This window comes from Lepus europaeus, chromosome 16 (assembly GCF_033115175.1).
Source record: "Lepus europaeus isolate LE1 chromosome 16, mLepTim1.pri, whole genome shotgun sequence".
NCBI classification, from domain to species: domain Eukaryota; kingdom Metazoa; phylum Chordata; class Mammalia; order Lagomorpha; family Leporidae; genus Lepus; species Lepus europaeus.
The window spans coordinates 41,733,467-42,886,899 of record NC_084842.1 but is presented as its reverse complement, the minus strand read 5'-3'; the positions used below and the strand labels follow the sequence as shown (position 1 = coordinate 42,886,899).

Genomic DNA, 1,153,433 nt, shown 5'->3' with positions numbered 1-1,153,433 from the left:
ATGTGATGGTAGAGTTCCAGATTGGTTTGTGAAAGGATGGTGTTAGAATAGTGGGTGGCAGGCAGCATAAACAAAAATATCAGGAAGTGATATTATCTATGATTCAGCATTGTTAAATATGATTATAACACATTTTTGTTTTATCTATAATTCTGCTGCTGATTTTCCTTGGTTAAAAAGAAAATATAAATTATGAAATAATGAAAACTCTATCTAAAAACAGGAAGAGAAACACACAAGTGTTTTTAAGAATGAACCCTGCTAAGCTGAAGATTGTTTGTATTGAGAATCATGGCTTTTTGTTCAAGCCTATATAGGGGTAGAGTTCTACTTAAAATAGATTATGGAGAAAGCTATATTTGTTATACATTTGGGTGAACAAGAGGATAAAAAGAGAAAAGACTGAGGAGCCTACATATTTGGGTGCTACATGGGGTATTTTTGTCAGTGAAATATTCCTAGTAGCAAAGCAACCAGGGGTCATTAAAAGTATGTTTACCTTTCAATTTTGAGTTATTTTCATTTCTTTTTGAAAATATTTATTTATTTCTATGAAAGAATGATAGAGAAAGAGAGAGAGAGAGAGAGATCTTTTATCCACTGGTTCACTCCCTAAATGGTCACAACAACCAGACCTGAACAAGGCTGAAGCCAGGAGCCAGGAACTCCATTCTGGTCTCCCAGGATGACAGGAACCCAATTACCTGGACCATCATCTATTGTCCTCCCAGGAGCATCAACAGGAAACTGGATTGGAAACAAATAGTGATGATGACTAAAGCTGGATTCAGATGTCCTATCCAGGTGTTGGGAGCAGCTGGCTTAACCTGCTGTGTCACAACAACAACCCATTATTTGCAATTCTGATTTCTACATTTTATAATTCCTCACTACTTTCTGAGAAAGGGGTTGTGATTATAAAAATTAGGGAAGAGGCTGAGTACTGTTTCTGGAATGATGTAATTCAGAGCAGAGATAACGTGAATAGTTTGGTAGACATTTCATTAACTAAAATTATATCAAAAACAGAAGAGCTACAGGTGACTTTGGAATTAAAGTCTCTCTTTCCCTTGTAGATTTTCAAATCAGTGTATCTCACACTATACATGCTGATTCTAATTTAGCTCGGTTCATGATAGAATACACTTCATATTTTTGTCATCAGAATTTTACTCATCATTATTAAAATGAAGTGCTATTTCTCCCAGAAAATATTTTCAGGTACTCGCTGTAGCATACTTCTTGCCATTACACTTTATTTGTTAACACCTTCTTGTTTCCAAACTGGGAACACTGTATCTCACAGCTGTAACTATGGGTTCCCTCCTGGGACTTTCTTTGGCCAATAGGACAGTAGTGACCATGATGCAATCTTCTGGTGCACTGGGGTTGTTCTAGTTTGCTCCTGAAACTGATTGTCATGTAAATAAGGCTGGGCTTGTCTGATGGGTTATCAGAGACTTAGCATAGAAGATCCTGGGAGAACTGGCTATCTCAAAAGAAAATAATGATAAAGTAGCCAGTCCTAGGCACCTACTAACAGACTGTGAAACAGAGCAAACCCAGCTAAAATCTGTTGAGCTCAGCTCAGAACTGTCTAGTTGACAATATGCAAAAATGTGTGCCAAAATAATGGTTACCCTTTTAAGCCACTAAATTTTGGGGACTATTTGCTTCACAGCAAAATTAAATTTAGCACCATCTAAATTTAATTACTCCATTCTGTTTTAATTCATTCCTTGAGAATTCATATTAAGTCTTACTTTGATCTTATAGCTCTTCCTTTAGTTCCTTGAACATTATCATCATTACATCCTACATTTATTATATACTTCATATGTGTCTGGCACTTACTAATGATTTTAAATGTAAGAAATGAATATTAAGAACAACTCAACAATGTAGGTCTATTGCAAGCCTGATAAAGATGAGCAAACTGAGGTCTGTAAATGCCTGCTGGCTTCAGAAGCACATTCACTGACAAGGTGGGCATTTGAACCAAAGCTATGCAGCTCCAGGGTGTCCATGTTCATTCCCTATAATATACTACTCTGCTACACTAAATTATATATCTAGGTGTTAGGCAAGCCCTTACCTATGGTAGGTAACTGGGATTCAGTTAAATCTATCTTTCTTCATTTCTCTGAGCGTATTACCCTTGTGGAAAGAATCTAATATTGTCCAGCATACCATTTCCTCTGGAATCTATTTGATTAGTCAGAGCTGAGTTCATTAAACCTTAGTGCCTCAGGGATGCTGCCTAGGACTGAATGCAGCTTTTAAAGGATGTAAACCAAGTGGAGAATAAAATAGAGAACACCATGGCTGTGGAAATTTAGCTCCCTGTGGATCTTGCCTCTTGGTTTTCTCCCGAGAAGAATGTCCTCAGTTCACTTCTTGCACAGCCCACCATCCAGCAGGGCTTGTTATGCACTCCTGTTCTGTTAGAGGTTCCTTCTCTCAGGCTTTAATCAGCCCAGTCCTCTGGGAAGCACCAAGCACATGAGAACTATTTTAATCTCAGATTAGCATATATATTATATATATATATATATATATATATATATATATATATATATAGATGGGGTACTTCAAAGAGTTCATAGAAGATGGAATTACAAGATAAGTTTATCTTGGTGCAAACACTTTTGAAATCCCTGTGTAGTTTTTTTATAATGCATTTCCCATAAACTTTTCTTTCTTTTCCCTTTTTACTTGAAAGGCAGAGAGACAGCAAAAGATACAGAAGAAGATTATTAACCTTTTGGTTCATTCCCCAATTGTCCACAATAGCCAAGGCAAGGCCAGATCTAAACCAAAAGTTTGGAACTCAATTCAGGTCTTCAGGGTGAGTGGCAAGGATCCAGGTATTTGACCTGGCTTTCATATGATCATTAGCAGGAAGGTGGTTAGGACTTGGAGGAGCTGGGACTCCAGCCAAACATTCCAATATGGGATGTGGGTCTGCCAAGTGTGTATTAAACATTGCACCAACCTCTACTGCATGCACACCCCCCACAAACTTTTTGAAGATTTCTTGTATGCCTTATTAAAAATTTTTATTTGGCATCACAATAAACACTTTTTAAAAGATATATTTATTTTTTATTTGAAAGAATGACACACACACACACACACAGAAGGGGGGTGGGGAGAGAGAAGAAAGATTTTCCTCTGGTTAACTCCCCAGAGGCCTACAACAACTGGAGCCAAGCCAGGCTGAAGCCAGGAACCATCCAGGTCCCCCATGTGGCAAGCAAGGGCCTGTGCACTTAAGCCAATAGCTGCTGCCTTCCAGGCCTTTTAGCAGGAAGGTGGATAGGAAGCATGGGGTAGCTGGGACTAGAATTGGTAGTATGATTTAGGATGAGGGTGTTCCAAAGGGTGGCTTAATCCTCTGTGCCATGATGCCCATTTTTATTAACTTTGTAAAGCAGCCCTGTGTATGTGTTTGTGTGTGTGTCTGGTAAACATTCCTTGACCTCAATAACCACAAATCTAGATGAGAAGAGACGGATTGGCTTACCAGGAAAGTTCCGTGTCTTGATTAAAGGACCTGGGGTTGGAACATGGCTAGGCCACAGCCCAGATCTAGAAAATGCACTGAAGGTATTTTCAGCTGGTAGCCTTTGCTAGTGTACCACCTGTATGTGTGGTATGAGATTTTATCAAAAGCCAAGATAAGAGAAATAATGCTTAAAGAAAATAATTTGCAACATGATGTCCATTTACTCCTGGGATCTACTTTTTTGTTCTCTTATCTTAGACCACTGGAAGCCTACATTTTGGACAATTTGCCAAACTGCTTTATGTGATTGTACATTAATTCTTAGACTCAGAATTTAAGATGTTAAGCCTCGGTTCAAGCCCCAGTTCTGTCAGTTATTGACTATGTGAAGTTGGGAGAGCTACTTAATCACTTTAAGCTTCCATTTCTTAATTTGGAAAATCTGGTAATAAATACTTTATAGAGTGTTTGTAATGCTTTAATAATATAGCACATATAAAGAAAATAGAACTCCCTGTAGCTTAAAAATGATTTGTAGCTTAAAAAAAGCCATGTGACATTTACTTTGGTGTATTTGCTATAAAATCTGTTGTTAAGGTCATAGCCAATTTTCAGTGTTTCCTATAAAGAATTCCATTTAGGTTTTACAACTAGCTTAAAAAGAACTCTGCTTCTTTGAGAAAATGGCATTTGCTTTACCCTTTGACTCCTTTCCAATAAGAATGTGCTAATTTTTCATGACTCTCTCTTTGTCCTGACTGCAGAGAAACTTGGCATATTTGTACTTCACAACAAGTATATCAGCTTGCCTGGTTGGATTATCCCCTTTCTTCTCTCTCTCTCCCTTTCTCTTCCTCTTTCTCCCTCTTGTACTCTCTCTCCTTCCCCACTCTCTCCCTCTGTATCCTTCTCTCTCTCTCCCTCCCTCTCTCTTTTTTTTCTCTCTGTTTCTCTCAGTTACAACTTTCTCAAAATTTGTTTAACTATCATCAATGTGTGTCTCTCCCTCTTGCACTGTGTCCCTCTCTCTCCCTCCTTCTCTCTCCCTCCCTCTCTCTTTCCTCTTTCTCTCTCTCTCTCTCTCTCTCTCTCTTGGTTACAGCTTTCTCAAAATCTGTTTAACTGTCATCAATGTAAAAATGTCTTCTTTTAATCCATGTTGAATCCACTTTGAACAGAGGAGACATCATTAAGTAAAAATGCAACATAGCCTCTCAAAGTCTATTGATCTGCTTATTTTAGAAGGTAGACAAAAATCTGGTAATGCAGATGTATGCATTGTGGAGAACCAGCCACTGTGCAAAAGTCAGCTATGCACAGTCAATATGATATCATTGCCTCTCAAATGCTATTCCTTTGTTCTTATTTCTGAGCTCAGGATTCATCCCATAAAATACTTTGGCAGAGAATTTGCAGTTGTAATAACGCATACCCACACTGTAACTCAGTGATCCTAAATGAAGGTAAGGGTCACTTGAATTTGGAATTTTGACAACAGTGGTCATTTGCTGAATCTACCAGTAAAAATATGAGGAAACTGAATGAGGTTGTCTTTGTTCATTTTCTGTTGCTAAAACCAGGTAATTTATAAAGAAACTAAGTTTATTTCTCATAGTTCTGAAAGCTGGGTGTTCTAACACTGAGGTGCTGGCTTTGGGTAAGGACACGCTGTGGATATCAGAATATGACAAATGTCATCTTTGGAATGGCAAGAGACCACATCAGCTCAGGTCTCTCTCTTCCTAAAAAGTCATTGGATTCCATCATGGGATGAACTTAGGACCTCATCTAGTTCTAATTACTTCCCAATTGTCACCTCCGAATACCATCAACATGTAAATTTGAGGGTTATGTATTCATGCTCATGTACTTGAGGGCATGTATTCAAATCATGGCAGGTGAGATGAGGGAAGCTCTCTGGGACCCCCAAAATGGCTTCAGTCCACTCCCCCTGGGAATCTAAGCCCCTTCTCCCACAGGTCTCTGCCCATGCATCCTTTAAGCCCTAGACTTTTTTAGAAAATATTTTTATTCATTTTTTTAGAGAGGCAGAGAGAGCAAGAGAGACAGAGTTTCAATCCAATTCACTCCCCAAATGCCTACAGGAGCTCAGAGCTGGGAGTATCATCCAGGCTTGCCACATGGATGGTGGGAACTCAATTGTCTGAGCCGTCCCGTTGCCTCCCAGCATGTACATTAGGAGGAAGCTGGAATCGGGAGCAGAGGATGGAGCTGTGACCCAAGCCCAGGCACCCTTCCTTGGCACGTGGGCATCCCAGCTGGTGCCGTAACTGCTAAGTCAAGCACCCGCAGCTCTTCTCTAGGGTTTATCACTTGTCTTCTCCTGTCTGTCTCAGAGCTCAATGTTGAGCAGCCTCAAGGCAGGTCCTGTCTACGGGGGTGTTTTCTGTGCCTGGCTCCTCACTGCCTGTTTCACATTGAGACTCCCTGTTGAATACATAGGAAAACTGAAGTCCTGGATCAGAAGCTTGCTAACAAGGCACCCATGAACACTTAGAGCCACTGACTTTTTTTTTTAATGCTCTTTATATACAGACCTATTAAAATTTTAATAATACTACATGATCACTGCAGCTATTTAAGTGGGGGATGAAAATGTGAAGCATTAACGTACTAAGATTCTCACTTCTGTCATGTATAAAAACAGTTGTCCTGTTTTTTTCTGATTATACATGCGAGTATTTGTGATTTTATCACATACATATTTTTGTTTACTATTTTCAAACTTAGGCAAGTCCTATTATATCATACAGAGCCTTAGCACTTTCGCTTATCGATGAGATATTTTAATGCATTCCTAGTGATTTGTCTGATATTTAAATGAAATAGAAATGCCTGAATCATATTAGGTGCTGGGTAAATGTTAATTAACTTTGACTTGAATCAGTGTTTGGCCTTGGAACTGTGTCTTTCTACCTTGTTCCATTAAGTGAGCTGTTTCCCTTAAATAGTGACCCAGGTGAGCAGAAATGAACATCCATATCAGGAAACATCTTGGACTATGGACAACCAGAACCTGCTTCATGATGACACCAATCTGAGGGGAAAATTAAGGGCTCTAGCAGCCCACGGTCACAAGACCTCCTTAAGATTAAATTACTAGTTTTGGCAACCCAAGCACAAAAGCAAACTCTTCAAATAAAATTGGTCAAAATAAAACTGGGCATGGTTCTGTATCTGCAAAAGGACTTAACTGAAAGGAAATAAGGGGAGGCAACTGTCATAGATTATTCCTGTGCTCTTCCTGTAGGAAATCATGCAAAAGTTAAAATGCTGGAGAGAACACATTGTGATGTGCAGCTTGTCATGTTTCCTAGGGAACTAGTTTTCTCAACTTCTGTATGATGACAGTGGAGATTAGAACATCCCTCCCAGATATGACAGTACTTCAAAGTGGTTTTGTCAGCTTTGGTCAAATTATAGTGCAAGTGAACAGAGTTAAAATAGAAAATAGTAAACAAAATAAACACAACCCCAAACTGCCTTTCCTTGAGGTTTCAGTTAGCATAAGTGACTGCACTAGAAGAGTATATAGGTACAGGCACTGAGTGTCAGCAGAAATTGCAGGGAGCCAAGGGCAGAGCAACATCTGCTCACCTAATGGTAAGTGAAAGGGCAGGGGAGCAGCTGGGTTATGAATGGTGTGATGTGGTCAGAGTGGCTCTTCCCAAGACAGCTGGTGTAACTTTCTGAAACTAATTTTTCTCTTTCGAATCCTTCCTTTCAACTCATCTATTTAACTTTACCTTTAACTTCTATGATTAAATATTCCTTTTAGAGGGGTATGAGGATATAATTCAATCAGATCCATTCACCCATCTGCTCACACATTTTTACTGAGATCCAAAGCCTGCTGTAGCTCTCTTGGATTCTAAGATGAACTAAAGATGTTTTCTAACTTCTAGGAGTTCACAGTCCACTGAGTAGGTTAATCATTTGGAATAAAACCACTGATAACTCTGTTGAAAAGGCAGACGGTGGGTGTCTGAGATCACAGTGGTCCGTTTTCAGAATTGCAGGAGTTAAGGGTCATCTGTCTCTCTTAGCCATCCCCAGGATTCCCAAGGGTGCATCTTCCCTGAAGGAGGACTCTTCAATTTTATATTTTCTCAGGTCATCAGGTTTTCAAGACCTGCCCATCCTACGTTCCTTATATATGATGTTCAAATGAAGTTCAAGTGGTTCCCAGGGCTGGAGGGCCTTTCATCAGTAAGAGTTGGCTGCTTATCTGTGAGGTTACTCAATTTTATGAGTTGTGATGAAGCTAGTATGGTTCCTTAGGAAGTAAATGCAATTGCAGATAGACTACATGGCATAGGGAATTAAAGATACCTTCTTTCATTCTCTCCTTTCCACCCTCTATCCCTTGTTTTGTGGCCTCTGTATGACGGCGGGAGGTAAGTAAGTGCAGGTGAGAGCTGCTTCTGCAGAGCCTGTGAATGGAAAGAGCAGAGCTAGAAGCACTGGTGTCTGGGTCAGGATGAACAGCAACCTGACTCCAGGGCTGCTTATAGGAGATGATGACTCAGAGGTGAACTCGGAAGGCAGCAAGGTGCCCAGGGCAGCCTCCCAGTGTCGTTCTCTGCAGGCTGATCAGGGGTTGCAGCTGCTGCCAGACTTTGACTCATTCTTCTACAGCAGGAAATTGAGGCTGAGAACTCTGAACACTCAGAAAGAAAAAAAAATAACAAAACACTGCTGTTTTAAGGTATTTGTCTACTGGCCACAACAAATGAATTTTAACAAATGTTTACACACTAACTCCTCTCCAGACTGTTCAACTTAGAATTTCTGGAGGTCAGGACAGGTCATTGGTGACTACTAAAATCTCCCAAAGAATTATAATGAATGAAAAAGACTGATAAAGCTTAACTATTGAAAATGAGTCATGTTAGAATAACTAGTAGATAACAATTTTGCATCTACTGATGTTATAACTGTTCAATCACATAGCACAACACTTCACACATCCAGTAATGCCTCGTCATTTGTGAAACAAACCACATGCATCATTTAATGTGATCCCTGTAGCACCCTGTATTATCCACGAGGGATGATCCATACAGGGCTAACCCTGTATTATCCATGAGGATGTTGTTGTCCGGAATGAGCAGCTGATGTCTTAGAATCCCGAGTAACTTAAGAGACCAGCATTCACACCAAGGTACTCTGGCCTCTCCTCCTTTACCACCAAGAAGTTCATTTCTCAGAACCTTGAGTGCCTTGACCACTTGTGACTATATTCTGCCCCAGACTGCTCCTACTCCATTCTTACTCTTTCAAAATCTAACATATTCCTGGAAAAAGGGAATACAAATTGTACACAGATATTATGTGGCCATTCTTGGGTTAGTTCTTAGGGTAATCAATAATTAGAAATAACGTCACTTGCTTGTTTTCTGTTGAACTTGATAGAACAATGATTCCCAACCTTGCTTATATAATACAACCGCCTTGGGAAACTAATAAAGTTCTTAATGCCCAAGTTGTACCCAGGACCAGTTATATAAGATTCTCCATGGACGGCCTAGGCATTGGTATTTTTAAAGTTTTCCAGTGTTGCCAATGTGCAGCCAACGTATTGAAGCCCTGTGAGAATTTGAGACATAAGGAGAGAGAGAGGAACTCTTAGCATCTGTAGAGTGTTTTTCACTAGAAGTTGTTCAGATGCCATTCCAGTATTACGTGTGTTTATACACATGCTTCTACAGGTGGCTTCTTCATTTCCATATCATTTAAATTCTTCATAAACTTACATGGTGTTCTCCCCATGCTGGTTGGCACTTAATCTGTTCTATCTCGCACAAGGCAGTTTATATCTATTAGTGTGCTTTCGTTTGCAAGTAAAAGATAACCCAGCTCCAAATGTCTTGGGACATTTATTATGAGACATAACATGAGTTCCAGGGTGAAGCAGCCTCACCGTGGGGGACAATTCACTAGCTCATGGTGTTATCAAGGACCCAGGTTCTTTTGGCTTTTCGTCATCTTTCATGTGTTGCTTTTGGTTGCAGGGCTCAATATAATCAAAATATAGTTGCATTGCTTCAGGTATTAAAACAACATCTGATCTAATAACATTATATTTGTTCACATTTTTTTAAAGATTTATTTTACTTGAAAGTCACAGTTTCACACAGAGAGAAGGAGAGGCAGAGAGAGAGAGAGAGAGAGAGAGAGAGAGAGAGGTCTTCCATCCACTAGTTCACTCTCCAAATGGCCGCAATGGCCGGAGCTGTGCCAATCCAAAGCCAGGAGCCAGGAGCTTCTTCCAGATCTCCCACATGGGTGCAGGAGCCCAAGGTCTTGGGCCATCTCTACTGCTTTCTCAAGTCTTATCTGAGAGCTGGATCGGAAGAGGAGCAGCCAGGATTTGAACCGGTGCCCATATGGGATGCTAGCACTGCAGGTGGTGGCTTTACCCACTATGCCACAGTACCAGCCCCATCTTTGTTCACTTTTTTAAAAATTTATTTATTTTAAAGGTAAAATTACAGAGAGAGAGAGAGAGAAAGAGAGAGAGAAAATCTTCCATCTGCTGGTTCACTCCCCAGATGACCGCAACAGCCAGAGCTGGGCCCATCCAAAGCCCAGAGCTTCCTCCAGATCTCTCACGTGGGTGCATTGTCTCAAGCAATTGGGCCATCTTCCACTGCTTTCCCAGGAACATTAACAGGGATCTGGATCCGAAGTGGAGCACCTAGGACTCAAGCTGGTGACCATATGTGATGCCTGTACCACAGGTGGTGGTCTTACCCACTATGCCACAGCACTGGCCCCTCTTTGTTCACTTTTTCAGAGCAAGGAATATTTTATCCCCCAGAAACCTCCCAATAAACCTTCAGACATAGTAGTGCCCCTTTATCTGCAGGTGCTATGTTACAGACACCCCTCCCCCCTTGGATATTTGAAACTGCAGATAGTATGGAACCCTATATTTTGTTCTCTATATACATATCCATTATGAAGTTTATAAATTAAGGACAAAAAATTAATAACTTATATGATTAAATGATTATAACACTAAAGTTATAATATGGGTTATATGAATGGTCTCTTTCCCTCTCAAATTAAGCTTAAGTCAAAAATGTTCACCATTTCACTTTTTTTTTAAAAAAACACTTTTGGACTTTTCTTTGGCATACCAGAATTTTTGTTTGTTTGTTTGTTTGTTTTTATTTTTTATTTCATAAATGTGAATTTACAAAGTGCAACTTTTATATTGTTGTGGCTCCTCCCCCCGCCTCCCTCCCTCCCGTGGCCCTCCCCTCTCCCTCTCCCATCCTGCCCTTCATCGAGTTTCATTTTCAATTACCTTCATATACTGAAGATCAACCTAGTATATACTAAGCAAGGATTTCAACAGGCTGCATTCACACAACTGCACAAGGTATAGGGTATTGTTCGACTAGTAGTGTTTTTAAGTTTCATAGTAAAACACATTAAGGTCAGAGATCCTACGTGGGGAGCATATACCCAGTGACTCCTGTTGTTGATTTAACAATTGGCACTCTTATTTATGACGTCAGCAATCACCCGAGACTCTTGCTATGAGCTGTCTAGGCTATGGAGGCCCCTTGAGTTCACCGACTTTGAACTTGTTTAGTCAAGGCCATGTCACAGTGGAGGTTTCTTCCTCCCTTCAGAGAAAGGCGCCTCTCTCTTTGATGGCCTGTTCCTTCTGCTGGCGTCCTGTTCACCAGGGTCTTTCATTTAGATTGTTTTTTGCCACCATGTCATGGCTTTCCATGCCTGTGAGACTCTCATGGACCTTTTAGCCAGAACTGAATGTCCCAAGGGTTGATTCTGAGGCAGGAGTGCTGTTTTGGGCGTTTGCCATTCTATAAGTCTGCTGTGTTGAAGAGATTTCACAAATAAGACCAGTGTAAGCAAATAACGAAGGATAGAATTAAAAGGGAGAGAATGATCCTGCGGGGGAAGCAGGACACACGGCATACCAGAATTACCTGAACCATTACTCCTGGGTTTTGGGGCCATTATTAAGTAAAATAAATGCTACTGGAACACAACACTGAGATAAGATGACAGTCAGTGTGATATCTGAGAAGGCTGCTAAGTCACTGAGAGGCAAGTAGAATGAGCGTGCAACATGATTTGGCTATGCGAAGTAGTGATTCATGTCCTGGGCGAGGGTGAAGCAGTTCAGTATGAAATCTCACCGCTCTACTCAGGTCGACATGGAATTTCAAACATGTGAATTGTTTATTTCTGGAATATTTTCTGTTTAATAATTTTGGGTCACAGTTGACCTTGGGTGCCTGAAAGCACAGAAAGTCAAACCATGTAGAAAGTGGGAACTACAGTACTACACCGACCAGAGTCAGATCACACACATGCCTGAAATCCAACATTGGCAAGTGCACTGTGATTTACCTGACTTAGATTTATCAGAAGTAATATCTGAGCTTACTGGGATAAGATGGTTTGCCTCAACACATGGCTCACTGAAGAAAACAAGGGTTCCGTTGGCCAAGAAGATGATGTGGGTAGATGATTGTCAATAAACCAATCATATCTGATGAAGTAGGAGGAGCTGGATTTGAGTTTAAAAGAAAACTCGTAGCACTTTTCCTGGCTATTTTTGGGACTTTTTGGGGTCTCATTGTCTCAGTTGTGAAATAGAAATGACAATACCTGCAGGACACAGCATTTATGAGTAAAAAATAAATCAGTGTGCCTCAAACCATTAGACAAAACCCAAAACACATTGGGCACATAATGTGTGTTGACACCTTCCTCCCCTTCTTTTTCCTTCTCTGCTTCCTTGCCCCTTAAGTCCAAACTGCAAGTTAAACACTAAGTTAAATAGAATGTTAGAGAGTGAGTCTATGTAAGTAGTGACAATACTAGTTGGAATAGGTATAGAGAGAATGGGAAAGAAAGTAGATAAAAAGAAAATTATAAAAATGTAGGAAATTATGTCCTAGAGTTCTCTGAATATACTCTTCTCTTATTAAAATCTTTCTTTCCTTGGGAAGTTTCACCTACCAGAGAGTTATTTAAAAACTTTTTAAAAGGTTTATGTGGCTTCTTTGTTCTTCAGATGCTTGCCAGGTTAATGATATTTTACTTGCTAGATTAAGAAAATGGATTATTACATGTGAGAAAGACTTTTAGAGCTGAATGCTTCAGAAGACACATTTTTAAAAGGCATGGTAACTAGAACGAAATTGAGCAGAGTTGCCTATATTATGCTCAGCCTCTGCAAAGGGAATGCTGACCTATTTTTAAATGATTTACCCTATTTCCTGTTGCATACACTTCTCAGTGCTAGACTCCATGCAGCCTAGTTCCACGGAATACGACCATGATCCATTCTCAGGCTCCTCTCAAGACAGATGAATGCCACTGAGACACATCCACTCACGCACGTTCTGCAGGCCTCTAACGTTCCATCTCTGTTAATCTCATCTGACCTTTACCTTCAAGAGTTTACTGAACATAACTCTCTATAAACTCCAAGATATCATTAAAAGCACATGATTGATCTATAAGGTAGGGTTGGAGGCAAACATTTCATCCTCCTGACGGTGAACCTTTATTTTCTCTAATCATTTTTTTCCCCTGTTGCTCTCTTTCTTCAGAAAAATGGGAATTTACACTGTTCATTCTCAGAGAAATTCTCCTTTTATTGAATTATTATTTTGTACCTAGTTTTGATGGGAAGAAGCTGAAAGTCTACAACACATTCAGTAAGAATTTTGAGGTTTAATCCACGTTTAGTATCTGTTAAGTTAGTATTGGTCCCAAGAGAAAGTTGTTTTAGAATGAAAGCCTAGAATTGAAAACTGGAGCCATGGATGGTGGCAGGAAGTTTGCATGTTGGAGAGAATCCTTGGTTGGGATGAGCAGGAGTACAATCAATGTGGAAGTCACATTAAGTAAAGTCAACATAGGCAGGGGATAAATGAGGCGAAAGTAGATGCCGAAGTATGCAGATTGCAATCCAGAGGCCAATAGAGGCTAATTATATTTCAGACTACTTGACCTCTTTTGTGGTCTCCTCTTGTTTGATTTTAGTAGCTTTGCTCAGCAAACACATAACATCTGAGCTCTTGTCTTCATAATTCTTATTTATCATTCAGTACAAATTTTCAACATTCTTCTTTTAAAACTATGATGGTTCTGTCTTCTGCGTAAATAATTGGGCATATTTTATTGTATACAGAGTCTAAAATCTGGAAGTTCTGTTAAGAAAACTAACAGAACAGTGATACTAATGTTATTGAATGCAGATCACACCATACACATGAGTAGCAACCACTGATGGGATCCATTTAATGTTCATTCTTGTAATTATTATCTCTGTTTTATAAACGGAGCAACTGAGTTTGAGGGAAGTTAACATTCCTGAGCATGGTGAATAGCAAATAGGGCTTTATTACTGAAGAGTTTGCATTCTCTATACCCCCTTTTCTCCCCAGCCTGTCTGATTATTAGAGTCATGTAAAGCGTGTTTGAAAACTACAGATTCCTTGGAGCCCTCCAAGTAACTGAATCAGAATCTCCAAAGGACAGGTACAGAAATTTGTGTTTTAAATAGATCTCTGATAATTCCTTGGAGAAGGCAAGTTTGGAAACTTTCCACTAAGCCTTGCTAATGCCTTAAGAGCATGGTTTTTCAGCGGTGGTGTACCCAGGCAATAAGGCATTTGTCTATTTCGGTCCTCGTACTGAGACAAAAACCTTCTGTTCCATGACTCCTGGGGAAGATCATTCAAATGTAGAAGCATGAAACAGGGACCCAGGTGTCAACAGTTGGGCTTCCTCTGTTCTTTTGTGTAATCTAGTCAGTTTCATCTCCCACACCTTTAGCCCTCACACTGGCTCTCTAGAGCGCTCAGTGCTTGATCCTGGCATGCTGTCCCGTGACCTGTCCCTCCCTGAATCTCTCTGGTTGGTCCCCTGAGTTCCTTGGTTACTCTAATGCATCAGAAAACAGCCCTGGTTCCTTTCCTCAGCAAGACGGTATTTTCTCCCTCACATTTTTGGATGTAGATAAGAATTACAGGGCTGTGCGGGTCCTGATGAGACACCGTGGGTTAAGCTGCTACTTACAGGGATGACATCCGATATCGGAGGGCCTCGCTGAGTCCCAGCCTCCCTACTTGTGATCCAGCTTCCCCTGGGAAGGTAGAGGAAGACGACCCATGTTGGAAACCAGGATGGTGTTCCTGGTTCCTGGCTTTGGCCTGGCCCATACTTGGTAGTTGTAACCATTTGGAGAGGGAACCAGCAGATGAAAGATCCCTCATTCTCTCTCTCTCTCTCGGATGTGTGTTTGTGTCTCCCCTGCTCTCTATCACTCTGCCTTTCAAATAAATAATCTTAAGAAAAAAGAAAGAATTACAGAGAGGCTGCAAGTTCCTTCAACCTTTTATTTTTCCTGTTTTCTCATCAGAAAAATAAAGGAGGGAGGTTGGAATTTGGGAAATTGTGGTAAACTAGGAAAGATCCTAATGGAGTATCCCAAATGTAGCAATGTAGAAATCTATACATGCTGTTTGGTGATAATATTTGTTATTTTTCATGAGAAGAGAATTCAGTTGCTACCTTAAACCTTAAAGAATTGATGTGTTCATTTTTAAACACTTTCGTATTGATGAGAATTCCCTTACTTTTTAAAAGATTCATTTATTTATTTGAAAGGCAGAGTTTTACAGAGAGAGAGAGAGGGAGAGACAGATGTTCCACTCATTGGTTCACTGCATAAATGGCTGCAGTGGACAGATCTGGGCGGGTCTGAGCCAGGAGATAGGAGCTTCCTCTGGATCTACAACGTGGGTGCAGGGACCCAAGGACTTGACATCCTCTGCTGCTTTCCCAGGTGCATTAGCAGGGAGCTGGATTGGAAGTAGAGCAGCCAGGACCTACACCAGGGCCCAAATGGGATTCCAGTGTCACAGGAAACAACTTTTTATCCACTGTGCCACAGTGCTGGCCCCAGTGAAAGGCCCTTTAAAACAGGAAACTAGTTGGCATTATTTGTGAAACACTATCTTCAAGAACTCCATGGTTGATGATATTGTGGGTTGCAGTATTCAGAGGAAAAGGGGATTCAGGAATACAGTAATAATTGTGGTTTCCCTGGTTCTTTGCACCTATGCAGAATGGACATGGCTCACACATTAGTGGGACAGACAGTCACATGGGGTGGTCTGAAGGAGACTGTAGCCTCCTTCCACTCCTTCCTTCTCAGTCTTCTACTCTTGACTTGCCACGATGTATGAAATGTTACTATTCAAAATGTATGGTTTTGAGAGAATTTATTAATCTGTTGCTAAATTGCAAATATAACAGCAGCAGATTGATTTTTATTTATTTGAAAGTCAGAGTTACAGAGAGATGGAAGGAAAAAGAGACAGAAATCTGCCACCTGCTGGTTCATTCCCGAAATGGCCATATCACCCAGGGCTGGACCAGACAGAAGCCAGAAGCCAGGAGCCAGGAGCTTTTTGGGCCATCTGCTGTTTTCTTAGTCCATTAGCAAGAAGTTGGATCAGAAGTGGAGCAGCAGCCAGGGTTTGAACTGGCGCCTATATAGGATGCCAGTGCTACAGCTGATGGCTTTTTCCTCTATGCCACAATGCCAAGCCCCACTTGTAAACTTTTTAGTTATTAATATAAGTTAATTAAATCACAAGAATGAGTTAAGTTAACTGATAATACTAGTTGGAGTGGGATTCTTCTAGAATTAGGATAATACTCTGTTGAATCACTAAGAATGTGGAAAGTTACAATGAATTACAGGGATGCTGCTTGGCCCCCAAATCCTGCCCATGATAATATCTTACCAATATCTCAGTTACTCTTTAAGGGGAATTTTCTTGGAATTATAGCAACAATATTTTTAAATATTTGAAAATTTTATCAACGTCACAGAAGCAATTTTGAATACCATGCAATTTTTCTCTTTGAACATTCTTTGTGTCTGACATTACTCAGTCTAATAACATTCTGGTCACCTTGCTTTGCATTTGCAGATTAACATAAAATCAATCTTTAAAAAAATTGCAGAACTTCAATGATTACATTAATACAGGAGTTTGTATTAACACAGCTAGAATATATTACTCTGAATTGTGGCTACAATCCTAAATGTTAATGGAGGTAGCAGGAAATATTTTGGCAAGGTTTGAGGACATTAACATAATTAATTTATTCTTGTAACTTGCTTACTTTTGGTTCAGAGGAAAATGGGTAAGTGACTCCCTCTAGAGTGATTTGTGTGCTATTATATTAGACAGCATCTGCAAAAAGAGATTTGAATGCCAAAAGGGAAGACTGAAAACAAAAAAGTAAAGAAAGAAGTAAGTTATTTTAAGGTAGCATCTCTTCTTTTCACTGGGTATTCATAAACATGTTTTTTACAAGAATGAATGCTTTTGCTTCTTTCATCTTTTTCCTCTTTTATTCATTGATTAGGGCTACTTTGTTACCTTGAAAAAGAGGTCCTATTAGGAAAGACAATATAAATTCCATAATTCTTTCACTTAATTACTAATTGAGTGAAGAGTGAGTCAATAGCCACCCCCAAAGGTGAAGAGTTAATTTCTGTTCAGCCTTGTCCTCAGTTACTGAATTGTGGTGAAGCATACTGACATTTATTGTGCTGAAACATAATAGATATTTTGCAAATTATTATAAACATGAAAAAGCATAGGTCTGGAGCAGACTGCTTCAATTGCAATTTCATATCTTTCCCTGCTACATTGGGATCATGAGCTCAGTGCTTCACCTCTGTGTCCCACTCTCCTCCTCTGCCAAGTGGAGATGAAAATAAGAGTATTTAAAAAAAAATTTGACAGGTAGAGTTATAGACAGAGAGAGACAGAGAGAAAGGTCTTCCTTTGGTTGGTTCACTCCCCAAATGGCCGCCACGGCTGGCACTGCGCCGATACGAAGCCAGGAGCCAGGTGTCTCCTACTGGTCTCCCACATGGGTGCAGAGCCCAATCACCTGGGCCATCCTCCACTGCCCTCTCGGGCCACAGCAGAGAGCTGAACTGGAAGAGGAGCAACCGGGACTAGAATCCGGTGACCATATGGAATGCTGGCACTGCAGGCGGAGGATTAACCAAGTGAGCCACAGTGCCAGTAATAAGAGTATTGTTAACAGGGAAATACTGTCCATAAGCCAGGAGAAACACAACCCTGGCATTCACCTGTGCTTTAGAGATACTTCCTTTACCATAAATCTGTAATAAATCCTTAAGTGATACCTGGGCTCCTTTGTCCCTCAGAACCCAGTGCCAGCACTGACACCACTGCAGACTGTACCTCTAAACATACATTCCTCTGACTAGCATCATTAAGGCCCCAGAAAAACCACACCTCTGGGTCTTTGCTTTGCCTTCCAAATAAAAAATTACCATGTCCTAATTCTGCTAAAATGTACGGGTCATGCAGCTGCTGACCACAGCACAGGACACTGTTTCAGAGAGCAGGGAGGTGGGAAGTGCAAGGGCTTGGGTAAGAGAGAGGACAAATTAATCAACATGTCAAAACTCTTCTGATTGCATATGTGGAAAAGAATGTTGAATAACAAAATTTCCTTTCCCAGTGGTGCTGACCATCTATTTTCTTGCTCCTCTTTGAGTCTACTTCATAATCATAGAGATACAAATTAATGAAGCAACTAAGTTAGTATAGCTAACAGAATTGCAGATAGAGCCTAAGTAATATTTTGCAGCATGAAACAATTCATATTTCTCTGAAATTTGGATGTAAGTAGGATCAGAAATAACATCCATATGAAGTATGACATTGATTCTTTTTTTTAAAAAAGATTTATTTATTTGAAAGTCAGAGGTACAAAGAAAGATAAGGAGAGGTAGAGAGAGAGAGGCCTTCCATTTGCTAGTTCACTCCCCAATTGTCCGCAACAGGGGGAGCTGTGCTGATCCGAAGACAGGAGCCAGGAGCTACTTCCAGGTCGCCCAAGTGGGTGCAAGGGCCCAAGGACTTAGGCCATTGTCTACTGCTTTCCCAGGCCATAGTAGAGAGCTGAGTCGGAAGTGGAGCACCCAGGTCTCGAACCAGTGCCCACATGGGATGCCGGTGCTTCAGGCCAGGGCTTTTTTTTTTTTTTTTTTTTTGGTTTATTCTTATTTATTTTTTTTCATTTATTAAACTTTTATTTAATGAATATAAATTTCCAAAGTACAGCTTATGGGTTACAATGGCTTCCCCCCTCCCATAACTTCCCTCCCACCAGCAACCCTCCCCTTTCCCGCTCCCTCTCCCCTTCAATTCACATCAAGATTCATTTTCAATTCTCTTTATATACAGAAGATCAGTTTAGTATATATTAGGTAAAGATTTCAACAGTTTGCCCCATATAGCAACACAAAGTGAAAAAAACTACCGTTGGAGTACTAGTTATAGCATTAAATAACAGTGTACAGCACATTAAAGACAGAGATCCTACATGATATTTTTTTAAAATTAATTAATTTTCTATGCCATTTCCAATTTAACACCAGGTTTTTTTTTTCATTTCCAATTATCTTTATATACAGAAGATCAATTCAGTATATAATTATTAAAGACCACATCAGTTTGTACCCACACAGAAACACAAAGTGTAAAAATACTGTTTCAGTTAGTTATAGCATCACTGCACATTAGACAACACATTAAGGACAGATACCACATGGGGTATAAGTACACAGTGACTCCTGTTGCTGACTTAACAATTTGACACTCCTGTTCATGGCGTCAGTAATCTCCCTAGGCTCTAGTCATGAGTTGTCAGGGCTATGGAAGCCTTTAGAGTTCGCTGACTTTGATCTTATTCCGATAGGGTCATAGTCAAATTGGAAGTTCTCTCCTCCCTTCAGAGAAAGGTAACTCCTTCTTTGATGGCCCCGTTCTTTCCACTGGGATCTCACTCACAGAGATCTTTCATTTAGGTCTTCTTTTTTCCCTGGTATCTTGGCTTTCCATGCCTGAAATACTCTCATGGGCTCTTCAGCCAGATCCGAATGCCTTAAGGGCTGATTCTGAGGCCAGAGTGTTGTTTAGGACATCTGCCATCCTATGAGTCTGCTGTATATCCTGCTTCCCATGTTGGATCCTTCTCTCCATTTTTGATTCTATCAGTTAGTATTAGCAGACACTTGTCTTGTTTGTGTGATCCCTTTGACTCTTAGACCTATCAGAGCCATCAGTTGTGAGCTGAAACTGATCACTTGGACTAGTGAGATGGCATTGGTACATGCCACCTTGATGGGATTGTATTGGAATCCCCTGGCACATTTCTAACTCCACCATTTGCGGCAAGTCCGATTGAGCATGTCCCAAATTGTACATCTCCTCCCTCTCTTTTTCCACTCTTAAATTTAACAGGGATCACTTTTCAGTTAAAATTTAAACACCTAAGAATAATTGTGTGTTAATTACAGAGTTCAACCACTAGTACTAGAACAACAACAAATACTAAAAAGGATAAGGTATTACATTGTACATCAAGAGTCAGGACAAGAGCTGATCAGGTCATTGTTTCTTATAGTGTCCATTTCACTTAACAGGTTTCCCCTTTGGTGCTCAGTTGTCACCAATCAGGGAAAACAAATGAAATTTGTCTCTTTGGGACTGGCTTAATTCACTCAGCATGATGTTTTCCAGATTCCTCCATTTTGTTGCAAATGACCAGGTTTCGTTGTTACTTACTGCTGTATAGTATTCTATGGAGTACATGTCCCTTAATTTCTTTATCCAATCTACTGTTGATTGGGTTGGTTCCAGGTCTTAGCTATTGTGAATTGAGCTGCAATAAACATTAAGGTGCAGATGTCTTTTTTATTAGCCAATTTAATATCCTTTGGGTGAATTCCAAGGAGTGGGATGGCTGGGTTGTATGGTAGGGTTATGTTCAGGTTTCTGAGGAATCTCCAGACAGACTTCCATAGTGGCTTAACCAGTTTGCATTCCCACCAACAGTGGGTTAGTGTCCCTTTTTCCCCACATCCTCTCCAGCATCTGTTTTTGGCAGATTTCTGTATGTAAGCCATTCTAACTGGGGAGAGATGGAACTTCATTGTGGTTTTGATTTGCATTTTCTGATTGCTAGTGATCTTGAACATTTTTTCATGTGTCTGTTGGCCATTTGGATTTCCTCTTTCGAAAAATGTCTATTGAGGTCCTTGGCCCATCTCTTAAGTGGGTTGTTTGTTTTGTTGTTGTGGATTTTCTTGATTTCTTTGTAGATTCTGGTTATCAACCCTTTCTCTGTAGTATAGTTTGCAAATATTTTTTCCCATTCTGTTGGTTGCCTCTTCACTTTCCTGACTGTTCCTTTTGAAGTACAGAAACTTCTCAATTTGATGCAATCCCAAATGTTAATTTTGGTTTTGACTGCCTGTGCTGCTGGAGTATTTTCCAAGAAGTCTTTGCCTGTGCCTATATCTTGCAGGGTTTCTCCAATGCTCTCTAATAATTTGATGGTTTCTGGTCATAGATTTAAGTCTTTAATCCATGTTGAGTGAATTTTTGTGTAAGGTGATAGGTATGGGTCTTGCTTCAAGCTTCTGCACGTGGAAATCCAATTTTCCCAGCACCATTTATTGAATAGACTGTCCTTATTCCAGGGATTAGATTTGGATCTTTGGTAAAATATAAGTTGGCTGTAGCTGTTTGGATTGATTTCTGGTGTTTCTATTCTGTTCCATTGGTCTATCCTTCTGTTTCTGTACCAGTACCATGCTGTTTTGATAACAACTGCCCTGTAGTATGTCCTAAAATCAGGTATTGTGATGCCTCTGTCTTTGTTTTTGTTGTACAAGATAGCTTTGGCTATTCGAGCTCTTCTGTGTCTCCATATGAATTTCAGCATCATTTTTTCCAGATCTGAGAAGAATGTCTTTGGTATCTTGATTGCTATTGCATTGAATGTATAAATTGCTTTTGGGAGAATAGACATTTTGATAATATTGATTCTTCCAATCCATGAGCATGGAAGATTTCTCCATTTTTTGGTATCCTCTTCTATTTCTTTCTGTAAGGTTTTGTAGTTTTCATTGTAGAGATCTTTAACATCTTTGGTTAAGTTTATTCCAAGGTATTTGATTGTTTTTGTAGCTATTGTGAATGGGATTGATCTTAGAAGTTCTTCCTCAGCCATGGCATTGCCTGTGTATACAAAGGCTGTTGATTTTTGTGCATTGATTTTATATCCTGCTACTTTGCCAAACTCTTCGATGAGTTCCAGTAGCCTCTTAGAAGAGTTCTTTGGGTCCCCTAAATAAAGAATCATATGATCTGCAAAGAGGGATAGTTTGAGTTCTTCCTTCCCGATTTGTATCCCTTTAATTTCTTTTTCTTGCCTAATACCTCTGGCCAAAACTTCCAGAACTATATTGAATAGCAGTGGTGAGAGTTGGCATCCCTGTCTGGTACCAGATCTCAGCGGAAATGCTTCCAACTTTTCCCCATTCAATAGGATGTTGGCCGTGGGTTTTTCATATATTGCTTTGATTGTATTGAGGAATGTTCCTTCCATACCCAGCTTGCTTAGAGTTTTCATCATGAAAGGGTGTTGTATTTTATCAGATGCTTTCTCTGCGTCTATTGAGAGGATCATATGGTTTTTCTTCTGCAGTCTGTTAATGTAGTGTATTACGTTGATTGTTTTGTGAATGTTGAACCATCCCTGCATACCAGGGATAAATCCCACTTGGTCTGGGTGGATGATCTTTCTGATGTGTTGTTGCATTCTATTCAGGCCAGGGCTTTAACCCACTGTACCACAGCGCCGGCCCCAATATTGATATTGATTCTTTTTTTTTTTTTTTGAAAGGCAAGAGTGGACAGTGAGAGAGAGAGACAGAGAGAAAGGTCTTCCTTTTGCCGTTGGTTCACCCTCCAATGGCCGCCACTGCTGGCGTGCTGCAGCCGGCGCACCGTGCTGATCCGATGGCAGGAGCCAGGTGCTTCTCCTGGTCTCCCATGGGGTGCAGGGCCCAAGGACCTGGGCCATCCTCCACTGCACTCCCTGGCCACAGCAGAGAGCTGGCCTGGAAGAGGGGCAACCAGGACAGAATCCAGCACCCCGACCGGGACTAGAACCCGGTGTGCTGGCTCTGCTAGGCAGAGGATTAGCCTATTGAGCCTTGGTGCCGGCCAATATTGATTCTTTAAAATGATAATTACTATGGAAATTTGATGCAATGGTTAAGATACCTTGCGATTTTTAAAATGCCTGGATTTGATTTCCAGTTCTGCTTTTGATTATAGCTTCCTGCTAAAGGTGACACTGGGAAGAATCAGGTGATGGTTCAAACTCAGGTTCTGCCCTGCACTGGGGGACCTGGATTGAGTTCTGGACTCTAGGCATTAGCCTTGCCCGGCCTGAAAATTTGTGGATAATTGAGGAGTGAGGTCTTTCTCTTTGTGTGTTTGTCTTTTTCTCTCTGCCATTCAAATGAAGAAAAATGATTTTAAAAAATTCAATACTCATTTTTTACACTTTGAATAAAATTATTTATTATCTAATACTTAGATCATTTAGATTGATTTTATATTGGGATCACACTCAAAACAAAGTATGAAAGTGGAGTTCAACAAAACCTAGAAATATGAATATAAAAATATAAGCAGAATATCTTCAAAGGGGCCATGTGCTTACATACTTAAAAATTGGAAAAAATAAAATGAGCAGATTTCACATACATGTAAGAAAGCACTTTTGCAATTGCCAGAATAAATAAAACCAGTAATAACTGACAGCATTCACTAAACCCCAATACAACAGTAGCATGAATATGCTGTTTTCTTTTAAAAAATGATTATTTATTTTGAAATTCAGAGTTACACAGAGAGAGACAGGAACAGAGATTGAGAGTGAGAGATCTTTCATCCATTGGTTCAATCCTCAGATGACCACAACTGCCAGTGCTGGGCCAAACTGAAGCAAGGGACCAGGTGTTTCATCTGGGTCTCCCACATAGGTGGCAGACCCCAAACACTTGACCATCTTCTGCTGCTTTCTCAGGCCACTAGCAGGTAGATGGATTGAAAGTGGAGCACCCGGGACACAAAAATGCACCCATATGATATGGGATGTTGCAGGTAGAGGCTTTACCCACTAATGCTATGATGTTGGTCCTTGCTTATGTATTCCTATAAAAGTCATTTTGTGTGCCAGTTTTTGGTGAGCATAATGATGTGGTTCATGGTGCAAATAGCATAATCTTTTAAAAAATGTGGCAGTAGAAAATTTCTAGGTTAAATAGTTATGGATTTTGAAATTTTATGCCAGAATGGCTTTTATTTGAGAGATAAAATAATGGAAGATTATTACTGTTTAGGATAGAGATTTCAAAATCAGCTTATTAATTTATAGTTAATGGAGTAAGAGAACCAATTCCTATAATAGCAAAGCATTATTCAGTTCAATTAGAGTATACCAGAAACTTTGAGCAGTCACATTAAACAATAAGTTATTACATGACCTGTTGAATTATCAGCATAAGAAAGTCAAGAAGTCAAATTAATGAGCATTAAATTGACTCTGTTTTAATTGTTGAAAATTGCTATGGTTATGAAGGATCATTTGTGTTTCCATATGAATTATAGGATTTTAAAAATAATTATGTGAAGAATGCCATTGGGATATTCATGCAGATTAAATTGAATCTGTAGGGGCTGGCACTGTGGCACAGTGGGTTAAAGCCCTGGCCTGAAGTGCTGGCATCCCATATGAGTGCCAGTTCAAGACCTGGCTGCTCCACTTCCAATCCAGCTCTCTGCTATGGCCTGGGAAAGCAGTACAAGAAGGTCCAAGTCCTTGGGTCCCTGTACCCACATGGGAGACCCAGAAAAAGTTCCTGGCTCCTGGCTTCAGATCGGCATAGCTCCAGCCGTTGTGGCCAATTGAGGAGTAAAACATTGGATAGAAGATCTCTCTCTCTCTCTCTCTCTCTCTGTGTGTGTGTGTGTGTGTGTCTGTCTCTCCTGTCTCTGTGTAACTCTGACTTTAAAATAAATACATAAATCTTTAAGAAAAAAATAGAATCTGTAAATCTCATTCAGTAGTATGCATATTTTAATGTTAATTCTTCCAGTCCATGAACAAAGGAGTTATTTACATTTATTGTCAACTTCTCAACTTCAATTTATTTAATTATGAATTTGTAATTTTTATTGCAGATGTCTTTTAAATTCTTGGTTAAATTTATTCCAAGATATATAATTTTTGTAGCTATTGTGATGGGATTGTTCTTATGAGTTATTTCTCCATTAGATCATTGTTGATGTGTAAAAATCCTAATGATTCTTGTATTGATTCTATATCATGCAACTTTGTTGAATTTACATCTCAGTTCTTACAGACTTGTGGTGTTGCTTTTCGGTTCCCTTATGTATAATATCATGTCATACCATAATGGGGATAATTTGACTTCTTCATTTCCCATTTCTATGACTTTTATTTTTTCTCTTTCCTAATGATTATGGCTTACAATTTCCAGGATCATATAGAGTAAAACTGATGAGAATGGACATCCTTGTCTGGATGTAAATCTTAGTAGAAATTGTTTCAGCTTTTCTCCATTCCTTTTTACCTACATTTTCAATTAACAGAATAATTAACTAATTGCAATTAATTTCCAGACAAATTAACAATAGAAGAAATGTTGGCACTGTAATGATTCAATATTATATATTTATTGTTCTTCCTAATACAAATTATGTCAAAATCATGATCGTAACAATATAACTACTGCTTTTATGCTAAAATAATAGCAGAAAAAGAAAAGATTGGATGGTAACCTATGAAAATATCTCTGTCTTTATTTAAATGGTCAACAAAACATTCACCTTCCTTTCCAAAGGACATCCAAGCATGTACAACAATAGTTTAATTCAGACTATGAAAATTACTGGGTTTTGGTAATTTTTAAAAATGATCACATGATGTGGTTTTTTAATTTATTTTTTAAGCAATACAATTATAAATTCCATAAGAACAACTTTAAGAATATAGTTATTCTTCCCACCATACCTGCCCTCCCACCCTTCTTCCTCCTCTCTCCTCCCTCCTCTCCCCTTCTCAGTCCCATTCATCATTAAGACTCAGTTTCAATTAACTTTGTACACAAAAGACCAACTCTATGTGAAGTAAAGATTTCAACAATTTGCACACACACAAACACACACACGCACTGTTTGAGATCTAGTTTTACAGTTAATTCATGATACGACTCATTGAGGACAGAGTGTGCAGTGAACCCTGTTGTTCATTTAACAATTAACAATCTTATATATGATGTCAGTGACCACCCAAAGCTCTCGACATGAGCTGCCTAGGCTATGGAAGCCCTTTGAGTTCACAATCTCCATCAGTATTTAGACAATTCATAAGCAGAGCAGAAATTCTCTCTTCCCTTTAGAAAAAATTATATCCTCCTTTGATGGCCACTTCTTTCCATTGGGACCTCATTCACAGAGATCCTTCATGTAGTATATTTTTTGCCACAGTGTCTTGGCTTTCCATGACTTAAATGATCTCACAGGCTTTTCAGCCAGACCAGGAAGACTTAAGGGCTGATTCTGAGGTCAGAGTGTTACTTAAAGCAATTGTCATTCTATGAGACTGCTGTGTGGATGGCTTCCCATGTTGGAACATTCTCTACTTTGTAATTCTAAATATTATTATTACCAAACACTTGATCCTATTTATATGATTACTTTAAAATTTAATCCTATCTATATGTTCACTTTAACACTTAATATGATCACTTTAACAATTAAGATGGCATTTTTACCACCCAGCTTTTTTTTTAACTTTTATTTAATAAATATAAATTTCCAAAGTACAACTTTTGGATTATAGTGGCTTTTTCCCCCTCATAACTTCCCTCCACCCACAACCCTCCCATCTCCTGCTCCCGCTCCCATTCCATTCACATCAAGATTCATTTTCAATTATCTTTATATACAGAAGATTGACTTAGTATATATTAAGTAAAGATTTCAACAGTTTGCACCCACACAGAAACACAAAGTGTAAAGTACTGTTTGAGTAGTAGTTATAGCATTAATTCACATTGTACAACACATTAAGGACAGAGATCCTACATGGGGAGTAAGTGCACAGTGACTCCCATTGTTGATTTAACAACTGACACTCTTATTTATGACGTCAGTAATCACCCAAAGCTATGGAAGCCTCATGAGTTCGCCAACTCCAATCTTATTTAGACAAGGTCATAGTAAAAGTGGAAGTTCTCTCCTCCCTTCAGAGAAAGGTACCTCCTTCTTTGATGGCCAAGGCTCTGAAAGCCTCATGAGTTTGCCAACTCCAATCTTATTTAGACAAGGTCATAGTCAAAGTGGAAGTTCTCTCCTCCCTTCAGAGAAATGTACCTCCTTCTTTGATGGCCCGTTCTTTCCACTGGGATCTCACTCACAGAGAGCTTTCATTTAGGTCTGCTAGTCTTGTTTATGTGATCTCTTTGACACTTAATTCTATCATTATGATCAATTATGAACTGAAACTGATCACTTTGACTAATGAGATGGCATTGGTACATGCCACTTTGATGGGATTTAATTGGAATCCCTTGGCACGTTTCTAATGCTACCATTACGGCTAAGTCTGATTGAGCATGTGCTGAACTGTACATCTCTTCCCTCTCTTATTCCCACTCTTATATTTAACAAGGATCACCTTTCAGTTAAATTTAAACACCTAAGAATAATTGTGTGTTAATTGAAGAGTTCAACCAATGGTATTAAGTGAACAAAAAATATTAAAAGGAATAAAGTAGTAAGTTTTTCCTCGACAGTCAGGACAAGGGCTGATCAAGTCATTGTTTCTCATAGTGTCCATTTCACTTCAACAGGTTTCATTTTTGGTGCTTGGTTAGTTGTCACCGATCAGGGAGAATATATGATATTTGTCCCTTTGGGACTGGCTTATTTCACTCAGCATGATGTTTTCCAGATTCCTCCATTTTGTTGCAAATGACCGGATTTCACTGTTTTTTGACCACTGTATAGTATTCTATAGAGTACATGTCCCATAATTTCTTTATCCAGTCTTCTGTTGATGGGCATTTGGGTTGATTCCATGTCTTAGCTATTGTGACTTGTGCTGCAATAAACATTAAGGTGCAGACAGCTCTTTTATTTGCCAATTTAATATCCTTTGGGTAAATTCCAAGGAGTGGGATGGGTGTGTTTTATGGTAGGGTTATAGTCAGGTTTCTGAGGAATCTCCAAACTGACTTCCATAGTGGCTTAACTAGTTTGCGTTCCACCAACAGTGAGTTAGTGTCCCTTTTTCTCCACATCCTTGCCAGCATCTGTTGTTGGTAGATTTCTGTATGTAGGCCTTTCTAACTGGGCTAGGTAATATGATAGGTCTATATACAGATGTTTGAAGTATCTCCAAACTGATTTCCACTGTGGTAGTTTTACCAGTTTACATTCCCACCAGCAGTGGATTAGGGTACCTTTTTCCCAACATCCTTGCCAGCATTTGTAGTTTGTTGATTTCTGTATGAAAGCCATTCTAACTGTGGTGCGGTGAAACCTCATTGTGGTTTTGATTTGCATTTCACTGACAGCTAGTGATTCTGAACATATTTTCATGCGTCTGCCGGTCATTTAGATTTCCACTTTTGAAAAAATGTCTCTTTAAGTCCTTTGTCCATTTCTTAACTGGTTTGTTTTGGTGTTGTGGAGTTTCTTGATCTCTTTGTAGATTCTTTTGTAAATCCTTTATCAGTTGCATAGTTTGCAAATAATTTCTCCCATTTGTTGGTTGCCTCTTCTCTTTCCTGAGTGTATCTTTTACCATACAGAAACTTCTCAATTTGATGTAATCCCATTTGTTAATTTTGGCTTTGACAGCCTATGCCTCTGGGGTCTTTCCCAAGAATAGTTTGCCCCTGCCAAAGTCTTGCAGGGTTTCCCAAGTGTTCTGTAATAATTTGATGGTGTCACATCATAAATTTAGGTCTTTATCTATGTTTTGTGGATTTTTCTGTAAGGTATATGTTAGGGGTTTTGCTTCATACTTCTGCATGTGGAAACCAGTTTTCCCAGTACCATTTGTTAAAGAAACTGTCCTTGCTCCAGGGATTGTTTTAGCTCCTTGGTCAAATACAAGTTGGCTGTAGATACTTGGATTGATTTCTGACATTTCTATTCTCTTCCATTGCTCTATTCATCTATTTTTGTGCCAGTACCAGACTATTTTGATTATAACTGCCTTGTAGTAAGTCTTCAAATCTGAAATTGTGATATCTCTATCTTTTTTTTTGTTGTATAAAGTTGCTTTATATATTTCATGTCTCTTGTGCTTTCATATAAATTTCAGCATCTGTTTTCTATATCTGAGAAGAATGTCTTTGTTGTTTGGTATTGCATTGAATCTGTAAATTGCATTTGGGAGAATGGATATTTTGATGATATTGATCCTTCCAATCCATGAACATGGAAGATTTTTTTCATTTTTTTGTATCTTCTATTTCTTTATTGCTTTATAATTCTCATCATAGAGAACTTTTACATTCTTGGTTAAATGTATTCTAAGGCATTTGAATTTTTTTGTAGCTATTGTGAGTGGGATTGATTTTACAAGCTCAATCTCAGTCTTAGCATTTTCTGTGTATACAAAGGCTGTTGATTTTTGTGTATTGAGTTTATATCCTGCTACTTTACCAAGCACGTCTATGAGTTCCAATAGTCTCTTGGTGGAGTCTTTTGGATTCCCTATATCCAGAATCATGTCATCTGCAAATAGAGATAATTTGACTTATTCCTTCCCAATTTGTATCCCTTTGATTTCTTTTTCTTGATGGTTTTGGCTAAAACTTCCAGGACTATGTTGAATAGTAATGGTGAGAGTAGGCATCCTGTCTGGTATCAGATATCATTTGAAATGCTTCCAACGTTTCCCCCATTCAGTAGGATACGGGTTATGTATTTGTCACAAATTACCTTGATTGTATTGAGGAATGTTCCTTCTATACCCAATTTTCTTAGCGTTTTCATCATGAAAGGGTACTGTATTTTGTCAAATGCTTACTCTTCATCTATTGAGATAATCATATGGTTTCTGTTCTGCAGTTTGTTAATGTGATTATATTACATTGATGATTTCTGAATGTTGAACCATCTCTGCATACCAGGGACAAATCCTACTTGGTCAGGGTGGATGATCTTTCATAAGTATTGTGGGATTCAACTGGTTAAAATTTGAGGATTTTTGTGTTTATGTTCGTCAGGGAAATTGGTCTGTAATTCTGTTTCTCTGTTGCATCTTTTTCGGTCAAAGAATTAAGGTGATGCTGGCTTAATAGAATTTGGGAGGTTTCCCTTCCTTTCAGTTGTTTTGAACAACTTGAGAAGAATTGGGATTAGTTCTTCTATAAATGTCTGGCAGAATTCAGCAGTGAAGCCATCCAGTCCTGGGCTTTTCTTTTGGGGAGGGTCTTTATTTCTGATTCAATTTCTGTCTTGGTTATGGGTCTGTTTGTTTTCTATTTCTTCATGGCTCAATTTAGGTAGGTTGTATGTGTACAGGAATCTATCCATTTCTTCTAGGTTTGCCTATTTGTTGGCATACAGCTCTTTGTAGTAATTCCTGAAGATTCTTTTTTATTTTTGGGGTGTCTGTTGTTACATTCCCCTTTTCAACTCTAATTTTATTGATTTGGGTCTTCTCTCTCCTTTTTTGGTTAGTGGGCCAAAGGTATATCAATTTTGTTTATTTTTTTCAAAAAACTAGCTGTTAATTTTGTTGATCTTTTTGTTTTTTAATTCAATTTTGTGTATTTCTTTCCTAATTTTAATTATTTCTCTCCCACTTGTTTTGGGTTTGGTTTGTTGTTGTTTTTCTAGATCCTTGAGATGCATCGATAGCTCACTTACTTGGTAGCTTTTCAATTTCTTGATGCAGGCAGCAATTGCCATAAACTTTCCTCTTAACACTGCTTTTGCTGTTATCCATAAGTTTTGATATGCTATGTTGTCATCTTCATTTGTTTCCAGAAATTTTTTGATTTCTTTTTTGATTTCTTCTATGACCCACTGTTCATTCAGGAGCATGTTGTTCAGTGTCCATGTTTGTGCATATATTCTAGAGATTTCTGAGTTTCTAATTTCCAGCTTCTTTCCATTGTGGTCCAAGAAGATGCATGGTATGATTTTGATTTTTTTTTTTTTTAATTTGCTGAGACTTGCTTTATGGCCTAGTATATGGTAAGTCCTAGAGAAAGTTCATGCACTGGTGAGAAAAATGTGTATTATGCAACTGTAGGATGAAAAGTTCTGTAGATATCTGTTAGGTCCATTTGGTTCATAGTGTTGATTAATTCTAGTGTTTCCTGATGATTTTCCGTCTGAGTCATCTGTTCATTGCTGAAAGTGTTATAGTGAAGTCCTTCATTACCATTGTATTTGAGTCTATGTCTCCCTTAAGATCCCTTGACATTTCTTTTAAATAACCAAGTACCCTGTAATTAGGTGAAAATACATTTATTGTAGTCATAACTTCCTATTGAATTGATCCCGTAATCATTACATAGTCCCCTTCTTTGTCTCTTTTAACAGTTTTGTGTTAAAATCTATTTTGCCTGATATTAGGATGGCTATGTCAATTCTTTTTTGGTTTCTGTTGGCATGGAATATCTTTTTCCATCCTTTCACTTTCAGTTTGTATGCATTTTATTGATAAGATGTGTTTTTTGTAGGCAGGAAATGGATGGGTTTTGTTTTTTAATCCAGTCAGTCTGTGTCTTTTAACTGGAGAGTTGAGACCATTTACATTGAAGGTGACTATTGATAAGTAATGACTTTCCCCTGCCATTTTCCCAAAAATATTCCTATTTTTTACTTTGAACTTCCTTTGAACTTTTACTGAGAGATTTCTTTCTTTACCTTCTTTTGTAGTGATGACTACATTTCTATGTTTCTGTGTGCAGCACATCCTTAAGCATCTTTTGTAGGGCTGGATGGATGGTGACAAATTCTTTCAATTTCTGTTTGTTATGGAAGGTCTTTATTTCACTTTCATTCACAAATTAGAGCTTTTAAGGATATAGTATTCTGGATTGACATTTTTTTTTTCTCTTAAGACTTGGAATATATCTCACCATTCCCTCCTAGCTTGCAGAGTTTCTGATGAGAAGTCTGCTGTGATTCTAATTTGAGATCCTCCTAAAGTAATCTGGCATTTCTTTCGTGCACATTTTAGAGTCTTTTCTTTATGTTTGGCTGTGGTGAGTTTGATTACAATATGTCAAGGTGAAGATCTTTTCTTGTCATTTCTATTAGGAGTTCTATATGCTTCCTGTACTTAAATGTCCCTTTCTTTCTCCAAATTAAGGATGCTTTCTGTTATTTCACTAAAATGCCTTCTAATCCTTTCTCTCCTTCTAATCATTTGGAACTCCTGGAACTCGTATGTTGGTGGTTTTTTTTGTATAGTATCCTGTAGACTAACAGTGTTTTTTTAGTTTTCTAATTTCCCCTTCTGGCCTTTGGTTTGACTGTGTAATTTCCTGTGCTTTTTCTTATAAGTCAAATATTCTTTATTCTGCTTCACCAATTCTTTTGATAAGGCTTTCCACTGCCTTTTTATTTGTTCTGTTTGGCATTTCATTTCATTGTGATTTCTCCTTAAGATCTGAATTTCGTGGGAGAAATTTTCTTTCATGTCCTGTACATATTTCAGTAGTTTGTGCATTTGCTTCTGATTACTTCTACGTAATCCTATGATCAATGTTTTTAATTCCATTTCTGGCATTTCTCCAGTCTCATCTTCACAATCTAGTATTGAAGTGTTGTGTTCTTTTGGGACATCATGTTGGCTTCCTTATTCTTGTTCCTTGAATTGGTGCACTTGTTATTTGGCATTTGAGGAGATAATCGTTGGTTTCTTCTTTTTTTTTTTCACTGTGGTGGCTTTTATCTTTGTATTATTCCTCTGTTGGTAAGTGGAGTGTCTGCTTTCAGTGAATCTCTAGAGGCCTGTGGTGGGTGTGGCCAGGTAGCTCTGTTCAGTTCCCTAGGCTTGTCTAAGGTGATACACCTGGGTTTGGCATGGTACATCTCCTCTTTTTTTTATTATTATTATTTTTTTAATCAGAAGGGAAGTTTATTCTGTTTATCTGAGCTCCTCTCCTCAAGGGAGACCAGTGACTGAGCACTAGCTCCAGTGGGTATAATATTCCCCCATTCTTCCCCAAGGACCACACAAAGGATCTGTGCAGTCCTTGGTGTAAGCTCAGATTCCCCAGCAATGTCCCTCACCAGGTAACCAGGAAGCTCTGAGCATGTGGAGTCTCTTACAGAGACTGCCCAAAGTCTAGCCACACTGTGAGTCCTCCCACACAGCCTCATTTTTTCACAGTCCTGGCACACAAGCCTCCCATAGTCAATAGCACCCAGCCCTTTGTTTTCCCCACCAGAGTCAGGAGTCTCCACTTGTCTGGTTGCTGGTCAGACACAAGCCAGCACAGTAAGCCTCACATCATGTGTTTTTAGAGATAAATGATACAAGTGATACAAAGGGTTAGATATTGTTGATAAAGTATAAGAAAGATGATGAAGTGTACAGTGAAGTTATTAATGACATTTATGGCCATCTGGGAATCAATGGGATTGGAAGAATTGGAATGCAATAATTTTTTTAAAAATACAACTAAAAAGAGAATATGAGAGAACTAAATATTTATGAGAAAGGAGCAATAGAGTGGGAAATTTTGAAGATATAATTGTGTGTGTTAGGGAGAAGGAATAGGTGCAGAAAGAGTGAGCAGGAGGAAACATTGGGAGGATTTACAAAGTATAGCAGGTATGAAAGGGTTGAAGGAAAGTTATCTGATTTCCTGGAGAATGAAAGGGTGTGTAAAGGAATCCTGTGCAATAATGAATGCAAAGCTTCCATAGTGGGAAGTCAGTGTGGCATGTGCAGCCATCAGTGAGTGTGGATAGATAACAGCAATCATGTATGGTGTATACTTGTGATTAGTAGATACAGACTAGAAGTAGATTGGGGTGGGAGAGGATTTCAGAAAAGAGTAGGTGTTCAACAGATTAAGTTTGAAAGACAGATATATATATATATATATATATATATATATATATATATACATACATACATACACACACACACATACACATATAAATTTTACTTGAAAGGCAGAGTTGCAGAGAAAGGAGGATAAAGAGAGGTTCCATCTGGTGGTTCATTTCCCAAATGGTCACAATATCCAGGGCTGGGCCAGGCAGATACCAGTAGTCAGGAGCTTCTTCTGAGCCTCCCACATGCATGTAGGGGTTCAAGGACTTGGGCCATCTTCTGTTGCTTTCCCAGCCTTACTAGCAGGGAGCTAGATTGGAAGTCCAGCTGCTGTGCTGGTAGAGTGCCAGCCCCTGAAATACAGATCTTATCAATATTAGAGGCATTGCCACTAAGTAGATACAGTCACTGAAAGACTTGCGATTGCTTGCTGAAACTCATGAGTGCCCAAATCACATGACAGCAAGCTTCTCTGTACAGACTAGTTAGGATTCCAGAGTCCCAGCAAAGCTCTGCTACATCCACACCTATGTATGAATACGAAATCAATTGCATAAGCACTTTGTTACTTCTAGTATAGCTAATGCATGCATTAAGAATTGCTTTTTCTGTCGTATTGATTTCTTAGAGGCCTGTCAAGGGTGAATAAAAATGGCCAGATAGTGATTTTTTTCAAGATTTGCTGCAAAATCTTTGAAATGCTTAGGTGGAAAATGATAATGGAGTTGGAAGGAGAGGGGATAATTGTCATTCTGTAATACTTTTATATTCATGTGTGACTCAGCTTTCTATTTTTTTTTTTTTTTGGACAGGCAGAGTTAGAGAGAGACAGCGAGAAAGGTCTTCCTTTTCCATTGGTTCACCACCCAAATGGCCACCACGGCCGGTGGGCTATGCTGATCTGAAGGCAGGAGCCAGGAGCTTCCTCCTGGTCTCCCATGCAGGTGCAGGGCCCAAGGACTTGGGCCATCCTCCACTGCCTTCCCGGGCCACAGAAGAGAGCAGGACTGGAAGAGGAGCAATTAGGACAGAACTGGTGCCCCAACCAGGACTAGAACCCGGGGTGCCGGTGCTGCAGACAGAGGGTTAGCCTAGTGAGCCGCAGTGCCAGCCAAATGTCCTTGAAATTTTCTACCTGTGAATGACAATTTTTTCTGATTTTAGGCAAAGTATGGATTTTGAAATCTTACATTCCTTTGTATTGCATGACTGGAAATTGACAGAATTAAATATGTGAGCTCACTTTTTACCTTGAACCAGAAATCTTGAAAATCAGTTATGTTTGATAATTATCCTGTGCATCTTCCATCTTAGAGTCAAAAGAATGTAAATTAAGACACATATAGAATTGGTTGCTTCTAGAAATAATTTTTGCCTTTGAGTCCATTTATTATCGCAGTGCTAAGCCACACTCTAGTATAATTAATGAACACTGTCTTTGGTAGAGAATCAATGCAGGTCTACTTTCTTATCTGCTTCTTAATTTGCATGAGACACAATCAGGGCAGAGGGAGTTTTGTAATTTCTTTGTTATGAGTGTCAGTCACTGGATCATCTATCTCAGGTGCATATGCAGATCTAATTCTTATTTCTGTTTTTAAAAATATTTATATTATTTATTTATGCAAAAGCAGATCCACATATGAGAGAGGGGAGAGGGAGAGGGGGAGGGGGAGGGGGAGGGAGAGGGGGAGAGAGAGAGAGAGAGAGAGATTGACTTCATCCACAGAATCACTCCACAAATTACCACAACAGCTAGGGCTAGAGCAGGCTGAAGCTAGGAGCTAGGAACTCCATCTGGGTCTCCTGCGTGGATGGCAGGATCCAATGTAATTGGGCCATCATCTACTGCCTCCCAGGTGTATTAGCAAGAAGCTGGATCTGAAGAGTGGAGTAGCAGTGACTCAGATTTCATTAGTGCACAAGATAGTCCACATCCACTTACCAGGCTTGTCACAGTTCCTAGATTTCAGGTCATGCACTAAGCACAGTCAAGAGATCTTCTATTTTACTTTAAATAGAAATATGAGGCCTGTGTGATAGATCTCCTGGGCTCACCTGCTGTTCTGTGCTGAGCTGCAGATCTTCTGGGATATTTTCTGCTACATGAGCAAATCAGCTTTCATTCTGAATATTTTATACATTCTGTGCTTGCTTGGCAGAAATAAGAGCTTTCACCAGTGATGAATTCATAGTACACACATTGGCAGCTTTTCTGAACTGTTTACTTTAAAAACATCATAAGTAATTAGCATGTAAAATAGAAATTTAAGTAGAACCCATAAACAAACATGCCTTTGAGTCAGCTAATAACTGAAAATGGGCCTGAAGAGGCCTGATGTAATTAGACAGGACAATAGTTGAGAGGAAATTAATCAAAGAAGAAGTTCATAAAGAGCACTGGGATCTTTCACCATAGCTTTGAAAAATTTTGTAAATCCAAAGGGGGAATAGAAAAGAATAGCAAACGAGAAGGGCAGAATCAATCAATAACCATTTATGCTATTTATTGGAAGATTTGCCACTTACCCAAGAACTGTACTGCTCACTGGAGACATACAAGAGAGGGAGGGGGAGGGATTATTTATTTAGCACCTTCTGTGTGACATGTTGTGATTCTTATTTTTAAAACACTTCATTACCTTTCATTTTGACAATATTCTTGTAGGTGGAGACATTATGGGTAAAGATTTTACAGATGACGAATCACTGAAGAGGTAGAACAACAGTGTGCAATGGGAAGTGGGTGTGGGTGTTACCAAGGAGAATGGATGGCTGTGAAGATGTGAGCTGTGGACAGTAACCACTGACAGGATTCAAGGAAGGCAGAACTCGGTGCAGTTTGGAACAGTCTAGAAAGACCTCACAGAGCCAGAGGAGTAAATACAGCTCTTAACAGTGGGGAGTGTCTTAAGGAAGTGGGAGGGACCAGTGGAATGGGGAGTATTCATTTTTGTTATTTTTTCCTCCTAAAATGATGAACCCTAGAACGAGGGAGGAAGAGTAGAAGAATCGTGTGTGTGTGTGCGTGCATGTGTGTGTGTGTGTGTGTGTGTCAGAAAGAGAGCAAGCTATGTAAGTTGTATAAGCCTGTTGGTGGGTGGTGGCATAGAAAGCATGGGAGAGAGAACAAGAAACAGCTTCTCAGACTGCTTTTCCTAGTTAGATGTGTGTGTTAAGAGCCTGAGCACCACTTGGAAGGGTCACATACAAGGCACCCAGCATGCTTGTATCTATGTGGCCGCTGGCTTAGCTATAGCTGGAGTCTGAAATAAAGACTTTCAAGTAGGGGAAGATACAAGTATGTGTTTCCTCTGAGAATTATGAAATTGCTGACTGTATTTCAGATTCAGGCATTAGAAAAATTAGTGTGTTTTTTAATTCTGTTTTGGCAGACAATTTATACTTTACAAAGATCTTTGTCTCTTTTAAGATTTTGTCTTTGCAAAATTTCTGATGATGAGATGGTAATTTTTATCTTGTTTTACATAACATGAGTCCCTGGCATGATTTAATTTTGCAGCATATATACATCTACATGTACCTTTGCATTTAAAATAAAAACCAGTTTGCCCATAATGATTTTTAAAGATTTATTTATTTGAAAGGCAGTGCATGCGTGAGAGAAATTGAGAGAGAGAGAAAGAAAGAAAGAAAACTCCATCCCTGTGTCTCACATGGATGGCAGGGGTCCAAGGGCACTTGGGTCATCATCTATTGCTTTCATAGGTGTATTACAGGAAGCTAGATTAGAAGCTTAATAGCTTCAACTTGAACCAGCACTGTGATATTTGATGCTTTCTGAAGTAAAACCCTGGATTTCCTATAAATATTTAACTACATTATGGCAGAATTTATAATTCTCCATTATTTGGTATATAGTATCCTAAGTTAACATGTATAATAGCATTTATCATGTTGTATGAGTATAGTTTAAAAATTCACGGAAGAAAGAAAAGTAGGTTTTGGCACAATTTTTTTTTTCAAATTCATGCACAATGCATATTTCCATGAACTTTAGAATCTCTCTCATACAAATAATTACTTGATATGGCTCTGTCTAGAATCCAAGTCTGTACTTTTTTGGCATTGTGTTATCATTATGTAGATGAGCCTGACATGTGACAGGTGCTCAATAAGTGTTTGTCAAACTGATGAATAAAGCTTTGTGAAAATCAAAAAGAGCAGTTCTATGGATTTAGTGAGTTAAATTAAGAACTGCATTCCAAACAAGAGTATTTTATAATTTATATGAAGTAGGATGGACCCATCAGAGTCTTTAGTTCAGTTTGATTCGGATCAGTCTTGGTGCAAGTCTGTTGTTTGAAACAAGTGGACCAGTTTTCATTTTCAAACTATGAGATCTTTTCTATCGACAGACTGTCTCTCTTATTTGGTTTGAAATGTAAGCCACAAACTCTGGAAATTCATGACTTTAAAGAAGATAATGGAGAGTAGTTGATGGAAGGCAAGGACCAAATCCATGTTAATGTCAGGGAAGTGAGTTTTTTAATTGAATTTGTTTGCAAATTCTCAATCTCATTTATTAACACGTATTAAGCTTTATAGTCTAAGGTTCCCTACTAGAGAAGTATTTAATATGTATCATCACTGCTAACTCACTTTAGTTGACTATCACAATTCATTAGTCTTTTAATATCTATAATATTCAAATCAAAAGCCATCTTTCCTTTTTGGGAAGCCAGCATCCAGGTAGTATTTGAGAACAGTTAAAAGAAAACCAATAGCATGGTAAGACCTATCATGGTGGGGCTGACGTTGTGGTGTACTGGGGTAAGCTGCCACTTGCAATGCCTGCATCCCATGTCGGAGTGCTAATTTCAGCCCTTGCTGCTTCACTTCTAATCTGGCTTCCTGATAATGCATCTGGAAAAGGCAGTGGAAGATGGTCCAAATGGGGTCTTGTCACTCATGTGGGATACATAGTGAAGTTCCTGATTCCTGACCTTGGCTTGACCTACATCTGATTGTTTAGACTATTTGGGGAGTGAACCAGTGGATAGAAGAGTACTTTCTCTCTTTTTCTGTTTCTGACTTAAAAATAATGTGTTGTACTATGTGAATCAATGGTATAACTAGTAATCAAACAGTGCTTTACACTTTGTGTTTCTGTGTGAGTGCAAACTATTGAAATCTTTACTTAATATATACTAAATTGATCTTCTGTATTTAAAGATAATTGAAAATGAATCTTGATGTGAATGAGATGGGAGAGGAAGCGGGAGATGGGAGGGTTGCGGGTGGGAGGGAAGTTATGGGGGGAAAAGCCACTGTAATCCAAAAGCTGTACTTTGGAAATTTATATTTATTAAACAAAAGTTTAAAAAAAACTTTTAAAAACACCTGTTTTGGCAACCCTATCAGAAAATATGCCAGCTAACATGAAGAGTGTAGTCTCTGGAATCTGATTCTAACTAGATTTTGAAAAAGTTTTATACTTTAATAATTTATTGAAATGAAATCCAAATAACACAATTAAGCATTTTAATATTAAAAAGTGACATTTAGTACGTTCACAATGCAATACTACCTTTCTCTAATTCTGAAACATTTCTTTATTCTTACCCATGAATCAGTTCCTCCAAGTTCACTCCTACTGCATGGTGCCTAACAACCACTGATTTGCAAAATGCCCCTATGCATTATTATATTTATTTCTTTTACTTGTTTGAGAGGCTCAGGAGAAGGTGAAAGAGAGCTGCCATCTGCTTGAAGGGCAAAGTAACAGAAAGGGACACACACACACAGAGAGAAAGAGAGAGAGAGAGAGAGAGAGAGAGAGAGAGAGAGAGAATGAATGAATGAATATGAATCTTCTATCTAATGGGTCACTTCCCAAGTGCCAAAACAAAAACAGCCAGGGACTGGGCCAGACGGAAGCCAGGAGCCATGAACTCCACCAGCATTTTCTACATGGGTGGCATCAGCTCCCAGCACTTGAAACATCATCTTCTGCTCTCAGGATGCTGGATCTTGAAGCAGCACCCATATGCGTGATGCTGGTGTCCCAAAGTGTTGACTTGACAGGTTGCACTGACACCTACCCCCATCTGGTGTCCTAAGTGCTGCACTAAATGTCTGCCTTGATATTTCATACAAATGGAATCATGCAATACGCAATATTTTGTGTATGACTTCCTTTGCCTGGGATAATGTGTTGGAGGCTCATCCACATTGTAGTAATGGGTATCAGTACTTCATTCCTTTTATGGCTGAATAAGATTCCGTTATATGTATAGAGTAAATTGCTTATCCTTCATTGGCCAAAGACATTTGGAATGTTTCTACCTTTGGAAATTGTGTATCGTGCTGTTAGGAACATGTGTGTACATGTGTATAAGTATCTGATTCTGAACATTTTGGGTATATACCTAGGAGTAGAATTACGGTATCATATGAAAATCCTATGCTTAATTTTTCATTAATACCCAAGCTGTTTTCCATATGGATGAAACATTTTTTATTACCTTGAGCAATAGAAGAGGTATCTAATTTCTCTACTTCCTGGCTAATACTTATTATTTTCTGCTTATTTGATCCTCTGATCAAATCCTCTGGCGATGAATGTGAAGTGGTGCCTAATTATGGTTCTGACTTACATTTCCCTAATGACCAATTTACACGGAATGTCTTTTCATATGCTTTTTGGCCATTTGGAGAAGTGCCTATTCAAAATGCTTTTTTTTCCCACTTTATAAATTCAATTTTTTTCTCTTGTGAACTTGTGAGAATTATTTATATATTTTGGGTACTAGACTCTTGGATTTTCTCTCATCTTATAAGTTATCTTTTCACATTATTGTTAAAGTGTTTTGATTTGAAAAGTTTGAGTTTGACAAAATCTAATCTGTTTTATTTTTGATGCTTGTGCTTTTGGTGTTATACCCAAGAATTCTAAGTCAAATCCAAAGTAATGAAGATTTACCATATGTGTTCTTCTAATAGGTTTATGGTTTGAGCTTTTATATTAGGATGCTCCATTATGAGTTAATTTTTCTATGTGACATATAGTAAAAGTACAAATTTATTCTTTTGCATGCAAGCATCTTTTTGTCTCAGCAGCAATTGAATAGACTACTCTTTCCTCATTGAATGGCCTTGAAATCCTTGTCAAAAATCAACTGGTTGTAGCTGTGTGAGTTTATTTCCATATTCACAATTTTTCTCTGGTCTAAATGAGTACTCTTATGCCAGTACCATATTGTTTCATTACTATAGCAATGTGTAGTAAGTTCTGAAATTGGGAATAAGAGTTGTCCAACTTTCTTCTTTTTAACAATCATTTTGGCTATTCAGGTTCCTTGCAATTTAGCATGAAATGAATCATTATCTTTACCATTTCTGAAAAAAAAACGGCCACAAGAATTGAGAGTGTTCAGATCCCCTTGGATATTAACATCTTAAAAGTGTTGTCTTCCAACATATAAATAGCATAAAGTTGAAGTCACTGATCATTAAGCCTATGTCGTTAATGTGTTGATGGCAATTTCCTTGAATGACAAGAGCATTTTTGAACATTTCCTTTTTTCTTGATTAAGTATCTGCTTTTTTTGTTATTTTTTGAGATTTCTGAAAATAATTAGATATGACACTTTTGCATGTATTTTGATGTTCCTGTGGAAAGACAATCATAGCTAAAGTATCTTAAAGTATTTTAAGTTTTCTCTGCTTCAATTTTCATGTCTCTCAACAATAAAATAATAATAGTACCTTCATCTAACGTGTGTGGTAAAATTGAAGAAGATAATGCATTTGAAGTACTTATGTTTAGCATAATATATATTGGAAATTATTGTTATTAAAAAATCAATCTAGGGGATGGCATTGTGGCATAGCAGGTTAAACTATGCTGGTTAGAGACATAGCTGTTCCAACTTCCAATCCAGCTCTCTGCTAATATGTCTGGGAAAGCAGTGGTAGATGGCCCAAGTGCTTGGGCCCCTGAACCTACCTGGAAGACCTGGAAGGAGTTCCAAGCTCCTGGCTTTGGCCTGGCACAGTCTGGGCTATTGCTACCACTGGGGAGTAAACCAGCAGGTGGAAAATATTTCTCCCCCTCCTCTTCTCTTTCTGGAATTCTGCCTTTCCAATGAATAGAAAATAAATCTTAATAAATTTAATGATGAATAAGAAAAGGGAGATTAAATTGAGAGCACAGAGTGAACAGTTATGAAAAGAGGTGCTTTGAAATGATTTATTGAGACTGCTAATAATTATATTCCTGGAAACATCTTGGAATCTACAGTTCTGTATTAAAAATTTTATTAGCCATATCTAAATAGCAGTGTAACAGACTCCTCCTGGTCAACATGTTCCAATCTAAACTCTTGGTTATGCATCTCTCCCTTCCAGATCTGGCTTTGTTCCAGTCTTCCAGTATCATTCACAGCACTTCCTTGCATCATTTCTCAGGCCAAAAATCTTGGGTATTGTCTTGATAATTTCTCTTTCTTTCACATCCCCTATCCACCTGGGCTTCTGAGATAGACACTTAGCTCCTCTCCTTGATTCCTTTCTTAACCTAAAGCAAATTCTTCACACAGCAGTCAAGATAAGCCTTTTTAATTGAAAGTAAGATCTTCCCTTACCTGTTTTCAACCCTCTAGTGGCTTCCCATCCCACTTAACATCCACAATTGTTGATGTGACATACAAGCCTCTGCAAGATTGGTCCCTGCTGTCCTCTTTGTGTTCATTTTCTGCTATTCTTTCCATGCTCGCTTGGCCCCAGCAGTTTTAGCCTTGCTACCCTATACTCTAGGAGGTATAATTGTGTCTCAGGACATTGTGCTTCCTCTCTCCTTTGCCTGGAAAGCTCTTCTCCCAGACATCTACCCAACTTACTCCTTCCTTATCTAGATACTCAATGTTGGGTTTTTGGAAAGAGGCTTCCTGACCACCTTATTTAAAGTAGTCATCCATTAGTCTCATCCCTAATCCTGCTTTATATTTCTTTATAGATTAAGGCCTACTAGAATGTGAGATCTACATGAGTAGGCCTTTGTTTCATTTATTGCTACGATCCTAGCATCTAGAATAGTGTCTGACAGATATTAAGCATTGAATAATTTCTGAATGAAGGAATGATTGAATGAATGAATGCTCCTGAACAGGTGAGAAGTATAAATAAGTAGTATAATAAACATAAAATAGGCCTTGGAATGAGGCAAATTTTTATTTCCATGCCAATTTGTCACTTATTAGTCATGGGATCCCATGTAAGTTTCTTTAATCTCTTTGGACCTCTCTTTGCTCATCTGTAAAATAGGCATCATAAATTTATGCTGCAAACTTGTAGAGAGGTATGGCTATTAGGCATGTAAATCCTATGATACACTGTTTGACAAATAGTAAGAACTTAAGCCCACTGGAGCTACATTGACATTATTGCTGAGGATATCTTGTATCTCTTGAAAGTCTTGTTTCTTAGAAGATGGTGGTAATTTTTCGGTCTCTGGACTCACAGCGACTGTGATAAAATTGCTTGGTGTCTGACAATATATAGGATTTGGTCTATGTAAAATTTCTCAGCTATTTACTTTTTTTTTTTTGACAGGCAGAATTAGATGGAGAGAAAGGCTTTCCTTCTGTTGGTTCACCCCCTCAATGGCCGCTATGGCTGGCGCGCCACTCTGATCCGAAGCCAGGAGCCAGGTGTTTCCTCCTGGTCTCCCATGCAGGTGCAGGGCCCAAGCACTTGGGCCATCCTCCACTGCCTTCCTGGGCACAGCAGAGAGCTAGACTGGAAGAGGAGCAACCGGGACAGAATCTGGCACCCCAACGGGGACTAGAACCTGGGGTGCCGGTGCTACAGGCAGAGGATTAGCCAAGTGAGCTGCGGCGCCAGCCCAAATTATTAAGAATTTAATAAAATTATTTAACCATAAACTATGCTGCAGATGACTTAATTACAGTGCAGCTAATCCTCTGCCTGTGGCGCTGGCATCCTGGGTTCTAGTCCCGGTTGGGGCACTGGATTCTGTCCCGGTTGCTCCTCTTCAGGCCAGCTCCTGCTGTGGCCCGGGAGTGCAGTGGAGGATGGCCCAAGTGCTTGGGCCCTGCACCCGCATGGGAGGCCAGGAGAAGCACCTGGCTCTTGCCTTTGGATCGGCGCGGTGTGCAGGCCGCAGCGCACTGGCTGCAGCGGCCATTGGGGGCTGAACCAACAGAAAAGGAATACCTTTCTTTCTGTCTCTCTCTCTCACTGTCCACTCTGCCTGTGGGGGGAAAAAAAAATAAAAAAGAAAGAAAACAGATTACATAAACCATGTCTTCTGTTCAGCCTCATTGCTTTATAGCTACAGCTGTCATAGACAAGTCCCTTGCCAGGGGATACATTGTATTGTATCTCACTCCACACTGAGAAATAGAGAAATAGAGTTGCATTGATTAGAGAACTACCTTGTTGTCATAGCCCAGTGTAAGCGGCCACAACGTGGTGTTTTATTCTGCTGACATGCTCTTTTTTCTCAGATTCTGAAACACCATGGCCTCTGCCCTATGTGGCTTCTGTCTCGGCTACAGGCTCTTCACCTCCCATCACATAACAGTAAAGAACTCTCAGGAATCAGCCTGTCAGACGTGAACTAAAGATTCTGACAGAGCTACCCAAGGGATTGGCTTCAAGGCACTAAATTTGCACTGCAAAAAAAAAAAAATATTGCAAAGTAAACCAGATTTCAGAAACTACAGCACAAGAAGGAGGATGGGCAACTGGGGGATGGATATTGTTCATCTTTTGTAAAACAATAGCAATGCAATGTCTGTACCATGGGGTAGAAAAAGTGAAATCAATGCAATAACTCCATGACTTCACAGTTGAAACATGTTTGTGAATGTCTATTTTACACAATGCATTACACAGAGTTTGTACCCAACACATTTTTCCCCTGCATAGTGGCCCATACATTCCTTTTTCTTCAGACTTTGAGTCAACAGCCATGAAATGCAAGAAGTCTTTGTCTTGGTAGCAACATGCATTGCCTTATTGGCTATCATCAGATCAAACAGAACAGCTGGGAAGCAGCAGCGCTGGGTAGGAGAACAAAAGCTGCTCTATAATTGTTTCTTAGCCCCCTGTGCTCCCTGTCACTGCCCTCTGACACACTTCCTCCTACTCTAAGTGGTGGGACTGAAGCCACTTCTCAACCCTGTGGCAGGACAAGCCTTCTCAACAGGGATTGTGGAGGATTCCTTACTTTCCTGTCAAAGTAAAATAACATGCTAAAACCTGAGACCTAACATGTGAAGAAAAAGATCTTAAATGTCATCATAAGACTCCTTACATCTTTCTCTTTATTTTTCATAGTAACCTAAATGTAAAACTAATGCAAGATTTAGCTCTAAGCAGTACTCTCCAGGGACAAGGAACTTATTTAAATAAATGCTGCTTTTAAAATCTAAGTTCCAGTTTCTTAGTATACTTTGATCAGGGGACTGAAGAGACTTTAAAGAAAATTACTACATTTGAGTGCAAGCTCACTTTAAATCTTACGTTACTTGTGCGTTCTATTGTCTTCTTGTTTCTGCACTTACTTTTTTTTTCTTTAAATTTTATTTAATGAACATAAATTTCCAAAGTACAGCTTTTGGATTACAGTGGCTTTTCCCCCTATAACTTCCCTCCCACCCACAACCCTCCCATCTCCCGCTCCCTCTCCTCTTCCATTCACATCAAGATTAATTTTCAATTATCTGTATATACAGAAGATCAATTTAGCATATATTAAGTAAAGATTTCAACAGTTTGCACCCACACAGAAACACAAAGCATAAAATACTATTTGAGTACTAGTTATAGCATTAATTAAACACCTAAGAATAATTGTGTATTAATTACAGAGTTCAACCAATAGTTTTAAGTAGAACATAAAAAATACTAAAAGGGTGAAGTATTAACTTTTTTTTCTTTTTTTTGTTATATAGTTATTTTTTTTTATTTAATAAATGTGAATTTACAAAGTGCAACTTTTGTATTGTTGTGGCTTTCCACCCCCCAACCTCCCTCCCTCCCATGGCCCTCCCCTCTCCCTCTCCCATCCTGCCCTTCATCGAGTTTCATTTTCAATTACCTTCATATACTGAAGATCAACTTAGTATATACAAAGCAAGGATTTCAACAGGCTGCACTCACACAACTGCACAAGGTATAGGGTATTGTTCGACTAGTAGTGTTTTTAAGTTTCATAGTAAAACACATTAAGGACAAAGATCCTACATGGGGAGCATGTACCCAGTGACTCCCGTTGTTGATTTAACAATTGGCACTCTTATTTATGATGTCAGCAATCACCCGAGACTCTTGCTATGAGCTGTCTAGGCTATGGAAGTCCCTTGAGTTCACCGACTCTGAACTTGTTTAGTCAAGGCTGTGTCACAGTGGAGGTTCCTTCCTCCCTTCAGAGAAAGGCGCCTCTCTCCTTGATGGCCTGTTCCTTCTGCTGGGGTCTTGTTCACCAGGATCTTTCATTTGGATTGTGTTTTGCCACCATGTCATGGCTTTCCATTCTGCACTTTCAACTGCAACAAATCAAAGAAAGGGATCACATGGAAGTAAGTTGCATGACAAAATCAGGTATTCTTACTTGATCAGACATCCATAAAATGTGCTCAGGATCTGGAAATATTTTAAAAACATGCTTAGACTGATGAGGCAAGATCAGTTATAATGAACATGTGTTGCATTTCATCTCTGTGCCAAACACTTTGCATATAGTATTGCATTTGTTCCCCCAGACATCTTTGGGAGATGGAAATAGGAACATGAAGGTGTGGATGCCTATGCTACAAAGGTTTTGAGATGCTTAAATAAGGGAGTTAACTCTATGGATAGCAAATTGCCTTGTGTCTAATTATAATTTACATATAATAAGCATCATCTTTTGAATTTGATAAAAATGGAGTCTTAGTGAAGTCCAGTTGCTTTCTCAAGGTCTTATACTGACAAATGGTAGTACTGCAATCCTAGAACCCACGTGTGATGAATTCCCCTTTGAAAAATAGTCTTTTAGGGTCTCTGATTCCTCCAATTTTGTCATGAAAGATTTTTCTGGGTCACAGAAAGCAGATGGGACAATTAGACTAGTAAGAAAATAAGAACCTGCATATTCCTCTTCAGGATTGCATATATATATATATATTAGCAATAAGAAAAAAGAATTTCTTTTTAAGACTCAACTTTGAATTCAGAATTACTTAAAATAATTTTATTCATTTGAAATGCAGAGTTAGAGAAAGCAAGATAGAGGGAGAAAGGAAGGGAGAGAGGGAGAGAGGGAGAGGGTGAGAGGGAGGGAGAGAAAGAGGGAGGGAGGGAGGGAGGGAGAGAGAGAGAGAGAGAGAGAGAGAGAGAGAGAGAGATAGAGATAATGAGAATCTTCTATCTGCTGGTTTACTCTCCAAGTTTCCACAATGGCTGAGGCTGGGTCAGACAGAAGCTGGAGAAGCTAGGAACCAGGAGCTTCTTCAGGTCAGGTCTTCCACATAGGTGGTGAGGGGCCAAATACTTGGACCATCTTCCACTGCTTTCCCAGGTGTCTTCTCAGGGAGCTGAATCAGAAGTGGAGTAGTGGGACTTGATCTGGAGTCCATATGGGATGCTGGCATCACAGGTGGTGTCTTAACCTACTGTACCACAACAATGGCTCACTTTTAATGTATCTATTAATGACTTTTAAGATGAACTGAGATATGCATAAAATATTTTGTAATTGTCTCAAATTCGAAATAAAAAGATCTCCACCAACAGGCATAACTACATTTTAATCTATTAAATGAGGAAACATTTGCCAGAAAAACTGAATGATTCTTTGCTAACTATGCATTTTACAAATACATGCAGAAATCTCAAAAGTATAATAATAAGAAAAACAAACTACATCCCAAATACATGGTGTATAATTCCATTTATGTAAAGGTTAAAAATAGGCAGTGCTATATTATTTAGAGATTCAGGCATATGTGTTAAAACTGTCACAGAAACCAAGGGAATAAATTATTATCATCCAAGGCAAGTCAGGGTTACCCCAGGATAGAAGAGAGAAAACTGATTAAGAACAAGGTGTTGAGTGTTTCAAGGATGGATACTTAGCTCTCTTGTTCCTGGGAGGTGGTTTTTAGAATGTTTTCAATAATTTCTTCAGTGGTGTATACATATTTCATGCACTTTTCTATCTGCAAATTGTGTTTTATATTTAATATAAAAAGATTTAAGAAAGAATAGAAATCTGTTTCATCAGAAGACATACCTCTCTGATGAGAGCAGTAAGAGGAAGGCACCCTGTGCTGCACCCTCAGAATTTTCTGCCCAGCGTCCTGCAGTTGGAAGGGATGCTGTGTCACGCCAGCACAGCTGTGTGGCAGCAGTGACTTCCTGCTGACTGCCCTCCATAGCAGCTCCGCTGGTTATGGGGCCCAGACTGCTGGGGAAACACTTGGATTGTTTCTTGATGCAGAAGATGGGAGAAGAGGTACAATGATTTGGATGAAGTTTGACACTACATTTAAGAAGCAGTAAAGGCCTTGAGAAATGTTTAAACTAGTCTGTCTCTGGGGGTTTCTGCAATTTCTCGTGTCAATAGACAGAAACAAATTATATGCGTGTAATAAAGAGAAAACATCCTTGTTTTCAGCCGGCCTCATGTCGGCTTTGGTCTTACACCGATGCTTTTCCCATTATATTATCATTAATAGTCATCCTCGCAGCTGCTGGGCAGAGTGTGGGCGCCTGCTCCTGTGTGCAGTCAGGCATTTCTGGTCCCGTTTTCCAATTGAAGTGTCAAGTTGGAAGTGAGGTTACAGTGAGCGAGCTGGCAAGCAGGCTGTCCAGGACTAAGGAAAGCAAAGAACTCAGAGTGGGGTTTGATGTAGGTAGAAGAAGCCAAGGAAGCTAGGGAATGAAAGGTGGAGAGCCATAAATGCAGGTTAGGAAGCCATGCATGAGAAAAACATAGGAATGCCTAAGAAGCCAGGGACCTGGGCTCCTTGTCTCAAAACGTGACATTTGTAATGAAGACTGAGTGTGTGCATAATATGAAATATCCCAGAGATATTAGTTTTTAAGAGAGAGATATTTGGTTGTAAACCAGGAATCTATACAACCTCCCAGGCTTCTCTGCTCAACCAGGGCTGATGTGTGACCATGTTGCAGTATTTCCATTCATATCTGCTGGATGAAACTGGAAACAAGGTGGACTCTGGAGAGCTTAACTACTGAGTAGGGGTTAGGGTGGGTTCGTGCTCACACTGCAGGGAAGAACCTGCAGCAACACTCTAAGGAGAGGATGCTTAGAGAACTAGGTTTTCCCTCACTTAATCCATGTATCAAGAATTGGGGCTGAGTTATGTAGAGAAGGAGGTTATCTCTACTGGCTACTAAACTGGACCTGGTATTTTGGTGATGAACACATTGTTTTTCTTGTTAAAGATTATGTAGTAATCTTGCTCATTTTTATTTTACTGTGATCCTTACACCATAGTGGAAAGACTGGGTCTTCTGTCTCCTGTAATTAAGTGGCTACAGATGGTGCACAAGTCTGACTAGTAGAAATAGGAATAATTATAATCTGAATGGAGTTTACAGGCTGTCACTGGAGGCAGTGTCACCAGCTGGGTGATGTTAAACAATTGCAGTGCCTCCTCTATGCCAGGAATTCTTGTCTCTAAACTGCAGGTAACCATTTTCTCTTCAAATGAGTTATTAAAAAGTTATTTTAAAAAGTCCCTGCAACAGTGGAATTAAAGGAGAAATTAATTTTGGTGCAAAATTTTTGAAGTTAATAAACATTTTTTTTCTTTTTTTTTTTTCTTTTTGACAGGCAGAGTGGACAGTGAGAGAGAGACAGAGAGAAAGGTCTTCCTTTGCCGTTGGTTCACCCTCCAATGGCCGCCGTGGCCGGCGCGCTGCGACCGGCGCACCACGCTGATCCGATGGCAGGAGCCAGGTTCTTATCCTGGTCTCCCATGGGGTGCAGGGCCCAAGCACTTGGGCCATCCTCCACTGCACTCCAAGGCCATAGCAGAGAGCTGGCCTGGAAGAGGGGCAACCAGGACAGAATCCGGCGCCCCGACCGGGACTAGAACCGGGTGTGCTGGCACTGCTAGGCGGAGTATTAGCCTGTTGAGCCACGGCGCCGGCCAACAGTTTTTTCATAATATGAAATTTCTAGAAAGTTTTTCAAGTTCTCTTTTATATGTGTGGGTATATTATATTAACCAATAGACTTAGTAATTAAAGGCATAGTACATTACTTCACCCCCAAATGTCCTGAAACATTGACATTTCATTAAAAACCCAACATACATGATAGCAATAGTAATTTCAATTAGTAATTGAATATTTTAGAACATTGATACCTGTGGTTTATGATGTATGAGTGATTTTAAAGGGATGTGTAGGAATTCATTTAAATGGCTTTAGTATTTTCAGGCAAGGACCTTTTTAAATACACCAGATGCTCGTTTTGTAACTTACAAAGGGAAAATATCCTTGATTGTATTTTATCTGAGGACATTAGATTGGCTGTACTGAGCAGGTGAATTCATTTTTAAATTTAGTTTTATTTTAATCAATTAAAACATGTCCATGGTTTAGATTCCAGTTGTTTTGCTTCAGATGAAGCTTGTAGCAGCTTTCCCCTGCTCTCACCCATTCCAGTTCCTCCAGACTGTGGCAACGAATGCTTTTCATTGACTATTCTAGGATTTCTGCCCTTATCTCCAGTGGGCTTCTATTGTATGTCTTGACTGTATTGACTATTTGAGTTAAGCGTTAGTTACCAAATTTCCCCTTTGCACATCCCCATCACACACGTGTAAGTAACTTTCCACTGTCTCTAATTCAGATAGTGGAATTTTGGTTACATCAGTGATTCTCAAACTTTTCTGTGCATGGATGGAATCAGCTTATTTAAATACACATTTCTGCTTCACTCCCTTTACAACTAAGTAAGCTTAGATCAGAAGAATTTTTTTTTTAGATTTATTTATTAATTTGAGAGGCAGAGTTACCAAGAGGGAGAGACAGCGAGAGAGGTCTTCCATCTGCTGGTTCCCTCCCCAGATGGCTGCAACAGCCAGAGCAGGACCTGTCTAAAGCCAGGAGATTCTTCCTGTTCTCCCACATGGGTGCAGGGGCCCAAGCACTAGGGCTGTCTTTTCTACTGTCTTCACAGGCCATAAGCAGAGAGCTGGATTGAAGTAGAGTAGAGCAGCCGGGACATGAACTGGTGCCCATATGTATCACAGGCACAGGCTTAACCTACTACACCACAGTGCCAGCCCCAGATCTGAAGAATTTAACATGAGTTTTCAAGTGAAAATGATGCTGCTGCTTGATTGACCAAACAACTACTTTAGTAATCATTCGGTGAGACAGACATTTGCCTCCACATTACACATATATTTTATACCTGAGTCCATCTTCAGTTTCTTTTCCCAGGCACATTAGCTGGGAGTGGGATCAGAAGTGGAGCAGCCAGGGCTTGAACTGGTGCTGATATGGGTTGCTGGCATTGCTTAACCCACTTTACCACAAAGCCTTTATCACAAAGAGATTTTTTTTAGAAGATTTATTTATTTATTTGAAAGGCAGAGAGAAAGGGAGGAGGGGAGGGAGAGGTAACGAAATAGAGAGAGAAAGAGAAATATCTTCCATCTGCTGGTTTAGTCCCCAAATGGCTGCAGCTCTGGTAGAAGCCGGGAGCCAGGAGCTTCCTCTGGATCTCTCACATGGGTGCAGAGGCCCAAGTACTTGGACCATCTTCCCATATTCCACTGCTTTCCCAGGTGCATTATCAGGGAGCTGGATCAGAAGTGGAGCAGCTGAGACTGGAACCAGTGCCCATATGGGATGCTGGCACTGCAGACAGAGGCTTAACATTTTACCCCACAGCACTGGCCTCTAGAAAATTTTTAATATCACTTTAAAATAAAAATTCCAGAAGTTTTTTAGAAACATTTACTTATATGAGAGGGAGAGAGAGAGAAGGACACAGACAGAGAGAGAGAGATGGCTCCCATCTTCTGGTTCATTCCACAAATATGTGCAATAGTTGGGGCTGAGCCAGTCCAAAAGTAGGAGCCAGGGGCTCAGTCCAGGTCTCCGAAATGGGTGGCAGGTTCCTACCACTTCAGACATCTCCTGCTGCCTCCCAGGTTATGCTCCAGGAAGCTTGGATAAAGAGAAGAGCTAGAATTGAAGCACAGACTTCCTGGCATGTCAACTGGCATCTTAACCTCTAAGCCAGATACTTATCCAAATTACAGGGTTTTTTGACATGATCTTTAAATCTGCCATGCACAGATGCGCTGCTGATATCTCCATTCACTCCAATGCTGAGAATTCTTTTACTTTATCTTGTGTTATATACTCCCTACTTTCTGGATCTTGTATCATGTTTATTTTTCTTTGATTCTCTGAGTAGCTGATAATGTCTTCTCTTCTATCCTCATACCTAAATGAATATCTGGCTGAAAATATTCTATATTAGAGGCTGGCGCCGCGGCTCACTAGGCTAATCCTCCGCCTTGTGGCGCCGGCACACCGGGTTCTAGTCCCGGTAGGGGCACCGATCCTTTCCCGGTTGCCCCTCTTCCAGGCCAGCTCTCTGCTGTGGCCAGGGAGTGCAGTGGAGGATGGCCCAAGTGCTTGGGCCCTGCACCCCATGGGAGACCAGGAGAAGCACCTGGCTCCTGTCATCGGATCAGCGCGGTGCGCTGGCCGCAGCGCGCCAACCGCGGCGGCCATTGGAGGGTGAACCAACGGCAAAGGAAGACCTTTCTCTCTGTCTCTCTCTCTCACTGTCCACTCTGCCTGTCAAAAAAAAATATATTAGAAATAATTTCTCTTCAAAAGCATTGTTCCATTTTCTTCTGACTTCTAGTGATCATTGTCTAGACTAACACTGTGTGATTATAGCACTCTCATATGAAACCAGTTTTTTCTCTGGAGATTTTAGAATCTTTTCTGAATCTCTAGATTTCTGGAATTTTATAGTGATGTTATTGCTCATCCATCATGCTGAACATAAAATTGGCCCTTCTTGTCTGGACGCTCATGTTCTATAAGTCTGAGAAATGTTCTCAAACTATTTCATGGGTGATCTCTAACCAACCATTTTCTTTGTTCTCTTTTTCTGTGACTTCTATGTTTTTGATTGGGCGTTATACAAAGGCTATCTAATTTTCTTACATTTTCCCTACTTTGTGGGAGATTTTTTCAGGTTTACCTTTTGCATTCTAATCTTTAACATCTCTTTGATTGTTTTCTTAATATCATTTTTTGGAGCAACCTGTTTTTATGATTATAACATCTTTTATCTTTGATAGTATTAATGTAGATTTTAAAAGCATATTTCTCTATTCCGTATCTGTGTCCTTCCCATCTTTTTAAATGTAAGTTTATCTATCTTTGACAATAAATTTTTCCTTAATTGACTGTAAATTCCTATTTAACCATGGGCCACTAAAAGTCAACTTGATTCTTGGTACCCATAGGTGGGGTTGCTGGTCTCCCACTGAACCCCATGCTCTCGGAGCCCCATATTCCTCTATCTCTGGAGAGACAGATTAAGAGAGACAATAGAAAGACAATGGTTTTAGATATCTGAGGATTGGTATGTGATGTCCTGAACCCCTCCACTGTGTGAACTTGAGCAGATGCTTATCCTCTTAGTGTTCATTTGAACAGGTAGAACAGTGCTGCACACATGTTGGGCACATGTTGGAGATATGTTGAATGAGAAAATGTCATCTGAGAAATGTAAATCGTATTACCCTTCGCTTCCCTTTGTGAAGACATTTATATGTGAGAATATTCAAAAATTCATCCTAATTGTAAAGTCCTCAAATTTTAGAGATGGTTATTAAAGAAATACTAGCATTTATTGAAACATAAAGGTGCAATATTCTAGTACAGGTATGGTACTGGTAAATTTCACAGTGTGGTGTGTCCTTCATAATCCATGTGTGAGAATGGATGCCATGGACGCGCTCACATAGAAGAGCAGGTGGAATTCATTAGGGTTGATTCGATAAGAGTGGTGGCTGTGGGCAGGAGGTCAGGGGTAGTGGGAAGAAAGTGATGTGTGTTTCAGTTTCCTCTACAGAGGAACTCCTGTCAATTAGCTTTCAAAGAGGTGAGCTGCCTTGATAATTGATCCAATTCCTGTTCTCAGGTAAAATTAGAATTTTCAAGAATGTTTCAAAGGAACTATCCTGCTATGGACAGCTTATGACATCAGACTAGATGCTCTCTGAAACTTTTTCTGTCTTTTAAATCAATCACAGCTGCTGCAGAATCCTATATTTTAAATCTATAGTAATCATTTCAAATGCTTGAAAATAGACATAAATGTTTGCAGTTAAATTTCCTTGGGATGATTTAAAACATCTTTTGAAATGAATTAAAGGGAAAAATCCTATTACATCTAAATACTTGAAGCAAAGTGTATCTTCAGCAAATGGATTTTTTTTTTTTTTTTTTTAGCAAATGGAATTTGATAACTGTTTTGAATGGTCGAGATCCTCCTCAAGGACAGTGCTTCTTCCCTGAGGCCAGTCCTTTATTTGATCTCTTCTTGAAATGGCAGGCATTTAGGGAGTGTGGACAGGGAAGATGGTGTGCTTCCAGTAAAGAGCAAGGTTTCCCCCTTGAACGGGCTTGCTGCCTAGAAGACAGGTTGATTTGCATTTTATCTGCAGAGCATCACTCATTTATGTGCAATGCTGCAGTGCTGCCAGCCTCTGCCTGGATACAGCCCTGTCCCTGGAGGAGGCCTGCATTCATTTGTAACCATCCAATGCTACTTATTGATAACCCAGCATTTTCTTCCTTTTTTTTTTTCTTTTTACCAAGACCTCATAAGAAGATATTTCACTGAAAGATTTTCTTTAGGATTTTTAACTTAAGGGAACTAAAACAAGAATATAGCACTATATTTTTGTTTGAATAGGATTTGTAAGATAAAACACATAAAGACTATAAAGCAGAGCCTATACATATTGAGTTATATTTGCTGCAGGTATAATTCAAGATACAAGTGCAACTTTTCTCTTCACCTCTCTTGTTGAAATCCAGGTGGATTGAAAAAAAGGGCAGTTACCTGTCTGTGAAGGCTTGTAGGATTATTATCTAACTAATCATTTTATACATGGCGGAATAGGTAACATGGAAAAGGGTATCTGCTGTTTTACATAAGCTTCTACTGATAACTTTGGCTCAGGTCTAAGGTAAGGGACCCCACCGAGTTGCAGGTTACTGGTGACAGCAGCAGAACCTGCTAAAAGGGGTGGCAGTATGCCTCTCACTAGACAGTCCCTAAAGCACTGTCCTCATTCCTCAGCTGTGACGATCTCTTCCAATCCCAACTTTAAAATCGCTATGTGATGACTTGCAAACCTCTATCTCATCTCCAGATATTTCCTTTAAATTTCAGAAGCATACCTCAACTGTATAGAATATATTTACATATAAATCTGTCAAATACACTAAAAATTAACAACATATGGGGAAATAGGGACTGAAAAAATTCTTCACTTCTATTAGAGTTTCTTACATATGAAGTCTACGATATTTACGTGCACATGATGAGAAGCCAAAGAGGATTCCTGGTACTGCTTTATTATGGATTGGCAATTACCCGACACAGCCTTAAAGCAGTCACTTTTGTGGAAATTGATTCAAAAAGGGAATTTAAGCCTCAGATTACACAATGGGATCTGCTTCTCTCTGTGTGTCCTTATATCATTACCCAGCCAGCAACCCTGAAGTAGTGTGGGTGCCTGCTCCTGGTGGTTAGACATTTTCTGTATTTTTCCCCCAGAGACTACCAGAAGCACCCAAATGGAAGAAAGGAAGACTACACTCACATCTCCTAGTCATTGAAAGCCTATCCTTCATTACCTGTTTGAATTTCTACTCATTCACCGAGACAAGCTTAAATTATGGCTTCTCCGTAAAAATGCATGCCCTAAGTTATCATGCTTGTTTTATCCAGTGTGCTCCCATAGTAGGCTGACCTGAGCCTATGCCTCTCAGACGTGTTCTTTGTGCTTAGTGATTGTGTTTGGTGTTGTGGAGACAGGTCTCTCTAAGCTTCTTCTCCCAGGTTCCTGTGTCAGTTAATCTATGATGTGAAAGAGGGCCTTAGGGGTGGTATGACAGAAGCCACTGTCTTTCCCTCCTTCTCTGCATTGCATCTTTTCTAGCCATGACTGACATCTAACGTGCTTCTGAATTTCCAGCTTTTCCTGGTCATGCTTGCTCTGGTTCCAGCTCCATTTGGGGAACTCAAGCCCTGGTGACAACATTGTGTTGGTTTCTCAGGGCCTCTGTAACAAGTACCACTTGAAACAGTGAAAATTCATCCTCTCCCAGTCTTGAAGCCCAAAAGTCTGAAATTTTGGTGTCAGCAGGGCTATATTCCTTCTGACAGCTCCAGAGGAGGATCCTTAAGGCTTTTCCTCTTCCAGCTTCAGGTGGTACCAGGCATTTTGGGCCTCCTGGCAGCATCATTTAGATCTCTGGCTTCATCTTCACGTGGCCTTCTCCTTTTTCTTTCTTCTCTCTCTCACTCTCTCCTCTCTTCTTCTTTCTCCCCTCTCCTCTCTTCTCTCTTCTCTCTTCTCTTCCCTCCCTCCTCTTTCTCCTTCTCCTCCTCCCTCCTCTCCTCCTCTTTCTTCTTGCTCTTGGTTTTAGGATCCATTTGGGTAATATAGGATGGTCTCCTGTCAAGATCATTAACTTATTTGCAATTTATTTATCTGCAAATGCCTTTTTCCCCAAATAACATGATAATCACTAGATGCAGAAATTAGGATATATACATATTTTTAGGGGCACCATTCAACCTACTACAGCTATCTGTTTATACAGTTGTGGTTGATAAATGGTTTTCTATGCAGATAAACTCTGAGTTATCTCACTGTCCACCCTTTATCTTCACAGACTTGTATCATCTTCTCTGTTATAAATATTTGGAATGTTATAGTGAAATCTTGGAATATACAGTGATTTTTATATGCTTCTGTTACATACTTTTTTATTCATTTATTTAAAAGGCAGTTACAGAGACAGAGGAAGAGACACAGAGAGATCTTCCATCTACTGATTCAGTCCCCAAATGGCATCAATAGCCAGGGCTGGGCCATGCCGAAGCCAGGAGCTTCCTCTGGGTCTCCCATGTGGGTGGCAGGGGCTCTAGCACCTGAGCCATCCACTGGTGCTTTACATTAGCAGGGAACTGGATCAGAAGTGGAGAAGCTGGGACACAATCTAGCACCCAAATGTGATGCTGGCATCTATGGTGGTGGCTTAACCTTTTGTACCACAACCCTAGCCCCTGTCACACACCCTTAATGCAACACATTGCCATAATTTGTAGAAGCTGTGTAGTTTTTCTTTTATTCCCCAGGACACAGAATTGTGCTTAGTTTAGAAAGTGTTCAATAAATAGTGGATTATGAATAGTGATTTGAAAATCAATGAGGGAACGATGTTTAATAGATCTGAAACCTCATGTGAGTGAAAAGAAAAGAAAATTGTGTCCTTCTGCAAAGTAACATCTACTGGAAAAAAATGAACAGAGAACTTGCTGATTCTTGTAAGTCTAATATGGACAGAGCAAGACATTAAGTTTATAAATATTATTGCATTACTTTTTATCAACATATTATAATGCTTAGCATTCTTTTATAAATAATAAATCATTCTTTTATAAATAATAAATCATTATTTCATATCAAATATCTTCTTAACCTCTCCCTTGTTACTCATCATTCAATTTCTAGTTACCACTCTGCATTTTGGTTAGAGGGTGCTTTCTTCTTGGATATTTATTGTTGTTGTTCTACATGCAATCTTTTCTGCAAACTGTTGTTTGACCAATCTTCTTGAATCAAAGCTTTGGTTACTTTCTTGTCTTTTCGAAAAGTCGTGATAGCATTCCATTTTTAACCAAAAAGCTAAAGAGTTACAAAGTTCTTGCCTAACATTAACATCTCTCTTTCCTTTTTTTTTTCTTTTTTAAAGATTTATTTGTTTATTTGAAAGGCAGAATTAAAGAAAGACAGAGGCAGGGAAGGAGGGTGGGAGAGAGAGAGAGGGAGGGAGGGAGGGGTCTTCTTTCACTGGTTCATTCCCCCAGGTGGCCACAATGGCCAGAGCTGTGCCGATCTGAAGCCAGATGCTTCTTCCATGTCTCCCACATGGGTGCAGGGGCCCAAGCATCTGGACCATCTTCTACTGCTCTCCCAGGCCATAACAGAGAGCTGGATCAGAAGTGGAGCAGCCAGGACTCAAATTGGCACTCATATGGGATGCCAGCGCTTCAGGCAGTGGCTTCACCTGCTACACCACAGTGCCAGCCCCAACCTCTCTCCTAGCCACATAAGGTCTGGTTAGCTAAAACAAAATACTGTAAGTTAAGTGGCCTGCCCAGCAATTTATTTTTCACAGTTGTGAATTTCAGAAGACTGGGCTCACATTGCCATCAGGGTTCTTTCCTGGGTTGCAGTCAGCTTCTTTCCATGTCCACTCAGGGAGGAGGGAGAGCACGCTATTTCTCCACCTTTTCCTAGAAGCGCACTAATCCAGTCTCATGATCTGTTAACTCCCAAGGATTCTACTTCTAAACAACCTCTCAATGGTGATCAGAGTTTCAACACAAGAAACATTCAGTCCATTGCACATACTCTTTCTTACTATGTTTGTGTGCGGTTGGATTACAGATAATCCATCAACATCTCTATGTCCTTCTGTGCATATACCTTTGCATGTTCCTCCTCATATGAGGAAATTCAATACCAGTTCTTCTTGTTCAAATTTTCTTTGTCTATAAGGCCATAATAATGACCTTGTTAAACCTTTGGCATTAGAAAATTTAAGGTTTTGTCCAGATTTTACTCATTTACTGACTGTTCATGAACTTGAGAAATTTATTATTTTCTTGGAACTTCAGTCTTCTAAACTGTAAATATTGGGAATATTTGTACCTACATCAATGTGCTATTCCTAAGAATAAATGAGAAAATATATGCAATCTGCTTTTCATGTAAATATTGTTCTATCATTATGTCAAAGATAAATTTTTAAATTTCTATTTGAGAAGCAAAACAAACAAGTATATATATAAAGAGAGAGAGTGAGAGGAAGAGAGACCTCTCATATGCTGGTTCACTCCTCCAATGCCCTCAACAGCATGGACAAGGCTATGCTGAAACCAGGTGCCAGGAACTCAATCACAGTCTCCCATGTTGGTAGCAGGGACCCAAAGACTTCAGTCACCACTGCTGCCTCCCAGGGTTTGCATTAGCAGGAAACTGGAGTCTGGAGCCAGAGGCTGGTGTTGCAGTTGATATGGGATGTGGATGTCTCAGCTGGCAACTACACTGCTGGGCCATATGCTCATCTCCAAAATGAATTTATGATTGCAAGCTTTGCTCATCTTCCAAATAAGGCTTTTACTTTAAACTTTATAATGCATTTTTAATGTTCTTTTAGTGCTTATATTACCTGATATCAATTTATTTAAATTTGTCTTTTCAATGTAACCCACTCTGCTATTTTTATAGCTAGATTAACTTTGTCTAGAATAGTGCCCTTTACAGTAATGAAACCTGTGTCTGGCACATAGTAGGAACTCAATACTAATTTGTGGAACTGAACCATTAATCTGTCAAACTTATAAATTACAGTATGTTTCTGCTCTATGAATCTTGTTCTGAAGGGCTCTGCATGGCACATTAATCTTAGACTCTTAGGTAATGCATGCCCTGAAGCTATGGTGTCTCAATTCCATTATATTAATGAAATAGTTCAGAGAATTGGAAATGAATGGCATTTAACCATTTAGTGGCCAAAAAAAAAATCTGTTTTTCTTTTTTCCAGAATGGCTGACAAAATTCTGATGGGAGATGGTGGGGGGTGTTGTTTTGTATGATTTTAAAGGCATTAACTCCTTTTATAAAGTTGCTGAAGGTGGAGTTTTCCACAACCATTAATTACTTTGTTTTTGAAGCAAAGAATAGATTCAACTAGCTTTTTTAAAAATAGTCAAAATTGTTTGGGTTCAGGAAATTTATTAAGAATACATCATCTTGTTTACTTATTTATAGATATGAGCACTCATCATTTATTCCCTTATATTCACTCTTCAGTATTAGAAACCTATTACAAAACATGAGAAATTTTTTCCAATAGGGCCTGTACTACTCATTTGAGATATTCAGACTTTACCAAGTTTGAGGATTTTCATTTTTTGAAGTAGATATACATGTGTGTGTATGTGTGTGTGTGTTTATTATAATATCATGCCTATGTTCAAACTTAATATTTTTTCCTGAAATTTCATATACACGGATTTTTCAGTTAGTATGTATTCCTATTTATTTTGTACTAAGCCTTATTAATTCTTATCTTGCAATGGCTCTAGATATTCTTTTAGTGTCAGGTTCCCTGGCGTGTTGATCAGTTATGCCACACCTAATACAACCAGCATGAAATGTAGGGGTGAGTCAGTCTCCAGCAGGTGCCCTTGGTGTTAACACTACAATAAGACTGCCAAGCAGGTCAGAGCAAGCACTGTGAGGCTCAAGAGGCTCTCCTCCTAGTGGCTGCTCTGTACTCTGGGCCGGTGAATTCGTGATGAAGGGTTGACTGGATCATCCTGAGTGCTATGACTGCCTATGATGCACAGTGATTAGTGCAAGTATTTATTTCTAAGTATAGCTTACACTTCTGTACAAAAAAAAAAAGATGGTTTGGATGCATTATAATTTTGAAGCAGTTCAAATCAGTGGAAAAATGTTAGCTTTTAGATTCACTCAAAAGGTACAATGTAATGAATTGCCAGAATTTCATCTGCAGAGATGTTAGACAATGGATTACTTGGAGTCATATTTAAGGTTCCATTTGATTTACTTCATGGCCATATCTCACTGAAAAATTTATTACACATGTTTCATACAGAAAGCTTTTACACCTTCTACAACTTACTGCTTCACTGAAATAGGCTCTTTCAAACTAACTCCATGCTCCCATATATCCATAAACAACTCCATTATCAATATCCTCCACCAGAATCATTGTTATAATTGATGAAACTACATTGACATATCATTGTCATCCAAATCCCATAGATTCCACTGAAGTTCCGTCTGGTGTTATATGTTCTGTGGTTTGGACAAATGCATGGGGATATTTATCCATGATTACAGTACCATACAAAAAATTGTCACTGCTTTAAAAATCCTGTATGTTCTACCCTTTCAATCACTGATCTTTTCCTGCCTCTGTATTTCAATCTTTCTTCCTTTTCAAACATATTTATTGAGATTCAATTTGTACATAATAGAATTCAGCATATTTAAGTGTACGATTCAATGGCTTAAGTATGTGTAAATAGTTAGACAGTCATCTAGTTTTAGAATATTTTAATAAATCACTCTAGAAAAACAACTTCATGCCCATTATCAATGACTCCCTAATCCTCCAAATCTTTTCTGTCCCTTGACAAACATTAATCTACTTTCTAACTCTAGAGAATAACCCATTCTACACATTTTATACTCATAGAATACAATTTAAGGTCTTTTGTGACTGCTTCCTTTAATTTAACATAATATTCTTAAGACTTACCCAAGTTGAAGTGTATATAGTACTCTATTCATTTTTATTGTGGAATATTTCATTGCATGGATATACCACATTTTTATTTATCAATTGATATTTGAGCTGATTCTACTTTTGAGCTCTTATGAATAATGGTACTTTGAAAATTCATGTACATGTCTTCGTGTAGATAACATTTTCATTTTTGTATGGTGGATATCTAATAGTAGAATTGCTCAGTCATATATTTCTATACTTAAAGTTATGAGAAACAATCAAACATTTTTCAAAGTGGCTCTACCAAAGAATTATTTTCCATTATTATGACTATTCTTTTATTTATTTTATCATTGATTTCACTGTCCATTTTGCACTGATGACCAGCCATTTTACTTGCACCTTCTTCTGTAACATTTTTTTCATTGTTTCTCCTATGACTCTTTCCCCCTTTTACCTCTGTGCCCTATTTTTCCAATTTCTGTTTGTTACATCACCCTCCTACTGCTCTGCCTCACTTAAACTTGTTTTGACTTCCATAGCCTCCTTAACTAGACCCCCTGATTATAGCATTCTTCCTTGCCAGGTATTACTACACTTTGCACCCATTTGTTACTTAAGATTTCAAACACATCCTGTAGACCTTCTCTTACAAATCTTCAGAGGCTCTATGTTATCCTTTAAATAAAGAATACATTCCTTAGTTGTACATTTAAGACTCCCATAGATACATCTTTCTAGTCTTGAATCCAACTGCACTTCAAGCACATGCTTGAGTTAGCCTCCTCCTCTGTTTATCAACTAAGGTTTGTGTTTTCCTGACTTTGGCTTTGTTTTTGCTATTCTTTGGGATGTCTTCCCACCAAATCTAAATAGGTCAACCCTGCAAAGTACCCCCAAACCTCCAAATCTGCCCTCCTCCACAATGATGTCCATGAACTCTTTATCACTCTTGCCTATCAACTCTCACAGTGCCATTTTCAATTATGTATTAAAGTCACTGGATATGTATCTGATCTTCCTTATTTAAACTGATGGTTTTTGAGTTCAGAGGCCATGGTATATTAATCACAATTAGGGTATTTCCTGAATATTTACTATGATTCAGGCATTGAGTTAAGAGTTTGCTGGACAATATCTTTATCAAATCAATCTCTGAAATAGACAATATTTTTAATCTTCATTTTAAAGAAGAGACAATTAATGCCTAGAAATTAGTAACTTCCTCGAGGCTAAAATCTTCTGGATGACAAAGTTAGAATTTTAGCCTACACTGACTCTAAAGCTTATGCAATTACCTATGACTCTATCATTTTCTCTACAACAACTAACTTAATACATTCCAGTTAAATGAATTAAAAATGTGTCAATATGTACTGTGGAAAGGAAGCATAATGTTTGGTAGATATGCTTAAGTTCAAATTGAAGTTCTAGTTCTTTTCTGTACTGAATTATTTATCACGTCTGAGCTGTTTACTCATTCATAAAGTAGAGAACAGTGGTAATAATCCACTTGCTGAAGGTGTTGTGACAATAAAAGAAAACAGTGCTTACTATGGTATCTACCAGCAGGTACTCCATAAATATTAGCTGATAATAACAGAAATATATTCTATTATTACTGTTCCTCTTGGATAAGCATGATTTTACATGGACATAAAAAGTGAAAGGAGAGGCATGATACCAACAATAATCATAATTTTTTTTTTGACAGGCAGAGTGGACAGTGAGAGAGAGACACAGAGAAAGGTCTTCCTTTTTCGTTGTTTCACCCTCCAATGGCCGCCGTGGCTGGTGCGCTGCAGCCAGTGCATCGCGCTGATCCGAAGCCAGGAGCTAGGTGCTTCTCCTAGTCTCCCGTGCGGGTGCAGGGCCCAAGGACTTGGGCCATCCTCCACTGCACTCCCGGGCCACAGCAGAGAGCTGGCCTGGAAGAGGGGCAACCGACTGGGACTAGAACCCAGTGTACCGGCACCACAAGGCGGAGGATTAGCCTATTGAGCTGCAGTGCAGGCCAATCCTAATAATTTAATCACTCAACCCACTATGAAATAAACTTCATCTGCTATGCAAAATCATGCATAGTCTTTGATCTAATCAATGTTTCATAATAGTGCTTTTTTATTTTGTTTATATATCAATCAATCAAATTGCCTGTGTGTTTAATTATAATATCATTAAATTGGCCAGGTAACTCTGTCACTGAGTTTTGAAAAGTGACACACACTGAATTTAGTTTTTACTGGGACTTTGACATCTTGCCTAGACTTCAATTTTGTTTGTATTATATCCTTGAAATGACCTCAAATATGCAAATAAAATTGGATCCTTTTTCTTATCATCTTTTTTCTCTATATCTAGTTCTTTATCTTGCTGGCCAGTGATTCACTAACATGTCAGATACTTACGAACATTGATGTCTTCAAGGATATTGTCTCCTTGGATGAGATCTTTTATCAAATAAAAAATGTAAATTAGAGTATGTAAGTATACACTTTAATTAGATTGTATTACCCTTTACTTTTATTTTATTCTAATTTTCATAAAATTATACCCTTTGACATTTATAAGATCCTATTGCTAATTAGTGGTTGAGGATTATTTACATTACTTTTTTACATAAGAGGGACAGTACCCTTTTCTCCATAAAAGGAAAAACAACGACTGGATTAAAAGACCTGGTTAAAGACAGACCCTTCTCATGGAGTGTGAAGCTGAATGTGATACAGGAATACAAAGGCTGATTTTCTTGTTTCTCTCAGCCTACAGAATATGAGTAATGTATAATAAGGTGTCATAAAGATGAAATTTGTCAATATGTTCCCAAGTCCATGACTATGGAATTGTAGATAGAGAAGTTTCCATGCAATTCTAATTCTGTTAAAAAAAAAAAGTATCCACCTTTTGAAATTACAATGGCATATGAAAATTCTTTTATGCTGTCTTGATTTATTTGTTTTGAGTTTTATGTATTCTAATGGAAGTTCTAAAATTCAGTCTTGATATCCTGGAATGATTTCATAAATGCAAGGTACAATTTGGAAAATTGAGCAATTGTTTTTAAAAGCTTTGCTCTTTAAATAACTTAGGAAGCATTTAAACAACCCAGTCATTCCTATTTAAGTATCAGTAGAAAAAGCATGGGAAAATTAAAACCTATTTAATTTAAGGAAGTTGTTCATACTATCGGGTTACATTTTCTGTGTTTGTGATTGCCTATAGAAACAATGCTTCATTGATCTGGAGTCGATCACTTTCTTCAAGGAATCAGTTTCTTGCTGTCCTTGTTAGTCTTTGTGAGTTGCCTACTGAAGGATCTTCAGGTTAATTGTGTTGGGAGTGAAAAAGAAACAAATGGGGAAACTAGTGGTGTGTTCATCAAGATTTTTCCCATCCATGCTCATTAGCTTCCTCCAAGTCAAACATTATCAACACCCTTATGAGAAAACAGTAAATCCCAACAGCACTCACCAAAGAACATGGAAACACCTAGGATCAGGGAGGAGGACCACATGAACTAAAAATTACTTTTTTTTAAAAAAAAATTTAAGTTAACCATTAAAAAGCTTACTGTTTCATCCAATGTCTTTCTATGGTGAATAATTTTTTTCTGTATCATTAATTTGGGCAAAATTTCACAAGAAGTCAACTGATATAGAGTATTCCTTTAAAGTTTGGGATAATATGAGAATTCATTTATATTTATTATTTTATTATCCTTTGGACTACCCAAAAGACTGGTGCTGTTTTTGGGATGGTATTTGCTATGCATATGAACAAATTCTAGAGAAACAATAAATAAAATGAATCTAGCATTTAACAGCTGACTAAGCACTTTTATAAGCAATACTCAGATGATTTGTTAAACTTCGCCAGGAAACAGATTGAGTGGATATATTTTCATTTCCGCAGATTTACAATATTGGAAAGATTTATAGACATCCATTTAGAAATTAAATGGAAGCTTTGGAACTTCAAATATGGTTTTCTGACCATAGATGTTGTCTTTTTCCATATACTTTATATTGCATTAGGGAGGAAAAGACACTCATATGGGCAGACAGTAGCGCAAAAGGAGACCTTGTCTACTTATAGGCTGAACTTTTGCTCAGAAACACTATTCTGATGATTTCTCACTACTATGACTCTTGGTAAGGCTGCAAAGATGGTGCTTCCTTCAAAGAGATGTAGAGCATTGGAGCTCCTATCAATATTAGTTTATACAAAATCTTTGATCTCACTGAAAGTGGGTTTGTGTTTAGCTTGCTATGGTTCTATTAAAATCTGAAAGTTATCTATTTAATACATATTTGAATAAAACAACAGACAAAATGCTTCCTTTCAAGTTCTATTTGCTGCTATCTGAATAAAATGTAGAAGGCTGTATGAATCATAGTTTGCTCAAGGAAATAGGAATTTGGGGAACCTGTTCCTAAAAATATTTGTTATATACCTGATTTCAGACACTGTCAAATGACATGGCAATTTCTCTCAAAAGACTCAGTCTTAAAGGAGGCAAAAATGTATGATTTCTAAATTATGGCATGATTAGATGATAAGGCAAAAGAGCTACATGGACGAAGGCTTTCCAAGGAGATAACATCTCAACATTGAATATTAATCAATAGGATGTTGGCCAGAAGGCCATGATCTTTTCAGCCAAGGAATAAGGGGGCAGGGGACAGGTTGTCTATTCTTCCTGGGGCTTTATAGTATGACAAGACATAATTTTTGCATGGTGTAGTAGAAATATGACAGGCCAAAGAAGAGTATATCTGGTTTGCGGTGTAAACCAAACCTGACATTGAGAGGTTGAAAAAAAATAGCTCCATCTCTCTGGACATCCATGTGAACTATGGTCATTCTAAGGCTTCTTCCATGTATGATGGAGTTACTTTTATTGGTTAAATCCTGGCATTTCAAAACAAAGAATCCAGAATCAAGCTAGATATGTGTGTGAACTCCAGTTTAATAATTTTCTTGCTATTTTAAATTAGAGAAGTTATTTAATCTATCTGAGCCTTTGAATGCATATTGATAAAAGTAAAATACCAATTTGGGGGCATAATTGTAAGGATTTTTATAAGATTATGTATGAGAAGCATCCTGACTTTTATTTGAGCCCTTAAACTTTGAACTGTGCCATTTAAGAGGAAATTGGATATGTTGGAGGAAGTTGACTAACAATTAAATAGATAATACTAAGTTTTCTGTACTTTATCAAATATGTCCTCATTGGTCTTACTTAAGTCAAAGATAAAATAACCTTAATATACTGATGAAGCTCAATGTAGTTAATCCCTTGAGCATTACTGAAAGATGATTTTCATTAACACAGGAAACAAGTAAGGCCAAAGATGTGAACTGACCACCACCCACCCCCGTATTGGGTCACTTAATCTTATAACGTGCCAACTTTTTAACCATTGTTTGTACATCGAGTGATGAAATAAAACTACAGCACTCATATCCATCTTGATTTCCGGGTATCTTCCTTCTTTGAGTTCCTACATCACTCAGTTCAGATCATCCCTGATTACACTAGCTAAACTTTCACCCCCTTTACATCACCTTGCTATACTTTTACTCTCTGCACTTAACACTTTCTACTTTATTAAATAATTGAGTGATATATCATTTTTAAAAATATTTATTTATTCATTTATTTGTTTGAAAAGCAGAGTTATAGAGAGGCAGAGAGAGAGAGAGAGAGATTGGTCCTCCATCCCATGGTTCACTCCCCAGGTGGCCACAAAAGCCAGAGCTGAGCCGATCCGAAACCAGGAGCTAGGAGCTTCCTCCACTCTCCCATGCAGGTGAAGGGGTGCAATGACTTGGGCCATCTTCTGCGCTCCCAGGTTATAGGAAGGAGCTTGATTGGAAGTGGAGCAGCTGGGAATCAAACTGGCATCCATATAGGATGCCAGCACTGCAGGCAGTTGCTTCACACACTACATTGCAGCACTGGCCCTGAAATACCACTTTTAATGTCTGTCCCAGTAGAATTTAAGCTCCCTGAAGGCAGGAAGGTTAGTTTGATTACTTACTAATGTAACCCTAATGCTGTGATTAGTCACCTGTACATCACAGTCGTGTTCAATGAAGCTGAGTTGCATCAAAAATAGGAACCAAGGAAGGATTTGTGAAAACCTTCATAGTAGGTGAAAGGGTTATTTTATACATAAGCTTGGGGTGGTTTTATATCAGGAAATAGTTACTGCAAAGTAAAAGCTTCTGAGGAATAAAAGCCAGTCTTCTAGCTGTGAGATTTTCTTTTTCAAAGTTGACAAGGTCTATAAAATCCCGTTTCACACCAGTCAAAGAATATATCTTTGTAAAGGCATATTTGCAGAGCGTATCAGCAAGATTTAAAAATAAGTTGATCACTGAAGGAAAGAGGCAATAGAAAAATTCATGATTCCTAAATTCCATTCATTTGCAGAATATTTGAAAATGACTAAAATGGAGGAAAAAAACAACCTAAGTGGAATTGATAAGGTAGAAAATCAGTGTAAAATGAAGCCTTAAATTAGAAGTGTTACAGATGTGTGCATAGGTTTTCTAGACTCTGGCTTGGAGAATCAGGTATACTAGAAGCTGTTTACTTTTTTTTTTTTTTAAACTGGGAATTCCTGAGTTCCTAACATTAATAGGACCAGGCCACTTTGTAAGAATGGACTCTGGTGCTGTCATTCAACATCCGAATGGCCCTATGCAAATTATCAAGGTTCTGAGTCTCAGTTTCTTCCTCTGTAAAATGGAGAGTAAAATATCCTTATCTTAGTGAGATTAAGTATGAAATCTGACAATATATATGTGGATGAACACCCTCCATGGCTAACAATTACTAAGTACTAAATAAATATCAGTAAAATACACAAGTACAACAATGTCAATTTTCTGCCACTTGAAAAAATGCATATGAAAGCAAAATTCATTAGGTTGTTTATACTGATATGATTTACAAAATGAATTTGTTTGCTTAACTGATAAAAAGTGGTCCAAGTAAGAATCTTTACATGACGTTTTTAAAGAAAAAGCAACGTGAGAATTTACACTTCTATTACTCTTGCACTTTGAAATCTCCTCCTATAAGATCAAGGTACCTCACAGTCCCCTCCTAAAGAACTATAAAAATGAGTTAGGTGTGTCTTTAAAGTAATTTGAAAAAAATTAAATGGATGGATAAATGAGAAAAGATGGTTCTCACCAAAAACTTTATCTATAACACAGAATTTTGCATCATGTACCATTCATGGAAATTTGATGTCTCTAATCATGTATTCAGCATCAGAGGCATTGCTTATGAGTCACTTTGTATTACAGAAGTGAAGAGGTGAACCATAATCGTTTGTAAACTTCAGAATTGGGGAATGGCAGTTAAGTGCTGTCAGTCTCAATTCTGGCAACAAGAATTAACTACCATAATAGCTGATTGCCTGTGGTAATACAATGAGAGGTGCAAAGTTAAACAGAAACATTGTTTAAGGAAATTGCATTTTAATGAGTTCTTATAAGCTCTGTTGCACATCACTAGAGCCACCTGATTAAAAATCACTGATTCAGAGATTTCCGATGTATAATGGAATTCCCTCATTAACCTCTAGTGGATTGTCCCCAATTTCTCACTAAAATACTCATGAAGGCAGAAGCACATGAAACCCCAGAAGAACATAAACATTAAGACTAGCTGCTAACTAGAATTTATAAGGAATTAACCACGAGCAAACTAAGCCAGGTTAATGAAAACATTTGTGCAAAGAAAGCGATTGCAATTATTTAGAAAAGCACTTGAACTGCCACACACATTTGAAAAACCCCAAAGATCTTCCTTCCAGAAAATGGCCCCTTGGTGGTGTGGGTGCTTTTTTTGAGCATCTGGGTTATTTTTGCTCTTTCTTCTCAGTTATTTTTACACTTTCTTCTTTACTGGATTCACCACCTAGAAAACAACTTGCCAAAAGAAAATGATTTTATGGGTGGAATATCGACTTATAGCAGATTATGAGATGTATTTTCCCCAACTAAATTACTAATATACTCTATTAAGGATGTATTTAGGAACTTGGTTTTACATATGCACACTACTCCAGTTTCAAATAATAAGAATCAAAATGCAAGACTCAGGAGAAAATTATCTGAGAGCTGTGCCTATTATCTAGCCCTCTAGCTCTTTGAAAAGGGAATCTGACCATTAAGCATGGGGAGAGATAACAGAAATACAAGGTAAACAAGACACTCAATTCTGCTTGTTGGTAAATAAACGAGCTGGAAAAAAATATCCACTACCTTTTATATTGCTGCAAGATCAGTAGGCCCTGTGCTCAGGTTTACTTTTAAAAATCCTAGTTTATCACTATGTCCTAATGTCTTGTTTTCCTAGATTTTTTTTTTATTTTTACTAAAGTAATGTTATGAATGATAATGTAGTAGGCTGACAATTTGTGCTTTTAACTTCTGTCATTCTCTTGTCTAGTAAGATATGAGAGGAATAGTGGTGGTAAAGAAAGATTTCACATTAACTCATGAATAAAGTGAAAGACCATCAGAAATAATACAATACAGTAATAATAATAATATAATCACTTTTCACAACTTAGATTGTGAAATCTTTCTGGTTGTTTGATTTATAATATTACAAAATACCCTTCTTTAAATTCTATTTTTTTCCTTTTAGTATATAGTGTTTTATAATGATGTAAGTCCAGCTCTTTTCATGTGTGTGTGTGTGTGTGTGCATCCATATATTTTCACTTTTTTGTTCTCATTTAATGAGAATGTAGTTACTTGTGTGACGTGTGTAGTTATTGATGGTGGTTTTTTTTGTTTTTTTTGTTTTTTTTTCTTTTTTTTTTTTTTGACAGGCAGAGTGGATAGTGAGAGAGAGAGACAGAGAGAAAGGTCTTTTTGGCCGTTGGTTCACCCTCCAATGGCCGCTGCGGCCGGTGCATCATGCTGATCTGAAGCCAGGAGCCAGGTGCTTCTCCTGGTCTCCCATGTGAGTGCAGGGCCCAAGCACTTGGGCCATCCTCCACTGCCTTCCCGGGCCATAGCAGAGAGCTGGCCTGGAAGAGGGGCAACCGGGACAGAATCTGGCGCCCCAACCGAGACTAGAACCCAATGTACCAGCACGGCAAGGTGGAGGATTAGCCTGTTAAGCCACGGCGCTGGCCTTGATGTTTGTTGATCCATTCTGTAAATCTTACTCTTCAGTGTGAAAAATCTAGTCCATTTACATTTGATGTAATTATTGATCTATTTGGGTTTTATTTTCTATCTACTTTATTTCCTTTTTACCTTTCTTACTTTCAGTTTTCATCTAATTTCTTATATTTTTTAGGTTAACCAACTATTATATACAACATTTGACCATGTTGACATGTTATTTATGTACTTCTTTTCTACTCTTTCAATGTCTACCATAAAGATGACAACAGGTTCCTGATTTATCACTGTGCAATGCAAATCCTTACTATTGATAGTTCTTTGATAATATCACAACACAAAGAACTCTTTAATTTTGGTTACACATTTCCCAACCTTTGTATTATTCCTTGTGTTATGCAGTTTAAATAGAGGCATTTTAAACTCAAAATGCTTTGTATTATTTTTACAAAGTTAAGTTTTATTTACACTTACTTTTTACAATGCTTTTAATTCATCAGCAGGCATACAGAGTAGTAAAGGAAGAGCACAATGAAGATGCATGAACTCACTTCTCAGAAACAACTGTATTAACATTTTGCCATACTTGTTAGGAAAATAAAACTTGCGTATATATACTAAATCACTTCAAAGAAGTTTCAGATGTCCTTTAGGATCAGCATGCTCATATTTTTAAAAAGAACAATCTTATATGATTACTCTGATTTAATTGTCTTTTAAAAACAAAATATATTTACACAATATATCTATATTCAATGTTTTCCAGTTACTACTCAAATAACATCTAAAGTTGTATTTTTCAAATCAAATACAATTAAGATTCATATGTTCTATTAGATTTTGATGTCTCTGTGCTTGAGAATAGTTCTCCCTGTCCTAATTTAATAACATTTCCTTTTGCGGTGATAAGAACAATTGTCTTGTGGAATGACCTACATTCTGCATTTATCTGATTGATGCTACTACCTTGTTTTTCTTTCTCCTACAGTCCTAGGTAAACTAGAAACTAGATCCAAAGGCTGAATTACATTTAGTTTAATACTGTTTGCAAAATTATAGATAATTCTTTATTTAAGAATGAACTATATCCTAGTATGTACACTATAAAATAAATAAATTATAAGTTAAAATGCATTTAATACACCCATCCTACTCAACATCCTGCCTTAGTGACATAATACATTATTGAATGTTGGTTGTTTCCCCTTCTGATTGTGTGGCTGGCTGACTGGGTACACACTGCTGCCGTCCACCATCTCAAGAGAGTATTATACCACATATAGGGAGGCCAAGGAAAAACATTAAAAATTAGATACTGTTTCTACTGAATATGTATTGCTTTTTTTAAAAAAAGATTTATTTATTTACTTGAAAGTCAGAATTACACACAGAGAGAAGGAGAGGCAGAGAGAGAGACACACATCTTCCATCTGCTGGTTCACTGCCGGAGCTGTGCTGATCCAAATCCAGGAGCTTCTTCCTGATCTCCCACATGAGTGCAGGGGCCCAAGGACTTGGGTCATATTGCAGTGCTTCCCCAGGCCATAGCAGAGAGCTGGATCCGAAGTAGAGCAGCCAGAACTCAAATTGGCCCCCATATGGGATGCCGGCACTGGAGGTGACTTTACCTGCTACACCACAGGACTGGCCCCCATGTGTTGCTTTTGCAGCACCATAGAGGCAGAAAACTGTAAGTTGAGGACCAAGTCTACTCTTAGGTAGTATTATCTTCTTTATGTTGCTTCTCAGCATAAGATCAGACAGTCACACAAGGCATGATGCTAAGATTGATGAGTTATAATGCGACATTTTAAAAATGTATATTTTATTTAAGGTGCTGTAATCTCAATTAATCTAAATCAACCAAGACTTTCCTCAAGAACATTTGCTTATGTTGGCTTTTTTTTTTCTTTTTGTGTTTCTTTGTTATATCCTTTTATTTAAGAAGGATAGTATGTATTTTAGATCTGTGTTATTTTTCCCTTTGTAGTGTTCTCAATTTTATCTCTTTGTGGTTTGCATCCCAAGAGCATTGCTTATAGTTACATTGTGTAACCTATTTCTTTTGTGGAGTATCCTCTCTGCAACTGGCTGCATTTTAAGTTTTGCTTAAAATGATCAGTAACCTTAATTAGTTTCCTTTGTTACTTAAGACCCCTTCACTCTCTATTTATCGCAGTTATATATAAATTTCTTTCATCTTTTCCCATGATATTCATGTGTTCTTGACTTTGCTCCATAGAGAAGATTCTCTTTATTTGCTGTTTCCATCATTTTTTTCTAGAATGACCTTAGAGTTTTTTTTTTTTTGAGTGCTACATCATCACTTTACTTTTTCTTGAATAATAGTTTTAAAGGACTTATTTTAGATTCTTATTACTGTTTTGAAAATTACAACACAATTACTAATTGAAAAACAACAGGGACTTATTACCTTACAGTTGTAAAACCCACAAGTCCCAAAAATTGGCTTAAAGTCCAAGTATTAGAAGGGCTGGTTCCTGGGACAGCGCCTGTGTTGCCAGCATCCCATATGGGCGTCAGATTCTAGTCCAGGTTGTTCCTCTTCCAGTCCAGCTCTCTGCTGTGGCCCGGGAAGGCAGTGGAGGATGGTCCGAGTGCTTGGGCACCTGCACCCAGGTGGAAGACCAGGAAGAATCTTATGTCTCCTGGCTTTGGGTCGGCGTAGCTGCGGCCATTTGAGGGGTGAACCAGTGGAAGGAAGACCTTTCTCTCTGTCTCTCTCTCTCACACTGACTAACTCTAGCTGTCAAATAAATTTAAACAAAAAAAAAGGGGGGGGGGGCTGGTTCCTTTTGATCGATCTGATGGGAGAAAATTTCTTTCCTTAAACAGATTCTAGAAGCCACCTGCATTTTTTGACTAGTGAACTATCCCATGTATCATTCCACTCTCTTGCTTTTGTTGTTGGATCTGCTGCCATTAACTCTGATCCCTCTGCCTTTATCTAATAAGGAAGTACCTTTGTGGTTACTATGCATCTATATGAATAATTCAGGACAATATCCCCAGCTGAAGACCCTTAATTTCATCACATCTGTAACTTTGATTTTACCGCAGGTGACAAGTCATTTAAAGGTTATAAGAATTAGGATGTAGACATCTTTAGTGGCCGTTGTTCAGAGAATTGCAGGTTCCATACTGGTTTTGTCTTGTGTTCTTTAATACTTAGATCAATGAGTGGAATTATAGGCTGGTATTTGTCCTAAAGTAGAATCTGTTCTTGAGTTTATATACGATCTTTCTTAAAGCTTTGATCCCCAAAGTCTGAGAACTGTGCTGAGGCACCTGAGGTTATAGCAGTGGGGACTTGGTTTCAATTCCTGTTTCGTTGCAGAAGCTAGCCCCTAGGAGTCGGATTTTTTGGAGCTTCCTTTCTCTGCTGTCCTTTATACACTTGGAAAATGTTGTTCAGCTTCTTTCCTTCCACCAATGTCTACATGTGGTGAAGATCATGATGATGGTGATGGTGAAGATAAGAATGGCTACCACATATTGTCTAGCTCATTGTTTAGCTTATTACTCACAATGATTAATTTTGTTCATATATTGATTAATCTTTTTCTCAAATGTAGAAAATAAGAATATTTCATTGTTTCATAATTGAGTAGTAAAAGGCACAGAAAGAGAAATTCACTAAAAGTTACATGGAGAGGAAGTAGTAGAACTGAGACAGAAGCTTCATTTTCAGAGTGCATGGTAGCAAACGTCTCCCTAAGTCCTTATAGTACAGTCAAGTCACACGTTTTCTTACTATATGTGAGCATCTTATTTTTGTTCTTGAGAACTGGGATTTGTAAAAGGGCTCTGCTGGTGTATCTTGCATTAGTGTCTTGGAAATTATATTGTTTCCCTGAGAAGATCAGTTGTCAGTTGGCCCTTGGTGTGTCTGTACTCAGTATATTACTATGTGCACTCATTTAGAAAGAATTTGACTTCATGTTTTAGCCATTTTGGACAGCATTATTTTTAGTTTCCAGTGTTGATATACATTGGCTCCAAACATTTTATATGTCTCTGGTCATTTTGGTATATTTTAAGAAAAAAAAAATAAGATGTTTGTATTCAAGATACTATTATTTTAGGAAAGACTCTCATTCTCCCTGTTCTAAAAATTTTTTTAGGTATTTTAGTGAACTGTTCACAACTTCCACAATTTAATTCCAAATCAAATTCATGATGATCTATTATTTAGATTCATCTTGAAACTTTTTATATCATAATTTACTTTGTTACCTGGCTGTTCTCAGGAAGATTACTTTCATCTTATTTAGATTAGTTGATACCCAGTTTTTGATTTGGCATTAATAAGGGATTTTAAAGATTTTTTTTTTTTGTAGAATAACTTTATGTTAATAACAAAATTGAGAAAGAGACTTCCTGTGTTTCTCCTGCCCTGCTCCCACAGTCTTCTTCCTCAGCTATCAACATTCCTCATCTGAGTGATACATTTGCTAAGTTTGTTAAACCTACATTGACACATCATTGACCATCCTTATCCCAACTCATCCTTGGCCAACACTCTTGGTGTTGTACATTCTCTGTATTTGGGAAAATGTACAATGATGTGTACTTATGGTTTATTTGCCTCACAACTCCTTCATGTTCTAACTATTTGGTTCCTCCCCAACCTCCGGCAACCACGCATCTTTTTACTGTCCTCATATTTTCGCCTGTTCCAGAATAACATATAGTGTGAAGCAAGACATTTTCACACAAATAAGCAAAACATTTTCTATGTTGGGCTCCTAAGTGCGATCTTCTCAGTCTACTTTCTTTCTAAAGATACCAAGATAATTTAAATAGACAAATAAGTTCTCCACTTATATGTTAGAATAAGGAAGGTGAAAAGTATCCTTGAATATTATTGTGAACTTAAGAGACCTGGACGTTAGCCTCGACTCTCGCTGTGTAGCAGAGCATTAACTTCCCTGTGTTTTTTCTATAAATTGAACTTGTTGAATTAGATCATCTTTCTTTCAAATTGCCCAATTTTTAGTAGCAAGAGATTAAATAAGCCTGATTTTGCCTCAAGCAAATGGAAATAAATTGAACATAGTCTCTGCTTGAGAAACTAAGAAAGCAAAAGAAAATAGTGCAAGAACTAAATTTACTATTTAAAGAGGTATTTTGTGACCCAACATTTCGCAGGAATGTAATGGAATTTGGCAGTAGGGGAAACCTTCTTTCTAAATGCCCATGACCTTCCAAGGATAAGGAAGCCAAAAAAAAAAAAAAAAGTGACATTGAGACAAACATAATTCATTAGCAGTTTTCGAGTTTTTATTAATACAGGATTCATTTTCCCTAAGAGCCCTTAAAATCTTTGTAGCAGAAGAGATTTGATTAGTCATAAAAGCATTTCATAGCACAGAGAGCTGATAGAAGGGGACAGAGAGTCTAGGTGGAATTAAACCTAGGTAGGAAAGCTGAAATTTGTCATCAGCTGTTCTTGAGGCTTAACACATTATAAATTTATGCATTGCATATGGCAAGTGAGGGTGAATTGGAGGCTTTAGCAAGCCAGACTTTCTGTACATAAGCATAGTTTTGGAAAATGTTAAGGAATAGAATTAAAATGAGAGGTTCTTAGTGAGTCCAACATTTTTATACTTGTTTTAAAATTAATATCTGTGAAGAAAAGGCCATTATAAAAGTATTAAAAGTTACTACAGTTTTCATTGTGTTGGAGCTATGAAGTACTCTGAAGGCTAATTTGATGATATCATGAATTAGATAAGAGATTTGCTTGGCTATGCTCAAATCTCTGCCCTAAAGTGCATAAGGCATGACTCTAGAAGTGACAAAAAGTGTGCATTAGTTTAGAAGAAGATATATAAAGTAGAAAAATTCTTTAAAATTTTAAAATCTAAGGACTACAAATAGCATGTGGATCAAGAAAGTTATTTGTCATTGCTGCCTTGTGTTAATGAAAATGTGTAGTTGAGAGCTCCTGGGTGCTTTTGATACCTTGAGGTCTTGCTGAGATTGCAGCTGCTGCTCTATATATAGACTTAATTCTGATGCTGAGGGAATAAAAGCATGCATACCATAATAATGAGATTACTGGGACAGCTCCCAAATTGAGACAGCTGAGCCAAATCAATAGATGCATTTTTCTTTTCCTTAAAATTGCAGAGCCCATTAGAAAAGCCAATATACTTCATGGTTAGACCTCTAGAACCTAGAGGCTATGTACCCAGCTCCCTTTAGAATTCTGCAAATTAAAAATTTAAATGCAAGGATGAATCCCAAGTATGATCACGCTACCACAATTATCATTTCCCTAGTATATACATTCCTATTTCTCCTTTAAAAAATTACCTTCTGCGTTTTGGACGTGCAAATTGTATGTAGTCTTTCGACTAGTATGCTGTGATAGAACACCACATGTATAGTGACATATGTAGAGACTTAAGTTACATGGATTGAAGGATAGAAGGCAAGATGCCAGTATGTAGGCTACATGTGTACTCACTTTAATATAGATTATAATATTGTATAGTCTTTCCAGTTTATGTAAAAGTATAACATTGGATAAGACACAATCTAGAAGTTGTATTAAGGAAATAATTACTGATGTGAGTATATATTCAACTATAAGGATATTCTTATAGCCTTGTGTTTCAATTGAAAATAAATGACATTAATGAAAAGATTTTCTAAATACATTATGATATGTTTGAATAAAACATTGTTATGTAGCTATTTAAATGATAATTTAAAAGAATATTTTATGTAATGAAAATAAGTTCAAAATATATTGTTGAACTAAGAAACAGAATATGCCCTAATGTGTATGGTTTGATTATACACTGCATTCATATTTACACATACAAGTACATATGTTCATATCATGCTCAGAAAAGAACATTCACCAAGTGTTAGGAAGCACTAAATTATATGATGGTATTATAGATAAGTCTTTCTCCTTGCTACTTCTCTGAATTACGAAGTTCTCAAAAAAGTATGACATGAATTTTCTAGAGAATAAAACATGGTAATATTCCATAAAACACAAAAGGATTGTTCTTTTTAACTGAATAAAGGAACATCATAGCACATAAGTTGCTAAGTGAGCTACTTATATAGAAATACATTTTGCTTTGAGGGAGAAATCCTAAAGCGGGTAGTATGCAGCCCAATATGTGAAGGGAGAAGACAAAGGAGTCCCAAATTGCATCTGATTAAGGAGACACATATTGAGTAAAATATACAAACTATAAAACATCTGTCAAGTCATAAAGCAGGCTAAGCAATTTTGTAGTGATGAACTAAGATGGGACTTTTGTCCTAGAGGTACATTTCTATGATGTTCCTGTTTTCCCCAGAGAGGCAGTAAATGGCATCACAGAGTCTGGATTTCAGTCATTGCTTCTCCATTTACTGACCATGCAACCTTGGTCAGCTTCATATCTCTGAAACCTAGTTTCTTCACCTGTTCAAAGAGGGGTAATAATAACAAGTGATGATAACCTTAATCACAGTTAACATTTACTAAGGACTTCTGTCCAATGCTTTGCTAAGATGAAAACTTGTCTGTATTTAGCACAATGGCAAAACTTGGAATTCATGTTCAGTAAATGCAGGTTATCAATATAGCTACATGAATGGAAATGGTAATTACGTATTGATTTAACAAACTATAATTTGCAACTGCAGTTTACAAAGCTGTATACTGTAAGACAGGGCAAGATAAAAAGATGAATAAGATACTTTCTCTGCTCCCAAGGAATCTGGACTTTATTTATGGAGTGGGCATAGGAGGAAATGCTGAGTAAGGTCTCAGTATGAAAATGACTGAGCCCATGGAGCCAAATTGATTTCAATTAATTTGTTTTGGGAACCTCTCCCAAGGAATTGTCGATGATATAATTCTTCCTGAAATCTGAAGAAGGCCAAATAGATTTGAAGAGGTCACCTTCCAGCCCTATTTCCATATAGAAAAAAAAATGAAGCAAGTATTTAATTTGTATTTCAAAATCTATTATAGAATTGAAATACTTCATTTGACACAGCTGGGTCTGGTAATAAAACAAAATTGTCCACTGAGAAGGTGCAAAAATTATTACGTTTTGATTACCCTTAAGAGGTATCATGCATTTTTTTTAAAGATTTATTTATTTATTTGAAAGAGTTACACACACACAGAGAGAGAGAGAGAGAGAGAGAGAGAGAGAGAGAGAGAGAAAGTCTTCCATTCATAGGTTCACTCCCCAGTTAGGCTCAACAGCCAGAGCTGTGCTGATCCAAAGCCAGGAGCCAGGAGCTTCTTCCAGGTCTTCCATGCCTGTGCAGTGGCCCAAGGACTTGGGCCATCTTCTATGGCTTTCCCAGGCCATAGCAGAGAGCCGGATCAGAAGTGGAGCAACCTGGACTCAAACCTGCACCCATAGAGGATGCCGGCACTGGAGGCAGCAGCTTTACCTGCTATGCCACAACGCTGGCCCCCATGCATTTTTTTAAAAAAAAAACAAACACATTTTGGGGTCAGCATTATGGTGCAATGGATCAAATTTCTATTTGCAATGCCTGCATCCCATATTGGACTGCTGATTGGGATCTCAGCTATTCTTTTTCCAATCCACCTCCCTACTAATGCTCCAATGAAGGCAGTGGGTGGTGGACCAAGTGCTTGGGCTCCTGCCTCTCATGTGCCAAGTCAAGATGGATTTCCTGATGCCTGGCTTTAGCTTGGCCAGCCATGTGTGTTACAGACATTTGGGAGTGAATTAGTGGAGAGAAGATCGATCTCTCTCTCTCTCTCTCTCTCTCTCTCTCTCTTTCAAATAAATAAATACTTAAAATCATTTTTTAAAAACAAATTTTTCAAGCATGAGAATGTTTATAAGTAAATGACCTTTGAAGGTTTTTTTTTTTGTTTTATTGTATATTCACAGTATTGTCTTACACTTTCCAAATCCAGTCTTTTGAGTCTTTGAACAGTCTTGAGGTACAAAACAGTGTTATTAGCCTCATTGTATTCGTGATGCAAATGAGAAATCCGAAGATCAAATAACATTCTTCAAAGTAATATACTTGAATATAATGCTTTAAAAGGGGGCCTCCAACAATTATGCTGCTTGAGAGAGGTGTGAAAAACTCACTTTGATGTTTCCCAAGCATGCAATGCAGTCCACGCCTCCTGCAGGCTGCCTGTGGGATCCACACACTGCCAGATTGGTCATCTTCAAGGCATTATTCAGTGCACAGTCCTGCTGGAACATGTGTTCAAAACTAGAGGCTCAAAGAGCACACCCCCCCTCCATGGATGCACCAAAGCACTTGAATAGCAGGGCATGGGATGATGTTATGGTTGCCTGGTGTTTATTAAAATTTTCACTCTTGTTAAACGCTGTAAGTGTGGCTTGTGAATTAAATTTAAATTGTTTCTCAAAAGGAGAGGTGCAAAACACGTGTTAAGAGTTTGTAGCTGATAATGAGCAAAGCTCTAGAACATTTGCTACCTCCAGTGTAAAACAAAGAGGCTAGACTATTATTTCTCAGATATTTTCCATATGATAAAAGAGGTAATTTTCAGTTGTAGAACTTAATATGTCTCTACAATTAAAAGATATGACTATCCACTTTCCATTCTCAAAACTTCAAGTGGGAGCAGCCATTTGGCCTAGCAGTTAAAATGGTTAAGATACTGATGTCTATAATCAGAGTGAATAGGTTAGGTTTCTAGCTCCCACTCTTGTTTGTGACCCGCTTCTGTGACCATGTATGTGGCTTATTCTCCCACACTAACCAATTTTCTGAAACTAGCTGGGTGTCCTACAATTCAATTCTGACACAATCTGAAGTTAGAGTCAGATCCCCTGGATTTGTTAATATTTATCTTTGCATTTCCTTATGTGCAATTTTGAATGCTAAATTATGTCCTCCTTTGCATGTGAGAAGTGTGTTTTCTTATAAACACTCTCTTATTGGGTTCTTTAGAAATAGTTGTTTGCAAGACATTTTATGGTTTCTTTGACTCTTTTTGTTAAAACATATATTTGAAAGGCAACAGAAAAGGGGTGAAGATAGAGAAGGAGATCTTCCACCTTCTGTTTCACTCCCCTAAATAGCTGCAAATACCAGTGGCAGCCCAAGTTGAAGCCAAATTCCAGGAACTCCATCCTGGTCTCTGACATGGGTGGCCCTCATTTGCTGCCTTCCCAGGTGCATTAGCAAGGAGCTGGATAAGAAGCAGTTATTTCCTTTAACAGTTTTCCCACATGACACCTGACCTCTTATTCACAAACACTGATGGTAGAGCTCTCACATGCCAAGGTTCTCAGTGATCTTTGATAGTCTCTCTTGCAAAGGATGATGCATGCTGTCTACTCAGTGAATTCAAGGGCCTATTTAATCACCATTTGGATTCTTGGATTTCTTGATGAAAACTATGTATGTATGAAAAAATTGAGAGGACAAAGTCACCTTTCTACTCTTTAAAATGAAAAAATGAAGGGAACTTGTCTTTATATCCATTTCTCAATATTAACTTTAGATAAATGATATTTATTTATTTCTGGAATTTGAATTTAGAACCCAAGAACAGGAGAAATAAATACTTCTTATGTATTTTCCTTAATCTCACATTTTATATACATATAGATTTAATTAATTATCGCACTAGCACTGTAAAACAATAACTTTTACACCCTTGCATAAATAAGGAAACAAAATTTAAAAGATTACTAAAAGGTTGAGATTACAGCAGGAGTGGAATTTTAATGCAGGCCTGCCTCACACTGAAAAATCATTCTTCTTGTTACAATGAAGCTATTTTATTGTTGATCTTTAAAACTTAAAAAACCAAGTTGTAAATATGGCAACATAATACATCTTACCACTTTATTCTGGTATCCAGGGAGAAGTAGAATGAGATTAAAAATGCCTATAGAGAAATCAAAAGGTGAATTTAAAGTCTCAAAGTGGCTTCTTAAGAACTTGGCATCTTGGGTAAGTCGATTTTTTTCTGTACCTCAATTTGCATCTCCTTAAAATTAAGCAGAAGAACTAGAAGACACATTAAATTTAATTTTAATGCCACACGTATGTTTTCTATATTTGTTATATTCCTCTTGGAGAAGCATTGAAAATGTTTTCTTCATGTAGAAAAAAAATGGTAAGTGGACACCCCAAATCCAAGACTCAAGCATTGAAAAATATTGACTATATTTGCAGATAAAGCATTTATTGCACAAAATTATATTAGAACCATTTTTTATCATTTGCATCGTGCTTTGATTGGTGTCAGGCAGCTACCTTTATGGGCGTGTGGTATTTCCCTTATCTGAAAGAATGTCTTATGAGTTTCTAATCTAAAAGGTCTAAATGGGAAAGAATTGTGGTTTCCACTGTGGATGGTCAAAAGGTCAGTGCTGGGATGGGGTTGTGTCTTCTGATGATTATTACCATGGTTACCAGAGTTTTGTGTGATGCATTTAATGGAGAGTCAAGTGCCTCCTGCTGTGGAGCAGCTGGGATACTCTGACAAGGGCATGATCTGGGGCTGGAAAGGGAACCTACAATGACTGGCTGGTCTAACACAGGATTGCCTATAAGGCTGCAGAGTCAGATGCCTTCTCTTACAGTTCTGCAAGCATCAATTAATCAAAGGAATCAAGGGAGGTTGCCCAATGTAAGATCAGCAGTCCGAGATTCTGCTGCAGTTTATTGATACTGAAAGCAACTTTTAAAATCCTCTAATTTTTAAAATTTATCATATAAATCACATTTGCTTCTAACCATTAAATCATGATTTTTCATCAAACTCAATGTATTAATTTCCTCTATGACACCCCTATCAGAATGCCCAGTCAGAAATTTCAGTTATCCTTACACTTTTATCCATCTTATTTGAATCTAAATTTTTGGGCAACTAATCCTGTACCTGGCAATATGCTATGTGCTTTACACGCAGTATCTTGTTTTGTCTTCACCACCTCATGAGGTTTGTATTATTATTTTCCAGAGGAGGAAATTGAGCCCCAATGATTATGTGATATGTCCAAGTCCACACAAATAGTAAACAGGGAAACTAATATTTCTATCCAGGTCGATCTGTTTGCAACAGAGCACCAGGTGTACAATACTCCTTGCGTCCCCTTGTTCCAGTCAATGACCAAATGCCTTTACTTCTATATCCTTAATATTTCTTGATTCATTCATTTCTCCTCTGTGTCACGGTCATCATTTTCAGTATAGACTTTCATTAGTCTTGATCTGGATTATTGCAAAATCTCCTAAAGATGTATATACTCATAAATTACCCTACCGTTAGTGATCTTGGTAAATATACAATATGTTTATATATTCAAATTCCTCCTTTTCTTAAAACCCTTCTCTCCAAGACCATAGCACACTCCACAGAATAACAGAGTTCAAACCCCTCGGCCTATCAATAGTACTCTTTACAATCTACCTACAACTTTTGAATATTCTCTTGTATTAATGTTTCTTGCTACTTTTCCTAAGAATATCTCTTATTTTGATCACATTGTCATGAACTTCTTACCCTTGTGTGAGCATAGCACACACTTCTGCTCTTTTATGTATTTTGAAATTCATGCCTCAAGATCATGAAATAGTTCAGTAATGCCAGGACCCTGAAGTTTATTTGTGATGAGATAAGAGTATGTATGAGGCTACTTCAAAAAGTTTGTGGAAAGGAGATTTAAAAGTTTATTTTGGTTCAAAAAATGTTGAAATTGATGCATACGAGATATCTTAGGAATTTCAAGCAAATATGTACTATAAATAACAGCATAAATTTCAAAATTGTTTTGTAACAAAACCTATTTAATTCTCCTTCCACAAACTTTTGAAGTCTCATTTTATTTTGTAATATAATAGGGGAAAAAAGCACTAAGGAGTTTCTGTTTCTTTGTTGATATTATTTATTCATGTGTTTAAAGAGGACTAGGGCAATTGTTCAACCTAGCAGTTAGCCAATTAAGACACTCATGTCTTATCTCTGAATACATTGGTTTACTGATTCCAACTTGCTGCTAAGGCAGATGCTGGGGAGCAGGGGTTATGACCCAAGTAGTTGGGTCCCTGCCACTCATGTTGAAGACCTGGACTGAATTACCAGTTCCTGGCACTGAGATAGTTAATTCCTAGCAATTGTAGGCATTTGGGAAGTGAACCAGCAAACCTTCTTTCTCTCTTCTCTCTCTGTCTCTTTCCCCCACCCTGTTTCTCTCTTTTTTCTCCTTCTCAAATTAAAAAAAAAGTAATAAAAATTAAGTTAAAGAGGAGTTTTGAGTTATCACTGCATACTCTGCTTAATTTCTGCCTAAGGTCAAGATGTGCTATAAAACCCACTTATTGCAGTGCCAGCAATCAGAAGCCTCCTGCACATTAGCAGGCAGCTGAGGCAAGCAGTTTTGCAGAGCACGTATCAGAAAGATGCGTGGAGAATCTTAAGTTTAACTGCAGCAGGACTGAAGATGCAAGAACAAATAGTCAAACACAGAGAAATGCAGTTATTTGGATCCGTTTTATTTATTCATTTAATTTTAAAAGGCAGAGACAGAAACAGGGAAAGAGAGGGAAAGAGATCTCCCATCTGCTGGTTCACTCTTCAAATGTCTGCAATAGTGGGACTGGGCCAGGCAGAAGCCATGAGTAGAGAATTCAGTCCAGCTCTCTTACCTAAGTTCCAGATTCCCCAGTAGTTGAGCCATCACCCTCTGCCTCCCAGTGTGCACGTTAGCAGGAAGCTGAAATTGGGAATGGAGCACTCTGATATGCCATGCGGGCATCCCATGCAGTGTCTTAACCTTTTGTCAAATGCCTGGAACCAAGTTTATATTGTACTTTTAAAAAATTGATTTAGTTAATTGAAAGGCAGAGTGACAGGGAGGGGGAGAGGGAGAGGGGCAGAGTTGGAGAGAGGAAGATGATCCATCTTCCATCTACTGGTTTACTCCGCAAACAGCTGAAACAGCCAGGGTTGTGTGAGGCTGAAGTGTGGAGCCTGGAACTCATTCAGAGTCTCTCGCCTTGGTGGCAAAAGGCCACAAGCACTTTAGTCACCATATGCTGCTTTCCCAGGCATAATAGCAAGGAGGTGGATAGAAGAGCAGCCAGGACTCAAATAGTACTCCCATGTGGGCTGCTCGTATCACAAATGGTGGCTTAATCCCTTATACCACAACCCTGGCACTCCAAGTATATATTTTAGATCCTGGATGTTAAGCACATGTAAGTACTGGGAATGTTCCGTCATTGTTGCTTCCCAAAGTAGGAACTATGTGAAGCTGTGGACTTGCACAACAGCAGATAAAAAAAGAAATGTATTTTCAAGCCATTCTTTTATCTCTGAGGATTAGAAGGATGATTTTCAAAAAAAAAAGTCTAAAAAGGATGAGCTGGTCATGAACATTAAGGGTAGTCAAACAGCAAATATGGACTATATTGTTGGATGATGGACAGAGTCTGTGTGTGTTAATTGAATTGTGACCCTGCTATGCATACCTATTTTGGTATAGGTTTATATGTTACTAGACTCTGTAAGTAGTATTAAAATATGGACATATTAATTATCATGCAACTGTTGTATTAATTCTAAATTAAAATAACCCACTTTGTTCTTTCCATAGTACTAGGAAAATGTAACCATATAGCATTAGCTCTTGGACCACACAGGATTCTGGTTGCTAAAGTTGACAGCCTAATTAAGTAGAAGCCTCCTCCCACTCTACACTTCCTTCTTTATTTTCTGTTCTTTAACAGAATGTGTCTTAGCTTTCTGTGGCTACCACAATGAATTACCAGAAACTAGATGACTTCAACAACGGCTGTTGTCTCATGGCCCTGGAGGCTAGACGTCTGAGATCCAGCTGTCAGCAGAATTGGTTTCTATCAAGGGCTGTGTGAGGAGCTCTCCTCACGCTTTCCTCCTCAGCCTTAGGAAGACCATCTTCTGCCTGCATGCCTTCATGCTGGCATCTCTGTACATGTCCATCTTTGTGTCAAAATTTGCCCTTTTGGAAAGGAAGCTAGTCATATTGAATTACCACCCTCCCAATGAACTCATTTTAAAACTACTGTCTTCTGTAAAACTGGTATCTCCAATTTAGGTCACACTCTGAGGTACAGGTGGTAAGGATGCTGACATATCATTTTGGGGGATGGAGCACAACTCAAATCATAAGGGAATGTCTTCTCTTCGGTTCTATCTACCAGTTTCCTACTGATTGGACAAAATTTAAATGTCTTTCTTTTGAGAAACTTTTGCTTGACTTTTTTTAAGATTTATTTTATTTGAAAGAAGTTACAAAAAGAAGTAGAGAGAGAGAGAGTGTGTCTTCCATCCACTGGTTCACTCCACAAATGGCTGCAATGGCCAGAGTTGAGCTGATCTGAAGCCAGGAGCTTCTGAGTCTCCCAAGTGGGTGTAGGGACCCAAGCACTTGGGCCTTCCTCTGCTGCTTTCCCATGTGTATTAGCAGGGAGCTGGGTTGAAAGAGGAGCAGCTAGAACGCAAACTGGCATCCATATGGACTGCTGGCTCTGCAGGCTGGAGTTTTAACCTGCTGTTCCACAGTGCTAGCCCCTGCTTGGCTCTTAATAAAGAGGTAGTTGCCCACTCCTCTGTACTCCTAAGATTATTTAAAAACAAGTATCATGATCTTCACACATTTTACTTTTTTTGCTACTGTTTGTCCCACATGCTTATGGTCCTTCCAGAGCAGTGATAGTATCCTAAACACAAAACACAGCAAAAATGATGTAAATATCTGAATGAATGAGTGTCCACATGCCAACCCCATCTGTCTGCTAGAAATGTCTTCTATCTGAGGAAAAACTGTTTTACTTGTATTATCCACATTTTTTCTAATTGCTTCTACTCATGTTGACCATAAGAATAGCCTGCAGAATTTACCAAAAATATTTTTTCATGGATTTCTTCCATGGAGAAGAATATAATTTTCAGGAATATAATTTTTTTCACAAGCCTCCCCCTCTTTGATACTAATTCCTCTGGAATCTCATAATGTTAAGTATAATCATTTTATACATAAAATGCTATTTTATTCTCATAATAGAAACATGAATCTTCTTAGAAGCTATTACTTATCCTCATGCCTTATCAAGTGAATGGGTGCACTTCTGAATGTTCCTATATATAGTGTGTGGATAGCTGGGGTGCTCCTCCTTACGCCAGTCCAATGTTAGATAAACACAGTGATGTGCAATATCCATTTCATACCCTGGCCTTTAATTTTCATGATTTCTGCAGTTCTAAAACTTCACCTGTACTTAACTTAAGTTACACATATGCATAGTCTTGGGCCAACTGTAATTAATTGCGCTACTTCTGATATTTTGAATGTCGTATTTTGCAGATGATGGCATTGAGTCATTCCATTGCCTGTCCTATCATTTTTTTTTTCATAGTACATCTAGTACTATGCCTGTTCTACATACTTCTCCTCTACTGTTTCATCCCCTTTCCTTTTCTTTCCTTATTTTTCTTTTCTTCCCTTTCCTGTTTCTATCTCCCCCTCCTTTTCATACTTCCACAGTAATATCAAATCTAATTCAATCCAAAAGTTTGAATTTTCACATTTTTACCTGATTGCTAAATTTTGTAAGGGAATATAGCAACATACAGCATACCATACACAAACTACTCCTGCCAGACACTCAAATTCCACCCTGTGCCAGAACCTTAATATTATTGACAATTATCTAGTATTTTCCAGAAACAATTACAATTACTTCAAATATTTTCTACTTCTTTTGAAATTATTCCTATGCATAAAAGGGGAAGGAAGGCAAGAAAATACAGAGCTCAGCCTGTAATTTTTACTTCTTTTCTAAAATTGTTCTTGAATTTTCATATTGAAGTTAGGAAGGTATCATAAAATAAGCGAGGAAGTGATCCTCTTTAATCTCTAGATGCATGTTTAAGGTTGGTGTTGCACTTTCCCCCCTTAAATGCTTTTTTTCTTAATATGAATTCGGGATATTTGTAAGGAAATGTTTTCATTTACAGAATTAATAGCTACATGTAGGATTATGCAGATCCTCTATTTTTATTTCTAGTTTTGTAACTTGTGTCTTTCTAGGAACTTGCCAATTTCATCAAATTTTCAAAATTATTGTCTAAAAGTTGTTTTTATAAATATTTATTGTCTCTTAATTTCTTTTGTATGCACTCATGGCAAAGTTACCTCTTTAAACCTGATTATGATAGTTTGTATCTTCTCTCCATTTTCTTGACCAGTCTTGCTAAATATCTATCAATTATTTTGGATTTTTTAATGAATTTCATTTTGACTTGTTGATTTTTCTGAGCATTTGAAAATTATTTGCTGATCAATTTAATGAGAATGAGATTTATTCTAGCAATATTTGAAAATATGACTACATCATGAAACTATCGATATACTTCACAGCATTAATAGAGAGAAAGGAAAATAACAATCATCTTCACAGATTTCAAAAAAGTTTGTGGTGCATTCACCATACATGATTTTGACGAAGTAGGAAGGAAAATAAAACCTTAAATTACTAGGATATCTTTAAAATCAAAGAAAAACATCTCTTTAATTAATGCAAATTATTGAAAAAAACATTCCTGAGTTTGGAAATGAGTGAGAATGTCTATTTGTACTTCTATTCAACATTGTATAGAAGTCCTACTCATTGCTATTAAGCAAGGAAAAGAAGTAAAGTTACAAGACTTGAACAGCAAAATATAAAACTCTACAAGAACACTTTAAAATTTAATTAAAATAGGTTTAATTTTTTTTTGACAGGCAGAGTGGGCAGTGAGAGAGAGACAAAGAGAGAAAGGTCTTCCTTTTTCTGTTGGTTCACCACCCAAGCGGCCGCTGCAGCCGGTGCACTGTGGCCGGCGCACCGCGCTGATCCGAAGCCAAGAGCCAGGTGCAGGGCCCAAGGACTTGGGCCATCCTCTAGTGCCTTCCTGGGCCACAGCAGAGAGCTGGACTGGAAGAGGAGCAACCGGGACAGAATCTGGCACCCCGACCGGGACTAGAACCAGGGATGCCAGTGCCGCAGGCAGAGGATTAGCCTAGTGAGCTGTGGTGCCGGCCAGTTTTAATTTTTTTTTTTTTTTTAACAGGCAGAGTGGACAGTGAGAGAGAGAGACAGAGAGAAAGGTCTTCCTTTGCCATTGGTTCACCCTCCAATGGCCGCCGCGGTAGGCGCGCTGCGACCTGCGCATTGCGCTGATCCGATGGCAGGAGCCAGGTGCTTATCCTGGTCTCCCATGGGGTGCAGGGCCCAAGGACTTGGGCCATCCTCCACTGCACTCCCTGGCCACAGCAGAGAGCTGGCCTGGAAGAGGGGCAACCGGGACAGGATCGGTGCCCCGACCGGGACTAGAACCCAGTGTGCCGGCGCCGCAAGGCGGAGGATTAGCCTAGTGAGCCGCGGCGCCGGCCAACCAGTTTTAATTTTATTCAAATTTTTTTTTGATATCTGTCCATACTTTTTCATAATATGCCTTTCCATGAACTTTTGAAGTACTCTCATATTTACAGATGATATGATTGATATGTAGAAAGAATCCATAGGTAAAGCATTAGAATTCATAAGTGAATTTATGAAAGTTACTAGATATAAGACAAAATACACATTTATTTTATTTTTACATTAAAATAATTAAGAAACAATGTATGAAATGTATAATTTATAATGACTTCAAAAGTATCTAATATTTATAAGTAAACACAGTTAAGCCTATGAAATATCTTTACCTGGAAATGTAATTCTAAGTCCTAATCTCTACTATTTTAAGTCCTAAACATAGTGGATAACACCATTTTCAAGGATCTCATGTAGTTGATTTTCAAAACATCAGTTAAGGCCGGCACCACAGCTCACTTAGCTAATTTTCCACCTGTGGCACCGGCACTGTGGGTTCTAGTCCTGGTTGGGGTGCTGGATTCTATCCCAGTTGCTCCTCTTCCAGTCTAGATCTCTGCTGTGGCCTGGGAAGGCAGTGGAGGATGGCCCAAGTGCTTGGGCCTTGCACCTGCATGGGAGACCAGGAGGAAGCACCTGGCTCCTGGCTTCAGATCAGCACAGTGTGTCGGCCATAGCGGCCATTTGGGGGGTTAACCAATGGAAAAAGGAAGACCTTTCTCTCTCTCTCTCTCTCTCTCTCTCTCTCTCTCACTAACTCTGCCTGTCAAAAAAAATCAGTTAAATATACTCTCTTTTTAAATATTTTTTTGGGAATATCTCAGTCCAAGTCCCAGCTCCTCTCTCTTTTTTTAGTTTTAAAAAATTTTATTTAAGGTATACAAATTTCATGTATTTTATATATACAGATTGAGGGACATAGTGATACTTCCCACCCTACTGTCACTCTCACTCATGCTTGGACACTTTCTTCTTCTTCCTCTTTCAATGACTCTCTTAATTTTACAATAATACACATTCAGCTTACTTTATACTGATAAGATTAATCCTACACTATGTAAAGAGTTCAATAAATAGTAAGAAGAAAAAAACACTGTTCCTTAACAGTAGAGACAAGGGCTGCAAACAATCATTAAACCTCCAAATGTCCATTTCATATCTATATGTTACATTTTTGATACTCTGTTAGTTATCACAGATCAGGAAAAACATGTAGTATTTGTCTAGAACTGGATTATTTTACTAAGGATAATGGTTTCCATTTCATTGCAAAAGACAGTATTTAATCATTTTTTAAACTGCTGAGTAGTATTCCATTGTGTGTGTATATATATATATATATAGCATAATTTCTTTATCCAGTCATTAGTTGAAAGACATCTGAGTTGATTCTATAGCTTAGCTATTGTGAATTAAGCTGCAATAAACATGGAGTAGAGATAATTCTTTCATATGCAGAGTTCTTGTTGCTTGGGTAAATCCCCTAGAAGTGGGATTGTTGGGTCATATTTTCAACTTGCTGAGGTATCTCCATAATGTTTCCACATTGGCTGCACTAGTTTACATCCCCACCAGCAGTGGATTAAGGTATCTTTCCCCCAACACCCTTGCCAGCATTTATTGTTAGTTGTTTCTGCATGAGAGGCATTCTAACTGGGGTAAGGTGAAACCTCATTGTGGCTTTGATTTGCATTTCTACAATGACTAGTGATCCTGAGCATTTTTTCATGTGTCTGTGAACATTTGAATTTTCCCTTTTGGAAAATGATTGTTAAAGTCCTTTGCCATTTCTTAATTGGATTGCTTGTTTTATTGTTGAATTTCTTAAGCTTTCTATAGATTCTGGATATTAATTCTTTATCAGTGCATAGCTTGCCAATATTTTCTCCCATTCTGTCAGTTGCCTCTTCACTTCACTGAGTGTTTGCTTTGCAGTGCAGCAGCTTCTTGGCTTGAAGAAATTCCATTTGTCAATTTTGGCTTTGATTGCCTGTGCTTCTGGGGTCTTTTCCAAGAGTCTTTACCTATGCCAACTTCCAATGTTCTCTACTAATGTACCTCCAATGTTCTCTACTAATTTGATGGTATTAGGTCACAGACACAGATCCTTGATCCTTTTTGAGTTCATTTTGGATAAATGAACTTCTGACTACATAGCTCCAATTTTCCCACCATCATTTGTTCCAGGGATTTATTTTAGCTCCTTTTCAAAGATTAGTTGGTTATAGATGCATGGATTGATTTCTGGAGTTTCTATTCTGTTCCATTGGTCTACATACTTATTTTTGTACCTGGTTCAGGCTGTTTTGATTATAGCTTCCCTGTGGTATATCTTGAAATCAGGTATAGTAATTCCTCCATTTTTTTATTTTATAAGATTGCTTTAACTATTGGAATCTCATGCTTCTACATGAATTTTAGCATCTTTTTTTTCTAGATCTGAGAAGGATTTCATTGATATTTTGATTAGGATCACATTAAATTTGTAAATTTCTTTTAGTAGTATGGACATGGGATATGGGAAAATCAGTATTAAGAGGGAAGTTTATACCAATTAGTGCCTACATCAAGAAATTAGAAAAAGAAATTAGAAAGCCATCAAACAAATGAGCTATCAGTGCATCTCAAGGACTTAGAAAAACAAGAACAAACCAATCCAAAAATTAGTAAGAGGAAAGAACTAATTAAAATTAGTGAAGAAATAAAATTTAAACAGAAAACAATACAAAAGATCAGTAAAATGAAAATCTTGTTCTTTGAAAAAATATACAAAATTGATACACCATTGTTCCAACTAATTAAAAAAAGAGGAAGAAGACCCAAATTAATAAAATCCAAAATTAAAAAGAAATTGGGGCCAGCACTGCGGGATAGCGGGTAAAGCTGCCTCCTGCAGTGCTGTTATCCCATAAGGGCGCCAGTTCAATCCCAGCTGCTCCACTTCAGATTCAGCTCTCTGCTATGGCCTGGGAAAGCAGTAGAAGATGGCCCAAGTTCTTAGGCCCCTGCACCTGCATGGAATATCCAGAAAAAGCTCCTGGCTATTGGCTGCTGGCTTCGGATTGGCAAAGCTCCAGCTGTTGCAGCCTAGTGGGGAGTGAACTAGCTATGGAAGACGTCTCTCTCTGCCTCTCCTTCTCTCTGTGTAACTCTTTCAAATAAATAAATAAATCTTTTAAAAAAAAGAAAAAGGAAATGTAACAATGTATACCACAGGAATAAAAAGAATCATCAAGAAGTACTACAAAGAGTTATATGTCAACAAACTAGAAAATCTAGACAAAATGGATAGATTCCTACACACACAAAATTTCGTCATGAAGACATAGAAAAATTAAACAGACCAATAACAAAGATGGTAATTGAATCAGTAATAAAAGCTTTCCCCAAAAATAGAAGCCCAGGAATGGATGGCTTCACTGCTGAATTCTATAAAACTTTTAAAGAAGAAGAAATTTCAATTCTTCTCAAGCTACTCAAAATAATTAAAGAAGAGGGGCAAATCTTCCCAAATTCCTTCTATGAGGCATCATCTTAATTCCTAAACCAGAAAAAGATACAACAGAGAAAGAGAACTGTAGACCAATATCCATGATGAATATAACTGAAAAAATCCGCAACAGAATTCTAGCTAATGAAAGCCAACAATATGTTAAAGAGGTCATTCACTTGGACCAAGTTAGCCCTGGTATGCATAGATTGTTCAACATATGCAATTAATAAATGTAGTGTATAACATTAACAAACTAAAGAACAAAAGCCATATGATTATTTAAATAGATGCAGAGACATCATTTGATAAAATCTAGCCTCCTTTCGTGATGAAAACCTTAAGCAAATTGGGTATAGAAGGAACATCCATAAGCATGATGGAGGCAATTTATGACAAACTCACAGCCAGCTCTTATTTTTTATTTTTTAAAGATTTTATTTATTTGAGAGACACAGTTTGTTCCCTGGTTTGTTCCCCACAAAAGCATGTGGGCCGTCTTCCACTACTTTCCAGGCCATAAGCAGAGACCTGGATCAAAAGTGGAGCAGCCGGGACATGGACTGGCCTGCATGTGAAATGCCATTGCCTCAGGTGGAGGCTTAGCCTACTAAGCCACAGCAATGGCCCCATCCCAGCATCTTATTGAATGGCCAAAAAGTTGGAAGCATTTCCACTAATATTCAGAACCAGAGAAGAGTGCTCAATTTCATCATTGCTGTTCAATATAGTCCTTGAAGTTTCAGCTGCTGACATTAGGAAAAAAAAAATAATAAAGAAAGAAAGAAATCAAAAGGATACAGATTGGAGAAGAGGAAGCCAAATTATGTCTATTTGCAGATGGCAAGATTCTATATATGGGAAAACCATAAGATTCCACTAAGAGACTACTGGAACTCATAAGTTTGGTAAAGTGGCAAGATATCAAATTAACACACAAAATCAATAGACTATGTATACACAGACAATGCCATGGCTGGGAAATTCTAAGATCAATCACAGTCAAAATAGCAACAAAAAATTAAATATCTTAGATCTTTGACTTCCTTGGTTAAATTTATTCTCTGATGAAAATTATGAAGCATTAAAAAAATAAAAAGACACACACAAAAATGGAAAAATCTCCCAAGTTCGTGGATTGGAAGAGTTAAATCTACACCCACTTACCTTGGATTAGCCAATGAATTTTTCCCCTCACCTTCCAACCCCATTAGCTCTATTTGGCCACAAGTTTACCGCAGTGCTCTGAGCCTCACAATAACTTGCTACACACACTGTAATTTAGCACATTTAGTTATCAAAACAACAGGCCCTGTTTCTGAACACTCTTTCAGCAGCATCTTTCATGAACATTTAATTCCATGGCCAACTCAGCACAAAGGCTGCTAACTGCATCCATTAGCTTACATTGTGAACTGCTTATACGTCTTATTCAAAGGCTCACTTAATCCCTGTTACTGCTCTTACCTCACACCTATGGGCATTTGCTATGTCCTTTCAATGTGTTAACTCATTTAATCCTTACAAAATATTTGTGAGGCAAGGGTACTGCTATTAACTTATTTACTCCTGAAAAATGCAGCAAGAGAAGTTAAGAGTCAGGCCTTTGTTCACCTAGCCAGTGTTAGGAAGTGAATGTAGGCAAACTGATTTCAAGGAAAGCTTTAATCACTGTTCACTGCCTCTTATCATTTGAGAGATTTGTGTTGAGTATCTGTAATATGCTCAGATAGTTACAGTACTAAGCTCTGGAGTGAATAAATGGACATAGTACATGACTCATATGAACCAGATTTATACATTCAGAAAGGATACTAAAAAATGTGGCATACTGAACTTACATGAAAGGCTATATTCTGAATCAAACATTCAAAATCACTAAATAAAATATGATAATTTTTACTTCGTAGTCATTTTTTTGACAGGCAGAGTGGACAGTGAGAGAGAGAGACAGAGAGAAAGGTCTTCCTTTTGCCGTTGGTTCACCCTCCAATGGCTGCTGCGGCTGGTGTGCTGCAGCCGGCACACTGCGCTGATCCGATGGCAGGAGCCAGCTGCTTCTCCTGGTCTCCCATGGGGTGCAGGGCCCAAGGACTTGGGCCATCCTCCACTGCACTCCCTGGCCACAGCAGAGAGCTGGCCTGGAAGAGCGGCTACCGGGACTAGAACCCGGCGTGCCGGCGCCGCAAGGCGGAGGATTAGCCTAGTGAGCCGCGGTGCTGGCCCATAGCCATGTTTTAAAAGGGTGAAACAATCCCCTGAAACTTACAGATGAAGGTACTCTGAGAACAGTAATCAAAACTAAGGCTGACAAGAAGGAACAAGATTATGCCTGAATAAGACATCCCAGTGACCATATTCTCATGGAAACACCAATGTGAACAGGTATGCACACACCAAGTCACCTTCACAACTTCTGTGGAAGCCACTGTGCCTTGTCTTGTAATGTCACATTGAAGAAAGAAGGGGAGTTGCTGCCTGCCCCCATTCCCCTTCCAAACCAACTCCAAAGCATATGGTGTAGAGAGATACTTCCTGCTTGGGAGAGGGAGGGCAAACTCAAACCATCAGGCCCACTGTGAAGAAACTCTGATGAAATTGAAATTAGAATTTGGGGTGCCATATGATATCACCATGTGCTTATTAATAAATTACCAATATTAATAAGCCCATGTGGGTTCTTGCTTAATATTCAGAGAAGAATTCTGAATACTGACATAATGAACAAGGCAGCATGGTACATTTTTAAGCTTTTATTCAGTGTGAAAGATGCATAGGAGAGTGAGGGCTTAATGTAAAAGAGAGGTAAATCTGGGTTCATACCGAGTACCAGGAACAAGCCATGTGGAGGAGCATCTAGGCCAGGAAGCATGGGGCCGGTGGCCCAAAGGCTACATGCCCTGGAGGTGCAGGGCCACAGCCAGTCCCATACTGGCAAGAGGCCAAGGAAAGAAAGGGGCAAACTGTGTCCCAGGCCTTTAATCCACTTCCAAAGGGAAGTGGCAAATTAACCCCATTGGCCAGTGCCTGCTCAGGTGTGGCCAGGTAGGGGCATGAGATCACACAGGGGCGTGGTTAAGGCGTGGTCTTCCAGCTCACAAACCTAATCAATTTAATCTGTATGCCTACCTACCTCAAAAGGAGCCACCTGTCCCTGCCCTCAGATCCATACATGTGGAAGGAGAATTTGTAATCGCCATTAACCAGGTGGCCTCTGCCACCCCTTCCCCAACCACAAGCAGAAAAGGAAACTAGCCGCACAGAGAGGCTAGGAAAAGGGAGTTCAGGATCAAGCATTGGAGCTGAGCTGAGTCTACCCCACCCAAACCTGACATGTGTAAAAGCCCAAAGGCCTCCAGCCCCAAGCTGGTGTTCACTGACTGCGCCTCTGCATTTACCCAGCATCAGGTGAAGACCTGTGCTCCAAGTGGTCAGACTCATTTTGGTGTATGTCACTGTCAGCCTTGGGTGGGCTGGACAGACAACCCTGGGGCTTTCAGTTTAGTGACTGTGGACCCAGGTGTGACCAGTCTGGAACTTATCTGGTAAGGCAGGAAACTGCCTTTATCTCCTTCCTTCGTTCTCTGGGCAGCCAGCCAAGGGACATTGGATTGTGTCTTGGAAATCAGTTTTGGGCTTGTAGATCCCAAAGACTGGGCAAATGCCAATGGCTTCCATCTCAAGACAAATGTGTGTGGACAGCAATCAAGTAGAGACATGAGCCATGGTGAAGAAGATCTGTTTGTGTCTACAGTACCACTAGCATTTGACAGGCCTGGTGCACATCGCTAAAATGGCACAGAGCCTGGTGACTGTTACTCCTGCATGTGACCCATCAAGGACTTACGTGGATACCTGAGCAACTGCTTCTATCACTCTTCCTGCAAGCTTGGACAGACAGCAAGGAATCCCAGGACTACTTTGGGACTCAATTCCAGGCTTATAAAATCCAGCATTGAGCAGATTGTAAAAATCCCTGTCTCCATCGGGGTCTGCTTCAGTGCCCAGAAGAGCGCTGCAGACCTGTTTGAGCAGTCTAATAGCCCAGCCAGCATCACCCATGGCTGATAGGAGCAGTACTGGGCATGAGTCATCTCAGCAGCAGATGGGGACCATAGCAGTGTTGTCTCCAGTCTTTCTCCCCTCCCCCATCTCTCTAGGTCTTAGTGAGCTGTAGGCTCTGGGTGTGATCAAGCATCGGGGGCATTCATAGACACAGACAAGGAATCTGAACCCATCACATGATGAGGCATGTAGGAACGGAGAACCTCTTTTTAGACAGGTCATACTAAGCAGCACAATCACAGGAGATTTAGGACAAATTTGAGTGTGAGGAGCATTGTTAGACTGAATTAGTAATATTTTATTAACAGGGGATCCGGGACAAAATTTGACAGGTTACTATCCAGTACTGACATAGCAGAAATAACCACAGACTAAGAGAAAATCAACAGACTACTTAGAATTTCTTGATAGACATGCACAGATGGAGCCAAATTACTAAAACTAATCTTTGAAGCGCAGATGATATCATAGAGCAACAAGCATTGTGAACTTGCAGAGGGCCGTGACTCACCTAAAAGCAAGAAAGGGCCAGAAACCAGCCATCTAGGAACTGAAATTTCCAAATGCTAAGGTAAAGAATTTAAAGTAGCCATATTAAGGAAACTCTGAAATTCAAGAGGAGAAAGAGAAATGATTCAATATTCTAACACAAAGAATTGATAGATGGAAGGAATTGAGCAATAGCAAACCAAAATCCTGAACTAAAATATATGTTAAAGAAATTTAAAATGCAAAAAAAAATTTAAATGCAATAGAAGGTATGTATAACATGGTTGATCAAACAAGAAAACTTAGAAAAAATAAGATCAAAACTAGAAAATAAAATAAGCTGTCCAGGTATAGGAAGATCAGCAGCTAGTTAGAGTCCTGGCTGATGCACTTTTGGATCCAGCTCCCTCCTAACATGCCTGGGAAAGCAGCAGGGGATGGCCCAAAGTTCTTGGGCCCCTGCACCTATATGGGAGACAAGGAAGAAGCTCCTCACTCCTGGATTCGAATAGGCTCAGCTCCAGCTGTTGTGGCCATTTGGGGAGTGAATCAGCAGATGGAAGACCTTTGTCTCGGCCTCTCCCTCTCTCTGTAACTCTACCTCTCATATAAATACATAAAATCTTTTAAAAAAAAATATCAGTGGGGATAAATGAAAAGAAGTTGGAGCCTCTGGTCTACATTCCAGTTGGGATCTTAATTCACATTTACTCACATGGTGAATCCTATGCCCTCCGGCAAACGATAGACTAACTGCTGTGGAGCTAACCAGTGAGTTTCCTATAACTTCAAAAGAAACAAACATAAAAATAGAGACATTAAAATTAGAGATTCAGTACAAGTTTTGAACTTCTGACCAATGAGAGCTAAAGTGAATTTTCTGGCTGAGAAGATAGATGTCACCTTGCTAATATGAGGGAAGAATGGGTAGAAAAGGGACTGATGAAGAAAAAGTCAGAACCAACGGGTATGGAGGGAGAAAACTGCAAAGTCCAGAAGCATCACTGGATCCCCGGAATCCAACCTGCTTTGCACTTTTCAGTTTAACAAATCAGTTGTTCCTTTAGTCACTTTATGTTTCAGCCATTTGCAACAAAAACCCTAATCCTCAGCCCTTTGTGAAATGAATTCTGAATATCTTCCAGGAAATTAGTACTACCTTAAGTCCTCGTTATCAAATGATCACAGAGATTATAATTGGTAAGGCCTCATATTTTGATCAGAGTAAATTAAGCTGTGAACCAAGCAGTCCACCATGTCTTATTAGTTTCAACAACAAAGTGATATTCCTCACTCACATTCCTGCTCCCGAGAGTTAGTCGGGCAGGGCTCTATCCTGTCTTCATTCTGAGTCCAACTTGAGGGAGCAACTCTGATCTGAGCAAGTTCCTGTTTTATTGCAGAAGTTCAGGGACAAATTTAGAATCTCCCACTGGAAAGTATTACACAGTACTTTTACTCATATTTTTATTTGCAAAACCAAAATATAAGATCAAACTTGAAATCAAAATGGTAGGAAAACATAACCTTCAAACAGAGATGGAAGGATTTGAAACAATAACATCTTCATATTCACCTTGTCATATATGTAAAATTAGTTATTGGAAAAGATCTATGTTTCCCCTTATATAACAATACCAATCATATTGAATTAGAACTCGCTCTACTACAGTACAACTTTATCTGAATTAGTTACAAGTGCAATAAACCTATTTCCAAAACAAATATAGGACTCTATTTTCTGTACTATATATTTAATAGTGTTCTATATTCTATATTTTAACTTTAATATGCATTTTAACTTTACATGGCTCACAAAACAAAGTACCACAAACTGGGTGCCTTAATATCAGAAACGTATTATCTCACTGTTCTGAAGCCTTCACTGGAAGCTTTACTTTTACTCAAACTTTACCAACATTACTTTTTGCTCATTTTTATTGGCCAAAACAAAACACAAGGTCAAACCTGAAAGCAAAATAGTGAGGAAATACAATCCTCCCACAAAGGAGGGCATATTTGGAACATCTATTCAATTGTTTGAATTAGTATGGTATTCAGTAGCTTGCTCCAGGATAGCCACTGTGGTCTGTAACTCTGGCCCTTGTTGTTCTGACTTGCCCCAGCATGCAGGCGACTAGCATATCCACATGGACCAGAGCTACCTGCAAACACTGGATAAATAGTAGGTCCTGGTTTCATCGCCACTGTTGCATTCATAGTTGTGTTGTTCCAAGAATATCTATGGCTGTGACTGTATTGCTTATCTATCTCCCTATGCAGCTCTCAATGATTTCTTCAGGTCAACTTCATCCACATAATGCCCGTCAACAGTCATTCTTCTGTTGGCTTCACAAGACGGCTGCTTCTTTAGTTTCTATACATAGGCATTGTCCTTTCCAATGTGACACTTGGGTCTAAAATATATTTATAATACGCCTGAAAAGTCTTTTTCCCAGTAACTTCCTACTTTGTTAAGCTGGATCTCTTATTCAGGTGACTCCTGCCCTTACTGAAAGTTCTCCTGGGGGAATGTCAACGCCTGTGGTGCTGGTGAAGCTCGGTTGGCACTATCTCAGTCTATCAGGTGCTTCACAAAATAAAGGAGCTGGGTTGTCAATCGCTTTCTTTACAGGATACTCTATAGTAAAATTTGTCAATCTTGTTTCTGAAAACACGGTTCACTAAAGGTTAGTAAAAGTGGTCCTTTTTGGGCTGGCGCCGTGACTCATTAGGCTAATCCTCTACCTGCGGCACCGGTACTCCTGGTTCTAGTCCCGGTTGGGGCACTGGTTCTGTCCTGGTTGCTCCTCTTCCAGTCCAGCTCTCTGCTGTGGCCCAGGAAGGTAGTGGAGGATGGCCCAAGTGCTTGGGCCCTGCACTCGCATGGGAGACCAGGAGGAAGCAGCGGGCTCCTGGCTTCGGATTGGCGCAGCGTACCAGCCGTGGCGGCCATATGGGAGGTGAACCAATGGAAGGAAGATCTTTCTAACTCTGCCTGTCCAAAAAAAAAAAAAGTGGTCATCTTTGTTGGACTAATCTGTAAACGTATAGGCGCAGTTTATCTTTGAGGTAAAGAATATCTGCTTATCTCACTATTTTTACAAATAGAAAAAGTCACACAGGTAATCTTTTCCTAAAATATGCAGTCTGGCCCAAGGTAGCTTATCTCTAACCACAAAGAAAAGTGACAAGCAACTTATTATAGGTTTACCCAATCTGATTGTCATCTTCAGGTAGGAATCTATGAAGGAAATGTTTGGAGAATGTATAGAGAAAGTCTTTCAGTCAAATAATATGAACCCTTAACAGGTTAAATTGTATTCCCCCTAAAAATTCACATGTCCAAGTCCTTTTGCTTAGTATGATGGACTGTGATCCTCCTTGGAAATAGGGTCAATGAACATGTAATTAATTAAGATGAAGTCAAACTAGAGTAGAGGGGGTCATAATCCAATGTGACTGGTGTCCTTATAAAATGGGAAGTTTGATCATAGACCTGCTTATGAGAAGCATGCCATGTGAATTTGAAGATGGCTGTCTGCAAAGCAAGGAGAAAAGTTGGGAATAGAGCATTTCTGGCAGATAATAAGTTCCTGAAATTTAAGGCATCCAATTTGCAAAGCTTTGATTTCTGAGCCCCAGGAAATTAATATAGATTCCTAGTACAGAAAAGGGGTCTAAGAATTTCTTAGATTTGTTCTGAGTATTTATCCTATGTTTTGAATAATAGTTCTGAACCTTGTCATCTTGCTATCAGCCACGAAATTACTTGAAGGATCACAACATTCCATTATCTGAACTACCTCGCCCGTATTGTTGAGCTAGCTAAAATCGGCCTAAAAGTCCTTGATCATAATGTAGTGTCATTATCTTTTGTGGGAAAAAAATGCCCAAATGAAAAATGTACATTAAGTTGCTCAGGTGGTTTTTAGGCTCCTAGGTTGAAGTAGCCAGGGAGTTCTGTACTTTGTTCCAGAATTTGGAATTCAATGGAAGAGGAAGAGTTTTAAAGCTGGGCCCTCAGCCTTTGTGTGTCCCAGCTAATAATTTAATTCTCTGAAGTACTCCTCTGAGCTCTTCTGAATAAAATCAGACAGTGTTACAGGCATCCTCCTCAAGGTTTCTATTTTAATTTTAACTTTGCCCACTTGAAAAGTGAGTTTGCTGAATTCTATTGGGTTTACCCCATTTTTAAAAGCAAGGTGGGTGGAATATATTTTCCTCCAAAAGAAGTACTGTCAAGGTTCATAAAAGTTAAGACTGTATTAGTAACGAGGAGAACTTCATGTGTCAAATTGTGAATATTGAAACTATGAGGTAGCAGAAGTTTCTATAATTGGATCTGTACACAATTTACTGCCAGAAATAAGGCAGCATCCCACAAGAATACTTTTTAAAATTATTTCACTCACTATTTGTTGTTAGAAACCTTTGAGTTATTAGAAAGTCATTCTTTAACTTTCCAATGTAAATATATTTATTTTGGAAAAAAATTATTACATTTATATATAAATATATAGCTAAAAAGAACAAAATTTTCTATTTAAGGTACTTTAATATCTATAAATTAAAGTTGTTATTGTTTTTTAAAAATTTATTTATTTATTTCAAGGGCAGAGAGAGATGTCTTCCATCTGTCAGCTTACCCCCAAATGCCTGCAACTTCCAGGGTTAGCCCAGATCAAAGCCAGGATCCAGAAACTCCATCTGGTTCTCCCACAGGGTTGCAGGGACTTAAGTACTTGGACCATAGTCCACTACTTTACTAGGTACATTAACAGGAAGCTGGATGAAAGAGAAGCAACCTAGACTAGAACTGGCACTCTGATATGGGTTGCAGGTATTGCAAAGAGCGGGTTGACCTCCTGTACCATAACATCTGCCCCAGGGAGCTGTTATTCTAAACATCATCCTCTTTATATGTTGTTTTCCTACTCAGAATGTACAAAACTTTTGAGGGGGTAGTTATGCTTTTTTCATTAGTAAAAGATGGTTTCAAAGAATCTATATAACACGAATCTATAAATGTAACACTTGTGCAATCAATAACATGATTAAAAATATGGAGCACAGAGTTGTGGGTACTAGGGTTAGGAACTGTTGTGACTATGAAGGAGCAAAACAAAGAAATACTGACTGATGGGTCAGTTGAGCACCTTGATTTTGGTGAGATGAGATAATATTGCAGAGAAATACACATAACTACTTGCATACATGTGTACATCTTTGATAAAAATCTGTGTAAACCCATTAGCTCTATGGATTGTGCTTATATCAATATCATAATTTTGATATTCTTCAGCTGTGTAAAAAGTTACCTTTGCATAGAATAGTACATAGGGTTTCTTTGTAAACGTTATAGCCTTCTGTGCATCTATAATTATTTCAAAATAAAAAGCTAGAATATTAAATTATTAAAGTTCAAAGCACAAAGGTAGTCTGGTAAACTAATTAACTCCCTCTCCTGAGTTGAAGATCCATGAAGAGAATAATTAGATTTTTTCTTTTATTTTGGGTTCTCTCTGTTGCTTTCATGTTCCCATGTGCCGGAAATTGCAGCTATTTTCAAATTATGTAAGACTCTTAGGAACTATCAAATTACTTTATTTGGGTCAGGAAACCATTTGGAACATAATTAAGAATGCGTGAACTCTTTACAAAGAAGCTATATGCTTCCATAAGAGATCTGATCAGTTTTCAACATATGACAGTGATCCTGAGACCATCTGACCTTCAGTCTTGGCTATGCTGTCAGAAACAGAAGTTGCTCAGCTTTTCAAACAGATGGAATTTATGTAGAGTTTAGAGATTTAAAAAAATCATTGAATAGATGAGCAGAAATAAGGGATTATAAATGAAAACTTAGATACAGATAATAGGAAACTATGCTACTGTGACTTTTGCTTCCATTGCCAGTAGAATTTGTCTAGAAGGGAGAATGCAAGATCCAATTTTTGCAAACATCTATGCCTATGGGAGCTTGCTTGTTCCATGAGGCAAATGCAAGCTTGTGGGCTCTGTGTCCCTTCTGCTTCCCAAACTTTCTCAAGCGCACTTCACTGCTGAAACTTCATCTCATTCAGAACTGAAGCTCTAAATGTGTCTGATAAATACAAATTCTAGAATTTTAGCTCCTGTGGTACAGTTATGAACATAGAAATAGATGGGAGTGGAAATGAAACCCAATAGATTAACACTAGGGTAACTTGCCATCAGGAGCCCAGTCTGTCTAAACATGACTCCTGGGAATGCTTGTTTTGGAAAGCCAATGTTTCAGTCATCCTTGAATCACTGCATAAATAGAAGTGCTCCATTTATCTTTCCTATCTTTTAACTCTCATTTCATATATTGTTCATATGTTTCTGTGGTGGTTCTCTTTTCTTACCCCAAGTCACAACTCTCTTTTTCCCTGAAATTGTCCATTTTTATTTCTGTAATTAAACCTCATTGCATTGCATTGTAATTAACTTTCATTAGAGCCTCACTGCTTCCTAATGTTACCTTTGAGCTTTTTTCAAGCTGGCTCATGCCCCCTTCCATATCATCACTGACTTCCTGAATACCTCCTATTCACTAATAGCTATAGGTACCAACTCCTACACTACTTCATTTGTCCTGTTATTTTACTACACAAATATTCCTTAAGTATTACAAATTTTTAGTTCTTTCCATTATGGCAACTCCACATAATTAGAACCTGGATTATATTCTTGACTCACATGTCCATCAGATGCAAATTAAAATCTCCAATTTATTTTTTATTACCTAGAACCTTACTTAAGATATATAAAATATATGCATTTCATAAATACAAATGTTGGAACATAGTGATTCTTCTCACCCTATGCTCCCTCCCAACTGCACTCCCATCATGCTTCCCTTCCCTTTCCTATTCCCATTCTTATTTTCACTATGGTCTATTTTAAATTAACTTTATACATATGACATTAATCCTACCCTAAGAGTTCAACAAATAGTGTGGAAAAAAAAAATCCTGTTCCTCAACAGTTGAGACAATAGCTATTTAAAGTCATTGCATCTAAAAATGTTAATTTTACTTCGATAGACTACCTGTAGGTACTCTATTAACACGGATAAGGAAGAACATATGGTATTTGTCTTGGGGACTGCCTTATTTCACTAAGTATAATGTTTTCCATTTGTATGCATTTTGTTGCAAATGACAGAATTTCATTTTTTTAACTGCAGTGTAGTATTCCTTGGTGTACATATCCCATAATTTCTTTATCCAGTCTTTAGTTGCCAGATATCTGGGTTGATTCCATATCTTAGCTATTATGAATTGAGCTGCAATACACATAGGGGTACAGATGACTCATATGCTGTGCCAGAGACCACCTCCAGCCAGTCCAGTTTCCCCAAGGTGTGAGAGGTGTCAGCGCTTGAAGAAAATGAGAGACACAGTAAGGCTGATGGCATGGCTCTGGCTCTTGAGCACCAGACTTTATTTTTATATTAAAAGCCACATAATGATTCTTTTTTCTCACAATAACAAGTCTGTTGTCCATTTTTTTCTAATCACACTTTCTTTGATTTTTCAAGGGCACATTCAGAGCATGGGTTACAATCACAAACAGGTGCAAGATAACGAACTGCCTGCAAAAGTAAAGGCCTAGAGTGCTGTCGAGCTATGCAGAAATTGGCTACACAAGCTAGAGTAGTACCTTCCTAATCTAATCTTTACTAGAAGCCCCAAGTTCAAATCAGGCCCTTTTTAAAATGTAACCCCTCTTTGCAGTTTTTTATGTATCTCTAATTTCTTTATTGTACTTATTTAAAGGTTCACTTAAATCTACTCTACAGTTTTGACATCCTAACCATTGTAGTATTTGTAGCATATAGTGTCTAGAACTGTATCTGCTCAAAATTCAAAGACCCACTCTCCAGGAACCCATTCAGTAAAGGTTGACCTGATGGGAAAGGTCACTCTAATCTTGGAATAATTGAATTTTCTTAACAGCTGAAAAATCCATCCATGTTACATGTGTTGATTTTATATGTACATGTAAAAGTAATCTGATTTTGGTAAAAGTAATCTGATTTTGGTAAAAGTAGCTTAAAAATGTATCAATTATTGTGATTTCTTATTGTTAATCTTAAAATCATTCTGTAAAATCTGCTGGCATGTCACACAGTCCTGAAAATTGGCTGCTTATGGGTGGTGACTTGGTTTTATCCTATTTAAGGCAAATTCAAAGATCGTAGCTTGGTTAATTGTGACACATGTGTGATAGATAGGACTTCCATAATCATGAAGTAGTAAAATACTCAATGATTGCTTTTATAGGTCAAGAAGCCATATGACATGATTATAGAGATGTAACTAATTGACTTCTGGCTCATTTTTTTGTAAGATTGATGTCCATATTACTACCTTTGCGGTGGAAGACATCCCTACAAACAATAATAGCATTCATTGTAAATTTGTTTAAAAGATACACATCTTAAACCTGGTAGCTGTCCAACTCCTCCTAATAAACTTTTCTTTTTAGTGCATTAAGCAAATGGTGTATAATGTAGTGTTTATCAAAGCACAGTACCCTTATCACCTGCCACGACATCATCCTTGTTATTATCTTGGGTGCTTACACTGAATGTAATTCTAGGTTATTCTAATACTCAGCATCATTTGCAAACTACCAGCATTGTGAGGGCAATGGTATTTGAGGAGATAAAACTCACTATCTGCTACATAAAAAATGTGATTTTTGAGAAAATCCCATAGTGTGTCGGAATTTTAATTTTCTCATCTGCAAAATAGAGATGTATAATAGCAATCTTAACACTAGTGAAGGTCAAAAGCTAAACATGCAAAATGTTTCATAGACTGTGAAGTTCAAGGGCAGTTGTTAGCTACTGACTTACATATAATCCTTCTCTTCATATTCTTCAGAAAATGAAAAAGAGAAATAATTTCATGGTGTCTGTATGCTAGTTATTTGATTATCTTTATTAAGGTTGCATAGCTTTTAGAGTAAAATTGACCCATTAATTCAAATTACCTGCAGGGCCATTTTCTCTGATTTGATTAGTCAGTTTGGTTAAATTAGTTAAACTGGTTGTGTGTAAAATTACTCTCAGCTTGAATAAAAGAATGACTGTGACATGTAAACAAATTGGGCATAACTGAAATACAAACCTTCTTCAGTTTCATGATACTGATAAAGACCATGCTCTATGGATAGGTTTTTTTAGATTCCAGCTGTTATGACAGATGCCTATTACAAATTGGAACAATCACTGCTTACAACTGTTTCCAACTATACTTGGATTATTTTTAATAAAGGTTTTATTTCCTTAAAACCAAAAGAACTACTAAAATTAGTGGCAATGGCAAGACTTTTCCCAGGAAGAAATTCTCCCTAATCATTCCAATTCTATTCTGATCATTCTTTTATCTCTTCTGCTTTAGAATTAAGTCATTTTATGTACGTGAAATTGTACATCAACTTGAGGTTATTCTTGCTCTTGTTACCATTCAATGTAGATGACATTGAATTGCATCACAGAATATTTAATATGCACTAGATTTGATGGAAGACAATGTTGTATTCGAAACGATTGAACATTCTCATCATTCTTTAGGAATTTCTAATATATTTGAAGAGAGAAAGTATATACTTTAATAAATATACAACAAAGCACTATCAATGAAGTAAATCTCAGAGTTTATGAAATCATGTTTTGGCCGGAGTTTATCAATACTTGGTCATGTGACATCATGAAAGCTTTGATCTCTTGCAAGCATAATAAACGTGGAGTATTGTTAAAATAGAGCAACCTAGTGTCCAAATTAAAGTTCTGAGGATAGCAAGACAAATGTTCACTGGTTAATTCAAGAAGACTACAATAAAATGATTTCTATTTGGTCCTTGAAGAGAAAAGAATGGAAAAGAAGAGAAGAAAAAAACTAGCATCTACCAAATATAATATCAAGATATTATTTTGCATAGTATATTCCATTTTATTCTTGTAATAATTCTGCACATTTAGTACTAGTTTGAACAAGGTAAGTGTAAGGCTTTAGAGGGTTAATAGAGTAGTCTTTATGATCCAAACAAACGCCCTTATTGCATAGATAAATTCAGTCTCAGAAGGGTTAAATTGTTCAGCATCAGATAATTATATCTGATTCCAAAGCTTTTATTGAAACTTTTATCTCCATTGTTATCATCTTAGTCCAAGACATAGTAATGTTTCCCAAATACTAGAATGACTATCCTGCTCTGTCTGGCTTCATTCTCCATATAGCCTTAAGAGGAATCCTTTAAAAAAAAAAAGGATTTATTTCTTTATTTGAAATGCAGATGTCAGGAGCCAGGAGCTCCATCCAGGTCACCCATGTGGGTAGAAGGGGCCCAGGCATTTGGACCTCTTCCACTGCCTTCCCATGTGCATTAACAGGAGCTAGACTGGAAGCAGAGTAGCTGGCATGCAAACTGGTGCTCTGATATGGGATGCAAGTTTGCAGAGAGGTGGAACTCAGAGGAAGCCTTAAAAGGCTCAAAACAGAAGCAGGTCATGGCACCAGAAATTTAAAAATACAAGTTAACAGATTGAAAACCAAAACACCTTTGATGGCTTCCCACTACACTTTAATACAAATTCAATAATTTTAACTGTGGCTCTGGATAACAACTGAAATAATGCACAGGACATATTGTTTAGTGAGTAAAAATTGTTAAAGAGAATTTGGAAAATAATTTAGGAGTGATAAGGTGGGAATTAACCATATTGGCTTTAGGGTGGAAAGCATTTCAACTTCATCTTCTTGGTCACTTGAACCCAATGTTAGCTTATATCTAGGGATCTATAGACAAAAACAGATAGTGTCATAGAAAGTTTGAAGGCAGAGTGCAAAAAGGCAGAGAAAAACATGAGAAAGGTCAACAAAACCAGTAGAAATGTAATCTTGGCAGACTTCACTGGTCATTTAATGACTTGAGCAAAAGGGCAGGCTACTTATAAAGAGTAAGGAAAATAAGATTTCGAGGTTCTTGACATCTAATAAAATGAAAGAGCAAAAGATATCATGGACTCAGGAGGTCTATAATATTTTTTTCTCAGTATCCAGATAATTTTCATAGTAGTAGTAAGTTAAGTAAAAAGCCTTTTAAAAAATTTATTTAAGGTAAACAAGTCGTATATATACAGATTTAGGAACAGAGTTATACTTCTCACTCTACCCTCCCTCCCACCCATGCTCCCACACTTAGTCCTCCTCTCTCTCCTTTTCCCACTTTTAATTTTTATGAGGATCTACTTTCAATATACTTTATACTCATAAGATTAATCCTACACTAAATAAAGACTTCAACAAATAGTATGAAGAAAAAACACTGTTCCTCAAAAGTAGAGATACAAGGACTGTAAGGATCATCAAATCTAAAAATGTCAATTTCACCCATATAACATTACATTTTAGGTACTTTATTAGTTACCACAAATCATGGAAAGCATATTGTATTTGTCTTTTTGGGACTAGATTATTTCGCTAGGTATAATGGTTCCCAGTTGCATCCATTTTGTTTCAACAGATAAGATTTCATTTTTTAAACTTCTGAGTAGTATTCCATAGTGTATGTATTACCATAAATTCTCTATCCAGTCATCAGTTGATGGGCATCTGGATTGATTCCATTCTTAGCTCTTGTGAAATGAGCTGCAATGAACATGGGGGTACAAATAAAAACCCATATGCTGATTTATTTTTATTTGGTAAAATTCCCAGGAGTGGGATGGCTGGGTCATATAGTAGATCTGCTCTCAGATTTCTGAGGTATCTCCATACTATCTTCCACAACGGCTGCACCAGTTTACATTGCCTCCAACAGTGTGTTATAGTACCTGTTTCCCCACATCATCACCAGTATTTATTGTTTGTTATTTCTATGTAAAATCCATTCTAATTGGGATGAGGTAAAACCTCATGTGGTTTTCATTTGCATTTCCTTGATGGCTAGTGTGATCCTGAGCATTTTTTCAAGTGTCTGTTGGCCATTTGAATTTCATCGTTTGAGAAATACATGTTCAAGTCCTTTGCCCATTTCTTACATGGATTGTTTGTTTTGTTGTTATTGAGTTTCTTGAGCTCTTTATAGATTCTGGATATTAATCCTTTATTAGTTTCAGAGTTTACATAGTTTACAAATAATTTCTCCCATTCTTTCAGTTGCTTCTTCACTTAGCTTAGTGTTTGCTTTGCAGAGTGGAAACTTCTTAGTTTGATGTAATTCCATTTGTCAATTTTGGCTTTGGTTGCCTATGCTTCTGGGGTATTTTCCAAGAAGTCTTTGCCTATGTCAAATTCTTAAATTTTGCCCAATATTTCCTAGTAATTTGTTCACATCAGGTCATAGATTTAGGTCTTTGATCTATTTTGAGTGGGTTTTATAGTTCCAATAGTCTCTTAGTGGAGTTTTTTGCCTCCCCTATATATAGAATCAAGTCATCTGCACATAGGAATAATTTGACTTCCATCTTTCCAATTTGTATAACTTTGATTTCTTTTTTCTTGCCTAATGGCTCTGGCTAAAATTTCCAGGACTAAACTCAATAGCAAAGGTGAGAGTGGGCATCCTTGTTTGGTTACAGATCTTAGTGGGAATCTTCCAACTTTTCTGCATTCAATAAGATGCTGGATGTGAGTTTATCACAAGTTACTTTGATGGTATTTAGGAATGTTCTTTCTATATCCAATTTGCTAAAGATTTTCATCTTGAAAAGACATTGTATTTTATCAATGCTTTCTCTGCATCTATTGAAATAATGATTCTTGTTATTAAGTTTGTTAATGTGATGAATCACATTTAATGACTTTCAAATGTTGAACCATCACTGCATACCAGGAATAAATCCCACTTGGTCCTATTGAATGATCTTTGTAATGTGTTGCTGTATTTGATTACCTAGTATTTTGTTAAGGATTTTTGTATTTATATTCTTCAAGGTTACTGGTCTACAATTGTCTTTCTCTGTTTCTTTTTCTGGTTTAGGAATTAAGGATATGCTATAGAAGGAGTCTGGGAGGATTCTCTCCTTTTAATTGTTTTGAATATTTTGAAAATAATTGGAATTAGTTCTCCTTTATTTTTTTTTTCGTTTTCAATTATCTTTATATACAGAAGATCGATTTAGTATATATTAAGTAAAGATTTCATCAGTTTGCACCCCCAGAGAATATAAAGTGTAAAATACTGTTTCAGTACTAGTTATAGCATTAATTCACATTGGATAACACATTAAGGACAGAGATCCTACATGGGGAATAAGTGCACAGTGACTCCTGTTATTGACTTAACAATTGACACTCTTGTTTATGGCATCAGCAATCTCCCTAGGCTCTTGTCATGAGTTGCCAAGGCTATGGAAGCCTTTTGAGTTCGCTGACTCCAATCTTATTTAGACAAAGTCATAGTCAAAGTGGAAGTTCTCTCCTCCCTTCAGAGAAAGGTACCTCCTTCTTTGATGGCCCCGTTCTTTCCACTGGGATCTCACTCACAGAGATCTTTCATTTAGGTCTTTTTTTTTTTTTCCCAGAGTGTCTTGGCTTTCCATGCCTAAAATACTCTCATGGGCTCTTCAGCCAGATCCAAATGCCTTAAGGGCTGATTCTGAGGCCAGAGTGTTATTTAGGACATCTGCCATTCTATGAGTCTGCTGTGTATCCCGCTTCCCATGATGGATCGTTCTCTCCCTTTTTGATTCTATCAGTTAGTATTAGCAGACACTAGTCTTGTTTGTGTGATCCCTTTGACTCTTAGACCTATCAGTGTGATCAATTGTTAACTGCAATTGATCACTTGGACTAGTGAGATGGCATTGGTACATGCCACCTTGGTGGGATTGTATTGGAATGCCCTGGCACATTTCTAACTCCACCATTTGGGGCAAGTCTGATTGAGCATGTCCCAAATTGTACATCTCCTCCTTCTCTTATTCCCACTCTTAAATATAACAGGGGTCACTTTTCAGTTAAATTTAAACACCTAAGAATATTTTTGTGTTAATTACAGAGTTCAACCAATAGTATTAACTAGAACAAAAAAATACTAAAAGGGATAAAGTATTAAATTGTACAAATTAGTTCTTCTTTAAAAGACTACCAGAATTCAGCAGTGAAGCCATTCAGTCCTGGTTTTTTTTTTTTTTTAATTGGGAGGGTCTTTATTATTGATTCAATTTTCATCATGGATATTGGTCTGCTTAAGTTTTCTATCTTCATGACTTAATTTTGGCATATTGTTTGGGATCTATCCACTTATAGATTTTCAAATTTTTTGGCACATAGCTCTTTATAGTAATTCCTGGTTATTCTTTTAATTTCTGTGGTATCTTTTGTTAGATTTTCCTTTTCATCTCTGATTCTATTTATTTGGGTCTTCTGCATTTTTTTGGTTCGTTGGTACAGTGATATCAATTTTGTTATTTTTTTTTTTCAAAAATCAGCTCTTCGTTTCACTGATATTTTGTATTCTTTGTTTAAATTTTTAAATTTCTCCTCTAAATTTATTTATTTTATTTATTTTGTGTTCGGTTTGCTGTTTTTCTAGATTCTTCAGATGCATTGAGCGAATTTTTTGGTGCCTTCCCAACTTCTTTATGTAGGCACCAATTGCAATAAACTTCATTTTTTTTTTGACAGAGTAGACGGTGAGAGAGAGAGAGAGAGAGAGAGAGAGAGAGAGAAAGGTCTTTTGTCCATTGGTTCACCACCCAAGTGACCGCTATGGCTGGCATGTTGTGGCCTGCGTGCTCCGCTGATCCAAAGCCAGGAACTAGGTGCTTCCTCCTGGTCTCCCATGCGGGTGCAAGGCCCAAGGACCTGGGCCATCCTCCACTGCCTTCCCGGGCCACAGGAGAGCAGGACTGGAAGAGGAGCAACCGGGACTAAAACCCGGGGTGCTGGCGCTGCAGGCGGAGGATTAGCCTATTGAGCCGCGGCACCAGCAATAAACTTTATTCTTAACATTGCTTTTGCTGTTACCCATATATTTTGATATGGTGTATTATCATCTTCATTTGTTTTTAGAAAATTTCTGATTTCTCTTTTAATTTCTTCTAAGACCCATTCTTCATTTAGGAGCATGTTGCTCCGTCCCCATGTGTTTACATATGTTTTAGAGATTCTTGAGTTGTTAATTTCCAGCTTCATTCTTGTGATCAGAAAAGATACATGCTATGAATTCATTTTTTTAATGTGGTGAGACTCACTTTATGGGCTAGCATATGGTCTATCTAAGAGATCCATTCACTGAAGAAAAGAATGCATATTCTTGAACTATGTGATAAATGGCTGTATAGATACCATTTTAGTTCTTTGGTCCATTGTGTAGATTAGCTCTGTTGTTTCTTTGTTGTTTTGTCTAGTTGATCTGTCCATTGATGAAAGTAGGGAATTGAAGTCCCTCATTACTCTGATACTGGAGACTATGTCTCCCTTTAGAACCATTAATGTTTATTTCAAATATCTGATTGCATATAGTCACATCTTCCTGTTTAATTGATCCCTTAATCATTGCATAATATGCTTCTTTGTCTCTTTTAACAGTTGTTGCATTAAAATCTAATTTGATCTTAGAATGGCTACACCTCTTTGTTTATGCTTTCTGTTAGCAAGGAATATCTTTTTCTGTCCTTTCACTTTCAGTCTTAGTGTGTCTGTTGGTGTGTTGTGTTTCTTGTAGGCTGCAAATAGATGAGTATTTTAATCGATATTTTAATCTCATCTTTTAATCTATCTTTTAATCTAAATTTTTAATCTATTCAGTCAGTCTGTGTCTTTTAGTTGGAGAATTTAGGTCATTTACATTCAAGTTTATTGATAATAATAATTGGACTTACCATATTTCCATAAATATTCCTATTGTTTTCTTTAGATTTCTTTTATACTTTTTTACAAAGTATTTATTTATTTGAGGGCAGGGTTACAGAGAGGGGCATAGTCAGAGAGAGGGAGAGAGAGAGGGAGAAAGAAAGAGATCTTCCATTTGCTAGTTTGTTCCCCGGATGGCCACAATGACCAGAGTTGCACTGATCTGAAGCCAGGAGCTTCTTCTCTGTCTCCTACATGGATGCAGGGGCCCAAGGATTTGGGCCATCTTCTACTGCTTTCCCAGGCCATCGCAGAGAGCTGGATCAGAAGTGGAGCAGCTGGGACTCGAACCAGCACCCATATGGGATGCTGGCACTGCAGGCAGTGGCTTTACTTGCTATGCCACAGTGCTGGCCTCTCCTGTATACTTTTACTGGGAGATTTTCTGCCTTCACCTTTCATAAGGATTACTCTCTGTGTTTCTGTGTAATGCACATCCTTAAGCATCATTTGTAAGGATGGAAAAGTAGTGACAAATTCTTTCAATTACTATTTGTTATAGAAGGTCTTTATTTCATCTTAGTTCTAAAATAAAACCTTTTCAGGGTACAGTCTTGACAATCTTTTTTGAAGACTTGGACAGTGTTTCTCCATTCTCTCCTAGCCTGTAGGGTATGATCACCTCTGATTCATTGGGCTCTGAGCCTCTGGTGGAGGACACAGTAATTGCCCATTTACCCAGCAATACTCTGCCCATTATCATGCAATCACAGAATTTCCACAGGCTCAGCACACATGCCTCCCAAAGTCATGGGGTATAGTGGATCTGTTTTGTCCTGCTAGCCTGTTCCAGCCACAGAGAGAGCAGAGACGTTGCAGAGCCAGTAATTGTGGGTGTGCCACTTTAGCAGTTTGATCCCCAGATTCTGTGATATATTGAGAAGCTAGGGGCACCTCACAGTCCTACGTGAGTGCCCAGCCCTCTGTCAACCCTCCCAGCCAGACTTAGTAGGAAACATGGATTTTTCCCTTTGGTAAAATTCCCAGATCACACGCATGCACAAGAGCCACCGCACTTGCCACCAGTGTCAAAATGGTGCCCTCTCCCCATCTATTGCCAGGGGCACCTTTGAGGTGTAGGGGAAAGAAATGTGCTTTTTTTTCCCACTGGGTTATGTGGGTACCCTGCCCCCAGTTAGAGCCAGGTTGGACTCAAAGACATGTGTCATCTAAGAGCCCCTCCCTCTGGCACTAATATCACCATTGGCACAGGCTGTGGCAGTCTTCTCTCACCTCGCTCTCCAAAGCTGGTATTTCCTCCTACTCTCAACTGCAGGGATAGTGAGTGGTGTCTGAAGTTTTTGCTGTGCCTCTGCACCTTCCATGCTGACCCATAGTGTCCCTCTTCATTCTGTACAATTTCCACTGCCAATTTCACTCTAAGTCTCCCCTGGGAATGGACTTCCTCCACTTTTTTCCCTGCTATTTTCCCCTCATCTAAAGCAGTGCATCTTTTACCTATTCAGCCATCTTGGCTCCCTGTAATCTTAGCTCAATGTAACTTCATAGACCATCTATATCACAGGCATTATGCCAAATCTAAATGTATTTTTTCCTGATACAGTTAATGCCAAATATATATTTGCTAGTGTATAATGTGGCAGTCATCACTTTTGACATTTATTATTTTTCACTTTAGCAATTTTTAGAACAAAATCTGAAGAAAATAAACCATGTTGAATGAAATATGATTTTTCGTTCAATCATTGAATGTGGTTAACTTTATTTTTCTTACTACCCAATGGAGAGGACAGCTCCAAGATTTTTGTAAATTTTGTTTTTAAAACCTCTCCATTTCAGGCCGACGCCATGGCTCACTAGGCTAATCCTCCGCTTGTGGCGCCGGTACCCTAACTTCTAGTCCCAGTTGGGGTACCAGATTCTGTCCTGGTTGCTCCTCTTCCAGTCCAGCTCTCTGCTGTGGCCCGGGGAGGCAGTGGAGGATGGCCCAAGTGCTTGGGTCCCTGCACCCGCATGGGAGACCAGGAGGAAGCACCTGGCTCCTGGCTTTGGATCAGCACAGAGCACTGGCCGTAGCGGCCATTTGAGGGGTGAACCAATGGAAGGAAGACCTTTCTCTCTGTCTCTCTCTCTGTCCAACTCTGCCTGTCAAAAAAATTTAAAAAATTAAAAAAAAAAAACCTCTCAGTGTTCAATTTGTAAACCATGATTAAGTTGAAATCATCTCATCTAATGGATGAAAAATAGTGGTGGTTGTGTTCTGCTCTCACCCTTTTGCCCAGTTGTGTAAGTCACTAAATAGCAGGTAGGAAAGTAAGTAGCATTGCATCCTACAACCATCTGCTAGGTTCTCAACAGTCAAATGCCCTTCCTCAATGGGAGAACACAGTGCTCCTCTTCTCTGGAGGAGGTAGCATTGAGATCTGTCTTTGAACTGGAGAACATTTGTGGCAGACACCAAACTTAATAATTTCCTGGGCCAGCGCCGCGTCTCGCTAGGATAACCCTCCACCTTGGGGCGCCGGCACACTGGGTTCTAGTCCCAGTCGGGGCACCGATCCTGTCCCAGTTGCCCCTCTTCCAGGCCAGCTCTCTGCTATGGCCAGGGAGTGCAGTGGAGGATGCCCCAAGTCCTTGGGCCCTGCACCCCATGGGAGACCAGGAGAAGCACCTGGCTCCTGCCATCGGATCAGCGTAGTGCGCCGGCCGCAGCACCTCAACCGCGGTGGCCATTGGAGGGTGAACCAACGGCAAAAGGAAGACCTTTCTCTCTGTCTCTCTCTCACTGTCCACTATGCCTATCAAAAATTAAAAAATAATAATAATAATAATTTCCTGGTCTTGGACTTTCCAGCCTTAAGAAGTGTGAGAAATAAATTTCTATTATTTATAAATCACTCAGCCTGTGATATTTTGTTGTAGCAGCATCAGTGGACTAAGACAAAGCCTTATGTATAAATCATAATGATTTTAAATTCCTTCTCTGATAATTCCAATACCTGTATTATAGATGAGTCCAGTTTTGATAGCTATGTCTTTCTGGACAGTTTATTTTCTTAACCTTAGCCGCCCTTGTAATTTTAGTTGAGTGCCAGGTATTGTTGTTTTGAGTAATAAGGAACTGAGATGAATAGCCCTTTATGATGAGGATTTTTGTTGTTATAACACAGAGTTGGGTTGTGTTTAATGTTCATGTGCTTGATGTAGATTTAGGTTCTAGGGACTTCAAATTTCATTGGTGACTATTTTTTTCCCTGTTAACTTTGACTCCAATAAGTGATATTGGATTCCCTTTATCAGGTTGTACCACTCCTTTATTGAATTCTGCCTAATGTGCCAAACTCAAGCCCTTTGTTATATTCCCCTGTTCTTTTCATGAATGTTTCTCCTATCCTATGCTTTAACAATCAGTCTGAATATATTTTTTCAAGAACTTTTTAGGAGAGCTGTTCAGGACATGAGAGAACATGGTAAAAGGAACCCAAGAGCAGATAATTGTGTTCACTCAAGATGGGTTGCATAGAAGAAAAATTTGCCCAGTGGAACTAAGAAGCACTATCTCAGAAGTTAACTGCGTGGAGCCCTTTTAGAAATGAGATATCCATTGAACAGGGAAACCTAGATTTTACCATACTGGCCTGCCCCAACTTCCTCCAATCAGAACATACCTCTCCAGTGTTTCTTTGTTTCTAGTTTCCCCTACCTAACCCATAACATTTTCTCCCTACCACTGACTGGAGATGGAGACTTGAGTCATATTCTCCTGCCTCCTGCTGGTCAAAAATAAAGACTTTCTTCTCTCAAAAGACCAGCACCACAGATAGTTTTGGGGTCTAGCAGGTTGTAGATCTGCCTCACTTCAGTCACTTAAGTACTCATCCTCAGAGATTCTCTGAGTCTGGCAGCTCTGTGAGCTGAAATCCACTGCTATTGTACAGGTGTCTATTGTTCAGTAGTGATATTGTGGGGAGGAGGAATGCTTTATAATATTGCTAACATCTCAGTCTTTTAGTAGACTGTATCATTGTCTGTGACCTTCACAAGTGTTTTTCCAGGTGTTTGGATTTTACCCCTTCTCTGTATCTATCTACTCTTTTGGCTGCAGAATTCCTAATCTTTCCTTGGAGTCCTGATTCCTTCTGAGTGTGTTTTCCTCCTTGAGGTTAAAACAGAGACAGATGACTGGAGGGGGGAGGAATTTCCTTCTGACAGATGAGATTAGATTTCAGAAGTGAGCCTAAGACATCTCCATTGGAGAGTAAGTTTTTGTTACTGGAAATGCTATAGGATTTATCCCCAGGGACACTATTCCCCTCCCTGGCCAGAGTCAAGAAAGCCTCTATCTCGACTCCTCATTGGGAAAGCATGGTATGGCTCCTGATGGGAAAGTGTTGGGCTCCAGCAGTTTCTCACTCTCAATGTTACTTTACCCTCAGCTTCCAATAAGTCATCAAAGTTGTGTTTCTTTACCAGTTTGTAGCTTCAACTGTTTCTGTTCCAGCAAGCAGGTAATTGCTATATCCCTTGGATATCTATTAAAAAGTATGTATGTATTTATTTGGGAGTCTTAGTGGCAGAGAGGTAAAATGGGGAGGGATAAGGGGGGGGGAGAGGAAGAGAAAGAGAGAGACAGGGAAAGAGAAAGAGGAGAGAGAGAGAGAATCTTCCATCTGCTAGTTCACTACCCAGATGGCGCAGGGGTCCAAGGAACTGGGCAATGTTCCTCTGCCTTCCCAGGTGCCAGCTGCAGTTTAATCTGCTGTGCTACTGATATCGGAATTTGGCCCCCTAAAATATATACGAAATGTGGCCCCTTAAAGTTCCCCAGAAGTCCTGGCTGGGGTGCCACATGTCACTAAAATTTGGGGTGCTATACAATATCACCATAGACTTATTAATAAATCTCCAATATTAATAAGCCCAAGTGGGTTCTTAGCTAATATTTAGAGAAGAATTCTAAATATCGGCATAAATAAACGAGGCAGCATGGTACATTTTAAGCTTTTATTTAGTGTGAAAGATGCATAGGAGAGTGAGAACTTTATTAAGAGAGAGAGAGAGGTAAATCTGGGTTCATGCCAAGTACTAGGAACCAGCCACGTGGAGGAGCATCTAGGCCAGGAAGCCTAGGGTGGGTGACCGGAAGGCCATGCACCCTGGAGGTGCAGGGCTACAGCCAGCCCTCTTCTGGCAAGAGGCCAGGGTGAGGGAGGGAGGAAAAAGAGGGCCGGACACACCCTGTCCCAGGCTTTTAATCCACTATCAAAGGGGAGTGGCTGATTAACCTGATTGGCAGATGGGCAGTCCGGTGTGTCCAGGTAGGGGCATGAGGTCACACAGGGGCGTGGTGAATGTGTGGTCTTCCAGCTCACAAACCTAATCCATTTTAACCTGTATGCCTGCCTACTTCACTACAATGCCAGACCCTCTCTGGATGTCTTTGTCTTTTCAAATTTTGGAGTCAGTGGTTGGCCCTGTGTCTTGAGTTCTCTGATGTATCCAAGAAAAATTGTTTTTCAGATTGTCCAACTTCTTCTTTTAAGAAAAGGAGTGAAAATTGTAAGCTTTTTATGTGTGAGAACTAAACCAGCAAGTTTACAGACCTGGGATTGAAATAAGAGGAGGGAAGTTGGGTAGGAGCTTGAGGATTGGCATAAAGAAGACCTTAAGTTATAGCACTGTCTTACCTGCGATGTGTGTTTGTGCTATAGCAGTAGAGTGAAAACAGCCATTTGCCACACCCTACTAGGAGTCTTTTCAAAGGAAGTTGCAAGAGACTCATCCAAAGGGAAGAAATAAATTATCAGTCATGGGACAATCACAGAATAAAGTCTGAGTTAGCCATGGTCTTAGCTCAGGCCTCTCATTTCTTTTCAAATCCTTCAGTGACATGGTTGTAGCAAAAAGTGATGGATGTGGGGAGTTAAAAGTGCTGTTTCACTAACAGCCCTGTAGACACTGAAAACCTAGGATATCCATACTTTGGGTAGCTGTTATCATAGAAAGGAGATTGGGCCAGAAACAAACACACACAAAAAAAGTCCTTGAAAACAAGTGGAATAACTTACATATAATGTAGGGATAAAAAGCAAATGCACCCCCTGGATGTCACTGAGTAAGGAAATGGTAGAATATTGCCAGTGACTCAGTAACAACTTCTGAGTCTCAGGGCATCACAGGTTATGTTGAATGTCGACAGGCTATGCAGCATTAAAGAGATCCTGACTTTGAAGCAATGCATTAAGGAGATTGAATTTTGGTCCTATTACTTAGTACTTAAACCATTTGGCAAATTTCTTTACAATCCATTTTCTAAATTAACTCTCTGGCCCGTATATTCACCTGTAAAATAAGAGTAAAATCTATTCAAAGTGTTTTGATGATTGTTATCAGACAATACATGCAATGCACAAAGATATAGAAATTGCTAAATAAATAATAGGTATTTTATCACATTAAAGTGTTTGAGCTTTATTTTTACAAGATAATAATGTATAACAAAGGTATCTCTCTAATTGTACAAAGTTAACAAAATGAATCTTAATCTCTGAATGAATTGCTAATAAGTGCCAAACTTGTGTGGGGAACAGAGAAGTGAAAGAACCTGGAGAAGTCTCCAAGTCAAGAAGACGGGAGGGGTTGGGAGAGACAGGTGGCTCTGCAGTCTGAGAACTGCAGCAGGGAGCTCAGCCCACCAGGGCTCCAGACCCAGGAGCAGGAGCACAAAGCTCTGCAGAGTCACGGCTGGCAGTTTTTGTTTTTTAGAACTGTTTTTAGGAGTTAGAACAAAGAAACCACTTGGATTTACGATGACAGGGCCAAACAGAGAGGAAGACATGGAAAAGGACTGCAAAGTGAAGGAGTTCAGAAGTCATCCCCCAAGTATGGCTCTTTGCTTCAGCGATCACTTGGAACTGAGGACCCTGAGGAACTGCTGACAGAGGTACAGGCTGGGTCTGAGCTCCCGTTATTCGCCCAAACAGGATCCTCTAAAAGGATCCCAATTTCCATGAATTGTCTCCCAGCATCTTTTCAACCAGAGAGAATTTATTTAAAGATTATTTATTTGAGAGTTAGAGTTACAGACAGTGAGAGGGAGAGACAGACAGAAAGGTCTTCCTTCCATTGGTTCACCCCCCAAATAGCCGCAACAGTTGGAGCTGCGCCGATCCGAAGCCAAAAGCCAGCAGCTTCCTCCGGGACTCCCATGCAGGTGCAGGGGCCCAAGGACTTTAGGCCATCTTCTTTTTTTTTTTTTTAACTTAAGTGAACTTTTTAATTTTTAAATTTATTTTTATTATTTTTTTCTAGTGGATATTTGTTTTTTCATTTTTCATTTTTTTCTTTTTTCTTTAGTAAATATAAATTTCCAAAGTACAGTTTATGGATTACATTGGCTCCCCCCCCCATAATTTCCCTCCCACTTGCACCCCTCCCATCTCCCGCTCCCTCTCCCATTCCATTCACATCAAGATTCATTTTCAATTATCTTTATATACAGAAGATAGATTCAGTATATATTAAGTAAAGATTTCATCAGTTTGCACCCACACAGAAACACAAAGTGTAAAAATACTGTTTCAGTACTAGTTATAGCATTACTTCACATTGGATAACACATTAAGGACAAATCCCACATGAGAAGTAAGTACACAGTGACTCCTGTTGTTGACTTAACAATTTGACACTCTTGTTTATGGCGTCAGTAATCTCCCTAGGCTCGTGTCATGAGTTTTAGGCCATCTTCTACTGCTTTCCCAGGCCACGGCAGAGAGCCGGATTGGAAGTGGAGCAGCTGGGACTAGAACTGGTGCTCGTATCGGATGCCAGAGCCACAGGCAGAGGATTAACCTACTGTACCACGGTGCCAGCCCCTCAACCAGAGAGATTAACTCTGTTCTCCAGAGAGGAGTTTAGAGGTTAAAACTCTACCCAATACCTGTTTGCTGAGGATACTTTTATCACTTGAGAGAGTTTTTATCTGCAAAACAAGACAATTATCCACCATTTACTCCTGTCACTTCCCATAATTTGTGTCACCTGCCCCTCACACCAGAAGACTCAAGCTCCTATTTTTTCTGTGACTCAGGAGACTGAATACACTTCAATCATCCAAGCTTTCTTCCATTCCCATGGTTTGCAAGTGTGTACTGGTATAAGCACATAAAGAAACAAGGTTTTATACATATTAGTATACAAGTTTGGCTATGTGATTTTATTTCTCGGTAAATAGAATATGGTGGGCAGAGTTGAATGGAGGAATCATATGGAAGATATGAGGGTACATCAAAAGGTTCATGGAAAATGACATTAAAAATAGGGTTTGGGGCCGGCGCCGTGGCTCACTTGGTTAATCCTCCGCCTACAGTGCCAGCATCCCATATGGGCACCAGGTTCTAGTCCTGGCTGCTCCTCTTCCAGTCTAGCTCTCTGCTATGACCTTGGAAAGCAGTAGAATATGGCCCAAGTGCTTGGGCCCTTGCACCCGCATGGGAGACCAGGAGGAAGCACCTGGCTCCTGGCTTTGGATCTGTACAGCTCTGGCCGTGGCAGCCATTTAGGGGGTGAACCAATGGAAGGAAGACCTTTCTCTCTGTCTCTCTCTCACTGTCTATAACTCTGTCAAATAAATTTAAAAAAAAATTAGGGTTTTATTTCAGTGCACAGTAATTTTTGAAATCTATACATAGTTTTTCATAATACATATTTTTATGTATTATGGAAAATGCACCATTTTTTTTCTCTAAATAAACTTATATTTTCCATGAACTTTTTGTAGTATCCTTGTATATGAAACCTTTCTTTGCCTTTTTAATTTTTAAAGGCAGGGTAGGGGGAGAGAGAGAGAAAGATTTTTCCATCTGCTGTTTTTTCCTCCAAATGCCCACACTAGTCAGGGTAGGGCCAGCCTGCAACCACGAGCCAGGAACTCCATCTTGGTCTTCTATCAGCATGCCAGGGCTCCAAGCAGGTGAGCCATCATCTATTGCCTCCTAAAAATGCATTAGCAGGAAGCTGCATCAGAAGCAAAGTTCCAAGGACTCACATCAAATCTGATACCTGCTGTGCTGCAATGACCACAACTGAGATTTAACAATTTTTCCATATTACCTTTGTATGTAAATATTGTATATATATACACAATATTTTTTCTGGAAAGCAGGAGTTGATACGTTAATATCATAATGTAACCTTCATAGCAAAAGACCATTAAGTGATCAAAGAGGCTATATTTTATGTAAGGGGTATAATTCAGTGAAGACACATTTATAAATATCTGTAGATCAAATAATATCATATCCACCCTGTTTTATACTACATATAAATTAACTTTGATATATATGGGAGTAAATGTGATATTTGTCTTTCTGTATCTGGCTTATTTCACTTGGCATGGTGATTTTCAATTGCATCTATTTTTCTGAAAATGTTAAAAAACCATTTTCTGTATGGCTGAGTGAGATCCCGATGTGTATGTATGCCACACTCTTTACCCAGTCATGCACTGATGGACATCTAGGTTGATTCCATATCTTTGCTATTAAGTAGTGCTGCAGCAAACACAGCAGTGCAGTTTTCTTTCATATATACAACTATTTAATAGAACACAAAGGCATTTTCCAAACTGGCTGTACCATATAATAGACTTCTGCTGCTGTAACAAATTACCACAAATTCAGAACTGGAGCAAACGCATGTTTATCCTCTTACAGTTCTGTGTGCCACAAGTCTAATTCAAGTTTCTGTAGACTAAAACATGGTGTCAAGAGGGCTGTTTTTCTTTTTTTTCCCCCTCTGGTGACTCTAGGTGAGATCCACATGGTTGACTTTCCTAGCTTTTTCATGCTTATGGATTTCCTTGGCGCATTGCCCCCCCCCCCCTTCTGTCTAATTTTGGTTGATATTTCATTAAGCTAGTTACTTGCCGTTAATATGGGAAAGTCAGTTTTCCCTTCTAATCTGTGTAAACAATATAAAGATAATTTTGAACTGATCCAGGCTTCCACATAATGTCTTTGTCAAAGATTAAGTGAGAAAATATGTGTGGTGTGGATTGGATATCGTTAAGTATGTCCTTCAGAGCTTTATGGGTTGAAAGCTTGATCCTCAGAGTGGCAGTGTTCAGGTGGTGGAATCTTTAATAAGAGATGGGGCCTAGTTAAAAAGGTTGGTTAGGTCATCGGGGGCACTACTCTTGGAAAGAAGAATGGATGTAGTTCTTATGGAGACCTGGTTATTGTTTATGATAACACAGTTATCAGATAGCAAGGCTGGCCCCTGTCAGTGTCTCTGGTTTCCTGTCCTACCATTTGTGCACACACCCACCATGGTTCCATAAGCTATGGAGTCCTTACCAGAGTTAGGCCAATGCAGGTGCCCATTCCCTTGAACCTGCAAAAATGTGACCCAAATAAACCCTTTTACTTTATTTTTTTAATTAAACTTTTATTTAATGAATATAAATTTCCAAAGTACTGCTTATGGGTTACAATGGCTTCCCCCCTCCCATAACTTCCCTCCCACCCGCAACCCTCCCCTTTGCCGCTCCCTCTCCCCTTCCAATCACATCAAGATTCATTTTCAATTCTCTTTATATACAGATCAGTTTAGTATATATTAGGTAAAGATTTCAACAGTTTGCCCCTATATAACAACACAAAGTGAAAAAAATACTGTTGGAGTACTAGTTATAGCATTAAATAACATTGTACCGCACATTAAAGACAGAGATCCTACATAATATTTTTTTTAAAAAAATTAATTTTCTATGCCATTTCCAATTTAACACCAGGTTTTTTTTTTCATTTCCAATTATCTTTATATACAGAAGATCGATTCAGTATACAATTAGTAAAGACCTCATCAGTTTGTACCCACACAGAAACACAAAGTGTAAAAATACTGTTTCAGTACTAGTTATAGCATCACTGCACATTAGACAACACATTAAGGACAGATCCCACATGAGATGTAAGTACACAGTGATGCCTATGGCTGACTTAACAATTTGACACTCCTGTTCATGGCGTCAGTAATCTCCCTAGGCTCTAGTCATGAGTTGCCAGGGCTATGGAAGCCTTTAGAGTTAGCTGACTTTGAACTTATTCCGATAGGGTCATAGTCAAAGTGGAAGTTCTCTCCTCCCTTCAGAGAAAGGTACCTCCTTCTTTGATGGCCCCGTTCTTTCCACTGGGATCTCACTCACAGAGATCTTTCATTTAGGTCTTCTTCTTTTTTTTCTTTTCCATGGTATATTGGCTTTCCATGCCTACAATACTCTCATGGGCTCTTCAGCCAGATCCAAATGCCTTAAGGGCTGATTCTAAGGCCAGAGTGTTGTTTAGGACATCTGCCATTCTATGAGTCTGCTGTGTATCCCGCTTCCCATGTTGGATCATTCTCCCCCTTTTTGATTCTATCAGTTAGTATTAGCAGACACTTGTCTTGTTTGGGTGATCCCTTTGACTCTTAGACCTATCAGAGCCATCAATTGTGAGCTGAAATTGATCACTTGGACTAGTGAGATGGCATTGGTACATGCCACCTTGGTGGGATTGTATTGGAATGCCCTGGCACATTTCTAACTCCACCATTTGGGGCAATTCCGATTGAGCATGTCCCAAATTGTACATCTCCTCCCTCTCTTTTTCCACTTTTATATTTAACAGGGATCACTTTTCAGTAAAATTTAAACCTAAGAATAATTGTGTGTTAATTACAGAGTTCAAGCACTAGTACTAGAACAACAGCAACAACAACAAATACTAAAAAGGATAAAGTATTACATTGTACATCTAGAGTCAGGACAAGAGCTGGTCAGGTCATTGTTTCTTATAGTGTCCATTTCACTTCAACAGGTTTCCCCTTTGGTGCTCAGTTGTCACCAATCAGGGAAAACAAATGAAATTTGTCTCTTTGGGACTGGCTTAATTCACTCAGCATGATGTTTTCCAGATTCCTCCATCTTGTTGTAAATGACCGGGTTTCATTGTTTCTTACTGCTGTATAGTATTCTATGGAGTACATGTCCCATAATTTCTTTATCCAGTCTACTGTTGATGGGCATTTGAGTTGGTTCCAGGTCTTAGCGATTGTGAATTGAGCTGCAATAAACATTAATGTGAAGACGGCTTTTTTGTTTGCCAATTTAATTTCCTTTGGGTAAATTCCAAGGAGTGGTATGGCTGGGTTGTATGGTAGGGTTATGTTCAGGTTTCTGAGGAATCTCCAGACAGACTTCCATAGTGGCTTAACCAGTTTGCTTTCCCACCAACAATGGGTTAATGTCCCTTTTTCCCCACATCCTCTCCAGCATCTATTGTTGGTAGATTTCTGAATGTGAGTCATTCTCACCAGGGTGAGGTGAAACCTAATTGTGGTTTTGATTTGCATTTCTCTGATTGCTAGTGATCCTGAACATTTTTTCATGTGTCTGTTGGCCATTTGGATTTCCTCTTTCGAAAAATGTCTATTGAGGTCCTTGGCCCATCTCTTAAGTGGGTTGTTTGTTTTGTTGTTGTGGATTTTCTTGATTTCTTTGTAGATTCTGGTTATCAACCCTCTATCTGTAGTATAATTTGCAAATATTTTTTCGCATTCTGTCAGTTGCCTCTTCACTTTCCTGACTGTTTCTTTTGAAGTACAGAAACTTCTCAATTTGATGCAATCCCAAATGTTAATTTTGGTTTTGACTGCCTGTGCTCCCGGGGTCTTTTCCAAGAAGTCTTTGCCTCTACCTATATCTTGCAGGGTTTCTCCAATGCTCTCTAATAATTTGATGGTTTCGGGTCGTACAGTTAAGTCTTTAATCCAAGTTGAGTGAATTTTGTGTAAGGTGAAAGGTAGGGGTCTTGCTTCAAGCTTCTACATGTGGAAATCCAATTTTCCCAGCACCATTTATTGAATAGATTGTCCTTATTCCAGGGATTAGATTTGGATCTTTGATCAAATATAAGTTGGCTGTAGATGTTTCGATTGATTTCTGGTGTTTCTATTCTGTTCCATTGGTCTATCCTTCTGTTTCTGTACCAGTACCATGCTGTTTTGATAACAACTTCCCTGTAGTATGACCTGAAATCTGGTATTGTGATGCCTCTGTCTTTGTTTTTGTTGTACAAGATTGCTTTGGCTATTCGAGGTCTTCTGTGTCTCCATATGAATTTCAGCATAATTTTTTCCAGATCTGAGAAGAATGTCTTTGGTATCTTGATGGGTATTGCATTGAATGTATAAATTGCTTTTGGGAGAATAGACATTTTGATGATATTGATTCTTCCAATCCATGAGCATGGAAGATTTCTCCATTTTTTGGTATCCTCTTCTATTTCTTTCTGTAAGGTTTTGTAGTTTTCATCGTAGAGATCTTTAACGTCTTTGGTTAAGTTTATTCCAAGGTATTTGATTGTTTTTGTAGCTATTGTGAATGGGATTGATTTTAGAAGTTCTTCCTCAGCCATGGCATTGCTGTTGATTTTTGTGGATTGATTTTATATCCTGCTACTTTGCCAAACTCTTCGATGAGTTCCAGTAGTCTCTTAGTAGAGTTCTTTGGGTCCCCTAAATAAAGAATCATATCATCTGCAAAGAGGGATAGTTTGAGTTCGTCCTTCCCGATTTGTATCCCTTTAATTTCTTTTTCTTGCCTAATAGCTCTGGCTAAAACTTCCAGAACTATATTGAATAGCAGTGGTGAGAGTGGGCATCCCTGTCTGGTACCAGATCTCAGTGGAAATGCTTCCAACTTTTCCCCATACAATAGGATGTTGGCCGTGGGTTTTCATATATTGCTTTGAATGTATTAAGGAATGTTCCTTCCATACCCAGCTTGCTTAGAGTTTTCATCATGAAAAGGTGTTGTATTTTATCAAATGCTTTCTCTGTGTCTATTGAGAGAATCATATGGTTTTTCTTCTGCAGTCTGTTAATGTAGTGTATTATGTTGATTGTTTTGCGAATGTTGAACCATCCCTGCATACCGGGGATGAATCCCACTTGGTCTGGGTGGATGATCTTTCTGATGTGTTGTTGAATTCTATTGGCCAGAATTTTATTGAGTATTTTTGCATCTATGTTCATCAGGGATATTGGTCTGTAATTCTCTTTCAATGCTGCATCTCTTTCCGGCTTAGGAATTAAGGTGATGGTGGCTTCATAGAAAGAATTTGGGAGGATTCCCTCTTTTTCTATTATTCTAAATAGCTTGAGAAGAATTGTAGTTAGTTCTTCTCTAAATGTCTGGTAGAACTCAGCAGTGAATCCATCTGGTCCTGGGCTTTTCTTTGTTGGGAGGGCCTTTATTACTGTTTCAATTTCTGTGTCAGTTATTGGTCTGTTTAGGTTTTTTATGTCTTCCTGGCTCAATTTAGGGAGGTTGTATGTGTCTTGGAATCTATCCATTTCTGATAGATTTCCCTGTTTGCTGGCATACAAGTCCTTGTAGTAATTTCTGATGATTCTTTTTATTTCTGTGGTGTCTGTTGTTAGGTTTCCCTTTTCATCTCTGATCCTATTGGTTTGGGTCTTTTCTCTTCTTTTTTTAGTTAGTTGGGCCAATGGGGTGTCAATTTTGTTTATTTTTTCAAAAAACCAGCTCCTTGTTTGGCTGATTTTTTGTAATGTTTTTTTTGGATTCAATCCTGTTGATTTCTTCTTTGATTTTAATTATTTCTCTTCTCCTACTGGGTTTGGGCTTGGTTTGCTGCAGATTTTATAGGTCCTTGAGATGACTTGAAAGCTCATCTATTTGGTGCCTCTCCAATTTCTTGATGTAGGCACCTATTGATATAAACTTTCCTCTTAACACTGCTTTTGTTGTATCCCATAGGTTTTGGTATGTTGTGTTTTTATCCTCATTTACTTCCAGAAAATTTTTGATTTCTCTTTTAATTTCTTCTATGCCCCATTGTTCATTCAGGAGCATGTTGTTCAATCTCCATGTGTTTGCACGTGCTCTAGGGATTCCCGAGTTGCTAATTTCCAATTTCATTCCTTTGTGGTCTGAGAAGCTGCATGGTATGATTCTAATTCTTTTGAATTTGCTGAGACTTGCTTTATGGCCTAGTATGTGGTCAATCCTAGAGAAGGTTCCATGTACTGCTGAGAAGAATGTAAAGTCCTTAGATGTAGGATGAAATGTTCTGTAGATATCTGTTAGATCCATTTGGGCTATAGTGTCGTTTAAATCTACTGTCTCCTTGTTGATCTTCTGTCCTGTTGATCTATCTCTGAGAGTGGAGTATTGAAGTCCCCCAGTACTATTGTATTGGTGTCTGAGTCTCCCTTTAAGTCCCTTAACAAGTCTTTTAAATAAACTGGTGCCCTCTAATTAGGTGCATATACATTATCAACAATAATATATATAATATACATTATAACAATTATCAATATAATTGTTATATCTTCCTGTTGAATGGATCCCTTAATCATTAAATAGTGCCCCTCTTTGTCTCTCCTAACAGTTTTTGTGGTAAAGTTTATGTTGTCCGATATTAAGATGGCTATGCCCGCTCTTTTTCCATTTCTGTTGGCATGGTATATATTTTTACAGCCTTTCACTTTGAGTCTGTATGCATCATTGTTGGAAAGATGAGTTTCTTGCAAGCAGCAAAAAGATGGGTTTTGTTCCTTAACCCAATCAGCCAATTCACTGGACAGTTCAGGCCATTAACATTCAATGTGACTATTGAGAAGGAGTAACTTTGCCCTGTCACTTGCCAAAAATATTTTCTAATATATGGTTTGAGATTCCTGTGATCTTTTGCTGTGAGGTTTCCTTCCTTTACCTTCTTTCATATTGGTGACCGTGTTTCTGTGTTTCTGTATGTAACACATCTTTAAGCATCTTTTGCAGGGCTGGATGAGTGGCGACAAATTCTTTCAATTTCTGTTTGCTGTGAAAGGTCTTTATTTCACCTTCATTCACAAATGAGAGCTTTGCAGGATATAATATTCTGGGCTGGCAGTTTTTCTCTCTTAGTACCTGGGCTATGTCTCGCCATTCTCTCCTAGCTTGTAGGGTTTCTGATGAGAAGTCAGCTGTGAGTCTAATTGGAGATCCTCTGAGAGTAATCTGGCGTTTCTCTCTTGCACATTTTAGGATCTTTTCTTTATGTTTCACTGTGGTGAGTTTGATTACGACGTGTCGTGTTGAGGATCTCTTTTGGTCATGTTTATTAGGGGTTCTATAAGCTTCCTGTACTAAGATGCCTCTGTCCTTCTCCAAACCTGGGAAATTTTCTGCTAGTATCTCACTGAAAATGCCTTCTAATCCTTTCTCCCTCTCCATGCCTACAGGAACTCCTAGAACCCGAATGTTGGGTTTTTTAAAAGTATCCTGTAGATTGCTGACTGTATTTTTTAGATTTCTGATTTCTTCTTCTTTTCTTTGATTTGACTGTTTCCTTTGCTGTTCTCTGTCTTCTAAGTCTGATACTCTCTCTTCTGCTTCACCCATTCTGTTTTTAAGGCTCTCTAATGTGTTTGTCATTTGATCTATTGAGTTCTTCATTTCATTATGGTTTCTTGTCACTATCACAGTTTCATGTTCTACTAGTTGTTTCATTTCATTTTGATTCCTCCTTAATATTTCATTTTCACGAGAGAGATTTTCTATCTTGTCCATTAAGGATTTCTGTAGTTCAAGAATTTGTTTTTGAGAACTTCTTAATGTTCTTATCAGTTTTTTGAGATCCACTTCTTGCATTTCCTCTGTCTCTTCATCTTCATAATCTTGCATTGGGGTGTCTTGTTCATTTGGGGGCATCATAGTGTCTTCCTTGCTCTTGTTACCTCGGTTTCTACGTTTGTTGTTTGGCATGTTGGAGATAATTTATGTTTTTTTTTTTTTTTTTTTTTTTTTTTTGCTGTGGTGTTTTTTTCTTGTTATACTATGCCTCTAAGTGGGCTGTCTGCTTTGATGGATCCTTAGAGGCTGTGATGGGTGTGGCCAGAGAGCTCTGCTTGATTCTTCAGGTTTAAGGCTGTGCAAAAAGTGACTCACCCAGATTGTTCTCTCCCTTGCTCCTTGCTGGATCTCTCTCTCTCTCTCTCTCTCTCTCTTTTTTTTTTTTTTTTTGACTCAGTTGGGAAGTAATTCCAAACAGCTGAGTGGAATTGAGGGTAGTTGAAATGTGGCCTCTGTGAGTATTCGTTTGATCTACCCCTGGGACCACACAAAGAGTTTATGCAGCCCTCGATGTGTTCTCAAGTTTCACTGTAGTCCCAAAGTTACTGAGTTAGTGTACTCATTGGCGCTTTACATATGTAAAATGGCGCCTGTTCTTTGTTTTGCTCAGGTTTGTTAGGTGAATGGAGAGAGAGGCCTCTGCCTTTCCCCACCAGTGTCTAGGGTTTCTGAGGTTTTTGTCTTACTTCCCATTCGTTCCTGTGCTGGTGAGATTCTGCGGCTCGGCTCCCGTGGCTGGGCTTCCACGCAGTCAGCTCCCTGTAGGTCCTCTGTGTCACATCCACTAGATCCGGAAGCGTTTCCTCTGCAGTTTTTTTCTTGAGTCTTTTCCTAAGGCTACAGTAATTCCACTTTTATGAAACTTTATTTTCCCAAACTCTCGGCGCACGTCCTCACTATCTGCCATCTTGGCTCCAAACCTCTTTACTTTAAATAGTCAGTCTCTGCTATTTCCTTATAGTCATGGAAAATGGACTAATAAAAGGTGATGTTATTTTTCTCTTTTCTTATTTTATAGATGGGGATTTGAGGTTCTAATGAAGTGATTTATCCAAGACTATAAAATTTGTCAGTGGTGGTACCTAAATGGAGCACTACCTTCTCCTCACACATCAGAATATGGAGTTGACTTAGATGGAACATGAAAGGAATTAAGAATCTATTTGTCTCAGAACAGTGTGTCTAGTAACTGTGAATAACGGTTGATAAATTCTTAAGAATACATGTCCGGTTGCATCAGTCTGGTCCTCCCAGAATCACATACCATGATGCAATCAGATATGCAAGAGGTCTATAGAAAATGCTTGTGAATGTAGGGAAAGCTTTCAACTTGTGGTGCTAATCAGAGGTTTTTGCAAAGAGAAAGGAAGTAAGGGCCATGAGGGAAGACCTTCAAATCTCAGTGCAAATCTGGGAAGAAAACTTTGATCATGTCAGCATGTGTGATTGGCTTGGTGCTGATATCTCTGCTGTGCTCACTGATTGACTGTGAATGGACCAGGGAATGTATATCAGAGATGAAGTTAAAATGTATCTCAAAGTGTGGCAGCTTAAAGTTGCCAATCACCTGTGCTCTCCATAGCAGATTCTCCTGAGGAGCAAGATCTGAGTGGAGCCATTCCACAGCTACCACACAAGGAGAATATAAAATATAATGAGTGTTCATAAAAAGCTGGGGTCTAATTATATCTACATTGGTCATATTATTATAATCACCCCCAAGGCTGGCTGTGGGGAGAGTACACGGGAATTCTACAAATGGGCACCCAAATTGTTAATGAAAGGCACTACTCAACCCCCCCCCCCCAAAGTGTTATTTATTATGGATAAATCTCTCCAGCCATCTCTTCCACCCTCTACTTACCAACCAAATAAAATTGCTAAGTCCTCATAGTATTTATGTTACATTCTCTCTACAATGTCTCAAATCTACCTTCTACCTATCAAATGCCCACACATTGCTGAGTACCCACCTTCATGACCATTCTAACAGCAAACCCCTCCCTGAAAATACCTAAGGAATATCTTCATTATGTCATTGCTTACTTTACTACTTAGCATGTAGATCCTTACGATCTTAGTTTTCCGTGTCATTTAGAGTTTAAGTTAATTGAGGACAGGGACTATGAGCTATCTTTTTAGTTCATCACATCTGTTATTGTATCTTCTTGTTTAGTTGGGTACATGGAGCAAGTAAAAAACAGTGGACAGCCACATGCTTTGAAGATCTTCCACATACTAAGATAAATGAGCGTATATATATGGGATGTAATGGAATGAAAGTATAGGTGATAAAGCTTGCTTGTTGTCTTGAAAGTTTCTGAAACCTCAAACTATGCTTAGCTGCTGATACAATCAGTGTGTCATGTACAGTCACCAAGAGACTGTGTAGACTATGTAGGAATAACCAAGGGGTTCTGTAAACTGGTAGGTCTCTCAGTCATCTGGATTCCTCATTTCTACATCTTGTTGATTTTATTCAAGATTCACAGACAACTCTCTAGCCCCATTGCTATTATCATATTGGTTGGATAATTTATAGTTTCTTAATTGGCCTCCCTGCTTTCATTCTAATTTATTATTTATACATTACCCAGGGTCATTTTGTAACATAATAAATCAAATATGTCATTTCTCTGTGTGAAACCATTTTTGTTTAGAAGTCAAAAACATTGTGGATCCAAATATCTGCATGATTTTTTTTTCTTGGAAGGTTTCAGGATGTTTTGCACATAATGTATTGTAACTCAGGGGTCTTTTAAAATCTGGAAACCCATTTCTTTAACTCTTGGAATTTTTCTGTATTACTGTGTTTATGATCTGTTCCTGTTGCTTTGCTTTGTTCTTAAATTCTGCAAGATCGAATCTCTAAGTTTTTTATATTTTAATAATAATTTCCACCTGACAATATCCTCACTATGGAGATAGAAATGACTTGTTAGAAAGGTTATTTCCTAAACCAGCTTACAAGCATAATGGCTTTAATGAGTTTCACTCTGGGGTTATTTTGACATACTTAGCCTTCCAATGAAATGGCAAGCTATAATAACCTTTAATTTTTTCTCTATCTAGCTTGTCGATAGTTTCATGCATGTCATCTTGAACTGAAGGGCTTACTAAGAGTTTAATATAAAAATTCACCCAGAAATGTGTTCACATTTTTTTTTCCTTTCTAGTAGTGAAAGAAATTGGGTTGTTAGAAGTGGGGGTAAAGTGCAATATAATATAAATTTAGAAAGTAGGCCAGGTCCTACTTTTTTGTTAGGGATAAAAAAATGAACCTGATATTCAGAAATTCAGTAACTGACACAAAGGGAGAGCTCCCTAAAGTCCAAGTCATTTGTCACTTGGCTATGGAATTTAGGAACTCTAATCAGCAGCATAGACTCCAGGGAAGGTGATTCCAGCCTGTCCATTGTAAAATTTACAAGGTATAACAAGATTGTTGAAGTGTCGTCAGTGAGAGAAAAACAGGGTGATCAGCAATCAGGCAGCATGGAATAATGGGGAACATGACTGGATTAAAAACTGAGTTCAGTTCTGGTTCAGCAGTTGTGACCAAGGGCAAGGCAGACTCAGAATGACAATGAAATAAAGTAAAATAAAATAAGTAACTCATCTTTGAAAGCATACATTCCTGTAAAGATTTAACATTGTGATTTCTGAATTATTCTAGTTTATACCAAGACCCATGATATTGAGGTAATAATTACATTGCCTTGTTTATGTTGCTTTTTCTGATCAGAAAACTATAACAAAGTAAAAATGAGAGATCCAGAAGCAGATAAAATAACACTTTATAAATATTGGCCCATTGCACCAGGTTCTAGTCTTGGCTGCTCCTCTTCCAGTCCAGCTCTCTGCTGTGGCCCGGGAGGGCAGTGGAGGATGGCACAAGTGGTTGGGCACCTGTACCCATGTGGGAGACCAGAAAGAAGCACCTGGCTCCTGGCTTTGGATTGGTGCAGCGCACTGGCTGTAGCGGCCATTTGGGGGATGAACCAACCGAAGGAAAATCTTTCTCTCTGTCTCTCTCTCACACTGTCTAACTCTATATGTCAAAAAAAAAACAAAAAAAAAAACCCCTAAAAATAATAAATAAATAAAGATTGGCCCGTTAAGTGTAACAACAGTTTAGGTGAGAGTTTATGATGTCCAACTTTAGGGAAATTTAAGTATTCAGAGGTGCTGTTAGTGTTCCCAGAACAGTTGGTAATATACATGTTGTCTAACAAATTAAAATATTCACATATTATTCTTTGTCTCCTTGCTTGTCTATAGTGACTTAAAGAAAATCTTATCAAAAGCAGAAAAAGGTAGTATTGGGGGATTTTCAAAAAGTTCACCAAAAATACATACTATGAAAAACTTATGCATAGATTTAAAAAATATTGTAGCAGTATAAGCTTTTCATTTAATTCCTTTTTTGCATACTTTTTGAAGTTCCCTCATTTAAGTTCTGAAGAATATTTCTTGAAATATTGAAATACAAATGTTGTTAGCTAATGGAAATACTATTGGAGATGCCTTAGTGTTTTATTTAAGGAGCCAACAACCTACTTGGATGGTATCAGTATGATGTTTTGTGGCATCTGAGAGAGTGGCTCAGCGGATTCTGGGAAATGCCTCTAGCTGTAAGAATCTTTTGTAGAACATGGGTGTCTCATGATTTTCTAAGCTATTCCCCAAGTAGCTTACACTTAAAATGTGAGGACATTGGAGATCCACACTTCTGTCTTTCCATTTACTGCTTTCTTCTAGACAATTGCTCTTCCTTCATCCTTTACCTAATCATTAAGAACTCAACACATTCCTTTGATAGGACTTTATCAGCTGCATATTATGATTCTTACTGCACTCCCTGGAAATTGCTGTTCATTAGTTACCATTATATGTCTCGATAGTGTTCCCATGAACTAATATATATATATATATATATATATATATATATATATAATATTATATATATAATCATATTAAAGGAGCAGGATCTTGTGTGTATTCCTAATTCCCAGACAATATCTATCTTGCTAGTTTTCCAGACTAAGTCAAGGAAGTAAGTGGAAAAAACATGGAATTTTTAATTGGAACAGTTGGATTTGAGCCTGTTTATTTTTAGCTGTCTGACTTTTAGAGAAGTCAATTAATCTCTTAGGTTTTCAATTTTCTCACTCTTCAAATGTAGAAAATAATAACTACATTATATACTTATTTAGATGCAAATGTGGGGTTATATAAAACAACCTTTTTTTAAAAGATGTATTTATTTTATTTGAAAGTCATAGTTACACAGAGAGAGAAGGAGAGGCTGAGAGAGAGAAAGGTTTTCCATCCACTGGTTCACTCCCCAAATGACTGCAATGGCCGGAGCTGCGCTGACCCAAAGCCAGGAGCCAGGAGCTTCCTCCAGGTCTCCCAAGTGGGTTCAGGGGCCCAAGGACTTGGGCCACCCTCTACTGCTTTCCCTGGCCATAGCAGAGAGCTGGATCGGAAGTAGAGCAGCTTAGACTTGATCCGGTGCCCATATGGGATGCTGGTGCTGCAGGTGGCAGATTCACCTGCCATGCCACAGCGCCAGACCCCATAAAGCAATCTTTTAACCAAAAAGTGCTGCTATATTACCAGTGTTTCACAGAAGGATAAAAGTGTCAAAACTTCTGCTTTCAAGATGCTATGGAAATGTGATCAAATGCCTGTGTACTTTAAAAGCCTCAAGGTCCCTGGTGAACTTCCTTCTAAACTCAAATGACATTACAGAACACAAAACTACCTGAGTGTTTTATGAACAGCACTGGAGGAGGAGGGGAGAGGGGCTGTTTGGATATAGGTGTTGGTCAAGATCTGAGGTAAACTGCAACCACTGTCAATGAAGGGTGGGCAGTGGACAGAGCAGGTGTGAATAGAATGGCTCGATTTACCAGTTCTTAGGTGGGGAATTAGAAAACACTTTCATAAAATGTATGAACATGTAAATTCCAATTCAGAAGGCATAAATATGATACTACATTGTTAAAATATAGCATTTATAGAAAATTGATTTCTTTTAACTCTGGTTGCAGATGAAAAAAAAAAACCCAGAAAGTTGGAAAAGATGAAATTTATGGCATATTAATCTTCCTTTCCTTTGAAGTAAAATTATGTAGGTGAAAAAAAGCCCTAAGTAAAAGCCACTGATATACAATTAGAAGATCTGGAAAGAAATATGTAGAAGTAGAAAATGAGGAATGACATTTACTTTATTTAGAAGGCCAAGTCAGGGTTTCTGCTTTGGGTTAGGGTGGAGAATTTTATTGCAGACCAATGTCCCCACTGAGACCAACTAGAAAATTCAGATAAACTAGAATTTTTATCAATACTGCCAGAGGATCACAGAACTATGAGGATTACAGAGTATACATCTTTGGAAAGGAAAACTTTCAGAAGGTGAAACGTGGATTTAGAGTGACTCCACGGGCATTATCTGATTCTGGGTAGGAACTGGGTATCTAGGCTTAGCCTAGTCTGTGAACTACTACTGGGTAAGAAATCTACCGTGGTCAAATAGGCAGTCATGAAGGGCTAAATGACAGATTTAGAGATGTGTAAGTCCTCAAGCAGACAGCTGTTTGCCCCTTTAGTATGGGTACATTTAGCGATATTTAAATCTGCACAGGACAGAAGGCTAAGACCCAAACCTCGGAAAACCTGAGCAGAATTTTCCAGTCTCCTGATACTTACAATGCTAGGCACATGGACCTGAGAACCGGAGGTGAGGACTGAAAACCCTACCCAGGGATGGGGAGCTGACAGCGATGCACAGTTCCAACTTTGTTTTCTGGAGAGTTACTTGCAGGTCTGACAACAGACACGGTGTAAGAATTTATATTTTTTGATGGACATCTGGGTTGATTCCATATCTTCACTATTGTGAATTGTGCTGCAATGAACATGGGAGTATGGATAACTCTTTCATATTCTTATTTCTTTTGGTTTTGATGAATTCCTAGGAGTGGGATGGCTGTATCATATGATAGGTCTATATTCAGATTCCTGAGGTATCTCTGTACTGTCATCCACAGTGGCTGCACCGGTTTAAATTCCCACCAACAGTGGACCAGGGTACCTTTTCCCCACATCCTCACCAGTATTTGTTATTTGTTGATTTCTGTATGAGAGCCATTCTAACTGGAATGAAGTGAAATTAAGAGTGGGAATCTGAGAGGGAGGAGGAGGAAGGCTTGGAGCATAGGAGGGGGGGAAGGGTTGGGTGGGGAAGTGTAACTGTGTTTCTAAATTTGTATATATGAAATACATGAAACTTGTATAACTTAAATAAAAATTTTAAAGTATCTAGATTTGACTTCTAGTAGAGGATTACTGCTAGAGACAAAATAGATAATGACTTTTGTTCAGAATTGCAATGGGAAAGTTGGAAAGTCATAGGCATTTAAGCACAGTCAGTGTGCTCTTCAAGGTTGTTGTCAAGTTATTATGCTGCTTGGAGTGGTAGATTAACAGATGAACTGAAAACCTCTGAAAATTACAGAAGAAATTTCTGCAGTTTCTCATTGCCAAGAAGATAGGGTCACAGTGATTTCTATTGGAAACCCAGAAGGCTTTAACTAGGAACAGATAAACAAGAAGATGACTGAATCTTGTCATCTTTTTTAAGAAAGTATTTAAGGATCATATGTTCTCCCTGATTGGTGATAACTCACTAAGCAGCTAAAAGAAAATCTGAGAAATAATGACTTGATCAGCCCTTGTCCTGATTGTCGAGGAACAACTTACTACTTTATTCCATTTAGTATTTTTTTTTGTTCTACTTAATACCATTGGTTGAACTCTTTAATTAACACACAATTATTCTTAGGTATTTAAATTTAACTGAAAAGTGATCCCTGTTAAATATAAGAATGGGAATAAGAGAGGGAGGAGATGTACAAATTGGGGCATACTCAATCCGACTTACCCCTAATAGTAGAGTTAGAAACGTGCCAGGGAATTCCAATTCAATCCCATCAAGGTGGCATGTACTAATGTCATCTCACTAGTCCAAGTGATCAGTTTCAGTTCATAATTGATCAAATTGATCATAATGATAGGATTAAGTGTCAAAGGGATTACATAAACAAGACTAGTGTCTGCTAATACTAACTGATAGAATTAAAAAGTAGAGAATGATCCAACATGGGAAGCAGGATACACAGCAGACTCATAGAATGGCAGATGTCCTAAATAGCACTCTGGCCTCAGAATCAGCCCTTAAGGCATTCAGATCTGGCTAAAAAGCCCATGAGAGTATTTCAGGCATGGAAAGCCAAGACACTCAGGCAAAAAACAACAACAACAACAACAACAACAACACTAAAAGAAAGATCTCTGTGAGTGAGATCCCAGTGGAAATAATGGGCCATCAAAGAAGGAGGTAGCTTTCTCTGAAGGGAGGAGAGAACTTCCAATTTGACAATGGCCTTGTCTAAATAAGATCAGAGTTGGCGAACTCAAGAGGCTTCCATAGCCTTGGCACCTCATGACAAGAGCCTCAGGTGATTACTGATGTCATAAATAAGAATGTCAATTGTTAAATCAACAACAGAAGTCACTATGCACTTACTTCCCATGTAGGATCTCTGTCCTTAATATACTGTACTATGTGAATTAATGCTATAACTAGTACTCAAACAGTACTTTACACTTTGTGTTTCTTTGTGGGTGCAAATTGTTGAAATCTTTACTTAATATATACTAAATTGATCTTCTGTGTATAAAGATAATTGAAAATAAATCTTGATGTGAATGGGATGGGAGTGGGAGATGGGATGGTTGCGGGTGGGAGGGAGGTTATGGGGGGAAAAAGCCACTATAATCCAAAAGTTGTACTTTGGAAATTTATATTTATTAAATAAAACTTAAAGAGAAAGTATTTAAGGTAGACAAATTTCAGGTATACAGATTTGGGAACATAGTGATACTTCCTACGATATCTTCCTTCCTGCTAATATTCCCCACCATTCTTCCTCCTTTCTGTCTTATTTTCTCTCTGAATTTTTGCAGTGATCCACTTTTAGTTTATTTTTGACACATAATTTTAGCCCTACTTTAAGTAGAGTTCAACAAATAGTAAGAAGAAATAGGCATTGTTCCTCAACAGTAGAGATGTTCCTAAATCTGTATATGTGAGATACATGAAACTTATATAACTTTAAAAAACAGTAACTGAATCTCAAAATGTCAATTTTAGTCCTATATGTTAAATTTTTGGTATACTATTAAACAGTTACAACAGATCAGGGAAAACATGGTATTAGTATTTTGTGTGCTTGATGTTTAAGAGGGCAAAGATATACTAGGATGTTTTTAAAGAAAATTTTTCCAAAAACAACAACCCATGGCTTCTGATGGTTCAGAGACTGTCATATTGAAAAATATAAATTACACATTGTTTAGGCACATCCTGGCTAAATGATTGGAAGGAATGAGAGAAGGAGGGAGAGAGAGAGAGAGAGGATATCTTAAAAACCCTGAGAGGAAACTATGGGACATTATCTTTTCCCCTATATTGTTGTACATTTTTGTGTGGTGAGTTATGACACTTGATTACATACACACAATGTATAACAATCTACCTGGGTACTTTGCATATCCATTTCCTTAAACTTTTAAACAAAGATTTCTGGTGAGTAGATAATAATGGCACATGCTTTTGGGGGTATATTATCTTTAAAGGATTAACTGACAGTTTATTTTAATATACAGAACAGATGAATATCAAAAGAAAATTCACTTTGGTGGGAATGCAAACTGGTTAAGCCACTATGGAAGTCAGTCTGGAGATTCCTCAGAAACCTGAATATAATCCTACCATACAACCCAGCCATCCCACTCCTTGGAATTTACCCAAAGGAAATTAAATAGGCAAACAAAAAAGCTGTCTTCACATTAATGTTTATTAAAGCTCAATTCACAGTAGCTAAGACCTGGAACCAACCCAAATGCCCATCAACAGTAGACTAGATAAAGAAATTATGGGGACATGTACTCTATAGAATACTATACAGCAATTAAAAAAAAAACAATGAAATCCGGTCATTTGCAACAAGATGGAGGAATCTGGAAAACATTATGCTGAGATAATTAAGCCAGTCCCAAAGGGACAAATATCATATGTTCTCCCTGATCGGTGACAACTAACTGAGCACCAAAGGGGAAACCTGTTGAAGTGAAATGGACACTATGAGAAACAGTGACTTGATCAGCTCTTGTCCTGACTCTAGATGTACAATGTAATACTTTATCCTTTTTAGTATTTGTTGTTTTTGTTGTTGTTGTTCTGGTACTAGTGGTTGAACTCTGTAATTAACACACAATTATTCTTAGGTGTTTAAATTTTAACTGAAAAGTGATCCCTGTTAAATATAAGAGTGGGAATAAGAGAGGGAGGAGATGTACAATTTGGGACATGCTCAATCGGAATTGCCCCAAATGGTGGAGTTAGAAACGTACCAGGGGATTCCAATACAATCCCACCAAGGTGGCATGTACCAATGCCATCTCACTAGTCCAAGTGATCAACTTCGGTTCACAATTGTTCACACTGATAGGTCTAAGAGTCAAAGGGATCACACAAACAAGACTAGTGTCTGCTAATACTAACTGATAGAATCAAAAAGGGAGAGAACAATCCATCATGGGAAGCAGGATACACAGCAGACTCATAGAATGGCAGATGTCCTAAATAGCACTCTGGCCTCAGAATCAGCCCTTAAGGCATTCAGATCTGGCTAAAAAGCCCATGAGAGTATTTTAGGCATTAAGCCAAGACACTCTGGGAAAAACAAAACAAAACAAAACAAACAAAAAAAAAAAACAAAAAAACAGACCTAAATGAAAGATCTCTATGAGTGAGATCCCAGTGGAAAGAACAGGGCTGTTAAAGAAGGAGGTACCTTTCTCTGCAGGGAGGAGAGAACTTCCACATTGACAATGGCCTTGTCTAAATAAGATCAGAGTTGGCGAACTAAAGAGGCTTCCATAGCCTTGGCACCTCATGACTAGAGCCTAGGGAGATTACTGACGCCATAAACAAGAGTGTCAATTTGTTAAGTCAACAACAGGAGTCACTGTGTACTTACTTCTTATGTGGGTCTCTGTCCTTAATGTGTTGTCCAATGTGAAGTAATGTTATAACTAGTACTGAAACAGTATTTTATACTTTGTGTCTCTGTGTGGGTGCAAACTGATGCAATCTTTACATAATATATATTAAATTGATCTTCTGTATATAAAGATAATTGAAAATGCATCTTGATGTGATTGGAATGGGAGAGGGAGCAGGAGATGGGACGGGTGCGAGTAGGAGGGAAATTATGGGGGGAAGCCATTGTAATCCATAAACTGTACTTTGGAAATTTATATTTACTAAATAAAAAAATAGAATCACTAAGGAATGACTTTGATAAGAAGCTCAAAAAAAAAAAAAAGAAAATTCAATGACATTTTAAAAGTCTTGAAACACAAATAACTGCCAAGCAAGAATTTTTAAGCAGAAAAATATAGCCTTCAAAAATAGTAAATAAAAACATAATCCAAATAGAACTGAGTAAATTCATCACCATTGGTTCTATATTTAAAAATTCAAATATAGTTTTACTTGAATAATGAATAATTCCAGTGGAAATATGTATTACAAGAACGAATGAAAAGCACTGACAAGAGTATATATGTGAATAAATGTGTAGAACTGTAGACTACAGAGAAAAAATATCCATAATCTTTTGTGAATTCAAAATAGATATAGAATTTAAATGTGTGACAAAAATAATAGGAATGGATTGAGGAATAAATGTAGTCAAAATTACAAGTTACAGCATTATTGGGAATTTTTAAAGTAATATTTGTGCTACACTGAACTCATTCTAAATGCCTGCTATCATGTATGTAGTAACTGCTGAAATATTGACTAGATAGTATGTAAATAAAAGTTAATAGAGGAAAAATTAAATAATAGAAGTATTTAAATAATACATAAAAATGATAATATATAATATATACAATACATAATATATTAAATATATTTTATATAACAATATATAATATATATAATATTTTAAAATAATATATAAAAATAAGATAAAGGGAAAAATGCATTCTCTATATTCTCTCTATGTTTATATACATATATACATATAATGTATATATCTATATGTACATATATATAAACATCCTTCTATATCTTATATATATACATATATGTACACACATACTTAGAAAATACATATGGTAAACAAGCAATAACAGGTTGGATAAAAGCACAACTAAAAAATTACATACTAATGGGATAAAGACTAATATCTAAGCACACGAAACATAATGGAAATAAATGGACTGATATACACACATATATATTCCATACACACCTAATAAGAGAAAACTGTAGTAATTTTGTTGATATCAAACATAATAGACTTTGAAGTAAACACGATGCTGGTGTTGAAGCATGTTTAATAATAATAAAGGAGTAAATCTTTTATAAAATTTTGATTTGTATGTCCTAGTGATACATCTCCATGATGCATAAAGCAAAAATAGATGCCATAGTTTGATGGAGAAACGGATAAATCTGCGTCACAGAGATTTTCATGAGCTTCTCTGTATAGCTTACAGATCAAGTAGACAAAACTCAATAAAGATATAGAAGACTTGAACACACAATGAATTTTTTCTGATTGACCTTTATAAAACATTCCATTCAATCACAATAGATTTTACATTATTTTCAAGTGTACATAAAACCTTTGCTGAAATCCCCACATGCTGCATTATGAACAAAGTTTTAACAGTTCCCAAAAGATTAATATTCAGACTATATCTAACCGACAGTGGAATCCAGTTAGATGTAAATAATAGAAAGATGATTTAAAATTATCCAAACTTTTTGAAGTTAAACAGTCACATCTAATTAATTTGTGAGTCAAAGAAGTAATTACGACCAAAATTACAGACTACTTTGAATTAAGTTTCAGCAAAAAATTACTATTAAAAATAAAAGAAGCTTCTAAAATCAGCTAGGGCTCAAGGCAAGATTTGAGGTTTACATTTGTTCATTAGAGAAGATAGCAAAGCAAAAAAAAAAAAAAGAGGAAACTTGTGCAGTTAACAGCAGAAATAAAATATTTAAAAGTACAACAGAAGAAACAGTCAAATTAGCTCTATAAAGTATCATTGATAAATATCTAGAAAGAGTGATCAACGAAGAAGAAGAAAATATTAAGTGTGGAAAGGAGAAAAGAAAGAATTAAGGATGGAAGGAAGAAGCAAGGAAGGAAGGAAAGGAGGGAGAGTGGGAGGGAAGGAGGGAGGGAAAACAAGTTACCAACAGGAAGAATCAATGTTAGTACCCATTCTATACATTTTTTTTTTTTTTGACAGGCAGAGTTAGACAGAGAGAGAGAGAGATAGAAAGGTCTTCCTTCCGTTGGTTAACCCACCAAATGGCCGCTACAGCCAGCATGCTGCGCCGATACGAAGCCAGAAGCCAGGTGCTTCCTCCTGGTCTCCCATGCAGGTGTAGGGCCCAAGCACTTGGGCCATCCTCCACTGCACTCCCAGCCACAGCAGAGAGCTGGACTGGAAGAGGAGCAACCGGGACAGAATCCGGCTCCCCAACCGGGACTAGAACCCAGAGTGCTGTCCCCACAGGCGGAGGTTTAGCCAAGTGAGCTGCAGTGCCGGCAATCCTATACATATTAAAATGATAATAGGATATAGGGAAAAGTTTTTCAAATAAATTTGGATGGAATATATAGGTAAATTTTTCTAGGAAAAAAATTTACGTAGTTTGAAAAATATAAGAAAATTTCCAACAAAATTTAATACAATGATTTCAACTAAAAATATAAAAATGAATACATCTTGAATAAATTGATTTTTTTAAAGGATTTATTTATTTATTTAAAAGGTAGAGTTACAGAGAGGCAGAGGCAAGAAGAGAGAGAGAGAGGTCCTCCATCTGCTGGTTCACTGCCCAGATGGCTGCAACGGCCGGAGCTTGTGCCCATTCAAAGCCAAGAGCTTCTTTCCTGTCTCCCACACAGACGCAAGGGCCCAAGGACTTGGGCCATCTTCTACTTCTTTCCCACGCCATAGCAAAAAGCTGGATTGGAAGTGGAGTAGCCACGACTCCAACCAGCACTCATATGGGATGCCAGCACTGGAGGTGGTGGCTTTAACTCGCTATGCCATGGCACTGGCCCCTACTAAATTAATCTTATCCAGAAATGTAACAGTAAGCTAACATTTGCAAAAGCAATCATAAACAATAAAAGGAAAACTGGAGGCCTCATAATATCAGATTTCCAGATAAAGTATGTGGCAATTATTATCAAAACAGCCTGGTGCTGGCACAAAAATAGACATGAAGACCAATGGAACAGAATAGAAAATCCAAAAATTAATCTATGTTTCTACAACCAAATAATCTTTGGTAAATAAGCTAAAATCACTCCTTGGTGTTGACATATTTGGATCTGTACACAAAAGTATGAAAGAAGAGCTCTACATCACACCTTATACAAAATCCAAATCACAGTGGATCAAGGATCTAAACCTAAGATGCAAAACAATCAAATTAATAGAGGAAAACATAGGGCAAATGCTGTGGAACATTGGCCTGGGCAAAGATTTCTTAGATAAGACCCCAGAAGCACAAGCAATCAAAGCAAAAATAGATAAGAGGGGTTACATCAAGCAAATAAATTTCTGCACAGCAAAGGAAGCACTAATCAAAATGAAGAGGAAATCAGCAGAATGGGAGAAAATATTTGCAAAGTATATATCTGATAAAGGATTAATATCCAGAATATATAAGGAGCTCTAGAAACTTAACAAAACAAATAATACAGTTAAGAAATGGGCAAAGGACATGAGCAGGCATTTTTCAAAGGATAGAATACTGAAGGCCAACACACATGAAAATATGCTCAAGATCACTAATCATCAGGGAAATGGAAATTAACACCATAATGAGGTTTCACCTCACCCCAGTTAGAATGGCTACCATCCAAAAAAATAAAAATAAAAATAAAAATAAAAGATGCCAATGAGGATGTTTAGAAAAAGGTATGGTATGGCATGTATATCCAATGGAAAACTACTCAGCCATATAAAAAAATGAAATCCTGTCTTCTGCTGCAAAATGGATGTAACTGGAAATCATTTTGCTTAGTAAAATAAGCCAGAGCCTCCCAAATATCATGGTTTCTTTGATTTGTGATAGCTAATATGGAAATTACAAAAAAAAAGATTTAATGTATATGAGTGAACTTGACAGCTTGTGATTTGATTACTGATTATAGTGTTTGTCTATATTCCTGTGGAACAGTGGTATTTCTAATTCTCACTTTTTGAGTTCTTTATTTAGTGGACCATTAAACCTGATATTACAAATTGAAAGTATGTTGTCACAAAAATTAAAAAACAAAAGAAGGAAGAGGAGGGAGCAAGGGTGGGAAGTATCTTCTATTCTTAGAATTATCTCTCTGCAAGGCCTGCGCCGTGGCTTAACAGGCTAATCCTCCACCTTGTGGCGCCAGCACACCAGGTTCTAGTCCCGGTTGGGGCGCCGGATCCTATCCCGGTTGCCCCTCTTCCAAGCCAGCTCTCTGCTATGGCCCCGGAAGGCAGTGGAGGATGGCCCAAGTGCTTGGGCCCTGCACCCGCATGGGAGACCAGGAGAAGCACCTGGCTCCTGGCTTCGGATCGGCGTGGTACACCGGCCGCAGCGGCCATTGGAGGGTGAACCAACGGCAAAAAGGAAGACCTTCCTCTCTGTCTCTCTCTCACTATCCACTCTGCCTGTCAAAAAAAAAAAAAAAAAAAAGAATTATATCTCTGCAAATTAACCAGTGTTATTCTCTATATTAACAGGAAAATGGTGGTGAAGTGAGAATTTTAGTAGTTTTTCTCCCAACACAAGAAAAACATTTGAACAGTTTCAGCATCATTCATGTTAACATCTTCCCACCCCCAGCTGACACACACACACACACACACATATACACAGTTGCTCATCAAACTGGAAATAGACAAAGCATTTCCTTTTTCATATGAGTGTGGATGAATTTCTCATTTTATGGATGTAAAGAAGACAACATAAAAAATACAGTTATATTTATCTAAAATCCTGATGCAAGAAAAAGGAATCTATATTGTTAGAAGTCAGAATGATGGTTACCATTTGTCTTAGTTTCTTTGAGCTGCCCAGAATGCAGTAGATTGGGTGACTTCAACACAGAAATTTGCTTTTCACACATCTATAGTCTGAGAATACAAGATATAGGAACCAAGAGGGCAGGTTTCATTCTGAAAACTTGTCTCTTGGCTTGCAGGTGGTCACATCTTGCCATGTGTTCATGTAATCTTTTTGTGGTACATATGTGGAGAGACAGAACCGGCACTAATATGGCTCCCATTACAAGGGCACTAATCCCATCATCAGAGCTCTACCCTCATGACCTAATCTAAATCTAAGGTCTCATATTCCTTATACCATAATATTGGGGTTAGAACTTCAGCATATGAATTTGAGAATGGGATGAGAACATTGGGTTCATAACACCATTGTTCAGTAGAAAGTACTCTTAGTGACTGAAAACTTCTGAAATGCTGGCCAAGTTCTGTTTCTTGAATTGGTTACTGATTATGTGGCTATGGATACTGTATAAAAATACATTGACTTATAAATTTAATATTTATGCACATTTAGTTAATCATGCTTTAAAACATTGATCAAAAACTACCTGTTGTACTTTTTATAGCTTCTTTCTTCTTTTTTAGATTTAGGAAATATGCCAAGATAATTGATACCAACTTTAATAACTTGTCCCACCTCATAACAGGTGTATTTCCTATTTCTCATAAAGTTACACAAACTTCCAAACGTGAAATTATAATTGAAAAGTGATTTTTGAAAATTCAACATAAGCAATAAATCTACTTACATGTTAAATTACAAAACAAAACAAAACAAAGAGGACTTAATAGGAACTTAACTCCCAGTGGTCATTGTGAAAAATGCTAAATCATTCTATTTCAATATGGCCTGAATCCCTACAGTGTTGTCCTTTTGTTTTATTGGGAAAGATATCCTGGAGCCAGGCAAATTGCGCTCTTGTTCTCATCCTTCTCTGGTCTCATTTCCCCTGGAAAGTTTTAAGTAGCTACTACTTTTATTGTCTTTTTAGGAGTGAAGTATCACTCTAGTAATTGTCCTTGAACTGTTCTCATGGACATATCAGAAAGAAATTGAGGGAAATTGGTTTTGATTCTGCTAAGTGAGTGATTTTTTTTTTCTCGAATCACTGAAATCCCCATAGAAATTAGTTTATAACTTTTTTTATTCTCTTAAAGACTGAGCTAAGAGGTCCTCAACCCTAAGAAACTCAGCCGAAATAGGGCTATCCATTATATTTGCTAGAAGCTGACTCATGCAGCGTTGTTACGGGTGAATAGGTTTGCAGAGAAAATATTATTAGTTTGGTTCTTTGTCTCACATGGAAGTAGAATTTCCAACCGGACAAGCAGAGATTTAAAAGCAAGATTTATTAGAGTCAAAGACTTCCAGCCAGAGTGGCATGGAAGGGTACTGAGGTTTTTAAGCATAATTTTGGAGAAAAAACTAGACAATCAGGCTACATTCAGTTACAAGGTGGGGACAAAACCCATCAAAAGAACTGATTTGCAGTCTTTTAATTTGTCTGGATTGCTCATGATAAAACGAGAGCCATCACAAGGATGGGATACCTAATTTGTTTTACAGTAAACTGAGAGCTCAGAAGGGTGGAGTCACTACTCCCTTGCTGTTCTCATAATAACGCTGGAAGCTCCCAAGGAGTGGGCAGCCAGGCACTTTTGACCTTGCGAAAGACAGCCTTTGGGAGAAAGCAAGGGCTCTCACTCTAATTTCCACTGACTGCCTATTAACCCATCTGACTCTTCACAGCATCACTTTTATATTGTATTTATGCTGTACCACTTTTCAAACTATGTTGATCAACTTTGTAACAAAGGCTGTTAAATAAGACTTCCTGTTTGGAGTTAAAATGTCACAGGGGAGGCAATTTCTTCTTCCTTAATGATCCTGCCCCATGAGCTAAAAAATGCAGTCTATTTTTGCTAATTGGATTTTCCAAAGTGCCAAGTAAATATTCACCACAGTATAAATCCTGTATAATTGTTCAGATTCCTGTTTCCCTTTGGGAAATAAAAAAAAAATAATAAGACATCTTTAATATCTGCTTTAGTTCATTGCTTTAACTCTCAAATTGACTATGATGGTCCACTATAGTTTTCTTTTTAGACCTCAAATCAATTCCCTTCTCATTACATGCACAACTGCCACTTCATCTCTTACCCTCAGGTATGGGCTTTAAAGCCTTCTAATTGGCTCCATTTTTCTTTCCTCCACCCAAGGTTCTGACTTTCTTCACACATCTCTCTGCTCCTTTGCCTTGCTTTCAGGGGATATTCAAGGTGGACTTGGGGTAGGTGGCCCTTCATCACTTGGCCTATGCCAGTTACAAAGCTCAATGACCTCGGCCCATTCGCTAAAGGATACTTTTTGTACCTCAGTCCCTTCCTCTGCAAAACAAGATAATGTCTCCTAACTCACAGGGCCATGCTGAGGTTTAAATGAGATGAAGTGTATCAGAGACTTAATCTGGTGACCAATATGCAGTAAGTTTGCAGGAGGTGCTGGCTTTGTTGCTGTTATTTTTATCTCCTACCATTTCCACCAGTCTCTCTTCAGTATTGCTGAACCTTATTTTTGATGTCTCCTCCTTTCTCCCAGAACCACCTCTCAGTAGCCTATTTTCCTGGCTTACTTGTTTGAGCTTTAAATGGGAGATAATCTATTCCAGCCATGCAACTCAGAGTAGGTCTGCTGCTTGTGTCTTTCACATTGGCTTCCTTTGTCTTTCTCTGCACCATACATAATGTGCCTGCAGATTCTTCAGTGAGCTAATCCAAGCATACTATTGCCTGGAATCTTATCTTAAATGTCTGTAGATTTCTTAAGTAGAACTTTGGCATTTATTGCATTATTTCTAGTGGGTGTTTAAGAAGCTTATTTTATTTTGGCTTGAAGTCTCTATATTTTTGCATGCTTTATTGCACACACTATTCCCAAATTCCTATTTTCCTCAGAGCTTGACAGTGCTGACAGGCCTGCTACCCTGTTACTACTCTGTTGACACTGAAAAGCCTACCCAGATACAAAGGAGATATCATTTGGTCTAGCCACACATAAGAGAATTTTTATCAGTATTTGATTCAGGTAAATGGAATGGCTGTAAGTTCCACCTCAGTATTGTGGCTGGGGGCGGGGAGGCGGGGAGGAAGGGGGCATTTTCCCTTCAGGTTTAAAAGTGAAATTTTTAAATGGCCCCAGCAGGGGTTGTTAAGATGCCTCTGAAGTTGTCCCTAACTAACCTAACAGTGACAACAAAAAACACCTTCAGTGAAGCCCAGAGCGCCTGGCATTTTAAACCATTGCTGCAAAGAAAGGCGAGTTTAATTACTGCAGATGAAATAAATCAGGAGGATCTCATTGGAAATGCAGGCATTCCAGACAGCCTTAACTGCCGTCATCTCGCCATCTGCCAACAAGGGCAATTCATTTTAGATTTTGAAGGAACAGACTGCACAGTCTAAGGAGAAACAGCTTAAAGACAGGGGCTCTGGAGGCCTGCAGCACTCTCTACCTTTAAGAAAGCAACTGGGGAAATGCTGATGAGGTTGTGGGGAAAGCTAGAGTTCCTGTACCCCATGCTCACTCTGACCTTCCTCATCTCTGCCTACAGCCTCCTTTCCAGCTACAGGAAACTTCATTTTGCACTCTCTCTAATTATAACCAACACACCTTTGCAAAAATGATCATTGGCCCCATCTTCTGCCTGAGTGCTGTCAAAGACTTACAGGTCACTGCTGCAGACTCCGTTGGACAGAATTTATTACTTCTGCCTGTGCTGCAATGCATTATCTTCTAAGTCTGTCTCCTTGTTAAATCCTAAGCTCTTGGACACACACTGATATTCATTCTCAGGTACCCATATTTCACCATACCCTAAACCCTTTTAAAACCTGTCTTCTCACACTTGGCCTAGTACCTAACATATCATTAGCAAAATTAACTAATATTTTTGGAGAATCTATTACTGGAGATTCTCACCGCCCTCATGTGTTTCATTTAATCCTCTTAACCTCTAAGTGATCTAGGTGTTTTCATAATTGGAATTCTAGACAGGAGGTTAGTAAAACTCAGGAACTCAAGTGACAAGTACCATGTCACAGAATTTGTAAGTGGCAGTGGTAGAGAGTGAACACAAATTGAATGATTCCAGAACCCTTAAACATAATCACTGTGCTTGTTGTTTTGCTTGTGCTGAGTTGTGGCATAGAATTTTTATAAAATAATATGACTGCAAATAGCTCAAATTTGGAACAAAGGTTAAGATGCAGCTTGGGATGTCCCCTTCCCATATTGGAGTGCCTGAGTTCCAGTCCCAAAGGGGCTTCTGATTTCGGCTTCCTACCAGCGTACATACAAAGAGGCAGTAAATGGCCAGTAATTAGGTCCCTACCCACTCATGTGGGAAACCTGGATTGAGTTCCAAGCTAGCTCCTGGCTCTGTCCTGGACTAGCTCTGGCTGTTGCAGGCACATGAGGAATGAGTCAGCAGATTCAAGATCTCTCTCTCTCTCTGCTTGTTAAATCAAATGAACTGAACAATAAATGAAAATTTAAAATCACATTGCCTTTTACAGCAGCAATCCCTCCTACCTCTGCAGTACAACATATGAGAATAATACTGTAGAAGAAAGAATCCATGTGAGTTCACAAAGAAACATCCTGAATGTAAATATCCAAAAGAAAATCACATAAGGCCTGAGGATTTAATGATATCTGTCTTTGTATCTTAATTTTACTGATTGATATTTTGTAAAATTTTTTACATATTTACTTTAAAATATTGTTTTGACATATTCAAAATACACTGTGAGACCAGGCTACCCTTATTGATCATGGAGGAACTTTTCGTTCCTAAATGAGCTAAATGTCTGCATTAATCCTCTTATATGATCCTGGATTTTTAGATACAAAAAGTATAATTATGATAATAAAAATAGCCCACATTTTTAGGTTATTCTTACATGCTGTTTTAACTTATATAGGCTAAATTGATCTTCAAACTTTCATGTTCATTTGACAAGGGAGAGAACCAAGGCACAGAACGGTTGATTAAATTGCCCTTTGCTATGGAGCTAGGAAGGAGTTGGTCTAAGTTCAAATATCTGGCTCAGAGCTGCACCTTCACTGCTAGCCTTGAGTACCACGCCAGGACCCCCTGGATATTCCTGAGTTATCCACAGCTGTACCAGGTTTGTCTCCTGGGTGTCATAATTTTGCCATTCCATTCCTACTCTGAGAACAGAGTGACAGATGTGAAGTCCAGAATTCAATCTACTGCTCCAATTGTATCCCAGACTTCCATGGCAACCTCTTCCAAACTTTGGTTTCAACAACTCTCTTATGATCTACCAGATATTTGTTGAAGATTTTTCAATGTTGTCAGCTACTGTGTCATAGTTCCCAGGACCAAGGTCAGGTTCAATGATTTGCTAAAAGGACCTGTAGACCTTTGTGATGCTGTCCTATTCATGTTTAAGATTTATTGCAGTGAAATGATACAGATGCAAACAGGTTAACGATGGAGATGCATGGAGCAGAGGGTTGTTTCCCAGAGAACAGGCATGAGCTCCTAGCTATGCTCTCCCAGGGGAGTCACACGAACAGCACTTAATTCTTCCAGAAATGATGTGTGTCAAAATGCCAGAAGTACTGCCAACCAGGAAGCTCACCTGTGTCTTGGAGTCTTAGATTTTTTGTTGTAGCACCTGTGTGACTGACCTATTGATACAGTGTGACTTAGGGTCCCCAGTGAAGAAAGCAGGTATTCATCAAAAATTATATTGTTAGCATTAATTATTGGCCTGGTCAAGTCTGCAGGTATACAGAGATAGGATATACAGGGGCTTACAACTGACCACTCAGAAACTAGTCAAAGACAGGTCAAGAATATTTAATGGTTGTAACAAATAAATTATTCTAGTTTAGAAGAAACAGAAATGAAAAGCTTCTCAATTTATTTTAAAAAAAATCTCATATTCTGAAAACTATACCTAATGATATGGAGAAAGGTTGAGAAAGAAAGAGTTGGAATTGTATCTATGAAATTCATAAACTCTATTATCTATATATAAATCAATAATAATGTAATAATAATAAAGAATACAAGGGCAGGCACTTGGTGGATTCCAGCTTCCTGTTAATTCACACTCTGGGAGACAATCGATAACAGCTCAGGTAGCTGGATTCCTCCTACCCACATGGGAGATCTACACTGAGTTTCAGGCTCCCAGCTTCAACCTGGCCCAACTCCAGCAATTGTAGGCATTTGGAAATGAACCAGTGGACAGGATCTTTCTCTCTCTCTTTTGTTTTCTTTCTCTCCTCTCACTCTTGCATTAATATGTATATTTACATATACACACACATATATACTTAAACAAATGTGTGTGTGTGTGTATATATATATATATATATATATATATATATATTTAAACATAAAGACCTCAAAGTTCTGAATTAAATACTAGGTAAACTTATTTCAACACTGGAAAATACCATGACCAAGGATATAACAGGGCTATTACCAAAAATATAGAGAAAAATGAAGGAATAACTAATAATAAACTTTCTTGGTCATAGAAGAATGTAGATTAAGGGTTTTTGTTATTATGATCATAGACAGCATTATTATTAGTGGTGGTGAGTAGATAGGGAAACAAGAAATGTTCATTCATGAGCACAAATTCCCGTAAACCTTCCACAATTCTGTCAAATGTCTTCAGGCTAATTCTAATACAGAGATTTACTCATAGAAAGTCCACAGAAAAGCCTACAAAAGCCTATGTCTAAGAATATTTATTATATTCTTATGTATGATAATAATAGGAAACTATATGTACAGCAACTGAAGCTACTTTAGATATCTGGTAGCATATCCATAATGTTGAATTTTGACATCATTTATAAGGATTTGGTAAAATGACCTTGATATCAAACAGCAAATAGTTAAACTCCAAATTTCTTTATATAAAATATACATTTAAAATATTATATATTTGTGTATGTACACATATTAGGACAGATAAAATTGCAAAAAAATTATGTGATATTTCTCTTATTACTGCTTATATTTTTTACATTATGAAACAAATGTGTTTTGATTTTCTTTATGAAACTTTGTATTTTTTCCTAATTTGTACAAATATCAGCTTATGATTAGGCAAAAAATGGCATAATTCAGTGGACAATTTTGTGAAAATAAATACCATTTAAGGAATGTTTAGTGCTGAGTTTGAGAATTCTTCCTGGGAATCCAGAAATATCAAGTTTTAGACACTGTTTAAAAAATAATGTGCTTCTATTCTTTATGGCTGCCTTTGAATCACGCTTCTTGTTTATCGCCAATTCGTTTCAAGTGACATGGCCTTATAGCTCAGGGAGGCTGACTCAGAGGAGACAAGCTCCGTGATGAGTCTTTGGAAGTGAGGTGTTATACACATTCATTTTCAAGGAACTCAGCATTGTTCCTTAACTACTGGTATCTGGTTAACTCAAAATTTGCTGTTGCTATTTTAACTGTTCCCAGAAAAACCATTAGAGGGTTTTATCTAGAGTGTCTATGAATATTCATAAGCAGTCTTTTCTGTATTAGAAACCACACCCACATCTCTGCAGTATCTGCAGCATGAATAAGGGTGTCCTCTGGGACTTAAAGGACATCATGAAAATCTGACATCAGCTGCCTGCAGAATACACACAGGTTTGTGTTGCTGCATTAATGTTTTTTATGAAACAGTCCTTTTGATATACTTTTTTGCTTTATGGAAACATTTTTGAGCTTCTGTTCTCTGTGTTTTGTGATTTGCATATCACAAAGCCCTCATAAAATTAAAATACTCATTTTCTAAATTGACATTAATATGTAGATTTCAAAAGTGTACAGATATCATTCCTGTATTATTTTGGGATGTGTAGTGAAGCAACATTTTGCATAGACACATGGGTGATGAGTGTAGAAAGGCAGTTAAGTATACAGTCACATGTGATGGTTCATGCCAAGCATCTCAGGGAAGCTATCATTTTGAACTTGAATTTGATATATTATTACAGCGGCATATGTATGTGAGCTAATTTATGGGTAAATGTTGGCAATTCACCTAAGATCATATAGCTAGCTAGCCAAGCTCATTATATATATTTTTTGTTTACATGTAATAATTGTACACAATAATGGGGTACAGTGTGCTATTTCAGTGGTACATATTGATCAAATCAGAGTAATGAATATTTCCATTTTCTCATCATTTCTTCATGTCTGCAATCTTAAGGAATGCCTCTGTTCCAGTTACTCCTAAAATATATAATATGTTATGTGGACCATAGTCATTCTGCTATGCATGGAACACACTTATTTCCTCCACATATCCACCCTCCTCAATCCCTCTTCCCTCCATGTGCATGTCTCACCTGTGTGCATCATTTGTCTGTATAATTCAGCGTAGATCAGCGGGAACTTTTCTGCTCTTGGAGTGAGTAGGACGTTTTCTACATATTCTTGTTAGTTCTTGGGGCCTAGTTGCTGGTGGCTACCTCTGTTTTATTTTATGAATGTTTTTTTAATTTCTCCAAATAGCCAAAAAAGTAAAAATCAAAAGCTCTTTGAGAACTGACCACACTTTTCCCCATCCACGTTACTGAACTCATATGCACAAAGACATCTTGAACTGTGGACTTACACTGAAATTTTCATTTGTAAAGAAGAACTTAAAATCACATCATAGAACTTCAAATATCTTTTTGGTATGATTTCTCATATCTGCACCAAGGTCTCTCTCTCTGATCTCCCTCAGCATTTAGCCTCCTTTTTTTTTTTAATTCTGTTTCCTCAGATGTTTCTCAAAGAACATCCAACTCTCACTATCTACTCTGCCTGTCAAAAAAAAAAAAAAAATCCAACTCTTCTCTTTCTCTGCCTTGCAGAGTAAAGCCCAAATTTGCTTATCTAAACCTATCAATGTCATTGGAAAATAAGGCTTTTTTCATAATATAACCTCTTTAGGAACAGTTAGGGCAATTATATTATTATGTTATATTAGGGCAATATAAGATAATTTTTTTATTGGACACATAATGCTTTTTCTTAAGCATGAGTGCACCCAGAGTTCCATTTTGATCATCTTCTTATGCAATGTTTTTACTGTGTACTAATTCCTCTTCGGTGACTCAAACTCCTATTTCTATTACAGGGATTTGCAAATTCCTATCTCAGTTTCTATTACCTTCTGTGCTGGACATCTAGATTTGGATCTAAAGCAACTTAAATTCAACATATTCAAAGCAAAATCTCTATACCCCACAGACAACTTCCTTTATTTTATTTCTTCAGTATTCCTTGTATTTGTTAATACAAGCACAAACACTTCAGTGGGAATTCCTGTTAACACTGCATCATATTAGAATTTATTTCCTCCATATTTAGCACAGTTTTTAAAGCAAAGTCACTGGAAAGTTATTGTTGAATTAAATAATGGATGTATTTAATTATTTATAATTAGAGCCATATGGGTTTCGATGGGGCCATGAGACCGAGATTCTCTCCCTGACCAGCCTTTGGTTAAGCCCTTCTGAGCCTTATTTTAGATGAGATTGTCTCCCTGGACCCCATCTTAGTCTCGTCCAGTTCAGTTTTAGCATGAATTCTGCTAAATCAGTTTAGCAAGAATATGTTCAATCCCTGATATCTGATCAAATTTGTCATCCCTCAATTGTGATATATGTGCACTTGGCCTGCCTTCAGCAAGATTTCTGCTAATGCTATTTAGCAAGCAGGTCCCTGCTCTGGATATCTCCTGTTAGTAATTTTCAGTCTGCTGATCCTCATTTTTTCCATTGGCTGTAAATTTTCAATTGTCTTTGTTGTGCTCACAGCTCAACTCTTTCCTATTGCAGTAATCTTGACACCTATTGCAAAGGTGCTGAAAAATCTTATCTTTTCATTTATTTTTTATTTGAAAGAAATAGAGAATGAGGGAAAGGAGGAGGAGGAGGGGGAGGAGGGGGAGAGGGAGGAGAAGGAGGAAAGAGAAAGGGGGAAGAGGAAGAGAAAGAAGAAGGAAGAAAGGAATGAAACTTCCATCCAAATGCCCATGAAAACTAGGAATGGGTCACGCTGAAACCGGGAGCTAGGAGTTCAGTTTGGGTCTCCCACATGGGTGGCAGGGATCCAAAAGCTTGAACTATTTGCTGCCTCTATGGTTGTGTATTATCAGGAAACTGGAATTAGCAGCAGAGGTATGACTCAAATTGAGACACTCCAATGTGGGAGACAGGTGTCCTAAGCAATGTCTTCACTGCTGTGTCATGTGCCTGTCCCCTTATCATTGTAATAAATACCGGAATGATTTTTCTTTAACATATTCCATGTTGTTTCTTATAAGGATGTAAATAAGGATTTTTCAGAAGTATGCTGATTATTGCAGATAATTAAAATTCTATGCGTCTGAATTTAAATATGTACATCTCAACCTACAATGAATAACTAGTTATCTTGTATCTGGAGAGTAACATTCTGATATGTTAGTATTTAACTGTTAGTTCAGGATAGTAGATGGCATTTTCTCCTGTGTATGTGTGTGTGTGTGTATATATATATATATATATATATATATATATGTTCATGTACAAACATGAGAGATTCATTTCGTAGTGAAGGCCTATGGATATGTATGTAAAATTATTTCTAACAACTGTTATTCTCTAAATGAAATAAAAATGCTAGGAAAATAAATTTCCTGGTCTCCAAATAGTTCTAAGCATTCATTGTATACAACTCTTCCTTATTTCCCCAATCAATATGATGTCCTTTAACAGCTGTCATTGATCCCAACATACTAACACTGACTGAATTCCTACCCTAGGAATCTGTATATTACTACATTTTTAGCATTAATCTAAGACTTTATAATTATACTTTGTTTTTTCTTAGATATTAAGTGTTTTATAGCTACCTCAAATCAGATATTACTGCATTGCCTTTCTTGGATACAATATTATATATTTTTCAGCATCTATATCCAATAGCTTACGATATAGAATAAAAACCCAGACTTCATTGTTGCCCTCATGGAGCTTGTGCTGTAGTGTTAAAAAAAATGACAATACACAAGAAAACATAATAATTGCCAGACAGTGATAAGAACTGTGGAGAAAAATATAGTACAGTAGAAGAAAAATGTTTTGAGTAGAGGATGCTTTGTTATAGGGGTGTATTTTTCAGGATTCTCCAGAGAAATGAAATCGATAATTTATAGGAGATAGATACATAGACAATAGATAGGTTTATAAGTAGGTAGAGAGAGAGAAGAGCTTGTTATGAAAATGAATTAATGTGACTAAGGAGAGCAAGAAGCCCTCAGACAGGCATCTGTATACTGGAGCCTCAGGCAAAAGAGCAGTGTAACTCAGTCTGAGAACTAGGGGAGCTGACAGTCCTCTCCATCCTGCAAATGCGGATGTGGGACAAAGATGAGGGAGGGGGATGTGTCTTATATCAGAGGTGCAGAAGGCTGCAACATTAGGAGAGAGGGTAGAGAGGGGATGGTGAAGCAAGATCACTGTAAGGCCTCTGGGTTTTTCTCAAGAGAGATGGGATTACTGGAGGATCTGGAGTAGATGAGTGGCATAGCTTACTTTCATTTTTAAAAAGAATCACACAGGTTATGTTATGAATAATATATTATGTAGAGATGAAGGCGTAAGTAAGAGAGTAGATAAGGGGTTATTGCAATGAACCAGAGAGTAAGGAAAACAAGAGCAGTTTTGACTACAGTGGTTATTGAAGTGGTGAGAAAGGACTGGGTTCTGGATATATTTTGATTTGCTGATGAGCTCAAGGTTAGGTGAACACAAAGAGAGGTAACAAGAATGACTGCAAGATATTTAATCTGTACCACATGAAGAATGGGATTGCCATTTGCTAAGATGGGAGGGAGAGCATAAAGAGTTTTGCTTTAAAATATGTTAGGATCTAAAATGAGCACAATCTCCTAGAAAAGGAATCTTGCATTTTTCTTGCCAAGAGTGTTACAAATGTAGAGCTACAGATGTGCCTATGCAATGTGTTATATACCTGGATGGTTCAGTGGTGCAGTGTTCAGTGGGCTACTTGTTTTAAAGTCTAGTGAGATTGAAAAGGGAGGATACCCAGTGCAAAGGACAGCCTATCTGTATTCCACAAAGTAAGAGCAATATTCTAATTAGATAATTAAGCTTCAAGGCAGTTTGGCTTAGATAGAACTCTTCTCAAAGAAAGCCAGCATCTTTCTCCCTAGCGTTAAAGAACAGACTGCCTTCTCCACTCCCTGGGATTTTTTAACATATGGAAGTATCACTTCTAGCTAAGAGGCTTTCTGTGCTTACTTATACAGGGTACTACCATTGCCTCAAAAGTAAGACATTATTAATGATATCTTCTTTAACTTTACCAGCAACCCTGGATGTTGACATAGATAATGACATCTTTTAGTACTCTTGTACATTCAATATTTAACTAGGTGCCCTTACATGAAAAAGCTCATGAAGTAGGAAGTACTGACATAGTTATTTTCTTTGTGTTAAAAAATAAATTCAGGGAACTAAATTCTAGAAGTAGCAAGTAGCAGAACAAGATTGTAAAGGTGATTGTATCTGAGCTGGGATGAGGGACAATGTGCATTAACTAGTAGTTCAATATTTTTCCTATGATAGTGTATAAATATAATTATTGAGGATTTAGCTCTACAGTTCTTAATATCTAATGCAGACTTTTCTTTTGGAGCAGCCAGAAAACCCTGCAGTGTAGTTTATGTTTGAATATTTTTGAGAAATAATTCAACAAGGCTATTGGCAAATTGAGGAGGGACTAGCTTTTATTGAGTGATCATAAAATATCTTATATAAGCAATTGGAGAATATCCAGTTCTTTCTGGTTGCAGAGAAACTTTGTCCTCCAACTCCTGGAAACAGGAATTTTATACTCAACCAATGAAGTTCAAACAAATAGCATTACCTCACCAAAAGAGTTTTTCATTGGCTATTTATTTTCCAAGGAGCTTTAAGATAGTTTCTAATACTTTAACTCTTGTGTGTATAAATCCTATGTAGTGCAGAGTTGGAGCTAGCTCTTGACATTAAAGACATTCTATGGAGCATACATTTGGCATATGGTTAGATTAATGAAACAAATTCCATGTATTTCCATTCAAAACATAATAATACTAATGGTAAATTTGACTTAGAAAGATAATTTCATTTTCTTTCTGCTGACTCATACCTCAATTTGCATACTAGAAAATACAAGTCCTTTTTTATTTTTTTATTTGAAAGTAAAAGAGAGCAACCAGAACAATAAACGGATGTCTGCTATGTGCAACAAACCCTGTGGCTTCTGAAATATCTAATATTTTCCTTGGATTGTGTCTCCTTATTCATTTGACTTTGGCAAACTGGAAGCTAGTTCTGGGCTTAGGCATCTAGGGAGAGGAGTAGAAATCTATGCACTTGGAAAAGTGGTGAATATTGCAAAGGGATTATAGCAGCATTAGAGGGGTCTGGTGCTGAAGATCCCTACAGTTCATCAGGAGCGGATACTAGTTCTTCTCTGTAAAGGAACAACTTCCCCATTACTTCTGTTCCCAATTGCACTGAAACATTAGGAAAAGGAAAGTCTCATCTCTTCTATAGTAGCAGTTCCTACTATTCTGTCCTCATATTTTTAACCCTTACATTTGTTCTTATTTTATGGCAGTTCTGTGCTAATATAGGGACCTAACTATGTTTTCATATAACAGTTTTTACATGTTGCTCTCAATTAGACTATAAACCTTAGAAGGTCAAAATTTAGGAGATAAAATTTTTTAAATGTCTCTTAGAACCTAATACAATATACATCAATGACTTGGATCAGACTAAGGAGTAAGGGCCTGAAAATGATTGGAACTCTCATTAGCCAAAAGGAGAGAAGTCCAGTCCAGAAAAGAAGAGCTGGGTCTGTTGTATTCTTTGCAGTTCACAGACTTCATTTTAGAATCTCAAGGAAGCGTAAGTTATAATGAGCTTAGAAAGGATCTAGGTTTAACACCTCTGTCCCCATTTTGTAGCAACACTAGCAGAGAAATGAACTAACTTCTGTAAACGTCAGGTTCCTTGTCTGTGCAGGGATAAATGGAAGCTAGTTCACAAAGAACTTGAAGGGATTACAGGCAGGTATTTAAACACCCTCCTTGTCATCATTTTTAATTATCTCCCCTTTACATTGGGTAAAATTTAATCATGGGTAGTGAAAAGAAAGGAAACTTAGCCACTCTGTTTTGTTATCACCCCCTCCTTGACTCATTCCTCCTGTCAGATACTGAACTCCTCAATTTGGGGTTAAATATGCACCATGTCTCTTTCCAATCTGAATCCAGAGAGAAAGTACATTGATAGCATCCATCATGTGAACTAACAGGTCTTGAATTTGGTTTGTCACTGACCCAGTTTCCCTGTTACCAACTTTGATCTTGTGAATGCCATGGGGCTACAGCATTCACCTTTACCTCTGAAGTGAAAACCTGCATTCCCAAATGCTGTGTCCTGTATTCCTGTTCAGTGTTCTATTTCCATGATTAGATAAGAGTCTTCACATCAACTGTAGTTTACCCATTAGGAGCTAGACATTGTTCTACATATACACCTTTCGTCATGAACAGAGTTGTATCATCCTTTCATACCATGGGAGCTCATGTCATTAACTATAGATTAGACCTGATTCTGTAATCAATGCCAGTAGTGAGCCATTGGCCTTTACTTCTTTGGTTACCACTTTGAATTGCTTGGCAGCCAGTTCACTCACACACACACACACACACACACACACTTCATTCAAAATAAATAACACACTCACACTTTTGTCTGTTCTTTCGTCTATTTTCTAAGGACATACTCTATCTCAAACTCATACCTAAGCCTTAGAAACAGAGTTAAATATACTCTATTGTTTCTACTGGTTTCTTTTTTAATAGAAAGCTTTTATTTAATAAATATAAATTTCATAAGTACAACTTTTGTATTATAGCATTTCTTCCCCCCTTACCCACCCTCCCACCCCCAAACCATCCCACCTCCTACTCCCTCTCCCATCCCATTCTTCATTAAGATATATTTTTAATTATCTTTATATACAGAAGATCAACTCTATACTAAGTAAAGATTTTAACAGTTTGCACCCACACAGACACACAAAGCACTGTTTGAAGACTAATTTTACTGTTAATTCTCATAGCACAACACATTAAGGACAGAGGTCCTACAGGGGAGCAAGTGCACAGTGACTCCTGTTGTTGATTTAACAATTGACAATCTTATTTAAGAAGTCAGTAATCACCCGAGGCTCTTGATATGAGCTGCCAAGGCTATGGAAGCCTCTTGAGTTCACAAACTCCGACCTTATTTAGACAAGGCCATAATCAAAGTGGAAGTTCTTTCCCTACGTTCAGAGAAGGTACCTCCTTCTTTAGTGGTCCATTCATTCTACTGGGATCTCACAGAGATTTTTCATGTAGGTCATTTTTTGCCACAGTGTCTTGGCTTTCCATATCTGATATATTCTCATGAACTTTTTAGCCAGATCTGAATGCCTTAAGGGCTGATTCTGAGGCCAGAGTGCTGTTTAGGGCATTAGTCATTCTGTGAGTCTACTGGATATCCTGCTTCCCATGTTGGATTGTTCTCCCCTTTTTAATTCTATCAATTATTATTAGCAGACACTGGTCTTATTTATGTGATACCTTTGATGATTAATCCTATCTTTATGATCAGTTATGAACTTAAACTGATCACTTTAACTAGTAAGATGGCACTGGGACCTGCCAACTTAATGAGATTTAGGGTTCCATGGCAAGTTTTTAGCTCTACCCTTAGGGGTAAGTCTGAGGGAACATGTGCTGAACTGTACATCTCCTCTCTCTTATACCCACTCTTATTTTTAACAAGGATCAATTTTCATATAAAAATAAAATAGTAATCTGTTCCTCTACAGTCAGGACAAGGGCTGATTAAGTCATTGCTTCTTATAGTTTCATTTTCTCTTCTACAGATTTCCTTTTAGCTGTTAGTTCTCACAGATCAGGGAGAACATATGATATTTGTCCCTTTGGGACTGGCTTATTTCACTCAGCATGATGTTTTTCAGATTCTTCCGTTTTGTTGCAAATGACTGGATTTCATTTTTTTTACTGCTATGTAGTATTCTATAGAGTACATGTCCCATAATTTCTTTATCCAGTCTTCTATTGATGGGCATTTAAGTTGATTCCGTGTCTTAGCTGTTGTGAATTGAGCTGCAATAAACAGCAGGTGCAGATAGCTGTTTTGCTTGCCATTTAATTTCCCTTGGGTCAATTCCAAGAAGTGGGATGGCTGGGTTGTATGGTAGGGTTATATTCAGGTTTCTGAGGAATCTCCAGACTGACTTCCATAGTGGCTTTACCAGTTTGCATTCCCACTAACAGGGTTCTACTTGTTTCCTTCTGACCACATTACAGCTTCATCTTCTATGGCATTTATCCCAGCATGACTCATAGCTAAGTAGGAATTATCTTTTTTTTTTTAAATTTTTTTTTTGACAGGCAGAGTGGACAGTGAGAGAGACAGAGAGAAAGGTCTTCCTTTGCCGTTGGTTCACCCTCCAATGGCCGCCGCGGCTGGCGCTCTGCAGCCTGCGCACCGCACTGATCTGATGGCAGGAGCCAGGTGCTTCTCCTGGTCTCCCATGGGGTGCAGGGCCCAAGCACTTGGGCCATCCTCCACTGCACTCCCTGGCCACAGCAGAGAGCTGGCCTGGAAGAGGGGCAACCGGGACAGGATCGGTGCCCCAACCGGGACTAGAACCCGGTGTGCTGGCACCGCAAGGTGGAGGATTAGCCTAGTGAGCCGCGGGCCGGCCCAGGAATTATCTTTAAATGCTACTTCGTACTCTTTATAGAAAAACATATTCAAGGGGAAAATGATGATGCCTAATTTAGAAACACTTAGATATTTCCTGAATTCTTTAAATCAATGCTAAACAAATAAACAAATTATGTTTTCTAACTGAAATTATTTACATTAAAAGGTTAATAAAATAATTGATTAGAGGCCGGCGCCATGGCTTAACAGGCTAATCCTCCGACTTGCGGCGCCAGCACACTGGATTCTAGTCCTGGTCAGGGCGCTGGATTCTATCCCGGTTGCCCCTCTTCCAGGCCAGCTCTCTGCTATGGCCCGGGAAGGCAGTGGAGGATGGCCCAAGTCTTTGGGCCCTGCACCCGCATGGGAGACCAGGAGAAGCACCTGGCTCCTGGCTTCGGATCAGCGAGATGTGCCAGCTGCAGCAGCCATTGGAGGGTGAACCAACGGCAAAAAGGAAGACCTTTTTCTGTCTCTCTCTCTCACTACCTACTCTGCCTGTCAAAAAAAAAATAATAATCGATTAGAAAGAGAAAAATCTTTTATAGTTGAGTATAATACTATGTTTGCCCATTGAAAGGCAGAATGGGACAAAACAAATATAATGCAGAATTCTGTCTTGTCTACACAAATGTTCTGATCTTAATAGATGATCTGCTGGAGATCCAATAAAGTTAATGGAAATGATCAAAACCTTTCCAAGCCTTTCTTGCTTTTACTTTAAAAATCAATATTGTGCTTTCCATCAAATCATAATAATAAATGAAGCTAATATGGAGACTTTACAGCATCTGCCAGAGTGTCTATTTAAAATGACCTAATGCAAGGATAAATTTTCTAATGCTTTTGTGATTCCCTAGTGCTTGACCCACTGGCAGTCAGACTTACATCCTCTGAGCTAACCCTAATAAGAACATGGAATAGCAATAGTGCTTTTCCTTTCTGTTAAGCTTTAGGAATAAGCACTATGCTGAATTTATCTGGTCCCAAGGAGATGTTCAAAGCCAGATTGACTTTGAATCTTGTCTGTAGAGGGAAGTACCCACCATGGTCAAAATTTTAGTCTGATATGTAGGATTCCACTTCTATATGTAGAGCTTTAACTGCCTGATTGATTTGCTCCCTTTTTATCTTATCTAGCCTCTTGATTAGGATCCAGTTCTATGTAGACTTTTAAATGATTAATTAATTAATTAATTCACTTATTAGAGTAGCATAGAAAAAAGGGAGAAACAGAGACAGAGATCTTCCAATAGATGTTTCACTCCCTAAGTGGCCACGATGGCTGGGGCTGGACCAAGCCAAAACCAGGAGCCAGGGCTTGCAGCCAGTTCTCCCACATGGATGGCAGAAGTCCAAGGATTTGGGTCACCTTTTGTTGCCTTCCCAGGAACATTAGTAGGAAGCTGAATTGGAAACAAAGCAGTTGGGAGTTGAACTGGTATAGCAAGAGGTTGTTTCACCTGCAGTGCTGCAATGCCAATACCTGTCTAATGTGTTAATTCATGTATTTGTGAAACAAGAATTTGTTGAGAATTATAATATGTCTGATAAGTGCCGAATTATAATAGGAACAAAACTGAGATTTAGCTTCCTTCATGCAGTTTTTAGTCTAGTGAGATTATAGATAGTTAGCAAGAAATTGCTATAAAAGGTGATGACTATTAATCAGAAAAGTATAATTCACATCTCCTTGAGGGGATAGACCTGGAGTTTTGCTGAATGAGAATCATGACAGCAATCTACCTGGTTCTCAAGAATCCTGACACTCTCCACGCTGGATTTTCCCATTGTATACTCTACTAACCCGATTCTGTTTTTCACTGCTGAGCACTCTGAAAGTCATAACTGAAGCCTGTTTCACTATGCAAGAAGTTGCCTAGTCATCTCTGTAGCCCCCTTTCTAGCCAGATCAGCTACTATCAACCAGGCTCTTGCAAGTGTGCTTTAGGACAGCCACTGCATCTTATTCCATTTTTTGTTTTTTCACACTTTCATCAGAAAATTTATTTTTAAATTTCAAATCAGTAATATGTTTTAATCAACAATAAATAGAAATGGCTATTTAACACTGCAGTACCATTATTGTTTTAATTTTCAATTTTTTATTTATGTAAGGAACAAATTTCATGTATTTCATCTATACAGATTTAGGAGCATAGTGATACTGCCCACCATACAGTCCTTCCTGCCCATGTTCCCACCCACCCTCCTCTTTCTATTCTTATTCTTTCTTTTAATTTTTACAATGACATAGATTCAGTTTATTTTATAAGGCAAAAAACTATTCTTCAATAGTAGACACAAGAGCTATAAACAATAAAATCTCAAAATGTCAATTTCACTCATATGCATTGCATTTTTGGTACTCTGTTAGCTACCACAGACCAGGGAAAACATATTTGTCTTTTTGGAACTGGCATATTTCAGTAAGTGCAATGGTTCCCAGTTGCATCCAATTTGTTGAAAAAGACAGGATTAGGTTCATGTTTATGGCTGAGTAGTATTCCATAATGTATATATATTACATTTTCTTTATCCAGTCATTGAATTATGCACATCTGGATTGATTCCATATTTTAGTTATTGTGAGTTGAGCTACAATAAACAGTGGGTACAGATTACCCTTTCATATGCTGATTTCATTTCCTTTTGGTAAATTCCAAGGAACAAGTTAGCTAGTCATATGGTATGTGTGTGTGTGTGTGTATTTTTTTCAGCTTTCTGGGGACTCTATACTCTGATCCACAATTGTTATGCTAGACTACATTGCTATCAACGGTGGATTAGGGTAACTTTTGCCACACATTGTCATCAGTATTTATTGTTAAACATTCATTTGCTTATTTGGAAGGCACACACAGAGAGAGAGTGTGTCCTTTGCCCATTAACTGGATTGTTTGTTTTGTTGTTGTTGAGTTTCTTGAGCTCTTTTTAAAGTCTAGATATTAATCCTTTGTTAGTTTCATTGTTTGCAAATATTTCTCCCATTCTGTTTTTGGTAACCTACTAGCTTTGTTGTGTGTTTTCTTTGAGGAGCAGAAGCTTCTTAGCTTGATATAATCTCATTTGTCTATTTATGCTTTTAATCCCTGTGCTTCTGGGGTCTTTTCCAAGAAGTCTTTGCCTATGCCAATGTCTTGCAGAGTATCCTCAATATCATCATCTAGTAATTTGATGGTATCAGGTAATAGATTTAGATCCTTGATTGATTTTGAGTTGATTTTTATGCAAGCTGTAATGAAAATGTTTTGTTTCATATTTCTGTATGCAAAGAGCCAATTTTCCCTGAACTATTTGTTGAAGAGACTGTGCTTTCTCCAGACATTGATTTTAGCTCATTTGTCAAAGTTTAGTTGTTAGTAGATGCGTGTATTGATTTCTGGAGGTTCTATTCTGGTCCACTGGTCTCCATGACTATTTTGGTGCCAATACTATGCTGTTTTGATAATAACTGCACTATAGAACCTTTTGAAATCTGGTATTGTGATGTCTCTGGCTTTGTTTTTCATATTTAACATTGCTTTAGTATTTTTTTGGTTCTCTCGTTTCCATATGAATTTTACTATTGTTTTTTTCTAGATCTGGGGAGAATATCATTGGTATTTTGATTCGGGTTGTGTTGAATCTGTAAATTGCTCTCTGTAGCATGGACATTTTGATGATATTAATTCTTCCAATCCATAAATATGGAAGAATTTTCCATTTTTTGTGTCTTGTATTTATTTCTTTAATGTTTAGTTTTATAATTTTCATTGTAAAGATATCTCACCTCCTTGATTAAATTTATTTCAAGGTATTGAATTTTTTTTTGTAGCAATTGTGATTGGGATTGATCTTAGAAGTTTCTTCTCCACCATGGCATTGCCTATGTATAGAAAGGCTATTGATTTTTATGAGTTCATTTTATATCCTTCAGATTCACTGAGCTATCATATGAGTTCCAATAGTCCCTTTGTGGAGTCTTTTGGTTCCCCTATATGTAGAATCATATTATCTGTAAAAAAGGATAGTTTGACTTCATTTCCAGTTTGTGTCCCTTAGATTTCTTTTTCTTTCCTAATGGCTCTGGCTAAAATTTCCAGGGTATATGGAACAGCAATAATGAAAGTGTGCATCCTTGTCTTTGTCCTGGTAATGGAAAATCTTGCAACTATTCATCATTCAATATATACTGGCTGTTGGTTTGTCATATGTTGTCTTGATTGTATTAACAAATGTTGCTTCTATAACCAATTTGCCTAATCTTTTGACCATGAAAGGATACTGTATTTTACCAAATGCTTTATCTGTATCTAGTGAAATAATCATATAGCATTTATTCTTCAATTTCTTAATGTGATGTATCACATTTATTGATTTGCTAATGTTGAACCATCCTGCCTAACAAAGATAAAACCCCCTTGGTCCAGGAGAATGAGCTTTCTGATGTATTGTTGGATTCAATTAACTAGTATTTTCTTGAGGATTTTGGCATCTATGTTCATCAGGGATAATGGTCTATAATTCTCTTTGTTGTTTCTTTTTTCTGGTTTTGGAATTCAGGTGGTGCTGCCCTCATAGAAGGAGTTTGGGAGTTTTGAATAATTTGAGAAGTAGCAAGATTAGTTCTTCCTTAAAAGTTTGGTAGAATTCAGCAGTGAAACCATCCAGTCCAGAGACTTTGTTTGTTGAGAATATCTTTGTTACTGATTCAATTTCTGTATTCGTTTTCAGTTGGATTAGAATTTCTATGTTTTTATAACTCAGTTTTGGTACATTGTATGTGTCCAGGAATCTGTTTCTTCTAGATTTTCCAATTTATTTGCATATAGTTTTTTTGTAGTAATTCAAGATGATTCTTTTTATTTCTATGGTATCTGTTGTTACACGTTCTTTTTCATCTCTGATTTTATTGATTTGGGTCTTTTTCCTCTCCTTTTTTTTGGTTAGTTGGCCCAATGGTGTGTCAATTTTGTTTATTATTTTTCAAAAAATTAACTATGTCTTATTGATCTTTTGCATTGTTTGTTCCAATTTTGTTTATTCTCTAACAATTCTTTCTTTTCTCCTACTAATTTTGGGGTTGGTTTGTTCTCATCTTTCTAAATCCTTTAGATGCATTGACAGCTCATTTATTTGATGCCTTTTTAATCTTGATATAAGCACTAATTGCTATAAACTTCCTTCTTAACAATGTTTTTGCTGTATCCCATAAATTTTAATATGTTGCATTGTCATCTTCATTTGTTTTCAGGAATTTTTATTATTTCCTTTTTGATTTCATCAATGACCCACTGTTCATTCAGGAATATGTTCAGTCTCCATTTGTATGCATATATTCTCAATATTCTTGAGTTGTTAATTTCCAGCATCATTCCATTGTATGAGAAAAAATACATGTATGATTTAAATTTTTTTGAATTTGCTGAGACTTTGTTTATGGCCTAGCATATGGTCTTTCCTAGAGAAAGGCCCATGCACTGATGAAAAGAATGTGTGTTCTTCAACTGTGTGATGAAATATTCTGTAGATATCAGGTCAATTTGATCCATAGTGTAGATTAGCTCTGTTATTTCTTTGTTGATTTTCTGTCTAGTTGTTCTGTCTATTGATAAAAGTGTGGTGTTAAAGTTCCCCAATACTATTGATTTGGAGTCTGTGTCTCATTGAGATCCATTAACATTTGTTTTAAATAGCCAGGCACCTTGGCATTAGGTGCATATGCATTTATAATAGTCATAACTCCCTGCTGAATTGATCCCTCAATCATAAAATGTTATTTTCTATCTCTTTTTTTATCAGTTTCTAAGTTAAAGACTGTTTTGTCTGATATTAGGATGGCTATACCTGCTCTTTTTTGTTTTCCATTTGCATGAAATAATTTGTTCTATCCTTTCACTTTAAGTTTACATATGTCTTTGTTGGTGATGTAAGTTTCTTGTAGGCTATAAATAGTTGAGTTTTTTTAAAACCTATTAAGCCAGTCTGTGTCTTTTAAATGGAGAATTAGGCCATTTGCTCTCAAGGTTATTAATGCTAAGTTACAATTTGTTCCTACCATTTTTTTTTACATATTCCTATGGTTTGCTTTGGATTTCCTTTGCTAGAAGATTTTCTGCCTTCATATTCTTTAATAATGATGACCATCATTCTCTGCTTTTGTGTGTAGTACATCCTTAAAAATTATTTGTGAGGCTGGACAAGTAATGGCATTTCCTTCCTTCCTTCCTTCCTCCTTCCTTCCTTCCTTCCTTCCTTCCTTCCTTCCTTCCTTCCTTTCTGTCTTTCCTCCTTTCATTAAATTTATTTATTTATTTGAAAAGCAGAGTTACAGAGAGGTGGAGAGAAGGAGAGAGAGAGAGAGAGAGAGAGAGAGAGAGAGAGAGAGAGAGAGAGAGGTTGATTGATTTTCGAGGTATTTTCCATCCGCTGGTTCACTACCCAGATGGCCCAATGGCTGGAACTGTGCCAATACAAAGCCAGCTGCCAGGAGCTTCTTTCTGGTCTCCCAAGGTGCCCAAGGACCTGGGCCATCTTCTGCCTTCCCATGCCATAGCAGAGAGCTGGATCAGAAGTGGAGCTGCCAGGATTCAAACTGGCTCCCATATGGGGTGTGGGCACTGCAGGCGGCTTTACCTGCTGTGCCACAGCACCAGCTCCAACATTTTCTTTCAAATTCTGTTTGTTTTGGAAGGTCTTTTTTTTACCTTTATTTGTAAATTAGAGCTTTGTACGGTACAATATTCTAGGTTGACAGTTTCTTTTTAATAATTGGAATATGTCTCTCTCCTTCCCTTTTCAACTGCATGTTAGGAATATCCTAGGATCCTACACAGATCAGTTTATAAGACTGCAAATATTCCTGTTAATATATCTGTTAATGTTTGATTTTATGCTTTATTAAGATATAATACACTGTTTCTTTAAGGAACTTGTGATCTCTGACCAAAATCCTAATTTACTCTATGGACTGCTATTCTTCCTTAATAAAGAAGGAACTTTTTCTCATGTGCAATATGAAGATGATGTATGCTGATGTGACTGTTAGAAGGAGATGGTGCATAGGAAGACTTTGAATTGTTATGTACCATACAAATTTGAACTGTTTTTTATAATTGCTAGCTCAGAAATGTTCCATATCTTGAAAGAAACATTACAACTTCCAAGATGGACTTCCTCATACCCCAGAGAATAAATTTTGTTTTTCCTTGGGAGCCAATTTTCTTTTCTATCAAATAGAGAAACTGGACTGGATGACTTTTTAGCATTAACACTGGTTCTGTGTTATAATTTTATCTAATTGCTGCTTAAATATTTCAAGAAGGTAAATTAATAGACATATCCACTAACAAAGAACATTACTGTATTATATATGTTAACTACAAGTAAGCAAATTGAGTGCTTGGGACATACAATATTTTAACATTTGGTCATGATTACTAAAGGAACTTACTGAATTTGGAAAAATATACAGAAAAGTACAGTTGTCAGTATGCAGATACATGATATTAGAAATGAAAATGGGAACAAATTTTTATAGAGAGTCAATGCTTGTATATAATCCTCATAATGAGTACATGATAGTTATATTGGTATGCCCATTTTGCTGATGTAAGACATAAGGCTGAGATAACTTAAGGAATTTAGTCAAGGGAAATACCTAACAACTAGAATCCACAATCAAGTTAATTCCACAATAGACTTTAGGTTTTTCTTTTCAATGAATAACTTTGATAGTTCAGAAAGTACAAGTTCATTACCACATAGTTCATCCCTACTGGACTGTATTTGAGGATGTAAAGAACTCTAGAAGGAACAGGCACTAAATAGAAATGACCAAGGCAAGTGGGATGTATGATTATGTCACCTATAATATTTTATTTGATCTATTTAACTAGGGAATAAAGAAAGTTCTGGGAGCGATTCATGGAAGAATTAAAGACAAATGTCCCAAATAACATCTTGGTGATAGAGCTATATCGTTGCTCATCCCCTGACTCCTGTCTTCAGCTGTGTTCTGAAACCTACAGTGCTTGAGTCTAATGTTCTTTCACTGTACAATCTTGACAGCTTGCAATACATTTTCCTTCATAAATCAAGCAGAAAGTCAGTGCTGTGTTAAGATGTCCACAGATGAATCTGTGATCTTGCTTGACCACCACCTTACTTTACTGCCTCTGGCTAACTGCCTTATATTGATTACATCAGTCATGGTGGTATTTAGTAGTCACAGGTTGGCTAAAGTTTGAATTTTTCCTCCATCTCTTAAAGGTATGGTATTTGACAAGTTACATAATTTGTCTTTGCTTAAGTTTTCTTATCAGTAAGGGAAAAATAATAGCTCCTATGTAATAGAACATCATCTTAAAATGCATTAGTTCCTATTACTGTTACTATTTTTTGCCATGCAGAGGATAGGATAGCTCAATAAGTATGATTTCTGATGCTGGACAAAGAGTATCATCAGTAATAAAATTGTGGACTTAGAGTTAAAAGTCTGGGATAATGGTCCCAGCTCCTCCACAGAATGCACTTAGGCAAATCACATGAAGTCCCTGAGACTTGGCTCCTTTTCTGCTTAAATTAGAGCAAATCTCAAAGGGTCACTGTGAACATAAAGAAAAAATATTTTGTATTCTGAAAAGTGCTATATAAAAATCAAATCATTGTGACTTATAGTTATAACATGTTTTACTACAAATGATTTAAATGGTGTGGATGGCCACTGCCAAGTTTCAATACTTCTCATTAGTGATACATAGTTCTTTCGTCACCTTTAATAAAACTGGCTAATTGTTATTGCATGGTTAAATTAGGAGCTAAAATAAAATCACACTTGTCTATTTCTGATGGAGTAAACTGTATTCAGAATTGCTTATTGATCAAAACAGTAATCCGAGAATAATTGTTCACAAACCACTCATCATATCGAAGCTTTCAAGAAAGGACAAACTGTACCCTGCTAAATATGTGATCCAAGTCTTTCTACTCAAATATGTTATAAATTATGAAAACACCACCAGTATTTGAGCTAGCTGTGCTGGAAAAGACATTTGTGGTGCATTGCAGATAAATGTGGATAGCAATGTTAAATCTACTTATAGAAGTCTGTTACAATTCCCATTTCCTTTCCCAGTGAAGGAGCCAAAGAATCTAAGAATATCAGAGTTCAACAGTGGGCCAGAAGGGTCCCCAGGGCAATTTTTTTCAGGGAAAGATGAGAAATCAAGTGAGACAAAAAGGCCTCTGCTTTAAGTTGCTATAAAAATCATATTCCATGTGGAAACTTCCAGGTGAAAATCTTCTTAAAGAAAATGATCAAAAATATATTTTTTTGGGGGAAATCTATGTTTTAAAAGGTCATGGTAAGATTAATACTCTCTGCCCATGTGAGCAATTTGAGCATTTTCAGGACTTGTGGGAATGATGGGTACTTGATGCTGTAATGCCCTTAGCTACCTACTCATTTTTCCCCTCCGGTAGGGCCCTACTATCTTCTAGTTGGAGAAACTGATTGAGTTAACCTAAGCTCACAAACTGGCCATTCCCACACATGTTCCTTTTTACTACTTAGCCTCACCATCATTCAGCTGTGTCAAGCAGAGAAATTTCATAAAATGCACTTAAACGTAAGTGGTTGGAAGAGCTCAAGGTTGCCTAGCAACAGGGCTTCAGAGGTGAGTAATGTGTCACACTGAAGAGACCTCTAGAGATGAGAGTAAAGCTGGCATCCCATTGCAGCACTCTTGCTACACTGCATGAGAAAATCATATCAATCCTTGGGACAACTCACCTATAAAATGATGTGCTTGAATAAGGTGTTTGTCAGGTTCCCTTTCACTGTTTTATCTACAGTTAGATGAATCATCAAATTATTAGGATCTTTGCCTTGGCCCCATAATAGCACCTGGGTTCAGATTATGTTTTTTACCATTGAATATAGCATTTTGGCCACTGCCAAACAAATTCCTTACTTACCTAATTTTGTGTGTAAGACACCACCCTAAATATGTGGTTCTTTTGCAGGATTTACTTGAAGAACAAACATTTCTAGAGATAGTACAGTGCATATAGATGGGTGTTTTTGCTAAGAATATATACATGAGTAAGTTGCAAAATGTTTTCTAGGAGCTTAAAGAAGAGGATGGGAAAACATATACAAATATCTTTAAACCATGAAGAGGTTTCTAAAACGAAATAGCTGTGGAGGTCACCTAGGAAAGTTTTTTATTTGACTCCTAAAGCTTCCTAGAGATCTGGAAGGCTTACATTTTATTGTAGGATTCATATTGTAATGAGTCCTATAAATTCCCATCCACTCCCATATCTCTACAAAACAGGAAATTGAGGCTTTGCTTAAGTGACTTGACTCAACTTACATAGTTAGTAAACGGCAAAGGCAGGATTCAAATTCATACTTTCTGATTACACCTTTGGTATTGGTCCCTTAATCTAAGGAGAAAACTAATGGATATGAATAACAGAAATAAAAATTACATGGTGGTTCTTGAAAGTGGGGGAGAAATTACATCTGGAAAAATGAAGAATAAAAAGTTATCGAAGATGTAGCATTTGATTTGGATGTTCTAAGATAGGTAGAATTAAGTCTCTGAAGATAGGAGAAAGGAAATCCTTGGCAGAAGGAATAATATTAATAAAGAAAACAAAATATGAGTAGTAAGACTACACATAGCAAATGTGGAGAAATGTAGCTCTAGTTACAGCATTGGATTTGAGAAGTTAAGCAGTAAGAGACCTAAGTGAGATAGTTTGAAAGCAGTTATGCAGGCTGAGCACAGGGTCTTTATTCACCAGACAACGGAAATACTAACATTTTTTGAGCAAAAGAATGGCAATGTAATATTTATAGGCTTGATGAAGTTCTATTGACAGTAGGGGTAAAATGTAGTTGGGAAGGCCACTTGGGTGGCTGCTGCAATTATCCAGGAAAAGGCAAGAGGTAGCAGACAGAATGAGAATGGTCAGGGAGGGAAAGAAAGAAAGACTGAAGATATTTAAGATTTTCAACCAAAGAACAGCATTGTGGATGTGTTTGTCAAAGATGAGGAAGTGTGCAAGTGCTCATGTGTATCAAGTCTGTTTGACAGGAGTGTAGCAATGTCAGGGATTCTGCAATAGATTTTGGCATTATCTGTCCACAGGAGACTTACTAGAATGGAGGTGGATAAATGGCCAGGGGAAATCATTGATTATTTATAAGTCTCTAGTTCCTAAATGACTTTACAGGGACCTTAAGTGCCAAGACTATGTTTTTATTTTAATGATATTTAATTGAAGTGAACTATACATTCAGGAATGTGCCCAGATATTTCTTCACAGAACATCTGCAGATTATCTGCATCCCTAAAGATGCTCTCATGTCTCCTTTTGGTCTCTTCTTCTTCCAAGAGGCAACCATTATTCTTACTTGATTCTGCCTTCTTTTGTCCTTATATAAACAAAAGCATCTAGTAATACTGTTTTGTGTCTGTTTCTTTTACTCAAATTTATGTCTGTAAAATTCATCAATAATTTGCACATAGAAATAATGTTTTTTATTTATTTATTTTTTTGACAGGCAGAGTGGACAGTGAGAGAGAGAGAGACAGAGAGAAAGGTCTTCCTTTGCCGTTGGTTCACCCTCCAATGGCCACCGTGGCTGATGCGCTGCGGCCGGCTCACCGCACTGATCCGAAAGCAGGAGTCAGGTGCTTCTCCTGGTCTCCCATGCAGGTGCAGGGCCCAAGCACTTGGGCCATCCTCCACTGCACTCCCGGGCCATAGCATAGAGCTGGCCTGGAAGAGGGGCAACTGGGACAGAATCCGGCGCCCCGACTGGGACTAGAACCCAGTATGCCGGCGCCGCTAGGCAGAGGATTAGCCTGTTGAGCCACGGCGCCGGCCGAAATAATGTTTTTTAAACATATATTTATTAATCCAAAAGGCACAGCTGCTGTGAGAGAGGGAGAGGGAGAAAGGGAGAGAGAGAGAGAGAGGTGGGGGAGACATCTTCCATCCACTGATTCATTCCCCAAATGGCCATAATAGCCATGGCTGGGCCAGGCTGAAGCCAGGAGCCAGGAACTTCCTCCAGGTCTCCTGCATGTGTACAGGGTCCCAACCACTTGGGACATCTTCTGCTGCCTTCCCAACAGCTCCAGCATGTAGTTGGATGGGAAGTAGAACAGCTGGAACTCAAATTGGCACCCATATGGAATGCTGGTGCTCCAGGCGGTGACTTAACCTGCTGCACCACAGCACTGGCCCCATAAATCATGTTTTTAAAATTCTTGGTATATTTTATGAATAAACTAACATTGATATATTTTGTTTAATTATTTGAAATTAAAAATAATATATTACATTCACATCTTTAGGTGCATATATGCAAGGGATTTTGCAGGGAATAACTCTTGGCATGTTATTTCTAACATTGAATGAAGTGGATCACTATAGGCTCTGCTTTGGAGCCTGTTGAACCCTGATGGACAGTTTCCAACTGCTCGGGGAGGAGCTGAGTAAGTAGACAAAGGCTGAGCCACAACTAACAGCTCCAAATGGAATGCTAATTTCTGAGACATAAACAAATCAGAAGGGGAATATCTACCAGTACCACTAACAAGTAACATTTCCTGATCTGTGCTCTCATGTATAAACAAGGAAATCTGATCCCAAGGATGAAACAAAACTAAAGAACTTCCACATATTGGAGATGTATCTCATAATCAGGTGAAGTCAACATCATTGTTCCAGGGGACCTGTTTGGCTTAGAACAAAATATAAACAAACACAGTGAATAAAGAAAACAGATCCAATTTCCAAAGCAAATGCTACAGAGGGTTAAGTTTGTAAGTCAGAATCCTATTTCAGTTAGGTTTTTACTGCAATTTCCAGTGCCATGAACACACTAGAGTACAACCAGGAAACAGAGGCAGAAATGCAGGCTTGTGGTTTGGAAACCCAGGGTAGAGAGTCATGGAAAATTTCAGCTCAGTTGACAAGCAGATATGTAGGAGTCACTACGGGAAAATCTGGGGCTGATTGAAGCAGGGCTGATTCCTGACCATATCCAAGGTAGGTGGTCGGTTTCCTATAGTCCCTTTTGGTTTAATCAGAATTGGCCCTGAACTGAACCTTCACGTGAAGTCCAAGAGCTATAGTCAAATCTGGATGGTTCATGCAGGAATTGACTCATAATCACAATTTTGTAAGTGTTTCAACCCTACATATTCGGAGATTGAATTCTAAGTAGATTACATATGTGTTTTAAAGACTAAATTGGGAATTTTATTACCAGTTCCTTCAGAAACAATTTTCTTTTTTCAGTGGAATGTGAAATTAAGACAGGTAAATCTCTATAAGCCTTTGTAAGACCCAGTCCCAGAAGTTGCCTCCCCATTGGGTCTACAATGAGGACTTGTGGGGAAGAAGTGTCAACAAATTAATAATCTCAAAAAAAAAAAAAATCCCCACCAACATTTTATGCCTAGCATAGTCTAGTAAAAAAGAAAATGTACTATAATACTGAATTTGGACAGGAGATTGAGCATATCTGCCCTTTAGTTTCCTTTCACAGTTGTGAGAAAATTCTTTAATTCTCAAATTCTTGGATTAACAAGGAATACATTAAGCTTTATGAAGAAGTTTCCTAAAATATTTGAATTTGCTGTACTCTAGGCTATGAGAACAATTCTGGGGATCTGGAAATGTGTAGGATACTTACTCTGACTCTTTGCAGTTCACCGCTACCTTCACTTCAACTGATTTTGCTGGGCACGTTCAGTATTAAATACTACTAATGATATACTGTTCAGGAAGACAAAGGTAGGGAAGCTAGAGTTAAGCTCTTTTTAACATGTTGATGTTTGCTTGTATGAACTATTGTACATGTCAGACTGTGTCCTAATTGCTTCACATATATTAATCCACTTAATTACAACAAGCTCATGAGGTGTGCACTATGTATTACAATATTTACCTTTGAGGAGTGAGGCACAGTTTGATTATTGAACCTGAACAGCTTTACATGTGTAGGTAGTAAAGAGTCAGACAGCTTTCTAGGGCTAAACTATACATTTTACCACCATATTTTACAGCCTTTTATGGATATTTGGGTGCTATAGAAAACAAGAAAACCAAAACTTGGTCTATAAACTTAACAGTGGTATCTTCTAAGAATTAGATACTTTAGATGTGATAAATTTGACTAAGACATTTTGTCATCAGTATAGATAAATTTATGCCCCCAAACTACAGATCTGTACACAGGTTCCCCAAGGTCAGATTTCATGTCTGAGATTATCTAAAGAGTGAATGCAGAAGTAGGAACAAATTTAGGTTCTTCCAGCAATCGCTTTAGATTTAATTGTAGCCCTGTAGATTTTAGCCACTGTATTTTACAGAACAATGTGTTTCTGTAACTTTTTCATTCCTACTGGTAAAATGCTTTTGTCACTATTCAATTTCTTGTCTTTATTCTGCTCATGATCTGAATAGTTTTCCATAGCCTATTTCTGTAGCTGGAGGTAGATGAGAAGTCTAACTCCCACATTTTAGATAAAACTTGCAGCACCTCAATTTTGCTTAAATATACCATTTTCAAATGTTCAGTCCTGGAAACAAAAATTCTGAAGTCGCAGGAAGTTTGGTGTTACTATCTGGAGGTCATTGTAATATAAATCAGAATGGCATCCACGGTGTGCTTGATCCATGCGGCAAAATCTGAAAGCAGCTGCTGAGTGGGATGTTGTGTAGATGTGCTGTGACACTGTGCCACGCTCTCTTGCTCCCTCTACCCGCAGTGGATCTTTATCACATTACATAATATTAGGTGGCTTAAGGCTGACAGTTCATTAGATTCTGTGGAGGCATTGACATTTCAGTGATGGTAATGAGACTTCCACAAATCAAAAACATTGGTTTCTGTGACTCCTGGGTTTAATTTTATAACGTTTTTCATTTTACTCCTTACTAGAGTTTTGGAGAATAGTCCTCACTGGCCCTGCCAACAATAGACCAATTCTAGAGGGCAGATGCATGAGAGTTTCAATCCAATGCATTGAACCCAAAAACTACATTTTAAAAAGATTTATTTATTTATTTGAAAGTCAAAGTTACACAGAAAGAGGAGAAGCAGAGGCAGAGAGAGAGAGAGGTCTTCCATCTGCTGGTTTACTTCCCAGATGGCTGCAACAGCTGGAGCTGCGCCAATCTAAAGCCAGGAGCTTCTTCTGGGTCTCCCACCTGGGTGCAGAGGCCCAAGGACTTGGGCCATCTTCCACTGCCTTCCCAGGCCATAGCAGAGAGTTGGATTGGAAGTGGAGCAGCGGGTCTCAAACCAGCGCCCACATGGGGTGCCGGTGCTTTGGGCCAGGGCATTAACTTACTGTGTCACAGCACTGGCCCTAAAACTACAAGTTTTAATCTAGCTCTGCCTCTGTAGCCATAGAGTAGCAGAGACATCAGTCTCAGACCCTTACTCCTTGCCTTGCTTTATTTTGTTTTTATCTGCTTTCACCACTATGACTTGAAAAATCACTAATTTCTTTCCCTAATGAGCAGAGAATAAAAAAGTGCAGAGAATTTGGCAAATACAAAATACCATATCAATTGAAATACAAGTCTGTTACTTCTAATCCCAGAAATGTAAATATGATTCTATTGCATTAAAGCAGGTACTGTTTTATAAAAATTAGAGGCAGAGTTGATGCTGATGCTAAGTAACCAATTTGGAATCCAGAGTTGGTTCTCGGCTTTGCCAATTAGCAGATGTGTGACCTGGACAGATGACCTTCCAGAGCTTCAGATTTACTAATCCACAAAACAAAGATACACATACACACACACACACACACCTCTGAGATTTGTGAGTGCTGAGTGAGATAACCTAGGCAAAATACCTAAAGAGAGAACAGGGTTCATTGTAAAGGACAGAGTGAAAAGTGTTCATTCTAGTAAAGCTACTACAAAAAGGAAACCCTGTCAGTGTCACTCTTTCATCCTGTCTCCTCTGCTTTGTTTTTTTTTTTAAATATTTATTTTATTATTTATTTGAAAGAGTTAGAGAGAGAGGTAGAGGCAGAGAGAGAGGTCTTCCATTCCGCTGGTTCACTCCCCAGGTGGCCGCAACATTTGGAGCTGTGCCAATCTAAAGCCAGGAGCCAGGAGTTTCTTCCAGGTCTCCCACCTGGGTGCAGGGGCCCAAGGACTTGGGCCATCCTCCACTGCTTTCCCAGGCCACAGCAGAGAGCTGGATAGGAAGAGGAGCAGCCAGGACACGAACCGGTGCCCATGTGGGATGCTGGCACTGCAGGCTGGGGCTTTAACCCACTGCGTTACAGTGCCATCCCTCTTCTCTGCTTTGAATAAATACCCATGTGGACTCGGCATAGTGTTAAATGAATAGAGGAAACTCTTCTTGAGACCTGCCCCACACTGGGTCCTTGTTAGTTCATTGATAATGAAGGCATTTAACTGGAGAAGGTATCAGGGAGACATGTTGTAGTGGGAGCTATACAGGACAAGCACCAAGTATTTTAGGATATAGTACCATATGTCTCCTAGCTTATGAGTCATTGAGCCACTTTGGGTGTTACTTTCTTCACCTGAAAAATGAGGAGCATGGCCCAATGACCTTCACCACATTTCATTACTCTTGCAATCTGTGATGTTAAATTCCTTCATGAAAGATTTCTGCAGCTCACTCAGCTGCTATAAAAAATTATGAGTTTTAGAGGAGGCAAGAAATTTTTCTTTATTATTTCCAAAAAGTGGATTTAGCTTAAGGAGTATCTGGTATGCTGGCTGATGGTAAAAATGGCTCCATCACTGAATAGGAAAGCACACGCTAGCTGCTTCCAAATGGCACTGTTGTCTGCAGAGGCACCAGCATTTTCTCCAACATTATCATTAAAGCTGGTAGAGCTATTCAGGACCCCAAGGGATTTGCAAAACAAGTCATATGTATTTAAAAAGAATTTCATCTGAGATGTTTTGTGTAATATCCATACGTTTTGATAATTGTATTGCATACTTAATGCCATAATACATTTTTATTCTCTCCCAACACTAAAATATATTAATAGGTAGGCAGGAAGTAGCTACAGAAGATGGTGACTCGACACCCATCAACATCCCCTTAAGATTAAGGTCTGGAGTCTCTGAGTGGGGAATGAAGTAGGCAGACATACAGGCTAAAATTGTTAGATTTGTGAACTGGAAGACCACGCCTTTGCCACGCCCCTGTGTGACCTCATTCCCCTACCTGGCCACACCTGGGTGCCCACCAGCCAATCAAGTTAATTAACCACTCCCCTTTGGAAGTGGGTTGAAAGCCAGGACACGGTGTGGCGCAGCAGCTCTTCTTCCCTGGCCTCTTGTCAGGAGGGGGCTTGCTGTAGCCCCATGCCTCCAGGGCGCATGGCCTTTGGGCAATGTGCTCTAGGCTTCCTGGCCCAGATACACGCCTAGATGCTCTTCCACGTGGCTAGAACCTTTTCTAATTTGCCAAGTATTATAATTACTAGTTTCTTACTATCACTACACTTCTATTACTGGAACTGAGAATCTTCTGCATGGCTAAGCCAATGCCCTCTAAGTGAAGCCTTTCCTACTCTTGCCACTTTCAGCCATATCTCTTTGTATGCATACACACGCAATGCAATTTTGTTTTATGTGATTAGGAGCAGAGCCTGTGAGGAGGAAGAAAAGTGTAGAGTATTATTTATTTATTGTTTATTTCATTCCTTTTTTGCCTGTTTATTAAGATGATAGGGAATTGAACTGTATGAAAGTTGATATAAACATATCAACTTAATTAGGTGCATGAAACTCAGCAGAGTTTTTATATTGTAGCATTCAGGGTCCAGACTGGTCACAGACACCATACTCATATGGAAATAATTGGTAAGAGTAAATGAATAGAGTAGCAGGAGATGAGGAGTTGCTATTTCATAAGAGGTTATAGAGAAATTGGAAAAGACCCCCTAAAATCTACACTAAAATGTGGCCCCTTGAAGTTCCCTAGAAATGCTATCCAGGGTGCCACATGTACTACCGAAATTTGGGGTGCCATACGATTTCACCATGGGCTTATTACTAAATCCCTGAATTAATAAGCCCAAGAGGGTTTTTGCCTAATATTTAGAGAAGAATTTTAAATACCGGCACAGATAAACGAGGCAGCATGGTACATTTTAAGCTTTTATTTAGTGAGAAAGATGCATAGGAGAGTGAGAGCTTTATTTAAGAGAGAGAGGTGAATAAGGGTTCATACCGAGCACCAGGAACCAGCCACGTGGAAGAACATCTAGGCGTGTATCTGGGCCAGGAAGCCTAGAGCACATGGCCCAAAGGCCATGCGCCCTGGAGGTGCAGGGCTACAGCAAATGGCAAGATTCAGAATCAGGCAGGCTTCTGTGGTGCTGGACAATAGGCCAGTGACTACAGACAAGGCATCTGGGCTACCCTGCCCCTGGGAAGAGGCTTGCAGGGTTAGATTCTTCCTTTTTAGATACCTCCTCAGTTCATTCTGAATGACACAACAACTGAAAATTTGGGACAAAAGTAGGATGGGGGCAATCTCTAGTGTTCAAACAGCAACATAATACCCATAACAGACTTGCAGAAGACCTTGGCTTATGTTGCCATCTAGTGCTGAAGTGGCAGGAGTATCAGTAGGCAGACTGCTTAGAATTTCTGGATGATAGGTACTTTCAAAGTCATATCATGGAATAGTAGAAAAAAATTCTATTCCTTCAATCTAAGGATGACATACAACAGCAAGCATTAAGAACTTTTAGGGAGCTCTCTCCAGATCTCCTCTCTCTTTTTCACCCTCCCTCTCTTAACCCCCCATCCCCTTTCTTCTTTGCCCCTTCCCTCTGACCTGTCAGATTTCCCATCAGTATACCCTTTCCCTTAAAAAGTAAGTAAGTAAGCAAGTAAATAAATAAGTAAGTAAATAAATAAATAAATAAAAGAACTTTCAGGGAACCATGATCTCATTTAATGAACAAAATGAAGTGTCAAAAATCAATCAGAAAGTAACTGATACACACAAATTTTCAGTTGAGAAATTTAAAGTGTCTGTTTTAAGGAAATTTAATGAGATTCAGGAAAGCATAGAGAAAGTTAAAACTCCAGTTGAAAAAACAGCAGAGAGGATAAAGTAATTTTTAAAATAAATCAAGCAAAAATACTTCAATGGAAAAGTTCACTAAGTGAGATTAAAATAAAATAGATGGCATAAATAGCATACCGTATCAAATAGAAGAAAGAATTACTGACATTGACTACAGGCAATTTGAAAATTCACAAGGCAAAAAAGGAAGAGTATTGACGGAAGTTTATGAGAATTTTGGGATAACAATAAAAGAGCAAATGTCTAAGTTATTGGTGTTCAAAAGGGACTTCAAAAGGTCAAAGTAGCAGAAAGCGTATTCAAAAAGATAATAATAGAAAATTTCCTTGGGGCCGGTGCTGTGGTGCAGTAGGTTAATGCCCTGGCCTGAAGCGCCGGCATCCCATATGGGCACCGGTTCTAGTCCTAGCTGCTCCTCTTCCGATCCAGCTCTTTGCTATGGCCTGGGAAAGCAGTAGAAGATTGCCCAAGTCCTTGGGCCTCTGCACCCGCTTGGGAGACCCAGAAGAAGCTGCTGGTTCCTGACTTCGGATCAGCACAGCTCCAGCCATTGCAGCCACCTGGGGAGTGAACCAGTGGATGGAAGACCTTTCTCTGTCTCTATCTCTCTCTGTAACTCTATCAAATAAATAAAAACAAATCTTTTCTTTTTTTTTTAATTTCTTAAACCAAGAAATGATACAAATATCTAGATAAGAAGGTTAGAGGTCACTAGTTAGATTCAACTCAATCAAGGCCATAAAGTTAAATTAAGGTTTCTAAAGTTAAAGATGCGATTCTAAAAGCTGCTAGAGAAGAGAGACAAATAATGCTTGCAGGTATCACAAACGGCCCAATAGCCAATAGCAAACTTTTTAGCAGAAACTTTGCAGGCCAGGAGAGAGTGGGAGAAGACTTCCAAAGTAGTAACAACAAAAACCCTGCCAAGAATACCGGCAAGGCTGTCCTTTAGATATGATGGAGAGAGAGACATTTTCATACCAAAAAAAAAAAAAAAAAGAGAATTTATCACTACTGTTAAGACATGCTAACAGGAGCTCTTCAGATGGAAAGAGTTGCTAAAAAGAGAAAAGAAAATATCAGAAGGCCGAAAATTCACTGAGTATAAACACTAGACGTGAACCCTTGCATCTACAGTCAACTGATCTTAGACAAAAGTGCTAAGAACATGCATTGGAGAATAGACAGCCTTTTCAGTGGTATTGGGATAATTGTATATCCTCATGGGGAAGAATGAAACTAGACTCCTATCTTTTACCATATACAAAATAAACTCAAAATGGAGTATAGATCCAAATGTAAGTCTTAAAACTATGAAATTATTAGAAGAAAACATGGAAAATTCTTCAACACATTGAATGGACAAGGGATATTTGGATAAGACCCCCCAAAGCACAGGAAACAAAAGCAAAAATAGACATATGTGTGTTCACCAAACTTAAAAGATTTTGTACAGTGAAAAGATGACCCACAGAATTTGAGAAAATATTTGCTACTATATGTCCGATAAGAGGTTAATAACCAGAATATTCATGGAACTCAAACAACTCAATAGCAAAAGAAACCAGATGATCCCATTGAAAAAATTGGTAGTAGGTCTGCATTGACATTTTCCAAAAGAAGACAAAAAATGACCAACATGTATATGAAAATAGAAATACACTAATATCATTGATTATCAGGGAAATATAAATCAAAGGCATAACGAGATATTATCCCACTTCAGTTATAAATTCTATTACCAAAAAGGCAATAGATAGCAAGTTAAAAATAGACCTACTATATGATCCAGGAATCTCATGACTAGGTAACTATCCAAAGGAAATGAAGTCAGTCTGTAGAAGAGACATCTGTACTCTCATGGTTTTTGCAGCACTATTCATGACAGCCAAGAAATAGAAATGATGTGAGCGCATATCATGAATGAATAAAGAAAATGTGATACATATACTCCATTAAATACTATTTAGCCATGTAAGTGATGCAGTTCTGTCATTGTGACAACATTAGCATGTTATGTTAAGTGAAACAAAGCAGGCAGAGAAAGGCAAGTACTGCATGATCTCATGTGTAGAATATAAAAAAATTGTCTCTTGTAAGTTGAGAGTAGAATGGTGATTGTCAGTGTCCGGGGAGAGTAAATGGGAAATTTTAATCCAGGGGTACTAAGTTTTGGTTCTATAGGAGAAAGCAGTTCTGATGTCCAGTTGCATAATAGAGTGACTACAGTTACAATAATGTACTGTAAATATTTTTTTCTAAAACAATAGTTGAAGGGGATTTTGAATGTTTTCACCAGGTAGAAATGATAATGTTCACAGAGATAGTTATGTTTACCCTGAGTTGAACATTGTACAATGTATAACTGTATTGAGTTATCACATAGTATCCCATAGGTATGTGCAATTTTTATGTGTAAGTTAATATTTTTAAAAAATTAAAAAGAGGACAAAATACTCCAGTTTTATCAAAAATAGCTAGACTTTATCACCATTACTCTGAAGGCACAAAGAGAGATAAGAGATTGCTGTAGAAGTTAAGAGGGAGAGGAAGACTGTATTACACATGCTGGGAACTTCAGTAGAGATGCAAAGCAACTTCCAGCCCATCGTCCTTTGTGGACAAAGTTGGAGAAGTAAAAAGCCTATCCCACCCTCTCCAGAGATCTGCCTGTTGTCTTCTATCAGACAAACCCAAAAGGAAGTAAGAGGAAGAAAAATGTTCAATGCTGCAATCCACATCCTTGGGCAGGAACAAGGGATGGAAAATAAATCTTAGGGGCACCTGAAGAGCATCCAGCCAGCAAAGGCAGCCAGATAACTCAAAGTTTAGCATGATTTACAGAAGATATGAATAGTGCCAGTAGAAGAGATGAGACAGCAGACATGAGCCCAGCAGACAAATTGCTTCAATTCCTTGTCATGACTGCCAGCCAATCCTGAGATGTAGACACATATGGGAAGCCCGGTGGGACTCCCAAAAATAACATGAGGGCATTTAGAGACTTCAAAAATTGACTGTAAAACACACCACTGGGTTGTGTCAGGACTGACAGGAGTAACTTGGCTGGTAGGATTGCAGAGTGCAGTTAGACTACTACTCTGTCTGTGTTTTGGTTATAGTAGGGGAAGTCATGGGATGTTTCGGCTACATCACACTTTATACCCCATGCCCTAACATCCAACTTTGAATCATGTACCCTTCTGTGTTATTTACCAATAAGTCTTATTTTCAAAATCTTAATAGGAGATTAAGAACTGCTTTTCTTTTTGTAGTTATCATACATATTTAATAGCATTTTAAGAGGCGAGCTCATAGTAAATGCTAATTAAATATTTGCTGATGGCTTCCTGACCTTCAAGAACCAGAATTTTGTAACAATCAATTATACATAGACAAAAACAACTGTCTCACTGGTAAGAATACTAGGATGTCATGAATTGGAATTAAATTATTTTGATACTTTTTATGTAAAATGAATTAAAGAGAAAGACCACCAAAAGAGAGAATGAGTGTGTGTCATACAGATAAATCAGATCTACTGTTGTGTTCTACAAAAGAATGTGTACTGTGTGGTGCACTGAGAGAGCAGGGTAATTGCTTTGATTTAGAATTAAGTGATGAAAAACTGAGAAAGTAAAGCAGGGCAAAATTGGATCCTGGTTGCATATAGAAACTTCCGCATTTATCACGTTTATTGTCCTAAGTTTGTCTTCAGGATTTCTTTTTCATAGTAAGTATCATTACAGGAGGCAAATTTTAACAAGCAAGGGCTAAATATCTTCATCACATGTGCCTTCCTTGCAGGAGCAAGGAAGTTGGGTTGGGAATTCTGGGTAGCTTTGTGCTCACCCGAGAGGTGGCCATGGGGCTGGAGAGGCACTTCATGGTTTCTGTTCTGTGTCAGCAGAAGCAGAGTGGGTGCTGCCCTTGTTTGGGAAGAAGGTTACTTGTTCTAGTCCTGCCTGGGTTCTAGGGTCTCAGGCAAGTCACTTGATATTCAGAGAATGGACATGGCCAGATACCACTCATTTTTGTATCTTAAAAGCACATTAATTTTAAATTACCAGAAGTAATTCCCCTTGATATTAAATAGTGAGTTATGCAAACATGTAAGTAGGAATTTAATAATCTTCCTGCCTCTTTTGTTTTCTCTTATAATACCCAATGTTCAGAACCAGGAAAAGTTTCTTTGACAAGGCTCTTGAGATTCAAACACACACACACACACACACACAAACACACATTTGTGTGTATGTGAAATATTTACTCTCATAATCTGTTTCAGGTTAGTGCCTGATATTTAACGTGGGATTTTTTTATTTTACACATTAGTCTTTATTCCTAAACATGTATTAAGGCCTTGAGAACAAGGATGACTTAGACTCTTTTCTGCTTGCCACCTCCCAAGTCAACCCACTTGGCACCAAGGTGGACCTTAGACCCTGTCTTGACTTTCCCAAGCATGGTCTGTAAATCCATTAAAATGCTGAAGATTCTTTGGTTATGTTACTGGCTTTATGAAAAACAGAACAAAAACAAAGACCCTGTAACAAAACTTGTACTCTTTCTGTTTCTAATATCTTGCCAGAATGTGGCATCCTTAAGAAATAACTTTGCATCTCTTATAATTATATAAAAATAATATACTTAACATATGCATAGTTGAGAAATTTGAGTGTGAAAAGGGAAAGATTTTAACCAAGTAAAAGTTAGTATTAAGGTCACTAGTTTAATAGAGTTTTAAATTTTCTTTATGACATAACTATTCTAAAAACCATCTCCAGCTTTTTATACATGTATGCAGCCCCTGGATATACTAATAAAATTATTATCTTCGCAATTAAATGAAAACTGCACTGTCATCTTCTAAACAATGTAATGTAATACAAGATACTCTAATCACTGCATCTAATTAAAATAGTAAATCAATTTTTAAAATTCTTGAGTTATTTTTAAGCCTTGATTTTCTGCATTAGCAGTGCTCCTTAATACAAGGAGGAAATGCTTTACCCAAAATAAACAAGTCCTCAGCACTAGACTCCTTAGTCAAGTGCAGAATGCAGTACTTTTTCAGGTAAGTCAGACACCTAGTGCCACTGGTATCTAATGATGTTCTCTTCATGTTGCAGCAAAGAGAATTTTTGGTCTGATTCCTTGCAGACTGCTGATTTCATTTATTTATGTGGCTCCCAGAGGCTGTGGATTGAGTTCCAAAATAAGAGAACAATTTTACCCTCTGTGCATTTGTGTGTATGTATCTTTGCTCAGTTTTTGAGCCTTCCCAACATATGGTATTCTGAAATTATATTTTGTCCAGTTCTCCCTTTAGTGGCTGACCTTACATGTGCAAATGTATATGGAGAACTCATGCAAGCCTACTAGCAGATATTGGCTCTCTCCTGGATTTTTCCAGACCACCTCCTATTCATTTCTGTCATTCTAGCCAGCTTAGCTCGCAGTGCCAGTTATTTCAATTTGTGGGCTCTTGGTTCTCATTCTATTGAAAACTTCAGGTCCCATTTTGCACACACCTCTCTTTGTCAGTCACAATTTTACATGGACAGTGGTGCACTTTTGGTGCTCCCTTTACCTAACTTCTCATTCTGCCCTACATGAACTGTCCATTAGAGGACACCAACTTGAAATAATAGGGAAAAATATTCTGAAAGCCAGAAAATTTGCATCTCTTGGTGTTTCATCAGAAAATACAGTAAAATTTCATCACAATTATCTAAGAAACTTACTCATTTTATGAGCCATAATCCTAATTTTTTAAAATTAGCTTACTAAGGGCCGGCGCCGCGGCTCACTAGGCTAATCCTCCGCCTTGTGGCGCCAGCACACCAGGTTCTAGTCCCGGTCGGGGCACCGATCCTGTCCCAGTTGCCCCTCTTCCAGGCCAGCTCTCTGCTGTGGCCTGGGAGTGCAGTGGAGGATGGCCCAAGTCCTTGGGCCCTGCACCCCACGGGAGACCAGGAGAAGCACCTGGCTCCTGCCATCGGATCAGCGCAGTGTGCCGGCCGCAGCGCGCCTACCGCGGCGGCCATTGGAGGGTGAACCAACGGCAAAAGGAAGACCTTTCTCTGTCTCTCTCTCACTGTCCACTCTGCCTGTTAAAAAATAAAAAATAAATAAAATTAAAAAAAATAAATAAAGAACATTTAAATTAGCTTACTAAGTTTCCTGATGGGCAGCTACCTCACCTTAAAATAAATATATTTTTCATATTAACTGCATAGTTTAAAAGATAAAATAATATTCAAAGATATATGACAACAGGAGCTTGTATCACATACTTTTCTACTTCTATTTTCACTTTTGTCTTATTCTAGCCTTTTAATACTTTCCAGTTATTTCTACTACCAACTACTTTTATTTATTTATTTATTTATTTGAGAGAGAGAATCTTCCACCCACTGCTTCACACTCCAGATGGCTGCAATGGCCAGTCCAGACTGTTCCAGACTGAAGCCAGAAGGCCTAAACTCCAATTGAGTTCCCCACATACCTAGCAAGGACCCAAGAATTTGGGGCCACCTCTTGCTGCTTTCCCAGATGCTTTGCAGGAAGCTGGATCAGAAGTAGAACAGCTGAGACTTGAACCAGTACTCATGGTATGCCAGTGTCACAGGCATGGCTTAGCCTGTTGTGCCATAACACCAGTCTCTTACCTTTGTATTTTTAAATAAGTTACTTGTACTTTCATTTGTACATTCATCAGTTGTAGGAATTATCTACTGCCTTCCAACTGGTAGATAAACATTTATCAACATTTTATCTCCATTTTCTAACTACTTGTCTTTTTAAACTCTCTAGTATGGTATTTTTCCACGGTATTGTTGACATTCTGGTCTGATGACTATACTGGGAAGGGAGTTGGGTTAGCGGCTGTCCTGTGTATTGTAGTGTTTAGCAGTATCACTGACTTCATCACTAGATGTCACTACCTACTCAGTTGCAACAACCAAAATTGTCTCCACTCATTGTTAAATTGTCCCCTGAGGAACAAAATCAACCTCTGAGAAACAGTGTTGCAGCCAAACCGGAAGCTATATCTCATCATGGCAACATTACAGACTTGTTCTTTGGCTGACTTGCAAATAGAAATTGACAACAGGAAATGTGCAACCCAGATAAAGTTTATTGTAGGCTCATGTTAAGGAAGACAGCATAGAGGGAAGAAGTTCTGCCAGTTGGCTCAATGGCAGGAAGTAGGTGAGGGTTTGGCTGGGGAGGCATGGTGACTCTCCTTCGACACAGTACGTGAGTTTGCACTCAGCTCAGTTTTCTGCATAGTAGCTGCTGACGTTTTACCCATGACATGCTCAACATGGCACTGTTGCTCACTACCACCACCCAGGAAGTCACACATCAGACACGGGCTCTTCTGGACAGGCATGAAGCTTGGGAAATCTCTAACAGCCCAATAAGGAATCTTGTGATTGAGATCTGGGTGCTCCTCGCTCCTGATTGGTTTGGAGCTGGAGATGAATACATAGGTCAGGATCTAGATGGATATAGGTCAGATAGGGAGGGAGCTGATTTAGTGAGTCATGTTTCTGTCCTCCCTTAGTAAATGTGTCTTGACTCAAACAAGTTGTCATTTGTATATTTCCTCCTGGAGAAACTTCTTGTGCTTTCAGTCCTTCTGCCACCATCTGAGTGGAGCTGCTAGGACTCGCTCACCTAGCACTGCTGTCAGTCATCTTTTGTCCTCTTCTCTCTGTTATCTTCTTAAATTTTGCAGTAGGTCCTCCAGTATTTCCCTAAAGGTGAGTAACAGGTACAATTTTGAAAATCCATGTGATGAACATGTCCATTCTTCCTTATGCTCGATTGCTAAAGTATGAGTGTTTGGAAAGCATTTTCCCTTTAACACTTGAAGGCTTTGCTCCATTTTCTTCTAACATCCCAAATAGCCTTGAAAAATACAATGCCATCCTAGCTTTTAATCCTTTCCTTTTTACCAGGATTTTCTCCCTGGGATTTTGAGCTCTTCTTTCTAAGCCTAGCGACATCACCATGATTTTTAAGACAGGTGCTTGTTATCTAGATGTGCCCGTGTTCTAGCTTTGAATCTTTTTTCTTTTATTTTCCATCTTTTTCTTTTTCCACTTCCTGGGAAATATTTAGCCATTGTTGATTGAATAGCGGTGATCTGGTTTCTCTCTCATCATTTCAGTTCATATAAATTAGATCTTTTTATTTTCTTTCACATCTTTAAGCAATTCTTTCATTTTTTGCCAACATCTCTCTTTGTTGCATTCTGGACTATTTCTTCAGAATTGGCATGAAGATCAGTAATTCTCTCTTAGGTTATGTCCAATAAGTTTTTAACACATGTGTTACATTTTAAATATTATATATATATATATATCAGTTTTTTATTATTTCCATTTTCTGGTTATCTTGTGACTCTAAAAAAGCAAGTATTTTATATTTTGAATCTGTTATTCTAGCATTGATTATGCTTGTGAATCTTATACTGCTATTTATTTTTTCTACATTCTTGTTCTTGATTATTTCATTCCAACTCTGTTTTGCAATGGTTTAAACTATGGTATGTTCACAGGGACCTTACTTTTAGAAAAAATAATGTTGCAACACAAGTGATTTCTATTTAGTTTACATCTCTGGATTCTGAACTGTGATCATTTCTGTTGTGATAATTTGCATTGCTTTCTTATCAGAACAGTAACAGATGTTAAAAGTTAAAAAAAATTTTCCAGGGCTTTCCTGTATTCTGTATCAGGTATATAGTTTCAGATTTCAAGTTCATCATTTTCAAGTAAAGAGAGTTGCAATTCAACTTCACTTTTGACTTCTACCCAAAGACAGAGTAACTGAGTAACAGGTACTAGATCTCACCTCTCACATAGGCCAACCACATGTAAGAAAAGAGAGAGTTGTGCAGAAATGGCACTCTGATATTTACAGAGCATTCCCACCTGGTATTTAATAATTGACTAGTCAGCATATGCTTTGTGAGAAAACTAACGAACAACTGGGAAAGAACAAGTCAGTGGTTTATAGGGAAAAGTATCCGGTTCACACATGAGGCTAGGAAAGTGCCTGTTTCTCCTTAATGAAATCAGAAATTTCAGAATTTATGGGGCATTTAATAAACTACTCAGAAGGGTCTTGCTGCAGTAGTGAAGAACGCAGAGGCATCAACTCAGCAGTGCTCGGTCCTGTACAACGAATCGTAAAATCAAGGCTGAGATAATCATATCATTTCCAAATCATGGCACTGCTTGTCAGAATGAAGTTCAACTGTATTTGTAAGAATATAAAAAAATCCAGTATCAACAGGGTTGACATTCACAATGTGTAAGATCCAACAGAAATGAGCAGGCATATAAATCAGGGAAATAGGATGTTTCAATAAGAAGAAAACTTAATCAAAACCAACCCAGAATAGAAACAGATGTTTGAATTAGCAGATACTATAATAGTTATTTTAATAATATAAAGTATATTTAAAAATTTGATATATATAAAATATATAAAATTATTTTACATAAAATATATGTATATGAATATGTATTCATATATATTTATATGAATATATTTTAAAATATTTATACATATACATATGTATGGATTTTATATAAATATATGAGTATTATCTGAGTAATATATATGAGTGTTATCTGAGTAATATATGATATGTTTTATATAGAATATAAAGAATATATATAGAATATAGAAGATATAAAATATACAAATATTTATATTTTATATAAAATATATTCAAAGATAAAAGAGGATTGTGTTGGATAATGTGTCACTCTCTATTTTCAAATATTATGGTTTTATTCTTTTAGGAGCCTTTATAGGGGCTCAGAGTGAGAGTTACAGAGGTGTTTACCAAAGGTCATGACAGAATCCGTGGGGTTAGAGGAGAATTTTTGGAGTAACCTGTAGTCTGCATCTCAGGATTGAGTTCAAGGGTGAGCAGGGACCATGTGCTGAAAGCAAAGCTCTATACCTGGACTTACCAATATCTTGATTATTTTCCATGAATTAACTTCATTGGGTTTTCTTTTCTTTTTTTTTTTAAGATTTATTTATTTATTTATTTGAAAGTCCGAGTTACACACACACAGAGAGAGAGAGAGGTCTTCCATCCGATGGTTCACCCCTCAGATGGCACAATGGCTAGAGCTGTGCCAATCCGAAGCCAGGAGCCAGGAGCTTCCTCCCGGTCTCCCACGTGGGTGCAGGGGCCCAAGGAGTTGGGCCATCCTCTACTGCTTTCCTGGGCCATAGCAGAGAGCTGGATAGGAAGTGGAGCAGCCAGCTCTCGAACTGGCGCCCATATGGGATGCCAGCGCTTCAGGCCAGGGCGTTAACCCACTGTGCCACGGCGCCAGCCCCAAGGGTTTTATTTTCATTACTTATAAAGAGAACAAGTTTCTTGGACATACAAAACTATATTTACTAAAATTACCCAGCATACCCTCTGCTTTTGGTCCAGAATTCTAGGCAACTAGTCATTAGCATCTTTGAGTAAAATTGAATACATGTTTTAACGAATTTTTTGAGGAAAACTTATCTGAGTAATTTCCCAAGTGTGCTTTGTCATTCTAATTCACTATACTATACACATGAGCGTCATTTGAGAGTGCTCCCAGCTCAACCTCCTCTTCTCAGCGTACTCTTTGCCTCATCTGCACAAATCAGAGACCTAGACAGCAACAGCAAGTCTTTCCTCCACCTCCTGCCTGCTGCCTCAGCCATCAGTCAAGTGCTTCCTCAAGCCACTCCCTTCTCTGTTTCTACCACCTTTGCTCTCTGTGAGGTTTGGCATCTTCTTATGTAGTTCAGTAGCCTTTCTCTCTAATTCACCCTTAAAAAATGTGATTTTTTTCCAAAACACAATTTTGATCATGATATATCAATTTCAATTATTTTAATAAATCCTTTGCCTTTAAGATAACCACAGCCTGGCATCAATTTCTTCTCAGTCTACACTCTCCTATGTACCCTGTGATTCAGCTATACAAACTTATTACACGTGAACCTGTCCAACTCGTGTGCACAGGCTGTTTCTCCCTGGAATGCAAATACTCTTCTTTGAAAAATCTCTGCACATCTGTTAAGACCTTGGTAAAAGCTTATTTCTTGAAGGAAGCCTTCTCCATCCCAGCAAACAGCATACACTTCTTTTCTCTCTGTGGATCAGTTGTCCCCACCACTTTCTTCCTTTGTGTCATTCACCAAATTGACTGACAATGGTCCTTTTAGAAGCCATTGTACTTTCCCATGAAGCTTGCATTTCTTAGGGCAGAGCTTTATACACCAGTACTTCTTCATGTCCCTAAGATGATACTTTAAATACAGCAAGTATGCGATGAGTAAAAGTTGAATGAAAGAATAAATGAAAAAGTAAACAGAGTCTAAATGACACCAACCCATATTGATTATTTGAAATATTACTTTTACTCTGAAATCTATAAATATTATTTGTGTCTGTCTTTATTTGCTTGTTTCAGGATGCCTGCGGCATCCTAGTAAAGTTGGTAACTTTGGCTGTTCTGTGATGCAAAAAAATGATGTTTTGTGGTTCTACCATTTTATCACTTTTCCTTTTGAACCCAAGTGTTTTCTCTCTCAGAATCATTGCAGGAGTATAACACTAGATTGGGTTTGTGCCTGATAACTCATTTCTGAAGGTGAGATATTGACTGTCACAATGTCTAGCTGAGGATATTTTCACCATAGAAATCTGTGAAACAACCAGGACAGCATTAATGAGATGGAATAGATTGACTTTTTTGTCTTCTGACTTGTTTGGCAATGCCTCAACACTGAGGCATCAAATTTGCTCAATGTGCTGGTTAAGGGATTATGTCTTCCTTCTCTTAGCCAGCCCAAAGACTGCAGTAAGCAATACTATAAGCTTTTGAAATGTCCTTTGTCAGAGAAAACATCAGAGACATTTCATGGGTCAAAATAACCTCTGATCACTTTGCCTGGTGACCTGAAAAGGCACAGACCTGGGTCTGGACTTTAAAGGAGAGGGGAGAGTGACTTTGAACCCAGGATGTTAGAGAAACTGTCACCTCCACATCCCTACCTTACTGTCAAGGACTACCTTATTGTTGTCAAGCAACAGATGCTCATATACTGTGAAAGGAATATTTTCAATATAAGAGTTCTGTTACATGCTGGGGGAGTTGTTGAAAATCATCCAACATTTTTCTGCCTAGTGACTTCTCTCGAGTCCTGGTAGAATGACAGAGTCCTGGTAGAATGACAACAAACCTTGACCTTTTGTCTTCCCATCTGTCCTGACTTTGATGAACATGGAAAACAATGAACTTGTCACTGTGCTGATTTATAGCAAAGTAGTTTAGGCTTGCACGTGCTGCTCTCAGCTGGCCTCCACTTTTGACACCAAAGCTGCCTTTTCCAGATGAACTCGAGGTCATTCAGGTGCCACCTCTGATGCTGTCATCACTTTGTTTCTCTCACCTCAAGACTGAAGGGGGAACCAGATCGTGGCTTTGTCCTGAGACCGGAGCTCAGATTTGCTTTGCCATTGATCTGCCATTGATATGTGTTTCAGGGTCCCTTACCTCTAGTTTCCTTGTCTGTAAAGTACTCCTTGCTATGAGTTTTTTTTTTTTTTTTTGACAGGCAGAGTGGACAGTAGGAGAGAGAGAGAGAGAGAGAGAGAGAGAGAAAAGTCTTTCTTTGCCGTTGGTTCACCCTCCAATGGCTGCTGCGGCCGGTGCATCACGCTGATCCGAAGCCAGGAGCTTCTCCTGGTCTCCCATGTGGGTGCAGGGCCCAAGGACTTGGGCCATCTTCCACTGCCCTCCCGGGCCACAGCAGAGAGCTAGCCTGGAAGAGGGGCAACCGGGACAGAATCTGGCGCCCTGACCGGGACTAGAACCCGGTGTGCCGGCACTGCAGGCAGAGGATTAGCCTATTGAGCAGCGGCGCCGGCCGCTATGAAGTTTTGCACATTTCCCAGAAAGGTGACATGGACTAGCAGGAGACTAGAGTCTGGAAGAACAATTTGGATACCTTCCATTTCCCCACATGTTGAAAATACCCACTCCTCCAGTGCGTTCTTCGTTTTCTTGAAGCAGGGCAGAAGCCTGCCCAGGAAAGGCTCCTCACTGACCTCCACAATGCCCTGACCCACTGGCTGCTGCTCAGTGTCCATTACACCTTTGTCTTCTGTTCCCTGCCCACTGTTACAGAGACAGCAACAGACAGGCTGGCCAGGCACACGAGGCTGAATTAAAACACCTCCCCAGGAAGAGTTCTGTTCTTTTAGGAAAGCACTTTGTAGAATCTGAGGTTGTTGTGAAACAAAAGATTGCAGGACTGCAAAGAGCCTGCTAGGGAGCAGCATATATGAGCTGCAAAAGGGTTAAGGTTTCAGTCCACTCCCAAAGCTCTACTTTGGACAACAGCATCTCAAGCCACCATGTGGCTTGCTTTTCTAATTTTCTTTTTAAATTTTATTTAAGGAATACCAATTTCATGCATTTCACATATACAGATTAAGGAACACAGTGTTTCTTCCCACTCATGCTCCCACTCTTCTTCCTCCTCTCTCCTATTTCCACCCTTAATTTTTATAAAGATCCGTTTTCAGTTTACTTCATACTCGTAAGATTAACCTGACAATATATGGATACAAAGGTTGGGAAGTTTGGATGGAAAATCAAAATGGGAGTGAGATGGATTAATCTCACTTACTGAGGTCTGGAGTTTGAGGCTCCTGAGCCTTTTCCTTATCAAGATTGTATTTACACCAGCAGCACAGGGTCCATTAAAAGCCTACTCTTTGCAGTGAGACTTCTTGGCTTGCTATCCTGACTATAGTACGTTTTCAGCTGTCTCTCTCTTGACAAATTTTAATTCTTTTGACCTCAATTTTCTCAAACTACAAAGTGAGAATAATAATAGAAGTAGTTAACTCAGAGTTGTTTTAAATAAAATGACATACTGCTGATGCAGGGCTTAGAATATTGCCTGACAAGTAGTGTGTACTCAGTAAATGCTTTGTGGTTCTGTTTGAAGCAAGTTGCTGATATCCCTGAACAGGCAGCACCAACTCGTGCTTGAATTCATGTGTAGGTGATCGTCTAAGTCAGCTCCGATATGTGTCTCCCCATCCAGCATTCCTCACTTTTCTGTTTCCAGAGACTTTGGAATTTTGAAGTTAAATGTGTCTTCTGTTCCTAGCGATCAATACCCATTACATGTTGCCCATGATGAAGCTTTTCCTGGAGAAAGATGTTAATGGATCCTGCCAAGACCACGAGACAGTCACTTCCCTGTATAATGGCCCCAGAGTTTCCTGAAAGTCTGACCTGCAGTTAGAGAGCGACCAGGAAGCCTCCATAAGCCTGGGAACCTAATCAATATTTCTCACTCCTTGGTGACGATTAGTAGAGGGACATCAATTGTCATCACCGATCCACCACAATGTCAGATAAGTCACACAGGCTCTTGGCTTCTCCTGGCATTTACTATCCATTATACATCCCTGGGGAAGGTGGGCTGGGGGACCTCCTCAGGTTTCCATGGCAGCAAGGGGTCCAGTTAACTTGCTAAGCTTCAAAAACAAACAAAACCTGAAAGAACAGATAATAGGTAATTAAAAAACAACCTAGACACCCACCATGGTTTCGGGAGATTGGTTTTTTTTTTAGTCTATTGGTGCTCCAAGGTCCAGAAGACTGGATTTCAGAACCGAGAGTAAAGGAAATAGATCCTTCTGACCAAATCTGCGTTCTGAAATCTCAGGCTGTCAGCCAAGCTCCCCTTTTGTTTAGGGGGGGTGGCTCCTTTGTGTCTACTTAAACCCACCACCTTGGCAGAGGAGAATGTAATGTCTGCTAAAATTCATCCAATTTCCATATTTAGTAATCAGGAAAGGAATCTGAAAAGTTTAAAGTTTATTTAAAGTATTGATGTTTTTAAAGCCTAATGTTCTCTGGAAGAGCTGGAAGCATTGAGACATTGCCAGTTAACATTAAATTTGGTTGGCCTATGTCGCCACCTAGTGGTACTTCTATGAACTTCATGGCTGGGTTATCAGACATTAGCACACTAACAGAAGTTATTAACTTTGTTTAGGATGTAACTTCCCCATTTTTAGCACATGCAGCATGATTTTCGCATTCTATAGTAGTCTGGCAGGACAGATGCCTTGAGAAAAATGCAGAGTAGCTATGTAGAGATGGTCGATACTGAGAACACTTAAATGCTATAGTGGGAATATTAGTGGTAGGTCATGGGTTGGTGGAAATCTTGTTTAATTTTGGATAACCATGACTGCATTCCTGGCAGAACTGAGGTAAAAATATACTTGAAATTCCTTGGTACAAAGTATTTAAATAATACATCATAGCAGATGTGGATTCCTATATATCTTTTTCTGAGTGTTGTAAAACGTGACTTGCCTGATTTAAGCTGCAAAATCTATTGCCCCAGGCACCCTCGAGCATCAACCCCCTTCTTGGAGTGTGAAGTCACAGAAGTCTGTGCTCAGGCTTTAATTCCTATTTTCACAGTTGATCTCATTTTTCCGAGGGTTTTACGAGGGTCTTCATCATTGCATGGTCAGGGATCTGAGCAGAAGAGCCTGCACGGCTCCAGATCCCCACGTTGATCTATATGTATGTTGGGGAGCTGGGGGAGGGGGGGTCACTCAGCCAGTTGCAGTCCTTTTTTGGGTTTTACTCACTGTGGTGCTGAAGTCCCCACCCTCATCCCTGTGCACCCCTGGGGTCTGGAGAGAACTCTTCAAAATTTCCATGTTTCTCACATTCTCAGAACTCCCTCACTCCAGCCCGCACCTGTGACTAGTCTCAGGTTAGCATCTTTTTCCTAAGAGCTCCTATAGACTTTTGTTTTGCTAATCATTTGGATTCTTCCTCTCCAATTAGATTAGACTCCAATCCCTAAAAATTGGATAATGACTCTGCTTTGTAGAATGAGTTAATTCTAGCTCTTCCTACACACGTATGCCAAAGGATAGAATTAGGAACCCCAACGTATTCTTCTGAAACCATAAGTGGCTCCATAAACAGGGGCATAACCAGATCTCATGAGGACAACTAGTAGGGAGAAGCTGTGAAAATTGCTTCCTAAACTGGGGACAGTGCTGGAAGGAAACAATGCCTAAGGAATGGATTTGAAAGGGAGATAAAGTCTCTAAGTCCTGAGTTAAGTAGTTTGGTTGAGTTTGCCTAACACCACCTAAAATCAGAAAGGGATTTAACTGGCAGAAGGCCCTGGGGCTCTGTGAAGAAAAGGGACACTAGAGAGATTATCTAGGCAAGAAACAGGAGGCAGAAGAATTGGAGAGAGAGGGAAGAACCAAAAACAAAAATCACCAAAAAGGAGTAGTTAAATTCAAACCCCAAGGCAGGAGAAATGGGTGGTGGTGAGGAGTCTTCTAAAAGAAATGGAAACAATGATAAAAATATCAAATCAGGAAGCTGGAATGTTAATAAAGGGAAGGAAATCATCAGAATATGTATCGCAGATCAAATTACACTGGATTCAGGAGAATACAGAAATGGAAATGTGGCTTTCTCTTTAATGTGGGACATCAGAGGGTTATTGTTTGACTGGGTTTCTCTTTTTCTGCTGCAAATTTCCATTGACTATTTCAGTTCAAATGTATACTTATCACTATTCATCCTCACAGTGACACTTTGATGAGAACAAGCACGTTGGTAGATAGCTGACAAGTATAAAGTGCTGAGTCGCCACTGTCCTCTGCTTCTCTCTCCTCCAGGAAAAATTGGTCAGCCCAGCAACACAATGTCACAAGGACAACAGGCTTTTGCTCTTCTTTTGTAGCCTTTATTTCTTTGAATCAGAAAATTTTTATTTAGCATTTGAGAACTTTATTTCAGTGATGAAAGAAAAGTCATAGTTTTTACAGTTCTCAAAAACAGAACATAGGAGAGACACTGAGAGTCACCTGTGTAAGAAATAGCTGAAATCACTCCCAGGACAGCCCCCACCCCTCAGCAAACTAACAAGGATCAGGCAAAGATGCCAGCAATCAGACATTAAATGCTCAGATCTATGTATTGCAAGAGGCTCAAAGCCCTTCATGGGAATTACGAGTCCATCTGCCCAGCGAGGTTAACATGCGGACATCTAACATTCTGGCTTCTTCTGCAACAGCAGACCCAGGGATCTGGAACTGCCAGAGGCGTGCTGCGCCCTTCTGACTGTAGTGACTATTCTGCAGTCCTGGTGACTATTTTTCCACCGCCTTCACTTTTCAATAATCATTGAGACCAATGCCACCCTGCACTGCCTAATGTGGCATTTCTTCTGCAGATGGTTTCATTTAAACCAGAGCTAGCAGGAATGATGTCTTGTTTCAAATACAGAGAGTATTTTTATGCCTGCAAAGAAGTAAGCTTTTATAAGCAATGCTTTGCTGCTTAGATTCAAGGTTTAAGTCAACATTCTCAAAGTTTTGACTCTTTAGGCCGTGGCTTACTAGGCTATTCCTCCGCCTGCCGCGCTGGCACCCCGGGTTCTAGTCCGGGCACCGGATTCTGTCCCAGTTGCTCCTCTTCCAGGCCAGCTGTCTGCTGTGGCCTGGGAGTGCAGTGGAGGATGGCCCAAGTGCTCGGGCCCTGCACCTGCATGGGAGACCAGGAGAAGTACCTGGCTTCAGATCGACGCAGCGCACCAGCCGCAACACGCTAGCTGTAGTGGCCACTTGTGGGGTGAACCAATGGAAAAGGAAGACCTTTCTCTCTGTCTCTCTCTCTCTCGCTAACTCTGCCTGTTAAAAAAAAAAAAGTTTTGACCCTTTAAAAGAAGATGGACATTTTGTAGGAAAACACTAGAGCAAGGAGACTATTTTCATATTGAACTAAAGAACATTTAACAATAAGACACTTTTTTCCCCATAGCAAATATCTATACTACAGGTTGTGATTTCTATAAGTAAATGCAACAGAAAGAAGTTATTTCACCTAAACATCTGTTCAAATAAAGAACATTTGAAAAACTACAAGAATTTTGTGTAGGAAATAATCTAGGGAAAGTTGTGAAATCTTGGCTCCAGAATCTTCAACCTAGACTTGCACAGCCATTGTGGATATCCAATTTCAATCTCTAGATAGAAACAGATGGTTAAAAATCAGTTGTTTTCTTTATCATAGGTAAGCATTACTTGTTACTCATTTATAACTACTATTGGGATCAAGATCCTGTTGTACCATATTTATTCACACTTGTGTATGTCTCCTTAGCTATGGACAATAAAGCAGCTATAAACTCAATAGGCCCCTAGGGTGAAGGAAGGAAAATAAGGCTGTTTTCCAGCACAGGATGCCCAACAGGTACAGTTGGCTTGACTAAGGAGTGTCTTCACTCACTGCTCTGCATGGCATGGTTTCACTATGGGGTAGAAAGATCATGGGAAAACTCCTGCAGGATATACCACACTGATGGCAGCATACCTGTACTGGGCGTGGTTCCTTATAAGAACACTCAGTGAGGAAATTTCATGCCAACCCTGTACCCAGTACGTGGGAGAAACTCAACAAGCCCCTTGATCAATGAGTAGGTCAAGAACACAAAAGCAAGTCAGCATTTTAGAGAAAGGCAAAGGGAGTTCATGGGAACATACCACTCTGGCGCTTTGGGTGGGATCTTTGATTCCTCTTAGATCTTGACCTGCAGGCTTCTGTAACAATAAATTATGCTATATTGAAAGTGCATCAGATATTCCCCATGCACATATGCACATGCAGCCCAACTCTTCTTGTTTATTAAAAACCTAAGACAGTTTTTAGATTGATATGGGATGGCAGAGGAGGGGTGGGAGATAGTTCTAAGTGAAATTCTCATAAACCATTATGACTTCCTTGTAAAATGTTATTTTTAAAACTATTATTAAATGTTAAGACTTTTATTCATATTATGCCTCTTGGACTCCTAGTAAAACCAATTGATACAGGCCGGCGCCGTGGCTTAACAGGCTAATCCTCCACCTGCGGCGCCAGCACACCGGGTTCTAGTCCCGGTTGGGGCGCAGGATTCTATCCCGGTTGCCCCTCTTCCAGGCCAGCTCTCTGCTATGTCCCGGGAAGGCAGTGGAGGATGGCCCAAGTGCTTGGGCCCTGCACCTGCATGGGAGACCAGGAGTAGCACCTGGCTCCTGGCTTCGGATCAGTGCGATTCGCCAGCCGCGGCGGCCACTGGAGGGTGAACCAACGGCAAAAAGGAAGACCTTTCTCTCTGTCTGTCTCTCTCTCACTATCCACTCTGCCTGTCCAAAAAAAAAAAAAAAAAGATAAAAATTAACTTCAGGAGTTCAATGGGGAACAGTAGATCTGGTCACTTAGCCCCACCACTATTTTCTGGCACATGGTAAGATCTTTTGTTTGCTCTGAGAACTTTGAAAACTATTTTAATTGTAGCTTTTAATCATTTATAAATAAAGCTTAATGAGAATTGGTCATTTTTTTTTTTTTGACAGGCAGAGTGGACAGTGAGAGAGAGACAGAGAGAAAGGTCTTCCTTGAGCCATTGGTTCACCTTCCAATGGCCGCCGCGGCTGGCATGCTGCGACCAGTGCACCGTGCTGATCCGAAGGGAGGAGCCAGGTGCTTCTCCTGGTCTCCCATGGGGTGCAGGGCCCAAGCACTTGGGCCATCCTCCTCTGCACTCCTGGGCCACAGCAGAGAGCTGGCCTGGAAGAGGGGCAACCGGGACAGAATCCGGCACCCCAACCGGGACTAGAACCCCGGGGTGCCGGTGCCGCAGGTGGAGGATTAGCCTATTGAGCCGCGGTGCCAGCCTGAGAACTGGTCATTTTAAAAAGAGAAGAATTGAGAATTTTGCTGCATTCAGTGTCTAGGAATGGGTAGGTGTTCTATTAGATAACATGATATTGCGGAATCAGGCTAAGAGACATCATTTGGATTGCTCCTAGTGATCCTGTAATGATACATGGTTTAATTTTTATTCAGTCTCATTATAATGTATAAATGTGCCAATTGGGCTAATCTTTCTGTCTCATAAGGTCTAATGGAGGGAATGGTTCTAGACATCTCAGGCTGGTCAAGGTCTCTTTGACAACCAACATTTTACATCCCTCAGAACTGGGCTGGGACTAAGATGAGGTCAGTGAGGCATTTGACTTTGGAGTAGAAGAGGTAAAAACAATATGCAATGCATTAGTTTAAAAAAATCAAAGATCACAAGAATTCATAATGGATGGAATGCCAGCATTGTTAAGGCAGTGTCTGGCCTGAGACTGACATGGCTCACCCACTTTCCTGACTTTAGTCTGTAAAAAGTGGGTCTTCTTGGTGAGCTTTTGGGACAGCAGTTGAGATACCACTTGGGATATGTGTATCCCATGTCAGGTTTGAATTCTGGGTCCCCTCCCGATTCCAGCTTCCTGCTAATGCAAATCCCAGGAGACAGCAGATGATGACTAAAGCGCTTGGGTTACTGCCACCTCTACAGAGGCTCAGATTTAGTTCTGAACTATTGCATTTAAACTGCTCAAGCCCTACAGTTGTACATTTGAGGAGTCAAGCAGTGAAAGGTAGATCTGCCTGTCTTTCAGATAAAATAAAAAAAAATCAGTGCAAAAAAAGGAAAGTCTCTATGCCAGTGCCATATTTCTACCTCAAAACAGACAGCTATGTTATATTATTGGGTCCTCCCAAGAAACTAGCAAATGGTTAAGAGGCATCAAAATTATCATTGAAATGGACATAGACCAGCACAGTGAACAGAGAGAGGCAGGGCCATACCAGTGTGACGTAGTGGGGACTTGAAAAGCTGGTTGGAAGGTTCTCCAAGGACTCTTCGGCTCTTCCCTGGTTAAGAAAAAAAATGCATTTAACCTATAATGAGTACTCAAACAAGTATATCTATGCCCTAAATCCCTACAATATATTTCCTAGCCATCCTTGGAATGTATTCCTAGTAAACAAACCAATACTATAAGACATGGAAGTAATATTCTTTCCTAGATTGTTGTGTTGCTACAGATGAAGATAAGGATTTAGCATAAAGCTGTCTTACCTGTGAGAAGAGTGGGCATTTGCATATTGTGACATGAGTAACAGCAGACAGATGTGTTATCCTTGAATTTTAATATTTCTAGTGGTCTGCATGCCTGAACTTCCACACTGCTTTGGACATGGAAGATCTTTGAGAACCTCCACAGCTTCCTATTAAAATTCTGATATGCCTGATGGGGGATACCCTCTTACAAGTGCTTCTGTAACCCTCCGCCCTCACAGTGGCCATCAATACAACTGGAAGGCATGGTCCAGTGGAAACAGGCCATGAGAAAGCTCTGAGTTGGGGTGGGTTGCAGACATCAATCTAATTGGGAAGGAAATCAAAGAAAAATCTTCCCCAAACCAGAGTGGTGCTGAGGACTAGCCTGTGATAAATACCTAATGTGTTAAACCATTATTCTTCATATAATGTTGTGCCAAATACAGAAGCCCAGACATAATGGCCAAAACTCCCCTATACAATCTGTGTTTATAATATTTCAGGGTGTTTATGGCACCAGTAGGAAATTGAATTTATTAATACATTCAACAAATACTCTTTAAGCTTCTCTTCGAGCTGCCCTTCATTTAATACAGAAGCTGAAAGTCCTTAAGGAGGTTACAATATAGAACAGAAATGTAACAAATATGCCCCAGGCTCTGTTTGAACCTCTAGCTGGCATCTGTGAATGTTCATTGTTGATCATATGCATTGGCCACCTTCACCTAACTCCTTTCTCTGGGAGTGTGCCTGATTTACATATTAATTTAAAGGAATCACAATTAGGAAAATAACTGCAGCAGCACATGAGGCATACAAGATAATGAACTCATATGAAATGCTAAATAGATGCCTAATACTGTACTGAGTATTTTTATATACAGCTTCTCATTTTAACTTCAAGGCAAATACAGGTATATGAGATTCATATTAGATGTTCTGGTATAAAACCATGTGAAGCTTAGTGTTAGCTTTAAAAGCAATCACACAATATTTTCTGTTCATAAATGTGGACAATTAAGACTTTTTTTTTTTTTTACCATTTTGAAGTTACCATTGGGATAATAAAAAGTTTCTTACAAATGAGTCAAAATGATCAGCCATTATGTAACCAGAAACACTAACTATCTAAAAAACATACTCTAGTGGAGTTGACTGGAGGAATTTCTATTACGATGGCATTTGTGTGGGCAGAGTTTATGGGATGTGTAGAATCTGAGCAAAGGATTCAAAATCTCTGAAACTGTAATAAACAGACTGCTACCAACAACGAGAGAAATTCCATTCTCAAATTACTTAAATCATGATATTTTCTTTGGTACTTGCATCTAGCAACAGTCAGCTGACAGCCTTTAAACATCAGGATTTTGCATCCTCCTTTAAGACTTGGGTCCTGGTGGGTATTTCATTATGGCTTCATCAGTATAATATTATCAAAGATAGCAATTTCTTCATCAGTTAATTTTTAAAGGAATATCTTGTAGCTTTTTAATCAGTCCTCAGTGTGACTGGATGCATCAGAAATCAATTGTCACAGTCACTAACAAGCTGCTATTAGCAGGGACTTCAGGAATTCTAGCATTTTTCTTAGGTGCTTTTATATTGCTAAGGCTGTTACTTTAGTGAAAATATACACAAAGACAGACACAACTACTAAGGATGAAAATGGGTTAATTTTGTGACCCATCACTAGTTAGATGAAAGAACATTCTCTATGGTAACTGCTATCCTGCCTTCTAATGCTGTAGATTCAACTTGATAGCTATAGTTTTACAGTTTGCTTTTAGATTTGGCTTCTTTTGCTTGACAGTACATTTGTGAGTTTGTGGTAGTATCAGCAGTTCAATTGTTACCCTTTCTCTGCAATGTTTTGTTGTATGAATACAAAGAAATTTGTTCATCCCTTTTACTCTTGTGAACATTGGAATGTTTTCACATTTTAGTTTTTGCGAGCAATGCTATTGAAACTTTGTTGTAAATGTTTTCTAAGAGTGTGCATTCATGTGATAGGAGTTCTGGGTTTATCTGGTTTGTGTGTGGTTGGTTTAGCACATAATACTCATTCATCTACCCCTTTGCTTTTACTATTTAACCCTTCATTAGCTCTTCCTATTGTACACATCCCCACTAATAATTATCACTTTATTTACATATTATTGTATGGGGAAAAGCAGAGATTAAGGTAAAAAATTCTATCATTGCTTTAAGAGCTTCGTCATTTCATGTTTACTTTCATGATTACTTCCTCCCCTCAAATTAGTGACTTCCCTGTGTGTTTAGAGATTTATCTCCAAACACTAGTCTTATACATTATAATTCCATCTTGAACATTTAAAAAGTTTTGTTTTCTACAAGAAAAGATACACATAGGTGCATGACTTTTTTATGTCTGTGTTACAATTTGAGTTAATTTTGTCTATGGTTCCAGGGATGGTTCAGTTAATCTTTGTACATAAGGCTAGCCAGTTCTAATACATTTGTGAAATGACCTAGGTGTATGCATTTTTGTAAGACCCATCAATTGGCCATTTATATGTGGATTTATTCCTGAATGCTGCATTCTGTTTCATTACTTTATTTGACTATGTTTATGCCAATCACACCCTATTTGATGACATTAGCATAATGTCTTGAAATTAAGTGATGTAAAATTCCTAACTGCGCTTTGCTTTTACAAAACTGTTTTAGGTAGTTTGCATTTCCAAATGAATTGTGGAGTTGATCTGTCACTTTCTACTTTAAAAAATGGCTCATTTTTTTGAATCTATAGATTAGTGTGGTAAAAGTTTGCAGCATAATATGAATTTTCTAATTAATTTATTTAGGCATTTTAAACATTCTCAGTAATGTATTACCATTTTCCATTTACAGTTCTGATTTGTACTTTGTTCAGTTTACCCATAAATATTTCACATTTTTGATGCTACTTTGAGTTACAATTTTTATTTCTGGAGTTTGTTGCTAAGAAGTAGAAATACAGTTAATTTGTATCTTGTCACTTTGTTAAGTTCACCTTTTAGTTTTACAAAACATCCTGCTAATATTTTGACTGAGGTTTTCCTGAAGCTACAGATCAATTTGAAGAGAACAGGCAACTAGGAATATTGAATCTTCTAATTCAGGGAGATATATTTCATTCTATCTGTTTTAGTTTTCTTAATCTTTCTCATTAATATTTTGTAGGTTTTTGTACTAGATATTCTATCACCTACGTATTTAATCATTGCCCACAATGAGTGGGCTTTATGAGAACAGGGATTTGATTCACCATTTTAAACAATTTTACTGGGCATAGAACAATACCTGACTAAGACTTGGTGAGTCAGTACATGTTCAATACATGTTGGATGAATGAATTAGTCTATAAAAAGAAGGTGATAATACCTGCATCAAAATTGAAATACTAATGAAATATTTCATTCTTATTAAAATGTACTGTATATAGGACTATAAAGTTGTAAAGATTTTATGTACATGTTTTATTAGATTTATCCCTAAGCATTTTTTTATTTCTGATGGTATTGTAAATAGAATGTTTTACTTCATTTTGTTTTTGAATTGCTCATTGTGAGTCTATAGGAATGCAATAGATTTTTCTATACTATTCTTGTACCTAAAAGTCCTAAAATCTTTTCAATCTTACTAAAATCACTTTTTATACACCCCCTAGTGTGTTCTATAAGTATTTTTTTCTAATTTGGATTTTTTAAAAACATTGGAAAGGCCATAATCTCAAGTACATAGTTAAATAGGAGTTGTGGGTGTGGACATTGGTGCCTTGTTCCTGATATTACAGGGAGAGTAGTCAGTTTTTTATCCATAATACGATGTTAGCTAGGAGTTATTTTAATAGGTGCCCATTATCAGGTTCAAGGATTTCCTTTATATTCATATTTTACTGAATTTTACAAGGAATATACATAAGGTTTTTCAAAATGCCTTCCCTTTCAATGACATGACTGTTCTGTAATTGATAATATAGTGAATTAGCCTAATAGATTTTTGAATGTTAAATATCATTTTTACATGTGAGTTCAATTAGCCAAAATTTTGTAGTAACTCATAGGGCCTGGACCACGGTTTACTAGGCTAATCCTCTGCCTGTGGCGCATGGCCCAAGTGTTTGAGCCCTGCACCCACATGGGAGACCAGGAGGAAGCACCTGGCTCCTGGCTTCAGACTGGCTCAGTGTGCCAGCCGTAGCGGCCATTTAGGGGATGAACCAATGGAAGGAAGACCTTTCTCTCTGTCTCTCTCTCATTGTCTAACTCTGCCTGTCAAAAAAAAAAAAAAAAAAAAAAAAAAGGTATTGGTTGATAGCTTTTATTTGCTGTAATGGTTTCATGTAGGTATATATTAGAGAAATACTGCCCTTGTTACTTGTGTTGGAGACTGTCACTCCATCCAATTTTCTGGTAAAGTTACACAAAGTTAGTCTTATTTTGTCATTAAATGTTCAATAGGATTCACCAATAGTCACATGAACCTGTTTTCTTTGTGGAATGGTTTGCGTTACAAATTCAATTTCATTATTAAATAAGTCTGAATTTGGTTATTTTCATCTTTCAGAAAGTATTTTTATTTCATTACACTGTCAAATATTTCTAAGTAATGATCTTTTATAATATCTTCTGATTATTAATTTAATCCATGGTGAATCTCCAGTTATCTTTTTGATCCCTCATGCAGATAATCTGTGCTGACTCAGTTTTCTTTTTTCTATTTACTTTGGTGGAAAGTTTATTCAGCGTGAGAAGTTCATTTTGGTTTCTGTTATTTTTCATGTTTATTTCTTGGTGACCTATCTGATACTTATTTCTTCCTGTCCTCTGCATATACTGGGTTTCATTTGTTTGCTTTCTCTAGTTTCTCAAAGTGAAAAGCTGAGGCTACTGATCCAACATTTTTTTTCTTTCCTAACAAACATTTAGTGCTTTTTTTTTAATGGTATCTTTAAGACTTTGTTTTATAACCCAGATATGGTTTACTTTGCACATTTTTTCCAATAGTACACAGATCATATTTAACTAATATAGTTTGCCCTGAAATAATGTCTTAGCAATGTCCTGGGGTTTCTTGAGTTCTGCTTTCTTCCCTTTCCTCTTATGTTGGTTGAAACTTTCATGTGTGTGGAACCATGTTAAATCACTCACCTGCATTACCCCACCCCCTGAGTTTAAGGTTAGTTCCACTTTAAACACACACATTCTCAACTATTTTTTATCCAATTAATTAAATTTTGCAAATCAAGTTTCTTACATGTAGGGGATGGATATCTGGCAGGATTGGGTCAATCCTTTGCTGTTCTTCACCAAAGTAGCCTTTATTCTCTACTCCCATTGTGTCTCTAGGTGGGCTGGCAGGAAGAAACGAAAAGTGACATGAACTGTCATGTTCCACCATGGTAAAAACAAAATCATCTACAGGATTTTTAAATATCAATGCTCAAGTTTTGCCTTATAACCCTTAAGTTAACAATGTCTTGAGTACTGATTAGCAGTATATTTTTGGTAAAATCCTTAGGTGATTCCAACATGCAGTGGTTAGCAGTCACTGAGATAAACATTTGGATATTAAGAAGTGTATAAAATCTTACTTTACTAGGTTTCTTACCCAGCCTTCAGTAAAAGACTTATTACAAAGAAATGTAAGCTTTGTAGAGGATGAGGAAAAAGTATGATTCCATTCAACACTTAGAAAATGCAGACATACCTCTGAACTTGCTTCAACTTTATACATTTTTGGTATTTAACTAATAATGTAACAACTCCAACACCAATAATAACCAAGACAAGCACAGCAACCATTATGGAGATACCTGTAATGGTAAAACACACGAGCTTTAGCCAGGACATTGATTTTATCCTAGTGAATATGAACACCTGATGGAGCTACTACATTCTTAATTCCCACCCCTTCATTTTTTGAAATAAAACAAAAGGCCAAAACGTTATATAAATTATCAGAGGTATTAGTGATTGATATTCAACCTAAGATTCCATTATGTTTAAAGGAAGTACAATCAAAAAGGGAAAGTTTTAGTTGTCAATTATTAACTATGGAAAAGGCATCATATTGTGGGTTCCAAGATTTAGCCTGAAAATTACACACTGCAGTAAAGTCAATTTGCATCTTCAAACACACAATATAAAAATTAAAAAGACCATACAATATGTAGCAGACTAGAAAACAACAAAAAATAAACTTTGTCACTGGTTAGCCTTTTGTTATATATAAACTACTACTACATTCTAGGAGGCTCACTGGTAAGATTTAAGTTTTCTTCCCAGTCTGGAAGTACTTGTTCTTCCTCACAAGTACACTGCAGTTCACCACCATTCACCTGGAAGAACAATCAATCATACAGTTGAATTAAATGACTAAAAAAATCTTTGTTTTGCACCTCACCTTGCTTAGTGCTATTTCTACATGAAGTATGTGTGTGCACGCACACACATTTTATAATTGATGAACTTCATACCAAAATTGCTGTTGCACAAAAATAAGCAAACAACATTCAAGAAGCAATCACCTTTAAAGAATGCATTTGAGCAAGAGAATGATCACAAATTGGGACAAATGAACAGGACAACATGATTCATCTTCCACACATGGATTCACAGCGTTAAATAAAAAGACGTTGCCAAAATTGGACATATTATAACCACAGTACAGACTCTAAGCTTAGTGATAATGAGATATCATTGACATGGGAAAACAAGTGGTAGCCCAATGTTTAGCTTATCAAAGAGCAGGGTGTAATGGTTAGGGGCACAGACTCTGGAGTTGGCTTCCTGGGTTTAGAGCATTTCTGCTTTTCTATGAAAAAACAGTGTGCCTGAATCATTCTATAAAACTCGGCATAGGAATTGTATTCACCTCATAAGTATTTTTTAAAAGCACATGAGGGTACTTCAAAGTGTAAAGTAGAATGAAAAGATAGATCTATTTCACTTTAGCACAAAAGATTTTGAAATCCATGAATCCATAATATGAATTTTCATGAACTTTTTTTAAAATTTAATTTAATTTAATTTTATTTTTTGACAGGCAGAGTGGACAGTGAGAGAGAGACAGAGAGAAAGGTCTTCCCTTTGCCATTGGTTCACCCTCCAATGGCCGCCGCGGTAGGCGCGCTGCAGCCGGCGCACCGCGCTGTTCCGATGGCAGGAGCCAGGTGCTTCTCCTGGTCTCCCATGGGGTGCAGGGCCCAAGCACTTGGGCCATCCTCCACTGCACTCCCTGGCCACAGCAGAGAGCTGGCCTGGAAGAGGGGCAACCGGGACAGGATCGGTGCCCCGACCGGGACTAGAACCCGGTGTGCCGGCGCCGGCCAATGAACTTTTTTTTTAACTTTTATTTAGTAAATATAAATTTCCAAAGTACAGCTTATGGATTACAATGGCTCCCCCCCCCATAACTTCCCTCCCACTTGCAACTCTCCCAACTCCCGCTCCCTCTCCCCTTCCATTCACATCAAGATTCATTTTCAATTCTCTTTATATACAGAAGACCAGTTTAGTATATGTTAAGTAAAGATTTCAACAGTTTGCACCCACATAGAAACACAAAGTGTAAAATACTGTTGGAGTACTAGTTGTAGCATTAATTCACATTGGACAACACATTAAGGACAGAGATCCTACATGAGGAGTAAGTACACAGTGACTCCTGTTGTTGACTTAACAATTTGACACTCTGGTTTATGGCATCAGTAATCTCCCTAGGCTCTTGTCATGAGTTGCCAAGGCTATGGAAGCCCTTTGAGTTTGCCAACTCTGACTATGATCTTGTTGGAATAAGATCAAAGTGGAAGTTCTCTCCTCCCTTCAGAGAAAGGTACCTCCTTCTTTGATGGCCCCGTTCTTTCCACTGGGATCTCACTCACAGAGATCTTTCATTTAGTTTTTTTTTTTTTTTTCCCCAGAATGTCTTGGCTTTCCATGCCTAAAATACTCTCATGGGCTCTTAGGCCAGATCCGAATGCCTTAAGGGCTGATTCTGGGGCCAGAGTGCTGTTTAGGACATCTGCCATTCTATGAGTCCGCTGTGTATCCCGTTTCCCATGTTGGATCATTCTCTCCTTTTTAATTCTATCAGTATTAGCAGACCCTAGTCTTGTTTGTGTGATCCCTTTGACTCTTAATCCTATCAGAGCCATCAATTGTGAACTGAAATGGATCACTTTGACTAGTGAGATGGCATTGGTACATGCCACCTTGATGGGATTGAATTGGAATCCCCTGGCACATTTCTATCTCTACCATTTGGGGCAAGTCAAACGCCCTAACATGCATGGATTTCAAATTTCTTGTACCTAAATGAAGATCTGTTAATTCCACTTTCCACATACTTTTTGAGGTACCTTTGTATGAATATCTAAATATAGATACATATATAGATTTTTGTGTATGTGTATTACTTCAAGGAATATCTGATATATATGACTGCTATTGATTAAGCAGATTTAGGAAAGTTGATATCCACAAACACTTCCAGTAATTGCTTATATTGATCAGTGTTAATAGAGTCAAAAAATAAACAATTTTTATGTTTTTTTTTCTCAAAAGCTTTAGGCTAATGTTGACAGTTGTATAACAAGTGATAATTGTGATAAATTTAACTTTAAAACAGGCTTAGACTTCATAATTTACTGAAAACTCAATAATTCACTGAATTTCTAGATTATTATTATTATTTTTTTTGACAGGCAGAGTGGACAGGGAGAGAGAGAAAGGTCCTCCTTTTGCCGTTGGTTCACCCTCCAATGGCCGCCGCGGTAGCGCGCCGCGGCTGGCGCACCGCGCTGTTCCGATGGCAGGAGCCAGGTGCTTCTCCTGGTCTCCCATGGGGTGCAGGGCCCAAGGACCTGGGCCATCCTCCACTGCACTCCCTAGCCACAGCAGAGAGCTGGCCTGGAAGAGGGGCAACCGGGACAGGATCGGCGCCCCGACGGGGACTAGAACCTGGTGTGCCGGCGCCGCAAGGCGGAGGATTAGCCTAGTGAGCCGCGGCGCCGGCCTGAATTTCTAGATTATTAATGGAGTAATAAACCATTTACTTGTAATGCTGACAATACATGTTTGATAATATCTAGTTTTTCTGTTTAGATCACTTTTACTAATAATTCAAGAAAAAATGGATACCAAATGTACATTTGGTTTCAAACATCAGCATGCATTCCTCTACACACACAGCCTTATGAATAAATTTCTATGCAAATTCGTGGCTGGTAACACATTAATTCAAAAAGTAAGAAAATCTTACAGAATTTTCATTGCAATGAGAGGGACAATTGGTGGAATTGTAGATGTCTTCAGTTTTTACACATTCACCATTGCTGCACACCTATAAATGAAGAAGCAGATATGAGTTAAAATGACCTATGATATGTGAAAATGTAATTTTTATGTACATACATGTGAAATTATACATTCTAATTCACATGATTTCACCACAACTTACGCAGTTTTTATTTTGAAACTCCACATGTGGAGTCTTCTGTGGATAGAGAAACTCTCCATAAATTTTTGATGAATATGTATGCATGAACATTAATATATAATTAAAATGTTCACATACCTACTAATTCTTAGGAGATTAATCTATTAAAGATACAACAGTACAATTTTATTTCTTATTTCTAGCATTTTAAAAAATTTGACATGAGAATCATCTAAGCTTTTGAAAGTATACATGCTAGTGGGACATTTATTAACATCAATTAATCTTCTTATTTGTGCTTAATACCATTGTTCTTAATTTTCCCTTTTAAAAGGTAAATTTTACTATCAAAATACTGTTTTTGTTACTTTGGGTTTTTCCTGGTTTATAATTGCTCATTTATTTTTTGCCACCAACTCAAAGTTTAAATCCAGAGATCTTTTTTTTTTTTCTTTTTTCTTTTTTGACAGGCAGAGTGGACAATGAGAGACAGAGACAGAGAGAAAGGTCTTCCTTTGCCGTTGGTTCACCCTCCAATGGCTGCTGCGGCCGGCGCACCGCGCTGATCCAATGGCAGGAGCCAGGTGCTTCTCCTGGTCTCCCATGGGGTGCAGGGCCCAAGCACTTGGGCCATCCTTCACTGCACTCCCTGGCCACAACAGAGAGCTGGCCTGGAAGAGGGGCAACCGGGACAGAATCTGGTGCCCCGACCGGGACTAGAACCCGGTGTGCCGGCGCCGCAAGGTGGAGGATTAGGCTAGTGAGCTGCGGCGCCGGCTAAATCCAGAGATCTTAATCCATTCATATTTACTTTGATAAGTGATATGTTTAAAGCTACAACTTCCATATGATTAGATATTTTGTAATATTAGTCTTTTAGCCTACTTTTTGCTTTAATTATCACTTTTATTTTGGAGTAATTTTTTTAAAGATTTGTTTCTTTATTTGAAAGTCAGAGTGAGATAGAGGTCTTCCATCCACTAGTTCCCTCCACAATTGGTCCCAACAGCCAGAGCTATCCCAAAACCAGGAGCTTCTTCCAGGTCTCCCATGTGGGTGCAGGGGCCCAAGGATTTGGGCCATCTTTCTACTGCTTTCTCAGGCCATGGCAGAGAGCTGGATCAGAAGGGGAGCAGCCGGGGGCTTTACCTGCTACACCACAGTGCCGGCCCCACAATTATTTTTTCTAAGTTAAATGTTATACATACTATTATCTACACACTTACTTAGTTTACATTAATTACTTGAACCCAAACAGTTATATGTAAGAAAAAATTTTACATGAAGAATTAAGGATAAGACACTTAGCATGTTTTTACTTCTTTCCCCTTCCTGTGAATTCAAAACTTTTGAAATAAATTTAGATTTTATGAAAATTATATTACTATTCACTAAATATTTTAAAAATTCTTATAATAAATGCATTGCTAATTAATATAACTTAATAGTTTTATATTGTTGCCTCTAATCATTTCTATTTCTTCTGTTTAGAAATTAAGTCTTTTCATTTTTCCCTCCAATATGCTGCTGAGCCCATCCATACCTGAAATGAACTGCCAATTGTTTGGTACTTTGTTCAACCTGATACCTTGTTGAAAATCTATATTTTCTAGCTTTTGGTTGGTCTATATGTTTTAATTTTCCCAAATTAAAATTTATCATTTAATCATTTTAATGGAAGAAAAGATAAATATATGGACTTGTAATATAACTCTCCTTTAAGTCATTCAATTCTAGTTTTTGCATTCTGACCTTTTGTTTTCCAGTTTATTTCTCTTATATAATTGCCATTGTAATATTAGTGGGTGGTGGTATAGAGAAATTGGGAGAAATGATTCGATTTTAAACAGCTGAATTTTTAATAATACAGTATGTTTTTCATGTACCCTTGATGAACTCCATGTTGTTTAACATACCCGTCACAACAGTTCATCATAGCATGATAAACCCTTTCAAATTTGGCCTCTTTCTCTCTGTTCCTCTTCATCTTCTGCCGTTTTGCCCAAATCTCTAGTGATACTGACTTGTCAATTATCCAAACGTGCCACATACTTTTTACCGTTGCATATTATACAGATATTTCTTCCTTAAATATTCTCTGCAGCCCAGTGTTCACTGTAGCATGAGTCACACCAGCCAAGATAGAGAATCAACCAAAGTAGCTCAGGTAATGGGTACAGAACTACAGATAGAAAGAATTAGCTTCTAGTGTCCTATAGCACAGCTGGGTGACTATCATTAATAACTGAATGTATATCTCAGCATAGTTAAAGAGAATTTTGAAAGGTATCAACACAAAAATAAATGAGGTGATAGATATGCTAATTACTCTGGAGCCTCATACAGTTATCAAACTATAACACTAATCCATATTCTATACATACATGTATAATATGTATCAAAGTAAATTTAAAATTAGGAAACAATTTTTCTCAGTGTTGAAAATGTAGTTCATGAAGCAAAGCCAAAATGTCACTCATTTAAAATATTATCCATATTCTGGGGGAAAAAAGCAACCAATTATTCATCTGGACCCTGAACATACTTGTTACAGTGTAACCATATGTTTAATTGAATGTGTGGAATTCTCAAGTACTCTCATATTTAAATCAGATGTTTCTGGCATTGTAATAGGCCCCATGGTGTATTGTAAGGAAATATTGTTGGGTGAAGAAAATAAGTTAAAAATGCATGTCTACTTTATAGGAACATTAACTGGAAAAAGCCATGCTAATTCATTAAATAACTACAACATGCTAATTAAGCAAATTGTTAATTATATCACTTGATATAACTAAAATTAAACAAAATGAATACTTACTACAGTGTTATTGCCACTCTGCTCCTTGATTAAGCAACAACTTGTCAAGGTTCTTCCTGCTTTCTCATTTATAGTCCCCTCTGGATCCAATTATCAGAACCAGTGATTTTTTTTTTTTTTCAAGTAGCTAAACCAAGAATTTTCTTAAAGGTTCCTTTCAACTTACCATTCCTTCTCCGCATTTTGTCCCAGGAAAAACCAGGCCAACATCTTTAGAATTGTAGTATAAAAACATGCTTTTGCATTCAACAGTGTCATTCTGCTTTGCATCCTTAAGATGATAGATCTTGTCTTCCCCAATGAGATTGGAATGATGTCCTCCCGTACAGAATATCTTTCCACATTTGATGTCTCTGAGGAAAGGAAAGCATTTTCAGACTTGAGACCAGAACTATGCCTTTAGAGATTAGATTTGTCAGCAGGTTAAATAGGCAGAGAAAACCACTGAACACTTTACGTCTGACCCTGGGAACACAGATGAGTAGGTAAGGAGTGTAAAAAGATAAACATTGCTTTTTGATTTCTTTGTGATTCTCATAGGTAACATACCCTCAAGTTTACAGAGGATATTTCTTTTTTGCAATTTGAATTAGCATAGCTTTAACTGAGAGAGAGACCAAGATTTTCTTCACATGCTTCTAAGCAGAGAGTGCCTCAGTTGGTTCTGACAACAACTGGCCAGGTTGCTATTGTTTCAACCCCCGTTTTACAGGGTAGGTGGTCACTGAAAGCAGGGGAAGTTAAGTGACTGTGGATTTCCACTCTGTTTAGCAGCAAAGTAGAATTGACCATGGGTTTTTGTCGTGGTTGTTTTCAGTCTAAAGCCTGTCCTGCATGTAAAAAGGCTTGCAGAATGTCAGTAACAACCTTGAAAACAGGGCTGTGCTACTGTATTTTTAGATCAGATCTAACTTTAAAATTCTCCCTCTCACCCAATATCAGTTTCTACTTTACTTCTTTATTTCCCTCTTTCTCTTCCTGTTTTCACTGTATTCCCCCACCCCCTCTTCTGGTACCATTCTTTTCCTCCTTTTCCAAGCTTCTTAAGGTCCCCCACCTCACATTTCTTGTTGGCATTGCATGACTCTCACCAGATAAATGCAGTAAATAAATACCAGTCAACCTCCTCAGGGTTGTGTGCACTCTCCCTCCCTGCATTCTCTACGAATGAGGTGTGCAGCTGTTGGAACTGGAGCCCTTCTGATTTTGCAAAAACATTATTAAAGGGCACTTACTTCTCTTCACAGGGAACTAATCTGTTGTCTTTGCTTTTGCAGTATCCAAATTTATTTCCTTTTTTATTCATCTTGTAGCATATATCAACACTCTCTTTTGCTCCTGGGGTGCAAAGTGGTATAAGTAAGAGAATGAAAGCATAACTATCACAAAAGACCTTATTTTTCTGATACTTTTCAACTTTTAGTATCAGGCCAAATCAGAGTGGTGAGGCACAGTGGCGTAAATACAGAACTTAAAAAACAGCCTATTGTGTCAAAAGGATATTTTAGGCTGGAGTAGAGATACTAGATATTAAAAAAGAGAAATACACATTAGTTCACATACTCATCCTGATGTAGCCAATTACTATAGAGGTTAAGATCAACAGATATTAGAGGTAACATCCAGAGAAATTCTAGATAATATCTTGGGACATTGCCACAGAGAATATTGGCTCCAATCTTGCTCCAAAGTCTTTCAGCAAAATAACAATTTGTATTTATTATCTTTATTAGTCATTCACTCCTATTGTCTCTTACCATGATCAAATAATTCAGAACACTGTTCACCCCGAGTGGGACATTTCCCCATGAAGCAGTAGCCTTCTTGGTTCTTACAAGGAAATCCATTGACTTTGAATTGGTCCTTAGGACATTCAGGGGAGTGGCCACTGCACACTTCAGGTAAATCACATTCATCTTTCACTGGTCTGCACACAGATCCTGCTGTTTTCAACTGTTAACATTAAACAGATGGAAGCTTGGACACATTTAGTTTAGTTCCATAATTGGGCAAAAAGGTGACCCATTTATTTTTTTCTTAAAGGCTTTAGAGATGGACTATTTTCAATTTCACTGAGAATTATTATTTGTAAATACCTTGGTTTTTAGAACAAAATTGTAATTTTGAGATTTGGAATTAGAACAGCCTAAAGTAAAATTAGAATGGATAAAACAGATAACATGGCAGGTGTTCTCATTTATTTTATCTTATTTTTATCCCTTGCTTCAGTCCATGCATTCCTTACCACAACCAGGCTAGAAAGTGCTTATGAGGAATCTCCATTTCCAAGAAATCAAATGTACCTCCTTATGAACTGGAAAAATACTGGCTTATTGCTGGAGATAACTGATTGCCATATTGCACCATTCAGCCTTTGAACAACCATCTATTCTCATTTCTGGAGAGATTTGGAGATTCATGATACATTGAGTTCACAATCAAGGTGGGTAAAAGAAGTATCAATAAACCTTTGCATTAAGTCATTTAAATTTCTTGTCATCTTCCTGAGGAGTATTTCTCCACCCATAAGCCATTTCACTGGCATTGGAACACCAGCCTTCCTTATTGACTAAGGCTAAATATGTTGGTAATGATTGAAAAAGGAGAAATAACAGTGTTGCTCATATGACATTACTCCAAAAATATCATGTTCTACTTATCCTAGCACTATCCAATGCTCAGAAGTTGCAGCATGTCAAAAAGGTAATGTTGGGTATTTGGAAGCCTAGTTTCATTCTGGAATCTGTGGTTCAGGGTCATCCCTTGGCCAGACAACTCTTTGATCCTAAATATACTTAAGTAGGAGATGTTTGTTCTCAGTTTAAGAATCTTACCTGACAAGATTCACAACACTCTCCTTCTGCACAAGTATATCCTTGTTTCAAAATACATTTGTGAGCTTCACAGCAAGGATTAGTGCACTCCTAGCAATAATCAAAAATTAAAGATCAGAAATTGGTTGGGCTTTGGCTCCTGTTTGAAGTTAATTAGTTTTGCTTTTCTATATTCTTTGAGCGATACAAATGTGTGATCCTAGGAGGTGATAATTAGATAAAGATAACTATTTGGAGCTGGTGTTTGCAGTTTTTACTGTGTTTCCTTCCTTCGTGGCTGTTGAATATTCCACAGCTAGTGCATCTAATTGGCAAAATCAGAAAATCTATAATTTATGATCTTTCTCCTGATGACTTCCATTCCCCGAAGGTCCTTCCCTATACCCAAGTTGATGTGGGTTAATACAACTTCTGTGTTTTTCTCAAGATGCTAAGTAGTCCAGCCTGACCTTAAAAGTAACAGGAGGATGATCACTTGGGCTTTGTCTAATCTAATAAAATTAAAAATATAAAGCAATTTCTCTGTATTCAGTCAGATAAACATTTTCTGAGTTGAAACTGTAAAATCATTCCAAAGAAACACACCATAATTAACAGTCTCTTCATATTTAATCAGAGACATCTGAAGAGTAGTTCTTATGATCACTGGTCAGGTCATTGTCCTATGAATATGGAGTCTCTTAATTTATGGCCTGTCCAATCTCTTTTGAACTGTACCAGGTCTTGTGCATAGATACCGAAACTGCAGTCCTTAGGCCAACAGCAGCAGAAGACTTGCAGGTTGGTGGGAACATAGACCCTCAGCCATTTTCAGGAAATCAAACCCCACATTTAATAATGGCCCCTGGTGGTTTATATGCATTGTTAATTTGGGTAGTAGTGGTCTAGAACACATGGTTATTTGATGCATTTCTGAAAGAAATAACTTCTATGTTGGGAGGAAAAACACGTGAGAGCTCCTTTAATTTTTTTTCCTCAAAGATGTTTTATAAATGTTCCAGAGACAGATTACAACAAATTTGTGAAAGGGTTTGAAAGTTTGTGGTCTAATAAAAAGTTTCTCCTAATGGGAACTGTCCAACTGTGATATAAAAGCTGGCTCTATAACATCATTAGTAAAACTCAGTTGACTGACTATTAAGATTTTGTAGAACAGATTCCTTCTGTGCACAAGAGATCAGATAATGACACCTGTGGGCAATTCTCACAAAATGAGCCAATTATATAAACCAGGCAAATATGATGTTGCTAACCTCAAGATCATTATACACAATTCATGACTTGCTAAGGAGCCTTGAAATGAATCTGCACCAAGAGATAGAAAAGCACAGGATTTTTAATAGTTATATCCCTGCCTGAACATCAGCTTTATAAAGACAGCATCATTTGTAAGTACCTGAACAAGGCCACAGTCACACTCTTCTCCCTCATCCACTTTCTTGTTTCCACAGTAAGGGATATCATATGGTTTGTCAGGAAGCGGAATATTGAGCATACATGTTGGTTTGTAATCCTCCAGGTATTGCTGGTATTGGATTTGGCTACATTTACTGAATTTAAATGCAGGGATGCTAGAAATAGGGTAAGGGAAATAGATTAATCCTATCAATGCAGAGTGGTGCAGTTTCTATGAAAGTCCTATTATATTTGTGCTTTTTAAAATCTTTATACAATGTTCGGTGTTAGAGCAAATCTATAGTATTTGAAATATTCTCAAAACACAGTTAATACATACAATTTAAGCAATGCAGCCACCACCAATACTTCCTGAAGCCCACAATTTAGACTGGCTCCCTGACCTTACAGATCTCTTCTCCCTTTTAACTTGAAGTAAGCCATATAATTGTTTATCATCCTTGCAAGGTTATGAACTTCCTAAAGCAAGGAATATTTCATGTTCAATTTAGAATTAACCACTAGTTAACACAGTGGTAGAAATACATAGTTCTTTAAAAAGTATGTGATATTATGAGGTAGTTTGTTTAAAAAAAAAAACCTTTATAAAGAATGTGACATATTTGTTTTGACACTAAAATAAACCTTCTTTCTATCTTCCTTTTGTTTTTGCCCCATTGACATTATTATTGATGCTATGATTGAATAAGAAGGATTTTTAGGATTTTGATTCTATTAGAAGGGGATGGTAGGACTCTAAAAATATTACTAATTATATAGCTGATTAGATATCAATTACTAATTTTCTACTCTATTCCAGTCACTACATTCATTTTATCAATACGTGGAAGCATGAATCATCACTAACATGCACTGTTCTTCATGTATACCATGCATTAGGTGCATTGGCCATGAAGGGGTTCAAATTGGTGTAAGACTTAGAACCAGACCACATGAAAACTCACAGGATTATTGATGAATGCATGCATATTATTGGTTATTTAACTATTTATGAATTATCTATCACAGTGAGTACTTGGAAAGGTTGCCTGAGGCTTTTCTAGACAATGGTAATATAAGAGTGATCAAAACAGAGAAAGTCCTCTGACATCAAGGAGCTTATATTCTAGTGGAAAAGTAAAATATTAAGCTAACTATGTAAAGCATAGAATCTGCTAAGGAAAAAAAAGGGTAGAAAATGACAAGATGCATGTGAGACAGAGCAGAATTAAAAAGTTGGATCAAGTAATTGGGAAAGACTTTGCTTAAAATGATATTTGAGTAAAAGTGTGAGGGAGGAAGTTGCAGCTTATAGCAAAGATGACACACAAGGCAGAGAGTCTATTCCTCTTGGAAGCACCTTGGTGGAGATTAACACTAATGGATTGTAGTGTACTTTTGCAATTATCCAAGTGGAGTTTTAGAATGTGTCTTACTGGGGCCAGTATTATGGCATAGCAGGTAAAGCCAGTGCCTGCAATACCTGCACCCTGTATCGGTTCCAGTTCATGTCCTGGCTACTCTCTTTCTGATCCAGCTCCCTAATGGCCTGGGAAAAACAGTGAAAAATGGCCCAATTGTGTGGGTCCCTGCCACCCATGTGGGGATCTGGATGAAGCTCTTGGCTCCCGACTTTGTCCTTGCTCAGCCGTGGCCATTGCAACCACTTGGGGAGTGAACTGGCAGATGGAAGTTTCTCTCCTTCTCTCTCCCTTCCCTCCCCCACCCTGTTACTCATTCAAATAAATAGATCTTAAATAAATTAAATAGATCTTAAAGAAATCTTAAAAAAATTCTTTCACTATGTCACTGCAAAGGGACACACATAACAGTTGTTCAGATTTGGCCTCAAAAGAAAAACTCCTTTCTCTACCAGGTTTTGTAGCAGACCTTCCAGGGAATTATGCTGGATAACAGTATATTCCTACAATAATGAAATTTAACCAAAATCCACTCATATAATACTTAGATGTATTCTCTATATGGTTTGAGCCTCACCTTCCACTACTATCCATCACACATTTTCCTAATGGGCAGGTACACGGAAATGCATCATGGTCCATCCCAAGATTATGCCCCAACTGATGTGCCATCCTGTTTGCAACTATATTCAGATCAGGCAAGAGATCCTGGTTAAAATAAAATGCATGTTAGAAATTTCTAGAAAAGAGAGCATAGAGCATACTCTAGTAGATAGTTTTTTAGCTATTGCTAAAAATAGTTAATTAGTATCCATTTGAGAGGTCATCATCTAAATTACCTCCCTCCTCAACATGTCAGTTTTTAAATTATATAGTGAAGTCAGGGAAATGACATTTTAAATACATAGAGCTCCAGAATTTTGAAATACTTTTTTATGGTGTAGTAATAATCATTGTTGGATTCTACAGATTTATTAAAAAAAAAGATTTATTTATTTGAAAGACAGAGTTTACAGAGAGAGGGAGAGACAGAGAGGTTGGTCTTCCATTCGCTTATTCACTCCCAAAATGGCCAGAGCTGGGCCAGTCTGAGGCCAGGAGCCCACGCACTTGAACCATCTTCCACTACTCTCCCAGACACATTAGTGAGCAGCTGGTTCTCAAACCAGTGTCCATAGGGGATGCTGGCTTTGCACGTGGAGGCTTAACCTGCTACACCACAACACTGGTCCCAGATTCATACTCACACTCATAAATAGCTAAATACTACTAACTGAATTTACTGTGTTCTGAATACTTATGTCTCTCCAGAACTGCAAACTTTTAAGGGTTGGGAAGTGCCCTCAGAAGTCTGGGAGCAGAGCAATCAGAAGTGAGATTAGTATCCTTATAGAAGAGCCCCCTTCCCTTTTCTGCCTTGTGTGGACAAAAGGAGAAAGCATCAACTAAGAGACTGAACGTGAGCCCTGACCAGATAGCAGTTGTGCTGGTGCCTTGCTCTTGGACTTCACAGCCTCCCGAACTCTGAGAAATAAATTTCTGCTGTTTATTAGCTATGCAGTTTATGATATTTTGTCATAGACTGATGCTGTGTACAATACAACAGCATTGATTGTTTTCTCTTTATCAGTTTTTAATCTATAACATCACATATAACACTCCTACTTCATCTTGGCTAAAGAGGTTCTATTGTGAGGAAACTCAAAGGCCAGAGATAAAAAATCCATAGCAGAATTGGTTGTTACCTTGATGCACAGTTAGGTTTCATGTTTTCATCTCTACATGTCTAAAAATCAATTTCCAAAAAAAGAGTAGGATACCATGTTGCTATATAGTAATTAAAAAAAAAGCCTCTTAATTTTGTTACTCTACCCAATTTATATGAAGTTTAAAATGTGTCATGGACCTGTTATAGTACTATAAGTGAAGTAGTAGCAGCCTATATCATATTATATTGCTTATATTGTACTAAATGCAGTTTTTAGGTTACTAAAACACCATAGGCAGGGGCTGGTGTTGTGGCGTGGTGGGCAAAACACCACCTGTGATGTCAGCATCCCACATGGGCACCAGTTTTTGTCTTAGCTGTTCCACTCCCAATCCCACACCCTGATAATGGCCTGAGAAAACATTAGAAGATGGTTCACATGTTTGGGCCCCTGCCACTCACATAGGAGGTCCAGATGAAGCTCCAGGCTCTTGGCTTCAGCATAGCCCAGCCCTGGCCATTGCTGCCACTTGGGGATTGGACCAGTGGATGGAAGATCTCTTTCTCTCCCTTTCTTTTAAAAGTGCAGGCAAAACAAATGGCATAACAATTTCTATAAATTAATTATGTAGTCATTTTAGTAAGTACTAGCTTCTAAGTTTGTGGTCTTAACAAAAATGAACTGGGCGTAGTAACAACTAGGAAACAAATACGAACCATCAGGTCTTCAGTTATTTCTCAGGATACTTGGACAGCATTTAACAGAAGTTTAATGACTTGGAAGGGGTTAAATAAGGGGGTTCAACAGTTCATAGATTTATTCTTTCTTAAAATGAATTACAAGCCTGTCTTGATTTGATATATTAAGTGTTTTAGTACTTCTTTTTGTCAGCACAAGAACAATTATCCTCATTTGCTTAATAAGCTATCAAGTTTTATGTTCATTACTGTCCTTACAAATAACTTTTTATAAAAAAAGATTTTATTTATTTATTTCGGAGGTAGAGTTACAAAAAGAGGGAGAGACAGAAAGTTCTTCCATCCACTGATTCACTCCCCAAACGGCCGCAACAGTCAGAACTGGGCCGATCCGAAGGTGGGAGCTTCTTCTGGGTCTCCCATCTAGGTGTAAGGCAGCTGGATTGTAAGAGGAGAACCCAGGACACGAACCGACACCTATGTAGGAAGCTGGTGCCGCAGGCAGAGGTTTAGTCTATTTTGCCACAGCGCAGGCCCCAATAACTACATTTATTAAATAAGAGAACTTGCTACTTGTATTTTGATCTGTAACCGATTTTTTTTTTTTTTTTGACAGGCAGAGTGGACTTTGAGAAAGAGAGAAAGGTGTTCCTTTGCCGTCGGTTCACCCCCCATTGGCTGCTGCGGCTCACGCCACCGCACAGATCCGAAGCCAGGAGCCAGGTGCTTCTCCTGGTCTCCCATGCGGGTGCAGGGCCCAAGCACTTGGGCCATCCTCCACTGCACTCCCAGGCCACAGCAGAGAGCTGGCCTGGAAGAGGGGCAACCGGGACAGAATCCAGCACCCTGACTGGGACTAGAACCCAGTGTGCCGGCGCCGCAAGGTGGAGGATTAGCCTAGTGAGCCGCAGTGCTGGCTGGTAAGCGATGTTCTTTTAAATTCTGGAAAGCACTGGCTTACCTTTATTAGTCATCTGTGGTTTTTTGAAAACGTTTCTTTTCTCATTCAATAAAAGAAATGTATGTATTGTCATGACATGTCTATGTGGGAATACATGACAAAATATACGTGTGTCTGTTTCAATGCAGCATGTTCCATTATGGAAATTTAGATCAAACTTTTCAAGTTTGTAATATAACAAATAAATAAATGAATAAAATACAACCTACCTTAATTACACTGGAGGAAGAATAGGGCAGGCACATACCCTTTGGATAAGAAATTCCTTGGGCATTAGTGTAAAGCCACTTCCCACTATAAACAAGATACAAATACAAATACAAATCTAAGTTACTAATTTTACTAACACAGAGATCAAAGTACAGTGAACTACCCATGACCATGCTAATTTCCTGGCATATGAAAGTATATTTTTATTTATGGAGTCCTGGAATCAAGGAAGAAATCAGTGCTATTGAGCTTATTTTCAACTTTTGATATACTAGAGACACTGAACAAACCAATGCAATCTTTAATCTTATTTTTTGCTTTTGACAATTTCAATTTGAGTCCCATTTTACTTGACTCTAGTCTATTCTGCACTCAGCTCTGGATAGGAGCACTTAAAAGAAAAAAAAAGCAAGCTAGTTAAATTACAAGCATTCAGAGGAAAAATGCAATGCAGTAAATGGACTTAATCACATGATCAATTTTTAAGACTTTAAAGTGGAGCAGGCATTGTGGTATAGCAGGTAAAGCCGCCATCTGTGATGCTGGCATCCCATAGGGACACTGGCTTGAGCCCTGACTGCTCCACTTCTGATCCAGCTCCCTGTCAGTGTGCCAGTGAAACAGCAGATAACAGTTTCTCTCTCTTCCTCTTCCTATTTATCTCCCTCTGTGTAACTCTGCCTTTCAAATAAATAAATAATAAAATAAAAAAAATCTTTTAATCGACTATGGAAACTCAAGGAAGATTTGGTAACTATACTGAAATATTTTTAAAAATTGTTCCAAGCCTCCAATCATAAAGTAATATCAAAGAAGGGGACATGTTGATTATCCTGTTTTGATCAGTGCATGTTTATAATAAACAGAAATATCACATTGTAGGCCATAAATATATATATATAATTATTGTAATAAAAATTTTAAGTGAAACAAAAACAAAAATGAATCATCATTAAAAAATAGGACCAAACCTGGATTACTTGAAAAGGCAGGTATAGATGTCTATATTATAGAGATCAAAATGATTTGATTCAAGGACAGCATTTAGAGTTGGACCACTTTAAATGGAACTATCCTGGGTTGGAGGACATCACTAGAAATGTAATGGGATTCAAATACAAGAAAGGTGGTTGGGCTAGATGGCCCTTTCTGTTTTTAACTTTAGATCAAGATGAAACACTCTATTTGCTTCTTTACTATTGGAACAATCCTGTCCCTATTTTGAATATGTCTCTTGCAGAAAGACTCTGAACATCTTGGTGAAAGTACAATCTAGAGTCTGCTTCTCTCAATAACACAGAAGTGACATCATAATTCCATGTAGAGTATCCTACCATTTCTAAATCTATGATAAGAAAGAAGGTAAGCTACACGAGAAGCTCAATACATAAAAATCCCACAATATGGTGTCCACTTGGACATGTAGTAGCATTTGCCTCCATCTTCCTATTTAAATATATCCAATAAGAAAAATTCTGTAGAAGTAAAATTTTATCACTTATACCCATTTAGATAGTTTTAGACTTATTAATTGAATATTTAAAAAAATATGTACAAGAAGAGGCACAGGGCTAATCATACCCACTATGAAGTTTATAGTAATATTTTTCCAGCTTTCAACCTCCATAATTTTGAGGCATGGTAGTATATCAATATCCAAATTCATGCCAGCAATAACTATAACTTTGGAGATATATGCTGTAGGCCATCACAAACATGAAAATCAGGGATAATATTACCTTGGAAGTATTGTTCCCTATCATCAATATGCCAAAGCACTAAACCTGACCTTGCACCACAGGCTTTCGAAGCTCCAAGTTTCTGAGTTCAGACTGAAATTGATGGTCCAGATAATACTAGGAAGAAGGTTAGGAGGCCCTGTTTTGAGACCTTGGGCAAAATACTAGTATTATAGGTCAAGTGGAGTAAGTGAGTACCAGGGGCATCAGAAGAGGTGCTGAAAGAGGCCATTGCTCCTAAGTAGTTCTTCCGCAGTTTAACATCCCTCAGATAATAGGGCTATGTTGAACATAAGGTTTTATTAAGTTCAGCTCCACAATTATTTATCACATCCTTCTAGCCTCAGGACTTTCATGTATTTTGAATATAGAAATGATTTTAAAATGGCTCCCTTTGAAAGGGAATTAATAGCTCAGCACTCTAAATACCTTTAAACTTTTACTTAGGAATATGAATGCTATGGCCAGTTTAAAACATCAGAGTAGAAAAATGGTCTTGAAGGGCTGGTAACTGAGCGGGCACACTTTGAGGATGAACAGTGTTCAGAGTGAGGTACTTCCTAGAAAGTCTGGCTTTGGACCAACACTGGAATGGCACTAATGCTGATAAATAATGTAAAGAATTTTGAAAAGTATGATATTTTCAACTATTCCCAAGGATGTGAACATAGCAAATTTTTTTTCTAATCTCCATCAATACAAAAAGAAAAATTGTTCAGTGGCACATTAAGAAATTTTCTGTGTAGTTAGAAACAGCATTTTATGTATCTAAAGTATCCAAAAGTCAAATACTTTAAACAATGTCATTGTGGTGTAGTAAGAAAAGCCCCCTCCTGCAATGCTGGCATCCCATGTGAGCCCTGCTTCATGTCCCTGCTCCACTTCCAATCCAGCTCCTTGCTCAGGGGCTGGGAAAAGCAGCAGATGATGGAACAAGTGTCTGTGCCCTTGCCATTGACATGGGAGGCCTGGATGAAGCTTCAGCCTGGCCCAATGCTTGCTGTTACGGCCATCTGGGCAGTGAACCAGGTGATACAAGATGGATCTCTCACTCTCTTTGTAACTCAGATTTCAAATAAATATATATTTTTAAAAAAGGATTTTGTTGTTCTCATTTGTTTTCTTTTTAAATATCCAGTTAAGTCATGCAGGGAACAAGTGTTGTCACATACCTGAGTAATATACCATGATCAAAATTCTTCCTTTTTTTAAGGGTTGTTTCTTGCCAAGCTGAAAAACGTAATAAGGTGGTTTTTATATTTGAATCCGGTTCTATTTTATCTCCTTTTGTCCATATTTCAAGGCCAACCAATGTCACATGGATCTTCAAGGTTTTATAAATCTGTTCGAAGAAATCAATTTTCACAAAATCAAGCCACCCCACAGAAAAGGATCTGCATGTCCCCCATGCTGCCCAAGCCCTCCCTCCCTTCTACTCAACTTGGGTATGGTAGATAGGGGGCCAGAGTTGCTGAGTGTTCATAGAGAAAGTAGACTGATTTCTATTTTACATGCTTTGGAGTTATTGTTAAAAACTAATCAGAATTAGTTTCTAAAACAAAAAAATATGTTTTAAAAGGATAATAAATATTAGGTCAAAATGGAAAAAAATATAACTGCAAAGAGTCATTTCATAACTATGAGAAACATGCTTCTATATATAAAGATTTATTTTTTTATTTGAAAAGCAGAGTTATAGGTGCTGGGTTCTAGTCCTGGTTGCTCTCTTCCAGTCCAGCTCTCTGCTGTGGCCAGGGAAGGCAGTGGAGGATGGCCCAAGTGCTTGGGCCCCTGCAGCTGCATGGGAGACCAGGAGGAAGCACCTGGCTCCTGGCTTCAGATTGGCTCAGTGTGCCGGCCATAGGGGCCATTTGGGGAGTGAACCAACGGAAGGAGGACCTTTCTCTCTGTTTTTCCCTCTCACTGTCTATAACTCTATCTGTCAAATAAAAAAAAAAAAAAGAAAAGGAAAGAAAAACAAGAAAAAGAAAGGCAGAGTTACAGAGAGGTGAAGGGAGACAGAAAGATTCCCCCAATTGATGGTTCACTCCTCAAATGTCTTCAACAGCTAGGGCTGGATCAAGCCAAAGCCAGGAGCCTGGGGCTTCTTCCCAGTCTCCCACATGGGCGAAGGGGACCAAGTATTCGCAATATCTACCACTGCTTTCTCAGGCCCACTGCAGGGAGCTGGATCAGCACTGTCTGTTACTCTAGCTCTCAAATAAATAAATAAAAAATCTTTAAAAAAGTATGTCAACATTTGTGGGGACCAGGTAAAGAATAAAGCATTCACTTTCTTCCTGATACAGTATTCCTATATCCTATTTATAAAACAAATGCAATTATATGTCCACACAACTGTGTACACATATTTAAAGCAGTTGTATTCATAATAGCACAAAACTGCAGACACAGCAAATGTCTTACAAATGATATATGAATAACCACTGAACTAGAGAGCCCATTCCTTACAATGTCTTCTTATGTGGCCTTGTTATCCTAGATCCAGAAGTCTTAGGAGTCAGCAAAAAAAAAAAAAAAAAAAAAAAGTATACAGTTCACAATTTAAAGTTTGTAGACCATTATAATTTAGAAATAGTCATCATTTTAATAGATTTTGCTTAAATAGTTACTGATTTTTGTGTCAAACCTTTGGCAATAAATTATAACTGGAAAGCCTTTTAAAAATGCAAAATTGTGAAGTAGTGACATATATAGTAGTAAGATTTAGTTTGTATATGATTGGTTTTCCAACACTTTGTATGTGGCTTCATAAAGTTTGTGATCAGAAACTCATTTAAATATAAACTGCATTTTCTTAGAAAACAAAAACTTGGAGCTCTGATTTTTTGCTCTGATTTTTACTAATTAGTCTACTAGGTTATTTTTTTGTGTTTGAATGCCTCAGTATTAGGGTGACTACTGCAACAGTTCAGAAGAGAACTACCCTAACAGCTTCTTTGTATGTGTTTTTTCAGCTTGATTCAAACTATTTTGAACCTTACCAAGTTGACAAAATTCACCATTCCCCAAATTCGGTGCCTTAGTTTGTCATGAGGATGACTGTTCCTACGGTACTGGAAATAAAAACATATCAATGTTAATTAGTAATAACCACTTAATAAAAATTCAACACAATCTTTTTTCTTTTTATTTATTTGACAGGTAGAGTTACAGACAGTGAGAGAGAGAGAGAGACAGAGAGAAAGGTCTTCTTTCCTTTGGTTCACCCTCCAAATGGCCACTATGGCTGACACTGTGCTGATCTGGAGCCAGGAACCAGGTGCTTCCTCCTGGTCTCCCATGTAGGTGCAGGGCCCAAGCACCTGGGCCATACTCCACTGCCATCCTGGGCCACAGCAGAGAGCTGGAGGAAGAGGAGCCACCAGGACTAGAACCCAGCACCCATATGGGATGCTGGCACCTCAGGCGGAGGTTTAACCAAATGAGCCACGGTGCTGGCCCCAACACAATGTTTTTTCATTATGAGACATTATAAGGAAAAAATCAAAGCATTGGAACAATAAAGAAGAGGTCTACTTCCAATCAGCTAAAAACTGAGCAACTACATAGCTATTTTATCCAAAAAAAAAAAAAAAAAGTTTCTATCTACGACAGTCTAGAGATGTCCTTTGGTTACTACTACTTTAAGATTTTCTTTTTACTTTGTCCTCTTTCCACATTCTATTGCATAAATTTTATTAAACCAGTTGGTTAGTGTTCTGTAGTTTATCATGTTAATGATATAGCACTTGTTGAAGTTTGAGCGCCCATTATACATTATACTACACAGAACAGCTACTTAAACAGCTCTCTTGTGCTCATGGTACCCACAAATTATGGAATATATAATCAAAAATATTCTGACAGTCTCTAAAGGATCAGAGGGAATGACACTTTATCAAACAGTGATTTGTAGCCAGTAGGGTATGGGGCAGGGATGCGTAGATGTGAACTTCCCACTTGTGTTGCCAAACATTTACAAAATTGTTGGTGTTCTCAAGGGTCAGACATTTGTGTTCCATTCTTCCCTTTCAACTTGCTGGCTCCAGTGCTGGTACTTACAATCATATCCTCACCTCCTTGCCCTGTTTCGAACTCCTCACATTGCTTCAACATACATAAATTCCTCAACATGTTTCCAAAAGATACCCTTGGTTTTTCTATTCTCTGACTGGCATGCTCTTTCTACTTTTCCCTTAATATGTGTATGTGTGTGTGTATGTGTGAGAATGGGTTCTTCAAAATATTCATAGAAAATGCATATTGTGGAAATACTAGACATGGATTTCAAAGTGTTTTTTATACCAAACTGAATTTATCTTTTAATTCCACTTTTTCATGAACTTCTGAAGTACCAAAATGTATGTTACAGTTACATATATTTACTTATACATACTATTTTATCTTAATGTTTATTTTTTATATATTACTTTATATAAACAAATATGTTTAATATTCAGAATCTAATATATTGGATACTCTGTCAAATGAGAGTGAATAATTTATCATAAGACTGCTCTAAGATATTACTTAAATATTTCAAGAATATTAAAGCAGAAAGTACTACAGCTATGCATACAAGGTCAGACTAATATATCTGAAATCTCATCAAGCAAAACTTTCCCTAATTTGAAAGATTTAATATTCATTTTTAAAAACTGTTATTAGTATTTACTAATAAAGATATTTTTTTAAACTTTTATTTAATGAATATAAATTTCCAAAGTACAGCTTATGGATTACAATGGCTTTTTCCCCCCAATAACTTCCCTCCCACCCGCAACCCTCCCCTCTCCTGCTTCCTCTCCCCTTCCATTCACATCAAGATTCATTTTCAATTAAATAAAGATATTATTAAGAACAAAGTTTTCAGGGCTAGTAATATGGTATGGCAGGCTAGCCCACCACCAGTGATGCTGACATCCATGTCAGCACTGGTTCAAATCTTGACTATTCTACTTCCAATCCAGTGCTGTGCTGATGATCCTGGGAGGGTGGCAGAGAATGGCTCAGCGTGTTGACCCCTACCGTCCATGTGGGAGACAAGAATGGACTTCCAGCTCTTGGTTTTGGCTTGGCTCAGCCCTGGACATTGCAGCAATTTGAGGAGTAAACCAGTGATTGGAAGATATCCCTCTCTCTCCCTCGCTCTTTGTGACTCTGCCTTTCAAATAAAAATATAAATCTTACAGAAAGTTTTCTCATTGTCACAAACATGTTAATGTTCTTGATAACATGCTAATTTAATAATTTAGTGTCTAGAACTAATTCATTAAATTTTTGACGGTTGTTTTTAATGTGTAAAAATTTATCTTAAATCAATATAGATTTTACTTTTTTCTTATTTATCAGCTAGAATTACCAGTAGTAACATTGAATAAAAATCTGTATATTTTCCCAATTTTGGTGGAAGAACTTCAAATATTTTATTACTAAATTTAATGTCCATACAGAATAGGAATTCGTAAGTTTCATGTAATTTTTCTACTTCTTACATGCTGAGCATTTTACTATATCATGGATGACTGAAAAATTATATATATATACATATATATAAATATATACTTATATATTATATATTTGAGGTACTTGATAGACAATGATTTTTAAAAAACATCAATGTCAAAATAAAGCAATATTTACTGAGATAAAATTGCATTTCTAAGCGGCTTTTTTGGATATGTGATGGACTGTGCTTGCAAATACTTTTAGGACATTGTAGTTGTGTTTGTAAGTGGAATATGCCTATAATTTTATTTTCTCATAAGCCTATTATCTGGATTTGCTTTCAGCAGTGTGGATTGTTACAGTCATGACTCTGAGAGAATCACTCCACCAGATAACTTCACCCATGTCTAAGTTTCTCCCAACATTGATTCTAGGTTTGATTATATGACTTCCCTAGGCAAATCAGACAGTTGTAAACATATAGGGAGAAGATGGAAGACGCCTTGCACAGTGGAGCCTGGTCTCTTTCTTAATGTTTTAGTGCCTAGCTATGATGTGAGGAAGTGCAGAATAGCCTGATAAAGACCTAAGATCAACAGAAACTCAGTACCACAGACCAGACATGTGGCTGAGGCCATCCTACCCCAGACTATCAACCCAGCCACTAGACAGGGCAGTGGCCTGAGTGACAACCCCCACTAGTATAATAATTTATAAAATAAGTGAGGAATTTTTTTTCTACTTTTATAGATCAAATTTTTTTGATTAGAGAAAAGCTTAAAAAAATTGTGTTTCCTCTTTAAGCCTGTTATTTTGATGTGTTTTTAGTACCATGTCGTTAGGCTATTTTGTGTATTTCTGGTAGTAAGCTATTACTTCTTTAATCTGTTAGTGACTCATTTATTCACTAATAATAGGCAACATATCTCTTTGTTCCAGTTGATTTTTAAGGAGTTTTTTCTTCATCTTTGATATTCTGCAATTTTTCTACAATGATATCTGATTGACTTATCATTCCTTTATTTCTGAAATAACATCAAGAGTTGTCTCTGGTATTATCTTGGATTGTTTTTCTGGAATTACCTATTTGTTTCTTCACTGAGAGGGAGAAAGGATGAGAGACACAGAGCACTCCCATTTGTAGGTTTACTCCCTAAATGCCTGCAACAGTCAAGGTTGGGACAGGTTGAAGTGGGAGCTAGGAACTCAATCGAGGTCTCCCATTTGGGTGGCAAGAATCCAATTACTCGAGCATTAACACTGACTTTAAGGATCTGCGTTGGTTGGAGGCTGGGATCATTAATCAGAGATGAAAATCAAATGTAGGCACTCAGATATGAAATGCAGGCATTACAACAAGGTACTTAACCATTTTGAATCCAGAATGGAACTCTGATGAGAAAACATTTCTTACTATACAAGAAGTACAACTGTAGCTTTATAAAATACAAGAGAAAAATGTCATCTGAAAACTTACCACGGTGTCATCAGCAACAATGAACAGTTCAATATACTTTTCTTTATGGTTGTTCTGTAAATTTATGGAAAATGCAATGAAGCATGATCAACATTTTTCATCTTAACATTTTAAGTTGAAAAAAAGCTAACATTTTCAAGGTAAGAAATGTTAATATAATTATTTACCTAACTTTCTGATAAATATCTAATTTTATTATAAATTTATCTAAGACCAACTATATTATTAAAAATCTGTCCTTAAACATATTTTATAATCCTAAATATATAATACTTGATAATTCTTACCTTCTTCAGTATTTCAGTTCAAATCATAATCATAAGTCAAGTTTTTAACATTTGATTTTTTTAATTTACACAGTAAAGGCTTCCTAAGTAAAAACACCCATATATACCCTACAGCCACAACAGGACTTCCAGGATTGACCGTATTCTTTCTGCTCAACCAGCCTCCTAATTTGCCATAATCTCAATTCCAAGGAACAAATAAATATTAATAATCATAGATCTTTTTATAAAGCATAAATATCATGAATTCTGCTAAGTTGTCCACTTTCAGTGCAAATACAGAGGCATATAAGTATTCTCTGAAGATAAACCTGAGGCCTATCTTTCCAAGATTTGACTAAGTCATGCTCTTGTAGACTGAATAATTTAATAAATAAGTAATTCAATCAATACACATGTTAGACATCTAGTATGTTTTAGACTGTTTATATCACAAACATGCAAAGAAAATAAACAATCATGTAGCTTACAATCTAACAACTAGTAGGGACTTCAAGGAATATGAACTAGTTGCATAGAAAAGCTTTAACACAAAGGACTTCAAGCAACCTTCTACCTGAAATGGAATTTATTTCTCTTAATTTTCCACAACCACCAGAACATTTGGCCTGATGAAAGATGAAGTTTGTTTTGTCATCAAACCCCTTCCCCTGCCCTCGCATCCAAAATGACAAGGAAGGCAAGGAATGACAATTATCTAGGATACATTTCATTACATTGCAAATGTCATTCTTTACAGTCACCTACAGTCCTAAAGTTGTCAATCTATAGGTAGGGTTGAAGACTTCCGCCTCTCTTGAAATTGATAGAACTAAGATTTACTGTAGTGTGTGAATACTTTGTACATAATAAAAAGTACAAGAGCTTGAATTTAAGATTTCAGACCACTTGATTTTAAGATTTCAGAGTAGCTCATACCTATCAATAGCTGTATAGATTCTCTCTTCCTCAAGATTGTAAAGGAAATAAAAGATGTTTTTCTTATATTAAAGATGATTTTAAAAATAGAGTACTTGGGGGCCAGCATTGTGGCATAATAACTAAAGCCCACCTGCAGTGCCAGCATCCCATATGAGTGCTGGTTCAAGTCCCAGCTGTTCCACTTCTGATCCAGCTTTCTTCTATGGCCTGGGAAAGCTGTAGAAGATGGTCTAAGCCCTGGGACCCCTGCACCAGTGTAGGAGACCCAGAGGAGGCTCCTGGCTCCTGGCTTCAGATGGGTGCAGCTTCAGCCATTGCAACCATCTGTGGAGTGAACCAGCAGATGGAAGACCTCTCTATCTCTGCCTCTCTGTAACTCTGTCTTTAAAATAAACAAATAAATCATTTACAAAAATAGAGTACTCACTTCTTTTTGAGAGTCTTCCTTAGAGCTGATATTCTTTAGATGATTTTTTGCAGTAAAATTGAGCTCTGCACAAGAATAATTGGTTGAATACAGCACACTTGGGTTATATTTGAACACCAAATGCTCCCCCTCATCTGAGTATTTCACAGGTTCAATGAGGTATCTTTGGTCACGTATTCTGAAGAATCCTCTGGAACAATTGGGAATACAATAAATATTCAATAATTATTTCATTCCATCTTGTTTACTTCATCTTTTCTAAAAAGGGAAACCACAAGACCAATACCTCCTGAGCATGTAGCTTGGTGTTTGGGGTGCTAAACATACTAGGTAAGACATGACCTTTGGTTGAATTAATAAATTTCTCTAATAATCAACTTTCCTGGATTTTCAGAAGTTTACCAGTCTAATCTCTGCTCTGGAGATAGGTATAGTAGCTATTACCACCGTGGTTGTGGACCACTGCCAAATTTCAGTTTCTGCAGTTTTATAAATTTCTGTCCATTATCTATTACTTTTAGATTAAATATATGGAAGCCCCAATAATCCTATATGGTAATTTTGTCATTAAAGGAGTTCCCATCCTAGCAAATATTAGCAGCTACTGAAGTAAGTCCACATAAGTGGAGTTAAAGTATCTCATTCTTTTATACTTTACCTCCTCTGCATTGCCCTCCTTTGTCCTTGAGCTCAATATCTCTATAGAATGATAGGTTTTACTCTGACTTCTTACTTTGTAGAGACTGGAAACAGCCTCAATTATTGAAGCATATCAGTGTGGTGGGAATTCACAGACTTAACACTCAAGAGACCTGGATTTTGGACTCTGTTCTGTCACTCAAGATTGAATGTTCAGGAGTAAGTCTCTGATTTCAGTATTCTGATCCATAATGTGAGGAAAGAGTAGATGACTTTCAGGTGTCATCCAACCGTGAATCTCTAGACTGTATGCTGCAAAAACTTGTCTTGCTTAGGGCTGTGCATTAGACACTGTTTTGTCAAACATGAGTACAAATCAGAGGCTACAGCTGATACTCCTGATGAGAACATATAAGGGCTCTTTCTCAGTCATCTTTTTACTTAGCAGAATTGGCAAAAGGAAATAAGTCAAGTGGATATCTTTGAGTATTCATAAGAAGTTGCAAAAGGAAAAAGAAAATAGCCTGCATTACCTCAGACCATTACATGTGCTGATACTGGCATCAGACTCAAGTTCATGTATGATGGCTCCTTGGTAAAAACAGTGCTCCTAAAATAGAAAAAGTAATCTGTTAATGTAAGAAAGCTATTGATATGTTAATATCTAAATGTTTTCTATTCAAAATCTTAGTATTTCATTCTGACAAGATACAGTCATAATTGTTCATGCATTCATTCATACATGCTTTCATTTGGACATAGTGGAGCTTGCTGTAGAGAACGTTTCCTTATTTGTACATTTATTAATTTATGTAAAATTATATGAGTAATCTTTCAAAAATATAATAATCTCTTACATGATAATCAGTTTCAGAAATCTGCCTTTTCCTTAGAAATATTACCTCTTGAATCCATTCTAAAATCCATTAACTGTCCTCTGCTAATAGAGTTACAATTATTATTAATTGCCTAATAAATGAAGTCAGATTCTGAGGATTCCCCCAATTAGATATCACTCTCAAACAAGTTCTCCTGATTCAATCAAGTTCATGTCTTCATTGCTCCTGATCTGGTGTTTTGCCCCTAAGTAATCTCATCAAATAATCATGCTTCCCATCAGTTCTATATGCTTAAGTTCTGCCTATGGGTGACACTTTCTATGGTCTTGCAGGGAACTTACATCCTTACAGCCTAATAACCACCCCCTACATAAAAGAGTGCTACCAATTTTCCTCCTGTCTTATTTTTCAAGATTGTATGATGAGTTAGATTTCATAGAATTTGACAGTTGTTTGAAAAGAGAAAATTGGTTTTTGCAAATATATTGTTATTTTAAGTACCCACCAGAGTATTTTCAATGGTAACTGGAAAAAGCTTCATTTGGAAAAGGTAAGAGAGACATCAGTAGTGGTGCATCAGAGGACTGGGCAAGGGATATGAATCACATGAAGTCAATTTGATGGATATTTTCAAAGTTGTTCCTTTTCTTCTGATTTTACCCATTTTGATTGCAATGTCATCAATGTGCCTTTATACTTCTTTAGGGTCCTTCACCTTCTTCCAGACTTAACATATTGGTTCTATGGAAATCAGTTTAGTAAACAGAGATACACTGCCATTCACTAATTTGCTTCTTCGGCAGTGATCAGCTTCCTTTAGAGCTCAAAGTGTCATACTTTCTTTTCCATAAACATTCTAGAGTATTCAGTTCAGGACTTATTTCTATTATAGCGCTTTGGAGCGGTTTGTTGAGCTAGAACTCAAAATCACATTAGGAAACAATAATTTCAGAGAAAAGACTTAAGAAAATCCTAAGATACCTTGATCTGAACCTGCCTCATGAATGCTTCTCCTTTTGTGGTGTAGTGTGTTTCACTATAATTTGAGGCTAGGAACTCCCTGAAAAACAGAGAAGAAAGGTATAGTGATTTATTCATTCTAAAAATCTAACAGATTAAAACACCATGTGATAAAAAAGTCTCCAGGCTGCTCTCAAATCTCAGTAAGTTCTCTCCTGATAAAAAAATAAATTAGCATCAAACCCACTCATATGAAAAGCCTTCTATCTAAATTTCTGGTTTTATAAAGGCTATAGATAAGCCAGGTAAAGATTCTGACAATTTTAAGAAAATCAACATTTTTTAAAAAGGATTCAGAGAAAATTATATCTAAGTAGACATTTGAATATAAAAATTATATGTGACATATATGATATATTTCACTATATAGTAACCTAAAAGCTATATACACACACATATATAAATATAATAAATTTCTGAAACAAAACAGCTCAGAGGAAGTTATTCCAAATCCCACCATAGAGATAACCATCAATGCTACTCTTTCCACATAATATTTTATAGTCCTTTCTCTGTGCAAGAAGAAAGATCCCTCTTTGAGTTTTCACTCAAGTCACACAATGTCTACACTTTCCTTTGCATTAAACAGCAGGCAGCCAGCATCTTGTCATTAGCCTCTGGAGATGGATACCACAACAGAACCCAAGAACACAAAAGTAAATTGTTTTACTTTACCCTGAAAAATAGACACTTGAAACTCATGACAGAAACATTAGTCGTACAGGTTAAGGCTTCTGAAATGTAACAGCTAAGCTTTTTGAGTTTCCACAGTATAACTGCCATGAGTTCGAGATATTCTATAAATAACACCTTGATAAAAGTAGGAGAGAAGCCAGGCTGCTCCATCACCAAACTGTGTCTTTTCCCTTCAGACTGTCCATTTTTTGTACAGTGGCACATTCTAAGTTGCTAGTGAAAATAAACTTAGTGAATTCTTCTTATGCTGCAGTCATTCCTTAGGTATCAATGTCTTTAGCTGGTCCACTTTCTCTCTGCTCTTCTGCCTTCTTGTGTGTGTGTGTGTGTGTATAATCTCTATATGTAAAATGTCTCTTTGTATTTAGTCACAAGGATGGAGAGAAGTTTGTTCCACTTTTCTCCAAATGGAGATTCTAGAATTTTTAAAAATATATATCAATATAAACATGTCAAGAAACTATATAAAATATTATATCAGATAGAATCCCATAATATTTTGATACCTAATATGACAATCTAGTATTAAATCTGAGATTAAATACATGTTATATCACTGCAACATACTTATCTGTATTTATGTTGGTAGTGTGATCCATTCAAAGAAAGACTAATCAGGATGGCAACCAGACATTAGTTTTTTTCCCTCCAATTAAACATTTTGTTTCAGTAGTGAAATATGTAATATGAAAAATGATATGTCCATAATAAATTATCTAAAATCAATAAGCCATAAAATTAATATAGACTAAAAGTGCTATTTCAGCTAGATGGGAGGAATTATGTTTGAGAGATCTATTGAACAATGTGGTGTATTTTACACTTGAAAACTATTGAGAGTGAATTTAAATATTTTCTCCAAAAATGAGTAAATAGATAAGAAAATTCATATAAAGTCATTCATCCCCAGTATCCAGGGGATAGTGAGTATATGGCTCCCTTTCCCCCATGGATACCCAAATCTGCAGATATTCACAACTATTATATATAAAATGATACAATATTTGCATATAACCTATGTATATTCAGTCCTACAATTTAAGTCATCTCTAGATTATTTATAACATCAAATATAAGATAAATACTTTATGAATAATTATATTTTGCTGTGTAGTAATGACAAAAAAAAGTCTACAGATATTTTCCTTGATATTCTTAAGCACTATTGGTTGAACACACATACATGGAATCTACTGTTTGATTTGTTTTGTATAATCTCAAAAACAGCTCCATCTTCCAAGTAACTCCATTTTACGTCTGAGAGGAAAGTCCTGCCTCAGCTATGCTGTCTCCCAAATGAGCTAAGTAACAACCCCCAGCTGCACAATTCCTAGAATAACCAGTGAGCACCTGACTTTCCCAGCATATTTCAAGCCTGACCCCAACCTGGGTGCTAAACATGCAAAGTCTGAAAGACAACAGAAGGCAGACATGCTGCTTCATGCCCATCATAAAAATAAAAATGCACACAAATATGAACAAACACCTGCTCATTTCTGTCTCTTTTGAATGCTTAAAGGACAAGGATGGAAAAATCCTCATTATGTAAACAAACTCAGTCTCAAATTCTCAATTATCCCACAACCATGTATGAGGGAACAGAATAAAGGTAGCTCTGCTAAGAATAAAATAACTGAACTGAAATAGGAGAACCACCCAATGACAGAGGTGTACTTGGAGTTCAACCATGTTAAGTGTCTAATAAAGTAAAAGAAGAAATAATAGAAACTGTTTTTTCCACATAACATTCAAATTGTTCAGGACATAATCCAAATTTTACTTCCTATGATGAGATGTGCAAATTTGAACTATTGTCAAGAAAAAAGACAACTAGTATAGAACTACCAGAGGCTAGTCCAGAGGTTAAAAGTACAAGATGAGGATTTTAAAACTATTAAAACTATGCTTAACTAAGTGAAAGAAAATGTTAGAGATTCAAGAAAAGACATGAAATGTCAAGAAATGGAAATGCTATAAAAGCAAAGTGAAATTGAAAACTATCATAAATATAACAGCATAAGTAGCAGCTATATGCAAACTTGTATAATCAATATTTTATATAAAATTATATAAATGTAAATATATAAAATATATAAAATTATATAAATGTAAATACATAATTACATTATATAAATGTAATATTTAATTAGTTTAAAATATGCATTATAGTTTAAAACTATACAGAAGGCCTGACATTGTGGTGCAGTAGGTGGAGCTGCCGCTTACAACACTGGCATTGCTTTTAGGAGTGCCAGTTCTAGTCCCAGTTGCTCTGCTTCCAATCCAGCTTCTTGCTAATGTGCCTGAAAAGGCAGCAGAAGATGGTCTCAGTACTTGGGCTCTTGCCATTTATGTGGGAGACTAGGATAGAGTTCCTGGATCCTGGCTTCAGTTAGGTTTAGCCCTGTCTGTTTTGGAGAGTGAACTAGCAGATGGTAGATTTCTATCTCTTTCTGTCACTCTACCTTTAAAATAAAAACAAACAAATATATAAAATTTTAAAAGCATTACTAAAAACATTAGGTAACAAAAATATATAAATAATTAACAAAAGTCTACTGAGAGCTCTACATTGTAAATGATAAAATACTATTGAAGAATTCAAAGACAAACAAATATTAAGGGGCCGGCATGGTGGTGCACTAGGTTAATCCTCCGTCTGAGGCGCCAGCATCCCATATGGGCACTGGTTGGAGTCCTGGCTGCTTCTCTTCCAATGCAGCTCTCTGCTGTGGCCTGGGAAGGCAGTGGAGGATGGCCCAGGTGCTTGGGCCCCTGCACCCGCATGGGAGACCAGGAAGAAGCTCCTGGCTCCTGGCTTTGGATCGGCGCAGCTCCGGCTGTTGTGGCCATTTGGAGAGTGAACCAATGGAAGGAAGACCTTTCTCTCTGTCTCTCTCTGTCTGTAACTCTACCTCTCAAATAAATACAATTTAAAAAATAAAAAAATATTAAATCTCTGACATAAATACTCGTTATTATTGAGATATCAGGTCTCCCCAAATTGATCTACAGATTTAATAAAATTCCAATCAATCTTCCAGCAGTCTATTTTCTAGTACTGACAAGGTGATTCTAATTTTTTAAAAGATTTATTTACAAATTTGAAAGGCAAAGTTACAGAGAGGCAGAAGCAGAGGCAGAGAGAGAGAGAGAGAGAGAGAGAGAGAGAGAGAGAGAGAGGTCTTCCATCCATCCGCTGGTTCACTCCCCAGATGGCTGCAATGGCCAGAGCTGTGCTGATCCGAAGCCAGGAGCCAGGAACTTCCTAGTCTCCCATGGGTGCAGGGGCCCAAGGACTTGGGCCATCTTGTGCTGCCTTCCCAGGCCATAGCAGAGAGCTGGACTGGAAGTGGAGTAGCCGGGACACGAAATGACGCCCATATGGGATGCCAGCACTGCTGGCACCGGCTTTACCCACTATGCCATAGTGCCAACCCAGGTGATTCTAACTTTTATACAAAAATGTAAATTGCATATAATTTAAAATAATCTACATTAGAAGAAAGTAGGAAAAGTTACACACAGTGGTTACAAGGCAATGCATAAAGCTGCAGTAATGAAGAGAGAGCAGTTATGGGCTAAGAATTGAATAAACAGGTGAATAAGATAGAATATAGATCCCATAAATAATCATTTGATTTTCTCCAACTTATCAAAGAGCTATTTGATACAGAAAAGAGAATCCAATGAAACAGACTGGAGTAATTGGTTATAAGTACGAAAAAAAAACTTCATTTTTTTCAGCAAATTATACACGTACACATGCACAAACACACACATGTGGATACACACAGAAATTCAAGATGATAATAGAGCAAAATTAAAATCTAAAACTGTGAATGCTTAAAGTAAACAATGCGAAATATAATGACAAAGGTTGCCAATTTTTCTTAGGTCCTAGAAAGCAAAGAATATAGAGGTAAAAAAGAGGAACTAAAATTTCTTTGAAATAATGAACGATTTTAAATATTTATTTATTTGAAAGGCAGAGTGACCTAGAGAGAAAGATTTTGCATCGGCTGATTAACTCCCCCAAAGCCTGCAACAGCCAGGACTGGGCCAGGACAAAGCCAGGAACCAGGAACACCATCCTGGTCTCCCACCTAGGTGGCAGGAACTCAAGCAACTGATTCATCATCTGCCATTTCCTAGATGTATAAGCAGAAAGCTGAATCAAAGTAGGGTTTAGGAGAATCAACCCCAGGCACTCCAATATGGGATGTAGGCATCCCATGTGGCAGGATGGCCTGATCCACCAACCAAAAAGAATACAGTTTTTTTTTCTTTGATAGGCAGAGTCATAGACAGTGAGAGAGAGACAGAGAGAAAGGTCTTCCTTCCATTGGTTCACTCCCCAAATGGCCACCAAGGCCAGTGCTGCGCCGATCTGAAGCCAGGAGTCAGGTGCTTCTTCCTGGTCTCCCATATGGGTGCAGATGTCCAAACACTTGGGTCATCCTCCACTGCCTTCCCAGGCCACAGCAGAGAGCTGGACTGGAAGAGGAGCAACCAGGACTAGAACCCGGCGCCCATATGGGATGCCAGCACTGCAGGCAGAGGATTAACCAAGTGAGCCATGGAGCCGGCCCAATAACATAGTTTTTACTCTTCAATAGGCATAACAAGAAGATTTTCAATATGGATGAATAGAGAAAAGATGTGCTGCATGACCAGCAGAAAATAGCAGAAGAAAAGCAGAATAAGTGCATTTCCAGGCGAGAGCTGGAGAGGAGTATGCAATGGAAATTCTACAGAAGAAAGAGGGACACCATGGAACAGCATGTGTGGTGCATATATGCAGCAGTGAGCAAGGACACCACGAACAACTCCTGCAGCCAGAAGTTAGAGGAAATGCCAGCATCTGAGACCGAGGTTAGAGCAGACTGCAGCAAATCCTGCCACTGGAGATAGCACTTGAGGGATTACCTTGCAGACCACACAGACACCGAATCTGGTCCAGAACCCAAGCATGGGGCAGGATACTCACCTAATCCAGCAAAAGAAAGCATGTTTGTTTCTCCCCGCAACCCCACAAAGGTGCCATCTTGATACCAGTAAATGCTGCCACAGCTCTCGTGCACACACATGACCACAGGATTTTTACCAGAGGGGAAAATCTGCATTCCCCATTGAATTTGGTTGGGAGGGTTGACAGGGGCTGGGAACCCATGTAGAACTGTGAGGTGTCCCAATCCTCTCAACATATCACAAGGCTCTGGGGCTCAAACTGCAAAGGCAGAGCAGCAAGAGACTGCTGGCTTTGAAAACATCTCTACTCTCTCAATGGATAGGGCAGGATCACTATCTCAATAGAAAGTGCTGAGCAGATCCTCTGCACACTGTGACTGTGGGAGCCTTGCATGCTGTGACTGTGAGGATTCTGTGACTGCACAATAGGGTGAAAGGAATAGCTGGGTCTCTGAGCAATCACTGTGTCTAGTGCCAAAGGCTTGGGGCTCCTTGATGGCCTGGGTGAGGCCATTGCAGGGGTTCTTTGCTCACACTGAGAACCACATAGATCCTTTGTGTGGTTCATGCACAACCAGGGATGGGGGGTGTATGCACTGTGGGTTAACCCCAGTCTTTGATTACCTTGGAAAAGAGGTGAGAGTGATTATGCCAATAGGAAGGAACATACCCTCTCCCCTGCTGACAATAGAGGAACTCTACTGCTCCCAACTTGGACATCACACTGGATTCTCATCCACCCTTGAGCACTGACCAGACTTCCCTGGCTCTACTCAGCACATGCCTCTGAGCATTCACTGAAGGAACAGACACTACACTAAGAATAGTTCAATGAAAAGATCTATCAGTGGAGAAAAATCATTTCTATAAATGTTTAAAAATGAATGCAGAGATATAAGAAACAAGAAAAAGGGAGACAATATGATGAAATGCCTGCAAAGAAAATCAAAAGAATAGAAAGAATGACCATAAGATTACTCAGAAGCAATGAGAAACAAATTCATGCATGCATGAAATCCATACTTGACATGGGCAAAAATTTTCAAATGACAGATTTTGAAGAGAAATTGAACTGAAATATTAGAAATAAATAAGCCAGTATGTCAACTATTGTGGAAAGTTTTAATAACAGACTTGGTGAGGCAGAGGAAAAAATACCCAAGTTAGAAAACAAATCTATGGGAAAAGAAAAAAAGAAATCAGGAAAATTAAAAAAAAAACTGTTTGCAAATTATAGGATACTATCAAATGACCCAACATGTGGATTGTAGGAGTTCCTGAAAAGGTGGAAAGTCAGAATGGATTAAAAGGCCTATTCACTGAAATAATAACAGAAACATTCCCTAATTTGGAGAAAGACAGGGACAGAAAAATAGAAGAAGCACATAGAACTCTTAATAGACATGAACAGAAAAGATCTTCACCATGATACATTGTAGTCAAACTTTGAATAGTAAATAGAAAAGATTCTGAAATGTGCATTAAAGAAACACCAGATTACCTTCAAAGGATCTCCAATGAGACTGATAGCTGGTTTCCCATCAGAAAAAACAGGCTTGGAGAGAATGGAGAGACATAGTCCAAATTTTAAAAGAAATAAACTGTCAGCCGAAATTACTGTATCCAGAAATGCTCTCAGTTATGAATGAAGGTGATATTAAGACCCTTTATAACAAACAGAAATTGAAATAACTTGTTACCAGTCATCAAGACTTACAAACGATATTTAATGATGTGTGATACACAAAAACATAGTCATTATTATGAAATAATGTGAAGGCAGAAAATCTATTAAGACTACAAAGGAAATTCAAAGTAAACAATAGTGACATTTATGGAAAAACGGCAGCACCATTACTTATCAAAAGTAACTCTGAATGTAAATGGCCTAAATTCTCCAATTAAAAGATAGACTGGCTGAATGGATTAAAAAACACAATTCATCTATCTGCTGCCTACAAGAAACACACTTCTCCAACAAAGATACACAAGACTAAAAGTGAAAATGGAAAAGGTGTTCCATGCACACAGAAAGCAAAAATGAGCAGGTGTAGACATCCTAATATCAGACAATAGACTTTAATACAAAAACTGTTAAGAGAGACAAGGAGACTATGTAATGATTAAGAGATCAATTCAACAGGAAGGTGTGATTACAATAAATATATATGTACCCAATGCTAGGGTACCTCACTATTTAAAACAATTGTTATTAAATCCAAATGGAGACAGATTCCAATACAATAGTAATGAGGATTTTAATATCCCACTTTCATCAATAGACAGATCAACTAGACAGAAAATTAGCAAAGAAACAACAGAGCTCTTTTACACTATGGGCCAAATGGATCTAACTGATATCTATACAATAGTTCATCGTACAGCTAAAGAATACATGTTCTTTTCATCAGTGCATAGAACTTTCTCCAGGACACACCATATTCTAGGCTACAGTAAGTTTCAACAATTTTTTTAAAATTTAAAAAAGATACCATGTATCTTTTCTCATCACAATGGAATGAAACTAGAAACTAACAATTTAAGGATCTCTAGAAAATATGCAAACACATAAAGACTGAACAACATGCTCCTGAATGAACAGTGTGTTATGCAAGAAATCAAAAGGGAAATCAAAATATTCCAGGAAATGAATGAAAATCTGACAGTACAAAATATCAAAACTTATAGGATATAGAAAAGCAGTGTTCAGAGGGAAACAAAATTGAAACCAAGAACACAGTACAAAAGATCAGTGAAAAGAAAAGCTTGTTCATTGAAAAAATAAAGAAATTTGGTAGACCACTTGCCCAACTAACCAAAAAAAAGAGGGAAAAGACCCAAATCAATAAAATCAGAGATGAAAAAGGAAATGGAACAGATACCACAGAAATAAAAAGAATCATCATGAATTACTACAACCCTATATGCAAACAAATTGGAAAATCTAGAAGAAACAGATTCTTATACATACAATATACCAAAATTGAGTCATGAAAACATAGAACACTTATACAGACCAATACCAAGATGGTGATTCAATCAGTTATAAAGATCTTCCCCTCAATGAAAACCTGAGGATCAGATGACTTCACTACTGAATTCTACCAAACTTTAAAAAAAAAAAACTAATTCCACTTCTTCTCAAACTATTCAAAGCAACTGAAATGGAGGACAGCCCCCCAAACTCCTTCCATGAGCCCAGCATCATCTTAAATCCAAAACAAGAAAAAAGATGCAATGAAAGAGATCTACAGACCAGTATTGCTGATGAATATAGATGCAAAAAAACTTCAACAAAATACTAGCTTATCAAATCCAACATTACATCATAAAGATTATTTACCTGGACAAAATGAGATTTATTCCTGGTTTGCAGATATGGTTTAAGATATGCAAATCAATAAATGTGATACATACTATTAACAAACTGTAAGAACAGATGGAACAGAATAGAAATCCCAGAAATCAAACCACACATCTATAACTAGCTAATCTTTGACAATAAAGCTAAAATAAGTCCCTAGAGAAAGGACAGTCTCCATTAAATGGTACTGGGAAAATTGGATCTCCACATGCAGAAGTATGAAACAAGATGCTTACCTTATACCTTACACAAAAATCCACTCAAAATGGATCAAGAACCTAAGTCTATGACCAGATACCATCAAATTACTGGAGGAGGACATTGAGGAAACTCTGCAAGACATTGGCATAGGCAAAGACTTCTTGCAAAAGACCCTAGACATACAGGCAATCAAAGTCAAAATTGACAAATGGGATTACATTAAGCTTAGTAGCTTCTGCTCTGCAAAAGAAATACTCAGCAAACTGAAGAAACAACCAAAAGATGAGAGAAAATATTTGCAAATTATGGAACTGATAAAAGGTTAATTTCCAGAATCTATAGAGAGCTCAAGAAATTCAACAACAGCAGAACAAACAATCCAGTTAAGAAGTAGGCAAAGGATTTGAAACATATGACCCAACAATCCCATTTCTGGAGATTTACCCAAACAAAAGGATATCAGCATATGAAAGGTTATCTGTACCATCTTGTTCTTAGCAGCTCAATTCACAATAGCTGGACTCAATCCAGACATCCAGCTATCGATGACTAAAGAAAATGTGGTATATATGCACTGTGGAATACTACTCAGCCATAAAAAGAATGAAATCCTGTCTTTCACAATAAAATGGATGCAACTAGAAATCATTACACTTAGTGAAATAAGCCCGATTCACAAAGACAAATATCATATGTTTTCCCTGATCTATGGTAAGTAATAGGATACCAAAAATGAAATGTATATGAGCAAAACCAACATTTTGAGATTTGATGATTGTTTACAGCCCTTTTCTCTACTGTTGAAGAACAGTGCTTTTCTTTTTCTTTTTACTATTTGTTGAATTCTTTACTTATTGTAGGGTTAATCTTATGACTATAAAATAAACTGAAAGAATATCATTGGAAAAATTAAAAAAAAAAGAATATGAAAGGAAGGAAGCAGGAAGGTGGGAGGGAGGGAAGGTAGAGTGGGAAGTATCACTATGCTCCTAAATCTGTATATATGAAATTTATTTACCTTAAAAATAAATAAAAATTTAAAAATTAAATAAAAAGGGAAAGTTAACAAAATTAATGAGAAAGCCACAGTCAAGAATAAAACATTAAAAGGAGCTAAATTTGAAAAAGGGCTGACCTCCCAATCACATGAAGATCTTCAATTCAATGATTATATGTCTATTAGCACAATAAAAACAGATATTTAAAAAAACAACAGAAGTTACACAAATGGCCAACAAATGAAGGAAAAATTCAATAAGAAATACAATATAATCACAATGAAATATCACAAACCCATTAGTATATATTTTTCCTTTCCTTTCCTTTCCTTTCCTTTCCTTTCCTTTCCTTCTTAGTATAGACAAAATTAGAAAGAGTAATACCTCTCAAGTTGAATAATATGAAACTACTACTATTCATATATTGCTGGTACTCATATGAAGTTGTTTAACAACTTTTCTTTTCTTTTCTTTTGACAGGCAGAGTTAGTGAGAGAGACAGAGAGACAGAGGAAGGTCTTCCTTACGTTGGTTCACTCCCCTAATGGCCACTACAGCTGGCATGCTGCAGCCGGCGTGCTGCGCGGATCTGAAGCCAGGAGCCAGGAGCTTCCTCCTGGTCTCCCATGTGGGTGCAGGGCCCATGCACTTGGGCCATCCTCTACTGCCCTCTCGGGCCACAGCAGAGAGCTGGACTGGAAGAGGAGCAACCGGGACAGAATCCGGTGCCCCAACCAGGACTAGAACCCCGAGTGCCAGCGCCGCAGACAGAGGATTAGCCTAGTGAGCTGCGGCGCCGGCCATAACAACTTTTGAAAATGCTCTGGCAAAATTTTATAAAGCTGAATATACATATATAACTTATGATACAGGAATTTTACTCTTTGGTGTTCACAAAAGAGAAATGAAAGCATACGTTTAAAAATGACCAGCATCTCAATAAGTATGCAAAATAATATATTATCCTAGCTTGAGCTAATTTTGAAAGCTAGAAGATCTAAGTTGGAGCATCAGTCATATCATGCTTGTGAGCATTGTGACCCCACATAAGTCACTGATTTAGTGTATCTATGATTTTTCTGCCTCAAAATGGAACTTAGCACAATACTTGCTTAATGTGGTTGTTGTAGGAATTAAGAAATTATTTTGAGGAAATGCACATAGAGATATCTCAGTGATGGCTCAGTAAATGCTAGCTTTCTTAGTGTGGAGAATGTTAAAAGTAGAGTCTCAATATATTATCCATATGGTAATGACATTAAACCTGCTCTGTTTCTGCTTACTTATGTAGAATTCAGAAACATGGGAGGTTTTTGTTATTTTGTGTTTAGCTTATAGATCAATCTCAATTCTCTAAGAAGAATGGAAAGAATAGTGTTACCTTCTATTCTTCTTAATATTTGACAACTGCTTATACTTTTGCTTGTGGCTCAGAGACAGAGCTATTAGGTACAGAAATGGCTGAAAGTTAAACAATAGAAATTAAACAGCAGCAACAGAGATTGTTCTGATGCAGGCTAATGAAGAAAGCTAAGGGTGTTAGGACTATGTAGATACACAAGATGTTGTGATAAAGAAAATTCTTTCCAGCAATTAATTTAATCTCCCAACCAACCTGGTTCCTTATTTAAGATTATTTTAAACAATTTACAAGTCCCTTAAAAACCATTTTTTCTAATGTATTTTGTCCCACTGATTCAAAAGGTGGTAATCAGAGTGACTATATGGAGCTCAAAGAACTCTAAGTATCCATAGGTATAATTCTGGTGCCAGCGAACAGTGTCTATTATTGTCTTTAAGCTATAACAATGCAGAGGGCTTGTCTTCAACAAAGAATAAACCATATAACACACACATGTGAATAACAGTGATTTGAGGAATTCACTTTACTAGTAGGTAAGGAAAACTGGGATACCATAGACTATAAAACCTACAAGGCATTAAATCACAATAGAACTGACCTTGATCTTAGAAGGTGAAGGAGTAAAGTTTTTCTATTTAGTTTTATTTCATATAACAATTCCTCTTCATACATTTCCTGAAAAAAAAAAAAGAAAAGATCCAACATGTGACATCAGCATGTACCGTTTAGTGTGTCCTGGTGGTGGGGAGGGGGTAGCTGAAGGGGGACATTACCCACCTCCTACAGGCTACTCAGCAGTCCTTTCAGGCAAAATGATAAATGCTAATAGTGCTGAATTTGAAAATAGCAAATGTTACAAAAAGGATTTTACTCAAGTTGTTAGATTTTATTTGAAAGGCAGAATCACAGAGAGATAAGGAGAAACAAAAGGGGTGGGGAGATTGATTGATTCCATCCATTGGCTCACTCCCTAAATAGCCACAATACCTTGGGATGGGCCAGGAAGAAGACAGGAACATAGAACTCAATCCAGGTCTCCCAAGTGGGTGGCAGCATTCTAAGTACTTAGGCCATCTTCGACTGTCTTCCCAGGCACATTAACTGGGAGCTGGAATGGAAGTGGGATGCCTGGTACTTGAACTGGCACTCATATGGGATGCTGGCATCCCAGGCGTCAGCTCACCCTGCAGTGCCATGATGCCCACCCTTCGTTATTTTTAAATTAAAAAAATTTAAAGGGGATTTTTTGTTATAAAACAAAGTGAAAAATGTACATTCTTGCCTTTTTTAAGGAAATACAACTTATTCCATGGCTGTAGAGCAACTGCCATATACAGATATTCTGTTTAAAAAAAATAAACAATTTAGTATATAATGGCTGATAGTCTACTTTTTCACTTAATAAATTATGACTATTTACTATTCTGATAAATGTTATCCTTTGCTATAATGTATGGCTGCAAAACAACATAAATGAGGGTCCAGCTCTGTGGTATCGCGGGTAAAGCCTCCGCCTGCACTACTGGCATTCCATATGGGTGCCAGTTCGAGTCCCGGCTGCTCCGCTTCCAATCCAGCTCTCTGCTCTGGCCTGGGAAAGCAGTGGAAGATGACCCAAGTCCTTGGGCCCCTGCACCCGCATGGGAGACCAGGAGGAAGCTCCTAGCTACCAGCTTTGGATTGGCACAGCTCCAGCCGTTGCAGCCATTTGGGGAGTGAACCGGCAGGTGGAGGACCTCTTTCTCTTTCAAATAAATAAATATTTTTAGAACATGAAATTTCATTTATTTAATCAATATTGCAATCAGAAATTTGGTTTCAGGAGTTCACTAAAGTTAGTGTTTATACTGCTAATGAAGGGAAAAAATATAAGACTTTTGCTGGATATTATCAAAATATCCTGAACAAAGTACAAGTTTAGAACTTCACCAGTAATTTATGGCTGATCCTGTTTCCTTGGCTTCTTACCGGTAACAGACATTGTCTATAATAATAGTCTTTCAAAAACCAATGAGAACTTGTGATAAATTATTTAAATGGATAACCATGGGTATTGATTTTTTATTTTCAAGAAATTTACTTGAGAGGCAGAGAGAAAGAAAGAGAGATGCAGCTCCCCTCTGTTGATTCACTCCCCAAATGTCTGCAACAGCCAAGTCTTGGCCAAGACAAAACCAGGAGCCACAAACTCAATCCAGATATCCCACATGGGTGGCAGGAACCCAAGTACATAAACCATTATCTGTTGTCTCCCTTGGGTACAAATTAGCAGGAAGCTGGAATTGAGAAGGAAGCTGGAAACGGAACTCCAATATGGGTTTCAGGCATTCCAAGCAAGGTCTTAGCTGCTTGTTTGGATATTTAACTTTATTTTATTATATCAAGACAATAGTTTCCAGAAGAGGCTACCAGCTTCCACTTGATAGTTTTTGCACCTGTGACTGAGTACCAATCTTCAATTAATACAAATGTTTGCAAGGTTGGAAAAGTGGAAATCAAGCAAAATATCATTCTCAAAAAGAGTTAAAGGAACATAAACATGATTTTCTAACTGAAATGAGTGTTGAGTTCTTTTTTTCTCTCAACTTATAGGAAAAAATTCTCAGTAGTACCATTTGGAAAACTAAAATACATCTTACTGATGACAGACTAACAAGGGAGGACCTAGAACAGCGGCTGCTCTAATGGTAAAAGGAAAGAAAGCCGTTGCTTTTGGAAAGGATTGCACTTCCGTAGCAGATTGCGGCAAAGGGCCTGTCGGTATTTCCCAAGAACCAAATTTAAAACTTAAGGCTTCCACCATCCCTCTTTCCTTTCTTATTCTTTCATTTAATTTTTACAAAGGGTGGGAAGTATCACTATGCTTCTCAATCTGTAAATATGAAATGCATTAAATTTGTTCAGCTTAGGTAAATAAAAAATATTTTAAAAACTTTAAGGCTTAAATTGCAAGTCAAATATGGTAACTAATGATAACCCGCTGAGGACATTCATCTAAGGTCCTTTATAACAAAGGGAATAGAAAATAACTTCATTTTGAAGCTTGCTCACTCGTGTATATTAACTATTTTCTTCAATAAGCATCCATTACTTTTGAAAATTATTTTAAATAATTTTAGCTTTTAAAGCAGAAATAAGCACTCGCTAGGCAACAAAGCAGGTCTTTTTGTTCCTGTACAAGTTGTCCAATTTTGATGCAGTATCTCTACAGTAAAGAAACCTGCATATCAAATCTCTGAGGAAGCAAGAGATGCTTGAGATTACATTCCATTGGGTCCAGATCAGAACGAATGAAGCTTATTGAATTCAGCCAGGAAAGCTGTTGATAGAACTCCTCATGCAATCTTCAACACATAAAATGGCAGCCTGATGACCTCAATTTTACTCCTTTTGCTTCCTTTTGCTCATCCCCTCACTTCTGCTGTAAGCTAAAGGGCATCCGCAGAAACATTGACCCTCTTCTCTGCCTCTGCTATTTGGAAGGGCCAAGAGCAGCTTCCGCTAATCCTATGATATCAACAAATCTGATTTACAAAATCAAAATCTGTACCGATATGTCGTAATCATGGGCATGCCCAACATCTCGCTTCTGTATGAGAGGAAGCTTTTTAGGATAAACCAATTCTTGGCCCTCTGCTCCAAGGATTACATTTTCTGAAAGAAAAATAACAGGAAAAAATCCACCTGATGTTAACATTCATGTACAGTGACTGAAAAATGGAACTGTTTTCAATACCGTTCACTTGTTTCCAATTAGCCTCCAGGTACAGCATCACTGAAATACCAACCCCATTCCCCTCTACAAGCAAGGAAACTGAGACTGATATATAAAAATTACTAAAACATATGCAAAATTAAAAAGGAGGCAAAGACATCAGTTTTTTTGGGTTCTTCCATATTTTCACTTTGTTCTGCAGTTGTCATCTTTGTCATCATTCTCTGTGCGCCTGTTTCTGGATTTTGCCTCTGTCAAAGCTTGTATTGGAATTATCTGTGTCCATGTACGTTATAAAATTCTCTTTTCAGAGGACATTTACATTTGAAGTCTGGCTTTCATAGTTAAGTAAAAGGCATCTGCTTGTTAAAGAGTTTTACATAGCTCTGAGTCCAAACTAAATGCAATTTTCTCCCCTGTCCTATCATATTGGTAGTTCTCTGGGAGGTGATCCCTCCCCAATGAGGTTTGATCCTTCAAGAACAAGGAACAGAGATCGAATATGCCCTGATTGAGATACAGGTTTTAATAGCTTATGAATTGTGTGACTGCAAGTAGCATATTTAAATCTTGGATCTAATATTAGTCTCATTCTTGCTATCACTAAGGTGGGATTATCAATACTAAATTAAAATCTACAAAGTGGCCCCTGGCTAGCACTGTGCCTGCTATGTTGTAAGTATCCCATTAAGGTCCACTCCTTCCTTCTTCTTACTGTGGGTCTGCCTGTTTAAGAGTTGGGTGAAAATCCAGAGAATCACAGAAACCTCATGATTTGCTGTAATTTAGACAATGTCTTATGCAAAATCACCACTGTGTAGTGAATTTTTTTATCATTTACAATTTAAGTTTATGACAAAAGAGACATTATAGTAAGAAGTACCTGATAAAAATGTTAAGACATACCTTTAATCTGAGAAATGAATAAAACCGTCAAAAATAAATACCCGGCAAACATTGTGAATGATTCTGGTAGAAGAGGGGAACATGTACTTGAGAAAAGTCCTGTGCTGTTCTTTGCCCTTGCTTCCACTGCAAGGATGAAGAAGCTCACAGATAGGCAGTTTTGATCCAGCACACGGAAGTGCTTTGATGGAGTTACACAACTTGTTCTGGCACTTGGACATCATGTACTAATTAAAGACAGCCAGAGAGGTGGTTGTGGAGAAGGTGGGTGGGTCATGGATTCCTACTTCATATCTAATATAAGCAGTGGTCTGGACATTTTAAATCTTCAAAAGTAAAACAAAATCTAGAATTTCTTAAAAAATATAGAGGGATGTTTATATTTACTTCGATTGAAGGAGGAAAAGTTCTTGCTGTACAGATCACATGCAAAAACTGCAAAGGAACACAGCAATCTTGAAAGTCAAATATCATAAATCACATATGAAAATTAAAAGACAAATAAAACTACAAAAATGTATGCAAATAAAAACTCCAGAAATGTCTGACAAAAGATAGAAGTAAATATTCTTTTAAAAATTTTTATTGGGGCAATCCCTGTGGTATAGCAGGTAAAGCTGCTGCCTGCATTGCTGCCATCCCAAATGGGTGCCGGTTTGAGTCCTGGTGCACCACTCTGATACAGCTTCCTGCTAATACACCTGGGAGGGGAGCAGAGGATGGCCTGGATCCTGGCTTTGGATCAGCTCAGCTCCAGCCATTGTGTCCATTTGGGAAGTGAAACAGTGGATGGAAGACATTTCTCTCTCTTTCTCTCTCTTCTCCATCTCCACCTTTTTTTTTTTTTTTTGGACAGGCAGAGTAGACAGTGAGAGTGAGAGAGAGAGAGAGAGAGAGAGAGACAGAGAGGTCTTCCTTTTTCTGTTGGTTGGTTCACCCTCCAATGGCCGCTATGGCCAGCGCGCAGCAGCAGGCGCACGGCACTGATCCGAAGCCAGGAGCCAGGTGCAAGGTGCCTCTCCTGGTCTCCCATGCGGGTGCAGGGCCCAAGAACCTGGGCCATCTTGCACTGCACTCCCGGGCCACAGCAGAGAGCTGGACTGGAAGAGGAGCAACCGGGACAGAACCTGCGCTGGCCTGGGACCAGAACACCATGTGCCGGCGACGCAGGCAGAGGATTAGCCTATTGAGCTGCAGCACTGGCCACTACTTTCGTTTATTTGTAACCCTCCATTTCAAAAATAAATCTTTAAAAAATCATTAAAGAAAACAGATTTAACACATGCTGTCAGTACAGTTCCAAGAAGACAACTATAACCCCTTTTCTCTCTCCCCATTATTCCTTTCATTAGTTTTTTCAGAGAGGCTAGGGGGGAGGGGGGAGAGGAGGGCAGAGAGAGCGGAGAGAGGGGGAGAGAGGGGAGGGAGTGGAGGGAGGGTAGAGAGGGGAGGGGAGGGGATGGGAGGGGAGGGAGGGGAGGGGAAAAGAGGGGAGGGAGGGGAGGGGAAAAGAGGGGAGAGGAGGGGAGAGGGGAGAGAGTTTCTTCATCTACTGATTCACTCCCCAAATGTCCACAACAGCTAAGGCTGACCCAGGCTGAAGCCAGCAGTCTAGAACTCAGTGCAGGTTTCATATTGCTGCCATACAAGGTGTGCATTAGCAGGAATCAGTATCAGAGCTAAGATTTGAACCCAGGCACTCTGATATAGGCTATAGACATTCCAAGTGGTATCTTATATATTTATTTAGATTTATTTATTTGAAAGGCAGAGTTACAGAGAGGCCTTAATAGCTGCACCAAATGCCTACTTCCAGGAAAATTTCTTGAAGATTTTTACAGTTTATATCCATTACCTTTCTACATATTTGCTTGTGAAATTGCTCTATCACACTCTTTATCCTTTGCTCAACAAAGCAGTTCTTGTTAACAATGATATACACTCTTGCTAAATTCACTAGTGGATTCTCTCAATTCTCACGCACTTGACCTTCTGGCAGCACTTGACATAGTTGATCATACCAATCCCTTGGGAAAAGTTTAGCTCACTGTATACCATACATCTCTTCCATGGTTTTCTCGATGCTTTTTAGCCTCCTCTGCTGAATCCTCTGTTCTCCCCAGTGTGCAAATGTTCCAGATCCCCAGGTCTCAATTAGTAAGCCTTTCTCTATATATGGTCACTAAGAAGTTAGTTATTCCTCATATAAGCTTTGGGATTTAGATACCATCTGTAACATGATGGGTACCAGATTTGTCTAAGATAATCTCCCTTGAGTTTTATATCATAGAAGGAGCTCTCTTTTCAGCATCTTCACTTCCATGTCTAATGGACATCTGTCTTTTTAAAGATTTATTTATTTGAAAGACAGAGTTACAGAGAGAGGTAGAGACAGAGAGAGAGGTCTTCCATCTACTGGTTCACTCCCCAGATGGCCACAATGGCAGGAGCTGCGCCGATCCAAAGCCAGGAGCCAGGAGCTTCTTCCAGGTCTCCCATGCAGGTGCAGGGGCCCAAGGACTTGGGTGATCTTCTACTGCTTTCCCAGGCTGCACTAGAGAGCTGTATCGGAAGAGGAGCAGCCAGGACTAGAACTGGTGCCCACGTGGGATGCCGGTGCTTCAGGCCAGGGCTTTAACCTGCTGCACCACAATGCTGGCCCCCATGGACATCTCAAAGACAAGTAGAAAGCCAGATTTCTGTTCCTGCTCTCCGAACTTGGTATTTTCAACAGTCTTTCCCAGCTTAGCACATTGTTACTTGTATATTAGGATATGGCATTATCAATGGATAGCCTAGGTGAACAACTAAGAGTTTAACAAAATTCTGAAAAAAAAAATTAAGCTAGGGTTGGTGTGGTACAGCAAGCCAACAACTGCAACACTGGCATCCTATATGGGCATTGGTTCAAGTCCCAGCTGCTCTACTAACCAATCCAGCTGACTACTAATGTGCCTGGGAAAGCAGTGGAAGATAGCCCAAGTGCTTGAGACCTTCCACCCACGTGGGAGACCTGGGTGAAGTTCCTGAATTTGGGCTGGCTCATTCCTGGCCACTTGGGGAGTGAGTCAAATGTTTGGAGTATCTCTCTGTTTATATCTTCATCTCTCTGTAACTCTGTCTTTTAAAGATAGAGAGAGGGAGAATTCAGAGAGACAGAGAGAGAGAGAGAGCGCGAACGCACGCAAGTGAGAGCACCAACACTTCCATCTGCTGGTTACTCTCCAAACGGCTGCAACAGCTGGCTGGGCCAGACTGAAGCCAGGAGCCAGCAGCTTCTTCTGGGTCTCCAAGTGGGTGGCAGGTGTCCAAGCACTTGAGCCATCTTCCAGTGCTTTTCCAGGTGCATTAGCAGGAAGCTGGATTAGAAGTGGAACAGCTGGGAATTGAACCAGTGCCCATATGTGATGTTGGCACATGCTGCAGGCAGCAGCTTAACCCACTGTACCACAGCACTGGCCCCAAATAGATAAATATTAAGCCACACAAAATACATAATAAGTAGAAATAAGCCACATAATATGTAAAATCAGAAATTGTCTGGGTCTGTGCCATTTGCATTGTACAACAGATCTGTATTTGACGGGGAGGAAAATCATGATTTATTTTTCTGACAATCACTCTCTAATCAATCTTTCTAACTTGAAGAATGTTATCTCTCAGTTCTAAACTTTACCAGGTTATTGATATGGGATAGTGAAAAGTGAAGTTTTTGTAAGTAGTCTATAATTTATTCTCACTGCTAGGTCACAGCTTTCTGTATTTAAATTAATGAAATCACTAAAAGAGCTTCTTATTTAAGAACAGTGAACCCTGAAAGTGATTTCAATTTCAAAGGAACTTTGTGAAGTTGAAATATCACACAAAAGCAATTTTAAAGATTAAATAGGAGGATGTTCTGTTCCCTTCCTATTTCTCGGCTGCAAATCAGTGAAGGAACCTCTCTTAGGAGATGTGCTAATCGATATCTATCTTGATTTCTGAGAAGAGTTTCTGATGTTTAGATTCTTGTGGAAATTCTTTATCACTACCACAATCAGCTCTTTACAAAATAGCCCACCAGTTGCATTTGTCCTGGAGGCCACCAGCGTTTTCCACAATTTCCTTTCTTGTTTTGAAGTCTCACACAACCAAGGTACCTTTTCAGGCCCGCCCTCCCATCCTTTTTCCTTCATCCTCATTCCCTCTTTCCTCTTAGTAACTTGGAGAACAACCCCTTAGACTTCTGCTTCTGGACTTACAGGAATGATTTCACAATGGTGGAATCCCAGGAAGAGTACATTCTGAGTACGAATGGAAAGCATCACACTTTGAAGATCTAATATGCTTTTCCATGTACCACTTGTGGAAAAAAAATTAAAAAAAAAGCTGTTATATACTCAAAGGAATGAAGAAAAATATCTTATTCAAATAAAAGGTGAAAGCTTCATTTAGAATACTGAACTAAAATTAGAATTTTCAGTCTCTTCAATAAGTGGTGTTGGGAAAATTGGAACTCTGCATGCAAAAGTATGAAACACTACCTTACACCATATACAAAAATCAAATCACAAGGGATCAGGGATCCAAAGCTTAGAGCTGAAGCGATCAAAATACTAGAGGAAGACCTTTGCACAGGCAAGGACTTCTTAGATAAGACCCCAGAAACATGGCAATAAAGCTAAAAATAGACAAATGCAATTAGACCAAGCTAAGAAGCTTCTGTACTGCTAAGGAAACACTCAACAAACTAAAGAGGCAATAGACAGAATGGGGGAAATATTTGCAAACTTTACATCTGATAAAGGATTAATATCCAGAGTATATAAAGAACTCAAATGTGACAAAATTAGCAATCCAGTTAAGAAATGAGCTAAGGATATGAACAGGTACTTTTCAAAGGATGAAATAGAAATGGTCAACAGACATATGAATAGATTCTCAGGGTCACTAGCCATCAGAGAAATGCAAATCAAAACCTCAATGAGGTTTCATCTCACCCCAGTTAGAATGTCTATCACCCAAAAATCATAAAATAACACATGTTGACAAGGATGTAGAGAAAAGGGTACCCTAATCCACTGTTGTAGATGTAAACTAAAATAACCATTATGGAATACATCATGGAATGCCTCAGAAAACTGAAAATGGGTCTACATTATGTCCCAGTCATCTCACTCCTGGGAATTTACCTAATGGAAATCAAGTCAACATATGAGAGTTTTCTGGTACTCCTAGGTTTATAGCAGCTCAACTCACAACATTAAGATACAGAATCAACCCAGATTGCGATCAACTTATGACTGGATAAAGAAATTATGGTATGCACTCTGGAATATTACTCAGCCATAAAAAGGAATGAAATCCTGTCTTTTACAACAAAATGGAAGAAACTAGAGATCACTATGCTTAGTGAAATAAGTCAGTCACAAAAAGACACTTGTGTTTTACTTGATTTACAATAACTAAAAAATAGAGTACAAAAAATATAATGTGTATGAGCAACATTGACATTGTGAGATTTGTTTATTGTTTATAGCCCTTGTCTATACACCCAAGGAACAGTATTTACTTACTACTTTTTGAATTATTTAGTGAAAGGTTAATCTTGTGACTAAAAGTAAATTTGAAGTATGTCACTGGTTCCAACACTATGGCATAGTGGGTAAAGCCACCTCTTGCAGTGCCAGCATCTCATATGGGCACCAGTTTGAGTCCTGATTCCTCTACTTCTAACTCATCTCTCTGCTGTGGCCTGAGAAAGCAGTCAATAGATGATGGCCCAAATCTTTGGGCCCCTGCACCCATGTGGGAGACCCAGAATAGCTCCTGGCTTTGGATCAGCATAGCTCCAGCCATTGCAGCTTTCTAGGGAATGAACCAATGGATGGAAGATATCTCTTTTTCTCTCTCTCTGCCTTTCAAATAAATAAATAATTTTTTTTAAAAAAGTATGTCATCATAAAAATTAAAAGAAAAATAAGAAGGGAGGAGGCAGGGTGAGAGTGAGGGAAGGAAAAAGGGTAGGGTTGGAAGTATCATGTTCTTAAAACTATAGATGAAATACATGAAACTTGTTCTGTTTACATAAATTAAAAAAATTTAAAGAAATATCAATATAAAGTGCTCAAAAGCCACATTAATCAAGGTCAGCTTGTAATTCTCTTTGTAGATTGAAAAGCCTATTTCAGCCCAATAACTATGCTTTAAGTGTACTGAAAAGAACACCAGATCGATCTTCCATCCACTGCTTCACTTCACTTCCCAAATGCCCAAAGCCAGACCCAGAAACTCCATCTTTGCCCCCTGGCAGGGTTCCAAGTACTTGAGCCATCATCTGCTACTTGCCCAAGTTCATTAGCAGGGAGCTAGCTCATAAATGGAGTAGCTGGGACTCGGACCAGCACTCTGATATGGGATACCAGCATCTGAAAGTGCAGACTTAACTCACTGTATTTTAACACTGCCCCTTAAATAATTCTGCATTGTTACCTTTCATCAACATTATTGCATTTTTCAAAAGGACCAAGTGTTTCCCATTCCATTTTAGACTGCTTCCCCCTTTACAAGCATGCATGCATGCACCCCCTCTCCTCCTCTCTACTTGTGTCTATGTGTTTAATCATAACACTTCTTAGTTCTGGGCAATGAAGATTTTACATATGTTTTCTATTGTTAATCATCATTGCATACCAGAATGCAAGGCAGACATTTTTATCTGTTGTTCAATACTATATCCCTAATGTCCAGAATAATCTGCTACATTCAAGTGTGCTTGCAAACACTTATTAAAAGTTGATTTAAAAGATAATCTCATCTTGGCACAAAACTTTTTGAAATCCATGTATAATTTTTCATGACTCACGATGTCTGTGAACATCGTGAAGACACCTTGAATAGTAGACTCTCAGCAAATGCAATGTTAATCATTTATTTAAAGATGTACTTATAGGTACCATTTTCACCTCAAGAAACAGAGTGTTATAAATGAAGGGTGGAGATCTTAGACTCCTCTGCCATTTTGAAGAGGTTTTCCTGGTATGATGACGTCCAAATATAAGGAGACAAGGTTTTATATATACACACACACATATATACACACACACACACACATAACCACAAGGTTAGACAGGTCTAACCACCCTTGGAAAATATTTTAAATCATCAAGGAAAAATGAATTGATAATTTGCTTTTGGCCAATTGATCATTTGACTGGTTGGCCTACTCAGTTCTTGATCCCCTTATTTTGTTGGCACACCTGTGTAACTTCACTGAGTAGCTGTCTTTTCATCTTCCTACAGTTTTAGCAAAAATGTCTCTTTCAAGGTTGACTGAAAAGAACTCGGAGAACATTTGTTAGTCATTTGTGGCTTAATCACATTCATCCCATAACCACTGTTCTCTTTCAATTTGATAAGAACCTAAATCATTTTCTGGGGTGAGGGTTCCACCACTCTACCTTTCCCAAACTAACACTCTTTGTACCACACTCTTCACGATACCTCTGTATCCTTTTGCTGATCCTTAAACTGCCCACCAGTGCCCTCCAGTCTGTGTTAGTGCTTGAGACCTCTTGAGTTAGTTTTGCCTCTTTCCTTGTCCTGGTGATATTTTGTCTTCTGAAATTTATGCAAGATCTTCCAAGACAGAAGCCATGCCTAATATTCATGTAACCTGGGAGGGTTTAACAGCTCTAGGTCATGTACTTTGTGGGCACTCAATAAACAGTAGTTTAAAAAGCTTATTATCAGAATTTTATTGTAATAATTTATAGAATAAGTGATAAATTTTTTTATTTATTTTACTTGAAAGTCAGAGTTACATGGGGGGGGGGAGAGAGACAGAGACAGAGACAGAGACAGAGGGAGGTCTTCCATTCGATGTTTCACCCCCCAATTGGCTGTTATGGCTGGAGCTGTGCCGATCTGAGTCTCCCACACAGGTGCAGGGGCCCAAGGACTTGGGCCATCTTCTATTGCTTTCCCAGGCCATAGCAGAGAGCTGGACAGGAAGTGGAGCAGCCGGGTCTCAAACTGGTGCCCATGTGGGATGCCGGCGCTTCAGACCAGGGCGTTAACCCGCTGCACCATAGCACCGGCCACGAGAATAAGTGATAAATATTATAGGTTTACTATGACTGAAAACATATTCCCTGAAGCCTTCCATTTTCCTAGTAAATTTACAGACTGCTCTGTGCCTTTGGTTAGCCCAAGGTTTCTTTAAAGCTCCGGAGATGGCTGCCGCTGTGGCATAGTGGGTAAAGCCACTGACTGCTGTGCTGTAATTCCACACAGCTACCAGTTTGAGTCCCGGTTGCTCCACTTCTGATCTAGCTCTCTGCTATGGACTGGGAAAGCAGAAGAAAATGGCCCAAGTCATTGGGCCTCTGCACCTGTATGGGAGACCCAGAAGCAGCTCCTGGATCCTGGCTTCGGATCAGCAGAGCTCCGGCCATGTGGCCAATCGGGGAGTGGACCAGCGGATGGAAGGCCTCTCTCTGTAACTTTGCCTTTCAAATAAATAAATAAATAAATAAATCTTTTTAAAAAGCCCCAGATATATCTGTGACCAAGAGTTACTCATGGACCATTAAATACTGGGAGTTGAGGTCATATTTTTAATAACTTGATTATCATACCTTTCTTTTGAAAATGGAAATTAATGTGATAGTATCTCTACAGTCTGCACATCCAAACTCCGTAGGTTGCTTTCACCCACAACTGTACTTTCATGAACAGCTTGATCTGTGTGTGGTTGTACTAGTAGCACCCCATTAACTATGGTTCAGAGGCTGAACATGACCCTCAAACTTATGCCACAAACTCCCCACTACTACACCTCCCAAGGAAAAGCCAAGGAGAATATTTTGGCACCCAGGACTCAGTATCTCAGAAAGCATACATTTGGTTCAGATTTGAAATTAACCCCCCTTGCTAATGATGAAATAAAACTGATACCTGAAGCATTCATTCTATTCAGTACATGCTCATTCAATTTTACAAATATAAGTAGTTTTGAAAAAGTTTATGGAAAATGAATACTATAAAAAACTATGCAAGGACTTAAAACATTTTGCAAAAGGGGCCAGCACTGTGGCATAGTGGGTTAAGCCTTCATCTGTAGCACCGGCATCCCATATGGGTGCTAATATAAATCCCAGCTGCTCCATTTCTAATCCTGCCCCATGCTGATGGCCTGGGAAAGCAGAAGATGGCCCAAGTGCTTGGGTCCCCTGCATGCATGTGAGAGACCCGAGGAAGCTCATGAATTCAGATCAGCCCAGCTCCAACCATTGCGGCTATTTGGGGAGTGAACCAGCAGATGAAAGACCTCTCTGTCTCTCCCTTTCTCTCTATATCTCTGCCTCTTTGGTCAATAAATAAACCTTTACAGAAAAACATTTTGCACCAAATAATCTTATTTTTTTAATTTCTGAAATATAATCACATATTAGTTATTATTTAGCCATTTTATACACATGAAATATGGGGCTAAAACAATTCACCTTGCGGCTGGCACCGTGGCGCAGTAGGTTAATCTTCCGCCTGCTGCGCTGGCATCCCATATGGGCGCCGGTTCTAGTCCTGGCTGCTCATCTTCCAATCCAGCTCTCTGCTATGACCTGGGAAAGCAGTGGAGGATGGCCTAAGTGCTTGGGTCCCTGTACCCACGTAGGAGACTGGGACGAAGCACCTGGCTCCTGGCTTCGGATCGGTGCAGCTTTGGCCATTGTAGCCATTTGGGGAGTGAACCAACAGAGGGAAGACCTTTCTCTCTGTATCTCCCTCTCACTGTCTGTAACTCTACCTCTCAAATAAATAAAATCTTAAAAAAAAATTCACCTTCCTGTGGATAACCAGAAAATGGTGGAGCTTTGTCAAAGCCCAGGTCTCTTAGATAAGGAATTTATCATGTTCACTAGTCCAATAAAACTCACTCTAAGCATTACAGAAAACTCCCTTACCAGTAATAATCTCAAAACAATTGCTTTTTTTTTTCTCCTCAGATAAGCAGCACTTCCAAAGGTTTGAAGTTAATGAATGCATACCTTTCTGATTGCCAATTTCAACCATAAATGGAGCAATCACAAAACAAACACTTGGAGTTTCTGCCATTTAAAAGAAAATTTATATTTATTTACTTATTTGAGAGTCATAGTGACACAGATTGAGCTCCCATCTGCTGGTTTATTCCCCCAAATGCCTACAACAGCCAGGGCTGGGCCAGACTAAGGCTGGGAGCTGGGAGATCAATAGAGGCCTCCCATCTAGTGGCAGACTCAACCACTTGGGCCATCATGTGCTGCCTCCCAGGGAGCACATTAGCAGGAAGCTGAAACTGAGAGCTTGCATTCAAAGCCAGGCACTCTGATATGTGATGCAGACATTGATAGGTTGATTGCTGTTCCCAGAGCCTCTGCTTTGGAGCCTGCTGAGGATAGTGGTTGTCCTCAGAAATCAAGACATTTTAATTTTTCTTTCATCAACATTTCATCATGAGTCCTGCTCACTTTAAGTGTTAAGGAGAATTCACAAGAAAACAACTGATTCTCACTCTCTATGACAAGAGGAAACATGCTTTTGTTTTCATTGTTCTCTTGTCTTTCATTTGTTCTGTTTTGCTTGTTGGTGTGGTTTAAGACTCTCTGGTACTTTCTTTTGCTGTATCATTTTTTGACTTTCTAAGCTGCTTCAGCTAAGTAATGCTTGTAATAACTTTAACAGTGTTTTAAGCAGACCTTGCATTTCTATTTTCATTCAAGAATTAAAAAAAAAAAATTCCTGGATTTCTTCCTTGATCCTTTGGTTGTTCATGAGTACACTGTCTAATTTCCATGTATTTATGTTGTTTCCAAAGTTTTTGTTAATATTTTCTGGTTTCATAGTATTGTGGTCAGAAAAGATACTCTAATGATTTCTATCATTTTAAATGTGTTGGTACTTGTTTTGTATGTGATCTATCTTGAAGCATCCCATATGCTATTGAGAATATGTAGTCTGCAGATGTTGGAAAGTTCTGTTGATATCTGTTAGGTCCAATTGATCTAGGATACAATTTAAATCTGATACTTCTTTATTGATTTTCTGTATAGATGATTTGTCCAAATTTTATTTTTATTTTACTTGAAAGGCAGAGTTACAGTGGGGGAGGGAGACATAGAGAGAATCTTCCATCTGCTGGTTCACTCCTCAAATAGCCTCAATGGCCAGAGCTGGGTAAGTCCAAAGCTAAGAGCCAGGAGCTTCATCCAAGTCTCTTATTTGGGTACAAGGGCCCAAGGACTTAGGCCATCTTCTGCTGCATCCCCAGGCACATTAGTAGTGAGCTATATCAGAAGTGGAGCAGCTGGGAATTGAACTGGTGCCCATATGGGATGTTGGTTTTGCAGGTGGTGGCTAAACCCACTAAACCACAACACTGGCCCTGATTTGTCCATTACTGTATTGAAGTATTCTCTCACTTTAGGTCTATCAATATTTGTATTTTGTATTTGGGTGCTCTAATACTGGGTGTTTATTTATAAGTGTTATAGTTTCTTGCTGGGTTGAAACTTTTATCATTGTAAAATGACCTTCCTGGTCCTTTTTTTTTTTTTTTTCTGCTGTTGATTTAAAATCTATTTTATCTCTTAAAAATACTATTACGCTTGCTTTCTTTGGGATTTCACTTGCATGGAGTATTTTGTTCCATCCTCTCACATTCAGTCTGTGTATATCCTTAGAGGCAAAGTGAATTTCTTGTAAGGAGCATGTAGTTGGGTCTTGATTTTTAAACCATTTGGTTACTCTATGTTTTTTTGTTTGTTTGTTTGTTTGTTTGTTTTTGGAAATGTAAAATATAAGGATCTATCTTTGAGCAACCATACATGTGGATCACACCATTATACACAAAGATAATGTGATATAATCCAAACAAAATATGACAATTAAGCAAAATTACTGGATCCAAGATCAATAAATAAGACATTATTACTACATACCACCCAAAAAGCAATGGAAAAACATATTAAAGAACAAAACACAAATTAGGAAGTAAAAACCTAACAGAAAAATGAATCAAAAGAATCTGTGTAATATCTTTCAACATTCTTCAAAATAATATTTTTTAAAAAGCCCTGACAGAAAAATGAGTGGGGAATGGAAGAAAAAGCCAAGAAGCCAAAGAAGTCAGCGATTTGTAACTCACTCACCTGCAGCAGGTTGACGAAAGCTCCATATCACCATTCCCTAGTAGGAACATGGACACAGGAGGTAAGGCAGGATCCCAGGAGGTGAGAGCACTGCGAAGGTGAACCTCACAGCACCCCAGGCTTCAGGGAGGTGGCAGCTTCAAATCTGAACTCAAACTCCTCCAGTCATCCCTGCTTCCTCTATGTCTTTTCATTGGAAATTTAATCCATTGATATTTAAAGTGATTATTGATAGGTAAAGTTTTACTACTGCCATTTTGATACTTTTTATTCATTGCAGTATCATTTTCTTCCTCTCTTACAATCTACATTTGCCATTAAGTCATTTCTCTAATGGTTCCTGTAATTCCTGGCTTATGATCTTTGAAGTCTATTTTATTTATCTATCTATTTAGATTTTTGTTTTGTGATTGAGGTCATGGTTGAGGTTTACAAAATCTTCCTGGGGCTATGTTAGGCTATCATGAAATGATGACAGTTTAACACTGATTACAAATGAAGAGAAGAAAAAGATATAAGGAATCCTATTAAAACAATCTATATTTATGTTCAATTTTTCTTCATATTTTGAATTTTTGTTGTCACATTTGACCTTTTTCTATATTGCTTGTTTCTTAATATTTTAATTTAGTGATTATAACTTTTCTGTCCTTACAGTTAATATAAATGGTTTATATATGTTTCTAATATTATAGTGTTGTGAATGTGTTTGTATACAACCCTCTAACTAGTAACTTTCTACCTTCAGACATTTTTGAGAATGCTCTATTTAACTCTGGAGAGCATGATTGTAATACAACTTGACTGGGTTGACTGACTAGTCACCTTTGACTTTCCTGTATGTGTATTTTTCTCTGGGTTTGGGGAAGTTTTCTGTTACCATCTCTTTGAATATGATTTCTATTTCTTTGGCATTCTCAAGTTCCTCTTGAATCCAAATAACTTCAATATTTCTTCATACTATCCCATATTTCCTGTAACCTTTATTTTTTCCATTTTTGATTTTTTCTTCTCCCCCAATTGTATATTTTCAAATAGTCTTACTTCAAACTAATTATTTTTATATTGATCTATCTTGCTGTATATGTCTTCTATCCCACAATTTTAATTTCACTTAATATAATTTTAGGTTGAAGGATATCTACTTGATTTTATTTCCTTCCATCTCTCTAGCAAATCTGTTAAAATATGGAATAATTTCTCTGTATTTTCTTGAATTTCATTGAGTTTCTCCAAAACAGCTATTTTGACATATTCTCCTGAGCATTTGGAAATTTTAATTCCTATTTGGTTGGTTTCTAGCACCTTATTTTGATCTTTAGGTGAGGTTATGGGTCACTGGAAGTTCCTGATGCTTGTAGATGTAAAATGTCATCTGAACATTGCTTCGGATCTACATCTGTGGTTGTCCTAGAAATCCTAAACAGCTGTTTTCCCTCTGAGCCTATGGACACTTCTGCTATTTCAGCACTAGACAGCACTCTAAGTCACAGTTTGCCTCAGGTCTACTCTTGATATATTCTTACTGATTCAATCTTATAATGCTACCTTAATTCAAGTTTGTACAAAATCTGCAGCTGTTGTGTTGTTCAGTATGAACTGGGCATGTGCCTAAGGGAGTAGTCTATCTCTACAAGCATCTTTGTGAGCCTGAGGTTGGCTCAAACTCTTTGTCCTATGTCCACCAGTGCCACAATATTAGATCACATCTGGAGCCAACAGTTCTCTAAGACCAGTGCATCCTGGGGTGTCAGGAGAGGTTGGACCATGGCCAACACTGCAATGGTCTGTCTGCTGCTCTCCTGGGCTCACAGCTCACTGCTACATGTATCAACCACTGATGATATCAGCCAGGATATAAATCTGCTCTACTAGGATCCTGGAACTCTGCAGGCATTGGACCATTAAGATTTATTCAATTGGATTATATCAGCCTGACACTGAGTTCCCAGATAGCTCTGTGATTCCCTGCTGTCTACCCATGGCTGCACAAGAGATAGAGACAGACCATCAACTACTCAGCAGACTCTATGCGGGTCACATTGAGAACTCACTCACCAGGCCCTGGGTTATCTTGGGGGAGCACACCAGGCATGTAAGAGGTTGATAATGACAGCAAAACAAGTCTCTCTCTCCAGGCTAATGTTTATACTAGGGAAAGTCCAATGACTCCCCACAGACACTTGCCTAGGGATAGAAATCTTGAGAATCTGCCCAGTAATGAGCATCTTCATCCCAGCATAGAGTCCCAAGACACAGCCCCCAGGTACCTTGTGATCTGCCCAAGTTAGGAGGAGAGTGATAAAGGCAGACCTCTGGCCTGGATTGGAACCCAGTTGGTCACACCCAAGTTTCAGAGTCACAGTTCCCAGTAAAGCCCTGGGCTGTCTGCCAAGGTTTCTTGGAGGCAGTGACACTGACCAAAATGCATCCAATTTACTGGCGTGCATGTCTCTTCCTCATGCCAGGCAAATCTACAGGCTCAGTCTGTGTCTACCAGCCAGAGAAACAAAGGACTTTGGGCTTTATCTAGTGCCAGGCCTTGGTGCCTTAAGCTTATTTCTGAGCTCTGGGTTCTAAGCTCCCTCTCCTGGCCTTTCTGCATAGCTGCAGTTTCACTTTCTGCTGGTAGTCGCTGGAGGCACGGCAGAGGTCAGCTGGCTGTGGAGGCTGCAAATATTCACTGCACAGGGATGGGAATGGAGGGTTCAGCCCCACTGAACTTGTCACAATTAGCTGTCTATCCCCCAAAGGGGAGGTGTCTACATCCTCCTTGGACCAAGGGACGGGATAACACATAACTCTTCCCCTCCTGCTTTCTTCAATAAGACTTTTATTGTAAAGAGATATGCACTTTGGTTTCTGTCCTGGCTTTATAGCTCTTGTGAAGGTGACTTGGTGTATAGCTGGTGTCTGTGTGGAGGAGGTGGTCACCAGAGCCTCTCACTCAGCCATCATGGTTCAACGTCTCCTGACCTCATTTTCTACAAATAGTCACAACTAATTGATTGTTGCTCTATTTCCAATGCCTGGCATATTGTATGGCATACGGTAATCATGATATTTGCTAAATGAATAAATACTGGAGAATCAGTAATAAAGACCCTCCTAACAAAGAAAAGCCCAGGACCAGATGACTTCTCTGCTGAATTCTACCAGATTTTTAAGAACAAATTCCAATTCTTCTTAAGTTATTCGAAACAATTGAAAGGGAGGGAATCCTCCCAAACTTCTTCTATGAAGCCAGGGCCACCTCAATTACTAAACCAGAAAAAGATACAACAGAGAGAACTAGACACCAATCTCTGATAAAGATAGATGTAAAAATCTTCAACAAAATTCTAGTTAATCGAATCCAATAACACATCAGAAAAATCCCATTTGGTCTGGGTGAATGATCTATCTCTGATATGGAGAGGCATGTCAACATTTGAAAATCAATGTGACTCAACAGGAGGTGGATTAGGGAGTATCACACTTGGCAGGGCTAGGGATAAACAGCAAGGAAAAACGTGTAGGAGGTATACTCTCCATGGAGAACTGGAGAGAGAACCTCTGGGAAGCCCCACAGGAAGCAATGGTACGAATCTGCGTCCTGAGTGCTGATGCACAGCCTGTGCAGCTGCAGCAACAGAGAGCTAGAGCTGGCAGCATTTTAGAGATGGAAGAGAGGCTGGTCTGCACAATCCATTGGGACAGAGCCAGAGTGAGCATGGCGTGGGTCCCGACTGGAGCCCTGGGGACTGGCAGCTGCTGGTGGTCACCTGTGGTCCCAGTAGAAGTGGAGGGGGACATCTGGTTCAAACCAATCTCTCCAAAACAGAACACATGATCTGGCTGAGAGAGGGCAGGCACCATTTTACAATAGGGAAACAGCTATGGAAGCCTGCAGGTGCTCACATAACAGCTCACTGAGATGAGGCACCTGAACCCAGTGTTGGCAGCAATGCCAGGCAGGCATTCTGCCAGCGGCTCTAGTGTGCACCTGTGATCCAGAGCTTCGAGTGGATGGAATGGTCCACAGACTCTACTGACTCAGAGCTTGGCTAGGAGGTGGCTGGACAGCTATAAGGGACAGAGGGACACCTGTACCAGCAATACACTTAGGGCTCAGTGACTGTGGGAGCCTTGTGTGCTGAGACCTTGGGGACTCAGTAGCTATGTGAGAAGCTGTAGGATGTAGCTGGATACTGAGTTCCACCACTCTCAACTTGGGTGATACCCTGGAAACTCATCCCCACCCTAGAGCATTGAGCAGAGCTCCCTGGCCACACCCACCACACACCTCCTGGTATTCACTGAAAGTGCAGACATTCCACGGAAATATAGCCCCAAAGATAAGAGCCAACAGAAGAAAATTAAAAATCAACTTCTCAAATGTTTAAAAATAAAAGCAGAAATTCAAGAAGCAAGAATAGTAAAGTCACCATGACACCCCCCCCCCAGAGGAACACAACATTTCAATATTATGATGTGAAGATAAAGATACCAAGGAGATATCAGAAATGGAGTACAATAAATGTATATGCATCTATCAACAGGGCACCTGGCTACTTAAAATAAATGTTAATGGAACTTAAGGGAAAAATAGGTTCCAGTACAATAGTAACAGGGGGCTTCAATACCCTATTTTCAGCAATGGACAGATCAAGCAGACAGAAAATTAGCAAGGAAACACAGTTAATCAACACTATAGACCAACTGAATATCTACTGAAACTTTCAGCCCACGATGGCAGAATACACATTCTTCCCAGCAGCGCATGGAACTTTCTCTAGGATCGTTCATATACCAGGCTGCAAAGCAAGGCCAGCCTATTAAAAAAATTAAATTTAATCCATTCATCTTCTGATGATAGAATAATCAATGGAATAAATGTGGAAATCAAAAACTCAAGGATTTCTAGAACATATGGAAATATATGGAGACTGAACAACATGCTCCTGAAAGAACAGTGGGTCACAGAAGAAATAAAAAAAATTTCTGGAAACAAATGAAGATGACAAGACATCATGTCACAACTTATGAGAAACAGCAAAAGCAGTGTTAAGAGGGAAGTTTATAGCAATCTGTGCCTATATGAATCAACTGGAAAGGTACCAAAAAATGAGCTTTCAATGTACCTCAAAGACCTAGAATATCAACAGTAAACCAAACCTAAAACTAATAGCAGGAAAGAAATAATTAAAAATAGAGAATAAACAGATTGAACCCAAAAATTAGAAAATGAAATGCTTTTTTTGAAAAAAATAAACAAAATTGATAGACCATTGTTACAACTAACCAAAACAAGAAGGAAAAGACCCATAATCAATAAAATCAGAGATGAAAATGGATATGTAATGACGGATACAACAGAAATAAAAGAATCATCAGAAATTACTATAAAGAGCTGTATGGTAACAAATTGAGAAAGCTAGAAAAAGCGGAAAGATTCCCAGACACATATGATCTACCAAAATTGAGTCACAAAGATATAGAAAACATAAAAAGACCAATAACCAAGACAGAGATTGTATCAGTAATAATGACCCTCCCAACAAAGAAAAGTCCAGGATCAGATGGCTTCTCTGTTGAATTCTACCAGAAATTTAAAGAACTAATTCCACTTCTCAAGCTATTCAAAACTTTTTTTTAATTCATCAAGCAAATTTTTATTGAAGCTTAAATTGTGGTGCAGAAATACATTTCAACTGATTTAAGTCCAACACCAATGAAGGGAGAAATTATGGCACCAAACTTTTCCTCCTCTGTCATACTAATTTTAGATTACTAGTCAATCTACACTTTTCATTTTTGTAGGCTTTGTTCCACACAAATTTGTGCAAATTTTCCACATTAGAATTATTAGGGAAATCATTAGAAATCTATTAGGGGAAAAAAAATCAGACCTCAAGCCAACAATCATCGCCATCTAACTACTAGGATACTGTTCAAGAACAAAATCCACTTCCAGTATTGGTCCTCAAAACAGCAACTCAAAATAATAGGTGCTGTGCTCATTACAAAATCAAACTGATTACATTGATTGAAACCTTCCAAGGAAACTTTCAATCAACCATGTGCTTAAACTAAGTGAAAACAGTGTTCCAACCACTTGATTTCAAACCAAGATGATTTTATGTTTAGAAACACTTTAAAAAGGCGCTTCATTTATAAATACGGCAGGAACAAAACATCACTGCATCAATCCAGAAATTATTTTAACAAATGTTGTGAAGACAAGAAATAAAAATGTTACTCCATATTACTGTTCTGTCAGTTGCTTAAATCCCACAGTAATTGCAAATATAGCTAAAAGATGCCAACTCTTAAAAGTCTGTATTTCTAGTCATTTCCTATTGACTATTTTGGAATTTTACATTATATTTTGTTCATTTGTATATTGTTTTGTCATATATCTAAACAACCTGAACAATTCTCATTCTGAGCTGTCATTCATCTCATCCAGTGAATGGCATGGTGAATGGAACACCATAGTTAGAGGCACATGTGAAGTCAGAACACTCACATCCATTACAAAGTCACACAACTTTAAGCTACAAGACAGAAAAGACACCGACTCTGCTCTGAACCAAACTTTACACTATGGTAATAAAAGCTAAGGTCAATAATCCAAGCTGACTTACTGAATCCAGTACAACCTTTGCTAATTCTCCCTGCTAATCAACTGACAAAAATCCCTTTATACTGTGACTTAGGAAGATAGTCAAAGGCATGGCACTCATTAATAGCCAATTTCATTTACTGTGGAGCACAGAATAGCTCAGGTTTTCCACACAGGTGAGTCAGGACACCCTAGTCTCTACAACTCTCTATGGGTCTTCCTTGCTAATTAAAACTGGGTAAGTTTACTTTCACTATCTTCCAAAAGAGTTCATGCCAATTCAAATGACTCATGCTCTTATAAGACAATTAAGCCCAGGGACCACCCCCCTGCTTCTCCATGTCGGGTATTAGAGTCACTTATAAACCCACAGTGTGACAGTGTATTGCTTTATTTGGGGGGTTTGGGGCAGACACCATGGTGAGGGAAGAAATCAAAGTACAAATGCAAGGAGCAATAATGTTAAAATAGAAATACACAAAATGAGTAACTGCAATCATTTTCTTAAGAGGAATCAACTCATGAAGAAAACTAATTGCTGTTGCAAAAAACATCTGTATGAAATAGAAATTGGTTTCCATAACATTAGTAGAGAATATGTTCTAGAAAGTGGAGGTAACTGGCCATAAAATCCTGGCAGCAATAGAACAGTCCCAGTTATTCAAAACTATTGAAAAGGAGGGAATCCTCCCAAACTCCTTTCTATGAATCCTGCATCATCTTACTATTAAACCTGGAAAAGATTCAACAGAGAATCATAGACCAATATCCCTGATGAACACAAATGCAAAAATCCTCAAAAAAATTAGCTAATTGAACCCAGTAACACATCAGAAAGATCATTCATCCTGACCAAGTGGGATTTATCCCCAGTATGCAGGGATAGTTCAACATTTGTAAATCAATGTTTATATTTTGTAAGTTATGGTTCAATATGAGATATATCAACATTTTGAACAATGAAGTATAGGAGTAATGAGGTAGGTATGGACAAATTCAGTTTAGAAAATGTAGAGATAGAGATGAAGAGATAGATAAAATAATAAGAATAAGGGGACACAGGGTCCTGGTCTGAATAAAAACCTTTTATCAATTAGAGAAATAGAAGTTGTAGTTAAAAAAACATCCCCACAATAAAAACAGAAGTCTCAGATAGCTTCACTGATAAAATGCTATCAAGCACCTAAAGAATTCTATACAAACTCGAGAGAGTGGCAAGATGGCGGAATAGACAGGGAGCACACTATTAGTCCGGGGGAGAGACAGTTTAATATAAGTGGAGATACTGCAGGGTCAAGGAAGAGTAGGGGATGAAACAGAAGAGGAAACTCTTCTGAAACTAGTGATTCACAATGGACCTGCGTGGAGAGCGTGGGAGCCCAAGTTCGGGACACCAGCGGCAGACTCAACACACCAGCGCTGGAACGCCAGGTGAGCCGAACCTCAATAGCCCGAGACACCAGTGTGCAAGCGGAAAGAGGAGGCTAGAGGGAAGGAGGCTTGAAACTCCGTGGGGAAAAATTCACCAGGCTAACTAGAAGAGAGAGAGGGAAAAAAAAAAAGTGACCGATACGGACACAAGTTTCTCTCTCTCCGCTCACCTCTCAAAGGCGAGCAAGACAGAGCAGGCGCCATTTTGGACATACGTCATAAGCAGGGCGACCTCAGGTCTGCACCAGCCCTGAGCCTAGCAGAAACACCTGACTCTGGGGGGAGGGGTGAAATAACAGGAGATTAGGATCTAACTTGGCAACCCAGTGGGAGACTGCAGGAGAATTGGAGCCCACACTGAGGGCAGCAGAGATTCCCTGTGTGGTCCTTGGGAAAGAGCTTCCTATCTCTGGCTCCTGTGGGTATATCATTTGCCTGCTAACTACCTCCAATTACATTCAGCTGTGAGGAATTACTTCCCTTGTGAATCAAAAAAAGAAAGAGATTTACCACACCTAACCTGGGAGTGTCATCTTTGACACACCCTCAACCCTGAGGAACCAAACACAGCTCTCAGTCCACACTCATCTCAAGCCTCTAAGGCTCCACCGAAAGCAGACAGTCCACTTAATATAGAGCCATAGTGTAACAAGAAAAAATGCCACAGTGAAGAAACCAAATATCTCCAACATGCCAAACAACAAACGCAAAAACCAAGCTAACAAGAACAAGGAAGACACTATGACGCCCCCAAATGAAAAAGACACCCCAATTCAAGATTATGAAGATGATAAGATTGAAGAAATGCAAGAAGCGGATCTCAAAAAATTGATAAGAACATTAAGAAGTTCTCAAAAACAAATTCTTGAACTACAGAAATCCTTAATGGACAAGATAGAAAATCTCTCTCGTGAAAGTGAAATATTAAGGAGGAATCAAAATGAAATGAAACAACTAGTGGAACAAGAAACTCTGATAGTGACGAGAAATCATAATGAAATGAAGAATTCAATAGATCAAATGACAAACACATTAGAGAGCCTTAAAAACAGAATGGGCGAAGCAGAAGAGAGAATATCAGACTTAGAAGACAGAGAACAGGAAAGGAAAAAGGCAAACCAAAGAAAAGAATAAGAAATTAGAAATCTAAAAAATATTGTTGGGAATCTACAGGATACTATTAAAAAACCCAACATTCAGGTCCTAGGAGTTCCTGAAGGCATGGAGAGGAAGAAAGGATTAGAAGGCATTTTCAGTGAGATACTAGCAGAAAATTTCCCAGGTTTGGAGAAGGACAGAGGCATCTTAGTACAGGAAGCTTATAGAACCCCTAATAAACATGACCAAAAGAGATCCTCACCACGACATGTTGTAATCAAACTCACCACAGTGAAACATAAAGAAAAGATTCTAAAAGGTGCAAGAGAGAAACGTCAGATTACTCTTTTCTAAAACACATAATGAAGAAACACATTTAGAACAAATACTTTGTGGCCAGAATTAACTATTACTAAAACCTTGCAAAGGTATCACACATAAAATAGTTATGACATATCTGTCATGAACTTAGCAGGAACATTCTTACCACTATAAACACGAATATAGCAATATACAAAAAATATCAAATATGGTTTAACCTGGGAATAAAAGCTTGGCTTAACATTTAGAATCCAATCTTTGCATTTCACCATAATTCTGAGATGACAAATAAGCTTTGACTTTTCCAGTAGTGGCAATGAAACCATTTGATGGAATTCTGTGCCCATTAATGATAACAATTCTTAGCAAACCATAAATGGCAAAGGAATTCCTCCACCTAATAACATGTGTCTATATAAAATCTTCATTTTAAAATCATGCTTCTTAGCAGGTTTGATCAGCTAGGAGTGTGTTTGCCCTCTAGAGGTCTTTTGGCAGTATTTGGAGACAATCTTGCTTGTCACAGTTTGGGAGAGGAGTGTTTACTAGCATCTCGTGACCAGAAGCCAGAAATAGCTCAACAGTTTACAATATACAAAACATTTTCTCCATAAAGATAATTAGCCAGCTCCAAATTTCCATTGTGTTAAGGTCAAGAAAACTTGTTTTATAGTAAATGAATGAATTTTTCTCACTGGTGAAAAATGACATGGATATTTGCTCCCAGCAGTTCCATTTAAGTATTTTACTTGCATATATAGATGATATGACAAGACAAGGATAAAAGTTGTAGCGGTTAGATAGGAAAGAATAAAATTTTCTTTTCTTGCAGACAATATATATATACATATATATACATATATATAAAATTCTAAGGAATCTACAAAAAAGCTACTAAAGCTAATATTAGTTTTAAATATATAGATCAATGGAACTAAATATAGAGGCCAGAAAAAGACTGTCATGTATATGCCTAGTAATATTTTTATAAACATATCAAAGCAATTTAATGACAAAAAACACTTTTTTGACCAATGATACTGGAATAATTGAACATGGACATAGAAAAATTAACACTAAACCGTATCTAGGAGCTGTGGCTCAGTGGATTAAGCTATTGTCTGCAGTGCTAGCATCCCATATAGGTGTGGGTTTGAGTCCTGGCTGCTCTATTTCCAATCTAATTAGCTCCCTGCTAATGCACCTAGGAAAGCAGTCAAGATGGTGCTTGGTTTTCTGTACCCATGTGAGAGCCCCAGAAGAAGCTCCTAGTTCCTATTTTTGCCCTGGCCCATCCCTGGCAGTTGCAGCCATTTGTGGAGTGAACCAGCAGAAGGAAAATTCTCTCTCTCTCTCTCTCTCTCTCTCTCTCCACTCCCTGTAATTCTGACTTTCAAATAAATAAATAAACAAATCTCTTTGAAAAAAAACTAAGATCTATGAAAATTAACTTAAAATGCATAATAAACTTAAGAGCTAAAACAAAATTCTGAACAAAAATGAAAAAAAATCTAGCAACCAAATTGAAGATTTTTTAGTACAGAGAAAATAAACATAAAAGGAAACAATGACTATTTGGATTGCACTAAAATTAAGTGTTTTTGAAGATTTATTTATCTATTTGAAAAGTAGTGAGAGACTGATTGATTGGCCTATCTTGTGGCTACAGGTTCAGTCCCCAAAATGCCCCCAAGAGCTGGGGCTGAGCTAGGCTGGTTAACATAGGCACCTGGAAACCCATCCAGCTCTTCACATGCATGGCATGAACCCAAACACTTGGGCCATCATCTGCTGCCTCCCAGGAAGCAGAGGCAGGACTCCATCCCTGGCTCTCTGAAATGAGACATGAGCATCTCAAATGATGGATTAACCTACTGCACCACAATGTCCACCCCTAAAATTGTCTAATCTTGGAAAGACAACAATAAGTAAATGGAAGCAAAAGCAACATTTTTGGAGGAAATGTTTATATGTAAAATCTGACAAAAAACGTGTGTGTCCAGAATATATAAAAGCCATTATCACTCAATAACACAATTCACAAAAATACCAAATGTTTTAGACACACACACTGTACAAATAGACATAGCAAATAATCACACAACATTGTGCCTGACAAAAGTTAAAATCACAATGAGATAACAACACTATCTATATCCCAACAGAGTGGCTAAAATTTAATAAAAAGTAAACTTAATAATATTAACTTGATGACAACGTACAGCAACTTGAATTCTAATATATGGCTAATAAGCTTATAAAGTGATACTCTAGAAAACATTTTGCTAGTTCCTTATAAAATTATCAGTGTGCTTACATAACACCTAGAACTTTCATTTTTTATGTTTATTCTTAGAAATTAAAATATTCAAAAATATTTAGGACAGTTTATATATATGTATGTGTATATATATATATATACATATATATATATATATTTGACACGCAGAGTTAGAGAGAGAGAGAGAGAGGGAGAGAGAGAGAGAAAGGTCTTTCTTTCCGTTGGTTCATCCCCCAAATGGCCACTATGGCCAGCTCACTGTGCTGATCCGGAGTTGGGCTGGAAGAGGAGCAACCAGGACAGAACCAGCGCCTCAACCTGGACTAGAACCCGGGGTGCTGGCACTGTAGGCGGAGGATTAGCCAAGTGAGCCACGGCGCTGGCCTAGGACAGTTATAATTTTAACAACCAAAATCTAGAATGCCTCTACAATTCCCATGAACAACCCAATGGATTAAATAAGTTATAATACAGCCATGTAAAGGTACATCACTTGATTTTTATTAAGTGATGCCAGTGTTATAGTGGCAGTTTAGAAATCTGTTCTCAGCCAGCGCGCAGCTCACTAGGCTAATCCTCCGCCTTGCGGCGCCGGCACACCAGGTTCTAGTCCCGGTCGGGGCACCGATCCTGTCCCGGTTGCCCCTCTTCCAGGCCAGCTCTCTGCTGTGGCCCGGGAGTGCAGTGGAGGATGGCCCAAGTGCTTGGGCCCTGCACCCCATGGGAGACCAGGAGAAGCACCTGGCTCCTGCCATCGGATCAGCGCGGTGCACCGGCCACAGCGCGCCTACCATGGCGGCCATTGGAGGGTGAACCAACGGCAAAAGGAAGACCTTTCTCTCTGTCTCTCTCTCTCTCTATCCACTCTGCCTGTCGAAAATAAAAAAAAAAAAAATCTGTTCTCAGACCTTTTGTCACAGTCTTCGTTGGCTATCTCCTTTCATCTAGGCTGACCATAGTACAATATTTGCAAGCAACATAATGCAACCACAGTAATGCTCCACATCAGAAAAGCATCTCTTAACAGCATGGCTCCCGTGTGATGCTTGCTTTTGGTTCCCTGATATTGTATACAATAATTCTCACAATTCTAGGGGTGGGCATTGTGGTAGAGTGTGTTAAGCCACTGTGTGGAACTCCAGCATCTCATATGGTAGCGCTGGCTTGATTCTCAGCTACTCTGCACTTCCAATCCAGCTTCCTGCTTGATGTGCCTGGCTATCAGCACGTGATGGCTCAAGTACTTGGGCCCCTACCACCCACATGGGAGCCCCAGATGGAGTTCCTGGCTCCTAACCCCAGTTTAGCTAGTCTCCACTGCAGCAGGCAGTTGGAAAGTAAACCAACAACAGATGACATACCACATCACCATGGCTTTCAAATAAAATTTAAAAAATTGAGATTGTAACCCAGAAGAAGCTCCCGACTCCTGGCTTTGGATCGTTGCAGCTCCAGCCATTGCATCCATCCGGGGAGTGAACCAGTGGATGGAAGACCTCTTTCTGCTTCTCTGTCTCTCTGTAACTCTGTCTTTCAAATAAATAAAGTAAATCATTAAAAAAAAAACTGAGATTGTAATCCTATATGTAGCAAATATAAGTAACCCAGTCCATAAATGCATTTGAGAACAATGTAAGTAGCTACCATTAATCTTCAGATTTGAAGGTGAAATCCAACCACTGTTTTCTGCCTCCAAGGCATTTGTTCACTTCCAGTGTTTCCATATGTCCAACAAAGACCCTGGCCATCACAGAGCCATCCCTACTGTGTCCTGTTGAAATTCCAACCTGAAGATCAATGAGCATACTAAACTGCTTCTTTCTTGTCACTGAATTCTGAAGTCATTTGTTATGCAGTATAACTAACTAAAACAGTAGATGGGTTTCTTCAACAGGATCTGAGTGAAAGATGCCGAGTAAGAAGCATATTGTATGACTGTCTTTGAAATTAGAGAAAACAACTTGTAGAGATAGGAAGCAAATCAGTGATTTCCTGGGATCCAACCCAGATAGAGTTGCGGCTGAATAGGAAGATGCAGGGGAGAGGGGGCAATTAAAACATTCTGTATCTTGATTGTGTGATTTGTCAAAATTCATTGAACTGTGTAAGTACATTTTATTGTGTATAAATCATACCTTCATGAATTTGTATTTCTAGCAAAATGGGAATATAGGGAGAGCTACAAAACTAAGGGAGAATGCCACCTACATGCTCACAGTTTGTGTGGATGTCTGTAAATATTTGTGTATTCAATGGTCCCTAAATTGTTTATCACCACAGCCTCAGGAGGAAAAGCAGACAGGAGAGGTAAAGAGATAGATCTTGGGCTATTTACAATGTTTCAATACAAACTTTTGATAGTTAGAAAATAATTATTATTTTCTCATCATCCCTTACAAGTTTCATATTCCACCAATATTTCTTTTGCATAGGAAAAACTGCCTGTAACTTGAGAGTAAGTTCTTTGTTTCTGACAGCAGGTGTCACAGTAGCCTAACAAGAGAAGTATGCTCAGTGTATATAGACAAAGGCAGTAGAGAAACGCAATGCAATAGAGAAAGGCAAAAATCTCATGAAAACATGGCTTTAAAATACACTCTATTAATGCCATTGACAGGTTATAACTATGCTGCCAATAAGTGCATTTCCTTTATTTATAGGTGACATACAGGTGAGCTACAGTATCATTTTAAATCACAACTTCTTAAAGGGAAAACACAACCTAACTTAAAGTATGAAGGTGTATGTGTGTGCACATGTCTATATGCGTGTGGTATAGAAAATATACATATATACAAGGGCACTTCAAAAGGCTTATGGAAAACAGAATTCAAACTTAAATTTTGGAGCCAGCACGGTGGTTTGTGCTGCAGCGGGTTAAGTCGCAACAGTGGTTAAGCTCCTAGCAATGCCAGTTAGAGAACTGACCACTGTGCTTCTGATGCAGCTTTCTGCTAATGTATCTGAGAAGGCAGTCCAAGTATGGCCACCATGTGGGAGACCCATATATAGCCCCTGACTCCTGATTTCAGTGTGGCTCAGCCCTGACTGTTGCAGCCATTTGGAGAGAGAACCAGCAGATGGAGCACTAGAACAATAGATAAACCTATCTTTTGAAGAAGATAATTTGGAACAAAAAATGTTGAAACTTAAGAGTTTTCTCATACTATGCTTTTTGCATGACCCTTTGGAAGACTCTCTCATATACTTAAGTAGTAGGCAAACTTCCTGAAAGTTAAAATGTGAAAGAATATGGAAAATTATTAAAGCAAGGAGATAGGAAACTAAACACCTGCTGTTTGAAAGGTACCATGTTAGTCACTCACTCGCACCCCGATGTTGGACCAACATGCATGTAATCAGTTTGGCTTTGCTTGTTCAGACACTGCCTGAGGAGGGTGATGATGCTTCACAGAAATAATAGAGCATTTTGAGGCTAACAGGGCCTGGTGTGAAGGATGGTGGTGGTATTATGCTATTTTCTCTTGTAAACAGGAGGCCACACCTTCCTTTCAATTTACATATTTGGCATGGAAAGAGGGCAATAAAGAATTCTCTCTCTTCTTTCAGACAAGAGACTATCCTAAGAACTACTGTCCTGGCACTTGGCCCATAGTAGAGATTAAATAAATGCACAAAAAATGAACCAAATTAAAATCTCCGAATGGTGATCATTGCCCAGCAATCCATGAAATCTTCATCTCCCGGTGTTTAGAAAAATGTTTTGTCTTCTTGTGCTCCCATTCTTAGAGAGGCCTTTGACATTGGATAATCTTTGGAGTATTCAATTGAAGTTTTCTTCTTTTTTAAGTTAAGCAGTACTCATTTTTTTAAACAGAAATATTTCTCTGCATTCATTCCTGCCTTCTACCCTGTTTTAGCTCAGGTAATCATACCTGTTTTGGGTAGATATTTTTTTGGACATACATACTATACCTGACTTTGAAAAGTGCCTTGGACTATTCCAGACACAAGTCCATATTTTTTAGATTTACTATTTCTTCTATACAGTCAAGCATAACTTAATGGCAGGGATGAGATGTGAGAAATGCATTGTTAGAGGCTAGTGTCTTTGTGCAGTCAATTAAGCCACCTCCTTCAACACTGGCATCCCATATTGGATTGCCAGATACAGCCCTGGCTGCTCTGTTTCTGATACAGATTCTTGTTTATATAACTGGAAAGGCAGAAAATAATGTCCCAATTACTTGGGCCCTTAGCACCCTCATGGGAGACCCAAATGGAGTTCTGGCTGCTGGCTTTGGCAATTTGGGAACTGAACAGTATATGGAAGATATTCTCTTTCCTCTCTCTTTCTCTCATTTTCTCTGTGACTTTTCCTTTCAAATAAATGTCAAAAAAGGAAATGCATTGTTAGGTGATTTCATTGTTGAACAAACATCACAGAGTGCACTTATGTAAACCAAGATTACTGAGACATAACCAGGAGATATAATTTTAGGATATCATGATATTTGTGACCTATCACCAGCCAAATGTTATTATTATACAACACATGACAGTATTTCTGTTAATGCCATGGGAGAAGAAATATGTCTTCAATAATCAAACACCAAAATAAAACAAAAAGCATTAATTATTAAAATTATCAATTACCAGTTGACATGTGGTCCCCTCTTCCATGGGGACAGCCTCCTTCAGAGTAAAAGCTGGAAGATCCATTCTATAAATTGAATTACTCTGCTAGAATCATGGCAGAAGCAAAATACAATGTTACCACTAACAAGGAGGTTGGAGAAGCAAAAATGTCATCCATGTCAATGTGGTGCTGGGTGGAAGATATTGTGAATAGAACCAGATGGTTGTCATACTGCAGGATTAGCTAAGAGCTGGACATCAGGATAAATAGGGCACCTGTGCCTGGTTCAGAATGAATAAAAATCAGCAATGATTGATCTGACTGCACAAACTGATTTAGGAATAGTCAGTTGTGTCCAATGTGACAAGTTCACGGAGAGCATTAAGATTTGCTGTCCTTACTTGGCTCTGAGAAGGTAAGGCACATTGCCTCATTTCCCTTCCCAATCCTTGCAGAGCACCAGATTTGGTTGGCTATGTAGAATCATGCAGCTAATACCTGTTCTGCTGCTACCAGAAGTGACCCGAGCCAGAATCAGGCCAACTTGCAGGGTGGAGAGCAGACCTCCTGCATCCTGCAAATGTGGGAGTTTTGGGCAAAAACCCTGGAACTTTACTCATTCACTTTACATGGCCCAGTGGGTTCTTCTCAGGTTCTTGAAGCTAGAAGCACCAGCAGCCTATAGGAAATCTAGACCCAACCTGAGGATGTTCCCTCCATACCTCTTAGTTCACGGTGGTGGGAACTCTGGGCCCAAACCTCAGCAATACCCTTGCATGCCTTGTGAGACCTGGGGGCAGATTCATCTGTGGCTTGTGGAACTGGGACAATTGATGTTGGTATTATAATCTTTGGCATAATTTTCGCTCACTTGCAGTAGCTGGAAGACTCTATATGCACTACTTTGTTTCAGGCAGGTGGCTACTACTACCTACAAACACCAGGATTCCACCCTGGGAGATCTGGGTAATGATCCCACCACACCCTGTAAAAGTAGGACTGTAACAATCAGTATTAATTTCCTCAAACCCACTGCAATCTACCTGGTGGAACCATGGGAAAAACCTGTGGGCATTTCACCTCTCTGTACCCATACCTGCCAGGGTAAAATTTCTTGTGTACCTCGTCAGCATTCTTTAGGACAGGAGCCAAATTCAGTTCACATCCCCAGTCCTGAGACTATGGCTGTTGGTGTTATAAGGCCCAACACTACTCTCCCAGCATGATGTGAGGAAGGGCCCACCCACCCCACACAGTCCTAGAGTCACAACTATGGATGCCACAGCCCCAGCATCACTCAGACTTGCCAAATGGACAAGGGGACAGCCCCTTTCATGTATTTCAGTACCAACAACAAGGCCTGGCTAACAAAAACCCTAATGAAACGGACATAAAAAAACCCTCTAAGGACTAAAGATACACACTGTGGGAAGATCATATTCAAAGACACACTTCTATTATTATGTACTGGAACAGACTAGACAACTGTGTTGTTTCTAGACACTACTGACATTGATTAAAGCAAAAGAAATCACTCAGAGGCTACATTTCAGGCCTCACCTAGAACCAAAGTCAAAGCCACAAAGTCAAGCGATACCCTGCATTCCATCTAAAACATAAACTCTTCCAATAAAACCTACTCAATAAAGAAAACACTTTCACCAGAATCACGTATGTCAACATAAGTAAATAGGAAACATTAAGAAGCAAGGTAACATGAAAACTCCAAAAGAACACAATAATTCTGTAGAACTAGATCCTTATCTGAAGAAAATCCCTGAAATGCCAGAAATAGAATTCAAAATAATGACAGTAAGGAAACCCAATGTGATACAAAACTGAAACAAAAAAACCAATACAAAAGATCAGCAAAATGGAGAGCCGTTTTATGAAAAAAAAAAAAAAAAAACAAAATTGACACACCATTGGCCCAACTAACCAAAAAAAGGAGAGGGAAGACTCAAATCAATAAAATTAGAGATGAAAGAGGAAATGTAACAACAGATACCACAGAAATAAAAAGAATCATTTGAAATTACTACAATAAGCTGTATGCCAACACACTGGGAAACCTAGAAGAAACAGAGATTCCTAGATGTATATAACCTATATAAACTGAGCCATGAAGACATAGAAAACCTAAACAGAACCATAACTGAGACAGAAATTGAATCAGTAATAAAGGCTCTTCGAATAAATAAAAGCCCAAGGCCGGATGGATTCACTGCTGAATTCGCCAGACATTTAAAGAACTAACTCCAATTCTTCTCAAACTATTCAGAACAATCAAAGAGGGAATCCTCCCAAATTCTTTCTATGAAGCCAGCATAACCTTAATCCCTAAATCTGGAAAAGATGAAACAGAGAAAGAAAACTATAGACCAATTTCTCTGATGAACACAGACACAAAAATCCTCAACCAAATTCTGGCCAATCAAATTCAACAACACATCAGGAAGATCATTCATCCAGACCAAGTGGAATTTATCCCTGGTTTGCAGGGATGGTTCAACATTTACAAATCAATGTGATACATCACATTAACAAATCGAAGAAAAAAAACATATGATTATCTCAATAGACACAGAGTAATCATTTGATAAAATACAACACCCATTCATGATGAAAACTCTAAGCAAGTTCGACCTAGAAAGAACATTCCTCAACATAATTAAGGTGATTTATGACAAACCCATGGCCAGCATACTATTGAATGGGGAAAAACTGGAAGCATTCCCACTGAGATCTGGAACCAGACAAGGATGCCCACTCTCTCCATTGCTATTCAACATAGTCTTGGAAGTTTTAGCCAGAGCCATCATGCAAGAAAAATAAATCAAAGAGATTCAGATCAGTAAGGATGAAGTCAAACTATCCTTATTTGCAGATGATATAATTATGTGTGTGTGTGTGAGCATGTGTGTGTGTATGAGCCAAAAGACTTCCCTAGGAGATTATTGGAACTCATAAAAGAGTTTGGTAAAATAGGATATAAAATCAACACCCAAAAAACTGCCTTTGTACATACAGACAATATCATGGCTGAGAAAGAACTTCTAAGGTCAATTCCATTCACAATAGCTACAAAAAATTAAATACCTTGGAATAAATTTAACCAAGTAAGTCAAAGATCTCTATGATGAGAATTACAAAACTCAAAGAAAGAAATAGAAGACATGAAAAAAGGAAAAAAAAACTTCCATGTTCATAGATTGGAAGAATGAATATCATCATTCTCCTGAAAATAATTTACAGCTTCAATGCAATACCAATGAAAATACCAAAGACATTCTTCTCAGATCTAGAAAAAATGATGCTGAAATTCATTTGGAAACACAAGAGGCCTCGGATAGCTAAAGCAATCTTATACAACAAAAACAAAGCCAGAGGCATAAGAATACCAAATTTCAAGACATACTATCAGGCAGTTATGATCAAAACAGCCTGGTACTGGTACAAAAAGAGATGGGAAGACCAACGGAACAGAAACAGAAATGCCAGAAATCTATCCAACCATCTACAACCAAATTATATTTGACCAAGGAGCTAGAGCCATTCTCTGGAGCAAGGATAGTCTCGTCAACAAATGGTCCTGGGAAAACTGAATTTCCACATGCAGAAATATGAAGCAAGACCCCTATCTTATACCTTACACAAAAATCTATTATAAATGGACAGAAGACTTAAATCTGCAACCCAATAACATCAAATGACTATACAGCATTGGGGAAACCCTGCGGGACATTGGCCGAGACACAGAGTACCTGGAAAAGAACTCAGAGGCACAGACAATAAAAACCAAGATTAACAAGTGGGATTACATCAAATTGAGAAGCTTCTGTACAGCAAAAGAAATAGTCAGGAAAGTAAAGAGGCAACCAACAGAACAGGAAAAAAATATTTGCAAACCATGCAATTGATAAAGGATTAATAACCAGAATTTATAAAGTGATCAAAAAAACTCAACAACAGCAAAACAAACAACCTGGTCAAGAAATGGGCAAAAGACTTAGACATTTCTCAAAAAAGTGAATCCAAATGGCCTACAGGCACATGAAAAAATGCTCAGGATCATTAGCCTTGAGGGAAATGCAAATCAAAACCACAATGAGGTTTCACCTTACCCCAGTTAGATGGCTTTCATTCATAAATCAACAAACAATAAATGCTAGTGAAGATGTGGAGAAAAAGGTACCCTAGTCCACTGTTGGTGGGAATGCAAACTGGTAAAGCCACTATGGAAGACAGTTTGCAGGTACCTCAGAAATCTGAATCTAGTCGTACCATATGACCCAGCCATCCTGCTTCTCAGAATTCACCCAAAGGAAATCAAGAGTCATTTGCATCTCCATGTTTATTGCAGCTCAATTCACAATAGCCACAAAATGGAATCAACCTAAATGCCCATCAGTGGAAGACTGGATAAATAAATTACGGGATATGTACTATATGGAATACTACATAGCGGTTATAAAATGAAATACAGTCATTTACTGCTAAATGGATATTCTGGAAAATATCATACTTAATGAAATAAGCCAATCCCAAAGGGACAAATACCATATGTTCTCCCTGAACTGAGACAACTAACAGAGCACCTAAAAGGAAACCTGTAGGAGTAAAATTGACATTACGAGAAGCAATTACTTGAACAGCCCTTGTCTTGACTGTTAAATAAAATTAAATAATAAACTGTTCCTTACTTTCATTCTTTTTCTCTGTTTAATACCATTGGTTGAACTCTTAACATAGAATTAATCATAGTTATATTAAGTCAATTGAAAATAGATCCCAGTTAAAAAAAAAAGTGGGAAAGAGAGAGGGAGGAACTGTACAGATTGGCACACATTCCCACAGACTTACCCTTAAGGCTGAAGCTAAAAACTTGCCATGGGACTCCAGATCCCATTTAGCTGGTTGGCACTAATCCCATCTTACATGCTAAGGTGATCATATTAAGTATGGAAATGATCATATAGATAGGACCATAAGTCAAAGGGATCACATAAATAAGACAAAGTGCCTGGTAATAACAATAGATAGAATTACTAAGGAGAGAAAGTTCCAACATGGGAAGCAGTCCACACAGCAGACTCATAGAATGACAAACACCCTCAACAGCACTCTGACCTCAGAATCAGCCCTTAAGCAATTTGAATCTGGCTGAAAAGCCCATGAGAGCAGTTCAGGTATAGAAAGCCAACACATAGTGGCAAAAATGGTTCTGCATGGAAGATCTCTATAAGACCCCAGTGGAAAGAAGGAGTCATCAAAGGAGGATGTACTTTTCTCTGAAGGGAGGAGAGAACTTCCACATTGACTATGGCCCTGTCTAAAAACTGATGGAGTTTGTGGACTCAAAAGGCTTCCATAGCCTTGGCAGCTCACGTCAAGAGCCTTGGGTGGTCACTGATGTCATAAATAAGAGTTCCAGTTGTTAAATCAACAACAGGAGTCACTGTGCACTTGCTGCATATGTTGGACCTCTGTCCTTAATGAGTGTATCATGAGAATCAATGGTAAAACTTGTCTTCAAACTGTACTTTATACTTTGTGTGTCTGTGTGGGTGCAAATTGTTGAAATCTCTACTTAGTATAGAATTGGTCTTCTGTATATAAGTCAATTAAAAATGAATCTTAATGGAAAATGGAATGGGAGAAGGAGTAAGGGTGGGAGGGTGGTAATGGGGGGAAGAAACACTATATCCCTAAAAACTGTACATAGGAAATTTGTATTCATTAAATCAAAACCTTCAACAACAACAACAAAAACATTGAAACTGTTTTTCAAAAACAAAAAAAAAAAACAAAAAAAACCTCAACAACAAAATCAACCAATCCAGTTAAGAAACTGGCCAAAGACCTCAATAGTTTTCTTTCTTTTTTTTTTATTTGTTGACAGGCAGAGTTAGACAGTGAGAGAGTTAGAGATAGAGAGAGAGAGAATGGTCTTCCTTTTTCTGTTGGTTCACCCCTAAAGTGGCTGCTATGACCAGCACACTGTGGCTAGCACGCTGCACTGATCCAAAGCCAGGAGCCAGGTACTTCCTCCTGGTCTCCCATGCGGGTGCAGGGCCCAAGCATTTGGGCCATCCTCCACTGCATTCCTGGGCCACAGCAAAGAGCTGGACTAGAACCCGGGGTTCTGGTGCTGCAGGTGGAGGATTAGCCTAGTGAGCTGCGGTGCCAGCCTCAATAGTTTTCTAAAGAAGAAATACAAATGGCCAACAAATATATGAAAAAATGCTCGACATCACAAACCATCAGGGAAATGCAATTAAAACCACAAATGAGATATTATACCATTCCTATCAGAATAGCTATTATCCAAAAGACAGAGAGTAACAAATGCTGTCAAGGATGTAGAGAAAGGGCAATTCTTATACACTGTTGATAGAAATGTAAATTAGTACAGCCACTGTGGAAAACAGTGTATTTCTTGAAAAATTCAAAATAGACTTGTCATATGATCCAGCAATCCCACTACTGAATATATTCCCAAAAGACATGAACACATTGTGTCAATGAGATACCTGCAGCACCAAGTTTATAGAAGCACTATTCACAACTACCAAAATATGGACTCAACAAGGTGTCCATCATCAGATGAATGAAGAAAATGTGATATATATCTATACACCCACATGATATATACATATACGTATATAGAATATACACATAAACACACACATACTGGAACGTTATTGAGCTATAAAAAGAATGAAATTCTACCATTTGCATTACAATGATGCAGCTGGAGGACATCATGTTGAGTGAAATCAGCCAGACACAGAAAGGCATACTACATGTTTTCCCTCACATGTGGGAGCTAAAAAAAAAAAAAAAAAAAAAAAAAAAAAAAAAAAAAAAAAAAAAAAAGAAAAAGAAAAAGAAAAAATAGAAAAAAAAAAAAAACCTCCCATGTGTGTCAGTATGGCTGCAAATGCAATTTTTCAAACTTCCTTTTATATCTTTCCAAACCAATGGTTAAGAATGCTATACTACTATAGTTGTAATGAGCTTTGTTTTATATGAGAAATGGTCATCTTTTCAATTGATTATTGTTCGTAACACTTGCCTATATTCCTGCTAAACTATAGTCTTTTTATTTTTACTTGCTGAACTGTTTTAGTGGAATATTAAACCTTTGACTGTTATATAAAGTTAAAATGTTATCTCAAAAATAGAAAGGTGGTATATTCTAAGAATTATATCCATGAGCTGCATGGACTTTCTTTGTATTAATATGAGAACTGATGAAAATTCTGTTGTAATATTGTGCATTTGCTGTGACCCTGAGACTCTAATACACCAATAAATTCCTGAAGAAAAATTTAAACAATAAAGATAAACCTTCCCTGAGGTGAGTGGCAGAGGGGGAGAAATCTGCAGTTCAGTACACACAGTGTAACAAGTAAAAGTGGTGTCAAGATTTGGAATCCACATAGAAGCTAGTAGAACTGATAAGTTAAACAGGTTATAGGATGGATATATAAATCAATGAGACAGAATAAAAGGCAAGTAATTGATTCTCACATTTATGCTTATTGTTTGTTTTTACAAACTTATGAAGGTAGTTCAATGGAAACAGGTTTTTTTCTCCAGCATATATTGTGACAATAACTGTATGTATAAAAATATAAACATCAGCACTTACCCAACAACATAAATGAAAATTAACTTAAAATTCAGACACTTAAGTGTAATATCTAGAAAAATATAATTTCTGAGAGAAAACATAGGAAGAACTAGTAACTGAGAGAAAAAAAAATGTATTGATGCAAGGCAAATATGAAACATAAAAGGGGAAAATGATAAACTGGATTTCATCAAAATTAAACTCTTCTACTCTTGGAAAAGTAACAATTAACAAATGAAAAGGCATGTCTATTTATATGAGGAAATATTTTATTCATATATCTGACATACTTAAAATATTACATAAATGTGACAAAGGAATTGAGTCTGAAACACTGGTAACTAAAATATTAGGTGGTTGGTCACAATCCAAGAAATGTGTCCACAGGTGAGAAATGATGCAGGGATCCAGTCCCAGGTAGAAATACCAAGAAAAAGCAAAGGAACATGCCATCCTTCACCTTGTGGTTCAAGGCTGAGGTTAAGAAGAAAGCCTGGGATTTACCCAAGGGAAATGACATCAGCAAATAAAAGAGTTATCTATACCTCGATGTTTATTACAGCTTAATTCACAATAGTTAAAACATGGAATCAACCTAAATGCCCATCAATGGAAGACTGGATAAAAACATATGGGCTATGAATTCTATAGAACACTACACAGTGGTGAAAAAAGAATACCTGAAATCTGGTCATTTGCAACAAAATGGATGAATCTGGAATGCATCATATTTAATGAAATAAGGCAGTCTCAATGGGACAAATATTATATGTTCTCCCTGATTTCTGACAACAGAGCACCTAAAAGGAAACCTGTACAAATAAAATTGATACTATGAGAAGCAATGAATTGAAGAGCCCTTGTCTTGACTGTCAAGGAACAGTTTATTATTTATTATTTTTCCTACTTAATACCATCAGTTGAACTCTTCACTTACCATAGAATTAATTATAGGTTAAAATTTTTTCTTAACATAGAATCATAGGTTGAACTCTTTCCTTAACATAGAATTAATTGTAGTTGATTAATAAGAGTGGGAATAAGAGAGGGATGAGCTCTACAGTTTGGCACACATTCCCATGGACTCACCCCTAAGGATAAACCTAAAAACTTGCCATGGGACCCCAAATCCCATTTAGCTGGGTGGTACTAATCCCATCTTACATGATAAGGTGATCATATTAAGTATATACTTGATCATATAGATAGGATTAAGTATCAAAGGGATGACATAAATAAGATCAAGTGTCTGGTAATAACAATAGATAGAATTACTAAGGAGAGAAAGTTCCAACATGGGAAGCAGTCCACACAGCAGACTCATAGAATGACAAACACCCTCAACGATGCTCTGACCTCAGAATCAGCCTTTAAGGCATTTGGATCTGGATGAAAAGCCCATGAGAGTAGTTCAGGCATGGAAAGTCAAGACACTGTGGCAAAAAATGTTCTACATGAAGTATCTCTGTGAGATCCCAGTGGAAAGAAGGGGCCATCAAAGAAGGAAGGATGTACTTTTCTCTGAAGGGAGGAGAGAATTTCCACTTTTGACTATGGCCCTGTCTAAAAACTGATGGAGTTTGTGGACTCTAAAGGCTTCCATAGCCTTGGCAGCTCATGACAAGAGCTTCAGGTGATTACTGAAGTCATAAATAAGAGTGCCAATTATTAAAGCAATAACAGGAATCACTGTGCACTTACTCCCCACGCAGGACCTCCTTCCTTAATGAGTTGTACTATGAGAATTAACGTTAAAACCTGTTTTCAAACAGTACTTTATACTTTGTGTGTGGGGGGGTGTGTGCAAGTTGTTGAAATTGTTGAAAGGTGTACTTAGTATAGAGTTGGTCTTTTGTATATAAAGTTAATTAAAACAAATTTTAATGAAGAATGGGATGGAGGTGGGACAGGAATGGGGGTGGGAAGGTGGGTATGGAGAGAAGAACCACTATATTTCTAAAGCTGTGCCTATGAAATATGTATTCATTAAATAAAACCTTTCTTTTTTAAGAAAAGATTGTATAGAATATAATGAGAAGGTATCTTTTCCTTTGAGTAAAAGAGGAAAAAATACTGAATCGTCAGATAGTAGATACCATAGTTGGGTCAGTTGTAATCCTTAAGAATATATGATGATACCATCTTGTCAGTTATTGGCCCTAACAGCTAACTGCATTGAATGGAAACCCCCCAGAAAGGCTAAACAGGCATCCCTTTGGCTGACTGAACTGAGATGACCTCTAGGGCCTGCTAATCTGGGAAGATAACCTGGTTATCATTATCTTCCCAGATAATGAGCAAAACCCTTGAGGATATCACTCTGGAGCATGGGATCTGTCCACACAACATTCCACCAGACTTCTGGTTCCTCTAATCCATTTTTTTTCTTCTCCTGTCCTTAGGAAATAAACTAACATCTCAATATTTGGCTTTTCCCTTTTGTACTTCTGAGTGGGGACAATAAACATGTGGTCAACCACCTCCTGCAGTTGCTCTGTATGATAGCTCTGTTGTCATCTGCAGAAGCTGTTGGCAATTATCTGCAGTGAGTCAGTTGCACCCAGCTTGTTGCGTGTGTGCCCCACTAGCCCTGCCAAGTGGGCATTATTTCCAAAGCATGTATGTTTGTCCTTGCTCCTTTCACCCACCTCAATTTTCTCAGGTAGAAAACTGACAAATCTGAAATGATTAAGGCCCTTGCAAACTCTAGGTATTGAATTAAGTTAAAAATTGAAGGTGGAACCAAGACATTGTCATTTGGGTTCGTTTTCTAAGCAAAGTCAGTTTTTTAAATTCATTCAATGGTTAACAAGAGAAATTGGTCTATACAACTGAACAGACACGATTTGGCCAAAGATGTGGCTTTCAGCCCAATTGTGTCAAGACACCAGGCTGGTGGTAGAGGTTGGGGGAGGGTGAGGTTCAGGGACAGGTGCTGAATCATCACTGTGAAACCAGGTTTCTCTCAGCTTGGGTCACTTGCTTGCATACAGTTTGGCAAACGTACCGAGGCCCCCAGGAAAGCCAATTTTTGAGGCTTGCAAACATTAAAGGCCACACAAGTACACACATACTCATAGATCTATCCAAAAGACTTCTGATGGCTTGGAGTACACAAATCCTGGCCATACTTGAGCCATGCCTCTAAGCTTCCAGATTTCAGTACTAAGCATGTCCACCTATGCAGATTCTCGAGTCTTCTACCCTGTTCAACGGCAGCACACTGGTGCAGCCCATCTGTCATTGGAGAAATGTAGAACGGAAGATGAAGGACGGGAAAGGCAAGAAGTGCTTCTCCAGAGGCACTTTTGCTCCGTGAGACCAGCCCAGAGCAGCTCTTCCTCCCTGCTCTGCAGGCACAAAGGCTGGCTGGGCCGGCAAGACTGCTTTTTGTGTTTCCTTTCACCTGCTAGCTGGACTACTGTTCAACAGCACTCACTGGAGAGAGCTGCCTGTGAGGCAGTGAGCAGCTTTCCTGTGAACGTAGACAAAGGTCAAGCTGATAGATCAGGAGGTAGATTTATAGGAATTAAGGGGACCAAAAATTAAGAAAGAAAACTTAGGGAGTAGGTGAGAAAATGGAATTCCCTACATTGACATAAAGGGAGGAGAAAGGTAACCAGGCAGAGGTCCTGTAGCTATCACTGGAACTAGAGTTTGTCATAAGGGCCGAGAGCTGCACTTTGGAATGATGCTCTATTGAAGTTTGTATAATACTATTTATCTTTGTTTTTATTAAATACACATTTTCTGGAAATTCTTTTTTCATAAGAGGAGGGCGGTAACATAGCACTCAGCAAGGTGAGTCACAAAAGAGAAGCACGCAAGCCCTGCCATACTCGTGGTATCAGGTGCTCCCCTCAGAATATTGGAGGAGCTGTGCACTTTTCTCCTAACCGCTGAGTTCTAATCTACTCGATCAAGATTGAGTTTTCCAACTGATTCTCCGTCCCAGCTTTCCCATTTGTCCATGGGTCCTTTCCTGCGATTTCTCACTACCTTTCTACATCCAGTGGACCTCACGTGTCTTTTTGTACCTCCAGGATTACTAAGGGTGGAATTTTCTTCCTCTATTTTTATCTTGCTTCTCATGTCTGTGGAGACACAGGTTAAAGCCAGGTTAGAGTGATTTCTGAGTGAGAAATTCTGCCAAATTGGGTTGTGATGAGGTAGTGCCGGGGGTTTGGGTATAAAAAGAACTGAAAAGTTGTAACTCTTTCATCTTCTGGTATTTTCATATTCAGTGGTCAAAATGATGAGTGATTTTCTAAGCACCTAGCAGAGTAGTGTTCATGTAGAGGGGATTTTTGTGCTCTACCTACTGAGGGACATGGGTTTATTTTGATTCTCCCCTCTCCCTTTCTAGCTGCTTACATTTAATTTGTTTCCTCTTTTGAGCTCTTGCTGACTTACTGTCTCTTCTTCCTTTTTAGACTTGCTTGACTAAGTGTGTGATTACTAAACAGAGAACAGCAATGTAAAAATTGATTCCAGTGCTTTAAGCTCTACTCAAATATATGTCTAAAATGGAGACTTGGGGGAGGGTGATCATGAGATCTAATATCATTCCTTGTATTTGAGAAGAAAGTTACACATCTAGGTGGAAAAGTCTAAGAGGTCTCTAGCAGTAGAGTGGGCCTGCAGCTCAGAAAGCAAGTCCACCAAACCCATGCCAGGTTCAACTGGGATGAGTCAAACTCTTCACTTAGAGCAGCTCAGAATTTCTTTTCCAGATGGAAAGTAGATAAAGGAAAAGAGACAGGATTACAGGGCCACAGACTATTAGGGAAAGTTTTAAAGAGAGACTGCAATTATCCACAGGTGCAACAGGTAAGAGAGAGGTCTGGGAAAACCTGCAGCATTTAGCAGTGAGCAGGCTGCAGGTGCTTTTGTAATGATGCGATTCACTGCAGAGCCCTGCACAGGTGCTGCGGTCAAAAGCACGATGTGGCCGCATGACTCAATGTCCCTCCCGCTGCCCCGTCCCCTGCAGCCATTTTGGATGGGATTCTCTGACCATCTTTCTCTGGGTTCAGTGCCCCTGCTTAAACTTCAGAATGATGCCACCCTACTGGAAGTATTTGACCTGAGGGACTCGCTCTGTCTAGGAGATGAGCTGCTTCACAAACTTGTATCACAGAATATCACTTTACCTCTTCTTAAACCAAATTTCTGGTGGAGGCTGCAGTTTTTTTCTTAAATCCATCATCATTTTCTGCCTCCCATTAAGCCAAAAAAAAGGCAAAAAGTCTTGTTGCAATTGTTCACTGATGTGAAACAGTCATCCATGAAATGAGATAATTGAGCCTTAATTTCAGATTAAGTTGTGAGAATCAAGAAATTTCTTAAACTGCATTTCATTATGTCAGTGCAGGGCTAAAGGGGGATTTCAGGTTTCTGTGAGTCTTCCCGGTTACCCCAAAACTTGAACTTTTTACAGTTGTGTTGCTACTACTTCTTTAAAATTAGCAATATTGGAATAACAGTAAGAATTAGAGTAAGAAGTCTTGCTTATTGGTTTGCAAGCAAAATAGCCTATTCAAACACCAACCAGTGCTCCAGGAACAAGTCCAGTTGAGCAACACTATGGCTGTGGACAAAAAGCTATAGGAGTTTCTTTTCCTTCCCCCAGTGGTTATTTTACAGTTATGGTGTGTGTGGGAGGAGGTGGATTTTAAATAATATCAATTCAAAGAGTGGTAGGTCCCAATTTGTCTGTGGGTTTATGTTCTCATTTTCATTTTGCACTCAACTTCTTGTCAACAAATTCTTTGTTTATAGTTGGGAAAAAACAAAGCCATCTGTAGAAACCCTTCCCATGGATAAATGTCTCTTGCAACTCCAGACCCAGACTTGCCACTTTGAACGCACTGCGGCTCAGTCAGCTGACTAGTTCTACCTGTCATCTTGACATTTTGGAGGCTTCTAATTAGCTGGAAAAGTGTTTTTCTACTATATTAAAGTAATAGCTATCTTATTTAAAAAAAAAGGAAAAAAAATGAAGAATGGTTACCTGTATCTACCATCGTGCAGTCAGAACGCCGTGGAGACCACAGGGGACAACAATCCCGTGGACGCTGGTCGTTCTTCCTACTGCAGTCCTGCTGTGGTAATTGCAAGCCAAAGGCATGACCCTGCCCCTCCTCTCCTCCTTTCCCTTATCCCTTCTCTATTGCACACAGCATATCACCTTCAAGGAAAGAGCTAGCCATGCTTATCTTTCCTGGGAATGCATTCAGCCCACCTGGGAGCCTATCCCATTTCTCTTGTGAAAAACACCAGGTGTACTTATGAGTTAGTTGGCAGCTACTGCTATTTGTTGGAGTAACAGGTGGGACTTGCCTGTTTTGCTGTCCATCTGGATCCATGGAAGGGGAGCTAACCAGTTCCCTGCCTGGAGAACAGCAAGCAGCCCTCTAGCCAGCCTGCGACACTGTGGAAACACCACCTTCTCCCTCACAGCCTCTAACATCGCCTCTCTGCAAAGCACGACACTAATGTATGTGTCCTTAGGCTTCTGTCAAGCATCCCTATTTATTTCCACAAGGACACACACATCCAGGCCACCTTTCATTTGTCACCTCTCTGGTGCCGTCCTTTCCTGCTGGTTCCTGCCCAGCCCTCCTAGGATTCTGCTAGTGAGACCTGACTCCACGAATCCTTTTTGGTTTGTGAAGGCAGTGGTTAAGGGCACAAAGAGAGCCAAGGGACGTATGTAAAGTGCCACCCTATAGCTGAACAGAGTGTAGTGCTTTCCCATGCTGATATCAGTTATTTGAGAAAATTAACAGCAATGCAAAAATAAAATGTTTAACAAGACATTCACTAAAGGTTTTGTTTCGAAGCTTCCCTGACCTTTTCCCCTCCCCCCACCCCAGATATGTTCTCAAATTAACATATTGAAAGTACCTGAGGCATTATCCATTCTTTCCCTGTATATAAAAACCCTGTTGTATTATTTTTTTATAATAAGACTTTTTTACCTCTGTACAAGTGTATGATGCATATTTTAGATCTTAACTTTTTATGGTCTTTTTTTTTTTTTTTTTGACAGGCAGAGTGGACAGTGAGAGAGACAAAGATCTTCCTTTTCTGTTGGTTCACCCCCCAATGGCCACTGCGGCCGGTGCATCACGCTGATCTGAAGCCAGGAGCCAGGTGTTTCTCCTAGTTTCCCATGCAGGTGCAGGGCCCAAGGACCTGGGCCATCCTCCACTGCATTTCTGGGCCACAGCTGAGAGCTGGACAGGAAGAGGAGCAACCGGGACAGAATCTGGTGCCCCGACCGGGACTAGAACCCTGGGTGCCGGCGCCGCAGGCGAGGATTAGCCTATTGAGCCTCAGTGCTGGCCTCTATGGTTTCTAATATGTATGACCAGTGTAGCCATTGCTTTAAAGTGTACCATGTAGTGTCTGTTGTGGTATAGCTGATAAAGCTGCTGCCTGTGATGTCTGCATGCCATATGGACATCAGTTCGAGTCATGGCTGCTCTACTTCCAATCCAGCTCCCTGCTAATAGCCTGGGAAAACAGCAAGGATGACCCAAGTGTTTGGGTCCCTGCTACCCACGTGAGAGATTAGGATGAAGCTTCTGGCTCCTATCTTTGGCTTGGCTCAACCCTGGCAGTTGTGGCCCTCTGAGGAGTGAAGCAGAGGCTAGAAGACTCTGTCTCTCCCTCTCCCTCTGGAACTCTGACTTTAAAAAATCTTTTTAAAAATGTGGTATGCAAATATAAACACATTAGGTCAAGAAAAAAAAGTATGAATTCATGGAGCTAAGGAAGGAAAAGGTAGTAGGGAAATACAAGTTATGAAAAGTGATGTTATTCTTTATCCTTTATTAGTTCTTGGCTGGGGACTCCCCATAACAAAGGAAAGATTAACAGGAAAAAAGCAAACAAATATTTAATAACATGTGCCTTAGTCCTTTTTCTGCTGCTGTAACAAAATACCTGAGGCCAAATCATTGATACTATAAATGAAAGACATTTATTTCAACTCACGGTTCTGGAGCCGGGAAGTCCTGGAGCATGGCTCTGGCATCCGCTCAGCTTCTGGAACAATCATAATACAGAAGAATATAAGAACCAAGGAAACAACTTATCTTCCTTCCAACCCACTGCCCCAAACAGTTACATCTCTCCAACACTGCTGCATTCGGCCAGCCTGAGAGACAGCCTAGTTCTTTCACCAGGTGTGCTTATGAGTTAGTTGGCAGCTGTTACCACTTGTTGGAGTAACTGGTGGGGATTGAAGTTCCAATGCATGAACTTCTGGGAGACTGACTGAAACCAAAACAGCATGTAGACTTCCAGTATACATGGTAGAGAACCCAGAGAAATGAGTACATTTCTAGATTAGATCTCAAAGAGACCTCAAAAGAAGGCTGTGCTGGCTTCCTGATTCCTCTTCTTTCCTTTTTATGCCAAATTCCAAGTATATGCTTGCTAAAAGCCTCCCTTCCATCAGGTCTCTGATGAGTTTTTCTTTCTCTTGGGAAGGGAGGAGTAGAACAAGGGAGAGGCCAGGGTAGATGAGTAAGATCAACTGAAGGAAAAGTGACCACGGAGGGTTTGTGGTGAAGGCGTTAGGAACAAGGTGGGGGAAGCGGGAATACCTGAAGTCACAAGCAAGAGAGATAGTGGAAGATATTGATTGCTACAGTCATTTAAGCAGGTGGAATCAATAAAAGCAGGACTTCTCTGATGGAATCAACGTGGAAGCAATCAAGAAGGAGGTGCCGAGGGAGCCAGGAGAGCACAGGTGGAAGAGTTTAGATTTAAGTGAAGAAAATCCATCCTCAGACCAGCCCTGGTAGACGAGTGGCTCAGGTGTCAGGTGTGGATCCAGAGACATCCTAAAATGCCTGCAAAGAGAGATGCTGGGGTTGGGATTAAACTTCTAACATTTTGGTTTTGCTCTGTAGAAAGAATAGTCTTTAAATGAGAAAAAGAGGGAGATTTTATTAACAGAGGCGGTATGAGGAATATTCAGCTCCACGTAGTGTCATTTTAGTCAGCAGTACCTCCTCTAGCTTCATTCGTTCTTCACCATCCACAGTATATCATTCTGATCAGAAAACTCTTCAAAGTGATGCCACCTCCCTTTTCCTAGGCCTGTGTCAACACCTATGCTCTTCTCCTTCTTTTGTCAAAACTATTTATTTATTTGCTTGAAAGAATTACAGAGAGAGGCAGGGAGAGAGTCAGAAATCTTGCATCTTCTTATTGACTCCCCAGATTGCTGCATGGCCAGTGCTGAGCTAGGTTGAAGCCAGGTGCCAGCAGCTTCTTCCAGGTCTCCCATGTAGGTGATAGGGTCCCAAACACAACGACCATACTCCACTGCTTTCCCCAGGCCATTAGCAGGGAGCTGGGTCAGAAGTGTGGCAGCCAGGGCTCAAACCGGTGTCCATATGGGAAGCTTGTATCACAGGCAGTGGCTTTTCCTGCTACACCACAACAGTGGTACCGTGACCTATGCTCTTCTTACAGGTAATTGTATCTGGTTCAACCATAGTCAGCATGTTGGCCCACTCTAACATCCTATGACTGCTTGTTCCCCAGACTGCTTTGTTTGAATGTGTCATGATTTTGCTCGAAGGGAATCCCTGAGTAAATGCACACCTACCAGTGTACATCTGCACCCACCCAAACCTGTATGTCCCTCAGTTTCTATGATGTCTAAGACTTGGTTAGATTGGCGTTTTCATCTTTCCTAGCTATTTTCCAGGTTGTTTCTTGATGAAATGAGCAACAATATTTTAAAATTTGTTATGGCATTGGGAGTAATTCAGAACTGTTTTTCTTTTGATTAAGTGATTTGATATAAATGCTTCAAGAGAATCCCACAAACCAGTTTAAATCTAAACACAAATACCTGGAAGCCTTTCAACTTTGAGTAGACATCTGGAGTTATCTTCATAGCACTGGTCCTACAGTTCATTTAAGCTACTTTACTGCTTGAGGAAATAAGATATTTAGAAGGAATATTGGCAGTAAACCACTTTCTTTCCCTTTTATAATAACTATTCTAAAGTCTTTGACCTTGCTTAGTACATCTAGTTCCTTTGATGTCTATTTTTTGTCACACTCATTCTAGTCATCTATTTATTTGCAGGTTAAGTCTATCTGGATGTTAGTATTGTATTCAATGGCTAAGTCTTTCTGGATATTACTATTATGTTCTTTAAAATGTAACAAAAATAACTGAACTGTAGTGCATATAAAGAAAATTAAATTAGCTTATATATGCCAAGGACTCAGCATGGTGCCTGAAAGAATACAGAACAAATGTCCTTTCTCCATTCAATAGGTTCTGAATATAATTCATCACTCACCTAAGCCCAAATTCAGTCTTAATGGAAATCTCACTTAAGACATGCTGACATCTTAGGACCAAAAGCAGGTACATTGCTAATCTTTATTTCATATTTTATTATTCTCATTCCTATCTCTAAGCCTTGACTCCTCTCTAGAATTCATCTCCTTAACCCCAAACTCTGTGGGTTGGAATTCTCAAATCACATCATTTCTCCCTCCCTCCCTCCCTTCTTCCCTTCCTCCCTTCCTTCCATTTATTTTTTGAAAGGCAGAGTTACACAGAGGCAGAGAGAGAGAGAGAGATAGAGGAGAGAGAGAGAATGTCTTACATTTGCTGGTTCATTCCCCAGATGGCTGCAATGGCCAGGGCTGAGCCAAAGCCGGGAGCCAGGAGCTTCTTCTGGGTCTCCCACATGGGTGCAGGGGCCCAAAGTCTTGGGCCATCTGTTGCTGCCTTCCAAGGCCACAAGCAGAGAGCTAGATCAGAAGTGGAGTAGCCAAGTCTCGAACCAGCATGCATATGGGATGCTGGCACTACAGGCGGCAGCTTCACTGGCTACGCCACAGCATCTGCCCCAAATCACATCATTTCTAAAGAGCCAAGTCAATCCATACCTCCTCTGGAGCTCATCCTCAACTATTTCAGTCTTTTTGGTCCCCATTGCTCTAAAGTTGTACCGCACTTAAAGCCTGGACCACAAAAGCTGTCTCCTAAGGATTTGATTTATTATGTTATCCTTAAATCTTTCATGTGCATGTAACTATTATCTTCAAATAAATGTAAAATTCTCATAGGGAAAAGTATTCTTCCCTATGTGTAATATGTAAGCATTACTGAGTAATGCATTGGATATGTAGCACGTGCTCAATAAGCTTTAACTCTATATAATTTTTTTGATTTGTAGGGCTAAAACTACTTGAACATATAAGCAAGTTAATTATTAAAAAATTAAATTTGTCCTTGTGTGGACTCCATTTTCTTCTGTGTGTCACACTTTAATTTCATATGTAAATATTTTTCACTGTAACAATAAATCCCTGGTGTCAGGCAACTTGGTCAAGGTTAAGCAGTGTCTTTAGAAAGCAAATTACTGAACACTCGCCATGGGCATTCATGTTTTGTAATCATATACACTTTCCAACACCATCATAGATCATCTTTAGATTGATGACACATTCATGTTATTGATAAGTAAAGTACACTCTGAATGATTTAATATGGGAGTTCACATATGTCTCAAGAGAATCCCACCAGAATAGAAGACAAAAGCGTGTTTATCCTAGGTTTGGAACTCTAGTTCGATAATTATCATACATTCCCTGTAGAACTTCGGATAAATCACTTAGCAACCTCTTTGGGAACAGATTCTCTCCTTATATAGCAAAAATAAAATAAAAAAAAAAAAGGCATGCCTCATTTGGGGATAAGTTCTAAAAAATACATTAGATGGTGTTGTTGTTTTGTGAACATCTGTACTTACACAAACCTAGATGGCATAACATACTGCATACCTAGGCTATATGGTGTATGAGTATACTGTCATATCTATTGTCTGTTAAGCTGTCATTTTGCAGCACATATGTCTCTGATTTCATGAAGAACCAAACTAGGTAAAAATATGTGAAAATAATTTTTAAAACTTGTGCATTGAACAGATGTGTGGTTAGGTTTTGTTTCTGCTTTAATTAAAGACAGAATTATGCCTTTGAAAAGTAACTGCTAGATGTTAAACACCCTTCCCATTTAACTGTTAGATTGCATGCACATTGTCAAACATCAAAAACAAACCATCCAGATGTTTGGTCGACCAACATGCCAAACACCTGGGGATTTCCAAAAATAGTATTTAATTTTCTTTCATAGTAATGTCTTGATTTACTTTTATTTCTAAATAATTCTGTGATCCCTGATAAATTCAGTGGAAAATATTTCATTTAATTATTTAGTGATTAGATTAGTTATTTAGTGATACATCAGTTACACATAGCCTTTACAACTTGCCCACATTTCTATGTTGGCATTACAAAAATGTGCATGGTTTATGACAAATGAGGAGTCATTTCAAATTGAAATTTCTGTAAAAAGATATTTAGGCTAGGCAAGGGCTTGGAACTTAGATAGCTATAATAGATAGCTTGGCCAAACATGACAGTCTCCGTTAAGATATGCATCAGTTTTGGTGCAGGGATACTCTAAGGTGGAATTTGAAGGGTTCCTCCTTGGTTCATTCCCTCCCCTGGGTACTCTTATCTATATGTTTTCTCAAGTAATGGAGGTAGAATAATATTTTAAGGTAAAAAAAAAAAAAGAATCAGGCACTGTTGCCTTCATTTTGAGGTTTATGCTGAAGTAGCACCAATCAAGGCAAATTTCAGAAAAGTGTAAAAATGATCTTGTAGGAAAAATAAAAAGAAAACACTAGGCCTGCGCTGCGGCTCACTAGGCTAATCTTCCGCCTGCGGCGCAGTCACCCCAGGGTTCTAATCCTGGTCAGGGCACCGGATTCAGTCCTGGTTGCTCCTCTTCCTGTCCAGCTCTCTGCTGTGGCCCGGGAGGGCAGTGGAGGATGGCCCAAGTGCTTGGGCCCTGCATCAGCATGGGAGACCAGGAGAAGCACCTGGCTCCTGGCTTCGGATCAGTGCGATACGCCGGCCACAGAGGCCATTGGGGGGTGAACCAATGGAAAAAGGAAGACCTTTCTCTCTGTCTCTCTCTCTCACTGTCCACTCTGCCTGTCAAAAAAAAAAAAAAAAAAAAAAAAAAGAAAGAAAAACAATAACACTAATAGGAAAAGGCAGGGACTGGATCATACACCTCTATATACTGGGAGAAAGGAGAAGGGAAAGGATGGTGATCATATTTCTAGGCTCATGGAGTCCCTCCTAATCCATGACCTGGCAATTCTGGCAATGTGGGTTTGCCTTAGGGTGGAAGTTGTATGCATAACACTTTAAAGTTTATGTTTAAAATGTCTAATTAATGATGTGATGGTAATTAAAAAAAAAAAAAACTGGGTCTCTGAAAAAATGCATGCATGCATGTAAGTTCCTATGTCTATTATAAATCGGATTGATATAATGCATAGAACATATATTTTTCAAATAATAAACAAATAAACAGTATTGTTTATTCTAATTCCATAAAGCCAGTCAATTGTAACCAAAGAATTTCATTGATTTCCGTTGAATCATTGTGTCTGTAGCCCAACTATGGTTGTCAGTGATGAATGAGTACAGTTCTATTACTTTGACTGAGTATTTCTCCTTACATGAATAAGTAATTTGAAACAACAAGGATATTTATTTAAATTTCATTCATTAATCAAAGACGTGAAGTTATCATGCAGCTGGAAAATTTTCAAATTAGGAACAAATATTCTTTTAACTTTTTTGTGCTATTCATATTTTAATAAAACTAGTTCACAATTTTCCTAAAAATCTGATTACTGTCATTCACAGCCAGGGTTGGTCATCTCCAACATGTCGCTGGCTTTTCTTTGTGGTACAGGTGGTTTTACTCTCAGAAACCTCCACTTGAGCATGATTCCAGGCTAAGAATGCCATAACGAAATTTTTCTCCTTGCAGGAATGAGCAGGAAGTGTGTATGAGACTTGTGGACAGCTGACATCTTGGCAAGACACACCCTGCAGCTGCAGCTTCACTGCCAGCAATGTCTGACATGTGGCTGCGCTTCCAATGCTGGCAGGGGCAGCTCTCCATGACAGTGAAGTGACAAAGTAGATAGCCAATACCAGGAGGCAATGCTTCCCAGGAGACCCTTGGTTTCAGAGCTCAATCTTTAGAAATAAGTTTAAGTTTCTAAGCACTGCGCATAAGCATCCATGGAAACTGACTAGTTTTTTTAGTAATTGTTAAATAATATTAACAGGAGGCGTAGGGTAGAATGGTTAAGCAGCTGCTTAGGTCACCTGCATCTCATGTATGAGTGCCTGGGCTTGATTTCTGCCTTCAGCTCCAGATTCCTGCTTCCTGCCAATGTGCACTCTGGGAGGCAGTAAGTCCAATTCTTGGATCCCTGCCACCTACATGGAGACCTAGATTGAGGTCCTGGCTCCCGGCTTCAGCCTAGCCTAGTCCCATCATTGCAGAAATTTGGGGAGTGAACTAGTGGATAGGAGTGTGCATGCTCTCTCTCTCTGCCACTCAAATATAAAGAACTATTTACTGAAAAAAAAAAAAACACAAAGAAATCTAGTCTTCTTTTGTGACTGGCCTCAGGTCATTTCATCTGAGGCATTAGAAGATGATGTGCTCTTTTATTTCGTTCACATCTCCACCTAGTGTTTGCTGGTTTGTTTGCTTTCTAAAGATGTATTTATTTATTTGTAAGGCAGAGTGACAGAGAGAACCAAAGAGAAATCTTCCATCCTGTGTTTCAGCCCCCAAATGGACCCATGGCCAGGGCTAGATCAGTCCTAAGTTAGGAGGTAGGAACTCCATCATGTTTCCCATGTAGGTGGCAGTGACCCAAGTACTTGGCCATCATCTGGTGCCTTCCTGGACACAGCAGCAGGAAGCTGGATTGGAAGCAGAGCACCTGGACTCCAACCAAACCTGCACTCTGATACAGGATGCTGGGAGTCCTTAACCCACTGCACTGTAATGCTGGCCCCTGTTTTCTGGGTATCTGTGGCAATACTGGCTACTGGCTAATGACACAATATGTCTTAATTATGTAGGACTTTGATACCAAACAAACAAAGAGGCTTGAAAATATTCATTTTTGAAAACAAACACACAGAAAAGCCTGAAGAACTTGTATTTTTATTGGCATTAATGGCTTGTTAAATTGATAGATGAAGGAAGCCTTTCTGGCTGGGTCCATTAAGAAAGTAAGCAGTACACACTTCTCAAAACATACCTTATATGTGATGTGAAAAATGTGCAAAGGATAACACAAAGGGGTACAGTGTTTATAGTTAATTAATCTTGACATGACATAGAAGAATGCCAACTTGCAAGAAGCAGGCAAGGTGATCACCGAACATAACACAAAGCCAGGATCCTATTGCCTTTCTGCCACCAATGCCTTCCCTCTGCAAGTGTTCTTATTTTTTCTCAGGCTACTAATAAAATGGAAGTGGGGTTACAGTGCAAGTTCCTTCCAGTTTACAATTTTGGATTCCAAAGAATTCAGGGGTATATTTTTAGGTGCTTTGGTCAAAGGCTAATTTCTTTTGTTTTCCAAAGAGCAGAGCTATGCCAAAGCTTCATGGTCCTTGAAAATACATTATAGTAAGATCAGGCCTTAAAAAAAGGCAACTGCTTTAAGTATATTTATGTATCTGATACCTGACAAAAATATGGAATGTAGAATGACATGTGAAAAAGAAGTACAAGTGTACAAAGGCAAAAATATGCAAGATTGTTGGCATGGCTAGCGTTCTTGAGAGTTGTCTTGGCCAGGCTGCATCTCATTGAAGTAGACTTTTTGACTCATTTTCTGAATAAAAGGAAAATAACGTTTGGAATCTAGGGTTATTATAAATTATATAATAATAACAACTTTTCTAATTTAAATAATAACATCTCTATTGAGACACAGTATCTTTACTTTCATTTACAGGTGAGAAAATGAACAAAATAACTTGGCTTAAAGCCTCACAATTAGTTTTGAGCAGAACTAAAACTAAAATATATGTTTTCCATATCTAAGTTCAGTTTTCTCTCCAGCATTCAAAACTGCCTATCTTACAGAGTAATGGGCATGTCTAGCTATTTTCAAGCCTCTAAAGAATTAAATAGCTTTTTTTAGATGTACTGGTACTGGCCTGGGCACGGTTTCTAGAATTCCCTGCAGAGTGACATTGCATCCAGCCCTTATTAAATGATGCATATTTTGGCTTTGCTGTTCCTTCCCAACAGGCATGGTATTTGAGTCAAATTGTTCTTTGTGCTTTTTCTGTAGTTCAACTCCACAAAAGATTCAGGGCAGGGAGAAAAAGAATAATTCCTTCTGTATAACATACCCCGAATATCTTCCCTCTTTATGATTTTAGGTATTATTATTGGTATTTTTAGATTCTGGAATTATTTTGTATTCAGAAATGAACAGTATACAACAAGCAATTAGACTTCCTAGTCTAATTCATGTTGGATTGTGTAAGACCTGGTTTATGACTCATTGAGACAATTTAAAAGAAATGAAATCACTGAGTCTCACAGCATGTTCTTCAATGGTGTGGGTATTCTTACACATCACAACTCTCGGCTGTTAACCAAGAATGAAGCATCTGCATCAATTAAGACTTTTTCTTTTTAACAAACAAAGTGCACTTTTGTTTTTAACAACTTAGTTTGTATTAAGTTAATTCCTATCTAACAAGAAGTTGGATGATGTTTAGCACAGATTTTGGCAGTCCTAATCTCCAGATATCAAAGAAACTACCTTCTCACTACTGTGTCTATCTCCATACACTCCTGAGCTAGGTTCATATGCTTGTTTTTTTCTGACCAAAATTGAGTCACTTTAAAAATACAAAACAAATGATGCTTTAGTGTGCCATATAATTCAGTGGCACATCCTCTTCAGATATGAAAGTGAGAAAATATTAGAAAATTGAAAAGAAAGATCTTACATGATATGCTTTTTAGTGTCTCTGCAATTGCTTCCAGGTTTGAATTTACAGGTCACAGCCTCACAGCAAGGACTGGCACATTCCTTCAAAGCATACACACAAACACACACACTACAATGAAAGTAGGTTCAAAATATCTTCTCATAGAGTAAACAAACTTAATTCTGGTACAAGATGGCAATGAAATTTCTTTTTTTTTTTTAAGTTTTTTTTTTGTTGTTGTTGTTTATTTGAGAGGTAGAGTTACAGACAGTAAAAAGAAGAGACAGAGAGAAAGGTCTTCCATCTGATGGATCACTCCCCAAATGGCCACAATTGCTGGAGCTAGGCTGATCCGAAGCCAGGAGCCAGGAGCTTCCTCCCAGTCTCCCATGTGGCTGTATGTGCCCAAGCACCTGGTCCATCTTCTACTGCTTTCTCAGGCCACAGCAGAGAGCTGGATTGGAAGAGGAGCAACCGGGTCTAGAACTGGTACCACAGGCAGAGGATTAACCTACTGCGCCACGGCGCCGGCCCCTGAAATTTCTCATTTTACACTAAATTACTCTTCTATTCAAATTCCAGTAGAAATGATGCAGAAAACTCAACGAAAGGAATATAACATTTTGAGCAATAACAACTACCTCTTAAAAGGCCCAAAATAGGGGCTGTCACTGTGGCATAGCCAGTAAAGCCACAGCTTGTGATGCCATTTCCTGAGAAATGTTTAAGGCAACATGTGTTTTAGGATACATTTAATATTGTGAAATTGTCATTGGCCTTCAGAAAAAAAAAATATTTAGTGCATTTCAATTGAATCTCAGTTGTGTTTAGGGAAAAACAGATTTTTTTAAAAAAAATTCAAGAGTTATATGAATATTGAATTGCTATGCAATTTTTGCAAAAATAGCTCCAAGGCACAAAGATTATGAAGATATTTGCTACAAAAATGCTTTGTAAAATTACAATCAACAAAATAGTGTGATGCTTGTAAGAAAATGTAGACAAATAAATATAATGACTATTTTGAAGATCTAAATATAGGCATAGGAAAATCTAATTTCATATCAAATCTATTGGAAATATAATTATTCAGTAAAATGTACTACATAAAGTACATACATTACTTTGTGCATAAGGAAAAAGTTTAGTTAAAATGTAGTTCGGCTGGTGTCGCGGTTCAATAGGCTAATCCTCCGCCTGCGGCGCTGGCAAACCAGGTTCTAGTCCCAGTCGGGGCGCCGGATTCTGTCCCAGTTGCCCCTCTTCCAGGCCAGCTCTCTGCTGTGGCCCGGGAGGGCAGTGGAGGATGGCCCAAGTGCTTGGGCCCTGCACCCCATGGGAGACCAGGAGAAGCACCTGGCTCCTGGCTTTGGATCAGCGTGGTACCCCGGCCGCTGCGGCCATTGGAGGGTGAACCAACGGCAAAGGAAGACCTTTCTCTCTGTCTCTCTCACTGTCCACTCTGCATGTCCAAAAAATAAATGTAGTTCATAAATCTGATTACTTCAGCTTTATTCAGTCACATAGGAAGAAAATCAGTAAGGTGTGGAAGCAATACAAAAGTTGACAGATACACTTTAAGAATGTTAGATTTCATACAGACTCTTTATTTTTTCCTCTGCTTTTCCCTCTCCTCTCCTCCAAATCCCCTTTTCTCTTTCTGTTTTTGTCAATACACATCAAATATATGCCATTTACCCATTGAAACTAGAAGTACTTCAATTGTCTTCCACCCAATAAACCAAAACAAATATGTTGGAAAGGAATAAACACAAATTTATTATAAAAGTAAAATCACTTGTAAAATTCCACATCTCATCTAATGAAGAGTATTTGCAACATTCTTCAAAAATTATTGCACTATACAATATTCTTATGTAAGCTAACAGCTTAATATTGCTGAATAAACTGAGTAAGGTCTCGATGAGATGTCTCCATTGCCACACAGTCATCTAAAGCAGGGGGTCAATACTGGGTTTCAATCCCCAATACCTAGCTTTGTACCCTTAGAACTAGTTACTTAACTTTTCTGACCACATTTCTTCTTCTCTAAATTGAGATCATGCCAGTATCTATTTTGTAGATTTGTTGTAATAAAGATGTTTTATATAAAAACATTTTGCAGACTGTTGGATGCATATACATCTCTTTAAGTATTAACTGCTATTTTGTCTTAAAACTAAAATAAAACAACTCATAAAACGTGATTCTATTTTGGAAGCCTAATATGGAATTGTAGTGAACATTCTACCAAAACCATTCTTTAAACTATGAGGCTGCCTTTAAGGAGTTGTGTTTTACAAAGATTCCAAGTGATGGCAATGACCTTAAATGTTCTGTGTTAATAATCCATGTCTACAGGTTTATGTGATATTTGTATCTCCTTCATCTCTGTTTCATTTGCTTTCTAGTTTACACAATGGACCTTGAGAAGAAAAGGCCAACTCTATATAAAGGACTTATTTCTAGATCTGTAATTGTTACTGTTCAACAAATGATTAACTATATCATTATGTAATTTAGAAATTTTTAGGACATCCCAAATTTATGTCTACACATGTTATAATTATATACTTCTTTCATTCGAATTTATATAATCATGTCACAATATATCCTGGCTTTTGAAATATCTTTAAAAAGATGATTAAAATCAGTAGCAAAAACAGAAGTACAAATCTGTTTCTTACTATGATGTTAAGTTTTTCTTTGGAAAAAATTTCTAGAAGAGTATTTTCAATAAAATTGAAAAAATAAAAGTACAGAATTCCTACGTCCCAGTAACTCCCTAAGTTTTGAACTTCATACCTTAGGAGAGCCACAGTCACATTCTTCTCCCACTTCCAGAAGTTGGTTCCCACACACTGGTTTTGTTATATTTTTAGAAACTGAAGGTTCCAGTAGGCACTTTGGTTTTCGAGATAAAAGGTATTCTTGAAAATGTGAGCGGCAGGTAGTACTGAAATCCTTTGGAAATTTTGAACTGTAAGCAGAAGAAAACTCAGGAACAGCATGTTATAAAATTTGGTAACTTGTGTATGATCAGCATGAGAATTTGACTTACCTAACAGGTTCATCAGCAATTCCAAATTCAGTAATTTCTGGACTATACTATATTATATATGGTGGGTTATCAAACGTGCACATTATGCTAATCAGAAATATTCTTCCTACATATCCAGTTGTAGAATTGGAATAATTTACATTCCTGTGTGTATTTAGTACCATTTTAAATGATAACAGTGATGAATGTAGCCATTTGTTATCACCCATTCACCTCCCACAAAGAAGGAAAGGTAAGTGATGATAAGACTGAAGCAGTACAGGGAAGCAATGTCAGTATTCTGGGTTCTATGGACACATTACTCTTAACTTGTAAGCACTGAAAAATGTGTTTTATTCAGTTTTCTATTCTCAGTCCTTGCAGAACACCCAACATTAACAGGTAATTAATAAGTATATAAAATGGACTGATTTGCTGATTGATGATAGAGATATATGAAGATACTGTTGGCACCTTAATAGGTTAATATTTTTAGAGATTGTGACATCAATCAAGACAAATTATTTTAAATTAAAATAATAAGGTCACCATACTTATAAACTCCATGTTGGCATATTTGGAAATCTTAAAGAAGCAATCCTTATAACTGATAAAAAAAAAATGTGCACAAAGAGACTGGAGTTTGAACTAACAGGGAATGCAGTATTTGGTTAAAATATATCCATCTAACATACAAATATATAACTGCATCTGCATTATTGAAATTGAAGTGTTGGAAAATGATTTTTCTCTAGAGTGACATAGTCTCACCTCAGATACTGATTCATAACACAACTGCCGGAGGGACACTTGGTGAAATATGGAATATCAGGCATACCAAGTACATGTCCCAGCTCATGCGACATCACTCCCACAAGAGCTACATTATCCTTTTTTCCAGCCTGGGGGAAAAATAGAAATGTTTATCACTTCTTATTTTATTTGGTTATTTCTCAATTTTTGCCCATGTGTAGTATTTAAATACATAGCTTGAGAGATGAAAAATAATAAATCATTTAGTTATTTTGCCTGCTTTTACTTATTACAAGATGTTGAGTGAACATTTGAAGTGACTAGGGTCTATGAATGCAATCACAGTATCAGTGCTCAATAAATATTTATTAAACTAATTATTACTAAGTTTCCAAGTGAACCAGGCCGTAAAGAATATTTGTCAATTAATTTTCCACATCCTTACTGTGGCAACTCTGTATATGGTATTATTCATAGAGGATACAGAATCACAGGGAGACTGACCACAAGCTTACAAACCTCAATAACAGCAACAGAGGATGGGGAACACAAGGAATTTGATGCTGCCATCCCAACACGTCGGTTGCTGAAGGCAGCTCCACTGCATGAAAGTGACAGACACATGGTCACACTCTGAGTCCTTAGAACCATTTCTGTTATGCTATAGATTACCCTTGCTGACTGAGCCCTTTTGTATTCATTAAACCCCAGAGAAGCTTCTGTTATCCCAGAGCATTATAATGATCATAGCTGGTTATCTCACATCTAAGAGCTCACTTTATTGATCTGACATGGACCTTCAATAATCTCAAAAGTGAATTGCTAATGGCAGAATATCAGGCACTTGACATCTGATTGGGGAGGTAAGATTCTGCCTACACAGGGACCTGGCCAGTTATCTGTATGCGCTCACCTCAGAAGCTGAGCATGGTCATGGATCATCTTTTTCCCCAGGTTAGATTGATGCCATCTCAGGAAGTTGTTAAACGTGGTGCCTATGCTGGGTTCCACTTTTATCTTATCACTATCAGACCAGATTTCCATGCCTACCAAGGCCACTTTGACATCTATGGTTTCAAAAATCTGTGGAAAGAGCATTTTTCTTCATGAAAATGTTTACTATCTCTTTATGAAAATGTTTTAGAGTTTTGGCTGACCACAAGTGATAGATTGACTAACAGACTACAAATGATAAATTTCCATTTTGAAAATAGAAATGCTAGGAATTACCTTTGCTTTGATGTGTGTTGTTTTACCTTGATGCGAGCCTTATCCTGCTAAAATTTACCAGAACTGCTGGCCACAGGGCACTGTGACCCTGACTGGTGAAATCACAAGAAAGCTGGAGGCTCACCATGAACACGTTTACACGACCAATATCTTACCACATTGAGTAGGTTCACAACATCAAATACAAAACTTCTCATCCGGGTTAGATTTCCCTCATAGATCTTATACTGTAAAATACAAAACACAAAGCATAATTGAAATAGCAAATCAAAGTGAGAAAGCTGATGGGATATAGAATTTCACATTTCAAGAAAATTATATGTGTTAATATAATTGATATCTACTTATTCCATGCCTACATTATGAAAATTCTGTGTTTTCACAAATTCTCTCTTAAATAAAAGAGTGCTTTGATAAAAGAAAAGTGATGCATTCATATAAAATTTCAATGTTTTTAGTTTTCAGTTGAATAAGCCAAATTAATAATTTAAATCTTTAAACCAATTCAATTATTAAAACTAGTTTATAGGATGATATTTTCTAGGTAGACAAATAGATTCCAGTAGTTTTCCTATATATAAATACACATTTTAAGTTATAAATATATACTTTATGCCTATTCTGCATTCATATAATATTTATATTAAGTATATTAATATTGTAATGCTAAAATATTTAATAAGCCATTCTGTTAATTTCTATTTTTAATTGATTTCCTATTACTCTCTGTTATCAACTGTGAGGGAACTATAAAAAGTTCACGGAAACTGAAATTAGGAGATAAGATTTGTTGTTGCAAGAACATTTGGAAATCCATACCTACAAGGGGTCTTCAAAATGTCATGGGAAATGTATAGTATTAAAAGCTATGAATAAGGGGCCGATTCTGTGGCATAGTGGATAAAGCCGCCATCTGCAGTGCACCCATATGGGTGCTGGTTTGAGTCCTGGCTGCTCCACTTCCGATCCCACCCTCTGCTATGGCCTGGGAAAGCAGTAGAAGATGGCCCAAGCCCTTGGGCCCCTGCATCCACATGGGAGACCCAGAGAAAGCTCCTTGCTCCTGGCTTCAGATCGGCACAGCTCCAGCCATTCTGGGCCTCTGGGGAGTGAACTAGATGATGGAAGACCTCTCTCTCTCTCTCTGCCTCTGCCTCTCTGTAACTCTGCTTTTCAAATAAAATAAATGAATCTTTAAAAAGTTATGCATAGAAACAAACACATTTTGATTATATTTTGAATATTTTGAAGTCCCCTGGTATATTGCTAGTTCTGAATATTTGGTGACAGGTAGACATTAAGTGGAAGAAAGGATTGAAAATATTGCTGACAGGCAGGTAGAATTGACAAGACAATCAGGCGGACAAACTACCTTATTAACAAGAAAGATTCTCTGTTTGCTTTAACTTGATAAGTCAACTTAAAAATGGACTAAACCAGCCAAGGGTTCACACATTTCATACTCACAAAGGCATTATCCAGCACCAAAAACAGGTCAAGGTATTTTTGTGCCTGAAGAAAGTCTTCTTGCTTTATAAAGGATAAGAGAACATGGTTAAAATTAACTTTATCCTGAACTATCCAAAAGCTTACAAAGAGATTTCTTTTCCCCAGAGAGAAATTAAAACCGCAAATAAATAAAACTCTGCTTACCTCTGTACTTTTGGGTGACCTAGAAATTCGAACACGACCTTGCTTCCTGCCAACATGTCTCACGCCACACGTGTGATTCGCTGGGTGCAGTTCCTCTCGGTCGTATGTAAGGATTGCATGTTCTTTCTGGTCTGTGCTTTTCAGGGGCTTTATCAGGTATCTTTGACCACGATGTGTGAAGTATCCTCTGTGAGGTGCAGACACTTGTGTTTCAGTGCTCAGAAGGGATCGACACCTCCCTCTGCCCCAATCTCACACATACAGCCTTCACTCATCGACCTTTCCACTATCTCTCACGAATTTAAGTTATAATTGATATTTGTCATAATTTGAAGCCTAACTTATGTACTCAGAAAATTTGGAACAGAGAATTACAAAGACAAATTTGGGATTGCAACACATAATTTTTTTCCAAAAAAATATTTTTCCATTGTTTATTTATCCATTTAACAGATATTTCTTGGCAGATCTTAGGAATATAATGAGAAAACAATACAGGAATATATAGATAACAAGAAGCCCAGAAGAGAAGAATAGATTAGCAGGTAAGCCTGAGTGATAACTTAGTTAGGACTAGTAGCAGTTGAAAGAATCCATCTTTTTTGCTTAGCAGCTGTAATGCCCATATCCCACACTGAGGAACTTGGCTTTGAGACCAGGCTCCAGCCTCTGACTGCAGCTTCCTGATAATGCAGATGCCTGGGGACAGCAGTCATAATGCAAAGAATCAGATCTTTGCAACCCACATGGGAGGGCTAGGTTGAGTTCCCAGCTCCCAGCTTTGGGGCTAGCCCAGCCCCAGCCATTGTGGATATTTAGGGAGTGAATGAGCAGACTGGAGCCCTGTCTTTCTGTTTTCTGCTAATCTTCCTGGGAAAACAGAAGATGGCCCAAGTGTTTGGGCCCCTGCATCTACATGGGAGGTCTGGAAGAAGCTCCCATCTCCTGGCTTCAGCCTGGCCCATCCCCAGCTGTTGCAGTGATTTGGGGAGTGAAGACCTCTCTTTCTCTCTCTCCCTCTCCCTTCCTTTCTCTCTGTAACTCTGCCTTTTAAATAGATAAAATAAAACATATATATATGTAATATATATGTATATATATATATGAAGGTATTTTATGATATGAGGAAGACTTGGGACATTTGTTAAATATGAACCATTTTGGAAGAATACTTATACATTTTATTTCACATTTCAATCAGGTAAAATATATATTTGCCTATATGAAAAAAAGGCTGCAAACATGACAAAACATTAGTAATAGAAATCACTCAGTGCTAAATTATGTAGTAGTTGTTATTTTCTTATTTCTGCTTTTTTTATTTCCAAATTTTCCAGAATTGGCAAGGACTACAAAGTGTAAACAGAAACACAGGCAATTTTAACAATTAAGCTCAACTGAACATTTACAGGGTAGAATCACTGAGTAATAACATACAATTATTTCAAACGTTGGGGTGGATATGCTTGGAAACTGATCCAGATACCCTCAGTGTCCCATGTCTGAAACTCTTGGTTAAGCATAACTAGACCTGACTTCTCTTAGAGCAGTGCATTCTAAATTATTGTCAGCGTAATTGTTTGTTCTTCCCTTTCAACACTGAAATTCAGCATTTTAGTGATGGAGAAAAATTTACCAAAGTAATAGGATATAATCTTCAGACCTAACAAAATGATGCTTGCTCTTTACTTGTTTTGATAGTGGTTCTCACCTCAGCCCATCACAGGTACTGATGCTGGCAACAGAACTCTTTTCATTTAGGATGAGTCCTTCATAGTAACAGTGTTCCTGGAGTAGGAAAAAGAAATTATGGTCTCTCTTTCTCTTTTTCTCTATGTGTGTGTTATACAAATATATGCATTATTAATAATAATATTATTATTATAAATCAGAATTGTGGGTAAAACTGCCATCACAATTACATAGGAAAGTTCAAAAACTGGCTGGTGGGGTCAAACCAGTTTTCAGAGACAAACAAACAAAAAGTGAGAACTTCAGAGATTTTTCTGAATTGCTCCATAGCTGAATGGGGAAACTACATGTGTGGTTGCTGAGATGTTTTTCTGACACTAATTTACCCCACAGGAAAGTCCAGAGAGGTCAAACCCAATAGGGCCCATGGTAAAAGCAGATGTTGCCTCTCTGAATTAGCCAATTCCCTTTGTTTTCACAGTGTTCCTATTGGGCTCTTCCATTTTATTACCCCATGCTGGGTACAAAAGTCTCTGTGCATCACAAATTAGTAGAATGAGGTATTCATTTTTGCTGACTTGAATTCTCGAGAGGCCACACTACCACTCCTGAGCTCCTCAGATTAGCTGGTTCAATTCTCCATTCTGATTGGTATATTAGGAATCCTTTTAGCAGTCCCCAAAATCCACACATGGCTGTAAGCCCATATCAGCAAAGTAGGGGCCACTTATGCGAAATGATCTAAAAAAGTAAATCAACAACCTCTGGTTCAAAACAAACTGGCAGGCCTCAGGGCCTGAAATTCTATTTGTGCATGTATGATTCTTTTATACTTTGGAAGAAACCCTGTTATCAGAAACATTTTCTATAGAAGTCTTGGGAAAATGTACTACATTAACCCATCATTAGCCATTTACACTTGAGCATAAATTCATTTATCAAATAGTTTCCTCTGAAGACAATGCTGGAAAAAACTTTAGTATCTACAAAATGAACATTATGAAGAAAGAAGGGAACAAGGCACCATCTGTGGCAAAATCTTTGCTTTAATCTGTTTTAAGGGAGACGGTGTTTAGGATGTCATGGAGATGGCTCTGAGAAACTCTTAGCTTAGGAACACCACTTGATTAAGCTGTTTTGTATCTCTTCCTATTCTTCCCTGCTGTATATGCCATGATTCTGTACATTTAACAACTAGTATGGCATTGGACCCTGGCATTGGTGCACAGAACAGTAATTTAAGCAAATAGAAAAAATATTAATTTTTTTGTTACTGATACAATGATAAAAAACAATTTGTCGCCAGCGCCGTGGCTCAATAGGCTAATCCTCCGCCTTGCGGCGCCGGCACACCGGGTTCTAGTCCTGGTCAGGGTGCCGGATTCTGTCCCGGTTGCCCCTCTTCCAGGCCAGCTCTCTGCTGTGGCCCGGGAGTGCAGTGGAGGATGGCCCAAGTGCTTGGGCCCTGCACCCCATGGGAGACCAGGAGAAGCACCTGGCTCCTGGCTTTGGATCAGTGCGGTGCGCCGCAGTGTGCCGGCCGCGGCGGCTATTGGAGGGTGAACCAATGGCAAGGAAGACCTTTCTCTCATCTCTCTCTCTCTCTCACTGTCCACTCTGCCTGTTTAAAAAAAAAATTGTCTTCAGAAAATAGTTATGACATGAAATCTCATGTGGCTGCAAAAGACATTTCTGATTTGTGGATAAAATGGTTTAGGAGCGAGTGGAATTCTGTTTCCTTCTAAGGCTGTGACCCTTGGAAGCCTATTGCTACAACCTTTTAAAAGCTGACTGTAATTTCCCATCTGTCATTTCATTGGTCTCAGAAGAGCACCTCACTTTCCAGCACTATGATTTTTTATGAATTTTGGATTTCTGAATTTTATAAAGTAAGTAGAAGATCCCAGAAAGCATGCAGGCATTACCATGTTCTGAGGGCTTCTGGTGATTTCCTCTCCTCTGGGTGTGTAGTAAGTTTCAGAGTAGTTTGGAGCAAGGAGATGCCTGTAGAAAAGCAGAAAGCTGCAAAATACATTCAAGGTGGAAATAAAAGCTGATTTTTTTTTTCCCAACATGATCTTCAGTAGTGAAGAATAATAGTGTCTACAGGAAGAAATAGTTGACATTCTAACCCATGATCCTCTCCCAAGATTGGAACCCTGCTGCTGAAATAAATTAAGGCATTAGTTACAATTTTTAGATCTGAGGGAAGAAATCCTCCCAGTTACTTTTCAGTTGCAGATTCTCTGTCTATAACCTAACCCCTGTAGAATCTTTGGAAGGATTTTTGATAACAGCCATCAGGGACTATTGCATACAGAGGGGAGTTTACTAAGTGCTTCTAACTCGACAGAACTCCATCCCCTGGAAACTATCTCAAGGCTGTGAATCCTGAATCAGCCTTGGACATATATTCTTATAAAAGTAATGTAAATTGCACCAAAGATTCAAGTTTCTATGTATGTTCTCAGGTTAAGGAATAACTCACTGATATTTGGAGCTCTCTATGCTTACACTTTGATTATAATGTGCAGGGAATGCACAAATCTTCTTAAATAACATTAGCAACAACTAAATTCATCTAAAGCTCATTATACTTCATGTCGTCTATCTAAAACCACAGATTTTTTTCCCCACATTCTTTTAATGCAATCCAGTGATGAGACATTTAGGAAGTACAACTTACTTGGTTTTCTGTAGCTGAAGAATTATTTCTTCTCCATTTAATCTAATCTGATACTTAATTTCAGATTCATATCTTTCCTGAAAATATTTAAAGACATTATTACATCAAACAATTTATACTTCTAAGCCTATCAAAAATAACCACAGGTGCTGGTCCCATGGCCCAGGTTAATCCTCTGCCTGTGGCACTGGTATTCCATATGGGCACTGGTTCTAGTCCTAGCTGCTCCTTTTCCGATCAAGCTCTCTGCTATGGCCTGGGAAAGCAGTAGAATATGGCCCAAGTACTTGGGCCCCTGTACCTGTGTCAAAGATCCAGGAGAAGCTCCTGGCTCCTGTCTTCGGATCGATACAGCTCCAGCCATTGTGGCCATTTGGGGAGTGAACCAGCAGATGGAAGATCTTTCTGTCTCTCCCTCTCACTGTATGTAACTCTACCTCTCAAATAAATAAATAAGATCTTTAAAAAATAATAACCATAATATAAATAGTATATATTAGGATAGTTGCAAATATATATATATATATATATAATGCCTTTACAATATATAAAATAAAATAAATTTTATATTAAGATGGACTTTAAAAAAATGACAGCTGCATTGTAATAACCCTTACAGATTAAGCTAACTTTAATCTGTAAGACAGGAAATATCATTTACTTTATTGTACAGTATACTGTTCTGTGAACCCAAGTGCCCCTATAGCATAATAATGAGACATGTATTTTTCTTATTTTAAAAACAAACAAAATACACTGAAGAAAACCAGGCAAAAGGCTACCAAGAATTAAATATGATAAAAGCTACAAAATGAGGAAATATTAGCAATATCATAGTCAAAGTGTTAATGTACTTAATAAATTTAAAAATCTACTTGATTACTAAGATTAAGTTGAATTCTTCATTAATGACAAACCGGCTGAGAAAAAGCAGTTCTCTGGGGAATCAGGGTGTAGAGCAGGGCAGATGGTTTGGTGAGGCTAGAAAGAAACATCTCCATAGAAACGGCTGCCTCTCCTGAACTCCTTTTCTTTCTTTCCTGGAGAAATGTCCAAGCAGCTTTATCCTTTCTTATTAAGTGAAGCAGTTTACTGCCTTTGGCTTTACTGTAAGAGCTTTTGGAGAAATTCTGAGCTGTCTCTTGACAAAGGGAAGCTACATAAATCGTTGCAAGATGAAGCAGTAGATTGGACGGTGACAGTGACATTGCTTCTCCAAGTGCAAAGGCTCCTTATTGTTTGTTCTACGATTACAAAATCCACCCCAGTCAGGCACATCGCTTACCTCTTCACCATGCTTCTCTGGCCCATTGTTCTTGATCTCTCTTTTGTGTAAACTGTGTAGTTTTGTAGGATGAACTATTTCATGGAGTTTTAGTTCAGAAGTTTGCTTTATGGCTATTGCTATAGAAAGAGAGAGAACATTTTATAAAGGAGTTAAAGACTTTTGTTTTTGAATTGTTGTGTTTTGCTTCCCCTAGCTTTTTTTTCTTTTTTTTTTTTCAAAGAGCAGTGAAGACTCAGTTGCCAATCAGAGAAGGAACACCAAGAGCAAGGCGATTCCCTTGCTTTAGCTTTTTGACAGAAACCTTCCGTTTGCTCTCTCTTGCCCTGGTGGAAAAGCATGCAGAGGATGAAACAATTCCTTGGATATTCTCTGTGAATGCATGCTCTGGAACCCCATACTCAGAAAAGGTAAGTTTCAGAACAAGAACAGGGCCACGGGAACCTGGAATTTGCCTTGGTTTATTGCATTCCTCTTCACTTATAGTCCTCTTCAAACCTGTGGTTGTTCTCTGAACTGTCTAATTTACTTAAAAAAATGCATTTTTTGACCTGTGTGTTGTAATCCCCTTGACTACTCACTCCAAATATCAGGTTTTTTTCATATGCAGATAATACCTCATTCTTAGGTAGGACTGTACTAGCAGTTAAATTCCTCAAAATAACAATAAATCATAAATGCTCTCTCATTAGCGTTTTTCTCTCAAGTCTTTAGGTTTCACAAGAAATGAAAATTTTGCTGTCCTCTCAGATTTTAAAGCATCAGAGAGTAATTATGAAAACTGTAGACACAGTATTCTTAATGTACTTAAAATTACATTAGATAGAAGGATTTCCATTATTTACCAACAGTAGGAAAAGAATGGTTCATGGAGCTAAAAGGTGCGGTCTTATGTCCTAGCTAAATGACCCTGTAGAAGGCATGTTGCCTTTGAATCATTTATTATCTGTGATGAGTCCACTGTAAAACTTAAATAAGGTAACATATACAAAATATTTAGCACCATTCCAGGAAGACGGCAGCATATATTTTCTATTTTTCTTTTAACTGGTCAATCACCCATAAAAGTCAGTCACATATTTAAATGCTAACATTTCATACATCATATGTGTTTGGGACAGTTTTCTTAATGTGACAGAGTGAGCCTAAAGAAACAAAGCAATTATCCACCTGGTTGATACATGAGAATCTGAAGGAAAGTAGCAAAGCTGGGATTCTCTCCTAGTCAGTTCGCAAGCTCTGCTGTGAAGCTATCCTGAGAAAGGTTCATTTCATACTAAAACAGGAAGTCTAGAAATCTATTAGTAAATTTTCTTTTATCAAAAGAGAATATATCTTACTAGTGGAAAGAATTGGGGACTTGAAATTAGAGTGAATTTTCATAACCTCTCTATATAATACCAACTCTAGCACTGATTTCCAATTTCGGAAAACTCCCTAAAATATCTGTTTTCCTACCTGTAAACTTTTTCTGTAAGCTTATTTGACTTTAGGCTCACTTTCTAGGAATAGATTACAATTTTATTTTCGTTTTGTTTTGACAGGCAGAGTTAGACAGTGAGAGAGACAGAGAGAAAGGTCTTCCTTCCATTGGTTCACCCCCCAGATGACCGCCACAGCCAGCGCGCTGCGTTGATCTTAAGCCAGGAGCCAGGTGCTTCCTCCTGGTCTCCCATGTGGCTGCAGGGGCCCAAGCACTTGGGCCATCCTCCACTACCTTCCTGGGCCACAGCAGAGAGCTGGACTGGAAAAGGAACAACCAGGACAGAATCCGACGCCCCAACTGGAACTAGAACCCAGGTGCCGGCGCCGCAGGTGGAGGATTAGCCAGGTGAGCCTCGGCGCCAGCCTAGATTACAATTTTCTTGAGCCAAAGGCCTTTCCAAGTTTCTTAAATGAAAACACAAATCTGATAGAGTCCTTTTAATGAAAGTCAAAACCATTCTAGTGAAATTTCAACATCTTAATACTCAAAACCTTACTTCACTTAAGAAATAGAGATAATTGGGTCAATACTATACTCTTATTTAACTATAATATCTCAAATCACTGCCCAGTTTTTTTTTTCTTTACATAGAACAAAAATAATATAATATTCTTTTTTTAGGCAGTAAGCAACTCACCATCTTAGATTTTTTTAAAAAAAATACAATATATATGTTACAACACTTAAGTTATCAACAAGTTAGAAGGTGATTAAGTGCCATGATGATGAAATATACTGGAATAAAGAGATTGTGGATACTTGGGCAGAGGTGAGTGTTGCGATTCTAAAATGGGCAGTCTGGGTTGCACTTTGAGAAAGTCCAATTTGAGCCAAGATTTCACAAAGATAAAACAATGAATCTGATTATCTTTGGGAACATGAAGTTCCAGACAGAAGAAACATTAATAATGTCCTAATATGGAATTCTCATGGAGAGGGTGTTTAAGAATCCATAAGGCCCGTAGCTGAAGTGAAGTGAGAGTAGAATAATGAAAGATGCAAGTAGATTGCTTATGGTGAAGAATAGATTGTACTGGACCTAAGAGACTCTTAAAAACTTTGTCTTTTACTATGGGCATAATGAAAACCACGGAAACTTCGGAGCAGAGAAGTCACAAGGCTACTTCGGATACCTGCAACCTATATCTGAAAGCCTGGTTCAAATGCTGGCTGCCCTGCATATCCAATCTTGCTTCCTAGTAATGTGCCTGGGAAGCAGTAGATGAAGCCCAAGTATGTGGGTTCTTGTCACCCATATAAGAGACCTGGATGGAGTTCCTCACTCCTCACTTTGGCCTTGGTCTAAACCAGCTGTTGTTGGGCATTTGGGGAGTGAACCAGTGGGTAGATGATTTTCTCTCTCTCTCTCCCCCTCCCTCCCTCCATTCCTCCCTCTCTCCCTCCCTCCCTCCTTCTCTCTATGCCACTATTCCTTTCAAATGAATAAACTGATCTTAACAGAAGAGGATGACAGTCTGCTCTGTTAAGAATATCCTGTAAAGGAACAAGAGTAGAATTAGAAGATCATTTAATAGGGTATTACAACATTCTGTGAGAGAGATGATGGCGACTTGAGTAAAAAATGACAACGTAGCAATAAGAAGTTGCCAAATTGAGGTTATGTTGTAAAAGTGGAATCAACAGAATTGGTGAAGGATTAGATAAGGAACTTGAAAGAGGGAGGGGAATCAGGAAGGATCTCAAGGTTTTGCTTTGAGCAGAGATTTGACATTGAAAGACTTGGAGAGTGATAAGGCGGGATTGATTTGTGGGGAAAGGCCATGGACTTGCTGTTTTGAGATGTGTACTAAGCACCTGCACGGGTTTGTCAGAAATAAAAAGAGCATTTCAACGTGCAAGCAAAAAGTAAGGCGTTGTTCTCTTGCACATGGTATTTAATTCTAAAAGGTTAGACTGGTCATCAAATGACTTAATGTTTCTGAGAATGAAGAGAGTATCAAGGACTGAAACCTGGGGTTTTCCAACATTAGGGCATTTAGGAGAAGAGAAGGAATCAATAAAGAGGAATAATGAGGGTGTGGCTGGGTATACACCAAAAGATGGTGTGTAAAAGGAGAGAGAACGAGGAGGAGGAGAAGTGAAAGGAAGAACAAAAAAGAAGGAAAGAAAGGGAGAGGGGGAGAGAAAGAGAAGACAGAAGGAAGGAAGGAAAAAATGAAAAAAAGAAGAAAAGGAAAGGAAAGAAGAAAGTAAAGGGAAAAAGTCCAAAATAAATGAACAATGGATTTAACCCCACTGGATTCATAAGACTAGAGTCTTAGTGGGGAGGTGGGAATGAAACTGAGCAGGATGTGAGTGAGTGAGAAGACAGCAACTGGAGAAAGAGTGTGTCGATTCTGAGGATTTTTGCTGCAGATTTGAAAGAATAAAAATAGGCTGTAACTGACAAAGGAGGAAATAGAAGGATATTCATTTTAAGTTGGGAGCATTTTTGTATGCTGATGGGAACGATTTAGTAAACAGTAGGAAAAAATAGGAGCGGGAAGTTATTAATGTTCTTGAATGAGGGTGGAAAATCTCTGGAGGACTAATGGAGGTTCTAAGCTGGCACAGACAGATCATTTATAAGAATAAGAGGGAAGGCTGAGCCTGTGAGGTTTATCTATGAACAATCAGCAATAAACAAATAAAGAGTTATTTTCCCAGGACTAATCCTTTTGACACTGTCATTCCACTTCTGAAAAGCTTTCTCAATGAAATATCCCATAACAGATTTTTTAAAGCCTTAATTTATGAAGATGTTAACAAAAATTTAGTTACTATTAAAAAGAAGTAATGATACTAACATTAAGCAATTTTTGGTTCACCTATTTTGGGAAATCTATGCAAACATAAAATTTGATATCATTAAAATACATAATATTTGAAAAAAGATTATGATAAGTTTTAGAGTATATGTTTTATTTTGTTATTTAAAATATTTCACTCAAAAAGTTATATGTCTAGATAGATATAGAAATAGATACAGATTGGAAATAGGTAGATAGATAAATGGTTGATAGATGACAGAGAGATTGATGATTGAGAAGCATTTCTCAATATCCATAGTGGATTGATTTCAGGCACCCATCAAATAGAAAAATTTGTGTACGTTCAAGTTTCTTAGATCAAATGTCATAATTTTTACATTTAAGCTATGTACATCCTCCCCATACTTTAAATAATTTCTAGATTACTTATGATACCTAATGCTATGTAATTAGTTGTTATATTGTATTTAAAGAACAATGACAAGAAAAATCTGTATATGTTCAATACAGATGTAATTATTTTTTGAATAGTTTTGCTCTTAGGTTGGTTGACTAAGTAGATGCACAATTCAAGGATACGGGGGACCAACTGCATACAGTTTGCTTTTATAAAGAGAAATAGAGAATATACCAAAATGCAAGAAGGCATAATGTTAGCATCAGGGGAGCACATGTCATTTCACAAGGGTATTTCAAGCATTCATCAAATAATTCGACTTTTATAAAAAACAGCAATGTATTTGTGCTTACCTTGAGTTTGAACGGTCAGCCAGAGCACAGAAAGTAGGGCCCACGACATGGTGGCTACCGCAGGTGGCTGGAACATTGTGCCGAGTATGAAATGGCAGTTGCCCCATCTGGCTGTTTTATTTCCCCCTCTACTCTTTAAAAGTTGAAAACAGAAAATAAAAACTTCAATCATTTCTCATGAGATTTGGTAATGTGTTTAATGGTGTTGGGAAATGGATGAGAAGTTGCAATGTCAAGGACATGGGGATGTTTCTCATTTATTAAATGTTATTTACATCTGTGGTTATTGCTAAGGACTTGCATCTGGACAACTTCTTGTCCTGGGTGTGCTATATGTGTTAGGAAGGTATGAACTGAGACTGAGATGCCTGTGTGCATATTTATATCCATAACCAAACTGAACCATCACTATTGTTGTACCCCTATATACACTGCTTCATACAATTAGGAAATATCTCAGAATTTTGTACACATTTTGTGAAATTGGCACAGAGAACACAGGCTCTGAAAAACAAGCCCCTAGCCAAGTTTTAAATTCCAGGATATTGAAAGTATTTCTGAATAATCTCCTAGTAATCTCCTAATATTTAAAAAGGGGATTAAACCCCTTAGGGAGCTTCTAAAATTCATATGCAGTTACAAATACATACACACATATCTACAAAAAATTGTAAAGAAATGTGCAAACATAAATTATCTTGACAACGTTAAACTCAACTAAATTATATAACACAGGAAGGATGTTTGAAGTATGCTACAAATTCTGCTTCAGAAAGATAGCAATACTTTTCTATTTTCAGAAAAATATTTTGTCATTACAAAATGATACATTCCATGATATAATTGTCAAAAAGGTATGCAGAAGGAAAAAGTGGACCACTCAATGATTCAACATTCAAAAATGACTTCAGTGGCTAGGTAGTTGTCCTACCAATTGAGACTCTGGTCTAGACTTCCACATACTTCTTGGGAATCTCATGGTTCAATACCCATCTCCAAGCACCTGACTCCATCTTTCTGCCAATGTGGACCCCAAGAGGCAGTGATGATGGCTAAGGTCTCTGACACATATTTGGGAGACCAAGTTTCTGGCTCCTGTCTTCAGCCCTGGCCCAGCCTTGGGCTTTTGGAGAGTGAACCAGGGGATGGGAACTCTGTCTTTCTAGCTCTTTTCCTGTCTTTCTGTAACTCTGCCTCTCAAAAACAAAGCAAAACAAAACAAAACAACTTCTGTTAATATTTTACCAATGCTTTCGTCTATTTTATGCACTAATAAATGTTAATACATTTTAAAATAAATCATATTATACAGAAGGCTTAGAATCATAATTTCTTGCACAGGACTATAATCTAAACATTTTCAAAATATTAAACACATTAAGGCATCATTTAATGGACTTTAGAATATTGATTTGTTTGTATATGTTATATATGATTGTATATAATTATTTGGCTTCTCAGAGCATCAATGCCAAAGTAAATGTCCATGATAGAACTTTTTCAATATAACAACCTATGCCATCTAATTCCTGACCATACATCTTGCTAAGGTATTTGGGAATATTCTACCATCTAATTGCAAATTTTAAAGTTAATATTCTAGTTCTGTTCTTTTTGTTTTTCTCCCTTCCTTTGAAATAACACCTTTTTCTCTATACTTCTGTATTTCATTTGCAGGTCTAGAAAAATAACTTTTATTTACATCCTTTGCAAGTTACTAGTAAAACTTAATAAATACATACTTAATATTTCTTTTTTTTTTTTTGACAGGAAGAGTGGATAGTGAGAGAGAGAGAGAGACAGAGAGAAAGGTCTTCCTTTTTGCTGTTGGTTCACCCTCCAATGGCCGCTGCGGCCGGCGCATCTCGCTGATCCGAAGCCAGGAGCCAGGTGCTTCTCCTGGTCTCCCATGCGGGTGCAGGGCCCAAGGACTTGGGCCATCCTCCACTGCCTTCCCGGACCATAGCAGAGAGCTGGCCTGGAAGAGGGGCAACTGGGATAGAATCCAGCGCCCCAACCGGGACTAGAACCCGGTGTGCCGGCGCCGCAAGGCGGAAGATTAGCCTGTTAAGCCATGGCGCCGGCCAACATACTTAATATTTCTATAATCAAATAATAAAATAACTTGCAGTGGTTTGACTCTTATATATATTGTATCCCTTACCACTTAACATTGTTGTTATAAAGTATTTTAGTTTTATCCTGATTTTCATGCTCATTGCTCATTAATAATTTTAGGCCTTTTATACAAATGATGCTGTTTGAATATACTCACATGCTTATAAACTTTATGGTTAATAGTTCCTTTTAGCATCAGTCCTTTTTTAAAAATGTGTTTAACTTTCTTCTCGTTAAAAATATTCCTCAGTAAATCCTTCCTTTTACTTTTCCTGGAGTAAACATATTTCATATTTCATTAAAATATTTTTTTAGATTTTATCTCTTTCATCCTATTGTTTAATGATGCTTCAACTGTTTGAGGATAAGAATGAATGCTTGAATATAATATTGTTCTATCCTTGGGCATCTATTATTGCTATTGACAATTCTACTTTCAATCTGCTAAATGGGAATTATTTTTATTTATATATAATTAATGTTACTATATCAGTTAAATATTGAGTGAGATATTAAATTTTAGTTCATAGTAATTGCTACTTTTTTCCTGGGTATTTCATGATGACTCTGATAATATCCTTGCCTTTAAGATATTCCTTCATAAACTCTAATAATAAAGTCATACACACAGATACAGCCTTATAATTGAAAGCTATTATAATTGAGGTTTGTGCATTGTGTTAAGATATAATTTTAGAAAAGGAAACATCATTTGGCAGTTGAGGAATGTCAGATAAAAAAGTCAAATAAAGCCATAGGTATGTAGAAAATCAGATTTTTTTGTTGCACTACAATATATTCCTCATGACTTGAATATTGCATAAAAAGGAATAAGTGTGTGATAAAAATCTTATGATACATGCAGAAGTCAAGTTACAGGAGGGGGACAATGCTAATTACCTTAAAAAAAAGGTACACGTGTGAGGAATATTTAGCTCATAAAATTGTTAGAATTGCTGACTGATTAGATGTTGCAGTTGAGGGAGGCATAGGAATCGGAAATGAGTTCTAGGGTTTAGCATGAGCAACCATATGAATGTCATAAATGAAATCTTCTGATTTGTTGAATTGATGAGAGTTGCATTTTGTTAACCCTTTAAGTACAGAACATATATCTCCTTATGTATTCTTCAGGAGCACAGCCCCTTAATCCTTAAATCCCAAGTTTCCTAAATATTTCACAGAAATTGACGTAAGTGCATTAAAATAGTTTATAAATCATAATATAGAGCTTATACATCCTTTATTATGATTCAGAACTTAACTATACATTGTTATGTAAATAGAACACTGGAACAAAGTAGTTTCCTTTACATATATAGCTTTCCTATGAACAGAACATTAGGAAGATATGATATCATTTCATACGTTACACAATATACAAGAAGTGATTTTCATGGTCTGTTTAATAATTATTTTTGGTGAAAAGGAGGAAAAACCTCTAAAAATTATTACATTACACTTTTGACAATATGTTTTTGTTATTGCAGAATGTAGCTTGTTTTGATATTGTTGACATTCTTGCCATTTGAGAATAATATGGCTTGTCATGTCAAATCGGTGCTCATCTTAGGCAGCAGTAGGTCCAAGAGTATTATACTTTCTTCCTGCTAGTGGTTTATCATTGCATTATTTTAAATATGTTAAGCAGATATCTCTTTTGAAATCTAACAAATTTATGAGATCATTCTTATTTTGTTCACAAATTTGTGAATAACCCAGGCATCTATGATATATATATATATATATATATGCCAATTATTTTAGTGAACAAAAGCCAATACCATTTTTCCTGCTAATAGAAGTGGAATATTTATAAACCAATTATCATGGTTTTCCATACCATGACTGAAATTGCTTTAGAAACCTAATACCTAAGGCACATTGGTTCTACTCTATTTCTTTCTCCAACACTGTTGAACTTTGTCAAATTGTTCCACAGTATTGAAGTCTATTCCAACAATGACACATTTATTATCTAACCATTTTAGAATGGGAATTTCATTATTCGGATTGAATCCATTATCATACAACCCTCTTGCTTGTGTTTTCAACAATGTTGTCAGTTTAAAATGACATTTGCTTAGTCTCTTTTCCCACATGGAGCCTATAGCTTGGAATCCAAGTTTTTGAAGGTGTATCAACAGTCATAACTCATGAATAGATTGTCGAAAAAAAAGAGTGTGATTGTGAATTCTCTATTGATGCAAGACTTTTAGAACTGTCTATTTTTACTAAATGTTCAACTAAATAAAAATATTACCTATATAACTGATAAGTGAAATAGGAAATGTATTCATTAAGGTATTCACTAGCATTTTTTAAAATAACTGCCCCTAAATAGCACACTGTGGCAATGTATATGGTCTTGTAATGTGTAGTGTATTACACTGCTGCCTAACAAACTCTATTGTATTGCTACACATTTGTTGACAAGTTGTGAACTTTGTGCTTTTGAATAAGATAGTGCTAAAAGTCTTTGAACTTAAGTTTTTGCCTTTTTTACAATGAATTTAAAAGTATTTTCAAATGTGTGAGTCATTTATCTATTACTTTTCTCAAAAGAATAAATCTCAAAGCATACCATCTATTTTACCATAGGGTATATTTATTGTTCAATGTAAGTTTCCAAATATGTTCTATATTTGAGAGGATGAACCATAATGTGTTAAAGATAGAGATATTTAAATACATTTGTGGAACAAGTATACCATGAAAGACATTTGCAAACTGAATTCTCTGCCTGATACTCTGATGCTGTGTATTAGATAGCTGAATATTAGCATACAAATTAAAACTGTGGAAATAACAGTGAAGAGATTGTTTACTCAGTACATCTGGAGGAAATGGAAAATGGCAAATATATGGAGCCTTATAAATACAATTTTCAGGAATGACTAAACAGGACTTAATTCATGACCATAAAATGAAGAATTTGTGGTCAACATCCTGATTACAAAGAATTTTGCTCTCATAAAGTATGCAACTTGACATTTTGCAATGTTTCATAACATTACTATTTTGGGCACATGTTTAAATATTGCATTACCAGAAATAAAAATAAAATAATAAAATAGACCAAACTTATTGTAAACCCTTGCACATATAAAGAGCTTTACATAAAACGTTTATTTGGCTTTCACTGCAATAGATATAAGCTGTCAAATAGTCTATTCAAAGATTACAATTATCATTTTATAGATGACTCAAGGAGGTTGTGATTTACTTCAAATCACCCAGAGGGTCTCATATATGTTTCCTACATCATTTCTCATTTCATCAGTGTTAAAAAAGCATACATCAAATTCATGAGTAGCGATACAAATTAAAACAAAGGAAAACAAACAAGCAAAAATAGCAAAGGTTGGTATGCTGGTCAGGAGTAGATTGTGGCCTTACAGGACATAGGATTTCTTGGTCAAGGCAGGGCGTTCTTAAACTCCTGTCAATTAAACTACCTTTTAAAAGTTGTTTTTTCTATAGAGAAAAAGGTTCCAATGAGGAGAGTTAATTAATAAGTGGACTCTGGATTTGCTGGGAACTGAATTTAGTTTTGAGTCCAGGGTGAGTTTATCTAGATCCCTAGACTACAAAGGTAGAAGGACTTCTTGTGGGTAAAGCTCCTCTTGAAAACAAAGATTTATACATTCAGGGAAGTGATGTTAAGGTGGGAAGCAAGGCAGTATAAGAAAAAATTAGCAACGATCATAAAGTGGAAAGCATGTACCATTTATTAGTTATGAGTACTTTATTAGTTATCACTTTGGTTGTAGTTGAAAACTGAACTCAAATGGCTTAAACAATAAGGAAAATTCATTGATTTATAACAGAAATCCCAACTAAGTGTTTGGTGACTCCAGGAGTTGACATACTAGTTCAATAACATCATTCACAATACCAAGGTTTCATTCATTTTGTCTTTTTGCTCTCCCTCTTTTTTTAGATATTTATTTTATTAATTATTTGAAAAAGTTATAGAGCAAGGTAGAGACAGAGAGAGAAAGAGAGAGAGAGAGAGAGAGAGAGAGAGAGAGAGAGAGAGAAGGTCTTCCATTCACTGGTTCACTCCCCAAATGACCACAATGGCCACAGCTGAGCCCATCCAAAGTCAAGAGCTAGGAGCTTCCTACGAGTCTCCCACATTGGTGCAGTAGTCCAAGGACTTGGGCCATCCTCTACTACTTTCCCAGACTCATCAACAGGGAGCTGGATCTGAAGTGGAACAGCCAGAACTCGAACTGGCATCCATATGGGATGCCGGCACTGCAGGCCAGGGCTTTAACCTTCTGTACTACAGTGCTACCCCTTTTTTGTTCTCTCTTATTCAACATATAACCCTTGCCTTCATCATGACTCCAGCAGTACTAGGTAGGATAGCCACATGCCAACATCCAGAAAAAGAAACAACAAAACATTTCCCAGAAGTTCCCAACATAGCTCCTTTCATCTCATAAGGGTAAAGGGGATGGGGGGTATATACTCACCTCCAGTTCAAACACTGGTAAGAAACATGATTATGATTGACTTTGACTATAAGAGATTAATATAAGATATGAAGTTGAGATCAAAAGGACAGTTGAACAAAATTTGGGATCTGAAAGCAAGGTAAGGCAGGCATGTATTTGGTAGTTAGACAACAGTAGCATATCCTCCATCCATCGAGTATACTGATGGTTACTATGGGCAATGTGTTTTCAGTGCTGACAAACCATGTGATTATTTTTAAAAGCTTGGAATTTGGATGTCTATGGAAGATCTCACAATTTTTAATTACTGGAAATACATTCAAACCATTTAAAATACTATGTGGCTAACATCATTCAGGTCAAATAAAGTATATATTCAATCCAAACATGGTATACAGGCCATCAGTTTGCAATTATTAGTTTATTTTACTAATTTATTTAACTAAAATTTTCTCTATTTGAAAGTTATATTCTCTTTAACCCTGACAGTAATTGAATTATACAAATATGTATGATAAAAGCATTTTAATTAATAACAACTACTCAACAGGATAAAAACACAAATGACATATCTGAGAAGAATTTCAGAAGACATTATAGGGAAAAGATATATAATATAAAATAGAATGCTTACATAATTTTGTTCTTAACTTAAATTTCTAACATTACAGTTTAGTAATCAAAACAATCACTATCTTGCTACTCATTTAATAATAAATGAACAATTTTTCTTTGTTTTGATGACAATTTGATTCTTATCAAATGAGCACATCAATGTGTTCAAAATATTGAACAAATATTAGTCAATATCACATAAAAGAGGGGAGAGTATCTAGGGAAATTACCTATTAAAGATTTAATCATCTTCTCATGATTTTGGAGAATAGACTTTTAAAATTCATATAGATTCTTAAGAGCATATCACTGTAAAACATGTGTTTAATCTCTTCCAAATACAGCAAGAATAAAAAAATGTTAACCTCCTTGCATGTCAAAAGCAAACGGTCATAGGAAGCACATATATTTCTTTCATCCAGATTGTCCAGTCATCCAAATTGAACATTTACCCATTCACCTGTTGCTTCAGACTTTTGGATTTGAATCCTAAAAAAGACAGGAGTCTCAGATGATTAACGTTTCTTGACAATTTAGATATTCCTTAGTGGGTAATTTTGAAATATTAAGTAATTAAACTCAGGGGGCTTGTGTTGTGCTGCTGTGCAATTAAGTCTCCACTCGCAATATTGGAATCCATGCTGGTTCAACTCTCAGCTAACAGGCTTCCAATCCAGGTACCTACTAGTGCGTTTGGGAACTCAGCAGAAGATGGCCCAATTACCACGGCTCCTGTCACCCTTGTGGGAGGCCTGGATAGAGTTCTTGGCTCCCAGCTTTGGCCTGGCCATTGGAGCCATTTGAGAAATGAACCAACATATGGAAAATCTCTTTCTCCTTCAATCTTTCCCTCTCTCTGTAGCTCTGCCTTTCAAATAAACAATTTTTTTAAAAAAATTAAAATAAATTCTCTAAAGTTACTCTTCAAATTTTATAGGTTACTTAATATATCAAGTAAAACAGTAGAAACTTGGGAATGTAGGGACAGAAAAGGAGAAAAATACCATGTTGGAATCTAAATATACATCTGGGTGATTAGCATAATATGGAGAAAACAGGAGACCAATATAATAGTAATGGGATATAGGTGAATATTCTATGGGATACATCTTCTTTCCCACAATACGTAGGGATTATTTTTGAGAAAATTATGAACATGCAGGTCATGATAGCTTCCATCTCTCTCTTCTTGGCTAGTGGCCAAGCTCAGAGCAAGACATTCATGTTAATACTCATCCCACCATACTACAAGTGTTGTTCTTCCACAGGTGTATACTTTAAGAAGACATGGTTGGCATTTCTCTTGTAGGCATGCTAGAAGACTATAATAATTGGAGTATGGATCTTACCTTATGTGTAGGCTTTCCTTTATCCTTTAAAAAAGTAGAAGAAAATGCTTTTATATCTTTATGCTATACTAGATACAAAAATAATATTGGGGCATTGGAAACACTATGTTTTTCCATCTTAGTTATATTTCTTTCCTTAATGAAAGTACTCCACACCTCTTTACTCATTGGAATCCTACCCAACTTTCAAGGTCTAGTTCAAATTCTCTTTGTTCAATCAATGGGTCATTTTTTATTAAAATTCTGAAGCCATTCATTTTATCCTTATGTTTATCTCATTGGTATCACTTACTTTGGTACAAATGATATTTGAATAATTAAATGCTCCTTGTGTATATAATTTGTTCCCTCACCAAAAATGTAAAATTGTTAGTTCTTTCTTATTTACCCACAAAATAGTACCAAATATGAAGAACCATGCTCAAAAACTATTTTTAATAAGTGAATTCCGCTTCTTTCTTCATGAGTACCATGTTTTTATTCCAGGTTTTCCTAGATGTAGTTTCCATTTCATACCATATCCCTACAGAAAACTATAACATAGTTCTTATTTTATCTATAGCAAATAAGGAAGTAAGTATAAGTTATAATAAAATATTGTATCTTCCAAAATAAACATCTAAAATGATCATTTGAAGGTGACATTTACTTCACATAGAACTGTTTATAATTCCTTAATAATTACATGGAAGTAGAACTATTTTTCATAATACAAAAGCAATGAACATAGCGATTTAAAGATACTTAGTAGGCTTTGCTTTCTCAGATCCTCTAAAACAAATTTGTTTTCAGATTTCACATTAATCTCAGGAGCACCTGATTAAAAAACAAAACAAAACAAAAAACTATGGACTTAGAAACAGTCTTCACACTGGGCAGAGATATTGAAAAACTCACCAGTGGCCGGCTGATATTTACAAGGAAAGAAGATGATATAGATGTAGGAATTGGTGGTGGTGGAAAATCTGGCTTTGTAATCAGCTAGTAAGAAGACAAAAAATTTAAAATCAAAGATGACATCTTGTAAACAGGTGTGCTCAGTGAAAAGGCTTAAGTCATTTTCAGAAATGAAGATATGACCCTGCCCATGAGGATATTCTACATCCATAAGCATGATTTCTTTCATTTAGGTGCACAAAAAACTTCATATACAAGTCCAGTGTCAATAGATATGTGAGGATGATGATTACTGTGGACTAAACGTTTGTGCATCTCTAGCTGAAAGCCTAATCTCCAGTGTGATGGTGTATGAAGGTGACATCTTGCAAAGGTAGTTAGATTGTGAGGGTAGAGCTCTCATGACAGGATTAATGTCCTTATAAGAAGATACACAGAGAGCATATTCTCTCTCTCTCTCTCTCTCTCTCTCTCTCTGTCTCTGTCTCTGTCTCTGTCTCTCTCTCTCAGATATAGTGAGAAAGCAGCTGTCCATAAGCCAGAAAGCAGACCTCACTGGACATTAGATATGCCAGTGTCTTTAACTTGGACTTGCCAGCATCCAGAACGATGAGAAATAAATGTTTATTGTTTAAGCCACCCATGGAATTTTTATTATTCAGCTTGAACTGTCTAAAACTATCATTTTTCTAAGAAGATATCCATTTCCCAGCCATTAGATTGAGAGTATGGGCTAAATTTAATAGTAAATAGGGAAACATGTATTCTCATAGTTTATATTTTCAAAAAAGAATGAAATCCTGTCTTTGGCAACAAAATGGATGCAACTGGAAACCATTTTACTTAGTGAAATAAGCCAGTCCCAAAAATACAAATATAATATGTTTTCCCTGATCTGTGGTAAGTAATAGAGTACAAAAAATGTAATGTATATAAGTGAAATGAATGTTTTGCAATTTGATTATTGTTTATAGCCCTTGTCTCTACTGTTCAAGAATAATGTATTTTTTTTTTGTATTTAGTTCTTATTATTTGTTGAATTCTTTACTTATTGAAGGGTTAAGCTTATGATTATAAATAAATTGAAAGTACATCATAAAAATTAAAAGAAAGAATAATAATGGAGGGAGGAGGATGGGTGAGAGCATAGGCAGGAGGGAAGGTAGGATAGGAAGTATCACAATGTTCCTAAATCTGTATGTATGAAATATGAAATTTGTTCAACTTATTTAAATAAAAATATTTTTAAAATTTTTCAGAAGATTTGATATTTTTATACTATACATGTTTCTGAATAAAAAATTGGACGATGTGAGTTATATGTCTTACAAGTATTTCCTTAAATATGAACTTGGGTGATGGGAAAAGTTGCCAACTCACAAAAGAAGCTGGAGGCTCATTGCTTTCTAGAGGCAGCTCAGACACATGGAGCTTCATCTGACTCATCTAAAAAGAAGAAAAAATAGTTTACAATGAAATCATTATTTTCCTAAATACAGCTTTCAAGTAAGCAGTTTTTTCAAGGCTTGGGGGCTTGGCATTAAGCTGATTCCAAGAGACCATACAAGACAGTACTGGTGCATTCCATAGAAATACTCCCCTGAAGCAGAAAGGAAAAGTCTTCATCAGAAATACTATTACCAGCATTGACAACCTTCAATTAAAATCCTTAAACTTGCAGGTAATGATAGAGTATAAAGGGTTATACACATTACATATATTACCATACAAATTTAGATCGCATGTATCTATTGAGAAGTTCACTGAATGAAACAGATCATGAGAAACAGAAAGACAGGCAGAGATATAAATTGAAGACCAAAGTCTGCATGGGACCTTGTTTTCTTTATTCTTTGTTTTTTTAGATTTATTGTTTTTTTTTTTTTTTGAAAGACACAGAGAAATGGACACACACACACACACACACACGGCGGTGGGGGGGGGGGGAATCAATCTTCCATCCACTGATTCACTCTCCAAATGGCCACAATGGCTTGAAACAGGAGTCAAGAGCTTCTTCCAAGTCTCCTACATGTGTGGCAGGTGCCCAGAACTTGCGCCATCTTCAGCTGCTTTCTCAGGCCATTAGCAGGGAGCTAGATTGGAAGTGGAGCAGCTAGGACACCAACTGGCACACAGTGGATCTCAGAATTGCAGGAACCAGGTTTATCCACCATGCAACAATGCTTGCATCTGTTTTCTTTATTCTTTGGCATTTCATGAATCCCAGCAAAGTACTCTCTACTTTTTTTGTTGTTGTTTGCTTGTTTGTTTTGAAATTCTCTTTTGCATTTAACGAAATGGAAAGGAGAGTTTTTTGAATGTGCTATTACAGAGCCAATCATCCTTGTATTTAGAAAACAAGCAGAGTGGACATGTAAAACACTGCAGTGTATGAGGGTTGAAATTTCACACTGGTACTGTGGCAGACACAGGCCAACCTGTAGCTCACCTCTTGAGGTTGAATAGCCTTTGCCATTTGGGGTTTCTTCTTCTGTTTGTATGGCTTTTTGCCAGTGGTAGATAGTGGCCTGTCAGTGAAAATATGTCATATAAATTTACTTAGCAGTTCCTTTAGCATTACAGGAAACTCAATAGAAGATGACCAACTTCCTTTCTCACTGTTACATCCTTGGTTGCTGACTGGGTTTTCTTCTGCCTAGGAAAGCTTTTAGTTCCCTATTAGGTGCCTTCATTGTCCTGTAATTCGTAATCACTACCCATAGTTTTCTTTTTAATTCTGAACAGAGCCCTCGTTCCTAGCAATAACAGTGTTGAAGCCAACTTTTATCTAAATGAGGCTGATTCATTAATGACTTCTTTTGTTCATTCAATATTTATTAAAAACTCCATATAGATGAATAAGTCAGTCTTTAGTGATACTAAAATGATATTGTTTGCTCAAGACAATGATTTGAAGATAAACAGATCAAGGTATAGATAAAAGCTCTATAAATTACTTTGTAAGACTGTAAACGTTTTTGTGACCCTCTCTAAATTTGTTTCCACATTCATCAAAGTGTGATATCCCTTAAACTTGAAGGACTATTTTAAGGATTAATATACAATCACACTTTCACTTGTTAACTATGTTAAGTATAAATATATTTTTATGTAAGTAAATATATATAAACTACCTTATGACATTCTTTTGAAAATAAAATGGCATATAAAAGAGTTCAGAACAATGCTTATCATATAGTTAGTGCTCAATAAATGTTAAGGATTGTATCATGATAATACTGTTTTTTAATAATGTGGTAATATCACACTTATTATTAGCTACAAGTATGGTGGTTCATAACAAACAAAATACATATCTTGCCATGAGGATTCCCAGATAAAAGAGATCCTCATTCTCTGGTCTGAGAAGAATATATTTGTATGCATTTCTAAATATTTAAGCAAAATTAAATTAAATTTGAGCCATACCCTTGAATTTAAAGTAAAATAGGAATCAAATAGTTCCTAGAGCAAGATAAAAACTGAACCTTTACCTCTGAACTTTGTTCTGCTTTCTTCTGGCACTTTGATGTCGGATTACTATGGCGACCACCACAAATATGACTGCCAAGGGGAACAGCACCCCAATGATGATGGAGAAGTCTGCACCAAAGAGAAGAGAGTTCACTGAGGAGATGAGGAATTCACACCCACACCACACTAGTTTTCATTGAATACAAATTTCACTTATCGTTTCCCTAAAGAACATGCATCCCCTGAGAAAATCTCATAGCCAGTAAGATGAAAATGCATTTTGATTGCAAATCTTACGTTAAGAGATATTTAATATGAAATAGATAAAACATCGTATTAAAGTGAAACGATTAAAATATTTAGTATTCCTATAAGAAAGTAAGAGGTAAAGGAACATAAAATAAACAAGACAAATAGGAATTGAATAATATAATTGTAGATTTAAGTCCAGGTACATTAAATTCAATTTTATGTTAAATTAAAATGGACTAAGAAGCCTAGTTTAATAATAATTAAGAAAATATATGAGAATAATACATATATAAATAATATTAATGGATCTCTTGTTTATAAACTTTCCTTAAAAATATCAGAAAATTTAAAGAATATTCAGAGAAAGGATGAAAGTAAAAGTATGGAACAACATTATACTAATACAAAGAAAGAAAGAAATATGGAACATCTATGTTAGTCTCTAGGAGCTATAGAGTTTAAAAGGCAAAAAGTACCACTGGAGATGTACATAATCATTTCATAATGATAAAGTGTTAATTCACTATGGGGAACATAACAATTCTAATGTAGATGGTAACATGCTCTCAAATTATATGAGTACTATTAGAACCAGAAGAAGTAATAGCCAAATTCACAATTATACAAATGGGAGGATTTTAACACTTCTGCACAGCAACTGGTAGAACAAAAAAAAAATACATGTATAATATGTACATTATAATTGATAAACTTGACACACAGAATATATGAAAACACTGTAGAACACAGCTGCAGAAAATACAAACATTTCTGTGCACAGAGTTGTTCTGAGAATAAACGGCTCTCAGGAAAGCAATGCAATGAAGGGCCTTTTTAGGGTAAAGCGCTCCTCACTATGATGGTTGGAGTTGAGGAGTTCACTCGGAATCCTTACTCTATGGCCTATAGGGAGACCTGTCTACTTACTAAGAGAGCTCAAAGTCAAATGTCCCAATGGGAACATTGTCAATGGGTACAACAAGCACACAAAAGCACGAGCAACAGTGTAAGTCAATCCAAGTTAACCTCATGCCTCATTCAACTAATGGTCACATATTGAGGAGGAGAACAGCACACTGTAATATAAGCAACATGGTGAAAGAACAAAGAATCAACCTCAAAAAGAGCAATTTAGAGATCAGAATTAAACCTATAAAAATAAGTCATACTCTTAGAGAACTTCATGAAGATACTCTGTTTATCCATTGATTTAGGACTGAAATAAATGGAACAATCAAAAAGCAAAACAATTGGGGGGGCGGAGCCAAGCTGGCAGATAGTGAGGACGTGCGCCAATAGTCCGCGAAAATAAAGTTTCATAAAAGTGGAATTACGCAGCCTCAGGAAAAGACTCAAGAAAAAAACTGCAGAGGAAACGCTTCCGGATCTAGTGGATGTGACACAGAGGACCTACAGAGAGCCCACCATGTAGAAACCCGCCGCAGGACCCGAGCCGCAGAATCTCGCCAGCGCAGGAACCAGAGGTAAGACAAAAGCCTCAGAAACTCTCCTCCTCCCGCCTCCGCCTGCAGCTCTGCCACGGAGGCGGTGGTGGCATCCCGAGCGCCTCTCTCCGCGGTCCCAGTCCCAGGGAGCGTGCGCAGACACTATGGCGGCAGCGGCGGCGCCGGCGGCGATCCTGTGGCCCGGTTCGCCCTAGGCGACAGCACCTAGAGAGGAAGATCACGGGAGAAGCGCCAGGTGGAGCCGTGGATCGCCAGCTGAGGCAAGGCCTCAGGAAAAGATTCAAGAAAAAAACTGCAGAGGAAACGCTTCCAGATCTAGTGGATGTGACACAGAGGACCTACAAGGAGCCCACCGCGTGGAAAACCAACCACAGGAGACGAGCCGCAGAATCTCCCCAGCTAGGGAACCAACGGGAGGTAAGACAAAAGCCCCAGAAACGCGAGACATTAGTGGGTAAAGGCAGAGGCCCCTCCCTCCACTTGAGCAAAACAAAGAGCAGGCACCATTTTACATATGTAAAGCGGCAATGAGTACACAAACTAAGTAACTTTGGGTCTAAGGTGAAACTGGAGAACACATTGAGGGCTGCATAAACTCTGTGTGTGGTCCCAGGGGTAGTTCAAACGAATACTCACAGAGGCCAGATTTCAACTACCCTCAATTCCACTCAGCCATTTGGAATTAATTCCCAACTGAGTAAAAAAAAAAAAAAATAGAGACAGAGAGAGAGAGAGAGATCCAGCAAGGAGCAAGGTGAGTCACTTTTTGCACAGCCTTAAACCTGAAGAATCAAGCAGAGCTCTCTGGCCACACCCACCACAGTCTCTAAGGATCCATCAAAGCAGTCAGCCCACTTAGAGGCATAGTATAACGAGAAAAAAACACCACAGCAAAAAAAAACAAAACCAAAACAAAACAAAACAAAACCATAAATTATCTCCAACATGCCAAACAACAAACGTAGAAACCGAGGTAACAAGAGCAAGGAAGATACTATGATGCCCCTAAATGAACAAGACCCCCCAATCCAAGATTATGAAGATGAAGAGATAGAGGAAATGCAAGAAGCGGATCTCAAAAAATTGATAAGAACATTAAGAAGTTCTCAGAAACAAATTCTTGAACTACAGAAATCCTTAATGGACAAGATAGAAAATCTCTCTCGTGAAAATGAAATATTAAGGAGGAATCAAAATGAAATGAAACAACTAGTAGAACATGAAACTGTGATAGTGACAAGAAACCATAATGAAATGAAGAACTCAATAGATCAAATGACAAACACATTAGAAAGCCTCAAAAACAGAATGGGTGAAGCAGAAGAGAGAATATCGGAATTAGAAGACAGAGAACAGGAAAGGAAACAGGCAAATCAAAGAAAAGAAGAAGAAATCAGAAATCTAAAAAATACTGTCAGGAATCTACAGGATACTATTAAAAAACCCAACATTCGGGTTCTAGGAATACCTGAAGGCATGGAGAGGGAGAAAGGATTAGAAGGCCTTTTTAGTGAGATACTAGCAGAAAATTTCCCAGGTTTGGAGAAGGACAGAGACATCCTAGTACAGGAAGCTCATAGAACCCCTAATAAAAATGACCAAAAGAGATCCTCACCACGACACGTCGTAATCAAACTCACCACAGTGAAACATAAAGAAAAGATCCTGAAATGTGCAAAAGAGAAATGCCAGATTACTCTCAGAGGATCTGCAATTAGACTCACAGCTGACTTCTCTTCAGAAACCCTACAAGCTAGGAGAGAATGGCGAGACATAGCCCAGTTACTAAGAGAGAAAAACTGCCAGCCCAGAATATTATATCCTGCAAAGCTCTCATTTATGAATGAAGGTGAAATAAAGACCTTTCACAGCAAACCGAAATTGAAAGAATTTGTCGCCACTCGTCCAGCCCTGCAAAAGATGCTTAAAGATGTGTTACATACAGAAACACAGAAACACGGTCACCAATATGAAAGAAGGTAAAGGAAGGAAACCTCACAGCAAAAGATCACAGGAATCTCAAACCAGATATTAGAAAATATCTTTGGCAAATGGCAGGGCAAAGTTACTCCTTCTCAATAGTCACATTGAATGTTAATGGCTTGAACTGTCCAGTTAAAAGACACCGATTGGCTGATTGGGTTAAGGAACAAAACCCATCTTTTTGCTGCTTACAAGAAACTCATCTATCCAACAATGATGCATACAGACTGAAAGTGAAAGGCTGGAAAAAGATATACCATGCCAACAGAAATGAAAAAAGAGCGGGCGTAGCCATCTTAATATCGGACAACATAAACTTTACCACAAAAACTGTTAGGAGAGACAAAGAGGGGCACTATTTAATGATTAAGGGATCCATTCAACAGGAAGATATAATGATAATCAATGTATATGCACCTAATTACAGGGCACCAGCTTATTTAAAAGACTTGTTAAGGGACTTAAAGGGAGACTTAGACCCCAATACAATAGTACTGGGGGACTTCAATACTCCACTCTCAGAGATAGACAGATCCACAGGACAGAAGATCAACAAGGAGACAGTAGATTTAAATGACACTATAGCCCAAATGGATCTAACAGATATCTACAGAACATTTCATCCTACATCTAAGGACTTTACATTCTTCTCAGCAGTACATGGAACCTTCTCTACGATTGACCACACACTAGGCCATAAAGCAAGTCTCAGCAAATTCAAAAGAATTAGAATCATACCATGCAGCTTCTCAGACCACAAAGGAATGAAATTGGAAATTAGCAACTCGGGAATCCCTAGAGCATGTGCAAACACATGGAGATTCAACAACATGCTCCTGAATGTACAATGGGTCATAGAAGAAATTAAAAGAGAAATCAAAAATTTTCTGGAAGTAAATGAGGATAACAGCACAACATACCAAAACCTATGGGATACAACAAAAGCAGTGTTAAGAGGAAAGTTTATATCAATAGGTGCCTACATCAAGAAATTGGAGAGGCACCAAATAGATGAGCTTTCAAGTCATCTCAAGGATCTAGAAAATCTGCAGCAAACCAAACCCAAACCCAGTAGGAGAAGGGAAATAATTAAAATCAAAGAAGAAATAAACAGGATTGAATCAAAAAAAATTACAAAAAATCAGCCAAACGAGGAGCTGGTTTTTTGAAAAAATAAACAAAATCAACACCCCATTGGCCCAACTAACTAAAAAAAGAAGAGAAAAGACCCAAATCAATAGGATCAGAGATGAAAAGGGAAACGTAACAACAGACGCCACAGAAATAAAAAGAATCATCAGAAATTACTACAAGGACTTGTATGCCAGCAAACAGGGAAATCTATCAGAAATGGAAAGATTCTTGGACACATACAACCTCCCTAAATTGAGCCAGGAAGACATAGAAAACCTAAACAGACCAATAACTGACACAGAAATTGAAACAGTAATAAAGGCCCTCCCAACAAAGAAAAGCCCAGGGCCAGATGGATTCACTGCTGAGTTCTACCAGACATTTAGAGAAGAACTAACTCCAATTCTTCTCACACTATTCAGAGCAATCGAAAAAGAGGGAATCCTCCCAAATTCCTTCTATGAAGCCACCATCACCTTAATTCCTAAGCCAGAAAAAGATGCAACATTGAAAGAGAATTACAGACCAATATCCCTGATGAACATAGATGCAAAAATCCTCAATAAAATTCTGGCCAATAGAATGCAACAACACATCAGAAAGATCATCCAACCAGACCAAGTGGGATTTATCCCTGGTATGCAGGGATGGTTCAACATTCGCAAAACAAACAATGCAATACACTACATTAACAGACTGCAGAAGAAAAACCATATGATTCTCTCAATAGATGCAGAGAAAGCATTTGATAAAATACAACACCCTTTCATGATGAAAACTCTAAGCAAACTGGGTATGGAAGGAACATTCCTCAATACAATCAAAGCAATATATGAAAAACCCACGGCCAACATCCTATTGAATGGAGAAAAGTTGGAAGCATTTCCGCTGAGATCTGGTACCAGACAGGGATGCCCTCTCTCACCACTGCTATTCAATATAGTTCTGGAAGTTTTAGCGAGAGGTATTAGGCAAGAAAAAGAAATTAAAGGGATACAAATTGGGAAGGACGAACTCAAACTATCCCTCTTTGCAGATGATATGATTCTATATTTAGGGGACCCAAAGGACTCTACTAAGAGACTGCTGGAACTCATCGAAGAGTTTGGCAAAGTAGCAGGATATAAAATCAATGCACAAAAATCAACAGCCTTTGTATACACAGGCAATGCCACGGCTGAGGAAGAACTTCTAAAATCAATCCCATTCACAATAGCTACAAAAACAATAAAATACCTTGGAATAAACTTAACCAAAGATGTTAAAGATCTCTACAATGAAAACTACAAAACCTTACAGAAAGAAATAGAAGAGGATACCAAAAAATGGAGAAATCTTCCATGCTCATGGATTGGAAGAATCAATATCATCAAAATGTCTATTCTCCCAAAAGCAATTTATACATTCAATGCAATACCAATCAAGATACCAAAGACCTTCTTCTCAGATCTGGAAAAAAATGATGCTGAAATTCATATGGAGACACAGAAGACCTCGAATAGCCAAAGCAATCCTGTACAACAAAAACAAAGCCGGAGGCATCACAATACCTGATTTCAGGACATACTACAGGGCAGTCGTTATCAAAACAGCATGGTACTGGTACAGAAACAGATGGATAGAGCAATGGAACAGAATAGAAACACCAGAAATCAATCCAAACAGCTACAGCCAACTTATATTTGACCAAAGATCCAAATCTAATCCCTGGAATAAGGACAGCCTATTCAATAAATGGTGCTGGGAAAATTGGATTTCCATGTGCAGAAGCTTGAAGCAAGACCCATACCTATCACCTTACACAAAAATTCACTCAACATGGATTAAAGACTTAAATCTATGACCCGAAACCATCAAATTATTAGAGAGCATTGGAGAAACCCTGCAAGATATAGGCACAGGCAAAGACTTCTTGGAAAATACTCCAGCAGCACAGGCAGTCAAAACCAAAATTAACATTTGGGATTGCATCAAATTGAGAAGTTTCTGTACTTCAAAAGAAACAGTCAGGAAAGTGAAGAGGCAACCAACAGAATGGGAAAAAATATTTGCAAACTATACTACATGTAAAGGGTTGATAACCAGAATCTACAAAGAAATCAAGAAAATCCACAACATCAAAACAAACAACCCACTGAAGAGATGGGCCAAGGACCTCAATAGACATTTTTCAAAAGAGGAAATCCAAATGGCCAACAGACACATGAAAAAATGTTCAAGATCACTAGCAATCAGAGAAATGCAAATCAAAACCACAATGAGGTTTCACCTCACCCTGGTGAGAATGGCTCACATTCAGAAATCTACCAACAACAGATGCTGGAGAGGATGTGGGGAAAAAGGGACACTAACCCACTGTTGGGGGGAATGCAAACTGGTTAAGCCACTATGGAAGTCTGTCTGGAGATTCCTCAGAAACCTGAACATAACCCTACCATACAACCCAGCCATCCCACTCCTTGGAATTTACCCAAAGGAAATTAATTTGGCAAACAAAAAAGCCATCTGCAAATTAATGTTTATTGCAGCTCCATTCACAATAGCTAAGACCTGGAACCAACCCAAATGCCCATCAACAGTAGACTGGATAAAGAAATTATGGGACATGTACTCCATAGAATACTATATAGCAGTAAGAAACAAGGAAACCCGGTCATTTGCAACAAGATGGAGCAATCTGGAAAACATCATGCTGAGTGAATTAAGCCAGTCCCAAAGAGAAAAATATCATTTGTTTTCCCTGATCGGTGACAACTGAGCACCAAAGGGGAAACCTGTTAAGTGAAATGGAAACTATAAGAAACAATGAACTGATCAGTTCTTGTCCTGACTTTAGATGTACAATGTAATACTTTATCCTTTTTAGTATTTCTTGTTGTTGTTGTTGTTCTAGTACTAGTGGTTGTACTCTGTAATTAACACACAATTATTCTTAGGTGTTTAAATTTTAACTGAAAAGTGATCCCTGTTAAATTTAAGAGTGGAAAAAGCGAGGGAGGAGATGTACAATTTGGGACAAGCTCAATCGGACTTGCCGCAAATGGTGGAGTTAGAAATGTGCCAGGGGATTCCAATACAATCCCATCAAGGTGGCATGTACCAATGCCATCTCACTAGTCCAAGTGATCAATTTTAGCTCACAATTGATGGCTCCGATAGGTCTAAGAGTCAAAGGGATCACACAAACAAGACAAGTGTCTGCTAATACTAACTGATAGAATCAAAAAGGGAGAGAAAGATCCAACATGGGAAATGGGATACACAGCAGACTCATATAATGGCAGGCGTCCTAAACAACACTCTGGCCTCAGAATCAGCCCTAAAGGCATTCGGATCTGGCTCAAGAGCCCATGAGAGTATAGTAGGCATGGAAAGCCAAGATATCATGGAGAAAAAAAAGACCTAAATGAATGATCTTTGTGAGTGAGATCCCAGTGGAAAGCACGGGGCCATCAAAGAAGGAGGTACCTTTCTCCGAAGGGAGGAGAGAACTTCCACTTTGACTATGACCCTATCGGAATAAGATCAAAGTCAGCGAACTCTAAAGGCTTCCATAGCCCTGGCAACTCATGACTAGAGCCTAGGGAGATTACTGACGCCATGAACAGGAGTGTCAAATTGTTAAGTCAGCAACAGGAGTCACTGTGTACTTACACCCCATGTGGGATCTGTCCTTAATGTGTTGTCTAATGTGAAGTGATGCTATAACTAGTACTGAAACAGTATTTTTATACTTTGTGTTTCTGTGTGGGTACAAACTGATGAGGTCTTTACTAATTATATACTGAATTGATCTTCTGTATATAAAGAGAATTGGAAATGAAAAAAAAAACAACCTGGTGTTAAATTGGAAATGGCATAGAAAATTAATTAATTTTAAAAACTATTATGTGGTATCTCTGTCTTTAATGTGTTGTACATTGTTATTTAATGCTATAATTAGTATTCCAATGGTAGTTTTTTCACTTTGTGTTGCTGTATGGGCAAACTGTTGAAATCTTTACCTAATATGTACTAAACTGATCTTCTGTATATAAAGAGAATTGAAAATGAATCTTTATGTGAATGGAAGGGGAAAGGGAGCAGGAAAGGGGAGGGTTGCGGGTGGGAGGGAAGTTATGGGAGGGGGGAAGCCATTGTAACCCACAAGCTGTATTTTGGAAATTTATATTCATTAAATAAAAGTTTAATTTAAAAAAAAGGAAAACAATTGGAAAATTAAAATAACATTACAAAATAAAAATCTGAGAAACTCTTTTTGTGTGTAAAGACAAGAATTTGGGAAATATGGTTTAAAATTGTTAAAGATATTTAGGGGGCTAATGTGGATTTAAGATCTATAGAACAGAAATTCCAACAGGAAAGAAAAGAGGACAAGGGGTCTTCTATAATACAAAATAAAAGCTTGGAAGAAGAGAGCAGTTTTCTCATGCTAGAAACATAATGTTACCTACTGGAGACCATGGAGGAGTCATCACAATCGGGAGGCACCCATCCTTCCTTACATTGACATTGGAGCTCATGGTCACACACCTTCGGCAACAACAGTCCTGTTAGTTTCCCTTAGATTTGCTTCAAAGGTCAAGTCCCTATTCATACATACTAAACTCCATTCAGAAACAGGAACAACTCCAGATATCCAGGAGTCTACATAATAAGAATTTCACTAACAAGTCTTAGTAGAAATTTCTTGTTAAAATATATTCCTGAAGATATGGACAAGCTTAATAACTTGGACAAACAGTAATTCTAATAATTGTAAAATATTATTTTAGCTTAATCAAAATTGACTTAAATTATAAAAGATTTTGCAAGCTCGCAGAAACATATTTTCAAAACTCACAGCATGTCCTTTGCACTTAGAAGAGCAATTGGTTGATTTGTAGGCTCTCTCAACATCCACACATTCTGCATTAATGCAAACCTGAAAGACACATGAGAAACATGAATTGACATTAACATCCATTAGCTTCAGGCTTACAAGTGATTCACAATCTGGAATTTAGTCCTATATTTTTAGTCAGCATTATTGTTATCAAACTCATCTTTTTAGCAGGGAAGTCTCAGTGCTTTTTTTTTTTTCAGGAAGATAGGTTCTACATAATTTTTATGATAAAATATTTAGAAATCTATCTTTAGGCCGGCGTTGTGGCTTAACAGGCTAATCCTCCGCCTTGCGGCGTCGGCACACCAGGTTCTAGTCCCGGTTGAGGCGCTGGTTGCTCCTCTTCCAGGCCAGCTCTCTGCTATGGTCCGGGAGTGCAGTGGAGGATGGCCCAAATGCTTGGGCCCTGCACCCGCAAGGGAGACCAGGAGAAGCAGCTTGCTCCTGGCTTCGGATCAGCATGATGCGCCAGCCGCAGCAGCCATTGGAGGGTGAACCAACAGCAAAGGAAGACCTTTCTCTCTGTCTCTCTCTCACTATCCACTCTGCCTGTCCAAAAAATAAAAAGAAAAGAAAAGAAAAGAAATCTATCTTTAAAGATTTCCTTTTTGTACTTCATTCTTCATGAGTCATTTTCTTAACTCCTAGCTTCCCTAGCTGGGAAGGCCCTGGTCACCCTGTGAAACACATGAGTGTCCAACATGTTAATAAAGTCAGATAGCTATGGCAACAACACCCACTGCCATGCATGACAAGCAATTTGGAATAGGAATAGAAGCTTCAGTATAGTTGGATCTTTTAGTGGTGCAATTTTCACGCTTACTTGTAGACCTGGGACATTTTATTCAGATGAAATCACATGAGGAAGCCTAAATGCTCAAAATACTTAGTATTCCTTTTTATACTTCACTTATTATTGACATTTACCAGTGACCTATGCATTGCACATAACACTTATACCAGGTAGCTCTTTCCAACAACCATAACATAGAGAACATATATGATATCATATGTGCAATATTAAAATAATTATCATTTATGTAAAACTAAATAGCATTGCTAATTTTCCTGTGTGTTATTTATAAAGAAAATGTTTTCTTTAATTATTATTATAAAGGACTCCTATGGGGGCCAGCCTTGTGGTATAGCAGGTCTAGCTGCAACTTGGATGCCAGCAACTCATATCAAAGTGCTGGTTCCAGTCCCTGCCATTCTATCTTTGATCCAGGTCCCAGCTAATGCACCTGAGAAAGCAGAAGATGATGGCTCAAGTAGTTGGGCCCCTGCCACCCACGTGGAAGACCTCAAAGGAGTTTCAGAATTTTGGGGAGTGAACCAGCAGATGGAAGATCTCTCTGTTTCTGTCATTCTTTCTGTCATTTCAGTGTTTCAAATATTTAAATAAATCTTCAGAAAAAAAATGCCTGTCATTTATTGAGTATCTAACCATTTTGGATCACTAAAATTTACAAAGTTTAACAATCTATTACTAAACACATAATAGATACTTATTAAATATTATTCAGAAAATGAATTCATGCATGCATACATGAATTGCAAAAGCATTACTTTTTCAACCATGCTCCATGGGACACAAGGAGGCACCAACTTGGAGTCTGGTGTCTTTCCCATACTTCACTTTCCATTGAGTAGCTCTGCTTTTATTTATTTTGGGCATTTAGGCTTCCTCATGTGATTTCATCTGAATAAAATGTCCCAGGTCTACAAGTAAGCGTGAAAATTGCACCACTAAAAGATCCAACTATACTGAAGCTTCTATTCCTATTCCAAATTGCTTGTCATGCATGGCAGTGGGTGTTGTTGCCATAGCTATCTGACTTTATTAACATGTTGGACACTCATGTGTTTCACAGGGTGACCAGGGCCTTCCCAGTTTCAAGGGGGAATTTTAAAGAACAAAGGTTAACCCTAGTAATTCCTTTCCTTAGTCAGATACCGATTTAGGAATAAGTGTTGATAAAATTCTGGGCAATAAAATGTGATTTCATGTCTGTTGGAAAGGCACTTTAAAGGAACATTATTTTTTTAATCTTAAAAAAAATTATGGGGCCGGCTGTTGCCTGCAGCACTGGCATCCAATACATGTGCCGGTTCCAGTCCTGGCTGCTGCACTTCCGATCCAGCTCTCTGCTGTGGCCTGGGAAAGTAGTAGAAGATGGCCCAAGTGCTTGGGCCCCTGCACCTACATGGGAGACTTGGAAGTAGCTCCAGGCACCTAATCGGCCCAGCTCTGTGGCCGTTTGGGGAGTTGTGGCCATTTGGGGAGTGAACCAGCAGATGGAAGCCTTCTCTATCACTCTCTCTGCCTTTGCCTCTGTAACTTTGCCTTTCAAACAAGCAAACAAACAAACAAAAAACAAATTACATGAGGAAAACCTCTGGTGTGGCAGCCTATATGGGGGTATCAGCATCCTGGAGACGGCAGGAGGCTAAGACAGAAGGAACCAGGGTGCTTGATGATGACATTGTACCACTGAATTAACCAAGCAGTTTTTCTGTTTTCCTGACTTATGGATATATGAACTCATGAGTGCCCTAATTTTTAAAGTCCATTTCAAATGATTTTCTGTGTTTTTTTTTTTTTTTTGGTAACCTAAATTATCCCAACTTATTGGGCAGTTGAACTGATAAGACATGTGGCAGAAGTCTTAGGAGAAGAAATATTGCACAGTCAAAAAGAAATTATGTATTTATGAGAATGATTAAGAGGGTGGAATTTGTCATTGAGGAGAAAAGCAGGAAACTGAGGGTCTTGCAGAAATAATATTATGAAACAAAGCATATAACAAGGAAATAAGGCCTTAAAATTGTATCCTCTGTGATGAAGATGACAAAACTAAGACAATATCAAGAGGGAATTAGATGTTAAAAGTGGCTCTAGGGTGTAATTATCACACAAGAAGCTTAAAGATGCATAACTTCCTTTATTATACAAATATATGGGCAGGAGGTGGGCAGGGAAGGGAAAGAGAGATGGATAATTGACTGTGCTCATGGTATTTATTCCTTTAGCTAAACTAACCGCCAAGAAACTGATAATGCTTATCCAATTTTTTTTTGTTTTTTTTTTTTTTTGCTTTAAAAAGTTCAAACCACGCTATGTCTCAGAAGAGGTGATCATACAAATAATGAAGAGTTGAGCAATGGTAACAGCCAAAAGTTCCTAAATTTTGCCTTCCTCCAGTGTCCCTCCTTCACCTGTAAACCCAAGCACTGTGACTAGGGAGTTTATGCAATGATGGCTTAATGTCTCTAAAAGCATCACGACTAAAAAGCCTAAAGGAAGTAGAAACCCAGAAAACCAAATGAAGGATTTCTGTTTATGAATTATCTTATCCTTGATGCTGAAGTATATTTTAAGCAACAGAGTAGGAAGGAAGGAAGTTAAACATACTTGAAGCAAGGCTCAGCATTTTAATTTGAAATTAGCAGTATTTATCAACATTTCTAAATTTATATTTTTAACTCCATGGGTTCAGAAGCTATAATAATATATACTTAATTTAACCAGTAATATCAACATTGAAGCATAATTAGATATTCATCAGTGAATGAATTTATATTTAAATAGCTAAAAAGGGGTAAGTAAATAAGATATTTTGGGGATAGATTTGCCACAAAGAAAAAAAATTATTGCTCTTAGATCATATCAATATCTTAATGAAATTATTAGGGTAACTCTTGTCTTCTATGAGTGTTGAACCTCCTGATCATCAAAGCTCATGGCTTACCCCTGGCTAAGCAGTACTTTTGCTTTCTTAACACTGTTCATCATTGTATAACCTGTTAACCACAGCCCATAATCCCACACCCTGGCACTTCATTGGTTTTTCAGACTTAGTTTAGCGAAGCAAAATATACTCTGCTACATGCTATCAACATCTTTTGTACTAACATTTATGAGAGTCAATTATTTCCAAATTCCATCTTAATGTTCACAAATATTAACAATCATGAGTAATCTTGCTGCCTACTATGTTCTCTATCATTTTTATTTCTTAAATTTCTCAGAGTATCCAAATTCAAGTCCCTAATTGTGGTATCAAAACATGGTGAACTCAACAACTGTAAAGCAAAGCAACTAGTAAATACCTGAGAAGCAAAACAACAAAGCACAAGAGAAAAAAAAAAACATGTTGAATAAAGCCAGATGTCCCACTTACCTTGTGATTTCCACACTTAGTTCCATTGGCCACCATCCCTATTTCTTGACTTCTGTCTTCAGGGTCAAATGTTTTACATGTCAGGAAGGTTACTATACTTCCTTTCCAGGGCAAATTATCAGACCCACCTTCACAGAACAATTTTCCGCACATGGCATCACTAAGAAAAACACCAGAATTTACTGCAGTATTCAAGTTGCAGTTTATACAAATGCAAATCAGCTACATGATGACCAATATTTAATTAATAAGTTATCCCTATAGCAGAGACTTCTTTCTGGTTGTATTATATATATATATTTCCCCTTATTGCTCATTAATAGGACCCCTGAGTGTTAGCAAAGTACATTGTCATACAAATAAACATCTCCAGGATCCTTATATATCTAATATTTGCCAAGTGCATAAAGTCTGTCTAATAAGAAGGGAACAGAATCTTAAGTGAAAATTCTAGACGGTGACCTTCAATGAGGAAGTATGCCCTATTCCTCATTGTTTACTACTTTTTGATGATTGTAAAGTGATAACTCGAACAGGAGAAGCCATTATAGACTGAGAAAAAATCTTGGGAATAGAGGTCCCCTGAATGAAAGAGCTAAAAGATAATAAAGAGGATAGATTCCTAAATTCATGGAGGCAGCTAAGAAACCAGCTTTTATCTTGTTTCAGTAAAGTTACATACTTGTTTTGATGCTTGCTGCAGAATAATTCCAAGAGATAAAAACTCTCAACTTTAATTTTGTCAGTACAGGGCTGAGCCTCTGTGAATACTGCAAGACATCAAATGGGTCAGGGGCCAGCGCTATGGCATAGTGGGTAAAGCTGCCGCTTGCAGTGCCAGCACCCCATATGGGTGCCAATTCGTGTCCTGGCTGCTCTGTTTCCGATCCAGCTCTCTGCTATGGCCTGGGAAAGCAGTGGAAGATAGCCCAAGTCCTTGAGCCCCTGCACCCGCGTGGGAGACCAAGAGGAAGCACCTGGCTCCTGGCTTCGGATCAGCGCAGCGCCGGCCGTAGCGGCCATTTAGGGGGTGAACCAACGGAAGGAAGACCTTTCTGTCTCTCACTGTCTAACTCTGCCCGTCAAACAAACAAACAAAAAAAAGTGACAGAATCTGACTTTTCTGATATGTGTGCAGCTGCAGAGACTATGGTCAAGAAGTCAGATAGGCATACATTTCTCCAAACTTATGATGATGTTTTTCTCAAATCATTAAGGTAGAGCAATATAACGATGGCCCTATTGCACAAGGGATTTGGAACTAATTCTCCACAATATCCAATGACTATTAAAAAATGATTATGGGGGCAGTCTGTGGGGAAAGCTAGATTCATGGGCCTCCAATTATAGAAATTATTCAGTATTTATACAGTTATGCAGGACAATGGCATTTGCACGGGCTGCAGAAAAGTGAAGCAATGATGCTACTTTTCTTTTCTCACTCATTATCTACATCTAGTTTCTCCCAGCCCCCATATATTTTCTTTAATATAATATTCTTTTTAAATCTGTCTGATTTTCTACAAAGGAGAGATCACAGGATATGATTGCCCTTTAGGTCTAGATTTTCACAAGAGAGGATCTTATATTCCAAATATAAGGTGTTTTTTTTATAATATATATTACCAAGCAAAAATAATGTTCAATAGAAAAAATTTCGGAAAATTGTGACATTGCTCACTCTCTTCCTATAAATTACTTTGTATGGGAAACAATTTGAGCACATACAAAGAATTTAGTCTCCTGCAATTTGAATTTTAACAATTATCTTAAAATTGCAAAATCAAAACAACACAAAGATTTCAAGTTCATGTGGTATGATTTTCTATAAAATTTTTCCCCAGAACATCAATACTAAAAATAAACCATTCATGTGAATTATCAATCTTTTCTCTTTCTATATCTTTTATGAAAGTCTGTGGCAAGTTGAAATAAAACCATGCAAACATTGTACTGATTATTCCTCTGGGTAGATAAATATTTCTACTTCTAAATTCATAAAGAAAACCTTTTGGAAAAATGACTATAGTATATTATAAAATCCATGGACAAATTTCCAATCAGCCCTACACTTTGTTGTATATTCCATCCCACACATTCATTCTACTTAACAGTGACTGTATTTGGTAGTATCTGAAGCCTGCACAATGAGGGACTTGAAGAAAGAGATCATTACTTCAGCAATAGAATCCCAAGTGTTAGCAAAAGGCATTGTTGCTCAAATAAATGTTTCCCAGATCCCTGATTTTGCCAATTGTGTTTTTAGACTCAGTAAATTCTAATTGTCGACTCAATACTTAGCCTGAAGCATGACACACAGCTCACACTCAATAATGTTTTCAGATGACTTTTGTCCAAATTCCCTTTCTCTTTAACAGGCATAAATCAGAATATGGGACTGGAAATGTGTCTGTGGAACAAAAAATAAGTATCATACAACAGGCTACTTACTTTGCTTTACAGGGAATGTGTGTGTTGTCCACTCTGCGACAGTATCCATACTTTGACCCACCTTCATTCCGGCTGTAACATGACTTATCTGAAACTTTGGTTCCTGGTTCAGTAGGAGCATATTTGAAAAGAAAGATAAGAAATTCATTGCTGCAAATGATTAATAAAATATACAACCAGCAGGAATAGTACTATTTGGACACAATCCTATTGACAATTTCCAGAAATGCAGGCTGTGATAATTTGAAATCAAAGGAGCTGACTGGAATTAAAAATAAACTTTCAACTATTCTATTATTGGTTAATGATTATTTATATGTTTGGGAACATCAGCATGATTTGCTGATTCTAAAAATTCCATATAAATATGAAAATGTAGCCAGAGAAGCTGCAAGCATTATGTGAGCAGCTTATAAGCAGGTCATCCAATGCTGCCTAGCTGCTCTGTGCTACCATGACATCTACCAGCTATGATTTGTGAAACTCCCCCAATATGCCAGACAGAGGAGTCAGCATCACATATTTCATTTCTCATGTAAGCATTCCAGATTCCCATAAGAGGCCAACTAAACACAGTGGTTAAAAGCTCAGGTTTTAAGGAACACTGAACAGCTATTTAAGATTTTTCAAGTGTTTAAACTTCTAGAGTTACCCATCTATAAAGTTAGCATATATAACAGTACTTACCTTGGAGAGTTGTTGTTGCCGATTAAATGTACGTGGATTAATATATTTGAGACATGGAGAACAGTGCCTGGTTAGTAGCATGTGGTTGACAAATATTCGCTATTCTTATATTTTTAATCATTCTTATTTTATCAGTAAGAAAACTGAGAACCATACTAAGTCACAGAGAAATGTAAATCTAACTTGGTGCCCAAGTCTAACTTAAAAACCTATGCTTTTTTTCTGCACTGAGCTGACCCTATTAAAGATAAAAAAAAATCTCTTCGAATGGGTGTTTATTAAGACTCCCACATCTCATATCAAAGCACCTGGGTTTGATTCCTGGCTTTGGCTCCTGACTCATTTCCTGCTACTGCTGACCCTGGGAAGCAGTGGTGATGGCCCAAGTATTTGGGTCCCTGTCACCCCTTGGGAAATGGGGATTACGTTCCAGCTCCTGGTTCCACCCCTGTCCAAGTCAAGTCCTTAGAAAGTGAGCACTTAGAAAGTGAGCCAGTAGAGGGGAGCTCTGTCTCTTTACCTTTCAAACAAATTTAATATTTTTAAATTAATAAAATGTTAAATACAGGAAAATTTTGAATCTAGTCTTTAAAAAGCAACAAAGTGGATTAAATAAGCCAAAAACCTATGAAGATATTCTAGTGTGTTAAAAAAGGATCATTATAATGATGTAAACTCACACAATTTTAAATTAATTTCATGGTTCCATGTTCAAGATTATAAAGTGAGTTTTGTTACTATATTTTCTTGAGTATTTTCATTTTAGTAACATTTAGTAATTTCTCAATACAAAAACAAAATATAGACACATTAAAAAGTATATAGGCATAAACAACCAGGGGAAAACATATTTCTAATCCCAAATTGCAGAGTTACTTGTGCTAATATTGCCACTTTGATGTTGTAAAATATTTAACACTTTGCTTTTTCCCAATTAACAATATGCCTGTCATGTCTCTAGGCATTAAATAATCTACCTCATCATGGATGCAAGACCTGCATTAAGTTAGCAGCCTATAATTTGACTAATCCTAATTTTTTAAATTTTGAGATGTTTCTCAATTATCAACTATCATTGAAAAATACTGAGAGAAAACTTCTTGTAAATAAATATTCCTGGGTGTAATCAATAGGGCAAGGAGTACAACATATTTTTTTTGGTTGTAAATGCATTTTTCCAAATTCTTTCTGTAAAGATTTTACTAATCCATGTTTTTTTTACCAACAGTGTATAATGCTAGGTATTTTGTCACATCCTCACCACCCAGGGCATTAACATCTGCAACAAATTTGTCAATTAACAAGTTTAGGAGATTATCTATTTTCATTAATATTCTTTTTTTTTAAGACTTAGTTTTTTTAAAGTTTATTTGAGAGGGGATGGAGACATGAGGAGAGAGAGAAAAAAAAAAACAGAGAGAGAGCGAGCTCCCAACCACTGCTTCATTGTCCAAATGCTCACAATAGCAGAAGGGTCAAAGTCAGGAGCCAGGACCTTAATCCGGGTCTCCCCCATGGGTGGCTGGAATCCAACTACTTGAAACATCACCTGTGTCTTCCCTGGGTCTGCACTGGCAGGAAGGTGGATTCAGGAGCTGGGTTTCGTAATGGAACTCAGGCACTCTGTTGTGGAACATGGGTGTACTAATTGGCACTCTGAGTCCAAACGTCTGCCCATATTCATATTTCTCATAGTAGTAAGTTGAAATGATTTAAAATTTGCTGTACATTTGTATTTCTTTTTCATAGTAAATTGCCTGCTTATGCCTTAGCCACATTTTCAATTCTTGCCATTTCAATTGATAGGAATTATTTTATATTAAAAATAGTGATATTTTAATAGATATGTTACAAAACTTTTCAAACTTTACAGAGCAATTGAAAATAAATTTGTATTCCTTTATGAAGTGTAGCATTTGTCATTTTATTTAGGCAATTCTATTCTCTGTTCTTTTAAATGACTTCCTTTAAACACGATTTAAAAGGTCTTCCTCTTTCCAACACCAGATAGTCAACATCAATTTAATAATTTTGAATATTTCCTAAAGTAAGGCACTGAGCTATACAATTGTCACTGGGAATACAATTGTGAACAAGAGACTGTTCCTGTACTAGGAAGTTTATAGTTACAGAGGAGATGGATAATGGAGGGAGGCAAAAGAAAAGAACAGTTAACACTTATTGCAGTCACTTATTACCAGATCATAAGGGAGATGCTCAGGACTTCACCTCAGTGCTAAAGAACATTGAAATCAACCAAGGAAGCATTAAGAGCTTTAACCAGCCAAATCAATTACATTTCTGCTTTTAATTTAGCATATCCGTCTGCAGGAAGTCTAAGCAGGATTGCTGAGGCCAGATTCCAAGGCACCAACTCATTTCCTGACATACTAGTGTTTTGAGCTTTGCTCCTCAAATTGTTTCTCAGCCCAACTTTACTGGACACAGAATTTCACTGAGGGATTCTCTAGGATGTTGTTCACTTGTATCCCAGATTCCTTTTGCTAAGTGTATTGTGAATCAGGAATTTTTGCTGCTTTCTTCAATCTTGTTTCAGGTGTATTTTCAGGAATTATGAAAAGTTTCTAGCATGGAATGATTCCCTTCAATAAATTTAGGAGTATGTCTATTTTCTCTATTAAAAAAATTCCTCCACAATTTGAATCAGACTCTGAAAGTATAAGCAGGAAAAGATATGACAATTAATTATACATATACAATGCACTTCATAGCTAGGAAGTTCAAGTAATTCAGTTTTTAAATTGTCTTTCTTAAAGAGAAATTGTATTTCCTTTAATCAACATCTCCACAACTATCCCCACTTGGAAACTACTATTCTATTCAATACTTCTAAGAGAGCAACCTTTTTAATTCCACATGCAAGATCATATATATGATATGCAATTGTCTTTCTAATCAGGTTACTTAAGGCAATTTATATTTCAGTTTACAATTTCAGAGGTCTTTATGCTAGAAACTTATTTTTAAAGTTTTCTTCCTGGTATAGTCAAAGAGCGTAATCTCTGAGATTCTAGTGGACAAAGTGACACTTTACCTCATTGCTCTTCTTCTTTCCTGCTCTTCTTTTTCCCCCTATTCTTTCTCCTGGCACATCCCCCCATACCAACATCTCTACACACACACATACACACACACGCACACACACACAGACTTCCAAGAATCAACATGTCTTTGAAAAATCTTAGGGTTGCCAGATAAAATACAAAATGTACAGTTTAATTTGAATTTCAGATAAATGAAGTTGGGTTTATTTTGCTTAGTTTTGTACAAATATACATCAAATATTGCACAGGACATTCCAGTAATAAAAAAAGAAGTTTGCTTTGTTTTGAAATTAAATTTCTTTACATTTACTTAAGATGCAGAAGGTCAGACTGAGAGAGAGAGGAAGAAAGGGAGAGAGACTGTCAGGTAGAGCTCTTGTCCACTGGTTCACTCTGCAAATGCACACAAAAGCTGGGGCTGTTCCAGGACGAAGCTATGAGTAGGAAATTCAATCCAAATCCCCCACATGGGTGGCAGGGTCTCAACTGTTTGAGTCATCATATGCTGTCTCCCAGAGTGTGCATTAGCAGGAAGCTGGAGTCAGGAGCAGAGCAGGGACTTGAACCCAGGCAGTCCAATACAGGACTCAGGAATCCAGCAGCTTAACTACAGGGCCAAACACCCACCCTTCTCCAGCCAAAATTTAAATGGATCATCTTTATTTTTACTTGCTAAATTTAAGAACTCTAAAACTTTTAAAAAGATGTAATTTTTTATTTGAAAGACTGATTTACAGAGAGGGGGACATACAGAGAGAGATCTTCCATCCGCTGGTTCACTCCCCAGATATCTGCAACAGCTGGGGCTGGGTCAGGCTGAAGCTAAGTGCCTGGAACCCCATCCAGGTCTCCCATGTGGGTGGCAGCGACCCAAGTACTTTGGCCATCTTCTGCTGCTTTTCCAGGTGCATTAGCTGGGAGCTGAATCAGAAGCAGAGCATCCCAGGCATGAACCAGTGCTTGTACAGAATGCCAGTATTGCAAGCAGCAGCTGAATCTGCTGCACCACAATGCCAGCCCCTAACCTTAAGTATTAATGTGAACTTATCTATACTTTTGAACAGTGGCATAGTTTCCAAGAATGAGAAAGGGTAGTCCTTTAGCCATTATTATACATTATCACCCAGAATAATAGTTAGAGGGATTTGTCTTCTTACCTGGTCCCCAGAGTTCCGTGCACTGCTTCTGCAGTGTGGGGCAAGTTCCCATCAGACAGTAGCCCTTCCCATTCTGGCAAGGGAAGCCATTGACTCGGAATCTATTGTCAGGGCAATTATTGGATTTACCATCACACATTTCAGGCAGGTCACACTCATCTTTTGCAGGTCTGCAAACCATCCCAGCCTTTTTAAGCTACAAGAAAACAAAAAGAAAGAGGGTTATTTTTCTACCAAGTTTACTCTACCACCTCAATTTAACACAAATAGCATTTACCTTTTGGCCTTTTTGTCCATGGGAGTTAGGCACATCACTTTATTCCAGTTTAACTTTTCATTCCATTAATTAAGACCATCTTCTGATATATCACCTCTTACTACTGCCCTAAGTCTTTAAACTGTTATGATTTCTGAGTTTGTAGGATAAACATTGTGGAAACATAAACTAAACCAAAAAAGTACAGAAAAAAAATCAAGCAATATCTCATATGCAGAGAAGGAAGTTTCTTCTACTTTTGTTGAATGCATCTTTGTAGGGATTTTCAAGAACATTTAAATCTGAAATTTCAGAGATTTACTGGTGAAGTGAACCTTCTGTGTTAAAGAAGGTAAGTTTACGAGCACCAGATCAACCATACTTTGAGACTTTCCCAGGCATCAAGTTTCCTAATCCTTAATTATTTTATTGAAGGTTCAGATATTTCCTCCCTGGCATGATTTATCATGAGGGAGAAACAGCCAAATATTCATTTGATACATCAACTTCATTGCAATTTAGTACTGCAGACTGCTCTTGTTTTCTCAGAGACAGCTTAGCAAAACACATTCTGTCACTCGTGTCAATCTGAGGACACGCGCGTTTTCCTAGCTGCTGTTAAGCAGGTGTGTTGTCACTGCACGTACTGTGAAGGTCCTCATACTAGTTACAGGAGCCAATCCTAGTTCCAGCTGGAGTTTATGACACTCTGCTAATGGAAACTCAATTGCTCCAACCAGGCTAGCTTTCTCTCCAGCTGTTGCGCATACCATGCTTGTACATTCAGTTACATGTTTGCTCAGTCTGTCTCCTCCTGGAAATTCCTTCCCTGTCTAAATCTGAATCCAAACTTGATTCATTCTTTACAGGCCAATGGAAAGTCTTCCTTCCCATGAAACTTTTCTGAGCTGTTTGGTGAAAATCACTGTTCCTGTTTTTGACCTGTGGTGGGCAATTCTGCTGATTTTGCACTTAGATAATATGGGTTTGAATCTCAGTTTGCCTGTGGCTAGAGGCTTAACTTAAGTAAAATAGATATAATCTCTGAAAATCCAATTCCTCATCTAACACCCCCCTGACAAGGGCACTGTGAAAATTAAGTCAGAATATGTATGGGAGATGTCATATGTTATTATACAGCCATCTTATTATGCATCATATTTTCATCTGTTTTCATGTGTGTATATCATTGCCCTATACTGTAACTTTTTTGAAGTCAGAGACTTTCAAAATTTTCTCTCTCAAAATCTCTAACAAAGAGTATTTAACATACATTTGTAAGACATTTAATTCTCAAATTTGCTTCCTTCTGGCCTCCTTTACTTTCTTTCCTCTCCCCCTTGACATTAAACACACAGACATGTACATACACATTTATCAAACATAATATGTATCCTGGTATATGACCTACATAATCATTCTACAAGTTGTATTGAGCACTTGAAAAGTATGACATTCTGTTCTAGGTGAAAGTGAATCAACCTCTTGCCCTTAGGACACAATCTACCTAAGGAAGCAAACCCATAAATGATCTCAATATGGAGTTATATACAATGATAGATAAATATTAAGCTCCACATTAAAGGAAAATTTAAGAAACTTCCATAGAGCAAATGACATATCTTATTTCTAAGAATTTCACTCTGAAATGAGTAGGAAGGTTGAAAATAGGAGCACTCCCACACTATTCAAAATTGATAATACTCTTCTGCCAAATACTTCACTAAAGGCAGATGTGATCAATGTTACTAGGTTTTGGCCATGAAGACCATGTAGCATCAAAAGAAGCAGGTAGGGGCCGGCGCCGTGGCTCACTAGGCTAATCCTCCACCTTGCGGCGCCGGCACACCGGGTTCTAGTCCCGGTCGGGGCACCGATCCTGTCCCGGTTGCCCCTCTTCCAGGCCAGCTCTCTGCTGTGGCCAGGGAGTGCAGTGGAGGATGGCCCAAGTGCTTGGGCCCTGCACCCCATGGGAGACCAGGAGAAGCACCTGGCTCCTGCCTTCGGATCATCGCGGTGGCCATTGGAGGGTGAACCAACGGCAAAGGAAGACCTTTCTCTCTGTCTCTCTCTCACTGTCTACTCTGCCTGTCAAAAAAAAAAAAAAAAAAAAGAAGCAGGTAGGAATAATTAGCATTGGCTATGGAGATAGTCCTATTCCAGGTTTCCCCTACGTATTGGTCACATAATTTATTTTTAAACATTTTAATGTATATATTTAATATATAACACATGATACTTTGATATACACATACATAATGAAATAATTTTTATATTCAAGTAAATTAACATTCAATTCCTCATATAATTAGCTTTTCTTCCTAGTGAAAACACCTGAAGTCTACTATTTTAGCAAATATCCAGTATTCAATACAGTATTATTATCTGTACTCACCATGAATACAATTAGAGTACACTAGGGCTCTAGCCCTATTTATCCAAATCATTTCAATTTTGTACCCTTTGAGCAAGGTATCTACACCTTCCTGCTCCTGGTAACCACCCTTTGTTTCTATGTTAGGCATTTTTGATTCCACATATAAGTGAGATCGTGTGGTATTTGTCCTTGTGTGCCTGACTTATTTCTCTTAGTCCCATGTCTTCTAGATTCATTCAGATTGCCAAAAATAGTGGTCCTATTATTTTGCACATTTTCTGTTCTGAGTTTCTATTCCCTCAAAAGTAAAATGAAACAATAACATCCAATGTGAAGGGTGTCACTGGCAGATGAAATAGGTCATTGTGCCTAAAGCACTAAATACTCCATAAACGGCATGTGGTATTAATTTGGAAGAAGAGAAATATTGCTTCGCCCGTTTCATTTAACATAATCACTAAGATGTTACAATAGTACAAACAAAATCATCATTGTTAAAATAGAATAAGATGGTAATCTTACTTGGCATTTTTCACAGCATTCTCCTAATGCACATTGAAAACCTGCTTTGATTTTACATGTTTTAGCTTCACAGCAAACGTTGGTACATTCCTAAGAAATTAGAAACAAATGTAAATTCTGGATTACTCTTTGGTGCTATTTCAGCCCAATTTATCATGTAATTTATTCATCAAACAGATGTACTTAGGTAGAGTTTGAAAATAATTTTATGAGAAAAAATATAAAAACAAAGCTTACCAAACTGAGTTGATTTTTTGTTTTTCTGAATTCTACTTATATCTTTTTTTGAAAAAAAAAAGACTAAAATATATTTTCAAGTTTCCTCAGTCTCCTATAGTAATACTAAAATAAATATATTCTTTTTTGATAAAATATGAGGGAAAACAAAATGAAAAAGTTCAGCTTAAAAATGGAAGTCATATTACTACTTATAGAATATAATTAGTTCAATTCATCAGTTATATGCCTAACTAGTAGTCAACTCAGTATCTAGAATAGATACCCAAAAACTAAAGACCTAGTTTGTAACCAGATTTAATGTGTAATTTAACTATGCGTCAAACAATGTACATACACTAGGTCTCCAGGCTTTCTCTGAGAAATCAGCAACCTGTTTACGCACTGGAGGAACTCCGGCTTCAGAAATTTTCCCTGGAGCTGTCTAGCTTCCTACAGAAGTGTAATACTGTTACAATTGTAACACTTTAAGGTTAAAACTCTTGCCCTTAGTTCAAATAAATACACCATATGGGAACGCCTGGTCTTTCTCATAGGATGAATAGGTTTGTAAATGTACTTCAAGATTACTGCAGGACCATCCCATCCCCTGAGGGCTCGATGTGCTAGTCATATTAATTGTCAACAAGATGATGACAAATGTCTGTGCAGAATCCCACTTGTGCTGCAACTAGGATGGGATCAGCTCAGTCTCTTCTACTGCTAAGTATTTTTGAGTCCTGAGCTGCAGGGAGCTACCAGGTCCCTGTGCTCGCTGGTGTTGGGACTCCAGAAACAGAAACCTGAATCCAGGCCTGGATTCCTTCACTGATCAGCTCTGAGACCTTGGTTAAGGAAGATACACTCTTTGAACATTCCCACAGCAGTGCTTAAAGTAATGCTCAAGAAGTCATCGTCACATAAGATATCTGAGATTTCAAGTTGCTACATGGTACTTTAAAAGGAGAGGGGAATGAGATAGGACCCTTAGAGGGAAATTAGCAAAGTCCATTCAACAGTGAAGTGTTCCTTCTCATAAAAATTGCCTTGACAAATACCTATAAACAAATATGTCCAAACTTACAGGAAACATCCAATTATATAATGGACCACACATTATTTTATAACTGACCTTTCTAGCAATTGAAAAACTAGATCATTTTAGGAAATACTTGGTAGTACCTCAGGGGTCCCACAGTCACAGTCTTCTCCTAATTCTACCAATTGGTTGCCACAGATTGGGATGGATATAATATCTTTAGGGGATGGAACATTAAAGATGCAATCTGATAACTTTTCCTCAAAGAACTTGTCATAGCTGACACGGCTACAGGAACTGAAGTCTGTAGGGATATAGAAGCTGTGAAGATAAGAGCAGAGAAATGGCTTAGGTCATGTTCTGGATGTAGCAGCAATGTCTGACCCTGGGTAGGATTATATGCATAACCAGTCCCCAAAGAATGAATCCAATCCACTCACAATGGCTAAGTCATGAGTTCATTTTCTATATAAATTAATCCATGTGGGTTGACACAAACACCTCTGGCTTAATAAGGAAATATGGCCACATCTCCAAGTATAGTATCTAGCCTATTTTTTAATAAAACTTATCTAGATAATTTTACTCAGCCTTGGATCATTTGGTGGTTGTAAAGACATAAAGGTAGCATTATATTTATTTGTATGTTAGTGAGTTCACTTTCATTTGGAGGATTTCCTACTAACAGAATTTCTTCATCACACAAAGATGAGGGGTAAAATGTCATAATATCTGGGAGAAATGACATACAGCATAGGAAAATAGCTTGAGAGGCATGGAAAAAGAGAATAGAAAAGAGGAAATGAATATATAAAAGAGACTGGGGTTTTAAATATAAGATTGCCTAGAAATTGTGCCTAAGACAGGGTATGCAATCCCTTTTCATAGACGCTTCATCACTCTGTAAGAAGTTTCTTCTTTATTTAGATTTTTCTCCAAGATTCCTTTTCCTAGCATCACCCAATCTGAGTTCATTGAAAACTTGATAAATATTAGTGATTTTTATGAAATCAGGTCTCATGTAGATATGATGAAGATAAGATGATGAGGTTCTCCAATAGAAAAGAAATAATATATTTAAACTTTCCCTAGTTAATGAAAAATATTGCACATAAATGAAGGGCAATGTGGCCTGGCACAGATACATATTTATTCAACAATTCAGAAACTGAAACATGTAGCTGAAGATGACCCAAAGAATAATAAATCCAGAGCGCATCAAAACCAGAAGCACACAGCATGTTCCCAGAGAGCCTCACCTTAGTGATTTGTCCATCACACATATTGTAGAAGGGCACTTGCAAACATAGGAATCATGATACATTCCAAAGTTGTGGCCCATTTCATGGGCCATTGTTCCAGCAACTCTAAGAAGATTGTCACTGTGGTCCTGAGGGTAAGAACAAGAAAACAGATGCTCTGATTTTCAAAAGCTCTGGTGAGTGGGTTCCTATAATGAGGGAAACTATTTGTATATAAAGATAATTGAAAATGAATCTTGATGAAGATTGGGATGGGAGAGGGAGTGTAAGATGGAGTGGTTTAGGGTGGGAAGGAGGTTATGGGGGGAAAAGATGCTATAATCCAAAAGTTGTACTTTCAAAATTTATACTTATTAAATAAAAGTTTAAAATTAAAAATTAAAAAAAACAAAAAATGAGGTAAACTATTCCAGTTTCTTGCTATAAAGCAGATTTTTTTCAAGCATGATAGTAATTAAAAAAAAAACCTTTTTAAAAACAATGATCCATTTCCTCTTTCCTTAGCTTGCATTTCAATACTCCCATCTAAATTTTAGAAGTCTTTGATGTGTTAGGCTAATAGTAATCTAAAATTGTTGACTAAGCAATGTAGTATTGCTGGCATCATTCTTAATTCTGTTACTGCTGAGAGTAGACATCAGTAATTTCCATATTTATCCCATTGCATGAAGTTCAACCAACATCTGACTTCATCACTAGATTATTTCTGATTTGAGCTTGAACAAGTGATTCCAAGTGATCCAGAAGCAATAAAAGAATAAAGGAGAATCACCAATGTTTTTTAATTTCCTATTGGGTTGAAAGGAATGTGCCAGTAACATCCAGCCAAAGAAACTGGATTCCCTTTGATATTTCATCTCAAGGAGCCAAATGTCAAGATCAGTAAGGAGGCACTGGCTTTGTGGCACAGTGGGTTATTCTCCACTAGTGATGCCCACATCTCATATCAGAGTGCCATTTGATTCCTGGCTACCTGGCTTCCAATCCAGTTTCCTGCTTAGGTGCCTGGGAAAGCAGTGGATTATGGTCTAAGTACTTAGATTCCTGCTATCCATATGGAACACCTGGATGGATTTCCTGGCACTTTGCTTTGATTTGTTCCTCATCTGGCCCTGTCCTGGGCATTGCAGACGTTTGGGAGTGAACCAGGGGATGTAAGATCCTTCTGTATGCTTGCCTTTCTCTCTGTCTCTCTTTGTAATTGTGTGTGTGTGTGTGTGTCACTATGCTTTTCAACTAAATAAATACATATATAATTTTTTAAAAAACATTGATGAAGAACAAAACAAGAGTAGTGAACAAAGAAAAACTGTGTAATTTAGGAAGTCAATAACCAATTCATGGGGCCAACACTGTGGCACAGTAGGTTAATCCTCTGCCTGCGGCGCCGGCATCCCATATGGGTGCTGGTTCTAGTACCGGCTGCTCCTTTTCCAATCCAGCTCTCTGCTATGACCTGGGAAAGCAGTAGAAGACTGCCCAAGTCCTTGGGCCCCTGCACCCACATGGGAGACCAGGAAGAAGCACTTGGCTCCTGGCTTCAGATTTGTGCAGTTCCAGCTGTTGCAGCAACCTGGAGAGTCAACCAATGGAAGGAAGACCTTTCTCTGTTTCTCCCTCTCACTGTAACTCTACCTCTCAAATAAATTAATTTAAAAAATTCACGATATTATTTCAATTTTTTAAGATTAATGTGGTATATCCTACTATACAATAACATGGTGCTCTACAAATGGAAAATAATTTAAGCTGAAAAGTTTAAGAAAAACAGAAATGTACATCTTATACTTGAAGTTCATTTTAAACCTGGGTTTTCTTCATTTTGTGTTCTTAAAAAATTATGTCTTCCCCTAGAATGACATCCATGTTTCTTTCCCCTCTGTCAATCATACAGTTTGAAGTCTATCTTCATACAACTTTTGCTGATGACCTTAATCTTCATCAATAATTCTCTCTTCTGGATTCCCACTGAAGTCTCAAGTTTATAACACAATACCCAGATAGTAAACGTCATATGTTATAACCATGGCACTTCCAAGATACACTATTTGGATAGTTCTTTGGATATTACTGGCACATTCCTCTCACCCCAATAGGATATTTTAAATATATATTTATAATACATATAGATGGATATATCTATTATATTATATTATAAATATATATTTGTGTATGTATATATATATATTTATTTATTTTTGTTCATTCCATGAAGTCCATCACAAACCCAGATTCATAAAATGGTCATTATAAATATTGTTCCATTTCTGTCTAGGATGTAGAAAGTTGGAAATAGCACTATTCTGACACTAATAGGGACAAGGCAGATTAGCAATTATAACTTCTCTTGAATCCACCAGTATGTTGGGGTTACAGGCCACCCAAAGACCTGTGAAAATATATTTGAATTGAAAGAAAGATAGTCTTATTCAGATAAAACTGAAGTAACTCACTGTATTATAGGAAATATTAAAAAAATCCTTCTGAAAGGAAAACTTCAATACCAGGTAAAAAATTGGATCTTTACAAAGAAATGAAGAGTTTATTGTTTGGAATGCAATAATGCAATAAAGCAAATGTAAATATAGAACAATTTCTTTATTTTGAATTATAATAAAAGATAACTTTTTAAAGCAAAACTTGTAACAGTACATTGTGAATATGTAGCATATGTAATATTAACTATATTATAGCAATAGTGCAATGTATGAGAGGAAATTAGAGCTAGTGATTTGTTAGGTCCTTATATTACACTTGGTATTATTTCAAAGTGAACTGATTACTAAAGAGGTATGTTACATCCTGAAGAAACCATTGATGTAATAATCAAGTAGTTGATAAAGCCAAAAAATAGGTATAAATAAAATTATTTTAAAAATACCCAATCTTAAAGAAGGTTGTGAACAAAACATAAGAAATCAAACACTGGCAGGAATAGAAAACAGGTAGACTAATTAAATAATTTGGTCCCAACAATATCAATAATTATATTAATATAACTGATCCAAATATATTAAATAAAAGACAGAGATTATCTGATTAGATTTTAAAAGGTAAAATCTAAGTATATACTGTCTGCTAGAAAAATTCTCTAAATGTGAAGAAGTACATAAGTTAAAAATAAAGGAAAGAAAGTATCATGTAAACATTATCATAAAATGTTGCAATAACTTCAGAACAAGGAATGTTTCAGAGATATATACTTCAGCCAGGATCATGGCATAATGATAAAAGGATCAGTTCACCAAGAAAACATAACTATTACACTTACATTTATACTAACAGTTTATTTAGTAACATAAAACAAAGATTTACAAAATTAAAAGAAGATAGACAAATCTATAATTTTTCTTTGGAAGTTTACTGTTCTCTCTCTCCCTTAATTAGGACTTAAAAGAGCTATACAGCACTATAAGTTAAGGTCACATAATTAATAATTTTAGCATATTGCATTCAACCACAGAAGATATAATTTTCAAGTTTATATGGCACACTAAGAATAAAACTCAAAAACATTTAGAATATTGAATTCTGCAAAGTATGTTCCATGTTATAACAGAATTAAGTAAAATAATCACTAAAGGGAATTAATACAACACACTTAAAAATAATGCATGGTCAAAAGAGATGAAAAATGAAATTAGAAATCATTTTCATACTAAAGAAAATTAAAAACACACAAAATCCAAATATCTTAGATGAACTAAAGTCATGGAAAATTTAAAGTGTTGAAAAAGAAAAAAATGAAATGTAGAGCAAAAGGAAGAAAAGAAAAGCAGAAATCAATGAAATTGAGAACAGGAAAAATATAGAGAACATTGATGAACCAAATGTGTTTCTTTGAGAAAACCAATGAAATTGATAAATCCCTTGCCAGTCTGACAATGACACCACCACACCCACACACATATTATAATATGAATAAAAGAGGAAGTATCACCACAATTACAAATTCTACATATACTGAAAGGATAATAAAGAATGCTACTGACATATTAGTGCCAGCATCAATAGCATATGTCTTTTCTTAAATATATGAACAACTAAGGCTCATTCAAATAAGGTTGGGTAATCTGAAAAGTACTAAAGCTGTTGAAGAAAGAAAATTTATATAAAAACCTTTCAACCAAGAGAACTCTAGGTCCACATAGTTCTACTCATACATTATACCAAACATTTTAGGAAGGATTAATAGTAACTCTACTCCAAAGTTCTGTAAAATCACAGTTGGGAGCATAACTCTTTTAATGTGGCCAATTTTACTGTAACAATGAAACATAGAAAATAAATAACACAAAATCTAGAAATAGAAACTACAGACTGATACTCTACATGAACATAGATGCAAAGATCCTAAATATGTATTAGCATGTTAAACCAAACAATATTTTGAAAAGTTAACATATTATGACTATACTGAGATTATCTTGCAATGCAAAATCAGTTCAACACTCAAAATACCACGTCAACAAATGAAAGAACAAAATTATAATGGTATTCTTAAATGATCTTAATTGATTCAGGAAAAAAAAAATGTGAATTATAGAACCAACTGCTCATCTTCAGACAGACCTGAACAATCCCAACAGAATGATAAGGAGAGCACATGGTAGACATGAAAGCAAGGCCCACAGTTGTTCCAGAAAGTTCTTTTGCTCTGTAGGAAAAGTGAATTGATACAATAAATTATGATTCTGTTATATTTTAATAAATAATTCATCTAGAATTCTAAATAGTTAACAGAAAAACTCATATTGTGAACCATCACACTTAAAATGTTATTCAGTTTTGAATTTGTGGAAGGCATTTTTTCCTTGGAATTACTTGCCGATCAATTGAAATCCAAGCATCAGGATGTATTCATGCTTAGTATTTCATTTCTGTCATTCATAGTGATCATATTTCTTTGGAGAATGCAGCCTTTTTCTAGGCAGGCAATGTAGCATAACAGTTTAAACTGCCGCCTGCAACACACCATCCCATAGAAGCTCTGGTTCGAGTCTTAGCTGCTCTATTTCTGAGCTAGCTCCCTGCTCTTTGTTAATCCAATTCCCTATAAAGCTCCTGGCTCCTGGCTTCAGCCTGGCTCACCCATGGCCATTAGAGCCATTTGGGGAGCGAACTAGCAATAGAAGATCTCTCTCTCTCTCTACCTCCCCCTCCCCACAACTATAAACATGCCTTTCAATAAATAAAATATTTAAAAAAAAAAAAAACCAGAATGTAACTTTTCTTAAGATAAAGAAAGCTTTTTTTTTTTTTTTTTTTTTTGGTCATAGGAAGCTGGATCTGAAGCAGAGCACCGAGGACTTGAACCAATGCTCCTATATGGAATACCTACTCACAGGCAGCAGCTTAACCCATTGGGCCAAAATGCCAGCCCCTTGGGTTTATTTGTTCTACATTAGTAGATGTTCAGCACAGAAATGCTCACTAATTTTGACAGCATGTAGTCCATTGATTTCTCATGATAGCACTGTTTCCTTAAGGATGGACTCAAGTAACTCCAAGTCAAACCTTGCCACTTCCATCTATCTGATTACAACTGAAGATTATTCACCTACCCAGCAGCATTTGTGAAATGAATTTGTAAAAATTCAAGTATTAATGTGTGATTTGGCCACAAGATTTACTTTCACTGCTGTTTTTAAATGACCATTTCAGTAGGGTAGTGTAGGTGTGAAATTAAAATAGTTATATTTCCTTCCAACCTGGAAGTTTCTCCTTACTAGATCATAAAGTCAATCTTTCTTTTTAAAATACTGATCCAAACCTCTCTTTCTATTATTTAAACTTTACTTTCCATATGCACAATAAAAACAAATGAATTGTTGCTATATCATCAGCTTCTGTTTAATAAAGAAAATATTTAGATCAAAAGTGTGATCACATTTGACACACGATCCAAGTGTGGGATTTTTAAATATATTCTGCTAAATGCCTTTTCCTCTTGTCTTATAGCTGAAGACACCACTTTTTTTTTTTTTTTACCAAGACTTTGAAAAGCTTCTATGCTAAATATCACATGGTATGCAAAGGGGAAAACCCACACATACGTGATCAACTGAGCAATATCATGACGTTTTCTCCGTAGGAGAACATTGCCTCTCCATTTAGAAAAATTTTCCAAAGTGAAGCTTGCATTTGGAGATATCTTTATCTTATCTTCATCACTCCAGATTTCCACACCAACTAAAGCCACATGAGTATTGAGCTTTTTATAAAGCTGTACAAAGAGAACACGTAATGATAATGTTACAATTGAATATTTCCAATGCGCCTTATATTTTCAAACCTTCATAGCAGCACTGTAAAAGAAAGCATTCTTTCCAAATATATTTGAAAAAGAAATTACATTCTCTTCTTTCAGACACTAAAATCCCCATGCAAAATGAAAGGCAGAGCATGTTAGGTATTTTGAGTTTGTAAATTTTTTGTTTTAAGCCAAAGCCTTATTAAGGCAAACTTTTTCTGCATGTGACTTCAAGAAATACTGTAAGCTTTTTGAAAGTTTATGTTAGCAGATCATTCCTATAGCTTTGGTTTAAGTATATACACTCATTTTTTTTTAATTTCTTAAAGTCTTGGAATTTCAGAATTAGCCAAGGTGGTTCAATGTTGATTTGAGAATTAGAGAAGAAATTGCTTCTCGGACTTTTGGCTAAGATCAAGTGTGGAGAATTAGAGAAGTAACACGCTACATGCAAATGCCCTACATCCGTGAATTTGAACAAGGTAAGTGGTTGTTATAGTATGAATGTGTGGCCACCAGCTCCAAGTTCATTTGTTGAAATTGTAACCTCTAAGGTGACAGCATTAGGATATAGGGCATTTGAAAGATGATTAAGTCATGAGGGTAAGCCCTTAGGAGTGGGATTAGTGCCCTTACAAAGGGCCCAGGTGAGCTGCCTTGTTTCTTCTACCATGTGAAGACAGACCAAAGGCACTACCTATTAACCACAAGGTGAACCCTTATTGGACATTACATCTGCCAGCACATTGATCTTGGATTTCCCAGCCTCCAGAACTCTGAGAAATGAATTAATGCTGTTATGAACCACTGAGGTTGGAGTATTTTATTACAGCTTCTTCAATATACTAAGACGATGGTCCTCTAAATGACCGAGTTATATATACACGATGTGTAATGCATATGAAAAATGTGCATATTGAAATAAAGGATAAAGCTTACTCTAATGATAAGAGCTTATATCACTACTATAATTTCTAAAAATGCACACATAAACAGCCATTCTCATGGTCAATTTTCTGTTGAGAAACCTGAAAAATTGATCTTTGCTTTAAAAAAATGATTTATTTGAAAAGCAAAGTTACAGAGAGAGAGAGAGAGAGAGAGAGAGAGAGAGAGAGGGAGGGAGGGAGGGAGAGACAGACAGAAAGATCTTCCATCTGCTCATTCACTCCCCAAATGGTCAAAATGGCCAGGGCTGTTCCAGGAAGAAGACAGGAGCCAGGAACTTCTTCTGGGTCTCCCACTTTGCTGCAGGGTTCCAAGGACTTGGGCTATTTTCTGCTGCTTTCCCAGGAGCAATAACAGGGAGTTGGATTGGAAATGGTACTGCCAGGACTTGAATCAGAGCCCATATGAGATACTGGTGTCTGTCACAGATGGCAGCTTAATCTGCTGTGTGACAAGGTGATCCCTGTTGTTGTTTTTAAAAATAACTTGAACAGCACAGTGGAATGCAATTATAAAAGGAGAACTTGGGGGCTGGTTTTCACCATACAGTTAAGATGACTGAAGATCTGGTTTCAATACCTGGCTTTGTTGCTGACTCAGCTTCCTGCTAATGCAAACCCTCAGAGGTAGTCATGGTGATTCAAGTAATGACAGTAATGAGACCCATTCATGTGGGATACCAGAATTGAATTTCTGGCTCCCAGCTTTGACTCTCGTCCTGTAATGGGCATTTGGGGAGTAAACCAGCAGATGGAAGTTCTCTGTCTTTCTCAAGGCTCTACCTCTCAAATAAATACATAATTTTTTAAGAAGAGAGAATTAAAACCTCAATCTGAAGAATAAAGTCCTTCCCTTGATAATTCCCTCCGCTTCCTTGTTCCTAGTTTTCTTTGTTTTACTTACCTGATAAACCCTAACCCTTTACAAAGCCAACTCTGCACTGACTCTCCCCCATCATGCCTTTGAACACACACCATGCCAAGTGCTCACACTTTGCAAGCATATGACTAATCTCCAGGCTTCATAACATTTTCCAGCAAGCATGCTGCCTCTCCTAATGTTATTCACTCAGTCTCTGCACATTATTTCATACTTCCTCATCTTTATTAGGAGTAACAGCATTTCCTTTAACATTCCACTTTCACAACCACTGAGAGTGCAGAAGTAATACAAAGAGAACTTCCACAAGTTCTCCCCACTTGTATACTCCCTTCCTATATCTATGCAAACACCCTGCACCTACCTGTCTTTATTACATGAATGACTCGAAAACCTAAGGCCAGCTTCTCCACTCATGCATTGAGCACTCATTCTCCTATATCCTCCTGAATCAAGATTATTCCAACAATTTATCTTTCTTCCCTGCATTTTTATCAACGTTTAACCTTCCATGAAATCATTTATATAAGCAAAAAATGATTTGGGGGATTCCACACTGATTAAAGTAATCACACCCCTATGTATATTAAATACACCAAAACATCATACAATATTCATGATTGCACAGAATATATACAATTTTAAGAACCAAAAAAGAACTATAACTGGATCCATCATGGAGTAGGGACAATTTCTCTCAATGCTATGACCCTCTCTAACATATACTGCATTTCTGCGTCCTTTTGTTATGTGTCTGTGTCTTTTTGTTATGCTTAATTCCATATCTCTTATTCTTTCTTGGACTCACTCTAATTATGCTCTTAACCATTTTCCACTGCTTAGTATCCAGCAGGGAGCTGGATCAAAAGTGGAGCAGCCGGAACTTAAACTGGTGTCCATATGGGATGACAGCACTACAGGCACTGGTTTAGCCTGATGTGCAACAGCAATGGTCCCATTCCTATAAACTATTTATTTGATTGTCTGTTTGTTTATGTCTGTTTCCCTGAACACAAATACAAACCCCAGTTCCTGGATTCCCTTAAAAGTGGTATGCTTGATCTTTATGTTGAGAAGACATGATGTGGCCTTGGTCATTGAATCCACACTCATTTTCCTTCCATCTTGAAAAGTTTTGTAGGACAACATAAAGAGACTTAGCTTCAAAATAAGTACACCAACTGTGTATGAAACTTATAAGAAACTAACAAGTAGCATTTAATTAAAAGGAGCATAAAATCATCAAAAAGACTTTGGAAATTGTTACAATCACATCTAATCAACAGGCATGTGACTGAAATGGGATTGACATCTAATGATATGTCTAAATCCTACCTCTATTGTTTTCTACCTTTGTGATTATAAACACGTTACTTCACTTTTCAGAATGTAATCCCATAGCTATATGTTAGATTTTAGTAATAGCTTAGTTATGGTCGTTTTGAGGATTAATGAGATAATGTAAACAAAAGGTGTTATTGTGTCAGAATTTGGCATATTTTTGTGTGCCCCACCCCCAGAACAGTTTTCTATTTGTTATTTCATTTTATCATTTTCCTAGTGGACTTTAGGAGAACAAAATGCATCTAAACAACAGCATCTTGAATATCTATACGGGTCTAGGAGGAGTGGTGGCAAGTAGTTGAGAAAAGTCTCTGTCATGGGATAATAATACTAAATTAGACAACAAAGCTGTGGTCTTCCTTTAGTACCAGACAGTACCATGTGCATTCAGAGAAGAACCCAATAGTGTGTCCTAGTCAACTGCTTATATTTAATAAAGTGTATCATACCATGTTGACGTAATTGGCCATCTCAAACACCCTGTTTCTTATTTCCTCTGGGTTTTCATTGTATTTTTTATACTAAAAAAAAGGAAGCAGAATATGAGCATTAGTAAAAATTGGTATAATTTTAAGATTAAGAGAAAGGCAACCATGCTTATGTTTCTTTTCAGAGGTTATAGTTAAGGATTGGTTATTAAAAACTTAAAAGTCAGAAACAAATTGAATCCTTACTTCTGTCTCTAAATTAAATTACTTTGATTGGAGATAATGACTTATTTGATAATGCACTGGCTCAGCATAAAACTCTAAAGAATTTTTCCAAATACATTTTCACTCAGATTCTATGACTTCTAAGCTGTGCAGAATCTGTGCAAGGAATAATTTATTCATTTTAAAAAATGATTTCAGTCCAATAAGAGAGGCCAAAGCTTTAACGCTTGATCTATTTAACATATTCATATTTCTGTAGTCCAGCATTTTTCTTTTTAGGATTCTATGACTGGATCTTGTATTTAAAAATCCAATATATCGAAAAGTATTCTTATAAACAAAGCTAAATATTGACTACCACCAAAGATTTGCATTTTTCAGAAGATTCCATTCCCTAGGCTTTTATGTTTACCACCACTTGTTGAACATAGATTCTGACGAACAAACGATTTAGGTACTTAACAAGAGACAAGATGACCAAAGAATTTAGTAGGAGGTGAAATTCAGCTCATAAGACACCAAGAAAAGAGCATTACAGTGGCAGGAATTCAATTTATGTGAATATATCAGCTGCCAATTCCTGGAGAGGAAAAATCATAGCAACTGAATTATAAATGTCAAACTTCATAGGTTCAAAATAATTTATAATCATATGGTTATTCAGGATTTTGAAAAATAGATGCAGACATTTAATTTCTCACATAATAACTAAATTTATACAAAGGGAGCATTTTAAAAGATACATCAATCTCATGCAATTACCTCACCATTATCCAGGACCAAATAATATTCTATATATTTCTTACGCTCTTGAACTTTCTGGTCATTCAGTTTCTGAAATATAAGGAGGACAATTACTAAGACAACATTTTCTATGTAAAAATCCTTCTTTTGACAATTTTATCAGAGGTTTGTTGTTATCTAGGAATAAGGAAATATTATTAGTATTTTAAACTCTAAATCAACAACAAAAATTATCTACAAGCAAGGTTCAGAATGTTAGAACTAGAATGGTATCAGTAATATTCAAGGCTGCCTCATTTTACTGAAGAACTTAAATGATGACACAAATACTTAATGTAACGGGCATCTGGAGCTAAAACCAAAGTCACTGGAGACTTGAATAGTAGACTTTCCTCAATATCCTACCACTATACCCAGAAACCATGACATCCACATCCTTCAGAGTTTTCCTTAAAGCCTTTTTTTTTCTAACTTTATAAATATCCTTTCTTTTACCAGTGACACAGTGCCCAGAGCACCATTGCATATGATCTGTTCTCTCAGACAAAGCTGGTTCTCATTCGCATATTCCAAGCTTCCCTAATTTCTGTTCCTCCATACCATCACCCCCCAAATAAAAGCAAAGCCAAAACTTTTCATGATGGATTGTCTCAATGAAATGAATCAACTTCATTTTTCCTACTAAATAATAAATTATTAAAATTTATGGCTGGCGCCATGGCTCAATAGGCTAATCCTCCACCTGCGGCGCCAGCACCCTGGGTTCTAACCCAGTCGGGGCGCTGGATTCTGTTCCGGTTGCCCCTCTTCCAGTCCAGCTCTCTGCTGTGGCCTGAGAGTGCAGTGGGGGATGGCCCAGGTCCTTGGGCCCTGCACCTGCATGGGAGACCAGGAGAAGCACCTGGCTCCTGGCTTCGGATCAGCCCGGTGCGCTGGCTGCAGCGCGCCGGCCGCAGCAGCCATTGTGGGGTGAACCAACGGAAAAGGAAGACCTTTCTCTCTGTCTCTCTCTCTCACTGTCCATTCTGCCTGTCCAAAAAACAACAACAAAAAAATTATTAGGTTGCATTTCTGGAAGTGCTTGTCTTCCAACAGATGAATAAATGTCCTTATTGAGAACAAATTACTGAAAACAGACATTTAGGTATTATCTAATGAAATATGAACTTACCTCTCACTCTCCATAGGAGCAAAATATTTATTAGCACTCGTAGTGCTCTGGAAACTAGGAATACAGCAGTGAAATAGGCATGGCCCATCGGCCTAGTGCACTCACAAGACACAAACAAATTGAGATATATCAGATGGTAACAAGTTCTACAGGGAGGTTACATGTTTGATGTTGAGTGACTAGGTAGTTGTTTTATAGTTAGAGAAAGCTTTTCTGAAGTGCTAGCCCTTAAGCAGATGTATTAATGAAAATGAGAAGCCAAGTAAGGGAAAATAAATTAGTAAAGAATTCTAGCAGTGACAAAAATTAGTAAAAGACTTTAGACTACATTGATATTGGTGAGTTTAAAGCACAGCAAAACATTTGTGTTGGTCAGAACATAAGGAACGCAGTTATCAGTAGGTAGGGCACACAGGAGGCAAGTAACTGGAGAGGTAGATGGGGCCCTGATCCTATAGGGCTTTTTAACCCCTGCTCACTTGCCTGGCTTTTGTATTAAATGCAAAGAGAAGCCAATAGGCATTGCCTTCGAGAAGCAATAACATAGAATAGCCCTTGTCTAGGCTGTTGAAGAACAGTTCTCTAAGTTTCTTTATTCCATTCTTTTTCTTGGACTAAACAGGAGCTGGAGGAGAGTGGGTGGGAGGGTGGGCACAGTGGCAAGAATTACTACGTTCTTAATGTATTTATGAGATACATACAAATAAAAAAGGAGCCAATAGAGGGCTTTAAACAGTAAAAGGACATAGTGTGAGTTGCCATAAAAGCATGAGGACCTATCGTGTAGAGAATGGATCCTACTGAGGAGGGAAAGGGAGTAAGACGTTCAGGTAGAGGCTGTTACCATAGTTATTGTGGCATGGTAGTTAGGAATAGTTGGAAAAGATGACACAACAAGAGATCTGGAATGTATGTGGAGGCACTTTCAGATGGATGCCATGTGAGGAGGGATGAAATAAAGAAGAATCAAGGATGGTTTTTAGACTTGGTTTTGACTAAAGAGTGAATAGTGGTACTGTTAAACTGGGAGAACCGAAAGAGAAGAAAGTTTCATTTGGGGGTTGAAAACCAGTAGATCTTTTTGAGCATAGTAAGTTTATAATATTAGGCAATTAAATAGATACATTAATCAAGTAGTTAATTAGGAGAGTTTCACAATTAATTGTGAGATCAAGGCTGGAGTTACACATTTGATAGTGATTAGTGCATGGTTCCTATTAAACGGGATGAGGGAGAGAATGAAATTACTCAGAGAGAATGCAAAGAGAAAGCAAATAAGTGACCAAATCCTGAGCTTTGTGACATCCTCTGATATTTAGTGGTCAATTGGAGAAGGGGTCACAGCAGAAACTGAGACAGCATAGCATCAGTATTATGGAGGAAAGCCAAAACAATAGGACATCACGAAAGAAAGGCTATTTCCACGTGGCCCTCGAGCAATGAGTCTGAAGAACACAAGGTTTCTACCAAGGTAAACCAAGAGGTTGAAGTCACAATAACATGTAACCATGACTGGTTCTTCTGGGTTCCTAGAAACTATGGTGGCATTCAAACCCACAGCCAGATGAAATTTTATTCAAACCAATTTTACCGAGTGCTCATGGGTTCTGAGACAACTGAAAGAAGATGATTGGATTTGAAGTAGATCCTGAAGAAAATACAAGTATTAATGATAAATATATTTTGATAGACTCATTACAAGTTAAATCACAAATCTGTGCTCGTTTTCATTCTGTAACTAACTGAAAGCATTCTGTATGTGAAAGAACATCCCAAGTTCTATAGACATACTTGTCTATTTTTCTCACTGTTATGGCCTCAGCACCTGCAGCACTGCTTTAGGAGAGATTTGTTGAATGCACCCATGAAAGACAACAGAATGCTTAATTTTAAAATAATAATAATTCCTTTTTTGTCATTTATTTTATATTATGGAGAAAATTGTGACACTCGTCTATTCTAGCATGCATAAATCATATACTTCTTAATCTTTGCACATTACACATCTAAGAAAAGAGTCATAAAGTCACATAGCACTGCTTTGTAATTAGTGCTTCTATAACCCACTAATTCAACAATGACTATAATATTTCTGTCAGTTGTGTTGCTAAGTTCTGGAACTCAGGGTATTCAGAAGATGACATACAAGGAAACTTCAAATAAAAGATAAAGTTATACATACGACCAGTCTGGAGGCAGGTAGGTCCACATTCTGCTGTGATCTATGTGCCCATAACAAATCATCCATCCCACAGGAGCTGCTGGATTTGTTTTCATCAGGATCATACTTGAAGAGTGCATGCTCCTGTTCATCCTGGTTTGTGGAACTTAAAGGTTCAATGAAGTACCTTTCGTCTCCTTGGCTGAAGTAGCCCCTGCAGAACATGAGCATTTAGGCTTCTCTTAAAAGAGTATTCTTGAGGGGCTGCTGATGTGACACAGCTGCCTGTGACACCAGCAAGCCATATGGTCACTGGTTCCAGCTCCATTTCTAATTAGCTCCCTACTAGTGCACCTGAGAAGGCACTGGGAGATGGCCCAAGTGTTTGGCCCCTGTCCTCCATGTAGGAGAGCAGGAAGGAGTTCCAGGTTCCTGTCTGGCCTGGTTCAGCCCTGGCAATTGTGTCTATTTGGTGAGTGAACCAGCAGATGGAAGAAGTCTCTCTGTCTCTGTCTCTGTCTCTCTCTCTCTCTCTCTCTCTCTCTCTCTCTCTCTCTCACACACACACACACACACACACACACACATACACACACAAATAAAAAGCTAAATCTTTAAATGTATTATTACATTTGATTTGTATCAACTTACAGGCTCCAAATAAGGGGCCCTATGGAATTGCTAGTCAGGAACAGCTTAAACTCTTGATGACAGAATACAATGAAATTTTCAGCTGAAGATGCCTTTAGATGTTACTCAAACTTATTTTCTCTGCAAGAAGATGAGACCCGTTAGGGAGAAGTGACTCCAGCATTGTTATGTGGTTAACCCATGTCAGTTCTAGCACAAGAATGGACATTTTTCAGGCTGTGTCTGTTCTAAAGATGTGCTTAAAGAGATTGTGTAACCTTATAAATAAGCCATAACATCCTGGGTCTATCACTTACTAGCTGTGATAAGATGGGGGAAATGATTTAAACTCATATAGCCTCAGTTTCTTCATCTATAAAATGAGAAAGATAATACCTGCCTAACAGGACCATGGTAGAGATTGAAACAGTATGTAATGCATATGATCAATGTATATTATCAATTTCTTCTCAACTTTTACTGCCGAAGCCCTGAACTAGGATTCACTCAATTTATATTTAGTGAGTACTCTCTATTTATTAAGTATCAGACTAAAGGTATGCAGTAAAAACAGAGTACCACATGGAGAATATGTTCAAATGAGAAAAAAAATGGATGTATATTAAATATAAGAGGGGGTAGGGTTTGAGCTGAGCAGTTAAGACACCCATGTCCAACATCAGAGTGCCTAAGTTCAATTCTTGGCTCTGGCATCTGATCCCAGCTTTCTTCCAATGCAGAGCCTGGGAGGCAGCAGATCATGGCTCAAGTAAATTGGTTTCTGCCACTGGGGAGATCTGGATTCAGTCTCATACTTCTGACTCCAGCCCTTGCCTAATCCCAGTTGTTACAGGCATTTGCAGAGTGAATCAGTGGATAGGAGCTCTGCCTCTGCCCATCTCTCTCCCTTTCTGCCTCTTGAAAAAATATGAATAAATATTTTTTTTCTTTAAAAATCACAGAATATATACAATTATATAGTAAATATATAATGTTTATAGTTACAACAGGTGATTGATATAAAGAAAGTTACAAGAGCATTAATACTGAAATCCAATTAAATGTAAATGGAATTAGAATATATCAATTTTGGATGTAAGGATGTATATTAAATGGCTTGTTACAGTGGTCTGCAAAAAGGATTAGGGTAGCTGGACTAGTTCACTGAAATAGAGGTGGGACAAGGGGAATAACTTCAGGAAATATTTAAAATACATAATCTGTAGGTCATAATAAAGCACTGAAAATGAAGGATTGAGAGGTAAGAAGTCCTCAAGGAATTTACAGTTCTGGGTGACAGCATTGATTGAAACAGAGAATACAGGAAAAATACCAGATTCGGGAGACATTTACTAATTAAGTTTAAAACACATTGAGATCAATATAAATTTAAGATCTCCAACTAGAAGTATGTAAAAGAAATTAGATAATGAAATCTGGGCATCAGAAGATACAGGTTAAGTGTGGATAGATGCATGGGAAGTCATTAACGTACAGGAAGAGCTGAATGCCGGAGTATGGAAGGCATACTAGGAAGAGAATTTAAAGTAAAGAGAGGGGGCAGTTGCCTAGAGATTCTTAGTCTAACACTAGGATTCATAAACCTACATTTTAAAAACAAGCAAATAAAATCATTTCCTATGAGTAATTTATAAACTGCTGCCAAGAGAAATGGCATTTCCTTCAAATTTCAAAGTTGTGTAGCCTTTGGGATTCACATTCCAATCTAGTATAATTAATTATGCTTGAGATTCCTCCGGCATTAAATAAAACAAACATAATCATAATCACAGATGCATTCAAGACGTTCATGAAGTCTTACCTCAGACCCCTGCATGTGCTGATGCTAGCATCGGAAAGTTTTTCATTAAGGATATGTCCTTGATAGTAACAGTCATCCTACAGATAAATGATAGAATTTTGTAAAGTGTGTGTAATTTTTAGACCTACTCTTAAATTTGATTGAAGTCTATGTGATCTATAGTGATTTCAAACCATTTTCTGCCGAATGACAGTCAATTTATGGAATTTGAAAAACTCATAGATAAAAGCTTCAAATGTATTAAAATCTTTATTGTTGAGTATCCCAACACACTTATTAGGCATTTACTAAATGTTTGTGGTGCTGATATAGGACAGAAGTAAATATTTTAGAAGAAATTATTTTATTTATGAAAAATTAAAATCTGACTCCCACCAAACTGCACCAATTCTTTCCCTAGGCTGACTGCTTTATAAAAAGTTTCCTAACAAAGAATCTACAAGCTCTTTTTCCAATCGATGTTACTCAGATTGTATTTTTATTTATTTCTTGATTTATTTAAGAATTCTACCAGATGAATATTGATCAGCACAACACTGGATCAGCACAACAGCTTCTCTTTAGAGCAAAACACCCAGCCTATCATCTTTTTTGTTTCATTTGGGTGTTCTAGGGTAGACCTTTCTGTGGGACAGATGAGGTGTTGGCCTGTGTAACTCCTGTATCATTGCTATAGATGAGAATACATGAAGGGATCCCAATAGACAATGGAACTCAGAAAAGAAGGTGACAGTAAATGAATTATTTTATTGTTACACCCTGTCAACTGCTCCTCTCTAAAGACATCAAAGAAAATAGCAAGCTCCTTCTGACCACCTTCAAATAGAGAGACCTTGACCATACTTGTCAAGGAAAAGTGACATTTTGTGTCAAAATGTTAAAAAGTCAGAAGATCAATTAAGTAATTACTACCAATGAAAAATAGTGCCACTGCTATACATGCAGTTTATTTTTTTTGAACTTATACTTCCAAAATTTATATTTATTAAATAAAACTTTTGTATTATAGCAGATTTCCCCCCTATAACCTCCCTCCCACCCATAAACACCCCTTCTCCTACTCCCTCTGCCATCCCATTCTTCATTAAGATTCATTTTCAATTATCTTTATATACAGAAGATCAACTTAGTATGTACTAAGTAAAGATTTCAACAGACTGCACCCACACAGACACACATAGTATAGAGTACTGTTTGAGTAGTAGTTTTACCATTAATTCGCATAATACAACACAGAGGTCCTACATGGGGAGCAGGTGCACAGTGACTCCTGTTGTTAATTTAACAATTGACACTCTTATTTATGATGTCAGTAATCACCCGAGGCTCTTGTCAGGAGCTGCCAAGGCTACGGAAGCCTCTTGAGTTCACCAACTCCGATCATATTTAGACATGGCCATATTCAAAGTGGAAGTTCTCTCCTCCCTTCAGAGAAAGGTATTACCTTCTTTGATGGCCCGTTCTTTCCGCTGGGATCTCACTCACAAAGATCATTCGCTTAGGCCATTTTTTTGCCAGAGTGTCTTGGCTTTCCATGCCTGAAATACTCTAATGGGCTTTTTAGCCAGATCCAGATGCCTTAAGGGCTGATTCTGAGGCCAGAGTATTGTTTAGGGCATCTGGCATTCTATATGCAGTTTCATTTCTGTGATTTCCATGGCAATGACCCTGTCTTTAGGTCTGTGGGTCACACCTCTATTAACAAGGGTCTTGGGAAACTCTGTAATACCATGATTTGTGGACTTGTGGTGACTTCTTTTCCTGTGGAATTATAATATGTTTCTGTGTAGCCTGGTGCAAGGAGATTCCTGGAGAAGCAAAAAAGGGAATATGATGGTTAACAAACTGATGGAGATTGAATCGGTTTAAAGACCCTCCCCAAAAAAGAAAAGCCCAGGTCCCTACAGCTTTACTGCTGAATTTTACCAGACATTTATAGAAGAACTAATTCCATTTCTTCTTAAGCTATTCAAAACAAATTCTTTTTTTTTTCTTTTTTGACAGGCAGAGTTAGACAGTGAGAGAGAGAGAGACAGAGAAATGTCTTCCTTCCATTGGTTCATCCCCCCAAATGGCTGCTACAGCTGGCACGCTGCAGCTGGCGTGCCATGCTGATCTGGAGCCAAGAGCCAAGTGCTTCCTCCTGGTCTCCCATGCGGGTGTAGGGCCCGAGCACTTGGGCCATCCTCCACTACCTTCCTGGGCCACAGCAGAGAGCTGCACTGGAAGAGAAGCAACCGGGACAGAATCCAGCACCCCAACCGGGACTAGAATCTGGGGTGCCAGCGCCACAGGCAGAGGATTAGCCAAGTGGGCCGTGGCACCGGTCGACAAATTCTTTCTAAAAAGACAGCATCCCTTTAAGTCCTAAACCAGAAAAAGAAACAACAGAAAAAGAGAACTATGGACAAATTTCCTTGATGAACATAAATCCAAAAATTTTCAACAAAATGCTAGGCAATTGAGTCCAACAACACATAAGAAAAATCAATCACCCAAAGTGTGATTTTTTCTGGCATGTAGGGATGGTTCAACATCCAAAACTCAAAAAATATGATACATCACATTAACAAACTGAAGAACAAAAATCATATGATTTCCTCAGTAGACACAGAGAAAGTATTTGATAAAAATCAATACCTTTTCATGATGGAAATCTTAATCAAATTGGTTATAGAATGAACATTTCTCAATATAATCAAGGAAATTTATGATAATCCAAGAGACAGCATCTGAATGGGGAAAAATTGGAAGCATTCCCACAGAAATCCAGAATGAGACAAGTATGCCCAGTCTCACCACTGCTATTCAATATAGTCCTGGAAGTTTTAACTGGAGACATTAGGCAAGAAAAAGAAATAAAAGAGATATAAATTGGGAAGGAGGAGGTCAAACTATCCCTATTAACAGATGGCACAATTCTATATATAGGGGATCTAAAAGACTCCACCAAGAGTCTATTGGAACTCATAGAAGAGTTTGGTAAAGTAGCAGAATATAAAACCAACACACAAAAATCAATAGCCTTTGTATACAGAGATGATGCCATAGCTGAGAAAGAACTTCTAAGATCAATCCCATTCACAATAACTACAATAAATTTAAATACTTTGCGATAAATGTAACCGACGACATCAAAGATCTCTACAATAAAAATTAGAAAACACTAAATAAAGAAGACAAAAAACTGGAAAATTCTTCAATGTTCATGGATTGCAAGAATCAATATCATCAGGAACGAGAAAGGGGAGGGTTGCAGGTGGGAGGGAAGTTATAGGGGGGGAAGCCATTGTAATCCATAAGCTGTACTTTGGAAATTTATATTCATTAAATACAAGTTAAAAAATCAATATCATCAAAATGTCCATACTACTGAACAAAATTTATAGTTTCAATGTGATTCCAAAAGTACCAATAGCATTGTTCTCAGACCTAGAAAAAAATGATGCTAAAATTCATATGGAAACACAAGAGACCCTGAATAGCTAAAGTAACCTTAAACAACAAAAACAAAGCCAGAGGCATCACAATACAGAACCTCAAGACATACTACAGGGCAGTTATAATCAAAACAGCCTGATACTGGCACAAAAGCAGACGTATAGAATGATGGAACAGAATATAAACTCCAGAAATCAATCCATGCATCTACAGCCAACTTATCTTTGACAAAGGAGCAAAAATCAATCCCTAGAGTCAATATGGTCTCTTCAACAAATGGTGGGAAAACTGGACCCCTACCTTACACCTTACACAAAAATCCACTCAAAATGGAACAGAGACATCAATCTATGAACTGACATCATGAATTGATAGAGAACATTGGGTAAATCCTGCAAGACATTGGCATAGTGAAAGACTTCTTGGAAAAGAATCCAGAAGCACAGGGGACCAAAGCCAAAATTAACAAATGGGTAACAGCAAACTGTGAACCTTCTGCACTGCAAAAGAAGAGATAAAGGACATAATGGGAGAAAATATTTGCAAACTATGCAACTGATAAGAAATTCATATCCAGGATCTATAAAGAGTTCATGAATCTTGATGTGAATGGAAGGGGAGAGGGAACGGGAAAGCAGAGGGTTGCAAGTGGGAGGGAAGTTATGGGGGGGAAGCCATTGTAATCCATAAACTGTACTTTGGAAATTTATATTCATTAAATAAAAGTTTAAAAAAAAGAGTTCAATAAACTCAACAATAACAAAACAAACAATCTAGTTAAGAAATGGGCATTTTTCAAAAGGGGGATTCAACTGGCCAATAGACACATGAAACAATGAAATGAAATACTACACAGTGATTCAAAAAATGAAATCCCGTCATTTGCAACAAATGGATGAAATTGGAAACATTATGTTTAGTGAAATAAGTTAGTCACAAAAAGACGAATACCATATGTTCTCTCTGATCTGTGGTAACTAATAGAGTACCTAAAAGGAGTGAAACTGATACTTTGTGATGTCATGACTTTGAACAGACCTTGCCCTGACTGTTGAGGAACAATGCTTGTTTGTTTGTTTTTGCTTTTTTTAAAATTTTCTTCGTACTATTGGATGAACTCTCTGCTTAGTTCAGGGTTAATCTTATGAGTATAAAATTAACTTAAAACAAATCTTTATAAAAAAATAAGAATGGAAATGGAGAAAGAGGAGGAAGAAGGGTGGGAGTATGGGTGAGAGGGAGATGGGGTTGGGGGAAGAATCGCCATGTTCCAAAATTTGTGTATATGAAATGCATAAAGTTTGTATTCCACAAATAAAATTTTTAAAAATCCACCTGTTCAGTGTTAGAATAATGCTATGCGGTAATACAGAAGAAAATCTAGAAGTCATAGCAAAATGCACTGGAACCTCTCTACTATGTCATAGAATAACTAAAATGAGTTTCTACACATACTTCATTCATTGGGTTTTATTCCTAAAATACAAAAATACAGTATTGGTAAATTGCTGTTTTACCCAATGTATTTCTACTGCTTCAGCAGTAACAAACATTTGTTGGATATCTTGGATCAGTTGAGAGCAAAAGCTGATTAGGTAAGGACTGTGAGAGCTGTAAGTAGTAACAGACTCATTTGGCACACTTTGCATACCACAACTTACTGTTGATGAGGATAAATCAGAGGTGAAGACACTTACTTGTTTTGTTTCAAATAAAGCACCGCAATTTTTCCATTGACTGTCATTTTATACTTTAATTCAGTTTCAAATTTTCCCTGCAAGAATATACAAACATTCACTGGCAATTTAAACACACACAAATATTTATTTGGCTATGCTTATTCATTTGTCTATGTTTATCTGCTTAATTACTAGCATGAAATATATGCTTTTTTTAGCAGTGGCCAGTATAATTCCAACTGTTTATTTCTTTCCCTTTTAACAGATCAAGGAACTTTGGCAACAAAGTTATCTGATAGTCCCATTCATGCATTCCTCCATGCATGCACGCACTATACATATATTGTTTGAGTGCTGGTTCTATTAGAAACGTGATTCTGCTTGGCTCTGGAAATTCAACTCTATGCAAAAAAAAGAGTGTTACCTGCTGTCAGAGCACCCATAACCTTGAGTAAAGACAGAACATGAAGTGGTATGATAACAGATGTACATATGTTATAGGACACCTAATGTTTTAAAGGCATAAATGGCTTTCTTGAGATGTAACATTTAACCTGAGGTGGTAATTATCTGAGTGAAGTGGGGAGCTGAATTTATCTGGAAAAAGAATTTGCACACAGACCTAAAAAATCTCAACTGTGTTTCATGGATTATCTTTTAAAAGATTTATTTACTTTGAAAGTCAGAGTTACAGACGGAGAGGGAGAAACAAAGAAAGAGATCTTCCATCTGTTGGTTCATTCCCTAAAATAACTGCAATGCCTGGAGCTGGGCCAGGCTGAAGCCAGGAGCCAGAAGCTTCATCTGTGTCTCCCCTATGGGTTGCATGGGACTGAGTACTAGTTCATCCTCCACTTCTTTTCCCAAGCCATTATCAGAGAGCTGGATCAGAAGTGGAGCAGTGGGAACATGAACTGTCACCCAAATGGGATTATGGCCTTGCAGGTGGCGACTTTACCCACTATACCACCATGCCAGCCCAGGGAATTTTGATGTTGAAGACTCCAAGACTCTGTGGAGGAGCTGGTTTTGGGGCACAGCAAGTTAAGCCACCTTCTGGGATGCGGGTTCTCACATGGGTTCTGGTTTATGTCCCAATTGCTCCAATTCCCATCTAGCTCCCTGCTAGTGTACCTGAGAAATCAGATGAAGATAGACCAAGTATTTGGACCACTGCCACCTATGTGGGTGACTTGGATGAGGCCTGGATGAGACCAGTTTTCAGCCTAGCCCAGCCCAGGCTATTGGGACCATTTGAGGAGATATATTTCTCTCTCTCTCTCTCTCTCTCTCTCTCTCTCTCTCTCTCATCTCTCATCTCTCATCTCTCATCTCTCATCTCTTTCAGATAAAGAAATAAATATTTTTTAAAGATTTAGTTTATTTATGTGAAAATGGAGTTACATAGAGAAGTAGAGAGAGAGAGAAAGAGAGAGAGAGATGTCTTCCGTCTGCTGGTTCACTCCCTAAATGGCCACAATGGCCAGAGATGAGTTGATCTGAAGCCAGGAGCCAGGAGCTTCTTCTGGGTCTCCCATGTGGGTGCAGGGGCCCAAGCACTTAAACCATCTTCTACTGTTTTCCCAGGCCATAGCATAGAGCTGGATGGGAAGAGGAGCAGCTGGGACATGAACTGGCACCCATATGGGATGCCGGCACTGCAGGCAGGGCTTTACCCACTGCGTCATAGTACCGGCTCCAAGAAATAAATTTGAAGCTCAGAATATGAAAACCATAGCAGGAATATGTACCTGAATGTTGAGAGAAATTATCAGAAATAAATGACAGTTTCAAGCACTTAGGAGCAAGAAATATCTCACGTAAATCATGTAGAAAAGGAGAACTATTTTAAGTGTAGATTTTTATATATAATAAAAGATAAAGAATAAATTAAAATAAGATGTTTTGGTCACACATTTCTCATGTGGATCTATAAAACTTTACTACTGCCATTTTCATTAAAAATATCTAAATACAGCAGCCCAAAGATTGAGAAACATGTACAAGGGACTGAATCCTTTTTCATATGCTATGTTGCACCTAAAGCTCAACTTTTCTTATCTCATCACTTTAATGACCAGAATAGCACCTAAACTCATTGAGTAGCAATGCCTAGTTACAATTATCAGTTGATGATTATTGTGTGGGAATTTGGCCATCTTCAAGGTCAAATATCACAATATATATTCCTTTAAATCATCAGTTGTTGGGCTGTGCTCTGGTGTTCAAAATTCCATCTATAAATACTCCATGTATTGGATCTAGATGAGGGGAAACTGATTGGTTTCAGCTAATTTTCATGTACAGAAGGTGGAAAAAGCCAGGAAATTGAAAAAATAACAGTAATGGAGAATAGTCGTAAGTATTTAGTGTTCAGGTTTAAAAAGACTAGATAGAAAGACACTGTTATGGTTCTAAATGCAGTGTTCTACCCAGAAAGACCTTCTAGATGTCTGTTCCAGTCTGCAGTGAAATTTCAGTGGATTTTGTTCCAAAATTATCATTTGGAGGTTGTTTTAGAAAAGGAGCATTCATTTTTGGAGTAGGAGTTTTAGCTAACATTGGCATAGAGATTATAGGTGGAAGAAAAGAAAAAGAAAGAAAACCAGAAGCTGCATGAGAGAATGTACATTGTGTGATGTGATAACCATGACTTTGAAGAATTCAGTGTTGGAGAGTGATACCTACTGATAAGAAGCATCCTTTTTGTATATTCTGTAGGTTCTTAGGTATGAATTAGGAGAGGAAAGATGAGCTTTCATTTAGAGAATGCCCCCAAGAAGGAAATGGTCTGTGTTCTACTGAAAAATACTAACTGATCATGGGACACATAACTCAAAGTTTCTTCCAGGAAAAATATCATGGTTCAGATTTAATGGTTGGATTGGGAAAGTATTGGAAGGTCCTGGGATGGAAGCAAATCTGTGAGGTCAAGATAGTGATGATGGGCATGGAACTCCGGAAACCAAAGGAAGACCTGGCAGTAATGGAGGTACTTTATTCTAGTAATGCAACTGTACTACACAAAATACTATAAATTTGAGGCTTCTAGAAACTGTGGCAGAAATTGGCTTGAAATAGCCCCAATCACAAAAAAGCATTGTGCTATCAGATATTCTATTTTGTGACTTGGGCAAACAGAAAATTGGCTTTGAATTCTAATTAAATGTACAACCTGAAAAGTAAATCCTATAAATGACAGTGACTACCTTTATAATTTATGTTGCTTACTTCAAGGGTTTTGATTAAGTATTTGTTGAACATATATCTACAGAAGCAGATATACAATGTATTCCAGTCAGGTTCATTCATTTCATTGTTCATTTGTTTGCATATACATCTAGTCATTTATTCCATAGTTATTAATTCCATTACCCTTATTTCATGCACATAAAATATAATCATGAATAGAGTATTCAAAGTTCTACCCTGATCTCTGATATTTCTTCAAAAACATCTGCAAATGTTATTTCATTATAGCTCAAATATTAAACTATGTGTCTATGCCTGATCAAGTCAGAAAGATGGTCCAACAGAAGGTATAATTGTTTGATACACTTGGCACTCCATATATCTATGGGTTTTGTGTATCGAAAATATTCAGAGGACTGGCATTGTGGTGCAACAGGTTAAGTGATCATTGTGATGCCAGTATCCCATATGGGAGTTCTGGTTAGAGTCCCCCAGCTACTCAATTTCCAATCCAGCTCCCTGTTAACATGCCTGAAAAGACAGCAGATGATCACCCAAGGTAGGTCCTTGCCATATATATATATATATATATATATATATATATATATATAAATATAAAACCAGGGTGGATTGTCTGGTTCCTGGCTTCAGCATGGCCTAGATCTGGCTGTTGCAGCCATTTGAGGAGTGGACCAGAATATTGGAAGAGTCCTATATGTGTGGGTTCCCAATCTGCCTTCCATGAATATATATATATATATATATATATATATATATATATATATATATATATATGTATATGTGTGTGTGTGTGTGTGTGTGTATTCATTTGAGAGGTAGAGTTACAGACAGAGAGAGGGAAAGACAGAGAGACAGAAAGGTCCTCCATCCACTAGTTCACTCCCAAATTGGCCTCAATGGCTGGAACTGAGCTGATCCAAAGCCACAACCCAAGAGCTCCTTCTGGGTCTCCCACATAGGTTCAGGGGCCCAAACACTTAGGCCATCCTCCACTGCTTTCTTAGGCCATAGCAGAGAGCTGGATCAGAAGTGGGGCAGCCAGGACACGAACTGGTGCCCATTTGGAATTCTGGCATAGCAGGCAGAGGTCTAGCCCACTACACCACAGCGCCAACCACCAGCAAACTGTTTTTTAGACTATTTTTGTATGCTATAAATTATGTCTCACTTATCTGTAGTTTCCCCACTCCCTGAGGCTTCAGAGTACAGATAATTATAACATTGTTGTTGAATGGATCATCATGTTTTAGCTTTCCTGTCACAACATGTTGAGTGAATGTTGGTTAACAATGTATTGTTTCTCAAAGTAGGAAGAATTATGCAAACTTTAATAGCTTCCTATTTAGAAAAGGCAGATAAATTTCATGCTATTATGCATCTCTATATATATATATATATATTTACCTGCAATATTTATTTTCTACTTACATTTTAATTATAGTTTTGTGCCTTTGGTTAGATAGGTGATAAATAGATAGGTAAATAAGTTACATGCAATTTTAAGTACACAGAATAAATTATCATAAAATATTAAAATTTGTTGTGCAATCTGGAACAGTTCATTTTATATCTCAGAGCATTGGTTTATAAAATGAGGCTAACAGTGGAACTTTGGGTAATACTGACTACTAACGCAATTCAGGTTAAAACAAATTAAAACAAATATAATTATTATTTAACTCCAAGATGTAATAGCTAAAAAGTCACAAAGTCCACCTGATTCATTAACATATATTCATATACACATCTCATTTATATCTCTCATTTTTCCTTTTGACATGTACTGATCAAGATTCTTTGATAAAACAAAATCTGTACCTTTTGCTGTGGATCTTTGACCTCCCTTTTATGAACTGGATGAAGTCTTACAGGATATACCACGTCATACTTCTTTATAACAGGGTGATCTTTTATAGCACTTACTGAGAGGGAAAAAAGAGAGAGAGAAAAGAGAAGACTTAGCTATCCAAAAGAGAAGTCCTTTGTAGTACATGAACTAGGTCAGTTGGTAATGATAATCCCTTTTGCATTCCAAGTGAACAAAGCTACACACAGAGGCCCTCAGTGATTTGTTTCCGTTATTCACATGCTGACACCAGAAGGGATCAACAAAGTCAAAACCTGCTCTTTCTCTCATCTTTACTTTAACCTATGTCTTCATACGTTTCCCCCTTAAGAGTCAACAAGCGTTTCTCTCTTTAGCAAAACCATTTGAAAGTCAGAATCATAGAGAGGAAGAGACAGAGAGAGACCTTCCATCCACTGGTTTATGACACACACACACACACACACACTCCCCCCCCCCCCCGCCAGAGGCCCAAATGGCCAGGGCTGGGCCAAGCCAAAGCCAGGAGCCAGGTGCTTCATCCAGGTCTCCCATGAGGGTGCAGATGTCCAAGCACTTGGGCCATCTTCCACTGCCTTCCTAGGCACACTAGCAGGGAGCTGGATCAGAAGTAGAGCAACCAGGACCCAAGCCAGCACCCATATGAAATGATGGCAGAGTGAACAGCAGCCTAACTCACAGCTCCACAGTGTCGGCCTGAACTCCTCTTTTCTTTTTTTAACCATCTATTTATTTATTTGAAAGGCAGAGTTACAGATCAAGATGGAAAGACAGAGAGACAGAGATAGAGCATACATGAGAGATCTTCCATTTGCTGTTTCACTCCCCAAATGGCAGGTATAGCTGGGGCTGGGCCAGGCTAAAGTAGGAGCCTGAAACTCCACCCAGGTCTCCTATGTGGATGGCAGGAGCCCAACCACTTGGGCCATCTTTTGCTGCCCTCACAGGCACACCAGCAGAGAGCTCTATCAGAAGTTTAGCATCTGGGACTTGAACCAGTGTCCATAGAGGAAGCTGGTGTTACAGGTGGTGGCTCAACCACTGTACCACAAAACTGACCTCCAGAAACATCTCTTCTAAGTTTTCCCATTTTAGTAATATATAGCAATGACTCCCTAAGTGGGGATATAGTAGCAGTGTACACATACACAGAGACATATAATACTAATACTAATACTAATACTAATACTAATACTAATACTAATAATAAAGGCAGTAGACAACACACTCTTTGAGGAACCTAAATAGTCCCAGAATAACTGAGTAGAAGCACAATGTAAACCACCCAAAGTTATAAAAGTAAAGTAACTATACCATTTCTGATTTTAATATACTTTTATTGGATTTGCCAGTAGCAATGTCATATACTAAGGAAAGACCAAGTCACTGTAAGAAAAGATTGCAATACTACATCCATAGAATGACCTGGAATGAGCAAAAACATGAAAATGAACATTAAAGCAGCAGACAAATTGAACACAATCACTGGCCTGGAAAGATTTTTTTTTTTTGAGTCTGCAGTCATATTGAAAGGGAATTGGGGAGCTAGCACTGTGGCATAGTAGCTAAGCATCTGCCTGCAGTGCCAGCATCCCAGTTCAAGTACCGGCTGCCCCACTTCCATTCCAGCTCCCTGCTGGTGGCCTAGGAAAGTAGTAGAAGATGGCCCAAGTTCTTAGGTCCCTGTACCTATAAGAAAGACCCAGAATAAGCTCCTGGCTCCTGGCTTCAGATCAGCTGCACTCCAGCCATTGTGGCCATATGGGGAGTGAACCAGCAGCTGAAAGACCTCTATTTCTCCCTCTTTCTGTCTGTAACTCTGCCTCTCAAGTAAATAAAAATAAATAAATAAAAAGACTTTGTTAAAGGTTTAAAAAAAAAGGGAATTGGAAAGTTATCTGATCCAATCTTTTTTTTTTTTTTTTTTGGACAGGCAGAGTGGACAGTGAGAGAGAGAGACAGAGAGAAAGGTCTTCCTTTACCATTGGTTCACTCTCCAATGGCCGCTGTGGTCAGTGCGCTATGGCCGGCGCACCGTGCTGATCTGAAGCCAGGAGCCAAGTACTTCCTCCTGGTCTCCCATGTGGGTGCAGGGCCCAAGGACTTGGGCCATCCTCCACTGCACTCCTGGGCCACAGCAGAGAGCTGGACTGGAAGAGGGGCAACTGGGACAGAATCCGGCGCCCCGACCGGGACTAGAATCCAGTGTCCAGTGTGCCGGCGCCGCAGGCGGAGGATTAGCCTATTGAGACACAGCACCGGCCAAATCTATTTTCATTTCAATATTTTTTGGACTTTTAAATTTTTTTCATTTTATTTCAAAGGTAGAAAGTCAGAGAAAAATGGATAGAGATCCTTTACCCACTGGTTCACTCCCCAGATGCCCAAAACAGCCAGAGCTGGTCCAGGCTGAAGCCAGGAGTCAAGAGCACAATCTGGGTCTCCCACAGGCATTTCCAAATACTTGAGCCACTGCCCGTTTCCTCCCAGAGTATGCATTAGTAGGAATTTGAATCAGAAGCAGAGGAGCAAGGACTTGAACAGGACACTCATTTATATGGGGTGGATGCTTCCTAAGCATCAACTTAAGCACTGCATCAAACATCCCCTCTGCTATTTGAATCTTAAATGCTCATTCTGGTGTTGTTTCTAAAGATTACCTTATAGAGAAATTCAAAGTTATCCAAAGCCAACACTGTATTTTCTAGTTTGTTTTTGATTCTTCTGCATGACCTAATCCCTGCCCTCTATAGAGTAGTGCCTGAGAAAATGTCAGCAGATCTGTTCCTTGACTGCTGAAGAATCCTGCAGGTGTACACAGTATGCAAAGCGCAGTAGGAACCAGAGCCCAGTGGAGTCCTCCCCACGTCTGCCACCCCCACTACCACACACAGCTCACTAAGACTGAATCTGGAAAGGATTTATTGTTTTCTTTGTGGAGTGAGTAGGAGGGCATCTAAAGGTAATCCTAGCTTTTCAAAGTCTTAAGCCTGAAGTCTAAGGTATTTCTGTTACTGTGGTTCATCTTTAACAAACATAATGGAGACAATAAATATTATTCATCCATCAGTCACCTTGGAGGACTGTACACTTACTCAGAGGGGGAAAATCATTCCTACTTTTAAATGAGTTGATTGATTTATTGATTGATTGAAAGCTAGAGTGACTGACAGAAGAAGATGGAAGAGGAGAAAAAGGCAGAAAGAAAAGAGAGGCAGGAGGGAAGGAGGGAAGGAGGGAAGGAGGGAGGGAAGGGAAGGGAAGGGAAGGGAAGGGAAGGGAAGGGAGGAAGGAAGGAAGGCAGGCAGGAAGGAAAGAAGGAATGAAGGAATGAAGGAAGGAAGGAATCTTCTAACTATGGATTCATTCTCCAAATGGATAAAATAGTCAGGGCTGGGCCAGGCTGAAGCTAGGAGCCAGCATTTCTATCTTCATCTTCCCCATGGGTTCCAGGGGTCCACACACTTGAGCCATTTTCTTCTGCCTTCCCTGTAACATTAGTGGGAAGTTGGATCGGAAGCAATGTAATATGAGACTTTAATTGGAACTGAGATTTGGGATGCCAGTATCTCAGGTGGTAGCCTTACTCACTTAGTCATAACATCAATTCCCAAACATTCTGTTTTAAACTTTTTTTCAGAAATTAAAGCAAAAACTTATGAAAATGTTTAGTGATATCATATTTTCACCAGTTTCAAAACCCTTAATTCATCTGATCACTCCTGTTATTTGCATTTAACTTGGAAAAATAGAAAAGAGATTAAATTAACTAAGAACTCTGAGTCAAAAATGGAGTGTTAAAATAATAAAACAGCTGTTCTTTCAGTAGGTTAAGATTATTTATTACAATTTCAAAAAATTTTAAAACCATGGCACTGGCACCAAAAGACCTTAATTTTTGGTTTGCTTAATTTTTTGTTTGAAATGAGGGAGCAGATGAATCAGTCTCTAAAGCTAATCCATGACATTATGCAAATAAATAGAGTCCACTATAACCTCTTTGAAGAGGTCATGATCCCTTCAATCAATTGTGATTAAAAAAAAAAAAAGTGTTACCTTACATTGTCATACTTTGAGTATGACTTCACAAGTTTGTTGAGTTACTCATTTCCTGCTGTCATGGATGTACCAATGAACGTCTTTTATTTTCATTTAATTAATTTTGGAAGAATAAAATAATAACATTCATAAAAATTTTTGTAACAGAAGTTCAAATGTCTAAAGGAATATTAAATCAATCATATGTCATTGATTTTACATTTTTGTAATTATTTCAAAACAATAGGATTCCAGGAGGTAAGCAAATTACTCTTGCCAGAAATTAACTGATGGTACTGACACAATTCCCTGCTGCCTCCTTTAATTCAGAGACACCAAACAGGCATACCATAAGGTGCCAACATGCTACTAGTGTATTGCAGTGTCTAATCAATGCAATTAGTTAATAAGGAGCTCAAGGAAATCATATTCCACCAATGGTGCAACCACAGTAACTCTTGAAAGTGTTATATTTCTGGTTTTCATCCATAACATATGATTCTACCAGGAAATAGCTCATATTGCCTTCAGGTCACAAGTAGTAACTGCCCACCTAATCCTTTGCATAAAAGCAGAAAATGATAATATACCATGTCCCATTCAGAAGTAGTGAGAAGGGAAATAAGGCAATCTAGCCAAGATACATTTTTTTTCTAATATGCCTACTGATCTCCATGCTTCTAGTTGGCATCTAAATCTTAATGTTTCATGAAATCAGAAATTACCAACTGGCTTTTAACACTGGACTCAAGATAGGTAAATTAGTTATGAAATTTATTTACAGATCACTGCTCACCAGCAAGCACTTCCAAGTGGAAACCAGACACAAACATACAAAACATAACAAAACAAACAAGTAAAAGCTATACTATTTGCTTTAAAAATCTTCAGCAGCTCCTCTCTCTCTTTAGTCTGAACAGAATGGATGCCCACTCTTCCTGAACCCTAGAAACATTGTGTATTCTCTAAAGAGAACAGACACAATTTCCAATAAAGGCTCTTACTTTCCTGGATACTAGACCTCTGAAACAATGAGACCTGAAATATAGGGTTATAACAGACCTAGATATTTTTTGGTTCATTCACCCTCAGATTTGATGGAGATGATGTAGCCTTCTCCCAGCTGGAAAACATCAGGCTAATTATTTTGAAAACCATGAAACAAACACAGCTAAGTGCCACCCAGGGATTACACAAATCCAAGGTGCAACCACAACTCAATATGCTTCTACTAATCCGTTTTAATGCTTGCTTCTCCTCTTCTACAGAACTCATTTGTTACATTGGTTTTACCAGCAAAAATGGACCAAGAGAAAGAAAACTATTATTTTGGTTTGTGTTGGACAACTATTCTTTTATGTGTCATTAATTTTAGAAAAATCAACATTCATTAACAAGATTAATATAACAGAAATTGGCCTGCATTGCTACTTTAATTGTTAATGTGTTTGGGGTCATTTTAGAGATTAGGACATTCATACATAACATTAACATTTTTACATCAATTCAAATTGGTTCAAAACCATTGAAAGGAGTATTTTTCCTAACTGAACATGTGACATTACACCTGGAATAAGGTTTATATATCAACATTAACTTAAATTCTATGATTCTCTGCAACCTCTACAAATATCCTGTGATTTTAAACTTCACGTGGGTAAACTGAGTACAAACACTGATGAAAATACACATCCTAATTCATTGCATTTTTTTGTCTATGAGGGTTAAAATGCCTATATTCTTCTGAGTGTTCTAGTCAGCTTGTGAAGGCAAGAAAGAGACTGCTGAAAGTCCTGTACCCCTAGATTTTCTGTGGGAATATTGCAAACATTTTCCCTTTGTTGTGCATCCACTTCTTCACCACACAACACTGATCACATCCTTCTAAATATTTGTTTATTTTCTTTTCCTAGGATGAAATCCCATTAGTCATTTCCTCCAGGGGATTGTGAAGATCATTACAAGTAGCTGACCTTATTTCACATATCATTATTTTATTTCAACTATAAGAGAATTGGGTTAAAATCATGGTCAATGCAGCATACATGTATTGTTTTGATGATGAGAGCAGAGGAAGAAAGAGGAAGAGATGGACAATGAAAATTTCTTGACTTCTTCCATTCTGGATAGAAAATAAAGCCCATAAAAGTAAAAGATATAATAAGAATAATAAGAATGATATTTCAGTGGCCAAGGAGATATCCTCTAAAGTACAAGCTGGAAGGTCAATGAAGGAATAGTTTTCCATTTAATATGAAAGATAAGAGGATACAGCTTCTTTTTGTCCACCAGTTCTCACAAGAGTAACTTCAGGACCTCTTTCCCCAATACTGTGTAGCTGGAATGATGTCACACTTCTACACATAATTTCTAAGATGTTATGACTCTTGGTGCCATGCTGAGAATGTGTAGTCCAGGGAAGCAATTTCACTAAAAAAGGATGTAATATGTGAACCCCAGTGTTAGAAATGTGACTCTGCTGATGGACTTGGCTGATCTTTATGTTTGCAGATAAAACTAGTATTCAGGCAGTTCTGATTCAGCCCCAAGTCGGTTCCCAAAGGGTTGTCCCTACAATTTTGAACAATATTAGGAAGGAACATTTCTACTAAGTTTGACTCAGAATTTTAAGTCAATAACTTAAATACGTAGCGTCAGTTCAATATTTAAAAATATTAAGTAAGAGGGATAAAGATAGGGAAACCCATTTTTAGCTACAAAGTATATAATAGGTACATGAAAGAGGAGACTCTTTCCTCCACTAAAACCCATACCTCCTATGATAATTTGCTTTCATTCCCAAGTCCCAGCAAGTACTTTAGACCCCAGTTTACCACGCAAGGACTCTCAAGAACTGCAGCTAATGTGCTGACTTAAATGAGCCCCAGCAATAGAAATAGGCTGAAGCAGTGTGTTGCCCAATTTAACATAAACAAAATCTAATTAGACCACTTACCAGAAATGGAGAGGCATTCGAGATTTCTAGATGCAACGCGGTACTAGGAAGTAATATTCTTTACTTTTGAATTATTTGATGTTTGATATAACTATCAAAATGGAGGTGAATTATCAGAGCAACATTGCTTAGTCAAGTATCACAATGATTTATTAGTACAAAATTGGTGAACTATTTCTAGTTAGTCACATTTGTTATCACCAGTACTGAAAGGACTAAATAGAATAAAAGAAACAGAAGGAGCCACAGTGCCCCAATAATAGTAGGTATTTCCCAAAAACGATCTAGTGATAATTAGTGATAATTAGTCATACCTGCTTTCACACACTAATATGCCAGAGTGGGTTTTACCAAACTCCATTTTTTGCCTCAAATATCGTATTTATTATTTAAATTACGCTGTTTGCCATCTATATAGTCACAGATCAGATCAACAGCAATCTAAGAGCTCTCATTGCCTCTTTTTGATTTTGAGTTTTTACATCAGTCACTGCCCCCAAACAACAGAAGAAAACCAGTTCAACTGGTTAGTAAAATTTGTTGAGGAACAGAAACAAATCCTAAGCAGTCAAAATATTCTGTACAATTAAACTACTGGGAGAGGATAAAAAGCAAGCATCTCACTGATGTGCTTAAGAGAATGTGAGGAGCCCACCACCTACCTGGCCCTGCAGCAAAGAAGACAGTGAGTGTCAGAAGCAGCTCCTGCCACATGCTGGTGCTTCCTGGAGCTCCCTGCCTGCCCTTCACAGGTACACCTGGCTGCTGATACGCCCTTGTCTCTTCTCAAGTGAGACAGAGTGAGACTGCTTGGTTCATTCTTGTCTCGGCTTCAGGAAGTGTTTACCAAAGGTGTTGCACAACCTCTAAGCTGTGGTCCTGCAACAATGGCACAGCAGGCGGAAGTCCCAGCTGCCTCCTGGCTCTCAGATTTCTTTATCATAAACTACTGGATTTTTTTTTCTCCTTCTCTATACTCCCTGCTCCAAAGTAGCAGGGTTCCAATATATTACCATAAACCAATAAATGACACAGATCTTAACAAATGTGCTAGCTATTTATCACATATATAATATATATGTCATGTATATAATACATATGTATTTATATTTCTATGTACACTGAACATGTGTGGTTTGGTAAACCAGTTTCTAACTATCTTATGTTCTATTCCCATATGATGATGCTCCCAGGGAACTTGAATCATCCTGAAATAGCGAACTATGACAGATAACACTGGCACAAGCCTTTCAGATCCTCAGGGATATCTGTATATCATAACTGACAACTAGGAAAGTGGAAAAAGTCTTCAAAATCCAAAATATGAAATTTCCAGAGGAATTTCGGGATCTGTCACTGGTGGCAGTCAGACTAAACTGGATATGCCCAGGATTCACACTGTATACCTAACAAAACAGCTCATTTTAAATGACCTGTTTATTAAATTTAGGTAGTCTCCCAGTCTATTATGCTTGTCATCATATTGATTCTTCTGATACCTCTGTGTAATAAATACCACTCTCCTCCCATTTTGTAGACAACAAAATTTCAGTTTAAAAAGATTTTGAAAAATTTAGAAGATTAAGACTCAGTAATCTTCTTTGTGTGTATTAAGAAAATTAAGCAGCTCGCTCAAGGAACTTATCTAGTTAAAGGGCAGAAGCAGAATTTGTATTAGGTGTTGGCTGAGCACTCATTTACTCTAAAGCTTTCAACAGCTAAGTTCACTGATACACCCAGTCTTATTCTTACTGATAAGATTCCTCTGAAATAGAAATAACACTGAGACCAAGAATTACTACAAACCCCATTTGTAGACCACAAAAACTGCATTTTATGGATTTTGAAGCATATTCTAAAACTAGAGGTATTTCAATTAAAAGGAAATCTTCTCAATGATCAAAAAGGCAAGAACTAACAACCAAAATGGAATTTTAGATCTAGTTACTCGGATTCCAGACATCATGATTGAGAATTCTATAGATTTCTTACCTCTTCCATCCAAGTCCAATGGCTTTGTCTTTTCAAGGAAGAGATACATTCATCTTTTAATTATCACATGTGTGTGTCTATTAATTCAACACATATTCATTAGTATTTAGTATGTGACATATATGTCACAACTGGAAAACATAATCACTACTTTCTCTAGGCGTAGGGTCTGGGGAAGGAAACAGGTAAGATCATTATCGCAGAATTGTGAAGAATGAATATTTCTGTATGTTATTATAATACTTTTATCTTTAATGGTATGATAGATTTGTATATGGACAGAGGTCAGAGGAAGAAGGACTCAGCAGGACAAAGAAAGCTTCCTGGAGACTGGAACATGAGATAAATGAAGAATAAACCAAGAGAAGAAATGAGTAGGATATATTATATCACATTAAGTTATTAATATATTTTTGTTTTGTTGGAGCTACAGGTGCTTTGGTGGAATGGTAAGGGATCCCCGTAAGAACAAAAGTGCCACTGCTTGACTTCAACTTGGGAATGGACATCAGTGCTGTGTTCTAATGAATACAGTTATTTGCATATATACCTGTACAGGTGAGGAATACAAAAGAAATGGAGTGTGACAAAGTCTACCTGAGTTACATGTGGCATTTTAAATTGGAAAATGTTCTTCAGGAATCTTGTAGTTACAGTATATTTTTTACATCAAGTACTTCCTGGTATCCTTTCCATAATTTTTGGTCATGTAAAATGTATATTTTGAACAAACTATTCATAAATTTCAAGTTTTTACACAAAAATAAACTTTTGCTTCAATTCCATTTTCCCACAAGATTTTTAAGTACACATATGTTTATGGTGGTCACATTAGGCACATATCTGAAAAGCAGAGATGATGACATTTACTAACTGGCTTCTTTCCTTGATATTTATATGGGAAATTAGGTTTATAATTGCATTTTCCATGAGAGAGGGCATTCACACACTAAAGCAAATAAGGAAAAAATACAATAAATCCAATTTGTCCAATGTTACATATAGGAAAGTTATTCAGTTGTCAATTTGAAAAATAAGTTTGGAACTCAGGGTAGATATATACTAAAGGTAATGGATAACATATATTGAGTTTTTATCTGTGACTTAACAGATTTTTATCCTCATAATGTAAATCAGGTAATAATTTAATTTTGAAGACAAATACACTGAGGTAAAGAGAGGCTAGGTAAATCATGTAGCTTTTTTGCAAGAAAAAGAAAGTAATATCTAGACCCAAGTGACTTGGTATGGGGGCAAGTTTATGCACACTTATTCTACAGGGCTTTTCAAATCTCCTGGCATAGCATAATCCACACCAAGTGTCTATGAATTATAAACTATAAGCTCTTGTGTCTATTTTATACATAAAAAATGTTCCCAGTTAAATTTCAAAATCCCTTTGGTCAGCATCATGTCAAGTTCTCTGTTTTTATTCTGACATCTCTTTTGTGCTTAAAGATTCCTTAAAATCACAGCACTCTGGCTTCAGAATCAGCCCTGAAAGCATTCAGATCTGGCTGAAGAGCCCATGAGAGTATTTCAGGCATGGAAAGCCAAGACACTCTGGGAAAAAAAAAAAAAGAAAAAAAAAAAAAACCTAAATGAAAGATCTCTGCGAGGGAGATCCCAGTGGAAAGAATGGGCCATCAAAGAAGGAGGTACCTTTCTCTAAAGGGAGGAGAGAGCTTCCACTTTGACTATGACCTTGTCTAAATAACATCAGAGTCGGCGAACACAAAAGACTTCCATAGCCAAGGCAACTCATGACAAGAGCCTAGGGAGATTACTGACGCCATAAACAAGAGTGTCAATTTGTTAAGTCAACAACAGGAGTCACTGTGCACTTACTCCTCATGTAGGATCTCTGTCTTTAATGTGTTGTTCAATTTGAATTAATGCTATAACTAGTACTCAAACAGTATTTTACACTTTATGTTTCTGTGAGGCTGCAAAATGTTGTAATCTTAATATATGCTATATTGATCTGTATATAAAGATAATTGAAAATGAATCTTGAGGTGAATGGAAGGGGAGAGGGAGCGGGAGATGGGAGGGTTGCAGGTGGGAGGAAAGTTATAGGGGGGAAAAAGCTATTGTAATCCATAAGCTGTATTTTGGAAATTTATATTTATCAAATAAAAGTTAAAAAATAAAAAGTAATACACACATCAAAAAAAATTCCTTAAAATCTAGTTTTATTAAAAATTCTTCACTGCAACTACTCCAGAGACCATTAATATCAGATATGTGATTTAGGGATCTAATCAAGTATTACTATAGAGTTGAGAACCCTGGAGAGAGGGAAGTTTTATTGTCTCTGCTTAGTACAAAATGAGATATAATAATTCTCTGAGTTGATACTACAGTCATGAGAGATTCCCAATGATGAATTTACAGAAATAATTTTCTAAGCATTTCCCTGACATGTGATGGAGTAGATTTGACCAGAAAAACCAATAAGAGCTTTGAGACTCACACTGCAAGATTTTTACCCCACACAGGTCTATACTAAACAAAACTCCTCATTTAATATGAATGATAATAATAACAGTAATACTGAACCCTTTGAACATTTACTCATTGCCAGAAACTTAGCCAATGCTTTAAATATGTAATCTCTTTTACTCCTCAGAAAAAGCTGAAGATTTAAGCAGAGATGCCAATGTTGTGGCATCAATAGAGCCAGGGTCTTCAAGTTGGAAAACACAGATTCAAATCCTCACCATATCACTTGTCAAAATGCCTTGGGGATGTAACTTTTTCTTGTCTTAGTTATCCATAAAATTAAGTTCCAAAGGCATATTATAATAATATCCATCACTCCACTTCACTAGCATTTAAGATACTCAAATGCCATTCCATTTCTGAAAAGTACTTGGTACTTTTTATTTTATTTTCTACTAATATCAATTTTTCTCATTAAAGATCATCTGAAAAAAAAAAAAGGGGATCCCAGCAAGATGATTCTCAATCATCAAATTGAAAATAGTGGGGAATGAAATCTGATGAATGCCAAGAGCATTAATTCTTTTTTGTTTTTGTTTTTTGGTTTTTTTGACAGGCAGAGTTAGACAGTGAGAGAAAGAGACAAACAGAAAGGTCTTCCTTCCGTTGGTTCTCCCCTCAAATGGCTGCTACGTCTGGCGCACTGCACTGATCCGAAGCCAGGAGCCAGGTGTTTCTTCCTGGTCTCCCATGCTGGTGCAGGGCCCAAGCACTTGGGCCATCCTCCACTGCCTTCCTGGGCCACAGCAGAGAGCTGGACTGGAAGAGGAGCAACAGAGACAGGACCAGTGCCCCATCCAGGACTGGAACCCAGAGTACAGGCACCGAAGGCAGATGATTTTCCTAGTGAGCCACGGCGCCAGCCAAGAGCATTAATTCTTTGAACCAATGTTCTTGGTTGTGTATTCCTACCTATTTTGATCGATTGATGTTAAGAAGGCTCATTCCTTTTAATGTACATCCTATGCCACTTGGAGTGCATTATTAATAGTGTCAATAATTCTTATAAAAATTTTGATGTAGATATTATATCAACTCCAAATTACATATGAGGAAATTGAGGACTTAAAATATTAAATGAGTTTTTCTAGGACTTAAATAGTCTGTATCTTATAAAGGATTATTTTGTGATAACATTCACTGCAAGGTAGCCCAGAGCCTAGCTCCATCCCTGAGAGTCACTGCCAGATTAAAGAGGCAATTGTTAAGGGATGCTGACTGGTGAAAGAGCCACAGTGAAAGCATCCTATAGCACCAAACAGGACATAGATAGTGAGGGGGAAGGTTATTAGCATCAGAGAACACTTGGCCTTAAGCTCTGTCTTTACTGGTGCATTGTAAGCAGTCGCTGGAATACAGTATGTACACCCTTTCATGTATATTCCTCAAAACCTCGGAAAAGAAACTGCAGGACAAACAGATCCAGAGTAATGGGGAGAGGGATTGATGTCTAAGTTTTAAAACACCTTATACAGGCCGGCGCCGTGGCTCAACAGGCTAATCCTCCGCCTTGCGGCGCCGGCACACCGGGTTCTAGTCCCGGTCGGGGCACCGATCCTGTCCCGGTTGCCCCTCTTCCAGGCCAGCTCTCTGCTGTGGCCAGGGAGTGCAGTGGAGGATGGCCCAAGTGTTTGGGCTCTGCACCCCATGGGAGACCAGGAGAAGCACCTGGCTCCTGCCATCGGAACAGCGCGGTGCGCCGGCCGCAGCGCGCTACCGCGGCGGCCATTAGAGGGTAAACCAACGGCAAAAGGAAGACCTTTCTCTCTGTCTCTCTCTCTCTCTCACTGTCCACTCTGCCTGTCAAAAAAAAAAAAAAAAAAAAAAAACACACACACACACACACAAACAAAAAAAAAACATCTTATACAAAAATTACCGCAAAATGTTTGTGAAAAAGTCAAATTAAAAGATAAGTTTATTTTGGTGCCGAAAATTTTAAATCCATGCATCTTTTTTTTTTTTTTTATGATATACATTTCCCATGAACTTTTTGAAGACCTCTCATATGCATGGATTCCAAAATTTTTGCACTGGAATAAATTCATCTTTGGATTTTGTTTTTGACAAATATTTTGAAGTACCCTTAGGTGTTTGGTTCTTGGCCTCCTCTTTAGAATGAGTGACCCAAAAGCTTAGGAGTGAATGATTGAAGGCAAAGGAAAGAAAGACCCAATTATGGACAATTTCCTATGACTCATAAATTGGCTCTGATTAAATAACTGTAATTGCCATACTGTATTTTCTATCAAGGACTTCAAAATAATTTCCAAAATAATTACTTAGAACTATCAACGGAGAGGAACGAGAGACCTGGTCTTAAATTCTTTCTAGCATGAGTAATGAGTGAAGCACCAGAAGAACTTCCCTGAAACTGAGCTTCAGCCTCATGACCAGAACAGCAACTCTCCCAAGGACTCTCTACACCAAGGGTAAATAAGGACTTGCACACAGGAAGATTATAACTTTCCTTAAGGAAATCTACAAGCATATATTTTCTTCCCTGAATCCTCACTCTTCTGTTTCCAGTTTGAATACTCCAAAGAATATCATGTAAGGAGAAGAGACAATGGGATTAATTAACAGGGCTGGAAAATGAAGAGAAGAACAATTCAGTCACCATCTATTTAGGCTCCAGACTCAGGCCAAGGCGGGAGAAGGAAGCCAATGACTGAGGGTGATTAAAATGGGCCTGTTGGTTTTCTTTCTTCTTTTTTTTAATATATACACTTTATCTTTTTTTAAAATAGTTATTTTGTTTATTTGAAAAGCAGAGTTACAGAGAGAGAGAGAGAGAGAGAGAGAGAGAGAGAGAGAGAGAGAGAGAGAGAGAAAGAGAATCTAGCATCCACTGGTTCATTTTCCCAAATGGCTGCAATGCCCAGGGCTGGGCCAGGTTGAAGCAAGGAACCAGGAGCTTTATCTGGTCTCCCAAGTGGATGGAAGGGGCCCAAGAACTTGGGCCATCTTGTGCCATTTTTCCAGGCACATTAGCAGGGAGCTAGACTGAAGTGGGTCAACTGGGACTTGAATTGGTGGTGCCCATATGGGATGCCGGCATTGCAGGTAGCAGCTTACCCCGTGACACCACAACACCAGCCCTGAGCCCTGTTGAATTTCATTAGCACATTACATTCTTGAGAATAGCTATGAGAAGAAAGGGTTATTGAGACATCAACGAGACTGGGTCTTTTCTGAACATGTATGACAATTTCCATGACCAATGAGCATTGGATTTGATTATAACATTAATCGTGGTATTGTTCATTTTCTATTGCTAACGACTAAATGCCACAGATTGGATAAGTTATAAAGAAAGAAGTCTATTTAGCCCACAGTTCTGGAAGTTTAGAGGTTTGTACCTGTAGAAGGCTTTTCTGGCAGCAAGAGACAGGGAGCATGCATGTGTGTGTGTATCCTCTGGTCTCTTCCTTCTTCAAAAGCCACCAGTAGTCATTGACGGGGGAACCCCCCTGACAAACTTTTCTAATTTTAATAACCTCTTGGAGGCTCTGCCTCTAAACACCATAATCACTCTGCATATATTAGGGATGGAATTTAAACATATCTTTGGGAAGCACAGTCAACCATATCCCAAAATAGCACTGTCTAAATAGTTATGGTTTTACAATTATTTCTGGAGCAGACAGTAACTGAGTGCTGAAGCACAGTCTGTTTTCCCAGAACCCAGAAATGCCCACCACAGAGTCAGCATTGGGTTTTTAAAACTAGGCTTTAACATGAATGACTCAATTCCTTCTGTCTGCGTATACACATACCATGTATTTGAAAATGAATTTGATCATATCTTAGTTATACTTAGGGAAACAGAATAAACAAGTAAACAAAAAAACCCTTAGAGTTTAATATCCAAGAAAAACATACTAGTCAATGTCAAATTCAAGATTTTAACATATTTTCTTATACTTTAAACAAATACTTCAACCCCCAAGACTCTCCCTAAGGAAAATGTCTGAAATATAGAGTGGTTTTTATACACCAAATTGTTAATGACACTGTTGATAAAGGGTAAAACCAAAACTAAATATCCAAAATATGAAGATCAGTGGGTAAATTAGCACATACCTACTCAATGAAATATTAAACCATACTTTAAAATTACCTTTACAATGCATTTTGATATATCAAAAAATCTTTATGTTATTCTATTAGAGTAACAGTGAGGAAATAAGATTATACACAAAATAACAAAAACTGAGTACAAACTTTGGAAACTTAGAGTAAAAAATGAAAACAGAAAATAGTTCCAATATATTTAGAGAGGCTATTCTTGTGTGGTGGGACTAAAAGTGGTATTACTATTCGTGTTATAATTGTTAAACGAGTAGATGGTATTTTGTAATTTAACAATTATGCAAAAATAAACACAAAAAGTAATATCTTCTCTAAAATTACTAAGACAAGCCTTTCTTCCCTTAAATTAACATTCTCTTTAGGACATATTAGTCATTGTCGAATCCTCAAGACATCAACACAGGGCCTACACAATAGTAGCTACTGAATAAATGCTTGCACACATAACTAATGATTGGGAAGTGATCATTCTTAATAAAACAAACAGGCCCTTGGAACCATACATCACGACCTGCTGATTTTCAGAAGAAAAGGAATAAGAGTAGCTCTAGGTCTTTTGTCAACAAACCAATTTAAAGTCATTCTAACTTAATATGTTCTGACCTGTAGTAAGTGCGTGGTATGACCCAAAGAAAAGACAACTATTTGTTTGCAAGCTTGGTAAATACACTTTTATAAAAGAATGACAAGGGATTTGGCTATCATCTTTCAGGCACTATATTTACATAAAGTTGACTTTCTTGATCAGACTCTGAATTACTAGTGTATATTTAAGAAATGGTACACTCCATTCGCTCCTTTTTAACATGAAGTGGCTTTTCCTGACATTACACAATATCTAAATCAAAAAGCAGTTAAGTAATCAGCAAAGATATATTACATCTGTTCAAAGTGATGCACCATTTGCATAATATCTAATAAAAGTCGAAGCTTGGCAGAACATTCTGCCCTCCAACCAGAATGAAGATAGATATTGCCCATCTTTATAAATGTGATTCCTCACTGTTTCTATGCTATCCTTACACTCTCCTTTGCCCTGTATGTGGCACAAGGACTAAAATTATGGCCAGATTTTATGTGTGTGTTGACATGTGGGGAAAATCAGAAGGGCTTGGAATAGCTGAACAAATTCCACTCCTCACTCTGTTCTGATGGATAAGATCTCCTTCTCAAATAACTCTCATTACAGGAACCAGGCACAGTTCAACTAAGACATTCTGACACATGCACACTTCCAGTGGCAGTTATTTGGTCTTGAGAGATATTCTCTATCTGCTTTGGATCACTTGATTTTTCAGGTGAATTCCCACAGAAAAATCTCATTTTTCCTATTTATAAGTTATGGTAGAAGAGGCTTTTAGTTTTACTCACATCATCCTCCTACTTATGAAAATCTGATCTGACAAAAAGTGTTCACCATCTCAGTTAATCCATAGTTGGCCCCCCACAACTTGAATTTAAGTTCCATGAGGACAGGTAGTTTTTCAGTAAGTTATCTCCAGTACTTTTAACTGTACATAATGCAGGATTAGTACTCAAGTGTTTTTGTCAATAATTGTTAATGAAGTAATTTAACGATCTTTAATTTTTAAAAAGATTTTTTTTTTTACAGGCAGAGTTAGACAGTGAGAGAGAGAGCGAGACAGAGAGAAAGGTCTTCCTTTTTCCGTTGGTTCACCCCCCTCAAGTGCCGCTACAGCCGGCATGTTGCGGCCGGTGCAATGCGCTGATCCGAAGCCAGGAGCCAAGTGCTTCCTCCTGGTCTCCCATGCGGGTGCAGGGCCCAAGGACCTGGGCCATCCTCCACTGCACTCCCAGGCACAGCACAGAGCTGGACTAGAATTTTTTGTATTCATTAGCATGTAATTCTGATACATATTTAACTTATTGCTATCTTTTATTTTCTTTTATTAAAATACAGAGAACAGATTTCATGCATTTCAGAGGTACTATTTCAAGAAGACAACCACACTTTCCTCTCTTCCCCCAGCCCACCCCTCTTCCTTTCATCAGGTTTTGCAAATACATAATTTTAATTCACTCTATGTTCACAGACTTAATTCATCACCAACCATATATTCATCAAGTAGAAAGTAGAAAGACCACAGTTCCACAGGAGTATAAGAGTATAAGCAAGGGCTAAAATCATATCAATAATCATATCACAAAATGTCTATTTTATTCCTATTCATTTATTTGTATTTTATATTAACTATCATATATCAGAGAAAACATATTTGTCTTTTTGGGACTGGCTTATTTCACTAAGGATAACAATATCCAATTGCATTAATTTTGTTGGGAAAGACAGGAATTCATTCAATTTTATAGCTGCATAGTATGCTACAGTGTATATATACCACTTTTTTTAAATCCATTCCTCAGTTGATGGACATCTGGATTAATTCTAAATCTTAACTATTGTGAGCTGACCTGCAACAAACCTGAGAGTACAAATAACTCTTTCATATTCTGATTTCATTTCCTCTCGCTAAATTCACAGGAATGAGATGGCTGGGTCCCATGACAAATTTATTTTCAGATTTCTGAGCAATATCCATACTGTCTTCCAAAATGGTTGTACTAGTTTACCCTTCCACCAACAGTGAATTAGGGTACTTTTCCCCCACATTCTTAACAGCATTTATTGTTTATTTTATTTTTGGATGATAGTCATTCTTACTGGGTAAGGTAAAACTTCATTGTAGTTTTTATTTGCATATTCCTGCTGGCAGAGTGATGCTGAGTCTCTATTCATGTTTCTATTGGCCATTTGCATTTATCCTAGGTATTTCATGCCCATTCAAATACTTTGACCAGGAGCTCTTCACAGATCCTGAATATTAATCTTTTATCAGTTGTATAGTTTGCAAGTATTTTCTCCATGCTGTTCGTTGCCTCTTTGTTGAATATTTCCTTTGAAGTTCAGAAGCTCCTTAGCTTGACGTAATCCATTTGTCTATTTTTGCTTTGATTGCCTGTGCTTCTGGGGTCTAGTCCAATAATTCTTTACCTATGCTAATGTCTTGCAGAGTTTCCCCAATGTGCTCCTCTAGTAATTTGATGGTATCAGTTTTTAGATATAGATCCTTGACAATTTGGAGTTGATTTTTATATGAGGTATAAGGCAGGGGTCCTGTTTCATACTTCTGCATACAAAGAAATATTTTTTCTAGCACCATTTGTTGGAAAGACTTTCCTTACTCCAGGGTTTGATTTTTCATTCATACCAGGGATAAATGCTCATTGGTCCAGGTGAATGATCTTTCTGATGTGATGTTGGATTTGATTGACTAATATTCTGTTGAGCATTTTTGTATCTACATTCTTCTGGAATATTGGTTTTTAAGTTGTTAGTGACCTACTTGATGCCTTGTACTCTATGAACTAGAAACCCATTATATGCCTTTAACACACCCCTCCACTCCAAAAATTTTTCAATTGTTATAGATCTACATAGTCCAAAGAATCTCATGTCTTTTAAAAGTACTGAGAAAGAGAGAGACGGGGGGGTAGGGGGGATTATGATTGGGCTGTTATTATAACTGCTTTGTCATTGGATAAAAACTGATCTATAATTGCAGAAGTATTTATATACCCTCTGGATCCTTCCTTACAAAAAGGATGACTCAAAAAGTGTACCAAAGTGCTGAGTACATTAAAAAAGATTTTATTTAGTGTTATTTTATTTGAAAGGCAGAGCAACAGAGAGAAAGATGGGGAGATCTTCCATTGGCTGGTTCACTCCCCAAATTCCTACAATAGCCAGGGCTGAGCCAGGAATCTCAAATTGGTTTCCCACATGGATGGCAGGGGCACAAGCACTTGCACAATTATCTACTGCCTTCCATGATGTATTAACAGGAAGCTGGATCAGAAAGATGGAGTGATCAAATCAGCACTCTGATATGGTATGGGCATTTCAATCTGTGGCTTAACCATGGCACCACAATTTCAGCCCCTCCTAGCTCACTTGGATATGACTAGTTATTATTTACATGGGGTTGTTCATTCCAGCATAGCTAAATCTAAAGGAACTACCAATAGGAACTGAACACTGTTTTATGACTGAAGCTCTTCTCAATGAAACATATGTTCTTACCTAAATACCAGATATTCAGCATACATTCCCTTTATCCTCCTGTTATTTAATTCAAGGTCTCTGTCTTTGATCACCAAATCTGGAAATATTCCCTAAATTCAAATCGTGGGTCTTAAATCATTCATGATTCTCCAGAAAAAAATCATATTCATATATAAAATCATAGAAAAAGTAGAGAAAGATTGAGATTGATTTATTTTTCAGGAATTAGTTCATGTAGTTGTAGAGGCTAGCAAATCCAAAATCTACAGAATATGCCGACAAGCTGGGGATCTAGGGAACAGTTGAGTTTGCAGGTCAAATCCAATGGCAGTCCCCTGATGAAATTCTTATGTTATTAGAGAAGGTCAATCATTTCTTTTCAGGCCTTCAACTGATTAGGAGTGCCCCAGTCGCATTACAGACAATAGTCTGTTTTTTCCAAATTCTACTGTTTTAAGTGTTAATCTCATCTGAACTCTACCTTCATAGACACATCTAGAAAAATACTAGAACAAATAGATTAGTAGATTCTGTAGTCTAACCAAAATGATGCATAAAAGTAAACATCATGGGTCATATACACTGGGATTTGTTTCTTTACTTCCAGGGAACCTAAGACTTTTAAATATTTAAAGAATCATTTTCTCTACAAAGCTTTCCTCAACATACCCAACAGATGATGAGCTTATTTTATTCATTAAAAATATCCTAGAAAAACACGTGCTTACTCAATATACATTTGCATAACAAAAAGCCCTTTCAGGGTCCCTTTGTAGGAAAAAAGAACAACTTCTTGGGATTAGAAATCCTGTACTGACTCTACAAAATAAAAGATGCTGACATGAGCAATAATACCCAAAGTTAATTAAAAAGGACCTTAAACATCTGGGAATAAAAGCAAGACACTGCTTATGTTTCTTGTGCAATCTTTTAAAATAGGTTCTCATACTTAAGTCTTCATTTTTGATCGGATGGATTCTGGGTCCTAGTTATGACCAATAGAAATTAAGAAATTGATGACACTGTCCAAACTTTCAAATAAGCTATGTGAAATAACATTGACAAGAGTAACACACACACATTTATATATTTATAACTGAATCATTCTATAAAAAATGTTCAGTAAAGTTGAGAGACTCACGATCCAAGACAGATTATCTTTTTTGAAGTCTCTATCAACTTCTTATCAATATATGTTCATTTATACACAGCATACTGGAATGACAATAGTCTATTCACACATCTTATTAATTTTGTGTTAAGCAGATGCATGAAGAATTAATCCACTTCTGAATGTAATTTAAGAAAGAAATAAATGCAACTAAATGTCAAAGAATTCAGAGATAAAATTTGAGGAATTTTAGATTTGGACTTTAACTTTTAATGTGCGATGATTTATCTATGCCAAATTGACTGTGTCCTAATGCTCAGTTATTTGTTTCCACACTATTCTTGATATTTGTAAAAAGGTATTTAGTTACATGAGATTAACCTTTACATCAATAGAGTAAAGCATATTACCCTCCATAATATGAATGGGCCTTACCCAATTAGTTGAAGGCCTTAGTACAACAGAGAGTGACCTCTTCTGAGCAGTGATTCTGCCAGAAGATTGCCCTTGGACCAAAATGCACCTCTCCTCTTGATGTCCAGGCTGCCTGCCCACCCAACCCTACAGATTTGGAGTTTACCAAGTTAAAATATTTTGTGAGCCAATTTCTTAAAATAAATGTCTTTCTCCACACACATACATTATAGTTTCTGTTTCTCTGGGTAAATATGATTAATACAAAGTATATTTTTGACAGAGCATTTCACTTGTTTAATGTGTTCCTCTTTTTATCAAGACATAATGAAGGCAGAAATTATCTAAATACTTGAGCAAATATTTTTCGAAGAGTGGGGAAAATTACCATTCTTCCATTAGTCAGTTTAATAGTCTATGCAGCAATAGACATGGCAGGCCTAGTATAACTGGAAAGATAGAGAAAGATTGAGAGAAAAAGATAGAGAAAGATTGAGATTGATTTATTTTTCAGGAATTAGGTCATGCAGTTGTAGAGGCTAGCAAATCCAAAATCTACGGAATATGCCGACAAGCTGGGGATCTAGGGAACAGTTGAGTTTGCAGGTCAAATCCAATGGCAGTTCCCTGATGAAATTCTTAAATTATTAGAGTAAGTGCTATTGACATAGCATTTCACTTGTTGAATGTGTTCCTATTTTTACCAAGACATAATGGTAACAGTTGCAGACAGTCAATGAATAAAAAAGAAAACTGGACCTAGAACAGGTAACTGAGAAAAAGAGTTGACAGACATACAAGAAGCTGGTTTTGCAGAAGAGAAATTCAAAATAAATTAATCAGTCAGCAGTAACAAATATTCCTTCAAACTGACTATAATAAGTAAACATGGTCTTTGTGTATGGCAATGAAGTCATGGATGTGTTTGTCAGGGGTCGTTTCAATGGAGATATGGAAGGTAGAGCTGAGTAGAGTATGCATGAAAATGCATTACTTAAAGAACCTGACCTTTGAAGGAAAGGAGAAATATCAGGATAAATTTCCATAAAAGTAAAACAAACTGTTTATAAATTGAAATGAAAGACTCCAGAAAAAGGATGAAAATTTTAGAGTAGAGAATTAGAGCCAATTCCTACTAGATTTGAGATGAGCTAGGATTAAGAAAGCAAGTAAACAGATTAAAGAGATGAGTTACAAATGATTACATGTATAGGATTACCTTAAAAAAACACTGAGTTGTAGTGAAGAAGTAAATACACCACAGAAAGCATTTTCTCCATGAAATAAGAGTATCTATTAATAGTGAGGGCTAGGGGTTAGTTGATAGACTTCAGGGATGTGTTGGATGTGGGTAACGATAAGTCTATGGTGGCATCTCTGCAACCACATGTAAATAGGTAACACCAGAAATAGTAAGATCTCTTTCCATGCAAGTTGAATATACATAACATAACAAACTTAGAGTCCCTGAAAATATATGCAGAACTAAAACAATGAACCAATGCTCTGCAGTGTCCCCCGCCCAAAAAGGGCAAAGTAAAAAGAAAACATTTCTGATAAAAATAATTTTATGAAAGGCACCTAAAATGATTTAGGAGGTATATGTTGCCCCCCCAAATATTTTTCTTCCAGAAAAATCTCTATGTAACAGAGGAAGTCATGAAGAGGAAACATACTTGGGTGACAATAGATACAAAGGATAAATTTTGTTATGAGGAAAACATGGACAAGATACAATGTGAGCCTAAGAGCCAATCTTTTTGCCACATTCTGTTCTGTCCCCTAGAAATACACAAAAACCAGAGAAATTTGGATGTCCTGAAGTGTACTTCCTGTCCTGCTGTTCACGTTGTCAGTTATGAATCAAGAGCTATGGGCAGTTAAAGAGCACTTCTGTTAGACTATGAGAGGCCATGGCTGAAATTGTGAGCTCCTTGTTCAGATTAACTAGGACAAAAACATGACAACTTCTTTTTTTTTTTTTTTTTTTTTTTTTTTTTTTTTTTTTTTTTTTTTGGACAGGCAGAGTGGACAGTGAGAGAGAGAGACAGAGAGAAACAGAGAGAAAGGTCTTCCTGTTCCATTGGTTCATCCCCCAATGGCCGCTGCGGCCAGCGCGCTGTGGCCGGCACACCGCACTGATCCGAAGCCAGGAGCCAGGTGCCTCCTCCTGGTCTCCCACGCGGGTGCAGAGTCCAAGGACTTGGGCCATTCTCCACTGCACTCCCGGGCCACAGAGAGCTGGACAAGAAGAGGAGCGACCGGGACAGAATCCAGCACCCTGACAGGGTCTAGAACCCACGGTGCCGGTGCCGCAGGTGGAGGATTAGCCTATTGAGCCGTGGTGCTGGCCAACATGACAACTTCTAACATTCATCATTCAGTTATTTTTCCAGACCACTTGCTTATCTCCAGCCAGTTGGGCCAGTGTAGGCTCCAGTTGTTACTTCACACAGACACAGAAAAAATACAAACTTATACCTGTATGTTAGTATAAGTGTGTCAGTATGTGGCTGTAGTGAGGGATAATCCAGATAAATAGCTATATAGATAATATACATAAGAAAGGTAGATGCTAGATAGATATTATTAATTTTACAAAATGAATAAGAAATCAAAATCTCTTTGAAATTTATTTTTCAAAGCTGGAGAATTTCAGAGTGCTGAACAGGTCAAGAATAAAGCCATTTGTGAAGGGAATAAGAAGAGAGGCAATAAATGTGACCGAACGTCAAGGCACTGAGAGAAGCATTTCCTACAGGGTGACATAGATTTTGCCATTGCTACAGATGATCTCAGGAAAGAGGATTTCGAAGAGGAAACTTGTGAAATGACTGCCAAATCCTGGGTAATTCTGGAGAAGTAGCTTGGAGGTCAAGCAAAGGTTGCCTGACTTCCTAGGAAATGAGGTATTTGCACACAAAGAGTAAATTATGCAAATAAGCAGTATGAAATAGAAAAAACTGAGCAACATACCCCAAAGCTGTTTTGTGAAAATTTGGTAGAATAGGGAGTATCTACCAAAAGGCAGCTGGTGTAAATTATCCTTGGCATAGTTGAACAAGATGAAGAGGTATTAAAAATGAGGCAGGTTTTTGAAACAGTTTTCCAGAGGGCATGGTGGAAAAGCTGCAAGACAGAGGAGTGATTTGGTGACAAACTGCCAGAGAACATAGGGTGTCTTTCAAATAAGAGTATAGAATTAACCAAGGTAGTTTCCATTTGGAAAAATAACCAAGGATGACAGGACTATCAAGAGAAACACATGTAGTTCTAGGAGATAACACTTTGGAGAGTAAGAAGAATGCACAAATTGAAAGGAGGAGTTTACCTTCTCTAAGAAGATCACAGAACCATGCAGAAACACAAGCACCATCAAATCTCTCAAATACGCATTTCCCAGAGTTGCTTGGCAAATCACATCTTAGAAGGTCTTTAACCTTAAGAAAGGTATTTAAGGGGACAGTGATACCTTGTGAACAGGCCCCAGAACAGCAAGATGAATAGAATGAAACCTGAACCATACAATCCAAGAAGTTACATGCAGGCTGTACATTGTTATTGTTTGTTCCTAGGAAATTCTCTGGGTGGCAGGGGATAAGGAACTTTAGTACAGAAATGCTGATTTGAAGCACCTGTTTTCAGAGGGAACCAGGTATATGGATGTAAACAAGTCTTCATGAATTTACTGACCAAAGACCTGGAGAAACACACCAGTTTACCTGTCAAATGTTGTAAAGGATCCCAGAGCACTGTTAATCATGTTCTTAACATTATTGATTAATAGTTCTCTGTTTTACCAAACAACCCTTCAATAAAGTGTATATAAGAATGGTACATTTTTAACCAGACCTTAGAATTAATCATAAAACTATAAAAATGTAAGAAATCTGTATAAGCAAGGTAATAAATCAGTAGAACAATGTAGCAATTCCAAAATAGAACAAATACTCCTAAGTTTTTAGTGTCTGATAAAGTTATAATGTCATACATGAGGGGAAAGCACAAGAATGCTGAAGATGATGTTATTTGAGGCAAAGGTAACTGATAATGTATGCAGTGAGTAGAAAATTCAAAATAGACAGAGGAGAGGGAGAAGACAGACCCAGGGAAGGAAAGAATGAGCTATGAAAATAAAACCTTAAGGGCTGATTCTGAGGCCAGAGTGTTATTTAGGACATCTACCATTCTATGAGTCTGCTGTGTCTCCCACTTCCCATGTTGGATCGTTCTCTCCCTTTTTGGTTCTATCAGTTAGTATTAGCAGACACTATTCTTGTTTGTGTGATCCCTTTGACCCTTAGACCTATCAATGTGATCAACTGTGAACTGAAGATGATCACTTGGACTAGTGAGATGGCATTGGTACATGCCAACTTGATGGGATTGTATTGGAATCTCCTGGCACATTTCTAACTCCATCATTTGGGGCAAGTCCGATTGAGCATGCCCCAAATTGTACATCTCCTCCTTCTCTTTTTCCCACTCTTATATTTAACAGGGATCACTTTTCAGTTAAAATTTGAACACCTAAGAATAATTGTGTGTTAATTACAGAGTTCAACCACTAGTACTAGAACAAACAAAAAATACTAAAATGGATAGATTTACATTGGATATCAACAGTCAGGACAAGAGCTGATCAAGAGCCCATGAGAGTATTTTAGGCATGGAAAGCCAAGACACTCTGGAAAAAAAAAAAAGAAGAAGAAGAAGACCTAAATGAAAGATCTCTGCGAGTGAGATCCCAGTGGAAAGAACGGGGCCATCAAAGAAGGAGGTACCTTGGTACCTTTCTCTGAAGGGAGGAGAGAATTTCCACTTTGACCATGACCCTGTCGGAATAAGATTGAAGTCAGCGAACTCTAAAGGCTTCCATAGCCCTGGCAACTCATGACTAGAGCCTAGGGAGATTACTGACGCCATAAACAAGAGTGTCAAATTGTTAAATCAACAACAGGAGTCACTGTGTACTTACGTCTCATGTGGGATCTGTCCTTAATGTGTTGTCCAATGTGAAGTAATGCTATAACTAGTACTGAAACAGTATTTTTACACCTTGTGTTTCTGTGTGGGTGCAAACTGATGAAACCTTTACTTAGTATATACTGAATCGATCTTCTATATATAAAGATAATTGAAAATGAAAAAAAAAACTTGGTGTTAAATTGGAAATTGCACAGAAAATTAATCAATTTTTTTTAAAAAATCATGTAGGATCTCAGTCCTTAATGTGCCGTACATTGTGATTTAATGCTATAACTAGTACTCCAACAGTATTTTTCACTTTGTGTTGCTATGTGGAGGCAAACTGTTAAAATCTTTACTTATTATATACTAAACCGATCTTCTGTATATAAAGAGAATTGAAAATGAACCTTGATGTGAATGGAAGGGGAGAGGGATCGGGAAAGGGGAGGGTTGCGGGTGGGAGGGAAGTTATGGGGGTGGGGGAAGCCATTGTAATCCATAAGCTGTACTTTGGAAATTTATATTCATTAAATAAAAGTTTAAAAAAAAGAAAAGAAAACCTATTGCTCTCTATACATATGAACTCCAGAAGGGGTGTTGTTGAGCATACCAGGGGTCTGAGCTACAGAACAGCTAGTTAGGTGGGAAGAATCCAGAGCTGGCCTTCAGCCAAGTCCACCAAATAAGTTTACTAATTAGTAGTTCTCCTAATAACTACTTGGAATGGGAAAACAGAAGCTTACAGTTTCTGTCCAATATATTAATTCCATGTTGCTTAAAGAATAAAATGTGGGGCTGGCGCTGTGGCATAGTAGGTAAACCCGCCGCCTGCATTGCCAGCATCCCATATGGGCACCAGTTCAAGTCCCAGCTGCTCTGTTTCTGATTTTGGCTTCTCTGCTATGGCCTGGGAGAACAGTGGAAGATGGCCCAAGTCCTTGGGACCCTGCAGCCCCATGGGAGACCCGGGAGAAGCTCCTGACTCCTGGATTCGGATCAGCTCAGCTGCAGCCATTGCGGCCAATTGGGGAGTGAACCAGTGGATGGAAGGGCTCTCTCTCTCTCTGCTTGTCCTTCTCTCTCTGTGTAACTCTGACTTTCAAATAAATAAACAAATCTTTAAAAAAAGAAAAACAAAAAAGATGAAAATGTAAAATTATGAAAATAAATATGTTAGCAATGTTAAAGGGAATACCCATGTACACACGTTACAGTGCATATATAATTTTTAAAACTAGGTTTTGTCTAAAACATTCTTCAGTAATTCAATGGATTTTTATTGATACTAGATAATTGCACTGTAGTCTTGGATAGCTGGGTTTTGTACTGGTTATATAGGTGAAACAACACAGGGGGAAACTATTCATTATTAAATTAGCCCCACTCCTGCCAAAGTGGGCAGCACACACAGAGACACACTCAGGCATGTGCCCAAACTACAGATACTGGATGTTGAGTAAATTTTGCTACTTGAGCTTCTAATGTGTGAAATTTTGACAAAGCATAAGAAAGCAGCTAATTTCCTACATGATGCCACTCTAAGAACTCTGGGACAGGTAAATATTTACATTAATTTACAGAAGTCATACAGCAGTCCCTAGCATGAATAACACAGAAAATAAGAACATTTGCGTGAGAATTCACTTCTTAATCGCCCATTGCTCAAGCACAGAACTTTGTTTTTTTCAGAATTTTGCAATCAAGAACTGGAAACCTGAATCAGAAAATGAAGCACTTTATTACACATCACATAGGGAAAAGACAGTGGGGGAAACACACCATTGCATTCATGAGACTTCAGTCTTTTTGTCCAAGAAGGAAGGACTTCTTGAGAACAGGTATTGTGGCACAGCAGTTAATCTGCCCTGGGGACACCTGCATCCCATATCAGAGTGCCTGTGATGAATTCTCACCTCCACTTCCATTCCAACTTCCTGGGAGGCAACAGGTGATGGCTCAAATACTTGAGTTCCTGCCACTCATATGGGAGACCTGGGTGGAATTTTCTGGTCCTGGCTTAGGCCTGGACCAGCCACAGCTGTTGTGGGCATTCAGGGAGTGAACCAGCCAATAGAAGATTCTCTCTCTCTCTCTCTCTCTCTCTCTCTCTCTCTCTCTCTCTATCCCTTTCAAATAAATAAATATTTAATAAATAAATTTTTTAAAGATTTTATTTTATTTGTTTGAATGACAGAGTTACAGAGACAGGTAGAAACAGAGAGGTCTTCCATCCTTTGGTTCACTCCCCAGATGGCTGCAATGGCGTGAACTGAGCTGATCCAAAGCCAGGAGCCAGGAGCTTCTTCTGGGTCTCCCACATGGGTGCAGGGGCTCAAGGACGTGGGCCATCTTCTACTGCTTTCCCAGGCCATAGCAGAGAGCTTGATCAGAAGAGGAGTAGCTGGGATGAGAACCGTAGCCCATATTGGATGCCAGTGCCTCAGGCCAGGGCTTTAACCCACTGCGCCACAGTGCTGGCCCCATAAATAAAATTTTCAAGTGGCTTCTTGTAAGAACAAACTGTGCCTAGAAAGGAAGAAGCAAGCTGAAGACATAAAGAAAACAAGTTTAATGGTTGCTGATCACTTCACATAAGTGAAAGTGGAGAGAGAAGTCAGTGAGGATTGAGGAGAAAGCATTTAGAATGTAGAACTAGTGACAGGAAGAGGAAGGCTGAGGATGCTATTTGAGGCAAAGTTAACTGAGTGTGTGTTGTGCGGAGAAAATTCAAAATAGACTGTGGAGAGGAAGAAGCTAGAACCAGAGAAAGGACAGACAGAGTTATGTAAATAAAACCTGCATTATATACCATATGAACCCCAGAAGAGATGTTGCTAAGTGTTCAGGGGTCTGAGCTACAGAATAGCTAGTCAGGTGGGAGGAATCCATAGCTGCCAAGTCCATCTATTTTACAGTAGGAGAGCTGAGGTCAGCAAGCCCAAATTATTATTTTTTTAAAAAACATTCCCCAGGCCGGCGCCACAGCTCAATAGGCTAATCCTGTGCCTGCGGCGCCAGCACACTGGGTTCTAGGTCCGGTCAGGGTGCCAGATTCTGTCCCGGTTGCTCCTCTTCCTGTCCAGCTCTCTGCTGTGGCCAAGGAGTGCAGTGGAGGATGGCCTAAGTCCTTGGGCTCTACACCTGCATGGGAGACCATGAGAAGCACCTGGCTCCTGGCTTTGGATAAGCGCAGTGTGCTGGCCACAGCATACTGGCCGCAGCGGTCATTGAGGGATGAACCAATGGAAAAGGAAGACCTTTCTGTCTCTCTCTCTCACTGTCCACTCTGCCTGTCAAAACAAACAAACAAACAAAACCAAAAAACTCCTCCACCAGTCATTGTCAAAGCAGGAAATAAACTTAGTTCTCCTGTCACTCAAGTATGCATTTCTTGCTGCAAACCTCTATGTCATTTATAGCATATCTCATTTTCAAGTTTAAACAGAAATAGTCCAGGACCAGGGTAAGAGATTTGTCAGTGTAGAGCTGGAGAACGTAACATTCCCCTAATACCATGATAGGATCTGATGGCCTTATGCTTGGAACTAAGGCTCATTTGAAGGAAATCATAGAATTATATGGGGCCATTCAGGAGTTCATCCTACAGAACAAAATCTCCAAAGCTATCTGTTCCCACCACTTCTGAATCGGAAAGAGGGAATGCACCTGCCAGGTTTACACACAGCAGGAAGTGGTTGGTACTAGATTACAAAGTGAGTCATGATTAACTTGTACTTTCCTTTATCACTTCTTGTCAAAGCTCAGGTTCAGAGACAATTGTTTATTGTACTCCCCATTTTCTTCAAAAGCCCCCATACACATTAATCACCATTCTGTGCTCCCTACTATGGCCCTCATTTTATTTCACAGTGCTGTGATGGTGGGAATCCTGTGATTAGATGATAAGGTGTGAGGGGCATAGCTGGATCTCTGGGGAATCACTGTGTCTGGTGTCCGAGGCTCAGAGCTCCCTAACTATCTGGGGTGGGTCATTACAGATGGTTCCATGCTCACATTGAGGACTCAACAGACCCTTTGTGTGGTTCACGTACCAGTGTGGGTGACAGTTATACCCACTGTGTGTTAACCGTAGGCATAATTACATTGGAAAAAAGGAGCTGATGTTATAATTACTCTAATAGGCATAATCATACCAATACCCCTGCTGAGTTCAGAGATCTATGACACCCAACTTGGGTATCACCTTGGATTTGCATCCCACACTTGAGCACTGACCAAAATTAACCAGCCTCATGCAGCACATACTTTTGGGTATATACTGAAGAAGCAGACATTCCATTAATACATAGTGGCATAGTTCAAAGATAAACCCATCAGTGGAGAAATCCAACAAGTGTTTCTACAGATGCCTAAAAATAAATGCTTCTACAAAAAGCAAGAATAAGGAAGGCAGTGTGACCCCCCAAAGGAATACAACAACACAATATCAGAATGTAAAGATGAAGAGATTCATGAAATGGCTGGAAAGGAATTCAAAACAACAATCAAAGATTACTCAAAATCAATGAGAAGCAAACTCATCAGTTAAAGAAATCCATAGATGATATGGAAGAAAAATATTCCCATGAGATAGAAATTTTGAAGAGAAATCAAACTAAAATGCTAGAAATGAAGATTTCAATATGTCAAATAAAAAAATACAGTGGAAAGACTTAACAACAGAATTGGTGAGTCTGAAGAAAGAATATCCAAGCTAGAAGTAAAATCTTTGGAAATATATCAGTCAGACCAAAAAATAATAAATCAAAAATATTAGAAAAATTACAAGCAGCATTGGAGATTTATGGGAAACTATCAAACAACCCAACATACAGGTCTTAGGAGCTCCTGAATGTGTAAAAAGGAAAAATGGATTAGAAGGTGTATTGAAAGGAAATGACATTCAATTACAGGAAGCAGGTAAAAATCCTAATAGACATGACCAGGAAAGATCTAAACTATGACACATTGTAATCAAACTTTCAACAATAAAACATAAAGAAAGATTCTAAAATGTTCGTGAGAGAAATGCCAGATTACTTCCAGAGGATCTCCAATTAGACTTACAGCTGATTTCTCACAAGTATTAAAAGAAAAAAAAATTGTAAACCCAGAATACTGTACCTTGCAAAGCTCTCACTTATGAATGAAGGTGAAATACACCTTCCATAACAAACAGAAATTGAAAGATTTTGTCACCAGCTTTCCAGCCCTACAAGTGATACTTATGGAGATACTACACACAGAAACATAGAAAGATAGAAATCACTATGAAAAATGTGAAAGCAGAAAATTTTCTAGTAAAAGTACAAAGAAAATCCTAAGTAAACAATGAAAATATTTAAATGGCAGGACCAAGTCATTACTTATTAATAATAACCTTGACCAAAGATGGCTTAAATTCTCCAAAAGATACAGACTGGATGAATGGATAAAAACAAAACCCATCTATTTGCTGCCTACAAAAAACACATCTCATTACAGAGATACACACAGACTGAAAGTCAAAGAACAGAAAAAGTTATTCCATGCTAATGGAAAACAAAAACAAGCAAGTGTAGTCATCCTAATAACAAGCAAAACGGACTTTAACACAAAGTTAAAGTGTTGAAAGAGACAAAGAAGGACATTATGTAATGATTAAGTGATCAAGCGACCAATTCAACAGGAAGAATGGTGCATACACTATAATAAATGTATATGCACCCAATGCCAGCATTAATAAATGTTAATGGATCCAAAGGGAGACATAGACTCCAATACAATAGTAATGGGGGACTTCAAGACCCCACTTTCATCAAACTATAGATCAAATAGACAGAAAATTATTAAAGAGACAATGGAGTTAATCAACACAATAGACCAAATGAACCTAACTGATATCTACAGAACCTTTCATCCCACAGTTGCAGAATATACATTTTTTTCATCAGTGCATATGCTACACCATGAAGCCAGTCTAAGCAAATTCAAAAAAACTGAAATCATACTATGTGTCTTTTCTGGCCACAATGGAATGAAGCTGGAAATTAACAACCTAAGAATCTCAAGAAAATATGCAAAAACATGGAAACTGAACAACTTGCTATTGAATGAAGAGTGAGTCATAAAAGAAATCAAAAGGGAAGTTAAAAATATTCCTAAAAACAAATGAAAATCGCATTATGATGTATCAAAACTTATGGAATACAGTAAAAACAGGGTTAAGAGGGAAATTTATAGCAATTAGTGCCTACATCAAGAAATTGGAAAGGTATTAAATAAATGAGCTATCAATGCATCTGAAGGACCTAGAAAGACAACAAAAAAAACTCCAAAATTAGTACCCAAAACCTAATTGATTCTTTTTCATAATAACTCTCTTTGAAAATTATAATTCTTCTCACAAATGCTAGTTACTTTTAATCATCTTTTGTTCCTATTTTATTGATTCTCTTACACTCTTTTTGTCTTTGTTAACTTTAGAGTACTTTTTAAAACACTGCATTAGTTTCCTTGTACTGCAGCAAAAAGTGCCATGAACCAGGGAACCCAAAATAACAGAAATATTTTCTTTCACAGTTCCAGAGACTGGAAGTCTGAAATTAAAGTATTGTAGGGCCATATTTCTTCTAAAGAATTTAGGAGAGAATCTCCCCGTTGCCTGTTCCTTGTTCCTGTTGGTTTCCGGCCTTCCTGGCTTACATATACATCACCCCAGTCTGTCATCGCATGACCCATTCTCTGCATGTGTCTGTGTCTCTGTGTCTCTGCATCACTGTATCAAAATCTCTCATCCTTCATTTTACGATGATAGCAGTCACAGGATTTAAGACACACTCCAATCCAGTATGATCTCACCATAACTTGGTTATATCTGCAAAAATTCTGTTTCCAAATAATACACAGACACTAAGGCATAGGATTTCAGTATGTCTCTGAGAGGATGCAACTCAACCTGCTGATACTGCCTTTTTCTTTTTTTATTTTAATTTTTTTTGACAGGCAGATTTAGACAGTGAGAGAGAGAGAGAGAGACAGAGAGAAAGGTCTTCCTACCCATTGGTTCACCCCCCAAATGGCCACTATGGCCGGAGCACTGTGGCCTGCACGCTGTGCCGATCCGAAGCCAGGAGCCAGGTGCTTCCTCCTGGTCTCCCGGGTGCAGGGCCCAAGCACTTGGGCCATCCTCCACTGCCTTCCTGGGCCACAGCAGAGAGCTGGACTGGAAGAGGAGCAACTGGGACAGAATCTGGCACCACAGCTGGGACTAGAACCTGGGGTGCCAGCGCTGCAGGCAGAGGATTAGCCAAGTGAACCGTGGCGCTGGCCAGAGACTGCCTTTTTCTTGGTTACCATTTATTGGGCCTGCTGGCTACCATCTTAAAATTGATTTATTTTAACTATGAATTATTTTAAACAGACAAGTACAGGAGGCAACATTGTACTCTTCCATGTAACCAGATTTAGCAGGTAATAGCATTTTATTATACAAGCGTAGACACATTTTTATACTTAAAAATAATATGGTAGGAGCCGGTGCTATGGTACAGCAGGTTAAAGCCCAGGCCTGTGGTGCCAGCATTCCATTTGGGTGCCGGGCCAAGTCCTGGCTGATCCACTTCTGATTCAGTTCTCCCTAAATCTCTCCCTCCACCTCACTTTCTCCACCCCCACTCTGTTTCTCTGTTTCTGTCTGGGAAAGCAGTAGAAGATGGCCCAAGTCCTTGGGCCCCTGAACCCAGATGGGAGGCCCAGAAGAAGCTCTTGGCTCATTGCTTCAGATAGGCTCAGCTCTGGCTGTTGCGGCCATTTTGGGAGTGAACCAGTAGATGGAAGACCTCTCTTTCTGTCTCTGCCTGTCTCTGTAACTCTGTCTTTCAAATAAACAAAATAAATCTTTAAAAAAATTATGTTAGAGACACACCTAAGCCACATCCCTCTATATCACTGTCTCTGCTCTTATTATCTTAAAGTTTATGTTTTATTCCACACGCGTTTTGTACTTTGACTTCATTTACATGTATGTGTATCATTTCCCTACTGAGAGATTTAATTGATCTCCATTTTCTACTAATACATGTAATACCTTAAACATCTTTTTATATAATAGACATTTTCCATGTAAGCTACTTAAAAAGCTAATTGCTAGCTTGTAGTTTGTACAGCTATACTTTTCATAGATAAAAATTGATCTCCAACAGTCACTCCAATGTAAAACACACCAGCATTATAAAACACACCAGCATTATAAAATTCATCTGTCATCATCATTCCTTTTTTAACTGCTGTCAATTTGACAAACAGTAATGCTAGCACATTCTCATGTTTATTTTCAATCCTTAAGTTATTAACTATTTTAAATCTTTGTTATTAAGTTTTAGTTCATTTGGGTATATTTTGTTGATTAATATCTTCTTATTGACTGAGTTTTTGTCATTTAAGATATTCTGATACCAACCTTTTTTGAAATATAATGTAGCATATACCTTCTCAAGTCTAACTGTATTTTCATTTTGTTAAATCTTTTATCATAGAGATCTTTTACATTTTAATGAATTTAGATATATGATCCTTTCTTTCATGATGTTTAGTGACTTGAGACTTTGTACTTCAATATCATATAACTATATTTATATTGACTATAAAGTGCACTATCTTCACTCATCCATAATTCATTTTTTAGTACAGCATCAGTGGAAGAACAAATTTTGCATTTGCTATATTGATAGCCATTTATTCACACATCATCCATAGAATTGTCTTTTTTTTCTGGGTGTCATGGTAGAGAGGATCTTTGGTTACCTTAGTATACATTCACACACAAGATTTGTGAGTAATAGTAGTGAATTCCCTCCTATGCCTTATAGTTTTTATAGTTATTATAGTTTTTTTAATAGTTATTATAATACACTGAAACTCCATCACCACCACCAGCACGGTAGACCTAATATGTGACAATTGCTTGTGAGGAAGTTTTCGGATATCTGCTTCGAGCCATGGAATATATTGCCACACATTAATTATGCATTTGTGGCCTGAGCACATTCAAGATATGGTCAACTCTTTTGCCTCATTCACAAATAAACAGCTTACTTCTACGTTAACCTTTTGTGGATCAACAACTTCATTCATGGCTGAGCCATGAAGTCCAGTTCCTACCACCATCTTGGAGATTTGGTTCTGAACCTCCAGCACATAATTGGTGTTAGTTTAGCCTCTTTTCTAAATCAAGGATCTGGTTCTAGTAACTGTTTCACCATTTTCTCCTTTCTTTTCTTTTATTCCTCCCCCACCTCTACCTCCTCCTCCACCTCTTCTTCTCTCACTCTTCCCCCACCTCAGTTCTCCCCCTACTCTGTTTCTCTCTATTTCTTTCACTTTCTGTCTTTCCCTCATATTTGAACCAGAGGATTTTCTTTTTTGTTTCTCAATGTGATCAAGCATGCAAATGGATATATAATAATTCTTAGAACACTACACAAACTTATCATGGGGCTATGGTTTAAAAAAAAGAACATGAAATTATCATCCAAAATAAATAATTAGACTATAATTTATATCTAGTATTATGGCTTCTGCAACCCCATTTTCCTATCTTTACCCACATTAAACACTCGATGTTTTCTATTCTCTACTTTTTTTATATATAATATTATCACTTCTCTGTTTACAGTAAGTACATGTTTTAAAATTATATTAGCTAGAATGCAACTTTCTGAAAAAATACTTTTTATTTAATACTATTTTCATTTAATATTTTATTGAGAATCATGCATTAATCTAATGAATATGTTTCCTAGAGTTATTCATTTTGATTCCTGGTTAATATCCTGTAAATTGACTATATCATATTTTATCAATTCTGTCTCTTATAAATGGATGTGTGTATATTATTTTTGCCATTATAAACAAAGCTACTTTGTTCATATATATATATATGTCATATATATATATCTTTTGTTCATATATTATGCTATATTTGTACACTAATTTTTCTTGACTAAGTAGAATTGTTGAGACAAACTTTCTTGGGTTCTAACTGTAAGCAGAATTGTTGTCAAAAATTACTGTATGAATTTACACATTTACCAACAATGAAGAGAATATGTAGATCCACAATTTCTCCAACACATATCATTTTCATATATTTTAATGTTTTCCAATAGACTAAGCATAAAATGATATCTTTTGTGATCTTGCTTTATTTTCATTGATCAATATTGATGTTGGCCATCATTCTGCTTCCTCTTCTGTAAAATATTGATCCTCAGCTCTAACCTATTTTTCTATGCATCAGTCTTTATACTATTTACCAAAGCTCTCTTTTAGATATGAAAGACTTCATTGTACTTCCTAGTTCTTCCTTGTATGTTCTGGTAATCTACATGTTAGAGGAAGCGTGTTGAAGCCCATAAATACTAGTATGAGACTCTCCTTGAGTTCTCTTTTCCTCTGCCACAGTGATTGGAACTACTCCCACAGTATCATTAATTTGAGTCACAGAAGTAGTCTCCTCAGGTCATCCATAATGGGCATGTTATTCAGAAGCAAATCCTTTCTCAAGGGATTGAGTTTTGTGGAATATTAGCTGCAACACCTTAATCTAGATAACTCAGATTGATATAGTTTGTTTTTTTTCTTATTTTACTTGCAGGAATTGCTCACTGTATTTTGATTTTGTCTTGATTATCCTTGATTGGGAAGTTTTTTCACATGGATAACACTTTCTTAACAATTTATAGAACTGAGTGTTGTTAAATATGTTTTTGTGACACATACAGATGCTTAATCAATATTCACAGGCTATAGCTAATGGAAAAATTTTACCTCTAAGCTGAATCTTGAACAAAGGTGTATCAATTTTCTGTCATTTGAGGTACAAAAGAAGGTGCTCTCAATGGTTTTCGCTATAGAAACAGCTATAAAATTATTAAAACTCAGTAGGAACTAGGCATTGCATTTGGCATTTAAGTTTTACCTCAAATAGTCTACTTGATTATCTGTGGTGCATTAGGTTAAGCCAGCACTGGGAGGCATGCATCCCATATCCAAGTGCCTGGGATTGAGTCCCACCTCTGTTTCCCATTCAGCTTCCTGATAATGAGCACCCTTGGAGGCAGCTCAAGTACTTAGGTCCCTGCTATCCAGGTTACTTGGATGGATTTCCTTCTCTGGACCTCGGCCAAACCCTGCCTAAACTGTTGTAGGCATTTGGGGAGTGAATGGGTGGGTGGGAGATATATTTCCTTATCCATATATGCTTTCCAACTAAATGAAATTTCAAAAAAAACATGAAATTCATACATCATTCTTCCATGTCTTTTTCCTTGAACTTTTTGAAGACCCACTCATAGAAATTTTTTTAAAAAATTGAGACAAAATAAATATATTTTAATTCAACTTTCCACAAGCTTTTCGAAGTTCCATCATAGTTATTTTCTTACTCTATCCCTTTTTTTTCCCCAAAGATTTACTCATTTATTTGAAAGACAGAGTTACAGAGAGAGGAGAAACAGAGAAGTCTTCCAACTGCTGGTTCACCCCCCAGATGACTGCAACAGTTTCAGCTGGGGAGTGGAATTTCATCCAGGAGCCAGGAGTTTCATCCAAGTCTCTCACATGGATGCAGGGGTCCAAGAAGTTGGATCATATTCCACTGCATTTTCCAGGCCATTAGCAGGGAGCTGGATTGGAGGTGGAGAAACCAAGACTTGAACTAGTGCCCATATGGTATGCTGGCATCCCAGGAGGCAGCTTTATACACTACATCACAACACTGGCCCTTCTTACTCTATTCTTGTCCCTTCTTGGGATCATTTTGCATCACTGAGTTCTGGTTTTCTCTTCTGGCTTCCATGGGGAGAGATTCCGTTGTTTCACTACATCTTGCTTCTTACCCACTCTCTTCAATCCTTCCTTAAGGGAACTGGATGGGCTCACATGTTTAATGGGATTGGAATAAGGAGAGAGGCATGTTTGGTTTTGTTTATACTACTTTGCATCTCTCTCTGACATCTATGAGATGTCAAAAGCCTGCTTTCTCATCTGCTGATTCATCGTGTTATTTTCATAGGTTCTGTCACAACAGGGAAGAGAAAGGGACAGACATGCTAAAAGACAGAAAGTTACATTCCAAGGGATCTGATACACTGGGTAGTATACACTGAGTATTGAAATTTGAGGAGTTAATCAACATTCTGAAACTGAGGCCATTATTAGTAGCCAAGACATTTTGGCTTTCCTAGTTTGCAAGGGCACACATTGTACCATACTATTAAACTTTACAAATTTGTATTTGCTTTTAAGTAGTGCTGCTGAGGATGCAGCTTTAGAACTTAAACTTCAGCTCACAGGTTTTTATAGGTTTCTTTACTTTAGTAGATGGCTATAGAATATGACACTCAATGAGTAAGTGATTATTTTTATCTAATTAATAAAGCTTTTTTTGCCAAAATAGAGACATTGCTTAGAATTAAGCTGCTGGTGGATGCAAGCTTCAGTGTATAGAATGCCCCAGCTAGGCACTGAACTTGGCTTACACTAGCTTTAGTTCCTTACTACAGGCCATGGGTGCATCTCAACAGACATGTGTAGGCCATGGAAGTTTTGGTAATCAGACACAGCATTCGAAAAATCCAAGACTTTCTATCTTTCTAAAAACTCCTTCTATATCCAAACCTTTTGGACATTAAAGAGGAAAAATTTTTGACTCCGTTCTCTAGGTCTTTATACCATAACTAATTTCTATGTGAGCAAAGGAGCATTCTAGTGTGTGAATTACTTCCTTTGTTTATTTCAGTATCAAATCAAGACAGACTGCTCTAAATTACATTTATTTTCATGCTGCATCTTTTTCATTTTTATAAATTTTCTTTATTTTTTATTTTATGTGAAAAGCATAGAGAAAGAGAGAGAGTAAAAGAGAGAGATTGACAGAGAGTGATCTTTCATCACTCCCCCAAATGCCTACAAAGCTGGGACTGGGACTGAGTGAAGCCAGGTACCCAAAATTCAGTCTGAATTTCCCACACAGATGGAAGGGACCCAAGTACTCAAGTTATCATCTGTTGCCTTACAGAATGCACATTAACAGGAAGCTGGAATTGAAAGAAGAGCTGTATCAAAACTCACGTGCTTTAATAAGGGGAGGGAGACCTCTCAAGTGGCATGTTAACTGCTGTACAAACACCCACTCTTTGTGTTGTTTTAAACTATATTTAGAGTGAAAGGAAGACATTATTGAGCAATTGACCTGGGTTTAACATATAAGTTACCTTCAAAAATTCATGGAAAATCTATATTATGAAAATCTATACATGGATTTCAACAAATTTTTCCATCAAAATCAACATAAAATTTTGAGAGATAGATGGACAGAGAGAGAACCTATCTTCTGGTTCAATAGCCAGGGCTACTGCAGGCATTTGGGGCAGTGCACCAATGGATGAAAGCCAGGAGGTTGGAATGCAGTTCAGGGCTCCCATGAAGAAGGCAGGGATCCAATTATGTAAGCCAATAACCACTGTTTCCCAGAGTGCACATTTGCTGAAAGCTGCAGTCAGAATTCAGAATCAGGAATCAAACCCAGGTACTCTGATATGGGACACGGATGTCTTAACCACTAGGCAAAATGCCCACTCTCATAAAGTTATATTTTAATTTTACTTTTCCATGAACTTTTTGATATTCCTTCATATAATTTATCATTTAAACAGAGTTGGTTTTAAGTATATGGGTATGACAGTTGCCATTATACCAGGATAACAGACATAACCAGGACTGTCCTGGACAAACCCAACGGTAGGATGACAAAAGATAGCCTCTTTTATTTATGTGGGCTTATATATGGATTTTTAAAGGCTGTCCCCTATCCTGTCACCTGAAGTTGGTAGAAGTGTGTAAATATATGGTTGTTCATAGCTTTAGATAAAAGTTGGCAAATACATTCAGTAAAGGATCAAGAATTAAAAGTTTATATTTTATAATCTAGGTTGAAGCTAGTGAACTTTGCTGCTGTATCATCAAAGAAGTCATGGGTCATATTGTATATACAAATGGATGTGTGGCTAAGTTCCAGAAATACCCTCGCAGGCCAGAGAGAATGACATTAGTGAAGACAGCAGAGTAGGAAGAGCCAGGGATCTTTCTGTGCACATAGACTATAATCATATTGGCAGAAACTGCCTAAAGCAACTATTTTAGAACTCTTGAGTCAATTTTAATCCTTGAAACTTCCAGAAGAAAACCTAGATCCTAAATTGTGATTATATTCGGTTGGTTTCAGCCTTTGACATGGTCCATCCAACCCCTGCTGTGTGGTTAGTGGCAGAACCTGAGTTTCTGGTCTGGTACTTCTTAAAAATTGTTCTCAGCATTATTTACAGTTGGTTATAGTTTATTACATACTGTAACTTAATCCATGTTAAATTTCACTATGTTGCTCTTCACCCCATAATTTAAAACTGTCAAGATTTTTTTCCAATCTTTGAAAATGCAGATTTTAAAACACACAAATAGTTAAAAGAAATCTGCATGGCAGTTTTCTAGAGTCTACTATTTACTTTTTTCTATGCTTCCATATATCTGCTCATCCCTCCATCAACAGATCATGCTATATTGAATTCAGTTATACAACAGATCAAATACTCATAATCAATTTCTATACCCATAGTTTTAAAAACATATTTCTGGCCGGCGCCGTGGCTCAACAGGCTAATCCTCCGCCTTGCGGCGCCGGCACACCGGGTTCTAGTCCCGGTCGGGGCACCGATCCTGTCCCGGTTGCCCCTCTTCCAGGCCAGCTCTCTGCTGTGGCCAGGGAGTGCAGTGGAGGATGGCCCAAGTGTTTGGGCTCTGCACCCCATGGGAGACCAGGAGAAGCACCTGGCTCCTGCCATCGGAACAGCGCGGTGCGCCGGCCGCAGCGCGCTACCGCGGCGGCCATTAGAGGGTGAACCAACGGCAAAAAGGAAGACCTTTCTCTCTGTCTCTCTCTCTCACTGTCCACTCTGCCTGTCAAAAATAAAAAAATAAAAAAAAAAATTAAAAAAAATAAAAAAAACATATTTCTATCATTACTTAAATAAATGATAAAACTTTTGCTCAGGATAAGTTGATTCTTCTAGCAGAATAGAAGAGATGGACTTTTGCAAGGTAAGGGTGAGAATGTAGATATTAATCTCAGCTAGGAGTTAAATACTAGAAAAGAGTTAAGTCTTTTGTTCAGCACCAAGTCAATATTACCATACACCTTTGATTTTTCTTCTCCTTTCCTACTCTATCTTTCTCACCTCAATTGCAGCTGAACAAGCTTAAGCATGAGCCTATACTCTCTACTGTATCACATTTCCTACTTTGCAATAGGAAAGTTTCTCTAGCCTTGGATTTCATCTTTCTATAGTTTACCCCCAACCCCTGTCCAAGAGACCCTGCCCTTCCTCTCTTGGTTTCTTGCTTTCCCCTGTGTTTCTTAGACAGCGTAGTTGGCTGGCTGTTTGTGCTTCTCTGAGTGTATATTAATCTCATTCAGTCTTCCTGAGATTCTCTCTATAAAACCATGATGCTCCTGTGCTGCATCTCTTCCATTTGTGCATTCAGATTCATTTACGTCACGCTTGATTTTGTTTTGTTTCCCAAGAGGCTGACCCTTATGGCCTGAAGCAATGGGCCTCCTAATCCTTGACTTTGGGACTCACTGGCAAGAGACGGGAGGATGGAGAGAGAGCAAGGGTTGGGTAGTTTTCCTTGGGTCCCTCCTTAGTAGGTCTCTGTGAGCTGGCTGCATTTCTTTACTAAAGGCTCAGCTTCTGCCAGGAAGATTCTCCACACAGCATCCCCTCCTTGGCTTCTCGCAATGATGTCCTCCCCTACCCCTTGAGGTCATAGGTGATTAACTTTTTCTATTGCTATCAGCCTCAGGATCTTGCTGGCCTCCTTATGTCCTGTCCACACTTTTGATAGCAGCCTCTTATTAAACTTTTAAATTTTTCCCAATTCATCAGTTTGAGTGTGGCATCTCTTTCTGGCTGGGACTTTAATTATCTGTCTTTTTCCTGTTGACTATTTGCTGGCTATTTCCTTGCCTATAAAACAAAGGTCAGATTTCTATCTTGCCCCTTACTAGGCCACATGGTGATACCTACACTAGGGCAATAAGAACATACACCCCCGCCCCCCATCCTACCTCAGGCTGCCTCTCATCCTTGGTCTTGGCCACACAAGCACACTTTCTCTACACTCCTATCTCCCCCCTGACAACACTCTGTGTTCTCTAGAAGGCTAAACAAATGATTCAGGAAGAGAACCATATTCCATCAGGCATCATTAAAGTTGGTTTAAGGGGCTGGTGCTGTGGTGTAGAGGGTGTAGAGGCCTGTAGTGCCAACATCCCATATGGGTGCCAGTTCAAGTCCTGGCTGCTCCACTTGCGATTGTGCTCTCTGCCATGGCCAGGAAAGTAGTACAAGATGGCCCGAATCCTTGGGCTCCTGCACTCATGTGGGAGACCAGGAAGAAGCTCCTTGCTCCTGGATTTGGATTGGTGCAGCTCTGGCGATTGCGGCCATTTGGGGAGTGAACCAGCAGATGGAAAACTTTCTGTCTCTCTCTCTCTCTCTCTCTCTCTCTCTCTCTCTCTCTCCCTTCCTCTGCCTCTCTGCCTCTGCCTCTCTGTAACTCTTTCAAACAAAATAAAATAAAATAAATCTTTAAAAAAATAATAAGTTGGCTTAAAAGAGAGAATGGCAAAAAGCCAAGGAATGTCAAGGCCATCCTCTCATTACCAAAGCCAGGAACAGCTGATCTCACCTAATCCCTCAGCTCAACTCAGCAGAAGAGACTAGGTGGATGGATAATTGCCTTAGCTACCATATACACCTCAATAGGGAATACAGAGTTTTGAAAAGTTTTTTCCTTGAAGATAATCTTTGAAGACAGAGATAAAAGCCATGATAATGCTAGCTATCTGAAATGGAAGGGGGTGATGAGAACAACATATTATTAATGAAGGCTGAGTACTATAGAAGAGTTGGAAATCCCAAGGATGAAAGGGTCAACTTCACAATTTTACAGCAAGAGTCATTCTCCTTAGAATTCTAGGTCAGAGATATTTCACTCTTCTTTGGTCCCTAAAACTCTTAGAAAATCTGAGGACTTTACACCAGATAAATACAAAGGAAAAAAAATATTCTGCAAGGCTTTCATGTGAAGTATACTAACCTCTTGATGTAGGCTGGTATAACGGTTGCTGGCTCTGTTTCAAAAGTCAATGTTCTAGAACATACACTGATTCCTGAGATCAAAAGTGAGCTACAATAATGTTGACAAGGAGTTTTTCCCAACCCTATTGTAATTACCATCATCACCCCCTCAAATTAACCAGCTGGGACAGAGGGAGGTCTTGCCTCCTGCCACCCTCCTACATCAATTGTCTTTGTCAGGAAGACTCCCCACACAACTGATACTGGAACATTTCACCCACTTCCTAGAACACTATCTTCCTAAGTTGCATTTATTTAGCGATTTTCAAAGCATGGGAAGTTTACTGCAGTTGGGAAGACAGCAAGGCGGAGTTGATTTGGATTCTGGCCAAGAATCCACACAACTGTGTGATCTCAAGCAATTCATTTAACCTCTTCCCATCTCTGATGCTTTTTCTCTGTAAAATAATACAGCCGTATAAGATGAGTTCTCAATTTTCACGTCTGCATTGTGAATGTCTCAAGGGGAGGTTAAGACTATATCAGAGTCTGACATGTCTCAAAGGATTAATATACAGAGGTGAGGGTCACCTTGGCATATTTGATGAAATTTTATTAAAGCTCCAAAGTTAGGAGCTGGCTTTAAAATGTTCCATTATGGGGCTGGCATTGTGGCACAGCAAGTTGACCCTCCTTGTGCAATGCAGGCATTGCATATGGCGATGCTTTGAGAACCAGCTGCTATACTTCCATGCCAACTCCCTGTTTATGTGCGTGGGAAAGCAGCAGAAGATGGCCCAGGTCATTAGGTTCTGCACCCACTTGGAGACCTGAAAGAAACTATAAGCTCTAGTTTTGGCCTGGCCCAGCCTCAGCCACTGCAGCCATTTGGAGAGTGAACCAGTAGATGGAAGATCTCTCTCACTCTGTCTCTCCTGCTCTCTCTGTAACTCCACCTTTCAATAAATAAGAAAATCTCAAAAAATAATAATAATAATAAAATAGATTGTTCCACAAAGAAAAAAGCATATGAATTTAACTTGATTTAGACAGCTGGAGCTTGCTATTTTGGCGTAAGAATGCTATCCATTTAGAATGCATTGTGGAAGACAGCGTTGTGGCACGGCAACCCCAGCTGTTCCACTTCCCATGCAGCTCCCTGCTGATGTACCTGGGAAAGCAGCAGCAGATGGTCCAGCTACTAGGACCCCAGCCACTCATGTGGGAGACCCAGATGCAGTTCCAGGCTCCTGGTGTTAGCCTGGTCCAGCCATAGCTATTGTAGCCATGTGAGGAGTGAACCAGTGCATGGAAGCTCGCTCTCTCTCTCTCTCTCTCTCTCTTTCTCTCTCTATGTATGTATGTCCCTATCTTTTTAACCTTGTCTTTCAAATAAAAAAATGCATTGTAGGATATAAAATATCTATTGAAAATTTGTAAGTCAACAATATGTTTTCCTCATACTATTGTTTTAGTAGGCCCATATTCTCAAGTAAGGAACATCAATCTACATAAATTTTCATTTTTAAAAAATTATTTTAGGCCGGCGCCACGCCTCAATAGGCTAATCCTCCACCTTACAGCACCGGCACACCGGGTTCTAGTCCCGGTTGGGGCTCCGGATTCTGTCCTGGTTGCCCCTCTTCCAGGCCAGCTCTCTGCTATGGCCAGGGAGTGCAGTGGAGGATGGCCCAAGTCCTTGGGCCCTGCACCCACCTGGGAGACCAGGGGAAGCACCTGGCTCCTGGCTTTGGATCAGCGCAATGCGCTGGCTGCTGCGCGCTGGCCGCAGCAGCCATTGGAGGGTGAACCAACAGCAAAAAGGAAGACCTTTCTCTCTGTCTCTCTCTCTCTCACTATCCACTCTGCCTGTCAAAAAAAAAAAAAACAACAAATTATTTTATTTATTTGAAAGTTAAACTTGAGAGAGAGAGAGAGAGAGAGAGAGAGAGAGAGAGGGAGAGAGAGATTCTTCCATCCATTGGTTCAGTACCCAAATGGCTGCAGTGGCTGAGCTGGGCCAAGTCAAAACCAGGAGCCAGAAGCTTCTTCTGGGTCTCTCATGTGGATTCAGGGGCCCAAGTACTTGGACCATCCTCTGCTACTTTTACAGGCCATCAGCAGGGAGCTGGATCAGAAGTGGATCAGCTGGGACAGGACAGGAACCAGTACCTATTTGGGATGCCAGTGTTGTAGGCCATGGCTTTAACCCACTGCACCACAGCACTAGCCCCTGGAAATTTTTATTTTTCAGTATTCCAAACATGTCATACTGGAGAATTCTGGGCTTCTGCTTTGTTTTACTTTTCTTTAAATTAACTCTTTTTGTTTCTAACAAAGCAACAAACACATCAAGCTGGGACTATTATAGTGATGATAAAATCAATATATTCCAGTAGTAATACTACTTTGTAAATTATATGTTATATATAACATTATATACATATATATATATAATGTAAAATTCATATACTTCCTGAACTGATCCATATTACCTAATGTTACTATAAATGATATGGAACTAAAATAACACCTTCCAGTTACATAGATATTTACAATGTTACAAAGTATTAGCACAAATATTTTTTTAATTTAATTTGACTTAAGTATGGGATACATGTCTGATAGTGAATTCTTTAATTTTGAACTGCCCTTGTAGGCTTAAAGGCACAATAAAAATCAAAGAAAAATTATTCTCTTTTCTTTTTCTTTCTTTTCTTCTTATTTCATCCCTATAAACTATCCCATATATCAAAAAAAAAAAAAGTATCAATCCAAAAACCCTTCCAAGGACAGGCATCAGGCATTGTGGCACAGTGGAGAAGCCACTGTGTGGGACACCTGCATCCCAATTTGAAGTGTCTGGGCTCTGGGTTAAGGGTTCAAGTCAACCGCTACTTGAATCTAATCCAACATCCTACTAATGAGCATCCTGGGAGGCAGCAGAAGATGGTTCGAGTACTCGAGTCCATGCCACCCCCATGGGCGAGCCAGATGGAGTTCCTGGCTGCTAGATTCAGCCTGGCCTAATGTCAGCAGCTGCAAGCATTTGGGGAATGAAACAATGGGTAGAAATTCTCCCCCTTCCCCTCCCCCTCCCCCCTCCCCCTCCCCCTCCTCCTCTTCTTCATCTTCTTCTTTCTCTCTCTCTCTCTCTCTCTCTCTCTCTCTCTCTCTCTCTCTCTCGTGCTCTGCCATTCAAATAAAGAGAAAAAAAGCAAATAACTTCACGGTTTCAGTTAAAATTAGGATTAGAAATTCTATATTCTAAGGTTTCTAATAGTGTGTTTCTAACTTTACACATGGCTGGTATAATCAGTAACCCATACCAGCACATTCATTTTCAGCAAATGACTATGTTGAAAACTGCAATGCACTTCATAGTCCCACAATGAATGGAGACTATCCACTTACCAACTAATCATTCAATGAGGATACAATATGCTGGCAATAAAACCAAAAGACTAGATTTTCTTGATGGGCCAACATTTTTCAGTCATGTCAGCAGAGCCAGCACTAGTCAAACTAAAGGAAAGACAATAGGAAACCAAGCATAAAAATCACACAAGCAGTGGCTTGATTCTTAGACAACCTAGTTCCAAGGTAAAATTGGAAGTACTGGAATTTTATGAAAAATTTCAAAATAGTAATTCTATACTTTATGAGATAATTTACAAAGTAGGAAGTTAGCTCCCCTAAGGTTTAAGTTTCCATACTTCTTGGCTCATACTGCTTTATAATATCTACACTGTTCACTGGCTCTTCTCGCACCACTTCCAATCTTTTTTCAAACAGCAAGTAATTCCTTAGATCTGTGCTTCTCTTCAATCAATGTTTCTCCTCATTCACTAATTGTTGTTATTGCTAGCAATAATCATGGAGGAAAAATTGCTGAAATTTCACATGAGCTAACTCATGATATTTCTGGAAGATCTCCCAGAATAAACAGTTAAGCTTACTATTCACATAGAAAAAAAGATAGAATATAAGAAACACATAGTGACAATATAGGGTAGAACTTTATGCAGTTCTCATATTCACTTCATTTTTCTTTTCCTTTTTGAAGATGTCACAGCTCTATCTGAACCTAGAAATAACAAATAATTTAGCAAAGATTGCTTTTCACAATCTTTCTACACTGTTACAGCAACTGTCCCTCAACTATTCAATTTGGGGGTTGTTTTTCACATTCTACATCAAGTACTAAATCTTTGTGAAATTAGTGAATATTTATTGCTTAACTGCTATATTGGCAATCTGTTAGAGGTTTCTAATGAAGGGCCTAGCACTGTGCCATAGTGAGTAAAACTACTACTTGCAATGCCAATGTCACTAATTTGTGACCCAGCTGCTCCATTTCTGTTATAGCTCCCTGAAAATGGCCTGGGAAGAATTTAGGGTCCTGTTACCCATGTAGGAGACCTGGATGAAGCTCCTAGCTCCTGGCTTCGGCCAGGTGCAGCCCTGTTCAATGCAGCCATCTGGAGAATGAACCAGCGGATGGAAGCTCGCTCTCTCTCTCTCTCTCTCTCTGTTTTTCCTTCTTTCCCTGTAACTCTGACTTTCAAAGTAAATAAACAATCTTAATAAATAAATGAAAATGATCAAATAAGAGGTATGTCAGAGCCAGCACTGTGGCCTGAGGTGCCAGCATCCCATATGGGCGCCGGTTCTAGTCCCAGCTGCTCCTCTTCCGATGCAGCTCTCTGCTATGGCCTGGAAAAGCAGTAGAGGATGGCCCAGGTCCTTGGGCCCCTGCACCCACATGGGAGACCTGGAAGATGCTCCTGGCTCCTTGCTTTGGATCCGCACAGCTCCGGCCATTGTGGCCATCTGGGGAGTGAACCACCAGATGGAAGGCCTCTCTTTCTCTGTCTCTACCTCTCTCTGTAACTCTGTCTTTCAAATAAATAAAATAAATCTTAAAAAAAGAGGTATGCCATAAAATACTTTTTGAAAAAGAGATTTCTGATGAAACAGAGATAAACAGTACACAGTCCTTGCTAAAGCTTAACTTTAGGACAGATTCTATTTATTTAAAATTTATATGAGAAGCAAAGAGATACATAGACAGATAAATGTTTTCCAAATATCTTTCAATAGCTCTTATGTGCCCAGGTCATTGCCAGAAGCCAGAAGCCAGAAACACAATCCAGATCTCCTGCGTGGGTGGTAGGAATCCAGTTACTTGAGCCATCACTCATCCAGAACTGGGTTTTAAACCCAGGCATTCTAATATGAGATACAGACATCTTAAACACTAGATTAAACGCCTGCTGCCTAAGACAAGTTTTAAAATACATTAAAGGGAAGTTCCAAGATTGTAAATAGTGATAGGGTGGTCTGATTTATGTGGGGTGAAATTAATATAAAAAAAGTGGAGAAAGTATACTCTCAGGGTATAGTTGCAAGGGAAACTACAGTGGAAGATCCTGTAAAAGAAGTAGAAATGGCCTGGACCTATGTGGAAAGTACAGATGTGCAGCAAGTCACAGCGAGACAACAGAAGACCCAGCAGCTTGGATATGGGAAAGAATGCACCTGCCCTGGCAAATCAGCTGAGATCAGACTCCGTGGGCCTACGCCACTGTTGATGCATGGTGGGAGGGAGAGCTTAGTGAACTGCACCTTTGGAATCAGGCTGGGATCCCTTCTTCTCTGCTACAACAGTAACTTGCAGCCTACTGCAGGAGGGCTGGTGCCATTTTTGGAAATACACACATGAGCCTGCCGCAGCTTGTGTGTGCACACCCAGCAATTGTTGGGGTCGTCTTCAACCCAGTCAGTGGGGGTACCCACACTAGTGCAAGAGCAACTGATGGAGATGGCCTACACCATACCAGGTGCATGCACCCTGTAACAGGAGGAGAGGGGGAGCCATCCCTACAGAAGGGAAGTGCCACCTGTCAGACTCTCCTAATTTGCGGAGTGACCAGGCCTGCTGCTGGCAGGTATTGTGTGTGCCTATGATCCAGAGATCTTACCAAAGAGAAAACTCACATTCCCCACTGACATCAAATCTGGGTGGGAGGACTTGACTTGATCCAGCAGGCTGGAGCACATGTGGACAGTGGCAGTGGAGCACCTCAGCCTCCTTGTGGTCAGGATTGGCTAGCTGGTGGAGTGACTCCAGCTGCACTCCTTGACCCTGAGAACTCTGGGTGCTGAGACAGAAAACAGTGATTGTGCGAGAGGAGACAGGGCATAGCTAGGCTCTGGACAATCACTGAGTGCTGCAGCACACCCTCAGATCTCCTTGGGTGCCTAGAGCAGTTCATAGTAGAGGGAATGGTGCTCACAGGAGGGGCTGTGCAGATCATATGTGCAGTTCATGCAGCAGCACGAATGAGTGTTGAACACTCTGGGGATGAACACCTGGGCACTCCTCAACTTGGAGGAAAAAGAGTGTTTGCACCAACAGGGTTGACCATTCCTCTCCATCCAGTTAATCAGAGGAAAACTACCATGCCCAAGTTGGGTGTTGCTTTGGATACTATTCTGGAACACTGAGCAGAACTCCCTGGCCACACTCACCATACAACTCATGGGATTCACTGAAAGGGTAGATATTCCAATAAGCCACAGAGGCATAGCTCAAAGATAAAAAGCCATTAGACGAAAAAAACACTCTACAAATGTCTAAAAATAAATGCAAAATTTTAAGAAACAAGGATAAGGAAGACACTATGATCTTGTAATGAATACAGCAACATTTTCATATTACAATGTGAAGACAGAGATTGAGACATGCCAGAAATGGAATTCAAAAAAACTAATCATAGGATTACTCAAAAATAATCAGAAGCAAATCCAAGAGCTAAAGAAAACCATAAATGATATGAATAAAGATTTTTCCAATGAAATTGAAATTTGAAAGAGAAATCAAAATGAAATACTAGAAATGAATAATTCAATAGATCAAATAAAAATTCAGTGGAAAGCCCTAACAACAGAATTGGTGAGAGAGAAGAAAGAATATTCGAGGGGCTGGCACTGAAGCATAGTGGGAAAACCAGCACCTGCCATGCCAGCATCCCATATGGGTTTCCACTTCCCGTCCTGGCTGCTCAACTTTCAATCTAGCTCTCTGCTATGGCCTGGGAAAGTAGTGGAGGATGGCCCAAGTGGTTGGGCCTCTGCATCTGTGTCAGAGACCCAGAAGAAGCTCCTGGCTCCTGGAATAAAATCAACAACTCTCTGGAAATTTTATAGTCAGATCAAAAATAAGAAGAAGAAATTAGAAAACTTAAAAACAGCATTGCAGATATATGTGACACTATCAAAAATCCCAACATACTAGTATCAGGAATGCCCGAAGGTGTGGAAAGAGAGAATGAACTAGAAGGCCTACTTCGCGAAAACCACTCTAAAATGAAGGAAGAAAGTAAGGTCTAAGTACAGGAAGCACATAGAACTCCTAACAGATATGACCAGAAAAGATCTTCACCATGATACATTGTAGTCAAACTTTCCAAAATGTGCATGAAAGAAATGCCAGATTATCTTTAGAGTATCTCCAATTAGACACACAGCTGACTTCTCATCAGAAACTCTAGAGGCTAGAAGACAATGCCAAGATATAGTCAAATTCTTAAAAGAGAAAAATTGTCAACCTGGAATACTGTACCCAGCAAAGCTATCATTTATGAATAAAGGTGAAATAAAGACCTTCCATAATAAACAGAAATTGAAGCAATTTGTCACCACACATGCAGCCTTACAAAAGATACTAAAGAATGTGCTACACACAGAAACACAGAGAGAAACCTACCATTATGAAAGAATGCAAAAGCAGGAAATTCCCCAGTAAAAGTACAAAATCAATATAAAGTAAATGATAGGAATATTCAAGGAAACGTGGCAGGGCCAAGTAGTTACTTATCAATACTTACCTTGAATGTAAATGGTCTCAACTCTCCAGTCAAAAGATACAGACCAACCAGATGAATTAAAAAAAGAAGACCCATCTATTTACTGCCTACAAGAAATACACATCATGAACAAAGAAACACACAGAGTGAAACTGAAAAGATGGAAAAAGATACTCCATGGGAACAGAAATAAAGAGCAAGAGTAGCCATCCTATTATCAAAGTAGACTTTAACATAAAAACTGATAAAAGTGACAAAAAAGGATACTATGTAATGATTAAGGGATCAATACAACAAGAAGTTGTGACTATAAAAAATGTATACCCACTCAATTACAGGGTGTCTGGCTATTTAAAAGATCTTTTAATGGAACTAAAGGGAGACACAAACTCCAATACAATAGTAACTTCAACACCTCACTTTCATCAATGGATAGATCAATCAGACAGAAAATCAACAAAGAAACAACAGAGCTAATTGAAACTATAGACAAAATGAACCTAACCGATATCTATGAAACTTTTCACCCCACAGTTGCAGAATACACATTCTTCTCAGCAGTGCATGAAACTTTCTCCAAGATAGACTGTATAGTAGTCCATAAAGCAAGTATCAGCAAATTCAAATAAAATCAAAGTCATGCCATGCACCTTCTCTGATCACAATGGATTAAAACTTGAAGCCAATAACTCAAGAACATATGCAAACACATGGAGACTGAACAACATGGTCATAAATGAACAGTGAGTCATAAAATAAATCAAAAGAGAAATTAAAGATTTTCTGTAAACAAATGAAATGACAATACCTCATATCAAAACATATGGTGGCCGGCGCCGTGGCTCAACAGGCTAATCCTCCGCCTTGCGGCGCCGGCACACCGGGTTCTAGTCCCGGTCAGGGCACCGATCCTGTCCCGGTTGCCCCTCTTCCAGGCCAGCTCTCTGCTGTGGCCAGGGAGTGCAGTGGAGGATGGCCCAAGTGCTTGGGCTCTGCACCCCATGGGAGACCAGGAGAAGCACCTGGCTCCTGCCATCGGAGCAGCGCGGTGCGCCGGCCGCAGCGCGCTACCGCGGCGGCCATTGGAGGGTGAACCAACGGCAAAAGGAAGACCTTTCTCTCTGTCTTTCTCTCACTGTCCACTCTGCCTGTCAAAAAAAAAAAAAACATATGGTATACAGCAAAAGCAGTGTTAAGAGGTAAGTTTATAAGAATTGGTGCCTATATCAAGAAATTGGAAAGACAATAAATAAATAGCTATCAATGCATCTCATGGTTCTAGAAAAACAACAGCAAACCAAACCCAAAAATAGTAGGATAAAAGGAATAATTAAAATTAGAGAAGAAATAAACAAAATTTAAACAAAAAATACAAAAGATCAACAAAACAAAGAGCTGTTTTTTTGAAAAAATAGACATAATTGACACATTATTGGCCCAAAAAAAGGAGAGTGAAAGCCCAAATCAACAAAATCAGAGATGAAAAAGTAAATGTAACAACAGATACCACAGACATAAAAAAGTCATCAGGAATTAGTACAAAGAGCTATAGGTCAACAAATTGGGAAACCTAAAGAAAAAAATGAGGTTTCCTGGACACATACAACCTACCTAAAATGAGTCATGAAGACATAGAACACCTAAACAGACCAATAACCAAGACAGAGATTGAATCAGTAATAAAGACCCTCCCAACAAAGAAAACCCCCATTTGTAATGGTTTTAATGCTGAATTCCAACAGAAAGTCAAAGAAGAACTAATTCCAATTTTTATCAAGCTATTCAAAACAATTGATAGGGAAGCAATCCTCCCAAACTCCTTCTATGAAGCCTGTATCACCTTAATTCCTAAACCAGAAAAAGATATGACAGAGAAAGAGAACTATAGACCAATTTACCTGATGAATATAGATGCAAAAATCCTCAACAAAATACTAATCAATTGAATTCAACAACACATCAGAAAGAGCATTCATGGCCCAAGTGAGATTTATTCCTGGTATGCAGGTATGGTTCAATATTCGAAAAATCAATAAACATGATTAACTACATTAACAAGCTGATGGCAAAAAACATATTATCTCAATAGATGCACAGAAAACATTTGATAAAATTCAACACTCTTTTATGATGAAAATGTTAAGCAAATTAGGTATAGAAGGAACATTTCTCAATGAAATAAAAGCAATTTATAACAAACCCACAGCCAGCAACCTACTGAATGGGAAAAATTGGAGGCATTCCCATTTAAATCTGGAAAAGAAAAGGATGCCTGTTCTCACCATTGCTATTTAATATAGCCCTAGAATTATTAACCAGATCCATCAGGCAAGGAAAAGGAACCAAAGGGATACAAATAGGGAAGGAAGAAGTCAAACTTTCCCTAATTGCAGATGACATGATTGTATAAACAGGAAACCCAAAAGTCTCTACAAAGAGTCTATTAGGGGGGCTAGCGCCGTGGCTTAACAGGCTAATCCTCCACCTTGTGGCGCCGGCACACCGGGTTCTAGTCCTGGTTGGGGCACCGGATTCTATCACGGTTGCCCCTCTTCCAGGCCAGCTCTCTGCTATGGCCCGGGAAGGCAGTGGAGGATGGTCCAAGTCCTTGGGCCCTGCACCTGCATGGGAGACCAGGGGAAGCCCCTGGCTCCTGGCTTCGGATCAGCAAGAGGCGCCGGCCGCAGAGGCCATTGGAGGGTGAACCAATGGCAAAAAGGAAGACCTTTCTCTCTGTGTCTCTCTCTCTCACTATCCACTCTGCCTGTCAAAAAAAAAATTTAAAAAAAGAGTCTATTAGAACTCTTTCTTAACTCATTAAAGAATATGGTAAGGTAGCAGGATATTAAATCAATACACAAAAATCAGTAGCCTTTGTATACACAGACAAGCCATAGCTAAGAAAGAACTTCTAAGAACAATTCCATTCACAATAGCTACAAAAAATTCAAAAACCTTGGAATAAATTTAACCAAGGGTGTAAAAGATCTTTACAATGAAAATTACAAAACATTAAAGAAAGAAATAAAAGAAGACATAAAAAAGTGGAAAAATCTTCCATGTTCATGGATTGGAAGAATCAACATCTTCAAAATGTCCACACTACCAAAAAATATTTGTAGATTCAATGCAATACCAATCAAAATACCAACAACATTATTCTCATATCTAGAAAAAAGGATGCCAAAATTCATAGGGAAACATAAGAGACTCTTAAAACACAAAAACAAAGCTGAAGGCATCACAATACCAGACCTCATGACATACTACAGGGCAGTTGTAATCAAAACAGACAGGCACTGGCACAAAAACAGATGTGTGGACCACTATAAAATATAAAATCCAGAAATCAATCCATGCATCTACAACCAACTTATCTTTGACAAAGGAACAAAAATTGACTCCTGGAGCCAAGACAGTCTCTTCAATAAATGGTGCTGGGAACACTGGATCTTTACTTGCAACAGTATGAAGCAAGACCCCAACCTCACATCAAATACAAAAATCCACTCAAAATGGATCAAAGACCTAAATCTATGATGTGATACCATCAAATTACTAGAAACATTGAGGAAACCGTATAAGACATTGGAATAGGGAAAGACTTAGAAAAAATCCCAGAAGCATAGGCAATTAAAACCAAAATTGACAAATGGCATTACATCAAGCTGAGAGCTTCTACACTACAAAAGAAACACTCAGCAAAGTGAAGAGGCAACTAACAGAATGGGAGAAAATATTTGCAAAATGTGCAATCAGAATCTATAAAGAGTTCAAGTAATTAAACAACAACAAACCAAACAATCTAGTTAAGAAACAGGCAAAGGACCTGAACAGATATTTTTCAAGAGAGGAAATTCAGATGGCCAACAGACACATGAAAAAATGCTCAGAAACTCTAACCATCAGGAAAATGCAAATCAAAACCACAATCTGGTTTCACCTCACCCCCATTAGAATGGCTCTCAAACAGAAATCAACAAACAACAAATGCTGGTGAGGATATGGGGAGAAGGGAACCTTAATCCATTGTTGGTGGGAATGTAAACTGGTGCAGCCACTGTGGAAGACAGTATGTAGATGTCTCAGAAAGCTGAATATAGACCTACCATGTGACCCAGCCATCCCACTCTTGGGAATTTGTCCAAAGGAAATGAAATCGGCGTATGAAAGAGTTGTCTGTACCCCAGGTTTGTTTCAGTTCAATTTACAATAGCTAAGATATGGAATCAGCCCAGATGTCCATCAGCTGAAGATTGGATAAAGAAATTCTGGTATATATACACTATGGAATACTACAGAGTGGTAAAAAAAAAAAAAAAAGTAATCCTGTCATTTGCAACAAAATGGATGCAACTGGATACCGTTATGCTTACTGAAATAACCCAGTCACAAAAAGACATACACAATATGGTCTCTCTGATCTGTGGTAATTAATAGAGTACTTAAAATATAATCTACAGGAGCAAAACTGACACTTTGAGATATGAGGATTTTTGAATAGCCCTGGCATTGACTGCTGCGGAACAATGGTTTTCTTGTCCCTTTTTGTTCTTTTTTTTTTTTTTTCTTCATACTAATTGGTGAACTCTCTACTTAGTGTAGGGTTGGTCTTATGAGTATAATAATTAACTGAAAATTTATCTATCTAAAAAATAAGAATGGGAAAGGAAGATAGAGGTGGAAGAAAGGATGGAGTATGTGTGAGAGAGAGGTAGGGGGTAAAGTACCATCATGTTCCCAAATCCTTATATATTAAATGTATATAGTTGTATTCCTTAAGCAAAATAAATTTTAAAAATTAAATTAAATTTTAAAAAGAATACATTAAAGGCAGAATGCAATAATATTGTTAAGGGATTCACATCACATTGGATATTGTTTAGTTTCTAGATAATAATTTTATGCCATATGGTAAGAACTTAATTCCTTTCTTGTTACAAAGGCAGAGTCAACTGGAACAATTTCAGTAACATGTTTTATACTTATATGTCTAAAATACTCACATTACTCAGAAACATAAATGATGATTAAGAAATATGTATATATTTTGAAGATTTTTATTACATGGAGGGACTGATGAAACACTTTATGAAGCTAATTGAATTTTGACTATGACCTAGTGCAGTGAGACTGAAGCATCAGTATTAGGTAGTTGATAATAGCATTAATAAAAATAAAAATAGAAAAATGTGCTTAAGGCAAATATAATGAATTCAGTTATAAATATGTTTCAGGGTGGTAACAATCAAACAATTGAAAATACAAGACTAGGAATCAAGAGACTGGTGTTGAATATAAACATTAAGGAGTTATGTACCTGTTAGAAGTTGTGGGAATGTATGATAGCATTAAGAGAGTAACTGTAAAGAAGGGAGATGGTCACTGGAGTGTTTTAGTGTAGAATTATACTTGGAGGCCAAGAGAGGAAAGATTTAGCAAAAGGGTGTGTGATGTAAAACCAGAATGAGGTTACTTAATATCACAAAGTCCAAAGACAACACCAGTATTATAAAGAGGAATTGTGAACTACAGCAATGCAGTCAAGAAGTCACAGAAGGTTCAGTAAGGCAAATAAAGGGAGATAAAAATAGGTTAAAGATCAGAAGGGAAATGAGGAAATACTACTCATTCAAGAGATTTTGGAACAAGAAAGGGAGGAGCTCTAAAATAGAAGTGAGGTAAGGCAAATTTACATTAGGGTGCTGAAGCCTGAATTTATCTTACGGCAACAATATGATGAATAGGAAAAGAGTAAAGAGGTTGGACAGAAAGGGTTTAAGAGCATAGTAGACTTATGAATAGCTCAAGTTCATCTTTTTTAAATAATTTTTTAACTTTTATTTAATAAATATAAATTTCCAAAGTACAACTTTTGGATTTAAAAAAAAAAAAACTTTTGGATTATAGCAGCTTTTTCCCCCCATAACCTCCCTCTCACCCACAACCATCCCATCTCCCACTCCCTCTCCCATCCCATTCTTCATCATGATTCATTTTCAATTATCTTTATATACAGAAGATCAATTTAGTATATACTAAGTAAAGATTTCAACAGTTTGCACCCACACAGAAACACAAAGTATAAAGTACTGTTTGAGTACTAGTTATAGCATTAATTTACATTGTACAACACATTAAGTACAGAGATCCTACATGAGGAGTAAGTGCACAGTGACTCCTGTTGTTGATTTAACAATTTGACACTATTATTTATGACGTCAGTAATCACCTGAGGCTCTTTTCATGAGGTGCCAAGGCTTTGGAAGTCTCTTGAGTTCACCAACTCCGATCTTATTTAGACAAGGCCATAGTCAAAGTGGAAGTTCTCTCCTCTCTTCGGAGAAAGGTACCTCCTTCTTTGATGGCCCATCCTTTCCACTGGGATCTCACTCACAGAGATCTTTCATTTAGGTCATTTTTTTTTTTTTTTTGCCACAGTGCCTTGGCTTTCCATGCCTGAAATACTCTCATGGGTTTTTGAGCCGGATCTGAATGCCTTAAGGGCTGATTCTGAGCCCAGAGTGCTGTTTAGGACATCTGCCATTCTATTAGTCTGTTGTGTATCCTGCTTCCCATGGTGGGTCGTTCTCTCCTTTTTAATTCTATCAGTTAGTATTAGCAGACACTAGTCTTGTTTATGTGATCCCTTTGGCACATAATCCTATCATTATGATCAATTATGAACTGAAACGAATCACTTTGACCAGTGAGATGGCATTGGTACATGCCACCTTGATGGGATTGAGTTGGAATCCCCTGGCATGTCTCTAACTCTACCATTTGGGGTAAGTCAGATTGAGCATGTGCCAAACTATACATCTCCTCCCTCTCTTATTCCTACTCTTATATTTAACAGGGATCACTTTTAAGTTAAATTTAAACACCTAAGAATAATTGTGTGTTAATGAAAGAGTTCAGCCAATGGTATTAAGTAGAACAAAAAATATTAAAAGGGATAAAATATTAAGTTGTTCCTTGACAGTAAGGACAAGGGCTGATCAAGACATTGTTTCTCATAGTGTCCATTTCACTTCAAAAGGTTTCCCTTAGGTGCACAGTTAGTTGTCACCGATCAGGGAGAACATAGGATATTTTTCCCTTTGGGACTGGCTTATTTCATTCAGCGTGGTGTTTTCCAGCTTCCTCCATGTTATTGCAAATGACCGGATTTCATTTTTTACTGCTATATAGTATTCTATAGAGTACATATCCCATAACTTCTTTATCCAGTCTACTGTTGATGGGCATTTAGGTTGATTGCATGTCTTAGCTATTGTGAATTGAGCTGCAATAAACATTGAGGTGCAGACAACTCTTTTATTTGCCAATTTAATTTACTTTTCTTCAAGTTCATCTTTAAGAGAGATTTAGGGCAGGAGCAAAGAGAAATAGGAATGGTAAAAATGAAAGAAAATGTCTTGGTGAAATGTAAGAAAGTTAAAAGGTCCTCTGAATGGATGGACCCATAAATGGAAAGAAGGCCATTTCTCACAGGAGCTGATACTGGGGAGAAGTGAAGACTTAAGGAAGTAGAAATTACATGAAACAGCTGCACTGGGGGCCAGCGCTGTGGCACAGCAGGTTAATGCCCTGGCCCGAAGCGCTGGCATCCATATGGATGTCAGTTCTAGTCCCAGCTGCTCCACTTCCAATCCAGCTCTCTGCTATGGCCTGGGAAAGCAGTGGAGGATGGCCCAAGTCATTGGGCCCCTGAATCCACAAGGTAGACCCAACGGAAGCATCTGGCTCCTGGCTTCGGATTGGCACAGCTCTGGCTGTTGCAGCCAATTGGGGAGTGAAACAGCGGATGGAAGCTCGGGCTCGCTCTCTCTCTCTCTCTCTCTCTCTTTCTCTCTCTGTCTCTGTCTCTCTTCTCCCTGTGTAACTCTGACTTTCAAATAAATGAATAAATCTTAAAAAAAAAAAGAAACAGCTGCACTGGACATTGCAACTGGGGAGCAATGAGATACAATTTGCTGTTGAATAATTTGGTAGGATTAGCATAAATGCAATACTGACCACAGTAATGCTGGGCAGTAAAAACAAAGAAAGTTAACAACATGAATTTTCCTGTGTTATGCTTTGGTAAGGCTGAAACACGAAAGTTCATACTTTAATTGAATTGTTGCTGTAATAAAAACCCTACAGTACAAGTAGTATTTCTGTTTCATAAATTGACTGAGTTGATGAAGATCAAATAAGCCTTAATCAGATGAATAAGAATTTTAAAGGAATTTTTAAATTATTATTTTTTTTATTTCAGAGTCAGAAAGCAAGAGAGAGACAGGCAGCTCCCATCCACTGGTTCACTTCTCAAATGCTTCCCACATCTGGAGCTGGGCCAAGGATGAAACCAGGAGCCAGGAACTCATCCAGGTCTCCCACATAGGTTCAGGGATCCAACCACTTGAGCTATTCCTGTTGCATCCCAGGATGCACATCAGCATGGGTGGAATAAGGACTAAAACCCAGGCCCTCCAATGTGGAATGGAGGCATCCCAACAGGCATCTTAACTCCTAAGCTAAACACCTGTCTTAATGGAATTTTTTTTTTGACAGGTAGAGTTATAGACAGTGAGAGAGAGAGAGAGAAAGGTCTTCCTTCAGTTGGTTCACTCCCCAAAGGGCCACTACAGCCAGTGCTGCGTAGATCTGAAGCCAGGAGCCAGGTGCTTTTTCCTGGTCTTCCACATGGGTGCAGAGGCCCAAGCACTTGGGCCATCCTCCACTGCCCTCCCTGACCAGAGCAGAGAGCTTGACTGGAAGAGGAGCAACCGGGACTAGAACCCAGTGCCCATATGGAATGCTGGTGCCGCAGGTGGAGGACTAACCAAGTGAGCCATGGCGCTGGCCCCAACATTACATTCTTATTCAAGACAACCTTCATCTAATCCCTACAAAGTATATTACACTAATAGTGTAATCTATTAAGGCAAGTCATGAAGATAGATTTATTTATTTATTTGAAAGGCAGAGCTACAGAAAGGCAGAGGCAGGGAGAGAGAGAGGTCTTCCATCCACTGGTTCACTTTCCAGATGGCCACAATAGCCGGAGTTGCACCAATCTGAAGCCAGGAGCCAGGAGCTTCTTCCGGGTCTCCCATGCGGGTGCAGGGGCCCAACAACTTGGGCCATCTTCTACTGCTTTCCCAGGCCATAGCAGAGTGCTGGATTGGAAGTGGAACAGATAGGACTTGAGCTTTTGCACATATGGGATGCTAGTACTGCAGGCGGCAGCTTTACCTGCTACGCCACAGCACAGCCCCAGTTGCATCTTCTGACTATCCCATGTCCTTATGCTAAAACAAAAAATGCAGCTGAGATCCAACCTGTCTTTTTCTCCTCAACTGTGGAGTTCATGGATGTATTTACAAGGGGTCATCAAGCATCCTTGGCCTAATAAATTTTAATGTCACAACCTTGTCAATATGGCAAAAAATTCTGCTGAAGGCTGCCTAACACATTCCTATTTTTACCCTCTGTATATTGCCACTTTCACTTTCAAGAAGAAGTAAATGCAAAAGAAAAAAAAAAAAAAACATCAGACAGTCGTTTCCAAATAATTTGCCAATCTGTTTTTAAATTCCTTCAGCTAAGAACTCTGGCTAATGTTTAGTCCAAAAGAACACACTGGATGCCAGCGCTGTAGTGCAGCAGGTTAAATCCATAGCCTGCAACACCAGCATCCCATATGGGCACCAGTCCAAATCCCAGCAGCTCCACTTATGACCCAGATCCCTGCTAATGCACCTGGGAAAGCAGTAGAAGACAGCCCAAGTACTTGGCCCCTGCACCTACCACTTCCAGAGACCAGAAAGATGTTCCTGGCTCCTTGCTTCAGGTTGGCCCAGCCCTGGCCATTGCATCTGCTTGGGGAGTGAACCAGCAAATAGAAGATCTCTATCCCTCTATGTCTCTCCTTCTCTTTCTCTCTGAAACTGCCTTTCAAATACATAAATAAAGGTTTTTTAAAAAGGTTAATGTCATAAAAAAGGATGTACTGTGTAATTCTATTTTTATTAAAGTCCAGCGAATATTTTTATTAAAGTCCAGCAACAGGTATTACCACTTGGAGAATTTGAGAAATGACATAAATATCATGGTAAAGAACAAATCCTCTCTTGCTGATCTAAAGATCTGACTCAATTTGGTGTTTCATTTGTTTGTAGCTTAAAATTACAACCTTTGCATAAACTTAGGAAAGTTAAAGATCAATTAATCTATACTTTCATTAGCAATATGAATACAAATAAAAATGTACTTCTGATTACATTATATATTTCTTTTTTTTTTTAACCTTTAACAACTTACATGAGAAACAGACACACAGATGGGCAGATTACTTTCATCTACTGGTTTACTTCACAAATGACCACAATGGCCAGGACTGGTCCAGGGCCAGAGACAAGAACCAGGAACTTAATTCTCATCTCCTGTATGGATGATAAGAACCCAATTACTTGAACCATCCCGGATGTCTCTCATCATTTACTTTTGTGCAAACCTGGAATCAGGAGGCAGAGTCAGGAATCAAAACCAGACACATCAATATGGGATGTGGGCACCTTAACCATCAAGCAGATGCTCCTACGTATATGTTTCACAGAAGAAGTTGAGACAATTATTGGGGGTAGTCATTCTCCATTCTGGCTGCACATTAGAATCATCCAGAGAGCTATTTAAAAAACACCAGTGCCAACATGTCATCCCAAGCCAATTAAATCCCGATACTCTAGGGATGAGGCCCAACACTGGTGTTTGTTAAAATTTCCCAAGAGACTGCAGTGTTCAGCCAGAGCTGAGAATCACTGATCTCAGTCTTCCACTCCATCAGTCTGTTTGTTAATTATCTGTTTGGAAAATATTTCCTTTTGGATGGTTGTCTTCCCTGCTTCTCCACTTTGTAAATTCCCCCATTCTCTCTGAATAAATTGTTCCCATTTGCTTATTTCACCATTGAAATTATTTTCCTGAGTATTGCCAAAGAGTTTTATAATAAATAGTGACTCATTTTTGATAAATATTGCAATAAAGCAAAAGTCCATTCTTTAAGTGCATCTGAGAAAGACGCCCAAATTGAATACCAAAATGTGAGAACATCTGGCTTAAAGGGGGTAAAGAACAAGCTGTCAGACAGGAAAAGTTTACCAACACTTTCAAGATAAGCATTCAGAAAGATTCAGGTATTGTCCCTGCTGACACTTTCCACATCAACAGCCTTGAGTCTACAATACCAAGTTCTAGTATCACAATCCAGTCAACTAGCAATAAGTACTTGGTATCTTTAATGCATATTCCAAAGTGGATTTGGTTACTTAAATAAAACCTATGCATAATAATAAAAGATACAGCTGACATCACTCAGATTTGTGTAGAACCTTTGCAGAAAATGAAGGAAAATAGAACTCAATTGATCCTTATAAATCATTTTCTCATATGTATTTCTGACCTATTGCACCTTGATTCCTGTTTAAAATCGTGTGTTACTGTTGAAATCATCAAAATTAGAGAACATAGGATTATCTGTAAATCAGAAAAAGTAGAAGTATGGGTAGTAACCCAGTGCTCTGGTTGGCTCCCCACTATCTTTGAAATCGCATCACAAATGCACATTACATAAAATTGTGGAGCTTCACAATGTCTCATTCAACTACTCATCAGTAAGTTTGCATTAAACTGAAAGTATATTATTTCTGCAAAGTTTCTGTATTTACAGGACACACTACCTGACAGTATAAGCCCACACTGATTTTTCCCCTCTTCTAAATATCTATAAGACTTATTGAGTGCAACAATCACAAGAAAATTAGTTCAAATAGTTTTTAACATCAATGATCTCTCCACATATGTATCTTATTCCAACTCCACCACAAACTAGTTACTGTTATATGCTTTCTGTTTGCCTTTGTTTTCTCATGAAAATAATAATGGTACCTGTCTCATAATTTATCCTGAAAGTTCAGTGAGTTGATATATGTAAAGCTCTTAAAACAGTTTCTGTTTTTTACACTTTATGTTCTGTGTGGGTGCAAACTGATGAAATCTTTACTTAATATATACTAAATCAATCTTCTATATATAAAGATAATTGAAAATGAATCTTGATGTGAATGGAATGGGAGAGGGAGCGGGAGATGGGAGGGGTGCGGGTAGGAGGGAAGTTATCGGGGGAAAAAGCCACTGTAATCCAAAAGCTGTACTTTGGAAAATTATATTTACTAAATAAAAGTTTAAAAAAATAAAATAACAAAGCTATTCTCAAACATTCATCATTAAACAACTGGAGTTTTTGCTGGTTTTGTAACCTACTAAAATAGATAGGCTGTTGAACATTCCACATTCAAAAATTTTGTAGGGTGGTGGGAAATGGAGGATCTTCAATGTTTATTTTAAAATAAAAGAAGTTCTTGACTTTAAAAAAAAATAAAACAAAACAAAACAGTTTCTGGTATAGAATATCTAGATTAAGCTATAGCAGTTATAACTTCAGTTAAACTGAGGACTATCTTAAAAGCCTGGCCTGTTCCACAGTGTCTATCACAGTATGCACAACTGACACACATTTACTGACTTATACAAAAAATGAATGATTGCTTCTATCTTCTTACCTCCTGGAGACCGAAGAAAATAAATGCACTTGTATCATTTAAAATTTGATTTATTTATTTATTTGAGGCAGGGGGGGAGAGAGAGGGAGAGAGAGAGAGAGAGAGAGAGAGAGAGAGAGAGAGATCAATAGAGCTCCCATCCATCCACTGATCTACTGGTTCACTCTCCAAATGTGCACAATGCACAATGGCTTGGGCTGGGTCAACGCTAAGGTGGGGGTTGAGAACTCAATACCAGGTCTCCCAACTGTCTCTAGTAATCAGTGGCAGGAGCCCAATCATGTGTTCCATTACCACTGCCTCCCATGGTCTGCACTGGAGGAAGTTGGACTCAGGAACTGGAGACATGAGTTGAACACAGGTCCTCCAGTGTGGAACATGGGTGCTTTAACCAGTCTCTTTCCCCTGGGCCAACTGCCAACCACAATTTGTGTCGCTCTCATCCTGATTCTTATAGTAAATATAGACTTTCCTTTGAGAAGTACAACTTTGCAGATCATGTTTCTATCTCATCAAAGTGAGTAAAAAATCCAGTTATGGGCAATATGTATGAGAAAATTTAAAACTGTATACACTGACCTCTGGTTAGAATACCTAGGACAAGGCAAAAGAATTATAAGCAGATGACATAGCAAATTGCTAGTTAACATGAAGAATTAAGAATAGAATTGACTCACTGGTGCCCCAGACATTGTTTTGTCAGCTGGCTCCAAGCTAGGGATAAAACAATATGAAAGTGACTTCTACCAATAACCAAAATGTATTTAGAAAAACCTTATCATACAAAATAAAGCCTCCCTTTTATTGAAATGTGTACCTAATATATAACCTAAATAAAAGCTCTTTTCTGTCTATAACTCTTTACCCCATTAGCTCTTCAAAATACAATTAATCAAATAAAGATGAAAAAATAGGAAGAGTATAGTGTTTAAAAATTCATGAAAAACTGGCATTGTGGTATAAGGGTTAAGTTCTGAATGTGATGTGTGCATTTCTATATCAGAGTACTGGCTTGTCTCAGTTACTCCTCTTCCAGTCCAACTTTATACTTATACATCCTTGGAGATAACGGATGATGGCTTGAGTGCCTGGGCTCCTGCTATCCCTGTGGGAAATGCGGATAGAGTTCTGGGCTCCTGGTTTCCACCTAGTCCAGCCCTGGCTCTTGCAAGCATTTGAGGAGAGAACCAGCAGATCTAAGATCCTCTCTCTCTCTCTCTCTCTCTCGCTCTCGCTCTCTCTCGCTCTCTCTCTCGCTCTCGCTCTCTCCCTATCTCCCTAATAGATGAAAAAAAAAATTACTAAACTTCCTGAAATATTATCACACACAAGGAGAAAATCTTATATGTGCCCTATATGTAGTATGCATTCGTTAAACTACTGATGATCAAAAGATTCAGCCAGCCATTATATTGAGTTGTGAGAAATAAGCATTGTTCTTGAAGTCTGCTATTCAATCAGGAGTGGTAATAGAAGTGAGCATAAGGAAAGAGGTGGTGCTAAGCTTTTGAGTGTGTATTGACGAGGTAGGAGGAAGAGGAAACAATGGCTAGGAAGTCAAAATGCTAGTATCTTGGTAATCCAGGAATTGTCTTTGGCTTGCTAGGTGATATACAGAAGTCTCTCTCTGGCTCTGATTTCATTTCTTCCATGTAAAATGGGAATAATATGCTAGTTATACATCTCTGACATAGCAGAGGAAAAGACAGATTCTAAATCACCACAAGAAGTTATGGAGAGTCTACAAACTAAGGTGTATAAGGTTATATCCAAAGAACAACAAAATACTTGATGAAGGTTCGTGTTGAATGTCATCTTGCTTTCTTTAACACCATTGTATTAATTGGAATTAGCATTTGGTTCTTACCACAAATGATTGACTCTTGGAGAGGAAGAAATATCTGCAGGGAGTTTGATGAACATTTTCCAAACTCCAATTAATAAGATATTGTCAATACCCTAATTCAATAAAGTGCTTTTGCTAATCATTCAATCACTTAAAATTTAATTTACTTTGGGCCATGTTTTCATGAGCACTTATGAGAAATTAGCTACAGAGTTTCATTTCTAAAATTTATGCCTAAATTTTTGAATTTTTTTAAAACATCACCTGGATGGTTTGAGAGTTAAAGAAAACACCTGAAATTGGAAGAAATTTCTAAAAAAAAGAATGTAATTCTTGTTTTCTTCTGTAAGAAGGTTATACCTCTTTAAAACCATTAATTATATTCTGTTCTAAGCTATATTAATGAAGTTCATTAAACTTGATGAATTAGTAATATTTAGTAATAATAATTCTTCCTCTTATTATCTTCAATGATTTCATATGTAAATGAACTAAACTTGTTAGTAAACTATTCAAAGAAAGAAGCTGAGCTGATGTATCAAATAATAGCCCTCATTGAAACATATATAACATTAGAAATAATTTCTGTTCATCAACATCTGAGAAAATTGCAATCTGAAATTATATCATGCCTTTCTGAAAGAGGAGAAAATTATAAACAAGGAAATTTCTAGGAAAGAAAAATATAATCTCCATTTATGTGTGTAAGAGGCAGGATATATTATGTTTAAAAAAGAAGTAACTGAGGGGCCAGTGCTGTGGCTCACTTCATTAGTCCTTTACCTGTGGCGCTGCCATGCCATATGGGCACTGGGTTCTAGTCCCGGCTGCTCCTCTTCCAATCCAGCTCTCTGCTGTGGCCCGGGAAGGCAGTGGAGGATGGCCCAGGTGATTGGGCCCTGCACCCATGTGGGAGACCAGGAAGAATCACCTAACTCCTGGCTTCGGATCAGCGCAGCACCGGCCATAGCGGCCCTTTGGGGAGTGAACCAACGGAAGGAAGACCTTTCTCTCTGTCTCTCTTTCTGTTTATAACTCTACCTGTCAAATAAAAAAAAAAAAGAAGTAATTGAAAAAAAAGTTTGAAAAATTGTCTTGGAATTCAAAAGAAAAGTGCACACACAGAAGAAAAATATAGTGGAACAAAGAACTTATCTACCTGATTGATGTAAAACAGGATATTAGCATGAATGTAGCCAAAAACAAGAAGAAATGTATTCATTGAATAATAATTTATAATGGCTATAAATGGAATCACAGATGTACATTATTAAAAGGTAAGTTAAAGTGAGAAGTGATATAATGTAATACTATATAAATATAGGTATTCTGGATGATTATGTAACATATGGCATGGTATAATATGCTTATTGTGTTACTGAATTAAAAAGCAAATTATGGGGGTAGGTGTTTGGCCTGCAGCCTATTCTCTAAGTGCCTGGTTCAAGTCTCAGCTCCTCTGTTTTGATCCAGTTTCTTGATAATCTGCACACTGGGAGGTAGAAGATAATGGCTCAAGTACTTGGGTCTTTTCCACCCGTACAGGAGATCAAGATGGAGTTGTTGGGTCCTGGCTTTGACCTGGCCCTGCCCAGCTGTTGCAGGCATTTGGGAATGAACAAGTGCATGAAAGATCTCTATATGTCTGTCTGTCTCTCTCTCCACCTTTCAAATAAAATGAAAATAAATGAATAAAATTCAAAAGGCAAGTTATAAAATACTATTGTATGGTCCCAATTCTATATAAAATATATTGGCATATTTCAAGAAAACTGAAAATATAAGATATTAACATTAATAGTGTTCTTTTTGATAGAAACATGAGACAGATTTATTTACTTTTTTTGGCTTCCAAATTATTTGAATTTGTATTACATTTTTAATTAAAACCACTTGGGTATTTTCTATTTTTAAGATTACCCTTCTGAGCATGAACAACTTAAATAAATGCTGAGTTACTCTCTGATAACACTGAATAGGAAATCCAAGTTCATGTACGTCTAAGTGGCTCTCTCAGGATGTTGAGGTAACTTACAAATGGTTGAACAAAACCACCTCAGTAACTGTCAGTTACAGATGGATTCGTGTCCTCATGGCTGTAATGCACTTTGAAGACAGAATGTGCTAGTGCTATTGGCTCTACTGTACTTTGGGGTAGAGCAATCTTGGAAGTGTGTACCATTTTACTTTCCAACTGGGTAATGGCGTCATACAGAGCAGAAGAGCCCACAGTTGTGGTAGGTATAAAGAAATGCAGACTATATTAGCACAATCAGAAGTTCTGCTCCTTCCCTCAGTGCCTAGTCTCAGTCACATTCATCTCTGACCCTCAGAATCCTTGAAAAAATCAGTAACAGATTTATCCTGTGATCTTTGAATCCCATGATCTGATATCCTACAAACTTTCCACACATGTTTCTTTGAATTTGTGGCTCCTGGGCATACAAATTTGTGTTATACTTCCAAATTTTGGAAGTGCTTTTGTACTTTTAACGAGAAGCTCTAGGAAAAAAAAAATGATGTTTTCCTTCCAATGCACAGCCCAAGCATTAGGAAAATCAATAATGGCTATTTTTAGCTATAATTACCATTTAGTGTCTTTTAAAACTGTGTTTGGACACCTATAATAAGGCATTGTTAAAATAAAATATAAAAGAAAATCTGATGCTCTCCAAAGATATTATGAGAACAAAATAAAAATAATAATTGACTGCAATAAACACCAACATTTTCATTCATATATTTAAAAATTGCTTCAGTAAGTAGAGAGAAATCTAGTTGTATATATGCTACATCTACTTCTATTAGGAATTCTGATCCTAGCTAAATACAAAGATTAATCCTAATTAGATACATATTTGAGTATAGTGAGAGATGCTGGTTTATGCTATGGGAAAATTCACAGACACCAACTTCCAAGTTGCTACATTTAAACATTTTCAACACAGCTGAGATAATACAACAAGCAAACAAATAAAGGCATCTAACAATGTAGATCATGTATGTCAAAATTCAGAAGAAATTAACTTGGCTTCTAAAGCTAAAGAAATCTGAGAAAGATTACTGTGGTCTTGGCAGTTCAGAAAGGCCTGTGGTTTAGGTTCAGAGTAAACTGGATATTGTATGACAAGTAGGACTCAAAATTGTAAAAAACAGTTCAGTTCCCCTTTCTGAAGAGTGATAAATCATTCACAAAGGTATTTTCCCCGGGATAAAGAAATTATGTCAGTCTGGTTTAAACTGGGGGCTCACAGAGCAGGATGAAGGAAATTGGGACTTGAAGGCATGATGACAGAGGATTGTGAAAGTGACTGAGAATATCAAATTAAATCATTCTAAATTCTGTCACATAGGTGACGAACACACAAGGATGGTATTGGAGCAAGGTCATGATAAACTCAGCATGTACAAGATATTGAATTCTATTCCAAGTAACTAGCACTATTCAAAACCCTGGAATTTCATCACAAGTTCATTTAGAGGAATTCTTTAATACAAAACCTCAAAATGATGATCCTGAGATGAGGTGTCTAAGCTCATTTTCCTGGACGTTGGTTCATATAATTAGTTTATCAGTGTCACCTAATAATCCACGTGATGAAACACACCCAAGCCAGCTTTTTACCAGGTTTGATAATAATGGTTTTCACTTATAACTTTTCAAATTATGGAACTCTGCAATTACATATTTAATATATAGATATATACTGTATTTACTATCCAGCAGGGCCCCCGACTAAGAATATTAAAGATATCTTCATTTCATTGATTTTTAGTAACAGGAAATCATTTTAATAACACAAATGTGAAAAATGAAGGTGTGATAAATAGAAAAACACGTAAAGATATCTAAGTCTTTAAAAGAAGTCAGGCATGGATGATAAATTAGAATTTATACTATATTGTATTTGGGATAAGCTCTTCTTTATATACCGAGGCCTCATTGTCAATAACGAGGCCAATTTTCTGAAAAACATGCTACAGATGTCTCAAAGCTGGAGAGAACTTCCACTTTGACTATGACCCTATCGGAATAAGATTAAAGTAAGCGAACTCTAAAGGCTTCCATAGCCATGGCAACTCATGACTAGAGCCTAGGGAGATTACTGACGCCATGAACAGGAGTGTCAAATTGTTAAGTCAGCAACAGGAGTCACTGTGTACTTACACCCCATGTGGGATCTGTCCTTAATGTGTTGTCTAATGTGCAGTGATGCTATAACTAGTACTGAAACAGTATTTTTATACTTTGTGTTTCTGTGTGGGTACAAACTGATGAGGTCTTCACTAATTATATACTGAACTGATCTTCTGTATATAAAGAGAATTGGAAATGAAAAAAACAACCTGGTGTTAAATTGGAAATGGCATAGAAAATTAATTAATTTAAAAAAAAACTATTATGTGGTATCTCTGTCTTTAATGTGCTGTACATTGTTATTTAATGCTATAATTAGTACTCCAATGGTAGTTTTTTCACTTTGTGTTGCTGTATGGGCAAACTGTTGAAATCTTTACCTAATATGTACTAAACTGATCTTCTGTATATAAAGAGAATTGAAAATGAATCTTGATGTAAATGGAAGGGGAAAGGGAGCGGGAGGGGGGAGGGTTGCGGGTAGGAGGGAAGTTATGGGAGGGGGGAAGCCATTGTAACCCATAAGCTGTACTTTGGAAATTTATATTCATTAAATAAAAGTTAAAAAAAAAAAAAAAAGCCCAGCAGCAAATGATGAGAGGAGCCAAACCACTAGGGGGAGGCAGCTCAATACCAAATCCTTTGTGCCAGTAGTCAGAAGCCTTGGCGGCTTGGAAACCATTCCTTCGTGGCATACATTTTATGGAAAATATATGTTTATGTGGGATTGTGTCAAATTTAAAAGATTAATATCTTCTCTTTTCCTACCACCAGAGTAGGGTTCTATAGATTAGGTCAGTGCTCTATCTAATGCCAGGAACAGAGGCAGGGAGGCACTGACTACAGGCTGGAGGACAGGCAGGCATACGAATGGTAATTAGGCTGAGCTCAAGCAGAATTCAGGAGCCAATAATGCATCTTGCACCTCTCAGACTTTGTTAAGACCAGCCCCAGACGAGGAAGAACCATAAGTACAGCTATGCCTGAAAGCCAACTGTTCACCAGAAATCCCAAGAGCCCAGTTTCAAAGCCCTGACTGATCATCAAAAGCACCTAGGACACTTCACAAATACAGATTAGTTGTCCCAATCTGGTTGATTTTCATTGAGTAGATCTGTGGTGAGGCCATGATGATCCACTTTTACAAGCTGCTACAGGAGACCCAATGGCCATTAAGGTTTGAGAACAATATACTGCCTTAAGCTACTCCACTCCAAGCTTATTCTTAGATTTAAATATGTTTGGTTTCCTCTCAGCTAATGCCTAGTGGATTTCTCTAAACATGTTTTCTTGGCAGACTTCATCCTCAATTCCACTTCTCAGACCATGGACCAATCCAGAAATGTAATTATTGCTCTCTTCCCTTCACCATCTATGTTAGGCCCAGCCCAATTCTTTTATTTTTTCCTATGTCCTGAGGAGGAATAGAAGTAGTAACCAGATGAATAATCTGGAAAATTAGGCAATGGAACAAAACCAAAGTCAAGAGATGTACAAAAAGAATGAAATGCCAGGTAGACAAGCAAAAACTAACTCATAGCCAGCTGAGGGAAGAGGGATAGCATCCAACAGGCAGGCATCAAAAGGAGTTTTTCAGAAAGTGAACACTGTAAATCAAAGAGATAAGTAAATAAGATATAAACAGAGCCAAGCACTGCACAGAAAATGAGTTCAAGGTATAAAGAAAATTGTTATAACTAAATAAGTTTTGCAGGTCCCAGTTTTGAATTTAATTCAAAAGAACTAATCCTTCCAATTTGGCCTTGCAGCTCCTAAATTCTCCAGCTCTGCAGCTACTTCTCTTGTCACTAAACTCTGTCCACAGCTGCTAGTGATCAATGAAAGTGAGATAGGCAGCCCCGTTTATTTTCTATTTTCAGATGAGTGCACATTTCAGCTTTTATTGAATAATTTTGTGGAAATTAAAGGAATTACAATATAGGAGCACAGACACTTAAAACTACTTTTTTCTTAGTCTAATAGCAAAGCATGGAAGGGGAAAGGGAGCGGGAAAGGGGAGGGTTGCGGGCGGGAGGGAAGTTATGGGAGGGGGGAAGCCATTGTAACCCATAAGCTGTACTTTGGAAATTTATATTCATTAAATAAAAGTTTAATAAAAAAAAGAAAAAAAAGAAAAGAAAAAAAAAAGAAATATCATTGCATATTCATGAGAATACATGAGTGGACTCCAAATGTATTCACCTCAGTACCTAAATTTGCTCCATGGTAAAGATGAAAGAGACCAGTGTCAACAGCAATCTTGAACAACAGGTGTAAACTAGAACTTTGCTGAGCACCTCGGATATGTGTTCACCCTCTCCATCACCCTCATGTCTGTGCTTGTCTTCAAACTGATGGTTTCTTCTAAATTCCACTATATAACTCTCCTCCTACATTTTGGAAACCACTTTCTTACCTACAATATACATCCCACCCTCAAGAAGTGCATATTTCTTCTGATCTGAATTATATCTGGAAATTCTCATACAGCAAAGCAGCGAAGATGTTTTGGACTGAATATTGAAATCCTTCTCCACAAGGACTTAAGATAGCTGGGGTCATCAATGTGGATTAGATGTTAAGCTTCCTCCTGAGAAGTCCTGGCAGTTCCACTTCCAATCCAGCTCCCTAGGAAGGCAGTGGAAGACAGCATGGACCCCTGGCACCCCTGTGGGAGACCTGGGTGGAATTCCACAGATTACTGGCTGTGGCCAGGCCCAGCCCAGCCATTGCAGCCATTAGGGGAGTGGACCAGTGGATGGAAGACCTCTTTCTCTCTCTTTCTCTCCCCCTCTCTCTGTAACTCTGCTTTTATGTTCTTAGAATTATATCTACAAATCACATTGACTCTGGTACAAACTAATTAAAACTTAAAATAAATATTTTTAAAAATAAAAAGGAAAAGAACAGCAACAACATTCCAACCCAAATCTTTTCATAAACAGAGAGATGATTGCTACTGTCAGGAGACGCCCTGCACATTGTAGAATAGTCGGCACCATGGCCTCCATCCACTAGATCCCAGCACCACCACCCCTTCCTTTCATGAGCATCAAAAAATACTCTAGACTTTGCCAAGCATCTCCTAAAGAGGAAAATCCTCCCTACTTGAGAACTACTGCTACACAGTTAGGATTTTTAGACTACCATGAATAGCAGTTTTACTTATTCCTCTTCATACCCTAGTTTTCAGAAATCTCCCCACTTCCAGACTTGACAATACCAAAAAAAAAAAAAAAGAAAGAAAGAAAAAAAAAAAAGAATAAATCAATGAGCATTGCCTTAGCGACACAAAGGCACATTAAAACTACAGAAATGATCACTTGTAAGGACTATAGTGGCTCCTTAGAAAAAACATTCTCATTCCAGGTTTGTATGGGGGGGAGAGACAGCAGTTCATGGTTTCAACTCTGCTGATGCTCCCGTGGAGGAAGATGGAACTCTGGCATGGCTATATCAGATTGACAGAGCTATTGAGAATACCAGGCTATGATGAAAGGAGTACTTCCTAGGAGACAAATTATAGCACCAAATCCTGTTGGAATTCAGACAGATAATGGGCTAGTGTCTAGATGAGCCACATCTACCTGAGCTGTCTACGCAGTAGTTCAAGAGAGAAAAGAAAATTATTCTCTGCTAAGTACTTTGCCTTTTCTAACTTAGTGCCTCAAGAATTAAGAATTTAGAACTCAAGCATTTTTTGTGGTTGAAGGAAGTTTTATTCAGAGAATTTATACTGTGGTTAAGTCACACAGCTGGTAAATATTTCTTCCAGGAGCTGCCCTTGATACGATTCTTGATGAAAGGTCTTGACACTGAAGAAAAAGCAAATGCTTACAAATCCCTCTGTAAGTTCATTTTAAAAAGAGGAGACAAACTCTGAGTAAATATAAATGATAAGGTAAGAAGCTTAGCAAGCCTGAAGACAGGGACAAATAGTGAAAAGGCACGATTTTCTGACTACCATTCACCATCCATTGCTCTATTTTGTCAAAAATAATTTGGAGAACTCAAAAGGCCACCAATATCAGAATGGGATTTTAAAAGCATCAACTTCTTCACAGCTACAGGAAACGTCCCTGGTTGGCTTAAAACCGATCAGCAAATCCCATATCCTGCTCAGTATGCTTTGTTTCACAATAAACAAATAAACAACTCAGGCCAAAAGGGGAACATAAATTCCAGAATTTGTTATGGCCCAGAAGAGACTCTGTTGCCCCTTAAATGATGTATTGTGAAGTTGTGGTATCCAGAACTACTGCAACCATTTCACCACCATGAATTGGACAATTACAGGTGGGGTGGGAGCAAGAACACAAGGAGCCTGAGAATATCAGCACTGCAGAGGCAAGAGGAAGAGAGATAACAGCTCTTTTAATAACAAAGTTTGAATGTCCATACTCAGTCTCTCCTGAGTTAGGTCCATATGTTTATATTTAGTTAGAAACCAATGTAATCCCATCATTGTGAAAGCCAGTACGGCCTGACTTCTGTGTTACTTGTAATAGGGATGTGCTGTCAATGTCAGATACAGATAAACTATTCATTTCTCTAAACTTGAGAAGGTTATTTAGAACAGATTGTCTCTGCCGGGATAGTTTAGGCCATTTTACTCACATTTTAAGAGCAGGAGAGATTGCCTTTACAGTCCTAGTCCTCGGAATAAATGCTGCTTGAAATCACCACACCTAATTCATTCTTACCTATTACAAAAACTTGTTTTCAGAACTCATTGTATTGATACTGGGGAAGATAAATCAGATAAAGATGAACATTAAACTTGGAACCAAACCACTTGGAATTAAATTCATACACAGATTTTAATTCTCATACACTTCTTTAATCTCTTTGTCAATGTCATTATCTGTAAAATCTGTGAAATCAACAGAGGAATGCTTATTCCATGTAAGAGTAGAGCAAAAATAGAAGTAAATGATAAATACATGGTAAGCTTTTGATAATTGGAATTAAATGCAAATAGGAAGATCTGAGAGGTGCATTGGAAAGACAATAGGGAACAGAATGGTTTAAAATGTTAGGCAAGCTAAAACAATCTTCAAAAGTTAAGTTTCTAAGGTCAGTGTCTAGATTTCTATTGTTTCAGCTGGACAATATTATATTCTTAAAATCCTCTGTTATGAACTGAATTTTTTGTCCTCCCACCCATTTATATGTTGAAATTTAGTCCCCATTGTATGGTATTTGAAGGTGGAGCTGCTCAGTAGTAAACAGGTCATTGAGGTCAAGCTTCAAGAATGGGATTAAGAGCCCTAAAAGAAGCAGCCAGAAGACAAATTCAGTTTTTTTTTTTTCTGCCAAGTTAGAATAGAAGCCTTCTATCTGCAACCAGAAGGGGGCAATATCTAGAACATGACCACACTGGTACCATGGTCCTGGATTCCAGCCTCCAGAATTATGAAAAACAAAATTCTTTTATAGAGAAGGCATCTAGTTCACAGTATTTTCTCATATCAGTCTGAGTTAACTAAGAGATCACCCTATGTAACCTGTTTACAGGTAAAAATATTTCTTGAGTCATTATTAACGACTCATTCACTCAACTGTGGATAGCCACCAGGATCAGAGGCAGGAAAAATATTCTGACCAGGAGAGTACATGCAAATTCTTCGTACAACCTTTGCAAGAATTTATCTAAAAATCTGAAATTGTTCCAAATCTCAGCTAATTTTATAACTCTGTATTCTGATTGGTTAAAAACAAGTATCTCACACAGAAAATTTACAAATAAATTTAGAAAATAATGGTTGCACAGAAGTAAAAAATGCTGAAACGTCTGAAAAGAAATCCCTTCTTCAGGGACTTGTTGTATAGCTGCAGAAATAGGTAAGCAAAGGGCAGGCGTATTTGAACTGAAACAGAGTCGCACAAGCAACGGGAGCACTTTAAAAGTACAGTGTTCATCCGATAATAGTTTTCACTAACTATATTTGAAATTCCTAAATGACGTGCTGACAATCCTGTTGAGGAAAACCATAGCTTTATGTCATTTGCAATAGCTATGTAATGCTTTCTTGTGATAGGAAGTAGCTCAGGCCAAAGACAGCACCTAGGAAGCTGACCAGTTTGCTGTTTGATTACAGGGTCCTTCTCTGCATATTGCTGCCACCTAGTGATCAAATCTTTCTATGAAACACCAAGATACATGAAATCTAAGCACACTCAAATCAATTTTTAGTTTTATGTCTATATGCTCATACTAGGTGCTTAATGAGAAAGTGGGAAATTTGAATTCTATACTCCTCGTACTTTTGAGTTATTTCTAAGACACATAAACTCTGTTCCTTAAAAAGTTTGTAATCTATTAATTCACAAAGTACAATATAGAATGAGTGGGACAAATGTTCTTATCCTTTCGCTCTTGCTTTCGTAGTCTGCTATTCCTAAATATACAATAACCAATACTTGCAAGACGTCTTCATTGTATCAGGAATTTGCAAATCATGTTACTGACATCAAACTTTGTATCATAATATTGACCTTCATTGTTCTTTAGATACCCTGATGTTGCCCGAAATAATGCCTTGACTATTTGGGAATTGACTTTAGAAGGAAAATTTGTCTTAACACATTTAGTAACCACTATTTTATGTTTTTTACTTCTAGGCTTCATACATTTTCTTTTTTAAAAAGATTTTATTTATTTGTTTGAAAGTCAGAAATCCAGAGAGAGAGAGAGAGAGAGATCTTCCATCCACTGCTTTACTCCCCAAATGGCTACACTGGCCAGGATGAAGCCAGGAACCAGAAGCATCTTTGAGGTCTCTCACATGGGTGCAGGGGCCCAAATACTTGGGCCACCTTCTGTTGCTTTCCTAGACAAATTAACAGGGAGCTGTATCAGAAGTGAAGCAGCTGAGACTCAAACTGGCACCCACATGGGATGCCAGCACTGTAGGCAGAGGCTTAACCCTCTATGCCACAAAGCCAGTTCCCACACATTTTATTTTTCTGAAAATGGATTAGAATGAAATGAATGTCAAAATACTATTGGCAATATCATTGACATTCTTAACATGTTTTCCACAAACTATTATAGCTGCTTTTAAGAGAAAACAGCAAAAATCTCTGCAACAAGATTCTAGCAACAAACTAGACACCTCCAAGAAAACCAGAAGACAAAGACCTGCTGTCTCCAGAAATAGAAATGATTCTATTCTAGTCTACTGGCTACTGTTGAAGTTTTTTAAAAAAAAAAAATCATGTTGTCCCCAAAATAGAGGTATGACAGCATTCTATATGACAGTCTATTAACTGTAGTTAAAATATAACTCACTGAAAATTTTATAGCCTTGCTAAAGAAAAACAGAATAGAAATAACTATAATTGAAAAAGGAAAAACAAAAATAATTGAAGGAAAAGTTATAAATAAAATGTCCTGAAAACAGAAGATAAAATTAATGAATACAAACAAAAAATGGTTTTATAAACAAACTCTAAAATTAAAGGCAAAATACACAATTACTTAAAATAAGAATTGGAAAAAATGGGTGAAAAAAACACAGAAAGATAGAATAATGAAGATGCCTAGAAGACAACTTTGCTCTTCCTGAAAATAAACTGGGAAATCTTAACAAGATGGGAAAAATTTAAAATATATATATATTTATATATATAAATATATTTAAAATATATATTATATATATGATATATATATATATATACTCAAACTGAATCGAAAAGAAAGCTTTTGTCACATAGATCAAAGCATTGAAAAAAATCTACATTCAAATAAACACCAGGACAATGAAGACACAGACAACATTTATCACACTAAGTCTCCTCTCCATTTGCAGGCAACTCCTCCGCTTCAATCTGGATAACTGGCTATATGCTTTCTCTGCTACTATAAAATAGTTTTGCCTGATACAGAATACTTCAATGGAGCCATACAGTGTGTAATCTTATACATCTAGCTGTTTTCACTTAGTACAATTAATAATAATCATTCATATTAATAGTTGTACTGGTAGACTGTTTTTATTGAGTATAATTATAATGCATGCACATGTATCACAACTTGTTTTTCCAGTCATCTGTTAGTAAACATTTGACCTTTCAATTTGAAATTATTATTGATAAACCTGATGTGAATATATGTGAAGAATATATATGGACATATTTATTTATTTACTGGGATAAATAAGTCACAGTAAAAATGCTGTGATTCATGATTTAGTTTAATTTCATGAGGAATTTTGAAAAACATTTTCCAAAGTGTTACTATGACATTATAGTTACAGAAGCATTTGTGTGTAATATAGTTTCTCCACATTCTCTCCTACATTTTGTATTGCCAGTTTTTTTTTTTCTATTATAGCCATTCTAGGGCACATATAGTATCTCATAATAGTTTTGTCTTGATATTTTCCTGGTGACTCATGATGTTAAGTATAAATTTGTGCATTTTAGTCATTGTTCCAAGTGAACACATCTATTCAAATTTGATGCCCATTTTATTATTTTTAACTTATTATCAATTTATGTCATATGAGAATTATATTTATTAAATTACTATTTGCTGAAGACATCACCATACCTGACTTTAAAACACTCTACAAAGCTATAGTAATTAAAACAGCATGGTACTGGCATAAAAACTGCTACATAGATGAATGGAAATTAGAGAGCTCAGAAATTAATCTATGTACATATAGCCTGCTGATTTTTGACAAAAGTGCTTAGACCATACAGTGGAGTAAGGATGATCTCTTAACAAATGGTGCTGGCAAAACTGGATGTATTTATGTAGAAGAATGAAATTAGATACATACCTCTTATCATGTACAAAAATCAACTCAACATGGACCAAAGACCTACATTTAAGACTTGAGACTATGAAGTTGTCAGAAGAAAATATAGGGAAAGTACTCTAAGACACTGGTTTAGGGGACAACTTCTTGGATAAAACCCCCAAAACACAGGCAACAAAAGCAAAACTAAACAGATGGGATTATTCCAAACTCAGAAACTTCCTAGCAAGGGAAACAATCAACAGAGTGAAAATATATCAGAAAGACTAGCAAAAATATTTGCAATATTCCGACTTGATAAAGGATTAATATCCAGAATATATCAGCAATAAAAAAATAAACTCAACAAGCAATCTAGTTAAGAAGTGGGAAAAGGACATCAAAATACAGTTCTTAATAGAATAAAATTAATGGTCACCAAATATATGAAAAAAATGTTCTACATCACTAGCCATCAGGGAAATGCAAATAAAACCACAATGAGAGATCACCTCAACCTTGTCAGAATGGTTAAAATCCAAAAGACAGAGAGTAATAAATGCTGGTGAGGATACGGAGAAAGGGAAATACTTACACACTGTGGTGGGAATGTAAATTAGTGCAGCCACTGTGGAAAACAGTATGGAGACTTATTTAAAAACGAGAAATAGACTTGCCATATGATCTGGCAATCCCACTACTGGGTATACTGTAAAAGACATGAACATGTTGTATCAAAGAGATACCTGAACCTCCCTGTTTATAGCAGCTTTGTTCACACAATTTACTTTTGAAAAATAGCATTTATCTATCTCCAATAAATTCACTCAGACTGTGTCTTACCTTTTCATTTTCTAGTGATAACCAAAGAATGAAGAGCATCATATATATGTTGCAAAACACAAATGAGCTCTTTTTCATTATTAAATTATTTAATGTGGTTTATTCTTTTTTTTAAGATTTTATTTATTTATTTGAGAGGTAGATTTATGGATAGAGAGGGAAAGACAGAGAAACAGATCTTCTGTCCACTCATTCATTCCCCAGATGGCTACAAGAGACAGGACTGGGCCAGGTTGAAGCCAGGAGCCAGGAACTTCATCTGGGTCTTTTACCTGGTTAGTTGGAATACCATTTTCTACTGCTTTCCCAGGCCATAAACAGAGAGCTGGATTGGAAGAGGAGCAGCCAGGACAGGAACTGGTGCCCTCATGGGGTACCGGCGTCACAGGTGGAAGCATAGCCTACCATGGTCACAGGATCAGCCCCAAATTTTGTTTATTCTTTAAAATAAGGTGAATGAGCAGCAGAATTGAAACGAAAGCATATTATTTATAGAAGAAGGACATCAGCAAGATGAGAGAAGAGGAGTTTACAACCTCACCTCTCCTACAGAACCACTGACTTTGCAACCACCCAAGAATGAGAGTAGCTGATAGAAGCCCAGGAATTCAGTGAAGAGGTCCAAGTGCATTGTTGGAGCAATGGGAAAAAGTGAGAACTTAATGAGCATCTAGCTTCCCCAGCTGAGTAGGACACTGCCTACCACGGACCACTTCTCTCTCACCCACCCAGGACACTGAGGAGATCATCCTGGAGCAGGAAGCAGGGAAAGGAACCAGGGGTTCTCAGCAACTGGCATGTAGAACTCAAAAGATGGCTGTGATTTCTACTAACTACCTCATGGTTTCCATCAAGAAGTCCACCCACAAACCTTACAGATTGTATCATTCATGGTCCTTCCTGGGTTGGTCCATTTAACATACACATGCACTGTAAAAGCACTGTGAAATTATTAGTGTAATGAAACTCATGAACATATCCATCTCCTCACAAAGTTACTTTATTTGAAGGAGTGAGAACACTTAATATCTATTTTAGCCAATTTCAATTAAATACTAGAGTATAACTCACTCCAGTCACCATACTGCACATCAGATATCCAAAACTTACTCATCCTACAACTTGAAGGTTTGAACCCATAGACCACCATTTCCCTATCTCTCAAACTTGAGCCTTTGGAAACTACCATTCAACTTTTGTTTAGGTGTCCAACTTTGTTTAGATTCCATAAAGAAGTGAGATTACATAATATAAGGGTACTTTGCAACATACATGGGGAATGGAATTAAAAGTGCAAAAACAGTTTGAAATCCATGCACGCTTTTTCATGACAAGCATTTTCCCTGAATTTTTGAAGACCTCTCATGTTATCCAATTATATGACAACATAGAACTTTGTCACTCTCAAAATCTTGTTAACTGGATTACTCTTCAACCAGCTTTGTCAAATTTGTCAACATTTTTGTTAAAATTCAAAACTCAGATATTTGACTCAGTATGTTTGACTAAAGAGAATTATTTGTAGATCCATAAAGTTTCAGAAAAGACAGGAATTTTGGAAGTTCATCTTTTCTACCTCATGACCTCTGTGCACTCATTGATAATTAAAATGGAAAAACCTGGTTTACTACAGGACAATAGAAAATTAAAATTTTAAGCTTCTATTAGTAAATTAATAAATTAATATTTAAATATTTTTAACTGGAGCTTAAATAGCCAATAGAGACAACTAATACAGGATTTTAAAAGTGTGTTTCCAGGGCCAATGCTGTGGTGTAGTAAGTTAAACTTCCACCTGCAGCACCAGCATCCCATATGGAAGTTAGTTAGTATCCTGGCTGCTCCTCCTCCAATCCAGCTCTCTGCTATGGCCTAGGAGAGTAGCAGAAGATGGCCCAAGTGCTTAGTCGCCTATACCCGTGTGGGAGACCAGGAGGAAGCTCCTGGCTCCTGGCTTCAGATCTGCTCAGCTATGGCTGTTGAGGCCATTTGGGGAGTGAACCAGCGGAAAAGACCTTTCTCTCTCTATCTCTCCCTCTCACTGTCTGTAACTCTTATCTCTCAGATAAATAAAATCTTTTTTTTAAAGTACATTTAAAAAAGCATACTCTGGGTTTTTCCAAAGGTGTGACAGGAACTTTTGTGAAAATGACTAGACTAGGTTTTTACACAACCTAATCAAAAGGAAACCACTGTAATTTCATTTATGTTTTTGGATTCTGTGGAATGTTTCTTATGTAAGAGAAGGTTAGGCTGATTGAACCAACTCAAAACTTTAAAAGCCACCAATGTGGTTCAATCCTTTCCCTTTAGAGATGAAGGATTCTGGGTTAGCTAGGACAAGTACATTTCTGTCCCTACCTAGCTAGTTAGTAGTGTGGATCTAGGAGAAAACAGATTCAGGAAACATTTGTAAAGCACTAGCTGCCTGATAAACGTCTCTACATCTCCAACATCCTATAACACACCCTCCAGTGAAGGCACAGAAAGATTTTTCCTAGTAGCTTGCTAAGTGATAGGTTATCAAAGAAAAAATATTTGTTGTACTTTTCCCATGCAGAAGCATTGCTAATGTTGTTTTTAAATATACTAAGGACAGTCTGGCATTTTTACAAATGAAAATAATTGTGCTTAAAAATATTAACTAAAATAACCTACATGCCTTGATTGTGTGTCTTCCCCCTGGCCCCCCGGCACATTCATGAGAATCATTTTTGTCATGAGCTACGGCTTCTTGACACAAGTCATTTCTACATAGAAGAAACCACTTGAGGGCACCAAAGTCATTGCTCTCACACGTGCATCCCTCTGCAGGAGGCTATGCTTTCCATCTCATTGTAAATGTACAGGAAGTGGGTGGGGAAGCCCAAGGTCTGGGAAAATGACCATAATAACAGTACCTTGTGTTTATGTAGCACCTTTCTTCAATTAGCTCAGCATGTTTGGATATGATTATTCAGCTGGGAGCTTCCAGTTGTGGGAAATGAGGCACAAGGCAAACACGTGGCCTTGGGGGGACAGAGGGTAAGACTAATTCTTATTCATTTCAAATGCCCATTCATTATTTTTACTCTAAAAATCTGATGTGTGGCCTTTCCTGGCCATTTCCTTAGAAACAATGAGCTGAGAAGTCAGAGTCCCAAACTCAAATATATTACATGGAAAGACTTGCAAGTTCTAGGAAAGAAAGGAACCACATAGCTCAGAGCCAAGAGGGAATTAAATAGAATTTTTAAAGCCGTAAAGGTCTGGTTTTAAGATGTCAATTTGAATGTACCATTTCCCAAATAATATTCTGCAAACAAAATGGTTTAAATGTTCCTTGGCTATTTTTTTTTCCTTAAGCAAATAAACTCAGATATGCAATGAAAATCATTCAACTTTCACCTAGTCTCTGTAAGATAATTACAAAAAAGGTAAAAACAAAATGAACTTATATTTAAAAAGCTATTATCTCACATAATACAGTTCCAGAGTGAATGTGTTAAATAAGTGTGCCAACAAGATTTAGTAGAGCAACATTCTGACAGAGCATTTGAATTATGCACAATTAAGTCTGTGGCTTAGTCATCTTCTGAGAATATTGCTGTAGTGAGTGTTTCCAATGAGAGCATTTGCAAAGAGTGATGTGTAACACATAATTAAGACTATGTTCCCCCTAAGAGTTACTTCAGGTATCATCTGTTACTGCAAAGTCTTGAGTTTTGGCAGAGTACTAAGCCTGTACTTTTAATGATGGACTTAGGACACATTGCTCTGTATATTTGAGGCTGATTGTCCCTTCATAGGTTTATACCTAACAGATTTACCCTCCAGGACTATTTGCTTTTATCAAATACATATTTTTTCTTTAAATTCATTTGGTACTTGGATGTATCTTACTTAAAAGCTCAAATGATTTTCATGCACACCTATCATATAAAGGGTGTGTAGTGGATGAATATGTTTTCAATTTACTGATCTTGATTCTGTGGAAATACATAACTCAGAGACTCAGCATGTCCTGAAATAGAAAGCAATCAAACCACATTTTTCCTTTCTTACTTCCATATTTACCTTCTTCACATTATTCTGAATTTGAGAATTACCAGTAATTTACTATTTTATGGGAAAATACTTGTTTTCACCTTATTCATTTGGATACCTACACGAAATGTCTACTTTTCTAAGAATAATTAGATTTTATCTCTAAAAACAGAACAAGGGGGTCTGGCATTGTGGCGTAGTAGATACAGTCATTGCTACAACTCTGGAATCACACACAGGTGCCAGTTCATGTACCAAATGCTCTATTTCTGACCCAGCTTCCTGCTAATGCCCTCTGTCAAGCAGCTATTTGGGCCCCTGCCACCCATGTGGGAGACCTGGAAGAAGTCCTGGTTCCTGGCTTCAGCCTGGCCCAAACATACCCACTGCTGACATCGGGGGAGTGAGCCAGCAGATGAAAGATTTCTCCTAGTCTCTCTGTCTCTCCCTCTCTTTCTGTGACTCTGACCTTCAAATAAGTAAATATTTTTAAAAAAACTGACTATAAAGTTGAACATAATTTTACTTCTCAAAATAGATTTTGCTATAAATATCAGGAGTTTTATAGATGTTACGCTCTGAGCAACTCCAATATATATAAATTTAAAGTTATAAAAATTAAAGTATTATTATTTAAAATTTGTCTTTATTACCATCCAATTTGTATTTGAAATGACTAATTCCTCAAATTTTAATGCACACACAACCAGCGGCATAACCAAGTCTCTAACTAGGTCTCCTAAAGTAGCCTATTATTTATTATTCTCACTAATCTTTCCATATGAAATTTTAACTTCCATAAAGTAACCAGGATAAAATTCCAATTCTATTAAAATGGTGTGTAAATCAATTTTATTTCATTTCATAAGTATTTTTCATACACTACTACTGTGTGTGGTGTTCTACTGAATATAGAAATGAAAACAGCATTTGATCATCAAGAAACCAAAACTAATTCTTACATTTTCTAATAAATTTAGAGAAAACAAAGAAAAATTAAACCATGGTATGTATCTATAGTTTAAATTTTCATGATTAGAAGTATTTTCACACCCAGAAAAATCCACATCCAGTATTAAATAAACAATAGCCACTCCTCTGGATACTTCCTCTTCAAGATAGCTTTCCTTCAGAGTTTCTGAATAGGAACATCCAAACAAGCAAATTTTATCTGAAAATGATGGACTATAGTACGTTTATTCAAGTTTTCAGATATTTAGTTATGTCAACATATTTCAAATTTATTACTTATTCTATGCACTGGACTACCAAGTTTTGTATTTCATGTACACACATCTGAAAACCATGTAGTACATTTTCCTGAAATCATTTGGTTTTTGTCTTTCCAATCAATCTGTGATTTCTATAAAGGTTGAGATTTTGTCTTATTTATCCTTATTCCCCATAGCATATTTAAGACTGAAAATGCATAATATATGAATTATAGATTGGTTAGATACATGAATAGTTGAGTGTAACAATAAGGGGTCACTTAAGGACAGAGAAAAGGATAAAATGGAAAATGAACAAGGAGAAAAATTTAAGGATCAACTACACTTAGGTCATTGCAAAAAGAAAAGAGGTTGGAGAAAAATATGATAAACAAAGAGCTAGGAAGAGAGGCTATTGGTATACTGTGTTTGTGGAAAACAAAGAGGAAAGTTTTAGAAGTTTGGGTTGGCAATAATGTTAAAGGTTAAAAATGATAGGAAATGTGGTAGTTATTAAAATGGTCCATAAATATTCCAGTTCTCTCTCTCCTTTGTGGTACATTAAAGATTATGTTTCCCAGACTTGTTTAGGCTAATGAAATGGGATTGGAAGTGATGTGTGTTATTTTCCATTGAAAGCTTTTAGAGCTGGTGGGAACATCCCATTTCTTTCTTCTGGGATGGTGACTAAACGTTTAGATAATCTTCATTAGCCTGGAAAGCATGAAGACACAGCATGTGACAAAACCCCTGCCTGTTCACAGAAGGATGAATGAGAAATGTGTCCTAGCTGTCTATAAGCACAGATTGTAGAGTTGTTACTACAGCCTAAAGTAGTCCTTCCTGACTAGCTATTGCAGGAGAATTAATAAAAGAATAACCAGGGGGTAGATTTAAACACTTAAATAATCAATGATTTATAAAAAATTAAGTGAAAGAACACCAACAATTTAAAATGGGCATACAATACCACTTCTGCCATTACAGTTAAGTCTGCAATCAGAAGACTAAAAGAATTGGAAGACCAATAGAAGAGCCATTTTTGACATATCAGTAGCCTCTAATAAATGGATTAATGTATACAACAAAAATAAATAAATACAATATTCAGTATATAAAAAGGGACTATGTCTCACTCAACTCAAATGCTTTGGAAAAATATTAAGCTTCCTTGGAAAATATATAAAGGAATAGAATAATGGGGGGATGTGTATCAACAGTGTAGACAAGGGAAAAATTCTACCAAAATGCCAACACCTTAAATAGCATTACAGCATAATATTAGAGGGGTGGTTGTTGTGATTAGCAGGTTGAACCACCACGTGGGATTCCTGCATCCTATATCAGAGTGCTTAGTTTGAATACCAACTCTCCTTCTAGTCTAGCTTTGTGCTAATATGCATCCTGAGAGCTGGCAGATACTGGGTTAGGTACTTGGGTCCCTGCCATCCATGTAAAGGTTCTGGTGGGAGTTCCTGTCCTCTGCTTTTGGTCTGGCCCAGCTCTGATTGTTGCAGGCATTTGGAGGATGAACCAGTAGAGGGAAGTTCTGGTTCTCCATTCTCTCTCTCTCTCTCTCTCTCTCTCTGTGTGTGTGTGTGTGTGTGTGTGTCTCCTCATGCCTCACTCCTTTCTCTCTGTCATTCTGCCTTTCAAATAAATAAAAAAGAAAGTGTAATATAGGAACTGCTGGTGAAACAGTATTGATAGACTTTCTGGGTGACTTTCTGTTTATCATATAAGATAAATCTGCGTTTAGAGAAAACAGCCCTCACTATTTAGTAGAACATACCATATCATATTCCAGTGTAGGAAAAACACTAGAAGTAAAGAGCTCTCAGGAGGCAATTACTAGAAGCCTGTTCTCAATCCCACTAGCTTCTTGAGGAAGCAGAGTCTTCTTTTGAAGCTACTCCTTTGAATTGCCAAGTGAGGAACAAGCCATGTAAAATATGGTAACATATAAACTGACTACTAAGGAGGTTAGTTGAGATAGGTCACAAGCTAACTTATATTCAGACAGTCATAAAGGCTTATAAAATACATTTTTAAAATTTATACTCATTTTATTTGAAACACATACACACAGAGAGAGAGAGGGAGAGGGGGAAAGGGAGAGGGAGAGGGAGAGGGAGAGGGAGAGGGAGAGGGAGAGGGAGAGGGAGAGGGAGAGGGAGAGAGAGATCTTCCAGTAGACTGCAATACACATCCATTATGGGATGTGGGGTCTGAAGCAGAGACTTAACTCTGGCACCCAACACCCACCCCTGTTAAAGAAACTTAACAAAGCACAAACTTTGAAAACAAAAGAAACTTGAAGCACAAAGGAAACCTACCTAGAAGGAAAACATCTCTCTGTTTCCACAGGAAGTCCTAGATATATGGCCTGGAAAAGTTAAACCCTAATAAATCTAAATTTTTTGCAGTTCTTTAAAATTATTATTTACTTAAACAAAGACACAAAAGAAATATAAAAGCACCTATATCAGCTTTTTAAATCAGAAAAATATAATCTCTTACTGTAAGTTCAGTAAACTCTAACATAATAGAGGTGAATTCAGTAAGTAAATATAGAACACAGCTACTGAAAGAAACAGAAGAAAACATTAAGAATTTGAAATTGAATTTTCAGACGTCTAAGAGGGCTTTCATCTATAATGATAGTGCCCTGTACATTTCAAATATCTAGAAAAAAGGATTTTGAGGTTTTTCACCAGCAAGAGACAATGAATGTTTGAGAGGATAGATAGGCTTAGTCTGATTTGAACTTCACATACTGTCCACATGTATCCAAACATCACATGGAACTCCACTAATAGGTATCATTATTATGTGTGTCCTTAAAAAAAAGTAAAATTAGGGGCCAATATTGTGATGCATCAGGTTAAGCTGCCATCTGTGGCATTGGCATCCTATGTGAGCATCAGTTTGAGTCCTAAATGCTCCACTTTGATCCAGCTCCCTGCTAATTCACCTGGGAAAGTAGCAGAAGATTTCCCAGGTGTTTATGTCTGTGCCATCCACATGGAGACTCAGATGGAGTTCCAGGCTCCTGGCTTTAGACTGGCCCAGCCACAGCCTTTTCAAGAGTGAACCAATAGATGAAAGAAGTTTTTCTCTTTCTGTCTCTCCTTCTTTCTCTGTAACTACCTTTCAAATAAATAAATCTTTTTAAGCAATTAAAATTAAAAGCATTCCAAAATCTGTTAAAAAGGAAATTTTTAAAGATATATTTCTCTTGAGAGGCAGAGTTAGAGGCTGAGAGAGGGAGGGAAGGAGGGAAGGAAGAAGGGAGGGAGGGAAGGAAGAAGGGAGGGAGGGAGGGAGGGAGAGAGATGTCTTCCATCCACTAGTTCACTCCCCAAATGGCCGCAATGGCTGGAGCTGAGGATATCTGAAGGCAAAAACCAGGAGCTTCTTCCAGGTTTCCTATGTGGGTGTAGGGGCCCAAGCATTTATTTCATCTCCTACTGCTTTCCTAGGCCACCAGTAGGGAGCTACACTGGAAGAGAAGTAGCTGGGACTCAAACCAGTGTCCATATGGGATACCAGCGCCACAGGCAGATGCTTAACCTGCTACACCACAGAGCCAGCCCCTAAAAAGAGATTTTGAAGAGGAAAGAAACCATACCAGAAAATGTATTAAACAGAAAAAAAATGCAATGGAAGCAGTGGGCTACTTACAATAAAATATAAAAATTAGAGAACAATTTTAATAAGTCATTTAGAAAAATCAAAATAAGACAACAAAAACATAAAAGAGATAAATGACCAGAATTGGAGATAACAGAATAAGGATCTTAAATTTAGTCATAACAGTTATCTCGAAAAAAGTGAGCTGAAGAAAAGTTATAATAAAAAGGGAAGAAAATTGACCTAAGATAAAGACAATCTTGATATGTAAAAGCAACATACAGCTAACTATAAATTAATTTTTTTTTTGACAGGCAGAGTGGACAGTGAGAGAGAGAGACAGAGAGAAAGGTCTTCCTTTGCCGTTGGTTCACCCTCCAATGGCCGCCGCGGTTGGCGCGCTGCGGCCGGCGCACCGCGCTGATCCGATGGCAGGAGCCAGGTGCTTATCCTGGTCTCCCATGGGATGCAGGGCCCAAGTACTTGGGCCATCCTCCACTGCACTCCCGGGCCACAGCAGAGAGCTGGCCTGGAAGAGGGGCATCCGGGACAGGACCGGTGCCCCGACTGGGACTAGAACCCGGTGTGCCGGCGCCACAAGGCGGAGGATTAGCCTAGTGAGCCGCAGCGCTGGCCTATAAATTAGATTTTTTAATTAAAAATTACCCATACTCAGCATTATTTTATCCTTATAGGTATTATGAGAAATTTTAAAAAAACTAGTTATAGAATTTAAAAAATTGCATAAGCACTCAGTGAGAAAATTGTATGAACTTCACATAGCAAAATGAGAAATATTAGCAGTTTGTGAAAGAAAAAGAAATCTGAGGAAATGATTTAAATAAGAATGACAATTTCTTACTTAACATATTGAAATAAATTAAAATAGAGTAAAGCTTAATGTTACCAAAATGTGATCCCTAGGACATTTTTGGGAAGCATAAATAGGGTTAGAGATTTTGTAAAACAATGAGGGCACACAGTTAATGCTTTCTAGAAACTGAAGGAATTTCTGTTTCTTAGAAATTATCCAAAAAGTCACTTTTATAAGCAAACATCTAGACATAAAAAGAATCAGCAGATTGGACCCAAGATGGCTCTGCACTGAACTCCATGGCAGAGAAGCAGCAGGAATACAAAAATGGACTGTGTTTCACAGAGATTGAAGGGAAATCTGAGTAAAAATGTGACAGACTCTCCAGAAAGCACACAGCCTTGGAAAGACAGCATAGAGAGAAACAATGCACATTCCGGCTCCCCAGTCAGTGAGATCCCATGTTGCTGGGATAAGGTAAGTGGAGACTTCAATGACCCCCACCCTCTCCGCAGACCCTCAGCCCTGACTAGAATCTCAAGGTCCTCGCTAGGTATAAATCCAGTCAAGAAAGCTGACTGGGTCTGAGAGACTACTTGGCTTCAAAAAAGGAGCTCACTTTGCTTCCCTTCTCCCCAAAGCCTCAGACCTGAGCTGTGCCACATGGCCACGACTGAGTTCCATTGAGCATTAGGGGACAGCATACAGCCCCATTGCCCCATCACCATCAGAAGTCCCCCTACCCAGCCAGGATGCTTCACAGGCCAGACAGCCCTTCTGTACCCTGCAGCTGTGGGATTGCTGGGCTGAAGCTCTGGAGCCATGTTTCCATGTTCTGCATGATCTTAAGAAACTCCCCTCTGTTTCTTGAGGCTTGGTGCTAGCCATAGTCAATGTACAAGCTCAGAGGACCAGACCTGAAGAAGACACATTCTGACTCTCTCAACACAAGTTTCTGGATGGCCAGGGCACAAGCTCCAGTGTCACTCTTGAATGCTCTGTGGGGACTGCACAGTCTGTTCGGTGTTCTGTAGCTCTGAGACTATGACTATTGGTGCTACAATCCCTGGAGTAACTCTGCACTTGCTGATGGATACTGGAGGGCCTGTCCACATTCTTCTGCTTCAGACTGGCAGCTGTCAGTGCACAATCCACAGCATAACCTGCACTCACCTTGTTATATCTAGGTAAAAATCCTACTGCAATCTGCAGCCCTGGAATAGTCATCATTGTTCTATAAGTTCCAGGAATACCTGTGCTCCCCTGCAGATCCTGGGAAAAGCTTTATATTCATTGCTCTGCTCCAGGCCTGCATCTGCTAGTGTAGATTCCAAAAACCATGTGGGACCTGGGTAAGGTACTCTGCAAGTCCTGCATCTCTAGTACTATGAAGATTGGCACTGTATTCCACAGAGTCTTCTGAGTTCACTCCACAAGGGACTGGGCTCTGAGTATGTTAACGATCATTCTGTAATTCTCAAAGACACCTCAATAGGTCTTTGGAACAAGGATCTACATCCCACTGATCCAGGCTTTCACCTGCTAGTGCACAATGGCAAGCATAACCTGTAATCTACCTATAGGACATGGGTAAGATACCCTCTAAACCCTGTAGCTCTGAGGCAGGGACTCACTTTGTGGGACCTGGGGAGGGTTCTGTCAGGATTATACTGTTCCAGATCCATGCCTGCCAGAGCACAGTCCCCAGTGTAACCTGTGCAGCAGAAGATAGCCCTAGTCCTTGGGCCCCTGCACCCATGTGGGAGACCTGGAGGAAGCTCCTGGCTCCTGGTGTTGGAACAGCGCAGCTCCAGACATTGTGGCCAACTGGGGAGTGAACCAGTGGATGCAGAACTTTCTCTCTCTCTCTCTCTCTCTCTCTCTCTCTCTCTCTCTCTCTCTCCCTCTCTCCCTCTCTCCCTCTCTCCCTCTCTCCCTCTCTCCCTCTCTCCCTCTCCGTCTCTCCGTCTCTCTCTGTGTAACTCTGACTTTCATATAAATAAATAAATCTTTAAAAATATGTCTTTGCAAAATTTAAAGAAAAAAAGAAGGAAAAAAAGAAGGAGGATAGGATAGTGGGGAAACTATACTTCATAATAACCTAAATTGTGTGAACAAATAGAAGAAGCTGCAAGCCTTCAATCATAAAGCTTGTGAAAGAAGAGAAAATGCTGATTAATTTTTGACTAGTATTTATTGACATGCATTGAAATGTCACACTGTAACCCATAACAATGTACAGCTATTATTAATAATTTTTAAGTATTCAATGAAAGCATATTATAACAAATAAAAATATCTAAAATGTGGTCCTTTTATAAAGATAGTGAATGATAAATAACATACTCTAAGTATATATGCTTAAAGGAATAGAGAGGAGTCAAAAAACTAAAAAGAACAAATTTTAAAATATGTGAACATTTTAAATGTACTGTTATTTCTCCCTAGAATTAAAAAGCCAACATGTTCACATTTGTTTTTGGAAAAGGTCCCGGTCAATCCTCCTGAGCACTAGGTATAGTCCCTGCTTATCCTTATATAGCAGCCTTTAGTTTTTTTGCTAGTCCACAGAGTTATCCAGGAAAGGCAATCACACTCCTTCTGTAGGAAACACTGTGAGTGGGCCACCCACAGCTCCCCAATGTTCACTATGTTTCTGAGTGTTATTCCCACATGGCCATGTATACCATGTTATTTATAATTTTTGTTACCTCACATGTACAGTGTTAGGCATCCTATGCTTGATCTTCCTTGTAATCCTAGAATGGATTGAAATCTCACCCTCACCAATGAAGAGAAGAGGAGCTGAATAATAAAACAAACACAAATTAAAGGTTAGATTTAAAAAAGATAATCAATGGAATAAAGTTCTAGACAGAGAACAAATTGATGAATTCTAATGAACGGAAAAATATTAAGTTAATTTTGCTAAGAAGGAGCATTTTCTCCTACTAAAAATGTTAGAAAGCAAAGACAGAATGGGTTAATGATTCAGCTATGCCCTTGAAGGACAGCTTGGATCTTCTCAGTAAAAGTACAAAGTGATGTCATCTACTGAGATCCAGAAGCAATGATAAGGGTTGGGACTAAATAAAGAGACTCATCAGATCAGGATATTTTTTTTTAAAGATTTATTTATTTATTTGAAAGCCAGAGTTACACAGAGAGAGGAGAGGCAGAGAGAGAGAGAGAGAGAGAGAGAGAGAGAGGTCTTTCATCTGCTGGTTCACTCCTCAAATGGCCGCAAGGGCCGGAGCTGTGCCGATTCAAAGCCAGGAGCCAGGAGCTTCCCCCAGGTCCCCCACGTGCGTGCAGCGGCCCAAGGACTTGGGCCATCTTCTACTGGTTTCCCAGATTATAGCAGAGAGCTGGATCAGAAGAGGAGCAGTCGAGACTAGAACAGGCGCCCATATGGGATGCCGGCGCTTCAGGCTAGGGCATTAACCCATTGTGCCACAGCGCTGGCCCCATCAGAATATTTTTGTACACAAGTAGCATAATTCCCAACTAACAGTATAAGGCAATTTGCTATCATATATAATTAAGTCTAGAAGTGGAAAGTTCTAGGAAAAAGGAGGTAGAAGAGAAATATATTCTTTTTTTTTCTCTGTACATGCACACATGTACTCACTCTCACACACACACACACACACACTTGTAATAACCCCTGACCAGTTTTTGGAAAATGGTATTAAGAAATTTTACTGATGACTTTTGGAAAAAGATTTTATATATATATATATATATATATATATATATATATATATATATATATATTATATTTATATTTATATATATATGCTATTATATATATGGAGATTTTATATATCTGTAATATTTCAGGGCCAACATTGTGATGTAGCAGGTAAAGCCACCACCTGTGGTGTCAGCATAACATATGAGCACTAGTTTTTGTCTTAGTTGCTCCAACTCCAATCACGCTTCTTGCTAGTGGCCTGCAAAGCAGTGGAAAATGGCCCAAGTGTTTGGGCCTCTATTACCCACATGGGAAACCTGGATGAAGCTCCTGGCTCCTGGCTTCTGCCTGGCCCAACCCTGGGTCTTGTGGCCATTTAGGGAGTGAATTAGTGGATGGAAGATCTCTCTCTCTCTCTTCTGTCTCTGTGTGTAACTCTTTCAAACAAATAAATCTTTTAAAAAAGATTACATATATAATACATGATATACATATATATATATGGAGATACATATGGAGTTATTTAAATATGGAGAGAAAATATATATAAGAAATAAACATAGAAGATATTTGCTATTGACTTCTGGAAAAGTTTTATATGAGATATATCTATATATAAATAAATACCCCTTGTACGCATGAATCTCATTTTTTTTTCACCAAAATAAGCTTTTTAAAATTTAAGTTTCCTTGAACTCTTTGAAGTACCCTTGTAGAGAACATGATGTCCTAGATTTGAGACTTTGGTAGAAAATACAATCCAGGAATCAGAAGTAAATTAATATAAGGAGTATGAAAGGAAGCAAGAATGCTAGAATGTTTGAATAAACATGTGGAATGACTTATCATGGTATCTGGAATTTTGGAAGGTAATAGAGCTAATTATTAGTTCAAATTTTGACAAAGAGAGAAGTATTGTTCCAGGCATTCAGAAATCAGAATGAATAAATGAAGTACAAAGTAGGATAAAGGAATTAAAGAAATTTTAATAAGTAAAATGTAACTCATGAGTTCATTGTCATTTGGAATCATTTTACCTCAAAGTGAAGACATGGCAGAAAGTCTGAGAAAATTGAATTCTAAAGACAGTGAATGTCATGGTTAGTACAGATATCAGCCAGTGCACAGAAGAAAATGGCAGGAATATACTGTTTTTTTGCTTGCATGTCATGTATTTCCAGCTAGTTTTATTTCCAGATCAAGAAGCAAGTTTTGCATTTCTTTCTTGTCCTAATCTAAGAAAACTGTGAAGAGTTGGTAGCCAAAGTGGCATTGGAGATAGTCTCCTGGGAGCTAAGTTTCACAGAGCTTCAGGCATCATAGTCAATCTCAGTATGTCTGCCTGCATACTTAGATTCTACATACTTAAAAGTATCAGGTAATAATTTCATTTTATTAACTTGGCTGGAGGTATTATATCTGAGTATAGTTCTTTATCTCTTACAGTTACACTCCTGGTCTGCCAGTGATGCATTGCTCTCCAACACAATCAATGGCTAGACCAAGAATATGCCAGTGCTGGCAGACCCCAGTCCTGCATGGAACAGCACTGTATTAGTGATGTTTTCCTTACTTTAGAATATCTGAGAGAAGCTACTTCGAAAGGAATAAAGTTTATTTCCACTCAGAGTTTTTGATATTCACAGTCTAAGATCAGGCAGCCTCAATGGTTCAGGTATCTGGTGAGGCTGGAGGAAGGCAGAGGGATGATTATATTGTGAGCCAAGAAACAGACACAGGAGCACACGCTATCCACCCTCTATGTGGTCTCTTGCTGTAATCAGGGCAGCCCAATCCAAGCTAATCCAGTCCACCTGAGCAGCCACGCTAGCAGCTCAATTCACCCTTGCGGCCCAATCCAATCTAATCTGATCCAACCGCTTTGTAAAGCTCTGCCTTCCAACATCATAATTCAATTAAATACCATTCCTAATCAATTAATATAACATTCCAAATACCCAAACTTTAACATGCAGTCTTTGCAGCATATCCAAATTATGTTCCTGGTATTAGACAGGCATTAAAAAATAGGAAGTTAGGAAAAATAACTGTCAAGGGATGGAATTAATTTTATATCTGTACAAATCAATATCTTTTTTTAACATTTATTTAATGAACATACATTTCCAAAGTACAGCTTATGGATTACAATGGCTTTCCCCCCCATAACTTCCCTCCCACCCATAACCCTCCCCTCTCCCGCTCCCTCTCCCCCTCCATTCACATCAAGACTCATTTTCAATTATCTTTATATACAGAAGATCAATTTAGTATATATTGAGTAAAGATTTCAACAGTTTGCACCCACATAGAAACACAAAGTGAAACATACTGTTTGAGTACTAGTTATAGCATTAAATCACAATGTACAGAACATTAAGGACAGAGATCCTACATGAAGAGTAAGTGCACAGTGACTCCTATTGTTGACTTAACAAATTGACACTCTTGTTTATGGCATCAGTAATCCCCCCTAGGCTCTTGTCATGAGATGCCAAGGCTATGGAAGCCATTTGAGTTCACTGACTCCGATCATATTTAGACAAGGTCATAGTCAAAGTGGAAGTTCTCTCCTCCCTTCAAAGAAAGGTACCTCCTTCTTTGCTTCTTTGATGACCTGCTCCTTCCACTGGGATCTCATGCGCAGAGATCCTTCATTTAGGTCCTTTTTTTTTTTTTTTTTTGACAGAGTGTCTTGGCTTTCCATGCCTAAAATACTCTCATGGGCTTTTAAGCTGGATCTGAATGCCTTAAGGGCTGATTCTGAGGCCAGAGTGCTGTTTAGGACATCCGCCATGCTATGAGTCTGCTGTGCATCCCACTTCCCATGTTGAATCATTCTCTCTCTTTTTTATTCTATCGGTTAGTATTATTCATACACTAGTCTTGTTTGTGTGATCCCTTTGACTCTTAGACCTATCAGTATGATCAATTGTGAACTGAAATTGATCACTTGGACTAATGAGATGGCATTAGTACATGCCACCTTGATGGGATTGAATTAGAATCCCCTGGTATGTTTCTAACTCTACCGACAAATCAGTATCTTACAAGCAGAAAAATATTTTAAAGTGTTAATAAAAAGCAATAGGTAATTTTAAATTAATGCTTTCACACATGCAAAATATACAAAATATATATTTATAATGAAAACATGGATAATTTTAAAACATTTTGATGATTTTATCATACTTCCTAAATATAATGTCCAAAGTATTACCTTATTAATAATTTTATAATTGAAACTAATAGCAAACCTGGAAAACTTCATCCTTTTAAAAGAGAGAAGTTGGGTCTCAAGGGAAAAAATCAAATGAGAATTGCTCATTCTCTGAGAACACAAGAGGATTTTCTGCCAGGTAAGCAGGTAGTGAGGTTAACTCCTGAGTCACGCTAGTGCATATAGCTTCATTTCCTGTTTAGGACTTGGACCAGAACAGCAGTCTTCGGACACTGTTTTATGTAAATATTATACAAGCCTCTTCCTGGTCTCTAAGGCAATTTCCCTTTGCCCCTTCAGAAAATTGGTGTTTACCATCCTATTGATGTCTAATTAAAAATACTCCACACTTGGTTGAGGTGACTGAGCTCTGTTAAGGCTTAGGGTGGCTGAGAAATTCACAAGTCTCTTTGGGGTTTGGGGAGGAAAGGCTCTGTGGAAAGTAGGTGGGGAATATAATTTCTAACACAAATATAATTTCTCATCTCAAAGTTCATTCACATCCAGAACATAAACCATCTGTCTCCTTGGCCGTCACCACCCAACCCAATCCCAGCCCCAAACCTATCATCTATGTTTTTTTCTTTTCCTTCATATAGTTTTGTTTCCTTAATTTTCCTAACTTCTGTTTTTTCCTCTTAAGAGAAGACCTACTCTATCCTAACTCACTCTCTCTCTCTCTCTCTCTCTCTCTGTCTCTCTCTCTCTCTCTCTCTCTCTCTCACACACACACACACACACACACCTCACATACAATGCAAACAGAACAATCCTCCCCTTGACTCTGCATGGCACTTTAGCAGGGTCCAGCGCATTAGTTCACCGAGTCTATTCCACATTCCTGCTGAATGTATGTTAAAGCATATGGTGGCCAACAACAAGGAGCCACTGCCCCGTTTATATCTCAACTTTCGAGATGAATAATTCAACCCTCCACAAGTCACAGATCCTTCGGCATATGGGTTGTCCTTTTATCCACAAAGTTGCTACCTGGCATTGCTTTCCTCAGCATGTATAGCCAATGGAGGTTCAGCATAAACAATTTACACCCTCCTTCCCAAAATTTTTGTTACAAAAGTGCTCTTAGCTCTAGGTCTAGTAGACTTTCCCAACTGCTAACCAGCTATATTGCTGGAGTTGTGGGGGCTGGTTCCAGGACCTGGTTCTTTTCTGGCTAGCTTCTGTAATATCTTGATAAATCCTTTTATTTCAGATAATCCTCAATCTAAAGATTTTCTAATGCATAATATATTCATTTCTGGACTTAATCCCACTAATTCATGCTCTTTTTATTTTCCCTGGCTATCCTTACATGGTTATTTTCTTATGAAAGTCATCTGTCCTTATTAAAAACCAAACCAAACCAAAACAAACACGGGATATTTCTAAGACAGAGAACTTCAGTAAGATCTGAAGGTTTTATATTTTTGAGTTTTCATAACAAGAACTATTTAAAATATTAAAATGTTATTCTTTCAAATATTTAAATCTCACTACTTCTAAACATTCATTTAAACATTATTCTATTTCTGGACTTTTTCTGTCATTGAACTGTCTTCTTATTCCTATACCAAAACAACATCATTTTAAATGTATTTGCTTCACATTAGTTTTTGGTCACTTCTTCTATATACCTCCCCAATTATCCTATTCCAAGGAAAGACATATCTTTAAGCATTTTTCTATTCCAAATAAATGGTAGACTTAGCTTATAAAATTCCATTTAAAATTTCTTTGAAATTGTATTAGTATTGTATTATATTTGTACACCTCATATCATTACAATCTTTAGTATTCTCACCCTTAAAAATTCAATCCCACATTTCTTTTATTATTCTACATTGCATTCCCAATTAAATTTACTAATTTATCAGTAGTCTTACATACTTCTATTAAATTTATTTACATATAAAAGGAGACTTCAAAAAGTTCATAGAAAAAAATGTATTTTCAAAAAACTACAGGGGGCGGTGCTGTGGCACAGTGGGTTAAAGGCCCAGCCTGCAGCACTGGCATCCCATATGGGTGCCAGTTCGAGTCCTGGCTGCTCCAATCCAGCTCTCTGCTATGGCCTGAGAAAGCAGTAGAAAATGGCCCAGTACATGGAGATCCATGCAGAGACCCGGAAGAAGCTCTTGGCTCCAGACTTTGAATCAGCTCAGCTCTGGCTGTTGCAGCCATTTGGGGAATGAACCAGCGGATGGAAGACCTATCTCTCTCTCTGGCTCTACCTCTTTCTGTAACTCTGTCTTCCAAATAAGTAAAATAAGTAACTAAGTACTTTCTTTTTTTATTTTATTTTCTATTTTTACTTTCAAATAAGTAAAAATAAATATTAAAAAAAACTATGAGTTCAACATTTTGCTCAAAAATAAACTTATCTTTTAATTCCATTTGTTCAGAAGCATATTTAAGTATCCTGATTTCTTAAGGTTGTTTTTATTTTTAGTTAGCATTGAGAAATGAATGTTGATTCTGCTATATTTTGGGGTTTTATGTTTATCTTATGCCATATAATTTACAATTAATTTTATGCTTCTTTTGTTTCCTATTACCTCATTGAATTCTTTTATCAGCTGTAGTAATTTTTAATTATTTATCATAAGTGTTTGAAAAGAATATGTACTCTTTAACTGCTGGACTTAGTGTTCTATAGTTACATTGAACCTTATGAAACTAATTGCTAGTTTTAATTTGTCAAAAATGTTTGTTCCAATTTATATGAATATATTACTTTTCCTCTTGATTACTTAGTAACATACTCTAAATTCTGTCACTATAATGATGCATTTCTATTTTTCTTATATTTGTATTGTTTTCTATGTTTTCAAGCTTTATTTTAGTTGCATGCAAATTTACATCTTCTTGGTAAATCATTCTTTCTAGGACTGTGTAGTGATGATTTTGTGTATATGCTTCTACCTTAAATATTTTTCCTAAAAGTGCTGTAGCTTCACTAGTGTTCCTTTGGTGATTTGTCAAGTGTAACTATTTTTTCTATTTTTAACATGTCAGAACACTTTTGTTTTAAAGTGTTTCTCTAATTGCAGTTTATTATTTTCTTGTTAGTAAATTTGACAAGTTTTTAGCTTGTATGTATTATGTATATATATATATACATATATATGAATATATATATTCATATATTGTTTTGGTAAAATTAGTTCATTATTACTGTTTTATACAGCTAATACTGGTTTATATTTTCATTGTGTTTACTAGTTTGTTCATTTCCCATTCTGTCGTGCATATTTTGTCTTCCTTTTGGATTCTATTGTTTTTCTTCCAGAATTGTGTTCTTCAGCAATTGTATGTTAATGCTAAACATATTCTTTACAGGAAATGTGTTTTCCTTGATTGTTTAAAGGCTCTGTTTTCTCCTCCCTTTGGTGTTCTGAAGTTCACCAAGATGTGTTTATTTAGATCTAGTGTTGTACTCTTTTACTGAACTCCTTGGGCTTCCTGAGTCTGAGCTGTTCGTGTCTTCTCTTCTTTCTGAGAAAATGCTTATACATTACAATTTTAATTTTCTCTCTCTCAATTCTCTTTATTCTGTCCTTTCAGAACTCCAATCAAAAACACTACTCAAAAATCTGGGCAAGAATAACTCCAATCTTGTATCGGGGCTTTGGAAAGTCCTATGCATCATAACGTGTTCAGGCACACACACACACACATACACACACACAGAGAGAGAGAGAGAGAGCGCAAAATATTTCAAAACTATTGTTACTTGGAATTCAGTACTCAATGTTAAAACAGTGCAAACTATAACTTAAATATCTGGTCTTATAATTAAGACCCAAGAAACTTTGTCTTTTATAGCTTTGAGGGGGAAAAGCCATTCATTTCAAATGCCATGAATATCAGTGGGCTTTGTGACTGCCATGGTCAAAGACAGATGGTGCTACCTGGTGCAAAGAAGATTTAAGTAAGAGAAAATTTATCTGTCAAGACTTTTCTGAAAGAATGAATGCAAAGGATTCTAGAATAACATAATGCATTTGTCAATAGTGCCATGAGATTACTCCTTGTTTCTGATCTCATTCCAATCTGTGATTAAAGGATACACAGCAATTATCTTGGTTAGCAACAGTTGCACATAGTGACTAAGGGACATTTTGCAATATTAAATAACTCATGTATGACAGTGAACTTTACGTGCCAACTTGACTACTAAGAGATGCCCTGAGCTGGTAAAATATTACTTTTGGAGTGTGCCTATGAAAGTGTTTCTAGAAGAGCTTAGCATTTAAGTCAGTAAACTGAGTACAGAAGATACTTCTTCACCAACGTAGGTGGGCATCGTCCAATAATTTGAGTGTCTGAAAAGCACAAAAAGGCTTGGGGAAGATAAATTCCCTCATGTCTTGGACTGGAACATCTTTTTTTAAGATTTATTTATTTATTTGAAATGTATTTCAAATAAATATATTACATAGAGTTACACAGAGAGAAGAGAAGCAGAGAGAGAGAGAGAGGCCTTCCATCTGATGGTTCACTCCCCAGATGGCTACAATGGCTGGAGCTTTGCCAATCCGAAGCCAGGATCCAGGAGCTTCTTCCAGGTCTCCCACGTGGGTGCAGGAGCCCAAGGACTTAGGCCATCTTCTACTGCTTTCCCGGGCCATAGCAGAGAGCTGGACAGGAAGCAGAGCAGTCGGGTCTCAAACTGGCTCAAGGTTTGGCTGCTCCACTTCCAATCCAGCTCTCTGCTATGATCTGGGAAACCAGTAGAAGATGGCCCAAGTCCTTGGGCCCCTGCAGCCACTTGGGAAGACCTGGAGGAAGCTCCTGGCTCCTGGCTTCAGATTGGCACAGCTCTAGGCATTATAACCAATTGGGGAGTGACCCAGCAGATGGAAGACCTCTCTCTTTCTCTTTCTCTCTCTATCTCTCTGCCTCCCTGTGTAACTCTGACTTCAAATAAATAAATATTTTTTAAAAAATTTAAATCCAATGTAAAGTTCTCAATTTCCAAATCTACTAATTATTCAAAATGAAATTAGTTTAAAATGTGTTATAGAAGAAGTATAGTAACTCAAGGAAAGTTGTCTAGTTTCCTTTCCTATCAATAGTACAAAATTATATGACAGTCTTAGTTTAGATATTATAATTGTTGAATTTTTAAGGTGAAAAGAAAAATAACTGTATGAGTTTTATATGGTTTATAAATTATGTGTATTTTTATATATTATGCACCAAAACCTTTTTTTGATAATCAACAGAAAACCCAAATGTGTACAATTAAGAATTTAATTTAGTCATATATGATATTCTTCTAATTTTTGTCATATGAAAGTAATAATTTGACAACTTTTATATTTTTATGAAACTGTATCTGTCAAGAAAGGATGATATAAATTAATTTATTTAATAGCTTTTTTTAGCTTTGGAATATTTAGACATATGTTATATTGACCTCCATTTGTACCATCTGTGCCCCACAGGGCTTCTTCATGTCCCTCTATCCCTTTCAAATTTCCTATACCTGTCCTTTTTGTTAATTCCAAGAAAAAATTTTATAAGTAGAGATTCTGGTGGGTTTAACTCTATTGAATGTTTTATATCATCTTTTTGTTTTGATTATTTTTTTAAGATGTGCTTAAGGAGCAGACATTTGGTCTAGCTGTTAAAACATCAATCAGGATGCCTGTATACTTCCACATCTGAGTGTCTAGGTTTGACTTTCAGCTCAGACTCCTGCTTCCTGCAAATGTTAAACTTGGGAGAAAGTGGTAATGGTGCAAATAATTGGGTCCCTGCCACTCATGTGGGAGCTCTGAGTTGAGTTCCCAGCTTCAGCTTCAGCCCAATCCGGTATTTGCAGTCTTTTGGGGGATGAGTCAACAGATGAAACCTCTCTGTCTCTCTCAGCATCTCTGACTCCTAAATAAACAAATAAGCTTCAAAAACACGTTTAATAGTTTTAAACATTCTTATTTAATATCTCTGTCATTGGGGCAGGTACTGGCACAGCAGGTAAGGCACCACTCAGGAGGCCAATATCTCGTCAGCACCTTATTAAAGTCCTGTCTCTGTTCTCCATTGCAGCTTCCTGCTAATGTGCACCCTAAGAGGCATTGGTGATGACACAAATAACTGGGCCTCAGCTACTCACATGGGAGATGCAGATTAAGTTTTGAGCTGTGATCTATGGTCTGCCCCAGCCCTGACTGTTGCCAGCATTTGGAGAGTAAACTAGAAGATGGGAGAACCTTGTCTGCTCTATGTTTATCTCTATTTTTCATTATATAAAGATATAAATAAAAATTTAAAAGTAGCTCTGTGATGTGGCACTCTTGAAAACCTAGTCCTTGTGTCTGACTTATGATAAATTTTTTGGTGTGTTTTGTCAATTTTAGGTTGTATGCCTCTTCTTCTAGGAAGTTATTGATGGAGACTGAGGTGTCAGGCTAAGGTTGTGAACTGCTCTTATATCATTCCATCATTTATCACAAGATGTCTCCACACAAAAAACACATTTTAATCTTAACTTATTGACACAGGGATTCTCATATTAATAAAAATTAGTCTCTAAATACAAATGAAGGCAAGTTCATGGTAATGAATTCATGGGGAAGATTGTATTTTCCTATTCCATATTCACATTAAGTGAGATAAGATGTCATAATGTTGACATGTGACCTTTTTCTGGCCCAACGAGGATCTGAATTGTGGCACTCTGGGAATCAGAGAGTGACGCTGACCTCTCAATTACATCTCATCACTTCATGTGGGTTCTGAGGCTCATCTTATAACTGCAGAGAACAAATTTAATCACTTTAGGGAAGGTGAAATTTCAGTTTTTATGTCAAGTCCCTTAATTTCATTCTTTTCTTCTTCCCTTTCTTCCTTCCTTCCTCCTCCTCTCCCTTCCTTGACTAGGTAATATATGCAAGAGTTAAATTTCAAAAATTTAAAGGATATACATTGAAAATTAAATCACTCCCTATCCCCAAGGCCCTAACACACTGGTCCTACAACAGAGGTGTTTCTCATCAATTACTTATGTATGTTACTATCATCATTCTATGTACACTCCTATGTGGCTTTTTTAGCTGTTCATATGTCACCATATTTTTAAAAACCTGGATCTCTGTCTTTAATGTGCTGTACACTCTTATTTAATGCTATAACTAGTACTCCAACGGTAGTTTTTTCACTTTGTGTTGCTATATGGGGCAAACTGTTGAAATCTTTACCTAATATATACTAAACTGATCTTCTGTATATAAAGAGAATCGAAAATGAATCTTGATGTGATTGGAAGGGGAGAGGGAGCGGGAAAGGGAAGGGTTGCGGGTGGGAGGGAAGTTATGGGAGGGGGGAAGCCATTGTAACCCATAAGCTGTACTTTGGAAATTTATATTCATTAAATAAAAGTTTAATAAATGAAAAAAAAAGAAACCAGAATAAAAAAAAAAAAGGAAATGTCATTATCCCCATAATAGATGAGAAAACAAGTTCATAAGGGATCATCTGCAACACATAATTGACTTTGTCAAAATACATGCATTCTTGTTAAATTTATAAAGTCAAAATTTTGAATCAAATTATAATTGAAATATAATAAAAGAATGTATTATTAAAACCATGAATAAAGTAAATAAAGGAGTCAAATTACAATTAGAATGCTGTAAATCTTTTCACCGGCACTGGTAAAAATTAATCTTTGCTATATGAGGGATTTTTGAAATAGGACATACTAGGTTCATGGTTGGTGCTATAAAGAGTCAAATAAATATATAAATATACATTGGTTCATATATTTGTGTGTATATCATCTGTATATGAAAAATAAATTTCAATTAAAATTAAAGAACAGTGATAAGAGTAGAGAATAAAATTGCTTATTTTTCAACGATAAAAAAAAAAAACCTGGAGTATCACTTTTAAAAAAATCATTTTGGAAATCATACCCAATATATAAAAAGAAGTCAATATTCTGTATAGCTAGATATAATATTTTATTACATGTATGCATACATTCTGCTATTCATTTTCTACTCTTTAAAATGCTTCCGTTTCTTTTTACTTTTCCAAGCCATATACTGCAATGAGAACCTTGCGTATAATCACTTCCACTCATATTAAAGTGTATTGTGGGCCAATTTCTAAAAATGGAATTATGGGCTTATCCATTTCCACATATAGGTAGATAGATTTTCTTATTCATATAGAATGGGCCAATGTAGAAGCTTGTCACAAATGCAGAAAGGTACCAACCTTCATCCTCTCATGATTAGGGAATGTTAGCAGATTTCCATCTCCATCAACATGTGATTTTAGTCTTTGTTTATCTTTTTGGGAATAAGACAGAGTTCTATTCCCTTTTCTTTAAATGCTATGTTCAGATACATTGGCTATTTTAGTAATGGTTGTTGGACTTCTGTTGAGTTGGAGTAGCTAAGTCTCCCTTGTGTATGCAAGTGATTTTCTAACATACTTCTCAGATCTATTTTCAATCCTGATGCTACAGCCATTGATTTAAACAGCAAATCTGCTTGTGCTACAGATCTACTTACACCACTTAGAGGTTCTCCATCAACAACAGAAAGAAACTCAAATACCACAAATTAGCAGCCCTCCTTTATCTAGCCCCTACCTTCTTAATTCTCTGTTTTAGTCTTCAGCATTTTATAATTCACACTCCTGCAACTCAGAATTGCTTGACAATCACTTTGTACTCCAAGTTATTCCCTCTATGCCATATCCAGTTCCTCCAGTAGGCTTGTCTCAATCCTCCTGTCAGTTACCATCCTCTTATCCTTCCACATCATTGTCTTTTGCTTATCTTCAAATGCAGTTATGCTATCACCTTCTATTAGAAGCACAGTCTGGCTTCTTAGGGCAGAGTTAGGTTTCCCTCTTCTCCACACTTAAGTCATCCACTAAACTAGGAATCCAATGATCAATAGAACAGAGCTTTTAACAATAAGTTCATAGCCCAGTGGAGAGGCTGTCACATAATTAAATAATTTTAATAGCTGCAGTGTGCCATTTAATATATAACAGGGACTTATCAGTATTTATTAAATAAATATATCTATCAAATAAATTGAGTTAAAGCATTCCAGGGATAGAGAACTACAAAACATATGAAAGGGAATGATGGATACAAAATTATGCTCTTCTTTTGAACTCTTCCTTACCTTCCACAAAACATATTGTTCCTTGTGTAGGTGTATCTTGTTTATGTGTGCTTATAGTAAGATACAGAGACTCTAGCTGAAAGGGGAATGGACATACATTAATTTGAGTGAATGAGTGAGTGTGTGTGTGTGTGTGTTTCTCAGATGATTTTGAGACTTCAATCATAAGATAATTATCTATAATTTAAAAGTAATGTGAAACATTTAAAAAATGATAAATATCATCCCAGAGCCTGGGAGGATTCGTGCTTTTCAATAAGTGAATCACATTCTCATCCAACATGAACTAGTCCAGTAAGGGTTGGATAGCAATCACTATCACCACCACAATGTAGTTTCTATTTTGAGCAAAATTTTTTCCATTATGAGATGACTCAGATGTTAAGTAAAAAGTTACAAGCAAGTTGGTGAATATGTTCTGAGTGCTGTCCTTGGATGGTTAAAACTATGACCATAGCAGCTATTTGTAATACTATCTGTGTTCCTTCATAAATTCTATGGGTTTTTTTAAATTATTATTTATTTATTTATTTATTTGACAGGCAGAGTTAGACAGAGAGACAGAGAGAAAAGTCTTCCTTCCGTTGGTTCACCCCCCAGATGGCTGCTAAGGCCGGCGCGCTGTGCCGATCCGAAGGCAGGAGCCAGGTGCTTCCTCCTGGTCTCCCACGCGGGTGCAGGGCCCAAGCACTTGGGCCATCCTCCACTGCACTCCCTGGCCACAGCAGAGAGCTGGACTGGAAGAGGAGCAACCAGGACAGAATCCGACGCCCCAACTGGGACTAGAACCCCAGGGTGCCGGCACCACAGGCGGAGGATTAGCCAAGTGAGCCGTGGTGCCAGCCCATAAATTCTATGTTACAAATAGTTAAACATCACACTATGAGTTCTTTTGGGCTCTTTATTGGGGTTGAGGGCTCCAGAAAATGAGAATAATTTTATGAATCTGTATGTTGTTCCCTTATCACCAAAGTTACCATTATGGTCACAGCAAGAGAAGACACTTAATGCAAAATCCTGTGCTTGAGCATTCTTGCTTTAAATACCTGAGCTCACTGAACCCTTGTTGAAAGAAGATAAGACAAAAAGGGGAGAGACAGTCCCCACACTCATTCTAGCAGTTAACTTTGTAACACTGTATGAAAATAGGTTTCTAAATTCCGGCAGTGCGCCGGCCGCAGAGCGCCAGCTGCGGCGGCCATTGGAGGGTGAACCAACGGCAAAAAGAAAGACCTTTCTCTCTGTCTCTCTCTCTCACTGTCCACTCTCCCTGTCAAAAAATAAAAAAATAAAAATAAAAAAATAAGTAAAAAATAAATTCTGGCTTGGAAAACCAATCACTTTAGGTAGAATATATTAGTATAAGAAGAAAAAACAATAAAAATAGATTTAAGGAGGGGGGAGAATATGTACAAGATAAAATGGTGTTTGCATGGTTTGAAGACAATAGGAGGTTTTCATGTTAACCTTCCATAGCAACCTTGGAAATCAGGATTCAAGACCGTTCTCAGCCTCCTGCAATAAAACCAGGGATTGGTGGCAGCACTCTCACTTTTCTTCTCTCATCTCTTACCTCTTGGCCTACTAGCTTTGTTCTTTCCTACTGTAAGCCCATGTCTTCTCACATTAGGAGCTATTGACTGTAACAGCAATGGGTTCACAACCTCACAGTTTTAGACCAATAAAATCCCAATTTCCTACCACAGATCCAATTGACATTATTCCTGAAAAGAAATCCAGCTAGCCAGTCTCAGCTTAAACTACCTGCCCACCATTTCATCACTATTGCTGGGGGAGCAGGGAGCGGGGCAAGGTTACTATGACTGTTCCAATTTGAACTGTGTCTACTCCTTTGAGTAATCACTGAATTTGACCAAGTATCTGAGGTCAAGGAGCAGCGAGGCACTCTGTGAAAACCACAGGACGGGAGACTGAGAAGGGCCTACTCTCCACCACAGACAACAAGGGTTTTACCAAGGAAAAAAAGCCATCAACCTTAGTAACCAGGAGCATAACACTGATTTTATGGGACATTATGTTCTGAGTTCCAACAGTTCTCTTGAAAAATGAACTCTGTGAACTTACAAGTTGGGGACCGCCTATATCTGAATAATCACACAAGGGAAAAAAAGACAATGGTTATGGGAGAAAGTCCCTCATGTCATTCATCATCTGTTTTTCCCTTGAAGAACAGGCGTGGCTTTCCTTTGGGTTTCTGCTTGTCCCAACTGAGGTTGCTTCCTCAGTTGATAGGCCAGAGGCTCGGCCCTTTAGGTCACAGTCCAAAGTCTATCTGATTGCTAGCAGTAATAAAGATAGTAGTAGCATAATCTTTTCTGTTCTCTGACTGAATGAGGATGTACTTTCAATAGAGTATAATACATTCAGGTTGTTATTTCCTTTACATCTCAATGTTTATTTTACATATACCCAATTTAAATTAACATTATGCAAATATTATGCACACATACTTTCTTTATCTTGCTTGATTCTAAAATATTTGCTAGAAGAATCATGTTAGAATACTTCCAATGATGAGATTTTTGTAGTAATTACCCTTATACTATATAGGTATCTTTTTTGTTAAACACTTACTGCATAAAACAATGTGATGTGCATTATATTCATTTTTGTACAAATTGTAAGATAATATGAATTAATATGTTTCAAAATCTAGGGTATAATTATGTAGACATAGAGTCCTGCCCCAGGACAACCAGGAATTCATCAGTTCTAAAGACCTGTAGGAATACACAGTGGGAAAAGCTGTACAGAGATTTTTGGCAGAGAATACTGGAAAGATTTTTCAAAGTTATTTCTTGCAATTATTTTACAAACATTAAAAAAGAAAAAATGAGGAGTCAGAATATGAAAAGGTTTTCAAAATGCAAAACTCAAAACCCAACAATCACAATTGTAATTCACTCAGAGTTCATAAAAGCTAGTATTCCCAGCAACTTTTTAAAGAAAAGTTTAAGAAAAAAGGTACTCTTTTTCCTGTTTGTAAAATAAAAATGCCATTCTCCTGTGCTTTATTTTCTTTTTCCTCCCTCTCGCTGTGGAAGAATGCAAGATTTCATAACAACAGACATTCAGCTTGCTTTTGATTGAGTCACTTTATGCAAATATTTCGCTACACTGGAAAAGAGAATTGGGAAAGAAAATTACCCTTCCTACCACTGGCATTCTTCATGGACTCACTGGAGCATTTGAGGTGACAGCATGGTCCCCTGAAGCTGTCACGTTCTGTGATTTAGACATAATCTAGCATTTTTCACAGTCATTGAACTAATGAGTTTTACTTGGGAACATTTTGTGTCCAGTGGGAAGCAGCTCAGACTTCTTTAAGTAACCTTCAACTTTTGCTGGAACTGATCTCAGACTTGAGGCTTAGAGGAAACAGGTTACAAACCTTGCCCTATCTTCAACCTTTTAAAATACTTCTGTAGGACACAGATGTTTTGTTATTTTCGTAGCTGATGGTGAGAAACCTACGAGATTTACATCTGCTTTGTTGCAAAGCTAAATTTAGCCTCATTTTGACAGTTTACTTTGGCCCCAAGTCATTTCCGTTAGTCAGATACCTTTAACTGTCCAACTCATCCCATTGGCATGGATGGGGTACTAAATAGAATTAGAGACTTATAATCTCATGTAACCATCATTAAGTGCAAAGGGTGATCTGACCTCTTGTAACTTAAAATGGACTTAGTTCATAAACAGAGTTAATGATACTTCTTGTGATTTTACTTTGAATTACTGTCTAATATACACACATCTCTTTAACTCTTGTCCATGACTCTTGAAATTCCTAATTTCAGAAATTATGATAGAAGAAGCAACAATGGAAAGTATCCAAAGTAATGTGTGTCTTAAAATGTAGTAATTATATTTTTTGAATACAGAGAGGCAGCAATTGTGTGGAATTATCTTATTAAACTGCTCAATGTTTTGTATTTCCATTTTTTTTCTTTTTTAATGAACTGGGGTTAGATGGGTAAAAAAGTATAATAATGATAAAATACTTTAAACCAGGGATCTGCAATTTCCAGTTCCAATGCTGGCACAAAATCAGATGTCACCCAGAACAAACTACTCTACTCTCTCAGATTCTGTTCTGTTTTTGTATATTATTTGATGATGGCTATTCTAACAACCAACTACAAGAACTTGAGATGCCACACAATCACATATATTTCCTGATCACTCAAATTCTAATGATGCAAGCTTTGGGTTCTCTTGGGGCGGCACTATGCCAAGAAGTACTGTGTCTCTGCCGTATTATAGGAGAATTTAGGACCAATAGATGGAAATAACTCACATCATTTCTATTTATATTCCACAAACTGGAACTTTGTCATATCCACTGAGTATATAACATTCATCCAGTCTGGAAATTAGTGAATACAAATCATATTTCCTAGATGTAAGATCAGCTTTCTACTTTTATAAATGCAGCTTAGGAGGAGAACACAAAGAAGGAGTAGGTACTATTGAAGGCAAACTTTATCCTAGGTGTTACCTTTGCCAGTCTTGTCATGAACCAAAAAAGTCAATATTGAATCAAAAAACCCTCTCAAACCAGAGAATCCTCCTTCCCTCCTAATCATGACATCTCTATTTCTTTTGAAGGACATAAGGTCACATTCTCAGCCATAGCAATGCAATTGTGTTTATCTTTACAGTGAGATGTTTTCTAGAGAGAAGGATGGGCCTTACAGATCCTTAAAAGCTTTTACTTTAAGGTTTTGTGTTAGGTTTATTCTGTTGTTGGTGATGTTGTCTCTATTGTTTTGTTTTTAAGATGAAAAACAAACACTTGTGGATCAAAGAGTCTTGTTTTTGTGGGGAGTTTTCCAGAATCCATAAACTATCCATGAAGATAATTCTTCAAACACACAATGATTTCAACAAAATAAAACAAAGCTGTTGGACTTTTGCCCTGTGTTGTCAGAGACAAAGGCGTGTCTCTCAATTAGAAAATCCACTGCTATAGCCTGGCCACATGACTTAAAATTGCCTTGTGACTTATATCAGTTCTTCTGGAAATCTAAGTCTTGAGTCTAAAATGTAAAGATGGCAAAGGGAGATCTCAAAATGTAACAAGGGGCCAGCTTTTTGGCGTAGTGTGTATAGCTGCTACCTGCAGTGCTGGCATCTCATATGGGTGCCGGTTTGAGTCCCGGCTGCTCCACTTCCAATCCAGCTCCCTGCTATGGTCTGGGAAGGCAGTGCAGGATGGCCCAAGTGCTTGGGTTCCTGAATCTATGTGGAAGACCTGGAAGAAGCTCCTGGCTTCAGATTGGTCCAGTTCTGGCCATTGTGGCCATTTGGGGAATGAACCAGCATTTGGAAGACATCTCTCTCTCATAATCTGCCTCTGTCTCTCTCTAACTATACCTTTCAAATAAATAAATAATTAAATAAAACTTAACAATACTCACAGTCATAAAAATAGTCATACTTCTGTAAAACTTAAAAATAGCCAAGATTTATTAAGTACAATTTTTGTATCAGATATTATTCCACAATGCTTGTAAGTATTACCATAACTAATTCTTTCCTTGGAGAAAATTACTATTATAACTTTATTTTAAGGATGAAGAAACTAAGGAACAGCAAGGTGAAATATCTTTCTTAAAGTAACAAATCTGGAGAAAAATAGCCAGAATTCAAATCCCACATTTTGATATCAGAATCAAATTCTTTTTTTTAAAGATTTATTTATTTATTTGAAAGTCAGAATTACATACAGAGAGAGGAGAGGCAGAGAGAGAGAGGTCTTCCATCGATGGTTCACTCCCCTATTGGCTGCAATGGCCGAAGCTGCGCCATTCCGAAGCTAGGAGCCGGGAGCTTCTTCCAGGTCTCCCACATGGGTGCAAGGGGCCCAAGGACTTGGGCCATCTTCTACTGCTATCACAAGCCACAGCAGAGAGCTGGATCAGTAGAGGAGCAGCTGGGACTAGAACCAGTGCCCATATGGGATGCCAGCACTTCAGGCTAGGGTGTTAACCCGGTGCACCACAGTGCTGGCCCCAAATTCTTTTTTTTTTTTTTTAAGATTTATTTATTTGGCTGGTGCCATGGCTCACTAGGCTAATCCTCCGCCAGCAGCGCGGGCACCCTGGGTTCTAGTCCCAGTCGGGGCACTGGATTCTGTCCCAGCTGCTCCTCTTCCTGTCCAGCTCTCTGCTCCAGCCCGGGAAGGCAGTGGAGGATGGCCCAAGTGCTTGGGCCCTGCACCCACATGGGAGACCAGGAGGAAGCACCTGGTTCCTGGATTCGGATCGGTGCAGTGTGCCAGCCGTAGTAGCCATCTGGGAGGTGAACCAATGGAACAAGGAAGACCTTTCTCTCTGTCTCTCTCTCTAACTCTGCCTGTCAAAAAAAAAAAAAAAAAGATGTATTTCTTTATTTGCAAGTCAGAGATACACAGAGAGAGGAGAGGCAGAGAGAGAGAGGCCTTCCATCCGATGGTTCACTCCCCAGATGGCCTCAATGGTCAGAACTGAGCCAATCTGAAACCAGGATCCAGGAGCTTCTTCTGGGTCTCCCAAGTGGGTGCCAGGGCCCAATGACTTGGGTCATCTTCTACTGCTTTCCCAAACCATAGCAGAGAGCTGGATTGGAAGAGAAGCAGCTGGGACTCAAATCAGCACCCATATATGGTGGGATATATGGGATGCCAGCATTTCAGGCCACGGTGTTAACCCACTGCAACGCAGCACCAGCCCCAGAATCAAATTCTTAACTGCAGCACATGTTGCCTGCGGTGACATGAAATATCACCATAAGCCACCTCCAGCCAAACAAACAAACAAACAAAAAAAGAAATTAAGATAAAATATTTTTCAAAGAATATTTCACCATTCTGGAAATTAGAGAATAGAGAGTTATATCCCAGTTGTCCATACTGTTAAGATATGTGTTCCAGCACCTCTGATACAAAGAGATTTGAAGTCATCATTGCAATATTTACAACTAGTCAAACTGCAACAAGCTACAATTCAACAACTTTTCTTGGGCTTATTAGAGAAATTTCCACCTCAGAGTCAGAACACACAAGTCAAAGATGAGATCTGCTTACTTGTGAGCATAAGCCATTGGACCTTGAAAGTGCAGTAAATCAGGTGACAATTATGATTAACTGCTGGAGACTGACGTGGACAGGATGTAAGAGAGAAATTCCTGGTATCAACCATTACAAACCCCTTCCCCCATCCCCACACTTTTCTGGGATTTGGCTCCAGAAAACTCTCCAGGTTCTCACAGTATAGAGTTTAGAAATATCCAGTCCTAGCTCCTTCTGGGAAAAGAATAGTCATTGTAAAAGATGCCTAAAACACACCTCATATAAAGGCCTACTTTTTTGGGAAAATAAAATTTTACCAGCACCTTAACCCACATGAGAGAGCAGCATTTCTCCTACTCCACACCAGCTAGCCTTCATGTCACCTAAGGGAGCAGCGGATTATAATAAACCTTTGAAAACAGCATCACAAGAACTAAAAGTCTCGTTTAATCACATATTTATGCCACATTATAGCCACATTAACAGGACTCCAGAATAACAGTGGATTACGGCTGATATTTCTGCAAGGCACACACTTTGTGGTATAGATTTAGGAAAATTCAAGGCCTAAGAGAAGGACAACAACAAGGAAAATAGAGAAGTTTGAAGACTCTAGCACCTAAAGCTACAACAGACATTAAACACAACCCAACTGCTACTCAAATTAACATAAAACTCACATTATGGACCTCATTAGCTGAATTTCTCTTTCCCACCACACAATGTCAGGTTTTCAACAAAGGACAAGTCATGCTCAAAGAGGCAACAAAAATAGTCTGAAGAGAGAGCCACCATCATAACTAGACTCAGTACAGTTTAAAATCCTCAGATGAACATTTTTAAATACTGGTGATTAATAGTCTAAAGGCTACAGTGGAAAAAGTGGGTGTCATGTAAGAGAGATGAGTTAATTCACTAGAAAGATAAAAATTCTAAGAGAAAACTAAAGAAGAAGTGCTAGAAATAAAAAACACTGTAATGGAAATGAAGAATGCCTTTGGTGGACTCACCAGTAGATTAGACAAGACCAAGGAAAGGATCAATAAACTTAACTTCCATACTGAAATGACAAAGGGGAACAGGAATGGAGTAAAAGGAGTAGAATACTCTAGAACTTAGGCCAATTTTGAAAGAATTCCGAGATGACAAACCTACACCTCGGGGGGAAAATGCAAATACAGAGAAAAGTACTTTAAAATAAGAATTCAAAATCTCTGGAATTTGTGTTAAAGACATATAGCAAATATAGAAACTTTTATTGAAAGAAATGACAAAATTGGTAAGAACAATAAAAGTTTGTTCTAAGTGAGCCACAACCTGTTTCCTAGTTCCTCCCCAAGTTTAGTTTAATAGATGACCTGTTCTTAAGCAGCTGGGTTCACTTCTCTCAATTCCCAACCTTATCTTGCCAAAGTAGGTAGACCACCAGCAAGTCACATCTTCTCCACCTCCAAGTTAAAGAGGACATGTTTTTGGTGAGTATAGTAAAAAATTTGGAGTTTCCTTCTTTTCTCTACACTTCACTCATAAAACAGAGGTTCTTCCTCAGGCACTGGAGATGGAAGTGAGGCCCTGATCACTCAGTACAAATTATTCATAAGACATACATTTCATCCCAGGAGAAACATATTAAGAATCCCAAAGGATTGTACATACAGCATCTGGCAGTTGATCAGAAATTTAAAAAGTAGAGAGGAAATCCCAAGAAAAACAGTTCTGAGGGGCCAGTGCCGTGGCTCACTTGGTTAATCCTCTGCCTGTGGCACTGGCGTCCCATGTGGGTGCCAGATTCTAGTCCTGGTTGCTCCTCTTCCAGTCTAGCTCTCTGCTGAGGCCCAGGATGGCAGTGGAGGATGGCCCAAGGTGCCTGGGCCCCTGCAACTGCATGGGAGACCAGGAGGAAGTACTTGGCTCCTGGCTTTGAATCAGCACAGTACCGGCTGTCATGGCCATTTGGGGAATGAACCAACGGAAAAAGGAAGACCTTTCTCTCTGTCTCTCTCTCTCACTGTCTAACTCTACCTGCAAAAGAAACAGTCAGAAAAGTGAAGAGGCAACCAACAGAATGGAAAAAAAAATATTTGCAAACTATGCAAAAGATAAAAGATTAACAACCAGAATCTACAAAGAGATCAAGAAACTCCACAACAACAAAACAAACAACGAACTTAAGAGATGGGCCAAGGATCTCAATAGACATTTTTCAAAAGAGGAAATCCAAATGGCCAACAGACACATGAAAAAATGTTCAGGATCACTAGCCATCAGGGAACTGCAAATCAAAACCACAATGAGGTTTTCCCTCACCCCGGTTAGAATGGCTTACATACGGAAATCTGCCAAAAACAGATGCTGGAGAGGATGTGGGGAAAAAGGGACACTAACCCACTGTTGGTGGGAATGCAAACTGGTTAAGTCACTATGGAAGTCAGTTTGGAGATTCCTCAGAAACCTAAATATAACCCTACCATACAACCCAGCCATACCACTCCTTGGAATTTACCCAAAGGATATTAAATTGGCAAATAAAAGAGTTGTCTGCACCTCAATGTTTATTGCAGCTCAATTCACAATAGCTAAGACATGCAATCAACCTAAATGTCCATCAACAGAAGACTGGATAAAGAAATTATGGGACATGTACTCCATAGAATACTATACAGCAGTAAGAAACAATGAAACCCAGTCATTTGCAACAAAATGGAGGAAGCTGGAAAACATCATGCTGAGTGAAATAAGCCAGTCCCAAAGGGACAAATATCATATGTTCTCCCTGATCAGTGACAACTAACTGTGCACCTAAAAGGAAACCTGTTGAAGTGAAATGGACACTCTGAGAAACAATGACTTGATCAGCCCTTGTCCTGACTGTTGATGTACAATGTAATACTTTATCCCTTTTAGTATTTTTTTTGTTGTTCTAGTACTATTGGTTGAACTCTGTAATTAACACACAATTATTCTTAGGTTTTAAATTTAACTGAAAAGTGATCCCTGTTAAATATAAGAGTGGGAATAAGAGAGGGAGGAGATGTACAGTTTGGCACATGCTCAATCAGACTTACCTCTAATGGTAGAGTTAGAAACGTGCCAGGGGATTCCAATTCAATCCCATCAAGGTGGCATGTGGCAATGCCATCTCACTAGTCAAAGTGATCAGTTTCAGTTCACAATTGATCACAATGAAAAGATTAAGAGTCAAAGGGATCATATAAACAAGACTAGTGTCAGACTGATGAGGTCTTTTCTAATTATATACTGAAGTGATCTTCTGTATATAAAGAGAATTGGAAATGAAAAAAAAAAACAACCTGGTGTTAAAATGGAAATGGCATAGAAAATTAATTAATTTGAAAAAAAAATTATGTAGGATCTCTGTCTTTAATGTGCTGTACATTGCTATTTAATGCTATAATTAGTAATCCAATGGTAGTTTTTTCACTTGATGTTGCTATATGGGCAAAATGTTGAAATCTTTACCTAATATATACTAAACTGATCTTCTGTATACAAAGAGAATTGAAAATGAATCTTTACATGAATGGAAGGGGAAAGGGAGCGGGAAAGGGGAGGGTTGCAGGCGGGAGGGAAGCTATGGGAGGGGGGAAGCCATTGTAACCCATAAGCTATACTTTGGAAATTTATATTCATTAAATAAAAGTTTAATAAAAAAAAATAAATAAATAAATTAAAAAAAAAAAAAGGAGAGAAAGATCCAACATGGGAAGCGGGTTACACAGCAGACTCATAGAATGGCAGATGTCCTAAACGGCACTCTGCCTCAGAATCAGCCCTTAAGGCATTCAGATCCAGCTAAAAAGCCCATGAGAATATTTTAGGCATGGAAAACCAAGACATTTTGGCAAAAAAAAATAAAATGACCTAAATGAAAGATCTCTGTGAAAGAGATCCCAGTGGAAAGAATGGGCCATCAAAGAAGGAGGTATCTTTCTCTGAAGGGAGCAGAGAACTTCCACTTTGACTATGAACTTGTCTAAATAAGGCTGGAGTTTGTGGACAGACTCAAGAGGCTTCCATAGCCTTGGCAGCTCATGACAAGAGCCTCAGGTGATTACTGATGTAATAAATAATAGTGTTAATTGTTAAATCAACAATGCGAGTCATTGTTTGCTTACTCCCCAAGTAGAATCTCTGTCCTTAATGTGTTGTACTATGTGAATTAATGGTAAAACTACTACTCAACCAGTACTTGATACTTTTTGTTTCTGTGTGGATGCAAACTGTTGAACTCTTTACTTAGTACATACTAAGTTGATCTTCTGTATATAAAGATAATTGAAATTTTATCTTGATGAAGAATGAGATGCGAGAAAGAGTGGGAGATGGGATGGTTGCGGGTGGGAGGGTGGTAATAGGGGGGAAAGTTGCTATAATCCAAAAGTTGTACTTTGGAAATTTATATTTATTAAATAAAAGTTAAAAAAAATAAAAAAAAACTAAAACATGAAAATGATACTGTTACAACTGGGTATTCACATGAGAAAGAAGGATCCCCTTCTCACACTTTACAATAGACATAAAATTTATTTCAAAATGAATCACATATAACAGGATAACATCTAAAACTATACAGTTCTTCAAAACATAAAACAGATGCCAATGTTTTTAAACTTGAATAATACAGTAGTTTCTTAGAAATGACACGAAAGCACAAGTAACAACAGAAGATAAAGCCGGGTATCCTTGAAATTAAAACTTGTACTCCAAAGGCCACCATCAGGGCAGGCATTGTGGCTAAGTGAGTTAAGCTGCCGTCTCTGATGCCAACATCCCATATGAACGTTGGTTTGAGTTCAGTTGCTCTGCTCCCTAGTGAATTATGCCAAAGAAAGCAGCAAAAGATGTCCCTGCCACCACCCACTTGGGAGACCCAGATGAAATTCCAGGCTCCTATCTTCAGCTGGTCCAGCCTGGCTGTTGAGGCCATATGGTGTGTGAACCAGTGGATGGAAGATCTATTTCTGTTTCTCCCTTTCTCTTTATATCTCTGCTTTTTAAATAAATAAATAAATCTATTTCAAAAAAAAAACAAATAAATAAAACACCATCAGGAAAGTGAAAAGAAAGCCCAGAGAATGGAAGAAAAATTTTCCAAATTGTACATCTGAAAAGGAATTTGTACCAGTTAAGAAAACCTATATGTGATATTTTGTATCTGATAATGTTCAATTACAGAGACTCTCTGACATATCTCACTGGGGATGACTCTCTCATAGTGCTAGGCTTGGTATACAGCAAATGCTCTCCAGTCTCTGCCTCTCTGGCTGGCCATGACCAGACTCTCTGCATCTTATGGTTGTTCTTACCACCTCCAAGTACTCTGAGAGACATACACACATACAGAGTCCCTGTTCCTTCACTCTTAGGTCACTCTATCTGAGGCATTGGACAGAGATCTTTAGTGAGACTTCTGCATAGGGAAGAGAAAAATTTTAAGGAAAGTCCCCTCATTATGGCATGGTGCCCAATATGTTTATATTCCTAATGCTTCTTCAGTGCTCTCCTCTCCCCTTTTCACTCCGAGTCAGTAAAACTCAGAAATTTGTTTACTATTTCCTCATATCTATGGTGATTCAACTGATCCTAGATTAGTATGGTGTTCCATGCTCACAAATGGCTCAGGGAAAGTCTGTGCTTTCTCAAGTCCCAGCCAGTTTTAAATCATTACAGTAAGACTGAATTTTTCCAGTTTTGTTGCTGTAATTGGCTATTCCTTTCTGAGGGTACAGTTCTATTTCCCAGCCCAACTGATATCCTGACATCTAGAAGACTATTTTTATTTTTTTAAGCATACTTTTTTTAATTTAGTAAATATAAATTTCAAAAGTACAACTTTTGGATTATAGCAGTTTTTCCCCCATAACCTCCCCCACCCACAAACCATCCCATCTCGTACACCCTCTCCCATCCCATTCTTCATTAAGATTCACTTTTAATTATCTTCATATACAGAAGACTAGCTTAGTATATAAGTAAATCTTTACTTAGTAAGTAAAGATTTCAACAGTTTGCACCCACACAGAAACACAAAGTATAAAGCACTGTTTGAATACTAGTTTTACCATTAATTTGCATAGTATAACATGTTAAGGACAGATATTCTACATGGAGAGTAAGTGCACAGTGACTCCCGTTGTTGATTTAACAATTGACACTCTTATTTATGATGTCAGTAATCACCCCAGGCTCTTGTCATGAGCTGCCAAGGCTATGGAACCCTCTTGAGTTCATAAACTCTGACCTTATTTAGACAAGGTCATAGTCAAAGTGGAAGTTCTCTCCTGCCTTCAGAGAAAGGTACCTCCTTCTTTGATGGCCCATTCTTACTGCTGGGATCTCACAGAGATCTTTCATTTAGGTCATCTTTTTGCCACAGTGTAGAAGACTATTTTTAAATTTACAAGTAAATAATAAAAAGACAAATAACCCGATTAAAAGGTATATAAAGCAAATAAAAATACATTTTTCCAGAAAAAATATACAAATAGCCAAAAATCAAACTGATGCTCAACATCACTAAACATGAGGGAAATGCTCCAAACCACAAGATACCACTTCACAATCAGTAAAATGACTGTGATCAAAAATATGAGTAACAGATACTGGAGAATACATGGGGAAACTGGAAACTTCATACGTTGCTGATGTGAACGTAATATGGTGCAGTCACTTTGCAAAACAGTCCAACAACTCATCAAGTTAACTGATCCTGAGATTATACTCCTAGCTGTGAAGGCAAGAAGCATGAACTGAAGTGGAAGAGGAACTTGATAGAAAAGGCCTAGATGCCTTTGAAGAGACGGCTGGTAGAAATACTGATTTAAATGTGTTTATGAGGTCTGAAACACAAATGGTGAACATGCTATTAGTAACCAGACAAAAGGGGATTTTGATTAATAAAAGGCAGAAGGCTTCACGGAATCGCACTCTGTTGGGAGGTGAGTACAATGTGTAAGGAATGAGTTTGGGTGTTTAGCCGAGTTTATTTCTGAGCAGTGTTCTGAATGCATGGCTAGTTTCCTGTTATTACATATAGGAAAATGTAAGAGGAATGATTGAATCAGAAAGAGTGTTAACCAGAATTTGAAGATTTGGAAATTCTCTGCTTATCCATATTGCACAAAATGAGAACATGTGCTGTGGAGAGAATATCAAGGGTGTGGCTAATGTCCTCAAGCTTCCTGTGGATCTAATCAACTATCTCAGCAGAAACACTGCCAGCTCAGGCTGAGATGAAATGGAATGAAATGAAGGAAGACTGTCGGGCTTCCCCAGGCTATTCCTAGAGCTATTCAGCTGAGCATGTGTCATCCTTCAGGAAGAGGGAAGAGTGACCCAAAGGGCAGTTCAGAGACCAGTCACTGATACCAGGATCCTGAGAACAAAAGCCCAGGAGATGGGGCCAACACCTCCTCAGTTCCAAAACTCCTGCGTGGCAGGCGGCTGGGCTGCTTTTGAAAGACAAGGGCTGCCACTGCGCCAGCCTAGAAGACAAGATTCTAAGTCAAAGTTTGTTGTTAAGCTTTTAAAAAATGGATTTTTTTACTGCTTTGTTTCAGTCTTGCTTAAGGCTCATATCCCCTTTTCCTTTCCCATCTGTTTTAGAAGAGGGGTATTTTATGATTGCATCATCTTTGTGTTTTTGGAAGCAGAAAATCTGTAGTATGGTTTCACAGGTTCACAGAGAGAAACTTTACCTTACAATTAATCATACCCCAGGCCTCATCTATAATGGATTTAGAACATTTCAATAATAAGATTTCTTCTAATGGTTAGAAATACATGAGAATTTAAGAGGATAGTTGTCTACTAGGATTAAATGCTGTTAATTTTGTATTTCATTGCTTAAAAATGCATTTAGAATTAAGACTTTATGCCAAAGCTTTATTCATGATGTTCATGTCAATGTCTCAAGAAGAAATTGTTGGTATGGTATAAGGTACTTAATTTTATCCTAATAATGGTCAAGCTAAAGTGTTCTCAGTCTATACCAGGTTAAGTGACAGGCATATCAGCTATTCTCTTAGGCAAATTTGTCATTAGACAACTTTATCTCTTATGAAAAAAAGCAACATAAAGTCTAGATTGTTCTGCAAAACTAGATGACAAGTACTGAAAAGGTTAAGGCCAGTAAGAGTCAAAGCTGTCACAGAAAGCTTCATGAAAAAAGGAAATTTGAGAGCTGAGTCTGAATAAATGAAGCTAGATGAGCAGAAAGTAAAAGACAGAAAAGACAACATGGGGAAAGATGGAAAGAAAGGAAATTGACCCAATTAACTCAGGTGTGAACATACATGCAGGAAGGACATGAATTTGGAAAGAGAAGCAGAGGACAGACTACTATCACTTAAACTGTGCCCCACAATATGATATGTCGAAGTCCAAACTCAAGTCCTTGACAACACACCCTGATTTGAAACATCATCATGGCAGGTGTACTCGAATTAAAATTACAGCATTGGAGTGCCCCAATCCAGTATGAAGACTGTTCTTATACAATGAGGAAACTTGGGCACAGAGATATACACAAACGGAGCAAAGATGATGTGAAAATACACTGAGAGTAACATCCACAAGCCAAAGAATTCCTGAGAGTATTAGAAGCTAGGACAGTCATGAGACTGATTCTCCTTCAGGACTTCAGAAAGAACCAACCCTGCTGACACCTCCTAATTAATACCCCACTTTCAAACCATCATATTATTAAGCAGCGTCTTCATTAAGTGCATTGAGAATATTTTACTTATCATCTGGTTGTGAATGTAAAGGGCTCTATTTTAGCTACTTCCTGGAGATGCCATGTGGCTTGATGTGTATTTTGGAGGATGGGAGCAATCCTCAGCACACAGATATAATTTAATCATTATCTTCAACTCATGGCACATCATTATCCATGGGCTCAGCAATGATTTTCCATTCCTTTTTTAAAAGATTTATAGGGAGGAAGGGAGAGAGAGAGAGACAGACAGATCTTGCATGCACTGGCTCACTCCCCAAAACTCACAGCAGCTTGAGCTGGCCAAGCCAAAGCCAGGAAACCCAGAGCTCCTTTTGGGTCTCCCATATGGGTACAGGAGCCTACATAATTGGGTCATCCACTAAGGCATTCCTAGGCTCATTAGCAGGGAGTTGGATTGTAAGTGGAGCAGCTGGAACTCGAACTTGTGCCTAAATGGGATGCCGGCACAAATGGGATGTTGGCCAAATAGGTGGCTGCTTTACCCACCATGTCCCAACACTGACTCCCTCTGTAATGCTTTTCTTTGGATTCACAATAATGACTTAGCCATGCATTCAGTCATTTGTACGTTTACTCGATTTCTCCCATATTTCCCTGTGTGTCACCCCCACAGGCAACCATTCTAATATAATGTATAGTTTTTTATTTGTAACTCCTTATAAAATGTGCCTTGCCATTTTGTACAAATGCATTCCTAAATTTTATATAAATTAAACTCTGCTTCACATTCTGATAAGTTTCCTGTTTTATTTCTCTACTTAGATCCTGTTAATTCCACCCATATTTCTATGTGTGTATCCAGTGTGTTGATTTTAACTCGATCTCTTACTCCCTAGTGTCTACCTCCCACAGTTTACTTGTTTATTAATTCCAAAATATTTTTATTACCCACTAGCACAGTTTTGGAAAGAATGTCAATGGATTTGTTGGTATGTTCCCTGGCATTGCTCTTAAATCAGGATTCCTGGATCATAGAGGATAGACTTAATCAGAATAAGTATTGATAGTTGGTTCCACAAAATATGCTGTAACATCCTTCCATGAGCAGAGCACAACAGATCCACAACCACACTTTCCCAGTTATTGCCATCTGATGGACATAAAGAGGTAGTGTATAGAATTTTTATTTTTTATATGTCTTATCATGAAATTGAGCCTCTTTTTGAGATTTCTTATTCTGTGAATTTCTTTTTGTACCGTTTACTCATTTTTCTGTAGGAGCCCATGCAATTTCTTATATACAAGTATTTTTCATAAAAAGTCTATAGATTTATTCCTTGTCAGTTTCAGACATTGCAAACATCTTCTCCTAGTCTACATTTTTTATTATGTCCTATATTTAAAAGACATCCTTAAGTTTAAATCATAAAATTTTTGTTTTGGCCTTATTCTCCATGAATCTGAGATTTTTATTCAAGAACTCAACTTGCCAATTCTAGCTAATGATACATTGTATGTTTTATTGCAGTAACTTTATAGGTTTACCTTTTAAAATGCCTTTAGTCCATTTGCTGATCAATATTGTGTATAGTTTGGGTGAGATTTTTCTCTTCTTGTTCTATTTCTTCCTCATCATTAGGAATAAGCCAGGTTTATGAAGACAAGTGCTTCAGGCAGCAGAACAGCACATGTGAAAGCCCTTGCATGGGAACAGGATCCATGAGTTCTAGAAACAAGATGCAAGGTAGGGATCTGGTGCTGTGGCTCACTTGGTTAATCCTCCACCTGCAGCGCCGGCATCCAATATAGGCACCAGGTTCTAGTCCCGGTTGTTCCTCTTCCAGTCCAGCTCTGCCAGGAGGGCAGTGGAGGATGGCCCAAGTGCTTGGGCCCTGCACCCGCATGGGAGACCAAGAGGAAGCACCTGGCTCCTGGCTTCAGATTGGTGTAGCGGCCATTTTGGGGGGGTGAACCAACATAAGGAAGACCTTTCTCTTTGTCTCTCACTCTCTGTCTGTAACTCTACCTGTCAAATAAATAAATAAAAATCTTTAAAAAAAAGATGCAAGGTAGGAGAGGGCACAGCAAGGGAGATGGTAGATGTAAGTTAACTGATAGGTTTCAGGTAAGAGGCAAGCACATGGAGTCTTGTGAAAGACAGTGCATTCTATTCTGACTATAATTATAATCCATTGAAGAGTAAATGGAGGAACACAATTAGAATTATGTTTCTAAGAAGATTACCATGGAACTCCCAGTGATGGAGAAGATGGGTTAAGCATATTATTCCCTTTTTTCCTGATAATTATAGCTGAAAGCCTTGAACAAACTAAAAAGTAACTATCAAAAGACTCTTAAAAAGGATTAAACAAAACCAAGTCATTGGTGGCCTCAAGAGTTGGGAGACAATCTAGCTGTGGGTTCCCTAGGATTTGTTTTGTTTCTTTTTTTTTTTTTTTTTTTCTTATGGATCCAGCATCACTGCTTTTAGGCTGTTGGGGATGGTCTCATCTCGTAACCATCTTGTCTTGTACATTACTGATGAGCAAATAATACTTGATGTCTAAAATTAAGCAACCCAAATCATGTATGTTTTACAAGAACCACTTTGATAAATCCTGGGAGGAGAGCTGGCCAGGTAAAGGCAGGGGGCATCTCTAACAAGAAATTTACAGTTCTGCCTGCAATGTTGCTGACCCTACTTGACCATCCCCTCAGCTGCAGTGGTCACTTTGGAAGTTGGGCTGAGTGAAGGGCTTTTCAGCTTAGAGCCAATAAGATCTGTGGCTCTGACCTGGGCATCCTTCGACTCCAGGGCAGGTCCATTTCCAGTGATCCAACCTTTTCCAACAAAACCTATGTATATTGTGCATGCATAAGAGTACTTTGAAGAGTTTGAAGAAAAGTGAAATTAAAAGATAAGTTTATTTTGATGCAAAAAAGTTGAAATCCATGCACAGCTTTTTCCATAATACATTTTCCATGCATCTATTGAAAATACTTCCATGCACAGAATTTTTTAAATGGCACCAAAATAAACAACTTTTATTTCCATTTTCAACCAAGTTTTTTAAATACCTTCATACATAGTTTGTATATTTTAAAAGACTTACAGACTCTAGAGTATGCTCATTCAAGGCTTTTATTTAAAGGAAAAGATATGTTACAGCAAGAGAAAGAGAGCAGAAACAAGTATTGGAAGACCCTAAGATATCCCATGGCCCTAACTCCCTGGGGCTCTATTTGTAAACCAGAACAGGGCTAAGTGCATGCTCTGAACTGCCAAATTGTGTGCAAGGAATTTTGACTCCTGGAGAGTTCTCCAAGAAAATCTCAGTGGTTCTTTCAGTCAAATCAGCTTTATCAAACCAGTTATGCCAGTCAACCATCAATAAAAAAGATAACCTTGGGGTCGCCAGGCCGTTTTGGATCCTAAACAGTACTTTATCCATCCACGGCTCCTATCTTATATAAGAGCAAAACATATCCAAAATATGTCTTTCCAAAAGATGAGAGTGTTTCTAGTAGAAATGTAAATCAACTTTATACCCAAAGCTCATTGTTCATGAGCATTCCCTCTCCTGTAATTTTCATACCATTAACAACAAAAAGAAAAAACAACTGTGAAGATACTAATTATTTACATTATCAAAGAAGTGCAGGCGTGAGTATAAGTTCAAAAAGCCCTTTCAGTTTACCCAAATTTCCAAAAGATTCTGGTGCAAAGTTGTTCATAAGCATGGGCAAGCTTGACAATCTTATTACCTCTTTCTGCCACTGAAATGTAACCTTTAGGAAGAGTTTCTATAGATCAATACAATAAAACAATTACTTTGTTATTAACTAAATCTAGTTACTTCTGTTCCCAATAACCCTCCATTGGAAGAATATCTTGTAGAAATTTTGATTCGGTTCCCCATGGTGTTTGATCATCAATATAAGGATTATCATAGATTTAGTAAAAATGCATTGAATTAACCCTACCATTTATACTAGCATTGTGCCAAATTGCAATTAAATTATAAATTACACCAAGATATTAACAAAACAAAGAAATCAAAATTACAATAATATTTACTCTTCCTTCCCAGCAAAGGTGACAATATTCATATACCTGACATTGTCATGGATTGAAGTTTCAACCAGTGGCTAAGTCTCAGTTTTGGATTCCAAGTCTTTTGAAGGCATAAACTATATGCTCTTTTTCACACTGCAAAATTATACTTAACCATGTTCCCAATGAGCTTTATTTTTAAATGTTGATCTTTCTCCAACTGATGAAATCTTGGTGGCGTTTAATAAGCTTCCAATTTCAATTAACTTCACTATTAAGTACATCTGTTTTTATTTATACATAGAACCATGAAAATTAAGAAACATGTATGTAGATTACATTCTGCATTTAGGCTTTTCATATGCCAAGGGTATCCTGAGTCTCTTAAACTCAAACAAGTGCTTCTTCTGCCATGTTCCCAGGCCACTGTCCTTGAGCTACCTCTGTATCCATCTGGAAGAGCATACTTCACATCCCCTCTGTGGTCAGTGTTCCTGCTCTTTCCCATCTTTGTTCCCTAGTTTTTTGCCAAAGTATCTATAAAGTCTATTTATCCATGTCTCTAGGGCTGTGTTATCTGTCTAGGCTTCTTGCCACTTTTTCCCTTTCTCATGAAATAACATTCAGTCTAATAGGCCAATATGGGTCAATAACTCAGTTGCTTTGGTATATATTTCCATATATAGTAAAAAAAAAAAATGGCCTGTCCTAGAGATCCTAGACCTGTGCCAATATTCCCAAGGGCTCTTTTATAATGTGTTGGCCAATGTTCATTTATCTGGCAAATATGCTATTGCCGTAGAGTACTTATTGAGTAAAGTTTTAGTGCGTATTTTATGAACAAAAAATGGTGAATTCTTCAGAAAAAAGTTGCTGCTGTTTGAAACTGCGCTGCTGTCCTCCGGCTTCTCCCTGGAGGATCCCCAGACCCACTCCAACCGCATCTATCGCACGATCAAGTTAGGCCTAGGCATTGATGAGGACAAGGTGACAGCAGAGGAACCCAGCGCAGCTGTTCCTGAGGAGATCCCCCCTCTCGAGGGAGACGAGGACGCCTCCCGCATGGAAGAAGTAGATTAGGAACTCCTTGAAGCTCCTGCCCTCTGTATAGTGTCCCCGTGGCTCCCACAGCAGCCTTGAGTGGTCCTGTCCCACCTGGCTCCCCTGCTGATGTCTAGTGGTCTCTCTCCTGTCCTGTGTCTTAAGGCAGGAAACAATGGCCTCAAGCCCCATCCCCTCCTTAATTTGACAGTGGGGTTGGATGTTGTGTATTGTGGTTTTTTTTATTATTTTGTTCTGAAATTAAAGTATGCAAAATAAAGATGATGCCGTTTTATAAAAAAAAAAAAGTTATATAACTAGTAATCATTCCCAAATACACTTTACTCCAACTATGTCAGAGAGCTTTCCATAAGCTCCCTTGTACACTGGAGTTATCAGTAGTAGATACACGAGATCACCAAGTTATTCCTAAACAGATTTGGGTATCTCTCTGAGACGTGTTATTAATTTTCATGATTTATCTCTACCCACAAAAATATGGATTACATGTACTAGGGCACATAGTAGTATGACAATTTGGACATATAACAAATATGTTCCTCTTATCTAAGCATCTTTCTCAACAAGCAGGTCATCATTTAGATTAGCAGTTACACAGTGATCTGTAGCTCTGTCCTGTTTTTTACTTTGCCAAAGTTGTTTTTCACAGGGAGTTATTAGTGTCATTGAGACATTTCATAGAGATGAATCCAAGGTGATGCTCTTAATTCCCTGGAGCTTGTCCTGGATGTTCAGATTCAGATGAAGGAGATGCTCTCCGCTAACACCTTCACTCTATGGTCTCTGGAAATGTGTTGAAGAGGAAGTATCAGTCTCTGTTCTAGCATTTCCTTGCTGGGATTATTCATTTATGAGCTCCCTTTAGATCAGCAAGTACTTCCTTTTTTTTTTTTATTTGTTGTCAATTTTAAGCTGCATCTTCCTTCTACTCCTGGAGTATCACCATAATCTTAACAGAGGACTGTTCTACAGAGGTGACAATCACAGGAATCTTGTCAATACTTTCTCCATGTCAGTTTCAGTGAAGGAAATAGCACTAGATAGGTGTAAGACCATTGTGTCCACTGAGAAGAAAAGCAGGAATAGACCTAGCTTAGACAACAGAGGAAAAACAACAACCTGTCATTCTTTAGGACATTTTGCAGTGATATTTAAGGATACTCTCATGGTATCATGTTTAGAATTGGTCCATATTCTGGAATTCTCAAATGAAAACCAACCAAGTCTTGGCACTCCAGGTTTAGGTAGAGTAAAAGAAAAACTTCTATAAATAGAGAAAAAGTTTACATAAGTTCCTTTGCCCTACCATCTCCTCTTCCATATCTTCTCCACAATATCTCAATAATCAACTCAAAGGCATAATCTTTTATTTCCATATATATTAAACTTTTTACAAATTACTATTTTATTTACCATTTTGAGATACAATTTTTCAGTTTACCTTATAGACAAAGGCTTAATGTGCCATTAAATAAAGAGTCCAACAAATAAAAAGACCATAGTGGAGAAGAAAATTGGCAAGGGCTTAAAAAAAAAGTCAAATGGAAAAATGTCCAATTTTATTCATATAAATTTTTAAATATTCACAAAAATCATTAAAACTATAGTAGGATATAGTTCCTAGCAACTTGATCACAATTTAAAACAAAGTTTGATAAAACACTGTATTAAACTTTAATACACATCTTTTTTCAGATATGGGGGCCAGTCCATTATCACCTGCAATTTAGAAACCAAGTGCTTCAGTTGCCAGTTCTAAGTTTCTGTCAGTCCCCTACTTTGGAGGTGATAAATTTTGCTGTATATGATTTTTTTTAGGCCAAGTGCAGTGTACCTCCAATAAAAGTGATTCTGCCATTGAAACCAAGCCCCTATAATGTAAAAGTATGGCCCAGCCTCATAGCTGTCTCCTTCAGCCCATGGTGTCCTTGTCTGTCCTTTACAAAAAAGAATTCACTGAGCTGAAGGAGAGACACAACTGACCCTACAAGTTTCTAATCACAGGAATCAAGGAGCCATTTGCTTCTCTAATAGATAAGAACCTTAATGGCCAGTATTGTCCTAGAGTGGTTTGTGTAGGGGCATTCCAGGTCTGGAAAGAATGTAGGTGCCTCCTTCACGTAACCCCCAGACCAACTGGAGCCCACCTGACCTCCATAAATTCCCTAAAGAGCACAGCATCACTGACCATTCAAAGGAAGTTCATGAGCACCACTAACTAACCAGGAACATGGACACAAGCTGAACACACACCTCTCAGCCCCAATTTCAATCTATAAGAACCTTGGGAATTAAGCGATAGCTGCCCAGCTCCTCATTCTCTGCTTTGCAAAAAATACCTGCTTCCTTCCACCATACCATTGTCAGAGACAAGTTTTTCTGCACATGTGGCAAGTGAACCCAGTTTGGGGGGTTCTACACAACACTTCCAACTAGTTTGTTGTATTTTTCGGCAACACTATTAGAAGACACATAACTAGGAAGTCAAATTTAAAATAATATATTCTGCTGTTGACCTTAATGGTGTGAGAGGAATTTGTTTCAAGTCTCAGACATGCAAATCCAAATCCAGAATGAGTATCCCAGCATAAAGTTGTACATTCATCTGCCAGTTACAGTCAGGCCAGGTCACCTTGGTATGGACCATGGCTGTGAAACAGAAACAACCTCTGATGTTTCTGTTGACAAATGGAACAATTTTTAGTCATAGGTCAAGCTTCTGAGGGAGATAGCTGAATGCATCTTCATTCTTCCCATCATTGCATTGCCTGAATGTTTCTGTGGCTGTTCACTGCTTATTTTGACCACTCAATAGTCCCATCTTTAAAGTGCAGAGGATATATATTCACTGTTGTTACAAGTCCCCTTAGAAATCAGAAGCTTTTTCATAGGTATCAACACAACCCACATTAATTCCTGCTTCAAGTCCTTAAGATTTTCCGTAACAAAGCACCCTGACCTAAATCTCCTTTTATTTTCCATGCATCTGAAGCCCCTTTTACAAATCACAATGATAGTCCATCAACTTCCAATCTTGATTATAGGTATTGCCACTGGGTGGCAGTAACAGACTTTTACCAAAAATTCCAGTCAGTATAACTGCCAGTAGCAGACCCTTCCAAAATTATCACCACCTAATTCAGTTCTTTTTTCATCCAGATATAGTTAACCTCCAGGGCCCATTAGCTTTTCTGATTAGTCATAAGGGACTGTTACATAAGGAATTTGTGGACACCAATATTACTACACTAACAGACCTGTTATATGATCAAGGCCAAAATTTTTGTATGCTCTCTGGGATATCTATCATTTTAAAATAAGCAAGCACTTGAGTGAGCTCAGATAATCCTAAGGGTTTTCTGCTTGGCATGCCTAAACAAGGAAGACCTGCACAAAATTCCTTTCCCTAAGATCTGGATAAGGGAGAAGTCCTCACTGAGACATCAAAACCATTGTAATGACCCATCTGATAAGAGTAAGGCAACAACTGTACACAATTTGCATTCATAAAAGCCCACTTTGAAGCACCCTTTCATTTACAAGCTTTCTGGAGTTACTGCATCATATCATTCTAACTTAATGGCATTGCTCTCTAACATTTCCTTAGCAGATTTACATAACCAATACCCAACAATCTTTTAGAGTCTTCACCACCAACAGGCCAGTGTATCCATACCAATGCAAATGACCTAGCTCATCACTGTCTGGGGGCTGAGGGGGATGGTCCAAGAGACATGGACTCTGTCTCTCAGTCACAGTGCTCTCTGCCTCTCCTACTTTTATGGGCTCTGAAGAGATTGTGGACTTCTCTTTTGTGTAATACTCAAATGTTAATCCATCAAGACTAGGATAAGTTGTCTTTCTTGATCTGAGGAGTTGGTGTTGAAGGTTTTCTAATCTTTCATAGCTATGCATGAATAGCACTGTGGTCACTCCATAATCTTCTTTTTCGTACCACTTTTAATCAATAAAAATCATAAAATCATAAAACATTTCCACATGTTTCAGTTGTCCCAAGGTGTTTTCCGTCCCCGGTATCATTACTGTGTCATTTCTTCTGAAAAATTCTTCCATTGCCCCTGTCATCAAACCCATCTGGATGACTGATTAAGGAATTCCCCTCCATGATGAGCCATCATTTGTCTCAGTCACCGCGTTATCATATAGTTGATGCAAAGTTACTTACATCCTCAGCATTTCAGTAACTTTGGAGCTCTCCATGTAACACCTAAATCAGGGGTTGGGCAATTACCTTTTAATGGCATGAATCCTGTCCTCTTAATATTACGCAACTTAATAGAGCTGCAATGTGGTTCTCTGACCACATATCTATGAAAGCTACACAGCTATTGAGGATCCTGAGATCAAACATGAAGTATTAATTGATGGTCCCCCACTCCCTCATTTCCATTTCAAATGCTATTCCAAAAAGAGCTGTAAAATTGATCTAAAATGTAGCTGAACTCTGTAACAACTGACCAGATTGCAATAAAAGCAAAGACCTGCCAATCCCACGTGGCCACTCCATTCCTCCTCTTTATAGACAAGCACAGCCCTAGCACCATGGCTCTATCAGCTTCACTCTGCCTCTGAGGCACTTACTGTCTCTGGAACAGACAGAAATGGCCAAGGCAGGAATTCCTGGCTAATTTCTCCTCCTTTAAAGAGAGTTCATCCAAGATGCATTTTGCTCCCTCCTCCTAATCTACAGATACTTTGCTTGTCCATCCATAGATGGAATAATTCTGCACCTTCAGCCTAGAAGTGGGCAACCAGAAGCCAGCTGAAAACAGTATCTGCCTCTCCTGACACCCTTATTTCATTTTTCCTTCTTTGAAAGAATGTCCCAGCTGTTGGTATCTAAATTGCAGAAGAAGGGGGGTCATTTTAAATGTCTCCTCTAGGTCACTATCTGTAAGGCCTTCCCCAGTCTGAGTATTTTGAAAACACAGACTCTACAGAGTGTTCTCACATGGAATTGTATTTAAAGGCAAAGAAACAGCAGCAGGAGAAAGAAAATGCAGGCAAGCATGGGTGGTTAAATATATCATCTTGGTCTAAACTCCCTGGAACCCTATTGCTGTGCCCCCAGTGTGCCTCTGGTTTGAACTAGATTCCAGGTGAGGAATCTAAGAGAGAAATCTTCCCCCCTAAAGCTCTCTGGTGGCTCTTTAAGTGGTCAAACCAGTTATCAAACCATCAGTAAAGAAACTGACCCTGGGGGTCACCAGAGGAGGTTGGGACCTTAAGCAGCCCATCATAAATACCACTGCCATTATCTTGGCAAAGGTAAAACCTGACATTTAGGGGGTTTATGAAGATAAAGATCAAACATTTGTAGTACAGTTGTAAATCAGCTCTCTCCACATAGCACCTTGCCAGAAAACTTAAAGATTCATTGCCTATACCATCATTTAATTACTACAGTATTGTTAAAAATTAAGTAAAGTTTTAAAGTTATATGTTTTATCTCTCCAGTTATACCATGAGCTTTTCAATGAGTAAGTCCATTTATTAATTGCTAAACATATGCTGAATAAAATGAAAATTTTATATTAACAAATGAAAAGTACAAAAATAAGCCATTATTAATTCAGGGTACCAAAAGGGATTCTATAACCAGCTTAACAGAAAAGTCAGCAGCCAGTTCCCGACTGGGAAGAATCTAATATCTCATATTTTTACATGCATTTTGTCATCTGCATATGATCCTGAAAAACCTAAATTGTTAATCAATATATTAATCTGTGCCCCAGACAGCTCCTCAAAACAAGAAAGAATGATGAAATTATTGGCAAGGAAGAAACAAAGTTTTATTAGGAGGATTTGGTTTTCTGTACAGGAAATCTCAGTGAAGCTTTTGAGATGCTGGCAATATCCCTCTTCATCCCTTTCTATTTTTTTTCACTGTGTAGTGGTGATATGGGTATTTATTTTAGTTATTCACTGAACTGTACATTTATGTTTTATTTACTTTTTGAATGCTATATTTCACCAATTTTTAAAACTTTCTTCATAATTTATGAGAACTGATAAACTATTGTAATAACATACTTCTAAAAAGTAAACCAAAATCAACAATGTTCCTATGTGGCAACAATTATGAGAAGATCTAATTATACTAGAAAAAGTGAATCTTCCTTTTTAAGGAAATATTCCAGGGATTGGAAGGGGATGTTGACAAGTCCTGGAATGGATTAACCCTTAAGTGTCAAGACAGCAAAATGGAGATCTAAATGACCTCCAGGTTTAGTAGATGCAAACTTCATATTTCTCTCCCAACAGGAAGTCATACTTTCCATGTTTGAACAATAAATTGAGAAACTACTTGAAACATTGCCTTCTTGCTAAAACTTCCTATATCCCAAAACCAAAATTAGAATTCCTCTCTAAAATATTGCTGATTATTGGAGACTGTCATTCCTTTTTATTCAAATATGATCAAAAAACAGATTTGTTTAAACTTATCCTCTCTCCCCAGCTTTTCCTGTAGTGTCTCTAAAAGACAAATTGAGCCATCTTTTTTTTTCATTCTCTGATTTTTTTTCCATCATTATATCAAGTTTTGGCATAATTGTCCAGCTTTTGGTTCAATTAAACGTGCAAGTTCAATTATAGTAAATGAGGTAGTAAAAGGTAAAAAATTACAATTTTATCATTCTTTCTAAGAAAGAAAGATATCTAAACAAGGATTTCCTGTGGATGTTGACATTCACTTTATTGTGAAATTATAAATTTTTTACATGTTACAATTTGGGACACGCTCAATCAGACTTGACCCAAAAGGTAGAGTTAGAAACATGCCAGGGGATTCCAATTCAATCCCATCAAGGTGGCATGTACCAATGCCATCTCACTGGTCAAAGTGATAAGTTTCAGTTCACAATTGATCATAATGAAAGGATTAAGAGTCAAAGGGATCACATAAACAAGACTAGTGTCTGCTAATACTAACTGATAGAATTAAAAAGGAGAGAACGATCCAACATGGGAAGCGGGATACACAGCAGACTCATAGAATGGCAGATGTCCTAAACAGCACTCTGGCCTCAGAATCAGCCCTTAAGGCATTCGAATCTGGCCCATGAGAGTATTGTAGGCATGGAAAGCCAAGACACTCTGGGGAAAAAAAAAACAAAAAACAAAAAACAAACAAACAAAAAAAACACCTAAATGAAAGATCTCTGTGAGTGAGATCCCAGCAGAAAGAATGGGCCATCAAACAAGGAAGTACCTTTCTCTGAGGGGAGGAGAGAACTTCCACTTTGACTATGACCCTGTTGGAATAAGATCGAAGTCGGTGAACCCTAAAGGCTTCCATAGCCTTGGCAACCCATGACAAGAGCCTAGGGTGATTACTGACGCCATAAACAAGAATGACAATTGCTAAGTCAACAACAGGAGTCACTGTGCACTTATGCCCCATGTAGGATCTCTGTCCTTAATATGTTGTACAATGTGAATTAATGCTATAACTAGTACTCTAACAGTACTTTATATTTTGTGTTTCAGTGTGGGTGCGAACTGTTGAAATCTTTACTTACTATATACTAAATTGATCTTCTGTATATAAAGAGAATTGAAAATGAATGTTGATGTGAATGGAATGGGAGAGGGAGCGGGAGATGGGAGGGTTTTGGGTGGGAGAGACGTTATGGGGGAGAAAAAGCCACTGTAATCCAAAAGCTGTACTTTGGAAATTTATATTTATTAAATAAAAGTTAAAAAATAATTTTTACATGTGATATTATTTATTTATTATTATTTCCTTACCATCTGAGGATAGAAGTCTAATCAAATTCATCTTTGTTCCTGTTATTATACCTTGTCAAATATTTTGGCCATTCTAAGCATTGAATAAATGTTTGCTAGCTTTATTTTTAATGCTAATATTCAGTTAGTTATCCATTTATTCAAAATAAATACTTAAATGTGGGATACATTTTTAATGATAAAAATAATAAAGTTTTTTTAATAATAAAAATAATAATAAAGGGCCGGCGCCGCGGCTCAGTAGGCTAATCCTCCGCCTTGCGGCGCCAGCACACCGGGTTCTAGTCCCGGTCGGGGCACCGATCCTGTCCTGGTTGCCCCTCTTCCAGGCCAGCTCTCTGCTGTGGCCAGGGAGGGCAGTGGAGGATGGCCCAAGTCCTTGGGCCCTGCACCCCATGGGAGACCAGGAGAAGCACCTGGCTCCTGCCATCGGAACAGCGCGGTGCGCCGGCCGCAGCGCGCTACCGCGGCGGCCATTGGAGGGTGAACCAACGGCAAAAGGAAGACCTTTCTCTCTGTCTCTCTCTCTCACTGTCCACTCTGCCTGTCCAAAAAATAATAATAATAATAATAATAAAGTTTTTTAATAATAAAAATACATAATATGTGTCATTTATGAATCAAGAAACAAAAAACAATCAAACATTTCCAGTCTGGCTGTAAATCCACTTTCTCCACACATCACCTCACCAGAGAACACATAGAAATGGTTGATTTTATCACTAATACTATACCGTGCTACTTTCATTTTGGGGAGTAGGATCAATTATCCCTATTAAGTGAAAAATACTTCTGCTATTTGACTGGACAGATCAGAAGAACAGTTCTGATTGGACTTGAGTAAGAATACAACCAACAGTCATGACCCTGTCCTACATTTGTTTAGCATTTGAAGTTAGTGACGTTCTTTCATCCATAGCCCTCATGTAAACCATTCAACAGGAAGGCATAGGAGGTGTTATCCTCACTTCTAAGATCAGGAAGATAATGCCACAGTATCTATGTACATCACCTGTCAGATGCAACACAGTCAAGCTTGAACTTGCGACTTTGGAGTCTTCTGAGTGCGCTTTCCACTAAATGATACTGACATGGTATGTAAGAAAGAAGAAACAATTAAAAAAATAAATATTTTGGGGCAGGTTATATGGGTTATAGTTGCTGCCTGCAGTGTGGGCATCCCATATGAGTGCCAGTTCAAGTCCTGGCTGCTCCACTTCTGATCTAGCTCTCTGCTACGGTCTGTGAAAGCAGTGGAAGATGGCCCAAGTTCTCAGGCCCCTGTACCCATATGGGAGACCTGGAAGGAGCTCCTGGCTTCTGGCTTTGTATCAGCACAGCTCCTTCTGTTGTGGCCATCTGGGGAGTGAACCAGTGGATGGAAGACCTCTCTCTCTCTGCCTCTGCCTCTCTGTAATTCTGCTTTTCAAATTAATAAATAAATCTTTAAAAAATAAGCATTTTGCTTCAAATTGCAAAGTGGCAATTTTTAAAGTAATGAGCTATAGATCAAATGCCAAATTATAAGTTAAAGAAAATAAAGTGAAAATGCAAAAAAAATTGTCAATAAAATTTTTTCACTTTTCTTTCTTTTCACATTTGGCTTATTCACAGATAAGCTACTCAAAAATGTTTAGATTTATTATTTTGGCAGTATTTGTCAATGCAAAATGTCACAAAGCAAAAAAATCTATACATTTTTTCAAAGCTACCGTTCTTTGAGTGTCCTCCCTATGCTAAGTGTTGTATATTTTTCTTCATCTTCATACTAATCACTTCATAGCAGTACATGTTATTGTTCTTTATTACAGACAAGAATCTGAGGTTCACAGAGGTTTAAAAGATGGTTAAAGATGCATGATTATCAAATGCCAGAGGTAAAATTTAGACCTGAGCTAGCCTAGACTATAAAGTCTGGTGCCAAATCACTCTGTTAATTTGCCCCTCCCACTTATAGAGTGGGTACTGTGGAAGGAACTTCATAAATTATCTGGCACATGATTTTAATTCTTCTATCATCAGGACTCTATCACAGAAGTAGAAATAGTAGGATACACTGGTATATGATTTTGTGGCGAAGACTTGATCTTTTGTTATTGTGGGTCTTGTTTAACTGTCTGTCTAAGGTCACCTTCATGACTTATAATAGGAAATAAAGTTCACAAGACTGGTAATTAAAAAAGGAAAACGGGCTGGTGCCATGGCTCACTAGGCTAATCCTCCGCCTGCGGTGCTGGTACCCTGGGTTCTAGTCCCATTTGGGGTGCCGGTTCTGTCCCGGATGCTCTTCTTCCAGTCCAGCACTCTGCTGTGGCCCGGGAAGACAGTGGAGGTGTTTGGGCCCTGCACCCGCGTGAGAGACCAGGAGGAAGCACCTGGCTCCTGGCTTCGGATCGGCACAGCGTGCCGGCCGTGGCGGCCATTTTGGGGATGAACCAATGGAAAGAAGACCTTTCTCTCTGTCTCTCTCACTGTCTAACTCTGCCTGTCAAAAAAAAAAAAAATTAAGGAAAATGGATGAGGCATAAGTGAGTATAACATCAATCTGGAACCCACAAACATAAGATATCCTGCAAAAGCTGAGGCTGTTTGTTACAGGGTGAAACACATACACAACTGGCCCAAAACTTGGAGAAAGGGAGAAAGGATTTGTGGTGAGCTGGAGCAACTGCAGGACCATCTGCTACCCCATGCCAGCAAGATGAGTTACCACATCAGTAAGAACATATGTGATCTGCAAAATGACTGGTGCTTCTCTTTCTCCATGCTAATCTCCCACAAGAATCTTTTCTGGTCAGAGCTAACTAGAAACACAAAGGGAAAGAAATTCTGGGAAATGCAATTCAGCCTAGTCAAGTTGACACATCACAGAACACCTAAATTCTCTTATTTTACAGATGTGAAAATTTATTTCTTGGATAGGGTGCATGAATATGTCTTAGATCCCTCAAACAGTTGAGAGTAAAGCAACACTATTAACTTCCTGTGCATTATTTCTTTACCTGCAAACAGGATGACATACAGATTTTATTTTATTTCCCAGACATGCAACTTAACAGTGGCTGTTTTAAACACTGGGGGTTATGAAGGATTCTGAGGCTAAGAGTTCCTTTGTTGATTACCAATGTCTGCTGTGGGCATAGAAAGGGGAAGCCCTAATAACTATACTAGAAATGTGCCTATCATTTCTGTACTATTCTGCTTCTCCTTAAAAAAGAATGCTTTCAAGGGATATAATAACTCAATTATGGCACCAAATATATTTGATAAAACACTTAATATTGGGGGTACGAAACGACTTTTATATAATATAATACACTGAAGAAGATAATCATGGGGCCGGTTCTGTGGCATAGCAGGTAAAGCCACTGCCTGCAGTGCTGGCATCTCTTAGGAGTGCTGCTTTGAGTCCTGGCTGCTCCACTTCTGATCCATCTATCAGCTATGGCCTGGGAAAGCAGTGGAAGATACCCCAAGTGCTTGAGCCCCTGCACCTGCGTTGGAGACCTGGAAGAAGCTCCTGGCTCTTGGCTTTGGATCATCGCAGCTCTGGCCATTGCAGCCATTTGGGGAGTGAACCAGCAGATGGAAGACCTCTCTCTCTCTCTCTCTCTGCCTCTGCTTCTCTGTAACTCTTTCAAATAAATAAATCTAAAAAAAAAAAAAAAAGAGAAGATAATCACATGTCCTAACAAAATACTCCTGTTTGAAGTAGGGCTAAATAGTAGGGCTAAATGACATTTCTAATATTCACTGTAAATGGAGTTGAATGGGTTCTGAAAAAAAGTTATTTATTTATGCTACCAGCAGAGAGGCAGAGAGAGTGCATTCTCATTGGCTGGTTCATTCTGCAAGTGCCCACAGTGGCTGAGGTTTGGCTGGGACTGGAGCATGACCACATCTTGGGTCAGAGAACTCTTTCCAGTTCTCCCACTTGGGTGACAGGAACCCAATTTCTTGAACCATCACTGTTGCCTCCCAGGGTCTTCCTTGGCAGGAACCCTGAGTCAGGATCCAGAGTCAAGAACTGAACACAGATGGTACATTAGTGCTGTAACTACTAGACTAAATGCCCACTCCAAATGTACTTTTTTAAAAAATATTTATTGTCTGGCGCTGCGGCTCAATAGGCTAATCCTCTGGCTGCGGTTCCGGCACACCGCGTTCTAGTCCTTGTCGGAGTGCCGGATTCTGTCCCGGTTGCTCCTCTTCCAGTCTAGCTCTCTGCTATGGCCAGGGAGTGCAGTGGAGGATGGCTCAAGTCCTTGGGCCCTGCACCCGCATGGGAGACCAGGAGAAGAACATGGTTCCTGGTTTCAGATCAGTGAGGTGCACCGGCCACAGCGGCCATTGGGGGGGGGGGGTGAACCAACAGAAAGGAAGACCTTTCTCTCTGTCTCTCTCTCTCACTGTCCACTCTGCCTGTCAAAAAAAAAATTATTTATTTATTTGAAAGGTAGACTTACAGAGAAAGAGAGGCAGAAGCAAAGAGAGAGAGAGAGGTCTCTCATCTGCTGGTTCATTGCCCAAATAGCCACAATGGCCAGAGCTGCCCCAATCCAAGGCCAGGAGCCAGGAGCTTCTTCCAGGTCTCCCACGTGGGCACAGGGACCCAAGGAATTGGGCCATGTTCTACTGTTTTCCCAGGCCATAGCAGAGAGCTGGATCAGAGTGGAGCAGCTGGGACTCAAACCAGCGCCCTTATGGGATGCCAGCACTGAAGGCAGCGGCTTTACTCCCTACACCACAGTGCCAGGCCCTCCAAATATACTTTTTAAAAATTCACTATCTCATTAAGAATCTTACTGAGAATCAAAAAATACATACCAATTTGTGATTATAAACATTCTTCTTGGCCTGTAGATTCTAAACACAAAACATTTGATATTCTGCAACTCACTATTTATATTACATGAATAAAACATGTTTTAATTAGTACTCATCTGAAAGTTGGGTTTTCCACTGTAGCAGCATAGAGCAGTGAGGAACTGAGGAATGCTCTCCCACTTGGACGCTGGTTTACTCTAACAAGCTTACACAAAGCATCCTGATTTGTAGTCAACAAATATTTATCTTTTATACTGCTTGTATTTTCTCACATTCCTCAATATATTCATGACTCAGAAATACTTCCTATTTTCCCAGATGAAGAAATTCATGTTTCCTTGTATGGAATTGCTTGTGGTCATGGGGCTAGTAAATGCCAACATAATAATTCCCACTCAGGGTTATTGACTGTAAAGTCTACGAGTTCTTTCCTAATGGCTATTACAAATACGCTTCTTGGCCCAAGCAGGGGGAAATACTCTTTATCAACAGACTTAGGAAGCATACATAGGAATTCTGTTTTATTTTTAGGGCCTCCATTCACTAACCGCTTTGACATTTACCCTCATGTGTGCTTGTTAGCAGAACTTAATGCTGCCCCTTCCTTGATGAGGAAGTTAGAAACCTAAAAACGTTCCACCATCATTCTACATTATGCTCTTTCATTCCTATCTGTGTGTGTGCATGTGTGTATTTTTGAGGGGTGGGAATGGGATAAAAACAAATAAATAAAGCATTCCCTTATCTTCCTGTTAGACTAAACATACACTATACAAGTCTAAATTTTTATATAACAAATAATTTTTAAGAATAAGAAAATTAGTTTAAACTTAACAATTTGACACTCTTGCTTATGGCGTCAGTAATCTCCCTAGGCTCCAGTCATGAGTTGCCAAGGCTATGGAAGCCTTTAGGGTTCACTGACTTCGATCTTATTCCGATAGGGTCATAGTCAAAGTAGAAGTTCTCTCCTCCATTCAGAGAAAGGTACCTCCTTCTTTGATGGCCCCATCCTTTCCACTGGGATCTCACTCACAGAGATCTTTCATTTAGGTCTTTTTTTTTTTTTCTTTTCCAGGGTGTCTTGGATTTCCATGCCTACAATACTCTCATGGGCTCTTCAGCCAGATCCGAATGCCTTAAGGGCTGATTCTGAGGCCAGAGTGCTATTTAGGACATCTGCCATTCTATGAGTCTGCTGTGTATCCCGCTTCTCATGTTGGATCGTTCTCTCCCTTTTTGGTTCTATCAGTTAGTATTAGCAGACACTAGTCTTGTTTGTGTGATCCCTTTGACTCTTAGACCTATCAGAGTCATCAATTGTAAACTGAGATTGATCACTTGGACTAGTGAGATGGCATTGGTACATGCCACTAAAAGGTTGAAATTAGTCTTTAAGAGTTTAGACACAATCAAACCACCCTTGAACACCATTCAGTAATTTCAGTAGGCTTGTTGGTGCCGTACATCCATTTCTGCAGGGAAATCTCATTTTCCTCCTCAGCAGAAAAATTCACATTAACAGTAGTTGCCATGGAGTGAAAATTAGCTGAATGCTTTACAGCAACAAAAAGGGGAATGCATTTTTCTCTGAAATTGCATAGCTAGAAGAATGAGGCTTAGATTAGTAGAGTAAATTTCCTGAAGTTATAGAGAAGAAAAAAGGGGTTGTAGCCTGGATTTGAATGTACTCATGCTGATACTATCAAGGCACCCTAAAGCACTGCATTCTATAAGTAAAAGAAACTGAGTTCAGAAAGAAGTGGAACAGGGAAGGGGAGGAAGAAGAAAGGAAACAAAACCATCATCAAAAACTCAGTGATAGCCCCATTGCTAACACACACACAGACACACACAAACGCACACACACAGACATACACAGAGAGCCAAATGCACACACACACAGACAAATGCACACACACAGACACACAATGCTATTTTCAGCAGCTGGCAAAGTAATCAAAAAAAGAACAATGTCCCCAAAAATATTTATAAATAGTAGTTAGAAATTTTTGTTTGTTTGATGGCCCCATTCTTTGCACTGGGATCTCACTCACAGAGATCTTTCATTTAGGTCGTCGTCCTTTTTTTTTTTTTTTTTTTTTTTTCTTTTCCATGGTATCTTGGCTTTCCATGCCTACAATACTCTCATGGGCTCTTCAGCCAGATCCGAATGCCTTAAGGGCTGATTCTGAGGCCACAGTGTTGTTTAGGACATCTGCCATTCTACGAGTCTGCTGTGTATCCCGCTTTCCGTGTTGGATCGTTCTTTCCCTTTTTGGTTCTATCAGTTAGTATTAGCAGACACTAGTCTTGTTTGTGTGATCCCTTTGACTCTTAGACCTATCAGAGCCATCAATTGTGAACTGAAATTGATCACTTGGACTAGTGAGATGGCATTGGTACATGCCACCTTGATGGGATTGTATTGGAGAAGGAGGTACCTTTCTCTGAAGGGAGGAGAGAACTTCCACTTTGACTATGACCCTATCGGAATAAGATCAAAGTCAGTGAACTCTAAAGGCTTCCATAGCCCTGGCAACTCATGTCTAGAGCCTAGGGAGATTACTGACGCCATGAACAGGAGTGTCAAATTGTTAAGTCAGCAACAGGAGTCACTGTGTACTTACATCCCATGTGGAATTGTCCTTAATGTGTTGTCTAATGTGCAGTGAGGCTATAACTAGTACTGAAACAGTATTTTTACACTTTGTGTTTCTGCGTGGGTACAAACTGATGAGATCTTTACTAACTATATACTGAATCAATCTTCTGTATATAAAGATAATTGGAAATGAAAAAAAAAAGAAACCTGGTGTTAAATTGGAAATGGCATAGAAAATTAATTAATTTTGTAAAAAAATATTATGTAGTATCTCTGTCTTTAATGTGCTGTACACTCTTATTTAATGCTATAACTAGTACTCCAACAGTATTTTTTTTCACTTTGTGTTGCTATATGGGGGCAAACTCTTGAAATTGTTACCTAATATATACTAAACTGATCTTCTGTATATAAAGAGAATTGAAAATGAATCTTGATGTGAATGGAAGGGGAGAGGGAGCGGGAAAGGGAAGGGTTGCGGGTGGGAGGGAAGTTATGGGAGGGGGGAAGCCATTGTAACCCATAAGCTGTACTTTGGAAATTTATATTCATTAAATAAAAGTTTAATAAAAAAAAGAAATTTTTGTTTGTGCTTTTCAGACTTTATATTTTAGAGTAGTTATAGGTTCTTAGCAAGATTTTTGTGGAAAGTATAGAGAGAGCACATACAGTTCTACACCCACTCAATCACAATCTCTCCACTATCAACATTCCACACTCCACTGGTACATCTGTCATAACAAATACACTTACCCAGACAAACCATTTTCACCCAGAATCCATGATTCACAATACAGTTCAATCTTGTCTTCTATAAATTTTGATAAATGTGTAATGACTTGAATCCACTATTGCAGTCCCATACAGAACACAAGAATACTTCAAAGAGTTTGTGGAAAATTGAGTTAAAATATATGGTTTTGATACCAAAAAAAAAAAAAAAAAACAACAACAACTAAAAACCATACTTTCAAAGAATCTTCAGAAAGATCATGGGAACTGCACATTATGAAAAACTATACATGGATTTCAAAATTTTTTTGCATCATTTTTCCATGAACCTTTTGAAGTACCCACTGTTATAAAAATCCTCTGTGCTCTGCCTATTTTAAACCCTCTTCCTTCCCCTCAGGCAACCACTGGTCTTTTTATCACCTCCATAGTTTCATTTGTTCCAAAATGCCATTACTGTACTCGTGTGATATGTAGACTTCTTTCACTTAGTAATATACACTTAAGATTCCCCCATGTCATTTCATGGCTGGGTGGCTCATTTCTTTTTAAGCACTGAATGATACTTATTTGGGGGAATGTACCAGAATTTATTTAACCAGTTACCTACTAGAGGACATCCTGGTTTCTTCAAAGTTTTATTAATTATGATTAATTTTGCTATAAATATGTGTGTACAAGCGTTTATGTGGAAATAGTTCTTCAATTCATTTGGTTAAATGCCAAGGAAAGCAATTTTGGATCACATGGTAAGAGTATGTTTAATTTTCTGTGAAGTGCCAACAATCTTCTGACGTAAGTGACCATTTTGCATTCCTACCAACAATGATTTAGAGTTCCCATTGTTCCACATTGTCACAAAAAGCACGTGTTGTTGTCAATATTTGGAGTTTGTTCATTCTAATAGTTGTGTGGTGATCTCTCACTGTTCTTTTGAGTTAATATGATGTGTAATTCCTCAATGACACATGATGCTTAACATCTTTCCTTATGTTTGCTTTCCCTTTTTATATATTCTTTAGGAAGCTATCTGTTCAAATCTTTTGCCTATTTTAAAATCAGATTTTCTTACTATTGATTTTAAAATTTTAAATATATGCATTGGATAGCACTCCTTTAACAAATGTATCTGTTTCAAATGTTTTGTGTCAGTCTGTGGCTTTTCTTGTTCTATTGACATTGTCTACCTGCTTGTTTGTTTGTTTTTTTTTTTTTTAGTTTTAATAAAAGTAATAAAGTCCAACTTATCAATTATTTCTTTCATAGATCATAACTTTGTATTATATCTCAAAAGTCATTGGCAGTGGGTGGGCACATGTTGCTGCATTTAATTCATGGTTTTGAGTTCCCATTCTGCTCCCAATTCCAATTCTCTGCTAATGTGTACCTTTCCAGGCAGCAGGTGATGGCTTAAGTTCTTGACCCCTGTCCCCCATGATGGAGAACCAGATTGAGTTCATGCTTCCTGGATTTGGTCCTGGCTGATGTGGGTATTTTGAGAGTGAATAGCAGATGGAAGATTGTTTCTGTGCCCCACCTCTGCCTTTCAAACTAATTAATTTGTTTAAATAAATAAAAAATTTTAAAAGGCATTAGTATACCCAAAGACATCAAGGTTTTCTCCAATTTTCTCTTCTGGGAATTTTATAATTTTTCATTTTAAATTTAGAGCTAAGATCCATTTCAGTTGATTTTTGTGGAAAGCACAAAGTGCGTGACTAGACTGATGTATTGCATGTACGTATGTGGTTGTTCTGGCACTATTTGGTGAAAAAATCTTTTCTACATTGTGATGATTTTTTTTCCTATGTCAAATATCAGTTGACTATATTCATGCAAATTTATTTCTGGGTCTTCTATTCTGATCCACTGATGTTTTAAAATCCTGATTACTGTAGCTTTATAGTAAGTCTTGAAGTTAAGCAGTGTCAGTTCTCCAACTTCATTATTTACCTTCAATATGGAGCTGGCCATTCTAAATCTTTTACCTCTCCATTTAAACTTTATAATCACTTTGTTAATAGTCGCAAAATAATCTATTTGATTTTGCTTTGCATTGTACTGAACCTGTACATTTCATTGGAATGAACTGCTATCTTTGACAATACTGAGTCTTTTATCCATTAATGTGGAATATCTTAATTTATTTAGTTTTTCTTTGCTTTCTTTCATCACAGATTTATAGTTTTCCACATATAAATATCATACATATTTTGCCAGATTTATACCCAAGTATTTACTTGTGGGGATGCTAATTTAAATGGTAATGTGTTTTTAATTTAAAATTCCAGTTGTTCATCTCTGGTATATATGAAAGAAATTGATTTTTATGTATTAACTTCATATCCTAAAGCCTTGCTATAACCATTTATGAGTTCCATGAGTTGTTTTTTTTTTTTTACTTTTGAGGATGATTTTTCTATATCAACAATTGTTATAGGTAACCTCCATGGCAACAGAGTTGGGAAATAGGGTCTAATAAGAGATGACTACATCCTGAGGGTTCTGCCCTCAAGAATGGGTCAACATCACTGTTGCTCTCCCTCTCACCTGCTTGACACTGTCATGGCATGATGAAGCCAGAAGGACCCTACCAAATGCAGCACCTTAATATTGGACTTTCCAGACTCCAGAACTGTGAGAAGTAGTTTCTTCATAAATCAGCCGCTTTGGAACATTCTGCTATACAAAACAAACTAAGACAACAATTGAGTCACCTGCAAAGACAGTTTTACTTCCCCTTCCCAATCTGTATACCTTTTATTTCCTTTTCTTATTGCATCAATTATGACTTCCAGTACTATGCTGAAAAGTACTGGGAGCAGACAGTCTTGTTCATTGTTTTTGAGTTTATTACAGAAGTTTAAAATTCTTACTTTAGTTATGAGGTAGCTGGAGCTTTTGTAGATATTCTGTACCAGATGAGGAAACTACCTCTATTTTTAGTTTCCTGAGAGTCTTTATCTTAAATGGATGCAGAATCATATCAAATGTTCTTTTATATCTATAAATATAATAATGTGATTTCTCTTCTTTCATCTGTTGTGATAGATTACATTAACTGATTTTCAATTGTTGATCCATTCCCTGCATACCTGAGGAAAATCCTACTTAGTAATAGTGTATAATTATTTTTGTACATTGTTGGAGTAATTTATGAGTATTTTGATGTATTAACTTGATTGAAATAAATTAGGGGGTTTGTACCAATCCATGACAGATATTGGTCTAGCATTTTCTTTAAAAAATCTTTCATTTTTATATCAGAGTAATTTGGCCTCATAGAATCAGAAAGTATGTTCACTTGATTTCTATTTTCTGGAATTAATTGCAGATAACTGGTATAAATTTTAAACGATTTTTGGCAGAATCTGCAGTGAGACCACCTGGGCCTGGTGCTTTCTGTGTAGGAAGTTACTAAATACTGACTGAATTTCTTTATTAATTATCATTGTATTTAGTTGTTCTACTCAGGTTGTGTATTTCTCCAAAACTGGCCAGTGCCGAGTTTTGGAGGATTGTCTTCCAAGGAATTGGTACTTTGCATTTAGTTATCAAATTTATAAGCATACAGTTATTCTCAATTTTCCTTGCTTGTCCTTTTGTAAGTTTTTTAACTAACAACAATGGTACACATTTATGGGTTACAGTGTAACAGTTCAATACGGGTTTACAATGTGTGCTGATCAGATCAGGATAAGTAGCATTCCTCTTTCTTTGATATTACTTTATGGCTGGAGGCTTGGAGCTCCTTTTTATATTTGCTCATAAAATATATAATGAGTTATTGTGAACTATCATCTTTTTTATTTTATTTTTTTTATTTTTTATTTTTTTATTTTTTTTTATTTTTGACAGGCAGAGTGGACAGTGAGAGAGAGAGAGAGACAGAGAGAAAGGTCTTCCTTTGCCGCTGGTTTATCATCAATGAATGTATTCCTTTGATACAACTCTGATTTAGTACCCATTATCCAACACTGTTCCCAGCCTCTAGTAATCACAATTCTGTGTTCAGATTCAATTTCTTTTACTTGCAGTATTTTTCTTTCCATCACTGGATTATTCATGTAACATGGTATCTTCCAGGTGCATCTGTTTTGCTGCAAATGACAGGATTTATTTATTTTCTTTATATCTGAATAATATCTTATTGTGTGTGTATATATATACAAGATTTTCTTTTTCATCTGATGGTGGACACCTTGATTGATGCTATGTCTTGACTTTGTGAACAGTGCTACAATACATATGGTAAAGCAGATATATTTTGGATATAATAATTTCATGTCTGTGGGATATATATCCAGAGGTGGGATTATTGGCTTACGTGGTAGACTGTTCTTTCAGTGTCCATGGGATCTGTAGTGATGTCCTCCACATTCATTTCTGACACTGGTAATTGCTGTGATATCTCTTTTTCTTATTCTAAAAATTGTATTGATCTTTTCAAAGGAACACCTTTCCATTTCAATGACTTTATTTCTTGCTTTCAATTTTATGGAATTACTCTCTAATTTTTATTATTTCTTTTCCTGCTTACTTTGGATTTACTTTTTTTTCTAGCTTCGTAAAGTGAAAGCCTAGATTACTTCTTTGAGATTGTTCTTCCTTTCTAATACATGGCTCCCATTACGTAAACTTCCAAAAACTGTTTTTTCTACATCTCACATTTTGATAACTTGTATTTCCATTTTCTTTTAGTTCAAAATACTTTTTTAAAAGATTTATTTATTTCATTTGAAATAAATTGTTATTTCATTATTAATATTCATTTCATTTGTTTATTTTATTTGAAAGTCAGTTACACAGAGAAAGAATGAGAGAGAGAGAGAGAGAGAGAGAGAGAAAGTCCCATCTGCTGGTTCACTCCCCAGTTGGCCACAATGGCTGGAGCTGCACCGATCTGAAGCCAGGAGCTTCTTCCAGTCTCCCACAGGGACACAGGGGCCCAAAGACTTTAGCCATGCTCTATTGCTTTCCCAGGCCATAGCAGAGGGCTGGACTGGAAGTGGAGCAGCCGGGATACAAACTGGCACCCATTTGGGATGTTGGCACTACAGGAGGCGGCTTTACTCACTACACTATGGCACTGGCCAGTTCAAAATACTTTTAAAAATTCCCTTAAGGAGCTAGTGCTTTCGCAGAGCACATTAAATCCCAAATCCCATATGGGTACTGGTTCAAGTCCCTGTCTCTCTGCTGTCAATCCAGCTCCCTGCTAATGAGCCTGGAAAAGAGGCCCCTGCACCCATGTGGGAAACCCAGAAGGAGCTCCTGCCTTCTGGATTCATATCAGCTCAGCCCTGGCCAATGCAACCATCTGAGGAGTGAACCAGTGGATAGAAGACCCTTTTCTCTCTGTCTCTACCTCTCTCTGTAATTCTTTCAAGTAAATAAATTTGTTATAAAAATTCCCTTAAGATTTCTTATCTGATGAATTCCATATAGCGATTCCTTTAATCCCTCAGTATGCAGGAATTTTTCCAGGTGTCTGTCTGTGATTCATTTCTAGTTCAGTTCTATTGTGTTCTGAGCATACATTATATGATTTCTTTTATAAAAAGTTTTATTTATTTGAAAGGCAAATTGACAGTGAAAGTGAACATAAGAGAGAGAGAGAGAGAGAGAGAGAGAGAGAGAGAGAGAGAGAATCTCCTGTATTCTTCACTCCCCAAGTGCCTGTGACCACTGGAGTTGGGCCAAGTTGAAGCCAGGAAGCTGAAACTCCATCTGGGCCTCCCACATGGTGGCAGGTACCCAAGTACTGGGTTCTTCATCCACCGCCTTCTCAACTGCATTGGCAGGAAGCTGGATGAGAGCACAGTAGCTGAGACACTAAATGGCACTCAGATATGGGATGAGGGTGTCACAGTAATGGCTTAACCCACTATACCATAAAGCCTGTCCCTACCCTTTGTTATTTTAACTGAGCGTTTTATATGATTTCAATTTTTCTCTTTTCCTCATGCATCAATTGTACTTCTTTTAAAACTTTTTTTAGTGGTTGCCTAAAATTTAACAATACACATTTCAATTATCCAATTCACATTCCTTTTTTTCTGTATAAAATATCTTAAGCTTTACTAAAGTCAAAGTTAATTTTCATTCTTTGTCCAAAAGATCAGGATATTTTGGAAAATATCTTTTTATTGGGCAAAGTTAAGATACTTCTATCTCTATCTTAAACCCAGCTTAATTTTTGTATAAATCACCATTATTGTTTAGATATTTTGTTTTGTTGTCATTTTTCTTAAAAATGAGCTTCTAGGATTGTAAAAAGGCCTTGTACTTGAAAACATTTTAAATTCTGGGACCATTTTCATTGTCAAAATATGCCTCCTTTCAGTAACTCTTTTATGTCCATTCAGTAACTCTTTTATGTCCAACATGGTCACACCTTTGGCCTCAGTGCCTGTGGTTCTCTGTGCTTAGAAAACTTTCACCTCAGATATTCACAAAACTCATTCCCTCATTTTGCTGGGGCCTCTATTTGACTGTCAGAAGATTCTCAGAGATAACACTACCTAATTCAGAAGCTGCAATCACTTTCTATTTCCTTAAATTTTTATATTTGTCTTCCTAGAAACTGACACTGCTATGGAAAATACTGTTTACTTGTATATTGCCTTTGTACCACCCCAGGAGGGAATCTTGGTCTCTTTCCTGTGGGGCTGTATGGCCATTGCCTAACAAAATGCACCTGACACACAGATGTTCAATAAAGCTTTGCAGAATGAATGGGTGCATCTTATCCAATTTGTATTCTGAGATGATGTCACATCATCTTTTTACTTTTGTGAAGTCTAGTTTTAAAATTATGCCTATTACAGCATTATTCTTAGTTCAATACCTGGTATTGGGATATATCTGAGATAACGTCACATCATCTTTTCACTTTCGTGAATTCTAATTTAAAAATTATGCCCATTCTAGTATTATTCTTAGCTTAATACCTGGTATTGGGATGCACTGAAGCCTAGCTTCAGCCATAGATGCCTGCCCAATTCTGCGGTGTAACAGGCCCTTCTCTTTGGAAGGCTAAAAGTCTACTCTAGAGTTATCTGCAGTACCTCTGAGTTTCTATGTGATCATGATACATTGCTTCCATTATCTCCAATCAGTGTAAGCTCAGTATAACTTTGATACTTTGAATAGGCATACTGTCATACTCATTGTTCCTATCTATATGTTCATGATTACACGAAGGGAAACATTCTAAGTATAATGGAGTCAATCTTCTTCTATATGATTTATATTTTAAATTTCTAACAGTTGAATAAAATATAGATATGTGTATGTAATATTGTAATTAAAAAAATTCTTTTGTATTCAACAATTGTGAAGGTAGTTAATTTATAAACTATTACAAACTCTCAAGTAGTTAAAAATAGAATAATATGATCAAATATATGAAGAAAACAATATCTCATTGATAACATCAATTTAAAAGTATTAAATTTGCAAGAATGCATAGCCATTTTATACCCATACATTATCTAAATAGATAAAAATAGGATTCTTATGGCTATCATCTTAGGAACATAAAATAGAATCATAATTATATATTAATATATAAGCCAACATAATTTATGTGTGTGTGAATTGTTCCCAATTGGAAAATGCCATAGACAAAGCAATTCCCATCAAGTTTATACACAAATTTCCAAAGATTGGAATAAAAATCCCTTTGGGATCATTTTAAATAGCGAGGTCAGTCAATAAAATATTAAAGAATAGAGGTCAGAAAGAAGAGATTTAGTAGCCTTCGAAATAGTAAAACATACTACAACTTCACAGTGCTAAAAATAATATTTTTCTGGCATCACAGCATGTACATATCAACTTAGGTTTGCATTCACCTATTATAAATAGCATAGTCTAAAGGCTAAAAGATTTAGAATTTGAAAAATCAGTCTATCATCTGAAAGTAAACTAAATAATTTCACTTCACCACCAGTCCAAATACTCCCAGATGAACTAAAGGCAAACATATAAATAATAAAACTATTAATCTTTAAGATAAATTTAGTTGTAAATCTTTCTATAATTTTGGCTTTAAGGATCACTTTTGTGTTACTGTGATAAAGACCAGCTTTCTAAGTTCCAAAGACAGATCTAGGAGATATTTTTCCTCCAAATGAGTGTTGGAAGCAGACTCACTGTGACCACACGTTGCTCACTTCTTATGCTAGACCCTTCTTGTGGGTCGTAAGATGGCAGAGCCTGATAACAGGGAGGAGTACAGATTTTCCTGACTCCAGACTGCAGCGGTGGGCAGCAGTGGAAAAGAGGCTGGGAGCATGTGTGTTGCCCACACTGGACCTCCCAGTGGAAAACTGGATGTCCACTTGCATAGTATAACAGTGAGGCAAGTGTGGCTTTGGAAAAGTTCCTATCTCATGTCACAAGATGACTTCAGAGATCTGGACATGTGCTTCAGGGAGTAGATCATGTGGAAGCCTCTATTCATGGCCCCAGTTGGGGATACTTCTAAACCTTCTTCTAAACCTAAATAAGAATTGCCAAGGGAACTCAATTCTTTCCCTTTCTCTCTCTCTCTCTCTCTCTCTCTTAAGCATGTTGCTAAATATTATCTCATTTTAAACCTAACATTTCATGAATCTTGATGTGAATGGAAGGGGAGAGGGAGCAGGAAAGGGGAGGGTTGCGGGTGGGAGGGAAGTTATGGGAGGGGGAAGCCATTGTAATCCATAAGCTGTACTTTGGAAATTTATATTCATTAAATAAAAGTTTAATAAAAAAAACTAACATTTCATTTTAAATTCAAGCTTTTGCCTAATTAGTGACTTGAATCTGTTAAATTTAAATACTATCATGCCTACTGTACCTTCATGTAATTTAGTGTACAGACTAGTGATATAATGAAATTTTGTTATTAAAGAATATTAAACCATAATTTCTATCTTACCCAAATATGTGTAGCATATTTGACTACATTTTCTTAAACACATATACAAATTAAGACAATCAACAGATAGATAATGGTTGCAGCATATAAAGTATAAAAGTTAGTATCAATACATTTTAAAATCTTATTTATAAATAGAAAACACCTTATGAGAAATGCCTAAGCAAGTAATTCAATACTGATATATATATATATATATATGTACGATATATATACATATCAACAAATAATATATGGATTTAAAATGTGACAATGGCCTACATAGGGTTTGTAATGTTTTTCAGTGATATAGCTCGTAAGGAGGAGAAGCAGAATTCTCACTAAGGTACGCTGGATTTACTGTCAAGTTCAAAATTACTATCCTATTGCTCTGCCTGAGGTTTTAAAATAGATACACCCCTGATAAAGTTATGTTAGCAGTAGATTCTTAAGGGGATAATGAATAATGCCTACAAATATTTTATTTACATATTCTAGCAATACTGTTTTTAATAGCAAAAGATTGAAAATGTGAAAGAAATAAGAGCACTTAAATAGACTAACAAAGAAGATAAATCATGGGATTAGTAAAATAATGCTATAAAAAATACAAAATGATGCAAAAATGTATAGTGTATATTATTTGGCAAAAGCAAGTTAAAACGTATACTTAAATTTAAGCATATTCAGCCATCAGTTTGCTCATGTCAGCTAGATGTGGGATATGTGTTGTAACTTGTATATTAAGTGATAACCTATGCAGTATGTGGGGTAACTGTGTGTGTGAGGTGGCACTAGGTCCTGTCAGCTCTTTCCCCACAATGCATCCTGAATGTCTGCAGTTTTCCCTGTCTGCACTACTGGCTTCCAGTGCAAAGTGAGCTTTATCCCTTATCTAGATTGATGCAACCAGAGTGGTCCCTCTCATTGTACCTTTACTCCTGGGCCTTCAAATTCTCTTCTTTACTCAGAAGGAGGAGTGACATTTAAAAGTCTAAATCACAGCAGGTTATTCTTCTCAGAACAACCCAGGAATTTCACATTGCAGCTTGACATAATGCATATTATATCATCGTCATACCTGTTTCCTTTGTAAGATCTTCAAAACCAAAAAAATGGGGAAAAGGGAATTATTTATTTATTCAATATAAATAGCAATAAACTATAATGTTTACATCTAACATCAGTAATATGCAGCCTAGGGTCTTGTTTATTTTTTCCATATTATGGGCTGAATACCAATAAAGTTGTTCCAACTGTAGGGGTTCCATAAAGACTCAAGGACTGTATAACTGAATTAGTGAAGTGATAACAAGCAGGAGAAAGAAAATGTTGTGAAGTCATAAGGTAAGATTTAAAAATATATATAAAAGCACAATCTCATTCTTCCTCACTGGAAATTTGTATTTTACCTACTTGAAGATCTTTTCAATGTACCGTGATTCTCAAAGGGGAATCAAATATAGGTTTTGGTTTAGTTATAATAAACCAGGGATCTAAATTTAACTCATTTAATTTTATCCATATCTTGTTTTGTTTATGAGTTAAATGTTAGGGAAAGGTCAGTACCAGTTCAATAAAGCATATGTGAATCACAGTGGAATTTTCCACAAAGTAATAGCATTTATAACACTGATCACTAAAGGAATAGTTGCTTTAAAAATTATATTCCAAATTAATTATGAAAGAATTAAGCATATATATATATATATATATATATATATGTTTGTGTGACTGTCATAGAAATAGTTTCTTCTTCAATTTTTAGAAAATAAATTTGCTATCAAAAGACTCAGATGGGGTAGGCAGCTGGCACAGTGGGCAATATCTGCATCTTATTTGAGAGTGCTTGGGTTTGAGTCCCGACATTGTTTTTTTTGTTTGTTTGTTTTTGTTTTTTTTGACAGGCAGAGTGGATAGTGAGAGAGAGAGACAGAGAGAAAGGTCTTCCTTTTTGCTGTTGGTTCACCCTCCAATGGCCACTGCGGCCAGCGCATCTCACTGATCCGAAGCCAGGAGACAGGTGCTTCTCCTGGTCTCCCATGCAGGTGCAGGGCCCAAGGATTTGGGCCATCCGCCACTGCCTTCCCGGGCCATAGCAGAGAGCTGGCTTGGAAGAGGGGCAACCGGGATAGAATCCGGCGCCCTAACCGGGACTAGAACCTGGTGTGCCGGCGCCGCAAGGCGGAGGATTAGGCCACGGTGCCGGCCCCGACATTGTTTTTAATTCCAGCTTCCATCTGCTGGTACATTCCCCAAATGCTTACAACAGCCTGGGCAGGGCCAGGCCAATGTCAAGAGTCAGCAACACAATCCAGGTCTCCTGTGTGGATGGTAGGGACAGAAATAGTTGAGCCATCATCTGCTGCCTCCCTAGATGCAATAACAGGAATTGGGATCAAAAGCAGAGTAACCAGGCACTCGGATATAGGATGTGGGTATCACAAGCAGCAGCTTAACACACTGTCCACGATGCCTGCCCCAACATTTTCATACTTTAACATTTGATTAAACAAGCTGTGGGTGGAATTAATTTTAAAGTCTCACAAATTTATTTTTTGTAAGCAATAATACACAGATAGATTTGTGGATTCAAGATTCAAACATACCTGCAGAGTAAAAGTGATTTTTTTATGTCCATATGAAATGACAACTCACTGTTAACTCAAGTTCAGAAATGGCATTGAGACATGCATTTGACATAGTGGTTAATATACCCCTTGGTATCCCTGTAGCTCATATCAGTACTGGCTTTGCTTCCAATTCCAGTTCCCTGTTAATGTGCACCCTGGGAGGCAGCAGGTTATGGCTCAAGTAGTTGAGTCCCTGCCATTCCCATAGGAGACCCAGGCAGATTTCCTGGCTCCTGGCTTTGGACAGTATAACCCCAGCTATTGTAGATATTTGGGGAATGAACCAGTGTAGAGGTGATATCTCTCTTTCTCTCTCTCTGAGCTCCCACATCTCTTCTCCTTCTCTCTTTCAAATAAAATAAATACATAAATGTTTTTTTAATTTAAAAATTCAAATCAAATACAGGTTTAATCACTCAGTGTGCCAATGAAGTCTGAAATGTTTTATAATTATGTCCATTATATAATTGAAAAGTGAAAAATCCACATCACAGATCCTATTCATGGCTCCCGCCATGACAGATAACCCTAAGCGACATGTCAATGAGATACCTAGTTTTGCAGAGTCACCTCTCAGCATCTGTGGAGCTTTGGCTGTGTGACAACCCCTGTCACCCCACCACAAACACCAAAATCAGCAGGTGCTTTGTCCTTTACACAAAATAGCATAGTATGTGTGTATAACCTGCTCATATCCTAGCCTGTACTTAAAATCATCTTTAGATCATTTACCATACCAAACATGATATAAATTCTGGATAAATAGTTATTATATTATACTGTTTAGACAGAAAAGAATGCCTATACAAATATTTTCAAACCATGGTTGAATCCGTGGATAAAGAACCTATAAATATAGAGGGACAACTGTATTAACCTGGAAATTTACTTTAATAGAAAAACCATTTGTTGTCTCTTTTTATAAAGGCTGCTACTTTCCTTCAAGCAAAATGCCGAGGTTATACTAAAAATAGTCTTGTCCAGCAGTTTTACATTTAGACCATCACGTAGCATTGTGGAGAGTTACTGTAAGTGTGTCTAAATTGATTGCTCCATGTGTACCAGTAAATTGCCATGGACTGAATTTGCAGCATTACAGTTAAATGAAAAAAAATCAGTTGTTTTTGAATGCAAAAGCAATAGTATCTATTTCCCAAAAAAGGACTCAGCAGATTAAGGAAATCATCTGGATGATTTATGAGTAAATGTCCAAATAATCATGGCTTGAGTGATCAGATTATTCTACTTCCCTCCCCCAGTTCCCAAAGCATGTATGGATCCAGCCAGCATAGTTTTAAAAGTTCATGTATTTCCTGAGTCGTGGCATTTCACAAGTGAGAATACACAATGAGAATGCTTCCGGCCCCAGTGGCAAAGAATGTTTAACAGGGCTTAATCACATCCATAAAAGCCTCTCTGAAAACAAAATGTATTGCTTATGAATGACGTCCATTGCTGTCTGATGTTTGTTTCAGGTGGTGACTTCGTAGATGAAAAATGACTAATGCACAATACCCAAAATAAATCATATCTCCTCTATCCCCATTTCCCACAAGCTCCTTCCCACACACACTTGTTTTAAGTGAATGGAAATTAAAGCCAAAACAATCTAGACTGCCAAATTCCACTGTGTACATAGTAGTCATTGTCAGCCTAAGATGACATCTCAACCTTGTTCCTCCAGCCCCCTCCAATGTCCCTGTCCTCTTAATTACAGAAAGCACTCTTCCTGGTCTCCTGCCCCAAACAACTATGAATCACATTTCTATGGTCCTTTCATTACCAATGTTTTCCAACTAGAGATTATTAAGTAGAGATCATTGAAAGCTAACACTGAAAGAAAGGATATTTCCACGCAGTTGGATCTTCTTTGAGCAACATAACAATGATTATACAACTAATATAAACTAGAGCAGAGACATAGACATACCTTAGAGAACTATCTAGTTGACCCTTCCCTTTTTTTTTTTTTTTTTTTTGACAGAGTTAGACAGTGAGAGAGATAGCCAGAGAGAAAGGTCTTCCTTCCGTTGGTTCACCCACCAAGTGCCCGCCATGGCCAGAGCTATGCCGATCTGAAGCCAGGAGCCAGGTGCTTCTTCCTGGTCTCCCATGCAGGTGCAGGGCCCAAGGACTTGGGCCATCCTCCACTGCCCTCCCAAGCCACAGCAGAGAGCTGGACTGCAAGAGGAGCAACCGGGACTAGAACCCGGCATCCATATGGGGTGCCAGCGCCACAGGCGGAGGATTAACCAAGTGAGCCAGGGCACGGGTCCAACCCTTCCCATGTTAAAAACCAACAAAGAGGTAGAGAGGTGTGATGTGGACGTGCTTTGCCCCTCTGGGGTTCATGAGTCAGAGGCTCGGTCTTCACAATAGTAGCGGTGATGTGGAATCTTTAAGATATGAGCCCTAGTGGGAGGTGGTTAAGTGCTTGAGGCACTACTCGGGAAGGACTTAAGCTGGTTCTCATGGGAAGATGGTTAATTCCCATGAGAATTGGTTGTTACGAAAAAGCAAGCCTGAACCCTCAATCCCCCCATGGCATCCTGTGTCATTGTATGGTCTCTCCCTCTCATATGGGCTCCTGCTAAGATTCCTCATCCTATGACACAGCCAAGGGAGCCTATACGAGAAATTAAATAGGTGCACAATAATAAAAATAAATAAATGAATAAATATGACTACCCTCAAGTGAGCGGTATTTGGAAAATCTGAATATGTTCCTTTCACCAAGCACAAAGTTAATTTCCAGGTAATAGTTCGTTAAAACCAGTACTAATACCAAACACACCAAGAGTCAGGAAATATGCTGTAAAATGCTACAGGTCTTGGGTTGGAGAAGGAGACCGTGTGTACACACACATATATTCATCTAGTCATAGGTGAAACAAAATCCTTATAGTCCAGAAATTAGACTCTAAAGTCACAGGGCAAACTACTGTAATTACAAAGATCGTCTGTTCTTGGGATTACTCTTTTCAACAATATTCAAATTTCATTCATTTTGGGTTTAAATATTGTGGCAGAAAATTTATCAACTAACCATTATTAATGGTTCAGTATTTTTAGGTACATTCACTTTATTGTGCAACCAATCTCTGGAATATTTTTCATCTAGTAAAACTGAAACCTTGTACACATTAAACAATAACTTCCTGTCCCCACCTCCAACGCACTCCACTGTTGATTTCTTAGCAATCACCATTCTACTTTCTGTTTCTATGAATTTGAATACTTCAGGCATCTCATAAAAATGGCATCATGTAGTATTTGTCTTTTTGTGAATGGCTCATTTTACTTAGCCTAATGTTCTAAATTTTTATCCGTAGTGAAGTATGTGTCAGCATTCCTTTACTTTTTAAGGCTAAATGATATTCTATTAAGTGTATAGATCACCTTTTTTTAAATTTTTTTCTTTTCTTTTTTTAGTAGCTATTTTTTAACTTTTATTTAATAAATATAAATTCTCGAAGTACAGATTTTGGATTACAGTGGCTTCCCCCCCGCCCCATAACTTCCCTCCCATCCAAAATCCTCCCATCTCCTGCTCCCTCTCCCATTCCATTCACATCAAGATTCATTTTCAATTATCCTTATATAAAGAAGATCAATTTAGTTTATATTAAGTAAATATTTCAACAGTTTGCACCCACACAGAAACACAAAATGTAAAGTACTGCTTGAGTACTAGTTATAGCATTAATTCACATTGTACAACATATTAAGGACAAAGATCCTATATGGGGAGTAAGTGCACAGTGACTCCTGTTGTTGACTTAACAATTGACACTCTTGTTTATGGCATCAGTAATCACCCTAGGCTCTTGTCATGAGTTGCCAAGGCTATGGAAGCCTTTTGAGTTCGCCAACTCCGATCTTAGACAAGGTCATAGTCAAAGTGGAAGTTCTCTCCTCCCTTCAGAGAAAGGTACCTCCTTCTTTGATGGCCCGTTCTTTCCACTGGGATCTCACTCACAGAGGTCTTTTATTTAGGTTGGTTTTTTTTCCCAGAGTGTCTAGGCTTTCCATGCTTAAAATACTCCCATGGGCTCTTTGTTTATTGATTCATGTGTTACCTTGGACATTTGGGTTGCTTCTACCTTTTGGCTATTTGGGATAAAGCAGCTGTGAACATGGGTGTACAGATATCTTTTCAAGCCCCTGCTTTCAACTATTTTGTGTGTAGACCCAAGAATGCAATGGCTGGATCATATGATGCTATTTTCACTAATAGCTGCACCATTTTACATTCTCACTAAGAGTGTACAAGGGTTCTAATTCCTCCACATTATCTCCAATACTTATAGTTTTACTTTTCTTTCTGCTATTTTTTCTAATACTAGCCATCCTGGTACATGCAAAGTGCTAGCTTATTGGGGTTTTATTATTTTTTAAACAGGATTTCCAGAAAAATATCCTTTATTTCAGAGGATATTTAAAAGGACAGAATAGTCAAGAAAATATGAGTAGATTTATAACCTATTCCTTAGAGAAAACAGTCCTCATCAGATTGTTAATATAATGAACACAAGACCTATTTTTTCCTATACCCCCAGTACTCTGCCCAGAGTCTCAAGCTACCAATACTAACCATATAACGTAATGATGAAAACAGCTAGGCCTGCTTGGTTGTGATTAGTCATCCCTGCTGAATTTCCTCTGGAACAACAATAGGTGGCAGCAAATGAAACTGCAAATGGCTTTGTCTATTTAAAGAGAAAGCAGAAGTTCCAATTCATTCTTTGCACTCCTTATTTCTCCTAAGCATTCTGCATTTGATAAAACTCAAAACACATTTACCCCTGAGCAACAACCCCCCTTCATTTTTTAAACATGTGTGTGTCTCAAGAGAGTGAATCCATATGTTTCTGATTCATTTACAATTAATTCATCAAAATGTTGTTTTGATGTCCAAGAAGCTTTATTAAGGCTCTCTCATGAGTGTTTTTTCTTAGAAACAGGAAGTCATGCCTTGCCAAGAGCCAAACTCAAAACACACTAACGGGCTTGAGCTGAGTTTGAAACATTGGGACCTCAACATTTAAGCTACTGCCAAACTCAGACAAGAACATCTCTTCATCTCTCCATGTCAGCCAACCCCAGATTGAATATGAGCTGAATCTCTGACTCTGAAACGCCCAGCTTAACAAGAGTCTTTTTTTCTACAAGCACCAGAGATGCTAGGTGAGCTACAAAGCAGCAAAAAGATAATAAAGATAATAGGATTTTTAAAATTTACATTAGCAAGGCACATTGAGTTTATAAAAAGTACCTGAAGATAGTATATCCACAGATAAAGCCCTGAAGAGTCTTTTTCATCCAATCTCTCTTATTTCCAGATTGTAAGATATTTCAAATAAGATGACTTAGCACCAGGTGATATTATACACAACAAACTGCAAGTTGTTCTTGAGCCACATGCTCTCTTCATATACCAAATTTGCCTTGCACAGAGATCAATGCCATTCAGTCTCAGTTCTCCCAAAATCAATATTTAAACAACCTCTGGGACTTTATTCATCTTCCACCTGAACTCAACACAAGTCTGCTTCCTACATCAATCCTCTTCAAATGCTCCATTCTGATCAGACACTTCAACTTTCTCCCACGCACCATATGCTTTCAGGTGTTCAAGACTTGGCCCATAACACATCATGCTTTTTGGCGTCTCTGAATGTCACCATCCTTCCATTGGCTTCAATCTCAAGGTCACATATGTCCTTCTCAGTCTGAAACCAACTCTCCTCCTTCTAAAAGCCTTTGGCATTTACTTCAGCATTCATGGTCATTATTCATGCAATCCTCTGTAATAATTCTTCTTTTTTAGTATTAAAGAAATGAATTAATTAAGCTATCCTTTAAATATTGTATTGCTTCTTTAACTAGCTGCTAGCAGTTTGTGTGCTAAGAACAACAAAGAAATATGATGATGTTTAAAAATGAGATTAAATTGATTGCACTTAGAGAATCCCATATGCAATAAGAAATATATAAAGATTTTTAGAATGCATATATGGCTCTAGCTTTATGATTATGTAAGTTACAAATAATATTGGTATAGGAATTCTAAGAGAACATTTAACAAAAATGATATAGTTATTATGGTGGGGTAAGATCAAGTCTAACTGTTTCAAAGACAACTGTAAATACCAGAAGGAAAAGAAAGCAGAAAAGAAAATATTCTTTTAACTTTGATTAAAATTAAAACAGAGCTTTGAGGAAAACTGATCATGTAAAGCAAGACTTTGTGATAATGAAAGGAAAAAGTTCTAAAGAGAATGGAAAAAAGTGAAATATTAAAGGAAACAATGGGGTTGTATGGGGAGCTCTACGGTAAGCTGAGCTTTTCAAAAGGACTTGAATTTCGAGATTTAAAGTATGCCAGAGATATTTTTGTGAGTATCTCAACTTAGGGGAGAATTCAGGCCCAACTGCCACCAGAGGGGCAGAAGGAAAATGAGGCTACTTTTTCAATATTCTTCAGTGTCAGACAGCCAGTAAGATAGTAAGTACCACCTCTGAAAATGCCAACACTGTCCAAACCATTCCACTGACATCACGTGAAAGAGACAAGTTCAGAGATATTTCCCTGCCACCAATATGTTTCCAGTTACAAGAACAAATCCCCCACTACCTGTAGTCTGCACCTCTGGCCAACAGGAAGAAAGCAGAAGTATAAGAATCTGGTATCAGAGGAGCTTGCTTTTTTAAGCCACACAATGTAAAACCCAGATAGGAAGAAAAAAAATCTCAAGATAGAAGCAAATTTCTGGTCAACTGGAAATAGCATATTTCAATAAAGCCATGTCATTCTAGGTTAAGCCCAGTTTCATAAAGCAACAGTTTTCAGTCTGGGTTAGGGGAAAGCAAAAGTAAAAGGGAACAAGGCATACTCAAAAGAACACAATGGGTGTCCACTGCACTGTGGTGCAGTGAGTCAAGATGTCAATTGCAGCACTAGCATCTTGTATCAGAGTATCTCTTTGGGTCCTGGTTACTCCAATTGAGAACCAGCTTTTTGCTAACACCCCTGGGAAGACAGTAGAGAATGGCCCAGGTATTTGGGTGCCTGCCACCCAGTGTGGAGATCTACATGGAGTTACTGCCTCTTGAGTTCAGCCTGGTCCAGCCCTGGCTATTTTGGCTATCTAGGGAATGAACTAGTGGATGAAAGATTTTCTCTCTCTCTCTCTCTCTCCCTCCCTCCCTCTCCCTCTTCCTTTCAAACAAATCAATCTTGGAAGAAAAATAAAAATAAATGTCCAAAACCAATCCCCAAAAGCTAGTATATAAATTTTCTGACAAAAAATTTAATTTAACCATTAAAAAGACACATAGGAAATGTGAATGAGAAAAATGAAGAATGAGCATAATAAGAACATAAACAGTGAATGCAAATGGAAGCAATCAGAAATTTGTGAGCTGAATGACACAATAATTGAAATGAAAAATTCACAAGGGGAGTTCAACAGCAGACGTGATCAAGCAGAAGAAAGAATCAATGAACTTGAAAGTAGAACATTTGAAATCATTCATCAGAGAAAAATATAGAATGAGAAAGAGTGAATAAAGCCTAAGGGACTTTGGGAGAGAAAAAGAACAAATAAGTTTATTTAAAGAAATAATGTTTAATAACTTCCTCTATCAAATGAAGGAAATTAATATTAATATTCAAGCAGTCTAATGCACTTCAACAAAATGAACTCTCTACAAGAAAACACAGTCAAATCATCAAAAGTCAAGGATAGAATATTGCAAGCAGTAAGAGGAAACCAACTCATCATGCACAAAGGTACCTCCATCTGAATATCCACATATTTCTCAGACTAGCTCACAGACTAGCTGGGAGTGGGATGATAAATTCAAAATGCTAAAAGGATGAACATGAACAAGGGCTGCCAACCAAGAACACTACACCTACTACGTTCCTCAGAAAAAGAGTAGCATGTGGCTCCTGCTCTCACAGCCACTGTGGTACATTGAGCTTCATAGAAACTATTGTGGTAAGTAAAAGCTGATCATTTTTCATCTTCAGTAGTGTCTAATGCACTGGACAAGTCTGTGCCTTGCTTTCAAAAAGTAATTAAATATGGCCAAGGGAAGTCTTAAGAAACTGAGAGGCAAATGTCATCACATCCATTCTTTGTGCAAACTTACTGGGAGGAGCATAAGAAGAAGCACCCAATGCTTTCATTAACTTCTCAGAGTTTCCTAAGAAGTGCTCAGAGAGATGGAAGATCATGACTGCTAAAGAAAAAGAAAATATGAAAACTTCAAAAAGGTGGCTTAGGCTCATTAGGGAAGAGAAATGATAATCCATCTCCCTTCTTAAGGGGAAACAAAATAGAAGTTCAAAAATTCCAGTGCTCCCAAAAGGACTCTTCAGCCTTTCTCTTGCTGTGTTCTGAGTATCACCCTCAAATCAAAGGAAAACATCTTGGCCTATCCACTGGTGTGTTGCAAAGAAACTGAGTGAGATACAGAATAACACCCTGCTCCAGATGACAAGCACTCTTGTGAAAAGAAGGCTGCTACACCGAAGGAAAAATACAAGAACAACATGCCTTCCTAACAAGCTTAAGGAAAGCCTGATACAGCAAAATTACTGTATGAGACTTGTTTTTAAACTGTGCAATGTCTTTTTTTTTTTTTTTTTTGTACAGTAACACACTATCAAATGTGTCTTTACATACCCCTGTTAGTGGCATTTTCAGTATCCTATATCCTTGCCTGGTCCAGTTGGGGGTTGTAAGCTGGCATGGAAAATTAAAGCAGGTTCTTCTCTCCACAAAATACAACTTAGTTATATATGGGACTGGTAGTTTTTTCATCTTTGGTTGTGTGTCTGATGCAGCTTACACAAAATGTTGTCTGCCAACTGAACACCACTTTGTAATCGCAAAAAAAAATATATGTTGCAACTGTTTTGTTGATACTCTGTATGCTTCTAAGTACAAATAAAAAATAAGAGGAAAGGGAAATTTTCTCATCTGAATAAAAGCTGAGGGAAACTATTAACACTGTATCTTTCTAGAAATGTTAAAGAAAGTCCTTTGTGCTATAATAACAGAACACTAGACAGCAAAACAAAACACATGAAAGTATAAAACCAACTGTCGGGCCGCCGTGGTGGCTCACTAGGCTAATCCTCAGCCTGCAGCGCCGGCACCCCGGGGTTCTAGTCCCAGTCGGGGTGCCGGCTTCTGTCCCAGTTACTCCTCTTCCAGTCCAGCTCTCTGCTGTAGCCCAGGAAGGCAGTGGAGGATGGCCCAGGTTCTTGGGCCCTGCACCTGCATGGGAGACCAGGATGAAGCACCTGGCTCTTGGCTTCGGATCGGCGCAGCGTGTGGGCCGCAACACAACAGCCATAGCGGCCACTTGGGTGGTGAACCAACAGAAAAAGGAAGACCTTTCTCTCTCTCTCTCTCTCTCTCTCTCTCTCTCACTGTCTAACTCTGCCTGTCAAAAAAAATAAAGAAAGAAAGAAAAGTCAACTGTTAAAAGTAAATATATATTCGTAGTCAAATATAGAAAACTGTGTTATGGGTAACAGTGATGAATAAATAAATTTTAATTGTGGCATATAAATTAAAAGACAAAAGTATAGAAATTAATTACAAATATAAAAGTTGGTAAATAAACACAATATAAAAATAAATAACTTGTGATATCAATAACAGAAAGTGTAACAGAATGAAAGATTTTCACATGCTATTGAAGTTGTTATCAGCTTAAATAAATGATTATAATTATGAGATTTTATGTAAGCCCCATGGTAACCACAAAAACACAAAATCTGCAAAAAAATATACATAAGAAATGAAAAATGAAGCCGAGCAAAGCATATTGTTACAATATACCAAAGAAATGCAAAAAAGATAGCAAGAGAAGAAAAGGAAAACACAAAAAGCTGAGTCAGACATGAAATGACTTTTTTTTTACTAGTTTAAAATCTTTGTTTTGTAAACTTCAAACTATTTTGAAATAAAAGAGAAAATGAATATTGAGCCTGTCCCTATCAGCATCATTAAATTCCTAATGGCTAAATGGAATAAAAACATGATCCAGGTACATGCTGTCTATAAGAAGCTAACTTCAGATGTAAGCAAATGAAGTGAAATGAAGGAATGGAAAAGGACCGTCCATGCAAACATTTACAAAATACAGTAGGAGTGGCCAGACTCACAGCAGACAAAATAGCTTGTGAATAAAAGAGCTGCTACAGAGACAAATAAGGATATTATAAATGTTTCAGTTTACCAGAAGATTATATATATATATACATATATATATTATGTATACATACACACTCCACACCAGAGTGCTCAAATATATGAAGCAAACGTAAGTAGAACTGCAAGGATAAATAGTGACCCAATAACACCAGGGTATCTTGATTCTCTACTTTCAATAACTAAAGAAACATCAACAGATGATCAATAAGGAAATATTAAATACCAAGTATCAGAGAAAACATGATATTTGTCTTTTGGGGACTGGCTTATTTCACTAAGCATGATAGTCTCCAGGTGCTTCCATGCATCCATTGACCAAATGTTAACAGATGTATACAGAACATTTTATCCAATAGCAGCACAATATAAATTCTTCTCAAGTACTCACAGAATATTCCCTATCATAAGTTACACCAAAAAAAAAAAAAAAAAAAAAAACAAGATTTAACAGGGAAATTAGAAAACATCTTGAGAAAAATGAAAATGTACACACAACTCACACTTCTGGGATACAGTAAGAACAGGAATGAGGGAGGTTTATTGTGGTGTCTACATTAAAAAAAAAAGATAGAAAGATCTCAAAAAAGTAACCAGAAAAAGAACAAACTAAGTGCAAAGCTCACAAAAGGAAGGAAACAATAAATATCAATGCAGAAATAAATGAAATAGAGAATGCGAAATCAAAACCAAAGTCAAGGAAACTAAGAATTTTTGATGCAAACAAAATTAACAAACTCTTAACTAGAGCAACTGCTGCTATTTAAGCGTGGTTTGATGTGCCCCCTAAGGGTCCATTATGATTAGAGGCATAGCTCTCATCATGGTTGCTTTGGAAGATGGGACTTAGTGGGAGGTCTTGGATTATTGGGAGGTGTGCTTTTGGAATGCAATTCTACTGAGACTTCTTAAATTCTCATGAGATGGTTGTTGTAAAAGGCATGAACTTGATCCCACTCCTTCTCTTTGGTAGAAGGTCCAGATGTGACTGCATTCCTTGACCTATGCTCTCACCAATGTTAGCCATTCCATGAAGCGATGCCTTCACTAAACCTGCACTGGGCCACTTGGACTTGGAAGCTCCAAAGCTGTGAGCTAAATAATCCTCCTTTTTTAAAAATAGCCTGTGTCAGGTATTCTCTAGTAATAAAAACTGAAGAATAGAGTGACTAAGAAAAAAAGAAAATTAAAATAAAAAATAAGAAATGAAAGAGAAACATTACAACTGATGCCAAAGAAATATAAAGGACTATAAAAAGCTATTTTGAAGAATTATAAGCCCACAAATTAGACAACATGAATTAATTCCTAGAAACATACAACCTACTAAGATTTAATGATCAAGAAATAGAAAATCTACACAGACCTATATCAAGTAAAAAGAGTAAGTATCTAAAAACTCCACAACACATGAAAGCCCAGGAACAGGTGGCTTCACTGGTGTTTTTTAACAAACATTTAAAGGATCTAACACCAATCCTGCTCCCATTCTTCCAAAGATTTGAAGAGGAAGGAATATTTCCAATCTCATTTTAATGAGGATAGTATTTCCCTCATATATCATATAATGACACTACAAGGAAAAAAAACTACAGGCCAATATCCCTGATAAATATAGATGATAAATCCCTCAATAAAATATTAGAAAATTGAATTTATTAGCATATTTAAAGGATCATAATCATATCCAAGTGGGATTTATCCCCAGTGTTCTAAAATTGTTTAGTATATGAAAAACAATTTAATGATAAACCACACTAACAGAATGAAGTAGAAAAATCACCATTTGAAAAATTTAGTGTCATTCAATGCTATTTCATGATAAAAACTTCAACAATTTAGAAATAGAAAGAAATTGCCTCAGAGTTATAAAGGCAATATTGGAAACACTCACAGCTAATATAAACAACAGGAAAAACTAAGAAGTTACCTGTAAGGTTGGAAATAAAGCAAAGGATCACTCAACACTTCTATTCTACACAGTAATGAAAATACTAACTACAAAAATTAAGTTAAGAAGGAAATAAACAGTATCCAAATCTACAAGGAAGAATCAAAATTATCTCTGCTCACAGTGTGGTCACACATGTAGGAAACTCTAAAGGTCACCCCAAATATTGGAAATAAAAAAATTCAGCAAATTTACAGAATGTAAAATCAACATACAAAAATTAAATATGTCCCTATGCACTAATAATGAATATTTCAAGCAGAAAATTGCATTTGTAATAGCAGTAAAAAAATAAGTACTAAAAGTTAGCCTAAACAACCAAGAAGGGGAAAGACTTTCATACTGAAAAATACAGAACCTTGTTAAAACATAGTAAAGAAGACACAAACAAATGGAAATAATCCTGTATTCATAGCATAAAAGACTTAATATTGTTAAAATAGCTACACTACCAAAAGTATTCTATAGATTCAATGTAATCCCTATCAAAATACCAATGCCATTTTTATATAAATAGAAAAAAAATCCTAAAAAACATATTGAATCATAAAGGAACTAAAGCAAAATAATCTCATAAAAAAAAAAGTTGGGGGCAACTTATTTCCTGGCTTCTAAACATATTACAAAGATACAGTAATCAAAACAGTAAGGTGCTGGCATAAATATTGGCATATAATCAAAAAAAAAAAAAAAGAGAGAGAGATAGAGAGAGAGAGGGAGAGAGACCAGAAATAAACTCATGCATATACAGTTAAATGAGGCTTGACAAGAGTTCCCAGAGATACACAATGCGAAGAGCATTGTGTCTTTAACAATTAATGTTTGGAAAACAGAATATTCTGTTTTTCACACAAAGGAATGAAATCCAACCCTTATATTTCACTGTATTCAATACTAACTGAAAGTGGATTAAAGATTTAATGTTTAAACATAAAATCTAAAACTATAAAGCTCCTACAATAAAGGAGGGGATCATCATAATACTGAAGTTATGAGTGAATCATGGTTGGCTAGAATTTCATGGATATGACAACAAAATCGAAAACAAGAAAGTGGAACTACAACAAATTGAACAGCTTCTCCACAGCAAGTTAAATAATTCATAGGGTGAAAAGACACCCTGTTAATATTTGCTAACTACAAAATATATGAAGGAGTTAATACATAAAATACTATATATAAGGAAGTCATACAACTGAATAGGAAAAATTCACAAAGCTCAATAAAAAGTAGTCAGAGGACTTGAATAAACATTTCTGCAAAGGAGAAACATAAATGACCCACCGATATATTGAAAGATTCCCAACATCATTAATCAACAGGGAAATGCAAATTTACAACCACTATGAGATGCCTGTTTGAACAGCCATTATTTTAAAAGAAAAGCAAATAGTAATTCATATTCTACTTATAAAAACGGTGAAACTCTGAGTGTTCTTGGTTCCCAAAGCTTTCCAAAAGGAATTAAAAATAAACATTTAATATTTATATCCCATTCAATCTGCTGTCACCCATTTCAGACTGGTTCCTTCCATAGCACTCTGCCAAAGAAGACCTCCATGAGCTCAGCGATGGCCTCGGTGTCACTATACCTGTCTATATCGTCCTGACTGCCTGAGCACGACAATTGGCCATGCCCTCCTTCTTGAAACTTCTCCAGGTTTTCCCTCATCAAATTTCTCCTTCCATCTTTCCTTTGGACAACCAGTTTCCTCACAGGGCTACTGAATGTTGTGGTAATTGAGGCTCAATTCTAGGATTCCTTATATCTTACTCTCTTTAAGAATTTTACTAGAGCCAACTGTCCCTCTGCCTGTGTTTCCCAAATTTTGTCTCTAACTAGCTGTTTCTTCTGACATCCAGTTTCATAAATCCAGCAGTGGACTTGGTAGCTCTGCTTAGAAATGTCAAAGATGCCAGAGACTCAACATCTTCACTGCCATTTATTGAAAACATACTATGGGCCAGTATAATGAGTTCAATGAATGACAAATTAGAGTGTGATACGATGAATATCACAGAGGTTCTGGATTCTTAACTCATCCTGAGAGATCAGAGAAGGTCTTCTTAGGAAGAATGACTTTTAGCTGACACCCCAAGGATGAAAAGAGTTAGCTAAATAAAGGTGTGAGGGTGGAGAGAAGATTTCACCAATAAGAGTAGTGTATCCAGAGATTCATAGTGAATAACCCATTGTCATTGTGCTCAATTTGTTAATACAGACAGACAAATCTTCCCTGACTCTTCCCCTCTGTCCAGGTGCTAACTTATTTCTTTTCTTTCTTTTATCATCTATCTTCTTAAAATGCAAACTACATCTGTCTACCTTTTCTTTCCTCAGTCTTTATGAGTTGACTTCCCAAGTTTTGGAAAAGTCCTCTTAGAGAGAATCATTAACAGAGGATCCTGAAGAGTCTCAACTCCAACAGCTTCATTATAATGTGTGTCTATGTACTTGACCATGCTTTCCCACTTTTATACCTTCAGAGGTGGTCCACGTCACTGCCCATCACACATGACATATTTTAAATTTCCCTCTTAGTTTTCCTTAGTGTCCTTCCACAACTCTTAGACTGTCTCCTCCTGGATCTGTGGTAAGTATGATTTTTAATATTTATTTTTTTCTTTTCTAGAATATCATTTCTTACTTTACATATGCTCTTGAGGAATCCCATCATTTTCCATGGAGGAATTTCTTCTTTGTTCATTTTTTACCATAAATGTACCATTGGCTTTCAAATATGTAGCTGCAAGTTCCCTATTTTTCTGAATTAAAGATCTTTCAGCTTCCACTGATTGTCTTCATTCTCACTGATGTTCTATAGTTAAGCTCAAACCCAAATATACTAACCATAACCCCTTTGCATCTGCAGAAGCATGCTCATCTTTTCTACACAATGTGACAACATCACTCTATCTATATGTACTTAAAGATGAAACTTGACGGCTGGCGCTGTGGCTTAACAAGCTAATCCTCCGCCTTGCGGTGCCAGCACACCGGGTTCTAGTCCCGGTTGGGGTGCTGGATTCTATCCCGGTTGCCCCTCTTCCAAGCCAGCTCTCTGCTATGGCCCGGGAAGGCAGTGGAGGATGGCCCAAGTGCTTGGGCCCTGCACCTGCATGGGAGACCAGGAGAAGCACCTGGCTCCTGGCTTCGGATCAGCGCAATGCACTGGCCGCAGCGGCCATTGGAGGGTGAACCAACGGCAAAAAGGAAGACCTTTCTCTCTGTCTCTCTCTCTCACTATCCACTCTGCCTGTCAAATAAAAAAAAAAAAAAAAAAGATGAAACTTGAGAGCCAATAACAGCTACTTCCTTTTCCTCACTTACATAACCCAATGTAAAAACAAATCTCTGATTACTTTATTTAACTTCTTTGTTTTCTCCACCTCTCTATTCCTTTGCCACAAATCAAAGATCCATTAATTTGTTTTCAGACAACATTTTTATTTTATATTAGAGTCAAAAGCTTAATGACTCTACTAAATAAGAAATTCAACAAATGAAAAGTAAAAAGTCCAGCAGAAACACAAACAGGGGCCATCAAGAATAATCAAAAAAGAAAGAAAAGATATTCAACTTTACTCATATACATTTTAAAAGTCACATAATCATTAAAACTATAATAGTAATACAGTATTTTATGAGCCTCCTGAATAAAACTGTACTTAAAATATTATTTCTAAACATTATTCCTTTTCTCTTTTTAGTTGATTATGTTGCATTATGAACATATAAGAACATATAAAGTATGCAATATTTTGGCACAGAATCCAAAGATATCATATTCTAAGATCAATGATCTTAGAGTAAAGACAATCCATCCAGAACAATCCTATCTCCAAAGTTTATTTTCATATAACAATACCCCCAAATTGAGCATATATACCAGTATATGTATATTGATTCATAAATTATGAAGATATATTACATCTAGAAAGACAATTTGTCAGAAAATATTTGAGCTAAATGTACATCACTGATATAATTATCAGTTCTAATATTTTATTACTCCAGTGGAAAAGGGATGGGCATTTTATTAAGCAGAGCATAACACAGATAAAACATCTGTATCTAACATCCCTTTTTTACTTCGTCTTCGCTTTAACTGTCATTGTGTACCTATTGTCTATAAATTAAATTAAAACTTTTGATTATATAATCAGTTTCCTAGTGTTGTTCCCTGCCCATTTTCACTAGGCACTTTTTCTTTCACGCCATCATTCACTAAACATACTGAGAATTCTCATATAATTTTGCTTTTTACACATACTGATTTCTCTGATTAGAATAACTTCTCACTCTCTCAGGGAGACCAGTATGTTAAAGTGTTCCAGCAAAGTCACAGAAACTGCCAACCAATTTTACTGATTATTATTTACTTTAGGCAAGTTTCTAAACTCATGTTTGATCAGTTGTCTCTTCCATAAAATAGACATAACAGCAGCAGTTCATGTACATGTAAGATGCTTAAAACAATGCCTGAGACATAGTCATCTGAATATTAGGTGAGCTTATTATTTTATTAGAATAGTACATAATGTACACTTTGCAGTAATAGGCACATTAGCTAGTTGCTCTTCTTTTGAAGCGTCAGTTAAATGGATGTTCTTTGAAGCCTTTCCACAGCATTCCATTTGGATTAATACTCCTTAAACACTCTGATCTCCCATGAAATTTGTTTTCACTAGTGTCTTTGATTAGGCTACTTTCAACTTAGTTATTTCATTTATCCATCTCCTTCACTAATCTAAGTTTCTTGAAGACAAGAACCATGATTTGCTTATCATGTTTATGTCTCTGGTGAAGAAAAAGTTTATTAAATGATGTTCACCCTCAGCTGGGACTTTCATCCTACAGGGCATAATGGGCACTTTTTGCTATTCTCAAGTTCTGTCTATTGTTTTATGAGCATTTCCTGGAATGTGGCTATACTTAATTCAAGGACACATCTCCAAATTCTTAGAAGTAAAAATGATGTTGAGTTATTTCAACACATCAAAAGATTAATCTTCAAAAATTGTAAAGTATTTTATGACCCAACACCAGTTCATTGAGAAATGCAGAGGTAGATGATAAATTTGGATAAATTTGACTGAACTAGTAGTGGGGCAGTGGTTCTCACACATTGATCCCTAAACCTGTAGCATAGTTTCACTGGGAAGTTTTGGGAAATGTGATTCCCTGACACCATTCAAGACCTACTGCACTAGAACTTTCCTGGATGATCCCAGCAATTTGAAATTTTCCAAATCCTCCAAATGAAGCTAATGTTTTATAAAGTTCAAAACCACTGCTGAAGAGAAGTGGGACAAGCACATTTAGCTTTTCTAAATTCTCCTTCCCTGTGCTATCTGCTCCAGCTCTGCATACCTCCACCATTACACTTGATTTTAGAAAGTCCTACCCTTAGGGGAAGTTTATTTTCTTCACTTATAGATCCACTCTTTCATGTGACCAAGTATACCCACAACTGGTACTAGTTTTTCCGTTATAGTAGACTTGAATGAATACTACCACCCTCACAGAGGAAGGCAGGCAGTAGGGGAGGAAGGGAAGGAGAGAGGAAGGGGGAGGGGAAGAAAGAGAAAGAGAAAAAGAAAGAGGGAGAGAGAGAGGGAAAGAGAGAGTGGAGGGGGGGAGAACACACTTCTTATAAGGGCATTAATCCAATCATGAGGACTAGGCCCCTTCATGAGCTCATCTAAATCTAATCACTTCTCAGTGAAATCACAGGGCAGTTTAGAATTTCTTCATATTGGAAGTACACAAACGTTCAGTGAAGTACATAGCACCTGTTCTCTCCACATGGACTCCTCAGCTCTTGGCCAGCTATTCTGTCCCTGGATCCCCAACAGTGACCTTTTCTGTGATGAGAAAGGCAGTGTAGGTCATCAACACTGAGTTCTCCATACACCTCCCAAGTTCTGCCCCATGGTCTACACCAAGAGTGATTACAATTGGTCCATGCTTCCCTTTTCATTGGTGTTTTGTATATTATTAATTATATATATGTTAGATTCTTAGACTCTTAAGTGAGGTTAAAGAGAAGTAAATCAATACTTTTATGTTTTCAGGTGTGAAAACCAAGGCTCAGAAACATAAAGTAACTTCCTTGACAGCCTAGCTTATTTACTCCACAGTTTTACTGTCAAATGAAATTATTTTACTTCTGTATGCTTTTGTGATCTACTAAGTCCATAAAACGCAGGATAATGAAAGCAAAAATTTTCCCTCATCTTTCCTGAGCAGATTAACTGCCTGAAAGTAGGGAATTTAGTCATTAATATGCTCTCAGACCTTATGTTTGTTTTTATTTTTTTAAATGCACCCTCAACTTAGATTACAGGTTTTTTTTGGAGATAATAAGTACTACACTAAATGCAGATATATATTTGGGACCAGCAAAACCAAATGCTTATTAATACAGCCAAATTGAACTGCTTGTTTTTCGTGCTCATAAGATTATAACTCAACTTTCACATTTAGAAATGAAAGTCTTTTGATCCTTTTTGCCCTTCAGAGAGGCAAGTGGATCCTTAGTTCCATAATCATGACATTCATCTCTTAATTACTTTTGATCAGCAGACAAATTTCATGATATACATAGACTTCTGAAATTGTCCCCTTGAGTTTTCTACCTGGTTAAATTCATGCTTTTTCAAGATTCATTCATAAACACCTAACAAGAATATTATTGATATTTTCAATTTCCTATCATCTACTTTTGTTTTCATTTTTTGCATATCCCATGGATCTTATATAAGAGATTTGAAGTTTCTACATGACTCCTCTGAATACATAGCAATTTTCTTTAAGATACTGCCACATAGGGCTACCTTTTCAATAAATATTTCTTGAGTGAGTGAATAAAAGCAATCATGAAAAACTGTGCTGTCATTCTTTTTTTTCTTTAAGGATTTATTTATTTGAAAGACAGAGTTACAGAGACAGAGGCAGAGAGAGAGGTCTTCCATTTGTTGGTTCACTCCCCAGATGGCCTCAACAGCCAGAGCTGAGCAGATTTGAAGCCAAGAGTCAGTAGGTTTTCCAGGTCTCCCACGCTGGTGCAGGAACCAAAGGACTTGGGCCATCTTTTACTGCTTTCCCAGGCCATAGCAGAGAGCTGGATCAGAAGAAGAGCAGCCAGGACTCCAACCCCCAACCATATGGCATGCTGGTACTGCATGCTGCAGCTTTATCCATTAAGCCACAGTGTGGGCCCTTGTGCTGTCATTCTTAATCCAGATCATGTTGAAATGCATCTTACAGCATAAAGCTCATATACTCGTGATGCGTCTCATTTAATGGCTTTGTGCTGTACATAGCATAATTCCATAGACAAGATTATAATAAAGATTTTCTTAGTACTAATAAAGATACTTAAGGGACAACGTTGGTGCTAAAGCCTTAATAAATCTTAAAGTCAATTCAGGACAAAATAGAAAAATCACATACCCTCAACAAGCAGACTTTATTCTTTCACCCTGAATACTCACACTAAACTAATGATGCATCTCAGATTCTTGGGATCATTTACAGCAAAAAAAAAAAAAAAAAAAAAAATGTGGGGCCAATAAGTGTTTAAGGGGAAAAGGGAGCGAAGTAGCAAGGAGGGAAGGCAAGTTTCAGCAGGAAAATTTGTTTATTTTTCTCCCATGTTCGTACTGAGATTTATAATTGTCCCTAGAATGACTGAAAACTTCAGATTTCTGATGTTTATAGTATTTCTAAATCATAAGGCTGACCAAAAGACCATGCATTTAGATCTGGTCTAAATAAAGAATATAAGAACATAATGACACAGACTGAAACACGCAAGAGGGCATAAAACCAGGAAAATGTGATGTTGGCCTCACAGGGCATGCCAGTATCCACCCTATCTCTCAGAAAGTTTGGCTTAAATCAAGTTGTTTTGAGAAAGCATTCCTAAGAGATATTTGTCTTCGGTTATTAATTGCCCCACATGGACACTGTCAGGCCATCAGTAACTTCCAAAGTTTTAATTTCAGATGAGTAGGCAAGGGGAAGGTATTTCAATGTCACCCAATTTCAAAACAGAAAATGGTTTTCTGGGTCTTGAATATCAGACCAAGTCCGCATTTTGTGAACTGATATGAGACAAGAGATACCAAAGATTCAACACGATGTAAAGCAGATTTTATGAGCAAAGATTTTTATACTTCTTTTAAGCGATTACTGTTGATACTTGGTTTTTCTTCCTGAGAATCCCAGGATTTAAAGTGCAAAGGTATATTCCTACCTTTACACAATTTTGCTTCAAAAACATCTACCCATATACACTGCTAGGGTGTCAAAGATAAAAGTAAAGAACTCAGCCTCCAAAAAGTAAAAAATATATATATATATATTGAATAGCATAAGCTAAGTTGATGTAAACTATTAGAAAGAACTCAGAAAGTTGTAACCAGACTGTGACAATAAGAAAGCAAATATACCAGCGTCTGTCATTTTGACATCAATTGACTAATTTGCTCCAGGTTTCTTGAGGTTTCTTTTAGTGTATTTATAACCATGAAAGCATTTATTTTGGTCCCAAGATAGAAAGCTTTTCATGCAATGGTGCATATTTCTAAGGTAACAATATTTCCAGTGTCAAAACTGCCATCAAAGGAAGGTTGGGCTGGAAATGTTACCTACCCCATGGATTTGGTTGGGCATCCACTTAACCAAAACACTGGCTTGGAATTTAACCTAATTTCTATTGCACAGTTACCAGCTGACAGAGGGAAAAAATGCTTTTCAAGTGATTTCATCTTTTTTGATATCATGAAGAAGGAAAATATTTTAGACACCAATGTCCTAGGACATTTTATTCTCCAACCTGGTACCCAGAACTCATGCATACTGGATTAGACACAAGGGAAGAGGCAGATGACCAAAGGATAAGTGGATTCAGATGTTTTTTCTGCTTTTTATTAATACTGTGCTCCAGCTGTTACATATTTATACAGGGAAAGTCTCAGTTCATACAAAGCATGAAGCAGCAGAAGGTAGAGGTATTCTGGAATACTAAAGCATCAAAATGACAGCTTGTATAAAACTGAAGATAACACCCACAATTTCAGGCCAGAAATTCACACATATTGACAGTTTTCATAAGGAAGCTGTTGTTGAGCCTTATGTGTCTTTTGAAAAAGAAGATAGCAGTCTCGTGACTCTATCGGCCGTTGGGCAATCCCCTATTGTCCGCAATGGAGACTGTCCCCAAGAAAATACCAAAAGAGAACTAGAGTGAAAACATGTATTTTTAAAACCTCTTTCACACACAAATAAAGTAGACCACAAGAATGAACTGAGTTTAACAATAGCAAATCAAATTAAAAGTAGTACCAGCCTTCACTTTGCTGGAAGCTACATGCAGCTCAATGATGACAAGCAAGATGTTCATTCTTAGTCTAAAAAATGTTTTCCTAGAACAGCTGGAGGGCATGGCTCAGTGGTCTGAACATCTGGTTTGATGTACCTAGACTCCTTGGAGCCATGGGCTGGAGTACTGGTGTGATTCACTTAACTCTTTATCTTTAGTAGAACTAAACAGAATTCCCAACTCTTTTGTGTGTGGTTCTTGGGAAGTTTAGGGAAAGATGTACCCACTCTGGCTGTGCTTAGAGATAAAAGAATTCAAAGGATTAAACTTGACACTTCAGCCCCAAGTTACTTTCTTTCAATTGTTTACTGTCACTGGAATAACATATTTGTAGTTTATGTAGGGTCTTTCATTTGAGAATTTCAAAGTACTCACTGACATGGTCTGATGATAGAAATGAGCAATGTTCATGTTTGAAGGATGAGAAAAATGAGACACCAGAATCCCACATAAAGTTAAAGGAACAGGCAAAAAAGGAATTCAGCCCATCCATCAGAATGCAGTCACTTTATATGATAGAGTTTTCTGGAAGAGGGTGCAGGTCAAATGAATGTGCATCTTGTGCCAAAATGAAAAATTCAGTATGATGATGTCCCATTAATGCTAGTGATCAACACAAAACAAAAGCAATTAGCAGCATATTTTGAGTTTCAGTTGCCTAATCTCCAGACTACTGGAAATAATACCTACCTAACCTCCATGAAAGGATTTAATGAGATAGCATCTGAGAATATGCTTAATACACAGTAGATGACCAGAAACACTGCTGTCTTTCATTCCGATCAGCAATGATGGCATTATGCAGTAAGCCTTTAAGAACATTCCATCTTCACAGCAAGAGAAATTGAAAAGAGTACTTTTTAAGAATCTTGATGCCTGAATCAAATTATCTCAAAATGACACGCCAGCAGAACTTCTTTCACTCGTGTTGTCTTCTTTAACACACATAGCATCCTCTCCATTTTCTTATCCATTTCCATACACACTAAATACACATTGAAGTGCTTCTTGTGTGGCAAGCAGTGAGGATACCAAAGCCATCAGTCATCAGACTCTCACAAGTGGTTTAAGAGTCTAGTGGAGAGAGACAGACTTGTATACAAATAATTACAATGCAGAGAGAAGAATGGCAAAATAACTTAAAGACAGTGTATGATATAGTTCCTTTTATTTTCCAGAGTATTCTTTCCATATCAACTACTCAGAAACACCTTTTACCCGTAGTCAGGAGTGAATATCATCAGGATAAAATGTCATAATCAGATCACCACTATTATATTACCATTAAGTATAGGAATATGAAATGTCTCAACAAGCTTAAAAATGGAGCAAGGTCAATGGAGGTAAAGATGAAATTAAGATCTGGTCCTATTCGAACAACCCAAAAGAGTTCTCTGATAGCCCCTAGATGCTCAATCTACTCAACTCTCACACCAGGGCCAAGGGTGAAAGGGTCTCTGAACAGCTATTCAACAAGATAAGTTAAATAGACCATCACCTTAGAAGCATCTCAGAAGACCTTCTAATGCAAATCTTTAGATAATACCTAAGAGTGCTTTTGCAAAAAATTCAGCATGATAATGACAAATCTGCTCAGAGAAACCACACCTTTCTCTAAAACAGTGATTCTCAACTAACAGGATATCTTCCTCTTCTTCTCCAGAGCACATATGTGGTCTCTGGAGACATTTTTTTGTTATTACAACAGGGTAAGAGGTACTGGAGATAACACAGGTGATATTGGCATCTAGTAGATAAAGACAAGAGATATTGCTGACCTCAACGGACTACCATGCACAGGATAGATCCCTCAAGAGAATTATCGTCTCTAAATTGCCAATAGCACCAAGGTGGAGACTCTTCACTCTGAAAGAACACACACTTACTTAGATCTATTTACCTAGACATCTTCATTCATATTTCGCATTACACATTGTATGACTGAGCAATAGCTTCCTGAAACAGGAGTAAATGAGGGGCTAGAGACTGGAAACAGAGTGATGAGCCAAGGGCATTTTCTCATGAAAGAAGAAAAAAGAGACCTAAGAGAAATGAAAATCTTAATAAACTTCCTTATAATGAAAATTATTTAATTGTGAGGAATGCACACATATAGTATGATCCCTAGATATTCACTGCACGATTACTTTCAATTCTGATTACATGTCACACTTTTGTCATGCCCTGAGATGATCAAACTGGACCATCAAAGTTTTCTGAAAATTATTTCACAAAAATTGTGTCTGTTATATATGAGACACGGTTCTAGATACTACAGACATATCAATGAACAAAGCCAAGATGTCTGTCTTTAAGAGGCTCTTATTCAGCCAGTGCTGTGGCTCTATTGGCTAATCCTCCGCCTAAGGCGCCGACACCCTGGGGCTCTAGTCCTGGTTAGGGCGCTGGATTCTGTCCTGGTTGCTCCTCTTCCAGTCCAGCTCTCTGCTGTGGCCCGGGAGGGCAGTGGAGGATGGCTCAAGTGCTTGGGTCCCTGCACCCGCATGGGAGACTGGGAGGAAGCATCTGGCTCCTGGCTTCGGATTGGTGCAGTGTCAGCGGTAGCCATTAAGGGAGTGAGTGAACCAATGGAAGGAAGACCTTTCTCTCTGTCTCTCTCTCACTGTCTATAACTCTCTCTCTCTCTCTCTCTCTCTCTCTCTCACTGTCTAACTCTGCCTGGCCAAAAAAAAAAAAAAAAAAAAGGCTCTCATTCAATCAAGTTCTGAGTAAAATTCAAGAATCTAATGCACATTAATGCACACACACATATACAAGTACATGAAAAAATAGACTTATAAGATATTTTGGTACAAATCCACGCATAATTTTCTCATGCTATACACCTTACCTGAACTTTTTGAGGAATCTACATTTACAGATTTCAAAAGATTTTTGCACCAAAATAAATTTATCTTCATCCCATTTTCCATGAACTTTTTGAAGTCCACTTTTATATAATGTAACTCTGCCTTTCAAATAAATAACCTAAAAAATCTACTAATTTATTTGTTAGAATCAAGAGAAATAAATAGGTTAAAAATATGATGCCAAAGATATTCTTGAACACCTCTGCATCATATTTTAACCTATCTATTTCTCTTGAATGTAACAAATAAATTAGTATGTTTTTTTTTAGATTATTTATTTATTTGAAAGGCAGAGTTACAGTGAGATAGAGAAAGAGAACTTCCATCTGCTAGTTCATTCCCCAAAGGGCCACAGCAGCCAGGGCTGGGCCAGGCTGAAGTCAGTAGCCAGGAACTTCTGCATCTCCCACATGGATGGAGGGACCCAAGCACTTGGGGCATCATCTGCTGCTTTTCCAGGTGACTTAGTGGGGAGCTGGATTGTAAATGGAGCAGCCAGGATTCAAACCGGCGCCCATATGAGATGCTGGCACTGCAGGCAGTGGCTTAATATACTGTGCCACAGCAAGGGCCCCAAGAACAAATAAATACTTAAAAACAAATAAAGCTAAATGATTAATAAATGTTTATAGATATACAGCTACCTGTGAAGCTCATAGAGTGGAAGTGTGATGATAAGAGACTTACCTCTGAGGCATATGGTACCTCTGCTGCTTTTTTCTATAGTCCTACAGAATCGCTTCAAATCAGCAGCCCCAGAAACTCCAGGAGCCACCAGCAGCAGGCCTTTGAACTTTCTTCTGGGTGTAAAGCTTAAGGTGAGCCCCAAGTTGAGCTAAGAATGCCACAAATAGGACAGGTGTTGTGGCACAGTGAGTTAAGCTTTGCTTGAGACGAACACATCCCAGATCAGAGTGCCTGGTTTGAATCCTAGCTACTCTGTGTTTCCAATCCAGCTTTATAGTAATATTCTTGGGAAGCAGTGGATTATGGCCCATGCACTTGGGTTCCTACCACCCAAAGGAGAGATGTGGATGGAGTTCATGGTTACTTGATTCAGCCTGGTCCAGCCATGGTTGTTGCAGATATTTGGGGAGTGAACCACCACCACCACCACCACCATCATCATCTCCCTTTCTCTCTCTACTTTTCTTTTTTTTTTTTTTTTTTGACAGGCAGAGTGGACAGTGAGAGAGAGAGAGACAGAGAGAAAGGTCTTCCTTTGCCATTGGTTCACCCTCCAATGGCCGCCGCGGCTGGCGCGCTGCAGCCGGCGCACCGCGCTGATCCGATGGCAGGAGCCAGGTGCTTCTCCTGGTCTCCCATGAGGGTGCAGGGCCCAAGCACTTGGGCCATCCTCCACTGCACTCCCTGGCCACAGCAGAGAGCTGGCCTGGAAGAGGGGCAACCGGGACAGAATCCGGCTCCCCGACCAGGACTAGAACCCGGTGTGCCAGCGCCGCAAGGCAGAGGATTAGCCTATTGAGCCGCGGCGCCGGCCTCTCTCTACTTTTCAAATAAATAAATCCTTTTTGGAAAAAGACTGCCACAAATTTACAAGAATATTAATGCAGGACAATTTCTGCTTACATTTACCTTCCATAGTTAATAATTATATTCACTTTTCAAACTAAATAAACAGGATGATGAGGCCCATGTCAAACACTCCTCATAAACCATTAAAAAAGAAGAAGAAGGAAATGGGAAGAAGTCTCCAGCCTCACCACAAGTCCCATGGTGTAATTCATGAATCTTAAGGTTTGTTCCCAGGAGCTCTGGATAATTCTATGGCTGAACTGCCATAACTCCAGGAGAGCATCACTTAGGCCATACAAGTCACTGTGTATTTCACTCCAGGTCTTCCCATGAATGCAGAGCATTCCTCAGGTATTATCAGGTCCAAAATGCATGGTGTCTTCAAGCAAAGGATCAAAGTGTGCAGTGTTGTTTAAGATTCTGACATGAGGAATCTGCATAACTAAATCAAACTAAACGTACCGTTGTTAAGATTTAATATATGGCTCTGAGTGGTCAGGTTCAAATATTAATCTTTCTTTAGGGAAGTCAGGATTTAACCACTGCTGTATCTATTCATGAAGTCGAAGATCTTCGATGAGCAGAGTAGCATGAAGAAAAACATCGCTGGAGTAGGTAAGTTTTGAAATGAGGAACAATCGGTATAAAATCAAAGAACAGGGCCGGCGCCGCGGCTCAATAGGCTAATCCTCCGCCTAGCGGCGCCGGCACACCAGGTTCTAGTCCTGGTCGGGGCACCAGATTCTGTCCCGGTTGCCCCTCTTCCAGGCCAGCTCTCTGCTGTGGCCAGGGAGTGCAGTGGAGGATGGCCCAAGTGCTTGGGCCCTGCACCCGCATGGGAGACCAGGAGAAGCACCTGGCTCCTGCCATCGGATCAGCGCGGTGCGCTGGCCGCAGCGCGCCAGCTGCGGCGGCCATTGGAGGGTGAACCAATGGCAAAGGAAGACCTTTCTCTCTGTCTCTCTCTCTCTCACTGTCCACTCTGCCTGTCAAAAATAAAAAAAAAAAAAAAGAAAAAAATCAAAGAACAATGAAGGGGCTGGCACTGTGACATAGTGTGTAAAGTGCTGGCATCCCATATGGCACCAGTTCGAGTCCAGACTGCTCCATTTTTGATCTAGATATCTGTAATGGCCTGGGAAAGCAATAGAGGATGGCACAACTCCTTGGGCCCCTGCACTCACGTTGGAGACCTGGAAGAAACTCCTGGTTCCTGGATTTGGATCAGCACAGCTCCGGCCGTTGTGACAATTTGGGGAGTGAAGGAGTGAACTAGCAGATGGAAGACCTCTCTCTCTCTCTCTCTCTCTCTGTGCTCTGCCTCTCTGTAATTGCCTTTCAAATAAATAATTTTTTTTAAAAAATGAAAAAATAATTTTAAAGTTAAGTGAAGATGGAAGCTGAATGTTCTCTTTGTGCCTATTTGTAGTTTAGGGAGTGGTTTTTGAATGCTTACAATCTAAATGGTCGTGAAATCAGTTTAACTGGGACACCAACAAGAATTTTCTAATGAAACAGATGACTTTGAGAAACATTATGCATATGTGTGGTTATGGGCCATCTTTTTGAAATGTGTTTTTATAAAAAGTTTTAGTCCCACTAACTTAGAAAACACAAACTATATTTACTTTAAGGAAGTAGAGACTTTTTCAACATTTCTTCAATCTTTTTTGGAACAAGTGAACATTAGCATTGCCTATACTGAATTAGTTCAATACTTCTCTCTTCAAAATGCTCACTGATCAGGTTCTTTACAGAAAAAGGCAGTTGCTGTAAGTGAAACGGTGTTACTGTGTCAACTAAGCAAGTGTCTAAAACTTCCCGAGCCTCTGTTCTCTTTCTTCATCTGCAAACTTGGGAATATTAATACAGAATTCATAGAGTGTCACAGGAATAGCCAATGGCAAATAAAAACATCCAACACAACTCAAATCCAGAATAAGAGATCAACATTGCACTTGTTCCAACTTTTGTGCAGGGAAAAATGATGCCTTCTCCTATTCCCTATCCTCCTCTAAAAAGACAGGGTCACTTCTCACACACTACCCACAGTTGGGACACCATGACATTGTCAAGTGCTTTTCTCCAGTCAAGTTAATGAAGGATCATACCCTCTACCTCTCCCTGGTTGGCAGAGCTTGCTTATGGAAAAGCAGAAAATATTTAAGAGCACCGAGAACCGACTCAGTTGCAAAAACAATTTTCTCCAGCTGTTATGAGTGAGGGTAGTTGTAAATCATTCAATCCATTTGCATTTATACTGCTTTTAAAAGTCAGTGATATTGGGGAGATGGGAAGGGTACCTAGCCAGTGAGAAATATTACCCCAGGAAAGAAAATGTTTGCAAAAATCACCTCTGTGTTTAGTTGGTGACAGGTTCTTTGTGGCAGGAGAGCAAGGACGAGAGCAAGAAGAGGTTATGTTAAACCCTTGGGCTTGTGGGGTAGCCTCAAAATTGGAATACCTATCTTTTGGAATTGATATCTAATCATTAGCTTTACTTGATTTTTCATTGCAAACAGAGGAAAAACATTTTTTTTATTTGAGATAGTTTAATTGTTTTGGAATGCAAAACATAAAACCAAGTAGAATAGCCCCAGTGTTAATGATGAACATCTTGACTTTTGCCATCTTAATGGCATTTACTCTATCCCTGACAGTTTTAGATAAGCTAAGCCAGCAGCTGGGGAGACCCCAGCTGTAACTAAGCTGATGTCCTTGCCTCATCTAAGAGAAAGCCCATGGGGCTATATTCAAGCATCCAAATAGAGAAAAAATATTTTCCACTACCAAGGACAGATAATCTGAGCTACGCTAAAACCAATCACACTGTGAATTCTTATTTGAACATTTCTTGCTTGGAGGTAAACCGAGGTCACTCAAAAAAATGTCACAGGAAATTTATTGAGAAGAGTCTTGTAATTTCAGTAATTATTTTGTTCCAGAAATGAAGGCATGCAGAGATACAGATAGGCAAAGGAAGCCTGTGTGAGCAGTCTTGGCCTCAGTTCATGGTCAATGCTATGACATGACCACAAGTAGTGTCACAGTTAAGAGTAGTTCCCACATGGCAGGATTTGTAGCTCTTCTTGGGATATAAACAAGATGAGAATCATCAGAAAGATTTTAAAGATCTTGTTTTAAATTTAGACTAAGAGAGGGAATAACAGGTAGGAAAAGTAGATAGAATCCAAATTCAGACCTCCTTGTATTTCCAGACTTATCTATGTAAACAAGAAATTCAAAGCTGCTTCTCCATTGTATGAAGGTTGTTTTTCAACTGCCAATCTTACTCTTTAAGTTAAACTGGCCATTGCAGCCCTTTAGAGAATGAACCAACAGATGAAAGATTTCGCTCTATCTCACACTTTCTCATTCTGTGTCACTCTACCTTTCAAAGAAATTAATAAATATTTGTAAAAGCTTTATAATTTCCAAATGAAACATAAAGCAGAATGACACAAAATGGCTGAAAATAAATCTTGAAAAAATTAGTAAAATGAAATAAAAAGAAATTAGAAATGGTAATATTAATACTAGCTCAATAAAAATATCTTTTAAAATGCTTCTGGCAATCTAGGTATAAATAAGTACAAATGACCAATAAATATACAAACACCCTCAGCCTCTTCTGTTTTAAAGAAGTTGAAGGGGCCTGAGCTATGGCGCAAGGGGTTAAAGCCCTGGCCTGAAGCACTGACATCCCATATGGGCACCGGTTCTAGTTCTGGCTGCTCCTCTTCCAATCCAGCTCTCTGCTATGGCCTGGAATAGCAGTAGAAGATGGTCCAAGTCCTTGGGCCCCTGCACCCACGTGAGAAGACCCAGAGGAAGCTCCTGGCTCCTGATCATCATAGCTCCAGCCATTTCGGCCATCTGGGGAGTAAACCAGCGGATGGAAGGCCTCTTTCTCTGTCTCTACCTCTCTCTGTAACTCTATCTTTCAAAGAAATAAATAAATCTTTAAAAAAACAAGTTCAAAACAAAGTGATGGAGATGTAATTTTCCATAGATCAGATTGGCAAATATGTAAGTAATTGAGATGATCCAACGTTGGCCAATAGGGAAGCAGGCCCACTCAACCATTATTTTGGCAACTATAAACTGCAACAAAAATTTTGGAAGATAATTTGGCTGTAGCTTCAACTTTTTTTATAAATACACATTGATCCAGCTATTTTATTTCTAGGAATTTATCCTAGAGACAAAATTATACAATGGTCCAAAGATAAATTTTCAATGATATTCTATGCTGTATTTTGTAAGGGCAAAAACCTAGGAAGACTTTATATATTTTTCAGTAGTAGCAAAAATACTCATAAATTTTTATGTATTCCTATAATGAAACTTTAGGAAGTACTTTTAAAAGTCAGACTAGATCAGTGTAGACATATGCTGATAAAGAAAAATGTCTAAGATACACATATGGTGTGGGAACAAAATACATTCATTCTGTGATTACATTGGCAATTTTAATGGGCAACTATAGAGTATATCTATTGCATCATGTGACAGCCTCAAGAATTAGGGAAACAAACATATGATCTGTTTTATTTTTCCAACTATCAAGCCTCGAGTGTCCTGTGAGTAGTGAATCTAACATCCTTCTAAGCCCACTCACCTCCTTAGGTTTAAATTTTAACAGAATATAGGGGCAGAGGATGGGGGTTTTCCTCAAGCCTCCTTCAAAATAGTAAGCAGAGAGGGAGCACAGGAACATCTGATGAGTTAATCAACATCACTGCTTTTGTCTCTGTCAAGGAGTGTTGCTCTTAAACATTGATTCCTCCACAGTCTGATGGTCCCTTGTCTACTATTGCATTTACACCCTCACTGATTCAGTTTCTCCAAGTCTGTAGTAGTAACTGCCTTGTTGTCCAAAGTTCTAGATTCATTAGTGCACACACCCATGTTCATCTCTCATCCCCAAATAACAACACTGTGACAGAGTACATGAGCTTAGCGGGGATTCCAGACTGACCAACAGTTGACATGTGAAAGAGCTCCATACCTCCTTCTGGAAATCCAAGTTCTCTCATCAAGCCAGAGAATGCCCAGGAGGGCATCCTTCACAATGAACACCTGTGAGCTTCTTGGTCACTTTGATTTCAACTGATCTGAATGGAAATATTTCAAGTCATTATAAAGGTTATAATAATATTGGACTACAAGTATGAAGACACCTGAGGCTCTGCCTATTTCCCATATAGAATTTAAAATACTCTGAGCACCATCTTTGCATATCTTTCTACAAGAGCAATGAGTTGCTTGCATTTACCTAAATAATATGCTCTACCTGAATGTTGTTTTCCTTCATAAGAATAAAATTTCCCAAATGTCATGTTATCCTTAATTTTGGACATAGAAGAGGAAACTAGCTTATATATATGTGTACACATATATTGCATGCACACAATACACCTTTCACAAAAACTTGTGTCTATTAACTATGAGTCTTATTGAACTGATTACTTTTGACTTATTGCTGTGAAAATACTATGCTGCCTTAATTATCGCAACTTTATAATATGCTAACACATAATAAATATCTCCATTTAAACCTTGATGCTGTTATCAAATATTCTTGCCTACTTTGTCCATTTTAACTTTCTGTGGAACTTTTAAAAACTGCTTGCTGAAATAAAGTGCCCTTTTGGGAACTTGATGTTCCACTGAGTTTTAAAAATAATTTTTGCAGTACTTGACATCTTTTCAATGCTGATTCATCCTACCCAGGATCACTTGCTGCATAATATTTACAAATGGATCATAAATGCTAATTAGAAAAGCTGTTGATCAATATTAATTGTGCATTAGCACTGTACTCTTAAAACTTTTCTATTTTAGTGTTGCAGTTTTCTAGGGAGATATATAATTTTGTGAAGGGTGAATATGTGCCTTACAGCCATTGCCTACAGCTTTTATTTAATTGTTCTCATCCTACAACATTGATTGTAACTTCCAAACCATCATTAAATGGATTTTAGTGGGCATTCTTGCCTTCTAATGGACTGCGTCACTTATAATAAATGTGTTCCACTATGAAAATGAAAAACAACTAAACTTCCCTTCCTTTTCCCCTTTTCCATAATTAAGATCCCAGAGGTTACTGATTATGGTACCAAGAGAGGGCGGTGGAAAGAGTAGTGAGCTGCCCATGGGCAGTTTCTGTTGTCTCAGGGCCCTGAGGATAGGAGTTTGGATCTTCTTGCAGCTCTGGAGATATAAAGAAACCCTGCCTGGACTAAAATCAAGCTGGCTTAGGTGGCTGAGGCTGACCAAGATTGATCTACAGCTCATTCTAGTTTTCATTTTAATACATTAGCATGATAAATGGCACACCTAACAGCTGTTGTGATGGGTGCAAGGAGTGAAAAGCAAAGGTAGCTACATTCCAGGACATCTCCAAATACTTCCTAGATAAGCCATGAATATTCCTCCCCTTTATTGGAATTGTGCCTACCCTTTCAATAAACAACCCATATAATGTCAAAGTCAGGTCAGAGACAGGGCCACTCCCCTGGGAGTGAAGTCACATTGAGTGGCTTGCTTTTCACTGTTCAACTCACTCATGAATTTTCTGGAGGCAAAGTCAAGAACCCAGGTCTCTCAGGCAGTGAGAATTCACTGAATGGCACCAGTACAATTTCTCAAGAAACAGAGAGTGAGTAGGCTTCATCTACTTTTCCTACACTGTACTAAACATGTTGAGTTTTTTCTTAGGCTTGTAACTTCTTTGGTGCAGAATGGCTTTTACCCCCAGTCAAGGCAAAAGATTAGGGACAAAAAGGAACAGTCTGGTACCTGTTTGCGTCAAGAAAGGAAAAATAAGATTTCTCAGAATACACAGGAGACTTACATATACAGCCAAGCAAACAACTGGGCCACCTTCTTCAGCAAGAAAGACTGAGAAAACAAGGATCCAAACAGGTACCTTGGGCCCTGGAAAGGTCATAGATACTTTTCTGGAAGGAAGAAGTGGGAAATGGGGAATGGTTACACAACAAATGGTGTCAGCCACATTGGCTTTCCAGGGGGATATGTCTATAGTTTCAATAATCGTTAGGATGGGTGCTTTAATTTTCTGATATGGGGTTTTATCAGCCTGAGGGAGCTATTTTCAATTCTTAGCTGATGAGGCTTTTTAAAATCAGGAATGGATATTAAAAGCTATCAAAACCCTATGGCATCTATGAGAAGATGATATGATGTGATTGTTTTTTAATTAATATGCTAATTTAAAGTAATAGTCTTCAATTCTTGAATCATTTTTGCAATCTTAGGGTAAACCATGCTTAGAATGTTTTTATTCTGTTACCATTACTATATTTAATTTGAAAATAACATACCCATATTTTTTGCATTGATTCAATTGAAATTGATCTACAGTCTTCTTATTGCTGTTCTTGTGGAGTTATTTTCATAACAATCCTGTGGCTACACAGAATGAATTCAGGGACTTCTCATTTTTTTTTCTATTTGAATGGCTTTTACAGAATTACCTCTGACCTGAGGATTTGGCAGGATTCATCTTTTCAATAAACTTAGCTACAGTTACTGTATCAAGGCAATAGATCTATAATTACACTTTCTGTTTCCCTTTCATTCTTGATATCTTCTAGTTTTCTACCTTGTATTTATATAAAAAGTAGCTATTTTTCTTGCTTATTAGGTAACTGTATTTTATCTTGAACTTTTCCTAATGTACATAACTTAATAAAAAGGTGACTCTTTATTACTTCATCAGTTTTAATGCTTCCCTCATATTTTCATTCTTTCCCAAATAGATTGTCCTTTCAATACTAATTTCTTCTATATGTCAAATCACTTAAAATATTTAAAAATAAATGTAACAGAAAGCATTGATTTTCGTTTTATGTTGTTGTGGCAGTTGCTGTTTTGCTTGCTGTTGCTGTTCCCAATTGTGCATGTATACTGCTTTATGAAACCTGATACACAGAGTCTCCTCGAACACTGAGGGAAGTCCTACTCATGAGGTCTCAATGCAATAGCCTCACCATGCTCCTTCTTCACACCAGAATGGTTAGGGAAAGGCCATGTGACCTAGACTCAGACAGTCTAACGCTCTTGTGACAGATTTTGAATACTGAAGGACATATGCCAAAATGTAGATACAAGTGAAAACATACAATGATAAGGGCAATAATGTGGAGACTACAGAGGGCAGCAGCGAGATGCCAGGGGCAGTAAGTGCCTACGAACAGCAGTGCACACAGAGACACCCAAACTACACCTTGGTCATCTTTTCTAATGCCCGGTCTAGTCTTTCTGGCATCCTGCCTGGATTTCCCTATCACAAATAATTCTGTAGGCTTTCTGCTATCTCTCTAGTAAATTTCTTTATTGCTCAGATGAGTCACAGTCATTTCTGTCGTTTGCAACCAAGTACTACTTTTATTAGTAATTTACACTTTCCTGCTTTAGAGCTGGACAATATTTTCCATGACAGTTCTGCTTTATGGAAATTTATGAGTTTTTTCCCCACTCTGGGGTCTAAAACAAAATTTGAATAATAGCACATTTTCATTTATTGTCAGTATATTAAACATAGGAATTTATGACTCCAATTTGTTTTGCATGTAACTCAAGTTCTATCTCCCCCATTTGACTTCTTAGTTTCAGAGACAACTAAGTATAGGTCTTGTCCTATTGTTATAAATCTGGCCAGGCCCTGACCACTTGATTGGTCTACTCCCAAATGCTAACATCTGTAGGTATTAAGCAGGGTTCTCCAGACAGCATTCTTCCAGTTCCCTGCCCAGAGATGTGTAAGGAAGGTTATCATTGTATGGAGTGAATAATATCAAAAGAGGACTAAGAATATCACTCCAAGAGATGCATTTTTGGGGAGACAACCCTACATTTTATACTACACAAGACATTTCTATGGTAATGACAAGGCATTCTCACTTCTCCATAGGAATAACTTCCTAACTTCCAAAGTATTGGGCAAGATAGGCAAAGTAGGGGGCAAAGGGAGGCATGCAGGATATTTACTAACATTATAATACTTTTATACTCTGGATTTTAGTCATGTCCTTTACTCCTTTGTATACAGATAACGTGTAGATTATTCAGGATTCTATTGAGTCAGATGACTTCCCTTCATATTTGAAATTCCTCTATATTCTCTTAGGTTTCAGCTTTCTTCCATATTCTAGACAGGAAAAAAAAATCATTCATCAGGAGCCTGCATTGTGTCACAAAGGGTTGTCACTGCCTGTAATGCCAGCATCTCATATGAACACCAGTTCAAGTCTCCATGGCTCCACCTCTGATCCAGCTCCCTACTAATGCACTTGGGAATGAAGTGGAAGATGGCCCAAATGCTTGAGCCCATGTACTCACATCAGAGACCCAGATAAATCTCCTGACTCCTGGCTTAGGCTTGGTCCAGCCCTGGCCATTGCAGCTACTTGGAGAGTGAATAAGCAGATGGAAGAACTCCCTTCCTCCATCTCTCTCTCTCTCTTCCTCTCTAGGTCTCTCTTTTTGTAACTGCCTTTCAAACAGATAAATCTTTAAATCATCAAACTGTTTTCCTTTGCCCCAAATCTGCTGACTCAATATGTCAGATCAATAATCTCTCCTGGAGCTCCCTTTTTCTTTGTGAATACATCATAAATAGATAAATAGGTGGATGGCTATATAAATACATACATACATAATTGGACAACTAGATGAATGATAGATAATGGATACATAGATATTATATCTATGTTTTTATTAGAAATGCAGATATTTCTTTAGTTTCTTTCTCCTTTTATTGTCTTCTTTTGAAGTGACAAAAGTATTTTATTTTTCTCTTTTCCAGTATATATAACTTTTTCTCTCAGAGCCAAGCAGGGTCAGGAACAGGATAAGGAACAGAAATGGATAGGATGTAAATGCAAGGAGATACATGCTCTCGTGTCCCAACCCTGCACTGGCATGATCCTGAGAGTGAGTTTTCAGATCTTGCACCCTAGATGTTTGTTTTCCTTACCCTGCTGCATCCTGACTCAGTTCAAGCTATTGCCCTGTCTGTACTCAAAGGATAGAACTCAAACATAAACACAATTTCATATGCCTTGGAATTCAGAGGATGGAATCTGGGGCTGCCCAGAGTAGCTGGAAGTTAATGTAGAAAGTAAGAAATCACAAGAGGGAGTTAACAAACCTGCGAGCACATTTCTGTCAAAGTCTTTGCTGATCACTGACCAACACTTAATAGGCTGAGATGCTAAAGGGCTCAGGCCATGGGTTAACTTTTGTCAGAGAATGATAACTGAAGCCAGTCTCTACAATGTATAATCTATACTGTTCAGGTACACAATTTCTAGATTTACAAAAAAAGATGTATAGCATTTTTTATAAATAGATAATATTTCAGCTAAACAAAAAATGTCCCAGATGCACCAAGTGAATTATTAACAAGAAAGAACTTTAAAGTAACAATGGTAAATATTAAAGAATTTATAGAAAAAGTAGATTTTATGGGTTAAAAGATGAAAAATTTCAGAAGCAATATAAAGTTTTATATACTGAAGCTCTACTTTATATATTGGAACCAAAAATAAAAGCCAATGGAAACACTAAATTTAAATATATATATATATATATATGTATATACATACATACATATATATATATATATATATATATATATATCTGAGGTGAACTAGTTGCTGGATGATATTAACAGCAGACTAGACACTAGACACAACAGAGGAGAAGACCAGTGAAACTGAAGGCTAGTCAACAGAGAACTTATCAACTTAAGCACAGTAAAATAGATAAATTGGAAAAATGAAGAGTGTTGGCTAACAAATGGAGTAGTTTTGTCAAACATATGTGTAATTGTAGTCCAAGAAGGATATGGGAACAGTAATGAAGAATAAAAATAAACAAAGAAATGTTGCATGAATATTTTCCAAACTGTTCAACAGCATCATTGTGATACAGCAAGTTCAAGCAGAATAAACACAAATGAAGCTATATTTTGTCACATCGTTGTCAGATTGTTAAAAATAAAAAAACAAGAAAAATTATAAAATAAGCCAAGAAATGGGGGCACATTACTTACACAGTAATAATTATAGTGATAAAAGCTGATTTCCCCTGAGAAACTACAGATGTCATAAAATGATAGATCAATATTTATATTTTTAAAGTGCTGAATGAAAAGATTTATCAACCTAGAATTCTACACCCAGGAAGGAAAAATATGTCAAAAGTGTAAGATTTTGCCACCACATTGAAATTGCAGATGAAGCTCCTAGCTCTTGGCATTAGCCCATCCCAGCAGTGGTTGTTGCAGCATTTGGGGAGAGAACCAGCAGATGGAAGATCTCTCTCTCTGCCTTTCTTGCTGTAACTGCTTTCCAAATAAGTAAATAAATCTGGCAACTGACAAAATGAGAGAAAATTTTGGCAAACTAAACAACTGATAACGACTTAATATCAAGATTCTCTAAAGAACTCAAGAAACTCAAAAACAATGAAACAAACAGTCCAATTAAGATAGGGGCAAAGGACTTGAACAGGCATTTTTCAAAAGATGAAATACAAATGGCCAACAGGTTCATGAAAAAATGCTCAAGACTAGTCATTAGGGAAATGCAAATCAAAACCACAATGAGGTTTCACCTCACCCCAGTTAGAATGGTCCTCATACAGAAATCAACAAACAATAAATGTTGGTAAGAATGTGGGGGGAGGGGGAGGAGGTACCCTAATCTACTGTACTGCAAACTAGTGCAGTCATTGTGGAAGACAGAATGGAGACTCCTCAGAAATCAGAAAATAGATTTACCAAGTGACCCAGCCATCCCACTCCTGGGAATTTACCCAAAGGAAATGAAATCAGCATATGAAATAGTTGTCTGTACCCTATGTTTATTGCAGCTCAATTCATAATAGCTAAGATACAAAATCAACCACGATGTTCATCAACCTATGACTTGATAAATACTATTTGGTATGTATGTATATATATACATATTATGGAATATATATGTGGTATGTATATATATATATATACATATTATGGAATACTACTCAACTGTAAAAACAAAAAAGTAACTCTCTATTTTGAAACAAAATGGATGCAACTGGAAACCATTATACTTGGTAAAACAAGCTAGTCTCAATACATTTTCCTAGATCTATGGTATCTAATAGAATAGAAAACATGTAATGTATATGAACAAAATTGTCATTTTGAGAACTGATTATTATTTACATACCTTGTCTCTACTGTTGAAGAACAGTGATTTTTTTTTCTTCATACTACTTGTTGAATTCTTTACTTAGTAGAGGGCTAATCTTATGATTATAAAATAAACTAAAAGTGGCTGGCACTGTAGCTTAGTAGGCTAGGCCTCTGCCTGCAGCACCAGCATCCCATATGGATGCGAGTTCACGTCCCAGATGCTCCTCTTCCAGTCCACCTCTTTGCTTATGGGCTGGGGAAGCAGTGCAAGATGTCCCAAATGCTTGGGCCCCTGCACCCACATGGGAGACTAGGAAAAATCTCTCAGGTCCTGGCTTTGAATTGGCTCAACTCTGGACATTACAGCCACTTGGTGAGTGAACCAGTGGATAGAAGACATTTCTCTCTGTCTCTCCCTCTCTAACTCTGTCTCTCAAATAAATAAATAAAATCTTAAAAAATAAGTAAACAGAAAATATGTCTTTGTAAAAATTAAAAGATGGGGCTGGTGCTGTGGCGTAGTGAGTAAAGCTGCTGCCTGCAATGCTGGCATCCCATATTGCTGCCAGTTCAAGTCCCAGCTGCTCTACTTCCAATCTAGCTCTCTGTTATGGCCTGGTAAAGCAGTAGGTCCTTGGGCCCCTGCACCCAAGTGCGAGACCTGAAAGAAGCTCCTGACTCCTGGCTTCTGGCTCCTGGCTTCTGATCGGTGCAGCTCCAGCCTATGCAGCCAATTGGTGTGTGAACCAGCAGATGGAAGACTGATTCTCTCTCTCTCTCTCTCTCTCTCTCTCTCTTTCTCTCTGCCTATCCTGTTATCTCTGTGTAACTCTCACTTTCAAATAAATAAATAAATCTTTAAAAAACATTAAAAGAAAGATAGTGCTGGTGCTGCGTCATATAAGGTTAAATCTCCACCTGTAGTGCCAGCACCAGTTCGTGTCCTGGTTGCATCACTTTCAATCCAGCTCCCTGCTAATGCACCTAGGAGAGCAGCAGAGGATGGTCCAAATGCTTAGTCCCTTGCACTCACATAAAAACCAAAAGAATATCCTGATACAGCCCTGGCCATTGCAGCCATCAAGGAATGAAACAGTAGATGGGAAATCTCTCTCTCTCTCTCTTCTCTATCATTCTCTCTCTGTATCTCTGCCTTTAAAATAAATAAATCATTAAAAACTTAAAAGAAAGAATAAGAAAGGAAGGAGAAGAGAGGGTAGGCATGTGAATGGGCGGGAAAGTGGGTAGAAAGTATCACTATTCTCCTCAATCTGTATATATGAAATATATGGAATTTGTTCATCTTCTATAACGAAAAACATAAAATAAAAATCTGAATCTTAAATCATAAAATAGAAAATCCAATTTACTCTTCAAAGTCTAAACTAATAATATATTATAGGATTTATAATATCTAGTAGCAAAATATGCAACAATAATAGCACAAAGATAGGCAGTGTGTAAATGGAAACCTTTTGCTGTGTTTCACATATTATATGTAATGATGTTATTTTATTGAAAGGCAGACAGTGATATATTAAGCTTATACATTATAGTCTCCAGAGCAAACACTTAAAAATCTATAGAGGGTTTTAGGAGATTAAGAAATCACTTCGGAGCCTGGTATCAATCAGGAATACTGTGAATATCAATGGTACCTCTGATTCCCATCTATGAAAAGTAAGTCATAATCTAAGCATTACTTCTTGTGCTAGAGGCAATTCTGGAGGAAACTGGAGAATAAAAGAAGTTTTAGATACAGATGCAGTGGTGCATGTAGCAAACCAATAAAGTCTACCCAGAATAGGTGTGCTTAGGGGGACCTGCATGTACCACATAACTATTAACCAGCTATATCCAGCCATATGCATGGGAACAATATACCTAGTAATCCTTGGAGTACCAATACATAGCACTTACAAGAAGAGTAGGCGTAGTGGTGCAGCACCACAGGTTAAGCCACTACTTAATGTGCCCACATCCCATATCAAAGTGCCATTTCAAGTCCTGACGATACTGCTTCTGATACAGCTTCCTGCTAATGCATCCTGGGAGACAAATGATAATCAGTTAAGTGCTTGGGTCTCTGCCACCGACATGGGCAATGCAGATATGTTTGCTTGTTTTGAGACTTTTTACCTCAAGGCTCAATCTGTCTTCCTTTCTGTGCTCCTCTGTGCACAGAGACTGGAGCATCTCCTTGTCCCTCCTTAGAAAGGAACAAGACAAAGCAAAGAATGAGCTAGGTGAAACGACAAAATGCACAAAGAATTTTGGAGAAAAAGAAGAGGTTAAAAGGTCCAAGGGACATGAGAGAAGGAAGAAGGGAAATAGAGCGGAAGATTTCCACTGCTGATAGAGGTGTGCACATGTGGAACACTTAAATGTGTAAGAGAGAGGCACATCCTTTCTGAAAAGGGAAGAGCGAGCAATTTCTCATTACTCTTTGGGCTCCACATGGATTGGACAACATCACTTGAACCTGAAGAAAAGATTTATTCCATGAGGATCTGTATGTGTGGAGGGTGTGGGGGGTGACCCAATTGTATCCATCCGTTTCCTGGGAAATCACTAAGCTCCTATCTGGGAGGGATTCAAAGAGATCTACCTATGAAACAAACCAATGAGGTCATCTCTTTCTCTTACCATTTCTCCTTGTCTTCCCTATAATGCCAAACATTTGCAAAGCTTTACATTTAATTTCAGGATTTCATAGAACACTAATATTGATTTATATGTAATAATAATATTGTATGGGGTACATTGTGATAATCCAATATATGCATACATTATATACTGATCAAACCAGTGTAGTTACTATTACTATCTCCTTATCATTTCTTTATCTTTATAGCCTTTCAGCTTCTCTTTCCTATTTCTTCATAAAACATCTGTGATTTTTTTTTCCTGTGAACTACATTGTTTGATAGAGTACTAGGATTTATTCTTCCTATCTATGTGTTGATAACCATGACCCAACTGTCTGTCCCCTACTTCCTACCCTCTACCCTTATATTTTTTAAAAATTTATTTATTTATTTATTTGAAAGTCAGAGTTACAGAGAGACAGAGAGAGAGAGAGAGAAAGAGAGAGAGAGAGAAGTCTTCCATCCACTGGTTCACTCCCTAGATGGCTACAATGGCCAGAGCTGCGCCAATCCAAAGCCAGGGGCCTCTTCCAGGTCTCCCACAAGGGTGCAGGGGCCCAAGGGATTGGGCCATCTCCTAATGCTTTCCTAGGTCATAGAAGAGAGCTAAATCAGAAGAGGAGCAACCAGGACAAGAACCGGTGCCCATATGGGATGCCGGCACTGCAGGCGGTGGATTTACCTACGTCACAGTGCCAGCCCCAACCCTTCTATTTTGAGATCAACTTTTTTTATTTTTCCTGTGAGAGGGAGCATGTGGTATTTGTCTTTATGTGTCTATCCTATTTCAATTAGCATTATGTCCCTCAATTCCTTTTTCTATAAATGACAATATTTCATTCTTTTTATGACTGAATAATATTTAGTTGTGCACATACACATTTTCATCGCTCGTTCAAATATTGATGAATACCTGCTTTGATTCCATATTTTGGCTATCGTGTACAGTGCTGCAGTAAACATGGGAATGAAGTACATTCGTTGTATGCTGATTTAATTTCCTTCAGCTATATACACCAGAAATGGAATAACTGGGCCATAGGGCGTAGTTCCATTTGAAGTTTGTTTTTTTTTTTTTTTTCCTGGAAACCCTGTTCTGTTCTCCATCATGATGTACTAATTTGCACTCCTACTTAGATTATGTAAGAGTCCCCTTTTCTCCATAACCTCATCAACATTTGTGATTTATTGCAGTTTGATAATCTGACTGGGGTGAGACAATACCTTAATGTGGTTTTGATTTGCAGTTCTCTGATGTCCAGTGATGTTGAACTTTTTTCATATATTTTTGGTCATTTGTTTTTCTTCTTTTGAAAAATACCTACTCAGATCATTTACCCAATTTTTTAACTGGACTGTTTTATTGTTGTTGAGTTTTTAAATTCCTATTACACACTGAATGGTAATCATTTGTCAGATAAATAGTTTGCAAATAATTTTCTACCATTCAATACTTTGTGTCTTAATTCTGTTGATTGCTTCCTTTTTGTACAAAAACTTCTTAGTTTGATAAAAACAGATCTATTTTTTGCTTGTTCCCAATGCATTTGTGATTTAATCCAAAATAATCATTGCCCATTCTGTTGTCTTGAAGTATTTTCCCATAGAAGTTTTCTAGTTCCCGGTCTTATATTTAGGGCTTTGATTTATTTTGAGTTAATTTTTATATAAGGTGAGAGATAGGGGTTTAGATTCATTCTTCTACACATGAATATCCAGTTTCCCAGCACTATTTATTGAAGACACTATTCTTTCTCTACTGCATGGTTTGGGCACCTGTGTTTAGTATATGTTTGTTGTAGTTTGTTCCATGGATTTATTTGCAAGCCCTGGGATAAAGCATTGTGATGCCTCCAGCTTTATGTTTTTTGCTCAAAATTGTGCTATTTGGGGATGTTTGTACTTCCATATGAATTTTGATTGTTTTTCTGTATTTCTGGGACAATTTCCATTTTATTTGATGAAGAGTGAACTGAAGCTGTAAATTAATATGGGCAATATGGACTTTTTAAAAGATTTGATTTTTATTTCTTTGAGAGGTAGCATTATACAGAGAGACAGAAAAGTCCTCCATCTGCCAGTTCACTCCCCAAAAGGCCTCAATGGCTGGAGCTAGGCTGACTGGAAACCAGGAGCCTGGAGCTTCTTTCATGCCTCCCAAGTGAGTGCAGGGGCCCAAGCACTTGGACAATCTTCTACCGCTTTCCCTGGTCATAGCAGAGAGCTGGATCAGAAGAGGAGCAGCAGTGACATGAACAGGCGCCCATATGGGATGTTGGTGCTGCAGGCAGAGACTTAGCCTACTATGCCCCAGTGCTGGCCCCCTGTATAGACATTTTAATGATAATGATTCCTCTGGTTTGTGAGCATAGGGCATCTTTCCATTTGAAGGGGATCTTCAATTTCTCTCATTAGCATTTTGTAATTTTTATTATGGAATTGTACACCCTATTAAATTTATTACTAAGGAGATTTTTTTGTAGCTACTGTGAATGAGATTGCTTTCATGACTTTCTTCTCAGCTACTGATATTTTTTTCTACCTGCAACCTTACTAAATCCGTTCATATGTCCTTTGATAGTGTCTTTAGTTCTTGGTGTCTGTAAACAGAAATAATTTTATTTCCTCTCTTGCTATTTGTATGTTCTTTGTTTGTATGTTTCTTTGCTTAATTCTTCTGGCTAAGACTTCGAACACTATATTGATTAAGAGTTGTGAAAGTGAACATCCTTGTCTCGTTTCATATATAAGAGGGACCACTTTCAGATCTCTCCCATTCAGTATGATATAGGCTCTGATTTTCTTACATACAATCTTTATCGTGTTGAGATACATTTCTTCTATACCTAATTTGTTAAGAGTTTTATCATGAAAGGATGTTGAATTTTTTCAAATGCCTTTTCTTCATCTAATAAAATGATCATATAGATTTGTTCTTTCATCCTATTAATGCAAGTATTATATTTATTGACTTATATATACTGAACTATCCTTGGATTGGTCATGGTGAATGATCTTTTTGATGTTCTGTTGATTTATAATTGTTAGGACTTGCTAGAAATTTTTGCACCCATGATCATCAAGGATAATTAGCCTACAGTTTTCTTTTATTATTGTCTCTTTGTCTGGCTTAGATTCAGTGTAATGTTGGCCTCTCCCTTTCTATTTTTTGGAATAGTTTAAGAAGATTTAGTGTTAATTCTTGAAAAGTTTGATGAAATTCAGCAGCTTAGCCATTCATTTCTTGTGCTTTTATTCACTGGGAAATTTTCATTGATCATTCAATCTCATGTATTAATGATCTTTTCAGGTTTTCTGCATCTTCATGGTCCAATTTTGGTACGTGATAAGTATCCCAAAAAGTATCCATTTCTTCTAGGCTTTCCAATTTGTTAGTGTATATTTGTTCATAACAGCCCCAATAATCCGTTGTATTTTTGTAGTATCAGTTCTAATTTTTTCTTTTTTAACTCTGATTTCATTTATTGGGATTTGGGCCTCTTGGATATACATTCCCATATCTTTCCCCAAATTAGGAAGATTTTTAGTTATTGTTGTACTGAATATGTTTTCTAGACTACTTTTCTTCTTTTCATACCCTGGAATACCCATAATATGAATATTTGTTTGTTCAATCATGTCCCAAAAGTATCAGAGGATTTATTTATTCTTTTAATTTTTTAAAAATCATGCATTATGTCAAAAGATCTGCCTTCAAGTTTGGGAATTCTTTCATCTCAACCTAGTGCCCTCAAACGTATTTCTTATCTTATGCATTGGTTTCTTCAGTTCTATGATTTCTGTATGGTTTTTTGCATGATCTCTATTTCTTTGCTGAATTTATCATTCATATCATGAATTGTTTTCCTGAATTCATTGAATTTTCTGTCTGCATTATCTTGTATCTTATTAAGGTACTTTAGAATCACTCTTTTGAACTTTTTCAGACTTTTTAAATTTAAATTTGGGGGATTCTGTTTCTAGGGAGTTATTGTGCTCCTCTGGGAACACTGCATTACTTTGATTTTTCATAATGTTGTATCCCTATGTTAATATTTGGGCATCTAGAAGATCAGTTGTCCCTACTCATTTTATATGGTGACTTTTGCCACAAAACAATTTCTCCTGAAGATATACCTTAGGATTCATGTTTAGTAGCTTAGGTTGGCTTTGTTTCCTATTGAGCATAATAGTGTAATTTATGTGTTGCTTGTTCAGCTATAATTGATGGCTTTGGGTACAGTAATGCAGCAGCGGGATCATGGGATCAAAGAGCATGTCTTCTGTCAGGCCATGGGAGAAAGGGATATGTGCTAAGCACACAGTGTTGAGGGCTGTCTATCTGCAGTGTGGCCAATCCAGTGTACTCACATAGTTAAAGTGCAATGTGCATGTATGGTGGCAGGTGTGCACTTGTCAGCCTCTGTAGGCTACCCAGAAGTAATGTCCTTCCAGTGTGCCAGGCCAGATGTGCTATGACACATGCATAAAGCAAAAGCAAGGAATTAATAAGTCTTCAATATTTCATAGTGGTGGAACTGCTCCAGTAGGCTCTAGCAAATTGTTGTGCAGCTCTCATTACAGTGGATTCAGCACCTCTGTGGTACAAAACACCCTGTCAGCCTCTGGCAACTGCATACATTGGGTCATTCTAGCTGTCCTGGGTGATGCAGCAGTTTGTGGAACCCACATTCATCAGTCCCCTCAGGCTGCTCTGATGTCAAGTCACTACAGTGGCCAGGAAGGGGAGTCACACTCAACAACAGGGGCACGACATGGCTGGGTTTGCTATTAAAACTGACTAGCAGCAGTCACCTGGGTAGGGGAGGGTACTGCATGAATTTGATTCCCTGCCCCCGACTCCCCTATTGGAGCAGTACAATAGTACATGTGCCCTCAAAACTCTCCACTGGGCTTGGGGCCAACAACGCTGCCAAGTTCCCCAGCAACAAAAATTCCAGGTATCCATTGGGCCAATATGAGATGTTGGTGGCCTCCTATTTGTTTTTCTCCATCATGGAAGGATTTCCAAGTGTTTGCTCCCTTCTTTATTCTGAGCATCTAAAGCCTCCTTTTTCACAATTTCTCCATTTCATCTGTGTAGTATTCTAGCACTCTCCCCTAAATAGTCTAGTCAAGCAGTAGCTATTTATTCTTCACTTTTTATCCTTGAGGCGGGGTGGTGAAGGCATCCTAGCCAGTCATCTTCTGGTTTCATTGCTTTAAATAACTGTCCAAACTTATGTTGTAACTCTAGCTTTTTCTCCTGAACTCAAGAAGTACCTGTCTCACTGTGTAGTCAACACTTGGATGTCCAATAAATATTTCAAATTTAGCATTTCTGAAACTTATCCTAATTTTGTTCCTTTGCATTTCTAGGCCTGTGCTTATTTTTGTGTATTTTAGAAGTAAAAACAAGTAGGTTTATATACAGAAAAAACAGACACACAAAATAACTGTGTTCAACCATACAATTAAGCACTGTATAATGGTAGAGTTGGCTCAGGTTCATTAGGGAATTGTGTTTCACCTTTGCCTTTTCTGAAAAACGAGGAAAAAGGAGAATTCGTATTGGACAGAATCTAACCAGGGAGAGTAATGAACTGAGCATTTAATAAATGTCCCAGATGACAGTCAAGGGTTTTTCCAAATGGATCTATAACCCCACTCACTAGAGCCATCACTGGAGTCTGTAGCCTCTCTCCCTACATGATCCTGCGCATTTAATCAGTGGTAATGTGTTCCAAGGTCAATATTCTCCACATGAACTAACAAAATTTCATTCTGAAGGATCTTAAATAGAACAAAAGTCGATCCACTGCAAAGATGAAAGAGTGGCTTAACAGCTGTGATAAAGTAAATTAAAACATTTGGACATTCTTTCTACTGGGAATTAAGCTATTTTAACTAAGACTCACATAAACCACCACACAAAAAGAACTGACAAGAAACAAATTGAAATGAATGATGACAAAGCAAATCTACACTTAACATTTGTAATTTATTAAAAAAGAGTTTACACAGCAAAATACTTTCAGAAATAAGCTAATTTTCATTTTTAAAATCTTGCTTCTTTGTTAAAATCCACTGATCTAAAATGGCTATAAAACTGATTGCGAACAATTTAGCATAAGAACACAAACTATTTTGTGTTCTTATACCTACTGAAAAAATTCATAAAATATAGTAAAAATCAAAAGAACAGTTGTGGAATTATCGATTGGCTATCATAGCTCACTGGACGGAGCAGATGTGTCAGCAAGGTCCTGCCTCATCAAATGTTGTAATTAAGGAGAGTTTAATAAAGGAGCTACTTGCAAGGTATATCAGGTTTCTCCAGAGAAAAATAACATATACACATCTAACAAAAGACAGAGATTTATTACAAAGAACCAGTTCATGTGATTATGGAGGCTAAGAATTCCCAAGTTCTGCAGTCAAAAGCTGAACACTCAAGATCTCTGATGAGACAGAAGGTTTGAGAACCATGGGAGCCAATGGTATACATTCCAGTCCAAAAACCCATAGACTTAAGACCAAGGAAGAACAAATGTTTTATCACTGAAGACAAGTAAGGACACATATCCCAGCTTAAGCAATCATACAGGAGGAATTTCCTCTTACTTAACCTATTCAGACCTTCAGCTGAAAAAAATGAAGCCCACTCACACAAGTAATGGCAATCTGCTTCTTATTCCAATGTAAATCTCATTCAGAAACACCATACATACATAATCCAAATAATGTTAGAACAAATATCTGTTCACCTTGTGATCCAATCAAGTTAACATACAAAATTACCATCACACAAAGTATTGACTCATTTTTAAAAATTCAAGTATCTTTACAGCCCTTAAGCTTGGAAAAGAGTGTTCTTTTCATATCCAAGAGGCTTGAGAGATTGTTCAAGCACTGAAGTTTTTGGCACAGAAGGAGCCTAGAGTAAAGCACCCCTAGAGATCGCTTCCTCCATCATAGAACATGATGGAAAAGAGTGGATGTTGAGATGGATGAGCAAAAGAGAAATATCCCGTACAAGTATACCTTAGACATAGTGCACATTTAATTCTAGAACATGTCACTAAAGGCAATATTACAATAAATCTTACCATAGGAATGTTTTCACTTATAGTATATATAAAAATCATGTTTATACCATCATCTATTGAATGTGCAATACCATTTGCCTAAAATATGTAAATATCTGAATTTAAAAATATAATATTGCTAAAGATGCTAGCAATCCCCTAAACCTTTAGTGAGTTACAGTCTTTCTGCTGGTGGAGGCTTTTGTCTTGATGATAATGGGTGCTGACTGGTCATGGTGGTGGTTGCTGAAGGCTGAGGTAGTTGTGGCAATTTGTAAAACAAGACAACAATGAAGTTGGCTGCATCCATTGGGTCTTCCTTTAATGCAAGGTTGCTCTCTAGCGTGCAGGCTTTTCAATGGCATTTACCACGGTAGACCTTCTTTCAAAATCAGAGTCAATTCTCTCCAGCCTTGCCTCTGCTTTTTCAGTTAGGCTTGCGTAATATTCTAATCTTTCACTGTCTTCACCAGGAGTAGATTCCATTTCAAGAAATCATTTTCTTTGCTAATCCATGAGAAACAACACTTCATCCATTAAAGGTGCATCATGAGATTGCAGCCATTCAATTACATCTCATGTTTTCACTTCTAACTCTAGTCCTCTTGCTATTCATACTATATCCATAGTTACTTTCTCCATTCAATTCTCCCACATCTCAAAGTTATCCATGGGACTGGAATCAACTTATTTTAAATTTCTGTTAATAGTACCATTTTAACCTTCTCCCATGAGTCACAAATATTCTTAATGGCATCTGAAATTGTGAAAATCCACCAGCTACAGAATGGATTCTGTGTTAGCAGGCAATAAATAAATAAATAAATAAATAAATAATCCAATTGTACATTCTCCATTAGAGCTCTTGAGTAACAGGCACATTTTCCTTATGCAATATTATTTTGAAGGTAATATTTTTTAGAAGTGGGCATAAAATGTTCAGTAAACAAGTTGTAAACAAATGTGTTATGAACTAGGTTTTGCTGTTGCATTTACAGAGTACAGGCAGAGGAAATTTAGTACAATTTCTATTGATTTTCAGAATAGTAAATGAACATTGGTTTCATTTTAAAGTTGCCAGTTTTATTAGTATCTCTAACAAAATAGTCACCCTGTCCTTTCAAGCTTTGAAGCCAGGCATTGATTTCTCTTCTCCATCTATGAAAGTCCTAAACAGCATCTTCTTGCAATAGAAAACTGTACTGCCCATATTAAAAATCTGTCATTTTAGTGTAGCCACCTGCAATTCTCTGAGCTAGACCTTCTAGATAATCTAGTGCCATTTCTACCACAGCACTTGCTGGTTCACCTGGCATGTTAAGGAGATGTCTTCCTTCCTTAAACTTCATGAATCAACAATGTTGTCTTCAAACTTTTCCTCTGCAACTTACTTCCCTCTCTCAGAATTCATGGAATTTAAGAGAGTTAAGGACTTGTTCTCAATTAGGCTTTGGCTTAAGGGAATATTGTGGCTAGTTTGATCTTCTCTCCAGGCCACTAAAGCCTTCTCCATAACAATAAGAAGGCTGTTTTGGTTTCTTATCATTCATGTGTTGCCTGGAGTAGCACTTTTAATTTCCTTCAAAAACTTTTCCTTAGCATTTACAGTTTGGCTCATTGGCACAAGAAGCACAGCTTTTGGCCTATCCCAGCTTTCAACATGCCTACTTCAGTATAACTTAACCACTTAGATATTTTGATTTAGAGTAACAGATATGCAACTCTTTCTTTCATCTGAACACTTCAAGGCCAGTATGCTTCTTGTGTCTCAAGGTATAGGGAGACCCAAGGAAAGCTAAAACAATGGAGGAATAGCTTGTCAGTCAACTTGCCAGAACATAAACAATACGTGTTGTTTGCTGTATTCGATGGGCATGATTCATGGTGTCCCAAAACAATTACAATAGTAACAGATATAATAATAATGAAAATCTCTACAATACCTCATAAAGTCACACAGAAACATCAAATGAGCACACACTGTTGGGAAAATGGCACTTACAGACTTATTTGATGCAGAGTTCCAAGAAAACTTAATTTGGAAAAAATATGATATTTGTGATACACAATGAAGTAAAACACACTAAAAACAAGGTATTCCTATGTGATGCTATCTTTAAAATAAGAAGAAACAAAGAAAATTATAAAATCATGGTCTGAACTATAGCCATGCATGCATGTTAGAATCCACTTGGTTGTATATATGGTCTGAGAATAATATCAATATTGCTAATACAAAGCAAAATATATGAACCATCCATATCCATCATGTACGATCTTGTGGGGTATGATGCCAGAAATGAATATAATTTTAAATTTCTACAGGTGATTTTCACTATATTCTTATTTAAAGACACTGTCTTGAAGAATGTTTATTTTTGTCTTCCATATACCAACTTCAGGATCACATGTCTGTTTCCAAAATAAGCTGTAGGAAGTATTTTTTCTATGAAAAAAGTTCAATGATGCTAAAATTCAGTTTTTATTTTATTTTCAGAGGTGATACACTGATTATTAATCCATTATCCTGTATTCATACATACAGAGTCTTATCAGTCTGTTAAACATGATAAGAGACATAGTGTTATATACTTTATCAATAAAATCATGCTCCCAGAACAACAGAAAGGACTTTCCTGTATCAGGAAACTGGATCAGAAATTAATTGTTCCATTCAGGAAAATTTTCTCAAACTCATCTCTGAGAGTGTTTTAACCTGAAATAACACCTTCTGTTAGTTCTTTCCTGTTTTTTTTTTTTATTAAGTCCTTCTGAAGATTGCAATCTCATCTTAGCCCGTCAGAGAAGGGAGACATCATGAGAATATACTCTGCACAACATATGGCACTAAGAGTCACGATGGACAGATTCCAAGACGGCGAAAAAGGAACAAAGAACTGTGTTAGGCTAGGGATACATAGTAAAGAAAAAAAGTGCAAGAAGTGCACACTTACGGGAGAATTAGAGAGAACACCACAGTGGAAATTATATGGGAGCAAGAGGAATGCCATGGACCAGTGTGGAAGGTGCAAAGGTGCAGCATGAACATGGACATAACACATGATGCCAGCAACCGAGAGCCAGAGAAAGCCCCAACTTGGAGACAGAGGTGAAATCAGACTGCAGTAACCCCTGGTGATGTAGCCAGAGGGAGAATGTGGCCTGAGTCTAGCCTGAAGCCCTAGGATCCACAGGGTACCCAAGACCAGTGAAAGTAAAAGGGGCACGTTTCTCTCACCCCATTCTCCCCACAACAGTGCTTGGCCTGGCTGAGAGAGGGCGGTCAAAGGCAAAAGATCAAAGGGCAAAAGTGGCAGCCATGGAAGCCCTTGTGTGCAAGCACAGCACTGGCTGGGACAGGAAACCATCTTCTTAGTAGTTGTGGATGTAGTCATGGAGAGAGGGCAACATTCAGCCAGTGCTGCAAGATGTGTGCTCGGAGTGAGGACTGCACAGATCACTTGTGTCATTCATAGAGTAGTGTGGGTGAGTGTTGCACCACTGAGGGATAATACCTAGGCATTCATCACTATGTAGCAGAGGAGGTGAAGGTGTGATCACACCAACAGAAGTGACCATCTCCCCTTTCTGTTAACAACAGGAGATCTACCACACCGAACCTGGGTGTTACCCTGGATACTCACACCACCCTAGAGCACTGACCAGAGCACCCTGGCCATACCGAACATACATGGGGATTCACTGAAAGTGCAGACATTCCACTAAGACACAGAAACATAGTTCAAGATAAATGCCATCAGAGGAAAAACCAAGTATCTCCACAAATGCCTAAAAATAAATGCAGAAATTTAAGAAATAGGAATAAAGAAAACAATATAACTCTCCAGTTAAAAGATACAGACTGGCAGAATGGATTGAAAAACAAGACTCATCTATTTGCTGCCTTTAAGAAATACATGTCACCAACAAAGACACATGTAGACCGAAAGTGATAGGATGGAAAAGGATTCTCCATGCTAATGGAGAGCAAAAAAGGGCAAGGGTAGTCATCCAGCTATCAGACAAAATAGACGTTAACAAAAAATCTGTTAAAAGAGAAGAAGAGCACTATGTAATGATTAAGGGATCAATTCAACAGGAAGAAGTGACTATAATAAATGTATATGCACCCAATTACAGGGCATCTGACTATTTAATGAGATGTTAATGGATCTAAAGGTAAACATGGACTACAATACAATAGTAATGGGAGACTTAAACGCCCACTTTCAACAATGGACAGATCAACTAGACAGAAAATCAACAAAGAAACAACAGAGCTATCTGACACTATGGACCAAAAGGACCTAACTGATATCTATAGAACTTTTCACCCCACAGTTGCAGAATACACATTCTTCTCATCAGTGCATGGACTTTCACTAGGATAGACCATATTCTAGGCCATAAAGCATATCTAAGCAAATTAAAAAAAAATCAAAATCATACTATGTATCTTCTATGGCTGCTATGGAATGAAGCTGGAAATCATATAAGTCAAGAATCTTTGCATAATATGTACACATGTGGAGACTGAACAACATGCTCCTGAATGAATAGTGGGTTATAGAAGAAATTAAAGCAGAAATAAAAAAGATGGAAATGAATGAGGATGACAATACATAATATCAAAACTTATAGAATACAGCAAAAGCAGCATTAAGAGGGAAGTTTATAGTAACTGTTACCTACAAGCAGAAATGGGAAAGGTTCCAAATAAATGAGCTATCAATGCATCTCAAGAACATAAAAAAACAACAAGCCAAACCCCAAATTAGTAGGAGAAAAGAAATTATTAAAATTAGGGAACAAATAAAATTGATACAAAAAATATAAAAGGTCAGTGAAATGTACAACTTGTTTTTTGAAATAAATAAATAAATAAAATTGATAAACAATTGGTCCAACTAACCAAAGAGATAGAAGATCCAAATCAATAAAATCAGTGACAAAAAAAGTAAATGTAACAACATACCACAGAAATAAAAAAAAAAAAGTCATAAAGAATTACTACACAGAGCTGTATGCTGATGAATTGGGAAAACCTAGAAGAAATGGAAAGATTCCTGGGCACATACAATCTACCAAAATTAATTCATCAAGGCATAGAACACCTAAAAAGACTAATAACCAAGATGGAGAATTAATCAGCATAAAGACAGTCCCAAAAAAACAAGCCCAGGACCCAAAGGCTTCACTGCTGAATTCTACCAGACATTTTAAGAAGAACTAATTCTAAACTTCTCAAACTATTCAAAATAACTGAAATGGAGAAAATCCTCCCCAAACTCCTACTTTGAAGTTTACATCACCTTAATTTCTAAACCAGAAAAAGTTACAACAGAGAAAGAGAACTATAGACCAACATCCCTGATGATCGTAGATGCAAAAATCCTCAACAAAATACTAGTTAACTGAATGTAAAAATACATCAGAAAGATTATTCACCTGGACTAAATGGGATTTATCCCTGGTATGCAGGGATGGTTGAATATCAATATGTGATACATCATAATAACAAACTAAAGAAGAACTAAAACCATATAATTATCTCAATAGATGAAGAAAAAGCATTTGATAAAACATAACATTTTTTCACGATGATAATCTTAAGCAAAATGGGATAAAAGAAACACTTGTCAATACATCAAGACAATTTATGACAAACTCACGGCCAGCATCTTATTGGAAGTGGAAAAGTTGGAAGCATTTCCACTAAGATCTGGAACCAGACAAGGATGCCTACTCTCATCATTACTATTCAATATAGTCATAGAAGCTTTAGCAAAAACCATTAAGAAAGAAAAAAATCAAAAGGATACAAATGGGGAAGAAGGAAGTCAAACTATCCCTCTTTGCAGATAACATGATTCTATATATATAGGGGATCCAAAAGACTCCACTGAGAGACTACTGCAACTCATAAAAGAGTTTGATAAAGTGACAGGATATAAATTTAACACAAAAAAATCAATAATCTTTATATACATAGACAATGCCATGGCTGAGAAAAAACATTTAAGATCAATTCCATTCACAATAAGTACCAAAAAATGAAATACCTTGGAATAAATTTAATGGACATCAAAAATCTCTGATTAAAATTATAAAGTATTAAAGAAAAACATAGAAGGAGATATAAAAAAGGAAACATCTTCCATGTGCATGGGTTACAAGAATCAATGTCATCAATATGTCCATATACTAAAAGCAATTTAGAGATTCAATGTGATCCCAATCAAAATGCTAATATCATTATTCTCAGATCTAGAAAAAAAGAATGCTAAAATTCATATGGAAACACGAGAGACTCCAAGTAGCTAAAGCAATTTTATACAACAAAAATAAAGCCTAAGGAATCATAATACTAGATTTCAAGACATACTATAGGGAAGTTATAATCAAAACGCTGAGTACTGGTGAAAACAAAAACAACAGCAACAACAACCAAATAAGTAGACCAACAGAACATAGTAGAAACTCCAGAAATCAATCCTTGCATCTACAACCAACTACCAACTTATCTGACAAAGGAGCTAAATCAATCCTGGGAGCAAGGGCAGTCTCTTCAACAAATGGTGCTGGGAAAACTGGATGCATGCAGAAGTATGAAACCTTGCACAAAAAATCCATTCAAAATAGAGCAAAAAACCTAAATCTATGACCTGATACCAGCCAATTACTAGAGAACACTGGAGAAACTGTAAAAGACATTGGCATAAGCAAAGACTTCTTGGAAAAGACCCCAGAAGCACAGGCAATCAAAACCAAAATTGACAAAGGGGGTTATATCAAGCTGAGGAGCTTCTACACCACAAAGAAGACACTCAGCAAAGTGAAGAGGCAATCAAAAGAATGGGAATAAATATTTGCAAACTAGGCAACCAATAAAAGGTTAATATCCAGAATGTATAAAAAGTTCAAAAAATTCCATCAAAAACAAAACAAACAACCTAATCAAAAAATGAGCAAAGGACTTGAACAGGCATTTTTCAAAATAGGACACTCAAATGGTCAACACATGCTTGAAAAAAATACTAAGCATCACTAGCCATCAGAAAAATGCGAATCAAAAATGCAATAAGGTTCCACCTCACCCCAGTTAGAATGGCTCTAATACAGAAATCATCAAACAGCAAATGTTGTTGAGGATGTGGGGAAAGGGTACCCTAATCTGTTGATGGGAACATAAGCTGGTCCAGCCACTATGGAAGGCAGTATGGAGATTTCCTCAGATATCCCAATATAGACCTACTATATGACCCAGCCATCTCACTCCTGGAACTTACCCAAACCGAAAGAAATCTGCGTAACAAAGAGTTACTTGAACACTCAAGTTCATTGTAGCTCAATTCACAATAGTGAAGATATGGAATCAACCCAGATGTCCATCACCTGATGACTGGATAAAGAAATTATGGTATATATATACTATGGAATACCAATTAGCAGTAAAAAAGTAAAAATGAAATCTTGTCTTTTGCAACAAACTGTATGTAACTGGAAACCATTATATTTAATGAAATAATCCAATCCCAAAATGACAGATATCACATGTTTTCCCTGATTCTGGGTAACTAATAGAATACCTAAAATGTAATATATTTGAGTAAAATGAATATTTTGAGATTTGATGATTGTTTACATCCCTCGTCTCTTCTCTAGAGGAACAGTGTTTTTTTTTTTTCTTCATATAGTTTGTAGAACTCTTTATTTAGTGTAGGGTTAATCTTACAATCATTAAGTAAACTGAAAATAGATCTTTGTAAACATTAAGAGTGGGAATAGGTGAGGGAGGAGGAAGAAGTGTTGGACCATGGGTAGAGGAGACAGTAGGGCAAGAAGCATCACCATGTTCCTAAATATGTATATATATGATAAAATACTTGAAACTTGGATAACTTAAATAAAATTTAAAATAAGAATAAAAAAGAGTCATGATGTCAACATAAATAGAATATACACACACATATATGGCTGTCATGGGTGTATTCTTATCCCATTGCATCCTTGCAATCATTTTACATCACTGGTATCATTATGCCATTTTTATGAGGACAAATTTATAAATCAATTATTAATTAATATTATTAATACAAAATTTTAATTAATATTAATAATAGGTAACTTGTTTGAGGCCTCAGTTATTGAGTGGCAAGAATCATGGCACTGATTACTCCAAAGACTATGGTCTTTTGGATATACTATATCTTTGCCCATTAAGTGAGAAACCTGAAGAAAAGGGTGTATCAGCCATGAAGAAAGCCTTTAGGACCTAGGAACTATTTTTTAACACGTCCATAGTAATTAGATTTGTTATACTATCACTGGAGAGAATAACACACATGAAGATTTTGTGTCTGGAATACAGGTAATTTCAAAATGGAATTCAAGAATTACTCACAGCAAGATGTACAGGGTCATGACACAGCAATCTCAGCACGCTGGGATTATGTCTCAGGGCAACCCTCCAGATAAAAAGGTCAAGGAGATCCAAACTTCCAACACAAATAGTAGATCCACACAACATGGCAGGGTCAATAGGTAACTGACAAAACAAGAAAAAAAGAAATTAGCAAAAACTCAATTTCAGGGCAAATATGTAAGTGTTTATATAATAACAGTAATACTTTTTTTCTGACAGGCAGAGTTAGACAGTGAGAGAGAGAGAGACAGAGAGAGAATTATAGACAGTGAGAGAGAGACAGAGAGAAAGGTCTTCCTTCCATTGGTTCACTCTCCTAATGGCCGCCAGGGCCGGCCAGTTCTGCACTGATCCGAAGCCAGGATCCAGGTGCTTCCTCTCAGTCTCCCATGTAGGTGCAGTGACCCAAGCACTTGGGCCATCCTCCACTGCCCTTCCTTGCCACAGCAGAGAGCTAGACTAGAAGAGGAGCAACTGGAACTAGTACCCAGTGCCCTAATTGGGACTAGAACCCAGGGTACCGGTACCACAGGCAGAGGATTAGCCAAGTGACCTACAGCACTGGCCCAACAGTAATACTTTTAAACACAGAGTTATCTATCATTTTTATTATTGACAGGTAAGTGTCTATTTTGAAGAAAATATTGGTCATTGCCTCCTTGAAATTCTACAGCCCATGCAGTTATAATAAAAATATAGACTTCTAATTTTATTATCTTTAGAAATAATAAATGCCATAAGCAAGATAATAAAGGTAAAGACAGACAAACTCAACCTATCTCAGTGTTGCCATTTATTTATTGTATAACTGTGAATAAATTATTGCACAGTTCTTAGATTTAACTTATTCATTAGAAAAATGGTCAACATTACAAAGGTAGCACATAAATTGTGCATTATGTGCTAGGAGTTATTTTAGGTGCTTTACATGAATTCATGTAATATTTATAATAACATATAACTTATTCTTATGTAAAGCACAAAAAGGATTCAAATACAAGCTTTAGTTGTCTACAACATCCAACACTAAACTACTATCCTACACTTTCCAAATGACTATACTAATGGGATTTATAATCATGAAAAGAGGTAATAGATTTTTGTATAGTTATCAAAATAAATAAGAATGGGAACATTTTGGTAAAAGAATTACATGTTTGTCTTCCCTGGCCTCTATCTCTACCTCACTCCATAGTCAAAGAGGATCACTAAACTACGAGGGTACAAATTAGACATCATTTTCTTAGTGTCGGGCCATAATACAGAATTTTATGTCAGTTTTATGGGAAATAAAAACATTTTAAAAAATAAGGAGAACTGCTTACTATGAAAGAAACAGAATGAAGAAAGTATCTGTCTGTACTTTAATATAGTATGCCCTCTCCAAAATAAAATAATCTACAGACTTACAGTTCAAAATGATGTTTCTTGAATAAGCCTGGTAAGAATTCTGATTGCTTAAACTACTATACATAATAACAACAAAATAGAAGTCCGAGAATCCTTACTGGAAGCAGATGTAATGCTATAGGAAAAATTAGTGGTGTGGAGTTAAATTTGCAAAATTATCAAAGAAGGCTGAGAGATCAAAATGTAAAAAGCATTGGGATCACACTCACTGAGAACCTTCATTTAGGTCTTTTTTTTTTTTCCCCAGAGTGTCTTGGCTTTCCATGCCTGAAATACTCTCATAGAATCTTCTGTCAGATCCAAATGCCTTAAGGGCTGATTCTGAGGCCAGAGTGCTATTTAGGACATCTGCCATTCTATGAGTCTGCTGTGTCTCCCACTTCCCATGTTGGATCCTTCTCTCCCTTTTTGGTTTTATCAGTTAGTATTAGCAGACATTAGTCTTGTTTGTGTGATCTCTTTGACTCTTAGACCTATCAGTGTGATCAATTGTGAACTGAAGATGATCACTTGGACTAGTGAGATGGCATTGGTACATGCCACCTTGATGGGATTGTATTGGAATCCCCTGGCACGTTTCTAACTCCATCATTTGGGGCAAGTCCGATTGAGCATGTCCCCAATTGTACATCTCCTCCCTCTCTTTTTCTCATTCTTATAGTTAACCGTGATCACTTTTCAGTTAAAATTTAAACACCTAAGAATAATTGTGTGTTAATTACAGAGTTCAACCACTAGTACTCCCATTCTGTTGGTTGCCTCTTCTAGTGAAGAAACTTCTCAGCTTGATGCAATTCCATCTGTCGATTTTGATTTTGATTGCCTGTGCTTCTGGGGTCTTTTCCAAGAAGTCTTTGCCTATGCTAATATCTTGCAGGGTTTCCCCAATGTTCTCTAGTACTTGGATGGTATCGGGTCATAGATTTAGGTCTTTGATCCATTTTGAGTGGATTTTTGTGTAAGGTGTATAGGGTTCTTGCTTCATACTTCTGCATGCAGACATCCAGTTTTCCCAGCACCATTTGTTGTAGAGACTGTCCTTGCTCCAGGGATTTATTTTAGCTCTTCATCAAAGATAAATTGGTTGTAGATGCAAGGACTGATTTCTGGTATTTATATTTTTTCCACTTGTCTACACATCTGTTTTTATGCCAGTACCAGGTTGTTTTGGCTATAACTGCCCTGTAGCATGCCTTGAAATCTGGTGTTGTGATGCCTCCAGCTTTGTTTTTGTTGTTTAAAATTTCTTTAGCTATTCTGGGTCTCCTGCATTTCCATATGAATTTTAGCATTGTTTTTTTCTAGATCTGAGAAAAATGTCATTGATATTTTGATTGGGATCACACTGGATCTGTAATTGCATCTAAGATTTATTTGTTAGAGCTGGAGTTGTGGCAAAGTGTGTAAACTGCCACCTGCAATGCTGGCATCCCACATGGGTGCCAATTTGAGTCCCAGCTGCTTCATTTTGGATCCAGAACCCTGCTAATGGACATGGAAAAGCAGCAGGAGATGGCGCAAGTGCTTGGGACCCTGCTATCCATTTTGGAAACCAGGAAGAAGTTCCTGGTTCCTGGTTTTGCCTGGCTCAGCCCTGGCCATTGTGACCATTTAGGGAATGAACCAGTAGATGGAAGATACTTCTTTCTCTCCCTTTCCTATCTCTTTAATTCTGCCCTTCAAATAAATAAATCGTTTCAAAAAAAGAAAAAAAAATGAGACAACTTCTGCTGCTTTCCCAGGCTCATTGGCAGGCAGCTGGATTGGAAGCTGGGACTCAAACCAGTCCCCATATGGGATGCTGTTGCTGCAGACAGCTGCCTAACCTGCTGTGCCACAGCGCCAACCTCAGCAAATAAATATTGTCTCATACATTGGGCATACACAAGCATACATATAAAAATGTCAGCGATTATTTTCAAAATTTGAATAACAAATGAATTTGTTTTTTCTTAATGTTTTAATGTATTTTCCTAATATTTTATTTTATCATCTGATTTAACAGGCAAAAATTTAGAGGGAGAGAGACAGATGGACAGAGAGTTCCAATCCACTAGTTCACTCCCCAAATGCCTGCAATGACCCCTGCCAGACAAAGTTAGGGGCTGAAGCCAAGAACTAGGATTCAATTCATGTCTCCTATATAGATGGCAGGAATTCACTTATTTGAGATGTCACCCATCACTGCTACCTCCCAGAACTGGGAAGTTGAAATCAGGTGTTAGAGCCAGATATTAAAATGAGGTATTCTGATGTGGGACTCAATGTCTTGACTGGCATTTAACTACTGGGCCAAATGCCCAACCCAAGGTATTAGGCAAAATTTTTGTATTATTTATTTATTAGAGAGACAGACAGAGCTCCAGTCCAAAGGTTCACTATCCAAACGCCTTTAATGGCCTAGACAAGGCCAGGATAAAACCAAGAAAGAGAAACTCAATCCAGGTCTCCCATGTGGGTTACAAGTCCTTAATTACTTGGGCCATCACTGCTGCCTCCCAGGGCCTGCATTGTCTGGAATTTCAATCCCCCCAAGAGGAAGTTCAACTATTTAATTATTCTCAAGTCATGGATGATCACCAGTGTTCCACAGAAAATAGTCCTGGCAGGGATTCTAATGTGTTCATATCTGCTTAGGTATCCTGCTATTCCTAACTGATTTTAAGACTCCAAGTAAACTATTCATTGTGAAATTATAATTGGTGTGGAATAAGGCACAGCCTGCAGCATCTAAGAACACTGTCAAATTCAAGTTGAGTGGCTTTAAGCTTAAGTGTATATAGGGCTAGGAACAGGGAGGAGTACCCTTGAGGTGAAGTGGGAGGAGTTGCATTAGGAAAAGTAAACGGTATGCCAAGCCATCCTTGGTAGGAAGACTACACTGATACTCATCAGACTGAGGTGCACACATACACACACACATACACAATGAAATAATAACTCATCAATAGACTAGATGCTTTCAATACTTGGTAACTATGCTTTCAACGAGAGTACTTAAAATGAAAATATTTAACTTGAATCCTGAACTTGCAACCATAGGCAAAAAGGACTGTGTGTGCACATTAAATCTCAATTTCCCTGTAGCAGAGAAATACACACTATGGGAATATGGCTGGGCACTTGTCCATGGGAAATCACAGGTGTGAAAAGCAGCTCTGTTTCTGTTGGAAGAGCAAAGAAGGAAGGGACTAACAGCCAGGGAAACTGGCCAGACTGTGGGTATTAAACCCAAAAACAGCACAAACTCATGCCACCCTGAAAACAGACTCACTGGACAAATGGTGTACTGGAACAGCCTGTTAAGAAAGAAATTGCTGGGAAAATTCTAATTCTCTTGAACTAGTTGACTTCTGCCATGATTATAAAAACCACAACAAAGGTGACAAGGCTTACTCACTGTGGGAAAGATGAGGTGCATGGAAGGTCACCCCTGGATGGGAGCTGTGCTGCTTGACATACGTTATTATCTATCATCCTTCTGTAGGCCAAATGAGCGCACCTGCCACCTAACTCTACAGCTCAAGATTTTCACAAGAGAAACATTGGAGGGTTCATTTGTATAAGTGATTAAATGTGCTGTTTATGCTTCCCTGTGTGATAGAGTTACATTTCCTAATTCAGTGACACCAAATCCTAAACCACCCCTTAATTCTGGCTCAGAAGGTCATAAGGTCTGGCTCAAAAAGCCACTTGCTTCCCATAATTACCTCCACTTTGAAGAGTTCTCTGTGCCCTTTTGATTTCACATGATGCTATCATTCTTTCCTCTACCTAATATACTGAAAGTACGTAGATTTTGTTTGGAAGCAGTCACAGCGCATTACAAAGATAAATAATGCATTCATCAGCAAGAACTAAGTACATCATGGGGAAAAAGTAGAACAAGTCATTCACTGGGACAGCATATAAACACAGTATATGCTGGCATCTGAGTCTGTGTCAGGTCCACTATGGACTCAGGTAGGTAGGTAGGTATGCCTTCTTCTTCAATTCATTGTCCTGGTGATTATGCTAGAAAGGTGCAATTTTACCTCCTATGACTTTTTATCTCATTAATAGGCATTTAGTTTTCACCAGGGATATTAGGTTGGACATTTTGTGTTTAAATTCCAAACCACTTTTGCATTTTTTCATAGGTACAACATATACCTTGAATGGGGCTGTCATTCTTAATGATGCTTCCCATTGCTAAGTTTTCAATAGCACAGATACTATATTGTCCCACATTTTCAGAAATTACATTTCAAGCAGTTTTCAGAATATTGATTTTTTTCCTAATGAACTTTGGTGAAAATATGTCTCCAAATTCTTTTTTTTTTAAAGATTTATTTATTTTTATTTGAAAGTCAGAGTTATACAGAGAGAGGAGAAGCCGGGGGGGGGGGGGCGGTCTTCCATCGATAGTTCACTCCCCAGATGGCCGCAATGGTCAGAACTGTGCCGATCTGAAGCCAGGAGCTTCTTCCAGGTCTCCCATGTGGGTGCAGGGGCCCAAGGACTTGGGCCATCTTCTACTGCTTTCCCAGGCCATAGCAGAGAGCTGGATTGGAAGTGGAGCAGCTGGGACTCCAATAGGAGCCCATATGGGATGCCGGCACTGCAGGTGGAGGATTAACCTACTGCACCATGGCGCTGGCCCTGATTGTTTTCTTATATATTCATGTTCACTTGGTAAATCTTTAGAACAATATTATTCATGTGTGTTTCTAAACAGCATGATATAGCATTTGTGAGTCTAAACTCTTGAAAGTAAATCTCAATGCTAGGTCCCACCACTTTTTTATTGGTTTTGAAAATACAACTATAAAAATGTGCCCGGGGATTCCAATTCAATCCCATCAAGGTGGCATGTACCAATGCCATCTCACTAGTCCAAGTGATCAATCTCAGTTCACAATTGATCACACTGATAGGTCTAAGAGTCAAAGGGATCACACAAACAAGACTAGTGTCTGCAAATACTAACTGATAGAATCAAAAAGGGAGAGAACGATCATGGGAAGCGGGATACACAGCAGACTCATAGAATGGCAGATGTCCTAAATAGCACTCTGGCCTCAGAATCAGCCCTTAAGGCATTCGGATATGGCTGAAGAGCCCATGAGAGTATTTCAGGCATGGAAAGCCAAGACACTCTGGGAAAAAAAAAGAAGACCTAAATGAAAGATCTCTGCATGTGAGATCCCAGTGGAAAGAATGGGGCCATCAAAGAAGGAGGTACCTTTCTCTGAAGGGAGGAGAGAACTTCCACTTTGACTATGATCTTGTCTAAATAAGATCGAAGTCGGCGAACTCAAAAGGCTTCCATAGCCTTGGCAACTCATGACTAGAGCCTAGGGAGATTACTGACGCCATAAACAAGAATGTCAAATTGTTAAGGAGGAGTCACTGTGTACTTACTTCTCACGTGGGATCTGTCCTTAATGGGTTGTCCAATGTGAAGTAATGCATAACTAGTACTAAAACTGTATTTTTACACTTTGTGTTTCTGTGTGGGTGCAAACTGATGAAATCTTTACTTAATATATACTAAATCGTTCTTCTGTATATAAAGATAACTGAAAATGAATCTTGATGTGAATGGAATGGAAGAGGGAGCGGGAGATGGGAGGGGTGCGAGTGGGAGGGAAATTATGGGGGGGAAGCCATTGTAATCCATAAACTGTACTTTGGAAATTTATATTTACTAAATAAAAAAAAGAAAAAAAGAGAAAATACAACTATAATATAGCAGGAAGAAACAGTTTTTAGTCATTACTCATAATCTCACCTTCTCAAATTATTTTATTTTTGATATTTTCTTCCAAATGTGTAGCAATTTATGCCATACACACATACACACACACACAGAGAAAGAGATAGAGAGAGGATATTTCAATAAACAAAATGAGACTCTCTTTGTTATAGATCACTATAATTTATAAGCAAATAAATGCATGTTGTGAGCATATACATCTGTATTTCTTGATTATCTGAAACATGAACAATATTCATATGCTCATTTAGTAATTATACATGGCTATTTATCAATTATTACTCTCAATACTGTGCCCACAATTGTCACTCATTTTTTGCTTAATCACCCAAACTTCATTACCTTCAATTTTTTTCCATACAAGGGTAAATGAGAATAATATTATCATCATATCTGCTTTCTTATAATATCAGGAACCCTTTAGATAATCATTGTGAAAATGGCATAAACCCTCTGAAATGCATGGGGCTATGGTCACTGCCATTATATCTACCTTTTGTCTCTCCTCCCCAGGAGAAATGTTTCTGCTTTACCCTTGCATTGCATCAAGTTGTAGCTTTTAACAGCAAAACTCAGTAGGCAACTCAAAGTCCACCACAGGCTTCTAAAAAGCATTTTCTTTTACACCCTCTAACTTCAGCATATGTGGTTTTAGTGCCTTTGTGATTGAGAACAGGGATCGATGTAAAGGGGCTGAATTGTCATCTTTCACATAAAAGCCAAAATACAGTACCTGAAACTCAAAAAGGAACACACAGAAAACCCTTAAGATACATTAGTGAAATCGACATCTTGCAATTTGATTATTGTTTATAGCCCTTGTCTATAAACCATAACAGTGGTCTTTGTCCTTTTTATTTATGGAGTGTAGCATTTTACTTTATTTAATGTAGCATTCAGCTTTTGATTATAATGTAAACTGAAACTATGCTATCCCAATAATTAAAAGAAAACAAGGAAGGAAGGAAGAGGGAGGGAAGGAAGTATCATTATATTCTTACAATCTATGAAATACATGAAATCTATTCTCTTTATATTAATAAAAGTATTAAAAAGAATAAAAATTAAAAATTCATGTAAACACTAAATGACAAAACTAAAAGTGGAAAACAGCTGTGTACGCAGAGTGACAGAAAGAGGTATGGTGGAGGAGACAGTTGTTTTTATAATAATTTTTGTAGAACCATATGGCTCCTTAACCTTTGTTCACACGAGGGTACCTCAAAAAGTTCATGGAAAATGGAATTAAAAAGAAAGTTTATCTTTTTGCAATAAACCCCTGAAATCCAGGCATGGAAGAGTTAGTGGATAATGCGTATCATGAGCAAACTAAGTATGGATCTCAAAATTTTTTGCACCAGAGTAGTACCCTAATATATAACTTTTTTTTTGTTTTGTTTTGTTTTTTTTTAACTTTTATTTAATGAATATAAATTTCCAGTGTACAGCTTATGGATTACAATGGCTTCCCCCTCCCATAACTTCCCTCCCACCCACAACCCTCCCCTCTCCCGCTCCCTCTCCCCTTCCATTTGCATCAAGATTCATTTTCAATTTTCTTTATATACAGAAGATCAATTTAGTATAAAGATTTCAACAGTTTGCACCCACATAGAAACACAAAGTGAAACATACTGTTTGAGTACTAGTTATAGCATTAAATCACAATGGACAGCACATTAAGGACAGAGATCCCACATGAGGAGCAAGTGCACAGTGGCTCCTGTTGTTGACCCAAGAAATTGACACTCTAGTTTATGGCGCCAGTAACCATCCTAGGCTGTCGTCATGAGTTGCCAAGGCTATGGAAGCCTTCCAAGTTTACCAACTCTGATCATATTTAGACAAGGTCATAAAAGACAGAGTGAGGATAGTAACCAATGATCCTAAGAGTGGCATTAACCAGGTTTGAACAATTATACAGCATTAAGTGGGGAAGAGGACCATCAGTACCCACAGGTTGGGAGTAGAGCCATTGGTGGTAGAGTAGAGGTTATGATTACAAAGGAATGAGGCCCAAGTGCACTAGACAGGGTCTAGGACAAAGGACAGAGTCATTATTAGAGGAGCTAAGAAAGGTGCTGTCTAAGCTACAATTAAGTTTTTTGATTTAGAGGCAAATAGAACCTGATAGAAGGGGCTTGATAATAATCTGGTGGGCTTTAGGCCTTGTAAATTCAGAGGCCCAGACCTATCTATCTCTTCACATGGGGTATATCCTAAGCTGTCCTCCTATAGGTTCCTATGGACTTTTTCCAGCCACTTCTATTGTATTCAGTACTTTGGGACGGCTCTGTAAACAGATGAAGCCAATAATATATTAACAGTACCAACTGAGAGAAAGTATGGTTAACTGAGGTTACTAAAAACAAAAAGCAATTCAAATCAATTGGCAATCTACAAAAAGAGTTAAAGATTTTAAAAGCTATTATTAAAATTGCTATATTGGTCTATTATGCTATGTTATATGTGTGTACATATTATATGTCCACATGGGGAAATTTTATTAAGAGTTTTATTTTAAATGGCTTATAGAAAAGATTGTCCATAAATTTAAGCTGCTAAAATCAATCAAAGATACATTTTAATTTCTGTGACCTGAATCTGTATATCATATGTTTTAAACATGTTGGTAGAAAGAAACTAAAAACATTTTATATGGTTGTGCTTAAGTTTACTGGCTAAACAAACTACACCATGTTAAATATTTAAGAGGTGTTTTCAAATACATGATTCTTAAAATTTATAGAAGGCATTGGACCTTCTGGTAAATGTTTTCTTAAGTTGTTATCTAATGGTTGAAACAGTTTGCTAAGTATTCATGTGATATTGCTATTGTCAGCAAGCGATCTAGGACTTGCTCCCTCATTTCTCTATTCTAAGCCCAACTTGTTCTTTCATTTCTCTATTCTCTTCAAGCTAGGAAACTAATTCTATTATGAAGGAATCTGTAGGACGCACAATTTAATCTTTAGACCTTATAAAAGAGATGGCTAACATTTTTCTGTAATAGCATAGCCAAAATAAGAATTTAAATAATAATCTCATAGCTAGATTCACTTGTCCATCAGCGAAGTATACACTTAAGTAGAAAAAACCTCCCTTTCAGACCAAAGGGAAAGAAAGTTTTAAAGTGAGAATATAATTTTCCTCATGGGCATTGTCTACCTTAGAAAAACTACTACAGAACATGCCTGTGACTATAGACTTGTAGTTCAGGCCACCGAAGATTAGAGATGGGACACAGGCACTCCCTTGACTTGCATCCTCTGGTCTGCTTGAACACAAACCAGGAGGAAAAGAAAGCTCGGCATCAGAAGCAAAGGGTGGCAGGCCTATTAATGGCTGATCTGTACAGTGATCTGCCCTCAAGGAGACCCAACAGGCCAGTCCACTGCAGTGGCTTTCAATGTGGTAAGCCTGGGCTTCAGCAGAACTCAGCTTGTGAAGAGCCCTGGCAGCTCTGCCAAGAGTTGGATCACTGGAAATGGACCTGCCCTGGAGTCGAAGGATGCCCAGGTCAGAGCCACAGATCTTATTGGCTCTAAGCTGAAAAGCCCTTCACTCAGCCCAACTTCCAAAGTGACCACTGCAGCTGAGGGGATGGTCAAGTAGGGTCAGCAACATTGCAGGCAGAACTGTAAATTTCTTGTTAGAGATGCTCCCTAATATATAACATTTAAAGAAGCGAAAACTTCTTTAAAAGTTTAATTTGTAAAAGGTTTATAAAATGCCTTGTACAGGGAGCTGGTATTGTGGTTCAGTAGGTTAAATCACCTTTTACAATGCCAGCATCTCATATGAGCACCCATTCAAGTCTCCACTGCTCCACTTTCAATCCATATTCCTGCTAATGCTCCTGGGAGAGCCACAAGTGACAGCCCCAGTCCTTTGGCCCCTGCTGCCCACATGGGAGTCCCACGTGGAAGTCCAACCTCCTGGCTTTGGCCTGGCCCAGCTGGGCGTGTTGCAACCATCTGGGGAGTAAACCAGTGGATGAAAGATTCTACCTTCCCTCCCTTCCTTTGCCCTCCCCTCCCCTCCCCTCCCCTCCCCCTCCCGACAATGACTCTGCCAAGCATGTAAATTGAAAAAAAATTTATAAAAAGAGACTTTTCTCAGTCTTGTTGCATGACACATGCTTAGTCAAAAGTATCATCTGTTTTATCTGACAGAGTTGCTTTTTTTCTTTTCCTTTAGACAGAAGCCTGTGCCCTATTTCCTAATTGCTCTCATTCCTTAATAATCAGTTTGGCCTTCTTGATCACGGTCTGTGTCCTTCTACCCTGACTTCATCAATCAATCCCAACATATTATTAGCTCAGGAGGAACCTTTTGAGTGGCAATGCACTGGAATTCCATAACTCCATGATTATCAAAGCTATGTATCATCTAATCGTTTGCCTGATTTACACCTCCAACCTTGTATTCTACTGAAATCTCCAGACTTCTCTAGCATGCGCTCTGTGAATCTGCTTAGGGGCTCAGTCTCAATACAATAAAGCTCAACTCTAGTTCTTCCCTCAAATCCCCTCTCTCCTCACTGTGGCTGAGTCAGCACATTGATGAGTTTTCAGTTGGAAGTCTGAGACTCAAATCACTCTCATATCCAACTCAGAAACAAGTCCTGCAGATTCTTCAAAATATATCTCCAAATTGCACACCATTCTCCATCACCTGTACCATCAGATTAGTTTACCTCAATGCTATCACTTGCCAGAAAAATTACAAAAACATTCTAACTCATCTCCTCGCTTGCACATTTTATCTCCAATAGGTATCCACACAAAGTGATCATAGGAAATAAGAACTGAGCAGGTTATTCCATTGATTAAACCCTTCAATGGATTTATACTGCGACATCCTGGTTGCTACAAACTGCCTGTTCATTTTGTATCATTCTTCCTGATGCCCATAATGTCCTTTGTGCTGATCTCATTTCAGCTCCCCTAGTGTATCTAGTCATTCTCCATAGGAACTGACACATGAGAAAACTGCTGACAAAACAGTCGTCTACACCCTGAGCACTGGCCACTTCCTACTTATGCTTTAGGTTTCAGATCAAATATTCTCTCATAAACAGTCTTTCTTTGATGTATTAACTAACATTTGCAATCATTTTTACCTTTATATTTACTTATGTGAACATCCGTTGTTTGACTCTTCTTCCAAACTAGATTTTAGGAAGTCAGGAACCACATATTTCTTGCTATCCTCTGTATCTCAGGGCTGGTGCATTATTAAGTGCCCAAGCACTACTTTAAAATGCCTTGCACAGTGACCATTACATGGAGCATGTTAAGAATTACAAAGCTAAACAAATTGTAAGAACTAGTCCATGGACAATCTATGAAGCCCTTGCTGGACAAACGCCTTTGGAAAACAGCTCTTCTCACCAAGTCTTCCAAACTCTACAGGTCAAGGGCATGGCAAGATTCTTTTTTTTTTTTTTTTTTTTTTTTGATGAGTTACACAAACTCAGGTCAGGAGTGCCAGAACTACTTCTTCTTCCCTTGGCTCCACATACAAATAATATGAACATTTTCTTATTAAAAAGGAAAAGAGCATCTAAGGTATTTTATTCTGAGTATTTGTTCAAGGAAGAGAAGTTTACACAGCTTGAGGAGAATTATTCAGCAGGAAATTAAATCTCTGTAATTCTGGATTTTCACTTTGCTTTCAATTGGCAAAATTTCCTGGCAAACCACTCTCCCTTCTAGAACATTCATAATACCACATCCGCCACCAAAATGTGTTTTCTGAGCCAAATCACAAAACAGGTTAGACAAGATGACTCCCTGGAGGTCTGAGATATGAGGTTGTACATAGGCTATCTACACACCACTAGTGGATGCAAATATGGGTAGCAATTCATACTTAGGTTTTGAAACTTAGCATGCTCACATAAGACAATGGATTTACAAAGAAAAATTTTTGCATTGCATATGTAAATAAATTACCTGATTTTGAGCACCCTAACAATATTTTGAGACTGATATTTGCTATAGTTTTGATATAATTTTCCCCCTAAACTCTTGCAGGATTTTAAGCCCTAAGGAATAAATTGGTGGTACGGTGCAAGTAGAAACTTAATCCAATTATGATATTCTGGAGTGGGACTTTGGGGGATGGATTAGATTGGAACAGGTCATATGGTGTGGGACCCCATGAGGGAATCATGTTGGTAAGTATTGGAGATGTAGACAGGCATCCCTTCCCTCTATGTTCCTTATGATGTGATGCCCTGTGCCACCTTGGGACTCTGCCAGTATCAATGCCATTACTGGAGGCCAAATCAATGTGTTTCACCTGATCTGGGACTGTGAGTCTTCAAAACTATGAGCTAAAAACATTTTTTTTTTCTTTACAAGTTTGCTGATTCAGGTATTTAATTCCAGTGACAAAAAGTTGGCTAAGACAATCTTGGAACTATTTTACCAGTAACGCAACTGAGAAGCTTTAAAGAGGAGTAAATAACTTGCTTAAGGTCACACAACTAGTGCCTGAAATGAAGAACTCAAGCTTAGAGTTTTTGATAAATTTGTTTGTATTATCTTGTGCTGCTTCTTTCAGTAAGAGTGTGATTATTTTGCTATTTCATTCAGGAAACAGAATTGACTTCACTTATAAATAAATAGTGACAATAGAGAGCAGACATGCATGTTAAACAAACAACTTGATTCTTTGCATACTCGTACAAAATGAAAAGAATTGAGACCCAAGCAAGTGAAGTGTTGGACTAACTTTATATAGAAGCTAATGACAATACTAGGACAAGACTCTTTTTTTCGTTTTTTTTTTTTTCCTGCATTGACAATGAACATAAATGAAACAATAGAATGAAAGGAAAACCTAAAACCACTCATGGATTAACCAGCCCCCACAGTTTGCCTCCAGCAGGTCTGAGATGACTTAGATAATCAGGAAACAAAATGTAGTTCTGAAAATCAGTAACGTGGATTCAGATCTTGTGTCTTGGGTCAGTTCATTTTTCAGAATAATAACCCCCACCTCACAAAACATTATGAGGATGTAATTAAATATGTGTATTTCAACTGTTCGTCACAAAACTGAACAATTAGTCTCAATAAATGTCAGTTTCTTTGTCCATTTTATATTAGATAAGGTCTAAATATGATTGCTTCTAGATGAACCCTATTGTTAACTACCAATGCAATTAAGAAGACTTTTATTTAATACATCTGAAAAAACACAGCTTTGGTATAAAGTCCCAAGTGCAAGTAACACCACCTTGTTTATATAAGACACACATGTGTTCACTTTAAGAATGGAGTAGGTGGCATTGCCACCAAAGTCATAGCTTTTGGGTATTGACTCCCAGCAGGAAAATGGATCTGTTGGGCAAATAGAAGGGAGCAAGCAAATCTACAACTATATGTCAACACACACACCCAGAAATAGGGAGAAAGATCAAAGGCAGATTACAGCTACCCAGGAGAGACACCAAGAAGATTCGCATTGGGGCAGCAAGATCAAGGCACCCAAAAGACCTTTTCAGGACTTCCAACCATATCTGGATAGAAATCAAAGGCTGAATCCTTGGCTATTGCATTTCAAAATAAATAAAGACTCCTCTACTTCCTTCACAAAAGATCAGCCAAGCTAAATTTATGCTCTAGAATATTACCCTGGGAGCTGTCCCTGAAAGAAATCATTTTAACCCTAATACTGCTCTTTGTTTTTAATCCAAGTCTTCTGGCTTTGCCCGCACAGCCATTAGCAAAAAAATTAAAAAAGCATCCAATCAAAAAATATTTACTGAGCAAAGTGATGCAAAGTGCTGTACTAGGGGAAGTGCCAGCACCCAGAAATTATTCAAACATCTCGCTTCAAGTATGCTAAAGTTACTCTATTACTAGTTTGCTCTTTAGAGTTAGGTCTTGCCTTCTCTGGAAGGTCATCCTTCAAGTGTCAAAATCCTTGGTGTGAGGTTGAAACATTAGATTGACAACATCTTTCCAGAGAGGAGGAACTGCTAACATGAAGAGCATCATACTGGAAAGAAATCATCAAGTACATTAAGAGAAAAGGGGACAGAAAAGTAAAATGAGAAACAAAATACACCATTTCAGTATAGTTAGATAATGTGTGATATAGGCTAAAGTAAAAATAGATTTTATCTCTATGTAACTTCTATGAATTTGATCGTGGTATTCTACAGCTCTGTGCTAAGGATTATGAGCCTATTTCTAGACTTGAGAGGAAATATAAGTGGTGGCGTGTATAAAGTACGTTTCCTAACCCTGCTGGAGGGAAAGAACACAGCATTTTGAACCAGTATTTAGGCTTGAGATATGCCACTTAGAAGCTCCATGGAACTATGCATATCACTCTATTTCTATGACATTTAGTTTTATTTTATGTATGAAACAAAAGGAAACAAAATTATTCCAATTGGCTAAGGCATTATCAAAAATTTAGCTTCTGGCTAAATTAAGTAGAAATAATTTATTATCAAGTGTTAAATAGCTTACAAAATTGTTAGAAGGTTCGAAGAGCAAGGTCTAACCTGGTTTCCTGGAGCACCCTCACGTACCCTATAGCAGGTTGTCTCTGCCATAATGGCAGGAGAGTTGTCACCATCAATGCAAAAAGGTACCAGATTAGGAAGCTGCTAATTGGAAACCTACCCTACCTGTGCCACAGTCCAGATGAGCAAAATGAATGTCTCCTGTCTGCTCTTCCCTCTATTAATTCAATTCTAAATTGACATTTTCCAGGGGTACCTCCTGATTGCTAGAACTGAAATCATGTGCAACTCCGCACCTGCATGCAAGTCAGAAACCCTAAGATTCTGGACTTCCAGCCTGTGTAGCTTAGAAATCTCCCTGCAAACAATGCCATCTGTATGGGTGACCAGATGTTTCCTTCAGGGCTAAGCCACTTATTACTCCAGCTGCTGAAATTGTTGGTGGATGACATCTTCAGCAAAATGTTGTGAATTGCCACCAATTAAAGGAAGCTCCCCCATTCAGGATGAGGCCCACCCCCTAGGGTGCACTGCACCTAAATGTAGTCCTCAAGGCAAGGCAGCTCTGTATATCATCCCAGCTCTGGGGGGTCCTCATGGATTCAACCTTCAACCGAATTCTGTGATGTAACTGCTTCACAGTTCAACTCCTTTCTCTTCCCAATTTCAGATTATTTTATGACCTCACAGCCATTGATCTTATGGCCATTCTCCAATATAAACTTCCCACATGCAATTATTCCCCTGAGAATTTGTTAGCTGAGGAACCTGACCTCACACAAACACGTTAGAGGTAGGTGGAATAAATGCTAAAGACGCCAGTCCTCAACACTCCCTGTAGTGTTTATGAGCACTAAGTGGCATGTGTTCTGTTTATACATGAGACTATCTCTAGGATCTATCACAACGCAGGGCACAGGGTACACCAATAGATGGTGCATAATAACAACTCTATACAACTAACATGCTTCCTGGATATTAGCCTACATTCTTTGAATCAACTAATCCTTAAACAAGTTCATGAAGTAAATACTAACAGCGTTCATTTTATAAATAGGAAAATGAGGAACAAAGATACCAGTTCTACGTTAGACTGTGAGTATTTTCATTCTAGTTCTATGGCTGATATTCTTCACTACTTTTCTCACTATTAAATTTGCAGCCTATAAACCTCCCCCCTCCACACACACACACACACACACACCTCAGTTTAGGTATGTCAAAATGAGATAGGATTAGTAAAAAAAAAAAAAAAGGAGGGGTGTGTGAGGAGGGAATTTCACTGGAGGCACAAATAATGCCTCCTAAAATAACCACACCTAAACCCTGGAATTTGTGCATATGTGACCTTAGATGGAAAAGGAATGTCCAGATTATGATTAAGTATATTCATATGGGGTGATTATCCTAGATTATCCAGGTCAGCTTCAAGGTAACCACAAGGTTACCTGAAGGTCTTGAAAAGAGTGTTAGAGGAGGGGAAGAAAAGAACACAATGCTATGGCAGAAGCAGAGATTGAACTGATGCAACCCCAGGAAGCTCAAAGAGACAGAAAGAAAAGAAAGGTTTACTCTCCCAGTAGCCTCCGGAGAGAACCAGCCTTCCTGGCACCTTGATTTTAGTTCTGTAAGACTCATTCCAGATTTTGAATTTTAGAACTATAGGAGTGATATATATATAGTTATAGAGATATATTTATAGATATATATATATAGATATATCTATAACTATATATATTGATATATATATCAAGCTAACACTTTATATATATATATATATATATCATATATATGAAGTCTTTTACCTAAGGCAGTAAATGCATAGTAACTTACTTTAACAGCATCAGGAAACATTCAGTACCATAGGGATATTTGCAAAATTATGGTATTTGCAATATTATATGGAGGCCTACTAGTACTATGGAGGCCTACTAGTAGTGTACTAGAAGTTATACCTGCTTAGCCATTGCAGGTTAAAATGCAAAGTTCAAGGAATCCAGAAAATTTTCTTGCCTTGAGCTTAGATCCCCTACTACCTTATTCTTTACCTACACAATACAATGGCCAAATGGGGAATGAAATTCAGAGACATGAAATTCAGATGAGTGTGTTCTTGGTTACCAATATTGATAGGTCAAGTTTCTCCTCCCAAAGTTCAATTTGAATTATAAATTGTGTGTAGGACAGAACAAGTAATACAAGATTTATACTTAAATTTTGGATTTGTTTTTCTGTGTTCTACCTGACAAATGGCCTTGCATGTTGTTGAAGCAAGGACCATAGCTGAGGCTCACCTAGATCCAGTCTCAGTATAGATAAGACCAGCTACCAAATGCTAATCATATCACAGGGTGGGAGAAAGGGAAGGAAGCCCCATCCAAATGCTATTGGAACCTTTCTTTGGAGACAAAAAAAAAAAAATGTCTTCTAAATTTAGAGAGCCTCACTCTATTTCAGCCTCCTTAGTCCCTGAGCCAGCCTCCTTAAATAGTTTCTGGAACAAAGTGAATATACAGAAAGAAATGTAATAAATAGCTCCCCTTATCTTCACTGTCTAGTTATAACTACAAAAAGGCTTGGCAGCAGCAACCATGTAAGCCAGGAGGAGAGGGAGATCGTCAATTTCTGAGCAGTTATAAATCTCTATTTCAGGGGAGACTGAAATTGAGGAGAGGCTACAAAGAAAGTTATTTGTTTTTTTTTTTTAATTTTGTTTATTCCTTTGAAATGCAGAAAGAGGGAAAGAGAGAACAGGAGTGAGTGAGTTCTTCTAACTGTGCATTCACCCTCCAAATGCTCATAGCAGTCAGGACTGGGTCAGGTGAAGCCAGGAAGACCAAGCAAGTTGACTTAGACCACAACTCTTTAACTTACTTGTGGTGACAGAATAATTTTTCTTAAAATTTCTAATCTATAATGGCTCAATGGCTTTGTAAAATGCAATTTTAAAAGGTAACTGACATCTTGGTACAGCCAGTTAAGCCAACACTTGTGATACCAGTATCCTATTTCAGGGTGCAGTTCCAGTCCTGGCTGCTCTGCTTAAGATCCAGCTCCCTGTCAATGCACCTGAGAAGGCATCAGAAGGCAGCCAAAGTGCTTGGGCCCCTGCCACCCAGGTGGGAGCCCAGGATGGAATTCTTGGGTGTTAGCTTCAGCTTATCCAGCCCTAGCTGTTACAACCATTTGGGAATGAACCAGCAGATGGAAAAATCTCTCGTTGTCCCTCTCTCTGCCACCATGCCTTTCAAATAAATATTTTTTTAAAAAATGCAATCAAAAAGAATCACTAAAAAATGAAATTGAAAGAAAAGACACACAAAATTCAACTCCAACTTATTTTACTTATCAGATTCAACAAATATAAAGTTATTCGTTCAAAGTATAGTTAAAGTCTTCGGAAGTTTCAGTTCAAGGATGGGTGCTGGTGCTCAGAATATATTTTGAGTAGCACTGATCTAACTTATATGAAAATGTCACTCTCCAATTTCTGCTATATCGCTAGGTGCCTCAGTTAAAATCTTTCTCTCGTGTACTTACTCTGCTAGCTTTAAGTTGTCTTTATAATCTTGTACCAGTTTTTTTTTTATATGAAACCATTTCTGTAACTTTAAATAAATGTTTTATTGTTGGTACAATTTGAAAATTACATTGGCTTCACAATTGAATTCAGATTATCTTGAACTCTTTAGGATATAGAAATACGGGGAGGTCAAAATAACATTAATTGAAACAAAACAAATTTGTAGGTCAATAGAACAATTTTATGGAAAGTAGGTGGAACTGATTTCTCAAAGACTTCTGTACAACAAAATTCTGTACTGCAAGTGTTCACAGAATAATACTATAAAGATAGTCTTCCTGGAGGAATTGTGCATGCTTCTTTGGAAGGTGTATTCCAGAAGCCTCAACCCAGCACCAGATTCAGAATCTGTGCTTGTGAAACTTAGGAGTTCAGATTCTTTTTTTAATTAAGCAACTCATTATTTTTAGACAGACAAAATATTCAAAACTAGGGTATACTTTTAAACTTACATTTATAGCATAAAGTTAGCCTCTTATCTCCAAAAGGAAGCCATTTTTAAAATGTTATGTTTAAGATAGGGTTTGTGCACCCATAATTTTTATGTTTTGAAAACTTGGTCTTCAGTGTTTTGGGAGGTAGTGGAATCCCAAAGAGGTAAGGCCTGGTGGGAGGTAGTCAGGCCCCCAGAAGGAAGGAAAGTAGCCTTCACAGGGCTCCCTAGTGTTCATGAAAACAAGTTCTTTTAGAGTATCCAACCCATGGATCACTCTCTGGCTTCGGGTTTGGAGAGGTGACCTCTTCCTGCTATATGCACACTGTTGTGAGATTATCTGCTTTTAGGTCCACATCAGAAGTTAAACCAATGAAGCCACTCAATTGTGGACCCTCTAAAACTGTGATCAAAATAAACCTCCTTTCTAGTAAAAAGTTAACCATGCTTGGCTTTTCATCATAGAAATGCAAAGACACTAATACAAAAATCCTCCATTTAAAAAGTTTTACATTCTTTTAGAACTTCATAACTACATCTCTTTAGAGATAGTGTGTACTGAGATCTAACGTTTTTACATATCATCTTTTTTCAATTAAAGTAGCTTGCAATATTTTGAAAGGAAACATTTTTGGTTTTTATAGTTTTTATTACAGAAATTATTTGGCAAGGAACATGTGGGATACACATCAGGGGAAGAGGTGTAATGACTGGCTTTTAGGAAAATGACACTTGTCCTAGAATAGCTAGCAATCATTTGGAATTCATTTAGCTCTGGCTTGGTGGGAGAGCTGATCAAATGAACCTAGAAACTGAGTTATCAGCACCAAGCATCTGCAGAGTGGCTGATTCTCAACATTCAGTTTGTCAGAATCCTACCGTCCTGAAATGCCTTGATCATAAAGGGAATATCTTTAAGTTGGCATCAATAAATCTCAATACATTTGTCTCTATTGGAAAATACTATTTTCTAAAGTTTTTCATCCTTCCTTGCATCATCAAAAAAAGATTGCATAAAAATTGTATCTTTTTTGTCAAGATGGCTGATTATCAGGGAACAAGCAGGGCTCAAGAAAGCATAAATGTTTTGAAAAACTGCTATGAGTCAAAAATTTTAGTGACATTCTTTTATTCAATCTTAACTTTTAAAAAATCCTAATAGGACACTAGAATCCTTATTTTATAAATGAGGAAATGGAAGATCAGTGAAGATATGGAAACAAACCAGAACTCTTTCATGTAAGTAACAGCCAGAAGTGCACTTGACTCCACCTTCCTCCAAAGCTTATACCGAGTCCACTACACAGTGCGATCTCCTACACAATGAGTTTCCCAAGAATCCTTTTGCCTGAGTAGTGCTCATTCATGGAGAAGTTTGAGTTCATTACTTACTGGGTGCCCTTTTAGTATTATACTGCCTATATAAAAAAGAGCTCAGGTGCAATCATAATGTGTGGGCTACTGGGGAAATCGATAGAGTGGAGTCGCTCAGAGGATCACCCCACCATCTGTTTCAGGTACTGGCAAACCTAATAAGCATATCTGACATTCAATTACTTAGTCTGATTATACAATAATTTTTTTAAAAAAAGATTTATTTGAAAGGCAGAGTTTCAGAGGCAGAGAAAGAGAGAGAGGTCTTTCATCAACTGGTTCATTCCCCAAATGGACATAATGGCTGAAACTGGGCAAATCTGAAGCCAAGAGCCTGGAGCTTCTTCCGGGTTTCCCACATTTATGCAGGGGTCCAGAGACTTAGGCCATCTTTTACTGCTTTCCCAGGATATAGCAAAGAACTGGATTGGAAGTTGAATAGCCAAACCATGGCCCATATGGGATGCAGATACCACAGGCAGCAGCTTTACCTGCTATGCCACAGCACCAGCCCCAGCAATGACAATTTCTTATGGTCATTACTAGTTTAAATATCCTTGTTAGAAACAAAGCTCTATATATCAATGAGGTGGATTTCTCCAGTTGAACCCTCCATTTCATGAGTCCATGTGGATCCTGAGATATAATATGTCAATGGTACCCTCTCAAATTGTAGTTAAGTACAACAAGGAGATCATCTAAAACTTTCTAAGGAAATTCAATGAAATGCTGTTGGAGATAGAGGAGTCTATACCTTGTTACCAGATATATTGATAAGATAATTCTAAGAGATGCAAAATCTGAACGTCCCTTGAAAGTTTACTCAGAGTCTTGTACTGGCTATCCCCCAGAGATGTGCCTCTTGTCTCTCAGGGCACTAAGCAAGAGACTTGGAATGAACCAGGTTGTTTCAATTCACCTTGGAAAAGATCTTAGAAATATATATCTCTTTGGCCCAAAACCAGCACTAAATATCTATTTTCTTGTTTCTCCCACAGAAACTCAAAGGCTATGCAATTGCATTTAATAAATCATTTTTTCATTCCTAATGAATAAGTTATGAAATCTGGAGTTTATGAGTAGAATTTGGTAAGTATACATAGTTAATGTAGTTTCAACGAGAAGCAAAATCTGTTGCTATAGATAGCCTTCATGCAAAAAAATAATCTTCCATTAAGTGCCTTGGATGAGTGATATGAATATTTCACCCTACTTTCCTACCACACCCCCTCATGTTTACCTGTTAAGTGCCACAAGCATGCAGGGGTAACACAGTGCCTAATAATGAATTGCAATATTCCCTGTCACCTTTCTCTCTTTCTTATAGAATAACCTACAAAAGTCTGTTTTATGCTCACGTTATATTTTCCCTCATTTAGAAAGTTTTATGCTGCTATACTTAAAATTTTTAAGTGATACATATTTATGGGGTACAATGTGACATTTCAGAACATGTATTCATTCTGTATTGTTCAAATCTTGTCAAACATTTATCATTTCTTTATAATAAAAACATTCCAAATCCTTTCTTCTAGATTTTTTTAAAATTACATATATTACTTTATTATTAACCACAGTTACCCTACTGTGCAATGGAATATCAGAACTTCTCCCTGCTATCCAATTATTAGTTAGTACCTGCTGGTTTTTAATGAGTTTTGGATACTTTTCCATTTAGGAAATTAATATCTTAAATGTAATACAGTATTCTAGCTTAGTTCCTGGTATAAACTGTTAGTGAAAACCTGGTGAAGTACAAATAAATCTGTATTTTATCTAATAATTTACAGAAGCAAGCATTTAGTCTAAATTATGATGCCTATGTCCCATCTTGGAGCACATGTGGTTCAACACAAGGCTCGTTTCTGACTCTGCCAGTGCAAACCCTAGGAGGTGGCCATGAAGGCTGAAGTATTCAGGCCCTGTCAGTCACATGTAAGATCTAGATAGAATTCCAGCTCTGGATTTTGGCTCAATTGCTGTGGGTATTTGGAGAATGAACCACTGGAAAGGAGCTCTCTCCTTGCTATATCTCTCTCTTTTTGTCTCTCTATATCTGTGTTTCCATTTCTCTCAAATAAATAGTGTGCAACTGTTAATGTTTTAGTTTTTTTACTCGCTACACAACACCAGCCCCAAATTCATATTTTCTGAAATGTTAAATTCTTATGTATTCTTACATCTGATTATCAATTTGTATTGAAAAATATCCATCTGTATTAAAAATCAGGTTAATAGGAAACTTTCTACATGTCCTAGCATGACTATCTTCTATTTCATCTTTTAAATAAAAATCAGTTTTATTGTACACCTCGATATGTGTATCAGAAATATTTTATGATGTTTCAACAAAATCTTATGACATTTGATGAGAATCAAATTAACAGAATATATTAGTAAGAAAATAATGGGGGCTGGTGCCGTGGCTCAATAGGCTAATCCTCCACCTGTGATGCTGGCACACCAGGTTCTAGTCCCGGTCGGGGCACCAGATCTGTCCCGGTTGCCCCTCTTCCAGGCCAGCTCTGTGCTGTGGCCTGGGAGTGCTGTGGAGGAGCGCTCCGGCTGCAGCAGCCATTGAGGGGTGAACCAATGGAAAAGGAAGACCTTTCTCTGTCTCTCTCTCTCTTGCCGTCCACTCTGCCTATCAAAAAAAAAAAAATGGGCATTTTTGCCATTTGAATCTTCCTGTTCAAGATGAAGATAAGACTCAACATTCCATTTTTTTCAATATTTATTAATGTCCTAAGTAATGTTACATATATTTCATGTAATAATTCTTAACCAATTTGAAAATTATTTATTTTTCATGGTAAGAACACTTAAAATGATATGTAGCTATTAGATTCTTAAAGATACAAAGCAGTAATGCTCACTATATGTACAAATGGGTTACAGCATATCTCTAGAGCTAATCCATCTTGTTTAGCTGAAGATCTGTGCCCACTGGATAAGTAATTCACCTTTTCCATCTCCACTCCAGCCCTTGGAAGCCACCATTATACTCTCTGATTTGTAAATTTGATTATTTTTAGATGTCTCAAATAAGGAGAATCATGCATTACTTGTATTAAAAAAAAGATTTATTTATTTGAAAGAATTAGAGAGAGAGGTAGAGACAGAGAGACAGAGAGAGAGAGAGATTCCCAAATGGCCACAACAGCTAGAGCTGAGCCAATACAAAGCCAGGAGCCAGGAGCTTCTTCCAGTCTCCCACATGGGTACAGGGGACCATGGTCGATGGGCATCCTCTGCTCCTTTCCAGGTTCATTAGCAGGTAGCATTAGCATGGAGCTCGATCGGGAAGAGAGGAGCAGCTGGGACTCGAACTGGCACCTGAATGGGATGCTGTGCCACAGCCCTGGCCCCAGTATTTGTATTTCTGTGACTGCCTTGTTCCCTTAGGATAATGTCATCAAGGTTTATTGTCACATCTTGTAACATTTTGTTATTATTTTAGGGTGGAATAGGGTGTCATTATATTCATATACCACATTTTTTACCCATTCATCTGTCAATGGACTTTTAAATTATTTGCACATCATGGATGTTAAGAATGGTGCTGCAGGGAGTGAAGGACTGTTCTTGACTTTAAACCTTTTGTATAAACACTCAGAATCTAGGTTGCTGAATCGTATGGTAGTTTTATTTTTAATTTTTTAAAAAAAGCTCCATGTTGTCTTCCATAGAGACTGTACCACGTTTTCTTTTTCTCAATCAATAGGGTGCAAGGGTTTCCTTTATTCCACACCATTACCAACACTTATTGGTACCTGGTAGCCCTCCATCACCTATCCTAGGTTTTTTTTTGTTTGTTTTGTTTTGTTTTTTGACAGGCAGAGTGGACAGTGAGAGAGAGAGAGACAGAGAGAAAGGTCTTCCTTTTTGCCACTGGTTCACCCTCCAATGGCCGCTGCGGCCGGCGCATCTTGCTGATCCGAAGCCAGGAGCCAGGTGCTTCTCCTGGTCTCCCATGTGGGTGCAGGGCCCAAGGACTTGGGCTGTCCTCCACTGCCTTCCCGGGCCATAGCAGAGAGCTAGCCTGGAAGAGGGGCAACCGGGATAGAAACCAGCGCCCCAACCAGGACTAGAACCCGGTGTACCGGCGCCGCAAGGCAGAGGATTAGCCTGTTAAGCCACGGCACAGGCCTCCTATCCTAGTTATTGAGTTCAATTCCTATCTCTGTTGCCAATTCCAGCTTCCTGGTAATGCATAACCTGGGAGGCAGAAGTGATGGCTCAGATAGTTGGTTCCTGGCCACTCATGTAGGAGACTGGAATGAGTTCTCAACTCCCAGCTTCAGCTTGCCCCATCCCTGGCAGTGGCAGGCATTTGGATAGCTAATAGGTAGATGGGAGATTCTATCTCTCTCTTTTCAAATAAATAGAATAAATTAATTAAAGTGTGTGGGGCAGTCATTTGAGGTAGCAGCAAGTCACCTCTCGGGATGCCTGGTTCGAGTCCTAGCTACTCTGCGTCCAATAAAGGTTCCTGTTCACATGCACCCTGGGAAGCAGCATATTATAACTCAAGTACTTGAGTTCCTCCAACTCACATGGGATACCCAGATGGAGTTCTGGATGCTGCCATCATCCCAACCTAGTCCTGTTGCAGACAATGGAGAGGAGACCAGCAAGTGGAAGGTGTGTGTGTGTGTGCACGTGTGTGCGCACGTGCACACACATGTCTCTTTCTTTCTGCCACATAAAACAAATAAATAAGAATGTAAATGTATATTAGCAAACTGAATCCCACAGCATCTTAAGATCATACGTCATAACCAAGTGGGTATATAACCAGGGATGCAAGGATACTTTAACATATGTAAATCAATTAAAATGATGCTTTATATTAAAAGGATGAAAGATAAAAATTGCATGATGGTCACAACAGATACAGAGAAAACAGACAAAATTCAACTCAGTTTTGTAATAAAACTCTCAATACACTGAGGATGTATAGAAGGAAGATACTTCAACATAATAGAAACCTTATCTGAAATGCCCGCAGCTAACATGATAGCAATTGTTGAAAAACTGGAATTTTTTTGTCTAAAATCAGAAGAAAATCAAGGATATCCAAGCTTGCCACTTCCATTCAGCATAGTACCAGACATCCCACACAATTTTAAAACATTTCTTATTGTCATAAATTGGCTTTTTGTCTATTGTATGCATCCCTATCTCTACTCTTGTCGCTGTGTAGTCTTAGCACAGCAGGAAGAGTGAGCCACTGTGAAGGAAAATAAAATTACATTACTCGGAGCAGCCACCCTCAACTATTGCTGCACAGCAGAATCATGAAGGGTCACAGAAAAGTCCTAAGACTCAAGCCTCACTCTCCAACAACCGTGTCTAAATTTCTGGAAATGGGGCTAGAGTACTGGTATTTTTGAAATATCCTGCTGCTACCAGTGCCGTTCTTGCAATAACAATCATGTGTGGCCTACCACTGCCTATGAATAAATGCTCAAGTTTTACAAAAATCAGTGCTTCTTACACTTCAGTATGCTTGGAATACCCAGGAGCCTTACTTGAACTGCAGATTATGATTGCATAGGTCAGACTGTGACCTGTGCTACATTTCTAACACGCATCCAGTGAGTGTTAGAAGATCCTCTGTGTCCCAGTCCCACTGTTATCTCTCTCTACTGCTCTCTCCTGTGCTCACTCCACTTCAGCTTCTCCCCAATCCATAAGTAAACAGTGACACACATGCTCCTCTTTATATTCATTATTTATACTGTATGCTCCCCCTCCCAAAAATTCCCTTCCTCCAGCCACTGCTGATCAGCGAGTGGGGTGTGGGCATCCCAGGCTTTTTCTGTTTCTTGAGTAAAATGTGTAAAAATTAATCTCAGCACTTACTGTGTAAAAATGATTATATATTCATTATAAAACTTCACGTTATTTTTCTTCCCTTTTCCTACATGTGCCAAAATTCATTATCCATACAGTTATAATTGCGTTTAAAAGATTAAATAGTATGTGAATGATCTATTCCTTAATATTTGAAAAAAATAATGAAATATCTAGTTAATGTTCAGAGAGCAGGATGACTGGCAAAGCTGCCAGGCCAGTCTTCAAGGTCTAGCCAGCGTTTTTTGTGAACTTCTTCTTTATAAGTTTATATATCTCTTAGATTTTTTTAAAAAACATGGATATGGGACTTGGAGAGAAGAAAAGAACATTTGTAATTTTTCCTTCTTCCCTATGCTAGGAGGTAAGGCTTTGGTTTTCCATTAATCAAGAATAAAGGTTTATTTAGTTCACAGTTGTAGAGACTTGAAGGTGCAAGGTTGAGGGACACAATCTGGTGAGGGTCTCCTTCTGGTGAGGACACTGAAAATTGCTGGGGTGGTGCAGATCATCAAATGGCAAGACACAGCAAGCCTGCCAAGTTCCCTCTTCACTTTTTTCCACTTTTTTTACATTATTGGGATAGCATTTTTAATTTATAGTACAACCTAAGGCTAAATGTTCCACTAATGAAAGAGTTCAACAAATAAAAAGTAAAAGGTATTTCTATCTCCACAAAAAAAATCTGTAAAATTTGAATCATCACAATTTCATTACCTGCTGTTTTATTTTTTCACTAGGAAAATAGTAAAGTGCCAATTTAAACCAATAGTCACAGCCCAGAACTCATGGATAGCTAAACAAAGAAATAAATGAGACTCTACGGAATCCTGCAGTGACAATCCACCCAGCACAGATGAAGAGCAGATGATGCTATGAGGAAGCACAAATACCGAGGGAGGAATTCTTTTTCGTTGAAGCTTGTGAGAAACTTTATAATTCACTCAGTTGCTTCTAATTTTAGGTAAGAAATCGATAGGACACCCTTGTACTTTGGTCAGAAAGTTGTGAGGGAATTACATCTAACGAATCCAGACATCCTCCATCTAAGGACCAGCTAACTATATGGACACCCATACTGACATTTGATCATGTGCCTACCATCACGATGGGATGTCACAGCCAGATAAATGAAAACCATTATTCTAATCCCTGGATATTTGGAGGATAGGTACACAAAATAGATACAGCTGGTCCTTATGGCTTAAGGAAGAAACAAAGTTGCAGAGAGAGTTCCTACCTACTGGCAATAAGAGAGATCTATATTGATTTGTCATCCATTTCCCTAACAACATAGTGAGGAAGGGAATTACTCAGCCATTTTTGATTCCATAAGACTGTCTTGCAAGTTTTCCATTTTTGATGTTAATTTTCTTTGATGTCACGTGAATATACTCAGTTATATCTTATGAAGTTTTTGAACTTCTAAGACTTTATGATCTTCAAAGGATAATTCCATGACATTCAACTCAGTAAATTGGAGTAAAGAGAGTGAGAAGGTAGGATACAGTATGATTTTTTATGTCATCAATTCCCATTCCCACCCTGGGGGACCAGGTATACATTAAGGTTGTTTGAAGTAGATTACCACCATTCTACCTCCTTCAGAAAACAGAGCAGGCTGGCGCCATGGCTCACTTAGGCTAATCCTCCGCCTGCGGTGCCAGCACACTGGGTTCAAGTCCCGGTCAGGGCGCCAGATTCTGTCCTGGTTGCTCCTCTTCCAGTCCAGCTCTCTGCTGTGGCCCTGGAAGGCAGTGGAAGATGGCCCAAGTGCTTGGGCCCTGCACTCCCATGGGAGACCAGGAGGAAGCAACTGGCTCCTGGCTTCAGATCAGCACGGTGTGCTGGCCGCAGCGCGCCGGCCACAGCGGCCATTGGGGAGTGAACCAATGGAAAAGGAAGACCTTTCTCTCTATCTCTATCTCTCTCTCTCACTGTCCACTCTGCCTGTCAAAAAAAAAAAAAAATCAACTGAGAGGGAGTCTATAATTAAAGTAGCAATTTTAAGTGGACAGGCCTTTAGAATACTGGTTCAAATATTGATTAAGATGCCTGTATCTTAGATCAGAGTACCTGGGTTCAATATCTGGCTCTTGCTCTTGACTTCAGGTTCCTGGTAATGCAAACATGGGAACTAATAGTTGTGACTCCAGTACTTCAGTCCCTGACATCCCCATGGGAGTTCTTGGCTCCTAGCTTTGGCCTGGCCTAGTTTTAGCCATCATAGGCTTTTGGGAAGTGAACCAAATATTTCTCATTCTCTCTACTTCTTAAATAATTTTTTCTCTCAAATAATTTTTAGAATGATAATGTCATACTATAGAACTAGGCTAATATCATAATAATGAAATTAAAGCCAGTCCTATGCAAAATTGTACAAAAGAAAAAAGTGAATTTCATGGCTACAGAATTGGATAGATCTGGATTGAATCTGTCACAAAACTATTGTCAAACACTAGGTTTTAATATACTGCAGAATATCTAGAAAGTTTCATTTCTTAGTTAATAAAACTATTTTTAGATCTTCTTAGTAGATTATTAACACTAATCATAAATGTATATAAAAGTGCTACGGGGTTAGAAATAACCAAATGCACAGTAAGTGTCAATGTTTTATATTTTTCCGTTCATGCTCACCATGCCCATCGGAGCCTCAATATTCTGTCTTGTAAGAACAGCCTAGAGAAAATCCTGTACTGTCCCTTCTCTTTCATCTTTCAGTCCTCGCCTTTTATTCCATGCCATGTTAGGGTCTAATCAGTGAAGTCTTACTCATTTCTAATGATTAACAGACTCATTTTTCTTGCAAAAAAATTGCATTTTGATAAACAGCAATTACTCTCTTTCCAAAACAGAGAGGTCCATGTCCTGAGGATTTGTATATTTGAATATTCTGTGGACTAGGACTATGTAATACAGATATCACAGGCTTTTCTATAAAGGGTCTAAGAGTAAATAATTTAGGCTTTATAGCCACACAGTTTTGTCTCAACTACCCTTCTCCACATTTAGTTGGACAGAAATCGGAACCAACATGTAAATGAATGAGCATGGCTGGGTTCCTATAAATGTTATTTATGAACTGAGTTTAAATTTTATGTAACTTTCATGTTTCACAAAATATTATTTTTGAACCATTGAAAAATACAGATGCCATTCATAGCTATCAAGAGTCATGCAAAACTGGATGATCAGCAAGATTTGGTCCAGGGGCCGTAACGTGTTTACCCATGTGCTAGTGCTCAAAAAATTGTTAGCATGTTCATGATTCCCAGACAACTTTGCCAAACACAATCTCTCCTGAAACAATTTTTCAATACATGGTAAGGAGAAGAGGATAGGAGAGAGGAGGGGATGGGAGAGAGGAGAAAGGAGGGGAGGGGAGGGGAAGAGAGAGGAGGGGAGAGAAGGGGAGGGGAGAGATGAGTGAAGGAAGAAAAGACAGGAGGGAGAGACCAAAAGAAAAGGGGGAATAGAGGACAGAAGGGAGAAAAGAAAGGTAAGAGACCTTTCTCTCTTCTCTCTCTCACTAACTCTGCCTGTCCAAAAAAAAAAGAAAAGAAAAGAAAGAAAGGTAAGAGAGAGAGGGAAAGGGAGGGAGGGGGGAAAAGGAAAAATTGAAGAGAAGAGGAAAGGAGAGAGGGGGATTCCAGAGGTCAAGAAAGTTGTTCACATTTCTCCTCAACCAAGAAAACAAAAGTTAGAATCTTGATCACAGGGAACTCATTTTGGTTTTGATACCTAGTTGTATTTTTTTTTATATAGGACTATAGTACATGATTCTAATTTATTCTTTTATAGCCTTTGTATCAAAACTTGTGCTGATATTTGCTATCCTGGAGACTCTCTGAATTCAGTGTTTAGTCCAATTGAAACATGCATTGACCACTGTAAGTTGCTGGCCTCCTACAAAGTAGAATGATCCGAGATAACCTTGGTCTAGGTGTCACTTCTGCTGACTGCTAGCAAGATTATCCTGGGTAATATCATTAGTTTCTAAACAGCTTTATGTCTCTTTAAAATGGGATACTTGGCCAGCGCTGCAGCTTACTAGGCTAATCCTCCGCCTTGCGGCGCCGGCACACCGGGTTCTAGTCCCGGTCGGGGCACCGGATTCTGTCCCGGTTGCCCCTCTTCCAGACCAGCTCTCTGCTGTGGCCAGGGAGTGCAGTGGAGGATGGCCCAAGTGCTTGGGCCCTGCACCCCATGGGAGACCAGGAGAAGCACCTGGCTCCTGCCATCGGATCAGCGCGGTGCGCCGGCCGCAGCGCACCTACCGCGGTGGCCATTGGAGGGTGAACCAACGGCAAAAGGAAGACCTTTCTCTCTGTCTCTCTCTCACTGTCCACTCTGCCTGTCAAAAATAAAAATTAAAATTAAAAAATTAAAAAAAAATTAAAATGGGATACAATTAGTTTAAACAATTCATCTGTCCATAATGGACTCGGCTTACTGAATCTCAGCCCTTGTTAACCTCCTGACTTGCAAAGTTATAGTGCAACTTAAATGAGAGAATTACATAGGTAACATTTCTAGGGGGCAGGAGTTTAATGCAGCAGTTAAAACTGCATCCTGTATCTGGGTGCCTAGTTCAAGTCCTGAATCCTCAGCTTCTTTCTAATGCACACCCTGGGAGAGAGCAGACAGCAGCTCAAGTGTTTTGTTCCTTGCCACCCATGTGGGAGACCTGGGTTGAGTTCCAAGCTCCTGGCTTTGGCCTCTCCCATCCCTGAGTGTTGCTGTTGCAGGCATTTAAGGAGTAAAACAGCAGATAGAAGATGTCTCTCTCTGTGCCTCTCTTTGTCTCCTGCTCCCTCTCTCTTTCAAATAAAATGAAAATAAATTAAAAAAAATAAAACAACTAGAAATATAGAATTGCTTATAAGGTATCATTATTGTATTGTTAAGGGTATACATACCAATCTGATATTTTACAAACAAAGCCACAACAATCATAAAAGTACTATATCGAGGAAGTGTAATGAAGTCGAGGTTGATGGCTTCTAAGCTAGCAGATAAGCAGGCGAAACTCCTATTTCTTGAAAGAGTGCTATTATTAATGATGCTTCCAGAGATATGGAAGTCGATTTCTAGAGACATATTGCTGGGTCATTTTTCATGAGACATGCAGAGGAGGAAGGAAATATCAATGCCTGCCAATTGCTTTGGATTTTATCAAAATTGGCAAAGAATTCTTATTTGAAAAAAAAAGAAGAAATATCATCAAGTAAATTTGTGATTTAGGAGAGAGAGAATAAGAGCAAATACAATCTTCTTCATTTTCTTGGAAGCTTAATAACAAATTTGGCTCCTGATTTATATTCGAAAAAAGTGCTAGTTAAACACAAGGTAGTTCATGTTGTGAGTCATAGGAAGTTCTCTCATACAGGGAAATTATATCATGCAATTTTATGATCTGCTGGACAGTAAGTTAATTTAATAAAGACACAGATGTATACTTTGCCACATAGAGAAGTTTGCAAGTGTTCCCATCATAACTTTGATTGGTTTTTAGATTTTAGTTCTTCTGGCTTATTTCCCCTTTACTCCTACAGCAAATTTAACTTTTATAGGATTAAAAAAAAACCTCTGTTTGGAAAAGCCACTTTGCTTGGCTATTCTCAATTTGTAGCCACTTCTCAGACCTATAATTCAAGTCAGAGAAGCAAATCAAATGAGCAATATATTTTTAACAACTTGGAAAACTTAAATATAAATCTTAGATATATGTACTTCAATTGTAATAAAAGCGATGGCTAGCCATAGAATTGGGAGACAGGGAGGGGAAACAATATCTTTTAAGTAAACCAAGTAAAATAACATGTATACATTTTTACTAGATAATCCTAATTTCTTTAGATAAATAATATATACATTGAGAAACAAGAACATGTTTTCTCAGCATTAAATTATAACATCAAAATGAATAAAAATGTGTCATTAAACCTATATGACCAGAACTTCCAGTTTCATCTGGGGCAGGTAAAGAACTTGGAAGGTATCACTACCATCCTTACAAGTACACGATGAACAAACTGAGAACTAACGACTCTTCTTGGAAGCATACAGGAAGTTCGTGGTAAACTACCACCACAAAGGAACAATCATCTCCAGACCACTACGGCTGATATTTACCGTCGCTGAGCAGAAGCATTTGAAGCCATAAACTTGGAGCAACATTTAAATGGCAACATTGATGAATTTCTAGAGGCTGAGCTTAGGAAAGCATGAAATAGAGAAACTGATGCAGAGTCACAGCCTTAAGGGGATGGCACAGATTCTCAGGCTTTATCTCCAGAAAACACACAGGTTCTCACCAAGAAGATCCAAAACAAGATGGCTCTGGTAGGGATCAGGCAAGGATAAACCCTGCGAAATACACCTAGGGTCTTGTCCGTAACAAGTTCTACTGTCCAGAAAAGACTCCAAGAGCCTTATTCCAGGTGGAAGAAAGTCATTTGTCTGATTTAAGACCTCTTCTAGCTTTTCTATCTAAACTGAAAAAGGTAATGCTGTGGAAAATACATGAAGGCCACAGCCTATGAAAGATAAGTTTACTAAAATAGTGAAATTTAATAATAAGATTATAGAATGCTTCCTTTCTCACATACAGCATTTAAAGGGTACTAAGATACAGGAGTTCTTAAGGAAGCCCAAAGAAAACAACAGAGGCTAAAACAAAGAGACCACAGGAATTTAAAGCCTCTGGCACCCATAACTATGGCAAAGCTTAAACATGACCCAAATTCTAACCAGATAACATAGAAGATAACATCTGTGGTCTTTTGAACCCAGTTTTTATTACTTAACACATTGCCTAGCTTTCAACAAAAAATTAGAAGATATGATAGAAGGCAAGAAAAAATATTCTGAAGAGAGAAAGCAAGCATCAGAACCAGATTTACATATGACATAGACTATGGAGTTAACAGGTTATTAGAAATAACTATGATTAATATGGTAAGGACTACAATGAAAAAATTGCACACAAGGACAAGTAGGTGATGTAAGCATAGAGAAAGAAACTAAGAAAGAATCAAAGGGAATATCAGATATCAAAACATTCTACCTAAATGAAGAAAGCTTTCAACAGACGCACTGGTAGACTAGACACAATAGAGGCAAGAATCAGTGATCTTAAAGATGGGCCAGTAGAAACTTGCCAATCGGAAATGTAAAGGAAATGAGGATGAACCAGCGGACAGAAGACCTCTCTCTCTGTCTCTCCCTATCACTGTTTGTGACTCTGTCTCTCAAATAAATAAATAAGATCTTTAAAAAATAGAAAGGACAAAGTATGTAAGAAGATCTCAATAAATGGTGAGATATTCCATATTCATGGTTTGATAAATTCAATAGTATTATGAAAGCAATTCTTCTCAAATAGATCTATAGATTCAGCACAGTCCCCATCAAAACTGTGGTGAGCTATATTTTAGGTATTAAAAAGTTGATTTTAAACTTTATATGGAAAAGCAAAATGCAATGTATAGAAAATATTCAAGAAGAAAAAAGTTGAAGGACACATATTGTTCAATTTCATAAATTACTATTGCTACAATAAACACAATGTTGTATTATTAAAAAACAGACTCAGATTAACATAGTTGACTAATCTTTGACAAAGATGCAAAGGCAATTCAACAGAGAGAATATGGCCTTCCAATAAAGGTTGAAATAATTAGACATTCACATGAAAAAAAATTAGCAAATAAAAAACCCATAAATACCTTGCAAGGAAGTTTATTCAAATAGATAACAGACTTAAATATAAAATTAAAAAATATAAAACTCTATAAAAATTCACAGAAGAAAATCTAAGTGATCTTGAGTTGGTGATCATTTTAGGTATACATTAAAAGAAAACAGCACGAAACATGAAAGAAAAAGTAAGTTGCATTTTATTAAAATTAGAATAATCTACTCTGTGAAATAAAATGTTAAGAAAAGAAAAAGATAAAGCATATAATAAAAGAAAATATTTAATAACACATGTGTGATAAGAAAACTATAGCTTAGCTGGCGCCACAGCTCACTAGGCTAATCTTCCACCTGTGGTGCCGGCACCCCGGGTTCTAGTCCCGGTTGGGGTGCCGGATTCTGTCCCGGTTGTTCCTTTTCCAGTCCAGCTCTCTGCTGTGGCCTGGGAGTACAGTGGAGGATGGGCCAAGCACTTGGGCCCTGCACCCACATGGGAGACCAGAAGAGGCACCTGGCTCCTGGCTTCGGATCAGCGTGGTGCGCCAGCCGCAGCGCGCGCCGGCCGCAGCAGCCACTGGGGGGTGAACCAAGTGAAGGAGAAGTCCTTTCTCTCTGTCTCTCTCTCTCCCTCTGTCTAGCTCTGCCTGTCAAAAAAAAAAAAAAAAAAAAAAAAAAAAAAAAAAAAAAAAAAAAAAAAAAAAAAAAAAAAAAAAAAGAAGGAAGGGAAGGAAGGGAAGGAAGGGAAGGAAGGGAAGGAAGGGAAGGAAGGGAAGGAAGGGAAGGAAGGGAAGGAAGGGAAGGAAGGGAAGGAAGGGAAGGAAGGAAGGAAGGAAGGAAGGAAGGAAGAAAGAAAGAAAGAAAGAAAGAAAGAAAGAAAGAAAGAAAGAAAGAAAGAAAGAAAGAAAGAAAGAAAGAAAGAAAGAAAGAAAGAAAACTATAGGTGAAATATGTAAATAATTGTTAAGGGGCTGGCAACTTGGCATAGCAAATTATGGTACCGGTTTGAGTTCCCGCCTGTTCCACTTTCTATCTAGCTCCCTGCTAATATACCTGGAAAAGCAGTAGAGGATGGCCCAAGTACTTGGGCCCCTGCAACCATGTGAGAGACCCAGAAGAAGTTAATGGCTCCTGGTTTTGGCCCAATTCAGCCCTGGCCATTGTGGCCATTTGGAGAGTGAACCAGTAGATGGAAGACCTCTCTGTCTCTTCCACTCTCTCCCTGTTATTCTTCCTTTCAATAAACAAAATAAATATCTTTAAAAAAGAATTATTAAAATCCAGAATACTAAAGAAGCCATTTTAAGACTAGGCAAAATATCTAAAAAACACCAAAGATACACACTGGAAATAAGAATATTAAGGTGTCTCAATGTCATTTTTCATTAAGGAAATGCAAATTAAAATTATATACCTTCTAGAATGGAAAAATTATTCAAAATCATAACACCAATTTCTGGCAATTTGGAGCTACAGGAATTCTCAGTAATTGTTGGTGGGAATGCAAAATAGTAGAATTTGAAAGGCAGTTTGGTAGCTTCTTACAAAACAGAACATCGTCTTACCATCAAATACAGAAGTTACACTCATATATATTTACACAATTTATTTAAAACTTATGCTCACACAAAAACATTCACAAGAATGTTATAATAGATATATTCAGAGTTGCCCAAAACTAGAATAAATTAATAGTGAATAGTGTCCATTCTCAATAGTTAAGAGGATAAACAAATTGTAGCATATCCATATAAGGGAAAGCTATTCAGTAATTAAAAAGAAACAATGTACATGTTTAAAAATGTAGACATTATTATTTAGATATGACAAAGTCAACTAATCAGGAGATGATTGCCATTGAAAAGGTACCTACTATACTCACAGATCCCAAAAGAGCATAGCATGTCATGGAGGGCCATCAACAGAACCAGCAATGCTGCTCAGGAGATAGGCAGAGCAAGGGGAAAACAAGGACAAGAGACTTTACTGTGTTTTTTGTGTGAAGGAATGAGCAAGGCATGAGGTATGCATGACGAGCAGACTGAGGACTGATGAGTTTAAATAATTCTGGTGCGCTCTGGATTAGTTTCTATCTTGTCCAGTATGATTCCTGGGATAATTAGGGCAGAAATATTGTGGCTTGAAATGTGAGAGGCTGATAAGAAGATAGGAGGTATAGAGTTATAGGGTTTGGATTGGTATTTTACACATGAAAGGACAGATTGGCTGACTATCTCTAGGAGTTAGCTCTCCCTGATAAAGGCAATACTTTAAAGGTCTATAATCCTTATCATTCAAAGTATCCGAGCAGAAACTAGGAAATGCATGGTTATTACACCACAAAGCAGGGAAAATCACACATGAACCTTAAATAAATGCTAAGTGAAAGAAATCAGATTAAACCCTGTACGATTCCATTTATATAATATTCTGAAAAAGGTAAAACAGTACAGACAGCTAATAGGTGGATGGGCACCAATAATTTATGGAAGGGTTTAGGGTGGAATAGGTGGAAAATAGTGAACTTTTAGCAGAGTAATGAAATTTCTGTATGACACTATAATTGTGGATAGCTGATACTGTGCATGTTTCAAAACTAACTAAACTTTATAGCATGAAGATTGAATCTTAACATGTATAAAACTTTTAAAAATCTTTTAAGATTCTGAGGAGGGAAGCAGATTGTGACTAATAATCAATTTACAATTGTATGAAACAATTTCATTGAAGGTGTGGAAGGAGAGGCCCCTGGCTTGGTTTGGTCCAGCTTCTTATATCCATGAAGAAAGATTTCAAGGAGGAGGAAAGCAAAATTTAATTCAAGGCAAAGGGAATGTACATATTAAGGAGGAATTGCAGACAACTTCATGGGAGAGTGAAGCCATTCACAAAGCTTGAGGACATCCTTTTATAGGATAGGGGCTGGTGTCTGGAGCAGCACTTAGCTGAATATTCAAATAGGGGCAGAGTTTGTGGCAGAGCTTGAGTGGTGCCCATTTCTGTGCCCCCTATTTAGAAATCTCACAAGTGTTATGGCATCACGTCCATGTGGGGATGCAGGGCACATGGGGGAATCTAGGAAGAGTCATGGCACCAAGTGCATGATGGGAGTGCTGTTCAGGTACTTGAAGAGACTGGGCGTGCTAACCGTAGTAATTTTATTAAAACAACATGTTAATGACCCAAATATCATTGTAGGAACCCAGCCTACGGTCACATTCACTAAATCTAGCTGGCATGACCCTGGCAGTGGGTCTGTACAGAAGGGGTTGGGGTTTGAGCAGTGCACAAGGGACTGCAGCACAGGTGCTGGCAGACCTTAGTTCTTCATTAATAATCCTCTGCCTACATCAAAGGAAATGAAGGAAAAAATTCTGACCTAAGGAACTGTAAGAGTAATAGCAAAGAAAAGCATGCAGGAATGTTGTATTCTAGTTGATAAAGTTAAATGACATGGAAGTATGGATTAACAATTCTTATACCACTATACGTGTATACGGAAACAGAACAATTAAGTGATGTGTAACAGAATGTTAAAATTAGATTTTCATATTTTGCAGTGGGTGTTAACAAATGAGCAGACCATCCCCCGGCCACCCTAAACCCTGGCTGTATTTGTCTGATGCACAGTAAGCCAATCACTGACAGCAGGGTGTTTGAAAAAGAAAGAATTTACTTGCTAAGCACAGAGCAAGGAGCTAGGCAGCTATTATTTAACTTCTAGGGTCTTTTTGGGCTAGAGGTAAGGTTTTATAGATTGAAGTTGGGGTTGAGAGTTGCGTGTCCAGCTCATGTGCTGGTCCCTGGATGGTCTCTCTTGATTGGTCAGTGATATTGTATTCTTTTGGGAATTTTGATGATGGCAAAATGGGCTTCAATCAGCCAGGTGGTAGTTACTTTCTGCACAGAGCCTGGGGTTCCTGGAAAAGCCCTCAAGACAAGACAGAACATCAAGATGTTATCTATAGAGAAATTAAATGACTTCATAAGTCTTGTGATCAGGGACCTTGCAGGGCCGGCTCTACCACTCCCTCAATTCAGTGAATTAATTTCAGCAGAGATGACTTGCAATCATAAAAGCAGGACAAGAAAACTTTAAACTAAAGAAGCAAAGGAGAAAAGAAAATGGTAAACCTTAGCTTAAATTCCTTAGGATGACAGGGAGATCATGGGAGACTAGAAGCTGATAGTCTGCACCATCTGCACCAAGGGCACTGTACTGGGTGTGGTTTCAAGCATGATAAGAAGGCTGAAATGATCCATATGGTAATTATTAGAGTTGAGACATAGTCACATTTAGCTTAACACTAATGCAGATGATTGCATAGAGAAATATTTGTAAATGTGTGTTTATAGACAGGATCATGTCCGCACGTGTATTATTTTTTGAACTGAGAGAACTTGGAAGCAATCACACCTAAGTAGAAATGAGTGTATCTAACACCAGATTTCAGTTTCTAACACTTTCTGCAATGGAAGAATGATTTCTTACATCATTCCATGATTTAAAAAAATACCATTTTCTTTTCTTTTTTTTTTGAAGTATATTTAAAAGAATTTATTCAGCTGATTCTTAAGTAAAGGAGCTAAGACAGTCAATATCCTAAATCTTGAAGGCTTCTTTTGATGTAATTTTCATAGTCTTTACATTTTAACTGTCATTGTTTATTACTGTTTTGGCTACATTCTCTACAATTTCAGCAGCATCTTAGACAATGTGTCTATGTACAGTGAAAAAACAAAATGGCTTCCAACATTGGAAATAAGAGCCACAGTTAAACTGTCCAATATTAAGGAGCATCGGTGGCGAGTATAGCCTCCTTTTTTGGCAACATGGACAGTTTACAGGTAAGCATCACAGATATGACGAAGAAAGAAATCCTTAGAGAAGTGAAAAAACAGCATCCTGAAAAAGATCAGTTTCTACCACACAAGGCAGATGGAAAATGTTCACATTTTAACAAATCTGTACAAACCACAAGAAACTTGTTTATGGGACCATTAACCCACCTTGCTGATAAGAACCTTCTAGAAATGTAGAGTAACCACGAACAATTTATAAATATAGTATCTATGTGCTCCACAGCCCTAGAACCCAAGAAACTGACCTAAAGAACTCAGTATGTTCAACATGGATCATTTTTATATGCCTTGCTTGTTAATGAAAGCCTGCTTTTAATATCTCGATGACATACAGTCAACTTGCACCTTCAAGGAGCTCACTCAATTTTTTAGCAAAGAAGCAATGTCATCTAGCAGCAATTAAAGCTCCTTCAAGAAGACTTAAAAAAATACAATATCCAATTAGAAAAGCCATATTTTTAAACATTTGTACAAGAATAAACTGCTGAAACCTAGTAATTGAAATATGACATTTGTATAGTAATTTACAATAGAATGAGAAGGGAATTTATAATTATCCTGCATAGAACTAGTCTGCATTTGGTTACATACTGTCACTTGTGTTGATGAACAAGGCCTGGTAACAAAAGGAAAAATACCTGTTCACAATTCAAACATGTTGAAAACACTGGAGATGTTACAATTTAGTGAATTCAACTGATTTCCAAACAAGCAGCTAATTTTGTCAAAGGTGTGAAGTATCTAGGAATAATAGCTCTCCCTTTAATATAACCAGTGAAAAAAATCTGAAAAGGATATGGACATTAGTTACAAATGATATAACCATATTGGTTCACTAGTTATGAGCAGTGTGCTATGCTAATGAGAGGGAGAAATGTATGAGGGGTGTGTAAGAGTTCTTAGTAACATCCCTGTAATTTTCTTATAAATCTAACACTTGTAGCACAAGTGCTAAATCACCACTTGGGATACCTACATTTTATGTCAGCAGAGTACCTGGTTCGAGTCCTGGTTATTCTGCTTCCAATTCAACTTTCTGTTGATGTGCACCCATGATGCAACAGGTGAAGACTCAACTACTTAGGTCTGTGGCATTCATGTGGGACACCTGGGTTGATTACCAGCATCCTGGTTTAGGCCTGGTCCAAGCATGATTTTGGTGGACATTTGGGCAATAGGCCAGCAAATGGATAATCTCTCTGAAAATACATACAGAAATATGATCATTCACATCCATTCTGTATAACAGAATACAAATTACAATTTAAAAAAAGACTATTTAGGTATCTAAATGTATCAGTGTTTATACAAAATTACATACATTTCATCCATATCTATAACCTATTTGTGCATTATGAACTTTGGTCCAATATATATTTATTGGTTCATTCTTTGTTCTTGCAGCAATGGAATAGGTCCGTTGTATCAGCTACACTGTAGGGTTAGGATTACTGTAGAGATTTAACTGCTTTCTTATTATTCTGCATTTCAAAAATATTCTAATGTTTCCTGTTGGTAGTAAGCTCAAAAAACATAGAAAATAATAAACGCACAGCTCCCCAAGTAATCAGAAAATGTAATTGATTATTTCAGTGGAAAAGAATTGATTATCTATTTTTTAAAGATTTCACAGTGTATTCTGTATTCTACTGATTTTCAAAAAAGATTTGTTTATTTTTATTTATTTATTTATTTGAAAAGTAGAGTTAGAGAGAGAGAAGGAGAGACAGAGAGAAACCTTCCATCCATTGGTTCACCACTCAAATGGCCACAATAGCCTGAGCTGTGCCAGGCCGACGTCAGGAGCCAGGAACTTCTGGGTCTCCCAGGGACTTGGACCATCTTCTGCTGCTTTCCCAGGGGCATTAGTAAGGGGCTGGATTGGAAGTGGAACAGCCAGGACAGGAACCAACACCCATATTGGATGCCTGCAATGCAGGCCGTAACTCAACCCACTGCACTGTGGCATTGGCCCTAAAAAACTGATTTTTTAAAGATTTAGTTCTGTCCACCTACCCCGGCTCAGACTGTTTTTCTTGTCAGCATACTGACTTGGGGAAAGCTGTGCATCATGTCCAACCTGTCAATCAAGCTATTCTGGTCATTCAGTCTGCATGACACCCCAACTGAGGCAGATAGGCATTTTGCAAGAATCTCTAGGTGAATCACAGTACAAATCTTTAGGATTTTGAAGCAAAGCTATGTTATCCTCTACCAGTATTATACATTTATTATTAGAAAAACAGCTTCTGAATTTCTACAGAACAGTGATGGAGATTGAATTATTAACCATGGGCCTTGACATTACCATGAGACTTGAGCTACCCATTATATGTTGGGGTTGTTTAAACTACAAATTAAAAGTTAGCACTATATAATCAAGTTAAACTGAGAAAAGAATAAATGTAAGCACATCCCAAAGGCATATGAAGAGATGGCCACATGCATCAGGTTTATGGACAGTGACTAACGGTTTAGCTGGACTATTTGGGACTTAGAAGGGATAAGACTGGAAACATAACCATCAAGAGGTCTGTGGAGTGGCACGTGAAAAGTAGATCCCAAATATAAAGTGTATAAGGTATGCATGGCCCATATGAAAGCTCATTAACGAATGTGCTCAGCAGAGGAGAACCTTAATGATCTGGTAGATAAAATTGTCCATTATATGGATGTCAATCAGCCTCTTTTCCCAACCGTCACTGTCCTTGCCCAAGGAGATGATCAACAAAGTAGCCATGGGAGCCTAATGTGGATTATGTTTATGCTTAATATCACAAAAGTCTACCCATCAAGGCTAATCTAGCAACAATGCCTAACTGCAGGCAGCAGAGACTAATAGTGTCCACTACAGAATTCCCAGTAAAGATTAGCTGGCTAGCCAGGTTCATTATATTGGACCACTTCCATTATAGAAGGGCAGCATTTTTTTCCTCATTGGAAAATAGACATTTATTCTGAATATAGATTTGCCTTTCTGACTACAACACTTGCACCAAAACCACCATCCATGAATTTATAAAAGACTTTATCCACAGCATAGATTCTGAGCAAAGCACTTATTTTATAAGATGTAAGTATGGCAAGGAATCCATACTCAGGAAATTCACTGGGCTTACAGTGTGTCCATCACGCTACATGTCTGATCAAATAGTACAGTGGTCTTTTGAAAACTTAGTCATGGTTCCAGATGCATGGTAGGATTTGAGTTAAAGTTAAATATAGCCACTAGAATGCAGTATACACTCTAAACCAGTAGCCAACATACGGTGCTATTTCTTCAACTGCCGAGATTCTTAGATCCAGGGATCAAGAGGTGGAAAATAAGAGTGGTTCCTAAAACTATTATCTCTAAAGATTCATTCATAAACAAAATATTTGCTTCCCACCCCTATGACTTTGAGATCTACTAGAATAGATGTTTTCATTACCAAAGAAAGCACTCTTCCTCCAGAAAATACAGCAAAAAATTATATTGAACAGAAGTTGAAATTATATCCTGGTCACTTTGAGTTCTTTATTCAAATAAGTCAGCACGCAAACAAAGTTACTAAATGGATGAGTGACCAGATTCTAATTCTGAAAAAGGGCAATTGAGTTGCTACAGAATAATGGAATCCTGAGGAATATATCTATCAGGTACACAATCCCCCGGAGTGACTTGATAGTACTATAGTACTCCCATGTGCCATGATTAAAATCAATGGAAAACTACAGCCCTCTAATAGGAAGTAAAACTACTGGATTAGACACTACACCAGTAAAGGCTAGATCAAGAACCACAACCAGTTGAGTTGCCTGCTGAGGGCAAAATGGGTAGTGAAATAAGGAAAGTATGAATACCAGTTACAACCTCATGACCCTTTACAGAATGGAGAACTGCCATATTAATGATACTCTTCCTTATTTTGATGTGATTATACTTGTATGGACAGGCATGCATTGCTTAACACTGAGGATACATTCTGAGAAATGCATTGTTCAATGACTTCATCAGTGTTAGAAATTATAGCCAGACACAAAGCTGATAGTATAGGTCAATCCCTTGACATGGCCTCTTAACACAATCAGGAGAGGTAGTAAACACAGATAGCGAGGCTGCTGCCATTTTAACATGGTATTCTGCTTCATAGTAAACTTTTTCTATAAATATAATGAATATAATATAAAACAAAAATGTAGTCTGGTCATAAACCAGTAATATAATCACTTATAATCATGATTAAGTATTATGTACTATACCTAATTGTATGTTCTATACTGTTATTCTACTGGAAGGGCAGTAGGTTGTTTTACATCAGAATAACCACAAAAAAAGAGTACACATTGCCCCATGATGTCATGATGGTCACAATGTCACTAGGCAATAGAAATTCTCCAGCTTTATTAGCATCTCCTTGCACCTTTATCAATACTCACTCTGCCCCTTGGATGAAGTACCATAATGTGCATATGACTGCTATTTTCAATCAATTCTTTCTAATGTCTCTTGCTCCATTTCCCTGTCATCTAACCTGTTTTAACAGTAATCTATATCTCAGGATAAAAATGAAAGGATATCAACAACAAAAGAGTGGAATTTAGAAAAGGGATGAATATATGAAATGGCAAAAGAATTTTGTATCCACTTTTGGGGATATGGTTAGTGTGCCATCACTTGTGTGTGAGATATTTACATCATGTTACATGAAAGCATGATTTTGCTATTGTCTTTATTTAAAAGTTAAATATAGTTAAAAGAAGTGGCTAATAATCTGAGAATTGCTGAGCTGTGGTGGCTTTGTACTACATCAAATCTGCAACTATATTTTCCAGAATTCTCTCAATATGTGGCTCTGGCTAAGAACTGAACAACATTTGTACAAAATTTGGAAGTGGAAATAGAGCAACAGTTATTTGGATACTCTATACAGGTTAGTGTCATTGCATTACTGCAGTTCATATGGGTTGTCATCCATCCAGTGGGTCACCTTATTGGTGTGAACAGCATCTGAACTCACATCAACTCTTAATCTTGTCAAATCTTATTGTTCTGCAGCTCTGAGTCCTGAAACTCAGCATGTACCTGCAGGTCACCTGTGGGGCAGTTTGAGTTAATGAGACAGACTTGGGTTTAAATTCATTCTAAAGGATTCAGTCTTTCTGGTTTCAATTTTTTTCCTGTACTTATATATGTCCAGCTCTTTTCTTCTCTCAGTCTGATTGACTTATATGATTTAAGGCTCAACTCAGCCTCAGAAACACCAGCAATGTATAGATTTCTCCACAAGTTCCTGCCATTGCATGAAGTCTAAAGCCTAAATCTCTCTTTATCATTATAATTATACACATCTGAATATACTCTAGTACTTTATATACCATTCTTCATACTGAAAAAAGAAGGCAATAAACAAATTTTCACCAACAATTACATATTTGTTAGATATGAATTTCACTATAAAATGACATGTTCATTATCTTATTTGCCTAAAATAAAATTTTAATCATATTTTTATCAACACAGCTCTTGGTAAAAACACATGACATGCTGGGACCTTCTAGCCAAGTTGACAGAAAGCTGGGACTAGTTTTGGGTGAAACCAGGACACATGTACTAGAAAGGAAGAATTGTCCCCATCCAGGGAGAGATCATCAGTTTAAATCACCAAATATGAATCTTATCTGGAATAAGCATCTATTGGGCTCCTTGAAGGGACAGATCCAGGATTAAGCAACAAGACTGCTAGTCATCTGGCAATATCAACAGAAGCTTTAATTACAGATTAAGGAGACCCATCTGGTCTAGGCACGGAGATGCATCAAACCATTTTGTGCCTACTGGTTCAATAATGGCCATATCTTATTTATGAATATCAGTGTATTCTGGAGCCTGTTTTGGTGCCTAAAATGTAGTAGGAACTAGTTATATTGTTGAAAAATTTAGATAAATGAGCTCCATCAGGCAAGCAGGAATTGATAATGTTAAAGTTTGCTAGAATAAATGCCTGCTATTTGAGAACACCAACAAGGTACATTTTTTAAGAATGTAAATAATGTAAATGTCACAATTTTCTCTATCTTTCCCTCTTTCACTGATATCTATCTTCCAATATTACACATACATACACTCATACACGGAGGGAAGGAGGGAGGGAGGAAGAGTGATCTTACATCATAGATGTTGGTGTTAGAAGAGACTTTTACTGATGTCTATTAGTTTAACACTTATGTAGGATAGAGAAAATGAAGTTATCATTACCAGAAAACTACAATCCAAAAATAATTTAATATATACAGAAAATAGAATAATAAATATGAGGAAAATTAGATGCTAGGATAAGACTTTAACATTTCTTTTACATAAGTACCAATTTCTGGCTGCCTCATTTGTTCATTTGCAGGCCCTATCCTGGTTAGTTTATAAGCTACTTCAAACTCATGCAGTGAGATTCAGGAGGTTTAGAGGAGTTCTGTTCAAATCTGTGGTGGATCTTTCCCTCATTCCAGCCTTCATAAATACACACACACACAAACACACACATACACACACATACACACACACATAACATTTCCATAACCTTTGCCATTACTCTTTTGGTTCCATGACTCCAACGTAACTGAGATTGACAAGCTTAAAATCCTACCTAGAGGGCCAGACATCTTTAGTTGTTGGGCCATTTGACTTCAGATGTCCTCTGTCCCTACCTTTCTGTGCTAGTCCCAGTTTGCTGGATTAAACCTTGCACACATGAATGTCAGCAGAGACTATGCAGTTTTCCTATCCACTTAGCACTGATTGAACATACGGTGCCAGCGGCATAGTTTCACCTACTACTCTCATAGGTCTGATTGTATTGTCCCAGACATGCAACACAATTGAGCCTGAGGAATGACACCCACTAGACACCTTTGAGGAATGTAATTAAAGAACAAATTATCAGGATGAATGATAAATCTGATTAATCACAATGATTCATGTTCTTTTGATGGAACAATTGCCACAGATCAAAGTGATTTTTTAAAGTTTATCTCTTTGGAACACAGAGTGACAGAGAGAGAGAGAGAGAGAGAGAGAGAGAGAGAGAGAGAGAGAGACTTTCATCCATGGGTTTACTCTCCAAATGCCTACAACAGCCAAATCAGGGCCAGGTTGAAGCCAGGAGCCAGTAACTCTAAGTCTTCCAAATGGGTAAGACTTGGACCATCATCTACTGCTTCCCTAGGTGCCCACTGGCAGGAAGCTGGAGGTGGGACTTAATCAAAGGCACTCTAATGTGGTAAATAGGCATCCCAAGCAGTAGCTTTACATCCTGTGCCACAATACCTACCTTCCAAGTGATTTTTAATTCATGTTTTCGTTCAGATGTACATCCTTTTCCATTTTGTGATATTATGATAAAATACCACAGACTGGGTAATTTTGGGGAAAAGAGGGTTGTCTTTACATTTATAAGGAATTTATTAGCACATTAGATTTTCAAGGACACAGCAAATGCATGATAATTACTACAACACAATTCACATGCTAATATGATATTAATACAAAGAGAACAGATTCAATGTAGTTCATAGATACAATTCTAGGCAAACTGGCTAATTTATAAAAATAAATAAATTTATGTCTTACAGTTCTGCCTACTTCTGTTGGGAAGTCCAAGGTGGAGGGAGCCATGTCCCTGAGGGTCTTCTTGATACACCTTCCCATAGTAGCAGATGAAAAGACAAAAGAGCACACACATGTGTGCATTTGTGGACAAGAGAGATGGGGAAGAGTTTGAGAGACAGAAGGGAAAGGAGACAAGCTATACTTTTATCAGGAACTCGTCCCACCATAATGAATCCATTCCTGTGACTGGGGCATTCATTTTCCAACACTAGAACTTTGGAGGACACATTCAAACCATAGCAACCCTACAACTACTAGTCTGGAAGAAATCAGGGTGTATCCTTTTACCCCAAAATTTATATGGTGTTATGTTCCAAAACTACTGACAAACAAAGCATTTTGATGCATTTTGCTGTTAGAACTATTCTTAAATATCCTGATGCTTTCATACAAACTCTTTCATGACTAATGCTGTTGACTATCTCCTTCCTGTGCCTCAGGAAAAGGCAGCCTAAAGTACTTTAATGTGCCCAAAACAAGAAAAATAAACAGTGATGGGGAAAAGGATCATGTCAGTTCATAAGCTGACAACAGAAAATGCCTGATACCAGTCCTGAAATTTTTTGGTGATACTGCTCTACTAAATCAACATTTGTCTGTTTTATATGATTAGGAATTAACCAAGGAAAAATTGCTTTCATGCTACAAGAATGTTACAAATGAAAATCAGTCTTCTGTGATTAAGCGTAATTAAAAATATCTTCCAACTACATATTCAAAAAGTAGAATATTAAAATTTTTAAAATGTTACTTCCAAAACTTACTTAACCAAAGTCAATGAAATGTAAAATGGTGGCTTAATCCATAATATTTTAAAAAGGAAATGAAAATTTATGAATTAAAATAAAACAGCACAATTTCCTTTTCTATTAGTAAATTACAAGTAATGAGTGATCAGTAGATTTAGGCATATCTTGTGACAGAGATTTCCAGTATTACAGCAATGTAATTCCTAAGAACTTACTACAGGGCTTGCTAATTTCTCAATGGCATGCCCCATTTCATATACCCCTAAACTAGAGATAATAATTACAGACAACAATATGCTGACCATAGTGGTTCCAGAGTTTAGAAAAAGCCAAACCTCACTCAAGAAGGAAGAGATAACCTAAAGAATCCTTTAACCTATCAAATAAGTCTATAGGCTATGAATCTATTACAGATATTATATGGATAAAAATATTCACACACAAATAAGTAAAATGAAATACTATTCTGTAGAAAAACCAGAAAGCCAAATATTTTCACTAACAAATTCTATCAAACTATTAAAGAAAAAACGTCAATTTTGTAAATATTTTCCAAAAGGGAGAACTCTTTCTAACTCATTCAGAGGACAGGTTTAATCCAACCCTAATCCAAAACAATACAAAAAAATTACAAAACAGAAAACAAAATCTATAAATAGTAAACCCACATGAAAATATATGCAAAAATCTTCAACAAATACAAATGAATTGATACAGCAATATATTAAAAAGAATGATAGAATAACACCACGTGTGACACATCCAAATAAGGTGTGGCCAATTAAATATTCTCAAATCAATCAATGAAATTCACCATATTATAGGATAAAGCAATAAAACTCTCAAATTTATCTCAATAGATTCAGAAGTATTCAGCAAATTCAATATCAATCCATGATAAAATTGATCAGAAAACTAAAAACGGAAGGAAACATTCTCAAACTGATAAGGTGATATTTCAAAACCTTAAAACTAGTGTCATGCTTAATAGTGAAAGATTGAATGGCTTCCTCTTAATATGACAAATAAAACAAGTATTATCTACTCCACTATTTCTATGCACTATTGCACCATAGATGTGTGAAAAGAAGAGAAGAAAAAAGAAAAAGGAATACAGTTTGGAAAGGAAGAAGTAAAAGTATATTTATTTATAGACAACATAATTGTGAATGTAGAAATGCTTAGGTAATCCACAAAAAAGAAAGCTCACAGCCATTAGGTTAATATTTTACAAATCTGTTTGATTTCTATATACTATAACAAGCAATTGGTAACATAAATTTCAAAATTAACAAAATTAAAATGAAAACAGTGGCACAGGCATTGTGGTGCAGCAGGTTAAGACACCACTTGGGATACTCACATCCCATATTGAAGAGATATGTCCCAGCTACTCCACTTCCTGTCCAGCTTCTTGCTAAACAAAATGGCTCAATTGTTTGGTCATCTACCATTCATGTGCAAGATCTTATTTGAATTCTGGACTCCTGGCTTTAGCCTGGCCCAGACTGAACCAGCAGGTGGAGGAGTTTTCTTTTCTTTCTTACACATATACTTTCTCTCTCTGTGTGTGTGTGTATGTGTGTGTGTGATTCTGCCTTTCAAATACATGAAAATAAATATTTCAAAACACAACTACTTGCGTCAATATATGAAATACTAATGGAGAAAATTGGAAAATACTTGCAATTCCTGATGATGAACACAAAAAATATTGCTGAGAGAATATTGAAAGGATAGAAATAATTGTAAAGATATACCATGATCAAAATTGAAAGAGTCATTGTTGAGAGGTCAATTCTCCACAATTTGATCTCAAATTTAGCATAATCCCAATAAAAATTCCAGGAGGCTTTTTAGATTAGAACTTGTCAGTATTATTCTAAAATTTGTCTGAAATTGAAATGTCCTAGAACACCCAAAATCATTGTGGAAAAGAAGATTAAAGTTGGAGGATTACACTACCTGATCTCAAGACTTACTATTAAAATACAGTGACTCAAACTGGTATAGTATTGGTACAAGGATAGATGTACAGAACAACGGAACAGAACAGAAAGTTTGGAAACAGACCCATATATATTGCCAACTAATTTTTGATGAAAACAAAGATACTTTTCAATGGAGAACAAATAAACTTTGCAAAAAAAATAGTGCTGGAAAAAACTATTCATATGCAAAATAGTGAATTTGGTCCCTTGCATCATACCACATAGAACAATGAACTTGAAATAAATCATAGAGGGGCCGGTGCTGCGGCTCAATAGGTTAATCCTCCACCTGCGGCGCTGGCACACCCGGTTCTAGTCCCGGTCGGTCGGGGTGCCGGATTCTGTCCCGGTTGCCCCTCTTCCAGTCCAGCTTTCTGCTGTGGCCCAGGAGTACAGTGGAGGATGGCCCAAGTGCTTGGGCCCTGCACCTGCATGGGAGACCAGGAGAAGCCTGGCTCCTGGCTTTGGATCAGCGCGGTGCGCCAGCTGCAGCGTGCCATTGGAGGGTGAACCAACGGAAAAGGAAGACCTTTCTCTCTGTCTCTGTCTCTGTCTCTCTCTCACTGTCCACTCTGCCTGTCAAAGAAAATAAATAAATAAATAAATAAATAAATCATAGGGGATGGGTATTTGGTTTAGCAGTCAAACCACAGCTAAGGAGACCCGCATACGACACCATACCAGAGTGCCCATGTTTGAGTCCTTACCCCCAATTACAGCTTCCTGCTAAGGCACAGGCTGGGAAATAGCAGGGATGTCTCACGTGCTTGAGATCCTGCCACCTACACAGGAGACCCACATTGGATTCTGGGCTCCAGGTTTCAGCCCAGCCCTGGCTGCTTTGGATATTTACAGAGTGAACTAACCAATAACAGATCCGTGTGTGATTGTGCACACACACCATTAAAATAAATAAAATAATTTCAAAAATTAAAAGAACAGATACATTTAATTGCAAAATAAGGCACTATGAAACTTGTATAAGAAAACCATGGAATGGAGATGGCCTGGGCATTTCGCAAAGTGATTAAACTGCTTCTTGAGATGCCTGCATTCCATATCAGATTGCCAGGGGTTGAGTCCAGTCCTGCTCCCAATTCCAGCATTTCTGCTAATGTGCACTGGTGCTAATGTAGCAGGTGAGGGAGGGCTTAAGTAACTGGGTCTCTTTCATTCGTGTGGAAAACCCAGATTGAGTTCCTGACTCCTGGCTTTTGTCTAGCCTAGACCTGGCTACTACAGGCATGTGGGAAGTCCAACAAATAAGATATCTCTCTATTACTGACTCTCCTGTGTCTCTCAACCTTTCAAATACAGTTAATGAACTTAATATTTTAAAAGTAAAACAGCAGAAAAAAACTTTTTTTTAAAAAAAGAAAAATTTATTTGTTTTATTTATTTCAAAGACAGGGTTACAGAGAAGGAGATGCAGAGGCAGAGAGAAAGAAGCCTTCCACCCACAGGTTTACTTCCCAAATGGCCAAAACAGCCAGGACTGGGCCACATCAATGCCAGGAGCCAGAAGCTTCATCCGGGTCTCCCATGTGGATGCTAGAGCCCAAGAACTTGGGCCATCTTCTACTGTTTTCCCAGATGCATTAGCAGAGAGCTGAATGGAAAGTGGAGCAGCCAGGATTTGATTGGCACTCATATGGGATGCCAGCACTGCATGTGGTAGCTTTACACACTATGTGAGAATGCCAGCCCAGAAAATAATTTTCTGACTTTAAATAAGGGAAGTTTTCATAGACGTAAAAGAAAACAACTGATAAATGAAACTTTATCAAGATTGCAAACTTTTACTCTTCAATACTCTCAAGAAATAAAAAAAAAAAAAGGTGTCAAATTGTTAAGTCAGCAACAGAAGTCGCTGTGTACTTACATCCCATGTGAGATCTGTCCTTAATGTGTTGTCTAATGTGCAGTGATGCTATAACTAGTACTAAAACAGTATTTTTACACTTTGTGTTTCTGCGTGGGTACAAACTGATGAGATCTTTACTAATTATATACTGAATCGATCTTCTGTATATCAAGATAATTGGAAATGAAAAAAAAAAACCTGGTGTTAAATTGGAAATGGCATAGAAAATTAATTAATTTAAAAAAATATTATGTAGGATCTCTGTCTTTAATGTGCTGTACACTCTTATTTAATGCTATAACTAGTACTCCAACAGTATTTTTTTTCACTTTGTGTTGCTATATGGGGGCAAACTGTTGAAATCGTTACCTAATATATACTAAACTGATCTTCTGTATATAAAGAGAATTGAAAATGAATCATGATGTGATTGGAAGGGGAGAGGGAGCGGGAAAGGGGAGGGTTGTGGGTGGGAGGGAAGTTTTGGGAGGGGGAAGCCATTGTAACCCATAAGCTGTACTTTGGAAATTTATATTCATTAAATAAAAGTTTAATAAAAAAAAAAAGAAAAAAAAAGAAAGAAAAAAAGAAAAAAAAGGTGGAAAGACCATTATTCCATAGGAACATAGATAAGAGCTATAAACAATAATAAAATCATAATTTGTCAAAAAAAATAAAATAAATTTAAAAAAGGGAGAAAACATTGGTAAACATATAACTAATGAAAAATTAGAATCTAGAATATATTAAAAACAGATTCCAGCGCCATGGCTCAATAGGCTAATCCTCTGCGGTGCCGGCACCCCGGGTTCTAGTCCTGGTTGGGGTGCTGGATTCTGTCCCGGTTGCTCCTCTTCCAGGCCAGCTCTCTGCTGTGGCCCGGGAGTGCAGCGGATCATGGCCCAAGTGCCTGGACCCTGCACCCCCATAGGAGACCAGGAGAAGCACCTGGCTCCTGGCTTTGGATCAGTGCAGTGCGCTGGCCACAGCAGCCATTATGGGGTGAACCAACGGAAAAAGGAAGACCTTTCTCTGTTTCTCTCTCACGGTCCACTCTGTCTGTTAAAAAAAAAAACCAAAAAACAAAAAAACAGATTCCTGGACACATACAACCTAACTAAATTGAGCCATGAAGAAACAGAAAATCTAAACAGACCAATAACCAAGACAGAAATTGTGGTTTTAATTTGCATTTCCCTGATAGCTAATGATCCTGAGCATTTTTTCAGGAGTCTGTTGGCCATTTGCATTTCCTTTTTTTAAAAATGCCTGTTTACATCCTTTGCCCATTTCTTAACTGGTTGTTTGTTTTGTTGTTGAGTTTCTTGAGCTCTTTTGTCAGTTGCATAATTTGCAAATAATTTCTCCCATTCTGTTGGTTGCCTCTTTAATTTTCTGAGTGTTTCTTTTAAAGTGCAGAAGATCTCAGTAAAATATAAAAGTGAGAATAGTAGAGTTAGGAGAAAAAAGGGTGGGAGGGAAGGTGAGAGAGGGTAGTGGGTAGCATGAGAAGAATCATTGCTCCTAAATTTGTATTTATGAAATGTGTGAAGTTTGTATAGCTTAAATTTAAAAAGTTTTAAAAAACCTTTCAAATATGCAAAAAAAAAACTTTGAACAATTCAATGGTAAGAACAGGTACATCCCAACTGAAGATAATTAAATAAAAGATTTGAATAATCACTTCACCAGACAAAATTTGCTGATGGCAAGAGGTAAATATGTTGAGAGCTGTTCAAAATTATTGATTATTGGTGACATGCAATTCAAAACCACAATGTGATACCATAAAGCACCCACTTGCATTTATAAAAAAAACTGACTATAAAAATGTTTCTGAGGATGTGATCAACTCAAAATCATATATATTGCTGGTAGGAACATAAAATAATTAACTATTTTGTAAGATAGTCTGGTATTGTCTATATCAACATAAAACTATTTTATGTACAATATTTCTAACCTCTAAGTGTTTTCCCTAGAGAAACTGAACTCTATTTCCACAAAAAATTTATTCATACATGAACATCCATATTTGTGTGGAAAGTTGTATTAAAAGTTGGAAGCTAGAAACAACGCAAAGACAATCAATTTTAGTATATATACACAATAGAATATTACTCAGGAATTTACTAAAATAACAAATTTGATTCATGATAATACCAGATATTCTCAAAACAAATATATGTTGTGAAAAAAGCAAGAGTCTGTATAATACATGTTTCCATTTACATAAAAGTCTGAACATTTTAAATTAATAATAACAGAAAGCAAATTAGTGATAGTTTGAAGAAGGAAAGGATTTGATGTGATAGAGGAATTAGATGAAGGAACACTAGAAAACTTTAGGAATTCAAGAAAATGTTTATTTTAAATGCAGTGATGGTTTCCCATAGATGAAGTAGACAAAATTTCATCATATGTAGTTTATTGAAATAAATCAAGAAAGCTGTCTAAATTGTACTAAGAAAGCAAGAATCATTAAAGCTTATTTTTTAAAGCTTGAAAATTTTTCATATACAACTCAAGTAGCAAGAGTAATAAGAATATGGTAGAGCCGTGGCTTTAGAATAGGTAATTCTTCCCAGTTATTCAGGATGTTGGTACCAGTTGGAAGAGGTTAAAGTTGAAGCTGCTTCAAGTGGCTCTACCCATTCCAAAAAGTCCACCTTGCTCCATATTTGTACAGGAAAATAGACCTTTGGACATCTTAACTAGAGCCATAGCCCTAACTGGAATCTACTGTGCCATGGGATGGAATGGGTATTATAATCTTCATCTTAATGGCCACTGAGACACTATCACAGGAAAAGTCTGAGCTCAGCCATACACCTAAGTTCTATATCTGACCACAGCTGGATATATTTCTACTATGGAAACACTGCTAATAATTTGTTATATATTTGAGAAAATTAGGTAATTATACACACACACACACTAGAGAAATAGGAGAAAATGTGAAGCATGAATGCATATGAAATCACAGCTTCATACAGATAATTTGTTTGGCAAAAATGTTTAGCTCTTTAAATCTGTATTTCAGAAGCATTTAGAAGTAAGCCAACTAAATTCTAATATAATTTATCAATCTTGTTAAAACAAAGAGAACAAACCATATGACTTCAGGAAGCAGCTTCTACCCCTAGAGCTGTGGAAACAAAGGGAAGGTATTGGGGCTACTAATCCCAGAAGCTTAGCCTCTAGAGCACCTGCAATATGTACCCAGGTGCCTAATGACCAGCAGAGGTGGACCCAGGCTGCAAAAGATGCCTCTGAAGAATGCAGTAATGCTTCTTCCAGAAGTTCCAAAAGAGGCTGAGGTTTAGAACTCAATAGAGTTCACTGAAAAAACTAAATTCATATTCTATGGAGTCTAGAGACACAGATATCTCCTACTGGGTATGTGCAAACTCCTTGCCTACATAGCTTCATGTTATAACTGTCATTCAACATTCAACACTCTGTTTATTTGGAACGCAGGAATACAGGTGGGTGGGAGATGATGTGAGATCATTAAAAAGGAAGTTTGAAAATTGCTAACTGTAATGTATAAAGTTCTCACAAACAAGGCTTCTTTTAGACCCAGGAAGATTTTAGAAAGTTCAGTCTCAGCAGCAAGAGAAATTTTAGAATTAATTATGCTCCTAATATTGGATGGTTTCCACTGCCAGTCAATGCTTTTTCATCCCTGTGCTATGTTGATTCATTGCATCTGACTAAATTTCTGCCTTAGAGTCCCTACTTGGCACTTAATACTCCCAAAGTTCCTGGACACCTGTCCTAATTTCCAGCTGAGTTGAGTATTTCTTAGATTCCCTACCAATCTCTCTTATCAGTGCATTCCTCCAGAAGGCTGGCACCTGCTTCTTAAACTTGCAGTTGCTCTTTTGTGCAGCTCTAAGTGATCTGAGTGCCTGCATATCTATGCAACTATCTATCAAATTAAATGTATTACTAAAGTTGTAAAGGTCTTATAGCTACATATCCCATATTAGCTTGCATCACCTAAAATGTCTATCAATCCTAGAATAAAGACATTTTTGTTATGATTCTCTGTTGTATCTCCTGGGCAAAAGTCTGCGATACATTTTAGGCCCATCCTATTTCTCTTGTAATATCTCTACATCTTCCCTCCCTACTCAGTCTTGTCTTTTCCTCTCATTGGTTAAAATCTAACTTTTTGAATGGCTTTAATATGAGCTTCATTGCCTACTGAATACTCCATTATCCTCTATTTTCTCTGATCTCTGATACACACCAACTGTCTTCTCACTTGATTATAGTTTTACAAATATGATTGTGACATAAAGTAGTCACTTGGCTTCCAGATTTAAAAAAAAAAATCCATCACAGAGGAATCTGAATGTAGTTGTTCCAGAGTTCAGAGATTATAAATACTAGTCTTGCAGATCAGAAACTGTTTCTAGAACTCTAACTCACACTATGAACTTTATATTACCACACAGTTCCAGGTCATTATCCTAACCTTGAAGGAAGCATTTTCCTAAGCAAGGGGAAAATACAGTTCGAGACATGTTAATTCACTAATTGAGTTCCTTCACTGCCAACAGCAAGACACTGCCATTATATCTACTGCCTGGGCACGAAGGACTTTTTTAAGAGATTGAGAACAGAGCCACTAATGCTTCAAATTTTCTCTTGTGTTCTTCCTTCAGAAGGTCACTTTGCTCTCACTGCAGTAGTTTGTTGCACAGAGGCTTATACTATAATCCAGGGACTTCCATTCATCAACAAAATGGTAGGTATCCTATGAAAAACAATTCTCTTCTCAAATCTCTGCCTGATTAATCAGCAGCAGAGAGAAGCAATCTACCTAAGAATTAAATATTAGATATCTGTGACATTCAGTCCCCTGATAATGTGATATAAAGATACAGAAACATGTGAATGTGTGGGAAAACCTCAGGATTCCCATAATCTCTGTCTTCCAAATGTTGGGATTATGCCTTGCAAATGTTGACAGTTTTATGGGGAAAAAGTTCACATCTACACTGGCCACAGACTACCCAATAAATTTCTTCACATAGATTTATTCTGAGGATAAACCTAGATATATTTATTCATGGACAACCCAAATCAATCCCTCAATGCTCAATTTTCAGGGTAAAAAAAATCTAAGAGAGCTCTGAATTCTTACCCTCATTCCGAGTCTATGTTAGTCTTAACTATGGCCAACTGAATGACCCCACCATTGAGTTCAAACATTAGTTTTTACTAAACCAAACATTTGAGGAGATGGGCACTCTCCCAGGGCCAACACATGTAAAGTGTTTGATCCCAAGGCTGAGGCTTGCACAGCAACAGCTCACAGAGCAAAAATGTTTACTGGCATGGTATTAAGGAAAAACGACTTCCAGGCATCACATAGTGGTTGTGCTGGATTTTTGTTGTTGTTCTAAGAATTCTGGCTACTTAAGAAATCTCAGAAAGATAATGACAATGCTCCTATCTGAAGTGATCACAACATAAAAGGAAACTGCTATTTCACCATTTTTTTTCTTACTAAGTTAACACAGAACTTGCTGGCTGAATTAGAGAATTATGTTGCAAATAATGCTTTTCTCATCAGAAAAATGAAATGATTGCATCACCTATACTTGGTTCAAGTGAAAAAAATATAATATACATAAATAATCCTACACTGCACCTAGCACCCAATATCAACTCCCCTTCCTTTCAAATTGGAAGTTAGAGTCTGTTTTCATTTCAATGGATGTAGTCTAGGCCTGATTTCATGCTCTGTTTTTACCCCAGCTCCCTCTTCTCTAATGCTCACCTTCTACAGCAAAGCTCAGACTCTCCTTATTTCCCATAATCCCTGCAGGCTTCCTCCCTTCACCACTGCTACAGGTGCCAGTTCACTTAACTGGGCTTTGGTCTTAACCCACATCGCAAATCCCTAGTCCACTGTTTCCCACTTGAGGACCATGGTTTTTTCTTGTCCCAGCCAAGGTATGTCAAAACAGCTTATGTGCTCCCTCATTTTCAAGGCAAGCATGCTCCCTGATGAATTTAAGCCTAGCTGCCCTTAGACTAACATATCTTCTCCTTATGCTCTTTTTACATTGTTTTTATTGAAGTCAAAGAGGGGGGAAAGAGATACCTTCAAGAATTCTGATGTTTGACTCTAGCCCCATATCCAGGAGGACCTCTTTTTTTCATATCTTTATCAATCTTTTAGATGTTCTTAATATAGACCTTCCCCTAATAATTAGTGACAAGAGGCAAACAACAAACAAGTCTGAGTTTGGAGCCAAGTGAACATAATATACCAAGGAACAGAAGACTTAAGACATCATGGGTCCCAGGGCCAACATTGTGGCATAGTGGGTTAAGCCACTGCCTGCAACATTGGCACCCATGTGGGCACTGGCTTGAGTATCAGCTGCTCATTTTATGACCCAACTCCCTGCTAATGGCCTGGGAAAGCAATGAAATATGGCCCTAGTGTGTGGGCCTCTGTGCCGATGTGGGAGACCCAGAAGAAGCTGCTTATTCCTGGCTTCGGCATGTCCAGCTCTGGTCATTGCGGCCATTTGGGGAGTGAAGCAGCATATGGAAAATTTCTCTCTCTTCCTCTTTCTTTATCTCTGTATTTCTGCTTTTCAAATAAATAAAATAAATATTTAAAGGGAAAAACAGCATGAGGCCCATGGAAGAATAAAATTTTACAGATGCAAGGCTCCATCTCTACAGAGAAGGGTGGTGCTCTGCTTGAGATTTAAGTAGAAAACCAGGGTCCCTAAGCCGGCTGATGTGGAATAAGATGGGAGAAAGGGATGGAGAAGAGGAACACTGATGCATCTCCACCCAACATACTCACTGTATGGCTGCCAAAGGTACACTGAGTCCCAAAAAATTGGTGTGGGGTTCTTTTAAGATTCTGGATAGAGATGGATTTGGTGAAAAAAAGCTCCCAAGCACAGTCCTTTCCAAATGTTGCCTCATTCTCTTCCATGCACATAGGGAGAAAGCAATAGTCATGACTTGGCACAAGGGTCTCACCATGTGCCCTGGTAGAGTCCCCCTTTCAGTTCTTACTCCACATCCTCTCCACTTTGACCATCAGTTCTACTTGAGCAAGAGACCAGATCTTATATTTAACCCCATGAGGACTTGAAATGAAGTCATGTAAGCAACTTCTCTCTTACTTAGGGAGCACACCATCTTTGCCCACATAACATATACTGAAGTGGCAGGAAGTAGAGAAAGGGATTATTCAGCAGAGCCTGATTGGCATGAACCAGCATGCATGCCAGGATCATGCCTAGAGATGTAAACAGGTGGAAATTCTACCAGGGCTTGTCTCTGAGGAAGAAACCTTGAAGGCAGTTGCAGAACTTGTTTTGACAATAATAAGTTGTAAAGCTGAAATAAATTTTGAAAACACCAATTAAAAAATAAGTTCTAATTAATCATGTTAGAGAAAACACTAAATTATTCTTTTTAGAGAAAAAAATTAAAAAACTATGTTCTAAAGGTCTATGGTACTTATAGGTATGAGCTATTACACAGACCTATGCCTATTACAGAGGTATATAGTTGAGTACAATAGTGCTGAAGAAATCACTCTACAGGGGCTGGTGATGTGGCATAGCTGACTAAGCCTCCACCTATGATATTGGCATCCCACGTGATTGCCAGTTCAAGACCCAGCTGCTCCACTTCCAGTTCCACTCTCTTATAATGTGCCTGGGAAAGCAGTGGAGGATGGCCCAAGTTCTTGGGCTCCTGAACTCACATGGGAGACTGGAATAAACTCCAGGCTCCTGGTTTCAGACTGGCCCAGCCCTAACCACTGCAGCCATTTGAGAAGTGAATCAATGGATAAAAGATACCCCTCTCTCTCTCCCTCTCTTTCTCTCTCTCTACCTCTCTATCTCTCCCCTCCTCTGTAATTTTACCTTTCAAATAAATTTAAAATAAATATATATTTTAAAAATGAATGATTCTACAGACCTTATTGGAATTAATGAATTCAAACTAGTGTAGTTCCTATATTTCTTAAGAAGTATCAAAAGACCCAACTCAAAATTAAGAGATAAGAGAAAGGGAGAGAGAGAAGATAATTGGACTGGATTTAGGGTTAATTATATGAATCTATGAATCCTAGTTGTCCTGTAGGCTATATGCTCCACAGAAAGTCTATTAACCTCTAGGAACCTCAATTTTAACAACTACACAATCAGATAATAATCATCTCACAAACAGCTTCTCATCCAAATAAGGTCATTATCACTTTTTGGTATAGTTAGTACAAGAAATAAAGCCTAGTTTTTCCAGTATGCTAGTTCTCATGAACTGTTGACAAGGTTAACCATATCTAAAAGGGAGGCCTTTACGTAGATTTGGATTTTAATACTTTATTTTTTTTTACTATTTCATTTTTTAAACTTTTATTTAATGAATATAAATTTCCAAAGTACAGCTTATGGATTACAATGGCTTCCCCACCCCATAACTTCCCTCCCATCTGCAGCCCTCCCCTTTTCCACTCTCTCTCCTTCCATTCACATCAAGATTCATTTTCAATTCTCTTTATATACAGAAGATCAATTTAGTATATATTAAGTAAAGATTTCAACAGTTTGCCCTCACATAGCAACACCAAGTGAAAAATACTGTTGGAGTACTAGTTATAGCATTAAATCACAATGTACAGCACATTAAGGACAGAGATCCTACATGATATTTTTTAAAAATTGATTAATTTTCTATGCAATTTCCAATTTAAAACCAAGGTGTTTTTTTTTCATTTTCAATTATCTTCATATATGGAAGATCAATTCAGTATATACTAAGTAAAGATTTCATCAGTTTGTACCCACACAGGAACACAAAGTGTAAAAATACTGTTTCAGTACTAGTTATAGCATTACTTCACATTGGACAACACATTAAGGACAGATCCCACATGGGATGTAAGTACACAGTGACTTCTGTTGCTGACTTAACAATTTGACACTCCTGTTCATGGAGTCAGTAATCTCCCTAGGCTCTAGTCATGAGTTGCCAGGGCTATGGAAGCCTTTAGAGTTTGCTGACTTTTATCTTATTCCGATAGGGTCATAGTCAAAGTGGAAGTTCTCTCCTCCCTTCAGAGAAAGGTACCTCCTTCTTTGATGGCCCCGTTCTTTCCACTGGGATCTCACTCGCAGAGATCTTTCATTTAGGTCTTCTTTTTTTTCCATGGTGTCTTGGCTTTCCATGCCTAAAACACTCTCATGGGCTCTTGAGCCAGATCCAAATGCCTTAAGGGCTGATTCTGAGGCCAGAGTGTTGTTTAGGACATCTGCCATTCTATGAGTCTGATGTGTATCCCGCTTCCCATGTTGGATCCTTCTCTCCCTTTTTTCATTCTATAAATTAGTATTAGCAGACACTAGTCTTGTTTGTGTGATCCCTTTGACTCTTAGACCTATCAGTGTGATCAACTGTGAACTGAAGTTGATCACTTGGACTAGTGAGATGGCATTGGTACATGCCACCTTGATGGGATTGTATTGGAATCCCCTGGCACGTTTCTAACTCCACCATTTGGGGCAAGTCCCATTGAGCATGTCCCAAATTGTACATCTCCTCCCTCTCTTTTTCCCACTCTTCTTTTTAACAGGGATCACTTTTCAGTTAAAATTTAAACACCTAAGAATAATTGTGTGTTAATTACAGAGTTCAAAGAATAGTACTAGAACAAAAAAAATACTATAATGGATAAAGTATTGCATTGTACATCAACAGTCAGGACAAGAGCTGATCAGTCATTGTTTCTCATAGCGTCCAACTCACTTCAACAGGTTTCCCCTTTGGTGCTCAGTTAGTTGTCGCCGATCAGTGAGAACATAAGAGAGTGATAAAGAAGAGAGTGGAGATATCTTCCATCTGTTGGTTCCCTTGCCAAATGCTCACAACAGTCAGTGCTGGGTCAGGCTGAAGCCAGGAGCTCAGAACTCAATCCTGGTCTCCCACATGGGAGGCATAGTCCAAGCACTTGGGCATCATCTGCTACCTCCTAGGGTGTGCAATAACAGGAAGCTGAATTTGAAAACAAAATGAATACTCAAACCCAGGAACTTGGCTATACCACATGGGCATCCCAATCAGGTCTTAACTATGGGACTAAATGCCTGCCTCAGACTTGGACATTTTAACTAACCTAATCAATAAAATCTGAGCTTCATTAATAAAGGATGAAGAGAGAATTGCTATTAGTTAAGGAACTAGCAGCCTCTGATTCATTTACAGACTGAGCAAAATGAAACATAAACAAGCAAGCTTTGTTGTTTTAATGGAATGGAAAGGACAATGCTCATAAAGCTTATATTTCTCACTATAAATTTTTCTTGGTCCATTACACCATATATAGACAAATTTATATAAGTATACACAGAGGTAACACCATATAGTAGAGATAGCAAACTTGTCCAGGAACATAGAAATCTGTCAATTGTTAACTGCTTGACCTGTGTCTTCAATGTTGGTCTCCTAACTTCTGCCTTTCAGTTTTCTTTTTTAAGACTTATTTATTTATTTGAAAGCCAGAGTTACACGGAGAGAGGAGGAGAGGCAGAGAGAGAGAGAGAGAGACAGACAGACAGATGACTGGAGCTGCTCAGATCCAAAGCCAGGAGCCAGGAGCTACTTCCAGGTCTCCCACGCGGGTGCAGGGGCCCAAGGACTAGGGCCATCTTCTACTGCTTTCCCAGGCCATAGCAGAGAGCTGGATTAGAAGTGGAGCAGCTGGGATGCGAACTGGCATCCGAATGGGATGGCGGCACTGCAAGTGGCAGCTTTACCCACTATGCCACAGCGCCGGCTCCTTTCAGTTTTCTTATCTGTGGAATGTTAGTAGGACCATCAACCAAATCAGTTTGCCAATATTTTATTAAATGAAATCCAGTATGTGAAAGCAATTTATAAACTGTGACATGTGGGCATGTTAAAGGATACCCTGGGTACACAGGATAAGAAGATATTGTCATTGGCTAGAATTACCAGGAAGTACAAAGAGCTGTGGAGTTTAGTAATAACTGCATGGAGGAAAGCCGCATGGCCAGGGTTAAAGAGAAGCTTTGGAGATCACAGAAATCTGAGTTTCAGTTCTAGATTTGTCACTCATTAGCTATATCATCTTAAGCAAATTATTTAATCTCTCTAGTGTGGCATTTCTTCAATAATGTTACTTAAAGTACTCTTTAGAGTAAGCCAAATAAGATACATAAAACTCTTGGCAGTGAGACTGGAATCTTGCAGATACCCTCTAAGTGAGACCTATGATAATGATGACGACTATGATGATAATGATGACACTGATGATGGGAATGATTGTGATGATGCTACAAGAAGCATATGAAGGGAGGAGAGAACTTCCACTTTGACTATGACCCTGTTGGAATGAGATTGAAGTTGGCGAACCCTAAAGGCTTCCATAGCCTCGGCAACTTATGACTAGAGCCTAGGGAGATTACTGACGCCATAAACAAGAGTGTCAAATTGTTAAATCAATAACAGGAGTCACTGTGTACTTTCGTCTCACGTGGGATCTGTCCTTAATGCATTGTCCAATGTGAAGTAATGCTATAACTAGTACTGAAACAGTATTTTTACACTTTGTGTTTCTCTGTGGGTGCAAACTGATGAAATCCTTACTTAGTATATACTGAGTCGATCTTCCATATATAAAGATAATTGAAAATGAAAAAAAAAACACCTTGGTTTTAAATTGGAAATTGCATAGAAAATTAATCATTTTTTTATTTTTTAAATTTATTTAGTTATTTATTTTTGACAGGCAGAGTGGATAGTGAGAGAGACAGAGAGAAAGGTCTTCCTTTGCCATTGGTTCACCCTCCAATGGCCGCCAATTTTTAAAAAATACCATGTAGGATCTCTGTCCTTAACATGCTGTACATTGTGATTTAATGGTATAACTAGTACTCCAACAGTATTTTTCATTTTGTGTTACTTTGTGGGGCCAAACTGTTGAAATCTTTACTTAATATATACTAAACTGATCTTCTGTATATTAAGAGAATTGAAAATGAATCTTGATGTGAATGGAAGGGGAGAGAGAGCGGGAAAGGGGAGGGCTGCAGGTCGGAGGGAAGTTATGGGGGGGAAGCCATTGTAATCCATAAGCTGTACTTTGGAAATTTATATTCATTAAATAAAAGTTTTTTAAAAAAGAAGCATATGCATGTAGATTAACACAGAAAAGCAAAGAGAACACTTCTCCTCCTCCCATCCACAAATAAATAACAGTGTCCAAGGGTGAAATTTAATATTTAGCACCATGGACAGAAGCATATATAATTTCACATCTCTAAACAAAAAACATGTTCATTGAAATTTACAAAAAGAAAGAGAACATATCAGATAACTTGTTACAATATTTGTTATTAATGTTATCATTCTCAGCTCTAAAATAACATGCATATCTTTGCTGTTACTCTAGGATTCTTCTATATGTAGTATACATGTGTACACATTGATTCCACAAAGATTTTGAGTGCAACCTGCATGAAACAGGCACTATTCTAGGGATACACAATTCAACAAGACACAATTAAACAACCACAATAAAACACAGTCAGCATCATAACAGAAGCCCATGGTGCTTTGGGGACATGCAGCAGAGGAAATGTATTGCTATAGAGAGGAACCAAAAAAATTTCCCAAAGGTTATGAAGCTTATATATATTCCCAAAGTTAGTCAGATAAAAAGAAGTATTTCCCTAGCAGGAAAACAGCATGTACAAAGGTGTCTCTAGTGAGAGAGTACCGTACATTGGAATTAGTGGAGGAAAGTGTGGTAGAAAAGAAAAAGAAGATGGGACATTCTCAGGCATGTTAAGCTTTCACTTTCCCTGTAGATAATAGGACCACTGAAGCATTTTTGAGAATAATAAGATTATCAATTGTAAAATAATGATCACTTTGTTGCTTCTTCAACTTTTCAAATCTCAAAAGGATTACAGGTTATATCTCCCGACTGTCACACTCTCTTAATCAAAACCTTTCAATAGTTTCCCATTATAAGCTCAATGGACTCCTCCTTGAACTTGATATTCAAGGTCTTTCACTGTCTGGTATAAAATGGAGTCTCTCTACGTATATGCCTGGACACACATTTTGTAATTCAAAGAAATATTTCCAAAATTCATGCTTTCCTATTTTTTATTTGATCTTCTATTTAATTTTCATTTGCCTGTAGTCCTATTTAAATTTCTACTTTTCAATAAAGTATCCCTTGGTCTCCTGTGGTATTATTTCTCCACACTGAACTTGTAAAATTACTTTAGTATTTCATCCTTTCTTACTAAGCATTTGCTTTATACTCATATGCCTATGTCATATATACTTTAATCTCAAATGTAGGACACTTGATGGTAGAGGGTAAACTTTATTAATTTTCGTATCCTCTACAAGTCAAAGCCCTGTTCTTGGGCTATGATATCAGCATAATTAATTAGCAAATAAATGGATGAATGATAGTTTTACCACTAGAACAAGAGAAGACATTCCAGTGTCAAAGCTATAAATGGCATTGTAATTTGTAGTTTCACTTTCTCAGAACCTTGTAATCAAGTTTATATAATATAGAATATCACAAAGTACTTGGATTTATGTCAATTATTAGAATATTTATGAGCTGATAAAATAATGAAGGAAGATGAAGCCTCAGAGTTTGCATAATTGTGAGAATCAGTTAAGAAAATTAGAGTATTATAAAAGCACTAAGTTCTACAGTAGTGAGAAATTTGATATAAATTTCAAAAAAGTAGTTTAAGATTGTTGGCTACCTGATAATGGTACCTATGAATTATGCAATAGATTTGTCCATCTTTCTGTTATTAATTATATAAATTAAACATGGGGGTGGGCATTGAGGCACATTAAATGCATCTTTGGGCATATGTATACCTTACTGGGTGTTTGGGTTTGAATTCTGCCTGCACTTCCGACCCTGAATTCATAACTTGGAAGGCAGCAGATTATGGGTAAAGTATATGGGGTCTAGCCCCATATGGAGTTCCTGGCTCCTGGTTTCAGCTTGGCCCAACCCAAGATCTTATGAGCATTTGGTTAATGAGCCACAAATGAAAGACTTTCTCTCTCTCTCTCTCTTCCTCTGTTTTTCAAATAAAATTAACTTTAAAAAAAATTGTGCTTTATAATAATGGAAAAAAATTGAGAGGATTCCAAGATGGCAGAAAAGGGAGGGCTCTTACAGCTCTAGTTTAGGGGAAGATAGTTTTAAAAAAATTGGAGAGAGTGCAATCTCAGGGAAAAGTCAAGAAGAAAACTGCAGAGAAAACTCCACACAATTAGAGGAAGGAACACTGTGGACCTATATGGAGGCTATGGGCACATACATCTCAGGACCCCAGCAGCTGAGAACCTCAGCACCAGCTCTGGAGAGTGAGGTGAGACCAGACTGCAGCAGACCAAGCCACTGGAGATAAAGCTGTGGGGAGAGGCTCGTGTGAGTCCAACTTGGGGCCCTGTGGGCGACAGTATACCTGCCAACCCAGGGGGAAAAATGGGGGCACATTTCTCTTTCCCCCACCACCTGGCATTGTGATACTATAAGTAGCTAAGAGAGGGCAGGCACCATTTTGGATATACAGAACAGCTACATCAGTTTGTGTTCTCACACCCAGCAACCAGCTGAGAGGAGACACCTGAGTCTGGCTGAGACTTGGCAGGGGACTGGATGCTCATGTGGGATCCTTGTGTGCTGGAACTGTGAAAACACTATGGTTGCATAGGAGGGCAGAGGGCATGGTTGGGTATTTGGGCAGCCACTGTGGGTGGCTCCACACACTAGTGGCTCCCTGATTCCCTGGTGAGGGTCATTGCTATGGGATCCATGCTCACACCAGGAACTGCGGGGATACTTTGTGTGATTCTTGTGGCCACACAGCTGAATACTGTACTCACTGGGACTGGCTCCCAGGCATTAGTCTCCTTGGAGGAGAGGTTAGCATGACACCATGCCAATGGAGTTGATCAAACCTCTGCTCTGATAAAAATAAGAAGAAGAAAAAAATAAAAGAGATGACATTATAAGCACAACTTGGGTGCCACCTTGGTTACTCCCCTCAACTGGAGTACTGAACAGAGCTCCCTGGTGACACCCAGAACATGCCTCTGGGTATTCACTGAAGGAGCAGACACTCCACTAAGGCACAGAGGATTAATCCAAAGATAAAATTCATAACAGGGGGAAAAAATCTCCACAAATTCCTAAAAATAAATGCAGCAATTCAAGAAACAAAAGTAAAGAACACAACATGATGCCCCCAAAGGAACACAACAACACTTGAACACTAGAATGTAAAGATGAAGAGACTGAAGAAACGCTGGAGACATAATTTAAAAATTTGATCGAAGGATTACTTAGAAGTAATCAGAAGCAAATCCACAAATTAAAGAAATCCATACATAACATGAATGAAATTTTTTCCCATGAAATTGAGATTTTAAAGGGAAATCAGAACAAAATATTAGAAATGAATAATTCAATAGATCAAATAAAAAGTGTAGTGGAAAGCCTTAAAAACAGACTTGGTGAGGCAGAGGAAAGAATATCTGAGTTAGAAGACAAACCTATGGAAATTTAAAATTCATAACAAAAACTAGAAGAAATTGAAAAATAAAAAAGCAGTGTTGGAGATTTATGGGACACTATCAAATGGCCCAGCATATGGGTATTAGAAGTTTGTGAAGGCATGGAAAGAGAGACTGGATTAGAAGGCCTTTTTAGTGAAATAATTACAGAAAACTTCCATGATTTGGAGAACTAGAGATGTCCAAGTAAAGGAAGCACATAGAACTCCTAATAAACATGACCAGAAAAGACTTTCACCATGCCATATTGTAGTTAAGTGCTCCACAGTAAAACATAAAGAAAAGATTCTTTTTTAAAGATTTATTTATTTATTTGAAAGTCAAAGTTACACAGAAAAGGAGAAGCAGAGAGAGAGAGAGAGGTCTTCCATCCAATGGTTTACTCCCCAGTTGGCCGCAGTGGTGGGAGCTGTGCTGATCTGAAGCCAGGAGCCAGTAGCTTCTTCTGGGTCTCCCACATAGGTGCAGGTGCCCAAGCACTTGGGCCATCCTCCACTGCTTTCCCAGGCCATAGCAGAGAGCTGGATCAGAAGAGGAGCAGCCAGGACTAGAACTGGTGCCCATATGGGATGCCGGCACTTCAGGCCAGGGCATTAACCCATTGTGCCACAGCACCAGCCCCAGAAAAGATTCTAAAATGTACATGAGAGAAACACCAGATTACCTTTGGAGGATCTCCAATTAGACTCACAGCTGACTTCTCATTAGAAATACTACAGGCTAGGAAAGAATGAAGTGATATATATTCCAAGTCTTAAGAGAAAAAAACTCTCAAACTCTCAACCAACAATACTATTCCCCACAAACCTCTTATTTATGAATGAAGGTGAAATAAGGAACTTCCATAACAAAACAGAAACTGAAAGATTGTATCACCACCCATCCAGCCTGACAAAAGATGCTTAAGGATGTGTGACGTGGGGCCTCCACTGTGGCATAGTGGGAAAAGCCACCACCTGCTTTGCCAGCATCCCATATGGGTGCCAGTTCATGTCCTGGCTGCTCCACTTCTGATCCAGCTCTCTGCTATGGCCTGGGAAAGCAGTTGAAGATGTCCCAAGTCCTTGCGCCCCTGTACCCATGTGGGAGAACTAGAAGATGCTCCTGGCTCCTGGCTTCTGATTGGCACATCTCCGGCCATTGTGGCCAACTGGGGAGTGAACCAGTGGATGGAAAACCTCTCTCTCTCTCTCGCTCTCTCACTCACTCTCTCTCAAGCTGTGTGTGTGTGTGTCCTTTCTCTCTGTAACACTGCTTTTCAAATAAGAAAATAAATTGTAAAAAAAAATGTGTAACATACAGAAACATGGTCATCATGAAGGCAGAAAAATCTCTCAGTAAAAGTACAAAGGAAATCCAAAGTAAGTAATAGGAACATTGATGTAAAAATGGTAGGGCCAAGTTGTTACACATCACTAGTCACTTTGAATGTAAATGGCCTCAACTCTCTGGTTAAAAGACACAAACTGGTTGAATGGATTAAAAAACAAGACCCATCTATTTGCTTCCTACAAGAAACACACAGCTTCCTACAAGAAACGCATGTCCTACAAGAAACATGACCAGTGCTGGCACTGTGGTGTAGGGGGTTAACGCCCTGGCCTAAAGTGCCAGCATTCCATATGGGTGGTGGTTCTAGTCCCGGCTGCTCTTCTTCCAATCCAGCTCTCTGCTATGGCCTGGGAATGCAGTGGAGGATGGCCCAAGTCCTTGGGCCCCTGCACCTGCATGGGAGACCCGGAAGAAGCCACTGGCTCCTGGCTTTGAATTGGCGCAGCTCTGGCCATTGCAGCCAATTGGGGAGTGAACCATCAGATGGAAGATATCTCTCTCTGCCTCTCCACTCTGTGTAACTCTGACTTTCAAATAAATAAATAAATCTTAAAAAAAAAAAAAGAAAAACATGACAAACAGACTGAAAGTGAACGTATGGAAAAAGATATTCCATGCCAACAGAAACCAAAAAAATGCTGGTGTAGCCATCCTAATATCAGACAAAATAAACTTTAACACAAAAACCATTGAAGAGATAAAGAAGGGTACCATGTGATGATTAAGGAATCAATTCAAAAATAAGATGTGGCCATAATAAACATATATGCATGTAATTACAGGGCACCTGGCTATTTAAAAGAAATGTTAAGGAATTTAAAAGGAGACTTAGACTACAATACAATAGTAATTGTGGACTTCAATACCCCACTTTCAGCAATGGACAGATCAATAAGACAGAAAATTAGCAAGGAAACAACAGTTAATCAACAGATATCTACAAAAGTTTTCATCCTACAGTTGCAGAATAGATAATCTCCTCACCAGTACCTGGAACCTTCTCTAAGATAGACCAGATGCTAAGCCATAAAGCAAGTCTCAGCAAATTAAAAGAAATCAAAATCATAACATGCATCTTCTTAGATCACAAAGGAATACAGCTGGAAATCAACAACTGAATAACCTCTAGAACATATGCAAACATATGGAGACTGAGCAACATGCTCCTGAATGAACAATGAGTCATCAAAGAAATTAAAAGAGAAATCAAAAAAATTCTGGAAATGAATGAAGATGACAACACAACATATCAAAGCTTATGGGATACAGCAAAAAACAGAGTTAAGAGGCCAGTTTATAGCAATTGGTGCCTACATCAAGAAATTTTGGAAAGGCATCAAAGAAATGAGCTACCAATGCATCTCAATGATACAGAAAAATGACAAACAAAAATCAAAATTAGTATAAAAATAATTAAAATTAGAGTAGAAATAAACAAAACTGAAAATAAAAACAAAAAACTATGAAAGATCAGAGAAATGAAGAGCTGTTTTTTGAAAAAATAAACAAAATTGACACACCATTGGCCCAACTAACCAAAAATAGATGGAGAACATAAAAATCAATAAAATCAGAGATGAAAAAGAAAATATAACAACAGACACCACAGAAATAAAAAGAATCATCAGAAATGACTACCAAGAGCTGTATGCCAACAAAACAGGAAACCTAGAAGAAATGGATAGATTCTTGGACACATACAACCTATCTAAATTGAGACATGAAGACATAGAACACCTAAATAGACCCATAACCAAGATGGAAATTGATTCAGTAATAAAGAACCTCCCATCAAAGAAAAGCCCAGAACCAGATGGCTTCCCTGCTGAATTCTACCAGGTATTTAAAGAAGAAACAGCTCCAATATTTCTCAAGCTATTCAAAACAAATGAAAAGGAAGGAATTCTCCCAAACTCCTTCTATGAATCCTACAGCACCTTAATATCTAAACCTGAAACCAATGCAACAGAGAAAGAGAACTACAGACCAATTTCCCTGATGTAATGGGACACAAAATTCTCAACAAAATACTAACCAATCAAACCCAACAATACATCAGGAAGATCATTCACTTAGACCAAGTGGGATTTATCCCAGGTATTCAGGGATGGTTCAGCATTTACAAATCATATCCCGGGTATCCAGGAATGGTTCAACATTTACAAATCAATCAATGTGATGCATCACATTAACAAACAAAAAACAAAAACCATATGATTATCTCAATAGATGCAGAGAAAGCATTTGATAAAATATAACATCCTTTCATGATGAAAACTTTAAGTAAACTGGGTATAGAAGGAAACATTCCTCAATATAATCAATGCAATTTATGATAAATGCATAGCCAGCATCCTATTGAATGGGAAAAAGTTGGAGGCATTTCTACTGAGATCCATAACCAGACAAGGATGCCCACTCTCACCACTGCTATTCAATATAGTCCAGGAAGTTTTAGTTAAAGCCATCAGGCAAGAAAATAAATCAAATGGATACAAATTGGGAAGAAGGAAGTCAAAGTATCCCTATCTGCAGATGACATGATTCTATATATTTTTAGGGGATCCAATCAACTCCACTAAGAGACTATTGGAACTCATGAGAGTTTGGTAATGTGGCAGCATATAAAATCAACACACAAAAACCAATAGCTTTTGTATACATAGGCAATGTCATGGCTGAGAAAAACTTCTAAGACAAATGCCATTCTCAATAGCTACAAAAAAGTCAAATACCTTGGAATAAATTTAACGAAGGACATAAAAATCTTTACAATGAAAATTATATACAAGAAAGAAATAGAGGACACAAAAAAATGTAAAAATTTTCCACGTTCTTGGATTGCAAAAATCAGTATTACCAAAATTTCCACACTACCCAAAGAAATTTACAGATTCAATGTAATCCCCCAAAAATACCAAGGACATTTTTCTCATATCTCAAAAAAAACATGCTAAAATTAATATGGAAGCACAAGAGACTGCAAATAGCTAAAGCAATCTTAAAAACTAAAACAAAGCTAGGGGCAATACAATATCAGGTTTCAAGACATACTACAGGGCAGTTATAATCAAAATACCTGGTAGTAGCCATAAAAACAGATATTTAGACTAATGGAATGGAATAGAAACTCCAGACATCAACCCATGCATCTATGACCAACTTATCTTTGACAAAGGAGCTAAATTCAATTCCTGGAGCAAGGAAGTCTCTTCAACAAATGGTGCTTGGAAAACTGGATCTCCACTTACATAAGTATGAAGGAAGACCCCTACCTTATATCACACACACAAATCCACTCAAATTGTATTAAAGACTTAAATCTATGATGTGATACCATCAAATTACTAGAGAACATTGGGAAACCCTGAACAACATTGGAATAGGAAAAGAATTATTAGAAAAGATGCCAGAGGCACAGGCAATCAAAGCCAAAATTGAACAATGGGATTATATCAAATTGAGAAACTTTTGCACTGCAAAAGAAACACTCACTAGAGTGAAAAGGCAATTGACAGAATGGAGAAATCATTTGCAAACTATGCAGCTGATAAAAGAGCTCAACAAACTCAACAACAAAACAAACAACCCTGTTAAGAAATGGGCAGATGACTTGAATAGGCATTTTTCAATAAAGGAAATCCAAATAGCAAACACACACTTAAAAAATGCTCAGGATCACTAGCCATCAGGGAAATGCAAATCAAAACCACAACGATGGCCAGCACCTTGGTTCACTTGGTTAATCCTCGCCTGCGGTGCCGGCATCCCATATGTGTTCTAGTCCCAGTTGCTCCTCTTCCAGTCCAGCTCTCTGCTGTGACCCAGGAGGGCAGTGGAGGATGGCCCAAATGCTTGGGCTCCTGTACCCATGTGGGAGACCAGCAAGAGGCACCTGGCACCTGGCTTCAGATCAGTGCAGCACCAGCCTAGTGGCATTTGTGGGGTGAACCAATGGAAGGAAGACCTTTCTCTCTGTCTCTCTTTCACTGTCTATAACTCTACCTGTCAAATAAATTAAGAAAAAAAAAACACAATGAGATTTCACCTCACCCCCTTTAGAATGGCTTTCATACAGAAATCAACAAACGACCAATGCTGGCAAGGATGTGGGGAAAAAGATACCCTAATCCACTGTTGGTGGGAATGTAAACTGGTCCAGCCACTGTGGGAGAATATATGGAGATGCCTCAGCAATCTGAATATAGACCTACTATATGACCCAGCCATCCCACTCCTGGGAATCTTTCCAAGGGAAAGGAAATCAACATATAAAAGAGTGATCTATACTTCCATATTTATTGTTGCTCAATTCACAATAGATAAGATATGGAATCAATTCAAATGTCTGTCAATTCAAGACTGGATAAACAAATTATGGGATATGTAAAACATGGAACACTATACAGTGATAAAAAAAATTGAAATACTGTCATTTGAACAAAATGGATGAAATTGGAAAACTTCATACTTTAGTGAAATAAACAAGTCCCAGTAGAACAAATGCCATATGTTCTCACTGGTCTGTGGTAACTATCAGAGCACCTAAAAGGTAATCTACAAAAGTGAAATTGACATTTTGAAATGTAATGACTTTGAACAGCCCTTGTCTAAACTGTTGAGGAACAGTATTTTTTTTCATACTATTTGTTGAATTCTTTACTTAATATAGAGTTAATCTTATATGTATAAAGTTAATTGAAAATAGATCTTAGTAAAAAATAAGAATGGAAATAGGAAAAGGAGGAGGAAGAAATGTGGGAGTACAGGTGGGAGAGCAGGTACAGTGGGAAGAATCACTATGTTCCTAAAGTTTTATGAAATTCATGAATTTTGTATACCTTAAATAAAAGTTTTCTGAGAAAAAAAATTAAATTAGAGTTTCCAAATTTTGAAAAAAAAAAAGAATTTGGGACCCTGAATTAGTAAAATGTGTTTGAATAATTAATCTATAAACTACTTCTACTTTATATGATGTTGACAAGCTATTAAACTTTCTGTACTAGGGCCAGCATTATTGTAGAGTGGGTTATATTGCCGCCTTCGACAACAGCATCCAAAATCAGAGTGCCAGTATTGGCTCCTGGCTTTGGCCTAGCCCAATCCTGACCAAAATGGCCATCTGGGGAGTGAACCAGCAGATGGAAGATCTCTTTCTCCCTGTCCCTCTCATCCTGCCTATCAAATAAATAAATAAATCTTCAAAAATAAATACATAAAATAAACTCTTAGTGCTTAATTTTTCTCATAGTAAATATGATAACCCCACTACTTTATATTATAAAGTTGTAGGAACTGAGCTAATGAACATAATGGTGTTTCTGTAAACAACAGCTTTACTGTTTATTGTAAATGTTAAGTTTATGCTTTCCATTGATATATTGAAAGCTATAAAATAAACTCAGGGCCAGCACTGTGGTATAGCAGGTAAAGCTGCTGTCTACAATGCTGGCATCCCATATGGGCACCGGTTCAAGTCCCTGCTGCTCCACTTAGATCTAGCTCTCTGCTACGGCCTGGGAAAGCAGTAGAAGATGGTTCAAGTCCTTGGGCCTCTGCACCCGTGTGGGAGATCCAGAAGAAGTTCCTGGCTCCTGGCTTCGGATCGAAGCAGCTCTAGAAATTGTGGCTAAATGGGGAGTGAACTAGCGGATGGAAGACCTCTCTCTCTCTCTGCATAACTCTTTCAAGTAAATAAATAAATCTTTAAAAATAAAAAATGCTACTCATTCTAAAAATAAATAAGTAAATAAATTCTATTATAAATCTTGGATCACAAGTATATAATACCTCTCCAATCTATGTATCATGTAAACTAAGTTGTTTATAACTGGCTCTGCTTATTAAAATGCAAAGCTAGCTATCTGGAATGACTTTAAGGGATTGAATGGGCAAAATATGAGCATATACTTGATGATTTGTTTCATGGTAGGAAATGTGGAAAGTAGGAACACTAAATTAATATCTCTCATAGAGGTTTCAGTTTAATCAAAAAATTCCACCAATATTGTGGTGGGCATTATGGCCCAGGAGATTAAGCCACTGCTTGGGACATCAGCATCCCAAATCAGAGTGCTAGTTCAATTTCTGATTCCTGTGCTTCTGGTCCAGCTTCCCACTAAGGTGTCTTGAAGGCAGCAGATGACAGCCAAAGTACTTGAGTTCCTGCCACCAATATGGGAGACTTGGATGGGATTCCTGAGTCCTGGCTTCAACTTGCCTGAGCCCTGACATTTTCAGGCATTTGAGGAGTAAACCAGCAGGGAAAATACCTCTTTCTCTTTCTTTTTTTCTGTCTCTCTCTACCCCCCCTTTTGAAATAAATAAATACATCTTTAAACACATTTCCACCAATATTATTATAGTCAAAGCTCTTTTTCATATCCAAACTTCTGTATGAACTTTTGATTTTAGTCATAAACATAAGCAAATTAACAGATTTATTTATTTGTATATAAATCTATTGAAAGCCAAGTTAGGGCCCCTTGTGTATGCTAGATACTTGATTCAAAATTTGGCATAGTTCTTGCTCTTAAGAATCTCCTAAGTTCAAATATATATAATCTAATAGTAAATCCCCAAAATAAAATTCTGCATGAAGTTCTCTTTATAAAGATGAATTCTGAGAGATAAATTATAAAAAGTTTCAAACTATGTTGGAATATTTACTATCTCTTACATAAAAAGTAGGTATTTTCTGAGCAAACAGACAATATTTTAGATGGAAGATTTCAAGCCAAGAAAATTGTATGTGACATAAAATCTCAACATGCTCAAGGAACTGGAAATCCTGCCTTGTGATCTCTTTTTTTTAACAGGAATGGGAAGTCTCTAATGGTGATTATCACATAGGTAGTCATAGTCTTCTTTCATAATTCATTTAATGTTCAGCATCATTAAAAAGAAAGAATGACTCAGTGTGACAGAATCGGTGGTGACTCATCTGGTTTGTTTGGTAACAACCTAATTGCTATAATCACATGTAAATTAACTATATTATATATAAACTTCAAACGTACAACAGAATGTCAAGAGGGATGCTTTCCTGTCATGTTAATTATGGTTGGTACCCAAAATCTAAAGTCAAAAGATGATATGTACCCAGTATTCTAAAGAGAGATACCAAATCATCTAAAAGATGATCCAACAAACATACTTGGCAAACTCAGGGCCATCTTGAATGCATCAACAACCATTGGTGCCTGATGATTGGTGATGAGGTGCTAGAATATAAGTACTTCTTTAATAAGGGTGTGTTTGAGCCGGCGCCGCGGCTCACTAGGCTAATCCTCCGCCTTGCGGCGCCGGCACACCGGGTTCTAGTCCGGTTGCCCCTCTTCCAGGCCAGCTCTCTGCTGTGGCCACGGAGTGCAGTGGAGGATGGCCCAAGTCCTTGGGCCCTGCACCCCATGGGAGACCAGGAGAAGCACCTGGCTCCTGCCATCGGAACAGCGCGGTGCGCTGGCCGCAGCACGCTACCGCGGCGGCCATTGGAGGGTGAACCAACGGCAAAAGGAAGACCTTTCTCTCTGTCTCTCTCTCTCACTGTCCACTCTGCCTGTCAAAAAAAAAAAAAAAATAAGGGTGTGTTTGGTTTTTTTTTTTTTTTTTTTTTTTTTTGGACAGGCAGAGTGAATACTGAGAGAGAGACAGAGAAGAAAGTCTTCCTTTTTGCTGTTGGTTCACCCTCCAATGGCCGCTTTGGCCGGCGCATCTCGCTGATCCGAAGCCAGGAGCCAGGTGCTTCTCCTGGTCTCCCATGCGGGTGCAGGGCCCAAGCACTTGGGCCATCCTCCACTGCACTCCCAGGCCATAGCAGAGAGCTGGCCTGGAAGAGGGGCAACCGGGATAGAATCCGGCACCCCGACTGGGACTAGAACCCGGTGTGCCGGCGCCGCAAGGCGGAGGATTAGCCTGTTAAGCCACGGCGCTGGCCTTAATAAGGGTGTTTTAAAATGTTATCCATTCCCCCCTGTACTCTCCATTCAAGTAAACTTGGTCTTGGAAATTTGAACGGGTATTTTCTGAATTTTGTGAAACACTATGTCTACTACCAGACTTAGGCATGCCCAGAAAAAGCCTCTAAAAGCAAGACGTTGCTTAAAATAGCTTGGCATGGTGGAAGAGATGTGGTTAAGTGAAGGTCATAAAATAATAATAAAAAAAACTATTTTATAAATCCTATACCAAAAACTATCCCTATTCTATATATTCTGTAAAACAAAGTCTTCTTATCCTGGCTCCACTTATGGCAGAGATTAGAACACTGAGAATCCAACACTGAGAATTTCTAGAATTTCATGTAAAGAAAAGATGCAGGCCCTGGGGAGTAGCCAGACATATGTCAACTTGAAAGGAATTCTGCCCTAAAGGTTTGAAGGGGTAAGGTATCCCGAGACAGTTGTTTGAATTAACTGGAAGTGGATTGAGGGGACTCCTAAGCAGCCAGCCATGAACATAACATCCTTATCAGGGAATAGTGGATGGGCGATGTCCAGAAACAAAAATCCTTTATGAAATACAAAAGGATCCAACAAGAAGACCCATATCTTCTTCTTCAGAAAGGCACCAACAACAGGATAAAAAAAACAAAAGCTGTGTTTGCTAGCAAGGGAGGGCTTTTCTATACTTCCTTGGAGCTCCCTCTCAAGGATATACCCTGTAGCAGCAGAGGGAGCCCCTTGAATGCAAGGACAAGGAGAAGAGCAGCAGAGGACAGTATTGAGGAAACGCGCCACAACCAGCATGGTTGTCCTAACCTGAGGGGAAAACTCAGAGTGAAATGAAAACTAATATTTTGAAATCAGAATGAACTATACTCATTAATACCATCCAAAATGAGACTATACTTTCATACCTAAGAATTATCAGGAAACCTAGGGTTACCTACCTCAATTTTCACCAAGGAGAAAGGAAGAACCAACCAACAGAATAATTTTAAAAGAAATGGTGGAAAGAAAAAATACTAAATTGCTTCCTAACTCATATCCTATTGAATCCACAATATTCAATTAACCAATTACACATAAAATATCTTATGTAATCACCATTCTATGGCTTATACATTATCATTATGATTTTATAGATGATCAATTAAAAATCTTGACAGATAAAGAAAATCGTTGAGGCTTACCACCTGTAAGGGTGGACTTAAACACAGCTTTGCTTAAACCCAAGTTTAGGACTTACAATCCAAGGTATTATACCTTCTCATTCCATGCACTATAAACTTAAGTTCCCATTACTATTAAACAGAAAAGCCCTTCATATTGTACTAAAAACCTAGACTTCTGAAAGGGAGATGATAAAGAGATGGCAAGAAATGACTTAGGGTAGGTAAGGGACCAATAAAAGTGCACTGTAACTGGGTAAACAGGACTTTGACAAACTCCTCCTATTTATTCTTTAAGATACAGCTAAAGTGCATTGATTTAGCAAATATTTACTGAGCTCCTACATGCCAGGCAGTTTTGCAACCAAAATAATGGTAGTTTTCATTAACCAAGGGATACACAGCAGTTTGCTCTACAGACAACAACCGTGGCCCCATACGTTATATTTTTCTTAATGCAGAGGAACACACACAAAGGAAGGATCTGACCCTGAATTGAAGATCAGCGAGTTTCCAGGGAGGTAATCTGTAGCAGGAGACTTGAAGGATGACTTGGCAAAGCAAAGAGAACATAAAGGTGTTTGCAGGGAGAAATGAGCATTATGAAGACTTGGCTGCAGACATTGATAGGGCAGATGGTAGTATGACTCGGCACATCTCAACTTCTGTGGGAAAAGGTACAGCCACAAAGGGAAACAAGAATAGATAGGATGGGGCCGGGGCTGTGGCATAGCTGGTAAAGCCACTGCCTTAGTGCCGGCATCCCATGTGGGCGCTGGTTCTAGTCCCGGCTGTTCCACTTCCAGTCCAATTCTCTGTGATGGCCTCGGAAAGCAGTAGAAGATGGCCCAAGTCCTTAGGCTCCTGCACCAATGTGGGAGACCTGGAAGAAGTTCCTGGCTCCTGACTCCTAGCTTCGGACTGGCCCAGCTCCGGCCGTTGCGGCCAATGGAGGAGTGAACCAGAGGATTGAAGACCTCTCTCTCTTCTCTGCCTCTCCTTCTCTCTGTGTAACTCTGACTTTCAAATAAATAAATAAGTCTTAAAAAAATGGATAGGCCACAGTAAAAGGACATGACTCTCTTGGAAAAGAAGTGTGAAGAGGAGATAGCAGCAAACAACTCATGTGTTTACATAGATTCCTGAAATCATATAAACAATTCAACTTCTGAAAAACCTCCTCCTCTGAACTTATTCCAAATCACAATTCTGATTCAAAAATTTGGGGAAATGGGAGGAATACAAAGCAACCAATTTAATAATCGGCTTCCCAAAAGCTATCCTCCTTCCTTGGCCTGTACCTTACGCATCACATGCCAAAGGAAAGGCACGCTCCCCGGAAGGCCTGGGCAGCAATGATGCCTGTGGTCTGGCTGCCACAGATCCACCACAACAAAATCTGTTCATTAGGATTTCCAAAATTATTGCAATCATAATCACAAAAATAAATTACTATTATTGGTTTGATTATAATGCAAACTTATCATTATTGGATCTATTATTGCAATACTACAAAGATTTTTTATTTTTTTCTTTTGTTTTCTTCTTGCTCTATTTTGCTTTAGTTTGTGTAGACACAGAAAATTGTTGAACAAAGACACAGATCCAGGACTCTTAGGGCTCTCTACTTTGGTGTTAGTCTAAAGCTAAAACACCTGTACATTTTATTCCCATGGTTCTTCCTTTCCCTCCCTTTTCTTTGTTACTTTCCCTGGGTACCAAAGGGGGATAAATGGGCTATGAGAATAAATAACAATCAAAACAATTTAAAAACCTGTCATTTATTGAGCTCTTGCTTTGTGAGAGGTGCAATGCTGGCTATTTTGAATACAGAAGCTCTTTGGTATACCAAGTAGTTAACACACATCATAAGATGAAAATAACTAAACCAAAAATACACTTAGTACCTGTAACCCACCAAACACCACAGCTTAGAGATACAGCACTGCCAGAGGATCCATTCTTCTCACCTTGTGATTACATGGCTGACTTGGGGCTGGGGCTCACTATTGCTGCACAGTGGCCCAAGTGTATGCACTGCTGATAGTCTGGGAAAACATTCAAATTCAGAAGTTGAAGTGCAGGCAGGCTCCGCGGCTCAACAGGCTAATCCTCCGCCTAGCGGTGCCGGCACACAGGGTTCTAGTCCCATTCGGGGTGCCGGATTCTGTCCTGGTTGCCCCTCTTCCAGGCCAGCTCTCTGCTGTGGCCCCGGAGTGCAGTGGAGGATGGCCCAAGTGCTTGGGCCCTGCACCCCATGGGAGACCAGGAGAAGCACCTGGCTCCTGGCTTTGGATCAGCGCGGTGCGCCGGCAGCAGCGCACCGCCCACAGAGGCCATTGGAGGGTGAACCTACAGCAAAGGAAGAACTTTCTCTCTGTCTCTCTCTCTCTCACTGTCCACTCTGCCTGTTAAAAAAAAAAAAAAAGTTGAAGTGCAATTTCTAGTGAGTGTAACACCTTCACACTGTTGTAAAGTTGAAAAATGGTAAGTAGAACTATCAAATTGAGAGCCATTGGTGTATTAACTCATTCAGTCATCTGAACAATCATTTTTTTAAAAGATATATTTATTTGAGAGGCAGAGTTACAGAGAGAGAAGGGGGGGGGGAGGGAGTGACAGAGATGTCTTCAATACACTAGTTCACTACCTAAATGTCTGCACTGGCCAGAACTGGGCCAGTCCGAAGGCTGGAACCACCAGCATCTTCCAGTTGTCCCATGTGCGTGCAGGGATCCAAGTACTGGGCCATCCTCTGCTGCTTTCCCAGGTACATTATCAGGGAGCTTAACCTACTATACCACAGCACCAGTCCTTTATTTTTATTTTTATTTTTTAAAGATATGAACATAGGTAATATTATCATTTTATAGATGAACTAAGGCACAGAGATTTTCAGGTCCCTCTTATTCCACAGGCATTCTGTTAGAAGACATCTTCATATTCTTACTGTTTTATGGAGGGGCCAGTCTTGGTTGGAGTTGGATGGGAATTTTTAAAAAAGGATATTCTTCTTCAAAACACAGAATATGTTGACAAGAGAAGATCTATTATATTCAAGAAAAAATGTGTAGTACTATTGCCATGTTTATCTATATCCTGAATGTTGATAAAGGAATAAATAAAAAAATTCTTTCATTCCATGAATCTATTTTTTATTTAAACTGAACATTCTTCAAGTAATATTAAACATTGGGCAGGCAACCAAAATATATTGTCAAATTTCTTTTCTTTTCTTTTTTTTTTTTTTTTTTGACAGGCAGAGTTAGACAGTGAGAGAGAGACAGAGAGAAAGGTCTTCCTTCCGTTGGTTCACCCCCAAATGGCCGCTATGGACGGCGTGCTGCACTGATCTGAAGCCAAGAGCCAGGTGCCTCCTCCTGGTCTCCCATGTGGATGCAGGGCCCAAGCACTTGGGCCATCCTCCACTGCACTCCTGGGCCACAGCAGAGAGCTGGACTGGAAGAGGAGCAACCAGGACAGAATCCAGCGCCCCAACTGGAACTAGGACCCAGGGTGCTGGCGCCACAGGTGGAGGATTAGCCAAGTGAGCCACGGTGCTGACCAAATTTCTTTCTTAATATGACAGTGTGAATCTATTTCTAAATTTTCCTGACAGCAAGTTTACCAGGCTGACAATGGCTCTGCATATTTGTATTATGATACATTCTCCAAACTTCAGAGCTTTTTCAACAGCAAAATTTGGAAGATTAGAGCTGTATCTCTGAAATGAAACATTTCATTTTAAAGTGATATATATACAATAGATTACCATAAATTATGTTGTAGCCAAAGGAAGGAAGGAAGAATGATTGAGACCTTTCCTAAAGTAATGACAAACTTCAAACCACAGATCCAGAGTCACTAAGCAGGATAAATACCCAAACTATCCACCTCTTTATGCATCTTACGCAAACTACAGAAAACCACGACAAATACAGAAGAAGCCAGGGGAAGGAGGGTGAGGATAACTTGCCTATAAACAAAGATAAGAATTACAGTGAGTTTCTCATCAGAAACACACAAGCAATAAGAGAATAAATTGAAATATTTAAGACATATTCTAAAAGAAAAAAAAAACTACCAGCTTTAATCCAACAAAATTACCACTCAAAAGTAATGGAATGTGAAGACTTTTTCAGACTAAAAATAACTGAAGTTATTTATTGTATGCACACCTGCCCTGCAAGAAAGAGTACAAGTTTTTGAGGTAGAGAGAAAATTATATAGATCAGGTACTGGGTTCACACACAGAAAAGAAGTTTATTGGAGAAAATGTAAATGAGTATGAAATGGAATTTTATTTTTTATTATAAATTGGCCTAAGAGATATTTTAAAGTAATAATTGTAACAATGCAGAAGGTGCTTACAATATACAGATAAGAGAAATAAATGATAGCAATGTCACAGGGGACAGGAGAAAACTATGCCTAAGGCACTAAATGTGACCCAGGGTAACATTTTCTGAAGGCTGACATAAATTAGTTAAAAATTCGTTATAAAACCTAGAGGAGAAAAATCTTAGGGTACTACTAAAAAGGTGTTTTTTTGAAGAATAAGTGATAGCTTAAGAACAAATATAAAATGAAATAACATAAAATTCTTAAGAGAATACAGAAACAAATACAACAAATTCAAAACAGTTAAAACATGATGGATATTAATAACGCCATTAATAACACTTTAAAATGTGAATATTCAAACATATCAATTAAAATACAGAGATTGCCAGAGTGGATTAAACAAAATTGATTTAACTATCTATTATCTGTAAGAAACACATTTTATGTCTAAAAAATGTTAGATATACTCAAAATAAGGGAGTTGATCAAGATATAGTAACTAGCAATTATGAAAAGAAAGCTTTAGTAGCTGTAGTAATTTCAGACAAATCAGAATTCAGAACAAGATTATCAGAGATATATAGGGAAAATTTATACCAATAAAAATAGAAGTTTTTCAAGAAAATATAACAACCCCAAACTAAAACATCTAACAATCCAGCATCAAAATTTATTAGGCTAAAACCAGTAGAACAGAAGGGATAAACAGACACATCTACCATGAAACTTGGAGACCTCAAAGGCTGTCTGTCAGTGACTGATTGATGAGGTAAGAAGAGAATCAGGAAAAGTACACATGACCTGAACAGCACTCTCAATCAACTTGACCTCACGTGACATCTGTAGAACAGTCCACCCAAGGGCAACAGAATGCACATTCTTCTTCAGCTTCACATAGACCACATTCTGGGCCATAAAACACAACTTTGCAAATTTAAAAATAAGAATAAATACATGTAAAAGTCATACCAAATACATTTTCAGATCACTAAGAAATGAAAGTTGAAATCAACAGTAGAAAGATAGCTAGAAATTCCCAGGCATTTAGAAATAAAACCACACATATCTAAATAACAGATCTGTGAAATAAATCTCAATAGAATTTTTTAGTATTTAGAGCAAAATGTGTAATATGAGATAATTTGTGACATGCTTTTGTTTTTTACCATTATTTACATATCCTAAAAATCTATCAGAATCTAAGTTTCTACCATAAGAAATTCGATAAAAGATGAGAAATAGAAACCTAAAGCAAAAGACTAGAAGTAATAAAAATTAACGCATTAATCAATTAAATTGAAAATGGGAAACAACAAAAAAGTCAATGAAAGCAAAAATTTGTTCTTTGAATTTTTCAGTAAAATTGTTCAGCCTCTTTATTAAAGAGAAACCATGAAATAGGAGTATTATGATAAAAATAATGCAGTACTATGATTCATTTTTTCTTTCTGTTTAATTGAGTAACTAAGATAAAATGGGCAAATATATTGAGGCAAGTAACAAAAAATATGAACAGGTTCAATATTTGTTAGTTTAGACTCATGATTTAAAATATCTCTATAGTGAAAATTCCAGGCAGTAATGCCCTCACTGTTGAAGTCATCAAAGATTTAAAGGAAAATTTAATATGAATTTATTCTTAGACAAACTCCTAGAGAAAATAATGGAAAAGGAAATACTTCCCCAAAAATCTTATGGGGCTATCATTATCCTTACTTAAAAACAAATAACAGACAATAGAAAATGCAAGAAAAAAAGCTGCATCTTTTACATGCATAAATATTAAAATATTTATAAAATTAGTAGCTAATTGACTCCAGAAATAAGTGACAAATGATACGAAATAATTTAGTAGGGCTTAGAACAGAATACAAAGTTGGCTTAACATTTAAAAATCAGTATAAGTCATTATATTTATGAATAGCATGTATATTATAACCACTTTAAAAAGTAGAAAATGCATATGACAAAATTTAAGACCCTTTCATCGATGAAACTCTTGGAAATTATAAAAGTGAACTTACTCATCTTGATAAAAGACATGAAAAAACTTATAACCAAGTTAATGGTAAGATATTCTTTTTTTTCTAAGATCAGAAACAAATAATGGATGCCCAATTTTCTTAGAGTAATTTACTGAGTATGAACTGTATAATAAGTGTGTTTGATTTAATTTGAGTTTACTCTCAACTTAAAAATTTAGAAAATTTTACATAAAACCCTAAATTTATAACTTCTCAGAAAATTAGTATGATCTGATAATTTGAGAGCTATAAACTATATAGCAATGATGAGTAGACATGAATTAATGGCTTCTCCCTCTAGATAATGTAGGTTACTGTGATCACTTCCTTGAATACTTTATAGCTCCCTAGTCACTAAATGTACAAATATTGTACCTGATTTTTTTTAAAATTAGTTGCTAAGTATCATTCTTTTTCATTTTTATTTATTTGACAGATAGACAGTGAGGGATAGAGACAGAGAGAAAGATCTTCCTTCCATTGGTTCACCCCCCAAATGGCCGCCACAGCCAGAGCTGCGCCAATCCGAAGTCAGGAGCCAGGTGCTTCCTCCTGGTCTTCCATGTGGATGCAGGGGCCCAAGCACTTGGGCCATCCTCCACTGCCTTCCCGGGCCACAGCAGAGAGCTGGACTGGAAGAGAGGAGCAACCAGGACTAGAACCCGGAGCCCATATGGGATGCCAGCACCGCAGGCGGAGGACTAACCAAGTGAGCCACGGTGCCAGCCCCATATTGTGCCTGATATTAAAGAGAAATAACATCTTATGTGCAAATAAAGTATTGGAAAATATAACTCAATTTCAAATTTAAAATATTCCTGAGATAAAATTAGGTTTGCCTTAAAAAAGAAATGTCAGGATGATTTTACATCAGGAAATACGTAAATGTCATTAGTTGAAATAAGAGAATAAAAGGAAAAGCATCTTCTTATCTCCATCAACCTCATATTTGTCAATACTTTCCTTAAAAAAATTCTTAATAGTCTACAAATAAAAAGATACATACTCATATAATAAGATGTATTTTTCATAAATAAAGAGCATCACCCAATGTGGTAAAACAGAAGCATGACTTCCATTAAAAGCAAGAGCAAGATGGGGCTGGCACTGTGGCACACAGGGTTAAGTAGCTGCCTTTGACAATGGTGTCCGTATTAGAGTGCCAGTTTGAGCCTTGTTTGTTCCACTTCAAATACAATGCCCTGTTGATGTGCCTGCGAAAGCAATAGAAAATGGCCCAAGTATTTGAACCCCTGTCACCCATTTGGGATATCTAGATGGAGTCCTGGGATCCTGGCTTTAGGCTGGACCATTCCTAGCCAAAGTGACCATCTAGGAGTGAACCAGAAGATGTAGAATATTTCTCTCTCTCTCTCTCTCTGTTTCTCTCTGTCTCTCTCTTCGTCTGACTTTCAAATAAATAAAAGAATAAATATTTTTATAAAAAAGGGGGGGAGTGAAGAAGATAGAATTCCTGTTATAACTACTTTTTTTAAAGATGTATTTATTTTTACTTAAAAGTCAGAGTTACACGGAGAGAGAATGTGAGGGAGGGAGGGAGGGAGGGAGGGAGGGAGGGAGAGAGAGAGGGAGATGTCTCTCATCCACTAGTTCACTCCCCAATTGGCTGCAACTGCTGGAGCTGTGCCGATCCGAAGCCAGGAGCCAGGAGCTTCTTCCAGGTCTCCCACATGGGTGCAGGGGCCCAAGGATTTGGGACATCTTCTACTACTTTCCCAGGCCATAGAAGAGAGCTGGATCAGAAGTGGAGCAGCCGGTACTTGAATTGGCACCCATATGGGATGCTGGCACTGCAGCCAGCAGCTTTACCCACTATGCCACAGCACTGGCCCCATAACTGCTTCTTTGCAGCAATTAGCAACTCATTGAAATTTTAACCAATGCAATAAATTCAGAAAAAGAAATAATGAGTTTATAACTATGTAACTGAAATACCAATTTGTCACAATTTAATATAATAATGTTTTGCTAGGAAAACATGAGAATATTAACAACTAAATAATTTTATAAATCTCCATATTCAATATTAACATGTCGAATCAATAGCTTTCTTTCATAGTAAAAATAAAGAAATGGACTTCTAAATTCACAAACTAACCAGATATAAATCAAATAAAAATATTCAGGATCCATGTAAAGAATAAATTCGGAAATATCTCATGTCAATAAAGAAAAATTTTAATATTGTGAAGATGTTAATTCTCTGTTAATCTATAAATTCAACATTGTCCTAACAAAACTTCTAATATTTTTAATGAAAATGAAAAAGCTCAAGTTACCACAGAAGAAATACATTATATGACATAAAAAATATTACTATTCTGTACATTTAAATATATGTAATATAAATACCATATTGATGTATTCTACATACTAATAAAAAAGAAAAGTAAAATATTATTTGTATTTACTTGAAGATGTATACGGTGTCATACATTTATAATTAGATTAAATACTTTTTCTTATATTGAGTACTTGGGGTCAACTCCTATTTCCTCTTCTGACCCAGCTTCCACCTAATGCGCACCTTTGGAAACAGATGATGGTTCAAATATTTGGGACCCTGTTACTCATTTGGAAGACCAGGGTGGAATTGTTGGTTCCTGGTTCCAGCCTTGCTCAGTCTTGGTTACTGGGGCAATTGGGGAGTGAACCAGTAGATGGAAGAATACTCTCTTACTCTAACAAGTAAATGAAAGATGAATAAATAAACATTTTAAAATATACTTTTAAAAAGAATGAAAATGGAGGAAACCACTGAAATCCACTACTGACTTTCTCAATTAATGTGCATGTTCTCAGCTTTCTTTCTAACTCTATCTTCCTTTTCCTTTTATCTCACCCTGCCCTTTCCTTGCACCTTTGGGATGCTTCTCTGTTTTTTCTTAAGACTTAGAAGTTTTCTAACACTAAGAGCTCAAGAGTTCCATTCAAAATATCTGCATAAAAATATTATTTTAGAAATTCATCAATTTAACAGAAAGCAAGCATCCTGTTGTCACAAAATTATACTTCATCTATGTGGAAAAGCAAACACTGATCTTATGAACTAGGAAGCCTGATGACTTCCTTCAAATCCTAAAGCAGATATTTGAGGGAATTTGGGGTGTGGTATGTTGAGTTCATCAAAGACACACAGGAGTTTTCTTCAAAATCAAAGCCAGCACATGTGCATGTGTGCACACACACACACACATGTAGATGCCCTGGCATCTACATGATGGTAGGCACAGATGAGGGGATGCTTATTGACGTTTCTGCCACCTTCTCATTTATCCCTGAACAACTCAACTAAACTTTTCATTACTAGAGGCATTGTTCTTATCTCATTCACTGGGGCATTCCTATGACAAAATGTCCTGGAGAAAAAAAAAAATCTTTGTGCGTTCTATAGATACTAACAATGAGGCAGATATTTTCAAAGCCAAAATTTTATGTGTGCTGGTAGTAGCCACATGAATTTGAGCCTAGAATTTTGTAGACATCTATTCATGAGTGTGTTTGGAAATGACCCCAGAATCAAGAAGCAAAAGTTCCAGATACCATAACATGTTAAATGCAAGGTTTGGATTATAGGATCTCTAAGCAACAATGCAGTGCCAATAATGTGGCAATCTAGATAGCATAGCTCTGGACTGATGACTTATTTTATTCTACAAGAGGAGAGGAGGGAAGGGAAGGAAATGTTTATTGATGAAAGGCAATCTTTTAAAAGCCACAGTCATGGAAAGACCAAAGACTGTCCATGTTAGATGTTGTGCCAACTCATTGTATATGAAAAATTCAACTTTTTTGGTGTAAGGAGAGAGCATTTGATAATAACAGGAAAATGCTTTGTCATTAGATTCGTTATTTTCTTAGTATAAGCTTAAAAGCAATCTTTCCAAAATTTCATATTTAAACTGATTTTTTTCATTTGAGTAAATCAAGGCTCACAGCTTCAAAAATACATAAAAGGAAATAAGTGTAAAACACCATTCTCTAAATATATTTTTTAGGAAAAAGTGAGGGTTATCCATTTTTAAAAAAATAGCATATCACCTAATTCCCAAATTGCCTACAGCTATGGTTATTTTATCCCATTAATGGTAATCATCAACTACAAAAGAAATCAAAAGATGTTTCTGAGCATTGTAAATCTCTTGTAATGGCATTGTATATTACTAATGAAGATGTTTGAAAATGGAAAAATATTATCAATTTCCTAACTACTAAAATGGAATATTGACAGCCATGTTTTCCTACTTGTGTTTCATGTTTTCCTGCTTCTGCAGTGGGCAAAATTAAATATACAGAAAGTCTAGGATTCCTTTACATTTTGACTGGCTATTTTTTAAGAAAGGATGTGGACTGTTGGCTGTCCTCTTTCAGAGCCTCTGCTCTATTCTTAGCATTTAAGGTTGTGAAGTTCTCAGGCAGCTTCATGCCACCGCTCCCCCCACCCCTGACATTTGACTTGTTTGTGACTTTCTTTCCCTGCTATTTCACCCTGTGTTTAGCCCTCCTGGAGCAGCAGTTTCCTTAGCAACAGACTTGTCCATTTAGAGACTCAAACTATGACAGCAGCTAATGGGTATGCGTTCTCCCTGTCTCCCACATTAATGCTGCATGGCTCCTCTGCCTCCCCTATTGATGCTCAAAGGTCAAAAAGTGAAGTTCAGGCTGGCGCCATGGCTCAATAGACTAATCCTCCGCCCTGCGGCGCCGGTACACCGGGTTCTAGTCCCGGTCGGGGTGCCGGATTCTGTCCCAGTTGCCCCTCTTCCAGGCCAGCTCTCTGCTGTGGCCTAGGAGTGCAGTGGCGGATGGCGCAAGTGCTTGGGCCCTGCACCCCATGGGAGACCAGGAGAAGCACCTGGCTCCTGGCTTCGGATCAGTGTGGTGTGCTGGCCGTGGCGGGCATTGGAGGGTGAACCAACGGGAAAAGGAAGACCTCTCTCTCTCTCTCTCTCACTGTCCACTCTGCCTGTCAAAAAAAATAAAAATGTATATTGAGGTCCTTGGCCCATCTCTTAAGTGGGTTGTTTGTTTTGTTGTTGTGGATTTTCTTGATTTCTTTGTAGATTCTGGTTATCAATCCTTTATCTGTAGTATAGTTTGCGAATATTTTTTCCCATTCTGTTGGTTGCCTCTTCACTTTCCTGACTGTTTCTTTTGAAGTACAGAAACTTCTCAATTTGATGCAATCCCAAATGTTAATTTTGGTTTTGACTGCCTGTGCTGTTGGAGTATTTTCCAGGAAGTCATTGCCTGTGCCTATATCTTGCAGGGTTTCTCCAATGCTCTCTAATAATTTGATGGTTTTGGGTCGTAGATTTAAGTCTTTAATCCATGTTGAGTGAATTTTTGTGTAAGCTGATAGGTATGGGTCTTGCTTCAAGCTTCTGCACGTGGAAATCCAATTTTCCCAGCACCATTTATTGAATAGACTGTCCATATTCCAGGGATTAGATTTGGATCTTTGGTCAAATATAAGTTGGCTGTAGATGTTTGGATTGACTTCTGGTGTTTCTATTCTGTTCCATTGGTCTATCCATCTGTTTCTGTACCAGTACCATGCTGTTTTGATAACAACTGCCCTGTAGTATGTCCTAAAATCAGGTATTGTGATGCCTCCGGCTTTGTTTTTGTTGTACAGGATTGCTTTGGCTATTCGAGGTCTTCTGTGTCTCCATATGAATTTCAGCATCATTTTTTCCAGATCTGAGAAGAAGGTCTTCGGGATCTTGATGGGTATTGCATTGAATGTATAAATTGCTTTTGGGAGAATAGACATTTTGATGATATTGATTCTTCCAATCCATGAGCATGGAAGATCCAAATGGCCAACAGACACATGAAAAAATGTTCATGATCACTAGCAATCAGAGAAATGCAAATCAAAACCACAATGAGGTTCCATCTCACCCCGGTGAGAATGGCTCACATTCAGAAATCTACCAACAACAGATGCTGGAGAGGATGTGGGGAAAAAGGGACACTAACCCACTGTTGGTGGGAATGCAAACTGGTTAAGCCACTATGGAAGTCTGTCTGGAGATTCCTCAGAAACCTGAACATAACCCTACCATACAACCCAGCCATCCCACTCCTTGGAATTTACCCAAAGGAAATTGATTTGGCAAATAAAAAAGCCATCTGCACATTAATGTTTATTGCAGCTCAATTCACAATAGCTAAGACCTGGAACCAACCCAAATGCCCATCAACAGTAGACTGGATAAAGAAATTATGGGACATGTACTCCATAGAATACTATACAGCAGTAAGAAACAACGAAACCCAGTCATTTGCAACAAGATGGAGCAATCTGGAAAACATCATGCTGAGTGAATTAAGCCAGTCCTAAAGAGAAAAATATCATTTGTTTTCCCTGATCGGTGACAACTGAGTGCCAAAGGGGAAACCTGTTAAGTGAAATGGACACTATAAGCAACAATGAACTGATCAGCTCTTGTCCTGGCTCTAGATGTACAATGTAATACTTTATCCTTTTTAGTATTTGTTGTTGTTGTTGTTGTTCTAGTACTATTGGTTGAACTCAGTAATTAACACACAATTATTCTTGGGTGTTTAAATTTTAACTGAAAAGTGATCCCTGTTAAATCTAAGAGTGGAAAAAGAGAGGGAGGAGATGAACAATTTGGAACATGCTCAATCGGACTGGCCGCAAATGGTGGAGTTAGAAATGTGCCAGGGGATTCCAACACAATCCCATCAAGATGGCATGTACCAATGCCATCGCATAGTCCAAGTGATCAATTTCAGCTCACAATTGATAGCTCTGATAGGTCTAAGAGTCAAAGAGATCACACAAACAAGACAAGTATCTGCTAATACTAACTGATAGAATCAAAAAGGGAGAGAAAGATCCAACATGGGAAGTGGGATACACAGCAGACTCATAGGATGGCAGATGTCCTAAACAACACTCTGGCCTCAGAGTCAGCCCTCAAGGCATTCAGATCTGGCTGAAGAGCCCATGAGAGTATAGCAGGCATGGAAAGCCAAGATATCATGGAAAAAAAAAAAAAGACCTAAATGAATGATCTCTGTGAGTGAGATCCCAGTGGAAAGAACGGGACCATCAAAGAAGGAGGTCCCCTTCTCCAAAGGGAGGAGAGAACTTCCACTTTGACTATGACCCTATCGGAATAAGATCAAAGTCAGCGAACTCTAAAGGCTTCCATAGCCCTGGCAACTCATGACTAGAGCCTAGGGAGATTACTGACGCCATGAACAGGAGTGTCAAATTGTTAAATCAGCAACAGGAGTCACTGTGTACTTACACCCCATGTGGGATCTGTCCCTAATGTGTCGTCTAAAGCCAAGTGATGCTATAACTAGTACTGAAACAGTATTTTTATACTTTGCGTTTCTGTGGGCACAAACTGATGAGGTCTTTACTAATTATATACTGAAGTGATCTTCTGTATATAAAGAGAATTGGAAATGAAAAAAAAAAAAACAACCTGGTGTTAAAATGGAAATGGCATAGAAAATTAATTAATTTGAAAAAAAATTATGTAGGATCTCTGTCTTTAATGTGCTGTACATTGCTATTTAATGCTATAATTAGTAATCCAATGGTAGTTTTTTCACTTTATGTTGCTATATGGGCAAAATGTTGAAATCTTTACCTAATATATACTAAACTGATCTTCTGTATACAAAGAGAATTGAAAATGAATCTTTACATGAATGGAAGGGGAAAGGGAGCGGGAAAGGGGAGGGTTGCGGGCGGGAGGGAAGTTATGGGAGGGGGGAAGCCATTGTAACCCATAAGCTATACTTTGGAAATTTATATTCATTAAATAAAAGTTTAATTAAAAAAATAAAAAATAAAATAAAAAAAAAGTAAGTCCATCTTGCTTCACTCTTTTCAAACCAAGACAGGAGGCTCTAGTAAGTTGTGAAAACACATTTTAACTTGGGTATCTCATGTAAAATCATAATCTAGATTTTATATAAAAAGCAACTATTCTCATAGAAGACAAGGAAGATGGGGTGGAAACAATGACAAAGAGAAACTCTGGAAGGAAGGCAGCCACCTGGGAAACACAGAGTGGAGGTTCTGGATGGAATTGTGGGAACACAAAGGAATCTGCTTTGCTCTCTCACAACATCTCAGAATTAGAAGAGATGTTGAGGGTCTTCCCCACCAGTGCACAACCTGATAGAAGAAGGAGCTCTAGGCTGAAACTGTTTAAGCTTTACACCATTTAGATATGAAATTTAGACACTGTAAAGCTATAATAAAACATGTACTGAATTTATTAACATTAAAAACCTAGGGATTGATGCTATACAAATAGATTAACACCTTTTTTTTTTTTGGAACAGAATTTCATTCACTCAATCATCAAATATTTGTTAGGTGCCTACTATGTGCCAGCAGTGTTCCAAGTATTTGAACACATCACTGAATAAAAACAGTTTTAAAACTTCTTTCCTTAAGAACATACTTAAATTCAAATTCATGCAATTGTGCCACAGGTTCAGAAGTGGCATGAGTTTTCTAATACTTGATAGGTGATGACTTCAATCTGTATTACAAAGTTTTACTAGTTAAAGAGCATAGTAGTGGTATGAAAGTAGATACACCAACCAATAGGACAGAATACAGAGCCCCAAAATTAATATGCATTAATACATCTATGGAATTAATAAGGGTGCCAAGAACAAAAAAAAAATGGGAAAAGGAAAGACTCTTTAAAAAATCTATTGTGGGCTGGCACCGTGGCTTAACAGGCTAATCCTCCGCCTTGCAGTGCCGGCACACCGGGTTCTAGTCCCGGTTGGGGCGCCGGACTCTATCCCGGTTGCCCCTCTTCCAGGCCAGCTCTCTGCTATGACCCGGGAAGGCAGTGGAGGATGGCCCAAGTGCTTGGGCCCTGCACCCGCATGGGAGACCAGGAGAAGCACCTGGCTCCTGGCTTCGGATCAGCGAGATGTGCCGTCCGCAGCGGCCATTGGAGGGTGAACCAACGGCAAAAAGGAAGACCTTTCTCTCTGTCTCTCTCTCTCACTATCCACTCTGCCTGTCAAAAAAAGAAAAAAAGAAAAAAAAATCTATTGTGGAAACTGGATATCTACACGCAGAATTAAATACCGTACAAAAATCAACTAAGAATGATTACACACTTAAACTCAAGACCTAGGGAAAGAAAACTAGGAAAAAAAAACATACAACATTAACTCAGATAATGATTTTTTGTACTTGACTTCAAAAGTTCATATAGTGGGACTGGCGCTGTGGTATAGCAGGTAAAGCCTCCGCCTGCAGTGCCAGCATCCCATATGGGCATTAGTTCAAGTCCCAGCTGCTCCACTTCTGATCCAGCTCTCCGCTATGGCCTAGGAAAGCAGCAGATGGAAGATTGATCTCTCTGTCTCTCTGCCTCTTTTTCTCTCTGTATAACTCTGACTTTCAAATAAATAAATAAATCTTTAACAACAAAAAAGCTTCTGCACAGCAAAAGATATAACACAGTAGACCATCTACAAAATGTGAAAAATATTTGCAGTCCATACATGTGATAAGTAACTAATGCCAAACACCACCACAATACAAAAATAAATAAATAATAAATGAACAAACAAACAGCCTGATTTTAAAATGGGCAAGGGATATTTCTCAAAAGAAGACACAAATGGCCCACAGAGATATCATAAAATGCTCACTAATTGCTAGGGAAATGCAAATTAAAATGAGGTGTTACTTCACACTTGTCAGAAAGACCATTATCAAAAAGATCAAAGTCGGAGAGAGCGGCAAGATGGCGGAATAGGCAGGGAGCACATTGATAGTTCGTCAAGACACACGTTAATATAAGTGGAGATACTGCAGGGTCAAGGAAGAGTAGGGGAAGAAACAGCAGAGGAAACTCTTCCGGAACTAGTGATTCACAGTGGACCTGTGTGGAGAGCGTGGGAGCCCAAGTTCGGGACACCAGCGGCAGACTCAACGCACCAGCGCTGGAACGCGAGGTGAGCCGAACCTCCATAGCCCGAGACACCAGCGGGCAAGCGGAAAGAGGAGACTAGAGGGAACGAGGCTTGAAACTCCGTGGGGAAAAGTTCACCAGGCTAACTAGAAGAGAGAGAGGAAAAAAAAAAAAAAGTGACCGATACGGACACGAGTTTCTCTCTCTCCACTCACCTCTCAAAGGCGAGCAAGACAAAGAGCAGGCGCCATTTTGGACATACGTCATAAGCAGGGCGACCTCAGGTCTGCACCGGCCCTGAGCCTAGCAGAAAAACCTGACTCTGGGGGGAGGGGTGAAATAACAGGAGATTAGGATCTAACTTGGCAACCCAGTGGGAGACTGCAGGAGAATTGGAGCCCACACTGAGGGCAGCAAAGATTCCCTGTGTGGTCCTTGGGAAAGAGCTTCCGATCTCTGGCTCCTGTGGGTATATCATTTGCCTGCTAACTACCTCCAAGTACGTTCAGCTGTGTGCAATTACTTCCCTTTTGAATCAAAAAAAAAAAAAAAAAGAAAGAAAGAGATTTACCACGCCTAACCTGGGAGTGTCATCTTTGACACACCCTCAGCCCTGAGGAACCAAACACAGCTCTCAGGCCACACTCATCTCAAGCCTCTAAGGCTCCACCGAAAGCAGACAGTCCACTTAATATAGAGCCATAGTGTAACAAGAAAAAACACCACAGTGAAGAAACCAAATATCTCCAACATGCCAAGCAACAAACGCAAAAACCGAGGTAACAAGAACAAGGAAGACACTATGATGCCCCCAAATGAAAAAGACACCCCAATTCAAGATTATGAAGATGATGAGATTGAAGAAATGCAAGAAGCGGATCTCAAAAAATTGATAAGAACATTAAGAAGTTCTCAAAAACAAATTTTTGAACTACAGAAATCCTTAATGGACAAGATAGAAAATCTCTCTCATGAAAGTGAAATATTAAGGAGGAATCAAAATGAAATGAAACAACTAGTGGAACAAGAAACTCTGATAGTGATGAGAATTCATAATGAAATGAAGAATTCAATAGATCAAATGACAAACACATTAGAGAGCCTTAAAAACAGAATGGGCGAAGCAGAAGAGAGAATATCGGACTTAGAAGACAGAGAACAAGAAAGGAAACAGGCAAACCAAAGAAAAGAAGAAGAAATTAGAAATCTAAAAAATATTGTCGGGAATCTACAGGATACTATTAAAAAACCTAACATTCGAGTTCTAGGAGTTCCTGAAGGAATGGAGAGGAAGAAAGGATTAGAAGGCATTTTCAGTGAGATACTAGCAGAAAATTTCCCAGGTTTGCAGAAGGACAGAGGCATCTTAGTACAGGAAGCTTATAGAACCCCTAATAAACATGACCAAAAGAGATCCTCACCACGACATGTTGTAATCAAACTCACCACAGTGAAACACAAAGAAAAGATCCTAAAATGTGCAAGAGAGAAACGTCAGATTACTCTTAGAGGATCTCCAATTAGACTCACAGCAGACTTCTCATCAGAAACCCTACAAGCTAGAAGGGAATGGAGAGACATAGCCCAGGTACTAAGAGAGAAAAACTGCCAGCCCAGAATATTATATCCTGCAAAGCTCTCATTTGTGAATGAAGGTGAAATTAAGACTTTTCATAGCAAACAGAAACTGAAAGAATTTGTTGCCACTCATCCTGCCCTGCAAAAGATGCTTAAAGATGTGTTACACACAGAAACACAGAAACATGGTCATCAATATGGAAGAAGGTAAAGGAAGGAAACCTCACAGCAAAAGATCACAGGAAGCTCAAATTCTCTTTGACATAGAATTAAACTCTGATGCTCTGTTAAAGCAATGTGTTAAAGTAATCTATTATGTTCTCTTGATGTCTGTTAAATTCTAATTGTTCAAAAACAGCTGAATTTTTATTAAGAGCTATGGGTTATGTAAATATGTGCTTATTTTCAAAGATTTGAATAATCACCTTGTAACAAGATCAAATTTGGTTTATGAGTTTATAATTTTAAACATGGCGACTTAAAGTCTTTTGTCATCCACAGTTATATATGATTTGCTGCTCATAAAACTAAAGCGTTGTTGGTTCTGTGTGTAGCTGTCCTCCTATAGGTTCCTATGGACTTTTTCCAGCCACTTCCATTGTATTCAGTACTTTGGGACGGCTCTGTAAACAGATGAAGCCAATAATGTATTAACAGTACCAACTGAGAGAAAGTATGGTTAACTGAGGTTACTAAAAAAGCAATTCAAATCAATTGGCAATCTACAAAAAGAGTTAAAGATTTTAAAAGCTATTATTAAAAATGCTATATTAGTCTATTATGCTATGTTATATGTGTGTACATATTGTATGTCCACATGGGGAAATTTTATTAAGAGTTTTATTTTAAATGGCTTATAGATAAGATTGTCCATAAATTTAAGCTGCTAAAATCAATCAAAGATACATTTTAATTTGTGTGACCTGAATCTGTGTATCATATGTTTTAAACGTGTTGGTAGAAAGAAACTAAAAACATTTTATATGGTTGTGCTTAAGTTTACTGGTTAAACAAACTACACCATGTTAGATATTTAAGAGGTGTTTTCAAATACATGATTCTTAAAATTTATAGAAGGCATTGGACCTTCTGGTAAATGTTTTCTTAAGTTGTTATCTAATGGTTGAAACGGTTTGCTAAATATTCATGTGATATTGCTATTGTCAGCAAGCGATCTGGGACTTGCTCCCTCATTTCCCTATTCTAAGCCCAACTTGTTCTTTCATTTCTCTATTCTCTTCAAGGTAGGAAACTAATTCTATTATGAAGGAATCTGTAGGACGCACAATTTAATCTTTAGACCTTATAAAAGAGATGGCTAACATTTTTCTGTAATAGCATAGCCAAAATAAGAACTTAAATAATAATCTCATAGCTAGATTCACTTCGCCATCAGCAAAGTATACAGTAAGTAGAAAAAACCTCCCTTTCAGACCAAAGGGAAAGAAAGTTTTAAAGTGAGAATATAATGTTCCTCATGGGCATTGTCTACCTTAGAAAAACTACTACAGAACATGCCTGTGACTATAGACTTGTAGTTCAGGCCACCGAAGATTAGAGATGGGACACGGGCACTCCCTTGACTTGCATCCTCTGGTCTGCTTTAACACAAACCAGGAGGAAAAGAAAGCTAGGCATCAGAAGCAATGGGTGGCAGGCCTATTAATGGCTGATCTGTACAGTGATCTGCCCTCAAGGAGACCCAACAGGCCAGTCCACTGCAGTGGCTTTCAATGTGGTAAGCCTGGGCTTCAGCAGAAGTCAGCTTGTGAAGAGCCCTGGCAGCTCTGCCAAGAGTTGGATCACTGGAAATGGACCTGCCCTGGAGTCGAAGGATGCCCAGGTCAGAGCCACAGATATTGGCTCTAAGCTGAAAAGCCCTTCACTCAGCCCAACTTCCAAAGTGACCACTGCAGCTGAGGGTGTGGTCAAGTAGGGTCAGCAACATTGCAGGCAAAACTGTACATTTCTTGTTAGAGATGCCACCTGCCTTTACCTGGCCAGCTCTCCTCCCAAACCAGCTAAATAATGAAAGTCAACAGAGTGCCTTCCCCTAGGAGCTTCACACCTCCCTTAGGATATACCCCATGTGAAGAGATAGATAGGTCTGGGCCTCTTAACTTACAAGGCCTAAAGCCCAACAGATTATTATCAAGCCCCTTCTGTCAGGTTCTATTTGCCTCTCAATCAGAAAACTTAATTGTAGCTTAGACAGCACCTTGCTTAGCTCCTCTAATAATGACTCTGTCCTTTGTTCTAGACCCTGTCTAGCGTACTTGGGCCTCATTCCTTTGTAATCATAACCTCTACTCTACCACCAATGGCTCTACTCCCAACCTGTGTGTACTGATGGTCCTCTTCCCCACCTCATGCTGTATAATTGTTCAAACCTGGTAAATGCCACTCTTAGGATCATTGGTTACTATCCTCACCCTGTCTTTTATGACCTTGTCTAAATATGATCAGAGTCGGCAAACTTGGAAGGCTTCCATAGCCTTGGCAACTCATGATGACAGCCTAGGGTGGTTACTGGCGCCATAAACTAGAGTGTCAATTTGTTGGGTCAACAACAGGAGCCACTGTGCACTTGCTCCTCATGTGGGATCTCTGTCCTTAATGTGCTGTACATTTTGATTTGATGCTATAACTAGTACTCAAACAGTATGTTTCACTTTGTGTGTCTATGTGAGTGCAAACTGTTGAAACCTTTATACTAAATTGATCTTCTGTATATAAAGAGAATTGAAAATGAATCTTGATGCAAATGGAAGGGGAGAGGGAGCGGGAGAGGGGAGGGTTGCGGGTGGGAGGGAAGTTATGGGAGGGGGAAGCCATTGTAATCCATAAGCTGTACACTGGAAATTTATATTCATTAAATAAAAGTTAAAAAAAAGATCAAAGTCAACAAGTATTGCTAAGCATGTAAAGATAAGAGGACCCTTGTACACTGTTGGGAAAGTAAATTAGTATAGCCATATGGAAAACAATATGAAAGTTTCCTCAAAGAACTAAAAATAGAGCTAACATATGATTCAGCAATTCCATTTCTGATATATATTCTAAGATTTTAAAATCAATATGTAGAGGAAATATCTGAACTCTTATATTTATTGCAGCATTGTTCACAATAGCAAAGTTATGAAATCAAATTAAGCATCTGATAAACAGATAAATGTGATAAGGGAAATGCAATGGAATAATGTTGTCTTCAAAAAGAGAAATCATATCATTTGTGATAACTTAGATGAACCTAGGGAATATTATACTAAGTGAAAGAAACCAGACATTGGGCCAGCATTGTGGCATAGTGGGTTAAGCCACTGGCTGTCATGCCAGCATCCCATATGGGCAATGGTTCAATTCCCAGCTTCTCCATTTTCAATCCCACTCCCTCTAATGTGCCTAGGAAAGTTGCAGAAGGTTACCCAAATACTTGAGCTCCTGGACCCACATGGGAGAACCAGAAGAAGCTCTTGGCTTTGGACTGGCCCAGCTCCTGCCATCGCAGACATTTGGGGAGTGAACCAGTTGAACAGAAGATCTGTCTGTGTCTCTCCCACTCTTTCTCTCTGTGTGACTCTGCCTTTCAAATAAATATATAAATCTTTTTTAAAAAGTGAAATAAACCAGGCATGGAAACCAAATAATGCATTTTTCATTTATTTGTGGAATCTAAAATAATCAAATACATAGAGGCAGAGAGAAGAATGGTACCTACTAGGGGCTGGGAGAGGGTGAATAAGAAGATATTGTTTCAGTTGGTCAGGAAATGAAATAAAATACATTTGAGCTGATGGACATATTCATTAGTTTTATTCAATCATTTCACATTGCATACATATCATTATATCACTTTGTATCTCATAAATATATACAAATATATTTTCCCATACTTCTCTAAGTCTGTTTTTGTTACTATAATGAAATACTGGAGGTTCATTTTGATTCATGATTCTAGAGGTTCAAAGTCCGAGACTAGGTGACTCCATTGTGTCAGAGAAGGAAACTGTGTATGTGTGTCTAACTCTGATCTCTCTCCTTCTCTTCTTATGAAGCCACCAGCATTCAATCACAGAGGGCATCCAGGAGGTGCTCGACTCTAATGATCTTATCCAATCCCAATAATCCCTCAAATGCCATACCTCTAAATATCATAATTGTATGAAATATCCACCCTTTTAACAAAATAATGATTAAATTTCAACACATAATATCTTGGAGGACACTCAAACTATATCTAAACTGTAGCAATATCCAAAACAAATTTAAATAAGCAAATTAAAATTTGCAAGTGAAATTGCTCAGGTCAGAACCCTACCGCTCTACCTATGCATAATGAATTAAATAAATGGTGAAAAGGTTTACTTCTATTTGCTCAGTAATTATTTCTGCTGACCATAGTGGAAATAATCAAATACTCAATAAAAAATAATCTCAACTATTTGCATGCTATCATTCTCTATTTATAAACTACTATGCCCAAATCTTTACTTAAATCTTTCAGTTCTAGATACAGCACCCTAATCTTTATAAGTTTTTCAGATACCTTATATACCCTAGGTACCCTGGATTTAATCTATCCAAAACTGATCTCAGCACCCTCTCCCCCGAGTCTGTTATCTCTCTAGGGCTACCACATCAGTAAACTGCACCATTATTTTCTCTTTTGCAATACTAAAATTTAATGTTAGCTAGGTTAACACTTCTCTACTTCATCTCGAAGTCCTGTAGATTTAATTTTGTTAAACCCTCTTGATTCTGCCTATTTGCTTTCGATTGCTAGAATAGCTCCACTTAATTTGTCTTTCTAATTTCTCACCACTCCTCTCCAACTCATTTGTCAACTGAAGCCAGATAAGTATTATAAAAAAGCAAATCTGATTGTGGTCTATTCTGTGGTTATAATCCTCTCTGCTACCATCAGGACCAATATTTTAACTTATCTTACTATATTTCATGGTCATCCTTTCAATCTTATCACATTCTGATTTCAACACATACTGTTTGAAGTTGTCTTACTATGGGCTTTGGATGTGTTGTTCATTGCCTGGGAAACATACGTAGCCACCAATCACTGCCGTGTCCTTCATATCTCCAGTTGGGTTTCTTCTCAGATGTATTCCCTGGCCTGCCAAACTAGATAAAATGTGCTTCCCATGTGTGCTAAATGCCAGCTTCTAATTACTGCCATCACACTAATAATGAACCATTTTCTTCAGCAGATCACAATTACTGGGAGCCAGAGACCATGTATATTTTATTATTTGAATTCCTAAAACCTAATTGGCATTTTTAGTATAAAATTTGTTGGTTTATGTGTTGATTGAATTAATTGATGCATTCTAGCTGTTTAGAGTTGTTAAATGGACCTGAATGATACTGAACTCATGAATTATTGCCATATGAGCTTCTTCATATTAAGTTCTTCCAACAAAGGGAAACCATACACAAAGTTTTATTTACTAGGATTTGCAAAAATTTCTCATTCTGAACTTTCCCATCTTTAATTAATTACTGTGATTATTTTTGCCTTACAATGTTATTTCACTTGGGTGAAGTTTGAAGATCAAGCTTAACTACTAAGACAACCTGGATGAAGCTTTTGCTTTTTGTTTTCATGTATTTTATTTATTCTAAAAGAAAAGAAAGAATCCAATCTATCTTCTTTCTATTGGTTCACTCCCCAGATGCCTGTAACAGCCAAGGCTGGGCCAACCCAAAGGAAGGAGCCAGGAATTCAATCAAGTCCCCCATGTGTGTGACAGAGGCCCGAGTACATGAGCCATCACCAGCTGCCTTCCATCAGCAGAAAGCTATAATCAGAAAAGGAGTCAAGACTCAAACCCAGACTCTCTAACAGGGGATATGAGTGATCCAGGTGGCATGCTGACCAGTAAGCCAACTGCTCACCCATAAATATTTCTTAATAAAACAGCATAATAGATACTTTTTAGGCTCAAAGGGAAAGACTGAGTATTTACATGCCTGATAATACAGAGCTAAGTATGGTCACCTTTTTTGCTAAGTGGTATATTCTGCAATAAAGTTTTTATATTCTGAGAGAACTTTTTCCAGTTAATTTACGGAAGATAATAATTAGATAAGTAAACATTTTAAATTAAACTCAACAAAACAGTTATCCCCGGCGTGTCTTGTACCTGCTAACATGATTTATGTAAAGTATCTTTAGCCAATTTTCCAAATGACGCGGAAATCACTCAATAAGATATTCTTCTATTGTTAAATGTCAAGGACACAAAAATTCTATAATGCAAACCTTAAGGAACTTATAGAACTGAGATTCAAATATTCTGTAGCAGAATAAGAATAGAGTAACAATAATAATAATCCTTTCACGGTGGTGGGAAGGGAAATAGGTCCCTATCTTATTCAATTTAACACAGTGCATCCTAGATTTTTATATAAGATTAAACCATTAAACAAATAGCTAAATACATAGGCTTTTTTTAGAATTTGCTATAGAAAATAACAAGGTAAATACATAGTTTTTTAGATTTTATCATAGAAAATAACATAAGTGCAATTATTTTAAAAGCTTTTGAATTTGGAGCATCAAAAATTTCAATAAGTAATGAGAAATCAACAACATGCTAAAAATATTTGAAATATATGTAATGGATAAAGATTAACATCAGCATATCAGCATTTAAGGAACTACAGTACATTAATTAGGAAACTTTGAAAAATTGTAAATGGAAACTAAGCAAGACCATAGATGGAGTTACTATTCTTGTGTCTTGAATCCAATCTAATAAAGTTTTTGTCCTCAAATCTACACTGAAACAAGATGACCATCTGGGGTTTTAAACTATTTCATAATCCAATTGGAAAACAGACTACACTCCAGTTATTTCAAGCAGAGAAATGTTGATATAGTGATGGAAGAACTGAAAAGCCAAAAGAGCTGGGCCAGCACCGTGGCTCACTTGGTTAATCCTCCACCTGTGGCACCAGCATCCCGTATGGACGCCGGTTCTAGTCCCGATTGTTCCTCTTCCCGTCCAGCTCTCTGCTGTGGCCCGGGAAGGCAGTGGAGGATGGCCCAAGTGCCTGGGCCTTGTACCCACATGGGAGACCAGGAAGAAGCTCCTGGCTCCTGGCTTTGGATGGGCGCAGCTCTGGCCGTAGTGGCCATTTAGGGAGTGAACCAACAGAAGGAAGACCTTTCTCTCTGTCTCTCTGTCTCATGGTCTATAAAAGCTACCTGTCAAATTAAAAAAAAAAAAAAAAGCCAGAAGAGCTAGTTATGCAGTCTAGATAGTTGGCCATATCCAGGCGATATGGCCACCACGAGGGCTGGAAAGACAGAGCAGAAATGATATTCCCAGAGCCCAGCCAGGACAGGGAAACTGTACCATCTGCAGGCTCCCTGATAGTCTTGCCTATATTTCTAGTCTGAGCTTCTATCTCAAGTCCCAAGATGGGCTATGCTCTCCTCTTATTGAAAGTGTTTCTCTGCTTTGAACTCTCTTTCACTAGTTCTTGCTAACTCCTAATCAATGTAAAGGACTCTCTCCATTTCCATAATACATTTCTTGAGTCTGTGCCCTAAATAAGATCTTTCCATAATACTCTATGTTAATCCTCTATTTTAACTCTCACCCAATCTGATTGTAATTATAATTTAACTGTCTGTCTTCCAGGGTTGTAAATCCAAAATAACACAAGGGGGACATGTTCCCTGCTGTATGCTTGGTACATAAATCAATTTGGCATACAACATGAAAATCAATAAATAATTATTTATTAAATGAATTCTCAAAAATAAATAGTTGATACCTCATCAGCTTTCCTTTGAAAACCCACCTCTTGCTTCAATTCATATGGATCAGTTAGAACTGACTCCACTACCTCCTATTCTCCATTATTAATGGATGCACATATTTTTCAGATGTGCCCAAACTATATCCCTCTGACATAGCATTTGATTTAGGAATGGTCAGATGACCTCATTCCAAATGGACAAAAATGGATTCAATCTTAGGACTTTCTCTAAAGTTGCTATTTAGAAGGCATTCTTCTTATATTATGATTACTGAACTAAACCATGTTTGCCTGGAGCTGCTAGTAATATTATGCTACCAAGAAAGTAGAGTCTGCATCAAATAGAAATGAAAGCTTTGATGTGAAGCCAGAAAGGTGAGTGACTGAGTTTTGATGTTTGACATCTTCTGATCCTTTGAATCCATTAATGCCTAAAGCCAGATATACACCTGAGGATTCTGGCTACACAATCCAAAAAATTCCTTTCTGACATGAGCTTGTTTTACTTCCACCACTTGCAGTTGAAGAAAATTCACTTATTCCTGTATCAATATCCACATAACCAGTGCATGGGAGCTCTATATATCTATCTCTATCTCTTCTCCTTTCTAATAAAATAGAATATTAGGAAAAATCTTTATGTCTGACCCTCTTTTCACATATCTGAATTTAATCTTCCATCACATGTAGGCTTCATCTCATCTTCTATATGATCCATGACCAAAAAATCTTATTTTGTGTATTATTTTGTGTATTAGCACCTAAAGGAACTGTAATAGACTCTAGTGATGCAAAAGAACCAAGGTATTTCAGACTCTGGCATACCAGATATCACTTGCAGGGCATAAGCAGCATCTGGGAAACCAGCTGAAAATGCTAATGCAATTCCTCCACTCCCAAGACCTTCTGACAATGGTTCTGGAGGTGGGGCTCAAGAATCTGAATTTTTTAAATGAAAAATAAAATCTCAAGATGATTTTCTCAAGGTCATGTTCAAACTATGCCTAATTAAACTTCAGAGGGGAAAAATAGAAAGTATAGTACAGATTACAGAGCAAACACTAGTGTGGTCGGAGTTCATTAGCGCATGGGAGCAGGAAGGCTTAAGTTAGCCTTGGGAATCACAAAAGCTCACCTGAGGAGGGCATGTTTAAGCTGAGCCCTCAAGCATCCCTAGAAGGACACTCTGACAGAAAGATTGGGGGGACAGAGACCAAAGAAACTACCAAGAAAGAAGGATTAGAGTACACACGAGGTGCTGAGAGATTACCAGAATAGGTGTAGGACAGAGCAAATGGCATTACTGGCTCCTAGCTTTGACTATTGTGGACATTCGGTAAGTAAACCAGCAGAAGAAAATCTCTCTCTCTCTCTCTCTCTCTCTCTCTCTCTCCATTTCTCTGTGTCTCTGTTTCCTACCACCAGCCCCTATCACTATGCCTTTCAAACTAAAAATAAAAGTAAATAAATAAGTCTTTAAAAAAAAGAATGGGAAAAAAACAGAGAAAAGGCCTTTAAGCAGAGAAAACAGCAAACACCTAAAAAATGTCAAATGAATGAAGATGAATGGCCCTGGGAAGGAAGTTTCCTGAAGAGCTTTGGGATTAGGATGACCAATAAAATGATGCACTTAAAAAATATTGAGGCCTTGACAATGGAATATAAGAAAAAAAAAAACAATTCTGAGAAAGTTTGAAGGATATGATTTCAGGCAACTCCCCATTAAGAATGTCTTCACTCTGGGCCGGTGCCATGGCTCACTTAGTTAATCCTCCGCCTGCAGCACTGGCATCCCATATGGGCGCAGGGTTCTAGTCCCGGTTGCTCCTCTTCCAGTCCAGCTCTCTGCTGTGGCCCAGGAAGGCAGTGGAGGATGGACCAAGTGCTTGGGCCTCTGCACCCACATGGGAGACCAAGGAGGAAGCACCTGGCTCCTGGCTTCGGATTGGTGCAGCACACTGGCCATAGCGGCCATTTGGGGGGTGAACCAACGGAAGGAAGACCTTTCTCTCTCACACACACACTGTTTAACTCTGCCTGTCAAATAAAAAACAAATAATGTCTTCACTCTGATCAAGGAAAAGCTAGTCTTTTAGACATCCCATGTATGACCATCTGGGGGAATATTAACTGCTGTGGATTCTCTTGGCTAAGCAACTCTAGTATCCAGTGGGCAGTGAGAAAAAGAAGAGTTAGGTTGTTTGGCATAAAGATTAAGACAGCAGTTGTGATACCATATGATACATCAGAGTGTCCATATCAAGTCTCAATTCTGCTCCCAATTCAAACTTTCTGTTTACGTGCACCCTGAAAGGAAGCAGGTAATGGTTCAAGTTGAGTTCCTGCCACCCATATGGGAGATCTGGATTGAAGACCCATCTCTCTTCATCCTACCCCACCCCCAGCCATTGTAGCAGATAAGAGCATGCTCTCTCTCTCTCTCCCTCTCTCACCTTCCCTCCCTCCCTCTCTTGTTCCCTTTCTACTTCTCTAATACATAATTTATTTTTTAGAAAAAAGGACAAAAACACAGAAGTCTTTGAGGATTCACAATAGAGTGGGGATGGAAGGAAATGAGAATTAGTAAATGTGACCTCATTCTGTCACCCTTTGTTATGCAAGCATTTAGTATCTATCTAATAACTGCCAGAATCAGTGTGGGCTCTCACATGTATTAGCCATTTAGTCCTAATAATAGCTCAAATCACTTTTGCTTAATTCTATAGTCTCACATCCAAATAGCCATGCTCAGCTGTCTCACTTAGAACTATTCTCAGAATTTGTCATATGTTCTTGTGACCAACCTCAGGAGGATATTCATTCAAATCTGAATTCTCTGAATAACAAATGCAATCAAGCTTAGCAATTCTGATTTTAAAAAATTAAGGTTGACTTTTAATATATTAGTACCAACATTCACTAGATAGCTTGTGATGAATTCTAAGGGCAATTACAAAAGTTGTTTGGAGCAATGACAGTATTATTAGAATAAATACATTACCTTTGACAAGCTTGAAGGAGACTCTACTCACTTAGAAATCACATTTGTGGTAAAACAAAACAAAACAAAAAACTCCTTAGCTCATAACCATACCTTGATGGTGTCCCTTTAAAGATGGAGACAGAAAGATGTAGGTGAAAAATCAGCTCCACAGTCCATGAAGTACTCATTCCAGCATGATTAATGATCTAAAAGAGAAAAGCAGTCATCAATCATTTTTATTCCATTTTTTACTCCCTTGTCAAAAGAAATTGGAGGGCTGGTACTTGCCACCATGGTTACAATGCTTCTTGGGAGGCCCATAACCCATATCAGCATGCCTTGGTTTGAGTCCTGGCTCTGCTCTCTATTCCAGCTTCCTGTTCATGTACATGCTGGCAGGCATCAGGTGATGGCTCCAATATTTGTGTCTCTGCCACCCAGATGGGGCATCCAGAGTCTCCAGTGTCTGGCTTTGGCCAGGCCTAGCATTTCAGGAATTTGGGGAATGAACCAGTGTACCCAGCTTATGGATGATCTCTTACTTTTTCTCTCTCTGGTTTTCAAGAAATACATAAATCACATTTCTTTTTTTTATTATTAGGAGTACTCTCTTTATTTCTCTCTTTGGTTTCATAACACAAAAACATGCGCTCTATAAATAAAAAAAGATTTTCTGGGAAATAACAAATTGGGGATATGTGAGGAGAGAATTCCTACCTAGTCATATTTCTGTGGCCAAGTCGAGAGGCTGGTCTTCAGGTGCCATCTAACTGTGATCTTGGATGAAATCCAGAAGAGGTTTCCTATGTTATCCAAGAAGGTTAGATTCCTGAGGACAATAAATAACACAGTCCTCTGCTCGGAGCTAGGCTAGACCCCAAGGCCTACTGAGCACACTGTCTGTCTTGCCTCCTTATTAAATCTTTTCCACAATATTCATGGATGACGCATCTTCAAGGTGGCTTTGGAAATATTCCAACACCAAAGAGCCAGGCCAGCCATTTGACATCAATCACACTGAAGAACCTTCTGGGGAACGTGTAAAAATGGTGTGTGCTCGAGCACTGGTGCGATCTGACTTAGAAACACTGTACTCAGGTACTGCAGCGTAACTTTTACACCAGAAAGTGGGAGTGGACTTGGGGGAGAAGACCACTAGAAAGCAGCAAACCATGGAAAATGATCATCCCCAGTGGCAGAATCTAGCCAGCATCCCACAGAGCCAGCCAGGCCCATTCAGGAATCCACTGACCCCTTCCCAATCCAGGTTCATCAGTGCTGCTTCACATTCATAAATCACATTTCTTAAAAAGTATTTTTCAACCTCACCTTATCTTTGTAAGTATAGCCTCCATAAAAGGGTAGGAAAGCAACACATTTTGCCTCAAGAATCCTCAGCACACTCTTCAGGCTTTTTAGCAACATAGGAAAATCCCTGACTTCATGAAACAAGTAACTGTTGGCAATGCGGAAGCAGTGGCATTATAAAGGCATAGGTCAAATGAAATCACAGGCTTTTAGAACCCTCATGCCCAATTTGTTAATCTTCTGTTTTGTTCCAAAATCCTCTACAGTTTCTGACATCATTGATTATGGCTCCAACGAGAAGTCTGGTCAAAGCCAAGTTAACCATTTCCCAGTATTAGTGTGGGCCTATTTAAGGTTAGAAAGAATTAGACTATCTTCTGAGCTCTAAACCCTCCATTTAATTACAAAAAATATTACTCATTCATTTTACTCTTACTAAATATACTTTATTAATTATTAAACATTTCAGTGATAATAATTAGGCATCTAATACTGCTAATAAATTAAATATGCTTAAAAAATTTCAAATTTTTAAATTTCATCTTTGTAATACTTCATATAAATTTATATTTTGAACATATTTTTAAAGAACCTAAACTAGTACAGTATATATTATATGTAATTATAACATGTGTATATAATTTATTAATTATGTAAATATAGATGGTTCCTAACTTCTGATGGTTTGACTTACAATTCTTTTTTACCTTACAACAGTGTGAAAGCCATATACACTCACTAGAAACTGTACTTTGGACTCTGAACTTTCATCTTTCCTAAGGCTAACACAAGTGATATGAGCCTCTCTTGCAATCCGGGCAGTAATAGCAGTGGCCCTAGTTTCTAGTCAGTCATGAGATCTCATGAACTGGTACCCTAACAGCATACTGTGTTACTAAATAAAGAAGTTTAATTGCTTAAGTGTACTAAAAACATTTTTTCAAGATATTTTCTACTCATGATAGAGTTACTGGGACATAATCCCCCTATAAGATGAGGAGCATCTATATATAAGTACATACATAAATAGGCACATCATATATAAAATGTATGTGCATCTGAACATTTAATTGTAAAATGCATACACATTAATGTACACATATACAAATGGATGTTCATATGAACACACATTTAATTAAAAATACACACATTATAGATGCATGCTTAGACACTTCCTACTAAATGATAAAGCTCTTAGAAACTACTGACCTAAAGGGCCTGCTTCTAAGAGAAAACATAAAATTTAAGAGTGTGAGGGATTTCATTCCAATAATAGAAAATATTCTTCCAAAGCAAAGCAGAGAAAAAAATATTGGAGAAAAGATAGGTTTAATGAGAAAGGGTCAAATCTGACAATGTCTTATATGTAGAAATGTGGAGGTATTATATGCAAATGATCATCTTGAGGGACTTGACAGCACTGTCCCAGAACCTGGGCAGTGCAGTCACTGGTCTTGCACATCTCAGCTATTGTGAGAAAAAACTTACCACAGCCCTTCTCACTAGAGTCTGATGAGGAGTTCCCACCTACAAAACCTTCTATGGAACTGAGGAGCCAAGTGAGTCCAGAAACAACTCTGACCAAGTGAAGAAAAAAAGCCACCTTCCAGCATCCAAACAGCAACAAGTCCATAGGGCACAGTGAGACCCTGAGCATTGGGCAGAGCAAAAGAAAAGCTTCTAACTCTGTACTTGTTGCAGGTGACATATAGCAGGACGAGTGTCTGATTCCTCAGAACTGGGACAGTGATCTAAAATATCCACAATGCTTGAATAATTAAAAACAAATTTAGAAATTGTAAGAATGTGATCAGAAAATGTGTAACTTGCCTTCCATAATGAGATTCCCTGACACACCAAGATGCCAGCACAGTGGATAACCAAACCTCAATAAACTCATAGTCTAGCAGAGAAGGTGTTCTATCCCACGATGGCCCTGAGGAGACTGCATCAAAACTTTTCTCTCCCTGCTCCAATACACACTCATTCTCAAAGGATGACCTCATTTTTCACTCCACTGTAAAAGAAGGCGGCAATGAAGGAAGAGTATATTCCTCTCACCAAAATTCTAAACCTACAGTATCCATGCCCATTGTCCCCACCTTCACCATTCTTCCTTTGGAAAAAAATGGCTTCCTCTCTGATGAATTTTCTTGCACCTAAGATCTGGAATTTATCACCTCTTGCTTTCTCAAAGACTTAGCCTCTTCTTTCTCCCTTTATCTGCAACCTGCATTAACCTCAGTCAGGCCATTCCCATTGGACATAAACATGCCTATCACTCATTAAAAAAAAAAAAAATCATCAGCGCTTACACTTCCTACTGCTATCAGCTCAATTTCTCTTGTTACTCCATAGGAAATCTTGAGGCATGGTCTATTGGTTTCTCTGCTTCCTTGCCTCCCACTCACCTTCAGCCTTATGCTGTCCATGGACATCATGTTTCCAAATCCAATGGGCACTTCTGTTTTGTTGTTTTACCTGCTTCTTCAGCAGTACATCACCCTTTCACTATGGCTTGCTTCTTAGAACATTATTCTGTTTCTGCTGAGAATGTCTATTGGATTTGTTTCACTCAGAGTTCCTTCTCCTCTGGTAACCATACCTTAATTTTGTTCCTTTCTCCTTCTCTTGGTCATATCATTTCAAATATAGATAATCCCCCTACTCCAGGCCTATTCAATAAATAATAGCACAGAATGTTTCTATAGGCAAGGCACTGTTCTAAACACTTTTAATTCACTTAATAGTTATAAAGATTTTATGAGGTAAGTACTGTTAGCCATATTTCAATGATTATGGATTAGAACCAGAGAATAATTAACTAGTCCAAGTTCACACAGCTAATAAATGATGGAGATGAGTTGAATTCCATGCTCTCAATCACTGTTTCTCACATTCCCTGATCACAATCAATTTAGGGATGAATATTAAGAAACAGATTCTCTTACAATTGAGTTCATAAGCAAGAATATTGTGTGACCATGTGAAAAGACTCAGCATAAAAATAAAGGAGACAGAGCTAAAAATAATAACAAATGATATCATTTGAGCACTTAATCTAGCCATGCCTGAAGCCAATAATATTGATTTTTCAATTACACAGTTCAATGAATTCTCATTTTTGCTTAAGCCTACTAAGACTTTTTGAGGCGTCACTTACCTACAGAATGCAGTGATTAATAGTGTCTACAACAGCACACTCCTCTGTTCTTTCTACCTCACAGGCTCATCTTTGTCAGTCTTCCTTGCCAGTTCCTCCTCTAGCAGGCCATTAAAGGATTGTATTCCTTGCTTTTTAATGCACAAATCTATCTGCTTTTCTATTGCTTCTTTAAGATTTATTTATTTGAAAAGCAGATTGATAGAGGGAAAGGAAGAGAGATGGTCCATTCGCTACTTCACTCCCCATATGCCTGCATCAGCCAAATCTAGGCCAGGCTAAAGCCAGGAGCCAAGAACTCCATCCAGGTCTACCAAATGGGTGTCAGGTGCCCAAGCATTTAGGCCATCTTCAGCTGCCTTCCCAGGTGCATTAGCGGGAAGCTGGATGAGAAGCAAAGTAGTTAGGACTCAAACCAGTGCCAGTTACGGGATGCTGGTATCACAAATGGGTATTTAATCTGCTTTGTCACAATGCAGCCCCTCTCCTTTGCTGTTTCAATTCCCTCCCTAAATAAGTTAATCTAACCCTGTATTTTTTATTTTTCATCTTATTTGAATGGCAGAAAGAGATCACTCCCCAAATGCTCACAATAGCTTGGACTTGCCCAAACCAAAGCCAGAAACCTGGAAGTCCCTCCAGGTCTTCAATATGAGCGGTGGGACCAAAGTACTTAAGTCGTCATCTGTTATCTCTCGGGATATGCACCAGTAAGAAACTGAACCAGAAATGGAAAAACTGAGACTCCAACCAAGTACTCAGACATGGCATACAGCTGTTCCAAGTAGCAACTTATCCTCTTCACCAAACACCTGCCCTCAAACGCCATAATATTGATGGTTAAATACACATGGGTGGTCCCTAAATACATTTATCAAATTCAGATGTCTCCAAACTACCGTCTACCAACTGCCTGTTTAACACCTTCAGCTGCACATGTCATAGCATCACATAAAACCGAATTTTTCCCATTTTAAACTCTTCCTACTCCAGTCTTCCTTATCTCAGGAAACGTCTTTCCCAAGAGCCTGGTTGCTCCAACCAAACATCTTCAAATCATGGGTTCTATTTTATATATTAAAATATCAAACCCTTTCATTGATGTCCATGCTCATTGCTACCACCCTCGTCTACTCTCACCCCTTTCTAATTCATCCAGTACATGGAAGTCATACGGGTCTTTTAAAAATGTAAATCAAATCATCTCCTTCCTTTGCCTAAAATTCTTTTTTTAAAATATTTTTTATTTATTTATTTGACAGAGTTATAAACAGTTAGAGATGGAGAAAGGTCTTCCATCCGATGGTTCACCCCCAAATGGCCGCTACGGCCAGAGTTATGCCAATCTGAAGCCAGGAGCCAGGTGCCTCTTCCTGGTCTCCCATGTGGGTACAAGGCCCAGGCACTTGGGCCATCCTCCACTGCCCTCCCGGGCCACAGCAGAGAGCTAGACTGGAAGAGGAGCAACCGGGACTAGAACCTGGTGCCCATATGGGATGCTGGTGCCACAGGTGGAGGATTAACCTAGTGTGCCACCGTGCTGCCCCCCCCCTTACCTAAAATTCTTCAGTTGGTCCTCTTTACTCTTGAAGCATAATCCAAACCCTATTTCCATTTTCATTAAGGCTCCATCTTCTCTGGACCTTCCAACCTAGTTCCCTGCACATCACTTTCTACTAACTCCAAATACTTAGCCTCCCTGGCCTGTTTTTCAGCCTCAAACACAATAGTTACATCCTACCTCTTATCCTTTCCACTTGCCATTTTCTCCGCCAGGAAGGCACCTCTTACAGCTCTTCACCACGAAATGTCGCCTTCCAGGAGCTGCAGCACGCTTCATTGTTCTCCTCCCACGAAGACCTGAGTGCTGACACCTACGTTTCTTTAGCCAAAGGCCTTCCTCTGGCTTCTAAATCTTCTGCCACACATATAGCAGGCAGGAAATGCCAAGGAACATCTTCCTTCCTACCCTCTGTCTTGAACAACACTCAACCAGCCACTGACTGGTGAGTTTCTAAGTTCCCACTCCCCTCAGCTGGCATAACTTAGGGGCTATTAGTCAACACCACTTGCGGGAGTTCTCCAGGGCACGCAGCTGCCGTTGCCTAAGTCATTACCTGGTAAAGCACGCTTAACTGGTGCTTTCCTTTCTTTGTTCCACACACTGCCCTTCTGGGATTCCTGGTATTGCCTCCCAAATGAACCACTTGTGCCTAAACTATTGTTTTTTTTAAAGATTTGTTTATTTTACTTGTAAGTTAGAGTTACAGAGAGAAGGAGAAAGAGATTTTCCATGTTCTGGTTCATTCTCCCAGATGGTTGGAATGCCTCTGGCTGGGCCAGACTGAAGCCAGGAGTCAGGAGCTTCATCCAAGTCTCCTAAATGGGTGGCAAGGGCCCAGACACTTTGTCCATCTTCTGATGCCTTCCCCAGGCCATTAGCAGGGAACTGGATCAGAAATGGAGCATCTAGGACTCAAAGAACCCATGTGAGATGCTGGTGTTGCAGGTGGAGGCTTTACTCATTAAGCCACAATGACAACCCCTAAAACTAATTTCTTGAAAGTCATCAGTTAATTTCCAGATTAACTCTACTTTCCTGCTATTTTTCTCTTCCTGTTATACTACAAAGGTTTGGGTCTGACAGACTGCACAGTAAGTCCCTGTAACTAACTACAATAGTGCTCTTGACTCTGAGGGCTACTTTTCTGTCTCCTTCACTGTGTCCCTATCCTTGAGTAATATTTTCCAAGGTTCTGTCTTGGTCTTCAAAGCCCCGAATGTGACCAAGGAGCCATCAATAGGAGTTTGACTATTATGTGCAGTATGAAGAGCAGTCTGAGGTGGTAAGGATGAAATGGCAGTCAGCAAGTAAGTGTGGCTGTGACAATACACAGAAGAAACAGTGACATTTCTGCATGTATAAAACACTCTGACTTTGCTGAATGTATGCAGGTAAAAAATAGATGTAAACAAACATGTCTTACCCCACACACATACACCCTCTCCCAACCATCAGTTTAGTTTCAAAATCTTTACTACATAGATATTTAATTTGTTTTTTTAATCTTTGGATTAAACCCTCACTGCACTGTTTATGTGAAAAAGAAGGTGGAGTACAGAATCTATATAATATAGGTGGGGGAAATGACTATCTATAGTCTTTACTTGATTTATGATTTTATCAATTTCTCTTTATATAATAGCTTGCTGTGAAACAGGTAGTAATGATTTTTGTAAACCACTCAGGTTTTGGAATTTTGGATAAGATATTTGTCCTAATAAGGTAAGATCCTTTTGCCCAGTGGAGTTCTAAGTGAGGTTAAGAACCCAAATTCCAGTAATAGACACATTTAGCTTCTGTCCTTAATCTGTTACATCCTACATGCATGACATTGGACAAGTGTCTTGATTTTGCAAAGGTTCAGTATGTGCATGAAAAGAGTTGTGTGTTAGAATTGGGATTTAAGGTTATTTTTACAGCTTTATTGAGATATATTTCACATGCTATAAATTTCATCTGCTTAAACTGTACAGTTCAAGGGGCTAGCACTGTGGCGTTGTGGGCTAGGCCTCTGCCTACACTGTTGGCATCCCATATGGGTGCCAGTTCTAGTCCCGGCTACTCCTTTTCTGATCCAGCTCTCTGCTACGGCCTGGGAAAGTGGTAGAAGATGACCCAAGTGCTTGGGCCCCTGCACCTACATGGGAGACCTGGAAGAAGCTCCTGGCTCCTGGCTTCAGATCAGCTCAGCTCCAGCCTCTGAGGCCATTTTGAGAGTAAACCAGCAGATGGACAATCTCTCTCTCTCTCTCGCTCCCTCTCTCTCTAACTCTGCCTCTCAAATACTTTTTAAAAATCTGTACAGTTCAATAGTATTTACTATATTAACAGAGCTGTACAAATCATGACATTCTAATTTTAGAACATTTCAATAATCCAAAAGGAACCTCAGATGCATGAACGGGTGACCTCTAACCCTGCTCCCCCTGCTTCACTCCAGCCCCAGACAGCTATAAGCCTACTTGCTGTCTCTACGTATTTGCCTATGATAAGCACTTCACTGTAACTTTGCATAATATGTGACCATTTGTGGCTGGCTTCTTTCACTGAGCAAAATTCTCTCAAGTTTCATCCATACTGTAACACATATCAGAACTTTCTTTTTTAAGACTGAAAATCTCTTTTATATACACACCAATTGTGTTTACCTACTCAGCAGCTGATGGAGTTTGAGTTTTGTTTGCTTCTTGATAATTATGAATAAATCTGCTATGAGCAGGCACATCAATGTACAAGTCTTTATGGACATGTGGACATATACTTTAATTTCTCTTGGGTATAAACCTGCAGTGGAATTGCTGGATCATATGAAACTGCCAAACTGTTCTCCAAAGTGGCTTCAGCATCTTACATTCCCACCAGCAGTTGCATGATGATTGCAATTTTGCCACATTCTACCAACATGTTATTTTCTGTCTTTTGCATTTTACCAGTTTTCTTGGGTGAGAAATGGTATCACACTGTAATTTCATTTATATTTCCCTAATAATTGCATTTAGTGCCATTTTTCACAGGAATTTGTACTTCTTTGGAAAATGCTTATACAAACCCTTTGCCACTTTTTAACTGGGTAATTTATATATGTGGATTACAAATTCCTTATGAAATATGGGATTTATATGCATTTTCTACCATTGTGTGGATTATCAATTCAGTTTCTTCATGGTATCAGCAGTCTAAAAGTTTACATGGGCTGGCGCCATGGCTCACTTGGTTAATCCTCCGCATGCAGCGCCAGCATCTCATATGGGTGCTGGGTTCTAGTCGGTTGCTCCTCTTCCAGTCCAGCTCTCTGCTGTGGCCCACAAAGGCAGTGGAGGATGGTTCAAGTCCTTGGGCCCTGCACCCACATGGGAGACCAGGAAGGAAGCACTTGGCTCCTGGCTTCGGATCAGCACAGCTCGCTGGCCGTAGCGGTTATTTAGGGGGTGAACCATCGGATGGAAGACCTTTCTCTCTGTCTCTCTCTAATTCTGCCTGTCAAATAAAAAAAAAAGTTTAGAATGTTTATAAATTGATTTTCATTTATTGAACTTATATTCTGCTACATTGATGAACTTCTTAATTAACTCCAATAACGGATTCCTGATAATATTCTACACACAAAATTATATATGAAATTATCTGCAAAAAGACATAATTGTACTTTTTCCTTTTCAACTGGATGCCTTTTATTTCTTTTTCTTGATTAATTGCCATCTCTTTAACTTCTAGTACACTATTTACCAGACAAGGCAAAAGCGGCCTCCTTGCATTGCATCTGATCTGAGAAGACATTTGGCAGTAAGAATGATCTAGCTGTGTACTTTTCATAAGTGCCCCTTATCAAGTTGAGAAGTTCCCTTGTGCTCCTACCTTTTGAGCATTTTTATGATGAAAAATATTGAATTTCATCAAATACTTTAGGAGAAGGTAAGTGTGTTCCACACAAAATAGGAGGAGTCAACTGACCCTTTGCTGAAAGCAGAATCTGGTAAACAAAAGACTCAGACTGAAGTGAAGGACAGAAGGGAGATGCATGCATTCTTTTCTCCTGCTGTGGTGATAAAGTAGGCTCCCAGGTGAAACAGCAAAAAAATGGTGAATTCTGTGATAGTTCTGGGTCCCTGGATGACTGTATGGAGAGAGAGCTCCCTGACAATAGTCCCTGCCAACGTGTCGTCGACTCATAGCAAGACCAATGTCCTGACTGGTACATAGTCACCGACTCTCATTTTCAAGACTCTCCCGCAAACTGAGAATCGTCTTGACTTGCTTGCCATAATGATACCATGTAGGAGAGGAAGCTCATAAATCAAGCATAACATTGCAATGCAGAAAAAGTCCAATTTGGTCACCTGAGGGTCACAGACACACTAGCATCCATTAAAATGCCTATCTGATTGATATCAGTATAACTATTTTATACTGTTTTCCTTTGGGTAGGTAGTATTGTTTGCATGGTATGCAATTTTCCATTTTTTTCTATGTCTGAAAATTTTAGTCTTCATTTCTTTATTCAATATATTTGTTTCTTTGAACCTTAAGTACAGTGCTTACAGAAAGCATACAGTTGGTTGTACCATTTGTTTTATTAAACCCATTCTGGGGGCCGGTGCTATGGCGCAGAGGGTTAACGCCCTGGCCTGAAGCGCCAGCATCCCATTGGGGCACAGGTTTGAGACCCGGCTGCTCCACTTCTGATCCAGCTCTCTGCTATGGCCTGGGAAAGCAGTAGAAGATGGCCCAAGTCCTTGGGCCCCTGCACTCGCGTGGGAGACCCGGAAGAAGCTCCTGGCTCCTGGCTCCCGCCGTTGTAGCAAATTGCAGAGTGAACCATCAGATGGAAGACCTCTCTCTCTCTCTCTCTCTCTTTCTTTCTCTCTTTGCCTCTTTTCTCTCTGTGTAAGTCTGGCTTTCAAATAAATAAATAAATCTTTAAAGGAAAAAAAACTCAATTTGCCAGTCTTTCTGCCCTTTGATTGATATGTCTAATGTATCTACATTTGATATAGTCACTGACAATGTAGAATTTCTTTATGATTTTGTTATTTTTATGTCTTTCTTTGTCCTCTGTTCCTCAATTTGTCTTCTTTTGTGTTTGATTTTTTCAGCACTTTAATTCCCTTCAATTCATTTGCTACATATTTTTAAATATTATTTTTAGCAGTTGCTCTAAGAATCACTATTAACATCTTATATAATGTAGAAAAATTAATTCCAATTTTAATGTTATAGAAAAACTTATTCTGTTATAGCTCCATTCTCTTCCCTTTCTTTTGTGCTATTATTGATCCCACACATCACATTTTTATATGTTCCTGGGGTTACAATAAACACTTTTATAATTGCCATTTTATGTGCTTAACTTTTAAAAGAGGACAGTTACAGATAAATGTATATTTATGCTACCTTTCATCAAGCCATCATTTACCTTTAGTGTATTTCTTCATAACAATTTGATTTCTTGTACATTCATTTCTAGCCTCTAGGAGATACTTCAGTATCTCATGTAAGGTAGATCTGCGAGTAGCTACTTCTTTTTTTCATTTTTCCAGAAATTTCTTTTTTGCTTTTGAAGAATAACATCTGATGTGGGATTCTTGGTTGAGAATCTTTTTTTCTTTCCACACATTTAAAATGTTACCCCTACTTGTCTTCTAGCCTCTACTTTTCCCAATGAGAACTCAGGAGTTAATCTCATTAAGAATGTCTAATACAAGATACATCATTTTTCCCTTGCTACTTTCGATATTTTTAAAATTTTCTTTCTTTCTTTAACTCAACTATGAAAGGTTTATATATGAATATCTTTGAGGTTGTTGTACTTGGACTATATTGAAATTTTTGAATGTGCTTATTAATATTTTTCATCAATTGAGAATGTTTTGGTCATTATTTATTCAATGTTTTCTTCCCTTCTCCTTCTGTTATGATATTTTCATTACGTAGATGTCTATGCTATTCACAACTCTCTGACACTGACCATCTCTCCTTTCTCTTTCTTCTTTCCATTCTTAAGACTGCATGATTTCTATTGACGTTTCTTCAAGTCTACTACTTTTATTTATAGGCTCATAGCTTCTATTACATTGTCAGTTTTTCTCTTCTAATAGTGACATTCAGTAGTAAATAGTAAATCTAATGTCTCAGCTTCCTCAGAGACTTATTATAAAAGACAATTTTTTTAATAAAAGTTGAACTTCTTGAATATCATGTAGCATCTGTGATATCAGTCCTCTATCCATCCCTAAATTTTGTTGCTGTTTAGCCAATTTCCTAGATTCTATGATCCCAAATGTATGTGACCTCTGAGTTCTCTGCTAGAATTTTGTTCAATTTTTGTTTCTGTTTTTAAACCTGACTTCATAGAAGTCACACCTGGCTTGGTATAAGCCAGAAAAGGATTAGTCAGATTTCCTTCAGTGAATTGTCTTTAAATCTTTCACCTGTGCAAAGGGTTCCAGGGTAAGAAGATGGTTCTTCAAGCAATTTACAAGGAATCCTTAGCTTTTGTTTCTTACTTGTTCAAAGTCAGCCAGCAGTGAATGATTGATACATTCTCCTTACCCAGGTTTTTCCTGCCATTTGTTCAGATCTGTACATGTGCAGCTTTTTAGACCCACAGGAATATGTCTGAGCGTTTTAAAGTTCCTATGGTTGTCCACTTCTTGAGGATTTCCTTTTAAGTTACACAGCTGGATCTTGTTTGCCCAACCGAAATCACAGCCTCAGGCAGTAGAGAAGTTGCCAGCAATTTGCTATTGTTTTAGCAATATCCTGGGGGCGGGCTTCCCCCTAAACAAACACACACACACACACACACACTTCTAAGTCCAACAAATAGCCATCACTTTCTAAGCATAGCAATTTCTCAGGATATTTCAAGTACAGGCAAAATATTAACTGTGTTCCAGGGAATTATGCTTTTAACAAAACTCCACAGGTGATCAGATCCTCCCATTATCTGTAATAGTATTGATATTTATGTACCACACTGCTGTTCTGGCCTGGAAGGGGAAAACCAATAGCCCCCAGTTAAAATGTCCCAGGTCCTGTTTCACTGTTTTTGGTAATTTCCCTTACACATATAATTTTCAGTCAATGCTGTCGCTCTGGTTATTATCAGGTTTCTGAAGTGTCTGCTTTTTAGTTACTTTACTCATATTTGTGTTGTTTTTGAGAAAGAGGAAGTTCACTGAGATCCTTATTCCATCACTCCAAAGCTGACACTCTAGTTCATTTCTCTCCCAACTACTAGAAACTTCTGTCTTGTTGTTATATTGTTTCACTTACTAAGAGATCCTCTGGACTATTTCTTTTACCCAAAATTCAGGATTGATGCATGCATATATTTTAAAAGACCACTGGAGAAGTGAGTTCAGAAGGGTACAGAGAATTGTACCAGACAGGTATATCAATATGTATCTCTATATTTAGGTAGGTATAGATGATTTCCTTGCCTTATTCTAAAAATGAATTAACAGAATAATAGGCTTTTTGACTATGAGAGTATCAGGTGACAAAACCATCTGGAATAATTTAGCAGCTGATGGCAAACTTGGGCCTAAAGGTTAAAATATGCCTTGATGACAGAGGATGTAAGAACATGATCACGAAGCAACTTCATTTTTTAAAAAGATTTTATTTATTTTATTTGAGAGTTAGAGTTACAGACAGACAGAGAGACAGAGAGAGGTCTTCCATCTGCTGCGACAGCCGGAGCTACACCGATCCAAAGCCAGGAGCCAGGAGCTTCTTCCTGGTCTCCCACGTAGGTGCAGGGGCCCAAGGACTTGGGCCATCTTCCACTGTTTCCCCAGGCCATAGAAGAGAACTGGACTGGAAGAGGAGCAACCAGGACTAGAACCAGCACCCATATGGGATGCTGGCGCCACAGGTGGAGGATTAACCTACTGCATCATAGCACCAGCCCCAAAGCAACTTCATTTTTATCTCTTGCTCTTCCTTCAGTGGTAGTTACCAGTGAGTCATGTTCCTTTGCCATCGGATGAAAACTTAGTTAGCTCTTCCTTTCCCCCACCTGTGACATCTCTAATACTTTATAGTAATAACAAATATATCATGAGTTGAAGTCACATTCTAATTCTTAATTAAAATTATCCAGCCTAATTATATGCTTCGATCAAAAACAGGACATCCTCACACTTTTCCCAGGCTGAGTCTTATTCAAGATGGAGCTTTTGTCTTCAGGATAAGAGATTGTGGTTAAGTTTCTTTTTCTTTCTCATTTTTAACCCTCTCAGACCAGCTGCTTCTTCTGACTCCTTCCTTTAAGGTCAAAGGAAAAGAGAAAGAAAAGCAGTGAGAATAAAAATGTTCTCATTTGACGAGCGCCATCAAAAGCTGCCTTTTATCCAGCAGACAGCTCACTCCAGGTCTTTTTCCTGTGATGTTTTCATGTTCATTTGGATTTTTTGTGGTACGCTGTCTCCAGTGCTCATGCTAATCACCTGCTGCTTGCAGGACATTTTGCTAGAGATCTCAGCCTTTGAAAGAAAAATCCTTGGAGGCCACTTGCCTTTCTACAACTGCACTGTTCCAAATTGCCCTACTTGCCTCACCTCAAAGAGAAGTTCTTACGAATAATCCACTTATGTTACTGCCTTCCATTGTTGCCTTACTATTCAGGCATTAATCCTTGACTGTTGGATGTATTATAAGCTTCTCACAGAACATCACATGCTCTTGATATCCTAGTGTCATCTGCTGTCATCAGTATTTGATTACATGTGAAATTCCAGCTGCTGCAATAATAACTCATAGTAGTTGACATTCACTGAGAATTTTCTAGGTATTGCCCAAGTGCACATTTATTTATTACACATAGATTTTTAAACTTTACATACATTATCACATACAAGTACCTTATGGGGCAAGTAAAGCAAACCATAGGGTAGGTAATACCTCCATTTTATTTGCCTGAAATATGAGTTCCAGGGAATTTAGGTGACTTGTCAAAGGACATCAGACCAGTGGGTAACAGAATCATGTTTTAGTTCAAAATACAGCTCCAGAATCCACACACCCATGTCCTTGTGTTTTCTCTCCCTAGTGACTTAGTAACTCTGACCCTAATTTTTTAGGTGATCTTGAAAAGTCCTCAATTTTCTGGTTTACAATAGTAGTAGGATAGGCTAGAATTACCTAGATCCACACCCCTACTCTAGCATTCTGGGCTTTAATGGAGACACCTCTGACAACATTTGTTATAAAGATTTTATTTATTTATTTATTTGAGAGGTAGAGTGACAGAGAGTCAAAGGAAGAGAGAGAGAGTCTTCCATCTGCTTGTTCACTCCCCAGATGGCCTTAACAGCTGGAATTCTGCCAACATAAAGTCAGGAACCAGGATCTTCTTCCGGGTATCCCACGTGAGTATAGAGACCCAAACACTTGGGCCATCTTCCAATGTTTTCCCAGGCCACATCAGAGAGCTGGATAAGAAGAGGAGCAGCCAGGACATGAACCAGCTCCTATATGGAATTTCAGCACTGCAGACAGAGGCTTAGTCCACTAGGCAACAGCGCAGGCCGCAATAACATCCTTTCAATGAAGCTCTGTCCATTATAACTTCCAAGCAATAATTGGCTTCAACAACATTAAGAAAACAGTATCTTCTCTCAGCAGGTACTACCTCACTTTATCTTTGCTGCAATCGTAGGTGGTTGGTGAATGTCCAAGAACAGAGTCTCAGAACGGTGCTGTTGTGGCATAGTAGGCAAAGCTTTGGCCTGCGGTGCTGGCATCCCATATGGACAACGGTTCATGTCCCAGCTGCTCCTCTTCTGATCCAGCTCTCTGGTATGGCCTGGGAAAGTGGTAGAATATGACCCAAGTGCTTAGGCGCCTGTACCTACATGGGAGACATGGAAGAAGCTCCTGGCTCCTGACTTCAGATCAGCCCAGCTCCAGCCTTGGCCACCATTTTGAGAGTAATCAGCAGATGGACAATCTCTCTCTCCCTCTCTCTCTCTCTCTCTCTTTTTCTCTCTGTAACTCTTCCTCTCAAATAAATAAATAAAATCTGAAAAAAAGAAGAGTCTCAGAAGCAGTTGTGTAACTAAAAAGAAAAAAGCCCTGTATTCTGACTCTTGAAAATTTGTTGAACATTTTAGCATTTCTTTGACCTTGAATTCTTGAATTCAGCAAGTGAACTTATCTGACCTCACAAACCTAACAGCAAGACCACAATTAAAAAAAAAAAAAAAACTGTAGGACACAATTTTCTGCTTTTATAAAGTAAATTATTCTCAATATTTTCCTGCAAGACGAATTTCCTTTGTTGTTATATTTTATCTGTCCTTTCTCTCTTCTTCATCCTGTTCTCTCCTCCTTGGTTTTCTTTTTCTTTTTTTTCTTTTTTTTTTTTTTTTTTTTTGACAGGCAGAGTGGACAGTGAGAGACTGAGACAGAGAGAAAGGTCTTCCTTTTGCCGTTGGTTCACCCTCCAATGGCTGCCGCGGTAGGCGCACTGCGGCCGGCGCACCGCGCTGATCCGATGGCAGGAGCCGGGTGCTTATCCTGGTCTCCCATGGGGTGCAGGGCCCAAGGGCTTGGGCCATCCTCCACTGCACTCCCTGGCCACAGCAGAGAGCTGGCCTGGAAGAGGGGCAACCGGGACAGGATCGGTGCCCCGACCGGGACTAGAACCCGGTGTGCCGGCGCCACAAGGTGGAGGATTAGCCTACTGAGCTGCGGCGCCGGCCCTCCTTGGTTTTCTAAGTCTCTCATTTTTTGATAATTAAACAGGTTTGTATTATCGTTAAAAACAAAATACTGTTGTACATCCTTGACAGTAAATACTTCATATATGAGTTGTCAAAAGAGGACCAATGAAAGCATTGTCAATAAATAAAAAAAAGCACATGCAGGTTTGATTTTTATGCAAGAGATCCAGAATACAGGTGTGACATAAAATTTTTCAAGTGTGTCAATGCAGACTTATTTCTCTAGAAAACATAATTAAATTCATAAAACTATCACTTGACAACAAAATATAAATCAGCTCTGGGGAGGCAAGGCAGAAACTTGAGTCTGAAGCCATCTTCAAAGTCAGCATTTAGCCAAGAAATGGCATGGAGCAAATAAGCAGTTTTATGGTTCACTGTCATTAGCAGATTCATTAATTATATTTGTGCACTTATTCAGTATCACAGACCCATTTCAACAGTTTCTGGCATGAGTATCCATAACAAGTTGATATGCAACAAGGCCAATAAACACAGCTGTTCGAAGTTTAGGCATAACAAGTACAATGCCATATGTCCATGAGGGACAAAGAGCTACTCACTCCCAGAGGTCTAGACCCATCTTGACCATCTAACCTTGTGTATTATTAGTTGAAGGGCAAGGGCCTTCATGGTGTATGGTGAATAAATAGTGTTAGGTTTATATAATATGGTAAGTAAGACAAGTTTTAATTTATAGTCAATTTATTGTCTCTTTACCAATAGACAGCATGGATTATGTGGCTTTTTTCAAAACTGAATTCAATTTGGCTTTGATTAAATCTTTGAGAAAATGGATTAAGTAAATTTGCCTAACATGGTATAGTTACATAGTTAGTCAGTCTTGGCCCTGAGTCCAGAATCCAGGTCTTCTAACTCATATTGAGATGCTCTTGCATTTTAATAGAGTATTTTCTAATTTGTCTGCAAATTCAAGCATTTGGAAGAATGAGAACCAAAATAGATATAGTTCCAAAAAGCAGTGGAGGATATCAACTAATGTTGGTTAGGCCTTGAAAACAGTACTAGAGGCCAGAAGAATAAAGTACATCTGCTAGTGATTTTAATCATTTATTTAGCTATTGTGATTTATTTCACATTTTTCATGTACTGACATGATTACAGGAGTTAGCAAATCAGTTTATTACTTTCTGTGAGTCAGTGAGTCTTATATATGTCATCCTCGTTTATCTTTTTCAAGGTAACCTAAGTCTGAATACGGAATTCTGTCACAAATGTCCATATAAATCAGTACTTCAATCCACTCCTTGCAATAAAGTCTTCTGAAAAAGCAAATTTGGCTGAATCGATGAGGACAATAGTCTAAAGAACTTCATGGAAGACTTTGAACTCTGCAAAAAATTTTATCACTATGTTTCCTTACTAGAGATTTCTAAAGGCTAGAATAATTAGATCAATCAAATAGTGATGCATTAATTAAAAACAGCATTGAGAAAAAACAGTTGTTGATATCTGCATCCTAACAATTTATAAAATATTGGCCGGCGCCACGGCTCAATAGGCTAATCCTCCACCTAGCGGCGCCGGCACACCGGGTTCTAGTCCCGGTCGGGGCACCGATCCTGTCCCGGTTGCTCCTCTTCCAGGCCAGCTCTCTGCTGTGGCCAGGGAGTGCAGTGGAGGATGGCCCAAGCCCTTGGGCCCTGCACCCCATGGGAGACCAGGATAAACACCCGGCTCCTGCCATCGGATCAGCGCGGTGCGCCGGCCGCAGCGCGCTACCGCGGCGGCCATTGGAGGGTGAACCAACGGCAAAAGGAAGACCTTTCTCTCTGTCTCAGTCTCTCACTGTCCACTCTGCCTGTCAAAAAAAAAAAAATATTTTCTCACCTCTTTCAACTCCATGAGACTCCTCTTCAGTCACTCATTGGTTTCTCAATATCTGACAGGTGCTGTTGTGAAAAACAAAAATGAAAAAAGCAATAATAATAATTAACCACTTTTCAAAGTTTGATATCTTATAAACATCAATAAATTAAATACCTGGTAGTATTATTATCTAACATAAGCATTACTGTTCATATCTGGAATATATTGTTTCAGCAGCTAAAAATCCTTACAAGGGATGCAGGTTTTTTTCCTGTATTTCACATTCCATTGTCAATCTGTTTTCATCGACTTAGGATTGTTTTACATCATCTCAAGAAAGCTACTGCAGTCTCATACATCGTAGGAGTTGCAAAAAAATTTTGAGTTATAGAAGCAAAAAGAAATATTTCCTCCAGCAGGAGTATTTATCAGTAAGAAGAAGTTTTCCAAAAGACATTTAATAGACCTCTCCCCCTTTCTCTGCCAAAATTGCATTAATGTCTATGATTAAACTGTTCACTATCAAAGGTAATGGAATTATCTGTGATTGGCTAAACTTGGTCAAGATTCACTCACTTGTTGAGAAATAAAGACAAGCTTGCAACCCTATCTCAAGGAATAAAAGGGACAACCAACAATGTCTACTCATTTGAGGGAGGAAGGATAAAAATTCCAACAAGATGAAGAGAAATGAAAATCCAAGAGTTTCGGAGTCACAGAAAATGAATTTGATTTGAAGTATGGAATAGGAACTAGACTGAGGAAAATATGGAATAATTAAAGCCAGCAATTGCAGCAGGTTTTCTGTAATTTTTATAAGAAACATAATATAGCATAACCTGAGAGTAGACATTATTGGAGATTTTTTGATGAGGAAATATTTAATATGGTTATCTTCACAGTAAGTAAGTGCGCAGTGCTGTCATGAATTGTCACACACTCCAGCCTCCAAGAAAAGACCCACACCAGATTTGCAGTTATCCACCACTTCTAAGTACATTAAGCTACTGAACTGCCAATTTTCATTACCATAAGATGACTTCACATTGAAAGTGGTGTTAAATAGTACTGAACATCTCTGCAATAAAATTGACACGGTGTGACTGCAGTGGCTCTATACCATAAATAGGTCATGGGACTAAAAAAGAAATTAAGAGAACAGGAAAGTAAATAAAAGTAAAAACATTGACAAAAAATGTTCTTATATGGACAATAGGTTTACAGTGTGTGCAGGCACTGTAGATATCCAGTGTAAGCCAATGTAAACTTAGTGGGCTGGTTGTGACGGTTGAAAGAACTTTAGCTGTACAGTTAGGCTTAATTCCTAACTTTATAAGGCACTAACCTTGGCCAAATTACATAATCTGTGTGACAATCAGCATACTTGTATAGAATTAGGAAAATAATGCAAGATTCTGGTAGAACTTAAAACAGCATAGAGATAATGCTGAGCAAAATAGCCAACAGTGATAGCAGCAATGGATACGGAAGTAGGGTTGGGAACAGCACTGGCTGTTTACTGCTTGGGATGTGGGAAAAAGAGAGTGAATTAAAATGCCACTGGCAATCATATGGCAAGCTTGTTTACATGTTGACTGAAACACGATCTCCACACATCAACGAGAATTATCCTTTTGATAAATGGGCCCCATGAGAAATAACATGAAAAAGTGAAGGAAGAGCCACTCAGACAATCCCATCAAAGAGGTGATAGACACCCCCACACCCCCTTTGCACGAAACCACAAGGGAGTGAGGTCACTGCATGTGTCACTGAAATGCTAATTACAGCTTAAGAGGTAGCACAGGTTGTGAAATGAGAGATAAAGTAGAGATGTATTTAAAAGAAAGGCAAATCTAAGATGCAGTGGAGGGGACAAACTAAGAGGGAATGAAACTTGGAAATATTTGATCTTCCTTTTCAAGCAAAGTTTTCTTAAGACCTAAAGTGATAGTCACTACTAGATTCATTATTACTTACTGCATCCCTTATTAAATTCTTTGCCTCCCAGCTCTGCCATCCCCACTTCCATAATTCATTAACCAACACAGTTATTAGACACATTATAAAGTAATGACGCTTTTGCAAATCTGTGTAAAAAAGTAAGTTATCTAAAAGAGTAAGATGAAATAGCATTACCATACAAAGCTATAAAAGTAAAATTAAACAATGAGATAGCATCTTGGAAGAAATACTGTGCTTCATTTTACAAAATTATTGTGCCAATATCCCAAAATTTATGTTCTACTGTTTGCAGCTTACACTTTGCTGCTGGTGAAAATCATTTTCACTTGACCAATTCTACTGTGTCCCAGAATCACCATCTTGTTCATATGTGTTCAGTTAATACCACCTTTTTTTCAACAGGTCTCCTTGTGAGCTTCATCCCTTTAAGGAAACTTTTCCTAACCATCATAAACAATGCTGATCTCCTTCATTTCATTTTGTACTTTGTATCTGTTTTAGTCATTAGACTTTCCCACATATAATCCCTTGCTCCATTATATTCACTCTCCATTGAAATATGTTCCACATTCTCAGGCAAGAACTTTGGGGGCTTTCAGCATACTTGGTGTCCATGAGAGTGTGCCTATCCAAATGGTTAGCAAAAAAATGACCCCAAGTTATATAGTAAACCTTAATTTAAACTTTGTGTAAGTCTAAAGACAAAAAGAAAGAAATAGACCGGCGCCGTGGCTCACTTGGCTAATCCTCCACCTGCGCCGCCGGCACCCCAGGTTCTAGTTCCAGTTACGGCGCTGGATTCTGTCCCGGTTGCTCCTCTTCTAGTCCAGCTCTCTGCTGTGGCCCAGGAGTGGAGTGGAGGATGGCCCAGTTGCTTGGGCCCTGCACCCACATGGGAGATTAGGAGGAAGCACCTGGCTCCTGGCTTTGGATCAGTGCAGCGCCGGTCATAGCGGCCATTTGGGGGGTGAATCAAAGCAAGGAAGACCTTTCTCTCTGTCTAACTCTGCCTGTCAAAAATAAATAAATAAGTAAATAAATAGGAAGGGAAAACAGGAAAATGTTACAAAGAACAGATGGAAGAAATAGTAAGATGTTAAACATAAACATAATCATATTAATATTGCATTTGAAGAAATGTCCTCCACATCCCAATTAAAATATTCAGTATATGTTTCATAATTAGATATATTAAAATATCTAATTTAAATTTCAAATAGGAAAATGAATATAATCTTAAAAATTATCACTTTAATTATAAAAACACAGATTATAAGTAAACAGAATGAAAAAGAATGCTTGTTTGACATAAAACAAGCTGAAATCACTCTATTAATGTGAGGAAAACTAACTTTTAAGAAAGCAGTATTAGGCCGGCGCCGTGGCTCAACAGGCTAATCCTCCGCCTTGCGGTGCCGGCACACCGGGTTCTAGTCCCAGTCGGGGCACCGGATTCTGTCCCGGTTGCCCCTCTTCCAGCCCAGCTCTCTGCTGTGGCCAGGGAGTGCAGTGGAGGATGGCCCAAGTGCTTGGGTCCTGCACCCCATGGGAAACCAGGCTAAACACCTGGCTCCTGCCTTCGGATCAGCAAGGTGTGCCGGCCGCAGCGCACTGGCCGCGGCGGCCATTGGAGGGTGAACCAACGGCAAAGGAAGACCTTTCTCTCTGTCTCTCTCACTGTCCACTCTGCCTGTCAAAAAAAAAAAAAAAGCAATATTACCATGGTTCATCAATAATTATTTAGAAGCCGGCACTGTGGCATAGTGGTAAAGCCTCAGCCTTCAGGACAGGAATCCAAAACGGGTGCCAGTTCGAGTCCCAGCTGCTCCACTTCTGATCCAGTTCTCTGCCATGGCCTGGGTAAACAGCAGAAGATGGCCCAAGTCCTTGGCCCCTGCACCCACGTGGGAAACCTGGAAAAAGCTCCTAGCTTCTGGCTTCAGATCAGCCCAGTTGTGGATGTTGCCGCCATTTAGAGGGTGAACCAGTGGATAGAAGATCTCTCTCTCTCTCTCTCTCTCTCTCTCTCTCTTTCTCTCTCTCTCTTTTTGCCTCTGTCTCTCTGTAACCCTGCCTTTCAAATAAATAAATAAATCTTTTAAAAATTATTATTAATTTAATATTTAATGCATATCTCCCTATAGATTTCATAATTTTCAATGAAACCTCAACAATTTTTCAAACTTTACAGCTGATTCTAAATTTTATTTATTTTAAATATTGATTTATTTGAAAGACGGAGTGACACACAGGCAGGTCTTCCATTCACTGGCTCATTCTTCAAATGCTGACAACAACTGGAGCTGGACTAGGCTGAAGCCAAGAACCAAGAACTCCATCTGAATCTTCCATATGGGAATCAGGGACTCAAATACTTGAGCCATCATCTTTTGCCTCCATGGTACATTATCAGGAATCTGGATTGGAAATAGGAGATCCTGGACTTGATCCTAGGCACTCAGATATGGGATGCAAGCATTTCAAATGATGGTTTAACCAGCAATGCCACAATGCCTGCCCCAATTCTAAATTTTAGAAGGAAATTGCTGAAGTTTGAGACAAATATTAACCTTAATGCACCATTGATTAAAACAAAAAGAGGTTAAGACAGATATTGAGAAACTAAAATGAGAGGTATGGGGGGAAAAAGTAGATAGAAACTCCTCTTCATGGTTAATCCTCTGCTCAGTAGCTTATTGAGCAGTTGACAGTAGTGTAAAAATCTTAAATCTAATTTTTTTGAATGTTTCTTGGGTTGAGTGGAAGAAGGAGCAGCTTGGGGGTACTTTTGAAAGGAAGACTGAGTTCTGAGATCAGAATTGAAAGCTAGTATTTCTATAGGTACCATTTTGGTGATTTATCTCCAGTAATTCTCAGAGGCTAGAGTATAGGATGATTTAGATAAGGGTAAAATTTGAGATTTACAAACAGGACTGTCTCTTCAAGGCCCCAGTAGACAGGCTATTGCAATTATGAAGTTGGCAAATGATGTTAGTAAAGATGAGGGAGTGAGTAGGGTATAGTTAGCTTATATGAGCATCCTGAAATATACTCTTTTCATAAGCTTAGACAGGAAAATGCCAGCTTATATATATTTATGGTCATTCTCTTTCTCTCTCTTTCTCTCTCTCTTTATTCTCTCTCTTTCTCCCTTGTACAACATACACATAAACAGTGCATGTGAGATTAAGATTAGTTAATTGAAGACCAAAATTAGTTAGATATGACATCTTATTATGGAGTGGAATCAGACAGGGAACCATGTAGCTAAAATATGTTAAGACATTCATTCAGATGATATCAGAAAAAAACGAGAACTTGAAGATAGTAATCCCTTACATCTACAAATTACATTCAAAGAAATTTCTCACAAGCAGATAAATCCATTTTTAAATCACTTAGATCTACTAAAAACTATTGCTTATATCTGGCTTTTTTAAAATGAATAAATAGAATTCCAGCTTGGAGATATGAATATCTTCAAAGCACATTGATTTCACCATTATAACAACAACAGAACTAAACAAACTGAAAATTCACAATGTTTTGTGAACCCATTAGTACGCTGAGGTTTCATGATAACCAATTCAGTGGTAATCGATACCTGGGGGAGAGGTAGCCAGATGCCTTTAAGAAGCATTCAGCTAAAGTTGAGAATGATAAGATAAGGAAATATAGAATCCCTGAGAGAAAAGATACAAGAAAATTTGCATCTATTTCCAACCTTTTCCTCATGGCTGGACATTCCATCTAAAACAAATGAAATTGTGTATGTGTCCCTAAAATTTACGTATGATTGTTTATAGAAGCTTTATTCACAAAGACCAAGAACAAGAAACAACCTAGGTGTCCTTCAACCAGTGAATGAGTAAACAGTAGTACAACTATACAATGGAATACTCTCTCTCTCATACTCTCTCTCTCTACACACACACACACACACACACAAGAGGCAGAGTTACAGAGAAAGAGGGAGATCTTCCACTTTCTGGTTCACGCCCCAAATAACCACAACAGCTAAAGGCTGAAGGCATGAGTCCAGAGCTTCATTTGGTCTCCCATGTGGATGTAGGGGTTCAAACACTTGGACCTTCTTCCAATGCTTTCCCAGGCACATTAGCGGGGAGCTGGATCAGAAGTGGAGCAGCCAAGTCTGAAATTGGCACCCATATTCTGGGATGCCAGAGTCACAGATGGCAGCTTAACTTGCTACACCACAATGCCAGCCCCAGTGGAATAATCTAGATACACACAAAGTAAGTCTCAAAGTCTCAAATGCATTTTGTTAAGTCAAATAAGAATAGATAAGCCAAAAGGTTACAAAGCACATGATTTTATTTATAGGATATCTGGAAAAGGCAAAAGCTATAGGAACAGAGAGGAGATTTGTGGTTATCAGGTGCTGGGGAAAGGAAAAAAGTCCACTTCAATGAGCTTTCTTTTTTTTTTCTGTTTAAGATTTATTTATTTGTTTGAAAGGCAGAGTCACAGAGAATCAGAGGCAAAAAGAGAGAGGTCTTCCATCTGCTGGTTCAGTCCCCAGAGGGCTGCAATGGCCAGAACTGCGCTGATCCAAAGCCAGGACCAGGAGCTTCTTATGGGTCTCCGAGGTGGGTGCAGGGACCCAAGGACTTGGGCCACCTTCTACTGCTTTCCCAGGCCATAGCAGAAAACTGGATTGGAAGTGGAGCAACCAGGACTTGAGCTGGCGCCCATATGGGATGCTGGCACTGCAGACGGAGGCTTTACCTAATATGCCACACCACCGGCCCCTCAATGAGCTTTCGCATAAGACTTCAAGTTCCATGGAATCATTTTAGGAAGCACTGGTGTAATAGAGAAAATTGACCTTGGGCATTAGAGACACAAGTTAGAATCTCTAGTTCTTGCAGAAATATGACCTTGTCTGAGTTATTCATACCTCTAAGTTTCAATTTCCTCATCTGTTAAAAGTTGTCCAGTTGACTAATACACAAATGTAAAATACTCATTTGTTTCCCTTGATCATTCTCAAAGGTCACCATTTCTTGTCAATAAATCCTGACATTATTAGCACTCTGCACTCCTTATAGAAATCTAATTTGCTGTTTTCCTTGTGATGGGCAAAGCAAGGTAATGATAAATGTGAGACTGTCTACAACATTGTACCTGTGTTTTTAATAGAAGTTCTGAGGGTCTCTCCACAAATAAATTATGCATTCTTTTATAAGATTTTATTTTGTGGAAGCCATCAATGGATTTAGCTGTAAGGAACTTCTGAAGCAAGAAGCAGGAGAAATGAGCAGGCACTGAAAAATCTTGGATATTAAAAATAACCCCCCAGAAGGCAAAATGACCTCCATTTGTTTATGCTTTTCAGCCCACGCTGAGCAAGCTGCTACAAAGAGCTTATTATACAACTGCAGAGCAAGAAGATTCTCTCCACATATTTAATAATGATTTGGGGATTTTAAAATGAGAAGGAAGAAGCTAAGGGCAATCTCTTGCAGTCGCCTTGTCTCTCACAGATAGGAAAATATAGTTAAGTGGCTCTCGCACTGGCTCTTGTTAAGAGATAGTGAAGAGCTAAACCGCAAAGGCAGGGTGAGCACACACAGGGCCATAACCGAGAGGGGACCACCAGGGAAGAATCCTCAGTCATCTGTACTTCCTTAATCTTGCCATCGCCTTGACCTTGTTTGCTAAAAATTATTCTAGTATTTCCTATGTGACTAGGAAGATAATGGTACCCATAATAAAAACGGGGAAGGTGGGAAGAAATAGGATGACCTTGAGCATTTTAGTTTGGGCAGCTTAGGCTTAAGCTACCAGTAGGACATCCATATAGAGATTACTTAGCACAGTTTGTGGAGATTGGATGCTATGACGAAGGCTTATACTCGCAAGCTAAGTTTGGGAGAAATTCCTCTAGAAATACTAGCTGGAGAGGTCAAAGGAGTTTAAGTCACCCAGACAGAGAATGAGAAACAGAGATTGCATTGGGCTGTCAGGGACAGGAAAAGAAGTTTAGAAAGGACCAAGAGCAGAGACAGGGTGGAGGCTGAGGAGGGGACCTTCCAAGACAGCATTGATCGATAGGATCCAGTAGAATAATGTGGCCAGACAATGAGGGTAAACCAACGAGGGTGCCCTTTTTCTGGTTCCATACAAAACTCGAAGAAGTCACTAAAAGATGGCCATGGTTATCCATGGTTTGTTTTCATTGTGGACAATCACAGGATACAGCTGTCCACAGGCTCTAACTTGGACCTAACACACAATAGCATGTTTAATACGACAAGTGCTAAAGTTAAATAAAAAAGGATAATAAGGCCAGATAAGAAAAGTACAAAAGCCTGTGTTGTATTGTAGTGGGTAAAGCTGCCGCTTGCAATGCCAGCATCCTAGCTGGGTACCAGTTCAAGTCCTGGCTGCTCCACTTCCAATCCATCTCACTGCTAATATTCTTGGGAAAGCAGCAAAAGATGACCCAAGTACCTGGATTCCTGCCACCCATGTAGGAACTGGATGAAGTTCCTGGCTCCTGGCTTCAGCCTGGCCAGACCTGGCCATTGAGAGTGGAGATGAACCAGCAGATGAAAGATCTCTCTCTCTCCCCTTATCTCTCTCTAGAACTCTGCCTTTGGAAGGAAGGAAGGGAAGAAAGCAAGATGGGAGGAAAGAAGGAAAAGGACAAGAAATCTGTGCTTCTTGGGCTTTTTGCAAGAACTTTAAAAAAATTTTACACTGAAAATCTGTTTCTGTTATGTGGTAGGTTGGAGATAAGCCTCCAATGTTACTAATTTGCTTCAACGGATATTTATGATTATCTGTGAAAAGTAATATTTTGTTCTGGGAACTTAAACAAGTAGCTTTTAAACTTCAGCCTGAGGAGGCCAGTGTTGTGGCATTGCTGATTAAGCTACTGCTTGATTATGCTGGAGTCCTATACAGAGTGTCAGTTTTGAGTCCTGGCTGCTCCATTTCTAATCCAACTTCCTGATAATGCACTTGGACAGGCAATGGGGATAGCCCAAGAGCTTTGGCCTCTGTCACCCACATGGGAGACCTGGATGGAGATTCAGGCTCCTGGTTTCAGCCTGGCCCAGCCATGACTGCTGCAACCATTAGTGGGTAAAAGATCTCTCTCTCTCTCACTCGCTCTCTCTCTCTTTCTCTCTCCCCCCCCCCTTTCTTCCTCTGCTTTTCAAATAAATTAATTAATTAAACTTCAGCCAGCTTCAGAATAACTTAAACTGTTTGTGGAAACACAGATTGCTGGTCCCTATTCCTGGAACTTCTGATTCAGAATGTCTGAGGATAAGGCCTGAGAATTAGCATTCTTAACCAATTCTAGAAGGCTTTACTACTACACATCTAGAACAATGGTGAGAAAAAACATTCTGATTGCTAATCATCAGAGAAAAATAAATGAGCTATGACCATTTAATCTAGAAAGAAAACTACAAAATTCTATAATACATCATGATTATGAGATAAATTATTTCAAATAGTCAATGCAACATTTTTAAAATCAAAATCAATCTTCTACCATCAAATCCTGATCCTTCTCCCCTTAAGAGCAGACTTGAGGCAAAATACACTCATATTATACATAGATTAAAATAAATAAATCAATGTGCCTATATCTCCTTACCTAACATTTTCTGATCTGTAAGAAGAAAAATAAATCCTTACTTTGTTGGTTCATTCTTTGATTCTCTACCAACCCCTGATTTCTTTCACTGTACCTATCTCTCACATTTGTATTCAGCCTTTTTTCTAACTTATTTTGGAGAGTAAACTTCTTGAGAACATAGGTCTCATTTATTTAACTTTACACATCTAGTACCAGGACACAGGGCCTGGCACAGGCCTCAGCCCACTTTTTAACTGATAAAGGAAGGAAGGCAGAGAGGGAAGGAATTAATTATTACTAGGCATTTAATAATCTTAGCTAATACCTTTTCCTTACTTTGACATATCCATCACGGTTTCCATCACTCCAGTCCAAACCCAAACTGTCTTCCATTTCACCATCTTTTTTATGACATATTCCAAGTACCCTTCACATTCTCCCAGTTCTTCCCTCAGATAATTTCTTTTGGGTCTGTTCTTTCCCAGCCTCATCATCACCATCCTTATGCCTGGACTGTTAAAATGGCCTTGTAACTGGACTCCCAACTCCACTATTTCCCTCCACCAACTAATCCTACACACTACTGCCAAATTAATTATCCTTAAACACTGCTTTCATTATCGTAGGAGCCGTTATTTATTAAGTACTTAATATGAGTGCAATGTAATGCTAAACATTTTATATGCATAATGTCATCTCATTCTCACCCTATGAGATATGTATTATTATCCCCATTTTAGAGGTGAGGTAACTAAGGCTGACTCATCTATAAAGCCTTGCTTGAATCTTTGTGTTTAAGGGCCTCCAGTTTAACCTACATTCCTAATACTTTCTCTCACTCTTCCTTTCTTCAAAGGCTCTTTTTCCAGTCAAACTGGTCTAGTTTCCTCCAAAAACAGCTGCAACTCCCTGCTTCTACTACTGAGTGTTTCTCTTAGAGACAATACAGACTGCCAACTCTACAAATATAGGGCCCATTGAAGAGCTTCTAGGCCTATGTTACTAGCTTCACACTACTGTGTAAAACACAGTCTATTTCCAAGACAGCCATAGTGATCTAAACAACACCAGCACCTGCCCAGTAAGTAATGTTCTCCTGCTTCTTGATTGTTGAAGTTGTTTAGCCCCTGCTTACTGCTTCATATTATTCCTGAACATCTGAAATGTAATCCAATAAATTCTATGTACCATGGCCATCTAGCTCACAAGACATTCAAACAAGCATAAATTCAGCAAAATATACTTTTTAGAGAGACAAAAATAAATCTAGATATGCACTTGTTTATCACTTACTTTAAATGGTAGACATGTGCATGTGTGCATGCATGCACGCACAGACACACAGACACACACACACACACGCACACACACACAACTTTTACAACTTAATTTGTGCAATATTCTTTCCTACATAGTTTCTTGTCTTACTTCCTTGCAGCATTCAACTCTCCACAGAAAGATTCCTCCTCAGAAAAGCTATCTCTGAATCTCCTAGCTATGCTGCAACCTGTTTCTTCTCCCCTCATACTGCTTTGCCTTATGTCACACTCATTGTTGCTACCAGGACTCTATTTCAGAAAGGTCTTCCCCACTCAAACTCTATGGATTCAAGTGCTGTACCTGTTATTTCCTGTTGAATCTGCAAATCTAAACGATATCTGGCACTTAGAATTTGGGTAGTATGTATTTGAGGAGAGAATGCATGGAAGGAAAGTAACTATAAAGTAACAAGAAGGAATAAAAGCCTTATTTGAAACCAGCATGATTTTAATTCAAATGCAGGTATAAAATCAAGTTATAAATCATGTAGAAATGAATGAGTTTATGGAGAGTACATCCTTGAATTTTTCCATTTCCAATCAGGGTGAATTTAATCTGGTTTCAATTCCACTGTTCCCCTGGTGGTATAGAAGTTGCCTTCCCATTTGAAATTCACTCAGCTATGAAGCTCACCTGGCTTCTAGACTGGGACAGATGCCCATGCAGCAAAGAATGGGGACCAGACATGTCCCTGTCCTTTTCATGTCTGATTTTAAAGTGAAATTATAAAGAAAAGTTTAAAATTTGGAAAGTAAAAAATAGAGAAGCACAATGATTCAATTTTTTCAGAAGACAATGTCATTTTCTCAAGAATCTCCCTGACTTCAAAATAAAACTGAGATGTGCATGTCACCTTCTCCCCTAGCCATAATCATCAGTATATCCTCATGCTCAACTTTATGCCAATATGGCAAAATCTCAATGTTTCAGGACACACTAATGAAAAAAATAATTGGTTGTGATTTATTCTACCTCAAACATAAGACAGTCATGCCAACCTTCAAAGAAGACACCAATCCGAAATTCTGAGCAAACCAGAACTCCTTCAGCAACTCCAGGGAAGCTAACAGCTACCTTCTGTCATGTCACACTCAAAAAAAAGACAAGCTATATCCATTTCAGGAATATTCTAGCCAAGCTATGTGCTGGATAAATAGAGAAGATCAAGAGAAAAACCCAGTGAAAGACCAGTGGAGGGCTGCTCACCAAATGTCATGGCACACTGTTCTTTATAAAAGAATGTTTATGTAGTGTAGAGCCAGCCAACACTGGAAGGCAAGCTTCCCTTAGGCCAGGCCTGGCCACATCCAGTTTGGTCATGATGTACCATGGCTTAGCCAAAGTCAAGCACATTAGAGGAAACTATTTTCTCACTTTTTGAATTAATCTTTCTCCTAATATATAATATCACAGTATGTTTTGTTCTGTTTTTTTGCTTTGTGACAATAGAGGGGAAATCCTGAGTATTTTTGTTTTCACTTTTTCTCTCACCTTTGTTTTTCACAGAATGAAAACTTTGATAGTTCCCAGGCAACAGAAATACAAGCAAATGGAAAGGGTGTGTAAGGAAGCTAAAATAAATTCAATCAATCCTTTATCTGGCACTTACCATATTCAACTATATAGTAAATGGCCGCTTACAATGATGGAAGAAAGAATCTTTTCTCAATGATACATTTTTAAAAATATTTATTCTGATGTCTAGAAAAAAAGTGACAACAAAAATTTCAAATGAGGTTGAAGCACTTATTTCTCAGCATTCCTCATACAGATCAGCTCAAACTAGCTCTGCCCCTTGATCAACTATTCTTAAGTTAATCTTACCCTATACATACTTAATAAATGTTATTTTCGTGATTATTAATAAAACATAGTGAGTAATAAAAAATGGTAGTTAATAATACAGTGGAAGTCTAGGCAACATGGGGAACAAATGAGATTTATACACAGGGCAAAGGCAGGAAATGAGAGACTGGAGATTAGAGTGAGTGCCAAACCTTGGAACTGCTGGGGGCAAGAGGGAGTACTGACTGCAAAGAATTGTGACTAAAGAATGCTTTGGGGGCTTTATAACTTCAGAAATGAGGCAGAGCTGGTCCAGGCTAAAATCGAACAGTGTATGGGATACCGCATGCTCCTCCATAGTCTGGAAGACAAGTCCTGCTTCACAGCACAAATCCTGTTAAAGATGGAAATGTGATCTGGGTGATGATGGACTCAGTAACAATGGTGAGGTTGACAAAGAGAAGGGGAAGATTGTTTATGGCATACTCATGCTTTGTGAGATGAGGGGACAACTGTCTGTTGAGATCTATGAGGAGACTGTTATTAGGAGAAGGGCTAGGTTTCAGTTGCAACAGAAAACAAAGTAATCACAAATAACAGGCCAGCAAGTCTTCTAGGGTAGGCTAACACTGACCAAAATTTCAACTTAGTTTCTAAAATATGTGAGTTTTAGTTTGCCATTTCTCTAATTGCTTGTTAATAGATTTTACTTATTATGGTTTACATTACTTTAAATTAAAGAGTATGCCTTATTTTTAATGGAAAATTTTGAAAAGCAATATGGTAAAATGTTGAAATATGTAAATGTATTATTAATAAATACTCTTTCCTAGGAGTACACATTTAGAACTTACTTAATTTGAGAATCAATTATAAAGGTTGTACTTTAATGAAATTTATAATATGAACTTGAATAATATGCTGACAGAAACAAAATATTTTACTTGAAAGCATTTCTTTATCACAGACCATGCAAAAATAACTAAAAGAATTCCAAATTTCAAAAAAATGCTTTTAAAATAATTATGTAAATACTTCAAAAGGACTTCTTGAGTTAAAAAAAAAAAACAGGCAAGTTACATTTAAGATAAGTGTCAGACGCAATTCTGTAAAGAGTCTAAAGATAAATAAAACATTATTCACAATACAGTGCTATTTGTAACAGGGACAGTGAGTAAGAGGCAGAAGTAAGAATGATGTAAGAAAGTCTAGTGGTGAGAAGAATAGGAAATGGGAAGAAAGGAGGGAAGAGGTTGCACCATAGATGATGTGTGTCACAGGGATTAAAGAGCAAGGTTGGGCGTGGCTAATCAACTCCTTTGGCAACCCTAGTAAGGGCCCTTGGAGATGAACATAAGGGTGAGAAACCACCACATCTGAGGGTACACTCTGCACAGATAGAGAGTTTCAGCAATTAGTGCCTCTGATCACATTCACTCACTGTGCCTGCCCTGCTATGGAGGTTTGAGACTTCTAACCATGACCTTGAATTATTTTGAGACAGCCAAGGTCACTTGGGTCTGAGAAGGTGCAACTGACCATAAGTTACATATAGGAGATGGAAACAAAGAAAAACTTTTGATTCCTTTCAGATTTCTCTTAAAAACAAGATCGAATCATTGCTTTAAAAATCTGTATCTACAAAAATGGAGAAAATAGGAAGATATAATTCTCCCTCCCTCACACAGGAGATTGGATATTTGCCAGACATCCTGGGAAGCATGGCTTACAGGGACACCAGGCCCAGCTGAGGGCATTATGGGAAAGTTCACATAGTGAACGGTGAGACTCACAACTCTGTCCTGGGATTGACTCTAGAAAGAAGACAGCAGGCCATAACCTCTGAGAAGACTACAGATGCTTTTCTGGGTAAACTAACCAGCGTAGAGAAATGGCTTAGCTCAGGAAACCTGCTGGCTGACCAGCCTTGCAAGGAGGTCACCCTTCAGAATTTCACTCTCAAATATTAATTATTGACATGGATCACTTGAGGAAGATGCAGAAAATCAAGGACAGAAACCAAAACAAACAAAGAAAAAAGGCTTTGAAAAAATAAATCATTCAAGGAAAAGAAAAATTATCATTGATAAATGATAAAGATAAGATATTGAGCTCTTGAAACAGAACATGATACTATTTTTAAAAAGGAACATTCCAAGAACAAGAGAAATTCTTGGAAATTAATAATATGAGAACACAAAACACTCAATATAAGGCAGCTAGGAGATAAAATATTTTACAGAGTAAAACAAAACATAAAGAGATTTTAAAAACAAACTAAAAAATCATGAAATTTGTAGAATCACACCAGAATGTTCAATAGCCAAAGATCTTATTCCCAGAGAGATAATTAATTAATATATTAGTAACACAAAATATTTCCCAAAAGTGCATGTCATGAATTTCCAGATTGGAAGGCCCACCATGTGGCCAATATGTTAAATATTTTTGAAATATTCACATGGTGGCATATAATAATGAACTCCAGAAGCCTCAGTATAAAAAGAAGAATTAAAACATTTTCTAGGACAGAATATGAATCAAATGAAGGATTAAGGCTTTGCATGACAATGAACTTCTCATGGCAATGCTGACAGTGAATCAAGTCCTTTAAACTTCTGCAAGAAAAGTAAATTTTACCTAGAGTTCAATACCCAGACAAAACAAGAACTAAAATAAAGACATTAGCAGACATGCACTGTGTCAGAAAACTCACTTGCCAAACAACATTCTCCACCAATTCAAGGAAATAAGTCACTCAGGATCCAGAAAGCTTGAAGGCAGCAGGGACAAAGGCCCTAAAACTATCTAATTAAAATGATCATGTACAAAGAATCTGGAATCAAAATATATCATTCTGTTAAGTAGTAATACTACATGCTAGAAAAAGATGGAAGATGGTCTTTGAGACTCAGAGAAAATCAGTTCCAACCTACAATTCCTAATTCAATAAACTACCAATCAATTGTTGGAGTATGTAAATCCATGCTGTATGAAGGTTAGATATTAAGACTTTCGCCTCTGGGGCAGGCATTTTGGTGTAGTTGGTTAAGATGCCTCTTGGGACACCCACATCCTGTACTAGAATGCTAGCTTCAGGCCTGGCTACTCTTTGCTTCTGAACCATCTTCCTACTAATGTGTCTGGGAAGGCAGCGGATGGTGACTCGGGTACTTGGATCCCTGCCACCTATATGGGCAATCCAGACAGAGATCCTGGCTCCTGGCATTCCTGGCTCCTGGCTTCAGCATGGCATACCCCCAGCTGTTGTGAATATTTGGCAAGTGAAACAGCAGATGAAAGACTCTCTCTCTTGTCTTGCCCTCTCTCTCTCTCTGTCACTCTGCCTTTCAAATAAGTAAACCTTACAGAAAAAAAAAAAAAAAAACTTTTGCCTCATGCTATGGCTGTGGAGGAGACAGTTGTTTTTACAGTAAGAGCATAACCCAGGCATTACTTCTACTTGTCACATCATTTTGCAGCCACAGATACACCATGCACTGTGAACTGCACAGACAAAAGAGATATAGTGGGGATTTCTCTAAAGCATAGTAGCAGTGATTCTCTCAGGAGCTGTTCAGTTTGAGGACAGCAACAATTAGCCACAATGGCCAGGGCTTGGGCCAGGCCAAAGTCAGTAGTTTGGAACTCCATCTGGGTCTCCCATGTGGGCAGCAGGAGCTCAAGTACTCAGGCCATCTTCCGCTGCTCTCCCAGGTGCATCAGCAGGGAGCCAGATGGGAAGCAGAGTAGCCAGTACTCCAACAAATGCTCCAAAGGGATATTTCATAGGCAGAGCTTAACCCACTGTGCCACTGTGCCAGCCCCCGCTGACTGTTTCAACACGCTGTCAGCCCTTTATATTCTCAGATGCCACATCTGCGAATTCATCCGGGTGTGCATCAAATACATTTCTCAGGAAAATATTGCATCCAAATGTTTTCATTATTCTCTGAAGTATCTAGTATAGCAACCATTTACAGAGCCTTTAGATTGTATTGAGTATAAGTAATTTAGAGATGACTTCAAGTATACAAAAATGAGCATGCTTTTGGCACAACAGTTAAGTCGCTAATTAGGATACTCCCATCCCATATCAGAAAGGCTGGGTTCAAGTCCCTACTCTGCTTCCTATCCCAACTTTCTGCTAACGCTCACACTGGGAGGCAGAAAGTAGATGGCACAAGTACTTGGGTCCTTGCCACTCATAAGAGAGACCAGATTGAGTTCCGGGCTCTTGGCTTCAGCCTGGCCAACCGTTTGCTATTTTCACCATTTATGGTATGAATGAGTAGTTGGAAGATTCATTCTCCCTCTCTCTCGCTCTCCTTCTCTCTCTCTCTCTCTCTCTCTCTCTCTTTCTCTCCATCTTTCTCTTTTTCTCTCTCCCTCTTTCTACCTTTCAAATAAAATGAAAATAAATACATAAATAAATATTCTAAAAAATAAGTCTACAGGAGGATTAGCTGCAAGTCATATGTCATTTTATAGAAAGGATTTAGGAATTCAGCATTTGGTGTCTGCAGGGGTTCTAAGAACTAATCCCCCATGCATACCAAATGAAGACTGTATATTCACTAAGCATATTTTCCCCATTTTACAGTCCCTCTAAACAACTACAGAAAGAATATAAGCAAGAATTTAGATGCTTCAAAGATTACTCATTCTGAATTCTAACCTATTACTAAACCTGTTATCTATAATTCATTAGCAAGCACACATGCTATGATCTCTTTGGGTAGGGTGGGAATAAAAGAATGTAGTATAACGTGGGAGTTAACTGGATTGTGTTTCGGAGGAAACTTCCTCCAGGCTTGATTGTCAAAGTCAGCCAATCTGAGATTTAGACCCACAAAGTGAAGCACACATCAATTAAAATTCAAAAGAAAAACAAATAAAAATATTTCATCAGGAAACGTCAGAACCTCAAAAGATATTACCAACTGATTATTAGGATATTTAAAAGCCTTGAAATTGTGTAAGAGTATAGAATGCATAAACCAATCATAGAAAGAGTGTTCTCACTCCTACATGGAAGATTGAAAAGTTGCTCTCATAGACACAGAGAGTAGAGTAATTGTTACCAGAGGAGACATATGGAAATATCAGTTAAGATACACAAAGTTACAGTTAGGAACTATAAATCCTAGGGTTTTTTATAGCACAATGGGTGACTACAATTAAAAATAACTGTTTTTTTTTTTTTTTTGACAGGCAGAGTGGATTAGTGAGAGAGACAGAGAGAAAGGTCTTCCTTTTGCCGTTGGTTCACCCTCCAATGGCCGCCATGGCCGGCGCACTGCGGCTGGCGCACCGCACTGATCCGATGGCAGAAGCCAGGTGCTTCTCCTGGTCTCCCATGTGGGTGCAGGGCCCAAGCACTTGGGCCATCCTCCACTGCACTCCCTGGCCACAGCAGAGAGCTGGCCTGGAAGAGAGGCAACCGGGACAGAATCCAGTGCCCCGACCGGGAGTAGAACCTGGTGTGCCGGCGCCGCAAGGCGGAGGATTAGCCTAGTGAGCTGCGGCGCCGGCCATGGTTTTATATTTCAAAAGATATAGAAGATTTTGAATGTTCCCAACACAAATAAATGTTTGAAATGATGGATACGCTAGTTACATTGGCTTCTTACATACTGTATTCAAGAATTGAGATATCACATAACTTTTATTGCAATATCAAAAGTACCTAAAACATGGCTATTGTCCTAATTGCTATAGAAGCAGCATTGGAAACTCTTCATAATGACACCCTTCTTACTTCCCATTATTTACCCTCTCCTAACCAACTTCCCACTCTGCCAGCTATTTATTTTTCATCTAGTTTCAGAAGGGGTTCATTTTACCCTTGAAACGTGAAGATATTTGCAGACTCAAACCTAGCTTCTCATCTTACTCTGCACCCTCTTATAGGCCATCTTGTTATTCAAGCTCATGGCCTCAAATACTGTAACAGTTTTAAAATTTACATTTACAATCTAAGCATCTTTACTAAGCTCTAGAATTGTATGTCTAATTGCCTTCTCTATTTAAATGTCTCACAAGCACCTCAAATTTAACTTTCCTAAATTAAAATCAAAATCTACATCATCAGTTATGTTCTTCAGCAAATGGTCTCATCATTCACTCAGTGCTGCAACTCAGTAACTATAGGTTACACTTGAATAATCATAGACTTGTTTGAGTTAGAAGAGGAAGGCCAGACACATAAAGACAACACCACATGTTCTCACTTATACAGAAAGGCTAAAAATGTTTATGTCATAAAGTAGAGTGTACTAGTGGTTACCAGAGGCTTCTCTATCAACCAATCCATTGTCAAATTCACTTTTCCACAGCTGAACTATTATTACTCAAATATTTGCATCCCTTCATCTCCTCCACCAGCTCACAGTCCAATCTATTGTTATTTTTTGCCTGAGTTACTGCTGTTGTCTCCTAACTGGTATCTCTGGAGCCAGTCTTGCCACCTTTTCAATCCATTCTCCATGCAAGAGCCAACATAATCTCCTTAAAAAACAAAGATGGTATTACTCTCAAGCTGAAAACCTGCCATTGGTTTCTTATTAGACTTGGAATACTGTCTGCAGCATATGTCATAGTATACACCCAGATTCCGCTCTGAGACCAAAGCCTGAATTCCCCAAACTGCTAGAAGTATAGCAGCTGATGTATGGCAGCTCAATCCCTCTCCAGGACTTGCCCTCAGATAAGAAGAGCTCCCTCAACCAAGATCACAAACCCTTCCCCTAGGCAGACCTTATTTTACCACTTGTCAGCTAGTTGTTTTGGAAGCATAAAGGTCTAGCCCCTCAACCTGAACCTGTGGCAACCCTGAAGGGTCCTTCCCATCACTGTAGCATGAACTGCAGCTTTCTTGAGGCTACATCATACTTCCACTTATCTCTGTTCAGTTCCTCCTCCTTACTTCCCTACTGATTTCTAGAGTCCTTACCAAAATTTCCTGCATGCTCATCTGTACCTCAAAGTATGCTTCTACCTGGGGTTGGGGAGGACAGGGGTGATTTGTGATATCCTTTACAAGATCTAGAAGGCCCTGAGTGATCTGGCCTTTGCAGGCCTTATATTATGCCTCCTCTAGTGTTCTATTCTCTTGTCATTCAGGCCTTCTTTCAGTTCCTTAAACATGGCATTTTTTTCGCAAGACTTTGGTACATTTAGTGATACTCCACTCCCCAATTCTTTCATCGCCATCATTTTTCTTCTCTATTTAATTCTTATTCTATATTCAAATCTTCATTGCAGTTCAAGGATATCTTGCCTATTTCCCAAGGCTAGCTAGTTTCCTTTGTGTTGGCTGTCACAGCCTACTATACTTCTGTTTCAAGGTAAAGAACTTTATTGAAACATATTTAATTCATTGTGAAATATCGCCGGCCTTGATACAACATCGGATCCAATCTCTGTTTCTTGCTACTAAAGTGCTAGCACATAACTTTGCACACAGTAAACACATAAAAGGCACAAATATCTGATATCATATATATATATTAAATGATCATTCATGTAGCTGGCACTATCATCCAATCCTGATATAGTACTGTACATAAATAATGGGAGATAAAGCAGTCATCGAAGTCATATTAATACATCTAGAGAGGAAGGGTATGTTTATGATTTAACCAATTACCTGGCTCTCCTGATTATTAAAAAAATTCATATCTCCAAACCTTTCAACAATCAAAGATTATAAAGGTTACAGGAGAAACTATGAAGACTATGCAAAATAAACAAAGTCCCTCAGCAAAGGGGCCAGAGGGGCAGAGGGTATGACATAATTCAGTATCTGTAAGAAAAGTCATTAACAACCCAAAGTAAAACAAAGACACTGAATAGTAGAGAATGATCTGGGTTGAAAAGAGTGTTGGAGAAAACTGGGGCTAGAGTTGCCTAAGTATGTTGGGGTAATGTGGAGGAAAGCAATGCAAATACCTACAATCTATTTTCTGCTTTACAATATTATATATGACCAGCTTGAACGTGGCTCTTTCACCTATACCTACAGTAGAGACACAGAGATAATAACTCATATTGACTGTAATGAATCTGAGCTGAAATTTTTTTTCAAAATCTTTGGCAAACAATATGATAGTTTTAAGATTCATCTGAAATCCAGTTTTTCAAAGCTGTCATGCAGATCTTAAGATAATACAACCCTAGGAAGCACCATTTACATTGCATTCTAAGTGAATGGTGCTTTCCATAGTTGTGCATCATGGCAGCCCTAGTCTCAGGATATTGTTAATTCCAATGGTAGTTATCATAATTATATCTTTGGGATTTTAGGTTGAGTCAGTAAATAGATGTGTGGTGGTAACTGTTTCATCACCTGCCCTGAAGTCAAATTTCACAGTGAATGACCTTAAGAAGAACTGGAAACAAACAGAAGTCAACTTAAAGTAGAAAGCCAAGGGGAATTCTGAATCAACTCAGAATAAATCTAGGATGGCATATGTAAAGCAAGTGCTAGATGATACATCAGCATTTGAGAAATAAAAATGTTACTGGTAAGGTTTGGAAGGTAACTATGAAGTCAGTAGCAAGATAGGGATAGAGAGAAAGGTTTGAAAGCAGAAGCTTACAGTCATAGATAGAAAGCAGAGATCAGTTGTAGATAACTTCAGAATACACCTCAGGGTAAGAGGCAGCGGTTGAGAGTGACAGAGGTGATTTTGCTGGTACTGTGCTCAGGTGCCAGTAAATTGGGAGAGCTGTGAGGTCTCAGAAGACTCACTATGTGGAGTGCTCCTGGAACTGCCTTTCCAACCGTTCACAAGATTGTGCAGTTTCTATGCTGAGGAAGAGTGTGAGAAGCTGATAAAAGCAAGTGTGCGTCACCATTGATTACACTCATTCATTGAAATAGATGTCTTGGATGATTCACAAGGAAGTATCACCTTCTTTTACAGATAAGCTAAGTTCAAGGAATTTTTTAACTCATATATCCTCAGCAATGGCCTCAATTATTTTCTCCCTTTGTTGCCAAGGGCTGACTGAAGGCAAACAAGGCATCAGAGAGTAATCAACAGATTCACCACCACCCCACTTCTTCAGAAACATTGCAATGGAAGTTTCAGTGGCTCTAACAGATTCTAAACCTTATTATGGGGACATCTGCAGGACACTAGGAACAGGAAAATGACCCAAAGCCACTTCAAGAGAGCAAAAGTGTAATGGTTAACCATTACAAATTAAGGAATATCCATAGTGTTGGTAAAGTATTATTTTTGAGAATGTCTGTGAGGATGTTTTTGGAGGAAACTGGCATTTCAATCCATGTGCTGAGTAAGGAAGATGTACCTGCACCCAGTGTAGGCAGACACCTTCCAAACAGATGAGGATCCAGAAAGAACAAAAGGCAAAGGAAAGGTAAATTCACTCTTGGATATCAGAACGCCAGGTTTTCTGGCCCTTGGAGTCCAAGATATTTGCAAACAGCCTGCCACATTCTTGAGCCTTCAGCCTTGGGCCAAGAGTCACACCACTAGCATTCCTGGTTCCGAGGCATTCCGATTCAGATTGGAACTCAGCTTCCCTGGTTCTCCCACCTTGTAGAAGGTCTCTTGTGAGACATCTCAGCCTCCATAATCATGCGAGCCAATTTCCTAAAAAATTCCCTCCTATACAAATGGACTTCAAAAATTATGGAAAATGAAATTAACACAGCTATGATAACCCAAATACTTGGGTCCCTACCATCTATTTGGGGCACGAGGATGGGGTTCCTCACTCCTGTCTTCAGCCTGGGCCCAGACTTGGCTGTTGCCATTTGGGTAGTGAACCAGCAGGTGGAATCTCAATCTCTCTCTCTCTTCCTATCAAATAAATAAATAGTTTTTGAAAAAGCTGTTTATTTGAATGCCAAAAAAATTGAAATCTGCACATTGGTTTTTCATAATACAAATTTACCATGAACATTTTGAAGCGCCCTCATACATATTCACATAGGCATATGTGTGTACTGTGTGTATATATATGCATATGCATAGAGTATTACATATTCATATCCTATTGGTTCTGTCTCTAGAGAGCCCAGACTAATACTACAAGCAAACACACAGTAACATCAAGTTAGCCTTTTCAAGGCATTCATCTTTAATATTGTATCTGCATACAGTCGTGGGAAGAAAGAGAAGAAACTGATGGTTGATGAGCTTGGAGATCAACTCCTAGCTGCATGTATTCTAAATTTAGTAAAACTGGAGGGAGTTGAACAGTTAACAGGATGACAAAAAGAATTAGGTGATCTAGAGTTTGAAAGGAAAGAAGGTGAGATGGGAATATAGGAAGCATGATCAACGACCCATCCCGTTCAGAGGCCAGCACCCTATAAATACTTTCACAGAATGTTCTCTTTGACTCTCACGGTTTTCGTGGAACCGCATGCTGAGTTTACTCTCTCAGCTATCCAGTGCAAAAGGCTGAGTCTGAGCCCAGCTTCCCTCCCCCTCACTACCTATATCACAGGATGGGAATGATACCAGCAGCAGCAAGTTCCTGGCTCTGTGCCAGCTTCTTTATTACTTATTAACTTATTTTATATAGCCTTCAGCATGGCAAGAAAGCTTCCCTTAATTATCAACAGGAATGCAGAAGCCACGAGGGGAAATCAGAGGCGGGGAACTGCGGCTGCGCTGATTACACCCTGGCTCTTATCAAAGCGGACACAGGGCTCGAACGGCGCAGATACGATGCTGGGAGCTGCGGGCAGCGCGTGGGAGGGAACCTGGAGGCAAGCTCCGTGCTGGGGAATTTTGCTGGAAAGAATTCTCAGCAAAGGACTTTTTTTTTTCTTTTTCTTCTTCCCTCTTCTACCAGTTCAGAGAGGTTGAACATCAAAGTAGCCAGAGACAGAACATTCACAGAAGTGCAATCTTGATATGAAAGTGACCAATGTGACAGAGTGAGGTGGAGCTGCAAGGTGGTGAAGAAGGTAGAGAGGAGGGATTATTAACAAATTGGCTAAAGGCAGTCTTAGGCCTTTGCATAATCACTAAAAACTTACCATTGCAAACAATTTATGAACAAGCAGTTAGTGGAACTTAATGGGTAGGCTACAAGACCCCAGGGACAACCTTCCCTCACCCAAACCTATATCCCCTGTGGGTCTTGTGGCATCTAAAGAGTCATCAATCAAGGTGATCAAACGCTACCTTTTCCTTAAGGTTATTGATACCTTGTGTTACCTGTGTTTGTCCCAGAAAAAAAAATTATCAGCAAAAGTACCTGGTGGAGAGATATGAAATGAGATCCGACAGAATACTGAAAGGCTGGCACTGTGGCATAGGGGTAAAGCCACTGCCTGCAGTGCCAACATCCCATATGGGTGCTGGTTCAAGAATACTGAAAAATACATTGAGAGTGTGTAAAACAAATCACCTATCTCCCTGCCTTCTTGGGTACATGAAATTTCCAAAATGATCTTCTGATTCTGTCATAGAATTTTGTTCTGTTTGGAAGAAATTTCAAATGCCTTGCCATGCCTGTGGTTAGACTCTGAGAAAAAGACATAGCTTAACACAAGATAACAAAAGCAGACTAGAGGCCGGTGCTGCGGCTCAATAGGCTAATCCTCCGCCTGTGGTGCCACCACCCCGGGTTCTAGTCCCGGTCGGGGCGCCGGATTCTGTCCCGGTTGCTCCTCTTCCAGTCCAGCTCTCTGCTGTGGCCAGGGAGTGCAGTGGAGGATGACCCAAGTCCTTGGACCCTGCACCCACATGGGAGACCAGGAGAAGCACCTGGCTCTTGGATTTGGATCAGTGCAGTGCGCAGGCCACACCGCGCCGGGCTGCAGTGGCCATTGGAGGGTGAACCAATGGAAAAGGAAGACCTTTCTCTCTGTCTCTCTCTCTCACTGTCCACTCTGCCTGTCAAAAAAAAAAAAAAAAGCAGACTAGAATGAGCAGATTTGGGTAAATGTTGAGACGGACTTGTTCTCAACGGGCACTTGCAGAAAGAAATTCATCTTACCAGGATTCAAGAACCTTGGCACATATGCCACCCAGACCTACTGAGCCCTCACCATACAAAACCGAGATGTGTTGGCATATAAAAAGCACTCTGCTAAGAGATGAGTTCACCTGTTGCGTGCAGTGGCTCTCCCAGTGAAACGTTATGTGACGCAGGAATGTTGCTTGCATCAGAGAGTTGGTGGAAATTTACATTGCCCTGAAGTAGGATACACATATTTCATAATGTATTCTTTTAGGAAAGAGTAAAGTGATCAAATCTGAAGGAAACAGGACAAAACTTTAAGTTAAGTTTGATGCAGCTGTGAAGTTGCCTCTTGAGATACCTGCATGTCATGTCAGAGTGCCTGATTCGAGTCTTGGTTACTCCATTTCCAATACAGGTCCCTGCTAATGTGCATCCTGGGAAGCAGCAGACCATTGCTCACATGCTTGTGTCCCTACAGCCCACGAGAGAGACCTGATGGAGAATCCTGGCTTTAGCCTGGTCCATGCCTGCCTGTTGAGGGCATTTGGGAAGTGAATCAAAGAATGGAAAACCTCTCCCCCTCTCCAGCGTCCTTTTCTCTGTGTGTGTGTGTGTGTTTCTCTGCCTTTTAAATAAAATGAAAATAAGCAAATAAATTTTAGGATAGAGCAATTTAATGAAATTGTGTTGAAAGAAAATGACAGAGTCAAAGGAATTGTTACATTTTATGATTTTTGGCAAAAAGCAGGACTAATGCTAAAACATAGGTACAGGTGGAAGATGTAACTATAACAAGAAAATGTGTTAGAGAAAAAGGGAAAGGGGAGAAAAAAACCACTTCAGTTTTTTTTTTATTGTTATAAGGTGATAAAATGTACTATAAAAATTATTTGACTGGTTTGGCAGAGGAAAACAACTATGAATATGTAAGTGGATTTAGAAGAGAAACACCTGTGAGACAATGTACACTGAAGCACTGAAGCAGTAATGTGATATAAGCCCACCACTTTTGTCTCTCATTTTCAAGAATTATCTCCCACAATTTTTCTTTTACTCTTTCTTTTTGAGCTTCTTTCCCATTTTAAACATGTGCAGAACTTCCCTATCTTAAAAACCATTTCCAACAAAACCGTTATCCAATTACATTATTTTCTCTTCTGACACCATCCCAACCTTCTACCCTTTAATAATGGCTTTAAAAACTGCACACATAGTCTTCCTTTACTACTTTCAATTTCCATCCAAGTCTTTCCTCTTCGCTTTCTCCACCTCTTTATTTCAGCAATCTGGCTTCTACTGCCATGTGTCACACACTTTCATAATATTATAAACTCTTTGCAACCAGGCCCAAACCCTTTTCTCATGCTTCATGCTCTTAGTTGCTCTGTCCCATTTTAGATTGATGCAGATCCTCTTAACTGCCTCCCAGCTTTTTTTCAGATTGTTCCTTCTGTCTTTTGCGTGTCTTCCAATAACCCAGCCCCCGGGATGTCCATGCACATATCTCTATGTACATAATCTCACTACAGGAGAGCAAACCAAAGCAATTCCTCAGGACCTTACACTTGGATGATACATTTTTGTTGTTTCAGATCCAGACAAAATATTTTAAGACATGGATCTTGGACAGTGTCCAGAGAGTCTTATACATTTTCACATTGTTGTTGTTTTCTTTTGTCTTACTAGGATTGATAAAGATCACAGTAACCCAGAAGATACTACTCACTCTGTATTTTGATCAGGCCTGATTATTTTCTGTGTCAACTTTTTCTCCTAAAATGATGTCGTTTTGTACGTGGTATACCAGATGTCTTGAAGGGAAGCACAGGGTTGAACTCTGTATATTGGCCCATACTCTTTTCCCTAAGCCCCGAGTTTTACTCACCACCATCAACAACAAATGTGTGATGGACCTGAAAAGTTTACAATACAATCAAACAAAAATCTTTTGATACAAATTCTTCTGAGGAGGAGAATTGAAAAGCTGAGTAGAAGAAGTGAGAGAATTACTTTTCATTGCAACTGTTCTACCTTTCAACATATGCCCTGTAGCTATGCATATGTATTCAAAAAGGAATTTGTAAATAAAAAAATACATAAAATTATTTGCAATAGCCTACAGATCTAAAGAAATAGAGATATTATCTCTACTCTCAAGGGACTTACAATGTCACTGGGGATACATGGACCATTTACTCTGGTCTCTCCACAAACTTGCTGCCCAATATTAGCCAAGTTATGTAACTACTCTGCTTTCAGTTTGTTTCTTTGTGGAAAAGGAAGACTGAATAAAATAATTTCCATATCATTTCTTTTTTTTTTTTTTTGACAGGCAGAGTGGACAGTGAGAGAGAGAGACAGAGAGAAAGGTCTTCCTTTTGCCGTTGGTTCACCCTCCAATGGCCGCTGCGGCCGGCGTGCTGCGGCTGGCACACCGCACTGATCCGAAGCCAGAAGCCAGGTGCTTCTCCTGGTCTCCCATGGGGGTGCAGGGCCCAAGCACTTGGGCCATCCTCCACTGCACTCCCTGGCCACAGCAGAGAGCTGGCCTAGAAAGAGCAGCAACCAGGACAGAATCCGGTGCCCCGACTGGGACTAGAACCCAGTGTGCCGGCGCTGCAAGGCGGAGGATTAGCCTATTGAGCCGCAGTGCCGGCTCCATATCATTTCTATCAGTTGTTTATGCAATTTATTTATTTATTCAAGAAATTTTATTGAGCACTGAGTTAGTTGGCTTTTGCTGTATAATCCTGCCAAACACAAAAAAATAAAACTTAGAAGCTTAAAACATTAACCACTTCTTTAGATCATTATTTGATGGCATAGCAATTTTGGCTGGGCTCAGCTGGGTGGTTTTCATGCACATTTATATGTCTGCAGTCAGCTGTCAGTCAACTAAGGTGTCTCTGCTTACAGGACTTGGAAAACTATTGGCTAGAGCCACAGAGGCAACTGGGCCATAGAACTCTCATGTGGTCAGCTAGCCTGGGCCTGTTCACAGTCAGCTAGGAACTGGAAAAGCTGGAAAACGGTAAAGTCTCAATGAGAAAGCACTTTTCAAATCTCTGTTTGCATCATGTCAGCATTTCATTGGCAAAATCAAAGGCTACCCACATTCAAGGACTAAGTGAAAGATCTCCACAATGAGAAGAGCTACAAAGTCAACTGCAAGACAGTGTGGAAGGGAAGATGAATTTATGGTTATTTTTGTCTTCCACCATAAGCATCTTTTTGTGTCAAGTACTTTCTTTCATGGGCTTAACTTTTATCTTTCTTGCTGCTGTGTTTCTACTGCAATTAAATAATTTGTGCAAAGATCTGGAGTGAAATGAACCATGAAGCAATTCTCTAAGGAAAGTGATTAGGTCTGTAGGATTATTATGGTTAGGAAAATAAAATCTTCTTAAGATAGACTGTCTTGAGCAAACTTTCAAAAATATTTACTCTTTTATTTGTAAAATTTTTACCTGGGAAGTCTGTATGTAGAACCAATGACAGCATTTCTGTGTTGAGGGAATCAGTGATTGTTGATGTATTTCCCTGATTGGGACTTATGGATTTTCTTTAACTATAGCTTATAGAGTAATAAACTATATATCTCTCTGACCGCTGAGAATGGCATGAATCAATCAACTCATGAGACATTTTAAACATATACATTCTTCCTAGCACTGTGCCAGAGACTGAAGGTATGAAATGAGAGGAAATACCATTTGTTCCATCTGGAAACCTGGCATATAGTTAGAAAATAAACACCACATCACATCTAAAGAAAGAAAGCTAATAATACCAAGTACTAAACTAAATGAAGATGCTGACTCCAGAGTTCCCTCCAAGTATCAAGTTTCTCCAGGTGTTCCAGCTGTTCTGACATTATCCACTCCCCATTTCCGCTGTGTCAAGTGTCCCATAGCAAATTACCCTGCGGAAATATTACTCAGTCTGACATCACTGCACTCCATCACACCCTCTCTCACACCTGCTCACAACCGCCCATCCCTCACACACCTGTCATCACGCACAAAACACCCACTCCTTTATGCTATACATCAGCATATAAATTCATATCACATTTTTCCATTCAGATACTGCATTCGGTCTTAAACAAACAAATCCAGAATGAGGAAGAAACGTCACTTTTTAAAAGTGGGAAAATATGCAATAGCAAATCTTTTTACTTTTCCATTTCTACATTAACTCTAAGGAGTAACTAACGTCCGTGAATGAACCATGGGGTAAAAAAGAAATTTAAAAAGTGAAAGTTGCCAATTGGAGAGATCACTTTCCTGTAGACTCAGGAAATCTGAGTTCTAAAGATTTTTTTTTTGATGTTTCTTATTGTATTATGTAGGACACAATCACTATGACTTTAAGTTTTCTTAATGTTCAGAAGAAAATAATGAATATCACATCTCCTGCATCTATGTCAGGGATTGTTATAACTTCCCAATGTGATAAGTATATGAAATCATTCTATAAAATATAAATTTCTCAATCATTGCATGATAACAACATCTAAACCAAGGGCTGATACTCCAAGTATTCACTGATTGAAATGATACTGGCATGAACTAATGAAAGAGAATGCCTAACCAGTCACAATAAACACCAGCCAGCAGATCTATACAAGCTACAGTAGAAGTGGTATGACCAGCAAAGCAGATACATAGACTAAGTCAATGTACAGCCTTTCCTAACTCAAAAATAAATACTTGTTAGGTCATATATTAATTATTAATGTTAATATAATGCTTGAAACCTTTAATACCAAAACCTTAAAACATTTTTATAATTTTTAAAAGAAATAATAAATTAATAAATGTGATTTTGGCAGTCAAATTTCCACACATTTAAGCATCCTTCACTGTATAAAAGAATAATGACTGTTAGAAGATTTCTGCACACTTTCACCTATAAACCAGCTAAATATCAAATGGCTGACAACTGCTGTGTAACTGCCTTGTCTTCACTGGTGCCAAATGAAGGTTGGTTTCCTTGAGGTTAATGATCAAAGAAACTTCAGAAAAGATCCCTAAGCATTAAAATATCCAATCTTTTTAAAGGTGGCAATAAATCAGATGTATGGCACGCCATACCTGTAGACCTTGTAGTAACTAACCTGTGAGAGGCTTGCACAGAAAACAGAGTCTGAATTTAGGACACTGTAAACGTCTACAAGCCTCACTTCTAGGGCTGATGCATATCTAGGCATGTCTGGCAAACTGAAGTGCTAGACTTGCCAAATGTCTACTGGAATGAGGGAATGAAGAAACCTCCCAGGGGAGAAGTCATTCCAAAGGAAGAGAAGGTCAGGCAGATAAGCATGGCCAATGGGGTCAGGGAAGGGACAATTCTAAGGTCAGCCTGGTGTTTGTCATTAGAATCAGAGTCCTGCATGTTTGCTCCAGCAGTTTTAACTTGTGAAATCTGGAGGCCCAAGCTGCACAGCTTTGGGAACCACCGTGGGCCCACATTCACACCACTACCATCCCACCCACCTCTGCAACTTCAAGTGTACTGAAGGCACTATGCAATTATACCCAAAAGAAGTCCCATGAGCGCCCAGCAGATGGCAGTGGTGCCTGGCTGAGGTTGCAGACCCTATTACTATTAGCTCTCTGGGCTCCAGAACCTGGGCTGAAGGTGGGGTGCAGACAAGGGTAGCCCAAGACACTAGAAGCCAAGATCCATTACTGAGAATGTTGGAGGGCCTAGCTTCGGGCCTTGGACTTTGCGTCCTCTTTTGTTCCTCCCATTTTCCAGGTGCTGTCAATCTCACAGTTTTAAAGGCCATCACCATGCCAGCAACTTCAGTTTTGAGTCACCTTCCCAAACTATACTGCAGCACTTCAGACCAGTATATTTAACTGGATGCTGGGTATCACCACTTGGATACCAACTTAAAATTTCCAAAACTGAATTCCTAATCTTCTCTCTTCAAAATCTTCTTTTAAAAATATTTATTTATTTATTTGAGAGGCAAAGTTAGAGTAAGAGGGAGACAGAAAGAGAGAGAGGGGTCTCTCACCCGCTGATTCCCTCCCCAGATGGCCACAACTGCCAGAACTGGGCCGATCCAAAATCAGGAGCCAGGATTTTCTTCTAGGTCTTCCCACATAGATGTAGGGGCCCAAGCACTCAGGCCATCTTCCAGTGCTTTCTCAGGCCATTAGCTGGTAACTGGACTAGAAGAGGGATAGCTGGGACTCAAGCCGGCAGCCATATGGGACAGCAGCACCGCAGGCAGAGGCTTTACCTGCTTGCCATAGCACTGGCCCCCAAAAACTTCTAGAACCTAGAGCCTTCTTTATCTCAGTTGATGGAGACGTCATTCTTTCAGTTGATCTTAACAAAAATGATTTGGCAGTCATTCTTACCTCCTCTCATACATTCCACATCCATTTCATCACCAAATACTACAAATCCAGGAACTTCTTACTTTCTCCACAGCTTCTACTTCAGTTCAAGGAATCATCAGCTTGGACCTGCATCATTTCAATACATAAAGGTGTAGAACCCAAACTCAAACATTTCTCTTTCTAGTGAAGGAGGAAACAAATAAAGCACACTTAGCTTTTCATGGATTTCATGTTGTTGCTCCAGCTGAATGATGAGGCAGGCAGAGGTCCTGGCTTAAGCCACAAGTGGTATTCAGATATGCCCTAGCAGTTTTGTCTATGCAATAACTAATAGGTGGAGCTGCCTTTCCTACTTGCATAAGAGGGTCTTGCTGGGGGCCAGCACTGTGGTGCAGTGGATTAATCCTCTGCCTGTGGCACCAGCATCCCATGTGGGTGCCAGTTCATGTCTTGGCTGCTCTTCTTCCAGTCCAGCTCTCTGCTATGCCTGGGAAGGCAATGGAAGATGGCCCAGGTATTTAGGGCCCTGCATCCACACGGGAGACCCAGAGGAGACTTCTGGCTCCTGGTTTCAGATGAGCACAGCTCTGGCCATTGCAGTCATTTGAGGAGTGAACCAGAGGATGGAACTCACTCACTCTCTCTCTCTCTCTCTCTCTCTCTCTCTCTCTCTGCCTCTGCTTCTCTGTAACTCTGCCTTTCAAATAAATAAATAAATCTTACAAAAAAAAAAAAGAAGGTCTTGCTGAAGATTTCGAGCATGTGTTTGTGTGCATATTCCAAGTTGGGGAGGGGTGAAGACAAAGGAACACGGGAAAGCCTGGTGTCTGGCTTTAGATACTAATCCCCTGCTTGGTCTTTGGGTTCAGATATTAGCCCAACAGAGAAAAGAACTGTTAGCAAAGCTGAAAGAAAAGTTTCTTGAGCAAGTCTTGAAATGAGGATACTAAAGCACTCTGCTTTGATGCTCAGGTGATAAACAAAAGCAGAGAACAGGTGTACCGGGAACATTGGTGACTTCTCAGTGACTCAGCCTTGCAATGACTCATGGAGGGATAGGGCCACTGAGGTTTAGACCCCATTAAAAAAAAAAAAATTCCAAATTCCCTTTAATGACAGATGGGCTAAAATATTTACTAGCAGTTTATACTGGCATTTTACTGAGTGAAGCCGACTCCTTTGGAATTCCTATCGAGGGTAGTGAGGTGTTGCATGGGGGGCTTTGCTTCTACGTTTTCCAGGGGTTAACTTGATCTGGAGGCACTTCAAGTGCTACTTTTGCAGTGACCTCACTGGTACTCCCATACCAGTGTATACAAGGACCCTGAACCCCAAAGCAAAGATCACAGGTGGAAGTCCTAGGGCATTCCGTCAGCTCGAGGGTCTCAGATCATTTGTAGAATGCATTCTGAGGCCGGCACCGTGGCTCAACAGGCTAATCCTCTGCCTTGCGGCGCCGGCACACCGGGTTCTGGTCCCGGTCGGGGCACCGATCCTGTCCTGGTTGCCCCTCTTCCAGGCCAGCTCTCTGCTGTGGCCAGGGAGTGCAGTGGAGGATGGCCCAAGTGTTTGGGTTCTGCACCCCAGGGGAGACCAGGATAAGCACCTGGCTCCTGCCATCGGAACAGCGCGGTGCGCCGGCCGCAGCGCGCTACCGCGGCGGCCATTGGAGGGTGAACCAACGGCAAAAGGAAGACCTTTCTCTCTGTCTCTCTCTCACTGTCCACTCTGCCTGTCAAAAATAAAAAAAATTAAAAAAAAAAGAATGCATTCTGATTAGTTGGATTTTTTAATAAGTAACAAGTTTCTCTATTTAATTGGGCATATCAGATTGCAAAAAAGGAGTCAGGTCCAATTTCTGGCAGTGTATTTGGGGCACTCATAATTTTGGTAAACTTAATTTTTCCTGTAATAAATAAAAATACTAATTAGTGGCTGGCGCCGTGGCTCAATAGGCTAATCCTCCGCCTTGTGGCGCCGGCACAACGAGTTCTAGTCCCGATCGGGGCGCTGGATTCTGTCCTGGTTGCCCCTCTTCCACGCCAGCTCTCTGCTGTGGCCAGGGAGTGCAGTGGAGGATGGCCCAAGTGCTTGGGCCCTGCACCCCATGGGAGACCAGGAGAAGCACCTGGCTCCTGGCTTTGGATCAGCGCAGTGCGCAGGCCGCACCGCGCCGGGCTGCAGTGGCCATTGGAGGGTGAACCAATGGCAAAGGAAGACCTTTCTCCCTGTCTCTCTCTCTCACTGTGCACTCTGCCTATCAAAAATTTAAAAAAAAAATACTAATTACTGGAGCTGGCATTGTGGTGTAATGGGTAAAGCTGCTGCCTATAATGCTTACATCCTATATGGGCACCAATTCGAGTCCAGGCTGCTCCACTTCTGATCCAGCTCTCTGCTATAGCCTAGGAAAGCAGTAGAGGATGGCCCAAGTCCTTGGATCCCTGCTCCTGTGTGGGAGACCTGGAAGAAACTCCTGGCTCCTGGTTTCCAATCAGCTCAGCTCCAGCAGTTGAGGCCATTTGGGAAGGAAACCAGCAGATAGAAGACCTCTCTCTCTCTGCCTCCACCTCTCTGTAACTCTGCCTTTCAAATAAATAAATAAATCTGTTCTAAAAAATACTAATTCTTAGCCTGACTTCTTTGAGTGTAATCAGTATAATCCACTAAAATCATGTATGTGAAAATGCCTTGAAAGTTATTAGTAAACTTAAAAACATGGTGGAAAAACATAATTAAGAAACAAGTTTAATTCACTGCAAAAAAGCTGAAATTTGTGCATAATCTTTTCATGATATGTATTTTCCATAAGCTTTTTAAAGCTTTCTGGAATATATGGATTTCAGTATCATTGCGTTGCACCAAAATAAACATATTTTTATTCCATTATTCCAAGAACTTTTGATATACCCTTTAGTAACATATAAACTTAAAATATTCTTATAATCTATACATATAGATAATTAAAGAGAGAGTAACTGAAATCATTTAGGTTTATTTCAAAGTTTATTTCATTAAATATAATTTTAAAAGATTTATTCATTTATTTGAAAGTCAGAGTTAGAGAGAGGGAGGAAGAGACACAGAGAGAATTTTTCATCTGCTGATTTATTCTCCAGATGGCCACAATGGCCAGGACGGGCCAGGCCAAAGTCAAGAGCCAGGAGCCAAGGGCTTCTTCTGGGCTTCACACATGGGCAGCATGGCCCCAAACATTTTGGCCACCTTCAACTGCTTTCCCAGGTCATTAATGGGGAACTAGATATCAGAAGTGGAACAGCTGGCGTAAGAACTGTTGCCCATATAGGATGCCAGTGTTGCAGGTGGTGGCTTTACCTGTAATGCCAAAATGCCAGCCCTCAATAGCTAAATATTTTTAGCAAAACAGATACTTGATTAACTTTCCAATTCACCTTGTATTGCTAAAATTATTGACACCAAGGAAATAAGTTCTTAATTTCATTAAGTGCATAAGGCCAGTACTTACTGAAATGCAACATATCGAGGAGAAAAATCACAATTTGAAGTTTACCTTATATTAAAATAAAAGACATATTCTCCTCCCCTTCCATGTTCTTTAGTACCAGGTTAAGCTTTGAATCTTTCCCATGTTTGCATATCAGCCAGCTTCTTACTGTGACCATGGGTCATTCTCCCCGTTACAAAAGCCAATGGATTTGGCTCGGTGCCTTCCTTCCCTGTTATTGACATCTTTCCTAAGAGGCAGCATTGCTTAAACTTCCATTTCTGGAGGAACAGATGGCTTTTACTAATATTACTAATATCACATTTTCTGCTCCTATCAGGCATTGTTCTACCCAGGTCATCCAATTTATATAATAGTAATCTCTTGGAAATGAACAAAGCTCTAAAAAAAATCACCTTTTACCTCACACTGAGTTTTAAATTTTTCTTTCTGTTTGGTTTAGGTATCACCAATATGCAAGAAAATACACAGATCTTAAGTGATTTCAGGATTTTCACAATTGTGTAAGCCACATAACTAGTCAAAACCAGATACAAAATGACAAACATCAGAAACTCATCAGCAATAATGATGGCAAGATGGTCAATCCATCTTTTTATACTTCTGACCAAGCTAGCTTTTACAGCGTACATGACATATTTCCTGACTAAGTGAGACTCCAGTAGATCTGTGGAGAAACGAGTCTCAACATGAAATTTGTCTACTTGTCTACATCTTATGCTATTTGGGGGAGCCAAGAATTGAGTTGTATACATCTTTAGGTGTTTTCTGACTGTCGATCAACTGAACATTCACTGTTAAAAAAACTCAGAAAATACAAAATAAAAACTAAAAATGAAAATACAGATTATCCACAATCCTACCACCAGATAAAAATCAATGTCAGCTTGGTGTGATATAATCTTCTTCCAAGTACATATCTTATAGATAGTTGACAGATGTGTTTTCAGTAGGATCTTACAACACATCCTGTTTGATGTTATCAAGTGAAAGAAGGAGTTCCTGATTTGAGGTTCAGCACCCTCTGTCTTGCTTGTACAACTTTTGTTACGCAAACTGGGGCTCATAGGAAAAGATTTAAATACTGAGAGTCCAGTATCCATCATCCAGAGAAAACTATAGCTCACCTGTCTCTTGTGGGCCATGTCTAGCGAGCATTCTGGGAAACTGAGAGGAATCTTCTGAATGTTGAATTTAAGATGTGTAAAACATGGTAGGAAATTTAGATCTCAGTATGCATAAACCTATCTCTTCTAGCCAATTACTGGGCTCCCTATGTGAACAAATCCTTCTCAGCTGCTCCTGGCATGAGATGCTTCCCACCAATGCCACAAATGGCCTGCCTATGCAGAACAGTGTGGAGTTGTATGAATATCTCTAATCCTGTCATGGAAATTCAGTGTGATCCCAATGCTGTGCGTGGAGAAATTATACTTCCAGAACAAAACAACCACAGTGGAAACCAGCAAGATCAATTTCTACAAGCAAATTTATTCACGGTCATTAGTTTATCTCTTCCTTTGATTAATATTTTCACAGACCTTCAAGCTCCATGTTTCCAATTTTCTCCATCCTCAAAACGAAATTGACTTTGAAGGGGGTGCAGGGAAGGGATAGCAAAAGAATGTAAGCTTTGTAATTGTCAAGCAAAAACATATTTCGCCTCTTAAATAGAGCATAGGTCCAAGAAGAATGAAGTAATCAGAGATCCTCTCCAGGCGATAGGAAAGATAAAGGCAGAGCTAACAAAGGCAGGGGAGGGGAGCAAAGGGGGAAAAAAAGAAGAAATAGATTCCAAGTGAATTCAGCCAAAGAAAGCCTGTGATTCAGCAAAAGAAAGGCATGGGTGATTATGTTTAGCTCTCAGACGCACATCCAGCTGCAGCTGGGGAAAGACTGCTCCCTTCCCTCGACCCTCTTAGCCAGCCAAAAGCAAGGAGCATTACTCATCACTATTCCTGCCTTCTTTTTAGGAAATCTAGCTCCGAGGGAAGAGCCCATGCTGTCGAAAAGAAGCTACCTATGAAGAAAAATGAGAACAATTAAGCCCTAAATCTGTACAAGAAACTTAAACAGCTGAGACTCTACAATGAAAATGGAGATAATGCTAATGATTATGTTTTATGGCCTCAACATGCCTCACATCTGGAAGAGTTCCAAAGCCCTCAGCAGGCTGTCACATTGATAGAAGGGTTCCCTGCCGAGACGCAGCTGCTTCGGAGGCAGCGCCGGCATCTGGAGTACAGCTGCATGTCAATCCCTGCAAAGCGAAGGGCAGAAAGGCTGGGGGAGCTGCACAAGGACACCCCTCCACCTGGGGCCTCCAGGCAGGCTGAGCCGGCTCACATTTGCTAACTGATTGAAACGCAGTAAAAGCCTCCCTATCTGGGAGCTTCTACTCTGGGGAAGGAGAAGGTCTGAGCTGTCTAGATAGCCAGAAGCTCTGAACACATCGAGACACCAACATTGTCCAGCCATTACTTCTAAAACAGATTCCCGAACTATTCCAGTGCAAATTAACCCTTTATTTCCAATGTCACACTCTCAACTCCTCCTGTACCCACCAAAATGGAAAGATGGATGATATGTCCACGGGCTTCTGCTACAGACAGGTTTCCAAAGCATACTTTGTGTACACCAATGCATACATGCATATATTCAGTCACTCATACACACACTTGGGGAGAAGGTCAAAGAGAGAAAGAAAGAGGCAGGACACTCCCGAGAAATCAGCAGACTGCATTATTGATTCCGCCTTCCATTCATGAACAGTGTGTGACTTTGAATGAGTCATCTCAACTCTCTGCGTCTCAGTTTCTTCACAAAATGAGGGAGGGTCAGGGGCTGTTCTCTAAACTCCATACAAATGTTAGTCTTGAAGCTTTAAGGAATATATTGCTCCATTCATTCCCTCTATTTTCTTTCTTTCCTTTTCTTCCTTTTTTCCTTCCTTCACACCTCTTTTTTCCTTTCCTTCAAATTTCTAGTTATTCATTTTTGAAGTATCCAAACAAATGACAGAAATAAATCTGAAATACTATGCAGTTCAAGTGAGCTCTGAGATACAAGCTGGGCTAACATATGCCTTTTGAAGTAGAAGGCATGGCAAAAGCCCTTAAATATCTTAAATGCTGTTATAACATTGTATCAGATTTTTAATGATTGCATTTCTCTTACCTTCTCCCTAAGGTTTGAGAATTAAGCATGTGAAGAACAGAGAACACCCTGGGCTCATGTGGCTTGAGAACTTACCATGGAAGCAGGGTCTGAATGTAAGACTGAAATACACTAGAAGAGGCGTGATCTGCCAAGACAAAGGAAGATGCACTCCATGGGCCACACACTTCAATGTCCATGGGGATGCAGCTGAAGCAGCAAACCTTAGGAGGCTCTCAGAGGGGTGAATGCACAAGCTCAGGCTAAAGGACTTGAACTAAAGTGGTGTAGAACAGTTATTAATCAAAACAAATAGGTCTTCAAGCAGGACAAGCCAGTAGGAACACAGTGTGTGACCTTGCATAATTATTTAAATGCTTTCTGTTTAATTTTTTAAAAAGAGGTAAAGGAATCAAAATCATATGGCCTTCATAAAAAAAATAAGTCAATGTAAAGTCTTGATGAATAAAACATGATGAGGTTAATTTTAAATCCATTTTACACTATCAGTCTTCTGAAGAATTTTCCATTGTCCTTGTACGATAATGTAAGTTATCACACTGGCTTTTTTGCTCATCTATAAATAGCTCCTTTACTCCTACCCAGTGATGACAGCCTAATTTTATTATTTAAACATGTCTCCAGCTAAGATAAAGCTATATCCAGGAAGTATGAACTGCCACAGCAACACAGCTATCAGAGATACATGTTGGGCAAACGTTGCAAGAGATTCTACATTGAATCTTATTCTGATTCAGCAAAAGAAAGAAGCACAAGAAGGAACATTAGCCACATGCTGCTAGAAAGAAATCTTGGCAGCCTGTGCTAAGACAAATTCACAAAATCAGAGTCAGAAGGGTTCCTTCTTGGTCTTCACTGGGTCGCCAGGAGACAAGACAAACCAAGGGACAAACCAAATGATATCGCTGACCCTTCTGCCAGCCTTCTCCTTTCTGCTATACCTTCTAGAAGTCTGGTTCTCTAGGATGATTTTTGTCCCTATGCTATATCTGCATCTCTTAGACAACTTCAATATGTGAGTGGTAGTACATCCAAACATTGCATCAAGGATTTCAAACTCAAAAGCAATCAAGGCAATGCAGAAAGTAGTCAAGAACCTAAAAAATCCATTGAAGAGTGTCAATGAGGGTGCAGATGGCAAAACTGCACTGGCATTAACAGGATGGCAGAGTGATCCATCTCAACACCAGCATGATGTGCCTTAAAAGAATGCAACTCTAGAGAAACTAGATATACAGGATTGTGAAACAGTGGCAATTACTTAATTTTTTTTAAAAAAAAATCAGGAAGCAGCCAAATAAAATGAGTCTGTGGTCCAGTCTCTGAACCTGCACAGCCAAGTTGAAGACAAGGCAGCAGGTCTCAATCCTCTGGGGAGCATCCTTTTTGCCTGCACTGCCACAGAATCCCCACACTGTCCTCTAGATCTCCATTCTGACCCTGTCCTCATCTGGTTAATTTAATACACCCTCCAGATATACTTCTTAAAAAATATTTATTTATTTATTTAAAAGGTATAGTTAGAGAGAGAGAGAGAGAGAGAGAGAGATCTTCCACCTGCTGGTTCACTCCCCAAATGGCCACAAGAGCCAGAACTGGGCCAGTTTGAAGCCAGGAACCTGGAACTCCATCTGAGTTTCCCACAGTACTTGGGCCATCTTCCACTGCCTTCCTAAGGTGCCTTCCCTGGAAGCTGAATCATAAGCCAAGCAGCTGGTCTTCAAACCAGGGCTCATCTTGCTGGACCATAATGCCAGCTCCCAGATCTCATCTATTTCACAACCGCCTCCCCATTTCCTATTAAGAATGTGATAATTTCCTATTGATGTCTCTAAAGTTCAACTCTAGGTTGTCAGTATGATAAAGACAGGCATCTTGGTAGTCTTCTCCATCGTATCCCCTTCTCTCAGCAGAGCACATGGCACATTGGAAGTGCTCAGGAATATCTTTAAAATGTTCCAAAGGACCATTTGCTAATCCCAGATGCACTCGCTGATCTCAGTCCTGAGCAACGGCCACACATTTCCTGATGTCCACTGCTGTCCCCTCTTAGAGAGATGCTCATCAGCTAAAATTTGTCCTATCTATGATGGTTTAAAAACTGTCTGCACAGGGGCTGGCATTGCTTTGCAAGGGTTTAAGTTGCCACTTGTGGCACTGGTATCCCATATCAGAGCGATGGTTCAAGCCCCACCTTCCCCACTTCCAATCCAGCTTCCCACTAATACACTTGGGAAGACAGCAGGTGGTGACTCAAGTACTTAGGCTCCTGACACCATATGGGAGACTCAGGTGGCTCCAAGATCCTGGTTTTGGCCAGGCCCCCAAACCACGCTGTTGCAGCCATTTGGGGAGTGAACCAGAAGATGAAAGATACTCTCTCCCTCTCTCTTTCCTCTTCTCTCTCTCCCTCTCTGTTACTCTACCTTTCAAATAAATAAATACTTAAACAAATTGGTAAATAAAAATGTCTCCACGGATCTTCCCTTCAAGATGTGGAGATGTGCGGCTTAATTTCTGTCTCTAAATTGGACCGCATTTAGTGCCTTGTTTCTAATACAGAGAATGCAGGAGGGCTGGGACATCATTTCTAAGACTTAACTGTAAGAAGACCATGGCTTCCTGTTAGGATCAGCTGCTACCCCTCTCCTTCCCTCCCTGCCTCTGCCACTGCTTTCCCTGCCCTTCCTTGCTCTTCATACCTTTCTTGTATCACTTATTCCAGGGGGAGCCAGTCCTATGGAAAAGCCCATGTGGGTAGAACCTGTCATGTCCTGCCAACAGTCATGGGATAGAGCCTGGAAGGATATACCGTAGAAAAAGTCAAGTCTTTAGATAACAGCAGCCTATGCTGACAGCCTGACCGAAACCTCATAAGACATCTTGAGCCCAAACCACATAGTTGGGGCCGGCGCTGTGGTACAGCGGGTTAAAGCCCCAGCCTGCAGCACCTGCATCTCATATGGCTGCTGGTTGGAGTCCCAGCTGCTCCTCTTTTGATCCATCCTCTGCTATGGCCTAGAAAAGCAGTAGAAGATGGCTTAAGTCCTTGGGCCCCTGCACCTGTGCGGGAGACCCAGAAGAAGCTCCTGTCTCCTGGCTTCAGATCAGCTCAACTCTGGCCATTGTGGTCATTTGGGAAGTGAGCCAGTGGAATGGAAGACCCCTATGTCTCTCTCTAGATCTACCTCTCTCTGTAACTCTGTCTTTCAAATAAATAAAATAAATCTTTTAAAAAACACATAGTTAAACCACTTTGATTCATGACTCCAAGAGACTGTGTAATACAACAAATGTTTATTGTCTTTAGCCACTAAGTTTTGAGTTAATTAGGCAGTCAGAGGTAGTTCATAAAGTATAAAAATTGAACTAATGTTCATCCTTTTTCTTCGATCCCCTCCTCCAACTCCAAACAATCCTACTCTGAGGTCCCCTGGCTCTGTTCATGGCTCAATCCTTTTAAATCACCAAGGACTACAAACTCAGCATCCTATTCCTCTCTTCTCCAGTCCTCTATCCAGTAATTTGTCAACTCTTTGTCAACTCTTGTTTATTATAATTCTGCTGGATACTTTAGTCATTCCTATCTCTATCCCTGTTGCCATTTCCCTATTTTACTCTCTTTGTTCTGAAATAATTTCTCTTTCTCTCTCTCTCACACACACATCAGTAGTCCAGTAGACAAATTTTATATTTTAAAAAGTCATTTTCCTAATGAAAATCTATATTAATGGACTAAAATCCAAATCTCTTAGAATGATACAGTCTTGGCTGGATTCTCTTTCCAACCTTACTCTCCAGTACTTTTCATATACTCTTAGGCTGCTGCTGCATTTACTTCTAGGAATAGTATTACGCCTTGGTGGTACTTGTTCCAGTTTGAAATGACCCTGAAAACAATGATTTTAAAAAGACACTTTTATTTGATTTTATCATTCATGAGTTTGGGAAAGGTTTGGTTGGCTCATCTGTGATTGACATGGTATTAGCTGAACTGTGGGACTCACTTCCTACATGACTTAGTCACTGACAAGTCTAACAACTTGATGTCTTGGGACTTTGCTTCCACATGCAGTCTCACCTTCCTACACTTTTCCACATAACTGGGACTTCTTACAACATGATGGTCTCAAGATGATTTTAGGATCATGTCTAGTTTCCAACACAGTGTTCCAAGAGCTAACATTCCAAGAGAGTTAAGCAGAAACACTAAAGCGTCTTATGACTTGGGATTAAATATTAGGCAGTATCAGTTCTGCTACAACTCTGTTGAATGGGTTTCAGGGCCAGCTGGATTCAAGAAGGGAAGCTATACCAGGAGTGCAATCATGGAGAGGCATGATTCTATGAGGGCACGTCTTTGATAAAGACCAGCTGCTATAGTACTCTTTGCCCCTGAGAGAAGCTTGGAATAACTTGGAGATATTGTGAGAGGGTTCCAGAGAGAAAGAAAACAGGAATGAGAAGTGCTGAAATGTATATACACACACACATACACACACACAAATACACTGCCATTTCTTGTTTTGATCAGAGGTCAGGAAAGAGGCTCAAGAAATGGAGCTTCATTACAGAGCAGAAAGGCAGCAAAAAATAAATACAAACAAACAAACAAACTGCATCTAAAATGCATTCCTAATCCATCCATCCATCTGCACATTACTTGTCCTAAATAAACTTTGCTTTAAGATTTATTTATTTATTTATTTGAAAGGCAGAGTTAGAGAGAGGCAAAGGCAGAGAGAGACAGAGAGAGGTCTTGCACTGCTGGCTCACTCCACAAGTGGATGCAACTGCCAGAGCTGGGCCGATCTGAAGCCAGGAGCCAGAAACTTCCTCTGGGCCCCCGACATGGGTGCAAGGGCCCAAGGACTTGGGCCATCTTTTTACGGCCTTCCCATGCCATAAGCAGAGAGCTGGATCAGAAAAGGAGCAGCTGGAACTTGAACCAGTACCCATATGGGATGCCAGTACTCCAGGCAGTGGCTACACCACAATGCTGGGCCCTAAGCTTTTATTCTAGGAAGTAACTCTTCAAACCCATTTCATTTGCACTTAGGCTAGAAGTGGACCAAATTCTTCCTATGTGCTGCAAATCCAAACCCAATCATTTTCTTCAACATCCAAATGGCTCCTCTCTAATCCTTTAAGTCTTCCATGGACATCCTCAAATCACTATGATCCTTCCCTTTCTTACAGCATATACAGTCTACGTTTGATTCTCCCAGGAAATCATAAATTGTCATACACTGATGTTTTAATGGAATGAGAAAAAAAAAGTAGAGCTGGAATGACAATGAGATATCATCTGGGTTGGGTTTTTTTTGTTTTTTTTTGTTTGTTTGTTTGTTTGTTTTTGTCAGATGAGTACAGGAAGTCTCAGCAGCCTACTGGGTGACCTGAGCAGGGTCACTACAGTAGTAAACAGCAGAGCCAATCCCAAGCTCTTTCTCTAATACAGAGTTCCCTATATTTGCATCAGTGTTATCACTCTAGAAAGTGTAAAAAATTCTTGAAGAGTAGGAATAAGCTTTCCCTTTTTGTCCCCAACACAGTATATAGCAGAATTAATAGCAAGAACCCATATGCTTTGTGATTGGGGGCTGAAGGATAATTTTTTAACTCCAGCTATAAAATCCGTTGAAGAGGATAATGATAGTTAAACAAGGTTTCCCGCATTCTCCCAGACACCTAAAGGATAATTGAACAAAATAGAATCTAAACAGATTTGTGAGCAGACCCATTCCTAATATGAGTCTGTGCAAGTGGAAGGAGAGAAGTCACTCCTCTGTGGAGTCCATAGTGGGAGAAGTGATGGCTGTCATCAAAACACAGCTGCGCCCATAGACTAGGTTTGAAGTAAACATCCATAGAGCGTCTTTCCTTCTCCCTCTCCCTCTTATTTCTCACTCTCCCTCTCCCTCTCTCATACACACACACACACACACACTGAAAACACTCTGAAGTGTCTGGGGGATACTGTGGTAGTTAATTTCTCACACCAATGCCATAGACACTTTTCAATTTTAAGCTGAGTTATAAAAGGTTTAACTTATTGTATTAGTGCATATTTTGTTGCTAATAATAGAATACTACACACTGGCTAGGTTTTAATGAAAAGACATTTATTTCCCTTATGGTTCTGGGAGTCCAAGTTCAAGAGGGCATATCTAGTGATGGCTTTTTTGCTGGCTGCGTTTCAAGGAGGTGAAGAACTTCACATGACAAGAGACCAAGAGCATTTTTATGCATTCCCTGGTCTCTCTCTTCTTACATAGCCACATGTATTCAATCCTAAGGGCTCTACCTGGATCCTAGCCCTCTCCCAAATTCTCCACCTCTATGTACCACAGTCAGGTTAAGTTTCTACCCTCTTAATAACTCCAATGTGAATTTAACTCCAACATGAGTTTGCGAAGCAACAAACCATATTCAAACCATAGCACTTACATTCTAGATGGGGTCTCATAAGGATGATTCAATGTATCCTTCTTTGTACATATACCTTTCAAATCATTTATCAGATATTATGACGGCTGATCAGCTGATACCCATTGGTACAGCAAGTCAATTGATTCTTCCCAGTGCCTACTCTGATAGGTCAGTTGCCTATTGCTATATCTGTTGAATGTACTCCTCCTTCAGACACTGTATTTCATAGTATGGTTATGTTTGTTCTTTATTTATCCTATAAAGTGAAAAAAATCTGCTGAAGACTATGAGTAAGACAGTACAGCACCTTCAACAGTATCCTGCAGATTGAGAAAATCTCAATACATGTCTGTTTGGTCAAGACAATACTGTGACAACTATTGACAGACTTAGGTTCAAATCCTGATGACTCTGACATCTATTAATGTGCTTGATATTAAGCTAGTTACAGACTCTCTACCAGTGTTAGTTATCTCCTCTGAAAACTGGGGGTAATTGTACTTTGTTATGATGGTTAAATCAGAAAGAAAATGCACACAGAACACAATGAATAAAGCATAGAATCCACTAAACAACTCAAGTGATTATAATTTTGGACGTGTTGTCAATTCACCATGAGCTAGCACATCCCTTCCCCCAGAAGTGGACTGAATTCTGTTCTTTAATGAATGAGAACATTTCTGGCTCTCTGACACACAGCCCAGAGATGGGAATCATTATGAACTTTCAAAAAATCATGTCAGCATTAATCCTTCCACTGGGCACACTATGAAAGACACACTCATCATCCCAACATAAATCCACCACTATCATGTAATGAAGGAAAGCCACTCAATATGCGTTTCCTACATGAGCCCACATGTTGGCTGAAATCTTTCAAGGGCTCTATCAGCTCAACAAATTTGCTTATCCTGCCAGAGGAGATCAAGGAACTGAGTCAAGGGAGGGACACATTTGTTATTTCCCTATCCTGGGCTGGCTTCTTCCTGTTCCAACAGTATAGAGTCTTGAGAATTCTAACTTTCCACCTCCTCCTGTTGATGAAAGTTTTTTTTTTTTTTTTTCATTTTCTCCTTTGCACCAGAAAGTCCCTAAGCAAGCCTGAGCAAATGAACTTCTTCCTCAAGCCTTTTGGGGTACCATGGAAATGCTCCCTCAGGTTAGTTGATCCCCTCCTGTGCTCTCATGGAAAAAGAGCTGACTATGTGATACGTGCAGCAGGATGGCAGGACTGGCCACAGGACTCCCCAGCAATGCTTTCCTCAGTGGCTTCAGATGCTCAGCTACTCCAACCCTGTAATTTTCCAGATGACTTGAGGTTTTGAAAGCAAATGAAGCAGCGAAACTGCCTCAGCTGCTAAATGTCTTCCTGGATTTATTTGGAAATAACAAAAAGCTGCCATCGATAGTGATTTCAGTTTTTCAGACACTTTCCTTCCATTTTCTATAAGAAGTCATTAGCTGATTCTAACTTCCTTGGAGATTAAGATCAGATATGTAGACTATCCACAAACGAACATGAAGCCCTCTTTTTTATTGGATTGTAACCTGATAATAATATTTAAATGTCATTTTGTGATTTATAGGGCACTTTCACAGATGTTAAACTCATTTGATCATCACAACCAGTCTGTCAGGTAGGGCACGCCTTATTATCCCCATTTACAGATGAGGACACCAAGGCTCAAGTTTTACCCAATGTAAGTGCAATAGGATAAAGCAGAGCTGAAACTCAGCTTCAATTTTATGATTCAAATGCTATATCCTTTTTAGTGTAACAGAGCTCTCCAGTGGTTCAGACTGAAAAGCCTGGGTCTATAGATGATGTGACAATTTAAATATCTAGGTCTTCATTTCCTTCCATCTTCCCCATTGGCTGCAATTTTCGATGATTAGTTAACTAGTGTTTTGTCCAAACGGGTTTTTAAAAAGACATGAAGTATTGTGCCTTTAATCTGAGATATTTTTCAGATCTTTAGCAAACCTATTAACACACCAGTCAAATTCTTTCATTTAAGCACAGAGAGGCACCAAGTATAATACCCCTTAGATGAAAAGGAAAATAATGTCTTGTCTAGTTACAAATATGCAAAAATGCAATATAGGAAGCCAACCAGCAACAAAAATTGCTACAGGGTAGAGATTTGGCACAATAGTCATCTTGCTACCTGGGGCATGCACATCCCACATCAGAGAGCCTGAGTTCTCTCTCCATTCCAGCTTCCTGCTAATTTGCACCCTGGGAGAAAGCTAATGATGATTCAAGCAGTTGGGTCCTGCCATTCACACAGGAAACACTAATTGAGTTTTGGACTCCTGGCCTTGACCTGCCCCAACACTGACTGTGACAGGCATTTGAGAGGTAAACCAGCAGATGTAAAAATGGCTACAGAGAGGAAATTTATAAGGCTACTGTAGGGCAGAGAATCTGTCTCCCCCAGAGGGATCAGACAGCACAGTAAGACTGACGTTCTCTGACTTGAGATGTCTCCCTTTGGCCCATTAAGGGAGGAGGCCCTTGAAGCCTAAGCAACTCAGGCCAGTATGTGACAATACATGCCCGGATTGGGATATCATTAGATACTTCTTCCTACTTCCTGCCACCAGCTTCTGCACAGGGATTACTGAGATGGGGCAGAGGCCACAGGACCTTCAGCTGGCTGATTTCCTAGGAACAATGGGAAAATCTAGACACATTAATAAGTAGATGAAGTAGGCAAAATGTGACTGAAGGGGACTCAAAAATGTCATACATTTAAATAAACTAAGAACGCTAAGGGCAGTTTCTTCCCTAAAATTTGAGATTTCCTAATTGCAAAGTCTAGGCACAAAGGCACACAAATTATCATGAAAATTTAAAATCATAATAAGCATAGTTCCTGATTATGTAGCACTTACTCTTTGCCAAGCATTGCTTTATGAATTTTGTTTTTAAAGATTTGCTTATTTATTTGAAAGTCAGAGTTATAGAGAAAGGGAGAGACAGAGAAACATCTTCCATTTGCTGGTTCACTTCTCAGATGGCCACAACAGCTGAGGCTGGGCCAGGCCGAAGCCAGGAGCTGCAAGCATCTTCCGGGTCTCCCACATGGGTAGCACGGGCCCAAGCACTTGGGATATCATCTTCTGCTTTCCCAGACCATTAGCATAGAGCTGGATCAGAAGTGGAGCAGCTGGGACACAAACCAGCACTCATATGGTATGCCGGCATTGCAGAAAGTGGCTTTACCCACTATGCCACAACGGCAGCTCCTGCTTTGGGAATCTTATCTCTAGTCTTCACAGTTCAGGAATCTTCCCTTATCCATGGGCAATGCACTCACACAAGACCCCCAGTGCATGCCTGAAACCACAGATAGTACTGTGGTTTCTCTACACATAATATGTTTTCTCCTATGTATACTTATGGCAAAGTTTAATTTATAAATTAGGCAATTAAGCAATTAACAAAAACTACTGCTAATAAAATAGAAAAAGTATAACAATACACTGTAATAAATTTTATTTAAAACTTATGAACTGTTGATGTCTGGAATTTTCCATTTATTATCTTCAGGCCTCCATTGGCCCCACGTAGCTAACCTGTGAAAAGTAAAGCCACAGGTAGGAGGGAACTACTGTAGTCCTGAGAAGTGGATAGACTGAGCAGCGTTCACAGGTGAGGAAACTGAGGCCAGAGAAAGTAGGCAACATTTACTGACGCCATGAACAGGAGTGTCAAATTGTTAAGTCAACAACAGGAGTCACTGTGTACTTATGTCTCATGTGGGATCTGTCCTTAATGTGTTGTCCAATGTAAAGTGATGCTATAACTAGTACTGAAACAGTATTTTTACACTTTGTGTTTATGTGTAGGTGCAAACTGATAAAATCTTTACTTAGTATATACTGAATCGATCTTCTGTATATAAAGATAATTGAAAATGAAAATAAACTGGTGTTAAATTGGAAATTGCATAGAAAATCAATTTTTTAAAAAATATCATGTAGGATCTCTGTTTTTAATGTGCTGTACACTGTTATTTAATGCTATAACTAGTACTCCAACAGTATTTTTTCACTTTGTGTTGCTATGTGGGGGCAAACTGTTGAAATCTTTACTTGATATATACTAAACTGATCTTCTGTATATAAAGAGAATTGAAAATGAATCTTGATGTGAATGGAAGGGGAGAGGGAGTGGGAAAGGGGAGGGTTGCGGGTGGGAGGGAAGTTATGGGGTGGGGGGGAAGCCATTGTAATCCATAAGCTGTACTTTGGAAATTTATATTCATTAAATAAAAGTTAAAAAAAAAGAAAGTAGGCAACATATCCTACATGACAGCTCTGATGTCTCCCAGCAGCACTTGGACACCTGTCCCTCCACTAGGCAGGGACTTGGCAGTAGGGGTAGGTGCTGACGACCGCCGTGATGACTTTAATTCTGACTGGCTGATCCTCAACTGGCAGTGTGGTTTGGATGCAGGTTTGAAAGCAAAAAATATGATAGGAAATTACGATAGGTAGCCAACTTAATAGTAATCCTGGGTTCTCTTTCTAGCACAAATTTCATAATCAATTATTTGGGGTGGGTAAAAGAAGAGAGTCAGGAATAGTCATGCCTTTTCTTTGATTAAATTATTATTTTTTCTTTCCAAATGGTATATCTGGTAGCTCCCACAGATATAGCAAAATGAATAGATCAGAAAGATACATTTATGCCTAAATGTGTCCTGAGGAGCTTCTGGGGGACATTCAATCCCCTCGATAATTTTTCAAGCTTCTTTGGCAACATTCTTCCCTGTGGATACGAAACCAAGGTCATAAAATTACTCAGTGAATGGAGACACTGAAATACAATCTGTAACTCACCATCTGGCATCTGCTTAATAATGAGGCTGGGGGAAGAGGAGAAAAGTAGAATTTTAATTTTTTTCCCAGATAAACCAGCCTGATAGAGAGCTGCTTCAACAGTGGCACCCATGCTCCTGGAATTTGTAGAATAGTGGCCACCACAACTCTGGCTAATACAAATGGAGGCACATGCAGAAGAACCTGTGGCTCAATCTCAATTCTGGTACCGACCAGCAATGAGATGTTGGACACATCAACACAGCTCTGAGCTCTGAAGTAATAACATAGAAAAGTAAACTAGAGTTACCTCTCTCAACATTAAAATTCCTACACTTGTAAGTACAACTAGAAGTCCACCTGCTAAAATTCTCACAAATTCATACATTAGTCTTGTCTTACAAATCTTTGTCAAGGAGGTAGGGGTCCGTGAATCATAACTGAACCATGAGTTAGCAAGTCCATATGGTTAGCCATTAGAGAATGTCCTAGCGAGCATAGTTTTAGAGAGGATAGGGGAGGTAGCTCAAGTGAAGGAATAAAGCGGGCAAGAATGAAGAGGGAGGTGACAACAGCCAAAGGGATTACCAGTATTGAAGAGTGAAGAACCACCCAGAATAACCAACAACAAAACACCAAGGTATAAGAGAAAGAAGAAAGTAACCATGGGAGCTTCTGCATTGCTGCACAGTCTCCTGCTTGTTTATCCCTTTTGTCCATAGTCAATAGTTTCCAAATACCAAAAAGAATACTGTATGTAATTTTTTTTTTAGATCGAAGGGCAAGGCAAGGAGATGGAAAACAAAAAAAGTTTTCCAGACAGTAACTATATTCATTTCCTAGAGTTTCCATGATAAGCTACCCCAAATTGAGTGGCTTAACAGAACAGAAATGTGTTCTTTCAGAATTTGGGAGGCAGAAGTCTGAAATCAAGGTGTTGATTATTCTGGTTCCTTCTATGAGATCAGGAGATTCTTTTTTTTTTTTTTTTTTTTGACAGGCAGAGTAGACAGTGAGAGAGAGAGAGAGACAGAGAGAAAGTCTTCCTTCCGTTGGTTCACTACCCAAATGGCTGCAACAGCCGGAGCTATACTGATCCGAAGCCAGGAGCAAGGTGCTTCTTCTTGGTCTCCCATGTGGGTGCAGGCCCAAGCACTTGGGCCATCCTCCACTTCTTTCCCCAGGCCACAGCAGAGAGCTGGACTGGAAGAGGAGCAGCTGGGACTAGAATCAGTGTCCATATAGGATGCTGGCACCGCAGGTGGAGGATTAACCTAGAGTGCCATGGCGCCGGCCCCTCTTTTTTTTTTTAAGATTTATTTATTTTATTTGAAAGGCAGAGTTAGAGAGAAGTTGAGGCAAAGAGAGAGAGAGAGATCTTCCATCCCCTAGTTCACCACCCAGATGGCCACAATGGCCGAAGCTCTGCTGATGTGAAGCCAGGAGCCAGGAGCCAGGAGCTTCCTCCAGGTCTTCCCACATGGGTGCAGGGCCCAAGGACTTGGGCCATCTTCTATTGCTTTCCCAGGCCACAGCAGAGAGTTGAATGGAAAGTGGAGCAGCCGGGACTCGAACCTGCACCCATATGGGATGCTGGCACTGGAAGTGGCACCTTTACCTGCTACTCCACAACACTGGCTTCAGGGAGCTAGTTACAGCAGGCACTCAGTACATGTTTTCTGAATGAACAGATTTTAGCAGGAACAGAATCTCTAAGTCCTATTTCACTGAGCTTTCTGTGTGAACCTGAAATCAATGAGTCCTACTACTTTGATGGCTGGAATTATTCAGATGATCAGAATTTTTTTTTTTCCCTTCAGGCAGGAAACAGTGAACATGAATCAATCCATGGGAAATAGTGCTTTTGGTGGCAGAGACCAAAAATTCACGTGACTCAATTGTGGCAATAAAAGAAGGGCCCTGGAACCTTAAAGTAAATTCTTTGTAGCCACTTCCTTTTTATTTCCTGGATATCTATTTTGGGCTTCCCACTCCATTCCAGGAACTCCATCATGGACTGCTAAATTGTTTGAAACCTCTGTGTGCTTGGTACTAAAGCTCTCTTCCTTTTCTAAAGGATGTTTGGAAGGGAAGTACAGAGAGGAATCGCAGATGTATCACTGGGAGAAAAACATATCCCTTATTCATGTGGGCTGAGTATTACAAAGTCAGGCTTCAATTCCGGAAATGCAATAGCTTAATCCATGCCTGCTTCTTGAGCAGCTGACAAACATACCATTTAGTCTTCAAAAGTTCCCACTGGCATAATCTATGGTCAGGGTACATATGCTAGTGCTATCATGTATCCCTAAGCACAACATTGGGTCTTGGTACAAATCTTATGCAAAGCAAAATTTTTTTAAAAAAATTAATTGGAGGGGAAATAAGCAAGTTGCATTACTGATTTATAACAGCCTCAAGTGCTTGGAAATCAGCCCTGTTTTCACTTCCCAGACTGTGGAACTTGCTGAGGAGGCACAGGAAGGGCCTCATGTCCAAGACTGCAAAATTTGTCTATAGTTATTCCTACTTCCATTCCGCCCCCTTTGCCCTATGATGGATTAATTCTCCTTCTTCAGCTTCTTTCCACACCATCAAAATCCATGCTCACAGTCCATAGCCAGCCTAAGAAATAAATGGCCAGCAATAGTTAAAGCAGTGTTCCTCAATATCCAGTGTGTACAAGGATCATCAAGTGTGCTTAGTAATTTCTAGTATAGATTTCTAGCGCCTACCTCAGGTATTTTGATGTCATAGGTCTGTGATGGGCCTGACCATATGCACCTTAAGTAAAACCCTTGCTAATATTATGGACTCTAAGTGATTATCTGAGCTGGGGAAATTAAAGCACTCCTTATGAGTCCTAAAACAACAATCTCTAAATTTCTGCTAACTCCATTCTCACACCATAGCAATTGAGAGAAACTTTACAATAAATCACTGATGAAGTACAATTGAAAAGTCCCATTTTAGTAAAACTTGACTCATAATGCTCAAATCTGATTCACTCCTGGATGGGTGACAGTCATTTTAAAGATAAGTTGGAACAAAAGAGCTCTCATGAAAGCATCCATCCCTCTAGAAAGGACATGCTATGAACCTCAACATCCTGAGTTCAAATTACCCACTGTGTGCCAAACACCAGATTGGAATTTCCACATCCATTATTCCATTTAATCCTCATAAAAACACTTTTGGGCTTCCCACTCCATTCCAGGAACTCCATCATGGACTGCTAAATTGTTTGAAACCTCTGTGTGCTTGGTACTAAAGTTCTCTTCCTTTTCTAAAGGATGTTTGGAAGGGAAGTACAGAGAGTAATCTCTGTATGCAGGGGCCAGTTTTGTGGCATAACCAGTTGGGCTGCCAACTGCAACACCAGTAACCCATATCAGAGTGCCAATTTGAGTCCAGGCTGCTCTGCTTCTGATCCAGCAGAGGACAGCCAATGCTTGGGCCCCTGCCACCCATGTAGGAGACCCAGATGGAGTTCCAGGCCATTGTGGCCATTTGGGGAGTAAACCAATAGATGGAAGATAGGTGTTTCTCTTTCTCTCTTTCCCTCCCTCCCTTCATCCCTCCCTCCCTCTCCCTCTCCCTCCCCCTCTCTCCCTCCACCCCTTCCTTACTCTTTCTGTAACTCTGCCTCTCAAATAAATAAATAATTTTTTTGAATAAAGAAACACTATGATGCAGGGATCAGTGTCCACTTCTTAGTAGATACAGAAAGTAAGGTTCAGAGGGGTTAACTGACTTGCCTAAAGATGTGGAGTTAGAAGTGGCAGAACTAGTTTTAAAGTCTCCTAACTTAAAGTCTACAACATGTTCTATATTAGCTGTCTCCATCGCTAGCTGAAGCATAGCTTGAAGGCAATGACCTGGGTACCAGATCATTGAAGTGAAGTAAAGTTGAAATTAGACTGCTAGGTGACCAATGGACTAATCCCCAGCTGTGGCTTATTTTCCAATGCTAGATGCCTTGCATTGGTTACCTTTTAATGCCTCCCCCAGGATCTAGGGATATGACCCTCCTCACCCCACCCCCAACACATCCTCTTCCACCCCTCACAAAGGATTTACTTCAAAATCCTAATTGCAAAGCAGACTACCCACTTCGTAGAAACATGACACATCATTTATTCGCAACAATCCCAATCTTCAAGGAAGAGTCCAGATGGTCTCTCCACCTACAATAGCTGTCCTTAAAGTCACTTTAGCTTCCACCTATATGGAAGGAAAAGAACCAGGAGAGAGAACACAAAATGTGACTTTTTTCCCCTGAACTCCATACCTTCCAGAAATAGCCCCGATCTCAAGCAATAAAAGTAAAGATAACATTTTCAAGGTCTGAGATGGGGAAACAAGCAAAAAATAGAATGTTTAATCAATGCAAACATTCTTGGAATCTGAAACATCTGGGAGAGCCGGGGTGGCATGTGGGGAGCCGGAAAAGGGGGCAGGGGCTGTGGGAGACTTGACATTCTTACCTTGTGCTTATCTAAAGCAGCAGCTGAATAACCTGCCCTTAACTGCCTCCCAGCAATCCCATGTGGGAACTGTTAGATTCTGTTACTAAATACAAGGATATCTCTCACTTTGCAAAAATCCAAGACTAACTTTAGCAGATTAATACAAATAAGGGGATGACTATTCATCTATGCCTAGGGTTGCCCAAATATATATATAACTTAACTGTCCTAGTAGGTCAAAGATAGAGTTTTATTTCTCATGTTACTTTTTAGGAAATCAACTACTGTGCAAAATAAGGTCCCTCTGCATACTGGAAGTTTAAGTCAGAGACAATGACCTTCCTGAAAATTGATGACAATATTGTAGTAGTATCAAGGCTAACTGAGCAGATACCTACAACATCACCTAGTACCCACTCCCTCTCCCACTGATTTATACCACTCATCCCAAGAACAGTCTTGAAGAGAAAGAAAGACACATAATGAAATATGTAAGCCAACTCATGTGAATCAAGTATGGAGGATACCTTTTATGGCCTATCTTTCTTAACTTGCTATCCAACATAGATCCAAGTCATCCAGGCAAACAGTAGCTGCACCCAAGCCCCAAGAAAGGCATATTTTTACCCCCAGGTGTGCAGCCATAACTCCACCTTCTTTGGCTAGTGAGACTCCTCTGTTGTTTGTCTAATCCCTGAACCTCAACACAGAGCAAATAAAAAAGGGAATCACTAGAAGAGTAGGCAGTAAACTAATGGATGGAGAAAGCTTATCACTTTCTGTCCCCTTGTCTTTCGTCCTCATGTAATAGACCCTCAAATCAGTCCTAGGTAGTCAATGTGTATTATCATCTCCACTCCACAAAAGAAACTTTGAGGGTACAAGTAACTCACCCAAGATCACACACTGGTAAGGCACAGAACTGAGATTCAGATCCGGATTGACTAAGCATACTTCTTGGGTTACACTTTGCTGTGTCTCTTCCACCACACATTCTCGCTTCTTGACCTTTGCACACAAAGTTCTGACCTGAAGCTCTAATGTTTGGTTCTCCCACCTCCAAACCAAGAATCCTTCTTGCAAGAACAGACTGACTCCCTGGCTGATGTAGCCCTTCAAAACAGAAGGGCATTAGACCTCTTACTATCAGAAAAAGGGGGAACATGCATATTTCTGGGGGAACAGTGCTGCTTTTTTGCTAACAAATCTGGAGTGGTCAGAAACATGGCACCACAACTTAAGGAATGCATTGCCAAATGACAACAGGAGTACCAGGGACAATAAGGATGGAATCTATTTTCCCCTTTTCTTCCTTGGGTACTGCCAAACATGGGACCCATAATAACTGTAGGGATAATTGTAATGATCACTCCTTGTGCTCTCAGGCTCATAAAAGATCGAATCTGGGAAGCCTCCAGAGTAGCGGTCAATCAGATGCTTCTCCATTCATACATGCCTGTCCCTGCGGAGCCCCAAGATATGATACCCCCAGAGGGCCCCTGTAGAAGATGTCCCCAATCAGCAGGAAGTAGCCAGAGAGACTCATCATCACCCCTTTTCCTATCATCAAAAGGTCTGATGGTAGCTTTGGGATCCACAAGGAGAGAAGGCACTTCCAGGAATGGAGAGTCCCTACCTGCACTTCCGGGAATGAAAAGTCCTTGTCAAGGTCTCCACGGGTGCCTTAAGGTCAACCAATGAGGATCAGACCTGCCTCAACCTTTAACCCCCATGCTCTGTATCTATAAAAGGAGCCCTCCCAACCTCTGATGCGCAACTTTCCCTGCCCTGCTCTGTTGGGACTGGTGAACCTCGCCCGGGAGCGGAATCCCAATAAAAGCTTGTGAATTGATTGATTCATCTGCCTGGGAAGATTTGTTATACACAGGACATTTTGTAGCTCCGTATTAAAGGTGTTTGCCAGTTGCTGTATCTGGGTAGTACCACACGCCAGGCTAGCTACTCCTGTCCCCACTCCGGTTAGAACACCTAGTGCTGCTAGAAATTGTGTCCCTTTTAGCATGGGCGTTTTGCAGCACCGGTATCAGGAAAGACTGGTTTTGGGGCACCACAGAGACCTCTGGGAGGACAATTACAGGAATACAGATATCAGGCGGTAGACAGCAAAATAGGGAGCTCCTACCCTGGAGGAAGTGACCTCCAGCTAAGCAATCTCCTGGCTTTATAGGGGTCATGGAATTACAGAGAGTGGAGTTGAAAAAAGAGTTGGGGGATAGTGGGTCAGGAGATAATGACAAGGTTAGATTGAAGCACTGGTGTAGGTTTTTTGGGTAAGGGAGATTCGTAAGTAAGGGAAAAGTTGTCTCAGGAGTAGAATTTGTCGGGACTTCGATATTTATAAGGGAAGGCAACAGGGTGGAACAAATCCAGCAACCACCAGCCAGAGAGCTATCAGAAGAGTTGTGGAGCTGGTAGACAGAAGAGATATATATGAAATCTAGTCAGGGTGCGAAAGGCGCGGTGGGTTGGGTCTCTGTGGGAGAGGTGGCAAGGGTCGCCACTGAGTGGTTATTTGTGACAAGTTTCCTCCCAGGTCCTTGAGTACCTCCTTAACCTTAGCAACCTCCTGTCATTGATTAAAGTCCTGGTGCCCTCCCCTGTCACCATAGCCCCAGTGAGTGGTTGGTGTCATACAGACCTTTGATCCAGGGGATTTGCCAAAGCAGTCACGTCTGTGAACTCCACCATGGTGGACAGTTACCTGGATTGCTGGTAATCCAGTGAAGGAACATCGGAATTGTGGTGATGCTCTCTCATCTAGTACCATGAAGTGGGAGACTTTGGGGGGAACATGTGATAGCAGTGTATAGGGATTAGGCACCTCCGGGTGGATAGGGATAACTGTGGCATTGACCAGGTAGAAGTCTTGGACTAGTCTATACTTGTGCAACAGTTTTCGTACTGGGAGTATGGGCATGTTACAGTGGGAGTTAGTGGGTATTAGGAGATTTTGTTGGAGGAGCCTGTCAATGATGGGTTTAAGGCCACATCTGTGTTTCAGAGATGGGGATTTGGGGTCGGTTAGGGTACGGAGTGCCCTCCTGGAGTTTAATGAGGGCTGGCTGGTAGTGGGTCACCACCACTGGTGTTGACAAATTCCACACCCAAGGGTTGACCTTCGTGGGAGAGACTGGCCATTGGGGGTTTGATGAATCAGGGGAAGGGGTGGGAGAGGTTAGAAAGTGATCAGAGGGAGTAGGAGAGCAGCTGAAGGTTGTTGCAGTAGAATCTGGAAACTGGAGATCAATTGGAATAGGATGTCCCATCCCAGTAGGGAGACCAGGCAGGAAGGGATTACCAGGAAGGAGTGGGAGAATGGGTGGTCTTCCAATTGACAAGACAAGTCTGGCATGCGCCTAGTTGGGGAGGGAGTTCCATCGATCCCCATTACAGAAATTGAAGAGGGCAGGAGTGGGCCCGCAGAGGCCAGCAGGACAGAATAGGTAGCTCCCATATCCACCAGGAATTCTGTGGACTTACCCGCTACCTGGAGTGTTACCCTGGGCTTGGTGAGGGTGATAGGGGTCCCCAAGTCTGGGCTCTGTCAGTATTCAGCCATCCCCAGCAGTTGTAGCGTGGAGTCCTCTTGGGGAGTCGGGCCTCCTCTGGGGCAGTCACTCTTCCAGTGGCCTTGTTGGCTACATGTGGGGCAAGGCCAGGTGAGTGTGCGAGGGTTGGGGCATGCTCGAGCCCAATGTCCCTCTTGTCCACACTTGAAGCATGCCCAGGAGGTTGGTTGCCCTTGACCCCTCTTACCTCTGCTGGCCGCAGGGCTGCCCCCAGGGCCTGAGTCTGGAGGGTAACCTTTTTCTGCATCCTGGCCTGTTGTACCTGCTCAGCTGCCTCTTCCTGAGTGTTATAGACCTTGAAAGCTATCTTTACAAGGTCTCTAGTGGGGGTCTCTGGACCATCCTCCACCCTTTTTAGTTTTTTTCTGATGTCGGGGGCGGACTGGGGAATGAAATGAGAGGCCAGAATCACCACCCCAGAGGGGGAATGAGGATCAGGTTTGGTAAACTTAGTTAGGGCCTCAGTAAGCCTTTTTAAAAAAAGAGCCGGGTTTTCTCCCGGGTCCTGGGTGACCTCTCGAAGTCTATCAAAATTGACCACCTGTGGGAGACAGTGTGCATGCCGGCCAGTAAGTATCTTATCATATTGGAAACGTTTTGTCTTCCCGCCTATCCTTCCTGGTAGCCCCATCCTGGCTCCACCTCTGGTACCACCTGGGCTCTTGGTTGGGAGAGTGGGATCAGTTAATCAGGCCTTGTCAGTCTCATCTCGGGCAGCCTGTTGGACCTGTACCCATTCCTCAGAAGTGAGAGAGGAGGAAAGGATAATATCAAGGTCTTTCCAGGTGAGGTTGTATGAGAAAGGTATCTAAACTCTTTTATGAACCTAGTTGAATTTTCTGTAAAGGACACTAGTCTTTCCTCAATCTGTGCTAGGTCTTGTAGCATAAACGGAACATGGACATGCACAATACCCTCAGCCCCAGCCACCTCTCAAAGTGGGAGGAGGTGTCAGGGCTTCTGGTCACGTGTCCACGTGTGCGCTTACGGGTGACAGTGATATCACCTGGGTGCTAGTCATAGGTAATGGGGAAAGGGGTTCATCGCAGGTTATGGTGAAAGTGGAGTTAGAAGAAGGACCGATTTCTGGGGGCAGAACAAAACATGGCACTGAGAAGGCAGGGGGTGGAACAGAACATGGCAGCAGGGCGGAAGAATGTGCACATGGGGGCAGGAGGATCCTGGCTAGCTGTGGGGGCCCCAGGAACTCAGGAGGGTCCTTAGGAGGTGGGGGCACGATCTTGGCCAGCAAGACCTGGGCTGTGGAGCAGGCAGAGAGGAAAGTAGTAGAGAAGAGAGTAGGACTGGAACGGAGGTCCCAGAAAGCCTGGACATATGGGACTTCTGACCATTTTCTCTCCCTGCGGCAGAAATTCTCAAGGTCAGTGAGGACACTGGGATCAAAGGTTCCCTCAGGGGGCCACTTAGATCCGTTGTCAAGTACATAATTAGGCCATGCCTGGGTGGAGTAGAAGATTAGCCATTTAGGCCTTAGGTCCTGAGCCAGTCTCAAGTTCTTTCGGAGGCAGGCCAGGGGGCATTTTGAGTCCCACCCTTGGGATTGGCCAGATCCCATGGTCTCCCCAGCAGCCCAGGATCTACTGGAATTCGGGCAAGGCATCCCATGTCCCAGACTTCAGTAGACGGATAAGAGGTCAGTTCTCTATGGGGCCAAGCCAGTGGTGGGACGTCTCCACAGCCGCTGGGAGGCCAATCAGCAGAGAACAGAGCCTACGTGCGCATGATTTGGAGGTCTTTGGACAGTGAGGATGGCCAGAGATCACAGAGACTGGGCCAACCCAGTGGTGGGAGGGAGAGCAGTGGAGGAGTTACTTACAGTTGGTCGAGCTTGGTCCATAGTCAGCCTGGGGCACCAGACAGGTTCAAGGAGCGAGGGGGCCTTGACCCCAGAAAGGGGAGATCCATACCCTTAGCTCCCGGGTTTTAGCACCATCTGGAAGGTGTCCAGAGCATAACAAATCTTCCCAGGCAGATGAATCAATTAATTCACAAGCTTTTATTGGGATTCTGCTCCCGGGTGAGGTTCACCGGTCCCAACAGAGCGGGGGCCGGGGGAAGTCACGCATCAGAGGTTAGGAGGGCTCCTTTTATAGATACAGGGCATGGGAGTTAAAGGTTGAGGCAAGTCTGATCCTCATTGGTTGACCTTAAGGCACCCACGGAGACCTTGACAAGGACTTTTCATCCCCAGAAGTGTGGGTAGGGGCTCTCCATTCCCAGAAGTATAGGCCTTCTCTCCTTGCAGATCCCAAAGCTACCACTTCTCATGAACTAGGTCACTTTCATAATAAAGAAGGTAATACAATAACATTGGAGTTATCCTATTATGCTCATGACTGTGTCATTCAGCTTAGCATAATATTCCATATAGAGTAAGTGTAATAAACCTTTGAAGTATTTGTAAAAATACATACCCCTATATCTTCAGCTTGGAGATGAGGACACTGAGAGGTCACAGAAAGCTGCCCACTTATATTTTGTTACAGCCCTACTGAGAGGTGGTTCTACCTCTTTATCCCAAGGGTCCTCACAGTCTCAGCTCAGAAGGAGCCCCATTCCTGTGATTTCTGTCATCCATTCAGCTGGTCCACTGTTGTTCCTAATCCTTGGTAGCCAGCAGAGAACTCTTCATCTCCATCAAGGGATTTTTACTCTTATATTCTCTTTATTGAATTTACAGAAAAAGAACAGCCTGAAAGCAGCTGGCATTGTAGCACAGCAGGTAGAGGTGCTGTCTGCAGCCCCAGTTCCCTATGGATGCTGGTTTGAATCCCAGATGTTCCATTTCTAATACAGCTCTCTGCTAAATACAACTGGGAAAACAAACAGCGGGAGATGGCCCAAGTACACGGGCTCCTGTACCCATGTGAGAGACCCTGGTGGAGTTTCAGGCTCTTGACTTCAGTTTGGCTCAACCCTATCTATTCCAGTCATTTGGGGGAGTGAACTAGCCAACAGAAAATCTCTGTGTGTGTGTCTCCCCCTCCTCACTCCTGTAACTCTGCCTTTTAAATAAATAAATAAACCATTATTGTAAAAAGAAGAGGTTGAGAAACAAGGAGCTTTGGGGGGAAAAAATCAGTGCTTTTTTTCATTATAGGCATTTTTACATCACAGAGCATGGCTGAAGAATGAGTGGGAAAGAATGTCTGTGAAAAGTCAATATGAGTTTCTTATTTATTTTCAATATATCATGTATTGTTATTGTGAAAGTTTCATATTCACTTGTATGACGTCAGCAGAGCTTCAGTGTCTAAAAATACAGCATCAGAGATTTTTTTTGAACTTAATTTCTGATAAGTAGCTAATCTTTTCTTTATGGAATCCCTAGCAACTTACAACTCCTTGTTGAACAGCAGACATCTACAATTCGTTCACTCTCCCAGCTCCTACTATTTGTTCCCATAACAGGAGAGCCCCTGACTCTATATTCCAAATTCATAAGACTGTGGTTTCTTCTTTCCCTTTTGAAAATTTACTTATTTGTTTATTTCCGTTTTATTTGAAAGGCAGAGAAACAGAGAGATGTTTTCCATCTTCTGGTTCACTCCCCAAATGTCTGCAAAAATCAGGGCTGAGCCAGGCCCAAGCCAGGAGCCTGGAACTCCATCTGGATCTCCCACATGGGTGGAATGGAAGCAAGTACTTTAGCCATCACCTGCTGCCTCCCAGGATGCACATTAGCAGGAAATTGAATTCGAAGTAGAACTGCGACTCAAACCAGGCACTCCAATATGGGATGCAGGCATCCAGAGAAGCACCTGACCTTCCTTGTTTCCTGTCTAAATATGTATAATTATAGAGCTTCAGTGAGGCCATAAATGATTAAGTCTTAAAGTTATGCAAAGCAAGTAATTTACTACTCTAGCAACGCAGAAAGTCTGCAGGCTGCCTGTAGGGGTGTTTCTATTCTACTTGTTTGTTTATTTATGTTAAGATCTCTCTATAATTAAAGATATCACAGTAGTTTTAAAAGTGATAAAGCAGTTAGATTATTTTTCTCATACATAAGGTTTAATTAATTCACTATCAAAGTCAGATATATAGTTCCCAAGCAATTAACTCGCCATCAAATGTACAAATAACTGGACCCAAATTGCATGGCTAACTCCCAAGAGAATAAACTCATTTTTATTTAATATTATTAAAGGTTTTTAAGGCTAAATCACTATTGAAGATAACAACATGGCTGCTTGATGGCTCAGGGTTCTTCTCCCCCAAACAAACTAGATAGCTAAAGCTAAAGTGGGTGAATAAGAATGTCACCACTCCCCTAATTTTGAATATCTATTTTGACTTTAACGTCTTCAGTACTATGCTAAGGCAATTTATGTCCATTATCTTGCTGAAATACTATAAAAAGCCTATAAGGTCAGTATTACTTATTTTGATCAGGGAGTGATCCTTGGTCTTATTTTAAAAATGTAGAAATAATGTGGTATATTTAGTTGATATAAGGCATTGGGTTTTTCAGAATATACAAGTAGGGATATCCCATCAAAAATATCAACTTAATGTTCATATTTACAATAGCTAGGATAAATCTCTCAACTATTGGGTTGGGGGGAAGATGACAAACAAAAGTGAATATGAGCACAATATTCAATGTATATGAAGTTCAAGGACAAGCAAAACTGCCCTATAGCCAAAAGTTTTAAAAATGAGTATTCCTAGAAGATTGTACTTTTTGTAGGATGCTAGATGCATTCTACATCTTGAACTGAAAAGAGGACACACACAAGTACACAAATGTGGGAGTTCACTACTGTGTACACTTAAGAATAGTACCTCCTATGAACCTAAAACCTGAATGTTCAAAGTTAGTCCCAATATGATGCTATTTGGAGATGGGACTTTGGGAGGTTACCAGGTAATAAGGGTGGAGCCCACATGATGAGACTGGTGCCTTTATAAGAAAAGACAGGAAAGAGCTTGCTTTGTCTTCCTTATACATGATGATGGCCATCTGAAAACCAAGAAGAGGATTAGCATCAGGTGCTGAATCAGCCAGCACCTTGATCTTGGACTTGCCATCCTCCAAAACTATGAGGAACAGAGAAACAGAGAATGGCAAAGGGCCTTAGAAAGAAAAAGTAAGCATGTACTACAGATAAACTCCAGCGGGTGGGCCTTTGGTGAAGCTGTTCAGACACCATTTGTGACACCCGCATCCCACATCAAATGTGTTGTTTTTGGTATTTATTTATTTACTTATTTTAAGAAATACAAATTTCATAAGCACAACTTTAGGAATATAGTTATTCTTCCCACCATACCTGCCTTCCCACCCTCCTCCTCCTCCCTCTCCTCTTCCCAGTCCCATTCTTCATTAAGGTTCATTTTCAATTAATTTTGTATACCAAAGACCAACTCTATACTAAGTAAAGATTTCAACAATTTGCACACACACAAAAAAAAACTGAGAACTAGTTTTACAGTTAACTCTCATAATACAACTCATTGAGGACAGAGGTCCTGAATGGGGAATTAGTGCATAGTGACTCCTGTTGTTAATTTAACAATTAATACTCTCATGTATGACCTCAGTGACCTACCTGAGGCTCTTGACATGAGCTGTCTAAGCTATGAAAGCCTTTTGAACCCACCAACTCTGTCAGTATTTTGACGAGGCCATAGGCAAAGTGGAAGTTCTCTCCTCCCTTTAGAGAAAAGTACATCCTCTTTGATAGACACTTCTTTCCACTGGGGTCTCACAGAGCTCCTTCATATAGAAACATTTTTTAATTTTTTTATTTGACACATAGAGTTAGACAGTGAGAGGGAGAGACAGAGAGAAAGGTCATCCTTCCCTTGGTCCACTCCCCAAATGGCCGCAATGGCCGGAGCTACACTGATCCAAAGCCAGGAGCCAAGTGCTTCCTTTTGGTCTCCCACGTGGGTGCAGGGGCCCAAGCACTTAGGCCATCCTCCACTGCCCTCCTGGGCCACAACAGAGAGCTGGACTGGAAGAGGAGCAACTGGGACTAGAACTCAGCACCCATATGGTATGCTGGCACCACAGGCGGAGGATTAACCAAGTGAGCCACGATGCCGGCCCCAGGTAGAAACATTTTTTGCCAAAGTGCCTTGGCTTTCCATGCCTGAGATGCTCTCATGGGCTTTTCAGCCAGACCAGGAAGCCTTAAGGGCTGATTTTGAGGTCAGAGTGTTACTTAAAGCGATTGTAATTCTCTGAGTCTGCTGTGTGGACTGCTTCCCATGTTGGAACATTCTCTCCTTTTTAATTCTATTATTATTACCAGATACTTGATCCTATTTATATGATCCCTTTAACACTTAATCCTTCCTATATGTTCAATTTAACACTTAATATGATCACTTTAACCCTTAAGATGGCATTTTTACCACCCAGCTTAATGGGATTTGGGGTTCCATAACAAGTTTTTAAACTTTACTTAACATAGAGTTAGTCATATGTGTATAAAGTCAATTGAGGATGGATCTCAGTAAAATATAAAAGTGGAAGTAAGAAAGGGAGGAGGAAGTTTGTAACTGTAAAACTGTATAGTTCTGCATACATTCCTACAGATTTGTTTTTTAAGCCACTGAAGCATGATATTTTTGTCATAGCAGTTCAAGCTAACTAGATAGTGTTTACTATAGGTAAATATTATATGCTCCCTAAATGGAAAGAAGGAAGGGAGGGAGGGAGGGAGGGAGGGAGGGAGGAGGAAAGAAAAGGTAGGAAGGAAGGGAGGAGGGAGGGAGGGGAGTAAAGGGGGAGGGAAGAGGGAAGTAGAGGAGAAAGATAAATTCAAGTCTAGTGTTCAAGAGTGAGGAGAAACCTCATGATGTAGGATAGGATTAGGTGAGACTTCTCAGGAACAGCAAGACCAACAGGTACAGAATTCAACTCTATCCTGGTGCTCCCTGAAGTTGTACAGTTGACAACCTTCCCAGGCGAGTGAATCTGCCCTAAGGAGAGCATGTGGAAAAAGGGGCTCATTCCATGAATGAGTGAGGTGGAAGGTGGTCTAAGGATGGAACCCAGGGAAATATCAGCATTTAAAGGATAGGCAGGAAAAAATAAACATCAAAAGAGGCATAACTCTACTGAAAATCACAGTTCATTGTCTACCAAAAACACTGATACATAATTACTAAATAAATGTTAATGAATAAAATGCAGAAATGAACAAATGAAACAAATCATTATGGCTTTCACATTGAAACAAAAAATGTGAAAAAATCTTTTAAGAAATTAACTATAAGAAAGGAGTTGTAAAGATGAAAGAGGAAAAAAAATGAGTTTGGTGCCTGGATTGTAAAATGGCAGGGCAAGAGAAGAGAGAAGACTTGCAAGAGCGTCAGGGGATGATTAACTTTACATGTCACCTTGATTGGACTATGCCCAGATAGCTGTCTAAATATTACTTCTGGGAGCATTTATTTTGTGTTTTCAGAATAGGTTATCAATTTCAATCAGTAGACTAAGTAAAGATCATCCTCACCAATGTTGGTAGACATCATTCAGTCCTAATCCTGCCCTTAACATTTCTCAGTCTTAGGCCTTTGGACTTGCACTGGAACTTATACCATGGTTATCCCTCCATCTCCTTGTCCTGCTTCTCTAGCTTCCAGACTGTGAGACCTCCTGTCCTCCATAATTATGTGACCCAACTTCTATTAAATATATATGAATATGCACACATATACCAATGTACATATATGTGCATGCATATATATGTACACACATGGAGATACTCCTCAAATTATGATGGAGTCACATCTTGATAAACTCACCCTAAGTTAAAGTATTATAAGTCAAAAACACATTTAATACACCTAACCCCCAGAACTCATAGTCTAGCAACACAGGACATTTAGAGTATCAAATGTTTCCCCTCATGATCAATCACATGGCTGGCTAGGGTCCATTCTCACTGCTGCTGCCCATTATCACAAGACAGGATTGTGATCACATACTGCCAGCCCAGGAAATATTCAAAACTTAAAAAATGAAGTATAGTGTCTACTGAATCTGCTGAATGCCCATAACTTTTGTACCATTTTGAAATTGAAAAATCATAAACAGAATCATCCTAAGTCAGGGATCATCTGTGTATATACGGTATATATCCCCTCAGTTCTGGAGAATCCTGAATACAGTGGGATCCTTATAAAAGGCAAAGGGCCTTAGAAAGAGAAAGTAAGATTATCCCCAGGGGGTGGCCCTTTGGTGCAGCTGTTAAGACACCCCTTGTAATACCCACATGCCACATCAGAGTGCTTGGTTCCACTTCCAATTCCAGTTTACTGCTAATCTATACTCTAGGATACAACAAATGATGGGTGAGCCCCTGCTTACCATGGGGAGACCTGGATTGAGTTTGTGGCTCCTGGCTTCAGCTCTGGGTGTTTTGGGCATCTGAGGAGTGAACCAATGGATAACCCCTCCCTCTCTCTCAAAGAATATGAAAATAAATAATTTTTTTTAAAAAATCATTAACTGCACTTTATTCACATTTTGTACTGTAAACTAACTGACCTTGATTAGGAAGGAAGGAAGGGGAAGGAAGGGAGGGAAGGAAGGAAGGAGGGAGGGAGGGAAGGAAGGAAGTAAAAAAGGAAGGAGGGAAGGAAGGAGGGAGGGAGGGAAGGAAGGAAGGAGGGAGGGAAGGAAGAAGGGAAGGAAGGAGGGAAAGAAAAAAGGAAGGAGGGAAGGAAGGAAGGGGAGAAAAATTGCATTCAGAGTAGATGAAACCACATTGTTGTTTCTGACTCATCTACTACCCTAAGTGACTTCAGCTTAAGGAGAAAGGAGCACTATTAGGAATGCAATTTGGGAGAAATGGGATCTAGCTTCTTAGAATCTGTAACCACGCAAGGCTCTGGAGGCAAAAGCTGGGTTGGGGGACGGGTGTTCCTCTTTTTTTTTTTTTTTTTTTTTTTTTTTTTTCCTTTTTAATGAGTCACCTGGTGGGGCCCGGACTCTCCCATTACATCTTTCCCCAGGCAGAAGAGTTGCTAACTGCATAAAGTGACGTCAGTCCAGGCAGGTAATGGTACAGCTTGGGGATGGGCATGATCAAATGTTGCTCAGGATGCCATTTGGCCTGCACCAGATAGCTTTCATCTGGGGCATCTTTACAGGAGATCATTAATTAGGCTTCCTGAGGCTTCGGGCAGAAACATGCATCACAGACTGCACTTGCGTCCATGACTGTGTAAGAAGCAATGCTCATGGACTAATTACTTTGCATTTGCATTTATCATCTGCTTTCACACAGAATCTCAAAGCAATTCCCCTAGGTAAGTAAGGGAGTTAATTGCTTTGTTCCTGGGAAGCCTAGAGCCTATCTGGGACAGGAGGGTCTAGTGACATATTGTCTCTTCCAAGGTGCTCTGGTCGACACAGAGGTCCTTGAAATTCAAGCAGCCAGAAGTAGAAGGATGACAGAGTAAATGTCAAAGCAACTCAAGCATGACCCATCATGGACTCTTTTGACATCAACTAAAGCTGCTGTGTCCAATACAGCAGTGAGATGAGACCACTGAATGCTTAAAATGTGCTAGTCAAATGGAAATGTTAGCATAGCAAAGGCACCAGCTATATTTGTCATACATAATCTGACTGATGCCACAGGTGGAAAATTCCACACCTGACCTTTGGTGAAAGTCAAAACGCAGGTACACAAAGAATACTGTATAAAATTACCTTTGGCAATGTATATATAACACAAAAGTGAATTTCATGTATAGACTTGGGTCGCAACTACATGCAAATTTTCCAAAATCCATAAAACAAAAACCAAAATCTAAAATACCTGTGGTTCCAAGCAGTTCAGATAAGTGGTAATCAACTTGCATCCCATAAATAATTTAACTTTAATGTGCATTCCCTGTTGAAAATAATGTTGTGAATATGTGGAGTTAAATAGAATACTATAATTTTGCTTGGTTCTTTTGAGTTCTTAAAAATGTGGCTGCTGCAAGTGTTGAAATCTTTACTTAATATATACTAAATTGATCTTCTGTATATAAAGATAATTGAAAATGAATCTTGATGTGAATGGAATGGAAGAGGGAGCAGGAGCTGGGAAGGTTGCGGGTGGGAGGGAAGTTATAGGGGGGAAAAAGCCATTGTAATCCATAAGCTGTACTTTGGAAATTTATATTTACTAAATAAAAGTTTTTAAAAAAAAATTGGCTGCTGCAGACATAGAGAGGAAAATACTACACATTCACTCTCAGACACAGAAGTTTCAATAAGTCAGTCTGAATGTAAAATAGTGGTACCTACAGGTTGGGTGGGGTAGGGGGAAGAGGGATAGTGAGAAACTGAATACCAGAGACCAAAATACAGTTAAATGGGAGGAATAAGTTCTGCTGCTTTCTAGCACAGTGGGGTGACTGCTGTTCAAAGTAACCTATTATATATTTTATGACGAACTAGAAGAGAGGAGCTCAAAGACAACAAACATAATGAAACGATAACCAGAGGAAAATGCTAATTACCCTGATTTGATCAGTATACCACAGTGTACTGTGTTGAAATATCACACTGTACCCCATAAATATGTACAATTATTACAGATTGGCCAAAAATATAATTAAAAAATTAAATGACTGTAAATTCCAAATTATAGAAGTTTCTCATATTATATTTCTCCACAGACAGTGCCAATAAGACTACTTCTCTCATTTGAAATTTTATTAACACCTAAAGAGAAGAGACCCTGGCTTGCCAAATGAGTCACTGTTAGCAGAGCTAGGACTGAAAGCCAGGTTTCCTAACCTCCTCAGCAAATGTGCTATTACCTTTCAACAAGCAATTGCCCTGGCATCTCCAACCCATCTGCGCTCAAGAGTTGACACCATGGAGTTAATAATGGGGCTTGGGTGCTCTCACCCATAATCAGAAACATTAAGACCCCCAAGTCATCCCAGTGAAATATATGCTCTAAGTAAAAAGAGAGTGTCTATTACACTTAAGAAATCCCCAGCCAGGCCAACACATCCTTCATATCCCAATTCATGTTTGCAACTATATTGTTTCCCAAGGCCTCACCAATGTCAAAATACTCAAGTCAATCCTACCTCTTTTGGTGCTCTCTTGCTCAGCCAGAGTTAAAGTCTAAAGAGCTCCTCCATAGCAATAAAACCTACTTTCCTCTCAGGAGTCAATTGTGCATGATCCCATCCATCTAAATGATCCAGAATAACACTAAAGAGAATACAAGAGATTTTCCTTCTCTAAAATGCAGCCCACCTGCCTCATGTCATGAAAATGTACAGTTGGGAAATTCCCTTTCCTCTACTACTGGCATCTCTCTGAATCATCCAAAAGAAGGAAATGTGGCAGAGACTCTGAGCCAGGGACAGCTGTTGACCTGATGTTCCTAAATGTTCAAAATTCTACTTAGGCTGCCTCAAGTATACCATTGTAGCAGAATTCCAGAGCCCTGGGGTGAACCTGAAAGGAGATAGAAAGTTAGAAAGGAAATGAAAGCACTTGTGTCATTGGAGCAATTGATGTCAGACATGGCCAGCAAGATGCCCAACTGACAGAAGAACAGAAAGGAAACTAACCCACATGGAAGACATCTGCCTCGGAGGCCCCCAGTGTCTGCCCTTGAAAATCCACCTCGCTGCTCCTTGGGCTCATTTCTCCCCTTGTGCCACTTCCAACACCACCCTCTGTGAATCAGTGCCATCACATTTTTGGGTTCCAGGTATCACATTACTTTGTCACACTCTATTGTAGAGATGCCAGAATTTAATCTGCAACCAACTATTCTGACAAATGAGCTAGAATCAGTCCTTGGAGGAAAGACAGTCTTAAGGAAACGGTGTTGGGAAAATTGGATCTCTGCATGCAGAAGTATGATTAAAAAAACTCACAGTGGATCAGGGATATAAACCTAAGATATGAAACCATCAAATAACTATCAAAAAACAAAGGGGAAACACTGCAAGCCATTGACATAGGCAAAGACTTCTTGGAAGAGACCCCAGAAGCATAGGCAATAAAGGTAAAAATAGACAAGTTTGATTACATCAAGCTGAGAAACTCCTGCGCAGCAAAGGAAACAATGAACAAAGAGGTAACCAATAGAATGGGGCAAAATTAGACATCTGACAAAGGATTAATAGCTGATATATAAGGAGCTTCATAAACTCAACAACAAAGCAAGCAATTCAGTTAAGAAATGGGCTAAGGGTATGAACAAGTATTTTTTTTTCTTTTTTAAAGGTTTATTTATTTACTTATTTGAAAGAGTTACAGAGAGAAGGAGAGAAAGAGAGAGATCTTCCACCTGCTGATTCACTCCCCAAGTGGCTGCAACAGTCAGGGCTGGGTCAGGCTGAAGCCAGGAGCTTTATCCAGTTATCTCATGTGGGTGCAGGGGCACAAGTACTTGAGCCATCTTCTGCTGCTTTCCCAGGTGTATTAGCAGGGAGCTAGATTGGAAGTGGAGCAGCCCAGGACTCAGATCAGTGCCCAAATGGGATGCCAGCATTGCAGATGGTGGCTTAACTCTATACACCACAGCACTGGCCCCATGAATAGGCATTTTTCAAGGGATAAAATGCAAATGGCCAAAAGACATAAGAAAGATGGTCAAGATCACTAGCCATCATGGAAACGCAAACAAAAACCACAATGAGGTTTCACTTCAGCCCAGTTAGAATGGCTGTCATCCAAAAACCAAAAAATAACAAATGCTGGGGAGATGTGAGGGAAAAGGCACTCACTGTTGGTGGGAATATAAATTAGTACAACCATTGTGGAAGATAGTATGGAGATTCCACAGAAATCTGAAAATAGATGTATCATATGATCCAGTCATTCTACTCCTGGGAATTTACCCAAATTAATTGAAATCAGCAAATGAAAGAGTTATCTGTACCCCATGTTTATAGTAGCTCAATTCACAATGGCTAAGATATGAAATCAAGCCAGATGTCCATCAGCTGATGACCAGGTAAAGAAATTGTGGTTTATATATATACACCATGGAATACTACTCAGTCATAAAAAAGAATGAAATTCTGCCTTTCACAACAAAATGGATGCAACTGGAGACCATTACGCTTAGTGAAATAAGCCAGTCCCAAAAAGGCAAATATCACATTTTCCTGATTTGTGGTACCTAATATACAGAGTACCAAAAAATATAATTTATATGAGAGAAACTGACATTTTGAGATTTAATTATTGTTTATAACCCTTTCTAAACTACTAAGGAAGAACAGTTTTTCAACTTACTACTTGTTGAATTCTTTATTTAGTGGAGGGTTAAGCTTGTGATTATCAAATAAACTGGCATCCCATATGGGTCCCTGGTTCTAGTCCCGGTTGCTCCTCTTCCAGTCCAGCTCTCTGCTGTGGCCCAGGAAGGCAGTGGAGGATGGCCCAAGTGCTTGGGCCCCTGCACCTGCATGGGAGACCAGGAAGAAGCACCTGGCTCCTGGCTTCGGATCACCACAGCACCCTCTGTGGTGGCCATTTGGGGAGTGAACCAATGGAAGGAAGACCTTTCTCTCTGTCTCTCCCTCTAACTCTACTTGTCAAATTTAAAAAAAAAAAACCATATTTATGAAATACATGATATTTGTTCCCTTTATATACATTTTTAAAAATCTGTTAAGAAATATCAGAAAGTTCATTGAAAATCCACATTGTCTTTGGCACTTCCTGAAAAATTTCTGAGGCTCCCTTTTACAAAATGGGTCCACTTTATAGAATCACTTAATTTTAAAAAATTATTTATCTGAAAGAGTGACAGGGAGTGGGGGGAACAGAGAGATATCTCACATCTGTTGGTTCGCTTTTCAAATGCCTGCAACAGCTGGGGATATGCCAGGCTGAAGCCAGTTTCCAGGAATTGTACCTGACTCTCTCATGTGATTGGCAGGAATCCAAGTATTTGAGCTATCATCTTCTGCCTCTCATAATCATAGGCAGAAAGCTGGATCAGAATCATGGAGTAATTGGGGCTTGAACCAGGCACCCCAAATATGGGATACGGGCCACAACAGCCTATACCAGGCTGAATCCAGGAACCTGGAACTCCTTCGAGGTCTCCCACGTGGTGACTGGGACCAAAGTACTTGAGCCACCACCTGTTGCCTCCTACGTGCATTAGAAGGAAGCTGGGGGGACTGGTGCTGTGGCACAGCAGGTTAAAGCCATAGCCTGAAGTGCCAGCATCCCATATGGGCACCAGTTCTAGTCCCGGCTGCTCCTCTTCCGATCCAGTTCTCTGCTATGGCCTGGGATAGCAGCAGATAGATAGATAAATAGTAGTAGTCCTTGGGCCCCTGCACCCATGTGGGAGACCTGGAAGAAGCTCCTGGCTCCTGGCTTCAGTTTGGCGCAGCTCCTGCCATTGCAGCCATCTGGGGAGTGAACCAGCGGATGGAAGACCTGTCTATCTGTCTTTACCTCTCTCTGTAACACTGTCTTTCAAATAATTAAAATAAATATTTAAAAATAGAAAAAGAAGGAAGCTGGATCAGAAACAGAGTGGTCGCTGGGATCTGAACTAGGCACTCCCATATGGTAGAGGGATCCCAAGTGGCAACTTAACCCTCTGCACCCCATGCCTGCCCCTTCCATTATTTTTGCCTCATTTACTTGAATTTTTTCTATTTTTAGAAGTAATAAAGTAAAACGATGACTCATTTCCCAAATATTGAAATGTCTCTCAATTCCCTCTCCTTCTGTACCCTTCCACTTCCTTCCTTTTTCTGTAATAAATTTGTGATGAACACAGATTGTCCTACGTAAGTCAGTGAATAACTCCATAACACAGAAATTTACATTTTCCCAGTTCTCAGAGATCTGAGTTGTCCATATTTCAAAAAGAGCATTTACTTTTAGAGCTGTAGGAGCCTTTTGAAATGGATAGATTTATTTCCTGGAAATGGATCAAATTTTCTCTACATAAAAGGGTTTATATGTCATCTGAATGTATTAACTCCTAGAAATATATACTACCATATCAAAGCCTGATGTTCTAGAATTGCTCGTGATGAGAGAAGCTAAGACATCACGAGACTTCAGGTAACTTGGGCCAGGATTGGGAGCCAAGGCTAGGTGTACTGGAGCCATAATGCAAACTCACTGAAGAAAAAGTAAAGTTTTCCTTCCAAAAGCAGCTGAGAGCATTGGGGTAAAAGGGATGGGAGAATAGGATGAAAAAGAGCAATCACTTTAGCTGGAACAGTGTGTTATAGAGGAACAGTCATAAGAAAATGGTTGATTGCAGTCCCAACTGGGGAGCCTGGGAATGCTATTTTATCCAGTGCCTCTGCAAGGAGAGTTGGCTACTCAGTACACCTCCTATCCTGGGGAAAGCTTAGATATGGAATTGGAGCTTGTTTTTTACTCAAGGATCTTCTATTTTCAGAACTCTGAGAAGTTCAGAATGAAAAAGTTAACCAACAGAACTCATGTTTATGAACCAAAGTCAGATGATTTGTTTTTGCAGGAAAGAGGGTTGTACACGGAGGTGTTGAAGGATTTATCTATTCTACCAGAGGGGAGAACAGCATCCCATCATCTTTGGAAGGAACAACTGGAGGGGCACTGAGGACAATAATAGAAGCCCTGGCAAAATACCAGCAAAGAAGTCTACAAAAGAACACAGAGGGCAAATGCAGTGGCCAAGAAACAAGCTTGGCAGGAAAGTGGCAAGAGTTGAAAGTCAGAGATGGAAAAGCTCCAGGGTGGCTGGTGTTGTTGAATAATCTGCCTACTGGGTCTGTACTTGCAAAGGCAGCAGCAGCCCTTCCAGGAGAAGGTGTCTGCAATTGTCAGACCAGATGCTGCAAAGAACAGCATCAAGCATGGCAGAGATTTTGGAAAAAAAAAAAAAAAAAAAGTCCCAGAAGTGCAGAACTTAAGGAAGAAAAAGCCCAGGCAAGCATTTACTTTTGTTCTGGGTATATCAATCTTTCATACTGCTTACTGCATTAAAGTGAGCCCTTTATTTTTCTCCTTAAAATAATGTAAAGAACCAGTTTGGACCCTCTCCACTTCCCATTTAGTTCTCTGAAAAAATTCTGAATTCGGTCATCTAGAATTCTATTACATGTTCCATATTTTCTCTATACTTGTATTTAATGGAATGATAGTATTAAGCTGTCTTAACAAGTTGTTCACTTTAGAATAATTTTTTCCTTTTTTTAATTTAAAAGAGATATGAATATTTGCTTTATTATCAATGTAACTCAGTCAATAATATTTTCTTGTGTTGGTTGGGAAGTGGGTCCCATTAGCTAGCTACAATGAAATTCTAAGGAGATACAAAGCACATGAATCTAGGTTTCTAAGGATATATATTTTCATTTGGATCAAAGAGACATTTACTAACAGAAGGAAAGAAAAAAAAGGTTTACCAGATGAAAGTAGAGCTCACAGGATATGGAGGAAGAACTGAATCTGCAGGTTCACAGGCTCACGCCTGTGGGTAAGTAGAATAATTAAGTGAATTAATTGAATATGAGAATTAGGGGAGGAGTTGTTTCCCAAATAAGAGGAAAAGCCATCATCTCAAGGAAATAAAAGATTCTGGCAGACAAAAACAGCACAGGAGCTCAATGTAGTCAAATCCAAACCTTTCCTAACTAGTCAAAATTTTGCTCTTCAATAAGTTCCTTACTTACTTCCATAGGTATCTACACTAGATGATTTAGAAGATAAACTCAAAGGTTCTGTCCATAATAGCCCAGATTCCAAAGACAATGCTGAATAGTCATTTCCCCTTTTCTTTTTCTTTGGGTTGTGTCTTACTGTCAGTTGTTTTTCAGAAGCACATAATTCTATGAAAAAGTAGTCCAGGGGAGGGTAATTGGTGTAGTGACTGAGACATTCATTGGGTTGCTCATGTCCCATACTGGAGTGTGTGGGTTCAAGTCTCAACTCTGCCTCTTGGTTCTAGCTTCCCATTCACATATACCCTGGGAGATGGTAGGTGATGGGTCCCAGTGAACTATATGGCAGATTCAGATTGAGTCCCAGCTCCCAGTTTCAGCCTGATCAAGTCACAGCTGTTATGGGCATTTGAAGAGTCAGCCAGTGGATGGCAGATTCCAAGTGCTCTTTCATTGTCTGTCTGTCACTGTCTCTCTTCAAAATGAAATAAAAACTGGGGGCCAACGCTGTGGAGCAGTGAGCTAAAGCCCCCGTCGGCAGCGCTGGTATCCCATATGGGCACCGGTTCAAGTCCCAGCTGCTCCACTTGCTATCCAGCTCTCTTCTAGGGCCTGGGAAAGCAGTAGAAGATGGCCCAAGTCCTTGGGCCCCTGCACCCGTGTGGGATACCAAGAAGAAGCTCCTGACTCCTGGCTTCAGATCAGCTCAGCTCTGGCTGTTGTGATCATTTGGGGAGTGAACCAGTGGATGGAAGACCTCCCTCTCTCTCTCTCTCTCTCTCTCTCTCTGGCTCTGCCTCTCTCTGTAACACTGTCTTTCAAATAGATGAAATAAATCTTTTAAAAATAAATAAAATGAAAAAAATTATTTTTCAAAAAGTAGTTCAGTGTACAATTACAATATTACTCCCAAAAATAGCAAATAGAGAAATAATTCCTACTTACTTTCCCCCTAGCTACACTCTCATCCAATAACCCAGTAATATTCAACCCGGGGAAGTAAGAATCTCATCTTTGCCAACGCCGCGGCTCAATAGGCTAATCCTCCCCCTGTGGTGTCGGCACACCGGGTTCTAGTCCCGGTTGGGGTGCTGGATTCTGTCCCGGTTGCCCCTCTTCCAGTCCAGCTCTCTGCTGTGGCCCAGGAGTGCAGTGGAGGATGGCCCAAGTCCTTGGGCCCTGCACCTGCATGGGAGACCAGGAGAAGCACCTGGCTCTTGGCTTCGGACCAGCGCGGTGCACGGGCCGCAGTGCGCCTACCGTGGCGGCCATTGGAGGGTGAAACAATGGCACAAAGGAAGACCTTTCTCTCTGTCTCTCTCTCTCACTATCCACTCTGCCTGTCCAAAAAAAAAAAAAAGAATCTCATCTTTTAGAACGGAGAATTTTTATATTTCCTCTCAGTCTTTTATCTCATAAAAAACTATTTCTTCTTCTACAGTAAGTCTTCAACATATACTATGAATATTTTCTGAGAAAATTGAGGCAAAGAAAGAAATTTGAAGTTGTATCAATTCATTTCCACTAACCATTGTATTCTGGTGGGGGGGATTAGTATCCAAAATTGCTATAATAGATTATCTGAAATGTCCAGTTTCAATTGAAGATTATTATAAATGTTAAACAGAAATATGTGAGCCATAAATAAGAGCAAAAGAAAGCAACAGAAACTGTCTGAGAGGGACTAAATGTCTGACTTGGCAGTATTTTAAAGCAATTGTTATGAATATGTTCAAAGAACAAAAGGAGGTCATATGTAAAGAATGAAAGAAAGGCATGTTGACAGTATTATCAAATATTTAATATCAATAGGAGATAGAAAACAAAAAAATGATCCAATGGTAATCACAGATTAACACAGTATGATAATAGAAATTTAAAAAATTTTAGAGGGGCTAAACCCTATATTTGAAAGGGCAGAAGAAAGAGTAAAAAAAAAAAAAACCTTAAAATAGATCAATGGAGATTATGTAATCTAAAAAGAAAATGAAAAAGGAATGAAGTAAAATGATCCTCTGATGAACACTGGCTAACATGAAGCATTCAAATATAGACAAAATGGGAACAGCATAAATAAAGCAGAGAATGGAACAGAAAATTATTTAACAAAAGAATGGCTGAAATTTTCATAATTTTGAGGGTAAAAATGAATCAACACATCCTAAAAGCTCAATGGACTCAAAATAGGATAGATACAGAGATTTTCACATCAAAACACACCATAATCAAATATTCAAAGACAAAGAAGAAATCTTGAAAGCAGCAAGCAAAAAATCAACTTATTACACAGAAAGAAACCCAAACAAGACTCACAGCTGACTTCTCATCAAAAGCAGTACAACTAACTTCACAATTCACATTATTTTAGGAGAAGATGGAACATTTAGCAAAATTAGTCATATGCTGGGTCATAAATCTTAACAAAATCCCATATATTAAAATTATAGAATGAAATGGAGCTAGGAATCAAGCATGAAAGTTTACTAGAAAACCATCAAGTGTTTATAAATTAAGCAATATATGTCAAATTCATGAACAATGATGAAATCATAGTGGAAATGTTAAAAGTATTTTATTTATGTGAAAATGAAAACATATCAGATTAAAATAAGTGTGTAGCCCAAGTCATGGTTAAAAGGTTAAGTTCAGGGGAGCGGCAAGATGGCGGAATAGGAAGGGAGCACATTGATAGTTCGTCAAGACACACGTTAATAAAAGTGGAGATACTGCAGGGTCAAGGAAGAGTAGGGGATGAAACAGCAGAGGAAACTCTTCCGGAACTAGTGATTCACAGTGGACCTGCGTGGAGAGCATGGGAGCCCAAGTTCGGGACACCAGCGGCAGACTCAACGCACCAGCGCTGGAACGCGAGGTGAGCCGAACCTCAATAGCCCGAGACACCGGCAGGCAAGTGGAAAGAGGAGACTAGAGGGAACGAGGCTTGAAACTCCGTGGGGAAAAGTTCACCAGGCTAACTAGAAGAGAGAGAGGAAAAAAAAAAAAGTGACCGATACGGACACAAGTTTCTCTCTCTCCTCTCACCTCTCAAAGGCGAGCAAGACAAAGAGCAGGCACCATTTTGGAGATACGTCATAAGCAGGGCGACCTCAGGTCTGCACCGGCCCTGAGCCTAGCAGAAAAACCTGACTCTGGGGGGAGGGGTGAAATAACAGGAGATTAGCATCTAACTTGGCAACCCAGTGGGAGACTGCAGGAGAATTGGAGCCCACACTGAGGGCAGCAGAGATTGCCTGTGTGGTCCTTGGGAAAGAGCTTCTGATCTCTGGCTCCTGTGGGTATATCATTTGCCTGCTAACTACCTCCAATTACATTCAGCTGTGAGGAATTACTTCCCTTTTGAATCAAAAAAAGAAAGAAAGAAAGAGAGATTTACCACACATAACCTGGGAGTGTCACCTTTGACACACCCTCAGCCATGAGGAACCAAACACAGCTCTCAGTCCACACTCATCTCAAGCCTCTAAGGCTCCACCGAAAGCAGACAGTCCACTTAATATAGAGCCATAGTGTAACAAGAAAAAACACCACAGTGAAGAAACCAAATATCTCCAACATGCCAAACAACAAACGCAAAAACCGAGGTAACAAGAACAAGGACGACACTATGACGCCCCCAAATGAAAAAGACACCCCAATTCAAGATTATGAAGATGATGAGATTGAAGAAATGCAAGAAACGGATCTCAAAAAATTGATAAGAACATTAAGAAGTTCTCAAAAACAAATTCTTGAACTACAGAAATCCTTAATGGACAAGATAGAAAATCTCTCTCGTGAAAATGAAATATTAAGGAGGAATCAAAATGAAATGAAACAACTAGTGGAACAAGAAACTGAGATAGTGACGAGAAATCATAATGAAATGAAGAATTCAATAGATCAAATGACAAACACATTAGAGAGCCTTAAAAACAGAATGGGCGAAGCAGAAGAGAGAATATCAGACTTAGAAGACAGAGAACAGGAAAGGAAACAGGCAAACCAAAGAAAAGAAGAAGAAATTAGAAATCTAAAAAATATTGTCGGGAATCTACAGGATACTATTAAAAAAACCCAACATTTGAGTTCTAGGAGTTCCTGAAGGCATGGAGAGGGAGAAAGGATTAGAAGGCATTTTCAGTGACATACTAGCAGAAAATTTCCCAGGTTTGGAGAAGGACAGAGGCATCTTAGTACAGGAACCTTATAGAACCCCTAATAAACATGACCAAAAGAGATCCTCACCACGACACGTTGTAATCAAACTCACCACAGTGAAACATAAAGAAAAGATCCTAAAAGGTGCAAGAGAGAAACGTCAGATTACTCTTAGAGGATCTCCAATTAGACTCACAGCAGACTTCTCATCAAAAACCCTACAAGCTAGAAGGGAATGGCGAGACATAGCCCAGGTACTAAGAGAGAAAAACTGCCAGCCCAGAATATTATATCCTGCAAAGCTCTCATTTGTGAATGAAGGTGAAATTAAGACTTTTCATAGCAAACAGAAACTGAAAGAATTTGTTGCCACTCATCCTGCCCTGCAAAAGATGCTTAAAGATGTGTTACACACAGAAACACAGAAACATGGTCACCAATATGAAAGAAGGTAAAGGAAGGAAACCTCACAGCAAAAGATCACAGGAAGCTCAATTTCTCTTTGACATAGAATTAAACTCTGATGCTCTGTTAAAGCAATGTGTTAAAGTAATCTATTATGTTCTCTTGATGTCTGTTAAATTCTAAGTGTTCAAAAACAGCTGAATTTTTATTAAGAGCTATGGGTTATTTAAATATGTGCTTATTTTCAAAAATTTGAATAATCACCTTGTAGCAATGATCAAATTTGGTCTATGTTATGTCATGATTTTAAGGAATCTTATTTCAACCAGATATTTTGGATTTTGAGTCTTCTTGGCATTCTTGACAGGCATTCAAAAAATCAAAGTTTCAAACAATCTGGTCTCTAAAATTTCCAGTAAATCCTGGACTTTGGTTTTTCCAGTTTGGGCCCAACTGAAAAAATCGAAGGACCTATGTCTCTCATCTTATAGAGACACCAACTAATCAGGCTATTTGGATTATATTAGAAGTACTGTCAAGATGTGATGTGGTACCAAACTTTAATTTCCATAATGGAAAATGCTATTAATACAAATGTTTGAGAATTAAAAAGTCTAATGATTTTGTGTTACTAGACATGATAGTTATCTTAATGAGAAAGCCCCAGAGGCCTAAAGGGTTAAATACTTGTAAAATCCTACAGGTGCTTTCAAAAATACTGTGAAGTAAGCAAGTGCCTCTTGTTGGTTGATGCGTTTATAATTTTAAACATGGCGACTTAAAGTGTTTTGTCATCCACAGTTATATATGATGTGCTGCTCATAAAACTAAAACGTTGTTGGTTCTGTGTTTAGCTGTCCTCCTATAGGTTCCTATGGACTTTTTCCAGCCACTTCCATTGTATTCAGTACTTTGGGATGGCTCTGTAAACAGATGAAGCCAATAATGTATTAACAGTACCAACTGAGAGAAAGTATGGTTAACTGAGGTTACTAAAAACAAAAAGCAATTCAAATCAATTGGCAATCGACAAAAAGAGTTAAAGATTTTAAAAGCTATTATTAAAATTGCTATATTGGTCTATTATGCTATGTTATATGTGTGTGCATATTGTATGTCCACATGGGGAAATTTTATTAAGAGTTTTATTTTAAATGGCTTATAGATAAGATTGTCCATAAATTTAAGCTGCTAAAATCAATCAAAGATACATTTTAATTTGTGTGACCTGAATTTGTGTATCATATGTTTTAAACTTGTTGGTAGAAAGAAACTAAAAACATTTTATATGGTTGTGCTTAAGTTTACTGGTTAAACAAACTACACCATGTTAGATATTTAAGAGGTGTTTTCAAATACATGATTCTTAAAATTTATAGAAGGCATTGGACCTTCTGGTAAATGTTTTCTTAAGTTGTTATCTAATGGTTGAAACTGTTTGCTAAGTATTCATGTGATATTGCTATTGTCAGCAAGCGATCTAGGACTTGCTCCCTCATTTCTCTATTCTAAGCCCAACTTGTTCTTTCATTTCTCTATTCTCTTCAAGGTAGGAAACTAATTCTATTATGAAGGAATCTGTAGGACGCACAATTTAATCTTTAGACCTTATAAAAGAGATGGCTAACATTTTTCTGTAATAGCATAGCCAAAATAAGAACTTAAATAATAATCTCATAGCTAGATTCACTTCGCCATCAGCGAAGTATACAGTAAGTAGAAAAAACCTCCCTTTCAGACCAAAGGGAAAGAAAGTTTTAAAGTGAGAATATAATTTTCCTCATGGGCATTGTCTACCTTAGAAAAACTACTACAGAACATGCCTGTGACTATAGACTTGTAGTTCAGGCCACCGAAGATTAGAGGTGGGACTTGGGCACTCCCTTGACTTGCATCCTCTGGTCTGCTTTAACACAAACCAGGAGGAAAAGAAAGCTAGGCATCAGAAGCAATGGGTGGCAGGCCTGTTAATGGCTGATCTGTACAGTGATCTGCCCTCAAGGAGACCCAACAGGCCAGTCCACTGCAGTGGCTTTCAATGTGGTAAGCCTGGGCTTCAGCAGAAGTCAGCTTGTGAAGAGCCCTGGCAGCTCTGCCGAGAGTTGGATCACTGGAAATGGACCTGCCCTGGAATCGAAGGATGCCCAGGTCAGAGCCACAGATCTTATTGGCTCTAAGCTGAAAAGCCCTTCACTCAGCCCAACTTCCAAAGTGACCACTTCAGCTGAGGGGATGGTCAAGTAGGGTCAGCAACACTGCAGGCAGAACTGTAAATTTCTTGTTAGAGATGCCACCTGCCTTTACCTGGCCAGCTCTCCTCCTAGGCCAGCCAAGTAATGAAAGTCAACAGAGTGCCTTCCCCTAGGAGGTTCACACCTCCCTTAGGATATACCCCATGTGAAGAGATAGATAGGTCTGGGCCTCTTAATTTACAAGGCCTAAAGCCCACCAGATTATTATCAAGCCCCTTCTATCAGGTTCTATTTGCCTCTCAATCAGAAAACTTAATTGTAGCTTAGACATCACACCTTTCTTAGCTCCTCTAATAATGACTCTGTCCTTTGTTCTAGACCCTGTCTAGCGTACTTGGGCCTCATTCCTTTGTAATCATAACCTCTACTCTACCACCAATGGCTCCACTCCCAACATGTGTGTACTGATGGTCCTCTTCCCCACTTAATGCTGTATAATTGTTCAAACCTGGTAAATGCCACTCTTAGAATCATTGGTTACTATCCTCACCCTGTCTTTTATGATCTTGTCTAAATATGATCAGAGTCGGCAAACTTGGAAGGCTTCCATAGCCTTGGCAACTCATGACGACAGTCTAGGGTGGTTGCTGGCGCCATAAACTAGAGTGTCAGTTTGTTGGGTCAACAACAGGAGCCACTGTGCACTTGCTCCTCATGTGGGATCTCTGTCCTTAATGTGCTGTACATTTTGATTTGATGCTATAACTAGTACTCAAACAGTATGTTTCACTTTGTGTGTCTATGTGGGTGCAAACTGTTGAAACCTTTATACTAAATTGATCTTCTGTATATAAAGAGAATTGAAAATGAATCTTGATGCAAATGGAAGGGGAGAGGGAGCGGGAGAGGGGAGGGTTGCGGGTGGGAGGGAAGTTATGGGAGGGGGAAGCCATTGTAATCCATAAACTGTACACTGGAAATTTATATTCATTAAATAAAAGTTAAAAAAAAAAAAAGGTTAAGTTCAGGGGTGTGCATTTGGCCCTGTGGTTGAGATGCCAGCTAGGATGCACAGGTCCTATATCAGAGTATCTGACTTTGATACCTGGCTCCAATCCCCATTCCAGCTTCCTGCTGAAGCAGACCTTTGGGGGCAGCAGGTGATAGCTCAAGTAGCTCAGATTAAATTTCCAGCTCCCAGTTTGGGCCCTGGTCCCGTCCCAGCTGTTGTAGTCACTTGGGGGAGTGAATCAGAGGATGGGAATGCTGTTCTTTTGCCTGCCTTTCAAATAAAACAAAAAATAAAGTACTGGTGAAAAAAAAAGTGATTCTAAGCTTAAGGTTAAATAAAGACATTTCTAGGTAACAAAAATCAAGAGAATTCATTATCAGCAGTCTTGCTTTGCAAAAAAATAAAAAGGAAGTTCTTCAGAGTGAAAGAAAGTAATACTAGAGAGTTATTTGAATCAATAGTACAGGATAAAATAGAAGAGCAACAAGATTATAGAAAATGAAGTAATACTATAATCCACTAGACCCAAAATGCAACTATAGACCATTCTATCCAACAACAGAAGAATATGCATTTTTATAGCAACATATGGAATCATTTCCAGAATTGATCCTATGATAGGCTGTAAAACTAATTAGAATAAGTTCAAAGGGATTGAAATCATACAAAGTATGTGTTCCTACTACAATTAATAAAATTAGAAAGCAATTACAAAAGAAAATTAGAGAAATGTATAAATATGTGGGTATTAAACAAGACAATCTTATATAATGAATGGGTCAAAGAAGAAATTACAAGAGAAATAAGGAAATAGTTCAAAACACATGCAAACAAAAACAGAATAGGCCAAAATTTATGGGATATAGCTAATATAGTGCTTGAAGGAAATGTTATGACTGTAGAAACAGATTTTTAAGAACATTTAAAATCAATAGCCTAATCTTTGAATTTGAAAGATTTTAAGAGTAAACTAAGCACAAAGAAAGAAGGAAGTAATAAATTTAAGAGTGAAAATCAACGAGGTAGAAAATTAAAAATTAATAGAAAAAGATCAACAGCATGAAAAGTTGGCATTTGAACATATAAACAAAATTAAGAAAACTTTAGCTAGCTTGTACAAGAAAAAAAGAAGACTTCCATTATAACAATAAGCAATGAAAGAGTATACATTTCTACAGACTTCACCAACAACATTTCGTCTGATACTCAAAGTTAACACAATTCTATCAAACTTTCAAATGCCATCTTTACAAAAATCCAACAAACTGGTTCTAAAATTTATATGGAAATTCAGGAACCCAGAGTAACCAAAACAGTCTTGAAAAACAAGACAAAGTTGATAGCATTATAAGACGTAGCCAGTAAAACTCTCACCCGCAACAGAGGCATCCCACATGTTCACTGGTTTGCATTCCAGTTGCTCTACTTCCTATCCAAATCCCTGCTAATAGGACAGGGAAAGCAATGGAGGATGGCTCAAGTGCCTGGGACCCTGCACCTACAAGGAAGACCCAGAATGATGGCTCCTGGCTTTAGCCTTGCCCAGCCCTGGCCACTATGCCCATCTGGGGAGTGAAACTGCTGATGGAAGATCCGTCTCTCTCTCTGTATCTCTCTCCCTTTTGTTCTGTAACTCTGATTCAAATAAATAATTTTTCTTTTAAAAAAGAATATAAAAATAGTACAATCACTTTATTAAACAGTTTGGCAGTTCTTCAAATTGTTGAACATACAAGTATCAATATGACCCAGCAATTCTGAAAGAAAAATGAAAACTTAAGTTCCACACAAAGAACTTACTTGCATATGGATGTTCGTTGCAGACATGTACAGCCAAAATGTGGAAACAGTTCAAATGCCCATCAACAAATGAATCAATAAATAAAATGTATGTCCACACAATAGAACTTCATTTAGGATTAAAAATGAATGAATTATAGGCACACATTACAACGTGAATGAACCTAAAAACATTATGCCAAGTGGGGGCATAATGCAAGCATTGTGCTTCAATGGGTTAGGCCGTGGCTTTGGATACCCCTATTGCATGTCTGAGTGCCATTCTGAGTCCCAGCTGCTTCCCTTCCAATCCAGCTTTCTGCTAATGTACACCCTGGGAAGCAACAGGTGAGGGCTCAAGTCTTGGTCTGCTACCACTTCCATGGGAGATTTGGATGGAGTTCTGCACTTTTTGTTTCAGCCTAGCCCAGGCTTTGGCTCTTGCACGCATATAGGGAGTGAACCAGCAATGAAAGATACCTCTCTCTCTCTCTCTCTCTCTCACACACACACACACACACACATACACACATACTCTTACTGTGTGTGTGTGTGTATATGCCTGGTCCTCTGTCACTCTGCCTTTCAAGTAGATGAAAATAAACATTTTTAAGACACACTTGAAAATTTAAAAAATACAACCAAAAAAAAAGACCACATATTGTATGGTTTCATTTAAATTAAGCATCCAAAATAGAACAACATACAGAACAGAAAATACATTAGTTATTATCTAAGCTCTGCATGAGTGGAAGGAAGGAATGATGGAATGATGAAAATGTTCTAAAATTAGGTTATGTCTGTATTAGTCTGCTTTGACTGCCAAACAAAATACTATGGACTGGGTGACATAACAGAAACTTATCCTCTCACATTTTGGGATGCTAAAAGTCCAAGCTCAAGGTGTCAGCAGGTTTGGTTTCTTCTGAGACTTTGATGATCTACAAACTGCCTTCCTGACATGGTCATTCTTCCATCAGCATGTGACTGTTTCCTATTATATTCTCTTACAAGTACATCAGCCATATTCAAGGTCTTTATACAAGTGATATTCACTTCATGTGTGTATTTACTCACATGTGTGAGGCTGTTTCTTTCTCTCTCACATACACACATGCAAGCAAGTGCAACTGTCCCAAGAACAACTGGAGAAGTAAATTTTGTCTCTGGATCCCTAGGCCTCTTTTTATCCCTGCTCCCTCCTCTGTGAAGAACCCTTCTATTCCTTCTCCCTCCCCCAATACACATTTTAAATTTATTTCTATTTATTTGAAAGAGTGACAGGAGGGGAGCGAGATCTCCCACCCACTGGTTAAGTTACTAAATGAATTCAGCAGCCTGGGCTGGGCCAGGCCGAAGCCAGGAACCACAGACTCAATCCAGGTTTCCTATATAGATGGGAGTACTTCAGTCTTCACCACTGCCTCCTTGGGTGTGCATTAGCGGGAAGCTGGATGGCAAACAGAGATGCTCTGATATGGGATGCAGGCTTTCCAAGCAGTGGCTTAACAGTCTGTGCCACATCAGAAGCTACAATATACTTCTTTAAAACTTCAGCCCAGTGTAATGAAACAGAAAGAGATTTGACCCTTGGCAGCCTGCGTTTGCTCTGGCAGCTCTAGCACTGATGGAGAGCATAAACTCAGGGACCTCTCTGTTTCTGACCTTGAAGATATTCATTTAAAACATGACTATAACAAAATCATATGTTTGGATCTGGTGCTGAGGCATACCAAGTAAAGCTGCTGCTACCTGTAGTGCTGGCATCCCATATGGGAGCCAGTTCGAGTCCCAGCTGCTTCACTTTCAATCCAGCTATTTGCTATGGCCTGGGAAAGCAATAGAAGATGGTCCAAGTCCTTGGGTTCCTGTACCCATGTGAGAGATCTAGAGAAAGCTCCTGGCTCCTGGCTTCGGATCAACCCAGCTTCAGCCATTGCGGACATTTGGAGAGTGAACCAGTCGATGGAAGTTCTCTCTGTCTCTCCCTCTCTCTGTAACTCTACCTTTCAAATATATACATTTTTTTTAAAAAAATCATATGCTTCACAGGGTTGTTACGAAGTTTCAATGAAAAAGCATATAAGACAAACATGAGACATTATTATTACTTCTCCCTGGAACGGGCACTTTAACACCTCTATGATTCTGTACCATGAAAGTTAAGTCTTGAGCCAGGAGGTGGGACAATATTTGGAGTGAGGGCAGAGAGTCTCCAAGATTCCAGCAATCAAATATGGACCAGTTCCTGATTTCTGCTTCCATATAAGAACTCTTTCTCTCTCTCCCTCTCTCCCTCTCTCCATCTCTCCTTCCCTCCCCCGTGTCTCTCTCTCTCTCTTTCTCTCTCACACACACACACACACACGCACACACACAAATATACACACTTTTAATCCCTAAAGTGACTCCAAACTTTCTATACAGGTCCTGAATATACATGTGAATGTTCATACCATCCTGGCTGAACTGAGAAGTGGAAAATTCCAGGAAGGGAAGTCCTCCCATCAGCGGTCCAATTTCAGATTTGATAAGCAGGATAGCCCACAAGGATGGGTATTTCATTTGCTTTGCACCATCTGGTGGACTGTGCCTGGAGCTACAGGGTCTGTTCTGGAATTGCCAGAGAGTTACAGAACAGCCAGTCACTGCCCCAAGGCAGGAGGGGAAGAGCATGCAGTCTTAGGTGGCTGTCAGGCTACTTAGCATCAAAGAGAAGGAATAGTTCCAGAGAAAGCAACAGAAAAGACCCCCAATTCACTTTTCAAAAAAAATTCGTAAACAACAGTAATTGAATTGGCCCCACCTTGCCCTGTACCACCCAAAGGTCCATAACTATGTTATAGATGATAGTTCCCACCCTGGTTCTTGATGAGAGTGTAAACCTCCTGAGGGTGAGACTTGTACCCTAATCAGCTTTACACAATCTTGTTCCCCTTCCACTCTCATCTCCACACACACACACACACACACGCCCCAAATGGGACTGAGGACAATGCCGATAACTCCTGATAGTTCACTGAACTGAGTAGGATATGATCTCTTAATCCTCAAAAGGAGTTAGTCTTTAGACAAGGCTCTACAGCCACCTGAGGCTGTGCAACCCAACCTTGGAATACAAGATGGTCCTCCCTCCTCTTTTTTCATCCACAGTGAAATAGGGATGGTAGCATTGACTGACAATACCATAAGGCTACAGGCATACATCTAAGGGACAAGTATTACCCAGAATCCAACTGATCCCTCCGCAGATATTTGCTAGGCATATACTTGGTGTGAGTGAGATGCTGAGGGCAAATGGGTGGACAGGTAAGAAGCAGAGAAATAAGACCACTGAGGTTCATGTCTTCCAAGAGCTGATAGCTCTGGATTCATTAACCAAATATAAGCAAGCCAATAGGTAGGAACAGCAAATGGGCTACTCCACCACAACTCCATATGAGTCAGGGAAGATGTTGGGGTAATCAACAAAGAATTTGTGAAAGAAATATTAAAGTGATCACCCCTATAGTCTAAATAAAAAATGCTGCCAAGTGTGGCACCTTTCAGAGTGGCCTGAAGGTTCTTAAAGGGACTTGGTAATGATGCCCTGAGACAAAGCTTGTGTTCCTTGGAGGCCTTGTTCCTTCCTCTATAGTTTCCCTGCCTGATGTCTTCCCTCTTCCCTCTAGCTTTTCAAACTCTATTCATGCCTCCAACCCTACCTCCTCCTACACCCTCATCACTTTCCTCACTGATATCCTCTCCTTCTCTAGCTGCCTACAAATCCTGAAAATCCATATCACATCATAGAGCACACACTTGTAACCTTGTTGTTCCAGTTTCTCAATGTATATGCTTCATCTCAACTAGACTGTGAGCCCAGGAGGGTGGGAGAGCAGCTGTCTTCTGTGGAACAGTGACGTACATGGAAGATGTACATGCAGATCCCACCTACCGTGGCCTCCAGCAGAGAGGACAGCAGCCCCCATACTAGTGAGGGCACTGATGCAGCCTGGTTCCTTGGTAATGACTCAGAAAGTCAACCAACTCCAAGGAAAGAGGAGGCCATCCTCCCAGCTATGCTGAGATATCTGTGGCTCCTGTATCTACACTGAAAGTCTTACACTCTCTTTAAGACATATACCCCACATCCTAGACTACAGGTTTTAGAACTTTTTTAGCCTTCAAGCCAAGCCTGAATATTTGCTTTACTGGGTGCTCAACTGTACAGCAAAAGAGGAGAGACTTCCCTTGAGACCAATGGTTTCAAATAACCTCCCCAAAAAGTTTCTGAGATTCATTTAAAGGCAGCTCTCCTGGAGCATGATTCACAAAATATTGGTCCTGTTGGAATGCTAAGGCCAAAAGTAGTCTCAATTCAAGTTGCTGAGAAACACTGAAATAAAGACTTTAAACAGAATTTTATTTTCGTTTGTCTCACTTGCATGAACAAAGTTTCAGAGCCCTTAATTGGCATTTTAGGGTTCCAAAAAGATGTGGGGCCACATTACTCCAAATGTATTGACCACAAGCACTTCCCAGGATCACTTCTCCCTGAGTACTTTAGGAAATGCTATTCAGGATTTCTCCTTCAAGCCTCTGGAAAACTCCTCAAAAAAAAAAAAAAAAAAAAACCGTCTGACCTGCTTTCCTGAGATGCTTGATTCCTTTCAGAAATTATAATATGGCTACAGATATGCACATGTAAAATAAATTTTTCTGAATACCAGTGAGACATGGCAAATTAATTTGAAGAATGAAGAATATAAAAAGCAGAGAATTTTAAATATCGTGGAAAAGTGAATAGTAATTCAGTCCTTCAAGGGTCTTCTATTGAAAAAAAAAAAGAGTTAATCCTGAAGAATTCTGCTATTTGGGGAAACCAATACTGCTTTCCCAGATAAAATCTTGCCTTTTTCTCCCATGGTAGCCCAGTGGTAGCTCCTCCTCGATTTCATCTATTGAACCCTGCTGAGCAAAGAGCACTCGCTTCCCATGTAACCCAAACATTCTTAAGTTCTCACCAAGAGCAACACTCTCAGAAATAAATGCAAATATAAAATATACATAGGTGCTTTGAACATGGAGAAATGCCACTGGGCTGGAGGAGACCTCAAGTTCCACAGCACTCCCAAATTATCCGACTAGCACAGGTTGAGTGTCACTTATCCAAAATGCTTAGAATCAGACTTGTGTTGGATTTCAGATTATTTAAATTTCATCAGATTTTAGAATATTTTTGGATCATAATGAGATATCTTGGGGATGAGACCCAAGTCTAAACATTAAATTCATGGTATTTCAGACATATCTTGTAAACATACATAGCCTGAGGGTTATTTAATACAATATTTTTAATAATGTATACATGAAACAAAGTTTCATACTGTAAACTTTCCTCTTGTAGTGTCATGTCAGCACCTAAAGTACTTCTGATTTGGGAGTATTTCAGATTTTGAGATTAGGGATGCCCAATCTGTATTAAATGGAGCTAATTTATAGAAAGCAAAAGATTTCCAGTGTGAGGAGATCAACGGGGATTAATAAAAGTGAGGGGGTTCTGAATTTTGGCTTCCTTAAAGACAACATGAAGAGTCTGAACTACACAACACCTAAAGTCAGTTTCAGTGTGAATATTTAAAATGTGTTATCTAAGAAAATATCCAAGAGAAAATAGTACCAATGATAAAGAAAGCCAAATGTACATAACTCAGTGACTAAACTCCTCCTTCCCATCTGTCCAGAGATTCAAGGTAAGTATTTTAAAAAATAAGGAAGCTTCCAGAGAACAACATGGTACAGATTGTGTAGTCCATGGGCCAGAAAACCACCACTCTGCTCCAGACTAGTTCACCCACCCCATGCTTGTGCTATTTTCACTATTCCAGGCCACTTCTCAACTAGCATTTTCTTCTTTTTTCTTCCTTCCTTCCTTTTTCCTTTCCTCCTATCTTCCTTTTTTTTCTTTCCCCCTTTCTTCTCACCTCCTTCCCTTCCTTCAACAGAGACACTGTTTCACCCCTTAAATGCCAGCCACCGTTGGTGCTAGGCTGGGCTGAAGCCAGGCACTGAGAACTCAATCCAGGTCTCCCACGTGGGTGGCAGCGATCCGACTACTTGAGCAATCACTGTTGCCACCAAGGATCTATTGTAGCTAGAAGAACCAGCTATCAAATTCAGATACAGCAATATGGGACATAGATGTCTTAAACATTAGGCTACATTAAACACTCCATCCCATCTGTAATTTTTATCTGACTATACAACAATTTTTAGGCCAACATGGAATAAAATATTAAATTGAATAATATGTAAATGCTGAAAAAAAGAAGAGAAAATAGAGCTACTAAATGATGTTAGCTATTATTAAGTTTTCAATAAATTACAGTATTCTAACAGAAATCAAAAATGAGAGAAAATACAGAAATATTGTTTGGCTTTAGTAACATGATAATAAAATTGGTTGTTCTCTTTATTAGGAACCAGGTAGGGTGTCCTTCAAAATCTCACCTTGAAAGGGCAAGTAGCAGGGCTAAATGATTACAGAACAATAGTGTTACTATTCTGTTCTTTACATCTAAAATACCCATCTCCAAAACCAATCCATTTTCTCTGGAAACAGCTCTTAAAACAGTGTTTTATTATTTTCCTCTCTCATTAGCCAAAATTTATAAATTCAGTCTCAGTGCTCATTTCAATATCATTTCAGTCCTGAGCTTTCCTCAAACCTACCCTATGCTATCAAATTAACTGTCTTGGGGTTGGCATTTAGCCTAGTGGTTGAGATACCTGAATCCCATATCAGAGTACCTGAATTCAGTTCCTGGGCCCAGATCCTGACTTCAGCCTCCTGCTGAAGACCCTAGGAGTCAGCAATCATGGCTCAAGTCATCAGGTTCCTGCCACACATGTGGGAGCTTTATGTTGAGTTGCAGCTACCGTCTTCAATGTAGGCCCAGCCCCAGATGTCAAAGGCATTTGGAGATGAAGCAGAAGACAGGAGCTCTCTCTTGTTCTCTCCTTTTATTTCTCCCTCTATCTCAAACTTTAAAATGATCATATTTTTAAGAAAATATTGTCTTATTTGAACACATTAGTTTTGATCATCTTAAACCTCCTCCTAAATCCCTCACTGCTTCAAACTAAGTATAGAATTAAACCCAAACTCTTCAGATCAACATAAGTCACTCTTTGAAATCTCATATTCCAGTCCCCCCCACCTTGTCTTTCACTGTCATCCACTGATTGAATCAACCAAAGGCCACCAGATAAGGTATCCCCTTGATAAAACCCATTCTTGCAATTTTTTATGGCACAGAGCAGGCTGGAAAAGGATGGGGAGTATGTGCAAAGGAGCAAATAGAATAGCCACCACACACACAAATGTAGCTTTAGAAATGTAGACATGTAGAAAATGTGACCAAAAAGCATCTGAAGCAATAGGAGCTGATATTCACATTGTCTTGGGTTAGGCTTTTCTAAGCATGACACACAAAAAATGTCAGAGCCTGGATCCTAGCCAACGTGTTTCCAGAGACTATGCTTTATAAACTTGGATATGCAAATATATGCAAATTGAAATGAAGTGCTATTTTTGGGTTATGAAACCAGTCTACTGTACAAATCTAAAAACTGTTAAACTTCAGTAACAATCAGGAAAATTTAATTACATATGTGATATTATTTTAACATATCAAATTGTAAATGTTTTATGTATTTATTAACTACTCTTGGTCTAGGTATTATCCAATAGGCAGACAAAAACTGATACAACTTTCTTGGTGTTAGGCAACAAATATCAAAACCCATAAAGTTTTGTTCCCTTAGATGCTTTGATCCTAAAGAATAAATTATGAGTGTACACAAAGACTTAACTACAGAGATGTTTAAGACAGAAGTGTTTAAAATAACAAAATGTTGGGTAATAGGACTGGCGCTGCAGCTCACTAGGCTAATCCTCCGCCTGCAGCACCGGCACCTGGGTTCTAGTCCCGGTCGGGGCGCCAGATTCTGTCCCAGCTGCTCCTCTTCCAGTCTAGCTCTCTGCTGTGGCCCAGGAGTGAAGTGGACGATGGCCCAGGTCCTTGGGCCCTGCACCCACATGGGAGACCAGGAGGAGGCACGTGGCTCCTGGCTTTGGATTGGCGCAGCATGCCAACACACCGGCCATAGTGGCCACTTAGGGGGTGAACCAACGGAAAAAGGAAGACCTTTCTCTCTGTCTCTCTCTCACACTTAGACAAGTCTGCCTGTCCAAAAAAAAAATGTTGGGTAATAGGTGTTTGGCACAGATGCTTGTATCCCATGTCAGAGTACCTAAGTTTGAGTCTTGAATCCTGTTCCAGTTCTAGCTTCCTGTTGATGCACATCCTAAGAGGCAGTATATGATGACTCAAGTGGTTGGGTACCTGTCATGCACATGGGAGGCCTAAACTGAGGTCTGCACTACTGACTTTGGCCTGACACAGCACTGGCTATTGCAGGCATCTGAAGTGTGAACCAGGAGATGGCAGTGCTATATCTATCGGTATCTCTCTTTCTTTCAAATAAAAAGAAAATAAATAAAAACTTTAAATGACAAAATGTAGGCTATAAATTAAATACCCATAAAAAGGAAAGGCTTAGGGGGCTGGTGTTGTGGTACAGTGGGTTATGCCGCTGCCTGTAGCACCAGAATCACATATAGACACAGGTTTGAATCTTGGCTGCTCTGTTTCCAATCAATCTCCCCAATAATGCATCTGGGAAGGCAGCAGAGAATAATCCAAGTACTTGGACCCCTGCAACCACATGGGAAACCCAGAGGAAACTCCTGGCTCCTGACTTCAGCCTGGCCATTGCAGACATTTGGGGAGTGAACCAACAGATGGAAGAACTCTCTCTATCTCTGTGTAACTTTTTCAAATAAATAAAATAAACCTTTAAATTAAAAAGGAGTGGCCAGAACTGTGGTATAGCAGGTGAAGCTGCAGCCTGTGGGGCGAGCATCCCATATGGGTACCAGTTCAAGTCCCAACTGCTCCACTTCATATCAAGTTCCCTGCTAATGTGCCTGGGACAGCAGTGGAAGATGGCCCAATTTCGTGGGCCCCTGCACCCATGTGGGAGACCTGGAAGAAGTTCCTGGCTTCAGATCTGCCCAGCTCTGGTCGTTTAGGCCATTTACAGAGTAAACCAGCAGAAGGAAGATCTCTGTCTCTCCATCTGTCTCTCTCTCACTGTAATTCTAACTTTTAAATAATAAATAAATTTTTTAAGAAAAAGAAAAGTTTTAGATAAATGATGATATAGCTATATGACAAAATGCTATGCAATCTTTAAATACAATATTATAATAATACATTATGATGTGGAAAAATTCTGATATATTTATGAAAGCAGAAACAATTTTAAAATATTTTGTATAGTGTAACATTGTTTATGATAAAATATACATTTAAAAAACCAAAAGGATAATATAAAATGTTATCACTGGATATCTTTGGGTGATAGGATTCAAGTGATTTTTATGTATTTATTTGTGCTTATCTGTACTTTTCAAATTTTCTGCATGAAATACTTTTGTAATAAGAAAAACACAATAAAAGCATTCTAAATTAATAGGATATTGCTTCCTTTATATGCAGAGTGATTTTGCACATGATCTTGAGCTACTATGTGATGCCACCCAGGCAGTTTGCTGCACAACTCCAGTAAGGTACATTCTTTGATAAATTTGAACTTCTTTCCAAAGAAAACATAAAATAATAATGAAAACAATCTACTATAATTCAAAGATAACTTTCCCAAGAGCAAGAAAGGGACAATAAGAGATATATGAGTTCTTCAAATCAAAAACCAACAGCTGGAAGCTAAGGACGTTGACCTCTTCATTCAACCTTCTGGGCTGCAGTCTTTGGACCCTGCTGCTTTGTAACAAAACTTCCAATGCCTATGAAATTCTTTGTGAAACTAAATCACAGAAAGAAAGAACCCTTGTCTGGAAGCTAAAGGCAATCTGCCAACTTATTTCCATCTTTCATCAAATTCTCAGTTGGCCGGCTAAGTGAAAAAGGTAACCAGAGACAGGGGAGAAGGCCACTGATAAGAAGGTAAGTAAATAAAGCATTCATAAGAGTCCAAACTATGTGTCTCGAACCCACCTTATGCTACTCACAGTGATTATGGCTGTTTAAAGAATCAATGCTACACGAAAAAAAAAAATGGACAGTGAGGCAAAAAGTAATGAGACGGAATGAAGACATACATATTATTAAACATGGACGAAGATATGCAAAGTGTATTTCTAGAGAAGAGCTGCTCCATCGCTAGCCCTGAGTCTTCTAGGACCTCTTGGAGAGAACATCGTGCTTTTGTGATTGGAAAAAAAATCTCCCTGGCAAAGTGGAGACCACACTGGGTGCAGGATGCTTGCACTGCTTTCACAATGTGATCTACACAGACCAATTTAGTTGTATTTGCTTTCCCTCAGCACTTTGTCCAGCATTTCACAACTAGTAGTGCCTTCACAGACGTGTTTTATCAATTCCTGTCCTCATTGTGAGGAAAGATTTCATGAGGCTAAAAAAATGAATTCTTCCATCTGCATTTTTCTCTATGAGTAAGCCTTTCATGGTTGATTTAGGACCTAGAGCAGCCCCCCTCCCGGTCTTATCATACCCAGAATCCTCTCCTTCTAGCTGGTGGTACCGTGAAAATAATCATCATTGCATGATGACTTCAGGCAAGTTTTTTAACTTTTTGAAACTTCAGCTTCTTCATCTATAAAAACAGAGGTAGAGATGGGGAAGAGTTTAATGAATAAAGTTAAGTGATGGAATCTAGCACAGTACTTAACACACAAAAGTATATGGCCAGTAAGTTTGTCTTGATGTTACTCTTCTTCTTTAAAATCTCTCCATTGTATCATCAAAGATATAAATACTCCTCAAGAGGTCCTGATTTGCATTTACACTGAGTCATAAATCATTGATATTAGATTTTTTTTGAACATTGCTCCTCAAGGGAAGAAGGATCTGAGGGCCATCCAGAGATGGAAATTGAAAAGGAAGAAATACAGAAGGGTGAAAAATGGGGGTATAAAAGCATTGGAAGATAAATTTAAAAATATTATCTAGTATTAGCTTGTAGAACACCAAAAGTAGGTAAAAATTGATTTAGTTTTAGGAACTAGACATCCATACTGAAGTCCAGTCATTATTCAAAACATGCTTAAGGTCAACATCATAAAAAATGTTACAGGGTTACAGGACAGGTATGGGGAGCCCTGGGTCCTTGCCCCAGGCTGTCCTGAAGCAGTGTGGTGCACTTAGGGAAGACCTTGAACATGAGCATCAGACACTTGGAACATAATCTCCATCCTGCCATGGAAGTTGTACAACTGAAGGCAAATTTCCTTATTCCAATAAGTGTCTGTTCCCTTATATTTAAATGTAGACAATAATGACTTATTAATGAATTCTTGAATAGATAAATAAGATAATAAGCATTGAACATCTAAAACAATATCTGGCAGTTTAGGTCTTCAAATAGTGGAAATCTCAGCATGGGCATTTGGCTCAGTGGTTAGATCACTGCTTGTTCATCTGTATCCCATATCAGAGTGCCTGAGTTCTGCTTTCTGCTCCACTTCTGATCCAGCTTCCTGACAATGTACACTCTAAGACGTAGCGGGCAATGGCTAAAGGTACTTGAGCCTCTGCTACATACTTGGGAGTCTCAAATAGAATTCCTGCCTCTTGGCTTCAGCCTGGCCCAGCTCAGACAGCTGCAAAAATCCAAAGAGTAAAACAGCAGTTAGAAGATCTCCGTCTGTCTCTCCCCACCATCTCTATCTGCATCTAAACAAAATGAAAATTATAATTTTTAATGCGAATCTCTATTAATGATGATCTCAGGAAGGAATTTCTTCAGTGGACATGTTTTCTTATCTATTAAATAGTGTGTAGGGAATAGGTCCTTCCAGATCCAAAACTTGTTCAATTCTCATGTGAAGGCTCAGCCTTTCTCAAAGCACATCTTGAACTCAGGGACAGAGACACAGCCTGAGGTCCAGCAACTGCTTCCATCATGCAAAGCAACAGGACAATGTGGCAAAGGAGTTCATGAGTGAAAAAGATTCCACCCAGGACAATTTGAAGAAAATACTTAATCAAGATCATTTTGAAAATAAAACATGACTTCCTCTTTATTTTGAGTTTTTTTGTTTGTTTCACGTCAAGAAACAAGGAGAATATCAAACTGAGTATAGCCTCTGAAGGCTTCCATGAGATCGGGTGTCTCTGCAGAAATGCCATTTTAACTGATGTAAGTGTGAAGGAGTTGGAACCCTGGGGATTATATTTCTGCTGACATACATATGTTTTTTGAGGGGGAAAAAATGAGCTCTTAACCCAGGGAATGCAAAGTCTTTGGAAAGCAGTTGTAGGCCTGATAGGGAGGGTATCAGATGCCACTGGCCTTTCAAGGCTCCCTCATGTTGTAGGTTAGCATGAGCTCACACCTGGCCATGCAGGGCGAGGGACACCTGTCTTAGCTTGTCTCACATATGCATGTGCATTCCCAAGCCTGGGAACTTTCCTTTCTCACAAAGACAGGTTTTATGGCTAGGTTTCTATCTTTGTGAAAATAAAAAGATCCCACATTCATCCGAGAGGAACTGAGATCTAAATAGCCTGGGAGATTCAACACCTGGGCTCTTCTGGTCTCATTCTATCAGATCTCACTTTATCCATTCACCCTGCCACTAAGGTGAGCTCTCTTCTCAGCAAAGTGGGTCCAGCAGTGTGCCTTTCCAGCCCTATCATTGCTAGATCATCAGCTATCATTATTAGATAAATATCATTATCATTATATTTGACCCTCAGAAGGTCTAGTCACATGTCATGCATATTATCACTGTATTTTCAGTGACTGTAAAAGATGTAACACCTCCTGCTCCAAGGTTGCTTGTGGAAGTTCCATGACATAAAGTGTGGAAAGGTCTTTTATGAATAGGAGGGATGAAATCCAAATGATATTAATATCATCAGCAGCAACTATTCGTTCATAGTAAAACTACTTCTGGTTCAAGGTCATGGGAGGATTTGTGTATGTGTGTGTGTGTATGAAACCGCTGTACAAAACAAGAGAATATGAACAAGTATAACCCAGCTATCACCATGCTCAAGATATCCACCAACCCTGTGAGACAAACGAGGAAGGACCGAATGAGATTTTAAAAGCCTCTCAATGGCAAGGTGACAAGATGTGTCCCAGGCAAACATAGGGCTCAGTACCAAGGATAGTTAGAACTAAAAAGAAAACCAGAAATATGATGTGGGGTGACCAGGAAGACTTCATGGAGGATGTGTGGGCCATCCAGGTCCTTAGAGGACTTGGAGAACAACACAGAATTAGCCCCGGGCCTGCCTCCACCCACTCACTCAGTTGTCCTGAGTAGGTGTGCAAAGAGGAGCCGAAAGAAGTTCCCTGAAGAGCTTCCATTTTAAACCCTCCTTCCTGAAGTAGGACAAGAACCTCGTGCAATTCCCACAACGTGTCTTCCAATTGAAACAGGGCTGTTGCATGTTGTTGCCAGGCCTGATGGTTTTCAGGACTGATTGGGCTGTACTGACCACCAAAAAGAGATCAGCCATCCTGTTTCCTCATGTAGGGGAGAATGACAGTCAGAAAGCCTCAGTAGCATCATCCTCTGAGGGCCAGCATGAGGGTGAGAGAGAAAAGAGGAGAATTGGTTTAAATCCCTAGACTTCATTTCACAGTATGCACAGCCAAAATGTTGCCATCTCCAACCCTGGCAGAAGATGGAACATTTATTCACTGAGCAAATTAGATAAGCAAGCTCTGGAAACAAGCATATTCAGCACTGCTACGATCAGAAGTGAGACACAGCATAGAACACAGAGGCACTCAATAGAATAGAAGTCTCTCTAATGAGCTATGGGCTCCACACCTCTACTTTGCTCTAGGTATCTCTTAGAAGTAGCAACAAAGTCTGCAGCTCTCAAGCTGAAACCCAAGGAACTCCTCTTGAAGGAAATGACAGACCCAAGGAGTGGGAAAAAAAACAACACCCATAGGTACCGATGTTTGTTACCAGTGGATGACCCAGATTCCTACCTGGGCATTCTATAGTGAGATCCAGCAATCTAGGAGCCCTGATTATTCACAGCTGTTCTATTCAGCCTTCAAGTACTTTGAGCATCTGAGATCTGAGGAAAGCCCATAATACAAAAGATAGACTATAATGCTAATATAGTACAAGAAAAATTCAAATTATATTTAAAAAAAATAAGGACTATAAGAGAAGATAGAACACAACATCTACACAGCAAGTATAAGGTGCTATTTAAGAAAGAAAATTCAGAAGAGGGTCTTGGGAATTTAATCATATTTTAGCAGAAAAGTTTAAAGAATTGAAGGGTTAGAAGAGAAAGTTGAGAAAAATTTCACAGTAAGTATAGCTAGAAGGAAAGTCGGCAATAAATATAAGAAAATAAAAATCCATTGAAGAGGTTAAAAAAGATATACAATAGGAAACCTAGACAGAAAAATTGAGAAAATGGAGACAAGAAAATCACCAACAAGAAGTGCAAGAAATTTTCCTAAAACTGAACAGAGTTTCTACCAATTACTGATAGGAAAATCTATGCCAGTGTACCTTGTGTGAGATTTCACAGTGCCAAGGTTACAGAGGAGATTCGTAAACTTTTAGAAACACCAGGAATTGGAAGACAACTGTGCCAGTTACTAAGCTATTGCCTTTCAGCCCCAATCCACCCACAGGTGGGACTCTGCCAATTGCTTTTCTCCTCTGCTGCTCGGTTCTTGGTAAAATCTATTAATATGTGGCACAGAGGAAGGAAGCAAAGACAGGCTGTTTCCTGTCTCCCCTTATTCCTATCAGCATCACTTCAGAAGCACCCCTCCCCTGGTTTTGCCAGTTGAGCAGCATACAGTCTAGGATAGTTTATTCTTCTAGAATTTTGAAAGTAACTTCACACTTCCCCGTCAAGACTGCAGCACCAGCTGGCAGCATCTCCTCCTTGGAGGCCTCAGACTGAATGCCACAGGTTTCTCCTTCAACCTCTTGGATCACAAGTCGCCAAGTCTTTCCTTTAGTTTCCAGCTGTTCCTGCAGTTATCATGTTTGTGTCACCTCATTGTCCTCTCTTCAGTTCTTCAACATCCAGTTAACCTTCCCTCCATGAAATTTCCTCTTTAAAATCAACATGGTGGTTTCTGTAATCCAACTTACCCTTGATTGATAACGACAGTTTGTGCCAGGGATGATCTAAGGAACCAAGCCCTGACAGAATTCTGAGATGTGTTTGCTACCATCTTGATTCTATACTAAAACAATCACTTCAAGATGAAGGTGAAATAAACATATTTTCACACAAAACGGGTCTCCAAAATGTTATCTGGCATGCACCCAAGAAGCTGCTGCCTTATATAGTCTGTGAAGATGAGGAATAAACCTGAGAAGAAATGGACATGGAAACCAAGACCCAGGGGTTACAACACAAGTAGAAGATGCAGGAAGGCCAGGAGGATGGCAGGGAAAAAGTCTGGGATGACAGGTAAGCCACAGGACTAGAGAATATCAGTCTAGACTGGAGCTGGAGGAGGGAAGGTTTTAGGACAAGAGTATCCTATTTAAAAAGAGAATGACAGATACCATGCCATACTTACCTATACTGAGAGGAGCTTCATGGATCTGTTCAAAAGATAGGGTTGAATTTAAGGAAATGCACCTAGAAATCTAGCAAAAAACTCAAAATCAAAAATATCAATTTCAAAAAAACACATACTGTGTAAGAAAGGAATTGTCATCATAGGGCATTCTATGGTTCAGCTGTGAACTATATTTGCGTAATTCTAAGAAAACCAACACTAAAAACTAATTGAACAAAATCACCCCACAAATGTATAATGAATTGAAGAAGTACAGAAGATTGAATAATGTCCTAATCCCTGGAATCTGTAAGTATTACCTCATGGAGAAAAAAGAAGGTTCTTAGCAGATGTGATTAAATTAAGGATTTCTGGGTGGTGGGGTTACTCTGGATTAACAAGTGAGCCAATGCAACTACGTGTCCCTTTATAAAAGGTAGCTACAGAGAGATTTGACAGATACAAGGTTCATGAAGCACAATGTGGAAAACTGAGGCAGTAATCAGTGATGCAGCTTGTAAACCAAGGAATGCTGGCAACCACCAGAAGCCAAAGGAGCCAGGAAGAGATTCTTTCCCTAGACCCTCCAGAGGAGCACAACATTTCAACATCTTGATTTTGGACAATGATACCAGTTGTGGACTTCTGGTTCCGATAACTGTGTGAGAGTAAGTTTGTGTTTATTTGTTAGAGAAGTCATAGGAAACTAATATAGGGGTGCTTGGGAAAACAGATGAATAGAGATAAATGCACATATTCCATGTGGGAAGTCAACAGATTTTGTCTAAAATTGAAAAATAAGAAAATAGTATTACAATCCTGTATCACTTAACTATGGGGATATGTAAGAAATCAATCCTTAGTCAGTTTTGTCATTGTGCAAACTCTATAGAGTGTACTTATTCAAATCTAGATGGCACAGGTCAATTGCTCAACATAGCCTCTGTATATAATCAAGGGACAAGTTAGGCTGTGTGCATTTAGTTTAATGCTTAAGATGCCCACGCCCCAAGTTAGAGTGCACAGGTTTGATTCCCAGCTCCGGCCTCCCACCAATGCAGACCTCTGGAGGTAATGGTAATAACTCAGGCAATTAGTTTCCTGGTTCTCATGTGGAAGACCTGGATTGGATTTCCAGCTCTCAGCTTCAGCCTGTGGGCATTTAGGAAGTGACACTAAGAATGGGAACTTGGTCTGTCTGACTCTCTTTATATCTCTATCTCTATCTCTATTTCTGTCTCTGTCTCTGTCCCTTTGCCTCTCAAATAAATGTCATTTGAAAAAATTTTTTAAGAAATGAGGCAAACATGAGATGTATTGGGCTGCTTCCGGTGCAACATGGCTACTGCTTTATAGTCATTTTTTTTATATAGGATAGTGAATATAATAATGACTTGGTAAGCCAAAGAAAATTTAGACTGTACTAACTATATGGGAGGAAACTTTATCCATCCTGTTTTCAACGACTATTTGGCAAGCCTTTCTTTCTGGATGTAGTAAAAGGGAACAAAATTAGGAGAATAAAAATGAAAAGATAAAAGGAAAAAATGTCACCAGTAATAAAGGCCCCTGCTAAGTGCAAGGCCCTGTAGAAGGCATGATACAAGCATTATCACCTCTGTTCTTCACAACCCTGAAAAACAGGTATGAATTTTGGAGCTCAGGCACTGAAGCTCAGGAAAATGGAGCAAGTTTCCCCATCGTCACATTGAGTCCCCAAGGTCATACTGCTCCCGTTTGCCACCAAAGCCTGTGCTCTATTCTCCATTATCTATGATTTGTAGAATGCAGGAGGTAGCCATAAAGAGATCTCTAAGTAAGTGAACAGGCGAAGAGAGTCTGCCTGAGGGGAAATTAAAAACACAAAAGTTTCATGGAGGTTGGCCTCTTGGGTTTCAGAACTATTGAGAGGATATTGTAGGTTTTTTTTTTGTTTTTTTTTGTTTTTTGTTTTTTTTTTAGTTTTTAACAGTTTACTTATTTTTCATTTTATTTGATAGGCAGAGAGACACAGACAGAATCTTCTACTTGCTGATTCCCTCCCAAAATTACTACAACAGCCAAGGCTGGGCCAGGCCAAAGCCAAGAGCCAGAAACTCCATCTGGATCTCCCATGTGGCTGAGAGGGACTCAAGTATTTGGGCCATCAACTGCTGCTTCCCCAGATGTGCTTTAACAGGAAGCTGGATCAGAAACCGAGGAGCCAGGACTCAATCAGGCACTGCTGAGATGTGGGCAGCCCAAAAGGCAACAATCACTCCTCCAAACACCCATCTCTGGGTTTGTTTGTTTTTTTGTTTTGGTTTGTTTTTTTTGTTTGTTTGTTTTTTTGTTTTTTTAGTTTTTATTACTTGGTTTCTTAGAAACCTGTTAAATGCATAGGTGAAAGTTCAACATACCAGATGAATAGTATTTTCACAATCCCTCCATTTTACAAAAGAGGAATCTGGCCCTGGGCAGTGGGCACTTGGCAGTGGGCACTCAGGTTATTTAGGTGGCAACCAAAGCTCAGGTCTCCAGCTAGCACATCTTCTGCTCCTTCCATCTCACTAGGTACCTAATAGATACTTCCTACATTGAACTCCACTATAGAAAATTTTGCCGTTAATGACCGCACCATGTGTAGGAGGGAAGCAGCCTAGGACATTGCTGATAGCAGAAGGAAATGAGCTTGAAAGTACAAAGTGTATCCAGAGAATTCAGAGCCAAAAGATGAAAGGTGTCTTAATGCGTTGCTTCTCACTTATTCAAACTCCAATGGAGCTACAGACTCACAAAAAGACAAAAAAAAAAAAATCAGAGAGGAAAAGGGAAAGCAGAAAGAAAAGAAAAGCATTTTAAGCCAAGTCCAGCTGGGAGCAGGACAGTCTGGCTATAGGAATTGAACCACAGCCAAGAGAGAACAGAATCAGTCTCTGTCAGACGAGCCACTCATTTAAATCTGATCTGCCAAACCAGGGCTCCTTCTCTCCAGTTCCAATTAACAGCTAACCTCCCAGCAACCAACGTGCTGAATCACCCTCCAGTGCCACAGCTGATGGCTCATAAAGCTTTGTGCTCATCTAATCCTTTAATAGCCTGGGGCTGTATTAGTGTCACAGTAGCAAATTCGTTCCCAAATTGGAACTTTATTATTTTACTGTACAAAAGTCAGCAGGATTCTTGAAGGAACTGCAAACCATCTGTTAACCCTTTCTCATCTCACTTCCCTTAACCAACATCAGAAAATAGGAGTTCATGTTAGGGAGGTGCCTATGGATCAATCTCCCTGCAGCCCTGACCACCTGTGCTGGAGCACAACTGTCCCTCAATATCCACACAGGACTGGTTCCAGGTGCCCCAGGGATACCAAAGTCTGTGCTGCTCAAGTCCCCTGAATCAAATGGCATAGGAACCTATGCACATCATTTGTACGTTCCTCACAATACTAATACAAAGTAAATGCTGTGAAAATAGTTGTTAAGTTATATTGTTTAGGGAATAAGAACAAGAAAACAAACTGTGTACAAGACAAACTGACATCTTGTCATTTGATAGCCCTCGCCTATATTCCTGATGAACTATGATCTCTTAACTTTTTGCTGGTTGAACTCTTTATTGAGTGGAGCACTAAGCTTTTGACTATAAAGTAAATTAAAAATGTTATTTCAAACATTTTAACAGAGAAAGAAAGGGTGTTGGAGGGAGAGAAGAAGGGAGGAAGGGAAGTATCATTATATTCTTAGAATTGTATCTAAGTTACATTAAATCTGTTCTTTTTATATTAAAAGTAGATAACTGGAAAAAAGTCTATGTGTTCAGTACAGACATATTTATAAAAGTTTTCGCAATCTCCATTTGGTTAAACCTAAGGTGCAAAACTCATGTATACAAACAGCTGATCGTACCAGCTAGTCAGTGTTCCACTGGTACAATGTGAGTTGCAGCCACATCTGCGAAAAGGCCAGTTTGGGGTCTAAAATCCTCCCTATATCATTTAGTGACTGAGGAGCCTAGGAAAAGTCCCTTTATCTCAGAGGCTGTAGTTTATTACCTGCAAAAATAGCCCAATTCCATTCCTTCCAGAGGCAGCCGTGCTGGTAGGCATATACAGCATTTGCTTGCTGCAGAAAAGGCACTCACTGTATACCTCTTTCCTCTCAGTTCACTTCAGCATTGCCATTTCCTTTTGCTTCTTGTGGAAATTCTTCACAAAAAGAAAGAACATACTATTTCCTGAGCATAACTGAAACTTCAGTTCATCATTTGTTCTTGATCATCAGATGACACTACTTGAGAGGTTTAAATGAACTCAAAGATACCTGCCAAACTAAATGTGAATGCTTTCAGTGACACCCAGCTACTGCAACCTGTGTAGGGGAGGCAGAGAAAAAAAATGAGGACAAAAGACCTTGGAAAAAATCATTCCAAACTTCATCAGCTGCATAATTTTGCCTGAATACTTCTAGTTGCAAATCCCAATAGCAAGTGAGTAAAAATTGGTTAATTCAATAGAGAAAGATGCTTATTGTTTCATCTTGAATGATTAGAGTAGTGCAAATGCAGGCAGGATGCAGCATGAGTGAACAGGGAAACCAGATCCCCCAGGCTACTTCATCCACACGGGAGTTTTGGATGGGTAATCTGAAGCAGAAGACATCAGCAACTTATCATGAAGTAAGTATGGGTGTGTGGGAAAGCTTAGAGAAAAGGGGTCTTTCCATTTCTTACTCAACCTAGAAATTGACAGGCTGGCCCTGCAGTGTAGTGGGTAAAGCCGCCACCTGCACCCATACAGGTTCCAGTTCAAGTCCTGGCTGCTCCACTTCCAATATAGCTCTCTGCTATGGCCTGGGAAAGAAGTAGAAGATAGCCCAAGTCCTTGGGCCCCTGCACACACATGGGAGACCTGGAAGAAGCTCCTGGTTCCTGGCTTTGGATTGGTGCAGCTCCAGCCGTTGCGGCCATTTAGGAAGTGAACTAGTGGATGGAAGACCTCTCTCTGCTTCTGCCTCTGCCTCTGCCTCTGCCTCTCTGTAACTCTGCTATTCAAATAAATTAATCTTAAAAAAAAAAAAGAACAAGGAAGTTCTCCTTCTAAGGAGTCACAGTACTAGGTATTAGTATTATTAGTATTAAGAGCTCATATTTACTGAGACCACACGGAATGGAAAGACAAAGTATCTCATTTCTAACTACTATCCCCTATGTTTTGATACTATTCTTATGTTCATTTCAGAAGTGAAGTACACAGAAGTTGAATTAAGAAGAATGTCCAAGATTACAGAACACAAAATTCAAATCAAGATTGCCTGATTTCAAAGCATAATTTATCTATGATAAGTCTGAAAACAGAATAATTGCACATCCAGAGATGATTTGAATAAAAATACTAATGGAAAGCAACATACATCCCCAGGTAGACCTATATGGGACACAGAATGTCACAAGCTCTGGAGAAGGCAAATGTTACAGAACCAAAGAAAGATAAAAAGAAAATATATTTAATGCCATTGCAAAGACATTCTTGTTGCCACATGTGAGAGGGTTTTCTTTATCCTTGTACAGAAAATTGTTAGCAATAGGAGCTCATTATATTGTTTACGGTTATATGTGCATCTCTTTATGCTGTTACCCGTTGAATGTAGGTTCAATGTTCCAATAAACCATCCTTAGATGTTATCATAAAGCCATAAATTGAAAAAGAATTACAGATATAAGGAACCCTAAGACTTTTCAGGGTGCTCCTCTGTAATTACAATACATTAGCCCCAAAACTAAAACAGCATCTGGAGAATTCACAAAATACAAAACACAATGCAAAGTTTATCCTTCCTTTTGTTCCCACAAACTTAAACAAAAGGCTTGAGCCTTTTTAGCTTTAGAGCCAAGGTTGATTTTCATGTGAGAAGGGCTTGTATACAAAAATTTAGCTCACACTACCAGTCCATTCAAATCAATAGTCAAAATGTGTGACTTTGACACCTACCTGTAGAAATAGGCAAATTCAGACTCCTGGACAAGACCTGCTCACCTGAAGCAGAAGCTGCTGGAGCCATAAACTGGTAGGAATACTTCAACAATAATTCTGGTGAATTTCTCAAGGCTGAACATACACTAGCTTGAGAACAAGGTCTTGGAAAAATGGTCTTAAAGGGATATCCAGAGTTGTGTGGATTGTACTTCTAGGATTCTATCGGGCCCTCACAATGAAGAGCCAAGAAAGATCTCCTGGCTCTAGAACTATGCAACACTGTCAAATAAAGAATGCTTTAAATGGGCTCATCAGCAGATTGGACATGGAAAGAAGCAGTAAATTTAAAAACAGATCAAATATAAACCTTCCAAACTTTCTTTTTCTCTAAAAGTAAAAAAAAAAAAAGCTGAAAATATAAGAACAGTTTCAAAAACATATAATACTCAGATAATTGGAATACAGGAGGAGGAAAAGATAGAGAGAATGGAGCAGAACTGCTTGAAATAACAATGGCTGAGATCCAGGGTGGTTAACATGTCAGTTAGGACACTGGAATCACATACCAGAGTGGCTCAGTTCAATCCATGACTTCGGATTCTAGCTTCTGAATGATGCAGATCCTGCAAGGCAGTGAAGATAGCCTGAGTGACTGTGTTCCTGCCACCCACGTGGGAGACTGAGATTAACATCCTGGCTCCTGGAATCAGCCCTCATATCCATTTTGGGCATTTGGGAAGTGAACCAGCAGATAGGAGTCTTTCCTTTTCTTCTCTTTCTCTTCTTTCCTTTTTCTCTCCTCTCTCTCTCCCTCACTCTCCCTTTCACTCTCTTTCTTCTTTACTTCTCTAATAAATAAAATAAACAAAATTTCTACACATCCAGGAAGCTCAGAGAATACTAAGGATAAATACCAAAACACCCTACCTAGGCATACTGTGAGTAACCTGCAAAAATATTAAACACAGAGACAAAATTTTTAAAGAAGGTTATGGTGAGGTGTCACGAGCGCCTACTGTCACGTAGCTCAACAGTAGCAAGTGCGACGTACACTGGTCAGTCACGGGGAAGAAAGGAACACACGGACACAAGACTGTCTTTTTCAATTTTATTATTCACACACTGGGGACACACCAGGGGTTTTATATCATACTACTCATCAGTATGCTCATTGGGGTCAATACACTTATCAGTATCAATATACTCATCAATCTATCCTCTTTAATACACTTATCACTAAACTTTACTATTTAAGGTGACTTAAATAGTTAACTACTTAACTAATTGACTTAATCACTTAACTACCTGACTTAACCACTTAACTACTTAACTACTTAACTGAACTTAATACATCTACCCAATCTTAACAATATCACTTATCTGCCAGGCAATCAATATTATTATACCACAAGTCATAACAAACACTATTAAAATAATCTTAAGTACTATCACAACGAACACTACAAGCACAGCAAAAGATTCAATACATAACATCGGTTTGCTACATATCTAGGCTCGCATCACTGTTGCGAATGCTTCTCCTGCGGGGAGTGTCCAGTGTCCAGAGTTCAGTGTCCCAGCAGGGATGGAACTCGGACCAGTCACTTACAGGCAGGAAGCTGTGGGAAGGTTATCACTCTAGGCAGTAGGCTCAAGGTTCCAGGCGGACGGCAGGTGAGAAGTTGGAGAGGTCCCCTGCTGAGAGGCCTGGTCCGGCTTTGCGGGCTCTGAGGTCACCTCTAGCAGCAGGCTGATAAGGACTCCAGGCGAGGTGGTGAGGCGGCAGCTCCACTGGTCAGACAGCAGCTGGGAAGCAACGCAGCAGCTCCAGATGGCCTCTTGATCCCGTCGTCACCTTGTACTGCGTAGCAAAAACTAGCAAGCTGGCTCTTTGACTCCATGTGCGAGGAGGCCCAGAGTTTCCTCGCAATGGGCTGTGCACACACACATACACACACACTCAGACAGTGGGGTTACAGCTCAGGGACAGCTCTGCAGGTCGGCTTGTGCTGCTAGCTGCTCCATGCAGAGTAGCGAGCTGCCTCTTCAGCTCTGGATGTGTGGAGATCCAGAGGTTCACACACACTGGGCCATGATCCCCGAGAGGATGGAGAGTGGTGCAAGGGCTCCCTTTTTTATCTTCATTTTCGGAAGTTCTCCAGCTTGCCATCCTCCAACTTGTCCAATCAATGCTGTTTCCTCCTTGCTTATGTTTGAATGGTCCAGTCAGCATGGGTAGGATGGTATTGCCCATAGCGCACTGTTATCTGACTGACCAGAGATATCTGCTTGGTGTGATTAGGAGCGTCTCCCTAACAGCCATTAGGCATTGCCCCAGCTCCTGACTTATAACTCCACTTTACTTTTATTTTGTGGCTAATAGTAACTTCTTAACTCAATGTTTTCCTGTGGAGTTTCCACAGTTCATCTCTTTTCCAGGTAAGCAGTGATCCGTGACTCTTTTTGAGATTCCTGTGGGATTCCCCACATGAGGGGAGGACAAAGGAAATGCCTTACTTACGAAGGAAAAAGGATAAAATCACAGTGGACTTCTCATCAGAAACCATGCAAGCAAGAAGATAGTGGGTGAAATGTTTAAACACTGAAAGAGGCCAGCGCCGCGGCTCACTAGGCTAATACTCCGCCTGTGGCGCCAGCACTCCGGGTTCTAGTCCCAGTTGGGGCACCCGATTCTGTCCCGGTTGCTCCTCTTCCAGTCCAGCTCTCTGCTGTGGCCCGGAAAGGCAATGGAGGATGGCCCAAGTTCTTGGGCCCTGCACCCACATGGGAGACCAGGAGGAAGCACCTGGCTCCTGGCTTCAGATCGGCGCAGCACGCCGGCCATAGCAGCCATCTGGGGGGTGAATCAACGGAAGGAAGACCCTTCTCTCTGTCTCTCTCTCACTGTCTAACTCTGCCTGCCTAAATAAATAAATAAATAAACACTGAAAGAAAACGTTAACCCACCCTGAACTCTATCTCCAAAGAAATTACCCTTCAAAATAAAGGAATAATATATACCTTCCCAAGCAAACAAAAACTAAGGAAATTCATTGCTAGCGGATTTGCCCCACAAGAAATGTTAAAAGTTCCTCAAGGAGAAGAAAAATAATAGTGACCAATAGTTCAGATCTATATAACTAAGGAGAGAGTGAGAGAAGGTATAAATGAAGATTCCAGTCTTCAGCTGTATAATCTTTGAGCACCACCAAACCTGTGTCTGCACACCATAGTACAGCCAAAGAGAGTAAATTTTGGTAGCATGTCTTACTAAGAGCAGCTTTTATTTCAGGTGGTCCCTATAGAGATTTTATCATCTCCCTTCATGAGACAATTGTGTTGGAGATAGTTAACCTATATCCAAAGGGGAACTACAGAATAACAAAGAAATCTCAGATGTTACTAAACTGAATGGTACTACTGGATAAACCAGCCATATGTGATATCATTTAACAACTACATACTCAGGGACAAAAGCAAAACCCTTTAGGCAACAAAATGAGAAAAGATCAAAGAGGTTGGCTGGCCTAAATTTACATACTTGGCAAATGGCAAAATTGGAATTTAAATTCAGAATTTAATCCACATAACAATGAATTACAAAATAGTTAAAAGAATCCAGATTTTTCCCAAGCAGACAATTAATAAAGGGACCCTCTTTAATATACAAGGACTAGATATGAGACTGACACTTTTGTGACCTTTAAAGAATTTCTTTAGATTGTCAAAGGACCTAATTCACAGCCAGGAGGAGCTCAAAAAAAGAAAGAAAAGAAATCTGTGACAGTTGTGTCAAGCTGCTGGTCATTGAATTACAACAGAGTCCACTTGCCAATACTCTTCTAGAAAAGAAGTCAGAGTGAGACTTTCTCATTGGAGTCAGTTTCCTAACTCCCTGGAATGGTATACTTTAGCAGTGAAGGCCTCAGAAAACAGACATAGCTACCATCCCCATGGGCATCTTTATGCTGATTAATCACAACAGCTGGATCACACCAACTGGAAAACATCCCTCCCTCCTCTGAACTGGCCTAGCTCTTACTGTCTATACCACTCACGTGATATTTAATATACATAGTATTGGATTCGTGATGATATTTAACTGCATTATTCTAATTATTTTTTCATCAAACTTCTAAGCTATTTTAGGACAAGAACTTAACGGCAGGATGCAAGGTGCCCTAGAGATTCTCCACCAACATGGGTTGATGGGTTGAGTGACTGCCTTCTGATGAAACAGAAGTTGTCCAAATACTCCAGAGTGAAATTGCTCTAGAGTTGGTATTTTGAAGGCATCTTGGCGAGCTACGATGAGAGGTGATGTTCCAATTACGAAATGCAGGAAGAAACTATGGTTCTATAAGACATCTATTCCTTTTTTTCACAAACATTTTTGCTCCTGTGCAGCACCAACCAAATGGTATATTCATATTGGTAAGAATTTAACCATTAAAAACAGAGAAGAATTAATCACTTGTCCTGATGAGCTTCATCTTCTGTTCATATTAATATAGCATTGCAGTCATATATCCCATAATGAAGTTTTGGTCTATGATGGACTAATATATAATAGTGATCATTTAAGATTACATTGCCTATCTAGACTATGAACTTGCTAATGGAAGCAACTATTCAGCTATGCTTTTTCATTTCTCTTTTATAACATATATTTTTTATTTCAAAGCCAGAGTGTGCAAGCGAGAGAGAATGATCTTCCGTCCTCTGATTCACTCCCTAAATGCCCACAACAGCCATAGTGATGCCAGGCTGAACCCAGGAGCCCAGAACTCCATCTGGGTCTCTCACATGGTGAATAGGGATCTAAGTACTTGAGCCATCATCTGCTGCTTCCCAGGCTGTCACATTAGCAGGAAGTTGAATCAGAATGGGAGCTGGGACTCAAACCCAGGCAACAAGATATGGGATGAGGGTGTCTTAATAGTTGTGCCGCCATACCTACACCTGTACATTTTATTTCTAAAATATCTAATTTGCATTTGCATTTTGTTCCATTTTAATTCACAAACAACAAGCACTATCTCCCATCTGTTAGAAGCTATGCCTTCAGGGCAGCTCTAAGATTCCAAGTTCTCTAACAGGAATGCAGACACCCATCAAAGACAATCCTTTTATTCACAACTTTAGAACTCACATTTTATCTAGAAAATTTTCTTTGATTTTTAGTCTTGATTTAACACTTCAGTATTGAACCTCTGGCCTTGCTTTCATCATTACCATCACAAGGAGCTTCAGTGTTTTCTGCAGTGGTTTTACAAATGTTCTGATTCTTGAACTCACCAATGAGTTTCTGGTTCTCCCTTTCACATACTAGCATTAAATATGCCCTTCAGCCACATCTCCTTGGTTTGCTCTGATAAGATATGTGTTTAGTCATTGCCAAACAACCATGAATATAACCTTGTGACAAAAACACAAGCACTCTTTCTATCAGGTAACTCCCTCGGTGCTGCCCAATTGAACTCAGTGGCAGTGAGGGAAATGTCTTATATCTGTGCTATCCAATATGGCAACCACTAGCCTTTTGTGGCCCTTGAATCCCTAAAATGATAAGTTCAACTCATAAGGTAAATATATTTATGTAATTATATTTTGATTAATTTAAATGTAGGTACCCATAAGTGGGATGGCAACTGCACTGGATAGTTCAGAAGAAACATATTACAAATGCAAAAAGACAACTTGGCAAATGCTATGTTAGTACCGTGAACAAAACTATAAGAACATGGAGTAAGGAAGAATTAATCTTGCTTCAAATGGTGAAGAGATTTACTAAAATAGATGGCATTGAAATTGTAACTTAAGAGACAAATAAGATTTTATCAGGAGCCAGTGCTATAGCATAGTAAGTTAAGCCTCTGCCTGCAGCAGCCAGCAGCCCATGGAGACCTGTTCAAGTCCTGGCTGCTCCTCTTCCAATCCAGCTCTCTGCTAATGGCCTGGGAAAGCAGTGAAAGATGGTCCAAGAGCCTGGGTCCCTAAATCCATGTGGGAGACCTAAAAGAAGCTCCTGGCTCCTAGCTTTGGTATGGCCCAGTCTGTCTGTTGCAGCCATTTGGTAAGGGAGATGGAAGATCTCCCTGTTTGTAACTCTGCCTCTCAAATAAATAATCTTTTTAAAAATATATTTTATATTTTTGAACAGCTAAAATAACATAAACAAATGCTACAAGGAAAAAAATAAGTCATTAAAATCTAGAGGGTTAAGGAATGTAGAGGCAACAGATGAAACTAGAAAAATCAGTCTGGATCAATGATTTCTAGAGATGTGCCATTAAATATGGTAAATAAAAGCCATGTGTAGCCATTTAAGTAGAAGTAATATTATAGTATTCAATTCATCAATTGCATTTCATTTCAGAGAATCAATGGCCACATGTGATTAACGGCTACCATACTGGACAGTACAGCTATGGGATATGTACACAACTACAGAGAATTCTAATGGGTTGTAATGCTTTATGGTTTTGTTTTTGGCTTTGTTTTTAATTCATTTTAAGTTTTTAAATTAAATGGAAGGGGGAAAGATGAAGAAGGATAAAGCAGTGGAAATTCCAATGGGCCAACAGAATTTGATGAGGAGAGAATGAGTCAGAAGAGCAACTATTCTTTCCAGATAATTCCATGCCTTTCAGGCAATATCATTGGCACTGAAGACACAACACGTCATCTTACTGAATTTTAGTTCAGTCCAGATTCTGTACTATTTGACAATAAACTTTCTAAGCAATTCAATACATATGAGGAGATGATAATCAAAAACTGTAATGGAAGACAATAATAAAGAAACTAATACTGAACTTTTTACAAAAATTGATTTGAAAAAGAATAACTAGGGTTGTAAAGATTCAGGAGAGGGACAATAATCCTTTCAAGTGCACTTTTTTTTTCCTGTTCTTTCTCGCCTATCAACTTTCAAAGGCCTCACACTGATGGGTGATTAATACATGTTCCCAAATTTCCATGAGATTTCTACTCAGAACAGCAATTTTCTGCCATATAATCACCAAAAAGAAAACACACACATATGCATATACACATACATAAATGCACACACACACAATCTGCAGGTGAATATGTCCTCTAGCTCTCAGCAAGACTGTGGTCCCCAAATTCCTCTCTGTTTGTCTACCCAGATGAAAAAAGCCTGACAATGTGGAATCCTCAACTCATCCTTCTCTTCTCCCTTAAATAGCAAAAGAAGTTGGGAGCTCCTAACTTTCAGGCAGAACCCACCTCCCATTTAGTAGATAAAATATAGTTATGAAAAGGACACTTTGGGGTAAATAGACCCCATGAACAGCACTCATTTTCCTACACCCTCACCTCATTCCATGGCCAGGTCTTTGAGGTCACAGGTATTCCTTTGTCCACTGGTGGTCAAAGAACCCAAATGCTGGGAAGATGCTGACATCCTCTATTTGTTCATCTCTTTTTAAAAGAAGCCCTACAAAGCATATATTTTTCTTACTTTCCTCTTATCTTTGCTCATTTCTTTCATCCAGAAGTGCTCATGGAGTTAGAAACTCTTTCCAGAGGTCCACGATGTCTAAACTATTTTCATAGTATTACCAAGATGTCATTTACCTCTCACTCTTACCCTTTCATCAATGCGTAGAGGTATTTTCTGAAGCTACCTGATGTGTGATGATGCCATATTTTTGATGGCTAATGGAATACTCCTATGTGTTTTTCAGAGTGTTTTAAGGTTTAGGCTAAGGAAATAAATACATGCATGTTCAGAGGTTAGTTCAGTGTGTTCTCAGGACTTGCACTGAGATTCTTCCAGCTACATTTGCTTATAGCATCTATAATCTGCAGTATAGTAAACTTTTATTTTAAAATCCAGAAGTTTTTCTCACACTTTTGCAAAAGCACAACAAAAATATAAATAATCTTGTCTCCTTTTGTTAAAATATTCTTTGAACTTTTCTAAGATTCATCTAAAATATTTTAGAACTTAATAAAATGTCATTCTAAAATAAATAAAAATGTGAGGTGGGTGTTTGGCATGTTCATTAAGATACCCCTCGAAATGCCTATAAACAATATCAGAATACCCGAGTTTGAATCTCAGCTCTGCTCTCCATTCCAGCTTCCTGCTAATGCAGATCCTGGGAGGCAGTTGTGATGACTCACGTTAGTTGGTTCCTGCTACCCAGTTGGGAGGCTTGGATTGAGTCCTTGACTCCCAGTTTCAGCCCAGCCAAGCCCCAGCCATTGTGGGCATTTGGAGAGCAAACCAATAGATGGGAGCTCTGTGTGTCTCTCTTTCTCTCTCTCAATTAAACCAACCCAACCACTGCAAAAGATTTCATAGATCATTTCCAGGTTCTAGTGGTAACATACCAGGAGACAACTACCATCACTGCTCCCTGACTATGGGTTATATGCCCACCATGGTAGACTGAGCTGGACCCATCTGGGCTGTTGTTTTGATATAGGTTCATTCTGTATTTTAATGTTGCAGATTACTAGAACCAGTAACTCTAAATTTCTATGACCCCTGGGCCCAATTTACAGGGGTGCCACCCACTGACAAAAATCACAAGGTTTTAGTGTTTAATCAATGCTAAGAGTTTCTACTGGTATAAAGTATCTCGAATTGCCCAGGCCCTGCTTCAAACTGTGGACCTCAGCACTGTACTTTTCTGAACCTGCTTCAGAGTCTGCTCAATAGCCTTGGTTCACTCCATAAACTGCCTATACACCTATTCTGCTCTACTTGTAAGAATTCCTACTAGGTTTGCTTGACATTGAACTCAATTTTTCTCCCCTGCTAACTAGGACAGCAAGAGAAGAGAGAAGGAGGAAAAAAGAGAATCTTACAATACTGCAACACTGTAGACATGAATCATTAATTTTCTTGTATTCCATATATCAGAAATCTCCTATTTCCAATAAATAGTATATTTGAAAAAAAATGCTTGGAAACAAATACAAGTGGTACTGAAATATTCAAATATTAAATAATTTTTAATATCTTATGTTTTATCCTAAATCAGCTCTGTTAACATTTGCATTGATGGTGCAACAGCAATGGTGCATAAAACTGCTATTCACTTAGCACACATCAAAGAAGTGGCACCAACTCTACCAGTGGTCATATTCTTCAATGCCTCATATTCACAAGGAAAAAGAAAAAAAGTCAATTTATTTAGAGAACATCCTTGATGAAGCAGGGGAAAAGTAGTAATGCTATTCAATTTGACCTCTGAGTGTGTGACTTTTTAACTTTCAGTATGACAGAAATCAGAACCCATAAGCACATTTGCCACAGACTGAAGTCCAACAGCTGACTCAAGGGAAAGTACTTATGTGATTCAGCTATGAGCTGAGTTTTCTACTTTCATGGGGCAACATTTTTACTTGAAAACATGACAATCCATAATACTAGGGTTATTTAGATTTGTGTATTTAACAATCACTTCCTTGAAAATGTATAACATGAGTTGTCATTTAACCATCACAATTTGTGGCCAATGATAATACTTGACCTTTTAAAGGAAATAATACTAGAAAGTTGTATCCACTACTATGAGCTTGATAGATTTCCAATATTTAATGATTTTTCTGATAAGGTTAGTGGCTAATGTATGTGATTATTTTTAATGAAGCCAGTCAACATTTGAAAGATTTGCCTAACTCAGTGAGTGAACATCTAAATAACAAATGCAGGATAAATACAGTTTCATGTATGAATAAAGACATTTTGCCAGTACAAGATAGATTGATAGGATTCAACTTCATAGAAAACAAAAAACAGTGGATTAGGGTACCCTTTTCCCATATCCTCTCCAGCATTAGTTTTTTGTTGATTTCTGTATGACAGCAATTCTGAATGGGGTGAGGTGAAATCTCATTGTGGTTTGATTTGCATTTCCCTGACATCAGTGATCCTGAACATTTTTTCATGTGTCTGTTGGCCATTTAGATTTCCTTTTTTGAAAAATGTCTGTTTAAGTCCTCTGCTCATCTCTTAGCTGGGTTTTTGCTTTGTTGTTGTAGAGTTTCTTGATTTCTTTGTAGATTCTGGTTATTGATCCTTTATCAGTTGCATAGTTTGCAAATAATTTCTCCCATTCTGTCGGTTGCCTCTTCACCTCTGTTTCTTTTGCCGTACAAAAGCTTCTCAATTTGAAGTAATCCCATTTGTCAATTTTGGCTTTGATTGTCTGTGCCACTGGGGTCTTTTCTGGGAATTCTTTACCTGTGAAATGTCTTGCAGGGTTTCACCAATGTTCTCAATTAATTTGATGGTGCCAGGTTGTAGATTTAGATCTTTAATCCATGTTGGATAGACTTTTGTGTAAGCTGTAAGGTAGGGGTCTTGCTTCATACTTCTGCATGTGGAAATCTGGTTTTCCCAGAACCATTTGTTAAAGAGACTGCCTTTGCTCCAGGAATTGGTTTTAGCTCCTTGGTCAAATATAAGTTGGCTGTAGATGTTCCAATTAATTTCTTGGGTTTATATTCTTTTCCATTGTTCTATCCATCTATTTTTGTACCAGTACAAGCTGTTTTGATTATAACTGCCTTGTAGTATGTCTTGAAGTCTGGTATTGTGATGCCTCTGACTTTGTTTTTGTTGTATAAGAGTGCTTTAGCTGCTTAAGTTTTCCTGTACCTCCAAACGAATTTCAGCATCATTTTTTCTAGATTTGAGAAGAATGTCTTTGGTATTTTGAATGTTATCACATTGAGTCTATAAATTGCCTTTGGTGGTACAGTCATTTTGATGATATTGATTCTTACCCCTGAACACAGAAGATTTTTCCATTTTTTGTTAACTTTTTCTATTTCTTTAATGTTTTGCAGTTATCATCGTAGAAACCTTTTACATCCTTGGTTAAATTTATTCCAAGGTATTTTTGTAGCTATTGTGAATGGGATTGATCTTAGAAGTTCTTTCTCAGCTGTGGCATTTTCTGTGTATACAAAGGCTGTTGGTTTTTGTGTATTGATTTTATATACTGCCACTTTACCAAACTCTTTCATGCGTTCCAATAGTCTCTTAGTGGAGTCTTTTGGATCCTCTCTATATAGAATCATGTCATCTGCAAATAGGAATAGTTTGATTTCTCGTTCCCAACTTTCACCCTTTTGATTTATTTTTCTTGCCTAATGGCTCTGGCTTAAAACTTCCAGGACTATATTGAATAGCAATGTTGAGAGTGGGCTTCCTGTCTGGTACCAGAACTCAGTGGGAATGCTTCCAACTTATCCCCACTCAATAAAACCCTGGCTGTGGGTTTGTCATAAATTGCCTTGATTATGTTGAAGAATGTTCCTTCTAAACTCAATTTGCTTAGAGTTTTCATCATGAAAGGGTGTTGAATTTTGTCAAATACTTTCTCTGTATCTATTGAAATAATCATATGGCTTTTGTTCTTTAATTTCTTAATATAATGTATCACATTGATTGATTTGTGAATGTTGAACCATCCCTGCATACCAGCGATAAATCCCACTTGGTCTGGGTGAATGATCTTTCTGATGAATTGTTGGATTCTACTGGCAAAAATTTTGTTGAGGATTTTTACATCTATGTTCATCAGCGAAATTGGTCTGTAGTTTTCTTTCTCTGTTGCATCTTTTCCGAGTTTAGGAAATAAGTTGATGATGGTTTCGTAGAAAGAATTTGGGAGGATTCCCTCTCTTTCAATTATTTTGAATAGCATAAGAATTGGAATTAGTTCTTTAAAGGTTTGGTAGGGGCCGGCGCCATGGCTCACTTGGTTAATCCTCTGCCTGCAGTGCCAGCATCCCATATGGGCTCTGGTTCTAGTCCCGGCTGCTCCTCTTCCAGTCCAGCTTTCTACTGTGGCCCAGGAAAACAGTGGAGGATGGCCCAAGTGCTTGAGCCCCTGCACCTGCATGGGAGACCAGGAGGAAGCACCTGGCTCCTGGCTACGGATCGGCATAGTTCCGGTCATTGCAGCCATTTGGGGAATGAACCAACAGAAGGAAGACCTTTCTCTCTGTCTCTCTCTCTCTGTCAAATAAATTTTTTAAAAAAAGTCTGGTAGAATTCAGCAGTGAATCCATCTGGTCCTTGGCTTTTCTTTGTTGGGAGGGTCTTTATTACTGATTCATCACTCTGAAATGTTGTGATCTTTGTTCCAGAGTGGGGCATGTTGTGAGGTGGCCCCCACAATTGAGTGTGTGTGAGAGAGGAAAACGCGGCAGCCCCCTGCTTACACTCAAAAATGTAAACAATCAATATGGCTGTCCCATCGGCTGTAGGTCTGGTTGAGGAGAGGAGATGCACCGTGACGTGCTCAACCTCTCCTCCCATTCCTCTACAATTTCTCCCTCTTCCCACTTGGAACTTCAAATGCAGCTCCCCAAGCTTCCCCGCCCACTGCTATCCACAGCTCTGTGGACTCACGACCTCTCACCTGGTTCTCTGGGTGAGGGGGTAGTGTCAATCTCCTTGCTGGGCCTCTCTGCTGCTCCTTTGCTGCACATCTGCCACCTCTCCCTCCTCCTTGCTTCCCCAGGGTGGACCTAAGCAGTCTCTGAGGGACTCCTGAGCCACACTGCATGAACTTCTCTCAATTCTGCCTCCAGCTTGTATCCCCTCTGTTCATTAACAATCCATTTTTCACCACTCAACTCGGAATGTCACACTGCTATATCACCATCTTGCCCCCTCTGATCCCTCAACAACTTTTATGAAGGAAAAGGATCCTATGATCAAAACCTTTGCTTTGTTTTGTTTTTCAAAGATTTATTATCTGTTTGAAAGGCAGAGTTACAGAGAGAGGGAAAACAGAAAAAAAAAAAAAAAAAACAGAGAGAGAGATCTTCCATCCTCTGGTTCTCTCCCCAAATGGCCACAATAACCAGGACTGGGTCAGACTGAAGCCAGGAGTCAGGAACTTCTTCCTTAGCTCTCACATGGGTGCAAGAGCCTAAGCACTTGGGCCATCCTCCACTGCTTTCCCAGGTGCATTAGCAGGAAGCTGGATTGAAAGTGGAGCAGCCAGGACTCAAACTGGCACACACATGGGATATGGGCTTTGCAGGCAGCTGCTTAACCCCCTACACTGCAACACCAGCCCCAGATCAAAACCTTTGAGAATCACTCTGTTGGCTACCAAAAGTCAAAGTGTTTTATGTAGAATGTATCCTGACCTGAAGTCTTGCCACTGATAAGAAGAGAGAAAGAAAAATGTTGCCTTTTGATAGTCTGCCAAGTTTCTGAAGAGTGCCCTCATTCATCTGCCCTTGATTTGTTATCCCTTCACTTCTCTCCACAATACTTCCACCCCTGCTGCCCTGCTCTGCACCCAATTTAACCCCATGATAATGGAAAGAGAATAGAGAGGAAAGAAAGAAGGCTATCTTTTATTGCCTCTGCTCCCAGCACTGGGAATTGTATTTTCCCCCAACATTTTCACTTCCATAGGCATTCTTTTGTGTTTTTTATTAAATGTTTTATTTATATAAATGGAACAAATTTCATGTATCTCATACATACAGTTTTAAGAACATAATGACAATTCCCAGACCATCCTCCCTCCCTCACTGACTCCCACCCTTCCTCCTACTTCCTTTCTTATTTTAATTTTTGTGATAATATATTTTTTTCTTGAGAACAAGTTTTATCATTAATTGAAGAAGCACCTCCATAGGCATTATGTATTGCTGGCACCAGTATTTACTAGAAAGGGCTGGCAAGCCTAGTTTCAAATCCTGGTTTCATCCCCCTCAATATCTGTGTGACTTTGGGCAAGCAATTTAATATCATGAAAACTACATTGGCCCTTCCATAGAACAGAGAGAAGATAAACTTACAAGTCTACTGCTCTTCCTAAAGCAAAGCATGTATACAAGTATAACTCAGCACAGAGGATGCATTAAACAAATTTTAGTTCCTGTCTATCTTTCTCTCACTTGTGAACTTGAATCCCACTCCCACTTTCCAGGGAACCGAAGAGGTCAGAGAACTAGGGAAAAGTTGGATGCGTGGTCCATTGAACACCCATCACAACCATCTTGCCACCATGACCCTCCCCTCTAGCCTCTGTATAACAGAAGCTGTGCTCTATCCATGACAAACTCTAAGAAAAACTACTTTTGTGGAGGAAGGAGATTCCGAAAGTGATGCCCTAGGAGGTTGTCAGCCTGAACGTTCATGCTGTGGGCATACGCCTCTCAGGATTTCATTGTGCTGAAGTAGAATGTTATTACAAGAGCATGTCAGCCTGGGACCCAGTGTTTAACTGATTCCCTGGTGAACAAGATGAGACATTTTTGAGACAGGCATATGGTGACTCTGGCAGACCTCCAAACACATTGCTGAAGGATGTGGCTTCTATACATAGGACACTAGGAGAGACTTGTTCTAACAGCACACTGTTTGTCTCTACAAGTTATCTGAGTATCCAACACCCTGGTGGGACATGACCCCATTGCTTGGATGGGGCAGAACAAATTGAAAGTAGAGCTATGCTGGAGACAAGATCCCAAACCCAAGACATGAAGTCATAGCATATATGATTTCCCAGGGTGTCTGCTCCAAAACCTTGTGTTTCTGATTTCCTCTTGAAGAGCCTCTCAGGGAAAAGAGGAATGCATCTGTGTGACATTTTCCAGCAAACAAGCAGACCCTTGCTAGTGTGTACATCCTGACTCTGTACTTCTCCCCCAGGCATTAACAAATTACTTGTTGAGGTGGCCTCTCTTGCCCCAGCTCTCGGTACCTCACTGAGATGGTGCTCAGAGCCTAGCGAGAATATTTTTGTTTTATTACTTCATGGATAATCTGTATACTTGGAAAAAACAAGCGAAACTTCAGATATCTCATACAGTTGGAGCGAAGTCTAGTGAGCAGAAGACTGATTTTATAAGCAATGGATCATGTCTTAACTCAGCCTATCTACTTTTCTGGATCTTTAAATTGGTTGTCCAGCAAGATCAGTATAGCTGACATTTTCTAACAGAAGTTTAACTGTCATTCAAGATATTCATAGTGGTGATTTTGGCTAACTGTTAAATGTAAAACCAAACGTGAACTGTCAGCCCCTTTGGAAATATGCCTTTTTAAAAGAAAAAATACATATGTCATTCTCTACCACTATCATGCTAGAAGATACTGTATATAAAGTAGCTTAACTGAGAGTATTGTGTCAAGAAACCATTCACCTGTCTAGTACCCAGAAAAAGAGAGCCCTGCATTTGCAAGGGATGGAAATCTGAATCAAAGTTATAGGACAACCCAGACTTCAATGGAGAACCATGCAAGCACATGGAGCTGAAACTATCCTAAGTACATGGGACAGCAGAGATCTCAGATCACAACACACTACCAACCTGGTACCACAGCAGACTCAAAACGCATGACAAATAAGGAACAGCAGAATATCAGGAAATTGGAATTATGGTGAAGAGGGAGGGAGGTAATTATGCAGGTTTCACTACATTAACATCTTGAAGAGATTATAAAGTGTAGGGCCTTTTCTAAAGGAAAAATGGGGAAATAGTCATGCAATCATATATACACACATACATATTTGTTTATTTTTTCAAAAAGAAAAATAGGGACAATAAGCTAGAAACTAATGACTATTATCACCTTCGGAAGATTATGGGAATGAAGTGGAAAGGATTTGGGAAACAATCAGATTTCTTTGAAAATATCATTTTACAGTTTTGAAATTTGAACCATATTAATATTTAACATTCTCTAAAAGTAAAAATAAATCACAAAGAATGAAAAAGCAAACCTCAGAATTGAATACAAATTAAAGCAAAACATTCTATTATTAAAGGTACTGTACACACACACACACACACAGAAAAATAATTATTTCAAGTAATCTAAATAAATTGAATATAGTCTAAAAAGAATAATTCAAGGGTCTGGTGCTGTGGTGTAGCAGGTAAAGCTGCCACCTGCAGTGCCGGCATCCCATATGAGCACTGGTTCTAGTCCCAGCTGCTCCACTTCTGATGTAGCTCTCTGCTATGGCCTGGGAAAGCAGTGGAAGATGGCCCAAGTGCTTGGGCCCCTCCACCCACATGGGAGACCTGGAAGAAGCTCTTGGCTTCTAGCTTTGGATCAACACAGCTCCAGCCATTGTGGCCACATGAAAAAAGATACAACAGAGAAAGAGAACTACAGACCAATTTCCCTGATGAATACAGATGCAAAAACCCGCAACAAAACACTAGCCAATTGAATCCAACAACACATCAGAAAGATCATTCATCCAGACCAATGGGATTTATCCCTGGTATGCAGGGATGGTTCAACACTTGTAATTCAATATGATATATTATATTAACAAACTGAAAAACAAAAACCATCCATATGACTATCTCAATAGATGCAGAGAAATAATTTGATAATAAACAACATCCTTTCATGATGAAAACCTTAAGCAAATTGGGTATAGAAGGAATATTCCTCAACACAATCAAGGCAATTTATGACAAACCCATGGCCAGCATCCTATTGAATGGGGAGAAGTTGGAAGCATTCTCCCTAAGATTCGGAAACAGACAAGGATGCACACTCTCACCGTTGCTATTCAATATAGTCTTGGAAGTTTTAGCCAGAGCCATTAGGCAAGAAACAACAAATGCTGGTGAGATGTGGGAGTAAAGCTACCCAAATCCACTGTTTGTGGGAATGTAAACTGATACAGCCACTGTGGATGAAAATATGGAGATACCTCAGAAATCTGAAATATAGTCCTAACATATGACCCAGCCATCCCACTTCTGGAAATTTATCCAAGGGAAATGTAATCAGCATATGATAGAGTTATCTGTACCCCCATTATTCTTGCAGCTCAATCCAAAATAGCTAAGATATGGAATCCATCCAAATTTCTGTCAACTGAAGAATGGATAAAGAAATTATGGGATATGTACACCATGGAATATTACACAAAGGTTAAAAAAATGAAAACCTTTCATTTGCAAAAAAAATGGATGCAATGGATGCAACCGGAAAACAATATACTTAGTGAAATAAGCCAATCCCAAAAGTACAAATACCATATATTCCTACTGATCTGTGGTAACTAATATAGAATGCCTAAAAGGTAATCCACAGAAGTGAAATTGACACTTTGAGATGTGGTGATTTTGAACAGTCCTTGTCTCGACTGTTGAGGAACAAATTCTTTTTCATACTCTTTGTTGAACTCTTTAGTTAGTTTAGAGTTAATCTTGTGTGAATAATGGTAATTTAAAATAGACCTTAGTGGGGCTGGCACCATGGCACAATAGATTAATCCTCTGCATGCAGTGCTGATCCCATATGAGCGCTGGTTCTAGTCCCAGTTGCTCCTCTTCAAATCCAGTTCTCCACTATGGCCTGGGAAAGCAATAGAATATGGCCAAGCACTTGGGCCCCTGTACCCATGTGGGAGACCCAGAAGAAGCTCTTGGCTCCTGGCTTCAAATCAGTTCAGCTCTGACTGTTGTAGTCATTTGGGGAGTGAACCTGTGGATGGAAGACCTTTTTCTCTGCCTCTCCCTCTCACAGTGAGAGAGTAATTCTACTTCTCAAATAAAAAAAAAATTAAAAAAATAAAACAGACCTTAGTAAAAAAATTAAGAATGAGAAGAGGGAGGAGGAAGAAGAGTGGGATCATGCATTGGAGATTGGGTAGGGTGAGAAGGATCACTATGTTCCTAAAGTTGTATTTAGGAAATGCATGAAGTTTATATTCCTTAAATAAAGTGTTTCTGGGGGGAAAAACAACAAAAAGGAAATCTCTTTCTACTGAATGTCAACTAGTAAATATAAAAGGATGATAAAATAATAAACTTTTCCAATAATATAATTAATTAAGGCAAAGATCATTAATGTATTTTAAAAACAAAATCTCCAGAGATTACTTATTAAATCCAGAAGATGATGGAAGAGTGGTATGGAGACACAGAAAATTTGCTTTTTGATGGAGAGATTTGAAAGCCATTGTGTTACCCAAATAGTTAATCTTTGGCTCACCAACAGTGGGACAGCTGACAACTGTGCCTTTTGTGTGACACACTGAGTGCTCATAATACTTGAATGGTATTCTTGCCGTAACTGGCCTGACTCTAATCATGAGGAAACTATCAAACCAATCTTAGACTCTTCAATAGCTTCAATTTCTCTGTTCTTCAATGAAGACAGAGATACTGTTCTAGATAGGTAGAAACTAAAAGGAAATATTATATAATGTAATAGTGAAAAGTTAGAGAGGACATTGTTGGGAATATTGAGGATAGGCTGTAAAATGATAATATTAAATTACTGTTAATTTTCTTACGTCTGTTAAGGTATGGTTATGTATGAGAATTCTTTTTCCAGAAGATGAAAGCTGAAGTACTTAGGAGTGAAGCATCATGATATCTGCAGTCTACCTGTAATTACTTTGTATGAAGACAGTGATTTATACATGGACAATCAGAACGCAGTTGTGTGGCAAGAGAATAATTGTTGGAAAGTCTAGGTGAGGAACACACAGTTTTCCTTATATTTAATATGCTTTCATCAAATTTTATGTGGAATTCAAATTTTTCTAAATGAAAAAGATTACTTTTTTAAGATTTTATTTTATTTATGTGAAAGGCAGAGTTACAGAGAGGTCTTCTATCCACTGGTTCACTCCCCAAATGGTCCTAACAGTTGGGACTGAGCCAGGAAGAAACCAGGAGCTTCATCTGGGTCTCCGACATAAGTGCAGGGACCCAAGGACTTAGCCATCCCCTAATCCTCTAAAGCATATCTTAATGTGCTTTCCCAGGAATATTAGAAGGGAGCTGGATCAAAGAGTGGAGTAGCCAGGACTCAAACCGACGCCAATATGGGGTGCCAGCACTGCAGCTGGCAGCTTAATGCCATAATGCTGGCCCCAAAATTTACTTTTTTAAAAACAATCTTGCAGAGAGAGAGATAATGAATGAGGAGGGAAGGATAGAAGAAGGGAAGGAGGGAGGGAGAAATGGGAAGGAGACATCAAGTGAGGGAAGTATTATATTCTTAGATCTGTGTCTAAAAATTTTATTGAATCTGCTCTCTTTGTGTTAATATCTCATTAACACGAGAATTGATAAGAAAAAAACAACTGATCTTTTGATCTCTGAAAAAAAGAAATGGTTATGTGATTCACAATGTGTATATTATGATCTTTTAACAACGTGTTTTCTTTTTTTATAAAAACTAGGGTTCCTTTATTTTAAAAAAGAATAAAATATATTTTTAAATTAATTAATTAAATACAGGTTTTCAGAAACAGCATCCAGGCATTTCCATGACCTCTCTGTATTTCATCTTTCAAAGCAAAAACACCTGTGTAACAGTATGTATGTGCTTCAGGAGAGGGATCACAGAAGTTGCCATCATAAACATCCCCCATCCCAACACCTCCCAGCACCCTTAAGCATCTTTCAGTAAACTTTAACTTCCATAAAATGTTTCTGCTGGAGTATGCATCCTGTTCAAGCCTCCTATGCAATCTCTCACATATTCAGGGTGTTTTGCAACAATGCTCCATTAGCTAAAGCATCCTGGGGTATTGAGTTTTCCAGGTAATTTTTTTTTTTTTGGTTAATAAAATACTGCAGTACTGATTTAAGCAGTATAAAAGTTAAAGAGCTTTAGATTTGTAATAAAAATCCAAATTTGGGGAAGGGCAAACTTTAAAACAGCAGCCAAGTAGAGAGGGTAGGGCAAGGAGGGGGTGCAGGAACAGGCACATCGGAACTGTGGGGACATGTAATTGACCACTGTCAAACCAGTGTAAGTTTCTTGGTTTCTCATGGAAAACATTTTATATACCTATTTTTTTTCCTTCCAGGTAATTAATATGAAAAAAAATCTTGCAACACCCATTACTCCACCAATAATTTCCACTGTTGCAATTTCTACAGGCTTTCCTTTCTTGTCTTGGATAAATCAGCTAAATATGTCCAGGAAAACTGAGGCACCAATAGGTCCCAGATCGTTCACTCTATATATTAGATTGTTCCAATACTTGCAGGGGGCGTGGGAATCCGTAATGACCTCTGAAATTGCCCTGAAAAATATCCTTCATAATTAAATCCATCACAAAATTTTTTCCTTGCCATTTCTATCTTTTCTATTTAGTAAGAGTATAGGGATTCAAACTAGCTGGTGATCTAGTTAAACAAAATTTCAGGTTTTCTTTAAAATAATATTCTCAGAAGAAGGGTTCTAGAATATATTCTGGCAATCACTATGCTGCACAGCAGTGTGAAAAAGATGAGTATGCTTACAGTGTGGATGGAGTCATGAATTTCTCATATCATTAACATGTATGGTGATCATTTAATTTGGTAATTAGACTAAGAAATATTTAATCTTAAATACTTTATAATTTTTTGTTGTTTTTTGTTTTGTTTTGTTTTGGGTTTTTTTGATAGGCCAGCGCCCCAACCGGGACTAGAACCCAGTGTGCCAGCACCGCAAGGCGGAGGATTAGCCTGTTGAGCCATGGCGCTGGCCTAAATACTTTATAATTTTAATATAGTTTTTGTTAATGTAACAATTCCAAAAAGTGTTCAGGAGCTACTATTTCTGAGCCTGGTTGTGTTTTCCTCTAATAGCTTACTATAACACTTTGCCATAATATGTTGACCCACAAACTCAACATTTAGGGTCAAAGGCAAACCATACTGGTTATTGGCTTTTGTAAGTGAAGAATGCATTCCATTCTATTACCATAATCCAGAGTTGCTAACTGTGAGGCTGTCCTATTGTAGGATTGTTAGTAGCAATGTAGGATGGTTAGTTATATCCCTGGTCTCCAGCTACTAGATGCTTCTTCACCACAATTGAAATGGGATAATCAACAATGTCTCTAGAATGCCAAATATTCCCTGGGGAGCAAAATCTTTCCATATTGAGACTCACTGCTATCACTGAAATGAGAGGTCTGATTAGAAACAATGAAACAATTGCAAACCTCTAACATCTCCAGTTCTGACATGACAGTCCCCACTATTACATACAGAGAGAAGGTATTATCACTAAATCATACTGACTAAGAAATTAGAGACACACAATCCTATCCTGACTCTGATCCTTACTTATGATGCCGGGCTTCAAGATATCCCTGAGCCTTCTAGTTCACCATCCATAAAAATAGAAATCATGTCAGATTCACATACCTCCAGAACTGAGGGTAGACAAAGAAGATACTGTATTGCGTATGTGTGTGTGTGTGTGTGCATGTTAGCCCAGAATAATATAACAATATATCAATGAAAAGGTAGTTGTTTTCTTTTTTACATTTAAGTCATGCTTTTATTATTATTATGTATGAATTATCTAACATTTCAAAACTTCTTTTTTTAAAACATTTATCTAATAAATATAAATTTCCAAAGTACAGCTTTGGATTACAGTGGCTTCCACCCCATAACTTCCCTCCCACCCGCAACCCTCCCATCACTTGCTCCCTCTTCCATTCCATTCACATCAAGATTCATTTCCAATTCTCTTTATATGCAGAAGATCGATTTAGTATATAGTAAGATTTCAACAGTTTGCACCCACACAGAAACAAAGTGTAAAGTACTGTTTGAGTACTGGTTATAGCAGTAATTCACATTGTACAACACATTAAGGACAGAGATCCTACATGGGGAGTAAGTGCACAGTGACTCCTGTTATTGACTTAACAACTGACACTCTTGTTTATGGCGTCAGCAATCTCCCTAGGCTCTAGTCATGAGTTTCCAAGGCTATGGAAGCCTTTTGAGTTTGCCAACTCCAATCTTAGTTAGACAAGGTCATACTCAAAGTGGAAGTTCTCTCCTCCCTTCAGAGAAAGGTACCTCCTTTGATGGCCCTGTTCTTTTCACTGGGATCTCACTCACAGAGATTTTTCATTTAGGTGTTTTGTTTTGTTTGTTTATTTGTTTGTTTGCCAGATTGTCTTGGTTTTCCATGCCTAAAATACTCTCATGGGTTCTTCAGCCATATCTGAATGCCTTAAGGGCTGATTCTGAGGCCAGAGTACTGTTTAGGATGTCTGCCATTCTATGGGTCTGCTGTGTATCCCACTTCCCATGTAGGATCATTCTCTCCTTTTTAATTCTATCAGTTAGTATTAGCAGACACAAGTCTAGTTTATGTGATTCCTTTGACTCTTAATCCTATCATTATGATCAATTGTGAACTGAAGCAGATTACTTTGACTAGTGAGATGACATTGGTACATGCCACCTTGAAGGGATTGAATTGAAATCCCCTGGCACATTTCTAACTCTACCATTTTGGGCAAGTCAGATTGAGCATGTCCCAAATTGTACATCTCCTCCCTCTCTTATTCCCTCTCTTATGTTTAACAGGGATCACTTTTCAGTTAAATTTAAACATCTAAGAATAATTGTGTGTTAATTAAAGAGTTCAACCAATAGTATTAAGTAGAACAAAAAAATACTAAAAGGAATAAAATAGTAAGTTGTCCCTCGACAGTTAGGACAAGGGCTGATCAAGTCATTGTTTCTCATAGTGTCCATTTCACTTCAACAGGTTTCCTTTTTGGTGTTCAGTTAGTTGTCACCGATCAGGGAGAACATATGATATTTGTCCCTTTGGGACTGGCTTAATTCACTCAGCATGATGTTTTCCAGATTCCTCCATCTTGCTGCAAATGACCGGATTTCATTGTTTTTGACTGCTGTATAGTATTCTATAGAGTACATGTCCCATAATTTCTTTATCCAGTCTACTGTTGATGGGCATTTAGGTTGATTCCAGGTCTTAGCTATTGTAAATTGAGCTGCAATAAACATTAAGGTGCAGACAGCTTTTTTATTTGCCAGTTTACTTTCCTTTGGGTAAATTCCAAGGAGTGGGATGGCTGGGTTGTATGGTAGGGCTATATTCAGGTTTCTGAGGAATCTCCAGACTGACTTCCATAGTGTCTTTACCAGTTTCCATTCCCACCAACAGTGGATTAGTGTCCCTTTTTTCCCCACATCCTCGCCAGCATCTGTTGCTGGTGGATTTCTGTATGTAAGCCATTCTAACTGGGGTGAGGTGAAACCTCATTGTGGTTTTGATTTGCATTTCCCTGATTGCTAGTGATCTTGAACATTTTTTCATGTGTCTGTTGGCCATTTGGATTTCCTCTTTGGAAAAATGTCTATTGAGGTCCTTGGCCCATCTCTTAAGTGGGTTGTTTGCTTTTTGTTGTGGAGTTTCTTGGTCTCTTTGTAGATTCTGGTTATTAAACCTTTATCTGTTACATAATTTGCAAATATTTTTTCCCATTCTGTAAGTTGCCTCTTCACTTTCCTGATTCTTCTGCAGTACAGAAACTTCTCAATTTGATGCAATCCCAATCGTTAATTTTGGCTTTGACTGCCTGTGCCTCTGGGGTCTTTTCTAGGAAGTCTTTGCCTGTGCCTATATCTTGCAGGGTTTCTCCAATGTTCTCTAATAATCTGATGGTGTCAGGTTGTAGATTTAGATTTTTAATCCATGTTGAGTGGATATTTGTGTAAGGTGTAAGGTGTAAGCTTCAAGCTTCTGCACATGCAAATCCAGTTTTCCCAGCACCATTTATTGAATAGACTGTCTTTACTCCAGGGATTGGTTTTAGATCCTTGATCAAATATTAGTTGGCTGTAGATGTTTGGATTGATCTTTGGTGTTTCTATTCTGTTCCATTGGTCTATCCATCCGTTTCTGTACCAGTACCATGCTGTTTTGATTACAACTGCCCTGTAGTATGTCCTGAAATCTGATATTGTGATGCCTCTGGCTTTGTTTTTGTTGTACAAGATTGCTTTAGTTATCCAAGGTCTCCTGTGTCTCCATATGAATTTCAGCATCATTTTTTCCAGACATGAGAAGAACATCTTTGGTATTTTGATTGGTATCACATTGAATCTATAAATTGTTTTTGAGAGAAAGGACATTTTGATGATGTTGATTCTTCCAATCCATGAGCATGGAAGATTTTTCCATTTTTTGGTATCCTCTTCTATTTCTTTCTTTAAGATTTTGTAATTCCCATCGTAGAGATCTTTAACGTCCTTGGTTAAGTTTATTCCAAGATATTTGATTGTTTTTGTTGCTATTATGAATGGGGTTGATCTTATAATTTCTTTCTCAGCCATGTCATTCACTGTGTATACAAAAGCTGATGATTTTTGTGCATTGATTTTATACCCTGGTACTTTGCCAAACTCTTCTATGACTTCCAATGGTTTCTTAGTAGAGTTCTTTGGATCCCTTAAATAAAGAATCATATTATCTGCAAAGAGAGATAGTTTGACTTCTTCCTTCACAATTTGTATCCCTTTAATTTCTTTTTCTTCCCTAATGGCTTTGACTAAAACTTCCAGTACTATATTGAATAGCAGTGGTGAGATAGAACATCCCAGTCTGGTAGCAGATCTCAGTGGAAATTCTTCCAATTTTTCCCATTCAATATTATACTGGCCACAAGTTTTACATAAATTGCTTTGATTGTATTGAAGAATGTTCCTCTATACCCAATTTGCTTACAGTTTTCATTATGAAAGGGTGTTGCATTTTATCAAATGCTTTCTCTGCATCCAATGAGATAATCATATAGTTTTTCTTCTGCAGTTTTTTAATGTGGTGTATCACATTGACTGTTTTTGCGAACATTGAACCATCCCTGCATACCAGGGATAAATCCTACTTGGTCTGGATGGATGATCTTTCTGATGTGTTGTTGCATTCTATTAGCCAGAATTTTATTGAGGAATTTTGCATCTATGTTTATCAGGGATATTGGTCTGTAATTCTCTTTCAATGCTGCATCTTTTTCAGGCTTAGGGATTAAGGTGATGCTTGCTTCATAGAAAGAATTTGGGAGTATTCCCTCTTTTTTGATTGTTCTGAATAATTTCAGAACTGTGGTTAGTTCTTCTCTAAATGTCTGGTAGAATTTAGCAGTGAATCCATCCAGTCCTGGGCTTTTCTTGGTTGGGAGGGCCTTTATTACTGTTTCAATTTCTGACTCAGTTATGGCTCTGTTTAGGTTTTCTATGTCTTCATGGTTCAATTTAGGTAGGTTGCATGTGTCCCAGAATCTCTCCATTTCTGATAGATTTCCCTGTTTGCTGGCATACAACTCTTTGTAATAATTTCTGATGATTCTTTTTATTTCTGTGGAGACTGTTGTCACATTTCCATTTTCAACTCTGATTTTATTGATTTGAGTCTTTTCTTTTTTTAGTTAGTTGGGCCAATGATTTGTCAATTTTGTTTATTTTTTCAAAAACACAGCTCTTTGTTTGGCTGATCTTTTGTACTTTTTTTTGGATTCAATCCTGTTGATTTCTTCTCTGATTTTAATTATTTCTCTTCTCCTACTAGTTTTGGGTATGGTTTGCTGCAGTTTTTCTAGATCCTTGAAATGCACTGAAAATTCGTTTATTTGGTGCCTTTCCAATTTTTTTATGTAGGCACTTATTGCTATAAACTTTCCTCTTAACACTGCTTTTGCTGTATCAATAAGTTTTGATATGTTGTGTTGTTATCCTCATTTACTTCCAGAAAGTTTTTGATTTCTCTTTTGATTTCTTCTATGACTCAGTGTTCATTCAGGAGCATGTTGTTCAGTCTCCATGTGTTTGCATATGCTCTAGGGATTCCTGAGTTGCTGATTTCCAGGTTCATTCCATTTGGTCTGAGAAGCCACATGTTATGATTGTAATTCTTTTGAATTTGCTGAGACTTGCTTTATGGCCTATTATGTGGTCAATCCTAGAGTAGGTTCCATGCACTGCTCAGAAGAATGTAAATTCTTTAAGTGTAGGATTGAAAGTTCTGTAGATATCTGTTAGATCCATTTGGGCTATAGTGTCGATTAAATCTGCGGTTTCCTTGTTGATCTTCTGTCAGGTAGATCTGTCTATTTCTGAGATTAGAGTATTGAAGTCCCCCAGTATTATTGTATTGGAGTCTAAGTCTCCTTTTAGGTTCCTTAATATATCTTTTAAATAAACCAGTGCCCTGTAATTAGGTGCATATACATTGATAATAGCTACATCTTCCTGTTGAATTGATCCCTTAATTATTATATAGTGCCCCTCTTGGTCTCTCTTCACAGTTTTTGTGTTAAAGTGAATTTTGTCTGATATTAAGATGGCTACGCCAGCTCTTTTTTAGTTTCTGTTGGCATGGAATATCTTTTTCCAGCCTTTCACTTTCAGTCTGTATGCATATATGTTGGAAAGATGTGTTTCTTGTAAGCAGCAAATAGATGGGTTTTGTTCCTTAATTCATTCAGCCAGTCTGTGTCTTTTAACTGGAGAGTTGAGGCCATTAACATTCAATGTGACTATTGATAAATAGTAACTTTGCCCTGCCATTTTCCCAAAGATATTTTTTTTTAACTTTTATTTAATGAATATAAATTTCCAGTGTACAGCTTATGGATTACAATGGCTTCCCCCTCCCATAACTTCCCTCCCACCCACAACCCTCCCCTCTCCCGCTCCCTCTCCCTTTCCATTCACATCAAGATTCATTTTCAATTCTCTTTATATACAGAAGATCAATTTAGTATAAAGATTTCAACAGTTTGCACCCACATAGACACACAAAGTGAAACATACTGTTTGAGTACTAGTTATAGCATTAAGTCAAAATGTACAGCACATTAAGGACAGAGATCCCACATGAGGAGCAAGTGCACAGTGGCTCTTGTTGTTGACCCAACAAATTGACACTCTAGTTTATGGCGCCAGTAACCACCCTAGGCTGTCGTCATGAGTTGCCAAGGCTATGGAAGCCTTCCAAGTTTGCCGACTCTGATCATATTTAGACAAGGTCATAAAAGACAGAGTGAGGATAGTAACCAATGATCCTAAGAGTGGCATTTACCAGGTTTGAACAATTATACAGCATTAAGTGGGGAAGAGGACCATCAGTACACACAGGTTGGGAATAGAGCCATTGGTGGTAGAGTAGAGGTTATGATTACAAAGGAATGAGGCCCAAGTGCACTAGACAGGGTCTAGAACAAAGGACAGAGTCATTATTAGAGGAGCTAAGAAAGGTGCTATCTAAGCTACAATTAAGTTTTCTGATTGAGAGGCAAATAGAACCTGATAGAAGGGGCTTGATAATAATCTGGTGGGCTTTAGGCCTTGTAAGTTCAGAGGCCCAGACCTATCTATCTCTTCACATGGGGTATATCCTAAGGGAGGTGTGAACCTCCTAGGGGAAGGCACTCTGTTGACTTTCATTACTTGGCTGGCCTTGGAGGAGAGCTGGCCAGGTAAAGGCAGGGGGCATCTCTAATAAGAAATTTACAGTTCTGCCTGCAATGTTGCTGACCCTACTTGACCATCCCCTCAGCTGCAGTGGTCACTTTGGAAGTTGGGCTGAGTGTAGGGCTTTTCAGCTTAGAGCCAATAAGATCTGTGGCTCTGACCTGGGCATCCTTCGACTCCAGGGCAGGTCCATTTCCAGTGATCCAACTCTTGGCAGAGCTGCCAGGGCTCTTCACAAGCTGACTTCTGCTGAAGCCCAGGCTTACCACACTGAAAGCCACTGCAGTGGACTGGCCTGTTGGGTCTCCTTGAGGGCAGATCACTGTACAGATCAGCCTTTAATAGGCCTGCCACCCATTGCTTCTGATGCCTAGCTTTCTTTTCCTCCTGGTTTGTGTTAAAGCAGACCAGAGGATGCAAGTCAAGGGAGTGCCTGTATCCCATCTCTAATCTTTGGTGACCTGAACTACAAGTCTATAGTCACAGGCATGTTCTGTAGTAGTTTTTCTAAGGTAGACAATGCCCATGAGGAAAATTATATTCTCACTTTAAAACTTTCTTTCCCTTTGGTCTGAAAGGGAGGTTTTTTCTACTTACTGTATACTTCGCTGATGGCGAAGTGAATCTAGCTATGAGATTATTATTTAAGTTCTTATTTTGGCTATGCTATTACAGAAAAATGTTAGCCATCTCTTTTATAAGGTCTAAAGATTAAATTGTGCGTCCTACAGATTCCTTCATAATAGAATTAGTTTCCTAGCTTGAAGAGAATAGAGAAATGAAAGAATAAGTTGGGCTTAGAATAGAGAAATGAGGGAGCAAGTCCTAGATCGCTTGCTGACAATAGCAATATTACATGAATACTTAGCAAACCATTTCGACCATTAGATAACAACTTAAGAAAACATTTACCAGAAGGTCCAATGCCTTCTATAAATTTTAAGAATCATGTATTTGAAAACACCTCTTAAATATTTCTAATATATGCTTTGAACTTCCTGTGATCTTTTACTGGGAGGTTTTCTTCCTTTACCTTCTTTCATATTGATGGCCGTGTTTCTGTGTTTCTGTGTGTAACACATCTTTAAGCATCTTTTGCAGGGCTGGCTAAGTAGTGACAAATTCTTTCAATTTCTGTTTGCTATGAAAGGTCTTTATTTCAGCTTCATTCTCAAATGAAAGCTTTGCTGGATATAATATTCTGGGCTGGCAGTTTTTTTCTCTTAGTACCTGGGCTGTATCTCGCCATTCCCTCCTAGCCTATAGTGTTTCTGGTGAGAAGTCTGCTGTGAATCTAATTGGAGATCCTCTGAGAGTAATCTGACGTTTCTCTCTTGCACATTTTAGAATCTTTTCTTTATGTTTCACTGTGGTGAGTTTGATTACAATGTGTCGTGGTGAGGATGTCTTTTGGTCATGCTTATTAGGGGTTCTATGAGCTTCCTGTACTAGGATGTCTCTGTCCTTCTCCAAACCTGGGAATTTTCTGCTAGTATCTCACTGAAAATGCCTTCTAATCCTTTTTCTCTCTCCATGCCTTCCGGAACTCCTAGAACCAAAATGTTGGGTTTTTTAATAGTATCCTGTAGATTCCCAACAATATTTTTTAGATTTCTAATTTCCTCTTCTTTTCTTTGGTTTGACTGTATACTTTCCTGTGCTCTGTCTTCTAAGTCTGATATTCTCTCTTCTGCTTCACTGATTCTGTTTTTAAGTCTCTCAAACGCGTTTGTCATTTGATCTATTGAATTCTTCATTTCATTTTGATTTCTCTTCAATATCACAATTTCATATTCTACTAGTTTCTTCATTTCATTTTGATTCCTCCTTAAGATTTCATTTTCACGAGGGAGATTTTCTACCCTGTCCAGTAAGAATTTCTGTAGTTCAAGAATTTGTTTTTGAGAACTTCTAAATGTTCTTATCATAAATTTTTTGAAATCCATATCTTGCATTTCTTCTATCTCATCATCTTCATAATCTTGAATTGGAGTGTCTTGTTCATTTGGGGGCGTCAAAATGTCTTCCTTCACTATTTCAACTTCCTTGTTCTTGTTTCCTCAGTTTCTGCATTTGTTGCTTGGCACTGTGGAGATATTCTTTGTTTTTTTTCTTTTTTTTCCCCTCACTGTGGGGGCTTTTCTTGTTATACTATGACTCTAGATTAAGTGGGCTGTCTGCTTTTGATGGATCCTTAGAGGCTTGTGATGGGTGTGACCAGAGAGCTCTGTTTGGTTCTTCAGGGTTAAGGGTGTGCCAAAGGTGTAACATCAGGTTAGGTGTGGTAAATCTCTCTCAATCAATCTCTCTCTCTCTCTTTCTTTTTATTCAGAAGGTAAGTAATTCCGCACAGCTCCCTTTCCAATGCTGTTTTAAAAAATAGGCATTTACTTCTCACAGTCGTGGAGGCTGGCAAGTTCAAGTTTAAGGTACTGACCTACTCAGTTCCTGGTAAGGCCTCTCATCTGACTCATAGACCAATATCTATTCCCTGAGTTCTCCCTTGGAGGACAAACTATCTCATGATTTATAATGGCACTAATCCCATCATGTAGGCATCACACCCATAACCTCATCAAAATCTATTTGCCTCCGAAGGCCCCTACCTCAAAATACCATTATATCAATAGTTAGGGCTTACACTGATTGAATATTGGCTATATGCTAAGCAATTAAGGATTCTGTTTAATTCTTGCAATATTCTGTAGCAATGTCATTTCTCCTGATTTTACAGAGTAGCAAACTGAGGCCATGGGAAGTAACATTCTCAAGCTTGCAGTGTTATAAGTGGCAGCAGCTGGTTTGAAACCTTGAGCATCCAGTCCCTCTCCCCTCCAGGATTCCATGCTTCTTCCTGTGAAGCACTGTCATCATCAGGAACCAGTTGCATTTCTGGGGAATTGTATTATAAGGTGACATAAGTTTTGACTTATTAGTTGATATTTTAAATATATGTAAATGTTACATGTTTGCCCATACGTGTGCTAGGTACAGTATATATTTTTATTTGGGACAGATAATTTGTCAATATTCTATCTTGACAAGTCATGATGTGTTTATCCTCCCTTTTCTCTTTTCTTATACCTATTCCCCACCCTTGATTCCTTTCTAACACTATTTCAACTAAAATAGATTAGGTCCCAGTTGTAATATATTCAACACAAAAACTGATATGTTTTAATATATATATGTATATAATCCAGAGAGAGAAATATTAATTCTTAGGTATAATTCTGGAATTGTTATACATAAAGATCCCATGATTTAAACAACTTAGAAGAGAAGTCAAATTTTACCATACTCAGATGCTTGGATCAAACTTTGGGATTTTATTGCTTTAGTGTGTTGACATATAGAGACTACAATGCACATGTACTTACACATACATACACACACACACACATCACTCTCCCAAAAGCAAGTGTTCCACACACAGAGCCAAAATGCAACCAGGAATCAAGTATTAAAATAGGCCCACAATATAAACTGCTTGCAAGATGCCAAGGAGAGGGAGACAATACTTGTCCTTGTGTGCTTTTTTCTTATTGAAGCCAGTGTAGGGAAGAAGGGTGATGAAATGCCAGAGCCCAGAGAGTGATGGATTTCCACAATCACAGAGAGACATCAGCCTCCAAATTGGGTACCTGGGTTTCAGCATTCTCACAGAACCTAGAGGTGACTGCACTGAACCATGGCCTGATAAGGAGGGAGCCATTATTCCATCAGGAAGCAAGGGGGCCAAATGCAGCCGTTGTGCCCCTGACCTTCATCTCATGTCTCTGCATCTTCTCTTGTAAAGTGCCAATTTCTCCTCCAGGTAATCTCACCCGTCAGCAAGAGTATGGATTCCCAGCTCATTTCCATGAGCTAAGGAATGTTTCTGACAACAAAGCAGTGGTCTTCCCCAACAATTTCTCTGCTTCTAAAACTAGATCTGCTTAAATCTATATTTGTTAAATGCCTGAAAATCTATTATTGGACATTCTTCCTAAAACCTCTACTAAATGCTATACTCCAGCAGAGATTACAAAATGAAATCATTAACACTTTTCAGTGTATGAGTATATTGGATTCCAGGAGAGATCCTAAGCATCAAAACACTGGTTGTCAATGAGAGAGTGAGAAAAGCAAAGGGAAGATGGGTGAGAGGCACAGCTGACACTGAAGTAGCCCACCCATATGGGTGCTGGGTTCTAGTCCCGGTTGCTCCTCTTCCAGTCCAGCTCTCTGCTGTGGTCTGGGAAGGCAGTGGAGGATGGCTCAAATCCTTAGGCCCTGTGCCTACATAGGAGACCATGAGGAAGCATCTGGCTCCCAGCTTCAGATCAGCGCAGCGCACCGGCCGTAGTGACCATTTTGGGGTGAACCAACGGAAGGAAGACCTTTCTCTCTGTTTCTCTCTCTCTCTCTCACTGTCTAACTCTGCCTATCTAATAAAAGAAAGAAAGAAAGAAAGAAAGAAAGAGAGAGAGAGAGAGAGAGAGAGAGAGAGAGAGAGAGAAAGAAAGAAAGAAAGAAAGAAAGAAAGAAAGAAAGAAAGAAAGAAAGAAAGAAAGAAAGAGCCCAACTAGCAGAACGGAGGAGTCAGTGGGGTCTTTGCCAGCACAGTTCTATGCCCCATCAGAGTGATCAGGTCTCTCCCTGAGGATGCAAGATACTGTCCCAGGACAAGAGAAAAAGCTATGGCTTTGAGAACTGGAACTTCAGCATCCTCAACCCACTGTACTGCTAATCTATTTGTTTGACCTCAAGGCAAATCACTTTACTCCTGGGATGAAGTTCTTCCATCCCTTAAATAGGCATATAAGATCATCTATAAAATTTTGACAACAATATTTTTATCCTGTTCTCCAAACCACCATACTCTCAACACGACTACACTGGCTCTTCCTTCCTGTCCTCCACACTGCTGCATGCTATGGTGGCATACACAGTGGATTGCAACATCTGCTGAAATCAGCACTGATCTCTTCACAGCCTGTAAGCTCTTTGAAAGCAAGGCCCTCACTTTATTTCTTATTTTCCTGGTACACCGCCTAGTGAAGATTAAGTGGGCAATCCATGATTGTTGAAGACACATTTTAAACTAAAAAGTTGGACACAAAACTAGATGCTACAACATATAATGGAGCTATTTCCCAATAAACCCATCATAAGTTAAAATTAACATTAGTCAAAAATTCATATAATATGCCTAAACTACTAAACATCATAATTTAGCCTAGACTACCTTAAATGTGCTCAGAATACTTATAATAGCCTACAGCTGTAGCAAACCATCTTGCACAAGCCTATTTTATAATAAAGTATTGACTATCTCATATCATTTATTGAATACTGTACAAAAAGTGAAAAACAGAATGGCTGTACTATACACATTTGCACCATCATAAAGTTGAAAAATCATGTTGGACCATTGCTAGTCAGGGACTGTCTGCACATGATATTTTTATCCTTTCCACCTTAAATAGCTGTGGGCTGCCCTTGCCAAGCCCTTTCATGGATAGTGTGGGAAAGAGAGCTGAAAATTCAGCCCTTGCAAAACCTGTTTGGTTATTTTCTCTTGTAAAAGAACATATTATCTTTATTTTTTAAGCCATGAATGAAATAAAAACTCTTTCTCAAGTCCCCATCTAGAATTCAGTGCAGAGGTTACTAAATTAGTTTGCAAATAGTAAAATCAGACCACAAAACCAAAGCTACATCTGTGATGGGAGAGGTGGGGTGGATCATATAATCAGCTACCCTATTCCCACTGCAGCCCCAGTCACACCCATCCCTGTGCTTTCTGGCCCAGAGTTCTTATGAGGCTTTCACGACTCAGACTGTCACATAAACAATTGTTAGGGAAACCTGCTTTCAGGTGAGCTGCATTTGAGCTTATGCAAAACCAGAAACTTTGGGCCCTGGTCCAGGGTAGGCTGAGCTAAAAATGATCAACCTTCTACCAACTAGTCTCTGCCGTGCAGTCAGTTTTAAATAACCCAAGAAATTTTTACAAGGTCATTTCCTAGCAAAATGAAAATATCCAGGTGACTGACCAGCAGTGAACAAGAGCCATAATTAACAATAGCAGAGTCTTCAAGCATGAAAGTTTGCATTAAGTTCAGATAATCATCAAAAGTTGAAAGACATTCTCAAAACCTTGTGGGTTCCAAATTTAGACTGCCACTTGGCTGAGAACAAGTTGAGTGACACTTCCTTGGATGGAAGCTATAGTTCCTATTCCAGATTGGATCCAAAGATAAGCAAAAGATAAAGAAAAAGGATAAACCCTACCAAGTAAGATTGAATAGATGAATTCAACAAAAATTTGGATAGATGGATAGATAGAGTGATGATAGATAGATAGATAGACAGACAGACAGACATGCAGACTTAATAGAGAGATAGATGTCTTTATTTGTGTGGCAATCAGCCATTCTGAAACATTCTGGTTTGATAACAACAAGGAAAGGTAGCTTTTGCAGCAGAAAGATTAATTTGGATCAAGAGCCTCAGCCATGATGAGAGAGAGAGAGAGAGAGAGAGGTATGAGTGTGTGTGGATGAATAGATTATAGATAGATATAAATGTAGATATTAGCATAGATATAGGTATGTGTGTATACATTATACACACACACACACACACACACACATATATATATATATATATATATATATAGAGAGAGAGAGAGAGAGAGAGAGAGAGAGAGAGCTTAGAGAGGGTTAGAGAGAGAGAGAATTTTCCCATGGCTAACAAGACTTGCTCATCCCCAGAAGGCAAAATCACAGTGTTACCAAAGATAGAACTATCATCTATGGAAGCCACTCATAGCTCAACAACCAGTTGTTGATCATGCCCCCTTCTAATCCTGATACTGACAATTACCCTGGAGCAACAGATCTCCCAAAGGAGGGAAACACTCACGTAGCTGCATTTTTTCCAACTGAATAGGACTGGATTTTGTAGTATTTATAACAAATACTTTAATATAGCTTCCTTGATGCAGCCACCCTATGAAGCAAGCAGAGGTTTCTATTGTTTGCTAGTTGTTTTGTTTTGTTTTTTTTTATTTCTTGAACTGTTTCTCATTTAAAAAAAAAAGACAAATTAATTGCTAAGGAAACCTTGAGTCGGGTCAACACAGCAAGCAGGTTACAGATAGTTAGGAGTGTAACTGATCCTCAATCTCAGTCCATCTCTTTATTCATCAAACTATGCATTTTTCACCTACCAAAGACTCAAAGAAATCCACAGAAGACAATGTTTAGAAATGTTACACATGTTCCATGTTCCATTATTCCATTGCTGAAAGCTAGGTAGCCATATGGCCCAACCACTGGTGTCAAGCTCCACCCCCATCCTAATGGGATTCGCTGCTCCTGCTTCCCTGCCCACCCTCCTGCAAAGTTTTAAAAGGACCTCTTCCTGAACACGTGGCTCTCTAGCCTCCTCTTCTCCTCTCTCACTCCCCTCTCTCCTCTCCTCTTTCCTCTTTCTCTCTTACTCTCCTTTTCCCTCTTCGCCCTTCCCTCTGGTCTGCTGGGCTTTCCCCAATAAACACTTTCCCTTAAAAAAAAAAAAAGAAAGAAATGTTATACATGGAGTCATGCTTAGGAGGTTTTTGTTAAGTATGCTTACATTTGTTCTGCTTGTTTGCTTGAATGTTTTATTTATTTATTTATTTTTAGCATGCCATGCAGTCTTGATCCAGTCATTTTTTTGCTGAGAGATTTAGGCTGCTTTTCCAGCTACTTCTGCTAGACTAACCATTTAACTCAACACTGTAAGTGTGAGGAAAGATATATATTCTGCCTTTAGATTCACATTCAAAATTAACTCGTGTTTAGTGAATGTGAACTACAGGGTATTTTAGAAAGTTCACCAAAAAATGGTATTAAATGATAAGTTCATTTTGGTGCAAAAAAGTTCTTGAAATCCATTCATAGTTTTTCATAATATGCATTTTCCATTAATTTTAAAGCCCTTCATGTATTCTAGGTATTGATAAATATCTTTATTATTTGATCTCTACAATGATCTTGAGGTGTAGACATTATTTTCAGTATTTAAAGAGGAAGAAACTTAAATATAAAGTAGTAACTCGCCTCACACAAAATACCTACCAATTACTTTGTATGGTTAAATATTGGGGTCAAATGAATGGAAATGATACCACATTCTACAGAAATTCAAAGGAAAGTGAAGTCATTTCCACTTTGAGTGTGTGGGAAATAGGTACTCAGTACTGAAGAACTACAGAGGCATCACCTACTAACCTGAAAATAGTGTGACAAAGATTATATCTCCTCTCCTTTGTTTTTTGTAGAAGAGGATGGCATGCCCAAAAATGCTTCTGAATATTTTTGTGCAAATGAGGACAAAGTGGCCCCAGATATAGAACTGCAGAAATCCTGAGCTCCACGCTGTTTTACAGTGGAGGTGTCCAAGGAAGAAGATACCCAAGTAGGACAGAGGTGGCATGGGAAGTTATGCCAGTGACCTGGGTAAAAAGTGTAACAAATAGACAGAATATCAAGTTCAAAGGTCTTTAGACATGTTCAAGGGACATCAAAAAGTCAGTGTTGATAAAGAAGTGATAAAGGGAAGGCATGGTAGGAAATGAGTTTATAGCATTGGCCAAGTACTGGTTCAAGTCACATCTTGTAAACTATGGACAAAACTTTAGATATTAAATGCAACAAGAAGATAGGCACTGGAGATCTGAGTAAGAGGGTGGCACCTATGTGAAAAACAGCAGGAGGAGCAGAGTGAGGGTAGGGATGCCAGGCAGAAACTGCATTGCTAGGGCAGAGGTGGTAGCCATATAAGTCAAATGATATGTTCAGATTCAGCATCATTTTCTTTATGTAGTTTAAAGATTGATTTTTTTTTATTTGAAAGGCAGAGTTACAGAGGGAGAGAGAGAGAGATCATCTATCTGCTGGTTCACTCCCTAAATGGCCACATGGCTAGGGTTAGACCAGGCAAAAACCAGGAGCCAGGAACTACATCTGGGTCTTCCACATGGGTGCTGGGACCCAAGCACTTGGGCCATTTTCCGCTGTTTTCCCAAGTGCATTAGCAGGGAGCTTGATTGGATGTGTAGCAGCTATCAATTGAACCAGTTCCCATATGGGATGACAGTATCTTGGGTGGTGACTTTACCCATTAAGCCACAACACCAGCAACTTGGCATCAGTTCAAAGGAACAGTCAACAGAACTTGTTGATGGATGGAATACAGAGAATATGTGAAAGTGGAAGTAAAGGGTGGTTCCAAAATTTTAGGCCTTGAAATGAGTTGAGTATTATTGTCTTTGTAATTTGTATAATCATCCCCCTATACTAAACACTCAGATTATTTACATATGTTTGGTATCATAAGACATTAGACTGAATCTAAAAAACTTAGGATATAAATTAATTTATACAATAAATATCATAAACAGGTGACTTCATATTAGTATGTTATTAATCTCATTAATCTTTCAGTACATAAAAAATATTGGCCCCTTTTATATACTATATTTGCACATATTTCCTATTATTTTCTTTTGAATTATATTTACACTTGTGCTTTAATAATTTTACATTAAATATAATCAAATCTGTTGAGTTGGGCCAGCATTGTGGCACAGCAAGTTAAGCTACTTTTTGGAACACCCAAATCACTTATCAGAGTCCTGGTTCAAGTCCCAGCTACTCTACTTTCAAACTAACACCCTGCTAATGTGCCTGGGAAGCAGGAAATAAGTCATGTACTTGAGTTCTGCCACCCACATGGGAGACCTGGACAGAGTTCCTGGCTCCTGGCTTAAGCTTGGTCCAGACCTGGTTGTTGCAGGCACCTGGGGAGTGAATCAGCATATGAAAGAGACCTCTCTCCCTCTCTTGTTCTCTCCCTTTCTGTCTCACTTTGCCTTTCAAACAGATTCATATATTCTTTAAAAAAAGCTATTTACTTTTCTTTTATGCTCCCAGATTTTCTTAAATGTTCAAAATCTTTACATGCTAGGATCTTTGCTTAGAAGTAGTCTTTAAAGTTTTTTTAATTATTATTTATTTTGTATGGAATACAAATTTCATAAGTACAACTTTAGAGAATTGAAAATGAATCTTGATGTGAATGGAAGGGGAGAGGGAGTGGGAAAGGGGAGGGTTGCGGGTGGGAGGGAAGCTATGGGAGGGGGGAAGACATTGTAATCCATAAGCTGTACTTTGGAAATTTATATTCATTAAATAAAAGTTTAATAAATGAAAAAAAAATAAGTACAACTTTAGGAATATAGTTATTCTTACCCCCATATCAGCCCTCCAAACCACACTCCCACACCCCCTCCTCCTCCCTATCCCCTTCCCAGTCCCATTCTCCATTAAGATTCATTTTCAATTAACTTTGTACACAGAAGACCAGCTCTGTACTAAGCAAAGATTCCAACAATTTGCACACACATACAAACTGAGAACAAGTTTTATGGTTGACTCAATTACTCATTGAGGACAGAGGTATTGCATGGGAAGTTAGTGCACAGTGACCCTTGTTGTTAACTTAACAATAACACTTTATGTATGACGTCAGTGATCACCCAAGGTTCTTGACATGAGCTGCCTAGGCTATGGAAGCCTTTTGAATCCACAAACTATGCCAGTATTTGGACAAGACCATAAGCAAAGTAGAAGTCATCTCCTCCCTTCAGAGAAAAGTGCATCCTTCTTTGATGGCCACTTCTTTCCACTGGGGTCTCACTCACAGGGATCCTTCTTGTAGAACATTTTTTGCCACAGTGTCTTGACTTCCCATACCTGAAATGCTCTCACAGGCTTTTCAGCCAGAACAGAAAAACTTAAGGGCTGATTCTGAGGTCAGAGTGTTATTTAAGTTTTATTTTCAATTTTGAGGCTTTTTTTTTTTTTTTTTTTTTGGACAGACAGAGTTAGACAGTGAGAGAGAGAGAGACAGAGAAACAGGTCTTCCTTCCATTGGTTAACCCCCCAAAATGGGTGCTACTGCCAGCGTGCTGCCCTGATCCAAAGCCAGGAGCCAAGTGCTTCTTCCTGATCTCCCATGCAGGTGCAGAGCCCAAGGACTTGGGCCATCCTCCACTGCCTTTCCGGGTCACAGCAGAGAGCTGGACTGGAAAAGGAGCAACCGGGACAGAATCTGGCACCCCAACCGGGACTAGAACCCGGTGTGCCAGTGCTGCAGGTGGAGGATTAGCCTAGTGAGCCATAGCGCCGGCCGAGGCTGTTTTGCTTTTATGCTTCTCTTTGAATCAACTTGATGATTTAATCTATAAGGAAAGTATTAATTTCTGTAGCATTTTTAAGATTACTAACAAAACATTGTAACATTTCTTTTATACTTTAAATTATTTCTCTTATTTATAGTGTTAAATATTTGTATTTCACTGTGTTTATGAGTTATATTTGTCAGCTTTGTCCACCATATATTTAAAAATACCTTTGGCTGGCGCCGTGGCTCAACAGGCTAATCCTCCGCCTTGCAGTGCCGGCACACCAGGTTCTAGTCCCAGTCGGGGCGCCGGACTCTGTCCCGGATGCTCCTCTTCCAGGCCAGCTCTCTGCTGTGGCCAGGGAGTGCAGTGGAGGATGGCCCAAGTGCTTGGGCCCTGCACCCCATGGGAGACCAGGAGAAGCACCTGGCTCCTGCCATCGGATCAGCGCGGTGCACCTGCCGCAGCGTGCCAGCTGCAGCGGCCATTGGAGGGTGAACCAACAGCAAAAAGGAAGACCTTTCTCTCTGTCTCTCTCTTACTGTACACTCTGCCTGTCAAAAAAAATTATAAAAAAAATACCTTTGGATTTATTAATCCATTATATTAATATGCTACTAACATATAGACTAACTTTATGTAGTTACTGACCATAAAAACTGTCTACTTTCCATCAGTGAAAGAATGGTTTAAAAAACATAGTATATAGTCACAGCAAAATACTCTTCACCCTTTGAAAAGAAGGAAATCCTGTCATTTTCAACAACATGGATGAACCTAAAGGATATTATGCTAAGTGAAATAAACCAAGCACAGAAAGACAAATACTGCATGTGCTCACTTACGTGTGGAATCTCAATCAAAGTCATAAAAACAAGGAGTCCCAGAAGCTTGGGGAGGGAACAGGCAGCAGGAACCAGGAGTACAAAGTTTAAGTTAGTAGAAATAAAGACATATTTGAAAAAATTCTTGCTTTCTGTAGGTGTATTTTTTCCTGACTTCTTGCTTTACACAGTTTAATTCTTTTCCACTTTTATTGTTTATTTCTGAATGCTTTCAGAACAGTAACATTTCCCGTGAGAACAACGTTGGCATGAGTTTGATGTGGATTATTCTCATTGTTGACTATTTTCTAAGTAGTCTATTATGGCCGTTTCTCTTGCTCCATTAACCCAAAAACTATTTAAGGTCATCTTTTTTACTTTTACTACCAGTGTTAATGTATAGCACATTTTGGTTCAGAAAACTCCTCCTCTAGTTAATCTAGGGGAAAGAATGTCAAAAGAAACCAAATATGTGAACAGCTGTGGGTAAATAAGAGTGAAAAAAATTATATAGATCCACCTCTTAGAGTCTTGCACCCATGCAGAAATTGCTGCCAGCTGCTGTCTTGCAGTGAGCACAGGAGAGACTGCTGATGTGCTCTTTGAAAGGGAGGATTTGGGAACTTTCGCAGACATTCCTCCATTTGTTCCAGAAACATCCACATAGGGTTGGTTGGTTGTCTCTTCTTCTTGATGATACAATGAGACCACTTGGTCTTTGTGTTCCAGCCACTCCGTTTCGCGTCTGCAAGTCTTGCTGCCTGCCTGGCTCCATGGCTCTCGGTGGAAGAGGAGGTGGAGGTGATGCAAGCAAGTTGTAGTGACACAGCTGTGTCACAGCAGGATTAAGATTCCCCAAATGCCTGGCTGCCTGAGGCGTTGCCACCTGTGTCTATGTGAAGCTAGAAGGCAGGGGAAGAAGAGCAGTGGCTTTGGTCCCTAAATTCTGTTAAGTGTCTTGACTAGCTAGGGGCTTGCACAAACTCCTCGATGAGGTGACCCCAAGTGGCCTTCTGATATCAACAGTTTCCCCTTGAAATTTTGCCATATCCCTTTCTGAGGAAACAAAAAATCCTGGCAGGATATCATTTTAAATGCATGACTTTGTGCCAGGCTCCACTTGAGTACGACCCTGAGGTCAACTGGGGACCTTCTGTCCTTTGCATTCTTGACTTAATTTCCTTGAATTACTGTGCCCAATACACATTGCATCAGACCTCAGTTTTAAAAGTCTGGGAAATCCAAAGTTTGTTTCCTATCTGCATGCCTCCCTCAAGATTCTGGGAGATCACAGAGATGTGCAGCCTCCAGATCGGCCTTCCCAGGCAGAAGCAGCCCTTTGCCACGTCCTCAGCAGGGCCAGTCACAACAGGCTTCCATATTTGGGGATCAGGGCACAGGTCCTAACGTCAAGGGCATGGTATTCTGCTACCACGCTCAACCCTGTCATCTGGGTGTTTCTCTACATCTTCCCATCCCTCACCACTTTTTTTTTTTTTGACAGGTAGATTTAGACAGTGAGAAAGAGAGAGACAGAGAGAAAGGTCTTCCTTTTTCCATTGGTTCACCCTCCCACCCCACCCCCCGAGCCAAGTGGCCACTACGGCCGGCACACTGTGTCCGGCACGCTGAGCTGATGCGAAGCCAGGAGCCACGTGCTTCCTCCTGGTCTCCAAGGCGGGTGCAGGACCCAAGGACCTGGGCCATCCTTCACTGCATTCCCACAGCAGAGAGCCACAGCAGAGAGCTGGACTGGAAGAGGAGCAACCGGGACAGAATCCGGTGCCCCAACCGGGAATAGAACCCAGAGTGCTGGTGCTGCAGGTGGAGGATTAGCCTAGTGAACCGAGGTGCCGGCCTCCACCTTTCTTTTAAATACTCCAATTGCCTAGCTCCCATACACTTCTGTCTGTTCTGCAAAGGGTCTTCCTCCTTCAAAGATCTTGGCATCAAGCCCCAGAGTCTCCGATTCTACACCAGGAGAATTAATAAGGCAATTCCACAAGAAAAGAGCTGAGACATTCTCAGGGAAATTCTAATACCTGCTCTGAAGGAGAAACAACAACTCCTATTAATTAAAGGAAGAGAATCAAGAATTAAGGAAGCAGTAGTCAAACAACTTTGTATTGAGTTTCCACCTGATGCAAGGTATTTGGTGAGGCTGCAGCAGTAAATGGCAGGCCTGCCTTTGGAATGCTTTTAGTCTGGGAGTGCTGCATGGAAAATGGTGGGTCAAGGAAGAAAAGGTACCTGGGGCTGTGAGCTTCCAGACAGGAACAAGTAAGATTGTAAATATGCCAGAAATAAACAGCCAAGACCCAGGTAAGAATCACAGGCCAAGTAGCATCCAGATATTGTCAGTTCAACATACATTCATCCATACAGAGGGAAACAAGAAGCATTTTGGTCCAGAGAGAATCATCACCATTCTTCAACACCAAATGGGAATGTGCATGGAAGGGAGAGAATGAGAGACAACACAGGTGAAAAGCAGTAACAGGAGGTCAAATGAAGCGGCAGTTAATGGTCTGTGACCAAATATTCCTATAAAAGGATCAATAGTCCAATGAGTGACCTCATGTTTGATAAAATATCTGTAATGTTGGAGACCATTTTTATTTGGGAGCCCATTTGAGTACTTCATGGGGAGCTTAGGAGGGTGGCAGTGTTGTGATTAATCAATGTTGCCCCTCTCAGGGCTCCCATTTGAGAGTGGCAGAGATGAAGTTAGAAGAAACTATCATGGATCTGTAACTTCACATGCATTTTTTAATTTTCACCATCTGTAAACTAAAGCATCAATTTACTGGTAGTTCAATTTACTAGTGGAAAAAAAAAAACATGAAATTCAGAGTGATGGTGTTATTTGCCAAATGTGAACAACCAAATGACAAAACTGGATTTCAACAGCACAGCTGCTACCTCTGGAACCCAAGAGCCATGGTAGGAAATGTAGACACATATATGATTACCTCCAAATCAAAGCAGACCACAGGGACGATGTATGAAAAGAATAAGAGCCAGTGTTGTAGCCCAATGGGTTAAACTGCCATCTATGACACCCATATCCCATATTGGAGCATAATTTTAAGTCCTGGCCATTCTGCTTCCATTCCACCTTCCCACTAATGTGCCTGGGAAGGCAGCAAATGATGGCCCAAGTGCTTGGGCCCCTGCCACTCCATGGGACCCAGATGGAGTCCCTAGCTCCTGACCTTATCTAGGTCCATCTGAGGCCACTGCCCATTTGGCAAATGAACCAGCGGATAGAAGATCTCTCTCTCTCTCTATCTTTATCTTTGGCTGTACCTTTCAAATAAATAAATATGTTTACAGAAAAAGGAATGAAAAAAAAGAAGAGAAAAGAATAACCAGCATGCATGAAGACTGTCCAGGAGGAAAATGTTAATCTTGCACTTTCCCTACTGCATTCAAGCTTTCACTAGCCAAGGCAGTGTGAAGAGAGATCTACTGCCAATAAGAAAGAAGAGCCAGGGTGGCATCTTCACTATCAAGAACAAAAACAAACACTTGAGATACAGCCAGATCAAAACTGCAGTGAGAACTGTCTCCCTGCTGGTATGAGATTCAGAGCAAAACACCATCCTCAGAGTTTCAAGATGCAATGAGAAGGCAGTGAACTGGGAGTCAGAACTGAGAATCCCAGGTCCAACTTTTCTGCCAAGTTCAAGTGTGGTCTATAGCAAGCCAGAGACAACACGTTGATTCTCCAGGCCACAGTGTCTTCAGACCTAGAGTTGAACTAGATGATTCCCATGTTCCTCGCCATGCTGAGCTTGCAGGGCCTCAGGCATGCAGTGGTGTCTGTGGACAGTGATACACAGAGCAGGGAGCTGGCCCCAAGCATGCACCTGGATAGAGGACCTCCACAGCATAAGTTACCTGTATTTTTTCCACCTGACTACATCCTAATTTGCAGGGTAGTGCTATTTTTGAGCTGCCCATCAGATAAAACATTCCACCTCACAGGTGGATGCATTTCAGTGAGTTGCCAATAAACTGATGAGAGATCCCTGCTTCTAGGATCAGATAGTCTGAAATGGCAGAGCTATTAACCGACTCTCAATGGTCGCAGCAGCTCCCCAGCAGAATCGAAATCAAGTGAGAGGCTCAAGTTCGTTATGGAAACTCCAGAATCCTCTCCAGCCTCAGAACATGTAATGTGATCTAGGTTTTCTCCTACTAAACTTAATTTTCATTCACTCACTGATGGCAATAATAATAAAAAATAAGTTCTTACATCAATCCTTTTCAGCCTTCAAGATGGCTTTGACATGCTTTATCTCACTTGGACCTGAAGATAATAACCATGTAGCATAAGTAGGGCAAGTGTTATTATCACCATTTCTACTAACAATAGCTAACATTTAGCTATCCATTGCATTTCCAATGTTCAGACCTATTTTTCTCATTTTACTAGAGTTTAATTCCTGTGCACAAGGAATATTTCTCAGTTTCTCTTTCCCTTGCAGTGTTTAAATGAGGTCAGGCACATACAAGTTGCTCAACACATGTATACAAGATTTTAAATTAAAATTCTATCACATCAGGTAGGGAAACGGAAGCTAAAAGTTTTAACAGTACATCCAAAGTCATACAAGAGTGTACCAACCAGGGAAACAGTTTCTAAAGACTCTCAAATTTTCTGCAGTTTCGCTCATACTAGTGCTTGCCAAATCTAATCACTTGGCAATCTTGTTAAAAGGCTGATTCTGATTCAGTAGCTCTGGGCAGGGCCTGAGAGCCTACATTTCTAATTAGCTTCCAGGTCAGGCAGTGCCTTCTGATACAAGGACCACTTGGACATAGGAAGACAAAGGGAATTCACTGACTTCCCCCAGGTCAACCCTTGGGTTAAAAGTGAAAGTAAAATTTCAAGTTATTCTACTGAGCCCCATTCTGTTCTGGACTTGCTCTGGATATTTGTCCCCGTGACTCAGTGAAATGGTACTCACTGAGTACATATGAGTTTCTCCCCTGTACTCCCATCCCAGTCATAACTCGGAAAAGTTTCTGAAACTCTCACACTTAAAAATATATAAAAATATTTTGTTAAAGGGCTACACACCAAGAAGTGTAACTCGGGCAAAAATTGTACTTTAGAAAATTGAACTTGGTCCATTCTATGCTACTAAGTACCCTTTTCTTAGTATGGAACACTGGGTTCAAACCCCCATATTCTAATAACCTCATTGGGTACCATCTTCCAGGCCCACTAGGCAGAGGCTCTCCAGCATTTTGATCAGAGAGATTCCAGATTCTCTAATGCTCTAGAAAATGCCTTTCTGAGAATCATGGGAAGAACAGGATCCAGGCCTCAGTCAGGCCATGCTCGAGTAAGAAATTCTGGTCCTGACAAACAGGAAACATAATACAGCAGTCAGTAACCAGGCACCAGGCAGGGTCACATCAACTGGCTGAAAAACCACTCTGCAAACATTATAGATTTATCAATCAAACCGAGTCATCACCAGATCTCAGGCAGAGTTCAGGCTGTGCAGAAATACCAAGTATATTGGCTATCCAGAGAAACAGAACCAATGGGAGAGGGCAGGGCATTGGGGAAGGAGTAGGTTGATTTTTATTTTAATTAGAAATTGGCTCAGATGACTATGGAGGCCAGAATGTCTCAAAATCTGAAGTCAACAACCTGGAGACCCAGGGGAGCCAATGGTTTAGTTCTAATCTGAGTCCAAATGCCTGAGAACCAGGCATTTCCTGTAGTTCCAAGCCATAGGCTCACAAACTCAAGATCCATAAAGAGCTGATGTTTCAAGTCCAAAGGAAGGAAAAAGTCAATGTCTCAATTTAAAGAGATTAAGAAGTAGGAATTCTCTCTTATTGTATGCAGGAGAGTCAGTGGTTTTGTTCTACCCAGGCCTTCACCTGACTGGATGCAGCTCAGTCACATTAGGGAGAATAATCTGATTTACCCAAAGTCTACCAATTTAAATTTCATCTAAAAGCACCCTCACAAACAACCCAGAATGTTCCTGAAAATATTTAAGTACCCTGCGGTCCTTTCAAGTTGATACGTAAAAGTAACCATCACAGGCCGGCGCCACGGCTCACTTGGCTAATCCTCCACCTGTGGCGCCAGCACCCGGGGTTCTAGTCCCGGTCGGGGTGCCGGATTCTGTCCTGGTTGCTCCTCTTCCAGTCCAGCTCTCTGCTGTGACCCAGGAGGGCAGTGAAGGATGGCCCATGTGCTTGGGTCCCTGCACCCGCATGGGAGACTGGGAGGAAGCACCTGGCTCCTGGCTTCAGATCAGCACAGCGCCGGCTGTGGCAGCCATTAGTTGGGAGTGAACCAGTGGAAGGAAGACCTTTCTCTCTGTCCCTCTCTCACTGTCTATAACTCTCTCTCTCTGTCTCTCTCACTGTCTAACTCTGCCTGTCAAAAAAAAAAAAAAAAAAAAAAAAAAAAAAAAAGGCCGGCGCCGTGGCTTAACAGGCTAATCCTCTGCCTTGCGGTGCCGGCATGCAGGGTTCTAGTCCCGGTTGGGGCGCCGGATTCTATCCCGGTTGCCCCTCTTCCAGGCCAGCTCTCTGCTATGGCCCGGGAAGGCAGTGGAGGACGGCCCAAGTGCTTGGGCCCTGCACCCGCATGGGAGACCAGGAGAAGCACCTGGCTCCTGGCTTCGGATCAGCGAGATGCACCGGCCACAGCAGCCATTGGAGGGTGAACCAACAGCAAAAGGAAGACCTTTCTCTCTGTCTCTCTCTCTCTCTCACTGTCCACTCTGCCTGTCAAAAAAAAAAAAAAAAAAAAAAAACCAGCAACCATCACATAATGGCACCAACCATGTCCACATACTGCCCAGTGACAGAAAACAAAGCACCAAAATTCCAGCACACCCTGTCACCAGCTGCCTCACTGAGTCTTCTGTTTTGTAGATCTCTTTTTCCTTGACAGATTTTTCTAAAGTGACTAACCACCTACAGTCTGTAGCTAACATCACCTGAAGCCCATTCAGAAGATTCTGCCTGTGAAAACTCACTGCCCAGCAGGGAGGCGGGGCAGAATGGGACATTCCCAAGACAGTGCTATTGATTTCAGTGCAGGGTCCTTTCTGTGGTGTCCAGGGGCTTGCACAGAAGGATGGACTCTGACCTTATCCTCATCTAGTTTTTGTCCCTGAATATTAATCCTTCATCCCTAAGCTCAACTCACTCCTATCCCTGTGGCTCAGGAAAGGTTGGTGAATTTCTCAAAAAAAAAAAAAAAACAGATGAACATTAAAAAATAAATAATAAGGACTCAGGAGTAGTGCAACAACCTGTGGATGTATAAGGAACTACAACAGCAGGCACAGCCTCAGGTCAGGGAATCTCTATGTGGGAAGAGGCTCACTATGGCCCATTCCAAAACTGAGAGATATAGAAGGGGTCTTCAAAATGTTTATGAAAAATTAGTATTATGAAAAAATTGCATGTATTTCGAATATTTTGTGCCAAAATGCACTTACCTTTTAATTCCATCTTTCCAAGAACATTTGAAAGTACTCTTAAATATGTTGGACAACTGTGCTCCAAAAAGCCCTCTTTGACTGTGGTCCACTCTAGTTTGTGTTGTCATCAGGAAAAGAACCTGTGACAAGAATCATCAAGCAACTTGTCTCCAACAGGTGATGGTAACACTTCTGAAAATAACAAAGTGTGTACACAAATGGGCAAAAGAAAAGAAGGAGGTCAATAGAGCTAGGCCTGGTCATCAGAAAGGGGAGAATATAATAATGGGTGAATAAAAGATAGCTTGGGCATTCTGCTTACAAACCCTGTTCCTGGTTTTTGCAACCCTGAAACAGGCTTGCAAAAATTCCAACCACATGACCAGAGGTATGCACTGCATATATACATACACCATTAGATGCCAGGCATGATACTAGTTACTGGGAATAAATCAAAGTAAGATACTAAAGGGCTCAATTTGCAAAAAGCTGTGTTGTTTCCCATATATATGATCCTACTTAATCCCCGTGATTTCTTAGTAGTCTACTGCAATCTCCTTTTATAAATGAGGTGACTAAGAATAAAAGGGGTTAAACACTTTATCTGACATTTTGTGAACAGAAAGTGGCAGAGTGGCATCAGGAAGAAAAGTCAACACATATCTACAAGGGGCACTAAGAAGATCCTTCCCTCCCACAGTAACCATAAAGTACTACTGACAAGTTCCTAGCATCATTTTCTATGATGTCTTTCCCCAACTCAGCAAGCATCCAGGAACCAGATGTCCCATCCCAATTCTCTTACCATCATCTACCAAAGTCTGCTTTCATAAAAAAAAACTCAAGTATTAAGCATTGGCCCTTTGAATGTAAGCAGCTGTTGGTTTGTTACAGTACTCATCTATTTTTTATTACTTAAATACTTGGGGCAGACTACTTATAAAGAAAAGAGGTCTATTTAGCTCACAGTTTTGGAGATGAAAAGTCCAAGATGAGTGACCCCCACCTCTTAAAAGTTCTCACCACCTCAACACTACCTTACTAGGAGACAAACTCTCAACACATGAGTTCCTGGAGAACAAACTCAAACTATATCCAAACCAAAGCAGTGATCTCTACAAAGATAACTGGGCAATACGTCTTCTTGCACATAAAAATGAAGATCATTATCCCTTACTAAAGGAAAAAGATGTTCATCACTCACTGAGAAAGAATCAGAGAGAAGTTAGCAGACATATTTAGGAAACCAAGAAGATCTCTCTTCAGATTATATCACATCAACTTTTACGTTGTGTGCAAATCAAGTCCCCCAAAAGAAGTATAATCAACTGCTCTGACTACACTCATTCTTCATTTATTCCTTCTTCAGAGTCTATTATCTATTATAATTTTATTTATTTATTTATTTATTTTGGAAGAGTTACACAGCAAAAGGGAGAGACAGAAACACAGAGAGAGAGAGAGAGAGAGAGAGAGAGAGAGATCCATCTTCCATCCATTGGTTCACTCCACAAATGGCCACGATCCAGATATGGGCCAGGTCAAAACTAGGAACCTCATTCAAGTGCCCCACATGGGTGCATGGGTCCAAAAACTTGGGCCATTTTCTGCTGCTTTTTCAAGACCATTAGCAGGGAGCTGTATTGAAAATGGAGCAGCCAGGACACAATCCCAATGACACTGGGATGCCAGTGTCATAGGCGACAGTTTTATCCACTTTGCCATAAAACAGGTTTCCATGATTATTTTTAATTGGTAAATTATGAACACACACACACATATATATATACTTATCACAAAGACATGTTAAAATTTTATTATTAATGTAAACTAGGAATTGGAGATTCATAGATGAACAAGAGAAAGTTTCAGCCTTCCTGGGCCCAAAGTCCTAGTGAGGACCTACTGTCATCATTGTCCTACTGAGGCAGAGAGATAAATGCAAATAAGCAGATGATCACAACTCAGGTACCACAACAGAATTATGAGCTACAGGAGATCTAAGAAATGCAACTAACACAACCTGAGTGAAAAGGCATCACAGAAGACTGAAGTTTGAGGTGAACCTTGGGGAAAAGGATGAAATTTCTAGACAGAGAGTGAAAAGAAGCATGTTTCAGGCAAAGTAAGTTATGTGAACAAAGCATGGATGTGAGAAGAGCAAGGAAAGTTGGTGGCAGGAACATAGGGTGTCCCCTACAGCTGTGCTTGATGTGATGAGAGCCATTGGTGTAAGGAAATTTGAACTTAATCCAGAATAAAGGGAAATCAAGAGAGGTTTTCAAGGAAAGAAGAAACACTCAGCATGAAAAGTGCGTAGCATATAATCGGTGTTTAAACACTTCTCAAATCTACAAAGACTAATGTTTAACTTTTTTAAAAATGTAAATTGGGAATATAAGCATCATGGCACAGTGAGGTAAGCCACTGCTTGGATGCCCACCACTCATATCACCTCCACTTCCAGTTCAGCTTCCTGCTAACGTGTATTCTGAGAGGCGGCAGACAATAGCCAGAAGTGCTTGGATTCCTGTCACTCATATGGGAAATTTGGGTCCTAACTTTAGTCTGGCCCTGTCCTGGCTATTGTGGGCATTTTGGAAATGAGCCAATGGATGGACGCTATCTGAATGTGTACATATGTGTATATGTGGGTGTAAGTCTGTCTCTCCCTTGTCTGTGTCACTCTGCTTATAAATAAACTTAAAAAGTTCATGGATAATTGAATTAAATAAAAGTTTATTAATAACTTTAAAATAAAAATATAATTGGTATCTTATATTAGTTGGTTTAGTCAGCAGGATGAGACAGGAAGAGAGAAAGGCAGGGATCTCATCAAGGATAAAGCTTCTCAGAGCCCAGAATCAGACGAACACACTCATGTCTCCGTTCAACATGAAAAGGCCCTTTCCAGGAAGTGGGTTGCATGAGAAGTCCTTGAATTACACAGCTTTTTAGTGGAAATGAGGCTCCTTACCATGAAAAATTTTCTATTTCCTGTGTCTAAACTTTTCTATAAATATATTTTCTTTAAAAACTGTGTGTGTGTGTGTACAGATTTTTTTTTCCTGTTCAGAAATCATAGAATTGTTTTATGAGCAGGCAGGATATATTACAAAGCTAGTAGCTTAAAATTTCCAAGCAACTTACTGGGATTCAGGCAGACAATCCTGACCTGGGTTCCTTCCTGCCCATTATGGTCTACTGTCAGCCTTGGGATGGGATGAAGCATCTTCTTTTGTTAAAGTTGATGATGAAAGATTGTAGCAAAGAGAACAACATTTTCCCATACTCTTTAAATCACAGTCTGATTAATGGAGGGCATAGTAAGTGCAAGAAGTGTCAATGCTGGAAGTCTAACTTTTAGATGGAAATTGATGGGATTTTAAAGCATAGGAAAAGCAAACACCTCAAAACAGAAGTATATGAAGAGTTATCAGAAAGCAACAAATGGAAATTTACTATTAGGAAGTAATTTTCCATGTTCACATTAAAGTCACAACAAGGCAGGACCATGTCTTCCTAATAGAAAGCATGTAGAACACTGTAAATCTAGCACATGGCTGTGAGTCTAAGAGACACAAGGTCAAGTTACATATCCCCAGATGAGATTATTTCAGCCATCAGTGGTTAAGTATGATAATTTTATGAACATAGCACTCTAGTAGGCACCACAGGAAAGGAAGAGTAAAAGTTTTGTGTCTTTTCTCCATGACTTTACAACTGAGTTAATCTGCATACTCAAATCAATATTAGAAAATAAATAACAACAAATGAGTTTACTAGAGATATAAGTTGAGTCAAAAGGAAAACTCAAAAGAGATTGGACAGAGGAAGTAGCCTTGAGCTGAGCTTTGCTAAAGTAGAATGATTTGAAGAAGAAAAATACCAGGGCATTCTCTTCAGAACAAACAGCAAATATCACAGTGCAGCAAAGGATATTCTTTATACAAATGTGGGTGGAGTAAAAGAAATCGCTGGTCTAGAAAAGAAGTTTTGTGCTGAAGGGTGATCAGTAATATGGTAACCGTGAGGCCAGACTGCAACAAGTCCACTCAGTCAGACAAGTATGGACTTGACTTCTGGGCCACGGGAAGCCACTGTAGGGGCTGCTAAGATTCATATGTGAATTGACCACATGGATGGAAATGGTGAGTGGATTACGATCAAAGAAAGAAGAGTGAGTTGGTACTTGACGGCCTGTGGCATAACGTGCCTTCTTAACATTTGGTAGTTGTGCCAGACAGGGTTCTCCATGGAAACAGAACCAATGAGATGCATATATACAGAGGGAATAAGTTTAGAGATTTTGGCTAACTCCATTACGGGGTAGGCAAGGCTGAAATCTGCAATGTAGGTAGTAGGCTGCAGATCCATGGAGGATTCAAGACTGCAGTTGAGTCTGAAAGACAATCTGGGGACAGAATTCCTTCTTCCTTGGCTGTGGGAAGTAGAGGCTTCAATCTTTTAGCTTTTAAGACCTTCAACCGGTTATTTAAGAACCACCTTCACAGTGACTTTTACACTGATTCTTGATTAAATATCTGGGCTGAATGAGGGAAGCTGACACATGAGATTAATTGTCACAGTAAGAAAACCAAGAATCTTTCTTAACCTTCCAACCTAACCTCTTTGCTTGGTGGCTTAGCTTCCTGGGGAATGCTCAGCCTGCTTGGTGTGGAGGTTTTAATCTTTTTGAAGAAATGTCAGTCAACGCAAAGTGGAACCAGATCTGTTTAAGCAGGAAAGTCTTCCTTAATCTACTTCTCTCACAGCTTGTATTAGTGACACTTCTCCCATTTGGCAGAATAGTCCTTAGGTAGATCCTAGGAATCCATCTCTTACAGATCTTCCCCTGATCTATACGTAGTAAACAACCTAGCAAAACATGTCACATGAAACTCCTGCCATTAGGGCTGTGCTTTGTTTGATTTAGTTCAAAGATCTCTGAACCAGCTCTGAAAAACTCCATTTAGCTTATAATTCACTGTGGTTTGACATGTCTTATGTGGGAGAGAGGGATGACTTTCATTTAATATTAACCAAGCAGCTTTCTGCTACTTCCTCTTTTCCATTGTTTCACTTTAACAAACAATGGATTCAGCAAGTTGTTTAAAGTCGGCTGTGCTCTGAAGCATTCCTCTAAGTATTCTGCCGCACACATGACCTTCTGAAGATTTTACTCAGCATCTGTTTAGAAAAACACACACACATACCAGACACACAAGACCCAAATAAACTATGCATTGTTTCTAAGTAATGGTCATAATGTACTTGATGTTTCTTGAAAAGGAAATACTAAGCAAAAAAAAAAAAATTGTTTTGCCCCAAATTATTCATGCTGAACAGAGAAAAAAGGATTGAAGTCAGAAACATTAACCCACAGCTGTTAACTCCCTCTCTAGCTGGGGAGGAATTCATGATTAAAAACAACACTAGTACTTCCTGGTTAAAACTGTACCCATCTCTACCACATTCACATTGAAACTTAAGTGAAGATCCAAAGAGAAGAACTTAGTGCACAGAAAACTAAGTCCTAGAGACAATGTGGCATCAGACTCTATTAGTGATTTTCTCTGCAGAGAGCTGGATTGAGAAATCAGACTTTCCCTCGTGGCACAACCAGGCTTCACTATTTGAACCAGAATGAAAGGATATCTTCCAGATCTAAGTGAGCTGAAAGAAGGGAGGCAGCAGGTCCCTGTCCAACAGGAGACCATAGAAAGTGCTGTGTGCTAGCAAGAGAGAAGAGAACTCCTAATGGCAGTGCTTCCCACCTTCAAACCTAAAAGAAGGAGATCCAGAAAGTTCAAGAAATACAAACACGCACAGATATGTCAAGTAAATGGCAATAACTAAAGTAGGGGAGCTAGCAGATTAGAACTCAGAGCCAAAAGCATAAATCACTCCCATAGGGTTACATTATGGTACCAAAGAACAATATTCACAACGAATAGTTACAGATCATTGCTAGATATTTAGTATAAACTCAACTTTAATAGTTCATTGAAAAGAAAGCCAACAAGACAGAAAATGTCCATTTTTTAATCCTTTTAAATTTTTCAGAAAATATACTGGAGTACTCTAAGAAAGGATAATTTGGTAACAGGATATACAGAACAAAACTGCTCTCCCAGGGCTGCCTGAAACCTGCTTCCCTAGTTTAAAAGCTTGGATTTGCCTAAAAATGAAGGGCAAGAACTTTTTGTTCTGGGAGGTACCTCCAGGTGACTCTCCTTCACCATACGGATGTCTTCCATCATTACAGTACCTTTTCTTTAACCATGGCAGCTTCAGATGTCCCACAGAATCATTCCCATTCAAGTGCTGCAGAATGAGATGTCAAATATTCTCTTCAACATTACAAGAAGCCACTCTATTTCTGTGGAGAAAGGGAGACTGTGCCTCTGGTCTATCACCATAGAAACAGAAGTCACACCTGCAGGTAACTTACATAAATTAGTGGACTAGTTGGGAACTGTGAAAATTGCAAAGCTCAAAGCCTTTAAAGGAACAGTCTCATTAATGTTACTGTGGCCTCAATAGGGTTAGATCTTCCCATATATAAAGGAAGCCACAAATCAAGGTTTCCAATGATGATTCATTGACTTTAAGACATATAGCAATTTTGTATTTTAACATGTTTTAAATCAGGATATGGCTTACATCAATGTGTCTTATAATTGTAATTGAAACCATTTTTTTGTCCCATAGTAATATATAAAATAATGGTGTATCTTAGAATCAATTGTGGTATCTTAGATTTTATGGAATATGGAATGTACAATTTTCAAATAGCTAAATGCTGGTAATTGATTTAAGCAAAACAAACGAGTCAAGAGCACTGTGAAGGCCAAACAAAAATAACCATGGAGATTGTTGGCTCCAAATATAAAGAAAAGATAAGGATATAAATGTTAATTTCTTGGTTTGATCAGTTTACACTAAATACATGTGTTGAACTACTACACTGTACCCCATAAAACTGCACAAGTATTTCATATTATTCAAAAATGTTTTAAAAATAAAAATAATAACTATGGAATGGATAAGTTACCAGTTCACAATATTTTTAGAGATTTTTTTGGAATTCAATCTTCTGGGATTTTTCAGAAGACAACTGAAAAAAAATTTTACTTGTATCAAATAAAATTGTTATAATTGAAAGAAATAAACTTATTCACAAAGCTGAGAAAATAAAAAATAATGCTAAAATTACCTAAATTATATAATGTTTAAGAGATCAAAATTGTACTGTATATATAGAACACTTTTCTAACTATAAGGAAATATTTATAGAGACTAGCACTGTGGCATAAAATAACATTCCACCTGCAGTGTCAGCTTCCCATACGGTGCCAGTTCAAGTTCCAGCTGCTCCAATTTCAATCCAGCTACCTGTTAATGCGCCTGGGAAAGCAACTGAAGATGACCCAAGTAGTTGGGCCCCTGCACCTATATGGAAGACCTGGAAGAAGCTCCTGGCTCCTGGCTTCAGCCTAACCCAGCCCCAGCCATTGCAGCCATTTGGGGAATGAACCAGCAGATGGAAGATTCTGTGGAGAGACAGATGATTAGAGATTAGAGATTAGAGATAGAGATAGAGATAGTATAGTAGTAGAGATAGAGAGAGAGAGAGAGAGATGAGAGAGAGAGAGAGAGAGAGAGAGCTCTCCTTCTCTCTGTATCTCTGACTTTCAAAAATAAATAATTTTTAAAAAAAAAAAAGTTTTTTTTTTATTTGACAGGCAGAGTGGATAGTGAGGGAGGGGTGGAGAGAAAGGTCTTCCTTTTTGCCGTTGGTTCACCCTCCAATGGCCGCTGCGGCCAGCGCATCTCGCTGATCCGAAGCCAGGAGCCAGGTGCTTCTCCTGGTCTCCCATGCGGGTGCACGGCCCAAGCACTTGGGCCATCCTCCACTGCCTTCCCGGGCCATAGCAGAGAGCTGGCCTGGAAGAGGGGCAACCGGGACAGAATCCGGCGCCCCAACCAGGACTAGAACCCTGCGTGCCGGCGCCGCAAGGTGGAAGATTAGCCTGTTAAGCCACAGCGCCGGCCAAAAATAAATAATTTTTAAAAAGGGAATATTTATGAATGTTAATCATATATTAAAAATGTTTTAAAAGTCACTAAATCAGAAGCCAGTGTTGTGGTATAGGAGGTAAAGCCACCATCTGCAGTGTAGGCATCCCATATAGGCACTGGCTCAAGATTTGGCTGCTCCACTTCCAATCCTGCTCTCGGCTATGACCTGGGAAAGCAGTACAAAATGGTCCTAGTGCTTGGGCCCTTTCCCCTGTGTGTGAGACCCAGTGGAAACTCCTGTCTCCTGGCTTCAGATTGGCCAGCTCCCACCCTTCAGGGAGTGAACTAGCAGATGGAAGATTCTCTCTCTCTCTCTGGTTCTAACTCCACTTTTCAAATAAATAAATCTTTTTTAAAAAGCCACTAAATGAAAAAATCAGAAATAGTCTAGACTAGGGAGTCAAAAAACTATGACCCACAGGCAAAATTAAGCCTACCATCTGCTTTTATACATAAAGTTCAATTGGGACATAACCATTTGCCTTAGGGTTCATTTGTGAATGTACTATCTATGGCGCTTTTCTGCTACAATGGCAGAGTTAAATAGTTTCCACAGACCATGTGCCCAAACAATTGCCATACTATCTGGCCCTTTCCAGAAGTTTGCCTGTTCCTTACTTCTTCCAAAATCTATGAACACAATATGATTTCCAAAATAAGGAAAATCATAGCAACTATTTTAATGTAAGGGCTGGAAACCAACTTGAAAACTAAAAAGCATTTCTTTAGGGAACTTCTGTATCTAATTAGGAATACAAACTGCAATTGCAAATTAAATCGAAAAATAATAATATATAAACACTAAATAGTTGAGTTGAAATCTGAGGTCAATGTTGTTCTCAGAGGAAAACTCATGCCATTAAGAAGCTCTTCTTACTAGAAAATAAAGCTTTCAAAATGTCATGGAAACATAATTTCTGTACTATTTGAAATATATAGGCCATGGAAAATAAAGGAAAATTAATTAGCAATTCATTTTATCAATCCTCTTTGAAATCTGATAAAATAATATCATGGGCAAATACATAAGAAAAAATCTAAAGCAGAATAGTAGAAAATGAATCATCCAAGTATCATGAAAAATACTTTTAAAGAGTTAAAGCCCTGGCTTGAGGTGCCGGCATCCCATGTGGGCGCCGGTTCTGGTCCCAGCTGCTCCTCTTCTGATCCAGCTCTCTGCTACTGCCTGGGATGGCAGTGGAAGACTGTCCAAGTCCTTGGGCCCCTTTACCCACATGGGAGACCTGGAGGAAGCTCCTGGCTCCTGGCTTCAGATCGGCCCAGCTCCAGCTATTTTTGCCGCCATCTGGGGAGTGAACCAGCAGATGGAAGACCTCACTCTCTGTCTCTACCTCTCTCTGTGACTCTTTCAAATAAATAAAATAAATCTTTTTAAAAAATCAAGTATTATACCAGAAATTCTAGAATGATGACAATATTAAAAATATATTTGGAGAATATAGACCATCAATGGAGAAAACTGATGTGCCTTTATCTTGTGAATAGTACACTAGTTTTAATTTGGGAACATGAATAAAACCCTTATTTTGGGGGGAAAATGTAATGCAATAAATTAAGATAACACAGCATGGAAAAAAGTAACCAGATAAATATCATAGAAGAGGTATAAAGAAAATCAATATTTTTACTATTAATAATGCAGTCTCTAACTAGATTAGGCCCTTCACCTTTCCAATTCCTGGTCCTTTCTTCCATTCTCTCACCCTTCATAGTCAAAATGGAATGTTCTAGAAATGTCATACTCTTCAATGACACTCTGGATGTTCCTTTTCAGAAACCCCCTTCCCATAGCAACTTGGTACTTCCACTTTAGGACTCCGGGGATATGCTGCTTCTGGGAATGTTTCCCTGCTCAGACTCCAAGGATGTAACAGATACTCCTTCTATTGTCCAATGATCTCATACGGACCCCCTAACACTTACCACATGTATTGTGTCTGTCTGCATGTTCTACAGATCTTCAGGCTAGATACTCACTGACTCTTACTCATTGTTGTATCCCTAGAAACTAGACTATGCATGTTATATAAACACGTGTGGAATGAATAAAGTGCTTGCAAACTTTTCCTGCCCTGTGCTTTCATTATGGCACTACCACCAGGAAAGCATAGTGCTCGCTTCAAAACTGCTAGTGCCTTTCATCCCACTTTATTCCCCTATATTCTGCCTAAAAGGAAAAATATGAATTTCTTACAAATATTCAAGATGATCACACACTGGCCCAAATTTTAATCCTCCTGCTCATCAGTACCAAAACAAACCATCTACCACAGGCATGCTGATCAAAACTTTCCTAACTCCACATCCTAATTCTCATCATATCTATTCTATTAATTGATCCAATTATTCTCCATCCTTCAAGGACTAGCTAAGGGCCTAATCCATATAATACCTTCTTGTAATCTCACTTTTCTCAATGCTTCTATTATTTTATGTTGGTATCATGTTAGCCTCATCATACATAAACATAGACACACACACACACAAATAAAGGTGTCCTGTCTCCATTGTTTTATATGATGGGCTCATTAATCTGCCAAAGCTTTCTATGGTGGACCCCAGGAATAGAATTGAAACAAGACATGAATCCTTTCCTCAATGAATTCAGTCTGGTGATTAAAATAAACATATAATCATACAATTATAGTACAATATGAAAATAAACCCATAAAAATGCCACAGCTGCCCAAAGTACGATACTAAATGATGAATTAATGGATAAACAAATATTTAGGAAAATTCTTTGGAAATGACCTCTGCTGAAAATAATAAGAGTCTAATATACAATCAAGTTAAGCCAACTTTTGTAATCAAAAGAAAAAACCATTGGCAAACAAGTAAGTCTTGATTCTGATCTCAGTTTCTTAATTTATTTGAGATCTACCAAGATCTACTTCTTTCTTTCCATAGAATGCTTTCCTGCCAGCCTTCTCAAGGCAATATCCCCTGAGATATTAGGTAAACAAGCACCTCCCTATTTCCTGTATACATTTCTATCATCACATCATGGTCAACCAATTCCTCACACTTTCTTCTAACAACTCTCTTCCTACTTCATATTACTTTTCTTAAACCCAAGGTTGCCACTCTCAAAAGTCTTGACTGCTACTGCAGCCATATTCAAGTTCAAGCACAATAATCTGCTTGTCAGGAAGTTCATGGGCAGCTTTGGAAAAGTTGTACTTAGACCCCCTGAGGATGGTCTCAGAAGGAAAACCTTCACAAAGAACTCCATCTTCCACTGCCATATTTGGAAAACTGGAGCTTAGTGTTTACAAAGGAGTTCCTGAATACTGTACTCTACAAGATAAGAGGTCTTGGGAAAGTCACTTTAAGATAAATAGAACTCCATTTCCTCAAATATAAAATCATGGGATTGAACCACATTATTGTTCCAGACATATACAATACTGTGAAGAGAAAAAATGAGAGAGTAAAATTGATGCTTACTATGCTCACTGGAAGAACAGCTGCTGGTGAAAGGAGCGGATATGAGTGGAGTAAAAGTGCCCTCACATTTATGCTGGTGGTTAAGACAGCTGCTTTCCACACTGGAGTTGCTGGGTTTCATTCTAGACTCCAGCTTCCCACTAATGCAGAACCTGGGAGGTGGAGGAGATGGTAACTCCTGCCCACAAGTAACTGCTGCCCACATGGGAAATCTAGACTGAGTTCCTGTCATCTGGCTTTGTCCTGGGGGGGGGGGTAGTTCAGATGAGGTCCATGAGGATGTCATTGTTCAAGACGCTGGGCTGCAGGCCCAGCTGGGGGACCTGGCCCCAGGGACCCCCACTCAGCAGCATCTGACCTGGCAATGGAGCCTGCGGGGGCAACTGCACAGGCCAGGACTGAGTGGGTGGTGGGTGCAGGAGAGGGGGCCCCAGCTGGGGCTGCCCCAGGCCCTGGTACCTGGGCCCTGGTGTGGTGGGGGCAGCAGTGTGGGAGCCCTGGTGGCTGGAGGTGTTGGAGGGAGGCCTGGGGTGGGGGCACCCCAGTCTGGGGCAGCAGAGTTGAGGAGAAGGCTTCGCAGCTGGGGGTTGAACCCAGGGTTCTGGAGCCAAAGGATAGGTCCAGGAGGGAGTGGGCCAGGAGGACCTTGGAGGGGGCACCTGGAGGGATCTGGGCAGTGCCCTGGGGCTGGGGTTGCCTCATGGCCCCAGAGGCACACACAGTGCCCAAAGGTGGGCAGAGCTGGAGCAGATTCTGTGAGGGCCTCACCTCCAGATTTGTCCAGAATGGGGCCCAGATCTGGGGACACTTGTTGCCCCTCATCCCCCACTGCTGCTTCAGCTTCTGCTGCTGCACCTGCTTGTGGTTGGTGAGGACCTTCTGGATGCCATTGACAAAGCCACTCTGGTCGTAGGAGATGAAGCCCATGAAGATTTTCTTCTTCGACAAGTACAGCAGCATGAGCACGCACACTTCATATGGGGCCGTATCAGGGAAGAGCACTCAGCCCGTGAAGCCATTGTCCATGATGTGGCGGAGACCTTTCAGGGACTCCAGGTGAAGTGGAAATGCATCATCCTTGAGTTCTGGAACAATGAGCCCAAGGTGGTCAGCACCTGCTAGGTGATGAGCTACATGACCCCCTTCTGGGGCCACTGCTCATCTTCAGGTTCTCCCTGTGATACACGTAGACCTGGCATGGCAGGGACTACATCAACTTGGTGTTGGCATCCACCAAAGCAGGTTTAGGTTTCTCTGCAACTCGAGGAACCTGCTCCAGGCCAGCAGCTTGTTTAACATTGACTGCTGCCCACCTTTATTTATACATAATAATTTGAATGGCAGAGAGACAAGGCAAACAGACAGACCTGTCTATCTGCTAGCTTATCCCCCAAATGCCCACAACATCCAGGGCCAGTCCAGACCAAAGCTAGGAGACTGGCACTCAATCCTAGTCTCCCACATTGGTTTCAGGGACCCGACTACCCGACTATCACCTGCTGCCTCCCAGGCTATGTATTAGCAGGAAGCTGGAATTGGAAGTGGAGCCAGAACCAAACCAAGGCACCCCTCTATGGGATGTGGGTATCACAGCAGTGTTTTAACCACTACAGCAAATGCCTGCCCCATACACAATACCTTTTGAAATAACCAGAAAAAGACAGTACTACGTTAAGCAATGGAAGGCCATGGGGCAGGGCATTCTGTCTGACAACGACAGCAGGTGAGAGGTGGAGCCCACAGATATGTGAAAAATGTATCATGTCCATAACTGCAACAGAATGATGACCATCAATCAAGGATATAAGTTGTTCCAGATTCCCAACCTCCTGCCTAGAATTCAGTGCATTCTCAGTTCTGAAGACATGAGAAAGGTTGACGATAACAGCAGTAGTAGTTCAAGGTCGCAACAGTGATACCATTAGCATTAGGAAGAAGAAACTAGCCTCCTGCAATATTATTACTAGACCTACACACCACTGGTATTTACATTAGGGTCTATCACCAACCTTTTGTATGTACTACAGTCTATGTGAGTACAGAAAGGCCTAGAAAAGGATTTGCCACATTTCACATGAGCCCTCTTTGTTCATTGTTTCCATGAATGCCAGCATCTAGGCTGTTACCTTCCCTGGGTAACACCAAAGGTGTGAGAGGCCCCAGAGGCCCAGCCCTAGGAGGCAGGAGTATAGGAAACCCAGCTGCCGTGTTTGCTACAGAGCTGGTCAGGTAGCCAGTACATCCAAAGAGCTAACAGGTCCAAATTCCACTGAAAGACTGGGTAAGATAGACGGGAGCCCATGCAGATAGTCTCTTTGAGATGTCCTTACAGGGATAGTAATCCCTGTAAGACAGTAATCCCATACTGAGCAGTGTAAAACAAAAGCATCCACACACTCATATCATTAAAAGCTAAGGGGGATTTGTATGATTTACTCACTTTTCAGGGTGGAGGGATTATATTGTGATTAATATTCATGTTTTATTTGGTGATTTCCTTGCAATTTTGCAAATGTGATATTGTCACATTAAAGAGGAATATCTGTGTTTTCACAAGAAGTTATTAAAAACTGGTTGGAAATGAAAAATCAATATCCATATTTTATATAGTCTTTCACATGTACAAGAGTAACAGCCAATTAGGATGTACCCTGGAAAAATGATCCCTATTAAAAATGTCAGAACAAAGATGTACCTAGACATCAACTTAGCAAGAAATGTTGCTATTGACAGGTCCAACAGTTAAGTAAGTGAAATGGCTATATGCATTCTTGAATAGAGGAGCACCAGAAAGATAACAAATTTGGCTACATTGATTTATCAACTGAATTCTTAACAACTGTGCAATTTGACTTTAAAATTGATATCAAAATATAAGTAAGAGTGGGTTTTTGGTCTAGAAGTCACAGACACTGGTTGAGATGTCCATATGCCAAAACAGAGTACCTGATTTCAAATCCCAGTTACAGCTCCTGATTCCAGGTTGCAGTTAATGCACATTGTCAGGGGCAGTAGGTTATAGTTCAAATACTTGGGTCCCTGCCACCCAGGGAGACCTGGATAGGGGGAGAGTAAGAAGACGGAAAACAAAACGTGAAAATCAGTTAGAGAGGGAAAACAAGTTCTGGTGCTCAACAGCACAATGAGGTGACCTTAGTCAACAATAATTCATTATATAGTTCATAATAGATTTTGAATGTTCCCAACACAAATAAATGATAAATATTTGAGGTGATGGAAATGCTAATTACCCTTGTTTGTCGTTACGTATTGTATACATGTATTGAAACATCACAGTGTATCTCAAAAATGCGTATAATTATTATGTGTCAAATAAAATTTACTTTAAAAAGGAATGGAGAGCTCTAGAGTCAGACTTTTTTTTAAAAAAGATTTATTTATTTATTGGAAAGTCAGAGTTACAGAGAGAGAGGAGGGGCAGAGAGAGAATGGTCTTCCATTCGCTGGTTCACTCCCCAATTGACCACAACGGCCAGAGCTGCGCCGATCCGAAGCCAGGAGCCACGAGCTTCTTCTGGATCTCCCACGCAGGTGCAGGGGCCCAAGGACTTGGACCATCTTCTACTGTTTTCCCAGGCCATAGCAGGGAGCTGGATTGAAACTGAATCAGCCAGGACCAGAACCTGTGCCCTAAGGGATGCCAGCATTGCAGGCAGAGGCTTTACCCGCTATGCCACAGCGCTGGCCCTGAGTCAGATAGACTTAATAGTGTGGAATATGGATGTACTTTTTATTAGCTGAGTTTCTTGGAACTTCACTCTCTTTATAAATACCATATGCATAATAATATCTGTATTACACTGTTGTAAGGATTAACATTACCATAATGATATGGGCACTCAAAGCCCTGTAGGTACTCAAGCAATTGTAGGTCTAGGTATGAATATAAGTACAGGAAAGGGCACTTGAGGCTGCAGAGGCAGGCCTTTGGCACAGCAGTTAAGACACCATCTGGGTTGCTTGTATTCCACATCGGAGTGCTGGTTCAAGTCCCAGAACCACTGCTTCCAATCTAGCATTCTGCTAACACACACCCTGGTAAGTAGCAGGTGATGGTTCAAGTACCTGGGATCGCACCTCCTTCATGGGAGACAGATAGAGTTTGGGGCTCTTGGCTTTGGCCTTGCTCCCAGCCCTGCCTGTTGTGGGCATCTGGGGAGTGAGCAGCAGATGAAAGATCTATATCTCTCTTTCTCTTTCTCTCTCTCTCTCTCTCTCTCCCCCCTCCCTCCCTGTGTGTGTGTGTGTGCCTGTGTGTCTAGCTCTGCCTTGCAAATAAAATGAAAAATAAAATAACTATTTTTAAAAAACTATTAATACAGATCAGAGCAAAAATAAATCCAGTGGACTTAAGTGGGAGCTTTAAATAGGCTTTAAATCCATATTTCTCAGTTAGTTCCAAGTCATATGGGAAAGTAGGAAGCTAGCTAGCAGAGAGCTGTGGTTACCACCCTCTACAACTCCACCTAAAACACCCAATTTCCACTCTCCAGCTTTGTGCTACAGAAAAAATTGCTATTTCTGCAAAACCATCACCCAGAACAAATGCTGGCTGAAAATATACAACAAGGCTGCTGACTGCATCAATGCAATGACCTACAGCTAATTATAATAACATTATAATAAAATTACCATGATTGACACTCCTATTCCCATCACACACCTGATGCAAAGACACTTTTGAGACTTCCAAAACAGGCAAGAAAATTAGTGGCATCCAAATTCTACCCTAAACATTACCAGCTATGAATATTCATTTAACCACACCCCAAACATCACCTTCTATGAGTATTCAGTTCCTCCAGATTATTTAGACAGATAACTTCAGACATGGGCACAGCTTACTTTCAAGCATGCCTGCACCCTCTCTGGAATATGTACTTTAGCATTTCAAATAGATCCTACTCCTCCACTGTACTGTATTCCTGCTGTGCATTGCTTGTATCTCATCCTTGAATTTCTTCCTGTGTCAGAGGTAAGAACCTGGACCCAGGCATCTGACAAAAGAAGGAATGCTAGTTCTTCAGGACAATAAAGAGTGTTACTTCTTAAAAAAAAAAAAAACTCTAAGTCAAATCCATTTGCAAAACATTGTGTTAAATAATTCAAAAGCTTTCTTTCTTGCAGAAATTCTGGGTGACTTTTATATGCCAATGCTCCTGGAACACTCCCTGTATCAAAATGAACTTGAGCATGGGGTGTTTCTTTCATGGAGCTTTTCAATGGACTGGGAAATATGAATTTATGTGAATGGCCCTCCAAGTCCTATCTAATAATTTCTTCTTGAACTCAAACCTAAAAGTCATCTCATCCATTAGATATATTCTGGTGCATAACATCTATGCTTTTCAAAGACTTAAAGATGATTGAAATATTGAAAGGAACTATGCTGATTCCAAAGACAAAAATATAAACAGAAAACTGAAAAAATTTGAAGCCGGTATCTAAGTAAACATCTACAAAATGTGCCATCCTGCCAATTAATCAAGTGCTATTCAATATATTGTATATAATTAGTAAAAATATACTTATCATGCAATATGGACACATTTTAACACCTTTGCTGCATGCTGATTAGAACCAGAATGTAGATTTTAGAAAGGATGTCAGTTACTTTAAAAAAGGCCATATGTTTAAACCTTGACACATACTCTTTCTTTATTTTTATTTTCTTTAATGATTTATTTATTTGAAAGGCAGAGTTACAGAGAGGGAGAGAGGGAGAGAAAGAGAGAGAAGGAAGGGGGGTCTTCCATCGCTAGTTCACTCCCCAGATGGCCCCAATGGCCAGAGCTGCAACCATCCAAAGCCAGGAGCCAGGAGCTTCTTCCAGGTCTCCCATGTGGGTACAGGAGCCCAGTGACTTAGTCTATCTTCCACTGCTTTCCCAGGCCATAGCAGAGAGCTGAATTGGAAGTGGAGAAGACGTGACTTGAACTGGTGCCCCTAAGAGATGCTGGCACTGCAGGTAGCAGCCTATCTGCTATGCCACAGTGCCAGCCCCTATACACACATTCATGATTCACACACACACACACATACATACACACACCCCATGAGTTCAAAAATTTGTGGAAAATACATATTACAAAAAAGCCATGCATTGGTATCAAATTTTTAACAACAAAAAAACTTACTTTTTTATTTGAGAGTGCAAAAACAAAAGCGAGTATATTTGTGATAAGCAACAAAAGCTCCCCGTGTGGAGGAGGAGCGCCCCAGAGCTGGGAATCCATCGCCTCAGTGGGACTGGTCTCTTTTTACATTATTTCATTCTCTTGGGCTAGACCTCCTCTTGATCCATATTTTGACCTGTCAATGTCTGGCTATTCAATGTTAGTTTGACTGAGCCTGTCAGTTCCCCTTTAAAGAGAAAGAATCTGACCTGCAAGCCTTGGGTAAAACAAAAGTCCTCTTTCATTATTTTTTCCTTATTTCAGCCAGCTGTGACTCTGTGGCCAAAATGACACAGGATCATGCAGCTAACACATGCCTGCCAGGTAACTCCTCCTCTGAAATGTAGCTGTCCTGCCCAGGGGTAGAGGCCCCCAATGGGAGCATCACCCTGACCACAGATGCAGGGTTTTGACCCCTAGTGCCAGGACACCTACGTTCCTGGAAGGGATGAGGAGAGTGGCAAGCAAGGATGAGCATGCAATGGGGAATAGCCCTGTCTCAGAGCCAACAGGGCCCTGGGCAGACATCTAGAATGAGGGAGAAAACATACATTCCCAGTATCCTCTCCAACATGCAACAAACACAATGCACAAGACAAGTCATATCTGGTTAAAAAAAAAAAAGCTGCGAGGCATGAGGTCAGTTGTGAGACTGAATCCTAACAGGGACTAATGCCTATATGGAAAGCACTGGGCTTATATACAAGCAAAACAAAAATTTGCTATCATTTTAGAACCATAAAATGCATATGACATCATTTAAGTTAGCTCCTATTACTTCACCAAGTTGAGCCCCTCACTCTTTGAGAGATCCAGGGATCCAACTGGAAGCCTCAACTATAAACTCGGTTTATAATTAAATCTAAAGCGTTGTCAGAGGTTCAAAGCATTTGGTCAAAATACAAACAGACTGGTCAAGTGTATTTAACCTGAGCACTTTAACCAAAGCTATGGGCCAACTCTAATCAGAATTAACGTAATCACTCAATCATCAAAAATAGGCAGATAATGTGAACTCCTTTAGGACTCAGTTCTCCCAAATAATCAGGGTTCAATAACAGCAACAGAAAAACACATCAAACCTTCCCCAAGCACATAAATTTCTCATTATTTAGATCAGTTACAATAGTACAGAAAAATCCTGATTAAAAGGATTAACACATGACATCAGAATCTTCAGGCCTAGAAGACAGCAGAGTTTAGAATCAACCACATTTTGTTAAGACACAGCCTCATAAGTGTAATCACAAATATTTGCAGAGAATTACAACTGGATGACAAAAATACTTAAAATACACGTTCACAACAGCACAGCAATTTACAACATTTTAGAAAGTACAGCAGAGTTTCAGACTGTAAGCCTTTCAGCCTCAAGACCTAGGATGGAGAGAAGCAGTCAGTGGAGCACTCTGGGTTTAACAAGTTTAACAAGTTTAACATATGGCCCTGCCCATGGAACAGAAGGATCTTAAACAGGTGGGCTGAGAAACTGCCATAGTTAGCAAGTAAGAAAATGGGAGCCCTTTGGGTGAGAAGGGCCAGGAGGCCCTCTCTTGCTAGTCCAGAAAAACATAGGAGGGAGTTGGAAAACATGGCCCTGCAGACGTCTGGTGGTGGTTAAAAATAAGTTTAAAATGAACCATGTTGTCAAAATCATGGCGAAGGAGGTAGGGGAAATGAGACGCATGGCACGCCTCAGCAGGGAAGGCTGACTATGAGCAAGCACTGGGCACAGACTCGACATGTCCCCCTCTCCCCAACATTTGAGACAAAAGAAAGGGGGCAGTGAACAGACCCTGGCCTGAGCAGGCAAGATAGGTAGGGCCAAGAGGCAGAGAACGTGAAAGAGAGTAAGTTGCCTTGACTTCTTATAGGACCCTCCTCCCGCAGGAGTACGACAAAGACTGGTGGACACTAGACAAGGCAGGAGAAAGGCTGGAGGTAGCACTCCTCAGAACTTACCAAGGTCTTCTTCAGTGCCCCACATGGGGCGCCAAATATGTTACCAGGTATCAGTTGCTCAAGGTTCTTTTGCATAAGAAAGAATTCAGACTTAAGACAGAGGGTAGCAGTAAGTGTGTTAGCAAAGTTCAATGGAGGGAACTAATGAAGACAGTACACCTGACAGACCAAGAAGGCATCTCAGTCAAGAACTGAGAGCTGATGTTAACTGAGACCATCTGCGTCTCCCACGTGGCAGGGGCCCAAGGACTTGGTCCTCTTTTACTGCCTTTCCATGTGCATATTAACAGGGAGCTGGATCAGAAGTGAAGCAACTGGGACTCGAACAGGCACTCTGACATGGGATGTTAATGGCGCAGGCTGTGGCTTAACATCCTATGCCACAATGCCAGCCACAATCTTTTATTTCTACTTTCCATGAACTTTTAAAAACCTCCTTGGGCGTGCACACATGCACGTGCACGCACACACACACACAGGTGCTGGAGAAGTTCCAACCAATAAAGAACTAAAATTATGAACCATGCCCCTGGCATGAGAGCAGCAGCTGGATTCAGTTAATTTACCCAACTGTGATGTGAGCTGGGGGGTTCTCTCTCCTCATTCTCTCTAAGGCTTCTGCACTCACAGACTCTACCATTTGAATTCTTCTCAGTAGAGCAAATTCTTTTTGGCAATAGCCACCGAATCCTGCAGCAAAGCACAGCTCTTTCTCAGTAATCTCCCCCTCCCTGTGAAAAGCCATTCACAGCACCTACTTTACAGCTGGTAGCTTTGCATTCACTGCTTCTGAAAGGAGCTGGGCTTTCAGGAGTGCTTTCCAAATGGATGGCAAAAGGCAACATATTCAGGAGTAGGGGGAGAGGTTTGAGAGGGGCTGAAATTTCATTTGCTTGAAAGGAGACACACAAGGATCATGGAAAGGTACAAATTCTCAGAGCTTTGCTGGCTGTGGACATGAGGCAGTTTCTTGTGTCCTCATGATTAACCTGGGGTGAGATGAGCACTTTGCATAGAAGAGCATTAGAATGGTTTGAGAGAAATGAATCAACATACACATACCTTTCTCTGTGATATGCAAAGATGTCTGGACCCACAGAAATAAGTCTGTTAGTCCACTTCTCTACTTTTTCCAGAAAAAATATAATGAGAAGCCTATCAAATGAATCTATTTTTTAAATCTGGTAAATATCACATCAGGAAATACTCTCTTCTCACTTCTAATGTTTGATTTTAACATTGTGACTCATTTCTCATTGTTTTCCATATTCCCAAGCCTTTTGTGAGTGATTTAAACACCAGTGAATAAAAGGGTAAAGACACACACGAGCACACACACACACAGAGGAAGCTGCCCTTCCTTTGTTAACATAACTAGAAAAACAGCAAAAACAATCAATGATAACTATGTGAGGAAATTACTATATGCACAAATATAGGAAGAAGCAATGAAAATTTAATTAAAATTTGCTGTATGCAAAAAAACGCTATTCCACTGCTGCACACTTTTTTGAGCTAAATGTCCCTGTCTTAGCAACAGCAATTCCCCTGATGACATTTTTGCCCTTAAGGATTTCACCACTTCCTCCAAAGCTGTAACTTTTTCTCTCTCTCTTCCTCCCCCTTCCTATTATTGTCACTAGTGAGTGCAGAATGACATGTTCAAGAGAATGCTTGCCTGGGGGCCAGAGCGTGTTTCCTCTGCACTTGGATTTCCATTTATTCCACTAAATTTCCTTACAATTAATTTTTAAAAGGACTCAGAGAGTTCATTTCCCAAACAGCTGACAAGAACTGCGCTCTGTGAAAGCAAATGAAATGGTACTTGGTGAGCATTTTGGCTGCTTTGTAAAGTCCTTACAGTATGCATTGTGACCCTGATTCTGTACTCCAACACTACGAGACAGTCATCAGAATATGTTGATATTCCCATGATACATATCCAGAGCCAGGAACTGGTTTATCTTAATTGCACTTTAGCCTAAAGCCTATTAAATGCAACCTGATTATAAAATGCATCAGAATTGCCATAATAAATTTCTTGGCAAGATATCCAAATGTCAAGTAAAAAAAAATATCCATAAATCTCCTACTCTGGCCCCTTTGCCAACTTGCCAGGTAACTTGGTACAAGGACTGTTTCCTCCCCACACCTCCCTTTCTCAGCCAATGAAGTAGTAATGATAGATGTGTCTAGCACTCAAGAATGGCTGCAAGACACTTCTTTATACTTGGACAGCATTTTGCAAATGACAAGCTGGCTTTAGGCTAAATATGCCAAAATGATGCTTCAGCATGGGCTGTTGGGGTGGACTTTTTAAAATTTCCATTTCACAAACTCATTGGCATCATCCATTAGTCCTAATCTTTTTTTTTTTAAGATTTACTTATTTATTTAAAATGCAGTCAGTGTGGGGAGAGTCAGAAAGAGAGAGGTCTTCCATCCGCTGTTTCATTCCCCAAATGGCCACAATAGCCAGAGTTGGGCCATTCAGGAGCCAGGAGCCAGAAGCTTCTTATGGGTCTCCCATGGAGGTGCAGGGGCCCAAGGATTGCTTTTCTAGGTGCATCAGCAGGGAGCTGGATAGGAAGTGGGGCAGCCAGGACTAGAACGGGCACCCATATGGGATGCCAGCAACACAGGTAATGGCTTTATCTCCTATGCAACAGCATCAGCCCCAGTCCTACTCTTAAAGCTTACAGTTTAACACTGTACATATGCTGCCCATGTTCAGGTTCAAGTATCCATGTCTTGCCCCATGACTTGACTGTACTCTCGCAGGGCCAACACCATTCCAGGCACCAATGGATGGATTTGTTGCCTAGAAGTGGTCAGCCCAGCTCTTTGGTCTAGAAGAGTTTGCACAAACCACTGGGTGTGAGGTCCTCACAAACATACACAGTGTAAAAACCTGTTGCAGCCCTCAGATACCCCAGACTGGTCCCTGAATCTAATGGTTCACACATCCTTCTTCCGAAAGGCATTTAGGGGCAGGACCAGGAAGCAGGAGAGCACCTGTGAGCAGGTTTGCTCTTACATCTGCCTCACACTTCCAATGAGGATTTTCATGCAGTAAGATGGGCACTGAAAATGACAGAAATAATGTACAAAGTTATTCAGCATTGATATCTCTCCAGTGATCTCCAAAAGAATGCCAATAGAAAAAAATGAATGAAATGAAAGCAGTTTCTTTATTTTCACTGATGAAAAGCAATGCTCACTACCACCTTGAAAATGAATCCCTCTTTTAAACTAAAGAACTCAGAGTGCCACAAGTGTGCTGTCATATATAACCTCTCAGTTTCCCTGAGCAAGGCAGGAATAGATATTCTGCTTCCCTTAGCACTAGAGCAAATAGTTAAGAACCCTATTTTTCTGTTAGGCAATAACAGAATGGTACACATTGTGAAACTTCCAAATACACTTGACCATGCTAGACTGCAAGCTAACTAGCTAAATCACAGGTGACTGCCCCAGACCACAAACATATGCTATTCCCTAACACACATTCTAACAGCATGAAACAATGGCCATCAAACATAAATAGGATTTGCAACCTTAGTATTTAAAAGAAACAGTTCCTCCTTGTTGGTTGGTTTGAGCGCCCTCATGTGTCTTAACAGAGTAATGTCATTTTGGTCTTTCAAAGGACTGTTTGAAAGGACAGATTTGATGACACACAATTCCTCTTCATACTTGTCTCAGGAGCCTTGTGTGAGATTCTGAGGATTTGCAGGCTGCCCTAGAATGATGAATTTGTCCTCTCTGATATAAAGTAAGACTGCAACTTCTACCTGAAGGAATGAGAAGCAGATGTTAACAGGAGCAGAGGCTAATTATCAACTTGCCTGTTCTGGTTTAAGCCTGTTACATTATCCTTTTTTTTTCTTCTTCCTGCTCCTCTCCACTGTACCCCCAAATGCACCCCAGGTGCAGGGTTATAACTACGAATATTCTCAACCACTGTGATGGCCATCCAACCAAAGCACCTAGAGCTACTTCTATACCCAGCAGATCTCAACAGATTTCTCCACCATGCACCATGACCATGAGCAAGCCATTCTTCTCATCAGGTCCAAGACTCCTCCTGAGAGAAGGAAAGAGAGTAGGCCTTTTCTCAGAAGCGTGGGTAGCAATAGCTGACGCAGGATAGACAGGCACCCAGTAAACGTTAACTGAATTCAAACCTGTAAACTCTATTCCAACCCACTTGCTATATTAGATTTCCAGAAAATGGATATTATTCCACAAATACAACATTCACACTTTAACAACTAGCTAGGGAATCCATAAAGCACAAGGGAAGGTCAACCATCTCGAAGCATTTGCCGCAACACCTGACCTGGGGCCAGGCATACAGTAACCTTCCATAAACCAGTTGCAGGCAGGGCAGGGTTTGCCTTCTTAGTATATCTTCATGCTTTCTTTCTTTGGTAGAGTTTAAAGTAATCAGATAGGCAAGAGGCACAGATTCACTCAAGAATTTTGAGACCGTCTGCACAGGAAAGCTGGTATCTTAGTAGAAAAATGAAAAACTCTTTTCCCCTCATCTTCCTCATTTTCCTTCTTTGTCTGGGGTTAGAAAGGCATGGCTCAATAGCCCAACATCCTCCACAAAAAAATGTAGGTCCAGAATTCCCAAAGGAAAACAGTGCAACCTGGGTCACTCTGTCAGACCTACCTTGATGGGCACTCTGAGAACAACACGGTGCACCTTCACCAAGAAATGGCCCTCAGGGGCTCCTTTTCCAGCAAGGCGAAGCGCCCTGCACTGCTTAGTTTTAAGCTGGCCAAATCCAACAAAGCCTCAGAGATTTTCTGGCTTAATCTTCTCACTGAACTCATGCCAACCTTGCACGGGCACCGCCAGACATCATCACCCAGCCTTAGGTGTTGGCAGCTTCTCCCACCCACTTCTTAGCACTTTCCAAGCTCAGGGGCAATGGCACAGGGTACCTTCCCCTCCCACCCACTGCACCTGGGGGAATCTCCAACTCCTGCAGCCAGGCTTAAGAAGGCTCCTCACTCACGTAGACTACACTCAAGTCCTTTCATCAGGTAATTTTACAACCTTCACAGAATTCCAGAAGTGCCTACCTAATGGAGATGCTAAGGAGAACTGTCAACTAAAAATCTAACCAAAAAATGGGGAGGGTCAATTCTGATGGACATTGTTTCCATTATCATTAGGTTAATTGATTATTTTAATTTGATGTAAAATATCTCTCATATTCTTTTCCCTTCCTTTCCTACCTGCCACTGTAGTGGTCTAGAACCTTCATCCACACAAAGTAATATCACTAAATATGTTGATAGCTTCCATTCTTTTCTTCCTCCAAACCATATGTATGTTTCATATGTATGATGAAAAGATCCTCCCCAAACATGAATTCCAAAGTACAATGTATCATTTCCTACTCAATAACACTAATGACTCCCTGTTTCCTGCAGGAGTAAATTTAAACTCTAAAATCTGATATCCAAACTCCTCCATATCCTCTTAGACCTCCAGAAGTTACAAATGAACCAGCCATCACTTCCAGAGTTCCTAAGACTCACATCACTGCTCTCCCCATGTCCAAGGCAACAAACAGCACAATGATTGTTGACGTTCAAATGTCCTCAAACCAGAGACATCTGAGAAGAAATTTCATGCTGGGCATTTCCACTCAGACTTCAGCGACCTCCTTTGACGTTCTCAAAGGTATTGACGTGCATGCTAGTTACATTCAAACTAGTGTGGCTGACCACTATTGTATTTCTTCAAATGACAGTTTACCTGCCATTGTGAAATACTTGGCACACCTAACAACAAACTTCCAGGCACATGATAGTAAGTGAGTAAAATCAGGAGGGACAATAAATCAACATCACAGAAAAACACAAAACACATCCTGATACTTGTAGGACGTTGTGTTCTGGTCAGAGCATCAGAGAGTTGGAAAAAGAATGTGGATGGCTGGAAGTAAACCATCACCCTACCAAGCCAGTACACCAACACCGAGGAAGTCCAGCAAGAGAAACAAACAGCAAGCGCCATCAACAATGAACAGTGGCTAAGGAGGTTTAGAGAAAGCTGAGAAACACGAGTCAAGACCTGTGGGAAGAGTCTTCCTCTGTCCTCTCGTTGCCTTTCTGAAGGACAGCATTCAATGATGATATGCCTTGCTCTCATCTGCTATAAAAACAAGCTCCAAGTTTTCCAGAATAGGACATGATAGGAGATACACACACACACACACACATACACACATACACACACACATATCATAGCTTCTCCCTCTGAGAAACTCTGAAAAAGCAATAAATCTTTTCTCTCCTGATCATTCCTTGAAGATCCATCCCAGAAGCCTTCTCCACATCTCTAGGTCATACTGACTCTGCCCATGCTTTGCTATGCAAGGTCCAGCCATCCTCAGCCCTTGGAATTAAGACTGAAGTGGGGCCATCTTCCTGACTGCCAGCACTTCTGGGACAACAATCATGAATTTATCTAGATCTCTTCTCTCTTACCCTCCCTCTACTCGTGGCCCATGACTCATCCCAGAAGGTTCTTCAGAAATACTGATATTGTCAGTTAATAAAAATTGAAATATACCTGTTTCCTAATAAAATCTGAAACTACCCCTTTCTTTCTTTTAGGTAGTTCCTATATCCTTTATTCTTTCTATGCCTTTTTCTAGAAAATACTCATGCTTTCCAACCCATCTTTTTTTTTTTTGCAAAAGTTGAGCTAGAATCGCTAGAATCACCTAGAAATCCCAGTGCCCCCAACAAAGGTGGCTGATCCTCAGCTGGGTTTGGGATTAATTGAGTTGGCACTCTTTCTCCAAATTCAGTTTGAAGGTTGGAGGATTTAAACTGAAGCCACTGGCTTCATTTTTTTTACAAGATCATCCTGCCCAAGTCTGTACAAATCACCAATGATCCTTTCTCATTTACCTCCCCAAATTTTTTTTAAAGCTTTATTGTTTAATCCCTTCACCACCACAGTCCTTAATGACCACCTTCTGCCTTGAGAAGTCCTGGATCATTAACTTCCTTCACAAGTTATGGACAAGCCTCAGTGCTGCCTACAACCCACTTACAAGAAAATATGAGCTTCTATACTAGGCATGATTCGTGATTCCACTGTAATTTTCCCATTAAGTCTAGAGTTTATCAGTCTTCTCTCCTACACATTCTAGTCTTCCACTGCCCCCCTTTTTCCCAGTCCTGCCCCCTTCCTTCTTTTCACTCCCCCCTCCCCAAGAAATGAACTGGTTTACCCAGCAGGTTTAGTCTTGCTTTGACCAGTTTATTGTTCCAACGTGATTATGAAGTTGCTGGGCTTGGATACACAGTTTATGAATTTTCAGGCATTCACCATGCCTCCCTGTTGAGTGTGGCGTGTGTAGGTGTACATGTGAGTACTTATGGTAACTAACACTCCCGGAGTCTGCAGTTCTGCAGATGACTGAAAAGATGGAGTCAAAAGTTAACTGCATTACTGGAGAATCACATTGTGGTAGAAATGGAAGGAATGCAGAGACCAGCTTTGACACTTTACAGATCTGAGAAGAGAGGTAAAACAAGATAGGAATTATTGTCCAAGGTCACAGTGCAAATCACTAGAGGAACGGGGGCCACAACTCAGACCCATTAGATTTCAGTTCACCAAGGTTCATTCACTCACCTACGACCCTCCCCCAAGGGCTCTCATATGCTACCATATACCCCAAATGCATCACAGATACACAATACATATGAACATGTACACGCAGAGATGTGGAAATATGGCATATGTGGCTTACAACACAAAGAACAAGGAACATGCTGTTAAAATTAAACTGAAACTATTGTAATTAGGTTAAACTCTACTCCAAGGGGATCACATCTCCCCACACCTACCTACGCTACGCATTTTCCCCAAATAGCTCAGTTAAAGGAGAAAAAAAATGATTTCCAAAGCACCTTGGAGAGATTTTCATATGATTTTCTCTTTAGTTCAATCAATACAAAGTTATCCTTTAATTCCATGAAAGTAGCATTTTTACACATCTCTGCACACACAGCCACATACCAATATAAAACATTGGCAGCAGGTACTTTTAATTTGCTGGAAAATATTTCTAAGAAGTCAAAAAGCTCCAGCTGAATAAGCGAGCTCTCTGATTGGCTAGCCAAACCAGTTGAGAAACCTGATTGGTCCTTGATCCTGAGGACAGATAAGAATGGCTATAAAATCCCAGGGTGCAGCTCTTGGGCCCCCAGTTTGCAAAAGCCAGAGGTGCAAGAAGCAGCGACTGCAGCAGCAGTGTCTGCAGGAGCAGCATCAGCAGCAACCAAAACTCCTCATCAAATCCTCACCTACGCCTTCAGCATATCCAGATCCACATCTTCACTCAAGCCGGGAGAGGGAGAGAGGAAAGAGGGGGAGGAAAAAAAAAAAAACCAACAACTTAGCGGAAACTTCTCAGAGAATGCTCCAAAACTCAGCAGTGCTTCTGGTGCTGGTGATCAGTGCTTCTGCAACCCATGAGGCAGAGCAGAATGATTCTGTGAGCTCCAGGAAATCCCGGATGGCGTCTCATACCTCAGGTAAGCACAAACCCAGGACCGGTTTCTCCCCCGAAAAGCTGTCCTCATTTGCCTCTCACTTTTGCAACTGTGTCTGTGTCGGCTGATCTTGATAATAAATGTGCTTCATGCCTGATGGCAATAAACTGCCAGTGTAATCCAATAGCCTTAGGAAGTGGAGCTCCTTTGTTTAATAAATTGCATGCAACTAACGAAGAAGCTGGGCGCTGGGCTGAGGGTATTTCATTGCATAAGCCTAGCCTGATTGCCTGAAATCTGGCACGTACCCTCCTGGGGGGAGGGGGCGGGGGAGAGGCTTGAATGTTGGCATGCTTCAAAGCGCTCTCTATACTTTCCAGGGGCTGATCTCAAGGTGAGACATGGCTTGTCTGATGCTGTCCCAGCTCCTCCCCCCCTTGAGACCCTTTAACTTGACTTCCCTACCTCTTTAAAGAACAGGCACAGAACCTCTCTCTTCCAGCTGATTTTCTGAACCTTAGCCCTCAAGTCTGACAATCCAGGGCGGATTCAGAGAAAGCCCTATACACACCCACCCCCAACACTGCTGCCTTCTCTCTCTCCCTCTTCCTCCTCCCCTCCCTCCCTCTCTCTATCCCTCCCTCTCTCCCTCTCTCTCCTTCCTTCCCTCCCTTCCTCTTTCCCTCTCCCCCCACTCCCTGGCTCCATTCAATCGCTTATGCAGCCCATGCCCAGAGAGTCCCTAGAAACAGAATATTTGTGAAAAGCATCAGCTGTGTGTCCAAGGGGGAAGGTCTCCCTTTCATGCTGAGTCCTGGAGCAGTTAATTGTGCATGATCTTGGTCTTGGAAGGAATAGAGCCCTGGGGAAGCCCGCACTGACATCTCTGCCCCTGGACTCCTCTTGCCCCACCAGCTCCTCTTGCAGTTCTGCCTTCTCTCCCACAACCGGCAACAAGGATGGGCTCTCAGGTGTCAAATGCTGCAGACGATGCTCCCCTTGAAAGAGCACAAGTCCCTGCCGAGAGGAGAGCTTTTGCCTCACTTCCTTTTGTACTTAGTTGCTATAGAGATGCAGTGATTCACAATTCGAGCTTGCCTAAAACAATAGCAGCCCTAATGCATATTAAAACTGCTTAAAGCAAAGTTATAATTTGAACCCGTGGAAATATATAATTAGGGAAATGACTTGTAACATCCCAGAGGCTGCGGGTGGTGGAGGGGGTGGGGAAGCCTAACTGAACCGTGCTTTTGATCTCCGAGGAGAATCCTATGGTATGAAAGCTACAGATCATTTCTTGCCGAGCAGCCTGCCAGAACACCCCCCCCCCCCCTCTGTGGGAGAGAAATTACTTTTATGGGAGATCTTATCCAGAATGTAGAAAGCCTCATGCAAGTTCTTTGCGGTTTTCTTCCAGTCTTGCACAAGGTGTGCCTTAGCCTTGTTATTCCACACCTGTGTTTCTCTTAAAAAGAAATAAAAAGAGGCCTTTAGCATGGGAGAGACTGTACACACCTCTACACACTGTCCTGCGGTGGGGGTGGGGGAACATGCACAGATAGAATTCCTTTCTGCCAATACAGTGAGTTAAAAGCCCCCCATCAGAAGGGTCTGCCTCCAAGTCATCTCCTGGCAAATTTTCTCTACCATTTAGACTAAAATCCCATGCTTTTGTTCTGGAGTGCATGTTTTAGAAACCAGATGGATTCCCCTGGTCCTCCTGCCTCCTAAACCTGACCACCGGCCACTGCCTTCTGCCTTTCCATGCTCACAAGTGCCAAGCCATGACCTTTGCTTCCATGGACCTGCTTAGGGCACTGTATGGTCCACAGACTCTGACCTTGCTTCTCTGGCCACCAGAATTGTGTATAATGGTGGGACTGAGAGAATGTGCCTCCGGGAGAGGACTCTCCCTGGGCTTCCTTGCTCTGGCTCTTAGAAGCACAGGGGCCTGTCCATCCCCCTCCCCACCCATCTCACCCCTGCCCATCTGGGAATGGGTCTGTCTGTGGCTCCTCAGGGCAGACTTCTAGGCTCAGGTCTCTTGACCCCTTCTCCCCTGCACCCATTGGATCCCACCCCTTGCCCTCCACATTTGACCCAGATTGGATGTGTCTGTCTTTTCCAGCTGAAGTGGTCCGCTGCCTCAACACTGCTACGCAGGTTGGCTGCGATCCTTTTGAATGCCTGGAAAACTCCACCTGTCACACGGATGGGATGTATGACATCTGTAGATCCTTCTTGTACAGCGCTGCTAAACTTGACACTCAGGTAATAAGACCTCAACCCCTGCTCCAGCGGGCTGCTTGTCTTTAACCATGTGTTAGACTATTGTTCTTAGGAACCAGTCTCATAGGGAACCAGCCTCCTGTCTCAAAAGTCTGTCTCAGAGTGTGTGCACACACGCACACTTTGGGCCAGGAAATAGGCCCTGTAGGAGCCCAGCCCCCTCCAGCGTGACAGTAAAGAGCTGACAGAGGCTGGCTTATAGGAGCAAGGGTGCTAAACAGAGAAGCTTTTCCTCTTTGAGAGCAAATAGAAACGTCTTTCTAACAAAGAAGTTCTTCTCACTGTACAACCTAGCATCCTAGCTTGGGATGTGCATTCTCAAAGGTTCAATCCCAAGAATATAATTTCCAGGCTTCTGGGTAGTTGATTATGGCTCATCTCTTTTTTTTTCTTTCTCATTTCATTTCAGAGGACCTTAACTCTGAGGAGAATCTTAGGGAGAAGAGGCATTTTTTCCCACTGCTTTTTCTTTTAATCCTTGGCCAGGGCATACAATCTTCTCCTGGCAGGGATATGCTGATGGTCAAGGCGAGCCCCGCTTGGGTCCCCATGCTGCAGGTCCCAGCCTTTTTTGTCAAATCAAACTAAGGTTTCCCCTCCTATCCTTCCTCTGGCAGGGAAAAGCATTTGTCAAAGAGAGCTTAAAGTGCATCACCAGCGGGATCTCTACCAGGATGTTCGTCGCCATCCGGAGGTGCTCCACTTTCCAGAGGATGATCGCCGAGGTGCAGGAAGAATGCTACAAAAAGCTGAACATTTGCAGCATCGCCAAGCAGAACCCTGAAGCCATGACAGAAGTCATTCAGCACCCCAATAACTTCTCCAACCGGTATGAACTCAGCCCACTTTTTCACAATCAGGAGTGGGGGAGGGGGCTGTTGGCTGGCAGAGCCAGACTAGGAAGGAGGGTTAAATTGCCACAGTCATGCTCTTATTTTAGCTTACAGTCTTCTCAGCTTTTGCAGGAAAAAAATTATGTTTGTGATTGGTTGTGACAGTTTAAGCAGCTTGGATTTTTTTCCCACTGTTATAGGAAAAGTCTTTCCATGCAGCTAATAGAGAGCTTCATCTACAGCATCCCTGGGTGCATTTCCACTGTCTTTTCTTGCCATAAGCCTGAAGGAAATGGTGGAGTTTCTGGAAAACAGTTTTTTTGAAACACCAGATTTGACTGAAACCATGACTGTGCAAGGATAATTGATGAGAAAAACCCTGGCCAAATGTCACAATGCAGATTTTTACAACTGCATGCATTTCTAATCCATCCCACGTGCAGTCAGCTGTGTCACTGGGCACCCCTAGAACAAGTCCTCTCCCTTCCCCGAGATTGAGATTGTCTTTGGGAAAAGTGTAATCGCTGATCTGAACTATTTCCAGCTTCCTTCTTGGGCCTTAAGTTATCCCATTGCTCTAGTCCAAGATTTCCTGGGATGACATTTTGGTGACTGCCCAGACCACACTCTTATCACGGAGCTCTTATAGGACCCGAAGTCCCTGAGCTGCGTGTATCTAAGCACCATGCCTTTCTGTGCCCTTGCCTCACTACCCTTACCAACTTGGAGTGAACTCCTATAACCTGGGAGGGTTGGCATCCTCCCAGCATGTCAGCATGTGGGTGCCTTAGACAAGTTTCCAGCAAGAACTGAGAGATGCTGGCAGGGCTGGCATGGAGAGACAGCAGGGGCAGGGCAGGCTGGTCAAATCAAGTTGATTGTGATTCTCCTTGACTCAGACTTGATTCCCAGTCTTGAAGTTCTAGGATTCTTTGACACCCCCACCCCAGCCAAATAGGCACATCTTCACAAAGACCAGCCCTGTGTCTGTGAGTCCAGGCACTGCGAGTCACCACAGATGCATCTGATTAGTTTTCTGGCCAGGTGCCACCACCCTTCGTCAGATAGTGGCAATCACTAAGTGCTCCTGGCATTGAAGAATGTGTTAATTCTGTGCATACAGGTGGATGGAGGACCAGAAAAGCACCTCCTTCTCAGGGAAAGGTGAAAGTCCCTAAGGAAACAAAACAACAACAACAAAAACACTTAAAATTTTTTATTTACTCTTAACTATAGGATAATACCCTGGAAGTGACTGTCATGGGGCTCTTCCTGATTTTCCCTTAAGAGGAAAATTAGCTCCAGCATGAATCTCCAATGACCTATCTTTGTATTAATCAACTTCAGCTTTAAAACTCATAGAAATATTTTTTTGTTGCACAGAAGTGGGTGAGGGGAAAAGAAACGGAAAACTTTTAGACTGGGACAAAGGACAAAGTGTGCATGTATGCGGTAGTTGGGGAGGAGGGATCTGCCAACAAAGCCACTGTCACAAATGCAGATCCTTAAAGACCTTGTGATAAACCATGGTCTGTATTGTGGCATGTAACCCACTTCAATGCAGTACTGATCTCCCTACTGCATTGAAGTAGCCCCTTCCACTATGAAAGGAGAAGACTAATAGAAAGGATGGTACAGACACTGGCCTGGAGCTTATCTAAGAAGAAACCAGTAAAGAGTTTTAGCTGGATCATTACTTGTTTTAGGAGGTGCCTTATTTTTAACACCTTTATAGAAAACGGTCACCAAGAATGTCTTCTTATCTCCCTTTTTCATCATGGGTAACTCACACTTAATAGAAAACTTCAGTGAGTGTAAAATATGGCCAGCCCTTGATACCCAGAATCTCCCATGTACCTCTTACCTTTCTTCAAGTATTTCACTTCAACTTGCTAATATTATTTCTGTTCAGGACTATAGAGATTTCCGGTTTCATACTAGACTTGATTTGCTCTATTTAAGCTCCTCACCCTCCTGAAACATCCTGCTTTCCCAGCCTCTGTCCCACCATAGACACATGCTAACTTGGTGCCAATTGGCACAGAATTGCAAAAGGAAGTAGTTACAGGTTCATTCCACCTTCCTGTGACTTATCTAGCATGAGATTTGGGACTGGGAGAATCCAAAAGCCTGTGACTGGACCAGGAGCCAGACAAAAGGGTTTTCCAAGACAGAAATGCACCCAAAAGAGTAAGGGTAGCTGCAGCCCCCCTAGCTGAATTTAGAAATTACACCTCCAACCATGAGGGAAGCTGGCAAAATTGATCAGGCAGGCTGGTCTGTGTAAGGCTTGGGAACCAACTAAACCAATCCAGATCCAGAGTGGGAACACTGACAAAGCTTCCAACTCTCTGGGGCATGGATAGGGAACAGGAAACAGAAGAATAATATTGATCAAGGGAAACAAAGGACTATTTATAAACCTTCACACAGAACGTTCCTAGGCAGTATGTGTGTATTTGGGTAAGCATGGCTGAAACAGTAGCTATGGAGAATATCTGATCTTACATTTTACCAGGGGAAAAAAAGTCAGGGAAGTAATTTTCAAAGTGAAAAGAAGGAAATATGCTTCAAAAGGTTCTTCTAGGCTGGGTAGTCAGAATAGTTTGCCCACCAAACTCTTTGCAGCACATCTGCTCCCCATACCATAGCATAAAGAAAGGAACCTTCTTAAATATTCTTAATTCCTCATGCAAAGAGGGAATCCTAACCAAAGATACACTATTTTTTATTAAATTGAGAAGGAAAATATGTATCAAGCCCCCTGAAAACATAGACTATCATAGATAGAGATGACTGCAGAGGTTATCAAGACTAAGTACCTCAATTTACTGATTAAAGAACAGAGACTCAGAGAGAAGGGTGCCCTGCTGAAGGTCACACAGCTTGTGAATAACAGAATTGGGCCTAGAACTCACATGGCTTTGAGCCAAGCTATTTGATTTCTACTTCAAAAATGATATCCAGCAAATCTGCAGGAAATATCCACAACCCAAAAATAGAATACCAAACACAGTTGAATATATATGTACACCGTGCTGGTCAGCAATTAATTTTGTACATAGCCTCTCCTAAAAGAAAGGACACATGGAACCAGTAGATACAGTGGTAGGACTACTTAATACAAGAGGGTACTCAACACAGTCTCTTAAGTAATCTATCTCACTTAGTGACTTATAGGAAAGATCTGCTTTATTAACCAGCGTATCACAGAGGTAAATGCCATGTTCCAGCCCTCAGTGGTATAAGGGTTAGCCTACTGCTCACACTGACAAACTGTATTGACACCTAGGCAGTCTGACAAGTTTTCCAGTCTCTGAGGAGCTACTAATAGAACCATGCACTTTCTTGCATTCTAAGGAGCTCTTTTCTCTTGTCCTTGTTGAGTTAACCAAGCTCCATGAGAGAACCAGGACAGACAGGGGAATGTGAAAGAGGGAAGGGGTCACTAAGAGCACTAAGGCTAGCAAGGGTCATTTTCAAGACAACCAAGATCAGGGATCAGACCTGGGGTAGCAGAAAAAGCAACAATAAAGGCAAGAGATCTCACAGAAAGAAAGCAGGCAATTAGCAATGTGGGGCCACAAGGAAACATATGGCCCCAAAGCCACAAGGCTAGCTCGCTACGGGAGCTTAGTTTCCTTGAGGTACTGGACTTCTTCATCAAGAAAAGAACTTTCAGTTCTCCCTGAGAAGAAAGAATTATTCTATTTTTTTCTAACAAAAGGGATCATACTCCCCAGCCCTTTTGGGAGGCTCATCTTGGTTCTTTCAAGAAGTAGAAGGGTTAACTTCTAACTACAAAGTCCTTCTTGGACTGTATCATCTAGGAGCCAATCTCCCTCTGAAACAAAGTGATCCAGGGGACGCAGATCCTAGCAGAGCCCAAGGCTCAGGGGGTGCATGAAGATCAATGTGTATGGAGATGTCTGAAGCTGTTGGGACAAAGTTGTTTATTCTCAGTTTTTCCAAAACCAGTTTTCTGTCCATTTCCCCATCCAAGTAAGATCAACTTTGACTCATGTGCTTTATAATTCCAAAGGGTTGGAAAATGTTCCTCTGTGCCAGAGAATCCCAATTTTACCCACAGCTGGATGTAATTCTTCCCAGAGGGAGGGGTATGGCCAGGACTCTGTCAGAGACCCAGACACTGCATTTCCCTTGCAGTCCCTAACTTCATTCTGCTCCTCTGAGAAGGGTGACTGCTTTGCTTCATTATTCACACTCCACTCTACTTACTGAACATCCTTAAAAGAACCTCTCTGGGGGGTTAATTTATTCTGCAAAGATGTTTGATCCTGTGCTCCCGGAGGTGAGTTAAAAATAAACAAATTTCTTTTCATGGAAGATCCTGTGGCCCCAGAGATCCGTGGGCTCCTCTGAGAAAAGGGTCTTCCACATAAATACTGCAGGTCATGGCCATCAGGAGAGTCTCCTATTAGCGAACACAGGGCTAATGGGTTTTGACAACTGACACCTCCAAATGGAACAGACACATTCCAACCCAAATTGGAAAATACCTTCACTGTCCTCCCAAGGAATAGGACAAGTAGTTTATGTGCTATAAATATTAGACAGTTTTATTCTTTCTGAGCTATAACATTTAGCTGTGTTGTTTGTTTATTTAAAGAATTTGCTCCAAAGATGAAGGTAATCTATATCAAACCAAAGATTTTTTTGTAAAATTTAACAGACCTAGAGATAATTTTTCCTCTAAGAATCATGACTTATTGGAATTACATTTTTTAAACTCCACTTTCTCAATGAACACCAAAAAAAAAGAATCAATAAGTCTACAGTGAGTGGGCAATATAGCACAATGACACTTGGTCATAGGATACAAAGAATTAAAATACAAATCCTACCTTCTATGTGTTTACACTCTAGTCATGAACACAAAACTATCAGATCATCAAACGCTGGACTGAGTGATGAGAACCAAGTATCCATAAGGCATCCAAAAAATAAAGCAGGCAAAAGAAACCAGAACAGTGGGAAGAAACCCATGGAATTATAGAGGCTAGAACCCTTCCAGACCACCTATCTTTCCATTTAAGCATCTATCTTGCCTGGCAATGGGCCGCCTGACTGCCAGAAGGACAAGTAAAAGTAGGGCTTGTATAAGCCTTAACAAGGCAAGCTGAGTGTATGATAAGCAAATTAAATTCCATAGACAAATAGAGGAGACACGAAAGACAGAAACCATAGCAGTTAATCAGAACATGCACTCTTGTGTACATACACCTGTACTCACATACCACCAAAACAAAGAAAAGTTGCAAAGAGGAATCAAAATAACTGTAAATTCATATGACTTAGTGTTAATATTAGTGTCAAGTGTTGGGTTCCCTCCATTGTATTTGACTAACCCACTGTATGCTCTTGGGCAAGTCAATCAGCTCTCCCACCTTGGGTTCTTCTCTCCAAAATGAGAGTAGAAGTAGTTACCACTGGTCTCTGGGGTACCTTCCAGCCCTACAATTCTGTGTTTTTAGAAATCTCAGACACTACAGTTCAAAGTGTTACCTAAATCTCCTGAACTCTAAACATGAAGACAGACTTGTCCTTCATAGTGTGATAAACCCAGGGAGCAAATGCACCCCACCTAAGAAGATACAGTCCAAGTATTAGGATGCAAAAATGCCAGCTTCTGGTGATGAGCTCTTATTTGTTCATACGAGACTGGTATTGGCTGGAGCCTGGATAAAAGCCTGGGCCATGCCTGACTCACTGAGTGATCATCACATGCACACTCTTTCCCTTTGCAGATACTACAACATACTTGCCCAAAGCCTCCTGGGGTGCGATGCAGACACAGTGACCACAATCAGAGACAGCCTGATGACGAAGATTGGGCCCAACATGGCTAGCCTCTTCCACATTCTGCAGACAGACTACTGTGCCCATACACAGGCGCGAGCTGACTTCAACAGGAGGCGCTCCAATGAGCCCCAGAAGCTGAAAGTTCTCCTCAGGAACCTCCGAGGTGAGGGGGACTCTCCCTCCCATACCAAACGCACCTCCCATGAGAGTGCATAACCAGGGAGAGGTATTCACAACCTCACCAAAACTAGTATCATTTTAGGGGTGTTGACACACCAACTTTGAGTGTACTGTGCCTGGTTTGATTTTTTTTAAAGTAGTTCCTATTTTCTATCCTCCCCCCTTAAAGAAAATTGCATGAAACTAGGCTTCTGTAATCACAATCCCAATATTCTGCAATGGCAGCATTCCCACAACCAGAATATGTGCCATCATTCTGCCTCTCCTCAGGAGAAAGTAATGTCTTTTGTCACCTTCCTCTGCCATGTCCCTCCCAGTGCCCCTCAAACTACCCTCAATCACAAAACTTTCATGTAACTCCCTCATCATTGTAATTTGAAGATGTGGAGCCCTTTAGAATGTTTGCCCTAGTAGAGTTAGCTGATAAGAAACAACTTTATTTAAATGCATGTCTTAAATGCTCATAAAGATGTTAAATGGAATTCGTGTTATGAATCTGTGCTGGCCATGGACGAATATGAATGTCATGTTTGAATTCTTGATCTCTAATGAGCTAGTGTCTTATGGTCTTGATCCTCCAATGTCTAATTTCCTTTCTGACACATTTACCAAATTGCTCAAGTCTGGCTCTCCAACCAGACTTTGAGCCTTCATCTTCTTGCATCTAATGAAAAACAAAAAGCTAACATCTTTACGTACTGTAACTGCTCAGAGCTTTAAAAGTATCTTTAACAATTGTCTTAAAACCAGAGAATCTTAAGGTCTAACTGTGGAATATAAATAGCTGAAAACTAATGTACTGTACATAAATTCCAGAGGACTCTGCTTAAACAAAGCAGTATATAATAACTTTATTGCATATAGATTTAGTTTTGTAACTTAGCTTTATTTTTCTTTTCCTGGGAATGGAATAACTATCTCACTTCCAGATATCCACATAAATGCTCCTCGTGGCCTTTTTTATAACTATGGGGGTAGAAGTAGTTTTCACTCAACATCAAAACTTAAGATGGGCTTATATGAGATAGGAAAAACCAACAGGTTTATCTGAAGGACCCCAGGTAAAATGTTAATCCCCCAGCCCACCTCAACCCATAGGCTACACTTGACTTTGACCTACCTTGAAATAACTCTGTCACATCCAACTGGGAATTACAGCAACCCAAAAGAGCATCCCTTTGGGCTTACACACTTACAGTGTGAAACTTACAGTGTGAAAACGGCCTACTATACATTGGGAAGTGGCAGCTCTTGACTTGCCACCTTTCACCAGTGCCTGGAACTCTGGCAAATGATGATGGGGTGGGAGGTTTTCCATCAAATCCATCGGGAATGAGTCAATTAGCCTTTGGGTGTTTATTCTGGGGCACTTGGGGCTGAGGGAGTATAAATAACCCTGGGCTGTCCAGCCTTAATAGACACCTCTTACATTTTTGTCCTGTAGCACGCTGCCTGCCAAAGTAGTCCTGGCAGCTGGACCATCTCTGTAGGATCATAAAAAAAATAAATAAATAGATAATAAGATAGCAAGAAAGAGGGAAAAAGAGCTGGTGGTTTGATCATTTCTGCCGTGATGTTTACAAGATGGCCACCACCAAAGCCAAATGATGAACCTATCTATGAACAACAGTAGTTTCTCAGGGTTACTGTCCTTGGACCCAACAGTCCCTTACGAGTGTCACTGCCCACCAAAGGTCAATGTTGAGAGAGGAAGAGGGAGGAGGGGTAGTTCTGCAGAGGCCACTCCAAACTCGCTTAGGTAGAAACTATTGGTGCTTGACTCTCACTAGGCTAAACTCAAGATTTGACCAAATTGAGTGATAGGGATCCTGGTGGGAGGAGGGAGGGCACATCTCCAGAAAAATGAAAAGCAATACAACTTTACCACAAAGCCTTTAAAACCAGTCATGTGCTGCTCCAGGACCAAGAGCAAGGGCAGCAGACCCAGCAGCAGCAACAGCAGCACAGATGCTGTTGCCTTTGTCCCCACACAGCCTCTAAGCGTGCTGACATCAGATTGTTAAGGGCATTTTTATACTCAGAACTGTCCCATCCCCAGGTCCCCAAACATATGGACACTGCCTTAGCCTCTTGGAAATCAGGTAGACCATATTCTAAGTTAGACTCTCCCTTTACCTCCCCTGCCTCTCACCCCCAGGCAAGGCTGACTTCTCTGAACCAGAAAAACTATTCAAGTGTGTGTGTTGTGTCCATTTCACAAACCCACTAAGCCAGGAGCCCAATGCGACAAGTAGTTCATGAGGATTCCTAGCAAAATTCTCTTATTTCAGTCCCGTAGATTCTCTTTGTTGGCTGTGACCTTTTCAAACCGTGGTACCCCATCCCTTTTCTCCCCACGATGGTATATATATATGTATCTACAATACATATATCTACACATATGGAAAGAAGCAGTTCTCACAATGTTGCTAGTTTTTTGCTTCTCTTGGCCCCACCCCACTCTCTCCGATGAGCTCCTGTCCACCTCCAAAGCTTTGTCTTCTGTTTGCTGCACAGTTTGTGGGGGCTGTCTAGACCCGTTTGCATGATTCCTCTATTGTGATTTGGTTGCACTTTAGACATTTTTGTGCCATTATATTTGCATTATGTATTTATAATTTAAATGATATTTAGGTTTTTGGCTGAGTACTGGAATAAACAGTGAGCATATCTGGTATATGTCATTATTTATTGTTAAATTACATTTTTAAGCTCCATGTGCATATAAAGGTTATGAAACATATCATGGTAATGACAGATGCAAGTTATTTTATTTGCTTATTTTTATAATTAAAGATGCCATAGCATAATATGAAGCCTTTGGTGAATTCCTTCTAAGATAAAAATAAAAATAATAATAAAGTGTTACATTTCATTGGTTTCCCCCCCATGTCTTTCATTGTTATTCTTTAAAAATTTCTTGAATGAGTATTTATGAACCCGAAGTCACTGGCTGATTAAGTTTCCCTGAAGTTGCTAATTAAGTGTCAATGTGTAAATGAATGTGGTTTAAATCACATTTTCCAGATTTCTTTAAAATCATTCAGTGGCTCCCATCACCCTCCCTGTGACATTGCAACTCAAATCTCCTACAAGACCGAAAGAAGCTGTCTGGTCTGCAGACTGCATGGCCTCTCCAGCCTCCAAGCTGAGTTTCCTCTCTGTTGGGGGGTCCTCTGCACTCCAGCCATGCAGGCAATTCTGGGAAGAGCTGTGTTCTTTCTCCCTTTCAGGTCTTGGTTTATGCTGTCCTCACCATTTGGAAGAACTTTCACTCCACCCTTTGCCTAGATTGCAAGTACCTGGAAGGCAAGGGGGCTTCCTGTTCATCAGTGTGCCCTTCATATGAAAATAGCACTCTCAATACTTTAAAGAAATGATTCTCAGAATCAGAAGGTAGGAAAAAGACAGTGGAATCAATGTCACAAATGAGGCAGATAGCTCTGAAGTTACAAAAGTCCAGATCTGGGGTCAGATTTCTCAGATTTGAATCCCGGCTCTTGCATTTGTTAGTTGCATGAGATCTGATGAGTTATTTCACCTTGAAATGCCTCAGTTTCTTCCTCTAGAAAAATGGGGATGCTGAAAATGATATATCAAAGAGCTGCTATAAGGTGATCAAATAAATGAATTGCTGACAACATTCCCAATATAGAGTTGTGCTCAGTAAGAACCAGCTGTTACCATCACAGGAGGAAAGGATAAGAACAAACTCCTCACCTCAGAAAACGGAAACAGTTCACAACAGAATGACAGCCAGCCAGGCCTTGAAGGATGATCACAAGTCCAGTCACAGGAAAGGACATGCTACTGTGATGTAATTTTTTCAGGAGAGACGTCATGTAATTTTTTATTAGTGGATTTTCCTCATGATTTTAATTCAAATGGAAACATTTTTCTCAAAATTCATTTCTAGCTTCAAACTAGATTTTCCTCATTACAGATAGGCATGGAGCAACTAACAAATAATACAAACATTGTCACTGTAAGGCCAAGGTAGATTGTGTTTTCTTTGCTCTGACCTGGCCACAGAGAAAGTACATTTATTTCATTATTATCTTTCCTCCTCAGTCTTTTTCTATCAATATTTATTAGTACAAAGAGACTATACATTACAATATAGTATTGTGTTAAAGAAATTAGACCTGAGATTTCTGAAAAACTGAGCTAAATATAGCTCCTTGACTATCTCTGTGGCCTTGGGCCAAGTATCTAATGTCATCATACTCTAGTTTTTACATTTGTGAAAATATCCCTATAAAATGAGGACAATTAATAGGTCTTACCTCCAAAGTGACTGAAAATTAAATGTGTTACATACACTTACATTAGGGGCCGGCGCTATGGCATAATGGATTGAGCCACCACCTTCAATGCTGGCATCCCCTATGGGTACCAATTTCAGTCTTGGCTGCTCCACTTCTGATCCAGCTCCCTGCTAATGAACCTGGGAGAGCAGCCAGTGGAAAATTGGGCCTCTGCACCCACGTGGGAGGCCTGGATGAAGCTCCTGGCTTCTAGCTTTGGTCTGGCCCTGCCCCAGCCCCAGCCATTGCAGCCAGTTTGGGAGTGATCCAGCAAATGGCAGAGTCATTTATTCTCTTTCTCTGTCTCTCTCTCTCTCTCTCTCTCTCTCTCTCTCTAACTCTGCCTTTAAATAAATAAATCTTAAAAGAAAAAACTTACAATAGTATCTAGCATGTGGTAAGTACCCTCCCAATAGTATTTATTGAGCATTCAACAAATGTCACTATCACCAGTTACATTAACGCTATCACCACCATTAAGATTCTGCTGTCACTTTCAATGTGAGTCTTGAAGCACAAAGTTGGATGAAGGATGCTTTCTTGCTCTTTTTTCCTTTTCTGGATCAATAAACATTGTTTGATCATAGTTTTATGAATCTGTATTATAAAATAATGTAACCCACAAAACTGGCAAATTATACCATGAGGAACACCTATATCCCATCACCAAGCTAAAGAAATAAAATAGCACTGATATAATAGTCCCCTGAGTGTGCCTCTCTGACTCCATTCACATGCTAACTAACAATCCTTGACCTTAAAATGATTTGCAAAGGCATATACCAAAAGGATAAAATTTCTCAAATTATCACAATACATAGACATATACAGATATATGTGTGATAGATAGATAGCTATTTCTACCTGCCTTTCCAAAAAAAGTACTTAGAAAAATCATGGAATGGTCTGTGAGTCTATGATTTGAGAGAAGAAAAAGGTCAGGTCATCCCTCTTATGAGGTCTACATGAATGCCCTAGAGCTAACAGCATAGATCCTAGATTAGTGCTTCTCAGATTCACTGTGCATACAAATTACTTGGGGATCTTTTTTAAATGATGGGACACATATGGTGGAAGCACAAGAGTCTTCATTTTTAACATGTTTCCAAGTGACACTGATGTGTTGCTCCATGGAAGATGGAGCAACTATTTGGATGTGCCTGAATCAGTATCTCAACCACTACAGGGATGTTGCTGAGTGCAGGCGTGGTCATTTCACTTCTTTTTTTAGTATCACCTCACTACTACTGAGAAGACAAAAGCCAAGCATTTTGACTTCATGTATAAGCCCCTCAAAATAGGCACCCTTCATTCCAGCATGCACCCCAGATTTTGTTGATGCTAACATCTCATTATTCTCCCAAAGATACCATGACCTTTTCTACCTCAGTCTCCACATATTACCAACACAGGTATCATTTCTTCTAATGAACAGTCTTCTCTTCAAACTCTTTTTCATTTGCCAAAGCCCATGTTATCTCCAGAAGCCTTCCTCAGCACAGCCAAGCCTGTAACAAACTGTACAACAGACTTCTTGCAAGGAGAGAAGAACTTAGTCATTTTTGTATTACTGGTATTTAACAGAAAGCTGGCATTCACTAAATATTTGAGAGGAGAAGGAAGGAAAGAATGAATTCTTTCCACCACCACCAATTAATCCATGACTTTTTCTCAGTAGACTGCTAAAGCCTGAGCAGCAATACCATTATGTGCTGGAAAATGGAGGGCATCCTGCCATGGTGGGCAGAGAAACGAATTCCAGGTACTAGTTTTCCAGAACTAATTTTGAGTACCCTTAAGTTCACCAGCTTTTAACAACATGACATAACTACATTTCTTTCCTGCTGTAGCCCTGATGAAAGTATACCATTGCTGTCATTTTTTCCTGCTAATCTGAACAACAAAAGACTTATCAACAAACATGCTTAGATATCTACTGAGCCTATACAAGACAGCATATCACAGAACTGGAACACAGTGAAAATATGAACACCTTCAAATCAAGCGACATCGTGTTTCCTTGTATCTTTGGTTTTTGTTTCATGTCACTATTCTTATGATATCCTCAAGTTCACTAACTCTTTTTATCTATCTTTAAGATCTTGCATGAACTTCATTCCTCATGGCCCTTCAAGTTTTTTACCCTATGGAAGAACTCTACTGTAAAATCTGAAGAGCAATGCACTCCATTTTTCAAATAATTAACTGAAGAGCCAATATTGAATAACTGTCACCTGAGTGCTGACGCGCTCCTTGGCACTGGGCCCTGTGATCAACATGAAGCATGCTAAGCTGAGATGTCACTAATTCAGATCCTTGCCTGTCAATTAGTATATTTCTGTTCCCTCTTTGTACCAAGGGACTTGTGGCTTCCAGTTGAGGATAGAATGCTATCCTCAACTCTAGTACAATTAACTCATACTGCAGGTGTCCTCAGCTGCAGGAAAACCAGATACAGTATATGTCCCATGAGAGGCTTGTAATTGTTTCCAACATGTGTTCGAAATTCTGGAACCAATTCCAATGATGGCCTGGCCTCTTGTCCTGGGATTTCTTGGAAAAACAGTCACTTCAGGCTGTGACTCACTCCCTCTGTGCTGGACTGAGCTCCTCACCTCCCCATTTCCATCCGTCAGGAAGCTGCGAGGACTAATAATTTGGAAAGCTTGCAGCCTGATAATCCCTTCATGCCTATATCCTGGTCATGCGCAGTCACTACACAAAGTGGAAGCTTCTCCCACCTGCACATTCCCTATATTGCTTTATGTTACTCTTTGAGTCAATCTCCCACAGCTCTCCACTTTCAAACATCTGTCCATTCCAAGGTAAACAGATTCTACTATGTCTTCAACCTGTTTTTCCACTATTTCCTCCAGTTTCTTGTTTTGACTGAAACCTGGTTCCTCAAAGAACATTATGCCATGCCATTATCCTAAATGGTCACTTATTCTTACAAAGCTCAGGGTTGGCCAAAGCTCAGGTGGAGTCTGTATGCCTCATTTTCCCAGTGCTAAGCCAGACTATGGTTCTTCCACTATCCTACAAAACTAACAGATTGACGTTTAGGACATCTTGGTGTACCCCTTTATCCTCTCTTTATCACTGTTATCCAGGCCACAATAGCTTGGAATTATGTTAATAGGATTTGTCTCTCATTTATCAATAATGTGGATATTAGACTCACAGTTTTCCTCTTCATTCCCAAGCCATATCACAAATCTGGGAAAATTCAATATTTGTGGGAATGACTCATCCATTCATCTAGCATTTAATCTCTTCTGAGCTCCAACACTAGCACTATGTACCCTGTACCCACACCCTGGAATCAGGAGGTACACACCAGCTGACAGCTCTACTGACTATCAGTCTCCATGTTGTAACAGTGACATATGTTGAATGCTGCCCTTGATATAATTCTGAAATTCGAAATCCAAAACCTCCTTCTGACTGCCACTCCTTTCCTTACAGCTGCCCTGCTCATTTATCTGCACTACACTGACCTTAATGCTGACCCATAGTCCCCTGAGGCTTCCACAGTCACATGAGTTTTCAATTCCCTCCCCCATCACTGTCTCCTCCTTGCTCAGCCTTGAACCCATGGCTAATCACTTCAACCATGCAATTGCATTGCCCTCAAATAACTTGCCTCATCAATCTTCCGTCACACCCAACTGGAAAAATCCCAACCCTTAAGCCTGTCTTCTCAGCTACAGAAAAAAAAAAATCAGAAAGCTACAAACAGATTTGGTGTCACTTAAAATTTGTCAGCTTCAGAATTAACAGGACCCTCAGGACTGCCTAGGTATCTTCTTATCCATCCTTGTTCAGTTTCCTTTTCTCCTCTCCATGGCAACTACTAAAGTCTGCTCCAATCCATTCAAATTGCCTATCCACGCACCTCCTTTCTAAAGCCCAGCAGAAAATCTTGAGTCCTACTGGACAAACAAAATAGAGACCATCACAGGGAAAATGTTTCAATTCACTGCCCCTATACCCATCAGCACCTAGGTTTTGTTACTTTCCTGCTTCTACAAAAGGTACAGTCTCTCTTCCTGTTTCAGCCTAGTGAGACCACCCAATCATATCCCCCCGGGTGGGATCTCTAGCCTTCTGGAGTTCTTTGTCAATGACCTCTCCTTACACCAGCCTACACAGCCGCTACAGCCTGCATCAGCAACCTCTTGCTCCCTACTTCCCTTCAAAACCATCTTTCTTTTCCAACTTCACAATATCTGCCACCCTATCTTTTCCAACTTCACAATATCTTCTTTAAAGATATGCATGCCTTCTTGCTCTTCATTTCCTTGCCTCTTACTCAATCTTTAACCCTTCAGTATCTGTCACCCAGGTACACCAAAATGTCTATCAATAAGGTAAAAAAAAAAAAAAAAAAAACCCTCATTGCTAAAGCCAAAGGAAGCTTCATATCCTTCATCTTAGTTGATCACTCTCTGGCACTTGGCACTGAGAGGCACAAGAACTCCTTAAAAGACTTTCCATGACAATTCATTTTGTTCCTTTAAATGCTCCATCTCCATCTCATTGGTGGCCCTTGGCTCTCTGTTCTGGTCCATCTTTTCTTCTCACTCTCTATTTTATTTTTTGGTGAATTTCAATGGTTGTTTGTGTGTTTATAACTCTGAAACCCTATACTTCCTTTGAAAACTCTACTCAACTCCAGATCCACATATCAGAACTGGAGGATATCTACTCTGATACAAGATAACCACCAACATCCGAACATTTCCAAAATTAAATACTCCAAACCTCCTTAATGTCCCAAAAGACCTCTCCTCCCCTGTTCCCAAGCTCAATGAATAGCCACTCAACCCACAAATAATATGGAGACCACTTTGACTCTTCTCCCCTCATCTACTCAGCAAATAATATCCATTAATCCCATCAATTCTTTCTCCTAATTATCTCTCAAATCTGTCTACTTATCAATATTCACATTGCTACTGTTGAACAATTGATTGTCCCCATCAGTTGATTTATGCCCCATCCTCAAATGCCTCCTAAATTCTTTTCAAATTGCACAAATGCACTGACCACAACCCCATATCCATGTCCAACTTTGGGATCAAAAAATTCTTTCCAGAAAGAAAATCTGATAGGATTATGTGTCAAATGGATCACGTAAATAAGACCAAATGTCTGCTAATAATAACTGATAACGATCCAACATAGAAAGCAGGACACACAACAGACTCATAGAATGACATATGTCCTAAACAACACTCTGGCCTCAAAATCAGCCCTTAAGGCATTCAGATATGGTTAAAAAGCCCATGAGAGCATGTCAGGCATGGAAAGCCAAGAACTGTGGCCAAAAATGACCTACATAAAAGATCTCTGTGAGTGAGATCCCAGTGGAAAGAACAGGCCATCAAAGAAGGAGGTACCTTTCTCTGAAGGGAGGAGAGAACTTCCACTTTAATTATGGCCTTGTCTAAATAATGTCAGAGTTTGTGTACTCAAGAGACTTCCATAGCCTTGGCAACTCATGACAAGAGCCTCAGGTGATTACTGACGTCATAAATAAGAGTGTCAATTGTTAAATCAACAACAGGAGTCACTTTGCACTTGTTCCCCATGTAGGACCTCTGTCCTTAATGTGTTGTATTATGAGAATTAATGGTAAAACCATTACTCAAACAGTACTCTATACTTTGTGTGTCTGTGTGGGTACAAACAGTTGAAATCTTTACTTAGTATATACTAAGTTGATATTCTGTATAGAAAGATAATTAAAAATGAATCTTAACAAAGATTGGGATGGAGAAGGGAGTAGGAGGTGGGATGGTTTGGGGGTAAGAGGGCGCATACTGGGAGAAGAACCGCTATAATCCAAAAGTTGTACCTATGAAATTTATATTTATTAAATAAAAGCTTCTATAAAAAAAGAAAGCAAATCTGATTATGTCTCTCCATTACTCAAAAGCCATCAATGGCAAAACTGAAATAACAGAAAACGATTCATACTGCTTATTATGCAAAATAAACTGCAGCATAATCCTAATCACTTCTTCATTTTCAGCCTACCTATCCAACTCCTACCCTATGTCTGTCACTGTGAGCCCCAGCCACATATGTATTATATGCAATTCCATGCATTTATGATTCCTTCTTTATCTTTTTAACACTATTCTGCTAACTACAATAGTACTTTATTAATGCACTTTGTCTTACTATTGCACTCTTTCATACACACACATTTCCATGTCTAGCAAATTACTATTCATCTTTAAGGACTTCTTCTTCCAAGAAACCCTCCATTACTATCAAAAATAATGCTAGATGCCCATCTACCTATTTACAAAGCATCTAGTGGTTACCTCTCCATTGGAGAATTTAAATTTCTTATTGATGCATTTTTCTTCCCTCACTAAATTAGATGCTCTTTGAAAATGAGGCTTGTTTCTTCTTTCAAAATGACATGCTTATTGTCAGTGCCTGCCATCTAATAGGTACTCAATAGATAACTACTGCATCTAATTGAATGTGAATGTGGCATGGTTAAATTAAAAAGTGGTGCCATTCTCCTTCCTGAAGATTTTGTTCCAGAACAACTGTAAGATATATGTGAGGCATACAAAGAATTCTTATCATCTATAAACATATTCAGGTAGGCAAGTGGCAAAGGACATGAAAGCAATTTCCCAAAGAAAAAATATGACTGGATGCAGCAAATGAAAAAGGCCCAATATATGTATATTTTCGCCAGTCAAATTGAAAAAGTTTTTTATAATAATTGCCAGAATTAATCAGTATTTGAAGAACTTTCAAAAACTATTGACAGGAATGAAATATATAATATCTTTCAAGATAGCCTTCACAATGTCTTTTATAAATGCTCTGAACTATAAATTTGACTTTTAGAAATATAAGACAATAAATATATGTAACACTTGAGTTCAGATATTTATCACAAAAATTTTTCAAATGTCTTTATGTATTACAAAAACTTTTCTGTTACCAAATAAATCAAAATAGTCTATATGTAATCTATATATTATAAATTGATTAAGGATATTATGAAGAAATTTGCTCACTAAAATGAGATAAAGCATATATTGGCAAAGTATATAATATAATTTTTGTAAAACTATGTGTGTGTGTATATCTGTATATATATACTCATATATGTGTGTGTATATATAAATGACTGGAAGATTATGTAATCAAATGTTGATAGTTATTAGCTGTGTTTCACAGTTACTTGCCATTTTGAGTTTCAGTTTGGATTTGGTTTGTTTTGTTTTTTTCCAGTATTTTTATAAGAAACTACATTCTTATACTAAGTCAATAATAAAAATTCAAAGAATAACAATGAAAAAGCAAATCTTTAATAAACCAAACACTAATTACTATAATACTAGTCTAGTATGACCTTAAAGAACCCAAAACTTCAATGCTTTGCTCTCTCTATTTAGGTAAAGATGTATAGATTTATATAAAAAATACTTTGTTCTCTCCAGATAGGTAAAGATGTATAGATTTATATAAAAGCCCTCTTTTTAAAAAATTAGTTATTTAATTGAAAAACAGAGTTACAGAGAGGCAAATGCAGAGAGAGAGAGAGAGAGAGAGAGAGAGAGAGAGAGAGAGAGAGAAAGTCTTCCATCTAATGGTTCACTCCTCAAATGCCCACAGATGGCCAGAGCTGGGCCAATCCACAGCCAGGAGCCTTGAGTTTCTTCCAGGTCTCCCACGTGGATGCAAGGGCCCAAACACTGGGACCATCTTCCACTGCTTTCCCAAGTAAAAGGCCTCTTTAAAGACACAAACTGTTTTGTCATATTTGATTATCAGCTATTCATATATGCATCCAGTGATTTCACATTTAAGTGATATGTCTGTAACAAGAAAACTGCTGAAGCACACAAAGCAAGGCCAAGACAATTCCTATAGCATGCAACACCATTATCTAGCTCCTACTGAATGTCAGGCACCATACTAATCACACTGCAGGGTTAATAACCATCTTTATCCCTCAAAATGATAGTAGTTCACAGTCTTTTCCTGTTTTTAGTGAATGCAAAGCATTTTCCAACAGGTTACCAATTTGCTGTTCCTTCTACAATGATAATAAAGCCATCATGATAGCACATTCTTGGCTGGGGAAATCAATTCACAATTGAGCTTGCCATGCCCTCCCCCACCATACCTCACTCTGTCTTGGGCTCAATGACCCAAGTGGCTGTGGCAAGGTGGCTTGCTGTGGGAGAGCCTCTGCCTGTGCTCAGGAGCCAGAGCAAATCAGCCATACCACTCCTGATGAAACTCATTCCTCATCTTCCTTGCTATTCGAATATTATCATGGACTAAATAACTTACCTGCTAGACTCTAGGGAAGAGGCGTATCTGCAGTGAACATTTCCAGAACCCAATGCCACTCTGCGACAAACTGGGGGTCACCAACCCCCCAAGTTAGAACAACAGATTGACCAGCAGGTTATGAAATGAATGGAGCAGTACACAGGGAGCTACCCTCTCTCATGAAAGCTGGGATGTCTGGTCACTGCACCTAAAAGGACTACCCCTTCCTTGTGCTCCCACCCCACCCATCTTTTAAGAATATCCAATCTCTAACAACACAAGAGAAAAATGGTAAGCTCAGTGAAAAAAAATAGAATCAGCTACAGCACCTTACTCTAAGGCTTCTGCCAGCTGCGGTGGAGCCCACAGGCCCAGCTCTGCCACACTCTGTCTTTCCTGCAAGAGCTCTGCTGTGCCAGCACATGCCCTTGGCCTCAGGCTCAATGGCTGCAGTATTAATGTGCATAATCCGCAGCACAGCTTCTCTTGAACCCTTTGACCCCTCTCTGCAAGTCCTGTTGAGCTCCATAGAAGGCCAGTTTTTACCATCTCCATGATCTACTCCCTTCCCTAACTTACTACCTGCCTCCCCATGTTCTCCTGGGACAGCAGCATATTATATAACTGAACTGGGTTTCTGAGTCTTGTCTGAACAACAGCAGCCTCAGTCTGCTGGATAGTGGAAATGATCTCCCTGTAAAATGAATTCATGGGGCTACTTAACAGAATAGCTGCAGGGGTTTGGCTGGGAGCCGGCATCTCCTGCTGCCAAAAGCTAGTTTCCTTTATCTTCTCTTTCGTACCACTTTCTTTTAAGGTTAATGCTCCTGGGCTTTTTAAAACAGGTGACTCTAGCCATGTTAATAAAGCAAGGTGTGATAGCATCTTCTATGACTTCAGATGTCAAACACTGAAGAGAAGAGGGGAAAGTACTTTTAAATGACCATGTCCTCTAAATAAAATTCCAGGGGAGAGACTTCTTATCTTGATTTTAATTTTTAGTCTCCTTTCATCTCTTCCTCTAAAAATATTGCTCAGAGAAAGATCACCCATGAAGCACTTATCAGAAAGGCACAACTAACATTGACCAGGAACCAGATGGAATATGGGCAGATAAAGGGCAAGGACTGGAGGAAGAGAAAGTCACAGTGGTACCTGATGAGAACGCCCTTCATGCTCTGGAAGCCCCAGCACAAGCCACAAAACCAGACTTGAACAAATTCACCATTTAAAGTAATTTGAACAAAGAATGGCCTGAAGTTCACCTCTTCGGTTCCTCTGAAGTAAGCTAATCAAGCAAAATGACTGGGTTTGACAAACGTAGGGAGAGAACATTTTACTGACTCAGGAAATTAAATTGTTTTCAGTCTCCAAAGAAGGTCTGCTTTAAAATAAGTGACTCTTACCTGTCCTTAAAGCTTGTGCCATTAAATCTCTACTGGCCCACATCAAAGAAGGATGCACTTTTCTCTGAAGGGAGGAGAGAACTTCTACTTTGCTTATGGCCTTGTCTAAATACTGACAGAGATTATGGACTCAAAAGGCTTCCATAGCCATAGCAACTCATGTCAAGAGCCTCGGGTGATCACTGACATCATACATGAGTGTTAACTGTTAAATTAACTACAGGAGTTACTATGCACTTACTCCCCATACAGGACTTCTGTCCTCGGTGAGTTGTACTATGAGAACTAACTGTAAAACTTGTTCTCAGTTTTGCATGAGTGTGTGTGTGTGTGTGCACGCTCATGCACAGGCAAACTGCTGAAATCTTTACTTAGTACAGAGTTGGTCTTCTGTGTATAAAGTTAATTGAAAATGAATTTTATTGGAGATGGGACAGGGAATGGGAGAAAGAGGAGGAGATGGATTGGGAGCAGGGGCAGAAGGGTGGGTATAGTGGGAAGAATCATTATATTCCTAAAGTTGTACTTAAAAAATTTGTACTCATTAAATAAAAGGTTTCTTTGGGGGAGAGAGAGAGAGGGAGAGAGAGAGAGAGGGAGAGACATCCTTCCCTCTTCCAGGGTTCCCAGTGTTTCTGTGGAGGCCTGACTAGGAGAATTATGTCCTTTCATAAAAGCCTCCGATGGAGGGCACTGAATTTTTCCCATCATGCTACAGAGAGAGAGAGAAAGGCTGTACATGGCAAAGGTAACTATAATTATTGAATAGACAATGCATGATTTAATGTTTTAACTCATTGGGTGCATAATCAGAGTTTCGCTCATAATAAAAAAGTACATGTCTTCTCTTTTCAAAGTGTAGGTCAGGATATTTAACAAAGAAATCCATGCACCAAGTCCTCAGTTACTGCCAGAGCAGAATAGATTTATGAAATGAGATTAGGCTATAAGCATTTTTATGTTTAAGTCTGAATTCTCATCTCTAAACACCTCTATTATCATAGCAGCTTTGAGTTACAACTATCCTCTTAATAAAACATGAAAACTTTAAGCTTGAGAAATATTTGTAAATAACAGATCCTGTAAATATTCCTGAACTTTATTCTTTTTTTATTTATTTTTATTTTTTTATTTAGTAAATATAAATTTCCAAAGTACAGTTTATGGATTACAATGGCTTTCCCCCACCCAATAACTTCCCTCCCACTTGCACCACTCCCATCTCCCGCTCCCTCTCCCATTCCATTCACATCAAGATTCATTTCCAATTATATTTATATACAGAAGATCAATTTAGTATATATTAAGTAAAGATTTCATCAGTTTGCACCCACACAGAAACACAAGGTGTAAAATACTGTTTTAGTACTAGTTATAGCATTACTTCACATTGGACAACACATTAAGGACAGAGATCCTACATGAGAAGTAAGTACACAGTGACTCCTGTTGCTGACTTAACAATTTGACACTCTTGTTTATAGCGTCAATAATCTCCCTAGGCTCTAGTCATGAGTTGCCAAGGCTATGGAAGCCTTTTGAGTTTGCTGACTTCAATCTTATTCCAACAGGGTCATAGTCAAAATGGAAGTTCTCTCCTCCCTTCAGAGAAAGGTACCTCCTTCTTTGATGGCCCGTTCTTTCCACTGGGATCTCACTCTCTGAGATCCTTCATTTAGGTCTTCTTCTTTTTTTTTTTTTTTTTCCCAGAGTGTCTTGGCTTTCCATGCCTACAGTACTCTCATGGGCTCTTCAGCCATATCCGAATGCCTTAAGGGCTGATTCTGAGGCCAGAGTGCTATTTAGGACATCTGCCATTCTATGAGTCTGCTGTGTCTCCCCCTTCCCATGATGGATCGTTCTCTCCCTTTTTGATTCTACCAGTTAGTATTAGCATACATTAGTCTTGTTTGTGTGATCCCTTTGACTCTTAGATCTATCAGTGTGATCAATTGTGAACTGAAATTGATCAGTTGGACTAGTGAGATGGCATTGGTACATGCCACCTTGATGGGATTGTATTAGAATCCCCTGGCACATTTCTAACTCCACCACTTGGGGCAAGTCCGATTGAGCATGTCCCAAATTGTACATCTCCTCCCTCTCTTTTTCTCATTCTTATATTTAACAGGGATCACTTTTCAGTTAAATTTAAACACCTAAGAATAATTGTGTGTTAATTACAGAGTTCAACCACTAGTACTAGAACAAAAAAAAATACTAAAATGGATTAAGTATTACATTGTATATCAACAGTCAGCACAAGAACTGATCAAGTCACTGCTTCTCATAGTGTCCATTTCACTTCAACAGGTTTCCTTTTTGGTGTTCGGTTAGTTGTCGCCGATCAGGGAGAACATATGATATTTGTCCCTTTGGGACTGGCTTAATTCACTCAGCATGATGTCTTCCAGATTCCTCCATCTTGTTGCAAATGACCGGATTTCATTGTTTTTGACTTCTGTATAGTATTCTATAGAGTACATGTCCCATAATTTCTTTATCCAGTCTACTGTTGATGGGCATTTGGGTTGATTCCAGGTCTTAGCTATTGTGAATTGAATTGCAATAAACATTAAGGTGCAGACAGCTTTTTTGTTTGCCAATTTAATTTCATTTGGGTAAATTCCAAGGAATGGGATGGCTGGGTCACATGGTAGGGTTATATTCAGGTTTCTGAGGAATCTCCAGACTGACTTCCATAGTGACTTAACCAGTTTGCATTCCCCCAACAGAGGATTAGTGTCCCTTTTCCCCCACATCCTCTCCAGCATCTATTGTTGGTAGATTTCTGAATGTGAGCCATTCTAACCGGGGTGAGGTGAAACCTCATTGTGGTTTTGATTTGCATTTCCCTGATTGCTAGTGATCTTGAACATTTTTTCATGTGTCTCTTGGCCATTTGGATTTCCTCTTTGAAAAATGTGTATTGAGGTCCTTGGCCCTGAACTTTGTTCTAAAACTTAAAAGGAGAAATAATAATTGCTTTATATAACACTGACACCACTTTAACATTTGATAAAGATGTTAAATTATGGTTGGTTAGCAGTTTATGGCTATCAGCAGTTTTTCAGTTTGGTATACATTATAAATTTATTTTTCTTTTTTATTTTAATCTGAGACAATTTTATAAATATATGGTTATGTTTTATCTAAAATGTACCTTTCTACTGTAGCATCTCAAATTATTCACAGATGATAGCCTTATATATGCATATATGAATTTAATACAACAATAAAATGCTTAAAACAGTTCATTAAAAAACTCTACAGGCCCATGTGACAATATAGCCAGCCCTCAATAGTCAAGAGTATCATATTTGTGGATTTAACAAACCTTGGACACAAAAGATTTTTTTTTAAAAAAATGGGTCTATACTGAACACATACATACTCCTTTCCTTGTCATTATTCCCTAAACAATACAGTGTAACAGCTATTTATAAGACATTTATTTGTATAAGGTATGATAAGTAATCTAGAGGTGATTTTTAGGTATTCAGGAGGGTATGTGTAGGCTGTGTGCAAACACTATGCCATCTTACATGAGTACAGGGAATCGAGTACCCATGGGTTTGGGTATCCCTGGGGGATCCTGGAATCAGCCCCCTGAGGATATTAAGGGACAACTATATTTCACTTTAAATGAAAGTAAGACTTCCAAAACTTTTACACAGGTCAGAGTGTAAGGTCCACAAACCACTGTATCAGAAGTACCTGAGGTTGCAGGAAGGTCATACACTACACTTCTCCTCAGCTCTGCACCACCCCAGCCTCATCCCTAACCAAACTTCTAAGCCAGAAACTCTGCTGGAGCTGATGAGTTTCGAGTCTAGAAGAAATTCCAGTGAGGCATTTCTGGCAGGCTGGATGGATGAAACTGGCCAAGTAGAGCTTGACCTCTAAAACGTCTGAATTCAGAGACGCAGCTAAAGATAGAATTAAAGAATCCCAGACATCCAGTGCCAGACACCCAAGTACTGGTGCCTGAGCCATGACCAGTAAAATTTTTCGGTTACTAAAGAATAAATAAATAATCAATGGAGCCCAGTGAAGCAAGCTTTGGAATCAAATGTAAAGGCAGAAGTTAGGAATTAAAGAAGAGGGACAATGACTCTGCCTTGCTAGCAGAAGTTTAAGTCCAGAGATGGAAATCCTGGAACAAGGGTCAGAACCCAGAGGCAGAGCAGCTGATAAATATAGAAATACCCATGGCTAGCAACAGTATGGGCATGATAGAGGTGCTAAGTTCTCCTGAGGATGGGGCTTGGGCAATACAAGGTCTCTTGGTCCTTGAGCTAGGACAAGGTGTTTGCACAAGCACACCTGCTTAACAAGAGCAGGTGAGTACTGATGAGGAGTCCAGCCTGCTTCCAACACCAAGTTCTCCCTAAACTCTATGTAATACAGGGCTTTGCATAACAATGCATTGTGTTAGACGCACAAAACCATTGACGCCTGGAATCCATCAGCACAGAGAGGGAGGATAAGGGACTCTGCATTTGGAAGGGGGAGGAGCTGACATCACTTTACATCCCCAGGCTGAGTTTTAACAAGGGCAAGATAAGTCATTATTAACCCAGTGTGCAAGCTCCAGTAATCAAGACACTCAAGCCCCGGCCCTGGGGGAACTCATACATCTGTGGAGGAAGCATTCCTGTTGCTCTGCAATGAGCAATTGTCCAGGCAAGAAGCTGGAGCAGAAATGAGAGCTATTTCTTTTCTCTGGCTTTTTCTCCTGCTTACCTAAGTAAACCACCATTGCCAGCAGCATGAAATGACATGAAATCAACATTTCTTAAGAACTGGTGAGAGACACTGTGCGAGCTGTTTTCACATGTACAGTTTAATAGTCCCAACAGCACTAAGAAGTAAATTGAGTTATCCCCATTTTACAGATAAGAAAACTAACATCTAGAGAAATTAAGGGACACACCCCTAACTCTTAGGTCTTATAAGCAAAAGAATCCACACACAAGTTGAAATCAGTTCCATCCAACTCCAAAACCATGCTTTGTTTATTCCCACCTCCTATAGGAAACTTTCTCTGAATCATGAGCCTATGCTAATCTCTTCCTTCTGATCCCTTCGTAAGGAAGGACAAAACTAAGTCAGTGGGGCTGGCACTGTGGAGTAGCAGTAAAGCTGCCACCTGCAATGCAAGCATCCCATGTGGGCACCAGTTCAAGTCCTTACTGCTCCACTTCCAATCCAGCTCTCTGCTATGGCCTGGGAAAGCAGTGGAAGATGGCCCAAGTCCTTGGGCTCCTGCACCCATGTGGGAGACCTCGAATAAGCTCATGGCTCCTGGCTTTGAATCAGCACAGCTCAGGCCGTTGTGGCCATCTGGAGAGTGAACCAGTGGATGGAGGACCTCTCTCTCTCTCTCTCTCTCTCTCTCTCTCTGCAACTCTGCCTTTCAAATAAATCTTTTAAAAATAACTAAGAAGTCAGCATCAAGACAGGTATTTAAGGCAAAACTAGAGATGGAACAGACTGGGCAATCAGGAAAGTACAAGAAGAAAATCAAAATACAGTGGAAGCAACCAAAGTACAGTCAGGGCTGGCTCCAAATCTAATTAGCAGGCAAAGCAAGAAAAGATGATAAAGCTTGACAGACAATGCAGAAGAGGACAAGAGCCCATGGGTCAACTCAGAGTTTTACATGGCCAGAGCTAACAGGGAGAGTAGGTATGTGGGCAGGTGGCCACTTCTGGTCCTCCCAGAGTCCATCCTGAGCCTGCCTTCAGGAGCAGACTCTTCTACCATACTGGGCCTTGGATCCACCATAAAGAGCAAGGCAATCAGAGTCCAAATGGGATAACATAGTTTCAATCAGCACCTCTCAGTCAGAGGCAGAAAAATCCCCTCCTGATAGGAAATGATTTTAGAAACCACCATCACCACCTCATCAATTCCTGAATGCCTTTGGTTATGAAATAGAACTTACTGGACATCTCATCCACTCCATGTTACCTTCATTAGCACTGCCCCCTGGTGTGGTTCTGTTCCTGCCATCAAGAACAGCATGGGAGATGGGTGGTAAGAAGGTCTATGCCAATACCTGATTGAGGCTATACATGTACCCCTAAGAACTCTGCTGGATTATACAGGATCGAAAATATGCAAATCCCCACTGGAGAAAACACACACACACAAGCACCAAGCATACAGTCAGCTGCCAGCAAGCCAGCAGCAAGTTTGCAGCCTGGAGACATAGATACTATTCCTGGCTGTCACCAGGTTTTCTCTGTGATGTTGGACAAGTGCCTAAACTTCTCCAAACTTTCATTAATTCATGAACAATATAGCTAATCCTTGTCTCATTAGAACATTGTGAAAGTTAATGAGCTTATAAAAAGACTAAGAAAAACTGATGTAAAATTCCTTTGTATACCCTAGAGATGCTATAAACACCAAGTGATCTAATTTGAAATATGGATGTGTTTCCATTGATGTGAGGCAATGAAAGAGCATTCAACTTATAAAGCAATGACAATTTGGTTATTTTTTAAATATGGGAGTGTTCCTACATTGAAAACACTGTACCTTAAAGTGAAAGAAAATTAATAACTACTCAGTTTAAGGTTTAAATATCAATAATCTTATTAAGAGCTTATTGTGTTCTAGGTACTGCTTCACTCCTATTCCTCCTACTGCATACATTATATTAGCATATATTATCTCATTTAATTCTCTGACTAACCCATTGAGGTCACCTGTATGGAACACACACCACAAGTTACCTAGTGCATATATTATGCATAGAAAATTAGAAATTGTAGCTGTATCAGTGGTGGAGACAAGAGTTGAAACTGAGAACCTGCTTTCTCATTCATTTTTCCTTCTATTAAATTACACTGCCTCCCTCAACAAATACATCAGCCCCACAGAACTTCTACTATTTGTAGAGTATTGAATGTAAAATAAAATAAAATACAAAAAAACTTTAGCAGAGCAGCTAAGGGAAGGCTCAGAAATCTAAACACTCATCAATTCTAAAGATAATATAAAAGATAAATTATCCCTAAAATTAACACATCAGAGCAACAGTTAACACCCTACTTTGGACACTTGCATCCCATAATAGAGTGTTTCAGTTAGATTCATGGCCCCAATTCCAGTTTCCTGCTAATACACACCTTCAAAAGCAGTGAATAATGGTTCACCTAGTTGGGTCTCTGTCATTTGCATGGGAGAACTCAATTGAGTTCTGGGGTGGCGGCTATGGCCTGGCACAGTTCTGGTTGTTTCAAGCATTTGGAGAATGAACTGGCAGATGGAAGATCTTTCTCTCTTTGCCTTTCAAATAAAAAAAAAATAAAAACAAACAAAAATGTATTTTAATAATAAAATTAACACAGCAATGGGAAGATAACATGCAACGTGTGAAATTATGAATTCAATTGTACTCGTACTCACTTTAATTTGTCATCATATTTGTGAAAAAGTTTCCAGAAGCCCAGAATTCAATGGTTTCCTTCAGTGAAGGGCATTTTCTGCATGAGAACGAACATCCTCTGGCCCTAACACATGCACAGATTTGGGTAGATCATTTCCCTTCCCCCTAAAATCCAGCTGAATTGACTAAACATGACAAGAAGCCAATACCAGGCATGGGTCTCCCCTAGCTGTAACGTTCCACCTCCAAAGCATGGAGCGCAGTGTTATTCCCCTGGCATAAATTGCCATGTCCAATTCTTCCTCACATCTAACACTGCTGAAGAGAAGACAGACTGCAAGTAACTCTAACCCGTGCAAAATCAGTTCATCATCACAAACCTAACACGCTCTGACCCTAACTTTCCACTCCTCACTGCCTGACATCTTAGTGATGTGATGATTCACACACCATTCTCTGAAGGGAGCAATTGTCTTCCAGCCCAGGCTGAGCTGGTGACCTGGAGCTTCCTCTAGCCCACATGGTGTCCACCTGTTTCCTCTCTCTCAGCCACGCAGTTCTCCAGACACTGCCTAAAATGCAGAAGCAGAGAACTCAATCCAAGCCCTGAGTCCTAAAAGTAGAGCTGAGTTTGGTCAGCCATTTAAGGTGGAGCTGGACTTCTCCACGTATGCACAGCCAGAGAGCTAAGCCTGAGACCACTGGGACTCCTTGAAGCCATCTGCAGACTCTGTTACTAATTTGGCCAGAAAATATATAATGTTGGGGCCAGGAAGAGGAGGCATATCACTCTTCTTTGAAAGGAACTCAATAGAAGGTCAAAAGTCCCATTGTGAGCATCCATGGGGCTAATATAACATTACATTAGACCATTCTCAAATTTATGGAAAAAAGAAAAAGGCACCTGTTGAACTGGTGGTAGAATTTTAGGAACACCAAAGAGTCCGCCACATCCACTGCCTCCAGTGGAACAGAATTCCTGACCCCTAAACTTTCCTAAGCCTGCACCCCAGCTGCCATTGCTGCTCATTAGCTTATAATTTTTTAAGGGGAGAAAGTACACTCATTGGATAGAATGCTGGGGGGACCCCAGCAGGAAACCCAATGCAAGCGATAGAAAGGACCAGACTCGTGGCAAGGAAGCAAATAAACAACAGAAAACAAGGAAGCTTGGATCTGGGGAAGAAGACGCCCTCCCTGGAAGAGCAGGCAGGTAGGTGCTGCCCCAACTCCCGAGTGTGTGCACCCAACAATAAATAACAGGGTTCACATCCCACTCAATCAATGAGGGCCACAACAATTCAGAAGAATTCCTTCCCCCTCCATGCCAGTTGCTTGGCAATGGGAAGGGAGAGGGAGCCACCCCTAGGGAGGGGAAGCACAGCCTGTGGGACTATCCTACTCCCATAGCACCACAGAGAAGTGAGAGGGGCTGTAATGGGCAGGTACTTTATGAGCTCGCAAACCACAGACATAACCAGAGGAAAAAAGCCCACCACCACTGATACCAAAGCTGGTTGTGAGGACCACACACAGACAGCAGCTGTGGGAACACCAGAGTTTACTTACAGACAGGGCAGAGTGACCCCACTGACAATCCACGACCCAGAGAGCCCTGGGAACCAAGTCTGAGAAAACAGTGACTGCATAAGAAGAAACAGAATGTGGCAGATCCTGGGCAACCACAGAGCGCCTCTCCACAAATCCCGAACCCCTGTTACCTATAACAGCTCATAACAGAGGGGACCATGCTCACAGGAAAGACTCCACAGATCAAATGTGCAGTTCATTAAGCAGTGTGGATGAGTGCTGAGCACACTGAGGACTAACACCTGGGCGTCCAGCAGCTCAGAGGTAACTACCATGCCCAATGGGAGTCTTACCCTGGATATCTGCCACACCCTGGAATAATGAATAGAGCACCCTGGCCAAACCCAGCACACACCTCTTGATATAAACTGAAAGTGTAGAAGATCAACTAAGCCACAGAGACACAAATCAAAGACAAAAGTCACCAGACCCCCCCAAAAAAATTTCTACAAATGCCAAAGAATAAAGGAAAATATTCAACAAATAAGAATAAGAAAGTCACAATGAAACCCTCATAGGAAAACTACAATATTTCAATATTAGAAGCTGAGGGTGAAGAGATTGAAGAAATGTCAAAAATGGAATTAAAAAAAATTAATCATCAGATTACCCAGACACAATCAAAATCAAATTAACAAACTAAAGAAAACTAAACATAATATAAAAGAAAACTTTTCCCATGAAATGGAGATTTTAAAGAGAAATCAAAATGAAATACCAGAAATTAAGAATTCAATAGGTCAAATAAAAAATGCAGTGGACAGTCTTAACAGAGTTGGTGAGACAGAAGAGAGACTATCCAAGCTACAAGACAAATCTGTAGAAATTTTATAGTAAGACAAATAACAAGAAGAAGAAATTAGAAAACTAAAAAACACTGTAGAAAATCTACAGGAAGGGTGGTGGTTCCAAGATGGTGGACTAGGAAGGGAGCTCACTGATAGTCTGGGAAAAGATAGTTTAATAAAAGTGGAGATACTGTAGTCTCAGGGAAGAGTTAGAGAAAAAACTGCAGAGGAAACTCTTCCAGAATTAGAGGGACACGGTGGATCTACATGGAGGGAACGGGTGCCCATGGCTCAGGACACCAGCTGCTGAGAGTCTCCTCCACACCAGCCTGGAAAGAGAGATGAGAAGAAGCTGAGACACTGGCGAAAAAGCAGCAGGAAAAGCCTAGAGGGAATGAGATTTGAAGCTGCGTGGGAGAAAGTACACCAGCTTAACTAGAGGAGAGAAAAAAATAAAAGGGACTGTACAGACATGATTTTCTCTCTGCACTCACCTTACAAAGGTGTGCAAGACAATAGAGCAGGCGCCATTTTGGACATACATAACAGCAGCGACAGCTCGGGGCTGCGCCTGCCTTCAGCCAAGCAGAAAAACCTGACTCTGGTGGGCAGTAATAACAGAAGACTAAGACCTAGTGAATGTGCGGAGCTTAGGAATCGAGACTGTGAAAAAAAAAAAAGCTGAGGGTGTGTGGGAGAACTCATGGTGTGCTGAGACATGAGTAGTCTCCATGGGAGACACCACAAACTCAGGCGGCTTTGGCTTCTTGGTGAGAGACATCGCAGGAGAATCTGAACTTACACTGAGGACTGCAAAGATCTTTATGTGGTCCTAGGGACAGAGCAGATGAATACTATACCCACTGGAGCTAGCACTCAGGCACTGATTGCCATCAAAGAGAAGAGCTCAGCTGAGTGGCATTACTTCCCTTCTGAATAAAAGACAGAGACAGAGAGAGAGAGAGAGAGAGAGAGAGAGAGAGAGAGATTTACCACTCCAAACTTGGGTGTGTAACTTCTGGCACACCCATAACCCTGAAGAACTGAATAGAGCTCTCTGGCCACACACACCACAAGCTACTAGAGATTCACCAAAAGCAGACAGTCCACTTAATCTGGAGTCATTGTATAACGAGAAAAGCTGCCACAGCAAACCTGAGGAAACAAGAACAAGGAAGAAAACATAATGCTCCCAAAACAACATGACACTCCAATACAGGATTATGAAGATGATTAAATAAAAGAAATGCAAGAAATGGAGCTCAAAAAATTTATGATAAGAATATTTAGAAGTAATCAAAAACAAATGCATGAACTACTGAAATCCATGCAGGGATTGACAGAAAAATCTCCCTCATGAAAATGAAATCTTATGGAGGAATCAAAATGAAATGAGGAATTTAGTAGAACATGAAATTGATATATTGACGAGAAATCAAAATGAAATGAAGAATTCAATAGACAAATAAAAAACACACTTGAGAGCTTTAAAAAAAGAAAAACTGAGGCAGAAAAGAGAATATCGGACTTAGAAGACAGAGCACAGGAAAGCACACAGAACTCCCAATAAACATGACCAGAAGAGATCCTAGCCACAACACATTGTAATCAAACTCACCACAGTGAAACATAAAGAAAAGATTCTAAAATTTGCAAGATAGAAATGCTAGATTACTCTCAAAGGATCTCCAGTTAAAGAACGGGGCCATCAGCTGGCGCCGCGGCTCACTAGGCTAATCCTCTCCCTTGCGGCGCCGGCACACCGGGTTCTAGTCCCGGTCGGGGCACCAGATTCTGTCCTGGTTGCCCCTCTTCCAGGCCAGCTCTCTGCTGTGGCCAGGGAGTGCAGTGGAGGATGGCCCAAGTGCTTGGGCCCTGCACCCCATGGGAGACCAGGATTAGTACCTGGCTCCTGCCATTGGATCAGCGCGGTGCGCTGTCCACAGCACGCCAACTGCAGCGGCCATTGGAGGGTGAACCAACAGCAAAAGGAAGACCTTTCTCTCTGTCTCTCTCTCTCTCACTGTCCACTCTGCCTGTCAAAAAATAAAAAATAAAAAAATAAAAAAAGTAAAGAACGGGGCCATCAAAGAAGGAGGTACCTTTCTCTGAAGGGAGGAAAGAACTCCCACTTTGACTATGACCCTGTCGGAATAAGATCAAAGTCGGCGAACCCTAAAGGCTTCCATAGCCTTGGCAACTCATGACTAGAGCCTAGGGAGATTACTGACCCCATAAACAAGAGTGTCAAATTGTTAAATCAACAACAGGAGTCACTGTGTACTTACGTCTCATGTGGGATATGTCCTTAATGTGTTGTCCAATGTGAAGTAATGATATAGCTAGTACTGAAACAGTATTTTACACTTTGTGTTTCTGTGTGGGTACAAATTGATGAAATCTTTACTTAGTATATACTGAATTGATCTTCTGTATATAAAGATAATTGCAAATGAAAAAAAAAAAACTTGGTGTTAAATTGGAAATTGCATAGAAAATTAATCAATTCTTAAAAAAATATCATGTAGGATCTCTGCCCTTAATGTGCTGTACATTGTGATTTAATGCTATAACTAGCACTCCAACAGTATTTTTCACTTGGTGTTGCTATCTGAGGGCAAACTGTTGAAATCTTTACTTAATATATACTAAACTGATCTTCTGTATATAAAGAGAATTGAAAATGAATCTTGATGTCAATGGAAGGGAAGAGGGAACGGGAAAGGGGAGGGTTGCGGGTGGGAGGGAAGTTATGGGGGGGGAAGCCATTGTAATCCATAAGCTGTACTTTGGAAATTTATATTCATTAAATAAAAGTTTAAAAAAAAGGATCTCCAATTAGACTCACAACAGACTTCTCATCAGAAACCCTACAGGCTAGGAGGGAATGGCGAGATATAGCCCAGGTAATAAGAGAAAAAATTGCCATCCCAGAATATTATATCTGGCAATGCTTTCATTTGAGAATGAAGCTGAAATAAAGACCTTTCATAGCAAACAGAAATTGAAAGAATTTGTCACCACTCATCCAGCCCTGCAAAAGATGCTTAAAGATGTGTTACACACAGAAACACAGAAACACGGCCATCAATATGAAAGAAGGTAAAGGAAGAAAACCTCCCAGTAAAAGATCACAGGAAGTTCAAAGCATATATTAGAAATATCTTTGGGAAAATGGCAGGGCAAAGTTACTATTTATCAATAGTCACATTGAATGTTAATGGCCTCAACTCTCCAGTTAAAAGACACAGACTGGCTGAATGAATTAAGGAACAAAACCCATCTATTTGCTGCTTACAAGAAACACATTTTTCCAACATAGATGCATACAGAGTGAAAGTGAAAGGCTGGAAAAAGATATTCCATGCCAACAGAAACTAAAAAAGAGCTGGTGTAGCCATCTTAATATCAGACAAAATAAACTTTAACACAAAAACTGTTAAGAGAGACAAAGAGGGGCACTATATGGTGATTGAGGGATTAATTCAACAGGAATATGTAACTATTATAAACATAGATGCACCTAATTACAGGGCACCAGCTTATTTAAAAGATGTGTTAAGGGACTTAAAGGGAGACTTAGACTCCAATACAATAGTGCTGGGGGACTTGAATACTCCACTTTCAGCAATAGACAGATCAACCAGAAGTTCAATAAGGAAACAGCAGATTTAATCGACACTATAGACCAAATGGATATAACAGATATCTAATAGCTTTTCATTCCACACTTGAATAATGCACATTCGTTTCAGCAGTATATGGAAATTACTCTAGGACTGACCACATAGTAGGCCATAAAGCAAGTCTCACAAATTCAAAAGAAATATAACCATACCATGCATCTTCTCAGCAACTCAGGAATCCCTAGAACACATGCAAACACATGGAGACACTAACCCACTGCTGATGGGAATGCAAACTGGTAAAGCCACTAAGAAGTCGGTTTGGAGATTCCTCAGAAACCTTAATATAGCCCTACCATACGACCCAGCCATCCCACTCCTTGGAATTTACCCAAAGGAAATTAAATTGGCAAATAAAAAAGCTGTTTGCACCTCCATGTTTATTTCAGCTCAATTCACAATAGCTAAGACATGGAATCAACATAAATGCCCATGAACAGAAGACTGGACAAAGAAATTATGGGATATGTACTCTATAGAATACTATACAGCAAGAAAAAAATGAAATCTGGTCATTTACAACAAAATGGAGGAATCTGGAAAACATCATGCTGAGTGAAATAAGCCAGTCCCAATGGGACAAATATATGTTCTCCCTGATTGGTGGCTACTGAGCACCTAAAAGGAAACCTGTTGAAGTGAAATGGATATTATAAGAAACAGTGACTTGATCAGCCCTTGTCCTGACTGTTGCGGAACAACTTACTATTTTATTCCTTTAGTATTTTTTTGTTCACTTAACACCATTGGTTGAACTCTTTAATTAACACACAATTATTCTGAGGTGTTTAAATTTAACTGAAAAGTGATCCCTGTTAAATATAAGAGTGGGAATAAGAGAGGGAAGAGATGTACAGTTTGGCACATGCTCACTTGGACTTACCCTTAATGGTACAGCTAGAAACGTGCCAGGGGATTCCAAGTCAATCCCATGAAGGTGGCATGTACCAATGCCATCTCACTCATCAAAGTGATCCGTTTCAGTTCACTATTGATCATAATGATAGGATTATGTGTCAAGACACATAAACAAGATTAGTGTCTGCTAATACTAACTGATAGAATTAAAAAGGAGCGAATGATCCAACATGGAAAACGGGATACACTGCAGATTCATAGAATGGCAGATGTCCTAAACAGCACTCTGGCCTCAGAATCAGCCCTTAAGGCATTCAGATCTGGCTAAAAAGTCCATGAGAGCATGTCAGGCATGGAAAACCAAGACACTGTGGCAAGAAAAATGACCTAAATGAAAGATCTCTGTGAGTGAGATCCCAGTGGAAAGAACGGGCCATCAAAGAAGGAGGTACCTTTCTCTAAAGGGAGGAGAGAACTTCCACTTTGAATATGGCCTTGTCTAAATAAGATCGGAGTTGGTGAACTCAAGAGGCTTCCATAGCCTTGGCAACTCATGTCAAGAGCCTCAGGTGATTACTGACGTCATAAATAAGAGTGTCAATTGTTAAATCAACAAGAGTCACTGTGCACCTACTCTACATGTAGGATCTCTGTCCTTAATGTGTTGTACTACGCGAATGAACGGTAATCCACTACTCAAACAGTACTCTACTTTGTGTGTGTGCGTGGGTGTAGTCTGTTGAAATATTTACTAAGTATATACTAAGTTGATCTTCTGTATATAAAGATAGTTGAAAATATATCTTGATGAAGAATGGGATGGGAGAGGGAGTGGGAGTTGGGATGGTTTAGGTGGGAGGGAAGTTATAGGGGGAAAAGAAGCTATAATCCAAAAGTGGTACTTTGGAAATTTATATTTATTAAATAAAAGTTGGAAAAAAAGAAAATCTACAGGATAGCATCAAATGACCCAGCATACAAATCTTAGGAGTCACTGAAGTCCTGGAAAATAAGAAAGTTTTAGAAGGCCTTTTCAGTGAAATAATAACAAATTTCCCAAATTTGGAGAAAGAAAGGGACATCCAAGTACAGGAAGCACATAGAACTCCCAATAGATATGACCAGAAAAGATCTGCACCACAACACATTGTAGTAAAATTCTCCAGAGTAAAACATAAAGAAAAGATTCTAAAATGTTCACAAGAGAAATGCCAGATAACTTTCAGAAGAACTCCAAATAGACTCAGAGTGGACTTCTCATCAGAAACACTACAGGCTAGGAGAGAATGGTAAGATATATTCCAAGTCATAAGAGAAAGAAACTGTCAACCCAGAATACTATACCTTGCAAAGCTCTCATTTATAAATGAAGGTGAAATAAGACCCTTCCATAACAAACAGAAATTGAAAGAATTTGCCACTACCCTCCAGCCTTACAAAAGATGCTTAAGGGTGTGTAACACACAGAAAACAGACACTCGGTGATCACTACAAAGGAAGATGAAGGCAGAAAAATTAACAGCAAAAGTACAAGGTAAACCCAAGGTAAAAAAAAAAATAGGAATATTAAAGGTAAAATGGCAGGGCAAAGTCATTACTTATCAATAGTCACCTTGAATGTAAATGGACTCAACTCTCCAGTTAAAAGACACAGACTGGCTCAATGAATTAAAAAAGAAATCCCATGGGGGCTGGCACAGTGGCAGAGTGGGTGAAGCTGCCACCTGCAGTGCTGGCATCCCATATCGGTGCCGGTTCAAGTCCTGGATGGTCCACTTCCAATTCAGCTCTCTGTTATGGCCTGGGAAAGCAGTGGAAGATGGCCCAAGTCCTTGGGCTCCTGAACTCACATGGGAAGACCTTAAGAAAGCTCCTGGCCCCTGACTTCTTGCTCCTGGCTTCAGATCCACCCAGCTCCAGCCATTGTGGGCAGTTGGGGAGTGAACCAGCAGATGGAAGACCTCCCTCTCTCTCTGCCTCCCCTTCTCTCTCATGTAGCACTTTCAAATAAATAAATATTTTTTAAAAATCCCACTTATTTGCTGCCTACAAGAAGCACATCTCGGGGTTGGTGCTGTAGCATAGCAGGATGCAGTGCCGGCATCCCATTTGGGCACCAGTTTGAGTCCCAGCTGCTCCACAACTGATCCAGCTCTCTGCTGTGGCCTGGGAAATCAGTAGAAGATGGCCCAAGTCCTTAAACTACCTTCTTAATCTGACACCTCCTTACTTTTCATTCCTGGCTACACAACCCAACTCTCAAGAGTCAGTGTAGTGCATTGATTGTAAGTGAAGGTGTTGGAACCAGACTATGTTGGTTTGGATCTTAATTCTTCTAGTGCTATGAATTTGAACTAGCTACATATCCTCTCTGGACCTTTAGCTAATCATCTAAAATGGGAGCTGGCAGCCCCTACTTCTTAGGATTCTCACAAAGGTTAAATATCATATTAAATAAAATAAAATAAAATATTAAATAGATTAATATATATAAGACCTATTTAATACTACATAGAAAATTATTAATATCTGCTTTCAATCCCTTGCCTTAGTCTGACAACCCATTTTAGATTCTACACACTAATATTCAGAACTCATCTCCCATACATATTGCTAAATCTACATGTTAATTCATTGTTATGTACTTCATCTATCAGGTCCCCACTCATACCCCACCAAGATCCCTGTCCACCAATCAGGCAATCTCCACTAGCTCCTTGCAGAATGAGTTCTTCTTTAAATGTCTGGTAGAATTCAGTAGTTAAGCCATCCAGCCCTGGGTTTTTCTTTGTTGGGAGGTCTTAATAACGAATTCAATCTTCATCTTGGCTATGGGTCTTTTTAGGTTTTCTATGTCTTCATAACTCAATTTTGATAGCTTGTATGTGTCTAGAAATCTATCCATTTCTTCTAGGTTTCCCTATTTGTTGGCATACAGCTCTTTGTAGTAATTCCTGATTATTCTTTTTATTTCTGTGGTATCTGTTGTTACATTTCCTTTTTTTGTTTGTTTGTTTTTGGTTAGCCAATGGTGTATCGATGTGGTTTATTTTTCCAGGAAACCAGCTCTCCATTTCATTGATCTTTTGTAATTTTTTGTTTTAATCTCATTTATTTCTTGTCTAGTTTGTTGTTGTTTTTCTAGGTCATTGAGATGCATTGATAGCTCATTTATTTGGTACCTTTCCAATTTCTTCATATAGACACCAATTTCTACAAACTTCCCTAGTAACACTGCTTTTGCTGTATCTCATAAGTTTTGATACAATGTACTGTCATCTTCATTTGTTTCCAGAAATTTTATGATTTATCTTTTGATTTCTTTTTTTTATTAAACTTTTATTTAATGAATATAAATTTCCAAAGTACAGCTTATGGGTTACAATGGCTTCCCCCTCCCAAAACTTCCCCCCCACCCACAATCCTCCCCTTTCCCACTCCCTCTCCCCTTCCAATCACATCATGATTCATTTTCAATTCTCTTTATATACAGAAGATCAGTTTAGTATATATTAGGTAATGATTTCAACAGTTTGCCCCCATATAGCAACACAAAGTGAAAAAAAATAATGTTGGAGTACTAGTTATAGCATTAAATAAGAGTGTACAGCACATTAAAGACAGAGATCCTACATAATATTTTTTTAAAAATTAATTAATTTTCTATGCCATTTCCAATTTAACACCAGTTTTTTTTTTCATTTCCAATTATCTTTATATACAGAAGATCGATTCAGTATATAATTAGTAAAGATCTCATCAGTTTGTACCCACGCAAAAACACAAAGTGTAAAAATACTGTTTCAGTATTAGTTATAGCATCACTGCACATTAGACAACACATTAAGGACAGATCCCACATGGGACTCATTCAGGAGCACGTTGTTCAGTGTCCATGTGTTTGCATATGTTCTGGAGATTTGTGTTTTGTTCAGTTCCAGCTTCATTCCATTATGGTCAGAGAAGATTCATGGCATGATTTTAATTTCTTTGAATTTTCTGAAACTTGCTTTGTGGGCTAGCATGTGATCTATCCTAAAGAAACTTCCATGTACTAGTGTGGAGAATGTGTATTCTGCAACTGTGGGGTGAAAAGTTCTGTAGATATCAGTTAGGTTCATAGTGTCGATTAGCTCCATTGTTTCTTTGTTGATTTTCTGTCTAGTTGATCTGTCCATAGATGAAAGTGAGGTGTCGAAGTCTATGTCTCCCTTTAGCTCGATTAACAATTCTTTTAAATAGCCAGGTACAATGTAATTTGGTGTGTATACATTTATTATAGCCATATCTTAGTGCTGAATTGATCCTTTAATCATTACATAGTGCCTTTCTTTGTCTGTTTTAACAGTTTTTGTGTTAAAGTTTATTTTGTCTAATATTAGGATGGCAATACCTGCCCTTTTCTGGTTTCTGTTAGCATGGAATATCTTTTTCTATACTTTCACTTCAGTCTGAATGTATCTTTATTGGTGAGAAGTGTTTCTTACAGGCAGCAAATAAATGGGTCTTGTTTTTTAATCCATTTGCCCAGTCTGTATCTTTTAACTGTAGAGTTGATGCCATTTACATTCAAGGTGACTACTGATAAGTAACAACTTGGTCCTACCATTTTTCCATAAATATTCCTATTTTTATTTGGATTTCTTTGTGCTTTTAATGGAGGAATTTCTGAATTCACATTCTTGCATGATGATGGATATCTTTCAGTGTTTCTGTGTGTAGTACTTCCTTAAGCATCTTTTGTAAGGCTAAACAAATGGCAACAAATTCTTTCAATTTCAGTGTGTTAAGGAAGGTCTTCCTTCATTCATAAATGAGAGCTTTGTAGGGTACAATGTTCTGAGTTGACAGTTTATTTCTCTTAAGACTTAGAATATATCTCACCATTCTCTCCTACCTATAGGGTTTCTGATGAGAAGTCAGCTGTGAATCTAATCAGAAAGCCTCTAAAAGTAATATGGCACTTCTGTCATGCACATTTTAGAATCTTTTCTTTATGTTTTACTGTGGAATGCTTGACTACAATGTGCCATGGTGAAGATCGTTCCTGGTCATGTCTGTTAAGAGTTTTATGTGTTTCTTCTAGTTGAGCATCCCTTTCTTTCTCCAAACTGGGGAAATTTTCTGTAATTAGTTCACTAAATAGGCCTTCTAATCCATTCTCTTTTTCCACAACTTCAGGGACTACTAAGACCCCTATGCTGAGTTGTTTGATAGTATCCCATAAATCTCAAATACTATTTTGAAGATTTCTACCTTCTTCTTGGTTTTTGTCTGACTATAAGATTTCCAAAGATTTATCTTCTAGTTCAGATTTTTTTTTCTGCTTCATCAAGTCTGCTGTTAAGGCTTTCCACTGAATTTTTTTTATTTGATCTAGTCAATTTTTCATTTCTAATATTTCATTTTTATTTCCCTTTAAAATCTCAATTTAATGGGAAAAATTTTCATTCATGTCATGTATGGTTGTCTTTGGCATAGTTTGTGGATTTGCTTTTGATTGTGTCTGGGTAATCCAATGACTAATTTTTTGAATTCCATTTCTGGCATTTCCTCAATCTCTTCACCCTTACATTCTAATATTGAAATGTTGTGTTCCTTTGTGGGGGGTCATGGTGTCTTTCTTATTCTTGTTTCTTGAATTTTTTGTATTTGTGGAGTTGATTTTTGCTTTTTCTCTTCTAATATTGTTTATCTTTGAGTTATACCTCTGCCACTTAATGGAACACCTACACTTTCAGTGAATACCAAGAGGTGTATGGTAGGTGTGGCCCATGACCACTGGTCAGTGCTTTGGAGTGAGGTGAGTATCCAGGGTGACACTCAAGTTGGGCATGGCGGGTTGGCACTATGGTGCAGTAGGTTAACGCCCTGGCCTGGAGCGCCAGCATCCCATATGGACGCAGGTTCGAGATCTGGCTGCTCCACTTTCGATCCAGCTCTCTGCTGTGGCCTGGGAAGGCAGCAGAACGTGGCCCAAGTCCTTGTGCCCCTGAACCCGCGTGGGAGACTTGAAAGAAGCTCCTGGCTCCTGGCTTTGGATCAGCACAGCTCTAGCCATTGCGGCAAGTTGGGGAGTGAACCATCAGATGGAATACTTCTCACTTTCTGCCTCTCCTCTCTCTTTGTAACCCTGACTTTCAAATAAAATAAATAAATCTTAAAAAAAAAAAGTTTGGCATGGTAGAGCTCAATGCCTGGGTGTTAGCCCCCAGTGTGTCCCATGCCATTGTATGAATCACATAAATGATCTGTGCAGTCTTCACTGCGAGTGTGGTTCCTATGGCAATGACCTGCTGTAGGCAACCATGTAGCTCCAACTATATGGACCTGCATCCAGTGATTGCCCAAAGACCCTGTTACAATCCTGCACCTTCTCATGTAACCACTGAGTCCTCAAAGTCTCATTACACAAGGTTCCCACAGTCACTGTGTGCACAGGTTTCTCTGCCCTGCCAGCCTATCCAGTCAATAGAATGGCAGATGCTCCCCAAGAGAGCTCCACCTAGACGTCTTGTTCTTGGGAGGCTGCGGGTGCCCCAGCAACCTATGTGGTTACACAGCCACCTGCCAGCCAGGCTCAAAGTCAGTGGAGACTGTGGCTTGTTCCCTCTGCTAGAATCTCTGAATCACATGTGTACACAAGAGGCACTGACCGAATGTTGCTGTCTCCCTGCCACCATTGCCAATACTGCCGAGAACATGGCGTCCTGTCTCAGCCAGTTGCTGTGCATGCTCACAAAGTCTTCTGCAGCTCCCATCCAAACCCAAAATGGTAACCACCTTTTCTCAGGCGAGCACTGTTGTTGGGAAGTGGGAGTGAGATAAACGTGCCCCTTCTACTTCCACTGGGGCCTCAGGCAACCACTACCTACTGCTAGCCCCCAGGGCTCCAGTCTGGACTCACACCGCACTCTCCCTCTGACTACATCACCACAGGTTGCTGCAGTCCAGTCTTACCTCCGTCTCCAAGCTGCCTCCTGCTCTGGCCCTTGGCTGCTGCAGTTGTACCCGTGATTGTATTCATGCTGCACATCTGTGCCTTCCACACAGGTCCACAGCAGTCTTCCTCTTACAGCATTTCCAGTGCAGCTTTCTCTCCAATTCTCTCCTGAGATGCGCTTCCTACACTTTTTTTTTTTTTTTTTACTGTTCATCCCTAGCCTAGTGCAGTATGTCATTCTCTAATTTGCCATGTTGGAATCCTGCTGGGTTGTTTTGTTTTATTTTGTTTTCCTCACCATCAAATTGTGGCTAGTTAACCTTCTGGTAGTTTGGAGGATAAACTAAGAAAAAGCATTGTGAAAGCACTTTGGAAAAGCATATGTGTGATGTTGATGTAAGAGAGCATATCATTAAAACAGCTTTGTGGGCTTCTTAGTTTTCAGTCCTTTCTTTCTAAGCCAGACTAATCCCAAGACCCTAAGCCAATGGCAACCAATTGTGATCACAGTCAAAATACGACTTTTGATTCCAACAGCAGCTCACCATGACTGCTTCAGGTTCTTCTCTCAGCTTCACAGAGCAGTTTTATCTGGGCATTTTAAATCTGAACTTAAGGTAAACAATAAATAATGTTTTAGTGTGTGTATATTCTGAATCACACACAGGGCATACACATACTAAAGATGTAGTCATTGTTTACCTGAAGTTCCAATTTAAATGTGCTCTACATTTTTTTGTTGCTTCTGGCAATCCTATTTTGACCACATCCTGACCTCTTGTTTTCTCCTGAACTCAACAATTTTCAGTATCATAATGCTCTTTGTCACCCTTACAATAGAAAGGGACACATCAGTTGTCAATGTAATTTATCTTGAAAACATGGAATGTCCTTTTACTTGTGTATTTCATAAATTAAATTCAACATTCCATAAGGTTCTGGAAGACAGAAAAGGGCTTAGAAATCAGAAAGCCTGTCTCCCCAGTGCCTTCTTATCTTCATACCCATTTTCCCACCCAGCCTCCCCAAACAATAAACACTAAACTCCAGACAAAAAGAAAACAGAATTCTCACTTGTCCTAAGCACCAAACTTTAATCCTGGCTTCCCATTAAATCAGTAAGATTCAAAGGTTATGGCAGTAGTTCTTCAATTCCAAATGAACATTAGACTCAAGCAAGCATTAGAAAAGCCAAAAACCGGGGTGGTTATCATGGCACTGCATGCTAATCAGCCTGGGAGGCAGCAGATGATTGCTCAAGTGCTTAGACCTCTACCACCAAAGTGGGAGATCTGGATGGAGTTCCTGGCTCCCAGCTTCTACCTGGCCCAGGCCTGGCTGCTGCAGGCATTTAGGGAGTGAATCAATGAGTGCAATGTTCTCTCATGCACTCTCTCACTCTCTTGCTCTCTCTCTCTTTCTCTTTCTGTTAAGTAGATGAAAATAAATAAGTAAACAATAAAAAGTAAAAGTCAAAAGCTCAGGTCACTCCTCAGACCAACTGCATCAGATGCACTTGGGGTTGTACACAATCAGTATGGTTGTAAAGCTTTCTCTATGATTCTAATGTGCATCCAAGGTTGAAAACCATCACATTCGCCTTTTTTAAAGATTTATTTATTTATTTGAAAGTCAGTTACACAGAGAGAGAAGGAGAGGCAGAGAGAGAGACAGAGATCTTCCATCTGCTGGTTCACTCCCCAGTTGGCAGCAATGGCAGGAGCTGCACTGATCCTAAGCCAGGAACCAGGAGCTTCCTAAGGGTCTTCACACACGAGTGCAGGGGCCCAAGCATTTGGGCCATCTTCCACTGCTTTCCCAGGCCATAGCAGAGAGCTGGATCGGAAGTGGAGCAGTGGGACTTGAACTGGTGCCCGTATGGGATGCCAGCACTGCAGGCAGCAGTTTTACCCATTATGCCACAGTGCCAGTCCCTGCATTAGCCTTTAAATCTCATTTTTATTCCCAGCCCAAGCTCCTTAGGTAGCAATAGGAAGATGTAGGAATCAGGTAGTTGGAGACAGAGAACAAGCCAGCAGGGGGAAAAAAGCTCTGATAGCTCCCTGACTATCCTCAGTTGCTGAATTCAGATATAGTCTTTCTTCAGATTGATTTTAGCCATAGCCACCTTTGCCATCAATCAAATAATTTCATCCAAAGCTTGCCATCAAACCAACCTCCTAAATACTTCCAAATAGATTTATAAAATGGGATAAACACATAAAAATAACTAATTCTTTCAGAATATGTTGTCTGTTTTATCCTTACAACCAGCTCTATGAGATGGTTATTATTTACTCACAGTACAAACAAGAAAACTGAGATTCAAGAAATCTAAGAGACTTGGCCATGGTCACACAATTTGCAAGTGGTCAGTTAGAGTCAGGATCAGCTTCTTTGTATAACACAACTATGCACCACCAAACTTAGGGTGTGTACTCTCCAATTCCAGGGAGTAGACAGTATTATGACACAAATGATGGCTCACGGGTAGAGCCATAGACGACCTGCATGCCTTGAAATTGCAGCTCTAAACCACCCACCCCCAAAATTACTAGAGATGGATGATAAAATCACCAATGATTAGAATTTTCTGAGTGGGAATCTGATTTGGAGACAAACTCTCCTGAGCCTTATGGTTTTTTTGCCCCAATATGCTAGAACAAGCTTGACTTCAAAAGGTGTGAATTAGAGAGTGAGCGTCAAAGGCAGGTCTTGCAAAAGCATCCTCTCATAGCCACCTCAGTCTCAGCACCTGCTCATAAGGGCTCTTCTTACCCAGCATTGTCCCTCTGCCAGAGCAGCTTAGATCAGTTTATTCCAGCACTTTTCATGTGCTATTTCTAGCCAAAGGCCTGGGACTTATTTTATGTCGACGTTCTTTTCTTCATTCTCTCACACACAGTTAAGTTAACATGTACTGAAATTTTACATCCTAAATAATTCTCATCTCTCTCCCTTAATGTCCTTCTGTAACCCCACATCATAGTTCAGGCTCTCTCATCTCTTTCCTGGGCTAATGTGTTGATCTCCCAACTTGTCTACCTAGAATCACTTTCTTTGCTCCTCAATGCTACCTTCCATACTGCCTTCAGAGGAATCTCTTTAACATCACCCCTCTGCTTAAAAGAGAACCTTCAGAGAGTCTTTATTGTTTACAGGGTAAAGGCTAAATGTTTTAGCCTGACCTGTGATGCTCTCCATGAGATAACTCTCCAGACTCATTCACCTTCTATACTTGGAAAACCATCCTTGGTAAAAATCAGACTGTTTGTAGTTTCAACCTTATGCCATGTGATTCTACTCCAGTAAGTATTTATTCACGACAGACCTCCAATCTCAATTGTGCTCCATTCCCACTACACCTTCTTTACTGGATGATATCTATCTTTTTATAGGCTTGCTCAAGTATCAAAAATGATTAATTCAGTGCCTACATTTTGCCTGTCTACATGATCTACTGCCTCAGAGATCACAAACTGATGAACTAAGGGCTAAAGTCAACCTCAGATGCTTTTTGTTTGCTTAATCCTTTTAAGTTCTGCATTATGTGCCAACACATAACAAATGATGTTCAGCCTTTATTCAAGATATAACAAAAGGGACCAGATTTATCCTCCTTCCTGAAGCAAACAAAACAAAAGAGAAACAAAAATGTCAACAACAAAAGTTTTCAAGAAACTAGACATAAAGTAATGAAGGACCCAGACCCTGAAAGATGGTAAGTAAATGAAATGAGCTCCACCGTGGCCTCAATATATTGCCTTGAAAGAGTTTCTAAGCATTGGCACAGAAGACGGAGGGATGCATGCAGAGCCCAAAAGGATTCCCTGAGTTGAGGAAACTGAACTAAAAGATCAAGGGGATTAGAATTCCCAGGACACCATATCATGAAGGAGAGAACCTTGGATAGCTATATAGGGTCCCCATTGAGTATCCATAAGAATAAGGATCAGTACAGATGTCAGAGAAAGAGCCATACAAAAGGGTTAGGAAAAAATTTCCCAGCACACCTATGAGGCCAATAATATTATCTATTGGAAATAGATCTGTAAAGTCTAAATTGAAAAGCATTGAGTAGAAGGTCTTGCTCAGAAGGTCTTGCCTCAATAGTGTAAAATATTTAGCTCTCAGGCAAACATTGTTCTTGTATCATTTAATCTTTAAAAACAAAACATCAAATAAATATAGTTCCAAATTTCTTAGTTGTGCACCTGAAAAAAGGTTAAGAATATCTGTAACAATGAAGAAAACAACATCCAACAAAGTAAAATTCACAATGTCTGGAATTCAATAAAAAATTAATCAGACATACAAAGATATGAAAAATATGATGCTCTATGAGGAGAAAGTTCAATCAATAAAAAACAACCAATACCTGACACAAAAGACAAGAACACCAAAACGAGCAAAAAAATGGGTTTTAAATATTCCCAAAAAAGCTAGTAGAGACACTGAAGCTGCAAAAAAGGCACATACATAATGTTTAAGGATTAAAATGACAATGTCAAATACTATAAAATATGTCATATGAACTTAATGACCCATCAGACATTGCAGAAGAAAAGAGTAGAAGACTTAAAAACAGCAAAGAGTTTTCCCTGATCGGTGACAACTAACTGACCACCAAAGGGGAAACCTGTGGAAGTGAAATGGACACTATGAGAAACAGTGACTTGATCAGCTCTTGTGCTGACTGTTGATGTACAATGTAATACTTTATCCATTTTAGTATTTTTTCTTTGTTCTAGTACTAGTGGTTGAACTCTGTAATTAACACACAATTATTCTGAGGTGTTTAAGTCTTAACTGAAAAGTGATCCCAGTTAAATATAAGAATGAGAAAAAGAGAGGGAGGAGATGTACAATTTGGGACATGCTCAATCGGACTTGCCCCAAATGATGGAGTTAGAAATGTGCCAGGGGATTCCAATACAATCCCATCAAGGTGGCATGTACCAATGCCATCTCACTAGTCCAAGTGATCAATTTCAGTTCACAATTGATCACACTGATAGATCTAAGAGTCAAAGGGATCACACAAACAAGACTAATGTATGCTAATACTAACTGATAAAACCAAAAAGGGAGAGAAGGACCCAACATGGGAAGGGGGAGACACAGCAGACTCATAGAATGGCAGATGTCCTAAATAGCACTCTGGCCTCAGAATCAGCCCTTAAGGCATTCGGATATGGCTGAAGAGCCCATGAGAGTACTGTAGGCATGGAAAGCCAAGACACTCTGGGAAAAAAAAGAAGAAGAAGACCTAAATGAAGGATCTCAGCGAGTGTGATCCCAGTGGAAAGAACGGGGCCATCAAAGAAGGAGGTACCTTTCTCTGAAGGGAGGAGAGAACTTCCACTTTGACTATGACCCTGTTGGAATAAGATCAAAGTCGGTGAACCCTAAAGGCTTCCATAGCCTTGGCAACTCATGACTAGAGCCTAGGGAGATTACTGACGCCATAAACAAGAGTGTTAAATTGTTAAATCAACATCAAGAGTCACTGTGTACTTACGTCTCATGTGGGATCTGTCCTTAATGTGTTGTTCAATGTGAAGTAATGATATAGCTAGTACTAAAACAGTATTTTTACTCCTTGTGTTTCTGTGTGGGTGCAAACTGATGAAATCTTTACTTAGTATATACTGAATTGATCTTCTGTATATAAAGATAATTGAAAATGAAAAAAAAAACTTGGTGTTAAATTGGAAATTACATAGAAAATTAATCAATTTTTTTAAAAAAATATCATGTAGGATCTCTGTCCTTAATGTGCTGTACATTGTGATTTAATGCTATAACTAGTACTCCAACAGTATTTTTTCACTTTGTGTTGCTATGTGAGGGCAAACTGTTGAAATGTTTATATACACTAAACTGATTTTCTGTATATAAAGAGAATTGAAAATGAATCTTGATGTGAATGGAAGGGGAGAGGGAGTGGTAAAGGGGAGGGTTGTGGGTGGGAAGGAAGTCATGGTTGGGGGAAGCCATTGTAATCCATAAGCTGTACTTTGGAAATTTATATTCATTAAATAAAAGATAAAAAAAAAGAAAAGAAATATAAAAAAATAACAAACAAAAAGAAGACAGGACACTAGTTGGGTAAATTTAATTTGTCAAATGTACAGAGATTCCTATGATGTGGGAGAGAAAAAATATTTTTTAAAAAATATTTGACTGACAAAACTGTTTTTATATTATTTGAATAACAATATAAATTAAGTAACATTGAATTATAATCCATATTATAAAATAAATATCCATTAATCCAAATTGACATAATAATACTAACTGAATAAACAAAAGGAATAATATAAATAACAGAAAATTTCAAATAATTTATGAAATTATTTTCTTCTCAAAGGAATGAAAAAATAACTCCCACTCTTGAATGTATGATGTGTATAGTAACTTCCTTTCAAAGAATATAATGTTTTATAAGTAAGGAGGAATCTAATCTTACAGAAGAGAAATTTGACAAATGATGCCTCAACAGATGATCAAAGCTAATATGAACAGTGAGAAGTCATGTTGATAGTACATGTCGTTAACATAGTGAAGTTAAACAACACTCTGATCCTCCTCCCAAAAATACATCACCCCAGTCCAATCAAAAGGAAAACATCATACAAATCACAATTGAGGAACATTTTATCAAAACTGACAAGATCATCAAAAATAAGGAAAACATTAGAAATTGTCAAACTCAAGAAGAGCCTAAATAAACAGAGTAACTTAACATAATGTTGGCATCCAGGGTGGAATCCTGGAGCAGAAAAATACTTGGTAAAAACTGAGGAAATGTGAATAAAATATGATGTTTTGTTAGTAAAAAGTCAATGTTGGTCCATTAAATGTGACAAATGTATCATGTAAACATTAGATGTTAATAATTTGGGAAAACAAAGTGTGGCGTATATGGGAACTCACTGTACTATCACTGTAATTTCCTGTAAACATAAAATTATTCTAAAAAAAATAAAAATAACAGCTGATTTCTCTTTGGAAACAAAATAGGCAAGAAGACAAAAGATTGGTCTTCTGATCTCTGAGTGAAAAAATGTAATATAATAAATTAAAATTGGAGTCAGCACAGTGGCATACTTGGTTAAGCTGCCATCTGCAATGCCAGCATCCCCTGTACCTACGTGGAAGACCCAAAAGAAACTCCTGGCTGCTGGCTTCAGCCAGTGAACCCGCAGATAGAATATTTCTCTCTCTCTGTTTCTCTTTCTCTCTCTGTAACTCTGACTTCCAAATAAATAAATAAATAGTTTTTGTAAAAAGGAATGCTGAAAAAGGAGGAAAAGGGAACAAAAAATAGATGAGCAAATACAAAATATGTAGAAGATGATAGACATAAACTAAATGTATCCATAATCACACTGAATGTAAATTATCTAAAATCCTAATTCAGAGACATAAGAGTTTTATTAATTTTTAATGGCCTGATCATATCCTGCCTACAAGGAATGCAAGTTAAATATAAAGACACCAATAGATTAAAATAAAGAAAAAAGTTATACCATGCAAACATTAATTTTAAAAAAATGAATGGTTATATTAATATCAAGAAAGTGTATTTCAGAGCACAAAACATTATAAGGAATAAAGTAGGTCACTTCACAATGGTAAAGTGGTCGACTCATCAAGTGACTATAACATTATTAAATGTTTACACACTTCCTAGCTTCAACACTCATAAAGCAAAAACTGATGGAATGGCAAGGAGGCATAGACGAACCCACAATTATTACTATAGATTTCAATATCCTTCTTTCAATAACTGAAAAAACATATGAATCAGAGATCAAGTGAATCAAGACAGGGAATCAGAAAATACATGTGTATATACCATTTGAATAACAATACCAATAAAGCTAAAGTGATTTAAACAGTATAATACTGGCATAAAGACATACAGGCCAACTGAACAAGATACGGACTCCACAATAAACCCTCACACAAATGGACAATTTACTTTCGGCAAAGATATCATGACTATTCAAAATGGAAAGGATAATCTTTTCAACAAGTGGTTCTAAGAAACAGAATACATAAATACTAGAAGAATGAAATTGGAATCTTACAACACATACAAAAATTAATTCAAAATGGATCAAAGGTTTAAAAATAAGAACTAAAACTGTAAAACTGTTAGACAACACTAGAGAAAAGCTGTATGTCATGGGGTTTTGCAATGAGTTTATGAATATTATATGTAAAACATAGGCAACAACCCACTGCGCCACAGTGCCGGCCCCATAAATTATATCTTAATACATGAAGTGCTCAGTAACATAGATTAATATTTTAGGCATTTATGTTTTAAATCATGTAGAGAATAAGAAATAAAGTTACAAAACAAAATCACAATACTAGCACTTTTTTTTTATAATACTAGCTCTTATAATTGCCCATGTATTTACCTTTACCAAAATCTTTATTTATACAGCTTCAGATTACTCTCTACTTCCCCTTCATGTCAATCTAAAGAATTCTCTATAGCATTTATTGCCAGATAGGTCTAGTGGTAACAAACTTCTTCAGCTTTTGTGTTCTAGGAATGTTTCCTCTCAGAATTTCTCTCTTATTTCTATAGGACAATTTTGACAGATATAGAGTTCTCAGTTGACTTTCTTTTTAATTTTTTTTATCTTTCAGTACTTCGAATATATCAATTAACTCAATGGCCTCCAAGGAAATTTGGCTGATAATCTTCTTGAGGATCATTCTACTTGATAAGTTATTTATCTCTTGCTAATGTTAAGATTTTTTCCTTTGTCATTGACTTGGTTTTGGCAGGTTGGTTTCAATATGTCTGTATGAATCTCTCCTCTATTTGAAATTCATTGAGCTATTTGGCTTTATTGATTTGTGTCTTGCAACAGACTTGGAGAATTTTCAACCATTATTCTTCACATATTCTCTGTATCTCTTTCTTTCTCTCTTCTCCTCTGGGATTCCCATAAAATATATCTGGTCCATTTAGTGGTGACCCACAGTCTCTGTTCAACTTGATGCATGCCTTTTGCTTTCTGTTCTTCAAACATGATTATTAAAAAATTCTCCCATTTAAGTTTGTGTATTCTTTCCTTCACTTGCTCATATCTGATTTGGGTTCCCTTTAGTGAATTTAAAAAATTTATTTTTCATTTAATGTATTGTATTTTTTTTAAAAAAAAGAGTTATTTGCTTGAGAGAAATGAGAGGAGAGAGAGAACAAGAGAGAGAGAGAGAGTCTTCCATCCGCTGGTTCAGTCGCCAAATGGCCACAACAGCTGGAGCTGGGCTGGAGCTTCTTCTGGGTCTCCTTCATGGGTGCAGGGCCCCAAACACACGGACCATCTTCTGCTGCTTTCCCAGGCAGCAGAAGTGGAGCAGACAGGACTCGAACCAGAGCCCATTTAAGATGCCAGAGCCACAGGCAGTGGCTTTACCCACTGTGCCACAGCACCAGCCCCAGTTTATTGTTTTCTTTAGATACAGAATTTATTTTTGTTCTTTTCATATAAATTATTCTTAACATAGATGGCTTGATGTAAAATTTTTCAACTTTGTGATGGTGCAAAAGCAATATATATTCAGTAGAAACTGTACTTCAAATTTTGAATTGTGAACTTTTGCCAAGCTAGCAATATGCCATATGGTCCTCTCTCACGATGCTAGCCAGCAGCAGTGAGGCACAGCTCCCAGTCAGCAAATACACTATAAAAGTAAGCAACTGGTAGTCTACAGTGTCCTGTGTTGCTAAGCTATAATGTTCAGTAAGTCAGGAGCATTACATGCATTAAACTTATGGCAGATTTACTGGTACATAACCCCACTGTAAATTGAAGGGCATTTGTAATTTCTAACTCCTTAGACATTCGTATTTTTGTTCACATATTGTTTACCTGCCATTGCTCATGTTCTCCTTTAGCACTTGGTCCATCATTCAGATTTTTTTTCCAAAGCTTTTATCCAGTACGTCTGACTACTGGACTTCCTCAGATATGCTGTCTGTCAATACCTTCTTCACCTTTGATTAGATAGACCATACCTTTTGTTTCTTTACATGCCTTTTTTTGCCTGTTTGTTTTTGTTTTTTGCAGTACACTGGTCATGTGAATCACATGTGATAATTATATGGACAGCAGATTCTCCTCATCTCATGGCGGGCAGTTTTTTTGACCATGTAGGATGTCTCTATAAAAGGAGCAGCTTGAAGTGAAAGCTTAAGCCTACTCAAGTTATTTTCTGAGCCCATGTCCTTCCCCAGTGCATGAGCTGTGGCTTTCTGAAGTTTCTCTGATAAACAGTTGTTTATGAATATCCAAATTACAAGCTTACATCTTTAAATCTGTTGGAATACCTTCTCAGGAAACCTCATAAGGGTTACAAGCATGGTATCCAGCCTACATGCCCATACCTCATCCATTAGAGCAGCAATTCATAACCAAGACACACAACTCCAACACTTGAAGACAAAGTCCTTCCCTGGCTACAGCAAGCAAAATAAAGACACAGCAGCCTTTCATGAGGCTTGTATGGATAGCTGACACTGCACTAATGGCTGAATGCTGATAACATTAACTGTAATTTATGAACCAAATGGTCCCCCAGAAGGTTTAAGATGTCAAACTCTAGAATTCTAAAATACTTCCTTCAGACAGTTTCTGCCAATACTACTGTTGTCCAGGTAGAGAGGCAGATTCCTGGCACTTCCTACACCAACATCTTCCCTGATGCTACCCTAAAGGAGAAATTTATATCGCCAAATACCTCTATTAGGAGAGGAAAATATCTCGAGGCAGGAGTTCAGCACAGTAGTCATCCCCTATCAGACTGCCTGGGTTCAAGTCCCAGGTCCATTTCCAATTCCAGTTTCCTAGTAATTCATAGTCTGGCAGGCAGCAGATGATGGCTGAAGGCTACCCATCTGGGAGACCTGATGTAGTTCCCAACTTCTGGCTTAGCCTGTCCCAACCCTGCTTGTTGCAGCATTTGGTGAAGAAACCAGTGGTTGGTTGAGAGAGATTCTCTCTCTCTCTCTCTCTCTCTCCCTCCCTCCCTCCCTCCATCCATCCATCCCTCCCTCTGCCTTTCAAATAAAAATAAATTTTAAAATAAATAAATAAGGAAACATTTCCCCTAAAGATCAAGAATATATTAAAGATTTCTGCTCTTGTCATTTCTATTCAACATCATACAAAATGATCCAGAGGACTTATAGCAAAATGACTTACCAGAAGCATTGGACATGCCTCCCCACACGAATAAAGAAAGATCATACAAGAAAAAAATAAACAGCTGCTATTTGGCTAGAATATTCAGGGGAGAGCTCTCTGGAGTGTAGCAAATGAAGCAGAAATCTTCAGAGAACACAGAGATTCCACATGGCCTAGTAAAGAAGGGAATAAAATGCCCTCAACAACTGACCCATCATCCCAGTCCAGACCCAAATGAACCCACCCATAATGGGGAAACAGTAAATGGGAGTTCCTCATTGACATCATGAACACCTGAAGTTTTACTGCTGGGGAACTCCAAAACTCTAGTGGTGCCCAAACCCATTGGACAGTGCACACTGTTGTTCTAATGCAGATGGGGAAGCCACTTCACATTGTACTCTCCCTCAACGAGGCTGCTGCACAGCACCATGCAGGGACAAATACAACTCTACCCTTCTGCTAGGTACACCTTCCCAGGCCACTACAGTGGCTCCACCTCCAGGGGAACCACAGAGTCTGACTGTTAGGCACTGTATCACTACTGCCATGTGAACTGACCCTACACTGCCTGAGTTGCCAGAGTGACCCCACCACCGTGAAAGGTACTCTGACACCATGCCAAAAGATACACTGCCCTCACTGCCACATAAGCTGTACCACTCCTGATGCACAGCCCGTGGTAACAAACTAGTGCCCTCTAATCACCAATGTGTTTGCTTCCCCACACCCACATAGGCATGCATGGGTGATCCCATACTCAAACAGTCCAAGAAACTGATAGGCACATACCTGCCATCATGCATGCACCTTGTATCCCATTCACCTGAGACTAATGCAGTGGCCACCCACCAGGGCCACTAGAGTGCCGCCAAAGATGGATGGGCCCTCTGCTTTCACTTCTGTACACATCAAGCCCAACCCTTTCAATTATAGCTGAAGAAGCTATATACAGACTGTGCTGCAGCACCAAAACAGAGCTAAAGCAAATACAACTGATCAAACTGACACCCTGAGACATATAAAGTCTCTTACTATAAAATTGGTAGCAGTGACAGATCCACCATATGTGCAAATACAAATGTAGGGAAACAATCAGGGTAACATGACAGCTCCAAAGGAACACAGTAACTCCCTAGCAACAGACCCTACAAAAGGAAATTGAGGAATGCCTGAAAAAGAATCCAAAAGATTGGGGCAAACATTACGACACAGTGGTTAAGGCACTTCTTGTCCCATATCTTTTATCAGAGTGCCTGTATTCAAGTCCTGCCTCTGCTTCTCATTCAGTTTCCTGCTAATGCACATCCTGGGAGACAGCTAATGACAGTAGAAGTACTCGGGTCCCTGTCACCCACATGGGATACCTGGAATGAGTTCCAGGCTTCTACTTGACCCAGTCCCAGATCTCCTCTCTCATCTCTTCCCCTCTGTGTCTCTCTGAGTATGTGAACGGAGGCCGGGGGAGAATGTGGGGGAAGAGTATAACAAAATGACAGTAGAAGGTATTTATACTTCTTTTTTTAAAGAAAACTTTTATTTAATAAATATAAATTTTGAAAGTACAACTTTTGGATTATAGCAGTTCTTCCCCCCATAATCACCCTCCCAACCACATATCATCCCATCTCCTACTGTCTCTCCCATCCCATTCTTCCATCTATTTGCTGCTTACAAGAAACACATCTTTCCAATAAAGATGCATACAGACTGAAAGTGAAAGGCTGGAAAAAGATATACCATGCCAACAGAAATGGAAAAAGATCGGGCATAGCCATCTTAATATCAGACAAAATAAACTTTAACACAAAAACTGTTAAGAGAGACAAAGAGGGGCACTATATAATGCTTGAGGGATCAATTCAACAGGAAGATGTAACTATTATCAATATATATGCACCTAATTACAGGGCACCAGCTTATTTAAAAGATTTGTTAAGGGACTTAAAGGTAGACTTAGACTCCAATAAAATAGTACTGGGGGACTTCAATATTCCACTCTCAGAAATAGACAGATCAAAAGGACAGAAGATCAACAAGGAGACAGTAGATTTAAACGACACTATAGCCCAAATGGATCTAACAGATATCTACAGAACTGTTTATCCTACACATAAAGAATTTACATTCTTCTCAGCAGTACATGGAACCTTCTCGAGGATTGACCACATACTAGGCCATAAAGCAAGTCTCAGCAAATTCAAAAGAATTAGAATCATACCATGCAGCTGCTCAGACCATAAAGGAATGAAGTTGGAAATTAGCAACTCAGGAATCCCTAGAGCATATGCAAACACATGGAGACTGAACAACATGCTCCTGAATGAACAATGGGTCACAGAAGAAATCAAAAGAGAAATCAAAAACTTTCTGGAAGAAAATGAGGATAACAGCACAACATACCAAAACCTATGGGATACAACAAAAGCAGTGTTAAGAGGAAAGTTTATATCAATAGGTGCCTACATCAAGAAATTAGAAAGGCACCAAATAAATGAGCTTTCAATTCATCTCAAGGATCTAGAAAATCTGCAGCAAACCAGACCTAAACATAGTAGGAGAACAGAAATAATTAAAATCAGAGAAGAAATCAACAGGATTGACTCCAAAAAAAAAATATTACAAAAAATCAGCCAAACGAGGAGCTGGTTTTTTTAAAAAATAAACAAAATTGACACCCCATTGGCCCAACTAACTAAAAAAAGAAAAGACCCAAATCAATAAAATCAGAGATGAAAAAGGAAACGTAACAACAGACACCACAGAAATAAAAAGAATCATCAGAAATTACTACAAGGACTTGCAGGCCAGCAAACAAGGAAATCTATCAGAAATGTATAGATTCCTGGACACATGCAACTTACCTAAATTGAACAAGGAAGACATAGAAAACCTAAACAGACCCATGACTGAGACAGAAATTGAAATCAGTAATAAATGCCCTCCCAACAAAGAAAAGCCCAGGACCAGATGGATTCACCACTGAATTCTACCAGACATTTAAAGAAGAACTAACTCCAATTCTTCTCAAACTATTCAGAACAATCGAAAAAGAGGGAATCCTCCCAAATTCTTTCTATGAAGCCAGCATCACCTTAATTCCTAAGCCGGAAAAAGATGCAGCATTGAAAGAGAATCACAGACAAATATCCCTGATGAACATAGATGCAGAAATCCTCAATAAAATTCTGGCCAATAGAATGCAACAATACATCCGAAAGATCACCCACCCAGACCAAGTGGGATTTACCCCTGGCATTTGACAAAATACAACACCCTTTCATGATGAAAACTCTAAGCAAACTGGGTATGGAAGGAACATTCTTCAATACAATCAAAGCAATTTATGAAAAACCCACGGCCAACATCCTATTGAATGGGGAAAAGTTGGAAGCATTTCCACTCATCTCTGGTACCAGACAGGGATGCCCACTCTCACCACAGCTATTCAATGTAGTTCTGGAAGTTTTACCCAGAGCAATTAGGCAAGAAAAAGAAATCAAAGGAATACAAATTGGGATGGAAAAGCCAAACTATCCCTCTTTGCAGATGACATGATTCTTTATTTAGGAGATCCAAAGAACTCTACTAAGAGACTATTGGAAGAAGAGTTTGGAAAAGTAGCAGGATATAAAAGCAATGCACAAAAATCAACAGCCTTTGTATACACAGGCAATGCCACGGCTGAGGAAGAACTGCTAAGATCAATCCCATTCACAATAGCTACAAAAACAATCAAATACCTTGGAATAAACTTAACCAAGGACGTTAAAGATCTCTACGATGAAAATTACAAAACCTTAAAAAAAGAAATAAAAGAGGATACCAAAAAATGGAAAAATCTTCCATGCTCATGGATTGGAAGAATCAACATCATCAAAATGTCCATTCTCCCAAAAGCAATTTATAGATTCAATGCAATACCAATCAAAATACCGAAGACATTCTTCTCAGATCTGGAAAAAATTATGCTGAAATTCATATGGAGACACAGGAGACCTTGAATAGCTAAAGCAATCTTGTACAACAAAAACAAAACTGGAGGCATCACAATACCAGATTTCAGGACATACTACAGGGCAGTTGTAATCAAAACAGCATGGTACTGGTACAGAAACAGATGGGTAGACCAATGGAACAGAATAGAAACACCAGAGATCAATCCAAACATCTACAGCCAACTTATATTTGATCAAGGATCCAAAACCAATCACTGGAGTAAGCACAGCCTATTCAATAAATGGTGCTGGGAAAATTGGATTTCCATGTGGAGAAGCATGAAGCAAGACCCCTACCTTTCAACTTACCCAAAAATTCACTCAACATGGATTAAAGACTTAAATCTATGACCTGACACCATCAAATTATTAGAGAGCATTGGAGAAACCCTGCAAGATATAGGTACAGGCAAAGACTTCTTAGAGAAGACCCCGGAGGCACAGGCAGTCAAAGCCAAAATTAACATTTGGGATTGCATCAAATTGAGAAGTTTCTGTACTGCAGAAGAATCAGGAAAGTGAAGAGGCAACCGACAGAATGGGAAAAAAATATTTGCAAACTATGCAACAGATAAAGGGTTGATAACCAGAATCTACAAAGAAATCAAGAAACTCCACAACATCAAAATGAACAACCCACTTAAGAGATGGGCCAAGGACCTCAATAGACATTTTTCAAAAGAGGAAATCCAAATGGCCAAGAGACACATGAAAAAATGGTCAAGATCACTAGCAATCAGGGAAATGCAAATCAAAACCACAATGAGGTTTCACCTCACCCCAGTTAGAATGGCTCGCATTCAGAAATCTACCAACAATAGATGCTGGAAGGATGTGGGGGGAAAGGGACACTAACCCACTGTTGGGGGGAATGAAAACTGGTTAAGTCACTATGGAAGTCAGTCTGGAGATTCCTCAGAAACCTGACTATAGCCCTACCATACAACCCAGCCATCCCACTCCTTGGAATTTACCCAAAGGAAATTAAATTGGCAAACAAAAAAGCTGTCTGCACCTTAATGTTTATTGCAGCTCAATTCACAATAGCTAAGACCTGGAATCAACCCAAATGCCCATCAACAGTAGACTGGATAAAGAAATTATCGGACATGTACTCTATAGAATACTATACAGAAGTCAAAAACAATGAAATCCAGTCATTTGCAACAAGATGGAGGAATCTGGAAAACATCATGCTGAGTAAATTAAGCCAGTCCCAAAGGGACAAATATCATATGTTCTCCCTGATCGGCGACAACTAACCGAACACCAAAAAGGAAACCTGTTGAAGTGAAATGGATATTATGAGAAACAGTGACTTGATCAGCTCTTGTGCTGACTGTTGATGTACAATGTAATACTTTATCCATTTTAGTATTTTTTTTTTGTTCTAGTACTAGTGGTTGAACTCTGTAATTAACACACAATTATTCTTAGGTGTTTAAATTTAACTGAAAAGTGATCCCTGTTAAATATAAGAGTGTGAATAAGAGAGGGAGGAGATCTACAATTTGGGACATGCTCAATCGGACTTGCCCCTGTGGTGGAGTTAGAAATGTGCCAGGGGATTCCAATACCATCTCACTAGTCCAAGTGATCAATTTCAGTTCACAATTGATCATAATGATACGTCTAAGAGTCAAAGGGATCACACAAACAAGACTAGTGTCTGCTAATTCTAACTGATAGAATAAAAAAAGGATAGAACGATCCATCATGGCAAGCAGGATACACAGCAGACTCATAGAATGGCATATGTCCTAAATAGCACTCTGGTCTCAGAATCAGCCCTTAAGGCATTCGGATATGGCTGAAGAGCCCATGAGAGTATTGTAGGCATGGAAAGCCAAGACACTCTGGGGAAAAAAAAGAAGAAGACCTAAATGAAAGATCTCTGTGAGTGAGATCCCAGTGGAAAGAACAGGTCATCAAAGAAGGAGGTACCTTTCTCTGAAGGGAGGAGAGAACTTCCACTTTGACTATGACCTTGTCTAACTAAGATTGGAGTTGGCAAACTCAAAAGGCTTCCATAGCCTTGGCATCTCATGACTAGAGCCTAGGGAGATTACTGACACCATAAACAAGAGTGTCAAATTGTTAAGTCAACAGCAGGAGTCACTGTGTACTTACGTCTCATATGGGTTCTGTCCTTAATTTGTTGTCCAATGTGAAGTAATGTTACAACTAGTACTGAAACATTATTTTACACTTTGTGTTTCTGTGTGGGTGCAAACTGATGAAATCTTTACTTAATATATACTAAATTGATCTTCTGTACATAAAGATAATTGAAAATGAATCTTATTGTGAATGGAATGGGAGGGGGAGCAGGAGAAGCGGGGGTGCGAGTGGGAGGGAAATTATGGGGTGGAGAAGCCATTGTAATCCATAAACTGTACTTTGGAAATTTATATTTACTAAATAAAAAAAGCAAAAACAAAAAAAGATTCATTTTTAATTATCTTTCTATAAAGAATATCAACTTAGTGTATACTATGTAAAGATTTCAACAGTTTGCACCAACACAGACACACAAAGTATAAAGTACTGTTTGAGTACTAGTTATGCCGTTAATTCACATAGTACAACATATTAAGGACAGGGGTCCTACATGGGGAGCAAGTGCAAAGTGACTCCTATTGTTGATTTAACAATTGACACTCTTATTTATGATGTCAGTAATCACTCAAGGCTCTTGTCATGAGCTGCCAAGGCTATAGAAGCCTCTTGAGTTCACAAACTCCGACCTAATTTAGACAAGGCCATAATCAAAGTGGAAGTTCTCTCCTCCCTTCAGAGAAAAGTGAAGGTCTTTATATTTCAATAACCTTAAATGTAAACAGATTAAATTCCCAATTTAAAATATGTAGACTCCCTGAGTAAATTAAGAAAAAAAACAAGATCCAAAAATTTGTTGCCTTCAAGAAATTCACTTTATCAATGAAGACACACACATGTTGAAACTGAAAGGATGGAAAAAGATACTCCATGCAAACCAAAAGTAGCTACACTAATATCAGATAAAATAGACATTAAGTCAAGAATTTAGAGAATCAGTCCAATGAGAGAGTAAAACAATTATAAAGGCATATGTACCTAATACTGGGGCACCCAATCAAATAAAGCAAACATTGTTAGATCTAAAGATAAAGACTCCAATTAAATAATAGGTTGGGATTTCAACATCCCATTTTCAACAAAGGACAGATCATCCAGCCAAAAGATCAACAAAAACATCAGAGTTAAACTATCCTACAGACCAAAAGGACCTAACAGATATTTACAGAGCAGAGAATACAGCCAGAGAATACACATTTTTCACATAAGTATATAAAACATTCTCCAGGACAAACTAGATGGTAGGCCATAAAAAAGTCTCCACAAATTCAAAATAATCAAAATCATATAATGCATCTTCTCTTACTATAATGCAATAAAATTATAAATCAATAACAAGAAGAGTTTTTTTAAATTATACAAACACAAGAAAGTTAAACAAGATTTTCTTGAATGCCTTATGAGTCTTCTTGAAACAAATGAAAACACAATATACCAACAACTACGAGATACAGCAAAACCATTACTAACAGCGAAGTTTATCATCACACCTGCCTACATTTAAAAACAGAAAATCTTCAAATAAGCAACCTAATAATGCAACTCAAGGAACTAGGCAAGCAAGAATAAGTCAAACCCAAAATTAGTACAAGGAAAGGAACAAAAAAATTAGAGAGCAGAAATAAACTAAATAAAGACTTTAAAAATACTAAAAACACAAAAGATCAATGAAATGAAGAGTTAGCTTGTAAAAGATGAAACTGACAAACTTCTTCTAGACTAATCAGGAAATAAAGTAAGAACACCCAAATAAATAAAGCCAGAAATAAAAAAGAGACATTACAACTGTTATTATAGAATACAAGAGATCATTAGAGACTATTATGAATATGCCAACAAGTGGGAAAACTAGAAAAAATAGATACATTTTTGGACACATGAAGCATATACCAAAATTTTCTGTTTTTGTTGATTTCTTTTTTTATTTTTTAATTTTATTTAAGTTATATAAGTTTCGTATATTTCATATATACAGATTTAGGAACATAGTGGAACTTCCGCCCTACCCTCCCTCCTGCCCGCATTCCAACCCTTCCTCCCCTTCACTCTCAGATTCCTGTCCTTAATTTTCACAATGATCTGTTATCAGTATACTTAGTGATCATACAGTTAACCCTACTCTAAGTAAAGGAGTTTAGCATATATGAGTACAGAAAACCTGTATAGACCAACAATGAGTAACAAGCTGAAAGCAATAATAAAAAGTCTCCCTAAAAAGAAAATTGCAGGAGTTAATGATTTGACTGAACATTTAGAGAAAAATTAACCCCAAATCTTCTCAAACAACTCTCAAAAAAATTGAGCAAGAACATTTCCATGCTCATTGTTGAATGTACCTCAGGAAATAAAGACTACATATGTCAAATTCACAGATAAGAACTGCGAGTGTTTCCTGGGGAGTTCCAAGATAGCAGAATAGCGACAGGATAGTCCAACTTATGCAGGGAGAAATTAATGTTTCAAAAAAGGAGTAAAGAGGGGTCGGCACCATGGCTCACTTGGTTGGTCCTCTGCCTGCAGTGCCTGCATCCCATATGGGTGCCGGGTTCTGGTCCCGGTTGCTCCTCTTCCACTCCAGCTCTCTGCTGTGGCCCAGGAGGGCAGTGGAGGATGGCCTAGGTGCTTGGGTCCCTACACCCACATGGGAGACCGAGAGGGGGTGCCTGGCTCCTGGTTTCGGATCAGCATGGCACTGGCTATAGCGGCCATTTGGGGAGTGAACCAACAGAAGGAAGACCTTTCTCTCTGTCTCTCTCTCACTGTCTATAACTCTACCTGTCAAATAAATAAATTAAAAAAGAGGATTAAATAGACTCCTAGGATAGAGCTCCAGGAGAACCCCAGCAGGAGACCCAGTACAACCAATAGAAGCACTCCAGACCCAAACCAAGAGAGCAAATAAACAGCAGAAAACAATGGAAGCTTGGATACCGGGAGGAAGACACCTGCCCTGGCAACCCAGGCAGGTAGGTGCCATCCCACCTCCTGTGCACACACCCAACAGTAAATAGCAGGTCGCATCCCACCCAATCAACAAGGGCCACAACAATTCAGAATTCCTTCACCCTCCATGCTAGTTAGGCTTGAGTTGCCCCGCAAAGGGTAGGTAGGATAAGCTCCTGCTATGTGACTCTCCTATCCACACAAGTGAGCAGGGATGCAGTGGTCAGACACTTTACACTCCTGCAAATTACAGACCGAATCAGAGGAAAACCAACCCCACCCTCCCAACACAGACACTGAAGCTAGTTGGGAGGACCACACACAGACAGAGGCTCTGGGAACACCTAAGTTTCCTGAAACAGGACTAACAGAGCAGAAGGGGGCCATTGACAATCCATTACCCAGAGAGCCATGGAAGCTGACTCAGAAAACAGTGACTACGTAAGAGGAGAAAGAGTGTGGCTAGATCCTGGGCAACGACAGAGCACCACTTCACAAACCCCAAACTCCTCAGTTACCTATAACAGCACACAGCAGAGGGAACCGTGCTCACAGGAAGGACTCCACAGATCAAATGTGCAGTTCATTAAGCAGAGTGAATGAGTGCTGAGCAACTGGGTACTAATACTGGGGTGTTCATCAGCTCAGAGGAGAACTACCATGCCTAAAGGGGGTCTTACCACGGATACTTGCCCCACCCTGGAATACTAAATAGAGCACTCTGGCCAAACCTAGAAAATTCACTAAAAGTATAGATGTCCCACTAAGACACAGAGATGCAGATCAAAGAAAAAAGCCATCAGAACAAATGCAGAAGAAGAAAGGAAAATATTCAAGAAATAGGAATAAGGAAGTCACTATGAGACTCCCAAAGGAACACTACAACATTCCAGTCTTACAAGCTGAAGACTAAGAGATTTAAAATGCCAGAAATAGAAATTCAAAAAAATTTGTCATTGGATTATTCAGAAGCAGTCAGCAGCAAATTCATAAACTAAAGAAAACTATACATGATATGAATGAAAATTTTTCCCATGAAATTGAGATTTTTAAAATCAAAATGAAATACTAGAAATGAAGAATTCAGTAGATCAAATAAAAAATGCAGTGGACAGTCTTAACAACAGAGTTAGTGAGGCAGAAGAGAAAATATCCAAGCTAGAAGACAAATCTTTGGAAATTTTATACTCAGACCAAAAACAAGAAGAAGAAATTACAAAACTAAAAAACACTGTTGGAGATCTACAGGATACCATCAAAGAACCCAACATATGGGTCTTAGGAGCTAGAGAGAAAGAATTAGAAGCCCTTTTCAGTGAAACAATAACAAAAAAACTTCCCTAATTTGGAGAAAGAAAGGGACATCCAAGTACAGGAAGCACACAGAAATACCAATAGACTGAACAGAAAGATCTTCACCATGACACACTGTAGTAAAAATCTCCGCAGTAAAACATAAAATTTGCAAGAGAGAAATACCAAATGACTTTCAGAGGAACTCCAATTAGACTCACAGAAGACTTCTCCCTAAGATTCAGAACCAGACATGGATGCCCACTCTCACCACTGCTATTCAACATAGTCTTGGAAGTTTTAGCCACAGCCCTTAGGCAAGGAAAAGAAATCAAAAGGATACAAATTGGGAAGGATGAAGTCAAACTATCCGTATTTGCAGATGACAAGATTCTAAATATAGGGGGTCCTAAGACACAACTAAAAGACTATTGGAACTCATAGAAGAGTTTGGAAAAGTAGCAGGATATAAAATCAACAGCCTTTGTATACACAGACGATGCCATGCCTGAGAAAGATCTTCTAAGATCAATCTCATTCACAATAGCTACCAAAAAAATCAAGTACCATGGAATAAATTTAATCAAGGATGTCAAATATTTCTACAATGAGAATTATAAAACATTAAAGAAAGAAATAGAAGAAGACACAAAGAATGGAAAAACTTTCCATGTTCATGGATTGGAAGATGCAATATCAACGAAATGTCCATACTACCAAAAGCAATTTACAGATTCAATGTGATACCAATCAAAATACCAGACATTCTTCTCAGATCTAGCAAAAAAATCTTGAAATTCATTTGGAAACACAGGAGACCGCCCCCCTTCCCCAAATAGCTAAAGCAATCTTACACAACAAAAACAAAGCTGGAGGCATCAAACACAGGATTTCAAGACATACTAGAGGGCAGTTATAATCAAAACATCTTGGTAGTGGTACAAAAACAGATGGATAGACTAATGGAACAGAATAGAAACACCAGAAAACAATCAAAACATCTACAATCAACTTAACTTTGTTTTGTTTTATTTTATTTTATTTTTGACAGGCAGAATTAGGTAGAGAGAGAGAGAGAGAGAGAGAGAGAGAGAAAGGTCTTCCTTTTTCCATTGGTTCACCCCCCAAGTGGCCGCTACGGCCGGCACATTGCAGCCAGCATGCTGCGCCAATCCGAAGCCAGGAGCCAGGTGCTTCCTCCTGGTCTCTCATGCGGGTGCAGGGCCCAAGGACCTGGGCCATCCTCCACTGCACTCCCGGGCCACAGCAGAGAGCTGGACAGGAAGGGGAGCAACCGGGACAGAATCCGGCGCCCCAACAGGGACTAGAACCCGGGGTGCAGGTGCCACAAGCGGAGGATTAGCCTATTGAGCCATGGCGCTGGCCTCAACTTAACTTTGACAAAGGAACTAAAATCAGCCCTGGAACAAGGACAGTTTCTTCAATAAATAGTGCTAGGAAAACTGGATCTCCACATGCAGAAGTGTGAAGCAAGAACCCTACCTTATACCTTTCACTAAAATACATTCAAAATGGATGGAAGACCTAAATCTATGACCCGACACCATCAAATTGTTAGAGAACATTGGGGAAACCCACAAGACATTGGCATAGACAAGGGTTCTTGGAAAAGACCTTAGAGTCACAGGCAATCAAAGCCAAAAATCAACAAATGGGATTACGTCAAATTGAGAAGCTTTCACACTGCAAAAGAAACAATCATCAAAGTGAAGAGACAGCCAAAAAAATGACAGAAAATATCTGCAAACTATACAACTGACAAAGGATTAATAACCAGAATATATAAAGAGATCAAGAAACTCTGCAACAACAAAACAAATCCAGTGAAGAAATGGGCAAAGGACTTAAACAGACATTTTCAAAAGAGGAATTCGAAATGGACAACAGACACATGAAAACATGCTCAGGATCACTAGCCCTAAGAGAAACGCAAATCAAAACCACAATGAGGTTTCACCTCACCCCCATTAGAATAGCTTTCATTCAGTAATCAACAAAAACAAATGCTGGTGAGGATGTGGGAGAAAAGGTACCCTAATCCACTGTTGGTGGGAATGTAAGCTGGTAAAGCCACCATGGAAGACAGTATGGAGAATCTCAGAAATCTGAACATAGACTTACCATATGACTCAGCCATTCCACTCCTTGAAATTTACCCAAGGGAAATGAAATTAGTATATGAAAGAGCTATCTGTACCTCCATGAAATGAACCTCGCAGTTCAATTCACAATGGCAAAGACACAGATTCTACCCAAATGCCTGTCAACTGAAGACTGGATAAAGAAATTATGGGATATGTACACCATGGAGTACTACACAGCAGTAAAAAAAAGTGAAATTCAGCCATTTGCAACAAAATGGATGAAGCTGGAAAACATCATACTTAGTGAAATAAGCCAGTCTCTATGATACAAATACTGTATGTTCTCCCTGCCCTGTGATAACAAATAGAGCACCTAAAAGTCAACCTGTAGAAGTGAAATTAACACTTTGAGAAGTAATGACATTGAACTGTCCATGCCTTCACTGTTGAGGAACAGTTTTGTTTTTTATATTTTTATTTTTATTCCTTTCTTTCCATTTATCTTATTTTACTTAACTTTTTTGCTTTCATACTAATCATTGAACTCTTTACTTAACATAAAATTAACCATATGTGTATGAATTATTTGAAAATAGATCTTAGTTAAAAATGAGAGTGAGAATAAGAGAGGGAAGGGGACGATGGCAGGTGTGTGGGTGGGCATTCATGGAGGGAAGAATCACTGTGACCCTGAAGTTGTAATTGTGAAATGTATGAAGTTGGTAACTGTAAAGCAGTATAGACCTTAACAAATTCCTACAGACTTACTTCTAAGAGTACAGCTTAAAAATTTGCTCAAATCCCTTTAAGCTGGGTGGTAAGAATAGCATTCTAGGTGTTATAGAGATCATATAGATAGGGTTAAGTGTTAAAGTTATCATATAAATAGGATCAAGTGTTAAAGTGATCATATAAATCTGATGTGTTTGATAATAATAATAGATAGAATTAAAAATGAGTGAATACTCCAGCAATGGAAGCAGTCCATACAGCAGACTCATAGAATGACAATTAAGTAGCACTCTGATCTCAGATTCAACCCTTAAGGCATTCTGGTTCGGCTGAAAAGCCCAGAGGAGAATTTCAGGCATGGAAAGGCAAGACACTGTGGCCAAAAATGTTCTATATGAAGCACCTCTATGGGTGAGACCCCAGTGGAAAGAAGCAGTCACCAAAGAAGGAAGTCCTTTCCTCTGAAAGGAGGAGAGAGCTTTCACTTTGCCTATAGCCTTGTTGAAATACTGAAGGAGTTTGTGGATCCAAAAGCTTCCATAGCCTAAGCAGCTCTTGTCAAGACCCTTGGGTAATCACTGACATCATACATAAGAATGTTAATTATTAAATAAACAACAGGAGGCACTGTGTGCTAACTTCCCATGAAGGACCTCTGTCCTCAAGAGTTGTATTATGAGACCTAATATTAAAACGTGTTCTCAAAGAATTACTTCATTTTAGTGTATTAACTGAAGGATATTCTTATGTCACACAAATTATAATTATGTTTAAGTGCTCAGAAAAGATATATTATTCTTGGATTCCTCTTTAAAGATAATTATGTTTCCAAAAAAAATAAAAAAGCAAAATTACCACCGAGATGCAATGGCTTTGAACAGCCCTTGTCTGAACTGTTGAGGAACAGCTTGTGTTCTGGGGTTTTTTTATTTTTTGTTTTTAGATTTTTTGTTTTGATTTTTTTCTCTCTTCCTTTTTCTCCCTCACACAAAGTGCTGAACTCTTTACCTAGAATAGAGTTAAACTTCTTTTTATAAAGCTAAATAAAAATAGATCTTAGTAAAAAAACAAGACTGAGAACAGGAGAGGGAAGGGAAGAGGGGTAGGTGTGGATGGTAGGGCAGGTACGGTGGGAAGAATTACTATGTTCCTAAAATTGTATTTATAAAATGCATGCAAATATAAAAAATTACATTTAAAAGAAGTGTTTCCTCTAAAATCTGGAACAAGATAAGTATGTCTACGTTCACCACTCTTATTCAATATAGTCCAGAAATCTTAGCCAGAGCAATTAGGCAAGAGAAGAAATAACAAAACATACAAACAAAAAGGAAGGAAGTGAAATTATCCCTGTTTGTAGATGTAGTATTCCTATATATTAAAAAAAAAGTAAAGACTTCACCAAAAGACTGTTAGATCTGATAAATGAATCTGGTAAATTACAACTTATGAAATCAACTTACAAAAATCAGCAGCACTATTTTTCTTTTTTTTAAATTTTATTTTATGTATATAAACTTTATGCATTTCAAATATACAAATTTAGGAACACAGTGATTATTCCTACCCCACTTTCCCTCCCACCCTTCCTCATCCTCCCTCTCCTATCCTCATTCTTATTTTTTACAAAGATCTGTTTTCAGTTAAGTTTATACTTTAAGATTAACCATACACTAACTAAGGAGTTCAACAAATAGTATGAAGAGAAAAAAAATCACTGTTCCTCAACAGGCAAGAAAAGGGCTGTTCAATCATTGCATCTCAAAGTGTCAATTTCACTCCTACAGGTTACCTGTTAGGTACTGTATTAATTATCACAGATCAGAGAGAATATATGGTGTTTCTCTTTTTTGGGACTGGCTTATTTTATTAAGTATAATGGTTTCCAGTTGCATCCATTTTGTTGCAAAAGACAGGATTTCTTTTTTATAGCTGAATAGTACTCCATAGTGTATATATACTATAATATCTTTATCAAGTCAACAGTTGATGGACATCTGGGTTGATTCCATATCTTAGCTATTGTGAAATGAGCTACAATGAACACAGAGGTACAGATAACTCTTTCATATGCTGATTTCTTTTGGTTTGGGTAAATTCCCAGGAGTGGGATGGCTCGGTCATATGGTAGGTTTATATTCCAATTCCTGAGGTATCTCCATACTGTCTTCCACAGTGGCTGGACCAGTTTACATTCCACCAACAGTAGATTAGGGTACTTTTTTCCCCAAATCCTCATCAGCATTTGTTGTTTGTTGATTTCCTAAAACTAATGTATAAGCACACCTAAATAGCAAAGCAATCTTGAACAAAAACAATAAACCTGGAGGTATCACCATACCAGATTTCAATTCATACCATGGTTGTAACAAAACAGCTTGATACTAGCATAAAAACACACACATGGAATAGAATAAGGAAACTAGAAATGAATCCACATATATACAGCCAATTACCTTTGACAAAGGTGCCAAAAATATACACGCGAGAAAGGATAATCTCCTCAATAAATGAGAAAACTGCATACACACAAGCAGAAGATTTAAACGTGACCCCTTACCTCCAAATCTAAACAAAAATTGACTCAAAGTGGGGCAAAGTTCTAAATATAAGACCTTAAGCCATGAAACTATTAGAGAAAACATAGGGAAAACACTTCAAGACATTGACACAGACAGTGATCTTTTGGACAAAAGCCTAAAAGCACAAGCAACAAAAGGCAAAATTTTAAAAATGGAATTATATGAAACTAAGAAACTTCTACACAGCAAAGGAAACAACCAACAGAGTGAAAAGACATGTAACAGAATGAGGGGAAATGTTTGCTAATTATGCATCTAAGAAAGAGATAATATCTACATTATATGAAGAACTCAAAAACTCAATAATGAAAACAATACAATTAAGAAATAGGCAAAGGATCTGAATGCATATTCTCAAAAGAAAAAATATAAATGGCCAACAAATATGTGAAAAAATACTCAATATCACTAGTCATCAGGAAAACACAAATCAAAACCAAGAAGAGATATCATCTCCAGTTAGAATGGCTACTATAAGAAAGAAAAATGCTGGCAAGGAGGTAGAGAGAGGAAACCTTTACACACTGTTGGTGGAGTGCACTTTAGTACAGTCATTCTAGAGAACAGTGTGGAGCTTCCTCAAAAAACTAGAAATACATCTGCCATATAACCTAGCCATCCTTCTGGGAATATATCCAAAGGAAATGAAATCAGTATTTGAAAGTTACCTGCACTCCCATATTTATGACAGCACTATTCACAATAACAAAACATGGAATTAACCAAGGTATCCATTGACAATGGATGGATAAAGAAAATTTGATACTTATACACACAATGAAATACTATCAGTCATAAAAAGAGAAAAATCCTGTCACTTACAATAAAATAAACAGAACTGGAGAACTTTAAGAGAAATAAGCCAGGCCCCAAAAGACAAATACCCTGATGCTAAAAATGCTGATTCAAAGTACAGGAGAGTAGAAGAGTGATTACTATAGGAAGAGTAGTGGAGAGTGAGCACAGAAGGAGGTTAGGTAACAGGTACCAAATAGTTAGATAGGAATAATAAGTTTTAGTGTTCTACAGCACAATAAATTGACTATAGTTTATAATAATCTATTATATATTTGGGAGAGTGGCAAGATGGCGGAATAGGAAGGGAGCACATTGATAGTTCAGCAAGACACAGGTTAATAAAAGTGGAGATACTGCAGGGTCAAGGAAGAGTAGGAGAAGAAACAGCAGAGAAAACTCTTCCGGAACTAGTGATTCACAGTGGACCTGCGTGGAGAGCGTGGGAGCCCAAGTTCGGGACACCAGCGGCAGACTCAACGCACCAGCACTGGAACGCGAGGTGAGCCGAACATCAATAGCCCAAGACACCAGCGGGCAAACGGAAAGAGGAGACTAGAGGGAACGAGGCTTGAAACTCTGTGGGGAAAAGTTCACCAGGCTAACTAGAAGAGAGAGAGGAAAAAGAAAAAAGTGACCAATACGAACACGAGTTTCTTTCTCTCTCCGCTCATCCCTCAAAGGCTAGCAAGACAAACAGCAGGCGCCATTTTGGACATACGTCATAAGCAGGGCGACCTCAAGTCTACACCGGCCCTGAGCCTAGCAGAAAAACTTGACTCTGGGGGGTGGGGTGAAATAACAGGAGATTAGGATCTAACTTGGCAACCCAGTGGGAGACTGCAGGAGAATTGGAGGCCACACCGAGGGCAGCAGAGATTCCCTGTGTAGTACTTGGGAAAGAGCTTCCGATCTCTGGCTCCTGTGGGTATATCATTTGCCTGCTAACTACCTCCAATTACGTTCAGCTGTGTGGAATTACTTCCGGAAGGAAGGAAGGAAGGAAGGGAGAGAGAGAGAGATTTACCATGCCTAATCTGGGAGTGTCATCTTTGACACACCCTCAACCCTGAGGAACCAAACACAGCTCTCAGTCCACACTCATCTCAAGCCTCTAAGGCTCCACCGAAATCAGACAGTCCACTTAATATAGAGCCATAGTATAACAAGAAAAAACACCACAGTGAAGAAACCAAATATCTCCAACATGCCATACAACAAACGCAAAAACCAAGGTAACAAGAACAAGGAAGACACTATGACGCCCCCAAAAGAAAAAGACACCCCAATTCAAGATTATGAAGATGATGAGATAGAAGAAATGCAAGAAGCAGATCTCAAAAAATTGATAAGAACATTAAGAAGTTCTCAAAAACAAATTCTTGAACTACAGAAATCCTTAATGGACAAGATAGAAAATCTCTCTCATGAAAATGAAATATTAAGGAGGAATCAAAATGAAATGAAACAACTAGTGGAGCAAGAAACTGTGATAGTGATGAGAAATCATAATGAAATGAAAAATTCAATAGATCAAATGACAAACACATTAGAGAGCCTTAAAAACAGAATGGGCGAAGCAGAAGAGAGAATATTAGACTTAGAAAACAGAGAACAGGAAAGGAAACAGGCAAACCAAAGAAAAGAAGAAGAAATTAGAAATCTAAAAAATATTGTCAGGAATCTACAGGATACTATTAAAAAACCCAACATTCGGGTTCTAGGAGTTCCTGAAGGCATGGAGAGGGAGAAAGGATTAGAAGGCATTTTCAGTGACATACTAGCAGAAAATTTCCCAGCTTTGGAGAAGGACAGAGGCATCTTAGTACAGGAAGCTTATAGAACCCCTAATACACATGACCAAAAGAGATCCTCACCACGACATGTTGTAATCAAACTCACCACAGTGAAACATAAAGAAAAGATTCTAAAATGTGCAAGAGAGAAACGTCAGATTACTCTTAGAGGATCTCCAATTAGACTCACAGCAGACTTCTCATCAGAAACCCTACAAGCTAGAAGGGAATGGCGAGACATAGCCCAGGTACTAAGAGAGAAAAACTGCCAGCCCAGAATATTATATCCTGCAAAGCTCTCATTTGTGAATGAAGGTGAAATGAAGACTTTTCATAGCAAACAGAAACTGAAAGAATTTGTTGCCACTCGTCCTGCCCTGCAAAAGATGCTTATAGATGTGTTACACACAAAAACACAGAAACATGGTCACCAATATGAAAGAAGGTAAAGGAAGGAAACCTCACAGCAAAAGATCACAGGAAGCTCAATTTCTCTTTGACATAGAATTAAACTCTGATGCTCTGTTAAAGCAATGTGTTAAAGTAATCTATTATGTTCTCTTGATGTCTGTTAAATTCTAATTGTTCAAAAACAGCTGAATTTTTATTAAGAGCTATGGGTTATTTAAATATGTGCTTATTTTCAAAGATTTGAATAATCACCTTGTAACAATGATCAAATTTGGTCTATGTTATGTCATGATTTTAAGGAATCTTATTTCAACCAGATAGTTTGGATTTTGAGCCTTCTTGGCATTCTTAACAGGCATTCCAAAAATCAAAGTTTCAAACAATCTGGACTCTAAAATTTCCAGTAAATCTTGGACTTTGGTTTTTCCAGTTTGGGCCCAACTGAAAAAATCGAAGGACCTATGTCTCTCATCTTATAGAGACACCAACTAATCAGGCTATTTGGATTATATTAGAAGTACTGTCAAGATGTGATGTGGTACCAGACTTTAAGTTTCTATAATGGAAAATGCTATTAATACAAATGTTTGAGAATTAAAAAGTCTAATGATCTTGTGTTACTAGACATGATAGTTATCTTAATGAGAAAGCCCCAGAGGCCTAAAGGGTTAAATACTTGTAAAATCCTACAGGTGCTTTCAAAAATACTGTGAAGTAAGCAAGTGCCTCTTGTTGGTTGATGAGTTTATAATTTTAAACATGGCAACTTAAAGTCTTTTGTCATCCATAGTTACATATGATTTGCTGCTCATAAAACTAAAGTGTTGTTGGTTCTGTGTTTAGCTGTCCTCCTATAGGTTCCTATGGACTTTTTCCAGCCACTTCTATTGTATTCAGTACTTTGGGATGGCTCTGTAAACAGATGAAGCCAATAATGTATTAACATACCAACTGAGAGAAAGTATGGTTAACTGAGGTTACTAAAAACAAAAAGCAATTCAAATCAATTGGCAATCGACAAAAAGAGTTAAAGATTTTAAAAGCTATTATTAAAATTGCTATATTGGTCTATTATGCTATGTTATATGTGTGTACGTATTGTATGTCCACATGGGGAAATTTTATTAAGAGTTTTATTTTAAATGGCTTATAGATAAGATTGTCCATAAATTTAAGCTGCTAAAATCAATCAAAGATACATTTTAATTTGTGTGACCTGAATCTGTGTATCATATGTTTTAAACTTGTTGGTAGAAAGAAACTAAAAACATTTTATATGGTTGTGCTTAAGTTTACTGGCTAAACAAACTACACCATGTTAGATATTTAAGAGGTGTTTTCAAATACATGATTCTTGAAATTTATAGAAGGCAATGGACCTTCTGGTAAATGTTTTCTTAAGTTGTTATCTAATGGTTGAAACTGTTTTCTAAGTATTCATATGATATTGCTATTGTCAGCAAGCGATCTAGGACTTGCTCCCTCATTTCTCTATTCTAAGCCCAACTTGTTCTTTCATCTCTCTATTCTTTTCAAGGTAGGAAACTAATTCTATTATGAAGGAATCTGTAGGATGCACAATTAGATCTTCAGACCTTATAAAAGAGATGGCTAACATTTTTCTGTAATAGCATAGCCAAAATAAGAACTTAAATAATAATCTCATAGCTAGATTCACTTCGCCATCAGCGAAGTATACAGTAAGCAGAAAAAACCTCCCTTTCAGACCAAAGGGAAAGAAAGTTTTAAAGTGAGAATACAATTCTCCTCATGGGCATTGTCTACCTTAGAAAAACTACTACAGAACATGCCTGTGACTATAGACTTGTAGTTCAGGCCACCGAAGATTAGAGATGGGACTTGGGCGCTCCCTTGACTTGCATTCTCTGGTCTGCTTTAACAAAAACCAGGAGGAAAAGAAAGCTAGGCATCAGAAGCAATGGGTGGGTGGCAGGCCTATTAATGGCTGATCTGTACAGTGATCTGCCCTCAAGGAGACCCAACAGGCCAGTCCACTGCAGTGGCTTTCAATGTGGTAAGCCTGGGCTTCAGCAGAAGTCAACTTGTGAAGAGCCCTGGCAGCTCTGCCAAGAATTGGATCTCTGGAAATGGACCTGCCCTGGAGTCGAAGGATGCCCAGGTCAGAGCCACAGATCTTATTGGCTCTAAGCTGAAAAGCCCTTCACTCAGCCCAACTTCCAAAGTGACCACTGCAGCTGAGGGGACGGCCAAGTAGGGTCAGCAACATTGCAGGCAGAACTGTAAATTTCTTGTTAGAGATGCCACCTGCCTTTACCTGGCCAGCTCTCCTCCCAGGCCAGCCAAGTAATGAAAGTCAACAGAGTGCCTTTTCCTAGGAGGTTCACACCTCCCTTAGGATGTACCCCATGTGAAGAGATAGATAGGTCTGGACCTCTTCACTTACAAGGCCTAAAGCCCACCACATTATTATCAAGCCCCTTCTGTCAGACTCTATTTGCCTCTCAATCAGATAACTTAATTGTAGCTCAGACAGCACCCTTCTTAGCTCCTCTAATAATGACTCTGTCCTTTGTTCTAGACCCTGTCTAGCGCACTTGGGCCTCATTCCTTCGTAATCATAACCTCTACTCTACCTCCAATGGCTCTACTCTCAACCTGTGTGTACTGATGGTCCTCTTCCCCACTTAATGCTGTATAATTGTTCAGTCCTGGTTAATGCCTCTCTTAGGATCATTGGTTACTATCCTCACCCTGTCTTTTATGACCTTGTCTAAATATGATCAGAGTCGGCAAACTTGGAAGGCTTCCATAGCCTTGGCAACTCATGACTAGAGCCTTAGGTGGTTACTGGCGCCATAAACTAGAGTACCAATTTGTTGGGTCAACAACAGGAGCCACTGTGCACTTGCGCCTCATGTGGGATCTCTGTCCTTAATGTGCTGTACATTTTGATTTAATGCTATAACTAGTACTCCAACAGTATGTTTCACTTTGTGTTTCTATGTGGGTGCAAACTGTTGAAATCTTTATACTAAATTGATCTTCTGTATATAAAGAGAATTGGAAATGAATCTTGATGTGAATGGAAGGGGAGAAGGAGCGGGAGAGGGGAGGGTTGAGGGTGGGAGGGAAGTTATGTGAGGGGGAAGCCATTGTAATCCATGAGCTGTACACTGGAAATTTAGATTCATTAAATAAAAGTTAAAAAAAAAACAAAAAAAATAATCTATTATATATTTGAAGAAAGAGTGGCACTTCAAGTCACCAAGCATAAAGAAATGAGAAGGAAATTGAAATGTTAATTACCCTGATATGATCATTACACATTGCATTCACATATTGAAATATCACTGTGTACTCTACAAGCACAATTATTATCTGCTAATTTTTTTAACTTTTATTTAATGAATATAAATTTCCAAAGTACAGTTTATGGATTACAATGGCTCCCCCCCCCATAAATTCCCTCCTACCCATAACCCTCCCCTCTCCTGCTCCCTTTCCCATTCCATTCACATCAAGATTCATTTTCAATTCTCTTTACATAAAGAAGACCAATTTAGTATATGTTAAGTAAAGGTTTCAACAGTTTGCACCCACACAGAAACAAAAAGTGAAAAATACTGTTTGAGTACTAGTTATAGCATTAAATCACAATATACAGCACATTAAGGACAGAGATCCCACATGAGGAGCAAGTGCACAGTGACGCCTGTTGTTGACTTAACAAATTGACACTCTTGTTTATGGCGTAGGTAATCACCCTAGGCTCTTGTCATGAGTTGCCAAGGCTATGGAAGTCTTTTGAGTTCGCTGACTCTGATCTTATTTAGAGAAGGTCATAGTCAAAATGGAAGTTCTCTCCTCCCTTCAGAGAAAGGTACCTCCTTCTTTGATGACCTGTTCTTTCCACTGGGATCTCACTCACAGAGATCTTTCATTTAGGTCATTTTTTTTTTCAGAGTGTCTTGGCTTTCCATTCTGTTAATTAATTTAAAAAAAACTTAAAGAAAAGGTTTCAATCAATTAAAATGGGTAAGAAAAAAAAGCATCATATTTGAAAGCAAAAGGCAAAATTGTCTTTATTGTATAGATAACATGGTTATCTATGTAGAAAATAATGGTATACACAAAAAAAAGTGACTAAAACACAATAAGTGAGTTTAATAAAGTTTCAGGATACAAGAGCAATATGCAAGAAGCAATTCTATCTCAATATACTTGTAAGAAATATCTGTTAATAAAAAATATTAAATATCTTTTACAATAGTACAAAAATTATGAAAACACTTGAGGAAAAGTCAACAAAAAATAGTAATATCTATACCTAAAAACCTACAGAATACTGATGATAGATAAAGATTTTTATCAGTGGAGAGATAGATTTGTCTATGGTTCAAGATATATATATTATATAAATAATTATTAAACTGTGAATTATACATAAATTTATCTATGTATTCCAGAAACTCCAGTCAAAATTCTGGCATGTGATGGCTTAGCAAACTGATTTAAAACTTATATGGAAATGCAAAGGTCCTACAATAGACAGAAGAGCCAAAAGAGTAGCCTGAAGTTCTGTTTTCAAAAATAAGATTTTTAATTGTAAGTTAAATTACTTTGTTATATGTAGAGCTATCTAATTTAGCTATCTCTTCTTGAGTACATACTGACAGTTTCTTTCAAGAATTTGTCAATTTTATCTAAGTTGACAATAATGGTAGAATCAATTTTCTCACACCTGATACTGATAATTTTGTGTCCCCTCCACTTTTTCCAAGTTTGTCTAGAACTTAAGTTTATTGATCTTCTCTATGATCCAATTTTGAAAGTCATGAACAAAATTGGAGAACAAACCAAAATGATTTCAAGATTTAAATATGGCCACAAGCAAACACAAGTGTATATTGGTACAAAAATAAATGCCAGTCTGGGAAATGTGAAACTATAGAAGTAATAAAATTACCAATGTTAGCTAGGGTTCAAGGAGAAGGAGAGAGGGTTGACAGGTAAAGCACAGTAGAGTTTTTTATGGTGGCAAAATTATCTGCGATACTATAATGGTGAATACATAACACTATGCATTTTTCAAAAACCCATAGAAATTTACAGCACAAAGAATGAACCACCTTTGAGAATTTTTAAACCATTCTGGTGTTTGGGGAATGCCATGATGGAATTCAGAATGTAAGAAAATAATCTAACTGTATTATAAATGTGTAAAATGACCTCACTGAAGTGGATGGAGGGCAAGCTGTTAACCTAAGGAACCTGAAATTGGGTAGAATCTGTAAGATCAAAGGCAAAAAGAATTGTACATAAACACTGTACTGATTGATAAAGTTGTTTCCCATTACACATGTACACTAGAATTGAACAAATAAATAAATGGGTCTCAGATGGTGAGAGTCAGGTTCTCACTGTTGGAGTGAGACAACTGAGAAGCAAGGGAAGAAGCTCGAATGGTCCATCTGGAAATGAAACCGAGTTGGAGGTACCAGGGTGAGATTATGCTAAATGTATTAAATATACAGGTTATTCAGAACCTGTGTATTGACCAGGGTCCTCCAAAGAAACTGAACCAACACAATATAGAAGGAGGCTTCAGAAAGTTCATGGAAATGAACTACACATAAAGCTCAAAATTTTTCAATTCTTTGAAGCACTCTACAAGCTTATGCAAGAGGGGATTTATGAAGGGGTTGCCTCATGGGACCACAGAGGCTACAAAGTTCCCCACCAGTATGTCTGCAGGCTGGAGAGCTAGGGAAGTCACAGTGTGGCTCAGTCCAAGTGGAGCCGCAGGACCAGGGAGAGTGAGGGTACAGTCTCTAGTCCGAGGCTGAAGGCTCAAGAGCCTCTGGAGGGCAGCTGAGGCAAGTCCCAGAGTCCAAAGGCAGAAGAACTGGAGACTGCAGTCTAAGGGGAGTAACAGGTGTCTTGCTCTTGACAAGAGCCAGAGAGAGGGGTCGGCATTGTGACACAGTGAGTTAAGCCACTGCCCGTGACGCCAGCATCCCAATAAGGGCAGTGGTTCTAACACCAGCTTCTCCACTTCTAATCCAGCTCCCTGCTCATGTGCCTGGGAAAGCCATGGGAGTTTGGGCCTCTAACACCCATGTGAGATACCCAGCTGGAGTTCCAGGCTCCCAGCTTCAGCCTGGCCGAGTCCCTGTTGTTGTGGCCATTTAGGGAGTGAGTCAGTAGATGGAAGATCTCTCTCACTCTGTAACTCTGCCTCTCAAATAAGTAAATAAATCTGAAGAAGGAAGAGGAGGAGGGGCTGGAGGAGGAGAAGAGGAGGAAGAGGAGTCAGAGAGAAAGATAGTTTCTTTTCTTTTCTTTTCTTTTTTTTTTTTTTTTTTTTGGACAGGCAGAGTTAGACAGTGAGAGAGAGAGACAGAGAGAAAGGTCTTCCTTTTGCCATTGGTTCACCCTCCAATGGCCGCCGCGGCCGGTGCGCTGCGGCCGGTGCGCTGCGGCCGGTGCACCGTGCTGATCCGAAGGCAGGAGCCAGGTGCTTCTCCTGGTCTCCCACGGGGTGCAGGGCCCAAGTACTTGGGCCATCCTCCACTGCACTCTCGGGCCACAGCAGAGAGCTGGCCTGGAAGAGGGGCAACAGGGACAGATAGTTTCTCATTGCTTCTATTTTCCTGAACCCTGATGCTCAACGCTATGCTTGCCCATTTCAGGTCAGTGACCCACATGCCGATCTTCTCTGGAAACGCCCACAAAGACACACCCAGAAACAATGCTTTACCACTTCTCTAGGACTCTCTAAATCCAGTCAAATTGACACCCAAAAGTAACGATCCCACCTGGCGGTTATATTCAAAAATATGTACAGATATGTGCATATGTTGATTGATTTACACACACACAGCTTCTTTCTCTGCTAGCTGTCAAGGGCTAAAAGCAATGACACACTGGTAGCCATGAGTACACCCAGGACCCAGACCTTTCTCTTGATTCCCCTTCCTCCTTCCAGCTCTCTCTTGACCCCCTTCTCCTAAAGTGTATCTTTGAGATCAATTATTTCAGTTATTCTAGCTCCCAGACAAGAAAATGAGGGCAAGAAAAGGTGACACAGGTTTTCCAAAGTCGCACAGTCACCTGACAGTAGGCTGTGTAGATGTTGTTGCAATGATTTCCATCTACACGGTGACTTCCAAACCGTGAGTCTGTGCTTGCTGTATTTGTAGCAGTGGGCTCTTTCAGACAACTCTTTATCCTACACAGTTCCTCTACCCTTCTTAAGGCTAAGAAGGAGTACTGGAGGCAAATTGCTCCAGTTCTTTTTTGCATTCATTCTAATAAAAACTGAACATCTTAATCTCACAAGATTTCCCTTGACAGGTATTGCATTTTCTTTTAAGCATAAATGTTCTTCGAAGAGAAGAACTAAACAGATTAGAGGTTATCAACCTTCAACTCTTAAAAAAAAAAAAAAAAAAAGAGCAAACAGAACTTAGGACATTTTACCTTGGCCCAAAATCAAAGAAACTGATTGACTGATGCTCTTATCTACTTTTTTTTAAGTTTCATTATATAACAGGGGAAAATCATCTCAAATTTTCCTGGCCCTCACCCTTCCTGCTTCTCTTTGCTTTCTTTATAGTTAAGCAAAGACACTCAAAAAATTGGCTCCTGAAAATGACTTTTAGAAAATAGAGCCTGGTTGTGAAGCAGGTAATGTGCTTTGCTTCCTGCTTACCCTGGAGCTTTCCAGATATTAGAACTCGGATTTCTTACAAACGGGCACTGTCTTAATCACTCTCCTTTGTTCAGCCTGATTGGAAGTAATTACAATAATTCACAATTACCCACTGGATCACCTCTTCGCAATGACACTACCATACTTTCTGTCCCACATGTTTGTAGCATAACCTGAGAATAATGTTTTTTTCCAAAGTCTTACATCAGCTGGGGCCTGGTTCTCTCCCATCTTATTCCTCACTTTTCTCCAGGGAACCCTCCAGGTCACGCAAGTTAAATTCTGTCTTCCTCCCCTAATCTGTCTTTCTCAGACACCAATGCTCACACACAGACACGTATACACTCACACACACACATGTACTTTGCACCTTGTTCACATTGCGTTCCTCAATCTACCTTATCAATTCCTACTTATCCTTGAGGTCATGCAAAAGTTTCCCATTTTCCAAAAGCACTCCCTGATTTGCGGAGCACTCTGGTAGGCACTGTTGAGAAGAAAGGTGAATCCCACATAGCCTCTATCCTCAAGGAGCTCATTATGTTCAGCAGTCCTTCCTCAAAGGGTCTTGGGCATTGATCTCACCACGAGCACTTGATTATATGGAGAATATCTTGTTACTCTCACCCCCAGCAATGGAATATTAGGACGTAATTATACATTACACCTCTGTAATCTTTGCTTCCCTACTCCAAATTAGAGAAGGGATGGGTAACAAGGGAAGGAAGATGGAAAATGGTGAAGTGCTCCAGGAACAATTTCAAAGCCTTCAGATCAAGGCCTAAACTTAAAAATAAGCAGGATCCTAAGTCTCCAAGGACAGGAGTATAAATGCAGGCCCAGGACCCTGTTTAAATACTTAAAAGTTAGAAATCATAAAATGTGAAATACTGCATTGTGCTAAACAATAATGTGAATATCCCCAAATAGCCATGAAACTGAACTTATCTGTCTACACACACCATTTGCCAACCTGCTGATGCCAGTAAGATAACATGAATAATATTTATTTTTGTATAAATAAAAGTAGATCAGTAAAACATAAATACTGCTACTGCTACTAATAAATATAAAGTTAAGATCATAATAACTGACTTCATTTAGAAGTAGCCTACATGTTTCATTAGTCATCCAGTAAAGTCTATGTTGGTAACTCTAAATAAATAAATAAGTTATGCAGATTATATTTTACAAATATTAGCTGACAACAGCACTATAAATACCATTATCTCCATTTCACACATGAGGAGAGTGAGGTGAAGCGAAGCTGACTGAGATGTACAGGACACATAGATTATAAGTCTTACCTCAGAGTCCATGCTCACCGTCACTGTGCTCGTGCGACCTCTTGATAATAAAATTACTCAAATATATACACAAATTCTTATTCTCCTTCCCAAGTACTTTCTGGGAGTGAAGAAACTGAATCCCAACCTTCAGCTCACACTCCAATGATTACCTTGCCACCCAGATTCTCTCTTTAGAAAGCTTGCCTTATCATCCATCGGTAAAAGCGACAAGCTTACTAAGTCCAATGTTATGTTATTGTCATTCTCAGGTACAGGTGATTGGACCATAGGTTTATTCCTCACCCAATCTGAGCCAATCAGATAGCTTCTCTTGGGAACTGGAACACTATGAAACTGAACTCAGAAATCCAGACACTGAGAGACTGAATCGTGGATAGGAAATCAAGATGAGACAGGCAAGAGTCAAAGCCACACATGAAGTGAAGGTGTGGAGGTGTGAAAAAGCCATAAGAGGCTGGCGCCGTGGCTTACTAGGCTAATCCTCCACCTGTGGTGCCGGCACCCCAGGTTCTAGTGCCGGTTGCTCCTCTTCCAGTCCAGCTCTCTGCTGTGGCCCAAGAAGGCAGTGCAGGATGGCCCAAGTGCTTGGGCCCTGCACCCGCATGGGAGACCAGGAGGAAGCACCCGGCTCCTGGCTTCAGATTGGCGCAGTGCGCCGGCTGCAGTGACCATTTGGGGGGTGAACCAACAGAAGGAGGACCTTTCTCTCTGTCTCTCTCTCTCTCTCTCTCTCTCTCTCACTGTCTAACTCTGTCAAGAAAGGAAGGAAGGAAGGAAGGAAGGAAGGAAGGAAGGAAGGAAGGAAGGAAGGAAGGAAGGAAGGAAGAAAAAAAAGAAAGAGCCATAAGAGGCAGGACCAAACAACCTCGCCAAGAGAAGAAACTTCTTTGGTTCACAGGAGTTGACAAAATGCTCTTCAATGTCTGACAATGCCAGTCTCCATTCCTGACTCCTATGGAGACAATCCAGCTCTTATCCTTAAGTGTCCGTGAGATTGTAGCATTTATTGTGCCAATAAACCCTGCTTTACCTCAAGGTAAACAACAAAAAGGTTAGAAATCAAGTGAATAAATTGTTAAATAAAATAAGCTCACCTCTTATCTTGATAATTCTACTCCCAACAACAACCAAAAAACTACAAGGGTACTTCAAAGAGACCATGGGAAATAAAATTAAGAGAGAAGTTTATTTTGGTGCAAAACCTTTTGAGGGTCTGGCGCTGTGGTGCAGCAGGTTAATGCCCTGCCCTGAAGCACCAGCATCCCATGTGGGCACCAGTTCGAGAACCAGCCGCTCCACTTCCAATCTGGCTCTCTGCTATGGCCTGGGTAGGCAATGGAAGATGGCCCAAGTCCTTGGGCCCCTGCACCCATGTGGGAGACCTGGAAGAAACTCCTGGCTCCTGGCTTCGGATCAGCACAGCTCTGGCCGTTGCAGCCAATTGGGGAGTGAACCCTCGGATGGAAGACCTCTTTCTCTCTCTCTCTGCCTCTCCTCTCTCTGTGTAACTCTTTCAAATAAATAAATAAATCTTTAAAAAAAAAAAAACTTTTGAAATCCATTCATATAAAAGATCATCAAAATTTCATGGAAGGGGCAGGCATGTCACCTAGCAGTGAAGATGTTAAGGGGACCATAGTTGTGGCACAGCAGGTTAAGCCACCATCCGCAACACTGGCATCCCAAATAGACACCGGTTCAAGTCCCAGTTTCTCTACTTCTGATCTGGCTCCCTACAAATGCACCTGGAAAAGCAGAAGATGTTTCAAGTCCTTGGGCCCCTGCCACGCATGTGAGAGATCCTGATGGAGTTTCAGGCTTCTGGCTTTGGCTTGGCCCAGTCCCACACATTGTAGCCTTTTGGGGGGTGAACCAGTGGATGGACGATCTCTGTCTCTTGCTCTCTCTCTCGCTCTCGCTCTCTCTACCTCTCCTCCTCTCTCTGTAACTCTGACTTTCAAATAAAGGAATACATCTTTTAAAAAAAAATTGGAGGCCGGCGCCGTGGCTCACTTGGCTAATCCTCTGCCTGTGGCACCGGCACCCCGGGTTCTAGTCCCAGTTGAGGCGCCGGATTCTGTCCCGGTTGCTCCTCTTCCAGTCCAGCTCTCTGCTGTGGCCCAGGAGTGCAGTGGAGGATGGCCCAGGTACTTGGGTCCCTACACCCACATGGGAGACCAGGAGGAAGCACCTGGCTCCTGTCTTCAGATCGGCGCAGCGCCAACTGTGGCAGCCATCTGGGGAATGAACCAACAGAAGGAAGACCTTTCTGTCTCTCTCTCTCACTGTCTATAACCCTACCTGTCAAAAAAAAAAAAAAAGTGGGGGGGGGGGATTGGATTCAAGAGGGAAGTTTTTTTTTTTAAACTTTTATTTAATGAATATAAATTTCCAAAGTACAGCTTATGGATTACAATGGCTCCCCCCTCCATAACTTCCCTCCCACCCGCAACCCTCCCCTTTCCTGCTCCCTCTCTCCTTCCATTCACATCAAGATTCATTTTCAATTCTCTTTATATACAGAAGATCAGCTTAGTATATATTAAGAGGGAAGTTTAAAAAAAAAGCCACTTAAAATACCTGAGACCCAAACTGAGGTTCCTGGGTTTGATTCCTGAGTCCAGCATATGGCCAAATGCAGATCCTGGAAGGCAGCAGTTCAAGTAATTGGGTTTCTGCTCCCCAGTGGAAGACCTGAATTGAATTCCTCCCTCCTGGTTTCAACCAGCCCAGACCTCTACCTCTCTTTCTCTCCACCTCTCACATAAACAAATAACTGTTTTTTCAGTTTTTAACAGATTTAAGGTGCTTTGTAGATACAATTATAAGAACATAATGAAAGTCACTTCCTCTCTCACTCCCTCCTTCCCCTTTCTCCATCCCACCCTCCTTCCTTCTCCCTTTCTTACATTTTTTTAGTTTTTGAGGTGACATCTTAAATTTAAATTACAGTAAAAAGACTTAATACTTCAACATATAAGTTTAACAAGTAAAAAGCAAGAAGACCCTAATTTAGTGGGAATATACACAATGCCTATAAATAATTATTGAATGGAAAAATGGCCTTTTCATCCATATACAATAAATTTTAATCACAGGCCATTAAAACTATAGTATAACATTGTTTTTTTTAAAGAGATCTTTCTCTCTTTATTTTTTTATTTATTTGACAGAGTTAGACAGTGAGAGAGACAGAGAGAAAGGTCTTCCCTCTGTTGGTTCACGCTCCAAATGGCCATTACAGCCAGAGCTACGCTGATCCGAATCTAGGAGCCAGGTGCTTCCTCCTGGTCTCCCATGAGGGTGCAGGGGCCCAAGCACTTGGGCCATCCTCCACTGCCCTCCCGGGCCACAGAAGAGAGCTGGAGTGGAAGAGGAGCAACTAGGACTAGAACCCGGCGCCCATATGGGATGCTGGCACCGCAGGCAGAGGATTAACCCAGTGAGCCATGGCGCTGGCCCTAGTATAACATTCTTAACCAATGGTTTCACAAAGATATAAAACAAAGTTTTACAAAACCATATTTGTAGCAACACTAATACACACAGACATTTCTTTTTTCTTTTTTTTTTGTTTGTTTTTTGAGCATACATATAAAAGAGAACATGTGATATTTGTCTTTCTGGGTCCAGCTTATTTCACTCAACATGATGTCTTCCACTTGTGTCCATTTGCTGCAAATGGTAGAATTTCATTCTTTCTTTGGCTGAGAAATATTCTTATGTGTTATATTTACAACATTTTCTTTATGCATTCATCTGATGATGGACACCTTGGTTGATTACAAATTTTGGCTATTGTGAACAGTGCTGCTATAAACATGGCACTGTAGCTATCTCTTTGATACATTTCATTCAAGTGTTTTGGGTATATATCCAGTAGTGGGATTGTTGGATCATATGGCAAGTCTATTTCTATTTTTTTAAGAAATTGCCACACTGTTTTCTATAGTGGCTGCACTAATTTACATTCCCATAAACAATGGATAAGTGGTCTACTCTGTCCACATTCTTGCCAGCATATATTACTTTCTGTGTTAGGATTTTAGCCATTCTACAGGGGTGAGGTAATACTTCAGTGTGGTTTTGATTTGCATTTCCCTGATAGCTAGTGGTGTTGAGCATTTTTTCATATATTTCTTAGCCATTTGTATTTCTTCTTTTGAAAACTGTCTACTAAAGTCCTTTGCTTATGTCTCAACTGGATTGGTTGTTTTTGTTGTTGTTGAGTTTTTTAAATTGCTGATATATTTGAGATATTAATCCTTTGTCAGATAGGTGGTTTGCAAATAATTTTTCCTGTTCTGTTGGATGTGTTTTCACTCTATTGATCATTTATTTTGCTGTGCAGAAGCTTCTGTGCTTGATATAGTCCCATTTATTTAGTTTTGCTTTTGTTGCCTGTGCTTTGGGGGTCTTATCCCAGAAGTTGTCCCCTACATCAATGACCTGGGATGTTTCGCCTAAGTTTTCTTCCAGCAAATTCATAGCCTCAGGTCCTATATTTAAGTCTTTGATCCATCTTGAGTTGATTTTTGTATACGGTTAGAGGTATGGATCTAATTTAATTCTTCTATATATATACATCCAGTTTTGCCAGCACCATTGGTTGAAGAGACTATTCTTACTCCCATGTGTAGTCTGAGTACTTTTGTCAAAAGTCAATTTTCTGTATGCATGTGGATTAAGTACTATGCTCTCTATTCTATTCCAATGATCTATGTATCAGTTTTTATGCCAGACCATGATGCTTAATTACTCTAGCTTTGTAGTATGCTTTGAAGTCAGGTATTGTGATGTTTCCAGCTTGATTTTTCTTGTTCAGGATCAGCCTGCCTATTCTGGGTCTTCTGTGATTCCACATGAATTTTAGGATTGCTTTTTCTAGTTCTGTAAAGAATGTCATTGGTATTTTGATAGGGATTGCATTGAATCTGTAGACTTCTTTAGGCAGTATAAATATTTTAATGATATTGACTCTTCTGATCCATGAGCAAGGAATATCTTTCCATTTTTTGTGTCCTTGATGATTTCTTTCATCAAAGTTTGATAATTTTCATTGTAGATATCTTTCATTTCTTTGGTTAAATTTATTCTATTTCTTCCTCTCTCTCTCTCTCTCTCTCTCTCTCTCTCTCTGTAAATCTGCCTTTCAAATAAATAAATCTTGAAAAAAATTATTCCTCTGAAAGCATTCAAAATGATCTATTATAAGACACAAAATCAAATTATCATTCTGAATGTCAAAATTTAAATTAAAATTATGTAAGTAAAGCTGAATTTCATTTAACTTTTAAATTAATTTTAACTTACTGAATATTTTATAACATTAAACCTATTCCCAAGTCAATGTCCATCTACTTGCCAATGAAAAAATATCACATTTCAGTGTTATGTTTAGATTCACACATATACAAATTTAAGAGTATTTTTGTTTAAAATTGCAAAATGTTCTTCAGTTGTTATGAGCAACTGTTACAAATATTATGCTAATCCGTGAATAACTCTGAAACCACAATTTAAACCTGCAGAGAAGCAAGAAATGGAAATTTGGGTACTATTGGAAATACTTCATTATACAAGAATTTATTGCATTCATGCTATGTAAGAAAAGCAACTGACAAACAAATTTAAAATACTATTGATGTTTACGTAAACACTGTTACCACTCATATTCTCCCTACTCACCTAAGTGGTGCCCTGTAATGTCCTTACTGATACTACCCACAGACCTTCACAGAACTTAAAGACAATTCCCTTCTATTTTGAGACTTAGGGTAGGAGTTATGAAGAAATATTTCCCTAGAATTAGTCACAAGAACAAATGTTTAAATTACAATTCATGCCAGGGCAGAGCACCAAATCTCAAGGGATGGTGGTGCCTGAGTTCTTTAACAAATTTACTTCTTGTTTGCATGTCATGCCCAGGACCAAGAGCAATACTTACAACTGAAATTGCCCTCCTCCCACCCCAAAATTCTGAAGAAATGAAAGAAATCTACGAAAGAAGAATATGATACTACAAAAGGAGGAACATTCAGAACACAAGGAAGAGTTCTTGATACAAGGGGATACCTATCGTTAATACCAATGCACACTTTATTCTTGAAAATTCTAAGAGTAGATTTTAAGTGTTCTCACTACAAAAAGTAAAAGTATGTCAGGTAATATATATGATACTTGGCTAAATTTAGCAATTCCATGATACATATTTCAAAAGAATATATTTTATACACTACACATACAATTTATTTGTCAATAAATAAATAAATAAAAAGTAACTTTGTTACAAAAAAGTTATTGAAATTGAAAAATGTGAATAAAAATTTTAAATTCAACAAATTCAACTTTCTGTCCCAGAAAGTAAAATAAAGAGAAAATTTGTGATGACAGAAGTGAAGAAATTAAAAGATCAATCTAAGATATACACAGCCAAACTATCAAGTGTTCTAAAAAAAATAAGGAAAGTAGAGAGCAACTATGAGAATTATCTAGCAATAATAGTAGTAACAACAGTTAATGTTAGCTACACTGTAATGATAATTTAAACACTGAAGAATGACTTCACCACAGATGTTGAGAAAAGCCTTTTGGAAAAATGGGAAAATAAGGGGGGGGGGATAACATGAGTATGTATGGTGTGTGTGTATAAAGACAATGTACCATTAGAAAACAAAAAATAGTCTTTACTCATGATCTTAGGTGGGGAAAACAAAAGAAACTGCTAAAAACTCTAAAGCATTGCTTCAATAATGTGGGAGATGCAGGAATTTCAGAGAGAACTACTGTTTTTTCATTATATACCTAAAATTATTTGTTGACTTTTAAAACTATAGACACGTTTTACTTTTATAAAACTCAATTAAAATATAAGTTGTGTGGGAGAGCATGTGTGGGAAGAAGCTGTAACAGATTGTGAGGCAATTCTACAAAAACTGGAATGAGACTTGACCACTGATGAAGAGTAAAATTGCTTCTCAATATAAAAATTACTTTAGATTCAAGGTCATGATTTTAAAGTGAAACTGGCCAGTGGCATCACATGTTTTCCTCCAACAAACACTTCCCCAAGGCCAGATACTGGTGTTTCAGCAAACAAAGAGTTGAATGTATTCAAGGTTGTGGGAAATCTAATAAAGTGAGAGAATCTAGAGAGAATTAAACGCATATGCAAAGATTTTAATAAGTGAACTCTGAATGTAGCAGGGTGAGAGGACTCAAGATAGCAAGGCAGGGAAAATAGGGTAGGAGCAATGGGCAGGGTAGCTGACTGTTGGCGCTGGGATACTCCGTGAGTGAAATAGATGGGCAGTTGTGTTTGTCAGAGGGGGAGGCCTGACACTGAGTTTGTGGTGGTGTTGTGGTTACTGGTGATGACAAAGTTGAAAATAGATGGTGAAGATTCTAATGAGATGAACCCAAGGAAACGAGAGAACAGGGTTCATTTAGAGTAGCGTGACACCAGGTAGTAAGGAGAAAAAAACTGAGAGGTCAGTTGTTGACATCCACAACATGGGATAACAATCCCACATTTCATGTCTGTGACCTTTAGACTACTGAGCTTATAAACTCTGGGTGGAAACAGTTGCTTTACCCGATCTACAGTAAATCCTGGGCATATCCGGGTGGAAGGTGGGACATATTCTCCAGATTCCTGCAGATGACAGCAATCTCAGTGTCTTCAGTTCATAGGTTCTTCAGTAGATCTTAATGATCTAATCACTAAGGCACTCTGTTGCTGCCTTTCATCCATTTCAGAGGACAGCAATGGAGCTTCACTGTGTGTACATTCCATCCTGTACCCAAATGACAAGCTTATCCATGCGTGCCTATTGTGAGTAGAAGAAAATCAAATGCTATTTTCTAAACCCATTCAGATTCAGGCTGGTTCCTTTATTCTTTGTCCTTAGCTCTGCAGTTCTTTGAATCTCTACTTAAAATCCTAATTGCCATTTCCTGCTCTACTTTCTAGGCCACCATTTTAAAATCCTGCAGTAAACTTTGGCCAGTTACCTTTCTTTTGAACATACACCATGACCAAACATCCTTGGTTTCAAATAATATCAGTCCATTCCAGTTCTTTGGAAGATCCAGATCACTCAGCACCATGTTGCAGATGCTTGTCTTTGCTACACACTCTCACCAAACAAGGGAGAAGTTTTGGGATAAAGTGATCAAAGCATATACAGAGCTCCACTGCACCCTTTTTCTGGGGATGAAGATGAAGATGAAGCAGCCAAAACTTGCCCCTCAGGACGTGTATACACACTCCAGCCCCCAAACAGTCCATGCTTGGCTCTTCATTAAATAATGCATATGAAACATCTAGTGCAGGGTCTTAGTCCACCCATAGGAGGATGGACTGGGCCCAAGGAAAGGTAAGTGCGCCACTCGCCCATTTCCCAGCCTCGAGATCCAGGAGACAATCAGACGCAGCAGGGAGTCAAGTCAAGCAAGAGCCTGTTTATTGCACGCATAACAAAGCCTTTTAAAGCACAAAACTGCAGAGTCATTGGGGCAGGGCATAAGGACCAAGCAATCTCTTAAAGGATCATTTTATGGGGTGATTTTTAAAGGACTAGCCATATGTCTGTACACTTGTCATCAGTTGTCGTCACTTCCCCTGATGTTGCGTGGCCAATTAGCTTTGGTGGTAAACAACTTTGGATTCTGCCCACCTTACTTCCTCTGGGCACCATCTTTGAATTGCCTCGTGTGTCTAATTTCCCCACAATCTAGCAAGTACCTGGCACTGGCTGGGGTTACAAAACAAACAGCACACAGTCTACTTTCTACTAATCCTTAGACACTTAAAGATTACAAGTGAGTTTTAATACAAGTTTCCTTTGCTTTTGGAATTAAAGGCTTTCTTTACAAAAACAATTTTTTGCTGATTTGATCAAAGTAATGAAAACTTCAATCCAATCAAAACTTTACTGCCAATTATCTCAAAACATTGCAACAATTTTACAATTAGTCAAGGAATTTATACAGCCTAAAAATAAAGTTTGAGCAATTATTTTAAAATTGAATTTACAATGTTTCTGCTGGTTGTTCTAAGGGTATTTTCAATTATTTTTCCCAAAGTACCTGGATTTAACCAATTAACATGCACTTTTTTTAGATGAATTAATTTATTTGAAAGGTAGAATTACAGAAAGAGAGAGACAGACAGAAAGAGGAAGAGATCTTCCATTTGCTAGTTCCCTACCCAAATGGCCACAACAGCTGGGACAGGACCAGGATGAATCCAGGAACTCAGAACCCCATTCAGGTCTCCCACATGGGTGGCAGGGGCCCAAGCACTTGGGCCTTCATCTGCTGCTTTCTCAGCAGCATTGCTGCCATTAGGGAAGTGAACCAGCAGGTGGAAAATATCTCTCATCAAACTCACTCTCTCTCTCTCTCTCTCTCTCTCTCTCTCTCCCTTTCCCTCACTCTCTCAGCAACTCTGTCTTTCAAAGAAACAAATAAATCTTTAAAAATAAATACATAAACCTTTCATGGTTTTTAATTTTTCATGTTTCTTTCTTATTTGCACAACTAAGAAAGGGGTAGTTTCTTATACTTTCCTCCTGTTGGGTGCAACTCCAATCATCATGCAGGAGACAGAGTATGCCCTTCATACACATATGGAGGTTTTGTTTGTTATTTTGTGTTTTCATAGTAAAACACTCTTTATGGAAGCTATAAAGAAAATATTTGTTTTTTACAGAAATTTCATATGCTTTCAATGTTACTGTCTCCACTTAAAATCAGTCCCTAGAAATTGTCCTATGGTTATGCAAAACAATACACTTATTCCTACAAAATGCACATGCATGTATTTAGGAGTAGAAAGGCACAATGTCTCCAGTTTAATCTCAAAAGTTCAGAAAAATAAATGTATGTAGATACATAGAGACAAATATAGAGATAGATGATGGATATATGAAAGAAAGAATAAATAGAATATAAAGGAAGGAAGGAAGGAAGGAAGGAAGGAAGGAAGGAAGGAAAGAAGGAAGGAAGGAGAGGGGGGGAGGGACGGGGGAGGGAGAGGGGGAGGGAGAGGGGGAGGGAGAGGGAAGGAGAGAGAGGAATGACAACCCTGAAAAGCAAGTGGGCAGTTAAAATCATAGAGACAGAAAGTATAATGGTGGTTGCCACGGCCAGAGGGAAGGAGAAAGGGGAAATATTGGTTTATGAGGAAAAAGTTTCTGTTTTACAAGATAAAAAAGAGTTCTGGATATTGATTATATGGCAATATGAATGTGCTTAACACTATTGAATTGCATACTTAAAAATGGTTAAGATGGTAAATTTTATGTTATGAACATAGTACCACAATTTTTTTAAATTGAGGGAGAAAAAGCAAATGGGGGACATTGCCGGCAATTAGTAAATCTGATGAAGAAGGGTATATAAAAATTCTCTACACTATTGGTGCAAATTTGCTGGAACCTTGAAATATTTGAAAATAAAATTAACAAGTTATCCTGAAAAGTCAATATCTAGAAAAAAAAAAAAAAAAGTATGTTCTGGAGTGAAAAGGTCCATCCCTCTGTGAAAACTTTGGAGTGCTGAGCTCCAGATAATAGATGAGGGGATGAGCAGGAAAGGAGCGCTGATGGTAAATAAATTTTCACTTTTTCTTGCGAGGGTGGGTTTTGCTCTTAGACAACTCATCAGTGGGACTTTAAAGAGCTCTGGGAAAATCCCAGTGCATGTGTTTGAGCACTGACTAGGGCTGCTTCTGGAAGCCCTGTCCTGAGACCGGCCCACCCTTGAGACAGGGTCCAGTGGAAAAGGAAGTCAGGGGAACAATAAGTTATAATTACAAGGGAGACTCAATAGCTGTGAGGCTGGGAAACAGCTGACATCTCTCTGCTTCTGAGAGCAATTTAAGGTTAGCTTCTAACACTACACTGGCTCCAGGACCCCAAACACTGTCTTCTCTCCTCCCCTCCCCCTTCATAAGCCACCGACAAATGCCAAAATGTGAGCTCCAGCTCCTTTATAATGAGAGAGATTTACAATTCAGAGGCCAATCTGGGCACATCCTCTAGAGTATCCTGTGTCCTTTTCAGCTCCTTCCTGATGCAGCCCAGTCTTCTGGAATCCTTTCGCGGTGACCTGTGCAGCCCAGGGTGGCTTTGCAGTGTTCAGGTTTACCGTAGGCTGGAAAGAATTAAGTCAAGAAGCTTCAAGGCAGTGAACAGATGCTCAGAGAAAGCATGAGAATGCCAAGGCCTGACCACAATTGAAACTGTCTGAGTCAAAAGTCAAGAAGTCATTCACATGCCAAGGGCCATTTCCTCCACCTCACTCCCACCCCTGCACGCTGGAAGTCAATTCTCCACCGTCTGCAGTGAGTCAAGCATGAGTACTTTGATTAGGGCTCAGCTGATGTCATTCAAGAAAGCAGGGGGGTCACCACTGCATCAGAGGAAGAGACATTTGCCTGAGACTGATCCACCCTCCAGCCCTCTGGGGAGCCTGACATTTCCAGGACATGAAAAACAAACTTCCTCTTAAGAGCAGAATACGCTTTCAGTGTGGGAAAAAAAAATAAAAAAGGCGACCCAGAGAGGGTCAATACGTGCTCAGCCTTGGCAGCAAGCCCACATCAGGGAAATTTCTGTCCTTTCAGAAAAGGTAAATGCATCACAATGTCCTCTGGTTCAACAGCAGATCCAAGTCTCTGCACGTACACAAAGGAAAATTCAGTGCTGACCCAACGGAGACTACTATGTCAAGTAACCTAACTGCCTTTCAGCTCAGCCCGCACCATTTATCAAGTATCTACTGAGGGGACTCCATGTGTTTGATTGCAGAGCCATCCTTTATGGGGACGAGAGGGGACTCAGATCCAACGGGGCTAATAAGTAAGGGTTGTTGTAGCTGGCACTGCTGTTATCCCTAGCATGAAGTGCTCACTGCACTCTGATACTCGCTTTGCATGGATTACCTCACTGAAGTGTAATGATTTTGTCAGGTAGGTACAATTACATTCTCCATTTTATACATGGAGAAACCAAGACACTTAGAGCCCAAGTAATTGGCCCAAGATCATATAGCAAGTGAGTGGAGGGGCCAGACCAGGGTTTGAACCTGGATGGTCTAGACTGGTGCTTTCCAAAAGAACAAATGATCAAAATGTTCTATATCTACACTGCCTAATAGGGAAGCCACTAGCTCTCTGAGGTTACTCGAGATGTGATGCATGCAGTGAGTAAGTAGATATGAAATTTTCATTTGATTTTAACTAACTTTAATTTAAACCATCATCTGTTGCTAGCAGCTATCCCATTGGACAGTTCAGATCTAGAGGCAATCAGAACAAATATACTTAACCATGTGCTAAATGGAAAATGACAGTATGTAGGCTCAGTCTCTCATCTCTTTTGTAATGGAAAGGAAACGAAATAACAATAAACATCAACTTCATCTTTGAGATGGAAGTTAGAAGACATGAGCCTATAGGACTGTGTCAGAAAGAAGGGCTGGGCTGTAACACACACAAATAGAAACTGCCAGCTCACCCCAGGCTCTCCTGTGGGCACTAGAAGGCATTATCTCTGGACATGCTAAAGGCATGTGTCTCACCTTTCTGCTATGGCTGTCTGCCACCCCTGTCCCCATCTAGGCCCTAACAGCCTCCACACAGCTCTGCCACCTGGTCCTGAGCTGGCCCCATGAGCAAGAGCACCCGGGGATTCTCCTGCCTGTGCTCAACACCATCAATGATGCAGGAGAAAGATCGGCCTCCAGCCACCTGCCTTCTGGTAGCTCACATCCCAGAAGGTAAAAATCCCAAGATCCCCAAGGCACAATGCAAGATGGTGTGTGAGCTGGTGCAGGATGGACTGAAGGGGCAGGAGGAAGAGCACAATGCATGTGGGCTGGATGAACAGCACAAGAGTTGAGCAGATGAAGAGTGACTTGAGTTAGGCTGCAAAAAAGGGAAGACTGGAGAAGGTCAGAAAGTGCAGGAAACGATATCTGGAGCAGGGGGAAAAGCATGAACCCAGAGAGTGAGACAACTGAGTGAAGCTTTAGGTAGAGGCTATGGAAAGTCAACCTGCAGAGAGCTGCAGTGTGGGCTGTGTCTCCCTGATGGGCCAGTGGCCAGCTTCTTGACTAGTCCTTCCTTTGTTAATAACATCCTTGTTCCAAGAGCCAGAGGGAACCTGAGAGATTGTTTAGACTGGCAGCTGGTCCCCATCATGAGGAGATTATTTAAATAGAGAGGTTTTGGAGGCCACCTCAAGAGATGATATGGGATGAGGGTGTGGGTCTGGGAGTCAATTTTGATTTGTCTTGTTTTGTTAACCAGAAAACGGCATGGTTCTGATGCTCCTGAAGCTCTCACAGGTGCTGAGAAGGGCAGATCAAGGTGGCCCTCATCCAAGCAAGGACGCACTCAACAGTCAATGCAGGAGAATGGGCTCCCTGGGGAAGCTGCTCTCAGAGGTAATAAACTGACTTCAAGAGAGGGGTTCACTGGGGAAGCAGTGGCTGGGAAAAATCAGCAGCAACTTCAAATGGTCACACTGGAATCAAAGATTTCTTTGCAGGAAATTCAACATAGTTTCTCTGGTGCCTCCATTTATCAGCTTAGTACGCTGAGGCACAGAGAGGAAAAGTGATGTATCCAAATTCACATAGTGATAGGATCCTGAACAGCAGGTGCAAGCAGGTGTAGGACTCCTGGTGTGAACCTTGGTTTCTGCCCTACTGCTGCTCTCCTGTCCCAGAACAGAGCAGACAGCACTGACTACAGAGCGGCATCCAAACAAAAGACCAAACCCTTCTTGTGGACACTTTTGTGCTATTTTCACCAAACCATTTCACTTGACAGCCGTTCTTTATTCAAAAGAAGTACTTATCTCTTGAGGGTCATGTCCTTTGTTGTACTAACATTTTCCCAAAGCTCAAGAAGATCCAGGAGAAGATAAACTCTGTCGGTGAAACAAATGTTAATGTTTATTAGAGTGAAAAAAAATCAAGTCCCTGAGTGTTTCCTTCCCCTGTGGGAAGAAGATGGCCATGAGTCTTGTTTCTGTTTTTTGCTTGCTTTGCTTATTTGCTTGTTTTTTTAATTTTTAATTTATTTTATTCATTTGAAAGACAGAGACACAATGACAAAGATCTTACATCTACTGCTTCACTACTGCAAATGTCTTCAACATCTGGAGCTGGGCCAGGATAAAGTCAGGGCACCAGAATTCAATTTGGGTCTCCTATGGAAGTGGCAGGGACCCAAGTACTTGAGCCATCACCTGTTCCCTCTCAGGATGCACATTAGCAGAAAACTGAAATTGAGAGTAGACCTGGGACTCCAACTCTGGCACTCCATTATAGGACACTGGTGTGCCAAGCAGCTTCTAATGGCTGTGCCAAATGCCTTCCCTTGGTTATAATCTTGGTTATAATCTGAATTTTGTTCATGAGTGGTGGACATTTTTGGCTGTTTTATCTCCTAGTCAACACAATACCTTCCTCTTCCTCTCTTTGTAAACAACACCTACTCCTGATGGCTCCGCTTGCCCACCCAGCACTGGTGTTCCCAAGTATGAGACTCAGATAAAGAATATACACAGGTGTGACCCTCTTTCATTTCTCAGTCTTCTACATGCCCAGCATGTGGGTCACCTCTTGGAAGGCAAGCACCTTGGAAGGACAGGAAAGGCAGAACACAGACAACTGCACAGTAAGAACATGCATCCACATGCATGCTAATGAGCCTTGCCCCTCTCTAGGGAGGTGGCATTACTATTCCCCTAGTAGTACCTTCAATCCCTATGTACATGCTCTCTTCCAACCACTTTACAGGGTGGAAAGAACCAAAGAGGGTGGGAATTTTAAAGGTGATTCAGCTAGCCCTGTCATGGTATAAACCAGGAGAACTGAGGTTCAAAATGGTTGAAAGATCTTAATCTGTTAAAGATCACACCTCTATTCAGTAGAAGATAAGAAATGAACCACAGGTCTCCCGAGGTTCCAAAAAGAGCTATTTGTTTCCTATTATCACTTAGAAACACTGCATTAGGTTTTGGTCCTGATTTTACATCAACTTCCTATGTTCCTGAGGCTCTGCATGCTTGCCTTCCTGTGTCTGGAAAATTAGGATTAAGATGTCTACTCAACACACCTGGCAGAGAGCTAGGAAAATCAAATGACACTATAAAAATGAAAGCGCTCTGCGAAGGGAAAAGCACTATATCTTAACTATATGATACTTTCCCCAGCTCCAATTTCATCTTTTAACACCTTCTAAAAAAGGGATTCTCTAACTTATTTTTATTTATTTGAGAGGCAGACAGAGCTCCCATCCACAAATGGCTGCATCAACCAGGCTGAGCTGGAGACACAACCAGGAGCCAGGAACATGATCTAGAACTACCACAAGGGTGACAGGAACCCTATTATTTGAACAATCGCTGCTGCCTACAAGACTCTGCATTCGCAGGGCTGGTGCTGTGGCATAGTAGGCTCAGCCTCTGCCCACAGTGCTGGAATCCCATATGAGCATCGGCTTGTGTCCCAACTGCTCCTCTTCCAATCCAGCTCTCTGCTAGTGTTTGGAAAAGCAGTAGAAGATGGCCCAAGTGCTTAGGCCCCTGTACCCATGTGGGAGACCTGAAGAAGCTCTTGGCTCGTGACTTGGATCAGCCCAGCTCTGGCTACTGAGGCTATTTGGGGAGTGAACCAGCAGATGGAAGACCTTTCTCTCTGTCTCTCCCTCTCTCTCTGTAACTCTACCTCTCAAAGAAATAAATAAAATCTTAAAAAATAAAAAAGACTCTTCATTAGCAAGAAGTTGGAGTCAGGAACTGGAGCCAGGAAATGAACCCTGACACTCCAATGTGAGAAGTGTGTATCTTAACCACCAGACTAAACAACCAAGCTTAACCAAAAAAAAAAAAAAAACAAAACAAAACAAAACAAACTCCCAGGTAGAAACTGAGGCAAAAAGCCTCATGCAAATTTCATTACATTGACAGGTTGTTCTTTATCTGATGGATACAGCCAGGTTAGGCATAGTTTGGACAAGTTGCTGTGGAGAGTAGGGAGGAATTCTCCCATGGGAGCTGTTAGTCAGAACAGGCCTTTCCTACAAGAAACAGAAAGCATCCCAGATTCAAAGGAACAAAAACCTCAGTCCTCATTTCTGAGCTGCTTCTAAGGTTAGAACTTAACAGAATCAAGGGAGAGTGCTCTGCTGGTCATAATCTCTATTCCAGAAATGAAGGCCCGGGGCATTTCTCCTGATGTTTTCTTTTTTCCTTCCTTTTCAATGTGTAGAAAATAACTAAAGCCAAAAGTAAAATTCTTAAGAGACACTGTGAAGGTCATGCAGGCCCAGCGGCAGAGCTAGGAGAGGGAGTACAGAGTGTTCCAAAAGACACACAAGGTGTACTGAACTGGCAGTCCTGAGCCCTGAATTCCTGTGCCCCCTACCACCTCCCCACACACACACACACACATCCACTCCAGCATCATAGTAGTACAGTACTTGATGTTTTTTAATAAATAAATATTTCTCTAGGCATCTAATAGAGCCAGAGTATGTGATCCATTTATTTGAAACCAGAGTTTTATGTAGTGTTTTATTATTTTTCCCTTGTAAGACTTTTTTTCTCCCAAAGAAGAGCACTCATTAATTTCAACCATAGCCCTTAGGTATGTTGAAATCTTCTACTCATATTGGCTGTCACAAAATCTAAGTTCAAATATCAATCTTTTTCCAAGAGCAAATACTTGTGAGTACTAAAATCAAATTTATTCCACAGAGACATACAGCAACTCCATCCTGGAAACTCTTAGAAGTTTGGGTGAAGCTGTCACATGAATGGGTTAGAATTTGGGGCTCCTTATGTTGTTCTTCCAAATAGGGTAGTACGTCTTTCTAAATTTCTCATGCTGTAAATTGGGGTTTGTCCTACACAGAGATTCCTCTGGCAGGTAGGCCACTGCTTTGCAATACATGATAAAGACCTTGAGGAAAGGATTCAAACCAGTTCATTCCTACAGCACCTGAACAGCTGGGTATAGTGCCATTTACTGAGTGCATTTTATTACCTTCAATAAATAAGATGAGCTAATATATATTCAGAGTTTCCTAAGCACTAGCTGCTGTGATAGGGGTTTTCTATATACTAGCCCATCTGCTCCTCCCTAAAAGTCAATGACAGAAGTCAGTACTGTTAGTCTCACTTTACAATGAGGAGCTGAGGTACCAAAGGGTAAGTCAACCACTCAAAATCATATAGGGAGTAAGTGGTAGATGTGTGGTACCCAACTGAGCAGTCATCTCCCAAGCTTGCACAAAGCAGAGTTTGTCTCAAAACTACCACACTAGCCTGCCATTCAGTCAATAAAAGGTGTCTTCTCCTTGGATAAAATATTGTGCTGCTTTCAAAGAGGTAACTCTTTGAATGGCTTTGCAAAAATCAGGGTAAGTTAGTTCATGCTACTGTGACAAAAATACCTGCAAAATCTCACAGGCTTAACACAATAAATGTTTCTCTTTATTTACTTCCTTTTTATTTCTGCTGGGAGCTTAATGACCAGATCTGGTCAGGTGGCCCCAACTTGACTCCTAACTCTTTGGTGAGCAGTGACCAGGACTGCTACTGGGAATAGCTTTCTTAAGTTTCCAGAAGCTTGGTGGAAAGAAGATCGCTCTGCAGGACAAGGTTCCAGTCCCCAATCTCCCATTGACCCACATGTGACTTGGGTAAATGATTTATTTTCTGAGCTATAATTTCCTCATTTGTCAAATCATGTGATCATACTTCCGTCCCTCAAAGTCGACTCCTGCAATTTTATGAATGGACAAATGAATGTCCCTTACACCAGACATGTCCCAAGGCTACACTGGCACCCTGAGGAGGATATGGAAACATCTGTCCGGGTGAGGCGAGGCTGTTCTGTGGCACAAGTTCACCATTTTGCTTGGATGGCGAGCTTGGGGAGGCTGTTTGCCAACCTAACGGAATGGGGTCAGCGGTTCATGGCAACTCCCAGGCCTTTGGAGATGTTGGGAGCTTTTTTGTTGGTTTTCACACCTAATAAAAAGCAATTTCCTCTTTTCAAAAGGCACTTTTTTTTCTGTTTTGGAATATTAGTAGTTTGGGGGGTTTGTTGGGATTTTGTTTTTTAAATTAAAAGGATATCATCTTTGAAGGTTGCAGATACAGGGAACAGGAAAATGAGCCCAGGTCGCATAGCAGATCAAGAGCAGAGCAAGGAGTAAAACACACGGCCCTGGAAGGGCCTCCTCCCAGGCAGGAAGTCATGCTCGGATAGAAACTCTTGCCCAATGGTCCATGATAAATGAGTGTTAATAGTCCCCAAACGGATTTCAGATCCCTTTGAACATATGAAGGACAGAGGACTCGTTAGAGTAGATTTTGGCCCAATTCAGCTCTTAAAAATGCCAACTGACACACAACCCAGAATCGACCCAGGAGATAGCTCCTCTCCAACACTTTCAGAGAACAGAGGAATTTTTCCTTTTCTGGAAATGCAAGGAAGGCCAGGTATGGGAACTGAGCAGTACATGCACTGGCCAGCTCCCCTTCCTTCAGAGCTGATCTCCACTATCTCTGAACTGGGACACATCAGCTCACACATCCCGCTGTGTCCACACTGTGTGCACACTGACCCCTGAAGAAACAAAAGCGAGGCCAGCTTTCAAGGTGAAAGTATAAATCAGCACCAGGCCCACCCCTTGCCTGGCAACACGAATCATTCCGGGTGGGTTTAAAGCCAAGCTGCTCCATTCATTTCCTTCTCTGTTACCCCAAGTAACTGCTTGCCATTGTCTAGCAAAGCATAAGCCCCAGGGGTATAAGAGACAGCCAAGCTGACCCAGTTAGACCCCAGGGGCTTTGACAATATCCCAAAGGTTCACAATGGCGGGATCTGAGGGGCCAGTGCTCCTCCTTTCCCCAAATGCTCCCCTTGTGTTGCAGGAAGGAAAACAACCCCTATATTACACCATCCCTGATGATCTGAAAATGCTTCCTCAAATATCCAGGACCTTATTTGATCTTCCAACAAACTTGAAGACCAAAGATTATCATTTTCCCATTTTAAGATGAGGAAACTGCCAGCTCTTAAAGTCTCCAGCAGCTTGCCCAAGGCTCACAGGCACAGAATATCATAGCTAGGTCTTGAACTTAGATGTGCTAATTCCAAATCCATATTCTTCTACCATTTTCTTTCCATTCACACAATGTCTTAGTCTGCTTGTGTTTCCGACCAAAGTATCTGAGGCCGATACTTACAAAGAAAAGAGGCTCATTTAGCTCACAGTTCTGTAGGTTCAAGATCATGGCACTGGCATCAGCTCTTGGTGAGGGCCTTTTAGAAGATGGCATCACATGGAAGTGGCCTGTGCCAGAAATAGAGAGTCACATGATGAGAAAGCAGTGGAGAGGGAGAGGCCAGGGTCACTTCATAAACCCCTCCTACAAAACCTAATCCACCCCATCAATCCCTTCACAAAGGCAGTCCTGACCCAATCACCTCCTCCTAGACTCCACCTCATAAAGATCCAACCACTTTTCTAGGCTGGCACTGTGGCACAGCGGGTTAACACCCCGGCCTGAAGCACTGGCATCCCATATGGGCACTGGTTCTAGTCCCGACTGCTCCTCTTCTGATCCAGCTCTCTGCTATGGCCTGGGAAAGCAGTGGAAGATGGCACAAGTCCTTAGGTCCTTGCACCCACGTGGGAGACCCAGAGAAGCTCCTGGCTCCTGGCTTCGGATCTGCGCAGCTCCAGTCATTGCAGCCAACTGGGGTGTGAACCAGCAGATGGAAGACCTCTCTCTCTCTCTCTCTCTCCTCTCTGTGTAACTTTGATTTTCAAATAAATAAATAAAGCTTTAAAAAAGAAAAAAGAAGATCCAAGCACTTCTCAATACCATTATATTGGGGACTAAGCTTCCAGCACATGAAACCTTGAGGGACACATACAAGTATATCCAAACAGTAGCACATAGATTGTTGGCTGGGTGTCCCCCTCTGAAAACATTAGGACTTCAAGATCTAAGTTTGCCCCATATATTCCATAAACAGAAGCCAGTATTTCTCATGTCAGGGAGAGGACTGCCAGGAAATGATTAGGAGAGTAAAGGAAACCGAAGTCAGAGCAATCCTGACCCCAGGTCACATCTAGCCCTCAGAGAGGAGAATGAATGTGTTGACTTCTCAGTGACTCAACCTGGGTGGGAGCCCAGTTAATACCCAACCCACCTCCTGGATTATCCAGGTTGCTGAGAGAAATTTATGCTCCGGGTCAACAGTCAGATGTCCCAGATCACTAATGTTCAACAGTCTATTTCCAAAGTCTCCATGGTACTTGGAACCCAGGAGGCATTAGATAAAAGAATCACACTAGAGACAAATGCCCCCAGGAGCCCCCACAGGCCTTGAAGTGCAGGGGTCAGTGAGACATGTCAGGAGCTCCCTGCTCCCACAAGGGCCCACTGACCTCAATAGGAAATAATCACAGAGCAAGGATGGAGAGTCAGACACCCACTTCCCACTGCTCTTGCATGGAAGGAAAGACCCACTTAAGGGAAAATAGGCAACTCCACTAGTTGGACATTTATGACCTGGACTCTGCTTATCTGGAAAACATCCAGCAAGTTGCAGAGCAAGCTAGAGGGGCAGAACACAGAGAAAGTCTCTTTATGCCTGAAGTTTTAATGCTCACAAAGATGCACACAAGCACTACCTCATCTGATCCCACAACCCAGTGGGGACAACAGGAATAATTATCCCCAAGGAAGTACATTCCCAAAAGATGGATTTTCCCTACTTTATTTCTCTTTTTTTAAGATTTAGCTTATTTATTTTAAAGGCAGAATGCCAGAGAGCAGGGACAGACCAAGAGACTTTCAATACACTGGTTCACTCCTCAAATGGCTACAACAGCCAGATCTGGGCCAAGCCAATGCCAGGAGTCTAGAACTCTGCATGGTCTCCCACATGGGTATCAGGGGCCCAATGACTTGAGCACTCTTCTTCTGTTTTCCCAGACACATTATCAGGGAGCTAGATCAGAAGCAGAGCAGCCAGGCACTCCAACATGGCAAGAGGAAGCTTAACCCACTGCACCACAACACTGGCCCCTGCCCCTGTTTCCATAGATGCATACTCTGAACTCTAGGCAAACATTTCATTTTTCACTCATTCATTCTTCCGTTTTCCACTCTACAAGAACTGAGATCCTTTGAAGCACTCTTCATCAGTAGAAACAGCTCCAGCAGGCTCAGCTTCCCAGCAGAGCTGGAGTTACCTGCTTTGCAATTAGTTGTGAACTGAGAATGTTCAGTTATGTTTCTACTCAGGAATACTGTCTTTTTTTTTCTATCAGGAAATCTGTTACCAAGACAAAAACGGGAGCTAGCAACCAAGGGATAAATCTAATACAGAACCATTTCTCGGTTTTTCTTACTGTTGTATGATTTAGAACACATTATTTAGCCTGTCTGCTACCTATTTGTAGATATAAAATGAGGAAAACTTATCACCAAGAACTACATATCAATGAGAAATATCTTGTCAGTTGCCTCCAATGTAGCTGCTCTGGCTATAAAAATATGTAAATATCTCTCTTGGTCGTTATTAAAGAAAAAAGCCTTAAAAAAAGCTACTTCTCTGCCCTCCCCTTTCCCATATCTCCCTTTACAGCCACTCACACCTCCCATATTCCAACTAGAGGGTTAGCACCTGAACCAGCCCTGAAAACCCAGTCCTACACAAGGCCTCAAGGTTGGATGGAGCCTGGACATATGGACATTGGGACACACAGAAGGGCTACAAAAAAACATTTATCATCATCATCATTGCTATGATTGCAATTAATAAAAAAAAAAAAGCCTAGGAGGAAGCAGTGATGCAGACACAAGTCAAAGCTCCTCAAAAGCCAACACGTGAGTTGCTAAATTGTTGATCTGTAATGAAATCCTGGGCTGTAAAGTAATTTTCACTAAACCACAAAGCCCTTCTTTAAACATGTCACCTCCCCCGTTCAGAAACATTGAACTTCTCCCTATTTCCTGTTTTTGTTTTGAGCTTCTATGAGTGTCTTTCAGGGACCACTTCAGCTTGTTCCCCCGAGACCCCAGACTGAGCCTTTGCACTTGACAGGCTGACTCCCAACAGACCACCTTTGGTCCCGGCCTTGGGCCTTATTGACTAGGCCTGTGGTATCCTCCTCTGTCCTCCCAAGGCCTTCAAGGTAAAGTTCATGTCCATCCTTTCTGAAGAGCTTTGCCAGTCATCCTAGTGCCAGTGATTTCTCTCTCCTTTGTGTTCCTACAGCACCTGCAGTTTGAATAATGCAATGTTACATGACCTTGTGTGTTTTTCTCTCATTTCATGCATTTTCATCTTTTTTTCCTCCTATGCACTCAACAGTCAAGAGCCAACTTGACAACTTAGAAAGGGAATGGTAGCTGCTTGCCACGATGCTCACATCTTCATCAGTCTCTAAGGGCTTCTATTTGCAAAGACTTCCACAGGACTACCTGGGACTCCTTTTAAAAGACATAATGGAATTGTTCACATCTGAGAGCATATTAACACATGTGGCTAACATCACGTTGATCCTACATCCTGTTAGAAGCTTCTAAAATCTGCTTTAAAAATGGGCAGTAGGGTTGGGTTTTGTGGCACAGTTGATTAATCCCATATACCAGAACGGAGTGCAAGTTTGAGTTCTGGCTACTTTACATCCAACCCAGCTTCCTAGTAATGCATCCTGGGGGGCAGTGGATGGTGGCTCAAGCACTTGGGCCCCTGACTGTCATGTGGAATGACCCAGATGGAGTTCTGGCTCCTGTCTTCAGCCTGGCCCAGCCCTACTGTTAGGGGCATTTGAAGAGTACACCAGCAGATGAAGATCTGTCTCTGTCTGTGTCTTCTTTCTCTGTCATTCTGCCTGTCAAATAAATAAATTCCTTTTTTATTTATTTTGTAAGATTTTTTTATTTATTTATTTTTATTTATTTTTAAATTTTTTTATTTATTTTATTTGTTTGAGGGGCAGAGTTACAGACAGAGAGAGGGAGAGACAGAGAAAAACTCCTTCAATCTGCTGGTTCACTCCCTAAATGGCTGCAAAGGCTGCAGCTGAGCTTATCAGAAGCCAGGAGCCAGGAGCTTCTTCCAGGTCTCCCACATGGAAGCAGGGGACCAAGCACTTGGACCATCTTCTGCTGCTCTCCGAGGTACATTAGCAGTGAGCTGGATCAGAAGAGAAACAGCTGGAACATGAACCAGTGCCCATACAGGATGCGGGCACCACAGGGGGAGGCTTAGCCTAATATACCACAGTGCTGGCCCTAATATTTTTTAATTTTTTAAAAATAAAGCATCATTTTTGTTGATGATTTTTTACCTAAAGTGAAATAAATATGTGCATAATTTCATTGACTATGAAATTGCCTATTGTGTTCCTGACAATACCAAGAAGGGAAAAAGTTTGACTTCCCATCATTTTCTTCTTTTTAATCTGCAGGATCTCAAAAGAGGAAAAGTCCCCTAAACAAGAAAGTGAAACCAAAGATGGGCCCATATAGCTAACTTTAGACACGGCTGTGTTTGCTCTCACAAGCTTGACTGCATCTAAGGCAACCAGAAGGATGGTTGCCTACATTAAAAAGTTAGTTGACAGTCTCAAAAATGCTAAAGACTAAAAATACTAAATCAAGGGGCAAACTTTGAGAGAGAAAAGCATAAAGTGGGAGACAGGAAAGAGTTAAGGACAGCAGGAAGTAAACACAGTCACATTCTAAGGACCCGTTCAGACACAGGGAAGGGGCGCTCCCAGACAGGCTGCCTCAGATGCATCTATTAGAGCCCTGGGAGAGAGCAGACCTGCAGGCCCCATCCCACACAGCCTGACTTACAGGGCCTGAAAGGACAAAGTCCCTGAGGCATTACTCTGAGGAATTCTATAACAAAAGAAGAAAATATGAAATAATAAAGAAGCTTACAGTTCCACAATGGGATGGATTAGGAAAATCTGAAAGGCAGGAATATAAAATAATTCATATGCCTACAAACAGAGCTGCCTTTCAGTTAGAACCTGCACCCCAGGGGCTGATCTACAGTAACTATCCTGACTGTCCAGGGCCACTGCCGTGTCAAGTGTTCAACACTGTGAATGTCACAATTGCAACATATTGTAAAAGCAGCTCCACAGTAGGTCTACAAATATTTAAGGGCTCAGATTTGTAAAACTGAGAGACTCCCAAATATTCAGAGTGGAAGAGGTTATAAACAAACTATTAAAAAGCTACTTAATGTTGAAGAAATCTTTGTTTCTATCTTTGCTTTAACCAAAATATTTGGAGATTTGTGAAAAGTAAAACAAAGCAGTATCAATGACAATGTTTCTGTCTAAAATGCATGAGGGGGCCAACGTTGTGGTGCAGTGGATTAAGCCCATGGCATTCAATGCAAGAAACCCATATCAGAGTTCCAGTTTGATTTCTGGCTACTCTTGCTAATGTGCCTGGGGAGGCAGAAGATGATGGCCCAAGTGATTGGGCCCCTGCTGCCCATGTGGGAGACCCAGATGGAATTCCTGGCTCCTGGCTTCAGGCTGGCCTAGATCTGGCTATTGCAGTATTTGGGGAGTGAATTAGCAAATGTAAGATCTCTCTCTCTCTCTCTCTCTCTCTGCCTTTCAAATAAATTTAAAAGTAAATAAATTAATAAATCTAAAAAAAAAAAAAAGCAAGAGTGAGTCTACTAGCTGCTTGCCTCAGTTCTCTGCGTTTGAAGTGAGTCTAGGCACTACAAGAGTGCTTCAAAAAGTTCATAGAAAATTAAATTAAAAGATAAGCTTATTTTGGTACAAAAAAATTTTGAAATCCATGCTTAGCTTTTTTGTAACATACATGTTCCATGAACTTTCATGTTTCATTTCATTTCATTTATTTGAGAGAGAGACAAAGAGAGAGAGAGAGAGAGAGGGAGAGAGAGAGAGATTGACATAAATGTGAGCCCAACCACTGCTTCAATCCCCAAATGACTAATAGCAAACAGTCTAGCCAGGAACCAGGAGCCAGGGACTCAACCCAGGTCTCCCACATAGGTGGCAGAAACCAGTTACTTGAGCCATCACCTCTGCCTCCCAGGGTCTGCACTGGCAGGAAGCTGGAATCAGGAGCCAGAGCTGAAAGTTCAACCCAGGCACTCAGATTTGGGAGGCTGGCACCTTAGCCACTAGACTACATGCCCCGTCCCGCTATGAACTTTTAGAAGACCCTTCATATGTACGGATTTCAAAAAACTTTTGCACCAAAATAAACGTATCTGCTAATTCCCATTTCCAGGAGAGATTCTGAAGTCGCCTCTTATGTCAAGCCGGCTGACTCACTGAGAAGTCAAACCGTACTGTGTGACTCCCGCCACCTGGGCCCTCCTCAGTGGGATGTAACTATCCTCAGGCCTGTCCTCCTCTCAGCCCGCTCCACTGTTTCTCTGCCCCTACTTTGATCTGACCCCACCCCCTTCAATCATCATGGGTCTGCTTATCTAAACATTATTGAGCTTTGGAGAAATTACACTACAGAAGCCAAATAGATAAATAAACTCTGATCTTGGACCTCAAGCAGACCAAGCTTATTAGTCCCATGGCAATGTTTATTTTGGAGAAGTGCGACTTCAGATCTGAAGTCACTATTTGGGGATGCTGCCAAGTCAGTCCATGGTCCGTGGTAGGATTGACAGGGAAAGGATGAACAGGGGTGGTGCTGGGCCCAGTGCTCAGCTTTTAGAAGCCCCATGAAGAGCACCTCTCCTACTGGCCTGAGTTCTGGGGAAACGGGGAAATGAGACAAAAACTTCTTTTCATGGGAGACTAAATCAGCACCTCTACTACTGAAAAATGTGGTATTAGAGAATTTGCCCTACACTCCCACATGGAACAAAGGGGCTTCCTGGTCCTACAGTCCAGAATTATCCAGGTTGGAGCTGCTGGTCACAGAAAGAAACTCTCCTCCTTTTAGCACTGGATGCGCCACATTCCATAAACCTGTGGTCCTAGGCCAACTGCATGATCTTCACGCAGCTGGACCAGGGCAGACTGAACCCAGCAGCAGGGGGAGGAAGGAGAGGGAGGTAAGCAGCACCTGGCACTTATTGCAGGCAGCTCCATCTCAAGAGAAAGGTGAGAGGGATCCCTAGGCTATGGTGCCCGATTTCTCTTCCCCAACTCAACCATGAAAGGAAAATCTAACACAGAAAAGAAACCATTCTTTCCCAATACCAATTATAATTAACACCAGATACAATCAGCATACCTGACACCAGTGAACCCTATACTATACAACAGAATATTAGTGGCAAATCTGAACTATAATCTGTTTTAAAAGGAACATAATTTGGGGACCAGCATTGTGGAGTAGCAAGTTAAGAAGCTGGTTCATAGCTGGTGCTGTGGCTCAATAGGCTAATCTTCTGTATGTGGCGCCGGCACACTGGGTTCTAGTCCCAGTTGGGGCACCGGATTCTATCCTGGTTCCCCTCTTCCAGTTCAGCTCTCTGCTGTGGCCCGGAGTGCAGTGGAGGATGGCCAAAGTCCTTGGGCCCTGCACCCGCATGGGAGACCAGGAGGAAGCACCTGGTTCCTGGCTTCGGAGCAGCGCGATGCGCTGGCCACAGCGCACCGGCCACAGCGGCCATTGAGGGGTGAACCATAGGAAAAGGAAGACCTTTCTCTCTGTCTCTCTCTCTCACTGTCCACTCTGCCTGTCAAAAGAAGAAGAAGAAGCTGCTCATATCTCAGCTGCTCCACTACTGATCCCGCTCTCTGCCAATGGCCTGGGAAAAAACAGCAGAAGATGGCTTCAGTGCTTGGGCCCCAGCCACCCACATGGGCATGGGCAACCTGAAAGAAGCTCCTGGCTCCTGGTGTCAGCCTGGCCCAGCCCTGTCTGTTGCAGCCATCCAGGGAAAGTGAACCAGCAGATGGAGGATCTCTCTATGTTTCTTACTCTCTCTCTCTCTCCCTTTAACTCTAACTTTCAAATAAATAAATAAATCTTTAAATACATATATAATTTTGTCAGTGTCATAATTTAACTCAATTAAGCTTAAAAGTGCTGTTTAATACTTTTATTATTTAATAAATTATACCTGATAAGATGGTAGCCAGTGGTTGAGTAGGATCATGTGATTGTTTCCTGTGACTGATTTATGAGCAGAAGTAATACGTGACATTTCCTGTCTAAGTATTTAATTTCCAGTGTGTGACCATTGAGAGCTCTCTTTCTGCCCTGTGATACTTTCCCAAAATGACCCAGGTTATGATTTTTCCAATGAAGATAACAATGACAAGGGTAAAGGGTCTCCAATCAACCTGCAATGGATGTACAGCATGCGAGAGAAACACATACTTGTATTTTTGTACAACTGGAATTCAAAAGTGCTTAGTATCATTTCATAACCAAGCCTAGCTTTCTGATAGCATACGCCATAAAATGTGAACAGATTAAAGATTAGATGCTGGCTGTGTGATGCAGCAGATTAAGCCATCACTTGCAATGCCATCATCCTGTATCAGAGTGCCAGTTTGAGTTCCAGCTGTTCTGCTTCCAATCCAGCTCCATGCTAATGCAACTTGGGAAGACAACAGATGATGGCCCCATGTGCACAAGGCCCTGCCACCCACATGGGAAACCAGGATGGAATTCTTGACTCCTGGCTTCAATTTGACCCTGCCCTGGTCATTGCAGCCATTTGAGAAGTGAACCAGAAGATGGAAGATATTTCTCTCAATCTCTCTCGCTCGCTCGCTCGCTTGCTCCTCTCTCATCTCTCCTCTCTCTCTCTCTCTCTCTATCTCTCTGCCTCTTAAATAAATAAATAAATAAATTCTTTTAAAAAAAATATTGGAAGGAAATGTTATCACCTGTAATAGCAGCTAACTAATGTAGGAATAGAGAAAGGCTGCAAGGATTGCCTCTACAATGAGGATTTTAATGTCTTTAATTTCTGCCCTTTTGTAACCTTTTGTGCTTCCTATTTTGTTTTATGGAGGTTGTTTTCATTTTCTAATTTAAAAAATTAAACAAAACCAAATGGTTTAGACCACCTGCTTTTAAAAATATAGAATAATACTTTTAAAGTGATATATCAGTTGTTCATATTTGAACCACATGTCATGACACTACTTTGAATCTTGGTTTTTAAATATTCTTACTTAAATTTGATTCAAAATTCTGCTCTGATTTCCACAAATCTGAGGAAATATGTTACAGAAAACTTCCTGAGATGTCTATAAAATATTTTGGTTACTAAAGAGTGCTAACGCTATTTAACTAAGCACAAGGTCCAAAATATTCCATCAGTTCCCAACCTGAAAAGGAATTCAGAAATGTTTTCCTTTTCTTTGTAAAAGTCGCCGTGACATCTGCATTTCGAAAGCACAAGAGAACATGAAGTACATGCTTCTCATGATTGGAAACATTCTGTCCACTGTTCATTTACTTTTTCCTCCTCTGTGATATGTTTAAGGAAGGGAATAGGGGACAGAGAAGTCATTCTGAAAGGCAGAGTCTACTGTTGTGCAGAGTTATTCTAGGAGAACATTCCAAAAGTGACTGGAGCCAGTACAAAGACCAGAGCCAAATGCAAATCCTTCACTGGAGACCTCACACATAAGAGGCAAACTGCTCGAGGTATTCTAAAACCAAACACTGGACATGTATCTTCCCCACTCAAGAGGAGTAGTGGGCCTGCAATGCCCATTGGTAATTCTTGAATAATTCTCAATCACTTCTCTCCCCTCAAGTTCTCTTTCAAACCCAGTCTACCCATTCAAACCTTGGATTGTACCATTCCTTTATAAAAGTTGAGGGCAGGGCAATTTTGCTTTCAAAAGAAGAGAATCAGGCAGAGCTGCATAGTAGAGTTTGTATAACAGATTACTATGAAAGACCAATCCAAGAAAAGCTTTCGTGAGGAAGTGCTAGTGCATGTGCTCTGAAAAAGAGCAATTGCAGATTAGAAGCCCAGGCTTTAGAACGGGGCAGACTTGGATTCAAGGTCTGGTTTTGCAGCTGTGTAGAAACCTAACTTTAGGCAAACCCGTAAATCACACTGAGCCTCAGTTTCCTCATCTGTAAAAATAACACCTGCCACACAAACAAACTGCAAGAATTAAATGCAGTAACACACACAAAAGATTAGCATGGTGGCTGGAACACAGTATTTAATGAAAAGAAGTTATTGTTACTTGTGGTATAGCTGTGGAATAGCTGGTGAAGCCGCCGCCTGTAGTGCCAGCATCTCATATGGGCACTGGTTTGAGTCCCGGCTGCTCCAATTCTGATCCAGCTCTCTGCTATGGCCTGGGAAAGCAGTGGAAGATGGGCCAAGTCCTTGGCCCCTGCTTCCATGTGGGAGACCTGGAAGAAGCTCCTGGCTACTGGCTCCTGGCTCCTGACTCCTGACTCCTGGCTTTGGAATGGCGAAGCTCCAGCCGTTGCAGCCAACTGGGGAGTGAACCAGTGGATGGAAGACCTCTCTCTCTCTCTCTCTCTCTCTCTCTCTCTCTGCCTCTCCTTCTCTCTCTGTGTAACTCTGACTTTCAAGTAAAAACAAATAAATATTTTTTAAAAAAATCAAAAAATACAGAAGTATCAAAGTAAAAGCATGCCCCTAAGTACTTCAATAAGAGCAAGAGCAATTTTTCTGCATGAACGTCTTAAGCATTTCTTTCTAAAATATTTTTCATATACCACTTATTCGATGCTCCATGAAGAAAAAATTTGCTTAGAAACAAATATTCCCTTTCAAATATTATAACTTTCCAGACAATCCAAATCACCCTGAAAACATCACTCATTCCAACACACTTATGGAGCACTCCGGTTATCTGGGCAGACAAACTGGCCCCAGGGAAGACTTATGAGTAGTTGGCCTTGCTGATACCTAGCTTTCTTTAGCTAGCTTACATACAGCAAATTCTGACAAAGGATTAAGGAAACTGCTGTAACCAAGGCAAATTAAAGGAATCCTGTCCAGAGGATGGGGTGGGGGGAAAAGGTGGATACTCCAGGAATGTAGATAAGGGGTTGCCAATTTATGATGCACTGCCTTGACCAGAGAGGTTTGCGGGGAAAGGCACCAAACAAGGTGCAGTGAAGAAGAGCTGGGGTAAGCTCCCTGCCTCATCACCAAACATCACAGAACCAGAGGCCAGCTCCTCCTCCTGTCTCCTACCTGGACATGAATAGAACATCACAGCTACCTCGCAGATTAATCACTAAGGATATCATCACCAGTTGTAGTAATAATCATAATGGTATTTTTTTTTTTGACAGGTAGAGTTATAGACAGTGAGAGAGAGACAGAGAGAAAGATCTTCCTTCCATTGGTTCACCCACCAAATGGCCGCTACGGCCGGCGTGCTGCACCCATCCGAAGCCAGAAACCAGGTGCTTCCTCCTGGTCTCCCATGCAGGTGCAGGGCCCAAGCACTTGGGCCATCCTCCACTGCCTTCCCGGGCCACAGTAAAGAGCTGGACTGGAAGAGAAGCAACTGGGACTAGAACCCAGAGCCATATGGGATGCTGGCACCACAGGCAGAGGATTAACCAAGTGAGCCACAGCACCGGCCCCATAATGGTATTTTAACAAATGGTATTTTTAATCTAACAAACGGTGTTGGCTTGACTCACCAGATGTGCTCCAGAAGGAATGTCCTGGACAGTCAATCACAGCCTCTGCACAGAACACAACATGTTCCATTACGTGGCTACAACCTAATTCTAAAAGATGGTTTTGCTTTATTTAGCCTGTATGAGTCCATCACAGGTAAATTATTCTTTCTAGGAGTCATTTTTTAAATATTGCAGAGATCTCGTAGACTCTGAGAATCTTAGAGCACAAGCTAAGTGCCATTGACTAGTGGGGCCAAGGTAATGTAGCTGGTAAAAGCCAAGTTTCTAGAAGTCCCCTGGGGTGCTCTTTATGCTGTGTTACATACACTCAGCCAGGAATGGACATTGAAAGTGAAGAAGCACTTGATTTCAACTGATTCACCTGAGTTTTCTGGCATTTATCAATAAGCCTTTGGAGCATTCAATGCATAGCCAAATCATCCTAGAGTAACAGATCGCCAGGGAAGGACTGCCTGGAGTGCCAGGAAATTCTAGGAAAACAGATCTAAGGGGCTCTCACTTCAACTGGCCTGAGCCCTGCCAGGAACAGCAGAAGCCCATAGCACTCTGCTTTGTTATTAAACCTAATAGCAGAACGCTGCTGATGTCCTGACAACTCCCAGCCACCTCTCCCTCCTCTACCCCCTTGCCCCAGTTACAACCATTCTCAAAGGACCAGTGTGCAAATACCCAGCCAAGGCTGCAGGAAGTTGTTTGCCTGGTCCAATACAAAACTTTATAACAGCTCATTAGCCCTTCCCTACCAGTCCAAGGCAAGCTGGCCTCACCCAAAGTGAGATATGGGGGTTGGGGAAGGAAATACTTCCTATTCCAGCCCTGTTTCTTTCATCCTTTATATAAACTTTCAGAATTTAGCACCCAGTCAGAGTCCTCACCATAAAGATCACTTTAGGAAGAGGATGCAAATTTCTACGTGAAGGGTTGCTTAGTTTGTGGGGGAAGGGGTTTGTTTTCTGTATTTACGGAGTTTGAGGTTTTTTGATAGATGGGAAGGGAAAGAGGGGAGCAGAGAGGAAATAGGAGAAAGGTCTTGAAGGAGCCCAGAAACATAAACATGGACAGTTTGTGCCTTAAAATAAACAGGAACTAACTTGCACGATGCTTGTAAATAGTGAGCCAGGCAGGGGTCAGTCTGTGTCCGGGATTATGATTAAATGAGGTGTTAATTTTGGCCTTGTTCTATATGTCGAACAGTAATTCTCAAATCTGCCACCTTTTTCACCTTAAACAAGTCTTATCAGACACCTTCAGACATCATAATAGGAAAGGGAAATGCACGTGCTATCCAAATGGACCCTTGTAAGAGAAAGGAGATACTGATTTCTTTCTAGATCTGATAGTCAACAAACCACCAGATAGAGAAATGCTGGAATTCCTCACTGTAAAATTATGACGATAGGATTTGAAATCTGTCTCAAGTAACTCCGAATCATAACTTGTATAGCATTTTCATAATGAAACAAGATTCACAGTTAACTTGTTAAAAAATCCGATCATGTAGTCTTAAGAAGTGCATAGAGAATATCTTTGAGGGCTTAAGGTAGGGAGTTGGGTGAATGGGTTTTTTTCATCTATGAACAAGTTATAAAAATTTAAAAGAGAGCTATGAAATTATCCTAAAGTTGCCTTTTGAGAGTCCTCAATAACAATCATTTTAAATAAAGGATTACAAATTTTTTTCTGAAAAAAAAAATGTATACAAATATAATATAAGCACTAAAATACACCTGAAAAAATATAGCTAATACAGCTTGCAGAGACTTTACTCAGTCTAAGACAGATGTCTGGGGCTCTATTTCATGAGATGAGCGCAAGGGAAGCTTTAATACCAAGTTCAAGATCACACATGTATAAAACAAAAGATTAGTTAGCAGAAGGCCCAGGCATAGGCTCAGATATCAGCAGTAACTTCATTTTGAGCCAGGCCCCTTTGGTGCCTAACTCTGTAAACTAGGGACCAAAATGTTGAGCTCTCAATGCCTGCCCTTGTTAATGGTGTAATTATGAGACTTACTTCTCCCTATGGTGGTTCATTGTATGTGTCAATTTGACTGGAAGATGGGATGCCCAGTTCTCTGGTGGCACATAATTTCTCCACGTGTCTGTGAGTTGGTTTCGGAATGAGATGCAGATTTGACTTGGTGGGTTGAATAAAGCAGATGGCCCTCCACAATGTGGGTTGAAGGCAAGGTGAAATTCCCTCACTGCCTGAGAGCTTGAGCAAGACCTCCTCCTGCTCTGGGACTGGGATTTTTACCAACCGTGCTTCCCATCCACAAGCCTTGGACCAGAGTTCTCCCCATCAGTCTTCTGGTTCCCAGACCTTCAGCCTTGTACTAGAATTGTGTTATGGGCTTTCTCTTCTGGTTCTCCAGCTTATAGATAGTAGTTGGTATGAGCCAATCAATTTCTTATCCTCTCCCTCTTTATGTGTATATAGAATATAACATACATCTGAAACTCCTATTGATTGTGTTTCTCTGGAGAACCCGTTCTAATACATCTTCCCAAAATAGAATTATAAACACTGAATTTCCCAGACTGCCTTGCATTATAGCTACAGGTGCACACAAGACATGGATATGGAAGGGAGTCATTTGCAGCAGTGGCTGAGTATGGGCAGATGGGTTTAAGGCACATGCATAGTAGTGAAGGGGTCTGGTTATGCCAGAGCACCTGAATTCAGTCCCAAATATGATTAGTTCCAGGTTGATGGTGGTGACAGCTGATGTTTTTGCTAAAACAGCTCCAGGACTGGTGTGGCATGACCCCCAGCTACATTGTTCCTGGATGTGTTGTTCTTAATTGTGTAGCATTAAGTCTGGTTATCCAGCTCTCCTAGAGATTCTGTAAGGTATGTAACATTCTTGAATAGATTCCTTTTTTGCTTAAATTAGCTAGAGTAAATTCCATTACTTGTAAGGAAAATTCTTGAGTAGCAGAAATGACTACTCCTGGTCAAGGCTAGAGCTACTATGTACCGAGAGTAGGATCCATGAGCGATGATTGTTAGATTCTCAGGGGCAAGTGGAAGGATGTTGTGCTCCTCAGTGCCACCCTATCTACCTGTCACTGGTGCTTGAGGGATGCCCTCCCTTCATGACTGCCTCAGCTGACTGAAAACAGCTTTCATTTGAATCCTGTGACTTTTCTCTGAGCTAAACATCCTTGGCACCTTCAGTGATGTCTTAAATGGCATTCCACAGGTCTAGATACTCTGAGATCTAGCAATGTCTTCAAGATTTGGCACCCACAAATGAAACAAAATATTCAAATAATCATCCAATCAGGATGGAGCATGTTGTCCTGATTTAACATTGACCATCAAACATATCTCCTTTGTTCCTTGTCTCTTCTTTCCTTTTCTTTTCACTTCTACTTCCTCCCCTCCCCCATGCTTTTTTCTTTTTATTGTCCCTTTCCTCCTTCTCTGTCCTCTTCCTCCTCCTCCTCCTCCTCCTCCTCCTCCATCTCATGCTTCTCCTCCTCCCCTTTTCCCTTCCCCTCCCTTCCTCCTTCTCCTTCTCTCTCTCCCCCTCTCCCTGTCTCCATGGCATTGTGCTGTAATTGTGGGAGCAGTCTTTCTCACAGAAGTATGTTATATTTATTTCTATAAATATAGGAATAGCTGAGGATCTCAAACAATGCAAAAAAAATACAAAGAGGTTTTTAAAAATTAAGGCAACGAACCTACCAACTGTGAAAGAGACATGAGAGCAGCTTGCTTTTCCCATCCAACCTCTGGGACCTCCCTCTCGTGTGCTGAACCCTTCTTCCCTCCTCCTGTAGCAGAACTGCTCAAGTTCCCCCTTGCTGCAGAATAAGCTCAGCCTCCCTTCTGCAAGAATTCGAATCCCCTCTTTTCAACAGATCTATCTGTCCAGGGGCCAGCACTGGGGCGCAGAGGGTTAAACCACCACCTGCAGTGCTGGCATCCCATATGGGCGCCAGTTCAAGTCCTAGCTGCTCCACTTCCTAGCCAGCTCTCAGCTGTGGCCTGGAAAAGCAGTAGAAGATGGCTCAAGTGCTTGGGTCCCTGAACCCACGAGGGAGACCCAGGAGAAGCTCCCAGCTCCTGGCTTCAGATCAGCACAGCTCCAGCTGTTGTGGAAGAAGAGATCTGGGCTAAGGGAAAACCCCTGATAATCTATGCTCCAAATTTGCCTCCTTATTGACAAAAGAAAGAAAATATTGGAAAATTCTCATTAAACTTTGGGATTTCTTCACACAGAAAACACATCTATATTGAAAACATTCTATAATACCAGCACTATGAGAGAGACTGAGTACTAGGATCAGTAAAATATGAACTCTACTCTCAAGAAGTTCAAAATCAAGGGCAGGTGTTTGGTGTAGTGGTTAAGACACCAGTTGGGACACTGTCATATCAGAGTGCCTGAGTCATGTCCTGCCTCCTCTTCTAATTTCAGCTTCTAGCTAATGTGTGCTGCTGGGAGGCAGCAAGTGATGGCTCAAGACTTAAGGCCCTGCCACCCATGTGAGACCCACACTGAGTTCCTGGCTCACCATTTTGGCCTGGGCCGACCCTGGGGAGTAAACCAGTGGATGGAAAAGAGCTCTTGGCAAGTGTTGTGCTCTCTTGCTCTTCCTCATTCTCTCTCTCAAATAAATAAATAATCTTTTAAAAAAACAAAAATTCAAAAAAAGGAAAGCTTATTAACAAATGCATGATTGTTTTCTAGTATTTTAAGAGTAGCCTATAAAGTAGCCTGAGATACAGACACATTAGCAGGTAACTGTAAGCGTCAAGATTAAGTGGAACTCCCCCTGCCCCATTCCGTGGAGAGGGCACTTTGAAACTGTGAGAAATCTAATTTAACCTGTTACCAACTGGCTGTAGCTTAAGGGTATTTGTAGCCAACATGGTGGAATACAGCTTAGTACTAATGGTAGGTTTTATTATTTTGCAACAGGCTGGGTCAAATCACACCAGGAGAAGAAATAGACTTTCCTGAAATAAGCCTCAATGATGCGGCTTGCCTTGGCAAGGTGAACTTGGCTTTAGTGTAAACTGGTGGGGAGATCACAGTGAAATTAGAGCACCCACCTCCAGACTTATTTTGAGAATTAGAGCCCACTTCCACCCCAATGAGAGGCAGCAATGAAAAACTGGGACAACTCCATCAGCATCCAGCCCAAACTAGAGGCATTCACATTTCTAATGGGGGGGGGGGGGGGTCCTAAACTTCCTGTGGGGAGGGGTGGAGTTTCCTGTGAATGAGAATGGGGCAAAGGAGGAGAAAATAGGTCAGAAGACAGGGAGCGGCCACATGGGACATCCTCTTTTCAAAGGCCTCCATTTGTAACGCCCTTCCCGGGCAAGGACAAGGGAACAAGCAAATTAGATACAGATACAATCTCCATTCAGTCCGCTCTGTCCTTTTCTTTTGACGTCTACACAATCCCTTTAAAAAAAAAAAAAAGATTTCTATTCTCCCACTGTGAGACAGAGTTTAGTCTGGAAAAGACTGAAAACCTAGGAAGATGGAAAAGTGCTCCCCAATCACACTGCAGGGCCAAGGCTGCAGAGGCATCCATTTGTGACCTCTCCACACAGCAAAGTCACCATTGATTAGCAACAGCTTCTTAGAAGAGCCCACATTCAAAAAGCCATAAGACTAAATTCCCAGCTAATCTTTCATGCATTCTTAACAGTGATAAGAGGAGTGAAAAAGAATGGATCCCTCTCATATCTGCATTATATCAAAGATAGCCAGAAACAAATAATAACCATAGCTGCTATTTGCTGGGTTGCCCGCTAAATGCCTGGCACTATATGTATATTATTTAAGATAATTCTTTCAATATCCCCATAAATTAAATGTCATCACCCCCAATCGACAGATGACAAAACTGAGGCTCAAAATTGAAAGAATCGTACTCAAAGCCTCAGTGTTGCTGCTTACATTCAGGCCAGTCTTCCTCTGCCGTCCACGGTGCTTCTACATATATACACCTGGGAGCAGTCTGAGCAGAAGCTATCTGAGAACTGAACGAAGGCTTCCTGAAGGACGCTTCACTTGAACTGGACCTTAAAGGATAAGCACCAATCAAAGAAGGGGCAGATGGTAAAATCACCATCTTCACCAAGAGGACAATCTAAGCAAAAGCATGATGTGACCAGGAGCCCAGCAAGGGCTGAGAGTACTGAGTAGGAGGTATTGTTAGAGCACAAAGGTGAGGCAGGAGGGCAGGAAGGAAGGGCAGAGGAGGCAGAAAGGTCTGGAGGGGCAAGTCTGTGCCGGGCTTTGCATGCTGTGTTAGGAAGTTTGAACTTTATCCTATAGACAGTATGGAGCCGTTGAAAGAGTCTAAAAAGGAGAGTGACGTGATCAGTCAGCATTGTAAACAGATCACCAGAGTAGAAAGGTGAAGGGTAGATTCGACAGGGACAGGATTAGAGGCAGAGACGTCAGGAAACTGTGACGATAGTAAGCTGAAAAATAATAAAGACCCCATTGAGGGTATTCATAATAGGAATTGAGAGGAGGAGACAAGTTCTAAAATTAATAGGAAGAAAAACTGGCCGATCTCAGTGGATGTTTAGATGTGTAGGAGGGAGACACAGATGACAGTTAAGTCACTAGACACAGCTGGTTTATGGAGACGATGAGTCAAATGTTAAGACATTAAGTTGAGGTGTCTGTGGGTCCCCACATGTCCAGGAGGTAGCTGGATACACAAGTCTGGTGCCCTTCACGGATAAGACCTGCAATTTGCCTGCATCTGCACGGTGAGTGAAGTCATGGGTATGGATGAGTCTATCCACGAGGAAGAACCATGAGCCAAGGACAGGACTCAAGGGAACCCAAAGGCTGAGAAGTTAGACAAAACATGAGGAGCTCCTCAAGGAGACAGTTGATACTTCATTGGAAAGGGACGAGACAAACCAGGAGATTGAGCCATCCTAGTGTCAAATTCAGAAAAAATCCACAGAAAACTCAGAATAACAAAAAATCCTGATATGGCCATTATGAATACATGGATGACTTCAAAAGAGCTGGGTCAGTAGCAGTCTGCATGAGGAAGGAAATACCAAAAGGTGTGTTAGAGGTCAAGAGAGAGTTGGAAGACACTGGTTTTGTAGGATAGGAAAGAACTATGTTTATAGACTGAGATGAAGAAACCGTTGAGAGAATGATTAAGTATGGTAGCCAAGGTAGAGGAGAGATAGATGGTTTGGTGCCACGGGAGATGCAGTCGAAAGCACCAGGCCAAGCAGCTGAACTTGAGCACACTCTAACGTTACAGACAACGGCAAGAAAAATAGACTGTGGACCAGATTTAACTATATTGAAGAAAACCATACTTTTTGGCCTCAATTTTTCTTGAAAGATAGCGCTCACATGTTTGTCGTGATGTAAATCCACACAATTGTGCAGGAGTCAGGAGACAGGGAATGAGCTAGAGAGAGACAGAATGCAATGTTGACTTGTTTAGGGTTTTGCTGTCAAGCAGAGCTGTGTCAAAGCCTGGAAGATAGCAAATGATGGGGGTCAAAGACTACAGTTAAGAAGCTAGACACAGGGCAGTTCTTGGAGATGACAGAATTCATTATGGTATAATCTCACCTCAATAAAATGCCATCGTAGCATTCCAAGGGGATTTTTCAAGTAAGCTGAGCTGCTATGCTAATCAGAACCTGCTAGTTCTATATTGTCCTATAACAAAGTATTAAACTGACAAGAAAGGTTGGATTCCAGCCATCTCAGCAGCATGAGAATGTCCCTTCTCCCCAGCATCTGTACTGGTTTGATTGTTTTCCATCTTGGGTACTCAATAGGGCAAGACTCTCTATACACCATGCTTTACCCTTCTCTCCACCTCACTGTGTACCCAGGCTTTTAAGCCAAGCTCTTAAAGTCAGTTCCATAGCTCTCATCCCTTTCCTCTTTGGTCTCAATCTATAGTCATTCCCCTCTATTTCTCTGTTGACTTGAAACCCCATGCACATTTTTTTTAGAGGCAGAGAGACAGATGAACAGAAAAAGTGATCTCCCATACACTGGTTCACTATTCAAATGCAAACAAAGGCCAAGGCTAGGTGGGGGCAGAAGCCAGGAGCCAAAAACACAATCCAGGTCTCCCACATGTGTGGCAGGAAACCAACTACTTGAGCCATTATTGCTGTCTCCCAGGGTGTGCATTAGCAAGAAGCCAGAATCAGGAGCAGGAGCTAGTAATTGAACTCAGGGACTCCAACAGGGGACACAGGCATCTTAACCAGCATCTTAACCACTAGGCTAAATACAGGCCCCTCATCTATATCTTTGAAGACATTCCTTCCACCAAATAGCTTTAGCTTAAATTGATCCTTTCCCAAAGTCATCTCTTCTCTTCATAGCCCTCTATAAAGGGAATGGGAAGTACACCTTTCCCCATGTCCCATATACTAGGACAGGGACACTACTCCAGATTTTCATTGTCATTTTTAATATCCCTCTCTCTTTTGATCCCCATACTATCTGGCTCTACCACTATCTGGCTATCTTCACAGTATTTATGTCCTGACCTCCTGGGAAACCCCACTACACTCATCAGACCTTGGCAACAGCCCACTCACTTCCTCCCCACCTAAGTACTGCTGGCATCCTGGAGGACAACCCTCCTAGCGCCTGGCCTAACTGCCTGAGGTTCATTGTCCACACTGCAACTGAGCTACATTCAAAGTTTCAGCCACTCAGATGCTCTGCTCACCTCCAGGGAAGCCCCTTGTCCTTTCAGCTACATTGCTACTTTTCCTGCTCTACTCTCCAGCTACACAGAATGCCCAGGTGCTTGATCACCTGCTTCATCTCCACCTTTGTCTAGACCAGACCTCAGCAGCAGAACCCCAGCCACCTCTGGGTATCACCCTCAGCTTCCATGTCCAACCGTTGTGCTATGCTTTTTTTGCAAACCCCCAACTGCCGAGCCATCCATGTTTCCAGGGATTGCAACACTTGCTAGAGAAAAAAAAATCACAACTGGGAAGATTTTCCATTCCCAATCTAGAGTTTCCATTCCCAGCTGAACCCTCAGGTCTTCTCAGATAGTCTGTGACACTCCCAGGTCAGCTGTCTTTCCCCAGTCTCTGTCACAACAATTCCAACTGTAACAGTTTCCTCAAACCCTCTCCCTGACACCATGGTCTCTACACTCCCAAAAGGTGTTTGCCTCTTATTTCACAATGGAAGAAAAAAGGATGGCCGCAGGCATAATCTCCTTCCGCCTCCAAAATATTTCCCAATTTCTGCAGACCTTTGTTCTAAGGAAGGTTAATGTTAATCCATCCACCCACCTCTGCTTTAGATGCCATCCCTGCAACATTAATTCTCCCTTTTTTCCTGTATCTTACATCACCTATCCTGCCCCTCAGATTCTACCTTACCATTGTACTTGTCCTCTCCCATCTTTAAAAAAAATTTACTGTGGGGCAAGACTCCTTTTAGATGGTGGTCTTTATAGCCAAGCTATGCAATAAACACTCTTCACTGCCCATTCTTCTAAATCACTGATGCAAATGTTTAAAGCATTCATCCATAATCCTCATTTTTCTAAATAATGTATGTCATCTTAATCCCCATGGACAATGAGGTTTCTTCTCTCTCTAGCAGCCTTTCACCATGCTGTATCAGACATACAAACATCCCTTTCCCCTCCCTCTACCCTCCCTGAATCATAGATCATGACTAGTGGTTAAATTGTTATTAAATATTTATGTAAATACACCCATATATGTTTCACACAATTAGTGTACTATGATTATGTCTTCCTGGTACACATTTTGTTTTTACATGGTTGCCACTCTTTTCTGGTCTTATCTGTCTCTGCTCTAATTCAATCCTATATTTTCCAACAGAATGGCAAGTCTTGATACAGTGAAATACATAAGAAAATCCACTGCTCACTATTTATCTCTCATGTAGTCCCTCCTTCATTGGTTCTATATGGAAGGAGGATTCGCTCCGCCAGCTGCCTGGCTGCCACCCTGGGGCTTTCCTTTACTTCTCTGTTTCAGAGGCTGTGAAGCCTAGATTCTAAGTCTTCCCAGTTCATGGTTTAGCTCCTCATTTCAATGAAGTACACCCTTTGGGAGCTTTCTGAAAAGCAGTACAAGGAAGGCTCATTTTTTGCAATCTCGCCAAGTCTACCTTCTCTCATGCCCGGTCATTTTGTTAGGAGTAGGATTCTCAGCTGGGAGTCATTTTCCCTCAGAATGTTGAAGGTACTGCTTTACTTCACACTGTTAAGAATTCCTGTGCCATTCTGGTTTCTGGTTCCTTGGAAACTTCTCTTTATCTGTAGGATCCTTATATTTCACAATGACATGATGAGGATTGCTTCTCATCTCTTATGCTAGGTACTCACTGTCCCACTTGGTGTGGAAACCCAGGTCCTCAGAAGACCTGGAAATACTGCGTTTATTTCTTCAATACTAACCCCCTCCACTTTCTCATTTTCTGGAGCTCCTGCTCTTCAAATGTTTGTTCTTCTAGACAATTCTCTCATTTTCCCACTTTTTCTATGTGGTATCACTTTATCCTTTAGTTCTCCAGAGTTTTCCTCAACATTACCTGTTGGCCATTTTAATTTCTGCCCTCATATTTTAATTTTCAAAGACCCTTTCTTGATCAGTAATTCCTGACATAACATCCTATCGTTATTTCATAGATACATATCCTCTTATCTCATGGACAGCATTAATCATTGCATTTTGAATTTTTATTATGCCTCCTACATTTCTGCACTCCTTTGTTGCATTCATTTATCCATCAGGGCATTACACATCATAATCCTGCCACAAACCTTGGTGATTCTTGGCTTCTTTTCAAACCTAATAATCAGGCACCAAGCATTTATGAGAGGTTCCTCTTGTACACAGCTGATTGCCCTGTAGAGGGGGAGGGAAGGCTCCACCCCTTCTGTTACATATCCTGTCTGGCTCAGACCATTTTCTCAGACCACCATGACCACTGTTCTCTCTAGGCTGCCCATGCTGAGTGGGCTCTGCCACAGACTAGGCTGAGGAAATGACACTGTTCAGGGAGCAAAGCTGCACTTGGTACCCCCTTTTCTGGCAGTGTTTTCTGCCTATGAAGTGCCAGGCTTATGGGGGTAGGTAGAAGGGCAATTGCCTGAAGATGCAGGAGAAAATATAGGTGTGAGCTATTCCTTACAGAAACACTCTACCAGCCCGTCTGCTTTTTGGCCCTTCCTAGCGCCTCCACCTTCAGAGGTACCTGGTGCCTCGAATTCCTAAGCCTTTCAAGATTTCAACAAGAACAGGCTTGCTCCTTATTGATTTCACCCCCACACCACCCCCACAGACAGTTAAGTGTCAGCTTTTTCTGAAGGTGAAGAGGAAAGGAGCCAGGAAGAGACAGGAGAGGAGGGGGAGAAGGAGAAGGCAGAGAAGGGGAGTGAGATAAGAGAGAAAGAAGGAAGGAAGTTATGAAGGGAGGGTGGGGGACGTTTAGTGACCATCTCTTCTGCTCCACACGCTGACTGCATGGGACTCTTCACATAAACACTGAATCCCAACAGCAACGCTTCTAGGTGGGCACAGGTGTCATCACTCACATGGTACCACGGAGGAGACACTGCTGAGACGGTTAACCTGCCCCAACTCAGACAACCAGTAAATACCTGCATCGGAACTCGGGACTCCGTGACTCCCAAGCCAGGCGCTCTTTCCCCTAACTTGTGCTAGGGGATATGCACAGCTCCGGAGAGGACTGGCCACCCCGGAAGCCACTCAGTGCAGGCAACCTGTGCTCCCCTTCCGTGCAAGGCCAGCCGTGCTGCTCAGCTTGGCTCTGGAGGCCCTTCCATCCACTTTGCAGGCCTTCGAAGGCAGTGGGTAGAGTATTTGCTCCTCTCATTGGACGGGGACCAGGGTGCTGTGTTCTCAGCTGCTTGGGCAGAGATCTGAAGCAGACCGAGCCACTGACGTCACTCGGTGTGCCCTCCACTTCCACCAGGCCGTTTATGCTGGCACAGCCCGAGAGCAAGGCTGGCGGGAAGGGGATCAGCCCAAACAGAATTAATAAGAGGCAGCTGGTCTTTAAAAGCTGCCTTGACAATGTAAAGAAACGAAGTCAGATGTTTTTGGAGAGGATGTTTAAATGAATGAGTCCAGCTCCTCCTCTCTTCCTATTGCTGCTTCCTCCTCACACACTTCATTCCAGGTGTTCTGTCAGGCTTTTCAGCACAAATGGATAACTGATCAGCTAAGGTCAGACCCAGCCAGTGTGAGTCAGGGTCCCAGGACTGGGTCACACCCAGGGCGCAGCATTCAAGCCAAGTACTCTCCCAGTCCACCCAACACATGCCCTCGATGCTTTGTTCACTGCACCCTGATCCTGCCGTTGCTGGGCAGAGTTGGCATAATGTTTGGATAGCTAAATGGGAAATAGATGCAGATGGTGGGCAGGGATTGCCCTTGTGATGATTCACCTAAGGGCTACACCAGACACCACAGCAGAGGCGTGCATTATGCAAATGATAACTTTTAGGGAATAGAAAAGCAAAACTACACATAGGTAGAGGTGCACCTGCCACATGCTGGCCATGCTGTCAGGTGTTTTCAGGACCTCTTTTTAAAAAAAAAAAATATTTATTTGAAAGGCAGAGTCACAGAGAGGCAGAGACAGAGAGAGAGGGCCTCCATCTGCTGGTTCACTCGTCAGATGGCCACAATGGCCAGAGCTGCACTGATCCAAAGCAAGGAGCCAGGAGCTTCTTCCAGGTTTCCCACAAGGGTGCAGGGGCCCAAAGACTTGGGCCATCTTTCACTGCTTTCCCAGGCCATAGCAGAGAGCTAGATCAGAATTGGAACAGCCAGGACTTGAACTGGCCTCTTGTATACACAGTTAGTAAAGTCCCACCCTCAGGGGGGAAAAGCTCTTACCTCCTCTGTGAACCCTTTCCTGGACAACCCTCCACAGAGACCTCTGACACTTTTAAATAATTTCTGTCCATTCAGCCCACCTTTAATTACATGGTTTGTGTTGAGGACAGTTTGTCATTTATGTTAGCCTATGATTCATACTGAAAGTCCCAGGAAAGAGATTTCTTTTCACATTTTATGCCAGAGGAAATTCTAACCATGGAGAACTAACATTTGCTTTCCTTCCTGAAAATGAGCTCTTTACAACTCACCATGTTTCTTTCTTTGCCTACCAAGAATTTCCAAGCACTTAGGTTAGGAGTTCAGGAAGGTCTCTCCTCTGTAAGGAAGTAAAATTTAAGCTGAGACTCAAGGGATAAAAAGAATTAGCCAGATTCAGACTGGAAGGAACATGATTCTGCTTGACAAAAGCAGCACATATTAAGGTCCTGAGGCAGTGAATGTCCAGTGTGGCTGGAATATGCTGAGCCAGGACAGCAGTGCCAGCGAGAGTGTGTGCTGCACTTCAGACAGAGCCAGCTCTCACAGATTTTGCAGGCCATGATAAGAAGTCCAGATTTTAGTCCAAATGCACTGAGAAGCACTTTTAAGGAGTTTAATGTGTAGGCATGACATGAGCCAGTCTACCTCCTAAAATGATTTCTCTAGCAGCTCTGAGGAGAATGCATCAGACAGACAAAAGCAGAGACAGGGAGACTAAGAAACTATTGCAAGTTTCCAGGTGAAAGATAATGGTGACCTGGCCTGGACCCACTGGGCACGAAGGAGGGAAGAAGAGAGCATCAAGTCATGATCTGGGCAGTGGCCAGCGTGGCAGACAGCAGCGACAGCCTGAGTCCCAGCTGCTTCACTTCCAGGCCAGCTCCCTACCAATGTGCCTGGGAAGACAGCAGAAGATAGTCCACCCACGTGGGAGACCCAGCTGGAGTTCCAGGCTCCTGGCTTCAGTCTGGCCCAGTCCCAGCTCTTGTGGCCATTTGGGGAGTGAACCAACTGATGGAAGATCTCTCTGCTTCTGTCTCTCCCTCTCTCTATGTAACTCTGCTTTTCAAATAAATAAAACTAAGTCTTAAAAAAATAGTCACATGATCATTAAAGCTATAGTATATCTCTATATAAATATAGAATATCTATATTAACTACCACAAATGAGAGAAAACATAGGATTTTAAAATACTGTAGATGAGTAAAAGGGACACCTTTTTTATTTGATTATTATTTATAGCCCTTACCTATATCCCTGCTGAACTTTTTTTTTTTTTTTTTGGCTTTTCACTTGTAGAACTCTTTATTTAGTGGAGATTTAAGCCTCTAATGATGATGGATGATGGATGGATGGAAGGGAGGAAGGGAGGGAGGACGGAAGGAAGGACGGAAGGAAGGAAGGAAAGAAGGAAGGAAGGAAGCAAGGATGGAAAGAAGAAAGAAAGGAGAGTTATGGTAGAAGGGAAATATATATTCTCAGGATTATGTTTATGAACTACACTGAATCTGTTCTCTTTGTATTAATATATTAACATGAGAAATTGTAAGAATTGTGTTGTAGTAATTATGCATTTGCTGTGACCCTAATAATCTAAAGTATGATTAAATTCCTTAAAAAGACAAGTAAATAATTTTTAAATTTTTAAAAAGAAATAGTTTGGGACAGAATCAACAGAATATTTAGGTTGCATAAATTACCACAGGAAATGGCACTGCGCAAGTGTTTAAATAGTGGTTAAGACGCCCCTTGGGGTACCCACTTCCTGTATCAGAGTGCCTGGGTTTCAGTCCAGCTCTGGCTCCCAATTCCAGCTTCCTGCTAATGCCGGCAGCGGCAATAACTCAACTAACTGGGTCCTTGCCACTCATGCAGGAGACCTGGATTGATTGAGTTCCCAGTGCCTAACTTCAGCCCCAGCTAGGTGCGCTACTGCAGACATTTGGAGAATGAATCAATAGATAGGAGCTCACTCACTCTCTTTCTCCCCACTCTCTCTATCTGCCTCTCAAATAATTTTTTTTAATTTTTTATAGAAAGAAAAATAGCTTCTGAGCCAGCCAGAACCGGAGTTTAAAACTGGTTCTACCACTTAGCCCTGAGACCTGAAATATATGAATTAACCTCTCTGAACCCAAGACCCCTTACCTGTAGTGTGGGACTGGTAACACCTACAGTCATCCCTGGATCCCTGTGGGATTGGTTCCAGGAACTCTCTCCCCATACCAAACTTCATGACTGCTCAAGTCCCTTATACAAAATGGCATAGTTTTGCATAGAACCTACTCACATCCTCTTAAATACTTTAAATCATCTCTAGATTACTTAGAATGTTAAACATAATGTAAATGCTACATAAACAGTCACTATCCTGTGCAGTTTAGGAAAAAACAACAGGGAAAAAAATCTATACAAGTTCAAAACTGTGCAACCAGCAACCACCCTGGACATAGCTACAGAGTACACATCAGCAACAGGATAACTTCATTTTCTAATATTTTCTGTCTGCAGCTGGTGGACTCCGCAGATATATAGATGCAAATGTGTAATGCACAGATACAGAGGGCCAACTGGATCAGGAAAGTCGATGCACTGCAAAGTTTGTGACATAAGTAGATGATAAAGGTGTTGAGGATTTATTTCTGAAGACCAGCCTGCAGTAGCTCAGGGCCGCAGACTGGAGGACAGCTGAGACCTGCCTTGTAGAACAAAAGCGGTGACAGAGGCAGAGCCACTCAGAGCTCAGAAGGGACCACTGCGTGTCACCCTTCCCTCCCAAGGTCCCTTTTCTTAGAAATCCTACCACAGGGGCTTCCACCTCCAGACTCCATAGAAGGTACATTCTGATCCCAAAAGAGCAAGTGGGAAGGGACAGATACCCTCTGGAGGAAAAGCTGAGGACTTTGGAAAGCAGGGGCATGGGAAGCAAAGTCAGTCACTCACTGCACACGTTGCAGCATCCTCTCCCTACCAACATAAGCCGCACTTGTGCTCATCCCCCTTCTTCCTGCCTTGTCTCCCACGGCCTCTTCTCCTCTTCTCTTCTCCCTTCTCCTTAACAGGGCCAGTGAGTAAAGAGTCCTTCTGTCCTCCCCAGCATTAGGACTCACAACTGAGAAAGTCCACCTGTCTCTCTCCATCCCTCTTTCCCCATCAGTGGAAAGATCCACATCAGTGGCTCACAGCCAAGGTCAGTGAACATGCTGAGAAGACAGCCACTGATAATCTCTCTCTCTCTCTCTCTCTCTCTCTCTCTCTCTCTTTCTCTCTCTCATCTGTCTGTCTTTTTCTCTCCTTCTGCTGGGAACGTAAGCAGTTCGATTTCACCAACTTTCCCAACAAATTCTCCACCGGCTTAGGGCCATTTGCTACAGAAGGCAGCAGCTTCAATGCACCACATTGAAGCGGTTGCATAACATACCAGTGAGACTCCCAGAAGCCTCACAAAGCCATGCTTCCAAAATAACCACCGTGAATGAACCCAAATAATACGTGAAATTGAATCGGGCCTGCTGTACCCAGAGGACTCACACAGCCCGGGGAGGGGCCCGCGCCAGACAAGGCTGCAACACTTGATATCTTCTCACCGCTGTGGGCAGATTAGAAAGGGATTAAGATTGGGTGGACAGGGGGCAACTCCAGTGCAGGAGGCTAGCATGTGACTGGGCCCAGGGCAGAGCCATCTTGGAAGGGCTGAGCCCTGTGACTACGGCCCAGCAACAACAGACTGAAGGTTTCGCAGTGGCCAGGCCCCAGGTTAGGTATCTTACCGGCCTCTCTCTCCCTTGTGCTCCCTCATCCTCTGCCCCAGCCTTCTTGCCATTTCTATTGGGTGGACTGAGACGTGGAGGCTTAGGGCTGCTCACCAGGCTGCCCTGTGCAGACAAGCAGTCAGCCCCAGGTAGGGATCTGTCAGCTGAGGCTCTGGGCCAGCGTGGTGAAAGCAGTAGTGAAGTCAGAAGCAAGCCAGGCTAGAGTGCTGGAGAGAAAGGATGCAAGGGGGAGATCCTGGAGAATCTGCACCCATGACGAGGTTCTCTGCATTCATCTCTGCTCCAGGTTTGCGTGGATTCATTTTAAAATCACACAGTTCTTGTTCCAACCTCATTTAATAGCTCAGGAAGCAGAGAAAAGAAAGGTCCTGTGAATAACATGCAAGCTCCTGGGAGCCATGGAAGGAGATGAGAAGGAAATCACAGGACAGCCAGGCCTCCCACTGCAGGTGAATCCACGGAACAGTCAGGCCTCCCCCTGCAGGTGTCCTTGGGCCCCCAGCAGAGCACCTGGACCTGCAGCCAGTGCCCACTCTGCTGCCGACTCTGCACACACCAGCTGCCCCAGGCGTCTGCTCCTCCAGCTGCCAAGAAAACCAAGACTATGGGGCAAGACCTGTCTCAGGTCCCAGGCCCTTACCCATGGCTTACCTACATCCTCCAAGCCCTGCAGTCTTAACAGAATGGATTCGCTCTTCCTGGTCCAAGCACAACCATCGGAAAAACCCTCCTAATCCTTGTTCCCTTTCACCTCACTAGTCCTGAGTTCTGCCTGACCCCCACCCCAGCCCTTCAATATTCTTCTTAGGGTGGGAGTTTGGCACAGGGATTAAGGCACTGCTTGGGACACCTGTATTTTGCATCAAAGTGCCTGGGGTCAAGTTCTGGTTCTATTGCCAATTCAGCTTCCTGCTAATGGACACCCTGGGAGGCAGCAGGTGATGGCTCAAGTACTTTGGTCCCTGCCACCCACATGGTAAACCCAGATTGAGTTTTGGCCTGGTCCAGTGGGCATCTGGGAGTGAATGTGAACCAGAAGATACGGGATTCATCTCTCTCTCTCTCTCTCTCTCCTCTACCTCCCACCAACATCATTCAAATCAGTTTTGAAAGCAACAATTTTAAAAGAAAAAATAAAACATCATTGAACTACTCATCATCAGATAAATGGATAAACAAAATGAGTTATATATATATATATGCATACACATATACACTAGGTTATATATTTATGCATACACATATACACTAATATTATTCAGCAAAAAGGGAGGGAATTCAGACATATTATGGCATGGCCCAACCTTGAGGACACTGTGAGTGAAAGAAGCAGTCACAAAGGCTGGCTCCGCAGCTCACTTGACTAATCCTCTGCCTGTGGTGCCGGCACCCCAGGTTCTAGTCCCGGTTAGGGCGCCGGATTCTGTCCCGGTTGCTCCTCTTCCAGTCCAGCTCTCTGCTGTGGTCCAGGAGGGCAGTGGAGGATGGCCCAAGTGCTTGGGCCCTGCACCCACATGGGAGACCAGGAGGAAGCACCTGGCTCCGGCTTGAGATTGGCGCAGCGCACCAGCCGTAACTGCCACTTGGGAGGTGAACCAATGGAAGGAAGACCTTTCTCTCTGTCTCTCTCTCTCACTGTCTAACTCTGCCTGTCCAAAAAAAAAAAAGACAAGTACTGACTGACCCCCCCATTCATGAGTTCCCTAGAGTAGTCAATCCAGAGACAGGGTAGCAGGAGGATGTGGAGGTAGTGGTTAAGGGTGCAGTTTCCGTTAAGGAGGTGGATGGTGGTGAAGGCTGCACAGCAGTAGGAATGCACTGTCACTGAACTGCACACTTGTCAAGGCTTAAGATGATAAATTTCATGTTATGTCTATTTGAAACAATAAAGATGACTCATGTAGAAGTAAAAGCTAGGGTGGGCCTCGTGGTACAGCGGGTTCAGCTGATACTTGGGATGCTCACATCCCATATCAAAGGGCCTGGGTTTGAGTCCTGCCTCTGCTTCTGATCCAGATTTTTGCTAATGTGCCTGGGAAGGCAGTGGATGATGGCTCAAGTACTTGGGCTGCTGCCACCCACATGGGAGACCCTGATGGAGTTCCAGGCTCCTGGTTTCAGCCTGGCCCAGTCCCAGCTGTTGAGGCTGTTTGGGGAATAAACCAGAAGATGGAAGCTCGCTCTCGCTCTCGCTCTCTCTCTCTCTGCCTTTCAAATAAATAAAAATAACATATGAATGTTTTAAAGTCATATAAAACCTTCCCAACCAGAAGCCCCGCCTTGAACCCCCAGCCTCTCTCTCCACTGAGAGAGCCGCTGGCTCTGTCACTGCCCTCATCCCAGCACCACGCACACTTGAAGTGTCTGCTTTGTGGCTCTTCCTCTTTCCCAATAAAATGGGCAAGCTAAGCCTCACTCATCTTTGAGTCCTCCGTGCCTGGCTCAGAGCCCGTCACATAGCAGGCCTATAGATTCATGCACCTGCAACTGAACAACTTACCCACGTCCTCTCCCTGTCCCTCCTTCTGTGTTCTCACTCTCAAGGTCATCAAAGGTCAAACTATTCTCAGTGCCTCCCTCCTTCACTTCCTACCGCCTCTGCATGCTTCAGCAATCAAACACCTTCCTCAGTTATTGCTCAGGCAATCACCCCTCATCACAAGCTTCTGCTCAGGTGACAACGGTTCCAGAATCTTCCATGACCACTCAGTCCTGCTATGAGGTCTGTTCTCCATGCAGTCCCCTGGGTTCCCTGCCTTGTGTGATTTTCCACACCCCATATCTATTATCCATCTGCGTGACGCTCCACCAACTGTGAGGCTCTTGGAGGTCAGAGGGTATCTTGCATATATCTGAGTTCCAGTACCCAGCAGAGCACTTGGCACAGAGTAGATATTGAGTCAATGATTGCTAAATGAATTATGAGCCTTAAGGACTTAGTTCCTATTCCTGGTCCCACTACTCACTTCCCTCTTAGGAAAATCAGAAAAAAAGAGAAAGGTAGGGAGAAAAAAATAGCAGGTTATTTAAGGAGGAAGGAGGGAAGGAAAGAAGGAAGTGGGAAAGGGAAGGAAAAAGGGAAGGGAAGGAGGGAAAATGAATGGAAGAGGATGGAAAAGGAGGGCAGAAGGCAGGCAGGGACAGAGGGAGGAAGAAGGAAAACTGAATGTAGAGAAGTTGATCAGCCCCTGTCCTGACTGTCAATGAACAAGTTAATACTTTATCCCTTTTAGTATTTTTTGTTGTTCTACTTAATACTATTGGTTGAACTATTTAATTAACACACAATTATTCTTAGGTGTTTAAATTTAACTGAAAAGTGATCCCTGTTAAATATAAGAGTGGTAATAAGAGAGGGAAGAGATGTACAGTTTGGCACATGCTCAAACAGACTTGCCCCAAACGGTAGAGTTAGAAACGTGCCTAGGGATTCCAATTCAATCCATCAAGGTGGCATGTACCAATGCCATTTCACTCGTCAAAGTGATCCGTTTCAGTTTATAATTGATCACAATGATAGGATTAAGAGTCAAAGGGATCACATAAACAAGACTAGTATCTGCTATTACTAACTGATAGAATTAAAAAGGAGAGAACGATCCAACATGGGAAGCGTGATACACAGCAGACTCATAGAATGGCAGATGTCTTAAACAGCACTCTGGCCTCAGAATCAGCCCTTAAGGCATTCGGATCTGGCTGAAGAGCCCATGAGAGTATTTTAGGCATGGAAATCCAAGATACTCTGGCAAAAAAAAAAACACAACAACTAAATGAAAGATCTCTGCGAGTGAGATCCCAGTGGAAAGAACAGGCCATCAAAGACGGAGGTACCTTTCTCTGAAGGGAGGAGAGAACTTCCATTCTGACTATGACCTTGTCTAAATAAGATCAGAGTTGGCGAACTCAAAAGGCTTCCATAGCCTTGGCAGCTAATGACTAGAGCCTAGGGAGATTGCTGATGCCATAAAAAAGAGTGTCAAATTGTTAAGTCAATAACAGGAGTCACTGTGCACTTACTCCCCATGTAGGATCTCTGTCCTTAATGTGTTGTACAATGTGAATTAATGCTATAACTAGTACTCAAACAGTACTTTGCACTTTGTGTGAGTGCAAACTGTTGAAATCTTTACTTAATATATACTAAATTGATCTTCTGGATATAAAGTTAATTGAAAATGAATCTTGATGTGAATGGAATAGGAGAGGGAGCAGGAGATGGGAGGGTTGCGGGTGGGAGGGAAGTTATGGGGGGGAGCCACTATAATCCAAAAGCTGTATTTTGGAAATTTATATTTATTAAATAAAAGTTAAAAAAGAAAAATGAAAAGGAGGGCAGCAAGGAGGAGCGTGGTGGGAGGCTGGCCTCAGAGCCGGGTCCTCGTGAGTCTGCCTCAGTTGATGCTAACACAAATCTCCCCAGTGCCATCTCATGCCTCCTGTGGAGTCTTGTGCTGGCAGTTTGATTCATTCTTTGTTTTGGGGGGCAGCCAAATACCTCCCTGCTTCCCTTAGCAGGCAGGGTCTAAGACAGATCATGTTGCACAAGGAGAGGCACTCAAGAGTCATCTTCATTAGCATTTAACTATCCAATTAAATCCAGGCACTCCGCCATGCCTCCAGAGAGGGCCGAGGGCTGGAATCCACCACACACTCTGTGAGCCTGCAGCAGCTCAGACCGGCAGCTGCACAGCTTGGTTTAGTGTAGCTTTTGAGGGTGGGGGAGTCTTTTATTGTTGTTTTTATGGAAGGGAGAGAAGAGGGGGAAACAGCAGATGCTGAGTGGTCAGAGTATCCTGCGGGGCACTGAGCATAGGGGGAAATTACCTTCCTGATGACTCAGAAACAGGAAGTGCTGACCCAGAGGCAATGCACAAAGGGCAGGCGTGCACATATGTGATGACTTGGCTTCCTTGCCGCATGCATGTGCTGATAGGGGAGGGCAGGGGTGTCCTGCGTGTCTTTGCTCACATCCCCTGATTCCCAGCCCCTTGCCTGCTCTCACAGAGGGCAGCACTTACTACAGCCTTCCTTGCTTTTACCCTTAGATTCTGGCTGAGAAGAAGGAATTCAGCAGAGTTCACTTGGAGCTGTCTGACCAAGGGTAAAAGCTAGATTGACCAACAGGTACCTAGGTCCTGCAGAAGCCAGCTTGCTGGTGACAGGAACTCTCCGAACGGTTGGCAAACAGAAGCTGGATTCTAAACCCCAAGCCTCTCAACCGTTGCTGCACTGCAGGCCACACTCCCAGGACACCACCAAAGGAAGGGGGTAGCACAGGGAACAGCCAGTGGCCTGGCACAGAGTGAAGCCAGAGAGACCTGAGCAGCACCAAGGGGTGTCCAGAATGCACCTAGAGCCTCTGGCAGGTTTGTGGGGAGGGTGACGAACAGACCACGACGTTAGAGCTGTTGTGACCAAAGGACTGGATGAAAACTGAGGGCCAAAATGCACTTCTGGGTCTGCCTTTTCCAAAGTGAGAGCAAGGACCGAGTGACACCCCCACCCCCAGCCACGCCAAGGAGCAGCTCCACTTCCTAGTCCTTGCAGGGTCCCTCTTGCCTTGCCCTCCACCCGGACAACAGGCTCTCCATCCCAAGAATGCTGACTCTTGAGAAGTGGCTCTGCTTGTACAGTCTTATCCCCCAGCCCTGGGAGCCCCCAGGTATGGGAGCCCCAGCAGAGACTGTGGGTGACTCATCTGGAAGGGAATTAGGGGCACGTAATCCACATCCCACGTGCGGCAGCCTGCTCCCTGTCTGCTCTCTGTGGGAGTCCAAACCTGCAACCCCCATTGTAAATTCCGTGACAGTTGGTAGACCTGGAGAGCAGCGCATGTTAAATCCACTGGTGAATCCAGAGGAGCTGGGCTCATCTGTCTGTTTCTTCAAGGGAAGCCAAACCAGCCCAAGGCTTAGCCAGCGTTTTGTGTGCATTCTGTCAGCCAAGCTATACAACAAGACCCACAATCAGCAAAGAACCCAGTTGGCAAGGATTTGGCTCCCTGGGATTTCATCCCACAGAAATCCCCCTTGTACTGGAGATGGCTGCCTAGACACTTGTGCCCCAACGGTCTCTATAGAGGGAACCGGAAGAGCATGAGTCATATCCAAGCTTTGTCTTGGGAAGGGGTTGCAAAAAGGCTTGTCTAGTGAGTCTGGGAACGTCCTGGTCCTGGGGTATCATATTGTCACCCCACACACACTGCACCATCACACTGTCCCCAACTCGCCAGGTACCTCTGCACACCCTCAGCACCAGATTCACCAGTTCCTTATTTAGACAAGCCCACCCAGCTAGAGTGAAATTGGTGGGGGTAGCTGAGGTGGAAAAAGGACTAGGAGACAGAGCCTTGGAGGTTCACTGTACGATGAAAGCAATTCAACAAAGCAAAAAGACTTTGTGGGAGCAATGGAGGTGTTTGTTATCCTCAATGTCACCCACCCCTCCCAGTATTAACACTGCAGGACCTGAGGCCCAGAGGAGCAGAGGAGCCAGCCCTGGACCTCACAAGCGGTAAGGAATGGAGGCAAGGTTCGGATCAAGGTCCTGGGGTTCACCTGCTGCCTCTGAAAACAAAGGACAAGAGCCTCCACCACGGGGTGTGTGAGGCGCCCCAGGCCGCCTGCCCCAGCAAGAGTCTCTCTGCTCTGTCACAGAATCTGAGACTGCACCTCCAGAGAGGTGCAAAAAGGCTTTAGAGGTGTCACTCCACTTGTCAACACAGTCATCGGGCTGCTATTGCTTGACAAAAATAATAGTGATGCTAATAATAATAACAGATCCTGGGACAGGGGTTAGCACTGTAGCTAGGTAGTTGCTTGAGATGGCCACACCCCACATCAGAGTGCCTGGCTCAAGTCCCAGCTCCTCCACTTCAATCCAGCTTCCTGCTAACACACACCCTGGGAGGCAGCAGGTTATGGCTCAAGTACTTGGGTCCCTGCCACCCACATGAGTTGTGAGCTTCTGACTTCAGAGCCTGTCCCAGTCCTGGCTGTTGCCGGCATTTGGGAAGTGAATCAGTGGATAGAAAACCACTGTCTGTCTCTCAGTCTCTCTGTGTGTTTGTCTGCATTTCAAATAAAATGAAAATAAATCAATAATTTTTAAAAACAGAAGATCCTGTATCTGCAGGTAGTGAAAGTGATGGACGGCTGCCTCATGCTGGGGATGGGGTAACACAGAGAGTGACTAGTAGCATGCGTGAGGTTTCTTTTGGAAGGTGTTCCAAACTGAGACTGTAGGGGTGGTTGAACAATTCTATGACTATGCTAGAAGCCACTGAATTGAATACTTCATGTGGATTATATCCCAATAAAAGTCTTTTTTTTTAATTAACACCTGCCTTTGAGGAGTTCAAAATGTAACTGGAGTGAGAAGAACTAAAGAAAAAGACAGGATATGCCAATGAGTAAGAGGAACCGAAAGAGTTCAGAGAGGGGATGGATCAATCCTTTTTGGTGTTAGAGGAGGTACGATTGGCTGTATTTCCATAGATAAAAATGACAAATCACTTTCTCCAGATTGGCGACATAGGACCACGGTTTCAGGAGAAGGTAAGAGAGTGAGAAGGATGCCTAGGAAACAGTGAGCCAGCCAACAGAAGCAGGCACAAGGATGACTTACAACAGTGCATCAGCAACCTACTGCTGTGTCACAAACACCCAGAACCGGATGGCTTAGGACAACAACAACCACCAGTTTGTTCACAATTACACAGTCCACACTGGGCTCCACAGTCAGCTCATGATTCCTCCAGAGCTAGAGAATCCACACGGGCCCTGCTCGGAGGCCGGCTGGCATGGCTGCAGTGAGCTAGAAGGGAGACATCTCTTCCCCTCTCTTCAAGGCCTTTCACACACCACGGCTTTTTTCTCTCTCCCAGCATCCCAAAGGGAGCTGGCCCAGGCTGTCTTGCATGGCATCTTAAGGAAGCAAGAGAGCAAAACCAAAAGCTGCAGGCCTTTTTCAGTCCGGGCCCAGCACTCGTACACATCATGCCCACCACATTGTATTCATGCCTGGAAGTCATTATCTCAACCCAGATTTGGGGAGGGAGAGGAATACACAGATGTGAACTCAGGCAAGCAAGATTCACTGAGAGTTGACCACAAATACCAAGTAACAAATCATAGAGCTGCCTCAGAAGAGCTTACTACAATGGCCTGGCTAGTTTTGAAGATATTTGGGGTGGGGACATGTTTTCTAGGAAAGTGGGACCAGGAGCAGAGCACTGAGGACATTGAAGTCAAAGCTAAAGAGTTTGGATTTCATTCAAGATTTCTCAACTCAGATGCAAAAAGCCCTAGGAAGGGTGACAGTTTAAGCCTCTACTGCCCCACATTTTAGTAAAAGATGATCATGTGCATACGGAAAGCAGGAGAGAACCCTGGGACTACCAGCGAAGTCAGAGAAGCTGCAAGGGTTGTGTATCTCAGTTACTAAATCAGACACCACCTGCTCCCTACACAGAAGCCTGGAACCACACAGGGGCCGCAGGGCCATGCTGCAGAAGGGAAGAGACTTTGCTCCTTTATTCTCCCTCTCCCTCTCCCTCTCCCTCCTCCCTCCTCCCTCCTCCCTCCTCCCTCCTCCCTCCTCCCTCCTCCCTCCTCCCTCTCCCTCTCTGGTCTTCTTCCCTCAAGATACTGTTTGGCTCTCCAGATTAGCCAGCTACAAAATAGAGACACTGGAATCACAGCTTGGGGTATGAAAGAAAGAAGATCCGAGACAGCTGGGGGAGAAGACCTACTTCAGGCTACAGTAGGGCAGTGAAGAGCAGAGGGAAAATGGAAAACTGCTGCTCCAGCTCAACTGGTTATTTGGATGACTACTGTTCCTTTTAGGACCATTTCCCCCCTCATGTTACATATCACTGATCCAAACCCCAGAGGAACCGGACATCTGAGCCTGCTCTAGCCCCACGATTCTTTTTTTTACAGCTTGTTTGTTTGTTTGAAAAGCAGAACAACAGAAGAGGGAGAGAGAGAAATCTTGCCTCTGCTGGGTCACTCCCCAAATGGCCTCGATGACCAGGGCTGGGCCAAGCCAAATCCAGGAGACATGAATTCCATCCATGTCTCCCACATAGGAGGCAGGGCAGAGGCCCAAGTACAGGCCATTTTCTGCCATCTTCTCAGGCACATTAGCAGGGAGCTGGATAGGAAGCCGAGCAGTGAAGACTGTAACCAGCACTCATATATGAGCTGCTGGCATCACAAGCAGTGGCTTAACCCACAGGACACAACACAGGTCCCTGGCCCCACAGTTCCAATGCCTCACCTCACATTCTACCCTGAATGACAAAACAAAACCACAAAATGTTGCCAAGGACCCTCACCAAAGTGCACCAAGAGCTGCAGCCCACCCTGGGCGTTTTTAACAATGGGCAATCAAACTTTTCTCCTCCACAGACTTGGAGTCAGATCTGCAGCGGCTGCCTGGACAGAAAGCAGTTCCTGGGAACAAGAGAGGTGGTTAATTGGTCCAAGTGCACATGTATGTGTATCGGCGACCCTAGCCAAGCACTGAAGGCATTTCCTCTACTGAGACACTGCTGCCAGGATACTCCTGCTGGACTGGGAGTGTCCCAGCCAGGGTGGGAATTTGGCACAATGGTTAAGATGCCCACATTTCATATCAGAATGCCTGGGTTCAGGTCCAAGATTAGCTTCTAATTCCAGCTTCCTGCCAATACACATTCTGCAGGGTAGCAGATGATGGCTCAAGTAGTTGAGTCACTGCCACCTAAATGGGAGACTTGGGTTGGGTTCTCAGTTCCTGGCTTTGGCTTGGACCAGCCCTGGCTGTTGTGAGCATTTGGGGAATGAACCAGCAGATGGAAGATATTCTCTCTCTCTTGCTCCCTCTCTCTTGCTCCCTCTCTCTTACTCTCTCTCTCTTTTTCTTCTCCTCCTCCTCCTCTTCCTCTTCCTTCCCCTTCTCCTTTATCTCTCTCCTTTTCTCTCTCTCTGTTTAAAAAGAAATCCCATTCTAACACGAAGCCAGCAGCCTTCATTTCACCTTGCAAAGGATTATCCTTTTCCCCATCTAACTGCTCTCTTCCACTGTCTGGCCTCCCCTCAGGTCTTCAGCCACCCCTCGTGATGCCCAGGTTTCTGCCTGAACAACCCTCACTTAGGTTTCCCAGCCCCATCACAGAACGTTTCCCTATCTTCCTGAATCATCTCTTCATGCCCAGTACCAAAACTCTGATGCGTACATTCTGGAGGCCTGCCCTGCTGCACGGTGACTGTGGCTGGCACCACTGCATCACATGCCTGAGATTTGCTGGGAGAGCACAGCATAACGTGTTCTCGCCCAAAAAAGGAGGGACGGGGTGCAGGAAAGAGGGGAACAGGTATGTTAATTAACTGTGGATGCACAGATCACAACCTCATGTGGTACAGCTCACCTTAAATATATACTATTTGAATTCATCAATTATACCTCAATAAAGCTGAAGGGCAAAAGAAAATTCGGACTGTCAGTTCAGCGTGGTCTCTGTTAGCTGTGGGTGTTAGTTGATGAGAGGGCTCCTGATAACCAGGAATTGAGCCTGGCATAGGACCTGGCGGCACCTTTGGGAGGGTGGAAAGCTGGGCAGGGAGATGTCCAGAGACGTGTGGTTGATCAGAATCTCCAGATATCTGTCTTAGGTAAGGAAAAGCTGAACCAGGGAGGGAAAGGAGTCAGGAAGGCCATGGACTCCAGCTGACCTCTGACCTCTCAGCTCCCACACCCCAAGTCAGAAGTAGCGCTACCAACCAACTGCCAAGACCCTTTGTGCACACAAAGCCAGGCCTGTGGGTCACACAGTAAACAGGCCACAGGGCACTGCAAACCACCGTCAGCCTGGTTTACCTGCTGTAACCACTCAGAAACACCTGGAGGACTGGCTTCTCCTGCAGAAAGCATCTCTGACCTCGCCCACCAAGCCTGACAGCCTGGTGACAATGGCGGCTCACAGAGGCCTGGGGGCAACAGTGGCAAGTCCACAGCTTCAAAAGAAAGCAATTTACAAGAAACACTCACACTTGACAAGGAGCACCATCTAGGGGATTTACACGGTAAAACGTTCCTTTGAGCAAATACAGACCTAGGAGTATTCTACTGCCCTCTGCCTTGGGCCTCAGAAACACAGCCCTCTATGAAGAGCTTGACACCCAGGTCTGAGCATCCGTGTGGCCAGGTGAGCACAGCCAGGGTCCAGGAAATGGCCCCGGAGGCTCTGAGGAGGGGACTCCCGGTTGGAGAGGTGGGAGGTTGGGTGGGTGGATTGGCAATGCCTCAATGGGCACCTCTGTGATTCTCAAGAGGCTTAAAAAAATTGAGGATCCATGTTCCCAGGTCTTCCTAAGTGGAGATTTTTAGTTAGGGTGACCAACAATGCTACATTCCAGCAATCAGTATTTTCCTTCGGCCCGCAGTCCTTTCTTCTGTTAACACAGGCACTGCCTGACTTCACGGCAGGAGCCCAATCCCTACCTGCAGGGGGCAGAGTTCTCCACGGGCTTTGCTAGGAAGGACACCCAGCAGCGGGGCAGAGGGGAGCACAGCCTGGCCTCCCCTTCACCTCTGTGAGGGCAGGGGTGGGGTGGGAGCGGAGGCTCTGCAGAGTTAGGGGTCCTGGCAGAGTGGGGGGGAGCAGCAAAGGAACACTCACTTCCTCTCAAGCCTGTATTGGTTACTGAGAGACTCCAGAAAGGGCCACTTGTTCCCACGCATTGAGACTCTGATTTCATGTGTTTTAAAACACTGCGCCCATCCGAAGCCAGGAGCCAGGAGCTTCTTCCGGGTCTCCCACGTGGGTGCAGGGGCCCAAGGACTTGGGCCATTTTGTACTGCTTTCCCAGGCCATAGCAGAGAGCTGGATCGGAAGTGGAGCAGCTGGGTCTTGAAGTGGCGCCCATCTGAGATGCCGGCACTGCGGGCAACGGTTTTACCTGCTACGCCACAGTGCCGGCCCCTAAATGGAGTTCTGAGCTAGGTTTTATTATTAACCTGGCATGCTGAAGCCAACAGATCGGGGTGACCACCACTGAAAAGACAGCTTGTTAAAAATAATAAATAAATAACAAGCTGTCAGCACACACCTATTAGAAGCCCAGAACACAAAGCATATCAAAGGCTGCAAAGCCATGCAGCAACAGGGGCAAGCCTTCCTGGCAGCCAGGAGCGCCACACGGTGGAGCCACTCTGGAAGACAGTGTGGCAGCTTTCTGTGAAATTAAATGTACTCTTACCACAAGACCCAGGAACTGGAAATTTATGTGCACACAAAATCCTGCACAGGGATGCTTACAGCAGCTTTACTCATAATCGCCAAAATTTAGAAGCAACCAAGGTATTCTTCATAGGCAAATGGATAAACTGTGGTACCTCCAGTCACTGGAATAATACTCAGTGCTTTAAAAAATGAGTATAAATGTGCATTACTAAGTGAGGGGAACCAATGTGAAACGGCTGCATGCTATATGATTACAAGTACATGAAATTGTGGAAAAGGCAACACCATGGCCAGTGGAAATCATCGGCGATTGCGGTGGGTGTTCAGACAGCAGTTAAGATGCCACTGGGAGCACTGGCATCCCAAATCCCAGCGCCTGAGTTTCACTCCTGGCTGTGCTTTCTGTTAACAGGCACTGGGTGTACTTGGGTCCTTGCCAACCACATGGGAGACCTGGATGCAGTTCTCTTTTTTTTTTTTTAAGATTTATTTATTTATTTGTAAGTCAGAGTTACACGGAGAGAGAAGGAGAGGCAGAGAGAGAGGTCTTCCATCTGCTGGATCACTCCCCAATTGGCTGCAAGGGCCGGAGCTGTGCCAATCCAAAGCCAGGAGCCACAATCTTCTTCTGGGTCTCCCACATAGGTGCAGGGGCCCAAGGACTTGGGCCATCTTCCATTGCTTTCCCAGGCCATAGCAGAGAGCTGGATCGGAAGTGGAGCAGCTGGGACTTGAACCAGAGCCCATATTGATGCCGGCACTGCAGGTGGTGGCTTTACGTGCTATGCCTCAGCCCCAGCCCCTGGATGGAGTTCTGAGCTCCTAGCTTTGGACAGGCCCAGTCTGGGCTTTTGGAGGCATTTGGGGAATGAATGAATGAATGAATGAATAATCTCTCTCTCTCTCTCTCACTCTGTGTGTGTGTGTGTGTGTGTGTGTTGTTCTCTCTCTGCCTTTCCAGTAAATAAACAGAAACCAAGATCCAAGATGTCAGTGGTAGCCAGGGGCCAGCGGACAGGGATTGATGAGTAGGCACAGCACAGAGGGGGAGGGGTTTAACACAATGGTGGATGCATGTCATTACACATTAGTCCAAACCCACAGAACTCCCAAGACCAACAGTGCACCCTAATACCAACTATGGACTCCAGGTAATAACAATGTGCCCAAGCAGCTTCATCAGTTACAACAAATGCACCGAGGCCAACGCTGTGGCATAGCGGGTAAGATTGCCAGCTGCAATGCTGGCAACCCATATGGGTGCAGGTTCTAGTCCCAGCTGCTCCATTTCCCATCCAGCTCTCTGCTGTGGCCCGGAAAGCAGTGGAGGATGGACCAAGTGCTTGGGCTCCTGCACCCACATGGGAGACCAGGAGGAAGCTCCTGGCTCCTGGCTTTGGATCTGCACAGCTTCGGCTGTTGCAGTTAATTGGGGAGTGAACTATCAGATGGAAAACCTCTCTCTCTGCCTCTCCTCTCTCTGTGTAACTCTGACTTCCAAATAATAAATAAATCTTTTGAAAAAATGCAAAACTTTGGTGGGGACGTTGATAAGGGAGCCAAATGGGAAATCTGCAGCTCTCTTTACCTTCAGCTCAATTTCCTTGTGAACCTCAACTAAGCTTAAGAAATGGTCTAGGGATGTACTTTCCTCTGAAGGGAGGAGAGAACTTCCACTTTGCCTATGGCCTTGCCTAAATTAACTGACGGAGACTTGGACTCAAAAGGCTTCCATAGCCCAGGAAACTCATGGAAGGAGCCTTGGGTGATCACTGAAGTCATACATAAGAGTGTTAGTTGTTAAATTAACTGTGCACTAACTCCCCATGTCCTAAATGAGTCGTATTATGAGATTTAACTGTAAAACTTGTTCTCAAGCAGTTTTTTATTCTTTATGTGTGTGTTCAAATAGTTGAAATTTTTACTTAGAATAGAATTGGTCTTTTGTGTACAAAGTTAATTGAAAATGAATCTTAATGGAGAATGAGACTGGAAATGGGAGAGGGAGGAGGAAGTGGGGTGGGAGTGGGAGTGGGAGGGCAGATATGATGGGAAGAATCACTGTATTCCTAAAGATGTACTCATGAAATTTATATTCATTAAATAAAAGGTTTCTAAATTTAAAAAAAAAAGAAATGATCTAGGAAAGAAAATAGCCTGTTACTCAAAGCTCCCAACAGGAGGGGCCCACGTGGCAGGGAGGAGGCACCCAGGAAGCGCCCGGGGCTGTCAGGAGGCAGAGGGCACTCGTGCGGAAGAACAAGCTAGCAGGGGGAGCAGGTGTGGCACTGGCTGGTGCGGAGCATTTCAGCAGGCTCCGGCACACAGGACTCTCCCCGGTTGTCCGGTGCCTGGCCCAGGAACGGCGGGCAGGGGTCAGTGGCCCAGAGTGTGAGAGCCTGACACAGAAGGTGGCTGAAGGATGGGCTCAGGACTGGCTGGCCACATGTGAAAGGCACTCTCAGAATCAAAGTCTTTATTGTCTCCAGGAATTGGGTGGACCCAGAAAAGGCAGGTCTTCCCATGTCACCAAGACCCGAGATGTCAAAGCATCAGACCATACGGCTGACAGGTGTGTCACACAGTGCACTCAGAGCACAGACATGTAGGACCCAGGACTCTCAATCTAGTTCTCTTTTCACTAAGGTAAGCCGGCAGCCCCTTGGTCCACCCCCATGTCTAACCTGGTTGCCCTGTGCCTTCAAGCTCACACCATCTTTGAGGGACTTATTCATTTGACTTTGAGACATTAACTTCCACTTTCACTCCCACCTCATAGAACTACTTCTTTCCTAAGTGTTGTACTGCTTCCTAATCTTGTGCGCATGCCAGACACACAACCCTGCTGTCCCCATCTGGAGCTTGCACCCCAGGTCACTGTGCTTGACACATGTTGGAGGCAGTTGGCTAATTTGCACACAGGGAGGCCAACCACACACTGGCTGGTCAGCTCTCCCTGTGGCCTCTGGGCATGGACTGGATGCTGCCAGGAAGGGGCTGTCCCTGGGGGCTCAGCCGGGCTTCTCCCAAGATAGTTCAAGTGACACCTGTCACAACCTGTTCCCTCCCACATGGTTATGCCTAAGCCCCAGGTGAAGGGCGCTGAGGTCCAGACACGCAGGCAGGCACGCTCCAGAAGGGGCAGGTGGCAGTCACAGGCTCTGCTCCAGACAGGTGAGGCTCTGGGCCTCACTCAGGCCTCAAGGGAGGCTGGAGAGACTAGGACACATGCAGCAGGACCCCACAGGCCCTCAGAGCAGGAGCCCAAGGGCGAGTAAGCTCTTGTGCATCACCAAGCCCCAGTTACCAGCACCAGGGCTGAGCAGGCACTCTGTGAATATGGAATGAATGAAGGAACGCAAGACAAAATGCACAGGGTGCATGGCAAAGGCTCGGGCTACAGGACTTGGGAAAGAACCCTGCTATGAGGCCAAGTTCATGTACTGTATATGCCAGTGTAGAGGGAGCTGGGAGAAAGGCAGAGGTCTGAGGCTACAGCAGCAAGACAAGGGACTTGTCTGAGAGTAGCAGAACCATCACAGGGCTGCAGTGAGCTGCAGCCTCGGGTCTGAGACCCCGTGCACAGCAGGCCTGCAGAGGGAGGGCAATCAGGGCAGCCTTACACACAACAGCAGTGAGAGGGCAAGGCTTGCAGGTGAGCAAGGGCAGGCTTGGGGTAAGGGTTGGCACAGGGATGGTAGTCAATGCAGTAGGTAAAAACGTGCCCTATGCTTCTCGAAGCACCAGGAGATTACAATCATCCCCAGTGTCAGTGTCCAGGGCAGGCTGGCCCTCTCAGAGCCTCCTTATCCCGTCTTCATGCCCTGCAGCAGGAAAAGCAATTCCTTCCCTTCCTTCCCAATTCACTCTCTATCCCACCCTGCCTAGACTCTGCCTTTCAAGTAGATGAAAATTAACATCTGTAACATAAACAACTAAGTAAAATAAAATGTACTAAGGAAATCAAAAAGTGACTGCAGTAGTCAGTCTTTGCACCAGCACGCAATTTTATCTGAGGATAAACGCTAAGGGCAGCATCCCTACCCCTGGCCCCCAGCTGCCCACCTCACTGCCAGGGTGGGACTGTAGCTGCCGAATGCTTTGCTTATCCCCCTGTATCAAGCAACAGGAATCCTGTTAGAGCTGTACTGGAAATTGCTTCCTGCCCTGTACCTGGGGCATATGCCTGTCTCAAAAGGAAAAAGAGATGCTAGAATTTAAAAGGGAGAATTCCACAGCAGGTTCTTGTCCCTGGCAAAGGTCCCTGGTGAAGTGGGAGAGCCTAAAAGTCTCCGCCAGCACCACTGGACTGAGGCCAAGGGGTCAGCAGGGCCTTGCTCCCCCCGGGGGCCTGAGCAAACCATCTTCTGGTGGCTTCTAGTGGTTCTTTGTCTTGTGGCTGTGTCACTCAAACCTCTGCCCTCACATCAACCCACCTCCAAGGGGTGTGTGTGTGTGTGTGTGTGTGTCTAACCTCCCTCCACTTTCATAGGAACACTTGGGATGGTATCTAGGGCCCACTTAAGTGATGCCGGATTATCCTCTCTGCTCAGAATCCTTAATCTATCTCATCTGCAACACAGAGGTTTAAAGATTTGCTCTTGGGGCCGGCACTGTGACATGGCAGGTAAAGCTGCTGCCTGCAGTGTCAGCATCCCATATGGTCACCGGTCCGAGTCCCGGCTGCTTCACTTCTGATCCAGCTCTCTGCTATGGCCTGGAAAAGCAACAGATGGTGACCTAAGTCCTTAGACCCCTACACCCACATGGGAGATCTGGAAGAAGCTCCTGAGTCCTGGTTTCGGATCAGCCCAGCTCTGGCTGTTGTGACCATCTGCGGAGTGAACCAGCGGGCAGAAGATTCTCTCTCTCTCTCTCTCTCTCTCTCTCTGTAACTCTGTCTTCCAGATAAGTAAATAAATCTTTAAAAAAAATTTGCTCTTGGGTAGACATGTGGTGCGGCAGGTTTAGCGGCCACCTGGGACGCCCACATCCCATATCAAAGCGCCTGGGATTGAGCCCGCCTCCACTTCCATCCAGCTTCCTGCTAACACACATCCTAGCAGGCAGCAGATCAGAGCTCAAATACTTGGGTCCTTGTCAGACGATGAGGGAGACCTGGATTGACTTCTGAGCTCCTGGTTGGTGCGGGTATTTAGGGAGTGAACCAGTAGATGAAAGATCTCTCTATGTATATCTATTTCTCTCTTTTCCCCTGCCTTTCAAATATAAATAAATAAATAAACAAACAAAAAAATGTTTTAAAAGCTTTGCTGTCCTGTCCAAGGTTGCACTGGTAGTGGAGCCTGGTTCTAGCCACACCCTCCAGTTCTGGGGCCTCTGTCTGAGCGCCTCATGTGAGAGCAGGTAAAGGGGGCTGGAATCCGAGGGAAGACACCAGAGAACTGCGGAGGGGCCCCTGCAGAGCGCAGGCGGCAGGGCGTTGGCAGTGGCTTTTCTGGGGAACAGTGGCCTCGGGACTCAGCACTAAATGGAACATCACCACGGCCAAGCAGCAAAGGAGGATTGTGTGCAACCCTGCACTCACGGCTTCCGTGACAGCTCTGCTTACTGAGCTGCCACCTGAGGATGGCGAAAGAACCCGCATCTGACCTCCTGGCGGCTTTTTCAGAAGTACCAATTCTTGGTCCCACCTGCCAACGTGCGCTATTCGTTTCTACGTGGGAGGCTCCAGCGTAATTCTGACGTGACGCCCAGGTTTGGGATGAGGACCTGAGGGACCTCCGCGTCTCCGTTCCCAGCGCTTTCCTAAGGTTCTGGGCAGGCAGCCCGCTCCAGTAGCCCCGAGGGACGGCGCGGCGGAGCCCGGACGCAAACCAAGCCGGTGCATGACACAAAGACCCCAGCAGAGGGCAGTGTTGGCTCAAACTTTCCCCAGGTATCTCGGACTTCAAAAGTCTCGCTCCGGACCTAACAGCGTTTAGAATTTTTTAATAATAAAAAAGATATCAAAATGACCCATAATCCCATCACTTGTTTGAGTTACACAATGTAACTCCATCCAGTCCCACCTTCAAAAGGATGTGTTAGCATATGATGCTTATGCTTCCTAACTCGTCCTTAAGTTTAAACATACAAATCTGCTGTGTATGCACGTGCAGTGACCGCCGCACACATGCAAACCTTTCTTTCCAAATGCAGAATCAGGTCCTTTGTGGCCCACAATCCACATTTTTCACTTTTTAAAAAGTGTACCATGTTCCTCTTTCTTACAAATGCACATGTTTTTCAAGTGGCTCTGTGCTATTCAACGGTACTTCACAAAGCTCATGAGAACGGAATTAAAAGGTAAGTTTGGGGGGCTGACGCTGTGATGCAGCGGGTTAAAGCCCCAGCTGGCAGCGCCGGCATCCCATATGGACAACGATGTGCCCCTGCACCCAGATGGGAGACCTGGAAGGAGGTTCTGGCTCCTGGATTCCAATCAGCTCAGCTCTAGCTGTTGTGGCCATCTGGGGAGTGAATCAGGGGATGGAAAACCTCTCTCTCTCTCCCTCTCTCTTTCTACCTCTCTACCTCTCTACCTCTCACTTTAGGGGTTGCCTGAGTTGCTCACATGCCATATTGGAGTGCCTGATTCCAGTCCCAACTACTACACTCCCAGTCTAGCTCTCTACTAACGTGCCTGGGAGAAGGCAGCAGAGGATGCCCCAAGTCCTTGGGCCCCTGTCACCCTCCTGGGAGACCCAGATAGAGCTCCTGGCTCCCAACCTGGGCCTGGCCCAGATTTGGCTGTTGTGTCCATTTGAGCAATGAACCAGTAAATTTCCTCCCTCTCTTTCCCTCTTCGTCTCCCTCTCTGTCATTCTGTCTTTCGAATAAATAAATATTTTTTAAAATAAAAGGTAAGTTTATTTTGATGCAACAAATTTTGAAATCCATGGAGTTTTTTCACAACACACATTTTCCATGAACTTTCTGAAGACCCCTCATATGAAAACATAATAACTACCTTTGCCTCTACCTTTTCAGCTACAAATATTGCCCCAATTACAGTCCTTTGGCATTAATGTTAGCGTAATCATGTCATTCATTCTGTAAAATATAAATATAGATTTAAGCAAAAGAATGCATTCATTTTTCTGTATTTTTTTTTTGTAGTTCAATTTGGATTTTTTTGTCTTATCAAATGCCGAATAGTTTTTCAACATATTTTGGTATATGCTGAGCATTTAAAAAATAGTACACCAAATACTCAGGGGAGGTCAATTTTTTTTTTTTTTAATTTTTGACAGGCAGAGTAGACAGTGAGAGAGAGAGACAGAGAGAAAGGTCTTCCTTTTGCCGTTGGTTCACCCTCCAATGGCCGCCGCCATTGGAGGCACCACGCTGATCCGATGGCAGGAGCCAGGTGCTTCTCCTGGTCTCCCATGGGGTGCAGGGCCCAAGGACTTGGGCCATCCTCCACTGCACTCCCTGGCCACAGCAGAGAGCTGGCCTGGAAAAGGGGCAACCGGGACAGGATCGGTGCCCCAACCCGGACTAGAACCCGGTGTGCCGGCGCCGCAAGGCGGAGGATTAGCCTAGTGAGCCACGGCGCCGGCGGGAGGTCAATTTTTGTGATTGCTTTTTGGTAGAGGTGGTGGTTATAAAATTCATTTAATTATTCTCCCAATTACAAGTATTTTGACAAAGTTTTCTTGCAGTCACTAAAGGAACAGTCACTAAACTATATCTTGGATACAAAAGAACATTGTGCAAAACATACTGTACATCTATTTCACCACCTGAAAAAATGTGTTTTGTGTTCTCTTTTTCCCTTTCATGTCTTACAAAAGGTAAAAGAAATAACATTTGTCTCTCTGCTCGCCACTCTCCTTAAATACCCAATTAGGAAAGCCGCTAAGCCACTAACTGCATTGGGTGCTGGGGTTACAGCTGCCGGAAATTGCAAGACAGAGAGATTCCTCCCTGCTTCAGGTTCCTGTAAGCAACTCTGTTCGTATGGTGGGGAAGTGGCCGCTGGGTTAAACTGCACCACCCCTCCCATCAGCCCTGGGAGCTGAGTACTGCATGATCAGACAATAGCCAGGTTTTAGGCTCTGGTGAGATTCCAGTCTAAGAGCAAAAACTAGACGTGTCAGCGTGGGAGAGGCGTGGCTGTGTTTTGCAGGCATTTGGGAGAAGCCTTTCTTCAGAAGCCTTTGCAAATGGCACCACTATCTCAGGGGCAAACAGGACTTCAGCTCAGTTGGCTCCCAAGAAGCTGCACAGGGGCTGACAACATTGAGACTTGAACATCCTGGCGCCCTCCAAACACCAGCACCAGAGGCGGTGATTTTATAATAAAAGCAAAACTGGAGCACACAATCAGGAGAGGAAAACCGGCATCAAGAAGTTCCTAAGAGTTAAGCATCTAAGAAGATTGAAAGTTTCGTGGAAATAGAAGTTGACACCGCACTTGGCAAGGAGTCAAAGACAGAGTGGAGAGGCAGGAAGCTCAGTGCACAGCAGAAGCCTGTGCAGTCTCTTCCCAAAGCCCAGGTCTGAGCCACGGCCGTCCTCCACCGTTCAGCTGCTGGAGCTGCAAGTGCTTCCCACCTCCTGATTCCACCCCGCGCCCTTCAACTCCACAGCCATCACTGACTCCAGCTTCCTCACTGAGACCTGAATTCCTGCCCTGGGACAGGTATGGTGGTGCAACAGGTTAAGCTGCTTGCTTGGAGTCACTGCATCTCCTGGAGGAATGCCTAGTTTGAGTTCTGGTTCCTCCACTTCCCATCCCAGCACACCCTGGGAGGCAGCCAATGGTGGTTCAAGCATTTGAGTCCCTGCCACCCACGTGGGAGACCTGGATGGAAGACCTCACACCATCTGTGATGTTTTCCTCTGTCTCCCCTCAATCTCTCTCTCTCTCTCTCTCTCAATACATATAAATTTAAAAAATTTTTTTACACTGACAAAATCGTTACACAGATACATCCTTAATAAATCTCAAGCTTTAAGAGGCCAGGAATCCTGCATACATGCTTTTCAAGACCTGGGTACATTGGCCCCAGAGCAAATCACAGAGCAGTCTGGGGTCTTTGACAACCAACAAACGATTAGGAAAAAGCACTACTAGGAAACCTGGAAAATGCATGGGAATACCTGGGGCAGGAAGGAGAGAAGAGAGGAGAGGTAGAAAGAAAAGGGATCAGGAAAGGAAAGCTCCTTCGAGGAGCCAATCCCCCCAGAACACAAACAGCTGCCTGTGACCCCATGATGGCTGCCCATCGCCATTAGACTCATTGGTTAACAGGTAAACTGACTTTGACTTCTCTTTAAAAAAAACCCTCTTCGTTTCCTCAGGTGCTTTGAAAAGCAGACATTCTTCTGCAACGCTGGAAGTTATCCCGGGTGTTCAACCATGTCCAGGTCTAGGTGAGGCTGACCACCAGCTTTGTGCTCCGCCAGTTAGCCAGCCAGACCTCTGAGTGTGGACTTGAAGAGTGTCATCATGGGCCAGTTGATGGTTCTTCCAAGGGACTGGAATCCTGGGACCATCCATCCACCATTTTTACAGGGTTAAATATGATTTTATTTGATCCATCGCCTTTCCATTTAATTCGGATCTCTAAGACTCAGCCACTCCTTTTTCAAATGAAAAATTATAATGTCATCGTATTTGATCTTTCTACTTTAAAAAAATTATTTGCTTATTTGAAAGGCAGAGTTAGAGAGAGAAAAAGATCTTCTCTCCACTGCTTCATCCCAAAATGGCCACAATGGCCAGAAGCCAGAGCCAAAAGCCCAGAACTCCATCTGGGTCACCCACGTGGGTGGCCAGGGCCCAAATACCAGGCACATTAGCAAGGAGCTGGATTGGAAGTGGAGCGGCTGGGACTTGAACTGGTGCTCTGATATGGGATCCCAGCATTGCAAGCAGTGGCTTAACCTGCTGCACCAGCTGATTCTCTACTTTAAAAAAAGACAGAAGATCATTTTAAAAAATAAAAATACAGCAGGGCCAGCGCTGTGGCTAAGCAGGGTAAACCTCTGCTTGTCCCAGTCACTCCTCTTTCAATCCAACTCTGCTAATGGCCAGGGAAAGCAGTGGAAGATGGCCCAAGTTCTTGGGCTCCTGCACCCGTGTGGGAGACCCAGAAGAAACTCCTACCTCCTGGCTTCTGATTGGCCCGGTTCTGGCCATTGCAGCCATTTGGGGAGTGAATCAGTGGATGGAAGACTTTTCTCTCTTCTCTCCCTCTCTCTGTCTGTAACACTGCCTCTCAAATAAATAAATAAAAATATTTTAAAAAATAAAGAAATACAAGGGTTGCAAGCCATGAGACATCGTGAAAACGTTAGGACTCTGGGCTTTGAAACAATACATAGAAGTTTCTATGGTCTTCAGCTAGAGCCCTGCTCTCGTGGCCTTTGCAGAGAAAGCTGTGTGTTCTGATGCTTTAAAAAGGGACAGTGCCAGTGAACTTGAGACCACGACCACTGTAGGCAACTTTCAAGCAGCTGGGCCTGGCACTCATCAACCATCCGAGCCAGGCATTCTCCTTATTAAACAAGATCGTCACCATCGTGCAATGCCATGAATGGGGGAGGGAGCCGGTTTGGCCTGTGATGCTCTGGGTTGACATTGCTGACCACCAGCACAGAGCTGCCTGCCCCAGCCAAGCCAGCAGTGTTGATGATGGGGGCCCCTCGAGCAGCTGATTGGAGCAGCTGATTGACAGAGACAGCAGCCCACAGGCTGAGGAAAACCCAGCTCTGGCATGCACAGAGACAGAGTTAACACCACGTGCGCCAAAGGCTCTCAGCTCCTCTCACAACTCTCACTACAGATCTATTCTTCTCCCCATTTGGGGTCTTCGGGATATTTAGAAAATTTTATCTGTAGGTACTTCATTCCCTTGTCTTAATTCTGCTTGCTGATATTAAACATAAATGTAATTATTTTTACACCAATTTTACAGTAAACAACCTTGCTAAGTAAGCTCTTATCAATGTCATAATTTGCAGAGCTTTTTTAAAGTGGTGAAATAGATGTGCAGTATGTTTTGCACAATGTTCTTTTGTATCCAAGATATAGTTTAGTGACTGTACCTTTAGTGACTGCAAGAAAATTTTGTCAAAATACTTGTAATTGGGAGAATAATTAAATGAATTTTATAACCACCACCTCTACCAAAGAAGCAATCACAAAAATTGACCTCCCCCTGACTATTTGGTGTTCTATTTTTTAAATGCTCAGCATATACCAAAATATGTTGAAAAACTAATCAGCATTTGATAAGACAGGTGATAGCTCAAGCAATTGGATTCTTACCACTCACATGGGAGACCCGGACTGAGTTCCCAGCTCTGGCTCCAGCACTGTGCCAGTCATCATGGGCATTTGTGAGTGAAGTAGCAGATGGGATCTCTCTCTCTCTCTCTCTTTCTCTCTCTCTCTCTGTCTTTTTATCAGTCCCTCTCTCTTTTTCTTTGTCTTTCTATCAGTCTTTCTGTCTCTCAGATAAATAAATAAAAAAAATTTTAAATGATGTTTGGCCCATAAGAAAAGCTATGCCAAGAGCCTCGGGTGATTGCTGACGTCATGAATAAGAGTGCCAATTGTTAAATCAACAACAGGAGTCACTGGGTACATGCTCCCCACGTAGGATCTCTGTCCTTAATGTGTTTTACTATGAAACTTAAAAACACTACTAGTCGAACAATACCCTATACCTTGTGTGGTTGTGTGAGTGCAGCCTGTTGAAATCCTTGCTTAGTATATACTAAGTTGATCTTCAGTATATGAAGGTAATTGAAAATGAAACTCGATGAAGAGCGGGATGGGAGAGGGAGTGGGAGAGGGGAGGGCCACGGGAGGGAGGGAGGTGGGGCGGGGGAAGCCACAACAATACAAAAGTTACACTTTGTAAATTCACATTTATTAAATAAAAAAAATAATAACTATATAACAAACAAAAAAAAACAAGAAAAAAATAACTTAATACTTTACCCTTTTAGTATTTTTTATGTTCTACTTAAAACTATTGGTTGAACTCTGTAATTAATACACAATTATTCTTAGGTGTTTAATTAATGCTATAACTAGTACTCAAATAGTATTTTACACTTTGTGTTTCTGTGTGGGTGCAAACTGTTGAAATCTTTACTTAAAATATGCTAAATTGATCTTCTGTATATAAAGATGATTGAAAATTAATCTTGATGTGAATGGAAGAGGAGAGGGGGTGGGAGAGGGGAGTGTTGTGGGTGGGAGGGAAGTTATGGGGGGGGAAGCTATTATAATCCATAAGCTGTACTTTGGAAATTTGTGTTCATTAAATAAAATCTTAAAAAAAAGAAGAAAAGCTATTCATAAATTATTATCCCTGACATAATCTCTTTCATAATTGTGAAATCACAAGGTTACTAATTTTTAGAATTGTGGCTAAATATATAACATAAAATTTGCCATCCTATCTTATCCATTTTTGTACATGGTTCCAGGGTACTAAGTACATTCATATTATGGGGACATTACCACCATCCGTCTCCAGAACGCTTCCTTTTGCAAAACTAGATGAAACTCACCAAACACTCATTCTCCCCTGCCTCCAACTCCTGGCATGAATTTGACTACTCTAGGTACTTTATATAACGGTAATCATACAGTACATGTCTTTTTGTGACTGACTTATTTCACTTAACATAATGCTGTCAAGGTTAGCCCCTGTCATACCATGTCAACATTTTCTTCCTTTTTAAAGCTAAATAATGGTGCTTGAGAGCCGGCGCCGTGGCTCAACAGGCTAATCCTCCGCCTTGCGGCGCCGGCACACCGGGTTCTAGTCCCGGTCGGGGCACCGGTCCTGTCCCGGTTGCCCCTCTTCCAGGCCAGCTCTCTGCTGTGGCCAGGGAGTGCAGTGGAGGATGGCCCAAGTGCTTGGGTCCTGCACCCCATGGGAGACCAGGAGAAGCACCTGGCTCCTGCCATCGGAACAGCGTGGTGCGCCGGCCGCAGCGCGCTACCGCGGCGGCCATTAGAGGGTGAACCAACGGCAAAGGAAGACCTTTCTCTCTGTCTCTCTCTCTCTCTCACTGTCCACTCTGCCTGTCAAAAATAAAAAAAAAAAAAAAAAAAATAATGGTGCTTGTATGTATACATACCACACACAGTTTACTTATGCATTTATCTGTTGATGAACATTTGAAATGCTTCCACATTTCAGCATTTATGAAAAACACTGCTATGCTAATAGAATCCAACAACACATCAGAAAGGTCATTCACCCAGACCAAGTGGGAATTATCCCTGGACTGCAGTGATAATTCAATATTCACAAATCAATAAATGTAATACATCACATTAACAAACTGAAGAACAAAAACCTTATGATTTCCTCAATAGATGCAGAGGAAGCAATTGATAAAATACAACAACACCCTCTCATGAGGAAAACCTTAAACAAATTAGGTATAGAAGAAAATTCCTCAACATAAGCAAGGCAATTTATGACAAACCCACCACCAGAGTTCTATTGAATGGGGAAAAGCTGGACGCATTCCCCCTAAGATCCAAAACCAGACAGGGATGCCCACTCTAACATTACTATTCAATATAGTCCTGGAAGTTTTAGCCAGAGTCATTAAGCAATAAAAAGAAATCAAAGGGATACAAATTAGAAAGGAGGAAGTCAAGCTATCCCTATTTGTAGATGACATGATTCTATATATAGGGGATCCAAAAGACTCCACTGAAAGACTATTAGAACTCTTAAAGGGTTTGGTAAAGTGGCAGGATATAAAATTAGCACATTAAAATCAATAGCCTTTGTATGAACAGACAATGCCATGGCTGAGAAAGAACTGCAATCACATTCACCACAGCTCCAAGGATATCAAAGATCTCTACAATGAAAATTATAACACATTAAAGAAAGAAAAAGGGGGCTGGTGGCGCTGTGGCACAATGGGTGAGGCCACCACCTTCAGTGCCAGCATCCCATATGGATGCCAGGTAGAATCCCAGCTGCTCCACTTCTGATCCAGCTCTCTGCCATGGCCTGGGAAAGCAGTGGAAGATGGCACAAGTTCTTGGGCTCCTGCACTCACGTGGGAGACCCAGAGGAAGCTCCGGACTCCTGGCTTCGAATCAGCCCAGCTCCAGCCCATTGCAGCCATTTGGGAAATGAACCAGCAGATGGAAGATATCTCTCTCTCTCTCTCTCTCTCTCTCTCTCTCTCTGCCTCTGTCTCTACCTCTCTGTAACTCTGTCTTCCTTTTTTTAAAAAAAAAATTATTTATGTTTATTTGAGAGGTAATTACAGACAGTGAGAGGGAGAGACAGAGATACCATCAAATTATTAGAGAACATTGGGGAAGCTGCAAAACATTGGCATAGGCAAAAACTTCTTAGAAAAGACCCCAGAAGCACAGGCAATCAAAATCAAAACTGACAAATGGAATTACATCAAGCTTAGAAGCTTCTGCATTAAAAAAAGAAGAAAAAGAAGAAGAAGAAGAAGAAGAAGAAGAAGAAGAAGAAGAAGAAGAAGAAGAAGAAGAAGCAGCAGCAGCAGCAGCAGCAGCAGCAAAGTGAAGAGGCAACCAGCAGAATGGGAGAAAATATTTGCAAGCTACACAACTGATAAAGGGTTAATATCCAGATTCTATAAAGAGCTCAATGAATTCAACACCAACAAAACAAACAATCCAGTTAAGAAATGGGCAAAGGGGGCCAGCGCGGTGGCGTAGCAGGTAAAGCAGCAGCCCACAGTGCCGGCATCCCACATGGGCACCGCTTTAAGTCCTGGCTACTCCACTTTCGACCCAGCGCTCTGCTACAGCCTGGGGAAGCAGTAGAAGATGGCCCAAGGCCTTGGGCGCCTGCACCCATATGGGAGACCCGGAAAAAGCTCCTGGCTCCTGGCTTCGGATCAGCCCAACTCTGGCTGTTGTGGCCATCTGGGGAGTGAACCAGTGGATAGAAGGCCTCTTTCTCTCTCTGCCTCTTCTTCTCTGTGTAACGCTTTCAAATAAATAAATAAATCCTTTAAAAAATGGGCAAAGGACTTAAACAGTTTTCAAAAGAGGATATTCAAATGGCCAACAGACACTTGAAAAAATGCTCAGGATCACTAGCTATAAGGGGAATGCAAATCAAAACCACAAAGAGGTTTCACTTCACCCGAGTTAGAATGACTGTCATACAGAAATCAACAAACAACAAATGCTGGTGAGAATGTGGAGGAAAAGGTACCGTAATCCACTGTTAGTGAAAATGTAAACTGGTAAAGCCACTATGGAAGACAGTATGGAGATACCTCAGAAATCTGATATAGACCTGCCATATGATCCAGCCATCCCTCTCCTGGGCATTTACCCAAACCAAAAGAAAGAACCATATGAAAGAGTTATCTGTAACCCCATATTCATTGCAGTTCATTTTGCAATTGCTAAGATATGGAATCAACCCTGATGTCCATCAATTGATGATTGGATAAAGAAATTATGATACATACACACACACATACACACACACACAACACTATGGAGTACTACTCAGCTGTGACAAAAAATGAAGTTCTGTCTTTTGCAACAAAATGGATGTGAATGGAAACCATTATACTTAGTGAAATAAGCCAGTCCCAAAAGGCAGATATCATGGTTTCCCTGATCTGAGGTAACTAATAGAGCACCTAAAGTGTAATTATTTGAGTAAAATGGACATTTTGAAATTCGATGACTGTTTACAACCCTTGTCTCCTCTTGAGGAACAGTGATTTTTTTTCTTCATATTATTTGTTGAATTCTTAGTGTAGGGTTAACCTTAGGATCATGAAGTAAAGTGAAAAGAGCTCTTAGTAAAAATTAAGAGTGGGAATAGGAGAGAGAAGAGGAAGAAGGGCTGGAGCATGGGCAGGAGGAAAGCTGGGGTGGGAAGTGTCACTATGTTCCTAAATCTGTATTTATGAAATACAAGAAACTTGTACAGCTTAAATAAAATTTATAAAGGAAAAGAAAAATAATAAAAATAGGCCAGCGCCGTGACTCAATAGGCTAATCCTCTGCCTTGCGGTGCCGGCACACCGGGTTCTAGTCCCTGTCGGGGTGCCGGATTCTGTCCCGGTTGCCCCTCTTCCAGGCCAGCTCTCTGCTATGGCCCGGGAGTGCAGTGGAGGATGGCCCAAGTCCTTGAACCCTGCACCCCATGGGAGACCAGAAGAAGCACCTGGCTCCTGCCACCGGATCAGCACGGTGTGCCGGCCACAGTGCGCTGGCTGCGGCAGCCATTGGAGGATGAACCAACGGCAAAGGAAGACCTTTCTCTCTCTCTCACTGTCTACTCTGCCTGTCAAAAAAAAAAAAAAAAAAAAAACAATAATAAAAATTAAAAAAAAAAAAAGCAGAAAAATACTACTATGAAAATGGTGGATGTACAAAGCTCTTTGAGGCCTTGCATTCAATTGCTTTGATTACATGCCCAAAAGTGGCACTGCTGGATCATAATTCTGATTTTAATTTTTTTCAAAGGCCATCGTAGTGTCTTCCACAGCATCTATCTACCATGGTGTGTTCTCCCCGCCGTGCAGAGTTCCGGTTTCTCCACATCATCACCAACACATGTATTCTGGTTTAACAGATTAGCCATCCTAATGAATGTGAACTGGTATCTCACTGTGATTTTGGCTTGCATTTCCCTAATGATTAATAATATGGCGCATCTTTTCATGTGCTTATTACATATTTGTATGTCTCCTTTAGAGAAAGGTCTGTTCAGTCCTTTGCTAGTTTTTCAATCACATTCTGTGTTTTCACATTATTGTTGAGCTTTAGGGGTTCTTTATTCTAGATATTAATCCCTTATCAAACAAAGGATTTGCAAATCTTTCTTCCATTTTGTGAGTTGCCTTATTATTCTGTTGGTAACGTGCCTTGGTCCACGAAGTTTAACTGCATGAGGTCAGTCTGTCTATTGTTTTCTTTTGTGGCTTAAGCCTTCAATGTCATGGGCTTTGAACCAGTTTAGATACACTGACTTGTGGGAATTCATTCATTTTATCCATTTCCTAATTTATGAAATCCTCTTATTATCTGCAGTATATAAGGTTTTTACCCCATTTTAAATTCCTGCTATTGTTTACTTGTGCCTTCTTTTTTCTTAATCTTGATGGAGGTTTTCAATTGTATTAATCTTTACTTTCCACATTTTGGCTTTTCTGAAGTTCTATTTTATATTTTTGTCATGTGAAAAATGCATGCTTTATGTTGCCAATTCTGCCAGTCTTCAAGGAATGCCAAAAATTGAGACCTCGGGATTTTTTAAAAATTTTATTTTATTTGAAAGACAGAATGAGGGCCAGTGTCATGGTATAACGTGTTAAGCTGCTGCCTGCAATGCTGGTGCCCCATAAGGGCACCAGTTCAAGTCCCTGCTGCTCCAATCCAGCTCCCTGCTAATGTACCTGGGAAAGCAGCAGAAAGTGGCCCAAGTACTTGGGCCCTTGCACCCACGTGAGAGACCCAGATGAAACCCCTAGCTTCTGGCTTCAGTCTGGCCCAGCCCTGGCCATTGTGGCCATTTGGGGAGTGAACCAGTGAATGGAAGCTAGTGCGCTTTCTCTCTCTCTCTCTCTCTCTCTCTCTCTCTCCCTCTCCCTCTCCCTCTCCCTCTCCCTCTCCCTCTCCCCCCCCCCCACTCCGGTCTCTATCTCTGTATAGTTCTGACTTTCAAATAAATAAATAATTTTTTTAAAAAAGATTTATTAAAAAAGAAAAGCAGGACTCACTTTTGACTTAGTATTCTCTGGAATACTTTCTGTGGAATTGGCACTACACATTCCTCAAATGCTTAAAAGAGTTCAGTTACAGTAAATTGATACTGCTGTTTTCTTGGAGGAAAGATTTTTTTTAAGTATTGTTTGAGGACCAGGATACTATGTGGCTTAAGGGCATAGACTATTTGGGGAGTGAACAAATGAATGGAAGATCTCTCTCTCTCTCTTTCTCTCCATCTCTCTCTTTCTTTTTAAAGATTTATTTTATCTATTTGAGAGGCAGTTACAGAGAGAGAGAGAGAGAGAGAGAGAGTAACAGAAAAAGAGATCTTCCTTCCCTGGCTGGGTTTTTTTTCCACTCCTTCTCACCTCAAAATTCTCACCTCTGAAGTCAAACTTAGAGAAAAGTAGCAAGAAAACTACAAAACTTCCCATATATCCTTACCTATTGTTCTCAAACACTGAAATTTCACAACCTTTGCTTTATTCTTCTCTCTCTTCATGTATGCACATGTCGGGGGTGGGGGGTGGTGTATGGGTTGACTATCCCTTATCCAAAACCAAAAGTGTTTCATATTTTGGAATATTTGCATTTATGGAATGTCAGATCTTGGAGATGGAATCCAAATCTAAACATGAAAACCTTTATGTTTTATATACACCTTATTCATAGCCTGAAGATAATCTTATATAATTTTGGAAGTACAACCTTCATAAGAGGTCAGATGTGGAATTTTCCACTTGCATCATGCCAGCACTCAAAAAGCTTCCAATTTTGGCACATTTTGGATTTCAGACTTTCAGATTGGAGAGTTCAACCTGTATATAAAATTTCTTCCAAACTGAGAAGTTGAAGACATGATGCCTTTCTACCATGATACTTGAGTATATAGTTTCTAAATGCATTCTCTATACAACTACAACAAGATAATAAAACTAAATAAATCAGCATTAATGCCATATTCAGATCTCACCAACTTTCCAGTTCCCTTCATAGCAAAAGAAACTCCTGGATCATGTTTTTTACTCACTTTCCATGTCTTTTTAGTTTTTCACTCCTTGACTTTCATGATCTTGACAATTTTACAGATTGTAGAACCCAGTAGACTGTATTTTTCAAAAATGGATGCAATATGCAATATTTCATGCTCTTCCAGAAACTTCTTGCCACTTCCCATTAAGTAGTAGAATCTATTTTCCCTTCCCTTGAACCTGGATGGGATCATTATTGCTATGACCACTGGAGTATGACAGAAGAGATGCTCTAAGAGGCTAGGTCATAAAAAGGATATGGCTTTTTTTTAATTTTATTTATTTATTTGAAAGGAAGGGTTACAGAGGCAGAGGCAGAGACAGAGAGAGAGGTTTTCCATCTACTAGTTCATTCCCCAGATAGCCACAACAGCTGAAGCAACACCAATTCGAAGCCAGGAGCTAGGAGCTTCCTCCAGGTCTCCCACTAGGGTGCAGGGGCCCAAGGACCTGGGCCATCTTCTATTGCTTTCCCAGGCCACAGCAGAGAGCTGGATCAGAAGTGGAGCAGCTAGCACTGGAACCAGTGGCCATATGGGATGCCAGCACTGCAGACAGTGGCCCTACCTGCTATGCCACAGCACCAGCCCCAAGGATATTGTTTTTTACCTAGTTCTCTGCCACTTTTATCTCCTCGTCTCATGTTCTCTCTCTCCCTCCACTTACCTTTGAATCCCAGTTCCTCCATGCTGTGAGGAACTCAAGCAGCCATGTAGAATGACTACATGTAGGTTCAGCACTGTGGCATGGTGGGTAAAGCCACTGCCTACTGGCATCCCACATGGACGCCAGTTCGAGTCCCAGCTGCTCCACTTCCAATCCAGCCCTCTGCTATGGCCTGGGAAAGCAATAGAAGATTTGGGCCTCTGCACCCATGTGGGAGATCCAGAAGAAGCTCCTGGCTCCTGGCTTCGGATCGGCACAGCTCCGGCTGTTGTGGCCAATTGGGAAATGAACTAGCAGATGGAAGACCTCTCTCTCTCTCTCTCTCTCTCTCTCTCTCTCTCTGCCTCTCCTCTCTCTGTGTAACTCTGACTTTCAAATAAATTTTAAAAAATCTTTTAAAAAAAAAAGAAAGAAAAGACCACATGTAAGCATTTCTGTGAAATGCCCTAGGAGAGCTGGCTGGCATCAGACACCAGATAGGTGAGTGAAGGAGCCCTCAAATAGCTATAGATCCTAGGCTGGCAGTCTTCCAGCCCAGACCACTCTCATGAAGTAGAGACAAATCATCTCTTCCATGCACTTTCTGAATTCCTGGCCTACAGTAGCCATGAACCTAACAAATGACTGTTTTACATCTCTAAGTACTGGAGTATTTGCTGTACAACCAGAACAAACCCTGCTATTTTATAAAGTGTCTCTCAATTTGTGTGTATCCAATGTCAAATTTGTTTTCCACTTTTTAAATATAAGTTCAAATTCAAAGATTTTAAAATACAGTATGGTCCAAGCAATGATTTTTTTAGATTCAAAATCAAAATCCAAGATAGCAAAAAAAATCAATAAATGGATCTCCATTAAAATTTAAAACTGGTCTCAGGGGGCCAGTGCTATGGCGTATTGGGTAAAGCCACTGCCTGTAGTGCTGGCATCCCATATGGGTGCCAGTTCGAGTCCCAGTTTTTCCACTTCTGATCTAGCTCTCTGCTATGGCCTGAGAAAGCAGTAGAAGATGGCTCAGGTCCTTGGGCCCCTGAACCCATGTGGGAGACCCAGAAGTTCCTGGCTTTGGATTGGTGCAGCTCCAGCTCCATTTGGGTAGTGAATTAATGAACAAAAGATCTCCCTCTTTCTCTCTTTCTCTCTCTCCCTCTTTCCCTCTCTCCCTCTTTCCCTCTCTCCCTCTCTCCCTCTTTCCCTCTTTCCCTCTCTCCCTCTCCCTCTCTCCCTCTCTGTAACTCTGCTTCCAAATAAATAAATAAATCTTTTTTTAAAAAAATATATCTGATAAAGGGCTCATATCCTAAAGATACAGAGAACTCTTAATTCTCAATAAGAACACAAACAATCCAATTTAAAAAGGGACAAAAGAACTATACAGACATCTCATGGAAGAAGATATACAGATGGCAAATAAGTAAACGAAAGCATATGCAAGTCATTTGTCATTGGTAAATTATAAATAAGACCAATAATGAAGCATAACTAGAATTACATATTGACTACAATAAGAAACTACTAGACTGGCTAAAATCCAGAGCTCTGATGATACCATGGGTGCGGAGCTGGAACAGCAGGAACTGTCATTTATGGCTGATGCAAACTGTTCAGCCACTCTGGAAGGCAGTTTGACAGCTTTTTATGAAGTTAAACATGCTCTTGTCATACAACCCCAGCAGTCATGTTCCCAGGTATTTATCCAGATGAGTTGAAAATGTAAGTGCACACAAAACCTTGCACACTAATTTTGGCAGCTGCTTTATGCAAAGATTAAAGAAGCAAGACTGGGCTCTCTGGCGCAGTTGGTTAAGCCTCTTCCTGCAGCACTGGCATCTCACATGCACACAAATTGGAGTCCCAGCTGCTCCATTTCCGATCCAGCTCCCTGCTAATGCACCTGGGAATGCAACAGATTATGACCCAAGTGCTTGGGCCCCTACACCCACGTGAGAGACCCAGAAGAAGCACCTGGCTCCTGGCTTTGGATAGGTCTAGCTCCTGCCATTGAGGCCATTTGGGGAGTGAAACGATGGATGGAAAACACTCTCTCTCTCTCTCTCTCCTTCTCTCCCTCTCTCTCTCTGTCTCTCTCTGCCTCTCCTCTCTCTGTGTAACTCTGACTTTCAAATAAATAAAACAATCTTTTCTCTCTTCTCCTTCCCTCCCTCCCTCCCCCTTCTTTCTCTGTATCTCTGCCTTTCAGATAAATAATCTTTAAAAAAATTAAAGCAACCAAGACAATGTTCAATATTGATTGAATAAACAAACTATAGCATATCCTGATAATACTTGAAAAATGGCAGTCAGTGATTTTTTTTTTAAATGAGCCATTAAGGCTGGCGCCGCAGCTCACTTGGCTAATCCTCCACCTGTGGTGCCAGCACCCCAGGTTCTAGTCCCGGTCGGGGCGCCGGATTCTGTCCTCGTTGTCCCTCTTCCAGTCCAGCTCTCTGCTGTGGCCTGGGAGGGCAGTGGAGGATGGCCCAAGCGCTTGGGTCCTGCACCCCCATGGGAGACCAGGAGGAAGCACCTGGCTCCTGGCTTCCGATCGGCGCAGTGCGCCAGCCGTAGCAGCCATTTGGGGGGTAAACCAGCAGAAGGAAGACCTTTCTCTCTGTCTCTCTCATTGTCTAACTCTGCCTGTCCAAAAAAAAAAAAAAAAAAAAAAAAAAAAAAAAAAAAAGACCTCTCTCTCTCTCTCTCTCTCTCTGCCTCTGCCTCTCTGTAACTCCGTCTTTCAAATAAATAAATCAATCTTTTAAAAAATGAGCCATCAAGTCATAAAAAGATACGGAAGAACCTTCAATGCACATTGTTTGGTTAAAGAAGCCAACCAGCACCTACTGAAGCTGCATGCTCTTCTGGAACAGGCAAGACTATGGAGACAAAAACACCAGTGGTTCAGCGGTGGGGGAAAGAGAGAGGGATGAATAGCTAGAAGACAAGACTTCTGGGGCATTGTAACCACTCTGTATGATGCTGTGATGCTGAATGCATGGCATCCATTCAGCAGAACCCTGAGAATGTAGGACACTAAAAGCGAACCCTAAAGTGAATTAAGGACTATCATTAATAAGAAGGTACCACACTGATACAAAACATTAATAATAGGGAAAACTGTGGAGGGCAAGCTTATGGGAATTCTCTGTACTTTCTGTTTTATTTTTCTGTAAATCTAAAACTGCTGAAAAAATATAGTCTGTTTTAAAAAAAAAATGGCAAATCAGTGTTGTGGTACAACAGGTTAAGCTACCACTGTGCTGCCAGCACCCCATATCAGAGTGCCAGTCAGAGTCCCGGCTGTTCCACTTCCAATCCAGCTTCCTGCTAATGTACCTGGGAAAGTAGCAGAAGATGCCCAAGTATTTGGGCTCCTGCCACTCATGCAGGAGACCTGGATGGAGTTCCAGGCTCCTGGCTTTGGCCTGGATCAGTCCCCAGTGCTCTCGCATGCTCTCTCTCTCTCTCTCTACCTTACAAATAAAATTAATTAATTAATCATTTATTAAAAGTGTGGGACAAACCCACCATCTTTGCAGGAGCAAGAGTTGGTAACCCTTTCTTATTAAAAGTGAAATGAGGGGGATGGGGGCTGGCTCTATGGTGGTGTAGTAGGTAAAGCTGCATCCCATTTGGGCACCGGCTAGAGTACTGGCTGCTCCACTTCTGATCCAGCTCCCTGCTGGTGTGTGTGGGAGAGCAGCAGAGGAATGCCCAAGTCCTTGGGCCCTTGCACCCACATGGTAGACCTGAAGGGGGCTCAACTCTGTCCCTTGTGGCCATTTGGGGAGTGAACCAGCAGATGGAGAACCTCTTTCTCTCTCTCCCCCCCCCCCCCGCCTCTCTGAAACTCTTACTTTCAAATAGATAGATCTTTTAAAAAGAAGGAGGAGGAGGAGTTGGAGGAGAAGAGGAGGAAACAAAGGCTGGTGCTACAGTACAGTGTGTTAAGCAGATCCTTGGATGCACGCATCCTATATGGCAATGCTTGGTTCAAGTCTTGTCAACTCCAAATTTCTGATCCAGATTTCTGTTAATGTCCATGGAATGCAGTGGATGATGGGCCAAGTACTTGGGTTTCTGCCAGCCATATCGGAGAACCAGATGGAGTTCCTGGCTCATGGCTTCAGCCTGGCTCAGACCCGACCCTTGCAGGCAATTTGGAAGTGAACTAACAGATGGAAGGTCTCTCTCTCTTCCCTCCTGCCATGCACCTTTCAAAAAATAATAATAATAATAATAATATTTAAAAAGAAGCAGAAACAGCAGCATAAAAACACCTATTTTCAAAGAAACTGATGTGATAAGTGGCCATTAACACTAGCGTAGCAAATAAATGGCTGAATTTAGCTAATGGCTGCATTAAGGCTAGAATTTAGAACTCTCATCTAATTCCAAGTTCTTGCCAACCCATCTTACTGCAACATTAAAGACCTCACCCTACCTCAGGATAGGTTCAGATAAAGCTTCTTTGTTCTGAATGAGTTGTGTGTTCTACAGGGGAAAAGCCCACAGAATAGGAAAATTATCGCCACTTCCCAAAGTGAGCTGGTCTGAGTCCTAATAAAGTAGCAAATACAATGGTCAGTGTGAGCAAGAAGGCTTTCCAATAGCCAGAGCCAGAGTCTCCCTGGTGTTCCTGGGAGACCCTGCAGACCGATGTGAGGGATACAGCAATTAATGCCCTCACAGCAGTTGCTTTTCCTCAATAATGCTGATAACTCTGAAAATGAATCACAACCATTCAGTCATTTCAGCCAGAAAGGTGACGCTTTGGCTTTGAAATAAAATAACTCTGAATGAATGCATATGTATCTAACATCCTTGTATCTGTGTGTTTGGTCAGATCACACTACCTATTGAGAAATTACTGCAAGTCTACGAAGAATAAAATATTAAATTTTGGGGAAGATTTATTGTTTATTTATTCATAAGGCAGCATAACAGGGAAAGAGAGAGATCTTTCACCTGCTGTTCCAAATGTCCACAGCAGCCAGGGCTGGGCCAGGCTGAAGCCAGGAACTCCAACCCAGTCTCCCACGTGGGTGGCAGAGGCCCAGGTATTTGTGCCATCATCTGCTGTCTTCCCGGGTGCATTATCAGGAAGCCAGATTGGGAGTGCAGAGCAGCCTGAACTCAAACCAACACTCCAATATGAGAAGCAGCAGCTTAACCCCCTGTGCCACAACACCAGCCCAAAGGTATTACACTTTTAAATGTAGCCAATGCTTTACATATTGCAAAAGAACATTCATGTGGAATTTTTCCCTGTAATTCTCACAGAAACCCAGTGGTTCAGCTTACTATGCACATCTTACAGAGGAATCCAAAGTTCACAGCAAGTCCCTTGGTGCATTAAGCCAAACCTATGGCCCTCACCAAGACTCTTGCTCTTCCACGCATTACCTCACCGTCTTTCAAATACACACACATGCTGATATAAACGAGGAGGGAGGAGTGGAGCAACTGCTCCCAGATTTTCTGTCCCTCAACCCAGGCCAAAAATGTGAAGCCCTTAGATCCTTGCTATTCAGGGTGTGGTCTTAGAATCAGCCTGTAGGAAATGAAGAATCTTGACCCAACAATCCCGAATCACTCTAACATCTGAGAAGCCCGGATGTAGGCACTCAGGCTCTGGACCGAAGATACGGTCTCCAGCCTGAACTGCCCCTCATTCAAGTGAGCATGAAAATTGAGAAGCAGATGGAATCAGGTAGCTGGTGCCACCGACTGGGCTTGCTGGGGTGCTTCGCAAAGCACCTGCGGTGGCAGGAAGGCTCAGCGGGCAGGCGAGGCGGAGTGCAGAAGCCAGCTCCAGCAAAGCAGCTCCAGGCGACACATTGTGGGGACCGCTGAAGGTCGCTCTGCCTGTCAGCAGGCAAGGAACTGCTTCTGGTCTGGGCCTACAGAAAGGGAGCTGGGTGGGCGGCAGGCAGAGAGGACCCCTGCGCCCGCGGACGCTCAGGCAGGGTCAGGACCAGCCTTCTCCACCTCTGGACCTGAGCCTCCGGGCGCTGAGGATCCAAGCGGGGGGAAAAGCACGCGTGGCCGCCCCAGGCAGGAAGGCACACCCTCACTGCAGCTGTCTGGTCTGTAGAATGAAGATCAAAGTGGATAAAGCAGCCTCTCCTCGGGCACGGAGGACGGAAGCGGACGAAGAGTGCGTTAAGCCGTGGGGGAAAACGCAGGGTGTGTTGGCATGATCTGTTAAAATACGCGAGCGTAACGCTTCAAACCCGTGCTTTCACAGACATTCCTACCTGGAATGAGGCTACGATTTACGTTTACGTTTTCTAGAACGGAATCGAAGTAAAATAAATGAGTGAGAAGATCCGGGAGTCGAACCGGGAACGAGGCGGGGAGGCCAGGACACTTGACCGGGAGCGCGCGCGGTCAACGCCAGCTTCGCTCCGCGCTCTCAGTCTGGAAGCAGGAGCTGGGCTCCCGGTCGTTCGATGGGTCCAAGTCCAGTTAGATGACATCCTGCGACAGGCTGGGTTCGGGCTCCACGCGCCGCGCCCGCCCCGCTCCCGCGCTCTGCCCCCAGGCCGCGCCGCGCAGCCGACCCGTCCTGGCGCCGGCGGCCCCGCGCAGTCATCAGCACGAGGTGTCGGGTTGCGGTTGGTGTTTGGGCCACACCGGGAGGCCGGCTGAATGACGGTGACAGCCCAGGGGACAAACGAAAACAACCCCAGGCCCCTGCGGCGCCACAGTTCGGGGAGCCGAGCGACGCCGACCGACGGCGGAGGCGCGGGCCCAGCGCGGGCGGCGAGACTCTGGCTCCGTGCAGCCGCGGGGAAGGCGGGCGCCGCAGCTCCGCCCCTGCACCCCGGCAGGAAAAGTCGACGTGTCCACGCCGTCGCAGAATGAGTGTCATTCCGCAAGGTTCATTGCTCGTCGTCTCGCAGCAGCTTCGCCCCGCGCAGTCGGCACCGCCCCTCTCTAAACCCAAACCTTCGTCGCCCTAACTTGCCAACGTCTCGGGTTCTAGAATCCGCTGTGGCCAAAGAGTGCTGCGGCATTCATTCGGCCTCTGCAACCCTCCACTCGCCAGGTGCCCAGACTCTCCTCGCCCCGGGATGTGGGGTACCCAGCCCAAACCGTCGACTGAGGATTAAACGAATTCACGTCTCTAAAAATCATCACAGGTGCCCAGCACCCTCTGAACAACTATCACTGTCCAAAGGTGTAGAACACAGTTCCCTAAGATTTAGAAAGAAAACAGGTTCTTTTTCTACTGAGAATGTGTGCATATTGCAATTGAAACTTCAACTTCTATTTCAAAATATTTACACTTTAAATGAATGGCTAATTTAAAATAACCAAAGAATTCTAAAACGTGAAAATGCAAAATAGAAGCAAATTCTGTACGATTATTTTTGCTGATTATCTTATCACTTCACGTTTTAAATCGCAAATCAGCAAATTCTACCTAGCCAGAGAACTCATCTTCTATACTTTCTGCTTCAAGAGCTTCCCTAGTTTTGTTACAGAATTATTTTTCATCTGGCCAGTGCATTCCCAATATTAGGCTAAGAGGCAGCAGCTCTGTCCCTAGGGAGGCTCCAGGCTGCATTTCACTGGGGAAAGAGGCTTGCGTGGCTTAGGAATCTGCACCTCTGGATTGGATAGGGTCAGAGGCTGGGACCCAGGCAGGTAGTGCTCTCTATAACTCAAAACACACTCAATTTGGGACAGGGACTTATTCAACGTGCCCTCTGTTCTATCTGTTGACAAAATTTTTGCTAAGAAAAAGAAATAAAAACAAGAACATAGATACCATATCACAGTCAGCGATTAACTTAATCAGGCAAAAGGTGATTGGCTTATTTAATCAGCGAGCTGCCTTCCAGAAAATGAGACAAGATTTCAGCCTGTTAAGCCCGACCTGTTCATTACAGCCAAGTAAACAGAAGGTAATCTTCTCTACTACAGAATGAACCGGCCTTAGAGAATCTCTCCTGGAAAATAATGTGATGTCTGTGATGTCTTAGCACGGTCAACTTTGCATAGCTGAGAGCAGGAGAGCTATCCCTCTACTCCTCCACCCTTTCATCAGAAAACTGCGGGCTCCTTCAACCCCTGCCTCAGATAATCCCTACCACTATTTTTAACACAGGAGAGGTATATAAAATACAGCAAATACATCACAAAAGCATGTGAAATACACATATCAAACCTAGTGAATTACAAATACTCAGATAACAGCCAGGCAGGATAGACCATCCCAGAACATTGGAAGCCACTTCCACATCATAAACCTCTCTCTTTCCACCTGCTTTCCCTTCCTTCCTCTCCCTCCCTCTCTTCTGCCTGTACCTCAGCAGCAATCACTACTTACTTTTAGGGTGCTCATGTCTTTATTTTCAATAGTTGCATTACCTAAGCATTCCTAAGCAGCATATAGTAGTTTAATTTTGCCTGCTTTAAAAATTTTATATAAATGAGGCCGGCGCCGCAGCTCAATAGGCTAATCCTCTGCCTTGCGGTGCCGGCACACCGGGTTCTAGTCCCGGTCAGGGCGCCGGATTCTGTCCCGGTTGCCCCTCTTCCAGGCCAGCTCTCTGCTGTGGCCAGGGAGTGCAGTGGAGGATGGCCCAAGTGCTTGGGCCCTGCACCCCATGGGAGACCAGGAGAAGCACCTGGCTCCTGGCTTCAGATCAGCGTGGTGCGACGGCCGCAGCGCGCCAGCCGCGGCGGCCATTGGAGAGTGAACCAACAGCAAAGGAAGACCTTTCTCTCTGTCTCTCTCTCTCTCACTGTCCACTCTGCCTGTCAAAAAATAAATAAATAAAAATAAAAAATAAATTTTATATAAATGAAATCATTTACTGCATATTCTGTTGAATCTGGCTTAGTTTACCAACTTTTTTTAAAAAGATTAATCTCTGTTTTATGTATCTGTAGTTCAAGCACTTTTGTTGCTCTTTAGTATTTCATACATACTTTCTTATCAATATTTACAGTATTCTGTACATATTCTTCTATGTCATTGAATACCAGAACACAATTTGTTTCATCAAATTTTACTGTTGGTGGACATTTAGATGGTTTTCACTTCGGAGCTATTGGCAATAATGCTGTTATAAACACTGATATATGTGTCTCTTTAGCACACATGTTCCCAGTCATCAGTAAGATTTTGCTTTAAAATGTAGTAGGCCATGGCTGCGGTTAGCCTGATTGTTAAGATGCCACTTGGGACACCCACATCCCACATCACAGTGCCTGGGTGGGCTCCAGCTTCTTGCTCAAGGCTCATGAGGGAACCAGCAGTGCTGGCTCAAGTATCTGCTACCCACGTGGGAAACTGAGAGTGAGTTCCTGACTCCCGGCTTCATCCTGATGCTGTGACATTTGAAGAGTGAGCCAGCAAATGGAAAATGGATCTCTCTCTCTCTCTCTCTCTCTCTCTCTCAATGAAAATTAATAAATATTTTACATTTTTAAGTAGAATATCTAGGTCATAGAATATTTCGGTCCTCAGCATTAGTAGATATTGCTGTATAGACTTTTGATTTTCTTTTTCTCTTTTAAAGATTTACTTTATTTATTTGAAAGGCAGAGTTACAGAGAGAGAGAGAGAGAGAGAGAGAGAGAGAAGAGAAATCTGCCTGGACTGAGCCAGATGGAAGCCAGGAGCCAGAAGCTTTATAGAGGTCTACCATGTGGCTGCAGGGGCCCAAGGACTTGGGCTACCTTCTGCTGCTTCCCTAGGTGCATTAGCAGGGAGCTGGATCACAAGTGGAGCGGCCAGGACACCAACCAGTTCCCACATGGGATGCTGGCATTGCAAACTTTGGCTTAACCCTCTAAGCCACAGAACCGCCCCCTATACTTGTAATTTTCACTGCCACGGGCAGTGCAGGGACAGTCCTCTGGTCCATGTCCTAGCCCACCTGGCTTTGGTCAGCCTGTAAACTTTCAGTCCATTTGGCCTGCTGACAATGAGAAAACTTTTTTATGTTTATAGGCCACTCAGATTTCTTCTTTCCAAAAAGGTTATTTGCTTATTTTTCTATTATTGTTGATTTAGAAAGTTTGTTCCATATTCTGGGTATTAGCCCTTTGCCCTGGTATGTCAAAGTCTCCCATTCCAGTTCCCTTTTTCCCTACCTGAGCACTGGCTTTTGACGACCAAAACATGGTACATTTAGCCCATCTTTAAAATAATGAAACAACGGAAGCAGATTTTCCTTTATTGATGATGATTATTTCCAGAAATCCTCCTTACTCCAACATCATGAAAATATTTTTCTAGGTCATTTTTTCCATGTTGTAAAGTTTTAAGGATAAAAAGTGAGGCTTTGAGGGTACCTTACAACTTCCTACTAAAACGTTCCTCTGGGTGTAGGCAAATGCCCTGGGAAGTCCCTTGGGGGTCTCTGGAACCACTGGTTTTCCTTGGCCCAGCATGGGCAAAGCCCCAGGCAGCGAGGACCCTTCATTTTTGGAGTAGCTTCTGTGTGGCCAGCATCGAGTGGATGAGCTCCTAATTTGCCCGTGGACTCCTCAGGCAACAGCATCAGCTCCCGGAGCCTGCACTGTCGCTGTGCCCACCCGAGCCCTTCTCCGGGCTCTACCCCCCCCACCCCCCCACCCCACCCCACCCCCCGTAAGCCAGGAAGTGTTCTGTGAGCGTCCATTTAGCAGGGTGTGCATCTGCCCCTCCCGGCAGTTCTCCTGGGCAACGCACAGCAGCCCCCCACCGCGAGCGGGACTTGCTCGCCTTCTGCTGGGGCCCAGGCTGGAGGCAGCTGCTTCCGAATGGTGCATTTTTCTAGCAGGTTCTATTACCCCGTGCCACCCTTCTGGAAAAAACAGTGCCTTCTTCTTCCCCCTTCCTTCAAACCAAGGAAACAATCTGACAGGCACAAAAGGTACTTATTATAGGAAAGTTCATAGCAATGTTACTCATAAAGGGAAAATCTAAATATCCCAGGAAAAGAAATGAGGTTCATTAAAATCTAGTTACTGACCAGCACCATGGCTCACTAGGCTAATCCTCCGCCTGTGGCGCCAGCACCCCGGGTTCTCGTCCTGTTCGGGGCGCCAGATTCTGTCCCAGTTGCTCCTCTTCCAGTCGAGCTCTCTGCTGTGGCCCGGGAGTGCAGTGGAAGATGGCCCAGGTCCTTGGGCCCTGCAGCCGCATGGGAGACCAGGAGGAAGCACCTGGCTCCTGGCTTCGGATTGGCGCAGCTAGGCAGATGCAACATGCCGGCCATAGCGGCCACTTGGGGGGTGAACCAACCGAAGGAAGACCTTTCTCTCTTTCTGTCTCTCTCACTGTCTAACTCTGCCTGTCCCCCCCAAAAAAAATCTAATTACTGTTGGAAGAAAGGAAGCATGGAGTGGGGGTGGGGGGAGAAAGAGGTTGATTTTGATTCAAGCTGTTTCAAACTGCTGTGGCTTGGTGTGAGGGCAGATCTGTCATCAAGGCTGGCTTCTACGCAGTCAACTCCCAGATCAGGCCTGTGTCCCGTCCAGAGAAAAATGAGTTGAAGCAACCACTGGGGTAATTTAAACAGACATTTTCAAAAGGGGGGAAAAAGAGGGAAGAAAAGAAAAAGGAGAAACCCTGCTGCTTGCTGTTTTGAGAAGACAGGAATTCCCTTTTCTAATTGTAATTTCCCAAACCTCAGCTGAAGGCTACTTCTCTTACTCCACATTTAATCAGTGATGCACAAGAGTGGTCAAAATGAAGGAACAAATTAAAGATACTCCTTACTTTTAGTATGCTGGGTTTTTTCCTGTTCATCCTGTTTGACTAAATCCACTCGCTCCGGAACAAAAACTGACCCCAGTGTTCACTGTACTCCCATGTTGTTCCCATCTGTGCTGCCAAACTGGGGAGCCAGGAGTCTAGCTGCTTCCTCCCCCAGGTACAGCTGCACAGCTCACTCACACAAGTGGTCCTGCACAAAGATGAGCAAGTACACGTACACATAGTCACATACAGTCACACACAGAGAGTCTCATACAGACACAGGATCTCACACACACAGTCATACAGACTTTTCACACACTCCTATACAGTCACACACACAAATGCACCGTAATATATAGCTATATACATAGACACTGTCAGGCACATGGCCATGGCATAGTGCACATATACAGAGTCATTCATATATACTCACACACACATACTCTCTCTCTCTCTCTCACACACACACACACACACACACACTCCAGGTTTCTGGAAGCCCAGCCTCTGAGTTGACCTGCCCATCCTTTGGGTTTATCCAGCAGAAGGGACTCTGTTTTGAAAGCCAAGACTCATTTCTCAAGCACCTTACTTGACCTACAGGAGCATTTCACATTGTTCTTATCCCCTCCTGTGAGTCCCAGGCCTCCCATAGCTCTCTCTGGAGGTCACCTTTACTAGTGCCTCTTCTTCTACTGACCTTTTCCCTTCTGACTGCTGTATCTTGAAATTTGTCAAGCTATACAAAAATTGAAACAATGGCATAATGCATATTCATTATCTACCTAGTCACTTAACCATTCACTAACTAGTCTCATTTCCTACCTTTGTTCTCTCTCCATATATATTTTTGAACCATTTGAAAACTGTAAACATTATGACTTTAGTTGTGAAACACTTCCAAGGAAACCACTTTCCCCTATCGCATCAAATAAAAAATAATATTAATACTATTAGACCATCAAATAGCTATTGAAATTCAAATTTTCCTAATTGCTCCAAAAATGTCTTTTGTAGTCTTTTTTTTTTTTTTTTTTTTTTTTGAGGGTGGGAGGGGAGGCAGCTTCTAGTCCTGGTTCACAAAAATGTATTTGGTGGTAGTGTCCCTTGGGTTTCTTTTAATCTTGACGAGCCCTGTACATTTTTAAAATGACATTGACTTATCTGCAGAATTCAGACTAATTGTTCTGTGGATATTTCCTACTCTGAGTATCTTACCTCATAATCTTTGGTCCTCCTTTCCATTGGTTCACCCCCCTCAAATGGCTGCTACGGCCGGCACGCTGCGCTGATCCAAAGCCAGGAGCCAGGTGCCTCCTCCTGGTCTCCCATGCAGGTGCAGGGCCCAAGCACTTGGGCCATCCTCCACTGCCCTCCCCGGGCCACAGCAGAGAGCTGGACTGGAAGAGGGGCAACCAGGATAGAATCCGGCACCCCAACCGGGACCAGAACCCGGGGTGCTGGCACCGCAAGCGGAGGATTAGCCAAGTGTGTCACGGTGCCGGCCTGGAATCATGCTTTTAAATATTATCTACATGACATCAACTCCTAAATATATATTCTCAGTGTAGGCTTGTCCCCTCAACACCTGACTTCAAATGCTTCATGTGCTCTACCTGGTATTTCATAAACACTTCAGATTTCAAACTGAACTCTTGTCCTCCTCCCCAAAACTCCCTCTGCCCATGGTTCTCCCCTTCCCTGCTGATGGCAACTTGATTTGCTCACCAAAAGTCCAGAGTCATCCTTGACTCTGTATTGTGTCCCACCGTTGGGCAATTCTGTGCGCTCACCCTTCAGAACACACGCAGAAGCTGAGCACTCTTCACCACTCTTTTCCATTGCTTCTGCCCTGGACCCGCTGTCATGTCTCCATAGTCACTGCAGTAGCTACTGAGCACATCTGCCGGCACAGCTGCTCCCTGCAACCCATACCTAACGGAAACTAAGGAGGTCCTCTGCAACCTCGAGTCACGTGATACTACTCCTCCACTCAAAGCCTTCCACTGCTCTCAGTCTCCCTCAATACTGTAAGTCAAAGACACGGCCTGCGTTCCTCTCTGACCTCAGCTTCTGTCCCTCTCTCCGCCCCCTGTCACTCACCCCACTCTGTCTATCTCAATACCCTAGTTCTCAAGCATGCCTAATATGAGCCCAGCTTCCAGCCTTTGCGTTTGCAGCTCACTCCCTGCAGATTCCCCTGTGGCTCACTCTCTCAACCCCCTTAGGTCCTTGCTCTAATGACACCTTCTCCAAGAGTCTTATTTCCAACTTCCACTCTGAAAATTACAATTACCCACCTGTTAGTAATACACACACACACACACACACTCACACTTCTGCCTCAGTCCTCTTCACCCCTTACTCAATACCCTACATCACCTCCTAACACGATATGCAATTACCTAGGGTGTTGTTTGCTGTCTGCCTTCTCCTCTGTGGAACAGAAGTTCCTAAGAGCAAAAAGCAAAGTGCTGTGACGTGACCCACCCAAAGACCTGAAGGAGCCACAAGGACAGCCAGAACAAGGGGACAATGGCACGAGTGGAGTTACACAGACACGTGAGAAGTTCATGTAAGCACAGTGCCTGGCAAGCACTGCATGAATGCTGGCTTTTATTAATATTTAGCCCACCCCCCTTCATTCATTCTAGAAGGGCTGTAAATTTTAATGAATGGTTTCTTATTGCACCAATTATGTTTATTTAAAGCTTGGCATAATGCCCATAGACACCTCACTCAAGACCAGGAGACCCAGCAAAGGATCTGGCGCTCACCTTGCTTCGAAGGACATACTCTCAGCCACTTTGTTGAGCTTCTCAAGAACTCCATCCCTGCTGCCAGAGAACCAAACAGACCAGAAGGCACTGTGCAGTAAAGCTTTTGAAGATCTTTATAGTTAACAGTCTGCATAGTGAGTTAGAGCCAAACATTCTGGAGCCTTTTCTTAGAATCTCTGCTCCCCATATCTCCAAATTGCCAGAATTTGGGAAAGCAGAATGGGGTACCAACTTCTGTAGGGGTAAATGTGTTGCCCTCCTGTCCTCTGCCTTACCCTAAGCCCTTCTAGGACTCTCTGGCCACACACTTCACTTGCCTCCTGCTCCAGGCAGGCCTCCAGGTCCTGGAGGGAAATCCAAACCACAGCAGAGGCCAGCAGAATCCTCCGAAAGGAAGCTGAACAAAAGGCCTCTGGCATGGGGAAGGCCCTCTGGGCCCAATTCTCCTATGTAAAGTGGATCTGCTAAAAACAGGAGACCCTCCCTGGCTTGGCGTTTAAATGAGTTGTACTATTCTCTAATGCTTCTGCCCAGCGTCAGATTGTCTGGGGGAGGAGGTGGAAGGGGAAATGCACTTTGTTATCTGGATAGTTTATCGACACGGCACCAAACATCAACATGTAGCCTATGCCTGTCTGCTCTTTGTTCATGTGGCTGCTCTCCCTCCCGCCACCCCCCTGACACATATATAGGGAGGGTAGCCACTGGGGACAGAGTAATGGACTGTGCTCCAGCAGTGCCCCAAGCCCTGTGCTCTCCTCCAGTGCACGAGCCCATGTGCCTGTCTCCCTGAAGTCTGAGGGGAACAACATACACAAGTTGCCCTTGCAGGGGAGGTGGGGGATGGGATCTCAGGAGAGTTTCTACTTTCCCTAACACCATCCAGGGTGAAGAAGCCTGGGAGAGTACTACAGATGAAATATCGCATATGCAAGGCACCCTCCAGGAATGGGTGGTCCCACAAGTGGCTATGCACATGGTTGCTGCCTCAGAGGCCCACAGACTATGAATGCCTTAGGTCTCAAGAACATTATGCAGAAGTGAAACAATTCTTAATGATCGTCTGATACCCCTTTCGCTCTTCTACCCAGGATGGAGTTCCAGAATCTGAGGTGAATGTTAGTTAACCATGAAGTTCACTTCACTGTTGTTCCCAACACTCTGACACCTGCTTCTAGTCTAGCCTGACTCATCTCACCTTAGCAGGTTTGTAGATTTCCTAAAAGATATGCTTGTGTTGTATTTTATTAATAAGATTCACAAAGCACAATTAAGCTGTATTATACAAAAAGGTTTTCTTAAAATTTATTTTTATTTATTTAGAAAGCTAAATGTCATAAAGAATGAGATCTTCCATCTGCTGGTTCACCCCCCAAACAGTCAGGACTGGGCCAGGCTGGAGCCAGGAGCCTGGAACGCTATCTGGGCCTCCCACATAGGTGGCAGGGGGCCCAAGCACTTGAACCTTGTCTGCTGCTTTCCCAGGCTCATTAGCAGGAAGCTGGATCAGAAATGGACCAGTAGAGCCTCCAACCCAAACTCTGATATGAGATGCCAGGGATGTGGTAAGTAATGGCTTAACTCACTATGCTATGATGCCAGCCCCTATTTAAAAAAAAAAAAAAAAAAGGTTTTTACTAGAAAAAAAATTCGTGGACCCGGAATAGTTCTAGCAGGTGATAGAAGGCCCTTGGATAATATTGTGTTGCAGGAGTTAAGCCTCTGCCTTTGATGCTGGAATCTTGTATCAGAATACTGGCTCGCCTTGCAATCAGTCTGTCCACTAATGCACCTGGGAAGGCAGCAGAAACCTGACCAAGTGCTTGAGAGACCCAGATGGTATTCCAGGCTCCTTAATTCTACCCATTGCAGGAATTTAGGGAGTGAACCAATAGATGGAAGACATACACTTCCTCCCCCACCCCCCCCACACCCCACCCGTCTTCTAAATCTTTTTTTTTTTTTAAGGTCCCTGGATAGTGAGTTCCAGAAACATCCTTGGGCAACCTGCACTTGTTAAAGGAATTAAACAGGTTTCTGATGATTTGTTAAGGTGACTTTTTTTGTAGAAAGAGTCCATTTAGCGTGTCAGCCACTGTGAACCCTCACACATGTACACTCTATTGAAGTAGCCCAGTGTTCAGTTCGTGCACAGAGAGGTGCTGGCATCTCACGTTTGCAGAGAATACCAATAATGAAGCCAGACTCACGTATGGCAATCACAGGACGGCACTTTGGAGCAGGGACTCAGCCCCCAAGCGCCCTCGCTAAGCCAATGCTGGCTACACAAGTGATGCTCGCTCTGCGCCTCACCGTCCCATCCCTGGAGTGGAGATAATGGCATCAGTCCTACTTATCTCCGAGGGACATCAATGAGATCACGGAAGCCCAAGCTGAGCGACACATCAGATGCTAAAAACAGTCAGCGAGTCTATCTGACCCTCTAGGTCAGGCACTGAGTGTGAAACTCCCCTCGGGAGGCAGACACGGACGTGACCGCAGCCTAGGCTTTGGAGGTGTCTCAGCAAGAGCGCCACCATCCCTCAGCGCTAGGGATGGGACCTAGCCGGGCGTAGGCTGCAGTGCGCCGCTGGGCCACGGCTCCGGGACTCGTGGGGAACAGCACCACTGGGCAACACACATACACGCACGCACGCACACACACACACACACGCAGCCGCCGGGGACGAGAGTTTATTTTTCCAGGGCTTGGGTCCCCGCCCGCGCGGCGCGGTGGCGGGGTGCTATCAGCGGCGGGCGCTGGAATGTTAATTGAAATGGAGCTGGGAGCGCGGCGCCGATAAGCCTCGCCCAGCAGCAGCCTCGCCGGCCCGGCCAGTGCGAGCTCAGCACAGCGGATCCTCGGCCAGCGCGGTCTCGGGCGGCCCACGCTTTTCCCTTTCGCGTTGCCGGCGTGGGTGCTCCCGGAGGCGGCTCGCGCCTGCTGCTCGCCTCCAGGGAGCCGGGAAGAGAGGTACTGGGAGGAGCGTGGAAGAGAAGATGCCCACCCATGAACGGGAAAGCCCGAGCAGATCTGTTTTTCCTTAACTGGCTTTACAAAAAGAAAAAAATAGTGAAAGAAATCTTCTTGCGCTTCACGCTCCACCGCAACCATGCTCTTCCTTTAACCATGGGATTTTTTTTGGGTTTCGCAGAGAGCGCCTATGATAACGACATCTAGAAAACGTTCAAAACATTCGCGCATAGCCATTTGCAAACAGATAATATTAGATTCTTAGCTCACACCATACGCGCGAATATAAACATTAAAACCACGCAAATACTAGAAGGAAACGTGCGCAAACTCCTCTTAACAGGGAAATGTTTTCTATGATTCAATTCCAGAGGCAAGGGCGGAAAAGGATAGTACAGGTGACTGGGGCTTTTAAATGCATGCAAGCACTACAGAAAACTCAAAGACAACTGACTACCACGAAGAAAATATAGGAAAACAGGCTAAACTGCTAATACATTGATAGAACAACGGGGGAAAGATAAAACTCACGTGTGTGTGTATATATATATGTGTGTGTGTGTTTAAATATATGTACAAGTTCACATGTATTATACATGTCTGTGTATAGATACATAGACATGCACACATATATCTTCAAACTTAAAAAGATGTTCCACCTCAAAATTAGAGAAACGCAAAGGTAAACAATCCTGAAATACCATTTCTCACCTACCAGATTGGTAGGTGGACCTGAGGACCCAGCTACCAGAAGACGACAGGCACCCTCAGGCATTGCCAGTGTTGTGCAAATCTGGACAACTGTTCTGGATGGAAACTCAGTAACACCTAAAAAAATTTACATGCATTTACGATGAATCACAATCCCACTTCTAGGAATATACTTTGAAGAGACACCTCTAGCAATACAAAACACACACTGGCAAAGTCATTCACTACATTGTCCTTGTAAAATACTGGAAAAATCAAAATGATCTCTTGGAGGACAGTGGTTAAATAAACCATTCTACATTCACACAACAAAGTAGTACTAGGCACTGTAGAAAAGAATATGGATGATCTCTGAATCAATAAGATGTTGTTGGGAGAAGAAAGCAGTTTCAGAAGAATGTCTATAGGATTGAATGGGTTGTGGGAGTAGCATTATGGGATGGGCTGTGCTAGTGAGGGGGCTTCAGGTGAGAAAGCAATTGCAACTGTGCCTGCCTTGTAGCAGCAGAAAAACAAAAAAGATGCACCAGCAGTCAACCAATTTCTTACACATGACAATCAGATCCACATCATAGATTTTGATGATAATAACTTCTTCACAAATAAAAATGCTATCCTTCACCAAGTGGGTCAAATTAGCACGGTGATGCCAGCTCATTAGACACAGGTGAGCTGACAGCATCCTACAATGGAAGTTTACAATGGAAGTCTGCTCCCTGATTGGACGGGATACTCCTGGAGGCTTCTGGAGTACTACTTACCTTTGTGTACTGAGTACCTCTCAAAGTCCTTTATTTATAGGCTGCACATATGTCCCGGTCTGCATGGGACAGTTATGGTTTATGCCTGTATTATGAGCTAGTGCTTCCCTTTTTCTTAAAAGTGTCTCATTTTTTGTGAAATTACATGGTTAACTTTCCTTACATAATAGTTCTCATGCAATATCTACTGAATTGAATGAAATAATTTAGATTATTGAGCTTATAGTTTCAATGAAATGTTAAAATATATAGTGATTTTTTTTCTTAGAATCAAGGTTACTACCATGTACTAAGCAAAAAAGTAGGAAGAAAGAGAAAAAAGTATGTTCACTCAACAACTACATTAATCTCGGGGAAGAGGACCATGCTAAAAATCAGGAAAGAGATGTGACCCAAAAAAGGCTTCTTAATGTTTCTCTCCTTTTCCTCACTTATAAACTAGAAATAATAACTGCCTTAGACGTCTTGCTAGGTTTTCTTGAGAATCAGTGAGATGAAATGTGAATATGCATTAAAAAATAAACAAAGGACACCATTTTTAAAGTAGCCTAGTTGGCCAAGCTGTTCCCATTTTTCAAGTCTTTTCAACTCTAGGAGAAACTGAAGTGGGAACAAGGACTGCAGAGTAAGGAGTGATGACTTGGTGATGCTAACACAGCGCTGTGGTGGGAAGAGCTAAAGCCATCATTTGAAAGAAAAATGAGAAAATCCAAAATTGTTCTGAGAGGACCTCCTTTAAAACTATATACCCTGTGAATATAAGGTTATGAAGATCTGTGATGACAGTGGCAACTAGTGGGATATTCTCAGTGTCCCGAATATATCATAGACATGGAATGACTTGTTCTGAGCAAAGAGATAAGTAGAAAGTGCACAGGTATTGTCACTGCAGCTGTGACATCCTCTGTGTTGTGAAGTAGCAGCCATACACAGTAGCAACCAGAAACAGGATATCAATACAAAAACTTAAAGCTTGTCAGTGCTTTAGAACATCAAAGGCTATTCATACTAACCTCCCTTGTTATGTACCAAAAAAGGAAAAGGGGGAAATATATATATATATGTATGTATGTATATGTATATTCTCATTTGTTTAAGAAAAATTTTAAAGACTTTTTTTAAAAAGATTTATTTTATTTCTCTGAAAGACAGAGTTACAGAAGTCAAGCCAGAGAAAGACAGAGAGAGGTCTTCCATATGCTAGTTCACTCCCCAAATGACCACAACAGCCAGAGCTGACCTAATGGAAGCCAGGAGCCAGGAGCTTCCGGGTCTCCCACATGGGCGCAGGGGCCCAGGCACTTTGGCCAACTTCTACTGCTTTCCCAGGCTATAGCAGAGAGCTAGATAGGAAGTGGAGCAGCCGGGACTTGAACTGGTGCCATATGGGATGCTGGTGCTGCGGGCTGGGGCTTTAACCTACTGTGCCACAGTAGGTTAATCACAGGCACTTGGCTCCCCTCCCATATCAGAGTGCCTAGGTCCCAGGTCCATTTCCCATTCTAGCTTCCTGTTAATACACACTCAGGGAAGCAACAGATGATATCACAAGTAGTTGTGCCCCTGCCACCAATATGGAAGACAACTGAATTCCAGGCCCCTGACTTTGAGTTCTAGGTATTTGGGGAATGACCAGCAAATGGAAGATCCCTCTATGTCTCTGTCACTGACTCACTTCTTTTCAAATGAATGAAAACCACATATTTAAAAAAAAAAAAAAATAGGGCAGGCATTTGGCCCAGGGACTTAGGTTACCTGCATCACATATCTGAATGCCTGATTTGAGTACCAACTATCAACTACTCTGCTTTGGATCCAGCTTTCTGCTAATCTTATTCTAGAAGGCAGTAGATGATGACTAAAGTACTTGAGTCCTTGTCACCCAAGTGGGAGACCTGGATTGAGTTCTGGGCTCCTAGCTTCAACCTGGCTCAGCCCTGGCTGTGATGGGACATTTGGAGTGTGAATTAGCAGATGGAAGTCTCTCAGTCTCTCTCTCTCTCTCTCTCTCTCTCTCTCTCTCTCTCTCTCTCTCTCTCTGCCTTTCAAAGAAAATGAAGGGCTTCCGGGCCCGCCCCGAGTCCTCGGCCCCCCTCCCTCAAACGCTGCCGGGCGTTTGGCGTCTGGCGCCTTGTAGTGGTTTTTTTTGTTTGTTTGTTTTGGTTTTTTTTGCAGTTGTCTCAGGCAGGGATGAAGGGAACATTCGTTACCTGCTGAGGCGGCGGATGAAGATGTTCCATCAAATCTTTTCGATGTAAAACTCTAGTCTGCGATGTGAGGGAGAATGCGCGCGCACGCGAGGGGCGGTGCCGCGTGGGAGTGTCAACCCGGCGGGCTGTCCCGAGGCCCCTCGGAGCCCGCGGGAAGTAGGCTCCAGGGAAGGGGCGTGGCCTCGCGGGGCTCCGCCCCCGCGCTTAAGGCCCGGGCGAGGTGGGCGCGCGCTCGGGCTCCTGCGCCACCGGGGACCCAGCCACGGCCATGGCCCTTCTGCGAGGTGTGTTTATTGTTGCTGCTAAGCGGACCCCCTTTGGAGCCTATGGAGTTCTTCTGAAAGACTTCAGCGCCACTGACTTGTCTGAGTTTGCTGCCAAGGCTGCCTTGTCTGCTGGCAAAGTCTCACCTGAAATTGTTGACAGTGTCGTCGTAGGCAATGTCATGCAGAGTTCTCCGGATGCTATCTACCTGGCCAGGCATGTTGGTTTGCGTGTGGGAATCCCAAAAGAGACCCCAGCTCTCACTGTTAATAGGCTCAGTGGTTCTGGATTCCAGTCCATTGTGAATGGATGTCAGGACATTTGTGTGAAAGATGCTGAGGTTGTCTTGTGTGGAGGAACTGAGAGCATGAGCCAGTCACCCTACGCTGTCAGAAACATGCGTTTCGGAACCGCGCAAGCATCAAGCTGGAAGATACTTTGTGGGCAGCATTAACAGACTCGCATGTCCAAATCCCCATGGCAGAGAATCTTGCTGTGAAACACAAGATCGACAGAGAGGAGTGCGACAGATACGCCCTGCAGTCCCAGCAGAGGTGGAAAGCTGACTACCAGTCTTCGCACCAGAGTCAGGGACTTCACTAAATCAAGGCTCCAGATGGAGCCAGTCCACACTGAAAAACATGACAGCAGCTTGTTTTAATAGTATGGCAAGTGGGAGAAATCTGAAAAAGATACTGGAATTGAACTGTTAGCAAGCAGAAACACTGTGAAATACTTGAAGTGGTGAGGATGAAGTGCATCGTAGCATTTCAGAGGGAAGTGGACTAAAGCTGGCACCATCCCACTCACCTGTGTTTTCTTTTTTTTTTAACTTTTATTTAATAAATATGAATTTCCAAAGTACAAAAAAAAAGAAAATGAAAATAAATAAACATAAAATACTCAAAGCACAGAAAGGAGAAACTGAAATAGGTAATGGGTAGCAACCAGGAAAGAAAGAAGATGGGGACAGAAACAGGAGGAATAAAGCTGTAGTGTCATTTCCATAAGTATATCACATTGCATAATTTTGACTTTTAGAACCATGTTAACATTTCACATACTCACAAAACAAACACAATAGTATCAAGAAATGGGTCCAGCAAAGGGGATCATGCAAAGCCGAAAGCACTATCAGATGATTCAATGAGCCAGATCTGACACCCCTACCCCCACCCGGGGCCAGTATGCTAGAGACTGTCCCCATACAAACAGGAAAAATACCTTTATCTAACAAATATTTGTTGGCGACCTATCTTGTGCCAGGTTAGTCCTGGCCCTGGAGACACAGCTGTGAGAACAGACCCAGAAACCAGGTCTAGTCTATTGTAGCGGGGGTCAGGTACTCACATCAGTTTCCTGAAAACCCCTGGTGCCCACCAGCTCCAGACTGTATCCGAAATAGTCTATTGTGTACCCCCACTTCAAAGAGGAATCCCTTCATTTCAGGAAGGTTTAAAAAAAAAAAAGGAGAAAAGGACTTTTGTTAACTATGGATAGTTAAGAAGCAGTTCAATAAAGATTCCTTCAAATTCCATATGATCCTGCAAGATATCACAGTGCATGGGCATTATTTTAAAGTTCATCTTGTGGGCAAGGTCAGTTCAGATAAAAGTCTTGAGTCCCTGGTTTCCTCAGTATCCTTAGAGTCCCAGAGGAGTTGGCCTAAGGTAAATGATCCTAATCCTAGCAGTCCCAGCCCTAGTGTGCGGGTTCCCTGCGTGACCAGGGTGGAGCACTGCAGATCCACCCGCAACCTTAGCCCGGTCTCCACTCATGAGCAAGAGACACACAGCGCAGTGCACTGTCCCGGCTGCACCGAGCCCAAACTTTCAGCGTCTGACTCCCCGACTTGTTTGTGCTCCCACTCTACCTACTCTCCTCTCCGCTCGCTCCAGCCGCTGATGCGCCCCAGTCGACCCTGGGTAAGCGAGATTGGAGTTGTGGGTTCCACTCGCTGGCGGACGGCTTTTGATGTCCCCTAGCGCATAAGTGGCAGGAGCGAAGGACAATGACAACGCCGGGCCCCAGCGAAGAGGCAGAGATCTGGGAGTGCGGGGAGTGCCCGGAGCTGAGGAGCTGAGATCCCAAGTCGCGTTGCAAGTTCCCGCCCCCTCAGCTCTACGCCTGGGAAAGACGGCCTCGCCTCCCACAGGAGGTCGGGCAAGCAGGCTAGGGATCCTTCTCCCAGTATTTGCCGCGGGTGAGTCCAAGCCCAAGCCCAAACAGCAGATTTCTTTGCAAGGACTTGTGTTGGTACCACTCTCGAGGGTCTACAGAGGCTTCTCATGTCCCCCTGGGCCGGGGCTGGCAGCTCTGCGACTTTAGGTTTTATTTGGTGCCTTCCCACCTCCTGTCCCTAGCCCTTGCAAGGGGGATGGGGACTGAGTGGAGTGTGTCCGGCTCCTTGAGGGGAGGGTGAGTCTAACACCACCGCCATCAGGTGTTTCCAGGGTTTGTTGAAAATACCCATCAACCAGATTTTCCCAAGAACCTGGGGAAGGGACAGAGACCCCAGCACATCATTTTTCTGGGAAGTCATGTGATAATGTGTTTATGAACATTGAAATATTTGACTGTTTAGTGTCTATTTTACAAATGTATCCAGAGGAAATAATCTAAACTATGGACAAGGTAAGGGTACAAAGTCTAGAGGTACTAGGATGAAGTCACAAAAGAAATCATTATTTAAATTGATGGGAAACATTACATTTACCTAAAATATAAACACAATCTGTTATGGTCCATCCATTAACATGTAATATTAGATTGCTATTTAATATTGTATGTGTTATAAAACTAATCAGGTTCTGGCCATGCTTAAGATGTACATTTAAGCACAGAAGTTCACCTATGCCCTTTGAGCTCATACTCACGTATGCAAAGTTAAATGGAGAAGGAAGTGCACTAAAATGTTATCTCCTGTTGGATGTTGTTTCATCTTTCCTCTATTTTCTATTTATTCCAGGTTGTGAATCATGAGTTTCATAATCAGAGAAAAGTTAATTAAGTGTATGGTTCATCACAAGATTTATGGAGTTTTGAGGACAAAGGATGTGTATTTCAGAAAAAAATAGAGAAGGCTTATTGTTGTGACAAGTTATTGGTGTGGATGCACTCTGGCAGGAAGAGCTGAGCCACTTCAGGAGATGCTTAACTTCCCAGATCTCCCCCTCCCTGCGGGAACAGTCTGGGCTAACTTCTATGTAAGTATTAAATGATACTGTGCATACGAAATCATGACTTGGTGGCTGAACTACTAAAGAAACTGAAATTTTGCACGAAACTAGGCTGGGGAGCTGATGGGTTTTCTATGTGGATTTCAGGAAGTAATAACATACAAACGGGAGTTGCAGCTTTGAATTTGCAGAAGGTTTGAGAAGCATTCAATCTGAAATGCCAAAAAAGAACTCCGCACAGATTCCAATTTGATTTTAAAAGAGTTTACATGCTCTTCTATTCTGTCTGGGACTGCAGGCATCAAATCGTTTTTTTCTCACGGTAGGCTTCTCAATTATTGCAACCATCCTACAATGGGTCGTTATTATCTCCATTTTTTCTGTCTTTCTTTCTTTTTCTTTTTCTTTTTTTTTTAAATGAAAACCAAGCTGAGGGAAATTAACACTTTGCCCAAAAGCTCTCGGTTATGTTCCGGAGCAAAGGTTCGTCTGTTCAATCTCCAGGCTCCTAACCATCGTCACACCGCCTCCTTTTACTAAGTCAGCAACGTCCCAGGAGCCTCTCTGGAGAGCAAACGCTCATCACAACCTCCTCCCACGTTTCGACGAGCGAGTGTGTATACACTAGCGCACACACGCGCACTCACGTTCACAGCAACCAGCTTTAGCGAGGATAAAGGAGAGAAGAGGTAACAAGGGGACATGGCGGGCGAGGTGAGCCTCTCCTTGGCACCTTCGCGCAACGGGGACTGTGCCCTTCCCTCTACCTTATCCCTGGCGTCTCAGATTCCTGGGACCCCCCCCCACACACACACACACACATACACACACAATTATAAACTCTATGCGCCTTCCTCGATCCCAAGGCTGAGACGCTGCCCCCGGAAGTGGACTCCTCTAAGCGAGACGCTTCTACCTTAATAAAGACTCTGGCCGGTCAAGACTCGCTCCTCCTCGGCGGCCCGGCCCGGCGCCCGCTAGATTTCCAGCGCGCACCTGGAATCCCCGGGGTGCCCGGCTGTCCCAGCCTCCGCGTTCCTGTTTCAGACTGCGGAGCTGGGCAAGGGCCTGGCCGGATGGGCCGGCTCGGATTGCGCCGCGAGGACTCCACCCCATCCGCGCACGGCCTCCGGGGAGGAAGGGGGGGGGGGGGAGGTCCTGGGGATCCGTGGTTGACCTCGGAAGCTCCCGTGTGCACCGTGTTGTGGCAGATGCGAGCCGCGCGGGGCAACGTGGCTCCACGTTTTCTTGGTTTTGGAGAAGCGTCAATAAGAATGAAACCTCCCCGGAAGGTGGCTAGGGGCTGGGAGGATTAGCAGGGCTCGGGAAGAAAGTGCCTAGGGAGGAAGGTGCAGGGTTAGCACGTGGTTTCTGCGGGAACCAATGGGGGACGGCAGCCTCGGCGCCCCGCGCTGGTTCTTCTGCCAACAGAGATGGCTCAGAGGAGGACTCCGTCCGGGACACCGCGAGTCTGTCCCAGCGCGAGGGTCCATCTCCGGGACCTCTAGCGACAAGACGGGAAGCTGAGGGCGCTGCGCTCCGCCGGGTCCCGAAAGCCCTCAGCCCCGCCCCCTCCGCCTGCGGGATGCTGCTGAGTCCGGTCACCTCCACCCCATTCTCCGTCAAGGACATCCTGCGGCCGCAGCGCGAGCAGGGCGGCCTCCCGGCCTCGCCACGGCGCCGGGCGCAGCGTACCCCTGAAAACTCCCAAGGGCCGCGAACAGATGCGGAGCCGCGAAAACCGGGGATTCACAGCGCCGCCGGAGATAGTGGCGGCAGTGGCGGCGACGCGAGGTCTCCCGGGGCTCCGTGTGAGGCGTCGGTGAAGATGGACAGAGAACCACTGGGGGAGCCACGTGAGTCGGCGCGCGGGTCCAGGCTCTAACGCCAGGAACACGGGGGCGGGGGTGTTACAGATCTATGCCAGTGGGGAAAATGCATCTGCTAGTGCCCTGGGTCCTGGCCTCTGAGCCTTAAAAGGCCGGCCCCACAGCTCCCACTCATACCTCCTCCCGACCCGGAGTGCTGATGCAAAATAAGGCGAGAGTTCCCTCTTCCCACGGCCGCCCCTCATTGCCAGCCGCGCGTCGCTCCCGCAGCCACGTCCCCACAGCTGTGCTAAGCCCACCCTGCCCTGCCATCTCCCAGCCTCTGCCTACCCTAAGCTATCGGGGTTGAGGTGGGGGAAGCATAGGGAGGCGTTGGACCCCTATCGACTGTGGGGTCCACCGCGGCCGGCCCTTTCCCATAGCTGCTGCGCGATCGGCCTGGCCAGCACCGCCACTCCCGTACACGGATTCCCCATCTCGACAACGGGAGGTGCGGACCAACGCCTGGAGGTGTTAGGCCCTGTGTGTTCGACGTCCTGCCGACAGGCAGGGACCGGGCGGGCAGGCGGGGAGACGCGCCGCGTTGGCTACTGCGACCCGAGAGCCTTGGGCGGGAGAGACCCGACTTACCGAGGAATGCGAAAGTCCCGGTCCTCTCTCCAAACCCCTGCACGTCGGTGGGGCCTGGAGGCGCGCGTCGCAGGCCACGCGGCCTCTGGGGCCAGGCGGTGTTCGGAGAAGCTCACCGGCTTGCAGGCTGTTTGTTCCCGGACTCCGGAAGCTTGGAGGACCTGAGGCTTTGCCGCACTCGCAGCGGACTCTACACACACTCCCTCCCCGGGCGCGGTCAGGCGAACTCAGCCCTCGCCTCAGCCAGGCTGAGAGGCTCGCCCTTCGAGGCACGCGCAGTGCGTTCCACCTCCGCCGGCAAACCCGAGCGGCGTCTCCTCGGCCACTTCCGGGGGAAGGAGACCCGCCTGCAGGGCTTCTCGAGCCTCACCGGCCCCCGGCCGAGCCACCTTGCTTTTAGGGACCCAGGGTAGGTGGGACCCCGAATTGTGACCCGGAGGGGGCAAAGTGCCGGCGCGTGCCCTGGGTGCGCGCAGCCACCCAGCCCGTGTGGTCAGCCACGTTCACGAGGCTCCTGCTTGCTCTCCAGCGTCGCCAAAGAGCAGTTGTTAATTTCTCAACTTGCTAAGAAATCAACCCCTACTCGGTATTGTTCCACCTTGCGAGGGGAGATAGCTTCAGGTTTTCTGAGCAGGCCTCTCTCTCTGAAGCGAGTTTTTCTTTCCTCAAATTTTAGCTAGGAAACAGTTCCGTTCTCTAGGAACTTGTGCCAGCGCAGCTGGGGATTCGGAGGCGGGTTCCAGCCCGCACTGGGTCTAATTAGGCGCCTGCCGCCCTGCGTCACCACCAATTGCACCCCCCCGCCCCGGTTTTCTCTGGGCGCGAGTGTCCAGCACAACTCAGGATTTCCTCTGTACCCATCCTTGGAGCAAAATAACTAATTGTAGACAGGAGAGCGAAGGGAAGAACGAAAGAGAGAAGGGGGGGGGGGAAGGAAGGAAGGAAGGGAGAGGAGAGGAGAGGAGAAGAAAAGAAAAGAAAGACGCCAAATGTGGACTTCAATTTTCTATCTCCCTCAGAGACAGCGTCCGTTTCCTAGTCAGGAAATATGTTTGCCTTATTTTGTTAATCTGGATTACGGAGCATCGCGTCTAAGAGGGACGCGTCCCTGGTGTGGGTGGAGCAGTGATGACCGCAAAGGTGAGGGTGTGTGCCGCTGGGGCCCACTCAGTATTCCCCGGACGGCCTGGGGCTGATCTCCTGCTGTGCACGCGGAACCCGCCTTGTGCTTGTCCAAGCCTGGACCTTCTGAGGATTCCAGTCATCAGTCTCTGTCTCGGTTTCTCTCTCTCTCCATCTCTCTCTCTTCTCCCCTCTCCACCCCCTACCTCCTCTTCTCCCCTAGCCCTTCCTCCCAAGGGCAGCCCAAAGATAACCCCAACCTCGTAGGCCCCCACATTCATACTCCGTCCTTGTGGCAGAAGTTGGGCGGACTTTGTGGCTTAGCGGTAAAGCCCCTGCCTGCCTCGCCGGCATCCCGCATGGAGATGTTTCTGGCTCCTGGCTTGTGGCCATTTGGGGAGTGAACAAGCTGATGGAAGATCTCTCTCTCTCTCTCTCTCTCTTTCAAATAAAGAAATCTTTAAGAAATATATTTTTAAAAAGTTGCCTCATGTACATAATATTCCAAGAAGAAAGCGGAGTTGCTATAAACTGGATCGAGGGTCTGCCTCTGGGGAAAAGACAAGTACAGCGGGGTCCGTAGAAGTCATAATTTGTGTTCCAGTAGGTACGAGCTTGGGCAGGGGAATGGTCAGCACGCCTGGGACGGGAGTGAGGCTAGCGGGGGAGAGAGGGCGCTCTCGAAAACGATGTAAGAATTGCTTTGGTGAACCTCGGGCTGGGTGCTGACGGCGTTCCTTCCTGTGCTTTCAGAGCCTGATCTGAGTGTGGCCTCGCCCCTCCGCGGTGCGACTACGGTGCTGGAGCGAAGCGGCTGCGACAGTGTGCGCGGTGGCGGCACCGAGCTGCCCAAGGCGCGGCAGCGGCGGAAGCCGAGGGTGCTCTTTTCGCAGGCCCAGGTGCTGGCCCTGGAGCGGCGTTTCAAGCAGCAGCGGTACCTATCGGCGCCCGAGCGCGAGCACCTGGCCAGCGCGCTGCAGCTCACGTCCACGCAGGTCAAAATTTGGTTTCAGAACCGGCGCTACAAGTGCAAGAGGCAGCGCCAGGACAAGTCGCTGGAACTGGCCGGCCACCCGCTAGCTCCGCGCCGGGTAGCAGTGCCCGTACTGGTGCGCGACGGCAAGCCTTGCTTGAGTCCCGGCGCGCCTGCCTTCTCCGACCCCTATGGCGCCGCAGCAGCCCCCTACACCTGCTATGGTGGCTACGTAAGCGCCCCATACGGCGCGGGTTACAGCGGTTGCTACGGCAGCGCGACCCCAGGTCCCACGCCACTGGCCGGCCCGGGCTTCGGTCCCGGAGGCCGCAGCGTCACCCCGCAGGACCATCTGCCCGCCACGCTGCAGGGCGTCAGGGCGTGGTGAGGCGTCCACCAGGACCCGGTGCTCCGGCACCCTCCACCTCCGCGCAGGTGACGGACCGCTGCGGAGGAGGAAACCCGAGGCCCCGCGGCGCTCTCCCCGACCAGATCTGGGGCTGCGAACCTCCCCTGAACCTGAACGGCCGTCCCGCCGAAGGCCCTGGGACTTCCTTCCCAGAGGGACTAACCCCGTCGAAGCAGTACAGGCAAAAAAGAAAACCCAGGGTGGCTGGCAGTGTGCCCGCGGCAGAGAACTTTCCTCGCAGACCCGAGATTCCCTTTACTTTGCGTACGGCAGCCCAAGGCACCGGGGAGTGTGTGATGGGAGGAAGTGGTGCAGAGCGCGCCCAGCCTCCAATTAAAGGAACAGGTGCGGGGAAGAGGGAGAGGAGTGTGGGAACCGGGAGGGGGAGGACCCCCCAGGGACCCCTGCAGTGAACCGTGCCCTCCTGCGGGGTTTAGATGCCCTCTAAGGGTTTCGTCCCTGAGGACCCTAATAATGCAGCAAAGAGCGCTCTTTTCTGGCCACTGCTCTCCTGGCAGAGGACCCACATTCCGGTTGTTCTTTGTCACTGCATTTTGTATACAGCACAGTTCCTCCTAACTACCTCCTGCACTACATATCCGTGTGTGTTGGCGTCAGTGTCAGCATACACTACGTGTCAGCGCAGGCCATTAGGATCTGCTCTCTACAGAGCCTTAAACCTCGAATTAAAGTAAAAAACGAAGCCCAGGCGTTCTAGGGGAACGAAGCTGGCTCAGCCCTGCAGGCGGGCTACCTGAGTGCCTGTTTCACACTCCTCTCTTCCTCTTTACAGGTTTTCTTTCAGAATAGAATCAGTCTCTGAATTCCACACTGGGAAAGGAGCTTCTCGTGGCTCTAAGTCCTAACCAGATGGGTAGAAAGCCTGAACTTTAGGGTTCCTACAGCGACATTTTGACAACCTCATGGCAATGTGTCTGAGGTCACTCTATTTGAAAAGTGGGAACAAATCCATTGTAGTAATGGAAAGACGGGATCACAGAGGAAATTTGGCGCTGGCAGTACACGTTTAGTAGAATATCTGGCTCTATTCCCCCAGCCTCCCGTCTTGGATCACATTTTTAAACAATAAAATCTCTGGTTCTTCATGCTCCTGGACCCTTGGCTCATCAGAGGTTGAAGTCTATTGTTTAGTAACTTCTCATATTTAATTAAAATGTACTTCCTGTAACATATTCTCATTCCTGAATATGCCCTGGTTGTTTTCACTAAAGTTGGAAGCATAGCCTGCTTGAATCCTTATAAACTATACCTAGGTCAGTGCCTAGGCATAGTTTACATCCCTTAAGGTTTATGTGTTTGAGCTAAAAGTCAAAAGAATAATTGTTCTTTTTTCTAACTACTCTTTCCAGTTCCTCTCCTTTTTGTTTTTATCACTTCTCCTGTTTACTTTTCATCTTCACTGCTAATAAAGGTATATTTAGAAACACCAACTGTGTCCTTCAACCATAGTTAGCGTTGTCCAATCTGGGTTTAAAAAGTGCAATATGTGTACTTCAAGTTTGGAAATATTAGGAAATATTCCTTGGTCAACTAAATTGAGGGAAAGCAAATAGAGATTAGAGGTAAGATTTCCCCATGAGAGAACTGTCATACAGTGTTACTTGTGATTCTCTCATGTTCGAGGCTATTTCTTATAAGAGAGGTTACCTTGGACACTAGCCTTGGATTCATGGCAGGTGAGTTTCCTTCGAACGTTGCTGCTGACTTACAGTCTGTCTGGCTCTCAGTTGCTGGACTGAATTAAATTTTTCTAACGTCACATGCTAAAGCTCTGTGCAGTCATGAGTCAATGATGGGGTGGGTCACATTCTGAAAAATACTGCATTAGCAATTTGTCACTGTGTGAACATGGTAGAGGTACAGCTTATTACACACCTAGGCTACGTGATATGGCCTATTACTCTGAGACGGCATGTTACTGTACTGAACACTGTAGGAAGTCATAGCACAATGGTATTTTACTTTCAAACATGGTGAAAGCACAGTAAAAATAGTAGACCAAAGGAATTTATCATTATAATATACAGAACTAGTATGTATGTGACCCAATGTTAACCAAGACATCACTAGACAGTGTATGTTAATTTTAAAAAAATCCTTTCAGCTTTAAGATTCCCAACCCCAGAAGTGAAGGTCATGGTGGGATGACTCTACACAGAGTAAAGAATTAATAGTAAATGTTACTTCCTTGACCCTCTCATCCCCTTCCAACATAGAAAAGCAAGAGAAGCCGCAGTTAGCAGAATCCAATGTTACACATAGGTGTTGCCTCCTGAGTTAGGGCATGTGAGACTCCCATGCTCTCTCCATAATTTTGTGTACCACCTGGAGAAGCATGGGAAAAAAAGCAATGATGTGGCCAAGGCTCTCTGTGAAGGGGAAAGCAGAGACTGAGTTCAGTCTTCAGTGGCTCAGTCCTTGCTGCACTTTCCTGGTTGGGATACAAAAGAAAATAAGATTTGGCAACAGCCCTTAAGGAACTGTCTAATTGGAGAGCAAAGACCAACATGAGTAATGTATCTAAAAATACAAGGTGGTATATGCCGCATGTCAAACAGACAGAATATAAGCTCTCTCTAGACAGCAAGAAAACCCGGTGTGAGCTGGGGCACTTACGGAGGGCCGCAGAGAAGAGGGCGTTAATCTTGGTGATTATTGTGGGATGACACTGCCAGCTCGGATAAGTTTCAAGAAAATCTAAGATTTGGGAATGGAGAAATGTCCATGGGGCTATGCCAAAGCCAGAGCCATATTTTAGAAATATTTGAGATAGAATTCAAAATAGCTTATGGGAATTTGTTGACTGCCTTCAGTTGACCGAAAAGGTGTGGGTGGTAGGAGGGGTGGTGCTTAAATGTACACCTAAGATCGCATGGTCAGCCACATTTTTGGTTATGCTCCCTGGAATGCTGTGAATTTGTATTTGGCTCAATGGAGGTGGGCACTGGAGCAGGGGATAAGACACTATGTGGAAGCCTTCATCCCATATCAGAGTGCCTGGCTTGAATTCTGACTCCCTTCTCCGCCAGCTCCTGACCCAGCTTCAGTCTTATGTGTACCCTGGGAGGCAGCAGGTGATGGTTTAAGTGTGTGGCTCCCTGTCACCCATGGGGGAGATCTGAACTGAGGGCCAGCTGTTGCAGACATGTGGGGGAACGAACCAATGGTGGAAGGTCTGTTTCTCTGACTTGTTTCAATATATATTCACATTGTCTATGTACAATCCACGTATTTTTTTCTTCAGGCCATGGTGAGAAAGTGTGAGATTCACATGACTGCAACAAGTTCTTTCTAAAGAAAAGGAGAGGGAAAGGGAGCTCAGTTCTCCCAGCTCCTCACTCCCTGCCTGTCAGGATCACTTTAAAACGCATCCATCCGTCTCCCAGCTCATCACGCCCACCCCAGCCGCCCACCTTCCGTCTCTGTAATCTCTCCTTCCCACTGAAAGCTGCCCCTTTTTGTGTGTCCTTTCCCAACAGACCGCTTATCCCAGGCAGGGCTTTTACCAGGGAGCAGCTCAGTAAGCAATCAGGCTCTTATCTGCATCGTTCAGACCCGTCACTCCAGTCACCTCTTAATGTTCACAAGTTCCCCAAATGGGAAGTAATTGACCTCTAAACAAAACAAAAAAGCTCTCAGAGAGATAGCAGAGGTTCCTTTCCTGACTGTCCCAGGGCGAGGGGTCTCACCTAGGCCAGGTGGATAAGTCAATAAAATCGCAGACATCCTGGCTCCCTGTCCTTCCTCCCCTGGCCCGGCCCCCTCAGACCCACTCCATCTGCAAATCAGAGGGAGCCAGAGTCTCACTAGATCACACAGATTTGTATGTGTGTGTGTGATGTTAGCATTGTTGTGATTATTACAGTCATAATTAGCATATTGGGAGCATAAGTAAATCTTTTAAAAATTCCTTGTGGAAAGAGTCTTCAATCCTCAGCATATATGCCAGCTGTTTATCATATCAGCTTGCCTGTTCTTTTCTCACAAAACAAAGCTGTGCTCCTCCTTGCCCTTCCTTGTCAGAGGGAGGGAGGGGAAGAGAGGACCTGAGTTAGGAGATGTCTCAGTCCAGTGCCAGTTTAACTAGAAACACACCCTGTGGCTCTGGGGAAGCCTCCTAACCTCTATAAACCTATAAAGTCAAGGAGCTGGACCTCTGGAGTTGTTCATTTCAGGTGACTTTAATTTTTCAAAACTGGAGATAGAGCTCATATCTAGAATATTATATAAAGCACGTATGAACCAAAAACAGCTCATGGAAATTAGATTTAAAAGAAAAGTTTATTTAGGTGCAGAAGCATTGAAATCCATGCATTCAAGCTCAGTGGTCTTCAAAAAATTCATAGCAAATGTAAATTATGAAAAAATTGTGTAGATGTCAATGTTTTGCACCGACATAAAGTTACCTTTTAAAAAATGTACTGCCAGCTTTTTAAAAGAAATTTGTTTGTTTGAAAGGCAGAGAGAGAGAGAGAGAGAGAATGAATTATGAATTATCTCCCATTTGCTGGTTCACTTCCCAAATGCCCATGACAGTTGAGGCTGGGCCAGGCTGAAGCAAGGAGCCAGGAGCCTGGTAAGGACTCCATCCAGGTTGCCCTCCAGGGTGGAAAAGACCCCAGTACCTGGTCCCATTGTCTCCTGGGGTGCACATTAGCATGAAACTGGAGCCGGAAGCAGAGCCTTGACTCAAACCCAAGCACTTTGATATGGGATGCAGCCGCCAAATGCCAGCCCCTAAACTTATTTTTAATTCCATTTTCTCACAATTATTTTGAAGTACCACCCTCCTATGCAGAATTTAAATACTACCTATAAAGTGAACACAGATAGCACTCCCACTCAAAGGGAGAAGCATGGGGTGTCAGGTCCCCTGTGGCCATTTCCCAGTGTCCCTCCCAGAGTGCAAACTCCTTCCCCACTTCTCCTTCTCCACAGGATAAGGTACCAGTTATTCTCACTTCTGTGATAATAATTTATGAAGTCTGTTTGTGGATTTATACACATGGGGGAATATCCCTTAATAACTTAGAGAAAGTTTGCCTGATTTTGGATGTTATATGAGTCGAATCATACTGTGTGTAAAAGACTGGTGACTTTTACTCAACTTGATGTTTGTGAAATTTATCCATGGTGTTGTACATCGTTCTCCTTTGCTCATTTTCATTGCAATATTATATCCCATTAGATGCCTGCACCTCAATGTGTGTATTTACTGAAGACGCAGTTCCAGTATTTTCCAGCTGCCGACTATAACATAGGTGGCTGCAAACAATACTCTTTCCTATTGGTGAGCCTGTACCTTCTATGTGTCCTGGGTGCTCCTGCACTGTCCTGACATACTGGGTAAGGCTCCATCCTCTGACAGATTCTTATGTATATAGCAAGGGGCAGCCTTGCACTAATATGTCCTTTTTAACCATTGTATGATTCATTTTATACTCACCATGCACCTCCATCTGAGGCAGAGAATAGTTCACCCTCTGTGTCTGCTGGTTCAGTCACAGATGAAAAATACTTGAAAAAAAAAATTCCAGAAAGTTTCAAAAATCAAAATTTGAATTTGCCTCGTGCAGAATACCATATAGTAAGCTGAAATCTATGAGAATGAAGTGATTATAGACATTGTATTAGGTATTATAAGTAACATGCCAATGATTGAAAGTATACAGGAAGATGTACATGGGATATATGAAAACACATGCCATTGTACGTAAGGGACTTGAGTATCCACTGATGTTGGTATCTGAGGGGTGGTCCTGGAACCAATCCCCCCACCCCGAATAATGAAGGACACCTCCCATCCACGGAAGAAGTGTCCAAGGGTCAAAATGGTGACAGCAGCACTGCCTGAGGCAGAACTGGGACTAGACCAGAGACTGACTGTTCTCTGGTCCTGGGTTACTTCCACAGAGCAAGTCTTAGCAGAGAGTTCAAGTCCTCACACAGCTCAGGGGACTACTGAGGGACCTTCTTATCTTTCTGCCTTGAGGGACAGAAGCCCCTTTTTGGAAAACATTAATAGGGGATAAATCTGATTGGTGAAAGATGCCAGAGAGGGTGGGGGGGAGATATAGCTGCCTCTTCATCTGTCTGGCAGTAGATGGAATAGTTGAAGACCCTGATGGTTGCATTATTCTTGCCCAGTTTTTTTTTCTATATTTTCCACCAACCCTGAACCTCCAGGGACACTGATTCATGCTTTCAGATGGCCAACTGGGATCGGGAAGCATTCAGCCCCTGAACTCTTTCTCCTCCCCTCACAGCATGGAGAGAGCTTCCTGGGAAGTCGCTCTGCCTTCCTCCCTCTCTGTTTAGACTCTGCCCGGCAGCCCACATGACCCCTTTCAACCCTAGAGAGAGAGGTGGTCTCAGTGACACAGTCCAGATTCCACCGTAAGAAAAGCGAAGAAGCACCCAGCAGCCCTGCCCCTAGCCTCACGGCGCTTCCTAGTACAGTCCCCGTGGGGCTGGTCCTATGCCCTGGTCCCAGTCACTCCTGGCTTCTTCCCATGCATACCTCAGTGGCTCCTGCTTCCTGTCACCAGTCTCTCTTAATTCTGAGGGCCCAGGAAAATGGAACCCTGAGTGAGAACATCACTGGGCCCCAGCGGATGCTCTCCTTTCATGGCCTCGGTCTCCAGGCCGGCGCTGGTCTCCAGCGCCTCGTGTGGCATCCCCATGTAGCTCATCAACCAGACCAGTGCTGCTCCCCTGCAGTGCTCCTGGAGGAGCACGGTGGATGTCCACACCAAAACGCACAGACTCTGTGTCTGCAGCCAGATCTGAACACCAGCCTCGGGTCTGCCCAGTGTATTTCCAGCAGCCCTGGTGCCAGTCAGAGTGAGGGTTCCACAGCATTTGTGGACAGAGCAAGTGATCAAATGACTCTGCAGAGTCTGTGTTGAACACCCAGACCCTGACTCGGCTCCTCAGTAGTCAGAATCTTCCAGAACCTTCTCTCCTGTGTGGATGGGAATCTGGTTCCTAGCAGGGGCTGTCTTGTCTTTGATAAACAGGAAGCCTAAGATTTCTGTCAGCCACGACGTGGTGTGGAGGGAATGAATGTCACCTGTATTTTTCTTCCTGCTGTCCTTCCATAGGTCAACTTAGCTATAGATAGCAATTATTAAGGGAGACTGTCCGAGTGAATGGAGCAACACAATACCAGTTTCATTAAAAATATTTCCAAAGAACCTACTACTAAGAGTAATAAATTCCTCTGTGCACTGGGGGGGGGGGGGGGGTGGAGACAAGCAAGTGAGATGTATGAATACACAAAACCACTTCCTGTTCTCCAGAACATTATCAAATGGCAGGTGAGACAATGCCACAGGGAAAACTAGAAAAGGTATATTCTAAAAGCATCACATGGGAGCAAAGAGAAGATAGCTATTTATTCTGACTGGGGTAAATCAGACACACAATTCAATAAACACCTGCCTTATGATCCCTACCCAGAAGATACACATATTGGGAAGAAATCTAGCTGTTGTTCAATATCTGATTCCCCTTCCTTCTTTAATAATTGAACTTCACAGTGTTAGTTAACTACATGGTCTTCCAGCTAAAGATCATATTTCCCAGACTTCCTTTGCAGTTAGGGTGGGCTAAGTAACAAAGCTCTGACTAAAGGGATGTAAGTTGAAGTAATGGATAACCCTCCAGGACATAGTCTTAAGTAGGAAAGACCTTCCTTCCACACCCCTTCTCTCCCAGCTGCTGGCTAATACACAGATGAAATCGCAGGAGCAATGGTTGCTGTGTTAGATGATGATAAAGCAATGAGATGGAAGAAGTCTGAGTCCCCAACATTATGACATCACATCACTTTTGTTCTGTTTATCCTCCAACTATTACATGGGAGAAAAATAAACTTTGGGGGCTGGAGCTGTGGTGTAGTAGGTTAATCCTCTGCCTATGGCCCTGGCATCCCATATGGGTTCTGGTTTGAGTCCCGGCTGCCCCACTTCTGATCCAGCTCTCTGTTAATGGCCTTGGAAAGCAGTAGAAGATGGCCCAAGTGACTGGGTCCCTGCACCCATGTGGGAGACCCGGAAGAAGCTCCTGGCTCCTGGCTTCGGATGGGCTGGTGCGAGGCCCCCTGCTCCTGTTCGTAGCCTTGCCTGTGAAGGCTGCTTCCCCACTCATCGCACCCTGCAGTACCTGGGATAGGGGGACTTGGTGAAGGTTATGATGGGGAATTACAACAGCACCAGGAGCTGGGCAAGGGCACCAGGATGTTTGTTTTCAACATACTTCAGATGCAGTACAAAAACTCCTGGGTGCAGATCATGATGTTCAAGAACATGATGCTGTTGCCCTTCTTGCGTTTCTGTCCAGATTCTGGGGAGCAGGTCCTGGTGGATATGAGACAAAGAGTAATAAGGAGATCATGGAGCAACATCCAAAGAATCTAAGGGAAGAATGAGGAAACCCTCAAGAAGGAGGAGCAGGAGAAAAACTCTCTCATCCAGCCAGCTTTGGCCCTCCAAAGTACAGCCTGTGCAAGTGCATCTGTGAGGTGGAAAGGCAGGTGCCCTGCCCAGGGCTGGTGCTGTTACCCAAGGAGATGACAGGAAGTACAAAGCTCTGGAAGCCAGTGCCCAGGCTGAGGCCCAAGGCCACTGTGGGCTGGGGCAGGGGGATGTCCAAGCAGTGGAGAGCTGGGGATGGGATTCCCTTGGCCCAGGGAAGTCCCTGGTTCTATCTCAGAGACACTCTGGAAATCTCTTCACAATGAAACATCTCAACACACACACACATAAAAATAATAAATAAAAAAAAATGGAGGGCATAGGCAGGTAACTAAGTCAACTAGTGACAGTGCAACAGATGTTTATAGGAAAAGAAAAGCACATCAAACCAAGGTGATCCAGGAAAGCTCCTTGGAATGATGCACCAAACTGAGACAGATGGAGGGAAAGGGTAGGGAGTCCACCTGAGGGCAGCAGAGAGGAGCACAGAGCACAAAGTGCACAGGAACCAAGGACTTGGGATAGGTGACACAGAAAACAATTGTCTGGATGTGTCTGTGGTCACGAATTTCAACAAATATGCATTCCCAGCGGATTTCATCTACTCTGAAGAGCCAACCACCATTTCTATGCATGTAGTTCCCAAATCCCACATCCAGAGTTCTGGCTCTACCCTCTGTCCTGAATTCAGATCCAGCTGCTATTACTTCCTGGACATCTCTGTCCTTAATGTGTTGTTCAATGTGAATTAATGCTATAACTAGTACTGAAACAGCATTTTACACTTTATGTTCTGTGTGGATGCAAACTGATGAAACCTTACTTAATATATACTAAATTCATCTTCTGTATATAAAGATCATTGAAAATGAATCTTGATGTGAATGGAATGGGAGAGGGAGCAGGAGTTGGGAGGGTTGCGGGTGGGAGGGAAGTTATGAGGGGGAAAAAGCCATTGTAATCCATAAACTGTACTTTGGAAATTTATATTTACTAAATAAAAGTGAAAAAAAAAAAGAAAGAAAATCCTAAAAGTACACAATACAAAAAAAAAAAAAAAAAAAGAATATTTCCCAGGCACCTCAATCTAAAGCACAGCCCATCTGTTCCCAGCTCCCTCCCACTAAACCCACTCCACTGTCTATATTCCATGTTCCACGAACTGTTCCATCCTGTCTGTAACCCAGGCAGAAATCCCAGTGTCCTACTTAACTCTGCTCTCTCCACCCTGCCCTGTTCTAGATTCCCACTGCCACCATCTTGCTTCAGATCCTTGACCTTGTGCATCTCTCTGCCACCACTCCCTTCTCTCCAGACCATTTTTGGGCTGTTATGGGGAAACTGTATATATTTCAAAGTACAGTACAGTACACATTCCTTAACCCAAGGCACAGAAACTCCCACAACACGCCTCTCACCTCCATTTCCAGCCGCACTTCCTGCCCAGTCCTTCTACATGCTTTCTGTTGCAGTCAGCTCTCCTAAACACACCAGGCAAGCTTTCCCCTCCCGGCTTCAGAGGCCCAGCTCAAATGCCACCTCCTAAGGAAGTCTTCTCTGAGCGACCGGGTCAGGAGTTCCTGAGCTCTCAGCGTCATGGTTTGTTCCCTGCTGCACTGTGCATCCACCATTGCATCGTACTTGTTCATTTTCTTAATGCTCCCTAATAACAGCAAGACACTTGATTGAAGAAGTCAATTTTGGCCACTCTTCCATAATTATTTATTTATTTATTTATTTTAGTGTAGCATGCAGGTAAAAGAATGCATGTATGGGGACTCCATTTAAATAGTTCATGAAAAAAACATTTTATGGAAAAATTAGACATGCATTTCAATATCTTTGCACCAAAATACTCATCTTTTTTCACTTTTTAATTTCATTTTTTTAGTTTTGGGGGATAACATTTTAATTTACATTATAGTCAAAGGCTTAATGGCTCTACTAAATAAAGTGTTCAACAAATAAAAAGTTGAAAAGGGGGACAGCACTGTGGTACAGTGGATTAAGCCGGCTCCTGCAGTGCAGGCATCCCATAGGGGCCCTGGTTCAAGTCCCAGCTGCTCCACTTCCAATCCAGGTCCCCGCTAATGCAGCTGGGAAAGCAGCAGAAGATGGCCCAAGCGTATGGGCCCCTGTACCCACATGGGAGATCTGGAGGAAATTCTGGGCTCCTGGCTTCAGCCTGGCACAGCCATTTGGCACAGCCTGTTGCAGCCATTTGGGGAGTAAACCAGCAGATGAAATATCTCTCCCTCTGTCTCTCCTTCTCTCTCTCTCTCTGTAACTCTGCCTTTCAAATAACCAACTATATTTTAAACAAAAATTTAAAAGACAATCGTCTAGCAGAAAAATAGTCAAGGACTATAAACAATAATCAGATGAAAAGAAGTTCAATTTCACTCATATAAAGTAAATTTTAAAAGTCACAAAATCATTAATATTATAGTAGTATATAATTGCTATCTTTTTTGATAAATGTTTAAAACAAAGTTTGACAAAACACCATATTTGCAGCAAAACATATCCACAGGCATTTCTAATTTTCTTTTTTTGAGTGTTTTTTAAAAAATTTTAATACTCTTGTAAGGGAGAACATATGGTATTTGTCTTTCTTTTTTACTTTGTGATTTATTTATTTATTTATTTGAAAAGCAGAGTTACAGAGAGAGAGGCAGAGACAGAGAGAAAGGTCTCTCACCAGCTGGTTCACTCTCCAAACAGCCGCAATGGCCGGAGCTGCACCAGTCTGAAGTCCACAGCCTGGAGCTTCTTCTGGGTCTTGCACATGGGTCCAGCAGCACAAGAACTTGGACCATCCTCCACTGCTTTCCCAGGCCATAAGCAGAGAGCTGGATCAGAAGAGGAGCGGCTGGGATGCCGGTGCCACAGCAGAGGCTTAGCTGACTACACCACAGCGCAGGCCCCTTCTATAGACTTCCTGCAGCACCTTCACACAGCAAGAGGAAATCTGACAGAGTGACCTTTCCACATAATCAGCCCCAGATCATGAAACAGAACACTAGCATCCTCCCCAGACTCTCCTGTACCTTCCCTGCTGTCACCAGTCCCCAAAGGAAACTGCCATCTCGATGCCTAATATCATAGATTGGTTTTATCTATTTTTAAAATTAGTAAAATTAAATCCATAGGAAATCATCTGATATAATTATATAACTTTTTGGAGTCATATAACATACATGCATTTGTCTGGCTTCTTTCAGTCAACATTGTTGTGACAGACGCATCCGCATTGTTACAGGTAGTTGCAGTTCATTCATTCCTACCTGTGTTTAGTTTTCCATTGTATGAATACACCCCAGGGGATTTATCTAACCTACTAAGGATGGGCATTTGGGCTATTTCCAGTTTGAGGCTATTCCAATTGATGCTGTTAAGGACATTCTTGTGCATGTCTTTTGGTGAATATTCACCCCAAACATCTTTCTGTTGCATATGTACGAGGTGTGGAAATTCTAGGTCATGGGTATGCATATGGCCAGGGTTATAGATCCTGCTTTTATCTAAAGTATTGTGTTATTTTATGTTCCCCCAAAACCATTTGAAAGCTCTGGCTGCTCCACCTTATTACCACTCCACCCATTTTCTTTTAATTTCTCCCTTCTTCCACTTCCTTGCCTGGAATAGGACAATACATCAAGGTATTGGGAGTTCCAATGATATAGCTGAATTGAACTAATGGATGAGTCATGGGAGATAAACTTGAAGAGATGCCTAGTCAGTGAGCAGAGAAAAAGTGATAAATGTCTATGAATCCCATACGAAGTACTAGGTTCTTGACATACATTATATCATTCAATTCATAATCACTCTCTCAGCAATAAGGTCCAGTGGAGTAAGATGCATACCCAGATTAGGAGACTGAGGTTCAGAGTGATTGACAAACTTATCCAGAATCACCACCGCTGAAAGTGCAGGTTTGGGCTGAGCCTCCACGGTTCATTGCTTTATATTATATTCTATTACCTTTTCATAACCATAATCACTATATTCTGCTGCCTTTGCCACATGAGTCCTTACTGATATTTAACGACCTGAACAGTCCTATTGCTGATGGTTCAGCACCCAATATTCATTTTCTGATGTGGTATCTTTCTGATCTGCCATGTTCACCCTAGTCTTGGAGTAAGTTAGAGGATCTGAACCAATGCATAGCTTCAAAGAACAGTTCTTCCTCCCAAAGAACTGGAGATGTATAAGATCCCAGAGATTCCCAAGGGCTCTGATCTCCATCCAGCAATGCCTGGATTCAGAAGCAGCCCTGGAAACTCACTACATGAAAGTAACACACACAACGCTAAGATTTTGAGTACTATAGCCCATACTGCCAACGGGGTAACCACAGCCATTGCCTGCACTACTTAAAGTGCCCACCAGGGGACAACATTGCCTCCAGTTTCCCCACAACGGGAACAAAGGAATTCCCCAAATTCCACTGGACTCCGCTGGAAGCTTTTGCGTTAGGCTTTGAACAATCCTTCAGGTCCTACCTCTCAAGTCTAGCCCTTTGCCTTCTTGTTTGTATAGTGACAGTTACAGACGACACCGGCTGTTGCTGGCAATGGCTTCACTGTGACAAATGCTGATAACAATGGTGACGCCGGTGGCACCCAGAGCACTGGTGTGCTTCACAGTGCCACATGTCCTCCATAAACTGCCCATTTAATTGTCAAGAGAGGAAATGTCATTCTCACACAGCTGAAGAAACGAGGAAAAGTGAGTCGGAGTCAGAATATAAACCCACAGTGCGTGTTGACAAATCCTCTGCGGAGGGTTGAACTTGTGTGTATCAAATATGACTGGCTGGGTTTAGAAACAAACCCTGCAGGATCTGGAGAGCAACTACTCCTGGTGGATTAGCTCCAACGCCCTGGAGGGAACGTGATCTGATGAGCTCCTCAGAGACTTCCTGATTTGAGGACTGGCGGGAGAATCAACGCCATGGAATCTGTTGGATTCTGGCTTAGCTCCGCCACAGGCCAGGTTGCTGATGGAGGGTGAGCTACTTCTCTTTTGGGTTCTAGTTCGCGTTGGGCAACATGGAATTAGCTGAACCAGCCTCTGTCAGTGAGACTTTTTGGGTTGTAAGTGACAGAAACACAATTCACACCAACTTGAGCAAAACAATTCAAAGCAGTCTCACGGCCCACTTAGCTAAATGGCAGGAAGACGTAAGATGGGGCTGGACTGAAGAATGACTGACAAAAGGGACCTGGGACCCACGGAGTCACTCCCATCCCCCCCTCACCTCTGCTGTCTCTGCTTGGTGAGCTTCAGACTCTCAGGCTAGCTGAAGAGATGGCCTATGGGCACATCACAATTACGTCCTTGCAGCTTCATAACCAGAGAGGAAATTGGCTGTTTCCTGCCAACTCCAGACTGAAACACCAAGTGAGCTTGTCCTCACCACAGTGTGCAGGGAGCATCAGGCGCGACGATGCAACTTCAGGGGTGGGTGTTAGGCACAGGGGCTAAAGTCCCCACTAAGGATGTCTGCATCCCATATCAGAGTGCCTGGTTCAAGGACCAGTCACCCCCCCCAACCCCACCCCTCCAACCCCCATCCCCCAACTCCCCACCCCCCCCCAACACCCCCCTCCCCTGGTTTCTGATCCAGCTTCCTGCTAATGCAAATGCATGGAAGCAACACATGATGGCTCAAGTACTTGAGACCCTACCATTCAAATAGAGCTTTGCACTCTCAGCTTTGACATGGCCCAGCCCTGGCTATTGCAATTGAAAGATCTCTCTCTCTCTCTCTCTCTCTCTCTCTCAGTATGGTCGTATGTGACATTTCTTCCTATGGGGACGGGGTCCTGGGCCAGGAATGATGCCACAGAAGGTAGCACTGCCTGCTGGTTAGGCAAGCAAGATCAGGGCCAGATGGCATGCAGCTTGGCTTTGCAACTTATTAGCTGAATGGTCACAAGAAAGTTAGTGAAATTCTCCCTACCTGAGCTTCCTTTTCTGCTTGGGGGCGGGGGGGCAATAATAGTATCATACACAGGGTTGTTGAGAGGATTAAGTTAATATAAAGTGGTGCAGTATTTGCATATAACCTCTGCACATGCCTCCTGTATAACTTAAATCATCTCTAGATTACTTACAATACTTAGCACAATATAAATGCTGTGGAAAAGTTGTTATACTGTATTATTATATAGGGAATAATGACAAGAAAGCAAATTCTGTATATGTTTAGTACCAATGCAATTTTTTTCAAGTACTTTCAATTGCAATTGTTTGAATTTGCAGATTTTGGAGGTGGGGGGAGCCCAGATACACACACGAATGGGATGCAGGGCTCTGCCCACATCCAGGGCCTTTCAGGCCTCAGGCCACTGCTGCTGGGTGGTCTCTGGGGTCTGCTGTCCCTGCCCCCATGCCCAGTATGGCAGTTTCCTGGATGAGCTGTGAAAACACCAGCAGGGCCTGGCCTGCCTCCCCTCCCTCCCTGGGGAGCTACAGGGAGGGTTTGCTCAGGCCCAACAGGAACTGCAGGCTGAGTGATGGCCACCTGCTCAGTGGTCCTTGCCTGCATCTGTCAGAGGCGCCCCAGCCAGCAGACAGCATTTTTCTTGGTGAGGCCGCTTCTGTGAGTCCCTAGGCCCTGCGTTGTCTGTCTCAGGGTACCCTGAACCCTCTGGAAAGCCAAGCAGAGTTCTCGCCCTTGGTCACTCATCCTGCAGGGACCTGTGTCCATCCCTTGCCTGGAAACTGGCTCTGTCAGCTTCTCGGGTGATCACCCACCCTGGAGAGTGTCCGTGAGGCTACAGTAACCTGCTCAGGTTCATGGCAGGGACTGAGAGCTGCAGAAGGAAGGTCTTGGATTGCTTGTGGCAGCCAGCATGGGGTGGCGGGAGCGAAGGTCACAGCCTCCTCCCCTAGACAAACAGCCCCCAATGTGTCTCCCAGGTGAGGGCCTCCGTTAAGCTGTTGAGCAGACCAGGCATGGAAAGACCATGGCCACCCAGTGAGAGAGAGGCAAACTTCTGCAGACACAGCCCCGCAGCTGTGGTGGGAGACAGAGGGGAGGTGACCAGGGGCAGCGTTAGCAAAATACTCTGAGGTTCCTATTGCCCAATAAATCTTCCCCGACGGCCTTTCTTGGGCGATAAGCACTGATGAGGGACATCGTAAGGTTGAGTTATTATCTGCACCGAAGTTTCCCACACTCTCACTCTCTGGGCTGTACAGAAAGGCTGCAGGCAGAGCTGAGCTACATAGGGAAGAGCTGGAAGATGAGAGCTTCCCAAAGGGTCCTGGGGTGCAAGGGCAGCGGCTGCGTGGCAGGTGTGGAACATGCAACACAGAGGACTTCAGAGTGGGGTGAAGGGCCCAGGGACGTCCATGGTCTGGGCTCCATCACGTGTGTCCACAGTCGCCTGCTCTGCCTGCACTCTCTGACTCAGGGAGCTCTCAGCAGTCTCAGCTCCTCACTACACAAAGGAGTGGGGCAGGAGGAGGGTGGCCTGGACCAGTGGCTCTGGCATCACTTCAGAGTCGGTTAGGAATGTGGACTCTTTGTCAAATTGTTAAGTCAACAACAGGAGTCACTGTACTTACTCCTCATGTGGGATCTGTCCTTAATGTGTTGTCCAATGTAAAGTAATGCTACAACTAGTACTGAAACAGTATTGTTACACCTTGTGTTTCTGTGTGGGTGCAAACTGATGAAATCTTTACTTAGTATATACTGAATCGATCTTCTGTATATAAAGATAATTGAAAATGAAAAAAAAAAACTTGGTGTTAAATTGGAAATTGCATAGAAAATTAATCAATTCTTAAAAAAGTATCATGTAGGATCTCTGTCCTTAATGTGATGTACATTGTGATTTAATGCTATAACTAGTACTCCAACAGTATTTTTTCACTTGGTGTTGCTATGTGAGGGCAAACTGTTGAAATCTTTACTTAATATATACTAAACTGATCTTCTGTATATAAAGAGAATTGAAAATGAATCTTGATGTGAATGGAAGGGGAGAGGGAGTGGGAAAGGGGAGGGGAAGTTATGGGGGGGAGCTATTGTAATCCATAAGCTGTACTTTGGAAATTTATATTCATTAAATAAAAGTTTAAAAAAAAAAGAAATGTGGACTCTTAGCGCCCACTCAGACCTAATGGTTCTGCAATTTTGTTATGACCCTCAAAGTCTGGGCAGTGCTGCTCTCACTGGCCAAAGCCCCTCCCGTGCTCCCTCCTCAGATGCTGTGGCTTGCTTGTCTCCACCAAGACTCATACTGAAATTTAAGGAAAAAAAATCTTTATTTACTTGAGAGGGCTAGAGACAGAGAGAGTGGGAGAGAAAGAGACAGCACTCACACTACTTGTTCAATCTTCAAATTCCTGCAGTGGCTGGGGCTGGAGCTAAAGCCAGGAGTCAAGAATTCAATCCAGCTCTCCTACATGGGTGCCACGAACTCAATTACTTGAGCCATCACCATTGCCTCCTGGAGTCTGCATTGGCAGGAAGCTGGAGTCAGGAGCCAGAGCCAGGAATGGAGTCCAGGTTTTGTGTTAACTTTCAGATATCCACCCAGTGCTGAAACTTAATTGCCCTTGAAACAGTATTAGGAGGTGGGACCCTTAAGAGGTGACTTAATTATGAGGGCACTGCTCACCTGCTACATAAATGCTGTTACTGCAGGAGTCTGGGAGTTATGATGGCAGTGGCTTCCTGATAAACAGAGGAGTTTGGCCTGCTTTCCTCTCCTGCGTCTCATGCCTTCTGCCATGTTATATTGCAGTGAGAAGACAAGCAATTCTGTCTTGGACTTCTTGACTTCTAGAACCATGAGCCAAAGAAACCTGTGTTGTTTATAATTCGTCCAGTCTGTGGTATTCTGTTAGAACAGCGTAAAACGGACTAAGATACCAGGTTCATTTTCCTGGGTGCTGGTCTCTGCAGCATGCCCTCTTTTGCCACATCTCTATTTCTTGCACACTGCCAACCACCAGGTGCAAAATAAAAGCCAGACTAACTCAGGACCCTATGTAATGGTTGAGAGCTACTTCATGTGTTACCACACTCACCCAGCATTCTCATGTTAACCCAAGACAAGAATCCTAACAGAAAAATGTAGGGCATAGAGAGATCAGTGGGAAGGCCACGCCCTTGACCCACCACAAGAAGGCAGGTGTCTATGATGCAGGCTAACCATGCACACAGGGTTTATTTTCCCCTCAGCCCTCTGTCTGGTGGCTCTGCTGTCATACTTCCTTGGGAGCAGACAGCAAGCAGCAAAACAGGGCCGGCTGGACAAGGAATTCTGGAAAAGCAACATGGACGTAATGCCGTCCTAGGGGACTTGCCAACCGTCCTGTCTGACCTTCCTCCTCTATGAAGCTGGAGCCTATTTTCTCTTTTCCCAGTGTCAGCCAGGACAACCAGGCTCAGGATCCAAAAGAGCCTGTCTTGTTTTCAAAGCCATTTCTGAATACTCAAGTCAATATGTGTTTATGAAATACCTGCCCTCAGATATGATGGGGAAGGCATGAGCTTTGGAGCCAGGGCAACCTGGTTAGCTGGGATTAGTTCAATGCAGTTAGTTGTCTCTGAGTTTCAGTCTCACTCTCTAAAAAAATGATCTCCCCTGGGCTGTGATGCAGATTACCTGCCCACAGCAAATCATTGCAGTGAATCTAGAATGAACGTTCAATATTCGTCCTTTTCCTCCCCCCTTTCTTGGGGTGATGCAGGAAAAGGAGAAGCTGAAACACAGCCCTGGCACTCAACAAGGTCAAAACAAAACTGGTGCCATGGTTTGAATGTATCCTCTCCAAAATTCAGGAGTGGAACAAATGCCCAAGTGCTAGTATTAAGAGGTGATGTCTTGGGGCACCAGCGCCGTGGCTCACTTGGTTAATCCTCCACCTGTGGTGCCAGCATCCCATATGGCGCCAGGTTCTAGTCCCGGTTGCTCTTCTTCCGGTCCAGCTCTCTGCTGTGGCCCAGGAGGGCAGTGGAGGATGGCCTAGGTGCTTGGGCCCCTGCACCCACATGTGAGACTGGGAGGAAGCACCTGGCTCCTGGCTTTGGATCAGCACGGCGCCGGCCGTGGCGGCCATTTGGGGAATGAACCAACAGAAGGAAGACCTTTCTCTCTGTCTCTCTCTCACTGTCTATAACTCTACCTGTCAAAAAAAAAAAAAAAAAAAAAGAGGTGGAGATTAGATCATGAAGGCTCCTCCCTCCTGAATTGCCTGTACAGGGACCAGCACTGTGGCATTGTGGGTGAAGCCTCTGCCTGCATTAATGGTACCCTATATGGGTGCTGGTTTGTGTCTGGGTTCATGTCCTGATTGCTCCACTTCCAACCCAGCTCCCTGCTAAAAGTCTGGAAAAAGCAGACGGCAGAAGTGTTTGGGTTCCTGCACCCATGTGGGAGGCCTGGATGAAGTTCCAGGCTCCTGGCTTCAGCCTGGCCCAGTGCTGGCTGTTGTGGCCATTTGGGAATGAACCAGTGGATATCCAGAAGACCTCTCTCTCTCTCTCCTTCGCTCTCTGTAAGTCTGTCTTTCAAAATAAATAAATCTTTCTAAAAAATATTTTATTTATTTTATTTGAGAGGTAGAGTTACAGACAGTGAGAGGTAGAGACAGAGAGAAAGGTCTTCCTTCCATTGGTTCACTCTCCAAATGGCCACAACGGCTGGAACTGTGCCAATCCGAAGCCAGGAGTCAGTTTCTTCTTTCTGGTCTCCCAAGCAGGTGCAGCCTAAGGACTTGGGCCATCTTCTACTGCTCTCCCAGGCCATAGCAGAGAGCTGGATTGGAAGTGGAGCAGCCAGGACTAGAACCGGCACCCAAATGGGATGCTGGCGCCGCAGGTGGAGGACTAACCCACTGCGCCACAGCACAGGCCCCTCAAAATAAATGAATCTTAAAAGACGAAGGAGGAGGAGGAGGAGGGGTTAGAGGAGGAGGAGGGGAAGAAAGCCCTTGTAAAAATGGCTTCACACAGAACTGAGGTTTCTTGTCCTTTCATCCTCCACCACATGGGGACAGAGTGCTCCTCCCTTCCGGGGGTTCCAGCAACAAGGAGCCATGCTAAGAGTAGAGAGCAGCTCTCACCAAACACCAGACCAGCCAGCAACTTGATCTTGGACTTCCAAGACTCAACAACTGTAAGAAAATAAACATCTGCTCTTCATAAATTACCCAGTTTATGAGATTTTGTTACAGCAGCACAAAATAGACTAAGACAACTAGTAAGGATTAAGTGTTCCTGGACCATACAAAATCATCACTGTGCTCCTTCCAAGAAGCAACCCCTCCTCCAGTTGTTTCGGGTCTCTAAGGTCCACTGAACTTCACGAAATTGCCTCCAAATGATCGTTTTCTCCTCTTGAGTTTAAAGTCTTTAGCTTCAGTGGAAGGACATGAGGATGAGAAACCAAACAGGATACTGTCTAGTAAGGTACAAACTCCGAACTTTCATACTCTGGTCCAGCCTAGAAAGATAGGGATGGGACAAGTCTGAACTCCAAGATCCTTGGGCTTCCAGAAACACTAGGGAAGCATTCTCCCATGCCCACTCCCAAAACAGCAGATTCAAGGACTGTCACTGTGTCAAGGAGACAGTTTTGAAGATGACAGCGTCTCTACCAGCAGAAAATTGGGGAATTCTCTCACTGATGCCCAAACCAAAGCTGGATGTTCCAATAATAAGCATTTATTGATCACCTGCTGAGTGCCAAGAACTAAGCCAGGTGTTAGGGATGGTACAAATATGAGGATGACACAGTTCTTTGTCAGGCAGTTCATAATCTAACAAAGGAAACGATCCACCCACACAACCCAGATACAAAGCACAAAGGCAAAGAAATGTAAAACCAGCTGAGGCGAAGTGCCAGGGCCTGTGTCCCTTTTTTGAAGGGAGATCTGAAGCTGGAAGAAGTGCAAGTGAAGGAAGTGATACGGCACAACTCCAGCTCTAAATCTGTAAATTTTTTAAAAATTTGTTTATCTGAAAAGCAGAGAGAGAGAAAGATATACAAACAGGGAGAGAGAGAGAGAGAGAGAGAGAGAGAGAGAGAGAATGAATCTCCCATATGCTGGTTCATTCTTCAAATGCCCTACAATAGTCAGGGGGGCTGGGCCAGGCTGAAGTCAGAATACAAGAATTCAATTCAGGTCTTCTATGTGGGTAGTAGGAATCCAACTGATTGAACTATCACCTGTTGCCTCCCAAGGGCTCACATTAGCAGGAAGTTGGAATCAGAAGCAAAGCCAGGACTCGAACTCAGGCATGCTGGCTGGGATGGAGATGTGGGCATCCCTAGCAGCATCTTAACAACTACACCGAATGCCCACTCCTTGGTTTGTAATTCTAAAAAACATTATCAGTGAGTAAAAGGAAACACACCCTGTGCCACTCTCCTTTTCTTCTTCTAACCTGCTGTTTCCATCTCATTGAACAGAGAAAACTTCTCTGTTGAATAAAGATATATATACATACATACACATGTATATATGTATATGCTTCCACATATGTTCTATGTGTTAGTGTTCAATGTAAAATAGTATATAGATTGATACTATGTATCTACTTTTTAACCTGATGGTTTCACTCTTTAACACATTTTGCAACTTGAAGCAATTTCTGACTAGAGTGAGGATATGTTCCCCAGTGAGTACATTGGGTATTTGTGTGTTCCTAGGGCAAATCTCTAAGCATGGAATAGCTGTGTCAAAAGATACGCCTAGGGCCAGCGCCATGGCTCACTTGGTTAATCCTCCACCTGTGGTGCCAGCATCATATGAGTGCCAGGTTCTAGTTCTGGTTGCTCCTCTTCCAGTTCAGCTCTCTGCTGTGGCCCGGGAGGGCAGTGGAGGGTGGCCTAAGTGCTTGGGCCCCTGCACCCACATGGGAGACCAGGAGGAAGCACCTGGCTCCTGGCTTCGGATCGGTGCAGTGTGCTGGCTGTAGTGGCCATTTGGGGGGTGAACCAAAAGAAGGAAGACCTTTCTCTCTGTCTCTCTCTCTCACTGTCTAACTCTGCCTGTCAAATAAAAAAGAAAGGAAAGGAAAGGAAAGGAAAGGAAAGGAAAGGAAAGGAGATATGCTTAGTTTTAATTTTGACAGATACTGTCATGTTGCCATCCAGATAGGTGAAACTGATTTACTCTACCTCCAACTTGGTGCCAGAGCAGCTGTTCTGGTCATTATCCACTTTTTTATTTTAACTTTCACCAACTTGATAGGTGGAAAAGGGATATCTCAATGTGGCTTTGATTTGCATTTCTTTAATGATAAGTGTGGTTAATTTTTTCTCCATGTGCCTCTTTATGCTGTACATCTTTAATCCATCTGACATTTATTTTGTTGTAAGAAAATGTTTACATTTTCTAAATGATGGCACTAGTTATTAAATAATGCATATTTTCCCCCACTGATTTGAAGTGACAACCAGCTCTAAATTTTTAAAATGAAAAGAAGCCACTTTAAGCTAAACCTCACACTATACACAAAAATTAATTCAGGATGGATTATAGATTTAAAAATAAAGTGTAACAATTTTAGAAAGTAACACAGGAGGGGTCAGCATTGTTGCATAGTGGGTAAAAACTGCCACTTCCAATGTCAGCATCCCAATATGGGTGCCAGTTAGCGTCCCAGCCACTCTGCTTCCGATCCAGCTCCCTTCTAATGTCCTAGGAAAAGCTGCAGAAGATGGCCCAAGTGCTTGGGCCCCTGCCACCCATTTGGGAGACCTGGAAGAAGCTCTTGGCTCCTGGCTTCAGCCTTGCCCATCCCTGGCTGCTGTGGTCATCTGGGGAGTGAACCAGCAGATGGACAATCTATCTCTCTGTCTTTCCATCTCTGTAACTCTGACTTTCAAATAAATAAAAAAAAACTTTAAAGAAATTTTTTAAAAACAGAAAATAACAAAAGAGTATTTTCAGTACTAAGGTCAGGCAGAAAGTTCTTAAATTACAAAAATTATAATATGTGTACAGTAAAAAAAATAGAGTGAACTTCACTAAAAACTAAAAACTTCTGTGCTGTGAAATATCCTGTTAAAAGGATGGAAACACAGCTACAGGTTAGTAGAAAATATCTGCAAAGCACATTCTAACAAGGTTTATGAATAATGTTTATTTTTATCTACTGGAAAGAACAACAGAGACAGAGAAAGAGAGACTTTCTATTTGCTGCTTCACATTCCAAATGCTGGCAACTACCAGGTCTGGGTCAGATCAAAGCCAAGAGCCCCATTACTGGGCTGTCACCTGCTGCCTCCAACAATGCATCAGCAGGAAGCTAGATTGGAAGCAGAGCTGGCACTGTTATAGGACACAGGCATCCCAAATGGTGGCTTACCTGCCTGTGCCACATTGCACACCCCCAGAAGGCTTATATAAAGAATATATAAAGAACTATCAACACTGAATAGTAAAAATCCAGAAAATTCCATCATAATGTAACCCAAAGTCTTGGATATTTCAACAGAGGAGATAGCAATGGAAAGAAAGAACTTGTTCAACATCCTTAGCCATTTGTGAAATGCAAATTTAGAAGTAAAGCCAGCTAAGATATCAATGGCTAAAGTAAAAATAGTGATAGCACCTAAATGTTAGCAAGGATGTAGGGACACTGAAACTTTCATACGTTACCGTGGAATTGCAAAATCGCACAACCACTCTGGAAAACAGTTTGGCAGTTTATACAACAGTAACATCTACCTCGCATTTGACTCAGTAATTGTACTCCTGGACAGTTATCCTACAGAAATGAAAACTATGATTACACAAAAACCTGTACATGAATGTTCATTGCACTTTCACACATAACAGCAAAAAACAAGTCATGGATCCTTCAACGTAGGACACACTCTGCTACCAGATCCATGGATCTTACTACTCAGCAATAAGTAATCATGGCTTTTAATCCACATGGCCATCCAAATGGACTTCAGGAGGGTTATGCTTGGTTGGAAAACAGCCAACCTCCAGAGGTTCCATACTGTAGGATATATGTTCCATTCATATAACATCCACAGAATGATATAACTCTAGAGATGGAAAACAGACTAGTGGTTGTCAGGGAACAGAAATGGAAAGTAGGGGCTTAGGAATGCAAATACAAAGAGGTAACACAATGGAGTTCTCTTGTGGTGATGAAACAATTATGTGTCTTGATTATGGCAGTTACATGAATCTATGCATGTGATACATTGCAGAAAACTTCTCTCTCACACACATACACACACAAGTACAGATTTTAAAACAGTGAAAATAAAATGAAATGTGTAGTCTAGTGAACGTTAGTTGCACGGATGTCAATATCCTGGTTTTTAAAAATATATAAGATGTCATTGTTGGGGAACACTGAAGGCATTTTTTTTTCAATTTCTTGTGCATTTCAAAATAAACTATTTAAAGAATGTTTAAGTGAAAAGAGATCTAGAAAAGACAAGCAAAGAAAACTAGCAGTGCCGAAGACCCTCCCACGCACAGGGTGGTTCTCTTTGGCCTTACCCACAACATCCCATTCAATCCCTTTTCTTTCTCCCCAGACACACAACATACTATCCTTCCGAGATGTTTCCAATCGAATGGAACTAGACTAGGGCAGACACAAAAGTTGCATAAGAGTAGTGTAAAAGAACACCAGCACACTGCTTTTCTAGAGTCACCTGTTGTGAACACTGTAACCCATTACCTCCATCCTGTGGGCGCCATCCGTCAGTCTCTGACATTGCTCCTGGGGCACGTGAAGGTAGGTTACCCACTGCACACGTCAGTGTTCATCTCCTAAGAACATTCTCGTACACGACCACAGTGCGGTATTCAGCGGGATCCTGCTTAACGGAGTGCCTCCATCGTCACGGTTCCCTGTCACTTGCACCGATGAGGTCCAGCGGAGTTCAGTCTGGGGTCAGGCACGCCCCTGACTGCCATGCCTGTTGGAACGCCTTGGATCCAGCGTACCTGGCTTTGTCACTGTTCGCTCCTCGTCACGGGGCACCCAGAATTCTCATCTGTAAACAGGTGGGGGCGGTACCACGGACTCGCCCGTCTGTTAGTAAGACACCATGACAGCCTCCTGTGTCCTCGGCATCACCATTCCCGAAAAGCGTCTCGACTTCCATCGTGGGTGGCTTGGGGCCGAAGAGACCCGCTTGGGTTTTTCGCCCCCTGCCTTACAAAACGGCTTAGGACGGGGTGGGGGGCAAGCCAGGGAAGGAGAGGCGGGAACCGGGGAAAGAATCCCCCGGGGCAGAGCGGAGCTGGACAGTGCGAAGGACTCGCCTTTTCTGCCAGGTCACCTGGAGCGCCAGGCGGCCAATCGGAGGCGCCGTCCGGTTCCCGCGGCCAATGGGAAGGCGGCGCGCGCGCCCCCCCCTCGGGGCTATAAGTGCGCGCCGGGCGGCGGAAAGTGAAAGTGGTGCGGGCGCGGCGCCGGCGGCTGGGGCCTGAGCCGAGCAGCGGGGATGCTCAGGGCTTGCGAGCAGCTGCCGGGGGAGGCAGAGGCGGCCGGCTGCAGCCCCCGGGCCGCACCGCCAACCCAGCCCAAACCGCTCACCTCCTTCCTCATCCAAGACATCCTGCGGGACCGCGCAGAGCGGCGCGGCGGCCACACCTGCAGCCCGCAGCCCCCGCGCCAGCCCGACCCTAGGCGGGACCCCGAGCCGGAGCCCGCTGGGGAGAGAGGCCGCGCCGGGGCGCCGGAGGAAGGACTGAACGCCGGGCCCGGAGCCACGCTGGGGGAGGCCGAGACGCTGGCGGAGACCGCGCCAGGTAAGCAGGGGAGGCCCAGCCGGGCTGGGCTGAGCTGGCAGATCGGCCCGGGGGCAAGCGGTCCTGGCGAACCTAGCCGAGGTCAGGATGCAGGGATGCGGACCCTCGCGGCGACAGACGAAGGGACCCCGGCGTCCCCGCCACCCCTAGCCAAGGGCGCGCCTGGGGGATTCACCTCGAGCCCTGACGCAGGGCAGCGGTGGCCCAGCGCCCTCGGCTCCTCGGGGCTGCACAGCCGGCGTGCACGTAGTGTGCACCTCGGCGGTGAAACCCGGACGCTGCCTGCGCGGAACCGGGCGTAGATCCCCTCACTCCTGGTGGGGCAACCTAGCTCCAAATGCAGAGAAAAGAGAAGCGAAGCCAGAGACCGAACGTGGCGCTAGCGGGTCTTTCTTTCTCACCAGCCCTCCTGGAAGCACCGGATGCCTTTGAGTATCATTTTCCTGGGTGTCATCGCCCCCTCCCCCATTTAATTTTATAAAGATCAACTACCAAATGCCTTTCTCTGTGGGTCCTTGCTGATTATTAGAAAACCAATGCAGAGGGCCAGTGCTGTGGCCTAGAGAGTAAAGCTCCGCAGGTTCGAATCCTGGCTTCTGCACTTGCGATCCAGCTCCCTGCTAATGCGCCTGGGAAAGCAGCGGAAGATGGCCCAAGCACTTGGGCCCCTGCACCCATGTGGGAGACCCGGAAGAAGCTCCTGGCTCCTGGCTTCAGCCTGGCCCAGTGCTGACTGTTGCAGTCATCTGGGGGAGTGAACCTGTGGATAGAAGATGGCGCTCTCTCTCTCTCTCTCTCTCTCTCTCTCTTTCTCTCTCTCTCGACTCCGACTTTCAAGTAAATAAATAAAATCTTAAAAAAAAAAAAAAACTAATGCATAATAGACAGACTTGCTCCTTCCTCCCTCTGGAGAAGTCCTTGGTCATGTGAAAAAAGTGCAATGTATCAGAGATAACAGAGGGCTGTTTGTTCGCACCCAGGAGATAAGGGTGGGTTGACTTCTGTTCTCTTCCCGCTAACATGTAACTTTTCCTTCCCTGCCCTCCTTCTTCCAGCCAGGCACTTCGAGACGTATGTGCTGGACTGCGAGGACACGGCAGGCACCTTACCGAGCCTTCCCCAAACTGCCAAGCAGCCGCAGAAACGCTCGCGAGCCGCCTTCTCCCACACTCAGGTCATTGAGTTGGAGAGGAAGTTCAGCCATCAGAAGTACCTGTCAGCCCCCGAGAGAGCGCACCTGGCCAAGAACCTCAAGCTCACAGAGACCCAAGTGAAAATTTGGTTCCAGAACAGACGCTATAAGACTAAGCGAAAGCAGCTCACCTCGGACCTGGGGGAGCTGGAGAAACATTCGCCCCTGCCAGCCCTGAAAGAGGAGGGCTTCTCCCAGGCCTCCCTGGTCTCCATGTACAGCAGCTACCCGTGCTATCCCTACCTTTACTGCCTGGGCAGCTGGAGCCCTGCTTTCTGGTAAAGTCAGCTCAGATGACAATGCTGTGTGATCCAAAACTGCCTTCCCCACGGTTTCTTTCTGGAAAGCAAAAGGGACCAAGGTCAGGGAACATTGGGGAGCAAGAGGGATGCAGATCAAAACCATTGGAGGTTTGTGTGCAAATCCCAGATTCTTCACTGGTGGACCCATAAAAAACTAGGGCAGTAAATATTTTAATATCTAAGTAGTTCCTGCAGTGCATAGTGTAAGTTGTTGCTTTTAGGGGAGACAGAAAGTCAAGTGCTGTTTCCAGCACTTTGAATCATTTTGGTCGTGGTGCCAGCATCACTCCTGGGGATTCTGTTGCTACAACTCCCTCTTATTGTGGCATTGGTCACTGACTCTGAAAAAGCAAACCCACAGAGAAAAAGGAAAGCACAGATGAGGATGTTGTCTGCTGAATTAAACCTAAGTTCAAAAGACTTTCATTAGCCTTGGGTCATGGCCAAGGTTATGTTCTGTCCCTGTAAGAGAAGGTCCCAGAGAGAAACACCTTGCACTCACGGTGATTGGCATGGGACATGGAAATAGGAAGGAGGAGACGAAAGTAGCAGCTTCTTCTTATTCCTTTGTATGCCACTTTTAGTATTCATAGGATGGCACACATAGAACAAGATGCATTTGCTGTAGTTTTAAGACAAGCTGTGTAAACAAAACTCAACTGCAAGGGGCAAGGCCATGCCAGAAGATTCTCTGCATGTCCCTAGGCAGTGACCCCAGGCTGCTCTTGGGACCAGTGCATTTTTATTAGCACATGGTGGAAAGAGCTCTTTTCAACCTTTATATGCTGGACTAGGGAAATTAGAATCAGAATTTTCCTGAGCTCTTCAGGCCACAATTTGTACTATAACGTGACAGATGACACCATTCTTTACTATAAGGTACTGTCTTTCTCCCCTTCTTATGTAGTAATCACTCACTATAGGCCTTTTTTTCAATCTACACTTTTGGTCTGCCTATACCTAACCTACACCTTTCTCATTCATTCAGCCTGAGATTTTGTCATTGTTGTTGTTATCATTGTTTTCTTTCTCAAAGCTTTATCTGTCTTAACTTAAAAAATAAGTAGGAAGAGGCAGCTTCTAAACAGACAAAAAGGTATGCATTTCTAATCTGGAAACTCTTACTTTTTCCCTTAAAAAAGTAACAGCATTAAATCCCAAATTCTATTTAAAGACTCGACTGCCCAAACAGGTCACTGCTGCTTTTATAGGACTTTCTGGTGGCTCTGATGCCACAATTCAAAGTTTGAGAACCCTTGGGTCCCCCTGCAGGCAGAGGAGGTACAGGTACTGGGTTTTCACATGGAAGAACACAGTGCAAAATGAAGAGCTAAGGAGCTGGTCTTCTCCAGTTGTCTAGTGGACACGGGAGGCTCGTGGGCAGGCCGTGGGAGAGAAGGCAGCCCAGATCTTTGGAAGCCCAGTCCACTGAGCAAGCAAAGGGGCTGATAGCACTTGGCAGGAAGAGGCTGAGAACAAGGAAACTGTTTTCAGAACACAACATTATGATGGCCTCAGTCTCCAGATAAACAAACTCTCCAAATACTTTGGAGTATGCCTGTAATGGGTCCTCCTCATAGGACACCTAGTGACTTAAGAGAGGATGAGCTGAGAACAAAAGAAGTTTGGTCGTCCTTCTGTGTCTGTCTTAGTAGCTTACATGACCTGGTAGAGGGGATTCCTAGAAAATAAAACTTTACTAACAAGGAACACCGAGGCCTGGAAGTTTCTTGGTGTCACTACCTAATTCTGTTTTGTGAGAATGCTTTCAGTTTCCTCCTGTTAAAAGAGCCAGTTCACTATCTGACAAAACTGCCTATGTGAAGTTTGTAAAAGGGTGTCCCGTTTTCCCCATTCTCTACATTTTGGGCTCCATGTTGAAATACTGTTATTAGATGCTGCTACCCCCACCTCAGGACTGACTGCTCCAAAGGTGAACTAGCCTGAATCTCTTTCTCCTTCTCACATGACTTTTAAGATGAGCATTTAGTGCTTCCTCCTTACTCAGGACTTTTTCACTCCCTACCCTCTGAATATAATTCTTTTCAACATGCAATTGTGCAAGGATTAGGCATTTTACAATGATGTATGTTGTATTGCAAAAACAAAAAGCCTCTGTTTAAAATTGTTTGGCTTGTGAATCCATCTTGCATTTCTCCTACTGGAGCTAGCTATCTGTGCATATGTGAACTGGTGGAAGATCATTTGAAACACTAGTCTGCAAGAACCCAACAGGTAGCCTGGACAGCGCCCTGGACCATTGCACCAAGCAGCCTGTGTCTATCCTGTTGAATCAGTCCATCTGAGTTCTCCACATGCATAATAAACCCTGCTCCGATCTGTAACACAAAAGTCTGTGACTTGAATTTTAGTAAAGCACTCCAATCAAACTTTATTTTTCTATGAATTTTTTTTTGCAGCAAATGGGTGTTTTTAAAATAAAGTCTATGTCTATATTAGACATATCTGTGTGTGATGTGCCGTGTCCTGTTCACTATGTGTTACTTACTTACTTATTTCTGAATACCATATTCTCTCACCTTCCACTGCCTGAGAACCATTTGGGAACCACAGAACCCCAAGAAACAGCTTTGGTGGTCACCAGTGGTGGTTCCTTTATATACACAGTGTCCTCAGTTCCTGATTTAAAGAGGAGAAAGACATTTCTTTTTTCTGCTTCAACCCCAGGATACCATTTGTTTGAGTAGAGACCATCAGTAATGATGGTATTTACTTACATTTCTTGAAGACCCTGAAGGGAACATGGAGACCCCAGCTTCTCTAAACATTCCCCTTCTGTGTTCTACCAGCCTCTCACAGAACAGCACCCCTGGCCCTCTCACTCCTGCACCTCTGCAAACGTCACCTGCACCCGGAGTCCACGACTTCGTGCAAGGGAACTCTTTGACTTGGAATCCCAGCATGGGAAATAGGTTTTACTAATGTTAAAGTTAAACATACAACTCACATGTCTGTCATCTGCCTGCATTTAACCTTCACTAAATCCCACAAGCAGAAGCACTTGATTACCCGAGAGAATTGATGCTTTTCTTCCCCCTCCTTCAAGGAAATAGAAGCTTAAAGAGTAAAGTGCTTATTGTAGGTTAAAACAGATCATAATTGCAAAGTTTGTGCTAATCCTTTAAGTACATTGTACACACAGGTGGGGTTTCTTGCAGCCTGCTCATATCATGAGATTTAACTCTTTGCACAAACCTAGAGCCATCCTCCCCGCCCCAGCAAGCCATTGGCTCTCACATTACAAAGGCTCAGGCACCAAACTAGCAGATGTGGATTTTGTTTTTGGCAAACCATTTCAAAGTAATTAAACCAGGGCATTAAACATGAATCTCTCATCTCTACCAAAGTCAGCCTCTGCATCTTTTTTGTCCCTTTTCCAATTTTTCCTCAATATCTCTGTTAATCTCACACCCGTCTTCCTCCAGCGACTCCCCTTAGCAGACCACAAGCTTGTTGGATTTGGAATTCGCTATCCATCTGTCTCTCAAGTTACTTAGGTGTCAGTTTCTAGAGCCACTGTGATTTTGTCCCTGGTGGTCCTGTTGGTCCTCCTCGGGCCTCCTCACGAAAGCCATGATTCTAGAAGGGGACATAGATATGAGAGACACATACCTCACAAAAGTGTTTTCCTTCTAATCACAAAGCAAATCGGTTTTCTAGAGTGATGCTAATACCACGCACAGTGAAGCTGATCTGGGAGGGACCAGAGGCAAGGAGGAGAAAGCCACTTAGCTCAAGTACTCTGGAAACAGACCCTGTGTTGGGCTTTATATGCTGAATTTTAGTTGAGAATGGGCTTGAGATACATGGAACAAGCAGTACAGTGGGCAGGGTTGAGAGGGAGAAGCCGACCCATGTGCACTGGCAACTGACATCTCACCCAATACCTTAAGAACCTTCAAAGCCGGCATGTCTCTCATGAAGGGAAGAGGGCATCAGCTGCCTCCGGACAGCAGGAGCAACCCCAGGCAATGAAGTTCCTTTGGGTGTAAGGTGATGGCCATTGAGGCCCACAGCTGTGAGCCCTTGCACCACAGCATCCAGTGGGAGACACAGGATCCCTGCCTGGGGTCCCTCTCAGGACCGTGGTTACCACCATGTGCTGCCTTGAGTAAATCTGTGTCAAGAGGCTGAGACTCAGCCCAGAGCTCTCAGTTCTGCACACAGAATCCAGACTCTGCGCCTCTCCTGGCCACCGTGAGAGTGTCACCAAGGCATGTTTTTCAAAGCCAAGAGTTATTTACTGCCCTAGAGAAAGGGCAGCAACAGTAGTTCTGGAACAGGACGAGCTCCGAGTTTAGCCATAGACTTGGACTTCATGCAAACTTTCCCAGACTGCCCGCCCCATGCAAAGGCTTATCTAAAGTCAGCCAGGGAAATGAGAAGAATCCCAGTTTCCATTGCATGCCCCCCACTTTGCCCTCACCTCCATGAGGCTCCAGATGCAGCCTGGACTCACTTCTTGAGCTCGTTGTGGGTTCTGTTTGGGGTTTAGGATAGAGCAAGGATAGAGACTTAGGATGGATTCTCCATGTGGCCTCTTCTAACTGGGCGGGCACCATCTGCTTCCAGTCCCATCACCAAGAGAGCCCTTACTGGGGGGGTGTTGGGGTAGGGAAGAAAGGCACACCCAGAGAAAAGTCCCATTTTCTCACTGAGGAAGTCTCTAAGATACCCACAGATAATTTCTTTAAAGCCTAGGAATACATGTTATTGCATGGAAAAATGAATGCTGACTTTGATCTCTTAAAGGAGGAAGTTCAACAGTATTTAGTCTCTAACACTAGTTGAGCCTACGTTCTCAGGGGCATTTGAAGGATGATGCTTAAAAATGACATTAAAATCCACAGGAATCTTAATTAAAGTCACAGAAAAACAGAAGAAAGCCCAGCCCCACTTAACACCAGTTGAGTACTTGGAAAAGTTCATGGAAAAGAGAATTAAAAGATGAGTTTATGTTGGTGAGAAACTTTTTTTTTAAAATACATGCACTCAAGGGATCTTCAAAAAATTCATGAAAATGTGTATTATGAGAAAATGAAGCATGGATGCCTTTTTTTTTTTCCATCACAATAAACTAATCAGGGTCCAGCACTGTGATGCAGTTGGATAAGCTGCTTGTGACACTAACTGATATCCCTTATCTGAGCACCAGCTCCAGTCCTGGTTGATCCACTTCTGATCCGGCTTCCTTCAAATGCACCAGGGAAGATAATGAAGATGTTCCAAGTACCTGAGCCCCGCCACTTAGGTGGGAGACCAGGATGGAGTTCCCGGTTCTGGGCTTCAGCCTGTCCCAGACCTGGTTGATTTGGGAAGTAAACTAGCAAACGGAAGATTTCTCTCGCTCTCTGTCTCTCATCTCTCTCTCTCTCTCTGCCTTTCAAATGAAAAAAAAGTAAATAAATGTATCTTGTAAAAAAAAAACAACTTACCTTCTAATTCCATTTATTCCTGAACTTTTTGAAGTATCATTGTACTATAATCTCTGAAAGTAGGGCTCAGACATCAGTCTCTTTTTTATTAAAAGACATATTTACTTATTTGAAAGACAGAGGTACAGAGAGGCAGAGGCAGAGAGAGAGAGGTCTTCTATCTGCTGGTTCACTCCCAAAATGGCCACAATGGCAGGAGCTGTCCTGATCCGAAGCCAGGAGCCAGGAGCTTCTTTCAGGTCTCCCATGCAGGTGCAGGGGCCCGAGGACTTGGACCATCTTCTAATGCCTTCTCAGGCCATACCAGAGAGCTGGATCAGAAGTGGAGAAGCCAAGACTAGAACCAGCACACATACAGGATACCGGCACTGCAGGTGCTTTTACTTGCTACGCCACAGTGCCAGCCCCACCAGTATCTTCTTTAATACTAATGTCCAAGGTTATAAATCACTTGCCTGGCATCTTTTCAGCTGGTTTTCCTACCTAACCTCTCAGGCTCATGGTTGCCAGGACAAAAAAGAGCTACCTGGAGGTGCCAGCCAGGAAGGGAGGAATTGAGAGTGGTTTTTGCTTTGTCCCCTTTGGCTGGCTCTTTCTTTTTTACAGAGGACAGATGTTCAAATATTCATTCTTTCTTCCTAACTATCCTCTTTTCGGAACTTCTGACATCATCAAAAGGTACTCATTCCAGTAAATCCCTCATTCAAAGTTTAAGGGACCTAAATGGCTTGTGTGTGTTGCTAACCGTGTAATCCAAAGCATTCATTACCCATCTCCGACCCAGGCCCATCTGGAGTGACCACACACCTTGGCTGCCCCCGTGGAAGACTGAAAAGAAAATTCCATCCTCGGCTGCTGCCAAGATTTCACCTGCCTGGAACCACAGAGCCTTGTTTGTGCATCTCTGGGAACAGCAGGTGCCATTTCTTGTCTGTCCATTAGTGTCACCCTTCCCTGACAACTCATCTATCAGGATTAAATGTGTCTTCCTACTGACACAACATTTACACTTTCTTCTGCCAAATCAGTAATATTAAACTTCCTTTTAAGTGTGTGTTTGTATAGAGATGGATGAGGGTGAAGGTGGTTGCAAGTGCGTGTGTGTGTGTGTGTGTGTGTAGGGCAGAAATATGCCTTGTAGCAATACAGCTTTTGACTAAAATTTGCATGCAATAAACACAGACCTGGATTTAGAACACCAGTTCAAACCAGAGAAACTTCAGCTTGAGCTAAAAACATATAAAGACAAGGGTGATGGAAATGAGTCAGCTCTGCCACACTCTTTTTCTTTCTTTATTTTTAAGATTTATTTATTTACTTGAGAGGTAGAGTTACAGAGAGAGGGAGAGACAGAGAGAGAGGTCTTCCATCCACTGGTTCACTCCCCAAATGGACGCAATGGCTGGAGCTGTGCTGATCCGAAGCCAGGAACCTGTAGCTTCTTCCGGGTCTACCACCCAGGTACAGGGGCCTAAGGACTTGAGCCATCTTCTACTGCTTTCCCAGGCCATAGCAGAGAGCTGGATCAGAAGAGGAGCAATTGGGATACGAACTGGTGCCCATATGGGATGCCGGCTCTGCAGGTGGTGGCTTAGTGCACTACGCCACAGGGCCAGCCCCTGCCATATCAAGAAGAATGCGGACAATTTTCACAGCGTGTGTCTGGAGGTGGGGAAGATATGGTATCGTCCATGGACAAGTTTGGAATCTTTCCCTCCCTCCATGCTGAGAGTTTGTTTATGTTTAGATCCTTGATGATTTTTTTTTCCCCAAGGAAGAGCGGACTCAACAAACAAGGCAACTTTTCGTCACTTTGCTGTGACTTTTGGACAGTGAGTGGGTGTGCAGAGGGGATGCAAGGATTGCCATGCACGTACAGCTCTAGTTAGATGGCACATACCCCCTTGCTGGGAGAAACCAACATGATGGAGGTACATGCATGAGAGACTTTGGGACCAAAGTAGGGCCACGAGGCACTAACAGAGGCTGCAACCTATTCTTTAGTTGCTCTTTCAGTATAAAGCACAAAATGGCAGGGTGAACTGATGAAGGAAGCTTAGGACAGAAGTTTGAGGTTCTCAGTGGGACACTCACAAACGATTTCTTTGCATTTTTTATTTTCCTTAATCTATAAAATGTACAGACAAGCCCCTCCATAAAAATGCAAATCTAATTAAGACATTTCAGTGGAAGGGATTCTGTAAAGACAGAAAAGAAAGGAGGTGGGGGAAAGCTGTAGACAAGGAAAGACACACATCCCATTAGGACACCAGTCCAAGTCCTGGCTGCTTCACTTCCAGTCCAGCTCCTTGCTAATGGCCTGGGAAAGCAGTGGAAGATGGCCCAAGTGCTTGGGCCCCTGCAACCACATGGGAGACCTGGAAGAAGCTCCTAGCTCCTGGCTTCAGATTGGCCCAGCTCTGGCTTATTGGAGAGTGAACCAGTGGTTGGAAGACCTTTCTCTCTGTCTCTCCCTCTCTGTAACTCTGTGTCTCAAATAAATAAATGAATCTTTAAACAACAAAAACAACAAAAAAAGGCTTACTGAAGACATCAGGAGTATGGATTTCAGAGTTCTGCACTGTTCTAGTTTTAGAATTCAGACTCCAGAAATGTCCTTTCAGCTTTGACTTCAGCCTGGTACTAGGTTGTTCCCTTTCTTGCCTCTGAGCCAGTTCAACTGCAAGGAAAGAACAAGAGAGGGAGGAGGGATGAGAGTCCATGGCGCTGGGGAAGAACTGGATGGGTAGTTTTCCATTGGCTGTGGAAGAGTCTTTGTACAGTGTGAGTGCACAACTCCCCTTGTTGGCTCTTGACTGACGCTGCATGGACTGAAGGCTCCATGTCCTGGAGATTAGATTTTATTGCAGAGACAACTGGGGGCCATGTCAACTTTGGCATCAGGAAGAAACAAAAGCTGGACTAGGATCTGAGAAAAAGTGTTCCCATTACAACCCAAATAGGTTTTACAAGATCCTGTGTAGGCACACACCCCAGAGCAGCCGGAAGGACTTGTGCACAAATAGGGCCAGCTTCACACAGAGAAGCAGCTTGGTGGGGAACAAGGCACAGACTACACCAACATGACCAACAGCACTAGTTGAACATAATCCCATCAAAACCAGAACAAATTTGACCTTGGGCAGCAAACAAAATGTTTGGTGCTCAAAGCAATAGAGCTAAGCATCCCCTTCTTAATTTGTACTGGCCAAAGGTTAAACACTGGTCAAATATAGGTCTGATCAATGAATAAGTGAGTGAGGCCACACCTCACGTGGAGCACTAGGTTTGGTTCTAAGCACCATATTTTGAGGAAAACTTTAGCAAATCCAGGAGCGCAAAACTATGATGCTGCAGGGGTATAAAGCGTCAGACAACAAACTGTTGAAGAAATGAGGAGTGCTTAGCCTGGAAAAGGGAGGTCAGGACCAGGGGTTCAGAGAGGAAAAAGATTAGACTTTTTCTGTATTGTCCTGGGTGGTTCATAGCACCAGGACTCAGATCAGCAATGTCTGAAAAGTCATTGGGCTGAGGTGAGGAGAGGTTCCTTCCAGTTGAAAGCTATTTGGTGAGGAGGTCATAAGGAAGACGGGTGTGCCTGGTACAACTCTAAGATCCTTTCCAGTCCTCTGGTTCTGCAGTTCTGGACAGAAGCACTGGGTTCTAGCGCATCTCTCTCTTTCTAGATATGGGGTGAGGATAAATCACTCCTGCCTTTCTAGGTTTCAGCTACTCCTCTGATAAAGGGAGAGATCAGCCCTGCTGGGGGTTAACTGAATCAAATCAGCTCTACTGCATCTCTGCTTCATAAGAGAAGCATTGTGTAATTTCAGGGACAATGGAGATCTATTAATTGATACCTACTGATCCATATCTGAAATTGTACCCATCGAGTCTCATTTTTAATCATGTACCTACTGTTCAAATATGAATAACTGTGGGGAAAGTAATGAATTAAATGTAATGAATCACTTACCTCTGAACACTAATAAATATTAATTCCAATAGAGACAGCATGTGGTACAGAAAATGAATCAGTGTTTTAAAAAAGGGGAAAGCACAAAATAATGCTAAAGAGTTTGGAAGAAAAAAAACATTTCTATTTTTATTTCTAAATTTCATCTAATTTTAGCCCTGCCTATAAGTCAGATAATTCTGATTGCTTTATTGCTTACTCTTATGTTCCAGGGTTAAATTATCACATTCTTTTCTCAGAATCATTTTTTAAATTAATTTATTTTTTTGACAGGCAAAGTGGACAGTGAGAGGGAGAGACAGAGAGAAAGGTCCTCCTTTAACGTTGGTTCACCCTCTAATGGCTGCTGTGGCCGGCGCACCGCGCTGATCCAAAGGCAGGAGCCAGGTGCTTCTCCTGGTCTCCCATGCGGGTGCAGAGCCCAAGCACTTGGGCCATCCTCCACTGCCTTCCCGGGCCACAGCAGAGAGCTGGCCTGGAAGAGGAGCAACCAGGACAGAATCCGGCGCCCCGACCGGAACTAGAACCCGGTGTGCCGGCGCGGCAAGGCGGAGGATTAGCCTATTGAGCAGCGGCGCTGGCCCAGAATAATTTTTTGACATTGGACTCAGAACATCAATATTGTTGCCTGGAGAATGGAGCTCCAGAGACAGGTAACAACATTGCTCTAGAACGGGAAGGAGAGACAGAGGTAATGGTTTTCTCTAGTGCCTCATTCATGCTTCCTTTCCTCTACCCCAGCAATTAGGAATCCAGTGATTATGAAGGGAGACAAAAATGCATTCATTTATTTTTATTTTAGACCAAATGCCATAATTATAAGTATTTTCCTTAAGCCATTAATTGCTTAGTCTCTAAAGTTATCATAGTATTAAAAAAAAGAGAGTATGATTTCTAGCTATAAGAGCAACTTGTAACTCTTGTTGTACATTTTTATTAGCTGTGTGTCTTTAGACAAGTTATTTGACCTTGTTGATATTCATATTCCTCATCCTCAAGTGGAAATAATAATCTCTTATGTACAGGGCTGATCTGATAATTAAATGAGATAAATCCAGCATGCAGAAGGTCATCAAGAATTGCCAGCTCATTTTCCTCTTTTTGAGAAAGTATCTAAACTTCATCCAAATACATACATAAATTTTGCATGCTATAACTGAATACATATTACATATTTTTTCCATTGAAGCTACATAGCAAATGACATTTGCCTTGTTTGTAGCCACTTGATAGCCACCACATTATTAGAAATGGAAGTCTCAGGCAGGTATGTAAGATGAAAATATTTCAAAACAGACTTGGAGGAAATGCAAAAAATGCAGAAAAAGTTAAACTAAAGAGAATTGAAGATGAATCTCGAAGATACAGTAATTTTTCCTGGCCTGAGCTGTAACTCCCTGGGATCCCATATAGAGCCTTTGCCATAGGAAAGATATTATTTCCCCTGAAGTTAACTCATTAGAGGTAGAGAACCTAAGACCAGAGCTGCTTGTTTCCATGCCCAAAGCTGGACAAAGAAAATAAATCAACAAAAATAGCTAAGAGGTATTTCTAAACGTGTCCAGCTGCAAAAATTTATGATCATTAGCTCTTGGAAAAAGGTCATTTCAGATAAGACAACTATTTATACAGAAAACAAAAATGAAACATATATTGATTGGTTTTCAGTTGACTCTCCCAGGCCTGGGAGAGGCACGACATAGGAAAAGACCTGCCTAACCAGCGTGTCCCTTACCAGTGCCTCATCCACTTAAAGTCTCCCCTTATTTGGACCTGTGGGAAGGTTGCAGAAAAAGCCAAAGTTCAGAAGTGTTTTATGACCATGTGGACCACTTCTCTCCCTCCAGAATTCCTTTTTTTTTTTTTGACAGGCAGAGTGGACAGTGAGGGAGAGAGATAGAGAGAAAGGTCTTCCTTTTTGCCATTGGTTCACCCTCCAATGGCCGCTGTGGCCGGCACATTGTGCTGATCCGAAGCCAGGAGCCAGGTGCTTCTCCTGGGCTCCCATGCGGGTGCAGGGCCCAAGGACTTGGGCCATCCTCCACTGCCTTCCCGGGCCATAACAGAAAGCTGACCTGTAAAAGGGGCAACCGGGATAGAATCCGGCGCCCCCAGAATTCCTTTTATACAAGAGAGGAAAGGAGGATGCAAGTCAAGGGAGGAAAAGAAAGCTAGGCATCAGAAGCAATGGGTGGCAGGCCTATTAATGGCTGATCTGTGCAGTGATCTGCCCTCAAGGAGACCCAACAGGCCAGTCCACTGCAGTGGCTTTCAATGTGGTAAGCCTGGGCTTCAGCAGAAGTCAGCTTGTGAAGAGCCCTGGCAGCTCTGCCAAGAGTTGGATCACTGGAAATGGACCTGCCCTGGAATCGAAGGATGCCCAGGTCAGAGCCACAGATCTTATTGGCTCCAAGCTGAAAAGCCCTTCACTCAGCCCAACTTCCAAAGTGACCACTGCAGCTGAGGGTATGGTCAAGTAGGGTCAGCAACATTGCAGGCAGAACTGTAAATTTCTTGTTAGAGATGCCCCCTGCCTTTACCTGGCCAGCTCTCCTCCCAGGCCAGCCAAGTAATGAAAGTCAACAGAGTGCCTTCCCCTAGGAGGTTCACACCTCCCTTAGGATATACCCCATGTGAAGAGATAGATAGGTCTGGGCCTCTTAACTTACAAGGCCTAAAACCCAACAGATTATTATCAAGCCCCTTCTATCAGGTTCTATTTGCCTCTCAATCAGAAAAATTACTTGTAGCTTAGACAGCACCTTTCTTAGCTCCTCTAATAATGACTCTGTCCTTTGTTCTAGACCCTGTCTAGTGCACTTGAGCCTCATTCCTTTGTAATCATAACCTCTACTCTACCACCAATGAATGGCTCTACTCCCAACCTGTGTGTACTGATGGTCCTCTTCCCCACTTAATGCTGTATAATTGTTCAGACCTGGTTAAGGCCACTCTTAGGATCATTGGTTACTATCCTCACCCTGTCTTTTATGACCTTGTCTAAATATGATCAGAGTCGGGGAACTTGGAAGGCTTCCATAGCCTTGGCAACTCATGACGACAGCCTAGGGTGGTTACTGGCGCCATAAACTAGAGTGTCAATTTGTTGGGTCAACAACAGGAGCCACTGTGCGCTTGCTCCTGATGTGGGATCTCTGTCCTTGATGTACTGTACATTTTGATTTAATGCTATAACTAGTACTCAAACAGTATGTTTCACTTTGTGTTTCTATGTGGGTGCAAACTGTTGAAGTATTTTATACTAAATTGATCTTCTGTATATAAATAGAATTGAAAATGAATCTTGATGTGAATGGAAGGGGAGAGGGAGCGGGAGAGGGGAGGGTTGCGGGTAGGAGGGAAGTTATGGGAAGGGGAAGCCATTGTAATCCATAAGCTGTATACTGGAAATTTATATTCATTAAATAAAAGTTATTATAACCAAAAAAAAAAAAAAACAAGAGAGGAAAGGATCCAAGGATGGAAACATTCTTGAGCTAGAGGGTTTTCCATAGCCAAGTTAGATCTTTGAGTACTGTAGGAGGAGAGTTACATGGCAGAAATCCTTTTAGCAAAGTAAAATAAAACTTTCTCTTTAACTGACCCAACGCATCTACTGCTCAAAAGTTTTATGACCTGTGGAAGTTAATCATTTCTCTATATGTTGGTTTCCTCCTCTACAAAAACTCATCTTTAAGGTTTCTCAACTCTATTAGTTTACATTTAATGATTACCATTTTTGAAGCTGTCAGATCTTTCCCATAGCCATATAAGTTCAAATATATTACAATTTAAAAAGAAAATTTGCTTATAAGGCATCATTAAAGAAGATTCCCCAGTAATATGACACAATGTCCAACCCAGTATAGAGTTAATTTGCATAATCTAAAGAAAGAATGTGTTTCACATAGTTGTTAAACAGAGTAAAAATAAACAAGTACTATTAGAGTATTAATTGCCTATTGTAACATTTATAGTCATTGTAGTGCAGATGCTAGCTGAGCTGTGGCCTCCCGGTCCCATATCAGCCAGATAAGCTCATCTTTAACCACCATTCATGTTCTGTCAAAATCCATAGAGATACAGTTTTTTACAAAGCTGTCAAGACTATTCAGTAGAGAAGGAACAGTCTTTTCAAAAACTGGTGCTGGAAGAAGTGGGTATCTTTATACAAAATGATGAAGTTGGCCTACTACCTAGTACCACACACAGAAATTAACTCAAAGTAGATCAAACATGTAAACAGATGAGCTAAAACAATAAAACTATTTAAGCAAGCCCACTATTTAAAAAAAAGATTTATTTTTATGTGAAAGTCAGAGTTACAGATACAGAGAGAGAAAGAGAGATCTTCCATGTGCTGGTTCACTCCCCAAGTAGCCCCAATGGCCAGGGCTGAATGAGGCCAAAGCCAGAAGTTAGGAGCTTCTTCCACATCTCCCACATGGGTGCAGGGGCCCAAACATTTGGATTATCTTCCACTGCTATTCCCAGGCCATTTACTGGGAGTTGAATCAGGAATGGACCAGCCAGGACAAGAACTGGTGCTGGATGGGACACTGGCATCACAAGCAGTAGCTTTACCCACTCCACCACAACTCAAGACCCAAGACCACTATTGAGACCCGCAGATCAGAAAAAATAGATTCCTAGGGTTGGCCTTGTTAGGTAGCATGGCATCCCATATCAGCACCAGCTCAAGTCCTGGCTGCTCCACTTCTGCCAATATGCCTGGGAAAGCAGCAGAAAATGGACCAAGTGTTTGGGCCCCTACAACCACTTGGGAGATCCAGATGAAGCTCCTGACTCCTGGCTTCAGCTTGGCCTAGTCCTGGCCATACAGCAATTTGGGGAGTAAAAAAAAAAAGCAGCCGGGACTTGAACTGGTGTCCATATGGGATGCTGGCACACAGACAGTTTTACCCACTATGCTACAGCACCTGGCTTTGCTCCCCCACCCCCACCACTATTATTGTATTGGAGTCTACCTCTTCCTACATTTGAGTGGTCTTGTGTTGGTTGCATATATACTTATGATTATTACATCTCTTTGCTGAATTAATCATCTTATCAATATATAATGTCCTTTTTGTCTCTTTCTACAGTGTTTGATTTACAGTACGTTTTATCTGATATGAACATAACTACTTCAGTTTATTTTTGGTTTCCATTTACACAGTATATCTTTTTCTGATTCTTCATTTTCAGTCTACGTGAATCTCTACCCGTGAAGCTCCTTCTAGGAGCATATAGTTGAGGTGCACTAGCGGAAGCATAGGAATGCAGGCAAGGCCTTCTTCATGTAGCATGGGGGAGCACAGCTGTCCTGGGGCTTATAGAGCTAACATTCACAGGCCCAGGTATTCCGGACGCTGTGGGGGTGTTGACCCGGTCTCACAGGTTGAGTGCTGGCTTTCGTGGGGACTGCGCCCTGGCAGTTACCAGCCTGAAGCAGAGGAATGCAGATAGGGCCCTCCAGGTCCCACTGGTGAGTGCGAGTTGCCTGGGGATTGTAGCACAAACAGACGCAGTCCTAGAGCTAGAGAACACACGAGAGTGCCCTTAGCCCCACAGGGCATGCAAGGGTGAAACTGGGGCTTGTGCCCTGGGCACCCTGCTAAGAGGATAAAGAAGGGGACATCATCAGCTCTGGTCCTCTGGGCTGTGTTCTGGTTGCTGCTGGTGCTAAGCCCCAAGAAACAGAGGGGAACTTCCCTAGACCGCACAGAGTGAGCGAGCATGGCTCCAGAGCTTGTTCCCAGCAATCCCCTAACTGTGGTATGCAGAAGCACCAGCTCTCTGCCCTGGGAAACACTCTGGCTCCAGCTATGAGGGCTTCTGGTAGCAGTGGGGCTGCCTATTGTCCCCTGAGACGTAATGAAGTTTAGCTCCAATCGTACTACAGCAGCTCGGGTCCGGGGCTCTGGAAGCAGAGGGAGGCAATGTGGGTTCTTTTTCTGTAGCAAAGTAGTCGCTCAGACTCCAGTCAGTTTTCTAGACTGGAGTTAAAGCCAGTGTGGATTGTGGAATTCACCTGTCATCAGGGCTGTTAGTTGGCAGTGATAGACCGAGTCACATAGCTTGCCATTTACTCTTTCCCGACAAGAGGGTGTCCCCTCTGCTTTGGGGCCAGGACACAAGCTGCAGTGTGCTTTGTTCCTCTCCCCGCTGGCTTTTGGAATCTCTAAGCTATTTACAGTCCCTCTCTCTCTCTCTCTCTCTCTCTCTCTCTCCCTCTCTCTAAAGATTTACTTATTTATTTGGAAGGCAGAGTTACAGAGAGAGAGTACTCTTCCATCCATTGGTTCACTTCGCAAATGACCACAAGGGCCAGGACTGAGCCAGGCCAAAGGTAGGAGCTAGAAGCCAGGAACTTCCTCTGGGTCTCCCACATGGGTGCAGGGGCCCAAGAACTTGAGCCATCATTGGCTGCTTTCCCAGACCGTTAGCAGGGAGCTGGATTGGAAGGGGAGCAGTCAGGTCTTATAACGGCAGCCATATGGGATGCCAGCTTTGCAGGCAGTGGCTTAACTTGCTCACCACAACACCAGCTTCCCTCACTTCTTTTTCTTTTAAAAAATGTTTATCTATTTGAGAGGCAGAATGGTGAAGAAAGGGGATGAAACAGAAAGGAGAGACCTACCATCTGCTGATTTAGTCCCCAAATGCCTGCAACAGCCAGGTCTCAGCCAGATGGACTCCAGGAACTAGGAACTCCACCCAGCACTTGGACTATCTTTCACTGCCTTCCCAGGAATCTTAGCAGGAAGCTTATTTGAAGTGGAAAAGCCAGGACTTGAATTGTTACTCCAATATGGTATGCAGGTGGCCCAAACCCTGTCATTTCTCCCCTGGGGTTTTCTCTGTTAATCTGGAAATGCAGCCCTGCCTTTGTTATCCTGGTTGTTCTCTGTGCTGGAGGTGAGTGCAGGGCCTCTCTATTCAGCCATCCACCTTGGATCGCATTCAACACTGAATTTATCCAATATTAGGCTTTTCATTGTATCCATGCCACTTCACTAGAATGAAGTTAGGGGTGCAGCCTGTGGCTGTGAAACTGAGCAAAGCTAAGTAGGCCACCATGGATAAGGACCCCCACTTGTGCCTTTGTTGATGCATGCTTCCAGCCTGCTGAGCTCACCAGGCAGAGTCCCAAGATTCTGCAGCAACTTTAGACAAGTGCATGTTTTGAAGACTTTTAGGGGACCTCAAACTGGCAGGGAAAGAAAATCAAGCCTTCATCTCCAGTTTGGCCCCTAATCCAAGCCAAAGTAGAAACAGAACCCAGTAGCTTTGGGCTCCCAAGCAAATGCTACATTTACGAGGCTCTACACCTCCCACTGCCCCAGATTGCCAACACCCCATCAGAGTGAAGTCACAAAGTGCAGACAATGCAATCTCTCACCCCTGGCTAAGGACCCTGTGCAGGGGTGTGCTCTATGTTCAACACCTTGTGTCCTCTTTCCACTACAGTGCCTGTGAAGGGCTCTCAGCTCCCACACACCAGGTCCTTCCAACCCAGGACTGTTCCCCACCCCAAAAGAATGAAGTTGGATTTTTTGCCTCACACCACACATAAAAATGAACTCAAAATGGAGCAAAGACCTAAATACAAGCACTAAAACTATACAGGCTTTAAAAGAAAACATAAGGTTATATCTTCATGACCTTATACTTAGCAAAAGATTCATAGATACGACACCAAAGCATGAGCAACCAAAAAATAAATTGAATTCTATCAAAATTCAAAGCTATGGTAGTTCTTTCCTTAAAAATCGTTTGTTTTGTAAGAAAGGCAAATTGACAGAAATAAAGACAGAGGGAGAGGGAGAGAAAGAAGGTTGGGGGGAGTATCTTTTCTCTGCTGTTTCATTCCCTAAATGGGATCACCATCATAATATGCAGTACATTGTTGAGAAAAATGTAGTTCTGTATGACTGTTTTTTTCCCAATATCCTATTTGGCTTAATTTGAAATAGGAATTAATTTCTATTCTATAGACACATAAATCAAGTAACTTGCCCAAAATCAGTGACAAAAAAAACATAAAGAGTCATGAAATCAGAAACCAGTGTTTGAATGATATTTTCACTATACTGTTTCTTCAATATTCTGCCCCAATTTACAGAGCCCCAGATTTCTAAAGACAGAAAAATAGAATTGTGTTAAGGTATTGGTTATATGGACATTGTCAAAGCTGAGTTGAGTGACTTTAATACAGATCAGTGCTTCTTGTACAGAAAATTATGAGTTGATAGTAATGCCTCAACAAAAAGGAAATGAACCCATTTCTCAGATCTATAGATTGAACATAGCTTTATGCATGGTCCCTAAATTCAGAATACAGCCCCCTCCCAGAGCCTCAAGAAAAGTAACAAATGCTGATGAGATTCATACACAATCCACCAACTTATATTTATTGGGCAAGTAGTGCATGTTCAACAGAATTATTAGGGAAAATACAACAAGCCTAAGACTCAGTGCTGTTGATAGCTTAGTAAGAGGTCAAATCCACACTCAAAAAGATACTAGAGGGAGAGTATTTGGCCTAACAATTGGGATGCCTACATCTCATATTAGAATATCTGAGTTCAGGCCGGCGCCGTGGCTCAACAGGCTAATCCTCCGCCTTGCGGCGCCGGCACACCGGGTTCTAGTCCCGGTCAGGGCACCGATCCTGTCCCGGTTGCCCCTCTTCCAGGCCAGCTCTCTGCTGTGGCCAGGGAGTGCAGTGGAGGATGGCCCAAGTGCTTGGGCTCTGCACCCCATGGGAGACCAGGAGAAGCACCTGGCTCCTGCCATCGGAACAGCGCGGTGCGCCGGCCGCAGCGCGCTACCGCGGCGGCCATTGGAGGGTGAACCAACGGCAAAAGGAAGACCTTTCTCTCTGTCTCTCTCTCACTGTCCACTCTGCCTGTCAAAAAAAAAAAAAAAAAAAAAGAATATCTGAGTTCAATTCCAGTTTTCTGATAATGTGCACCATGGGTGGCAGTAGTGACAGCTCAGGAGGCTGCCACCCACGTGAGACATCTGGACTGAGTTCCTAGTTCCCAGCTTCTGCCTGGACCTGTGCCAGTCATCGTGGCTATTTAGGGAGTGAAGCAGCAATGAGAGCTCTCTATTTGTCTCTTTCTCTCAAGTACACACATACATACATACATAAAGATACAGAAGACAAGGTGGACTACAAAAGGTGCTGAAGTTAGTGGGAAATACAGAAACACAAATCTGGTGAGGCTGGAGCACTTAGGACAGTCTTTGAGGAGATCTTTTGGGGCTGGATTAGGTTGGGATTAGAGAGGAAAAGGACGCATAGAAAGTAAGTCTGAGATGAGGCTAACGCAATGATCCTGGCTCGCGACAGTAACAGAGAGAGGTGGGAAGGTGAGGAACAATGGAAAGCAGAATGGCCAGAGAAAATCAACAGGATTTAGACATTCGCTGGGTGTGAACAACAAGGCCAAGGCCTTCAGACTCGGCGGGAGCACCAGGGTTTCTCCTGACATAAAAGTGCAGTCCACAGGAAGAGCTGGAACTTTGATTGGGATATGAGTTAGAAGTGGCATTGGCCTGTCCTAGGTGCCTGCAGGAAGATAGAAGATTCCAGTCTCTGCGAAAGGCTGGAGGCTGAGTTAAAGATCTTGGTGTCCTAACCCAGAGGCAGGGCAATAACAGGTACGGCGGCAGGGGAACAGAATACAGCAATGCAGCTGGCATTTACAAGGCACAGTTCCATCTTCTAAGCTTTTGGTTTAAGATTTTAAGCTAAGCTTTAGGCTTAACACCTGAGTTAATCATCACTACAACCCCTTTACGTAGACAGAGAACCTCAGAACCAGTATTACTGGTATTTCTATAGCTAGAAATGCTATGTGTTGTTTTCCTGAAGTCACCAGGCACATTAGCAAATGGTGGAGCAGGATGAGAAACCATTCTGCCTGACTCCAGACCTACATTCTTTAACACAAAATTCTCCTGCATGGCAGAAGATGAGCAGGCAGGCGGTGAATAGCAGGGCCACTACAGAGGCGGATCAGCCTGTCTGCTTAGCTGTGACACAGTGGGAGATTGCCAAGGCCAGAAAGGGGGGAGAGCAGGAGGGGCAGAGCCTTTAAACTCCTGAGGAGCACCTCCTCCCCGCTGAGTGCCAGCAAGCCTTCTGTAGCTAAGAACACAGGCCCAGGCCAGAGGGTTGAACCTAACGCATCAAGGTCATCTTGATCCCCTCTGTTTATCCTCTCTTTCAGCCACTTCCTGGGCAAACTCTCTTACTTAGCCAAGCCAGCTCTGTGCACTTTTGAACCAGCCACTTGTCTCCCCCAGTCCAGAGATGCTCGTTCTCAGCCTCCCAGATTGGTTGGGCTGATGACCAGGACTCGTGACTGAGGCTTGTTCTTCTGTGAGGAAACGGAAGCCGCACAGCACGACCTGGAGTCCACAGACAGCGACCTGGACAAGATCCACACCAAGCCTGCGGAAATTGGGGTTGGGGGAAATGTACCTTTCTTCATCTCCCTTTCGTGGCTTTTCTCCCAAATTCCATTAGGATAATGCTCTTGATCCTATTTATTTGGGAGAAGTGGGTTTCAGATTCTTTTCCATCTCTTCTCACAAAACTCTCCTTCAGAAAAAGGATGATAAATTTACTTAAACGTCTAAGTGACAGGTCATTGCTTTATATATGAGCTCTGCCACGTATTTAACTCATCAGGTTTCTTCCAAAGGAATACAGAAAGCTCTAATTATCAACATCTGAAGGCTAAGTCAAGGAGAAACACTTAAAGAAAATCAGGCCACTTTCCAATAGCAGTGTCCATGAATAAAGAATCCCTACTTAGGAGGCCCATCAGAACATCGTGTAATTTTTGCTTTGGGAAAAAAAAAATATGATGAAATCAAAATTCTAATCATCCAAAGTTCACAACAACACAAAGCCTATCCTGTTGGCAACTTATATCTCCCGGAAAACATTAAGCAGAGAACTAATGAAAAACAGTGTTTTGAGATTGCTCTGGCAGAAAACACAGTTCCTGGCTTCAATTAGCTACCATTTAGTGGTGAGAATGAGAAGACTGACATGAAATACAAGCAGCGCACAGTAAGCCTGCTAGAGACTTTCAGCACAGTAGACAGTAAAAGGAGAAAAACGTGTCTGGATCTACAGAGGGAGGTAAGCTGGGCAGCAGGACCTGAGCTACCCTTCCCGGTGGGCCTCACACCCTCTGGACGCAGTACAAAGTGCTCAGTAAGCTGTTGTAAAACCTTTCCCTAGAAAGTTCAAGCACATTCCGCTAAGTGAAAGAAGGCAGACGTAAAAGCCTGTATTATTCCACCTGTGTGACATTCAGAAAACAGCAGAACTATTCAGGAAGGAAAAAATAGAAAAAGATAAAAAGAAATCTACATGCAGGTACACTATGAGGAAATTACAGTGTACCAAAGACAAAGAAAGGATCACAAAAACATCCAGAGAGAAAATAGGGAGTGGGTTATTTTCATATACAGCTTAAAGCTGATTTTTCAACAAAAAATATCAGAGGCTAAGAGAAGAAAACACTAAATAAAAAACTGTAAAAGGACTAATTTGTGTGGAAATTCCAAATAGAAGTTCTGAGATGGGAAAAGAAATATAAGCAAGAAAGCACTAACATGGATAAATCAAAGCATTGACCAAAACAATAATAACAATGTCAGTGAGCTTTAAACCAAGTAGTAAAAAAAGGATGATAATGACTTATACATAAGAAAATAAGTTTTTGAGTTAGTGTTCTAAATTTTGAGTATGGAGGCAGGTGTTGTGGTGCAGCAGATGGAAGACCTCTCTAGCTCTCTCCTATCGCAGCCCCCGCTGCCCTGCCCTAGGTCACACTGCCTTTAAAATACATGAATAAATAAAAATGTAAGATTTTTATACTGATTTCAAGGATAGTAAATTTTTATTAACTCTGTGCAAATTAAATTATGCATGTTAGTTTTGTAGGACAATATCTAAAAGAATAGAACTATTATTTAACTCCCAAATAATATTTGAAGGAGCTGGAGAAGGAAGGAAAGAGAGAGAGAAAGAGGTAGGTAGCTGGTGAGGAGGGAGTGCAATGTATTCAAAATAAAAAAGAAGGAGGGTTCCATGATGGCAGAACAGCGACAGGACAGTCCGACTCGCATGAGGTGAAATTGATATTTCAAAAGGGGAGAAAGTAAACTACTAGGGTAAAGCTCTGGAAGAACTCCAGCAGGAGACCCAGCAAAAGCAGTAGAAATAATCCAAACCCACACTGGAAGAGCAAATACACAACAAAAAGCAACAAAAGCTTGGGTCGGGAAGGAAGATGCCTGCCCCTGGAAAACCAGGTGAGAGGGGAATCCACAGGCCCACAGCACTGCTGGTACAATGGGAGGGAGAGCTTGCTGAGCTACTTTTAAAGTTCCAGAAAGGCGGCATGTCTCCCTCCCTTCCCTGCCCCGCCCTGCTACAGCAGAGACCTGCAGCCAGCCTAGGGAGGGCCCACACCATTTTTAAAACTTTTTTTTTATTTTTTTGGGGCACAGGCAGGTAGCTACCCCACCCCACCCCACCCTGACCGCCTGTGCACATACCCAGCAATAACAGGGGTCGCCCCCCACCCAAACAGTGAAGGCTAGCAGGGCAGAGTGATCCCACTGACAATCCACAACCCAGAGAGCCCTGGGAGCCGAGTCTAAGAAAACAGTGACTGCATAAGAGGAGAAAAGAGTGTGGTAGATCCTGGGCAACCACAGAGCACCTCTTCACAAACCCCAAACTCCTCAGTTACCTATAACAGCACACAGCAGAGGGAACTGTGCTCACAGGAAGGACTCCACAGAGCAAATGTGCAGTTCATTAAGCAGTGCAGTGAGCACTGAGCACGCCAGGGACTAACACTGGGGCATCCCACAGCTGTGAGGGGAAGGGAAGGTGCCACCAACAGAGATGACCATTCCTCTCCAGCCGGTTAACCAGAGGAGAGCTACCATGCCCAACAGGGGTCTTACCTTGTATATTTGCCCCACCATGGGCAAGTGCATGGAACTCAGCTGTGCAGGAACTTTCTCTAGGATTGGCCACACGCTAAGCCATAAAACAAATCTCAGCAAATTCAAAAAATCAAAATCATACCATGCATCTTCTCTGACCACAATGGAGTGAAATTGGTAATCGACAACTCAGGAATCCCCACAACATATGCAAACACATGGATACTGAAAAACATGTTCCTGAATGAACAGTGGGTCATTGAAGAAATCAAAAGATTTCTGGAAACAAATGAAGATGGCAACACAACTTACGGGATACAGCAAAAACAGTGTTAAGAGGAAAGTTTATAATAATTAGAACCTACATCAAAAAATTGGAAAGCTACCAAATAAATGAGCCATCAGTTCATCTGAAGGACCTAGATAAACAACAGCAAACCAAACCCAAACTAGTAGGAGAAAAGAAATAATTAAAAATAAAAATGAAATAAACAAAATTAAAACCAATAAAACAATACAAAAGATCAGCAAAACGAAGAGCTGGTTGTTTGAAAAAAAAAACAAAATTGACACACCATTGGCCCAACTAATCAAAAAGGAGAGAGAAGACCCAAGTTAATAAGTTTAGAGATTAAAAAGGAAGTGTAACAACAGACACCACAGAAATAAAAAAGAATCATCAGAAATTACTATAAAGAACTGTATGCCAACAAAACAGAAAACCTAGAAGGAAGGGATAGATTCCTGGACACATATGACCTACTTAAAATGAGCCAGAAAGACATAGAAAACCTAAGCAGACCAATAACCAAGACAGAAATATAATCAGTAATAAAAACCCTTCCAACAAATAAAAGCCCAGGTCCAGATGGCTTCACTGCTTAATTCTACCAGATATTTAAGGAACTAACTCTAATTCGTCTCAAGCTATTCAAAACAATTGAAAGGGAAGGATTCCCCCCAAATTCTTTCTATGAAGCCAGCATCACCTTAATTCTTAAACCTGAAAAAGATGCAACTGAGAAAGAGTACTACAGACCAATTTCCCTGATGAACATAGACACAAAAATTCTCAATAAAATACTAGCCAATCTAATCCAACAGCATATCAAAAATATCATTCACCCAGACCAAGTGGGATTTATCCCTGGTATGCAGGAATGATTTAACATTTGCAAATCAATCAATGTGATACATCAAATTAACAAATTGAAAAACAAAAATCATAGGATTATCTCAATAGATGCAGAGAAAGCAACACCCTTTCATAATGAAAACTCTAAGCAAATTGGGAATAGAAAGAACATTTCTCAACGCAATTAAGGCAATTTATGACATGGCCAGCATCCTATTGAATGGAGGAAAAGTTGGAAGCATTCCCACTAAAATCTGGAGCCAGACAGCAATGCTCACTCTCACTACTCCTTTTCAATATAGTCCTGGAATTTTTAGCCAGAGCCATTAGGCAAGAAAAATAAATCAAAGGGATACATATTGGGAAGGAGGAAGGCAAACCATCCCTATTTGCAGATGACATGATTCTATATATAGGGGATCCAAAATATTCCACTAAGAGATTATGGAACTTATAGAAGAGTTTGGAAGAGACTACTGGAACTTATAAAACGAGTTTGGAAAAGTAGCAGGATATAAAATCTGCACACAAAATGTATATACTTTGTACACACATACAATTCCACAGCTGAGAAATATCTACTAAGATCAATCCCAGCCACACTAGCTACCAAAAAAAATCAAATACCTTGGAATAAATTTAACCAAGGATGTCAAAGATCTCTACAATGAGAATTACAAATCATTGAAGAAAGATATAGAAGAACATACAAAATGAGTGGAAAAATCTTCCATGTTCATGGATTGGAAGAATCAATATCATCAAAATTTTCATACTACCAAAAGCAACTTACAGATTCAATGTGATACCAATCAAAATTCCAAAGACATTCATCTCACATATAGAAAAAAATGATGTTGAAATTCTTATGGAAACACAGGAGACCCCAAATAGCTAAAGCAATCTTATACAATGAAAACAAACCTAGAGGCATTACAATATTAGATTTAAAGACATACTACGGGGCAGCTATAATCAAAACAGTCTGGTACTGGTACAAACAGATGGATAGACCCATGGAATATAATAGAAACCCCAGAAATCAATCTAAGCATCTACAACCAAATTATCTTTGACAAAAGAGCTAAAATCAATCCCTGGAGTAAGGACAGTCTCTTCAACAAATAGTGCTGGAAAAACTGGATTGCCACATGCAGATGCATGAATCAAGACCCCTACCTTATACCTTTCACTAAAATCCACTCAAAATGGACTAAAGACCTAAATCTAGGGCCCAATACCATCAAATTATTAGAGAACATTGAGTAAACCCTACATGACATCAGCATAGACAAAGAGTTCTTGGAAAACACCCCAGAGGCACAGGCAATCAAAGCCAAAATCGACAAATAGGATTAAATCAAATTGAGAAGCTTCTGTACTGCTAAAGAAATAATCAGCAAGGTGAGAAGGCAACAAGCAGAATGGGAGAAAATATTTGCAAACTATACAACTGATAGAAGATTAATAACCAGGATATATAAAGAGATCAAGAAATTCCACAACAATAACAACAACAACAAAAAAACCAACCAATTAAGAAATGGGTAAAGGTCTTCAACAGGCATTTTCAAAAGAAGAAATCCAAATAGCCAATAGACACATGAAAAAATGAAGGACCACTAGCCATTAGAGAAATGCAAATCAAAACCACAATGAGGTTTCACCTCACCCACGTTAGAATGGCTTTCATACAGAAATCAACAAATAACAAATGTTAGTGAGGATGTGGGGGAAAATGTACCCTAATCCACTGTTGCTGGGAACCTAAGCTGGTAAAGCTACTATGGAAGACTGTATAGAGATACCTCAGAAATCTAAATATAGACCTGGTATATGATCCAGCCATCCACTCCTGGGAATTTATCCAAGGGAAATGAAATCAGCATATGAAAGAGCTATGTGTACCTCCATGTTTATCCCAGCTCAATTCACAATAGCAAAGACATGGAATCAACCCAACTGCTTGTCAACTGAAGACTGGATAAAGAAATTATGGGACATGTATACCACGGAATACTACACAGTAGTAAAAAAAATGAAATCCAGTCATTAGCAACAAAATGGATGAAACTAGAATACATCATATTTACTGAAATAAGCCAGTCCCAAAGAAATAAATACCATCTGTTTTCCCTGACCTGTGATAACTAATAGAGCACCTCAAAGGCTACCTTTTAGAAGTGAAATTGACACTTTGAGAAGCAATGACTTTGAACAGCCTTTGTCTTGACTATTGAGAAACAGGTTTTATTTAATGTTTATTTTTCTTTTCTTTTATTTATCTTTTTTTCTTTCATACTAATCATTGAACTCTTTACTTAACATAGAGCTAACTATATGTGTACAAAGTTAATTGAAAATAGATCTCAGTAAAAAATAAGAGTGAGAATAAGAAAGGGAAAAGGAAGAGGGGGTGGGAGGGCAGGCATGATCTGAAGAATCACCATGATCCTAAAGTTGTAACTGTGAAATGTATGAAATTTGTAACTATAAAGCAGTATATTTCAGCATATATTCTTATGGACTTACTTCTAAGGGTACAGCTTAAAAACTTCCCATGGGACCCCAAATCCCCTTAAGCTGGTTGGGGAAAACAGCATTTTAAGTGTTACAAAGATCATCTGAATAGAACTAATGGTTAAAGTGATCATATAAATAGAACTAAATGTTTGGTAATAATAATAGATAGAATTAAAAAGGATGCTCCAACACAGGAAACAATCCATACAGCAGACTCATAGAATGACAATTGCCTTAAATAGCACTCTGGCCTCAGAATCAGCCCTTAAGGATTCCTGCCATGGTTGGAAAGCCTAGGGGAGCATTTCAGGCATGGAAAGCCACAACACTGTGGCAAAAAAAAAATGTTCTACATAAAGGATCTCTGTGAGTGAGACCCCAGTGGAAAAAAGAGGCCACCAAAAAAGGATGTAGTTTTCTCTGAAGGGAGGAGAGAACTTCCACTTTCCTTATGGCTTTGTCAAGTTTGTGGATCCTAGGTAGCTCATGTCAAGAGCCTTGGGTGATCATTGACATTATACATGAGAGTTTTAATTGTTAAATAAACCACAAGAGTCACTGTGCACTAACTCCCCATGCAGGAACTCTGTCCTCAAAAAGTTGTATGATCAGACTTAAGAGTAAAACTTGTTTTCAAAGAATTACTTCATTTCATTGTATTAAGCAGAGGACATTCTTATGTCTCATAAGTTATAGCTTTGTCTAATAGCTTCCAAAAGATATATCATACTTGGGTTCTTTCTTTTTCAAAGATAATTAAGTTTCTAAAAGAAAAAAAAAAAGCAAAATTCCTTCAAGATGCAATGACTGAACAGTCCTTATTTGAACTGTTGAGGAACAGGGGTTATTTTTGTTTGTTTTCTTTTTTATACAAAGTGTTGAACTCTTTATCTAGAATAGAGTTAATCTTTTTGTATATAAAGTTAAATGTAAATAGATCTTAGTAAAAAACAAGACTGGAAACATGAGAGGGAAGAAGAAGAGGGATGGGAGAGTGGGTAAGAGGACAGGTACAGTGGGAAGAATTACTATGTTCCTAAAGTTGTATGTATGAAATGCATGCAAATAAATTAAAAACATAAAAAAAGAAACAAAAAAATGTAAGATTCCAAAAGTATAAAATGAGATAGCATACGTAAATTCAATTGAGATAGTAATTTCAATATAAATGGAATAAATCTTCCAGTTAAACTTTTAAATTTTTTTTTACTTATTCATTTGAGAGAAACAGAAAGACACAGGTAGAGAGAGGGAGCATACTCCCAATTGCTGGTTCACTCCCCAAATGCCTGCAAAGGCCTCAGGCTGGGCAGGCCACCAGAGCCAGGACCCAGGAATCCAGTCAAAATTTCCCACATAGGTAGCAGGAATCCAATCGTTTGAGTCATCACTGCTCCCTTCTAGGGAATGCAAAAATATAAAATTTGAGTCAGGTACTCTGATATAGGATGTGGGCATCCTAACCAGTGTGTTAACTATTGGACCAAATGGCTACCCAAAACTAAAATTTTAAATTCCCTGGGGCCAGCATTGTGGAGGACCCTCAGTTTTTTATTAATGGACTCAAAGACTACAAAAATATCTTGAAATTAATGAAGATTACATTGAGAAATAGTTCATATTTTATATTTTTATCTTTTAATTCCATTTCCCCACAAACTATTTGAAGACTCTTCATACTGTTTGGAATCCACTCCCTAGGATGAAACTTGTATGTACTTGATAGTACATAGTACAGTCTCATACTGTATAGCAAAAAGATATAGAGGCACAAAAAAGCAAACCAGCTCTCATACTGGGATTCAATACACATCAGTAGATAGATTAAGCACGTAAAAATTGGTAAGGATATAAATTTATCAACATGATCTACCAGACAAAAATAGAAACTATACCCAACAACTACAGAAAAGACATTCAAATGCATATTCAAACCACACATGGAGTATTCATAAAAACTGATCAGGGCTCAGCGCTGTGGTATAGTGGGTAAAGCAGCCACCTGCAGTTTCAGGATCCCATATGGGTGTCAGTTCGAATCCTGGCTGCTCCACTTTTGATCCACCTCCCTGCTAATGTGCCTAGGGAATCAAGTTCTGGGGATCCTGCGCCCATGTGGGAGACCTGAAAGAAACTCCTGGTTCCTGGCTTTGAATCAGCCCAGCTCTGGCCATTTTGGCCATTTGGGGAGTGAACTAGTGAATGAAAGATTCCTTCTCTCTCTTTCTCGGTGTGTGTGTGTGTGTGTGTGTAACTCTGCCTTTCAAATAAATAAATAAATGTTTTTTAAAAACTGATCAAACATAGGCTGTTATGGCTAAATTCTTCTCCACTTGACCAGGCTGTTGGGTGCCTAGCTATTTGGTTGAACATTATTCTGGGTCTTTCTGTGGTAGTATCTGTTGATGAGATTAACATTGAAGTTAGCATACTGAGTAAAGCAAATTGCCCTCTATCAAGTGAGTGAGCCTTATCCAATCAAGTAAAGGCCATAATTGAACAAAGATATGGACCCTCTCTCAAGTAAGAGTATTCTTCCTCCCTGATGTCCTTGAAACAGATATAGCATTCCTGCTGCCTTTGGACTTGAGCATCCATGTGGGAGACCCAGATGGAATTTCTGGCTCCTGGCTTCAGCCTGGCCCATATCTGGATCTTACAGGCATTTGGGGAGTGAATCAGCAGATATATCTCATTCTATTTCTCTCTGTTTCTCCTTCTCCCTGCCATTCTGCCTTTCAAATTAAATAAATAAATAACTCTTTAAAAAGAAAAAAGAAATCCTGAATTTCCTATAACTATTCAAAGAATAATCAATGGCTCCATTTTTTTTTCCTATAAAAACACTGTTTACCATGATGATTGAGTTTTTGGAGCCCTTGTAAATTCTGCACCCAAAGTGAGTGCCTCACTTCCTTCACCAGACTTCCAGCCACGTCTAAAGGCTTTAGCATTCTGGCCCCTTCCAGAAAAATTATGCCAGCCTCTGTTCTTCTCTGTATCTTAGATTCCATTCTTCTTAACGATTTTCTTCTTCAAACTCAATAAATTTGATTCTAGTTTGATTTATTTCTAGGCCTGCTGCATGGTTATCATACTGGGATTTCTTTCTGTTGGATTTTTATGCATTCCATATTTTGAACTAAATAGAAATGGCACCAAACACCCTCTGATATCTAAAGATGGCTTTAGTTTTGCTCCTGGCCCTTACTGATAACATGGTTAGACAGCTTTCTAACAACAGACTCTAAGAGCAAACCTCCAAACTTGGAGTCCTTTGGCTCTATGTATGTCCAGGTAAATGTCCATAGTTATATGTCCTGATCAGCTCCAGGAGGATTTTTCATTTTGAAGGCTCATACCTCATTTTTTTGTTCTATGAAATTTTCTTCTTTTGATAATATTATAATGTTTTAAGTATAATTTTCTAGTTGCTTTCTCAAATTCCTAATGACTTGATTTTGAATGTTTTGATTTGATCCTGAGGTTATTTTCATCTTATTTATCGACATCTTAACTCCTGAAGCCATATTT

At 39.7% G+C, this 1,153,433-nt stretch overlaps 6 protein-coding genes and 1 pseudogene across 16 annotated transcripts; 3 read left to right on the top strand and 4 right to left on the bottom strand.

Annotated features, from left to right (window-relative positions):
• Positions 1–199,327: 199,327 nt before the first annotated feature.
• Positions 199,328–252,273, bottom strand: ADAM7 (ADAM metallopeptidase domain 7). The gene is made up of 22 exons (XM_062213101.1): positions 252,127–252,273; positions 249,175–249,251; positions 236,945–237,023; positions 235,658–235,734; positions 234,486–234,675; positions 232,851–232,904; positions 228,928–228,999; positions 227,095–227,264; positions 224,183–224,267; positions 221,183–221,313; positions 219,186–219,360; positions 217,790–217,879; positions 216,713–216,908; positions 216,191–216,293; positions 215,122–215,308; positions 211,958–212,038; positions 208,955–209,033; positions 208,403–208,508; positions 207,950–208,046; positions 202,435–202,500; positions 200,295–200,351; positions 199,328–199,777 (listed from the first exon to the last, which is right to left on the bottom strand). Exons 1-22 carry the CDS (start codon positions 252,271–252,273, stop codon positions 199,733–199,735), a joined length of 2,364 nt encoding a protein of 787 aa, XP_062069085.1. The 3' UTR covers positions 199,328–199,732.
• Positions 252,274–304,441: 52,168 nt separating this feature from the next.
• ADAMDEC1 (ADAM like decysin 1) lies at positions 304,442–324,093 on the bottom strand. Its single transcript, XM_062213015.1, has 14 exons — positions 323,596–324,093; positions 318,589–318,707; positions 317,304–317,380; positions 316,543–316,621; positions 314,637–314,713; positions 312,926–313,112; positions 312,740–312,802; positions 311,428–311,499; positions 310,956–311,125; positions 310,562–310,643; positions 310,061–310,191; positions 309,055–309,229; positions 306,268–306,350; positions 304,442–305,132 (listed from the first exon to the last, which is right to left on the bottom strand). Exons 1-14 carry the CDS (start codon positions 323,765–323,767, stop codon positions 305,126–305,128), a joined length of 1,494 nt encoding a protein of 497 aa, XP_062068999.1. The 5' UTR covers positions 323,768–324,093; the 3' UTR covers positions 304,442–305,125.
• A 6,914-nt stretch (positions 324,094–331,007) lies between these two features.
• On the bottom strand, positions 331,008–1,121,291 carry ADAM28 (ADAM metallopeptidase domain 28). Of its 11 annotated transcripts, none has more exons than XM_062212787.1 (30): positions 1,121,241–1,121,291; positions 1,007,750–1,007,856; positions 830,583–830,639; positions 725,242–725,303; positions 715,871–716,137; positions 706,737–706,831; positions 600,107–600,250; positions 390,210–390,313; positions 385,197–385,273; positions 381,788–381,866; positions 380,059–380,135; positions 377,628–377,820; positions 374,293–374,364; positions 373,327–373,398; positions 369,510–369,679; positions 368,026–368,110; positions 363,451–363,581; positions 362,335–362,512; positions 360,937–361,026; positions 357,782–357,977; positions 352,873–352,975; positions 350,422–350,581; positions 346,196–346,276; positions 345,807–345,885; positions 336,538–336,646; positions 335,493–335,571; positions 334,421–334,486; positions 333,041–333,124; positions 332,144–332,167; positions 331,008–331,283 (listed from the first exon to the last, which is right to left on the bottom strand). In XM_062212787.1, exons 9-30 carry the CDS (start codon positions 385,241–385,243, stop codon positions 331,263–331,265), a joined length of 2,196 nt encoding a protein of 731 aa, XP_062068771.1. In that variant the 5' UTR covers positions 385,244–385,273; positions 390,210–390,313; positions 600,107–600,250; positions 706,737–706,831; positions 715,871–716,137; positions 725,242–725,303; positions 830,583–830,639; positions 1,007,750–1,007,856; positions 1,121,241–1,121,291; the 3' UTR covers positions 331,008–331,262. The 11 variants fall into 11 exon arrangements, with proteins under 11 accessions (XP_062068771.1, XP_062068768.1, XP_062068770.1 ...); XM_062212784.1 differs by lacking the exon at positions 1,121,241–1,121,291 and adding an exon at positions 1,094,545–1,094,623; XM_062212786.1 differs by lacking the exon at positions 1,121,241–1,121,291 and adding an exon at positions 1,093,002–1,093,114.
• LOC133775070 (mediator of RNA polymerase II transcription subunit 25-like) lies at positions 888,608–896,531 on the bottom strand (annotated as a pseudogene).
• Positions 904,771–916,964, top strand: STC1 (stanniocalcin 1). The gene is made up of 4 exons (XM_062213519.1): positions 904,771–905,086; positions 907,173–907,315; positions 907,951–908,162; positions 913,935–916,964. Exons 1-4 carry the CDS (start codon positions 904,969–904,971, stop codon positions 914,203–914,205), a joined length of 744 nt encoding a protein of 247 aa, XP_062069503.1. The 5' UTR covers positions 904,771–904,968; the 3' UTR covers positions 914,206–916,964.
• Positions 1,093,268–1,097,027, top strand: NKX2-6 (NK2 homeobox 6). The gene is made up of 2 exons (XM_062212793.1): positions 1,093,268–1,093,941; positions 1,096,420–1,097,027. Exons 1-2 carry the CDS (start codon positions 1,093,671–1,093,673, stop codon positions 1,097,025–1,097,027), a joined length of 879 nt encoding a protein of 292 aa, XP_062068777.1. The 5' UTR covers positions 1,093,268–1,093,670.
• A 721-nt stretch (positions 1,121,292–1,122,012) lies between the features above and the next one.
• On the top strand, positions 1,122,013–1,126,271 carry NKX3-1 (NK3 homeobox 1). Its single transcript, XM_062212974.1, has 2 exons — positions 1,122,013–1,122,319; positions 1,123,375–1,126,271. Exons 1-2 carry the CDS (start codon positions 1,122,013–1,122,015, stop codon positions 1,123,791–1,123,793), a joined length of 726 nt encoding a protein of 241 aa, XP_062068958.1. The 3' UTR covers positions 1,123,794–1,126,271.
• The last annotated feature ends 27,162 nt before the right edge of the window (positions 1,126,272–1,153,433 follow it).

Coding starts and splice junctions, on each gene's coding strand:
- ADAM7 (XM_062213101.1), bottom strand. CDS start 252,273: ATGTTAACATCAGGTGGATTTTTTCCTGTTATTTTTCTTTCAGAAAAT. Junction 234,676..235,657: donor AGCACATGTAATGGTCTGAG/GTAATGCAGGCT, acceptor CAATTGTTCCAG/AGGATTCTTCAGAATACGTG. Junction 208,509..208,954: donor AGAAAACTTAAATCTTACCA/GTGAGCCTCCTA, acceptor TTACCATTACAG/GTATCTCCATAATGGTTGCT.
- NKX3-1 (XM_062212974.1), top strand. CDS start 1,122,013: ATGCTCAGGGCTTGCGAGCAGCTGCCGGGGGAGGCAGAGGCGGCCGGC. Junction 1,122,320..1,123,374: donor GCTGGCGGAGACCGCGCCAG/GTAAGCAGGGGA, acceptor TCCTTCTTCCAG/CCAGGCACTTCGAGACGTAT.
- STC1 (XM_062213519.1), top strand. CDS start 904,969: ATGCTCCAAAACTCAGCAGTGCTTCTGGTGCTGGTGATCAGTGCTTCT. Junction 905,087..907,172: donor GATGGCGTCTCATACCTCAG/GTAAGCACAAAC, acceptor TGTCTTTTCCAG/CTGAAGTGGTCCGCTGCCTC. Junction 907,316..907,950: donor CTGCTAAACTTGACACTCAG/GTAATAAGACCT, acceptor TTCCTCTGGCAG/GGAAAAGCATTTGTCAAAGA.
- NKX2-6 (XM_062212793.1), top strand. CDS start 1,093,671: ATGCTGCTGAGTCCGGTCACCTCCACCCCATTCTCCGTCAAGGACATC. Junction 1,093,942..1,096,419: donor AGAACCACTGGGGGAGCCAC/GTGAGTCGGCGC, acceptor CTGTGCTTTCAG/AGCCTGATCTGAGTGTGGCC.
- ADAM28 (XM_062212782.1), bottom strand. CDS start 405,129: ATGCTCCCTGTCTCTTGCTGCCAGAAAAGCCTTCTACAG. Junction 373,399..374,292: donor TGGTCCTGGATAATGGTGAG/GTAATTGCATGA, acceptor CCTTTTTTTTAG/TATAAAAAATACAATGAAAA. Junction 368,111..369,509: donor GATATTGCTCAGTTGATCAC/GTATGTGTGGGT, acceptor CTTTTCCTACAG/AGCAAAAGAACTTTCTGGAA.
- ADAMDEC1 (XM_062213015.1), bottom strand. CDS start 323,767: ATGATTGAAGTTTTTATTTTCTGTTTTCAACTTTTAAAGAGTAGAGGG. Junction 316,622..317,303: donor CTTCAGCTACAGAAAACCAA/GTAAGTTGTACT, acceptor GCTTTTCTACAG/GCATCTCCTTGCTCCAAACT. Junction 306,351..309,054: donor GTGACTGTGGCTCTCCTAAG/GTATGAAGTTCA, acceptor TATGCTTTGAAG/GAATGTGCCAGTCCTTGCTG.